General features: G+C 42.2%; 4 protein-coding genes, 3 long non-coding RNA genes and 1 pseudogene across 7 annotated transcripts in view; 4 read left to right on the forward strand and 4 right to left on the reverse strand.

The window, feature by feature from the left end:
• Positions 1-50,554: 50,554 nt before the first annotated feature.
• On the forward strand, positions 50,555-53,145 carry LOC117521372 (annotated as a pseudogene).
• A 108,580-nt stretch (positions 53,146-161,725) lies between these two features.
• On the reverse strand, positions 161,726-904,273 carry LOC117521373 (receptor-type tyrosine-protein phosphatase N2-like). Its single transcript, XM_034182665.1, has 23 exons — positions 903,997-904,273; positions 871,278-871,328; positions 816,905-817,018; positions 777,401-777,515; positions 762,024-762,168; positions 751,103-751,493; positions 748,706-748,969; positions 743,836-743,876; positions 723,868-724,238; positions 719,959-720,045; positions 686,684-686,763; positions 506,620-506,684; positions 395,909-396,121; positions 322,757-322,954; positions 292,880-293,027; positions 284,850-284,923; positions 228,717-228,794; positions 209,305-209,424; positions 209,048-209,214; positions 192,554-192,607; positions 184,895-184,959; positions 168,106-168,179; positions 161,726-162,232 (listed from the first exon to the last, which is right to left on the reverse strand). The coding sequence occupies exons 1-23, from the start codon at positions 904,070-904,072 to the stop codon at positions 162,161-162,163; spliced, it is 3,063 nt and encodes a 1,020-aa protein (XP_034038556.1). The 5' UTR covers positions 904,073-904,273; the 3' UTR covers positions 161,726-162,160.
• On the forward strand, positions 395,992-415,317 carry LOC117521375. The gene is made up of 3 exons (XR_004563927.1): positions 395,992-396,123; positions 399,464-399,471; positions 415,270-415,317. It is a non-coding gene; the product is annotated as an uncharacterized LOC117521375 (long non-coding RNA).
• Positions 426,591-438,844, forward strand: LOC117521377. The gene is made up of 3 exons (XR_004563929.1): positions 426,591-426,699; positions 431,389-431,391; positions 438,831-438,844. It is a non-coding gene; the product is annotated as an uncharacterized LOC117521377 (long non-coding RNA).
• Positions 526,668-528,397, reverse strand: LOC117521371 (tripartite motif-containing protein 16-like). The gene has a single exon (XM_034182664.1). The coding sequence runs from the start codon at positions 528,380-528,382 to the stop codon at positions 526,715-526,717; it is 1,668 nt and encodes a 555-aa protein (XP_034038555.1). The 5' UTR covers positions 528,383-528,397; the 3' UTR covers positions 526,668-526,714.
• LOC117521376 lies at positions 669,977-672,689 on the forward strand. Its single transcript, XR_004563928.1, has 3 exons — positions 669,977-670,038; positions 670,515-670,624; positions 672,634-672,689. It is a non-coding gene; the product is annotated as an uncharacterized LOC117521376 (long non-coding RNA).
• On the reverse strand, positions 731,137-733,807 carry LOC117521374 (tripartite motif-containing protein 16-like). Its single transcript, XM_034182666.1, has 2 exons — positions 733,160-733,807; positions 731,137-732,361 (listed from the first exon to the last, which is right to left on the reverse strand). Exons 1-2 carry the CDS (start codon positions 733,787-733,789, stop codon positions 731,324-731,326), a joined length of 1,668 nt encoding a protein of 555 aa, XP_034038557.1. The 5' UTR covers positions 733,790-733,807; the 3' UTR covers positions 731,137-731,323.
• Positions 904,274-908,195: 3,922 nt separating the features above from the next.
• esyt2a (extended synaptotagmin-like protein 2a) overlaps positions 908,196-997,500 on the reverse strand; it is a 186,687-nt gene continuing 97,382 nt past the window's right edge. The window contains exons 11-24 of the mRNA XM_034182715.1: positions 992,123-992,205; positions 991,656-991,704; positions 989,964-990,053; positions 989,692-989,787; positions 979,833-979,931; positions 940,805-940,879; positions 927,595-927,681; positions 927,282-927,431; positions 922,856-923,283; positions 918,545-918,643; positions 914,157-914,288; positions 913,955-914,060; positions 913,687-913,736; positions 908,196-912,395 (exon numbers count right to left, since the gene is read on the reverse strand). Of these exons, the coding sequence (XP_034038606.1) occupies positions 912,350-912,395; positions 913,687-913,736; positions 913,955-914,060; positions 914,157-914,288; positions 918,545-918,643; positions 922,856-923,283; positions 927,282-927,431; positions 927,595-927,681; positions 940,805-940,879; positions 979,833-979,931; positions 989,692-989,787; positions 989,964-990,053; positions 991,656-991,704; positions 992,123-992,205 (1,590 nt within the window). The 3' untranslated portion in view covers positions 908,196-912,349. The remainder of the gene's footprint in view (positions 912,396-913,686; positions 913,737-913,954; positions 914,061-914,156; positions 914,289-918,544; positions 918,644-922,855; positions 923,284-927,281; positions 927,432-927,594; positions 927,682-940,804; positions 940,880-979,832; positions 979,932-989,691; positions 989,788-989,963; positions 990,054-991,655; positions 991,705-992,122; positions 992,206-997,500) is intronic.

A 997,500-nucleotide genomic window follows, 5' to 3' on the forward strand; every position in this document is an offset into this window, starting at 1 on the left:
TTCTCACATGGACGTAAACAAAGCGCATCTCGTGGCAGGCAGTGCTTCATTTGTAAAGTGGGAGGTCCCGGAGCGCAGAGGATGGGTGGCTCCGGTGCAGTGTTGCCAGATGTACGATAATTATCGTATTTGTACGATAGTTTTGCCCTCTGTACGATCAATAATGGGAAAAATCCAATATGTACGATAATTTCAGTTGGTTGGCCAAACACGCATCTCTCTCTGACACCCAAGAATCATTTTGCAGGTGTTGCACTCAGGCGGCATCAAATGCTGGCTTTGGGCGACCGGGACAGTCATTTGAAAGCCCGCCCCCTCTCATACAAAGTAATGAGTTCCATCCAATCTGTACCGTGACAGGAAGATTCCCCAAACAACATCTTTTTTTTTCTCTAAACTTTATTTCAACAAATGCAACAACAAACGAACAAAACACAAGAGCAAAGAGATATACAAGAAGAATAATAATAAAAAAAAGTTAAAGTTCCTTATGGAGGTGTCAACATTTTTTCTGTGTTCAACAAAATCTGCACGTGTCCATGGCATCGGATGACGACAGCGACCTCGAGGTTGAATTCGACTCTTTCTAGTCTGGTAATTAACACGTTTGTGTCCCTTCACAGAAAAAAAAAAAAATCTTTCTAGTCTGGTAGTGCATTTGCGTTCTTTTTGTGCCATAGTTTCCCCATTACTATAATTACTGTTTAAAAATGTGACATAAAATTCTTTGTAAATTAAAAAAAAACGCTAAAATAGCTACGTTGTATGCGTTTTGTTTGTGTACGATAATTTCTCCCAAAATACGATAATTTTGAGGTTTTGGTACGATAGTTTCATATTTCATATCTGGCAACACTGCTCCGGTGCAGAAAAACAAGAAGGGCGGGGCTTGCGAACAATGCTGTGCGCCACACTTAAAATAAACTGCACACCCACACAAACACATCTTCACAAATTACACTAACACCCTGCCTTTTCCTCAAAAATTACTACATTTATGTTTGCTGTCTGTCTCTGTACTTTTCTGTCAGTTTTGCGCTCTTTTTCATACTTTTCCCTCGTTTCAAAAGTCACCGAACGCACTTTACCGTAATATATGCAACATATAGCACACTGTTGGAAAGCACGGGTTCTTGACTTGCTGTCAGTGTTGAAATTGTTCAGCGTGAGGGCTTACATGAGAACTTACGGTAATGAGAATCAGCGGCGCACTAGTGTGAAACTTCCGTGTTTTTCCTCTGCGTTATGACATCACAGACTTACGTTTACCGTAATACACCCTATATATCAGTGTAAAGCCCTTTTTTTGTTGGCAAATTAGGTTGCCAGATACCTACAACTGCATTATTGATGAAGAGAATAGATTATACATCTTGGTTGCAAAAACTTTTTTTTTATGTTAGCTCCACAAGTATTTTTTTTGTTGTCTTATTCTCTCAGGTGTAGGCCTATAGAATAGATTCGTGATTTTGGGTTTGTTATTTAAGCTATTTCTTTGTCTGCCTACACACTTAATAATGTAAATAAAGTGTTAAATTATTCAGCATTATGTCGTCATATGTTATGTATTATGCTGTACTTGTGCGTCTAATGGTATGAGTGGGTTAGGGGGTGGTGGTGGTGGTGGGCAGGGGGGTGGTATTGTCCCTACCAAAGCTGAGACCAAACCTACGCCCTTGTTGGGACATGCCCAGCTCTCCACAATTTCTGTTATACTCACTCGACTGGTAAGCCACTGAAAGCCGAGATAGGCATGTCCGAACTTGTCCTCTGAAACTCCAAAACGGAGGTGTTTTTTGTCTCGCTCCATTGGCGAATCCGTCGTGACGCGCGAAGCCTCCGCACGGCTTTCCAGGACAAAATCTCTTGTTAAAAGTGAAATCTGATGGAAAATGGCTGATGTCCAGCTCTTGTTATAACCAGAGAAATTGCACACGATGGTCTCGGATCCATAAAGCAATCCGTTTAGAAATGAAATGGTCTTTTCAGCCTGTCGATCGCGGCTCGGAGCGCAGCGCGCCCTGAGGCACTCTGGGCCGTCCTTAAAGCTGTAGTAACACTCCTTAAACTCTGTGAAGCCCTTTAAAATTTTCAGCGAAAGCCATCTCAATTTTTCAAATGGTTTCCAGCTGCCTGTCTCTAACAGTTTCTGAAAAAAATCTGATGGAACAAAGCACAAATCATTCCCCCATTTCCTCGCAATGAAAATCCGCCGAGGAGGCTGGACCACTCCTCCCACAAAGCCTGCCCACAGGCGAATGACGCAACCGACAGGCATGAAAAAAACTCACACATGCGCACGAAGGTTCAAGCTTGGCTGACGTAAAAACATAAGAATCAAATCCATATTTTTTTTTTGCATAAAATAAAAAGGTCGGATTGTTTTCTAACAGACCTCGTAATTCCTTATTCCCATGAGATGTTTTAAAGGATGAGTTCATCAAAAATGGAAATATACAGCTTGGGACTCCGACGAGGGCTGTTGCTTCTCCTCCACTCTCCCTTATCTCTGCTTTTAACCTTCAAGTCCCTACTTCACCAGACTGTGAATTCCTCAAAAACTATATTGGATTCTGGATCTATTGGACTACTATTGGATTAACCATGGAATTCATCAGCTGATCTCTGAATGTTATTGACACCATTTTTTCTACAAGAAGGTCGGGACCGGGGAATCCTGCCTGCCCAGATGGAACGTACGAGTTCCTGGCGTGTGGCATGCTTGGCGCCTTTCTCCGTTGAGGATGTCGAGGATTTATTCATTTTTGGTCTCATGGCAGCAGGGCTGGTACTTTTTGTCTTATGTACTGCCCTGATCTACCGGAAAACTGGCAAGATGGCTGTATCAAGAACCACGGGCCCTCGCTTGTCTGTCATGATTAACGAGGTTGGCAAGGCAGTGCATTCTCAGGCTGCGTTGACTCTTGAACTCAGACGCAAATTGGATGACACCTTGGAAATGATGCGTGCCTTGCAGTTGAAGCTGAAGGTTTCGGAGGCCGGTGAATATTCATAATTGGGATTTGGCTGTTCAAGTGGAACTGTTAAAAAGTGTTTTTCACTGCTCAGCTGCAACACTACAGGCTTAGCTAGCCTCAAGGTCAATTGCCCACTGTTTACCTCCAGAGGAATTTATTTAGACCTTGGTGAGATTATTCGGCTCCATTCTTATCTCAACCCACAAAGACAATAACTGACTTACACATGGACTGAAGCATGCTCCAGTTTCTCCTTTTACCTCTCTTCCTGCCCAGCTGGGCATTATTGGCCTTCCTTAGCAGAAAATGGTTTTGTACAAAACTCATCACAAGGTTGGTGGGTGAAAGCTACTGTGTCATTAATTAAAGAAAAATATGCTTTTTTCTTTTTAAAACCCCCATGAGTCAAATGACAAGCATGGTACAGAAGTTTAAGTTCAAATCAGTACAAATGTATTTTGTCTTTAGTTTTTCTTACCTCTCAATAATGCATCTGTTACTTTTCTTCAGGACACTGACATTTTGGAACCAGTGCTAAACGGTGCATCTGTTGCCATCCTCACCATCCTACAAGATGACGATGCCGGGATGTCTGTGCGAGACCAGGCAGTTGTGTTGGAAGGGGACATCGTGCTACATAACATTCCAGACCTCTCTACTGCCTTGACATACCTCTTTGGCCTTCTGTATGCCCTCAACATTGATTATCCAAAGCAGATGAGGTATACCTTTGAAGCAATTCAGGCCATCTTTTTTGAGCTCGGTGGCTCTCGATGCTCACAACACATAAGGTCCCTGAAAACAAAGCTTTTGCTGTGACTGTTAATGGGGAAGCCAGACACGACTTTAACTTGTGTTCTTTAGCCTGTTCAAGTGCTTTGTAGTTGGGTCATGTAACAGACAGTAGTTAAACCCCTTTGCCTCTGATATAATCATTTGACAGTTACCAAGAGTTGCATATTTAGTGTTTGAACTGTTGATATTCATTACTGTTCAAGTAAAACTAATGTATGTTTGTAAAAAAGAAAAAAAAAACATCTCTCTTTCAACTGGCATAAGGATGAGGAGGTGATGGAAAGTTTTATTTTAAAGTGAACTGTTCTTTAACCCTCCTGTTGTCCTTGGGTCAAGGAATGAAGAAGAAGGAAGGAAGGAAAGGAGGGAGGGAGGAAGGAAGGGAAGAGGAAGGAGGGGAGAAAAGAAGGAAGGAGGGGGAGAAGAAGGAAGGAATGAACAGTCAAAACAGAATGGGTATTTTGACCTGGTTGGACAATATGAAGGTTAAGTGGGTAAATCTTTATTAGAAATATCAATTGTAGTCAGAGGAATCTATGTTGTTGACAGTATATGGTGAAATTTTGTCATGCAGTATTTTAAAAGAGATGTTGTAGTGTTGTCCAGTTCACAAGAAGCACTGAACTGGTGTTTTACTTTTGTTGCTTCCCTGTTCATTGATTGTAAAATTTCTAAGGACTTTTAACTGCTCTAGTTTATCATAGTTATGCCCATGTAAAACTTCAGTGTCTGGCTACACAGCCAATCATTTGTGGCACTATTTTATTTAATGTGTAAGTCACTAAGTTCAACTTTTACAAGACAGTCAAGGTGTGTGTGTGTGTGTGTGAATGAGTGACTGTGTTGCTGGACACTTTTTTCCACATACTTTGTTTTTCTTTTTGGTTCTGAACTTTAATTTTAACGTGTCTGCTGGAGTGCTCGAAGTACCCAAAAAAACAGAAGCCGACAGTACTTTTTTACAGAAATTGACCGGACTACCCGTGACATTATGTTGTTGTTGAGGCACTGTTCAATCAAATAAATAAGATTTCAGATAATATTCAGTTGTGCTTTGTTTTATTCAGTCTCTATTGAGCATATTTCAAATATAATTACAGCAACATACATTTTCTTTTATTTATATAGCTAAATTTTCAACTCACTGGAGTAAGAATTGTATGATTATTCAACAAGAACATCTGTGTTTGGTGAATTTAGGAACACATGGCATTGAAGGAATAATCGTATGTTTATTCAACAAGAATATCTGCATTTGGTGAAGGCAGAAATACATGGCATTGAAACTAGAATTTCTTCGTTAGCCTTCCAGGATGATCCTAATTAGGTGAACAAGAAGATCCAAGTTGGCAGAACTCTTGTCAGAACTTGTAAACCTTAGTTAAGTCAACGACAGTAGGCAAAAGTTGAGAAAACTCAAAAATGTCTTGCATCATGTTGCCTTGATATTTTGCGTTTTCTCCACTTTTTCTTTTTTACAGTGTAACCACAAAGCTACTGTGCTTATTAATCTATAAGATACAGACAGATATCAGGGGTGGTGACCAAGTGTTTAGTGCACTTGGTTTCAGTAACAAAGGTTCCTGGTTCGAACCCCACCCCTGCCACATTTCACTGTGTAAAGTGACGTTGCAGCAGGAAGGGCATCTGGTGTACAGCTTGTGCCAAATCAACATGCAGACCGTCCTTGCATCTGCTGTGGTGACCCTGTATTTGTAAAAAAAAAAAAAAAAAGCATGGCCATGTCAATTTAACAGGAAAAAGACCATCAAAATTACAGATTAATATTTTAATTGCAGGTTTAAACTGTAAAAATTACATAAATATCTATGTGCAAACCATTTACATATTCATTGTAATTTTGACAGAATTCCCCTGGAAACCACAGCTGACAGAATTTTTCTGTAAAAACAACTAGATTTTTTTTTTTTACAATGTAAAAACTGAATTTTATTTCTTGTAAACCAAAACAACCATCACCCACATCACGTTTGTCTACTTATCTTTTATTTAAACCAGAAAAACAGACGAGTACAAGAGTGTACAGTTTATAACTATTCATATTTTAATCTCGAACGAACAACTGAAGAAAGAGTGAAAATCATTGAATTATCTTGACGGTGGTGCGATCATAAACGTCTTACAGTGTGTTTTTTTTTTTTTACATATATAAAAGGGTTACCGCGTTTTCTTTTTTAAATAAAAGTTTTACAGCGTTTTTTATGTTGGACACCGTTTGTGTGTCTGTGCGTGTAATCGACGTGAATGAACATATTCTGTTCACTTGACATAGAATAAGGATCATATTGATTTGTGTACGTTTTTGTCTGCGCAAACTGTGTATCTGTGCTGTTAAATGTGAGTTTAAGGCGACGAAGTTTAAATGCGCGTTCCCGCGAAAATGATGCATTTCACGGCAGGGGTGCAGAATCCGGCACAACACCTGCTACATGCGGTGATGCGACACACGCGCTGTCCTCTGTCGGCGTCCACGTGTCCCCGCACTGAGACCCGCAGGACGCGCACGGACCGGATGAAAGTCCATAAGGTGGAGATTACATTTTCGAGTTTAAAGTCACAAATATACGAGAATAAACGTGCAAATGTATGAGAAATAATACGCAAATTTGCCAGATTAAAAACATGCAAATCTGCAAGAAAAAAGTAGTAAATTTGCCACAATTAAACACGCAAATTTTCGAGATTATAAACATGCAAATATGTGAGAATAAAGCAGCAAATTTGCAAGAAAAATGTAGCAATTTTGCCAGATTAAACACGCAAATTTTCGAGATTCTAAACATGCAAATCTGTGAGGGAAAAAAGAAGCAAATTTGCGAGAAGTAAATCACAAATACACGAGAAATAACATGCAAATTTGTGAGATTTAAACATGCAAATTTGCGACATTATAAACATGTACATTTGCGAGAAAAGACAACGCGAGATTAAAATACGTAACACTACAGGTACATAGTGATGGAATGAGACAATGGCTTCATCATGTACATTTTTACCGTCAAAAAGAATTAATACATGAGTAGTGGTTTCAATATTTAATGTCTGAGAGATAAGAGAAATAATGCTATAATGCTTGTGCTTGCAGTTAATACAGATGCAGGTAACAGCTAGCCTGGATGTTAGCTATGCTGATTTGGCTATTTATCAAATTATTAAGTTGATGTAGCTATTGTTAAATGTATTTTTTATGTATGCTTTTAAGTTGCGCATAGGCTCAATATCCTTTACATTTACTAGCAGGTTATTATAGCCCATTTAAAAAATTAATAAAACTTAATAGGGTAAAGCAACTACTGTAAATGAAGTTTTTTAAAAATATTTTCTATATTTATATTTTTAGTTATATAAGGGCAGACTCTTGACAGTCTCTGATTTTTTGCGAGAACGTGGTGTCCCAGAGGAGGTTATTAACTATCTGGAGAATGAAAAAATTCTAGAATAGAATTTAAAATTCTTCTTCTTACTTATAAGGTTTTGAATAATCAGGTCCCATCTTATCTTAGGGACCTCATAGTACCATATCACCCCAATAGAGCGCTTCGCTCTCAGACTGCAGGCTTACTTGTAGTTCCTAGGGTTTGTAAGAGTAGAATGGGAGGCAGAACCTTCAGCTTTCAGGCTCCTCTCCTGTGGAACCAGCTCCCAATTCAGATCAGGGAGACAGACACCCTCTCTACTTTTAAGATTAGGCTTAAAACTTTCCTTTTTGCTAAGGCTTATAGTTAGGGCTGGATCAGGTAACCCTGAACCATCCCTTAGTTATGCTGCTATAGACGTAGACTGCTGGGGGGTTCCCATGATGCACTGTTTCTTTCTCTTTTTGCTCTGTATGCACCACTCTGCATTTAATCATTAGTGATTGATCTCTGCTCCCCTCCACAGCATGTCTTTTTCCTGGTTCTCTCCCTCAGCCCCAACCAGTCCCAGCAGAAGACTGCCCCTCCCTGAGCCTGGTTCTGCTGGAGGTTTCTTCCTGTTAAAGGGGAGTTTTTCCTTCCCACTGTAGCCAAGTGCTTGCTCACAGGGGGTCGTTTTGACCGTTGGGGTTTTTCATAATTATTGTATGGCCTTGCCTTACAATATAGAGCGCCTTGGGGCAACTGTCTGTTGTGATCTGGCGCTATATAAAAAAAAGTTGATTGATTGAAAAGGTACCAGTAATACACACAATAAATACAAAGCCATATATTTATAAGCAGTCATTGCCATGTGTCATCCTAATTAACGTTTTTGTGACTAATCTGTTAACTGATGTTATGTCCTTTACTTCCACAGACTGACATCCATGTCATTTGTCTTATGGAGGACAATGATCTGGCTAATTATATTCCATCATATGGGGATCGTCTGGCATTGAGAAACTTTTGCAAAGGTCAAACATCTCTTGAGAGGAGGAAGACTGGACTTTTTGAAAAACTGAAGTCAAAACTTCAACAGAGAAAAGAAATTGCTGCCAATAAAAATAAAGGAACACTACAGCACAATGAACGCAGTGGTCCTGCCAAAAAGCGAGGTAAAGCGAGCCATCGCAAAATTGAAATATTCATTTTTTTATTCATTCATTTATTTATTTCATTCATTTAAAAGAAAAGAAAAAAAAAAACAGAAAAGCAGAAATAAAGCATCTCAATTACCAGAATGAAAAGGAGCAGAGAGAAGAAGTCTTATATTTTCTGCCCCTTTTTACAATACAATCTTTCAATATCCAGTGTCATTATTCAACATTATTTAACAGATTGTGTTTCTTTAACTTGTCACATACCACTGACTTATTTAATAATTATGACCATTATTTAATAGATTACATCTCTGACAGGTTACATTTTTAAACTTAAAACATTTTAAACATTATTAACAAATTACCTTTTTGACTTCCTTACAGCCCACTGACTTATTTCATAGTTTCATACTTACTTAATACATCTAGTTTAATACGTTTTTTTTAAATAATTTAAGCGACCTTAATTCTTTAATTTCTTTGCTGAGATTGTTCCATAATTTTACACCATTTACTGCAATACTCCGTTCCTTTACTTTGGTTCTGTATCTTGGTTTTCTAAAGACTTCTATTCCTTTCAATTTATAACTACTTACTCTTTTCTCAAACATATTTTGAATGTTTGTTGGTAAAGCATTTTTATTAGCTTGGTACAGTGTAATATTTTCAAATCGACCAAATCACAAAATTTAAGTACCCTGTACTTAATGAACAATGGATTAGATGGATCCCTAAAACCACTGTTGCTAATCACCCTTAAAGCCCTTTTCTGCAGAATAAACAAAGGTTGTATATAAGTTGTATATGTTGATCCCCAGATTTCTACGCAATAAGTTAAATATGGGAAAATCAATGAATTGTACAATGTTAATAAACCATAACTATTTAATGAAGATTTTACTTTATGCAAAACAGCAATGGCTTTCGCTATTTTTCCTTTTATGTAATTTATGTGTGACTTCCATGTAAGATCTTCATTAATCATGACTCCTAAAAATTTAGTTTCTTTTACCCTTTGTATATCCATTCCATCTATTTGTAATGACACGTTATTTTTTTGCTCTGTCATTAAACAATATGAAATTTGTCTTATTACTATTTAGTGACAGTCTGTTTATATCAAACCAATGTTTAACCTTTTCCAGTTCTGTATTTATCACTGTTAAAGATTTTGTATATATGTTATCACTGTTAAACGTTTGTACATTTGCCTTCTTTCTCATGAGAACGGTGTTGTGCTGTTTTGCACTTCACCCTGAGAACGTACGTGTTATTCAACCTTGTTTAGCTTTGTCTTCTTTCTCATGAGAACGGAGATGTGCTGTTTTGCACCTGTCTTAATGCAATCCTGAGAATTCAATTTTGTTTTGACTGTTGTGATGTGGTGTTTAGTGTGAAGGAGTGTGGAAGACAGGACACTTCAGGCAGATGCAGAACAGCTGATACCTGCAACAGACGAACGAGATGTGCTGACCTGAAGTGTTCTTCCTTACAGCTGCACTTATTGACGTATGCGTTTATGTTATGGGAAGAAACTTGTCTTGCGTCATCACCCCCACCCTTAGGACAAGTTTCTTGTTTATGTGATGAGGGCGTCTCTTAATAAAAAGAGCGGAAAAGCAGGCCAGACTTTAGTGTAGCCTGGGTGTACAGCCTGGCCGCACTCCGCGCGTAATATTTGACTTTCTGTCTCACTGGTGTTTCTTGACTCTGTTTGTCTTGTTAAAGGTTTTAAGAATGTTTGGAGGAGAAAATACCCAACATTGACTGGGGGCTCGTCCGGGATCTCAACAACACCGGAGGTGTCCAGCGGAGGTCGTCAAGTCCAGACGTAAATCCTTGGCCAAGGTCTGATCGATCGATTGATCGTGTCTGCAATTGTCGACCACCGTTGGCATCGTCTGGTTGACGAGATTTTCCCGAAGAAGACAGACAGGAAGTCGAGTCAGTGAGTAGAATTTCTTTGTAAATAGTACTGAGTGAGTGGTGATCAGATCACATAAAACAGTTAAATTCTGCAAGCGATGATACAGAATCGCCTGTTAATGCAAAGCAGTTAAACTCTGTAAGGAGGGTGCGGACTCCTCTGTTTATATACGCGTACCGGTAGGGGATAAAAGTGATCACATAAAACAGTTAAACTCCGTAAGCGATGATACAGAATCGTCTGTTAATGAAACACAGTTAAACTCTGTAAGGAGGGCGGACTCCTCTACGGTTGCGAGGGACGCAAGTAGTTAAATTCCGGAAGGAGGATACGGACTCCTCTGTTTTAATACGTACAGGAAATCCCGGGTAGAAATACGTGCACTGTAAAAAGGCAGTTAAATTTGGCAGGGACGGCGGAGTCCCCTAAGGCAGGACATTAGTTAAATTTCACAGGAGGGTGAGCTCCCCTGACATAAGAATACGCGTACGATTATTAGGAGTGTTTCTATGTGTAAATAGTGTTTTGCGCAAGTGTAAATAACTGTGTGAAAGTGTAATACTTTGGACAACGTTAGTGACAACCGTGCGTGTGGAAGCAGCAGGCAAGTGATTCCGCTTCCTACGGGGAGGTGAAAGGAATCAACCACACGACGGCAAATTAATTGTCACGTCCAAAGAAAGTGTGAAAACTTCAGATTTAGAACACCCTAGGTGTGCCCCCGTCTGAAGTCCAAATTATAACAAGGGATAATAAAAATGGGGGGTAAGACGTCTATAAATAAGGGAAATTTATCAACTGACGACTGGAAATTTATGGAAGCAAAAAATCCAAAAGCAACAAAGAAATTGGAGACCTGGATAAATAAACATGACTTTGACGGACGACTGAACCTGATCAGTATACAAAAGCTGAAGAAGGAGTTAGAACGGGAACATAAAGGTGATGAGAAAAAGATGCAGAAAGTAGGGGCAGATTTAGTGGCATTTTGGGAGGAGGAAGCAGAGAACAGACAGAAGGGAGCAGAGAAGCGACGATTAGAGAAAGCAAGGAAAAAGAAAGCTGTAGGTAAGGCAGAAGAAGATGTGATAATTCAGCACAGAGAACCAGAACAGCCTCAGCAACCACCGCCGGCTGGATCGTCGGTGACAACAACACCTTTATATCCTCTACCAGAGGATGACGATGTACCGCCACCACAGTATGATTTGGCAGTAAAACCTAAGGTAAAAAGAGAAAAACCAGAAAAACCACAAACACGCAGTCAAGCAAAAGTGCCTACAGCCCCTCCCATGGTGGAACATAGTGATCAGGGAGGTGCCTATCCTATGACAGAAGTACCAAATCCTCGTGCAGGAACAGCAGGACAGCTATCAACCATGCTCGTTTATCGGACATGGAATGCTGATGATATCAAAGCAGCAGTCGACATGATACCATCGCCACATGTCGATATTGAGGGATTTATGCAGGATATAGAAAACATTAGAACATCTTACCACCTTAATGGACCTGAAGTCCAACAGGTGTGGATGAAAGCATGTGGCCCTAAATGGAGTCAGGTACGCGGAGACTGGAATCCTGCAGATCAACAAGGCGTACCACTGACACATGATGATCTAGTCTTGAAAACAAGAGTGGAAGCTATGATTACACGTGCAAAAGGAGTGTTAGGACCAAAGATAAATTATACTGAAATTACCAGGACAACTCAGAAAGAAGGAGAGCCATGGACAGAGTTTAGGTGCAGATTTGAGAATGTGTTTAGGGTCCATAGTGGCATATTGCCAGAAACACCTGTGTATGAACAACAATTGAAAAACGCTCTGATCCAACATTCCAATAAGGATATAAAAGCTTGGATACAGAAACATTGGATTGGATTGCCTACAGGCACATTGGAAGACACACATACACACTGCTGTCATGCAGAAGAAGTCTTAAAACAGAAAAAGACAAGAAACAGCGACAAAGGAGTGTATGTAGCACATGGAGATGATGAAAGCACGCCCAGACCTCCGGGACACATCCATCCCAAACAGTACAATCGTGTATGTGGATGGTTCTTCCACCAAAAATGCTTATGGACAAACACAATCTGGATATGCTGTCGTCACAAATTCAGAAGTATTAGATTCTGCTTCATTGCCATCGTCATTTTCAGCACAAGCAGCTGAATTAGTTGCTTTAACTGCAGCTTGCTATCTGTTTGAAGGTACGGCCGTATCAATTTATACAGACAGCCAGTACGCTTTCAGCACAGTGCATGTGTTTGCAAAACTGTGGGAGGAGCGTGGAATGATGACATCGTCTGGAAAGCCAGTGACTCATGCCACTCTCCTAACTGCCCTACTGCAAGCTGTGAAGTTGCCTCAACAAATTGCTATATGCAAATGTGCGGCTCACACCAATGGCTCTGACAGTGTTTCAAAAGGAAATGATTTTGCTGACAGAGCAGCAAAAGAGGCAGCAGCAGCTTCTTCTATTTGTGTTGTACAGGAAACTACTCCAGATTTGCATTTAGGTCATACACTGCTTGCTGACATGCAACAGCAGGCAACAGACAGAGAAAAACAAATGTGGATAGCTAAAGGCGCTACGTATGCAAATGACTTGTACGTATGACCACAAAAGAAACCCATATTGCCAAAGAATATGTTTAAATGGGCAGCTATTATGAGCCATGGCGTGACGCATGTCTCATCAGGGGGTATGATATCGCAATTGCAATCTATTTTTTGTCTTTATGGGTTCGATGCATATGCAAAACAGCATTGTAGAGCATGCATGATATGTGCAAAACACAACTCACAAGGCAATTTGAGACCCCAAAGAGGTAAATTTCCAACACCACAATATCCCTTTCAAGTGATTCATATGGATTATATACAGCTGAGTAAACATGAAGGGAAGGAATTTTGTTTAGTCATAATTGATGCCTTCTCAAAATGGGTAGAATTGTTCCCTACAAAACATGCAGATTCACTTACAGTGGCTAAAGCATTATGCAAAGACATCATCCCACGATTTGGAATACCAGAAACAGTCTATTCAGATAACGGAGCGCATTTTGTTAATGCAATAGTGCAATACGTAGGAGAAGCACTACAGGTTAATCTCAAAAATCATTGTGCTTATCATCCACAAAGTGCCGGATTAGTGGAAAGGATGAATGGAACAGTAAAAAACAGACTTAGAAAGACAATGGAGGAAACAGGCAGACCATGGACGCATTGTGTAGATTTGGTAAAAATGTATATAAACATAACTAGTACCATGGGGTTGACACCGTATGAAACATTGTTTGGCAGAAAATATCGACTGCCATATTATGGACAAATTTGGAATGTACCTGAGGAAGCCAATTTGGCGGATTACATGAGAAAAATGTTAGAAGGACAACGAGGGAGAGTTCCAAACACTGATGATCCCATTTCTCCACAGGAGGACCCTAAAGTGGTACCTGGAGACTGGGTGTTGATAAGAAGCATCAAGAGAAAACACTGGCATTCACCTAAATGGGAAGGGCCCTATCAAGTACTACTCACAACACCCACAGCTTTGAAAATTGGGGAAAGAAGTACATGGATTCATTTAACTCACTGTAAGAAAGTCATTTCTGCAGACACAGACAAACAGTAAGAACAGTAGGACAAGACTAGTAATAGTGTGTGAGCTTGGTGTTAAGATCCAGGTTAGACACGAAAGCTAGCAGAAGACATTAAGAAGCCACTGTTCTGAACATAGGTGTGCTGTAGTGTGCAGAAATGGCGAAAGAAAAAAATAAAAAGAACGGGGGTTTCTGGACCCCACGGACAGTCCTTGTTATGCTACTTTTCTTTTTTGAATTGGGAGTATTATTAAAAGCCATGAGCACGGGACATGATAATAAGGATCACATCCGCAGATTGCAGAGACCAAAAAGAAGTAACAAAGACCCCAGTCCGATAATCAATGCCACAGTACATAGCTGTGATGGGAATAATGCATACCGATTTGGTGTACAGGCCTGCATTCCTAGAAAGACTTCTGTGATCATCTCTGTACCATATAGTGCTCTTACCCATGGAATGCCGGATGGTGACAGAGGGACTAATTACGGAAATAGTTTCTCATGGTATATGACCAACGATCAACAAGATAGGAGATGGGAAACGTTGGTAGCCGATGAATGGAGTAGATGGACACCAAGATGGGCACAAACCGAGTGGGCTAAGTACCAGAGTCAAAGTCTCAAAATGTATCAAACAGATGATAAGCTGTCTATAGTGGTGAATACCACAGAAAAAGGAACCATATTCCCACCTGATATAGAGGGAGACTGTTGGTTGTTCCTCCTTTGGGTATACAAACAAGGAAAAGACCCGTATTTCCATTTCTTCCTCTGTGAGACAGATAGAGTACAGCAACCAATATTGACCGAATTAAGTACGTCAAAGGGGGTGTCCATACAAGCAAAGGGGGTGTCTGTACAAGGCACAAAAGACATGAAGGCAGATGACTGGTTCCTAGTAACTACAGGAATTAGTGGACAAAATAACAATTGGCTTTTAATGGCAGAACAAGCAGGACTAGCAGCAAAGAAGGACTGTGTTGTGTGTATGGGACCCAGACCTGTATTACAGGTAATACCGGCAGCATTACCCAAAGACTGTCTACTGACTGCTATGACACAGACATACATTGCGGTAAACAACAAATGTTTTAAGTGGGACAAGATCTATCCAGTGACCAAATTAACTAAGATCAAACCTTTATTCTCAAGCAAAGTTGGGCATGCTAACCATACATGTGTACACTTGACAGGGACAAGTAAGACTTTGGGTAGCTTAAACCACACCGCCTGGTGTAAGAATGTGGTCCATAGTACTCCCACATTCAAACCTGTCGGGAGGAGTGACGTATGGTGGTGGTGTGGGGATAACAGAATCTTTGACAGACTGCCACGAAATGTGTCAGGTTATTGTGCATTAATATCATTATTGTTACCAGTTGAAGCCATACCCATGACCCCTGAAGACGTTACGACATATGCAGCCTCTCTTATTCCTGAAGATTGGCAGAAAGGCGTAGCCAGACATAGAGTGAAAAGAGATTGGAAAGGAGTGGGAAATCCAACATATATTGACGCAATAGGAGCCCCCAGTCAATGTTGGGTATTTTCTCCTCCAAACATTCTTAAAACCTTTAACAAGACAAACAGAGTCAAGAAACACCAGTGAGACAGAAAGTCAAATATTACGCGCGGAGTGCGGCCAGGCTGTACACCAAGGCTACACTAAAGTCTGGCCTGCTTTTCCGCTCTTTTTATTAAGAGACGCCCTCATCACATAAACAAGAAACTTGTCCTAAGGGTGGGGGTAATGACGCAAGACAAGTTTCTTCCCATACCATAAACGCATACGTCAATAAGTGCAGCTGTAAGGAAGAACACTTCAGGTCAGCACATCTCGTTCGTCTGTTGCAGGTATCAGCTGTTCTGCATCTGCCTGAAGTGTCCTGTCTTCCACACTCCTTCACACTAAACACCACATCACAAACGTCAAAACAAAATTGAATTCTCAGGATTGCATTAAGACAGGTGCAAAACAGCACATCTCCGTTCTCATGAGAAAGAAGACAAAGCTAAACAAGGTTGAATAACACGTACGTTCTCAGGGTGAAGTGCAAAACAGCACAACACCGTTCTCATGAGAAAGAAGACAAAGCTAAACAAGGTTGAATAACACGTACGTTCTCAGGGTGAAGTGCAAAACAGCACAACACCGTTCTCATGAGAAAGAAGGCAAATGTACAAACGTTTAACAGTGATAACATATATACAAAATCTTTAACATTCACTTGTGCTACTTCCTGTATATCTGATCCAGAGTAAAAAAGCGTTGTATCATCAGCAAATAAAATGCTACCAAGCACATTAGATACATTCACAAAATCATTGATATACAAAATAAACAGTTTGGGTCCAAGTACTGATCCTTGTGGTACTCCATAAGTAATATTACACAATTCTGATTTGATATTATTTATCTGAACAAACTGTTTTCTGTTTTCTAAGTAGCTTTTTATCCACTGATGTGCAATACCTCTTATTCCATATTGTTGTAACTTGTGAAGCAATCTTGAGTGGTCAATAACATCAAAAGCTTTTTTCAAGTCAATAAAAATACTTACAAAATAATCCTTATTTTCTATTGTTGTTGATATTTTCTCTATTAATTCCATAATTGCCATAGCTGTCGAATGTTTTGTTCTGAATCCATACTGAGCATTATTTAAAATATGATGTTTCTCAATGAATTTATCCAACCTTGTCACAAAAACTTTTTCCATAATTTTAGAAAACTGTGGAAGCAATGATACTGGCCTGTAATTAGAGAAATTATGTTTGTCTCCATTTTTATATAATGGGACTACCTTGGCAATTTTCATTTCATCTGGAAAAATCCCTGTTGACAGAGACAGATTACAAATATAAGTGAATGGTTCAATAACAGTTTCTGTTATACTTTTTACAGTCATCATGTCTAAATCTTCATGGTCAGTTGATCTTTTGCTTACACAGTTTTTTACAATATTTCTTATTTCATCTTTTTCCACATTGTCCAGGAACATACTATTGGCTGTATTTACAAGTGTATGTAATGTATCTTCTACTATTGGTTTATTTCCCACCAGACTTGAGCCTACATTTGAAAAATAATCATTAAACCCATTTGCCACTTCTTTTATGTCATATATTTCTTTATTTTCTTTGACAAAGTAATTTGGAAAAGTTGCTTTCGCTCCATCACTTTCAATCACACTTTTTATAATTTCCCATGTTGCCCTCATATTATCTTTACTCTTATTTAATTGTTCACTATAATAATCTTTTTTTGTTTCCTAATTATTGTCAATAGTTTATTTTATATTTTTTGTATCTGTGTTCTGTTTCCTTTGTTTGCATTTTTAAAAAGCACCTGTATATGTTGTGTGGGCCGCTGAAGAGGAGGTACTGCTGGCCCACCACCACCAGAGGGCGCCCTGCCTGGAGTGCGGGCTCCAGGCACCAGAGGGCGCTGCCGCCTCATAGGAGCAGCCAAGTTGACAGCCGTCACCTATCAACTGAGACAGCTGACATCGGAGGGGTATATCAGCTGGACGGCATCTCCACCTCATTGCCGAGATATCGCTCTACCAAGGAGGTAATATACTCAGCCAATTGTGTTGTCTTCTTGACATAATACCTTATTACTTTTGCGCAGATAGCGAGTGAACAGCAGGAGACTGTATTGGACCTTATTGATAAGTACACACATTCCTGCACTAACCAGTGTTTTTCTGACGAGAGGTGGAGGTGGTTTTTCCACCCTACATGTTGCTGGGTGCAGCCGCACCCACATCTGACTGTCTCTGTTCCTCGCCAGCAGTACCGGATCCGACGAGCGGAGGCAGTGGCCACCTGGGAGTTCGGGACTTGGCGGCTCCAGTATTCCCGGGGTTCGGTGGCAGAGGAAATCGGGACAGACGTCTCCTATCGTCGAGCCTGCCCACACGACACCATTGGAATTGGTTTATTTCCACAATTGTGATCTGTTGTGTTTGTTGTGCGTGTTCACAACAGTAAAGCTTTGTGATTTGACTTTCTTCATTGTCCGTTCATTTGCGCCCCCTGTTGTGGGTCCGTGTTCCTCACTTTCCCCAACAGTATAAATAGTTTTTCTTTGCACAAGCATTTTTATTCCCTTAGTCAGCCATGGTTTATTTACTCTTTTCTTGCTAATTTCTATTAATTTACAGTTTTTATTATATGATTTCATCAATATTTTCATAAATGAGTTATAGGCTACATTAACATCACTGACATAAACTTCTTCCCAATTTTGATTTTTACGATCATATTTTAATGCCTCTAAGGCTTTTACTGACTTATCTCTTTTAAAGTTTATAACAGTTTTTTTTCTTGTACCTATTTTTATATTTAAATATTGAAAAGACTGGTAAATGATCACTAACATCTGTCATCAAGATCCCATTCCTGATAATTTCATCTGTTCTATTTGTAAATATATTGTTGATTACCGTTGCACTTTGCGATGTAATTCTGGTTGGTTTTGTTATCAAGTGGAAGAACCCCAAACTATACGAGTACATTGAATTCACAAAATCACTTATTCTTTGGCAACTGGAGCTTTCTATGTTAATGTTAAAGTCTCCACATATAAAAAGCGTTTTGTTTTTAATTTGATGGAATAACTCTATTAGTCCATCTGTAAAATTCAAAATAGGGTGGATTCATTTTGAGAAGGGGGAGTTTAAGCAAATAAGAGCCAAACAAGGAGGTGGCACTCGAACCTTGGATCTTGAAATACAAACCGGGATGCACACTGTTCTATAAAAGGGGAAGAATCTTTTCTTTCCTGGTGGCAAGTCCACAAAAGGCCAGGAAAGTGATTTTAGATTTGAGCTCTGGGATTATAAGCAAAATAGAATTACTGAGGAGGATATTACTATTGGTGTTTTCTATGACACTACATGTATGTCCAGGTTACGATTTTATATTGCTACTTTTCGCAAAACACAGCCAAGTCCTACAGACACATCTGAATCAGAAGCAGGAAACTGATACAGAACTCCTGGAGTCAAGTGACAATGAAAGCGATAAAGATAATTCTAATCAACAGACAGATGATGATTCATCAGAAGATGGTGACCTGTTAGTTCATGATCATGTTGAAGGCAGCACACTTAGCCACCCAGCCTTACCTAATGCATAGATTTCTCCTCAGTCATTGACCACAGCTATGCCCAAGACCCTCAACACAACACAGAGCTTGTGGACCTCACCTCCTTGTCTGATGATGAAGTCACATTTGGCTCATATGTTGATACTGCAGAATATTCATCAGATGAGAATGACACAGAGCCATATGACTTTGAATTCATGTTGCAACAGCCGCCTTCCACCTCCAGTGTGCCCACTCCACACCACAAATGCCTTCTACCTCCAGTGTGCCCACTCCAAGCCCCACACAAGTGCCTTCTACCTCCAGTGTGCCCACTCCACGCCCCACACCACAAGTGTCTTCTACCTCCAGTGTGCCCACTCTACGCCCCACACCACAAGTGTCTTCTACCTCCAGTGTGCCCACTCCAAGCCCCACACCACAAGTGTCTTCTACCTCCAGTGTGCCCACTCCAAGCCCCACACAAGTGCCTTCTACCTCCAGTGTGCCCACTCTACGCCCCACACCACAAGTGTCTTCTACCTCCAGTGTGCCCACTCCAAGCCCCACACCACAAGTGTCTTCTACCTCCAGTGTGCCCACTCCAAGCCCCACACAAGTGCCTTCTACCTCCAGTGTGCCCACTCTACGCCCCACACCACAAGTGTCTTCTACCTCCAGTGTGCCCACTCCAAGCCCCACACCACAAGTGTCTTCTACCTCCAGTGTGCCCACTCCAAGCCCCACACAAGTGCCTTCTACCTCCAGTGTGCCCACTCTACGCCCCACACCACAAGTGTCTTCTACCTCCAGTGTGCCCACTCTACGCCCCACACCACAAGTGTCTTCTACCTCCAGTGTGCCCACTCCAAGCCCCACACAAGTGTCTTCTACCTCCAGTGTGCCCACTCTACGCCCCACACCACAAGTGCCTTCTACCTCCAGTGTGCCCACTCCAAGCCCCACACAAGTGCCTTCTACCTCCAGTGTGCCCACTCTACGCCCCACACCACAAGTGCCTTCTACCTCCAGTGTGCCCACTCTACACCCCACACCACAAATGCCTTCTACCTCCAGTGTGCCCACTCCAAGCCCCACACCACAAGTGTCTTCTACCTCCAGTGTGCCCACTCCACACCCCACACCACAAGTGTCTTCTACCTCCAGTGTGCCCACTCTACGCCCCACACCACAAATGCCTTCTACCTCCAGTGTGCCCACTCCAAGCCCCACACCACAAGTGTCTTCTACCTCCAGTGTGCCCACTCTACGCCCCACACCACAAGTGTCTTCTACCTCCAGTGTGCCCACTCTACGCCCGACACAAGTGTCTTCTACCTCCAGTGTGCCCACTCTACGCCCCACACCACAAGTGTCTTCTACCTTCAGTGTGCCCACTCCAAGCCCCACACAAGTGTCTTCTACCTCCAGTGTGCCCACTCCATGCCCCACACAAGTGTCTTCTACCTCCAGTGTGCCCACTCTACGCCCACCACAAGTGTCTTCCACCTCCAGTGTCCCCACTCTACGCCCCACACAAGTGTCTTCTACCTCCAGTGTGCCCACTCTACGCCCCACACCACAAGTGTCTTCTACCTCCAGTGTGCCCACTCCAAGCCCCACACAAGTGTCTTCTACCTCCAGTGTGCCCACTCCATGCCCCACACAAGTGCCTTCTACCTCCAGTGTGCCCACTCTACGCCCCACACCACAAGTGCCTTCTACCTCCAGTGTGCCCACTCTACGCCCCACACCACAAGTGCCTTCTACCTCCAGTGTGCCCACTCCAAGCACCACAAGTGCCTTCTACCTCCAGTGTGCCCACTCTACGCCCCACACCACAAGTGTCTTCTACCTCCAGTGTGCCCACTCTACGCCCCACACCACAAGTGCCTTCTACCTCCAGTGTGCCCACTCTACGCCCCACACCACAAGTGCCTTCTACCTCCAGTGTGCCCACTCTACGCCCCACACCACAAGTGCCTTCTACCTCCAGTGTGCCCACTCTACGCCACACACCACAAGTGCCTTCTATCTCCAGTGTGCCCACTCTACACCCCACACCACAAGTGCCTTCTATCTCCAGTGTGCCCACTCTACGCCCCACACAAGTGCCTTCTACCTCCAGTGTGCCCACTCTACGCCCCACACCACAAGTGCCTTCTACCTCCAGTGTGCCCACTCTACGCCCCACACCACAAGTGCCTTCTACCTCCAGTGTGCCCACTCCAAGCCCCACACAAGTGCCTTCTACCTCCAGTGTGCCCACTCTACGCCCCACACCACAAGTGCCTTCTACCTCGTGTGCCCACTCTACACCCCACACAAGTGTCTTCTACCTCCAGTGTGCCCACTCTACGCCCCACAGTGTGCCCACTCTACGCCCCACACCACAAGTGCCTTCTACCTCCAGTGTGCCCACTCCAAGCCCCACACAAGTGCCTTCTACCTCCAGTGTGCCCACGCCACGCTCCAAACCATAGGTGCCTTCTACCTCCAGTGTGCCCACTCTATGCCCCACACCACAAGTGCCTTCTACCTCCAGTGTGCCCACTCTACGCCCCACACCACAAGTGCCTTCTACCTCCAGTGTGCCCACTCCAAGCCCCACAAGTGCCTTCTACCTCCAGTGTGCCCACTCTACGCCCCACCACAAGTGTCTTCCACCTCCAGTGTCCCCACTCTACGCCCCACACAAGTGTCTTCTACCTCCAGTGTGCCCACTCTACGCCCCACACCACAAGTGTCTTCTACCTCCAGTGTGCCCAGTCCAAGCCCCACACAAGTGTCTTCTACCTCCAGTGTGCCCACTCCATGCCCCACACAAGTGCCTTCTACCTCCAGTGTGCCCACTCTACGCCCCACACCACAAGTGCCTTCTACCTCCAGTGTGCCCACTCTACGCCCCACACCACAAGTGCCTTCTACCTCCAGTGTGCCCACTCCAAGCACCACAAGTGCCTTCTACCTCCAGTGTGCCCACTCTACGCCCCACACCACAAGTGTCTTCTACCTCCAGTGTGCCCACTCTACACCCCACACCACAAGTGCCTTCTACCTCCAGTGTGCCCACTCTACGCCCCACACCACAAGTGCCTTCTACCTCCAGTGTGCCCACTCTACGCCCCACACCACAAGTGCCTTCTACCTCCAGTGTGCCCACTCTACGCCACACACCACAAGTGCCTTCTACCTCCAGTGTGCCCACTCTACACCCCACACCACAAGTGCCTTCTATCTCCAGTGTGCCCACTCTACACCCCACACCACAAGTGCCTTCTATCTCCAGTGTGCCCACTCTACACCCCACACAAGTGCCTTCTACCTCCAGTGTGCCCACTCTACGCCCCACACCACAAGTGCCTTCTACCTCCAGTGTGCCCACTCTACGCCCCACACCACAAGTGCCTTCTACCTCCAGTGTGCCCACTCCAAGCCCCACACAAGTGCCTTCTACCTCCAGTGTGCCCACTCTACGCCCCACACCACAAGTGCCTTCTACCTCGTGTGCCCACTCTACACCCCACACAAGTGTCTTCTACCTCCAGTGTGCCCACTCTACGCCCCACAGTGTGCCCACTCTACGCCCCACACCACAAGTGCCTTCTACCTCCAGTGTGCCCACTCCAAGCCCCACACAAGTGCCTTCTACCTCCAGTGTGCCCACGCCACGCTCCAAACCATAGGTGCCTTCTACCTCCAGTGTGCCCACTCTATGCCCCACACCACAAGTGCCTTCTACCTCCAGTGTGCCCACTCTACGCCCCACACCACAAGTGCCTTCTACCTCCAGTGTTCCCACTCCAAGCCCCACACAAGTGCCTTCTACCTCCAGTGTGCCCACTCTACGCCCCACACCACAAGTGCCTTCTACCTCCAGTGTGCCCACTCTACACCCCACACCACAAGTGTCTTCTACCTCCAGTGTGCCCACTCTACGCCCCACACAAGTGCCTTCTACCTCCAGTGTGCCCACTCCACGCTCCACACCATAGGTGCCTTCTACCTCCAGTGTGCCCACTCTACGCCCCACACCACAAGTGCCTTCTACCTCCAGTGTGCCCACTCTACGCCCCACACCACAAGTGCCTTCTACCTCCAGTGTGCCCACTCTACGCCCCACACCACAAGTGCCTTCTACCTCCAGTGTGCCCACTCTACGCCACACACCACAAGTGCCTTCTACCTCCAGTGTGCCCACTCTACACCCCACACCACAAGTGCCTTCTATCTCCAGTGTGCCCACTCTACACCCCACACCACAAGTGCCTTCTATCTCCAGTGTGCCCACTCTACACCCCACACAAGTGCCTTCTACCTCCAGTGTGCCCACTCTACGCCCCACACCACAAGTGCCTTCTACCTCCAGTGTGCCCACTCTACGCCCCACACCACAAGTGCCTTCTACCTCCAGTGTGCCCACTCCAAGCCCCACACAAGTGCCTTCTACCTCCAGTGTGCCCACTCTACGCCCCACACCACAAGTGCCTTCTACCTCGTGTGCCCACTCTACACCCCACACAAGTGTCTTCTACCTCCAGTGTGCCCACTCTACGCCCCACAGTGTGCCCACTCTACGCCCCACACCACAAGTGCCTTCTACCTCCAGTGTGCCCACTCCAAGCCCCACACAAGTGCCTTCTACCTCCAGTGTGCCCACGCCACGCTCCAAACCATAGGTGCCTTCTACCTCCAGTGTGCCCACTCTATGCCCCACACTACAAGTGCCTTCTACCTCCAGTGTGCCCACTCTACGCCCCACACCACAAGTGCCTTCTACCTCCAGTGTTCCCACTCCAAGCCCCACACAAGTGCCTTCTACCTCCAGTGTGCCCACTCTACGCCCCACACCACAAGTGCCTTCTACCTCCAGTGTGCCCACTCTACACCCCACACCACAAGTGTCTTCTACCTCCAGTGTGCCCACTCTACGCCCCACACAAGTGCCTTCTACCTCCAGTGTGCCCACTCCACGCTCCACACCATAGGTGCCTTCTACCTCCAGTGTGCCCACGCCACACCCTACACCACAGGTGTCTTCTACCTCCAGTGTGCCCAGTCCTCATTCTACATTACTGCTGCCTTTTGCCTCCACTGTGTCCACAACACAGCTGCCCTCCACCACGTCAAGAGCTGCAAAGATCATAATCATCCATCATACCAACTGCTTAAATGACATGATCAAAGAATTTTGTGATCCGCAGTGCTGACAGAAAACATAATCATAAAACGGATACTCCCTGATAACTCTGTGGAAAATGCTGTTGGTTTAGGTGTTCAAAGGGATGTCTATTCCTCATTTTGGCAAGATTTTTATGAGCGCTGTACAGTGGGAACAAATGTAAAGGTACCTTTTATAAGGCATGACTTTAGCAGTGAAACTTGGAAGGCTATTGGGAGGATTCTTGTCCAAGGTTACCACACATGCCAGTATCTGCCAATCAAACTGGCTCTAACTCTTCTGGAGTTAATTTTATATGGAGAAGTGTTAACTAATTTACTTGAAACCTTTATGCATTTTGTAAGTTCTCATGATCGCAATATTTTGCAGCAGGCCCTCGATGATTTCGCATCAGTTGAGTTGGATGAGCTTCTTGAGGTTCTGTCAAACTACGAATGCCGCACAAGAGTTACACCAGACACACTGAGAAACATCCTGCAAGAGACTGCACACAAGGAGTTGGTGCAAAAGCCTATGTTTGTGATAGATTGTTGCAAGGACGTAGTGATGCCAAATGTCTCTTTCACACATGATGAGCTTTTGAGGATGTTTGAAAACTATAAACCAACTCCTAAAAAAGTAGTGGGATTACTTCAATTCCCAGAATCAATGACAGGAAGCCAAAGGGAGGTCCACAACCACCTTAAAAGATATATAAGAGAATTAAATGAAGACAAACTGGGAAGGTTCCTGAGATTCACAACAGGAAGTGATGTCCTAATATTTCAAAAAATAGAAGTCATGTTTTCAAATATGTCAGCATTTACAAGAAGACCTATTGGAAGAACATGTAGATGTATTCTGGAAATAGCTGATTGTTACGATGGATTTCCTGATTTCCGATCCGAGTTTAATGCCGTCTTAGAGAGCAACATATGGATCATGGACATTGTGTAGTTCCATGTGGATGGAACAGATAATAGTTTAAAGGGAGACTAAAAATGTAGTAAAGTTAAGTTTGTTAGATACAAAGAAATAAGAAAGAACTTTTTTCCCCATTTCCATTCTGCACTTTTATTTTACCATCTGTTCTGTGTTTGTCATAAGACATTTACATAGTGACATGTGGTGGTCTTAAAGAGTAAAGTATTCACTGTTCACTAATTGTTTATAGCTGATGTTGAACAAATCATCTACAGATGTTTTAGCAATATAAGTAAACAATGCTGCATCTTAATTTTAGTGTGTTCTGAACTGTATAAAATGTAAAGTTGAGCACCTAAGTGGGATACCAGTTCATGGGTAGGTGTGCAAAAAGGAATAGTTTGTAAACCAATTGTGAAGTATTTTGAACTTTTTTTTTTTTACCAAAACAATTGTGTAAAGCACTTCTACATGTTTAACACATTTAAGTTTAGCTGTTACTATAATCACACACAAGAACAGTGTTTATATCATTCCAAAATAAATAAATACATCAAAACATGCACATAGTGAGGTATGGTGTGTATTCCCATAGGATTTTCATGCTAAAATTGATTTTGTTGCTGCTTGGGTTTCAACAGGGCCTAGACTGTTATAAAATGACGGAGTTCAAATTTTCAGAACCCTACATCTCTCCAGCAAGGGGACAAATGTTAGTACACAGGTAAATTGAAAATCAAGTTAATCAGTTTCAAATATACACCAATATATCGCTCTTGTTGAGAGGATTATAATAATAGTAATAAATAAATATAGTTTGTCTAGGTTCTGACCAATATTTACACAGGTATAGGGCTTTAAAGCTTCAAGGTCATCCTGGGGTGATTCTTAGACTACGGGCACTTATTATGTCCTTTGATCATATTGTATGAAAAACAGAAAAAAAGGGGAAATTTCACACTTTTATAGTTATCTTTACAAAGAAAGTGTGTTAAGAAATTTGTTCTAGTAGTCTATGATGACTTTTTCACCTTTTTTCAGCATCATTATATGCAAATATTGCCATTTTGTGCTTGTCCCACACCCAGACTTTTGATCTTCAATGATAAAATGGTAAAAAAAAAAACGTTTTTTCTAATGTTTTAAAAGATCTCTGAATAAAATATCAGTAAAATAATCAAAACATAATTGGGGTATTCAATGTCATACAACTGTTGTGATTTTTTTAAACAAAATGTAGTTGTCCCACACTATTGCTGTAAAGGCAAGGCATAATTATTGTATGGCCTTGCCTTACAATATAAGGCGCCTTGGGGCAACTGTTTGTTGTGATTTGGCGCTATATAAAAAAAAATTGATTGATTGATTTCCACCACAACACTGTAATGTCCCTTTAAACAGTTTGTATGAAAGATTGTTTGGGTAGTTTCTATGGAGATAAACAGTGACATCAGAGCACAGGTATATAGCGCCAAATCACAACAAACAGTTGCCCCAAGGCGCTTTATATTGTAAGGCAATGGTGTGGTGGAAATTACATTTACAAGGCCAATAGTGCCCGTAGTTAAAGAATCATCCTCGATGTTATTGAAAGTGGTGTGAAATGATTCCTCTTGTCATACTGAAGCAGAAAATGAATTTTAACTGATTTGGTGATGGCACCATTTCCAACATCCAGGAAAAGTCTTGGTGGCCCCCATAGACCATGTAGAACCTTGATACACTCTGCCATTTAATTATCCAAACAAATGCCATACACTGTAAAATAGCTTTTTTGGGGACCCTATGACATAATACGAACAACTTTTCACCAGTTTCAACAAAATCTGAGCATCTGGTAAATTTTACCCCAGGATAACCTTGAACCATTGTGAGCCTATACTGCTTCAAGTAAAAAATGTACAAAAATGTCAACACGTCATCTAAGGCAGCATGATTTTTTCGACGAAACAGGTGCAATCTTTGACAATGCCTCTTCAGAGTGCGAATACTAATAATGACATGGTCATTCTGGGCTAATATCGCAAGTATCTCCTTGTTAGAAAACCATAAAGAAAAGTAGAGTTTGATCAGATCTTACAACGCAGCCACTCCCACACTCGCCAAAACAAACCAACTTCCCATAGTGTCATTTCCGTTTCCGCCAAGTCTTACAAATAAAATATCCTCACAGATTTGCATGTTTAGAATCTCGAAAATTTGCGTGTTTAATCTGGCAAATTTGCTACATTTTTCTTGCAAATTTGCTGCTTTTTTTTAATCACATATTTGCATGTTTATAATCTCGAAAATTTGCGTGTTTAATTGTAGCAAATGTGCTACTTTTTTCTTGCACATTTGCATGTTTTTAATCTCGCAAATTTGCGTGTTATTTCTTGTAAATTTGCATGTTTATTCTTGTATATTTGTGACTTTAAACTCGAAAATGTAATCTCCATTTTTTTTCCTGTCTTTGAATGGCACTAATACGCTGTCGTATTGCACGTCCATTCCTGCTATTTTTTTTTTTTTTTTTTTGTGACAAACCGAAAGTTGCTTGACAAAATGGATCCGCCCACCCTGACTTCCTGAATAAGGTTGACAGGTGTATACTGCCACCTTGTGGTCAGTAGAAATAACTGTCCATCAGTCTGAAACATTAACTTCGAACCCATACCTTAGAACCCATTTTAACCCTTGAACTAAATGTGAACGTCATTAACTACTGCAGCAGTGAAATAAAGATACAACAGACTTTTCAATGTTAAAAAGAATCAAATATCCACTAAATCCGCACTATGGATCAGATGCACATCAAACTTAGTCTGTTCATTGAGAGTACCAGTTTGCACCTCATTGTCACAAAAGAGTGTTTGAGGCACTTCTGATTGAGATATAATGCAAAATGTCCACCAAATGGGCTTTTCAATATTAAATTCAAATGTCCACAAAATCCACAATCCGGATCAGATCCAGATCAAACTTTGTCAGGTGATACTGAGTGTCAGTCTGCACCTCACTTTAAAACATGAGAGTGATTCTGGCATGTTTGATTAAGATGTTGTTGTTGTTGTTGTCCTTTCAGCTGCTCCCGTTTTTGTTCAGGGTGTTGCCACAGTGGATACAGTCAGATCCACATTGGTATTTGGCACAAGTTTCACGCCAGATGCCCTCTTCCTGACGCAACTCCAGTTTTACCCAGAGAAACACAGAGAGCCGCTGGTGTTGCGAAGGAGGTCTCCCATCCAAGTACTAAGCAGATCCTGCACTGCTTAGCTTCTGAGATGTGATGGGATCATCCTGACACAGAGCAGACCGGCCGCTCTGTCTGACCTGGACTTTCAATGGAAGCAGGAGGTAATAATTAAAGGAAGACCAACACCGAAGTTTGCTTCAGACTACGTGACAGAAAACCCGCTCTTTTCAGACGGAGTGGTACACTCATACACTTGACCTTGTTCAAGTAGTCTTTGATAATAATGTAAAATATACATTAAATAGGGTTTCAATGATCATTTTAAATGGCCTCAAAATCTGTAATCTGGATCAGATTAGTCCATGAGCCAAGCAGGTTTTTTTAAGGGGAAAAATGACACTTAGAATCCAGCCTCAGTGTATCATGGCCGACACAAAAATGTATGATAGCCATCCCAGGGTCGTAGCTGCAGCCAGGTAGGGGTCAATGAAGAATTACACAGAGGTCAAACTTTAAAAATGCTCCAGTCATGTTGAAAACTATATCACATTAATTGTCTGATCACAATGATTCCAAAAAGGTATAGTTTGGACTATCTATGACGGAATGTTCTGGAGTTATGGGGTCAAAACGGCAAAAATTGTGACAAAGGTCAATTTTAGTTTGTACAGGGGTCAAATATTAAAGTTGCTCCAATTTCAGTAAAAAAAACAAACTATAAATTATTGTTTGGGTTAATCGTGTTCTAAAAAGGAATAGTTTGCACCATCTGTCATGCTTAGTTTCCATGTTACATGTCATTGAAATCAATGGATGTTGACCTTGTTTGACCTTTACTTTGGAGACAAAGCATTAAACACAGTCGAAACTATTCCATTTATTGATCATTTTATTTCAACCAATAATTTGCATCATTTTTTGCTGAAATTGGAGCAACTTTAACTTTTGACCCCTATACAAACTGAAATTGACCTTTGTCACCATTTTTCGTGTTTTTACCCCATAACTCAAGAACATTCCGTCATAGATACTCCAAACTATACCTTTTTAGAATTGTTATGATCAGACAAATAATGTGATATATTTTTCAACATGATTGCAGCATTTTTAAAGTTTGACCTCTGTGTAATTCTTTATTGACCCCTACCTGTCTACAGCTACCACCCTGGGATGGATATTATACATATTTGTGTCAGTCTTGATACACTGAGGCTGAATTCTAAGTGTCATTTTTTTCCCCTTAAGTGGTACCGATTAGGTCAAAATTCATGACTGGCTCATGTACTATTATACAAATCACACACACGTGTGTTTAAAAAAAACCTGATGTGGAGAAACTCTGCAGTGACGTTCAGAAGCAGAAATCACATAAAGCAGCTGAGAACTCTGAACTTTAACCGGCTGTTATTTTCCAAAGAGATTTATTTTAAATGGCTTAATGTAGTTGTTTTATGTTCACAAAACGTGACTGAGGAGAAGAAAAACAGATTAAATGAACTCTAGTCAGAATAAAAATACAAGCTGGTGATTTTTTTATTTTTCAAAGTTATTAGGCTGCAGCTCTGTGTTTCATTTATTTCAAAGTAAATTACCTCTTATTAATTTAAAAAATCCTGAGTCAAATCAGTCTGCATTGTTCAGTTTTTCCTGCACATTTGTGTATTTTTTCCTTCTTTATAAGAGTTTAGTGTTTGTTCTACAAAGTTTGAAAAAAACAATAAAATGTTAACACTTTTCTTTATAGCAGTTCTGTAATTTCAGAAATGCAAATGAAAATAACCACAAATCAGAAACAAGTTGGGACTGAATGTAAAATGAAGATAAAAATAAAAATGTTGCACTATTTCCAGTTTCTCTACTCAAACCCACAGAAGCCAAAAGTTCTTCCAGAGTTGTGTCTTGGTGGCTTCCCTCACTTGTCTCCTTCCAACATGGACATTTAGTTTTTGAGAACTGCCTCCCTGTCACAGATTTACCTTAAAGTACCACACTGTTTGTATTTCTGAATGACTGATATAAATGAAGTCAAACAAATATTCAGTCACTTGGAAATGTTCATGTTTTCATCCTCTGACATTTCTCAAGAAAACTGGCTGTAAAAATTATTCATTAATTCTTACATTTAGAATAAACTGCCCTGTCCCAACATTTTTTTCTTGGAAAATGCTGCAGGACTTAAATGTCGTAATGGATATATATTAACTAAAAATAAATAAAAATAAAACTGATCACACAAAACATGAAATATGTTGGTTTCATACAGTCTGCAGTTACAGAAATAGAAGACAAAGTAAATGTCAGGATCATTACGTGTCCAACACCACATTTTGAAAAACTATAAGACCACAGGCTGTGCATTATTTATGTTTTGTGTCTTTTAGTTTAGTTTTTTTTTTCATTTGGATTTAGGCAATAACTGCCTCCCTATATTACCACAGATGAACTGTTCCTGTTGCCATATCTTTTGAAATAAAACTGCAGAACACAAAGTAATCAAAAAAAGAATGGGGAGAAAATCAAATCAAATTCAGTCTAATGCATAAAAACTACAAGAAGGAAAAATAAAATAAATAATAACAAAATAACCTTTAAACTCACCGTATAGAATGGGCGGAGTCTGTGGACAGATTACTGAGGTTCACTCAGACGTCATGGCTGCTTACATAGTTGCTGTGTTCACGTCACAGGAAGTCTACAACGCTGTAGGTGATTGGTGGATAAAGGAACACAACTTGTCTAATAATTGTGTGTGCAGTGTAGTTTGTCTACATTCTTAAGAGCTCAGAAAAAAGAGGAACTATGTCTGAAAATGGTCCATAAAAATGAAAAGCTAACAATCCAAACAACAAGCACATATTGATTATTGCAAAATTGATTTTATTTTTATTTTGTTGATTTTATTTTCTCAGTTGTCCAGTTCATTCTCACATTTTTAGTTATTTCATCACAATCTTTGCTGCAAAGAAACAAATGAGAGCACAACTACACCAGCAACATAAACACAAGAACATCTCGTCTGGCAGCTCCTCAGTGGTCATCACTGCTGTGCTCTCCTGAACCACTGAGGGTCCATCTTCACTGTGCCGAACTGGACCTGAACGTGCTCAGAGCGTTTAGGGGCCGGCATCGCTCTGCTGAGCCCAACAACAGGTTTTTTTGGTATTTTAGCAGCCGGCGTCACTGTGCTGACCTTGATTTTAGGTCTCACGGGCTGTTTAGCAGCTGGCACCGGCTGTTCAGTGGTCAGGATCTCCGTGCTGGACTCCACAGTTGGCTTCACGGGCCGGCTAGCGGCTTTGCTGACCTCAGCTTTCCGAGGTTTCACAGGCACAAAAGGTGGAAATTCATTGTTAAAATGCTCCTTTTGTGCCATTTCTTCCCTCCGCTTGTCCTTCTCTTTCTTATCCTCACAGCTCTGTGGACAACAAAGAAAAAATAACATGAAGTATTTCATTTTCATCTGTCATCTCAGCACCACTGAAATACAGTCATTCATTTTCCTGAACCCTGTGCTCCAAGTCCCTCTCTGATATCGGAGCGTCTCACCCTGTCCCGAGTCCTGACAAACTGAGCAGGTGACCACAACGTTCAGTTCCCTGATTAAATGAGGGAACAGGTCCCAAAATGAAAACCCACCTCCCAGAGTTTGACAGTCTGCTGAAATGTGCAACAAAATCTTGTCTTTTGATGTTTACGATCACAGCATGCAAAGTCATTTGCTCCAAATGGACAGTCAGACTCACCGTCTTGGGGTGTTGGTCCACCGTGTCGTCACAGTGGAGTTTTTCTTCCATCGCTGCGGCGATGAAATCCTGGAGTGTGACATGTGACCTCTGTTTGGACGCTGCCCCATCACCGTACAGAGTTGAAGCTCTGTTCCTGTTCTTCTTCTTCTTCTGCTTCTTCTTCTTCAGAGGAGGATTAATTTTCAGGATGAAGGGCTGCTCGTCATCATCTGACCACGACTCCTGAAATGTTGTGAAGGAGGAGGAAGAAGAAAAAAAGCCCTTATTGTCATTGTACAGACAACAAAATGTGTCCTCTGCATTGAACCCATCCTAATTACAGTTAAACACAATCTAACCACTAGGGGCAGTGAAGAGCTACAGTCCAGTGCCCGGGGACCAACTCCAGATGGAGGCAAAGTGATGTATAATTTAACTTCTAGTTTACTTGAAAGCTTTCTCTAAAAATGTACACTTGAAAGAAAATACAGGTTACAATCAAACAGACACTCAAATGGTGAAATTAGAAAAAATACCTTTGGTTGTGTTGTGGAAAACATTTTGTCTGTCTGCTGATTCTCTTCCAGTAAAATGAGTCTTGTTAAAACCTGGTAATGATCAGCAGCGATGACAGTTTGTCTGCTCACAAACTGAAATGAAGTACAAAGTACACACAGCACAGACACTAACGTCAACATTTTCCTCTTCGTGATCTGACGTCATCACATGACCCCGCGCTCTTTGTTGGTGATGTCACAAATACGCGAGCTATGAATAATTCATGAGGCATACGTCACTTCCGGCGAAGTGGAGAATCCGAAGGCGGGAAATCGTACTTCCGCGACTGTCCGCCCGCTGAAAACCCGCTCGGGCTCAGATGGTTTGTTTTTGTCTCTAGTTTGTTTCTAACAGCCAGCTGACAGCTCTCACTACCTGGAACCATTAGATTTATACACTAAGCTGACTTGAAATGAACCATTGTACATTAAACTGACTTTATTGATGAGTCTGATCCCTTAGAAAACTGACCAAATTACATGGATTGAGTTCGGCGATGTTTTCAGCGGCCAACAATGGCCACCAGAGGGCGCTCTCCTATAATAACAACAATTATTAATTTTGCTCCTTTTCTTGGTGTTTTGCTTATGAATAGAGTGTGGTTTTAATTTCTATTTGTTGGTTTGTACTTATATTTTAAATGTTTATATTTTATTTCTTCCACCTCATTGAATATTAATGAGTGTGACGTGGGTTAGGCCTGAAAATAGCTCATAAATTTACTTCCTCTTTTACATATCATTTCATTTTATTTTATTTTATTAAATACGTTTCTGTCATTCTCGAGTTTAGGTGTTTTACATCCCACTGTTTAACTGTATTTGTAGTGTAGTGCTAAAGTGCCTGTCTTTCACTTAGAACCTTGTGGGTTCAAATCCCGTGAGTAACTTTATATATATATATATATATATATATATATATATATATATATATATATATATATATATATATATATATATATATATATATATATATAATTTAACTAAAATACTCCCATTAAGATTAAGAACATCTTTTCCAAGATAAACAGCAGCAAATACAAAGCACAGTTACACATTTACACAGACACAAACAAAAGGCAAATAAAAAGATGATAAAAAATTTAAATTACAAGCATACTATAAAAGCAAGTGCATATTATGGAGCTGGATTCAAGTGCTCTCAATTTGGATTTAAAAGCGCTTAGTGAAATTAATACTGGATCTTCTGGTGGCCAGAGCAGGCCACCCCTGAGAGTATAACTGACAGTGGGGTGTCAACACTTTGTAGGAATAATTTTACAATTTTGGTATCTACAGTTGCAGAAACTCATGAAGTTTTTTTTTCCTCTTTTGTAGGCTCTTCTTCAAAATTTTAAAATTATTCATGTAACGTTTGATATAAATATTTGAAACCAAGGAGTGTTTTTATGTTCACCCTGTAGTTTTCATACTAAGGGAATTTCATTCTTTTCTGCTGTGATGTTAAAAAGACATGCAAGAGGCTTCACTATAAATTGGTACTATGATGGAAATTTTGAAATGTTATTAAATCTCTCTCGGTGAGTAAATTTGTACCTTTCTCTGTTCAGGAAGTTCATAAAGTCCTTAAAGCTCTACATCATAGATCCTTACTTTTTGAAACTGGCAACTGATTTTGTTTCGCATGGCTACAATTCCTCTCCATTACCCATTCATACAACGGGTAACTCAGCTCGTAGTGAAATAAAAGTTTTTGCGTTATTCATTCTCTGAAAAATGCCCCCCCCCCCCCCCCCCCCAAAAAAAGTCAAATTCTGCCACCAAGGTATCTTTTGAGCACAAATGTATGTGTGTGTATATATATATATATATATATATATATATACACACACACACACACACACACACACACACACACACATATACATACTACACGATAGGTATGCAATAAATCCTATAAATATTGGAATACATTGCAACCATGTCAGTAAACAAGGCTGCAGAAACCTGTGTGTACTGTCAATTTTTGCTCTCAGCTACCTGCAATTAAGATATGAAATTCTTGGACTGTACATGGTGCCACTCAACTAACCAGTACTACTGGATCGATCCTGTTGGATGTTGTTCACAGAGACTGACATATTGACAGACAGAAAATAAATCTAAATTTTATTAAAGAAATTACACCTTGTATTAGCTAACAAATGCTATTTTAACATTTTATGTATCTTTGAACAACTTTATACAACATCCAGTGACTATCTTATCAACAGTAATTATCAACATCCAGTGACTAATTGTAATTCACGTCGGCAGTAATGACACTCGGTTACGCCAATCAGAGGTCACTAAAATTAACATTAAATCGGTGTGTAACTTTGCAAAAACAATGTCGGACTCTGTTGTTTTCTCTGGGCCCCTCCCCAATTGGACCGGGAGTGACATGTTTAGCCGCATGTTCTCCTTGAATTGCTGGCTGTCTGAGTGGTGTCCAAAAAAATGAGGTGGGCTTCATAGATAATTGGCAAAGCTTCTGGGGAAAACCTGGTCTTGTTAGGAGAGACGGCATCCATCCCACTTTGGATGGAGCAGCTCTCATCTCTAGAAATCTGGCCAGTTTTCTTAATCCTCCAAACCGTGACTATCCAGGGTTGGGACCAGGAAGCAGAGTTGTAGTCTTACACACCTCTCTGCAGCTTCTCTCCCCCTGCCATCCCCTCATTACCCCATCCCCGTAGAGACGGTGCCTGCTCCCAGACCACCAATAACCAGCAAAAATCTATTTAAGCATAAAAATTCAAAAAGAAAAAATAATATAGCACCTTCAACTGCACCACAGACTAAAACAGTTAAATGTGGTCTATTAAACATTAGGTCTCTCTCTTCTAAGTCCCTGTTAGTAAATGATATAATAATTGATCAACATATTGATTTATTCTGCCTTACAGAAACCTGGTTACAGCAGGATGAATATGTTAGTTTAAATGAGTCAACACCCCCGAATCACACTAACTGCCAGGCCGAGGCGGAGGATTAGCAGCAATCTTCCATTCCAGCTTATTAATTAATCAAAAACCCAGACAGAGCTTTAATTCATTTGAAAGCTTGACTCTTAGTCTTGTCCATCCAAATTGGAAGTCCCAAAAAACAGTTTTATTTGTTGTTATCTATCGTCCACCTGGTCGTTACTGTGAGTTTCTCTGTGAATTTTCGGACCTTTTGTCTGACTTAGTGCTTAGCTCAGATAAGATAATTATAGTGGGCGATTTTAACATCCACACAGATGCTGAGAATGACAGCCTCAACACTGCATTTAATCTATTGTTAGACTCGATTAGCTTTGCTCAAAATGTAAATGAGTCCACCCACCACTATAATCATACCTTAGATCTTGTTCTGACTTATGGTATGGAAATTGAAGACAACAGTATTCCCTGAAAACCCTCTTCTGTCTGATCATTTCTTAATAGCATTTACATTTACTCTGATGGACTACCCAGCAGTGGGGAATAAGTTTCATTACAGTAGAAGTCTTTCAGAAAGCGCTGTAACTAGGTTTAAGGATATGATTCCTTCTTTATGTTCTCCAATGCCATATACCAACACAGAGCAGAGTAGCTACCTAAACTCTGTGAGTGAGATAGATTATCTCGTCAACAGTTTTATATCCTCATTGAGGACAACTTTGGATGCTGTAGCTCCTCTGAAAAAGAGAGCCTTAAATCAGAAGTGCCTGACTCCGTGGTATAACTCACAAACTCGCAGCTTAATGCAGATAACCCGTAAGTTGGAGAGGAAATGGCGTCTCACTAATTTAGAAGATCTTCACTTAGCCTGGAAAAAGAGTCTGTTGCTCTATAAAAAAAGCCCTCCGTAAAGCTAGGACATCTTACTACTCATCACTAATTGAAGAAAATAAGAACAACCCCAGGTTTCTTTTCAGCACTGTAGCCAGGCTGACAAGAGTCAGAGCTCTATTGAGCCAAGTATTCCTTTAACTTTAACTAGTAATGACTTCATGACTTTCTTTGCTAATAAAATGTTAACTATTACAGAAAAAATTACTCATAACCATCCCAAAGACATATCGTTCTCTTTGGCTGCTTTCAGTGATGCCGGTATTTGGTTAGACTCTTTCTCTCCGATTGTTCTGTCTGAGTTATTTTCATTAGTTACTTCCTCCAAACCATCAACATCTATTAGACCCCATTCCTACCAGGCTGCTCAAGGAAGCCCTACCATTAATTAATGCTTCGATCTTAAATATGATCAATCTATCTTTACTAGTTGGCTATGTATCACAGACTTTTAAGGTGGCAGTAATGAAACCATTACTTAAAAAGCCATCACTTGACCCAGCTATCTTAGCTAATTATAGGCCAATCTCCAACCTTCCTTTCTCTCAAAAATTCTTGAAAGGGTAGTTGTAAAACAGCTAACTGATCATCTGCAGAGGAATGGTCTATTTGAAGAGTTTCAGTCAGGTTTTAGAATTCATCATAGTACAGAAACAGCATTAGTGAAGGTTACAAATGATCTTCTTATGGCCTCAGACAGTGGACTCATCTCTGTGCTTGTCCTGTTAGACCTCAGTGCAGCTTTTGATACTGTTGACCATAAAATTTTACTACAGAGATTAGAGCATGCCATAGGTATTAAAGGCACTGCGCTGCGGTGGTTTGAATCAAATTTATCTAATAGATTGCAATTTGTTCATGTAAATGGTGTTATATGGCTGGGGGGGCCTGGCTGCCGGTTTGTTTCTGTCTTTTGGTTTTCCTCCCAGGTGGCGTGCGTTTGGGACTGAGTGGCTGTGTTGCTGAGGCTGTCAGGACCTCACCCTGATCACCTGCGACTTGTCAGGACTCACAGCTGTGGTGCATCTGGATGGATTGGAACATGTTGGCATTTAAGACTGGAGTGCACAGTGTGTATTTGCCAGAGACTCGACCTTGTGACCAGAACGGGTGAGATTGTCGTCTCGGGAGCCATCTCATCAACAGCGGATGCTGAGAACGTCCAGGTTTGATGCACAGTCTGTGAAAGAGGAGGGGGTGAGGTTTCACGCTCGTCAGCACACTTCCTGAGGTACGTTAGATTTTGTGACTAACATTTATACAGTCGTAAATGTGGTGTCCCTCACACCTTATTGTATTGAGCTGTTTGTTAGTCATGTATCAGCTTTCACCACAGTGGAGTTTGTGAACTGATTGTTCCATGCCTGCAGGTTGGGAAGCTGATCAGTAATCAAGCCAGGAAGTGTTTGCTGTTTGTAACACCTTTAAGTGTTCTGTGTGTTAGAGTGTGGACTCACTTAATGGTTCCTTCTTTCACAGACTCGGTTGTTGCGGCCACCTGGGGGGTGTCGGCGGGGTCCTTGGGTCCGAAACAGCTTCTGGCTCCGGACCGTTAGCGCTGCTGGGAGCGCACCACGCCAGGCCGCACCTTTTGTTATTATATTATCACTGTTATGTATTAAATTCAGTTAGCCTTTGAACCGTGCTCTGCTTATTTCATACTGGGTCCTTCAAACGCTGGTCGGTTCTCCGAGCTGCGTCCGACACATAACAAATGGGGAATCTTCTTAACAGATTAAGGTTAATTATGGAGTTCCACAAGGTTCTGTGCTAGGACCAATTTTATTCACTTATACATGCTTCCTTAGGCAGTATTATTAGACAGCATTGCTTAAATTTCATTGTTACGCAGATGATACCCAGCTTTATCTATCCATGAAGCCAGAGGACACACACCAATTAGCTAACTGCAGGATTGTCTTACAGACATAAAGACATGGATGACCTCTAATTTCCTGCATTTAAACTCAGATAAAACTGAAGTTATTGTACTTGGCCCCACAAATCTTAGAAACATGGTGTCTAACCAGATCCTTACTCTGGATGGCATTACCCTGACCTCTAGTAATACTGTGAGAAATCTTGGAGTCATTTTTGATCAGGATATGTCATTCATTGCGCATATTAAACAAATATGTAGGACTGCTTTTTTGCATTTGTGCAATATCTCTAAAATTAGAAAGGTCTTGTCTCAGAGTGATGCTGAAAAACTAATTCATGCATTTATTTCCTCTAGGCTGGACTATTGTAATTCATTATTATCAGGTTGTCCTAAAAGTTCCCTGAAAAGCCTTCAGTTAATTCAAAATGCTGCAGCTAGAGTACTGACAGGGACTAGAAGGAGAGAGCATATCTCACCCATATTGACCTCTCTTCATTGGCTTCCTGTTAATTCTAGAACAGAATTTAAAATTCTTCTTCTTACTTATAAGGTTTTGAATAATCAGGTCCCATCTTATCTTAGGGAACTCATAGTACCATATTACCCCAATAGAGCGCTTCGCTCTCAGACTGCAGGCTTACTTGTAGTTCCTAGGGTTTGTAAGAGTAGAATAGGAGGCAGAGCCTTCAGCTTTCAGGCTCCTCTCCTGTGGAACCAGCTCCCAATTCGGATCAGGGAGACAGACACCCTCTCTACTTTTAATATTAGGCTTAAAACTTTCATTTTTGCTAAAGCTTATAGTTAGGGCTGGATCAGGTGACCCCAAGCCATCCCTTAGTTATGCTGCTATAGACTTAGACTGCTGGGGGGGTTCCCATGATGCACTGAGTGTTTCTTTCTCTTTTGCTCTGTATGCACCACTCTGCATTTAATCATTAGTGATTGATCTCTGCTCCCCTCCACAGCATGTCTTTTCCTGGTTCTCTCCCTCAGCCCCAACCAGTCCCAGCAGAAGACTGCCCCTCCCTGAGCCTGGTTCTGCTGGAGGTTTCCTTCCTGTTAAAAGGGAGGTTTTTTCCTTCTCACTGTCACCAAGTGCTTGCTCACAGGGGGTCGTTTTGACCATTGGGGTTTTTCCATAATTATTGTATGGCTTTGCCTTACAATATAAAGTGCGTTGGGGCAACTGTTTGTTGTGATTTGGCGCTATATAAATAAAATTGATTTGATTATATATATATATAATATAGATATATATATATATATATATATATATATATTATATATATAGATATATATAGTAGCATTCAGATATAGTAGTGCTATGTGACTAAAAGATTAATCCAGGTTTTGAGTATATTTCTTATTGTTACATGGGAAACAAGGTACCAGTAGATTCTGTAGATTCTCACAAATCCAACAACACCAAGCATTCATGATATGCACACGCTTAAGGCTATGAAATTGGGCTATTTGTAAAAAAAAAATAGAAAAGGGGGTGTTCATAATAATAGTAGTGTGGCATTCAGTCAGTGAGTTTGTCAATTTTGTGGAACAAACAGGTGTGAATCAGGTGTCCCCTATTTAAGGATGAAGCCAGCACCTGTTGAACATGCTTTTCTCTTTGAAAGCCTGAGGAAAATGGGATGTTCAAGACTTTGTTCAGAAGAACAGCGTAGTTTGAATAAAAGTTGATTGGAGAGGGGAAAACTTATATGCAGGTGCAAAAAATTATAGGCTGTTCATCTACAATGATCTCCAATGCTTTAGAATTGACAAAAAACAAAACAAAACAGAGATGCGTGGAAGAAAACGGAAAACACCAAATGGGCTTTTCAATATTAAATTCAAATGTCCACAAAATCCATAATCTGGATCAGATCCAGATCAAACTTTGTTAGGTGATACTGAGTGTCAGTCTGCACTGTTATGTGGGCCGCCCGAAGAGGAGGTACTGCTGGCCAACGCCAGAGGGCGCCCTGCCTGTAGTCGGGTTTCAGGCACCAGAGGGCGCAGTCACCACCCAGGAGCCAGGACTACCAGCTGTCAGAAATCTCTCATCATCATCCCATCCCATATAAGACTGGTGGAGACACCACATCTCTGCCGAGATATCAGTTTACCACTCAGGTAATCTCTCAGCCGTTTGACTATGCCGTACGCACGTGATCTTTTTCTGAGTGTTTGCAGGAGATCCTGGTGACTGCTTTCAGCTGGTGCTGAGTTTGGTGGTCCGTGTAGGAGTGACGTTCTTCACCCCTCACGCCAAAACGGATAAGTAGCTCTCAGGCTCTGCACTTGTGTCGGAGGTGGAAATTCTCCCACAAAAGGAATTGAACTGAATTGCTGATTGGTCTGCTGGGTGTGCACACACCCACCATTAACCTGTCTTCTGTTCCTGCCAGCAGTACCGGATCTGACAGCTGAAGTAGAGGCCACCTGGGGACTCGGGACTTGGCGGCTTCGGTTTGCTGCAGGTCTTCGTTGGCGGCGGAACCTTGTGGGCCCCGGCTCTTCTCTGGATAGGTGTCTCCTACCCTCGGACCTGCCCACACGTCACCTGTTGACATTTGTAATTGACTGTCTAAAAATAGTATTCGACCTGTTGTGCACATTTGCCACAATAAATTGTATTTATTTGACTACCCATTGACCGTTCATTTGCGCCCCCTGTTGTGGGTCCGTGTCATTACACTTCCCCAACAGGATATCTCAGCCAATGTCATGGATCCCGAGGGGCGTCAACCACCAGTTGAACAGCCAATGGAACAGCAGGGTGCACAGGCGTCTGCAGGAGGCGTGATTGGTGAGTTGCAGCAAATCCTCACCGCCTTTACTGCTCGGTTGGATCTAATGACCGAGCAGAATGTCATCCTCAATCGTAGAATGGAGGCTCTCACTGCGCAGGTGGAAGCGCGCGCTCAGGGCGCTGCTGCAGCTCCTCCTCCTGCTGACCCGGTGTCGAATATAGACATTCCACTGGTCATTCAACGACCCCACCCACCATCCCCTGAAGCATACATAAGTCCCCCAGAGCCGTACGGGGGTTGTGTGGAGACGTGCGTGGACTTTTTAATGCAGTGTTCGCTCGTCTTTTCACAGCGTCCCGTGATGTATGAGTCGGATGCCAGCAGGGTGGCTTATGTAATTAATTTGCTTCGAGGCGAGGCACGCGCCAGGGCTATGGTGCTCTGGGAGCAGAATTCACGGCTCCTTACCTCTTATACTGGGTTTGTGAGGGAGTTCAGAACAGTCTTTGATCACCCAAACAGAGGCGAGACTGCTTCTATGACGCTGCTGTCAATGAGACAGGGGCGTCGGAGTGCAGCTGAGTATGCGGTCGACTTCCGCATAGCGGCTGCAAGGTCCGGCTGGAATACCGCTGCACTCTGCGCTGCCTTCGTAAACGGACTGTCGTCAGTCCTGAAGGAGCATCTGGTGGCTAAGGATGAGCCGCGGGATTTAGATGGGCTTATAGATCTGGTTATATGGTTAGACAGCCGATTGGAAGAACGTCGACGGGAGCGAGACGAAGGACGTGGCCGGGCACGCGCCGCCCCTCTCCCTTCCCGTTCCGAAGCAGCCCCGCCTTCCCCATGCTCCAGAGCCCGAGTGCTCCGTGTGACAACAGCTCCCCCTGCTGACGAAGCTATGGACACGAGCAGGGCCAAAATAAAATTAGAAAACAGACAGAGGAGGCTGGCCCGCGGAGAGTGCTTTTTCTGCGGCTCTAACGAGCATCTGCAGAAACAATGCCCCAAGCGGTCAAACACCAACGCTCACCCTTAGAAACTGGGCTAAGGGTGGGCCATAACACACACGCGGGTACTGCACGAAAATCCGCACGAATCCCAGTTGTGATCCTCTGTGGGGATTTAACCCTTCAAGCCCCAGCACTGATTGACACGGGGTCGGAAGGGAATCTGCTTGATAGCAGATGGGCTACAGAAGTAGGGCTCCCTCTAGTGGCTCTTCCTTCACCAGTGAGGGTACGGGCACTAGATGGCACCCTTCTTCCATTAATCACACACCAGACACAGCCCTTAACACTGATTGTGTCTGCGAATCACAGGGAGGAGATTGTGTTTTTTGTGTCACCTTCTACCTCCAGAGTAATTTGGGGCTATCCATGGATTAGTAAGCACAATCCCCAGATCGATTGTCCGTCTCGGGGTTGTGGCTCAATGGAGCGAAACCTGCCACCGGGAGTGTTTACGATCCTCGGTTCCACCCGGTGTGACTGCTAAAGAGGAGGTTCGAGTCCTCCCCAATCTCACAACGGTGCCTGTTGAGTATCATGATCTTGCTGATGTTTTCAGCAAAGATCTGGCACTCACTCTACCCCTGCATCGACCGTACGATTGTGCCATTGATTTAATCCCGGGTGCTGAGTATCCGTCCAGTAAACTGTACAACCTCTCACGCCCCGAGCGAGAATCAATGGAGACCTACATCCGGGACTCATTAGCTGCCGGGTTGATCCGGAACTCCACCTCCCCGATGGGTGCAGGTTTCTTTTTTGTGGGCAAGAAGGATGGCGGACTCCGTCCATGCATTGATTACAGAGGGCTGAATGAGATCACGGTTCGCAACCGATACACCCGTTGCCCCTGTTGGATTCAGTGTTCACGCCCCTGCATGGAGCCAAAATATTCACTAAATTGGATCTTAGGAATGCGTATCACCTGGTTCGGATCCGGAAGGGAGACGAATGGAAGACAGCATTTAACACCCCCTTAGGTCACTTTGAGTACCTGGTCATGCCGTTCGGCCTCACTAATGCCCCCGCAACATTCCAAGCATTAGTAAATGACGTCTTGCGGGACTTCCTGCATCGGTTCGTCTTCGTATACCTAGACGATATCCTCATCTTCTCCCCGGATCCTGAGACCCATGTTAGGCATGTACGTCAGGTCCTGCAGCGGTTGTTGGAGAACCGGCTGTTTGTGAAGGGCGAGAAGTGCGAGTTCCACCGTACTTCATATCCTTCCTGGGGTTCATAATCTCCTCCAACTCCGTCGCCCCTGATCCGGCCAAGGTAGCGGCGGTGAGAGATTGGCCCCAACCGGCAAGCCGTAGGAAGCTGCAACAGTTCCTTGGCTTCGCTAATTTCTATCAGAGGTTTATCAAGGGCTATAGTCAGGTTGTTGGTCCCCTTACAGCCCTGACCTCCCCAAAAGTTCCCTTCACCTGGTCGGATCGGTGCGAAGCCGCGTTTAGGGAGTTGAAACGCCGGTTCTCTACTGTGCCAGTTCTGGTGCAGCCTGATCCTAGCCGCCAGTTTGTTGTGGAAGTAGATGCCTCTGACTCAGGGATAGGAGCTGTGCTGTTCTAGAGCGGGGAGTCCGATAAAGTACTCCACCCCTGTGCCTATTTCTCCTGCAGGTTGACCCCAGCAGAGCGGAATTATGACGTCGGCAATCGGGAGCTCCTGGCAGTGAAGGAGGCCCTGGAGGAGTGGAGACACTTGTTGGAGGGAGCTGTGGTTCCATTCACGGTCTTCACCGACCATCGGAACCTGTAGTATATCCGGACCGCTAAGCGTCTGAACCCCAGGCAAGCCCGTTGGTCTCTTTTTTTTGGCCGTTTTGACTTTAGGATCACCTATCGCCCCGGGACTAAGAATCAGCGGTCGGACGCACTGTCCCGGGTGCGTGAAGAGGAAGTCAGAGCAGAGCTGTCGGATCCACCAGTCCACTATCGTCGCCACACTGACGTGGGACATGGAGAACATCGTCAGGGAGGCCCTGACGCGTCACCCGGACTCCGGCGGTGGACCACCTAACCGTTTGTACATCCCACCAGATGCTAGGACTGCAGTATTGGACTTCTGCCATGGTTCCAGGCTCACCTGCCATCCAGGGGTGCGGAGGACCGTGGCAGTTGTTCAGCAGCGGTTCTGGTGGGCGTCTTTGGAAGCCAATGTCCGGGAGTATGTCCGGGCCTGTACCACCTGTGCCAGGGGCAAGGCAGTGCACCAACCGGAGAAGGGACTCCTCCAGCCGCTGCCTGTGCCTCATCGCCCCTGGTCCCATATCGGCCTGGACTTCGTCATGGGTCTCCCTGCGTCCCAGGGTATGACAACCATCCTGACGATAGTGGACCGGTTCTCCAAGGTGGCCCACTTCGTGGCCCTCCCGAAGCTCCTGTCGGCCCAGGGGACTGCAGACCTCCTGGTCCACCACGTCATACGTATGCATGGTATCCCTATGAACATCGTCTCAGATCGTGGTCCTCAGTTCTTCTCCCAGGTCTGGAGGAGTTTCTGCAGGGAACTGGGGGCCACTGTGAGCCTTTCGTCCGGGTACCACCCACAGACCAACGGACAAGCAGAGCGGGCTAATCAAGAGCTGGAACAGGCCCTGCGGTGTATGACCTCTGCGCACCCGACGGCCTGGAGTCAACATCTGGCCTGGATCAAGTATGCTCATAACAGTCAAGTTTCATCAGCAACCGGCCTCTCCCCATTTGAAGCGTGTTTGGGGTACCAGCCCCCATTGTTTTCGGCTGTGGAGGGAGAGGTCGGGGTTCCCTTGGTCCAGGCCCACCTCAGGAGGTGCCGTCGGGTGTGGCGTACAGCCCGCTCTGCCCTGCTGAAAGCCCGGACGAGGGCGAAGAGCCATGCAGACCGCCGACGTGACCCGGCCCCGGAATATCAGCCCAGGCAGGAGGTCTGGCTGTCAACAAAGAACATTCCTCTCAACACGGAGTCGCAAAAGCTGATGGACAGATATATCGGACCATTTCGGATCACCAAAATCATCAGTCCAGCCGCAGTGAAGCCGGGAGTTTCAGCTTCACTGCGGATCCATCCTGTTTTTCATGTCTCCAAGATCAAACCATACCACACCTCGGACCTTTGCACCCCCGGACCTGCGCCGCCTCCTGCCCGCATCATTGACGGCAAGCCTGCGTGGACTGTCCGCAGGCTCCTGGATGTTCGCTGGAGGGGTCGGGGTCTCCAATATCTGGTGGACTGGGAGGGTTATGGACCTGAAGAACGCTCCTGGGTGAAGAGGAGCTTCATCCTGGACCCGGCCCTCCTGGCCGAGTTCTACCAGCGACACCCCGACAAGCCGGGTCGGGCGCCAGGAGGCGCCCGTTGAGGGGGGGTCCTGTTATGTGGGCCACCCGAAGAGGAGGTACTGCTGGCCAATGACAGAGGGCGCCCTGCCTGTAGTCGGGTTTCAGGCACCAGAGGGTGCAGTCACCACCCAGGAGCCAGGACTACCAGCTGTCAGAAATCTCTCATCATCATCCCATCCCATATAAGACTGGAGGAGACACCACATCTCTGCCGAGATATCAGTTTACCACTCAGGTAATCTCTCAGCCGTTTGACTGTGCCATACGCACGTGATCTTTTTCTGAGTGTTTGCAGGAGATCCTGGTGACTGCTTTCAGCTGGTGCTGAGTTTTGTGGTCCGTGTAGGAGTGACGTTCTTCACCCCTCACGCCAAAACGGATAAGTAGCTCTCAGGCTCTGCACTACTGTGTTTTTGTGTCGGAGGTGGAGATTCTCCCACAAAAGGAACTGAACTGAATTGCTGATTGTTCTGCTGGGTGTGCACACACCCACCATTAACCTGTCTTCTGTTCCTGCCAGCAGTACCGGATCTGACAGCTGAAGTAGAGGCCACCTGGGGACTCGGGACTTGGCGGCTTCGGTTTGCTGCAGGCCTTCGTTGGCGGCGGAACCTTGTGGGCCCCGGCTCTTCTCTGGATAGGCGTCTCCTACCCTCGGACCTGCCCACACGTCACCTGTTGACATTTGTAATTGACTGTCTAAAAATAGTATTCGACCTGTTGTGCACATTTACCACAATAAATTGTATTTATTTGACTACCCACTGACCGTTCATTTGCGCCCCCTGTTGTGGGTCCGTGTCATTACACTTCCCCAACATGCACCTCACTTTAAAACATGAGAGTGATTCTGGCATGTTTACATTAAGATGTTGTTGTCCTTTCAGCTACTCCTGTTTTTGTTTGGGGTGTTGACACAAATACAGATCTGCATCTGTATTTGGCACAAGTTTTATGCCGGACGTCCTTCCTGACTCCAGCCACTGGTGTTCCAAAGAGGTCTCCCATCCAAGTACTAACCAGATCCTGCTCTTCTTAGCTTCTGAGATGTGACATGATCAGACTGACACAGAGCAGACCGGCTGCTGGGTGTTTGATTAAGATATAATGTAAAATATACATTAAGTAGGGTTTCAGTGTTAATTTTAAATGGCCTCAAAATCTGTAATCTGAATCAGATCCAGATCAAACTTTGTCAGTCACTAAGAATATCATCCTACATGACACTTTCACATATGAAAGAAATTTGAGTTATGAATTATTGAACATTTGTTCAATGTTAAAGATAGGGATTTTTCCAGTTTTCCTACATTTTTCCTGATGTTCATCTTTGACCTATGACCTTGAAATTTGAATCAATTCTTGCTGCAGGATACGAATGTTCAGTAAAAATTTCATAATGATATATGAACAATTGTGGGCTCCAGGCTGTTTACAGACAGACAAACAGACAAACAGGGTGATAACATAAGGAAGTTAGCGGCAAATAAATCAGGAGCCTTTTGTACAAAAATAAACCTGTTGGACAACATATTAGATTGTATCACTCCTACAGAACCAACAGACATGAGCAAACAAGTTTTCTAAGTCAAGTCCTGGGACGCACAAAAGTGAAATAAGAAATGGTTCCTGAGTCAAACTCCCCACAGAGTGAAATCAGGAGTATCAACTTGAGTCAGGATTTCCTGCCACATTTTCCTGTCAACTGTTGAACAGGAACCATATTATCATTTACAACCAGGCCTGTGCCTGACCGTGATCTGAAATTCAGAATTCTTTGGAAAAGCCTCAAAATGTGTAATGTGAAATTTTGTTGTGAGAATGTTTCTCATGACTGGAAAAGTATGGCGACAGATCAGTGCCAAAACCACACTCACATAAAAAATGCATTCGGCCATTGTTTGGGGTGTTGCCACAGTTAATTTTTTATTATATAAAAAATGTGTTTATGGTGTATTATATCTAAAACACCACGACGCGAAGCGGAGTGCAGCAGGACTCAGGAGAACGTTCCCCCCAGTAGCTCACTGTGCGAGCTACTGGGGTGCATTTTGTATGGGAGAACAGGGCCATTCTCCCCTGGAAAATTTCTCTAACTCTCTGAAACACCATTGCCTGCATTTTGAGGGCCAAATTTTGTGAAGTAGTATTAAGATTTTGCATAACTAGACAATCAGGTAAAAGCTAAAAAAAAAAAAATTGGTTTTAATAACACTAACCCAAATCAATATCGAATTGGATGAAATCAAATCAAGTTGAATCAAAATAATCAATTCTGAATCTTAAGAATTGGAACTGAATCGATTGTTGAAATTTTAATCAATTCACAGCTCTACTGTTTGGTTCAATAATAAAAAAAAAGACAAAAAAAAAAGGTTTTGCTGTTCATTGATAGGTTCCCCATCGATGACAACTGTAATGTAACTGTAATGACTCTTTCTCTCCGATTGTTCTGAGTTATTTTCATTAGTCACTTCCTCCAAACCATCAACATGTCTATTAGACCCCATTCCTACCAGGCTACTCAAGGAAGCCCTACCATTAATTAATGCTTCGATCTTAAATATGATCAATCTATCTTTATTAGTTGGCTATGTACCACAGGCTTTTAAGGTGGCAGTAATTAAACCATTACTTAAAAAGCCATCACTTGACCCAGCTATCTTAGCTAATTATAGGCCAATCTCCAACCTTCCTTTTCTCTCAAAAATTCTTGAAAGGGTAGTTGTAAAACAGCTAACTGATCATCTGCAGAGGAATGGTCTATTTGAAGAGTTTCAGTCAGGTTTCAGAATTCATCATAGTACAGAAACAGCATTAGTGAAGGTTACAAATGATCTTCTTATGGCCTCAGACAGTGGACTCATCTCTGTGCTTGTCCTGTTAGACCTCAGTGCAGCTTTTGATACTGTTGACCATAAAATTTTATTACAGAGATTAGAGCATGCCATAGGTATTAAAGGCACTGCGCTGCGGTGGTTTGAATCATATTTATCTAATAGATTACAATTTGTTCATGTAAATGGGGAGTTGTCTTCACAGACTAAGGTTAATTATGGAGTTCCACAAGGTTCTGTGCTAGGACCATTTTTATTCACTTTATACATGTTGTGAAAGTGTAGTGACACGGACCCACAACAGGGGGCACAAATGAACGGTCAATAGATGAGCCAAAAAAGTAACAATTTAATGTTGTGAAGGTGCACAACGAATATACAGACAATCTCAGAATCTGATAACAGTCAATCCACAAAGGTGACGTGTGGGCAGGCTCGAGGATAGAAGACGTCTGTCCTGAGAAGAGCCGGAACCACACGATTTCCGCCGCCACCGAACCTGGTGAATACTGGAGCCGCCAAGTCCCGAATTCCCAGGTGATCACCGTCCCCGACTGTCGGATCTGGTACTGCTGGCGAAGAACAAAGACAGTCAAGTGTGGGTGTGTGTACACCCCGTAACAACAACGGTGGGAATGCCACCTCCACCTCTAACACACACTCGTGCAGCGTCTGTGTAACCACTTATCTGACGGGAAGTAGGACGAAACAGTCGCGACCCACGCCGGTCCTCTGGTTAGACAGCTGCAACACAATAGCTCTTGGAATCAATCAATACAGGCAGAGAAAGTTACCTCCATAGAAGTACGATATCTCGGCGATGAGGTGGAGATGACGTCTGGGTTTTATGGAGTGAGATGATGAAGAATGAGTGACAGCTGTCAGGGAATAATGAGTGACAGCTGTCACTCCCGGCTGTGTCCGTGGCGGCAGCGCCCTCTCTCAGGCAGGGCGCCCTCTGGTGGTGGGCCAGCAGTACCTCCTCTTCTGGCGGCCCACACAACAGGACCCCCCCCTCAACGGGCGCCTCCTGGCGCCAGATCCTTACTCTGGATGGCATTACCCTGACCTCCAGTAATACTGTGAGAAATCTTGGAGTCATTTTTGATCAGGATATGTAATTCAATGCGCATATTAAGCAAATATGTAGGACTGCTTTTTTTGCATTTGAAAAACTAATTCATGCATTTATTTCCTCTAGGCTGGACTACTGTAATTCATTATTATCAGGTTGTCCTAAAAGTTCCCTGAAAAGCCTTCAGTTAATTCAAAATGCTGCAGCTAGAGTACTGACAAGAACTAGAAGGAGAGAGCATATTTCACCCATATTGGCTTCTCTTCATTGGCTTCCTGTTAATTCCAGAATAGAATTTAAAATTCTTCTTCTTACTTATAAGGTTTTGAATAATCACATCCCATCTTATCTTAAGGACCTCATAGTACCATATCACCCCAATAGAGCGCTTCGCTCTCAGACTACAGGCTTACTTGTAGTTCCTAGGGTTTGTAAGAGTAGAATGGGAGGCAGAGCCTTCAGCTTTCAGGCTCCTCTCCTGTGGAACCAGCTCCCAATTCGGATCAGGGAGACAGACACCCTCTCTACTTTTAAGATTAGGCTTAAAACTTTCCTTTTTGCTAAAGCTTATAGTTAGGGCTGGATCAGGTGACCCTGAACCATCCCTTAGTTATGCTGCTATAGACTTAGACTGCTGGGGGTTTCCCATGATGCACTGAGTGTTTCTTTCTCTTTTTGCTCTGTATGCACCACTCTGCATTTAATCATTAGTGATTGATCTCTGCTCTCTTCCACAGCATGTCTTTTTCCTGATTCTCTCCCCTCAGCCCCAACCAGTCCCAGTAGAAGACTGCCCCTCCCTGAGCCTGGTTCTGCTGGAGGTTTCTTCCTGTTAAAAGGGAGTTTTTTCCTTCCCACTGTAGCCAAGTGCTTGCTCACAGGGGGTCGTTTTGATCGTTGGGGTTTTTCTGTAATTATTGTATGGCTTTTGCCTTACAATATAAAGCGCCTTGTGGCAACTGTTTGTTGTGATTTGGCGCTATATAAGTAAAATTGATTTGATTTGATTTGATTTAATGGTGGAGGTGAATTAATTTCTAATTTCTCAGTTCAAAATGCTTTAAGCCATAAATTTATGCATTAATTAGGGGTGAGGTCGCTCTGAGTGACAAAGCCCGACTCTGTTCTACCAGTAGATGGTGGACGTACTCACAGTCAGAGCTGTGCATATATTTGCATACATGTCTAAATAGAACCACAGTTTGATCACCTTCATACCTTGCGTAGAAATGTTCATAATCTCGATTTAAGCGTAAATCTGTGCGTACGAACAGTTGATAAATGAGGCCCTGGTGCTTTTGGTCACATGCTCTGAATATTCCTGCTGTCTTGTCTGAGCATGTTTTTTATTTACTGTAACTGTCTGACAAGACACTGGAGGTCAGAAAGTGAACAAACAGGAAAGATCAGTGCTGTCTGACGTCAGAGCTCAGACTGAAGTTTCAGAGAAACTGAAAGTATTTGACACTGAGAGCTGAAATGGCGCAGCAACATCAGCTACCCCGAGGACAGCTCTGCTGTTCCATCTGCATGGATCTCCTGAAGGATCCAGTTTCTATTCCCTGTGGACACAACTACTGTAGGACCTGTATTCAAAGGTTCTGGGATGAAGAGGATCAGAAGATAGTCCCCAGCTGTCCTCAGTGCAGACAGACCTTCATACCGAGGCCTGTCCTGGGGAAAAACACCATGTTAGCAGATTTAGTGGAGGAGCTGAAGAAGACTGGACTCCAAGCTGCTCCTGCTGATCCCTGCTATGCCAGACCTGAAGATGTGACCTGTGATTTGTGCACTGGGAGAAAACTGAAAGCTCTCAAGTCCTGTCTGATGTGTTTGGCCTCTTATTGTGAGAAACACCTCCAGCCTCACTATGATGCAGCTCCTTTAAAGAGACACAAGCTGGTCGAAACCTCCAAGAAGCTTCAGGAGAACATCTGCTCTGCTCATGATGAGGTGATGAAGATGTTCTGCCGTACTGATCAGCAGTGTATCTGTTATCTCTGCTCTGTGGATCATCATAAAGACCACGACACAGTGTCAGCTGCAGCAGAAAGGACCGAGAGACAGAGAGTGCTGGAGGTCAGGAGACCTTCAGTCAGATGATCCGTCTGATTGAGAAGAGAAGCTCTGATGTGAAGCAGCAGATCAGATCCCAGCAGAAAACTGAAGTGAGTCGAGTCAAAGAGCTTCAGGAGAAGCTGGAGCAGGAGATCACTGATCTGAGTAGCAAAGATGCTGATCTGGATCAGCTCTCACACACACAGGATCACATCCAGTTTCTACAAAATTACCCCTCAGTGCCACGTCTCAGTCAGTCTACAGACTCGTCCAGCATCAGAATCCGTCCTCTGAAGCACTTTGAGGACGTGACGGCGGCCGTGTCAAAGCTCAGAGAGGAACTACACAACATTCTGAGTGATGAATGGATGAAAATCTCACAGACCATCACTGAAGTGGACGTTTTACTGCCAGAACCAGAACCAAAGACCAGAACTGAATTCTTAAAATATTCACGTAAAATCACACTGGATCCAAATTCAGCAAACAGACGTCTGATTTTATCTGAAGGAAACAGAAAAGCAAAGTGAGACAGAATCAGTTTTATTCTGATCATCCAGACAGATTCACTGATGAGTTCCAGGTCCTGAGTGCAGAGAGTCTGACTGGACGTTGTTACTGGGAGGTGGAGTTGGACACATTAGGAGTTTGTGTTTCAGTCACATACAAGAACAGTAAGAGAACCGGGGACACAAAGGAAAGCGGATTTGGATTCAATGACAAGTCTTGGAGTTTGGAAAATTCCTGTGGTGCTTATTACTTCTTTCATAATAATATCCAGACCACAATCTATGGTCCTCCTTCGTCCACAGTCGGAGTGTATCTGGATCAGTGTGCAGGTGTTCTGTCCTTCTACAGTGTCTCTGACACCATGACTCTCCTCCACAGAGTCCAGACCACGTTCACTCAGCCGCTACATGCTGGATTTAGTATTTATTTTAAATCTTCTGCTGAGATCTGTGAGCTCAAATAGACTGAGATCATGTCACATTAGATTCTGTTTTATTATTTCAGTATTTTCTCTTTCAGAGATGATCTGTTTCTTCATGTGTGTTTTGAGGACGTCTGTATCAGGGAAAAGCTGATCACATTATATTGAGCTTTAAGCCCCGGTCACACGGCACTAACAAAGGACAACGAAGCCTGAAACAAGAAATCTGGACTTTTTTTGACTTTCTGAGGCATCATTTAATCTTTGTTCAGCTTTGTTCCTGCAGCTGGCGCTTTGTCAGAATTTTTAAACTGTTGAAAAATCTGAATAATCCCACCGACAACCTCAATTCATCCATATTTTGTTTTGCTTTCGTTCTTGGCGGTTTATCGTTTGGTTAGTTTTCGTAATGTTAGCATTTCGTTTGACTTTGGTCCAACTTTGGTCAACCTCCTACGTCCGACGTATTGAATGAAGTTTGATGAATGCAACGATATCTGAAGGAATCAGTAACTAAAGCTTCGATCAGCTGAAGGAAACATTGTGGTATTACCAAAGAATCGTTCATTTTTTTGACAAAAAGCAACATTTTCATGAAGAAACAACAGCGTTAAGAACGTTTTATTAACCACTTTAACTTGTATTTACACACATTTAAACCGTTTGTGTCTGGTCTGTGTGTATGCGTGTCTTCGGGAGTAGCCTTCATCTGACACAGAGAGTTCCTCATAGGCGCTGCCATGGACCCATCAAAGGTGCTCGTCACCACAAGTACTATCACAGATAAAGTGTTCAACAAGGTACAGACACGGCGCGACAACTCAGAATGTGAAGACAAATGAAAAGTACTGCAGGAACGGACCTGGCGCCATGAGGCGGCGTTTGGGGGCGACGCCCCCTCACGTCATCAACCTCGCCCCCTCGGATGTGAGAGTTATCAAAAATAAAAAAATAAAAAGAAAGAAAAAGAAATACTAGAAAATATAGCGCCTCGCAGTTTCGCGGATTTTTTAGTCCAATTTTGCATGCTTTTTTTTTTTTTTTAACAGTGCATTGTGCTCTGCGTCCTCATCAAGTAGGCCGGTGTTCTGTCGAGATGACAGGACACCTGTTGCGGCACCGCAAAGGGAGAGTACACGCATTGTGTTCTGTGTGTCTGTTTATAAGAATCTTCTCGCCCAGAAGAAAAAAGAGCGCCAACAACTACCCATAACTGTTCTTCACTCAGAAAAAGACACCTGCAGCGAAGTGTGAGTGGAAAAAGGCGTGACAGCGGAGTGGCGCCACGACGAAGAGGCGTGATCAGAGGAACTGTGAAATACTGGTCAGTCACTATTAATAATTTCTTATGTGTCCAACCTCGTAGGTTGATCGATAAAATTAAATTCATTAGTTCTAAAAGCCATCATAATTATTTATAGGAAAATGTTCTATTTTTATTTCTCAAACAAATGTTTGAGCCTGAAAACAGGTTGGTCTTATTTTTCTACTAAGGCTTGAACTTTGAGTGTTTACACACGAGAGAAAAGTGAGAAAATGTTAATGCCTGTTTGAGAAAAGTGTATAAAGTGTGTAGTGAGGGGTTTTACAGCCTTAAAACGTCTATAATAATTGTAAAAAATATAACGCTGACTACTTCACGGATTTCGCCTATTGCGGGCTATTTTTAGAACGTAACTCCCGCGATAAACGAGGGACCAACAACAAAAAACATACATACTGACAAACATATCTTACAAAACTTTGATTTGGCCTTAAAAGGACAAAGGGGGGTTGGGGGATGAGGTATCTGCGGGGGAGAATAAATTGTTACACCGGAAGTTGAAAATCACATCATGCGTTACATCACACTTAACAACTGGATATAATGAGCAACAGACCAAATTTCAGTCTACATGACGTAGTTCCTAATATGTATGAGTGACACATGAAATCATAGGTTTTTGGGGTCAAGAAATGAATTTTTGTTGGTTAAAAAACAGAATTATATACTTACAAGATATACCACCATTTTGGATAATAAGGATAATTGGATAATTTGGAAATAGAAGACTTAACAGTATTCCCTGAAAACTCCCTTCTGTCTGATCATTTCTTAATAACATTTACATTTACTCTGATGGACTACCCAGCAGTGGGGAATAAGTTTCATTACACTAGAAGTCTTTCAGAAAGCGCTGTAACTAGGTTTAAGGATATGATTCCTTCTTTATGTTCTCTAATGCCATATACCAACACAGTGCAGAGTAGCTACCTAAACTCTGTAAGTGAGATAGAGTATCTCGTCAATAGTTTTACATCCTCATTGAAGACAACTTTGGATGCTGTAGCTCCTCTAAAAAAGAGAGCTTTAAATCAGAAGTGCCTGACTCCGTGGTATAACTCACAAACTCGTAGCTTAAAGCAGATAACCCGTAAGTTGGAGAGGAAATGGCGATTCACTAACTTAGAAGATCTTCACTTAGCCTGGAAAAAGAGTCTGTTGCTCTATAAAAAAGCCCTCCGTAAAGCTAGGACATCTTTCTACTCATCACTAATTGAAGAAAATAAGAACAACCCCAGGTTTCTTTTCATTTTCATTGTTACGCAGATGATACCCAGCTTTAACTATCCATGAAGCCAGAGGACACACACCAATTAGCTAAACTGCAGGATTGTCTTACAGACATAAAGACATGGATGACCTCTAATTTCCTGCTTTTAAACTCAGATAAAACTGAAGTTATTGTACTTGGCCCCACAAATCTTAGAAACATGGTGTCTAACCAGATCCTTACTGTGGATGGCATTACCCTGACCTCTAGTAATACTGTGAGAAATCTTGGAGTCATTTTTGATCAGGATATGTCATTCAAAGCGCATATTAAACAAATATGTAGGACTGCTTTTTTGCATTTACGCAATATCTCTAAAATCAGAAAGGTCTTGTCTCAGAGTGATGCTGAAAAACTAATTCATGCATTTATTTCCTCTAGGCTGGACTATTGTAATTCATTATTATCAGGTTGTCCTAAAAGTTCCCTAAAAAGCCTTCAGTTAATTCAAAATGCTGCAGCTAGAGTACTGACGGGGACTAGAAGGAGAGAGCATATCTCACCCATATTGGCCTCTCTTCATTGGCTTCCTGTTAATTCTAGAATAGAATTTAAAATTCTTCTTCTTACTTATAAGGTTTTGAATAATCAGGTCCCATCTTATCTTAGGGACCTCGTAGTACCATATCACCCCAATAGAGCGCTTCGCTCTCAGACTGCAGGCTTACTTGTAGTTCCTAGGGTTTGTAAGAGTAGAATGGGAGGCAGAGCCTTCAGCTTTCAGGCTCCTCTCCTGTGGAACCAGCTCCCAATTCAGATCAGGGAGACAGACACCCTCTCTACTTTTAAGATTAGGCTTAAAACTTTCCTTTTTGCTAAAGTTTATAGTTAGGGCTGGATCAGGTGACCCTGAACCATCCCTTAGTTATGCTGCTATAGACGTAGACTGCTGGGGGGTTCCCATGATGCACTGTTTCTTTCTCTTTTTGCTCTGTATGCACCACTCTGCATTTAATCATTAGTGATCGATCTCTGCTCCCCTCCACAGCATGTCTTTTTCCTGGTTCTCTCCCTCAGCCCCAACCAGTCCCAGCAGAAGACTGCCCCTCCCTGAGCCTGGTTCTGCTGGAGGTTTCTTCCTGTTAAAAGGGAGTTTTTCCTTCCCACTGTAGCCAAGTGCTTGCTCACAGGGGGTCGTTTTGACCGTTGGGGTTTTACATAATTATTGTATGGCCTTGCCTTACAATATAAAGCGCCTTGGGGCAACTGTTTGTTGTGATTTGGCGCTATATAAAAAATTAGAAATTAGAAAGAAAGAAAAATTTTCAATATACGTATATTGTGCAATTGTTTCATATGATTTAAATTTGGATAAGAGTGTGATATTTGGTATGAAGTTAGAGTAAGTGTTATGTGTCGACGCGGATTGAGGAGCGAACCTGCGTCAGACAGGACCCAGCGCTAAAAATAACCAGAAAGCGGTTCCAAACAAAAACTATTTATTATACACCTGTGTTTAAAAGTGTAAAAACATAAAAAACAACGTCCCTCTGGTGGAGTGATTCGTGGCTCGCTCTCCAGCGCCTGCAAGGATTAAAGCCGGCGCTCCTGGACTTCCTACCACCGCCAAACACCCCCCAGGTGGACACGACAAACTGATTCTCTGTGAAGCAAAGAGACGGTGAGGTAAGTCAACAGATACAACTATATCTTCTAATAAACACACGCTGCCAACAACACACTCAGGTCAGTGTCCCTTTTTTTTTACTTTATGCAAATGAGCAGCTTCTCACAACAAGTGGAGGATCACTTATCCTTCACGCCACAGCAGTGAGAAGCAAACTGCGCAATTCTCTTTACAATTCCAGTATACTGTGTAACAAAACACCAAATTACTATCAACAAGTACCTAAACACTTAATTACCTTTCGTGTGTGCTGACAGCATGTGTCCTCACCCCTCCCTGCTTCACGGGCTCGATGTGTCAAACCCAGGCGCGGTCCTCAGCGTCTCACAAACGAACGTCACAAGGTCGAGTTCCCGGCAGTTCTGCTTGAATCACACATGACTTAAATGCAGAACGCCATCCAATTATCTGCTTCAGCTGCAAGTCGTCCAGGTTGCACATGAGCACCAAGCACAGGTGCTTTCCATGATGTTGATGAGGGTGAAGACTCTTCAGCCAGCACCTTCTTCACAGACAAATCAGCCCTCATGCCACCTGGAGAGCAAAGAAAAGAAAAGAACACCAAAACATCCAGCCACGCCCCCACCAACACACAACAGTAAGACCATGGAGCTGTATATAAGAACATGTAAATATATTGCTAACTCATCTATTGCTTCTTTTATGGTGCACTTTCTAATTATGGTGCTGGTGCATGTGGTGTAAGTGTCTCTCTTTTTTCTGCTTTTAGATAAATAAATAAAGCAATATGGATTTTGTTTGGATACTCTACATTATTTGCCAGATAGACAGTTCAGAAACATTTAATAACTCAAAGAAACTGCACAACAATCTGCTGCCAAGAGGAGAAGGCAACCTGACCCAGATGAATCTCCTCAGAACAAGCCCACAAAGTGCAGATCATCGGACCAACAAATGTGTAATGTGTGTTTACAAGAGAAAAGAGCTCTTTATTTAGAACAAGACAGCATATCAGTTCTTTTCAGACTTTTCAGCCCAGTCTCACGTTTTTTTTTTTTCGTGCTCCTGTGACGAGTCAAATTTTCGTGATGGGGTTATTTTTAACTCACTCTTCCTAACCCTTCTCCCACCCCGACCCTAACCTTAACCATAACCTAATCTTACTCTCTACCCCCACCCTAACCATAACCACCCCTGACCTTCCCACTTCACTTTTAATTTAATGCAGCTGTCATGGAATGAATGAGAATAAAGTCGTGCTGCCGTGACAAAAATGAGGCGCTTTTCGTCACAATATCACAAACCAATAGATTAACGTATATTTCGTGTTGCTGAATCATGACTTGCCGTGAGACCAGGTTGGACTTTTACATAGCATAAATAAATAAATAAAATATGTACTTTCATGCATACACAACTACTTCTTGCAATGTAACATCTTAATATATTAAATTTGATTCTTACCCATTTTAAACTACTCATAATCTACCAGTTTGAGAAGAGGGGCTTATTAACTTTGTCAAGTTGGTATTAATAATAATATTAAACTACTTGACAGCCTGTTTACCGATGGAAGTTACACTACACCATACGCACATAGCTTACATTCAGATAGCCATTTAGAAGTAATATAACATTCTTATGTTTTTTTTTGTTGGTTTTTTTTGCCTGCACTTGTAATATGAACATAAGACAGCACAGCTCTTTTTACTTAATTATTCAGTATAAGATCGCATTCAATAGTGTAATGTTGTTTTGGTAGACAGAAACAAAAAAGTGATATAATCATGCTCATGCGAAAATGTTTATCAACAATGTTTACATGTTTTTTTTACTTGTTTGTTATTGCTTGTATTAAATAAGGATGCGCCACCATCGCCCGGTGTGTCGCTCTGCTTTCGCTGCAAAAATTCGCCATAATGCATCATCAAATAGGAGGAGCTTCCATTCCGCTTGCCGTCAAGTCAATGTGGCGGACCTTGATCACAAGGAGCAAGATGCTGTGCTCTGTTTGTTGTGGAAAGCTGACAAACGTTGCCAGCGGTGCCGTCCTTTGGTTCACAACATCCTCATGAGACGTTCCCAATTCAAGGAGTTTCATCATTTGCTGCAGGAGCTGCATCTGGACTCTGGATGCTGGTCACTTTTCAGTGGTACTTTCAGCCTTTCTCCCTCCTGTCCTGTTCACGCGCACACATGCGAACAATAAGAAAAAAAAAACAAACGGCTGCTGCTGCACTTCCTCACTCTCTCTCCCCTCAAACTCTGTCATCATTGTGTTATAAACTAGGCACCATTTGTTTTATTATACATCTATGTAGTTAACAAAATTATCTTCACGGACTATTCGTTCGCGCATGCATGTACAAAAAAAGAAAAGAAACCGGCTGCTGCTCGCTCTCCCCTCAAACTTATAATTATGAAATAAAGGACAAAAGGGACATAAGTCCTGCTCACAGGCTGATTGCCAGAGACAGGACATGTCCAACTGATTCTCTCCCCTCAGCCCCAACCAGTCCCAGTAGAAGACTGCCCCTCCCTGAGCCTGGTTCTGCTGGAGGTTTATTCCTGTTAAAAGGGTGTTTTTCCTTCCCACTGTCGCCAAGTGCTTGCTCACAGGGGGTCGTTTTGACCGTTGGGGTTTTTCCGTAATTATTGTATGGCTTTCAGTTGAGTGAGTATCTGAGAAATTGTTTAATAGCTGGACATGTTCCAACTTGTCCTTAAGGCTTCCAACGGAGGTGTTTTTCCTGTGGCGGCGCCGGCTGCGTCCCGACGCGCGGACCCGTCCGCACGTCTTTCATTAATAAAATCTCCTTTAACAGTGGAATGTCCGGATAAACTGCTGATCCCGACCTCTTCTGAAAGTTCTCTGTTCTCTCACGACGTCCTGGGTTAACAGAGGCTTAAATTTGGAAGTTTTCAGCTCGAAACAGGCAGACAGCGGCGGCTCAGGGCGTGTCGCGACGTCCCGCTCCGTGGGCAGTCCTTAAAGAGACAGTCAGTCTCTCAGGAAGTTCTCAGACAAAGAGATTCCGATGGGAGGGGTGGACCACTCCTCACTCAAAGCCAGCCCACAGGCAAATGACGTAACCGACAGGCGTGAAAAAACTCTTGCATGCCCACGAGGGTTCAAGCATGTCTGATGTAATCGCACGTGATTCAAATCCATATAGTTTTTGAAAAAAATAAAAAGGTCCAATACTTTTCTAACAGACCTCGTATACACGTCTTACCATGTTTCCACATATACGAGGTCTATTACATAAGAAACCGACACTTTTATTATTTTTTTTAACTATATGGATTTGAACGACGTGCGATTACACCAATCATGCTTGAACCATCCTGCGCATGCGTGAGTTTTTTCACGCGTGTCGGTGACGTCATTTCCCTGTGGGCAGGCCTTGAGTGAGATGTGGTCCCACCCTCTCGGCTGAATTCCTTTGTTTCACCCGCTGCTTGAGATGGTGCGCGTTGCTTTATCGAAATTTTTTCTGGACCTGTGAGGAATATTCGAGTGGACACTATTCGAGAAATTAAGCTGGTTTTCGGTGAAAATTTTAATGGCTGATGAGAGATTATGGGGTGTTTCTGTCGCTGTAAGGACTTCCCACGGAGCGGGACGTCGCGCAGCGCTTCCAGGCACCGTCGTCGGCCTGTTTCAACCTGAAAACATCCTAATTTAAGGCTTAATTCAACCAGGACGTCGTGAGAGAACAGAGAAGATTCAGAAGAGGCCGGCATGAGGACTTTATGCGGACATTCCACTGTTTAAGGACATTTTGTAATGAAAGACGTGCACGCAAATTCGCCGAGTCGTTTCCGTGACGACTCGGCGAATCTGTGTGCGCCGCGACAGGAAAAAACACCTCTGTGTTGAAAACCATTTGTAAAATTCAGGCGGCTTTTGATGGCTTTCAACAAGTGAGTAACTGAGAAATTGTTTAACAGCTTGGGCATGTTCCAACTTGCCCGTTAAGGTTTCCAACGGAGGTGTTTTTCCTGTCGCGACCCCCCGCGGTCGGGTCCGGCCCGACATGCGACTCTGCCCGCACGTTCTTTCATTACAAAATGTCCGTTAACAATGGAATATCCGAATAACCTCATGCTGGCTCCTTCTGAAAGTTCTCTGTTCTCTGACGACTTACTGGGTCAACAGAGCCTGAAATGTGAAAGTTTTCAACTTGAAACGGCGAGACGCTGCCGCCTCGAAGCGCAGATCACCGTCAGGCGCCGTGGGCCGTCCTTACGGCGACACTACCAGACCAAAATCTCTCATCAGCCGTTAAAATTTTTACGGAAAACCAGCTGAATTTATCGAATGGTGTCCACTCAGTTGTGCCTTACAATTTTGAAAAAATTTTGATCAAACAAAGCAGCAGTCTCTGAGCCATTCCTAAACAATGAAAAAATCGACGAGAGGGTGGGCGACTCCTCACTCAAAGACTGCCCACAGGCGAATGACGTAACCGACAGGCGTGAAAAAACTCTCGCATGCCCACGAGGGTTCAAGCATGTCTGATGTAATCACACGTGATTCAAATCCATATGGTTTTTGAAAAAAATAATAAGGTCGGATACTTTTCTAATAGACCTCGTATGATTATCGGCCATGCTGGATCTTGATCTCTACAAGGCAAACCGCATCAAATCCAAGAGGGTTACCCTTCTAAAATCTTTATCCACTTTTGCACTATCCTTCCAAATTTGTTTGCTAAGCCACCTGACTAATACTTGATGGGCACAAAATGCTGTAAATGTTTTATGTTGACCTGTACTGACCCCTGCTGGTTATACAACAATCTTGACATTTATCAAACATTACTGGTTGCTTCAGGCTGAAATTAGATTTAACTTATTAGTAACTTGAAGAATAATTTTAATTCTAACCTGGTGTAATAACTGCCGTGAACCACATGGTGGCATAGTGGTTCTGTTTTTTGTTTTGTTTTGTTTTTCTGACGCAGCCTTCATTTCATAAGTGACAGCACAAAAATAATAATAAAAAATCCTGGATTGTCAGTATTTGAGCAGTTTATTACTCTGTAATGATGATGGTTCGCAGCAGCTCCTCGCAGTTCAAACTGTCAGAACTATCTGCCATCATTAATCCTGAAACTTTAAATGGCTGCTTTATTACACCTCCAACCCAAGAAAGTCCAATCAGTTAAAGTAACCACCTCTATGATGTCTAAGGTCAGACTAATGGCCGCTGTGATCCTGATCTCTGTCCTGCCTGTAGGTGTGTTCATGAAAAATCACACCATTACACCACCACGAGAAAGTTTGAAAACAGGCAATTCAGTAACACTGCTAATCACAGTTCGTTAGAGATTTCAGTTCAGGAACGTTTTTGTTTCCATTTGTTGAACAACATAGAAATTTTAATAATTTCAGAAATTTTATTTGACTGAAATATCATACTTACGCTGCTCCTATGGTCTTGTCCATTGAGCTGATGCAAAACCTACAAATTATAAACCACAAGACTTCACACCTCATGAAACATATTCATAAAAATTCTGTAAATTTAACCTGTCACTCAAACTTAGGCCTTATTAGCGCTGAACTAGCATGTTAATAGTGTTAAGTTTGATTAGTCACGCAAACTAATGCTCTTCGTAGTTAGCTAACAAGTTGCTGAATTAACAGCTATGAATTGACTTGTCACTTAAGCTAATGCTAGTAATGGTTAGCTAACAAGTTGCTGAATTAACAGTTGTGAATTATATTTGTTATGCTGCTGTGAAAATCAGCATTAAAATTAATATCATGTTATATAATATCTGTGCTAATTCTTTATTTTATGTTAGCTATCAAGTATTTGTGTTATTTGTTTGGAAGTTCTGAGAAATCTAAGTTACGTTTCACTTCCATCATATGTCCAAGTTTCAGACACAGGGAGAGCTCCCCCTGTTGGTACAATTGAGCCACTATGTGCTAACACTTTAGCGCAGCAGCTGAGGATCTTCACGTTGACTTCATCTGTGAAACACACAATGAAGTGAAATATGCCAGTAAGCTGCTGTTGATAAGTGTGTGGTCCTGTTCTTGGCCATTTGTAATTGCTAAGCTAAGCTAAGCTAAGCTAAGCTAAGGGTCAGTGTCAGTCAGTCGTCAGTGGCAAAAGCCCTCCGACAGCCACAGAGCAAAGTGTATCTGATGGAAAATCTGTATTTTCCCGACAGTGTTGGAGAAATGAATTTAAAAACATCAATGAAAAATAACCCAAAACATCCATTAATAAACAATCAGATCAGCAGCGCTGATGCTGTTGAAATGACACACAGCTCAGTTTTTGCTTGCAGCACATCACATGTGCCTCAAAACACCTGTTGAATGCATTTATTGTTGTGATCACTTTAAAGTCATTTTCATCTGAAGACATAATATTAAAGTAAAATCATTAAAATACTATTAATCTGTTTTTCTGGTTTGTGAAGCACGGGATGTTAGCATTTCACGCTACTTTTAGCTTTAACGATTGTTAATTAAACATAGCCACATGTTAAACTGTAAACATGTTACATTTTTTTTCCAGACAGGTAACTTAAGGAGCAGATCTGAAAATGATTCGCACACCAATAGGGAGTGGCAGCCCAAATACAGTACAATTGTGTCCCACACTTTGGGAACCTCTGTTGTGTGCTACTTTATTGAAACTGAGAAAAAGTGATGATAAAGATGGAGATGGACAGTGGAATCAAACATCACCAAGTTCACCATCAAACATACAGATAATATGTATGTTCAATTTGAGTTTGAGTTTGAGTAAATCTGAGTTTACGAGGAATTTATTAGCAAATAAGTAATGTCGTATTGATAAGTCATCACAAACAGGTACTTCATTTTTTCACCCCAACTTCCAGTCTTTATATCCTCAAAGATCCACCATCAATTTAGGACTTTCCAAAACATGCCACCAAAAAGCCAACAAGTCCAACCCCCAGAAGAACACAACCCTTTTAGATGCTGCTTGTGGCAGCAGTTTTCTTCTGGTTGAGCTCCTCCTGGGTTGCCAGTTCCTTTCTAAAGCTCACCTTCTGCTCTTCCACCGCTTCTGGAAATGGTTCCTCACTTCTTCCATCTCAGCGGTGAAGGCTGAGATCTTTGGTATTAATTTCTTCTGATAGGTTTCCAGCTGCTCCGCTGTCAGGACCTCAGCAGCTGTGTCCTCCTCCAAGAGCTGGAGCTGACGCTTCTTGGTCCTCCTGTTCTCCAGCTCATTTTTCTTGTGCAGCTCCTCAAGATGTCTGAGTTTCTTCACAAATGTCTCATTTTCACTCAGCTCCTGCGGCTCATTGTGGTGATGAACAGCAGTGGTCCTCAGCTGATGAGTAGATCCCTCTGCCATCATTTTTGTATGTTTTTCTTCACTGATTCTCATGAATACCTTCAGGGCGTTGTTAATGTGTGATGTTGTGGCTCACAGTCGTGGTAAGAATGGCACTGTGACCTGTGAAAATGCTGTTTTATAGAGCTCAACTCCTTTGTGCTTTGTGATGTCATAAAGTATGCCTTGATGTGCTTTTATGTGTCGTCTCTTTTACCATCTCAGGTAATGTCATGGTTTGGCCCTGTTCAAGGCTTTGATTCCTTCTTTCTTTACATCCCCTTCGGCTCCTGCTTTGTTTTATTAGTGGATTATTTTCATCATGTGTTTCTGCTATGTTCTATTTTGCTTTGTCACTTTGTTTCTTTGCTACTTTTATACTTTAGCCATTGTCCTGTTCCATCTTTGTTTTAGCCAGTTTGTATTTTCTTTGTTTACCACTTGTTTATTTTGTTCTTCTCATTTGTTATATTATCTGTTGTGCTTTAGTGTCAGGTTTTGTTGATCTCAGTCTCTGTTTTATTTTGTAATTTGTTTAGCCACTTTGGTTTCTTAGTCAGTCCAGTTTCGTTTTATCTTTGTGTCTTCTTTCAGTTATCATGTTCATGTCTGGTTGACTATTGTATTATATTCTGCCCCTGATTCCCATTTTAGCTCTGTTCTGCTTTTGCCTTTTGTTTCCACTCCGCACATCCCATCAAGTCTTTGCTCCTCGCCTCATGCCCAGTTATTTATGTTACTTCACTACACCTGCCCCATGTCTTTGTTTGTGTCTTTGTTCATGAGCCACGCCCCCTTTCTGGAGCCTTCCTCTCATGTGCACCTTGTTTACACCACCTGTCACTAATTAGTCCACATGTATTTAAACCCCACAGTTCTTCACTTCCTTGCCTGGGCTGGGTTTAGCCATGCGGCTAAACATGTCACCGGGAGTGACATGTTTAGCCGCATGTTCTCCTTGAATTGCTGGCTGTCTGAGTGGTGTCCAAAAAATGAGGTGGGCTTCATAGATAATTGGCAAAACTTCTGGGGAAAACCTGGTCTTGTTAGGAGAGACGGCATCCATCCCACTTTGGATGGAGCAGCTCTCATTTCTAGAAATCTGGCCAATTTTCTTAAATCCTCCAAACCGTGACTATCCAGGGTTGGGACCAGGAAGCAGAGTTGTAGTCTTACACACCTCTCTGCAGCTGCTCTCCCCCTGCCATCCCCTCATTACCCCATCCCCGTAGAGACGGTGCCTGCTCCCAGACCACCAATAACCAGCAAAAATCTATTTAAGCATAAAAATTCAAAAAGAAAAAATAATATAGCACCTTCAACTGCACCACAGACTAAAACAGTTAAATGTGGTCTATTAAACATTAGGTCTCTCTCTTCTAAGTCCCTGTTGGTAAATGATATAATAATTGATCAACATATTGATTTATTCTGCCTTACAGAAACCTGGTTACAGCAGGATGAATATGTTAGTTTAAATGAGTCAACACCCCCGAGTCACACTAACTGTCAGAATGCTCGTAGCACGGGCCGAGGAGGAGGATTAGCAGCAATCTTCCATTCCAGCTTATTAATTAATCAAAAACCCAGACAGAGCTTTCATTCATTTGAAAGCTTGACTCTTAGTCTTGTCCATCCAAATTGGAAGTCCCAAAAACCAGTTTTATTTGTTATTATCTATCGTCCACCTGGTCGTTACTGTGAGTTTCTCTGTGAATTTTCAGACCTTTTGTCTGACTTAGTGCTTAGCTCAGATAAGATAATTATAGTGGGCGATTTTAACATCCACACAGATGCTGAGAATGACAGCCTCAACACTGCATTTAATCTATTATTAGACTCTATTGGCTTTGCTCAAAATGTAAATGAGTCCAACCACCACTTTAATCATATCTTAGATCTTGTTCTGACTTATGGTATGGAAATAGAACACTTAACAGTATTCCCTGAAAACTCTCTTCTGTCTGATCATTTCTTAATAACATTTACATTTACTCTGATGGACTACCCAGCAGTGGGGAATAAGTTTCATTATAGTAGAAGTCTTTCAGAAAGCGCTGTAGCTAGGTTTAAGGATATGATTCCTTCTTTATGTTCTCTAATGCCATATACCAACACAGTGCAGAGTAGCTACCTAAACTCTGTAAGTGAGATAGAGTATCTCATCAATAGTTTTACATCCTCATTGAAGACAACTTTGGATGCTGTAGCTCCTCTGAAAAAGAGAGCTTTAAATCAGAAGTGCCTGACTCCGTGGTATAACTCACAAACTCGTAGCTTAAAGCAGATAACCCGTAAGTTGGAGAGGAAATGGCGTCTCACTAATTTAGAAGATCTTCACTTAGCCTGGAAAAAGAGTCTGTTGCTCTATAAAAAAGCCCTCCGTAAAGCTAGGACATCTTTCTACTCATCACTAATTGAAGAAAATAAGAACAACCCCAGGTTTCTTTTCAGCACTGTAGCCAGGCTGACAAAGAGTCAGAGCTCTATTGAGCTGAGTATTCCATTAACTTTAACTAGTAATGACTTCATGACTTTCTTTGCTAACAAAATTTTAACTATTAGAGAAAAAATTACTCATAACCATCCCAAAGACGTATCGTTATCTTTGGCTGCTTTCAGTGATGCCGGTATTTGGTTAGACTCTTTCTGTCCGATTGTGCTGTCTGAGTTATTTTCATTAGTTACTTCATCCAAACCATCAACATGTTTATTAGACCCCATTCCTACCAGGCTGCTCAAGGAAGCCCTACCATTATTTAATGCTTCGATCTTAAATATGATCAATCTATCTTTGTTAGTTGGCTATGTACCACAGGCTTTTAAGGTGGCAGTAATTAAACCATTACTTAAAAAGCCATCACTTGACCCAGCTATCTTAGCTAATTATAGGCCAATCTCCAACCTTCCTTTTCTCTCAAAAATTCTTGAAAGGGTAGCTGTAAAACAGCTAACTGATCATCTGCAGAGGAATGGTCTATTTGAAGAGTTTCAGTCAGGTTTTAGAATTCATCATAGTACAGAAACAGCATTAGTGAAGGTTGCAAATGATCTTCTTATGGCCTCGGACAGTGGACTCATCTCTGTGCTTGTTCTGTTAGACCTCAGTGCTGCTTTTGATACTGTTGACCATAAAATTTTATTACAGAGATTGTTGGGAAGGTGTCGTAGCACGGACCCACAACAGGGGGCGCAAATGAACGGACAATGAGTAAGCCAAAAGGTAACAATTTACTGTTGTGACAATACACAACTAAATGTACAGAAATTGCAAAGTCAATGAACACCAGGTGACGTGTGGGCAGGCTCGAAGATAGAAGACCCCGACGAGAGAGAGACCGCGTCCCACACGGCCTCCACCACCAACGGTCTGAAGAACACCGGAGCCGCCAAGTCCCGAATCCCCAGGTGACCTCTGTCTTCGGCTGTCGACCCTGGTACTGCTGGCAGAAAGCAGAGAAAAGATGAATGAGTGTAAATCCTTACACTCAGTGGTCTACAGTCTGTACACAGTTAGGAGGAGAACCTCCACCTCCGAATCACACACTCGTGCAGCTCCTAGTGTGACCACTTATCTGTAGCGCGGTTGTTGTCGTCACGCTCCACGCCACTTCCCAGATAAGGGTGAACACCACAGGATACCGGCTGCAACAGAAGTTCAGAATCCTACACAACGTGTTAATCAGCAGAGAAAGTACCTCACGGTAGTCGATTTCTCGGCGAGGAGGTGGAGTCACGATCCGGCTTTTAAGATGGTGATGATGATGATGAACGAGTGACAGCTGGTGCAGGGGATGAATGACAGCTGTCACTTCTTCAGGGTCCGGCGCCCTCTCGTGCTTGGAGCCCGCACTCCAAGCAGGGCGCCCTCTGGTGGTGGTGGGCCAGCAGTACCTCCTCTTCAGCGGCCCACATAACAGAGATTAGAGCATGCCATAGGTATTAAAGGCACTGCGCTGCGGTGGTTTGAATCATATTTGTCTAATAGATTACAATTTGTTCATGTAAATGGGGAATCTTCTTCACAGACTAAAGTTAATTATGGAGTTCCACAAGGTTCTGTGCTAGGACCAATTTTATTCACTTTATACATGCTTCCCTTAGGCAGTATTATTAGACGGTATTGCTTAAATTTTCATTGTTACGCAGATGATACCCAGCTTTATCTATCCATGAAGCCAGAGGACACACACCAATTAGCTAAACTGCAGGATTGTCTTACAGACATAAAGACATGGATGACCTCTAATTTCCTGCTTTTAAACTCAGATAAAACTGAAGTTATTGTACTTGGCCCCACAAATCTTAGAAACATGGTGTCTAACCAGATCCTTACTCTGGATGGCATTACCCTGACCTCTAGTAATACTGTGAGAAATCTTGGAGTCATTTTTGATCAGGATATGTCATTCAAAGTGCATATTAAACAAATATGTAGGACTGCTTTTTTGCATTTACGCAATATCTCTAAAATTAGAAAGGTCTTGTCTCAGAGTGATGCTGAAAAACTAATTCATGCATTTATTTCCTCTAGGCTGGACTATTGTAATTCATTATTACCAGGTTGTCCTAAAAGTTCCCTAAAAAGCCTTCAGTTAATTCAAAATGCTGCAGCTAGAGTACTAACGGGGACTAGAAGGAGAGAGCATATCTCACCCATATTGGCCTCTCTTCATTGGCTTCCTGTTAATTCTAGAATAGAATTTAAAATTCTTCTTCTTACTTATAAGGTTTTGAATAATCAGGTCCCATCTTATCTTAGGGACCTCATAGTACCATATCACCCCAATTTAGCGCTTCGCTCTCAGACTGCAGGTTTACTTGTAGTTCCTAGGGTTTGTAAGAGTAGAATGGGAGGCAGAGCCTTCAGCTTTCAGGCTCCTCTCCTGTGGAACCAGCTCCCAATTCAGATCAGGGAGACAGACACCCTCTCTGCTTTTAAGATTAGGCTTAAAACTTTCCTTTTTGCTAAAGCTTATAGTTAGGGCTGGATCAGGTGACCCTGAACCATCCCTTAGTTATGCTGCTATAGACGTAGACTGCTGGGGGGTTCCCATGATGCACTGTTTCTTTCTCTTTTTGCTCTGTATGCACCACTCTGCATTTAATCATTAGTGATCGATCTCTGCTCCCCTCCACAGCATGTCTTTTTCCTGGTTCTCTCCCTCAGCCCCAACCAGACCCAGCAGAAGACTGCCCCTCCCTGAGCCTGGTTCTGCTGGAGGTTTCTTCCTGTTAAAAGGGAGTTTTTCCTTCCCACTGTAGCCAAGTGCTTGCTCATAGGGGGTCGTTTTGACCGTTGGGGTTTTACATAATTATTGTATGGCCTTGCCTTACAATATAAAGCGCCTTGGAGCAACTGTTTGTTGTGATTTGGCGCTATATAAAAAAAAAATTGATTGATTGATTGATTGCCTGATTGTTGACTTTGTACACTTTCTCGCCTCACGTTCTTGTCCATTTTGCGCTTGTGTGTTTTGACCTTGCTTTTGTGCTCCGATCTCCGCCTTGCCGTATCCTGAACTCTGCTTGTATTTTGACTCTGCCTTTGCTTTGCCTGCTATATTCCTCGACGCCGTGTGAACGACCCCGGCCTGGTTTATGGACTACGTCCCAGCCTATACCATGTCTGATACCTCCGCTTCCATGTCTGACTACCAGTGTACCGTACCTAATGCCTGGTTTCAAGATAAAGGAATTATTCATCTAAACCAACCATGCCTGTGAGTCTGCATTGGTCTCCTACTACTTCTTGCATCAAACCAGCACCCGCCCTGACAGGTAACATGGCAACAGAGTAATACGACAAAGCAAAAACATTTGAATGCAGAATTAGCTGAGGTTTTTTTGAGAAGCGGGGGGTGGGGGAGATGAACGTCTGTTCTGAACTTGAGTATTTTTTAAATATATACATTTCTGTCAACATTTATATTTACTTCAACACATTGCCAAAATCAAATGTTTTCTTTTTCTCTTACACTGTTCCCCTCAGTAAAATGTCTGAGCTAATTATGCTGAGACTCATTTTGCAATCACGTTGTCCATGTTGGCTGACCACTTATGGAATCTTAAGCATAAATTGCATCATCCAAAACTGGGTGTTTTTCACCTTGTCCATTATCACTGCATATTAACTTACTAACCTGCCCTTTGGTTACTAACAGAGCACACAGGTGGACAAAATTATTAGCCCCTGATGAAATGTAATATTTTCTTCAAACTTTTCCTAACTGCTTTTTTAATAGAGCAAGGAATTTTCAACACGACATTTGTAAACATTCAAGTTTTATTTTGGTTATATTATGTTACTTTGCACACAGAAACAAAGTTATTTCACAAAAACCACACATCTGGTTGAAAAGAGCTGCATTTTGAAATCAGTGAGTCACACTGACTGCTAGGTTCCTCCTGTCCAGTAGTAAAAAGTTCTAATCCACCTTAGTAGAAGAAGAAGAAAAATGTTTGCCTCAGATTTGAACTGAACATGTCGTTTGAACCGTGGACTAATAATGACACCAAAGTTATATTGGTGAGTAAACGGCCATATTTTATGCCAGAAATGAGGTCCATGTTGTTAAAACCTTTAATTCAGGTTGCCTTATATATACGTTTGTCTCCAGTGTTGTCTCCAGCAAATTTTGAAATCTGTGCCTTATCAACAAGTGTCCCCCACCCGCGCAATACTGCTTCTGTCACATTTACCTATATTACCAGAATTACAGGTTCCTTCTTGAAGATCCCTCATCCCCAGGACTAAGAACGTGCACAATGGATGATCTTCTCCAGTTGGCTTTACATTATGTGGAACCTATTAGTTCTTTGCCCAGTTGCCAGTAATCCCACATGCATTACAACAAGATCAGTGCAGTCAAATGAAGCCATGAAGTGGCTCCAGACACGGGGACCCACATATCCTCCTTAATGCCTTGTTTGTAATTTGTCTCCAATAAATCGTCATCCATAAAAATGAAAAATTACTGCAAAGAGGTGAGAAGTCAGCTCTGTAATATTTACAGGTAGACAAGGTGGAGGGGAATGCACAGAGAAATTATTTCCACTTACATGAAAGAGATCCTGACATCTGGGCATCTGAGGGCCCCATGTTCCTCTCATTCGCTCTCTCTCTCTCTCTGTAATTACGTGACATAATGTCGGTGCAGTTGGCCTGTAAGCTCCCATTATAATCATTCTCAGCTGCCTCCACTTATATATATATATATATATATATATATATATATATATATAGAGAGAGAGAGAGAGAGAGAGAGAGAGAGAGAGAGAGAGAGAGAGAGAGAGAGAGGTAAAATTATATATAAAATATATATATATACTCGTATATTAGTCAATTCCTTTGACTTCATGCTTGGTTTGTGCTCTGACATGCACTGTCAACTGTTGGACCTTATATGTAGAAAAGTGTGTGTCTTTCCAAATCATGTCCAATCAACTGAATTTACCCCAGGTGGACTCCAATTACACTGTAGAAACATCTCAAGGAAGATCAGTGAAAATAGGAGCTCAATTTTGAGCTTCATGGCAGAGGCTGTGAATACTTATGTACATGTGATTTCTTAGATTTTTTTTATTTTATTTTTAACAAATTTGCAAAAACCTAAAAAAGTTTTTTTTACTTTGCCATTCTGGGGTTCTGTGTGTAGAATTTTGTGAAAAAAAATTCATTTCATCCATTTTGGAATAAGGCTGTAACATGGCTGATATCCAGCTCTTGTAATAACCAGAGAAATTGCACACGACGGTCCCGGCTCCACACAGCCATCCGTTTAGAAATGATGTGGTGTTTTCTGCCTCTCGATGGCAGCTCGGAGCGCGGCGCGCCCTGCGCCATTGTGGACCATCCTTAAAGCTGTAGTAACACTCCTTATTCTCTGTGAAGCCTGTAAAATTTTCACCGAAAACCAGATACATTTTTCAAATGGTTTCCAGCTGCCTGTCTCTAACAGTTTCTGAAAAAATTCTGATGGAAAAAAAGCCCAAATCATTCCGCCATTTCCTCGCAATGAAACAACGACGAGAGGGGTGGACCAGTGCTCACTCAAAGCCTGCCCACAGGCGAATGACGCAACCGACGGGCATGGAAAAACTCAAGCATGCACACGAAGGTTCAGGCTTGGCTGACGTAATGTTGTGAAAGTGACGTGACACGGACCCACATCAGGGGGCGGTAATGAACGGACAATGGATAAGCCAAAAGTAACAATTTAATGTTGTGAATCGCACAACGACGTACAGACAATAACAATATGGTGGACTGTCAATCATACACCAGGTGACGTGTGGGCAGGCTCGACGATAGAAGACGCCTAGCGAGAGAAGAGCTGGATCCCCACACAGCTTCCACCACCAACGGAGCTGAAGAACACCGGAGCCGCCAAGCCCTGCGCCCCAGGTGGCCGCTGTCTTCAGCAGTCAGACCCGGTACTGCTGGCAGAAAACAGAGACAGTCCTGATGAGTGTGAGTTCGCACACTCAGTACTCCCACAGTCAGTGTTCAGTAAAGGAGGGAGAACCTCCACCTCCAATCACACACTCGTGCAGCTCCTGTTTAACCACTTATCAATCAATCAATCAATCAATCAAATTTTTTTTATATAGCGCCAAATCACAACAAACAGTTGCCCCAAGGCGCTTTATATTGTAAGGCAAGGCCATACAATAATTATGTAAAACCCCAACGGTCAAAACGACCCCCTGTGAGCAAGCACTTGGCTACAGTGGGAAGGAAAAACTCCCTTTTAACAGGAAGAAACCTCCAGCAGAACCAGGCTCAGGGAGGGGCAGTCTTCTGCTGGGACTGGTTGGGGCTGAGGGAGAGAACCAGGAAAAAGACATGCTGTGGAGGGGAGCAGAGATCGATCACTAATGATTAAATGCAGAGTGGTGCATACAGAGCAAAAAGAGAAAGAAACAGTGCATCATGGGAACCCCCCAGCAGTCTACGTCTATAGCAGCATAACTAAGGGATGGTTCAGGGTCACCTGATCCAGCCCTAACTATAAGCTTTAGCAAAAAGGAAAGTTTTAAGCCTAATCTTAAAAGTAGAGAGGGTGTCTGTCTCCCTGATCTGAATTGGGAGCTGGTTCCACAGGAGAGGAGCCTGAAAGCTGAAGGCTCTGCCTCCCATTCTACTCTTACAAACCCTAGGAACTACAAGTAAGCCTGCAGTCTGAGAGCGAAGCGCTCTATTGGGGTGATATGGTACTACGAGGTCCCTAAGATAAGATGGGACCTGATTATTCAAAACCTTATAAGTATGAAGGAGAATTTTAAATTCTATTCTAGAATTAACAGGAAGCCAATGAAGAGAGGCCAATATGGGTGAGATATGCTCTCTCCTTCTAGTCCCCGTTAATACTCTAGCTGCAGCATTTTGAATTAACTGAAGGCTTTTTAGGGAACTTTTAGGACAACCTGATAATAATGAATTACAATAGTCCAGCCTACAGGAAATAAATGCATGAATTAGTTTTTCAGCATCACTCTGAGACAAGACCTTTCTAATTTTAGAGATATTGCGTAAATGCAAAAAAGCAGTCCTACATATTTGTTTAATATGCGCTTTGAATGACATATCCTGATCAAAAATGACTCCAAGATTTCTCACAGTATTACTAGAGGTCAGGGTAATGCCATCCAGAGTAAGGATCTGGTTAGACACCATGTTTCTAAGATTTGTGGGGCCAAGTACAATAACTTCAGTTTTATCTGAGTTTAAAAGCAGGAAATTAGAGGTCATCCATGTCTTTATGTCTGTAAGACAATCCTGCAGTTTAGCTAATTGGTGTGTGTCCTCTGGCTTCATGGATAGATAAAGCTGGGTATCATCTGCGTAACAATGAAAATTTAAGCAATACCGTCTAATAATACTGCCTAAGGGAAGCATGTATAAAGTGAATAAAATTGGTCCTAGCACAGAACCTTGTGGAACTCCATAATTAACTTTAGTCTGTGAAGAAGATTCCCCATTTACATGAACAAATTGTAATCTATTAGACAAATATGATTATGGGGTGTGAGGCGAAGCCGTCGCTGATCACACCAAATGCCAATCCCACAGATAAAGCAGAACACCACAGGATAAAGGCTGCAAAAGAAGTTCAGATTATCACTCAATGATTTGAGTCAGCAGAGAAAGTTGCAGGTGGAGTTGCAGTCCGGCCTTTATGGTGGTGGTGATGAGTAGTGGATGAGTGACAGCTGGTACGGATGATGAGTGACAGCTGTCACTCCTGGTTGCTCCGATGCCCTCTCGTGCTTGAAGCCCGCACTTCAAGCAGGGCGCCATCTTGTGGTGGTGGGCCAGCAGTACCTCCTCTTCAGCGGCCCACACAACAGGACCCCCCCCTCAACGGGCGCCTCCTGGAGCCCGACCAGGCTTGTTCGGGTGCCGCCGGTAGAAGTCGGCCAGGAGGGCCGGGTCCAGGATGAAGCTCCTCTTCACCCAGGAGCGTTCTTCGGGTCCATACCCCTCCCAGTCCACCAAATACTGGAACCCCCGGCCCTTCCGACGGACATCCAGGAGCCGGCGCACGGTCCAAGCCGGCTCCCCGTCGATGATCCGGGCAGGAGGCGGCGCCGGTCCGGGGGTACAGAGGGGTGAAACGTGGTGAGGTTTGATGTGTGACACATAAAACACGGGGTGTATCCGCAGTGAAGCTGGCAGCTTCAGCTTCACTGCGGCTGGACTGAGGACTTTGAGGATGGGGAAAGGTCCAATGTATCTGTCCTTCAACTTTTGGGATTCCACTTGCAGGGGAATGTCCTTTGTGAAAGCCAAACCTCCTGCCCAGGCTGATACGCAGGGGCCGGGGCACGCCGGCGGTCTGCATGGTTCTTGGCCCTCGTCCGGGCTTTGAGCAGGGCAGAGCGGGCGGTACGCCACACCCGACGGCACTTTCTCAGATGGGCCTGGACCGAGGGCACCCCGACCTCTCCCTCCACTAGAGGGAACAATGGGGGCTGGTACCCCAAACACACTTCAAATGGGGAGAGGCCGGTGGGAGACGAGACTTGGCTGTTATGAGCGTACTCGATCCAGGCCAAATGGTCACTCCAGGCCATCGGGTGCGCGGAGGTCACGCAACAGAGTGCCTGCTCCAGTTCCTGGTTAGTCCGCTCTGCCTGCCCGTTCGTCTGGGGGTGGTACCCAGACGAGAGACTGACGGTGGCCCCCAGTTCCCTACAGAAACTCCACCAGACCTGGGAGGAGAACTGAGGACCACGATCCGAGACAATGTCTGATGGAATCCCATGCAGACGCACGACGTGGTGGACCAGGAGGTCTGCAGTCTCCTGGGCCGTCGGGAGCTTCGGGAGGGCCACGAAGTGGGCCGCCTTGGAGAACCGGTCCACTATCGTTAAGATGGTGGTGTTTCCCTGGGACGGCGGGAGGCCCGTGACAAAGTCCAGGCCGATATGAGACCAGGGGCGACGAGGCACAGGCAGAGGCTGGAGGAGGCCTTGGGCCTTGTGGTGGTCGGCTTTGCCCCTGGCACAGGTGGTGCAGGCCTGGACATACTCCCGGACGTCGGCTTCCATAGACGCCCACCAGAAGCGCTGCCGGACCACTGCCATGGTCCTTCGCACCCCTGGATGACAGGAGAGCTTGGAACCGTGACAGAAGTCAAGGACCGCAGCCCTGGCCTCTGGTGGGACGTACAGTTTGTTCTTCGGACCGGTCCCCGGGTCCGGGCTCCGTGTCAGGGCCTCCCAGACGGTCTTCTCCACGTCCCAGGTAAGGGTGGCCACGACAGTGGACTCGGGGATGATGGTTTCAGGGGGGTCTGACAGCTCGGTCTTGACCTCCTCTTCGTGCACCCGGGACAGGGTGTCAGATCGTTGGTTCTTTGTCCCGGGGCGGTAGGTGATCCGGAAGTCAAAACGCCCGAAGAACAGCGACCAGCGGGCTTGCCTGGGGTTCAGACGCTTCGCGGTCCGGATGTACTCCAGGTTCCGATGGTCCGTGAAAACCGTAAATGGTACCGATGCTCCCTCCAACAGGTGTCTCCACTCCTCAGGAGCCTCCTTCACCGCAAGAAGTTCCCGATTGCCGATGTCATAGTTCCGTTCAGCTGGGGTCAACCTACGGGAAAAGTAGGCACATGGATGGAGAACCTTGTCGGACTCCCCGCTCTGGGATAGCACGGCTCCTATCCCTGAGTCAGAGGCATCCACTTCAACAACAAACTGGCGCTTGGGATCGGGCTGCACCAGAACAGGCGCAGTCGAGAACCGGCGTTTCAACTCCCTAAATGCGGCTTCGCACCGATCCGACCAGGTGAAGGGGACTTTTGTGGAGGTCAGGGCTGTCAGGGGGCTAACTACCTGACTGTAGCCCTTGATGAACCTCCGGTAGAAATTTGCAAAACCAAGGAACTGTTGTAGTTTCCTACGGTTCGTTGGTTGGGGCCAATCTCTCACCGCCGCAACCTTGGCCGGATCAGGGGCGACGGAGTTGGAGGAGATGATGAACCCCAAGAAGGACAAAGAAGTGCGGTGGAACTCACACTTCTCGCCCTTCACAAACAGCCGGTTCTCCAACAACCACTGTAGGACCTGATGTACATGCTTGACATGGGTCTCAGGATCCGGAGAAAAGATGAGTATATCGTCTAGATATACGAAGACAAACCGATGCAGGGAGTCCCGCAAGATGTCATTAACCAATGCTTGGAACGTCGCGGCGCATTGGTGAGGCCGAACAGCATGACCAGGTACTCAAAGTGACCTAACGGGGTGTTACATGCCGTCTTCCACTCGTCTCCCTCCCGGATCCGAACCAGGTGATAAGCATTCCTAAGATCCAATTTTGTGAAAATTTGGGCTCCATGCAGGGGCGTGAACACTGGTAACGGGTATCGGTTGCGAACCGTGATCTCGTTTAGCCCTCTGTAATCAATGCATGGACGGAGTCTGCCGTCCTTCTTGCCCACAAAAAAGAAACCAGCACCCATCTGGGAGGTGGAGTTCCGGATCAACCCGGCAGCTAACGAGTCCCGGATGTAGGTCTCCATTGATTCGCGTTCCGGACGTGAGAGGTTGTACAGCCTGCTGGACGGGTACTCAGCGCCCGGTATCAAATCAATGGCACAATCGTACGGACGGTGTGGGGGCAGCGTGAGTGCCAGATCCTTGCTGAAGACGTCAGCAAGGTCGTGGTACTCAGCCGGCACTGCCGCCAGATTGGGGGGGACTAAAACCTCCTCCTTAGCTGTCACACCGGGTGGAACCGAGGATCCTAAACACTCCCGGTGGCAGGTTTCGCTCCACTGAACCACAACCCCAGACGGCCAGTCAATCCGGGGATTGTGTTTTAACACCCATGGAAAACCCAAAATCACTCGGGAGGTAGAAGGTGTTACATAAAACACAATCTCCTCCCTGTGATTCCCAGACACCACCAATGTCACTGGCTGAGTCTGGTGTGTGATTAGTGGAAGAAGGGTGCCATCTAGTGCCCGCACCAACAATGGTGACGGTAAGGCCACTAGAGGGAGCCCAACCTCCTTTGCCCATCTGCTATCCAGCAGATTCCCCTCCGACCCCGTGTCCACCAGTGCTGGGGCATGAAGGGTTAGATCCCCACTCAGGATCGTGACTGGGATTCATGCAGATTGTCGGGGTTTCCCCACGTGGGTGTTGTGACCCACCCTTAGCCCAGTCTCTAAGGATGAGTGCTGCTGTTTTGACCGTTTGGGGCATTCTCTCTGTGTGTGCTCAGTAGAGCTGCAGAGAAAACACTCTCCATGGATCAGCCTCCTTTGTCTCTGATCTGATCGTTTTTTGGCCCTGCTCGTCTCCATAGCAACGTCAGCAGGGGGAGCTGTTGTCACGTGGAGAGACCTGGCAGTGGAGCGTGGGGAAGTCGGCTCCCTTTCAGACCTGGGAGGAAGAGGGACGGTGTGTACTTGACCACGCCTCTCGTCTCGCTGCCGTCGGTGTTCCGTTAATCAGTTGTCTAACCGTATAACCAGGTCAATAAGCCCATCTAAATCCCACGGCTCGTCCTTCGCCACCAGGTGCTCCTTAAGGACCAGAGACAGTCCGTTTACAAAGGCAGCGCGGAGCGCAACAGCATTCCAGCCGGCTCGCGCTGCCGCGATGCGGAAGTCGACTGCATACTTCGCTGCGCTCCAACGCCCCTGTCTTATCGACAGCAGCACACTTGAAGTGGTCTTGCCTCTATGAGGGTGGTCGAACACCTGTCGGAACTCCCTCACAAACTCAGTATAAACCGTTAGGAGCCGTGAATTCTGCTCCCAAAGCGCCGTAGCCCAGGCGCGTGCCTCTCCTCGAAGCAAATTGATCACGTAAGCCACCCTGCTAGCGTCTGCTGCGTACATGACGGGACGCTGTGAAAAGACGAGCGAGCACTGCATCAAGAAGTCCGCGCACGTCTCCACACAGCCTCCGTACGGCTCCGGAGGGCTTATGTATGCTTCAGGGGACGGTGGGGGGGTTTGTTGAACGACCAGCGGAATGTCTGTTTCTGGCACACGGTCAGCAGGAGGAGGTGCTGCAGCAGCGCCCTGAGCACGCGCTTCCACCTGGGCGGTGAGAGCCTCTATCCTACGATTGAGAACACTGCTCTGCTCGGTAACTAAGTCCAACCGAGCGGTAAAGGCGGTTAAGATGTGCTGCAGCTCACCCAACACACCTCCTGCTGGCGCCTGTGCACCTCGCTCTTCCATTGGCTGTTCAAGCGATGGTTGACGCCCCTCGGGATCCATGACGCTGGCCGAGAAATCCTTTTGTGAAAGTGACCTGACACGGACCCACAACAGGGGGCGGTAATGAACGGACAATGGATAAGCCAAAAGTAACAATTTAATGTTGTGAATCGCACAACGACGTACAGACAATAACAATATGGTGGACTGTCAATCATACACCAGGTGACGTGTGGGCACGCTCGACGATAGAAGACACCTGGCGAGAGAAGAGCTGGATCTCCACACAGCTTCCACCACCAACAGAGCTGAAGAACACCGGAGCCGCCAAGCCCTGCGCCCCAGGTGGCCGCTGTCTTCAGCAGTCAGACCCGGTACTGCTGGCAGAGAACAGAGACAGTCCTGATGAGTGTGAGTTCGCACACTCAGTACTCCCACAGTCAGTGTTCAGTAAAGGAAGGAGAACCTCCACCTCCAATCACACACTCGTGCAGCTCCTGTTTAACCACTTATCTTGGTTTGGGGTGTGAGGCGAAGCCGTCGCTGATCACACCAAACGCCAATCCCACAGATAAGGCAGAACACCACAGGATAACGGCTGCAAAAGAAGTTCAGGTTATCACTCAATGATTTGAGTCAGCAGAGAAAGTTACCTGAATGGTAGCTGATTTCTCGGCGGGGAGGTGGAGTTGCAGTCCGGCCTTTATGGTGGTGGTGATGAGTAGTGGATGAGTGACAGCTGGTACGGGTGATGAGTGACAGCTGTCACTCCTGGTTGCTCCGACGCCCTCTCGTGCTTGAAGCCCGCACTTCAAGCAGGGCGCCATCTTGTGGTGGTGGGCCAGCAGTACCTCCTCTTCAGCGGCCCACACAACACGTAAAAACATATGAATCAAATCCATATAGTTTTTGAAAAAAATAAAAAGGTACGATACTTTTCTCACAGACCTCGTATATATATATATATATATATATATATATATATATATATATATATATATATATATATATATATATATATATATATATATATATATATATATATATTCTGTGGACCACTTCTATGAACTCTGATCTTTAGTTCTTTCCCAAGATTTTCTATTGGAAGCGATTCTCATCAGGTGATTAGCTCGACCATTCTAGCAGCTTTATTTTCATTCTCTGAAACCTTTTCGCCTTGGGGCAACTGTTTGTTGTGATTTGGCGCTATATAAATAAAATTGATTTGATTTTGGTTTTGGGCTGATGCATTGTGTTATTTATGGTCTGTATTATGGCATCCAAAGAGTTCAGTTTTGGTCTCATCTGACCAGACTATATTCTCACAGTATTTCACAGGCTTGTCTGAATGCAGCAAACGTTAAACGAGCTTCAACATGCTTTATCTTCATCACTGGAGCCTTGCATGGTGAGCGTGCATACAGGTCATGGCGGTTGAGTGCATTATTTATTGTTTTCTTTGAAACAATTGTATCTGCTAATTCCAGATCTTTCTGAAACTCTTCACAAGTGGTCCTTGGCTCTTGGACAACTATTCTGATATTTCTTTTCACTTCTCTGTCAGTAATCTTGCGAGGTGCACCTGGTTGTTTATGGTGAAATTATGTTCTTTCCACTTTCAGATTAAGTCCCCAACAGTGCTCACTGGAACACTCAGAAGTTTATAAATCCTTCTGTATCCAATGCATGTTTTTAACAATAAGGTTGTGAAGATCTTGAGAGCTCTTTGCTTTTTACCCATCATGAGCTGTTTCTTGTGTGACACCTTGGTAATGAGACACCTTTTTATAGGCCTTGAGTTGGGATTGAACCATCTGATATTAATTTGCAGTGACAAGCAGCAGGATTGCTTTCTAATTATTGATACATTTCAGCTGGTGTCTTGGCTTTCCGTGTCTTTTTTGCACCTCCCTTTCTTCAGGTGTTCTGTACTTTTTTCCTTTGTCATTTCATGTAATTACACTTAACGTATTGCCAACATCGGGTGAAAATTCTATCTATCTATCTATCTATCTATCTATCTATCTATCTATCTATCTATCTATCTATCTATCTATCTATCTATCTATCTATCTATCTATCTATCTATCTATCTATCTATCTATCTATCTATCTATCTATCTATCTATCTATCTATGTGTGTGTGTGTGTGTGTATTTCAAGGGTGGTAATAAATCAAACAATGAGCTGGAATGGGGTGTCATTCCAGAATGTTTTTAGAACCTTAAACCTCAATAACTTTCAGAAGAAGAACTCAACCTTTTGATTTCCTGTTAATTATATCATTTTTAATGTTAATTTCAGTCTTAATGTATTAATAAATGGTTTAGGTTGTTGTTATCATATACATACTATTATTGTTACTATTTTATTATTACTTTTACTTTTAGGGCTCGAATAGGAAAAAGTCCTACGAGGACCCTATTGTAATTGTGCTGATTATTATTATTTTTATTATTATTATTATTATTTTTCACACTTTTCAAATCCAAATTTCGGCCCTTTCCCATGCTCCAAAACTCAAACTTTGCAAAGTCATCCGGCTGAATCCAAAATTCCATATTTTGGGGGTCTCGCACATGGCAAAATGGCAAAATAGCACCCCCTAGAAATTTTTACTTTAACAGGTACTGATGTCACATAGTTAACACTATCAACTTCATTCCACTTCTAAAACATGCAGAACAAGTTGTTGAACATAGGCGATTATCGCCGTGAAGTTACGAGTAACAGCGTCTGTGTGGCGGCGTATCGAATATTGCCCCTTCGCCATGAAATTACGTTCTTCCTTTTGATGGCTTTAATTTTATCATATCATCATGAAAATTGATACACATGTCAAGCACGGCAACCTCTTACAATTCATAGAGGCGTCGCCCATGGGCGGGGCAAAATGCCTCAATAGCGCCTCCTTGAAACTTGAAAACCCAATAGGGGTTTTTCTGGAGTAGGGGGATGAAAATTGGTACACATGTGTGACTTGCACAGACGTACAAAAAAGTCTCTTGCACCACTGGTCTACTCCAAACAGGAAGTTGGCCATTTTGAATTTTCGTGTCATTTTGGTGTGATTTCCACACATTGTTTTTGAACGAACTCCTCCTAGGGATTTTGTCCAATGCACTTCAAATTTCTTTGAAAGCATCCAGAGATGATACTGATCAAAAGTTATCGAAAGCTTTTCTCTATGTCGAATGATGTGGAAAGGTATGGCGCTGCCATTTTGACCTTTTGCCATGGAAAATCAAGTCATGATAACTCCTTCATGCTTTGCCTGATTGACTTGAAACTTCACATGTGATGACAGTTGCCCCCTGAACACACCTGGCCCCTCTGTTTTTGCTCTGAGCACCCCCTAGTAGATCAACCATCAACTTATCATAACTGCTTCATGCATTACCTAATTGACTTGAAACTTCAAATGTGTAATGAGGGTCAGCCCCTTAACACACCTGGCCCCTCTGTTTGTGCTCTGAGTGCCCCCTAGTGGATGAGCCATCAACTTCTCATAACTTCTTTGTGCAATGACTGATTTTCTTGAAACTTGAGCTGTGTGATTATTGTCTGCCCCGTACACACCTGACCCCTCTATTTGTGCTCTGAGCACCCCCTACTGGATGACCCATCAACATGTCATAACTCCTTCATGCATTACCTGATTGAATTGAAACTTCACATGTGTGATGATGGTTGGCCCCTCAAAAACCTGGCCCCTCTGTTTGTACACTGAGCGCCCCCTAGTGGATGAACCATCAACATGGCATAACTCCTTCATGCATTGTGTGATTTTCTTGAAATTTGAACTGTGTGATGAGTGGTTGCCCCTGTACGCACATGCCCACATCTGGTCACAAGGGGACGAGCTGGCCTCGGTAGGGGGTCACGCGGAACGAGGGCTGTATATGACTGCTTGCAGTCCTAGTTATCATTTGATTTTTAAATGGACCACAATGGAAATAAGTGTTTTCACTTTCTTGTGTCATCCATGTATTTTTAACATATTTATATTTTATAATTTTTAATATAAAGATGATTTACTGCCCCCTGCTGGAAAGGCATGTCAGTCCAAAATGTATTATGTCTAATTTCTTCAAAACTATTAGTCCTATCAGTGTTGACCCAAAATACATAAGCATGCCAAACAGCAAATAAGATGTGCTCTGTTTACCCCTGATCGAAGTTGTACATGCACCCGCACAGGTGCTATAAGCAGATGGTTTTAATTTGACAAAGTCAGTGGCTGAAGACATTAAAACCACTACACATTTCATAAATAAATGGACTGCATTTATATAGCGCTTTTCCATCTGCATCAGACTGCACTTTACAATAATGTCTCACAGTCACCCCAATGTGAGGGTGCTGCCATATACAAGGTACTCACTACAGGAGCAACTCGGAGATTAAGGACCTTGCCCAGTGGCCCTTAGTGATTTTCCGGTCGGGCTGGGATTTGAACCGGCGATCCCCTGGTCTCAAGTCCAACGCTTAACCACGAGAACACTACTTCCCAAAGTCGTGTTTTAGCATTTTTTTTCTTTTATTTCATTATTTTTGTGTTTCAATTATACACCATTTCACATCGTCGTGGACAGGAATATGGTAAACCTGCTTATGTAAGCTGTGTCTGAGTGCTGCGCTCTTAAAACACCAAACCTTCTTTTCACGCAAACACTTTTTGATGTACAAAAGGAATACAGCAGGTTTGCACCAGACCTCACGTCATTCTTACAGAACACACCCATGGGTGCACAGGTGAGTGCAGGTAATTGGTACTGAAGGAAACGGGCCCTCGGTATGAAGATGACAACTGTGTTGGGTGGAAACTAGCAATGACTCCTGCACTGTGTGCTCCGCATGGTGGAAACTAGGGCCCACTCATGGTTCCAACATGAAATGTCACTCATAGTAAATGCAACATGAGAATTATCTAAACTGACAAAACCAATTGAGCTACAAAAACACAATAAATCAATAACACTCCCAAATAACATAAACCACAACCACAGGCTGTTCATCTACAATGATCTCCAATGCTTTAAAATGGGGAAAAAAAAAAACAGACACATGGAAGAAAACGGAAAACAACCATCAAAATGGATAGAAGAATAACCAGAATGACAAAGGCTCACCCACTGATCAGCTCCAGGATGATCAAAGACAGTCTGGAGTTACCTGTAAGTGCTGTGACAGTTAGAAGATGCCTGTGTGAAGCTAATTTATTTGCAAGAATCCCCGCAAAGTCCCTCTGTTAAATAAAAGACATGTGCAGAAGAGGTTACAATTTTCCAAAGAACACATCAACTGGCCTAAAGAGAAATGGAGGAATATTTTGTGGACTGATGACAGTAAAATTGTTCTTTTTGGGTCCAAGGGCCACAGACAGTTTGTGAGACAACCCCCAAACTCTGAATTCAAGCCACAGTGAAGACAGTGAAGCATGGTGTTGCAAGCATCATGATATGGGCATGTTTCTCCTACTATGGTGTTGGGCCTATATATCGCATACCAGGTATCATGGATCAGTTTGGATATGTCAAAATACTTGAAGAGGTCATGTTGTCTTATGCTGAAGAGGACATGCCCTTGAAATGGGTGTTTCAACAAGACAATGACCCCAAGGACACTAGTAAACGAGCAAAATCTTGGTTCCAAACCAACAAAATTAATGCCTCGCAGATGTTAATCATGAAAAACTAAATACTAGTTTAGTGATTCACAGGATTGCTAAAAAAGCCATTTGAACATAATAGTTTTGAGTTTGTAGCGTCAACAGCAGATGCTACTATTATTGTGAACACCCCCTTTTCTACTTTTTTTTACGAATAGCCCAATTTCATAGCCTTAAGAGTGTGCATATCATGAATGCTTGGTCTTGTTGGATTTGTGAGAATCTACTGAATCTACTGGTACCTTGTTTCCCATGTAACAATAAGAAATATACTCAAAACCTGGATTAATCTTTTTAGTCACATAGCACTACTATTCTGAACACTACTGTATAAGAGAGAGAGAGAGAGTCAGTCAACTCATGGCAAAATGTCAGGAACCAAAAGGAAGCAGCAAAATAATTCTTAGAGGCTGATTATTTTATTTTTATTCAGCTGGTTTTGCAACTTTCACACCAACAAATCGACTGAAATGGAAAAGTGAAGTGAATGAAGAGAGTGAAAGGAAAAAGAGCAGATGGAGAGAATGAGAGAGAGGAAGTGCACAAAGCAATGATAGAATCCTGGAGGTGTGAGACACCACCAAGAGGCGGCGGAGCGATGCAGGAAGCTGGATGCTTACTCACGAATGGATCGACTCTCATTCAGCATCCAAACAGCCGCCAAACAACACTTATTTCCTTCCAGCGGGTTTGGATCCTCGCCTCTGCTGCTGTCCCTGGATTTGGACACAAAACGACAAAGCAGAAGATGGAGTCATGCTGTATTACTTGTTACATTTTTTTGAAGTGTTAAATTGAGTTTCTGACGCCTGTCCTGGTGCACGTCCAGCTCGCTCTGCAGGATCCAAAGACCTGCTGAGATAACGTGACAAACTGGAGGAAAGAAGTGGAATCACTTTTTGTCACCAAATCTGTGTCACTTGGATAAAATCTTGAACGAGCGACTTGGGATTGCATCGGGATGTGGCTCTGTTAACCTCCAAAACATGAATCAGCTGCAAATCATGAATTATCCACAAACCGTGAATTGCAAAATGTGAATACTGCAAAAATATCTCCCGAAATATGAACATAGGTCACGCAAAACATGAATTTCTTCACGATTCGGTGTATGTGCTTGGCTGAGGATCAACGGTGTGAAACTACCATCTGTAGGATTATGACTGCGTGCCTCACACTTAAATTGTACCACAGGGCTTCGCTCCACCCTTTGACTCGTGCACGTATTTGACACTTGCACAAATTTGATCCCTGCAGTGGCGTGCAATCTGGTGTGCCAGTGAGTAAACCCATAGTAATCTGTTGTAAACTGTGCACGGCTGAGTGCCAGTGCGCAATGAAAATTTTGAACTGTTCAAAACGTCTGGCACACATTAATTTCGAGGACAAGTTGTGAACATTACACAATCTATTCTAAAACACCGTGTCACAACATGTCAATGTATGTCATTGTGCACAGTGCATCTGAACTTGAAATTGAGATTATAATCAGGCATGCACATAACTGGTACTCATGGTGCTTGTGCATGCTAATAATACATGATCTGCAGCAGAAAACACAAGGGAAGTGCTTCATAAGAGGAAAGCAATGACAGACTGTAGGAAAAGTGTTTCTGTCTGCTGTGCATCAATGATTTATTTGCACATACAAGCATGATGAGTACCAGTTATGTGCACCCTTGATTATAATGAGATGTTACTTCTATAATAAACAATTTTACAGATACATTATCAAACCCATAAGAAGGAATGAAAATGCAACTGTTTTACCAATCCATTACAATGTGTGTGTGTGTGTATATATATATATATATATATATATATATATATATATATATATATATAAACATCAGCTGCAGATAATTTCTCTGTGATTCTGGGAGATATGAGAGATTGGTTTCATCAGTTCTAAGCGGGAATGCGTCATCTGCAACAAAATGATTATTTTATGTAGCGTGACGTCCAGTGGGACAAAGCGGAAAACATTGGCACGACAAATTGTTCGGCAGTGCGGGCATCAAATCCGTGTGCCTCACAAGCACGTTCCCTGTTAGTGGATTCTGCTTCATGAGTCGACATCGAAGGATCAAAAAGAGACAAAGCTATGAAAGCTTGGCTGCCACAAGGCATTTATCCCTGTGGTAACTTCTCTGACACCTCCTGCTCAAAAACCCAAAAAGTCAGAAGGATTGTGAGGCCGTGCTTTCATGGTCTGTATTCATACTGAAAATAAAGATCAAGTGAGGTTTAACCCTTCTGCTCCACTCCCTGAGTTTGCCTTAAGTTACCTTGACACTTGCACCGGCTGTAGTGAACCCCCACCCCCACCCAAAACAAAAATTTGCGGAGATAGGGTTTGCAATCAACATTTCCTGAAGTAATTGATTCGTAAACTATTTAAACAGAAAAAATGAATGATATTCACATTTGCGGATAATTCATGATTTGCAGCACATTCATCTTTTGGGAGTCAACAGACTCCAAAGATCAAGACATCCAAATTTCAGGCCATGGGTAGGGGATACCGGAGCACATTGGATCGGGTTTTCGGGTTTTAGCCCCAATCCAAAACCTGAGTTTTAGAAAGCAATCATAATATGCATATGTCGTGGAAATGAATGAGCGAAGCTCATCAGCATCTCGCCATGTCATTTAGGTCCTTTCGACTTTATTTTGACTAAATGCTTCAGGGGAACATTAGGATGACTAAAACCTTTCAGCTTCTGGGGAGCTCCCCAGACCCCCCTCCCCCCACACACACCTTTTGAAGCATTTTTCTTTTTTGCTTTTCAGCTGACGCCCCCCCCCATTACAGCCCTCTTAACCCCCTGCCACTTTAAGCATTTTTTTTAATGTAGATGTAAATTCATATTCAAACAATGTCGGACTCTGTAGTTTTCTCTGGGCCCCTCCCCAATCGGACCGGGAGTGACATGTTTAGCCGCATGTTCTCCTTGAATTGCTGGCTGTCTGAGTGGTGTCCAAAAAATGAGGTGGGCTTCATAGATAATTGGCAAAGCTTCTGGGGAAAACCTGGTCTTGTTAGGAGAGACGGCATCCATCCCACTTTGGATGGAGCAGCTCTCATTTCTAGAAATCTGGCCAATTTTATTAAACCCTCCAAACCATGACTATCCAGGGTTGGGACCAGGAAGCAGAGTTGTAGTCTTACACACCTCTCTGCAGCTTCTCTCCCCCTGCCATCCCCTCATTACCCCATCCCTGTAGACACGGTGCCTGCTCCCAGACTACCAACAACCAGTAAAAATCTATTTAAGCATAAAAATTCAAAAAGAAAAAATAATATAGCACCTTCAACTGCACCACAGACTAAAACAATTAAATGTGGTCTATTAAACATTAGGTCTCTCTCTTCTAAGTCCCTGTTAGTAAATGATATGTCCTAAAAGTTCCCTGAAAAGCCTTCAGTTAATTCAAAATGCTGCAGTTAGAGTACTGACGGGGACTAGAAGGAGAGAGCATATCTCACCCATATTGACCTCTCTTCATTGGCTTCCTGTTAATTCTAGAATAGAATTTAAAATTCTTCTTCTTACTTATAAGGTTTTGAATAATCAGGTCCCATCTTATCTTAGGGACCTCATAGTACCATATCACCCCAATAGAGCGCTTCGCTCTCAGACTGCAGGCTTACTTGTAGTTCCTAGGGTTTGTAAGAGTAGAATGGGAGGCAGAGCCTTCAGCTTTCAGGCTCCTCTCCTGTGGAACCAGCTCCCAATTCGGATCAGGGAGACAGACACCCTCTCTACTTTTAAGATTAGGCTTAAAACTTTCCTTTTTGCTAAAGCTTATAGTTAGGGCTGGATCGGGTGACCCTGAACCATCCCTTAGTTATGCTGCTATAGACTTAGACTGCTGGGGGGTTCCCATAATGCACTGAGTGTTTCTTTCTCTTTTTGCTCTGTATGCACCACTCTGCATTTAATCATTAGTGATTGATCTCTGCTCCCCTCCACAGCATGTCTTTTTCCTGGTTCTCTCCCTCAGCCCCAACCAGTCCCAGCAGAAGACTGCCCCTCCCTGAGCCTGGTTCTGCTGGAGGTTTCTTCCTGTTAAAAGGGAGTTTTTCCTTCCCACTGTCGCCAAGTGCTTGCTCACAGGGGGTCGTTTTGACCATTGGGGTTTTTACGTAATTATTGTATGGCCTTGCCTTACAATATAAAGCGCCTTGGGGCAACTGTTTATTGTGATTTGGCGCTATATAAATAAAATTGATTGATTGATTGATATAATAATTGATCAACATATTGATTTATTCTGCCTTACAGAAACCTGGTTACAGCAGGATGAATATGTTAGTTTAAATGAGTCAACACCCCCGAATCACACTAACTGCCAGAATGCTCGTAGCACGGGCCGAGGCGGAGGATTAGCAGCAATCTTCCACTCCAGCTTATTAATTAATCAAAAACCCAGACAGAGCTTTAATTCATTTGAAAGCTTGACTCTTAGTCTTGTCCATCCAAATTGGAAGTCCCAAAAACCAGTTTTATTTGTTGTTATCTATCGTCCACCTGGTTGTTACTGTGAGTTTCTCTGTGAATTTTCAGACCTTTTGTCTGACTTAGTGCTTAGCTCAGATAAGATAATTATAGTGGGCAATTTGAACATCCACACAGATGCTGAGAATGACAGCCTCAACACTGCATTTAATCTATTATTAGACTCAATTGGCTTTGCTCAAAATGTAAATAAGTCCACCCACCACTTAATCATACTTTAGATCTTGTTTTGACTTATGGTATGGAAATTGAAGACTTAACAGTATTCCCTGAAAACCCCCTTCTGTCTGATCATTTCTTAATAACATTTACATTTACTCTGATGGACTACCCAGCAGTGGGGAATAAGTTTCATTACAGTAGACGTCTTTCAGAAAGTGCTGTAACTAGGTTTAAGGATATGATTCCTTCTTTATGTTCTCCAATGCCATATACCAACACAGTGCAGAGAAGCTCCCTAAACTCTGTGAGTGAGATAGATTATCTCGTCAATAGTTTTACATCCTCATTGAGCACTGCTTTGGATGCTGTAGCTCCTCTGAAAAAGAGAGCCTTAAATCAGAAGTGCCTGACTCCATGGTATAACTCACAAACTCGCAGCTTAAAGCAGATAACCCATAAGCTGGAGAGGAAATGGCGTCTCACTAATTTAGAAGATCTTCACTTAGCCTGGAAAAAGAGTCTGTTGCTCTATAAAAAAGCCCTCTGTAAAGCTAGGACATCTTACTACTCATCACTAATTGAAGAAAATAAGAACAACCCCAGGTTTCTTTTCAGCACTGTAGCCAGGCTGACAAAGAGTCAGAGCTCTATTGAGCCAAGTATTCCTTTAACTTTAACTACTAATGACTTCATGACTTTCTTTGCTAATAAAATTTTAACTATTAGAGAAAAAAATTACTCATAACCATCCCAAAGACATATCGTTATTATTTACATATCGTTATTATTTGCTGCTTTCAGTAATGCTGGTATTTGGTTAGACTCTTTCTCTCTGATTGTTCTGAGTTATTTTCATTAGTTACTTCATCCAAACCATGAACATGTCTATTAGACCCCATTCCTACCAGGCTGCTCAAGGAAGCCCTACCATTATTTAATGCTTCGATCTTAAATATGATCAATCTGTCTTTGTTAGTTGGCTATGTACCACAGGCTTTTAAGGTGGCAGTAATTAAACCATTACTTAAAAAGCCATCACTTGACCCAGCTATCTTAGCTAATTATAGGCCAATCTCCAACCTTCCTTTTCTCTCAAAAATTCTTGAAAGGGTAGTTGTAAAACAGCTAACTGATCATCAGCAGAGGAATGGTCTATTTGAAGAGTTTCAGTCAGGTTTTAGAATTCATCATAGTACAGAAACAGCATTAGTAAAGGTTACAAATGATCTTCTTATGGCCTCAGACAGTGGACTCATCTCTGTGCTTGTTCTGTTAGACCGCAGTGCTGCTTTTGATACTGTTGACCATAAAATTTTATTACAGAGATTAGAGCATGCCATAAGTATTAAAGGCACTGCGCTGCGGTGGTTTGAATCATATTTATCTAATAGATTACAACTTGTTCATGTAAATGGGGAATCTTCTTCACAGACTAAGGTTAATTATGGAGTTCCACAAGGTTCTGTGCTAGGACCAATTTTATTCACTTTATACATGCTTCCCTTAGGCAGTATTATTAGACGGCATTGCTTAAATTTTCATTGTTACGCAGATGATACCCAGCTTTATCTATCCATGAAGCCAGAGGACACACACCAATTAGCTAAACTGCAGGATTGTCTTACAGACATAAAGGCATGGATGACCTCTAATTTCCTGCTTTTAAACTCAGATAAAACTGAAGTTATTGCACTTGGCCCCACAAATCTTAGAAACATGGTGTCTAACCAGATCCTTACTCTGGATGGCATTACCCTGACCTCTAGTAAAACTGTGAGAAATCTTGGAGTCATTTTTGATCAGGATTTGTCATTCAAAGCGCATATTAAACAAATATGTAGGACTGCTTTTTTGCATTTACGCAATATCTCTAAAATTAGAAAGGTCTTGTCTCAGAGTGATGCTGAAAAACTAATTCATGCATTTATTTCCTCTAGGCTGGACTATTGTAATTCATTATTATCAGGTTGTCCTAAAAGTTCCCTGAAAAGCCTTCAGTTAATTCAAAATGCTGCAGCTAGAGTACTAACAGGGACTAGAAGGAGATAGCATATCTCACCCATATTGGCCTCTCTTCACTGGCTTCCTGTTAATTCTAGAATATAATTTAAAATTCTTCTTCTTACTTATAAGGTTTTGAATAATCAGGTCCCATCTTATCTTAGGGACCTCGTAGTACCATATCACCCCAATAGAGCGCTTCGCTCTCAGACTGCAGGCTTACTTGTAGTTCCTAGGGTTTGTAAGAGTAGAATGGGAGGCAGAGCCTTCAGCTTTCAGGCTCCTCTCCTGTGGAACCAGCTCCCAATTCGGATCAGGGAGACAGACACCCTCTCTACTTTTAAGATTAGGCTTAAAACTTTCCTTTTTGCTAAAGTTTATAGTTAGGGCTGCATCAGGTGACCTTGAACCATCCCTTAGTTATGCTGCTATAGACTTAGACTGATGGGGGGTTCCCATGATGCACTGAGTGTTTCTTTCTCTTTTTGCTCTGTATGCACCACTCTGCATTTAATCATTAGTGATTGATCTCTGCTCCCCTCCACAGCATGTCTTTTTCCTGGTTCTCTCCCTCAGCCCCAACCAGTCCCAGCAGAAGACTGCCCCTCCCTGAGCCTGGTTCTGCTGGAGGTTTCTTCCTGTTAAAATGGAGTTTTTCCTTCCCACTGTTGCCAAGTGCTTGCTCACAGGGGGTCGTTTTGACCGTTGGGGTTTTTACGTAATTATTGTATGGCCTTGCCTTACAATATAAAGCGCCTTGGGGCAACTGTTTGTTGTGATTTGGCGCTATATAAATAAAATTGATTGAATTGATTGATTGATTAGATTTGGAATGTATCATAGAAAATATACCTTACTGAATTTTCATATCAATATATGACATAACTCAACGTAACACAAAGTGCAGCAACAGTGAAAATTAAACATTCTTAAACAAAACGGTAATAATACCACACTCATTTTGCACTCATCATAAGGTTAGGATAATGTGCCCTCAAAGTATTGAAACACTTGGAATTTCACACATTTTAATTTGTTTATGTCATTTTAAATACAAGAAATACAAAAATAAATAAATAAACATTTCTAAAATGATCTTCCTCAAACTCAAACTGAACGCAAATCTCTAAAACTTAACAAACCCTGTAAATAATAATCAGTTTTATTGCCAGTTTTCTTTAGACAAGTCAGGGGATGGAAACATGAACATTTCCAAGTCACTAAATATGTCTTAGACTTTATTTACATCAATTATGAAGAAATACAAAAGTTTCTTTCACCAAAACATTAATGTACTTTCTGTCAAATTGTAGCTGAACTTTCAGGTCTTCTTTTTAAGAAAATCCTCCTCAACACCACTTCATCAGGAAGCTGGATTTTATATTTTTAATTAATTTATATCAAGTTGTAGAGATTTGCTTTCAGTTTGAGTTAAGGAAGATAATTTTAGAAAATATGTATTTGAAATGGAATAAACAAATTAAAATGTGTGAAATAGCAAGGTCAGTTTCAGTTTGTACAGTTGTCAAAAGTTAAAGTTGCTCCATTAATTTGGCTTCAGGTGTATTTGTGCTGAATTTGATGCTTGTATCACCATTTGAAAGATTGTTTCAGTTATCTGCTGCACTAATAAGCCAACAGAGCATGAACCACCTGTTAGCTTAAACATGTGTATATAAGGCAACACAAAGGAGAAATGCTGCTTTTAACAAACTGGGCCTCATTTTATGGTCGTTTACTCACCAATATAAGTTTGGTGTAATTAGACGTCCATAGTTCAAATGACGTGTTCAAATCTGAAGCAAACATTTTTCTTCTTCTACTAAGGTGGTTTAGAACTTTTTGTGGTACACAGCACCAACTACTGGACAGGAGAAACCTAGCAATGTGACTCACTAATTTGAAAATGCAGGTCCTTCAAACAGATTTGTGGTGCCGTGACATGTCAATCATCTGTATACAATCAGATTTCAGGGGAGTCCAGTGAAACCCCGACCCCTAGCTCCACCCATGCCAGGAATTGTTCAACAATGGATATTTCCTGTTTCACTGTGACTGAGAATTCGGCACTTCCTGTTTGAGTGTGAGCTTGCCACTGAGTTCCCACAAGATTCCATGGGATCTCCTCTGTCAATCCAGGAAGTGTTTGACATCTGAACATTTCCTGTTTTACTGTGGATTTGAATTTTGACACTTTGTGTTTAGGACGCCCTGTACCATCACTGTTATCAATCAATGCAGCAGTTAAACTTCCAAAACTAACATAGATTGTCAACACCTGGACATAAACTATGCTCAAAAAGCAGAGGACTTGATGACCAACTAGGTCCACATTGCAAATGACTGACTAGTACAACTTGACCATTTTGAAAAACCTGAAAGATAAATGATGGAGGATCAGGGAACATGTATATATTTATCAAACTACTCAATCTAAGGGTCAGCATTAGGATACCTGAAAATAAACTAAAGAAATACTATCTGATTCTTACCGGGGCACACTGAACCGGTCATCGTTGTGGTACAATGTGCCCCGAAAATTGTGGTTCAACCTGCTGTAGTGAATTTACATGCCTTCACACCGGGCACCAATAAATAATCTAGTAAATTTCTAAATTGCCCCACACGGGCACACCAATAAAATAAACTGTAACAAAATTACATTAATTGAATTATTTGGAATGAATGGCACCTCCCACGGCACCAATTTAATGTAGTGAATAAGTAGTTAAGCCTTGCAATTTGTTATTGGCCTCACGGAGAGCACCAAAAATAGCGAAAGTATGGTTAAACTCTCAAATTGAATTAGATTGGCCTAAACCTCATTTAATGGGTTACCAAAATAATTAACAATTTTAGGGTTTAATAATTATTATTAAATTACAATAATATCTAATTTCCTTGGGGCACCACCTGTTTATGGCATAGGTACTTTAATTTAAACATTCATTAATTTATCAGTCTCAAATTAATTCATCTCAATTTAATTAGTCTCGGGTCTGAATTCTAGGTTTCGATTGGCCAAAGGTATCCTTTTGAACACAAAATGGAACAATTTGTGTTCAAAATTTGTGTCCACAGAAATGAACAGTTTACTGGCATTTTTGTGGACAGTGATTAAATAAGTTCATTTAGAGACATAATTTGCTTACTCATGAGACGTGAAAAGAAAGAAAGAGATAAAGTTTAAAGACTTTAAGTAAATAAATCTGATTAGAATTTAGTGATGAAATTTGAAGCCAATTATTAAGAAATTATTAAACAAATATATGAATATGTTTAAAAAGAAGCCACTTTGCATCCATTGACAAAAAAAAACAAAAACCTTTTCCTGGAACCTTTAACTGGGTCACAGCTGATCCGTTGAAGAGGTGGTTCGGATGGCCCGTCCATCCATCGTTGATGTAGGCTCTTTGCAGCATGCTCACTTGGATCAGGGGTTAACTCAGCAGTCTCCCCAGGTGATCCCAAGGCTGGCTTTGCCAACAGAATGGCTGATGGTTTGCAACCAGCTCCGTCGTCAGCATGCTTGACCCCAGAGGTGGAAGGCGTTTGTTGAAAATGGGTTCTGGTAGCTTTTAAAAAGTTTGTTGGAGCCAGATTAAAAATCTTTGTGAATTTAGAAAAAAGGTAAAAAAAAAAAATTTAAGAGCATTGTAAAATTACAGAAAAGGAAAGTTGCTTTTGTGTAAATTTGCTATTATTTTTAAAAAGTTCAGATTGGAAGTTCTCTTAAAAATTCAAAAGACTTGACAAACCTTGTCAGTTTGTTAAAACTTGTTAAAGTTATCAAAAATGAACAACAAATAATGCCACGTGGTAGCTTAGCTTTGCTTGGGGCCTTGTTGACCCAAAAATAAAATTAAGCATTTTTGGAAGGGAAGAGAGAGAGTTGCAAGAGAGGCCGCAGAAGGAGAAAAAAGAGGAAAAGTCGAAAGCCGGCAGAAGAAGGGCAAAGAAATGATACAATGATTTGCAAATCCTTTTCAACCTATATTCAATTCAATACACCACAAAGACAAGATATTTAATGTTCAAACTGATAAACTTTATTGTTTTTGTGCAAATATTTGCTCATTTTGAAATGGATGCCTGCAACACATTTCAAAAAAGTCGGGACAGGGCAACAAAAGACTGGGAAAGTTGATGAATGCTCAAAGAACACCTCATTGGAAGCAGGTGAGTGTCATTATTGGGTATAAAAGGAGCATCCCCAAAAGGCTCAGCTGTTCACAAGCAAAGATGGGGTGAGGATCATCACTTTGTGAACAACTACATCGGCTGTCCGTAAAGTATCGGTCCTTTTTATTTTTTTAAAAAAACTATATGGATTTCATTCATATGTTTTTACGTCAGGCAAGTTTGAACCCTCATGCGCATGCGTGAGTTTTTCCACACCTGTCGGTGACGTCATTCGCCTGTGAGCATGCCTTGGGAAGGAGTGGTCCCGCCCCCTGGTCGGAATTTCATTGTCTGGAAATGGCGGAATGAAAAGGACTTTTTTCCATCAGATTTTTTTCAGAAGCTGTTAGAAACTGGCACCTGGACACCATTCGAAAAATTTATCTGGCTTTCGGTGAAAATTTTGCGGGCTTCACAGAGAATAAGGACTGTTAACTGTCGCTTTAAGGACCCCTTTAAGGACGCTTGGCGCACCAAGCTCCGAGCTGCGACAACGCGGCACAAAACACTGTATCATTTCAAACGGATAGCTCTGTGGATACAAGATGTCGTGTGCTCTTTCTCCGGTAATCACAAGAGCTGGACATCAGCCATTTTCCAGCAGATTTCACTTTTAACCAGAGATTTTGTCGTGGAACACCGCGCGGAGGCTTCGCGCGTCACGACCGATTCGCTTGATGAGCGACACAAAGAACGCCTCCGTTTTGGCGTGTCAGAGGACAAGTTTGGACATGCCTATCTCGGCTTTCAATGCTTACCAGTCCAGTAAGTATCAGAGAAATTGTGGAGAGCTAGACATGTCCAAACTTGTCCACTGACACACCGAAACGGAGGTGTTCTTTGTCTCACTCATCAAGTGAATCGGTCGTGACGCGCGAAGCCTCCGCGCGGCATTCCACGACAAAATCTCTGGTTAAAAGTGAAATCTGCCGGAAAATGGCTGATGTCCAAGGCGCTTTATATTGTAAGGCAAGGCCATACAATAATTACGTAAAACCCCAACGGTCAAAACGACCCCCTGTGAGCAAGCACTTGGCTACAGTGGGAGGGAAAAACTCCCTTTTAACAGGAAGAAACCTCCAGCAGTACCAGGCTCAGGGAGGGGCAGTCTTCTGCTGGGACTGGTTGGGGCTGAGGGAGAGAACCAGGAAAAAGACATGCTGTGGAGGGGAGCAGAGATCGATCACTAATGATTAAATGCAGAGTGGTGCATACAGAGCAAAAAGAGAAAGAAACACTCAGTGCATCATGGGAACCCCCCAGCAGTCTATAGCAGCATAACTAAGGGATGGTTCAGGGTCACCTGATCCAGCCCTAACTATAAGCTTTAGCAAAAAGGAAAGTTTTAAGCCTAATCTTAAAAGTAGAGAGGGTGTCTGTCTCCCTGATCCGAATTGGGAGCTGGTTCCACAGGAGAGGAGCCTGAAAGCTGAAGGCTCTGCCTCCAATTCTACTCTTACTGTTGGGAAGGTGTCGTAGCACGGACCCACAACAGGGGGCGCAAATGAACGGACAATGAGTAAGCCAAAAGGTAACAATTTAATGTTGTGATAATACACAACGAAATGTACAGTAATTTGCACAGTCAATAAACACCAGGTGACGTGTGGGCAGGCTCGAAGATAGAATGCCCCTGACGAGAGAGAAGCCGCGTCCCAAACGGCTTCCACCACCAACGGTCTGAAGAACACCGGAGCGCCAAAGTCCCGAGTCCCCAGGTGGCCTCTGTCTTCGGCTGTTGACCCTGGTACTGCTGGCAGAAAGCAGAGATATGATGTGTGAGTGTGAGTCCGCACACTCAGTAATTCACAGTCCAAACACAGTTAGGAGGGAGCACCTCCACCTCAATCACACACACTCATGCAGCTCCTGGTCAACCACTTATCTGAGTTGGAGTGTGAGGCGAAGCCGTCACTGTCACACCAACGCCAGTCCTCCAGATAAGGAACACTCCAGGAAAACGGCTGCAATAGAAGTTTAGGTGTTAACACAACACAGTGTCAGTCGCAGAGAAATTACCTTGTTACTGGTAGTCGATTTCTCCGCGAGGAGGTGGAGTTGCAGGTCCGGCTTTATGATGGTGATGATGATTAACGAGTGACAGCTGGTGCAGGGGAATGAATGCAGCTGTCACTTCTTCTAGGTCTGGTGCCCTCTCGTGCTTGGAGCCCGCACTCCAAGCAGGGCGCCTCTGGTGGTGGTGGGCCAGCAGTACCTCCTCTTCAGCGGCCCACACAACACTTACAAACCCTAGGAACTACAAGTAAGCCTGCAGTCTGAGAGCGAAGCACTCTATTGGGGTGATATGGTACTACGAGGTCCCTAAGATAAGATGGGACCTGATTATTCAAAACCTTATAAGTAAGAAGAATTTTAAATTCTATTCTAGAATTAACAGGAAGCCAATGCAGAGAGGCCAATATGGGTGAGATATGCTCTCTCCTTCTAGTCCCCGTTAGTACTCTAGCTGCAGCATTTTGAATTAACTGAAGGCTTTTCAGGGAACTTTTAGGACAACCTGATAATAATGAATTACAATAGTCCAGCCTAGAGGAAATAAATGCATGAATTAGTTTTTCAGCATCACTCTGAGACAAGACCTTTCTAATTTTAGAGATATTGTGTAAATGCAAAAAAGCAGTCTAACATATTTGTTTAATATGCGCTTTGAATGACATATCCTGATCAAAAATGACTCCAAGATTTCTCACAGTATTACTAGAGGTCAGGGTAATGCCATCCAGAGTAAGGATCTGGTTAGACACCATGTTTCTAAGATTTGTGGGGCCAAGTACAATAACTTCAGTTTTATCTGAGTTTAAAAGCAGGAAATTAGAGGCCATCCATGTCTTTATGTCTGTAAGACAATCCTGCAGTTTAGCTAATTGGTGTGTGTCCTCTGGCTTCATGGATAGATAAAGCTGGGTATAATCTGCGTAACAATGAAAATTTAAGCAATACCATCTAATAATACTGCCTAAGGGAAGCATGTATAAAGTGAATAAAATTGGTCCTAGCACAGAACCTTGTGGAACTCCATAATTAACCTTAGTCTGTGAAGAAGATTCCCCATTTACATGAACAAATTGTAATCTATTAGATAAATATGATTCAAACCACCGCAGCGCAGTGCCTTTAATACCTATGGCATGCTCTAATCTCTGTAATAAAACTTTATGGTCAACAGTATCAAAAGCACCACTGAGGTCTAACAGAACAAGCACAGAGATGAGTCCACTGTCTGAGGCCATAAGAAGATCATTTGTAACCTTCACTAATGCTGTTTCTGTACTATGATGAATTCTAAAACCTGACTGAAACTCTTCAAATAGACCATTCCTCTGCAGATGATCAATTAGCTGTTTTACAACTACCCTTTCAAGAATTTTTGAGAGAAAAGGAACGTTGGAGATTGGCCTATAATTAGCTAAGATAGCTGGGTCAAGGGAGTTGACAGAAGGGAGTTTTCAGGGAATACTGTTAAGTCTTCTATTTCCATACCATAAGTCAGAACAAGATCTAAGATATGATTAAAGTGGTGGGTGGACTCATTTACATTTTGAGCAAAGCCAATAGAGTCTAATAATAGATTAAATGCAGTGTTGAGGCTGTCATTCTCAGCATCTATGTGGATGTTAAAATCGCCCACTATAATTATCTTATCTGAGCTAAGCACTAAGTCAGACAAAAGGTCTGAAAATTCACAGAGAAACTCACAGTAACGACCAGGTGGACGATAGATAATAACAAATAAAACTCGTTTTTGGGACTTCCAATTTGGATGGACAAGACTAAGAGTCAAGCTTTCAAATGAATTAAAGCTCTGTCTGGGTTTTTGATTAATTAATAAGCTGGAATGGAAGATTGCTGCTAATCCTCCGCCTCGGCCCGTGCTACGAGCATTCTGACAGTTAGTGTGACTCGGGGGTGTTGACTCATTTAAAACTAACATATTCATCCTGCTGTAACCAGGTTTCTGTAAGGCAGAATAAATCAATATGTTGATCAATTATTAGATGTGTGATGTGATGGTATGTGGGTATCCGAACCACCTCATTCACACATTCAGATCACATACACATCACAGATGTATAAATTGCCCATGGCATGGGCAACTTACACATCTGTGATGGCACCATCAATGCTGAAGGTACATCCAGGTTTTGGAGCAACACATGCTGCCATCCAAGCAACGTCTTTTTCAGGGACGTCCCTGCTTATTTCAGCAAGACAATGCCAAGTCACATTCTGCACGTGTTACAACAGCGTGGCTTCATAGTAAAAGAGTGCAGGTACTAGACTGGCCTGCCTGCTGTCCAGACCTGTCACCCATTGAAAATGTGTGGTGCATTATGAAGCACAAAATACGACAAAGGAGACCCCGGACTGTTTGAACACTGAAGTCGTACATCAAGCAAGAATGGGAAAGAATTCCACCTACAAAGCTTCAACATTTAGTGTCCTCAGTTCCCAAACGCTTGAGTGTTGTTAGAAGGAAAGGTGATGTAACACAGTGGTGAACATACCACTGTCCCAGTCTGGGACGGGGTGAGGGTGGTGGAGTGTGTCAGGAGCAGAGCAGGTGTGTCCAATCCAAACATCAGCACAGACAGAGATCCTGCGTGGCTGCAAACGAGGGATGGCCAGGAAGTTGAATCAGTAACACAACAACATTGCTGCACTGAGTGAACATTCCATCATCGCAGTGAAAACGACCTGTGTGTGCTTCGGCCCAATCAGATGTTCGCACAAACAGAGACTGGCCCTGCTCCTTCTGATTGGCTCCGGTGCATCAGAGTCACCACTCACTCATTGGTCGGCAGACAAGGAGGGGGCAGTTTGTTGCATTTGCTAAGATCCTGTTGCTAGGATTCCAGCTGTTGCTACGAGACAGGTGATGCATTGTAGATGGCTGGGTTCCTCTTGGTGGAGCGAATCTGAAATGCTGATGACTGGAACCTCTGTCGCGCCTCTTTTCCATCTCCCCTCTTTCACATATTCTGTCCCAGTAACAGACACAGATCCGCTTTTAGTTCAGCAGGCACCAGCCTCGTTCTCAGGTCCGTTTCTAAATGTTTCTGTGCAGTAATCACTGCAGGAGAAATGCAGTGAGGAAAATAAGTATTTGAACACCCTGTGATTTTGCAAGTTCTCCCACTTAGAAATCATGGAAGGGTCTGAAATTTTCATCTTAGGTGCATGTCCACTGTGAGAGACATAATCTAAAAAAAAAAAAAAATCCGGAAATCACAATGTATGATTTTTTAAATAATTTATTTGTATGTTACTGCTACAAATAAGTATTTGAACACCTACCAACCAGCAAGAATTCTGGCTCACACAGACCTGTTAATTTTTCTTTAAGAAGCCCTCTTATTCTGCACACTTTACCTGCATTAATTGCACCTGTTTGAACTTGTTACCTGTATAAAAGACACGTGTTCACACAGTCAATCACACTCCAACCTGTCCACCATAGCCAAGATCAAAGAGCTGTCTAAGGACACCAGGGACAAAACTGTAGACCTGCACAAGGCTGGGATGGACTACAGGACAACAGGTAAGCAGCTTGGTAGAAGACAACAACTGTTATGATTATTTATTAGAAAGTGGAAGAAACACAAGATGACTGTCAATCTCCCTCAGTCTGGGATTCCATGCAAAATCTCACTTTGTGGGGTAAGGATGATTCTGAGAAAGCTCAGAACTACACAGGAGGACCTGGTCAATGACCTGAAGAGAGGTGGGACCGCAGTCACAAAGATTACATTAGTAACACATGATGCTGTCATGGTTTAAAATCCTGCAGGGCAGCAAGGTCCCCCTGCTCAAGCCAGCACATGTCCAGGCCCGTTTGAATTTCACCAGTGACCATCTGGATGATCCAGAGGAGGCATGGGAGAAGGTCATGTGGTCAGATGAGACCAGAATAGAGCTTTTTGGAATCAACTCCACTTACTATGTTTAGAGGATGAGAACAACCCCAAGAAAACCATCCCAACCGTGAAGCATGGGGGTGGAAACATCATACTCTGGGGGTGCTCTTCTGCAAAGGGGACAGGACGACTGCACCGTATTGAAGAGAGGATGGAAGGGGTCATGTATTGTGAAATTTTCGTAATCAACCTCCTTCCCTCAGTAAGAGCACTGAGGATGGGTCATGGCTGGGTCTTCCAGCATGACAATGACCCCAAACACAGCCAGGGCAACTAAGGAGGGGCTCCGTAAGAAGCATTTCAAGGTCCTGGAGTGGCCTGGCCAATCTCCAGACCTGAACTCAATAGAAAATCTTTGGAGGGAGCTGAAACTCCAAACCTGAAAGATCTAGAGAAGATCTGTATGGAGGAGTGGACCAAAATCCCTGCTGCAGTGTGTGAAAACCTGGTGAAAAACTACAGGAAATGTTTGACCTCTGTAATTGCAAACAAAGACTACTGTATCAAATATTAACATTGATTTTCACAGGTGTTCAAATACTTATTTGCAGCAGTAACATACATATAAAGTATTAAAAAAATCATACATTGTGATTTCCGGATTTTTTTTTTTGTTTAGATTATGTCTCCCACAGTGGACATGCACCTAAGGATGAAAATTTCAGACCCCTCCATGATTTCTAAGTGGGAGAACTTGCAAAATCGCAGTGTGTTCAAATACTTATTTTCCTCACTGTATGTTCCTGTGGCAGCAAAATGTGGTGTTAAACACGAACTCTTCACTCCCCGTCATCTGGTTGTGGAGCTATTCTGGTAAACAGACTTTTGGGTCAGGTCCAGTCCTCAGCCTCGGTCAAATAATCCTAAAGTCCGTCTTGGTAAAGACACACAAAATACTGTAAAACGCTAAAATTCACTCTGAACTTTGTTGTAAAAAATGTGGTTGCATCAGAAATTAGCAAAGCAAATTTATATCCGCGTGGGCTGGAAGCTTAGTGACGTAATGATGTGTTAGAAACATCTAAATGCCACAACTTCAAGGTTCGTGATTTTATAAAGCAGCCCGATATACAATAAATATGTTAACAAATCATGATACATGCTTGTAAATGAGCTCAACAATCCACATGCTAACTACCAACGCTATATAGCTTAGTATGCTAGCTGGCTTATTTAGCTTATCAATACTTTAAAGGTACATACACTCAACAAAAATATAAGGGTGATTCTTTAACTACGGGCACTATTGGCCTTGTAAATGTAATTTCCACCACACCATTGCCTTACAATATAAAGCGCCTTGGGGCAACTGTTTGTTGTGATTTGGCGCTATATACATTGTGCTCTGATGTCACTGTTTATCTCCATAGAAACTACCCAAACAATCTTTCATACAAACTGTTTAAAGGGACATTACAGTGTTGTGGTGGAAATTATGGCAATAGTGTGGGACAACTACATTTTGTTTAAAAAAATCACAACAGTTGTATGACATTGAATACCCCAATTATGTTTTGATTATTTTACTGATATTTTATTCAGAGATATTTTAAAACATTAGAAAAAACATTTCTTTACCATTCATTTTTATCATTGAAGATCAAAAGTCTGGGTGTGGGACAAGCACAAAACGGCAATATTTGCATATAATGATGCTGAAAAAAGGTGAAAAAGTCATCACAGACTACTAGAACAAATTTCTTAACACACTTTCATTGTAAAGATAACTATAAAAGTGTGAAATTTCTCCTTTTTTCTGTTTTTCATACAATATGATCAAAGGACATAATAAGTGCCCGTAGTCTAAGAATCACCCATAAATGCAACACTTTTGGTTTTGCTCCCATTTTGTATGAGATGAAGTCAAAGATCTAAAACCTTTTCCACATACACAATATCACCATTTCCCTCAAATATTGTTCACAAACCAGTCTAAATCTGTGATAGTGAGCACTTCTCCTTTGCTGAGATAATCCATCCCACCTCACAGGTGTGCCATATCAAGATGCTGATTAGACACCATGATTAGTGCACAGGTGTGCCTTAGACTGCCCACAATAAAAGGCCACTCTGAAAGGTGCAGTTTTGTTTTATTGGGGGGGGGGATACCAGTCAGTATCTGGTGTGACCACCATTTGCCTCATGCAGTGCAACACATCTCCTTCGCATAGAGTTGATCAGGTTGTCAATTGTGGCCTGTGGAATGTTGGTCCACTCCTCTTCAATGGCTGTGCGAAGTTGCTGGATATTGGCAGGAACTGGTACACGCTGTCGTATACGCCGGTCCAGAGCATCCCAAACATGCTCAATGGGTGACATGTCCGGTGAGTATGCCGGCCATGCAAGAACTGGGACATTTTCAGCTTCCAAGAATTGTGTACAGATCCTTGCAACATGGGGCCGTGCATTATCCTGCTGCAACATGAGGTGATGTTCTTGGATGTATGGCACAACAATGGGCCTCAGGATCTCGTCACGGTATCTCTGTGCATTCAAAATGCCATCAATAAAATGCGGTTGTGAGGCTGGTTGGATGTACTGCCAAATTCTCTAAAACGCCTTTGGAGACGGCTTATGGTAGAGAAATGAACATTCAATACACGAGCAACAGCTCTGGTTGACATTCCTGCTGTCAGCATGCCAATTGCACGCTCCCTCAAATCTTGCGACATCTGTGGCATTGTGCTGTGTGATAAAACTGCACCTTTCAGAGTGGCCTTTTATTGTGGGCAGTCTAAGGCACACCTGTGCACTAATCATGGTGTCTAATCAGCATCTTGATATGGCACACCTGTGAGGTGGGATGGATTATCTCAGCAAAGGAGAAGTGCTCACTATCACAGATTTAGACTGGTTTGTGAACAATATTTGAGGGAAATGGTGATATTGTGTATGTGGAAGAAGTTTTAGATCTTTGAGTTCATCTCATACAAAATGGGAGCAAAACCAAAAGTGTTGCGTTTATATTTTTGTTGAGTGTATTTGAATATGTGTAGTTACTTTATTTGAAACTTTGATTTAATGATGTCATTTTATGGATGAGTGTATTGTCTGATTTATTCTTCCTTCATTCTTTCAAAAATATTTAAGACAAGGTTCGAGTTGTGAGTCACAATATCATGACAAAATCAAAAAGTTATTAACTCCATGAAAATAGCGTGCAAACAGATCATTCTTATGTGAAATTTTCACAGGAATTCAGTTTTGCAATGCAACATACAAAATCTCTAACCAGTTAAGTGCTACAAGCCTTAACTTCAGATGCTTTTATGAAGCTTTAATAATTCCATACGTGAAAATAACAGAAATAGCACTCAGTAAATGACATTTAACATGCTTTCATCATTTGCAGATGAAGTAAACTTCAAACATAACCTAACAGAGTTCACATTCAGCACACAGAAGGTCAGTCAAGTCTAAGATCGGCCTGGGCTTGCTGATACAAGATCTGTATTTTATGTGATCTGGATGCTCCTGCTGCATCAACTTTGTTTTCAAATAAATTATCAACATTTGCAGTTTTCAGCTTACTGTACCCTTCTTCACCATACCACTTGACCATCTCGGTGTTAATAATTTTGGATTCTGCCCTGGAGTCATCTGAACATGATAAATTGGACGTGAAAAATTCATATTTCAGTCACCTAAAATAAAGAAAAAACATACTTTAAAATTTAGGTTGATGAAGAATTCATAACTGTAGATGATTAATTAGGTCTCTTATTTCTAAATAGTGTCAACAGTTTTTTCAATTTCAATTTATTTTCATTTATATAGTGCCAAATCACAACAGAGTTGCCTCAAAGCGCTTCACACAGGTAAGGTCTAACCATACTAACCCCCAGATCAACAGTGGTAAGGGAAAAACTCCCTCTGAAGAAGAAACCTCAAGCAGACCAGACTCAAAGGGGTGACCCTCTGCTTGGACCATGATACAGAGATAAATTACAGAACAATTCACAGAACAATTCACGGACGAATATAGAAGAAATGCTATTGGCGCACAAGACAAGAGGATCGCCAACACGAATACAACTCCCATCTCTGGATGGAGCTGCACAGAGAGAAAAAAACAGAATCAGGCATCAGAAAGACAAAAATACTGTATAATTTGCCAACATTAAACAACAAGAAAAACAGAGAAATACTAAGGTGATCGCCGGCCACTAGCCCTAAACTTCACTAAAAGACCAAGAATTTAGGTAAAGTTGAGGCCGCAGCCCGCTCCAATTACTAACTAGAAGCACTCGGAGAGTGCAAACCTCCACCAAGGCCATGGGGTCACTGACTCCATAACATCTACACGCCGTGGAATCATTGAACCTAAAAAAGTCTAACAATGATGTTTGCTCATGAGCAAACATCATTGTTAGACTACTGCTACTACAACTACTGCATTAGTAAAAAAAGTTTCATCTGCTGTGACTGGATAGCATGTATCCTTAGCGCTTGGCATCACAGTTTATTGCACCTTTCCCAGAAGCTACTGTCATCTGAGCACTGATATTGATATTGCACGTGCAATATCAATATAAGACAAAAACAAATAAGAGACAAAATTCAATTTATTATTCAACTAAACTGCAAATATATGAATTTTTTAACATTTATGAAACACTTCTCTAAATAAATAACAGTAAATTCTGAAATAGAAGTATTTATTAACTGTTGCGTGTGCTACACAAGGCCATAGGGTCACTGACCCTAAAGAGATTCCCTCCTTCGCACAGTGATCTGTTGTGTGTTGGGGGGGGGTTTGGCTGGACAAGGTTGGGTTGTTTTGTGTTTATTTTCCTTCCCAGGTAGATTTGGGGCTGTTGTCTGAGGAAAATGTGCTGCAGAAGAGTCTCTCTCCTCTGTTACGATGATTGGCTGCACCTGTTGCATTCTCGTGCGGCTCTCTATCAGGACAATCCACGACACCTGTGATGTTCACGTGCAGATCTGAGGACTTCCAGCTGGTACCAATGTAGTGATGAAGAACTACATTTAAACCAGCAGTGAGTTGGATAAGATTGCCGGAGAATACGACCTGGTGACGACCGTGTGGGGACGCTGAGGGCCGTTTCAGAGTCTGACATCGCGCCTGTGAAGGAGGACGAGGGTGAGAGACAAACGTTGTCAGCACACGACAGAGGTGAATATTCTGAAAAGTTTAACCGTGAATGTAAATTGGCATTTATACGCAGCTATAAGTAATTATTGGTGGAAATTGTTTGGCGTGCTCCTCACGGCAGTGGCGTGCGGATTAATGATCCTCCACTAGCTGTGAGCAGCAGCCTCTTTGAACTAAGTTTTGAAACCAGACCTAAACGTGTAGCTGATAAGTTTGCCTCTAAACAATATTTCGTAGTAATAAGTCAATCAATCAATCAATCAATCAATTTTATTTATATAGCGCCAAATCACAACAAACAGTTGCCCCAAGGTGCTTTATATTGTAAGGCAAGGCCATACAATAATTACGTAAAAACCCCAATGGTCAAAACGACCCCCTATGAGCAAGCACTTGGCGACAGTGGGAAGGAAAAACTCCCTTTTAACAGGAAGAAACCTCCAGCAGAACCAGGCTCAGGGAGGGGCAGTCTTCTGCTGGGACTGGTTGGGGCTGAGGGAGAGAACCAGGAAAAAGACATGCTGTGGAGGGGAGCAGAGATCAATCACTAATGATTAAATGCAGAGTGGTGCATACAGAGCAAAAAGAGAAATAAACACTCAGTGCATTATGGGAACCCCCAGCAGTCTAAGTCTATAGCAGCATAACTAAGGGATGGTTCAGGGTCACCTGATCCAGCCCTAACTATAAGCTTTAACAAAAAGGAAAGTTTTAAGCCTAATCTTAAAAGTAGAGAGGGTGTCTGTCTCCATGATCCGAATTGGGAGCTGGTTCCACAGGAGAGGAGCCTGAAAGCTGAAGGCTCTGCCTCCCATTCTACTCTTACAAACCCTAGGAACTACAAGTAAGCCTGCAGTCTGAGAGCGAAGCGCTCTATTGGGGTGATATGGTACTATGAGGTCCCTAAGATAAGAAGGGACCTGATTATTCAAAACCTTATAAGTAAGAAGAAGAATTTTAAATTCTATTCTAGAATTAACAGGAAGCCAATGAAGAGAGGCCAATATGGGTGAGATATGCTCTCTCCTTCTAGTCCCCGTCAGTACTCTAGCTGCAGCATTTTGAATTAACTGAAGGCTTTTCAGGGAACTTTTAGGACAACCTGATAATAATGAATTACAATAGTCCAGCCTAGAGGAAATAAATGCATGAATTAGTTTTTCAGCATCACTCTGAGACAAGACCTTTCTAATTTTAGAGATATTGTGTAAATGCAAAAAAGCAGTCTAACATATTTGTTTAATATGCGCTTTGAATGACATATCCTGATCAAAAATGACTCCAGGATTTCTCACAGTATTACTAGAGGTGAGGGTAATGCCATCCAGAGTAAGGATCTGGTTAGACACCATGTTTCTAAGATTTGTGGGGCCAAGTACAATAACTTCAGTTTTTTCTGAGTTTAAAAGCAGGAAATTAGAGGTCATCCATGTCCTTATGTCTGTAAGACAATCCTGCAGTTTAGCTAATTGGTGTGTGTCCTCTGGCTTCATGGATAGATAAAGCTGGGTATCATCTGCGTAACAATGAAAATTTAAGCAATGCCGTCTAATAATACTGCCTAAGGGAAGCATGTATAAAGTGAATAAAATTGGTCCTAGCACAGAACCTTGTGGAACTCCATAATTAACCTTAGTCTGTGAAGACGATTCTCCATTTACATGAACAAGTTGTAATCTATTAGATAAATATGATTCAGCGCAGTGCCTTTAATACCTAAGGCATGCTCTAATCTCTGTAATAAAATTTTATGGTCAACAGTATCAAAAGCAGCACTGAGGTCTAACAGAACAAGCACAGAGATGAGTCCACTGTCTGAGGCCATAAGAAGATAATTTGTAACCTTCACTAATGCTGTTTCTGTACTATGATGAATTCTAAAACCTGACTGAAACTCTTCAAATAGACCATTCCTCTGCAGATGATCAGTTAGCTGTTTTACAACTACCCTTTCAAGAATTTTTGAGAGAAAAGGAAGGTTGGAGATTGGCCTGTAATTAGCTAAGATAGCTGGGTCAAGTGATGGCTTTTTAAGTAATGGTTTAATTACTGCCACCTTAAAAGCCTGTGGTACATAGCCAACTAATAAAGATAGATTGATCATATTTAAGATCAAAGCATTAAATAATGGTAGGGCTTCCTTGAGCAGCCTGGTAGGAATGGGGTCTAATAGACATGTTGATGGTTTGGATGAAGTAACTAATGAAAATAACTCAGACAGAACAATCGGAGAGAAAGAGTCTAACCAAATACCGGCATCACTGAAAGCAGCCAAAGATAACGATACATCTTTGGGATGGTTATGAGTAATTTTTTCTCTAATAGTTAAAATTTTATTAGCAAAGAAAGTCATGAAGTCATTACTAGTTAAAGTTAATGGAATACTCGGCTCAATAGAGCTCTGACTCTTTGTCAGCCTGGCTACAGTGCTGAAAAGAAACCTGGGGTTGTTCTTATTTTCTTCAATTAGTGATGAGTAGAAAGATGTCCTAGCTTTACGGAGGGCTTTTTTATAGAGCAACAGACTCTTTTTCCAGGCTAAGTGACGATCTTCTAAATTAGTGAGACGCCATTTCCTCTCCAACTTACGGGTTATCTGCTTTAAGCTGCGAGTTTGTGAGTTATACCACGGAGTCAGGCACTTCTGATTTAAAGCTCTCTTTTTCAGAGGAGCTACAGCATCCAAAGTTGTCTTCAATGAGGATGTAAAAATATTGACAAGATACTCTATCTCACTTACAGAGTTTAGGTAGCTACTCTGCACTGTGTTGGTATATGGCATTAGGGAACATAAAGAAGGAAACATATCCTTAAACCTAGTTACAGCGCTTTCTGAAAGACTTCTAGTGTAATGAAACTTATTCCCCACTGCTGGGTAGTCCATCAGAGTAAATGTAAATGTTATTAAGAAATGATCAGACAGAAGGGAGTTTTCAGGGAATACTGTTAAGTCTTCAATTTCCATACCATAAGTCAGAACAAGATCTAAGATATGATTAAAGTGGTGGGTGGACTCATTTACATTTTGAGCAAAGCCAATTGAGTCTAATAATAGATTAAATGCAGTGTTCAGGCTGTCATTCTCAGCATCTGTGTGGATGTTAAAATCGCCCACTATAATTATCTTATCTGAACTAAGCACTAAGTCAGACAAAAGTTCTGAAAATTCACAGAGAAACTCACAGTAACGACCAGGTGGACGATAGATAATAACAAATAAAACTGGTTTTTGGGACTTCCAATTTGGATGGACAAGACTAAGAGTCAAGCTTTCAAATGAATTAAAGCTCTGTCTGGGTTTTTGATTAATTAATAAGCTGGAATGGAAGATTGCTGCTAATCCTCCGCCTCGGCCCGTGCTACGAGCGTTCTGGCAGTTAGTGTGACTCGGGGGTGTTGACTCATTTAAACTAACATATTCATCGTGCTGTAACCAGGTTTCTGTAAGGCAGAATAAATCAATATGTTGATCAATTATTATATCATTTACTAACAGGGACTTAGAAGAGAGAGACCTAATGTTTAATAGACCACATTTAACTGTTTTAGTCTGTGGTGCAGTTGAAGGTGCTATATTATTTTTTCTTTTTGAATTTTTATGCTTCAATAGATTTTTGCTGGTTATTGGTAGTCTGGGAGCAGGCACCGTCTCTACGGGGATGGGGTAATGAGGGGATGGCAGGGGGAGAGAAGCTGCAGAGAGGTGTGTAAGACTACAACTCTGCTTCCTGGTCCCAACCCTGGATAGTCACGGTTTGGAGGATTTAAGAAAATTGGCCAGATTTCTAGAAATGAGAGCTGCTCCATCCAAAGTGGGATGGATGCCGTCTCTCCTAACAAGACCAGGTTTTCCCCAGAAGCTTTGCCAATTATCTATGAAGCCCACCTCATTTTTTGGACACCACTCAGACAGCCAGCAATTCAAGGAGAACAGTGTTGAATAATCTCATATCTGTTCCTCCTTCGCAGAGTACAGTCTGGGAAAGTCACCTGGGGGGGCGGGTGTTGGAACTCCTGAGTCCTGAACGTTCGGACTCCAACTGTTGAGACGCTGAGAGAGCGCGCCGCCTTTTCACCTCACCAGAACTCTAATTATTTAGTATTTCATGTATAGCACAAAGGGAGAAAAATAAATGTGTTTTCTTTTTGGAACTGCTTCTGATTATTTCATGCTGGGTTCAGTCAGATACTGGACCGCTCCTCAATCCGCGTCTTATCCATAACAGAATTCTCCAGCCAAACCAATATGGACCCAGCGGCAGAAGCAGTTCCATTTCAGGAGAAAGTCCAGAAGCACCTGGAGATGTTTTGGGAGCAAGTGCAGCACCTTTCGATTCAAATTAAACAGACAGACACCCGTGTTACGGAGCTTGTAGCTCAGGCTGTTCCGCTTCCTGTGGTTGCAGCTCCAGTTCCATCGAGCCCGGTGCAGATAAATTCGCCGTCCGGAGATTCAGCTCCTGAACCGGTTATATGTCATCCGGAGCCCTATTCGGGAAATATGGAGGCTTGTGCGCCGTTTTTGATGCAGTGTTCTTTGGTTTTTGCTCAGCGACCGGCGTCTTTCTCCTCTGAGAGTAGCCGAGTCGCATATGTTGTTAATCTGTTGCGAGGTGACGCCCTGGCGTGGGTCACGCCGTTGTGGACCAATAAATCCTCACTGCTAGAATCCTTTGATGAATTTTCCCGTGAACGTCTTTGGTTTTTGATCATCCGGTGAAAACAAATACCGTGGTTCAACGATTGCTGAACCTCCGACAGGGGCGACGAAGTGTAGCTGATTATTCTGTGGATTTTCGAATCTTTTCCGCTCAGTCTGGTTGGAATGCTGCTGCTTTGAGGGGGGTGTTTGTAGACGGGTTGAATGACTCCCTGAAAGATGAGCTAGCCGTCCGTGATGAACCGAAGGATTTAGATGAGTTAATATCCTTGGTTATTCATCTAGACGATCGGATTAAGGAGCGTGGACGAGAGAGAGGGCGAGCGTCCGAGCGGGGTGTTTTGTCTCGGGGTTTTCCCCGACATAAGTCCGGACCGCCTCTTCTTCTTTCCTCTGAGACTCCTCCAACGGGACCTCTAGCTCCTCTAGTGGATGAGCCAATGCAACTTGGAAGGGTCAGAACAGCCATATTGCCCCGGTCAAACGAGCATCAGGAGACCGCATCATAATATGGCTCCAGGTGTTTTATGGACATTTTTGTGGGATATAAATGGGAGTTTTTGTAAACCAGGTTTTGTGTATAGCACTTGAGGTAGTTCTTGTGGGGTGAACAGGCTGGGTGGTCGGAGTTCGTTTGGACTCAGGTAAGCGTGTGTTTTTTTTTATTGTTTATAGTTATTTAATTTTTGTTGGCGGAATGGGTCATTTTATTTTGTTTTTTATTTCCCTGTCCCCTAACCCCAGCCTCACACACTTCTGGCCGTTCGTCTTTGGTGTTGTGGGGTGGTGCAGGTTGGTTGCTGGGCATTCCCATGAGGACCTCTGCACCTGGGGGGTCCAGGGCTCTTTTCTTAGATTTAGTTGTTTCCCGGTTCCTCAGCGTGCCTCTGACCATTCGCCATTGGCATTGCTGAGGTGTCGGGCAGTGGGGATATACTCCAGTTGGAGCAGTGGGGCCGATCAGTGCCGTACACCTTTTCCGCTGCCCACCCCTCCCGGTAGGCTGGAGTATAGTCGGGGGGTCGACACCGGCCGTCTTGCCGGTTTTCCCCTGCCCTTGGGGGTGGAGCTGGGTTGCGTTTTTCCTATTGGCTTCTCCGGCTTAGTAGTCCTGTGCCGATTGCCACGACGTGTTTCCCGACGGACCTGGAGGGTCTTTCGGGGTGCTGGGGAGGTCAATTGGGCTTTCTGTAGTTTTTGTTTGCTCCTGGGGTGGTTTTTGGAAATCCCTGGGGGTTTGGGGTTTTTGTTTCCTCCTGTTTCCCCCCGGGGTTTGATGGGACGGTCCTCTAGGGGGGAGGTTGACTGTGGGGCCGACCGGCCATGTTGGGCTGGGGTGGGGTTCCTGGGTTGTGGGGGTGTCTCCTGGGGTTTGATGGGATGGTCCTCTGGGGGACGTTAAGGCTCCCGTGTATGCCTATGGATTCCTGGATGGCTCCTGCCGTGGTCGTTGCTCCTGGGGTTGACGACGATGTCCCCTGGGGGAAGTCGGGCTCCACATGTTGGGGGAGGGCGTTGTTTGTTTTTTCCTTTGACCTGTGTTCTACTGTGTTGGGGGGTTTTTGTTGGGGTTTTTGGGTTTGTGTGTTTTTTGTTCCTCCCCAGGGTTTGATGGGACGGTCCTCTGGGGGGGTGTTGGGTTGGGTATTGTGTTTTTCTTTTGTGTTTACCCCGGTGTGCTTCCCTGGGGTATGTTTGTGGTACTCTCTGGGGGGGGGGGGTGTTTTTGTGTTTGGGGTTGTTTCAGGATGTTTTTTTTTGTTTGTTTTGATGCCGGCCAGCCTTTCTACCGCATCTCCCGGCTCTGCTGCCTGCTGTGATCTCTGCCCTCCTCCTGCTTTGGCCTTTGATGTGTGGGGTTGTTTTTGGGTCTGGTTTGTGCGGTCACCGGGAAGCTTCCCGTTGACGGGGGGGGTACTGTTGTGTGTTGGGGGGGTTTGGCTGGACAAGGTTGGGTTGTTTTGTGTTTATTTTCCTTCCCAGGTGATTTGGGGCTGTTCTCTGAGGAAAATGTGCTGCAGAAGAGTCTCTCTCCTCTGTTACGATGATTGGCTGCACCTGTTGCATTCTCGTGCGGCTCTCTATCAGGACAATCTACGACACCTGTGATGTTCACGTGCAGATCTGAGGACTTCCAGCTGGTACCAATGTAGTGATGAAGAACTACATTTAAACCAGCAGTGAGTTGGATAAGATTGCCGGAGAATACGACCTTGTGACGACCGTGTGGGGACGCTGAGGCCGTTTCAGAGTCTGACATCGCGCCTGTGAAGGAGGACGAGGGTGAGAGGCAAACGTTGTCAGCACATGACAGAGGTGAATATTCTGAAAAGTTTATCCGTGAATGTAAATTGGCGTTTATACGCAGCTATAAGTAATTATTGGTGGATATTGTTTGGCGTGCTCCTCACGGCAGTGGCGTGCGGATTAATGATCCTCCACTAGCTGTGAGCAGCAGCCTCTTTGAACTAAGTTTTGAAACCAGACCTAAACGTGTAGCTGATAAGTTTGCCTCTAAACAATATTTCGTAGTAATAAGTGTTGAATAATCTCATCTCTGTTCCTGCTTCGCAGAGTACAGTCTGGGAAAGTCACTTGGGGGGGGGGGGGGTGTTGGCGGAACTCCTGAGTCCTGAACGTTCGGACTCCGACTGTTGAGACGCTGAGAGAGCGCGCCGCCTTTTCACCTCACCAGAACTCTAATTATTTAGTACTTCATGTATAGCACAAAGGGAGAAAAATAAATGTGTTTTCTTTTTGGAACTGCTTCTGATTATTTCATGCTGGGTTCAGTCAGATACTGGACCGCTCCTCAATCTGCGTCTTATCCATAACAGTGATCTATTCAATAATTCAGTGTTAAAACCAAAACTATGATAAATACACTTTTCTTTCCTTTATATTTGACATCCTTGACCATGAAAACATACCACTAGAACTTGGAATCACTTTTATGTCTTTATTAGTTCAAAAGTTAGTGATTTTTCGGTAATGGTGGTTTTCTTCTGGATCTAGCTCCATAACATTTGAAGCTACATCAAATCTGATGACACCTTACTGAATCAGTACAGATTCAGCTACAATTTGGTGTTAGTTGTGCATCTCTAGCTTCATTTGTCACCTCACACTGACACATTTTTTTTATTTTCCCTATATTTTTGCATATTCTGGATCACCAGATCTGGAATCCGGATCCAATCATCACCAAACTTTGCTGTTTGATAGAACATTTGACTGTTACACCCTAATTTTTTTTCAAGCCTTTCTGCCTTGTTTTTGTGGAGTTAGAAACTAGAATGTCAAAATTCCCCCTATCCCGCAATGGTGAAGAATCCTTTTAAAAATTCCTGGATCCGGATCACCACTAAAATTTAATCAATTGTTCCTCTTGTCATTTCCAACCACTCCACAAACTTTCATCAAAATACGTTCAAAACTTTTTGAGTTATCCTGCTGACAAACAGACAGACAAACAAACAAACTCGACCGAAAACATAACCTCCTTGGCGGAGGTAATAAATGAATTAAAAGAGTAAAAAGCGTAAAACAAAACTGTACCAGTATGCTAGCCATATGAAAGGGAAAATAAGTACGTCTTAAGTCTGTACTTGAAAATCTCCACAGAATCTGACTGTTTTATTGACGCAGGGAGATCATTCCACAGAACAGGGGCACGATAAGAGAAAGCTCTTTGACCCGCAGACTTCTTATTCACCTTAGGGACACAAAGTAGTCCTGCACCCTGAGAACGTAAAGCCCAGGCTGGTACGTAAGGTTTAATTAGATCAGCTAGGTAGGAGGGTGCCAGTCCATGAATAATTTTATAGGTTAGTAGCAGAACCTTAAAATCTGATCTCACTGGGACAAGAAGCCAGTGAAGAGACGCCAGAATGGGTGTAATGTGGTTGTACTTTCTGCTTCATGTCAAAAGTCGGGCTGCAGCATTTTGAAGCAATTGGAGACCTCTAATACTAGACTGCGGTAAACCAGAAAATAGAACATTGCAGTAGTCCAATCTAGAAGAGACAAATGCATGGATCAGGGTCTCTGCATCAGCCATAGACAGGATGGGAGGAATCATCGCTATATTTTGGAGGTGGAAGAAAGCAGTCCTAGTAATATTTCTAATGTGGAGGCCAAAGGACAAAGAAGGATCAAAAATTACCCCAAGGTTCTTCACTTTGTCAGTGTGATGTATGACACACGAGCCGAGGCTGAGCGTTAACTGTTCAAATTGATGCCGATGTCTCACTGGACCAAGAACCATCATTTCAGTCTTATTAGTAATATAGCCAATTCTGCCTGTAAAACTACAAGAATCTGTTGCAAAAATAAAAAATAAAAAAAATTGCCACATCACATTTTTTTTCAAATGTCTTAAATTTAAGGGGTATGGGTTGAGAAAGATATGACTTTTCTTAACTACAGTTAGATATTGCTTATTGTAAGGTATCAGTGGATTGCACAGGACCCACTTATTAATGTGGTATGCAGTTTGTAAATATAGCTTTAAAAGCACCACAACCATAGTCAAATAAGTATCATATCTTACCTAAAGCATATTATTTTGACAAAAAAAAATTGTCACTCAGTCATAGAACAAATAATCCTGAAGGATGATCTATCTGCTGCCTGAAAAGCTTAAAATTCAACTTGTAACAAAACAACACAACACAAGAACTAGGAATAAAGCTTGTGTTACATCTTAATACATACCTTCACTCGTCTAATGCTTGAAAAAAATCACAACATAAAAGATATTGTCACTGAAAACGCCTATTTTAGGGGTATTTCTTATTGAAAAACACTAAAAAACTAACAGGTCATATTTAGACATTTCTAAAATCTAAAAGAGCAGGTAGTTTTACATAGAAAACAACAACAAACACTACGAAGTACCATTTTTTATTATGAAATATTTTTTTCACACATTTGTCACAAAAGTTGTGAATTCAAACAATATCTAAAATGGTTTTTGTTTAACAGTTAATATTTTCGTTAATTGTAGAAAATTGTTCAAGGTTGTTATTTTTATTAATGACTGTCAGTTGTAATCAAATTTCTTGTTGGGTCACCTTTCTATGGAAGTAAATCTGTGCCATCAGAGTTTGAATGTGAATTTTTAAGGTTGAATGTTTTTAGCATCAAAATCAGTTTAAAGTTGAACTTCTAAGGTTGAATTTGTTTATCATAAAAATATTCAGCCTCAAAATTTCAACCTAAAAAAAAAAATAAACCTAAAATAATTCAACCTCAAAAAATTCAACCTCAAAAATTTCAACCTAAAAAACCCAACCTTAAAAAAAAGTCAACCTCAAAAAATTCATCCTCAAAAAAGCCCAACCTAAAGAAATTCAACATAAAAAAAAATTAACCTAAAAAAAAATTAAACCTAAAAATAAAATTCAACCTCAAAAAATAGATCCCTGTCTCATTCATCCAACATTTATGGCCCCTTCACACATGGTGCGAAGTTTGGATGAAGGAATCGTGTGCAAACCGTGTGAAATCGTCCCTGCCCCAAATGCTTCGTACACCTGTTACTACAACTATTTGTGCACACCAGCAGCTGAATGACAGAGTGTGCGCTGTATGAACCCATCACACCCTCTCGTGACAGGTGTCAGCCAAATTACAGGTGACACGCACAAACATCTAACACCACTCGCATGGCACTTAGAAATGTGTGGCCAGTTGCACGTGTTGGCACGACAACAGAATGCAGACTCTCTACTATCGTACTCGCTGTGAAATCCGTCTAAGTTCCCCAAGAGTGTGGAGATGCTGAGATGTGGCTTCCGTTGGCTCCCCCCCACAACATGTGGGTGTGTGTGGGTGTGTGTGTGTGTGTGTGGTTCACCCGCCCCCCCCGCAGGTGAGGCGCATGTCATCTGATCAGACAGTGACGCTTTGGTCTGTGCTCTGAATGGACAGCGGCGTGGCAGACACGGCAGGTCCTGGACATCAGAGCTGCAGAACATGCACCGCGTTTTGAAGGAAACATGCATGTGACCTTGCTGTACTCACATCGGAAACATACAGTAGTGTTCAGAATAATAGTTGTGCTATGTGACTAAAAAGAATAATCCAGGTTTTGAGTATATTTCTTATTGTTACATGGGAAACAAGGTACCAGTAGATTCAGTAGATTCTCACAAATCCAACAAGACCAAGCATTCATGATATGCACACTCTTAAGGCTATGAAATCGGGCTATTAGTAAAAAAAAAGAAAGTAGAAAAGGGGGTGTTCACAATAATAGTAGCATCTGCTGTTGAATTCTAAACTATTATGTTCAAACTGCTTTTTTACAATCCTGTGAATCACTAAACTAGTATTTAGTTGTATAACCACAGTTTTTCATGATTTCTTCACATCTGCGAGGCATTAATTTTGTTGGTTTGGAACCAAGATTTTGCTCATTTACTAGTGTGCTTGGGGTCATTGGGCCTCATGTATCAATGTTGCGCACTTGTGGCGTAAATTTACGGCGTAAACTTGAAATACACCAAAGTCACCGTGACATGTATCAAGCAGTGCGCACCTGCCCATTTCTGGCGTACGCCTGACGTGATCTTGATAAATGCGGCGGGTGGAAACGATCGTAATTATAATAAACACGCCCATAAATATTCAGACTCCGTTTCAGACACACCCTCATTTTACGACATGGAAGTCAGGAAGACGGTAATGAAAAAGAACCCCACCAATCACGACGCGTGCCAATAGAGCGTAGTATATAATCAATAAAGTGTTACAGTGGTCCCTCATTAATCGCTGGAGTTACGTTCTAAAAAATAGCCCGAAATACGCGAAACTGCGACGTTAGCGTTATTTTTTACAATTATTATAGACATTTCAAAGCTGTAGAACCCCTCACTACACAGTTTATACACCTTCTCAATCAGGAATGAACATTTTCTCACTTTTCTCTCGTGTGTAAACACTCTCAAAGTTCAAACCTTAGTAGGAAAATAAGACCAAACTGTTTTCAGGCCCAAACATTTGTTTGAGAAATAAAAATAGAACGTTTTCCTATAAATAATTATGATGGCTTTTAGAACTAACGAATTAATTTTAACGATCAACGAACGAGGTCGGACACATAAGAAATTATTAATAGTGACTCACCAGTATTTCACAGATCGGGCCTCTGCATCCTGGCGCTGCGCATTTTCCCACTCACATCTCGCTGCAGCACACAGTTATGAGTAGTTGTTGGCACTCTTTTCTCTTCTGGGTAACAAGATTCTTATAAACAGATACGTAGAACACAGAACACTGTAAAAAAAAAAAAAAAAGGCATGCAAAATTGGACTAAATACTCCACAGGTGAACACAGGTGAACGGCGTTATAGTGAGGGACCACTGTATTCTCTTTTCACATGTCAATAATTCTTGACATGTGGATATTTGCTCGCTCAATTAATAAGACACGCCTAATCTGTCAGATTTCTTTATTTTTTAAATGTATTTCTGTATTTATTTTATTGTGACAACTGAATGGAGACGACAAAACCTGGCTGCAGCACGGGCGAATTAAGGGAATGACGAAACTACAGTTGTTATTATCAATTTCATAGTCTAAAACGATCACACCACATGAAGTTAAGCTCTGGAGAAAAAGGTGAGCAGCGCTGTCCTTCCTGTCAGCGCTGTGACCACGGATCGTGCTCCATAACAATCCCGCAAAGGCGGGATTTGTATTGATTATTATGTAGTATAATCAGGAAAGTGTTATTTATGTAACATATGCATTGATTTGTATAATGGCACTGTTTATCATGTTGATCATCTTCATTTTTATGTGGATTCCAGCGCTGGTTCATTTTGGTGTATAATTTACACCACCTCTCGACCTGGTGTATATTTTCAGCGCAGCGTACGTCAACGACCACATTGATAAATGCCAAGTAGCGCAGCCGTTTTGGCGTACACCCCATATACGCTCAAATATTGCCGTACGCAACGTTGATACATGAGGCCCATTGTCTTGTTGAAATACCCATTTCAAGGGCATGTCCTCTTCAGCATAAGGCAACATGACCTCTTCAAATATTTTGACATGATACCTGGTATGTGATATAGGCCCAACACCATAGTAGGAGAAACATGCCCATATCATGATGCTTGCACCACCATGCTTCACTGTCTTCACTGTGAACTGTGGCTTGAATTCAGAGTTTGGGGGTCATCTCACAAACTGTCTGCAGCCCTTGGACCCAAAAAGAACAATTTTACTGTCATCAGTCCACAAAATATTCCTCCATTTCTCTTTAGGTTAGTTGATGTGTTCTTTGGAAAATTGTAACCTCTTCTGCACATGTCTTTTATTTAACAGAGGGACTTTGCGGGGGATTCTTGCAAATACATTAGCTTCACACAGGCGTCTTCTAACTGTCACAGCACTTACAGGTAACTCCAGACTGTCTTTGATCATCCTGGAGCTGATCAATGGATGGGTCTTTGCCATTCTGGTTATTCTTCTATCCATTTTGATGGTTTGTTTTCCGTTTTCTTCCACGCGTCTCTGGTTTTTCTGTCCATTTTAAAGCATTGGAGATCATTGTAGATGAACAGCTTATCATTTTTTGCACCTGTGTATAAGTTTTCCCCTCTTCAATCAACTTTTTAATCAAACTACGCTGTTCTTCTGAACAATGTCTTGAACGTCCCATTTTCCTCAGGCTGTCAAAGAGAAAAGCATGTTCAACAGGTGCTGGCTTCATCCTTAAATAGGGGACACCTGATTTACACCTGTTTGTTCCACAAAATTGACGAACTCACTGACTGAATGCTACACTACTATTATTGTGAACACCCCCTTTTCTACTTTTTTTTACTAATAGCCCAATTTCATAGCCTTAAGAGTGTGCATATCATGAATGCTTGGTCTTGTTGGATTTGTGAGAATCTATTGAATCTACTGGTACCTTGTTTCCCATGTAACAGTAAGAAATATACTCAAAACCTGGATTAATCTTTTTAGTCACATAGCACTACTATTATTCTGAACACTACTGTAAAAACATATATCGCTTGCGACGGGCTGGAGAGCGCGAACACTGACAGGTCCAGCTGGACTGGAGCATCAGTTTATGTGGACACGCAGCAGGTGATCTGAACGTCACGTCTGACTGACAGGACAGTGAGCGGGGCACTGCAGGACCATGACAGGCCACAGTATGACAAATACGCCACTATCAGTCACATATTGAGGAAGTTGATACGTGTTCAGATACGTGTTGGTTTACGTGTTGGCATCAGAATTTTGGCTCTCTGTTGGGACTGTTTACACAGAGACTGCTACCTGCTGCTTTGGACTTGAATTAAGTCTTTTTCAAGACATTTTTACTTTTTTTTTTTTTTTTTTTTTTTTACTTTTTTACTGTGCTCCAACGCCTAAGGAAGACCTCTAACGGTCAAAACATCGTGACGGAGCACTTTTATCAGTTAACTTTCATCAGCGTTGGCAAGCTAACTAGCTTGCTAACGCTTTCGTTTTTATTTATTTATTTATTTATTTATTTATTTTTTTTTTTTTTCTCTTTTAGCACTGTTGTCGTGCGTTATCTGTGCTGCTCCACAGCGTGTTTAGTTGATTTTTATTTTATTTTAGCACCGTTGTCGTGCGTTGCCTGTGCTGCTTCATGGCCTGTTTGGTGCCTTGATTGGGGCACTCCTTCTGCTGAATCACCTTTAAATTATTTACACATTATTCACTTTGTGTGTTTTTAGGAATCCGCTAGGTTGCGTAGCTACTAGCTCTTAGCCGATTTAGCATGGCGGCTTCTCCTGTCTCTCCCGTACTTTTCTGCTCTGGGTGTGAAATGTTTAGTTATTCCTCGGCCTCCTTTAGCAGTAACGGTACTTGTAATAAGTGCAGCTTATTCGTAGCTTTGGAGGCCAGGCTGGGCGAATTGGAGACTCGGCTCCGCACCGTGGAAAATTCTACAGCTAGCCAGGCCCCTGTAGTCGGTGCGGACCAAGGTAGCTTAGCCGCCGCTAGTTCCCCCCTGGCAGATCCCAGGCAGTCGGGAAAGCAGGCTGACTGGGTGACTGTGAGGAGGAAGCGTAGCCCTAAACAGAAGCCCCGTGTACACCGCCAACCCGTTCACATCTCTAACCGTTTTTCCCCACTCGGCGACACACTCGCCGAGGATCAAACTCTGGTTATTGGCGACTCTGTTTTGAGAAATGTGAAGTTAGCGACACCAGCAACCATAGTCAATTGTCTTCCGGGGGCCAGAGCAGGCGACATCGAAGGACATTTGAAACTGCTGGCTAAGGCTAAGCGTAAATTTGGTAAGATTGTAATTCACATCGGCAGTAATGACACTCGGTTACGCCAATCGGAGGTCACTAAAATTAACATTAAATCGGTGTGTAACTTTGCAAAAACAATGTCGGACTCTGTAGTTTTCTCTGGGCCCCTCCCCAATCAGACCGGGAGTGACATGTTTTAGCCGCATGTTCTCCTTGAATTGCTGGCTGTCTGAGTGGTGTCCAAAAAATGAGGTGGGCTTCATTGATAATTGGCAAAGCTTCTGGGGAAAACCTGGTCTTGTTAGGAGAGACGGCATCCATCCCACTTTAGATGGAGCAGCTCTCATTTCTAGAAATCTGGCCAATTTTCTTGGATCCTCCAAACTGTGACTGTCCAGCGTTGGGACCAGGAGGCAGAGCTGTGGTCTTATACACCTCTCTGCAGCTTCTCTCCCCCTGCCATCCCCTCGTTGCCCCATCCTCGTAGAGACGGTGCCTGCTCCCAGACCACCAATAACCAGCAAAAATCTATTTAAGCATAAAAATTCAAAAAGAAAAAATAATATAGCACCTTCAATTGCACCACAGACTAAACAGTTAAATGTGGTCTATTAAACATTAGGTCTCTCTCTTCTAAGTCCCTGTTGGTAAATGATATAATAATTGATCAACGTATTGATTTATTCTGCCTTACAGAAACCTGGTTACAGCAGGATGAATATGTTAGTTTAAATGAGTCAACACCCCCGAGTCACACTAACTGTCAGAATGCTCATAGCACGGGCCGGGGCGGAGGATTAGCAGCAATCTTCCATTCCAGCTTATTAATTAATCAAAAACCCAGACAGAGCTTTAATTCATTTGAAAGCTTGTCTCTTAGTCTTGTCCATCCAAATTGGAAGTCCCAAAAACCAGTTTTATTTGTTATTATCTATCGTCCACCTGGTCGTTACTGTGAGTTTCTCTGTGAATTTTCAGACCTTTTGTCTGACTTAGTGCTTAGCTCAGATAATTATAGTGGGCGATTTTAATATCCACACAGATGCTGAGAATGACAGCCTCAACACTGCATTTAATCTATTATTAGACTCTATCGGCTTTGCTCAAAAAGTAAATGAGTCCACCCACCACTTTAATCATATCTTAGATCTTGTTCTGACTTATGGTATGGAAATAGAAGACTTAACAGTATTCCCTGAAAACTCCCTTCTGTCTGATCATTTTTTAATAACATTTACATTTACCCTGATGGACTACCCTGCAGTGGGGAATAAGTTTCATTACACTAGAAGTCTTTCAGAAAGCGCTGTAACTAGGTTTAAGGATATGATTCCTTCGTTATGTTCTCTAATGTCATATACCAACACAGAGCAGAGTAGCTACCTAAACTCTGTAAGGGAGTTAGAGTATCTCGTCAATAGTTTTACATCCTCTTTGAAGACAACTTTGGATGCTGTAGCTCCTCTGAAAAAGAGAGCTTTAAATCAGAAGTGTCTGACTCCGTGGTATAACTCACAAACTCGTAGCTTAAAGCAGATAACCCGTAAGTTGGAGAGGAAATGGCGTCTCACTAATTTAGAAGATCTTCACTTAGCCTGGAAAAAGAGTTTGTTGCTCTATAAAAAAGCCCTCCGTAAAGCTAGGACATCTTTCTACTCATCACTAATTGAAGAAAATAAGAATAACCTCAGGTTTCTTTTCAGCACTGTAGCTAGGCTGACAAAGAGTCAGAGCTCTATTGAGCTGAGTATTCCATTAACTTTAACTAGTAATGACTTCATGACTTTCTTTGCTAACAAAATTTTGACTATTAGAGAAAAAATTACTCATAACCATCCCAAAGATGTATCGTTATCTTTGGCTGCTTTCAGTGATGCCGGTATTTGGTTAGACTCTTTCTCTCCGGTTGTTCTGTCTGAGTTATTTTCATTGGTTGCTTCGTCCAAACCATCGGCATGTTTATTGGACCCCATTCCTGCCAGGCTGCTCAAGGAAGTCTTACCATTATTTAATGCTTCAATCTTAAATATGATCAATCTATCTTTGTTAGTTGGTTATGTACCACAGGCCTTTAAGGTGGCAGTAATTAAACCATTACTTAAAAAGCCATCACTTGACCCAGCTATCTTAGCTAATTATAGGCCAATTTCCAACCTTCCTTTTCTCTCAAAGATTCTTGAGAGGGTAGTTGTAAAACAGCTAACTGATCACCTGCAGAGGAATGGTCTATTTGAAGAGTTTCAGTCAGGTTTTAGAATTCATCATAGTACAGAAACAGCATTAGTGAAGGTTACAAATGATCTTCTTATGGCTTCGGACAGTGGACTCATCTCTGTGCTTGTTCTGTTGGACCTCAGTGCTGCTTTTGATACTGTTGACCATAAAATTTTATTACAGAGATTAGAGCATGTCATAGGTATTAAAGGCACTGCGCTGCGGTGGTTTGAATCATATTTGTCTAATAGATTACAGTTTGTTCATGTAAATGGGGAATCTTCTTCACAGACTAAAGTTAATTATGGAGTTCCACAAGGTTCTGTGCTAGGACCAATTTTATTCACTTTATACATGCTTCCCTTAGGCAGTATTATTAGACGGTATTGCTTAAATTTTCATTGTTATGCAGATGATACCCAGCTTTATCTATCCATGAAGCCAGAGGATACACACCAATTAGCTAAACTGCAGGATTGTCTTACAGACATAAAGACATGGATGACCTCTAATTTCCTGCTTTTAAACTCAGATAAAACTGAAGTTATTGTACTTGGCCCCACAAATCTTAGAAGCATGGTGTCTAACCAGATCGTTACTCTGGATGGCATTTCCCTGATCTCTAGTAATACTGTGAGAAATCTTGGAGTCATTTTTGATCAGGATATGTCATTCAAAGCGTATATTAAACAAATATGTAGGACTGCCTTTTTGCATTTACGCAATATCTCTAAAATCAGAAAGGTCTTGTCTCAGAGTGATGCTGAAAAACTAATTCATGCATTTATTTCCTCTAGGCTGGACTATTGTAATTCATTATTATCAGGTTGTCCTAAAAGTTCCCTAAAAAGCCTTCAGTTGGTTCAGAATGCTGCAGCTAGAGTACTGACGGGGACTAGCAGGAGAGAGCATATCTCACCCGTGTTGGCCTCTCTTCATTGGCTTCCTGTTAATTCTAGAATAGAATTTAAAATTCTTCTTCTTACTTATAAGGTTTTGAATAATCAGGTCCCATCTTATCTTAGGGACCTCGTAGTACCATATTACCCCATTCGAGCGCTTCGTTCTCAGACTGCAGGCTTACTTGTAGTTCCTAGGGTTTGTAAGAGTAGAATGGGAGGCAGAGCCTTCAGCTTTCAGGCTCCTCTCCTGTGGAACCAGCTCCCAATTCAGATCAGGGAGACAGATACCCTCTCTACTTTTAAGATTAGGCTTAAAACTTTCCTTTTCGCTAAGGCTTATAGTTAGGGCTGGATCGGGTGACCCTGGACCATCCCTTGGTTATGCTGCTTTAGACGTAGATTGTGGGGGGGTTCCCATGATGCACTGTTTCTTTCTCTTTTTGCTCCGTATGCATCACTCTGCATTTAATCATTAGTGATCGATCTCTGCCCCCCTTCACGGCATGTCTTTTTCCTGTTTTTTTCCCTCAGCCCCAACCAGTCTCAGCAGAAGACTGCCCCTCCCTGAGCCTGGTTCTGCTGGAGATTTCTTCCTGTTAAAAGGGAGTTTTTCCTTCCCACTGTTGCCAAGTGCTTGCTCATAGGGGGTCGTTTTGACCGTTGGGGTTTTTCATAATTATTGTATGGCCTTGCCTTACAATATGGAGCGCCTTGGGGCAACTGTTTGTTGTGATTTGGCGCTATATAAGAAAAAAGTTGAGTTGATTGATATTGGCCTCTCTTCATTGGCTTCCTGTTAATTCTAGAATAGAATTTAAAATTCTTCTTCTTACTTATAAGGTTTTGAATAATCAGGTCCCATCTTATCTTAGGGACCTCGTAGTACGATATCACCCCAATAGAGCGCTTCGCTCTCAGACTGCAGGCTTACTTGTAGTTCCTAGGGTTTGTAAGAGTAGAATGGGAGGCAGAGCCTTCAGCTTTCAGGCTCCTCTCCTGTGGAACCAGCTCCCAATTCAGATCAGGGAGACAGACACCCTCTCTACTTTTAAGATTAGGCTTAAAACTTTCCTTTTTGCTAAAGCTTATAGTTAGGGCTGGATCAGGTGACCCTGAACCATCCCTTAGTTATGCTGCTATAGACGTAGACTGCTGGGGGGTTCCCATGATGCACTGTTTCTTTCTCTTTTTGCTCTGTATGTACCACTCTACATTTAATCATTAGTGATTGATCTCTGCTCCCCTCCACAGCATGTCTTTTTCCTGGTTCTCTCCCTCAGCCCCAACCAGTCCCAGCAGAAGACTGCCCCTCCCTGAGCCTGGTTCTGCTGGAGGTTTCTTCCTGTTAAAAGGGAGTTTTTCTGTTATGTGTTGGACGCAGCTCGGAGAACCGACCAGCGTTTGAAGGACCCAGTATGAAATAAGCAGAGCACGGTTCAAAGGCTAACTGAATTTAATACATAACAGTGATAATATAATAACAAAAGGTGCGGTCTGGCGTGGTGCGCTCCCAGCAGCGCTAACGGTCCGGAGCCAGAAGCTGTTTCGGACCCAAGGACCCCGCCGACACCCCCCAGGTGGCCGCAACAACCGAGTCTGTGAAAGAAGGAACCATTATGTGAGTCCACACTCTACACACAGAACACTTAAAGGTGTACAAACAGCAAACACTTCCTGGCTTGATTACTGATCAGCTTCCCAACCTGCAGGCATGGAACAATCAGTTCACAAAACTCCACTGCAGTGAAAGCTGATACATGACTAATAAACAGCTCAATACAATAAGGTGTGAGGGACACCACATTTACTGACTGTATAACTGTTAGTCACAAAATCTAACGTACCTCAGGAAGTGTGCTGACGAGCGTGAAACCTCACCCCCTCCTCTTTCACAGACTGTGCATCAAACCTGGACGTTCTCAGCATCCGCTGCTGATGAGATGGCTCCCAAGACGACGATCTCACCCGTCTGGTCACAAGGTCGAGTCTCTGGCAAATACACACTGTGCACTCCAGTCTTAAATGCCAACATGTTCCAATCCATCCAGATGCACCACAGCTGTGAGTCCTGACGAGTCGCAGGTGATCAGGGTGAGGTCCTGACAGCCTCAGCAACACAGCCACTCAGTCCCAAACGCACGCCACCTGGGAGGAAAACCAAAAGACAGAAACAAACCGGCAGCCAGGACTCCCCAGCCATATAACAGTACCCCACCCTCACGGGAAGCCTCCCGGCGACCACACACACCTGGCCCAGGAGAAACACCCCCCTCCAGGGACCATGGCTGGAAACCGTGTCCGCGTTCATCCTCCAACAGACTGGTTGAACTGGCTGCATCTTTGCCCTTGTTTCTGACAGTCTCTTAGCACAGGTGTGGCCAGGAGTTCCTACACCTGTGCGGTCAGCCTTTATCCAAACATGTGTAATTAGTCATAAAACAAAACACAAACAACCAAAACACCCCCCCCTCCCCAGGGGACCGTCCCATCAAACCCCAGGGAAGGGGAGAAAGGAAAAACAACCCAAACCCAAGCCTACAAACAAAAATACTAAAACACCCCCCCCCCCCCCCCCCCCCCCCCCCCAGAGGACCGTTCCATCAAACCCCAGGGAAGGGGAGAAAAGAAAAACAACCCAAACTTGAGCTCACAAACAAAAATGCCAAAATACCCCCCCTCCCCCCCCCCAGAGGACCGTTCCATCAAACCCCAGGGAAGGGGAGAAAAGAAAAACCCAAACTTGAGCTCACAAACAAAAATGCTACAACACCCCCCCCCCTCCTCCCCCCCAAACGACATGTAGGGACCAACACCCCCCAGAGGGCCTCCCGCCAGCTCCAGGAGTAATAACCACGACCGAGGTCCCTCTGGGATCCAACGTCACCCACGGGGACTACCAGCGCCTCCCAGAGGACCACTCGTCAACCCCAGGAGACGCCTCCCCTCATGACCAATGGACCCAGCCCCGGCCGTCCATGGCTAGATGGGCCTACAGCCCTTTCCCCCCCAGAGGACACCACAGTCAAACCCTGAGGGCGGAAACTGGGGGGGGGGGGAACAAAAAGATACCCCAAACCCCCCCCCCCCCCTCCCGGGTGCAGAGGCTACCTGGGAAACGCCCAGCACAACCCAACTGCACCCCTCCAGCAATGCCGACACCACGGCACACCCGGCTGGAGTCAGAGGAGAAGAGAGGGCATAACAAAAAACAAAAAGAGAAAAAACAACCCAAGTACCACCCCATCACCCCCCAGGGGACCGTTCCATCTAACCCTGGGGAAGTGAAACAAAAAAAAATAAAAGGAAAAACAAACAGACCAACACACAGTTGTTTGGGTCCCCTTTTTTTTTTTTTTTTTTTTTGTCTTTTTTTGTTCGTTTTCAGACAGGCTGCAGGGTCACAACCCCAGACAAATAGTGGAAAACAAAAAATAAAATCCCACACAAAAACCAACTCAAACACCCACACAAAATGAACTAACACAAAACAAATCAGTGAGTTATACCGTCAAGCTCAACCAAATGGAACACACCTGTTCCTACTCAAGAGCTTGACGGTAACGTGATTCAGTCACCACAAGGGGGAGCCAGAGTGCTAAAAACAAAAAAACCCCTTTGGCGACAGAAAAAACAAACGAGCTGCTTTTATGTGCGCAGCTGAGTGCAACACACAACCAAAATGTGCTCAACTAAATAACGCCGGAGCTGAAACAACAGACGCAGTAGTTACCTTTGTCCGGGGAAACGGGGCTACGACTGTAACACAGGAAGCCCAGCGACCCGTGCTAACAGAGCTCCGCCGTGCGCGTGAACCCATTACAAACGCACTCTTGCAGCTCCCGTTTAAACCTCTTATCCGGTCGGAGTGTGACGCGAAGCCGTCGCCAGTCACACTCCACCACGACCCACGGATAAGGCACAACACAGGAACACGGCTGCAAGAGAGCACAAATCAGTATCCAGTAATGGGTTCTCAAACACGCACCTTCCGGGCGGAGAGCCCCGCAACTGATCCGGATAACCACTGAACGTCTGCTGCCGCCTTCCCGGCGCGTTACCGTCTCTGCTACCGCTGGGTCCGTGATGTTTGGCCAGAGACTACTGTTATGTGTCGGACGCAGCTCGGAGAACCGACCAGCGTTTGAAGGACCCAGTATGAAATAAGCAGAGCACGGTACAAAGGCTAACTGAATTTAATACATAACAGTGATAATATAATAACAAAAAGGTGCGGCCTGGCGTGGTGCGCTCCCAGCAGCGCTAACGGTCCGGAGCCAGAAGCTGTTTCGGACCCAAGGACCCCGCCGACACCCCCCAGGTGGCCGCAACAACCGAGTCTGTGAAAGAAGGAACCATTATGTGAGTCCACACTCTACACACAGAACACTTAAAGGTGTACAAACAGCAAACACTTCCTGGCTTGATTACTGATCAGCTTCCCAACCTGCAGGCATGGAACAATCAGTTCACAAAACTCCACTGCAGTGAAAGCTGATACATGACTAACAAACAGCTCAATACAATAAGGTGTGAGGGACACCACATTTACTGACTGTATAACTGTTAGTCACAAAATCTAACGTACCTCAGGAAGTGTGCTGACGAGCGTGAAACCTCACCCCCTCCTCTTTCACAGACTGTGCATCAAACCTGGACGTTCTCAGCATCCGCTGCTGATGAGATGGCTCCCAAGACGACGATCTCACCCGTCTGGTCACAAGGTCGAGTCTCTGGCAAATACACACTGTGCACTCCAGTCTTAAATGCCAACATGTTCCAATCCATCCAGATGCACCACAGCTGTGAGTCCTGACGAGTCGCAGGTGATCAGGGTGAGGTCCTGACAGCCTCAGCAACACAGCCACTCAGTCCCAAACGCACGCCACCTGGGAGGAAAACCAAAAGACAGAAACAAACCGGCAGCCAGGCCCCCCCAGCCATATAACATTTTCCTTCCCACTGTAGCCAAGTGCTTGCTCACAGGGGGTCGTTTTGACCGTTGGGGTTTTACATAATTATTGTATGGCCTTGCCTTACAATATAAAGCGCCTTGGGGCAACTGTTTGTTGTGATTTGGCGCTATATATAAAAAAAAAATTGATTGATTGAATTGATATCAGCAGAAATACACTGTAGCAAATGCTGTTTGGTCAGTTATCACAGCGCTTTTCTTTTTTTAGAAAATACGTTTGTCTGCTTGTTGATTTGAGCCATTTCATGCTCCATTTATAAGACAGTGATTGTATTGCAGTGGTACAGTTGCTATCTGGTAATCTGGTGGTATGGGTTCAAATCTTGTGAGTGATGGTTTTTTTATCAGGGTTGTTTAACCGCGGGCTGTTGGGCCTGAGACCAGAGGGTCCTTGGTTCAAATCCCAGCCTGACCCTTGAGCAAGGTCCTTAATCCCCTAGTTGCTCCCGGTGTCTATTGAGCACCTTGTGTAGCAGCACCCTGACATCGAGGTGAATGTGAGGCATTATTGTAACGTGCTTTGAGCATCTGATGCAGATGGAAAAGCACTATATAAATGCAGTCCATTTACCATTTACAGTATCTCTGAATTTGCTGAACTGGGGTGGTGGTCCCCATCTTTAAAAAAAAGGAGACAGGAGAGTGTGTTCCGATTATAGAAGAATAACACTTCTTAGCCTCACTGGGAAAGTCTATGCCAGCCAGAGGAGACCGACACCGTTAGTCAAACCTCAGATTCAGGAGGAGCAATGCGGGTCCTGTCCTGGTTGTGGAATGGTGGACCAGCTCTTTACCCTCACAAGGACATTGGAGGGGTCTTGGGAGTATGACCAACCCATCTACATGTGTTTTATGGACTTGGAAAAGGCATATGACTGGATCCCTCGGGGTATCCCATGGGGGGTACTGCAGGAGTATGGGGTACCGGATTCACTGTAATGTGCAATCCGGTGTCTATATGACCAAAGTAGGAGCTGTTTTTTTATTTTAAAAAACATTCTCAGCATTACATCAGACATGTTTCCGGTAGGTGTTGGACTCCGCAAGGGCTGCTACCCCTTGTCACCAATCCTGTTTGTGATGTTCATGGGCAGGATTTCATGTTGCAGTCAGGAACTGGAGGGTGTCCAGTTTGGTGACCTCAGAGTTGCATCTCTGCTTTTTGCAGATGATGTGGCTCTGTTGGCTTCATCAGGCAGTGACCTTTGATGTACACTGAGCAAGTTTAAGGCTGAGTGTGAAGTGACTGGGATGGGATTCAGCACCTCCAAATCTGAGACCATGGTCCTCTGTCAGAATATTTTTGGATTGTCCCCTCTGGGTCAGGGGAGAATTACTACCCCAAGTGGACGAGTTTAAGTATCTCAGGGTCTTGTTTAAGAGTGAGGGTGAATTGGAGTAGGAGATCGATAGATGGATTGGGGCAGCGTCTGAAATTTTATAGATGTTGTATCGGACCATCGTGATGAAGAAGGAGCTGAACCGGAAGGCGAGGCTCCTGATTTAGTTGATTTATGCCCCTTTCCCCACCTATGGTCATGAACTTTGGATAACAACTGAAACAATGAGATCACAGATGCAAGCGGCAGAAATGAGATTCCTCTGTCGTGTATCTGGGGTTACATTCATGGACAGGTTGAGAGGCTGTCTCCCTAAGGACGTCCTCCAGGCACATCCAACTGGGAGGAGGCCTTGTGGAAGACCCAGGATATGCTGGGGATTATATTTTTCCAAGCTGGCTTGGGAATGCCTTGGGATCCCCCAGGAAGAGTTACAGGACTTGGCTAAGGATCGGGAAGTGTGGGATGAGCTGCTTGCTCTGCTGCCGCCATGACCTGGACCTGGATAAGCGGCTGAAAATGGAATGGTTGAATGAACTACTCTGGCAATTTTTTTCACATTTTGAAATTGACCGGCCTAAAACTAAAACTCAGAGTCCAACAAAGCTGTTTGGGAAAAGTCTTGTGGAGAATGTCCTCCAGTGAGAGGCATAAAACGATCCTACAAAAATAAAAAACACTTTTTCTTATCTTTGAAAACTGCTGGAGTCTGCGTGTCCAAATACCTGCGACTGAGCTCTTTGATTCCCTGAGAAGCGAGAAAAGCTACTGGAGGGTAGTGTTCCTGATTTCTACAGTGGCAGTGTGTCTGCTGCTGCGTACACACGCGTGAGAACGAGGCGTGTTTAGATACATGACAAGCCAAGTGTGACGGGCTCTAATAGCTCTCGAACACGTGACCCCTCGGTCCTCTGTGTGTTTTCTCTTTCTGCTTTATCTGCAGCTCTCTTATCACGTCACGTCTTCTTTCCCACCGCACAGATCTTCTCATCCACCGCCATCGCCACCGGAGCAAGACAGATGGAGGAGGAAGCTGGCTGAGAAATGCCATCGATGAAAACTTCCACCAGCATCTGTAAATTTAAGCTCAAATCTTTAGTGGCCGCACGGTGCCCGTGTTACCGTTTGACAGGTTTACTCCAGTCGATCACACGCTGATGTGCTGTGACCACTTCAGCTTTCTGTGATTTTTACAGATGCTTTTTTAAGACCTACAGGAAAACCAACAAATTATATTTTATCTCACGTAACATTTGCACAATGTCCAATAATTTGCCTAAAATATTGGAGCAGATGATGGAAAAATCAAATCAAATCAAATCAATTTTATTTATATAGCGCCAAATCACAACAGTTGCCCCAAGGCGCTTTATATTTTAAGGCAAAAGCCATACAATAATTACAGAAAAACCCCAACGGTCAAAACGACCCCCTGTGAGCAAGCACTTGGTGACAGTGGGAAGGAAAAACTCCCTTTTAACAGGAAGAAACCTCCAGCAGAACCAGGCTCAGGGAGGGGCAGTCTTTTGCTGGGACTGGTTGGGGCTGAGGGAGAGAACCAGGAAAAAGACATGCTGTGGAGGGGAGAAGAGATCAATCACTAATGATTAAATGCAGAGTGGTGCATACAGAGCAAAAAGAGAAAGAAACACTCAGTGCATCATGGGAACCCCCCAGCAGTCTAAGTCTATAGCAGCATAACTAAGGGATGGTTCAGGGTCACCTGATCCAGCCCTAACTATAAGCTTTAGCAAAAAGGAAAGTTTTAAGCCTAATCTTAAAAGTAGAGAGGGTGTCTGTCTCCCTCATCTGAATTGGGAGCTGGTTCCACAGGAGAGGAGCCTGAAAGCTGAAGGCTCTGCCTCCCATTCTACTCTTACAAACCCTAGGAACTACAAGTAAGCCTGCAGTCTGAGAGCGAAGTGCTCTATTGGGGTGATATGGTACTATGAGGTCCCTAAGATAAGATGGGACCTGATTATTCAAAACCTTATAAGTAAGAAGAAGAATTTTAAATTCTATTCTGGAATTAACAGGAAGCCAATGAAGAGAAGCCAATATGGGAGAAATATGCTCTCTCCTTCTAGTCCCTGTCAGTACTCTAGCTGCAGGATTTTGAATTAACTGAAGACTTTTCAGGGAACTTTTAGGACAACCTGATAATAATGAATTACAATAGTCCAGCCTAGAGGAAATAAATGCATGAATTAGTTTTTTAGCATCACTCTGAGATAAGACCTTTCTAATTTTAGAGATATTGCGCAAATGCAAAAAAGCTGTTATGTGCTGACGCGGGTCAGAGAACCGAACCAGCATCTGACAATGGCCCAGCGCTAAATAACCAGAAAGCGGTTCCAAGAAACAAATTTATTCCCCCTCATGTGCAATAATTCGTGTATAACATAAATATTCAGCTGTCTTGGCAAGGTGAAGGACGGTGCGCTCTCCAGCGCCCAAATGGATCAAAGCCCGGCACTTCTGGACTCAGATTCACCGCCAAACACCCCCCAGGTGGATACGACAAACTGACTCTGTGAAGGATGGAAAAGGTGAGGTAAGTCAACAGAGCTACAACAAATATCCTTCAAAAGGCACACACTATCAGCAACACATTCAGGTCTGAATTTAAGCTTTATGTAAATGAGCAGCTTCTCACAACAGGTGGAGGATCATCAATCCGTACGCCACGGCAGTGAGAAGCAAACTGCACAATTCTCATCAATGTTCAAATGTACTGCGTAACAAAACGCCAAATTACTATTAACGATTATTCAGACGATAATCACCCGTAGACTGCTGGGGGGTTCCCATGATGCACTGTTTCTTTCTCTTTTTGCTCTGTATGCACCACTCTGCATTTAATCATTAGTGATCGATCTCTGCTCCCCTCCACAGCATGTCTTTTTCCTGGTTCTCTCCCTCAGCCCCAACCAGTCCCAGCAGAAGACTGCCCCTCCCTGAGCCTGGTTCTGCTGGAGGTTTCTTCCTGTTAAAAGGGAGTTTTTCCTTCCCACTGTAGCCAAGTGCTTGCTCACAGGGGGTCGTTTTGACCGTTGGGGTTTTACATAATTATTGTATGGCCTTGCCTTACAATATAAAGCGCCTTGGGGCAACTGTTTGTTGTGATTTGGCGCTATATAAAAAAATTGATTGATTGATTGATGTGTGCTGACAGCATGTGTCCCTCACCCGTCCTCCTTCACAGGCACGATGTGTCAAACCCTGGCGCGGTCCTCAGCGTCTCGCAACCGAACGTCACAAGGTCGAGTTCCCGGCAATTCTGCTCAAATCACTCATGGCTTAAATGCAGAACGCCATCTCATTATCTGCTTCAGCTGAAAGTCTTTAAGTCTGCACGTGAGCATCATCCACAGGTGCTGCAAGTTGTTAGGCCTGCACGTGAACATCCTCCACAGGTGCAGCCAATAGTTCTGATGAGGGTGAAGGACTCTTCCGCCAGCACCTTCTCCACAGAAAAAAACAGTTTGCATACCACCTGGAGAGCAAAGAAAAGAAAAGAACACCCAAATGTCCAGCCAAACCCCCCAACACACAACAAAAGCAGTCCTACATATTTGCTTAATATGCGCATTGAAGGACATATCCCGATCAAAAATGACTCCAAGATTTCTCACAGTATTACTAGAGGTCAGGGTAATGCCATCCAGAGTAAGGATCTGGTTAGACACCATGTTTCTAAGATTTGTGGGGCCAAGTACAATAACTTCAGTTTTAGCTGAGTTTAAAAGCAGGAAATTAGAGGTCATCCATGTCTTTATGTCTGTAAGACAATCCTGCAGTTTAACTAATTGGTGTGTGTCCTCTGGCTTCATGGATAGATAAAGCTGGGTATCATCTGCGTAACAATGAAAATTTAAGCAATGCCGTCTAATAATACTGCCTAAGGGAAGCATGTATAAAGTGAATAAAATTGGTCCTAGCACAAAAAAATCATTTAGTGATACAAGCACCAAATTTGTCATTTCTCATGATATTACTAATTATAACTGGTTGATTGGCCACTTGAAAATCCAAGATGACGGCCATTTTCCAAGATGGCCTCAAAAAAGGCCCATCAAAAATAACTTATTGCAGAGAAATGATCCTATTTGATCGGTTAAGATCATGTAAATGTCAAATTCAATTTTGTTATATTGTATTTGGTATTTACTATAATGTCACAGACATGAACGAGCGAAGCTCTTCAGCATCTCACCATGTCATTTAGGTCCTTCATGCTTTTTTTTTAGCAAATGCTTCAGGGGAGCATTAACATGGCTAAAACCTTTCGGCTTCTGGCTCTGCACCCCCCAATCAGATTTCAGGGGAGTCCAGTGCTACCTTGGCCTCTGCTCTAGCTCCACCCATGCCAGGAAGTGTTCAACATTTGACATTTCCTGTTTCACTGTGGACTCAAAATGTGGCACTTCCTGTTTCAGTCTCAACTTGCCACCGAATTCCCGTGAGATCATTATGTCATTATGAATAACCAACAAATTACAAACAGTTCATTATATATATATGTATATATATATATATATATATATATATATATATATATATATATATATATATATATATATATATATATATATATATATATATATACGAGGTCTGTCCATAAAGTATAGGTCCTTTTTATTTTTTTCAAAAACTATATGGATTTCATTCATATGTTTTTACGTCAGACATGCTTGAACCCTCGTGCGCATGCGTGAGTTTTTCCACGCCTGTTGGTGACGTCATTCGCCTGTGAGCACTCCTTGTGGGAGGAGTCGTCCAGCCCCTCGTCGGAATTCCTTTGTCTGAGAAGTTGCTGAGAGACTGGCGCTTTGTTTGATCAAAATTTTTTCTAAACCTGTGAGGCACATCGAAGTGGACACAGTTTGAAAAATTAAGCTGGTTTTCGGTGAAAATTTTAACGGCTGATGAGAGCTTTTGAGGTGATACTGTCGCTTTAAGGACTTCCCACGGAGTGAGACGTCGCTCAGCGCTCTCAGGCAGTGTCATCAGCCTGTTTCAAGCTGAAAACCTCCACATTTCAGGCTCTATTGATCCAGGACGTTGTGAGAGAACAGAGAAGTTTCAGAAGAAGTCGGTTTCAGCATTTTATCCGGATATTCCACTGTTAAAGGAGATTTTTTTAATGAAAGACGTGCGGACAGGTCCGCGCGTCGGGACGCAGCCGGTGCGGTGTGGCGGCACAGGAAAAACACCTCCGTGTTTAACCATTTGTAAAATCCAGGCGGCTTTTGATGGCTTTCAGTGGAGTGAGTATATGAGAAATTGTTTAACAGCTGGACATGTTCCAACTTGTCCTTAAGGCTTTCAACAGAGGTGTTTTTCCTGTGGCAGAGCGTCTATATATTGACCCAGCTATCTTAGCTAATTATAGGCCAATCTCCAACCTTCCTTTTCTCTCAAAAATTCTTGAAAGGGTAGTTGTAAAACAGCCAACTGATCATCTGCAGAGGAATGGTCTATTTAAAGAGTTTCAGTCAGGTTTCAGAATTCATCATAGTACAGAAACAGCATTAGTGAAGGTTACAAATGATCTTCTTATGGCCTCAGGCAGTGGCTTTCCACCACAGCGCCACCTGTGGTGGAACATTAGTCTGGACATTTGTCTGTGCACTGTGTTAGGTTGCTTATGTAATAATTCATATGTTTGTTAAGGCATTGTCACACCTTGACGATTTAGCCAGCACATCCCGACCGTAGTAAAGAATGCTGGCATACATCTAATATGTTATGGGTAAGTAAAAACACACTGAAGCACGCTGATATACGTTGTAATACGCCGAGCACCCGCGTAGGTGGCTTTGTGGACGTCGAGTCTGAGTCCACATTTCAAATTGTTTTTGGAAATCATGGACGTCGTGTCCTCCGGACAAAAGAGGAAAAAGAACATCCAGATTGTTACCAGTGCAAAGTTCAAAAGCCAGCATGTGTGATGGTATGGGGGTGTGTTAGTACCCATAGCATGGGCAACTTACACATCTGTGATGGCACCATCAATGCTGAAAGGTACATCCAGGTTTTGGAGCAACACATGCAACGTCTTTTTCAGGGACGTCCCTGCTTATTTCTGCAAGACAATGCCAAGCCACATTCTGGCTTGGCATTGTCTTTACCCGTTAGCTCCACTTTATGTATGATTACTGGAAAAAATAAACAACTCATAAAGTTGTAATGACAACAACAACGTAAACCATTAGGAGAACCACTGTGCAGTCCCCAAAAATATGTTTTAATGGGGCAGCGCAGTCTCGTTTGGACCCCTGTGTGATATTGCAGGATTTGACCACTTCTTGGGTCAGCCTGTCATTGCGCAACACAAACACATCACTTCTAACGGAAAAATGCTGAGCTGTTTTGATCTCAGCTGCAATCACCAAAGCAGTTGTGAAAAATGCAGTTTTTTCAGTTCGCAGTGGAGAAGGGAAGACAAGGAAAATGGGAGAGGTCGTGTCTGTAAGTTTTAGCCGACACACTTTGACAGTGGAGCTGTGTTCTCTCGCCTGAACAACCACCTCGACATGTTTGAACTCCTGGCCATAAACAAACCGCATGTCTGCACATATCTGTTACAGCACAAATTGTTGAAGGGCACATATTGTCACCATGACGATATATGCCGACATTCATGGTCCCATTGCGGCACATATTGTTGCCAGGGACAATATGTGCCATAGTGTCACCAATATGCAGTGGTGGGCACAGTTCCAATAATCCAATAATTATCGAAGATAATGTTTTCATTATCTGATTATCTTATTTGAAAACCATTATTGGACTAATTATCTTCCAATAAATTTTTGTCCGATATGTTTTGTAGCAGATGTGTAGTTCTACTCTCTGCAAACAGAGGAGAGCTACTTCTAGAAGAAACCGCTCTATCCTCTGCAAGCAAAGGAGAACTGGTAACCAAAAAGAAAAAAACTCATTTCTTTTAACCCCATACTGATATGTGGGCAATATCACCCAAGTCATCCAGAGGCATACATTTTTAAATTATGGTTCAAATTTTAACCAAACTAATTTCAGACAAGTTATTTAAATTAACGTCACGACTGAAGTTTTATAAAGTGAAAATATCAGATATATGTTTTAGTTTTAAAGTAATGCGCTCATTTTTAAGGTTTTAGTGTGGACATTAGATTAGATGAGATACACTTTATTGATCTCACAGTGGAGAAATTACGTTTACACTCCAGTTACCTCAGACAGCAATTAGTCCACAGTTATTACTTGTTTACTGTAATAATGGCACACATCAGAATTAAAGACAGCACATTCACATTTGACATTGTTTATGTGCACTAAGTTTGAAGAAGTCCGTTATCCGAATTGAGGCAAGTGGGTGAAGGCCACGCAGCAACCTTCAGTCGTGCCACCGTCAGCTTGGGAGGAGGAACGGAGGCCAGCTGCAGCTAAAACTGCACCCTCCAGGCAGAAGGGGAAAGGAATGATGTGAGCAGATACCGGAGTGGGGGGAGTTGATGGGGGGAGGGAATGGAGCATGCTTCAGTCCTGTGAAAACAGTCTATTGTCTTTGTGGTTGAGATAAGAAACAGCCAATGTTCCCCAGGCTGAAAAACTTCCTCTGGACGGAAAACAGTCGGGCAATTTGACCTTCAGCCTTGATAAGCCTGTAATGTGGTTTGAGCAGTGAAAAATACTTTTAACAGTTCCACTTGAACAACCAAATCCCAATTATGAATTAAGAATATTCCCAATTATGAATTAAGAATATTCACCGGCCTCTGAAACCTTCACTTCAACTGCAAGGCATGCATCTGCTCCAAGATGTCATCCAATTTGCGACTGAGTTTGAGAGTCATCGTATTCTGAGAATGCACTGCCTTGCCAACCTCGTTAATCATGACGGACAAGCGAGGGGCCGCGGTTCTTGATGCCGTCGTCTTGCCAGTTTTCCGGTAGATCAGGGCAGCACATACACCAAAAAGTACCAGCCCTGCTACCATAAGACCAAAAATGAATAAATCCTCGACATCCTCAACAGAGAGGCGCCAAGCCTGCCACATGCCAAGAACTCCAGGAGTCGAGAACATAGCCCGCAGGATGCGTTCCATCTGGGCAGGTAGGATCCCCCGGTCCTGACCTTCTTGTAGAAAAAATGGTGTCAATAGCTTTCAGAGACCAGCTGATCAATTCCATAGTTAATCCAATAGTACTCCAATAGATCCAGGATCCAATATAATTTGAGGAATTCACTGTAGAGGATGACATTTTTTGGGAATTCTCGTGGGTCACGTGATTCCTGCGGGTTTCCCGCGGGATGGGAGTCAAAATTTTATCAATCCCGTGATTGGGATGGGATGGGAATTAAAATGAACGGGAGCGGGCAGGAGCGGAAATGCCAAAAATAGATGATGATTTTCATCTATTTAATGCCGCGTTCACACCGGGCGCGATCAGACGCTACAAATTTGCGGGGGTCGCGTGGCAACGGACGCGCCTCTTTCACCCGGTGTGTCGCTCTGCTTTTGCTGCGAAAATTCGCCACGGTGCGTCATCAAATAGGAGGAGCTTCCATTCCGCTCGCCGGCTCCGGTTGTCAGTCAAGTTAACATGATGGACCTTGATCACACGGAGTAAGTTGTTGTGAAAAGCTCCCAATACAGAGAGTATCATTATTTGTTGCAGGAGCTGAGTCTGGATGACGGCTGCTTTCAGTGGTCCTTCCGCCTCTGCAGGACCCAACTTGAAGACCAACTGTCTCGTTCACGCGCGCACATGTAAACAATTTAAAAAAAAAAAAGAAACTCCGCTGCTTGCTGCAGCTTGCTCTTCCACCAAAAAACTCTGTCATAATTGTGTTTAGAAACCAGTCACCATTTGATTTATTATACATCTGTGTAGTTAATAAGTAAAATAATCTCCATGAACGATTCGCTTGCGCGCGCAGGTAACATAAAAAGAAAAAGAAACTCTGCTCCCGCTGCTGGTGCTGCTGCTCGCTCCAAAAACTCTGTCATAATTGTGAAATAAATGACAAAAGAGACATAAGTCCTGCTCACAGGCTGCTACCAGAGATAGGACATGTTCACATCTTCAGTCAAACTCCAGACATCTCCACGTCACTACATATTCAGTCCCTGATTGATCATCACGGCGCGAGACATACAGGAGTGGGATGGGAGTGGGACTGATTTTGAGTGGGAGTGGGATGGGATTGGGAGTCATCTTTACAGGAGTGGGACGGGATGGGATTTATTTTTTTACTCCAGTCCAGGATTGGGACAGGATGGGATTTTTTTTCTGGGAGTGGGATGGGACAGGAGTGAAAATCCACTCCCGTGTCATGCTCTAATTCACAGTCTGGTGAAGTAGGGACTTGAAGGTTAAAGCAGAGAACAGAGATAAGGGAGAGTGGAGGAGATGCGACCGCCCTCGACGGAGTCCAAAGCTGAATGATGCTGGGACATGCTGTGTCCAGGTGCATTATGGGTAGGATCGGGTAATCTCAGTACGTTCATGACATAAGAAATGCATTTGAGAAACTCTGATCAGGCTCCACGGACAACAGCATTAAATTCTAGTGCCTAAAACTGTCATGAATATAATCTCTGGGTTTATAGACATTGTTGTTGTGTTTGCGTTTATTAAATTCCATGCATCTTAAATGTAGTAGACACAGATTATCTGGAATTACTGGCCAGTAGTGTTCATGGCAGTATTCAAACTGAAGCTGGGCTGATATTTTCAATCACTGTACTCGGTTCCAGCTCAAACTGTACGAGAGAACCACATGGTGTAAAAGTTCAGAGGGCACGATTTATGTTCTCACACACATTGTATGTTCAAAAACCACACGTCAGACTCGTGTTTCCAGAAGCAAAACGTAAAGGGAAGCTTTTCAAACTTAATTTACAAAAACTCTCAGTGGCAGACATCAAAGTTTAAAAAACAAACAAACAACAAAAAAACATTACAAGACAGGTCTGTGGTGTTTGCACAGGCACAGTGCGAGAGGTTGGACACTTGTAGCGCTTATACCCTCACGACGGCCGACCAGAATCATCTGACCACATGATCGGCAGTCAGGAGGTGGTCGTGAGATGTTAAATGCAGCTCGTTACTCCATGTATACTACACGATGCAGGGCTCGCGATTAACCTGAAACTCTGTGCGATCCAAAAAATTCTCGCACGAATGAAAAATCAGCTGAAAAAGAGCCAAAACTCGCACTCGCACCAGTAGATCATGGCAGTGTTCTATTTATTTTGACACCGTTATATCAGCCAGTTATCTAATTAGAACTTGGCTTTTTTTTTTTTTTTTTTTTTTTTTGAAAATGCTTTTTTTTTTTTACAAATAAAAAATGCCATATTTTACAAAAGCACATTTATCTGTTAACACCAACACACAACACACTTCACATTAACGTGTTGGTTTACATAGAATGAATGAGTCAACCAATCAGTGTTAGCAGAGGCACATTTTACCCAGAATGCCATCTGTCTGTGTTTGTTACAAAAGTTCAGAATTAGTGCATTATTCAACATTAAAAGATATATGTTATATCTTAACTTTGCACAAATGACAGAATTGACATTAATGGAGTTATTCTATCAGTATTCATTTTATTTACACCAAACCATAACCAGCATTGCTTTATTTTCCAAGACCTCCACCTGACAGGAGTGTTGTGATTGGGTAGAGAGTTGAGCTTTGTGGCTCCTCTCAGCTGTGTTTGTGCGGGAAGCCATGTAGTAAACTGGAGCTTCCAGCAGGGGGCAAGATGTTCAAAGACAGAAGTGCTGACTCATTGTTTGGGTCTGTTGTTGCTTTTGATGCTACCAGAAGCGATTGTGGTGTTAAAACTCAAAATCAGCTTGTTAGTAGTTGCAAGTATACCGGAGATAATACTGGAATTTATCGGTTATCTGTAACTTCCGATACATTTTTGTTTTAACTTTATCAAAGATAACTTTTCAGCTATCTGTTATTGAAGTTAATTTTTTGGTTATCTGTGCCCACCACTGCCAATATGGTGCAACAGTTGTGTGAGTGTGAGAGAGAGAACGAAAGACAGAGAGAGATCATAATAATTTTGTATTTTATTAATTTGCTTTGTGGTCTGAAGAAGTGCAGTGCCCAAAATGTCACTGGAGTTTTTTTTTAATCTGAGCACTCAGGCTGTGGGGATTTTTGCTCTAAAAACATTTGTTTCATTTTGATCCAGCACGCCGCTTTACACATCTTGGATGTGTGTGTCTTTTTGATTCACTATATGGCTTTGTAGGCATTATTAAATATTTCTGTTTTTGTTTTGTTTTTTTTTATCTTTGTTGTTTGTTTTTTCCTGTGTTGTCATGGGAACCATGATGGAAATAAGTCTGTGCTTTTTTCTGCCATCCTCAGCAAGTATGTATCTTGTCTTTGTTATTTCATATCATGTATTTTTGCCAAATCAATCAATGAGAGAGAGAGAGAGAGAGAGAGAGAGAGAGAGAGAGAGAGAGAGAGAGAGCGAGCCAATAAACATCTGAAGCTGGGCTTTCTTGCTTCTTCTTCGTTCAAGTTTATTGGCAGATTGCAACCCAACACGGTGCATTACAAAGTTGTTCTAAAACCAAGGTTTCACTGTACAGTCTATCAAATCTGTAAAAAAAAAAAAAAAAAAATGAAATTACACAAGGAGCCTGACTATGACATCACAAGACCCAACAAATGACTTTAAAAAAGTTTTTCTGCTTCAGGATCAAACACAATAAAGACACAAAATAAAATAATATACAGCTCATGTACAAGACACTGATCTATGGTAGAACCTCCTCCTCCTGCGCCTCCTCCTGCTGCTGTTCCTCCTGTTGGGATTCATCAGCAGCACATCATTTTTAATTATGTTAAACAGTTCATTCTCATCACACACAGAAAAGCCATTTTTCTATGCAAATGGTTAAACTGCCACTGGACGTGCTCTTTTAAATGTGATAATGATGAGCGACGGCAGGTCATATTGGGGTCACCACACGTGCCACAACGACAAAAATGATCAGCAAAATGCCAGAAGTGTCCTCGCAGCGATGTAGACGACGGGTTTCCCCCGAGAGTCAGTGCCGTGACAGATTCAGTCTTTTGAGACTAAAAAGATGAGAGAGACAAAGATGCTTTTATTCAGTTTTTTATTTTATTATTATGTTTAAGATGTTGACACCTGCATGATCCCAGCAACTGTTAACTAAACATCAAGGAACCAGGCTTGGAACCTTTCATGATACGTAGGATAAATTAACCTCAATCCAATTATTTTAATCTGTTGCAGGCCTTAAATACAGAACTTGATGTATATCAACAAAGCTGACCACACAAAACATGAAATATTTTGGGTTCATGCTGTCTGCAGTGAAACAGAAGTCAAAGTAAAATGAATGATGACTGACCAGTTTTGTTATTATTTATCCATTTATTTATTTTTGCATTTTCCACTGGGGTTGTATTTGTGCTTGAACACAGAATATGTTCCATATGAATCTGCAGACATACATAACATTTATCAGCATTAGTCCTTCTACATTATGCACAGTCTCTGCCGGTGTCGTCATGGCGACCATTAAAATAGCTGTATGGAGGTTTCGTAAATAACTGCAGATGGTTTTTGAACTGCACAGATCTCACCGCTGCCTTTCAGGAACCTCTTAGTCACCGAGACAAAAAATGAGAGTGTTTATCAGCCACTGATGGCACCACTAACCGCTCAGGAAGCTTGTTTACAAGGAAAGTTACAAACTGTGAGTCTGCCTTAATGTTCTGATTTGTGGAGAAAGGTTGGGTTTTTCCCACATTCATATTTGTTTCAGTCCTTAATTTGCTGAGTAAGTTTGATGACCCTTAAAAAGGTTTAAATCTTCACTGAACAAGTTAAAGTCTGTGTCAGAGAAATAAACATAAATTTTGTCAAATTAAAAAAAAACAAACAAATTTTTATAAACATGTAAAAACATTTGTATTTAGCAATGCAGCATATATAAACAGAGCAGATCTCATGAGCATGAATTGTATGTAATGCTTACTGAGACAGAACAACGTTTGTGCCATAAAACTGCATTTTATCAGAAATAGTAATATCAAAAATTGCACTTTATCAGAAATAGCAATATCAAAAATGTATGTAATCAGAAATAGTAATATCAAAAATTGCACTTTATCAGAAATAGCAATATCAAAAATGTATGTAATCAGAAATAGTAATATCAAAAATTGCACTTTATCAGAAATAGTAATATAAAAATATCACACTTTATTCAAAATAGTACTGTATTATCAAAAATCTCAATTTATAAGAAATAGTAATATCAAAAATTTACTTTATCAAAAATAGTAAGATCAAAAATTGCACATTATCACTGCTTGTGTGGCTCTTTATTAAAAGCTACAATACATATTTGTTAGTATGTGGAATTTGAAAACTAGCAACTATTTTTAAACACATACAAGCAGAACAGTGAACAAAAGTAGCTTTTTAAAATGATATATGTATGTTTTTTTGTTTTGTTTTTTTACTGTTTTAGGACAGTTAGAAAAATCCTCAGTTAACGGAAGGATCATTGATTTTGACCAATTTATAGACTAATCAGATAATAGTGAAAAAGTAGTGATCAGTTTAAATACTTTCTGTAGTGATTGTGGGTGTTCTTGGAGATATATTAAGATATTATCAGCATATAAATTGATTTTGTAGTCAGATATTGAGGAGTTGATACCTTTGATGTCAACATTCTGATGTAGAGGTTCAATAAATATTGCAAATAATAACAGTAAGAGTGGGCACCCTTGTCTAAGTCCCTCTCTGTAATGTGAAACGTTGAGATGTGATCTCATTAGTGGTGACTTTGGCCTTTGGTGAGTTATACAGAGTTGTGATCCAATAGATAAATGATTCTCCAAAACCAAATTTATGAAGGACAGTAATAAGAAAGCTCCAGCTGCCTTTGTCAAATGCATTTTCTGCTTCCACCATTGCCTTTGTGTTGCTACACTGTGATTTGCTGATGGTTTTGATTTGGTCATTATGTAATATTGATGGCAGTATTTTTGGAAGACGAGATGGCAATGTCTTGGTGATGATATTTATGTCAATATTTACTAATGATAATGGGCGTTAACTAGAGGTCAGAGTTAGGGTCTTTGTCTGGTTTCAGTAGAAGTTTTATTGCTGCTGTATTCATATGGGGGAGGGGGGGGGGGTGCTGGATAGTTGACCTTTCGTCCAGATTTCTGTCACAGTCCTAAAGAATAGTGGAGCGGATCTGTCAATGCTTCAGGAATTCAGCAGGAAAGCCATCTGGACCCGGAGCCCTGCCATTAGGCATTTATTCTGCATATAGTTCTGTGATAGTTACAGGTGTGTCTAATCTATCTGTGTGCTCTTTAGATAACGGAGGTAAATTTACATCGTTGAGGGCTGATTGGATAGCAGCTGGATTAGGTGTATTCTCTGAGTATAGATGACTATAGTCATTTTTAAATCATTTAACCACATACATACATATATATATATATATATATATATATATATATATATATATATATATATATATATATATATATATATACACATACATACATATATACACATACATACTTTTTTTTTTTTTTTTTACTGGACTATAAGTGAAATAAAGCTATCAATCAATACAGGAACACATCCAGGTACAGGTGCCATCAAAATAAATATCAAAATAGTTAAGCTATCAAATTTACATAAATTTACAATTTATGATGATTTATTTAATTAATTTAAAGCCTGATTTATGCTTCTGCAGCTCTGTAACTCTGTGCCTTGCATGACAGTTTTAAAGTTCTCTGTCTCTGGATTATGCTTTATTATGGACTAATTTGATCCTCAACAAGCTTTTCTTTCGACAATCATCACCCCCAAATTAAAGGTAAGCTGTACAATTTCCTCTTTTACCAACTTTGTGTTATAAATATGCAGACTTTTCTGATCCATTTATCAGCGTGTGCACTACAAAACTATTATATGATGGCAGACAAAGGATTAAAAGCAGAAAAGTGTCAAATCACAGCCTTTTGTGTCTGATTTGTGTCAGAGCTCTATTGAGCCGAGTATTCCTTTAACTTTAACTAGTAATGACTTCATGACTTTCTTTGCTAATAAAATTTTAACTATTAGAGAAAAAATTACTCATAACCATCCCAAAGACGTATCGTTATCTTTGGCTGCTTTCAGTGATGCCGGTATTTGGTTAGACTCTTTCTCTCCGATTGTTCTGTCTGAGTTATTTTCATTAGTTACTTCCTCCAAACCGTCAACATGTTTATTAGACCCCATTCCTACCAGGCTGCTCAACAAAGCCCTACCATTATTTAATGCTTCGATCTTAAATATGATCAATCTATCTTTGTTAGTTGGTTATGTACCACAGGCTTTTAAGGTGGCAGTAATTAAACCATTACTTAAAAAGCCATCACTTGACCCAGCTATCTTAGCTAATTATAGGCCAATCTCCAACCTTCCTTTTCTCTCAAAAATTCTTGAAAGGGTAGTTGTAAAACAGCTAACTGATCATCTGCAGAGGAATGGTCTATTTGAAGAGTTTCAGTCAGGTTTTAGAATTCATCATAGTACAGAAACAGCATTAGTGAAGGTTACAAATGATCTTCTTATGGCCTCGGACAGTGGACTCATCTCTGTGCTTGTTCTGTTAGACCTCAGTGCTGCTTTTGATACTGTTGACCATAAAATTTTATTACAGAGATTAGAGCATGTCATAGGTATTAAAGGCACTGCGCTGCGGTGGTTTGAATCATATTTATCTAATAGATTACAATTTGTTCATTTTAATGGGAAGTCTTCTTCACAGACTAAGGTTAATTATGGAGTTCCACAAGGTTCTGTGCTAGGACCAATTTTATTCACTTTATACATGCTTCCCTTAGGCAGTATTATTAGAAAGCATTGCTTAAATTTTCATTGTTACACAGATGATACCCAGCTTTATCTATCCATGAAGCCAGAGGACAACACCAATTAGTTAAACTGCAGGATTGTCTTACAGACATAAAGACATGGATGACCTCTAATTTCCTGCTTTTAAATTCAGATAAAACTGAAGTTATTGTACTTGGCCCCACAAATCTTAGAAACATGGTGTCTAACCAGATCCTTACTCTGGATGGCATTACCCTGACCTCTAGTAATACTGTGAGAAATCCTGGAGTCATTTTTAATCAGGATATGTCATTCAAAGCGCATATTAAACAAATATGTAAGACTGCTTTTTTGCATTTACGCAATATCTCTAAAATTAGAAAGGTCTTGTCTCAGAGTGATGCTGAAAAACTAATTCATGCATTTATTTCCTCTAGGCTGGACTACTGTAATTCATTATTATCAGGTTGTCCTAAAAGTTCCCTGAAAAGCCTTCAGTTAATTCAAAATGCTGCAGCTAGAGTACTGACGGGGACTAGAAGGAGAGAGCATATCTCACCCATATTGGCCTCTCTTCATTGGCTTCCTGTTAATTCTAGAATAAAATTTAAAATTCTTCTTCTTACTTATAAGGTTTTGAATAATCAGGTCCCATCTTATCTTAGGGACCTCATATCAATCAATCAATCAATTTTTTTTATATAGCACCAAATCACAACAAACAGTTGCCCCAAGGCGCTTTATATTGTAAGGCAAGGCCATACAATAATTATGTAAAACCCCAACGGTCAAAACGACCCCCTGTGAGCAAGCACTTGGCTACAGTGGGAAGGAAAAACTCCCTTTTAACAGGAAGAAACCTCCAGCAGAACCAGGCTCAGGGAGGGGCAGTCTTCTGCTGGGACTGGTTGGGGCTGAGGGAGAGAACCAGGAAAAAGACATGCTGTGGAGGGGAGCAGAGATCGATCACTAATGATTAAATGCAGAGTGGTGCATACAGAGCAAAAAGAGAAAGAAACAATGCATCATGGGTACCCCCCAGCAGTCTACGTCTATAGCAGCATAACTAAGGGATGGTTCAGGGTCACCTGATCCAGCCCTAACTATAAGCTTTAGCAAAAAGGAAAGTTTTAAGCCTAATCTTAAAAGTAGAGAGGGTGTCTGTCTCCCTGATCTGAATTGGGAGCTGGTTCCACAGGAGAGGAGCCTGAAAGCTGAAGGCTCTGCCTCCCATTCTACTCTTACAAACCCTATGAACTACAAGTAAGCCTGCAGTCTGAGAGCGAAGCGCTCTATTGGGGTGATATGGTACTACGAGGTCCCTAAGATAAGATGGGACCTGATTATTCAAAACCTTATAAGTAAGAAGAAGAATTTTAAATTCTATTCTAGAATTAACAGGAAGCCAATGAAGAGAGGCCAATATGAGTGAGATATGCTCTCTCCTTCTAGTCCCCGTCAGTACTCTAGCTGCAGCATTTTGAATTAACTGAAGGCTTTTTAGGGAACTTTTAGGACAACCTGATAATAATGAATTACAATAGTCCAGCCTAGAGGAAATAAATGCATGAATTAGTTTTTCAGCATCACTCTGAGACAAGACCATTCTGATTTTAGAGATATTGCGTAAATGCAAAAAAGCAGTCCTACATATTTGTTTAATATGCGCTTTGAATGACATATCATGATCAAAAATGACTCCAAGATTTCTCACAGTATTACCAGAGTTATGGTCAACAGTATCAAAAGCAGCACTGAGGTCTAACAGAACAAGCACAGAGATGAGTCCACTGTCCGAGGCCATAAGAAGATCATTTGTAACCTTCATTAATGCTGTTTCTGTACTATGATGAATTCTAAAACCTGACTGAAACTCTTCAAATAGACCATTCCTCTGCAGATGATCAGTTAGCTGTTTTACAACTACCCTTTCAAGAATTTTTGAGAGAAAAGGAAGGTTGGAGATTGGCCTATAATTAGCTAAGATAGCTGGGTCAAGTGATGGCTTTTTAAGTAATGGTTTAATTACTGCCACCTTAAAAGCCTGTGGTACATAGCCAACTAACAAAGATAGATTGATCATATTTAAGATCGAAGCATTAAATAATGGTAGGGCTTCCTTGAGCAGCCTGGTAGGAATGGGGTCTAATAGACATGTTGATGGTTTGGATGAAGTAACTAATGAAAATAACTCAGACAGAACAATCGGAGAGAAAGAGTCTAACCAAATACCGGCATCACTGAAAGCAGCCAAAGATAACGATACGTCTTTGGGATGGTTATGAGTAATTTTTTCTCTAATAGTTAAAATTTTGTTAGCAAAGAAAGTCATGAAGTCATTACTAGTTAAAGTTAATGGAATACTCAGCTCAATAGAGCTCTGACTCTTTGTCAGCCTGGCTACAGTGCTGAAAAGAAACCTGGGGTTGTTCTTATTTTCTTCAATTAGTGATGAGTAGAAAGATGTCCTAGCTTTACGGAGGGCTTTTTTATAGAGCAACAGACTCTTTTTCCAGGCTAAGTGAAGAGCTTCTAAATTAGTGAGACGCCATGTCCTCTCCAACTTACGGGTTATCTGCTTTAAGCTACGAGTTTGTGAGTTATACCACGGAGTCAGGCACTTCTGATTTAAAGCTCTCTTTTTCAGAGGAGCTACAGCATCCAAAGTTGTCTTCAATGAGGATGTAAAACTACTGACGAGATACTCTATCTCACTTACAGAGTTTAGGTAGCTACTCTGCACTGTGTTGGTATATGGCATTAGAGAACATAAAGAAGGAATCATATCCTTAAACCTAGTTACAGCGCTTTCTGAAAGACTTCTAGTGTAATGAAACTTATTCCCCACTGCTGGGTAGTCCATCAGAGTAAATGTAAATGTTATTAAGAAATGATCAGACAGAAGGGAGTTTTCAGGGAATACTGTTAAGTCTTCTATTTCCATACCATAAGTCAGAACAAGATCTAAGATATGATTAAAGTGGTGGGTGGACTCATTTACTTTTTGAGCAAAGCCAATAGAGTCTAATAATAGATTAAATGCAGTGTTGAGGCTGTCATTCTCAGCATCTATGTGGATGTTAAAATTGCCCACTATAATTATCTTATCTGAGCTAAGCACTAAGTCAGACAAAAGGTCTGAAAATTCACAGAGAAACTCACAGTAACGACCAGGTGGACGATAGATAATAACAAATAAAACTGGTTTTTGGGACTTCCAATTTGGATGGACAAGACTAAGAGTCAAGCTTTCAAATGAATTAAAGCTCTGTCTGGGTTTTTGATTAATTAATAAGCTGGAATGGAAGATTGCTGCTAATCCTCCGCCCCGGCCCGTGCTACGAGCATTCTGACAGTTAGTGTGACTCGGGGGTGTTGACTCATTTAAACTAACATATTCATCCTGCTGTAACCAGGTTTCTGTAAGGCAGAATAAATCAATATGTTGATCAATTATTATATCATTTACCAACAGGGACTTAGAAGAGAGAGACCTAATGTTTAATAGACCACATTTAACTGTTTTAGTCTGTGGTGCAGTTGAAGGTGCTATATTATTTTTCTTTTTGAATTTTTATGCTTAAATAGATTTTTACTGGTTGTTGGTGGTCTGGGAGCAGGCACCGTCTCTACGGGGATGGGGTAATGAGGGGATGGCAGGGGGAGAGAAGCTGCAGAGAGGTGTGTAAGACTACAACTCTGCTTCCTGGTCCCAACCCTGGATAGTCACGGTTTGGAGGATTTAAGAAAATTGCCCAGATTTCTAGAAATGAGAGCTGCTCCATCCAAAGTGGAATGGATGCCGTCTCTCCTAACAAGACCAGGTTTTCCCCAGAAGCTTTGCCAATTATCTATGAAGCCCACCTCATTTTTTGGACACCACTCAGACAGCCAGCAATTCAAGGAGAACATGCGGCTAAACATGTCACTCCCGGTCTGATTGGGGAGGGGCCCAGAGAAAACTCATAGTACCATATCACCCCAATAGAGCACTTCGCTCTCAGACTGCAGGCTTACTTGTAGTTCCTAGGGTTTGTAAGAGTAGAATGGGAGGCAGAGCCTTCAGCTTTCAGGCTCCTCTCCTGTGGAACCAGCTCCCAATTCGGATCAGGGAGACAGACACCCTCTCTGCTTTTAAGATTAGGCTTAAAACTTTCCTTTTTGCTAAAGCTTATAGTTAGGGCTGGATCGGGTGACCCTGAACCATCCCTTAGTTATGCTGCTATAGACTTAGACTGCTGGGGGGTTCCCATGATGCACTGAGTGTTTCTTTCTTTTTTGCTCTGTATGCACCACTCTGCATTTAATCATTAGTGATTGATCTCTGCTCCCCTCCACAGCATGTCTTTTTCCTGGTTCTCTCCCTCAGCCCCAACCAGTCCCAGCAGAAGACTGCCCCTCCCTGAGCCTGGTTCTGCTGGAGGTTTCTTCCTGTTAAAAGGGAGTTTTTCCTTCCCACTGTCGCCAAGTGCTTGCTCACAGGGGGTCGTTTTGACCATTGGGGTTTTTACGTAATTATTGTATGGCCTTGCCTTACAATATAAAGCGCCTTGGGGCAACTGTTTGTTGTGATTTGGCGCTATATAAAAAAATTGATTGATTGATTGTATTCACCACTCTGCTTTTAATCATTAGTGATTGATCTCTGCTCCCCTCCACAGCATGTCTTTTTCCTGATTCTCTCCCCTCAGCCCCAACCCGTCCCAGCAGAAGACTGCCCCTCCCTGAGCCTGGTTCTGCTGGAGGTTTGCCTTACAATATAAAGCGCCTTGGGGCAACTGTTTGTTGTGATTTGGTGCTATATAAATAAAATTGATTTAATTTGATTTAACAGGTGCACGTCAGGCTGCGGCTCCGAATCTGAACAAGGTGTGAAAAAAATAAACAGTCAGGCTTTTAATCACGGAAATGACTCTGGTCCCACATGCGAGGGGTTTTTAATGGACATACATTGCGATTGGACAGGACATTTTATTTTATGGTTTAGGTGAGTTTTATTGTACATGGGACTGAACAATACATTTACCTCTCAAAACTTTGACAATGATGTTGGCTTCCATCCCACACAGCTGACTTTATTTTCCCAAGTTTTTCTTCTGTTCAGATTTGAAGGGAATCTGTACATCTTGAAGCCCTTACTGTGTCTATTTGTGCCTCCAAATGCACAACAACCCGGCATTTTCAGCGAATACATAAAAAATAAGCTTGAATTACATGCAGACAGATTAACAGCAAACGCTATTTTGAACCCAAGATGGCACATCATGTTTTTTTGTCAACTCGTCATCAAAGGACACTACACCCCACCCCTTCTTAACCCCCTGCCACTTTAGCATTTTTTTTTTAATGTAGATGTAAATTAATATTCACACTTTTCAGCTGGTTGACAGTAGGGCTGTACAATATGGCAAAATTATCGTATCTCAACATTGTCATATCAATATATCAAAAGTGCAGCAACAGTGACAATTAAGCATTCTTAAACAAAACAGTAATAACACCACACTGATTTTGCATAGAGGGTGGCCCCTCTTCAGGTCCACCCCCCGGGATTTGCATTGAGCTGGTCCACACAGGGGGGTCCACCCGGGGGGTTGTAAAGGAAGTCATCATCTTTACTTCAGGCTTGGGTTCGGTCCACAGGTTGTCAGTCAGTGAAGGTACAAACAGGTGTAGACAGACACGCAATCATAATCAAGCAGGGGTTAATAGCACAAGCAAACACAGTTTTCAGGGATGAGGCAGAAGGTGTAGTCAAAAACACAGAGCAGATTTCAAAAACACGGCGAGGCAAAACAGGACTGAATACAAGAGCTAGAATGTGTACAAACGACAACAAACTGGCAGAGGTGAGGTGGCTGGTCATTGCAGCGATAATGAAACATTCTCCGAAGAGACCTGTAACAAAGACATCCTGGTCTCACAACCACACAGTAAGACAGGACCCTGAAGACCTGGACCTTCATTCTCCTGCAAAGATATCGGCAAGTTTCGGAAAACAGTTGACAGCAACATAATGGATAATCTAACTACATATTGGGCTCAAATGTTGAAAATAGCCTATGTGGTTCTTTAAGTGTAGACTTTTCCTGCTCAGACGGACACTTCCTGCTTCAGTGCTTAAAGCCATTTTTATCCTCTGAGTGTGATGCGGAATGAATGTGCTGCGGTGTGAAAATTCAATGCTTCAACACAAATCTACTTGCATGAGTCATCATTGCAGAAAGCTGTCTCTCCATGAATCGATTCTCCTGCTTTCTGCTCTCTAAGTCAACACCGCCAGCAGAGTATTTTCTCTACAATCAATACCAAGCTGCTGTTTCGAGCTCCTCCATTTTAACCTTTATTTTGGCAGCCAAGCAGATGCTTGAAAAAAGTCACGAATAATTCATCCAGATTGTCCTAAAAAATATCCAGAATTCAGTAAAAATCCCTGAATATTCTCATGCTTGCACAAAATGACAGTTTGAACAGAATTTGTAAGAAAGCCGGAGGCTAGCTGATCTATGGGCTTGTTGATTACACTACGTTTTTGTGTCTCTTCATATTTCACTGTATGATGTCGTATCTACATTTGCAGTATTTTCCAGGTATTCATCACATTTTCACCATGTGATGTTATGATAAGTAGATGTTATGAATATATATATATAGAATGAGAATGAGAGCGAGAGAGAGAAAGAGAGAGTATATGTCGTGGACATGAATGAACGAAGCTCTTCAGCATCTCATCATGTCATTTAGGTCCTTCAGACTTTTTTTGAGTAAATGCTTCAAGGGAGCAATTAGCATGGCTAAAACGTTTCAGCTTCTGTGGGGGCGCCGCCCTACCCCAGACCCCCACCTTTTAAAGCATTTTTCTTTTTTGCCTTTCAGCTTCTGGCAGGGCAGAGCCCCACAGACCCTCCACAGCTCTTTTAACCCACTTCCACTTTAGGCATTTTTTTTTTATTTTTTTATGTAGATGTACAACCCCAATTCCAATGAAGTTGGGACGTTGTGTAAAATGTAAATAAAAACAGAATACAATGATTTGCAAATCCTCTTCAACCTATATTCAATTGAATACAAGACAATGTTCAAGCTGATAAACTTTATTGTTTTTGTGTAAATATTTGCTCATTTTGAAATGGATGCCTGCAACACGTCCCATCTTATCTTAGGGACCTCATAGTACCATATCACCCCAATAGAGCGCTTCGCTCTCAGACTGCAGGCTTACTTGTAGTTCCTAGGGTTTGTAAGAGTAGAATGGGAGGCAGAGCCTTCAGCTTTCAGGCTCCTCTCCTGTGGAACCAGCTCCCAATTCGGATCAGGGAGACAGACACCCTCTCTACTTTTAAGATTAGGCTTAAAACTTTCCTTTTTGCTAAAGCTTATAGTTAGGGCTGGATCAGGTGACCCTGAACCATCCCTTAGTTATGCTGCTATAGACTTAGACTGCTGGGGGGTTCCCATGATACACTGTTTCTTTCTCTTTTTGCTCTGTATGCACCACTCTGCATTTAATCATTAGTGATTGATCTCTGCTCCCCTCCACAGCATGTCTTTTTCCTGGTTCTCTCCCTCAGCCCCAACCAGTCCTAGCAGAAGACTGCCCCTCCCTGAGCCTGGTTCTGCTGGAGGTTTCTTCCTGTTAAAAGGGAGTTGTTCCTTCCCACTGTCGCCAAGTGCTTGCTCACAGGGGGTCGTTTTGACCGTTGGGGTTTTTACGTAATTATTGTATGGCCTTGCCTTACAATATAAAGCGCCTTGGGGCAACTGTTTGTTGTGATTTGGCGCTATATAAATATAAATAAATAAATAAAATAAATAAACACGTTTCAAAAAAGCTGGGACAGTGGTATGTTTACTGTTGTGTGGGCCGCTGAAGAGGAGGTACTGCTGGCCCACCACCAGAGGGCGCCCTGCCTGAAGTGCGGGCTTCAGGCACGAGAGGGCGCCGGAGCAACCGGGAGTGACAGCTGTCACTCATCAACAAGCACCAGCTGTCACTCATCATCACCATCACCTTAAAAGCCGGGCAGCAACTCCACCTCGCTGCCGAGATATCTACCGCTTAGGTAATATTCTCTGCTGTATCCCTACTGTGACTTACGTCTGATGTGTTTTGCAGCCGTTTTTTCCTGTGGTGCACTCTGCTGGGTTGGCGTGTAGTGAGAGAAGAGATGTCTTCGCCTCTCACTCCATCCAGATAAGTGGTAACAGGAACTGCTAGTTGTTTCCTACTGCGGAGGTGGAGGTGCTCCCTCCCGAAGGAACTGTATCAGTGTCTGTGGATTTACTGGGTGTGTATCTACACACCCACCATTAACTGTCTCTGCTTCCTGCCAGCAGTACCAGGTCTGGCAGCTGGAGAGGGTGGCCACCTGGGGACCCAGGACTTGGCGGCTCCAGTGTTCTTCAGATCCGTTGGCGGTGGAAGCCGTGTGGGGACCCGGCTCTTCTCTGGACAGACGTCTTCTATCCTCGAGCCTGCCCACACGTCACTTTTCGTATAATTGACTGTCATTATCAAACTGCATTTGTCTGTATTCCGTTGTGCACAATTCACAACATTAAACTTATATTTTGGCTTATCCATTGTCTGTTCATATACGCCCCCTGTTGTGGGTCCGTGTAACTACACTTTCCCAACATTTACCACTGTGTTACATCACCTTTCCTTCTAACAACACTCAATAAGCATTTGGGAACTGAAGACACTAATTGTTGAAGCTTTGTAGGCGGAATTCTTTCCCATTCTTTGCTTGATGTACGACTTGAGTTGTTCAACAGTCCGGAGTCTCTGTTGTCATATTTTGTGCTTCATAATGCGCCACACATTTTCAATGGGCAACAGGTCTGGACTGCAGGCAGGTCAGTCTAGTACCCGCACTCTTTTACTACGAAGCCACGCTGTTGTAACACGTGCAGAATGTGGCTTGGCATTGTCTTGCTGAAATAAGCAGGGACGTCCCTGAAAAAGACGTTGCTTGGATGGCAGCATGTGTTGCTCCAAAACCTGGATGTACCTTTCAGCATTGATGGTGCCATCACAGATGTGTAAGTTGCCCGTGCCATGGGCCATTTATACATCTGTGATGTGTATGTGATCTGAATGTGTGAAGGAGGTGGTTCGGATACCCCCATACCATCACATCACACATCTGTGATGTGATGGTATCCATGATTTCCATGCCGTCCATGATTTCCAAAAACAGTTTGAAATGTGGACTCATCAGACCACAGCACACTTTTCCACTTTGCGTCTGTCCATTTGAAATGTGCTCGGGCCCAGAGAAGGCGGCTTTGCAAATCATTGCATTCTGTTTTTAATTTGCATTTTACACAGCATCCCAACTTCACTGGAATTGGGGTTGTAAATTAATATTCAGTTTTCACACAAAGTGCAGCAATAATGAAAATTAAACATTCTTAAACAAAACAGTAATAATACCACACTCATTTTGCCCTCCAAAAGTATTGGAACACTTGGTATTTCACACATTTTAATTTGTTTATGCCATTTCAAATCCAAGAAATACAAAAATTATAAAGAATAAAAATTCCTAAAATGATCTTCCTCACTTGTATAACTAGCTGAAGTCAGCCGCTGAAATGTTAACTTTAGCAAACACACTTATGTTGCCAATAATGAGATTCCAAGCAGTGATTTAATAATGGTTTGAGGCTTTTTACATTGCCTAGCAGCAGAACACATTTCTGATCTACCTTTGCAAAACTACAAATTACATGCAATCTGTTACTTTCCAAGTGTGTGTATAAAGTAACTGTTGTATTTGGTCACTGTTTCAACATAAAGTTGTGGGTCTGCTGCTTCATACTGAGGTATGCACTGTTTTCATAAACAATCTGATTTAATGAGCAGCTCGCTGTAAGTAACAGATGTTTCCCTGCCCACACAGACTCAAAAAATTACTGCTCATAATTCTAGTTTGTTATATAAAACACCAATAAGAAAGAGCAAAAAAATAAAAGTCTGTACAACTGTAATGACAATGAAACTTTATTCACCAATAGAACAAAATATCATCTGTATATTTATGGGTTGTATATGTACAGTTAATGTAAGAGAAGAGCCATCTATTGGACAATGTACAAAATAATATCAGGTTAAAAAAATGCAAGTCATATAAGTCTTCAAAACAAAAGGTTTGACATCAACTTTTTTAAAAGTCTGAATACTTTAAGCTATATTATGCAAATAATGAATGTTTATGAGTTCAATGGTACGAATATTTCATGAGGTGAAAGCTGGAACATACCATTCAACTCGGCTTCACCTCGTTGAATGGTATGTTCCAGCTTTCACTGAATTAAATATCTGTTCCATTGAAAGAATGTAAAAACACTCATTATTTGTTTTATATAATAGCTAAAACAGATCCTTGTCATTTGATATTATATTAATTTATAAACAACAGAAAAGGGACTTACATTTTGATGCGTCACTGCACTGATTTTGTGTTCTTCCAGAATAAAAGAAAAAGAGTTTGTGTACGATCCTCAATCCAGCGAAAAATTACGTCTGACATCAGCAATCCAACACAAACTTTAAATACAAGTCCAAAAATAATTCTGACGATGTCATCCGCAATGCCGTGCACCAACTTCATGTACTTCCAAACAAAAGACTGTGTACTTCCTCAGTGCAGTGAAAAAAAAATCACATCAGAAATTACTCCAGCTTTTCATTCTAAGGGCCCTGTCCCACTGGGGAGAGGATTAATTGCGCATGAATTGAGTATACAAAGTATGGGTGTTCGTTGTCGTCCGCAACAAAAACTGGCCAAAAATGACAAATGTCCCAGTATGAATTACGGCTATATTAATAATATATAGCGAATATATGATGAAAAATCATGGTTATATAACGCATGTAATGAGGAAACTGATCTGACACATCAAGATTATCACGGCAGTATTACAGGTGTATTATGAATGCATCACGCACGTGTTGCGCGTGCACGGCATCTGCATTGCGGTCATAAAATAAGCTCACTCGGGCCGTTGGCATCACTATTCACACCAATAATACAGCCTGTGGAGCATTTGCTGGACTTGGACAAGTTGATCACAGAATTAATGTTCATTTTGTCATGCGGGGGTTAACTGTTCATGAGTTTGGGGAGCGGGAGGGGGGAAACCGCTTGGGGTGTGAGACAGTTTTTTTTTTTTGAGTGTGTCACAGAAAACAGACTTCAGCATGAGTTGTGGCTAAACATCAACTCTTCCTTTTGTTGGTGTTAAATAAAAGTCCTGGATTGCAGCAGCTATGTCTTTGTGGATTTACATAGCCGGACCGGCACTGACTGGCAGGTATGTCGCTTTCTCCCACATACAATACTTTGGGTTTACGTGACGTGTTTGTTATGCATTCACAGATTGTCCGCAAATCAGCTGCAAAGCAGATGTAATAAAAACGCTTTATTCGTGGCCAATCTGTATGCAGTCGCTACAACATATTTTAGTTTGTGATGTCGACGTGACAGGCACGATATATATCTGTTTTACAGACTGGCCCAGTCCACTGCCAAGCCGCAAATCCCTATCAGTTGCGGATATCAGCGGATAACGGCAGATATACAGCGCATAGAGTGAGTATGTATTGTGTATGAATTGAGTATATATGGAGTATGTAAGGCGGATGTCATCCGCATCCAGATTTTTGAGTAGCTCAAAAATCCTGGCTGTGGACATGCGTGCCTCTGCGGATCATCACGCACATGTTCGGATGACGGCCGACTCATACAGGCATGTTACACGGATATTGTGGATGTTTGGCGAATATGGGCCGATTTTGTGTGCAATCCATACGCAAATCCTCCTAAACGCCAGTGGGACAGGGCCCTTACTTCCTCCTAACAGCTCTGCCTCCAGACGGCTCACAACGCAGTGGATTTGTTTTGTGTGCGTGCGCGTGCATGTGTGTGCACAGAGCGCAATGGTACCAAATGTATGGAACCAAATTAGCACACGAAATGGAACCAAACTGCACTCTAAATGCAATGCAACACAAATAGGACAAATAATCCATGTCATGTGACATACAAAGCACCAATCAAATGACAAGGATCCACTCAGCCTTTATATAAATCAGTCTACATGATGTCAAAACAAACATTTCTGGCAGGATGTTTTATGAAGGACAGATTGAGCTCTCTGCAGTTGTTCCTGCACAATATTTGAAATGCATCACCTACCTACCGGCTTCAGTGGCGTTCTGCACAGTTCACGTATGGTTCCACTTTTAAAGTCACTGTAGCTTCTCATGCAATAAAAATACAGAAATGTTCTAATCATTCAGCCTCAATGCGTCAAGTTCTGCTCCACACTGATGCTTTAATTTTGAAATTATGCTTACACCGTCATGATGAAGTGTCCTTTTCCAGATAACTTTCAATTAAAGAATTTTACATGTGGTGTTTGTCATAGGCCCTCATTAACATGCAGCCCTCTTACTCAGTCAATAGGTCACAACAAACTGCAAATATAACATATAATAGATAGAATGTTCCAAACTGCTGGATATTTTAATTTGGATGTCTGTGAGGGTGTGATTACTCAATTTCCTGAAAATATGATCAAACATGCAAAAAATGTGTCCATTTATTTACATCAAAACACAAAGAAATTTTGTGAAATGAAGCTGATGGGCGTCAGGACAGGTTCAGCTTCTGTGCACGTACCCATCAGCCACTGCTACACATATCGCAAAAAACACCAGTTATGGACTTTAAGTTGTATGAATGCAGAATTCTAAGACTCCTGTCCAAGAAGAAAAGACGACAAATTCTGCAGTTGAACCATCAATGATACAAAAGAAAAGGACAGAAGCTCCGCCTTCTATTCCACACCCACTCTGCAAAAGTGAAGCCAACATACCAAATATTGGTGCCACTCTTGCACCACTGATTTAACTTGGAGCCAGATTTGGAGAACAATATGCAGAGAAAACTGACATTTCATCAATCCTCAAATCTACACTTACTGAGCCACAAGGCAGCTGCTGCCAATCACAACTCTCACTGACCTATCAGCCCACAGTATTTATGGCCAACAAATACTAACAACGTTTTTTAAAAAACTGAATTATTAAAAAAAAATGTAACTCCTTTCGGGAATATTAAATGGGTTTTCTTCTTTTGTACCACGTCTAACTGCATTCCATTGCAAATGTGTAGTTCAAGACCTGCCACTAGGGGGAGACAGATATATTTTGGTTTCACTTTTGGAGCAGCTATCCTACCTCCCATCTTTCTGTATGGTCCATGTGAAACGCTAAAATAACACTTAGTTTCCACAGAGTCAAGCTGCAGGTGAAGCTGCAGGATTGTTTTAACAGATTTTGTTTCCAGGTGCTTGCACACGTTTAACAATCCATCTACTGTGCTATCATGGAGGCAGACGTGAGTGAAACGCCACTGACAAGCTACAAATGATCACAACTCATAGATTCAGCTCGAGGAAACACAATACTGCTTCAACTAGATTAATAAAATTACACATTAAATGAATAAGCAACAGCAACTTATTTCTGCCCACAAACTTAAAATAAGTGATATAACAATGGCATTTTTTCATAACGAAGAAAATCAAATTAACAGGAAGATTTTTTTCTTGCTGTGTGAAGACATCAGAAAAGACAGGAATAATTTATACACAAGTATAATTTTATGATGCACAATCAATATTATACACAACTAAGATCACACATGAGCGCAGATTCAGGAAAAACATTCAAATTTGTTAAAATTTAAAAAGCTTTTATAGCCTGAAAGCTTCTTACGCCAGCTGATTTTATTTTCATATTTAAAACATGTTTTTCTACTTCAGCAGGAATAAATAAATAAATCTACCAAATGGATTCTGACGTGGAAAAAAAAAGTACTATTGTCAACATTATGATGCCAAAATTCACAGATATGCTGAGTTTTCTTACCCACGAGAATAAAGCTTGTTTTAGAAAGAAAAAGATGAATAAATATATTTTTAACTTTCTAAAATCTTCTAACAAAAGCAGTGAAGTTGCTAAAGAAGCTGATCACGGATCATCACAACAGAGAGACACTCGACCTGTATGTACACAACTGATTGACAGCCTCCTGCCACAAAGTTCACAAAGGTGAAGAAAGATGTGAAGGACAAGGATGCCGAGGGGAGAGAGGAAGAAAAGATGAGATGACACAAAGATCAGAGAACAAGAAGAAAGTGGAGTGGAGAAGATGAGACGAAAGGAGGAATCAAGAGTCGAGGAGGATCACATAGGAGAGGAAACGGAGGGGAGAAAAGGAATAGGGACAAGAAAAGGGAAGAAGAGACAAAACGTCCTTTACTTCTGTGCATGCACCTAAACTTGTATATCCTCTTGTTGATGACTTCTATATAAATGTGTGTCATCTTTTTTGTTTGTTTGTTTGGCTGTTGTGCAGGAAACTGTATTCATCTGTCCTGGTTATAGATTGATACATAAGATCAGCATCTTGTGGTTTATTTTATAAATATGTGCCATCCTGACTACATAAGAAAACATGACAAGAATAACAGGAACAACAGGGAGAAACTGTATTAATCTGTTCTAACTGGATTCTCATATGATTACTAGTGGCCCAAAAATCTGTCATCCTAGTCTCAGATTAAAACAGAAGAAAATTCTCTGCTGTTGCCAGCGAGATTGTTTTCATTCCACAGGGAAAAACGCTAAAATGTTTCATCACTGGAAAAGGCTGACCACATAATAAAATCGTGACGGCATCAGTCCTGCCACCAAATGTGTCGTGTTTTTAGCTTGACTGTTGGAAGGATTATTCAAAACCAATAACACAACATTAATAGAACTTTGTTAAATGTAATTTAATTTACACAAATTGGCTGGACTCAGACCTTTTAAGAGAATTTTGGAAATCTGAACAAGTTTTATTCACTGCTGAACCATTTTTTTTCCCAAACTTGCTGAAATTGTCTAGTTATACTTGAATACTTATCATGACGTTCTGACATTGAGAAACAAATTTATCTTCATGGGACAGTATAATTTACTAATGAACCAACTTTCATGAAGTTTGCAGAGAAGGTTGCATCTAATGTGGAACAAAAACCAGAACATATTGAACTGGATCTGGACAAATGCTGGAACTGTTAAATTTTAAGACATCTCCTACTATAAGCAACAGATTGGTCAACGCTGTGTCTTAAGGTTCTTAAAGTGGAGCAATTTCCCCACCTGGTGGACATGTATGCAGGTACAATAGAATTTCAACAAGAGCTCTCATTTTAAGAGTTGAAATATGGGCCATTCTAGGTCTGAGCACTCTACGTATTTTATAACTGTTCTGAGAATGTCTACCAGATAATATACTGGTTCCCGATTCATCAGTTCCAGCTGGATCTGAGATGTGATCAGTGGCTTTTTGTTTGCTTTTTTTGTGCCAATTTATCAACCAACTGAAATCCAAAACATTTGACATCTAACATGTAATGGTTGAATGTAAGCTGTCAGTTCTTGTGGGGACAAATGGATGGACTGTTGGGCTCCACAGATACTGAACAGAACTGACCCAAGAAACATTTCCAAGCTGCCCGCCAGCTGATCGCCGCGTGCATCCTGCCAAGTTTTTGTTGGTTATTTTCCAAATATAAAAATGACTGTTTCATCTTTAGCAGTTAAAGTGACGACACAGAAAAGATGGATGGACAAACGTCCTATTCTAGTACCTGAACTAGTGGAGACAAAAAGAGGAGGTGATGCAGAAGAGAAAGAATGAACATCAGAATCAGGAGAACAAGAAGAAAAACATGAACATGGAGAAAGAAGAACAGAGAGTGAAGGAGCAGGAGAAGGACTGGAAGCTGACTCCAGAATGGGATAGGAAAGGAGCAGAAGGAGGTTCTTCAGAAGGAGGAGCTTCAGAAGGAGGAGCCTCCTCCTACTGTGGAAGAGCTTTCAGAATGGCGTTCACCTCCTCTGCTACTGTCGTCAACGCAAACTCAAACTGATCCTGCATGGAGACAAGAAAAGGAGGAGGACAGTGTGTGCATCAGTTACAGGTTTAAGGCTGAAGAGCCCTTTGGCAAGGCAGCACATCCTGAAAACTCTTTATTCACACTTTAAAATGTAAAAAAAAAACACTTTAATAAAAGAGGAGAAAGATACAGAACAGACGTGGAGGTCGTGACCGGCGATCGATGAGAGACAGAACGCAGTTACGGCCGTTTCTTCAGGACACACGGTTTAATTAAACCTGGATCAATACTGCACATGTACCCATAAACCACTTGTGTCTCTAATTACGTTCACAGATCAGACGAGCACGGTGCCCTGTCAGCTGTGTGAGGAAAAAATAAACTTTTTTTTTTTTAAATGTGCCACTCTGACGACGACATGTTTCCATGTGATGATCCAAACAGCTGCACAGGGACTGCAAAGAGAATAAAAACATTTTTTAACGCCTGAAATCGTTCAGTGTTCTGACACTTTGACTCCTGCAAATGAAAAGTTTATGAAATATTTACTAAAGCACATGCTAGCGCAGAGAGACGCTATTCACATGAGGTGACACTGTGGCACCACTAGATGGCACTGCAGTACTGCTGCTACCATTTTAGACCAAAAACGGAAATGCGAGTGATGCAGAACTGACAGAAAACCATGCATAAAATTTCAAGAGGAATTTTAAAATGAATAAATCATTAAATAGATTATCTTATATCTTTCCCCCAAAATATTTGTTTATTATTTAAGATAGGCATCGTAGCTAGTAAAGATTGTAAATGCCAGACAGACTGCATTAGAATAAGTTTTGTTCTGTTATGTCTGTTTATTTGAAACACACACAAAAAAAATATTAAACTGAATCCATGATTCGAAAGTTTTTGTTGTTTAGTAAATGTTATTTTTAGTAAATAATGTTATTTTTTTCTGGATAGCTGCCTGCCAGAGTTGCTCCTCGTTGTCGTCTTTTTAACCACTTTACCATTTATTTTTCTTCCTCTACTTTTCTTTCAGTTTAATAGTTTTTAGAATTACTGGCCAGTGAATCCATGCTGCTTCACTCGTTATAGTTTTCCTGGTGTTTTGAGTACTTTTCTTAAGCTGGCTCCCAGCCACGGTGGAGCAGCACCAGGCCTCCTGTGTTCACACGAGGAACCAACTGATGGAGCTCCGACGCAGTAGCCCGAATGGTATCCCTAAAGAACTGCAGAGGAAATACCGGGGCTGTAGAGCCAGGAGGAGACACTGGAAAAGGAAGAGAAGATATCGGCCGAATCTTCCTTCCATTGTGATGGGGAACGTAAGCTTGTTGGCGATCGTGGGCTCAGTCCTGTGTTTCATGGAGACATGTCTGCATGTCTGTCAGCTGTTGCGAGCAGACCGGAGCTGCGCTGACAGTGGCACAAAGAAAGGTGGGGGAGTCAATGTCTACGTGAACAACAACTGGTCCAGGACACATTACGGGGAAGGAGCATGTGTGGAACACAGACATTGAGTCTTCATCCTTATTTGCCAAGGGAGTTTTCCCATGCCACTGTCCTCATTGTTTACATCCCACTGGCAGCAGACGTGTCAAGGGCCAGTGACGTCATCACCTGTGCGACAGCAAAGCGGCAGACCCTACATCCCAGGGCTTTCGTTGCCATCTCTGGGGATTTTAACCATGTTACCCTCTCAACATCCCTTCACACTTTCAAGCAGTTTGTGGACTGTAAAGCAGGAGATAATAAGACTATAGATCTGCTGTATGCTAATGTTAAGGAAGCATACAGTGCCACAGCCCTGCCCCTGCTCAGCAAAGTGAACCATAACCTGGTTTATTTAGAACCTGTCAGATTCCGCCCTGGCCCAGGGTTTATGTCTGGGTTTTTTCCCCGTCCAGGTCTTCTCTGATGATTTTTATGTTTTATTTTTCACACAATTGTACTTTAGTCATTTAAATCTTAGCTTGGTTCTGGTTATTTCTTTTCATTATGTTTTGGTATTATCTGGTTTTGGTTTCTCATTATCTGGTTATGTTCCTGTTGTCAGTGGTCCTGTTTTCTGTTAGGGTTTATCTTTTGTTATTTATTGCATTAATGGTTTTCTGGTTATCATTTATTTCCTGTTCAACCTTTAGTTTGATTTACTATTTTATTATCATGGTTTTGCTGCTACTTTAATGCTTCAGCCACGTTCAGTTCTGCTTTAGTATTGTCTGAGTTTGTTCCTGCATGTATCCTTCAGTCATGTTCAGTCCTGTTCTAGCTTTGGTTATAGAATATTATTGTTCTTGTTCTCACTCTAGGTTTGTCACTCAGTTTCCTAGTTTTCCCCTTTATTTTGGACACATGTCCTTTTGTTGGTCTTTGGGCACATTATATTTTCACCAGTGGTTTTCTGTCACTTACTCCTTTTGCTTTGCACCACTTTGTTTTTCACTCACTCAGTCCTCTTGACTCTCTTCACTCTTCTTTGCTTCACCAGACCACACCTCCTTCCAGAACCTTCACTAACACCTGCCTCTTGTTACACTGATTACATCACCTGTTATTTAAGCCCCTCATTTCCCTCACTCCAGTGCCAGTTCGTTGTGATCTTGTTATCCCTGTTCCAGCCTTTGTTTCTTGTCCTGTTGCCACTCGGTATTTTTGACCTTGCTTTGTATTTTTGGATTTTGTCTTAGTCTCAGCCCTTGTACTTTGTCATGCTGTGTTTTGACCTCTGCTCGCCTAGACCACATCTCAGCCTCTCGATTCTTTGTACCTCTGCCTCTGTGCCTGCCATACTGTGTACCAAATCCCTGCTACATCTTAAGATAAAGCCTCTTATTGTTCCAACATCTGTGTTCTAGAGTCCTGCATTTGTGTCCAGCCACATTGCACCTGCAGCCTGACAGAACCACTCTACATTCCTGTAGTCCGGAGGCAACCTGTGATCACCAGAGTGGTACGGAGGTGGTCACAGGAGGCAAAAGACAGTCTTCATGGATGTTTTGATGCGACCAATTGGGGTGTGCTCTGTGACGTGCAGGGGGAGGACATCGAAAGCACTATGGACTGCATAACGGATTCTGTGCTGACAGCATCATCCCAACCAACAACAAACCCTGGTGAACAAGAACATCAAGTCGACACTGAATAGGAAGAAGGCTGCATTCAGGAGTGGCAACAGAGAGGAGCTGAAGAGGGTGCGGCTTGAACGGAAGGAGAAGATCGCAGAAGGAAAGGACAGTTACACAAGGAAGCTGGAGAACACACTCCAGCAGAACAAAATGAGGGAGGTGTGGAGTGGGATGGGATTTTACAGCTCATCTTCAACTTGAGCCTGAGCCAGATCATTGTTCCTGAGTTGTGGAAAACTTCAGGTTTGGATCCTGTGTCCAAGAAGAAGAACCCCAACACACGTAATGACTACAGACCTATGGCCCTAACATCACATGTAATGAAGTCACTGGAGAGGCTCATCCTGAGGCACCTCCGAACAGTCGTGGAACCACGGCTGGACCCCCTGCAGTTTGCATACCAGCCCAACAGGGCAGTGGAGGATGCCATCATCTTCATGTTGCACAGAGTTATCTCTCACCCAGGAACCTCCACACAGGCAGCACTGTGAAGATTCATGTTCTTCGACTTCTCCAGTGCGTTCAACACCATCCGGCCTGACTTACTCAGCAATAAGCTATGTGACATGAAGGTGGAGGCTCCACTGGTGGTCTGGATTACCAACTACCACACAGGCCGCCAACAGCATGCGAGGCTTCGGGACATTACAGCTGACACCATCAGGAGCAGCACGGGGGCACCACAGGGGACGGTCCTGTCTCCCTTCCTGTTCACACTCTTTACCTCAAACTTCAGGTTCTGGTCACAGTCCTGCCACCTGCAGATGTTTTCAGATGACTCTGCCATTGTGAGCTGCATCAGCAGTGACCAGGAGGCTGAGTACAGGAGTGTGGTGGACAGGTTTGTGGAGTGTTGTGGACTCAACCACCTGCACATATTTAAGACGAAAGTCCTAGTGATGGACTTCAGAAGATGGAAGACCTGTCCGAACCCCCGTTACCATCAGTGGAACAGAGGTGGACATTGTGGACTACTACAAGTACTTGGGTGTCAATATATACACAAAACCGGACTGGACTGGACTGTAAACACAGATGCTGTGTATAAGAAAGGCCAGAACCAACTATACTTTCTCAGGAGTCTCAGATATTTCAGTGTCTGTAGAAATATGTTGCAGATGTTTTATCGTGGTCTCCAGTATCATCTTCTATGCTGTTGTGTGCTGGGGCAGCAGGCTGAAGGCAGCTGACACGAACACACTCAACAAGGTTATCATGAGAGCTGGCTCTGTCTTGGGGGTTGAGCTAGAGTCTGTGGTGGAGGTGTCAGAAAGGAGGATGTTGAGGAAACTGCTCAGCATCCTGGACAACACCTTCCACCCCCTGTATGCAACACTGACATCCTGTCAGAGCACCTTCAGCCAAAGACTGAGGCCACCAAAGTGCCCCACAGGACCCCACAGGAGGTCCTTCCTACCTTTGGCAATCAGACTGTATAATTCTTCCCCTTTCTGTAGGATGAATACATGATGAACAGAGTTATTCAGTTATTCAGAGTGATGTGCAATATTGTCAAACATCCATCCATTTTCTTCCGCTTTATCCGGAGTCGGGTCGCGGGGGCAGCAGCTCAAGCAAAGCCGCCCAGACCTCCCGACCCACACACACCTCCCCCAGCTCCTCCGGGGGAACCCCAAGTCGTTCCCAAGCCAGCCGAGAGAAGTAATCCTTCCAGCGTGTCCTGGGTCTTCCCCGGGGCCTCCTCCCAATGGGACGTGCCCGGAACACCTCTCCAGTGAGGCGTCCAGGGGGCATCCGGAAAAGATGCCCGAGCCACCTCAACTGACTCCTTTCGACGTGGAGGAGCAGCGGCTCGACTCCGAGCTCCTCCCGAGTGACATTGTCAAACATCTTCTGCAATATATCCTCCAGTCATTTTGCATAAATTTGTTGTACTTATTGTAAAAAAATGATTGATTGATTTTACACGTTCTGTAATTGTGTATTTAAATAACCATTGTTCACCGTTTACTGTTCCTGTACTCTGGCAAAATAATTTTCTTCTGGATAAAAAAGTTGATCTTTATTAACATGTCTGGCAGACAACCAGTTGTCAATGTTTTGCAGTGCATTTATTCGTTTGTTGTGGGACTACTTGAGGTGAAGTGAGAGGGTAAGTAATCATGATTTAGTTGAAATTTTTGCCATTCGTGCAACTTAAAACATTGTCAAATTAATATACCGGCAAGTCATGCGTTGTTTTGCAGTGCATTTATTCTTTTGCTGTGGGACTACTTGAGGTGTAGTGAGCGCTTCTTGGTGATGAGGCCAGAGTTCGGATGCGCACAGAATATTAAAAATCTTAACAGTGGTTCGGCCCAACTGAGAGAGACCACAGCAACTTCTGAGCAGTGGCGAGTGGTAGAGGATGGTTGGTTGCTGTGTCCCAAGGTTCTTCAAATGGAGCAATATCTCCACCTGGTGGACATTTACCATTAATGTGGGTACAGCAGGATTAAAACAGGTACAATAAAATTCTGCCAAGAGCTCTAGCACTCTAGTACTAGTATAATAATGAAGAAAGGGGGCAGGCCCGAGAGGGATGTAACAAATCACTGGCAGGTTGGGATTCAAACCAGAAACAAAGTCAAAATCCCAACAAAAAGTTAATCAGGACATCTTAGCATTGAGCTCTTTGAATTAGCATCTGTGAAGCTACTTTTAACTGTCCATGGAAATATTTCCCAAACTTGTACTTTCAGTGCGTCGTCTGTCTGCCACCAATCAGAAACTGTCTGTGTGACCATGTGATCTAAGAGGTGTCCATGTGAGTGTACCTTAGTCTGAACCATCCCCGGCCTTTGGTCCCGCAGGTGCTCCAGAGTAGCTGCTATGTCAATTTCCTTCGCACCTGTCACACATAAACACACACGACAATTAATTACTAAACTGATCAATACCAGTTTTGATTATGAACAATAGTATCTGGTTCCTGTTTGGCCACTGTGAGAATTTACTGCTTAAATAAAAAATAGACATTTAGCCAAAACTGTCAAACTAATTTTGCGTTGCCGCCACAGCAGCTCTGCGCTTACGTTTAGGAGAAGAAAAAAAAACTATTGCTGCTTTCTTTTCTGGGATGTGCTCCAAAGAAAAAGAAACTATGGAATGATTTCATGATTTTTTTTTTTTTTTTTTTTGAATACAATAATATTTTTTACAGCAGAAAATAGAAAAGTAAATCCCTCTGGCTGCTCCCTTGTTGTCACTCGGGGTCACCACAGCAGATCCGAGATGGAACTACAAGTTGAATTTGCAGACTTTTTTACGCCGTATGCCCTTCCGGACACAATTCCACATTACATGGAGAAACGTGGCAGGGCTGGAGTTTGAGCCGGGAACCTTTCACACTGAAACCAAGTGCATTAACTGCTTGGCCAAATACTATTAAAAACATTTGGAATGTTTCAGAGAAACTAAGAAAGTGGAGTACAAACTTACTCGTAAAAACTGAAATGGACTAAAAAATAAATAAATAAATAATCTTTTTTAAAGAAGATTACAAGAACAAGAAGGAAAGCTGAAACAGGAATTTGACAGAGGAAGAAATAAAGTGTGTGAGCCATGAAGCTCCATTGGGAAATTCAACAAAATCTTCCAGCAAAGATCAAATCTGATCCCAAAGCAATATGGAGTTATATTAATTCAAGGTCTAAAATTAAATCGGATATGGGAAATCTCTAGAAGAAAAAGAACACGAAAGACAACAAACATCAGACAGAGGGAAAAGTACAAAGCTGACATCTTAAGTCAATTTCAACATGTTTTGACACATTAAAAAAACTGATTCCCAACTCAAAGGACTTAGAAAGGAGACAGATTCAACACACATCAGCAAGCAGCAAGATGAACATCTCTTGAGCTGCAGGAACAGAGGACTTACACCCACCGTTTTTCAGGATTACAGCTCCAGCTCTGTCTGAACATTACCAACAATCTGTAAGAACAAGATACAAGACCCAAACCCTGGACCGTGATTCCCCATGATGCCATGTTGCCCAAAAAGAGCTTCAAGAGATTTAGTGGCATAATGTGATATGATGGCAGTGGAACAACACTACACCTCACTTTAAGACCAACACATCCGTGAGCACACAGACGAGTACCCGTTTTTAAATAATGTGGACTTGGTGTGCAAACAACAACTACGTAGGTTGGAAATGAGCAACGACTCTTGTGTTGCGCTGTGTGCTGCTTTCACCAGGTGTAAGATACAACCCTTAATCCATCGTCGTCATGGCAGTCCATCGGTGGCGAGCAAGATTGTGCAATGGTCAATTCCTGGATGGAGATGGTGAGATTCTACATCGAAGGTTGATCCAGACAGATCCTTAGCCTGGTCTGATGACTAGGAAATCCTACATGGTCCTGGTATGAGGACCTGTTGCAGCCTTTGTCTGGCTTCACAGCCGTTAGGTTACAAGCCATCACCTCCTCCAGCTGATCTGTAGTTGAGAACTTCCTTGTTTCACCAAAGCTCTATTAGCCAGCTCATGTTCAGGGTTCTTACTGGGCCTTCATAGTTACCATAGCAACCACAGAGCACACAAGGTCGCTACCGTATTTCACCCCAAGAGGTGAACTTCTACTTGATCCATTACCCGGCTGTCACGACGGGGACAAGGAGATGGATTTTGACACACATCTCTGTCTGTGTCTGTCCTGGTCTTCTGGCTCCCCCTTTTGACGGCTACTACTGTTGTTATTATGTGGAGTTTCCTGACGTTTTTCATGTCAGTGTGTGCAGTCTGTGTCCCTGGTGTCTATTTAAATAATCTGCAGTTTAGATCTTCAGTTATTGTAGGCTGGTGTTACTCTGTTTCATTCCTGTGTTTATTTTATCATGGTTGTGTTTCAATCAATTCAATCAATCAATTTTTTTTTTATATAGCGCCAAATCACAACAAACAGTTGCCCCAAGGCGCTTTATATTGTGTTTGTGTATTTATTCTAGTTAGTTCTTCCTGTTTTATGGCAATAGTCTTGGTTTCTTTGTGTTTTGTTAACTTTCTTCCTGTGCCTCTCCCCAGCTGTTGTTATCTATAATTACACTCACCTGTGTCTCATTTGTCTGATTATCCTGTGTGTATTTATACCTCTGTGTTCCTCCCATGCCTTGCTTGAATGTTTGTATTTTGTTGCTTTCTTCTCGCCAATATCTCCAGTGTCTCCTCATCTTTGACTTCCTGTTACTGTACCTGTTTTTCCCAGTGACTGTTTAGATTTTGCCTGTCATTTTGGACACTTTGGTTATCATTACTTCTTGTGTTTTTGGACCTTTTGCCATCTCTCTGACCGCTCTATTGCCAATCCCCTCATGGACACTGTTGCCAGTTTTGGACTGCTCTCCCGTGTACCGACCTTTAACCTCTATCAGTGTGACTCATGAAAGACTATTTTTGTACCTTCTACCTGTGACACCCTCCATGTGTCACAGGTAGAAAGTATATGGATCAGCTGTTACGTATCAACGTTCTTTCACACGTACTTTATTTTTAAAGAAAAGGTGTGTTGTTGAGTGCACAACAGCCCACATTGTAAAAGGATATTTATGCTATCCTTCACTTCACACCATGTCTGTTTCTGACAGGTGGCACATGTGATACACTTTTTACTGGCCAATCAGGTAGCGCCTGGCACATGAATACCCAAGTTTTTCTCGTCTGTGTGTTTTTCCTGCTGCAAGGCACTGTACAGGCATGTAACCACTAGGGCAGAGGTCTCAAACTCGTTCTAGAAAGGTCCGAGATTTTGCAGGTCTTCTTTGCAACCACCCACTCCACCAGGTGATTTCACTGATTAACATCACTTTGAGCAAATGGAATCAGTTAATCAATGAAATTCCCAGCATGACTGGAAAATCACTAAGGGCCCTTGGGCAAGGTCTTTAATCCCCTAGTTGCTCCCGGTGTGTAGTGGGCATCTTGTATGACAGCATCCTGGCGTCGGCGTGAATGTGAGGCACTATTGTGAAGTGCTTTGAGCTTCTGATGCAAATGGAAAGCGTTATATAAATGCAGTCTATTTACCCTTGGCCATTTCTGGAATGAGTTTGAGACCTCTGCACTAGGGTGAGGGGAAGACATATTATGAATACATTGTTGCATATAAGAACTTCTTCTTATATGCAAAGAATGGAGGTATCTTAAAAAATAATGAAAAATGACTGCCAGTCTTTCATTAATGTTCTAGTTCTAGTTTTACTGTTATAATGCTCTACCAACCAGAAATGATAAGCGATTAAAAAAAACATCTGTTCAGTTATTTTGCAAAAATAAATGAATAAAAACACAAAACAGCACCTTGGATAATCCAAGTAAATATAAAATAAAAATACAAAATACACATTTCAGTTCGGGACTCTGTATCAACAGATACTTAGTATTAAATGAGTTTGATTGGAATCAGAGGCAAAAAACAAACAAATAAAAAAACCAAAACTTGATAATGATGTCCCTAATGGACGCTGGTCATTTCCACATCCACGGTGGTCAATGCCATCAAGACATTGTCATCAGGCAGTGACACAAATTACTGTCAAAATTCAATTAACTTAAAACTCACAGATCATGGTGAATTATGTTACCATGGATCAAGATTTAGATAGATGATAGATAGATAGATAGATAGATAGATAGATAGATAGATAGATAGATAGATAGATAGATAGATAGATAGATAGATAGATAGATAGATAGATAGATAGATAGATAGATCGATCGATCGATCGATCGATCACTGGAAAAATGTTAAAGGGAGGTGCAGTGGCAATTACTGAGTCTGTTGGGGGTCCAGCCAATACGCTGTGGGGACTCCAAGAGCGTTCATCACCAATGTAAGTGTTGCCCTAAGTCTTTTACCATCAGTCATGTCATTACCTCTATCTTTTTTTATATTAATTGGTCCATTATCAAAATACACTGTCTAAGTGTAAAAAAGTTCTTTTATAGAGGGCGCCCCCTACGAGCTGTTGTCACTGCCAGCGTTTGTCTAAACCACTTAAGCTAGGCAGCTGTGGCCGTTGTCAAGCTGCACCTCTGGGGAGGAGGAACGCAGAGGAAAAACTGAGGAGAAATCAGAAAAATGATGATGATGTTGAAGAAAACAAAGACGAAGACAGACGAAGATAAGACGAAGACGGCGGAAGAATCTTGATGAGACGAGCAACAATTCCATCTACATCTGTCTGACGTGTTTCATTCTGTGGCTCGTCACTCTTTAACTCCTCCACAGACATCATTTAAACGGTGAAGAAACAAAAGCAGTGACAATCTTCTTTCTCTGATGCGTTGGGACAAAAATTCACTTCTTGTATGCATGAAGGCAAAAAGGCGTGTTGAAAGAATATCTGTATCGGCAACATTTTTTCTTTGCTTTGCAGGTTTTCTCAGCTCATTCGTGTCGTTCTTCTGCTTTCATTTCTTTTTTTTGGGGGGGGGGGGGGGGGGGCTTAAGAAGCTCAGGAGCGAAAAAAAAAAAAGGAGACAGCAGCAGCTCCAAAAGAAGGAATTGTATCAAAAGGCATCACTCCTCTGAAAAACTCGTTTTGGGTTGGAGGTCGAGGAGGAGAACTGAGGGGGCAGGAGGAGGAGGATGACAGAAAGGAAAAAGAAAAAGAGAAAGCTCTGGGCTCTTGAGCTGAGCTCACCAGCTGGACCCGGGGGGGGGACTGAAGAAACTAAAGATGCTGGAAAGGTCTGAAGCACTCGACGGGTTTCATTGGATTCTTAAGAGGAAGAGGAGGCCAGCAGGTGGTGAGGAAGGAGGGGAACGGGGAAGGAGGGATTTTGCAAAGAAGAAAGCAATAAGGAGAAAAAAACACGTGAGAACTCCACAGTACCTCCTCAAACCCTCCGACATCATCACAATACTGATGAAGAGGAGGAGGAATGTCTTTAATGTGGATGGACAAACACACAAAAGAAGTGGACGGAGTGCTGAGAGCAGTGACACTTTATGAACCTCTGTCTTTATGACATCAGCATATAAAGACATCAAAGTGATGTTCACTGCAGTGAGGAGAAAACTAATGAAGCAAAGACAAACCTGTCAGCCAAAAGATTAACGTCTTTGGGTGATTCATCATCTCAAATCAATCAATGATTTACATCATAGTCAACCTCTGTGCCATTTGGTCCCAACGGAAGGTAGTAAAACTGTAATATGTGTACACATTTTGCTTTTACATCCCATGATATGGGGCAGGTTTAGACCCACATCTGATGGCCGTCATTCAGGTAAGTACTTCACAGGGCCACAATTCTTGAAATAGAACAGCTAGAGCAATGAAATTCACAGAATCATGTCATTTTTCTTTGCTGGTTACAAAACAATCAGATTTTTAACCCTAACCTGAGTGTGAAAAATTTTATGGAGGGTTGCTTTCTTGATTAATTTCTCCCATGCCTTAAAATCTGTCTGTATGCCATATAAATCAATAAAGCATGATTCATAGTATTTGATCATTGAGTGTGGGTCTTTACTGACATTTTAGAACCACTGCTGAAGTACTCAGCTGTTTAGTGTGTCTGCAGGATCTACTTTAATTAGGGGCGAATCTGAAATTTAGTGAAATTCAGCCAGATTTAGCACCACTCTGACACTTTTTACAGTGAATCTTCCACATTCCAGTAATAAAAACACCAAAAGATTGAATTGGTGTTCTGTCTCCTTCATATGTAAATCTAGGTCAAAGTGAGGCATAAAAGTGCCTTCAAGCAGCATTTTGCCATATATATTATTTTGAAGTATCAAATGTGTCATATTGGAGCTCAGGTAGAAAGCAGATGTTATTAAGCCACACTGAATACCTGTTGAGGCCGACTCACCCAGTCTATTGGAGATTCAATTACTTTGGTACGTTGAATTGCACTGCAAACCAGCATTTATGAATTATACCTAAAAATATGAATTCTTATAAAAGAATTGCTGTGATCCTTTTTGTACCCACAAAAAAAACAAAAAAAAACCTGGAGCAGGGTCACTGTGAGGCATGGCTACCTCACAGTTTCTCACAAACAAAACAGGACATCATGTCATACCTGGACAAAAATACTGTCCTTCATGTAGAGAGCAAACCAACTTCTTGGCTCTAGAATCATGGGAGTCTCACAGATGTGAGTCAGACATGGATGGTGACACAAGTCCAGATTATAACCCAGTTATGAGTGCAATATTTTAAAATCATCCCCATATAGGCCAAGATGGAATGTTGCAACCATCTTACTCGTAAACCACACAGAAACCTGTAACCTCTGAGGGTCTATAACATGTTCTCTGCCTTAAAAACGGGAAAAAAATGATGGCCTGGGGGCATTTTTAGGCCTCACTTTGACCTAGATTTTCTATATGAAGGAAACAGAACACCAGCTCTATATTTTGACAGTTTGACAACTAGTACAGAAAGATTCTTTGCAAAAGTTTCAGAGTGGTGCTATTTATCACATGATGAAAAATGTAGAATTTCAGATTTGCCCCTAATTAAGGTAGATCCTGTGGACACATTAAACAGCTGAATACCCCAACAGTGGATTTAGCATGTCAGTAAAGACCCATACTAAAGAATGAAATACTATTTCATAATGTTTTTTATATTAAAATGGCATACAGAGGCCTTTTAATACATGGGCGAAATTAAGTTTTTCTGTTTTTTTTCAGGAATCCCACCCTCCAGAAAACTTTCCACACTCAGGCTAGGGCTAATAACATGACTGTTTTGCAACCATCAGTGAAAAATGAGATGCTCCCGTGAATTTCATTGCTGTAGCTGTTATATTTCAAGAATTGTGGCCCTGTGACGTACTTACCTGAATGATGCCCATCAGCTGCAGGCCTTAACCTGCCCCCTTATAATGAGGTGTAAAAGCAAAATATGTACACATATTACCAAAAACCTGTTTCCTACCTTCTTTTGGAACCTAATGGCACACTGAACCTGATTATAATGCAAATAAGAAATGGTGCTGTTGGAGCCGTTGGTGGATTTGAGATGGAATGGTACCTTTAGTTTTCATCACACCAGTGCCACGGGAGACATTCTCACCAGCACATTTCTGTCTACAACAATGGTCTCAAACTGGTAGCCCGAGGGCTGGATCAAGCCTGCAAGTCAATAGTTGGAAGACCCAAAGCATAACCAGCAAAGTGTCATAAACGTCAGCATAAATGTTTATTTCTGCACACTAAAGAAGAAACAAGACATCCTAGTAAATCATCACCTGCCCATCATGTTGCCTTACCTGAGATGTTTGTTACATGGGTTAAGACTCGTATGTGAAGGCCCAGTCACATGTTAAATCATTCCTAAAAGCTTAAGGATTAAAGTCCCTCAGGAAGGAAATCAAATACAGAAAATATGGCAAAACATGATGGTTTGCTGCAGTTATGTCACGGACTAGTCTAAGTAGGACCCCATGACGCATGGCAGCCAGGACACAAAGGGTTGAATGCAAAGAACAAAAATCTGTTAATACTCCAAGAGGCAGTGACAAACAATCGTGAACACACTATTTCAAGAACAAAAATCCAAAACTACTATTAGCAGGCTGAGTACCAAAGAAGACAAACGAGATGGAAACATAAAATATATCTAAAGCTACAGCGGGACATGGACACTTATAGGTAACAGGAACAGCATAATCGACCGGCAAATGGAAAATGTAACGGTGCAGCTTAAATACATACTCAGCTGATTACAACAAGTGTGAGGACTGCGAGGGCGGGGAAACACGAGAGGACATAAGGAACACAAGGAGATAACAGGTGGCACAGACATGATAACTGTGAAAATAAATCCTAATCCATAAATGGAATATCAAAACCCAAAGACACAACAATAAGAAACATAAACCTGGAACTATGAGACCACATGAATGTGAAGAACCAAAAGAACTGTCACAGCTGCAAACCCTAAACACTACGACCAAAATGAACAACGGCAAAAACACACGGAAAAGACTAAGACATGAGACCACTTACAAAATACATAAAGAACACAAGAACAATAAGTGCTTCTTCTATTGATTCTATTTGGTTGGTTTAAAATTTGGTGCAAATATCAACAACATTGGAACGTTATAAAAGGAAAATAAATGTCTAGACCAAGGAAGTGATCAAAACATAAGGATATAAAACTCAACATAATAAGGAACAGAAAAAGCAATAGTTTGCACCATCTGTCCTGCTTCTTTATCACGTTACAGGGTAACATAGGTCATATGTCATAGAATCCAATGGACGGCAACCTTGTTTGACCTTTACTTTGGAGCCCAACACAGTCAAAACTATTCCATTTATTTATCCTATTAGCTCAACTGATAATTTTCACAATCATAGATGGTCCAAACTATACCTTTTCGGAATAGTTACCATTTTGGAAAGTGCTGTTTAGCACACTTAAGTGGTACCACTTAGGTCAACATCTCAGGACTACACCCCAGATCAATAGACTTCTCAATACAAAACAAACAGTGCTGATGAGGAACTTGCGTTTGGGCAGCTTTTCTCAAAGAGTGGTCCACGGACCACTGCTGGTGGTCCCCGAGCATATTAGTAAACCATCACATTTTAAATGGTCATATTCTAACTTAAAAATATTTCCTAAACATTAAAAAAATACTCCAAAAATCACATCGATAGTAATATACTGTTGTAATATCATATTGAAAAGGTAAGCAGACCTGTTGTGTTTGGATATTCAGGAGTTAGATGGTCTGCAGGATTTTGTTTTTATTGTTAAGTGGTCCTTGGTCTGAAAAAGTTTGAGAAACACTGCGTTTGGGTGATAATGCATCAAAACCTTTAAATTATCTTTTTGATATCAACTCAGTGACACGACCAGCAAACAGTCTGGATCTCAATCCAACAAATTCTGAACACTGTTTCATTCAGTGAGACACTGAGGAAGTGGGAACCAGTCAGTCCCATGGCGGTCCTGAAGCCTAAGCAGGACCTGATGGCGAAAATCATTTTTAATCAGCAAAGTTCTCAAAGGATTCATGCTGTCAGTGTGTCTGTGTCAGGGTTACCAACTTTGGGACTTTGGCTGGACTCTATGCGCACATAGTGTGCACCAAAACCTTTTGGTAATCCTAATAATAAAAAAAACACAAAAAACAGTTCTTATTTACTGATAAAAATAATAATAGGAAGAAAACTGTTGGATTCTTCTCCTCTCCATCATCCTTCCTTTTTCTGAAATATTTCAGCAAGCTCATCTACAGGCATGTGAGAGGCCGACAAAATAGCTGGGGGTGAAGAGCACCGTGATTGGGGGCTCTGGGGGCAAAGCCCCCCAGAAGCTGAGGTGTTTTAGCCATGCTAATGCTCCCCAGAATCATTTTCTGCAGTGAATTTGCAAGGAGAGTTCGGGAGGATGGAAGCAGCTGTTTCTCCAACTCAAAATCTGTCTTCATATGCCAGCAGCTTCTGTGCCGTATACGTTTTCTCCAAAACTGGAGAGAAGAGGAAAAGACTCAAGCCAAACACTGCTGAAATCATCTTGTTTTTAAATAAAAAACCCTTTGAACCCCCCAAATCCCCTTCATTTTGTACAACTATGGTCATAACAGTTTGTGCTAGCTGCAGAAACATTTCCCAATTTATATCTGTATTACATACAGTATTTTATGATGGCACAATCACATTATAACACAAGTATATTATTGTCTTTAAACAAAAATATAGTCAAAAATTTTAAGATACACATAGAACCTTTATTATTAGACGTAACAGTGCCTGTTTCATTGTTCCATGCAAGTGCTATGTTAAAGATTGGCCAGCAGATGTCGCCACACTTAACTGTATCAAATGCTTCTTAACACTGAACCATTTCAGTACAACTGCTTCATATTTATGGTTCAGAACACTTTGGTTTCCCCATCAGCAATAAAATACATCACTGACCACTTTTTTTTAGCGCATGTGCACGGATAGTCTTAAAAATCATGAATACTTGCTAACCAGGACATTAATGTACGCCATGTCCTTTAAATTACCTAGTTTACAGCTAGATGAAGTCTGTAGCCAACTGTCTCAACATAAAATTAGTCTGATTAGGCTACGTCTGTGGTGACAAGGGACACCAAACTTTTAAAGAAAAAAAGCCTAAAAAGGTCTTCGTAAAACCATAAGCCCTGAGCGTCACTGCGCTCTGAGAAACAACTGCTTAGCTGCTGAACAACAGATGTAAAACTGGCAGCAAGGACAGTAGCTGCAAGGTTTTCAGTAATCAGAGAATGCTGCAGTCAAAACGCTGCCAGCAGATGTTAACAGCTGTTTCAGGTGTGTCTTAAACTCCTCTCCTTTCATTAAGAAACAATGTGCTGGGATCTGGTGTAATGTAGTCATTCACAGAAATAAATTAACAGGACAAATTTTTATTTTTGCGTGACATTTCTTGCTTGTGCATGAGAGCATGAGATTGATGCTGAAAGCGTGACTGTCCCGCCAGATGCGTGAGAGTTGGCAACCCTGCTGTGTACCAACGGTGAGTACTGCTGTTGGCGATTCCACAATTTGTTCCTCTATATGATATAAAAACTGAATCATTAATTAAGCAAATTAAATTTCATTCATCAGTGATTTTGCTTATTTGGTAGACATACGTCACTGGGGGAGCTACTACTGCCATCACCTGGTGAGCTGCAGAACTGACAGCCTGTTAAACGACGCTTTGTTCTGTTTACGCCTGGAATGTAGAATCTGGAATCACTTATTTCCTCCTTTAATTTCACTGAGGCGAGCTGCTGCCACTGATATATTTTTATTTTTTGTAATCTGAACCTGAACCTGATGATTTTGGAGCTGCATAACCTGCTTTACTGCATGAGAATTAAAAAGCAACAGAGGAAAAAACAAAATCAATGCTGTGGAGGTTTTTCTTTTTGTTAAAAGTGAACCTATGAAAATGGGCAGAAATAAAAGGGAAGAGACTAGAGGTCACCTCACACTCGCCTCCAAAAGCCCACAGTACAAAGGGGGGTACCACGGGGCCCCGGTGCCAGAGTGACCCTTTGATCTGGAATTAAAGACCCAGGAGTTTGTTCTGCAACAGCAGCACCGCCACCACGGGACGCTTCACACACTCTGAAAAGACCGTTAAGGTCAGGGAGTTCGTCCGCCTCAATACTTCATGTCTGACCGTTTTAGGATGAAAAATGAAACGCCTTCATAAAAGCACAATCTACAGCCATCTCATCAGACTGTAACCAAATTTAATCTTTAATTTAATGTCATGCACCAGCGCAGCGGGGAATAACCTGCAGTCATAACCTGCAGCATGTTGCCCCTCCTACTCTTTATGATGTCATAATAAAATGATACACTTGGCTTTGTGCTTAATGGTCAACTTTATGATATTTGAAGTTGGCTTCCCACCCCCTTGTGGTTGAGCACTGACAGCTTATTTAAATACTGTGTACCTAAAATTAACAGCAGATCATTTGTCTCCATCTCACCCTGTCCTCTGAATCTTCCTCTGTCACACCAACCATCTGCATGTCCTCCCTCAACACATCCATAAACCTCCTCTTTTGCCTCCTTCCTGCATGGTGGCTCCATCCTCATCATCCTTCTCCCTATATACCCTGAGTCCCTCCTCTGCACATGTCCAAACCATCTCAGTCTCACCTCTCTGACTTTGCCTCCAAACTGTCCCACATTTGTTTCTTACAGTAATATGATCTTTGTGGAATCGATGGATACTTTGATTACAGAGTCGGAGTGTCTGGATTTGTGATTGTCCTCCATCAAATGCAGAGTGGTGCATACAGAGCAAAAAGAGAAAGAAACACTCAGTGCATCATGGGAACCCCCCAGCAGTCTAAGTCTATAGCAGCATAACTAAGGGATGGTTCAGGGTCACCTGATCCAGCCCTAACTATAAGCTTTAGCAAAAAGGAAAGTTTTAAGCCTAATCTTAAAAGTAGAGAGGGTGTCTGTCTCCCTGATCTGAATTGGGAGCTGGTTCCACAGGAGAGGAGCCTGAAAGCTGAAGGCTCTGCCTCCCATTCTACTCTTACAAACCCTAGGAACTACAAGTAAGCCTGCAGTCTGAGAGCGAAGCGCTCTATTGGGGTGATATGGTACTATGAGGTCCCTAAGATAAGATGGGACCTGATTATTCAAAACCTTATAAGTAAGAAGAAGAATTTTAAATTCTATTCTAGAATTAACAGGAAGCCAATGAAGAGAGGCCAATATGGGTGAGATATGCTCTCTCCTTCTAGTCCCCGTCAGTACTCTAGCTGCAGCATTTTGAATTAACTGAAGGCTTTTCAGGGAACTTTTAGGACAACCTGATAATAATGAATTACAATAGTCCAGCCTAGAGGAAATAAATGCATGAATTAGTTTTTCAGCATCACTCTGAGACAAGACCTTTCTAATTTTAGAGATATTGCGTAAATGCAAAAAGCAGTCTTACATATTTGTTTAATATGTGCTTTGAATGACATATCCTGATCAAAAATGACTCCAAGATTTCTCACAGTATTACTAGAGGTCAGGGTAATGCCATCCAGAGTAAGGATCTGGTTAGACACCATGTTTCTAAGATTTGTGGGGCCAAGTACAATAACTTCAGTTTTTATCTGAGTTTAAAAGCAGGAAATTAGAGGTCATCCATGTCCTTATGTCTGTAAGACAATCCTGCAGTTTAGCTAATTGGTGTGTGTCCTCTGGCTTCATGGATAGATAAAGCTGGGTATCATCTGCGTAACAATGAAAATTTAAGCAATGCCATCTAATAATACTGCCTAAGGGAAGCATGTATAAAGTGAATAAAATTGGTCCTAGCACAGAACCTTGTGGAACTCCATAATTAACCTTAGTCTGTGAAGAAGATTCCCCATTTACATGAACAAATTATAATCGATTAGATAAATATGATTCAAACCACCGCAGCGCAGTGCCTTTAATACCTATGGCATGCTCTAATCTCTGTAATAAAATTTTATGGTCAACAGTATCAAAAGCAGCACTGAGGTCTAACAGAACAAGCACAGAGATGAGTCCACTGTCTGAGGCCATAAGAAGATCATTTGTAACCTTCACTAATGCTGTTTCTGTACTATGATGAATTCTAAAACCTGACTGAAACTCTTCAAATAGACCATTCCTCTGCAGATGATCAGTTAGCTGTTTTACAACTACCCTTTCAAGAATTTTTGAGAGAAAAGGAAGGTTGGAGATTGGCCTATAATTAGCTAAGATAGCTGGGTCAAGTGATGGCTTTTTAAGTAATGATTTAATTACTGCCACCTTAAAAGCCTGTAGTACATAGCCAACTAATAAAGACAGATTGATCATATTTAAGATCGAAGCATTAAATAATGGTAGGGCTTCCTTGAGCAGCCTGGTAGGAATGGGGTCTAATAGACATGTTGATGGTTTGGAGGAAGTAACTAATGAAAATAACTCAGACAGAACAATCGGAGAGAAAGAGTCTAACCAAATACCGGCATCACTGAAAGCAGCCAAAGATAACGATAAGTCTTTGGGATGGTTATGAGTAATTTTTTCTCTAATAGTTAAAATTTTATTAGCAAAGAAAGTCATGAAGTCATTACTAGTTAAAGTTAAAGGAATACTCGGCTCAATAGAGCTCTGACTCTTTGTCAGCCTGGCTACAGTGCTGAAAAGAAACCTGGGGTTGTTCTTATTTTCTTCAATTAGTGATGAGTAGTAAGATGTCCTAGCTTTACAGAGGGCTTTTTTTTATAGAGCAACAGACTCTTTTTCCAGGCTAAGTGAAGATCTTGTAAATTAGTGAGACGCCATTTCCTCTCTAAACAACAGGGGGGAAAGGGGGCCATTTCCTCTCCAATTTACGGGTTATCTGCTTTAAGCTGCGAGTTTGTGAGTTATACCACGGAGTCAGGCACTTCTGATTTAAAGCTCTCTTTTTCAGAGGAGCTACAGCATCCAAAGTTGTCTTCAATGAGGATGTAAAACTATTGACGAGATACTCTATCTCACTTACAGAGTTTAGGTAGCTACTCTGCACTGTGTTGGTATATGGCATTAGAGAACATAAAGAAGGAATTATATCCTTAAACCTAGTTACAGCGCTTTCTGAAAGACGTGAGAAAGAAACTCACAGTAACGACCAGGAGGACGATAGATAACAACAAATAAAACTGGTTTTTGGGACTTCCAATTTGGATGGACAAGACTAAGAGTCAAGATTTCAAATGAATTAAAGCTCTGTCTGGGTTTTTGATTAATTAATAAGCTGGAATGGAAGATTGCTGCTAATCCTCCGCCTCGGCCCGTGCTACGAGTGTTCTGGCAGTTAGTGTGACTTGGGGGTGTTGACTCATTTAAACTAACATATTCATCCTGCTGTAACCAGGTTTCTGTAAGGCAGAATAAATCAATATGTTGATCAATTATTATATCATTTACTAACAGGGACTTAGAAGAGAGAGACCTAATGTTTAATAGACCACATTTAACTGTTTTAGTCTGTGGTGCAGTTGAAGGTGCTATATTATTTTTTCTTTTTGAATTTTTATGCTTAAATAGATTTTTGCTGGTTATTGGTGGTCTGGGAGCAGGCACCGTCTCTACGGGGATGGGGTAATGAGGGGATGGCAGGGGGAGAGAAGCTGCAGAGAGGTGTGTAAGACTACAACTCTGCTTCCTGGTCCCAACCCTGGATAGTCACGGTTTGGAGGATTTAAGAAAATTGGCCAGATATCTAGAAATGAGAGCTGCTCCATCCAAAGTGGGATGGATGCCGTCTCTCCTAACAAGACCAGGTTTTCCCCAGAAGCTTTGCCAATTATCTATGAAGCCCACCTCATTTTTTGTACACCACTCAGACAGCCAGCAATTCAAGGAGAACATGCGGCTAAACATGTCACTCCCGGTCCGATTGGGGAGGGGCCCAGAGAAAACTACAGAGTCCGACATTGTTTTTGCAAAGTTACACACCAATTCAATGTTAATTTTAGTGACCTCCGATTGGCGTAACCGGGTGTCATTACTGCCGACGTGAATTACAATCTTACCAAATTTACGCTTAGCCTTAGCCAGCAGTTTCAAATTTCCTTCAATGTCGCCTGCTCTGGGCCCCGGAAGACAACTGACTATGGTTGCTGGTGTCGCTAACTTCACATTTCTCAAAACAGAGTCGCCAATAACCAGAGTTTGATCCTCGGCGGGTGTGTCGCCGAGTGGGAAAAAACGGTTAGAAATGTGAACGGGTTGGCGGTGTACACGGGGCTTCTGTTTAGGGCTACGCTTCCTCCTCACAGTCACCCAGTCGGCCTGCTTTCCCGGCTGCTCGGGATCTGCCAGAGGGAAACTAACGGCGGCTAAGCTACCTTGGTCTGCACCGACTACAGGGGCCTGGCTAGCTGTAGAATTTTCCACGGTGCAGAGCCGAGTCTCCAATTCGCCCAGCCTGGCCTCCAAAGCTACGAATAAGCTACACTTATTACAAGTACCATTACTGCTAAAGGAGGCAGAGGAATAACTAAACATTTCACACCCAGAGCAGAAAAGTGCAGGAGAGACAGGAGAAGCCACCATGCTAAACCGGCTAAGAGCTAGTAGCTGCGCTAAGCTAGCGGATTCCTAAAACATACAAAATGAATAATGTGTAAATAATTTAGAGGTGATTCAGCAGAGGGAGTGCTTTAGTTAAGGCACGTGAATATTACACTGTAAAACAAATCGTTATCTAGTTAACTAGATCAATCTAACTGCGCAGATTAAACAGCTAACAGATACAGCAAAACACCGCTGTGCTCCGGAACAGGAAGTGATACAATACCACAGTGAGAGCCAACCAACAGTAGAGGCCCATCAGAAGTGTATCTCTGTAATGAGGTTCATGTCTCTGAGCCTTCGGCTTCTGAGATCGAGAGATGCCGGTGAACAGCTTATGGAGTCACAATGTAGCTGGACAGAGATGTTTGGTGATGCTAGTATCTTTGCATGACTATGAAGGTCCACGTCTTCAGGATCCTGGTGCTTCCTGTCTCACTGTATGATTGTGGAATTTGGATGCTAACTATTGACAGATGGTGACAACTGGATTTTTTTGGTACCACAGGACTCTTTGGAGGACATTGTGTCAAACGGCGACTGAAGGAAAGTAATATGAGGAGTATTACTTTGTAAGGGAGTGTCAGCTTCAGCATTTTGGCCATGTGGAGCGTTTCTATGGACACGATCCCGGACGCCGGAGCCTGACTGCTGAGGATCCCAGTGGCTGGAGAAGGTCAAAGACACACCATCTCACCTGGTTGCAGCAGATAGTTACTTTGGAGATGTTGGGAAAGATCAGCTGTCTGTCTGGCTGGTTGCCATCCAGGGTGGTTCTGAAACGTGCTGGATGCAGCAATGCACAGCACCAGAACATTCTCCCAGACCTGACACTTCCTCACAGACAGACAGCAGTGCCAACAATCCAGCTTTCATTTTCTGGTTCCTGGATAATTTACACACGACGCGTAAAGTGAAGATGAAAATTTAAGACATAAAAAAGGTGTCGTCATGGTAACGTCTCTCCACACATGAAGGAAGAAGTGACAGCAAGAAAAAAAATATACTCACCTTTGGCCATCTTGTTGAGGACCATATCAATCAGGATGTAGGTTCCAGTTCTTCCTGCGCCGTCACTGTGAATTGGGGGGTGGGGGTGGAAGGGTGAACATGAGATGAGCTGAATGTTCCTGACTGTCATTATTCCAGCTATTAAATGTGAAAAGTTACTCAGGACATCAACCATGTTGATCTAAATTTTATATGTCGACACTGGTGTTTATAACTTTTGGACTAATACTCCTGTGGTGGAAAAACAAAGGCTGCTTGATGAACGCTGATGCATGCAGTTCGTACTGAGCTTCCTGGACTGCAGGAAAACAAATATAGATTTTAAAATTTTTGTGACGCCTGTCCTGCCCTGTCCTCCCAGCGATCAGAGGCACAGGAACCAAAGCAGAATTAAAAACTGTTAACGGGCTGTCAGACAAACTGGCAGCAGGTTCCACGTCTGCGTGTAAACCTGTTAACTCTGAATAACTCCCACCCACAGAGCGCGCACCGGCAAAGCATCTGCATCCTTTCCATATTTACGTGTGTTAATGTTTGGGTGATGCACAAAACACGACAGCTGCCACCCGACGTCGGTGTTCATGGGATTTAAGGAGGCCAGGTTTGTGTGTCTGCTAATGATGTTTCAAGGACACAAACAGCTCGAAAGGAGGAGAATTACAGGAGAAAATAGAACAAACTGTTTTTTTTCCCCTCATGGGGAATAAAATATGAACCTGTTTACCAACAGTAGCAAAACTTAAACAGTATTTCATTTACAGACACGTGCATTTTTTTTTTTTAACAATGCAGAAAACACACACACACACACACTCATCTTCAACCGCTTAGTCCAATTAACCCTCTGGGGTCTGAGGGCATTTTTTGGACAGTTCACTCGCCTAGCATTAATGTTTTATTATTGCTGTTAACAGCTCTTCCTGCATCCCACATTCAAGTTTTGTGTCTCTTTTTTTTCAGGACAACCTGTGCTTTCAGAATATATATGTTTTTGTTGTGTTTTATAAGTGTAATAAAGATTTACAATCAGAAAAAATAAAGCGAAAAATAATTTTCCACACACATTTATTCAAAACACACAGCAAACTATAATAAACAACTGTTCTGACACTTTATAAAGGTAATTTGAGGTCTTGTGTGAAAGACTGTACAACAAAAAGGTTCAAACAATAAACACAAAGGCACATTTTGAGCAATATATACAAAATGGTCTATGCATTTTGTTGTCCATTGATATGGTAAACAGTGCTTTACGCAGAGAAAGCAACAGAGTTATCCAGTAACATTCACATGCAAACTAGTGGAGCAATCCTGATAGTTACACACTCTTTGTTTGAGCACGTGAGATTGTCATCAGAGGCTCTCCGTCTGCTCCTGCTTTCACTGATCACTGTGCGTAATGGCGCAGGGCACACTGAGTATGTACTAATAGTATGTACTCATTGGAGCACCCAGGGGGCTATTCAGATGGGCCAGCTAGTAACACATCACTCCTGAAAAAGATCTTTGGCTTTTCACATGAGGTAAATCTGTCCTACGATTGGATTTTGGAAAACCATGTGACGGTGAACCAATTCCGATTGGACACTCACATTGCGCACGTCATCACATAGCTTCTATGAGGAATACAAAGATGGCGGATGGCTGGTTCAAAAGTCCACGGAGTTAACTTTTCAGCAAAAAAAAAGTAAGTTTCTATCTCATATCATTCAAAAGTTATTTATAATTTAGTAAAGCTTGGTCTTAGCCCCAGAGGGTTAAGGGTCGTGGGGGGCTGGAGCCTATCCCAGCAGTCATAGAGCGCGAGGCGGGGTTCACCCAGGACAGGACGCCAGTCTGTCGCAGGGACACATACAGACAAAAAAATACATTCACACCCACTCGCACACCTACGGACAATTTAAAGATTCCAATCCACCTAACCTGCATGTCTTTGGATGTGGGAGGAAACCGGTGCACCCAGAGGAAACCCACGCAAACAGCTTTTAACTTGATGCAGCCTTGCCTTTTAATTAAGAGGTTAAGCTGTGATTTTAAATTGTCTCACCAGATGGTGGAATGGTTGGCGGACTTTTTAACGAATAGGAGACAGAGACTTTTGGTAAATGGACGCGTTTCAGACTCCTTAGTTTTGTCCACAGGCTCACCACAGGGCTGTGTTCTTTCCCCCTTGCTTTTCATCTTATATACAGATGAATGCAGAAGTGTCAGGCAACGCAGCTATTTAGTTAAGTTCTCTGATGATACTGCTCTGCTGTCCCTTCTTCAGGGAGAGGAGTCAGGACATGGGGAGGCCCTTGCTGATTTTGTTTCATGGTGCGATACAAATCACTTGGAGTTAAATGTATCTAAAACGAAGGAGCTTATAATTGATTTTAGACGTAACAAAGGGTTTGCTATAGACAGCATTATTCATGGGAAAGCTGTAGAAAAAGTTCCTGCATATAAATATCTGGGCACTTTTTTTGATGAGAAGTTGAGATTCGACGTAAATACGGCAGACATTGTGAAGCGAGGGCAACAGAGAGTGTACCTCCTTCACAAATTGAAGTCCTTCTCTGTCAGTTCTGTTATTATGGGTCGTTTTTATCAGTCCTTTATTGAAAGTCTTTTATGTTTTTCTTTCATCTGCTGGTTTCCTAGCCTGACACTGAAAGATAAAAGTAGCTTGCATAGTATCACAAAGACATGTTCAAGGATCATTGGAGTGGAAACCAGAGACCTAGCTAGTTTTTGTGAACAGCAAATGGTGAGGAAGGCAAATTGTATTTTGTCTTCTCCCGGACATGTGCTGGCAGGTGAATTTTCTTTGTTGCCTTTCGGGCCGTCGTTATGTTTCACCTGTCTGCAGGACGAATCGGTTGTTAAAATCTTTTATTCCTTCTGCTATCCGTCTTTTAAATTCCTTGTAAGTTGTGGATGTATGGGTATGTGGATGTAGTATGTTGCACATTTTATGTGGATGTAGTATGTTTTTTTTTTTTGTTTTGTTTTTTTTTGTGATGTGCCGGTATGCAGGCTGCCGAAATTAATTGCCCCTGGTGGGATGAATAAAGTTGTCTAAGTCTAAATGAGACATTAACCCTTAAGATAAATTATCTATTATATAATGGCTGAGTCATTTGATTGGTGCTTTGTATGTCATGTAACATGGATTATTCATCCCATTTGTGTTGCATTGCATGTAGCGTGCAATTTGGTTTCATTTTGCGTGCAAATTTGGTTCCATACATTTTGTACCATTGCACGCTGAGAACCCCGCCCACTAGAGGGGGTGGCGTTTAGCTAAACATGCGGAGTTTGTTTTGCTGATGGATGACGATTTGAAGGAGTTAACTGACGGTGCTAATTCTTCGAACACACAAACACACCAAAAACAAATCCACTACACTGTAAACCCTCTGGAGGCAAGAAGAGCAGTTAGGATGAAGTTAGAATGAAAAGCTGGACTAATTTCTGATGTGATTTTTTTCGCTGCACTGAGGAAGTACAGTCTTTTTTTTTTTTTTTTTGGAAGTACACAAAGGTGTCACAGACTACTGCTTTTCCAGTTTGACTGAGAACAATTTTGGACTCCTATTTAAAGTTTATGCTGGACTGTTAATCAGCAGTAGAACACCAAAATGTAAGTCCCTTTTCTGTTTTTATAAATTAATAAAATATCAAATGACAAGGATCTATTTTAGGTGTTATACAAAACAAATAATGAATGTTTTTACATTCTTTCAATGGAACAAACATTCCAGCTTTCACCTCATGAAATATTTGTACCACTGAACTTATAAACATTCATTATTTGTATACTTTTTTTTTTTAAATCTTGGTAAGAACCAAATTATTTGCAGTGCACCAAGGTAAAAAAAACCTTTAGATTTAGAAGTGTTTGATAATTTATCTTGTTTTAAGGGTTAATGTCTTATTTTAAGTGTTTGACACTCTTAATTCAAGACATCTTAAGTAAAATTCTCTCTAATTTCCCTCAGATTTAGTGATTTAAATCTTGTTTTTTGACACCCCTTTTTTGCATTGTAGTCTTGATTCAGGACCATCACAAATCCAGAAATTCTGATTCCTCCACATTCAGCCTCTCCAGTGGTGCTATCGGGGTATCCACGGATTCCGCAAAGATCACAGGATCATCCACAAAGTCAAGGTCAGTAAACTTTTTCTTGCTAATGAAGACATCTAAGATACTACATTCCACAACTGTGCCCAACACCCAGTCCATGCAAGCATGGAACAGAAGAAGATCCAGAACATATCCTTGAGGAATGCCAGAATTCAACTGCAAAAATTCTGGACTCACTCTGCCCAGCACTCACAGTGATGTTGTATTGAGTGGATACAATGTCCAGAATCTTTTTGGGGATTTCACAAATTTTCTCGCGACCCAGCAAGCAGCCTGGTGAACTGAATTAAATAGTCAAAGTCAAGGTCAGTAGACCAGTTTAGAGTTTGGAGTTATGATTAGGCTTGGGTTCAGAGTAAGGGTTGGTTTCCTTTGTACTGCAGGACACATAATGTTACGGTTTGTCTGGCATTTATTTCTTGTTGTTATCTTTAATAGCTTAGGTAGTTACCACATAACTGAGAGAAAACACATTAGCTGTAGCAGATTTTTTAAATTTATTTTTAATCAATGTTATCAGGCTTGCATGTAGGCTTGACGGCCTGGGTGGTTGGCATCCAGGACCTAAGGCAGTTCTGTAGTCTGCTGGATGTGGCAATACGGGCCTAAGGACACTACACAGCACCGTATTAAATAACAGATCAGTAAAACCAGGACGTCTATCTTTTACAAAACTTGTTTTATACTTATTTAAAAATGAAATAAAATTAAAAAATTTGCAGTGGCAGATTTTCCTGTTCCAGGCTTAATGATGCCTCAGTGGTCTGAATTTTTTTCCGCGGATGTTGGCGATGTCCAGATGTGACTCCACACGAACACAACAGCTCCAGCTCTGCCTCCCCCGACTCACCCCTCAGTCCCCCTCACACTCTGCAAAGCCTGAAGTGTCTCCAATTAAAAGTTACCCTCCTCCGCGCACAGTTTGTCAAGTTCAGTCTGAACTTTTTGGCAAATTCTTATTTAAAATGTTTGCCATCCTCCACAACTGACAACTGATATGACAGCTGGTGAGAACTGGAAGACACAAACCGCCAGGCGCGAGGCCAAGTCTGGCTTCAAGTCACACCGGCGTTTATTATATCACAAGATAATGTTTATCTGCTGGTTCGCTCGTTGACTACAAAATAAAATGTGGAACTAAAAGTTCCTTCACCAGGTACATCAGCATTCAGTCCAGAAAAAAAAAAGAGATCTTCATTTTAAAGAGCTTAAAACTGAGAATCTTTTACACAAAGAAAATGTGAATTAGTTCTCAAATGTTCTCTTGTAATGACACACACAAAAACACATTTTAGCAATTTATTTACATTTTTGCAGCCTTTGTTGATTTTTGCAAAGCATTTTATTTATTTGGCCAGGCTGCTCTCACCAGAAAATTTCTGTGCTAAATCTGCATATCATATTTAGTCCACACACAAGTACTGTGAGTGCTATGCAAAGTGAGGCCAGAATCTCAGGTGTTCCTCAGGGATGAGTTCTGGCTCCTCCTCTGCTCTGTGCTTGCATGGACTGAATGCTGGGTTAGGTTGAGGTAACCAGCAACATATGTGCATTTGTTAATAAGGCGGTGTTTACCAACCCGACTTTGCAGCTGATGCTGTGATCTTTGTGAATTTGCAGCACTTGACAAGCTGAGTGAGGAATCGGAGTGTCTAGATGTGAGACTGTAATGAACAGCGACTAAGGCTCAATCTCAATTCTCTTTTGTACCCCTTCCCCTTCCCCTTGGCCCTACCCCTACACCTACCCCTTTAAAATAAGGGGTAAGGTGAAGGGGTATGACTCTAGCCCTATGAATTGAGACACCCATCCACCTTACGGGAAAAACTGCCCGTCTCAAACTGCCATCTTCACTGTTTGTTAACATGGCAACCGAAGCGCAACTTGTTGCAGTAGCCTGTTTGCTCTTTTTATTTTCTCACCTTTCTGCATAAATGCAAAGAAACAGCAGAAGTGGCAGATTTCTTCAATGCATCACAATCATTTCGGAGAATTTTGTGATATTAATAATTAATTTAATTAATTTGTAGTTTATAATAATAATAATAATAATAATAATAATAATAATAATAATAACCAATAGTATTAATAATGAATTAATTAGTAATTCATTGATGTTAATAATACTAATAATACATAATCATTAATAATAGTAATAATTAATATTGTTAATTGATTGATCATTAATTGATTAGTAATTAATTAATTAGTAATTAAAATAAATAAACATTTGAAATATATCAGTCTGTGTGCAATGAATGTATACATTATACAAGTTTCAACTTTTTAAATGGAATTACTGAAATAAATCAACTTTTTCATGATATTCCAGCACCTGTATGTATGTTATGGGCTGCATCTAGTTCTGTATATTTCTTTTTCAAATTCTCCCATTTTTTGCATCCAGCCTTATTTCCTTTAGAAATTTTCTTGACAAATAATAGCAGGACGTCAGGTTATGTGTTACACATATATACATGTGTGTGTATATATTTTTAAACATGAAACTTCTCATTTTCTGCCTCATTTTCTTATTAGGAGTCGAGTGTGTTCAGGGCTCCCAGTTTGTGTACAAAATACACACACGTTACAGATCTTGAAATCCAACAGCAGGGGTCGCTATTATCTAAAGATTTATGAACATACAAATTAACGTGCTTATCCTTTATCATGATTTTCTCCATTGTGAGATACAAAAGTGTCTTATCGTAGCGTTCGTGTGTATGTGCATTATAATGCCTCAGCACGCGAGCGAAGTTACAATATTCAGTGTAATTTATAATGAAAGCCACTTATTTTGTGCGGCTCTTTCGGCGCCATGTTTGTTTCTTTGGAGACAGCAGTAAGCTCCTCCTACCCTTCAAACGAAGTGTGCATCCAGATTCACTCTGTTTGAAGGGGTTTGTAGCCCTCCGCCTACCCCTCTGCCTCACTCCAACAAGAGAATTGAGACACCCCTCTGTCTCTCATGCCCGCGCAAAATGGAGGTGAAGGGGTAAGGGGAAGGGCCGAGGGGGAGAATTGAGATTCAGCCTAAGATCCAGACTTTCAGTGACTTCCTGGACTCAGCTGTCACAAGCATATACCATATTTTCCTGGAGTATCTTCAAAAGGCATTTCCAAAGGTGCGACTTCACATATCTTTGTGGTGACATTTAAGTCTCTGGGTCCTTGGACTTTTAGATCAAGAGATCTCTGCAGAGCTTATGTTTGGAGATGCCAATATCTTTGCTGGAGAATGAAGGTTCAAGTCTTTAGGTTCCTGGTGCTTCCTGTCTCACCATGCCATTGTGAGACCTGAACTAAGTAGTAACCTAAAATGATGACTGGACATTTTGGTATCTGACCCCTTCAGAGGATCATTGGGTACTGCTGGAATGACTTTGTATCAATTGAGCAGTTACTTAGGGAGACTAAACCGAGGAGGGATTGTCTGCGGCAACCGTTTGGCCGTGTCATGAGTTTCCTCCAGCTGCTTTGTTTTTAGAGCAGTGTGATGAAGTGTGACGTTGTCATCGTGGTCTACTTGCCTGCAGTGGACTATGATAGGACACGAGCGTCCTCGGTAGCACTTGTTAACTTTTCTGCAAGAAACAGAACACAAACACAGTTCAGTGTTAACGTCACAAAAACAACGGACAGTCAACACATCACCCCTGATGGTTTTACAAGGTCTATTAGAAAAGTATCCGACCTTATTATTTTTTTCAAAAACCATATGGATTTGAATCACGTGTGATTGCGTCAGACAAGCTTGAACCCTCGTGCACATGCGTGAGTTTTTCCACGCTTGTCGGTTGCGTCATTCGCCTGTGAGCAGGCTTTGAGTGAGGAGTGGTCCAGCCCCTCGTCACTGTTTCATTGCCAGGAAATGGCGGAATGATTTGGGCTTTTTTTCCATCAGAATTTTTTCAGAAACTGTTAGAGACTGGCAGCTGGAAACCATTAGAAAAATTTATCTGGCTTTCAGTGAAAATGTTACAGGCTTGGTAGAGAATAAGGAGTGTTACTGTCGCTTTAAGGATGGCCCCCAGCGGCTGTGGGGCGCGCCGAAGTCGCCATCGACAGGCTGAGCGACCATTTCATTTCTAAATGGATGGCTGTCTGGATCCGTGACCATCGTGTGCCATTTCTCTGGTTATCACAAGAGCTGGACATCAACCATTTTCCGGCAGATTTCACTTTTAACAAGAGATTTTGTCATGGAAAGCCGAGCGGAGGCTTCGCGCATCACAATGGATTCGCTACTGGAGCGAGACAAAACCACCTCCGTTTTGGTCTCACAGGACGGCTTTGAGATGGCGTTCAGACAGCTGTCGGTGGTTTTTCCATCGAGTGATTATCCCGAGAAATTGTGGATGTGACTGGACATGCCAGAACATGTCCCGTGAGGCTTCATCACGGCATTGCTGTGCGCCATGCGGCACCGCCGTGATGCGCGGAATTCCTCCGCACGTCTGTCTCAATGTGCCAAATCCTGTGAATCACTAAACTAGTATTTACTTGTATAACCACAGTTTTTCATGATTTCTTCACATCTGCAAGGCATTAATTTTGTTGGTTTGGAACCAAGATTTTGCTCATTTACTAGTGTGCTTGGGGTCACTGTCTTGTTGAAACACCCATTTCAAGGGCATGTCCTCTTCAGCATAAGGCAACATGACCTCTTCAAGTATTCTGACACATCCAAACTGATCCATGCTTCCTGGTATGCGATATATAGGCCCAACACCATAGTAGGAGAAACATGCCCATATCATGATGCTTGCACCACCATGCTTCACTGACTTCACTGTGAACTGTGGCTTGAATTCAGAGTTTGGGGTCGTCTCACAAACTGTCTGCGGCCCTTGGACCCAAAAAGAACAATTTTACTCTCATCAGTCCACAAAATATTCCTCCATTTGTCTTTAGGCCAGTTGATGTGTTTTTTGGCAAATTGTAACCTCTTCTGCACGTCTTTTATTTAACAGAGGGACTTTGCGGGGGATTCTTGCAAATAAATTAGCTTCACACAGGCATCTTCTAAGTGTCCTAACCCTAATCAAAATGCTAACACATTTCCTAACAATAATCCTAATCGTAATTCCAAATCCTTATTCTCATGCTAACTGATTAATATAACAAATTTCCCATTGGGATTAAGACCCTAACCCTAAACTACTTATGATTTTAACATCTAGCCTAACCCTAATCCTGAACTCTAACCCTGAATAACACATTCTCAGTTATCCAAGCGAAGATCTGAAGCCTCCTAAAGTTTAGTCGAGACAAGGGGACTTCTTGTTAACCTGGGAAATGTTTTGCCACACATGAAGCCACTTGACTGAGTGCCAAAATGTTTCCCAGGTAAACAAGAACTCCAGTTGTCTCAACAAAACTTCAGGAAGCTTCTAATTCTGAATCCTTAGCCTCACCCTTAAGGACTTTCCACAGTAAAAAAAAAAAAAAAAATCATTAGATTTCAATGAAAAAAGACAGACATGATCAGAAGATGACAAATAAAAAAGAAAAGAAAAAATTGGTATGTTGCCATGCTTGTTTTCAACATCCAGAAAATGACCTAGAGAGAACATGAATAATACATTTATGTGAAAATCAAAACTGAATCAAAAGTAGACAAGGTCCCCACTGAATTTCACACAAACAGGCAATGCCCTACTGGATCCGTTACTCAGGTGTCATGACGTGGAAGAGGAGATGGATCTTCACACCCTCTGATCATACAGGCCTGTTTTCATCAAAATCTAATGGATTCTTTTAACCCTGTGCAAAGTCTTTAAATAGTAACAACAACCTTTATACTATCCTGCTCCCCGAATCCTTATCCTCATGTTAACCAATTTCTCATTGGGATTAATAAAGTATTTCTGATTCTAACCTCATTCCGCACCCTCGTCCTAATCCCAGTCCCTTAACCCTTTTCCTAACGCCGAATGCTTATCCTGTAGCCCAAAATAATTTAAGACAAAGTCATTTTCAGGTTTGCCAGGTATCTGAAACATTATCTCATTTTGATTCCAGAAGAACGCAGCAGCATTCTGGAAGTGAGTAGCTGCTGTTGGAAGGACACAGATAGGCGTTATTATCTTCTCCTCGCTGTGTGCACAGCCACTGCTCTACGTGGGTGCACACCAGCGCATCATGAAGCTTTGTTTGAGGAGCATTTCTCAAAAAGAGGACCGTCACAGCAGTCTTTTTCAGATAAATGACTCCACGGCACAACACACAGGTGGACTGACGGGAACAAAAAAGTGTTTTACTGCAATAATGTGAACACAGCTTTCATCAACAAAACATTTCAATTAGACTTAATGGAACCTAAAGGAACTAATGGATATTTCTCTGTGTTGTACCAGGAACAACATGAAGGTTTGTCAAAAGAGCTTCTCAAATGCAAATGTTGAAGCACATATAATCCATTATTGCTTCCAGTAGGAATATTTACATTTATATTTACTTCATGAGATTTACATTTCCAAATGTTGGCCAATAGTAAAATAATGCACGCATTACATTTATCTGATCAAGTTTGCTTCAACAACCCAAATTCATGAGAACACGTCAAGATTTACCACCTGTTCAACTATCAGTATTTCTACACTTCAACTGGGAAAGACAACAAATCAGACACAATCATAATGGAAGAGGAGCACAGCGGGAATATTTAACACAACAAAAGGTATTAATTCTCCAAAAAACAGTTTTTCAAGCATCAACCTCTGACAACACACATGAAAGAGAACAACGGCTGAGATTTTAAGATGCTCTTCTTTCAACTGTCCAATGTAAGGGTCCCTTCACACATAACACGATTGAAGCCGACCAGCGCACAAAGGAGGAATCGGACGCCATTTGTGAAAAATCAAAGCTACCTCTAATGCCTTGTACAACTGTCATTACAATTATTACGTTCCTCTCTTTAGGGGCTGTGGCCCGGGTGGTGTGGTTCTGGGGCATCCCCTTTGTGGGCCTGCGCCGGCACCCTGTATGCTCCCCCTGGTGTGTGGGGTTGCTCCCTGTGCATCTGTGGGGGGGGGGCATTCTGGCCCGCCTGGTCCGTTCCCCTGGTAGTTCTTTGCACTATTCCCGGTGGCTCTGGGGGGTGCCCTTCCTGGCCCCTATGCCCTTCTACTGTACTTTTCTCCTTGCGTCTCCTAGGGCCCTGCATCCTAGACCCATTTCTGTCTGTTGTGTGCAGTTGGCCATATGGCTCCTGACATGTCAGAGTGGTCCACGTCATATCGTAAGGTTCTGTACTTTTGTCTTGGCCCAACACACCAGCCACAGTAGTGATTGGATATTTAGCTGTGATCTGGGTCTCTATGTGTGGATGATTATCTGTTTGTGGCCATCACCACGTTTCGGTTTTGGGTGCTCTCAAGAGAATCAAGACTCTAGTGTCCTAGATTAGGGTATGGATGCTCACTAACTAGATAACAGACTGTTGCTGTCACTGCTTGTTCATGTGTGGTTATTTGTCCTGGTATGTTGTATTGTTGGCGTCTCGTCTCCTTAGTGTCTCACTTTTCATCACTTCATGGTTGTTGCTGCCGCCACTTGTCTTTCGTTCTTATATGTCTTCATGTTGTTATGGTGGTTGGCCCTTCCTGATAGAAGTTGTCTGTTGGCTTTGAGTAGGATGTGGTACGCTGATCGGGAAGGGCAGATTAGGGTCACACACACACACCACGTTCACTCACGCACTACATATTATCTGTCTTTACAAGAACAAATTGCATATATGTGTATTTATGTATATAAATGGTTCTGCCAGTGTGGCATTTACCATTACTATATATGCAGATAGGAAAAAAAAAAATAAAAAAAAATATATATATATATATATATATGTATATATATATATATATATATAATATTGCTTTGCGACAGGCTTCAGCAAGCGAGTGCATGGCACACACATTGACAGGCTGTCCCAGGTGAAAAGGACCGTCAGATCATGTGGTCACGCAGCAGGCGATCTGAAAGTCACGTCTGTCTGACAGGACATGCGTGTCCTGTGAGGAGCGCACTGCAGGACTACAAGCAGTCGCACAACAGTGCAACAAATACGCCACTTTCGGTCACCTACCACCAAAAATACGCCGTAACAAACACTGTTTGGTCAGTTATTATGGCACTTTTTTAGCCGTAATTAAAGACGACGAAAACCTCCTCCTTGTCTACATCGTCTATTTTCTCTTTTTTTTTTAAATATGTTTATCTCCTTGTTGATTTTAGGGATTTTATGCTCGTATTATTTAACTGCAGGGTTCTGTATTGGGTCCCCTTTTATCTATTATTTATATCCACCCAGGGGATTTTCACTAATTATACACCAATATCTAATGTATCAGTGTCAGGTGACACACACTCCAGCTCGCACGCTGCGAAGGTCGCAGTCGCTCACAGATCATTCATGCCTGCCCGACCATGTGTCCCTCCCAACGTCGGCTCGATGTTTTCGGGGTTCGCTCATTCGGGCTGTTTTGCCGTGATTTGCCCTGATTCACCGTGATTCCTACTTATTCGTGTTACGTGTGAAGGGGTCCTAAACCCTGAACTACTGTTCCACCCTGACTGTTCCTGCATTTTTGGTCAGGAAATGACAGTTTGTGGAAGAATGTTGGACTCTGGGGGTAACTGACATCATTGCAAAAAAAGGAAAAATGTGGTCATAGCAGACAAACTGATCTGCTGGAGGTTTCTTGCTGTTCATAGGAAGTTTTTCTTAAAAATGTGTTTGCTCAGGGGGTGGCTGCTGTTTGTGTAGAGCGCTTTGACATGACATCATCTGGTGTCATACGAATAATTTTAATTAAAATGAACGTAAAAGGAAGTTTCACCATCTTAAACCCCCCCCCGCAGAAAACTCTGAGCTTACTGCAGACAATCAAAGGCAATGTTACCATGGTAACCGCTGGTGGAGGATCATCGACAGGCAGGACGGGGGTTGGATTCAAAGGGGTAAAGGTGCTCAGGATTCAAAGGAGACGTGAGAATGAGTCTTCACAGAAAAAAAGATAAGACAGATAAACAGATGGAACAATGGTCAGATAGTCAAAAGACCATCTACCTACCTACCTACCTACCTATCAACCAATCTACCTACCTACCAATCTATCTACCTACCAACCTATCAACTAATCCACCTACCTACCTACCGATCTATGTACCTAACTACCTATATTAACTACCTATCAACCAATCTACCTACCTACCTACCAATCTATCTAGCTACCTACCTACTAATCCATCTACCTAACTACCTATATTAACTACCTACCTACCAATCTATCTACCTAGAACGTACATCTCGCAAAATGGGAATTTCTTCACAATTTGTCTCATGTTTCACACATATTTACAATTCACGGTTTTACATTTCACACTCCTCAAGAAACACCTTAGGGGAAAATCCACACTCTGTGTCCCATCATAGTGCAGTCGTCATTTAGAAATAAGCTGATTTGCACCCAATCTTCCATCTTTTCCTTCCACAAACCTGCCAACCCATCAAGGACGCAGAGATGCTCAACCCCAGCAGGGCGCATGTCGGTCTGGGGGCCCCGTGCCCCTCCCTGGAGGAATTTCAATCATCCAGGAACACCTTATGGGAAAATCCACACTTTGTGTCTCACCAAAATGTGCCATCACCGTCTAACCCTAGCCTGCTTCTCTCCCCCCGCCAGAGACTTCCAGGTTTCCCTCCCATAGCCCCACTGACCCATCAGGGATGAAGAGAGGCTCACCACCGGCCGTGTGCATGTCAAGAATAATACATTAATACATAATCATGCATTTCTGTGAAAACGTATTTATGGCCAATTCCTTCAAAGCCCAAGCTGGATTTTTAGTGTTAGACTGAACTATTTTAAAATATTTAATGTATGAACATTTTAGTTGCTTCAAACATTGCTGATTAGTTTTTAAAGAATATCAAATTCACATTAAACAAATATAGTGAACATTTAATTTAATTCTATTTTATATAAAAAAGTAATTATATTTTGTGATATGATATGCCATATAGTGAATTTAAGCCCCCAATATGTTGCAAAATATGGATACAACCGCCATATAAATAGCATGACTGAGTGAAAATTATTATATTTTGCAAATGGATACCATTTTTTCCATGAAAATGTTTAAAAATATACATACAATAATAACTGTAAACAGCAGTGTCATGGTAATATGAATATACAGCTAATGATCAGTGATATGTGCAGTTAATAAAACATAATAGAACATAGGCCAAACTGTGAATCAAATCAAATCAATTTCATTTATACAGCGCCAAATCACAACAAACAGTTGCCCCAAGGCACTTCATATTGCAAGGCAAAGCCATACAATAATTACAGAAAAACAGTGAATGTGCACGTATAGCTCATAAAAATTAAGATGGTGGGCCAAGCAGTCCCACCATGCGTCAGACGCAGCCTTTCAGGAATCTTTAATTTCTCTTTACTTTTTTGTTCACTTCAGGAGCACAACACAGCTCTGTACACTGTGATGTCGGTTTGGATTATCACATGGGATTTAATTTTTGCGTGGTTATTTGCATTGTGAGAGGCTTTTCACCACAGGCTGTGGTTTGGATCCTGTGCGCTCTGCGCTGTCCTGGTTCCATGCTGGAGGTTAGTATCATGTTTAATAATGTTGTCACGGCCTGGGATACAGTTACACCTCCTATAGAGTTTAGACGGTGATCAGTTAATAATATACATATTACAGCGGTGAGATCCATTGAGCTCTGTGCCTGACATGCACTATGACGCATTACTGTGCATGAGACCACAGAGAGGCACAGCGGCACACAGTACTTTCGGTTTGATTGTGCGCTGTTCACAGTCACTGTATATGATGAATGTGTGCCACATACATGTTATTACATGTCAACATTTGCCCTCCCTGGCCGGGGTCCAGTGGAGGTGGACATCCTACAACATGCCGGCAGGCTTTGCTGTGACCGATCCATCTCAAAGCTCAATCAACTGAACTCAGGTCATTTCAGATGCTGTTTTGATGCTGTCAGAATGTGTAGACTACAATCAATAACTGCACATAGACCGCCGTCAGATGTGCATTCCATCTTGGTGAGGCCAAGAGTGTTAATTTAATTTATTTTCATTTATATAGCACCAAATCACAACAAAGTTTCCTCAATGCGCTTCACACAAGTAAGGTCTAACCTTACCAAGCCCTAGCACAAGCACACAGGCGGCAGTGGTAAGGAAAATGATTTGAGGAAGAAACCTCAAGCAGACCAGACTCAAAGGGGTGACCCTCTGCTTGGACCATGCTACTGACACAATTTACAAAACAAGTGACAAAACAATTGACAAAATGAATACACAAGAACAGGACAGGACAGGAGGGTTGCAGAAACAGACACCACACCCATCTCTGCATGGAGCCGCACCTCAAACACAGAGAAAAAACAGAATCAGGCATGGGAAAGACAAAAAATATAGTATAATGTGTCATCAATAAGCAACAAGAAAAACAGAAGAAATACTGAGGTGATCACCAGCCACTAGCCCTAAGCCTCACTAAAAGACCCAGAATTTAAATAAAATTGAGGCCGTGGCACGCTCGTTTCCTAATAAAATGAATTTAAAAGGGCAAAAAGCATAGTAACATACTATGCCAGTATGCTAGCCATACGAAAGGAAAAATAAGTGCTTAAGTCTGGTCTTGAAAGTCTCTACAGAATCTGACTGTTTTATTGATGCAGGGAGATCATTCCACAGAACAGGGACACGATAAGAGAAAGCTCTGTGACCCGCAGACTTCTTATTCCCCCTAGGGACATAAAGTAGTCCTGCACCTTGAGAACGTAGAGCCTGGGCCGGTACGTAGGGTTTAATTAGGTCAGCTAAGTAGGGAGGTGCCAGTCCGTGAACAATTTTATAGGGTAGTAGAAGTCTGATCTCACAGAGACAGGAAGCCAGTGAAGAGATGCCAAAATGGGTGTAATGTGGTCAAACTTTCTGCTTCCTGTCAAAAGTCTGGCAGCAGCATTTTGAATCAATTGGAGACCCCTAATGCTGGACTGCGGTAAACCAAGAAGAGACAAACACATGAATCAGGGTCTCAGCATCAGCCATAGACAGGATGGGACGAATCTTTTCTATATTTCACAGGTGGAAGAAAGCAGTCCTCATAATATCTCTAATGTGGAGGTCAAAGGACAACGTAGGATCAAAAATTACCCCAAGGTTCCTTACTTTGTCAGTGTGATGTATGACACACGAGCCTAGGCTAAGCGTTAGCTGGTCAAATTGATGCTGGTGTCTCAATGCTAGTCGTCCAGCTTTTCACTGATGGAAGGCAATCTTCTAAGGATTTATGTGAATGAGATTACGTCAGTTATCGGCATGTATAACTGAGTATCATCAGCACAGCAGTGAAAGGTAATCCCAAAACGCTGCAATATGTGCCCAAGGGGTGTATATATATATATATATATATATATATATATATATATATATATATATATATATATATATATATATATATATATATATATATATATATATATATATATCCGGCTACTTAGAAAGATGGGAGAGGTCTGTAATTTTCATCATAGGTACACTTCAATTATGAGAAGCAAAATGAGAAAAAAAATCCAGGAAATCACATTGTAGGATTTTTAAAGAATTTATTTGTAAATTATGGTGGAAAATAAGTATTTGGTCAACCACAAACAAGCAAGATTTCTGGCTCTCACAGACCTGTAACTTCTTCTTTAAGAAGCTCTTCTGTACTCCACCCGTTACCTGTATTAATGGGATCTGTTGGAACTCATTATCTGTATAAAAGACACCTATCCACAGCCTCAAACGCCGTCAGACTCTGAACTCAACCATGGCCAAGACCAAAGAGCTTTCGAAGGACACCAGGAAGACAATTGTAGATGTGCACCAGGCAAGGAAGAGTGAATCTACAATAGTCAAGCAGGTTGGTGTGAATAAATCAACTTTTGGAGCAATTGTAATAAAATGGAAGACATACAAGACCATTGATAATGTTCCTCAATCTGGGGCTCCACGCAAGATGTCATCCCGTGGGGTCAAAATGATCATGAGAAAGATGAACAAAAATTCCAGAGCTACACGGAGGGACCTGATGAATGACCTGCAGAGAGCTGGGACCAAAGTAACAAAGGCTACACACTACACAGAGAGGGACTCAAATCCTGCAGTGGCAGGCGTGTCCCCCTGCTTAAGCCAGTACATGTCCAGGCCCATCTGAAGTTTGCCAGAGAACATGTGGATGATCCAGAAGAAGAATGGGAGAATAGCATGTGGTCAGATGAAACCAAAATAGAACATTTTGGTAAAATCTCAACTCGTCGTGTTTGGAGGAAGAAGAATGCTGAGTTGCATTCCAAGAACACCATATCTACTGTGAAGCATGGGGGTGGAAACATCATGCTTTGGGGCTGTTTTTCTGCAAAGGGGTCAGGGCGACTGATCCGTGTTAAGGGAAGAAAGAACATAGCCAAGTATCGTGAGATTTTAAGCCAAAACATCCTTCCATCAGTGACAGCATTGAAGATGCAACATGGCTGGGTCTTCTTGCACGACAACGATCCCAAACACACCACTCAGGCAACAAAAGAGAGTCTCCATAAAAAGCATTTCAAGGTCCTGGAGTGGCCAAGCCAGTCTCCAGACCGCAACCCCAAAGAAAATTTGTGGAGGGAGTTGAAAGTCCATGTTGCCCAGCGACAGCCCCAAAACATCACTGCTCTAGAGGAGATCTGCATGGAGGAATGGACCAAAATACCAGCTACAGTGTGTGCAAACCTGAAGACTTACAGGAAATGTTTGACCTCTGTCAAAGATTATGTTACAAAGTACTGAGTTGAACTTTTGTTATTGACCAAATACTTTTCCACCATAATTTACAAATAAATTCTTTAAAAATCCTACAATGTGACTTCCTGAATTTTTTTTTCTCATTTTGTCTTTCACAGTTGAAGTGTACCTATGGTGAAAATTACCTCTCTCATCTTTCTAAGTAGGAGAACTTACACAATCAGGGACTGACTAAATACTTTTTTACCCCACTGTGTATATATATTTATAAAATACAGTATCTATCATCCTTTGTTTCCTGAGTATCACTCTTCCTTACTCTCTATCTATCTATCTATCTAGCTGTCTCTAGAGTATTTCCTCACCACTCTTCCTATTTTCCTTCTTTGGCATTTATCATCCATCCATCCAGAGCCGCTCTCTAAAATATTTGTCATCCTTTCTTTTTCTATAGTATCTTTCATCCTTTCTATTTTGATCTACCATCCTTCTACCTTCCCTTCTCTCCAAAGTATTTTGCTCTGTTCACTGACAATTTCCTTCCTTCTTTCCTTCCTATTATCATTTAAAAGAGAAAAATAGACAGAAAGACAAACTGATGGACAGATACAGAGAGACAGAGAGAGAGGCGGGGTGTAAAGGAGACAGAAAGACAAAATCGACAGAGAGGGGGAGGTGTGGTGGGAGGATAAGGAGGTGCTGAGGTGCTGGGAAGAGATCTGAGGCGAGGAGGCGCAGGAGATGAAGGTGGGAGGAGGATGGGGTAAGTGGGGGTGGGGGGTGGGGAGGGTCCTGAGGCCCCTTGGTTGCAGAGTCACAGTCTCCAATGATCACTTTTGTGACTATGCAACTGGGCTTATATTACTAGCTGCAACATCACAAAAATGACACTGGCAACCGCAAGTTAGCTAGTAAAACAGAAAAGGACAGAGAGGAATACTTTGGCTCAGTCAGCTGTGAGTGAAGTTAGAGTTTAATATATATATATATATATATATATATAAAAACCATGCCGGCTTAAGCAGGAAATAAAGGAGAGAGATACTGTAGCCAGTGCAGTAGCAGCGGCGGTGGCGGCTGGACCTTCAAACCACGGAGGGCGGGGAAAAAAGAAGCAGCTTTTTATTGTCAAAGCACCATATCCTCTGTAATAAAAATGAAGAATATCTCACTCTGCGCCTTCTTCATAGTGTTGTGACCCCACTGCCCTGTAAGAAAAGGCAATATTTCCCAGACGACGCTGGCTGTTGACGCGCAGCAGTCCCGCGATAATAGCTGTGACCACAAACACTCACTCTTGATATCTAATTGATGCAGCAGCCCGGCGAACACGCGCCGATATATAAAAACCAAGACGACAGGGAGAAAATCCGGCCTGACTCTCACCGAATGTGCAATACCGTGTATCAGTGTAAAAGAGGTCAAAGGGCAGCAGAGTCTCCTCACTGCCTCCTAAATGATGCCATTATTGACGAGAAAACGTTCGAGGTGTTTGAGGATATATATAAGATATAGTTCTGCCTCATCTTGGCGTCAAGAACAAAAATCTAGGAGGTCATGAGGGAAAAGATATGAAGTTATTATGCTGCAAAACCGCTCACAGTCGCAGTTTAAGAGAGCCAGAACAGTCATGTGGTACTGTGTATGCTTTGTTTTGTGAACTGCTTGTTTTTTGGTTTGTGTTTGTGCTCACTGAATTCTCTTGCCTTGTGTCCGGGATTTGGTTCTGGGCGTGTTTCCCTTCTGCTTGCATTCATCTTCTGAATGTTCCTGCACTCTTGTTCCTTATTTTCCTACTTCATCACTTGCTGTATTTAAGCCTTCTGTTTTCCTTATGTCTTTGGCAGTTCGTTGTACCTTTGTATCTTCACTATCACTGTTTTCCACAGTCCCTGTTTGTGTTTTGCCACACTGTGTGTTGAACCTCTTCCTGTTATTAGACCTCACTTTTGCCACATGTTTTGGAAAGCGCTGCTATTTTTCATCAACCTTTCTGTGTGCCGACCTCCACCTTGTTTTGGATTAAACCCTTTTTATCACACCACATCCCTGAGTGAGTCTTGCAATTGTGTCCAACATTTTTGTGCCCAAGTTCATGACACAGAGCAATTCCAGGAACCTCTACTTAACCTTTGGTAACATTTTATCGAAAATGCCTAAATTTTGCTCAAACCTGACTGTCAGAGTGTTCTCAAGAATGGTGAGGAAAAGTCCAGCCTTGGAATACTTTCACACTGACTCATGTCCGTGGTGTTGCGATCATTAGCACTTGACTTCACATTATATTCTGCCATTTGCTTTCATCACTCATGGAAAACCTCAGTGGACTGGTTGCAAGCAATCCAAGGTGACAAATAAATACAACCACATACCACATTTAACCTCAATCCCAACGATGGTTGAAAACGGCTAAAAACCAGCTTGTAAGAAAGGCTTCTGGGGATGACAGAAACCTCTGGAGGTGACTCATAGCAAGCTTTTTATTCAAAGCAGTACATTCCAGCCCAGACTGTCCTTGTAGAAACTGTGAACTTTGAAGGTTGAAGGTTCCTAGTCATCCGAAGGACGTGGAATTCATGATGGACCTCAAGATGTTTCACCACTTATCCAAGTGACTTCTTCAACTGTGGTTATGACTCAAGTAAAATGTATTTTTAATGATATTCAGGTCCTTTGTGGGTGGGTCAGTGAAAACATAATTAAAGCATATTCATCAATTTTTCTCAAACATCACTGGTTGAATATCTTGAATCATGAAAAGATGTCTTGCTGACTGACCATGGACACCCACTGAGTGGAGTGTGGACACAGAGACTGCGGGAGAAGTTGAAGACCGGAGAATTTAAAGAACAATGCAGAGCATGGTATATGTCCCCTTTTGTATGTTAGGTTGAGTTGGTGATAATGAAGTTTGGAAATTATTTCTACAGTGAAAAACCAGGGCAATCTGTATAACAAAAGATTGCTGCATTATAATCCGTATGGGATGTACTGACCCCCATTTTGAAAGGGATCCTTCCTATAGCCTCCCCCAATACACCACCAAGAAATGGTTTCAGTCAGATGAGGTGTTGTGTAGTTATTGGACAGAAAGGAAAATCAAGATGACACTCATGGCAGTTAAATTGGATGGTAGATGCCCCTCCCCCCATTTTAAATGGAAACCTTCCTCTAATCTCCCCCAATTCACCAAAAAGAAATGGTTTCAATCAGATGAGATGTTCTTTAGTTATTGTGCGGAAACAAAAATAAAGATGCCGGCTGTAGTGGCCATACTGGATAACAGATGATGGCCATTTTCAAAAGGACACTTCCTGTAGCCTCCCCAATACACTGCCAAGAAATGGTTTCATCAGATGAGGTCTTTTTTAGTTACGGTGTGGAAATGACAGATACCCAGATGGACAGACAGACAGGGTGAAAAGATAATTCTCCCAATTTCGTTGAACAAGCTTTAGCGAGAGGCTGTACCTGGTTTGCTGACCATGATATTACAGTGGGGTAAAAAGGTATTTAGTCAGTCCCTGATTGTGCAAGTTCTCCAACTTAGAAAGATGAGAGGTCTGTAATGTTAATCATAGGCACACTTCAACTATGAGAGACAAAATGAGAAAAAAAAATCCAGGAAATTACATTGTAGGATTTTTAAAGAATTTATTTGTAAATTATGGTGGAAAATAAGTATTTGGTCACCCACAAACAAGCAAGATTTCTGGCTCTCGTAGACCTGTAACTTCTTTAAGATGCCCTTCTGTCCTCCACCTCTTACCTGTATTAATGGCATATATTGGAACTCGTTATCTGTATAAAAGACACCTGTCCACAGCCTCAAACACTCAGACTCCAAACTCAACCCCATGGCCAAGACCAAAGAGCTGTCGAAGGACACCAGGAAGAACAGTGTTGACCTGCACCAGGCTGGGAAGAGTAAATCTACAATAGTCAAGCAGGTTGGTGTGAATAAATCAACTGTGGGAGCAATTATGAGAAAATGGAAGACATACAAGACCATTGATAATCTTCCTCGATCTGGGGCTCCACACAAGATCTCATCCCATGGGGTCAAAATGATCATGAGAACAGTGAACAAAAATCCCAGAACGACACGAGGGACATGAATAATGACCTGCAGAGAGCTGGGACCAAAGTAACAAAGGCTACACACTACGCAGAAAGTGACTCAAATCCTGCAATGCCAGGCGTGTCCCCCTGCTTAAGCCAGTACATGTCCAGGCCCGTGTGAAGTTTGCCAGAGAGCATATCTGGCATATCTGAGCATATCTACTGTGAAGCATGGGGGTGGAAATATCATCCTTTGGGGCTGTTTTTCTGCAAAGGAGACAGGACGACTGATCCATGTTAAGGGAAGAACGAACGTGGCCATGTATCGTGAGATTTTAAGCCAAAACCTCCTTCCATCAGTGAGAGTATTGAAGATGTAACGTGACTGGGTCTTCGAGCATGACAATAATCCCAAACACACCACTCAGGCAACGAAGGAGTGGCTCCATAAAAAGCATTTCAAGGTCCTGGAGTGGCCAAGCCAGTCTCCAGAACTCAACCCCATAGAAAATTTGTGGACAGAGTTGAAAGTCCATGTTGCCCAGCGACAGCCCCAAAACATCACTGCTCTAGAGGAGATCTGCATGGAGGAATGGGCCAAAATACCAGCTACAGTGTGTGCAAACCTGGTGAAGACTTACAGGAAACGTTTGACCTCTGTCATTGCCAACAAAGGTTCTGTTACAAAGTATTGAGTTGAACTTTTGACCAAATACTTATTTTCCACTATAATTTACAAATAAATTCTTTAAAAATCCTCCAATGTGATTTCCTGGATTTTTTTTCCCTCATTTTGTCTCTCATAGTTGAAGTGTACCTATGATGAAAATTACAGACCTCTCTCATCTTTCAAAGTAGGAGAACTTGCACAATCAGGGACTGACTAAATACTTTTTGGCCCCACTGTATATTACTGGACTTTAATGCCCCCATAGACAATCCCTCATCAATTCTCTATGGGGTACTATCAAGAGCAAGATTACAGACACCAGATCCAACAATCCAGACAACCTGAAGACTATTATTATTTGGGGAGGTGATGGTATAATGGTTAAGCTTTGAAACCAGAGGATCCTCGGTTCAAATCCCAGCCTGACCAGAAAATCACCAAGGGCCATTGGGCAAGGTCCTTAATCCCCTAGTTGCTCTCGGTGTGTAGTGAGTACCTTGTGTGGCAGCACCCTCGCACTGGGGTGAATGTGAGGCATTATTGTAAAGCACTTTGAGCGTCTGATGCAGATCGAAAAGTGCTATATAAATGCTGTCCATTTAACATCATCAAAGCCACCTGGAATTCAAGAACACCTCAGCAGTGCCACAGACTGATTGCCTCCACGCCGCACTGTACTGATACAGGAACTGACTCATAAGGAGCCAGAACTGAGTACTGAGTGCAGAAATGAACATACTTTTCAGAAGTTAGACATTTCTGCATTATAAATCCTTTTTTTAAAAAACTGATCTACTTAAATATTATAATATTTTGAGACATGCATTTTCTATATTTTGGAGCTGTAGCCTGTAACTATCAAAATGAAAATAAAAAATGACTGAAAATTTTTATTTTCTATTGTACTGAAACTAGAAGATGTATAAATTTCACTCTCTGAAATACCTGACAAAAATGTTGAAATTTTTCGCAATATGGTAATTTTTGAGATGCACCTGTATACTGAAAAATCACAGATTTGGTAATAATAATAATAATAATAATAATAATAATAATAATAATAATAATAATAATGACGACAATGACTTTCGCAGGAATCAAAGCACTAAAGAAAAGAAGAATCACACTACAACAATGCATAAAAATCCCAAATTAAAGAGCTAACAATACAGAAAAAAAGCTGTAACGTATACACTACTGCAACTTATATATGGGTTTTTCCTCTCCAAGAGGCACTTTTTAACAGGTGCGACTTATACTACAGAAAATACAGTACTTGTAAGACATGAATTTGTAGTCAATCCTCTTAACACCGTTACAGATCTTTGAAAGTAAGTCTTGAAAGGATTCCAAGTCCATAAAACAGTTCGGTTGTCACATGGCTGCCGGAGTAGAGCTGGCGAAGAACAACAAAATTAAACAAGGTGAAAATTGGCCCAACAAGTGTCGTTCCCTACCTGCGGAAATCAAGAAGTGTGCGGCTCATCTCCGGGACATTCTGGTTGAGCCAAGTCAGGAAGTGGAACTGAGTGACTGTCCGAGTCTCATTGGTCTGCATGTTCTTCAGGTAGAAACTACGAACCAGAAAGTCATCGCACCAGATGTGTTCAGACACCAAATTTACCTGCAAGAAAACAAAAACACAAATACACCATTTAGACGTAGACAATGTTTCTGTTCCTCAATAGTGTGTTTTTATGTGAACTTCATTTACCTCATAGATGTGGTAGAGGTTTGAGCCCTCATCAGGCCAATAATGGTAGCACTGCTTCATCCCGCTCTCAACGAGCGGGGTTAGCATAACGATGACCACACAGCCATTCTCCCACACCATCTGCAAACAAACAAACAACAAAAATCACTCAGTGATTCTCTCCTTTCACGTATTTTCAGGCAGCTGCTTTACCGTGCATGAAGGCTACTGTCTTTTATAAGCTGGTTCGAGTTTATTTGTGGAGCACAAAAGCAAATATCCAGTTTTTAGTTAATTTTCACTGAGCTGTTGAACTGTCCATTTTCACTGAATTTCTACTGCTGGGTGGAAACATGCCAGAACTAGAAGCACTCGGAGAGCACCAACCTCCGCCAAGGCCATAGGGTCACTGATGTCACATGGAATACCCTTTGGCAAAGAGACTTTTTCCACGTCGTTTCACGCATCTACCGTCATGTTTCAGATTCAGTGGTTAACCCTCTGGGGTCCGAGGGCATTTTTTGGACAGTTCACTCGCCTGGCATAAATGTTTTATTATTACTGTTAACAGCTCTCCCTGCACTCCACAATCAAGTTTTATGTCTCTGTTTTTCAGGACAACCTGTACTTTCAAAATATATATGCTATAGTTGTGTTTTATAAGTGTAATAAAGGTTTACAATCAGAAATAAGAAAGGAAAAAGTAAAGTGGAAAATAATTTTCCACACACATTGATTCAAAACACACAGAAAACTATAATAAACAAGTGTTTTGACACTTTATAAAGGTAATATGGCCTCTTGTGTGAAAGACTGTACAACAAAAAGGTTCAAACAATAAACACAAATGCACATTTTGAACAATATATACAAAATGGTCTATGCGTTTTGTTTGTCTTCATCTCAAAGCAATTTCTACCTGCTGTTACACAAAGGTCACATCACAAACTTCTACTATGAAGTTGACTGTGTGTTTGTTCTCTCCTGCTCTGAAAGCAACATTCACACTTCGAGGCTCATTCAGTTTGAGAAGCGGCCCCTCCCCCCTCGCTCCATTGATATGGTAAACAGTGCTTTACGCCGGAGCAATAGCGCTTGCCACAGGCTTATCCAGTAACATTCACAGGAAAACTAGTTGAGCAATCCTGATACTCACACACTCTGTTTGAGCACGTGAGATTGTATGAGAGGCTCTCCATCTGCTCCGTCTGCTCACTTTCACTTTTGCTGTGCGAAATGGTGCAGGGCGCATTGGAGCAGCAAGGGGGCTAGTAACACATCACTCCTAAAAACAATCTTTGGTGTGTCACGTGAGGTGAATCTGCCCTACGACTGGATTTTGGAAAACTATGTGACGGTGAACCAATTCTGATTGGACACTCACATTGCTCATGTCATCACACAGCTTCTATGAGGAGTACAAAGATGGTGGATGGTGGCTTGAAAGTCTGCGGAGTTAACTTTTCAGCAAAAAAAAGTACGTTTCTATCTCGTATCATTAAAAACTTATTTATAATTTAGTAAAGCTTGGTCTCAGTGTTCGTATACGACGGCGTCGGCCCCAGAGGGTTAAACCCTTAGATCTTTAGCAAATGTATTTATAAAGAGAAACTGCACTATACAAGTTTTTTTTATTTTCTAATAACAAGTTTATTCAATGAGGAGAAACTAATGCTAAATTACTTTTGTGTCGTAACTTAATTTTCATTCAGCCTTTGTGACCCGTCTTCATGAAGTTAGATGTAAAAATGTTGAAATTGGCCCTATCCTGCAATAATAAAGAATCCTTAAAAAAAATTACTGGATCCGGATCATGTTCCAGATCATTACCAAAATTTAATGACTTATAAGTTAGGCCAAGTATCACCCCTGGTAAAAATTTCATTGAAATCCGCTGAGGATTTTTTGAGTAATTCTGCTAACAAACCAACCAACCAACCAACCAACATACAAATGGATGCGACCAAAAACATAACCTCCTTGGCGGAGGTAATTAGAAAATTCAATAAAAAAATGAACAATAACACTGGTCAACAAGATGTTTTTTGAATGGAGTTTTACAGTGGATTTTAGGTAATTTGGGTGTGCTGAATCTGATGTTAGTTTTTGCCAATCACATCACGTTTTTGCGATATGAAAACATATTCATTGCATCAGGCATTGAAGCAAAACCTGCCGACTCGCACACCTCTTCCATGCCATAAACGATATTACGGTTCTTGTTCACATTTTCAAACCTGGTTTAAAAAATATACTTTTGAAGCTGCTTTTGTGCATGATTAGTGGCATCAATCAATCAATCAATCGAACTCATGAGTGAATGAGTAACTTTTGCGTAATCCATCAATACACAACATGCAGATTGCATAAAAATGTGATGCAATAGAGGAAATCTGAGCTCAGATTTGGATTCAGGACCCCAAAATTACCATAAATCTGTCCTCAATGTCAATGTAAAAAAAAAATTCTTTCTTGAACAGTGTAATAGTTTAAAAATACAGATCCATTGTGAAAACACTTTTTTTTGTTAATTAAAACAAAAAATACAGATCACTTAAGACAGAAACACTGACTTCATATTGAATGTTTCCTTGAAAATGTAATTTGTTTTAGTGCCGACTTTAAATTTAAAACACACAAATGTACATAACAAAGGTGTTAGACACAAAAATATTAATTTTCATGTTATGCCTCTTATCCGGGTCTAAGTCGTGGTAGCAGCAGGCGAGGTAGCTCATCCCACACTTCCCTATCCTCGGCCAAGACCTGTGACTCTTCCTGGGTGATGCCGAGGTATTCCCAAGACAGCTGGGAAACATAACATATTTTTACAGACTATTAGTCACATTTGTTTTTTAACTAGTTTGGGAGATCCTGCGACTTACTATATGAGTGCTTTAGAACAGCCACCCCCCCCCCACCTCAAGCATTCCTTCACCCCTTTTTTTAAATGAAAGTTGGTTTAACACCCGCTGCAAATTAAATTAGTTTTTTAATTAAAATTGATTAAACATGCACCCTAAAATAATTTCATGAACCCAACACATTGTAAAAAGAAAAAAAACAAACAAACAAACAAACAAACAAAAAAACCAAACTGTTTTCACAATGTTTTTTTCATTGTTTCAGTGTGGGCACACTGATGATGTAATTGTGGTGGCGCTCATGCATCGCCTTCCCTTCAGACAGAATTTTGCGTGCAATGGCCAGGGTGGTCCAGTGTGTGAGTATCGTATATTTTAGGGTGTGACTGCTCATTGAAATGCAATATTAATTCGGCCGATGATGTTTAGGCTTAGGTGCGACTGAATAATCTTTCCAGATAGTTACAAAATTTTTTTTGTTTATTCACATGTAATACAGGTTCCAAAAATAAATGCAACTTATATGTGGTTTCCACTTCATGCTGCATTTTTTTTACAGCTATGACAAATTTCAATGCGACTTATACAACCCCTGGCAAAAATTATGGAATCACCGGCCTCAGAGGATGTTCATTCAGTTGTTTAATTTTGTAGAAAAAAAGCAGATCACAGACATGACACAAAACTAAAGTCATTTCAAATGGCAACTTTTTGGCTTTAAGAAACACTATAAGAAATCAGGAAAAAAAATTGTGGCAGTCAGTAACGGTTACTTTTTAGACCAAGCAGAGGAAAAAAATATGGAATCACTCAATTCTGAGGAAAAAATTATGGAATCATGAAAAACAAAAGAACGCTCCAACACATCACTAGTATTTTGTTGCACCACCTCTGGCTTTTATAACAGCTTGCAGTCTCTGAGGCATGGACTTAATGAGTGACAAACACTACTCTTCATCAATCTGGCTCCAACTTTCTCTGATTGCTGTTGCCAGATCAGCTTTGCAGGTTGGAGCCTTGTTATGGACCATTTTCTTCAACTTCCACCAAAGATTTTCAATTGGATTAAGATCCAGACTATTTGCAGGCCATAACATTGACCCTATGTGTCTTTTTGCAAGGAATGTTTTCACAGTTTTTGCTCTATGGCATCATGCATTATCATCTTGAAAAATGATTTCATCATCCCCAAACATCCTTTCAATTGATGGGATAAGAAAAGTATCCAAAATATCAACGTAAACTTGTGCATTTATTGATGATGTAATGACAGCCATCTCCCCAGTGCCTTTACCTGACATGCAGCCCCATATCATCAATGACTGTGGAAATTTACATGTTCTCTTCAGGCAGTCATCTTTATAAATCTCACTGGAATGGCACCAAACAAGTTCCAGCATCATCACCTTGCCCAATGCAGATTCGAGATTCATCACTGAATATGACTTTCATCCAGTCATCCACAGTCCACGATCGCTTTTCCTTAGCCCATTGTAACCTTGTTTTTTTCTGTTTAGGTGTTAATGATGGCTTTCGTTGAGCTTTTCTGTATGTAAATCCCATTTCCTTTAGGCGGTTTCTTACAGTTCGGTGACAGACGTTGACTCCAGTTCCCTCCCATTCGTTCCTCATTTGTTTTGTTGTGCATTTTCAATTTTTGAGACATATTGCTTTAAGTTTTCTGTCTTGACGCTTTGATGTCTTCTTTGGTCTACCAATATGTTTGCCTTTAACAACCTTCCCATGTTGTTTGTATTTGGTCCAGAGTTTAGACACAGCTGATTGTGAACAACCAACATCTTTTGCTACATTGCGTGATGATTTACCCTCTTTTAAGAGTTTGATAATCCTCTCCTTTGTTTCAATTGACATCTCTCGTGTTGGAGCCATGATTCATGTCAGTCCACTTGGTGCAACAGCTCTCCACGGTTTGATCACTCCTTTTTAGATGCAGACTAACAAGCAGATCTGATTTGATGCAGGTGTTAGTTTTTGGGGATGAAAATTTACAGGGTGATTCCATAATTTATTCCTCAAAATTGAGTGAGTCCATATTTTTTTTCCCTCTGCTTGGTCTAAAAAAGTAACCGTTACTGACTGCCACAATTTTTTTTCTTGATTTCTTATAGTGTTTCTTAAAGCCAGAAAGGTGCCATTTGAAATGACTTTAGTTTTGTGTCATGTCTGTGATCTGCTTTTTTTTCTACAAAATTAAACAACTGAATGAACATCCTCCGTGGCTGATGATTCCATAATTATTGCCAGGGGTTGTAGTCCAGAACATATGGCAATTCAGGACAATGTGTCATATTGACAGAGCATTTCAGAAGTAGCTAAACACATTAAAAAACAAACAAATATTTCATGCATTTGACATTTTAGACAATCAAAGTGTTTGATGCACGCTATCACCCCCTAATGACTACCCACCACTTCTCAATCTGGCAATGTGTTACAATTATCACGTCATATGGCATTGTTGTATGTTCAAAACAATGAGGGCTTCAGTCTCTCTGCGTGTCAGAATTCGCACTGCCTCAGAGAAAGTTTCCGTACATAAAACGTCCCCCGCGGTGTGGAAGTGTGGAAGGATACACTTCCAACCACAGTGACGGTACTGGCACTCACACCAAACACTTCAGGCGACATCTTCTGAGAGTGTGCCAAGTTGAACGCTGCAGGACAGACGTCAAGAACAGGAGTCGTGTTCTTTAAGTTGTGGGGAGCTTGTTTTGGAACTAGATCTCATGTGGCGCAGTCAACACCTCGAAGAAGCTGTTAACAGGAACACTGATGTGTCTTCACACACCCACACACTGGGAATCTGGGTGTAATTAGTCTCATTTTTGTCCAGTCCATCATTTTAAAATGTAGATACCCCAGTTTGAAAACAAGTTTGCCATGTTTCGAACTTTGTTAAATTATGGAGACTGTGGCATGAAAGAGGAATGGCTGTTGAGGCCGTTCCCCTCCCCATCTGGGTCAGTCCACAGCAAGATCCGGCACACAGTTGTATCTTTCCTGCTGGCAATCATAATCTCACAGCCGGGGGGGTGGCAGCTCTGGAGATCCATTTGACTCTGATCAGAGGTACCAGTCAGCTGTTAATGAAAGCCATAAAACAATACGGCTTCCACATCGCCGCATTAGATAACCAGAGGCCATCTGGAGACGGAATCTCAGCCGCCCACGTCACTTTGAAATCATGAGTGTGACGTTAAATAAAGATGAGTATGGTTTGGAAAATACAATACGGTGTCATTATCACTTACAAACATAAAAATAAAGATTAAAGTTCCCCTTTTTCAAAACTGTCATCATAAAATCATTGCTAGAAATCAAGCATCTTATTGATTCACTGTACTTGCGATAAATCCATTTTTTAGAAAATAACTGAGAACCGACTTTAGGAAGCCTAGTTTTTTGTAATGCAGGCATTTACTTTAACCTTCAGTGAGTTTGTTTGGTACAGGTGTCATACAGAATAAATAGTCCTGATGGAATGTGACTCATATTTCCAGCAACATATGCAGTATGTAATCAAAAACGTACAAGCATGTTCAGTACAAAATGTAATTTTATGGTTGAATAAGATGTGCTGCCCAGCATATTTTAAGTATAACAAATGCTTTTGTGCTAAAATACCCTTGGCTGTATGAGCAGGTAGGGAACAGCTATTGTGCTGATGAGATACAGTAAGGCTGAGAGGGAACAGCTACTTTGTGCAGATAAGAACAGCTTTTTTGTGCTGAAATACCCTCAGCTGTATGAGCATAAAAACAGAAAACAGAATGTGACCTTTTGACCTCATAAAATAGGTCAAGGTTAGCCATCTTTGAACTTGTCCAAGGTCTGTCTCTCAAGAATGTTCCCTGTGAATTTGAAGCCTGTGGCAATAATAGAAAGGGACTTATGCTGAGCACAGACAGACAGATGGACAGATGGACACAAAGCTGTCACAATACCTGCTGGCCATATTTTGGCCTCTCTCTCATCCATCCACTCCACTCTTATGACAAATCCACCCTCTAGTTCTATTTGGCTCTGTAACTTGTCCTTCAAGTTGAACCCTTACGCAATACAGAGTAAACGCTCTATTTTTGGGTGTAGGGTGTAGAGTTTGTGCACAGACGCAGACATGGGCAGTAATCAAGACAACTGTACCTGCTGCTTGATCAGACATGCTGCTGCACACTTTGATTGTGATTTAACTGTTTATTGCCGTGAGTTTTGATTTACTGCATGATTTTAGAACTTCTTGGCACTCTCTGATACCTTGCTTAATTTCAAAGATGTAACGGTGCACTTTCTTGAGAAATGGTGCCAATTCGCTTTAGCCGACGCAGCAAGAACACTGTTGGTGCGCTGAGGACAAGTCCCCACATCAAAACATGAAGTCTATACAAGTATTACCTCCATCTAACACCTTATTTATCCTGTAAAAGTTATATGCACAAACTGTTTTCCTTGTGCAGTCTAACAGTTCTACAAATCATTTACCAGGTGTCAAATAGAAGAACCAAAAGCTGTGTCGGTGGATTGAGGCTTTATATGGTATGGCCCAATTTCTTATTGTGATAAATCGCTCAATTCAGGATCAGAATTAAAAAACTTTATTACTCCGAAAGGAAACTGCTGAATTTTCAACAACACAAATAAAGAAAAAACACAAGTAGATACGAGGAGCAGCATGTAAGAAAAATAACCACAAAAGAAGAAAACAAAAAGATAAATATCCAAGTAATACTACTAGTGGAGAGTTTTTTGTGCTGATGACATACAGTAAGGCTGAGATGTAACAGCTTTTCTGTGATGACAAGATACAGTAAGGCTGAGAGGGAACAGCTTTGTGTGCTGATGAGAGACAGTAAGGTGGGGAGGGAACAGCTACTTTGTGCTGATGACATACAGTAAGGCTGAGAGGGAACAGCTTTTTTGTGGTGATGAGAGACAGTAAGGTGGGGAGGGAACAGCTACTTTGTGCTGATGACATACAGTAAGGCTGAGAGGAAACAGGTTTTTTGTGGTGATGAGAGACAGTAAGGCTTGGAGGGAACAGCTACTTTGTGCTGATGACATACAGTAAGGCTGAGAGGGAACAGCTTTTTGTGGTGATAAGATACAGTAAGGTAGGGAGGGAACAGCTACTTTGGGCTGATGACATACAGTAAGGCTGAGAGGGAACAGCTAGTTTGTGCTGATGACATACAGTAAGGCTGAGAAGGAACAGCTACTTTGTGCTGATGAGATACAGTAAGGCTGAGAGGGGACGGCTTTTTTGTGCTGATGAGATACAGTAAAGTGGGAAGTGGAACAGCTATTTTGTGGTGATGAGAGACAGTAAGGCTTGGAGGGAACAGCTACTTTGTGCTGATGAGATACAGTAAGGCTGAGAGGGAACAGCTTTTTGTGCTGATGAGAGACAGTAAGGTGGGGAGGGAACAGCTACTTTGTGCTGATGAGATACAGTAAGGCTGAGAGGGAACAGCTTTTTGTGGTGATAAGACACAGTAAGGTAGGAAGGGAACAGCTTTTTTGTGCTGATGAGATACAGTAAGGTAGGGACACAACAACACAAATAAACAAAAAACACAAGTAGATACAAGGAGCAGCACGTAAGAAAAATAACCACATAAGAAGAAAACAAAAAGATAAATATCCAAGTAATACTACTAGTGGACAGCTTTTTGTGCTGATGACATACAGTAAGGCTGAGATGTAACAGCTTTTCTGTGCTGATAAGATACAATAAGGTAGGGAGGGAACAGCTACTTTGTGCTGATGACATACAGTAAGGCTGAGAGGGAACAGCTACTTTGTGCTGATAAGATACAGTAAGGCTGAGAGGGAACAGCTTTTTTTGTGGTGATGAGAGACAGTAAGGCTTGGAGGGAACAGCTACTTTGTGCTGATGAGATACAGTAAGGCTGAGAGGGAACAGCTTTTTGTGCTGATGAGAGACAGTAAGGTGGGGAGGGAACAGCTACTTTGTGCTGATGAGATACAGTAAGGCTGAGAGGGAACAGCTTTTTGTGGTGATAAGACACAGTAAGGTAGGAAGGGAACAGCTACTTTGTGCTGATGAGATACAGTAAGGCTGAGCGGGTACAGCTTTTTGTGGTGATAAGACACAGTAAGGTAGGAAGGGAACAGCTTTTTTGTGCTGATGAGATACAGTAAGGTAGGGACACAACAACACAAATAAACAAAAAACACAAGTAGATACGAGGAGCAGCACGTAAGAAAAATAACCACATAAGAAGAAAACAAAAAGATAAATATCCAAGTAATACTACTAGTGGACAGCTTTTTGTGCTGATGACATACAGTAAGGCTGAGATGTAACAGCTTTTCTGTGCTGATAAGATACAATAAGGTAGGGAGGGAACAGCTACTTTGTGCTGATGACATACAGTAAGGCTGAGAGGGAACAGCATTTTGGTGCTGATGAGAGACAGTAAGGTGGGGAGGGAACAGCTACTTTGTGCTGATGAGATACAGTAAGGCTGAGAGGGAACAGCTTTTTTGTGGTGATGAGAGACAGTAAGGATTGGAGGGAACAGCTACTTTGTGCTGATGAGATACAGTAAGGCTGAGAGGGAACAGCTTTTTTGTGGTGATGAGAGACAGTAAGGCTTGGAGGGAACAGCTACTTTGTGCTGATGAGATACAGTAAGGCTGAGAGGGAACAGCTTTTTGTGCTGATGAGAGACAGTAAGGTGGGGAGGGAACAGCTACTTTGTGCTGATGAGATACAGTAAGGCTGAGAGGGAACAGCTTTTTGTGGTGATAAGACACAGTAAGGTAGGGAGGGAACAGCTACTTTGTGCTGATGAGATACAGTAAGGCTGAGCGGGTACAGCTTTTTTGTGCTGATGAGATACAGTAAGGTAGGGACACAACAACACAAATAAACAAAAAACACAAGTAGATACAGGGAACAGCATGTAAGAAAAATAACCACATAAGAAGAAAACAAAAAGATAAATATCCAAGTAATACTACTAGTGGACAGCTTTTTGTGCTGATGACATACAGTAAGGCTGAGATGTAACAGCTTTTCTGTGATGATAAGATACAGTAAGGTAGGGAGGGAACAGCTTTGTGTGCTGATGAGAGACAGTAAGGCTGAGAGGGAACAGCTTTGTGTGCTGATGAGAGACAGTAAGGTGGGGAGGGAACAGCTACTTTGTGCTGATGACATACAGTAAGGCTGAGAGGAAACAGCTTTTTTGTGGTGATGAGAGACAGTAAGGATTGGAGGGAACAGCTAGTTTGTGCTGATGAGATACAGTAAGGCTGAGAGGAAACAGTTTTTTTGTGGTGATGAGAGACAGTAAGGATTGGAGGGAACAGCTACTTTGTGCTGATGAGATACAGTAAGGCTGAGAGGGAACAGCTTTTTGTGCTGATGACATACAGTAAGGCTGAGAGGGAACAGCTTTTTTGTGGTGATGAGAGACAGTAAGGTGGGGAGGGAACAGCTACTTTGTGGTGATGAGAGACAGTAAGGCTTGGAGGGAACAGCTACTTTGTGCTGATGAGATACAGTAAGGCTGAGAGGGAACAGCTACTTTGTGCTGATGAGATACAGTAAGGATGAGTGGGAACAGCTTTTTTGTGCTGATGAGATACAGTAAGGCTGTAAGATAAGATGGTCCCTAAGATAAGATGGGACCTGATTATTCAAAACCTTATAAGTAAGAAGAAGAATTTTAAATTCTATTCTAGAATTAACAGGAAGCCAATGAAGAGAGGCCAATATGGGTGAGATATGCTCTCTCCTTCTAGTCCCCGTTAGTACTCTAGCTGCAGCATTTTGAATTAACTGAAGGCTTTTCAGGGAACTTTTAGGACAACCTGATAATAATGAATTACAATAGTCCAGCCTAGATGAAATAAATGCATGAATGAAAAAAAGCAGTCCTACATATTTGTTTAATATGCGCTTTGAATGACATATCCTGATTAAAAATGACTCCAGGATTTCTCACAGTATTACTAGAGGTCAGGGTAATGCCATCCAGAGTAAGGATCTGGTTAGACACCATGTTTCTAAGATTTGTGGGGCCAAGTACAATAACCTCAGTTTTATCTGAGTTTAAAAGCAGGAAATTAGAGGTCATCCATGTCTTTATGTCTGTAAGACAATCCTGCAGTTTAGCTAATTGGTGTGTGTCCTCTGGCTTCATGGATAGATAAAGCTGGGTATCATCTGCGTAACAATGAAAATTTAAGCAATGCCGTCTAATAATACTGCCTAAGGGAAGCATGTATAAAGTGAATAAAATTGGTCCTAGCACAGAACCTTGTGGAACTCCATAATTAACCTTAGTCTGTGAAGAAGATTCCCCATTTACATGAACAAATTGTAATCTATTAGATAAATATGATTCAAACCACCGCAGCGCAGTGCCTTTAATACCTATGGCATGCTCTAATCTCTGTAATAAAATTTTATGGTCAACAGTATCAAAAGCAGCACTGAGGTCTAACAGAACAAGCACAGAGATGAGTCCACTGTCTGAGGCCATAAGAAGATCATTTGTAACCTTCACTAATGCTGTTTCTGTACTATGATGAATTCTAAAACCTGACTGAAACTCTTCAAATAGACCATTCCTCTGCAGATGATCAGTTAGCTGTTTTACAACTACCCTTTCAAGAATTTTTGAGAGAAAAGGAAGGTTGGAGATTGGCCTATAATTAGCTAAGATAGCTGGGTCAAGTGATGGCTTTTTAAGTAATGGTTTAATTACTGCCACCTTAAAAGCCTGTGGTACATAGCCAACTAATAAAGATAGATTGATCATATTTAAGATCGAAGCATTAAATAATGGTAGGGCTTCCTTGAGCAGCCTGGTAGGAATGGGGTCTAATAAACATGTTGATGGTTTGGATGAAGTAACTAATGAAAATAACTCAGACAGAACAATCGGAGAGAAAGAGTCTAACCAAATACCGGCATCACTGAAAGCAGTCAAAGATAACGATACGTCTTTGGGATGGTTATGAGTAATTTTTTCTCTAATAGTTAAAATTTTATTAGCAAAGAAAGTCATGAAGTCATTACTAGTTAAAGTTAAAGGAATACTCGGCTCAATAGAGCTCTGACTCTTTGTCAGCCTGGCTACAGAGATAAAGTAAGGATGAGGGGGAACAGCTTTTTTGTGCTGATAAGATACAGTAAGGCTGAGAGGGAACAGCTTTTTTGTGCTGATGAGATACAGCAAAGCTGAGAGGGAACAGATTTTTGTGCTGATGAGATACAGTAAGGCTGAGAGGGACCAGCTACTTTGTGCTGATGAGATACAGTAAGGATGAGTGGGAACAGCTTTTTTGTGCTGATGAGATACAGTAAGGTAGGGACACAACAACACAAATAAACAAAAAACACAAGCAGATACGAGGAGCAGCATGTAAGAAAAATAACCACATAAGAAGAAAACAAAAAGATAAATATCCAAGTAATACTACTAGTGGACAGCTTTTTGTGCTGATGACATACAGTAAGGGTGAGATGTAACAGCTTTTCTGTGCTGATAAGATACAGTAAGGTAGGGAGGGAACAGCTACTTTGTGCTGATGAGATACAGTAAGGCTGAGAGGGAACACCTACTTTGTGCTGATGAGATACAGCAAAGCTGAGAGGGAACAGATTTTTGTGCTGATGAGATACAGTAAGGCTGAGCGGGACCAGCTACTTTGTGCTGATGAGATACAGCAAAGCTGAGAGGGAACAGATTTTTGTGCTGATGAGATACAGTAAGGCTGAGAGGGACCAGCTACTTTGTGCTGATGAGATACAGTAAGGATGAGTGGGAACAGCTACTTTGTGCTGATGAGATACAGTAAGGATGAGGGGGAACAGCTTTTTTGTGCTGATAAGATACAGTAAGGCTGAGAGGGAACAGCTACTTTGTGCAGATGAGATACAGCAAAGCTGAGAGGGAACAGATTTTTGTGCTGATGAGATACAGTAAGGCAGGGAGGGAACAGCTATTGTGCTAATGAAATACAGTAAGGATGAGCGGGAACAGCTTTTTTGTGCTGATAAGGTACAGTAAGGCAGGGAGGGAACAGCTATTATGCTGATGAGATACAGTAAGGCTGAGAGGGAACAGCTACTTTGTGCTGATGAGATACAGTAAGGCTGAGAGCTAACAGATTTTTGTGCTGATGAGATACAGTAAGGCTGAGAGGGAACAGCTATTGTGCTGATGAGATACAGTAAGGCTGAGCAGGAACCGCTATTATGCTGATGAGATACAGTAAGGCTGAGAGGGAACAGCTACTTTGTGCTGATGAGATACAGCAAAGCTGAGAGGGAACAGATTTTTGTGCTGATGAGATACAGTAAGGCTGAGAGGGAACAGATTTTTGTGCTGATGAGATACAGTAAGGCTGAGAGGGAACAGCTATTGTGCTGATGAGATACAGTAAGGCTGAGCAGGAACCGCTATTATGCTGATGAGATATAGTAAGGATGAACGGGAACAGCTTTTTGTGCTGATGAGAGACAGTAAGGTGGGGAGGGAACAGCTACTTTGTGCTGATGAGATACAGTAAGGCTGAGAGGGAACAGCTTTTTGTGGTGATAAGACACAGTAAGGTAGGAAGGGAACAGCTACTTTGTGCTGATGAGATACAGTAAGGCTGAGCGGGTACAGCTTTTTGTGGTGATAAGACACAGTAAGGTAGGAAGGGAACAGCTTTTTTGTGCTGATGAGATACAGTAAGGTAGGGACACAACAACACAAATAAACAAAAAACACAAGTAGATACGAGGAGCAGCACGTAAGAAAAATAACCACATAAGAAGAAAACAAAAAGATAAATATCCAAGTAATACTACTAGTGGACAGCTTTTTGTGCTGATGACATACAGTAAGGCTGAGATGTAACAGCTTTTCTGTGCTGATAAGATACAATAAGGTAGGGAGGGAACAGCTACTTTGTGCTGATGACATACAGTAAGGCTGAGAGGGAACAGCATTTTGGTGCTGATGAGAGACAGTAAGGTGGGGAGGGAACAGCTACTTTGTGCTGATGAGATACAGTAAGGCTGAGAGGGAACAGCTTTTTTGTGGTGATGAGAGACAGTAAGGATTGGAGGGAACAGCTACTTTGTGCTGATGAGATACAGTAAGGCTGAGAGGGAACAGCTTTTTTGTGGTGATGAGAGACAGTAAGGCTTGGAGGGAACAGCTACTTTGTGCTGATGAGATACAGTAAGGCTGAGAGGGAACAGCTTTTTGTGCTGATGAGAGACAGTAAGGTGGGGAGGGAACAGCTACTTTGTGCTGATGAGATACAGTAAGGCTGAGAGGGAACAGCTTTTTGTGGTGATAAGACACAGTAAGGTAGGGAGGGAACAGCTACTTTGTGCTGATGAGATACAGTAAGGCTGAGCGGGTACAGCTTTTTTGTGCTGATGAGATACAGTAAGGTAGGGACACAACAACACAAATAAACAAAAAACACAAGTAGATACAGGGAACAGCATGTAAGAAAAATAACCACATAAGAAGAAAACAAAAAGATAAATATCCAAGTAATACTACTAGTGGACAGCTTTTTGTGCTGATGACATACAGTAAGGCTGAGATGTAACAGCTTTTCTGTGATGATAAGATACAGTAAGGTAGGGAGGGAACAGCTTTGTGTGCTGATGAGAGACAGTAAGGCTGAGAGGGAACAGCTTTGTGTGCTGATGAGAGACAGTAAGGTGGGGAGGGAACAGCTACTTTGTGCTGATGACATACAGTAAGGCTGAGAGGAAACAGCTTTTTTGTGGTGATGAGAGACAGTAAGGATTGGAGGGAACAGCTAGTTTGTGCTGATGAGATACAGTAAGGCTGAGAGGAAACAGTTTTTTTGTGGTGATGAGAGACAGTAAGGATTGGAGGGAACAGCTACTTTGTGCTGATGAGATACAGTAAGGCTGAGAGGGAACAGCTTTTTGTGCTGATGACATACAGTAAGGCTGAGAGGGAACAGCTTTTTTGTGGTGATGAGAGACAGTAAGGTGGGGAGGGAACAGCTACTTTGTGGTGATGAGAGACAGTAAGGCTTGGAGGGAACAGCTACTTTGTGCTGATGAGATACAGTAAGGCTGAGAGGGAACAGCTACTTTGTGCTGATGAGATACAGTAAGGATGAGTGGGAACAGCTTTTTTGTGCTGATGAGATACAGTAAGGCTGTAAGATAAGATGGTCCCTAAGATAAGATGGGACCTGATTATTCAAAACCTTATAAGTAAGAAGAAGAATTTTAAATTCTATTCTAGAATTAACAGGAAGCCAATGAAGAGAGGCCAATATGGGTGAGATATGCTCTCTCCTTCTAGTCCCCGTTAGTACTCTAGCTGCAGCATTTTGAATTAACTGAAGGCTTTTCAGGGAACTTTTAGGACAACCTGATAATAATGAATTACAATAGTCCAGCCTAGATGAAATAAATGCATGAATGAAAAAAAGCAGTCCTACATATTTGTTTAATATGCGCTTTGAATGACATATCCTGATTAAAAATGACTCCAGGATTTCTCACAGTATTACTAGAGGTCAGGGTAATGCCATCCAGAGTAAGGATCTGGTTAGACACCATGTTTCTAAGATTTGTGGGGCCAAGTACAATAACCTCAGTTTTATCTGAGTTTAAAAGCAGGAAATTAGAGGTCATCCATGTCTTTATGTCTGTAAGACAATCCTGCAGTTTAGCTAATTGGTGTGTGTCCTCTGGCTTCATGGATAGATAAAGCTGGGTATCATCTGCGTAACAATGAAAATTTAAGCAATGCCGTCTAATAATACTGCCTAAGGGAAGCATGTATAAAGTGAATAAAATTGGTCCTAGCACAGAACCTTGTGGAACTCCATAATTAACCTTAGTCTGTGAAGAAGATTCCCCATTTACATGAACAAATTGTAATCTATTAGATAAATATGATTCAAACCACCGCAGCGCAGTGCCTTTAATACCTATGGCATGCTCTAATCTCTGTAATAAAATTTTATGGTCAACAGTATCAAAAGCAGCACTGAGGTCTAACAGAACAAGCACAGAGATGAGTCCACTGTCTGAGGCCATAAGAAGATCATTTGTAACCTTCACTAATGCTGTTTCTGTACTATGATGAATTCTAAAACCTGACTGAAACTCTTCAAATAGACCATTCCTCTGCAGATGATCAGTTAGCTGTTTTACAACTACCCTTTCAAGAATTTTTGAGAGAAAAGGAAGGTTGGAGATTGGCCTATAATTAGCTAAGATAGCTGGGTCAAGTGATGGCTTTTTAAGTAATGGTTTAATTACTGCCACCTTAAAAGCCTGTGGTACATAGCCAACTAATAAAGATAGATTGATCATATTTAAGATCGAAGCATTAAATAATGGTAGGGCTTCCTTGAGCAGCCTGGTAGGAATGGGGTCTAATAAACATGTTGATGGTTTGGATGAAGTAACTAATGAAAATAACTCAGACAGAACAATCGGAGAGAAAGAGTCTAACCAAATACCGGCATCACTGAAAGCAGTCAAAGATAACGATACGTCTTTGGGATGGTTATGAGTAATTTTTTCTCTAATAGTTAAAATTTTATTAGCAAAGAAAGTCATGAAGTCATTACTAGTTAAAGTTAAAGGAATACTCGGCTCAATAGAGCTCTGACTCTTTGTCAGCCTGGCTACAGAGATAAAGTAAGGATGAGGGGGAACAGCTTTTTTGTGCTGATAAGATACAGTAAGGCTGAGAGGGAACAGCTTTTTTGTGCTGATGAGATACAGCAAAGCTGAGAGGGAACAGATTTTTGTGCTGATGAGATACAGTAAGGCTGAGAGGGACCAGCTACTTTGTGCTGATGAGATACAGTAAGGATGAGTGGGAACAGCTTTTTTGTGCTGATGAGATACAGTAAGGTAGGGACACAACAACACAAATAAACAAAAAACACAAGCAGATACGAGGAGCAGCATGTAAGAAAAATAACCACATAAGAAGAAAACAAAAAGATAAATATCCAAGTAATACTACTAGTGGACAGCTTTTTGTGCTGATGACATACAGTAAGGGTGAGATGTAACAGCTTTTCTGTGCTGATAAGATACAGTAAGGTAGGGAGGGAACAGCTACTTTGTGCTGATGAGATACAGTAAGGCTGAGAGGGAACACCTACTTTGTGCTGATGAGATACAGCAAAGCTGAGAGGGAACAGATTTTTGTGCTGATGAGATACAGTAAGGCTGAGCGGGACCAGCTACTTTGTGCTGATGAGATACAGCAAAGCTGAGAGGGAACAGATTTTTGTGCTGATGAGATACAGTAAGGCTGAGAGGGACCAGCTACTTTGTGCTGATGAGATACAGTAAGGATGAGTGGGAACAGCTACTTTGTGCTGATGAGATACAGTAAGGATGAGGGGGAACAGCTTTTTTGTGCTGATAAGATACAGTAAGGCTGAGAGGGAACAGCTACTTTGTGCAGATGAGATACAGCAAAGCTGAGAGGGAACAGATTTTTGTGCTGATGAGATACAGTAAGGCAGGGAGGGAACAGCTATTGTGCTAATGAAATACAGTAAGGATGAGCGGGAACAGCTTTTTTGTGCTGATAAGGTACAGTAAGGCAGGGAGGGAACAGCTATTATGCTGATGAGATACAGTAAGGCTGAGAGGGAACAGCTACTTTGTGCTGATGAGATACAGTAAGGCTGAGAGCTAACAGATTTTTGTGCTGATGAGATACAGTAAGGCTGAGAGGGAACAGCTATTGTGCTGATGAGATACAGTAAGGCTGAGCAGGAACCGCTATTATGCTGATGAGATACAGTAAGGCTGAGAGGGAACAGCTACTTTGTGCTGATGAGATACAGCAAAGCTGAGAGGGAACAGATTTTTGTGCTGATGAGATACAGTAAGGCTGAGAGGGAACAGATTTTTGTGCTGATGAGATACAGTAAGGCTGAGAGGGAACAGCTATTGTGCTGATGAGATACAGTAAGGCTGAGCAGGAACCGCTATTATGCTGATGAGATATAGTAAGGATGAACGGGAACAGCTTTTTTGTGCTGATAAGATACAGTAAGGCTGAGAGGGAACAGATTTTTGTGCTGATGAGAGACGGTAAGGTGTGGAGGGAACAGCTATTGTGCTGATGACATACAGTAAGGCTGAGCAGGAACCGCTATTATGCTGATGAGATATAGTAAGGATGAGCGGGAACAGCTTTTTTGTGCTGATAAGATACAGTAAGGCAGGGAGGGAACAGCTATTATGCTGATGAGATACAGTAAGGCTGAGAGGGAACAGCTACTTTGTGCTGATGAGATAAAGTAAGGATGAGGGGGAACAGCTTTTTTGTGCTGATAAGATACAGTAAGGCTGAGAGGGAACAGCTACTTTGTGCTGATGAGATACAGTAAGGCTGAGCAGGAACAGCTATTATGCTGATGAGATAAAGTAAGGATGAGGGGGAACAGCTTTTTTGTGCTGATAAGATACAGTAAGGCTGAGAGGGAACAGCTACTTTGTGCTGATGAGATACAGCAAAGCTGAGGGGGAACAGATTTTTGTGTTGATGAGATACATTAAGGCTGAGAGGGACCAGCTACTTTGTGCTGATGAGATACAGTAAGGATGAGAGGGAACAGATTTTTGTGCTGATGAGATACAGTAAGGCTGAGAGGGAACAGCTACTTTGTGCTGATGAGATACAGCAAAGCTGAGAGGAAACAGATTTTTGTGCTGATGAGATACAGTAAGGCTGAGAGGGAACAGCTACTGTGCTGATTAGATACAGTAAGGCAGGGAGGGACCAGCTACTTTGTGCTGATGAGATACAGTAAGGCTGAGAGGGACCAGCTACTTTGTGCTGATGAGATACAGTAAGGATGAGAGGGAACAGATTTTTGTGCTGATGAGATACAGTAAGGCTGAGAGGGAACAGCTACTTTGTGCTGATTAGATACAGTAAGGCAGGGAGGGACCAGCTACTTTGTGCTGATGAGATACAGTAAGGCTGAGAGGGACCAGCTACTTTGTGCTGATGAGATACAGTAAGGATGAGAGGGAACAGATTTTTGTGCTGATGAGATACAGTAAGGCTGAGAGGGAACAGCTATTGTGCTGATGAGATACAGTAAGGATGAGAGGGAACAGATTTTTGTGCTGATGAGATACAGTAAGGCTGAGAGGGAACAGCTATTGTGCTGATGAGATACAGTAAGGATGAGAGGGAACAGATTTTTGTGCTGATGAGATACAGTAAGGCTGAGAGGGAACAGCTACTTTGTGCTGATGAGATACAGCAAAGCTGAGAGGGAACAGATTTTTGTGCTGATGAGATACAGTAAGGCTGAGAGGGAACAGCTATTGTGCTGATGAGATACAGTAAGGATGAACGGGAACAGCTTTTTTGTGCTGATAAGATACAGTAACAGTAGGATGGTGAGGGAGAGTTTAATAACAACACAGAGAAAGTGGGTTCATCTTCACTGTGGCTCGCATCATGAATAGCTATCGGCTAAGTGATGTAGATTTCTGTGGCGTGCGTGCACGTGTGAGTTTACCTGCCAAAAATCGGCCACCGTGGAGGGCAGCGGGCCTTGAGTAGCAATGTAGGCAGGGTTTCTAGGGTCATGATCCATCTGCAGACACATGAGGAGGACAGGAGAAAATTAAATGTTATAGCACATGCGGATTAGAGACACAAAAAGTTAAAGTTTAATCAACACCACTGTACTTTCATTATTTTACTTTAACCTCAATTTTAGCACACCAACTGATTAGATCTCAATGTCTTCTTTATGTGAGGTGGAGAAAGTCACAATTTAAAAATAATATACAGCAATAATAATATATAGCAGAAAACAAACTAGAAGAAATAGTCATCAACATTGTGACCTCATCAAACTATGGGGTCACTTTGAATCATGGACTAGACTTTTAGAAATCATTTACAGACAACAGTAGGTGGCAACAGAAACACTTGAAAAACATTTCTCCCTCATTTTTCCTCACCACGATGGTCACTAAGAACAAGCAAAAGTCAAGCTGTGAGGTATAATTTATTGGTGCATTTTAACAAGATCACCACAAGAACCAACATAAAATTTTAAGATTTTTGACATCTGCCAATCCGGATCAGGACTGCATCCAAAATGCAGTCGAGTCTTCCATGCTCAAATATCTATCTGTGGTGCAAATTTGGTGAGAATCCATGAAGTAGTTTTGAAGTAATCCTTCAAAGTCTATATAAAGGGGAATCTTGATCCAGAATCCGGATCACCTACAAAATTTGGTGGAGTCTTCTGTGTCCTAATATCTACCTGTGGTACAAATTTGGTGAGAATCCGTGAAGTAGTTTTGATGTAATCCTTCAAAGCCTATATAAAGTGAAACTTGAAACAGAATCCGGATCCGGATCACCTCCAAAATTTAATGGAGTCTTCCACGGACTAATACCTATCTGTGGTGAAACTTTCATCAAAATCTGTGTAGTAGTTTTGATGTAATCCTGCTAACAAACAGACAAATAAATAAATAAACAAATGCAGATGATTTTATTACATCCTTGAAAAATGTAATAACAATAAATCACAATGATTCAACATAATTTACAGTTGTCCCAGGAGCATTTGTGCTTGTGTTCTTAAAGGCACCTTGACACATACATCAATTTGATCCCTGCACTGTCATGCAGTCTGGCGTGCCAGTTCGTAAACTCATCGTAAAGTATTGTTAACTGCGCTTGAGCTGTGCGAGGCTGCATGTCAGTGAGCAAAGAAAATTTTGAAATGTTCAAACCGTCTGGCACGCCAATTTCGTGAACTCATCATCAACACTGTGAGATACAGCAAGCAGAGTTGTAGTCTTACACACCTCTCTGCAGCTTCTCTCCCCCTGCCATCCCCTCATTACCCCATCCCTGTAGAGACGGTGCCTGCTGCCAGACCACCAATAACCAGCAAAAATCTATTGAAGCATAAAAATTCAAAAAGAAAAAAAATAATATAGCACCTTCAACTGCACCACAGACTAAAACAGTTAAATGTGGTCTATTAAACATTAGGTCTCTCTCTTCTAAGTCCCTGTTAGTAAATGATATAATAATTGATCAACATATTGATTTATTCTGCCTTACAGAAACCTGGTTACAGCAGGATGAATATGTTAGTTTAAATGAGTCAACACCCCCGAGTCACACTAACTGCCAGAATGCTCATAGCACGGGCCGAGGAGGAGGATTAGCAGCAATCTTCCACTCCAGCTTATTAATTAATCAAAAACCCAGACAGAGCTTTAATTCATTTGAAAGTTTGACTCTTAGTCTTGTCCATCCAAATTGGAAGTCCCAAAAAACAGTTTTATTTGTTATTATCTATCGTCAACCTGGTCATTACTGTGAGTTTCTCTGTGAATTTTCAGACCTTTTGTCTGACTTAGTGCTTAGCTCAGATAAGATAATTATAGTGGGCAATTTTAACATCCACACAGATGCTGAGAATGACAGCCTCAACACTGCATTTAATCTATTATTAGACTCAGTTGGCTTTGCTCAAAATGTAAATGAGTCCACCCACCACTTTAATCATATCTTAGATCTTGTTCTGACTTATGGTATGGAAATAGAAGACTTAACAGTATTCCCTGAAAACTCCCTTCTGTCTGATCATTTCTTAATAACATTTACATTTACTCTGATGGACTACCCAGCAGTGGGGAATAAGTTTCATTACACTAGAAGTCTTTCAGAAAGCGCTGTAACTAGGTTTAAGGATATGATTCCTTCTTTATATTCTCTAATGCCATATACCAACACAGTGCAGAGTAGCTACCTAAACTCTGTAAGTGAGATAGAGTATCTCGTCAATAGTTTTACATCCTCATTGAAGACAACTGTGGATGCTGTAGCTCCTCTGAAAAAGAGAGCTTTAAATCAGAAGTGCCTGACTCCGTGGTATAACTCACAAACTCGCAGCTTAAAGCAGATAACCCGTAAGTTGGAGAGGAAATGGCGTCTCACTAATTTAGAAGATCTTTGTTGTGTGGGCCGCTGAAGAGGAGGTACTGCTGGCCCACCACCACCAGATGGCGCCCTGCTTGGAGTGCGGGCTTCAAGCACGAGAGGGCGCCGGAGCCACTGGGAGTGACAGCTGTCACTCATCATCAGCACCAGCTGTCACTCAGTCAACTCATCACCATCACCATAAAGGCCGGACTGCAACTCCACCTCCTCGCCAAGAAATCAGCTACCTTGGAGGTAATTTCTCTGCTGACTTACAACATTGAGTAATAATCTGAACTTCTTTGCAGCCGTTTTCCTGTGGTGTTGCCTTATCTGTGGGATTGGCGTTTGGTGTGATCAGCGACGGCTTCGCTTCACACCCCAACCAGATAAGTGGTTAGACAGGAGCTGCACGAGTGTGTGACGGGAGGTGGAGGTGCTCCCTCCCAAAAGAACACAGACTGTGGAATTACTGAGTGTGCGTACTCACACTCACGTGTGCTGTTTCTGTTCTCTGCCAGCAGTACCAGGTCTGACAGCTGGAGATGGTGACCACCTGGGGACCCAGGACTTGGCGGCTCCAGTGTTCTTCAGATCCGTTGGCGGTGTGGGCCGTGTGGGATCCGGCTCGGTTCTGGACGGGCATCTCCTATCCTCAAGCCTGCCCACACGTCACCCAACGTGTAATTGACTATAGTCCCAAACTGATTGTTGTCTGTATTCCGTTGTGCACAATTTACAACATTAAATTGTTACTGTTTGGCTTATCCATTGCCCGTTCTTTTACGCCCCCTGTTGTGGGTCCGTGTTCCTACACTTTCACAACAGGATTTCTCGGCCAGCGTCATGGATCCCGAGGGGCGTCAACCATCGCTTGAACAGCCAATGGAAGAGCGAGGTGCACAGGCGCCAGCAGGAGGCGTGTTAGGTGAGCTGCAGCACATCTTAACCGCTTTTACTGCTCGGTTGGACTTAGTTACCGAGCAGAGCATTGTTCTCAATCGAAGGATGGAGGCTCTCACCGCCCAGGTGGAAGCGCATGATCAGGGCGCTGCTGCAGCACCTCCTCCTGCTGACCGAATGCCAGAGACAGACATTCCACTGGTCGTTCAACAAACCCCCCCACCTTCCCCTGAAGCATACATAAGCCCTCCGGAGCCGTACGGAGGCTGTGTGGAGACATGTGCGGACTTCTTGATGCAGTGCTCGCTCGTCTTTTCACAGCGTCCCGTCATGTACGCGTCAGACGCTAGCCGGGTGGCTTACGTTATAAATTTGCTTCGAGGAGAGGCACGCGCCTGGGCTACGGCGCTCTGGGAGCAGAATTCATGGCTCCTAACGATTTACACTGAGTTTGTGAGGGAGTTCCGACAGGTGTTCGACGACCCTCATAGAGGCGAGACCGCTTCAAGCGTGCTGCTGTCGATAAGACAGGGGTGTCGGAGCGCAGCGAAGTATGCAGTCGACTTCCGCATCACGGCAGCGCAAGCCGGCTGGAATGCTGTTGCGCTCCGTGCCGCCTTTGTAAACGGACTGTCCCTGGTCCTTAAGGAGCACCTGGTGGCGAAGGACGAGCCGCGGGATTTAGATGGGATTATCGACCTGATTATACGGTTAGACAACCGATTAACAGAACACCGACAGGAGCAAGACAAAGGGCGTGGTCAGGCACAAGCCGTCCCTCTTCCTCCCGGGTCCGAAAGGGAGCCGACTTCCCCACGCTCCACAGCCAGGGCTCTCCACGTGACGACAGCTCCCCCTGTTGACGTTGCTATGGAAATGAGCAGGGCCAAAAAGCGATCAGATCAGAGACAAAGGAGGCTGATCCGTGGAGAGTGTTTTCTCTGCAGCTCAACTGAGCACACACAGAGAGAATGCCCCAAACGGTCAAAACAGCAGCACTCGTCCTTAGAGACTGGGTTAAGGGTGGGTCACAATACCCACGCGGGGAGACCCCGAAAATCTGCATGTATCCCAGTCACGATCCTGAGTGGGGATCTAACCCTTCACGCCCCAGCACTGGTGGACACGGGGTCGGAGGGGAATCTGCTGGATAGCAGATGGGCAAAGGAGGTTGGGCTCCCTCTAGTGGCCTTACCGTCACCATTGTCGGTGCGGGCACTAGATGGCACCCTTCTTCCACTAATCACACACCAGACACAGCCCGTGACTTTGGTTGTATCTGGGAATCACAGGGAGGAGATTGTGTTTTATGTAACACCTTCTACCTCCCGAGTGATTTTGGGTTTTCCATGGGTGTTAAAACACAATCCCCGGATTGATTGGCCGTCTGGGGTTGTGGTTCAGTGGAGCGAAACCTGCCACCGGGAGTGTTTAGGATCCTCGGTTCCACCCGGTGTGACAGCTAAGGAGGAGGTTTTAGTCCCCCCCAATCTGGCGGTGGTGCCGGCTGAGTACCACGACCTTGCTGACGTCTTCAGCAAGGATCTGGCACTCACGCTGCCCCCACACTGTCCGTACGATTGTGCCATTGATTTGATACCGGGCGCTGAGTACCCGTCCAGCAGGCTGTAAAACCTCTCACGTCCGGAACGCGAATCAATGGAGACCTACATCCGGGACTCGTTTGCTGCCGGGTTGATCCGGAACTCCACCTCCCCGATGGGTATTGGTTTCTTTTTTGTGGGCAAGAAGGACGGCGGACTCCGTCCATGCATTGATTACAGAGGACTGAATGAGATCACGGTTCGCAACCGATACCCGTTACCTCTGTTGGATTCAGTGTTCACGCCCTTGCATGGAGCCCAAGTTTTCACAAAATTGGATCTTAGGAATGCTTATCATCTGGTTCGGATCCGGGAGGGAGACGAGTGGAAGACGGCATTTAACACCCCGTTAGGTCACTTTGAGTACCTGGTCATGCCGTTCAGCCTCACCAATGTGCCCGTGACGTTCCAAGCGTTGGTTAATGACGTCTTGCGGGACTTCCTGCATCGGTTTGTCTTCGTATATCTAGACGATATACTCATCTTTTCTCCGGATCCTGAGACCCATGTCAAGCATGTACGTCAGGTCCTACAGCGGTTGTTGGAGAACTGGCTGTTTGTGAAGGGCGAGAAGTGCGAGTTCCACCGCACTTCTTTGTCCTTCCTGGGGTTCATAATCTCCTCCAACTCCGTCGCCCCTGATCCGGCCAAGGTTGCGGCGGTGAGAGATTGGCCCCAACCAACAAACCGTAGGAAACTGCAACAGTTCCTCGGTTTTGCAAATTTCTACCGGAGGTTCATCAAGGGCTACAGTCAGGTAGTTAGCCCCCTGACAGCCCTGACCTCCACAATGTCCCCTTCACCTGGTTGGATCGGTGCGAAGCCGCGTTTAGGGAGTTGAAATGCCAGTTCTCGACTGCACCGGTTCTGGTGCAGCCAGATCCCAATCGCCAGTTTGTAGTTGAAGTGGACACCTCTGACTCAGGGATAGGAGCTGTGCTATCCCAGAGCGGGGAGTCCGACAAGGTTCTCCATCCATGTGCCTACTTTTCCCGCAGGTTGACCCCGGCTGAAAGGAACTATGACATCGGCAATAGGGAACTTCTTGCGGTGAAGGAGGCTCTTGAGGAGTGGAGACACCTGTTGGAGGGAGCATCGGTACCATTTACGGTTTTCACGGACCATCGGAACCTGGAGTACATTCGGACCGCCAGGCGTCTGAACACCAGGCAAGCCCGCTGGTCACTGTTCTTCGGGCGTTTTGACTTTCGGATCACCTACTGCCCCGGGACGAAAAACCAACGATCTGACGCCCTGTCCCGGGTGCATGAAGAGGAGGTCAAGACCGAGCTGTCAGACCCGACGGAAACCATCATCCCCGAGTCCACTGTCATGGCCACCCTCACCTGGGACATGGAGAAGACCGTCCGGGAGGCCTTGACACGGAGCCCGGACCCGCGGACAGGTCCGAAGGACAAACTGTACGTCCCACCAGAGGCCAGGGCTGCGGTCCTAGACTTCTGTCACGGTTCCAAGCTCTCCTGTCATCCAGGGGTGCGAAGGACCATGGCAGTGGTCCGGCAGCGCTTCTGGTGGGCGTCTATGGAAGCCGACGTCCGGGTGTATGTCCAGGCCTGCACCACCTGTGCCAGGGGCAAAGCCGACCACCACAAGGCCCAAGGCCTCCTCCAGCCTCTGCCCGTGCCTCATCGCCCCTGGTCTCACATCGGCCTGGACTTTGTCACGGGCCTCCCGCCGTCCCAGGGCATGACTACCATCCTCACGATAGTGGACCGGTTCTCCAAGGCGGCCCACTTCGTGGCCCTCCCGAAGCTCCCGACGGCCCAGGAGACTGCAGACCTCCTGGTCCACCATGTCGTGCGTCTGCATGGGATTCCATCGGACATTGTCTCAGATCGTGGTCCTCAGTTCTCCTCCCAGGTTTGGAGGAGCTTCTGCAGGGAACTGGGGGCCACCGTAAGTCTCTTGTCTGGGTACCATCCCCAGACGAACGGACAGGCAGAGCGGACGAATCAGGAACTGGAGCAGGCACTCCGCTGCGTGACCTCCGTGCACCCGACGGCCTGGAGTGACCATCTGGCCTGGATCGAGTACGCTCATAATAGCCAGGTATCATCGGCTACCGGCCTCTCCCCGTTTGAGGTGTGTTTGGGGTACCAGCCCCCATTGATCCCGCTAGTGGAGGGAGAGGTCGGGGTGCCCTCGGTCCAGGCCCATCTGAGGAGGTGCCGTCGGGTGTGGCGTACCGCCTGTTCTGCCCTGCTCAAGGCCCGGACGAGGGCTAAGGCCCATGCAGACCGCCGGCGTGCCCCGGCCCCTACGTATCAGCCCGGGCAGGCGGTTTGGCTTTCCACGAAGGACATTCAACTATAGGTAGAATCCTAAAAACTAAAGGACAGGTTCATTGGACCATTTTCCATACTTAAAGTCCTCAGTCCGGCCGCAGTGAAGCTGAAGCTACCAGCTTCACTGCGGATTCATCCAGTGTTCCATGTTTCACGAATCAAACCCTACCACACATCAACTCTCTGCACCCCCGGACCGGCGCCGCCTCCTGCCCGGATCATAGATGGAGAGCCTGCCTGGACCGTGCGCAGGCTCCTGGATGTCCGAAGAAAGGGCCGGGGGTTCCAGTATTTGGTGGACTGGGAGGGGTATGGACCCGAAGAACGCTCCAGGGTGAAGAGGAGCTTCATCCTGGACCCGGCCCTCCTGGCTGACTTCTACCGGCGGCACCCGGACAAGCCTGGTCGGGCGCCAGGAGGCGTCCATTGAGGGGGGGTCCTGTTGTGTGGGCTGCTGAAGAGGAGGTACTGCTGGCCCACCACCACCAGATGGCGCCCTGCTTGGAGTGCGGGCTTCAAGCACGAGAGGGCGCCGGAGCCACTGGGAGTGACAGCTGTCACTCATCATCAGCACCAGCTGTCACTCAGTCAACTCATCACCATCACCATAAAGGCCGGACTGCAACTCCACCTCCTCGCCGAGAAATCAGCTACCTTGGAGGTAATTTCTCTGCTGACTTACAACATTGAGTAATAATCTGAACTTCTTTGCAGCCGTTTTCCTGTGGTGTTGCCTTATCTGTGGGATTGGCGTTTGGTGTGATCAGCGACGGCTTCGCTTCACACCCCAACCAGATAAGTGGTTAGACAGGAGCTGCACGAGTGTGTGACGGGAGGTGGAGCTGCTCCCTCCCAAAAGAACACAGACTGTGGGATTACTGAGTGTGCGTACTCACACTCACCTGTGCTGTTTCTGTTCTCTGCCAGCAGTACCAAGTCTGACAGCTGGAGAGGGTGACCACCTGGGGACCCAGGACTTGGCGGCTCCGGTGTTCTTCAGATCCGTTGGCAGTGAGGGCCGTGTGGGATCCGGCTCGGTTCTGGATGGGCATCTCCTATCCTCAAGCCTGCCCACACGTCACCCAACGTGTAATTGACTATAGTCCCAAAATGATTGTTGTCTGTATTCCGTTGTGCACAATTTACAACATTAAATTGTTACTGTTTGGCTTATCCATTGCCCGTTCTTTAACGCCCCCTGTTGTGGGTCTGTGTTCCTACACTTTCACAACAATCTTCACTTAGCCTGGAAAAAGAGTCTGTTGCTCTATAAAAAAGCCCTCCGTAAAGCTAGGACATCTTACTACTCATCACTAACTGAAGAAAATAAGAACAACCCCAGGTTTCTTTTCAGCACTGTAGCCAGGCTGACAAAGAGTCAGAGCTCTATTGAGCCGAGTATTCCTTTAACTTTAACTAGTAATGACTTTCTTTGCTAATAAAATTTTAACTATTAGAGAAAAAATTACTCATAACCATCCCAAAGACATATCGTTATCTTTGGCTGCTTTCAGTGATGCCGGTATTTGGTTAGACTCTTTCTCTCCGATTGTTCTGTCTGAGTTATTTTCATTAGTTACTTCCTCCAAACCATCAACATGTCTATTAGACCCCATTCCTACCAGGCTGCTCAAGGAAGCCCTACCATTAATTACTGCTTCGATCTTAAATATGATCAATCTATCTTTATTAGTTGGCTATGTACCACAGGCTTTTAAGGTGGCAGTAATTAAACCATTACTTAAAAAGCCATCACTTGACCCAGCTATCTTAGCTAATTATAGGCCAATCTCCAACCTTCCTTTTCTCTCAACAATTCTTGAAAGGGTAGTTGTAAAACAGCCAACTGATCATCTGCAGAGGAATGGTCTATTTGAAGAGTTTCAGTCAGGTTTTAGAATTCATCATAGTACAGAAACAGCATTAGTGAAGGTTACAAATGATCTTCTTATGGCCTCAGACAGTGGACTCATCTCTGTGCTTGTTCTGTTAGACCTCAGTGCTGCTTTTGATACTGTTGACCATAAAATTTTATTACAGAGATTAGAGCATGCCATAGGTATTAAAGGCACTGCGCTGCGGTGGTTTGAATCATATTTATCTAATAGATTACAATTTGTTCATGTAAATGGGGAATCTTCTTCACAGACTAAGGTTAATTATGGAGTTCCACAAGGTTCTGTGCTAGGACCAATTTTATTCACTTTATACATGTTTCCCTTAGGCAGTATTATTAGACGGCATTGCTTAAATTTTCATTGTTACGCAGATGATACCCAACTTTATCTATCCATGAAGCCAGAGGACACACACCAATTAGCTAAACTGCAGGATTGTCTTACAGACATAAAGACATGGATGACCTCTAATTTCCTGCTTTTAAACTCAGATAAAACTGAAGTTATTGTACTTGGCCCCACAAATCTTAGAAACATGGTGTCTAACCAGATCCTTACTCTGGATGGCATTACCCTGACCTCTAGTAATACTGTGAGAAATCTCGGAGTATTAAACAAATATGTAGGACTGCTTTTTTGCATTTACGCAATATCTCTAAAATTAGAAAGGTCTTGTCTCAGAGTGATGCTGAAAAACTAATTCATGCATTTATTTCCTCTAGGCTGGACTATTGTAATTCATTATTATCAGGTTGTCCTAAAAGTTCCCTGAAAAGCCTTCAGTTAATTCAAAATGCTGCAGCTAGAGTACTAACGGGGACTAGAAGGAGAGAGCATATCTCACCCATATTGGCCTCTCTTCATTGGCTTCCTGTTAATTCTAGAATAGAATTTAAAATTCTTCTTCTTACTTATAAGGTTTTGAATAATCAGGTCCCATCTTATCTTAGGGACCTCATAGTACCATATCACCCCAATAGAGCGCTTCGTTCTCAGACTGCAGGCTTACTTGTAGTTCCTAGGGTTTGTAAGAGTAGAATGGGAGGCAGAGCCTTCAGCTTTCAGGCTCCTCTCCTGTGGAACCAGCTCCCAATTTGGATTAGGGAGACAGACACCCTCTCTACTTTTAAGATTAAGCTTAAAACTTTCCTTTTTGAAAAAGCTTATAGTTAGGGCTGGATCAGGTGACCCTGAACCTGTTGTCTGCATTTAAGCCATACTAATTACAGCTAGACACAATCCAACCACGAGGAGCAATGAGCAGCCACAGTCCAACGCTCAGGGACCAACTCCAGATGTAGAGATGCTGCCTTGGTCAGGGGCAGAGAAATGAGGAGACCCTAAATGAAGTCCAGTTAGGCTTCACTGATGTGACACACAAATATTTCAATATTTCAAATATGGCACGATTGACATGTTTTAATTTGGACACCACAGAGTGAAACTTTGAACAGCACAGTCCAACCAGTGGTTGACATTGACTCGGTTAAACAATAAGTGAAAGAAAACTCAAAACAATACACAGACAAGCAACCGGTGAGCTTGCAGTGAGACTGTAGGAGCATTTAAAGTTCAATCTGTAATGAAAGTAAGGTTTGAGGTTGCAAACCCACTCTATTGCCCGTGAGAACACACCATTTTCAATTTTGATTGCACCACACAGTTGGATTTAAAATATGGCATCACGTTAGAGGGGAACAGACCGATAATAGCTCTATAAATAAAAGTACACCACTGAAACAACCTACGAGTGGTCAAGGAGGGCCAGTTTACCTCATTGCCGAGCGGTCCAGTGATGAATTAGTGTTCTGCAGGATGTTATAAATCTCTGAGCACCATTGTACGCTGTATCTAACTAATTCAATGAGGTAGTACATTACTGCCCCATCGCAGGGTGTTAAAGACTCCATTCTCCAATCTGACCCCAAAAAGTTTCAACTCTCACTGCTTCGCCTTGTAAAAAGTCCATTCCCCTTTGAGATCCATTAGAAGAGATCACAAGTGAATGAATCATCCACCGGTACTTTACAGGACTCATGACAGGCAATAAAAGCATTTACTGGCCTTTAGTTTCATGCCAGTGGGTTTTGGTCGTGTGGGTCGGCAGAAGGAGCAACGAAAATATGAGCAAAGACACTGAAAAGGCAGAACTTATTAAAAATAAGAGCCAGCAGTGTGCAAGATGTGAAGAAGTGTCCCCTCACCACCGTTTACAACAACTAACAGTTTCACATCATCTCACAAGAAAAGTCTGGGAGGATGCACTGGTACAACGGAACCGGTTCTGGATGTCAACCGCTATCCATCACCACCTTTCGAAAGTAACCACCCACGTAACATAGCCATGTGAAAAAGGGGGTGTGTGTGTCTTTGGCCTTCCCCAAACCCTGTGATGTTCGACACTGAGGCACTAGCCAGTGAACGGATACAAAGTCATTCCAGAGGTACCCAAGAATCCTCCAAAGACACCTAGTGGCAAAGACATCCAGTTGTCACCTTACAGTGGGTTACTGGACTTCATCCCTGAGTCGAATTTTTTGCGATACGTTACAATGGATGGATTTAGTTAGGTTCAGTTGGCAAGTCAGTCTTAATGTCAGGGCCGATTTATACATGAGGAAGGAAAATCTTACAGCTGATAAAAAACACCTGGATGTCATGACAATCACAATGCCACAGTAAGCTAATTTCTTATGAAAGTGGAAATTCTTTCATTTAACTTGAATTTTTTAGTGAACGTGGACTTTTGCCGGCAGGGGGGTCTGGGTGCTGCTCAAGGCCCCCAAAAAACTCTGAGTTACTGATGTCCAGGGATGCATTCTGGGGGGGGGTTGATGACTACTTTCTCACCCCAATCCCCCAGTTTAGTTGTACTGCATTATGTGTGTTGGAACTGGAACTCCAAAGAGACCCAGTAATCCTGAGCTTAGACATTATATTAAAAATATATTGCTTCACATCTCACTTGAGATATGCAGAAAAGTTAAATGAACTACACTTACTTTTATATGGATCATCAATTAAACTTAGTTATTACTAAGGTTCCATTTTCAGAGAAGAAGCTTGTATAAAGTACCCGAGGCATTTTCTGTTAAAAGCAGACAACAGACTGATTCCTATGCATTTTGACCTGCTGAAAAAATTGCTGTTGGTATGCTGTATCTTTACCCCTTCACCCCCTAATTTGCATAAAACAAAATGGCTGCCAATTACATCAAAACGTCCACAATTTTGGTTGTACAACCCCTGGCAATAATTATGGAATCACTGGCCTCAGAGGATGGTCATTCAGTTGTTTAATTTTGTAGAAAAAAAGCAGATCACAGACATGACACAAAACTAAAGTCATTTCAAATGGCAACTTTCTGGCTTTAAGAAACACTATAAGAAATCAGGAAAAAAAATTGTGGCAGTCAGTAACGGTTACTTTTTAGACCAAGCAGAGGAAAAAAATATGGACTCACTCAATTCTGAGGAATAAATTATGGAATCACCCTGTAAATTTTCATCCACAAAACTAACACCTGCATCAAATCAGATCTGCTTGTTAGTCTGCATCTAAAAAGGAGTGATCACACCTTGGAGAGCTGTTCCACCAAGTGGACTGACATGAATCATGGCTCCAACACGAGAGATGTCAATTGAAACAAAGGAGAGGATTATCAAACTCTTAAAAGAGGGTAAATCATCACGCAATGTTGCAAAAGATGTTGGTTGTTCACAATCAGCTGTGTCTAAACTCTGAACCAAATACAAACAACATGGGAAGGTTGTTAAAGGCAAACATACTGGTAGACCAAGGAAGAGATCAAAGCGTCAAGACAGAAAACTTAAAGCAATATGTCTCAAAAATCGAAAATGCACAACAAAACAAATGAGGAACGAATGGGAGGAAACTGGAGTCAATATCTGTGACCGAACTGTAAGAAACCGCCTAAAGGAAATGGGATTTACATACAGAAAAGGTAAACGAAAGCCATCATTAACACCTAAACAGAAAAAAACAAGGTTACAGTGGGCTAAGGAAAAGCAATCGTGGACTGTGGATGACTGGATGAAAGACATATTCAGTGATGAATCTCGAATCTGCACTGGGCAAGGTGATGATGCTGGAACTTTTGTTTGGTGCCGTTCCAATGAGATTTATAAAGATGACTGCCTGAAGAGAACATGTAAATTTCCACAGTCATTGATGATATGGGGCTGCATGTCAGGTAAAGGCACTGGGGAGATGGCTGTCACTACATCATCAATAAATGCACAAGTTTACATTGATATTTTGGACACTTTTCTTATCCCATCAATTGAAAGGATGTTTGGGGATGATGAAATCATTTTTCAAGATGATAATGCATCTTGCCATAGAGCAAAAACTGTGAAAACATTCCTTGCAAAAAGACACATAGGGTCAATGTCATGGCCTGCAAATAGTCCGGATCTTAATCCAATTGAAAATCTTTGGTGGAAGTTGAAGAAAATGGTCCATGACAAGGCTCCAACCTGCAAAGCTGATCTGGCAACAGCAATCAGAGAAAGTTGGAGCCAGACTGATGAAGAGTACTGTTTGTCACTCATTAAGTCCATGCCTCAGAGACTGCAAGCTGTTATAAAAGCCAGAGGTGGTGCAACAAAATACTAGTGATGTGTTGGAGCGTTCTTTTGTTTTTCATGATTCCATAATTTTTTCCTCAGAATTGAGTGATTCCATATTTTTTTCCCTGTGCTTGGTCTAAAAAAGTAACCGTTACTGACTGCCACAATTTTTTTCCTGATTTCTTATAGTGTTTCTTAAAGCCAGAAAGTTGCCATTTGAAATGACTTTAGTTTTGTGTCATGTCTGTGATCTGCTTTTTTTCTACAAAATTAAACAACTGAATGAACATCCTCTGAGGCCGGTGATTCCATAATTTTTGCCAGGGGTTGTATATGTACTATAAAAGCAAACTAAACATCTTTTTCTATGTATTTTGACATTCTGAGTTCAATTATTGTTGTTGGCAAGCTGTATGTTTACTCCTTCTCCCCTAATTTGCATAAAACAAAATGGCTGTCCGCTGCATCAGATTTGTCTTAACTGTAGTGCCATTTGCTTTGGATGAGAAAGTACAACTTATATTTCTATGTTATTTGACCTGGTGAATTTAAATATTGTTGTTGGAAAGCTGTATCTCTACTCCTTCACCCCATAATTAGCAAAAAAGAAAAAAAATAATAATAATTTAGTGACTGCCTGGTATTGTTACTGGTAAAAAAAAAAAAATAAAAAAAGTAAGTCATCTTTGATTTGACCAAGGCTAGCAAATTAGCAAAATGAAGTAAAAAAGAATGATAGTTTGAAACTAAACACATTTCTTGGATAAATATGCATGTCTCTAAAGGTCAAATGTGGGTAAAACTGTTCTAATATTTTGCTTCTGCTGTCATGAGATCGCCACAACCAGCAAGAGCAAAATAAGTAAGTAAGTAAGTACACTCAACAAAAATATAAATGCAACACTTTTGGTTTTGCTCCCATTTTGTATGAGATGAACTCAAAGATCTAAAACTTTTTCCACATACACAATATCACCATTTCCCTCAAATATTGTTCACAAACCAGTCTAAATCTGTGATAGTGAGCACTTCTCCTTTGCTGAGATAATCCATCCCACCTCACAGGTGTGCCATATCAAGATGCTGATTAGACACCATGATTAGTGCACAGGTGTGCCTTAGACTGCCCACAATAAAAGGCCACTCTGAAAGGTGCAGTTTTGTTTTATTGGGGGAGATACCAGTCAGTATCTGGTGTGACCACCATTTGCCTCAGGCAGTGCAACACATCTCCTTTGCATAGAGTTGATCAGGTTAATTGTGGCCTGTGGAATGTTGGTCCACTCCTCTTCAATGGCTGTGCGAAGTTGCTGGATATTGGCAGGAACTGGTACACGCTGTCGTATACGCCGGTCCAGAGCATCCCAAACATGCTCAATGGGTGACATGTCCGGTGAGTATGCCGGCCATGCAAGAACTGGGACATTTTCAGCTTCCAAGAATTGTGTACAGATCCTTGCAACATGGGGCCGTGCATTATCCTGCTGCAACATGAGGTGATGTTCTTGGATGTATGGCACAACAATGGGCCTCAGGATCTCGTCACGGTATCTCTGTGCATTCAAAATGCCATCAATAAAATGCACCTGTGTTCTTCGTCCATAACAGACACCTGCCCATACCATAACCCCACCGCCACCATGGGTCACTCGATCCACAACACTGACATCAGAAAACCACTCACCCACACGACGCCACACACGCTGTCTGCCATCTGCCCTGAACAGTGTGAACCGGGATTCATCCGTGAAGAAAACACCTCTCCAACGTGCCAAACGCCAGCGAATGTGAGCATTTGCCCACTCAAGTCGGTTACAACGACGAACTGGAGTCAGGTCGAGACCCCGATGAGGACAACGAGCATGCAGATGAGCTTCCCTGAGATGGTTTCTGACAGTTTGTGCAGAAATTCTTTGGTTATGCAAACCGATTGTTTCAGCAGCTGTCCGAGTGGCTGGTCTCAGACAATCTTGGAGGTGAACATGCTGGATGTGGAGGTCCTGGGCTGGTGTGGTTACACGTGGTCTGCGGTTGTGAGGCTGGTTGGATGTACTGCCAAATTCTTTGAAACGCCTTTGGAGACGGCTTATGGTAGAGAAATGAACATTCAATACACGAGCAACAGCTCTGGTTGACATTCCTGCTGTCAGCATGCCAATTGCATGCTCCCTCAAATTTTGCGACATCTGTGGCATTGTGCTGTGTGATAAAACTGCACCTTTCAGAGTGGCCTTTTATTGTGGGCAGTCTAAGGCACACCTGTGCACTAATCATGGTGTCTAATCAGCATCTTGATATGGCACACCTGTGAGGTGGGATGGATTATCTCAGCAAAGGAGAAGTGCTCACTATCACAGATTTAGACTGGTTTGTGAACAATATTTGAGGGAAATGGTGATATTGTGTATGTGGAAAAAGTTTTACATGTTTGAGTTCATCTCATACAAAATGGGAGCAAAACCAAAAGTGTTGCATTTATATTTTTGTTGAGTGTAAGTAATGTTTATTTATATAGCACCTTTCACAGACAAGGGAAGTCACAAGGTGCTTCACAAAAGGCACACACATTAAAAATTCTGAGAAAAATACAATGTACATCACAATAAAATAGCATTAAGAGACAGTGGTCATAAAACAGCCCTCACACTACTAAGGGTTGAATGCCTGGAGAAACAGATGGGTTTTAAGTCTGCTCTTAAAAACATCAACAGAGCCCAATGAACGAAGAGAGAAAGGCAGATCATTCCAGAGCCTCGGTGCAGTGGCCTGGAAAGAGCGATCTCCCCTGGACTTAAAGTGGGTACGAGGGGAAGTTCTGATCCATTGACCTCAGGCTCCGAGCGGGAGTGTAGGGATATAACAGGTCTCTAATGTAGGGGGGGAGCCTGGCCATGCAAAGCTCTAAAAGTCAACACTAGGATTTTAAAATGGAAACGAAACGACACTAGGAGCCAAAGAAGGGACTTTAAAATAGGAGAAATATGAGTCCTTCTGTTTGAGCGGGACAGCAGCCTTGCTGCAGAATTTTGGACCTGCTGCAGACGGGACAGCTCCTTTTTATTTAGACAGGAAAACAAACTGTTGCAGTAGTCCAAATGAAAAGATACATTGCATGAATAATCAACTCAAGATCATGTTTTGAAACAATTGATCTGTGTTTGGAAATCTTCCTCAACTGGTAGAAACAGTTTTTGGTTAGCTGCTTGGAATAATGCTCAAATGACATTTCTTTATCCAAGGTAGCACCTATGTTTCTCAGGCTAGCTTTTGCAGATGAGCTCAAAAGACCTAAATACTGTTTAATCCCCGGAATTACATCATCAGGGGTAACCACCAGCACCTCGGTTTTATCTGAATTTAACTGCAGGGAATTTGCGCCGAGCCATTGTTTTACTTTTTCAAGGCAGTTCAGCAGAAAGTGTAATTTCTGGATCTCAGAGGCTTTAAATGAGCAGTAAATTTGGATGTCATAAACAAATAAATGATAAGAAACATCAACGAACTCCTGGATAATCTTTCCCAAGGGGAAAACATAAAGCAAAAACAAAATTGGGCCCTGGGGTACACCACACGTCAAACTAGCAGAGTCAGACATTATCTGATTTGCAGTGACACTAAAGCTACGACCTGACAAATAAGACATGAACCACGCTAGAATGGTCCCTGACAAACCGACTGAATTGCATAGTCTTGTTTGCAGGATTTTATGATCAACGGTGTCAAATGCGGAGGGGAGATCTAATTGGACTGGAACGGTGCATTTTCCACAGTCCGCAGACATCAAAATATTACTAGATACTTTGAGTAGGGCAGTTTCTGTAGAGTGATGCCTGCGGAAAGCAGACTGATAGGTGTCAAACATGTTGGAAGTCACTAAGAAAGAAATTAACTGATCATAAACCACATTCTCCAAGACTTTGGACAGGAATGGAAGCTTGGAGATAGGTTGGAAGTTTTTTCAGATCAGAAGGGTCCAGGATTGGGCTTTGTTTGCTGTGCTTCTTGTCTTGGTTGTTGGTTCTGTTATGTTTAGTCTCTTGTTGGGGTTTTTCTGTTGGGTCTGTCTGTCTCTTTCTCTCTTGTCTGTCTCTGCTGACTCTTGGTGGTGGGCGTTTCTCTCTCCCTCTGGTCACGCCCTCCTGGTTCGTTCCACGCACACCTGTTCCTAATAAGCACCTCATCACCTGGGTGTATTTAAGCTCCTCCATTCCTCTTGTCATTTGCCAGATTGATGCGCCTAGTGCTTTCTCTCCAGCTCTGTTTGTATTCTGGACCTGCTTGCCTCCTGTGTGGTCTGACTACCTGCCTGTATCCTCGGCCACGCCTTTGCCTGATGTTTTTGATTTTGATATTCTTGTTGGACTGCTTTACTGTATACCAAACCCCATTTACTGTTTCAGTAAACCATTTTTACCTACAGAGCATGTTGTCCTGCATTTGCGTCCAGCCGAACCAGTTATCCAGACCTGATAGATCAATCTGGCCAACAATGGATGCCATTCCAGCTTGCGGTATGCCACTATAGTAAGCAGCTTGCCCAGCAAGAGGATTGGCTCACCGCTCTTAGCACTGGCCTCAGTGAGCTCGCTCAGTGACATGAAGCCTTCATGTACTTGGTGAGTTTGCAACTTAACCAGCTCCTGTCTAAGTTTGAGATTCAGGCCAACCCGGACCCGCCAAAGGGCAACACCAGCTCTCTCTTGTCACCTCCGCCTGCCGCCTCCACGGCTTCCGTACCGGAGTCCACCATTTGTACCCAGCTTTTCCACCCGGAACGCTTCTCCGGAGAGACGGGTGACATCATGCCCTTCATCACGCAATGTGAGTTACACTATGAACTTATGCCCAGTATGTTTCCATCAGACAAGATGAAGATAGCACACATGATCTCTCACCTGTCCAGCCGGGCTGCGGCGTGGGCAACCACGGAGTGAAGCCGTCAGTCGCCATCTTGCTCCTCCCTCAGAGCATTCACCACAGCACTGCAACGGGTATTCCAACACACATCACCAGGACGTGAGGCAGCGCGCTCCCTGCTGAGGCTTAAGCAGGGCACTCGTCATGTGGCTGACTATTCAGTGGACTTCCACATTCTTGCCACCAAGCGTGAGTGGAATCCAGCAGCACTGCAGGACGTCTTTTTCCAGGGATTGGCTGCGGAGGTTCAAGATCAACTTATAGCCACCGAGTTACCTGAAGATCTGGATGAGTTGATTGCCCTGGCAATCCGGATCGACTGTTGCCTGGCCGAACGTCCTCGCCGGGAGCCGCGTCATCAGCCCCGGCACACCTTCACTTCGCACTGAAGTTCGACCTCTGTCCATCACGTCAACGTCACGCACTACTGGAACCGAAGAACCGATGCAGCTCAGCTGCATGCACCTGACTGAGGAGGAAGGTCAACGGAGATGGGACAATGGACTTTGTTTTTATTGTGGACGGTCTGGTCATTTAATTTCTTGTTGTCCAGTCAGGGGTGCCTCCGCTAAGTCCCGAGTCTCCGTACGGGTGAGTCACAGTTCAATTTCTCTCTCAGGATCTCAGAATGTGATCACAGCTAAATTGGAATCTGATCGTGATATGGAAGTGGTGCGTGCATTTGTGGAGTCTGGCTCTGACGCTAATTTGATGCTATTCTCTCTCGCCAGGTCCCTGCACCTTAAATTGTTTTGTCTCTCATGACCCCTAGTGGTCAGGGCGGTGGACAGCCATGAGCTTGGCCAAATCACTTACAGAACACAGTCAGTACGTCTCACTATCAATGAGAACCACGTGGAAACAATCAGTTTCTTTGTTCTTTACAAGATGACTCACTCCATAATACTGGGGCATCCCTGGCTGCAACTGCACTGTCCAAGTTTCAATTGGGCTAATGGTACAATTACGGGGTGGGATTCTTTGTGTGCTGGAAAGTGTCTAACCAACCCCACGCCACAGTCTTCGTCTGTGACTTCAGCTTTAACAGGGGTTCCAGTTTGTTATCACAATTTAGCTGTTGTGTTTAGCAAGGTTAAAGCTAAATTGCTCCCACCGCATCGCGCTTATGACTGTGCCATTGATTTACTACCAGGGGCCAGTCCCCCAAGGGGGAAGTTATATTCTTCGTCTGCACCGGAATGCACAGCCATGCAGGAGTACATCCGGGAGTCGCTAGACGCGGGGTTAATTTGGCCATCATCATCTCCAGCCGGAGTGGGGTTTTTCTTTGTGGAGAAGAAGGCTAAGACGCTCCGTCCCTGCATTAATTATCGGAGTTTAAATGACATTACTGTCAAGAACCGCTACCCCTTGCCGTTAATGTCTTCTGCATTTGAGTCACTAGAGGGCGCCAAGGTATTTACCAAATTAGATCTTCAGAACGCCTATCATCTGGTTAGAATCAAACAGGGGGATGAGTGGAAGACAGCTTTTAACACTCCTACTGGGCATTATGAATATCTGGTGATGCCATTTGGGCTAACAATGCGCCGGCTATCTTCCAGAACCTCGTTAACAATGTACTGCGGGAATACCTAAATCAAATCAAATCAAATCAATTTTATTTATATAGCGCCAAATCACAACAAACAGTTGCCCCAAGGCGCCTTATATTGTAAGGCAAGGCCATACAAGCCTAAACAAGTTCGTATTTGTATATCTAGATGACATCTTGATCTTCTCTCCTGACCTTGATACTCACACAGCTCATGTCCGGTCCGTATTGCAAACACTCCTACAAAACGAGTTGTATGTCAAGGCTGAAAAGTGTGAATTTCATAAGTCAATGGTGTCATTTTTGGGGTTCGTAATTTCGGAGGGGAGAGTTCAGATGGACCCCGACAAGGTTGCCGCAGTACGTGAGTGGGCAGTGACCTGCAGTCGCAAGGACGTTCAGAGATTCTTGGGTTTTGTTAACTTTTATCGTAAATTTATCCGAAACTTTAGTGCCGTAGCAGCCCCACTTTACAACGTTACCTCGTCATTATGGATGTTCAAGTGGACTCCGGAATGTGACAAGGCCTTTAGGGTCCTAAAGAAACAGTTTATTGCAGCCCCCATGCTATTCCTTCCTGACCCCGCTCAGCAGTTTGTGGTGGAAGTCGATGCTTCAGATACTGGGTTGGGAGCAATCCTGTCTCAGATGTGTGCCACTGATAGACGGTTGCATCCATGTGCCTTTTTGTCCCACAAATTGTCAGCCGCGGAGCGCAATTATAGCATCGGCGACCAGGAACTGCTAGCGGTCAAGGTGGCCTTGGAGGAGTGGCAACACTGGCTCAAGGGGGCACAGATGCCATTCCTAGTTTACACGGATCATAAGAATCTGGCGTATTTACAGTCAGCTAAAAGTTTGAATGCCCATCAGGCTCGTTGGGCCATATTTTTTAGTCGTTTCGACTTCGTCATTACTTACCGGCATGGATCAAAGAATGGCAAACCTGACGCATTATCCAGGCAGTACGATGATTCCGACGCTCCTACTAATCCAGGTAACATTTTACCGGCTTATTGCTTTGTCTCTGCCATTACGTGGGAGACTGAGTCTCGGGTTAGGGCTGCACTTGTAACCAAATCAATTCCTGCAGACTGTCCTTCCGGGAAGTTGTTTGTTCCGGGATCCCTTAGGGGGGAGGTAATAGAGTGGGGACATAGTAATCAATTTTCCTGCCATCCGCGTATTAAGAAGACCTTGTTCGTCCTCCAACAGCGATTTTGGTGGCCGCATATGATTAAAGATGTCACTGAATTTGTGAATCCTTGTCAGGTCTGTGCCATGCACAAGTCTTCAACGCGCCCTCCTGCTGGTTCTTTGTTGCCATTGTCTATTCCAAGACAGCCATGGGCACACATTTCTTTGGACTTTGTCACCAGCCTCCCTCCTTCCTTGGGTCATATGGTAATATTGACTGTTGTAGATCACCTGTCCAACATGTGTCATTTTATACCATTGCCTAAACTGCCTTCTGCCAAGGAGTTGGCGGAGGTTATGTAAACTAATGTTTTTCGTTTGCATGGTTTTGTGCAGGACATCGTCTCTGACTGGGGTCTGCAGTTTGTTTCGGGTTTCTGGAGGGAATTCTGCCATCTCCTTGGGGCCACCTCCAGTTTAACATCCAGATACCATACTCAGGCTAACAGTCAGACCGAACGTTTTAACCAAGAGCTTGAAAAGAATCTTAGAATCCTGTGTTCACAACACCCATCCACCTGGTCGTCACAGTTATCATGGATTGAGATAGCACGCAATAGTATTCCATCTGCCTCTTCTGGATTCTCTCCTTTTCATGTTGTATTTTGTCATCAGCCCTCCTTATTCTCTCCTACTGTTCTGTGATTCCCGGTTCCATCAGCTCTCAGTTTAGTCATGCGGTGCCAATGAACCTGGTAGTGTGCTTAGCGAGCCCTCGGCTGTTCTTCGGCTCTTTACAAGGCAGCGGTTGAACGTAAACGGTCAGCAGCTCCGGTCTATTCGGTCGGGCAGAAGGTCTGGTTGTCTACCTGGCATTTACCCCTCCAGGGAATTTTGCATAAGTTGTCTCCTAGGTTTGTTGGTCCATTTCCCATCACTAAAGTCACTAACCCTGTTTCTGTTCGGCCCCAGTTACCCACCTCCATGCGCATTCACCCTACTTTTCATGTCAGTCAGGTTAAGCCATTTAGGTCTAATCTGTTGTGTCCTCCAGCTGTTCCCCCACCTGCCCGATGGGTGGATGGGGGACCTGTGTTTTCTGTCCGTCGGCTGCTCGCTTCGTGCCGTCGGGGCCGGGGGGTGCAGTATTTGGTTGACTGGGAGGGTTACGGTCCTGAGGAGTGGTCGTGGGTCCCCTCCCATTTTATTTTGGACCCAGGACTAATTCGTGATTTTCATTCGGCTAATCCTGATGCTCCTGGGCCGTCTGGGGTCGGCCCTTGGGGGGGGGGGGGGGGGGGGGGGGGGATACTGTCAGGATTGGGCTTTGTTTGCTGTGCTTCTTGTCTTGGTTGTTGGTTCTATTATGTTTAGTCTCTTGTTGGGGTTTTTCTGTTGGGTCTGTCTGTCCCTTTCTCTCTTTCTCTCTTGTCTGTGTCGCTGACTCTTGGTGGTGGGCGTTTCTCTCTCCCTCTGGTCACGCCCTCCTTCTGGTTCATTCTATGCACACCTGTTCCTAATCAGCACCTCATCACCTGGGTGTATTTAAGCTCCTCCATTCCTCTTGTCATTTGCCAGATTGATGCACCTAGTGTCTTCTCTCCAGCTCTGTTTGTATTCTCGACCTGCTTGCCTCCTGTGTGTTCTGACTACCTGCCTGTATCCTCGACCACGCCTTTGCCTGATGTTTTTGATTTTGATATTCTTGTTGGACTACTTTACTGTGTACCAGACCCCATTTACTGCTTCAGTAAACCATTTTTACCTACAGTGCTTGTTGTCAGAGTCCTGCATTTGCATTCAGCCGAACCAGTTATTCAGACCTGATATTGAGAAGTGGTTCCACAAATGCATGTTTAAAGAGCTGGGGAATACACCAGAAGACAGGGAGACATTTATCAACTTGGTAACCCAGGGGCCAATGACATCAAACACATTAAAGAGTCTACACGGTAGCACATCAGAAGGACATACAGAGGGCTTCATCCTGGTTATCAAAGCTGAGATATCAGCCTGTGTTACAGGATTAAAAAGGACCATGTACGAGAAGCATGCTCAACAACATCAGGGACACAGTACGTGTTCAATGGGAGTTTAGCTTTGATGTCCTGAATTTTGCAGACAAAAAAAGCTTAAGGAAACCATTGCTGTCAGCTTTACAGGATACAGGTGTTAATCGAGCAACAGGACACACAATAGAGCTGATAGTGTCAAATAGCACCTGGGTTTTTTTCTTATTTAAAATGATAAGCTGACGGAAATATTCAGATCTGGCATTTTTTATCATTTCATTTAAAGAGGACATAAGTTTCCTGAGGACCTCAAGTTTAGAAGCCTTCCACAAACGATCGGTTTTCTGACATAGTCGCTTCAAATCTCAGATACAGTCATTAAGCCAAGGACGTATGGACGTCTTAGTCACCAAGTTAGATTTAAAAGGTGCAACCTCATCCAAAATGGATTCACAATGACTGATGAAAGTGTGAAGAAGGCTGTCCACATTATGACACTCCATGAGCAGCTTAGAGTCAAACCTGGCTGAGAAACTAGCTGCAGTGTTCTCAGTGATGATGCGCCTCTGAGACCTAATCTCAGAACGCACAGGCTCAGGAGTGAAAGAAAAATCAAATAAAACACACCAATGGCCGCTCAAGTGAACATCCTCTATACAGAGGTTGGCAACATTAAGGCCAAGAGAAAAAACCAAGTCAAGAGTGTGACCTTTCTGATGTGTGGGATCAGAAACATGCTGCTCAATATGAAAAGTCTCAGTCAGTGTTAAAAGATCCGTTGCAGTGGAAGAAGTGCTGTAATCAACATGAATATTAAAATCACCAATAATTAAAACATTTTCCAACTTTATTATTGATGATAAAAAGTCACTAAAGTCCTTTAAAAAGACAGCAGCATGTCCAGGAGGGCGATGAATCAGCACACAATAACAAGAGTCAGCAGAACCAACTTTAAACACCTGTGATTCAAAGGAGGGAAAGGTTTGAGTGTTCATTACTTTGCAAGTGAAGCTGTTCCTGAAGACCACCACGAGACCGCATCCTCGACAAGAGGAGCGGGGCATCCCAAAACAGAGCACCCATCAGGACAGAGTTCATTTAAATGAATAAACTCCCCTTCTCTCTGCCATGCCTCCGTGAGGAACAAAAAATCAAAAAGTTATGCCTGACAAAAAGTTCATTCAGGGAAAAAGATTTGTTTGCAATTGAGTGGACATTCAACAGTCCCATCCAAGACAAGGGTGATGTCACAGTCTTCACATCATCCAGGCACAGCGGGATTGGATGAAGGCACGCAACATGGCTACGCGGTCTCCGGCCAACAGGTGCAGACACTGGAAGACACGAAGGCGAAACTCTCCAGCGGTCCCAACTCCAGCGTCCCACCGGCTCCGGAACACCGGCCGTGAAGACTCCAGCAGAGGGCGACGAGGACGCACCGACACTCAGAGCAGACTTTGAAAGAAAGGAAAAGAACGCTGCCTTTTGGCAGCCCAATTGATAGAAAATCATCGTAGCGACGGACAACTTTAATCCCTGGTTCTGTGTAACCTTGTAACATCTAACCCTAACTGTATGGATAGAAAACCAGTCAAGGTCTTCATCAAAGCAGAATGTTTAGAACTGTCACTGAGGTTTTACGGTGAGTTCAGCTCAAGCGATGAATAATGAGCCACGCATGGATTTGTCAGAAATTTCAGTGATTATTCGAATAATGAGCCACGTATATGAACATTGTGCAAACAATTAAAAACACTGCGAGTGAGTGTGAGTAATTGCAGCTCATCTGATTGATCATAAACAATCTGTTAAATCTATCATAAACATACTTTTACAGCTGCTCATAAAGAAAGAATGAACATGCAACTGTTTTACCAAGCTATTACAATATAAACATTACAAATAGTTACCTTTTACACTGTTCCAAATGCCTTCTCCACCTCATGCAGCACAAGAAAAAGAGAGAAAGAAAAGCGGCAGCTGAAATGGTCCTCTGTGATTCCTGAAGCGATTAGAGGTGTTTTCAACATCCTAACTCTGACAGAAAATGATTAATCTACTATCAAATAATTATTTTATATACAGCATCCAGCGCACAAAGCAGGATGCTGTGCTCAGATAATGGGATTCTAATAGCCTCGTCCTCACCACAAACATGCCTCTAAAATCCTTGCTTGTCCTCGTAGTACCTTATACACAAACTGCCCCATGCTATTGCTGCAAAATTTTGAACTTCTTGAAATCAGCGACACGCTCAGAGATGAGCCTCGTTAGCAAATATTTTGCTTCTAAGAGCCTCTAAGAGCCACTATTCTCCCATGTTTGTTGAATAACTGGACTCATACAAAAAAAAAACAAAAAAAAAAAACATGCTACATGGCTTATTATTCATCCTTCATGATTCAGGGTGGACCAGAGCTTTAGACTTCAGGTTCTGTGCACATTTCATAGCAACAGTACCAAGTGTAAAAAGTGCTACTGCGACTGAAAGCGGTACTCCGGTTCTTTTCAAACTGGAGCCAATTTTTAAATAGTTTTGGTTTCAACATTTCACTCACTCATCACTCATCTTCAACCGCTTATCTGAAAACGGGTCATGGAAGCAACAGCTCCAGCAGGGACCCCAAACTTTCCTTTCCCGTGCCACATTAACCACCTCTGACAGGGAGACACCGAGGTGTTCGCAGGCCAGGGTGGAGATAAAATCTCTCCACTTAGTCCTGGGTCTTCCCTGGGGTCTCCTCCCAGATGGACGTGCCTGGAACACCTCTTTAGGGAGGTGCCCAGGAGGCATCCTTAGCAGATACCAGAACCACCTCAGCTGGCTCCTTTCAACGTGAAGGAGCAGCTAATCTACTCCGAGCTCCCCACAGATGACCGAACTTCTCACCCTATCTCTTGTACCCACAATGTAGTTCTTTCGGTCATGACCCAACCCTCGTGACCACAGGTGAGATTAGGAACAAAGACTGACCAGTAGATTGAGAGCTTCGCCTTTTGGCTCAGCTCCCTTTTCCTCACAACAGTACGGTACAGCGAATGCAACACCGCCCCTGCTGCGCCGATTCTCCGACAATCTCATGTCCCATTGTTCCCTCACTCGTGAACAAGACCCCAGAGGTACTTGAACTCCTTCACTTGGGGAAATACCTCATTCCCTACCCAGAGTATGCAATCCATCTGTTTCCTGCTGAGAACCATGGCCTCAGATTTAGAGGTGCTGATCCTCATCCCAGCTGCTTCACACTCGGCTGTGAACCGATCCAGTGAGTGTTGGAGGTCACAGGCCAATGAAACCAACAAGACCACTGCAAAAAGCAGAGATGAGACCCTGAGCCAACCATAGTGAAGACCCTCATCACTCACACTACACCTCGATATCCTGCCCATGAATGTCACAAACAGGATTGCAGGGCCATATATAGGAATGTGAAAGGGGGGGTTCAAATCCTTGAGTTGGGGGTCCAGTGGGCCGCAGGGCCCCCGGTGGGGTCGAGGGGCAAGAAGCAGAAGCTTTTTGAGGATTTCAAGGGGTAAAAAGCTACATAAATTTCATTTGAAACCCAAAATGTATCATTTTAGGAAATACATTTTTATATACAAATAGTCCTTGCTTGGGATTGGATCAGTTGCCATAAGAACTACCCAGGAAGAACCAAGATAACATTAATGCAAACTTTATACCTGCCTGTCGGTTGCGAATGACGCAACCGACAGGCGTGAAAAAACTCACGCATGCGCACGAAGGTTCAAGCTTCGCTGATGCAAGCGCACATGATTCAAATCCATATAGTTTTTGCAAAAAATAAAAAGGTCGGATAGTTTTCTAACAGCCTACTAATCTGTTTGATATCAGAGGAGGATAGGGACCAGGGAGCAAAAATTCTCAGCCCACATGGGAAAAGTTTATCTACCAGTTTCCCCTTTCATCACTTAAGGGATTACTCTGGCAGAGGAAATTGAAACTTGAGGGTGTGTGATAATAGCTGTGTAACAGTTAGTGCTTGTTTCTTATTATCAATGAAAAGAAAATACATAACGATATCCAGATCCAGATCAGAAAAAAAATCAGCAGAATTCTCAGGGGGGGTTCGGTTGAACCCCCTGAACCCCCTCTATATATGGGCATGGGATTGGTGATAAGGCGCAGCCCTTCCGGAAGCCAACCTCCACTGGAAACGAATCCAATGTCTGCCAAGAACCCGAATACAGTCCGAATGTTTAAATAGAAATGTTTAAACATTTCAAGCAATTTTCTCCAGTATTTAATTTAAATGCCAACAGGATCACAGGCTAAGCAGCTATTAGTCCATGATCCAAAGCAGGTTTTCGGTATCAATTAAGGGCACTAAACAAAACTCACACTCCAGTTTCAGTGTACCATTTGCCTACCCAAAAATATATGGTGACCATCCCAGGGTGGCACCATGGATCATTTCTGGAGCTTTTCTGGGCACAAAATTGTAATTAATGGTCTTCTATTCCTTCATGAATGTGAAACAATTACGTACTTGTAAAGAAGGTCAACAGGAGGTGGAGAGTTCCATCAGTAAGATGTAAAAAAGGGAGTTTTACTCATTAAAGCTTTTACAACTGGAGGTCAATTTGAAAAATGTAAAGGACATAAAAGTGCATGTTTAAGACATCTGACAATTTTCTGTTTGGTATGCTGGGTCAAATCTTTGGTTTTTCCATTAAAATTCAGCACATTTTTGTGTCTCCAGCTGTCACGTGTACGGCTTTAAAACTAAATCAAACATCGTATTCATGGTTTAAAGGATCTTTATACTGTTGAAGTTGTGACCATCACGTTAAAGGTACCTGACTTCATGGGTCAAGTAATCCATTACAACTAACATTATGACTCTGGCCGCGCAGTACCCCATCCACCACAACACAGACATGCCCTGTGTGCTGGGTGGCAACCACCCAGGAAGACAAAAGATCTATCCCCATCTCTCAAAAGTTATCATCTATCTGTTGCAGCCAGGTGAAATGTGGGCTTGTTCCTGGACTTCCCCAGCCACTGGGGAGCTGGCTCATTCACAGAGAAACACATCACATGGTCAAAATGTCAAAGCTGACACTCCCTCATCAGGAAATAGATGCTCCTCTTTTTAGTCTCCCTATGCTACCACTTGTTTAACACATCATCAATCCAGAATTACCCAAGGATCCTCCAAAGAGACCTGGTAAAAAAGACAGCCAGTCATCACCTTAGGTCAGTGGTTAGTATCCAAGTCACAACCATACAGTGCGACAGGAAACACCAGGACATCCATTCTTCTGCAAAGATGTTGGCAGTGCAAAACACCTCTTCCCAGATGGACCTCATGACTCTAGAACGTCTTTTCAAGTACCTGCCAAGTTTAACCCTCTGGGGCCGACGCTCTCGTATACGACGGCTAAGACCAAGCTTTACTAAATTATAAATAACTTTTGAATTATATGAGATAGAAACTTACTCTTTTTTTGCTGAAAAGTTAACTCTGCGGACTTTCGAGCCAGCCATCGGCCATCTTTGTACTCCTCATAGAAGCGGTGTGATGATGTGCGCAATGTGAGTGTCCAATCGGAATTGGTTCACCGTCGCATGGTTTACCAAAATCCAATCGTAGGGCAGATTTACCTCACGTGAAAAGCCAAAGATCGTTTTCAGGAGTGATGTGTTACTAGTTGGCCCGTCTGAATAGCCCCCTGGGTGCTCCAATGAGTACATACTATTAGTACATACTGAGTGCACCCTGCGCCATTAAGCACTGCAATCAGTGAAAGCAGGAGCACACAGAGAGCCTCTGATGACAATCTCACGTGCTCAAACAAAGAGTGTGTAACTATCAGGATTGCTCCACTAGTTTGCATGTGAATGTTACTGGATAACTCTGTTGCTTTCTCTGCGTAAAGCACTGTTTACCATATCAATGGACAACAAAACGCATAGACCATTTTGTATATATTGTTCAAAATGTGCATTTGTGTTTATTGTTTGAACCTTTTTGTTGTACAATCTTTCACACAAGACCTCAAATTACATTTATAAAGTGTCAAAACAGTTGTTTATTATAGTTTGCTGTGTGTTTTGAATAAATGTGTGTGGAAAATTAATTTTCCCTTTATTTTTTCCTTGCCTATTTTTGATTGTAAACCTTTATTACACTTATAAAACACAACACAAACATATATATTTTGAAAGCACAGGTTGTCCTGAAAAAAAGAGAGACATAAAACTTGATGGTGGGATGCAGGGAGAGCTGTTAACAGCAATAATAAAACATTTATGCCAGGTGAGTAAACTGTGCAAAAAATGCCCTTGGACCCCAGAGGGTTAAAGACAGAGGACACGGTGACATGAATGTCACTGCAAAGTGAAGGTCTCCACAAATTCAACATTTTCACCACATACAGATACACTGAGTCCACAAAGTCATTGAAAGTCTGAATCTTAGTCTTAACCCAGGAGAAACACAAATCCTGACTCTCTAATTCCTCACTCACATTCAGCAGGAACTGATTCCACAAAGATCACAGTATTATTAGTCAACCTTTCCATGCCAAGAAAAGCACATTAGCCACTGGTTTCCACAACCTGACCCAACACCCAGTACATCCAACAACTGAACAGTGTAAGAGGAAGTGTGTGTGTGTGTGTGTGTGTGTGTGTGTGTGTGTGTGTGTGTGTGTGTGTGTGTGTGTGTGTGTGTGTGTGTGTGTGTGTGTGTGTGTGTGTGTGTGTGTGTGTGTTTGTTCAACTGGAGCTGTTCTCTTTTTGTTCCCTGTTTAATGTTATCTACTGTGTGCTCTGTATATGAAGACACTCTGAAATTCCTCTTACAGTAGCACAAAATGACCCATTCTTGTCTAGAAAACAGTCACGGAAAATAACGGGCAATTGTACGAGGCTGTAAAATGTAGCATAAAAGAAGTCATATCTCAGCCAGAATGACAAGAGAGGAACCATAGAAATAAAGAAAAGCAATGATTATGAAATAAATGAAATGTCTCATCTGAGCAGCAGCGGTAAGACCTGTGACATACAGACAAAAAGACAAGGATGACACAGCAGGACAAACTGACATGACATGAGGAAACAAATAAAGACAAGGCAGAGCAAAAGGAAAAGGTGGAAGAAAAAGATGCTGTCACTAGTCCGAACAGAAAGAGTGAACAGAATGAGGTGAGCTCAGGAGATGTTACAAACGTTCTTGTCTTTCTGATCCACTTTTCATTGCTGTTGTTTCCTGTCCATGTGCAGAAAAAATTTAATTTCATTTGTCTATAAAGAGGCAAATCAGAATTAGAGTAACTTAGAGAGTAAGGTCTCAAACCCAGCAGTCATGAACTAGAGTGCCTTAATTGAGAGAGTGGCATCAACTCAGAACATGGCGCCATTTTGGTTCCAACTGCGCTTAACTATGGGATGAACCTTTAATGTTTTCAGCATTTTTTAAAATCATTTAACAGCATACAGCAACACATCCAGGTACAATAATGCACAGATTAGCTGTGGTACATAATGAAATTGGATCCCAAATCCTGATTTACTAGAACCGAAACAATTAGTCTAAAATCAAATCAAATCAATTTTATTTATATAGCACCAAATCACAACAAACAGTTGCCCCAAGGTGCTTTATACTGTAAGGCAAAGTCATACAATAATTACGGAAAAACCCCAACAGTCAAAACGACCCCCTGTGAGCAAGCACTTGGCGACAGTGGGAAGGAAAAACTCCTTTTTAACAGGAAGAAACCTCCAGCAGAACCAGGCTCAGGGAGGGGCAGTCTTCTGCTGGGACTGGTTGGGACTGAGGGAGAGAACCAGGAAAAAGACATGCTGTGGAGGGGAGCAGAGATCAATCACTAATGATTAAATGCAGAGTGGTGCATACAGAGCAAAAAGAGAAAGAAACACTCAGTGCATCATGGGAACCCCCCAGCAGTCTAAGTCTATAGCAGCATAACTAAGGGATGGTTCAGGGTCACCTGATCCAGCCCTAACTATATGCTTTAGCAAAAAGGAAAGTTTTAAGCTTCATCTTAAAAGTAGAGAGGGTGTCTGTCTCCCTGATCCGAATTGGGAGCTGGTTCCACAGGAGAGGAGCCTGAAAGCTGAAGGCTCTGCCTCCCATTCTACTCTTACAAACCCTAGGAACTACAAGTAAGCCTGCAGTCTGAGAGCGAAGCGCTCTATTGGGGTGATATGGTACTATGAGGTCCCTAAGATAAGATGGGACCTGATTATTCAAAACCTTATAAGTAAGAAGAAGAATTTTAAATTATATTCTAGAATTAACAGGAAGCCAATGAAGAGAGGCCAATATGGGTAAAATACTCTCCTTCTAGTCCCCGTCAGTACTCTAGCTGCAGCATTTTGAATTAACTGAAGGCTTTTCAGGGAAGTTTTAGGACAACCTGATAATAATGAATTACAATAGTCCAGCCTAGAGGAAATAAATGCATGAATTAGTTTTTCAGCATCACTCTGAGACAAGACCTTTCTAATTTTAGAGATATTGCGCAAATGCAAAAAAGCAGTCCTACATATTTGCTTAATATGCGCACTGAAGGACATATCCTGATCAAAAATGACTCCAAGATTTCTCACAGTATTACTAGAGGTCAGGGTAATGCCATCCAGAGTAAGGATCTGGTTAGACACCATGTTTCTAAGATTTGTGGGGCCAAGTACAATAACTTCAGTTTTATCTGAGTTTAAAAGCAAGAAATTAGAGGTCATCAATGTCTTTATGTCTGTAAGACAATCCTGCAGTTTAGCTAATTGGTGTGTGTCCTCTGGCTTCATGGATAGATAAAGCTGGGTATCATCTGCGTAACAATGAAAATTTAAGCAATGCTGTCTAATAATACTGCCTAAGGGAAGCATGTATAAAGTGAATAAAATTGGTCCTAGCACAGAACCTTGTGGAACTCCATAATTAACCTTAGTCTGTGAAGAAGATTCCCTATTTACATGAACAAATTGTAATCTATTAGATAAATATGATTCAAACCACCGCGGCGCAGTGCCTTTAATACCTATGGCATGTTCTAATCTCTGTAATAAAATCTTATGGTCAACAGTATCAAAAGCAGCACTGAGGTCTAACAGGACAAGCACAGAGATGAGTCCACTGTCTGAGGCCAAAAGAAGATCATTTGTAACCTTCACTAATGCTGTTTCTGTACTATGATGAATTCTAAAACCTGACTGAAACTCTTCAAATAGACCATTCCTCTGCAGATGATCAGTTAGCTGTTTTACAACTACCCTTTCAAGAATTTTGAGAGAAAAGGAAGGTTGGATATTGGCCTATAATTAGCTAAGATAGCTGGGTCAAGTGATGGCTTTTTAAGTAATGGTTTAATTACTGCCACCTTAAAAGCCCGTGGTACATAGCCAACTAATAAAGATAGATTGATCATATTTAAGATCGAAGCTTTAATTAATGGTAGGGCTTCCTTGAGCAGCCTGGTAGGAATGGGGTCTAATAGACATGTTGATGGTTTGGAGGAAGTAACTAATGAAAATAACTCAGACAGAACAATCGGATAGAAAGAGTCTAAGCAAATACCGGCATCACTGAAAGCAGCCAAAGATAACGATATGTCTTTGGGATGGTTATGAGTAATTTTTTCTCTAATAGTCAGAACCTCCATGACCAGTGAAAGATCAAGGACCGAGACGTCGCCCAGTATAGCGGAGCCGGGGACCCACCCTAGAGCCAGGCCTAGGGTTGGGGCTCGCACGCGAGCGCCTGGTGGTCGGGCCTTAGCCCATGGGGCCCGGCCGGGCTCAGCCCGAAGGAGCAACGTGGGCCCGTCCTCCTGTGGGTTCACCACCTGCAGAGGGGGCCATGGGGGTCGGGTGCAGAGAGGATTGGGTGGCGGTCGAGGGTGGGTGGCCCGGCGGCCCAGTCCATGCTCACAGCCCCTGGCTGTTGGGATGTGGAATGTCACCTCGCTGGGGGGCAAGGAGCCTGAGCTTGTGCGGGAGGTTGAGAGATACGGACTAGAGATAGTCGGGCTCACCTCCACACACAGCATGGGCTCTGGTACCCAACTCCTGGAGAGGGGCTGGATGCTTCATTTTTCTGGCGTTGCCCACGGGGAGAGGCGGAGAGCTGGGGTTGCATTGCTTATTGCTCCCCAGCTCAGTTGCCATGTGTTGGAGTTCACTCCGGTGAACGAGAGGGTCGCGTCCCTACGCCTTCGGGTCGGGGACAGGTCTCTCACCATTGTCTAGGCCTATGGGCCAATCGGCAGTGCAGAGTACCCGACCTTCCTGGAGATCCTGGGAGGGGTACTAGATAGTGCTCCAACTGGGGACTCCATTGTTCTCCTGGGGGATTTCAACGCCCACGTGGGCGGCGACAGTGAGACCTGGAGGGGGGTGATCGGGAAGCACGGCCTCCCCGATCTGAACCCGAGTGGTGTTCAGTTGTTGGACTTCTGTGCTAGTCACAGCTTGTCCATCACGAACACCATGCCGTCAAGCTGAAGAAGGAGTCCTACTTATCTTTGTTGGTAGGTGGGACCCCAGAGGCAGCTGACAGGTACCGGCAGGCCAAGTGTGCCGCAGCCCGTGCGGTCACAGAGGCAAAAACCCGGGTCTGGGAGGAGTTCGGGGAGGCTGTGGAGGAGGACTGTCGGTCGGCCTCGAAGAGATTCTGGCAAACCGTCCGACGCGTCAGGAGGCGGAAGCAGCTCTCCACCGGCACTGTTTACGGTGCGGGTGGGGAGCTGTTGACCCTGACTGGGGATGTTGTTGGGCGGTGGAAGGAGTACTTCGAGGATCTCCTCAATCCCATCGTCACGTCTTCCAAAGAGGACGCAGAGACGGGGGACCCACAGGCGGACTCATCCATTACCCAGGCAGAAGTCACCAAGGTGGTTAGAAAGCTCCTCGGTGGCAAGGCTCCTGGGGTGGATGAAATCCATCCTGAGTACCTTAAGTCTCTGGATGTTGTGGGACTGTCTTGGCTGACACGCCTCTGCAACATCGCGTGGCGATCGGGGACAGTGCCTCTGGATTGGCAGACCGGGGTGGTGGTCCCTCTGTTTAAGAAGGGGGACCGGAGGGTGTGTTCCAACTATAGGGGGATCACACTCCTCAGCCTCCCCGGTAAGGTCTATTCCAGAGTACTGGAGAGGAGAATTCGACCGATGGTCGCACCTCGGATTCAGGAGGAGCAGTGTGGTTTTCGTCCTGGTTGCAGCACACTGGACCAGCTCTACACGCTCCATCGGGTGCTTGAGGGTTCATTGGAGTTCGCCCAACAAGTCCACATGTGTTTTGTGGATCTGGAGAAGGCGTTCGACCGTGTCCCTCGGGGCACCCAGTGGGGAGTGCTCCGGGAGTACGGGGTCCGGGGTCCTTCGCTAAGGGCTATCCGGTCCCTGTACGACCGCAGCAGGAGCTTGGTTCGCATTGCCGGTAGTAAGTCAAACCTGTTTCCAGTGCACATTGGCCTCCACCAGGGCTGCCCTTTGTCACCGGTTCTGTTCATTATTTTTATGGACAGAATTTCTAGGCGCAGCCAGGGTGTAGAGGGGGTCTGGTTTGGGAACCACAGAATCTCGTCTCTGCTGTTTGCGGACGATGTGGTTCTGTTGGCTTCGTCAAATCAGGACCTTCAGCGTGCACTTGGGCGGTTTGCAGCCGAGTGTGAGGCGTCCGGGATGAAAATCAGCACCTCCAAATCCGAGGCCATGGTTCTCGACCAGAAAAAGGTGCTTTGCCCTCTTCAGGTCGGTGGAGTGTCCTTGCCTCAAGTGGAGGAGTTTAAGTATCTCGGGGTCTTGTTCAGATGGAGCGTGAGATCGATGGACGGATCTGTGCAGCATCTGCAGTGATGCGGTCGCTGTATCGGACCGTCGTGGTGAAGAGAGAGCTGAGTAGGGGGGCAAAGCTCTCGATTTACTGATCAATCTACGTTCGATCCTCACCTATGGTCATGAGATTTGGCTCATGACCGAAAGAACGAGATCGCGGGTACAAGCGGCCGAGATGAGTTTCCTCCACAGGGTGGCTGGGCGCTCCCTTAGAGATGGGGTGAGGAGCTCGGTTACTCGGGAGGAGCTCGGAGTCGAGCCGCTGCTCCTCCACGTCGAAAGGAGTCAGTTGAGGTGGCTCGGGCCACTGTGCCCTGTGTTGGTATATGGCATTGGAGAACATAAAGAAGGAATCATATTCTTAAATCTAGTTACAGCGCTTTCTGAAAGACTTATACTGTAATGAAACTTATTCCCCACTCCTGGGTAATCCATCACAGTAAATGTAAATGTTATTAAGAAATGATCAGACAGAAGGGAGTTTTCAGGGAATACTGTTAAGTCTTCAATTTCCATACCATAACTCAGAACAAGATCTAAGGTATGATTAAAGTGGACTCATTTACATTTTGAGCAAAGCCAATCGAGTCTAACAATAGATTAAATGCAGTGTTAAAACTGTCATTCTCAGCATCTGTGTGGATGTTAAAATCGCCCACTATAATTATCTTATCTGAGCTAAGCACTAAGTCAGACAAAAGGTCCGAAAATTCACAAAGAAACTCACAGTAACGACCAGGTGGACGATAGATAACAACAAATAAAACTGGTTTTTGGGATTTCCAATTTGAGTGGACAAGACTAAGAGTCAAGCTTTCAAATGAATTAAAGCTCTGTCTGGGTTTTTGATTAATTAATAAGCTGGAGTGGAAGATTGCTGCTAATCCTCCGCCTCGGCCCGTGCTACGAGCATTCTGGCAGTTAGTGTGACTAGGGGGTGTTGACTCATTTAAACTAACATATTCATCCTGCTGTAACCAGGTTTCTGTAAGGCAGAATAAATCAATATGTTGATCAATTATTATATCATTTACTAACAGGGACTTAGAAGAGAGAGACCTAATGTTTAATAGACCACATTTAACTGTTTTAGTCTGTGGTGCAGTTGAAGGTGCTATATTATTTTTTCTTTTTGAATTTTTATGCTTAAATAGATTTTTGCTGGTTATTGGTGGTCTGGGAGCAGGCACCGTCTCTACGGGGATGGGGTAATGAGGGGATGGCAGGGGGAGAGAAGCTGCAGAGAAGTGTGTAAGACTACAACTCTGCTTCCTGGTCCCAACCCTGGGTAGTCACGGTTTGGAGGATTTAATAAAATTGGCCAGATTTCTAGAAATGAGAGCTGCTCCATCCAAAGTGGGATGGATGCCATCTCTCCTAACAAGACCAGGTTTTCCCCAGAAGCTTTGCCAATTATCTATGAAGCCCACCTCATTTTTTGGACACCACTCAGACAGCCAGCAATTCAAGGAGAACATGCGGCTAAACATGTCACTCCCGGTCCGATTGGGGAGGGGCCCAGAGAAAACTACAGAGTCCGACATTGTTTTTGCAAAGTTACACACCGATTCAATGTTAATTTTAGTGACCTCCGATTGGCGTAACCGGGTGTCATTACTGCCGACGTGAATTACAATCTTACCAAATTTACGCTTAGCCTTAGCCAGCAGTTTCAAATTTCCTTCAATGTCGCCTGCTCTGGCCCCCGGAAGACAATTGACTATGGTTGCTGGTGTCGCTAATTTCACATTTCTCAAAACAGAGTCGCCAATAACCAGAGTTTGATCCTCGGTGGGTGTGTCGCCGGGTGGGGAAAAAGGGTTAAAAATGTGAACGGGTTGGCGGTGTACACGGGGCTTCTGTTTAGGGCTACGCTTCCTCCTCACAGTCACCCAGTCGGCCTGCTTTCCCGGCTGCTCGGGATCTGCTGGAAGGGAACTAATGGTGGCTAAGCTACCTTGGTCCGCACCGACTACAGGGGCCTGGCTAGCTGTAGAATTTTCCACGGTGCGGAGCCGAGTCTCCAATTCACCCAGCCTGGCCTCCAAAGCTACGAATAAGCTACACTTATTACAAGTACCATTACTGCTAAAGGAGGCCGAGGAATAAATAAACATTTCACACTCAGAGCAGAAAAGTGCAGGAGAGACAGGAGAAGCCACCATGCTAAATCAGCTAAGAGCTAGTAGCTGCGCTAAGCTAGCGGATTCCTAAAAACACACAAAGTGAATAATGTGTAAATAATTTAGAGGTGATTCACCAGAGGGAGTGCTTTAGCTAAGGCACGTGAAAATTACACTGTGAAACAAATCGTTATCTAGTTAACTAGATCAATCTAACTGCGCAGATTAAACAGCTAACAGATACAGCAAAACACCGCTGTGCTCCGGAACAGGAAGTGATACAATACCGCAGTGAGAGCCAACCAACAGTAAAACAGATCAAAATACTTTTCATTAAATTGTGAGGTGGCAGTAGATCAAACAAAAACATTCCCTTCAAATAGTTAATGTAAGGTCGAGATCAAGTGACATACCAGGTCACAGCCTAGAGTCCCTTAATTGAGAGAGTAACATCAACTCAGAACATGGCACCATTTTGGGTCCAAATGTGCTGAACTACTGAATGAACCTTTTACTTTATTTTTTTCAACATTTTTTTATTATTTAACCACATACAGCAACACATCCAGGTACAGTTCCTATCAAAATAAATAGAAAAACAGTTAAGCTATCAAATTTACAATTTATGATGATTTATTTAATTAATTTAAAGCCTGATTTATACTTCTGCAGCTCTATAACTCAGTGTCATACAATGATGTGCGTGACAGTTTTAAAGTTCTCTGTCTCTGGATTATGATTTATTCTGGACTAATCTGACCCTCAACAATCTTTTCTTTCTGCAATCATCACCTCCAAATCAAAGCTAAGCTCTACAATTGTTGTGATGTATTGATTATTATGTAGTATAATCAGGAAAGTGTTATTTATTTAACAAAGGCATTGATTTGTATAATGGCACTGTTTATCATGTTGATCATTTTAATCATTTTTACGTGGATTCCAGTGCTGGTTCATTTTGGTGTATAATTTACACCACCTCTCGACCTGGTGTATATTTTCAGCGCAGCGTACGTCAACGACCACATTGATAAATGCCAAGTAGCGCAGCCGTTTTGGTGTACACCCCATATACGCTCAAATATCGCCGTACGCACGTTGATACATGAGGCCCAGTGTGTGTGTGTGTGTGTGTGTGTGTGTGTGAGAAATTGATGCCACAGCTCTTTCAATTTGTCAAATTGAGTAAGATTAATAATAGTATTATTATTAATAATAATAACAACAATAATGATGGTAGAGAAGCTTGAATCTTCGACTGGACTGGGTTGCTTGACGCGAGGACGTTTCGCTTCAAATCGCAGAAGCTTCCTCAGCTTCCTCAGCTAAAATTCTTGCTCTGGTGGTCTGACTTCTGTCTTGACTCTTGTAGAGAAGAATAATCAAGAAGTCACAAAAGCTGGAGTTTTAAACCTAACCAGACCCCTCCTACCGAGAGGCAGACTGCTATTGGCTAGTGACTAAACAATAGCTCTAATCAGTACCTATTGTGCTCTAGTTAGCACCCTCCTAATGACAGGGCAGCCAGTTTAGTCACTGGCCTATAGCAGTCTGCCTCTCGGTAGGAGGGGTATGGTTAGGTTTAAAACTCCAGCTTTTGTGACTTCTTGATTATTCTTCTCTACAAGAGTCAAGACAGAAGTCAGACCACCAGAGCAAGAATTTTAGCTGAGGAAGCTTCTGCGATTTGAAGCGAAACGTCCTCGCGTCAAGCAACCCAGTCCAGTCGAAGATTCAAGCTTCTCTACTATGGAAACCACCTGGACAACTGAGAGCCTACACAGAAACAATAATGATGATAAAAGATATTGGAAAATCAACCAATGATGTTGATATTATTTTCCAAGGTTGTTACAGCCAGGGGTGGTAGTGGGGACAAGCTCCCACTGCCTAAAAAGTGCTCCCTTATGGTGTGCATCTCAAATAGCCTCTGTCAACCAAGTCCAGCTCCTGGCCTGCTCGTGTGGATTAGCTTCTAAGCCCAGCAGAAGTACTACTACTGACAGGAGAAGGGGCAATGGCGGATCTCTGGTGCCTCAAAACCAGTTGCTTTGGGTAGATGGATCTCGTCAGCCTAGGAAGGCAGTTCATCTAGAAGAAGGAAACTCTGATCTCAAACCTCCACTGCCTTGTGGCCATATCCAGTCTTGGACAAGGCTTTCAGGAGTGAACCTCAAGGAACAATCTGGAATCGGAGTCCCTAAGGTGGTCTGTTGCTGAATTTCAGCACTTTCTCAGCAACTCCTGCGACACTTCAGCTGCCAAACTGCATTGCACTGGACTATAATGACAGCGTGGAGATGGGGGACCTGCTGCATGGGCAACAGCGGATCTTCCATATTAGCTTGCCTAGGCTTTGTAGCTCCACTGGAGAGGACACTCCAGCAGCATCACAAGATGGCGGCACAACACAAGAAGTGCCAGTTTACCGGTTATAAGCTCGACCATTTGGCAAAGGAAACAAGCGCCACGGGTCACTTCTGATGGTGGGACAGATCATTGCATCTCATTAGACAACCACTTCCTGCCTCAAGCTGGCCAGCCGACAGCCAGTAATTTGCTGTCTCGCCATGGCCTGCTTGATCTACTGGGTGCGTGAAGCTTAGAGTAAACCTTGAAATGCAGGCCACAAATTCTGCGCCAGGCCACAAAAACAAAAGAAGAAAGAAGACTCCAGCTCAACATTTTGCAAGCTGGAACATCGGGACCATGTGCCCTGGCCTCTGTGCTGATCTTCAGCAAATTGATGATGCCCGCAAAACTGCCGTCATTGACAGGGAACTCTCACAACTAAATGTCAACATTGCCTGCTTCCAGTAAATATGGCTTGAGGACAGCAGCACCTTCTTTTGGCAAGGGAAGTCCTTGGATGAATCCCATCAGCACGGTGTCAGTTTTGCTGTAAAGAACACCCTGGTTACGTGCATTAAGCCACCGTTAACTGGCAGCAAGACAATCCTTGCCCTCTGGCTTTCAACATCTTCAGGCCCAGCCACCATTGTCAGTGCATATGCTCCAACTCTCTACTCCAACCCAGAGGAAAAAGACCAGTTCTACGAGTCCCTATACGAAGTGATATCTGGGATTCCAAGCTCAGAAGGTCTCTACCTACTTGGAGACTTCAAGGCCAGAGTGGATACTGATCACAAGGCCTGGTCTACCTGCTTAGGTGTCTACGGAAGGGCCAAGATCAATGACAACGGCCAATGACTGATGGAGCTGTGCTTCTATCTGGTCTATGCATGACCAACACCTTCTTCAAATGCAAGGCTATCCACCAGGTGTCTTGGAGACACGCGCGGCCCCACCACTGGCACCATTTGGACCTAGTTATCACCAGGCATGCAGACCTTGCCAGCGTTCTCCTCACTTGCAGACTGCAATAATTATTGAGGCATCTCCCTTAGGGGAGGTGATGTCTAGTGGTTAAGGGATTGGGCTTGAGACCAGAAGATCCTCAGTTCAAATCCCAGCCTGACTGAAAAATCACTAAGGGCCCTTAGACAAGATCTTTAGTCACCTATTGCTCCCAGTGTGTAGTGAGTGACTTATATGGCAGCACCCTCATATTGGGGTGAATGTGAGGCATTATTGTAAAGCGCTTTGAGCATCTGATGCAGATGGAAAAGCACTATATAAATGCAGTCCATTTACCATTTACCATTCCCTTCTCAGCACTGTTGGGAAGAACTTCACCCATGTTGCCTTAACACCTATACAGACCTTGGCCTTGCGTGTCTACCCAGAGTCTCAGTGCAGCTTTCAAGCTGAGAGGTCTACCGTGGACATGATCTTGATCTTGTCAATATGCCAGCTGCAGGAGAAGTGTCAAGAGCAGCAAATGCCATTGACCTCACCAAGGCTTTCGACTTGGTTAGTCAAGGCAGACTCTTCAGGCTCTGCAGAAGATCAGCTGTCCCTCAAAACTCCTGGCAGTGGTGTCTTCATTCCACGAGAACATGCACATTACAGTTTGCTTCAACAGCACAACATCAGAGGCCTTCCCAGTAAGCAGTGGGGTGAAACAGGCCTGTGTCTTTGCGCCAACACTCTTCGGAACCTTCTTCTTCATGCTCCTCCAGTACGCCTTGAACGATTGCACTGAGGGAATGTACATTCACACCAGGGCCAATGGCAAGCTCTTCAACATCGCTCGACTTCGCGCCAAGATCATGGTTGAGGAGGTACTCATCCATGAGATACTCTTTGCTGACAATGCAGCCTTGACATCACACTTCAAGGGCAGTCTGCAGCAGCTTTTTAGTCATCAGGCACGAGAAAAAGCTCAACAGCTACCATCTGAGGTGCCTTAGATGAATTCTGCACATCAAATGGCAGGACAAGGTGCCCAACACAGAGGTCTTGGAACACGCCAACATGAGCAGCATGTTCACCATTCTTGGCAAAAGGTGCTTGGCCATATCAGGAGAATGAATCCAGGCCATATTCCTAAAGAGCTTCTGTGCAGTGAGCTGGCAGAGGGCACTTATTTGGCTGGTTGACTATGCCTGCGCTTCAAGGATGTCTGCAAGAAGGACATGAAAATGTGCAGCATCAATGTCAACACGTGGGAGCAGTGTGCAGAGGACCATGCAGCCTAGTGCCTTGCTGTCAGAACAGGTACACAGAAGGCTGAGCAGGAGAGGAACCAAGGCCTTGATGAGCAACGAGCTAGGAGGAAGGGGTGACAGCGGCAGCCTCAGCAGGCATCACAGTACGCGTGCAGCAAATGCAGCAGAAATTGTCCCTCGCGCATCAGACTGATAAGTCATTTGCGCAGGTGCAAATAGAAAGAAGAGACCGTCTACAAGCCTCCCATCCTGGACACCAGCATGGACTCTCAAAATTTCCTTTATATTTGTATTGTCAAGTGTGTCGGTAGCATGGCCCAAGCAGAGATTCACCCCTTTGAGTCTGGTCTGCTTGAGGTTTCTTCCTCAAATCATCATAGGGAGTTTTTCCTTACCACTGTTGTCTGTGTGCTTGCTCTAGGGGTTGGTAAGGTTAGACCTTACTTGTGTGAAACACCTTGAGGCAGCTTTGTTGTGATTTGGCGCCATATCAATGAAATAAATTGGAAGTTTAAAAAATAAAATACAAACAAATAGATAAAATGAAAATGAGTTTAAAAAAATGGATGCTACACCATCATCTCCCGCAGACAGACAGATGCCAGGAGCAGGATATATATATTATTTTCTAAAACAAACAACATTGACTGAAGTTTGAATGTGTTCTTCTTGGGAGCTATTTCATTCCAAAGTCCTTTGCATTTAAAAAAGCAAATTTAATTGAATTTGGAATCCGTGTAAAAGAACTGAAACCTTTTCCTGAAACATTAGAACAAGATTGTTTTTCAGCATTACACATCACCAGGATTGAGAAGGTGGGACAATAAATCACTTTCCACTCTGCTCATTTTCTTCAGGTTGACTCTCTTAAATCCTCAATCAAAATAAGTCAATTTAACAGTCAATAAGTCTGAGCAGCTGATAGCGTTCAGCATCACAATCAGCGTTTGTTGGGACTGAATGATCGAGTAGGACTTGAGTGATTGATTGCATCTCACACAGTCTGTGTTTGTGTCGGAAAGTTATTGACTCTTTTAGTGCCCGTCACATGAGGGTTTGCCAAATTGCATTTTAACCATGCATTCTTTCAAAGTGGGAGGAGCTGAAAGTGCCACACAGAAGACACTCCACAAATAAAGTATCCAACATCACACAGAAAAGTTACAATTACTTCATAAAATCATTAACTTATCAGTGAAACTGTGGACAGGACCCCAGTCCATTGGCTGGGGTCCATCCTAACTTCCTCAATTAAGGTAGATATTGATTTATAACTGGGTGGACTGGGATAATGAAGATTAAGTGTTTTCTCTATGTACACAGGCAGGTAGCATGACCATGAACAGCGCACCCAGGTCTACATATTGTTAGTGTTGTGAAAGTGTAGGTACACGGACCCACAACAGGGGGCGCAATGAACGGACAATGGAGAAAGGTGAATAACAAGTTTTACTGTTGTGAAAAGAGCACAACCAATACAACAATTAATAATTTGGAGTTTGAAGCCGAAATCTGCTGGTGTCGTGTGGGCAGGCTCGAAGGTAGGAGGCGTCCGTCCTAGTCGAACCGGAACCACCCAGATTTCCTCTGCCACCGAACCCCAGAAGTACTGGAACCGCCAAGTCCCGAATTCCCAGGTGGCCACTGCCTCCGCTCGTCGGATCCGGTACTGCTGGCGGGAAAGAGCACAAACACACAGGTATGGATGCGACAGCACCCAGTAGACGGAGAGGGGAGAAGCCGCCTCCACCTCTTGTTACAATGAAGCAGGAAAGGTGAGTACTTATCCAAGCAAGTAGCTTTCTGTAGTCAGCTGTCCTGAAAAGGTTTACCAAGGTTTATCAGAGTCTTCAATATGAGCTTGCAGAGAAGGTTACCTTAATCTCAAGGCGATATCTCGGCACTGAGGTGGAGACGCTGTCCTGCTGATATACCTCCGTCCTGAGTGCAGTCAGCTGTGTCCAGTAATGGGTGACAGCTGTCACCCTGGCAGCCCTCGTCGGCGGCAGCGCCCTCTGGTGCCTGGAGCCCGCACTCCAGGCAGGGCGCCCTCTGGTGGTGGTGGGCCAGCAGTACCTCCTCTTCAGCGGCCCACACAACAGGACCCCCCCCTCAACGGGCGCCTCCTGGCGCACGACCGGGCTTGTCCGGATGGCGACGGTAGAAGTCGGCCAGGAGGGCCGGGTCCAGGATGAAGCTCCTCTTCACCCAGGAGCGTTCTTCGGGGCCGTACCCCTCCCAGTCCACCAGGTACTGAAGACCCCGACCCATTCGACGGACATCGAGGAGCCGACGCACGGTCCAAGCCGGTTCCCCGTCGATGATCCGGGCAGGAGGTGGTGCCGGACCCGGGGTGCAGAGGGGTGAGGTGTGATGGGGCTTTATCCGGGAGACGTGGAATACCGGGTGAATCCGCAGCGAGGCCGGCAACTGAAGCCTCACTGCGGCGGGATTGATGATTTTGAGGACCTTGAAGGGACCGATGTATCGGTCTTGGAGCTTGGGGGAGTCCACTTGAAGGGGAATGTCCTTGGTGGACAACCATACCTCCTGCCCAGGACGATACGTGGGAGCCGGGGCCCGCCGCCGGTCTGCATGTGTCTTCGCTCTCGTCCGGGCCTTCAACAAGGCAGAGCGGGCGGCACGCCACACCCGACGGCACCTCCGTAGGTGGGCCTGGACCGAGGGCACACCGACCTCTCCCTCGACCACCGGAAACAAGGGGGGCTGATACCCCAAGCACACCTCAAACGGGGAGAGGCCGGTGGCTGATGACACTTGGCTGTTGTGAGCGTACTCGATCCAGGCCAGGTGGGTACTCCAGGCCGTCGGGTGCGCGGCTGTCACACAGCGTAGTGTCTGCTCCAAGTCCTGGTTCGCACCGCTCTGCTTGCCCGTTGGTCTGGGGATGATACCCAGACGAGAGGCTGACCGTGGCCCCCAGTTCCCGGCAGAAGCTCCTCCAGACGTGTGAGGTGAACTGGGGACCGCGATCGGAGACGATGTCTGATGGTATACCATGCAGACGGACGACGTGGTGGACCAGGAGGTCCGCTGTCTCCTGGGCCGTTGGAAGCTTCGGGAGGGCCACGAAGTGGGCCGCCTTGGAGAAACGGTCCACTATCGTGAAGACGACGGTGTTTCCCTGGGACGGCGGGAGACCCGTGACGAAGTCCAGGCCGATGTGGGACCAGGGGCGATGAGGCACGGGCAGTGGCTGTAGCTGCCCTGAGGTCTTCTGGTGGTTGGCCTTGCCCCTGGCGCAGGTGGTACAGGCCTGGACGTAATCCCGGACATCGGCCTCCAGGGATGCCCACCAGAAGCGTTGCCGGACGACTGTCACGGTCCTTCGCACCCCCGGGTGACAGGAGAGCTTAGAACCGTGACAGAAGTCTAGGACTGCGGCCCTGGCCTCTGGTGGGACGTATAGTTTGTTCTTTGGTCCGTTTCCGGGGTCCGGGACACGGGTCAGGGCCTCCCGGACGGTCTTCTCCACGTCCCAGGTGAGGGCGGCCACGATAGCGGACTCCGGGATGATGGGATCCGGGGGATCCGACGGTTCCGTTTTGACCTCATCTTCGTGCACCCGGGACAATGCATCCGATCTCTGGTTCTTGGTCCCGGGGCGGTAGGTAATCCGGAAGTCAAAACGGCCAAAGAACAGTGACCAGCGGGCTTGCCTGGGGTTCAGACGCTTAGCGGTCCTGATGTACTCCAGGTTCCGATGGTCAGTGAAAACCGTGAATGGCACGGCTGTTCCCTCCAACAGATGTCTCCACTCTTCGAGGGCCTCTTTCACAGCAAGGAGTTCCCGATTGCCGACGTCATAGTTCCGTTCAGCGGGGGTCAACCTGCGGGAAAAATAGGCACACGGGTGAAGGACCTTATCGGTCTTCCCGCTCTGGGAGAGCACCGCTCCTATCCCTGAGTCCGAGGCATCCACTTCAACCACTAACTGGCGGCTAGGATCGGGCTGCACCAGAACTGGTGCAGACGAGAAGCGCCGTTTCAACTCCTTGAACGCGGCCTCGCACCGGTCCGACCAGGTGAAGGGAACTTTTGGAGAGGTCAGGGCTGTCAGGGGGCTAACTACCTGACTGTAGCCCTTGATGAACCTCCTGTAGAAATTAGCAAAGCCGAGGAACTGTTGCAGCTTCCTACGGCTTGTGGGTTGGGGCCAGTCTCTCACCGCCGCAACCTTGGCCGGGTCCGGGGCGACGGAGTTAGAGGAGATGATAAACCCCAGGAAGGACAAAGAAGTGCGGTGGAACTCACACTTCTCGCCCTTCACAAACAGACGGTTCTCCAACAACCGCTGTAGGACCTGACGTACATGCTTGACATGGGTCTCAGGATCCGGAGAAAAGATGAGTATATCGTCTAGATATACGAAGACGAACCGGTGCAGGAAGTCCCGCAAGACATCGTTTACCAACGCTTGGAAGGTCGCGGGAGCATTAGTGAGACCGAACGGCATGACCAGGTACTCAAAATGACCTAAGGGGGTGTTAAATGCCGTCTTCCATTCGTCTCCCTTCCGAATCCGAACCAAATGGTACGCGTTCCTAAGATCCAGCTTGGTGAAGATTCTGGCTCCATGCAAGGGGGTGAACACTGAATCCAACAAGGGCAACGGGTATCGGTTGCGAACCGTGATCTCATTCAACCCCCTGTAATCAATGCATGGACGAAGTCCGCCATCTTTTTTACCCACAAAAAAGAAACCAGCGCCCATCGGTGAGGTGGAATTCCGGATCAACCCGGCGGCTAATGAGTCCCGGATGTAGGTCTCCATTGATTCGCGTTCCGGCCGTGAGAGGTTGTACAGCCTACTGGACGGGAACTCACTGCCTGGAACCAAATCAATGGCACAATCGTACGGGCGGTGGGGAGGAAGCGTGAGAGCCAGATCCTTGCTGAACACGTCCGCAAGGTCATGGTACTCCGCTGGCACCGCCTTCAGATTGGGCGGGACTCGGACCTCCTCCTTAGCTTGGGAGCCGGGCGGAACCGAGGAACCGAGACACTCCCGATGGCAGGTTTCGCTCCACTGAACCACCACCCCGGACGGCCAATCAATCCGGGGATTGTGCTTAAGCATCCATGGAAATCCTAAAACCACACGGGAGGTGGCCTGAGTCACGAAGAACTCGATCACCTCCCGGTGGTTGCCTGACACCACCAGAGTTACTGGAGGTGTCTTGTGTGTGATTGGTGGGAGTAGGGAGCCATCTAGTGCTCGAACCTGCACAGGCGAGGTAAGAGCCACCAGAGGGAGCCCTATCTCCCTGGCCCATCTACTGTCTAGCAGATTCCCCTCAGAGCCCGTGTCCACCAGTGCTGGGGCCTTCAGGGTTGAATCCTCAAACAGGATCGTGACTGGGAGTCGTGTAGCAATGTGGGTATGTCCCACGTGAATGTTTTGGCCCACCCCTGGCCCAGTCTCTAAGGGCGGGCGTTTGGCGTTTGACCGCTCGGGGCAGTCTCTCACATGGTGCTCTATTGAACCACAAACAAGACACGCTCCGTGGGTCCATCTCCTTTGTGCATCTGGTGCCCTAAATGTTGCCCTACTCGTGTCCCTAGCTTCGTCAGTAGGGGGAGCTGTGACCCCACGGAGCGCAGGAACAGAGGAGCGTGGGGAGGGCGGAGCTCGATCGGACCCGGAAGGGAGAGGGACGACGCGTGCCTGGCCACGCCCTTCGCCTCGTTCCCGACGGCGTTCTTCTACCCGGTTGTCGAGTCGTATAACTAGATCGATGAGCCCATCTAAATCCCGCGGTTCGTCCTTAGCCACCAGGTGCTCTTTTAGGACCAGAGACAGTCCGTTTACAAAGGCAGCGCGGAGGGCAGTGCTATTCCAGCCGGATCTCGCCGCCGCGATGCGGAAGGCGACTGCATAGGCAGCTGCGCTCCGACGCCCCTGTCGTATGGACAGTAGTGCGGTTGAAGCGGACTCGCCTCTGTTGGGATGATCGAACACCGTTCTGAGCTCCCGTACAAACCCATCGTATGAATGAAGGAGCCGTGAGTTCTGCTCCCAGAGCGCTGTAGCCCAAGCGCGTGCCTCCCCGCGAAGCAGGTTTATGACATAAGCTACTTTGCTAGCGTCAGTCGCGTACATCACGGGACGCTGTGCGAAGACGAGCGAACATTGCATCAAAAAATCCGCGCACGTCTCCACACGGCCTCCGTACGGTTCTGGAGGGCTTATGTAAGCTTCTGGGGACGGAGGAAGGGACCGTTGAACGACCAGTGGAACGTCACTCTCACACGCAGGGTCCTCGGGAGGGAGAGCCGCAGCGGCGCCCGGAGGGCGCGCTTCCACTTGTGCGGCGAGAGCCTCCACCCTGCGGTTTAGGAGAACGTGCTGCTCGGTCATGAAATCGATCCGAGTGGTGAAAGCGGTGAGGATCCGCTGCAACTCACCGACTACCCCTCCCGAAGCCGCCGCTGCGCCCTGTTCTTCCATTGGCCGTTCAACAGCCGGTTGACGCCCCTCGGGATCCATGACGCTGGCCGAGATATCCTGTTGTGAAAGTGTAGGTACACGGACCCACAACAGGGGGCGCAATGAACGGACAATGGAGAAAGGTGAATAACAAGTTTTACTGTTGTGAAAAGAGCACAACCAATACAACAATTAATAATTTGGAGTTTGAAGCCGAAATCTGCTGGTGTCGTGTGGGCAGGCTCGAAGGTAGGAGGCGTCCGTCCTAGTCGAACCGGAACCACCCAGATTTCCTCTGCCACCGAACCCCAGAAGTACTGGAACCGCCAAGTCCCGAATTCCCAGGTGGCCACTGCCTCCGCTCGTCGGATCCGGTACTGCTGGCGGGAAAGAGCACAAACACACAGGTATGGATGCGACAGCACCCAGTAGACGGAGAGGGGAGAAGCCGCCTCCACCTCTTGTTACAATGAAGCAGGAAAGGTGAGTACTTATCCAAGCAAGTAGCTTTCTGTAGTCAGCTGTCCTGAAAAGGTTTACCAAGGTTTATCAGAGTCTTCAATATGAGCTTGCAGAGAAGGTTACCTTAATCTCAAGGCGATATCTCGGCACTGAGGTGGAGACGCTGTCCTGCTGATATACCTCCGTCCTGAGTGCAGTCAGCTGTGTCCAGTAATGGGTGACAGCTGTCACCCTGGCAGCCCTCGTCGGCGGCAGCGCCCTCTGGTGCCTGGAGCCCGCACTCCAGGCAGGGCGCCCTCTGGTGGTGGTGGGCCAGCAGTACCTCCTCTTCAGCGGCCCACACAACAGTTAGCCCAAGTCCTAACCCATCAAGTTACTATATTCTGGTCCTGCAACTTGTATTCCAAAGCAACTTTTATACAAAAAAATACTGCATATTCATCAATGGTCACAATATGGCACCATGCCATATTATGGCCATTGGTGATAAGCACCACCTGTATACTAAATGGGGTACTCTGACTCATACTCTGGAGCAGAAGGTGGTGCTCCTGCACCATTAAGCTGGATACCAACCACTGTCAAACAAGACGAATAAGGAACTGATGCAGAAGCCCCAGTAGCAGCTATGAATGAGAACATGTGAATTTAATAAATCAGAATCTCAAACTGAAAGAAAAGGAGGGAATATTACTTTTCTACAACTCACAACAATTGTCTGGCCTTTGTGAGACAAGGACAGCAATAGCACGTCAGCTAAGCTAAGTAAGTCTAAGATCTTATTTAAATGTTTTATAAAAGAGTTTTAAAACATTTAATAAGTTGATATTACATGTTTATCAGAATCAGAATCGCCTTTATTGTCATTGTAATTTACATTGCTACGAGATTTGAGTGAAACTCCAAAAAGGTGCTTTCCGTGGTGCGAATAATTTTTAGCCAAATAAAAGATAATAAAATTTAACAATAAATTGTTCAGAGTATATGTACAACCCCTGGCAAAAATTATGGACTCACCGGCCTCGGAGGATGTTCATTCAATTGTTTAATTTTGTAGAAAAAAGCAGATCACAGACATGACACAAAACTAAAGTCATTTCAAATGGCAACTTTCTGGCTCTTCTTTCTCTTCAGGCAGTCATCTTTATAAATCTCATTGGAACGGCACCAAACAAAAGTTCCAGCATCATCACCTTGCCCAATGCAGATTCGAGATTCATCACTGAATATGACTTTCATCCAGTCATCCACAGTCCACGATTGTTTTTCCTTAGCCCATTGTAACCTTGTTTTTTCTGTTTAGGTGTTAATGATGGCTTTCGTTTAGCTTTTCTGTATGTAAATCCCATTTCCTTTAGGCGGTTTCTTACAGTTCGGTCACAGACGTTGACTCCAGTTTCCTCCCATTCGTTCCTCATTTGTTTTGTTGTGCATTTTTGATTTTTGAGACATATTGCTTTAAGTTTTCTGTCTTGACGCTTTGATGTCTTCCTTGGTCTACCAGTATGTTTGCCTTTAACAACCTTCCCATGTTGTTTGCATTTGGTCCAGAGTTGAGACACAGCTGACTGTGAACAACCAACATCTTTTGCAACATTGGGTGATGATTTACCCTCTTTTAAGAGTTTGATAATCCTCTCCTTTGTTTCAATTGACATCTCTCGTGTTGGAGCCATGATTCATGTAAGTCCACTTGGTGCAACAGCTCTCCAAGGTGTGATCACTCCTTTTTAGATGCAGACTAACGAGCAGATCTGATTTGATGCAGGTGTTAGTTTTGGGGATGAAAATTTACAGGGTGATTCCATAATTTATTCCTCAGAATTGAGTGAGTCCATATTTTTTTTCCCTCCGCTTGGTCTAAAAAGTAACTGTTACTGACTGCCACAATTATTTTTCCTTGATTTCTTATAGTGTTTCTTAAAGCCAGAAAGTTGCCATTTGAAATGACTTTAGTTTTGTGTCATGTCTGTGATCTGCTTTTTTCTACAAAATTAAACAACTGAATGAACATCCTCCGAGGCCGGTGATTCCATAATTATTGCCAGGGGTTGTACAACTAAATAAACATAAGATAAAGTAAAATATAAAATGAGAATTATATACAACTGTGGAATCATATTGCACGGGAATACGCAGATGATACCCAGCTTTATCTATCCATGAAGCCAGTAATACTGTGAGAAATCTTGGAGTCATTTTTGATCAGGATATGTCATTCAAAGCGCATATTAAACAAATATGTAAGACTGCTTTTTTGCATTTACGCAATATCTCTAAAATTAGAAAGGTCTTGTCACAGTGATGCTGAAAAACTAATTCATGCATTTATTTCCTCTAGGCTGGACTATTGTAATTCATTATTATCAGGTTGTCCTAAAAGTTCCCTGAAAAGCCTTCAGTTAATTCAAAATGCTGCAGCTAGAGTACTGACGGGGACTAGAAGGAGAGAGCATATCTCACCCATATTGGCCTCTCTTCATTGGCTTCCTGTTAATTCTAGAATAGAATTTAAAATTCTTCTTCTTACACTCAACAAAAATATAAACGCAACACTTTTGGTTTTGCTCCCATTTTGTATGAGATGAACTCAAAGATCTAAAACTTTTTCCACATACACAATATCACCATTTCCCTCAAATATTATTCACAAACCAGTCTAAATCTGTGATAGTGAGCACTTCTCCTTTGCTGAGATAATCCATCCCAACTCACAGGTGTGCCATACCAAGATGCTGATTATACACCATGATTAGTGCACAGGTGTGCCTTAGACTGTCCACAATAAAAGGCCACTCTGAAAGGTGCAGTTTTGTTTTATTGGGGGGGATACCAGTCAGTATCTGGTGTGACCACCATTTGCCTCATGCAGTGCAACACATCTCCTTCGCATAGAGTTGATCAGGTTGTCAATTGTGGCCTGTGGAATGTTGGTCCACTCCTCTTCAATGGCTGTGCGAAGTTGCTGGATATTAGCAGGAACTGGTACATGCTATCGTATACGCCGGTTCAGAGCATCCCAAACATGCTCAATGGGTGACATGTCCGGTGAGTATGCCGGCCATGCAAGAACTGGGACATTTTCAGCTTCCAAGAACTGTGTACAGATCCTTGCAACATGGGGCCGTGCATTATCCTGCTGCAACATGAGGTGATGTTCTTGGATGTTGGCACAACAATGGGCCTCAGGATCTCGTCACGGTATCTCTGTGCATTCAAAATGCCATCAATAAAATGCACCTGTGTTCTTCATCCATAGCAGACGCCTGCCCATACCATAACCCCACCGCCACCATGGGCCACTCAATCCACAACATTGACATCAGAAAACCGCTCACCCACACGACGCCACACACGCTGTCTGCCATCTGCCCTGAACAGTGTGAACCGGGATTCATCCGTGAAGAGAACACCTCTCCAACGTGCCAAACACCAGCGAATGTGAGCATTTGCCCACTCAAGTCGGTTACGACGACGAACTGGAGTCAGGTCGAGACCCCGATGAGGACGACAAGCATGCAGATGAGCTTCCCTGAGACGGTTTGTGACAGTTTGTGCAGAAATTCTTTGGTTATGCAAACCGATTGTTTCAGCAGCTGTCCGAGTGGCTGGTCTCAGACGATCTTGGAGGTGAACATGCTGGATGTGGAGGTCCTGGGCTGGTGTGGTTACACGTGGTCTGCGGTTGTGAGGCTGGTTGGATGTACTGTCAAATTCTCTGAAACGCCTTTGGAGACGGCTTATGGTAGAGAAATGAACATTCAATACACGAGCAACAGCTCTGGTTGACATTCCTGCTGTCAGCATGTCAACTGCACGCTCCCTCAAATCTTGCGACATCTGTGGCATTGTGCTGTGTGATAAAACTGCACCTTTCAGAGTGGCCTTTTATTGTGGGCAGTCTAAGGCACACCTGTGCACTAATCATGGTGTCTAATCAGCATCTTGATATGGCACACCTGTGAGGTGGGATGGATTATCTCAGCAAAGGAGAAGTGCTCACTATCACAGATTTAGACTGGTTTGTGAACAATATTTGAGGGAAATGGTGATATTGTGTATGTGGAAAAAGTTTTAGATCTTTGAGTTCATCTCATACAAAATGTGAGCAAAACCAAAAGTGTTGCGTTTATATTTTTGTTGAGTGTACTTATAAGGTTTTGAATAATCAGGTCCCTTCTTATCTTAGGGACCTCATAGTACCATATCACCCCAATAGAGCGCTTCGCTCTCAGACTGCAGGCTTACCTGTAGTTCCTAGGGTTTGTAAGAGTAGAATGGGAGGCAGAGCCTTCAGCTTTCAGGCTCCTCTCCTGTGGAACCAGCTCCCAATTCGGATCAGGGAGACAGACACCCTCTCTACTTTTAAGATTAGGCTTAAAACTTTCCTTTTTGCTAAAGCTTATAGTTAGGGCTGGATCAGGTGACCCTGAACCATCCCTTAGTTATGCTGCTATAGACTTAGACTGCTGGGGGGTTCCCATGATGCACTGAGTGTTTCTTTCTCTTTTTGCTCTGTATGCACCACTCTGCATTTAATCATTAGTGATTGATCTCTGCTCCCCTCCACAGCATGTCTTTTTCCTGGTTCTCTCCCTCAGCCCCAACCAGTCCCAGCAGAAGACTGCCCCTCCCTGAGCCTGGTTCTGCTGGAGGTTTCTTCCTGTTGAAAGGGAGTTTTTCCTTCCCACTGTCGCCAAGTGCTTGCTCACAGGGGGTCGTTTTGACCATTGGGGTTTTTATGTAATTATTGTATGGCCTTGCCTTACAATATAAAGCGCCTTGGGGCAACTGTTTGTTGTGATTTGGCGCTATATAAATAAAATTGAATTGAATTGAATATTGCACATGGTTTACAGATATTGCGCAAGAAACTTGAAAGGTGCGGATTAGAGTGATGTGTTATCGTTCAGTGCAGTGATCGCTCTGGAGAGAAAGCTGTCCCTGAGTCTGTTTGTCCTAGTTTTGATTGACCTATACCGTCGGCCGGAGGGTAGTAGGTCAAACAGGTGGTTGCTGGGTGGGATGTGTCTTTGATGATGCTGCCAGCTATGCTCAGGTAGCGAGAGCTGACAATGTCTTCCAGCCTGGGCAGAGAGCAGCCAGTGATCCCCTGGGCCATTTTGATCACCCTCTGCAGCGCTCTCCTGTCTGCTGCTGAGCACCCCCCGTACCATGATGTGATGCAGTACGTCTGGATGCTTTCGAAGGTGGCTCTGTAGAACAACACCAGCACCTTCTCCTCCAGACTGTTTCTCCTGAGCACGAAGTGGAGTCACTGCTAGGCTTTCCTCACCACCACTGTGGTGTTGGCAGTCCAGGAGAGGCTGTTACAGAGCTGCACTCCCAGGAGAACATTATATATATATAAAATTATTATATTTTATCTTTACCTCACCTATGGCCATCTGTTTAGTGGCCAAAAAACAGTTTACTTAAGTGTTTTGTGCCTTGTACAATAACATGAATTAGCTCTGTAGCTTCTGCTCGCTAAAGCAGTAATGCAGTGATTAAATTCATTATATTTTTGTTGCATGAAGCCGTAGCACTATACTCCAAAAATAATTGCAAATTATAATTCTTTATGGTCTTTATGGCACATTTTTGGGCAGATGTAACTAATACCAGTGCAACAATAGTCTGGAAAATATGGTAAAAAATATAATAAAATAAAGATGATTTACCACCCCCCTGCTAGAAGGTGTGATACTCCAAAATGTAATTAGCAACATTAGCTAATATCAGTAGTTTCTCCAAAAATATGACTCCTATCAACATTATGTTTTGGCGCCGTTCATCCTTGACCCAAAATACATGAGCATACCAAATGGAAAATGTCAGCTGTAATACACATGCATGCACGCACACACAGAGAGGTTCTTGTCTTTTCCACATTTCGCCACAAGCAGGTGCTTTGAATTTTAGACACAAAGACTGTGGCGGAAGACATCAAGCGCAACAGACATTTCACTCATGGTGCCAGCAACATGACACTTAACTGAACTGACTAAACCAACTGAAATACAAAAACACAATAAATTATAACACTAACAACACTGTTAAACTAACATGAACCACAATAACAACATTTAAAACTCCAAAACCCCAAACTCTCATGGTCATTGCAGCACAACATCCATTGTTTACTAGTTAGCTAAAATGGCTAATTTCTCCAAAAATATTAGTCCTATCAACTTTCTGTTTTCGCAGCCTTCATACTTTACCCAAAATACATAAGCATACTAAACAGCAAATGTCAGCACTCCCCAGTTTTTGCATGATCAAAGCCATACGCGCGCATGCACGCACACAGGGGCCACTCGGCTATTGTACTATAGATGTTTTGATTCTATCAGTAAAAGACATATTTTATACAAATCACTCTGTTGAAGCAAGGCAGGATTGTGGCCAAGTGGTTAGTGCACTTGGTTTCAGTGCGGAAGGTTCCTGGTTCAAATCCCAACCATACCATATTCCTCCATGTAGTGTGGAATTGTGTCAGGAAGGACATCTGGCATAAAACTTGTGCCAAATCAACATGCAGATCCACCTTGGTTCTGCTGTGGCGACCCAGGTAAAAAAAAAAAACAAGGAAGCAGCTAAAAGGATTTACTTTCTCTGTTGAACTCAATAAAAAAAACACTTGTATCTGTTTTGAATTTGTTTGAGGCATTTGAGATATGACAAGATTCCAGCCGTTTGTTCTGCAGAGTTCTGAAATTCCTTCACTCTGAATGCACATGAACACATCACAAACACACCCAGATTTAAAATGCACGGCACTGAGTTGCTTTTAATGGAATACCGTCATATCTGCCTGGAGGGAAATGCAAACCAATCATTCCAACACTCGCTTACGAAACCCACATCGCTCCATCTTCCTTCCTTTAGAGTGCAAATTTACACAGCATCAAAAGAAAAGGCCGAGCGTAGTGTAAGAGTAAACAAGCTAGTGCTAAATTATCATAACCCAAGGTCAAAAACAACCATCTCTCCAACCCCCCCCCCCCCCCCCCCCCCCAGATCAATTCTGCTTTCACAAGCGGGAAATGAGCCGAGAGCTGCATGCATGCCTTTTCCCACACTGTTCCTGACTGGGTACTCACCCACAGTATTTGCTGAAAATGAATGAATAAATAAATCATTAATATTCATGGTGCAGAATGTGAGCACAGGCGAGAGGACCATGCTGAAGTGAACCAAGCACTACAGCGTTTGTATTGTTCGAAGGCAGGTTGACTTTGCTCCCATGACAGCCGCTGGGGACTGTGGGACCCTGACAAAGCGGCAGCGGAGAGAAACGGTGTCTTGATGCAAGAGGATGTACTTACGATCGGGCTGGCGTTGATGTAATCAGAGTTGCCTTGGCTGCTCTCTGCTTTCAAGGTGATTCTGGAGTGATCATCTGGAGGAAGAAGAAAAAATCACCAGCATTTAGTCGATTTGTTGCTGAGTAAAATCCATAACTCACCACAAATAAAGATTTTTCACATCACACGACCAGAGGTTATAATGAATCACCCGGATCCACGGTTGTTTCAAAACATAGTGATACAGACTTGTCATCTGACCCAACAGATTGCCCTGACTTTAGCACCAATTTAGATGGTGCGACTTTGATCCCAGGTAATTGAGCCAGACTTTGGTTCAAAGTGTATGGTTGAGGTGAGTTAATGGCTCATTCAAATTCAGCTGGTGCTAAATCCAACCAAGACAGTTTCAATGTGTTTTTCAGTTAGAAAACAAAATGTATAACAAAGCTTTCAAATACATTTGCAAAATACAAACAAACAATCTGTAACAGAATTGAAATAACTTGGGTTGGTCCTTGACCCCCAACTGAAATTTGTTAATCATATTAATAAAATCTCTAAAACCATACAAAAAATTTTAATTGCTTTAAATGAATTAGATCTTACATTCCAAAACAGAGGCCGCCCTCCTCTACATGCATGCTATGATGTTGTCCATTCGGCTGCTCCTGTTTTTGTTAGGGCTCAACAAAGGGGATACAGCCAGATCCGCATTGGTATTTGGCACAAGTTTTACGCCGGATGCCCTTCCTGACAAAACTCCAGATTTACCTGGAGAAACACACACAGCCGCTGGTGTGCCGAAGAGGTCTATCATCCAAGTACGAACCAGATCCTGCACTGCTTAGCTTTCACAATGATGTCAGATTTTAAAGCAGTGCCGCCTGAGGGATTGAAGGTCACGGGCATTCAATGTTGGTTTTCGGCCTTGCCACTTAGGTGTAGAAAGTTCCCCAGATTCTCTCAATCTTCTGATTATATTATGGACTGTAGATGATGGAATCCCTAAATTCCTTGCAATTGAATGTTGATAAACATTGTTCTTAAACTGTTGGACTATTTTTTAACGCAGTTGTTCGTAAAGTGGTGATCCTTGCCCCATCTTTACTTGTGAATGGCTGAGCCTTTTGGGGATGCTCCTTTTATACCCAATCATGACACTCACCCAGTGGTGGGCACACTTCCGATAATTCGATAACAGATAATTATCAAAGATAATGTTTTCATTATCGGATTATCTTTTTAGATAACTTTAAAAGCCATTATCGGACTAATTATCTTCCGATGAATTGTAATCCGATAACTTTTAGACCGATAACATAGTAAACCAAGCTGAACAGCAGCAAACATTTTTAAAATTTAAAATCAGTTGAGACCTACCTGTTGAAAGTTTCCTAATAAATGTATAGTTCTACCCTCTGCAAACAGAAGCAAGCTAGTTTCAGGAGAAACCACTCTATCCTCTGCAGGCAAAGAAGAAGTGGTCACAAAAAAAAAAAATCATTTCCTTTAACACCGTACTGATACGCAGGAAATATCACCCAAGTCATCCAGAGGCATACATTTTTAACATATGGTTCAAATTTTAACCAAACTAATTTTGGACAAGTTATTTAAAATTACTGTCATGCCTGAAGTTTGTTTTATGTTTATGTTGTTATGTTTTAGTTTTAAAGTAATGTGCTAATTTTTAAGGTTTTGTGAGCACATGCTGTGCCCAGCAGTGCATTATGGGTAATCTCAGTACGTTCACGACAGGACAAATGCATTTCAGACACTCCGTTCAGGCTCCACGGACAGCAGCATTAAACTCTAGTGCCTAAAACTCTCGTGAATATATTCTCTGGGTTTATAGACATTATTGTATTTGCGTTTGTTAAATTCCACGCATCTTAAATCAATGTATCAGACACAGATTATCTGGAATTTTGTTTTGGCAAGTTTTCAAGGCCTCTACTGCCATCTACTGGCCAGTAGTGTTCATGGCAGTATTCACCCTAAGTACTAAGCGTCTGGGCACCAGTAGATGGCAGTGTTCTATTTATTTGGACCCCAGTTATATCAGATGGTTGTCAAATCAACGTTTTGGCTTTGCAAATGGCTTTTTTTTTTTTTTTTTTTTTTTTACTTTACAAATTAAGTTTAAAAACAAAACAACAACAACAGCAAAAAACATTACAAGACAGCTCTGCGGTGTTTACACATGCACAGTGCGAGCAGTTGGATGCTTGTAGTTCTTCAGGAGCAGGATACAGAATAATATCAAACAGGTTTGATTTTCATTGGACCATACGATCGGCGATCAGGAGGTGGTCGTCAGATGTTGAACACAGCTTGTTACTCCATGTACACTACACGATGCAGGACGCGCGATTAACCTGAAACTCGGTCCAAAAATTTCTCACACGAATGAAAAATCATCTGAAAAAGGGCCAAAACTCACACAGTGTAAAGCCAACATTTATGTGTCAACACAATATTGAGTGCACATTTTACAACATCATAAAATGTGCGCACATCATAAAACGTGCGCACGGCACAAATAAAACGTGTGCACATTCTCTCCACATGCAAAACATTTTGTGATGACACTTCCAGGGCTCCATAAAAATGCCTGTTTTTACAAATAAAAAATTGAATATTTTACAAAAGCACATTTATCTGTAAACACCAACACACGACACACATCACATTAACATGTTGGTTTACATAATGAATGACTGAACCAATCAGTGTTTAGCAGAGGCACTTTTACCCAGAATCCTTTGTGATCTGCCGGTGTTTGTTACAAAACCTCAGAATTAGTGCATTATTCAACATTAAAAGATATATGTTATATTTTAACTTTGTACAATGACAGAATTGACATTAATGGAGTTATTCTATCAGTATTCACACAAAACCATAAGACAGGATGCCTTTATTTTTCAAGACCTCCGCCTGACCGGAGCATTGTGATTGGCAGAGAGTTGGCTTTGTGGCTGCTCTCAGAGTGCTGCAGTGCTGCAGCTGTGTAGCTTCCAGAAGGGGGCAGCATGTTCAAACATAGCAGTGCTGACTCATTGTTTGGGACTTTTGTTGCTTTTTATGCTTCCAAATGCGATCGTGGTGTTTAAACTCAAATTCAGCAGATGTAGCAGAGACAATACTGGAATTTATTGGTTATCTGTAACTTCGGATACATTTTTGGGTGGTTCATCGGTTTATCTTTATCAAAGATAACTTTTCAGTTATCTGATTATCTGTTATTGAAGTTAATTTTTTGGTTATCTGTGCCCACCATTGTACTCACCTGTTTCAAATTAACCTGTTCACCTGTGGAATGTTCCAAACAGGTGTTCTTTGAGCATTCATCAACTTTCCCAGTCTTTTGTTGCCGCATCCTAGCTTTTTTGAAATGTGTTGCCGGCATCCATATCAAAATGAGCAAATATTTGCACAAAAACAAAAAAACGTTTATCAGTTTAAACATTAAATATCTTGTCTTTGTGCTGTATTCAATTGAATATAGGTTGAAGAGGATTTGCAAATTATTGCATTCTGTTTTTATTTACATTTCACACAATGTCCCAACTTCATTGGAATTGGGGTTGTAAAAAAAAAATGTTAGTACTTTGTTATGCGACACTGGTGACTTTTTCATGCTAACGTTAGCATCACTTTATGTGATGCAAGTGAGTTTTCGAAACAGGTGAATGATTAAATCCATCATGAATCACTGCTTTAAGGCATAACTATCACTACGTTCCTCAGTCACTGCAAGTATACACTTTTCAAGCATGTTATAAATACTGTTACTCACTATGGAGGCACTCAACACATGCTAACATTATGGCCCCTTTACACAGCGCAAAGTGTGGACAACGTGTGGACGAAAACAGGGAAACAGCACGAAACAGTTCAAAATTACTGCACAACGAAACATCGCGCCGACGAGCAGGCGTGCACGATGCAAGCACCATGGTTCATGCATGCGACGGTGTCTGTCGAGCAGGAACAGCAGCTCATGCTTTTGTTCCATGGGACGAGCTGCACCACATTGCACTGCTGATTTGGAGGAAAATGAAATAAAATCAGCTGTATAATGAGATATCACTGGGTTGATATAAATAATATATAAAGGGGGACGTAATACAGAACCCCGCGGTTAAACAACCCTGGTTTAAAAAAAACAACATTCACAGGATTTGAACCCACACATCCTAATTACCAGACAAAAACTCTACCACTATGCCACAATCACTGTATTGTAAAGGGAGCATGAAATGGCTCTAATCAACAAGCAGACAAACGTATTTTCTAAAAAAAAAAGAAAAAAGCGCTGTGATAACCGACCAAACAGCATTTGCTACGGTGTATTTCTGTTGATATTTGACTGAAAGTGGTGTATTTGTCGTACTGTTGGCCTGTCACATGGTCCTGCGGTGCCCCGCTCACTGTCCTGTCAGACAGGCGTGATGTTCAGATCACCTGCTGTGTGTCCACATAAATTGACGCTCCGGTCCAGCTGGACCTGTCAGTGTGCGCGCTCTCCAGCCCATCGCAAGCAATATATGTTTTTACGTTTTCGATGTGAGTACAGCAAGCGCGCACACATGCATGTCCGTCAGCACCTGTTGCGTTTTCTACAGCTCTGATTTTCAGGACCACAGATGTCAACAACTGCCACACCCCCGTCCGTTCAGTGCACAGACCAAAGTGTCACTCTCTGATCAGATGAGATGTGCATCACCTGCAGGGAGGCGCGAACCACACACATGCACATGTTGGGGGGGAGCGGGGGAGCGGGGAAGCGCGCGACACACACACACACACACACACATGTATTGTGGGGGAGCCGACGTCACGTCACATCTCAGCAACTCCACAGTCACATGGAACTTAGACAAATTTCACTCCCAGTACGATAGCAGTCGTCTGCAGTCTCTTGTCGTACCAAAAGTGTGACTGGCCCAGTGGTGGGGACAGTTCCGCTAATACGCTAACCACTAATTATTGAAGCTAAAGTTTTCATTATCGGATTATCTTTTCAGATAACTCTGAAAACCATCATCGGACCAATTATCTTCCAATAAGTTTTGGTCTGATAATTTTTAGACCGCTAACATATTTTTGGAGGCGTGAACAAATCTTAACAGTTACAAACATTTATTAAGTCTAAAATCAGTTGAGTACCTACCTGTTAAATGTTTTGTAGTAGATGTGCAGTTCTATCCTCTGTAAACAAAAGAGAGCTGGTTCCAAGAGAAACCGCTCTATCTTCTGCAGACAAAGGAAAACTGGTCACAGAAAAGAATAAAAGCTAATTTCTTTTGACCCCATAATGATATGCCGGCAATATCACCCAAGTCATCCAGAGGTATATGGTTTTAACTTATGGTTAAAATATTAACCAAACTAATTTTGGACAAGTTATTTAAATTAACGTCACGTCTGAAGTTTTATAAAGTGAAAATATCAGATATATGTTTTAGTTTTAAAGTAATGCACTAATTTTGAAGGTTTTAGTGTGGACATGCTGTGTCTGGGTGCATTATGGGTAATCTCAGTACATTCACAACAGAGGAAATGCATTTGAGACGCTCTGATCAGGCTCCACACAACAGCATTAAACTCTTTGTATATTGTGCCTAAAACTCTCGTAAATATATTCTCTGGGTTTATAGACGTTGTTATTGTGTTTGTTTTATGTAAAAATGTCAGAAGAAGCCCAAGTTGCTTCTCCATTATTTTCAATTAGAATCATTGCAATCGATTCCTGTTTGTTTTTTAGAATCCTGCTTATGTCAAACACTGTCTGTTGTGTTTGTTCCACAGTAATATATTTACGATGTCTGAAATTCAATCAGCGTATATTAAATTCCAGGCATCTTAAACGTAGCAGACATGGATTATCTGGAATTTTGTTTTGGCAAGTTTTCACGGTCTCGACTGCCATCTACTGGCCAGTAGTGTTCATGGCAGTATAAGCGTCTGGACCCTGAACAAACGGGAGCAGCCGAAATGACAAAAACACATACACACACTAAGGCCCAATCTCAATTCTCTTTTGTACCCCTTCCCCTTCCCCTTGGCCCTACCCCTACACCTAACCCTTTAAAACAAGGGGTAAGGCGAAGGGCCTCTAGCCCTATGAATTGAGACACCCCTCTGTCTTAGGGGGAAAAAAAAACTACCCGTCTCAAACTGCCATCTTCACTGTTTGTCAACATGGCAACCGAAGCGAAACTTGTTGCAGTAGCCTGTTTGCTGTTTTTATTTTCTCGCCTTTCAGCGTCAATGCAAAAAAATAGAAGAAGTTGCAGATTTCTTTGACACATCGCAATCATGTTGGAGAATTTTGTGGTATTAATAATTAATTTAATTAATTTGTAATCTATAATAATAATTAATGGTATTAATACTTAATTAATTAGTAATTAATTAATGTTCATAATACTGATAATAAGCAGTAATTAATAAAAGTAATTATTAAGATAGTTAATTGATTAAATATTAATTGTTGATTACTAATTAATTAATTAATTAATTAGTAATTAAAATAAACACTTGAAATATATCAGTCTGTGTGCAATGAATGTATACATTATACATGTTTCACTTTTTGAATGGAATTACTGAAATAAATCAACTTTTTCATGATATTCTAATTATATGATCAGAACCTGTATGTATGTTATGGGCTGCATCTAGTTCTGTAAACCTGATATTTCTTTTTCAATTTCTCTCATTTTTTGCATCCAGCCCTATTTCCTTTAGAAATTTCCTTGACAAATAATAGCAGGACGTCAGGTTATGTGTTACACATATATACATGTGTGTGTATATATTTTCCAACTTATTCCCATTGATGAAACTTCTTCTCATTTTCTGCCTGAAAGTTTATTAGGACACGAGTGCGCTTTGTTTACAAAATACACGTGTTACAGACCTTGAAATCCAACAGCAGGGGTCGCTATTATCTAAAGATTTATGAACACACAAATTAACGTGCTTATCCTTTATCATGATTTTCTCCATTGTGAGATATAAAAGTGTCTTATCATAGCGTTCGTGTGTATGTGCATTATAACACCTCAGCACATGAGCGAAGTTACGATATTCTTCAGAACGACAATATACACAACATGCATCCAGCAACATACACGTTGCTGTCATAGGCAACTGCCTGTAAAGTTTTTTGGCAAGTTATAACTTTCTAAACAGCATAATTTGTAATGAAAGCGGCTTTCATTTGTGCAGCTCTTTCTGCGCCATGTTTGTTTCTTTGGAGACAGCGGTAAGCTCCTCCTACCCCTCTAAACGGAGTGTGGATCCAGATTCACTCCGTTTGAAGGGGTTTGTAGCCCTCCACACCCCTCTGTCTCTCGTGCCGGCGCAAAACGGAGGGGAAGGGGTAAGAGGAAGGGCCGAGGGGGAGAACTGAGATTCAGCCTAAAATACTGTATAGAGTTTAAGTATTGTTATTTAGTGAAATTTTGGTTAGACAAGTAGATTTATAGATGGGGATTGCACTAAAAACAACATATAACATTAGAATAACTAATAGCATTCACTAGTTTACCAACAGCTGAAGAATTAACTAGAAATAAAAGCAGATTATAGTTCAACAGCCAGCTGGAGTCCAACACGTGTCCAATATTCAGTGTTTATTACCCTGATCTCTGTTTAGAACAAGCAGCTTTGGAAAATAAATGACAAGCAAATTTCTAGCAACTTGGTCAAAACAACACGATGTTAATCCCGATTATCCAACAACCGACCAGCAGGTGGCAGGAAGGTCTCGATTACATTATATAAGCAAAACAAAGTTGCATTTTGTTTGGTCTGGTGCATTGAAGCTCACCAGCTTCTTAATCAGTCATTGCTGACCCCTGTACTGCAGGATCTTATTTAGACCTGTATTCCATTTGAATGTAAACCCAGACCTGGTTCCAGGGAAACACGTCTTCCTCCTTCAGCTTTACGACTGATAGAGTGATTTGGTGGTGTTTTGACGCCGTGATAATATCTGTACAGTACTTTATGATCAAGAGTTTGCTGCTTACAGGCCACCACAGCGGTGGAGCGGTTCTTCTTGGCGTTGCCGTCCTTCAGGCCCACGCTGCGGGCGTTGGGTTCAGCCTGGTACGCGCACAGCGCCTCCCACTCCTTCTCCAGACGGTCTTTATTCTTCAGGTGATCCTCCATGTACGACTGAAAGACAGAAACACAGAGACAAGGTGAACACAGCTGAAGGTACAACGAAGGAACAAAGTCCAACAACACTGATGGTGAAATCATTAGATTTTGTTTTTAAATTTAATGATGAGGCTTGTGACTCTTCAACAACATTTTGTATTGTAGAGTTGTATTTTTACTTTTTGGAGGGATATGAAATGAAACCTGACTGCATTAAATAAAAAAAAATTAAAACAGTGAGATTTGATAACTCACAGCTTTAAACCAAAAACGATGCTTGAACATCAATTCTTTTTCATAATTCTGTATGCAATTATGAAAAAAATTGTTGTTGCACTCACTGGTTCTGGTTCTGCAGTAAAATAGTACATGTTTTTCTGTTATTTCCGTTTGTTACTTTGACCTTCAGTGCTGGTCCTTTACCGACACATCACCTATAGAGAAGCTTTGAGCTTGAGCCAGAGAAAGTGGGGCATAGTTCTCCATCTTTTGCATTTTGAGAAGCCAACATTTCTCAACATTGCACCCAGTGAATCAAAACTGCACGCATTCTCCAGAAATGTTGGTTTCTCAGAATTCAAAAGATGGAGAACTACGCCCTACTTTTTCTGGCTCATGCTCCAATCTTCTCATTCGCCTCTTGTATCGTCATTTTTCCAGGTTCGTTGGACTGAAGTCGTTGTTGAACAACACAATGAACAGGAGTTTAAACATCCCAGAAAACATGATCTCTACATGGGTGACTATTCAATAGTCTGAAGGCACAAAGGTCTATCAGTCTGGATGTAGAGACGGCGTAATGCCTGACCAAGAAGCCCCTTTAGAGGCGGACGGCCGTGCAGGTAGCAGTGGCGGCTCCAGAGATATTTTTCTGCAGGTGCTGTGGGGGAGCTTGGCATTTTTGTGAGGGTGCTATGTGCTCATGTGTCGCGACAGCTCTCTGCTACACCTCTGCCACATTTGCAGGCATACGTACACATAGCCACATTCTGATTTGCGACAGTCACTAATGACATACAGGATGACCAAAATCACACACACAAACCTAGCCTACTGTTCAATACACATATTCACAGACCTCCACATGTAGCCTGTAGCCTCAGGAGAAAAAAATGCCAACAGCAGGCAGAGAGAAAATCTTTCACCTACCATTGATGTCTTCGTAACAGCACAATGCGCCTGTTGTTGTGGTTAAGAGCAAAAGCATAAATGATTTGGTTCCTGTCCAGAGCCCGTGGTCTCTGAAGGTCAATTACCGGGAGTGACCCCGGGTCACTGGTTGGTCTGTGCCTACTGCTGTTCTTCAGGCAACACAGATGTCACTTCTTTCCAGTTCCACTCATTGATATTTGGGCAGCAAAAACCAAACCATTTCAGCAACTTGAAACTACACTCACTACAGTATGACGTCATCACTGATGCTAAAAAACCTCTCCATGCCTTTGTCTCCTCTAGGCTTGACTACTGTAACTCCCCGGTCTTTGGGATCTCTGGAAAAAACCTTTAATGGCTCCAATACATTCAAAACAGTGCAGCTAGACCTCTGATGAGAGTATGTAAACAGGAGCACATTAGACCTATACTCCATAACCTTCACTGGCTCCCCATCACCTACAGAATCCATTTCAAGATTGCTCTCATCACCCACCAATGCATCCATGGCAATGCCCCCACATAAATCAAAGACTTCCTCACTCCCCACACATCCTCCCATTCCTTCTGTTCATTCAACACTCATCTTCTCCATCCCCCCGCACCAAACTTTACACCGTGGGAGACAGAGCCTTCTGTTCAGCTGCCCCCCCATATTTGGAACTCCCTCCCTGACCATCTGAGGGCTCCAAAGCCTGTGGAAGCTTTTATAAAAAGCCTCTCGATGGGTCTCTCTCTTTTATTCTCTTATTTATCCTTGGTTTTATTTTTTTTCCTGTAGCACTTTGAGATTTTTATTAATGAAAGGTGCATTATAAATCAAATTGATTCTCATGACAGTGTTGAACGTGATGTCACTGAACGTCACATTACACTCATTTTGTGTAAAACAATGAGTTCTGTTGATTAATGTTTATTTTCTTTTATGAGTGGAATATTTATCTAATCACATAAATCTGAAAATGCCAGAAGTGTCTTATTGTTTAAAAGTGAAAAGGATGATGTCATCGTCCTGCCTCTGTAACATGTTGTTAACAGTGTCATTTAACAGTCTTCTTTTTGTTGGTGGTGGGACAAAGTGCTGCCATCCTCCACTGAGGGGTGTCCTTAAAACTCTTAAAAAAAAAAAAACTTAAGTAACTAACATCATAACAAATTAACGCATTTCCAGACATCACCTTCCAAAACAAGGGTGACATGTGGAGAACAGTTTTCATATGTGATGATGAATTCTGGCAACAGGTCAGATTAAAAGACTTTATTTAATCCGTGAGCCGGCTTCTAAAAAGATAGCTTTGGTTGCTACATTAGCCCCACGTCTTGGGGGTGCTATTACAAATCCAGGGGGAGCTCTAGATAGATAGATAGATTCAAAGGATTCAAAATAATTTTATTGTCATATGCACAAAGGAACATGTTCCCTGCACAATGAATTGTGTCTACTGCATTTAACCCATCCTAAGTGCCAGTTAGGAGCAGAAGTCGCCATAAGGCGCCCGGGGACCAGCTCTAGATGTACATCCCTGCTTTAGGTCACAGCAGGGCTGAGCAAACCATGATCGACCCAAAGACAAACAACACACACGTAACAGACATAAGCCGGCCTGGTACATAAACACATATAAAAAAGCACACACAAGGTAAGGAAGAGAAAAACACCCTCACGGTCGCTGCCTTCGAGAAGCCACAACAATGAGGAAAAAACTCTTATCAACACAGAGAACAGTAAACACACAGAAACAAGAACACAGGACGACAGCCGAGATTTGAAAGTCCAGTTTATCAGAACACTCTGGTAGCAGCCCTTTTTGGCGCTAAACAATGGCCATGACTAGATAGATAGATAGACAGCTTTTATTGTCATTGTCATTACAACAACGAGATTTCCACACTCACATTCCACATACAAACAGCAATTAATCCACAATTATTACTTGTTTAACGTAATAATGGCACACATCAGAATTAGGACAACACATATACATTTGACACTGTTTATGTGCACTAAACTTAAAACAGTCCGTTTTCCAAATTGAGGCGATGTGAGTGTGTTGGTAGCCGCTACAACTGAAGTCGCGCCGCCTGCCAGCTTAGGAAGAACGGGGGCCTGCCGCGGGGGGGGGGGCAGGAAGACAGGTAAAAGGAGAAACTGGAGCATGCTTCAGTCCATGTGTAAATCAGTTATTGTCTTTGTGGGTTGAGATAAGAATGGAGCCAAATAATCTCACCAAGGCCTGAATAAATTCCACTGGAGGTAAACAGTGGGCAACTAACCTTGAGGCTAGATAGCCTGTAGTGTTGCAGCTGAGCAGTGAAAAACAATTTTAACAGTTCCACTTGAACAGCCAAATCCCAATTATTAATTAAGAATATTCCCAATTATGAATTAAGAATATTCACCGGCCTCCGAAACCTTCAGCTTCAACTGCAAGGCATGCATCAGCTCCAAGGTCTCATCCAATTTGCGTCTGAGTTCAAGAGTCAATGCAGTCTGAGAATGCACTACCTTGCAAACCTCGTTAATCATGACGGACAAGCGAGGACCCGTGGTTCTTGATGCCACCGTCTTGCCAATTTTCCGGTAGATCAGGGCAGCACATAAGCCAAAAAGTACCAGCCCTGCTGCCATGAGACCAAAAATAAATAAATCCTCGACATCCTCAACAGAGAAAGGCGCCAAGCATGCAACACGCCAAGACCCCCAGGAGTTGAGGACATAACCCATGTCCACACAGATGCTGAGAATGACAGCCTCAACACTGCATTTAATCTATTATTAGACTCTATTGGCTTTGCTCAAAAAGTAAATGACTCCACCCACCACTTTAATCATATCTTAGATCTTGTTCTGACTTATGGTATGGAAATAGAAGACTTAACAGTATTCCCTGAAAACTCCCTTCTGTCTGATCATTTCTTAATAACATTTACATTTACTCTGATGGACTACCCAGCAGTGGGGAATAAGTTTCATTACACTAGAAGTCTTTCAGAAAGCGCTGTAACTAGGTTTAAGGATATGATTCCTTCTTTATGTTCTCTAATGCCATATACCAACACAGTGCAGAGTAGCTACCTAAACTCTGTAAGTGAGATAGAGTATCTCATCAATAGTTTTACATCCTCATTGAAGACAACTTTGGATGCTGTAGCTCCTCTGAAAAAGAGAGCTTTAAATCAGAAGTGCCTGACTCCGTGGTATAACTCACAAACTCGTAGCTTAAAGCAGATAACCCGTAAGTTGGAGAGGAAATGGCATCTCACTAATTTAGAAGATCTTCACTTAGCCTGGAAAAAGAGTCTGTTGCTCTATAAAAAAAAGCCCTCCGTAAAGCTAGGACATCTTTCTACTCATCACTAATTGAAGAAAATAAGAACAACCCCAGGTTTCTTTTCAGCACTGTAGCCAGGCTGACAAAGAGTCAGAGCTCTATTGAGCTGAGTATTCCATTAACTTTAACTAGTAATGACTTCATGACTTTCTTTGCTAACAAAATTTTAACTATTAGAGAAAAAATTACTCATAACCATCCCAAAGACGTATCGTTATCTTTGGCTGCTTTCAGTGATGCCAGTATTTGGTTAGACTCTTTCTTTCCGATTGTTCTGTCTGAGTTATTTTCATTAGTTACTTCATCCAAACCATCAACATGTTTATTAGACCCCATTCCTACCAGGCTGCTCAAGGAAGCCCTACCACTATTTAATGCTTCGATCTTAAATATGATCAATCTATCTTTGTTAGTTGGCTATGTACCACAGGCTTTTAAGGTGGCAGTAATTAAACCATTACTTAAAAAGCCATCACTTGACACAGCTATCTTAGCTAATTATAGGCCAATCTCCAACCTTCCTTTTCTCTCAAAAATTCTTGAAAGGGTAGTTGTAAAACAGCTAACTGATCATCTGCAGAGGAATGGTCTATTTGAAGAGTTTCAGTCAGGTTTTAGAATTCATCATAGTACAGAAACAGCATTAGTGAAGGTTACAAATGATCTTCTTATGGCCTCGGACAGTGGACTCATCTCTGTGCTTGTTCTGTTAGACCTCAGTGCTGCTTTTGATACTGTTGACCATAAAATTTTATTACAGAGATTAGAGCATGCCATAGGTATTAAAGGCACTGCACTGCGGTGGTTTGAATCATATTTGTCTAATAGATTACAATTTGTTCATGTAAATGGGGAATCTTCTTCACAGACTAAAGTTAATTATGGAGTTCCACAAGGTTCTGTGCTAGGACCAATTTTATTCACTTTATCTATCCATGAAGCCAGAGGACTCACACCAATTAGCTAAACTGCAGGATTGTCTTACAGACATAAAGACATGGATGACCTCTAATTTCCTGCTTTTAAACTCAGATAAAACTGAAGTTATTGTACTTGGCCCCACAAATCTTAGAAACATGGTGTCTAACCAGATCCTTACTGTGGATGGCATTACCCTGACCTCTAGTAATACTGTGAGAAATCTTGGAGTCATTTTTGATCAGGATATGTCATTCAATGCGCATATTAAACAAATATGTAGGACTGCTTTTTTGCATTTACGCAATATCTCTAAAATCAGAAAGGTCTTGTCTCAGAGTGATGCTGAAAAACTAATTCATGCATTTATTTCCTCTAGGCTGGACTATTGTAATTCATTATTATCAGGCTGTCCTAAAAGTTCCCTAAAAAGCCTTCAGTTAATTCAAAATGTTGCAGCTAGAGTACTGACAGGGACTAGAAGGAGATAGCATATCTCACCCATATTGGCCTCTCTTCATTGGCTTCCTGTTAATTGTAGAATAGAATTTAAAATTCTTCTTCTTACTTATAAGGTTTTGAATAATCAGGTCCCATCTTATCTTAGGGACCTCGTAGTACCATATCACCCCATTAGAGCGCTTCGCTCTCAGACTGCAGGCTTACTTGTAGTTCCTAGGGTTTGTAAGAGTAGAATGGGAGGCAGAGCCTTCAGCTTTCAGGCTCCTCTCCTGTGGAACCAGCTCCCAATTCAGATCAGGGAGACAGACACCCTCTCTACTTTTAAGATTAGGCTTAAAACTTTCCTTTTTGCTAAAGCTTATAGTTAGGGCTGGATCAGGTGACCCTGAACCATCCCTTAGTTATGCTGCTATAGACGTAGACTGCTGGGGGGTTCCCATGATGCACTGTTTCTTTCTCTTTTTGCTCTGTATGCACCACTCTGCATTTAATCATTAGTGATCGATCTCTGCTCCCCTCCACAGCATGTCTTTTTCCTGGTTCTCTCCCTCAGCCCCAACCAGTCCCAGCAGAAGACTGCCCCTCCCTGAGCCTGGTTCTGCTGGAGGTTTCTTCCTGTTAAAAGGGAGTTTTTCCTTCCCACTGTAGCCAAGTGCTTGCTCACAGGGGGTCGTTTTGACCGTTGGGGTTTTACATAATTATTGTATGGCCTTGCCTTACAATATAAAGCGCCTTGGGGCAACTGTTTGTTGTGATTTGGCGCTATATAAAAAAAGTGATTGATTGATTGATAACCCGCAGGATACATTCAATCTGGGCAGGTAGGATCCCTGGTCCTGACCTTGTTGTAGAAAAAATGGTGTCAATAGCGTTCAGAGACCAGCTGATCAATTCCATGGTTAATCCAATAGTAGTCCAATAGATCCAGAATCCAATATAGTTTTGAGGAATTCACAGTCTGGTAAAGTAGGGACTTGAAGGTTAAAAGCAGAGAGATAAGGGAGAGTGGAGGAGATGCGACCGCCCTCGTCGGAGGTGGTCAGAGCACCCCCTAGCACCCCCTAGCGCCCCCTTGGCGCTGCCTATGGCAGGCGGATGTCCGGAGCTTTAGCACTTCCCCGCTGCCAGGCCAAGAAGCCGAAGGAGGACGTGCCACAAAGAAACTTTCAAATCCCAAGGAAGATTCCACTGGTCAACAAAAATACAAATATTTTTTTTCTTCCATTGACTTTGAGAGCTGAGTTAGGCTAATTTTGGGGTGCTCAATCAGAATCTGAGCTCAGATTTCCTCTAACACATCATGTTTTATTGCAATCTGCAATCTGCATGTTCCGTATTGATGGATTACGCAAAAATTGGTCATTCACTCACGAGTTTGACGCTACTGATCATGCACAAAAGCAGCTTCAAAAGCATATTTCTTAAACCAGGTTCATGAAATGAGAGCACGAGCCATAATATCATTTATGGCACAGAAGAGTTGCCAGCTTTTGCCTCGATGCTTGATACGAGAAATATGTTTTCATATCTCAAAAATGTGATGTGATTGCTAAAAACTAACACCAGATTCTGATTCAGTGCCTCCAAATTACCCAAAATCCATTGAACAATGGCGTGCAAGAAAAATTGTGTTGACCAGTGGTAAAGAACAGAAAGGTGTTGCTGCTGTTGCAGCCTAATTTAGGGCTCTTCGGAATAACAATCCAGTCCCCTCTATAAGACGAACAAAACAATAACATCAATTAAGTCATGAAACATTTTAACGTAATTGTTGTCTTAATTTTGGCCTCTCTGTGTCACCGTAAGAATGTGGCGTAAAAAGATGAGCTCCAAAGCCATCACATTCTGCCATCACATGCTGTTACGCACCGCTACATCAGCATGAGGCAGTTGTGTTGCTACATGTGTTGTTAGCGTGGAGGCTAAAGAGATAATCTGAAGGTGGAAAGCTCAACTTTATGTGAGCAAAATACAGAGTGTAGGAATGTTTGTGATGGATGAGGGGACAAAATGAGATTTGAGGTTCCTTAAATGGCTCCTGCAGTGATTTATGGTGGCAGTTATTAATGGTGCTAATCTTCATCAGAATTAGCTTCCCAAAAAGGCCTAATGGCTTTCTGCTAAAATTAGTGCAATTTGTTAATAATGGAAACCAACATGATCACGCACGCACGCACGCACACACACACACACACACACACACACACACACACACACACACACACACACACACACACACACACACACACACACTTTCAGATAAACACAAATCCAGTTAGATTCATAACTTGCTAGCCTGTTAGCAGTGTTAGCATTAGGACTGTGCACCGACTGAAACCACAAAAGATGGAACACCCCGTTATTTCCTGTTGTGTTATAAGCTTTTATTTGTAATGACAGTTGAGTTGCTAAAAACAATAAAGTCAATCAAGAAAACACTTTTCTGTAAACGATGCTCTGTTATTTGACAAAGTAGGACGTTAAACTTTGATATGAGAAGGCGGTCACATCTGACAAAAGCTTGCAGAATAAATTACAAACCGTTTCGCAGCTCAACACTATTATTCAGTAAACACATTTCAGCAAAATATTTAATTGCAAGTAAGCAAATAAATTTATGAATTAGCTACATGCTAATTAGCTGTAATAATGAGTCCCTGTAGGCTGGTTTTTGTTTGATGCATTAGCGCTTGTGCACAACAAATCTGAAATTATGCATATTTGAAAAAAATTGACATCAGTGTGTGCAGAATGCCACAACTTTGGCATAAAATTTCAAATAAACCCAAATAACACAAAACAAAGCAGAATAGGTTTCTAAAAATTAAACAAATGGTCTAAAGGGTATATTTGTTCAGATTTGTTGTATTTCAGTAATCTATGAACATTCTTCTTAATAATTTTCCACTGGCGTGTGTAAATATTGACCTTTTTCACCTGTTTAAAGTGAAAGTGAACTTGACTAAAATATTACTAGACCTAAACAAATAACAAACACAACTGTGAAAATGACCAAAAATACTATAAAATCAAATAAAATTTAAAAAAAAAAATTCAAATTTAAAAAATACTTCAAACTTTATGACTTGGGTATAGTAACTAGGCATTACTAGCCAGCTACAGTATATGCTAACTAGCTATATGCTACTTAACCAGAATTACAAGCTGGATATGTCACTGTAGTGGCTCAGCTATGCTAGAGTCCCTTAACTGAGACAGTAGCAACATGACGAGTTGAAAAAAAGCCGTCATGTAACTCGTGGTGCTATCTTGGGGCCAAAATAGCATTTGATGTTAATTTATCTGCATGCAGATCCAGCTATTTTATTCATTTATTTGCTGAAAATGCCGGGTTGCTGTGCATTTGGAGGCACAAATAGTCACAGTAAGGGCTTCAAGATGTACAGATTCCCTTCAGATCCAAACAGATGAAAAATCTGAAAATAAAGATAGTCGTGTGAGATGGAAGTAACTTCATCGTCAAAGTTTTGAGAGGTAAATTTATTGTTCAGTCCCATGTACAGTAAAACTCACTGAAACCGTCATCATATAAACCAGGTATTCGCAGGCACGGGACAAAAAAAGTCCCAAATTTTTTGTATTGTGAAAGGGAAATCTGGGGTCCCCTGCTTAGGGATGGGTATCGAGAACCGGTTCCTTTCGGGTATCGTTAAGAAATGATTCGATCCACCGACATCAATAGCCTTTTTACTTAACGATTCCCTTATCGGTCCTTCAGAGTGGCTGTTGTTTTTGGGGGTGGTTGTCAGGAAAATTATCATTTCTCTACATTGATTACAGACCCTGCAGCGGGTCTGTAATCAACTTTTCTGTAGCGCGCCTTTGCTTTGAACCTTGAACCATTCGAAGCAGTGATTCGCAGATCGAAGCAGTGCTTTGTTGATTTATTTTTTTCTTTCACTTTCCCTCGCTAAAACCCTAAAGACCATATGGCTGAGTATTATTTACCTTTTTTATGTTAATCTGACCTGTTATGGTGTTCTGAAACAGTTGATAGATGTATTTCATAACTTAAAAACGGGACCGATGCTAACACGTTAGCATGTCTATGGCATTTTCAATGTTAAAGTTAGCATTAAGCAGTTGCAGCTGTCAAGCGTTTGTTGTCATAAAAGAGTCAAATGTATTACAAATTGTAATATTTTTTAAATTTATTTTTGTTTATATATTAATAATAACAGCAAGCACAACAATAATAGTAATAATAACTAATCTAATGATTATATACAATTTTAGAGAAAGAGACATAAAGAACCTGAATAAAAACACAACAGAAAATATAAAACCAACTAACAATGAACATACATAAATAAATAAATACATACATACATACAGAAATAAGTGTTTCCTGTGAACACCTAGTGACTCTTACACCTCCATTTCATCCCTGTCTTATTTAAGTTTAATGACAGTTTGTTTCGGTCAAACCATATTCAGTGATTTCTTCCAGAACTATCTGCCAAACTAGAAAACTGCTGCATCCTAGTAAGAGCAGAATACTACTGGAATGAATTTGAATAAGGAAAGTTGTCACCAAAATGGATGCTGCACTCACTGCAGTTTATTGTCTGGAATAGTCCCAGATTGCATTTCAGAGCTTCTAGAATTCAAACATTTTCGTGCGGGTGGTGTTGGGGGGTAATTTTGTGTTCCAGCTTTTTTTGTTTTTCACCACTTTCATCCCCAAATATGTGAAATCGTGAATCACTTTTGTGCAGATTAAAGTTACTAACTGGGACTCCTGTCTTATTGCGAGAAAGAAACAAGAATTTCATATTTATTTACTTTAGGACTCAATGAAATATATAGAAAACCTGTAAAGCCTACTTTTAGTACAAAATTCACAAGAGGTATTGATAAGGGAATCGATAAGGAATCGGATCGATAAGTAGAATCGATAATGTCATCGATATCGATAAAATCTTATCAATACCCATCCCAACCCCTGCTAGAGTGGAGCACCCATGACCCCATCCCGGATAAGCGGTTGAAAATGAGTGATGAGTGATGAGTAAACACCATATATAATGGATTTTCACTCACATCAGAAAATGTCTCGTCCAATTGCAATGTATTTCCACTGAAAACCCCAAGCAGTCTGGACGTGCAAAGTAGCAGAGTTACAAAGTAAAGTTCAGCACTGAAACAACAAGTTGAGTAAAGTGGGGACGGAGTGATTTCTATGATTAAAAGCCCGACCATTTATTTTTTCACAAGCAGCAATTTTTTCAACAATTTTTTCACAGCCTGACATGCACCTGTTAAATCAGGCACAAAAGGCTGTGATTTGACAGTTTTCTGCTTTGGTGACGGAGAACTTTAAAACTGTCACGCACATCATTGCATGACATGTGCAATGCAGCTGCATAAATCAAGCTTTAAAATTAATTAAATAAGTTATCATAAATTGTAAATTTAGAAAGATAATTTTAGAAAAGATAATAATAATAATAATAATAATAATAAGAAGAAGATAATAGATAATTTTAAGAAAGATAATTTTAGAAAAAAAATGTACTTGAAATGGAATATACAAATTAAAATGTGTGAAATACCAAGTGTTCCAATACTTTTGAGGGCCACTGAAAAACACTGAGTAGCAGCATCTTACATCTCATATACGAGGTCTGTTAGAATAGCATCTGACCTTTTTATTTTTTCAAAAACCTGATGGATTTGAATCACGTGTGCTTGCATGAGCCAACCTTGAACCTTCGTGCACATGCGTGAATTTTTTCACGCCTGTCGATTGCGTCATTTGCTTGTAAGCAGCCTTTGTGTGAGGATGGGTGGAGTCTCTCTGTGTTTTTTCTTTGCAAGGAAAATGGCAGAACTACTAGAGCAGCGCGACTGCATCAAATTCTGCCAGAAACTGGGCGACAGCCAGGTGGAAACCATTCGGATTATTCAGACGGCTTTCGGTGACGATCCTATGGGCATCACACAGATGATGCCCATATGGGCATCACACAGATTACACAGAGTACAACCGGTTTAAACCGGAGCAAAAGCACCTCCGTGTTGAAGCCTCACAGGACATGTTGTAACATGCCCAGCTCTTCCACCATACGGAAGATTCAGACGGCTTTCGCTGGCTTTTCAGTCATGTGACTATCCGAGAAATTGTGGAAGAGGTGAGCATGTCACAACATGTCCTGTGAGACTTCAACATGGAGGTGCTTTTGCTCTGTCAGCAGCTTCGTGCCGAAGCCATCAGCATGAATTTCACTGCAACTCTTTTCATGGCCAAATCTTCTGTCACAGTGGAATGTGCCAAAAAGGTGGTGATGTCCACCTCTTCCGCAATTTCTCGGATAGTCACACGACGGTCCCACATCACCACAGCGTTCACTTTGGAAATGATCTGGTCATTTCTGCATGTTGATGGCCGACCGAAGCGCGGCTCGCTCTCCACCGTTGTGTGGCCGTCTTTAAACCGGTTGTACCGCTCCTTAATCTGTGTGATACCCATAGGATCATCACCGAAAGCCGTCTGAATAATCCGAATGGTTTCCACCTGGCTGTCGCCCAGTTTCTGGCAAAATTTGATGCAGTCGCGCTGCTCCAGTTGTTCCACCATTTTCCTTGGAATGAAAAAACGCCGAGCGCACGACACAGACCTCACACAAAGGCTGCTTACCAGGAAATGACACAATCAACAGGCGTGAAAAAATTCATGCATGCGCACGAAGGTTCAAGGTTGGCTAATGCAAGCACACATGAATCCATCAGGTTTTTGAAAAAAAAAAAAAGTCAAATACTTTTCTAACAGACCTCGTATAGTGCAGCAGATAAGAGAATATTTACAGTGGAATCCTGCAAATGGTGATACAAGCATCAACTTCAGCACAAATAATTCATAGACATGAACTCTTAAAAAAAATGATTGGCCATTTGAATTCTCAATAGGCAGCCAGGTAGCGGTCAACTGAAGAATTACACAGGGGTCAAAATTAAAAGATGTTCCAATCATATAGAAAACTACACCACATTATTTGCCTGATCATGAAGATTCCAAAAAGGTACAGTTTGGACAATCTGTGGCCGAATGGTATGGAGTTATGAGGTAAAAGCAGCAAGAATGGTGACAAAAGTCAGTTTCAGTTTGTACAGGGGTCAAAATTAATAATTAATAATTAATTAATTTTGCTCTAGCTCTATTTGTGCTGAATTTGATGCTTGTATGGTAAATGGTAAATGGACTGCATTTATATAGCGCTTTTCCATCTGCATCAGATGCTCAAAGCGCTTTACAATTATGCCTCACATTCACCCCGATGTCAGGGTGCTGCCATACAAGGCGCTCACTACACACCGGGAGCAACAGGGGATTAAAGGCCTTGCCCAAGGGCCCCTAGTGATTTTCCAGTAAGGCGGGGATTTGAACCCATGATCTTCTGGACTCAAGCCCAACACCTTAACCACTAGACCATCACCTCCCCTATATGCTGCACTAATAAGCCAACAGAGCATGAATCAGATGCTGTCTGTTAGCTTAAACATGTGTATATAAGGCAACCTGAATTAAAGGAGAAATGCTGCTTTTAACAACCTGGACCTCATTTCTGACATAAAATACGGTTGTTTCCTCACCAATATAAGTTTGGTGTGATTACAAGTCCATAGTTCAAACAACGTGTTCAGTTCAAATCTGAAGCAAACATTTTTCTTCTTCTACTAAGACATATTAGAACGTTTTGTGGTACATAGCACCAACTACTGGACAGGAGGAACCTAGCAGTCAATGTGATTCACTGATTTGCAAATGCAGGTCTTTCAAACAGACATGTGGTGCAGTGACATGTCAATCATCTGTGTCCAATCAGATTTCAGGGAAGTCCAGTGAAACCCTGGCCTCTGCTCTAGCTCCACCCATGCCAGGAAGTGTTCAACATTTGACATGTCCTGTTTCACTGTGTCTGAAATTTTGGCACTTCCTGTTTGAGTGTGAGCTTGCCACTGAGTTTCTGCAAGATTCCATGGGATCTTGTCTGTCAATCCAGGAAGTATTTGACATTTGAACATTTCCTGTTTTACTGTGGATTTGAAAATTGGCACTTCCTGTTTAGGACGCCCTGTACCATGAGTGAGCTTTGCGCCGCTGCGTGACGCTTCACTCATATTAGAAATGTAGCAAGTTCAAAGGTCACCACAGTGAGTGAACAAAATTGAAACAAGTAATATGAATGAAGAGCTAAACTTGTCGAGCTATAGCTCACAGTCTAAAGCTAGAGTATGTGTGGGTGTGCATCCAACTCTACGGTGCTATTTACAAAGCACACAAATCTGAGCACAAAGAAAGGCGCAGACCACCAAGAAGCTGTGTTAGTCACTTAATTAACCATGAGTGTGTTTTTGTCCTAAATGAAATATCAAAACCTCATCTCTTTTATTACTTGTAAGAGCTAGGATGCGCTGGAACCTGGCACACAGACTGAATGAAGTAAGAGGTTTTCTGGCGAGTTGAAGGCTCTGTGTAAAACTTGTCGAAGCACTCGAATGGAGAGCAGCCACCAACATTCCGTGAGGTGAAGTGGTGTATTTTTTCTGTTAGTATTTACTTTCATTTAACTGTTGTTTTGAATTCACTTATGTTGTGTAGCATCAGCAGCAGCAGCGTGTATGTACAGCAGGCCAGGCTTATCTGATTATCACTCTGTGCTTTTCAGTAAAGGTCCCGGCATCATTGAACAGGAGGTTTGCCACAACATAAGTGCATATGTTTGTTTAACAGTCACTGTTACCTTTCATTAACAAATCCCAGAAAATCCAGTACACGTAAGGAATACATACAGTCCTGTGTCCTACATCAGCCCCACCCCCCCCCATCCCCAATCTAATCCCACACTAATAGGGTTTTATGACAATCTAAAGGGATTACTGCAATCCAGTTGGGGGTGCTGAGATCACCATGTGTCGTCCAATAATCTCCTTACTGCAGGGACTTTACATCTGCCAAAGGTGGCAAATAAATTAATAAATAAACATGCCACATCATCAGAGCAGCTGAAGTATGCGGCAAGATGACAGCGATATGACGCAGCAGGTGCTTTACACCAACAACTGAGGAAACGATCTGCAATGAGAAAGTCGGACCAATGGTGGGATGGAACAATTAGCCAAATATGGGACTGAAGTTACTCAGAATTCCTACCTGGGGTCACTAATCCTGCTTCTGGAGATCACCTGGCTTGCATGTTTCCAAGCTCTTGATTGGCTGAGAACACATGACTTTCTTAATTACCAGTGGGCAGAGCACAGGTGATCCCCAGGAGCAGGGCTGGTAACCCAGATTTCTGTATTTTTTTAATTAAATTATTTCATTTTTTTTAATCCTTTAAAATATTGAAGAAAAAAAACAATATTTAGGGTCTGCTCCTTCTCTGCCCCTGACCGAGGCAGTGTCTACATTGGTCCCCGAGCACGAGTTGGTCCTCGAGCATTGGACTGTGGCTGCCCACTGCTCCTAGTGGTTACATTGTGTCTAACTGCAATTAGGATGGTTACATGCAGAGGACAAGTTTCGTTGTATATACATACGTGCAATGACAAAGTTTCTATTCTTTTCTATAAGCCACACTGCTGCTCCGTGGACTGCATTACCAATGCGGAAAGTTGTACTACTTCCAACGCTGTACCATCAGCCTCTGGTGACCTACATCGAACTGCATTGTCGACAAGAAATTTGTTCCAATGGACCGAGCCTTGTCCGGCATTTCATAGAGATTTTTGGGAATCTGCCACAAAGGATAAAGGACGCATTTACACTATGACATGAAGTGTCTGACACTGGCTGACGTAGCAGATTCTCAAAAATGTCTACGAAACACTGGAGAAGGCTCAATCCAGGGGACAAAAGTTCTTGCCTTCAATGCAGTTCAACGTAGCTCACCACAGGGAGATCGTCCATGGTTGGAAGTAGTACATCTTTCGCCACTGGCGGGTGGGCACTTTGGCAGCACTCTCCATGGAGCAGTACTGCTGTTTAGTGGAGCCAGTCACTAACTCAATGTTTGTGGTGTCATCTATATAATGCTGCATTTACACATAGGCAGGACACATTACAAAAGTCATATTTGGGTCATTCTTGGCACATTCCTGACATTCTTAACGTGACTTAATGCATCTAAATAGGTTTCTTAATAGTGCCTGTGTTGTGGTTCTGTCAGTGTTGGGGTTTTAGTCTCTTGTCTCCTCTGTCTCTTTTTCTCACATCTGTCCCCAGCTCCTATCTACTGTTATTTCTGCACTCATCTCCTTATGTCATCACAATTGATCCCAAAGTATCTACTCATATTTTCTTTCAGCTCTTGTCTCCTTGTTAGGTCATCACATCTTGTCTTTTCACCTTTATCTTGTCAAGTAGTAGTCTCTGCCTTTGTCTATTTCCTTCAGTTTCTAGCAATGTCTGGCTATGTGCTGCCGTCTAGTGTTCCCTTTTATTATCTTCAGTTTCAGGTAATATCTGTTTACTGCCATCTGGTGTTCTTAAATTCGTTACACATCAGTCTCTAAGTGCACCTGCTTGAGTGTCCACCTGCAACAATTAAGGCTGGCGTGACACCTGTTTGGCCTTAGTTGTGGGTCCATTGCATGTATACATTTTTGCATGTTGCTGGTGTTACTGCTGGGTCACTGGAATCCATTTCCTCTTGTGAGTACTCTGAATTCACCCTGCATTTTTGGAAGTCCTGCTATTTCCTAAGTGCTCTCCCCCTTCAAGGAGGAGGATGTTTTTCCCCCAGTTTTCCAGCCTCCTTGCTATTTTTGTATTTTGCATTTATCTTTTACATAAGGAGGAAGTTGATGTTGATTTGGGACATTCTGTGTAGTATGTTAAGTTTCCCTTTTTGATTGTGGACTTTATGATCCAAGATGGCGGCGCGCGCAGACGCAGCGGCTTACAGCTCTCCCTATTTGTGCACCTTTTTGTGTCTTTTGTGTGTTGTTTTGGAATCTTGTACGTCACTTACGGACTTTTACAAACAGTACGACCGGGTGGACTTAATAAACATCGGTTTTCAACAGAAAACTACCATCCGCAGTGACTTTCAGCGAACTCACAACATCCCAGACAAGATAGCGAGACCAGCGGGATCTCCGTGGATTGTTATCGGGGCTGGCAAGCAACACAGGCGGCGTCGCGAGAGAAAGCAAAAACGGGGCTGCAGGGCTGGACTGCTGCATAAACTAAGGAAACAGCCACTCAAACCACCACTGCCAAGCCTTTATCTCTCAAATGCCAGATCCTTGGTACACAAAACGGACGATTTGGAACTACAGCTAGCTGGGAATCGCTACATTCAAGAGTGCTGCGCACTTATAATCACAGAGACATGGCTACATGCACAAATCCCCGATGCTTCGGAACAGCTAGCAGGCCGCACGCTACACAGATGGGACAGGAACAGCGACTCAGGGAAAAACAGAGGTGGGGGCATCTGCATCTACATACATGAAGGTTAGTGCAATAATAGTACTGTTCTGGTCAGACACTGTTCTCCTGACTTAGAGTTTATGTCAGTAAGATGCAGACCATTCTACCTGCCTAGAGAGCTAGCTGCTGTGGTCATTACGGCAGTCTACATACCACCGGATGCTAATGTAAACATAGCTCTCTCCCTGCTGCTAAATGCCATAAACAAACAACAGAATGCCTATCCAAACGGCGTTCACATCATTGCGGGTGACTTTAATAAGGCAAATCTTAAAACTGTTTTACCAAAATTTCACCAACACGTGAAATGCCCTACAAGAGGGGAAAACACTCTGGACCATGTTTATACCAACATCAAGAGAGCATACAGAGCCATACCCCTCCCCCACCTGGGCCAGTCAGATCACCTCTCCCTGTTTCTCACCCCCGCTTACACCCCCCTCAACTGACAAACAAAGCCTAAACGGCTGACCATTAACACCTGGCCTGATGCTGCCCTCACCCGTCTGCAGGACTGCTTTGACCAGACACAGTGGGTAGCCTTTTACCATGAAGACTTGGCTACATTCACACACACAGTACTGTCCTACATCAAATACTGCATTGAAATGGTTACTGTGGAAAAGAACATTCTGGTGTTTCCAAACCAAAAACCATGGATGACTACCTAGGTCCGCACACTCCTCCGGGACCAGGACGCAGCCTTCAGATCGGGAGACAGAGCACTATACAACACCACCCGTGCTGACCTGAGGAGAGGCATCAAGACCGCCAAAGCGGAGCATAAGAGCAGGATAGAGGACCAGCTTAACAACCCCCGACAGGTGTGGCAGGGCATGCAGTCGATCACCAATTACAGAGGCTGTGCTGCAACACCAGGGAACTCAGATCTGGCACTAGCAGAGGAACTGAACAGCTTCTATGCCCGTTTTGAGTCTCAGGCACGGCATTCAACCACAACACCCCAACCCCCACTACAACCCATTCCAGCCTCCAGTTCCCCCCCACTTACTCTAGCGGCTGAGGACGTGAGACAAGTGCTCCAGGCTGTGAACCCCAGCAAGGCTTCAGGCCCGGATGGAGTACCAGGGAAGGTGCTCAAGGCATGTGCTGACCAGCTAGCACAGGTCTTCACTGTCATTTTCAACCTGTCACTAGAACATGCCCTCATCCCAGCCTGCTTAAAATCCGCTACTATCATCCCAGTCCCCAAAAAATCACCCAGAACCAGCCTCAATGACTTCCACCCGGTAGCGCTCACCCCAGTCATCACCAAGTGCTTTGAGAAACTAGTTCTAAGACACATCAAAGCTTGTCTCCCCCCTACCCTGGACCAGCATCAGTTCGCATACCGGTCTAACAGATCCACAGAAGATGCAATAACAACTGCCCTTCACTCAGCATTGACTCACCTGGAGAAACAAGGGAGCTATGGCAGGATGCTCTTCATTGACTATAGCTCAGCTTTTAATACCATAATACCGGACATCCTTATCCCCAAGTTATCCAACCTGGGGATCCCACTGCCCACCTGCTCCTGGATCAAAGACTTCCTGGTCAATCGACCACAGCAGGTAAAGCTTGGTCCTCACTTCTCCTCCTTCCATACTCTCAGTACCGGCTCCCCCCAGGGCTGTGTGCTGAGCCCACTTCTCTACTCGCTCTACACATCTGACTGCACCCCCACCCACTCGGAGAACATCATCGTTAAATTTGCTGATGACACAACAGTGGTGGGGCTGATAACAGGGGGAAACGAAGCGGCCTACAGAGATGAGGTCCAAAAACTGGTCGAGTGGAGTGCAGCCAACAACTTGGCACTAAACATCACAAAGACTAAGGAACTCATCCTGGACTTCCTTCGAAAGAAAACTGCCCCTGCCCCACTGTACATCAATGGCGAATGCGTGGAGCGAGTGGAGTCCTTCAAGTTCCTAGGGGTTCACATCTCTGCTGACCTCTTCTGGTCAGTCAACACCGCAGCACTGGTCAAGAAGGCCCAGCAGCGACTACACTTCTTGAGGGTGCTTAGGAAAGAGCAATTAAGCACACCCCTGCTGGTGACCTTCTATCGCTCCACTATAGAGAGCCTGCTGACCTACGCAGTGTCAGTGTGGCACTCCAGCTGCACTGAAGCTGACAGGAAGAGACTGCAGAGGGTAGCAAACACTGCCCAAAAAATCACTGGCTGTCCTCTGCCCCCCATTTCCACCATCTACACCTCCCGCAAGAACATTCTCAAGGACAATACACACCCCAGCTTTCACCTCTTCAACCTGTTGCCCTCTGGCAGGCGCTACAGGTCCATACAGGCCAGGACAAATAGACTCAGAGACAGTTTCTTCCCCAAAACCATCACCATGTTGAACAATAATCTGCACTAAAAACGGACTATATTAGGTACTGAGTCGCACCATATCTATCTCATTTGTAGCACAAGACTTTTGCACATTTTTCAGTTGTTCCATTGTTTATTATATCGCCTATAGTTGTCATACAGTTTTACATTTCCTTTTGCACTCTCTCAATTGCTACACTGTTTACACTGTCCACATGTTACACAATTTTACTTTTCAGCAAAGGACTTCACGTGTTTCCTTATGTGATATTGTTGTTTATTCATGTTATATTGTCTGGTATTGCACTGCGTGCACTTTTTAAGGAGCAGCCCCCCTAATCTTGTTGTACTATGCAGACTGTGTTTGCTGTGTATAATGACAATAAAGGCTTTCTATTTCTATTTCTTATGCACTCCTTTGGTGAAGAAGATATTCCCCAGAACTGTCACTGTTTTTGAAGACTCCTGTGTTGAACTCACCCTTTGATGAAGCTTAATCCTGTGTTGAACTCACCCTTTGATGAAGCTTACTCTTGTGTTGAACTCACCTTGCACCAAAAGACTATTCTTCAGTTTTTATCTTCTGTGAATTAATAAATTGCTGTTCTTGATCTTCTGTCTTCTTGTTTGGCTGACCTGCTATTGGGGTTCAATTTAGTCTGTCCCTATGCCCAACTGTAACAGCCTATTGGTGCATGATATTCGTGATTTTCGTGGAGCATGTTTTTGGCTGTCAAATAATCTTCCATGAATGTCATGCACCACCCTCATTTCGCCTCATGTCGTGGAGGTCGCAACTGAGCGTGTTGATCCGTCTTGATTAGTGGTGATCCTTAATAGAGCGTGACAGCATTCTTCTCTGACGTGCATACAATTAAACCCTGCTGCACCGCATTCAGTTTCATTGCTGCAGTATGCTGAAGAAGGACAGTGGCGCCAAGTTGGCTAAAAGTTTCATTCCAATACTCATCAGCGCACTCCTGCAGGTGTTCCACCTGCTGGTGCAGCGGCTGTGCCTGATATTTCAGAAAACACGCGAGATGAGAGCCGCGTGGAGCCACACATCTGGTTCTCTCCGTCTCTCCTCTCTGCGCCACTCCATGGCACACAGACCAACTAAGCATGCAGTCACAAAGTGCTTCTGCTGTGGATTTTGAGGAGCAAACTGGAGCAATTTGAATTGTTCAGCAGCTGATGGATGAATATGGGTGTGTGTGTGGAGACAATTTGCCTTATTTACAACGTGACAGAACGTAACGATGAGCTGTTATGCACAATTGCGCGGAACAGTGCAGAACAGTATTCTTAACTGTGTGTAATGGTTCCTGATAATTCACCAGCAATACATGCCATTAATTGTAACGTGTGGTAACAGGTTGCAGCAGTTCTTGAGGACACCTGACACCTCTGCCTCAAATTACCACATTCGTGATCAGTGGCCAAAAATATATACTTCGTGGCATTCGTGACTTGTCGTCGTTATGTGTAAATGCAGCACTAACGTGATGTAAATCTGCGATTGCTTCACTTGGTACTGGTTCTACATATTCCATCACCTTTCTTCATATTTCTACATATTTCTTCATGTCCAAGGGATCCAGAGGAGTTGGTGTGCCTTTACAAGCCTCCGAAGCTGTTGACTGGGGGGTACTAGAGGAGGTGACATAGCGCTATTTGAGCTCAACTCTAGCTAACATTTTAGTATGAACGTCAACAATTTTAAGCATCTTGAAAATGTTTCCGACACCACAACAAAGATCAACATTGCCTGTCTGACAATGACTTAGCTCCTGCAGATTCTGGCAGACCTCGGCGCTGGTCGACATTAATTACAACTGTGTGTGTGTGTGTGTGTGTGCTTCAGGTAGAACAGCTCCAAAGAAACACAGTATATTACTGTGCAGCATGCGCTAACAACACCTCAACATCAAACTCTACAAGTTTAATTGTGATGGAGAACAGACAGGGGGCGCTGTGTCACATGGGACTAAACAACACTTTAATGTAGAAAACCAGCTGAAAGCTTCTACTCCTCAAATTAAACTCAGTGGGTGGATTGTGACACAGAATGTACAAACAGTAATTAATTTGGGGGTGGGGAGAGTGGAGAAAGAGGCGGGGCATCACTTCTCATCAACAATTATAATTCTCCTTTCTTTGATGATAAAAATCTTAAAATCCTCCTGTGCCTTCCTTCAGTCCTGGTATAATAAGAACGTGGCAACAGGTGAGTCACCTCTGAGAGGAGATTACCAGTACGTAAACGATAGGACCGCAAACACAGAAACCACAATATCATCATTAAAATATTCAGTTCAGGTCAACACAGTGAAGAAAAAGGCCAGAGTGTAAAAAAATATATATATATATCTGACATTTGAGCAGAAGAAAGGAATAAAAACACAGTGCATCCAGAAAGTCTGTCTGGATGAACTTTCTCCACATTTTTTTTTATTTTTATTTTTTATTCCAAAATGGATGAAATTCATTTTTCCCCCAAAGTTGTACACACAATACCCCGTATTGACAATATGAAAAAGGTTGTTGTTAGATTTATTCAAATTTATTAAAAAAAAATAACAATAATAAAAAACTAAGCACATGTACAAGTTTTCACAGCCTTTGCCATGAAGCTCAGATTGAGCTAAGGTTCATCCTGTTTCCACTGATCATCCTTGAGATGTTTCTACAGCTTAAGTGGAGTCCACCTGGGGTAAATTCAGTTGATTGGACATGATTTGGAACGACACACACCTGTCCACATATAAGGTCCCATAGTTGACAGTGCATGTCAAGCCTGATTTTTTTGTTTTGTTTTTTTGATGTCCAAAAAAATTTCTAACATGTAAAAAGTTCAAGGGAGCAAACACTTTTTCACACCACTGTATGTAGATATGTACAATGACAATAAAGGCTCTATTCTATTCGACTGTATTTGTTCCTTTTATGTGTTGATGTCACAGAAATACAGAATGGAGCAGCCAAAGATAAAGTTGCTTTTTAATCGCCCCCATTTCTCAAACAATGGCACGTTGAAGATACGAGGTTTGTGTCTGACAAGTGCATTATGTAACATTGCATCTGCTGTGTATTATTTCTGTTAGAGGCCTGTGGGCGGGTGAAGACCGTCTCGACAGAACTCATCTGCAGTCTGCCTCACTGTGTGCAGCTGAAACTCAGACTTGTCCTACTCACTGCACACTCACGTTGAACATAGTGCAGGTTTCATCATGCAGCATCCTCACTGTGCCTCACGGTGAAAATCATGCAAGTCTCACTGTGCCTCACGGTGGACATTGTGCAGGTCTCACTGTGCAGCATCCTCACTGTGGCCTCACGGTGAAAATCATGCAAGTCTCACTGTGCACTCAAGGTGAAAATTGCGCAGGATTCACCGTGCCCTCACGGTGAACATCGTGCAGGTCTCACTGTGCAGCAGCCTCACTGTGCAGCAGCCTCACTGTGCGCTCACGGTGAACGTAGTGCAGGTTTCACCGCACAGCATCCTCAATGTGCCCTCCCAGTGAACTTAGTGCAGGTTTCACTGCGCAGCATCCTCACTGTGCCCTCGTGGGGAACATTACGCAGGTTTCACCATGCAACATCCTCATTGTGCCCTCACAGTGAAAATCGTGGAAGTCTCACTCTGCACTCATGGTGAACATTGTGCAGGTTTCACCGTGCCCTCATGGTGAATGTAGTGCAGGCCTCACCATGCAGCATCCTCACTGTGCGCTCACAGCGAATGCAGTGCAGATCCCACCATGCAGCATTCTCACTGTGCGCTCACAGCGAATGTAGTGCAGGTCTTACTGTGCAGCGTCCTCACTGTGCACCCACGGTGAACGTAGTGCAAGTCTCACCGTGCAGCATCCTCACTGTGCTCTAACTATGAACGGAGTGCAGGTCTCACCGTGCAGCATTGTCACTGTGCCCTCATGGTGAACTGTGCCCTCAGGTCTCACTGTGTACCATCCTCACTCTGCCCTCACGGTGAACGTAGTCCAGGTTCCACCTTGTAGCATCCTCACTGTGAGGGCAGGTCTTATTTTCTGCAGTCATGTGACATATCACATGTGACATAATCACATGACTGTAGAGAAAAATGGCCGTTCTCTTTTTGCTCTGTCTGATTGATTGCCTGAAAAGGTGCTGCAATAGTAACACAATGCCTTTCTAAAAAGTTAAACTTAAATTTTGTGGTGTGAAAACAGAGCACTTCAAAAAGAAAAATTCAGATTGCTGACTGGTGATCCATTTTGGGAGCCTTCAAACATTTTATACAAAGGAAAATGTATAAAATCTATACACTAGATAGAGAGCAGTGACACTGATCCACCTTTTGTTCACTACAGCCCAACTGTCACAGGCTGAATCACAGGGGCCAATCACAGCCTCAACTTCACAAGTGATAGTAATAATGCCCCCCAAAATTTTTTTAATAAAGAAATGGTTTGAGGCTTGATGTTTTACACTTTAAACATAAATTTTATTATAATTCACTAAAAACACAGCTAACAACCAACCAATGTACATCACACTGCCTTCCCTCAAATGGCATTCGCCATGATGCTCAGCATTTGCATAGAGAGAGTCCATTTTTCCCTTGTCTTGTAAAACATACACACTTTAACTGAAAATAAATGGCAGCTGGTCACTTTGCCTCTGTCTCTTTGCATCGCGCTCTCTCTCGGTCTCTCTCTCCATCTCCCTCCCTCCAGTTGAAATCTCGTGGGTAATTAGTATCTTTGTGCATACTGAACACGTCAAAAAGGGCACTCTGTCACACCTCGCTGGCAGCCTCATAAGGTGGTGGTGGGGGGGGGGGGGGTGAGGATGGCGGGGGCAGCGAGCGGCTGGTGTGAATAGTTATATATCACAATTGCAGCTTGGTTCGATGTGCTGCGACCGAGGTTCAATTGAGACAAAATGTCCTGCTTACAGAACACACTGTGGGTGTGATGAGATCTGCACAACCAAACAAATACAACGAAAAATGGGGGTGGGGGTGGGGTGGGGGGGGTACATCGAGCTCAAAGCCACAGGAACTTCTGTGGTTTTTAAAACAGGAGATGTTGAGAGGTGAAAGCAGAGGAACAATGTTTTAGGTAAAAAGGACCCGGCAACCAAAAACAAAAACACAAGCTGAACCCTGGTGAAGTGAATATTAAAATCCTTTGTGACATTTTTTTCTTTCTGAGAATAATTAAATAATAATAATAATAATAATTAAATTTAGAATCCGGAGGTCACCTACCTGAAAGGAGGAGTGAATTGAAGCTGACAGCTCTTCATATTACAAATTAACTTTGATGCTTAGACAGAATTTATTATAACATGCAGAGGACTAATCCACAGATTAATACTTTGATTTTGTTAATTATCACAATATTTAATTTACGGTCAGTCATGATTTGTGCGACCGACAACAGGATCTTGCCCTTTTTAATAGTAACAACCTGACAGGTAGCATTCAATCGCTGTCAGTTGTTGTGTCGTTGACTGTAGATCCACTGAAAAACACTGAGTAAAAGTGTAGAATTTAAAGCTGCGTAACAATGTAAAAAGTAAGACCCTTTGGCTGTTCCCTTGTTTTCACTCGGGGTGGCCACAGCAGATTCAAAGTGACTCTGCATGTTGATTTGGCACAGGTTTTACACTGGATGATCATCCTGACGCAACTCCACATTACATGCAGAAATGTGACAGGGGTGGGGTTTGAACCGGGAACATTCCGCACTGGAACCAAGCACACTGTGTAACAACATCCACAAAGAAATTCAAAGTACTGTAATTTCCAGAGTATAAGTCATTTATTTTTTATTTGCTAGTTCGGGAGGTTCTGAGACTTAAAGGACATGTTGCACCGAAATCATAATAATTTACATTTAGGCTGTTAGTGACCATCCGATGATCCACTGGCATTACTTTGTGCACTTCCGTGACCGGTTTCAAAGTATGTGGCATTCACATCAAACAGCTACAGAGACTTCCGAAAACAAAGCATTCGTGAGTACTTGGATGTTTCCAACAAGTGATGTAGCTACTAGACACAGATTAATTCCAATTCCAAAGTTAACAGAAGTGTGATGTCGTCTTATGATGACTCGTTTTTAAGTGAAAATGTATTCTGATGCAGTCACAGTAAAAGCTGGAGTTCTGAGAAGATTCAGTGCACCTGCAGCCACGAGCCATAAACGCAGCCTGTCAATAACAATCTCTGCTCAAGGCTCAGCTTTGTACATGATTAATTATGAGTGTTGTTATCAATAAAATCTAAAAAAAAAAACATCTGCTGCCGCGGAAAACACGTTCACAGTGGCAGGAGAAAATGTTAAGAGTTTCGGCGAAAGCTCAGAAGGTTCGTTTTCGGATGGGGAGGAGAGGTGATGGTCTAGTGGTTAAGGTGTTGGGATTTTCCCCGCCTGACTGGAAAATCACTAAGGGCCCTTGGGCAAGGCCTTTAATCCCCTATTGCTCCCGGTGTGTAGTGAGCGCCTTGTGTGGCAGCACCCTGACATTGGGGTGAATGTGAGGCATAATTGTAAAGAGCTTTGAGCGTCTGATGCAGATGGAAAAGCGCTATATAAATGCACTCCATTTACCATTTGTTTCTCTCTGTCTGTCAGTCATTGGGATGTTTCTGCTCATTCTAAAATGTGCCTCACATGCTGAAAAATGCCAAGAATTGCAGAGTGAGACGTTTTCTGGAAACACACCTGCCAATGCTCAGAGTGAGAGGAATAAAATACATCAGCGACCACTAGTTATTAGCACATGTGCGCGGAGAGACTTACTAACAGGGACATTAAAAAAGTGCGATGTACTTTAAACTCCGGTGTGATGTTTATAATGAAAAATTACACATTTGTTACTAATATTTCTATGACTGCTACTACTACAAATAATAATAATAATAATAATCCTACTACTACTATTAATAATACTACTACTAATAATAACAATAATAATAATGATAGTCCTACTACTACTACTATTAATAATAATAATAACAATGCTAATAGTTCTACTACTACTACTAATGGTAAATGGACTGCATATATATAGCGCTTTTCCATCTGCATCTGATGCTCAAAGCGCTTTACAATAATGCCTCACATTCACCCTGATGTGAGGCTACTGCCATACAAGTATCTCCACCTGGTCAGCAGAGCTGAGTATGCTTATTAATTTATGTTCTTAACGATTTTCATGTTTTATTATTTTATTTGCAGTGCACTGAAGAGCAGACTACGGTTCAAGTCCTCCGGGCAGAAGCCGCTGTCTGTGTTGTGGAGCTTTGCAAGAGTTTCTGTGTGTTGTATGAATTTACAGCACACACGTTATCAAATTAAACTGTTCCCTGTGCTTGAAGTTATGTTTGTGTGCTTTCTATGTTTGCAAGTGTTTTTCAAATTGCAAGATGCTTTTGATTCATTCCTGTGGTTGTTGAATTGATGCAGGGTTTTGTTGTTGTTGTTGTAAGTGCTGTCTTAACTGGGAAGTGAAGGTAAATGTTACTTGTCATTAGTAAATTTTGCTTCAAGGTTTTCACTGCTACACTGAGCTTCATGATTAAATGTGGAACACAGATTTGAATGACTGTGTACTGACTTTAGAAACCTCCCCAGGCTCAGCAAGCCGCTCTGATAAAGGGTCGGAGAGCTGAGTGGGTGGGAAAATATAAATATCTCAGTGATATCACTGACACTAAACTAAATTTGAGGCAAACTGTGAAGCTGTGTATAAGAAGAGGAATCAGCGTTTGCACTGTTTGAGGAAGTTGTCCTTTTTCCACATTGATAGGACACTATGGACTCTTTTTTGGTCGCTCATTTATTGAATTGACTTCATCTTTTAGCTTGGCGTCTTGATTCAGCAACTTTACCCTAAAAAATAATGGTTCTCTAAATCAAACTGTGAGGTGGTGCAGTCAGCTCATTGGAGAGCCACAACTTAACCCAGAATCCCAAAATACCAGACAGTTACAGAGGATGACTGGTCTTATTTTGAAGGGCGGCTCCCGCCCACTACATGGTGAACTTCAACTTCTTCCATCAGGCTGCAGATATAAACTGCCAAGCAATATAAGGACAGCTTTGTCCCTGCAGCCATCAGACTGATCAACGGAAGCTAGCAAGTATTTTATGGAATTCACTCATTTTGTAGAGCTCTTTGTATAGTTTTATTTACTTATTTATTCTTACCCTGTCTTTTATTCTGCTAGGATGGTTTTAAAATCATCAGCGTTTATTTATTTGTCTGACTGTTAGCAGGATTAAATCAAAACTACTGCACAGACTTTGACGACATTTTCACCACAGATAGAGCATGGAAGAGTCTAATAAATTTTGGAGGTAATCCGAATCCAGATCTGGATTCTGGATCAAGATTTCACTTTATATAGTCTTTGAAGGATTCCGTAAAAAATAAATAAATACATGAATAAATAACTACTTCACAGATTTTCACCTAATTTTCACCACAGATAGATATCAGGGCATGGAACAGTCCACTGAATTTTGGAGATAATCCGGTGTCACAGACCGAACAGTCCACCCTGCCTTCACTGCATATGCGTCATTTCAGACCACAGCAGCACGTCTGAGTCTGACTTACAACACCCAAAGCAATCAAATGGAATAATATTAGCCATCAGATGGCAAAGTAAAACCTCTTACATCATTTTAGTCAGTTTTAAGCAGAACTGTGGACATTTTAAGCAGAAACCAGGCGATAATTGGTGAGTCGTTACTGAAGCTTTGAAATGACAGAGGTACTGCTGCAGCAGCAGCTGCTGCGCTGATTGGTCCGCTATCTTTTATGATGAAGTAATTTATGTGGAAATTATTGTTGAACAAAAGCTTCAGATCTCCGTCTCCCAGACAGATGATTAGTGCAGCAGATAACTGTAATGGCATTTTCAATTTGATTGGAGCATTTTTAATTTTGACCCCTGTGTAACTCTCTGTGTAAGTTGACCCCTACCTGGACGCCTACTGAAAATTCAAATGGCTAGTCGGTTTTTTAAAAAGATTAATGTCTAAGGAGCATTTGTGCCGATTTGGGTGCTTGTATCACCATTCCACAGGACCGGGGCACGATAGGACAAGGCTCTACTTCCCGCAGACTTCACTCTAAGGACACAAAGCAATCCTGCACCCTGTGAACGCAAACGGTAGGTAGGGCTTAAATAAGTCAGCCAAATAGGGTGGTGCCAGTCCATGAACAATTTTATAAGCCAGTAGCAGGACCTTAAAATCTGATCTCGCAGACACAGGAAGCCAGTGAAGAGACATCAAAATGGGAGTAATGTGGTCAAACCTTCTGCTTCGTGTCAAGAGTCTGGCAGCAGCATTTTCAACCAATTGAAGACCCCTGATTCTGAACTGTGGCAACCCAGAAAATAAAACATTCAGTCAATACAGCCCTAAAAATCGTCCCCCCCCCCGGCTTCACTGCACATGCGTCATCAGCTGTGGTTCACTGATTATCACCTTGTTTCTGCTTCAAACTGCCTCTAGTCATCATCTGTATCAGCGACAGATATCTGAAGCTTTTGTACAACAATCATTTCCACATAAATTCAGCATTATTTCATCAGAAAAGATGGAGGAAGCGATTAGAGCGCACAGGCTGCTGTCATTTCAAAGTGTCACCGATTATCACCTCGTTCCTGCTTAAAACTGACTTTAAAATTATTTAAGAGGTCTTACCTTGTCATCTGATGGTTAATAATACCATTAATCCATCTGATCGTTTTGGGTGAAGACAGTCTGTCCACAGAGCATCTGAGCTCCAAAATGACGCATGTGCAGTGGAGGCAGGGCGGGCCAATTTTTAGGGACGGACCGTTCGGTCGGCAACACTGGTAGAGCTGATTTCACTCTACAATAGAGTGTTTTTTACTCTATTTAGACTGGGATCAAATGTTATCCCAGCAGAGTGTACCCGTTGAAAACTTTGCCAGTTTAACAATGTACTACAGATTTGGCATCTCATCATTTCACAGAAGTCAACCATTTCTTAAGTCATCCTCAGCATCACTGTGTAGTTTAACAGAGTGACTCTTGTGGACACTCACCAGTATCATGTGACCGGTTGAGATGTCCATGTTGGAGTGGGCCGGCTCTTCGGACCATGAGGAGAGGCTGCTGCGAGCTGATGGGCTGATGGCCGGACCGCCATCGCTGAACTGTGATGACACGCTGTTGATCCTGGAAGAGATGGGCTCTGGACGCTCGGCTGGGGGTTTGACCGCCATGCGCTGCCGACAGAGCTCCTACAGAAGAGAAGACAGGGACATATTAGTCACTGTTATCGGAGGTCCAGAAGTGGTGCAATGTTAAATAACACATTAAGCAGACAAGTTCGTTCATGGGAATCAAACCTGTGATAAACCTATAAATCATCTTTCAAGGTACCTGAGGTTACTTTAAAGCCCAGTCACACTGCAGTTAACAAAGTGCAATGAAGCCCTAACAAAACAAGAAATCTGGACTTTAGTTGGCATCGTTTAACCTTCGCTCAGCTTCGTTCCTGCAGCGGTCACTTCGCCAGGACTTTTAAACTGTTGAAAAATTTGAACAACGGCAAACGAAAACCTCAATTCATCCGTATTTCGTTGTGCTGTCATTCTTGACGGTTTCTTATCATTTGCTTAGTTTTTGTAATGTTAGCCTATAGTTTTCTTAGTTTTTGTTAACGTTAGCCTTTTGTTTGACTTCGTTCAACCAGCTGAATGTTTTCACACAGTACAAAAGCCAGCTTTTGAGTGGTTTTGTGGAGGAGCAACAGCTCTTCCGCGGTGGTGCTGGTGTGTGTGCGGTGTGGGGCTTCTGCCGCTGCGTGTGAAGTGGCGAGAGCTGCCATCATGCCTTGGTGCTGGCCAGCCAGGAAGAATTTGTCGCCCTCTCTCCCAGCACACGGCAACTCGTGATCGTGGTGTTGGCCAGTGCTGCACACATGAGGAGAGAATTACCGCACAAAAAGTCCAGTCAGAGCTGCAGCATTCTGTTCTGTTCCTCTGAAAGGCTTGCTGTCCTCCAGCCTCTGCAACAGAAGAGCCCACTGCCCCTTTCAGCATCTAACAGTTCAAAAGTTTTGAGGAAGTGATCCTAGATCACTGCGTATTGCACGATATCATCATGACAATCCCACCCGTTGTGTTCCCAGCAGGACGCCGTGCTTTGTTCCACCTGCGGCCATTCGTTCAGCGCTGGACGCAGCATATATTAAATATTATTTCATGGCGGATTAATCATTTTCAAACATTCTCTGCAAGTTTTCTGCTGAAAATGGCTTTAATCTTCCTGAATCATAGAGGAGCGCGCTAACCGGAGCCGTTCGCATGCGCATGCACACTCGAAGGAGAAACCATTTGGAGCCGTCCAAAAAGGTAATTATTTGTCATGTGTTGAAAAGCCTTCAGTTAATTCAAAATGCTGCAGCTAGAGTGCTGACAGGGACGAGAAGGAGAGAGCATATTTCACCCATATTGGCCTCTCTTCATTGGCTCCCTGTTAATTCCAGAATAGAATTTAAAGTTCTTCTTCTTACTTATAAAGTTTTGAATAATCAGGTCCCATCTTATCTTAGGGACCTCATAGTACCATATCACCCCAATAGAGCGCTTCGCTCTCAGACTGCAGGCTTACTTGTAGTTCCTAGGGTTTTTAAGAGTAGAATGGGAGGCAGAGCCTTCAGCTTTCAGGCTCCTCTCCTGTGGAACCAGCTCCCAATTCAGATCAGGGAGACAGACACCCTCTCTACCTTTAAGATTAAGCTTAAAACTTTCCTTTTTGCTACAGCTTATAGTTAGGGCTGGATCAGGTGACCCTGAACCATCCCTTAGTTATGCTGCTATAGACAGACTGCTGGGGGGTTCCCATGATGCACCCAGTGTTTCTTTTTATTCACCTCTTTTTGCTCTGTATGCACCACTCTGCTTTTAATCATTGGTGATTGATCTCTGCTCTCTTCCACAGCATGTCTTTTTCCTGATTCTCTCCCCTCAGCCCCAACCAGTCCCAGCAGAAGACTGCCCCTCCCTGAGCCTGGTTCTGCTGGAGGTTTCTTCCTGTTAAAAAGGAGTTTTTCCTTCCCACTGTCGCCAAGTGCTTGCTCATAGGGGGTCGTTTTGACCGTTGGGGTTTTTCTGTAATTATTGTATGGTTTTTGCCTTACAATATAAAGCACCTTGGGGCAACTGTTTGTTGTGATTTGGCGCTATATCAAATCAAATCAAATCAATTTTATTTATAGAGAGAGAACCAGGAAAAAGACATGCTGTGGAAGAGAGCAGAGATCAATCACTAATGATTAAATGCAGAGTGGTGCATACAGAGCAAAAAGAGAAAGAAACACTCAGTGCATCATGTGAACCCCCCAGCAGCCTAAGTCTATAGCAGCATAACTAAGGGATGGTTCAGGGTCACCTGATCCAGCCCTAACTATAAGCTTTAGCAAAAAGGAAAGTTTTAAACCTAATCTTAAAAGTAGAGAGGGTGTCTGTCTCCCTGATCTGAATTGGGAGCTGGTTCCACAGGAGAGGAGCCTGAAAGCTGAAGGCTCTGCCTCCCATTCTACTCTTACAAACCCTAGGAACTACAAGTAAGCCTGTAGTCTGAGAGCGAAGCGCTCTATTGGGGTGATATGGTACCATGAGGTCCCTAAGATAAGATGGGACCTGATTATTCAAAACCTTATAAGTAAGAAGAAGAATTTTAAATTCTATTCTAGAATTAACAGGAAGCCAATGAAGAGAGGCCAATATGGGTGAGATACGCTCTCTCCTTCTAGTCCCTGTCAGTACTCTAGCTGCAGCATTTTGAATTAACTGAAGGCTTTTCAGGGAACTTTTAGGACAACCTGATAATAATGAATTACAATAGTCCAGCCTAGAGGAAATAAATGCATGAATTAGTTTTTCAGCATTACTCTGAGACAAGATCTTTCTAATTTTAGAGCTATTGCGCAAATGCAAAAAAGCAGTCCTACATATTTGTTTAATATGCGCATTGAATGACATATCCTGATCAAAAATGACTCCAAGATTTCTCACAGTATTACTAGAGGTCAGGGTAATGCCATCCAGAGTAAGGATCTGGTTAGACACAATGTTTCTAAGATTTGTGGGGCCAAGTACAATAACTTCAGTTTTATCTGAGTTTAAAAGCAGGAAATTAGAGGTCATCCATGTCTTTATGTCTGTAAGACAATCCTGCAGTTTAGCTAATTGGTGTGTGTCCTCTGGCTTCATGGATAGATAAAGCTGGGTATCATCTGCGTAACAATGAAAATGTAAGCAATGCTGTCTAATTATACTGCCTAAGGGAAACATGTATAAAGTAAATAAAACTGGTCCTAGCACAGAACCTTGTGGAACTCCATAATTAACCTTAGTCTGTGAAGAAGATTCCCCATTTACATGAACAAATTGTAATCTATTAGATAATATGATTCAAACCACAGCAGCGCAGTGCCTTTAATACCTATGGCATGCTCTAATCTCTGTAATAAAATTTTATGGTCAGCAGTATCAAAAGCAGCACTAAGGTCTAACAGAACAAGCACAGAGATGAGTCCACTGTCTGAGGCCATAAGAAGATCATTTGTAACCTTCACTAATGCTGTTTCTGTACTATGATGGATTCTAAAACCTGACTGAAATTCTTCAAATAGACCATTCCTCTGCAGATGATCAGTTAGCTGTTTTACAACTACCCTTTCAAGAATTTTTGAGAGAAAAGGAAGGTTGGAGATTGGCCTATAATTAGCTAAGACAGCTGGGTCAAGTGATGGCTTTTTAAGTAATGGTTTAATTACTGCCACCTTAAAAGCCTGTGGTACATAGCCAACTAATAAAGGTAGACTGATCATATTTAAGATCGAAGCATTAATTAATGGTAGGGCTTCCTTGAGCAGCCTGGTAGGAATGGGGTCTAATAGACATGTTGATGGTTTGGAGGAAGTAACTAATGAAAATAACTCAGACAGAACAATCGGAGAGAAAGAGTCTAACCAAATACCGGCATCACTGAAAGCAGCCAAAGATAATGATATGTCTTTGGGATGGTTATGAGTAATTTTTTCTCTAATAGTTAGAATTTTTGTTGTGTGGGCCGCCAGAAGAGGAGGTACTGCTGGCCCACCACCAGAGGGCGCCCTGCCTGAAGTGCGGGCTTCAGGCACGAGAGGGCGCTGCCGCCATGGACACAGCCGGGGGTGACAGCTGTCGCTCATTACCTCTTGACAGCTGTCACCCATCTACTCAACATCATCTCACTCCATAAAGACCAGACGTCATCTCCACCTCGTTGCCGAGATATCATACTTCATTGGAGGTAATATCCTCAGCCGTTTTGTAATTGCAATATTTGTATATTGTGAGTGTTTGCAGGAGTACCAGTTCCTCCGTCGGTGGAAGCTGTGAGAGCGCTGAAGGCACTCTTTTCCCCTGAGGACTCTACAGAACTCTGCAAGTTATTGAGTGAGAGGTGGAGGTGGCATTCCCACCGTTGTTGTTACTGGGTGTACACACACCCACACTTGACTGTCTTTGTTCTTCGCCAGCAGTACCAGATCCGACAGTCGGGGACGGTGATCACCTGGGAATTCAGGACTTGGCGGCTCCAGTATTCACCAGGTTCTGGGGCGGCGGAAATCGTGTGGTTCCGGCTCTTCTTAGGACAGACGTCTTCTATCCTCGAGCCTGCCCACACGTCACCTTTGTGTATTGACTGTTATGATATTCTGAGATTGTCTGTATATTCGTTGTGCACATTCACAACATTAAATTGTTATATTTTGGCTCATCTATTGACCGTTCATTTGCGCCCCCTGTTGTGGGTCCGTGTCACTACACTTTCCCAACAGGATATCTCGGCCAGCGTCATGGACTCCGAGGGGCGTCACCCGGCTGTTGAACGACCAATGGGAGAGCAGGGAGCGCAGGCGTCTGCAGGAGACGTGATTGGTGAGCTGCAGCACATTCTCACCGCCTTTACGGCTTGGTTGGATCAAATGACTGAGCAAAACATCCTCCTGAACCGCAGGGTGGAGGCTCTCTCCGCACAGATGGCGGCGAGCGCTCAGGGCGCTGCTGCAGCTCGTCCTCCTGCCGACCCTGTGCAGGATATAAATGTTCCAGTGGTGGTTCAACAACCCCTCCCACCATCCCCTGAAGCATACATAAGCCCTCCTGAGCCGTACGGAGGTTGTGTGGAGACGTGCGCGGATTTTCTTATGCAGTGTTCGCTCGTCTTAGCACAACGTCCCGTCATGTACGCATCAGATGCTAGTAAAATAGCTTATGTGATTGCTCTACTTCGGGGTAAAGCACGCGCCTGGGCTACGGCGCTCTGGGAACAGAACTCACGGTTGTTGTCAGCATACACTGGGTTTGTGGGGGAGTTCAGAACAGTGTTTGATCACCCTAACAGAGGAGAGACCGCTTCAACCGTGCTGCTGTCAATGAGACAGGGACGCGAGAGCGCAGCCGCTTATGCAGTCAACTTCCGTATCGCGGCTGCGAGGTCCGGCTGGAATAACGTTGCGCTCTGCGCCGCCTTCATAAACGGACTGTCGTTGGTTATGAAGGAGCAGCTGGTAGCTAAGGAGGAACCGCGGGATTTAGATGGGCTTATCGATCTCGTTATACGGTTAGACAATCGGTTGGAGGAACGCCGTCGGGAGCGAGGCGAAGGACTGGGCTAAGGGGGGGGGTCAAAAAACATTCAAGTGAGACACACACAAATTGCCACACGACTCCCAGTCACAATCCTGAGCGGGGATTTAACCCTTCAAGCCCGAGCACTGGTGGACACGGGGTCAGAAGGGAATCTGCTAGACAGCAGATAGGCAAGGGAGGTAGGGCTCCCTCTGGTGGCGCTTCCTTCGCCGTTGCAGGTGCGGGCACTAGATGGCACCCTCCTCCCTTTACTCACACACAAGACACAACCAGTAACTCTGGTGGTGTCTGGAAACCACCGGGAGGAGATTGAGTTTTTTGTAACTCCTTCTACCTCCCGTGTGATTTTGGGCATCCCATGGATGTTGAAGCACAATCCCTGGATTGATTGGCCGTCTGGGGTGGTGGTTCAGTGGAGCGAAACCTGCCATCGGGGGTGTTTAGGATCCTCGGTTCCTCCCGGTTCACAGGCTAAGGAGGAGGTCAAAGTCCCTCCCAATCTGACGGCAGTGCCGGTTGAGTACCACGATCTTGCTGACGTCTTCAGTAAGGATCTGGCACTCACCCTTCCCCCGCACCGTCCGTACGATTGTGCCATTGATTTGGTTCCAGGCGCTGAGTTCCCGTCCAGCAGGCTGTACAACCTCTCACGACCTGAGCGCGAATCAATGGAGACCTACATCCGGGACTCATTAGCTGCCGGGCTGATCCGGAACTCCACCTCCCCGATGGGGGCAGGTTTCTTTTTTGTGGGCAAGAAAGATGGCGGACTTCGTCCATGTATTGATTACAGGGGGCTGAATGAGATTACGGTTCGCAACCGATACCCATTGCCATTGTTAGATTCCGTGTTCACCCCCCTGCATGGAGCCAAAATCTTTACTAAGCTGGATCTTAGAAATGCGTATCACCTGGTTCGGATACGGAAGGGAGACGAATGGAAGACGGCATTTAACACCCCATTAGGTCACTTTGAGTACCTGGTCATGCCGTTCGGCCTCACCAATGCCCCTGCGACGTTCCAAGCCTTGGTTAACGACGTCTTGCGGGACTTCCTGCACCGATTCGTCTTCGTATATCTGGACGATATTCTCATCTTTTCTCCGGATCCTGAGACCCATGTCCAGCATGTACGTCAGGTCCTGCAGCGGTTGTTAGAGAACCGACTGTTTGTGAAGGGCGAGAAGTGCGAGTTTCACCGCACGTCTTTGTCCTTCCTGGGGTTTATCATCTCCTCTAACTCCGTCGCCCCTGATCCGGCCAAGGTTGCGGCGGTGAGAGATTGGCCCCAACCAACAAGCCGTAGGAAGCTGCAACAGTTCCTCGGCTTCGCTAATTTCTATAGGAGGTTCATTAAGGGCTACAGTCAGGTAGTTAGCCCCCTGACAGCCCTGACCTCTCCAAAAGTCCCCTTCACCTGGTCGGATCGGTGCGAAGCCGCGTTCAAGGAGTTGAAACGACGGTTCTCTACTGCGCCAGTTTTGGTGCAGCCCGACCCTAGCCGCCAGTTCATGGTTGAAGTGGACGCCTCTGACTCAGGGATAGGAGCCGTGCTGTCCCAGAGCGGAGAGACCGATAAGGTTCTTCACCCGTGCGCCTACTTTTCACGCAGGTTGACCCCGGCTGAACGGAACTATGACGTCGGCAATCGAGAACTCCTTGCGGTGAAAGAGGCTCTTGAGGAGTGGAGACACCTGTTGGAGGGAGCGTCTGTGCCATTCACGGTTTTCACTGACCATCGGAACCTGGAGTATATCAGGACCGCCAAGCGGCTGAACCCCAGGCAAGCCCGCTGGTCACTGTTCTTCGGGCGTTTTGACTTCCAGATCACCTATCGCCCCGGGACCAAGAACCAGAGGTCAGATGCCTTGTCCCGGGTACACAAAGAGGAGGTCAAAACTGCACTGTCGGATCCACCGGAGCCCATCCTGCCTGAGTCCACTATCGTGGCCACCCTCACCTGGGACGTGGAGAAGACCATCCGGGAGGCCCTGGCACGGAGCCCGGACCCAGGAACAGGTCCAAAGAACCGTCTGTACGTCCCACCAGAGGCCAGAGCTGCAGTCTTGGACTTCTGTCGTGGTTCCAAGCTCTCCTGTCATCCAGGGGTGCGAAGGACCGTGGCAGTTGTCCGGCAGCGCTTCTGGTGGGCGTCTATGGAGGCAGACGTCCGGGAATATATCCAGGCCTGCACCACCTGTGCCAGGGGCAAGGCAGTACACACAAAGGCCCAAGGACTCCTCCAGCCGCTGCCGGTGCCTCATCGCCCCTGGTCCCACATCGGCCTGGATTTCGTCACGGGCCTCCCGCCGTCCCAGGGCAACACCACCATCTTCACGATAGTGGACCGTTTCTCCAAGGCGGCCCACTTCGTGGCCCTCCCGAAGCTCCCAACAGCCCAGGAGACAGCAGACCTCCTGGTCCACCACGTTGTCCGTCTGCATGGGATACCCTCCGACATCGTCTCAGATCGTGGTCCCCAGTTCTCCTCACACGTCTGGAGGAGCTTCTGCAGGGAACTGGGGGCCACCGTGAGCCTCTCGTCCAGGTACCATCCACAGACGAACGGACAGGCAGAGCGGGTCAACCAGGAACTGGAACAGACCCTCCGCTGCGTCACATCCGCGCACCCGACGGCCTGGAGTAACCATCTGGCCTGGATCGAGTATGCGCATAACAGCCAGGTGTCTTCGGCCACCGGCCTCTCCCCATTTGAGGTGTGTTTGGGGTATCAGCCCCCGTTGTTTCCCGTGGTGGAGGGAGAGGTCGGTGTGCCCTCGGTCCAGGCCCACCTGCGGAAGTGCCGTCGGGTGTGGCGCTCCGCCCGCTCTGCCTTGTTGAAGGCCCGGACGAGGGCGAAGACCCATGCAGACCGCCGGTGATCCCCGGCCCCTGCTTACCAGCCCGGGCAGGAGGTGTGGCTTTCCACGAAGGACATCCCCCTCCAGGTGGACTCCCCGAAACTCCAGGACAGGTACATTGGCCCCTTCAGAATCCTCAAAGTCCTCAGTCCTGCCGCAGTGAAGCTCCCACTCCCGGCTTCACTGCGGATCCATCCGGTTTTCCACGTGTCACGTGTCAAACCTCATCACACCTCACCCCTCTGTGCTCCCGGACCGGCACCCCCTCCTGCTCGGATCATCGACGGGGGGCCGGCTTGGACGGTGCGCCGGCTCCTGGACATCCGTCGGATGGGTCGGGGGTTCCAATATCTGGTGGACTGGGAGGGGTATGGACCCGAAGAACGCTCCTGGGTGAAGAGGAGCTTCATCCTGGATCCGGCCCTCCTGGCCGACTTCTACCGCCGACACCCCGACAAACCTGGTCGGGCGCCAGGAGGCGCCCATTGAGGGGGGGGGTCCTGTTGTGTGGGCCGCCAGAAGAGGAGGTACTGCTGGCCCACCACCAGAGGGCGCCCTGCCTGAAGTGCGGGCTTCAGGCACGAGAGGGCGCTGCTGCCATGGACACAGCCGGGGGTGACAGCTGTCGCTCATTACCTCTTGACAGCTGTCACCCATCTACTCAACATCATCTCACTCCATAAAGACCAGACGTCATCTCCACCTCGCTGCCGAGATATCATACTTCATTGGAGGTAATATCCTCAGCCGTTTTGTAATTGCAATATTTGTACATTGTGAGTGTTTGCAGGAGTACCAGTTCCTCCGTCGGTGGAAGCTGTGAGAGCGCTGAAGGCACTCTTTTCCCCTGAGGACTCTACAGAACTCTGCAAGTTATTGAGTGAGAGGTGGAGGTGGCATTCCCACCGTTGTTGTTACTGGGTGTACACACACCCACACTTGACTGTCTTTGTTCTTCGCCAGCAGTACCAGATCCGACAGTCGGGGACGGTGATCACCTGGGAATTCGGGACTTGGCGGCTCCAGTATTCACCAGGTTCTGGGGCGGCAGAAATCGTGTGGTTCCGGCTCTTCTTAGGACAGACGTCTTCTATCCTCGAGCCTGCCCACACGTCACCTTTGTGTATTGACTGTTATGATATTCTGAGATTGTCTGTATATTCGTTGTGCACATTCACAACATTAAATTGTTATATTTTGGCTCATCTATTGACCGTTCATTTGCGGCCCCTGTTGTGGGTCCGTGTCACTACACTTTCCCAACAATTTTATTAGCAAAGAAAATCATGAAGTCATTACTAGTTAAAGTTAAAGGAATACTCGGCTCAATAGAGCTCTGACTCTTTGTCAGCCTGGCTACAGTGCTGAAAAGAAACCTGGGGTTGTTCTTATTTTCTTCAATTAGTGATGAGTAGTAAGATGTCCTAGCTTTACGGAGGGCTTTTTTATAGAGCAACAGACTCTTTTTCCAGGCTAAGTGAAGATCTTCTAAATTAGTGAGACGCCATTTCCTCTCCAACGTACGAGTTATCTGCTTTAAGCCGCGGGTTTGTGAGTTATACCACGGAGTCAGGCACTTCTGATTTAAGGCTCTCTTTTTCAGAGGAGCTACAGCATCCAAAGGTGTTTTCAATGAGGATGTAAAACTATTGACGAGATACTCTATCTCACTCACAGAGTTTAGGTAGCTACTCTGCACTGTGTTGGTATATGGCATTAGAGAACATAAAGAAGGAATCATATCCTTAAACCTAGTTACAGTGCTTTCTGAAAGACTTCTAGTGTAATGAAACTTATTCCCCACTGCTGGGTAGTCCATCAGAGTAAATGTAAATGTTATTAAGAAATGACCAGACAGAAAGGAGTTTGCAGGGAATACTGTTAAGTCTTCAATTTCCATACCATAAGTCAGAACAAGATCTAAGATATGATTAAAGTGGTGGGTGGACTCATTTACATTTTGAGCAAAGCCAATTGAGTCTAATAATAGATTAAATGCAGTGTTGAGGCTGTCATTCTCAGCATCTGTGTGGATGTTAAAATCGCCCACTATAATTATCTTATCTGAGCTAAGCACTAAGTCAGACAAAAGGTCTGAAAATTCACAGAGAAACTCACAGTAACGACCAGGTGGACGATAGATAATAACAAATAAAACTGGTTTTTGGGACTTCCAATTTGGATGGACAAGACTAAGAGTCAAGCTTTCAAATGAATTAAAGCTCTGTCTGGGTTTTGGATTAATTAATAAGATGGAATGGAAGATTGCTGCTAATCCTCCACCTCGGCCGGTGCTACGAGCGTTCTTGCAGTTACTGTGACTCGGGGGTGTTGACTAATTTAAACTAACATATTCATCCTGCTGTAACTAGGTTTCTGTAAGGCAGAATAAATCAATATGTTGATCAATTATTATATCATTTACTAACAGGGACATAGAAGAGAGAGACCTAATGTTTAATAGACCACATTTAACTGTTTTAGTCTGTGGTGCAGTTGAAGGTGCTGTATTATTTTTTCTTTTTGAATTTTTATGCTTAAATAGATTTTTGCTGGTTATTGGTGGTCTGGGAGCAGGCACCGTCTCTACGGGGATGGGGTAATGAGGGGATGGCAGGGGGAGAAAAGCTGTGTAAGACTACAACTCTGCTTCCTGTTCCCAACCCTGGACAGTCACGGTTTGGAGGATTTAAGAAAATTGGCCAGATTTCTAGAAATGAGAGCTGCTCCATCCAAATTGGGATGGATGCCGTCTCTCCTAACAAGACCAGGTTTTCCCCAGAAGCTTTGCCAATTATCTATGAAGCCCACCTCATTTTTTGGAAACCACTCAGACAGCCAGCAATTCAGGGAGAACATGCGGCTAAACATGTCAATCCTGGTCCGATAGGGGAGGGGCCCAGAGAAAACTACAGAGTCCGACATTGTTTTTGCAAAGTTACACACCGATTCAATGTTAATTTTAGTGACCTCCGATTGGCGTAACCAGGTGTCATTACTGCCAACGTGAATTACAATCTTACCGAATTTATGCTTAGCCTTAGCCAGCAGTTTCAAATTTCCTTCAATGTCGCCTGCTCTGGCCCCCGGAAGACAATTGACTATGGTTGCTGGTGTCGCTAACTTCACATTTGAGTTGCCAATAACCAGAGTTTGATCCTCGGCGGGTGTGTTGCCGAGTGGGGAAAAACGGTTAGAAATGTGAATGGGTTGGCGGTGTACACGGGGCTTCTGTTTAGGGCTACGCTTCCTCCTCACAGTCACCCAGTCGGCCTGCTTTCCCGGCTGCTCGAGATCTGTTGGAAGGGAACTAACGGCGGCTAGGCTACCTTGGTCCGCACCGACTACAGGGGCCTGGCTAGCTGTAGAATTTTCCACGGTGCGGAGCCGAGTCTCCAATTCGCCCAGCCTGGCCTCCAAAGCTACGAATAAGCTACACTTATTACAAGTACCATTACTGCTAAAGAAGGCCGAGGAATAACTAAACATTTCACACCCAGAGCAGAAAAGTGCGGGAGAGACAGGAGAAGCCGCCATGCTAAACCGACTAAGAGCTAGTAGCTGCGCTAAGCTAGCGGATTCCTAAAAACACACAAAGTGAATAATGTGTAAATAATTTAGAGGTGATTCAGCAGACGGAGTGCTTTAGTTAAGGCACGTGAAGATTACACTGTGAAACAAATCGTTATCTAGATCAATCTAACTGCGCAGATTAAACAGCTAACAGATACAGCAAAACACTGTTGTGCTCCGGAACAGGAAGTGATACAATACCGCAGTGAGAGCCAACCACCAGTAGATTTTATATAAATAAAATTGATTTGATTTGATGTTTAGATTGTCATGGCTTGGTAAAACAGCTGCATGTTCTTTCCTTCTTGTGTGCAGCTGTTCTTCTTCTTCTTTGTCTTTCGGCTGTTCCCGTTAGGGGTCGCCACAGCAGATCAATCGTTTCCATCTCACCCTGTCCTCTGTATCTTCCTCTGTCACACCAACCACCTGCATGTCCTCTCTCAGCACATCCATGAACCTCCTCTTTGGTCTCCCTCTTCTCCTCCTGCCTGGTGGCTCCATCCTCAGCATCCTTCTCCCTATATACCCTGGGTCCCTCCTCTGCACATGTCCAAACCATCTCAATCTCGCCTCTCTGACTTTGTCTCCAAACCGTCCCACCTGAGCTGTCCCTCTGATATGTTCATTCCTAATCTTGTCCATTCTTGTCACTCCCAAAGAGAATCTCAACATCTTCAGCTCTGCCACCTCCAGCTCTGCCTCCACAACATAGCTGGTCTCACTACTGTTTTGTAAACTTTTCCCTTCACTCTTGCTGATATTCTTCAGTCACAAATCACTCCTGCCACCTTTCTCCACCCACTCCACCCTGCCTGCACTCTCTTCTTCACCTCTCTACCACACTCTCCATTACTTTGAACAGTTGACCCCAAATATTTAAACTCATCTACTTTCACCACTTCTACTCCTTGTAACTGCACTAGTCCACTGGGCTCCCTCTCATTCACACACATGTACTCAGTCTTGCTTCTACTGACTTTCATTCCCCTTGTCTCCAAAGCATATCTCCACTTCTCCAGACTAGACTCAACTTGCTCTCTACTCTCACTACAGATCACAATGTCATCTGCAAACATCATAGTCCATGGGGACTCCTGTCTGATTTCATCTGTCAACCTGTCCATCACCACTGCAAACAAGAAAGGACTCAGAGCTGATCCTTGGTGTAATCCCACCTCCACCTTGAATGAGTCTGTCATTCCGACTGCGCATCTCACCGCTGTCACACTATTCTTGTACATGTCCTGCACTACCCTAACATACTTCACTGCCACTCCAGACTTCCTCATACAATGCCACAACTCTTCTCTTGGCACCCTATCATAAGCTTTTTCTAGCTCCACAAACACACAATGTAACTCTTTCTGTCCTTCTCTGTACTTTTCCAACAGTATTCTCAGAGCAAACATTGCATCTGTAGTGCTCTTTCTCAGCATGAAACCATATTGCTGCTCACACATCTTCACCTGTTTTCTAAGCCTAGCTTCTACTACTCTTTCCCATAACTTCATGCTGTGGCTGATCAGCTTTATGCCTCTGTAGTTACTGCAGCTCTGCACATCACCCTTGTTCTTGAAAATAGGAACCAGCACACTTCGTCTCCACTCCTCAGGCATCCTCTCACTTTCCAAGATTTTATTAAACAATCTGGTTAGAAACTCTACTGCCATCTCTCCTAGACATTTCCATGCCTCCATTGGAATGTCATCTGGACCAACTGCCTTTCCACTCTTCATCCTCTTCATAGCAACCCTCACTTCTTCCTTGCTAATCTCTTTTACTTCCTGATTTACTCTCACCACATCATCCAGCCTTTTCTCTCGCTCATTTTCTTTATTCATCAACTCTTCGAAATATTCCCTCCACCTTCTCAGCACACACTCCTCACTTGTCAGCACATTACCATGTGCATCTTTTACCACCCTAACCTGCTGCACATCCTTTCCAGCTCTGTCCCTTTGTCTGGTCAATCGGTACAAGTCCTTTTCTCCTTCCTTACTATTCAACTTCTTGTACAGCTCGCAATATGCCTTTTCCTTTGCTTTTGCCACTTCTCTTCTCGCCTTACGCCGCATCTCCTTGTATTCCTGTCTGCTTTCTTCATCTCTCCGACTATCCCAAAACTTTTTCACCAACCTCTTTCTCCTTATGCTTTCTTGGACCTCTTCATTCCACCATCAAGTCTCCTTGTCTTCCTTCCACTGTCCAGATGTCATACCCAGTACTGCCCTAGCTGTCTCCCTCACCACATCTGCAGTACTCTTCCAGTTGTCCAAAATTGCTTCCCCTCCAACTAGTGCTTCTCTCACCTGCTCGCTAAATTTCACACAACAGTCTTCCTCCTTCAGCTTCCACCATCTGATCCTTTGTTGAGCTCTCACTCTCTTCTTCTTCTTTACCTCTAAGGTCATCCTACAAACAACCATCCTATGCTGTATAGTGACACTCTCTCCTGCTACCACCTTACAGTCTGTGATTTCTTTTAGCTTGCATCTCCTATAAAGAATGTAGTCCACCTGTGTGCACCTTCCTCCAGTCTTATATGTTACCCTGTGCTCCTCCCTTTTCTTAAAGTAGGTATTCACCACAGCCATTTCCATCCTTTTTGCAAAATCAACTACCATCTGTCCTTCCCCATTCCTATCCTTGATACCATATCTACCCATTACTTCCTCATCACCTCTGTTCCCTTCACCAACATGCCCATTGAAGTCCGCTCCTATCACCACTCTTTCATGCTTGGGCACACTCTCCACCACCTCATCTAACACACTCCAGAAATCTTCTTTCTCCTTCATCTCACAACCTACCTGTGGGGCATATGCACTGATGATATTCATCATCACCCCTTCAATTTCCAACTTCACAGTCATCACCCTGTCAGACACTCGCTTAACCTCCAACACACTTTTAACATACTCTTCCTTTAAAATGACCCCAACACCATTTCTCTTACTGTCCTCACCATGGTACAACAACTTGTACCCACCGCTGATGCTCCTGCACTTACTTCCTTTCCACTTGGTCTCTTGCACACACAATATGTCTACCTTTCTCCTCTCCATCATATCAGCCAGCTCTCTCCCTTTACCAGTCATACTACCAACATTCAAAGTCCCCACTCTCATTTCCACCCTTCTAGTTTTCATCTTCTCCTGCTGTTCGTGGCAACATTTTCCTCCTCTTCTTCGTCTTCTTCGCCCAGTAGTAGCCCAATTTCCACCGGCACCCTGTTGGGCAATAGCACCGGTGGCGGACGTTGCTAACCCAGGCCGCGACCGATCCGGTATGGGAATTCGATTCTGAGTCTGCATAGTTGGGTTGGCTTGTTTTACGCCGGATGCCCTTCCTGACGCAACCCTCCTCATTTATCCGGGCTTGGGACCGGCACTATAAGAATGTACTGGCTGCACACCCCATGTGGCTGAGTTATGTGCAGCTGTTAAAGTATGTTTATGAGAGATTTAACATCTCATGATACAACCCCAGTTCCATTGAAGTTGGGACGTTGCGTAAATGTAAATAAAAACAGAATACAATGATTTGCAAATCCTCTTCAGCCTATATTCAATTGCATACACCACAAAGACATTTAATGCTCAAACTGACAAACTATATTGTTTTTATGCAAATATTTGCTCATTTTGAAATGGATGCCTGCAACACGTTTCAAAAAAGCTGGGACAGTGGTATGTTTACCACTGTATTACATCACCTTTCCTTCTAACAACAGTCAATAAGTGTTTGGGAACTGAGGACACTAATTGTTGAAGCTTTGTAGGTGGAATTCTTTCCCATTCTTGCTTGAGGTACGACTTCAGTTGTTCAACAGTCCGGGGTCTCCATTGTCGTATTTTGCGCTTCATAATGCACTACACATTTTCAGTGGGTGACAGGTCTGGACTGCAGGCAGGCCAGTCTAGTACCCGCACTCTTTCTCTATGAAGCCATGCTGTTGTAACACGTTCAGAATGTGGTTTGGCATTGTCTTGCTGAAATAAGCAGGGACGTCCCTGAAAAAGACATTGCTTGGATGGCAGCATGTGTTGCTCCAAAACCTGGATGTACCTTTCAGCATTGATGGTGCCATCACAGATGTGTAAGTTGCCCATGCCATGGCCACTAATACACCCCCATACCATCACAGGCTTTTGAACTTTGTGCTGGTAACAATCTGGACTGTCTTTTTCCTCTTTTGTCCGGAGGATACGACGCCCATGATTTCCAAAAATAATTTGACATCTGTTCTCATCAGACCACAGCACACTTTTCCACTTTGCTTCTGTCCATTTAAAATGAGCTTGGGCCCAGAGAAGGCGGCAGTGTTTCTGGATGTTGTTGATGTATGGCTTTTGCATTGCATGGTAGAGTTTTAACTTGCACTTGTAAATGTAGCGACGAACTGTGTTAACTGACAATGGTTTTCTGAAGTGTTGCTGAGCCCACGCGGTAAGATCCTTTACACAATGATGTCGCCTGAGGGATCGAAGGTCACGGGCATTCAATGTTAATTTTCGGCCTTGCCGCTTACGTGTAGATAGTTCTCCAGATTCTCTGAATCTTCTGATTATATTATGGACCGTAGATGATGGAATCCCTAAATTCCTTGCAACTGAACATTGAGAAACATTGTTCTTAAACTGATGGACTATTTTTTTTCATGCAGTTGTTCTTAAAGTGGTGATCCTCGCCCCATCTTTGCTTGTGAATGGGTAAGATTTTTGGGAATGCTCCTTTTATACCCAATCAAGAGTGTCCTCAGTGATGTAACACAGTGGTAAACATGCCACTGTCCCAGCTTTTTTGAAACGTGTTGCAGGTATCCATTTCAAAATGAGCAAATATTTGCACAAAACAATAAAGCTTAACAGTTTGACAATTAAATATCTTGTCTTTGTGGTGTATTCAATTTAATATAGGTTGAAGAGGATTTGCAACTCATTGTATTCTGTTTTTACTTACATTTTACACAATGTCCCAACTTCATTGGAATTGGGGTTGTAATTAATTGTTCAGAATTATGATCCTGAAGAATTCTGAAGGAATACAATCCATCAGAATCTGATTCATTCATGAACGCCGATTATAACAACTTTTTGTTGACCTCGTTTTTTTTCCATTGACCCAGTTTTGGTTGCCAAAGGTCTGTCTCCAACATTACGTAAAACTGATCAATCTTCTTTGACGACTATGCAAAAAGTGGCCACAGTCGTAAATAACGGGTATTCGTCCATCTTGACTCTGCAGTACCAGAATGACTGAATATATACAGTAGTGTTCAGAATAATAGTAGTGCTATGTGACTAAAAAGATTAATCCAGGTTTTGAGTATATTTCTTATTGTTACATGGGAAAAAAGGTACCAGTAGATTCAGTAGATTCTCACAAATCCAACAAGACCAAATATTCATGATATGTACACTCTTAAGGCTATGAAATTGGGCTATTAGTAAAAAAGAAAGTAGAAAAGGGGGTGTTCACAATAATAGTAGTGTGGCATTCAGTCAGTAAGTTCGTCAATTTTGTGGAACAAACAGGTGCGAATCAGGTGTCCCCTATTTAAGGATGAAGCCAGCACCTGTTGAACATGCTTTTCTCTTTGAAAGCCTGAGGAAAATAGGACGTTCAAGACATTGTTCAGAAGAACAGCGTAGTTTGATTAAAAAGTTGATTGGAGAGGGGAAAGCTTATACGCAGGCGCAAAAAATTATAGGCTGTTCATCTACAATGATCTCCAATGCTTTAAAATGGACAAAAAAAAACCAGAGACAAGTGGAAGAAAACAGAAAACAACCATCAAAATGGATAGAAGAATAACCAGAATGGCAAAGGCTCACCCACTGATCAGCTCCAGGATGATCAAAGACAGTCTGGAGTTACCTGTAACTGCTGTGACAGTTAGAAGACGCCTGTGTGAAGCTAATTTATTTTCAAGAATCCCCCGCAAAGTCCCTCTGTTAAATAAAAGACATGTGCAGAAGAGGTTACAATTTGCCAAAGAACACATCAACTGGCCTAAAGAGAAATGGAGGAATATTTTGTGGACTGATGAGAGTAAAACTGTTCTTTTTGGGTCCAAGGGCCGCAGACAGTTTGTGAGACGACCCCCAAACTCTGAATTCAAGCCACAGTTCAAGACAGTGAAGCATGGTAGTGCAAGCATCATGATATGGGCATGTTTCTCCTACTATGGTGTTGGGCCTATATATCACATACCAGGTATCATGGATCACTTTGGATATGTCAAAATACTTGAAGAGGTCATGTTATGCTGAAGAGGACATGCCCTTGAAATGGGTGTTTCAACAAGACAATGACCCCAAGCACACTAGTAAATGAGCAAAATCTTGGTTCCAAACCAACAAAATTAATGCCTCGCAGATGTGAAGAAATCATGAAGAACTGTGGTTATACAACTAAATACTAGTTTAGTGATTCACAGGATTGCTAAAAATGCAGTTTGAACATAATAGTTTTGAGTTTGTAGCGTCAACAGCAGATGCTACTATTATTGTGAACACCCCCTTTTCTACTTTTTTTTACTAATAGCCCAGTTTCATAGCCTTAAGAGTGTGCATATCATGAATGCTTGGTCTTGTTGGATTTGTGAGAATCTACTGAATCTACTGGTACCTTGTTTCCCATGTAACAATAAGAAATATACTCAAAACCTGGATTAATCTTTTTAGTCACATAGCACAACTATTATTCTGAACACTACTGTAGATGTAACAAGAGCAACGTAAAGCGTGGAGTTTGCCCCCACTCGTATGTTTAGCTGCTGTACCTTTTAATAGTTGAGGTGTTAATGAAGCCTGGAAATTATTTCTGTAGCAAAAGACTGGTGATTTAAAGATGGCATATGGTGACTTTGTATCATGAAAGATTGCTGCTTTAGAAATGGTAAATTGTGTATTGACCCCCATTTTCAAAAGGATATGTCCTCAAGTCTCCTCCCAGTACACAACCAACAAATTGTTCCAATCAGTCGTGGTGCTCTTTAGTTGTTGTGTGGAAACAAAATATTTACAAACAGTTGCCTGTATGGATGAATGGGGTGAAGACATAACCCCCCAAACTTTCTTTAGCGAGGGCAAAATTATAATAATAATAATTTTAAAAATGTGGGTTCAGCTGTCGGACATCAAAGTATCTTTCCCAACAAATTTCCTGAACAGTTTACTTAATAAAATGTTTAATATTGTGGTTCTTTAACTTGCTTTATGAATACAAGGGTGACGGCTGGATCACAACAACAAAGCAACAGAATCTGCTTCCTGTGTTTTGACCCTCATGGAACAAAGTTAGAATCATGTGACTAAAAAGATTCAGGCTAAAAGTTTGCAGCTCAAATTCTGATTTGCTACAAACTAGTTACTTAAAAATGGGGAAAGATTTCTGGTACAAAAGGCTATCATCCAGCATGCTAGAGGAAGCTAACATATGTTCACAAGCCTTCTGCATGTAAAGAGGTTTGGAAAAAGATTCTGGCAGCATAAGCCGGCTGTCTACCAACAGCTAAGTCTTTGTCTTTAGTTGAATCTCTGAGCAAACTAATTATTTTTCTGTTAGATCTTTGAAGACAATAAAATGTGTTTTCGTTCATGCATAAACTCATATTCATTCATGTTTAGACAAGAAGTAGTCACAAGAACAACATATTTTACATGTTACAGATAATCCACAATGTGGAATGAAGCTGAGTGATGTTTAGGGAGGAATCACACAAAGTCACATTCAGAGAGCCAAAGTGATGAAGTATGAAATGTTTTACCCAAACCAATATAAAATAATAATAATAATAATAACCTAAAGGTGAAACCTGGGGCCAATACTTAAAAACAGGAAACTGGGAAATATAATCTCTCCAGCATGTCCTGGGTCTTCCCTGGAGCTGGAAGAAATGACTCAGGGAGACGACCAGGAGGCATGCTCACCAGAAGCCGGAACCACCTCAGCTGGCTCCTTTCAAAGAAGCAGCGACTCTACTCAGAGTCCCTTACGGATAGTTGAGCTTCTTACCATGTTCTCGAGTGTAAGCCCAGACACCCAACGGAGGAATTTCATTTCCGCCACTTGTTCCCACATCTTTTTCTCTTGGTCATTACTCCAGGACCATAGGTGAGGATAGAAGCGTAAATCAAATGGTAAATCAAGAGTCTTGCCTACTGGCTCAGCTCCTTCTTCACCACAATGGTCTAGTACAGTGTCCACAAAATTTCAGATTGTGCACCAAGCAGTCTATTGATCTCACACTAAAAACTTACTCCCACTCATGAATAAGACCCTGAGATACTTAAATTCCTCCATTTGGGGCAGTAACTTGCCCTGATCCAGATGGAGCACAGAATCAGATAATATGAAATAATTTAGAAATGACTGACATGAATCAGTGTCAAACACGAAAGACCTGAGAGTTCCTTCTTACAAAGTTAAATATGATTTTAAGAAAGCATCTCTTTTCTTTCTCTTCATCCTTTTTCCATTTGTTTTTCCACGGGAAGACTCTGTTGTTCTGGTCATGAAACTAAAGTCCAAACAAAATGGTCCATTAGTCCAGATGCAGAGTTACATACTTTTGAAAACAAATTTGGTCAGTTGTAGGAAGTGGAAGAGAGGGTAATATTTAGGATAATAGCAACTAGGGATGGGCAGACCACTGATATTGAGTCTGAGTCAAGAGTAAGATCATAAATGGTCGAGACCATCTTTGACAATTCAGAGTGGTCGAGGTCCAGTCCAGACTGAGACTTTGGGGAAGTTGAGACCAAAATTGGACCTGAGCATGCCAACTCTAATACTAACTGCTGTGATGTTGTGGAAACAGAAATGCTGCAGATTTTTCTTGTCTGTGTAGTGTTGACGTGCTTTGTCTGGACAGATAACCTTCCTCAGGTGTCCAGGTCTTTAAGATGCTGGTGCTTCTTGTCTTACAGTTATGAGACATGGAAACTAACCAGTGCCCAAAGGTGAGGACTGGATGTCTTGGGTAGCAGGCCTCCTTGAGTACTGGTGGACTGACTTTGTGTCAAAGGAGTGGTTATTTAGGGATGAGGAGTATCACTTGTATCATGAGGGAACATCAGCTACAACATTTTAGCCACATGGTGTGTTTCTGTGGATGTTATCTAGCACACAGGTGGTTGAGAATCCCAGCAACTGGAAAAAGGCCAAGGACGCGCCCACATTTCACTTGACTGCAGAAGGTAGATGGTTGAGAGGGATGGACCGGTTGTTTGCCTGGGTAGTTGCCATCGAGGATCCGGGGCATTTTATAGTGTACATAAAATGGTAGGGGAGGTGATGGTCTAGTGGTTTGGCGTTGGGCTCGAGTGGGGTGGGTGCCTTGCATGGCTGCCGCATCACATCAGGGTGATTGTGAGGCATTGATGTGTAAAGTGCTTTGAGCGTCTGATGCAGATGGAAAAGCGCTATATAAATGCAGTCCATTTACCATTTATATGCTACCGAACCAAACCTGACCCTTCTGAACAACAACTATTCCCAATCCTAACCCGTCCCACTTCACCTGGGCTTGGCAGTGGCACCAACATGGTTTGGTGTCTTACCCAAAGGTCCTTCTAAAGGCCAGAAGATCTGCTCAAAATGACACAGGAAAGGCAACGTCTCACAGGTCTGGTCCCCATGCTGATTACTCCAACTACTCCAACAATAATCAATCAAGGTGTCAGCGAGCCAAACCCTGACGAGTTCATCTGATGTAATCCTGGATATGACATCACATTATTGCACAGCGACCTGGGCTGATTCTACATGTTTGCTAATGAGAGCATTGCTGCTGATTAACTAAGCGCGTGTTTGATTGATGGTGGCGGTAATGGAAGAAGGCCTTCATTAGTCTGTATCTGATCTGACTGGTACTCTCGCAGGTTGCTGTGGTGACGCTGATCTATGGGCTTGGACAGGACTCATAAATGTGTGCGGATTAATAGTGTGTCTAAAGGAAGGCGACAAGCCGACGTGGGAAGAAGAACCACGTTTGTAGAGCGTGATGAAGGTCTTAGATCTATACAGTGTCTCCAAAGTGTTTTTTATTGAAGGTCCATCAAACAGTTTAGAATTTTGACATCGACTAAATTTGATGACTTGTGATCGAAAGTGTTGGAAAATTTCACAAACCGCTGTTAACACTTTCATCTTCACTCGTTAACACCAATGTGTTAAAAACCTGCATGTGATTTGCTAACAAACCCAATCAATGAACAGAACAATTAGAAGACTTTTATAAGTAGGGGAGGTGATGGTCTAGTGATTAAGGTGTTGGGCTTGAGTCCAGAAGATCATGGGTTCAAATCCCCGCCTGACTGGAAAATCACTAAGGGCCCTTGGGCAAGGCCTTTAATCCCCTATTGCTCCTGGTGTGTAGTGAGCGCCATGTATGGCAGCACCCTGACATCGGGGTGAATGTGGGGCATGATTGTAAAGCGCTTTGAGCGTCTGATGCAGATGGAAAAGCGCTATATAAATGCTGTCCATTTACCATAACTTTACCCTCTCTGTCACTTCCTGATCACTAAATCTTGCCTGATTGGAAGCAAAAGCAGAAAAAAAACCTTGAATTTTATTCAAGTGCCTGATTGATTGTCACAGGCTAAATCAATTGATCAAATCTGATTGTGTTGCCATGGTTACAGATATGTTAATACGCAGGCAAATTTAATTTACCTTTGTAATGAAACCAATTTAATCAATATTGTGTATCAAATGATTAATGTTTTTAATAGTTAGCTGTGTGATTAATGGGTTAGTGGACAGCGAGGTTCAAGCTGGTTCTCATTTCACTCCGCCAGCTGCGTTTTTGCTCTCTCAGTGTTGTTTGAAATGGCTGAGTTGAAGCGTGTAATTTTACAGGTTCTGTTTTGCTTCTGTCACCTGGAACAAAACATTTTGCATGTTTTAAATTTTGATTTTGGGTTAAAACGTATTGGCTTAAAATTGTCTCAATATTTGTAAATGCACACAGGGTGATCTACAAATAATCATTGATTTGCAAATGTGTTCAGATATCCACAAATGCACATTTCATATTTGTAACTTGTAAATTGGTCTTTGCAAATAATGTTGTATTTGCAAATATAAAACTTAATTTGTGAAAAAAAAAAATATATATATATATTTGTAAAACTGGAAATTGTATTTGTGAATTGATTTTCAGCATTTGTGGATCACCAATTACATACATTCATCGCTTTCCTCTGTGACGTAATTTTGAGACATTCTTTTCGCGAAATCCACACAGATCCACAAACAAATGCCTACTGATTCACAAATACACACTCACGCACACTGGATATCCACTAGATGGCAGTGTGGTTCCATTCATTACACAGCAGTCTATTTAGAGCTCTCAGCCATTTGACTCATTTTGACTTCTGATATGAGCTGGACGGACATGGAGGGACAAGGAGAGCAGTCGCCATCATCTAATGTAAGTACAAACAACTTTTGTTGTCCTAACTTAAGATAAAACTCGACTCACTTGATTATGTATCAACTAGCGTGGACCTTGGAGGGAAAATTGACTTTATCGTGATTCGTCAAGAAGGAACATAATTTTACAAATGTAATTTTTTTTTTTTTTTTTTTTTTACAAATTAAGTTTTATATTTGCGATATACAACATTATTTGCAAAGACCAATTTACAAGTTACAAATATGAAATTTGCATTTGTGGATATCTGAACACATTTGCAAATCAATGATTATTTGTAGATCACCCTGTGTGCATTTACAAATATTGAGACATTTTAACCCCATAAAAACGGTCCATTTTTGATATGTTGTGATACTATTCAAGCTGTTACAAAACAAAGTAGCAGCGAACAACAAGCTGCACCTCATGTGAACAATCAGCAACACGCTGCATTAGAACTATCGGCATATATGTTGGATTATTTCTGAAGTTGTGAGGGTGGCTGGTGTCTCCCTTAGAAATAAGGTGAGACGTTCAGTCATCTGTGAGGAGCTCAGAGTAGAGCCGCTGATCCTTCATGTTGAAAGTAGCCAGCTGAGGCGGTTCAGGCATCTGGTAAGACAATCACAAACCCAAACACAGCCAATGAATGAGCGTTTCTGTGTTTGTGCACCCTGCCCACTGCTCTAGGGAAGTGTCATTTACCTTGACAGCATACAGTGGTCCAGCCGTGAGGCAGACATCTTGAAAAGGAAAGCAGGTTTGACTTATGGTTTTGATTTATAAATCGAATTAATCCAGATAGAATAACTACATTAATGTCAACTCTGTCATTTGTACAAAGTGAAAAGAAACACATATCTGTTAATTTTAAAAGAATGCACTAATTCTGAAGTTTTGAACATTAACACACAGATGCCCAAAGGGATTATGGTTAAACTGAGCCTCCGCTCACACTGACTGGTTGACTCATTCGTTCTATGTAAAAACCAACACAAATGAATGTAATGTGTTTCCAAATGAATGCACTTTTGTAAAATATGTCATTTTTTTCATTTGTAAAAAAAAAGGCATTTGCAATACCGAAAAGTCTGTTTGTTAAGTTGTGATTTGACAGTCGTGTGATATAACCGAGCGCAAGTAGATGGCAGTGTTCTATGGATTTTGACCCATCTACTGGATGGCAGTGGGAAACAGCTCAGTTTACCCATAATCCCTTTGGGCATGTGTGTGCTAAAAGTTCAAAGCTTAAGAATTAGTGCATTACTTTAAAATTAAAAGATATGTTTTATATTCTCACTTTGTACAAATGACAGAGTTGACATTAATGTAGTTATTCTATCCGGATAAATTTTATTTCTAAATCAAAACCATAAGTCAAACCTGGTTTCCTTTTCAAGATGTCTGCTTCGTGACTGGACCACTGTATGCTGTCAAGGAAAATGACTTTTGGTTGTTTTAGCAGCCTGGCGGCCAGGCTTCTTCTGCTGGAGTAGAGCTGAGCTGAGCTCCTCTCAGCTGCCTCGCTGCTACAAAATACATAGCAGTCAGGAGCCAACAGGGTTTATAAATGGTTTTTCACCATTACTAACTATGTAAAAAAAAACATTAGCGGAACTAAATTTATCGGAAGCTAAATGGTCCGCTGATGGTTTTTGAAGTTAGCTGAAATGCTAATCCGCGAACAACAAAGTTAGCTTTGCTAATTAGCGGTTAGCAAATTAGGGGAACTATGCCCACCACTGCATATATTAAAATATTAATGTGAATAACATAAATGAATATAAACCTTACAAAATAAAATATCAGTGATAAAACTGTACCTGCCAAAATATAAAGTGTTCCAAACAGAGATCAGTAAATGTAGTTTGTTTGCACATAACAGTCCAATATTGGAAAAATTACTGGACTGGATATCTGCATGTAAAAAAAGATCCAAGCCAAGTTTTCTCAGGTACATCAGCGTCATGTAGGAAACCGTTTTCTTTTTGGGGAGTAGAAAATTTGTTTTACAGTTTGAGTTGACATTTTGTTTGATGGCAAGGTTAGCAAACTTCATCCAGACAAATGCAGTTTTTAGATTAGCTGTTTCAATACAGGACAAACTGCCTGACTGTTTCGGTATCAGGAGATACTGAAGGTTCCAGTATCGGTATCACAATGGATATAAAAAAAGTGGTATTGTGCCATCCTGATTTTATATAAGTGCTGTATCATTAATAACAGCTGGGCTATGGCTGTCCATGCTAACATGGCCAGTTAGCACATAACTTAGTGAACCTAACATTAAGCTACAGCCAGTTATTTAATGTTCTAAATATCTTCAACTTGCATGTGAAGTTGTACATTTAATGTATGTACAATAATCATCCTGAAAGAAACTGAGATGTCAATAAACAACTAGCCCCGCCCATTCCACTGGATGGTGTGATTAATGTGACCGATTGAACATATTTTTTGACTTTTAGGAAAATTATTAACACAAGGTTGGTTACCATGTAAATAGTTTATAATTACATCATTAGTTGCTCAGAAAAAAATGATTGTCTGGTTGAGATTTTAGAATGTTTCTAGAAGACCAACAGAAAAGATCAGTGAATCAGGCACAAGTACATGAAGAGCACACTTCAACAAGAACTAAAAGATGTTCTGCAATCAAGCAGCCAAGTTAATGTGAACCTCGTCCTCACTAATTACAGAAACAAAGGACAAAACATAAAGACCTGGACAGCTCTTGCTCATGGGCACCATGCCAGAGTCTCCCCTTGGCACCAAGTGACCGTTACGAATCGTGCATCAGGCCGGGGTGTCAGTGTCAGGAGACGTGCCGCCCAAAGTGGCCGTCTAAATAGTCTGTTAATGGGGAGGAAGACTGTGGGTTTTTTTTTTGTTTTTTGTTTTTTTTTTTGGGGGGGGGGGGGGTGTCTAGTTATTCTATTTGCACATTCAGAATTGGCTGAAACTTGTTAAAGCAAACCAGAATAAAATAAGAGAAATAATTCAAGACAATTGAATTAGTTTTTATTTAATGTAAGGGGCCACAACTTGAGCCAGTTTAATTTAAATATGATGCACACTTTCGATTTCATTATTTTGTTATATATTAGTCAGAAATAATGTTAAAAACTAATTGATATTGGATGGATGTAGTGTTTGCTGCTGTGTGTAAAAATCTACACACAGTTACTTTAATCTGAGCCTCAGAGAGCAGACTGGACACTTTAACACCGTCAGACAGAGTGTAAATGTAAAGTAATGAACAGTAACTTTAATATGAGCCTCAGAGCGCAGACTGGACACTTTAACACCGTCAGACAGAGTGTAAATGTAAAGTAATGAACAGTAACTTTAATCTGAGCCTCAGAGAGCAGACTGGACACTTTAACACCGTCAGACAGAGTGTAAATGTAAAGTAATGAACAGTAACTTTAATCTGAGCCTCAGAGAGCAGACTGGACACTTTAACACCGTCAGACAGAGTGTAAATGTAAAGTAATGAACAGTAACTTTAATATGAGCCTCAGAGCGCAGACTGGACACTTTAACACCGTCAGACAGAGTGTAAATGTAAAGTAATGAACAGTAACTTTAATATGAGCCTCAGAGAGCAGACTGGACACTTTAACACCGTCAGACAGAGTGTAAATGTAAAGTAATGCACAGTAACTTTAATCTGAGCCTCAGAGAGTGAATTAGACACTTTAACACCGTAAGAGAGAGTGTAAAAGTAAACTAACAGATGGTAACTTTAATCGGAGGCTCAAAGAGCTGATCAGAAACTTTAACACCACAAGACGGAGTGCAAATGTAATTGAACAGACGGTAACTTTAATCTGAGCCTCAGAGAGCAAATTAGACACTTTAACACCATGAGACAGTGTGTAAATGTAATCTAACAGACAGTAACTTTAATCTGAACCTCAAAGAGCCGATCAGACACTTTAACACCGTGAGACAGAGTGTAAATGTAAACTAACAGACGGTAACTTTAATCTGAGCATCAGCGAGCCGATCAGACACTTTAACACCGTGAGACACAGTGTAAATGTAAACTAACAGATGGTAACGTTAATCTGAGCCTCAAAGAGCCGATCAGACACTTTAACAACGTGAGACAGAGTGTAAATGTAATCTAACAGACGGTAACTATAATCTGAGCCTCAGAGAGACAATTAGAAACTTTAACACCGTGAAACACAGTGCAAATTTAAACTAACAGATGGTAACTTTAATCTGAGCATCAAAGAGCCGATCAGACACTTTCACACCGTGAGACAGAGCGTAAATGTAATCTAACAGACAGCAACTTTAATCTGAGCCTCAAAGAGCCGATCAGACACTTTAACACCATGAAAGAGTGTAAATGTAATCTAACAGACTGTAACTTTAATCTGAGCATAAGAGAGCCGATCAGACACTTTAATACTGTGAGACAGAGCGTAAATGTAAACTAACAGACAGCAACTTTAATCCGAGCCTCAGAGAGCCAATCAGGCAATTTAACACCATCAGACAGTGTAAATGTAAAGTAACATGCAATAACATTCATCTGAGCCTCGGAGAAGCAATCAGACTCACATTTCAGATGGCCAAGAAAACACCCACATTTCACCTGGCCAAGAAAACACCCACATTTCACCTGGCCAAGAACACACCCACATTTCACCTGGCCAAGGACATTCCAACATTTCAGCTGGCCAAGAATACACCCACAATTCACCTGGCCAAGGACATTCCAACATTTCAGCTGGCCAAGAAAACACCCACATTTCACCTGGCCAAGAAAACACCCACATTTCACCTGGCCAAGAACACACCCACATTTCACCTGGCCAAGAAAACACCCACATTTCACCTGGCCAAGGACATTCCAACATTTCAGCTGGCCAAGAATACACCCACATTTCAGCTGGCCAAGGACATTCCCACATTTCAGCTGGCCAAGAAAACACCCACAATTCACCTGGCCAAGGACATTCCAACATTTCAGATGGCCAAGAATACACCCACATTTCAGCTGGCCAAGGACATTCCCACATTTCAGATGGCCAAGAAAACACCCACAATTCACCTGGCCAAGGACATTCCAACATTTCAGCTGGCCAAGAAAACACCCACATTTCACCTGGCCAAGGACATTCCCACATTTCAGCTGGCCAAGAATACACCCACATTTCAGCTGGCCAAGGACATTCCCACATTTCAGATGGCCAAGAAAACACCCACAATTCACCTGGCCAAGGACATTCCAACATTTCAGCTGGCCAAGAAAACACCCACATTTCACCTGGCCAAGGACATTCCAACATTTCAGATGGCCAAGAATACACCCACATTTCAGCTGGCCAAGGACATTCCCACATTTCAGATGGCCAAGAAAACACCCACAATTCACCTGGCCAAGGACATTCCAACATTTCAGCTGGCCAAGAAAACACCCACATTTCACCTGGCCAAGGACATTCCAACATTTCAGCTGGCCAAGAATACACCCACATTTCACCTGGCCAAGGACATTCCCACATTTCAGCTGGCCAAGAATACACCCACATTTCAGATGGCCAAGAATACATCCACATTTCCCCTGGCCAAGGACATTCCCACATTTCACCTGGCCAAGGACATTCCCACATTTCAGCTGGCCAAGAATACACCCACATTTCAGCTGGCCAAGGACATTCCCACATTTCAGATGGCCAAGAAAACACCCACAATTCACCTGGCCAAGGACATTCCAACATTTCAGCTGGCCAAGAAAACACCCACATTTCACCTGGCCAAGGACATTCCAACATTTCAGCTGGCCAAGAATACACCCACATTTCACCTGGCCAAGGACATTCCCACATTTCAGCTGGCCAAGAATACACCCACATTTCAGATGGCCAAGAATACATCCACATTTCCCCTGGCCAAGGACATTCCCACATTTCACCTGGCCAAGGACATTCCCACATTTCAGCTGGCCAAGAATACACCCACATTTCACCTGGCCAAGGACATTCCCACATTTCAGATGGCCAAGAATACATCCACATTTCACCTGGCCAAGGACATTCCCACATTTCAGATGGCCAAGAATACATCCACATTTCACCTGGCCAAGAACACACCCACATTTCACCTGGCCAAGAATACACCCACATTTCACCTGGCCAAGGACATTCCCACATTTCACCTGGCCAAGAATACACCCACATTTCAGCTGGCCAAGAATACACCCACATTTCACCTGGCCAAGAACACACCCACATTTCAGATGGCCAAGGACATTCCCCCATTTCAGCTGGCCAAGAACACACCCACATTTCACCTGGCCAAGGACATTCCCCCATTTCAGATGGCCAAGAATACACCCACATTTCACCTGGCCAAGGACATTCCCCCATTTCAGCTGGCCAAGAATACATCCACATTTCACCTGGCCAAGAACACACCCACATTTCAGCTGGCCAAGAACATTCCCACATTTCAGCTAGCCAAGAACACACCCACATTTCACCTGGCCAAGAACACACCCACATTTCACCTGGCCAAGAACACACCCACATTTCAGCTGGCCAACGACATTCCCACGTTTCACCTGGCCAAGGACATTCCCCCATTTCAGCTGGCCAAGAACACACCCACATTTCACCTGGCTAAAGACATTCCCCCATTTCAGCTGGCCAAGGACATTCCCCCATTTCAGCTGGCCAAGAACACACCCACATTTCACCTGGCCAAGAAGTCACCCACATTTCAGCTGGCCAAGAACATTCCCACATTTCACCTGGCCAAGAACACATCCACATTTCAGCTGGCCAAGAACATTCCCACATTTCACCTGGCCAAGAATACACTCACATTTCACCTGGCCAAGAATACACCCACATTTCAGATGGCCAAGGACATTCCCCCATTTCAGCTGGCCAAGGATATTCCCCCATTTCAGCTGGCCAAGAATATTCCCCTATTTCAGCTGGCCAAGAATACACCCACATTTCACCTGGCCAAGGACATTCCCCCATTTCAGCTGGCCAAGAATACATCCACATTTCACCTGGCCAAGAACACTCCCACATTTCAGCTGGCCAAGAACATTCCCACATTTCAGCTGGCCAAGAACACACCCACATTTCACATGGCCAAGAACACACCCACATTTCACCTGGCCAAGAACACAGCCACAATTCACCTGGCCAAGAACACACCCACATTTCACCTGGCCAAGAACACACCCACATTTCAGCTGGCCAAGAACATTCCGACATTTCACCTGGCCAAGAACACACCCACATTTCAGCTGGCCAAGAACATTCCGACATTTCACCTGGCCAAGAACACACCCACATTTCAGCTGGCCAAGAACATTCCCACATTTCACCTGGCCAAGAATACACCCACATTTCAGCTGGCCAAGAACACACCCACATTTCAGCTGGCCAACGACATTCCCATGTTTCACCTGGCCAACGACATTCCCACATTTCACCTGGCCAACGACATTCCCACATTTCAGCTGGCCAAGAAGACTCCCACATTTCACCTGGCCAAGAACACACCCGCATTTCACCTGGCCAAGAATACACCCACATGTCACCTGGCCGAGGACACACCCACATTTCAGCTGGCCAAGAATACACCCACATGTCATCTGGCCAAGGACATTCCCACATTTCACCTGGATGTGGTAGATAGATGTTATATTGGAGTGGTGAGAATAAACAGTTTGTCAACCTGGGTGGTTGCTGTCCAGTATCAAAGTTGGTTCCACAGAGTGGTGGATGTGTCACTGTGTGGAACCAACTCATGCTCCTGAACCTGACCTGATACAAAACTACGAGCAAGAGGACAAACCAATAATAAAAAACATGAATGAAATTTAGTTTATTATGTTCCTTTAAAAATGAAATGTGCTGTCAGGTGGATTTGTCTTTGTTCACTGTCAGGGAAACGAGTCTGAGAATAAAACACTTAATCACATGGGGAAATATGCAAATACAGTGCGATAACTCCGCTAGTTTGTAAAGTACTTTTAAAGAAATTTCATGGATTAACTGACAGTATTTTTAAATAATAAAATTTAGTTTCAAAATAAAATCTCTTGGATTTGAGCCCTTACCAAAAAGTAGTACATGCAATTATGTTTCAAGTATACTTCCAGATTACTTTTATATACTTCTCAGTATAATTTTTTGGTAAGGGAGGGAATGTTGAGTGGGACTGTAATCAGGGTGAGTGATCTCGCCCGGCTGGCAGATCGTTTCTTCTCCTGAGAAAGAAAAACGGGATTATAATGAAAATCAGATGTAAGGATTAATTGACACGCTGCAATCCAGATACTGCCGGCTACAACACTCAGTCGTCCAGCTACACCCCTCTGTGGATGGCTGTCAATCAATACGGCCTGTTTTGTCATTATCCAGTCTGGCGTGTTAGTTTGACTGGGACATTCTGATTGACAAGCTGAAGTAGATGGAGATACAGAGAGGGAGAAGTCTGAGCATGAAGTGAACCACACTGAGGGCAGGAAGCATTAGCATGCAGCGGCTGTGTGCCCGCGTGCGTGACAGGCAGCATGAAGGAGCAGCGGCCTCGCAGCCATCAGGCAGCCTGCCGCTTCCCGTCTGCTTTAATTGTATGTAGCCCAGGAGACTCGGTACACACGGGGACACCATCTGCACAGCCAAGCTTAAAAAACACGACGCTTACACGACGAAGACGGGCACCAAACACTGAGGTCTTTCACGGAGGGTGACGCCGGCTCGTTGTTGAGGGCAACACCCAATAAAGATGATGTAGGAAGCAGAATCCCCCGGTGGAGCTTTGACAGACAAGAAAAGCTGGATCAGTAAACCGCAACGAATCAACAAGAGAAATAATTTTTTTTTTCACTTGATAATGAGCTAAACTGTATCTAAATAAGCCACTTTTAGTTTATATATTTTTTAATTTACAGCAGCCTTTCTCAAAGAGCGGCCCGTGAGTGACCTCTAGTGGTCTGTGAGTATATTGGTAAACTACCACATTTTAAATTTATATAATATTCCAATTGTTTCGCAAATGGTTTAAAAACAACTCCAAAGTCTAATAAATAGAAATATAGAATGTTTTTTGTTTAATTAAGAAACATTTAAGAAACACAGATTTAGATGTTGAAGCCTTTTAATGTGACTGGGTGTAAAGAAATGGTCACTGATTATCCTGTTGAAAGCGATGTTCTATTTTTGGGTCACATGACCCCCATCAAAAGCAGAAAATGTTGTGAAACCGATAGTTTTGTTATCTATCATCTATTCTGCAGACTGAATTTAAAATAATTCAGAATTCATCGTTTTAAGATGTATTCTGGATTATTTTCTTTAAGATTCTTAGATCACAGCTGGAGGCACATTTGTGCCAATTTTGATTTTGGGAAAACTTTTTGTGAGATACACAATTATCGTGAGCTGATGTATCATAACCAGCAGAAGAAGATGAGGGGGAGGCAACAGTAAGTTAATATACAGGCCCTGATGACTGTTTGTCCCGGTGCTTATGCCTGGATTCTGTAGTGTGAAGTGGATGAGAGTCTACAACTCCTCCTGGATTGGTCACCAGTCCAACACAGGTTACAGGTTACCAGGTAAGACCACTGTGGTCTACTGCCTCTGCCATTTTGGTTGGAACAGAAATTAATTGCATGTAGTAAAAGAAAGTCCATGCTTTCCCAATGTACGAGAAGTAGCAGTTGCAGTAACAGTAACAGTAGTAGTAGAAGTAGTAGTGAGTTCTATGCAGGTCCTGAGGCCCATCTGTCTCAGTGCTCATTGCATTGAGTGGGATGCCAATCCAACATATGTTACTTCCCCAGACAACACCAGAACCCATTTCCAGCTGGGTGGACTAAGACAATGCAGTCAAAGCATTTTGTCCAAGAACACAGACAGGTAGTGTGTCTGGGAATCGAATCCAGGTCTACATATTGGGAGTCCAACTTGTTATCTCACTGAGCTACATGCTCCACAAATCAGTGGCTTAAAAAAAAAGAATTCTTTACAGACACAGTAAAGTTTCGAATATTGAATAAAACCAGTGATTTTATTGAACCAGTGATCCTGGATGACTGGAGGTGGTGACTGCTGCCGTTTGGTTGGTTAGGTTGAAATGGCATGTTTGGCTGCTAACGCACTACATTAATGAAAAACATTAACTATGGTTAGATGTTAGTAGTCAGTATAAACATGTAACTAATCACGGTGTGTTTTTCCTAAGCTTAAGCTGAGTGACTGAGTGAAGGGACAGATAGGTCATAAATAAGTAGAAGTAACACGTCCTATATGGCTCCCTAGACCAATCAATCCCCACATACTGTTGATGGCATTCTATGACTCCCAATGGATGGGATCCCAGTCCATATTCAACTGACAGACAGACAGACACACAGATGTTCATCCTTTCCAGTTTAACATGAATGAAAACACCAAAATATATGAAGTCTAACTATCAAATTAAAAGGGCACTTGAAGACAAACAACAACAAATTAGTTTTGCCTGTATAATATCCCAATAGATGTGCTGCCACCTGCTGGATGGTTAGTGAATGCTGGATTGATGATGGATTAGGAGCAGGTGTGGTTCACACACAGATAGAGAGACCATTTCTGCACAGACGAATGGACTAAATCGGAGCTATAAAGAATTACTCTCTGCCGTATGACAGTGTTAATGCTCTAGAAGTGAAATTAAGAGTCAAACCTATCTCCCTAATGCATACAGGAAAAATCAACCCAGAATGCATTGGCTTTTTTCTCCCCACAGTCAGATAAATTTCTGGTCCCATTGTTTATAATGCTTGATGTCCATGTTTTATTATTTTAGTTTTAGGCATCTAAAAGAAAGCCACAGAAGCTTATAAACAACGTCTTGTTAGGACAGCTGTGCTGTGAACATGGGACTTTAAAGCAGTTAGCACTACTAGCTGTTAGCAATGTTGATGCTTAACACCTCACTGACTGTGGCTGGACAAACGAAACAATTAAAAGTCGCAAAGGTTGGCAATGACAGTCAAATGTTTAATGACCATCATGTAAAACTTTGAAATATGCAAGGTGCTTGACAGGAAGCGGTGTGTTCTCTGTGTTTACTGACACAGTTGTCTTGCAGGTGTGTATTTATTGTTACTTAGTTTGAACAGTCTGGTTTAAAATTATTGGATTTGTTTTAACGCTGGCTGCACCAGTTAGAGTGCAACCAGAAAAACATCTGACTGTAAATCTCTTCAAAATAAGATAAATAATAACTATGTGCCCCCCACGGTGGTCCGGATGTGACTTCATATGTGGGAGGAAGACTGTAGACTACAATTCAATGATCAAGTTCTTTAATTACTTCAACATTCAACAGGTGTGTCCAGGTGTGATAAGTCACTGAGGTCATCAGAAATGTCTACAGATGACACCTTTTAAAATTCTCTCAAACCATCTCTCTTTACTCTCCACAATGTGAATATTGTCCTCTAAAGACACTCACTGCACCGTCTGATTTGAACTCCAACTCACTCCCACTTCATGCATGTGTATGAAGAGGACTTTTGTATGAGTGGTGTGCAAACTGCTCCGTAACTTATTGAGAATCTGTGTAAATTAATGTGTAAATTATTTGATAAATAGCTGGTGATTAAATCTATTTCGGAAGAGGAAAAAAAAAGCCCAGAGAGGAGCATAAAATGTAAGCACTTAGGGGAAGGGCCGGGCTCATTATAAAATCAATGCTCACAGGACCACTCTCATTTAAAAACACAGCGAGGAAAAGGTCAGCCAGAGAGAGAGAGAGACACCGAAAACTCTCAATCTAATTCTTTGCTCAAAAAGCCACTTAATATTGGATTCTGTAAATTAAATTTCACACCCGGCTGTTCCGGCCTGGGGATAATTACAGCAAACAGAGGTGGGAATGGAAACGACTCGAGGTGGAAAACCTGTCAGCTTGAAGTCGGTCGAAAATTTTTGGTGTTTCTTCAGTCAGTGCCTTGTAATTATATTCAATACTTCTGTTGCTTATTTTTAATCACTCTATTACTACATTTTCTGGAGTCTAAATCACACCAGAGTATAAACTGCACCTGCCAAAAAAAGAAGCCTTTTTGAAGATGGAAAATTATATTTAAGTCACACTAGAGTATAAGTCATAGTTGTTTTGTTTTGTTTTGTTTTTTGTTTTTTTTTGCATGCAGGACTCATTTCTAACATCACATTAACACAGGAGCTCAGTATCACATGTGCACACCACAGCATGTGCTGTTACTTAACAAAAGGACTTATTGCAGGATTATTATTATTATTATAATTATTATTGTAGGAAACCCTCAACCTGTGATTTGTGTCTAAATGATTTGAAATTCTAAAACTAAGCAAGATAGATGAATCAACATGAGTTTGTTAATTCATCCATCTTGTTTATTTTTGGAATTTAAAAGCCCTTATGTTAAGTAACAGCAAACACTGTGGTGTGTACATGTGCTACTGTGCATCTGTTAATTGTTAAACTCATCACTAAGTGTGCTGACTTGCAGTGCAGAAGATTCGCCGGGTTCCAGACCACCCCTGCCCATTCTCCAAGGAGTTGCGACAGGAAAGGCATCTGGCATCAACATCCACCTCAGATCTTCTGTGGCAACCCCGAGTGAAAACAAAGGAGAAGCCGCAGGGACATCCTTACTATGAATAAATATACATTGGACAATATATTGGATATTTAATGAAGATGAATGACTGCAGGTCCACAGCATTGGAAACACAACAATAAAAAGCTCCTTTGTAAGTCCCTTCGGCTGCTCCCTTGTTTGCACTCGGGGTCACCACAGCAAATCCAAGGTAGATCTGCATGTTGAATTGGCACAGGTTTTATGCCGGATGCCATTCCTGACGTTACATTACATGGAGAAATGTGGCAGGGGTGGGATTTGAACCCGGAACCTTCTGCACTGAAACCAAGCGCATTAACCACTTGGCCACCACCCCTGCTTGATTTCTTTTAATCAGCTTTTTAATTTGTGATTTTTCAGTGTAGTTGTAGTATACTTTTATTATTGGTGTGATTACATGGACACCTTAAACTAATTTTGAGACCCCAACACATCGTAACAAGCAAAAAATTAGTTTTCATTTTTCTTATCACGTCCGTATCTTACCTGTGACGACATCATCAGCGTGTGCTGCTAATCAGCGCATGACAATGACGTCAGTTTGACAGATCTGGCACTAAATGGGTGAGTTATTTGTGATTTTTTTTAAATTCTTAATGAAATCAGATATTCTATTGAGATATATGGATGTGTTGGCATGCCAACAAATGTAACAGTGGCTGTGCTCGTGCGTCCGTCCACCCCCTCTTCAGGTAAAATTTTGAGTGGAACACCCGGGGCTTAAAATACGCATGAGTGTGGCATAAATCACATCGGAGTACAAGTCACAAACCTCCCAAACAAGTTTTTTAAAAACCTTGTATTGTGTGTGATTTATATTCTGGAAAACACTAATTTTTTTTTCTTGTCTTTTTTAAGAAAATGTGATACCGGTTTACAGCAACTAAAAACCATCAATGTCATTTCAGTTTTCTTCTGGGTGGCCACAGCAGATCTGATAAGGATATGCACGTTGATTTGGTGCAGATTTGTTGGCTGGATGTCCTTCTTGACACAACTCAGCACCTTTAAAGTGCTTTAGTCTGGAGCTGTTATTTGTGCAGAACAGGTTAAATCATTTCTCTCATGGCGATGGCCAGCAGAGCCGCCATGTACATTACCTAAATCAGCCGGCTATTATTATCTAACATAAAAAAAAAATAATACTATGATTTTATGTGCAGCAGCCTCTCTCTCTCTCTCTCTCTCTCTTATTTTGTCGGTGTACTTTTGTGAACACCACTTAATTAGAAGCAAAGGTGGCGAAGCACTCGAATCTTCAAATCAAGCCTCAGAGCTTCAATCAATACTTTGCAGATGAACCCAGCTACGATACACTGTAGTTATTCATTGATACACAGTAAATTTTGCAGAGTAACATTTATTCTGCTGGGATAACTTTTGGTCCCAGTCCAAATAGAGTTAAATATTCTCTATCACAGTGTTAAATCAACTCTATCACAGTTTAAAATCAACTCTTATTGGAGTAGAAACACTTGATTTGGCAAGCCAGTAGAGCTGATTTCACTGGGTGGAAAACATTTGTCAAATGTTTGTTTCAACTTCAATCAACTTCAATCAATCAAAACAAGGGGTAAAGTACAAATCCAAACCACTAAAACAGTGTCAGTTAAAAGAAACAGAAACCAGGTAAAACTTCAATCTAGATTTAAATGAATTCACAACTGGCAAAATGTTCCGTAATAAGAAAAGGCCCAGTAACCAGCTATTCAAATACTTAAACATTTTTCTGTTGATGAACTGATCACTTAATCAAGAAGCCGTTCCAGTTCTAAAACAAATACACATCGTCATTGTTTATTTTCAAGCTAAATCAAGAATTTGGTGCAGTGACACCTCCTACCTGATAGGTGGCAGTAGCATCACTGCTAGTATCTGTTCCCAGGTTGGTGAGCTTCTCTTTCAGCTTGTGGTGAGATCGATGGCGGAGGCAGTAGACCATGGTGGAGGCCAAGAGCACGCCAACGATGCACAAGATGGACACGACGGTGAGGATGAGGAACTTGGTAGACTCGGCTTGGCTGTACTTGGTCGGAATCTGGTTGATCTGGCTCTCCTGTGGGCCACAAAACAACATTTAATAACTCTTTTATTTCATTACTCTTATCCGTCAACATTTCAAGGATTAGTAGTTGTTTGTCCAGGTTAAGCTGCCTTCAAGGAGAAACTGGGAAGATCTAATTTCACCACAGGAAATTAAGTATACTATGCATATTATCTGCGGTATTATTACGAGGTCTATTAGAAAAGTATCTGACCTTATTATTTTTTCAAAAACCATATGGATTTGAATCACGTGTGATTGCGTCAGACAAGCTTGAACCCTTGTGCGCATGCGTGAGTTTTTCCACGCCTGTCGGTTGCGTCATTCGCTTGTGAGCAGGCTTTGAGTGAGGAGTGGTCCAGCCCCCCTCTCGTTGTTTCATTGCCAGGAAATGGCGGAATGATTTGGGCTTTTTTTTTCCGTCAGAATTTTTTCAGAAACTGTTAGAGACTGGCAGCTGGAAACCATTAGAAAAATTTATGTGGCTTTCGGGGAAAATGTTACGGGCTTGGTAGAGAATAAGGAGTGTTACTGTCGTTTTAAGGATGGCCCCCAGTGGCTGTGGGGCGCGCCGCGCTCCGAAGTCGCCATCGACAGGCTGAACGACCATTTCATTTCTAAACGGATGGCTGTCTGGATCCGTGACCATCGTGTGCCATTTCTCTGGTTATCACAAGAGCTGGACATCAACCATTTTCTGGCAGATTTCACTTTTAACAAGAGATTTTGTCATGGAAAGCCGAGCGGAGGCTTCGCGCGTCACGATGGATTCGCTACTGGAGCGAGACAAAACCACCTCCGTTTTAGTCTCACAGGACGGCTTTGAGATGGAGTTCAGACAGGTGTCGGTGGTTTTTCCATCGAGTGATTATCTGAGAAATTGTGGATGTGCCTGGACATGCCAGAACATGTCCCGTGAGGCTTCATCACGGCGTTGCTTTGCGCCGTGCGGCACTGCCGCGACGCGCGGAATTCCTCCGCACATCTGTCTCAATGTGTCGAAAAAGTGCTGATGTCCACGTCTTTTCACAATTGCTGTGCTAGCCAGATGACATCCCGGATAAAACACAGCGTCCAGTTTGGAAATGAACGGCACATTCCACTGTTACAGGAGTTTTTGTCATGGAAAGAGGAGCGGAGGCTTCGCGCGTCGTGGCGGTGCCGCATGGCGCAAAGCAACGCCGTGTCCCGTGAAGCCTCACGGGACATGTTCTGGCATGTCCAGGCACATCCACAATTTCTCGGATAATCACTCGATGGAAAAACCACCGACAGCTGTCTGAACGCCATCTCAAAGCCGTCCTGTGAGACCAAAATGGAGGTGGTTTTGTCTCGCTCCAGTAGCGAATCCGTCGTGACGCGCGAAGCCTCCGCTCGGCTTTCCATGACAAAATCTCGTTAAAAGTGAAATCTGCTGGAAAATGGTTGATGTCCAGCTCTTGTGATAACCATGAAATGACACACTGTGGTCACGGATCCAGACAGCCATCCGTTTAGAAATGAAATGGTCGCTCAGCCTGTCGATGGCGGCTTCGGAGCACGGTGCGCCCCACAGCCGCTGGGGGCCATCCTTAAAGCGACAGTAACACTCCTTATTCTCTAGCAAGCCCGTAACATTTTCACCAAAAGCCAGATAAATTTTTCTAATGGATTCCAGCTGCCAGTCTCTAACAGTTTCTGAAAAAATTCTGATGGAAAAAAAGCCCAAATCATTCCGCCATTTCCTGGCAATGAAACAACGACGAGGGGGCTGGACCACTCCTCACTCAAAGCCTGCCCACGGGCGAATGACGCAAACGACAGGCGTGGAAAAACTCACGCATGCGCACGAGGGTTCAAGCTTGTCTGACGCAATCACATGTGATTCAAATCCATATGGTTTTTGAAAAAAATAATAAGGTCAGATACTTTTCTAATAGACCTCGTAAAAACAAGAGCAAAGCAAAGTGTGGTATATGTCCCTGCTCATATGTTAAGTTGGTGCATGGTTTCATACTGGAGATGACAATGAAATCTGGAAATTATATCTATAGCGAGAGGCAGCTGCTTTAAAGATGGTATATAGTCTAAATGTATTGTGAAAAACTGTCGATTTACAACTGCCATGTGGTGTGTTGACCCCCATTTTCAAAAGGATACTGCGGACAACCTCCCACAATACACCACCAAGAAATGGTTTCAATGATGAGGTGTTCATTAGTTTACTGTGTATAAGTGGAAAAAAAAAAGATGGCTTCTGTAGCAGCCATATTGTATAACAGATAATGGCCTTTATTTTTGTTTAAAGTAACCATCTGCTAAGCTACTCCAATACACCACCAAGAAACGGTTTCAATGAGATGATGTTCTCTTTCTTATTGCAGAGAAACAAAAATCAAGGTGGCGGCCGTAGCGGCCATATTGGATAACGGGCGAGGCCATTTTCCTCGAAGGTTCCTTTATCTGCAGGGGGCGGTACATTTGAAAGGGTACTGGGTCAAACAGCAAAAGGAAATGGTTACAGACGGATGCGCAAACAGATAGGGTTTAAAACATAATGTCCCCCAATGTGGTTAAATGGGGACATAAAAACCTAACAAACTGAAACAACTGACCAAAATTTAACCAACACACACCGGGAAAGTATGGAAGCAAGAAACATGAGGAATGTAACAAAAAGTTTTTTATGTGTGTGTGTGTGTGTGTTCATTTGTTGGACTTCCAAATGGCTTTCTGTTACCCAAAACAAACTTAAATGAGTACCTGTCCAACAGCGTGGGCTGTGTCCTGTGGAGAACAGGTCAACCAGCAGGGGCAGATGACCACACTCGTGAAACTTGCAGTGTTCCGGGGAGTTAATTTTGCCTATTTTTTTCCTTCAGCCCGACTGTGTCTCGCATGAGGTACAATCGAATGAATAATGTGCACATCACCGTGCACACTGCTGGTGTTACAGCTCAGGTTGTAAGTGCTGAGGAGGAGGTAGGTGATCGTTGCATCAAATATTTCAAACTTTCATATGAAGGCCACTTACAAACTTTTGAACAGCACTCCAGCTGGATGTTGAAGAGGACTCTTCTTGTGAACCCAGTCAACATGGACTCTGTTGAAGACCATAACAACACTGAGTGTCGTACGAAGAGTTCTGATTCATCCCACGTGCTAAAAAGGTCTGGAGCACCTGATGGTGTTGAGACGATCTGGAAAGTTTTCATTTCATGTGATTCCACACATTAACCAGACAAGAGGATCTCATTTGTTCAATCCCCTGCTGGAGCACAAACCTGCAGAGTCCTCACGTGGTTTGAAACTTCCAGACTAAAAAGTCCAGCTAATGGACTCAGAACAGACATTCACATCCTTTCCTTAACAGAATCATCTGTCTGAACCACCTAAAAAGCTTTAATTAGTTTTGTTTCCAATGATCTTCCTAAATTCCACCTGAAGTGTTTGATTTGGAGATGAAAGCATGAATCACATGCTTCCTTCCTTCCTTGGACAGACATAAATATGCAGATCACTGTGCTCGATGAAAGTATAATCACAAGGGTTTGTTCTGCCATCTGTGCCCAGCAGTGCGCAGAATGCATAAACTCCTGTTTAGCAAAGCAATCTGGATTTCTCCAGACAGCCTCAACATGCTGCTCGCCACAAGGTGAGCAGAAGAATCAGACATGCCGCTTGCTAACGCGACAGCCTCGACAAATGTGACCTCAGTATCACTTCAATGCAGCAAATGATCAGCAGATCTTTCAGCAAACAGATCAGATGAAATATTTTTTTGCATACAGTCGGTGGCTTAACAAAACACAGTGAGCACGTATGACTGAAGTCGTGCTTTCAACTTAAAGAACGTTATGGGACGTTTTGGTGCTGGGACAGTGAGGTTAATGTTATATCTCACATTTACTGTTGGGTTCAGCTCAGTCCAGGAGAGTTTTTCTGAGGAATGTAACCTGTAAAAAGCACCCAGTCCTGCCAAAACACACACACACACCACACTCACCACTTGCATGCATTATATACACAAGCAAAAACCCACCCTACAAGCAGTGTGTGCATGTACATGTGTGTGTGTGTGTGTGGGGGGGGTGCTGCACACATACCTGTATATGCAACAGTCATTCATACACATATACCCAAGGGTTGTGTGTATGGGGGGTGTTGCTACATACACATTCTCTTTTTTCCCCCCCACAACTGAGTTTACAGGCAGGATGGACCCACGAGGCAGGAGGAAGAGGGAGGCCAAAGAGGAGGTTTATGGATGTGCTGAGGGAGGACATGCAGGTGGTTGGTGTGACAGAGGAAGATACAGAGGACAGGGTGAGATGGAAATGACTGATCTACTGTGGCGACCCCTAACGGGAGCAGCTGAAAGAAGGAGAAGCAGAAGTTTAGAAGCAGCTGTGGCCTTGGGGGGGCAACCACACCAACACTTTGACAGACAAATAACATTGTCTCGAGCTACTTCAAAACCACACCTATGTTGAGAAAGACAGAAAAAGGAAGATGTGTCTACTTCAGCTACATTTATACAAAATCCTTTCTGTCAGGGTTGTGTGGAGATGTAACTGTAAATCTGATTTAGTCCAGTACATTCTGTGAGGAACCCACACCTACTCCTAATTTCCATCATCCATCCAGCAGCCACCAGTGTTCAGCACGTGGCAGGCAGGTCTGTGGAATATGACATGTTGCTTTTTTGATTGATCTGTTGCATCAACATCTATCAGACTTAAATCTGTTTGTCCTCATTATATGCTGTTTTAATTGGGAGCACAGTGCGTCCCAAAAGTATTCATGGCACTTCACTTTTTTCACATTTTGCTGTGTTACAGCCTTATTCCAAAATGGATGAAATTAATTTTTTTTCCTCAAAATTCCACACACAGTTCCCCATAATGACAATGTGAAAAAGGTTTAGTTTTTTTTTTTTTTTAGATTTTTTGCACATTTATTGAAACTTAAAAAAAACAGCTAAGAAATCACATGTACATACGTATTCACAGGCTTTGCCATGATGCTCAAAATTGAGCTCAGGTGCATCCTGTTTCCTCTAATCATCCTTGAGATGTTTCTACATCTTATTTGGAGTCCATCTGAGGTAAATTCAGTTCGGTCCCACAGTTGACAGTCAGAGCACAAACCAAGCATGAAGCCAAAGGAATTGTCTGTAGACCTCTGAGACAGGACAACTCTGGGGTCGTGTATAGAAACATTTCTGATGCTTTGAAGGTCCCGGTCATATTCAAGAAGACTTGAGGCTGTAATTGCTGGCAAATGGTGCATCATCAACGTATTAAGCAAATTGTGTGAATATGTGACTTCTTAGTTTTTTATTTTTAATAAATTTGCAAAATTTCAACAATTTCTTTTTCATGTTGTCATTATGGGGTGTTATGAGTAGAATTCTGAGGAAAAAAATGAATATACTCCATTTGGAATAAGGCTGTAACATAAGAAAATGCTGTGAACACTTTCTGGATGCACTGTATTTGGACATAGATTTAATAATTTTTCCACTGTGCTCCCCCATAACGGAGGTGAAATGTGTGGTTTCAGCTTTAATTGAACTTTAATTTGAGAATTATGGTTAATTTTATACACAGTCCCTTCACTTTCATATGCCACAAGTAATTGGACAAACTATTGTAAGTGTAAAAGTAAGAATTATTATTCTGTGTTGGATGAAAATCCTTTTGTAGTCACTGACTTAACGGGGCCTGGAACCTATACGCATCAATAAATGCTGTTTCCCCCCATAAGATGGTTTTTTCAGGTCTTTATTACAGCTTCCTTCACTGACCGCTTGTTTGTGGATCTTTGTGCCCTCAGTTTTGTCTTCAGGCAGTTTTAAATCATGCTCTGTGTTTGAGGTCAGGAGACAGACTTGGTCATTATCCATTTGTTTGTCTTGAGATGCTCTTGGGTTCTTTGGCACAGTTGCCTCATAGCAAAAAAGTTGTGGTTCAAATCCACCTGTGACAGTTGATGTGGTACGTACTCCTCAGGTCAGGAGCCGCTCCTTTCCTCCTCCAGGCTCTTCTCTTCTTCCTGTTACAAGTTCATCTTGTTTTCACCAGGCCAGAGAATCTCATTCCAGAACTGGGCAGGCTTTTTTTTTTTATGCTTTTGACATAGGCTAATCTGGGCTTGCTGTTTGGGGTTTGCACCTTCTACTCTGCAGTTCACAGACTGACTAGTTTAATTCAGATATTTAATCACAGAAAATTTACTGACTGTAACATTGTAATATGATCACTGTAATGTTCAATTGCAAAGGAAGCGTGTGCAAACCTTTGAATGGTTGTGCATGTATGTGGCAACACACACACACAAGGGAGTAACTTTGATTTTGATATTGGTGGGGACACAAAAGTGCTCCAAGACAAAGATTTTTTGCATTACCAATCATAAGTTCATGTCATGCAGATGTTATAGGTTAACGAGCCATCCTAATGGTTAGGGAGTTGGTCTTTCAATCAAAGGGTTGCAGGCTGAAATCCCAACCTTACCTCTCTTTACACCTCCATCCATGACTGGAGTGACCTTGAGCAAAGCAACTAACCCAACATTGCTCCAACTATACATTTAAACTGAATTAATTGAGGATGGATATTTAACACAAAGTATTGCAATGACCCTATCTGCTAGTGTTGTGACGTCGTGAATGAATCAATTCCCGTTTGTCTGTCTGTTATTGTGTCCGCCCGCGCAGTCTTTAAGTTCCCTGCAACTGTGCAGTAGCCTAGCTCTAACGATGCGTCCTGCCATGTTGCTAAAACCTGCCTAGTGCCTAAAGAGCAGAAGAAGCCTAATGCTTTTAAGAAGGGTTTCCATTCATGAAAGGGATTTTGCTTAGTTTTAAAGCTTGACGGAGACCCTGCACTTACATTCCTGACTGTGAAGAATGAACGAATATCTCGTTTCTTGGGAGGGGGGGGGCGTCATCCTTACCAAATATCACAAAGTCTAGCTCAAGAGAGAGATTGGGGGGGGGGGGGTCGATGGGCGGTCGCGGCCACTGTGGGAAGTGTGCTGCTTGGAGTGACAACTGGGATAGCCAGCCAAGTTAGCGAGAAACAGGTAGCTAATCAGACAAGGATATCTACGTTAAAGAGGGGGGCTTCGAGCAGTGGCATACATTTAACCGTTTATGTGCCATAATAATGGAGGACAGCGGTTTTATTGGTCGTGATTACACAGTAGGGTGTTGAATATTGGTAGGGACGTGACCCTAGCGTCCCTACCCAAAATTACATCCTAGCACACACACACACACACACACACACACACACACACACACACACACACACACACACACACACACACACACCACACACACACACACACCCTAGCGTATGTATGTACCTACGTATGTATGCAGGGTTCACACTGATGTGGTCCTGACGCAAAATCATCAGGCTGGATGCAAGATATAAAATGCACCACGTCTTATGCATTTAAAACATTCAAAAATCGATTTTTTAAAGTAACGGTGTCTCCGTTTTGTTTGATTCTCCTTGCTGGTGTCACCTCCTCTCTCTCCTTCAGCAGGAGGGAGGAGGAGTCAGACTGCTGTTTGTTTGAGCTATAGATTTGTTTTGAGCATAGATCTGTAATGGGCACTGGGGTGGACACCAGCCTGCAAGTTGGAAGAATAAATGAAATTGATTAACTTACATTTTTCTTACAAGCTAGGAACCTAAAGCCAAAGTGTACCAAAAGACACATTTGTGTTTAATGACTGTGTGTTTAAGAAGACAGCACATGATGTGACACATGACTAGTCAAAAATAAATCACTAATAAACGTGCTGCAGATAGATCACCCCACAGAAGTGACAAGAACTGTAATCCAGTTAAAGGTATTAATGGAAAAAAAAAAGCGTTTACATCATACTCTTCTCACGTGCTAAAGTCAGTCACGTTGCTTTCTGCTGTTCAGATTAAACCTACTGGTCTGTACATTTTTGAACACAGCAGCAATTACACATAGTTATATGTTTATACACTGCATCCAAATGCGGCAAAAGTGAAGTGCTGTGAATACTTCCAGATGCACCGTATCTATATATGTATGCATCTGTATATATATATTATGTATGTACTACGTGTTGCCCCTGAGGATTCACGCACTCTAGATTGCGTAGTGTTTATAAAATAGGTAGCTGACATTTTCAAGGGTGGTAATAAATTAGGCAAGCTGTATGAGTTGGAATGGCGTGTGCATACAGAACGTTTTTAGAAACCTTAGACATCAGTACTGTTTAGAAGAAGAACTCAACCCTTTTATTTCCTGTTAATTACGTAATTTGTTTATGTTCATTTACTGTCTTAAATATTTCTGAATGGTTTTCATTGTTGTTATCATATACACACTGTTATTATCATTATCATTAATATTATCAGTTTATTATTATATTTTATTATTACTTCTATTTTGTAATTTCATTCTTAAATGGACCACAATGGGAAATAAGTGTTTTCAGTTTCTTGTGTCATCCATGTATTTTTTAATGTATTTACATTATATTTGTACTTACATTGGACTTACTAATAAAATCACTCACTGCACTCACACTTTAATATAAGATGATTTACCACCACTGTTGGAATAGCATGTTAGTCCAGAATGTAATTAGCAAAGTTAGCTAATATCCGTAGTGTCTCCAAAGTATTAATCCTATCAATTAATCCTATCCTATTAATCCTTTTGTGCCTTTTTTGTCAACTTTCTGTTTTAGCAGGGTTCATCCTTGACCCAAAAATACATAAGCATACCAGATGGCAAATGTCAGCTCTCCCTAGTTTCTGAGTGATCGAAGCCGCACTACTAATATACTATATATGTGCATATGTATGTATGTTGCATCGCGGGTTCAACTTCTCAACATAAATGAACTCCAGCTGAATGTGAAACTGTTGTCAGGTCTTCACTGCAGGAGATGATCAGCAGCTCATTCCATGGTTGCAGGAAAACTTCTAAATTATGATACGTGAAAGAAAATAAACTTCAAAAACATCATGATGACTACAAAGGCTTCAAACTTTGGTACATGCATGAACACTGGCAAAGTGATGTGAGTGTCGTCTTTTCAGCACTGGCCCACTTTGTGCTGCCAAACTTCCTATTTTCACTGCACTTGTGTTGCAACAGAGAATCTAAGCTTTAAACTGAACCTTTATTAAGGTACCACTGACCACACTGGTGAACACGTCATGTTCAGGACTCAACATTACCACTGACTCTCTAGCCAGATAGGAGTTAGTTACCAATATATAACCTGGGTTCAGTCCCTTAGTCATGTTACCAAATCCACCAGCTGGAAATGGGTTCTGGTCTTGTCTGGGGAAGTAACGCATGTTGCGCTCGTGTCTCGCTCAGTGCAATGAGCACTGAGATCAATGGGCCTCAGGGTGAGACATAATACTACTACATAGGACGGAAGTACTACTTAATCTACTGCATGCAGTTAATTTCTATTCCAACTGAAGTAATTTGTAAAAACAAACAAACAACCAAACAACCTGATTTTGGTCAAATCTGGCTGCCTTTGCAGAAATTCCACATCATTTCCAAACAGAATTCCACATCAGTTCCAAACCCTATAAGCATGGACTTTTAGTTGTGCTCAGTAAATCTGCAGGGGGTGGTGAGTTTGAAAGGGTACTGGGTCTGTGGGGCCGTAGGTAAAACCGTTAGGGTGTACCCAGTTCAAGCTAATGATGCACTGGAAACAAACTGGGACCAGTGGCGCCAAGGAAGGACAGGAAATAATGTTTATCTTTATTATTCCACCTCAGAAGAAAGAAGTTCTGTATAGATCCTGAAATCCACTGATGCAGGTGTGTACCCCTTGATAGTGTAGTGTGACGTGGGTGAGCCTGGACAGAACGCCAGTCCAATTCAATTTATTTCAATTTATTTCATATATACGAGGTCTGTTAGAAAAGTATCAGGCCTTTTTATTTTTTTCAAAAACCATATGGATTTGAATCATGTGTGATTGCATCAGCCAAGCTTGAACCTTCGTGCGCATGCGTGAGTTTTTTCACGCCTGTCGGTTGTGTCATTCCCCTGTGAGCAGGCTTTGTGTGAGCACTGGTCCACCCCTCTCGTCGGATTTTTTATTGCGAATAAATGTCTGAACGATTGGCGCTTTGCTGCATCAATTGTTTTCCAGAAAACTGTGAGAGACCTCCAGGTGGACACCGTTCTGAAAATGAATATGGCTTTCAGGGACGATTTTATGGGGATTATACAGATTAAGGAGTGTACTGCCGCTGTAAGGACGGCCCCACAATCTGATCGGACAGGCTCAAACCCCGCTGAAACAACCAGATCATTTCCAACGTGAAGGCTTTGTTGATCCGGGACCTCGTCTGACTTTCACAAAAAGGCAGGAGATGTGGACATCAGCACTTTTTCGGCACATTCCACTGTTACAGGAGTTTTTTTCATGGAAAGAAAAGCGGAGGGACACACCACAGAGCCGTTCATTACGCGGGACAAAACCACCTCGGTGTTGGTCTCACAGGACGGCTTTCAGGTGGATTTCAGATGGATTCCGGTTGCTTTTCAGTCGTGTGATTATCCGACTGTGATTGTGCATGAGCTGGACATGCCCCAACATGTCCTGGAAGGCTTCATCACGGCGTTGCTTTGCTCCATGCGGCTCCACCGCGACGCGCGGAACTCCTCCGCACGTCTGTCTTAATGTACTGAAAAAGTGCTGATGTCCACATCTTTTCACAATTCCTGTGCTAGTCAGACGACATACCGGATCAAGACAGTGTCCAGTTTAGAAATGAACGACACATTCCACTGTTACAGGAGTTTTGGTCATGGAAAGAGGAGCGGTGGAGCTGCATGGTGCAAAGCAACGCCGTGATGAAGCCTTCCATGACATGTTGGGGCATGTTCAGCTCATGCACAATCACAATCGGATAATCACACGACTCAAAAGCAACCGGAATCCATCTGAAATCCACCTGAAAGCCGTCCTGTGAGACCAACACCGAGGTGGTTTTGTGCCGCGTAATGAACGGCTCCGTGGCATGTCCCTCCGCTTTTCTTTCCATGAAAAAAACTCCTGTAACAGTGGAATGTGCCGAAAAAGTGCTGATGTCCACGTCTCCTGCCTTTTTGTGAAAGTCAGACGAGGTCCCGGATCAACAAAGCCTTCACGTTGGAAATGATCTGGTTGTTTCAGTGGGGTCTGAGCATGTCGATCGGCGCTGGGAGCGCGCCGCGCTCTCAGCAGTTGTGGGCCGTCCTTAAAGCGGCAGTAACACTCCTTAATCTGTATAATCCCCATAAAATCGTTCCCTGAAAGCCATATTCATTTTTCGAACGGTGTCCACCTGGAGGTCTCTCACAGTTTCTGGAAAAAAATTGATGCCAGCCAAAGCTCCAACATCATTCGATATTTATTCGCAATAAAATCCGACGAGAGGGGTGGACCAATGCTCACACAAAGCCTGCTCACAGGCGAATGACGCAAACGACAGGCGTGAAAAAACTCACGCATGCGCACGAAGGTCTCAAGCTTGGCTGATGCAATCACATGTGATTCAAATCCATATGGTTTTTAAAAAAAATAAAAGGTCCGATACTTTTCTAACAGACCTCGTATATATGAAATAAATTGAAATAAATTGAATTGGGACTGGCGTTCTGTCCAGGCTCACCCACGTCCCCATTATATATATATATATATATATAGCGCCAAATCACAACCAAGCTGCCTCAAGGCACTTCACATAAGTAAAGTCTAACCTTACCTCCAACGTGGGTTACTTCCTCAGTCAAGGCCACTATCCATTTATAGCTGGGTGAACTGTGACAAGAGGGACTCGGAATAGAGCCGCTGCTTCTTTGAACTGAAATCAGCCAGCTGAGGTGGCTCAGGCATCTGGTGAGGATACCACCTGGTCTCGTCCTGAGGGAGGTCTTCCAGGCATGTCCAACTGGGAGGAGACCATGAGGAAGATCCAGGACACTGGAGGGATTAAATTACCCAGATGGTTTGGGAACACCTTGGGATCCCCTGCGAAGAGTTACAGGACTTGGCAGAGGATAGGGAAGTGTGGGATGAGCTACATGGCCTACAGCCACTGCAAACTGGATAAGCATCAGAAAATGACTGACTGAATGAATGAATGAATGAATTACTGGGCTGAGGTGATGCAGATGAAGGACACACAGGTAGCCTGATGTGGACAACAGGAATAAACCAGGGTCCACATATGGGAAACTATTACGCTTAATGATCTTGGAAATGGCTCCACCTCAACATCAACATCAAAATGTCCGTCCTTTAAACTGAGTCTGTAAATATTTACCAGAACACTTAATAATAAAAGAATAAAGACTGGCTTTTTAAAAAAAAAAAAAAAGTTGTTTGCTGCAACATAATGACGCCAGCGCTTCTTCACCTGTAACAACTAGGCAACATCATTTCCTGTTATTAGTTGACACATAATGATCCAAAGTACAAAGAAGAGTCAGGAAACAAACTGAGGAGCTACAACTCGCCCGTCCATGAAGATGCCTGCACTTTCTCCTATGAAAAGAAATCAACATGAAAAAAAAGTGCTTTATGGACAGGCTGCATGGTGCAGAAAATCTCATGATACCGCCGCCCCGGTACAAAAACGTAAATACTCCAGCTCAGGTTAGCTGCTAGACAATTTTATTCTGCACATCAAACTGGTTTGTGTTATTTGAAAATCCTGCTGAAGTGCTTCCTTGGAAGCTACGAGCACACAAACGATTTTCTGGAGAGTTATAAAAAAAAAGCACCCTGTCCCTTGGAGGTAGAGGTCACAGAGATTAGTGGAGGTGCGGCGTGGTGAGATAATGGAACGGAGGCTTTGAAAGGGAGAGCGGGGTGGCTCTGTCGGATCCCTCCTGCCTGCCTGTCAGCACAGAGGAATCCTGGGAGCTGGGAAACGCAGCGTTATTCCCTCTGCATGGATTGATGTGGAATTCATGCAAGGTTTCTGGGAGTGCCCCCACCACACACACACACACCACCACCCACGGCTGGCTCTCGATGAGGCCCTCTTGTGAACCCCACCCCCAATCATTTCATTCATTGTAGCTGCTTTCAGAGGTCCTGCAGAAAGACCCGCGACGGGGGGACAGCAGTTTGTCCGCCGCTTTGTGGGACGCCCAATTTGCTCGGTGAGCTCGGAGCCAACTGTAAAAGCTGGCTGCATAGTAATGTGACGGCCTTGAAAGGAAGCAGTGGGCGTATCTGCACTGAAGGGAATTCTCTCCACGTTAAAGGAAAAAAAAAAGTGAGGGGGACAAAAAATGCAGCGCATATAAAAGATTTATCAACTAGTAACCGCAAGTTACTACTGAGGCTCTTCATGAATCAGTAATAGACATAATGCAGGGAGGCTGTTTGTGCACCGCGTGCACGGCTGCAAACATTAATATTGCATTAGAGCTTCTTAAAAGCAGACACGATTTATTGTCGTTTGGCCGAAGGCTTTTAATGATTCGTTTCATTAACGTGGTCTTCATGTAAAATATTGCAGTGGAATATCTGCTGTGCACAAAGCATCATAAGGAAGCAGCAGCAGCAGCGTGTACATTAATAATGCACTACTGCACTTACTTCCATTGCAAGCTTCTTGTGCAAAAAACAAATAAGCAGTTTTTCTAATTTGGCTCCACGGATCGAATAAGTTCATTTGTCATTTTACTCCTCAAATCGTCTCACTGTTTTGTCAAATTAAGCTTCATGGAGAGGGATTGCCTCTTGCTCAGCTTGTAATAGGCCATAATTTAAAGCTCTAACTGTAACAGCTCAGTCATCGTTCACGGGACACACAGTGGCATATTCCAAAGCCTGGCCCCGCCCCGCCTTCCTCCATATACTTTAACCCCCCCCACCCACCTTTATCATGGCTGCTTCACACGTCTGTACTGATTCAAACGAATATGGCTTCATTCCACCTGCTTCATTAAGTGGGTTTGCAGTTTTTACCTCCACCGGATGACACACGAAGCTTTTCCAACCACCACCGTCTGATATCAGAATACGAGATATCGTGCAAAAGTTTAACACTCACTATAATTTTAATGCAGATGCACCTTTTTTTAATACATATCAGTGGTTCAACACAAACATCAAGTTTGGAAATATGCAAACGTTATTTTAACAAGAACAAAATTTTCATGAACGGAATAATCGTATTCCCTGGAGTCGCGTTTGTTTGTTTTTTGACTAGTTTGGGAAGAGCCTGTGACTTATATACTGAAGAATTACACATTCATTATTAACAATAATAAAAATAATAATAATAATAACAATAACATATTAACTATTTATATCTATATTTATATTTCCCAGGATTCAAAGAAACAAATAAACATCAATAATAAAAATAATAAAAGAATAAATGTCAATAATAAAAGTCTACAATTCATCAAAATACCAAATTAAAGAGTTGGTAAAACAGGAAAAAAGGTGTAATTTTAAATTATTTTTCCTCTTCCAGAGGCCTTTTTTTGACAGTTGCGACTTCGACTCTGCTGAGACTTTTGCTCTGGAACATACAGTAATCAATGATGCATTTGTGCACTGGTTTTAAACATGCAGCTGATCATTTGATATGAATGCACAGTGGTGAAACATCCAGCAGGTGTCAGCGTTCAGCATGTCTTCCTTTTGAAACGCATCCTACAACGTTACAATCTATAACCACGCTTTCTGTCCGTTAGTTACAGTTGTATTTCCTTTTGTGTGTTGTGTGTGTGTGTGTGTGTGTGTGTGTGTGTGTGTGGTGTGTGTGTGTGTGTGTGTGTGTGTGTGTGTGTGTAAAATCAGTGGATTTTCCCAGATTCCCAGATTCACCCAAAGAAGCAATACACTCACTCAGGAAAATCTCACGTTGACTTCAAGCATAATGAAATCAGACACAAACGTGTGTTAATAAAGATCACCCACCCGTCCCACTAATTCTGACTTTAGTGAAACAAACGTGAACGCTGCAAGCAAACTGAGCTAGCCTAATCCTGTACAACAGTTTTGTCAAATTCTAAACCATAAACTGTTCCAGAAATAGACACGCCATCAGCTGTAAGATATAATATGATAGTAAAAGACAGATTTTCTTCATTTTACAGAATGTGTACCAAGCTAGCCTAGCTCAGGCGCTAGAATGGTCCAAGCTCCAATCTGTGGTACTAAAAAAATGAAGCCAAAGTGGAAGTGCCAAAACTTGCAGTGCCTTGAATGGCCACTTAAGGTTGGCTCCAAAAGTGAATCACTCCCCAACTTTACAGAAGAAATAAATATGTTTACGGCCTGGTACAAAAAACAAACAGTTTAGGTCTCTATAGCTAGCTTCTTTGTTCATAGCAACTGTAATGGGGGATTATAGACCTCATCTGTTGAAGCTATTTTGCATCATAAAATTTTGAATAATTATGGGCGTGGTCACACTGAGTGACAGCTGTGTGCCAGGAAGGGGAGTCCAGACTCCAGAGCTTCGCTAGCAGATGCTAGCTAGCTGCTGTGGACCGTGTTGAATGTGCTTTTCCTTTCTTAGCATTTAATCTAAGATGTTGGTGCTCCAGTATTTCTGTTGAGTGAAAGTTTAGTATTGTTAGTGTAACGGAGGCCAGCAGGTGTCGCTGTGTTAGTAAACATCACTCCCAACAGATCAAAAGGATTCTCTGGTCACAAGGCCAGAGCCCTGGGTTTTAGCCTTCTGGTTAGAGAGTCCGACTCTCATGCTGGAGCTCATGAGTTCGCGTCCCGAGGGGAGTGAATGGGCGGAGTCATAACAACACAACGCAGAGTGCAGCCGCTACATTAGCACAGTTAGCACTAATTAGCAGGTAGTTTGGTGTCATCTGATATGCCAGTCATATGTTTTATACCAACCCCAAGCCACCGTTATGAAAACCATTGGCCAGTCAGTCTAAAAAACACCCATTAATCAAACACCTGAACCAAAGTGAGCTTGTCAACTTTAGCTTGTTTGGGAACTCTGGTATGAGAAGCATGTTTGTACTTCATTTATCGCACCTATGGCTCATCAGTCTTGCCCATGCTCCACCCTTCACCTATTATATATTCATGAGTTAGCCAGCAGGAAGGCGGAGTCACGCACTGCTAAGAATACTACATTTGGTGCTGGCTCATTTGAGTCTCAAACCTGCTCTTCAGGAAACCTGTGAATGATGTCACAGAGGGTTTGACTGGTATATTAAGAATCTATGGAATGGGCTGCCAATCACTTTCTATGCTAGCTTTAGTAATTGCTACATAGCTATCTCAAAAATGAGCGTGTTTGACGTGTAACATCTGGTTGCTACCCCATTATGGATTTGACTAAACAACCAAATGTGACGTTAAAACATTCATCTAAGATGATTAGCTCAATAACTCGACCAGGTTCCCCAACAGCGTCACCAAGCTTCAGCCCCACCCATCTGTCAAGACCACCAAGACTACGCAGTGCAGTTTCCCTTCCCAATTCCAAATGTCTGAGTGCAGCCTCAAAGGCTGGACTAGTCCACTGTCCCATGTAGTGGTTTATGAGGTGAGCCAGGACGCAGATGCAGAAATCTGCCACAACTGAAAATCAAGTGTTGGCTCAGGATTGGAGGTGGGACACTCACGGACTGTGGAGAATATCGAACGTTCAGAAGTACGGCGCTGTAAGCTTTGAAAATTAGTGCGGTGGTTCGTATTCTTGGTGTCATCGCCATTTCTAATATCCGCTTGTCTCTGCAGCTGCACGATTCTTCATTTCCCCTCCCACGTGGCTCAAAGACTTTCAAACAAATTACACGGCTCAGGCGTGATGGAGTAAACGTCTGCCACCAAAGAGAACGCCAGCAGAAGCAATACAAGCTAATTTAACCTCACTTAATTCTTCGGCAGTGACAATTAGAGGCATGAATCATCTGGCGCGTTAATCATGTCGATTTGGTAGCGGAAAAGAACATTTTGTATTTGTGGAAGATAGAAGCGTCTATTTGGATTGTTCCTGGTGGGAAAAAATATATTTTATGAAATGAAAAATAAGGCAAGATGTTGGAAGAGTTGATTTCAGCGAGTCAAAAAGGGCAGGAAGCACAGGACTTCCAGCCGCCTCCATTGTCTATCAGCTCCTGCAAAAAGAAATTGTACTTGCAAATTTTCATTTCATGTTGCACACGGTCCTCCTGATGGAGCGTTTCCAAAAACAGCAGCAGCGCGGCAAGCTGAGGAAGACTTTTTCAGCAGATAACAGACAGACGAGTGTTTGTGGAACATAAGAACATAAACCTGAAAAAATATATACATTATGGAATTTATTCAGACTTTTCATTCACTTTAAACAAGCCGAGCCTCTTCCCTTTATTCTGTTTAGATCCTGAGCACGGAGTGCCGTGGAGGTCGTGTTCTACATCCTGATCCAGATGGAGCACAGAATCAGATAATATGAAATAATTTAGAAATGACTGACATGAATCAGTGTCAAACACGAAAGACCTGAGAGTTCCTTCTTACAAAGTTAAATATGATTTTAAGAAAGCATCTCTTTTCTTTCTCTTCATCCTTTTTCCATTTGTTTTTCCACGGGAAGACTCTGTTGTTCTGGTCATGAAACTAAAGTCCAAACAAAATGGTCCATTAGTCCAGATGCAGAGTTACATACTTTTGAAAACAAATTTGGTCAGTTGTAGGAAGTGGAAGAGAGGGTAAATTTAGGATAATAGCAACTAGGGATGGGCAGACCACTGATATTGAGTCTGAGTCAAGAGTAAGATCATAAATGGTCGAGACCATCTTTGACAATTCAGAGTGGTCGAGGTCCAGTCCAGACTGAGACTTTGGGGAAGTTGAGACCAAAATTGGACCTGAGCATGCCAACTCTAATACTAACTGCTGTGATGTTGTGGAAACAGAAATGCTGCAGATTTTTCTTGTCTGTGTAGTGTTGACGTGCTTTGTCTGGACAGATAACCTTCCTCAGGTGTCCAGGTCTTTAAGATGCTGGTGCTTCTTGTCTTACAGTTATGAGACATGGAAACTAACCAGTGCCCAAAGGTGAGGACTGGATGTCTTGGGTAGCAGGCCTCCTTGAGTACTGGTGGACTGACTTTGTGTCAAAGGAGTGGTTATTTAGGGATGAGGAGTATCACTTGTATCATGAGGGAACATCAGCTACAACATTTTAGCCACATGGTGTGTTTCTGTGGATGTTATCTAGCACACAGGTGGTTGAGAATCCCAGCAACTGGAAAAAGGCCAAGGACGCGCCCACATTTCACTTGACTGCAGAAGGTAGATGGTTGAGAGGGATGGACCGGTTGTTTGCCTGGGTAGTTGCCATCGAGGATCCGGGGCATTTTATAGTGTACATAAAATGGTAGGGAGGTGATGGTCTAGTGGTTTGGCGTTGGGCTCGAGTGGGGTGGGTGCCTTGCATGGCTGCCGCATCACATCAGGGTGATTGTGAGGCATTGATGTGTAAAGTGCTTTGAGCGTCTGATGCAGATGGAAAAGCGCTATATAAATGCAGTCCATTTACCATTTATATGCTACCGAACCAAACCTGACCCTTCTGAACAACAACTATTCCCAATCCTAACCCGTCCCACTTCACCTGGGCTTGGCAGTGGCACCAACATGGTTTGGTGTCTTACCCAAAGGTCCTTCTAAAGGCCAGAAGATCTGCTCAAAATGACACAGGAAAGGCAACGTCTCACAGGTCTGGTCCCCATGCTGATTACTCCAACTACTCCAACAATAATCAATCAAGGTGTCAGCGAGCCAAACCCTGACGAGTTCATCTGATGTAATCCTGGATATGACATCACATTATTGCACAGCGACCTGGGCTGATTCTACATGTTTGCTAATGAGAGCATTGCTGCTGATTAACTAAGCGCGTGTTTGATTGATGGTGGCGGTAATGGAAGAAGGCCTTCATTAGTCTGTATCTGATCTGACTGGTACTCTCGCAGGTTGCTGTGGTGACGCTGATCTATGGGCTTGGACAGGACTCATAAATGTGTGCGGATTAATAGTGTGTCTAAAGGAAGGCGACAAGCCGACGTGGGAAGAAGAACCACGTTTGTAGAGCGTGATGAAGGTCTTAGATCTATACAGTGTCTCCAAAGTGTTTTTTATTGAAGGTCCATCAAACAGTTTAGAATTTTGACGACTAAATTTGATGACTTGTGATCGAAAGTGTTGGAAAATTTCACAAACCGCTGTTAACACTTTCATCTTCACTCGTTAACACCAATGTGTTAAAACCTGCATGTGATTTGCTAACAACCCAATCAATGAACAGAACAATTAGAAGACTTTTATAAGTAGGGGAGGTGATGGTCTAGTGATTAAGGTGTTGGGCTTGAGTCCAGAAGATCATGGGTTCAAATCCCCGCCTGACTGGAAAATCACTAAGGGCCCTTGGGCAAGGCCTTTAATCCCCTATTGCTCCTGGTGTGTAGTGAGCGCCATGTATGGCAGCACCCTGACATCGGGGTGAATGTGGGGCATGATTGTAAAGCGCTTTGAGCGTCTGATGCAGATGGAAAAGCGCTATATAAATGCTGTCCATTTACCATAACTTTACCCTCTCTGTCACTTCCTGATCACTAAATCTTGCCTGATTGGAAGCAAAAGCAGAAAAAAAACCTTGAATTTTATTCAAGTGCCTGATTGATTGTCACAGGCTAAATCAATTGATCAAATCTGATTGTGTTGCCATGGTTACAGATATGTTAATACGCAGGCAAATTTAATTTACCTTTGTAATGAAACCAATTTAATCAATATTGTGTATCAAATGATTAATGTTTTTAATAGTTAGCTGTGTGATTAATGGGTTAGTGGACAGCGAGGTTCAAGCTGGTTCTCATTTCACTCCGCCAGCTGCGTTTTTGCTCTCTCAGTGTTGTTTGAAATGGCTGAGTTGAAGCGTGTAATTTTACAGGTTCTGTTTTGCTTCTGTCACCTGGAACAAAACATTTTGCATGTTTTAAATTTTGATTTTGGGTTAAAACGTATTGGCTTAAAATTGTCTCAATATTTGTAAATGCACACAGGGTGATCTACAAATAATCATTGATTTGCAAATGTGTTCAGATATCCACAAATGCACATTTCATATTTGTAACTTGTAAATTGGTCTTTGCAAATAATGTTGTATTTGCAAATATAAAACTTAATTTGTGAAAAAAAAAAAATATATATATTTGTAAAACTGGAAATTGTATTTGTGAATTGATTTTCAGCATTTGTGGATCACCAATTACATACATTCATCGCTTTCCTCTGTGACGTAATTTTGAGACATTCTTTTCGCGAAATCCACACAGATCCACAAACAAATGCCTACTGATTCACAAATACACACTCACGCACACTGGATATCCACTAGATGGCAGTGTGGTTCCATTCATTACACAGCAGTCTATTTAGAGCTCTCAGCCATTTGACTCATTTTGACTTCTGATATGAGCTGGACGGACATGGAGGGACAAGGAGAGCAGTCGCCATCATCTAATGTAAGTACAAACAACTTTTGTTGTCCTAACTTAAGATAAACTCGACTCACTTGATTATGTATCAACTAGCGTGGACCTTGGAGGGAAAATTGACTTTATCGTGATTCGTCAAGAAGGAACATAATTTTACAAATGTAATTTTTTTTTTTTTTTTTTTTTTTACAAATTAAGTTTTATATTTGCGATATACAACATTATTTGCAAAGACCAATTTACAAGTTACAAATATGAAATTTGCATTTGTGGATATCTGAACACATTTGCAAATCAATGATTATTTGTAGATCACCCTGTGTGCATTTACAAATATTGAGACATTTTAACCCCATAAAAACGGTCCATTTTTGATATGTTGTGATACTATTCAAGCTGTTACAAAACAAAGTAGCAGCGAACAACAAGCTGCACCTCATGTGAACAATCAGCAACACGCTGCATTAGAACTATCGGCATATATGTTGGATTATTTCTGAAGTTGTGAGGGTGGCTGGTGTCTCCCTTAGAAATAAGGTGAGACGTTCAGTCATCTGTGAGGAGCTCAGAGTAGAGCCGCTGATCCTTCATGTTGAAAGTAGCCAGCTGAGGCGGTTCAGGCATCTGGTAAGACAATCACAAACCCAAACACAGCCAATGAATGAGCGTTTCTGTGTTTGTGCACCCTGCCCACTGCTCTAGGGTGTCATTTACCTTGACAGCATACAGTGGTCCAGCCGTGAGGCAGACATCTTGAAAAGGAAAGCAGGTTTGACTTATGGTTTTGATTTATAAATCGAATTAATCCAGATAGAATAACTACATTAATGTCAACTCTGTCATTTGTACAAAGTGAAAAGAAACACATATCTGTTAATTTTAAAAGAATGCACTAATTCTGAAGTTTTGAACATTAACACACAGATGCCCAAAGGGATTATGGTTAAACTGAGCCTCCGCTCACACTGACTGGTTGACTCATTCGTTCTATGTAAAACCAACACAAATGAATGTAATGTGTTTCCAAATGAATGCACTTTTGTAAAATGTCATTTTTTTCATTTGTAAAAAAAAAGGCATTTGCAATACCGAAAAGTCTGTTTGTTAAGTTGTGATTTGACAGTCGTGTGATATAACCGAGCGCAAGTAGATGGCAGTGTTCTATGGATTTTGACCCATCTACTGGATGGCAGTGGGAAACAGCTCAGTTTACCCATAATCCCTTTGGGCATGTGTGCTAAAAGTTCAAAGCTTAAGAATTAGTGCATTACTTTAAAATTAAAAGATATGTTTTATATTCTCACTTTGTACAAATGACAGAGTTGACATTAATGTAGTTATTCTATCCGGATAAATTTTATTTCTAAATCAAAACCATAAGTCAAACCTGGTTTCCTTTTCAAGATGTCTGCTTCGTGACTGGACCACTGTATGCTGTCAAGGAAAATGACTTTTGGTTGTTTTAGCAGCCTGGCGGCCAGGCTTCTTCTGCTGGAGTAGAGCTGAGCTGAGCTCCTCTCAGCTGCCTCGCTGCTTACAAAAATACATAGCAGTCAGGAGCCAACAGGGTTTATAAATGGTTATTCACCATTACTAACTATGTAAAAAAAAACATTAGCGGAACTAAATTTATCGGAAGCTAAATGGTCCGCTGATGGTTTTTGAAGTTAGCTGAAATGCTAATCCGCGAACAACAAAGTTAGCTTTGCTAATTAGCGGTTAGCAAATTAGGGGAACTATGCCCACCACTGCATATATTAAATATTAATGTGAATAACATAAATGAATATAAACCTTACAAAATAAAATATCCGTATAAACTGTAACCTGCCAAAATATAAAGTGTTCCAAACAGAGATCAGTAAATGTAGTTTGATTTGCACATAACAGTCCAATATTGGAAAAAATTACTGGACTGGATATCTGCATGTAAAAAAAGATCCAAGCAAGTTTTCTCAGGTACATCAGCGTCATGTAGGAAACCGTTTTCTTTTGGGGAGTAGAAAATTTGTTTTATCAGTTTGAGTTGACATTTTGTTTGATGGCAAGGTAGCAAACATTCATCCAGACAAAGCAGTTTTTAGATTAGGCGTGTTTCAATACAGGACAAACTGCCTGACTGTTTCGGTATCAGGAGATACTGAAGGTTCCAGTATCGGTATCACAATGAGATAAAAAAGTGGTATTGTGCCATCCTGATTTTATATAGTGCTGTATCATTAATAACAGCTGGGCTATGGCCTGTCCATGCTAACATTGGCCAGTTAGCACATAACTTAGTGAACCTAACATTAGCTACAGCCAGTTATTTATTTCTAAATATCTTCAAACTTGCATGTGAAGTTGTACATTTATGTATGTACAATAATCATCCTGAAAGAAACTGAGATGTCAATAAACAACTAGCCCCGCCCATTCCACTGGATGGTGTGATTAATGTGACCGATTGAACATATTTTTGACTTTTAGGAAAATTATTAACACAAGGTTGGTTACCATGTAAATAGTTTATAATTACATCATTAGTTGCTCAGAAAAAAATGATTGTCTGGTTGAGATTTTAGAATGTTTCTAGAAGACCAACAGAAAAAGATCAGTGAATCAGGCACAAGTACATGAGAGCACACTTCAACAAGAACTAAAAGATGTTCTGCAATCAAGCAGCCAAGTTAATGTGAACCTCGTCCTCACTAATTACAGAAACAAAGGACAAAACATAAAGACCTGGACAGCTCTTGCTCATGGGCACCATGCCAGAGTCTCCCCTTGGCACCAAGTGACCGTTACGAATCGTGCATCAGCCGGGGTGTCAGTGTCAGGAGACGTGCCGCCCAAAGTGGCCGTCTAAATAGTCTGTTAATGGGGAGGAAGACTGTGGGTTTTTTTTTTGTTTTTTGTTTTTTTTTTGGGGGGGGGGGGGGTGTCTAGTTTATTCTATTTGCACATTCCAGAATTGGCTGAAACTTGTTAAAGCAAACCAGAATAAAATAAGAGAAATAATTCAAGACAATTGAATTAGTTTTTATTTAATGTAAGGGGCCACAACTTGAGCCAGTTTAATTTAATATGATGCACACTTTCGATTTCATTATTTGTTATATATTAGTCAGAAATAATGTTAAAAACTAATTGATATTGGATGGATGTAGTGTTTGCTGCTGTGTGTAAAAAATCTACACACAGTTACTTTAATCTGAGCCTCAGAGAGCAGACTGGACACTTTAACACCGTCAGACAGAGTGTAAATGTAAAGTAATGAACAGTAACTTATAATATGAGCCTCAGAGCGCAGACTGGACACTTTAACACCGTCAGACAGAGTGTAAATGTAAAGTATGAACAGTAACTTTAATCTGAGCCGCAGAGAGCAGACTGGACACTTTAACACCGTCAGACAGAGTGTAAATGTAAGTAATGAACGTAACTTTAATCTGAGCCTCAGAGAGCAGACTGGACACTTTAACACCGTCAGACAGAGTGTAAATGTAAAGTAATGAACAGTAACTTTAATATGAGCCTCAGAGCGCAGACTGGACACTTTAACACCGTCAGACAGAGTGTAAATGTAAAGTAATGAACAGTAACTTTAATATGAGCCTCAGAGAGCAGACTGGACACTTTAACACCGTCAGACAGAGTGTAATGTAAAGTAATGCACAGTAACTTTAATCTGAGCCTCAGAGAGTGAATTAGACACTTTAACACCGTAGAGAGAGTGTAAAAGTAAACTAACAGATGGTAACTTAATCGGAGGCTCAAAGAGCTGATCAGAAACTTTAACACCACAAGACGGAGTGCAAATGTAATTGAACAGACGGTAACTTTAATCTGAGCCTCAGAGAGCAAATTAGACACTTTAACACCATGAGACAGTGTGTAAATGTATCTAACAGACAGTAACTTTAATCTGAACCTCAAAGAGCCGATCAGACACTTTAACACCGTGAGACAGAGTGTAAATGTAAACTAACAGACGGTAACTTAATCTGAGCATCAGCGAGCCGATCAGACACTTTAACACCGTGAGACACAGTGTAAATGTAAACTAACAGATGGTAACGTTAATCTGAGCCTCAAAGAGCGATCAGACACTTTAACAACGTGAGACAGAGTGTAAATGTAATCTAACAGACGGTAACTATAATCTGAGCCTCAGAGAGACAATTAGAAACTTTAACACCGTGAAACCAGTGCAAATTTAAACTAACAGATGGTAACTTTAATCTGAGCATCAAAGAGCCGAATCAGACACTTTCACACCGTGAGACAGAGCGTAAATGTAATCTAACAGACAGCAACTTAATCTGAGCCTCAAAGAGCCGATCAGACACTTTAAACACCATGAAAGAGTGTAAATGTAATCTAACGACTGTAACTTTAATCTGAGCATAAGAGAGCCGATCAGACACTTTAATACTGTGAGACAGAGCGTAAATGTAAACTAACAGACAGCAACTTAATCCGAGCCTCAGAGAGCCAATCAGGCAATTTAACACCATCAGACAGTGTAAATGTAAAGTAACATGCAATAACATTCATCTGAGCCTCGGAGAAGCAATCAGACTCACATTTCAGATGGCCAAGAAAACACCCACATTTCACCTGGCCAAGAAAACACCCACATTTCACCTGGCCAAGAACACACCCACATTTCACCTGGCCAAGGACATTCCAACATTTCAGCTGGCCAAGAATACACCCACAATTCACCTGGCCAAGGACATTCCAACATTCAGCTGGCCAAGAAAACACCCACATTTCACCTGGCCAAGAAAACACCCACATTTCACCTGGCCAAGAACACACCCACATTTCACCTGGCCAAGAAAACACCCACATTTCACCTGGCCAAGGACATTCCAACATTTCAGCTGGCCAAGAATACACCCACATTTCAGCTGGCCAAGGACATTCCCACATTTCAGCTGGCCAAGAAAACACCCACAATTCACCTGGCCAAGGACATTCCAACATTTCAGATGGCCAAGAATACACCCACATTTCAGCTGGCCAAGGACATTCCCACATTTCAGATGGCCAAGAAAACACCCACAATTCACCTGGCCAAGGACATTCCAACATTTCAGCTGGCCAAGAAAACACCCACATTCACCTGGCCAAGGACATTCCCACATTTCAGCTGGCCAAGAATACACCCACATTCAGCTGGCCAAGGACATTCCCACATTTCAGATGGCCAAGAAAACACCCACAATTCACCTGCCAAGGACATTCCAACATTTCAGCTGGCCAAGAAAACACCCACATTTCACCTGGCCAAGGACATTCCAACATTTCAGATGGCCAGAATACACCCACATTTCAGCTGGCCAAGGACATTCCCACATTTCAGATGGCCAAGAAAACACCCACAATTCACCTGGCCAAGGACATTCCAACATTTCAGCTGGCCAAGAAACACCCACATTTCACCTGGCCAAGGACATTCCAACATTTCAGCTGGCCAAGAATACACCACATTTCACCTGGCCAAGGACATTCCCACATTTCAGCTGGCCAAGAATACACCCACATTTCAGATGGCCAAGAATACATCCACATTTCCCCTGGCCAAGGACATTCCCACATTTCACCTGGCCAAGGACATTCCCACATTTCAGCTGGCCAAGAATACACCCACATTTCAGCTGGCCAAGGACATTCCCACATTTCAGATGGCCAAGAAAACACCCACAATTCACCTGGCCAAGGACATTCCAACATTTCAGCTGGCAAGAAAACACCCACATTTCACCTGGCCAAGGACATTCCAACATTTCAGCTGGCCAAGAATACACCCACATTTCACCTGGCCAAGGACATTCCCACATTTCAGCTGGCCAAGAATACACCCACATTTCAGATGGCCAAGAATACATCCACATTTCCCCTGGCCAAGGACATTCCCACATTTCACCTGGCCAAGGACATTCCCACATTTCAGCTGGCCAAGAATACACCCACATTTCACCTGGCCAAGGACATTCCCACATTTCAGATGGCCAAGAATACATCCACATTTCACCTGGCCAAGGACATTCCCACATTTCAGATGGCCAAGAATACATCCACATTTCACCTGGCCAAGAACACACCCACATTTCACCTGGCCAAGAATACACCCACATTTCACCTGGCCAAGGACATTCCCACATTTTCACCTGGCCAAGAATACACCCACATTTCAGCTGGCCAAGAATACACCCACATTTCACCCTGGCCAAGAACACCACCCACATTTCAGATGGCCAAGGACATTCCCCCATTTCAGCTGGCCAAGAACACACCCACATTTCACCTGGCCAAGGTACATTCCCCCATTTCAGATGGCCAAGAATACACCCACATTTCACCTGGCCAAGGACATTCCCCCATTTCAGCTGGCCAAGAATACATCCACATTTCACCTGGCAAGAACACACCCACATTTCAGCTGGCCAAGAACATTCCCACATTTCAGCTAGCCAAGAACACACCCACATTTCACCTGGCCAAGAACACACCCACATTTCACCTGGCCAAGAACACACCCACATTTCAGCTGGCCAACGACATTCCCACGTTTCACCTGGCCAAGGACATTCCCCATTTCAGCTGGCCAAGAACACACCCACATTTCACCTGGCTAAAGACATTCCCCCATTTCAGCTGGCCAAGGACATTCCCCATTTCAGCTGGCCAAGAACACACCCACATTTCACCTGGCCAAGAAGTCACCCACATTTCAGCTGGCCAAGAACATTCCCACATTTCACCTGGCCAAGAACACATCCACATTTCAGCTGGCCAAGAACATTCCCACATTTCACCTGGCCAAGAATACACTCACATTTCACCTGGCCAAGAATACACCCACATTCAGATGGCCAAGGACATTCCCCATTTCAGCTGGCCAAGGATATTCCCCCATTTCAGCTGGCCAAGATATTCCCCTATTTCAGCTGGCCAAGAATACACCCACATTTCACCTGGCCAAGGACATTCCCCCATTTCAGCTGGCCAAGAATACATCCACATTTCACCTGGCCAAGAACACTCCCACATTTCAGCTGGCCAAGAACATTCCCACATTTCAGCTGGCCAAGAACACACCCACATTTCACATGGCCAAGAACACACCCACATTTCACCTGGCCAAGAACACAGCCACAATTCACCTGGCCAAGAACACACCCACATTTCACCTGGCCAAGAACACACCCACATTTCAGCTGGCCAAGAACATTCCGACATTTCACCTGGCCAAGAACACACCCACATTTCAGCTGGCCAAGAACATTCCGACATTTCACCTGGCCAAGAACACACCCACATTTCAGCTGGCCAAGAACATTCCCACATTTCACCTGGCCAAGAATACACCCACATTTCAGCTGGCCAAGAACACACCCACATTTCAGCTGGCCAACGACATTCCCATGTTTCACCTGGCCAACGACATTCCCACATTTCACCTGGCCAACGACATTCCCACATTTCAGCTGGCCAAGAAGACTCCCACATTTCACCTGGCCAAGAACACACCCCGCATTTCACCTGGCCAAGAATACACCCACATGTCACCTGGCCGAGGACACACCCACATTTCAGCTGGCCAAGAATACACCCACATGTCATCTGGCCAAGGACATTCCCACATTTCACCTGGATGTGGTAGATAGATGTTATATTGGAGTGGTGAGAATAAACAGTTTGTCAACCTGGGTGGTTGCTGTCCAGTATCAAAGTTGGTTCCACAGAGTGGTGGATGTGTCACTGTGTGGAACCAACTCATGCTCCTGAACCTGACCTGATACAAAACTACGAGCAAGAGGACAAACCAATAATAAAAAACATGAATGAAATTTAGTTTATTATGTTCCTTTAAAAATGAAATGTGCTGTCAGGTGGATTTGTCTTTGTTCACTGTCAGGGAAACGAGTCTGAGAATAAAACACTTAATCACATGGGGAAATATGCAAATACAGTGCGATAACTCCGCTAGTTTGTAAAGTACTTTTAAAGAAATTTCATGGATTAACTGACAGTATTTTTAAATAATAAAATTTAGTTTCAAAATAAAATCTCTTGGATTTGAGCCCTTACCAAAAAGTAGTACATGCAATTATGTTTCAAGTATACTTCCAGATTACTTTTTATATACTTCTCAGTATAATTTTTTGGTAAGGGAGGGAATGTTGAGTGGGACTGTAATCAGGGTGAGTGATCTCGCCCGGCTGGCAGATCGTTTCTTCTCCTGAGAAAGAAAAACGGGATTATAATGAAAATCAGATGTAAGGATTAATTGACACGCTGCAATCCAGATACTGCCGGCTACAACACTCAGTCGTCCAGCTACACCCCTCTGTGGATGGCTGTCAATCAATACGGCCTGTTTTTGTCATTATCCAGTCTGGCGTGTTAGTTTGACTGGGACATTCTGATTGACAAGCTGAAGTAGATGGAGATACAGAGAGGGAGAAGTCTGAGCATGAAGTGAACCACACTGAGGGCAGGAAGCATTAGCATGCAGCGGCTGTGTGCCCGCGTGCGTGACAGGCAGCATGAAGGAGCAGCGGCCTCGCAGCCATCAGGCAGCCTGCCGCTTCCCGTCTGCTTTAATTGTATGTAGCCCAGGAGACTCGGTACACACGGGGACACCATCTGCACAGCCAAGCTTAAAAAACACGACGCTTACACGACGAAGACGGGCACCAAACACTGAGGTCTTTCACGGAGGGTGACGCCGGCTCGTTGTTGAGGGCAACACCCAATAAAGATGATGTAGGAAGCAGAATCCCCCGGTGGAGCTTTGACAGACAAGAAAAGCTGGATCAGTAAACCGCAACGAATCAACAAGAGAAATAATTTTTTTTTCACTTGATAATGAGCTAAACTGTATCTAAATAAGCCACTTTAGTTTATATATTTTTAATTTACAGCAGCCTTTCTCAAAGAGCGGCCCGTGAGTGACCTCTAGTGGTCTGTGAGTATATTGGTAAACTACCACATTTTAAATTTATATAATATTCCAATTGTTTCGCAAATGGTTTAAAAACAACTCCAAAGTCTAATAAATAGAAATATAGAATGTTTTTTGTTTAATTAAGAAACATTTAAGAAACACAGATTTAGATGTTGAAGCCTTTTAATGTGACTGGGTGTAAAGAAATGGTCACTGATTATCCTGTTGAAAGCGATGTTCTATTTTTGGGTCACATGACCCCCATCAAAAGCAGAAAATGTTGTGAAACCGATAGTTTTGTTATCTATCATCTATTCTGCAGACTGAATTAAAATAATTCAGAATTCATCGTTTTAAGATGTATTCTGGATTATTTTCTTTAAGATTCTTAGATCACAGCTGGAGGCACATTTGTGCCAATTTTGATTTTGGGAAAACTTTTTGTGAGATACACAATTATCGTGAGCTGATGTATCATAACCAGCAGAAGAAGATGAGGGGGAGGCAACAGTAAGTTAATATACAGGCCCTGATGACTGTTTGTCCCGGTGCTTATGCCTGGATTCTGTAGTGTGAAGTGGATGAGAGTCTACAACTCCTCCTGGATTGGTCACCAGTCCAACACAGGTTACAGGTTACCAGGTAAGACCACTGTGGTCTACTGCCTCTGCCATTTTGGTTGGAACAGAATTAATTGCATGTAGTAAAAGAAAGTCCATGCTTTCCCAATGTACGAGAAGTAGCAGTGCAGTAACAGTAACAGTAGTAGTAGAAGTAGTAGTGAGTTCTATGCAGGTCCTGAGGCCCATCTGTCTCAGTGCTCATTGCATTGAGTGGGATGCCAATCCAACATATGTTACTTCCCCAGACAACACCAGAACCCATTTCCAGCTGGTGGACTAAGACAATGCAGTCAAAGCATTTTGTCCAAGAACACAGACAGGTAGTGTGTCTGGGAATCGAATCCAGGTCTACATATTGGGAGTCCAACTTGTTATCTCACTGAGCTACATGCTCCACAAATCAGTGGCTTAAAAAAAAAGAATTCTTTACAGACACAGTAAAGTTTCGAATATTGAATAAAACCAGTGATTTTATTGAACCAGTGATCCTGGATGACTGGAGGTGGTGACTGCTGCCGTTTGGTTGGTTAGGTTGAAATGGCATGTTTGGCTGCTAACGCACTACATTAATGAAAAACATTAACTATGGTTAGATGTTAGTAGTCAGTATAAACATGTAACTAATCACGGTGTGTTTTTCCTAAGCTTAAGCTGAGTGACTGAGTGAAGGGACAGATAGGTCATAAATAAGTAGAAGTAACACGTCCTATATGGCTCCCTAGACCAATCAATCCCCACATACTGTTGATGGCATTCTATGACTCCCAATGGATGGGATCCCAGTCCATATTCAACTGACAGACAGACAGACACAACAGATGTTCATCCTTTCCAGTTTAACATGAATGAAAACACCAAAATATATGAAGTCTAACTATCAAATTAAAAGGGCACTTGAAGACAAACAACAACAAATTAGTTTTGCCTGTATAATATCCCAATAGATGTGCTGCCACCTGCTGGATGGTTAGTGAATGCTGGATTGATGATGGATTAGGAGCAGGTGTGGTTCACACACAGATAGAGAGACCATTTCTGCACAGACGAATGGACTAAATCGGAGCTATAAAGAATTACTCTCTGCCGTATGACAGTGTTAATGCTCTAGAAGTGAAATTAAGAGTCAAACCTATCTCCCTAATGCATACAGGAAAAATCAACCCAGATGCATTGGCTTTTTTCTTCCCCACAGTCAGATAAATTTCTGGTCCCATTGTTTTATAATGCTTGATGTCCATGTTTTATTATTTTAGTTTTAGGCATCTAAAAGAAAGCCACAGAAGCTTATAAAACAACGTCTTGTTAGGACAGCTGTGCTGTGAACATGGGACTTTAAAGCAGTTAGCAACTACTAGCTGGTTAGCAATGGTGATGCGTAACACCTCACTGACTGTGGCTGGACAAACGAAACAATTAAAAGTCGCAAAGGTTGGCAATGACAGTCAAATGTTTAATGACCATCATGTAAAACTTTGAAATATGCAAGGTGCTTGACAGGAAGCCGGTGTGTTCTCTGTGTTTACTGACACAGTTGTCTTGCAGGTGTGTATTTATTGTTACTTAGTTTGAACAGTCTGGTTTAAAATTATTGGATTTGTTTTAACGCTGGCTGCACCAGTTAGAGTGCAACCAGAAAAACATCTGACTGTAAATCTCTTCAAATAAGATAAATAATAAACTATGTGCCCCCCACGGTGGTCCGGATGTGACTTCATATGTGGGAGGAAGACTGTAGACTACAATTCAATGATCAAGTTCTTTAATTACTTCAACATTCAACAGGTGTGTCCAGGTGTGATAAGTCACTGAGGTCATCAGAAATGTCTACAGATGACACCTTTAAAATTCTCTCAAACCATCTCTCTTACTCTCCACAATGTGATATTGTCCTCTACAGACACTCACTGCACCGTCTGATTTGAACTCCAACTCACTCCCACTTCATGCATGTGTATGAAGAGGACTTTTGTATGAGTGGTGGCAAACTGCTCCGTAACTTATTGAGAATCTGTGTAAATTATGTGTAAATTATTTGATAAATAGCTGGTGATTAAATCTATTTCGGAAGAGGAAAAAAAAAGCCCAGAGAGGAGCATAAAATGTAAGCACTAGGGGAAGGGCCGGGCTCATTATAAAATCAATGCTCACAGGACCACTCTCATTTAAAAACACAGCGAGGGAAAAGGTCAGCCAGAGAGAGAGAGAGACACCGAAAACTCTCAATCTAATTCTTTGCTCAAAAGCCACTTAATATTGGATTCTGTAAATTAAATTTCACACCCGGCTGTTCCGGCCTGGGGATAATTACAGCAAACAGAGGTGGGAATGGAAACGACTCGAGGTGGAAAACCTGTCAGCTTGAAGTCGGTCGAAAATTTTTGGTGTTTCTTCAGTCAGTGCCTTGTAATTATATTCAATACTTCTGTTGCTTATTTTAATCACTCTATTACTACATTTTCTGGAGTCTAAATCACACCAGAGTATAAACTGCACCTGCCAAAAAAAAGAAGCCTTTTTGAAGATGGAAAATTATATTTAAGTCACACTAAGTATAAGTCATAGTTGTTTTGTTTTGTTTTGTTTTTTGTTTTTTTTTGCATGCAGGACTCATTTCTAACATCACATTAACACAGGAGCTCAGTATCACATGTGCACACCACAGCATGTGCTGTTACTTAACAAAAGGACTTATTGCAGGATTATTATTATTATTATAATTATTATTGTAGGAAACCCTCAACCTGTGATTTGTGTCTAAATGATTTGAAATTCTAAAACTAAGCAAGATAGATGAATCAACATGAGTTTGTTAATTCATCCATCTTGTTTATTTTGGAATTTAAAAGCCCTTATGTTAAGTAACAGCAAACACTGTGGTGTGTACATGTGCTACTGTGCATCTGTTATTGTTAAACTCATCACTAAGTGTGCTGACTTGCAGTGCAGAAGATTCGCCGGGTTCCAGACCACCCCTGCCCATTCTCCAAGGAGTTTGCGACAGGAAAGGCATCTGGCATCAACATCACCTCAGATCTTCTGTGGCACCCCGAGTGAAAACAAAGGAGAAGCCGCAGGGACATCCTTACTATGAATAAATATACATTGGACAATATATTGGATATTTAATGAAGATGAATGACTGCAGGTCCACAGCATTGGAACACAACAATAAAAAGCTCCTTTGTAAGTCCCTTCGGCTGCTCCCTTGTTTGCACTCGGGGTCACCACAGCAAATCCAAGGTAGATCTGCATGTTGAATTGGCACAGTTTTATGCCGGATGCCATTCCTGACGTTACATTACATGGAGAAATGTGGCAGGGGTGGGATTTGAACCCGGAACCTTCTGCACTGAAACCAAGCGCATTAACCACTTGGCCACCACCCCTGCTTGATTTCTTTTAATCAGCTTTTTAATTTGTGATTTTTCAGTGTAGTTGTAGTATACTTTATTATTGGTGTGATTACATGGACACCTTAACTAATTTTGAGACCCCAACACATCGTAACAAGCAAAAAATTAGTTTTCATTTTTCTTATCACGTCCGTATCTTACCTGTGACGACATCATCAGCGTGTGCTGCTAATCAGCGCATGACAATGACGTCAGTTTGACAGATCTGGCACTAAATGGGTGAGTTATTTGTGATTTTTTTTAAATTCTTAATGAAATCAGATATTCTATTGAGATATATGGATGTGTTGGCATGCCAACAAATGTAACAGTGGCTGTGCTCGTGCGTCCGTCCACCCCCTCTTCAGGTAAAATTTTGAGTGGAACACCCGGGGCTTAAAATACGCATGAGTGTGGCATAAATCACATCGGAGTACAAGTCACAAACCTCCCAAACAAGTTTTTTAAAAACCTTGTATTGTGTGTGATTTATATTCTGGAAAACACTAATTTTTTTTTCTTGTCTTTTTTAAGAAAATGTGATACCGGTTTACAGCAACTAAAAACCATCAATGTCATTTCAGTTTTCTTCTGGGTGGCCACAGCAGATCTGATAAGGATATGCACGTTGATTTGGTGCAGATTTGTTGGCTGGATTCCTTCTTGACACAACTCAGCACCTTTAAAGTGCTTTAGTCTGGAGCTGTTATTGTGCAGAACAGTTAAATCATTTCTCTCATGGCGATGGCCAGCAGAGCCGCCATGTACATTACCTAAATCAGCCGGCTATTATTATCTAACATAAAAAAAAAATAATACTATGATTTTATGTGCAGCAGCCTCTCTCTCTCTCTCTCTCTCTCTTATTTTGTCGGTGTACTTTTGTGAACACCACTTAATTAGAAGCAAAGGTGGCGAAGCACTCGAATCTTCAATCAAGCCTCAGAGCTTCAATCAATACTTTGCAGATGACCCAGCTACGATACACTGTAGTTATTCATTGATACACAGTAAATTTTGCAGAGTAACATTTATTCTGCTGGGATAACTTTTGGTCCCAGTCCAAATAGAGTTAAATATTCTCTATCACAGTGTTAAATCAACTCTATCACAGTTTAAAATCAACTCTTATTGGAGTAGAAACACTTGATTTGGCAAGCCAGTAGAGCTGATTTCACTGGGTGGAAAACATTTGTCAAATGTTTGTTTCAACTTCAATCAACTTCAATCAATCAAAACAAGGGGTAAAGTACAAATCCAAACCACTAAAACAGTGTCAGTTAAAAGAAACAGAAACCAGGTAAAACTTCAATCTAGATTTAAATGAATTCACAACTGGCAAAATGTTCCGTAATAAGAAAAGGCCCAGTAACCAGCTATTCAAATACTTAAACATTTTTCTGTTGATGAACTGATCACTTAATCAAGAAGCCGTTCCAGTTCTAAAACAAATACACATCGTCATTGTTTATTTTCAAGCTAAATCAAGAATTTGGTGCAGTGACACCTCCTACCTGATAGGTGGCAGTAGCATCACTGCTAGTATCTGTTCCCAGGTTGGTGAGCTTCTCTTTCAGCTTGTGGTGAGATCGATGGCGGAGGCAGTAGACCATGGTGGAGGCCAAGAGCACGCCAACGATGCACAAGATGGACACGACGGTGAGGATGAGGAACTTGGTAGACTCGGCTTGGCTGTACTTGGTCGGAATCTGGTTGATCTGGCTCTCCTGTGGGCCACAAAACAACATTTAATAACTCTTTTATTTCATTACTCTTATCCGTCAACATTTCAAGGATTAGTAGTTGTTTGTCCAGGTTAAGCTGCCTTCAAGGAGAAACTGGGAAGATCTAATTTCACCACAGGAAATTAAGTATACTATGCATATTATCTGCGGTATTATTACGAGGTCTATTAGAAAAGTATCTGACCTTATTATTTTTTCAAAAACCATATGGATTTGAATCACGTGTGATTGCGTCAGACAAGCTTGAACCCTTGTGCGCATGCGTGAGTTTTTCCACGCCTGTCGGTTGCGTCATTCGCTTGTGAGCAGGCTTTGAGTGAGGAGTGGTCCAGCCCCCTCGTCGTTGTTTCATTGCCAGGAAATGGCGGAATGATTTGGGCTTTTTTTTCCGTCAGAATTTTTTCAGAAACTGTTAGAGACTGGCAGCTGGAAACCATTAGAAAAATTTATGTGGCTTTCGGGGAAAATGTTACGGGCTTGGTAGAGAATAAGGAGTGTTACTGTCGTTTTAAGGATGGCCCCCAGTGGCTGTGGGGCGCGCCGCGCTCCGAAGTCGCCATCGACAGGCTGAACGACCATTTCATTTCTAAACGGATGGCTGTCTGGATCCGTGACCATCGTGTGCCATTTCTCTGGTTATCACAAGAGCTGGACATCAACCATTTTCTGGCAGATTTCACTTTTAACAAGAGATTTTGTCATGGAAAGCCGAGCGGAGGCTTCGCGCGTCACGATGGATTCGCTACTGGAGCGAGACAAAACCACCTCCGTTTTAGTCTCACAGGACGGCTTTGAGATGGAGTTCAGACAGGTGTCGGTGGTTTTTCCATCGAGTGATTATCTGAGAAATTGTGGATGTGCCTGGACATGCCAGAACATGTCCCGTGAGGCTTCATCACGGCGTTGCTTTGCGCCGTGCGGCACTGCCGCGACGCGCGGAATTCCTCCGCACATCTGTCTCAATGTGTCGAAAAAGTGCTGATGTCCACGTCTTTTCACAATTGCTGTGCTAGCCAGATGACATCCCGGATAAAACACAGCGTCCAGTTTGGAAATGAACGGCACATTCCACTGTTACAGGAGTTTTTGTCATGGAAAGAGGAGCGGAGGCTTCGGCGCGTCGTGGCGGTGCCGCATGGCGCAAAGCAACGCCGTGTCCCGTGAAGCCTCACGGGACATGTTCTGGCATGTCCAGGCACATCCACAATTTCTCGGATAATCACTCGATGGAAAAAACCACCGACAGCTGTCTGAACGCCATCTCAAAGCCGTCCTGTGAGACCAAAATGGAGGTGGTTTTGTCTCGCTCCAGTAGCGAATCCGTCGTGACGCGCGAAGCCTCCGCTCGGCTTTCCATGACAAAATCTCGTTAAAAGTGAAATCTGCTGGAAAATGGTTGATGTCCAGCTCTTGTGATAACCATGAAATGACACACTGTGGTCACGGATCCAGACAGCCATCCGTTTAGAAATGAAATGGTCGCTCAGCCTGTCGATGGCGGCTTCGGAGCACGGTGCGCCCCACAGCCGCTGGGGGCCATCCTTAAAGCGACAGTAACACTCCTTATTCTCTAGCAAGCCCGTAACATTTTCACCAAAGCCAATAAATTTTTCTAATGGATTCCAGCTGCCAGTCTCTAACAGTTTCTGAAAAAATTCTGATGGAAAAAAAGCCCAAATCATTCCGCCATTTCCTGGCAATGAAACAACGACGAGGGGGCTGGACCACTCCTCACTCAAAGCCTGCCCACGGGCGAATGACGCAAACGACAGGCGTGGAAAAACTCACGCATGCGCACGAGGGTTCAAGCTTGTCTGACGCAATCACATGTGATTCAAATCCATATGGTTTTTGAAAAAAATAATAAGGTCAGATACTTTTCTAATAGACCTCGTAAAAACAAGAGCAAAGCAAAGTGTGGTATATGTCCCTGCTCATATGTTAAGTTGGTGCATGGTTTCATACTGGAGATGACAATGAAATCTGGAAATTATATCTATAGCGAGAGGCAGCTGCTTTAAAGATGGTATATAGTCTAAATGTATTGTGAAAAACTGTCGATTTACAACTGCCATGTGGTGTGTTGACCCCCATTTTCAAAAGGATACTGCGGACAACCTCCCACAATACACCACCAAGAAATGGTTTCAATGATGAGGTGTTCATTAGTTTACTGTGTATAAGTGGAAAAAAAAAAGATGGCTTCTGTAGCAGCCATATTGTATAACAGATAATGGCCTTTATTTTTGTTTAAAGTAACCATCTGCTAAGCTACTCCAATACACCACCAAGAAACGGTTTCAATGAGATGATGTTCTCTTTCTTATTGCAGAGAAACAAAAATCAAGGTGGCGGCCGTAGCGGCCATATTGGATAACGGGCGAGGCCATTTTCCTCGAAGGTTCCTTTATCTGCAGGGGGCGGTACATTTGAAAGGGTACTGGGTCAAACAGCAAAAGGAAATGGTTACAGACGGATGCGCAAACAGATAGGGTTAAAACATAATGTCCCCCAATGTGGTTAAATGGGGACATAAAAACCTAACAAACTGAAACAACTGACAAAATTTAACCAACACACACCGGGAAAAGTATGGAAGCAAGAAACATGAGGACATGTAACAAAAAAGTTTTTTATGTGTGTGTGTGTGTGTGTTCATTTGTTGGACTTCCAAAATGGCTTTCTGTTACCCAAAACAAACTTAAATGAGTACCTGTCCAACAGCGTGGGCTGTGTCTGTGGAGAACAGGTCAACCAGCAGGGGGCAGATGACCACACTCGTGAAACTTGCAGTGTTCCGGGGAGTTAATTTTGCCTATTTTTTTCCTTCAGCCAGACTGTGTCTCTGCATGAGGTACAATCGAATGAATAATGTGCACATCACGTGCACACTGCTGGTGTTACAGCTCAGGTTGTAAGTGCATGAGGAGGAGGTAGGTGATCGTTGCATCAAATATTTCAAACTTTCATATGAAGGCCACTTACAAACTTTTGAACAGCACTCCAGCTGGATGTTGAAGAGGACTCTTCTTGTGAACCCAGTCAACATGGACTCTGTTGAAGACCATAACAACACTGAGTGTCGTACGAAGAGTTCTGATTCATCCCACGTGCTAAAAAGGTCTGGAGCACCTGATGGTGTTGAGACGATCTGGAAAGTTTTCATTTCATGTGATTCCACACATTAACCAGACAAGAGGATCTCATTTGTTCAATCCCCTGCTGGAGCACAAACCTGCAGAGTCCTCACGTGGTTTGAAACTTCCAGACTAAAAAGTCCAGCTAATGGACTCAGAACAGACATTCACATCCTTTCCTTAACAGAATCATCTGTCTGAACCACCTAAAAAGCTTTAATTAGTTTTGTTTCCAATGATCTTCCTAAATTCCACCTGAAGTGTTTGATTTGGAGATGAAAGCATGAATCACATGCTTCCTTCCTTCCTTGGACAGACATAAATATGCAGATCACTGTGCTCGATGAAAAGTATAATCACAAGGGTTTGTTCTGCCATCTGTGCCCAGCAGTGCGCAGAATGCATAAACTCCTGTTTAGCAAAGCAATCTGGATTTCTCCAGACAGCTCAACATGCTGCTCGCCACAATGGTGAGCAGAAGAATCAGACATGCCGCTTGCTAACGCGACAGCCTCGACAAATGTGACCTCAGTATCACTTCAATGCAGCAAATGATCAGCAGATCTTTCAGCAAACAAGATCAGATGAAATATTTTTTTGCATACAGTCGGTGGCTTAACAAAACACAGTGAGCACGTATGACTGAAGTCGTGCTTTCAACTTAAAGAACGTTATGGGACGTTTTGGTGCTGGGACAGTGAGGTTAATGTTATATCTCACATTTACTGTTGGGTTCAGCTCAGTCCAGGAGAGTTTTTCTGAGGAATGTAACCTGTAAAAAGCACCCAGTCCTGCCAAAACACACACACACACCACACTCACCACTTGCATGCATTATATACACAAGCAAAAACCCACCCTACAAGCAGTGTGTGCATGTACATGTGTGTGTGTGTGTGTGGGGGGGGTGCTGCACACATACCTGTATATGCAACAGTCATTCATACACATATACCCAAGGGTTGTGTGTATGGGGGGTGTTGCTACATACACATTCTCTTTTTTCCCCCCCACAACTGAGTTTACAGGCAGGATGGACCCACGAGGCAGGAGAAGAGGGAGGCCAAAGAGGAGGTTTATGGATGTGCTGAGGGAGGACATGCAGGTGGTTGGTGTGACAGAGGAAGATACAGAGGACAGGGTGAGATGGAAATGACTGATCTACTGTGGCGACCCCTAACGGGAGCAGCTGAAAGAAGGAGAAGCAGAAGTTTAGAAGCAGCTGTGGCCTTGGGGGGGCAACCACACCAACACTTTGACAGACAAATAACATTGTCTCGAGCTACTTCAAAACCACACCTATGTTGAGAAAGACAGAAAAGGAAGATGTGTCTACTTCAGCTACATTTATACAAAATCCTTTCTGTCAGGGTTGTGTGGAGATGTAACTGTAAATCTGATTTAGTCCAGTACATTCTGTGAGGAACCCACACCTACTCCTAATTTCCATCATCCATCCAGCAGCCACCAGTGTTCAGCACGTGGCAGGCAGGTCTGTGGAATATGACATGTTGCTTTTTTGATTGATCTGTTGCATCAACATCTATCAGACTTAAATCTGTTTGTCCTCATTATATGCTGTTTTAATTGGGAGCACAGTGCGTCCCAAAAGTATTCATGGCACTTCACTTTTTTCACATTTTGCTGTGTTACAGCCTTATTCCAAAATGGATGAAATTAATTTTTTTTCCTCAAAATTCCACACACAGTTCCCCATAATGACAATGTGAAAAAAGGTTTAGTTTTTTTTTTTTTTTAGATTTTTTGCACATTTATTGAAACTTAAAAAAAACAGCTAAGAAATCACATGTACATACGTATTCACAGGCTTTGCCATGATGCTCAAAATTGAGCTCAGGTGCATCCTGTTTCCTCTAATCATCCTTGAGATGTTTCTACATCTTATTTGGAGTCCATCTGAGGTAAATTCAGTTCGGTCCCACAGTTGACAGTCAGAGCACAAACCAAGCATGAAGCCAAAGGAATTGTCTGTAGACCTCTGAGACAGGACAACTCTGGGGTCGTGTATAGAAACATTTCTGATGCTTTGAAGGTCCCGGTCATATTCAAGAAGACTTGAGGCTGTAATTGCTGGCAAATGGTGCATCATCAACGTATTAAGCAAATTGTGTGAATATGTGACTTCTTAGTTTTTTATTTTTAATAAATTTGCAAAAATTTCAACAATTTCTTTTTCATGTTGTCATTATGGGGTGTTATGAGTAGAATTCTGAGGAAAAAATGAATATACTCCATTTTGGAATAAGGCTGTAACATAAGAAAATGCTGTGAACACTTTCTGGATGCACTGTATTTGGACATAGATTTAATAATTTTTCCACTGTGCTCCCCCATAACGGAGGTGAAATGTGTGGTTTCAGCTTTAATTGAACTTTAATTTGAGAATTATGGTTAATTTTATACACAGTCCCTTCACTTTCATATGCCACAAGTAATTGGACAAACTATTGTAAGTGTAAAAGTAAGAATTATTATTCTGTGTTGGATGAAAATCCTTTGTAGTCACTGACTTAACGGGGCCTGGAACCTATACGCATCAATAAATGCTGTTTCCCCCCCATAAGATGGTTTTTCAGGTCTTTATTACAGCTTCCTTCACTGACCGCTTGTTTGTGGATCTTTGTGCCCTCAGTTTTGTCTTCAGGCAGTTTAAATCATGCTCTGTGTTTTGAGGTCAGGAGACAGACTTGGTCATTATCCATTTGTTTGTCTTGAGATGCTCTTGGGTTTCTTTGGCACAGTTGCCTCATAGCAAAAAAGTTGTGGTTCAAATCCACCTGTGACAGTTGATGTGGTACGTACTCCTCAGGTCAGGAGCCGCTCCTTTCCTCCTCCAGGCTCTTCTCTTCTTCCTGTTACAAGTTCATCTTGTTTTCACCAGGCCAGAGAATCTCATTCCAGAACTGGGCAGGCTTTTTTTTTTATGCTTTTGACATAGGCTAATCTGGGCTTGCTGTTTGGGGTTTGCACCTTCTACTCTGCAGTTCACAGACTGACTAGTTTAATTCAGATATTTAATCACAGAAAATTTACTGACTGTAACATTGTAATATGATCACTGTAATGTTCAATTGCAAAGGAAAGCGTGTGCAAACCTTTGAATGGTTGTGCATGTATGTGGCAACACACACACACAAGGGAGTAACTTTGATTTTGATATTGGTGGGGACACAAAAGTGCTCCAAGACAAAGATTTTTTTGCATTACCAATCATAAGTTCATGTCATGCAGATGTTATAGGTTAACGAGCCATCCTAATGGTTAGGGAGTTGGTCTTTCAATCAAAGGGTTGCAGGCTGAAATCCCAACCTTACCTCTCTTTACACCTCCATCCATGACTGGAGTGACCTTGAGCAAAGCAACTAACCCAACATTGCTCCAACTATACATTTAAACTGAATTAATTGAGGATGGATATTTAACACAAAGTATTGCAATGACCCTATCTGCTAGTGTTGTGACGTTCGTGAATGAATCAATTCCCGTTTGTCTGTCTGTTATTGTGTCCGCCCGCGCAGTCTTTTAAGTTCCCTGCAACTGTGCAGTAGCCTAGCTCTAACGATGCGTCCTGCCATGTTGCTAAAACCTGCCTAGTGCCTAAAGAGCAGAAGAAGCCTAATGCTTTTAAGAAGGGTTTCCATTCATGAAAGGGATTTTGCTTAGTTTTTAAAGCTTGACGGAGACCCTGCACTTACATTCCTGACTGTGAAGAATGAACGAATATCTCGTTTCTTGGGAGGGGGGGGGCGTCATCCATTACCAAATATCACCAAAGTCTAGCTCAAGAGAGAGATTGGGGGGGGGGGGGTCGATGGGCGGTCGCGGCCACTGTGGGAAGTGTGCTGCTTGGAGTGACAACTGGGATAGCCAGCCAAGTTAGCGAGAAACAGGTAGCTAATCAGACAAGGATATCTACGTTAAAGAGGGGGGCTTCGAGCAGTGGCATACATTTAACCGTTTATGTGCCATAATAATGGAGGACAGCGGTTTTATTGGTCGTGATTACACAGTAGGGTGTTGAATATTGGTAGGGACGTGACCCTAGCGTCCCTACCCAAAATTACATCCTAGCACACACACACACACACACACACACACACACACACACACACACACACACACACACACACACACACACACACACACACACACACACACCCCTAGCGTATGTATGTACCTACGTATGTATGCAGGGTTCACACTGATGTGGTCCTGACGCAAAATCATCAAGGCTGGATGCAAGATATAAAATGCACCACGTCTTATGCATTTAAAACATTCAAAAATCGATTTTTAAAGTAACGGTGTCTCCGTTTTGTTTGATTCTCCTTGCTGGTGTCACCTCCTCTCTCTCCTTTCAGCAGGAGGGAGGAGGAGTCAGACTGCTGTTTGTTTGAGCTATAGATTTGTTTTGAGCATAGATCTGTAATGGGCACTGGGGTGGACACCAGCCTGCAAGTTTGGAAGAATAAATGAAATTGATTAACTTACATTTTTCTTACAAGCTAGGAACCTAAAAGCCAAAGTGTACCAAAAGACACATTTGTGTTTAATGACTGTGTGTTTAAGAAGACAGCACATGATGTGACACATGACTAGTCAAAAAATAAATCACTAATAAACGTGCTGCAGATTAGATTCACCCCACAGAAGTGACAAGAACTGTAATCCAGTTAAAGGTATTAATGGAAAAAAAAAAAGCGTTTACATCATACTCTTCTCACGTGCTAAAGTCAGTCACGTTGCTTTCTACTGTTCAGATTAAACCTACTGTCTGTACATTTTTGAACACAGCAGCAATTACACATAGTTATATGTTTATACACTGCATCCAAATGCGGCAAAAGTGAAGTGCTGTGAATACTTTCCAGATGCACCGTATCTATATATGTATGCATCTGTATATATATATATATGTATGTACTAACGTGTTGCCCCTGAGGATTCACGCACTCTAGATTGCGTAGTGTTTATAAAATAGGTAGCTGACATTTTTCAAGGGTGGTAATAAATTAGGCAAAGCTGTATGAGTTGGAATGGCGTGTGCATACAGAACGTTTTTAGAACCTTAGACATCAGTACTGTTTAGAAGAAGAACTCAACCCTTTTATTTCCTGTTAATTACGTAATTTGTTTATGTTCATTTACTGTCTTAAAATATTTCTGAATGGTTTTCATTGTTGTTATCATATACACACTGTTATTATCATTATCATTAATATTATCAGTTTTATTATTATATTTTATTATTACTTCTATTTTGTAATTTCATTCTTAAATGGACCACAATGGAAATAAGTGTTTTCAGTTTCTTGTGTCATCCATGTATTTTTAATGTATTTACATTATATTTGTACTTACATTGGACTTACTTAATAAAATCACTCACTGCACTCACACTTTAATATAAAGATGATTTACCACCACTGTTGGAATAGCATGTTAGTCCAGAATGTAATTAGCAAAGTTAGCTAATATCCGTAGTGTCTCCAAAAGTATTAATCCTATCAATTAATCCTATCCTATTAATCCTTTTGGTGCCTTTTTGTCAACTTTCTGTTTTAGCAGGGTTCATCCTTGACCCAAAATACATAAGCATACCAGATGGCAAATGTCAGCTCTCCCTAGTTTCTGAGTGATCGAAGCCGCACATACTAATATACTATATATGTGCATATGTATGTATGTTGCATCGCTGGGTTCAACTTCTCAACATAAATGAACTCCAGCTGAATGTGAAACTGTTGTCAGGTCTTCACTGCAGGAGATGAATCAGCAGCTCATTCCATGGTTGCAGGAAAACTTCTAAATTATGATACGTGAAAGAAAATAAACTTCAAAAACATCATGATGACTACAAAGGCTTCAAACTTTGGTACATGCATGAACACTGGCAAAGTGAGTGAGTGTCGTCTTTTCAGCACTGGCCCACTTTGTGCTGCCAAACTTCATATTTCACTGCACTTGTGTTGCAACAGAGAATCTAAGCTTTAAACTGAACCTTTATTAAGGTACCACTGACCACACTGGTTGAACACGTCATGTTCAGGACTCAACATTACCACTGACTCTCTAGCCAGATAGGAGTTAGTCTACCAATATATAACCTGGGTTCAGTCCTTAGTCATGTTACCAAATCCACCCAGCTGGAAATGGGTTCTGGTCTTGTCTGGGGAAGTAACGCATGTTGCGCTCGTGTCTCGCTCAGTGCAATGAGCACTGAGATCAATGGGCCTCAGGGTGAGACATAATACTACTACATAGGACGGAGTACTACTTAATCTACTGCATGCAGTTAATTTCTATTCCAACTGAAGTAATTTGTAAAAACAAACAAACAACCAAAACAACCTGATTTTGGTCAAATCTGGCTGCCTTTGCAGAAATTCCACATCATTTCCAAACAGAAATTCCACATCATTTCCAAACCTATAAGCATGGACTTTTAGTTGTGCTCAGTAAATCTGCAGGGGGTGGTGAGTTTGAAAGGGTACTGGGTCTGTGGGGCCGTAGGTAAAACCGTTAGGGTGTACCCAGTTCAAGCTAATGATGCACTGGAACAAACTGGGACCAGTGGCGCCAAGGAAGGACAGGAAATAATGTTTATCTTTATTATTCCACCTCAGAAGAAAGAAGTTCTGTATAGATCCTGAAATCCACTGATGCAGGTGTGTACCCCTTGATAGTGTAGTGTGACGTGGGTGAGCCTGGACAGAACGCCAGTCCAATTCAATTTATTTCAATTTATTTCATATATACGAGGTCTGTTAGAAAAGTATCAGGCCTTTTTATTTTTTTCAAAAACCATATGGATTTGAATCATGTGTGATTGCATCAGCCAAGCTTGAACCTTCGTGCGCATGCGTGAGTTTTTTCACGCCTGTCGGTTGTGTCATTCCCCTGTGAGCAGGCTTTGTGTGAGCACTGGTCCACCCCTCTCGTCGGATTTTTATTGCGAATAAATGTCTGAACGATTTGGAGCTTTGCTGCATCAATTGTTTTCCAGAAACTGTGAGAGACCTCCAGGTGGACACCGTTCGGAAAATGAATATGGCTTTCAGGGACGATTTTATGGGGATTATACAGATTAAGGAGTGTTACTGCCGCTTTAAGGACGGCCCACAACTGATCGACAGGCTCAAACCCCGCTGAAACAACCAGATCATTTCCAACGTGAAGGCTTTGTTGATCCGGGACCTCGTCTGACTTTCACAAAAAGGCAGGAGATGTGGACATCAGCACTTTTTCGGCACATTCCACTGTTACAGGAGTTTTTTTCATGGAAAGAAAAGCGGAGGGACACACCACAGAGCCGTTCATTACGCGGGACAAAACCACCTCGGTGTTGGTCTCACAGGACGGCTTTCAGGTGGATTTCAGATGGATTCCGGTTGCTTTTCAGTCGTGTGATTATCCGACTGTGATTGTGCATGAGCTGGACATGCCCCAACATGTCCTGGAAGGCTTCATCACGGCGTTGCTTTGCTCCATGCGGCTCCACCGCGACGCGCGGAACTCCTCCGCACGTCTGTCTTAATGTACTGAAAAAGTGCTGATGTCCACATCTTTTCACAATTCCTGTGCTAGTCAGACGACATACCGGATCAAGACAGTGTCCAGTTTAGAAATGAACGACACATTCCACTGTTACAGGAGTTTTGGTCATGGAAAGAGGAGCGGTGGAGCTGCATGGTGCAAAGCAACGCCGTGATGAAGCCTTCCATGACATGTTGGGGCATGTTCAGCTCATGCACAATCACAATCGGATAATCACACGACTCAAAAGCAACCGGAATCCATCTGAAATCCACCTGAAAGCCGTCCTGTGAGACCAACACCGAGGTGGTTTTGTGCCGCGTAATGAACGGCTCCGTGGCATGTCCCTCCGCTTTTCTTTCCATGAAAAAAAACTCCTGTAACAGTGGAATGTGCCGAAAAAGTGCTGATGTCCACGTCTCCTGCCTTTTTGTGAAAGTCAGACGAGGTCCCGGATCAACAAAGCCTTCACGTTGGAAATGATCTGGTTGTTTCAGTGGGGTCTGAGCATGTCGATCGGCGCTGGGAGCGCGCCGCGCTCTCAGCAGTTGTGGGCCGTCCTTAAAGCGGCAGTAACACTCCTTAATCTGTATAATCCCCATAAAATCGTCCCTGAAAGCCATATTCATTTTCCGAACGGTGTCCACCTGGAGGTCTCTCACAGTTTCTGGAAAAAAATTGATGCAGCAAAGCTCCAAATCATTCAGATATTTATTCGCAATAAAAATCCGACGAGAGGGGTGGACCACTGCTCACACAAAGCCTGCTCACAGGCGAATGACGCAACCGACAGGCGTGAAAAAACTCACGCATGCGCACGAAGGTTCAAGCTTGGCTGATGCAATCACATGTGATTCAAATCCATATGGTTTTTAAAAAAAATAAAAAGGTCCGATACTTTTCTAACAGACCTCGTATATATGAAATAAATTGAAATAAATTGAATTGGACTGGCGTTCTGTCCAGGCTCACCCACGTCACACTATATATATATATATATATATATATAGCGCCAAATCACAACCAAGCTGCCTCAAGGCACTTCACATAAGTAAAGTCTAACCTTACCTCCAACGTGGGTTACTTCCTCAGTCAAGGCCACTATCCATTTATAGCTGGGTGAACTGTGACAAGAGGGACTCGGAATAGAGCCGCTGCTTCTTTGAACTGAAATCAGCCAGCTGAGGTGGCTCAGGCATCTGGTGAGGATACCACCTGGTCTCGTCCTGAGGGAGGTCTTCCAGGCATGTCCAACTGGGAGGAGACCATGAGGAAGATCCAGGACACACTGGAGGGATTAAATTACCCAGATGGTTTGGGAACACCTTGGGATCCCCTGCGAAGAGTTACAGGACTTGGCAGAGGATAGGGAAGTGTGGGATGAGCTACATGGCCTACAGCCACTGCAAACTGGATAAGCATCAGAAAATGACTGACTGAATGAATGAATGAATGAATTACTGGGCTGAGGTGATGCAGATGAAGGACACACACAGGTAGCCTGATGTGGACAACAGGAATCAAACCAGGGTCCACATATGGGAACTATTACGCTTAATGACTTGGAAAATGGCTCCACTCAACATCAACATCAAAATGTCCGTCCTTTAAACTGAGTCTGTAAAATTTACCAGAACACTAATATAAAAGAATAAAGACTGGCTTTTAAAAAAAAAAAAGTTGTTTGCTGCAACATAATGAGCCAGCTGCTTTTCACCTGTAACAACAGGCAACATCATTTCCTGTTATTAGTTGCCACATAATGATCCAAAGTACAAAGAAGAAGTCAGGAAACAAAACTGAGGAGCTACAAATCGCCCGTCAATGAAGATGCCTGCAATTTCTCCTATGAAAAGAAATCAATCATGAAAAAAAAGTGCTTTATGGACAGGCTGCTGGTGCAGAAAAATAATGATCACCGCCGCCCCGGTACAAAAACGTAAATACTCCAGCTCAGTGTTAGCTGCTAGAAATTTTATTCTGCACATCAAACTGGTTTGTTGTTATTTGAAAATCCTGCTGAAGTGCTTCCTTGGAAGCTACGAGCACACAAACGATTTTCTGGAGAGTTATAAAAAAAAAGCACCCTGTCCCTTGGAGGTAGAGGTCACAGAGATTAGTGGAGGTGCGGCGTGGTGAGATAATGGAACGGAGGCTTTGAAAGGGAGAGCGGGGTGGCTCTGTCGGATCCCTCCTGCCTGCCTGTCAGCACAGAGGAATCCTGGGAGCTGGGAAACGCAGCGTTATTCCCTCTGCATGGATTGATGTGGAATTCATGCAAGGTTTCTGGGAGTGCCCCCCACCACACACACACACACCACCACCCACGGCTGGCTCTCGATGAGGCCCTCTTGTGAACCCCACCCCCAATCATTTCATTCATTGTAGCTGCTTTCAGAGGTCCTGCAGAAAGACCCGCGACGGGGGGACAGCAGTTTGTCCGCCGCTTTGTGGGACGCCCAATTTGCTCGGTGAGCTCGGAGCCAACTGTAAAAGCTGGCTGCATAGTAATGTGACGGCCTTGAAAGGAAGCAGTGGGCGTATCTGCACTGAAGGGAATTCTCTCCACGTTAAAGGAAAAAAAAAAAGTGAGGGGGACAAAAAATGCAGCGCATATAAAAGATTTATCAACTAGTAACCGCAAGTTACTACTGAGGCTCTTCATGAATCAGTAATAGACATAATGCAGGGAGGCTGTTTGTGCACCGCGTGCACGGCTGCAAACATTAATATTGCATTAGAGCTTCTTAAAAGCAGACACGATTTATTGTCGTTTGGCCGAAGGCTTTTAATGATTCGTTTCATTAACGTGGTCTTCATGTAAAATATTGCAGTGGAATATCTGCTGTGCACAAAGCATCATAAGGAAGCAGCAGCAGCAGCGTGTACATTAATAATGCACTACTGCACTTACTTCCATTGCAAGCTTCTTGTGCAAAAAACAAATAAGCAGTTTTTCTAATTTGGCTCCACGGATCGAATAAGTTCATTTGTCATTTTACTCCTCAAATCGTCTCACTGTTTTGTCAAATTAAGCTTCATGGAGAGGGATTGCCTCTTGCTCAGCTTGTAATAGGCCATAATTTAAAGCTCTAACTGTAACAGCTCAGTCATCGTTCACGGGACACACAGTGGCATATTCCAAAGCCTGGCCCCGCCCCGCCTTCCTCCATATACTTTAACCCCCCCCACCCACCTTTATCATGGCTGCTTCACACGTCTGTACTGATTCAAACGAATATGGCTTCATTCCACCTGCTTCATTAAGTGGGTTTGCAGTTTTTACCTCCACCGGATGACACACGAAGCTTTTCCAACCACCACCGTCTGATATCAGAATACGAGATATCGTGCAAAAGTTTAACACTCACTATAATTTTAATGCAGATGCACCTTTTTTTAATACATATCAGTGGTTCAACACAAACATCAAGTTTGGAAATATGCAAACGTTATTTTAACAAGAACAAAATTTTCATGAACGGAATAATCGTATTCCCTGGAGTCGCGTTTGTTTGTTTTTTGACTAGTTTGGGAAGAGCCTGTGACTTATATACTGAAGAATTACACATTCATTATTAACAATAATAAAAATAATAATAATAATAACAATAACATATTAACTATTTATATCTATATTTATATCTTTCCCAGGATTCAAAGAAACAAAATAAACATCAATAATAAAAAATAATAAAAGAATAAATGTCAATAATAAAAGTCTACAATTCATCAAAATACCAAATTAAAGAGTTGGTAAAACAGGAAAAAAAGGTGTAATTTTAAATTATTTTTCCTCTTCCAGAGGCCTTTTTTTGACAGTTGCGACTTCGACTCTGCTGAGACTTTTGCTCTGGAACATACAGTAATCAATGATGCATTTGTGCACTGGTTTTAAACATGCAGCTGATCATTTGATATGAATGCACAGTGGTGAAACATCCAGCAGGTGTCAGCGTTCAGCATGTCTTCCTTTTGAAACGCATCCTACAACGTTACAATCTATAACCACGCTTTCTGTCCGTTAGTTACAGTTGTATTTCCTTTTTGTGTGTGTGTGTGTGTGTGTGTGTGTGTGTGTGTGTGTGTGTGTGTGTGTGTGTGTGTGTGTGTGTGTGTGTGTGTGTGTGTGTAAAATCAGTGGATTTTCCCAGATTCCCAGATTCACCCAAAGAAGCAATACACTCACTCAGGAAAATCTCACGTTGACTTCAAGCATAATGAAATCAGACACAAACGTGTGTTAATAAAGATCACCCACCCGTCCCACTAATTCTGACTTTAGTGAAACAAACGTGAACGCTGCAAGCAAACTGAGCTAGCCTAATCCTGTACAACAGTTTGTCAAATTCTAAACCATAAACTGTTCCAGAAATAGACACGCCATCAGCTGTAAGATATAATATGATAGTAAAAGACAGATTTTCTTCATTTTACAGAATGTGTACCAAGCTAGCCTAGCTCAGGCGCTAGAATGGTCCAAGCTCCAATCTGTGGTACTAAAAAAATGAAGCCAAAGTGGAAGTGCCAAAACTTGCAGTGCCTTGAATGGCCACTTAAGGTTGGCTCCAAAAGTGAATCACTCCCCAACTTTACAGAAGAAATAAATATGTTTACGGCCTGGTACAAAAAACAAACAGTTTAGGTCTCTATAGCTAGCTTCTTTGTTCATAGCAACTGTAATGGGGGATTATAGACCTCATCTGTTGAAGCTATTTTGCATCATAAAATTTTGAATAATTATGGGCGTGGTCACACTGAGTGACAGCTGTGTGCCAGGAAGGGGAGTCCAGACTCCAGAGCTTCGCTAGCAGATGCCGCTAGCTAGCTGCTGTGGACCGTGTTGAATGTGCTTTTCCTTTCTTAGCATTTAATCTAAGATGTTGGTGCTCCAGTATTTCTGTTGAGTGAAAGTTTAGTATTGTTAGTGTAACGGAGGCCAGCAGGTGTCGCTGTGTTAGTAAACATCACTCCCAACAGATCAAAAGGATTCTCTGGTCACAAGGCCAGAGCCCTGGGTTTTAGCCTTCTGGTTAGAGAGTCCGACTCTCATGCTGGAGCTCATGAGTTCGCGTCCCGAGGGGAGTGAATGGGCGGAGTCATAACAACACAACGCAGAGTGCAGCCGCTACATTAGCACAGTTAGCACTAATTAGCAGGTAGTTTGGTGTCATCTGATATGCCAGTCATATGTTTTATACCAACCCCAAGCCACCGTTATGAAAACCATTGGCCAGTCAGTCTAAAAAACACCCATTAATCAAACACCTGAACCAAAGTGAGCTTGTCAACTTTAGCTTGTTTGGGAACTCTGGTATGAGAAGCATGTTTGTACTTCATTTATCGCACCTATGGCTCATCAGTCTTGCCCATGCTCCACCCCTTCACCTATTATTATCTATTCATGAGTTAGCCAGCAGGAAGGCGGAGTCACGCACTGCTAAGAATACTACATTTGGTGCTGGCTCATTTGAGTCTCAAACCTGCTCTTCAGGAAACCTGTGAATGATGTCACAGAGGGTTTGACTGGTATATTAAGAATCTATGGAATGGGCTGCCAATCACTTTCTATGCTAGCTTTAGTAATTGCTACATAGCTATCTCAAAAATGAGCGTGTTTGACGTGTAACATCTGGTTGCTACCCCATTATGGATTTGACTAAACAACCAAATGTGACGTTAAAACATTCATCTAAGATGATTAGCTCAATAACTCGACCAGGTTCCCCAACAGCGTCACCAAGCTTCAGCCCCACCCATCTGTCAAGACCACCAAGACTACGCAGTGCAGTTTCCCTTCCCAATTCCAAATGTCTGAGTGCAGCCTCAAAGGCTGGACTAGTCCACTGTCCCATGTAGTGGTTTATGAGGTGAGCCAGGACGCAGATGCAGAAATCTGCCACAACTGAAAATCAAGTGTTGGCTCAGGATTGGAGGTGGGACACTCACGGACTGTGGAGAATATCGAACGTTCAGAAGTACGGCGCTGTAAGCTTTGAAAATTAGTGCGGTGGTTCGTATTCTTGGTGTCATCGCCATTTCTAATATCCGCTTGTCTCTGCAGCTGCACGATTCTTCATTTCCCCCTCCCACGTGGCTCAAAGACTTTCAAACAAATTACACGGCTCAGGCGTGATGGAGTAAACGTCTGCCACCAAAGAGAACGCCAGCAGAAGCAATACAAGCTAATTTAACCTCACTTAATTCTTCGGCAGTGACAATTAGAGGCATGAATCATCTGGCGCGTTAATCATGTCGATTTGGTAGCGGAAAAGAACATTTTGTATTTGTGGAAGATAGAAGCGTCTATTTGGATTGTTCCTGGTGGGAAAAAATATATTTTATGAAATGAAAAATAAGGCAAGATGTTGGAAGAGTTGATTTCAGCGAGTCAAAAAGGGCAGGAAGCACAGGACTTCCAGCCGCCTCCATTGTCTATCAGCTCCTGCAAAAAGAAATTGTACTTGCAAATTTTCATTTCATGTTGCACACGGCTCCTCCTGATGGAGCGTTTCCAAAAACAGCAGCAGCGCGGCAAGCTGAGGAAGACTTTTTCAGCAGATAACAGACAGACGAGTGTTTGTGGAACATAAGAACATAAACCTGAAAAAAATATATACATTATGGAATTTATTCAGACTTTTCATTCACTTTAAACAAGCCGAGCCTCTTCCCTTTATTCTGTTTAGATCCTGAGCACGGAGTGCCGTGGAGGTCGTGTTCTACATCGGCGTGTTATGCTAATCTGCTCTGCAGGAAAATGTCGCCAAAACCCAAACAAGGACGGGAAACTAGACGAAATACGTTCAAGAAAAATGTGGCGGAAAAGAATCTTCGTTTCCAGGATGGAGACTGGAGGTGAGGCGTCCGGCCTCCTGGTCAGTGTGTGCGTTGGTGGATGGGGGAGGCGGGGATTATCTTGGCTGCCATAGACAAAAGGTGAATGGATTTGCACGGCTCTGGTTGATTCAGAGCAGCTGAAAAAAGGTCAGCGTGCGAGCGGCGGCTGGTTATTGTTTTCGTCCGCGATGAGTGCGGCAGGAAACAAAGATTCATCCCGGCCGCTGAAAAAAGTTCAGCTGGCGTTTTTCTGCAAAACCTTTCTGCGCTCGTGCACAAACACGAAAGCTGACATGCTGGTGATGTGCACGTGAGGGGCGGGAAAAATGTGGTGCACCATATCATACAAAAAACCTGCACAGGTTTTTATTATAACTGCTGAACAATTAGAAAAGTCAACTTTCGTTTTGCTTTTTTTAAGGTCTGCAACCAATAAAGCTTTTATTAGCATTAAAGTACAGGTTTTTTAAATAATTATTTCATTGATTAATTGTAAACTTAAAAAAAATTACTGACAAACCAACAATGGAAATTTCAAATGTATTCTGTTGGTTTTCAACGATGATTCAAACTGTTTCTCTCTGTTTAAGACTATTTAAATAGAGTTTGGGAAACAATTGAATTCTGTTAATGGAAGACTGTCTCTAATATCTGAAATAAAAATGAGAAGGTGCAAATCCTCATGTATGAGAATCCAAAATTTCACATTTTTTTCTTGAGTGACATGTGCATAACTGTCGATTAGTTAATTCACTGTGATAACGGTTAAACAGATCTGTCTCTGCTCACGTCTTAAACACAGTCTCCAACAAATATTTGCATATTTCCTGTCTCTCCCCCCCCCCCCGAATTTCTCACATAAATCTGGAAATTTTGGGATGTATCATATTTAAGAAAAACAAACTGAACTGTGATTTTGTGATGTTTCTGATGGTTTAAAAAATATAACAAAGTAAACCCTGAACAAATTATGTTGCTACACATGCTGTTGCACACCTTCATGCGCGCGCGCACACACACACACACACACACTATCACATTAACCATAGTTACACTCAGTTTCCTCACATTAAAGACCACATGATCCATCAGCAATTCAAAACCCACTTCATCTATTTTCTCTTCCTCTTATTCTTTATCTACTTAAACTAAATCTTATCCTCAGCGGTTTCACCTACAAAGCAAAAATGAGGACACTCCTTAAAGTTTGCACTCCAGCGGGATGAAGCTGCAACGAAAACAGCAGCTAATCCCGTTAACGTGAAAGTTACACGAGGAGAAGCAGCAGCTGCGGGAAGCCTCTTAAACGGGGCGCGCCGTCAATCAGCACGCAAACTCCACAGATGCTCCGTCACACCGGCACGTCGGCTGGGACGAGACAATCTGAGAAATGTACGATTTTCATGCAGCAATAATCCCACAAGTCAGAATCTTAAAATGTAAAACGTGACATGAAATCCCCGGAGGAGGAACGGATGAGGAGAGGAGCAACATCAGGGAGAAGAGGCAACACCTTAAAGATTTCTGGGACAAACGGGAAGAAGAAAATTGATCATGCAAATCAGTAAATCCTACCAAAAATCCAGGGTGAGGCAGCGCAACCAGCACCTCCTCCCGCTTCCACTTCCCATTCCAGTCCGGCTGCACCAACGCCGCCGGCTGAGTGACACGCCACACAGCCAGCTAAGGAGGAGGAGGGAGACGGGGAGAGAGCTGGAGTTTCCTCTCCTGCCATCATTCCCAGTCTCTCCCCTGAAAAATTAAAAATTCAAAGTTTCACGTTTCCTTTCCTGCCTCCTTCTAACATTCGCCTCACCCGTTGCACAAAAAGAGGAGGGATGCACCCACAGATTTCGCTTTGGTGTCTTCCGTGATGCAAAGCGTGCATAAGGAGGCGCTGAGAGGAGCCGTGAGGAGCAGCAGCCTCCACATCCACAGAGAGGAATGAGATGCTGGGGTTGTTTTTTTTTCTTGAGAGACTACAAAGTGTGATGTGGGGGCTCCTCCTTATATCCCTGCCTCCCCCATTCTCTGCCTGTCTACAGCACATGTCACCTCCCCTGGTTGCCATGGCAATTGCTCCACATGTTGCCGACAGGAGGAGGAGGTGGTAGAGGAAGAAGCAAAGGGAGGAAAGAGGAGGTGAGGATAGGAGATGACTGTGGGGGTTGCAAAAGGAAGAGAAGATGAAGAAGGAAAGATGAGAGAAGGGCAAGGAAGAAGAAACGGGATGAGGAGGCAAGGGAAGGAAAGGAAGTAGGAGTAGGGATATAGTTCTGACATGTTGAGCATTAAAAAACTTAAAATATTAAAATATTGCTGTCATTGCTGGGTAAGAAGCACAATCATACGTGCACCACAGAGGATTCAATCCTGACTTAAATACTTTAAGATTCACAATTAAATGTAAGTCACAGTTAAAAAAAACACCTCAAGGTCATTTTCCACAGCCTTTGTACAGAAACCTAAAAGTATATATATATATATATATATATATATATATATATATATATATATATATATATATATATATATATATATATATATATGTGTGTGTGTGTGTGTGTGTGTGTGTGTGTGTGTGTGTGTGTGTGTGTGTGTGTGTGTGTGACACACACACACACACAAACACACTGATGACTATAAACGACCATATTTAGGGCAAACAATTTAAACCAAATGATGTACGAAAAATCATTTAATGCTATATAATGGACAGTGTTGGTCAGGAGTTAGGAAGAGAAGAATGGAAGGGTGAAGTATTCCAGCTTTGGGAAAGACAACAGATATTAGAGGAAAAAAGTGAACACCAGGTTTTCCTTGACCGTTGACCAAACTACTCCAAAATGCAATCAGCACTTGATATCTAGCCAAGTAATATTCCCACAGAAGTACAAAAGTGCTTAAACCTTCTGCAAAAACTGTTCATTTGACGGCAAAAACAGTAATTTCTGCATATTTTTTCCTTCATTTTGTATACCTGCTTACTTCAATTAAGGGTCACGGGAGGGGGGCCTGGGCGAGTGATAGCGTGAGAGGTGGGGTACACCCTGATCAGGAGACCTGTCTGTTGTAGAACTTGTAAAAAGTAGAAATCTGCATTTGAGTACCTACTGAGAACTTATGGGCAAAACTGAGCAATTTGTGCATTTAAGCATAATTAAAGATCACAAAGTGAGTCATTTGCATGTACAAACTATTTTAGGTTACGGATTACAGTAAACAAATCCTTAATCTGACACCACAAACAGAGTAATTCACATGTACAATTAAATGGGAGAAAATTGATTGTGTGCAGAATTTATTATATCAAAATCAAGAGTAAAATTTTGCACAAATTTTGAATTTGTTAAAAATTGAGTCATGTGTGTCAGCAAAATTTAACATTTTAAAGAAAGAATGGATCAATATGTTTGCACAGGAAACAAGCAACAATTTTTTACACACAATCAATGTAAAATCATAAATCATTTTTACAAACAAATGTAATTATTATTTAGGCACAGATGTTTGAAACCATAAACTGAGTTAATTCACGGAAACAAACTTAATTTGAGAGCATGAATTGAGTGACTTGTGCACACAAGTTAATTTGAGAGCAGGAAGTAGTATTTTTCTGTACAAATAGAGAATTTATGAGCAAGAAGTGGCTAAATTGTGTGGACTATTTATTTTGTGAAGACAAATTATTGAATTACTTGAGCAATTTGTGAAAACAAATTATGTAATTTGTGTTATATTTATACTGCTAGCACAAATGCCATAACACATTTTTTAGCAGTTGTGTGTTTCAGAAATAAAATGTGCTATTTATTATGGATTTTTTATTTTTTGCTGAATTCAATGGCAACTGTTTCCAAGATATTTAAGTTTTGACATTTTACGTCTTTATGTCTTGTTTTTTGTTTTTTTTTTCTTTTTTTTTGTGGTGTACAGTAGCTCTGCGGGAGCACCCCCAATTTTGTTGTACCCCTCGTACAATGACAATAAAGATTATTCTATTCTATTCTTAGCATTTATATTGTGTTGTGAGCAGTTTTCATGGTAAATCATAAAACATAAGTCTTTTCATGTTTCTAAGATTATTTATAAGTATTTCACCTGTTCTCTTTTTGTAACACTTTTAAAATGGATACATATTAACCCTTGGTAGTATAATAGTAACGTATCTTAAACCGAGAGCCAATCAACAATTTCAGACATAATTTTTCACTCTCAGTGGCCCAAAATTAGTAGAGTTTGACTTTTTTTTTTTTTCAGAAGCATTTTGGCTGTAGACCTGTGTAATCGGCATGTACAAATGAACAAAATTAATACCTGAGAACAAAATATAAATACATTTAATAGGAAGATGAGAATGATTTGTGCAAAACTGTGAAAACCAAGGCCACAAATTGGTGCATTTTAATTTTTGCAATATACAATAATCGTTTTTATTTGAACATTCAGTGTAAATGTTTGCGTATTGTTTTAGGTTTGATTTGTTACTAAATGATTAATTATGCACATTTAACACTTTTTCTAAAATAATCTTCACTGGCATCATTAAAGTGCAGCTGAATGCCGGTTACAGTCTGTGCTCGTATGCTTACATGGAGACACACACACACACACACACACACACACACACACACACACACACACACACACACACACACACACACACACACACACACACACACCAGAGCCGCCCCCAGGTCCAATCAGCAAATAGGGCTAATGAGTTATTAGCTGCAGAGTGCGAATGAGGAGGCGCCGGGACACGTGAAGGACTGACAGCTGCAGTGAACACGGGCTGTTTGGAGAATACTGAGACCAGAAACTGTGTCTTTGTGTGCGTTTTTGTGTGCACATAATTGTGTATATCTGGTCAATAATAAGTGATTTACGGATGTTTAGACAGTGTTTTTTCCTTGCACGGATGCACGTTGAGGTAATTGTGACTCTGCAGGTGTTGCTGTGCAGTTTTTAAGCATCTTTATTGAAATATTTTTGTGTTACCACCTCTTCACTTTATCTTTCTCTTCAATAGCCTCCTTCACAAACACCCCCACACCTCCTTTTGTCCCCCTGGGTGACAGCTGGAGGTGGCAGGCCGTGAGTGGTAGCTGCTGGTTGGTGGAGATTTTTGGGTTCGAGCGAATGCTGGGGAGGGGACAAGTGCATTTCAATTTCTGCCCCCTCTAATACAAAATCCCACCTCCCACTACCGTAGGCCCTCAGTGCAAGATAAACGAGCGGGCAGGCGCAGAACGCAGTCTACATTTCCTTTCATTCCTATTTAGCTGTGTGAAAATCCTGTTTCATTGGAAGTTCATCTCCACATGACACGTACAAGTCCACTTTTTAAAATCGAAACAGTCCGATGACCCAGGCCCTATTTTCATCGGTTTGAGGTGGAATCATTGTGGATCCTGGTACAGCTACCATTTGTAGTCCAGGAAAATAATGGATTGTGTTTAATGTAGTTTCATAATAAGGACAACATTAAAAGTTCAATGTACTCTATCAACTGCGGGATTAACTCCAGCACCCCCATGACCTTAAACTGGAACTAAAATGGGTTTAGAAAATGGATAGATGGATGGATGTATTACAGACTGTTACAGACTGTTTACAAATAAAGTTAGTGAAAATCTGTATAATTTTCTAGATAACAATACACAAGACATTTTTCTCTGTTAATCCCAAAGCAGATGGATCTCTTATGATATTAGATTACAGAAAAAGCAACAAACCATTATTAAGATCATAATTGCTGTAGAAACTCTGGTGAGAATTTATTTTTAGTAAGACTGTTTAAAGCTCTTCATAATGTTTTGTTGCCTGACAAAGAAAATGCAGGTTAACAGCAACAAGAGTTGTGAGATACATAAAGTAACTGATCAAACAGAGGTGGGTGCGTGGAACTTTATCACAAGCAGAGGCATTGATTTGGAGCCCTCTCAATCACTCGGCACAAAGCAGCGCAAATGTCGTTGCTAGCTTCAACTTAGTGCAGTTGTAGGTAGGAAAAGGAAACAACTGAGCGGTGGGGTGGGGTGTTATCATCGTTGTAGGAACAGCAGGAAGGAGGACCCCCCCCACCAATCCACCTATGAGACAGGTGATTTTTGCTCAAGGGAGACATTCCTCCAGGCAGCCATTTTGACAATGACGAAATCACACACTACGCCAACTCTTGGTTGGAATCAGGCATTACACTGGTGACTCTTAGTTGGAATATTTTGTTGGAGCTGAAAATGAGGGCTGAAAAGGTACACCTTACATCCTTAATTTTATCTTCCACCCCTCATTTTAAGTGCCAACAAGATTCCAACAGGTGTATTACAGCCAAGAACCAGCATGGCCATAATAAATTAATGACCAGTGTAATACGGAAAAGGCACATGGGCAAAAAATTAGACCATTTGTTTGTTTTGCTGAAAAACTTGGTTTTATTGGGGGGAAAAAAAACATAAAAACTTACTGGTAGTTTTTAGTGTTAAAGATTATATCCCCCCCAAATACATTTTTTTTTTTATTGAAAAAGGCTATTATTTTGAAAAAGGTTTTATCTTATTTTATCTTGGTCAGGACTTGGAGAAGAACTAGGTTTTCAACATTAGCATACATTTTAGTCAAACGGCCAATAATACCATCTAGAATTGCATAGAGGCTTGGCCTTTTTTGCCTTTTTGCCTTCAACTTCAAAACCTATAATGTATTGAACATTAAGGAGGAAAATCGAAAGTAAAAAAAGAACAGCATGTGTGCCATATGTGCGAAATGCCTTAAGGTTGATTGAGTTGAGAAAAATAGGGTTAGGGTTTGTTACTGATTTATTGGATTTTAATGGAGACCTATTAGATTATGCATCTTTTGTTTACAAATATAACCTTACTTATGGTTACCGTGAACGTAGCAGAGGGTCACCCCCTTGGAGTCTGGTCTGCTTGAGGTTTCTTCCTCAAATCATCAGAGAGAGTTTTTTTCTTGCCACTGTCACCTGTGTTCTTGCTCTAGGGCAGGGCTATTCAACTGGCGGCCCGCGGGCCAGAACCAGCCCTTTAATAAGTTTGGACCAGCCCGCAGCCCATTTACCCATAAATATTAATAAATACACGATAAAAAGCCGCTACAAAGCGCATTCGCCAGTTTTCGGCATTTTACGCCATTTTGTGGCGCCCTGTGTGTTGCGGGTTCTTGCTAAAAAGAAAATGCCGTTAACTGACTCCGAAACAGTGAAAGAATGTATATTAGCTGCCGTCGACGAGCTGGTAGTGCACAAGCTAAAACAGCAGGTAATGTCTTCAATCAAGTCAATCCTTCTGTCAGATACAACAGCTGCAAGACGACTGGATGTTTTAGCCACAGACGTTTCGAGACTCTTCTAACTCAGTTAAAGAAAGCTGAATTCATGTCGCTGGCTGTGGATGAGTCAGCTGACAACTCCAATATCAATCAATCAATCAATTTTATTTATACAGCGCCAAATCACAACAAACAGTTGCCCCAAGGCGCTTTATATTGTAAGGCAAGGCCATACAATAATTACGTAAAAACCCCAATGGTCAAAACGACCCCCTGTGAGCAAGCACTTGGCGACAGTGGGAAGGAAAAACTCCCTTTTAACAGGAAGAAACCTCCAGCAGAACCAGGCTCAGGGAGGGGCAGTCTTCTGCTGGGACTGGTTGGGGCTGAGGGAGAGAACCAGGAAAAAGACATGCTGTGGAGGGGAGCAGAGATCAATCACTAATGATTAAATGCAGAGTGGTGCATACAGAGAAAAAAGAGAAAGAAACACTCAGTGCATCATGGGAACCCCCCAGCAGTCTAAGTCTATAGCAGCATAACTAAGGGATGGTTCAAGGTCACCTGATCCAGCCCTAACTATAAGCTTTAGCAAAAAGGAAAGTTTTAAGCCTAATCGTAAAAGTAGAGAGGGTGAAGCGCTCTATTGGGGTGATATGGTACTATGAGGTCCCTAAGATAAGATGGGACCTGATTATTCAAAACCTTATAAGTAAGAAGAAGAATTTTAAATTCTATTCTAGAATTAACAGGAAGCCAATGAAGAGAGGCCAATATGGGTGAGATATGCTCTCTCCTTCTAGTCCCCGTTAGTACTCTAGCTGCAGCATTTTGAATTAACTGAAGGCTTTTCAGGGAACTTTTAGGACAACCTGATAATAATGAATTACAATAGTCCAGCCTAGAGGAAATAAATGCATGAATTAGTTTTGCAGCATCACTCTGAGACAAGACCTTTCTAATTTTAGAGATATTGCATAAATGCAAAAAAGCAGTCCTACATATTTGTTTAATATGCGCATTGAATGACATATCCTGATCAAAAATGACTCCAAGATTTCTCACAGTATTACTAGAGGTCAGGGTAATGCCATCCAGAGTAAGGATCTGGTTAGACACCATGTTTCTAAGATTTGTGGGGCCAAGTACAATAACTTCAGTTTTATCTGAGTTTAAAAGCAGGAAATTAGAGGTCCTCCATGTCTTTATGTCTGTAAGACAATGCTGCAGTTTAGCTAATTGGTGTGTGTACTCTGGCTTCATGGATAGATAAAGCTGGGTATCATCTGCGTAACAATGAAAATTTAAGCAATGCTGTCTAATAATACTGCCTAAGGGAAGCATATATAAAGTGAATAAAATTGGTCCTAGCACAGAACCTTGTGGAACTCCATAATTAACCTTAGTCTGTGAAGAAGATACCCCATTTACATGAACAAATTGTAATCTATTAGACAAATATGATTCAAACCACCACAGCACAGTGCCTTTAATACCTATGGCATGCTCTAATCTCTGTAATAAAATTTTATGGTCAACAGTATCAAAAGCAGCACTGAGGTCTAACAGAACAAGCACAGAGATGAGTCCACTGTCTGAGGCCATAAGAAGATCATTTGTAACCTTCACTAATGCTGTTTCTGTACTATGATGAATTCTAAAACCTGACTGAAACTCTTCAAATAGCCCATTCCTCTGCAGATGATCAGTTAGCTGTTTTACAACTACCCTTTCAAGAATTTTTGAGAGAAAAGGAAGGTTGTAGATTGGCCTATAATTAGCTAAGATAGCTGGGTCAAGTGATGGCTTTTTAAGAAATGGTTTAATTACTGCCACCTTAAAAGCCTGTGGTACATAGCCAACTAATAAAGATAGATTGATCATATTTAAGATCGAAGCATTAAATAATGGTAGGGCTTCCTTGAGCAGCCTGGTAGGAATGGGGTCTAATAGACATGTTGATGGTTTGGATGAAGTAACTAATGAAAATAACTCAGGCAGAATAATCGGAGAGAAAGAGTCTAACCAAATACCGGCATCACTGAAAGCAGCCAAAGATAATGATACGTCTTTGGGATGGTTATGAGTAATTTTTTCTCTAATAGTTAAAATTTTTATTAGCAAAGAAAGTCATGAAGTCATTACTAGTTAAAGTTAAAGGAATACTCGGCTCAATAGAGCTCTGACTCTTTGTCAGCCTGGCTACAGTGCTGAAAAGAAACCTGGGGTTGTTCTTATTTTCTTCAATTAGTGATGAGTAGTAAGATGTCCTAGCTTTACGGAGGGCTTTTTTATAGAGCAACAGACTCTTTTTCCAGGCTAAGTGAAGATCTTCTAAATTAGTGAGACGCCATTTCCTCTCCAACAAGCTGCAAGTTTGTGAGTTATACCACGGAGTCAGGCACTTCTGATTTAAAGCTCTCTTTTTCAGAGGAGCTACAGCATCCAAAGTTGTCTTCAATGAGGATGTAAAACTATTGACGAGACACTCTATCTCACTTACAGAGTTTAGGTAGCTACTCTGCACTGTGTTGGTATATGGCATTAGAGAACATAAAGAAGGAATCATATCCTTAAACCTAGTTACAGCGCTTTCTGAAAGACTTCTAGTGTAATGAAACTTATTCCCCACTGCTGGGTAGTCCATCAGAGTAAATGTAAATGTTATTAAGAAATGATCAGACAGAAGGGAGTTTTCAGGGAATACTGTTAAGTCTTCAATTTCCATACCATAAGTCAGAACAAGATCTAAGATATGATTAAAGTGGTGGGTGGACTCATTTACATTTTGAGCAAAGCCAATTGAGTCTAATAATAGATTAAATGCAGTGTTGAGGCTGTCATTCTCAGCATCTGTGTGGATGTTAAAATCGCCCACTATAATTATCTTATCTGAGCTAAGCACTAAGTCAGACAAAAGTTCTGAAAATTCACAGAGAAACTCACAGTAACGACCAGGAGGACGATAGATAACAACAAATGAAACTGGTTTTTGGGACTTCCAATTTGGATGGGCAAGACTAAAAGTCAAGCTTTCAAGTGAATTAAAGCTCTGTCTGGGTTTTTGATTAATTAATAAGCTGGAATGGAAGATTGCTGCTAATCCTCCGCCTCGGCCCGTGCTACGAGCGTTCTGGCAGTTAGTGTGACTCGGGGGTGTTGACTCATTTAAACTAACATATTCATCCTGCTGTAACCAGGTTTCTGTAAGGCAGAATAAATCAATATGTTGATCAATTATTATATCATTTACTAACAGGGACTTAGAAGAGAGAGACCTAATATTTAATAGACCACATTTAACAGTTTTAGTCTGTGGTGCAGTTGAAGGTGCTATATTATTTTTTCTTTTTGAATTTTTATGCTTAAATAGATTTTTGCTGGTTATTGGTGGTCTGGGAGCAGGCACCGTCTCTACGGGGATGGGGTAATGAGGGGATGGCAGGGGGAGAGAAGCTGCAGAGAGGTGTGTAAGACTACAACTCTGCTTCCTGGTCCAAACCCTGGATAGTCACGGTTTGGAGGATTTAAGAAAATTGGCCAGATTTCTAGAAATGAGAGCTGCTCCATCCAAAGTGGGATGGATGCCGTCTCTCCTAACAAGACCAGGTTTTCCCCAGAAGCTTTGCCAATTATCTATGAAGCCCACCTAATTTTTTGGACACCACTCAGACAGCCAGCAATTCAAGGAGAACATGCGGCTAAACATGTCACTCCCGGTCCGATTGGGGAGGGGCCCAGAGAAAACTACAGAGTCCGACATTGTTTTTGCAAAGTTACACACCGATTCAATGTTAATTTTAGTGACCTCCGATTGGTGTAACCGGTGTCATTACTGCCGACTTGAATTACAATCTTACCAAATTTACGCTTAGCCTTAGCCAGCAGTTTCAAATTTCCTTCAATGTCGCCTGCTCTGGCCCCCGGAAGACAATTGACTATGGTTGCTGGTGTCGCTAACTTCACATTTCTCAAAACAGAGTCGCCAATAACCAGAGTTTGATCCTCGGCGGGTGTGTTGCCGAGTGGGGAAAAATGGTTAGAAATGTGAACGGTTTGGCGGTGTACACGGGGCTTCTGTTTAGGGCTACGCTTCCTCCTCACAGTCACCCAGTCGGCCTGCTTTCCCGGCTGCTCGGGATCTGCCAGAGGGAAACTAACGGCAGCTAAGCTACCTTGGTCCGCACCGACTACAGGGGCCTGGCTAGCTGTAGAATTTTCCACGGTGCGGAGCCGAGTCTCCAATTCGCCCAGTCTGGCCTCCAAAGCTACGAATAAGCTACACTTATTACAAGTACCATTACTGCTAAAGGAGGCCGAGGAATAACTAAACATTTCACACCCAGAGCAGAAAAGTGCATGAGAGACAGGAGAAGCCGCCATGCTAAACCGGCTAAGAGCTAGTAGCTGTGCTAAGCTAGCAGATTCCTAAAAACACACAAAGTGAATAATGTGTAAATAATTTAGAGGTGATTCAGCAGAGGGAGTGCTTTAGTTAAGGCACGTAAAGATTACACTGTGAAACAAATCGTTATCTAGGTAACTAGATCAATCTAAATGCGCAGATTAAACAGCTAACAGATACAGAAAAACACCGCTGTGCTCCAGAACAGGAAGTGATACAATATCGCAGTGAGAGCCAACCACCAGTAGAGGCAACAACTTTGTATGTGCAGTTTTTCAACGGTGACCGTTGTTTCAAGGAGGATCTGTTGGGCGTAATTCCACTGGAAGGACAAACAACAGGGGAAATAATTTTCCAAAAGCTTATTGCTTTTTTTAAAGACAATGGACTGGACCTGGAGCGTGTTAACCTGCTGGTTACAGATGGAGCTCCCTCGATGGCAGGAAGGGTCAAAGGACCATCTGCATGACTGTCTGCTGTTGCACCAAAACTACAGTCTGTCCACTGTCTCGTTCACCAGAGTGTGCTCTGCTCTCAGCTTAGTGCTGAGTTGAAAAGTACCATGGACTGCAGCTTTGCCTCTGTTTAAAGCTAAGTTAAAAACATACTTGTTCAGGGCAGCTTTTTGCACATAATTGCTTTGACACTTTTTTGTCTATTTTTATTCTATTTTGGATGCTCTTATTGTGTTTTATTGTGTTTTTCGTACTGTTCTTTTTATTATATCTCTAGCTGGTGCTATTAGAAAGTACTTTGGTTCAGTGAAAACTGTTGTAAAGTGCTATAGAAATAAAACTTGATTGATTGATTGATTGATTGATATGTCAGCTGAGCACTCTGACCTACTTTTACACAACGTCAGGTGGTCTGTGAACTGAGGGAGGAAATTATCGCCTTTCTATGTAAATGCAAGCACAAGAAGGCTGAAACATTTCTGACAAAAATGCTAGATGAGAAATTTGTCTCAGCAATGTGCTTTTTAAGTGATATCATGCATCATTTGAATGGTCTTAATCTGAGTCTTCAGGGGAGGATAAAACAGCGGCTGATGTGGTTGAAAAGCTGACTGCTTTTATAAGAAAATAAATAGACATTTTCGCATGTGATCTTAATAACAGGTTGCTGCACTTTCCCCCACTCAGTGACTTCATTAGTATATTCTTTGATGTTCTGTTAAATAAAAAGGGAAAAAGAAATGCAGTAGCATTTGTCTCAATTGTACATCCGAGAGTAATAGTACAGGTCACGAGAATGTCCGGCCCACAGATCATAGTATTCTGACAAATTTGGCCCCCGGAAAAATATAGTTGAATAGCCTTGCTCTAGGGGTTGGTAAGGTTAGAGCGTACTTGTGTGAAGTGCCTTGAGGCAGCTTTGCTGTGATTTTGGAGCTGTATAAATGAAATAAATTGGATTTCGAAAGGTCTGTGAAGTGATACCATTATCATTAATTCAGTTAATTCAAAACACCTTAAGGTATGCAAATGTTAAGGCTATATTAACAAAATTAGTGATTTATGACTGTAACTTGTGTAACCTATCCGTATGATCATGAATTCAAGACTGTACCATGACTACCATAGAGGGATATGTACTAAGTTCCCAGAGTTATTGGAGCATCCTTCTTTGAATAAACCGTTTCAATTATAGTAAGGTGCCTGTTTTCCCTAAAGTGAAGGAAACATTTCAAAATAATTAATCAGATTTATCAAACTGTTGCCTTCCTGAAAAAAAGGTTAAATTTTGATGTGACCCCTTGTGTTTTCTGTGGCGAGTCTGCAGAGACTATGGAGCACATGTTTGTCTCCTGTCCTGTGTCTCGAAGATTTTGGGTCAACAAAAGTTGTCACTAAAAAGAATGATATTCCTCCTTTTGATACCTTCAATGTTGTTTTCCTGATGTGTAAAGACCATATCCACAGTAGCAGGTGGAAGAAAAGAATACCCTCCTTTGGCTGTATCATAAATGAGTTCAGAATGTTTTTCCTGTCTTTAAAAAAAATTTAAACTGGCAAACCTGCTAATAAGATCACTGCTGGCTTTTCAAATTTCTTGTTATTTTTGATTAATGGCCTGTGTTGTATGTTTCTGTCCGTGCTCCAGTTTGCTGTCTGTTTATGTTTACATTTGCATGATGTATACCTTTGGAAAGGTTTTTTTTTTTTTTTTTTTGATAATTCCGTCTTCATCTGTTTTTAATTAACCTGTTGTTGAGTATGTTGTTTTTGCTGTGATATGCTTATCCTCTGTAAGTATTTGTGTAACTTTCTGTCTAAAAAAAAAAAAGTGTGAAATACCATGCCCAAAGTAGTTCCATAATTTGGCACAAGCGCCATGCCATGCTAACCTCGTTCCTAACAAAAATTGGTGAAATACCTGGAGTCGAGTTGGAGAAATGTTTAGAGCTGGCATAGTGCATGATTTCATCATAACCCGGTGTAATGCATGATTTTGTTATTGTCAAAATAGCTGCCTGGAGGAATCCCCGGTGTTCAAGTTGAAACAGGACTCGAGACTAGGGTTGAGCCGGTACGGATAAAGCATTTTTGTTGAGTACGAGCATGATACGAGTAAAACTCGTTAAAATCTGTGCTCGTGCTGAAGGAAAATCCTCATTGGATCACTGACTGTCTTCACGCTCTGTGTTTGGCCAGTCACACATAGCGCCCACCCTCCCTACACAGACACGTCTCTCTGTAGCCTCGCACACACACAGAATCTCTCTGTGCTTGGCTTGATTCTACATCACATTGCTGTCTTCAGTTGTTGTTGTCAGTTCGGCTGCTCTATTTCAGTTTGTATGATATTTAAAGTTACTTGGTGAGCTTGTGTCATATTGTACGTGGTGCTTTTGACAAGACAGAACTGAAAACGACTTGTGTCACGTCGGTCACTGCCTCCACTCCAGTCTGTTTTTTTTAAAACCGTTTGTTTGCTCTTAGTTTGGCTGGTGATATAAAGTCATTTGGAAAACTTTGAAGGTCATGATTTCAGTTTTCTGGGATGCCAAGGGCATTGTGTTCGTGGACTATCTAGAAAAGGGACAAACCTATAAATGGGCAGTACTATTCTAACCTACTGAGACAGTTACGCGAGGCTATCAAAAAGAAGCGACCAGGAAAGCTGACGAAAGGGGTGCAGTTCCATCAAGACAATGCCCCAGCTCACAAGTCAACAGTGGCCATGGCCACTATCCACGAGTGTGGATTCGAACTGGTAGATCACCCACCATACTCCCATGACTTGGCACCCTCGGACTTTCATCTGTTCCCAAACCTGAAAAAAACCTGCTTAGGAAGCACTATCGGAGCAATGATGAGGTGATGGCTGCCTATTTTGACTCTCAAGATGAAAGCTTCTATGCCAAGGGAATCGAAGCACTCAAACACCGCTGGAAGAAGTGTGTGGAGTTACAGGGAGACTATGTAGAAAAATAACCCTGAATTTGTTCAATTCGACAAATGCATCATAGTCAGCCTTAGAACTTTTCAGCCTACCCTCATATCATGCTTAGTTATCACGTTATGGGCTAACATATGTCACATGTCATAGAATCAAATGGATGTTGACCTTGTTTGACCTTTACTTCGGAGACCAAGCATTCAACACTGTCAAAACTACTCCATTTATTAATCCTATTAGCTCAACCAATAATTTGCATCACTTTTTACCAACATTGGAGCAACTTTAACTTTTGACCCCTGTACAAACTGAAATTGACCTTTGTCACCATTTTTGCTGTTTTTATCCCATAACTCCATATAATTCAGTCACAGATAGTCCAAACTATACCTTTTTGGGATCTTTATGATAAAGCAAATAATGTGGTATTTTTCAATATCTTTTAATTTTGACCACTGTGTAACTCTTCAATTGACCCATACCTGACCACCGATTGAAAATTCAAGAGGCCAATCAGTTTTTTCAAAAGAGGAATGTCTAAGGAGCATTTCTGCTGAATTTGATGCTTTTATCACCCTTTGCATGATTGTTTCAGTTATCTGCTGCACTAGCTGCAATGCTTCACCTCAGGGAGCTTTGGTGGCCACTGTCTGCTGTGCGCTCTGACAGATTGGACTTTATCCCTTCAGGAGCCACTAATAATCCTTTCATTTAAGTCCACTGCCTCCATACCACAGCACTGTGTGTGGTGTATATGGACAAACAGGTGCCACTCTATCTGGTTGATATCATGTTCAGACTACTCTGAATAATAAATGCAATAAACCCACCACATTTGCACACAGCTCCCGTCATTATACCAGTATTTCCCGCTGCTTAAAGGCAATTCTATGGTAACGGAATTATAGTCAGAGCAAATTTTTGATGTTAAGATAAAATAAGGTCAAATTTTGCCGTCACTGTAATTCTGTTATGCACAGAATTGCCCATAAGCAGGAACTTACACTTGTTTATGCCCAAAATGTAAAGAGACCTAATTTTTATTAAAACACTTTACTATTGCACAATATATTAAATATTTTGCAAATGCCACCAAATTTCATAAAAGGGAAACAGAGTGCATGTTTTGTGTCTTACTCACACCTGTCATTTTGTGCTTTTGCCGACGATCATAGGCGGAAACTTCTGAGCAGATACCTTCTCATTTTTATGGACTACATCTTTTTCAGGAACCAAACCTTCTCGTAATGCAATGTGTCATTCCAACCAAGTTCAGCTCTGCTCTGCATGACTGTTGTGCTTTATTCTTTGCTAACAGAGCGCCCAAAGTGACACAATGACAAAATCCGTCACCGGCCACGAACCAACGGTGGATTTTAAACCGACAGTCTCCACATAATGAGCTCACTAAACATCACTCATCTCACACATCACAAAACAGGAACGTCTGCCTCTTTATCTAAAAGCTTCAGGGTGACGTCAGCTTCACCATCAGCGTTGTCAGATAGATACGGCATGGGGGGCTGTCGTTGGCTATCGCCTGGATACCCGCAAACAGCTCGTGTCATATTCAAACGGTCACTGGTGGATAAAAAGATTCTCTCTGCTGTTAAAAAAAAAAAGCAGTGAGAACACGGTGACCAAACTGGCACCTTTTGTGTCATGAAGCATACTTTGGATTTTTGTGACCTGTCATCCCGACCTTCTCGATATAGATGGCTCCCAAAACAAAGGAGCCATCATCCTCCTGTGATGGCAGCCCCAACACCCCGATGCCCCCTGGGACATAAATCTTCAACGTACAGTGTGCAAGGATAACATCTGGCCCGAGGGGTAAACGGAGAACACAACAGAAGGGCAGCAGAACTGGAGCTCGATCTGAAAAATGCCACAAAGCATCTGTAAAACAGGAGCTTGATCTGGAAAAGCCAACAGACGGTCGACTGTACAGGAGATCCATCTATAGAAAATCCAACGGAGGCTCGAGCTGACCCACGCACATCACATGCATTTAGACATTACGATGAAATCTGGTTTATGACTTCTTTTGGATCACTGTGAATGCTCTGCAGTCGCTGTGTTTCCTGGTGTGAGTGAGTTAAACAGTGTTGTGGTTGAGTTGTTGTGCTGTAGCTGTAAACACACAACACCAAAGTATAAGTTGCTGATGATGACCTGCTCGTCTTCCATCAGGTGTCAATAATTCTGGATTTAATCAATCAAATTTCACTCCTTTATCCATCCACCAGCTTCAGGCTCCTCTGTTTTCTCTCTCCCAGAATTCCATTCTCATCACTCATTCACCAACAAATCTGAGGCCCTAACCACTTCACCCTTTCATTTCTTTTTGCTCATACTTTTGTCACTCCTTTGATTCTCTTATTTCTTCCTCTGACCAGCTTTGTAAGTCCACGTGTCATCATCCTCATCTCTCTGACTGCACTCTCTTCACTGTCCATGTCTCAGCCTCAGACATTATTCCTGATTCTGATCTTCCTGATGTCTTACAAACTTGATTTTGTTTTTTTTAATCTTTGTCTTGATTTTTCAGTCAGATAACACAGGTGTGTGTGCACCACTCCACAATGAGTCACGACACCTAAAACCATTCACAGCATGTACTTGTACCATTTTTAATATTGTAGCAGCAATTTGTCGCCCGGGTGACACACAAACGCACCATTAAACAAACAGTGACGGAAACAATAACCACGACTGTGAGATGCCGACAAAGACGCCACCCACAACAAAAACACAAACAAGGATGGTGAGGAGACAGGATAAACAACATGCAAGCACACAAACAAGAGTGGACAGGCGGACGTGGTTACACATGAGCCTCTGTTTGAGTCCCCATCAGACAGACAAGTCACTGAGGTGCCCTTGAGCAAGATCCTTAATCCCCACATCACTGTTGGTGTGCAGTTGTGTGCCTTGCATGGCAGCATGCTGACTGTGTGTGTGTGTCTGTGTGAGAGAGAGAGAGAGAGACACACACATCATTATATAATACCTGAACCAGTCCTTGTCATTTGATTGGTGGTTTCTGTCATGTGATATTGATCATTTGCCACATCATATGCCAAATTTTTTACATGTTTTTTTTTCATTTTCTTCCCTATAGTGATCATAACACGGTGTCAAACTAATGCACCACTGAAGGTAACTGTTGAGGATACATGAAGGCAAACAGGGTGTACGGGTGTGGTGAACCCACCTATGTAAGGGCCCCTTCACACATAACACTAAGTTGGGGTGAAAGAAGCACAAACCGTCCAAAAAAGAGTGAAAAAATGGTGTGAAAAATACCACCTGCTGTCAGGAGGGACACACGGCTGGACAGGTGTGAATGATCGCTCGTTTTGTGCATGCTCATTTGCATGCGTACGAACACAGTGCGAGCACGCTGAAGGTGTGATACCACATCGCGAACAAACAGCAGCATGAGACATGACTGTGATCTTGCCTGTATGTAATTATCAGCTGTCAGCTGTTCCAGCATGGAGACGTCAGCCGTCCATATGTGCACTGCACTGGACAGCGATTGCACTCCCGGCCACCTTGGGGAAGGGGGGGGGGGGGGGGGACATGATGACACACTCACACGCCACCTGTGCTGCATTGGGGGGAGCACACTGCACAGGCCCACACCATTTGTGTGGTAACACACTTGTGGGGAACTTAGAAAATGTGAGGCCATTCACACATCCAACTCAAAAATGGTCTGCCTGCACTCTATTATCATGCAGGGAGTGTGAATGGCCCCGCCTTTTCTAAGTGCCCCATGAGTGGTGTTGGATGTTCGTGGGTGGCACCTGGACTCCGGCCGATGTGGGTCGAATGGTGGACGGTGGCTCGAAAGTCTGCGGAGTTAAATTTTCAGCAAAAAAAAGTAAGTTTCTATCTCATATCATTAAAAAGTTATTCATAATTTAGTAAAGCTTGGTCTCAGCCATCGTATATGACGGTGTCGGCCCCAGAGGGTTAAATCCTTAGATCTTCAGCAAATGTATTTATAAAGAGAAACTGCATGCAACTTTTTTTTTGTTTTCTAATAAGTTTATTCAATAAGGAGAAACAAATGCTAAATTATTGCTGTGTGGTAACTTAATTTTTATTCAGCCTTTGTGACCCGTCTTCATGAAGTTAGATGCAAAAATGTTGAAAATGGCCCTATCCTGCAATGATAAAGAATCCTTAAAAAATTACTGGATCCGGATCGTGTTCCGGATCATTACCAAAATTTAATGATTCTAAGTTAGGCCAAGTATCACCCCTGGTAAAAATTTCATTGATATCCATTGAGGATTTTTTGAGTAATCCTGCTAACAAACCAACCAACCAACAAACAAACGGATGAGACCGAAAACATAACCTCCTTGGCGGAGGAAACAAGACCTGCTCTTGGCTTTGTGCAGGGTTTAAGATAAAACCCTGAAGGCCTTTTAAGTGACATCATCAGGAAGTGAGAAAGCTACATTTTAGCCTGGAAGTTATGTGTGCTGTCCAGCCGGTAAACTTTGATGACGCGAGATGAAACCCTCCCAGAAGTCGAAAAAGTTGCAGTTCCTTGACTGGCTACTTGAGGCTGGATCCAAAACAGAGCACATTCCCATAGAATTCCATGTTAAAATATCCAACTTTATAGCAGAAATAAACATGTTTGCAGTCTGGTACAAAATAACAGTTTTGTCCACCATAACTACTGCAAAGGGGGGTGAACTTTCTTTCTAACTTCTTAGGTTAAGATATTTTAAGATATGAAGTTCTGTAAATCTGGAGGTGTGGTCACTCTGAATAACAGCAGCTCAGAAAAGTGTCCTTTGTGTCCATAGCTCATTGTCCGCTTGATGCGGCTGTGAGCGGAGACTGTGTCTGTTTGTTTTGTTTTTTTTTGTTGTTTTTTTTACAAACACCTGGAATAATCTGCTTGTTTTGTGGCGAAACCTCTGAACAAATCTAAGACGTCTCTGCTGAAATATTCTCATTAGATTTAATGTTACATGCTAACAGCATTATCACTTTTACCACATGTTGGGAGCCTCATCCGTTAGGTACACTTAATACATGATGACAGAGAAAATAAGTGGAAAATAAGTTTAGAATGCCCACAGCAAAGCAAATCATTATTGAGAACCACCACACAGTCCCTAAAAATAATATGATTTAATAAACACCCAAGCAGATGCTAGCCTGTTAAACTAGGGGGCTGGACTTGAAGAGAGGGGTGTGTTCAGGCTTCTTCATCACACACTGTGCTGCCCTTGCTCCGCCCCTTTACGCATTGATGAGTTCATCATAATTGGAATTAGCACAGGAGGGTCTGCCAGCATGGCAACGCCCACATACAGGCTTCATATGGGCTGTTCCGGGTCGCTATAGAAACCCTGCGGGTGAAGACATGCAGGTTTTGTCCAGCATATGTACAGTCTCTGGATTTTTTTTTCAGGATTGCGATGTAATAAAATGCGCTACTGCCATTGTAATATTATTGTTGTCTGCATTCTATTTTAAGATGTGAAAAGGATTCAGAATTTGGAAGGAATAACTCATTCTAGAATAATTAGAGCAGTTTTTGGAGGAGAAAATATCAGCACAGAGAATAGAACTTATAAATTAAAAAATATATAAAATTTTAGACTGTGACAAATGACCTGTTTTAGTCATCCTCACCTTTATGTACCTGAGCTAATTCCACACAACCGACATTGATTTTGTGTTTTTCACCACTTTTGCTCAGTTGCAGCAGAGCTCTTTCCACGAATGAGACCGAATGGGGCATGAAGGAGGATTCGAATGGCAATCGTGAAAAATCAGAGCCGCACTCCAATGCCTCATACAGCACTTGCCACATCCATTCGGGCACAGCACATGGACTCTACATTCACATGTCGCTCACACCAGAAACCCATTCGAACAGCGGGCATGATGGGAGGTCGTACTCCCATCTGATCGTGCTCTTAACATTCGCACGACATGTCGAACGCAGGTCGGACATACCGTGCTGCAGCCGAGGGGCTGCACGAAATCATCGGCCATGACAAACCCTGGCCAAATAGTGGTGTGTCCCTCCTCCCAAACTACAAGCCTCAAGTTTTCGAGGTTCGCCAATTCGTTTTTTGTCGCCATTTTTCGACTGGTTTCGGCCTCATTTGCCCAACTTCATGTTATGTGTGAAGGGGCCGTAATGTAAGGCTTCTTTATCACAGTAAAGTTTTAAGCGGTGTTTGTTAATGTCACACTGTATTGTAGTGCTTCACAACGGCTTCCTAAAATAATCCGTTGTCCATGTGGTTATATCAGCTATTGATGAATGACTATTCTTGATGCACCACCGTCTGAGGTATCAGAAATCATGGGTGCTCTCAAACATTACGCACTGTAATTCCTCCAGAATACTTGAATCGTTTAATGATATTATGGACTGTAGAGGGAGAAGTATGCACATCTCTAATGATCTTTGTTTGAGGAACATTGTTTTTAAAGATTTCCATAATTTTCTTATGCATGTGTTGATAAACTGGAGATCCTCTGCCCATCTTTGCTCCTCAAAGACTCAGCCATTCGTGGATACTACTTTCGTACTAAATCATGACGGCAATCACCTGTTTGAAACAGCATCATTATTTAATTTTTTTGTTAACTCATTACTAGTGTTGTGAAAGTGTAGGAACACGGACCCACAACAGGGGGAGCAAATGAACGGACAATGGAGGAGTCAAATAACACTGCTTTTACTGTTGTGAACCGGGCACAACAAACACAACAGATTACAATCTCGAAATTGAGTCCAATTACAGCGGTGTCGTGTGGGCAGGCTCGATGATAGGAGACGTCTGTCCAAGTCGAACCGGAACCAACCCGATTTCCTCTGCCACCGAACCCCGGGAATACAGGAGCCGCCAAGTCCCGAACTACCAGGTGGCCACTGCCTCCGCTCGTCGGATCCGGTACTGCTGGCGAGGAACAGAAACAGTCAGGTGTGGGTGCGGCTGCACCCAGCAACACGTAAGGTGGAAATACCACCTCCACCTCTAATCACAAAACAACACTGAAGTGTAGGAATATGTGTACTTATCCAAACACGTCCAATATGGTCTTCAGTGTCCTAAGCACAAGCAACAAAGTATTACGTCTCTGAATGAAACAACTGGCTGAGTTCGTTACCTCTTTGATTGAGTGATATCTCGGCAATGAGGTGGAGATGCCATCCAGCTGATATACCCCTCCGCTGATGGATGACAGCTGTCTCAGTTGATAGGTGACAGCTGTCACCTTGGCTGCTCCTGTCAGGCGACAGCGCCCTCTGGTGACTGGAGCCCGCACTCCAGGCAGGGCGCCCTCTGGTGGTGGTGGGCCAGCAGTACCTCCTCTTCAGCGGCCCACACAACAACTAGTCCTAAATTACCTCATCCCAAAGTTTTTTGGAATGTGCTACAGGCCTGAAATGCAGAAATGGATGTATATTAACAAATGAAATGAAGTTGGACGCACAAAACCATCTAGTAAAAATATGTTGGGTTCACAATGTCTGCAATGAAATACAACTCAAACACAAATGTAAAAGTCATTGTTTGTTTGTTTGTTTTCCCACACCAACCCAGCTTTTTCTGATTTTTGGTTGTAGATTATCCTGGTTACAGCAGGATGAATATGTTAGTTTAAATGAGTCAACACCCCCGAGTCACACTAACTGTCAGAATGCTCGTAGCACGGGCCGGGGCGGAGGATTAGCAGCAATCTTCCATTCCAGCTTATTAATTAATCAAAAACCTAGACAGAGCTTTAATTCATTTGAAAGCTTGTCTCTTAGTCTTGTCCATCCAAATTGGAAGTCCCAAAAACCAGTTTTATTTGTTATTATCTATCGTCCACCTGGTCGTTACTGTGAGTTTCTCTGTGAATTTTCAGACCTTTTGTCTGACTTAGTGCTTAGCTCAGATAAGATAATTATAGTGGGCGATTTTAACATCCACACAGATGCTGAGAATGACAGCCTCAACACTGCATTTAATCTATTATTAGACTCAATTGGCTTTGCTCAAAATGTAAATGAGTCCACCCACCACTTTAATCATATTTTAGATCTTGTTCTGACTTATGGTATGGAAATAGAAGACTTAACAGTATTCCCTGAAAACTCCCTTCTGTCTGATCATTTTTTAATAACATTTACATTTACCCTGATGGACTACCCTGCAGTGGGGAATAAGTTTCATTACACTAGAAGTCTTTCAGAAAGCGCTGTAACTAGGTTTAAGGATATGATTCCTTCTTTATGTTCTCTAATGCCATATACCAACACAGAGCAGAGTAGCTACCTAAACTCTGTAAGGGAGTTAGAGTATCTCGTCAATAGTTTTACATCTTCATTGAAGACAACTTTGGATGCTGTAGCTCCTCTGAAAAAGAGAGCTTTAAATCAGAAGTGTCTGACTCCATGGTATAACTCACAAACTCGTAGCTTAAAGCAGATAACCCGTAAGTTGGAGAGGAAATGGCGTCTCACTAATTTAGAAGATCTTCACTTAGCCTGGAAAAAGAGTTTGTTGCTCTATAAAAAAAGCCCTCCGTAAAGCTAGGACATCTTTCTACTCATCACTAATTGAAGAAAATAAGAACAACCCCAGGTTTCTTTTCAGCACTGTAGCCAGGCTGACAAAGAGTCAGAGCTCTATTGAACCGAGTATTCCTTTAACTAGTAATGACTTCATGACTTTCTTTGCTAACAAAATTTTGACTATTAGAGAAAAAATTACTCATAACCATCCCAAAGATGTATTGTTATCTTTGGCTGCTTTCAGTGATGCCGGTATTTGGTTAGACTCTTTCTCTCCGATTGTTCTGTCTGAGTTATTTTCATTAGTTACTTCATCCAAACCATCAACATGTTTATTAGACCCCATTCCTGCCAGGCTGCTCAAGGAAGTCCTACCATTATTTAATGCTTCAATCTTAAATATGATCAATCTATCTTTGTTAGTTGGTTATGTACCACAGGCCTTTAAGGTGGCAGTAATTAAACCATTACTTAAAAAGCCATCACTTGATCCAGCTATCTTAGCTAATTATAGGCCAATCTCCAACCTTCCTTTTCTCTCAAAGATTCTTGAGAGGGTAGTTGTAAAACAGCTAACTGATCACCTGCAGAGGAATGGTCTATTTGAAGAGTTTCAGTCAGGTTTTAGAATTCATCATAGTACAGAAACAGCATTAGTGAAGGTTACAAATGATCTTCTTATGGCTTCGGACAGTGGACTTATCTCTTGTGCTTGTTCTGTTGGACCTCAGTGCTGCTTTTGATACTGTTGACCATAAAATTTTATTACAGAGATTAGAGCATGTCATAGGTATTAAAGGCACTGTGCTGCGGTGGTTTGAATCATATTTGTCTAATAGATTACAGTTTGTTCATGTAAATGGGGAATCTTCTTCACAGACTAAAGTTAATTATGGAGTTCCACAAGGTTCTGTGCTAGGACCAATTTTATTCACTTTATACATGCTTCCCTTGGGCAGTATTATTAGACGGTATTGCTTAAATTTTCATTGTTACGCAGATGATACCCAGCTTTATCTATCCATGAAGCCAGAGGATACACACCAATTAGCTAAACTGCAGGACTGTTTTACAGACATAAAGACATGGATGACCTCTAATTTCCTGCTTTTAAACTCAGATAAAACTGAAGTTATTGTACTTGGCCCCACAAATCTTAGAAGCATGGTGTCTAACCAGATCGTTACTCTGGATGGCATTTCCCTGATCTCTAGTAATACTGTGAGAAATCTTGGAGTCATTTTTGATCAGGATATGTCATTCAAAGCGCATATTAAACAAATATGTAGGACTGCCTTTTTGCATTTACGCAATATCTCTAAAATCAGAAAGGTCTTGTCTCAGAGTGATGCTGAAAAACTAATTCATGCATTTATTTCCTCTAGGCTGGACTATTGTAATTCATTATTATCAGGTTGTCCTAAAAGTTCCCTAAAAAGCCTTCAGTTGGTTCAGAATGCTGCAGCTAGAGTACTGACGGGGACTAGCAGGAGAGAGCATATCTCACCCATGTTGGCCTCTCTTCATTGGCTTCCTGTTAATTCTAGAATAGAATTTAAAATTCTTCTTCTTACTTATAAGGTTTTGAATAATCAGGTCCCATCTTATCTTAGGGACCTCGTAGTACCATATTACCCCATTAGAGCGCTTCGCTCTCAGACTGCGGGCTTACTTGTAGTTCCTAGGGTTTGTAAGAGTAGAATGGGAGGCAGAGCCTTCAGCTTTCAGGCTCCTCTCCTGTGGAACCAGCTCCCAATTCAGATCAGGGAGACAGATACCCTCTCTACTTTTAAGATTAGGCTTAAAACTTTCCTTTTCGCTAAGGCTTATAGTTAGGGCTGGATCGGGTGACCCTGGACCATCCCTTGGTTATGTTGCTTTAGACGTAGACTGTGGGGGGGTTCCCATGATGCACTGTTTCTTTCTCTTTTTGCTCCGTATGCATCACTCTGCATTTAATCATTAGTGATCAATCTCTGCCCCCCTTCTCGGCATGTCTTTTTCCTGGTTCTTTCCCTCAGCCCCAACCAGTCTCAGCAGAAGACTGCCCCTCCCTGAGCCTGGTTCTGCTGGAGGTTTCTTCCTGTTAAAAGGGAGTTTTTCCTTCCCACTGTGGCCAAGTGCTTGCTCATAGGGGGTCGTTTTGACCGTTGGGGTTTTTCATAATTATTGTATGGCCTTGCCTTACAATATGGAGCGCCTTGGGGCAACTGTTTGTTGTGATTTGGCGCTATATAAGAAAAAAGTTGATTGATTGATTGATAGATTGCCTGACCTAACATTACACATTCTGTGGTGTGGCTATTATGATGATTATGCTCAATGATACATGAAGTAGCACCACAATATTTTGCACATACTCCCGTTTCATATTTTGCGTTGAGAAACATGCATTAAGGTTATAATTACAGTTAGGTTTTGAGCTAGAACAGCAATAATATTTAAGTTTAAGGTAAGATCACTTTTATTTAGTTTGGCTTGGATGATGTTGTTTGTGACGTTTTTGTGCATTACTTTTCTGTATATTTTACAATGTATTTTTCATGAGAATCGGTTGAATATTCTGTTTTTGTCCAATTAATCTTCATCCTGACTTCCAGAGCTCTTTTCCACCCTTCCAGCTTCCTCCCTCCTTACGCTAAACAACACAGTGTCATCTGCAAAAAGCATGCTCGGTATTTCCTTCATGTTACACAAGTTCCGTCACACGATGCCACACTTGTGTTTGTTTGTTTTCTATCATTACCTCACACAGACTCTCTTTTCCTCCTCACACTCTTCCTCATGTCGGTGTCTCACTCGCATACACTCGTACCTTTGCATACACTCCTAAGCTCACTTCACTGGCAGGAAAATGGCGTGACAGTGAAAGCCGATGTAGCTGTCTTCCCTCTGCAGTAAGGGAGACGAGCATGAAACAATTCTCCTGACGGCCATGTTCAGAGGTGCACTGCTGCTAGCAAGTCTCAGTCAGCATGCTCCTTCACACCAGTCAACTTACAGGCCGTCCACCATGTCAAATAAAGCTAAATTACCATCAGTCAGAAATAATATCCGATGAACAACTTCTGATTCATAACCATTTGTTTATTGTAACTAGTCTAGCATCCAAGTACTCATACTAGCGCAATAGACAGAAGGCAACAACCAGCACGTCACGATCCGAGGGATGTCTGAATACTCAGTATGCATTTAGGAGCAGTCAAACTGTACTCAAATGATCTACTACAGGGGTTTTCAAAGTGTGGATGAGTGAACCCCCCCCCCCCCCCAAGAGAACAAATGAATAGCTGCCCCCCGACACACATACACATAATAAATACATTAATACTGTCTCAACAAAAACCTGAGTTTTGAACTGAAGATACAGACTGTGTTTTCACTCGAAGTTGAGACATTCCTAAGTCCATCTGGAGATAAGCTTGGAGACATCCTCCGTGGGCCCACACCGTGGCTCACACCAAAAACTCAGAGTTCTTCAAAAGGAACCCTTGCCTGTTTATCGGTTAAACTTCGGTCACTATGAATTACATGACATGATAATGGCTTCACGTCACAATCAGAAATTTCCCAGGCCCGAAGAACCCACCTTAATGGCCTCACGTCAAGGCCAGAACTCTCCAGACAGTGCAAGAGGCTCTCCCCCCATGATAAGACATGGCCATAAAACCAGCTAATATCTTTAGGTCTAAGTGAAAAGAAAGACATTTGCTTAAATGAAAAAATGCATTAATATTCTTTTATTCATATATAAAAACTTCTAATGTTGTTTGTATTTATTATTCAAGCAAATGATTTGCATGTATTCCATTTTATTGACATGTGTTTCTTGTAACTGATCTGTGTTTAAGTGTGATCTTTCTGCATTATCAATATGTTGATGGTGAAACATTCTGTTTATCCAAAGGAAGTGTTTAAGTGACTATTAATAATATGTATCCATTTGAGTGTCTTAGAACAAATAGTATGCCAAAATAGTTAACGTGTTTAAATAGTTGAATCATTTTTGTCTGCCCTTCTGAACACATGAAGTTTCTGTGAAATTACACACCCTGAATGGGTGGAGTTTAATGACGTAAGCACCTTTTAAAAAGTTAGAACAGAGTGTCTGCCCTACTCTATTCTCTGTCTCGTCTACCGCTCTTGGAGCGCTCTGCAACCCTCTCTTTTCCTTTCTTTAAAATGCTTAATTTCATTTTTGCGTCAACAAGGCCCCATGCCAATTAAGCTAAAGCTACCACGTGGCTTCATTGATTCACTGTTATTCTCTGACAAACTTTTAACAAATAGCCTGACGCTTAAGGGTAATCAAGTCTTTCAAATTTTTAAGAGAACTTCCCATCTGAACTTTTCAAAATAATAGCGACTTGACAGAAAAGCGACTTTGCATTTTCTGTAATTTTCCAACGCTTTTAAAGTTTTACTTTTTTCTATTGTATGTCGTAGGTATATTGTTTATTTACAGAATGCTGCCTCAAATGACACTGAGAAGGAAGGTAAATGAACATTGACTTAACAACTAAAACCCCAGGGAGGGGGGCATATACATACACCACTACAATCATTTACAGTAAAGGTACCTTGACACTTGCACCAATTTTATCCCCGCACTTCCGCGCAATTCGTCATGCAGATGAGTCCCACTTTGTCCCGCTTGATGCCACGCTATACAAAATAATCATTTCATGGCAGATGACGCATTTGTCCTCAGAAATTGGCTGATGAAACCATTCTCTCATGGCTCCCAGAATCACAGAGAAATAATCTACAGCTACAGGTTGTCTCGTGCATGTTGTGCGGTGAAGAATTCATTTGGAATCTTGTCTCAAAGTAATTATTTCTAATGGTGGCTTAAGATTTCCTATTTTAAACATGCTCATCCTTACGTTTATTTACCAGTAATCTTATCTCTATAATTTAAGGCAGGGGTGTCAAACCACTGGTGCAGGGACCAGATCTGTTCCAAAAGAAGATTTCAAGAGCCAGTCAACTCTAATTTTTTGTTTTTATGGTTTTATCTCTGGAGCATAGAGCAGGTACCTCAGTGGGATAAGGAGCCAGGTTATCACTTTGTAGACATGGATTTGATTCCCAGTCACACTACCTGTTTGCGTCTTTACAAAAGACACTTCACCTGCATTGTCCCAGTCCATCCAGCAGTAAATGAGTACTGGCCTTGGTTGGGGAAGCAACGTATGACAGACTGAAGCCCCCTCCAGGGGAAGTCATAAACACTCATCTAGTACATGCTGTAGAATTTGGGGATAGGCACTGGCACCAATGGGCCCAGGGGTTCTCAATCCGGTCCTCAAGGACCCCTGAACCTGCACATTCTCCATCTGTCCCTGCTCTACCACAAGCTGATTTGCTAATTCAGGTGCACAGCCAATCATCTCATAGCAGACACCTGAATTAGCAAATCAGCTTGTGGTAGAGCAGGGACAGATGGAGAATGTGCAGGTTCAGGGGTCCTTGAGGACCGGATTGAGAACCCCTGGCCTAGAGGACTTACTACTTCTTTCCCTGATATAAACTTTAGTCCATCTCCTCATTCCACCTTCACTTTATATCACACCACATGATACATTTGGACTGAAATGTTGCGACGTGCACTGCTGCACTAATGCTTGTTTTTGTCTCTTCAAACACACAAACACTTCCTGCTTTACCCCGATCCGTCCCAGTAACCTAGTTTCTGGTGTTGGTGCATATAAAGTGGTGCTCCGTTATCATTCATTATGATCATGAGACAGATGCAAAACAGGAATTATGTGAGGAATGAGCTAATTATGTTCACTTTACGTTTTCAGTCCATTAAATCTGTCTCAAATCCAGACAAGCTGTTGAAGATGTAATAACTGTTACCAAAATGGCACTAAACTCCGGAACCTGATGAATTTCCACCTCTCGTAAACGACAATGGCATTGCAGCCATGACAGCAACACTGTGCATTGGCTGGAGAGTCGATCTGGTTCAGAACTGTGGATCTTCTTTATGTTTGTCCCACAGACGGACGTCGTAATCCGCTGGGACTCAGGCTCAGATGTAAGAACTGTTTTAATGACATGAGTGAAGTCACTGTTACCACCTTCCCCTCAGTCTGTATCTCATAAAAAAAAAAAAAAAACAATTCTTAATTTATTTTGCGTCCTCATCAGTGTGCAGGAGATGGCTGATGAAGGTGATGATTGAGGGGTTACCTCCACCCCCTGGGCGTGATGTGTGAGGAACGTTTCTCTGTGCTCCCAGACAAAACCTATCTGACTAAAAATATAACTGAAGCCAGGTGGAGGACGTACGGACAGGAAAAAAAAGAATATCTGACAGACTGCGCAGTGATGCAGCAACTATCATCTGTGCAACAACACCTGATGCAATATCATGAAAATATAAAATGCATTCATTTCAACAGAGCTGCAGACAGACACGTTTGCATTTTAATAGTCCAGTGTGATCGTGCCACGTGATTACAGCAGCAACATAACATTACAGCTCACTGACCTTATTGTTCTTTCAAGATGTTTAAACTGGCTATAACTCTGGCTTTAATTCCCTCTGAATCACCCCACCCCCCACCCCCACCCCCCACTGCATGCAAGCAAACACTCGCAAGCAAACCCTGCCACTTATTAGCAAAGATATTCAAACTGCACCAGCAAGAAAATTCTCCTGGTTAGAAGAGTGATGCACACAGTGAGAAGAGAGCAAAAGTAGCTGCTGGATGATACAAAAGTGATCCAATTCATGAAAGCATTTCATGAAAATATGTTTTCCACTCCCGAGCTTGTTTGGAAAAAAAAAAAAGATAACGGAAACGGAGAAACTTTATAACAGAAACTTTACTGAGGCAAAATGCACCCATATAGTGATGTACGTGAAAAACAAACAAGAAACCATCTGTGGAGTACCACAAGGATCCATCCTTGGTCCACTGCTCTTCAGCCTGTATTCTAATAATAATAATAGTAAAAGTAGGATGCTTCAGCTGCTCTCTTGTTTTCACTCAGGGTCATCAGAGCAGAACCTTCCGGGAACCTTTCACACTAGAAATAAGCGTACGTAAGCCCTTGGCAACCACCCCTGTGTATAATAATAATAATAATAATAATAATAATAATAATAATAATAATAATAATAATGTTTCCATTATTTATATAGCACTTGTAAAACATACTTAATAAAATACAACAAAAAGCAATAAAGCAAACATTTTTTTCTTCTTCTTCAGCAGATTATTCCACAGGAAAGAAATGTGTCATCTAACCTTGCAGGCACACATAAAGAGCACGAAGCAAACAGCAATATTCTATCATTTAAACAGCATAATGGAAGAAAAAAATCCTTTCCACTGAAAACTGAAGTCAATAACTGGAGCCAAGAATGGCTGGATTAATAAAAGCTTTGAAGACGAAAGTAAAAAACATCTTTTTAGCCCTACTAATACCTGACCCTGCCATTAAATGAATTCAAAGTATTTATACAGTGCCAAGCAGTGACGTCTGGACAGGGGAGGCAGGTGAAGTTGTGCATATCCAAACTGAAACAATTTTCTAAACTGGACTTTCAATCAAAGCAGCAGGTAATAATTAAATGACAACCAACAATGGAGCTAAAAGGTTTGCTTCAGACAACAGAAGAGCTACTCTTTTCAAACACAGTTGGACACACGTAAAGTCTGGCTGTGTGGACGTCCAGCAAGAAACTGCCTTTTCAACTTTTCCTGCCTTATTTTCTCAACTTGTGACAATGTCTGGACTCAGATGGGATATTGTGAGCTGAAGAATTTGCGAAGAAGTCTCATCAAACACAAGCGGACGACCACTCACATTCAAAGCCAGAAAAGGCTCCAAACATACAGTCAGAACAGGACTGATGAAGGATGACTTTCGTCCCTGGCAGTGATCTACACTGAGACAGAGAGACTTTAAAACTGAAGGAAGATAAGGAAACAAGTCATTGATGCTTTTGTTCAGAAGGAGCGGCACATGGACTTAATTTATAAATAAGACCATAATAATGTCACTCACTCACTCATCTTCAACCGCTTATACGGAATTGGGTTGCGGGAGCAACAGTTCTAGCAGGGGACACTAGACTTCCCTTTCCCGGGCCACATTGGCCACCTCTGACTGAAGGATCCCAAGGCATTCCCAGGCCAGTGTGGAGATTATATCCACCATACTGACTGTACACTGACTGTATTCAACATCCAAACAAAATTCATTTAAATACACACACACACACACACACACACACACACACACACACACACACACACATATATATGTGTGTGTGTGTGTGTGTGTGTGTGTGTGTGTGTGTGTGTGTGTGTGTGTGTGTGTGTGTGTGTGTGTGTGTGCATATATTTCTTATTTTTATAGTATAAGGGGTGAGTATTTAAAAGCTTTGCTTCGGCCACACAGGATCACTGTGGTGTTGTTTTGTTATGAGGGTTTTTTTTTAATTGTTGAATTGTGTGCCGAATACATTCATTCATTCATTCATTCATTCATTCATAAACTCCACAATGTCACAGAAATCTAAACAAACCAGAAGTGGACCTCACAGACGGAACCAGGATTCAGATGTTACAAGTGCAACAAGTTCTCTCTCCTAACTCCTTCATCGCAGTCTGTTCCAGGAACGCTGCCCAGGAATTCACGTCCTTCATCACAAACTAAAAAACACAGAGGACAGTTTGAAAAGTGTCTCTGATTCTGTGGCGGTTTGACTTCCTGTTAGACTGAAGCAAACAACTGCGACGTCCTTCAGCTGTGATGTGACGTTAATGAAGTAAATCTATAACCCTCACTCACCGTGAGCTCCCCGCTGGAACGTGTGCTCATACTCATCTGTGGAGCACCACATGGCTGCAGCCTGCACAAACTAGCGTGGCGTCATTAGCTGCGAACAACCACCCGCGGAATATTAAATACATGTGACCCACAGAGCACATATGACAAAATTGCAGTGATCCCGTCTGAGGGAAGTGTCGTTTCTACAGCGAAATGGCCACTTAGTCTCCATTCATCAAAGTCACCTTTTGTTTTCCAAAACACCACGAAATCAGGGGTGAGGTCACAATTTTTATAACAGCAGGAGAGAAACAAAAACAAAAAAAAACCACAACAGTGTTCAAAAAAAACCTGCATAATTATTCATCATTAGCTGCACTCCATCATTCTGGACTCGTATCATCACCATGACAACTACCCCGAGGCTGAAACCCCCTCATCACCAGCATGCCACCCACCCCTCGGATACGCCGCTTCAGCGAGACAACCTCCTGACTAAATACGGCCGCCAGCCGTTACTCTGGCATGAAGGATCACTGCTTTAAAGTCAGTCATCCTCCACGCCCAGCACGCCAACACTCCAAAACCAGCGCTCACCGCTTCCGGTCATCTTCCTCACACATTGAAACCCACTGACTCACTTTGAACAAACGAAAACTGAACCAAACTCACAGTAACAAGCTCCTCTGGCACATGAAGAGGTATGCCACATCCTGGGGTTCGATCTGTGCACATCTTCATCGTAGCTTATTCTGGCTACAGGCAGTACGGTGACAATAAACGAGGAGAGGCAGGCGGAGACCCCGGAGAGTTAACAGATACACAACAGTATACAATATCAGTATCAGTATCACCTAAATGTCAAATGAGTCAAAACGATATCACTTCTCAGTGAGCAGCTGTGTCTAAGTGGACACAGTGGAGTCAAACAAACAACACTGGTTCTGGGGATGGCATGATGCCACTTTCTCACGTCTGATATGATACTGATACTTCAGTATCTGCTGATACGGACACACATCTGATACCACACAAACACACACAACATGACTTAGATGTGGAATACAAGACTCTAATCAGATCAGATTTTGTTTTGTTTTTTTTGTTGTTTTTTTTTGTTTTTGTTTTCAACATCCAACTCAGTGACTTTCATTTTCAAGTATCAGTGTGATACTTCAGTCTGCCAATACCAATCTTGATTACCCCCCCCCCCCCCAACACACACACACACACAACATGACTCAGAGTCTGATCAGATCAGATTTTTTTATTTTTAAGTTTCTGATGTCAAATCTAATCATTTTCATCAATGACATCAATGAGACTGATACCTCATCGTGGAGAGACTCCACAGACTGTGTATATCCTGGACAAACCCACCGCTGTTGTGTGGGCCGCCAGAAGAGGAGGTACTGCTGGCCCACCACCAGAGGGCGCCCTGCCTGAAGTGCGGGCTTCAGGCACGAGAGGGCGCTGCTGCCTCCAGGAACAAGCCGTGGTGACAGCTGTCACCCATCAACCATGACAGCTGTCACTGATCATCTACTCCACATCTGGAATAAAAGCAGGAAGACACCAACACCACATTGCGGAGATATCATCTTCATCAAGAGGCAATATCCTCAGCCTTTTTGGTATTTTCTAAATCTTTCTATTGTGAGTGTTTGCAGGAGTACCGGTCCTTAGTTTGTGGAGGCTGTGCAGGACGGCACTCTTTTTCCTCTGAGGGATCACTGCAGCACGTATTGAGTGAGAGGTGGAGGTGGAATTCCCACCAGGATTGTTACTGGGTGTACACACACCCACACTTGACTGTCTTTGTTTTCTGCCAGCAGTACCAGATCCGACATGCCGAGACGGTGGCCACCTGGGGACTTCGGGACTTGGCGGCTCCAGTATCCCTCGGGTTCGGTGGCGGTGGAAATCGTGTGGTTCCGGTTCGTCTCCAGACGGGCGTCTCCTATCATCGAGCCTGCCCACACGACACCTTTATTAATTGACTTGTGTACATTCTGTAATCTGCTGTGTTTGGTTGTGACATTCACAACAGTAAAGTGTTCTAATTTAACTCCTTCCATTGTCCGTTCATTTACGCCCCCTGTTGTGGGTCCGTGTCACTACACTTTCCCAACAGGATATCTCGGCCAGCGTCATGGACTCCGAGGGGCGTCACCCGGCTGTTGAACGACCAATGGAAGAGCAGGGAGCGCAGGCGTCTGCAGGAGGCGTGATTGGTGAGCTACAGCACATTCTCGCCGCCTTTACGGCTCGGATGGATCAAATGACCGAGCAAAACATCCTCCTGAACCGCAGGGTGGAGGCTCTCTCTGCGCAAATGGCGGCGAACGCTCAGGGCGCTGCTGCAGCTCCTCCTCCTGCCGACCCTGTGCAGGATATGAATGTTCCAGTGGTGGTTCAACAACCCCTCCCACCATCCCCTGAAGCATACATAAGCCCTCCAGAGCCGTACGGAGGTTGTGTGGAGACGTGCGCGGACTTTCTCATGCAGTGTTCGCTCGTCTTCGCACAACGTCCCGTCATGTACGCATCAGACGCTAGCAAAATAGCTTATATGATTACTCTGCTTCGGGGAGAGGCACGCGCTTGGGCTATGGCGCTTTGGGAGCAAAATTCATGGCTCCTTCACACGTACACTGGGTTTGTGAGGGAGTTCAGAACAGTGTTTGATCACCCTAACAGGGGAGAGACTGCTTCAACTGTGCTGCTGTCTATGAGACAGGGACGCCGGAGCGCAGCCGCTTATGCAGTCGACTTCCGCATCGCGGCTGCGAGGTCCGGCTGGAATAACGCTGCACTCCGCGCCGCCTTCGTAAACGGACTGTCGTCGGTCCTGAAGGAGCACCTGGTGGCCAAGGATGAACCGCGGGAATTAGATGGGCTTATCGATCTTGTTATACGGTTGGACAATCGGTTGGAGGAACGCCGTCGGGAACGAGACGAAGGGCGTGGCCGGGCGCGCGCCGTCCCTCTTCCTTCCGGTCCGAGAAAGGTCCGCCCTTCCCACGCTCCCTGGCCTCTACGTCCCGTGGGGCGACAGCTCCCCCTGCTGACAAAGCTATGGACACGAGCAGGGCCACATTCAGACCACCAAATAGACAGAGGAGGCTTCCCCGCGGGGCGTGTTTTGTTTGTGGCTCAATGGAGCATCAATTGAGCAATTGCCCCGAACGGTTAAACACCAACGCCCGCCCCTAGAAACTGGGCTTAGGGTGGGCCAAGAAATTCACGTGGGACACACACACATTGCCACACGGCTCCCAGTTACAATCCTTAGTGGGGATTTAACCCTTCAGGCCCCAGCACTGGTAGACACAGGGTCAGAAGGGAATCTGCTAGACAGCAGATGGGCCAGGGAGGTAGGGCTCCCTCTGGTGGTGCTTCCTTCACCATTGCAGGTGCGAGCACTAGATGGCACCCTACTCCCTTTAATCACACACAGGACACTACCAGTTACTCTGGTAGTGTCAGGGAATCATAGGGAGGAGATTGAGTTTTTTGTGACTCCTTCTACCTCCCGTGTGATTCTGGGGTTCCCCTGGATGCTAAAACACAATCTCCGGATTGATTGGCCGTCCGGGGTGGTGGTACAGTGGAGCGAGACCTGCCATCGGGTGTGTTTGGGATCCTCTGTTCCTCCCGGTTCCCAGGCTAAGGAGCAGGTCAAAGTTCCCCCCAATCTGTCGGCGGTGCCGGTTGAGTACCACGATCTTGCTGACGTTTTTAGCAAGGATCGGGCACTCACCCTTCCCCCGCACCGTCCGTACGATTGTGCCATCGATTTGTTGCCAGGCATGGAGTTCCCATCCAGCAGGCTGTACAACCTCTCCCGACCTGAGCGCGAATCGATGGAGACCTACATCCGGGACTCCTTAGCTGCCGGGCTGATCCGTAACTCCACCTCTCCGATGGGAGCAGGTTTCTTTTTTGTGGGCAAAAAAGATGGCGGTCTTCGTCCATGCATTGATTACCGGGGGCTGAACGAGATCACGGTTCGCAACCGATACCCGTTGCCTTTGTTGGATTCGGTGTTCACCCCCCTGCATGGAGCCAAAATCTTCACAAAGTTGGATCTTAGGAACGCATACCACCTAGTTCGGATCCGGAAGGGAGACGAATGGAAGACGGCATTCAACACCCCGTTAGGTCATTTTGAGTACCTGTTCATGCCGTTCGGCCTCACTAACGCCCCCGCGACGTTCCAAGCTTTGGTTAATGACGTCTTGCGGGACTTCCTGCACCGATTCATCTTCGTATATCTGGACGATATACTCATCTTTTCTCCGGACCCTGAGACTCATGTACGGCATGTACGTCAGGTCCTGCAGCGGTTGTTGGAGAACCGGCTGTTTGTGAAGGGCGAGAAGTGTGAGTTTCACCGCACCTCTTTGTCCTTCCTGGGGTTTATCATCTCCTCCAACTCCGTCGCCCCGGATCCGGCCAAGGTCGCAGCGGTGAGAGACTGGCCCCAACCTACGAGCCGTAGGAAGCTGAAACAGTTCCTCGGCTTCGCAAATTTTTACAGGAGGTTCATTAAGGGGTATAGTCAGGTAGTTAGCCCCCTGACAGCCCTGACCTCACCAAAAGTTCCCTTCACCTGGTCGGATCGGTGCGATGCCGCGTTCAGGGAGTTGAAACAGCGCTTCTCGACTGCACCTGTCTTGGTGCAGCCCGATCCTAGTCGCCAGTTTGTGGTTGAAGTGGACGCCTCTGACTCAGGGATAGGAGCCGTGCTATCCCAGAGCGGCGAGACCGATAAGGTTCTTCACCCGTGTGCCTATTTTTCCCGCAGGTTGACCCCAGCAGAGCGGAACTATGACGTGGGCAATCGAGAGCTCCTTGCGGTGAAAGAGGCTCTTGAGGAGTGGAGACACCTGCTGGAGGGAGCGTCAGTGCCTTTCACGGTTTTTACTGACCACCGGAACCTGGAGTATATCAGGTCCGCCAAGCGACTGAACCCCAGGCAAGCCCGCTGGTCACTGTTTTTCGGTCGTTTTGACTTCCAAATCACCTACCGCCCCGGGACCAAAAACCAGAGATTGGATGCCCTGTCCCGGGTGCACGAACGGCCAAGTCAAGACCGAGCTGTCGGATCCACCGGAACCCATCCTACCGGAGTCCACTATCGTGGCTACCCTAACCTGGGACGTGGAGAAGACCGTCCGGGAGGCCCTGGCACGGAGCCCGGATCCCGGAACAGGACCGAAAAACAGATTATACGTCCCACCAGAGGCCAGGGCTGCCGTCCTGGACTTCTGTCACGGTCCAAGCTCTCCTGCCACCCAGGGGTGCGTAGGACCGTGGCAGTGGTCCAGCAGCGCTTCTGGTGGGCGTCCCTGTAGACTGATGTCCGGGCTTACATCCAGGCCTGTACCACCTGCGCCAGGGGCAAGGCGGACCACCAGAAGGCACAGGGACTCCTACAGCCACTTCCTGTGCCTCATCGCCCCTGATCCCACATCGGTCTGGATTTTGTCACGGGCCTCCCGCCGTCCCGGGGACACACCACCATTCTCACGATAGTGGACCGATTCTCCAAGGCGGCCCACTTCGTGGCCCTCCCGAAGCTCCCGTCGGCCCAGGAGACGGCGGATCTCCTGGTCCACCATGTCGTCCGGCTGCATGGGATACCTACAGACATCGTTTCAGATCGCAGTCCCCAGGTCTCCTCGCAGGTATGGAGAAGTTTCTGCCGGGAACTGGGGGCCACCGTAAGCCTCACGTCTGGGTATCACCCTCAGACTAACGGACAGGCCGAACGGGCCAACCAAGAGTTGGAGCTAGCCCTTCGGTGTACTACCTCCACACACCCGACGGCTTGGAGTGAACATCTGGCCTGGATCGAGTACGCTCATAACAGCCAAGTGTCCTCTGCCACCGGCCTCTCCCCGTTTGAGGTGTGTCTGGGGTACCAACCCCCTTTGTTTCCTTTGGTGGAGGGAGAGGTTGGTGTGCCCTCGGTCCAGGCCCACCTGCGGAGATGCCGTCGGGTGTGGCGCACCACCCGTTCGGCCTTGTTGAGGGCCCGGATGAGGGCGAAAGCCCATGCAGACCGTTGACAGTCCCCGGCCCCCGCATACCAGCCCGGGCAGGAGGTATGGCTTTCCACCAAGGACATACCACTCCAGGTTGAGTCCCCCAAGTTAAAAGACTGATTCATTGGACCATTCACCAACCTTAAGGTCCTCAGTCCTACCGCAGTGAGGCTCCAACTCCCGGCCTCACTGCGGATCCATCCGGTCTTCCATGTCTCCAGGATTAAACCGCATCACACCTCACCCCTCTGTGCACCCGGTTCGGCGCCGCCTCCTGCCCGTATTATCGACGGGGAGCTGGCTTGGACAGTACGCCGGCTCTTGGACGTCCGTCGAATGGGCCGGGGCTATCAGTATTTGGTGGACTGGGAGGGGTATGGACCCGAAGAACGCTCCTGGGTGAAGAGGAGCTTCATCCTGGACCCGGCCCTCCTGGCCGATTTCTACCGTCGCCACCCGAACAAGCCTGGTTGGGCGCCAGGAGGCGCCCGTTGAGGGGGGGTCCTGTTGTGTGGGCCGCCAGAAGAGGAGGTACTGCTGGCATACCACCAGAGGGCACCCTGCCTGAAGTGCGGGCTTCAGGCACGAGAGGGCGCTGCCGCCTCCAAGAACAAGCCGTGGTGACAGCTGTCACCCATCAACCATGACATCTGTCACTGATCATCTACTCCACATCTGGAATCTGCCCACACCACACCTTTATTAATTGACTTGTGTACATTCTGTAATCTGCTGTGTTTGGTTGTGACATTCACAACAGTAAAGTGTTCTAATTTAACTCCTTCTATTGTCCGTTCATTTACGCCCCCTGTTGTGGGTCCGTGTCACTACACTTTCCCAACAACCGCAACATCATCCAAAGTTTTTATGATGAAAAGGTTCAAATGGGGCGGTTCCAAATGTTCAAATGCTGCAAATCATCTTTGTAGTGCCTGACTCCGCCCATCACCCTGCCAACCCTTAAATGGGCAAAGAGGTGGAGCCTGGCTGAGATCAGCCAGACCTGGGTGGAATGACTAAAACTCAAATATTTCCATCATTTTGGAGTTCCCAAAAAAGTGAAGCTATGGCTAACAGGCTAACTTTGGCGTCAGTGTTTCATTAGTGCATATGTTGGGGACTGGACATTGGTGTTCATAATGGATTCATTAACAAATATGAGCAGCATATTGAGTTAGTAACCAGTAGGGATGTAGTAGGGATAAATTCTGCAAACAGATTACTGCATCAGGACCAAATGCAGTCTATAGTAACCATTGCACCATCAGTGGACATAATGACACCAAACTATCTACTAATTACTGGTGCCAACATACAAACAATTAAATTGCCCCTAAGGGAAGGACGCAACTGATTTTTGGCAGTCAGTGCATCTTATTTTTGCCAAAAGTTAACTTCTCAAATTAATAAACCGTCAAGACCTTGCTGCACATTTGAGCAGCTTTTCTCGCCATCTCACGGGCAACATGAGCATTTCGGGGCTTCTGTTGCATTTTTTACTTGAAACCCAAATTTGAGGAAAAAAAATGCATTTATAAATGTTAGAAATGCATGATGGAGCTGATGGAGGATTTTCATCAATTTCCCTGGAGGAAGTCACTGAGGTAGCCAAACAACTCCACAGTGGCAATGCCCCGGGGGTTGATGAGATCCGTCCAGAAATGTGGAAGGACTGTCTTGGATGAGACGTCTCTTCAACACTGCGCTGAGGTCTGGGACAGTGCCTAAGGAGTGGCAAACTGGGGTGGTGGTCCACATATTTAAAAAAGGGGAGCAGAGAGTGTGTGCCAATTACAGAGGCATCACACTACTCAGCCTCCCTGGTCCAGGGTGCTGGAAAGGAGGGTTCGGCTGATAGTCGAACCTCTGATTGAAGAGGAACAATGTGGGTTCCGTCCTGGTCGTGGAACAACAAATCAGCTCTTTACTCTCACAAGGATCCTGGAGGGGGCTCAGTTCCGGTGGGGGTTGGCCTCCGCCAGGGCTGCGCCTTGTCACCAATCCTGTTTGTGATACTCATGGGCAGGACTGAAAGAACTAGATCGCGGGTCCAGCAGCTGAAATGGGCTTCCTTAGGAGGGTGGCTGATGCCTCCATTAGAGAAAAGGTGAGAAGCTCAGTCATCCGTGGGGAGCTCGAAGTAGAGCCACTGCACCTTTGTGTTGAAATGAGCCAGCTGAAGTGGTTTGGGCATCTGGTAAGGATGCCGCCTGGGCACCTCCCTAGGGAGGTGTTCCAGGCACATCCATCGGGGAGGAGACCCCAGGGAGGGCCCAGGACTAGGTGGCGAGATTATATCTCCACACTGGCCTGGGAACGCCTCAGGATCCCCCAGTCAGAGATGGTCAATGTGGCCCAGGAAAGAGAAAACTGGGGTCCCCTGCTAGAGCTGTTGCCCCTGTGACATGATCCTCAATAAGCGGTTAAAGATGAGTGATTTGTTTTAGTAGGCAGAGCTTTGACTTCGCAGTATTAATCTATAAAAATTCAGATTTTGAGAATTATATGGTTCTTGGTACAGGGATGGTGGCCAAGTGGTTAATGCACTTGGTTTCAGTGTAGAAGGCTTCTGGTTCAAACCCCACCCTTGCCACATTTCTCCATGTCATGTGAGGATGACATGCCATGTCATGTTTTTTGTGTGGATTGCCTGCCTCTACTGGTGGTTGGCTCTCACTTCGGTATTGTATCACTTCCTGTTCCGGAGCACAGCGGTGTTTTGCTGTATCTGTTAGCTGTTTAATCTGCGCAGCTAGATTGATCTAGTTACCTAGATAACGATTTGTTTCACAGTGTAATCTTCACGTGCCTTAACTAAAGCACTCCCTCTGCTGAATCACCTCTATATTATTTACACATTATTCACTTTGTGTGTTTTTAGGAATCCGCTAGCTTAGCGCAGCTACTAGCTCTTAGCCGGTTTGTCTCTCATGCACTTTTCTGCTCTGGGTGTGAAATGTTTAGTTATTCCTCGGCCTCCTTTAGCAGTAATGGTACTTGTAATAAGTGTAGCTTATTCGTAGCTTTGGAGGCCAGGCTGGGCGAATTGGAGACTCGGCTCCGCACCGTGGAAAATTCTACAGCTAGCCAGGCCCCTGTAGTTGGTGCGGACCAAGGTAGCTTAGCTGCCATTAGTTTCCCTCTGGCAGATCCCGAGCAGCCGGGAAAGCAGGCCGACTGGGTGACTGTGAGGAGGAAGCGAAGTCCTAAACAGAAGCCCCGTGTACACCGCCAACCCTGTTGTGTGTTGGGGGGTGTGGCTGGATATTTTGGTGTTCTTTTCTTTTCTTTGCTCTCCAGGTGGCATGAAAACTGATTTGTCTGTGGAGAAGGTGCTGGCTGAAGAGTCCTTCACCCTGATCAACATCATGTGCAGCACCTGTGAATGGTGCTCACGTGCAGCCTTAAGGACTTTCAGCTGAAGCAGATAACTGGATGGCGTTCTGCATTTAAGTCATGTGTGATTCAAGCAGAATTGCCGGGAACTCGACCTTGTGATGTTCGTTTGTGAGATGCTGAGGACCGCGCCTGGGTTTGACACATCGAGCCTGTGAAGCAGGAAGGGTGAGGGACACATGCTGTCAGCACACATCAGAGGTGATTAATTGTTTGACTACTTGTTGATAGTAACTTGGTATTTTGTTACGCAGTATATTTGAATTGTGATGAGAATTGTGCAGCTTGCTTCTCACTGCTGTGGCGTGCGGACAAGTGATCCTCCACCTGTTGTGAGAAGCTGCTCATTTGCATAAAGCTTAAAATACAGACCTGAATGTGTTGCTGATAGTGTGTGTCTTTTGAAGGATATTAGTTGTAACTGCTGACTTACCTCACCTCTTCTATCCTTCGCAGAGAGTCGGTTTGTCGTGTCCACCTGGGGGGTGTTTGGCGGTAATAGTGAGTCCAGAAGCGCCGGGCTTCGATCCTTTTGGGCGCTGGAGAGCGTGCCAGCATTCACTCCACCAGAATGACGCTGTTTTAGTTTCTGCACTTTATTATGCACCAGAGGGTGACAAAATAAATTGTTTTTGTTATTGGAACCGCTTTCTGGTTATTTTAGCGCTGGGTTCCGTCAGACGCAGTTTCGCTCCTCAACCCGCGTCGACACATAACAAACCCGTTCACATTTCTAACCGTTTTTCCCCACTCGACGACACACCTGCCGAGGATCAAACTCTGGTTATTGGCGACTCTGTTTTGAGAAATGTGAAGTTAGCGACACCAGCAACCATAGTCAATTGTCTTCCGGGGGCCAGAGCAGGCGACATTGAAGGAAATTTGAAACTGCTGGCTAAAGCTAAGCGTAAATTTGGTAAGATTGTAATTCACGTCGGCAGTAATGACACCCGGTTACGCCAATCGGAGGTCACTAAAATTAACATTGAATCGGTGTGTAACTTTGCAAAAACAATGTCGGACTCTGTAGTTTTCTCTGGGCCCCTCCCCAATCGGACTGGGAGTGACATGTTTAGCCGCATGTTCTCCTTGAATTGCTGGCTGTCTGGGTGGTGTCCAAAAAATGAGGTGGGCTTCATAGATAATTGGCAAAGCTTCTGGGGAAAACCTGGTCTTGTTAGGAGAGACGGCATCCATCCCACTTTGGATGGAGCAGCTCTCATTTCTAGAAATCTGGCCAATTTTCTTAAATCCTCCAAACTGTGACTATCCAGGGTTGGGACCAGGAAGCAGAGTTGTAGTCTTACACACCTCTCTGCAGCTTCTCTCCCCCTGCCATCCCCTCATTACCCCATCCCCGTAGAGACGGTGCCTGCTCCCAGACCACCAATAACCAGCAAAAATCTATTTAAGCATAAAAATTCAAAAAGAAAAAATAATATAGCACCTTCAACTGCACCACAGACTAAAACAGTTAAATGTGGTCTATTAAACATTAGGTCTCTCTCTTCTAAGTCCTTGTTAGTAAATGATATAATAATTGATCAACATATTGATTTATTCTGCCTTACAGAAACCTGGTTACAGCAGGATGAATATGTTAGTTTAAATGAGTCAACACCCCCGAGTCACACTAACTGCCAGAATGCTCGTAGCACGGGCCGAGGTGGAGGATTAGCAGCAATATTCCATTCCAGCTTATTAATTAATCAAAAACCCAGACAGAGCTTTAATTCATTTGAAAGCTTGACTCTTAGTCTTGTCCATCCAAATTGGAAGTCCCAAAAAACAGTTTTATTTGTTATTATCTATCGTCCACCTGGTCGTTACTGTGAGTTTCTCTGTGAATTTTCAGACCTTTTGTCTAACTTAGTGCTTAGCTCAGATAAGATAATTATAGTGGGCGATTTTAACATCCACACAGATGCTGAGAATGACAGCCTCAACACTGCATTTAATCTATTATTAGACTCAATTGGCTTTGCTCAAAATGTAAATGAGTCCACCCACCACTTTAATCATATCTTAGATCTTGTTCTGACTTATGGTATGGAAATTGAAGACTTAACAGTATTCCCTGAAAACTCCCTTCTGTCTGATCATTTCTTAATAACATTTACATTTACTCTGATGGACTACCCAGCAGTGGGGAATAAGTTTCATTACACTAGACGTGTTTCAGAAAGTGCTGTAACTAGGTTTAAGGATATGATTCCTTCTTTATGTTCTCTAATGCCATATACCAACACAGTGCAGAGTAGCTACCTAAACTCTGTAAGTGAGATAGAGTATCTCGTCAATAGTTTTACATCCTCATTGAAGACAACTTTGGATGCTGTAGCTCCTCTGAAAAAGAGAGCTTTAAATCAGAAGTGCCTGACTCCGTGGTATAACTCACAAACTCGCAGCTTAAAGCAGATAACCCGTAAGTTGGAGAGGAAATGGCGTCTCACTAATTTAGATCTTCACTTAGCCTGGAAAAAGAGTCTGTTGCTCTATAAAAAAGCCCTCCGTAAAGCTAGGACATCTTACTACTCATCACTAATTGAAGAAAATAAGAACAACCCCAGGTTTCTTTTCAGCACTGTAGCCAGCCTGACAAAGAGTCAGAGCTCTATTGAGCCGAGTATTCCTTTAACTTTAACTAGTAATGACTTCATGACTTTCTTTGCTAATAAAATTTTAACTATTAGAGAAAAAATTACTCATACCCATCCCAAAGACGTATCGTTATCTTTGGCTGCTTTCAGTGATGCCGGTATTTGGTTAGACTCTTTCTCTCAGATTGTTCTGTCTGAGTTATTTTCATTAGTTACTTCATCCAAACCATCAACATGTCTATTAGACCCCATTCCTACCAGGCTGCTCAAGGAAGCCCTACCATTAATTAATGCTTCGATCTTAAATATGATCAATCTATCTTTATTAGTTGGCTATGTACCATAGGCTTTTAAGGTGGCAGTAATTAAACCATTACTTAAAAAGCCATCACTTGACCCAGCTATCTTAGCTAATTATAGGCCAATCTCCAACCTTCCTTTTCTCTCAAAAATTCTTGAAAGGGTAGTTGTAAAACAGCTAACTGATCATCTGCAGAGGAATGGTCTATTTGAAGAGTTTCAGTCAGGTTTTAGAATTCATCATAGTACAGAAACAGCATTAGTGAAGGTTACAAATGATCTTCTTATGGCCTCAGACAGTGGACTCATCTCTGTGCTTGTTCTGTTAGACCTCAGTGCTGCTTTTGATACTGTTGACCATAAAATTTTATTACAGAGATTAGAGCATGCCATAGGTATTAAAGGCACTGCGCTGCGGTGGTTTGAATCATATTTATGTAATAGATTACAATTTGTTCATGTAAATGGGGAATCTTCTTCACAGACTAAGGTTAATTATGGAGTTCCACAAGGTTCTGTGCTAGGACCAATTTTATTCACTTTATACATGCTTCCCTTAGGCAGTATTATTAGACAGCATTGCTTAAATTTTCATTGTTACACAGATGATACTCAGCTTTATCTATCCATGAAGCCAGAGGACACACACCAATTAGCTAAACTGCAGGATTGTCTTACAGACATAAAGACATGGATGACCTCTAATTTCCTGCTTTTAAACTCAGATAAAACTGAAGTTATTGTACTTGGCCCCACAAATCTTAGAAACATGGTGTCTAACCAGATCCTTACTCTGGATGGCATTACCCTGACCTCTAGTAATACTGTGAGAAATCTTGGAGTCATTTTTGATCAGGATATGTCATTCAAAGCACATATTAAACAAATATGTTGGACTGCTTTTTTGCATTTACACAATATCTCTAAAATTAGAAAGGTCTTGTCTCAGAGTGATGCTGAAAAACTAATTCATGCATTTATTTCCTCTAGGCTGGACTATTGTAATTCATTATTATCAGGTTGTCCTAAAAGTTCCCTGAAAAGCCTTCAGTTAATTCAAAATGCTGCAGCTAGAGTACTGACGGGGACTAGAAGGAGAGAGCATATCTCACCCATATTGGCCTCTCTTCATTGGCGTCCTGTTAATTCTAGAATAGAATTTAAAATTCTTGTTCTTATTTATAAGGTTTTGAATAATCAGGTCCCATCTTATCTTAGGGACCTCATAGTACCATATCACCCCAATAGAGCGCTTCTCTCTCAGACTGCAGGCTTACTTGTAGTTCCTAGGGTTTGTAAGAGTAGAATGGGAGGCAGAGCCTTCAGCTTTCAGGCTCCTCTCCTGTGGAACCAGCTCCCAATTCAGATCAGGGAGACAGACACCCTCTCTACTTTTAAGATTAGGCTTAAAACTTTCCTTTTTGCTAAAGCTTATAGTTAGGGCTGGATCAGGTGACCCTGAACCATCCCTTAGTTATGCTGCTATAGACTTAGACTGCTGGGGGGTTCCCATGATGCACTGTTTCTTTCTCTTTTTGCTCTGTATGCACCACTCTGCATTTAATCATTAGTGATCGATCTCTGCTCCCCTCCACAGCATGTCTTTTTCCTGGTTCTCTCCCTCAGCCCCAACCAGTCCCAGCAGAAGACTGCCCCTCCCTGAGCCTGGTTCTGCTGGAGGTTTCTTCCTGTTAAAAGGGAGTTTTTCCTTCCCACTGTCGCCAAGTGCTTGCTCACAGGGGGTCGTTTTGACCGTTGGGGTTTTTACGGAATTATTGTATGGCCTTGCCTTACAATATAAAGCGCCTTGGGGCAACTGATTGTTGTGATTTGGCACTATATAAATAAAATTGATTGATTGATTGATTGATGTGAAGTTGCACCAGGAAGGGCATCCAGTGTAAAACCTGTACCAAATCAACATGGAGACCAACCTCGGATTTTCTGTAGTGAAAACAAGGGAGCAGCTTTTATAATTTTATGGTTCTTGAGTTTTAGGACATGGAAGGTTTTGCCGTACTGATGAACACAAGGATGGACAGAAGGAAAGCAATTTCTCTTGACAAGCATACCTTACAGTTGTGAATAAAAAAAAAAAATATGTCACGTTATGGAAATACTGCAGCACAGATTTCTTTTGATGGTTCAGTCATACAATTAACAACACAGCAAACCATATGATCTCAGACATTCATAATAAAATGCTCAGAAAGGACAAACAGCTGACTCAGCTCCAAAAAGCCCACAGCACCTAACAGCTACTGGTGGGGCCATAAATCTGACACACCGCTGTCACTCAATGCATCCATGCCTCTAATTATTCATACATTTATGGCTTCAAATAGTTTAAACGGATGAGTTATTATTTCACCCCATACAGTCATTGTGATGGGGGAAGGTAGCTTTCTTTTTTAGGTATCAGGCTGGCAAATTTTTGTTTCTGCTGCAAAATTGGACATTTTAACATGGGCATCTACGAAGAATGCTTTTGGAGCCAGTCTCAAGTGGCCATTCAAGGAACTGCAAGATTTTACACTTTCAGAATGGAGATTGGAGCTTGGGCCATGCTAGTACCTTGGCTAGGGTAGGTAAGTACCAAGGTTGCATGACATAAACTGATTTAAGTTTGAGAGACTCAAGCCTAGAGTTCATCTGTTTGTTTTTTGAAGTTCTTCTTTAACTGATGAAGCAATAGGAAAAAAGTTGGCTTATTTCTAGTTTCTCACTTCCACAGAAGCTTGATCTTCCTTCAGAGTTGTTATTGGGCTTTCTGAAGCTTCCCTCACTAGTCTGTATCATTTACAATGACTTTTTGAAGTGACACAACCATATGTTTCTATTGATTACTGATTCAATTAAATATTCTTACACGGGAGTCCTCAGGGGGATTGATGGCACCCAGTGGTTCCATCAAACAACTAATGAAGAACTCAGAGAACAGATCCAACCCCTTGATGTTTGATAACATGGAGAATCCAATAGTATGTCCTTTGATCCCCTTCAAGCTGGTGAGAGATGGTCAAGAGACCCCACCCCCAGGACCTCAACACATGAGATCACGTTGGACCAAACTCAATGACTTGCAGTTGACAGACCAAGATGGAAGTAGCTGGTCAACGTGGTTATCTTGATGCACCATGTGGAAGAGGACTACTTTGCGCTCCTTCTATGGGGCCTTTAACTTCACTATCTTCTTTTTAAAATATTTGTCTGTGATTGTTTACAAGAGAAAACACTGCAGACATAATGCAGTCACTGACAGGTGACACAATTCTGAAAAAGAGCAATCAGAGATTTCTGAAATTTGCCAAGGGTTGACGAGGACTCAAAATGAAAGATATATGATTTACATCATGACCCAGATTTTACCTGGACCCACATTCCACAACACAATGTAATAATTGCACACTGATCCAGAATGGGCCGACTGATCAAGATGTTTCAATCTGATATTTAATTCACAAGCTGAAACAAAATATTGTCTTTCTTATCTTGGTTTTACATTGTGATGTCCAATTTTTCTGCTGCAGAACCTGCAGAAACTGTGTTTCATCAAAATCTCTGCAGTAGTTTTGATGTAATCCTGCTAACAGTCAGACAGGGAAATAAATAAACGCCAGTGATTTTGTTACATACTTGGTGGACATAATTATGTGGCATTATTGCATCGGGACATACTCACTTGTGTATGGTACATAGAGCTGAGTGTCATTAACGTACCAGTGGAACACAAATCCATTAGTGTGGACAACAGAACCAATTCCAGTCATAAAACTATGTCAATCTGAGCAGCATTTTGCTGGATGTTTCATCAATAAGGTGACTTGTGATGCAAACTTGCAAGTCAAAGTTCACTCTCACTGAAATCAAATGAAGTATCCATGCAAACTGCTTCAACAAACATTTCAAACTTTGACAGAATATGTGTGGAACCACAGGTCACAGGTACTTAAATTCCAAATAATTCAAATTTGCTTGAAATTTCACAGAAGAGCCCAAGTGGCCGTCAGCAGAGGAACGTCTGTTGTGCAGAGTGAGAATATGAATGTGAGGCAGGATGTAAACACAAACAGAGAAGAAAGAGAATAAAAGAACGAAACCAGCAATATGGAAATGAGAAACAAAATCCAGAGAATGAGAGAAAAAACAGGATGACAAAGAGTGACTCAAAAATTACATCAAAACTCAGGCAAGAGGAGAATGAAGCAAAACAACAAAATACATAAAACAAACTAGTACAGCACATAAAAGAAGTGGGAGTGTATGAGCTGAAAGCCAATGCACAGGAGATGTTACCAACAACTTCACAACGGAGGAAAGGACTTTTCTGCAGAGCAGCACCTATGTTGAAATGTGTGTTTCACAGAAATTGACTCGCAAACCCATCTGAGCTGAAAGAAGAAACACCAATTAGTGAAGACAAATCAAACATTCTGACCAACAGCCATCAGATAACCAATCACATCTGACACAGAGCACGTCAAACAAGCAGGAAAGGGCTGCTGCTACATAGCTACTCATATTACCAGTAGGGGGTGGTAAATGTCCACATCAAAATATACGGTATGAAATTTAACGTATTCATGGGGATAAATTAGCATCATTTCCTCTTTCTAAACAATCATATTTTGGTGCAAATCATCAAAGATTCCAACATCATAGAATAGAATAGGCTTTATTGTCATTGTACAAGTGATACAACGAAATTGCAGGAGACTCATCACAGTGGCATAGCAACACACACACACCCACACACACATAATACAATAATAACAATCACAATAAATAATACAGCCTTAAGTGTCAAATGCATGATTAGACATAGTAAAACTAACAGGTTAAAAAAACATCATTGCACAGTCCCTATTCTATATTGTCCCAAAGTTGTGAGTGTAGTTGTAATTTGTTTAAATGTTGTATGGCTCTGGGGTAAAAACTGTTCAAAAGTCTGTTCGTGTGTGTTTTTATGGCTCTGTACCGCCTGCCTGAGGGCATAAGGGTGAATATTTTGTGTCCAGGATGTGAAGAGTCTTTTAAAATGTTTTGGCTCTGGAAAGGTATCGAGCACTTGCAACTTCTTCCAGGGAGGGAAGAGGACAGCCAATAATCTTTTGTGCTGTTTCCACCATCCTTTGTAGAGTCCTTCTTTCTGCTGCTGTACAAGCTGCATACCAGACTGTGACTCTGTAGGTCAGCATGTTCTCGATAACAGCGTGGTAGAAGGACTCCATTACTGCTCTGCTGAGATGATGTTTCCTTAGGATTCTGAGAAAGTGAAGGCGTTGCAATGCCTTCTTGAAATACAGTCAAAGTTTCTATATCTGATGAGCAGCGTTTGTTAATGACACGGCTCTGCGAGCACCAATCATTATGTGCATACATGCAGAGACCACCTCCCCTCTTCTTACCGGAGCTGCTGTCTCGATCCTGTCGGTAAAGCGTGCGGTTAACTAGCTGCACACTAGTGTCCGGGATCGATGGATGAAGCCAGGTCTCAGTTATAATAAGCACGCTACAGTCCCACACAGTCTTATTAGTGGCGATAAGGAGTTCCAATTCATCCACTTTGTGCACGATGGACCGAGCGTTGAGGAGAAACAGGCTGGGAAGCGGGGGTTTTTGCGGTTGTCTCCGTAGCCATGCTAGTAGGCCCGAACGACATCCCCGCTTTTTCTTTCTGTCCCTCCTCTGCCTGCCGCGTTTGGTCGAGCCACCAACAATCCAGGGAGCCCCGGCTGGTTGTGTAATGTCCGGGGAAATATTATGATCCCACTGGAACTGTTTTGTCACGACGGCGCTTGACTGTAATCCAATGCAAATCAGTTCTTGTCGGCTGTAGATATGCTTTGTATAGCAAAACGGAGAAAGACAAAGGACCCCAAATAAGACAAATGTACACCATACTGGAGAGCCAAAAGCCGCAGCACTAGTGCGCGCAGCCATCATCATTCATCATCATTGATGATGAAATCATAAAATCATAATAAATATGAAGGAAATCTACTGAGCCAAAGTCGAGATTGTCGGGTCAGGTTGTGGAAACCAGCAGCAAAGATTCCTTCGATAGCAAGAAAAAGTGACCTTGACATTGTGGACGATTCTGTGGTCTTTTTGCAGTCAAAGGATGTCCTGACTGCACCACCTGAGAAGTTGAGTGAGGAACTGACTTCCTGGACTCACTCAGCCATCAGAAGGGTATCTGTATGTCTCAAAAGTGTTGAACTTGGAGAGACATTCACTTATGTCATCAATGACATTCATGTCTCTGAGGTCTGGGTCTTTGAGATCGAGAGATGTTTGGGAGGACCTTATGGACTCATGAGGTCCCTGGTCAGAAGTGTTTGATGATGCAGATATCTTTGCAGAAGAAAAAAGGTCCAACTCTTTAGGGTCCTGGTGCTTTCTGTCCTGCAGTATGGCCTGAGACCTGGATCCCAACCAGTGATGTAAGACAAATACTGAATGCCTTGGGTTAGGATTATGACTTTGAGTCAAACAAACAGTGAGTGTAGTGTGTTTGTCTGAACATGACCCAGCACACAGATGTTTCATTGTCTCATTGTTGCATCTAGAAAAGGTAAAGGACATGCCCACGTTTCACCTGACTGCAGCATGTAGATGGATACTTTTAAGAAAGGAGGTGAACACCCAGCTCACCGGTGATCTTAGCTTGAGATCTACCTCTGGACAGATGGACAAATACCCCCATATGGGACTTTCTTTTGGGTGGTGTGACTGCCAAGTGGTCAGTGTCTTTGCGTCCAAAGCAGAAGGTCCCTGGTTCAATACCACCCGTACCCATTCTCCATGTAATGTGGAGTTGCATCAAGAAGGACATTAGGCGTAAAAACCTGTGCGACATCAATACCCCATTCCATATTGGGTCTGCTGTGGCAACCCCACTTTTAAAAACAAGAAGCTTCTTCTTCTTGTTCTTCTTAAGCTGCTATGATATGGGTCTTTCGTGTAGTGGGTGACAATTACAAAGTAAAGATGACCAAGAGTTAAACATAATCACATTCACAAGCTGAAAGGACTGCAGTGAGATCAACATACAATAGTGTTCAGAATAATAGTAGTGCTATGTGACTAAAAAGATTAATCCAGGTTTTGAGTATATTTCTTATTGTTACATGGGAAATCAAATCAAATCAAATCAATTTCATTTATATAGCGCCAAATCATAACAAACAGTTGCCCCAAGGCGCTTCATATTGCAAGGCAAAGCCATACAATAATTACAGAAAAACCCCAACTGTCAAAACGACCCCCTGTGAGCAAGCACTTGGCGACAGTGGGAAGGAAAAACTCCCTTTTAACAGGAAGAAACCTCCAGCAGAACCAGGCTCAGGGAGGGGCAGTCTTCTGCTGGGACTGGTTGGGGCTGAGGGAGAGAACCAGGAAAAAGACATGCTGTGGAGGGGAAACAAGGTACCAGTAGATTCAGTAGATTCTCACAAATCCAACAAGACCAAGCATTCATGATATGCACACTCTTAAGGCTATGAAATTGGGCTATTAGTAAAAAAAAATAAGTAGGAAAGGGGGTGTTCACAATAATAGTAGCATCTGCTGTTGACGCTACAAACTCAAAACTATTATGTTCAAACTGCTTTTTTAGCAATCCTGTGAATCACTGAACTAGTATTTAGTTGTATAACCACAGTTTTTCTTGATTTCTTCACATCTGTGAGGCATTAATTTTGTTGGTTTGGAACCAAGTTTTTGCTCCTTTACTAGTGTGCTTGGGGTCATTGTCTTGTTGAAACACCCATTTCAAGAGCATGTCCTCTTCAGCATAAGGCAACATGACCTCTTCAAGTATTTTGACATATCCACACTGATCCATGATACCTGGTATGCGATATATAGGCCCAACACCATAGTAGGAGAAACATGCCCATATCATGATGCTTGCACCACCATGCTTCATTGTCTTCACTGTGAACTGTGGCTTGAATTCAGAGTTTGGGGGTCATCTCACAAACTGTCTGCGGCCCTTGGACCCAAAAAGAACAATTTTACTCTCATCAGTCCACAAAATATTCCTCCATTTCTCTTTAGGCCAGTTGATGTGTTCTTTGGCAAATTGTAACCTCTTCTGCACATGTCTTTTATTTATTTTATTTGTATTTAACAGAGGGACTTTGCGGGGGATTCTTGCAAATAAATTAGCTTCACACAGGCGTCTTCTAACTGTCACAGCACTTACAGGTAACTCCAGACTGTCTTTGATCATCCTGGAGCTGATCAGTGGGTGAGCCTTTGCCATTCTGGTTATTCTTCTATCCATTTTGATGGTTGTTTTCCGTTTTCTTCCACACGTCTCTGGTTTTTTTGTCCATTTTAAAGCATTGGAGTTCATTGTAGATGAACAGCCTATAATTTTTTGCACCTGCGTATACGTTTTCCCCTCTCCAATCAACTTTTTAATCAAACTACGCTGTTCTTCTGAACAATGTCTTGAACGTTCCATTTTCCTCAGGCTTTCAAAGAGAAAAGCATGTTCAACAGGTGCTGGCTTCATCCTTAAATAGGGGACACCTGATTCACATCTGTTTGTTCCACAAAATTGATGAACTCACTGAATGAATGCCACACTACTATTATTGTGAACACCCCCTTTTCTACTTTTTTTTTACTAATAGCCCAAGTTTCATAGCCTTAAGAGTGTGCATATCATGAATGCTTGGTCTTGTTGGATTTTGTGAGAATCTACTGGTACCTTGTTTCCCATGTAACAATAAGAAATATACTCAAAACCTGGATTAATGTTTTTAGTCACATAGCACTACTATTATTCTGAACACTACTGTATAAGCTGCATGCAGTTTGAAATGAGTTATTTGTCCGTTTCTTTCATTTCCAAATTCTGGTTCAGTTCTAAGCTCTGGCAGCTACCAAGGCCACTGCTGCTGGTTCATAATGTAGAAAAAGAAACAGAAGCCCAAAACAGTCTGAAAGGTGAGAAAATAGTATTAAGCTCATTCGCAAAAAAGGTTGCTGCAACATAATGTGCATGCAAATTGCAAACAATGGGAATGATCTGGAATGATCATTTAACAACAGATATACACCAATAAAGCGATTGAGAAGGTCACCACTGAAACAGTGTCCTGAAGGTTCCAGAGTAATAAGTTTACAGAGACATTAATCAGACAGGTGCACAGAAAGAGAAGTTCATTTTTCAGTCCACTAAAGCTAAAACTGAGCTGTGGACTGGACCGCTGACTGGTAATCCCGCCTGTGTGAAGCATGTTTCACTGCAAGCAGAGAGGATGGCCGGTGGCAATGAGCCGGGACATCAGCGTCCCTGACTAAAGCAGCCTGACCGCCGTGGTCGGCAGACTCGTGGTGTCGCCACATCCTGACTGAAGGTAATGGCTCCAATTTCACACTTTAATTAAGACTAATCTGAGGAAACCGAGCCAATGCTAATGAGATAGGCCTTTAAGGGAGAAAAGGGTGTGGACGAGGACACGTGGCGCTGCAAATCTGGCATAATCACAAAACAAAAGAGATGTGCGCTGACAAATGAACATTTAGTCACAGCATCAGCACTAAATTCTTTAGGCCTGGTTTACTCAAGGTTGGTGTGTGTTAAAATGTTTGCTTTCAGAAAAATGCAATTTGGGGTTTGTCAACCTGAGTGCACAAAACTGTGGGATTGAATGTGCAAATAGATGAGGTCTGAACACACAACTCGATTTATGAAGGTCAAATGAAAATTTTGGGTGCTGACAGTGTCCATATTTTGCATGTTTGGAAGGTTGGCGTTAAATTATTGCACTTCACTGCTGTTTAGCACAGAGGCCTTGTAAACAGAAAAAAAAAATCTATAATTGTAAACATCGGCCATAGTTAAAGAGGTTATGGTTTACTTTGTGCTTGTTTTTGAAGAATAAATATCTACAAGCATAACAGGTGGATAATAGTTCTTTATGTGCTATTCTGTGTTGCACATAAAGTAATTTACTATTATTGATGTTTCACAAAAATAAACACACCAGGGTTCTTGTCAGCGCAGTTGAGAATAGGGGGCCCCTATGCTGTGTTTTGGATCCCCTATGCTATGATTTGGATCCCCTATGCTGTGATTTGGATTCCCTATGCTGTGATTTGGATCCCCTATGCTGTGATTTGGATCCCCTATGCCAGGGGTGGCCAAGTTCGGTCCTCGAGAGCCACATTCCTGACACTCTTAGTTGTCTCCCTGCTCCAACACACCTGAATCCAGACTCATTAGCAGACTTTTAATGAGTCTTTCATTGGATTCACGTGTGTTGGAGCAGGGAGACAACTAAGAGTGTCAGGAATGTGGCTCTCGAGGACCGAACTTGGCCACCCCTGCCCTATGCTATGATTTGGATTCCCTATGCTGTGATTTGGATCCCCAATGCTATAATTTGGATTCCCTATGCTGTCATTTGGATCCCCTATGCTGTGATTTGGTTCGCCTATGCTGTGATTTGGATCGCCTATGCTGTGAGTTGGATCTCCGATGCGGTGATTTGTATCTCCAATGCTGTGATTTGGATCCCCTATGTTGTGTTTTGGATCCCCTATGCTGTGATTGTATGTGGTCCCCTCCCCTCCCGGGGTAATGATGAGGCGTTTAGCAGGCTGACATCACCGAATAGGTGGCTGGCACAATTTTGTAGACAGCAAGGCTTTAGTCCTTCGTTCTGGGGCTGCCGTGGCTTGCTGATGCCGGATGGCCTCCACCCTACTGGAGAAGGCACTGCCATCTTGTTTGCGAACATAGATAGAGCTCTACAGGGAGGGTAACATTAGGATTTTACAGCAGCCCACAGAGCAGGTGATTAGAGACCCTGCAAGGTTTATGACAAAGGTCCAAAACACAAAAAAAAGCATAACTCAAAGTTCTTGTTCGACATGGTGGCCACACTTATACATGGACAACCACCTGTAGTTCACTCTCCTTTTACAGCACAATATTTCCTGGATTACTTTGAGAAGAAAATAGAAGACATTAGGTTAAACATATCCCAGCATGTCTTAACCCAGCCACTACACCCTGTTATTGAGGTGGGCGCCAATACTGAGGTATTACCTAGATTTACAGAATTTGAGAGTATCTCTCTAGGCATGCTGATGAAACTTGTAAAGTCTACAAAAAGCACAACCTGTTTATTTGATCCTATACCAACAAAACTGTTTAAGGACCTGTGGCCCACTCTTGGGCCGACTCTGCTGGAAACTATTAATCTCTCTTTAACTTCTGGATCTGTTCCTAAATGTTTCAAATCTGCAGTGATTAAACCATTACTGAAGAATTCTAATGTTGACCCTAGTTTATTGAAAAACTGTAGGTCAATATCAAATCTATCATTTTGCTCTAAAATTCTGGAAAAAGTGGTTACACTGCAGTTCGTGGACAACCTTACTGAGAATAATCTTTTTGAGCAACTGCAGTCTGCTTTTAAAAAATCTCATTCCACAGAGACGGCTCTCACTAAAGTCGTGAATGATCTTCCACTTGCAATGGATTCAGACACCACTACAGTTCTGCTGCTGTTAGATCTCAGTGCTGCGTTTGATACCGTGAATCATCATATTCTACTCGATAGGCTGGAGAATCATTTTAGGCAGTGGTGGGCACAGATAACCAAAAAATTTACTTCGATAACAGATAATCAGATAACTGAAAAGTTATCTTTGATAAAGATAAACCGATGAACTACCCAAAAATGTATCGGAAGTTACAGATAACCGATAAATTCCAGTATTGTCTCTGGTACATTTGCAACTGCTAACAAGCTGAATTTGAGTTTAAACACCACAATCACTTTTGGAAGCATAAAAAGCAACAAAAGACCCAGCACTTCTATGTTTGAACATGTTGCCCCCTTCTGGAAGCTACACAGCTACAGCTACAGCACTGAAGCACCCTGAGAACAGCCACAAAGCCAGCTCTCTACCAATTACAATGCTCCGGTCAGGCGGAAGTCTTGAAAAATAAAGGCATCCTGACTTATGGTTTTGTGTGAATACTGATAGAATAACTCCATTAATGTCAATTCTGTCATTTGTACAAAGTTAAAATATAACATATCTTTTAATGTTGAATAATGCACTAATTCTGAGGTTTTGTAACAAACAGACAGATCGCAAAGGATTCTGGGTAAAAGTGCCTCTGCTAAACACTGATTGGTTCAGTCATTCATTATGTAAACCAACACGTTAATGTGACATGTGTCGTGTATTGGTGTTTACATGTTTAAATGTGCTTTTGTAAAATATTCCATTTTTTTATTTGTAAAAACAGGCATTTTTATGGAGCCCTGGAAGTGTCATCGCAAAATGTTTTGCATGTGGAGAGAATGTGCACACGTTTTATTAGTGCCGTGCACATGTTTTATGATGTGAGCACGTTTTATGATGTTGTAAAATGTGCACTCATTATTGTGTTGACACATAAATGTTGGCTTTACACTGTACCTGTTTTGGCCCTTTTTCAGATGATTTTTCATTCGTGTGAGAAATTTTTGGACCGAGTTTCAGGTTAATCGTGCGTCCTGCATCGTGTAGTGTACATGGAGTAACAAGCTGCGTTCAACATCTCATGACCACCTCCTGATCGCCGATCGTATGGTCAGATGAAAATCAAATCTGTTTGATATTATTCTGTATCCTGCTCCTGAAGAGCTACAAGCATCCAACCGCTCGCACTGTGCATGTGTAAACACTGCAGACCTGTCTTGTAATGTTTTTTGTTGTTGTTTTTAAACTTAATTTGTAAAAAAAAAAAAAAAAAAAAAAAAGCCATTTGCAAAGCCAAAAAATTGATATGACAACCATCTGATATAACTGGGGTCAAAATAAGTAGAACACTGCCATCTACTGGTGCCCATACACTTAGTACTTAGGGCGAATACTGCCATGAACACTACTGGCCAGTAGATGGCAGTAGAGGCCTTGAAAACTTTGTCTTTTTCCTGGTTCTCTCCCTCAGCCCCAACCAGTCCCAGCAGAAGACTGCCCCTCCCTGAGCCTGGTTCTGCTGGAGGTTTCTTCCTGTTAAAAGGGAGTTTTTCCTTCCCACTGTAGCCAAGTGCTTGCTCACAGGGGGTCGTTTTGACCGCTGGGGTTTTACATAATTATTGTATGGCCTTGCCTTACAATATAAAGCGCCTTGGGGCAACTGTTTGTTGTGATTTGGCGCTATATAAAAAAAAATAAAAAATTGATTGATTGATTGATTGAAAACTTGCCAAAACAAAATTCCAGATAATCCGTGTCTGCTACATTTAAGATGCGTGGAATTTAACAAACGTAAATACAATAATGTCTGTAAACCCAGAGAATACATTCACAAGAGTTTTAGGCACTAGAGTTTAATGCTGCTGTCCGTGGAGCCTGAACAGAGTGTCTGAAATGCATCTGTCCTGTCGTGAACGTACTGAGATTACCCATAATGCACTGCTGGGCACAGAATGTGCTCACAAAACATTAAAAATTAGCACATTACTTTAAAACTAAAACATATATCTGATGTTTTCACTTTATAAAACTTCAGGCATGACAGTAATTTTAAATAAATTGTCCAAAATTAGTTTGGTTAAAATTTGAACCATAAGTTAAAAATGTATGCCTCTGGATGATTGCCAGCGTATCAGTATGGTGTTAAATAATTTTTTTTTTTTTTTGTGACCAGTTCTTCTTTGTCTGCAGAGGGTAGAGTGGTTTCTCCTGAAACTAGCTTGCTTCTGTTTGCAGAGGGTAGAACTATACATCTCTTAGGAAACTTTCAACAGGTAGGTCTCAACTGATTTTAAATTTTAAAAATATTTGCTGCTGTACAGCTTGGTTTACTACGTTATCAGTCTACAAGTTATCGGATGACAATTCATCGGAAGATAATTAGTCCGATAATGTTTTTTAAAGTTATCTAAAAAGATAAAATGATAATGAAAACATTATCTTTGATAATTATCTGTTATCGGATTATCGGAAGTGTGCCCACCACTGATTTTAGGATTACTGGGACTGCCCTTGCATGGTTGATGTCATACCTGACCAGTTGTTCTCACTGTGTTTTGTACAGTAACACTACCTCTAACCTTAGTGACATGAAATTTGGGGTTCCACAGGGGTCCGTCATAGGCTCCCCTGCTTTTCTCTCTTGCGCACATATTGCGGCGTTTTGGGATACCTTTCATTGCTGTGCTGATGATACTCAGTTATACATGCCAATAACTGCTGGTAATCTCATCCACATAAAATCCTTAGAAGATTGCCGTGCATCAGTGGATGCCTAGAAACTTCCTACTTTTAAACTCTTAAGACTGAAATGATGGTTCTTGGTCCAGTGAGACATCGGCATCAATTTGACCAGTTAAGGTTTAGCCTAGGCTCGTGTGTCATACATCACACTGACAAAGTGAGGAACCTTGGAGTAATTTTTGATCCTACATTGTCCTTTAACTTCCACATTAGAGATATTACTAGGACTGCTTTCTTCCACCTGCGAAATATAGTGAAGATTTGTCCCATCCTGTCTATGGCTGATGTTGAGACCCTGATCCATGTGTTTGTCTCTCCTTGATTGGACTACAGCAATATTCCATTTTCTGGTTTACCGCAGTCCAGCATTAGGGCTCTCCAATTGATTCAAAATACTCCTGCCAGAGTTTTGACACAAAGTAGAAAGTTTGACCACATTATACCCATTTTGGTGTCTCTTCACTGGTTTCCTGTCCCAGTGAGATCAGATTTTAAGGTTCTGCTACTAGTCTATAAAATTGTTCACGTGTCATGTTTTGGCCCTGGACCTGCCCAGAATCAGGTTTTGTCCCCCAGTCTTTATATTCTGTTTCTTCCACTATTAGTCTTGGTTATATTATCTGTTATACTAGTTCTGTTCTAGTTTAGTCTCTGCTTTTTATTTTCCTCATTCTGTGTTAATCACTTTAGGTTTTGAGGATCTGTTACACTTCAGCCACTTGAGTTCTCGTCCAGTTTAGTCTAGTTATTTCCTAATTGTTTAACATTTGTTCTGTCACTGTCACATCCCACTTTTTGCTGCTTTTGTCTAACACGCCCACCTGTCACTCCACTCATCTCATCCAGCCAAGCCTTCTTCCCTGCACCTACATCTTATCATGCCCCGATTTACCTTTGCTTTTAAAACCCTTGTTCTCCACAGCTCACTGCTCATTCGTTGTGCATTCTGTCTCGTTCCAAGCCTCCTGTATCTTGCCTAGTCTGTGTTTTTTGCTGTTCTCGACGTCTGCTTGTCTTTTACCATGTTTTTGTCTCAGCCAGTTATCCTGCTTCTCCGTGCCTGAACCCAGCCTGTTGTTTGACTCCATTTTTACCACCTCCTATGTTCCTGTTTGCCCATGCTGGAACTCTGCTTGTTTACTGACCACGCCTCCGCCTTACGACCCTCTGTACCGCTGCCTGTCTGATTGTCATCCTGTGCACCGACCTAAGCCTATATTTGATTAAACCTTTTACTTAGCTTCCATCTGAGTCTTGAGTCTACATTGGTGTCCACCTGCCTGCCATGTCACGTCACCACAGTTCCTGACATCACAGACTGGCACCTCCCTACCAAGCAGACCTAATTAAACCCTATGTACCGGCCTGAGCTCTGTGTTCTCAGGGTGAGGGACTTCTTTATGTCCCTAGGGTGAACAAAAAGTCTGCGGGTCATAGAGCTTTCTCTTATCGTGCCCCTGTTCTGTGGAATGATCTCCCTGCATCAATAAAACAGTCAGATTCTGTAGGGACTTTCAAGTCGACTTAAGACGCACTTATTTTCCCTTACGTATGGCTAGTATACTGGCATAGTATGTTACTATGCTTTTTACTCTTTTAATTCATTTTATTAGCAAACGGAGCATGTCGCGGCCTCAACTTTACCTAAATTCTGGGTCTTTTAGTGAAGCTTAGGGCTAGTGGCCGGCGATAACCTTAATATTTCTTCTGTTTTACTTGTTGCTTAATGCTGACAAATTACACTGTATTTGTCTTTCTGATGCTTGATTCTGCTTTTTCTTTTCTCTCTGTTTGAGGTGCTGCTCCATCCAGAGATGGGTGTGGTATCTGTTCCAGAAACCGTCCTGTGCACCGGCAACATTTCCTGTATGTTTGTTTTGTTAATTATTCTGTAATTTATGTCTGTATCATGGCCCAAGCAGAGGGTGACCCCTTTGAGTCTGGTCTGCTTGAGGTTTCTTCCTCAGAGGGAGTTTTTCTTTACCACTGTTGCTCTGGGGGTTGGTAAGGTTAGACTTTACTTGTGTGAAGTGCCTTGAGGTGACCTTGTTGTGATTTGGCGCTATATAAATGAAAATAAATTGAAACTGATTTGGATCCCCTATGCTGTGATTTGGGCCCCTATGCTGTGATTTAACCAGCACAGGGGCATAAGCTTTTCTATTTTTTTCTTCCTTTTTTAAAGGACATGTCACACGTTATTTAACATTCCAGTTAGCAGCATAAAGTGTCCCTCAAAGTGCAGGAAGTAGTGTTTCAATGGGTTATAAATTTCAAAATTTTCTGTGGGGGATGCTCCAGGACCCTCCTACGATACTTGCACCTGCCATGCCCTGCCAAGTTCCCCCTAGGTTCCCCCCATGCTGTGAAAAAAAAATCCTGGTGAGAACCCTGCGCACACACACACACACACACACACACACACACACACACACACACACACACACACACACACACACACATACATCTCAGAGTCTGTGTGGGATGATGCACAGCTGTCTGTCTGTCTGTGCATTTCACTGGCAGAACGCAGCATGATTATTCACGTTTGCTTAAATACCGTGGATGTAACAACAATTAAATGTACAAAATAGGAGATTTTTTTATTGCCAGCATGTGAACATGCTCAACTATGTGGCATAATTTGTGTGTAAGGAAGCATAAGGCGCATACCTGCAATAGGCTAACTGAATATGACAATTATGGTAACAAAATCCATCCCCTGGCCCCTGTCGGAACACCTTGGTAAGGTATCAAGTAGGGTATTGTCTATTGGGGTGCAATACTGTGGGGACTTTGAGTGTACTGTAGAGACAACGGTAAGCATGAAGGCCCAACAGAAACCCTGAACATGAGATGGCTAACAGGACCCTGGTTAAGTAAGTCCTCAATGGTGGATCAGGTGCAGGAGATGATGCGTGACGGGCACCCTCAGGGGGATCGACAGCATCCAGTGGTTCTACCAAACAACTAATGAAGGCGGATGAAGGCTGTAGCAGGTCCTCAGGCCCCAATCATTAAACAAACCCATGCACAGGTGTCTCTCGATCCAACCTGGATGTAGATTTTTTTAAACAGCACCCGTCAAGACTGAGCCTGTTCAGTCATCTGTGTGTCCATCATTCCATCCAAGAATCGATCAATAGACAATGTTCCTCTCCACTGAGGTACTGCCATGATGATAATGACCATTAACATACACAAAATCCTCCTTTACGAGGACCAACATTTCACACCCAGTGAGTCAAAACTTCACACATTCTTGAGAAATGTTGGTTTCTCACAGTGCAACAGATGGAGAACTACTTTTTCTGGGTCAGGCTCAAAACCTCTCAGTCGCCCCTCATACATATTATCTACGTCACAGTACCGTCGTCTATTGACTGCACACTTACAGTAGTGTTCAGAATAATAGTAGTGCTATGTGACTCAAAAGATTAAGCCAGGTTTTGAGTATATTTCTTATTGTTACATGGGAAACAAGGTACCAGTAGATTCAGTAGATTCTCACAAATCCAACAAGACCAAGCATTCATGATATGCACACTCTTAAGGCTATGAAACTGGGATATTAGTAAAAAAAAGTAGAAAAGGGGGTGTTCACAATAATAGTAGTGTGGCATTCAGTCAGTGAGTTCGTCAATTTTGTGGAACAAACAGATGTGAATCAGGTGTCCCCTATTTAAGGATGAAGCCAGCACCTGTTGAACATGGTTTTCTCTTTGAAAGCCTGAGGAAAATGGGACGTTCAAGACATTGTTTAGAAGAACAGCGTAGTTTGATTAAAAAGTTGATTGGAGAGGGGAAAACGTATACGCAGGTGCAAAAAAATATAGGCTGTTCATCTACAATGATCTCCAATGCTTTAAAATGGACAAAAAAACCAGAGACGCGTGGAAGAAAATGGAAAACAACCATCAAATGGATAGAAGAATAACCAGAATGGCAAAGGCTCACCCATTGATCAGCTCCAGGATGATCAAAGACAGTCTGGAGTTCCCTGTAAGTGCTGTGACAGTTAGAAGACGCCTGTGTGAAGCTAATTTATTTGCAAGAATCCCCCGCAAAGTCCCTCTGTTAAATAAAAGACGTGCAGAAGAGGTTACAATCTGCCAAAGAACACATCAACTGGCCTAAAGAGAAATGGAGGAATATTTTGTGGACTGATGAGAGTAAAATTGTTCTTTTTGGGTCCAAGGGCCGCAGACAGTTTGTGAGATGACCCCCAAACTCTGAATTCAAGCCACAGTTCACAGTGAAGACAATGAAGCATGGTGGTGCAAGCATCATGATATGGGCATGTTTCTCCTACTATGGTGTTGGGCCTATATATCGCATACCAGGTATCATGGATCAGTTTGGATATGTCAAAATACTTGAAGAGGTCATGTTGCCTTATGCTGAAGAGGACATGCCATTGAAATGGGTGTTTTAACAAGACAATGACCCCAAGCACACTAGTAAACGAGCAAAATCTTGGTTCCAAACCAACAAAATTAATGCCTCGCAGATATGAAGAAATCATGAAAAACTGTGGTTATACAACTAAATACTAGTTTAGTGATTCACAGGATTGCTAAAAAAAGCAGTTTGAACATAATAGTTTTCAGTTTGTAGCGTCAACAGCAGATGCTACTATTATTGTGAACACCCCCTTTTCTACTTTTTTTTTTACTAATAGCCCAATTTCATAGCCTTAAGAGTGTGCATATCATGAATGCTTGGTCTTGTTGGATTTGTGAGAATCTACTGAATCTACTGGTACCTTGTTTCCCATGTAACAATAAGAAATATACTCATAACCTGGATTAATCTTTTTAGTCACATAGCACTACTATTATTCTGAACACTACTCTATACTTAAATCACCAGTAAAACTGTTTCCAACGCATGTCATTTTGTGTGCATTATGTAGGATCTTAGTACATGTGAATCGGGCCCTAGGTTCTTAATGTGAAATCTCAGTGCCGACTTCTCACTCGACGGCTTAGCGGTGGACGGAAACACTTTTGAGTTTGATGCATCTGACTTATGGCAGCTGTGGAGATGAAGCTGAAAACACACTTCTTGCATCAAAAAAAATGAGGTCGTTTCTGCACCGAACATTTCTGTGTTCTATCATTCATCGCGCTTCCTCACACGCATGCATTTTGGATTCTATATGTTCAGGCCACGTCTTTAAACTTTGTATTCAAAGCTTTAAAATCCTGATGGCTGCTGTCAATCTGATGCTGAGGAGCTCTGAGCAGCAGCACGCACAAGTCACCTGCAACTCCGCACAGATGTTTTAATTATTCATTAAAAATGATTAATTAATTCTTTTCTTATTGGTACCATAGCATCAGATAAACAAGGAGCATCTCCACAACCTTCAATTTTCATTACGGCAAACGCTCTAATCAACTTTGCATCGTGGCAATTTTATAATTGATTGGCAATCAGCCGTTCATGACAGACACCTCGAAGATGACAGGTATTCATGCGTTGCACGCGGCGTCGCTCTCATTTCATGGTGGCTGCATGCTCGACACTCGCTGTTTATAAGTATCGTCAAAAGACAGATGATTTAATTATTCCTTCTCCGCAGCGTCTCCACAGTCTGACTTTAAGCCTCTATCGCAGACGAAACAGATAAAACAACAGATTAAATTCCATCAGAATTCACCTTTTTCCCCCACACCAGGATGAAATGATCAATTTGCTGAAATCTACAATCAGCCCTTATCTTTATTCTTTCTTTTGTTTTTTGGCTGCAGGCTGGAAAGGATTGCAGCGTTTGTGTTCTGGCCTAAAAGGAACCAGTCTGGAAAACAATGCAATCTTTTCAAAGTATTCATCACCTGATAAAAGCCACCAAGGTCAGCCTGTGGGAGATTGCTCAATTGAAAACATTATTTGTGCAGCAGGTTGTTTGCCTGGAGAGCGCTTTTAAAGCAGCCAAACTGCTTTGGAACAGCAGTCGCAGTGTTTGAAAGGCAATAAGGTGTGGAACATTAAGCTTTCTTTACTCTAACAGGTCGTTCTGTCGGCCCAGTGGACCAGGAAAATATTCTCATCACAGCAGGCCTGTCGTATCTCTCCGAGAACGTCCTAACGGAGGTAAAACTAGCAGAAAAAACAATGCTGTAACTTGCTGCTCCAAGGCTTAATTATTGTCTGTCCAATTAGCTTTTCCTGCACAATAGCCCCAACGCAGCAACATTTTAGAAAGGTTTTCTTAAATATCTCTTAGGTTTTTTTTTTAGTAGGACAATCAAGTACAGGTGCACTAGAGAACAAGACATTCAAACTTGCTGAATTCCTTATGTGTGTAAATCAGCATGCGTACACAGAGTGAATTATCATACTGTATTTTCTGGAGTTTAAATTTCACCTGTCAAAAAATTTGGGGGGAGGAGCGGAATATGTTTTCTGTATATGGACTCACTTTAAACACAGCATTTCACTGGGTGCAACTTAACAAATTGGAGATCAGTAGCACATATACACACTACAGTGTGTGCTGTTAATGTAAAACATTCCCTCATCTTCAACCGCTTATAGTTACATAGTATATAGCGCGTGAGGAGGTGTACAATGTAAAACATTTAACATTAAATTCCAAAAATAAGCAAGATGAACAAATAAAGGCACAATGGACAACATATTTATTTATAATAGTCAAGTAGCCTCTGTGTGTGTGTGTGTGTGTGCGTGTGTGTGCGCGCGCGCGCATGCATGTGTGTGTGTGTGTGTGTGTGTGTGCATGTGCGTGCATGTGTATGGCTTTGATCACACAGAAACCAGGGAGAGCTGACATTAGCTTTGGAGGCCAGGCTGGGCGAATTCGAGACTCGGCTCCGCACTGTGGAAAAATCTACAGCTAGCCAGGCCCCTGTAGTCAGTGCGGACCAAGGTAGCTTAGCCGCCGTTAGTTTCCCTCTGGCAGATCTCGAGCAGCCGGGAAAGCAGGCCGACTGGGTGACTGTGAGGAGGAAGCGTAGTCCTAAACAGAAGCCCCGTGTACACCGCCAACCCGTTCACATTTCGAACCGTTTTTCCCCACTCGACGACACACCCGCCGAGGATCAAACTCTGGTTATTGGCAACTCTGTTTCCAGAAATGTGAAGTTAACGACACCAGCAACCATAGTCAATTGTCTTCCGGGGGCCAGAGCAGGCGACATTGAAGGAAATTTGAAACTGCTGGCTAAGGCTAAGCGTAAATTTGGTAAGATTGTAATTCACGTCGGCAGTAATGACACCCGGTTACGCCAATCGGAGGTCACTAAAATTAACATTGAATCGGTGTGTAACTTTGCAAAAACAATGTCGGACTCTGTAGTTTTCTCTGGGCCCCTCCCCAATCAGACCGGGAGTGACATGTTTAGCCGCATGTTCTCCTTGAATTGCTGGCTGTCTGAGTGGTGTCCAAAAAATGAGGTGGGCTTCATAGATAATTGGCAAAGCTTCTGGGGAAAACCTGGTCTTGTTAGGAGAGACGGCATCCATCCCACTTTGGATGGAGCAGCTCTCATTTCTAGAAATCTGGCCAATTTTCTTAAATCCTCCAAACCGTGACTATCCAGGGTTGGGACCAGGAAGCAGAGTTGTAGTCTTACACACCTCTCTGCAGCTTCTCTCCCCCTGCCATCCCCTCATTACCCCATCCCCGTAGAGACGGTGCCTGCTCCCAGACCACCAACAACCAGCAAAAATCTATTTAAGCATAAAAATTCAAAAAGAAAAAATAATATAGCACCTTCAACTGCACCACAGACTAAAACAGTTAAATGTGGTCTATTAAACATTAGGTCTCTCTCTTCTAAGTCCCTGACTCTGTGGTATAACTCACAAACTCGCAGCTTAAAGCAGATAATGTTGTGGCTGGCGTGCCTGGCTGGCTTTTGTTTGTCTTTTGTTTCTGTCTTTTGGTTTTCCTTCCAGGTGGTGCGCATTTGGGACTGAGTGGCTGTGTGGCTGAGATACCAGGACTTCACCCTGATCACCTGAGGCTGATCAGGTGCAGCTCGTTCAGGACTCACAGCTGTGGTGCATCTACACGGATTGGAACATGGTAGCATTTAAGACTGGAGTGCACAGTGTGTATTTGCCAGAGACTCGACCTTGTGACCAGACGGGTGAGATCGTCGTCTCTAGAGCCATCTCCCATCAGTGGATGCAGAGAACGTCCAGGTTTGATGCATGTTCTGTGAAAGAGGAGGGGGTGAGGTCTCACGCTCGTCAGCACACTTCCTGAGGTACGTTTGGTTTTGTGACTAACATTTATACAGTCAGTAAATGTGGTGTCCCTCACACCTTATTGTATTGAGCTGTATGTTAGTCGTTTAATCAGCTTCCACTGCAGTGGAGTTTTGTGAACAGGGTGTTCCATGCCTGCAGGGTGGGAAGCTGATTTGCAATTAAGCCAGGAAGTGTTTGCTGTTTGTACACCTTTGAGCGGTCTCTCTGTGTGTGGAGTGTGGACTCACATAATGATTTCTTCTTTCACAGACTCGGTTTGTCGCGGCCACCTGGGGGGTGTCGGCGGGGTCCTTGGGTCCGAACAGTTTCTGGCTCCGGACCGTTTGTGCTGCTAGGAGCGCACCGTGTCACCACCACGCCAGACCGCACACTCTTTTATTGTGTTTTTTATCACTTCACTGTTATGTATTAAATTCAGTTATCCTTTGTACCGTGCTCTGCTTATTCCATACTGGGTCCTTCAAACGCTGGTCGGTTCTCTGGGCTGCGTCCGACACATAACAGTTAACCCGTAAGCTGGAGAGGAAATGGCGTCTCACTAATTTAGTAGATCTTCACTTAGCCTGGAAAAAGAGTCTGTTGCTCTATAAAAAAAAAGCCCTCCGTAAAGCTAGGACATCTTACTACTCATCACTAAATGAAGAAAATAAGAACAACCCCAGGTTTCTTTTCAGCACTGTAGTCAGGCTGACAAAGAATCAGAGCTCTATTGAGCCGAGTATTCCTTTAACTTTAACTAGTAATGACTTCATGACTTTCTTTGCTAATAAAATTTTAACTATTAGAGAAAAAATTACTCATAACCATCCCAAAGACGTATCATTATCTTTGGCTGCTTTCAGTGATGCCAGTATTTGGTTAGACTCTTTCTCTCCGATTGTTCTGTCTGAGTTATTTTCATTAGTTACTTCATCCAAACCATCAACATGTCTATTAGACCCCATTCCTACCAGGCTGCTCAAGGAAGCCCTACCATTATTTAATGCTTCGATCTTAAATATGATCAATCTATCTTTATTAGTTGGCTATGTACCACAGGCTTTTAAGGTGGCAGTAATTAAACCATTACTTAAAAAGCCATCACTTGACCCAGCTATCTTATCTAATTATAGGCCAATCTCCAACCTTCCTTTTCTCTCAAAAATTCTTGAAAGGGTAGTTGTAAAACAGCTAACTGATCATCTGCAGAGGAATGGTCTATTTGAAGAGTTTCAGTCAGGTTTTAGAATTCATCATAGTACAGAAACAGCATTAGTGAACGTTACAAATGATCTTCTTATGGCCTCAGACAGTGGACTCATCTCTGTGCTTGTTCTGTTAGACCTCAGTGCTGCTTTTGATACTGTTGACCATAAAATCTTATTACAGAGATTAGAGCATGCCATAGGTATTAAAGGCACTGCGCTGCGGTGGTTTGAATCATATGTATCTAATAGATTACAATTTGTTCATGTAAATGGGGAATCTTCTTCACAGACTAAGGTTAATTATGGAGTTCCACAAGGTTCTGTGCTAGGACCAATTTTATTCACTTTATACATGCCTCCCTTAGGCAGTATTATTAGACGGCATTGCTTACATTTTCATTGTTACGCAGATGATACCCAGCTTTATCTATCCATGAAGCCAGAGGACACACACCAATTAGCTAAACTGCAGGATTGTCTTACAGACATAAAGACATGGATGACCTCTAATTTCCTGCTTTTAAACTCAGATAAAACTGAAGTTATTGTACTTGGCCCCACAAATCTTAGAAACATGGTGTCTAACCAGATCCTTACTCTGGATGGCATTACCCTGACCTCTAGTAATACTGTGAGAAATCTTGGAGTCATTTTTGATCAGGATATGTCATTCAATGTGCATATTAAACAAATATGTAGGACTGCTTTTTTGCATTTACGCAATATCTCTAAAATTAGAAAGGTCTTGTCTCAGAGTGATGCTGAAAAACTAATTCATGCATTTATTTCCTCTAGGCTGGACTATTGTAATTCATTATTATCAGGTTGTCCTAAAAGTTCCCTGAAAAGCCTTCAGTTAATTCAAAATGCTGCAGCTAGAGTACTAACGGGGACTAGAAGGAGAGAGCATATCTCACCCATATTGGCCTCTCTTCATTGGCTTCCTGTTACTTCTAGAATAGAATTTAAAATTGTTCTTCTTACTTATAAGGTTTTGAATAATCAGGTCCCATCTTATCTTAGGGACCTCATAGTACCATATCACCCCAATAGAGCGCTTTGCTCTCAGACTGCAGGCTTACTTGTAGTTCCTAGGGTTTGTAAGAGTAGAATGGGAGGCAGAGCCTTCAGCTTTCAGGCTCCTCTCCTGTGGAACCAGCTCCCAATTCAGATCAGGGAGACAGACACCCTCTCTACTTTTAAGATTAGGCTTAAAACTTTCCTTTTTGCTAAAGCTTATAGTTAGGGCTGGATCAGGTGACCCTGAACCATCCCTTAGTTATGCTGCTATAGACGTAGACTGCTGGGGGGTTCCCATGATGCACTGAGTGTTTCTTTCTCTTTTTGCTCTGTATGCACCACTCTGCATTTAATCATTAGTGATTGATCTCTGCTCCCCTCCACAGCATGTCTTTTTCTTGGTTCTCTCCCTCAGCCCCAACCAGTCCCAGCAGAAGACTGCCCCTCCCTGAGCCTGGTTCTGCTGGAGGTTTCTTCCTGTTAAAAGGGAGTTTTTCCTTCCCACTGTCGCCAAGTGCTTGCTCACAGGGGGTCGTTTTGACCGTTGGGGTTTTTACGTAATTATTGTATGGCCTTGCCTTACAATATAAAGTGCCTTGGGGCAACTGTTTGTTGTGATTTGGTGCTATATAAATAAAATTGATTGAATTGATTGATTGATTTGCCGTTTGGAATGCTTATGTATTTTGGGTCAAGGATGAACACTGCAAAAGCAGAAAGTTGATAGGATAAATATTTTTGAGAAATTTGCAATTTTAGCTAACCAGCAATGGACATCATGCTGCAATGCACTGTGGAGGTTTAGGGTTTTTATTATTGTGGCTCATGTTAGATTAACAACGTTGTTACTTTTATTATTTATTAGTTTTTGTAGCTCAATTGGTTTAGTCAGTTTAGTCAAGTCTCATGTTGTCATTACCATGAGTGAGTTAAGTTTCATGTTGCTGGTACCATAACTGAAAAGTGTATTGCCTTCGATGTCTTCTGCCACCATCTCTGTTTCTGGCTGTCTAAAAATAGAAGCACCTGCTTGCGGCAGAATGCAGAAAAGACAAAAAGCTCTGAGTGCATGCGTGTAACTTCAATCACAGAGAAACTGGGGAGAGCTAACACTTGCAGTTTGGTATGCTTATGTATTTTGGGTCAAGGATGAACACTGCCAAAATTGAACATTGTTTGGACTTATTTTTTGGAGAAGCTACGGATATCAGCATAATTGTATATATGTTAAAAATACATGGATGACAGAAGAAAGTGAACACTTATTTCCATTGTAGTCCATTTAAAAATCAAATGACAAACTAGAAGTAATAATAATAATAATAGTGTGTAATATTAACATAAACCTAAACAATTTATAAATGCATTAAGACAGTAAACTAAGATTTAAAAATGACATAATTAACAGAAAATAAAAGGGGTGAGATCCTCTTCTAAAACTGTTGATGTTGTTGTGTGGGCCGCCGAAGAGGAGGTACTGCTGGCCCACCACCACAAGATGGCGCCCTGCTTGAAGTGTGGGCTTCAAGCACGAGAGGGCGTCAGAGCGACCGGGAGTGACAGCTGTCACTCATCAGCCGTACCAGCTGTCACTCATCCACTACTCATCACCATCACCATAAAGGCCCGACTGCAACTCCACCTCCCCGCCGAGAAATCAGCTACCATTCAGGTAATACTCTCTGCTGTACTTAACACTGACTGATAGTCTGAACTTCTTTGCAGCCGTTTTCCTGTGGGTGTTGCCTTATCTGTGGGATTGGCGTTTGGTGTGATCAGCGACGGCTTCGCTTCACACCCCAACCAGATAAGTGGTTAGACAGGAGCTGCACGAGTGTGTGACTGGAGGTGGAGGTTTTCCCTCCTAACTGTATACAGACTGTGGGATTACTGAGTGTGCAAAATCACACTCATCAGGACTGTCTCTGTTCTCTGCCAGCAGTACCGGGTCTGACTGCTGAAGACAGCGGCCACCTGGGGCGCAGGGCTTGGTGGCTCCAGTGTTCTTCAGCTCCGTTGGTGGTGGAAGCTGTGTGGGATCCGGCTCTTCTCTCGCCAGGCGTCTTCTATCGTCGAGCCTGCCCACACGTCACCTGGTGTATAATTGACATTTCACCATATTGTTATTGTCTGTACGTCGTTGTGCGATTCACAACATTAAATTGTTACTTTTTGGCTTATCCATTGTCCGTTCATTAACGCCCCCTGTTGTGGGTCCGTGTCACGACACTTTCACAACAGATGTCTAAGGTTGTAAAAACATTCTGCATTCGTTATAGAAACTTTGCTTAATTTATTACCACTCTTGAAAAATGTCAGATACCTATTTTATAAACACTACCCAATCTAGAGCCTGTGGATCCCCAGGGGCAATACACTAGTTGGATGTTATTTGATGCCAGTGAACACGAATAGCCGGCACACACTGTTAGGTGGGGGTTTTTTTCTTTAATTTTGTATTTTTGTGGATTGTTGTGCAATTTTTCTGGACTTTATTCTTTTATTATTGGAAGTTATTTTGTTTAGTGTGCTGATTGTTAGAAAAGACTCCCATTAGTCTTGCATGTGTGTGCCTAATGTATAGTATGGAAATGCATTACATTTTTATGATGCGGTTTTGTTTGTCACTACTTTTAACTCTAATCCTAACGATAACCCCCCCCCCCCCCCAGGCATCACCCCAAATTTTGTGATGCTATCAAGAAAATGTAATATTTCCCACATCCACGAACACATCAAGCCTCGGTCCCACTGAATAATAAGCCATGAATAATGAGCCACACATGGGTGTGTAATGATTATTCAAAGAATGACCTACGTTTTCATCGATCACGTATCCATTACTAAGGGGCCTCTATGTGCCTCTCTGCACCCCACATGTGCCACGTAGCAGCCTCCAGTGAGCCACGACCAACTAGTCATTAGAGCCTCGAATGGCTCATGTCAGCCACGCATGAGCCACGCAGTGCCGTGTAGAGCAATATCGGTGCACAAACGCACAATTGGCCCTACCCTCTGCCCCTCCCACACTTGTTTCCTCATGGAGCAGGAAAGAGAGGAAAAAAACAACAAAATACAAAATAATTATTTTATATACAGCGTCAGGAGCACAGAGCAGGTGGAATTGTGTGTTCAAGAGGGCAGCCGCTCCAAAAACAGCCTCTCAGGTCCTGCATAGCTGCCAGGTGCACGGATAATGGGCTTTTAGTAGCCTCGTAAGCACCACGAACATATCTCTAAGTAACTCATACAAACTGCCCCACGTTGTTGTTGCTAAATTTTGAACATCATGAAATTAGCGCCACGCTTTGACAGGAGCCTCATTAATGGAAGATATTGCCTCTAAGAGCCACTCAGAGCCACTATTCTCCCACAATAGTTTAATAAACCCTCTCGTAGCTTTTGAAGAGAAGTGGACAAAGGTCAAAGTCAACAAAAGCATAATTTGGAAAAAACACATTTTCTGCTATATCTCTGAAACCAATTGTGCCAGAGAGAGTATCTGAAGTTTATATTGATCAGCAACATATTTGTAACTGATTGGTGACATGAACTATTAGACATGGATGTATCCCAGGGTGCAGAGTGTGCAGGATTTTGCATCAGACATTTTTGTTATCATACAAAGTATTGTTTCTGTGTAGGCTCTCAGTTGTCCAGGTGGTTTCCATAGTAGAGAAGCTTGGGCTGTAATGTTACGATTGGAGAGAACAGGCAGCTCCAGACAGGGGTTTACAGAAAACCTATTCATACTGACCAATATCTGCTCTTTGGCTCAAACCACCCCCTTGAACATAAGCCCTACAGGTGCCCACAACTGCAGAGGGAGGGGCAAAAGAACAACAACTTGTCTGGAAAGCCCTCACGGTATGTGGGTACCCACGATGGTCCCTGGATAAAGTGCAGAAGTCCCAGAGAAAAAAGAGACCAGATAGACAGGAGACGGAGACAAGAAGAAGAGGAGTGTCTCTCCCTTATTTAGCAGGAGTAGGGGAAAAACTATAGAGGATCTTCAGACAGCACAAAATCCCAGTTTAGTTTAAACCTGTTAACACCTTGAGACAGAAATTAGTTCACCCTAAGGACAGGATCCCTAGTTACAAACAGAGCAATGTAGTGTATTCTATCAGATGTCAGGAAAACTGTAACGAACACTACATAGGTGAGACCAAGCAGCCGTTACACAAAAGGTTATACCAGCACCGCAGAGAGGGCGCCAGTGGACCTCAGTCTGCAGTTCATCTCCACCTTAAAGACACTAACCACACGTTTGAGGACAAGGAAGTTAAAATCTTAGCCAGAGAGAAGAAATGGTTTGAGAGAGGAGTGAAGGAGGCATTGTAAGTGAAACAGTTGAAACCCAGCCTTAACCAGGGAGAGGGTCTGAGACACGCTTTGTCCCCTGTTTACAATGGGGTACTCAGATCAAAGCAGTTTCAGTCTTTTGTTCATGGTAATGAGTCATTCACATCATCAGGAGAGGTGTCAGTCCCATCGTTAGGAGGGACAGCTACCCTGTCATTAGGAGGGTGCTAACTAGAGCACAATAAGTGTTAATTAAAGCAATTGTTTAATCACTAGCCAATAGCAGTCTGCCTCTTGGTAGGAGGCGTCTGGTTAGGTTTAAAACTCCAGCTTTTGTGGCTTCTGTTTGTTCTTCTCGACAAGGGTCAGACAGAAGTCAGACTACCAGAGCAAGAATTTTAGCTGAGGAAGCTTCAGCAATTAGAAGTGAAACGTCCTCGCGTCAAGCAACCCAGTCCAGTCGAACATTCAAGCTTCTCTACATACAAAGTACTGCATTTTCCAGAGTATAAATCACACCTATTAAAAATGCCTCTTGAAGAGGAAAAACCATAAATAAGTTGTTCTGGAGTAAAATTTCACTGTTTTCACACAGCTCTTTATTTTGGGATTTTTGTGCATTGTTGTAGTGTATTTTTTATTACTGTGATTTATTGTCTTATTATTGGAGTTTATTTTGTTGAGTGCTTTGATTCCTGGGAAATTTCAATATAGTTATTATAATTACTATTATTAATAACAAACCCATGAATATGTACATAAGATGCACTAGGGAATAAGTCACAGGGCCTCCAAAAGTAGCAAAAAAAAAAAATCAAAAAAGCGACATACTCTGGAAAATACGTAAACTTATTTCTTTTAACTTGTCAGTGACGGACTGTTGGAATTTGTCTTTTTGTACAGTTTTGCTTTTTATTAAACTGAAAGAACATTCAACAAGAACAAAAAACAGAAATCATCAGGAGAACTACATCAAGGACAACCAGCATAACCGATTAATGCACATTAAACACACACACACACACAGAGGGTGCGGTTTGCGTCCAAGGTAATGGCAGAGATGCTCGATGCTGACGGGATGGAGTTGCGTATTCACGCTGACATTTCCCTTCACCTGTGCTTTTGAGTCTTTGTGTGATTTTCAATTTGCTCCTTACGTCGTGCCTGTTTGAATGAATGTGCATCATGAAAAACTCCTTTCATGATCACCTACTACAGTCATCTGCAGGCGTGAGTCATTATGTAGGTGCATGTGTTGTGCTTTCACGCACCTCTTTGCACGCCACAGCTGTGTAAACAGATCAGTCCGCTGTCACACTTCAGCGCAGTCGACCGTCTGATTCGTTCTGTTCATCACATGAAGGCAGGCGGATCCTGCTGTGCAGCTACCTGACACCAACCCACCCGTGCCGGAATGTGTTGGTGATCCCCCCCCCCCATGCAACTTCATAAAAGAAAGCCCCCCCCCGAACTGGGTGACCACAGCAGACCCGAGATGGATCTGCATACTGATCTTAACTGCAATCCTTAAACAAGTAAAATAATTACAAAAACAAAATCCAAATCAAGACAAAAATAAGTCAAAGTGATAAACTGAGACGTTAGTCAAACGTGATTTTGTATTTCTTACATGTTTAAATTAAAGTTCATTTACTTTGTTGCCCACATTTATTTATTTTTTTATAGTAAGGTGTTGAAAAAGGGCCACAATTTTATTCTGTTTTAATATGCATACTTTGTAATTTGCACTGACTCATATTCCTAAACTAGGCGTCGTGTGGCCTAGTTTAGAAATATTAAATGGACTGCATTTATATAGCGCTTTTCCATCTGTATCAGATGCTCACAGCGCTTTACAATTATGCCTCACATTCACCTATTCACACAAACACACTCACATCCCGATGTCAGGCTGCTGCCACACAAGGGGCTCACTACACACCACGAGCAACTTGGGGATTAAGGACCTTGCCCAAGGGCCCTTAGTGATTTTCCAGTCAGGCTGGGGTTTGAACCTAGGATCTTCTGGTCTCAAGCGCAACGCTTAACTACTAGACCATCATCTCCAATATTACCAGTCAGCGGTCCAGTTCGAGGCTCAGTTTCAGCTTTAGTGGACTGAAAAATGAACTTCTCTTTCCATGCACGTGTCTGATTAATGTCTCTGTGAACGAAATGGGCAATGCAATCTCGTTTGAGGGCGGGCGCTAAAGGGGTAAAATATGACGCGTATGACATCATTTGTCTACTTCCGAGGCAAAAACACAGCATTTTCTCTGAGGTTTTGGGCAAATTACATGCAAACAAAGTGAAAATGCAAAGAAAAAGTGACAATGCGGTGGAAAGTGGACATGCGTTGCGGTTTGTTTATGACCTGGAGCTCAAACGTGTCGTGGCGGTTGTGCAGATGAGAGAATGGAGCTACTCTGGTTAGCTGTGTAGGCTAACACTTACCGGCACGATGTCTCCCATTTGCCTCGCCTTCCCTTCTTCACTGGGAACTGAAAAAAACCACCTAAGCACACAGCCAAGATATCAAAGGATATCAACTCTGAGAATGTCCTTGAGTGGCCCAGCCAGAGTCCAGACCTGAATCTGACTGAACATCTCTGGAAAGATTTGAAAATGTCCGTGTACATATATACAATTGCACCAAGCTTGTGACATCATATTCAAGAAGACTTGAGGCTGGAATTGCTGCCAAAGGTGCATCAACAAAGTATTGAGCAAAGGGTGTGAATTAGGCATGTGAATCTCATCACTGACAACAATTCAATACGCACCTCGATACACTACCAGCGATATGATACTGACGATACCATGCGATATGATTCACTCCATTCCGATTCAATGCAATTTGATATGTATTTGATGTATTCCTCACATTGCAATACGATGCAATTTGGTGCGATACGATTAATGATAGGTATTGATAAGATTTTATTGATATCGATGTCATTATTGATTCCACTTATTGATCTGATTCTTTATCGATTCCCTTATCAATACCTCTTGTAAATTTTCTGTGTACTAAAAGTAGGCTTTACAGGTTTTCTATGTCAACCACATTTTATTGAGTCTTAAAGTAAATAAATATGAAATTGGTCACTGGATCCTTGATCTCTGGACAGAAATAGAAATAAACAAAATCTGTAGTTTCTGTCAAAAGCATTTCCTTTTAGATATTAATGGTACAAATGCAACTCCATAGACTCTGAGCTGAACTCTTCAGTTGGCTGCACATGAGGATGTAATTCATAAAAAACGGAGGACGTCTCATTTTGTGGGAAAAAAAACAGTTTTTGTCAGTTGTAGTTTATTGTTTGTATTATAATGTTTTGAAAGAGGTGTCATTTGATTTATTAATTCCAACCAAAATCTGTCTTTTTGGAGCTGTGCACTTAGTACCACAAAACAGAGGATATTATTATTATTATTATTATTATTACTATTTCCTTTACCTGATGGAGAACTTCAGTTTATGTACTGGTTGGTGCTCACACCAGTGGACTTGCCACTTCTGAAAACCAGCGAAGCAGAGAACCAGAGGAGAGCGGGTCGAAGCACTGCATCGTTGCTTCAAGCAGACCCGCTGCAGTCTGCAATCAATGTAGAAAAATAACCATTTTCTCTATAAACACCCACAAGAACAGCCACTTCAGTGTCCCGAACCGTCCGTGGTGCATTCAATGCGGCATGGAAAAAAAATCAATGCAAGCAGGCAACAAGTGATGCAACACGATTCAACCCGTCAATTGAATCAATGCACACGAAATGAAATGATGCACTTTTCTATCTAGATACTGATTCGTATCAATTACGCTCCACATGCCGACTGTGAATACTCATGCACATGTAATTTCTTAGTTTTTTATTTTGTAATAAATTTACAATAATAAAAAACCTTTTTCATGTCGTCATTATGGGGTGTGGTGAGTAGAATTCTGAGGGGAAAAATGAATTTACTCCATTTTGGAATAAAGCTGTAACATAAAACGTGTAAAACGTGAAGTGCTGTGAATACTTTCCGGATGCTGAAAACCGTTAGTTTTCTATTTTCTTGACACCAGTAACTTTCAGGGTTTCTGCCCCTTCATGCACTGCAAGCTGTTATAAAATCCAGAGGTGGTGCAACAAAATACTAGTGATGTGTTGGAGCGTTCTTTTGTTTTTCATGATTCCATAATTTTTTCCTCAGAATTGAGTGATTCCATATTTTTTTCCCTCTGCTTGGTCTAAAAAAGTAACCATTACTGACTGCCACAATTTTTTTTCCTGATTTCTTATAGTGTTTCTTAAAGCCAGAAAGTTGCCATTTGAAATGACTTTAGTTTTGTGTCATGTCTGAGATCTGCTTTTTTTCTACAAAATTAAACAACTGAATGAACATCCTCCGAGGCCGGTGATTCCATAATTTTTGCCAGAGGTTGTATATAAACACAGTCCATTTGAACTGGTCAGCAACACAAAGTCAAACCCATGTGCCAAATTTGGCTGAGCTGGACCTCACAGGAAAAAGTAGGTCTATTCAGACCCCAGTAACTTTTAGGGATGCAGGTCGAACACGATGACAATAAAATACACACTGCTCCACCCCCCACCAAGTCCACGTACCACGTTTCATGCAGATTGGCCCAGCAATTATTACATATAAGGAGGTCACATGCATGACGGAAACTCGATGGAGTCATTGAAGATACTTGTAGCTTGAAATGAACTTGTGTGTCAGTTTTTTCTTTTTTCTTTTTTTCTTTTCCAAAGTCAGTCTTGTGGTCACCAGCATCACGGGTGCCTGTTGGCATGGTAACTGAATATCATTATTGCACAGCCCCATTTCAGATTTTCCCCCACAGCAGCCGTCACTGTTCTTGAGAGCAAATAATAGTTGTGAGTGGGCGTGGATAATAACGACCCGGAGAGCAGGGTCCCGCTTTAACAGCATAGACAGACCTGCCTGTCTGTGTCCGCGCGGCTCTGCAGATGAGCCGCCATTAGTGTCCAGTTAACACAAACCTTTTGCTTTTCCAAATCTGGAAAACCGTACCTGTTGCCATAATCTGTTGCGGTGTCCTAAGCTAATCAGACGTGAGACGGTGTTAATGAGACGTGCTGTTTTGGAAGTATCAGGCTGTTTGCTCGGTGATGTGTGAAGACGACAGGCCTGATGTGTTGTTCCTTGTGATCGGGTCTAAATTATAGCTCGGGACGTCAGACTGTGCCTGCAGGCGCGTGATGTCGCCACACAGCCTGTCACGATTTTTGTCGCTCACAATACTCATTCACCTCTGAGGAAACTCTGGCCTTTCATTTCCTGAACAACCTCGAAGAGCCATTTAGCACAAGTGAATCTAGAGACATCAAACATCCACCAGGAGTCCTCAGCTTCAGAGAACGACGCAACAACTCACATTGTCTTTAAATGTTTCTCAAACCTTCCTCGTCCTTTCAGCTTTCTGGCTGCACCGCTAAATGCAAAAAATGGAGTAAAAGTTCCCTTTTGGGCGACTCTATCAATATGGCGGCATCTGCCATGTAGATGTTAAACTTACGAAAACAAAAAGTTAAAAACTTTATTTTGCAATAATATACATGCACATAAAAACAATACATCTTATAAAAGTGCTACATAAGTAAAATTATTGTTATTATTTCATAGCAGAGAAGCTTGAATCTTCGACTGGACTGGGTTGCTATGTTTCTGTGAAGGCTCTCAGTTGTCCAGGTGGTTTCCATAGTATTATTATTTCAAATAAACTTCCTCAGACAAATGACGTAAAGGAGATGTTGAGGTAGAATAGCGTTCCCCTCACAGCTGTGCAATAATTAAATTAAGTCCTATAAGTGTCACTTTTTTTAAGCCCTCGTCACAACATAGCAAGAATGTGCCAGAGCCATGCCCGACACAGCAAATACTGGCATAATACTGGCATTCTCCAGCAGCTCCACTGGCTCCCCATCTCACACCGCATCGACAAACGTCTGCTCCTCACATTTAAAGCCATCCACAACCTTGTCCCCCCGTACTTGACTGACCTCATCCACATCGACTCACATGCCCGTTCCCTCCGCTCCACTTCCTCCCTCCAGCTTTCCTTCCCTCCCGCCCGTCTTGTCACTGTGGGGAGCAGGGCATTCAGCTGCTCTGCTCCCCAGCTCTGGAACGCTCTCCCCCTAGACCTCCGCAATACCACTTCACTCACTGACTTCAAATCCAAACTCAAAACTCATCTGCTTAGACAAGCCTACTCACTACAACCATAACTGCTCTGTCCTGTTTAATTTTAACCTTAACTGTTTTTAACTTTGTTTTAATGTCATTTTATATTGTTGTTATGTTGTATTGTTGTAAGGTGACCTTGAGTGGCCAGAAAGGCGCCTAACAAATAAAATGTATTATTATTATTATTATTATTATTATTATAATCCCACGCAGTCGGGAGGAAAAGAGGCGTGGCCAGCTCTGTCAGAATGCAGACAGACTGCCTTGTCCACACCTGTCAGATCGCATCCAAAATGTATGTAGACGACTTTTTGTCCTCCCTGAGTTTGACAGGTGGACCATCCCAGTCAAACTCCTCATCTGACACCGTCCCGGAGCGGGACAAACCAGCGGGGCCGGGCACTTGACAAGAAGTGAGAGCTGCTCGGTTCACCATCTCAGGCTGTCGTGACCCCCGCAAAAAAATAAAAAAAATAAAAATCATTTTTGCGTTGATAGGGTTTGCAATCAAGATTTCCAGCAGTAATTGACCCTTAAACTGAAATCCATGAACTACTTAAACTGAATATATATATATATATATATATACACACACACACAAAATGAATGATATTCACATTTTGCAAGACCTGCGTTCATGTTTTGGGAGATATTTTTCAGTATTCACATTTTGCAATTAACAGTTTGCAGATAATTGCACCTGATTCACATTTTGGGAGTTAACAGGGCCGCCGGCTGATTTTGACCAACTGTGTGGACTTCCGCAGATGGCTGTCAGAACATTCTGGAACTGAAATCCAACACTTTTCGTATGTGCGCCGATTCATAAGTCCGACATCACTCTGCGTGATTCAGACTATGTGTGACGGGGGATTAAGTTCATGCAACTTAAAAACAATGCTTTGTAAAAAAAAATAAATCAATACTATCAATATTCAGTTTCACTTAATTATCTTAAACTAGAGTCTTCCATTGTAACAATTATTCAAAAACAACATTTATCACCAAAATGCATCCAACAAGCATTGAATATTATACAGGTACAAACCTACAATTGTTAAAAGTATGGCATCATTGCTAATTTGTTAAGTAACGTGTCATGAAAGTTGTCATACACATGTAATTAAGAAAAAGAAGAATATTTTCCCCTGACATTTAAATATAATGTAGACGTACAAAGTGACATGAAAAGAAAAACTCATGTACAACAAGGCTGGCGGTAATTTTTAGGCTACTTAAGTACAGTACAACAGTAATTCTACATATTACATCCCATCACCTTGCAGAAAAAAATACACCATTTGTAAATACTTTTTAATATAAATTAAGCCACATTAAGTAAACTCAGTTGTTCAGCTTCACTCTTATTTAACTTATTTAAAAGAAGAGTTAATAAAATGTTAAAACCTGACTTAAGGCCATTAATTATTTTTATGAAACTTTAGTGTCTACACCCAACATCCAAACCTTTATTATTGATACTTACTGAAACTGAACTTTCTTCACATTCTCTAACTGATTCCAACATATAGCGCCCCCTACAGCGCACAGTGCAGATATTCTTAATATAATGCACAGAGATCAGCTGAGTTAATTCACATCACTCACATAATGATGCGTTTCATGTTGTTCATTGTTGTTGTTTGTTCATTTTGTTTGTTTGTTGTTTGTTTCATCTGGCAACAAATCTGTCCATGACCTGGAACCTGATGAAACTGAGAAAAAGTTTTCCAAATTTGTACTTCTGTTCTTTAGGAAGAGTAAAATGACGTTTGAACAACCGCACTGTTTGAATTCACGTGTACGCAGCAGGTACTTAAAAAGGAAATTAAGATAAATATTTACAGTACTTTTTGAGTATTTTGAGATTTGAAGGTGCTGTAGCTCCAGACAGGGTGCTCACAGTGGAAATATGAGAGAGATATGATGACGTCATCATCCTGAACGTGAAGGAAATCCATTCAGCTACAAACAAGCCCCGCCCCCTACTGACCATCTTAAAAATTCACCCAAACTCTGATTTCTCCTGCACAGGGGGAAAAAATAAAATAAAATAAAATAAAATCTTGCGTCACTGCTCAGACAAAACAGTCCAACAGACACCTGTGAGAAATCCCAGCATGCACTGCTCACTGAGCTGCTATTATCATATCAAAGGCTGATCAGGTGCAGCGACGGTGGCGGTTAGAGAGCAAAAGAAACACTTCAATATTTCACATCAAACCATTTGAATGTCTGGAGCAGAGTGGTCGTGCACGCAAACACACAAGCAAATGTGCACACGTGTGTGTGCACGCGCACAAACGCATTGCTCTGATGCTTTGTGATGAAAAATTACAGGTGGGACGCGGTGAACAGACAGCTTCATGAATATTATCATTCAAATCCAGATCCGATTCCAGCAGGCGGCAAACAAAACAACCATCAAAACCAAAACGCCAAAACCACAGCAACAGATCGACACCACAGCAAAACAGCCACCAACAGGGTGCAGAGCTTTTACTCAACACCAGCTCCTGTGTGAGCCCATGACATGTCGACGTGAGTCACCAAAACATTCACATCAGGTTGTGACAGAAAACATCTGCAGAGGAAAAAAAGAAAACAGAACAAAACAGAAAACAGAGGCCATCAAGCTGTGCTGCATTTTGTTTTTTTTTTCTAAACAATATATATATATGCAAAAATCAAATCAGCATCACTTTCTCAAAAAGATCAAACATCAACAAGGAAAAAAGCTCACACCAAATCCACATTTCAAATTATCAAACGTTTTGATTAAAGATAAGGTTAGAGTTCAATTTTGGGTTGAATTAATCATAAAAAGGAAAATAGGACTTTTTATTTTTACTCTTATGTGACACTTAAAGTACCTTTATTTTGTTGTTGTACATTTTATGACTCGTTTTTCTTGAGATTAGGCTGAACCATTAAACAGTCCAAACTCATTTCCACGGGGGCTGGAAGTTTGACCTTGACCTCTGACCTGGATTGTTGTGTGATCATAACCAACATCAAATCACTTTGTCCCCTAAGCCCAACATACCTGCCAATTTTGATCGAAATCAGATCAATCATTTTTTAAGGGATGCTGCTCCATCCCTTTTGTTCACATTAGTGAATTTTAATCATTTCTGCATGAAACATTTCTGAACATGTTTCTGTGTACCTCTGATTCTTACATATGGGAGGAGCTTTCCACGTTTGTTTGTGAAATCGCCCGTTCAGTCCGACAGTTTGGAAACGTCGTGATTTTCAGTCAGCAAAGTGGAGGGTTTGATTAGTGCCACTCCAGAGCAATTATAATCTGGTTGCTGCCACGGCAACCTTATGTCCTCACAAACACACACACACTCACAGTAAGGTCATGTGTACTCTTGATACAAAGTTGTGTGAAGTAGCAGCTGTCAAATGGGAGGAAACATAAATGGTAATGTGCAACAGCGTCTTTTATAGTAAGTCCCTTTGGCTGCTCCCTTGTTTTATACGCGGGGTCGCCACAGCAAATCCAAGGTGGCTCTGCATGTTGAATAGGCACAAATTTTACACCAGATGCCCTTCCTGACGCAACTCCACATTACATGGAGAAATGTGGTAGGGGTGGAATTCGAACCGGGAACCTTCCGCACTGAAACTAAGTGCATTAACCACTTGGCCACCACAATAATAATAATAAGAAATAAATAAAACCTGCTAATGTACGAAATCCAGAGGAAACTGTTTGAAGCCAAACACCAAGTTTTCTCACCTTTATAGTAAGACAGTACTCAGTCATACTCATCTCTTTTCAACGGCAGCAATCGTGCTAGCTAGCCTAGCCTACCCAATGCAAAGGCTTTACCACGACAGCTTTCAAGGCAAGTCAGCATGCAGCTATCTTTAAAAAATTGCTTATTCATGAGAAAATAAGGTTTTCTTATTGTTTACAGTGTAAAGTGACAGCTATGCAGTTTTCAGGTATCTGATTTGTGCAGTATTCTTTCAATTTCTTTTCATTTATATAGCGCCAAATCACAACAAAGTTGCCCCAAAGTCTTCACACAGGTAAGGTCTAACCTTACCAACCTCCAGAGCAACAGTGGTAAGGAAAAACTCCCTCTGAGGAAGAAACCTCAAGCAGACCAGACTCAAAGGGGAGACCCTCTACTTGGGCCATGCTACAAACATAAATTACAGAATAATTCACAGAACAATATACAAGAAATGCTACTGGCGCAGAGGACAGGAGGATTGCCAACCCGAATACAACTCCCATCTCTGGATGGAGCTGCACCTTAAACAGAGAAAAAACAGAATCAGGCATCAGAAAGACAAAATACTGTATAATTTGCCAGCATTAATCAACAAGAAAAACAGAGAGATACTAAGGTGATTGCCGGCCATTAGCCCTAAACTTCACTAAAAGACCCAGAATTTAGGTGAAGTTGAGGCCGCAGCCCACTTCAATTACTAATAAATGAATTAAAAGAGTAAAAAGCGTAAAACAAAACTGTACCAGTATGCTAGCAACATGAAAGGGAAAATAAGTGTGTCTTAAGTCTGACTGTTTTATTGACGCAGGGAGATCATTCCACAGAACAGGGGCATGATAAGAGAAAGCTCTGTGACCCACGGACTTCTTATTCACCTTAGGGACACAAAGTAGTCCTGCACCCTGAGAACATAAAGCTTGGGCCGGTACGTAAGGTTTAATTAGGTCAGCTAGGTAGGGAGGTGCCAGTCCATGAATATTTTATAGGTTAGTAGCAGAACCTTAAAATCTGATCTCACTGGGACAGGAAGCCAGTGAAGGGATGAAGGGACATTGCGTTAACTGGTCAAAGTGATGGCGATGGGTCGCCACAGTAAATGATAATGCTGCATTCAAAGGTACAACTGAGAACTCAAACGTTTTGGTGTCAAATTAACAAAATCAAAACATCATCGGGAGTCAGATTTCCTACTCAGTAACTTGATTTCTCAACCTCAACATCTGCATTCTCCAACGATGTTTGTTAATCATGGAATCATGGATGATGTTTGTGTGACATGATCACATGTGTGATCCAGCAAATAGTTGATGAAACAAAAAATTTCCATTTGTTTTTGTTGATCAAATTCAACATCCAACACCTCTCACTGGGCACTTAGAAAAGGCGGGGCTAATCACGTTCCCGGCACGATAGTGGAGTGCAGATGACCACATTCGAGCTGTCTGTGAAAAATGTCTAAGTGCCACAGGAGTGTGCCGTTACCAAGCAACACATATGTCAAGCAAGTGTGCCCCCCCAACACATGTGACATGCCAATGTGTCAGCTCCCCATCACGTGGCAGGCATGTGTGTTGCGCCCCGCACCCACAACATGTGGCGTGTGTGTCACGGCACCCTCCACGCCCACCTCCCCGCAACACGTGGTGTGTGTGTGTGTCACACCACCCTCCCTGCAACACATGTGGCGTGTGTGTGTCACACCACCCTCCACACCACCCTCCCTGCAACACATGTGGTGTGCGGGGAGGGGTACACTTGCATGACATGCTGATAATTATGTACAGACAAGATCACATGGGGACTGGCCAGCCACTTCTGAGCGCACACAGCACGGCAAGGCACCTCTCAGCTGATTGCCGGAAATGGCTGGAAATGACGTTCCCAGTGCACAATAAATATATACATAATTACATAACAAATAATTAAAATAAATAATCACAGAACAAAGAAACAGAGAGTGACACTTTGTTCTGTGCACTGATTGAAAAGGTGGGCGTGTCCGCGCAAGCCACTGCTGCTGTGATCTGTGGACCCGCAAGTCAATGCTGGAGAACACATATCGTGTTATGACGGAACTGAACTTACAACTCTCCACCGTGAGGCGTGTGAGTGTGCATGCTGTCCTCATGTAGAAATACATAAAAACATATATCGCCTTTGCAATGGGCTGGAGCGACTGCACAGCGCACACATTGACATCCTGTGCCAGGTTAAAAGAATCGTCTGATCATGTATGCATTCAGCTGGTGATCTGAATGTCACGTCACCCACGTGAGCTATGGTCCACATGATGCAGTGTCTTCCGGTGTGCGAGGCCGGCAGATGTGGACATGATAAGAGTACACTGCTGCATTCATGTCATTTCATGACTGTACGTTTATGACCATGGGTCATATACAGAGGAACAGAAGGATCATACTTGTATTTTCCACTCAATAAGAGGGATTAAATATTAGAAATTGCAGTCTTTTTTTTCTTTTTTGGTGTGGGTGCCCCCCACAGCAGTGATGCAATGTGGTGCCACTCGTTCCAGGTGCTCGCACTGTGTTCGTGCACGCACACAAGCATGCACGAAACCGTTGATGCAGTATCATGCACGCCATTTTTACCGTGTGTCTTTCCCGACAGCAGGTGGAATGTTTCACGGTTCCCCATTTCGTTTTTTGTTTGCAGTTTTTCTGCCAGTTCCTGCTTCTTTAGCCCAATTTTGTGTTATGTGTGAAGGGGCCCATAATCAGGGCCATCTCATATTTGGATTTGATATTTTGCATCCCGAGTGTGTTGAAAATTCTTATTTTCTGAATCAGAAAAGCAGAGATAAAAGAACTGAAACGGTAAATACAGCCTCATTGTCTGCTCTGAATTCACATGAACAAAAAGCCGCAGTGACAAAAGGAAAATTACTGCCTCAATCCCCCGGCAACGTGATACGTGAGGAATTTGAAAGTGTGGTCACGAATCAGCAGTGACCCACAATGAAGGAACAGCTTGAGATGTACTGATTCACTCTCAGACAGTTGGACTGGATGTCAAGGACGACATGCTGGCTCGTCTCATTCCTCAGAGTTCTGGTCACCTTCAGTACAAAATAAAAGTGTCTAAGAAAACCTTAAACGCCTCCAAATCATTATTCATTCAGAGTGAAATGTGTGCTGAAGCCCACAGCGTGTGGACACCGAGTCTGGACCACAATAATCCTGATCGTCCAATGTGACCAAACAAATACATGTGAAATATTTATTTTACTGCTATTTGCCTTCTTTTTTCCTGCACAGATGCACAGCTGCTCTTTATGACACCATATTTTACGCAAACCTTGGCTGTCAATCAACCAACTGGGAGTTAACTATCTTCCAACAATTTGAAATGAGACCAAAAAGTTCAGAATATAGAGGAATCTAATGATGTAACAGTTCAAATCGCTGTCCAAACAGCTATCGTGTCATGGGATGTTTACTGTACGAGGTCTGTCCATAAAGTATAGGTCCTTTTTATTTTTTTCAAAAACTATATGGATTTCATTCATATGTTTTTACGTCAGACATGCTTGAACCCTCGTGCGCATGCGTGAGTTTTTCCACGCCTGTCGGTGACGTCATTCGCCTGTGAGCACTCCTTGTGGGAGGAGTCATCCAGCCCCTCGTCGGAATTCCTTTGTCTGAGAAGTTGCTGAGAGACTGGCGCTTTGTTTGATTAAAATTTTTTCTAAACCTGTGAGACACATCGAAGTGGACATGGTTCGAAAAATTAAGCTGGTTTTCAGTGAAAATTTTAACGGCTGATGAGAGATTTTGAGGTGACACTGTCGCTTTAAGGACTTCCCACAGTGCGAGACGTCGCGCAGCGCTCTCAGGCGGCGTCATCAGCCTGTTTCAAGCTTAAAACCTCCACATTTCAGGCTCTGTTGATCCAGGACGTCGTGAGAGAACAGAGAAGTTTCAGAAGAAGTCGGTTTCAGCATTTTATCCGGATATTCCACTGTTAAAGGAGATTTTTTTAATGAAAGACGTGCGGACGGATCCGTGCGTCGGCTCGCAGCCGCCGCGACGCTCCGCCACAGGAAAAACACCTCTGTTGGAAGCCTTAAGGACAAGTTGGAACATGTCCAGCTGTTAAACAATTTCTCATATACTCACTCCACTGAAAGCCATCAAAAGCCGCCTGGATTTTACAAATGGTTATCAACACAGAGGTGTTTTTCCTGTGCTGCACGTCTTTCATTAAAAAAATCTCCTTTAACAGTGGAATATCCGGATAAAATGCTGAAACCGACTTCTTCTGAAACTTCTCTGTTCTCTCACGACGTCCTGGATCAATAGAGCCTGAAATGTGGAGGTTTTCAGCTTGAAACAGGCTGACGACGGCACCTGAGAGCGCTGCACGACGTCTCGCTCCGTGGGAAGTCCTTAAAGCGACAGTATCACCTCAAAATCTCTCATCAGCCGTTAAAATTTTCACCGAAAACCAGCTTAATTTTTCGAACCATGTCCACTTCGATGTGTCTCACAGGTTTAGAAAAAATTTTGATCAAACAAAGCGCCAGTCTCTCAGCAACTTCTCAGACAAAGGAATTCCGACGAGGGGCTGGACGACTCCTCCCACAAGGAGTGCTCACAGGCGAATGACGTCACCGACAGGCGTGGAAAAACTCACGCATGCGCACGAGGGTTCATGCATGTCTGACGTAAAAACATATGAATGAAATCCATATAGTTTTTGAAAAAAATTAAAAGGACCTATACTTTATGGACAGACCTCGTATGACTAACCCCTGGATTCCTTCTTGAGAAGATTAACAAAAGGTGGGGGGAACACAATCTCATTATACTGAAGTTTAAAATAAGACCCAGGTTCAATATCTAAACTCCAATCAGCCCCAGAATTTATGTCCTCATTGCAGCATTTATGATTCCATCAAGTTTGATGCAGATTATCAAAAAATATTTTGAGTTATCCTGCTCAGAACAATCACCCATGACCTTGGTGGCCACCAGACCTTGGCTTTGGAAATGACAGACGCTGACAAACAAGCTCATTTAAAGTGACAGCCACACCTGCTCCTAATATCCATTATGCATGTGATGACAAGATTATTCCCTGTAAGACACATCCAGAAGGTGGCAGACAGGTACACGGCATATTAAATAAGAAAAACGGGCTTGCTTTTCCTATTTGTCTGGTGCATCAAAGTTAGTCCACTTTTAATGAGTTTGTGCTGATGATACAGTTGTATATAAAAGTTTGCCCTCCCCCGATGATTTCTATGATTTGCCTTTATAAATCGTTGTTTGGATCAGCAATTTCAGTTAAATATATTATATAGCAGACGAACACAGTGATATTTGAGAAGTGAAATGACGTTTATAGGATTTACAGAAAGTGTGTAATAATTCTTTAAGAAAAATTAGGCAGGTGCATAAATTTGGGCACCCCAACAGAAAAAAATTCATCAGTATTTAGTAGATCCTCATTTTGCAGAAATAACAGCTTCTAAACGCTTCCTATAGCTTCCACTTGAGAGTCTGGATGTTGGTTAAAGGTATTTTGGACCATTCTTCTTTACAAAACATCTCCAGTTCAGTCAGGTTTGTTGGTTTCTGAGCATGGACAGCCCGCTTAAAATCACACCACAGACTTTCAATAATATTCAGGTCTGGGGACTGAGATGGCCATTCCAGAACATTGTACTTGTTCCTCTGCATGAATGCCGTAGTAGATTTGGATTGTTGTCTTGTTGAAAGATCCAGCCCCGGCGCAACTTCAACTTTGTCACTGATTCATGAACATTGTTCTCAAGAATCTGTTGATATTAACTGGAATCCATGTGACCCTCAACTTTAACAAGATTCCCAGTACCTGCACTGGCCACACAGCCCCACAGGATGATGGAACCACCTCCAAATTTTACTGTAGGTAGCAAGTGTTTTTCTTGGAATGCTGCATTCTTTTTCAGCCATGCAAACTGCCCCTTGTTATGTTCAAATAACTTTATTTTAACTTTAATTTTAGTTTCATCAGTCCACAGCACCTTATTCAAAAGTGACGCTGGCTTGTCCAAATGTGCTTTAGCATACCTCAAGCGACTCTGTTTGTGGTGTGTATGCAGAAAAGGCTTCTTCTGCATCACAGCATCATACAGCATCTCTTTGTTCAAAGTGCACTGTATAGCTGAACGATGCACAGAGACACTATCTGCTGCAAGATCATGTTGTAGGTCTTTGGAGCAGGTCTGTGGGTTGACTATGACTGTTCTCACCATCCTTCACTTTAGCTTATCTGAGATTTTTCTTGGCCTGCCACTTTGTGCCTGAACTAGTACTGTGCCCGTGGTCTTACTTTTGCTCACTATGTTCCTCGCAGTGGAAAGTGACAGGTGAAATCTCTGAGATAGCTTTTTGTATCCTTCCCCTAAACCATGATGTTGAACAATCTTTGTTTTCAGGTCATTTGAGAGTTGTTTAGAGGCTCCCATTTGCCACTCATTAGAAGAAATGCAAAGGGGGGAAACATTTGCAAATGGCCACTTTAAATACCCTTTCTCATGATTGGATTCACCTGTGTAAGGAGGTCAAGGGTCAATGAACTTACCAGATCAATTTTGTGCTCCAATAATTAGTGCTAAATGTATTCAAATCAATAAAATGACAAGCGTGCCCAAATTTTTGTACCTGCCCAATTTTGTTTAAATAATTATTGCACACTTTCTGTACATCCTATAAACTTAATTTCACTTCTCAAATATCAGTGTGTTTGTTTGCATTAGATGTATTTAACTGAAATTGCTGATCCAGACAACCAATGATTTATAAAGCAAAATCATGGAAATCATCATGGGTGCCCAAACATTTGCATACAACTGTATGTCCTTTTAAGGTGGAGATAGACATTTACTGTGTTTTTGTTATTGTGTTACCAACGTGGCAGTGACAGATGTTTGCTAAAGCCCAGGAACACCAACCAATCCACCAGGAAACACGTGTCACTGACTCACCAACAGCAGTTACAGGTACAAAGTAGAATTTTAATCCCCAAATATTCTTCTGAAGCTGCAGCTGTACAGGAGTATTGTTTGTTGTACGCATAATTGCATATTACCATTTCTGTGGCTACAAGTTCAACCCACCACAGGGATCAATAAGTTTATCTTCATTTCAAAACCACAGTGAGGAAACAGAATTAATTTCTGTTTCCTCACTGTGGTGAGAAAGCAAACCTGCAGGCGAGTTGGAAACACTCATTTGGTTTTGAGCATCAGCGTGAAAAAAAAACCCCCTCTGGTTTTGTTTTGTTTTTTTTTTTTGTTTTGTTTGGGGTTTTTTTTGGAAGCCGTCAGCTGTGATGTTAATATCCATATTTTGCAGTAATAAACAGCGAGTGTGGCGATGATGGATGTTTTGTGATGGCTCTGGCTAATCTATCTGGCAGCTCAGTGACGGACGGGTTTTCTCTGCCTCTCTCTTACATCAGACCTTCGATCAGCTGGAACTGACTCTGGTTTGCAGCCAGGTATTGACCACCTTGTGAGGACCTCCCCCCGTCCCACCCACCAACATTCCTAAATTCGGTCTCCCTGATAACACACGCTACCCTCCTCCCTCTTTGCACCTGCTACAGTCTGCTGTGTGTTGCCACTCTGATAAACATGGTGGACGGCATGCAGTCATCAGTGCAGAAAAGAAAACATGTGGCGTGTTTGTGTTTGGGGCTGGGTGATACAGATTATTATCACTTTACCGAGGCGTTGCTAGGCCGGCATCGTAGATTTACGTCGACGCTACCTGGCTATACCTGCCCGCTGTGCATAAACAAATTACATCATAGCGCACAGCCCAAGAACTGTCCGCAGAGGAAAAAGAAAAAACTGTCCACAAAGCGAAAAGCGAAAAATAGTAGCAAAAAATAAACAGAAGCCTTCTCTACAAGAGTCAAGACAGAAGTCAGACTACCAGAGCAAGAATTTTAGCTGAGGAAGCTTCTGCGATTTGAAGCGAAACTTCCTCGCGTCAAGCAACCCAGTCCAGTTGAAGATTCAAGCTTCTCTACTATGGAAACCACCTGGACAATTGAGAGCCTACACAGAAACTGTCAACAGAGGAAAAGATAAAAAGGCAAGAAGTGTGTGTTGGTCCCAATATGGATATTCCAGATGATTTTCTTATACCGCCCTCCAAAAGCATGTTATTGTATTAATATCTGTATTCATCGCGTTATGTAAGAAAATATTTAATAATGTATATCCTGATAATGACAAACTACAGGGGTTCATGAGCTAAACTTTTACCTTTTATAGTGTTTTATTTTGGGAAGTACTTTGTTCGAAGTTTTTAAAGTGCTACAAAAATAGATACTGTTGTTTTGTGGTAGACGTACGTGTCTAGGGCTTTTATTGTCAAAGGTCAGTACAGATCTAAAACAAGATACTTGTAACAAATATACTCGTGTGCACAGACTACACAACACTCAGTTACAAAGTCTACAATGACAAGTTTTTCCAACTTAATTAATCTCAGAAGTATTCAGTATGTGTAGATGTGCACAAAACTGGTGCTTATAGTGATTGTGCATGCTAAAAATTAAGAAAACAGAGTACTTTTCCTACAACCTCTCATCACTGATTTCCTCCTGAGAAATGCTTCCCTGGGTGTTTTGCTGCACATCATTTATTTATTTATTTATTTATTTATTTTTAGCATGCACGAGCACCAGTTATGTGCACGCCTGACTATGTGCCATTACGCGCAGAAGGAGAAGGAACATGGAGTAACGTTTTCTATTTGACTCTTGTTTTCACATAACACCAGAGTGGGATTTTACACATGAAAACTTTTCTGGAAAAGCAGTTGAGGAGTCACTGTTTGACGCCTAAGAATAGCATTGGATTTTGCACTGTAACGTTTCCAAATGAGCACCGCACTGACCACAGTGATAAAGGACTCCTGTCCTAAATCCTGTTGAGTCAGTGCTTGTCGTGCTGCTGCTTACTGCGATCAGCTATACAAGCCTCATACCAACAACAGGACAGACATCAAGCCCATGATAAAGTGAGGAGAGTGACGAGAAGAAGAAGAAGAAGAAAGTGGCACCAAGTGAATAAAGATGTTCTGAGTTTGAAAGTTTGGACAGATTGTATCAAAATGTGTTACTTGGATTAAGATGTTGGACTCACATCTGTGACGCCAGCCTCCAGGATGCTGAGTTTGGCTTCTTTCTCTAGAGAAGATTTCTGCTGAACTACAGGAAAAAGAAGAAGAAAAAAAGGGTTCAACAGAAAAAAATAAAGAAAAGACAACAATTCATACATTTTAATATATGTGAAGCAGTAAGTTTAATTCCAGATCAAAGTGCAGCAGCTATCTCCATGTGCTTGACTACATTACTATAGCTACCAAATGGAGATAACAGGCAAATGAGAATTGCCACACGGACACACAGAACGGATCCGGTCACTTACTATATGTAATGTGGACAATCAGTCATGGACATTAGATTTGTATCAGATGCGCAATCAATCCAATATGAACTAACAGACTGAACAAAACCTAAATAACTGCTCCATGATCCAAAGCCCAGCCCACAGTCCATCAGAAACATCAAATCCTGGACTGACGGTTCTATAGACCATGGGCTAAAGTGCAAGTGTATCTGAGGCATGTTCCGAACTACTTTAGTGCACTCGTGTAAGGTGCACTGTCAGTTAATGATGGTTTAAACCGTCAATGTGCACAAGTATCCACCATAGCTCCCTGAGGTGAAGCAGTGACACAGTAAGGTGAAGTTTTGTATTTTTTATTTCCCTTCATTTCAACTGTTATTCACCTTATAATTTTGTTTTAAATGTGTTTTTTGTAGTTTGATGCGCCAATGTGCATCTTGTGTATCGTATCGTGAACCCGCACGTGTGACATGCATCTCAATATTGGACCATATAAACAGCAGAAAACCTCTGCACTAGACTTCAGACCAGGTCTTTTGATGGTCTATGGCACAATCGCTTTTGCCACTTCCTGAAAGCACTGTGTCTGACCACGCCCCATGTCAAGACCAACACGCTCATGGGTGCGTGGATGAGCACACACATTCTTGCCACTTATGTCGCAAGGGTGTTGTGTGTGGAAGCAGTCAAACTAAGAGAAACTAACAGCTACACGTGCTGTGCACTGCTTTGAGCTTGACGTAAGATCAGGCCTGAAGTCTTCATCGACTCAAAGCGCAACCTTCAAAAATTTGACTGAAATACAATGTACTTATACTTTTTTGAGATATCCTGCTTGACCATTCCTCAACCTGCACAAAGCTAACTGCACGGGTTCGTGAAGTGAAATCAGAGCACTTGTAGCTTATTTCCGATGACTTTGTGTAGTAATCCCCAGATAGTTTGAAGTTAACTTTGCTCACATTATCTTGTAGTCTGCATACTAGTCTCTACAGTAGCTCTCATTAATCACAGGCAGAAATTCCACCTTAAAATTTGACTGATTAAGACAAAATCAATGCTCTATTCTTCCTGCTGCTGTGTTTTAATCACACCAGTTTTACACAGCAGAACCAGAACCTCACTAATCCAAACGCTACAGAAATCCAGATTATGCTCCAGATCAACAAAACATGCAGCAGACTGAAAACATCCAAGACGCATTTCAAACTACTAATCAAAAATCATTTTCGGATTCTCAGGCTGTTTACCCGCCTGCAAGAGAACTAAGGTCCAACTCTTTATGGTCCTGGTGCTTCTGGCCTCACTGTATGGCCGCGAGACTTTGACTCCTGATGAGGAAAAGTCAGCTAACACATCTTGTCCATGTGGTCGTTTCTCTGGTCATGACTGGTACGCCTCAGAACCCCAGTTCTTTAGATTAGTTGTCATTGTGTGCTCCTGTAATTTGGTCAGTGTATCTAGCTATCTACTCAACACATTTTAGCGGGTGCATGCTGAGATTTTTCTGAAATCCTACAAAGGCTCTAAGGCCAGTTGGTGCCAGTGCTCATCTCTGGATTCTGTAGTGTCAACCGGATGAGACTCTCCAACTCCCCCTGGACAGGACACCAGTCCAATGCACGTTACTTCCCCAGCTGAGGCCAGGATCCATTTACAGCTGGGTGGACTGAGGAAATGTAGGTTACGTCTTGTCCCAGGACATAGACAGGCAGCATGCACAGGGATTTGAACCCACCTCCTTGTTCACTCAGCTACCTGCTCGATGCTTTTCAAGGAATACGAGGGCTGTCAATAAAGTATGGGTCCTTTTTATTTTTTTCAAAAACTATATGGATTTCATTCATATGTTTTTACGTCAGACATGCTTGAACCCTCGTGCGCATGCGTGAGTTTTTCCACGCCTGTCGGTGACGTCATTCGCCTGTGAGCACTCCTTGTGGGAGGAGTCGTCCAGCCCCTCGTCGGAATTCCTTTGTCTGAGAAGTTGCTGAGAGACTGGCGCTTTGTTTGATCAAAATTTTTTCTAAACCTGTGAGACACATCGAAGTGGACACGGTTCGAAAAATTAAGCTGGTTTTCCGTGAAAATTTTAACGGCTGATGAGAGATTTTGAGGTGATACTGTCGCTTTAAGGACTTCCCATGGAGCGAGACGTCGTGCAGTGCTCTCAGGCGCCGTCGTCAGCCTGTTTCAAGCTGAAAACCTCCACATTTCAGGCTCTATTGATCCAGGACGTCATGAGAGAACAGAGAAGTTTCAGAAGAAGTCGGTTTCAGCATTTTATCCGGATATTCCACTGTTAAAGGAGATTTTTTTAATGAAAGACGTGTGGACGGGTCCGCGCGTCAGGACGCAGCCGGCACGGTGCGGCGGCACAGGAAAAACACCTCCGTGTTGATAACCATTTGTAAAATCCAGGCGGCTTCTGATGGCTTTCAGTGGAGTGAGTATATGAGAAATTGTTTAACAGCTGGACATGTTCCAACTTGTCCTTAAGGCTTCCAACGGAGGTGTTTTTCCTGTGGCGGAGCGTCGCAGCGGCTGCGAGCCGACGCTGCAATCCGTCCGCACGTCTTGCATTAAAAAAATCTCCTTTAACAGTGGAATATCCGGATAAAATGCTGAAACCGACTTCTTCTGAAACTTCTCTGTTCTCTCACGACATCCTGGATCAATAGAGCCTGAAATGTGGAGGTTTTCAGCTTGAAACAGGCTGACGACGGCGCCTGAGAGCGCTGCACGATGTCTCGCTCCGTGGGAAGTCCTTAAAGCGAAAGTATCGCCTCAAAATCTCTCATCAGCTGTTAAAATTTTCACGGAAAACCAGCTTAATTTTTCGAACCGTGTCCACTTCGATGTGTCTCACAGGTTTAGAAAAAATGTTGATCAAACAAAGCGCCAGTCTCTCAGCAACTTCTCAGACAAAGGAATTCCGACGAGGGGCTGGACGACTCCTCCCACAAGGAGTGCTCACAGGCGAATGACGTCACCGACAGGCGTGGAAAAACTCACGCATGCGCACCGGGGTTCAAGCATGTCTGACGTAAAAACATATGAATGAAATCCATATAATTTTTGAAAAAAATAAAAAGGACCTATACTTTATTGACAGACCTCGTATTTTTAGTTTTATAAGACAGCTGAATGAAAACTAATGTCTCCATTTCCTTTTCGTCAACAGTTGGCGACATTGGCATGAAACAGGTTTTAATACCTTTTGTAGCATCCTGCTACAATCTCAGTTAGCAGTGAACTATCAAGGTGAAAGGTTGCTTTGTTGTTGAGGCAAGAATGGAACCCTGTGAAGGAAACTCAATACGTTTTACGCAAAGAGGCTGTCATTGAGTTATTGACAGCAGAAGGTGTTGCTCCAGTGGAAAATCATCAAAGAATGCAAGTCGTTTATAGTAACGGATGTGTTGATGCACTGTGCGGTGCCAGATCAACAGATGCAAAGACGGTGAAGCTGGAACAATGAATCTGTGTGACAAACAAAGAGTTGGACGACCTCTGTCAGTGACCGATGAGTTTCAAAAGGAAGGAGTTGATGGAACTGATTCAGTAGAACCAGCACATCACTCCGAGAGAAACCACACGCACAGATGTGTTGGGGGGGAGCGGGGGAGTGTGCGAAACACACGCACATGTGTTGTGGGGGGAGCCGACGCTCTGGCATGCCACAGGTACACTCGGCAACAGTCCTGGGGCACTTAGACAAATTTCACTGCCAGCTCGACAGTGATCGTCTGCAGACTGTTTTCGTCATGATAGTACAAATGGCCACACATCTTCTGAATGCCGCTGGTGTGTGCAAATAGTCGTAGCAACAGGTGTACGAGGCATTAGAAGCAGCTACAATTCTACACGTTTTGCATATGATTCCTGCTTCATGCCCACTTTATGCGCAAATCAACAAAATTCGCACTATGTGTGAATGGGCCCTAAAATATTGTCATCCAGTCACAAGTCATTTTGTTGGAGGCAATACTTTTCATTCAACCCTTGTATTTAAATATATTTCTTTCATCCTGATCAGATATTTGTTGTAATGAACAGGCATGCCTAATGATGTGGCCAAAGAGCGTATAATCGATTGGTCGTCATGTCTTTTTCCACTTTCACTGAACGATTCGTTGACTTATGAGTTGCATGTTATATCAACAGTATCCTCTAAAGGTCATGGAACAACAAAGCTGTTATTCATTTCTTTTTGCTATGAATGGACATTCAGAGGTTAAACAATCAATATGATGCCAAGGTTTCAAGAAAGTCACATGTTCCAGCATGCACCGGTCACCACATTCACCACAGTCTGCCGGTTCCTGGATAGCAAACATCCAGGAAGACAACTGGTCCACTATCATGTCTGTAAAGTAACCATCCAGCTGAAAAGTAACCATCCAGCTGAAAAGTAAACATGTCCTTGGCTTCTGCCAGCCACTGGGGTCTTCAACACTGAAGCTATGGTCACATTAGCTACAAATGTAGGATGTCTTGTATCACTTCAGATGTGTTGTCTGGTTACAGTAACAGTGTTGTTAGCAAGAAATAAGCACTTCTGAACCTAACTTTTACAAAACATGAGAAACATGCTAGATTTATACAGAAACAAGAGCAATCCAAGGTTTCTGACATCGCCGACGGAATGGTCCCCACTAAAAATTGGTCCGCCCTGCCTTCACTGCACCTTCACTGTGCATGGGTCAGAGACCGACTCTGAGTGATCTCAGAGTGATCAAAGGAAATAATGTGATTGTTAACCATCAGATGACAAATTAAAGCCCCTTAAATCATTCTAAAGTTAGTTTTAAGCAGAAATGAGGCATTTTTAAGCAGAAACGAGGCAATAATCAGCGAGTCGTTACTGACAACTAATGATAGAGGCACAGCACCAGCATGTCGACAAACTCATATGTGCTGCCATTGCACTCTGATTGGTCCCCTGACTTTTATGATGAAATAATGTAAATTTATGTGGAAATGATTGTTGTACTAAAGCTTCAGATATCTGTCGCTACATACATGATACATGATGACTGGAGTGCAGGTTGAAGCAGAAACAAGGCGATAATCCGTGAATCGCTGCTGATGCTCAGAAATAACGCATGCACAGGGAAGGCAGGGCGGACCGATTTTTAGGGGGACCCATTTGGTCAGTGACACCGGGTCACCTCCAAAATTCAGTAGAGTCTTCCATGCCCTAATATCTATCTGTGGTGCAAATTTAGTGAGAATCCGTGAAGTAGTTTTCACGTAATCCTGCTAACAGACAGACAAATACATAAATAAATAAACGCCAATGATTTTATTACATCTTTGGCGGCTGTAATAAGCTGTTTCGGCGCATATTCTGCCATCTTGGTTTGTTTTACAAACAAACCAGCCGACGTCACGGTGCCTTTTCATTCGGATTGGTCGTCACTGTGTCATGTCGTTCAGCATTTGCGTAAAAGACTTCAGGTCTATTTTTGGTCCTACCTAGCTTGCGGCATAGCGACTGTTGTCTGTAGCTGCTGCAAAATGCCCACAGTGATTGAAAATGAATGTCAAGTCGCTGCTTTCAGCTACTGTAACATGAGACACCTGCATGCAGAAAAACTCACCATGTGGTCAACATGTTACAGCTGACACACTCTCACAATGCACACAATCCTCCCCATCTTAGCCTCCCTAAGTAACCACTCATTTGGTACAAAGTCTTTCCAGCTGGACCCAAATGTCCTTCGAGGAGACCTCATGGAGCCAAAGACATCCAGTCGATGTTTGATATATCTTCAGGAAGCAGGTGATAACAGCTGACAGTTCAAACCGTGAAACCCCAGCAAACACGAAACTCCACCTGCAAACCTGCACCTCCTGAAAACCGACCAGTTACCACACGGACGGACACGAGACAGGATTATTTATTTGACTGTAACTTTAAAACGCTTCCTTCTGAGAGACTCTTTAAAGTGTTCAGATCAGTGCAGGAAGGAGTACTGCAAGAAATCAAAGAACGTCAACTACGTGTTGCTCGCAGCGAAAACAAAACCATCATATGGCTGTAAGTAGGTATGTGAAGAGTGCACCTTTTTGAACGTGCGAATGTTAATGTGTCCCCAGCACACAGCGCTCATGGTGAAATGAAGCCACGGTGAAGTGTTATTGTTTCTAACCACGCTGAGAGCGACTGGTCGGCGTCCCGGCTCCAGAGAGAGACGTATGAACACCTCAGCTGCTTTCACACAGAAACAGAGGCTGATGCTGCTGAATTGGTTCATCAGCGGCGCCTCTTCACGTGCTCGCTGATGAGCATCGGAATTGTCTTCTGCTTTAAAGTGAGAGACGTGTTTGATGGAGACACTTTGTGTTTGGGTCTTCTGACCTCTCCAGCATCCCGCTGTCTCGAGTACCGTCATCAGCCAGCGGAGGCAAAACAACCACTCGATGTGTTACTGAGCGGTTCGAGTTCAGACGCGCAACAAACGCGTACAATGTTTGATCCGTTTGCACAGATTCTGTTTGGAGGATAACACACATGGAGAGAGGGAGAGAGAGAGGGAGAGAGGGAGAGAGAGATACTGCCCAGGTGTGAGCTGAAATTTCACAGACATTTATGATTTTGTTGCCTCTGACGGTCCAGGTTTGTCGATGATATGCTCCTGTGTCTGAGGATAATTTAGTTCAAATTAATGAAATTATTTTGAATTTTAATTTTCTCCTGTTGCAATGGTTCTGTTCTGTTTTATGGTTGCTAGGCAACTACATACAGTATGTCTGTTTTTTACCTGTTGCGTAGCAACAGCAACCATGGCAAGGCCCACCCACAAAACTTCCCCCCGAACACCCCCCCCCCCCCACAAACACACACACAAACACAGAACCCCTTCAAACAACCAACACTCAGTTTAGCATCAGTAACCACAGCACACACACCCCCCCCCCAAACACACACACACACACACACACACACACACAAACAGAAAACTAATGATAATAACTAAAACTAAGGAGGACCTGATACAGGACAGTGAATACAATAAACATGACAAAACAAACTACTGACTAAATAGGAAATAAATGATGAACAAAAACAAAATCAGAGACCACAGAATACAGGTAATGCAAAGAATGACTAAACCACAAATAAATGATAAACAGAGAATTAAATCGATAACAAAGTAAAGAAACGAACAGAACCAAACCAAGACTTAACTGACAATGTATAATGACATGAAAAATAAAACTGTAAAAATCCTCAGCGTAAGCCTAGACCCAAATAAGGGGAAAACCCAGACATGAACCTCGGGCCGGGCGGATCCTGACAGAAACACAAAAACAATGAAGAATTAAAAATCACTTAAAACTCATTTTGGACAAATAATTTTCTAAGTTTTTTATTTTTAACCCTTTGAGGTATTTTCTCGCTTGTTCAATAACTTCTGTAATTCTCTTTTGAAGGTACTTGTTTATAGTACAATGTCCATATGTTTCATATCAAGGATTCTAGGATTGGCTGTGAGGAAAAGATCGACAAGGACACAGACTGAAACTAGAGGTGACACTCTGTACGTTCAGGAACTAGTTGAATGAAGTCTGTGACATTCCATCACTGTTTTATGAAGAGAAACATGAGCTGGACCCACAGGCGCGTCTATAGACCTCAGAGGGTGAACTGATGGTCAGCAGTGACGATGTGACAGGCTGGCGAGAGCTTGGAATTTTTTTTTATGGAGAGGGACATGTTTGTGTAAATGGTCCTGAGAACCTCGAGTTCCTGAACCATCTCACAGGCTTTGCCCCTTTTCATTATGAGGCAACACATCATGTTTTATATATTAACATTATTATTTCTCTCAGCTTTGTGTTTTTCCTTCTGGATCACTACAGCAAAGCAGAGATGGATCTGCGTTGGTTTGGCATGAGTTTTATGCCACACAACCTTCCTGACGCAACTCCACATACAGTAGTGTTCAGAATAATAGTAGTGCTATGTGACTAAAAAGATTAATCCAGGTTTTGAGTATATTTCTTATTGTTACATGGGAAACAAGGTACCAGTAGATTCAGTAGATTCTCACAAATCCAACAAGACCAAGCATTCATGATATGCACACTCTTAAGGCTAAGAAATTGGACTATTAGTAAAAGAAGTAGAAAAGGGGGTGTTCACAATAATAGTAGCATCTGCTGTTGACGCTACAAACTCAAAACTATTATGTTCAAACTGCTTTTTTATCAATCCTGTGAATCACTAAACTAGTGTTTAGTTGTATAACCACAGTTTTTCATGATTTCTTCACATCTGTGAGGCATTAATTTTGTTGGTTTGGAACCAAGATTTTGCTTGTTTACTAGTGTGCTTGGGGTCATTGTCTTGTTGAAACACCCATTTCAAGGGCATATCCTCTTCAGCATAAGGCAACATGACCTCTTCAAGTATTTTGACATATCCAAACTGATCCATGATACCTGGTATGCGATATATAGGCCCAACACCATAGTAGGAGAAACATGCCCATATCATGATGCTTGCACCAACATGCTTCACCGTCTTCACTGTGAATTGTAGCTTGAATTCAGAGTTTGGGGGTCGTCTCACAAACTGTCTGCGGCCCTTGGACCCAAAAAGAACAATTTTACTCTCATCAGTCCACAAAATATTCCTCCATTTCTCTTTAGGCCAGTTGATGTGTTCTTTGGCAAATTGTAACCTCTTCTGCACGTCTTTTATTTAACAGAAGGACTTTGCGGGGGATTCTTCCAAATAAATTAGCTTCATACAGGCGTCTTCTGTCACAGCACTTACAGGTAACTCCAGACTGTCTTTGATCATCCTGGAGCTGATCAATGGGTGAGCCTTTGCCATTCTGGTTATTCTTCTATCCATTTTGATAGTTGTTTTCCGTTTTCTTCCACGCGTCTCTGGTTTTTTTTGTCCATTTTAAAGCATTGGAAATCATTGTAGATGAACAGCCTATAATGTTTTGCACCTGCATATAAGTTTTCCCCTCTCCAATCAACTTTTTAATCAAACTACGCTGTTCTTCTGAACAATGTCTTGAACGTCCCATTTTCCTCAGGCTTTCAAAGAGAAAAGCATGTTCAACAGGTGCTGGCTTTATCCTTAAATAGGGGACACCTGATTCACACCTGTTTGTTCCACAAAATTGACGAACTCACTGAATGAATGCCACACTACTATTATTGTGAACACCCCCTTTTCTACTTCTTTTACCAATAGACCAATTTCTTAGCCTTAAGAGTGTGCATATCATGAATGCTTGGTCTTGTTGGATTTGTGAGAATCTACTGAATCTACTGGTACCTTGTTTCCCATGTAACAATAAGAAATATACTCAAAACCTGGATTAATCTTTTTAGTCACATAGCACTACTATTATTCTGAACACTACTGTAACATGGAGAACACGCAGGTGCAGCCTTCAACTGGGAAACTATACAAGAGAAAAGGAAAGCAAAACCAGAATTAAAAAATGATAGAATGTATGGCTGGGGATGGTGCCAAAATATTTCATCAGTGCTGCAAAAACCTGATGATGAACTCAGAACACCGCCGCAGAAATAAACTGATTAGTTATGTATTTAAATATTTGTCAAATGTCATTTAGCCCACTGTTGTCTAATGGATTTGGGGCTCTGATGGATGAATGACGCCACATTTCCACCGGGAACATAGATAGTTGCATTCAGCAGACGGATTTTTGCCATTTTAATATATATAAGGGAGCCAGATGACAGCAGCTCAGGGATCATGACATCACACTTCCTCACTATGGTTCATGCGCTGACAATGTCTTCTCTCTGTACCAGCATTCAGTGTGACTGCAGCAGTGATGACAGCAAACAACTCTGCAGCACCTTCTCGCCAAGAGAATCTGCTGGGTGCATTCTGACATAAAAAACATTTAAATACACACAACTGCAGTGTGATTTTCTTCGGTCTTGGCTCAGTGAATAGCCAAGCTGCATGTTGCTACATCAGGAACTGTCCTCTCTCCCCTGGTTCTGAATTCACAACTCACACAAGAGCTTTGGCCAACCAGAAGCCCAGTCTGAAGCATCAAGCAACCACAGGATATGAATGCATGAGTATCTTAGAACTAACATGAAAGTAGAAGACAAAATGGTTAACAAATAAATGTACAACCAAAAGGAAAGTTCTCAAAGGTATGAACATTCACAAAACATTCCAACAAACTCAATGGAGAGCAGCTGACAAGGAATGCAATTAGGGATGAGAAAATGACTTTCACAGGGCAAAAACAAACACAAACAGATATACCAAAATTCCTTTCAGTTCCTCATATGTTTCTTTGATCTGTCACGGTGTGACGGGCATTTACTGCACGGCAATTAAAGAATGATAGAATGTGTGGCTGGGGATGGTGCAAAAACATTTCACCAGTGCTGCAAAAATGTGATGATGAACTCAGAACACTGCTGCAAAATGTTTCAAAGTAACACACTTGTTTCCAGTGTTGCCACAGTTACTTTGAAAAAGTAATCCAATTACTGATTACTCAATTGTAAAAGCAACTAAGTTAGATTACTAGTTACTTTTTAGTTACTTTCCCCAGCTGCTGACAACAACCCTCTGCCACCTGAACATGACAATAATACCTGTTTTGCCAAAACTCACTTTATAGTCACCCTTTCTTGACTTCAATGAAAATAAATACTTGTTTTATAAAAAGTAAAATAAAGACCTCTTTCTTGACCTCATATTTAACTGTTGATAGCACTGTAACAGTAAAACTTGCAATTTCTAACCTACATTGTTTATAAATGTAACTTATATATATATATATATATATATATATATATATATATATATATATATATATATATATATATATATATATATATATACGAGGTCTGTTAGAAAAGTATCTGACCTTATTATTTTTTTCAAAAACCATATGGATTTGAATCACGTGTGATTGCGTCAGCCAAGCTTGAACCCTCGTGCGCATGCGTGAGTTTTTTCATGCTTGTTGGTTGCTTCATTCGCCTGTGAGCAGGCTTTGAGTGAGGTGTGGTCCATCCCTCTCGTCTATTTTTTATTGCAAATAAATGTCTGAACGATTTGGATCTTTGCTGCATCAATTTTTTTCCAGAAACTGTAAGAGACCTCCAGATTACTCAATTGTAAAAGCAACTAAGTTAGATTACTAGTTACTTTTTAGTTACTTTCCCCAGCTGCTGACAACAACCCTCTGCCACCTGAACATGACAATAATACCTGTTTTACCAAAACTCACTTTATAGTCACCCTTTCTTGACTTCAATGAAAATAAATACTTGTTTTATAAAAAGTAAAATAAAGACCTCTTTCTTGACCTCATATTTAACTGTTGATAGCACTGTAACAGTAAAACTTGCAATTTCTAACCTACATTGTTTATAAATGTAACTAATATATATATATATATATATATATATATATATATATATATATATATATATATATATATATATATATATATATATATATATATATATATATATATATATATATATATATATATATATATATATATATACGAGGTCTGTTAGAAAAGTATCTGACCTTATTATTTTTTTCAAAAACCATATGGATTTGAATCACGTGTGATTGTGTCAGCCAAGCTTGAACCCTCGTGCGCATGCGTGAGTTTTTTCATGCCTGTTGGTTGCTTCATTCGCCTGTGAGCAGGCTTTGAGTGAGGTGTGGTCCATCCCTCTCGTCTATTTTTTATTGCAAATAAATGTCTGAACGATTTGGATCTTTGCTGCATCAATTTTTTTCCAGAAACTGTAAGAGACCTCCAGGTGGACACCGTTCGAAAAATTAATATGGCTTTCAGGGACGATTTTATGGGGATTAAACAGATTAAGGAGTGTTACTGACCTTTTAAGGACGGCACACAACTGCTGAGAGCGCAGCGCGCTCCCAGCGCCGATGGACAGGCTGACACGCTGCACAAACAACCAGATCATTTCCAATGTGAAAGCTTTGTTGATCCGGGACCTCGTCTGACTTTCACAAAAAGGCAGAAGATGTGGACATCAACACTTTTTCCGGTACATTCCACCGTTACAGGAGTTTTTTTTTCATGGAAAAAGAAGCCAACGGACGCGCCACCGAGTCGTTCACAAAACCACCTCGGTGTTGGTCTCACAGGATGGCTTAAAGGTGGATTTCAGATGGATTCCGGTTGCTTTCCAGTCGTGTGAATATCCGATTGTGATTGTGCATTGAGCTGGACATGCCAGAACATGTCCTGTGAGGCTTCATCACGGCGTTTCTTTTCGCCATGCAGCTCCGCTGCGACGCGCGGAATTCCTCCACCTTTATTCCTCTTTCCATGAGAAAAACTCCTGTAACAGTGAAATGTGCCGTTCATTTCTAAACTGGACGCTGTCTTGATCCGGTATGTCCTCTGACTAGCACAGGAATTGTGAAAAAACGTGGATATCAGCACTTTTTCGGTACATTAATACAGACGTGCGAAGGAGTTCGGCGCGTCGTGGTGCAGCCGCTCGGCGCAAAGAAACGCCATGATGAAGCCTCACAGGACATGTTGGGGCTTCTCCAGCTCAAGCTCAATTTCTCGGATATTCACACGACAGAAAAGCAACCGGAATCCGTCTGAAAGCCACCTGAGAGACCAACACCGAGGTGGTTTTGTGCCGCATCAAGAGCGGCATGGTGGCGCATCCCTGAAAAAACTCACGCATGCGCATGAGGGTTCAAGCTTGGCTGATGCAATCACACGTGATTCAAATCCATATAGTTTCTGAAAAAAATAAGGTCGGATACTTTTCTAACAGACCTCGTATATATATATAAAACAGATAATCAGATAACTGAAAAGTTATCTTCGATAAAGATAAAACAATAAACCACCCAAAAATTTATCGGAAGTTACAGATAACCGATAACAGATAAATTCTAATATTATCTCTGGCACATTTACAACTACTAGTAAAACAAATTTAATAGCTTTTAATAATATTAAAAATAACAACAGACCCAAACAATAAGACCATACTTTTTTCTTTCAACAGTCTGCCCCTGCTGGAAGCTCTACAGCGCTCTGAGCACAGACAGAGGCACCCCAAGGCTCAAACAATGAGACCACACTTTTTTCTTTCAACATTCCACCACTGCTGGAAGCTCTTGTTTATTACAGCCCTCCCAGCATAGAGGCACTCTGAGAGCAGCCATAAAACCAGCCCTGTATCAATTATAAAGGTCCGGTCATGCAGAGGTCTTGAAAAATAAAGTCATATTGACTTATGGTTTTGATTTATAAATAACATTAATACCGATAGAATAACTCCATTAATGTCAATTCTGTCATTTGTACAAAGTTAAAATATAACATATATCTTTTAATGTTAAATAATGCACTAATTCTGGGGTTTTGTAACAAAGAGACAGATCGCAAATGATTCTGGGTAAAGGTGCCTCTGCTAAACACTGATTGGTTCAGTCATTCATTATGTAAACCAACACGTTAATGTGATGTCTGTTGTGTGTTGGTGTTTAAATGTGCTTTTGTAAAATATTCCATTTTTTTATTTGTAAAAAAAAGGCATTTTTAAGGAGCTCTGGAAGTGTCATCGCAAATTTTTTTGCATGTTTTTTTTCCATTTTTTTTGCATTCTTTCTTTACAACATTCATTTGATGTTGTAAAACATAGTTTACACTGTGCGAGATGATTTTTCATGCAGGAATTTTTTGGACCAAGTTTCAGGTTAATCGTGCGTCCTGCATCGTGTAGTGTTCATGGAGTATCAAGCTGCGGTCAACATCTTGACGACCACCTCCTGATCGCTGATCGTATGGTCGAATAAGAATCAAACCTGTTTGATATATTATTGTGGTCGGCCGTCGTGAGGGTTTCTTGCTGCTGAAAGCTACAAGCAGCATCCAACCGTTCACACTTTACCTGTGCAAACACTGCAGAGCTGTCTTGTAATAATGTTATTATTATTATTTTATTATTATTATTATGCAGTTGTTTTTAAACTTCATTTGTAAAAAAAAAGCCATTTGCAAAGCAAAAATTTGATTTGACAATCATCTTTCTTTCTTTCTTTAATATTTATTTCATTCATTTAAAAGAAAAAAACAGAAAAAACAGAAATAAAGCATCACAATCACCAGAGCAGAGAGAAGAACATAACTGGGTCCCCAGACACTGCCATGAACACTACTGGCCAGTAGATGCTAGATGGCAGTAGAGGCTTTCAAAACAAATTCTAGATAATCCCTGTCTGTTCACATTTAAAATGCGTGGAATTTAACAAATGCAATTAAAAAAATCAACGTCTATAAACGCAGAGAATATATTCAAGAGAGTTTTAGGCACTAGAGTTTAATGCTGTTGTCCGTGGAGCCTGAACAGAGTGTCTGAAATGCATTTGTCCTGTCGTGACGTACTGAGATTACATCATCCTACCCATAATGCACTGCGGGGCAGAGCATGTGCTCACAAAACTTTAAAAATTAACATTACTTTAAAACTAAAACATATATCTGATATTTTTACTTTATACAACGTCAGACATGACAGTAATTTTAAATAACTTGTCCAAAATTAGTTTGGTTAAAATTTGAACCATAAGTTAAAGATGTATGCCTCTGGATGACTTGAGTCATATTGCCAGCATATCAGTATGGTGTTAAAGGAAATGCTTTTTTTTTTCTTTTTGGGGTTGTTTTTCCTTTGTCTGCAGAGTATTGAGATGCTTTTTATACAAGCAGTTCTCTTCTGTTTGCAAAGGTTATAACTGTGCATCTGGTACAAAACGTTTAACAGGTGGGTGCTGAACTAATTTTAAAAATGCTTGTCGCTGTTTAGCTTTGTTTATTTTGTTTATCGGTTTAAAAGTTATCAGACAAAAATTAATCTCAAGATAATTGGTCCAATAATGTTTTTTTTAAGTTATCTTAAAAGATAATCAGATAATGAAAATGTTATCTTCGATAATTATCGGATTATTATCCAACACTTGTCTATATGTAACTCGTGATCGCAATTCTATGGCAGTATTGTTGCAGATAGCACAGTGTGTCAGTGTGAGACTACCTGTTTTTTTTTTTTTTACAAATCACGCTTTTGTTTTTGTCAGTCTCGTTTTCCTTCCATGTGATGCAGCAACCACACATATGCTGATTGAGGCCGAATGCCGTCAGAATGACACATCCGGCCTCAATCGGGAAGTATTGAGGTGCAATCTAAAGACCTACGGACCAAATATGTAGATGTCTGTGAGCATCTACATATTTGGTCCCATTCACTCAGGTGTCCCAAGTGTGTTGCACATGTTCAGAACACTCTTGGTGCCATCAAGATGGGAGGCACATCTGACGGCGGTCTATGTGCAGTTTTTGCGTCATCTGATCATAGTCTACAAATTCTGACGGCATCAAAACAGCATCTGAAATTATCCGACTGCGGTTGATTGAACTCTGAGATCGATCGGTCACAGCAAAGCCTGTGCATGTTGTGCCACGTTTGTCCACCACCACTGGACCCTGGCCAGGGAGGGCAAAGGAAATGTTGACATGTAATAACATGTATGTGGCACTGTGCACACATCAGTGGCTCAGTGCAGCACCCTGGAACACAGCTGGACGGCATAATGCACGTATTATTATATGTTCACCTCCTACGTCTGTAGCAGGTATGATGTGGAAATGTTTCCCCAGCCCATGCCAACATAAATACACACGTAACTCACCTCTGGTACTCCACGTTCCACAACGCAGTGCAGACAGCCAGTGAAGTCCCTTTCACCCAGCTGTGCTGTGTGCTGGCAACGTTGATCATCTGACAAATGCATAATCCACCTCTGTCATAAATAAATCCCATGTGAAGTGCCGTCTCACACCGATAATCCAACTACAGTTGTGTTAAGATGCTTGTCAACTGAAGTAACCACAAAAAAAAGAGTTTAAAAAAGATAAAAGACAAAAGTTGCTGGCTGCATCTGAAGAATGTTGCACACATGGGGAAAGTTGGCACACTGTAAGTACAGTTCAGCAGCAGTTATGGAGTCCAGCTGTACGAATAAAATCTAGCAATGCAAGTACAGCTGTATGTAAAGTTTGGGCACCCCTGATAATTTTCATGATTTTCCTTGATAAATCATTGGTTGTTTGGATCAGCAATTTCAGTTAAATATATCATATAGCAGACAAACACAGTTATGTTTGAGAAGTGAAATGAAGTTTATAGGATTTACAGAAAGTGTGCAATAATTCTTTAAACAAAATTAGGCAGGTGCATGAATTTGGGCACCCTTGTCATTTTATTGATTTGAATACATTTAGCACTAATTATTGGAACACAAAATTGGTTTGGTAAGCTCATTGTCCCTTGAACTCCTAACACAGGTGAATCCAATCACGAGAAAGGGTATTTAAGGTGGCCATTTGCAAATGTTTCCCCTCTTTGCATCTCTTCTAATGAGTGCCAACATGGGAGCCTCTAAACAACTCTCAAATGACAGTTTAACAGTTTATTTGTTTTGTGCATAATAATAAACATCTCAATGCACTTACAGTACAATAAATAAAAATAACATTAAAACACATATATAACTAAAATGATAAAATATAATATTAGCTTAAAATGCTTGTTTAAAATAATATAACTTTAATTGTCTCTTAAAATTGTCCAAATTTAGGGTTTTAATGTCACTGGGTAGAGAGTTCCACACATGTGGCGCAGCGTGTGTGAAAGCTCGAGTCCCAACCTGAGTTTGACATCTAGGAACCTTCAGGTTGAGCTGGCTACTGGATCGTAGGGTACGCTGTGGGCTGTACACTTCAATAAGATCTCTTAAGTAAGGTGGTGCTAGCCTGTTCAGGCATTTATACGTAAGAAGGGCAATTTTAAAGGAAATACGATATTTCTTCAACAATGGTGTGACATGATCATATTTCCTGGCCTGAAAACAAAGATTGTTCAAGATCATGGTTTAGGGGAAGGATACAAAAAGCTGTCTCAGTGATTTCAGCTGTCAGTTTCTACTGTGAGGAACGTAGTGAGCAAAAGGAAGACCACAGGCACAGTACTAGCTCTTGTTTATTACAGCCTTCCCAACACAGAGGCACCCTGAGAGCAGCCGTAAAGCCAGCTCTCTATCAATGACAAAGCTCCGGTCATGTGGAGGTCTTGAAAAATAAAGTCATATTGAGTTATGGTGTTGATTTATAAATAACATTAATACCGATAGAATAACTCCATTAATGTCAATTCTGTCATTTGTACAAAGTTAAAATATAACATATATATTTTAATGTTGAATAATGCACTTATTCTGACGTTTTGTAACAAAGAGACAGATCGCAAAGGATTCTGGGTAAACATGCCTCTGCTAAACACTGATTGGTTCAGTCATTCATTATGTAAACCAACACGTTAATGTAACGTCTGTCGTGTGTTGGTGTTTAAATGTGCTTTTGTAAAATATTCCATTTTTTTATTTGTAAAAACAGGCATTTTTACGGAGCCCTGGAAGTGTCATTGCAAAAATTTTTGCATGTGGAGAGAATGTGCACATGTTTACGCACATTCTCTCCACATTCTCTCTTTACAACATTCATTTCATGTTGTAAAATGTGCTTTACAGTGTGCGAGATGATTTTTCATGCAAGACAAGACAACAACCCTAAACACTGCTCAAAATCTACTAAGGCATTCATGCAGAGGAACAAGTACAATGTTCTGGAATGGCCATCTCAGTCCCCAGACCTGAATATTATTGAATATCTGTGATGTGATTTTAAGTGGGCTGTCCATGCTCAGAAACCGACAAACCTGAGATGTTTTGTAAAGAAGAATGGTCCAAAATACCTTCAACCAGAATCCAGACTCTGATTGGAAGTGTTTAGAGGCTGTTAATTCTGCAAAAAGAAGATCTACTAAATGATGATGTATTTTTTCCTGTTGGGGTGCACAAATTTATGCACCTGCCTAATTTTGTTTAAGGAATTATTGTACACTTTCTGTAAATCCTACAAACTTCATTTCACTTCTCAAATATCACTGTGTTTGTCTGCTATATGATATATTTAACTGAAATTGCTGATCCAAACAGTCAATGATTTATAAAGGAAAATCATGGAAATCATCAGGGGGGCCCAAACTTTTACATACAACTGTATATACTGATCAAATACCTAAAGGGATTTTTCACCAGACTGTACAACAGCAGGTGATCAATGACAGTTGTCAGCCTTTTTGTGCACTCTATGGATAGACAGCACCTGTGCTCGCGTGTGCGCCCCACGTGTGCACACACAGCGGCTGGCACAGCCGTTATGAACACACATACATGCAGGTGAGTGAACATTTAATCTGGCCACACACTCGCATGCTGTTTGGATAACTTGTTCTACGCACGTGCATGCGTGCAGTCCACCATGTGAGACACACACACGCCTGCCAGCACACCTTCCTCCCAATGAGAGGTCAGTTTAGCACTGAGAACATGAGGACGAGTGAAGATTTGATTGTGTGAGTGAGTGAGTGAGTTACAGCTCCACTGTTGGTGGCGTCTGATAGCAGTCTGCGTCATCTGACTGTTGTCTGAAATATGTTTGGGCTGCATCCTGCAGGTGTGCATGAGGCAGTCTGGATGCGTCCGGATTATGACCATATTTGTCGTGTCGACCTGGTTCCTGCACATTCTTGCTAAGTGTGATGGGGGCTTTACTGTTATTTTTAATATTTTTACCAAAAATATACTCAACAAAAATATAAACGCAACACTTTTGATTTTGCTCCCATTTTGTATGAGATGAACTCAAAGATCTAAAACTTTTTCCACATACACAATATCACCATTTCCCTCAAATATTGTTCACAAACCAGTCTAAATCTGTGATAGTGAGCACTTCTCCTTTGCTGAGATAATCCATCCCACCTCACAGGTGTGCCATATCAAGATGCTGATTAGACACCATGATTAGTGCACAGGTGTGCCTTAGACTGCCCACAATAAAAGGCCACTCTGAAAGGTGCAGTTTGTTTTATTGGGGGGGGATACCAGTCAGTATCTGGTGTGACCACCATTTGCCTCATGCAGTGCAACACATCTCCTTCGCATCATCCGTGAAGAGAACACCTCTCCAACATGCCAAATGCCAGCGAATGTGAGCATTTGCCCACTCAAGTCGGTTACGACGACGAACTGGAGTCAGGTCGAGACCCCGATGAGGACGACGAGTATGCAGATGAGCTTCCCTGAGACAGTTTCTGACAGTTTGTGCAGAAATTCTTTGGTTATGCAAACCGATTGTTCCAGCAGCTGTCCGAGTGGCTGGTCTCAGACGATCTTGGAGGTGAACATGCTGGATGTGGAGGTCCTGGGCTGGTGTGGTTACACGTGTGCCAAATTTGGTGCTTGCATCACCATTTGAAAGATTATTTTTTTTTCTTTTCAGTTATCCACTGCACTAAAGGGAGTGCAGGGAAAATATGGCCCACGGACCCCACATTGGACAACCCTGGTTGAGAGAGAGCGAAGGAATATGTCTGCTTCTGCATCCATCCCACGGGGTTTCAAATTTGGGTTTCAAAACATAACCTCTGTTTCCACAACAATATGTCAATTCAACCAGGTGGCTCTTTGCAAAATAATACGTTTACATTTTGATATGAAACGTGTCACGGTGGGTTTAAAAACACTGATTTTTTTCTTGGTGCAAACAAATATCAACAGAAAATATAATAAGTAACAGCTCCGCTCAAATACAGTGATTGACAGATGATCTCTGGGAGGAAACAACAAGAAAACCATCTGTGAAAAGACTTCAATCTATTTGAGCTCACAGATCTCAGCAGAGGATTCCAAACAATAAATCCTAAATCCAGCATGTAGCGGCTGAGTGAACGTGGTCTGGACTCTGTGGAGGAGAGTCATGGTGTCAGAGACGCTGTAGAAGGACAGAACACCTGCACGCTGATCCAGATACACTCCGACTGTGGACGACCGAGGAACAGAGACTGCAGTTTCAACACCGTTATGATAGAAGTGATAATTACCGAAGAAACGACCTAAAGTCCAAGACTTGTCATTGAATCCAAATAAAGATTCATCAGTGTCCCCTGTTCTCTTAATGTTCTTGTATGTGACTGATACAAAAACATCTCCGCTCCACTTCACCTCCCAGTAACAACGTCCAGTCAGACTCTCTGCACTCAGGACCTGAGACCATCCAGTGAATCTGTCTGGATGATCAGAATAAAACTGATTCTGTCTCACTTTTGTTGCTTTTCTGTTTCCTTCAGATAAAATCAGATGTTTGTTTGCTGAATTTGGATCGAGTGTGATTTTATGTGAATATTTTAAGAATTCAGTTCTGGTCTTTGGTTCTGGTTGTGGCAGTAAAACGTCCACTTCAGTGATGGTCTGTGAGATTTTCATCCATTCATCACTCAGAATGTTGTGTAGTTCCTCTCTGACCTTTGACACAGCCGCCGTCACGTCCTCAAAGTGCTTCAGAGGACGGATTCTGATGCTGGACGAGTCTGTAGACTGACTGAGACGTGGCACTGAGGGGTAATTTTGTAGAAACTGGATGTGATCCTGTGTGTGTGAGAGCTGATCCAGATCAGCATCTTTGCTCCTCAGATCAGTGATCTCCTGCTCCAGCTTCTCCTGAAGCTCTTTGACTCGACTCACTTCAGTTTTCTGCTGGGATCTGATCTGCTGCTTCACATCAGAGCTTCTCTTCTCAATCAGACGGATCATCTGACTGAAGGTCTCCTGACTGTCCTCCACTGCTTTATCAGCAGACTGATTGATGGCTTCCTCCTCCTGCTGAAGCACCTTCACCTCTTTGTCTCTGACCTGGATCCTCTGCTGGATTTGTTGTCGGCTCCCCTCCAGCTCTCTCTGTCTCTCGGTCCTTTCTGCTGCAGCTGACACTGTGTCGTGGTCTTTATGATGATCCACAGAGCAGAGATAACAGATACACTGCTGATCAGTACAGCAGAACATCTTCATCACCTCGTCATGAGCAGAGCAGATGTTCTCCTGAAGCTTCTTGGAGGGTTCGACCAGCTTGTGTCTCTTTAAAGAAGCTGCATCATAATGAGGCTGGAGGTGTTTCTCACAATAAGAGGCCAAACACACCAGACAGGACTTGAGGGCTTTCAGTTTTCTCCCAGTGCACAAATCACAGGTCACATCTTCAGGTCCGGCATAGCAGGGATCAGCAGGAGCAGCTTGGAGTCCAGTCTTCTTCAGCTCCTCCACTAAATCTGCTAACATGGTGTTTTTCCCCAGGACAGGCCTCGGTATGAAGGTCTGTCTGCACTGAGGACAGCTGGGGACTATCTTCTGATCTTCTACATCCCAGTGCCTTTGAATACAGGTCCTACAGTAGTTGTGTCCACAGGGAATAGTCACCGGATCCTTCAGGAGATCCAGACAGATGGAACAGCACAACATTTCCTCCATTTCAATTTCTTGCTGCGCCATTTCAGCTGTCAATGTCAAACAGTTTCAGTTTCTCTGAACAGGAACTTCAGTCTGAGCTCTGACATTAAACAGCGCTGATCTTTGCTGTTTGTTCACTAACTGATCTGCACTCAGTGTGGTTTATCACACAGTTACACCCATCCTCAAACTTGTATAGCACAAAGGAAACACGTGGACACTGCAGCGCTCATATTACAGGAAAAGGAGCAGTTCAGTTCAGTTTTTTTTAACCCTCGGTTTGCATCTGTGCATCTGAATCTTTACCTCACTTGAAAACATTGTTCACATATTTTAACTCCTCTTTGAGAAACCTCTGAATTCCTCTGAATTTTTCTAAAATTTGGATTAAATCAACAATAATGAGAATGAAATGGGGAAAAAAAAACAATTTCTTTTGGACAAATAATTCTCAAAGGTTTATATTTTTTAACCCATTGGACCAAAAAGAGTTAAAAATAAAACCTGGAAACTGGATGTGATCCTGTGTGTGAGAGATGATCCAGATCAGCAAGGTCTGGCAGTATTTTTTCTTTTTCTTTTTCAGCAATTCTCTTTTGAAGGTACTTGTTTTTAGTACAGTGCCCATGTGTTGCATATCAAAATGTTCAGAAGAATGTCAGCTGTCTGAATGTGTGGCAACAAATTTGTCTAGAACAGTGTATGTAGAAACATTTTGGATGTAAATCTGAAAAAAGAAATGCAGTTTTAGAAAATTTCCCAAATTTTTCCTGAAAATACATATTTATCCATGTGGATGAACTGTTTTGGTGCTAGACATGGGTTCATCAAAGATTTTGGCTCACAAAAGTAGTGTAACATAAGAAAGAAATTGTATTATTAAAAATAGATGAAAAATAAAATCGCTCATCATTTCCAGCTTAACGTTTTATGTCTTCCCTCTATGCATAAATGTTCATTGGATGAACAGTTGAAAGCCGCAAAAAAAAAAAAAAAAAAAAAAAAAAAAAAAAAAAGCTCTGCAGGGAAGGGGGGGGGGGGGGGGTGCACATCCTGGAAAAGAGTTCATGAATTTTTATTTTTTTTTAATGGCAGTATCTGGCAGATGTCTGTATGAACTCAGCCACATGGGATGTGCAGCCAGTACACTCATTTAGCAGATCCCAAGCCCGGATAAATGAGTAGGATTCTGAGTAGGCATCCGGCGTAAAACAAGCCAACCCAACCATGCACAGTACAAATCGAATTTCCATACCAGATCTTTTGAGGCCCACATTAACAACGACCACCACTGGTACAGTTGTTTCTCAAGGTGCCAGTGGAAATTGGGCTACTGTTGGGTGAAGATGAACAGGAGGAAAATGTGTCCAGAGACAACAGGAGAAGAGGAAAACTAGAAAGGTGGAAGTGAGAGTCGGGACTTTAAATGTTGGCAGTATGTCTGGTAAAGGAACAGAGCTGGCTGACATGATAGAAGAAAGGTAGACATATTGTGTGTGCAAGAGACCAAGTGGAAGAGATGTAAGAGCAGGAGCATCAGAGGAGAGTTCAAGTTGTTGTATCATGGTGAGGATTGGAAGATAAATGGTGTTGGGGTCATTTTAAAGGAAGAGTATATTAAGAGTGTGTTGGAGGTTAACCCTCTGGAGTCCAGGGTATAATTGGCTATTTTTGACTACTTTTGGTTTTACCTTTATAATTTACCTTTAAAAAGTGTTTACCTGGCCTTGTTTGGTGTCTTTTTTTTTTTTTTTTTGCACAACTTCACCTGTGTGACTTTACAGTTTCTCATTCATTCTGACCTACTGTATTAACACAGTGAACCTAAAATCACACAAAAAACACAAAATCGAAGTAGAAAAAAGTTTTTTTTGACTGCAAAAAACCACAAACTTGTTTAACGAACCATTTTCATAACTTAAAATGTAAATATAAATTGTAAATTTCAAAAACATATGTACAAATGTAGCAAAAAAACAAAGTTAAATACAACTATTTACACAAATGCAGGAAATGTTTCAGGCATTTTTTGTTGTGTTGGGGGGGGGTTTAGCTGGACAAGGTTGGGTTGTTTTGTGTTTATTTTCCTTCCCAGGTGATTTGGGGCTGTTCTGTGAGGAAAATGTGCTGCAGAAGAGTCTCTCTCCTCTGTTACGATGATTGGCTGCACCTGTTGCATTCTCGTGCGGCTCTCTATCAGGACAATCCACGACACCTGTGATATTCACATGCAGATCTGAGGACTTCCAGCTGGTACCAATGTAGTGATGAAGAACTACATTTAAACCAGCAGTGAGTTGGATAAGATTGCCGGAGAATACGACCTTGTGACGACCGTGTGGGGACGCTGAGGGCCGTTTCAGAGTCTGACATCGTGCCTGTGAAGGAGGACGAGGGTGAGAGGCAAACGTTGTCAGCACACGACAGAGGTGAATATTCTGAAAAGTTTATCCGTGAATGTAAATTGCCATTTATACGCAGCTATAAGTAATTATTGGTGGAAATTGTTTGGTGTGCTCCTCACGGCAGTGGCGTGCGGATTAATGATCCTCCACTAGCTGTGAGCAGCAGCCTCTTTGAACTAAGTTTGAAACCAGACCTAAACGTGTAGCTGATAAGTTTGCCTCTAAACAATATTTCGTAGTAATAAGTGTTGAATAATCTCATCTCTGTTCCTCCTTCGCAGAGTACAGTCTGGGAAACTCACCTGGGGGGGGGGGGTGTTGGCGGAACTCCTGAGTCCTGAACGTTCGGACTCCGACTGTTGAGATGTTGAGAGAGCGCGCCGCCTTTTCACCTCACCAGAACTCTAATTATTTAGTATTTCATGTATAGCACAAAGGGAGAAAAATAAATGTGTTTTCTTTTTGGAACTGCTTCTGATTATTTCATGTTGGGTTCAGTCAGATACTGGACCGCTCCTCAATCCACGTCTTATCCATAACAGAATTCTCCGGACAAACCAATATGGACCCAGCGGCAGAAGCAGTTCCATTTCAGGAGAAAGTCCAGAAGCACCTGGAGATGATTTGGGAGCAAGTGCAGCACCTTTCGATTCAAATTAAACAGACAGACGCCCGTGTTACGGAGCTTGTAGCTCAGGCTGTTCCGCTTCCTGTGGTTGCAGCTCCGGTTCCATCGAGCCCGGTGCAGATAAATTCGCCGTCCGGAGATTCGGCTCCTGAACGGGTTATATGTCATCCGGAGCCCTATTCGGGAAATGTGGAGGCTTGTGTGCCGTTTTTGATGCAGTGTTCTTTGGTTTTTGCTCAGCGACCGGCGTCTTTCTCCTCTGAGAGTAGCCGAGTCGCATATGTTGTTAATCTGTTGCGAGGTGACGCCCTGGCGTGGGTCACGCCGTTGTGGACCAATAAATCATCACTGCTAGAATCCTTTGCCGAATTTTCCCATGAACTTCGTTTGGTTTTTGATCATCCGGTGAAAACAACTACCGTGGTTCAACGATTGCTGATCCTCCGACAGGGGCGACGAAGCGCAGCTGATTATTCTGTGAATTTTCGAATCTTTTCCGCTCAGTCTGGTTGGAATGCTGCTGCTTTGAGGGGGGTGTTTGTAGATGGGTTGAATGACTCCCTGAAAGATGAGCTAGCCGTCCGTGACGAACCGAAGGATTTAGATGAGTTAATATCCTTGGTTATTCGTCTAGACGATCGGATTAAGGAGAGTGGACGAGAGAGAGGGCGAGCGTCCGAGCGGGGTGTTTTGTCTTGGGGTTTTCCCCGACATAAGTCCGGACCGCCTCTTCTTCGTTCCTCTGAGACTCCTCCGACGGGACCTCTAGCTCCTCAGCCATATTGCCCCGGTCAAACGAGCGTCAGGAGACAGCATCATAATATGGCTCCAGGTGTTTTATGGACATTTTTGTGGGATATAAATGGGAGTTTCTGTAAACCAGGTTTTGTGTATAGCACTTGAGGTAGTTCTGGTGGGGTGAACAGGCTGGCTGGTCGGAGTTCGTTTGGACTCAGGTAAGCGTGTTTTTTTTTTTATTGTTTATAGTTATTTAATTTTTGTTGGCGGAATGGGTCGTTTTATTTTGTTGGTTTTATTTCCCTGTCCCCTAACCCCAGCCTCACACACTTCTGGGTGTTCGTCTTTGGTGATGTGGGGTGGTGCAGGTTGGTTGCTGGGCATTCCCATGAGGACCTCTGCACCTGGGGGGGGGGGGGGGGGGTCCTGAGTCCTGAACATTCGGACTCCGACTGTTGAGACGCTGAGAGAGCGCGCCGCCTTTTCACCTCACCAGAACTCTAATTATTTAGTATTTCATGTATAGCACAAAGGGAGAAAAATAAATGTGTTTTCTTTTTGGAACTGCTTCTGATTATTTCATGCTGGGTTCAGTCAGATACTGGACCGCTCCTCAATCCGCGTCTTATCCATAACATTTTTTGTACAATTATTTACAAAACAGTCAGATATCACATTAAGATTTAGAGTGTAAATATAAATTGTACATTTCAAAAACATATTGTGCAGAAAATGCTAATGCTAAACTATTTATAAAACAACCAACTGTCAAAATAAGATGCAACACAAATTATTTGTGCCACTCAAAAAAACAATTCCTGTCCAACACAACACAGAGGGGCACATCGCAGGCCTGACACTTCCACGGTATGTCATGCCTCTTGTCCACCTGAAGGCACCATTGGCACCTCAATCTACCTTTTGTGGCCTTTTGGTGAGGATCTGTGCCTGTCTCAACTGGCACAGGAATGTGGTTCTGGCTCCTGTTCTGTGGGACACCTGTTTTGTCTGTGCCACTCAGCTGACACACCAGCTCCACCATAAAGTCCTTGTGTGTCATGGGCTGCACTTGCTTGACATTGCTGATCTCATGATGCAAGATGAATACATCTGTGGTTGCAATGTCAAGGAAGTGCAGCAACACTGTCCTGTACCAGCGTGCAGTTTTCTGATGGGTGAAGTAGTACTGGAGGAGCTGGTCAGATAGGTCGACTCCATCCGTGTTTTTATTATAAGCCAACACTGGGGTAGGACAGGGAATGTCTTTCACCATCCAGCATCCACCCTTCTCATCCTTCACCCTTCTTCAAACTGTCTCACCCGAAAACGCATGATGGATGGTGGAGCACACAGACACCGCCTATGTGCCCATCCACTTTGCTCTGTTATCCATCTTATAGATCCTCTTTCAGAATTTTTTGTGAGAGCATTTGCCCTTCTTCTGGGGCATTCTTATTTGTTCTCCCTGTATGTGCCACATGCCCCAAACGTCATGTAAAAATTGTCCATGTAAATGTGGTACCCAGTACCAAGCGAGGATGGCTGGTTCAGGTTCATGACCACATTGTACAACGGCCCGTGCTCACTTATGGTCACAGTCTTGCCAGTGTAAATGGTGAACTTGAGTGTGTAGCTGTAGCGGCTGCACTCTGCGTTGTGTTGTTATGACTCTGCCCATTCGCTCCCCTCGGGACGCGAACTCACGATCCTCGGCATGGGAGTCGGACTCTCTAACCAGAAGGCTAAAACCCAGGGCTCTGGCCTTGTGACCAGAGAATCCTTTTGAGCTGTTGGGAGTGAGATTTACTAACTACATCTGCACAGCGACACCTGCTGGCCTCCGTTACACTCACCCCCCTAAACTCACTCCCATCCGGGTACACGGCACCAGTGTAACCGGGTGTCCCCTGCGTTGTGTTCTATTGAGTAGTGCGGGAAGGATGACAGAAGCTGGATGTGGTCTGACTGTCTTTACTCTCGCCCAGTCCAAACTGCACTGGGTCTGTTTGGACATAAAAAAAAAACTGCAGTGAGCACAGTGGTCCAAGACACTTCTCTTCATAAAAGAGCAAAACTCTCACACAGTCCAAGCTGCACTGAGTACCTGAATAAACCAAATATGTAAAATTATGTAAAATAAAAACAGTCATTCACATTTATGTACAACCATAACAGTAAATAGAACAGAAAATTTAAGACAAAACAATTGTCAAACTCATACCTGTTTGGACATAAAAAAAAAACTGCAGTGAGCACAGTGGTCCAAGACACTTCTCTTCATAAAAGAGCACAACTAAGAAAATAAAACAGTAAAATAAAATTAGAACAGGCCACGTTTGCAGTGTGTGGTGCAAGTAAGTTTACATTGACTCTACAGCAAAGCACCCCTCAGCTAGCTTAAACCATGTGCCAGCTAAAGCATTACACTTGGCCCAAAAACTTACATTTAACATTTCACACACACACAAAAGACACCTCTGCACCATTAAAGTTGGAAATAAATCGTGGACAGAACGTGAATTTACAGAAAAAGTGCTCAATATGAGGACCCAGTTTCATACGTCTTACCTCTCACACAGTCCAAGCTGCACTGAGTCTGCCCCTCCCCGTGCACCAGCTGCGTGCTGTGTGAGGTGCGTTCAAAGACATATGGACTTCTCACTCTTCAATGCCAAACAGGTATATATACATATAATATGAACTTATTGTAACAAAAACGAGTAATTTGAGTTAATTTGGCGGAATTCGACCCGGATATTATTACCCTGTTACATAGCCATTACTTGAAACAGCCAACACAAAAAGATTCATGCCCTATTTTGTTGGCTTGTCCTGCAAATATGAAGTCATTCCAGTTTTTGCCTTTTTTCTGCCAGCTCCCTCCTCGGGTGGTAATAAGCCTGGCAGGCACTGAGGGTATCATCATAAAGAGGCCTGACTCGTCATGACCTGGTGTTCCCTTTTTTCTATCATTTTCTACATCCTCATCTGGATCACTTAGGTGGATATTCCAGAATATCAATGTAAATCTGACTCTGGACATTACTTTCGCTGTAAAGGCCACAGACAAAATATTATTTTGTTTCCAGTAGTCCTGGAGACTTGGCAGTGACACCAACACTGCCAAGTGTTGGTGTCACTGCCAAGGGGAGGTGATGGTCAAGTGGTTGGGACCAGAGGGCTTGGGACCAGAGGGTCCTCTGTTCGATTCCCACCCTGACTGGAGAATCACTGGGGGCCCTTGGCCAAAGTCTTGAATCCCCTGTTGCTCCCGGTGTGTAGTGAGCGCCTTGTATGGCAGCACCCTGACATCAGGGTGAATGTGAGACATTATTTCTGAAGCGCTTTGAGCGTCTGATGCAGATGGAAAAGCGCTATATAAATGCGGTCCATTTACCATTTACCAACATGTCGTTGGTATCAGAAGTCCAAAAAATTTGTACAGATCTTCCATTTCAATGTCTGTCCAGTTGTATTTTTTTCCCCTAATACCTTGTTTTTTGCAGCAATTTTATTGGTGTTGATGCAAATTGTTCTAATTGTGTCAGCTGCAAAAAACAAATGAAAAAGGTCTTTTGGACTTTTGGTGGAAAGTGCATCAACCTGGACTGCTGGTGTTCTCCAAGGCTGAAATCTGCTTACTGCGTCATCCTCCGTGTTCCAGCCGTCAGCGCTGGGGCATGTCTCTGTTGCGTGTCCGAGCAGAGATCTTCCCTGAGAGTCCTACAAGGTGCTGTTTTACTGTCAGACCAAAGATGATGATAAATCACCTTTAAACAGCTGAAACAAATCAAAATGTTGCCACATTAATGGGACCACCAAATCCTGTCAAATTTGCCAGCTTCAACCAGGGTGTGTAGAGCACAGCACAAAATATCTATACATTGAAAATGGCCAGTTAAAAAAAGGCTAGGTGGAGCTATAAATAACAAAAAAACCTTTGACAAAAACAACTTGTAATCAATTCTGATTAATCAATTGCATAATGTTGCAATCATGGAGTAAGCTCTTTCCAGTGTTACAGGCCACGCCTCTTTGTGCCTGGATAGTTTTTCACAGTGTGGCAAAATATGCAAAGTAGGCTGGCACAAACTTGTCTGGATTTTTCACACAGAAAGGACAAATTGGTGTCAAATTGTTCTCTGGTTCATGACTCTGAAAAACTGTACTGGAAAGCTTGATTTTTTATTATTTTTTTTAAACTTCATTTACAAGTTTCTTGACTTTGAGTCTGACTGTTATGTGATGCTATTTAATTAATGGTGGGTTTTCTCATTAATGGGATTACCAAATGGCATGAACTTGGGCAGGTTGGTAGACCATAGTATAACCTAGGTACATACAGAAAATGTCCGGTAAAAAAAGTGCTAGGTGGTGCTATGAATAATGTTTGATAAAAACAACTTCAGAAAATTCTGATACATCAGTCGCACGTAGGAAAACCACAGACTGCATATACAGTGAGGAAAATAAGTATTTGAACACCCTGCAATTTTGCAAGTTCTCCCACTTAGAAATCATGGAGGGGTCTGAAATTTTCATCTTAGGTGCATGTCCACTGTGAGAGACATAATCTAAAAAAAAAAAATCTGGAAATCACAATGTATGATTTTTTTTTATAATTTATTTGTATGTTACTGCTGCAAATAAGTATTTCAACACCAGTGAAAATCAATGTTAATATTTGGTACAGTAGCCTTTGTTTGCAATTACAGAGGTCAAACATTTCCTGTAGTTATTCACCAGGTTTTCACACACTGCAGCAGGGATTTTGGTCCACTCCTCCATACAGAGCTTCTCCAAATCTTTCAGGTTTGGAGTTTCAGCTCCCTCCAAAGATTTTCTATTGAGTTCAGGTCTGGATACTGGCCAGGCCACTCCAGGACCTTGAAATGCTTCTTACAGAGGCCCTCCTTAGTTGCCCTGGCTGTGTGTTTGGGGACATTGTCGTGCTGGAAGACCCAGCTATGACCCATCTTCAATGCTCTTACTGAGGGAAGGAGGTTGTTTGCCAAAATCTCACAATACATGACCCCATCCATCCTCCCTTCAATACGGTGCAGTCGTCATGTCCCCTTTGCAGAAGAGCACCCCCAGAGTATGATGTTTCCACCCCCATGCTTCACGGTTGGGATGGTTTTCTTGGGGTTGTTCTCATCCTCTAAATATGGTAAGTGGAGTTGATTCCAAAAAGCTCTATTCTGGTCTCATCTGACCACATGACCTTCTCCCATGCCTCCTCTGGATCATCCAGATGGTCACTGGTGAAATTCAAATGGGCCTGGACATGTGCTGGCTTGAGCAGGGGGACCTTGGATTTTAAACCATGACAGCATCATGTGTTACTAATGTAATCTTTGTGACTGTGGTCCCAGCTCTTTTCAGGTCATTGACCAGGTCCTCCTGTGTAGTTCTGAGCTTTCTCAGAATCATCCTTACCCCACAAAGTGAGATCTTGCATGGAATCCCAGACCGAGGGAGATTGACAGTCATCTTGTCAGTCATCACTTTCTAATAAATAATCATAACAGTTGTTGTCTTCTACCAGGCTGCTTGCCTGTTGTCCTGTAGTCCATCCCAGCCTTGTGCAGGTCTACAGTTTTGTCCATGGTGTCCTTAGACAGCTCTTTAGTCTTGGCTATGGTGGACAGGTTGGATTGTGATTGACTGAGTGTGTGAACAGGTGTCTTTTATACAGGTAACAAGTTCAAACAGGTGCAATTAATACAGGTAAAGAGTGCAGAATAAGAGGGCTTCTTAAAGAAAAATGAACAGGTCTGTGTGAGCCAGAATTCTTGCTGGTCGTGTTGTGTGTTGGGGGGGGTTTGGCTGGACATTTTGGTGTTCTTTTCTTTTCTTTGCTCTCCAGGTGGTATGCAAACTGATTTATTGTCTGTGGAGAAGGTGCTGGCAGAAGAGTCCTTCACCCTCATCAATGGATTAAGGATTTCTCCCGGGAGTTCCAATTGGATTTTGACCATCCGGTGAAAACAAATACCGTTGCCCAACGGTTGCTGAATCTCAGGCAGGGGAGGCGGAGTGCGGCGGAGTATTCCGTGGATTTCCGAATTTCTTCTGCTCAGTCCGGTTGGAATGCCGCAGCTTTACGAGGAGTGTTTGTGGATGGTTTAAATGATTCATTAAAAGACGAGCTAGCAGTCCGTGACGAACCAAACGATTTAGATGAGCTAATATCTTTGGTGATTCGTCTAGATGATCGGATAAAGGAGCATGGATGCGAGAGAGGGCGGCCATCAGAACGGGTTTTTTCGTCTCGGGGCTTTCCCCGACACAGATCTGGGCTGCCTCTTCTTCGCCCCACTGAGACTCCTCCGACGGGACCTCTGGCTCCTCTTGCGGATGAGCCCATGCAGCTCGGACGAGCTGAAGCCGCTATATTGCCCCGTCATATAAGCGTCAAGAAAAATAGTGGTGACGTATCTCCAGGAGTTCTGGGACAGGCAAAATAATACACAAAAAAAAAAAAAAAAAATTATTTGGGCTGTTTTGTTTTGTTTTTTTTGAAAGGGGTTATAAATTGTTTGGAGATTCAGAGGCGGTTCTGGTGGAGTGAACGACAGGCGGTTCGGAGCTCGGCTGGACTCAGTTGATCGTTGGTTTTTATTTTTTGTACTTAGGTATTTTCTGTTTGGGTCTGGGGTCATTTTGTTTTGTTATTTTTTATTTCCCTGCTTCCCTAACCCCAACCTCACTCGCCCCAAGACTGTTCGTCTTGTGGGTTGTGGGGTGGTGCAGGTTGGTCACGCTGAGCGTTCTCAGAAGACCTCTGCACCTAGGGGGGGGTTGTCGGGGGCGTTTTTTTTGGTTTGGTTAGGGCCCGGTTCCACTCCAGCCTCGGTGGGCCTTTGTACCGTTCGTCATTGGTGTTGCCGGGGTGTGGTGCAGCGGGAACATACCTCTGTCAGAGGGGTGGGCCGATCTGTTGCCGTTCGCCATTTCGGTAGTTCCACCCCTCCCGATAGGCTGGGGTATGGTCGGGTTGGGGCACCGGACGTATTTCCGGTTTTCCGCTGCACCTTGGGGTTGGGGCCGGGTTAGTTTTTCCTGTTCCCTTCCCCGGCTTGGTAATTTTGTTGCCGTTCGCCAAAATTGAGCCGACGGAGGGCTCTGGGAGTGATCTGGGGTCTTTCGGGGTGCTGGGGAAGGTAACAGGGTTTATCGGTTGTTTTATTTGCCCCCGGGGTTGTTTAATGTAGTCCACCGGGGGTTGGAATTTTGTGTTTCTTCTGTTTCCTTCCAGGTTCCACCTCCAGGGTTGATGGGACGGTCCTCTTGGGGGGAATTGGCTTGTGGGGCCGACTAGCCAAGTGTGGCCAGGTCTGGGGTTCCTGGGTTGTGGGGAGGGTGCCTCCTGGGGTTTGATGGTACGGTCCTCTGGGGGGCGCCGTTGCTCCATGTGTACCTGGGGACCTCTGTGGGATTCCGGCTTTGGCTATTTCTCCTGGAACTGGCGGTAAAGGCCTTCTGGGGGGTGTTGGGCTCTGCAAGTCGTTCTGGGGGGGTTGTTTGTTATTTTTCTTTGTGCATTTATGTTTGTATTGTGTTTGTGGGGCTGTGTTGGGTTTTTGCATTTGGGAGTTTTTCTTTTCTTCCCGGGGTTGGATGGGACGGTCCCCTGGGAAGGTTTTGGGTGGGTTTTGTGTTTTTTTGTATGTTAGGTTGTACTTGGGACTCTTTTGGGGTTTTTGTTGATGCCAGCCGGCCTTCCAGCTGCGGTGCCCTGTCCTGCTGTCTGCGGTGGACCTTGGGAGCGTTACGCTGTCTGCTTCCTGACGAGGACCCCAGAGGGAGGTGCTGTTCTCGGACCTGGTCTGTTCGGTCACCAGGAGGCTTCCCGTTAAAGGGGGGGTACTGTTGTGTGTTGGGGGGTTTTGGCTGGACATTTTGGTGTTCTTTTCTTTTCTTTGCTCTCCAGGTGGTGCAAACTGATTTATTGTCTGTGGAGAAGGTGCTGGCAGAAGAGTCCTTCACCCTCATCAACGTGATATGCAGCACCTGTGGATGATGCTCACGTGCAACCTTAAAGACTTTCAGCTGAAGCAGATAATGAGATGGCGTTCTGCATTTAAGCCATGTGTGATTCAAGCAGAATTGCCGGGAACTCGACCTTGTGATGTTCGTTTGTGAGATGCTGAGGACCGCGCCTGGGTTTGACACATCGTGCCTGTGAAGGAGGACGGGTGAGGGACACATGCTGTTAGCACACATCAGAGGTGATTTGATTGTCTGAATAATTGTTAACAGTAATTTGGTATTTTGTTAAGCAGTATATGTGAATATTGATGAGAGTTGTGCAGCTCGCTTCTCACGGCCGTGGCATGCGGACAGATGATCCTCCACCTGTTGTGAGAAGCTGCTCATTTACATAAAGCTTAAATTCAGACCTGAATGTGTTGCTGATAGTGTGTGCCTTTGAAGGATATTAGTTGTAGCTGCTGACTTACATCACCTTTTCTATCCTTCACAGAGTCGGTTTGTCGTGTCCACCTGGGGGGTGTTTGGTGGTGAACGTGGGTCCAGAGGCGCCGGGCTTCGATCCCTTTGGGCGCTGGAGAGCGCGCCGTCCTTCACTCCGCCAGACAGACGCGTTTTATGTTTGTACACCGAGTATTGCACAAAAGGGGGAAAATAAATTGTTTTGTTATTGGAACCACTTTCTGGTTATTTTAGTGCTGGGTTCAGTCAGACGCAGGTCCGCTCCTCAACCCGCGTCGACACATAACAGGTTGGTAGGTGTTCAAATACTTATTTGCAGCAGTAACATACAAATAAATTATTAAAAAAAATCAGACATTGTGATTTCTGGATTTTTTTTTAGATTATGTCTCTCACAGTGGACATGCACCTAAGATGAAAATTTCAGACCCCTCCATGATTTCTAAGTGGGAGAACTTGCAAAATCACATGGTGTTCAAATAGTTATTTTCCTCATTGTATACTCAATAGAGCCTGCGTGATGTCACCTATTGGTTTTCTATAGAGACCCAGAAGAACTGAAATGAAGCCCATATTTGTGCTATGGGCTGTATGGTGCCATGTTCACAGAAGCTAAGTTACAAACTCATTAATGCATAAAGGGATGTAATATGAGTGGCTCAACGTGTGAACAAAGATGTCTGAACACGCCTGTCTTAGAGTTCAAACAACTTACCCTCCATTCAGGTGTTTATTAAATTATTCTTTTGGAGTCTGCATGGTGGTTCTCACCATGGTGGACATAGCGGGTGAAGCTACCAACAGCTGCTAAAAGTGCAAACACCATTATCATACAACAGTAAATCCAATGAGAGTTTCAGTCAACGTGAATACAGCAACAGAGATGTCTGATCCGTTAGGACGTTTCATCACAACAAACCATATTATTCCAGGTTCCAAGACCAGCCGCACTGAGCAGACTCTGAGCTAAGGCAAGAGACGGAGTTGCACCGCTCAGCAGCTGTCATTCAAAACAACCACACCCCCAAATTTACTGAACTTTATGGCTTAAAACCAAGGCTTGGAACCAGCTCATAGAACAAAAACCAGAAACATTTGGTGTTTTGCTAGGAATGAAAATGAAACCAGAACCTTTACAGCTTTTCATGTCCTGGAACATAACCATTTATTTAAAACAATGGTAACAGGTTATTGCAGTTATTTATTTTGTGGTTGTTCTTGAAAAGATTTCCATTTACAAAGACCCGGTGAGAATGACAGACTGCATTAATGCTCCACACCCAAACAGCTGGAGGTGGTAATGCACCATGTCGGTTTGCAAACTGCCAATAAACTCGACAGAAGAAGAAGAAGAAGAGCTAGTGAGGTTCATTTCTGCCTGTTGTTTATTTTGGATGTTGTTGGAGGGACAACACATGTCCCGTTTTTCACGCTGAGAAATGTACCTGGAGCAGACAAATGGACTTCTTTTAAAACAATGCATTTATTCGGGTTATGATTTGGTGGCTCAAATGGGATTTATTTTCGTCGTGAGCAGAACGCTGAAGATACATCAGGTGGCTGAAAGCTGGCATCAACTTATGTCAACTTTTAAAATAACATTTTTCCTGCTGTTGGGACAAAGCACCGGAGTTTTCTGGTTCAGGCTGAGAAACACACCTGGAGCAGACAAACACTGAGGGACTTCTTTAAAAACTCTGCATTTCTTCAGTAATTTCTATGATAAGGAATTAAAGTATTTCACAGATGTTATCTTCCAAAACAAGAACATCTTATGGTCAGGCTGTGATGATGAAACCGACTGAAATGACGTAACAGGTCAGAGTAAGACTAGGGGTTACTGTTATGAGTTATTGTTACAGGTATGGTTAGGTGTTATTGTTATGGTTATGGGTTATTGTTATGGGTTATTGTTATGGTTATGTTAGGGGTTATTGTTATGGTTATGGTTAGGGGTTATTGTTATGGTTATGGTTAGGAGTTATTCTTATGGTTAGGGGTTATGGTTATGGTTAGGAGTTATTCTTATGGTTAGGGGTTATGGTTATGGTTATGGTTAGGAGTTATCGTTATGGTTATGGGTTATTGTTATGGTTATGGTTAGGAGTTATCGTTATGGTTATGGGTTATTGTTATGGTTATGGTTAGGAGTTATTCTTATGGTTAGGGGTTATGGTTAGGAGTTATCGTTATGTTAGGGGTTATTGTTATGGTTATGGTTAGGAGTTATCGTTATGGTTGGGGTTATGGTTATGGTTAGGAGTTATCGTTATGTTAGAGGTTATTGTTATGTTACGGTGAGGGGTTACTGTTATTGTTATGGTTAGGGGTTAATGTTATGGTTATGTGAGGAGTTATTGTTATGGTGAGGGGTTATTGTTATGGTGAGGGGTTATTGTTATGGTTATGGGTAGGAGTTATCGTTATGGTTATGGGTTATTGTTACGGTTATGGTTATGGTTAGGAGTTATCGTTATGTTAGGGGTTATTGTTATGGTTATGGTTAGGAGTTATTCTTATGGTTAGGGGTTATGGTTAGGGGTTATGGTTAGGAGTTATTGTTATGTTAGGGGTTATTGTTATGATTATGGTGAGGGGTTATTGTTATGGTTATGGTTAGGAGTTATCATTATGGTTATGGGTTATTGTTATGGGTTATGGTTATGGTTAGGAGTTATCGTTATGTTAGGGGTTATTGTTATGGTTAGGAGTTATTCTTATGGTTAGGGGTTATGGTTAGGAGTTATTGTTATGTTAGGGGTTATTGTTATGATTATGGTGAGGGGTTATTGTTATGGTTATGGTTAGGAGTTATCGTTATGGTTGGGGTTATGGTTATGGTTAGGAGTTATCGTTATGTTAGAGGTTATTGTTATGGTTATGGTGAGGGGTTACTGTTATTGTTATGGTTAGGGGTTAATGTTATGGTTATGTGAGGGGTTATTGTTATGGTGAGGGGTTATTGTTATGGTTATGGTTAGGAGTTATCGTTATGGTTATGGGTTATTGTTACGGTTATGGTTATGGTTAGGAGTTATCGTTATGGTTGGGTTATGGTTATGGTTAGGAGTTATCGTTATGTTAGAGGTTATTGTTATGGTTATGGTGAGGGGTTACTGTTATTGTTATGGTTAGGGGTTAATGTTATGGTTATGTGAGGGGTTATTGTTATGGTGAGGGGTTATTGTTATGGTTATGGTTAGGAGTTATCGTTATGGTTATGGGTTATTGTTACGGTTATGGTTATGGTTAGGAGTTATCGTTATGGTTGGGGTTATGGTTATGGTTAGGAGTTATCGTTATGTTAGAGGTTATTGTTATGGTTATGGTGAGGGGTTACTGTTATTGTTATGGTTAGGGGTTAATGTTATGGTTATGTGAGGGGTTATTGTTATGGTGAGGGGTTATTGTTATGGTTATGGTTAGGAGTTATCATTATGGTTAGGGGTTATGGTTATGGTTAGGATTTATCGTTATGTTAGAGGTTATTGTTATGGTTATGGTGAGGGGTTACTGTTATTGTTATGGTTGCGGGTTAATGTTATGGTTATGCTGAGGGGTTATTGTTATGGTGAGGGGTTATTGTTATGGTTATGGTTAGGAGTTATCGTTATGGTTATGGGTTATTGTTACGGTTATGGTTATGGTTAGGAGTTATCGTTATGTTAGGGGTTATTGTTATGGTTATGGTTAGGAGTTATTCTTATGGTTAGGGGTTATGGGTTATGGTTAGGAGTTATCGTTATGTTAGGGGTTATTGTTATGATTATGGTGAGGGGTTATTGTTACGGTTATGGTTAGGGGTTATGGTTAGGAGTTATCGTTGTGTTAGGGGTTATTGTTATAGTTCTGGTTAGGAGTTATTCTTATGGTTAGGGGTTATGGTTAGGGGTTATGGTTAGGAGTTATCGTTATGTTAGGGGTTATTGTTATGATTATGGTGAGGGGTTATTGTTATGGTTATGGTTAGGAGTTATCGTTATGGTTATGGGTTATTGTTACGGTTATGGTTAGGGGTTATGGTTAGGAGTTATCGTTATGTTAGGGGTTAGGAGTTATCGTTATGTTAGGGGTTATTGTTATGATTATGGTGAGGGGTTATTGTTATGGTTATGGTTAGGAGTTATTGTTATGATTATGGTGAGGGGTTATTGTTACGGTTATGGTTAGGGGTTATGGTTAGGAGTTATCATTATGTTAGGGGTTATGGTTATGATTATGGTGAGGGGTTATTGTTATCGTTATGGTTAGGAGTTATCGTTATGGTTAGGGGTTATGGTTAGGAGTTATCGTTATGTTAGAGGTTATTGTTATGGTTATGGTGAGGGGTTACTGTTATTGTTATGGTTAGGGGTTAATGTTATGGTTATGGTGAGGGGTTATTGTTATGGTGAGGGGTTATTGTTATGGTTATGGTTAGAAGTTACCATTATGGCTATGGGTTATTGTTACAGTTATGGTTATGGTTAGGAGTTATCGTTATGTTAGGGGTTATTGTTATGGTTATGGTTAGGAGTTATTCTTATGGTTAGGGGTTATGGTTAGGAGTTATCGTTATGTTAGGGGTTATTGTTATGATTATGGTGAGGGGTTATTGTTATGGTTATGGTTAGGAGTTATGGTTATGGTTATGGGTTATTGTTACGGTTATGGTTAGGGGTTATTGTTACGGTTATGGTTAGGGGTTATGGTTAGGAGTTATCATTATGTTAGGGGTTATTGTTATGATTATGGTGAGGGGTTATTGTTATGGTTATGGTTAGGAGTTATCGTTATGGTTAGGGGTTATGGTTATGGTTAGGAGTTATCGTTATGTTAGAGGTTATTGTTATGGTTATGGTGAGGGGTTACTGTTATTGTTATGGTTAGGGGTTAATGTTATGGTTATGGTGAGGGGTTATTGTTATGGTTATGGTTAGGAGTTATCATTATGGCTATGGGTTATTGTTACAGTTATGGTTAGGAGTTATCGTTATGTTAGGGGTTATTGTTATGGTTATGGTTAGGAGTTATTCTTATGGTTAGGAGTTATGGTGAGGGGTTATGGTTAGGAGTTATCATTATGGCTATGGGTTATTGTTACAGTTATGGTTAGGAGTTATCGTTATGTTAGGGGTTATTGTTATGGTTATGGTTAGGAGTTATTCTTATGGTTAGGAGTTATGGTGAGGGGTTATGGTTAGGAGTTATCGTTATGTTAGGGGTTATTGTTATGATTATGGTGAGGGGTTATTGTTATGGTTATGGTTAGGAGTTATCGTTGTGGTTATGGGTTATTGTTACGGTTATGGTTAGGGGTTATGGTTAGGTGTTATCGTTATGTTAGGGGTTATTGTTATGATTATGGTGAGGGGTTATTGTTATGGTTATGGTTAGGAGTTATCATTATGTTAGGGGTTACTGTTATGATTATGGTGAGGGGTTATTGTTACGGTTATGGTTAGGGGTTATGGTTAGGAGTTATCATTATGTTAGGGGTTATTGTTATGATTATGGTGAGGGGTTATTGTTATGGTTATGGTTAGGAGTTATCATTATGGTTAGGGGTTATGGTTATGGTTAGGAGTTATCGTTATGTTAGAGGTTATTGTTATGGTTATGGTGAGGGGTTACTGTTATTGTTATGGTTACAGGTTAATGTTATGGTTATGCTGAGGGGTTATTGTTATGGTGAGGGGTTATTGTTATGGTTATGGTTAGGAGTTATCGTTATGGTTATGGGTTATTGTTACGGTTATGGTTATGGTTAGGAGTTATCGTTATGTTAGGGGTTATTGTTATGGTTATGGTTAGGAGTTATTCTTATGGTTAGGGGTTATGGGTTATGGTTAGGAGTTATCGTTATGTTAGGGGTTATTGTTATGATTATGGTGAGGGGTTATTGTTATGGTTATGGTTAGGAGTTATCGTTATGGTTATGGTTAGGGGTTATGGTTAGGAGTTATCGTTATGTTAGGGATTATTGTTATGATTATGGTGAGGGGTTATTGTTATGGTTATGGTTAGGAGTTATCGTTATGGCTATGGGTTATTGTTACAGTTATGGTTATGGTTAGGAGTTATCGTTATGTTAGGGGTTATTGTTATGTTAGGGGTTATTGTTATGGTTATGGTTAGGAGTTATTCTTATGGTTAGGGGTTATGGTTAGGAGTTATCGTTATGTTAGGGGTTATTGTTATGATTATGTTGAGGGGTTATTGTTATGGTTAGGAGTTATCGTTATGGTTATGGGTTATTGTTACGGTTATGGTTAGGGGTTATGGTCAGGAGTTATCGTTATGTTAGGGGTTATTGTTATGATTATGGTGAGGGGTTATGGTTATGGTTAGGAGTTATCGTTATGGTTATGGGTTATTGTTACGGTTATGGTTAGGGGTTATGGTTAGGAGTTATCGTTATGTTAGGGGTTATTGTTATGATTATGGTGAGGGGTTATTGTTACGGTTATTGTTACGGTTATGGTTATGGTTAGGAGTTATCGTTATGTTAGGGGTTATTGTTATGATTATGGTGAGGGGTTATTGTTACGGTTATTGTTACGGTTATGGTTATGGTTAGGAGTTATCGTTATGTTAGAGGTTATTGTTATTGTTATGGTTATGGTGAGGGGTTACTGTTATTGTTATGGTTAGGGCTTATGGTCGTGTGAGGACTGTAGCTTTAGCTGCTGAGCTAGTTAATGGGCAGCAGTGGTTTTGCATGTGGTCCATTACTTTGGTACCTCAGGCTTCTCTGTGAGGTTGTGAGCAACACAGCACCATGTCTTTTAAAAATACAAGAAACACACTTTTCTTTAAATACACAATAAGTCATTTCAGGGTTTTAGCGTGGACCCTCTTTCTCTTAAAAGGCTTTATTTTACTCAGTGTTGATTTTGGAAAGTTCTACCTTCTGCTGCCTGCTACAGTACCCTCATGGGAGCATTGCAGTGCCACATACAGGTCTGGCATATACAGTGTTTTCAGTGTCCCACAGCTGACATGGAACGTTATTAACTACTAACTTTTTTTTTTTTTTTTTTTAGATCATTTTAACTGGTTCAGGAATGTCAACAAAACCAGAAACATTAAAATACTGTTTCTGATTAAAAGAAACAGTAGGGAAAAAATTCTGGTTCAAAGTCCATCTTAAAACTAAGATGTTAGAACCCCCTCCCCACCGTAAAGTTGTCATGGAGGAGGAAACTGTTGAAAGAGAACAAAAATGTTTTTTTTTTTGTTGTTTTTTTTTTTGTACCAGGCTGTATATGTTTATTTCTGCTCTAAATTTGGACATTTTAACATGGAGTCCTATGGGAACGTGCTCTGTTTTGGAGGCAGCCTCAGGTGGTCAGTCAAGGAGTGAGCTCTCTGCACTGGGACAGGCCGTGCCCATTGTACTTCTTAACACAAAATTCCCTCAAGTCAATGGACGTACCAAATGTTGTCAAATGTGATTCATCCACGATATTGTTAACACTTCTTGCAGCTGATTTGGTAAAATGTGCCATGAGGTGGCGCTACAAGGCATATGTGCGCTTTCAACTGGCATTATTTTCTGTCTGGACAAAAATGAACAATTCAAGTCCATAAATAGTCTGATCCTCTTCTGTATTTGTTATGACAAATAGTGGCTCTACAGAGTTTGAATCAATGTAACAGCACAGAAAATTCATGGTGAAACTCTCTGAAACACACTGATCATGTTGATATTGATTTCTATTTATGTCTGGCTGTTAGATGCCAACCAAGATGGCGGTGCTCTGGCAACAGCCAGTGAATGAGTGGATCGCTGTGGTCCTCCATCTAGTGAGTAAATAGACATCAATGATCCACATTGGTCAAGACCACATTTTGAAGAACTGTCAGGTTGGAAAGTGGATTTTCTGTTGCCACTAGTTTCAGACTGAGCAGTGATTATCTGGAGGTTGTTGCAGAAACCATGGATTCTTATTCTTTTTCTTCTATTTTTGTGGTAGGCCAAACAGCTGACCAGTGCATTACTGACACCATTTGGTGGGAAATCCATTACTGCCCCAGAATAAAAAAGAATACATTTTGGCCAAAAAGAAAAATGCACTTTGTCTTGCTGCTTGTTTCTGCGTGGTCCCTGGTTGGGGCATTCCTGGATCCACGATAGCGTGGGCGTGCTTGCAAATATAGTTTTCAATATTTTAACACTAAATAACTCCATGCATTCTGTCAAATGTGGGACGTGAGAGAACGATACACTTTGGTATATTAGGAATAAGCAATATTTTTTTTGTGTAGAACTTTACCAACAAACTGCAGCAAAATGTTAAAATCAACAAGTAAGCAAATCAATAATGGCAAAATATTTACTAAAAACAGTGTGATACAGATCATACCCCCTCACTGACTATAAGAAGAATTTTTTCTATTTTTCAGCAGTTTAAAGTAGACTAAATCAGTTCCAGTTTCTGATTGTATTTAAGAACAACTCTGATTTGTGTGTTTAATCACTGAAAGCACCCAATCATGATCATTAAGTTGTGCAAGCTCCACCCCCCTGGCACATCAATAACATGGATAAAAAAAATAAAAAAAAAGACAACCCACATCACTGACAAGAACAAAGGACGTTAGTTTTGCTGATGGACTAAATGTACTGTATCTGCAATACCCCCCCCCCCCTCGGACCACATTCACACCGTGTACATCGTCAACCATCTCCCCACTTTCTTCTCCTACCACTGCTGAAATAACAAGAGTCATCAGGAGAGACATGCCGCAATGCATTATGGGAACATTAGTTTTCTGACATCAGTGGTGGTTGGTTGGTCGGTATAACCATATACGGAAACGTGTGGTAGGTTTTAAAACTAAATCTGTATTTGTAAATATGTATTTTTTTTCATTTGTAAAAAAAAAAAAAAAAGGCAATTTGAAAACTGAAAATTCTCTTTGCTAAGTGATTCATCAGTTTAAGTGAATGTGTGGCAAATGCTCTTCTTGTCTATTTCTGCCATAAACACTGCCATCTACTGGCCAGTAGATGGCAGAAGGCGCCCAGGGGGCATCCTTACCAGATGCATGAACTAACTCAGCTGGCTCCTTTTAATTCTAATCCGAGCTCCCTACGGATGACCGAACTTTTCACCATATCTCTAAAGGAGACACCAGCCACTAGCCTACGGAAGCCCATTTTGGCCACTTGTACCCACGATCTAGTTCTTTCGATCATGACCCAACCCTCATGACCATAGGTGAGAGTAGGAATGAAGATCGAGAGCTTCACCTTTTGACTCAGCTCCCTTTTCATCACAACAGTACGGTACCGCGAATGCAACAGCGTCCCTGCTGCGCCGATTCTCCATTGTCCCCTCACTCATGAACAAGACCCCGAGGTACTTGAACTCCTTCACTTGGAGCAAGACCGTATTCCCTACCCGGAGTAAGCAATCCATCGGTTTCTTGCTGAGAACCATGACCTCAGATTTTGAGGTGCTGATCCTCACCCTAGTCGCTTCACACTTGGCTGTGAACTGATCCAGTGAGTGTTGGAGGTCACCAACAGATGAAACCAACAGGACCACATCATCTGCAAAAAGCAGTGATGAGAGCCTGAGCCCACCAAAGTGGAAACCCTCCTCCCCCCGACTACACCTCAATTTCCTGCCCATGAATATCACAAACAGGATTGGTGACAAGATGCAGCCCTGGCGGAGGCCAACCCCCACCGGAAAGGAGTCTGACTTACTGCTGAGCACCCGAACACAGCACTCGCTTTGTGAGTACAGAGATTGGATGGGCCTGAGAAGGGACCCCCTCAAGCCATACTCCCTCAGCACCTCCCACAGTATCTCCCCGGGTACCCGATCATATGTCTTCTCCAAGACCACAAAACACATGTAGACTGGATGGGCGTACTACCAGGCACCCTCCAGGATCCTTGTGAGAGTGAAGAGCTGGTCGGTTGTTCCACGAACAAGACGGAACCCGCATTGTTCCTCTTCAATCAGAGGTTCGACTATTGGCTGAACCCTCCTTTCCAGCACCCTGGTGTAGACTTTACCAAGGAGGTTGAGTAGTGTGATGCCTCTGTAGTTGGCACACACTCTCTGGTCCCCCTTTTTAAATATGGGGACCGCCACCCCAGTTTACCATTCCTTAGACACTGTCCCAGACCTCAACACAATGTTGAAGAGATGTCTCATCAAAGACGTCTCATGTTAAATTGTGATTGAAGGTTTGGTCGGCCTCCAGATAATTTTCAGATGACGTTCTTAAGTTTGAGAATGGCTGAGTTTAGTGTTAAATGACAAACTGCGCAGACTCTTGCTCTTCAAAATACAAACCGAACATTTCACATATGAAACTCTTGATCTCACAGTCAACAACAAGAGTCACCGATATTTCTGTCAGGAGCAGGAGGAGTATAGTTGTAGTGATAAATTGTTATCAGTAATTCTGATTGTCTTTCTCAATACTGCCCCCTGCAAGTCACACAGGTATTACACCTGATGGACACAAGATACAAAAACAGAAGCTTGGAATACAACAATAAACAAAAGGTAAATAAACAGAATTTATATCACACTTTTCCATCAGAATCAGAAGTTCAAAGGACTTTACCACGGTGCCTCACATTCACCCAAACACACACACACACCGATGTCAGGGTGTTGCCATGCAAGGCACTGGAGCATCTCTGGGATTAAGGACCTTGCCAAAGGGCCCGTAGTGAATGTCTGGTTTGGCTGAGGTGTGAACCGAGGTCCCTCTGGTCTCAAGCCCAATGCTTAAGCACTCGACCATCATCTCCCAATAGTAGGACACACACATCATGCCCAGCAATGGGAAAAGTCTCAGAACTGTACGTCCCAAGTCCATTTGACCAGTGAAGACGACTCATGACTTGCAGGATCAAGACTTGGCACCAACTTTCCCAGAATTGTGAAAACACCGCATGGTGTTTGGTACTTCATACCAAAACAAGGCTTCCTCTCTGAATGTAACATCATGTTACAGCCACTAGTGGCAGTATTTTGCCATTTTTGGTCATTTCTGCATTCACCTTTTCATCATATTATACTTCTGCTGCCATCCAAGTCCTGCCTTAGCTTGTTTCCCGTCTATTCCCTCCTGGTTGTTTGTACAATGTTCTGGTTTCTCTCCCTGTGTGTCACAGCATTCTGGTTTCTCTTTGTACGTTTGTGGGTGTGTCTCACTCATTACGTGTGTCTTAGCTCAGATAAGATAATTATAGTGGGTGATTTTAACATCCACACAGATGCTGAGAATGACAGCCTCAACACTGCATTTAATCTATTGTTAGACTCGATTGGCTTTGCTCAAAATGTGTCCACCCACCACTTTAATCATACCTTAGATCTTGTTCTGACTTATGGTATGGAAATTGAAGACTTAACAGTATTCCCTGAAAAACCCCTTCTGTCTGATCATTTCTTAATAACATTTACATTTATTCTGATGGACTACCCAGCAGTGGGGAATAAGTTTCATTACACTAGAAGTCTTTCAGAAAGCACTGTAACTAGGTTTAAGGATATGATTCCTTCTTTATGTTCTCCAATGCCATATACCAACACAGGGCAGAGTAGCTACCTAAACCCTGTGAGTGAGATAGATTATCTCATCAATAGTTTTATATCCTCATTGAGGACAACTTTGGATGCTGTAGCTCCTCTGAAAAAGAGAGCCTTAAATCAGAAGTGCCTGACTCCGTGGTATAACTCACAAACTCGCAGCTTAAAGCAGATAACCCGTAAGTTGGAGAGGAAATGGCATCTCACTAATTTAGAAGATCTTCACTTAGCCTGGAAAAAGAGTCTGTTGCTCTATAAAAAAAGCCCTCCGTAAAGCTAGGACATCTTACTACTCATCACTAATTAAAGAAAATAAGAACAACCCCAGGTTTCTTTTCAGCACTGTAGCCAGGCTGACAAAGAGTCAGAGCTCTTTAACTTTAACTAGTAATGACTTCATGACTTTCTTTGCTAATAAAATTTTAACTATTAGAGAAAAAATTACTCATAACCATCCCAAAGACATATCGTTCTCTTTGGCTGCTTTCAGTGATGCTGGTATTTGGTTAGACTCTTTCTCTCCGATTGTTCTGTCTGAGTTATTTTCATTAGTTACTTCCTCCAAATCATCAACATGTCTATTAGAGCCCATTCCTACCAGGCTGCTCAAGGAAGCCCTACCATTAATTAATGCTTCGATCTTAAATATGATCAATCTGTCTTTATTAGTTGGCTATGTACCACAGGCTTTTAAGGTGGCAGTAATTAAACCATTACTTAAAAAGCCATCACTAGACCCAGCTATCTTAGCTAATTATAGGCCAATCTCCATCCTTCCTTTTCTCTCAAAAATTCTTGAAAGGGTAGTTGTAAAACAGCTAACTGATCATCTGCAGAGGAATGGTCTATTTGAAGTTTCAGTCAGGGTTTAGAATTCATCATAGTACAGAAACAGCATTAGTGAAGGTTACAAATGATCTTCTTATGGCCTCAGACAGTGGACTCATCTCTGTGCTTGTTCTGTTAGACCTCAGTGCTGCTTTTGATACTGTTGATCATAAAATTTTATTACAGAGATTAGAGCATGCCATAGGTATTAAAGGCACTGCGCTGCGGTGGTTTGAATCATATTTATCTAATAGATTACAATTTGTTCATGTAAATGGGGAATCTTCTTCACAGACTAAGGTTAATTATGGAGTTCCACAAGGTTCTGTGCTAGGACCAATTTTATTCACTTTATACATGCTTCCCTTAGGCAGTATTATTAGACAGCATTGCTTAAATTTTCATTGTTATGCAGATGATACTCAGCTTTATCTATCCATGAAGCCAGAGGACACACACCAATTAGCTAAACTGCAGGATTGTCTTACAGACATAAAGACATGGATGACCTCTAATTTCCTGCTTTTAAACTCAGATAAAACTGAAGTTATTGTACTTGGCCCCACGTAATCTTAGAAACATGGTGTCTAACCAGATCCTTACTCTGGATGGCATTACCCTGACCTCTAGTAATACTGTGAGAAATCTTGGAGTCATTTTTGATCAGGATATGTCATTCAATGCGCATATTAAACAAATATGTAGGACTGCTTTTTTGCATTTGCGCAATATCTCTAAAATTAGAAAGGTCTTGTCTCAGAGTGATGCTGAAAAACTAATTCATGCATTTATTTCCTCTAGGCTGGACTACTGTAATTCATTATTATCAGGTTGTCCTAAAAGTTCCCTGAAAAGCCTTCAGTTAATTCAAAATGCTGCAGCTAGAGTACTGACAGGGACTAGAAGGAGAGAGCATATCTCACCCATATTGGCCTCTCTTCATTGGCTTCCTGTTAATTCTAGAATAGAATTTAAAATTCTTCTTCTTACTGATAAGGTTTTGAATAATCAGGTCCAATCTTATCTTAGGGACCTCATAGTACCATATCACCCCAATAGAGCGCTTCGCTCTCAGACTGCAGGCTTACTTGTAGTTCCTAGGGTTTGTAAGAGTAGAATGGGAGGCAGAGCCTTCAGCTTTCAGGCTCCTCTCCTGTGGAACCAGCTCCCAATTCAGATCAGGGAGACAGACACCCTCTCTACTTTTAAGATTAGGCTTAAAACTTTCCTTTTTGCTAAAGCTTATAGTTAGGGCTTGATCAGGTGACCCTGAACCATCCCTTAGTTATGCTGCTATAGACTTAGACTGCTGGGGGGTTCCCATGATGCACTGAGTGTTTCTTTCTCTTTTTGCTCTGTATGCACCACTGCATTTAATCATTAGTGATTGATCTCTGCTCTCTTCCACAGCATGTCTTTTTCCTGGTTCTGTCCCTCAGCCCCAACCAGTCCCAGCAGAAGACTGCCCCTCACTGAGCCTGGTTCTGCTGGAGGTTTCTTCCTGTTAAAAGGGAGTTTTTCCTTCCCACTGTCGCCAAGTGCTTGCTCACAGGGGGTCGTTTTGACAGTTGGGGTTTTTCCGTAATTATTGTATGGCCTTGCCTTACAATATAAAGCGCCTTGGGGCAACTGTTTGTTGTGATTTGGCGCTATATAAATGAAATTGATTTGATTTGATTTGTCTTCTGTCCTTCGTACACGGTATCAGCTCCTGGCTTTGACTTTGTCCTTGTCAGTTTGTTGTGTGTAACATTGGCGGTCCTGTTTTTGGACTCTGTCTTGGCTCTACAGCAGGTTTAAAACCGTTCATGTTGAAGTCCTGTCTTACTCATCAGTCAGTTTCTGCAATCCTGGTGCTGTCTTGACAGTTCTGCCAGCTTCACATTCAGAACTATTCACACTACTGCACCCTGTAAATAAATTCACTTCACCTGTCAGGCCTGCGCGGTGTCCTGCATTTTGGGACCAGATTTACGTGAACTGTGACATATTAACTGACCACTGCTGTAGCTACCCTTACCAAAAAATAGTACTGATAAGTATATAAAAAGTAAACTGGAAGTATACTTGAAACATACTTGCATGTACTATTTTTTGGTAAGGGTAATCACATGTTGACATACAATTACCACCACAGTTACCTCCCATGGTGAAGACTGATCTCCGTGTTAACTGCTGACATTTATTGGTTGTTCTGTTCCGTTTGATGCATTCACCTTATTAAAAGGCAAGTATTAAACATCACCATTAGCTTACATCAACAATTCATTAAGCCTATATGACACTGGGGACCCCAGCAGGAAAGCGGATCCCAACTCCCACAACAATTAATGACACCGCATCAGATGAGCACATCCAGTAACGTGTTTATTAGCTCAGTAACACTCTGAAATCTAAGCCTGTTAACATCCACCGGTTTTTGTCTTGTGCATAATGGTCTTGCATACCCAACTGCCATTGCTCACTAAACAATATTTTACCTCCCACATGCTTATGATGTGGCTCATTTTAAAGACCTGGATCTCTAGTTTCTGAAGATGTGTATAAGAACCATGTGAGTGCTACACAACTTTACCTATATATCATTTCATACATGCCTAAAAATGTTAGTTTTTATTCTCGGAAAAAAAGCATATGTCAAAAGCCTTTAGCTTGGACATACTTTACAGCAGACATTCCCTACTCACTACAATCGTTGTTCATGTTGTTGGCAACAACTGTGTGAAATAACAGGTCTCTAGTCATAAGCATTTTGCTTCTGTGAGACTTTATGTGACACATAGTCCATTCGGCACAATTGGTCCAATTTTGTGCCAAAATGTGCCAAATTGGTTTATTTGCATTATATGTCTTCTTAGACCATGAAAAAACACATTTTCATGTTTTGGTAGCTACAAATTTAAATTCTACACTTTTTTTCAAATATTCATATTTTTGCTTTGTGACTATGCACTTTCTAATACCACACATGCGTTCTGACCTCCGCCTGTCGTGTTACGCATGGCTATAGCAGCGGCCTCTGGATGCGTGACTACAAGTCCCATAATGCATTGGAAAGCTTATTTCCTGTTCTACAACCCTACGTAGCCCAAATGCTCCACACGTGACTTATTTTTTCGTGCACTGATTGGATAACAGGCGTTACACAGTTGTCCTTATGGAGCGCTTGTTTTGGTTAAAGGACTCTGCCGGGTGACTCTGTGCACCGACAACTCCAATCATGGTGCCATTTTGGAGCCAAGAGCAACAGGAAATCGAGCATACCTATCGTAACTCAGTAATGGCACAACTGGTGTACAATAATGAGAAACACGCTTGTTTTTTCTCATCTTTTTTTTTTTTTTTACAAAAACATGACAAAAATGTATTTTGATGGATTCTTTCTTCAAACGATCTTACTTCATGGAAAATACAACTACATAGTCTTATTCCGTGGATTGTTATGGACAAAATGAGCCCAGTCATGCCCGGATTTGGACTGACATGGACCTTCAGAACACCGGACAAGGTAAGAAGTTCTAAATTATGAATCGTAAATTCATCACAAATGATTGGTTATTGGCTTTTGTGGTGGATAGTTGACTTTGTTTGGATTATGTGGTCACTTTCTTTGAGGTGTCCTGATTCCAAAGAGGTATAACAAGTTGGAATTGTTTTCATATGTACTGTACAGTTTCGGACTTAAAAATAATTTGCGCAAAACCGCCCGCCAGCGGGTGGTGGAGATTATCAGGCTAACATCAGTCTCTAAAGTGCATAAATTAGCCTGAGTGATGACTCTCTTTGTCTTAGTTTTGTTGTGTGGGCCGCCAGAAGAGGAGGTACTGCTGGCCCACCACCAGAGGGCGCCCTGTCTGGAGTGCGGGCTCCAGGCACCAGAGGGCGCAGCCGCCTCACAGGAGCAGCCAGGGTGACAGCTGTCACGCATCACCTGCAACAGCTGTTACCAATCACCTGATCAGCAGGGGTACATCAGCAGGATGACGTCTCCACCTCTTTGCCGAGATATCGTTCTACCTGGAAGGTAACGTTCTCAGCTGACCGTGAGATCTTTTCGACAGTAAACTTTTGTGCATTATATAGCAGACTCTTTTCCAACGAGAGGTGGAGGTAGTTTTCCTGCCGTGTGGATTGCTGGGTGCAAACGCGCCCACATTTAATTGTTTTTTGTTCCTCGCCAGCAGTCCCAGGTCCGACACGCGGAGGCAGTGGCCACCTGGGAGTTCGGGACTTGGCGGCTCCAGTATTCCCGGGGTCTGGTGGCGGAGGAAATCGTGTGGTTCCGGTTCTGCTTTGGACAGACGTCTTCTATCTTCGAGCCTGCCCACACGACACCTTTTGTGATTTGGCTTGTTGTCTATTGTTGTAATCTGTTGTGTTTGTTGTGCCCATTCACAACAGTAAAGTGTTGTTATTTGACCTCCTCCATTGTCCGTTCATTTGCGCCCCCTGTTGTGGGTCCGTGTACCTACACTTTCCCAACAAGTTTTTTCCTACTGAAGGCTGCACTGTGTGGGAATTTAATCTCAGTATTTCAACATAGCTACTCTTTTCAGTACCTTCAGACCTTCTCCAGTCTTACAGCTTCCTCTCTACTTCCCACATTCTGGTACCACTCAACACAATAGCTATGTTTAACTGAAGCCTAATGATCCATTAATCATCACAGTGATTGAGCATATGAAAAAAAACATCACTTAGAAACTTGAAATGACATGATGGAAGGATAATTTAATGCAATTCTTTAATAATCTGTTAAACAGGAAATGGCGCCTGTCATCTAACTGATTGTTAGTCCATGGGCCAAATAGGTTTTTGGTACCACTTAAGGGTCTAAACACCACTTACAACCCAGCCGCAGTATACAATGGCGACACAAAAAAAAAAAAATGTATGATAGACATTCCAGGGTGGCAGCTACATCCATGTTGGCATCAATGCAGGATTGTACAGTGGTGAACATTTTAAATTTGTCTGATCATAAAGACACCAAAAGGTATAGTTTGGACCATCTATGAATGAATGTTATAGAGTCATGAGGTACAAACAGCAGAAATGGTGACAGAGGCCAGTTTCAGTTTGTACAGGAGAACAGCTACTGTGGGTGGATATTGTGTACTGATGAGAACAGTAAGGTGGTGTCATGTCAAAATTAATTTTTGCCTTACAGATAGCCTGCCTAAAACCTTTGCATCTAAACTCTGTATTAAAAATGCCTCCATGTAACCTTGCAGCTAGAAAAACATACAGTCTCTGCCCAGTGTCCCCCTTTTTTTCCTCCCAAGATAACGTTCATTGTTCAGCGAGCATTTTCATGAGAAAAGATTAAATGTATTTATGTGTCTGCTTGCTGTGCCACCTGCCTTTCTCTGAACGTACATAAAAGCACTCTTACAACTGCTGGGTGCAAAAACTAATTCAAAATCCTGCTGTTCTGATTTTGCACTTGGTGTGTGTCTTCAAGGCCGTGAATTGAAAGCCTGTTGTTTAATCTGTCAATTTCTTGACTTTTCATTTCCACAAACAGGCAAAAGTTCTTTTTTCCTTCAACAGTGGGAAGGAACAGCTATTGGCTGGGTGGATACAGTGCATCTGGAAAGTATTCACAGTACTTTACTTTTTCCACATTTTGTTATGTTAAAGCGTTATTCTGTAACATAGTTTTTTATTAATAAAATTTAATTCAATTGAATATTCCAAAATCGAGTAAATTCATTTGTTTCCCTCAATCATCTGCTCACAAAACCCCATAATAACAACATGAAAATGTTTTTTTTTTTTTTGCAAGTTTATTAAAAATAAAACACTAAGAAAATCACATGTACATAAGTACTCACCCTTTTGCTCAATACTTTGTTGATGCACCTTTTGGCAGCATTTACAGCCACAAGTCTTCTTGAATATGATGCCACAAGCTTGGTGCACCTATCTTTGGGCAATTTGGTCCATCCCTGTTTGCAGCACTTCTCAAACCATATCAGGTTAGATGGGGAGCATTGGTGCACAGCCATTTTCAGATCTCTCCAGAGATGTTTAATCAGATTCAGGTTTGGGTTGTGGTTGGGCCACTCAAGGACATTCACAGAGTTGTCCTGAAGCCACTCCTTTGATATCTTGGCTGTGTGTTTAGGGTCACTGTCCCACTGAAAGATGAACCATTGCCCCAGTCTGAGGTCAAGAGTGCTCTGGTGCAGGTTTTCATCCAGGATGTCTCTGTACATTACTGCATTCATCTTTCCTTCAATCCTGACTATACTAGTCTCCCAGTTCCTGCTGCTGAAAAACATCCCCACAGCATGATGCTGCCAATACCATGCTTCACTATAGGGATTAGGGATGGGTATCGAGAACCGGTTCCTTTCGGGTATCGTTAAGAAATGATTCGGTCCACCGACATCAATAAGCTTTGTGCTTAACGATTCTGTTATCGGTCCTTCAGAGTGGCCGTTGTTTTGGTGGGTGTTTGTCAGGAAAATGATCATTTCTCTACATTGATTACAGACCCTGCAGCGGGTCCTTAATCAACTTTTCTGCAGCGCGGCTTTGCTTTGAACCTTGAACCAATCGAAGTGTGGTTCGCAGATTGAAGCAATGCTTCGGTCGATTGCTTCGTTTATTTCTTTCTTTCGCTTAATTTTCCCCTGCTAAAACCCTAAAGAGCATACGTCTGTGAGTATTATTTACCTTTTCTATGTTAAACCGACCTGTTATGGTCTTCTGAAACAGTTGATAGATGTATTTTATAACTTAAAAACAGGAGCGATGCTAACGCGTTTGCATGTCTATGGCATTTTCAATGTTAAAAGTTAGCATTTAGCAATTGCAGCTGTCATTACGTTCGGGTGCATTTGTTTTCAAATTGTAATATTCCTTAAATTTATTTTTGCTTATATATTAATAATCTAATGATTATTATATACAATTTTAGAGAAAGAGACAAAAAGAACCTGAATAGAAACACAACAGAAAATATATAATAGCAATTAACAATGAACATAAATGTCAGGACTGGACGAGGGCAGGACACAAATGCAGGCTCGACAAAAGGAAATATACTTAAAGGGTGGTTTATTTAGGCTTGGGATCGTTAACAGCAAGGCAGTCCACGGAGCAAAAATACTTGACAAGGATTAAGCTAAAGACGTGGTCCAAAGAACAAGCAAGGTCAAAACACGAGCAAACAGGTATGTCAGAGCAGAGGCAAAAAACAGGATCCAGAACACAAAACAGAGTCCAAAAACAAGGCTAGGCAAAACAAGAACGACACAAGAGGCTGGTAAGTGAGTGAATCAACGAACGAGCGGGGAAGAGTGAACAGACGCAGGGTAAATAGGGACAGGTGTTAATCAGGAAATGAGGTGCACATGGAGGAGGAATGGCCTGGAAAGGGGGGCGTGGTCAGGTGACAGCTAAGAGGCCAATGATGCAGAAGGGGGGTGACAAATGGGCAAGAGAATGACAGATGAAGGGGCGTGGCTGACTGAGAGGACAAAGTGCAGGTGCAGAACAGAGAGTGCACTGATCCGGAAAAGACTGTGGAAACAATGAGAGACTGACAAGCAGGAGCAAGAGAAAGGTGATCAGATACAAACATGACAATAAGAGATAGTACAAAGAACCACCCTAACTTGAACAAAACTGAAAAGCATACAAGAACATGATAAGTGAATCATGGGAAATATTACAATAAACCAACTAAGAACAGACAGAAGAACTACAAGAAAACAAAACTGAAAACCAAAACCAGAAATACCCAAATACTTAACAGAAGAGAGAACAGTAACATAAGCAAACAAACACTAAATGCTGAAACATAAAAACAGACTGGATAAACTAGAATGGAACTAAAACATAGCTGTAAAGTAACAAAGGAAGAAAGTGACAAAGCAAAAATCAGAACATGGAAAAAAAACCCACATGAAGAAAAAGGTAATTAACAAAACGAGGCTGATGCCAAAGGAACAGAACTAAAGGAAGAAGGGCCATACGGGCTGAAGCCTGGAAACGGCCGGGATATGACAATAAATAAATAAATAAATACATACAGAAATAAGTGTTTCCTGTGAACACCTAGTGACTCTCACACCTCCATTTCATCCCTGTCTTATTTAAGTTTAATGACAGTTTGTTTCGGTCAAACCATATTTTCAGTTTGTTAATTTCTTCAGTGATTTCCTCCAGAACTATCTGACAAACTAGAAAACTGCTGCATCCTAGTAAGAGCAGAATACTACTGGAATGAATTTGAATAAGGAAAGTTTTTTTTCTCACCTAAATGGATGCTGCACTCACTGCAGTTTATTGTCTGGAATAGTCCCAGATTGCATTTCACAGCTTCTAGAATTCAAACATTTTCGTGCAGGTGGTGTTGGGGGGTAATTTTAGGTTTCAGCTTTTTTTGTTTTTCACCACTTTCATCCCTGAATATGAGTTGTGATTCACTTTTATGCGGATTAAAGTTACTAACTGGGACTCCTGTCTCGTTGCGAGAAAGAAACGAGAATCATCCTCCGTTCTGTCCACACAGCTCCAAACGTTGCGCGGCTCTCTGACAAGTCAAGATAGAATGATAGAATTCAGTCTGAATTAATAACTTCAAAGCGAAACACAGTTTTGTTTATTTTTATTTATGTCCAGAGATCAAGGATACAGTGACTAATCTCATATTTATTTACTTTAAGACTCAAGGAAATATATAGAAAACCTGCAAAGCCTACTTTTAGTACAAAATTCACGAGGTATCGATAAGGGAATCGATAAGGAATCGGATCGATAAGCAGAATCCATAATGGCATCGATATCGATAAAACCTTATCAATACCCACCCCTAATAGGGATGGTGCCTGGTTTCCTCCAAACATGATGCAAACATGAAACATGATGCCTGGCATTCACACCAAAGAGTTCAATCTTTGTCTCATTAGATCAGAGAATTTTGTTTCTCATGGTCTGAGAGTCCTTCAGGCACCTTTTGTCAAACTCCAGGTGGGCTGCCATGTGCCTTTTACTAAGGAGTGGCCTCCATCTGGCCACTCTCAGGCCATACAGGTCTGATTGGTGAATTGAAGGTTCTCCTCTCTCCACAGAGGAATGCTGGAGCTCTGACAGACTGACCATCAGATTCTTGGTCACCTCCCTGACTAAGGCCCTTCTCCTCCAATCGCTCAGTTTAGATGGGCAGCCAGCTATAGGAAGAGTGGTGGATCCGAACTTCTTCCATTTAAGGATGATGGAGGCCATTGCACTCACTGGTACATTCAAAGCAGCAAAAATGTTTCAGTGCCCTTCCCAAGATTTGTGCCTCAAGACAATCCTCTCACGGAGGTCTACAGACAATTCCTTTGACTTCATGCTTGGTTTATGCTCTGACATGCACTGTCAACTGTGGGACCTTATATGTAGACAGGTGTGTGCCTTTACAAATCATGTCCAATCAACTGAATTTACATCTCAAGGATGATCAGCAGCAACAGGATGCACCTGAGCTCAATTTTGGGCTTAATGGCAAAGGCTGTGAATACTTATGAACATTTGTTTGTTTATTTGTTTTATTTTTAATACATCTGCAAAAATCTAGAAAAAGAAAAACTTTTTCACATTGTCATTATGGGGTATTGTGTGTAGAATTTTGAGAAAAAAAGATTCATCCATTATGGAATAAGATTGTAACATAACAAATGTGGAAAAATTGAAGCACTGTGAATACTTTTTGGATGCACTGTATTGTGTACTGATGAGATACAGTAAGGTGGGGAGGAACAGCTATTGGCTGGATGGATATTGTGTACTGATGAGGTACAGTATTGTAGCTCAGCCACATGGTGTGTGCAGCCAGTACACGCAGCCCCAAGTGTCAGCTCCAGCCCAGATAAATGAGTAGGGTTGCATCAGGAAGGGCATCCAGCAAAAACAAGCCAATATAACTATGCATAACTATGAGTACAAATTGAATTTCCATACCGGATCGGACGAAGCTCGGGTTAACAACAACCACCACCAGTGCTGCTGCCAAACAGGAAGCCAGCAGAAATTGGACTATTGCTGGGTGAAGAAGAGGAGGAATATGTGTCCAGTGGGAGAAGAGGAAAACTAGAAGGGTGAAAGTGAGAGTCAGGACTTTGAATGTTGTCAGTATGACTGGTAAAGGGAGAGAGCTGGCTGATGTGATGGAGAGGAGAAAAGTAGACATACTGTGTGTGCAAGAGACCAAGAGGAAGCGAAGTGAGACCAGGAGCATCAGCAGTGGGTTCAAGCTGTTGTATCATGGTGAGGATAGGAAGAAAAATGGTGTTGGGGCCATTTTAAAGGAAGAGCATGTTAAGAGTGTGCTGGAGGTTAAGTGTCTGACAGAGTAGATGGAAGATGGAAATTGAAGGACTGATGATGAATGTCATCAGTGCATATGCCCCACAAGTAGGTTGCAAGATGAAGGAGAAAGAGGATTTCTGGAGTGAGTTAGATGAGGTGGTGGAGAGTGAACCCAAGCATGAAATAGTGGTGATAGGAGTGGACCTCAATGGGAATGTTGGTGAAGGGAACAGAAGTGAAGGTGGTAATAGGTAGATATGGTATCAAGAACAGGAATGTGGAAGGACAGATGGTAGCTGATTTTTCAAAAAGGATGGACATGGCTGTGGTGAACACCTACTTTTACAAAAGAAAAGAGCACAGGGTGACATATAAGAGTGGAGAAAGGTGAACACAGGTGGATTACATTCTTTGTCAGAGATGCAAGCTAAAATAAATTAGAGACTGTAAGGTGGTGGCAGGAGAGAGTGTAGCAAGACAGCATAGGATGGTGGGTTTGCAGGATGACTTTAGAGGTGAAGAAGAGGAATAGAGGTGAATGCACAAAGGATCAGATCTAGAAGCTGAAGGAGGAAGACTGTTGTGAGAAATTCAGTGAGCAAGTGAGAGAGGCACTGGATGGAGGGGAAGCAATTTTGGACAACTGGAAAAGTAATGCAGATGTGTGCAAGGAAGGTACTCGGTGTGACATCTGGACAGTCATAGGAAGACCAGGAGATTTGGTGATGGAACAAAGATGTTCAGGAAAGCATAAGCAGAAGAAGTTGTAGAAAAAAAAAATGGAAATAAGTAGACAGGAGTACAGTCGATGTGGTGTAAGGTGAAAAGTTGGCAAAACAGGCATATCGTGAGCTGTACAAGAAACTCAACAGTAGAAAAGAGAAAATGCCAGACAAAGGACAGAGCTGGAAAGGATGTGATGCAGTGGTTAGGGTGGTAAAAGATGTGATAGCAAAGTGGTGATAAGCGAAAGAGTGTGGTGAAGGTGGGGGATATTTTGAGGAGCTGATGAATGAAGAAAATGAGAGAGAAAAGGACCGATGATGTAGAGAGAGTAAATCAGGAAGTGCAAGGGATAAGTAAGGATGAAATGAGGGCAGCTATGAAGAGGATGAAGAGTTGAAAGGCAGTTGGTCCATATGACTTTCCAGTGTAGGCATGGACATGTTTAGGAGAGACAGCAGTGCAGTTACTAACTCACTTACTTACTGGCCTATTATTCTAATTTGATCAATAAAAAACAAGCACGTTTTTGTTTAACACAGTAGCATTTGTCCTTCATGGACGGCCACCTGTTATTCACTCTTCCTTTCAGCAAAGGACTTCTTGGATTATTTCAAGAAGAAAATTGAAGATATTAGGTTGAGCATATCACAGCATGCCGTGGTCCAACCACCGTATCTTGCTATGGAGGTGGATGCTCCCACTGAGGTGTTACCGAGATTTTGATAGTATTTCGCAAAGCGCTCTGACAAAACTTGTGACGTCTACAAAAAAGCACAACCTGCTTATCACATACCAACAAAACTGTTTAAGGACCTGTGGCCCACTCTTGGGCCAACTGTGCTGGAAATTATAAATCTCTCACTAACCTCTGGATCTGTTCCTAATTGTTTCAAATCCGCAGTGATTAAACCATTACTTAAGAAACCCAATCTTGACCCTAGTGTATTGAAAAACTATAGGCTGATATCAAAGCTATCATTTTATTGTAAAATTCTGGAAAAAAAAGTGGTTTCGCAGCAGCTTACTGAGAATAATTTTTGAGCCATTGCAGTCTGATTTTAGAAAATATCACTCCACAGAGACAGTGCTCACTAAACTAGCGAATGACCTTCTGCAAGCAGTGGACTCGGATATCACTACGGTTTTGGTGCTGTTGGATCTTAGCGCTGTGTTTTATACTGTGGATCATTACATTTTACTCACTAGGTTGGAGAATCATTTTGAGATTACTGGAACTGCCTTTGCATGGTTGACGTCATATCTATCCAGCCGTTTTCACTGTGTTTTGTACAATAACACTACCTCTGATCTTAGGGACATGACTGGGAATATACTGCGGCATTTTAGGATTGCCTTTCATTGCTATGCTGATGATACTCAACTGTACATGCCGATAATTGCTGGTAATCTCACTCCCATAAAATCTTTAGACTAGAAGCACTCCGAGTGCAAACCTCTGCCAAGGCCATAGGGTCAATGACCCTAAAGAGATTCCCTTCTTGGCACAGTGATCTATTCAACAATTCAGTGTTACAACCAAACCTATGATACATACACTTTTCTTTCCTGTATATTTGACATCCTTGACCATGAAAACATACCACTAGAACTTGGAATCACTTTTATGTCTTTATTAGTTCAAAAGTTATTGTATAAAAACGATTTTTCGGTAATGGCAGTTTTCTTCTGGATCTAGCTCCATAACATTTGAAGCTACATCAAATCTGATGACACCTTACTGAATCAGTACAGATTCAGCTACAATTTGGTGTTAGTTGTGCATCTCTAGCTTCATTTGTCACCTCACACTGACATTTTCTATTTTCCCTATATTTTTGCATATTCTGGATCACCAGATCCGGAATCCGGATCCGATCATCACCAAACTTTGTTGTTTGATAGAACATATGACTATGTTACACCCTAATTTTTTTCAAGCCTTTCTGTCTTGTTTTTGTGGAGTTAGAAACTAGAATGTCAAAATTCCCCCTATCCCACAATGGTAAAGAATCGTTTAAAAAATTCCTGGATCCGGATCATGATCCGGATCACCACTAAAATTTAATTACTTGTTCCTCTTGTCATTTTGAACCACTCCACAAAATTTCACCAAAATCCGTTCAAAACTTTTTGAGTTATCCTGCTGACAAACAGACAGACAGACAAACAAACGCGACCGAAAACATAACCTCCTTGGTGGAGGTAAAAATTATCTAGCATCAGTAAGAAGTTGGATGTCTCATAACTCCCTACTTTTAAACACTGATAAGACTGAAATGATGGTTCTTGGTCCAGCGAGACATCGGCATCAATTTGACCAGCTGGCCTTTAACTTATACATCATACGGACAAAGTGAGGAACCTTTGGGTAATTTTTGATCCTATTTTGTCTTTTGACCTCCACATTAGAGACATTACAAGGACTGCTATCTTCCATTTGTGAAATATAGCAAAGATTCGTCCAATGTGTCTATGGCTGATGCAGAGACTTTGATACATTTGTTTCTTGTTTCTTCAAGACTGGACTATTGTAATGCTCTATTTTCTGGTTGGCTGCAGTCCAACATTAGGGGTCTTCAACTGGTTCAAAATTCTGCTGCCAGGTGGAAAAAGGTGGCAGGAGTGATTTGTGACTGAAAATATTTGCAAGAGTGAAGAGAAAAGTTTACAAGACAGTAGTGAGACCAGCTATGTTGGACGGCTTAAAGAGGGGGCACTAACAAAAGACTGGAGGTAGAGTTGGAGGTGGCAGAGCGGAAGATGTTGTGATTCTCTTTGGGAGTGACAAGGATGGACAGGATTAGGAATGTACATATCAGAGGGACAGTTCAGGTGGGACAGTTCGGAGACAAAGTCAGAGAAGTGAGACTGAGATGGTTTGGACATGAGGAGGGACCCAGGATATATAGGGAGAAGGATGCTGAGGATGGAGCCACCAAGCAGAGCAGAAGAGGGAGGCCAAAGAGGAGGTTTATGGATGTGCTGAGGAGGACATGCAGGTGGCTGGTGTGGCCCCCTAACGGAGCAGCAGAAGGAAAAAGACGATGAGATAGAGTGATGTGGGGAGGAACAACTACTGTGTGAATGAATGAATGGCAGAGGGAGGAGTTATAGGGTCTAATGGCTATGGGGAGCAGTGAATTTCTGTGACGTTCAGTGGAACACATAACGCTCGTTAGTCTTTCTCTAAAACTGCATCGGACTACAACACTGAAGTGGGTGGTTAGCATTTTTTGATAATAAACTGAAGCACAGAAAGCATTCTGTGGTCTGATCACTGTCTGTTCCCAGAAAGAAATAAAAAAGAGTCCACAGATGATTTTACAAAATCTGCCCAAAACCTTCGTGAGGTATCATTTCAACAGAGTCAAAAACTACAGTTTTCATTTACACAGAAGAACTCATCCACTGAAGCCATTCAGTGGTTTTCTTTCTTTCAAATCAAGTTCTTTAGTTGTACGTGACCTTTCAGAACTCATCAGACTTCAGGTCTCAAGTCCTAAAATCTAATATTGCTGACCAAATTGTAGACACTGGGCTCAGTGGGACGTCTGGCCAACCTGAAACTGCCAGTACAAGCCAGCTCTGGATAAAATGGACAGACAGACGGACAGATGGATGGACAGATGTACTTTTCTATCTGATGCAGATGCTCAGTGATGTCTTCCATTAACCCATCCTCACACACACTCCCACAGTCATGTCACAAATTGAACCAAGGTGTTGTGTGGGCCGCTGAAGAGGAGGTACTGCTGGCCCACCACCACTAGAGGGCGCCCTGCCTGGAGTGCGGGCTCCAGGCACCGGAGGGCGCTGCCGCCTTACGGGAGCAGCCAGGATGACTGCTGTCCCAATCAATAAGGAGGTATATCAGCAGGACGGCATCTCCACCTCATTTGCCGAGATATCGCCTTACCAAAGAGGTAACCATCTCAGCCTGCACACACGTGTGACATTAATTGTATTCTCGTTTGATTATCTGTAGGACAGCTGACTACTAGACAACGTTCGGATAAGTACTCACCTTCCTACATTGTTGTTGACGAGAGGTGGAGGTGGACTCTCCACCCTCCGTGTTGCTGGGTGCAGCCGCATCCACACCTGACTGTTTCTGTTTCTTGCCAGCAGTACCGGATCCGACGAGCGGAGGCAGTGGCCACCTGGGAATTCGGGACTTGGCGGCTCCAGTATTCCCGGGGTTCGGTGGCAGAGGAAATCGGGTTGGTTCCGGTTCGACTTGGACAAACGTCTCCTATCGTCGAGCCTGCCCACACGACACCATTGTAATTGGACTCCATTTCAATATTGTAATCGGTTGTATTTGTTGTGCCTGTTTCACAACAGTAAAAGCAGTGTTATTCGACTCCTCCATTGTCCGTTCATTTGCGCCCTCTGTTGTGGGTCCGTGTTCCTACACTTTCACAACACAAGGACCTTCTTCTCAAGCCCAGTTTTTCAGGTCACACCTGGTGATCTTTTAAAAACATGAAGCATAAATGTCTGTTGTACTTTAAATTTACCACCTTTTTGCTCCTTACTGTTCTCATTCAATGTTCCCCTCAAGTCTTCTACTTCCCTTTAAATTTCCCTCTTCTCCATCATCTCCCTCTCCCCTCCCACTTCTTTCTGCTCCTACGTTTTTCTTCCCTCTCTCTCTTCTACATTCATCTCAGCTTTCTTCACTCCTCACACTCTTTCCTGATTTATTTTCCTCCTCTCCTTAGTCCATCCCTTCTCTCTCCAGAAATTCTTCGATCCTTTGCTGTCCTTCTTCAGCTCATGTTCCCTGTCTCCTCCTCCTCCTGCAGAGCATCTGTGAGGTGTTTATAGGCCTGAGCGGCAGATGACGATCGCGTGGCGAGGCCGTAGATAAGACGGCCAAGGTTAGGGACATCATCTGTCAAAACTCTTCTCAGTCGAGGATGTTTGATAGATGCGAGCCAAAGCATCTGTCAGCTGATGAGGGAGTCAGGGGGAGGTCTGGTCTCCATCGTCACTCACTGGGACTCCCTGACGGACTCACCCACATGCACTGAATGGTGTCTGTAATTATTACTCCCTGCTTGCTTTTGAGCTGTGCAGGACGACATGATTTAGATCAGAGAAAGTACTGACTGTGAGCAAAAAAGTGACCTTTAAAAATTAGACTCCATGTAAAACCTGATGTGGCTGCATTCCTGAGTAAATTCAACTATTAAATACTAAAACTAGCCCGTTGCCCATTGGGATCCATGAGTTCTAGACTGGGTGGTGTTTTTAAATTCAGTAGCTGACATTTTTCAAGGGTGGTAACAAATTATGCAAAGTTTCTACAATGATTTTAAGTGAAAATGCAGGAAATTAAAATGAGAAAGTTGGCACATTTAGTTGATGTCATGTTTTACAACTAGCAAGGTTGAGATATTTCCTTTGTTCAGAACTTGTTTGGTTACCAGGGACTAATTAAAGGTGAAGATCAACGTCCAGTGTTCCCTGTTACAGCAACAGTCCTAATTTGTCCAAAAATATTTGTCCTGTCAACCTTTTGTTTTCACTGTGTTCATCCTTGACCCAAAATACATAAACATACCAAACAGCAAATGTCAGCTCTCCCCAGTTTCTCTGTGATCAAAGTTACACACACACACACACAAAAATATAGGTAGATATTCTGACACATCTGAAATTAAACAGTAATGAATTGTACAACGGGTCACCATTATGGTTATGGTTGAAGTTACCATTATGGCTATGGGTTATTGTTACAGTTATGGTTTGGTTAGGATCGTTATGTTGGGGTTATTTTATGGTTATGGTTAGGAGTTATTCTTATGGTTAGGGGTTATGGTTAGGAGTTATCGTTATGTTAGGGTTTTTGTTATGATTATGGTGAGGGTTTTGTTATGGTTATGGTTAGAGTTATGGTTATGGTTATGGGTTATTGTTACGGTTATGGTTAGGGGTTATGTTACGGTTATGGTTAGGGGTTATGGTTAGGAGTTATCATTATGTTAGGGGTTATTGTTATGATTATGGTGAGGGGTTATTGTTATGGTTATGGTTAGGAGTTATCGTTATGGTTAGGGGTTATTGTTATGGTTATGGTTAGGAGTTATCGTTATGTTAGGGGTTATTGTTATGGTTTGGTGAGGGTTACTGTTATTGTTATGGTTAGGAGTTATCGTTATGGTGAGGGGTTATTGTTATGGTTATGGTTAGGAGTTATCATTATGGCTATGGGTTATTGTTACAGTTATGGTTAGGAGTTATCGTTATGTTAGGGGTTATTGTTATGGTTATGGTTAGGAGTTATTCTTATGGTTAGGAGTTATGGTGAGGGGTTATGGTTAGGAGTTATCATTATGGCTATGGGTTATTGTTACAGTTATGGTTAGGAGTTATCGTTATGTTAGGGGTTATTGTTATGGTTATGGTTAGGAGTTATTCTTATGGTTAGGAGTTATGGTGAGGGGTTATGGTTAGGAGTTATCGTTATGTTAGGGGTTATTGTTATGATTAGGTGAGGGGTTATTGTTATGGTTATGTTAGGAGTTATCGTTGTGGTTATGGGTTTGTTACGGTTATGGTTAGGGTTATGGTTAGGTGTTATCGTTATGTTAGGGTTATTGTTATGATTATGGTGAGGGGTTATTGTTATGGTTTGGTTAGGAGTTATCATTATGTTAGGGGTTATTGTTATGATTATGGTGAGGGGTTATTGTTACGGTTATGGTTAGGGGTTATGGTTAGGAGTTATCATTATGTTAGGGGTTATTGTTATGATTATGGTGGGTTATTGTTATGGTTATGGTTAGGAGTTATCATTATGGTTAGGGGTTATGGTTATGGTTAGGAGTTATCGTTATGTTAGAGGTTATTGTTATGGTTATGGTGAGGGGTTACTGTTATTGTTATGGTTACAGGTTAATGTTATGGTTATGCTGAGGGGTTATTGTTATGGTGAGGTTATTGTTATGGTTATGGTTAGGAGTTATCGTTATGGTTATGGGTTATTGTTACGGTTATGGTTATGGTTAGGAGTTATCGTTATGTTAGGGGTTATTGTTATGGTTATGGTTAGGAGTTATTCTTATGGTTAGGGGTTATGGGTTATGGTTAGGAGTTATCGTTATGTTAGGGGTTATGTTATGATTATGGTGAGGGGTTATTGTTATGGTTATGGTTAGGAGTTATCGTTATGGTTATGGTTAGGGTTATGGTTAGGAGTTATCGTTATGTTAGGGATTATTGTTATGATTATGGTGAGGGGTTATTGTTATGGTTATGGTTAGGAGTTATCGTTATGGCTATGGGTTATTGTTACAGTTATGGTTATGGTTAGGAGTTATCGTTATGTTAGGGGTTATTGTTATGTTAGGGGTTATTGTTATGGTTATGGTTAGGAGTTATTCTTATGGTTAGGGTTATGGTTAGGAGTTATCGTTTGTTAGGGGTTATTGTTATGATTATGTTGAGGGTTTATTGTTTATGGTTAGGAGTTATCGTTATGTTAGGGGTTATTGTTACGGTTATGGTTAGGGGTTATGGTCAGGAGTTATCGTTATGTTAGGGGTTATTGTTATGATTATGGTGAGGGGTTATGGTTAGGAGTTATCGTTATGGTTATGGGTTATTGTTACGGTTATGGTTAGGGGTTATGGTTAGGAGTTATCGTTATGTTAGGGGTTATTGTTATGATTATGGTGAGGGGTTATTGTTACGGTTATTGTTACGGTTATGGTTATGGTTAGGAGTTATCGTTATGTTAGGGGTTATTGTTATGATTATGGTGAGGGGTTATTGTTACGGTTATTGTTACGGTTATGGTTATGGTTAGGAGTTATCGTTATGTTAGAGGTTATTGTTATGGTTATGGTGAGGGGTTACTGTTATTGTTATGGTTAGGGCTTATGGTCGTGTGAGGACTGTAGCTTTAGCTGCTGAGCTAGTTAATGGGCAGCAGTGGTTTTGCATGTGGTCCATTACTTTGGTACCTCAGGCTTCTCTGTGAGGTTGTGAGCAACACAGCACCATGTCTTTTAAAAATACAAGAAACACACTTTTCTTTAAATACACATAAGTCATTTCAGGGTTTTAGCGTGGACCCTCTTTCTCTTAAAAGGCTTTATTTTACTCAGTGTTGATTTTGGAAAGTTCTACCTTCTGCTGCCTGCTACAGTACCCTCATGGGAGCATTGCAGTGCCACATACAGGTCTGGCATATACAGTGTTTTCAGTGTCCCACAGCTGACATGGAACGTTATTAACTACTAACTTTTTTTTTTTTTTTTTTTAGATCATTTTAACTGGTTCAGGAATGTCAACAAAACCAGAAACATTAAAATACTGTTTCTGATTAAAAGAAACAGTAGGGAAAAAATTCTGGTTCAAAGTCCATCTTAAAACTAAGATGTTAGAACCCCCTCCCCACCGTAAAGTTGTCATGGAGGAGGAAACTGTTGAAAGAGAACAAAAATGTTTTTTTTTTTGTTGTTTTTTTTTTGTACCAGGCTGTATATGTTTATTTCTGCTCTAAATTTGGACATTTTAACATGGAGTCCTATGGGAACGTGCTCTGTTTTGGAGGCAGCCTCAGGTGGTCAGTCAAGGAGTGAGCTCTCTGCACTGGGACAGGCCGTGCCCATTGTACTTCTTAACACAAAATTCCCTCAAGTCAATGGACGTACCAAATGTTGTCAAATGTGATTCATCCACGATATTGTTAACACTTCTTGCAGCTGATTTGGTAAAATGTGCCATGAGGTGGCGCTACAAGGCATATGTGCGCTTTCAACTGGCATTATTTTCTGTCTGGACAAAAATGAACAATTCAAGTCCATAAATAGTCTGATCCTCTTCTGTATTTGTTATGACAAATAGTGGCTCTACAGAGTTTGAATCAATGTAACAGCACAGAAAATTCATGGTGAAACTCTCTGAAACACACTGATCATGTTGATATTGATTTCTATTTATGTCTGGCTGTTAGATGCCAACCAAGATGGCGGTGCTCTGGCAACAGCCAGTGAATGAGTGGATCGCTGTGGTCCTCCATCTAGTGAGTAAATAGACATCAATGATCCACATTGGTCAAGACCACATTTTGAAGAACTGTCAGGTTGGAAAGTGGATTTTCTGTTGCCACTAGTTTCAGACTGAGCAGTGATTATCTGGAGGTTGTTGCAGAAACCATGGATTCTTATTCTTTTTCTTCTATTTTTGTGGTAGGCCAAACAGCTGACCAGTGCATTACTGACACCATTTGGTGGGAAATCCATTACTGCCCCAGAATAAAAAAGAATACATTTTGGCCAAAAAGAAAAATGCACTTTGTCTTGCTGCTTGTTTCTGCGTGGTCCCTGGTTGGGGCATTCCTGGATCCACGATAGCGTGGGCGTGCTTGCAAATAGTTTTCAATATTTTAACACTAAATAACTCCATGCATTCTGTCAAATGTGGGACGTGAGAGAACGATACACTTTGGTATATTAGGAATAAGCAATATTTTTTTTGTGTAGAACTTTACCAACAAACTGCAGCAAAATGTTAAAATCAACAAGTAAGCAAATCAATAATGGCAAAATATTTACTAAAAACAGTGTGATACAGATCATACCCCCTCACTGACTATAAGAAGAATTTTTTCTATTTTTCAGCAGTTTAAAGTAGACTAAATCAGTTCCAGTTTCTGATTGTTTAAGAACAACTCTGATTTGTGTGTTTAATCACTGAAAGCACCCAATCATGATCATTAAGTTGTGCAAGCTCCACCCCCTGGCACATCAATAACATGGATAAAAAAATAAAAAAAAGACAACCCACATCACTGACAAGAACAAAGGACGTTAGTTTTGCTGATGGACTAAATGTACTGTATCTGCAATACCCCCCCCCCCTCGGACCACATTCACACCGTGTACATCGTCAACCATCTCCCCACTTCTTCTCCTACCACTGCTGAAATAACAAGAGTCATCAGGAGAGACATGCCGCAATGCATTATGGGAACCTTAGTTTTCTGACAGCAGTGGTGGTTGGTGGTCGGTATAACCATATACGGAAACGTGTGGTAGGTTTTAAAACTAAATCTGTATTTGTAAATATGTATTTTTTTTTCATTTGTAAAAAAAAAAAAAAAGGCAATTTGAAAACTGAAAATTCTCTTTGCTAAGTGATTCATCAGTTTTAAGTGAATGTGTGGCAAATGCTCTTCGTTGTCTATTTTCTGCCATAACACTGCCATCTACTGGCCAGTAGATGGCAGAAGGCGCCCAGGGGGCATCCTTACCAGATGCATGAACTAACTTCAGCTGGCTCCTTTTCATTCTAATCCCGAGCTCCCTACGGATGACCGAACTTTTCAACCATATCTCTAAAGGAGACACCAGCCACTAGCTACGGAAGCCCATTTTGGCCACTTGTACCCACGATCTAGTTCTTTCGATCATGACCCAACCCTCATGACCATAGGTGAGAGTAGGAATGAAGATCGAGAGCTCACCTTTTGACTCAGCTCCCTTTCATCACAACAGTACGGTACCGGCGAATGCAACAGGTCCCTGCTGCGCCGATTCCCATTGTCCCCTCACTCATGAACAAGACCCCGAGGTACTTGAACTCCTTCACTTGGAGCAAGTACCGTATTCCCTACCCGGAGTAAGCAATCCATCGGTTTCTTGCTGAGAACCATGACCGTCAGATTTTGAGGTGCTGAATCTCACCCTAGTCGCTTCACACTTGGCTGTGAACTGATCCATGTGAGTGTTGGAGGTCACCAAACAGATGAACCAACAGGACCACATCATCTGCAAAAAGCAGTGATGAGAGCCTGAGGCCCACCAAAGTGGAAACCCTCCTCCCCCCGACTACACCTCAATTTCCTGCCCATGAATATCACAAACAGGATTGGTGACAAGATGCAGCCCTGGCGGAGGCAACCCCCACCGGAAAGGAGTCTGACTTACTGCTGAGCACCCGAACACAGCACTCGCTTTGTGAGTACAGAGATTGGATGGGCCTGAGAAGGGACCCCCTCAAGCCATACTCCCTCAGCACCTCCCACAGTATCTCCCCGGGTACCGATCTATGTCTTCTCCAAGACCACAAAACACATGTAGACTGGATGGGCGTACTTACCAGGCACCCTCCAGGATCCTTGTGAGAGTGAAGAGCTGGCGGTTGTTCCACGAACAAGACGGAACCCGCATTGTTCCTCTTCAATCAGAGGTTCGACTATTGGCTGAACCCTCCTTTCCAGCACCCTGGTGTAGACTTTACCAAGGAGGTTGAGTAGTGTGATGCCTCTGTAGTTGGCACACACTCTCTGGTCCCCCTTTTTAAATATGGGGACCGCCACCCCAGTTTACCATTCCTTAGACACTGTCCCAGCCTCAACACAATGTTGAAGAGATGTCTCATCAAAGACGTCTCATGTTAAATTGTGATTGAAGGTTTGGTCGGCCTCCAGATAATTTCAGATGACGTTCTTAAGTTTGAGAATGGCTGAGTTTAGTGTTAAATGACAAACTGCGCAGACTCTTGCTCTTCAAAATACAAACCGAACATTTCACATATGAAACTCTTGATCTCACAGTCAACAACAAGAGTCACCGATATTTCTGTCAGGAGCAGGAGGAGTATAGTTGTAGTGAAAATTGTTATCAGTAATTCTGATTGTCTTTCTCAATACTGCCCCCTGCAAGTCACACAGGTATTACACCTGATGGACACAAGATACAAAAACAGAAGCTTGGAATACAACAATAAACAAAAGGTAAATAAACAGAATTTATATCACACTTTTCCATCAGAATCAGAAGTTCAAAGGACTTTACCACGGTGCCTCACATTCACCCAAACACACAACACACCGATGTCAGGGTGTTGCCATGCAAGGCACTGGAGCATCTCTGGGATTAAGGACCTTGCCAAAGGGCCCGTAGTGAATGTCTGGTTTGGCTGAGGTGTGAACCGAGGTCCCTCTGGTCTCAAGCCCAATGCTTAAGCACTCGACCATCATCTCCCAATAGTAGGACACACACATCATGCCCAGCAATGGGAAAAGTCTCAGAACTGTACGTCCCAAGTCCATTTGACCAGTGAAGACGACTCATGACTTGCAGGATCAAGACTTGGCACCAACTTTCCCAGAATTGTGAAAACACCGCATGGTGTTTGGTACTTCATACCAAAACAAGGCTTCCTCTCTGAATGTAACATCATGTTACAGCCACTAGTGGCAGTATTTTGCCATTTTTGGTCATTTCTGCATTCACCTTTTCATCATATTATACTTCTGCTGCCATCCAAGTCCTGCCTTAGCTTGTTTCCCGTCTATTCCCTCCTGGTTGTTTGTACAATGTTCTGGTTTCTCTCCCTGTGTGTCACAGCATTCTGGTTTCTCTTTGTACGTTTGTGGGTGTGTCTCACTCATTACGTGTGTCTTAGCTCAGATAAGATAATTATAGTGGGTGATTTTAACATCCACACAGATGCTGAGAATGACAGCCTCAACACTGCATTTAATCTATTGTTAGACTCGATTGGCTTTGCTCAAAATGTGTCCACCCACCACTTTAATCATACCTTAGATCTTGTTCTGACTTATGGTATGGAAATTGAAGACTTAACAGTATTCCCTGAAAAACCCCTTCTGTCTGATCATTTCTTAATAACATTTACATTTATTCTGATGGACTACCAGCAGTGGGGAATAAGTTTCATTACACTAGAAGTCTTTCAGAAAGCACTGTAACTAGGTTTAAGGATATGATTCCTTCTTTATGTTCTCCAATGCCATATACCAACACAGGGCAGAGTAGCTACCTAAACCCTGTGAGTGAGATAGATTATCTCATCAATAGTTTTATATCCTCATTGAGGACAACTTTGGATGCTGTAGCTCCTCTGAAAAGAGAGCCTTAAATCAGAAGTGCCTGACTCCGTGGTATAACTCACAAACTCGCAGCTTAAAGCAGATAACCCGTAAGTTGGAGAGGAAATGGCATCTCACTAATTTAGAAGATCTTCACTTAGCCTGGAAAAAGAGTCTGTTGCTCTATAAAAAAAAGCCCTCCGTAAAGCTAGGACATCTTACTACTCATCACTAATTAAAGAAAATAAGAACAACCCCAGGTTTCTTTTCAGCACTGTAGCCAGGCTGACAAAGAGTCAGAGCTCTTTAACTTTAACTAGTAATGACTTCATGACTTTCTTTGCTAATAAAATTTTAACTATTAGAGAAAAAATTACTCATAACCATCCCAAAGACATATCGTTCTCTTTGGCTGCTTTCAGTGATGCTGGTATTGGTTAGACTCTTTCTCTCCGATTGTTCTGTCTGAGTTATTTTCATTAGTTACTTCCTCCAAATCATCAACATGTCTATTAGAGCCCATTCCTACCAGGCTGCTCAAGGAAGCCCTACCATTAATAATGCTTCGATCTTAATATGATCAATCTGTCTTTATTAGTTGGCTATGTACCACAGGCTTTTAAGGTGGCAGTAATTAAACCATTACTTAAAAAGCCATCACTAGACCCAGCTATCTTAGCTAATTATAGGCCAATCTCCATCCTTCCTTTTCTCTCAAAAATTCTTGAAAGGGTAGTTGTAAAACAGCTAACTGATCATCTGCAGAGGAATGGTCTATTTGAAGTTTCAGTCAGGGTTTAGAATTCATCATAGTACAGAAACAGCATTAGTGAAGGTTACAAATGATCTTCTTATGGCCTCAGACAGTGGACTCATCTCTGTGCTTGTTCTGTTAGACCTCAGTGCTGCTTTTGATACTGTTGATCATAAAATTTTATTACAGAGATTAGAGCATGCCATAGGTATTAAAGGCACTGCGCTGCGGTGGTTTGAATCATATTATCTAATAGATTACAATTTGTTCATGTAAATGGGGAATCTTCTTCACAGACTAAGGTTAATTATGGAGTTCCACAAGGTTCTGTGCTAGGACCAATTTTATTCACTTTATACATGCTTCCCTTAGGCAGTATTATTAGACAGCATTGCTTAAATTTTCATTGTTATGCAGATGATACTCAGCTTTATCTATCCATGAAGCCAGAGGACACACCAATTAGCTAAACTGCAGGATTGTCTTACAGACATAAAGACATGGATGACCTCTAATTTCCTGCTTTTAAACTCAGATAAAACTGAAGTTATTGTACTTGGCCCCCAAATCTTAGAAACATGGTGTCTAACCAGATCCTTACTCTGGATGGCATTACCCTGACCTCTAGTAATACTGTGAGAAATCTTGGAGTCATTTTTGATCAGGATATGTCATTCAATGCGCATATTAAAAATATGTAGGACTGCTTTTTGCATTTGCGCAATATCTCTAAATTAGAAAGGTCTTGTCTCAGAGTGATGCTGAAAAACTAATTCATGCATTATTTCCTCTAGGCTGGACTACTGTAATTCATTATTATCAGGTTGTCCTAAAAGTTCCCTGAAAAGCCTTCAGTTAATTCAAAATGCTGCAGCTAGAGTACTGACAGGGACTAGAAGGAGAGAGCATATCTCACCCATATTGGCCTCTCTTCATTGGCTTCCTGTTAATTCTAGAATAGAATTTAAAATTCTTCTTCTTACTGATAAGGTTTTGAATAATCAGGTCCAATCTTATCTTAGGGACCTCATAGTACCATATCACCCCAATAGAGCGCTTCGCTCTCAGACTGCAGGCTTACTTGTAGTTCCTAGGGTTTGTAAGAGTAGAATGGGAGGCAGAGCCTTCAGCTTTCAGGCTCCTCTCCTGTGGAACCAGCTCCCAATTCAGATCAGGGAGACAGACACCTCTCTACTTTTAAGATTAGGCTTAAAACTTTCCTTTTTGCTAAAGCTTATAGTTAGGGCTTGATCAGGTGACCCTGAACCATCCCTTAGTTATGCTGCTATAGACTTAGACTGCTGGGGGGTTCCCATGGTGCACTGAGTGTTTCTTTCTCTTTTGCTCTGTATGCACCACTGCATTTAATCATTAGTGATTGATCTCTGCTCTCTTCCACAGCATGTTTTTCCTGGTTCTGTCCCTCAGCCCCAACCAGTCCCAGCAGAAGACTGCCCCTCACTGAGCCTGGTTCTGCTGGAGGTTTCTTCCTGTTAAAAGGGAGTTTTTCCTTCCCACTGTCGCCAAGTGCTTGCTCACAGGGGGTCGTTTTGACAGTTGGGGTTTTTCCGTAATTATTGTATGGCCTTGCCTTACAATATAAAGCGCCTTGGGGCAACTGTTTGTTGTGATTTGGCGCTATATAAATGAAATTGATTTGATTTGATTTGTCTTCTGTCCTTCGTACACGGTATCAGCTCCTGGCTTTGACTTTGTCCTTGTCAGTTTGTTGTGTGTAACATTGGCGGTCCTGTTTTTGGACTCTGTCTTGGCTCTACAGCAGGTTTAAAACCGTTCATGTTGAAGTCCTGTCTTACTCATCAGTCAGTTTCTGCAATCCTGGTGCTGTCTTGACAGTTCTGCCAGCTTCACATTCAGAACTATTCACACTACTGCACCCTGTAAATAAATTCACTTCACCTGTCAGGCCTGCGCGGTGTCCTGCATTTTGGGACCAGATTTACGTGAACTGTGACATATTAACTGACCACTGCTGTAGCTACCCTTACCAAAAAATAGTACTGATAAGTATATAAAAAGTAAACTGGAAGTATACTTGAAACATACTTGCATGTACTTTTTTGGTAAGGGTAATCACATGTTGACATACAATTACCACCACAGTTACCTCCCATGGTGAAGACTGATCTCCGTGTTAACTGCTGACATTTATTGGTTGTTCTGTTCCGTTTGATGCATTCACCTTATTAAAAGGCAAGTATTAAACATCACCATTAGCTTACATCAACAATTCATTAAGCCTATATGACACTGGGGACCCCAGCAGGAAAGCGGATCCCAACTCCCACAACAATTAATGACACCGCATCAGATGAGCACATCCAGTAACGTGTTTATTAGCTCAGTAACACTCTGAAATCTAAGCCTGTTAACATCCACCGGTTTTTGTCTTGTGCATAATGGTCTTGCATACCCAACTGCCATTGCTCACTAAACAATATTTTACCTCCCACATGCTTATGATGTGGCTCATTTTAAAGACCTGGATCTCTAGTTTCTGAAGATGTGTATAAGAACCATGTGAGTGCTACACAACTTTACCTATATATCATTTCAACATGCCTAAAAATGTTAGTTTTTATTCTCGGAAAAAAAGCATATGTCAAAAGCCTTTAGCTTGGACATACTTTACAGCAGACATTCCCTACTCACTACAATCGTTGTTCATGTTGTTGGCAACAACTGTGTGAAATAACAGGTCTCTAGTCATAAGCATTTTGCTTCTGTGAGACTTTATGTGACACATAGTCCATTCGGCACAATTGGTCCAATTTTGTGCCAAAATGTGCCAAATTGGTTTATTTGCATTATATGTCTTCTTAGACCATAAAAAACACATTTTCATGTTTTGGTAGCTACAAATTTAAATTCTACACTTTTTTTCAAATATTCATATTTTTGCTTGTGACTATGCACTTTCTAATACCACACATGCGTTCTGACCTCCGCCTCGTGTTACGCATGGCTATAGCAGCGGCCTCTGGATGCGTGACTACAAGTCCCATAATGCATTGGAAAGCTTATTTCCTGTTCTACAACCCTACGTAGCCCAAATGCTCCACACGTGACTTATTTTTTTCGTGCACTGATTGGATAACAGGCGTTACACAGTTGTCCTTATGGAGCGCTTGTTTTGGTAAAGGACTCTGCCGGGTGACTCTGTGCACCGACAACTCCAATCATGGTGCCATTTTGGAGCCAAGAGCAACAGGAAATCGAGCATACCTATCGTAACTCAGTAATGGCACAACTGGTGTACAATAATGAGAAACACGCTTGTTTTTTCTCATCTTTTTTTTTTTTTTACAAAAACATGACAAAAATGTATTTTGATGGATTCTTTCTTCAAACGATCTTACTTATGGAAAATACAACTACATAGTCTTATTCCGTGGATTGTTATGGACAAAATGAGCCCAGTCATGCCCGGATTTGGACTGACATGGACCTTCAGAACACCGGACAAGGTAAGAAGTTCTAAATTATGAATCGTAAATTCATCACAAATGATTGGTTATTGGCTTTTGTGGTGGATAGTTGACTTTGTTTGGATTATGTGGTCACTTTCTTTGAGGTGTCCTGATTCCAAAGAGGTATAACAAGTTGGAATTGTTTTCATATGTACTGTACAGTTTCGGACTTAAAAATAATTTGCGCAAAACCGCCCGCCAGCGGGTGGTGGAGATTATCAGGCTAACATCAGTCTCTAAAGTGCATAAATTAGCCTGAGTGATGACTCTCTTTGTCTTAGTTTTGTTGTGTGGGCCGCCAGAAGAGGGGTACTGCTGGCCCACCACCAGAGGGCGCCCTGTCTGGAGTGCGGGCTCCAGGCACCAGAGGGCGCAGCCGCCTCACAGGAGCAGCCAGGGTGACAGCTGTCACGCATCACCTGCAACAGCTGTTACCAATCACCTGATCAGCAGGGGTACATCAGCAGGATGACGTCTCCACCTCTTTGCCGAGATATCGTTCTACCTGGAAGGTAACGTTCTCAGCTGACCGTGAGATCTTTTCGACAGTAAACTTTTGTGCATTATATAGCAGACCTTTTCCAACGAGAGGTGGAGGTAGTTTTCCTGCCGTGTGGATTGCGGGTGCAAACGCGCCCACATTTAATTGTTTTTGTTCCTCGCCAGCAGTCCCAGGTCCGACACGCGGAGGCAGTGGCCACCTGGGAGTTCGGGACTTGGCGGCTCCAGTATTCCCGGGGTCTGGTGGCGGAGGAAATCGTGTGGTTCCGGTTCTGCTTTGGACAGACGTCTTCTATCTTCGAGCCGTGCCCACACGACACCTTTGTGATTTGGCTTGTTGTCTATTGTTGTAATCTGTTGTGTTTGTTGTGCCCATTCACAACAGTAAAGTGTTGTTATTTGACCTCCTCCATTGGTCCGTTCATTTGCGCCCCCTGTTGTGGGTCCGTGTACCTACACTTTCCCAACAAGTTTTTCCTACTGAAGGCTGCACTGTGTGGGAATTTAAATCTCAGTATTTCAACATAGCTACTCTTTTCAGTACCTTCAGACCTTCTCCAGTCTTACAGCTTCCTCTCTACTTCCCACATTCTGGTACCACTCAACACAATAGCTATGTTTAACTGAAGCCTAATGATCCATTAATCATCACAGTGATTGAGCATATGAAAAAAAACATCACTTAGAAACTTGAAATGACATGATGGAAGGATAATTTAATGCAATTCTTTAATAATCTGTTAAACAGGAAATGGCGCCTGTCATCTAACTGATTGTTAGTCCATGGGCCAAATAGGTTTTTGGTACCACTTAAGGGTCTAAACACCACTTACAACCCAGCCGCAGTATACAATGGCGACACAAAAAAAAAAAAAATGTATGATAGACATTCCAGGGTGGCAGCTACATCCATGTTGGCATCAATGCAGGATTGTACAGTGGTGAACATTTTAAATTTGTCTGATCATAAAGACACCAAAAGGTATAGTTTGGACCATCTATGAATGAATGTTATAGAGTCATGAGGTACAAACAGCAGAAATGGTGACAGAGGCCAGTTTCAGTTTGTACAGGAGAACAGCTACTGTGGGTGGATATTGTGTACTGATGAGAACAGTAAGGTGGTGTCATGTCAAAATTAATTTTTGCCTTACAGATAGCCTGCCTAAAACCTTTGCATCTAAACTCTGTATTAAAAATGCCTCCATGTAACCTTGCAGCTAGAAAAACATACAGTCTCTGCCCAGTGTCCCCCTTTTTTTCCTCCCAAGATAACGTTCATTGTTCAGCGAGCATTTTCATGAGAAAAGATTAAATGTATTTATGTGTCTGCTTGCTGTGCCACCTGCCTTTCTCTGAACGTACATAAAAGCACTCTTACAACTGCTGGGTGCAAAAACTAATTCAAAATCCTGCTGTTCTGATTTTGCACTTGGTGTGTGTCTTCAAGGCCGTGAATTGAAAGCCTGTTGTTTAATCTGTCAATTTCTTGACTTTTCATTTCCACAAACAGGCAAAAGTTCTTTTTTCCTTCAACAGTGGGAAGGAACAGCTATTGGCTGGGTGGATACCAGTGCATCTGGAAAGTATTCACAGATACTTTACTTTTCCACATTTTGTTATGTTAAAGCGGTAGTCTGTAACATAGTTTTTTATTAATAAGATTTAATTCAATTGATATTCCAAAATCGAGTAAATTCATTTGTTTCCCTCAATCATCTGCTCACAAAACCCCATAATAACAACATGAAATGTTTTTTTTTTTTTTTGCAAGTTTTTAAAAATAAAACACTAGAGAAAATCACATGTACATAAGTACTCACCCTTTTGCTCATACTTTGTTAGATGCACCTTTTGGCAGCATTTACAGCCCAAGTCTTCTTGATAATGATGCCACAGCTTGGTGCACCTATCTTTGGGCAATTTGGTCCATCCCTGTTTGCAGCACTTCTCAAACCATATCAGGTTAGATGGGGAGCATTGGTGCACAGCCATTTTCAGATCTCTCCAGAGATGTTTAATCAGATTCAGGTTTGGGTTGTGGTTGGGGCCACTCAAGGACATTCACAGAGTTGTCCTGAAGCCACTCCTTTGATATCTTGGCTGTGTGTTTAGGGTCCACTGTCCCACTGAAAGATGAACCATTGCCCAGTCTGAGGTCAAGAGTGCTCTGGTGCAGGTTTTCATCCAGGATGTCTCTGTACATTACTGCATTCATCTTTCCTTCAATCCTGACTATACTAGTCTCCCAGTTCCTGCTGCTGAAAAACATCCCACAGCATGATGCTGCCAATACCATGCTTCACTATAGGGATTAGGGATGGGTATCGAGAACCGGTTCCTTTCGGGTATCGTTAAGAAATGATTCGGTTCCACCGACATCAATAAGCTTTGTGCTTAACGATTCTGTTATCGGTCCTTCAGAGTGGCCGTTGTTTTGGTGGGTGTTTGTCAGGAAAATGATCATTTCTCTACATTGATTACAGACCCTGCAGCGGGTCCTTAATCAACTTTCTGCAGCGCGGCTTTGCTTTGAACCTTGAACCAATCGAAGTGTGTTCGCAGATTGTAAGCAATGCTTCGGTCGATTGCTTCGTTTATTTCTTTCTTTCGCCTTAATTTCCCCTGCTAAAACCCTAAAGAGCATACGTCTGTGAGTATTATTTACCTTTCTATGTTAAACCGACCTGTTATGGTCGCTGAAACGTTGATAGATGTATTTATAACTTAAAAACAGGAGCGATGCTAACGCGTTTGCATGTCTATGGCATTTCAATGTTAAAAGTTAGCATTTAGCAATTGCAGCTGTCATTACGTTCGGGTGACATTTGTTTCAAATTGTAATATTCCTTAAATTTATTTTTGCTTATATTAATATCTAATGATTATTATTACAATTTTGAGAAAAGAGACAAAAAGAACCTGAATAGAAACACAACAGAAAAATATATAATAGCAATTAACAATGAACATAAATGTCAGGACTGGACGAGGGCAGGACACAAATGCAGGCTCGACAAAAGGAAATATACTTAAAGGGTGGTTTATTTAGGCTTGGGATCGTTAACAGCAAGGCAGTCCACGGAGCAAAAATACTTGACAAGGATTAAGCTAAAGACGTGGTCCAAAGAACAAGCAAGGTCAAAACACGAGCAAACAGGTATGTCAGAGCAGAGGCAAAAAACAGGATCCAGAACACAAAACAGAGTCCAAAAACAAGGCTAGGCAAAACAAGAACGACACAAGAGGCTGGTAAGTGAGTGAATCAACGAACGAGCGGGGAAGAAGTGAACAGACGCAGGTTAAATAGGGACAGGTGTTAATCAGGAAATGAGGTGCACATGGAGGAGGAATGGCCTGGAAAGGGGGGCGTGGTCAGGTGACAGCTAAGAGGCCAATGATGCAGAAGGGGGGTGACAAATGGGCAAGAGAATGACAGATGAAGGGGCGTGGCTGACTGAGAGGACAAAGTGCAGGTGCAGAACAGAGAGTGCACTGATCCGGAAAAGACTGTGGAAACAATGAGAGACTGACAAGCAGGAGCAAGAGAAAGGTGATCAGATACAAACATGACAATAAGAGATAGTACAAAGAACCACCCTAACTTGAACAAACTGAAAAGCATACAGAACATGATAGTGAATCATGGGAAATATTACAATAAACCAACTAAGAACAGACAGAAGAACTACAGAAAACAAAACTGAAAACCAAAACCAGAAATACCCAAATACTTAACAGAAGAGAGAAACAGTAACATAAGCAAAACAAACACTAAAATGCTGAAACATAAAAACAGACTGGATAAACTAGAATGGAACTAAACATAGCTGTAAAGTAACAAAGGAAGAAGTGACAAAGCAAAATCAGAACATGGAAAAAAAAACCCACATGAAGAAAAAGGTAATTAACAAAACGAGGCTGATGCCAAAGGAACAGAACTAAAGGAAGAAGGGCCATACGGGCTGAAGCCTGGAAACGGCCGGGATATGACAATAAATAAATAAATAAATACATACAGAAATAAGTGTTTCCTGTGAACACCTAGTGACTCTCACACCTCCATTTCATCCCTGTCTTATTTAAGTTTAATGACAGTTTGTTTCGGTCAACCATATTTTCAGTTTGTTAATTTCTTCAGTGATTTCCTCCAGAACTATCTGACAAACTAGAAAACTGCTGCATCCTAGTAAGAGCAGAATACTACTGAATGAATTTGAATAAGGAAAGTTTTTTTTCTCACCTAAATGGAGTGCTGCACTCACTGCAGTTATTGTCTGGAATAGTCCCAGATTGCATTCACAGCTTCTAGAATTCAAACATTTTCGTGCAGGTGGTGTTGGGGGGGTAATTTTAGGTTTCAGCTTTTTTTGTTTTTCACCACTTTCATCCCTGAATATGAGTTGTGATTCACTTTTATGCGGATTAAAGTTACTAACTGGGACTCCTGTCTCGTTGCGAGAAAGAAACGAGAATCATCCTCCGTTCTGTCCACACAGCTCCAAACGTTGCGCGGCTCTCTGACAAGTCAAGATAGAATGATAGAATTCAGTCTGAATTAATAACTTCTAAGCGAAACACAGTTTTGTTTATTTTATTTATGTCCAGAGATCAAGGATACAGTGACTAATCTCATATTTATTTACTTTAGACTCAAGGAATATATAGAAAACCTGCAAAGCCTACTTTTAGTACAAAATTCACGAGGTATCGATAAGGGAATCGATAAGGAATCGGATCGATAAGCAGAATCCATAATGGCATCGATATCGATAAAACCTTATCAATACCCACCCCTAATAGGGATGGTGCCTGGTTTCCTCCAAACATGATGCAAACATGAACATGATGCCTGGCATTCACACCAAGAGTTCAATCTTTGTCTCATTAGATCAGAGAATTTTGTTTCTCATGGTCTGAGAGTCCTTCAGGCACCTTTTGTCAAACTCCAGGTGGGCTGCCATGTGCCTTTACTAAGGAGTGGCCTCCATCTGGCCACTCTCAGGCCATACAGGTCTGATTGGTGAATTGAAGGTTCTCCTCTCTCACAGAGGAATGCTGGAGCTCTGACAGACTGACCATCAGATTCTTGGTCACCTCCCTGACTAAGGCCCTTCTCCTCCAATCGCTCAGTTTAGATGGGCAGCCAGCTATAGGAAGAGTGGTGGATCCGAACTTCTTCCATTTAAGGATGATGGAGGCCATTGCACTCACTGGTACATTCAAAGCAGCAAAAATGTTTCAGTGCCCTTCCCAAGATTTGTGCCTCAAGACAATCCTCTCACGGAGGTCTACAGACAATTCCTTTGACTTCATGCTTGGTTTATGCTCTGACATGCACTGTCAACTGTGGGACCTTATATGTAGACAGGTGTGTGCCTTTACAAATCATGTCCAATCAACTGAATTTACATCTCAAGGATGATCAGCAGCAACAGGATGCACCTGAGCTCAATTTTGGGCTTAATGGCAAAGGCTGTGAATACTTATGAACATTTGTTTGTTTATTTGTTTTATTTTTAATACATCTGCAAAAATCTAGAAAAAGAAAAAACTTTTTCACATTGTCATTATGGGGTATTGTGTGTAGAATTTTGAGAAAAAAAAGATTCATCCATTATGGAATAAGATTGTAACATAACAAAATGTGGAAAAATTGAAGCACTGTGAATACTTTTTGGATGCACTGTATTGTGTACTGATGAGATACAGTAAGGTGGGGAGGAACAGCTATTGGCTGGATGGATATTGTGTACTGATGAGGTACAGTATTGTAGCTCAGCCACATGGTGTGTGCAGCCAGTACACGCAGCCCCAAGTGTCAGCTCCAAGCCCAGATAAATGAGTAGGGTTGCATCAGGAAGGGCATCCAGCATAAAACAAGCCAATATAACTATGCAGAGTACAAATTGAATTTCCATACCGGATCGGACGAAGCTCGGGTTAACAACAACCACCACCAGTGCTGCTGCCAAACAGGAAGCCAGCAGAAATTGGACTATTGCTGGGTGAAGAAGAGGAGGAATATGTGTCCAGTGGGAGAAGAGGAAAACTAGAAGGGTGAAAGTGAGAGTCAGGACTTTGAATGTTGTCAGTATGACTGGTAAAGGGAGAGAGCTGGCTGATGTGATGGAGAGGAGAAAAGTAGACATACTGTGTGTGCAAGAGACCAAGAGGAAGCGAAGTGAGACCAGGAGCATCAGCAGTGGGTTCAAGCTGTTGTATCATGGTGAGGATAGGAAGAAAAATGGTGTTGGGGCCATTTTAAAGGAAGAGCATGTTAAGAGTGTGCTGGAGGTTAAGTGTCTGACAGAGTAGATGGAAGATGGAAATTGAAGGACTGATGATGAATGTCATCAGTGCATATGCCCCACAAGTAGGTTGCAAGATGAAGGAGAAAGAGGATTTCTGGAGTGAGTTAGATGAGGTGGTGGAGAGTGAACCCAAGCATGAAATAGTGGTGATAGGAGTGGACCTCAATGGGAATGTTGGTGAAGGGAACAGAAGTGAAGGTGGTAATAGGTAGATATGGTATCAAGAACAGGAATGTGGAAGGACAGATGGTAGCTGATTTTTCAAAAAGGATGGACATGGCTGTGGTGAACACCTACTTTTACAAAAGAAAAGAGCACAGGTGACATATAAGAGTGGAGAAAGGTGAACACAGGTGGATTACATTCTTTGTCAGAGATGCAAGCTAAAATAAATTAGAGACTGTAAGGTGGTGGCAGGAGAGAGTGTAGCAAGACAGCATAGGATGGTGGTTTGCAGGATGACTTTAGAGGTGAAGAAGAGGAATAGAGTGCGAATGCACAAAGGATCAGATGCTAGAAGCTGAAGGAGGAAGACTGTTGTGAGAAATTCAGTGAGCAAGTGAGAGAGGCACTGGATGGAGGGGAAGCAATTTTGGACAACTGGAAAAGTACTGCAGATGTGGTGCAAGGAAGGTACTCGGTGTGACATCTGGACAGTCATAGGAAGACCAGGAGATTTGGTGATGGAACAAAGATGTTCAGGAAAGCATAAGCAGAAAGAAGTTGTAGAAAAAAAAAATGGAATAAGTAGACAGGAGTACAAGTCGATGTGGTGTAAGGTGAAAAGTGGCAAAACAGGCATATCGTGAGCTGTACAAGAAACTCAACAGTAAGAAAAGAGAAAATGCCAGACAAAGGGACAGAGCTGGAAAGGATGTGCAGCTGGTTAGGGTGGTAAAAGATGTTGATAGCAAAGTGGTGATAAGCGAAAGAGTGTGTTGAGAAGGTGGAGGGAATATTTTGAGGAGCTGATGAATGAAGAAAATGAGAGAGAAAAGGACAGATGATGTAGAGAGAGTAAATCAGGAAGTGCAAGGGATAAGTAAGGATGAAATGAGGGCAGCTATGAAGAGGATGAAGAGTGGAAAGGCAGTTGGTCCATATGACTTTCCAGTGGAGGCATGGACATGTTTAGGAGAGACAGCAGTGCAGTTACTAACTCACTTACTTACTGGCCTATTATTCTAATTTGATCAATAAAAACAAGCAAGTTTTTGTTTAACACAGTAGCATTTGTCATTCATGGACGGCCACCTGTTATTCACTCTTCCTTTTCAGCAAAGGACTTCTTGGATTATTTCAAGAAGAAAATTGAAGATATTAGGTTGAGCATATCACAGCATGCCGTGGTCCAACCACCGTATCTTGCTATGGAGGTGGATGCTCCCACTGAGGTGTTACCGAGATTTTGATAGTATTTCGCAAAGCGCTCTGACAAAACTTGTGACGTCTACAAAAAAGCACAACCTGCTTATCACATACCAACAAAACTGTTTAAGGACCTGTGGCCCACTCTTGGGCCAACTGTGCTGGAAATTATAAATCTCTCACTAACCTCTGGATCTGTTCCTAATTGTTTCAAATCCGCAGTGATTAAACCATTACTTAAGAAACCCAATCTTGACCCTAGTGTATTGAAAAACTATAGGCTGATATCAAAGCTATCATTTTATTGTAAAATTCTGGAAAAAAAAGTGGTTTCGCAGCAGCTTACTGAGAATAATCTTTTTGAGCCATTGCAGTCTGATTTTAGAAAATATCACTCCACAGAGACAGTGCTCACTAAACTAGCGAATGACCTTCTGCAAGCAGTGGACTCGGATATCACTACGGTTTTGGTGCTGTTGGATCTTAGCGCTGTGTTTTATACTGTGGATCATTACATTTTACTCACTAGGTTGGAGAATCATTTTGAGATTACTGGAACTGCCTTTGCATGGTTGACGTCATATCTATCCAGCCGTTTTCACTGTGTTTTGTACAATAACACTACCTCTGATCTTAGGGACATGACTGGGAATATACTGCGGCATTTTAGGATTGCCTTTCATTGCTATGCTGATGATACTCAACTGTACATGCCGATAATTGCTGGTAATCTCACTCCCATAAAATCTTTAGACTAGAAGCACTCCGAGTGCAAACCTCTGCCAAGGCCATAGGGTCAATGACCCTAAAGAGATTCCCTTCTTGGCACAGTGATCTATTCAACAATTCAGTGTTACAACCAAACCTATGATACATACACTTTTCTTTCCTGTATATTTGACATCCTTGACCATGAAAACATACCACTAGAACTTGGAATCACTTTTATGTCTTTATTAGTTCAAAAGTTATTGTATAAAAACGATTTTTTCGGTAATGGCAGTTTTCTTCTGGATCTAGCTCCATAACATTTGAAGCTACATCAAATCTGATGACACCTTACTGAATCAGTACAGATTCAGCTACAATTTGGTGTTAGTTGTGCATCTCTAGCTTCATTTGTCACCTCACACTGACATTTTCTATTTTCCCTATATTTTTGCATATTCTGGATCACCAGATCCGGAATCCGGATCCGATCATCACCAAACTTTGTTGTTTGATAGAACATATGACTATGTTACACCCTAATTTTTTTCAAGCCTTTCTGTCTTGTTTTTGTGGAGTTAGAAACTAGAATGTCAAAATTCCCCCTATCCCACAATGGTAAAGAATCGTTTAAAAAATTCCTGGATCCGGATCATGATCCGGATCACCACTAAAATTTAATTACTTGTTCCTCTTGTCATTTTGAACCACTCCACAAAATTTCACCAAAATCCGTTCAAAACTTTTTGAGTTATCCTGCTGACAAACAGACAGACAGACAAACAAACGCGACCGAAAACATAACCTCCTTGGTGGAGGTAAAAATTATCTAGCATCAGTAAGAAGTTGGATGTCTCATAACTCCCTACTTTTAAACACTGATAAGACTGAAATGATGGTTCTTGGTCCAGCGAGACATCGGCATCAATTTGACCAGCTGGCCTTTAACTTGGGTTTGTGTGTTATACATCATACGGACAAAGTGAGGAACCTTTGGGTAATTTTTGATCCTATTTTGTCTTTTGACCTCCACATTAGAGACATTACAAGGACTGCTATCTTCCATTTGTGAAATATAGCAAAGATTCGTCCAATGTGTCTATGGCTGATGCAGAGACTTTGATACATTTGTTTCTTGTTTCTTCAAGACTGGACTATTGTAATGCTCTATTTTCTGGTTGGCTGCAGTCCAACATTAGGGGTCTTCAACTGGTTCAAAATTCTGCTGCCAGGTGGAAAAAGGTGGCAGGAGTGATTTGTGACTGAAAAATATTTGCAAGAGTGAAGAGAAAAGTTTACAAGACAGTAGTGAGACCAGCTATGTTGGACGGCTTAAAGAGGGGGCACTAACAAAAAGACTGGAGGTAGAGTTGGAGGTGGCAGAGCGGAAGATGTTGTGATTCTCTTTGGGAGTGACAAGGATGGACAGGATTAGGAATGTACATATCAGAGGGACAGTTCAGGTGGGACAGTTCGGAGACAAAGTCAGAGAAGTGAGACTGAGATGGTTTGGACATGAGGAGGGACCCAGGATATATAGGGAGAAGGATGCTGAGGATGGAGCCACCAAGCAGGAGCAGAAGAGGGAGGCCAAAGAGGAGGTTTATGGATGTGCTGAGGAGGACATGCAGGTGGCTGGTGTGGCCCCCTAACGGGAGCAGCAGAAGGAAAAAGACGATGAGATAGAGTGATGTGGGGAGGAACAACTACTGTGTGAATGAATGAATGGCAGAGGGAGGAGTTATAGGGTCTAATGGCTATGGGGAGCAGTGAATTTCTGTGACGTTCAGTGGAACACATAACGCTCGTTAGTCTTTCTCTAAAACTGCATCGGACTACAACACTGAAGTGGGTGGTTAGCATTTTTTGATAATAAACTGAAGCACAGAAAGCATTCTGTGGTCTGATCACTGTCTGTTCCCAGAAAGAAATAAAAAAGAGTCCACAGATGATTTTACAAAATCTGCCCAAAACCTTCGTGAGGTATCATTTCAACAGAGTCAAAAACTACAGTTTTCATTTACACAGAAGAACTCATCCACTGAAGCCATTCAGTGGTTTTCTTTCTTTCAAATCAAGTTCTTTAGTTGTACGTGACCTTTCAGAACTCATCAGACTTCAGGTCTCAAGTCCTAAAATCTAATATTGCTGACCAAATTGTAGACACTGGGCTCAGTGGGACGTCTGGCCAACCTGAAACTGCCAGTACAAGCCAGCTCTGGATAAAATGGACAGACAGACGGACAGATGGATGGACAGATGTACTTTCTATCTGATGCAGATGCTCAGTGATGTCTTCCATTAACCCATCCTCACACACACTCCCACAGTCATGTCACAAATTGAACCAAGGTGTTGTGTGGGCCGCTGAAGAGGAGGTACTGCTGGCCCACCACCACTAGAGGGCGCCCTGCCTGGAGTGCGGGCTCCAGGCACCGGAGGGCGCTGCCGCCTTACGGGAGCAGCCAGGATGACAGCTGTCATCCATCGCTGGAGACAGCTGATCCCAATCAATAAGGAGGTATATCAGCAGGACGGCATCTCCACCTCATTTGCCGAGATATCGCCTTACCAAAGAGGTAACCATCTCAGCCTGCACACACGTGTGACATTAATTGTATTCTCGTTTGATTATCTGTAGGACAGCTGACTACTAGACAACGTTCGGATAAGTACTCACCTTCCTACATTGTTGTTGACGAGAGGTGGAGGTGGACTCTCCACCCTCCGTGTTGCTGGGTGCAGCCGCATCCACACCTGACTGTTTCTGTTTCTTGCCAGCAGTACCGGATCCGACGAGCGGAGGCAGTGGCCACCTGGGAATTCGGGACTTGGCGGCTCCAGTATTCCCGGGGTTCGGTGGCAGAGGAAATCGGGTTGGTTCCGGTTCGACTTGGACAAACGTCTCCTATCGTCGAGCCTGCCCACACGACACCATTGTAATTGGACTCCATTTCAATATTGTAATCGGTTGTATTTGTTGTGCCTGTTTCACAACAGTAAAAGCAGTGTTATTCGACTCCTCCATTGTCCGTTCATTTGCGCCCTCTGTTGTGGGTCCGTGTTCCTACACTTTCACAACACAAGGACCTTCTTCTCAAGCCCAGTTTTTCAGGTCACCACCTGGTGATCTTTTAAAAACATGAAGCATAAATGTCTGTTGTACTTTAAATTTACCACCTTTTTGCTCCTTACTGTTCTCATTCAATGTTCCCCTCAAGTCTTCTACTTCCCTTTAAATTTCCCTCTTCTCCATCATCTCCCTCTCCCCTCCCACTTCTTTCTGCTCCTACGTTTTTCTTCCCTCTCTCTCTTCTACATTCATCTCAGCTTTCTTCACTCCTCACACTCTTTCCTGATTTATTTTCCTCCTCTCCTTAGTCCATCCCTTCTCTCTCCAGAAATTCTTCGATCCTTTGCTGTCCTTCTTCAGCTCATGTTCCCTGTCTCCTCCTCCTCCTGCAGAGCATCTGTGAGGTGTTTATAGGCCTGAGCGGCAGATGACGATCGCGTGGCGAGGCCGTAGATAAGACGGCCAAGGTTAGGGACATCATCTGTCAAAACTCTTCTCAGTCGAGGATGTTTGATAGATGCGAGCCAAAGCATCTGTCAGCTGATGAGGGAGTCAGGGGGAGGTCTGGTCTCCATCGTCACTCACTGGGACTCCCTGACGGACTCACCCACATGCACTGAATGGTGTCTGTAATTATTACTCCCTGCTTGCTTTTGAGCTGTGCAGGACGACATGATTTAGATCAGAGAAAGTACTGACTGTGAGCAAAAAAGTGACCTTTAAAAATTAGACTCCATGTAAAACCTGATGTGGCTGCATTCCTGAGTAAATTCAACTATTAAATACTAAAACTAGCCCGTTGCCCATTGGGATCCATGAGTTCTAGACTGGGTGGTGTTTTTAAATTCAGTAGCTGACATTTTTCAAGGGTGGTAACAAATTATGCAAAGTTTCTACAATGATTTTAAGTGAAAATGCAGGAAATTAAAATGAGAAAGTTGGCACATTTAGTTGATGTCATGTTTTACAACTAGCAAGGTTGAGATATTTCCTTTGTTCAGAACTTGTTTGGTTACCAGGGACTAATTAAAGGTGAAGATCAACGTCCAGTGTTCCCTGTTACAGCAACAGTCCTAATTTGTCCAAAAATATTTGTCCTGTCAACCTTTTGTTTTCACTGTGTTCATCCTTGACCCAAAATACATAAACATACCAAACAGCAAATGTCAGCTCTCCCCAGTTTCTCTGTGATCAAAGTTACACACACACACACACACAAAAATATAGGTAGATATTCTGACACATCTGAAATTAAACAGTAATGAATTGTACAACGGGTCACCAGAGACCTGCCATGTTAGCTATGCTACTTAGAGTGTAGCTAGCATAATACAAACCCACTGAGATATTTTATGAGCTATATGTGTGACTGCAACCCAGTCAGTGATATCACAAAATAATTATCTGCTCAGTGTTGGAGAGTAATGAGTTACGTGAGTTATTAAGGCCCCCGTCACACATAGCAAGAATGTGGAGGAGCCATTCCGACACGGCCAATATTGCCATAATCCGATGCAGCCGGCAGAAAAAGAGGTGTGGTCAGCCGTGGCCCAAACACATCCGGAGTGCCTCCTGCACACCTGCAGGATGCAGCCCAAACAAATTTCAGACAACAGTCAGATTACAGACTGCTGTCAGACGGCACCGACATTGGAGCTGTCAGTCACCCACTCACTCATTCACCCACGCAATCAAATCTCCGCTTGTCCTCACATTCCCAGCGCTAAACTGACCTCTCATCAGTGTGTGTCTCACATGAAGGAGTGCGCGCGTGTATGTGTGTAGAACAGGCGATCAAAGCAGTGTGCGAGTGTGTGGCTGAAATGTTCACTCAGTGATGTGTATATGTGTTCATAAACTCTGTACCAGCAACTCCGCGTGCGCACATGAGCCAGGCATGAGCACTGATGTGCATCCAACCGCACTGACAGCTGTCAGTGACCACCTGCTGTTGTACAGTCCGGTGAAAAATCCCTTTCTTTGATCAGCGTATACCTGCATTGCTAGATTTTATTTGTCCGGCTGGACTCCTTAACTGCTGCTGAACTTCTGCTGGCAATGCACCAACTTCCCACATGTGCACGATATTCAGATGCAGCCAGTGGACTTTCTTTTTTCTCTTTTTTTTTTACTATTTTTGTGGGCTTTATTTGATACGCATCTTAACACAGCTGTAGTTGGATTAAAATTGTGGGACGGTGCTTCACATGGGATTTAATTATACAAGGTGGATTATGCTTTTGTTGGCTGATCGACGTAGCCAGCACACAGCGCAGCTGAGGGAAAGGGACTTCACCAGCTGTCTGCACTGTGGAACGCCAGGTACCAGAGGTGAGTTACATGTTTATTTATGTTGTCATGTGCTGGGCAAACATTTCCACATCATACCTGCTACAGACTTAGGGGGTGAATGCGTAATAACACATGCGTTACAGCGAAGACATCCCATTCAGCTGCATTGCTGGGCGTTGCACAGAGTCTCTGATGCGCACACAGTGCCACATACATGTTATTATATAACAATATTTCCTTCGCCCTCCACTCCAGTGGAGGTGGACAAACGTGGCACAGCATGTTGGCAGGCTTTGCTGTGACCGATCATTCTTAGAGCTCAATCAACCACGATCAGATCGTTTCAGATCCTGTTTATGCCGCCATCGGAATATGTAAATTGCGGTCAGATCAGGCCCTCATCAGATTACATATGGATAGGTGTCCCATATCGACGGTGCCTGGAGAATTATGAACATGTGTGTCACACTCAGGGCCACCGGCCGATTTTGACCAAATGTGTCCACTTCCGCAGAAGGCTGTCAGAAGGTTTTGGAACTGAAATCTGGCATGTTTCGGATGTGCGCCAATTCATAATTCCGACAGCACTCTGAGTGATTCCGGCTATGTGTGATGGGGTATAAATTGCAAAATAAATCTATCTGTAATCTGTTACAATTGCTGGGGACAAATATGTCCAAAGGGCAAAGGACACAACGGGAAGCATATTCAGCCAATCTTATTTTCACCAAAAGTTAACTTTGCTACATATTTGAGCAGTTTTTGTCACCATCTAATGAGCAATGTGAGCATTTCATGGTATCTGGTTCATTTCCTTCTTGAAATCCAAAATTCAATTAAAAGAATTGAAGCGAGAAGCTCAGGTTGTTTCACTGTTATTTACAGTGGGAATCGCTGTGAGCAGTGATCCTTTCTTGTTCATGTCATTCTGGAGTAAACTGAAGTTTGCTCTTTAACATCCTGCTTATTGTCCTTTACAGCACTGTTTGTTCCAGAGTAATATGTATATAAAATGTCTTAAATTCGGTTTGCGTTCATGAAGTTCCGCGCAGGTTAAACATAGCAGACTTGGAATATTTGTTATAGCAAGTTTTCAGGGTCTCATGCAGCAGTCTGTAACTTATAAATGTTATGAAAGGCATAAAAGTTACAATGTTCAATGGGACAAATTGTGGTTACTTTAAAATGATATACTGTTCTGAAACTGAAATAAATTCAAAAAAAGTGTTGATTTCTTTTGTGTTGGTTTTTACCACAGAAGCAGAGAGATGGAACGGCAACTTCTGATCTCGGGGAGCTGAGCTTGTGCTGCGCATGTGCGAGAGGACTTGGGGTTTTTCACTTCCGGTATTTTGCTCTGCAGCCAGAGCTTCATTCACAGGTATTATAAACTCCAATATTCTGCTGGGAATCGACGATATCAAACATCACAAAATAAGGTTATGATAAATTATTCTGAATAATTTACTGAGCCTTACATTTTGTAACTGCCCCGATTATTGCTCACAAAGCCATGTGGCTGTCAAAATGAAAATGCTTCTTCGGTGCCGCACTGTTATTGCTGCGAAGGTTTGCAAACAAGTTAGGTTGAAAGATCAAGATATAACCCACATATCCCACATGTTGGGAACTATTCAGATAAAACATATCTTATATAAAATATAGATCTTGGAGTCAATCTGCAACAAGGCAAGTTTTAAAAGATAGTTAAAGTCAATTTCATTCAGTCAGCTAAGGTAAGATGAACGCCACCCTTTTATTTGTTTTTATTTTTTTAATGTGATTTCTGGTCCAAAAAACGAGCTTATCTTCTCGTCCATTATTTTCTAGTCCAAAACTCTGTTAAATTTGTCATTTACACTTCTACAGGGATACAGTTGCTATTTATTTTAATTTATCAAGATCTTATTGTTCTCTGTTCAGTTTGTACTTATTTTATTTTATTGGTATCCCAATGTAAACAATCATATATCTATACACACACACACACACACACACACACACACACACACACACACACACACACACACACACACACACACACACACACACACACACACTATACACTTATTGCTACTTACATTAATTGATGAGATTATAATGTCTTTGCAATTTGTACATGTTTTACTCTAAATACTATTTTATCTGAGGGAACAAGGCTGTCCACGTTAACAGACTGGGAACTGCTCGACTCAGCATCCAACAGTTTGGTGAACACCCGCAGTGCCAGCCACATGGTCAGCCGGTGGTGTCCGGTGACAGCTGTCACCTGCGTCATCCTGTCAGCCGCCGTCTGGTTAAATGTTGCCTGTGGGGCCTCACGGCTGATCACAGATATCCTGGATGTCTTGATGATGCAACAATGCAGATGCTTCTCTAGCAATGTGCACAGTTCTGAAACTACAAAACCTTTATGTCAGTTTATATCATAAAACCTTCCTGGTGATTTTTCCACAGTTTTGGCAGCTTGATAGAAACTGAAGGCAGGTGTCAGGTCCTTCTTGATGCCTCTCATATTTTCTTTGATTTGTGTGGACTGAAATAAACGATGCATATTTCATCATATTGACTGTGATAGCTCAGTGATACTAAAATAATTTATGACTGAAAATAAAATGTGAACTGTTCTTAATGAATTTTGTTGTTCAGCAAAAGAACATGGTTCTTCTGGAACAATATCAAGATCTTCAAAATTGATGCCAGCCAATATTTCTTTGAAATCCTGGGAAAAAAAAAAATTGCTGCAGTGAGGCTGAAACCATTTGATACCACACACATCTCTGCTTGTTGCCGTTGGACTGACTAAAATCGCCCCCCATATATATATATATATGTGTAATTTTTTCAGGCCGTAATTTTTTTCCCCCCAAAATAGAGTTTATTTATGTTTGAGAGGTCACTCTCACATTTTGAGGTGCAAATATGCAGATATGACTCAAGAAAATATTTTATATTTAGTGGTAACTTTGTGGAACAGCCTCCTTCATCATGTGGTACATGCTCCAAGTGTTACTACTTCAAAGGATTACTATAAATACTATGTTTATTTTTAGTGTTTGATTTTTATTGACTGATGATTTTATTATGGTGTTTGTTGACTTTTACTGTGCTATTTATGAGTTTTATACGGTTATACAGTATGTATGAGTTTTACTCCGATATTTTTTATACACGTTTTATGAATAATTAATTAATACTGACCATGATTTTCTGCCTCAGTTGCTGACAATCTGCATGCTCTTATCAATAATATTAGCAAGTTTTTTTTCCTGAATACGATTTAAAATCAACAAGAACTTCATTCAATTTACACTTAGAACATACTTCGAGGGGATAACTTGCTGAAGCCACGGCAGAAAACGCAAGAAAACACGCAGAAACTGTCCTTTAAAAGCGCAGCTGGTGTTATTGCTGGCGGATGACCAGAAGTTGCGGCTGAAATCTCTGGGTCGCAAGCTCACAAACAGAACTCAATGGAACGAGATCTTGAGTTGGCTTTCCAGTCTCTCTACTTCTATGGTTTTTACAATGCGGGTGATCAGTGGTCTACTTATATTGCAACATTCAGAGCATAAAACTGCATTTGAAATTCACAAATAAGACGGCAGTGTTGTACGCATTTTGACGGGGGTGGGGGGGGGGTTATGGGAGGCGATCATTTGAATTTCCCATAATACCTTTTCGAATGTGTGTCTGTTAATGCTCAAACCTTTGTGCATTACTTTAAAAAATATGTGCAATATCATATTTTCACTTTATAGAGTTAATTTTGAAAAAGTGTCTGGAATTGGAAAAGTTAGCTTTGCTAATTAGCGGTTAGCGGATTAGCTGAACTGTGCCCACCACTGGCTGTACTCTGAGTCCCTCCTGGATATCTGAGCTTGTCACCCTGCCCCTGTGTGTAAGCCCAGACACCAGACGGAGGAATCTCTTTTCCGCCACTTGTATCCATCGACCCTACCTGGATAAGTGGCAGAAAAATGAATAACTGAATGATGTGTAACATATTCATTAGGCCTATGCTGCTTTACAGCTTTGCTTTGTAGGAATGTTATATTTCTGAAAAATGTGGGTCACCAAAATCTGATTGGTTCTTATTCTGAATCTGCACCACCACATCCTGCCTGTTTAGCAACTTCTGTCTCAGTGTGGACAATTTTGCAACTTTTTCACAACATTTAGTGATGTTTTATGACCTGGTGACTTATTCCACACAAACCGGTATGTTTAATAACAGTGGAATTGTTTGAAATAGTGATACTAAGGTGTCGCCGACCGAACAGTCCCCCCTAAAAATTGGTCCACCTGCCTTCACTGCACATGCGTCATTTTGGAGGGTCAGCAGCATCATTTCTGAGCGTCAGCAGCAATTCACTGATTATCACCTCGTTTCTGCTTCAAACTGCCTCCAGTCATCAACTGTCTCAGCAATAAATATCTGAAGCTTTTGTACAACAATCATTTGCACATAAATTCAGCATTATTTCATAATAAAAGATGAAGGAAGCGATCAGTGCACCACAGCAGCACACTGGGAGCAGAAAAGGGGGGGCGCAGACATTACAATCTTAATTCAAGTTACAGTGAAAAACTAAAAGTGTGTTAGTATTGTTGTGAGGTCGACACTGGCAAGTTAAAATTTTATATTTTTAAGATTTTTCAGCTTTATTATCAAGTTTAAAACATTTGTTAGAAAAGTAATCAAAGAAAAAAGTTACATTACTCTGACGAAGCAATTAAAAGTTACAATAATTACTATATTGTAACAGAGTAACTACTAATCTGTAACTTATTACATGATTACAATGACTTGGTGAGCACCATGGTGTCGCGAAATGTTGTATTATGACTAATGACAAAAGACCAAATAATGATGAATGCTTTATCAACAAGATGAAGGCTGAAGCAGATGCAGATCTATAAATATGGGAAATTGACACTCTTATACATTGCGATTTGTTTGCTTTCGTAACACTGGACCATGCAGAATAGTTGAATAATACACTTCTGGAGACTGTATATCATAAATCACACTTAAAAAGTCCTCCCACTTACTGCTGAGAGGACTGAGACAATGTAGAGTGGGGTAAAAAAGTATTTAGTCAGCCCCTGATTGTGCAAGTTCTCCTACTTAGAAAGATGAGAGAGGTCTGTAATTTTAAACATAGGCACACTTCAACTATGAGAGACAAAATGAGGAAAAAAAAATCCAGAAAATCACATTGTAGGATTTTTAAAGAATTTATTTGTGGATTATGATTTTATTTATTGCTGGAAAATAACTATTTGGTCACCCACAAACAAGCACGATTTCTGGCTCTCACAGACCTGTAACTTCTTCTTTAAGAAGCTCTTCTCTCCTCCACCTGTTTCCTGTATTAATGGCATCTGTTGGAACTTGTTATCTGTATAAAAGACACCTGTCCACAGCCTCAAACAGTCAGACTCCAGACTCAACCATGGCCAAGACCAAAGAGCTGTCGAAGGACACCAGGAAGAAAATTGTAGATGTGCACCGGGCTGGGAAGAGTGAATCTACAATAGTCAAGCAGGTTGGTACCTTATAGTAAAAAGCCACACATTCTTGTGTAAATTCCTGTAAATCCACTCAAAGCCACAATGTCTTTTTTCCCATGAAAAAAGTCTACATTAATAAAAACCAATTTACATTGTTGTGTAAATTCATGTAGCCTAAATTCATTCAAAGCCACAATGTCTTTTTTTTTCAATGAAAGAAAGTCGATTAATGAAAGGAAAAAAGGCATATAATCTTTTCTGAAATTATGTTTGAACAGCACAATGTTTATTTTCCAGAGAGAGAAAAAAAATTGTTACCAGTTCACTTTTCCCGTTCATCTTTCAGGTGTGTTCATGAAGCCAGCAACAATTCCACGGATTCTTGTCCTTATCAGACTTTTTCAAAACGTCTTTCTCGCCATCTTCGCTCTGTCTGATGTCGCTCCGTGACAGACATGCTGCAAAATTCTTCTTTTAAAAACTTGAACGTTCTAAAAGTCTGCGATGTCCACATGCTATGTTTAGCTAAGCGTCGCACAGGAGCCACACAGTGTCACCGCAGCAACCAACCAGTCCCGCTTTACGACAACTGTCGTAACAGCCAGGCTTTGAGTGGCATTTATTCTCCTCGAAACTCCGCAGATCCGAGGAAACTGATTTGTATCTGTAACACACAGATCAGTGTCCGCGGACTGATAAAACTTGCATGATGTCGTAAAAAAAGACACTTTGCGATAAGCATTTTAAAAACTCAGTAACAATCACAATTAAAGAGTACAACACTAACAGTCCCGCCTCCCTCCCCATGATGAAATCTGCGGAATCCCGCGGATCCGTGGAGTTTTCACAGCCCTGCATCAGTGAGAGCATTAAAGATGCAACGTGGCTGGGTCTTCCAGCATGACAATGATCCCAAAAACACAGCTCAGGCAACAAAGGAGTGGCTTCGTAAAAAGCATTTCAAGGTCCTGGAGTGGCCAAGCCAGTGTCCAGACGTCAACCCCATAGAAAATTTGTTGAGGAAGTTGAAAGTCCATGTTGCCCAGCGACAGCCCCAAAACACTGCTCTAGAGGAGATCTGCATAGAGGAATGGGCCAAAATACCAGCTACAGTGTGTGCAAACCTGGTGAAGACTTAGAGGAAACGTTTGACCTCTGTCATTGCCAACAAAGATTATGTTACAAAGTACTGAGTTGAACTTTTGTTATTGACCAAATACTTATTTTCCACCATAATTTACAAGTAAATTCTTTAAAAATCCTACAATGTGATTTCCTGGATTTTTTTTCTCATTTTGTCTCTCATAGTTGAAGTGTACCTATGATGAAAATTACAGACCTCTGTCATCTTTCTAAGTAGGAGAACTTGCACAATCAGGGACTGACTAAATACGTTTTTACCCCACTGTAGATTGTCTTCTCCAAGGCCACAGACAGGAAGCATGAGCGAGATTCAAACCCCGGTCTATATAATGGTAGGCCTGCTCCTTATCCACTCAGCTACCTGCTCCACATCAAGGTAAGGAGGAGGAATATATACAGACATTCTCCCACAGGAGCCACAACCGTGGAGTGCAGATTGTCAATAAAGGGCAGCCCATGGCGTTAAAAAAAACCTGGGCTCTTTGCCATGTTAGCAGACTACAAAAAGCTGGAGAAGTGACTGTTGGATAAATGAGTGTTCGGCTGCCAGGAACAACTCACAAGCTACATCTGTGGGACAGAATCAGAAGAGCGAGCTGTGTGCCGATGCTGTCTGGAGTCAGCCCACATCTGGACTTTAGCTGCAGGGCCAAGCAATTTCTGAGGCGGTGAGTTCACGGATGAAACCGTTCCCCATCACTATTCATTTTTCTATTTTGAAAAGGAAGGAAGACAGGTACAACTTAGCAGGCATTAAAGGTTGCCAGAGCAATCTGACTAACCCTATACGGCCACATTAGCTACAAGCAACAGCCAGCAACAGAACAGGTGGTATCAGACCTGATATCACCTGGTGATTCATTTCAACAAGGAATACATTCAACATCAAGGAGCCATCTTCCACCTGGTACAATCCAAGTGTCATTGCTACTTTCCAACCAATGCAGTTTTCATTTTTTATACTCAGCACCCATGTTGGTTAAATCGTTCATGGTTCTTGCGGTCATGAATTCCATGGGCTTGTTGCTCTTAAATGTGGTGTGGCCAGGTATGGTGTTAGTGCACTGGTATCATGAGGAGGCGGAAAGCTGCACATAGCACCTGGTCTGCAAACACCAGGAACCAAAACACTTGGATCTTCATTTCCCTGCAAAGGTATCGACATTGCCAACCCCCTCTGTCCAGTGTGTCCAGTGTCAGGGTGCTGATAGTAACACCTTAATGACTGCTGCTTTTGTCTTACAGTTTCAAGGCAAATGACAAAAATGAAGCGTAAACCAAAACGGACGTGCATTAGTGTCTGTGCACGTGTGACATCTTAAATCTACAAGTAGGCAGAGTAATCTCCCGCTGACTTTACCTCTGGTTTTCTTCAGACGGCTCTAAATGTGATTTCTGGAGCATTGTCGATGGTGAGAGAGAGAGATAAGGTTTGGAAGTCGGACGGAGACCAGGAGCCCAAGGTGACCTCATTACAAACATTTGTTCCACTTGTCACTGAAAATCACTCACTGTGTCCATCAAGATCCAACGGATGCCACAGTGATGCCTCCTGATCTGTGACCCCAGAGAAAATCAACAATACGGCACTGAGGCCTCGGCAGACGGGGAGAATTTGAAGATCCGTCTGCAGATGAATATGACCAAGGAACTGCAAAGCTGACCTCATGGCTGAACTCCAACACGTTTGATCTCACTGCATTAGAGAGGTTTTTGAAGCATGCCAGCATGACCACTACAGGGTCTGATGGGCAGAATCTCGATGCAACAGTTTGCACACGTGCTACAGAAGAGTGACGAGCAGCCAGCATGAGTACTGGCGCAGTCCAACCTCAGTGTGCAGGTAGATGTTTGAGAACTCTTCAACACGACCGATGGCTTTTGCCTGTTGGATATTTTGCCCTGAGCTCGACCTCACTTTTTTTAACTGCTGAACCTGAGGTAACAAAATGTCCCTGCAATTTTGGACAAGACTGTGCTGGATTTGAAGTCCTCACAGTGCTGTTAGAAGAAGGTGAACCCGCCTCAGAGTGCCAGCGCAGTTGGAGGCAGCTGCTGAAAGCAGCACTCTGTTAACTGCTGAACATATCTGCCTTGGCAGGACTTGGCAATACGCCAGCCAGCAGCACAGCGAGAAACAATGTGTGTGTGTGTGTGTGTAGATCTTGTGCCACCTTTGTGTGGACCAGTTTGACACCTCACTTTTTCAGAGTAAAGACTTTGTAGCAAGAAAAATCACCTGTATGCTACAGCAGAAGCTTATTTTATGGTTGATTTTTCTGATAAAACTTAAAAATTTTGCAGTGAAAATACTTTTCAGTTTTGTGTCACATGCACTTGCTTGTGCACAGAATTATCTCATGGAAACATGATTTTGTATGATTGTTGTCCTGATGCTTTTTAAGATGCTGATGCACGAAGGATGATGATATAAAATGTAGCTCGTCACCATAACTCAGGTGATGGACCACGATGTCCAGCAGCTGCAAGATCATTGGATTAAATTCTGTTCAATTCTGCTTGTATTCTTCAGCAAGACATTGAGGGCCTGATTTACAAAGATCCCATATAACAAATGTTAAATTGCATGGGCAATCCAAACTTTGGCGCATTGGGTCAAACATTACATACATACATAAATGATTAATCCCCGAGAGGAAATTCAGGCGTCTCATAGCTCACCAGTGCAGTGATCAAATGTGTGTTCCCATGACAGAACACTCCAGTGTTAATATATTCTCATCACTTTCACATAATTGTGGAGGACGTGATACAGAATGAGAATCTGAAGAATTTGAGTATTTTGTTATATGCAGGTGGCTGCTGTTCATACTGTTCACAGAACTGTCCATGGTCCTGAGCATAGATTGTGAAGACCTCGTCTCATTTGCAAAGATGCAGAGATGTTCTATTTATATCTACAAGGAAGAAAGAAATGCTAAAATACTTGGGGGAGGTGATGGTCTTGAGGTTAAGGCGTTGGGCTTGAGACCAGAAGATCCTTGGTTCAAATCCCAGCCTGACTGGAAAATCACTAAGGGCCCTTGGGCAAGGTCTTTAATCCCCTATTGCTCCTGGTGTGTAGTGAGCGCCTGTATGGCAGCACCCTCACATCGGGGTGAATGTGAGGCATTACTTGTAAAGCGCTTTGGGCATATGATGCAGATGGAAAAGCACTATATAAATGTAGTCCATTTACCATTTTTACTTATTTTTTTTGGCAGTAGACATTTCATTTTTTTTAAAATAGGCCACTATAAATTAATGTTTAATGGTGGTGTTTTCTGTTTTAAAGAAGACTATTGCGTGAAAACAAAGAAATGCAATCCTAAACAGCTCATGGGGAATATATTTTAATCAGGTATGTGCATGTGTATCTGCATGTGTATGCAGAGGTAATTTCTCTAAGACTGCAAGGGAAAATGGTCAAATATGTACAGCTGTATCAACATTTACTCACTCACTCATCTTCAACAGCTTATCCTGGATCGGGTCACGGGGGCAACAGCTCTAGCAGGGGACCCCAGACTTCCCTTTCCCGTGCCACATTGGCCACCGCTGACTGGGGGATTCCAGGGCGTTCCCAGGCCAGTGTGGAGATATACTGACTGCAAATACATTTGAACACGTTCATCTCAAAGACGAGTTTGTTCTGAATCAACTACTTATCACAACTCGTCTGACTCGATTTTGTTAACTTCTCATACATTACCGTAGCGTCAATGTCATAGATTCCAAGAAATCGTTTTCTTATACAGTCTGTGGTCAGTCCATTTGCCTGTATAAGATGAGTGTCTGTTCACTTCAATGGGACTGCAAGGAACGTTTTTTTTTCATTGCCTTGAAACTCACTGGTCATTGGATAAATGCCACAATTTTGTCCCACCCACGGAAGCTCAGCATCTCTGGGGGTGAATGGAGCAGTGGGCGGGTCTCGGCTGGCCTGAACGCTGTTCCTCATGATGATTAGAGGATCAGTCGAAAGGCTGAATCCCGTTTTGATTGAAAGCTATTTTGAGATATACACCATCACTTAATCATTGGGAGCTCAGCCACGTCGGATTTTGCAAGTGAAATCAAAAGACAAACTGCAACCCATTTCTTGGTATTTGCTTGGTGAAATTACTTGACCATTTCCATTGTTCCTTTCTTACATTGTAAATAAAACACACTCATAGTATTTCCTTGTTTTAACCTAATTTCATCACGTTTTGCAACATGCACAACACTGTTGCAACATTGCATCTAATTTTAACCCTTTTAGATATAGGTCAGGCATTTTTAAGGTAACTGTAAAAAGGTGTGGTTTTATCATTTTTATGTTTTGATGGAGCCTTGTATTGGAGGGAACATTTGATAAAAAGTACATTAGTTGAAAAAATATCTCCAGCAGCATTAAATAAATGGATGAGGTGGTATTGGTAGATGTCGAAGAAGGTTTATTTAATATATAAAATATAGTCAGGCCTCTTGCATAACAATGCAAGTTGAGATATATGATTACTTTTTTCACACACAAAACAGGCACATTTGCAGCCATAACTATTTAATAAACCATGGCAGAGCTCAGATAATTACCATAATTATTCACCATGTGGGTCTGAGGTACAAATTAATATTACTGAAATAAACAAGAATCTTATCACAAGTTTACTATTAATACCCATTTTTCTCTATGTATCCTTTAATGTGAAAGTGCCCACATTACAAAAAAATTTATAAGAACCGGTTCACAGAATCAGTAATGGTATTGGTATCAACAAAACCTTATTAATTCCCATCCCTCATCATATGCTGTTTAACAGGCTTGGTTTTGTGTCAGTGAATCTTCTTCTGGATATGAGCAGATGTTTGATGTTTGCTATCTATGTTCCTGAATGAGCTGAACACATTTATCCTCCTGCAGTTGTTTTGGACTGACCCTGCTTCAAAACAATAATGTCAGAGGCAACGAGAAAAACAGCTCGACCCTCCTCCAGTTTTGCTTTTTGTGCAGCGATATCCTGCCTGACAATGAATGTAAATGAAGTTCTAAAAGGAAAGTTTACATTGCACCAGAACACAACCCGAGTGTACGTGTGACAAAACAAATACAATGCAGGAGAAACTTGCAATGTGCATAAGAAATCCTGTTTTCTGCATTTATTTGTCATGCTTGTGTGTGCATGCTATTTGTTCAGTGGGAAAATGCTGTCTGAACCAGCACTGTTTGCTATTCTTGCAGGGAGAAATTGCAAAAAAATAAAATAAAATAAGTGTCAAAGCAATGAATTCCCATCATTGTCCCCTTCATTTTCCAAGCATAACACTAATATTAATTCTACATATTAGTTCAGACAATATATGGTATAATTAAAATGTATTTATTTATTTTATAAGATGTCGTGGCATTAGCAAAAGACTGAATTAGTGTCTCAAAGCACCAAATGCTCTACAGAGTTCAGAGAACATTTTTTAAGCTGTGCTCCAATAATGGTTTGGTGCTTTTTCTGATGTTTAACAACAAAATGATATAAATTTGACAATGAGCTCCCCCTCTTTGAAAGACCAGCAGCCGCCACAGTCTGTATGTGTGGCTATCTTGATTGCGCAACAGTGGCTGAGTTCGCACCAAAGTTTCAAATGTGCTAAAATACAGACACAATCAGCTGACAGTGTTGGACCATATGTTCACTGTCAGCGTTAATTTAACACTGTATATGTGCTGTTTTGTGCATTGGAAAGACGCTATCTCAGTGGACACCTTCATTTTTTATTTTTTTTAAAGAGTGCAATTGTGTTTTATTGCAGCAGACAACAATATTTTCAGAGGAATCTTTCAAATAATGATACAAACACCAAATTCGGCAAAAATACTCCTTAGATAGACACTTTTCAATATGGGTACCGTGAGTTTCATTCTACTGAAACAGCCCTGTTGAAGGTGTCTAGTGACATGATGATGGCAGCTGACACTGGCAAATGTTCTGTGCTGATTCTGTTTGATCTGTCTTCGGCGTTTGATACCGATGACCATGGCATTCTGATAAACAGATTGCGGGATTTGGTTGGAATGTCAGGTTGTGTTTTAGAGTGGTTTACCTCTTACCTGACTGGTAGAACTTTTAGTGTGATGGTGGGCAATGCAGTGTCGGAATCTGCAGATCTTCTGTGGGGTGTGCCACAGGGATCGGTCTTGGGACCTGTTTTGTTCTCGTTGTATCTCCTTCCTCTCAGCAAGCTGATCCAGCAGTTCAGTGATGTGTCCTATCATTTATATGCCGATGATCTGCAGCTGTACTGCTCTTTTAAGACAACTGAGCCACAGAAACTCTGCTCTCTCACAAATTGTTTGGCCAAAATTAAGGAATGGCTCACTGAGAACAGTCTGCAGTTAAATTCCAATAAGACTGAGACTCTGATTGTAGCACTAGATAGTGCTGTACCTGGAATTAAGCAGCATCTCGGTAGCCTAAGCTGCACAGTCAAAAGCAGCCTGCGTAACCTGGGTGTCATTTTGGATGGAGGGATGTCTTTGGAGCAGCACACAAATTACCTGGTTAAGAACTGTTTTTTCCAAATTCGGAACATCTCTAAGCTCCGTAAGATGGTGACTTTAAAAGAGCTTGAGATGATTGTTCATGCGTTCGTCTCATCGCGTTTGGATTATTGTAACAGTCTCTTCACCTGTCTGAATAAGAAGGAGTTGGCCCACCTGCAGGTTGTGCAAAATTCTGCTGTGCGCCTGCTTACCCGCACCCGCAGGAGGGACCATATTACTCCTATTCTTAATACTTTGCATTGGCTGCCTGTCTCCTACAGGATTCATTACAAAATCCTGGTATTGACTTTTAGAGCTCTGCATGGACAGGCACCGGAGTACATCAGGGACCTGATCCAGCCTTATGCTTCCTCCAGGAGCCTCAGGTCGTCCAATCAGAACCTGTTGATGGTTCCTCGGACCCGTTTTAAAACTCGCGGGGACAGATCTTTTAAAGTGGTGGCGCCTAGCCTCTGGAATGAGCTTCCCTGTGCCCTTCGTTCTCTGGATTGTATAGATACTTTTAGAAGGCAACTAAAGACACATTTCTTTAAGTTAGCTTTTTAGCCTAATATTGTATTTTATTGTTTTCGTATGTTATTTTTAGATTATTTTTGTATGCCATGTGCAGCGCTTTGTGACCCTGGTCTGTGAAAGGCGCTTTATAAATAAAGCTTACTTACTTACTTACTTACTTAGATATCAGTCTTTTGAAAAAGAAAAAAAACTGGGCATTAGAATTTTCAACAGGCAGCTAGGTAGGGGTCAACTGAAGAATTACCTCCTGGCATCTGTCCGTCTGCGGGACACAATGGTGTAGCGTCCACTTTTTTGTTTGTTTTTATATACTTTTTCAATTCAATTTCAATTTATTTCATTTATATAGCACCAAACCACAACAAAACTGCCTCAAGACGCTTCACAGAAGTAAGGTTTAACCTTGCCAACCCCTAGAGCAAGCACACAGGCGACAGTGGTAAAGAAAAACTCCCTCTGATGAGGAAGAAACCTCAAGCAGACCAGACTCAAAGGGGTGACCCTCCACTTGGGCCATGCTACCAACAAAATTGACAATACAAATATACAGGAAATTTTTATCTTTTGTTTCTATCTGCACCTGCGGGAATGACTTATCAGTCCAATGCACGAGTTACAATCTCTGCTGCTTTTGTTGCTCCAATTATATTGAACGCTATACCACATTATTTGTCTGATCATAAAGATCCCAAAAAGGTGACTGACTGAATGTTATGGGGTAAAAACAGTAAGAATGGTGACAAAGGTCAATTTCAGTTTGTACAGAGATCAAAATTAAAGTTTCTTCAATTTAGGTAAAAAGTGATGCAAATTATTAATTATTAATAGGGTTTTAAAAAGGACTAGTTTGCATCATGTGTCATGCTTAGTTATCACATTATGGGGTAACATATGTCACATGTCATAGAATCCAGTGGAGATCGACATTGTTTCACCTTTACTTTGGAGACCAAACATTCAACACAGTCAAAAGTATTCCATTGATTAATCCTTTTTAAATTTTGACCCCTGTGCAATTCTTCAATTGACCTCTACTTGGCTGCCTATTGAAAATTCAAGTGGCCAATCGTTTTTGTTTTTTTTTCAAAAGTAATGTCTGTACCTGCTGTCCTATTTGTCCATAATTTTTATACACACAAACCTTTGGTAAATCAGGCACCCAATCTTAAATTGCTATCTGCTCAAAGTCAAACAAAATCGGTCAGTGTTAATGTCACAAAGAGCAAAAACAACGTACATGGACTCCACACAGAAGTGATGAAAGATGATCAATTTATATTTTTTAAATGCAACAATTAGCTTGCAATTGTAAACATACAGACCAAAGTGCATGTTTGCAGGTAAAGTCCATGTGCCAGATGCACGGCGGCGCGAAACGTACAGTCGAGAAAGTTTTCAGAAACAGTCACCCTTTAATTTTCTAATTCCATATTTTATTTACACCAACTGATGTGCAAATGAAACAGTACACCTACATATGTTCATTTTTTGCTATCTGGAGTCGTAATCGTGCAGCCACAGTACGCCAGATGGCTCCTTCCACAGACACACGCCGCTAGCATGGCCGCTAATTATAACCTTTTCAAACTTTAATTTTATCACCTAATAGGCTGCTGAAAGTAATTTCCTAAGATGTGGAAAACCTCATCTTTTTCAAATTTCTTCACATTCAGACAGCGCGCTCACTTATTAAAGCCAAACACTTCCTCCGGAATCAGGCGACATCAGGTGACATTTATTAAAACAACGATGATCCGAGCGACGTGTTGTCGCCGGTGTGTCGGCATCCACACCTGCAAACATCACGTCAAAATCGACCAAACGCTGTGACGCCCCAACAAAGTCACGAGTCCGTTCAATATTCACGCCCAGGAATGAGGAGACGGCGTATTAAAGTAGCTTCAAGCCGAGCTGCTTATCTCTTTAATTAGGCTGCAGGTTGAGAGTGAGCGGCGCTGCTCTCGACCTGATGGATACGTAATGTGTAGCGGTATTGACTGTGGCGAGTCGACGATGAGGGAGCCCCATTCAACGTGCTAGCTCTGTGAAGTGCTCAATACCGCCGCTAATAAATAATATCAAAGGCAAAACCTGGCTGAAGGTGGATAAGATGAAATCTCTTTATAATGCAAAACCCCCCTGAGGACGCAGAGAGAGAAGAGCGATTCTTCTTCTCAGACAGGATATTGCAGCCGGAGAAACAAATAACCCGCCTTTCATCAATAGCAGATTAAAACACAAACAGAAACGGAGATCGAAATCAAATTCCTAATTATATTCTCTGGAGCTGTTTTGACACAGCTAATATGCTTTTCTGTGAATCCCCCACATACGCACCCTCACCCTCGACCCCGCCGGGTTATCTGGGTCTAATAGGCAATGTCACAAGCTATTTACACTTCAAGGTGCTAATGTAACACTTTCCTCAATCTTATTACCGCCGCTGTGATTTTCTCACCTTTGTGTTGACAAGTTGAATGAGGCAAAATGTTTGGACTGAAAATTCACCGACATCCAAGTCTGACACCCCCCCGTTCTCCATGAGGTGCTCCCAGGTGTCTGTCATTGTTGCTGCAGAAATCTCCTTGGAAACAATATGACTTATGTAGCCCAATCCCCTGGATACATCCAACGTGATCAAATATACGTAAATATAAATACAAATGCATTAAATTAATGAATTATATAAACTCTCACAAGTACCAATAAAAAACTATTTTAATTGGTTGTTATGAAATATGACTTGATAAATAAAATATACTGTATTTATCACAGCCAATTAAGGTGTTTAGAGCAATTAGTTTACAGCAATTACTGAAAAAATACTGAGAAACATGTTCCAAGGTCCTTCTAAATTATATATTTAATCCAGTTGTGCTGCAGGACTGTTTCCTTGTTAGTCAGTTTCAGCATCACATAACACTAACAGGCATTACATAACATGATGGAAATGGCCTAATGTTAGCATAAAAATTCACTTGCGTCAGATAACGCAATGCTAACAGGCATCACATAATGCAATACTAACGGGCTATCTTAAGCATGCAAACTATCAGCCATCACATAACGTGACACGAACAGGTATCGTATAATATGATGCTAACAGGTATTAAATAACAGTGCTAATGGGTTACATTAGCAGGAGAACTCACTAGCATCACATACCACAATGCTAACAGACTTTACGTAACAATGCACAAGATGGAGAACCACACACACTACATTTTCTGGGTCAGGCTCAAAACATCTCAATCACTCTCATGCCAACGGGCTAACTTTAGCAGGCAAACTCACTGGCATCACATAGCACAATGCTAATGGACTAACATTAGCCTGAAAATTTGCTGGTGTCACATAACACTTTGCTAATGAGCCAACATTAACATGAAAACTCTGCAGTGTCACATTCAGTACTTTAACATTTCCCATAATCCCCCTGGCGGCCCCCTGCATTTCCCAGAATGCACCGCGGCACCAGCAGAGTTCCGGCATCTCACAGCACATGTAAACAATGGCTAGCGAGGATGTGGATGGCGTTGATCCAGCGAGTTCAAGAGCGATTATGATGATGACATATTCTCCCATTGAGAGGATTATCTAGAGGAGGCGGCGCACCTGTCGTGGACTTCTGCCGTGCCCCAATGTTGCCTGTACTTCAGGAGGTTTGTTTACGTTGGGCCCTGAACTGGAACTCTGCTGAAACTGACCTCTTGCATGACTCACAGACCACGAAATGGCACGAGATTCACAACTGCAAACATCGAATAATGCAATGCTAACAGGTATCATTTAATGCAATACTAATGAGCTAATGTTAGCATGAAAACTCGCAAGCATTACATAGCATGACACTAACGGGCATTACATAATGTGACTAACAGGTATTACATAGCATGATGCTAATAACCTAAGGTTAGCATGAAAACTCACTCATGTCACATACCATGATGCTAACAGGTATCACATAACACAAGGCTAATGGGCTAACATTGGCATGATAACTCAGTGGTGTCACCCAACAAGATGCTAAAGGGCTGAGGCTAAAATCAAAACTTGCTTGTGTGACATAACGTGATGCTAATGGGCTAACATTTACAAAACTTTATGGGAAAAAAATTATGTGGTAATAATTTTAAACAATGTTCCTCAAAACTCCAAAACCTTTCATTGCTGGTGCAGAAAGCAACAGCTGATCTCACAGATAAACCGCCTGGAGTCAAAAACAAGAGTTTATCAATGAAACTGATGCAAATTAAATTGTAAAAATACTCCAGAAAATACGGAATACTGCCGGTCTGCTCTGTGTCAGCCTGATCCCATCAGATCTCAGAAGCTAAGCAGAGCAGGATCTGGTTAGTACTTGGATGGGAGACCTCTTTGGCACACCAGCGGCTGTGTGTGCTTCTCCAGGTAAAACTGGAGTTGCATCAGGAAGGGCATCCGGCGTAAAACCTGTGCCAATTACCAATGCGGATCTGGCTGTATCCACTGTGGCGACCCTGAACAAAACTGGGAACCGCCGAATGAACAACAACAACTTCAGAAAATACGGAACTTTCTGAGTTCAAACTAAAAACCTCTTCTCAACAAATGGAACCCCCCCACCCCATCCCACCCCAAAAAAACCAAACAGTTGACACACACTGCTTCTGCAGCTTTGTAATCTCACTGTTCATACAACAAATCACTGGGCCTTCAATGTTCTACTGAAATGCAGGGATTCAACCTGAGGCCCTCCTGTTTCAGAACCACCTTTGATCTCAACGTGCACCCAAAGCCTCTCTAACCTCAACGCATCTGCATGAAAACCCAGGAAGCAGTGACATCCACAGAATGCAAAGTGGAAAATTAAAGGTGCACTTCCTTAATCTACACTTCTAATCCATCTCCAAAAACGACGCAAAGGAAAGAAATTACAAAAAAAGGGAAAAATCTGTAGGAAGAGCCACATTAATTATACACAAAAAGAAGTACAAAAGAGAGCCTGGTCTTTGAAGATACCGAGCGCTAAATGTCACTCGCAGCCTTTGATGCTGTTGACTGGCTTTGTCTCTCACTTCTCCTCAACATGAAACGCAGTGCAGCGGGAAGGCGCGGTGAGGGACATTTTAACTCGGGGACGCACGCTTTTAAAGAAGAAAAAAGAAAAGAAATCAAAGGAAGGTGCAGACTTCACAATCGCATTTACAACGTCCTTCAAAATGCAGTGCTGAAGATTTGTGCAAAGTGCACTTTGTGCATTTCCTCTATCAACCCCATAAAATCCAGGAAATCAGATGCACCAAGCAGAAACTGGAGTGTGCTAACAGATGACTAATATGTCAGAATAAGAAATTACAATCCAAACTCCAACTTGAAATCAACCTGTGAGAAAAACCAACGGTTCACTTTTTAAAATATTGATCAAATTCTCTCACATCAAAGCATGAGTTCAAATTCATTTGAAGCCAGGTCTTAACAAGCTGCTCCATCCTCACGCTGCTCTACTTTCCAACGCAGGCAGCGGCTCACAAAGCCAAACCTTTGTTAGTAAGCCTGCAATTCTCTCCCCCTTTCCTGGAAAAAAAAAGAATCAGGAGGAAGACTGAGAGAAGGATGCCAAAAGCCGAGAGACTATCAAGAGAACGAGGCGGTGAGCGATGGAGGAGGTGGAGGCACTCAAGTCGTAATCAAGGCCTGTGCACTCGAGAGAGGCCAATCAATCCGCCTGTCTGCCTCCACGTCTCATCAGGCATGCTGAAAACGGCTGCAAATGAGTCACCGGGTCACGGCGGGCTCCTCGGGCCGACGAGAGTGAGCGAGCGAGCAGTCGGAGTCGCCGGTCAGCGGAGAACATCCAAGAAGTAACAGCAACACAGTGAAGTCCAGAAGGTGTTTGTTCAGGCGGTGACCAAATATTGAGTAATTAGTGATTTCAATCACCAAGATCAAAGTTTAATATTCAAAGAAAGAATTTGGAAAATACATGGAAAACCAATGTTCTTAGGGATTTTTATATTTGTAGATGTGTGAGACAGCCCCCCCTATAGACACTTATGCACAGTCAACTACAGAAACACAGGACTTTATGCAAAGTGGTGCACAGTGGCTCCACCATGAACCACAGTGCCACAGTGGTCCAAAGTGATATACAGTTGCGAAAAGGCGGCACAAAGTGGTGCAAAGCCATGAAAAGCGGCATGTAGTGGTACAAAGTGGTGCACAGCGTGACTCAAAGTGGCCTATGGTGGTGCAACGTGACGCACAGAATCAATCAGTGGCAAACACTAGGGCTAGCAAACCAGTGTATCATGGATTTATGCTTCCTCTCCTTTGAATTCATATTATTAGCCACGAAACAGGTCTCAGCCTCACTATATCTAAATTCCGGGTCTGTTAATGAAGCTCAGGGTTAACTGCCCGTGACCACTTTTGTAATCTCTCTGCTTCCCTGTTGACTTCTTGTTGGTGAAATAAAGCTTTATATGTGGTTATTGCCAGCAGACTGATTCTGCTAATTTTCTCTCTGAGTTGCTGTTGCCATGATCTGAGAGGCTAGCGCTGCTTTCAGAGGATCAGACTAACCTGACATTGGCCTATGATGTCTCCTTCAGAAGTATTCAAGAGTACTAGAGACTCTGCACCAACACAGGCCATTTGTACCTTAAATACAGACTGTTTTTTCTTTATCTTTTGTAAAACCCTTGTAACTGTTAGAATGGCCCAAGCAGTGGGTCGCCTCTCTGAGTCTGGTCTGCTTCAGGTTTCTTCCTCAAAAACACCAGAGGGAGTTTTTCCTTAGCACTGCTGCCCGTGTGCTGCCTCAGGGGGTTGGTTAGGGTTAGGGTTGTATGAAGCACCTTGAGGCAGCATTGTTGTGATTTGGTGCTATATAAATAAACTGAATAGAACTGAATTAGCACACAGTGGCGCAAAGTGGTGCACACTGGTGCAAAGTGGCACACAGTGACCCACGGTGGCTCACAGTGTCGCAAAGTAGCACACAGTGGCAAACAGTGGCGTACAGTATCGCAAAGTGGCCCACAGAGGCACAAAGTGGGGACAGTGGCACAAAGTAGCACATAGTGGCGCAAAATGGTACACAGTGGCACACAGTGTCGCAAAGTTGCACACAGTGGTACGCCGTAGTCCACAGTGGCGCAAAGTGGCGCCAAGTAGCGCACAGCATGACACAAGACTCATTGTGTGCTCCCATCTGACACAGATGCCATTTCTGCATTTTGTGCCCGTGTCCACATCGTGATATCTGAGTGCAACACTCAGACACACCTTACATGAGTGTGTTCACGGTGCACGTACACCATGCTTCAGTCCCAAGTCACCTTCAGCGGTGGATTCATATGACGGCGTATTATGCACACTGCCAGAGGAGGGAGGAGTGATCCCAGTAGACTAAAGGGACACTTTCAACAGACTGCAGCAGATAGATGACTAATTATGAGAGGTGGGGAGAGACCAGTTTTCTGCCTGGGTGGTTGCCATCCTGGACCAAAGGTAGTTCTGTAGTATGCCGGATGCAGTTACGCTCCCAAACCAGACCAGATCTGATGTGTCTCTCCTACTCAGTCAGAATCTCTCACTTTCTTTGTCATGCACACACAAATCTACACAGAGGATAAATGATAAGACAAAATTTATATTTGGCATGTGCCAGCATGTCACACGACACTAACATGTGTGCCTGGTATCAGCGTTTGAGATGTGAGGCTGTAACTGAAGCCATGTTATTCATGATGGTTGAAAACAAAAACAAACACTCATGGAAAAATCCAAAACCTCATCTTGCTGCTTCACTTCAGGGAGCTTTGGTGGCCACCATCAGCCGTGAGTAGGGATGGGTACCGAATTCAGTACTTTTTTTGGTACCGACCAAATTCCATCGGTACTACCGGGTATCTGTTCATGTTAACCCCTTAATGCCCATCGTTGCATATATGCTACAATCTCTGACTCAAATATGCAACTTACCAAATTGACCTCTATGCCCGTTGTCGCAAATTTGCAACATACCATCATTATTATTATAACATTATAACATAAAGTCATTACCAGAATACCCAATATTACTATCTAGTTTTTGTGCAAAAGTGAAATTAATAATCTCAACATTATTTACCATCTACTTAAAGGCAAAAACACACACAAAATTTTTTTATATACAGCTATATAAATTCAGGCGTTAAGGGGTTAAAATCAAACGGTACCATGTTTTGGTACTTAAACGCACCATTATGCTTGAGAGAGTGGACAATTTTACATGTTGAACATGAACGCAGCACACACAGCGCAATGACATCAGAAGCGGCAGCTGCTGGTTCATAAACAAAGCAGCATGGCTGACAGAAAGCTCCACTTTTCTAAATGCGATGCAGATTACATTTGCTGCAATATTTGTGACGCAAAATGCAAGACCAGCGGTGGAAATAGATCTAATCTGAGGAAGCACCTGGTTAGCACAAGATATTTCTCAACGCTGAGAGCACAATGTTTGACTGCCTGCAAGTAGGACTGAGTATCGAGAACCGGTTCTTTTCAGGTATTGTTAAGAAATGATTCGATCCACCAACATCAATAACATTTTTGCTTAACGATTTCCTTATTAGTCCCTATTACAGACCCTGCAGCGAGTCTGTAATAAACCGTGTCTGCAGCGCGACTCCACTTTGAAGCGTGAACTAATGAAGCAGTGCTTCGATCCGCTGGCTCGTTGGTTTTTTGACTCGATGCTTTCAGAAGCTGCTCTTCAGTCCGCTTCTTAACCCCTCTCAAAGCCATTAAAATATGTCAATCGTGAGTCACTTTTGTGTGGATTAAAGACACTAACTGGGACTCTTGTCTTGTTGCAGTCAAGTTGGCACAGCTCCAAACACTGCGCTGCTCTCTGCTGAGTCGAGTTAGAGTCCGGCCGGAATTAATAACTTCAAAATGAATCACCGCTTTAAATAAAATGACACCTCTTTCCACAAGTTGTAATACAGACAAGAAACTACAATCAACTAAAATGTTTTTTTCCTCCCAAAATGAGATGCCCTGCATTCTTTATGAAAAGAGCTCAGCTCAGATGTGGGTGATTCTTAGAGTACGGGCACTTATGTCCTTTGATCATATTGTATGAAAAACAGAAAAAAGGGGAAATTTCACACTTTTATAGTTATCTTTACAATGAAAGTGTTTTAAGAAATTTGTTCTAGTAGTCTATGATGACTTTTTCACCTTTTTTCAGCATCATTACATGCAAATATTGCCGTTTTGTGCTTGTCCCACACCCAGACTTTTGAGCTTCAATAATAAAAATGAATGGTAAAAAAAAGTTTTTTCTAATGTTTTAAAATATCTCTGAATAAAATATCAGTAAATAATCAAAACATAATTGGGGTATTCAATGTCATACAACTGTTGTGATTTTTTTAAACAAATTGTAGTTGTCCCACACTATTGCCGTAATTTCCACCACAACACTGTAATGTCCCTTTAAACAGTTTGTATGAAAGATTGTTTGGGTAGTTTCTATGGAGATAAACAGTGACATCAGAGCACATGTATATAGCGCCAAATCACAACAAACAGTTGCCCCAAGGCGCTTTATATTGTAAGGCAATGGTGTGGTGGAAGTTACATTTACAAGGCCAATAGTGCCCGTAGTTAAAGAATCACCCATGTATGGAAAGACATTCATGCCAATAATGTCTGAAAGGAAACGCTTTTGAAGAAAATTACAAATTATGTTTATTTCTATTTATGTTCAGAGATCAAGGATCCACCATGTATAGTTTATTATGTCCAGTGTTTAAGGATCCATTGACCAATTTCATATTTATTTACTTTAAGACTCAATAAAATGTTGTTGACATAAGAAAACCTGTAAAGCCTACTTTTAGTACACAGAAAATTCACAAAAGGTATCGATAAAAAATCAGATCAATAAGTGGAATCAATAATGGTATTGATATCGATAAAATGTTATTAATACCCATTCCTACTTGCGAGTCATATCAGCTCCTGAATTCAGCACCGCTAGCAACTCGTCATCTGCAGCCAGCATCGCTGGAGAAGATACACTTACAACCGCTTCATCATCATCGTCTGCTGCAGGTAAGAAAAGCTAAAGCGTAGTGTTTAGATGAGGTTAGCATGTGTGGAGCCGGCTCGGCTCTTGCCCAAAAAGGTTTATATGCTTGTGTTCTTGAAAAAAAAAAACAGTACGTGTAGCATGTAGTTCATTGCAAAAAAATTTTGCCTCACTTTTATTTTTAGTTTGTTGCACTTTAATTTATAAAAAGTACACTTTTATTTTAGTGCAGCCGATCTGCTCTGTGTCAGCCTGATCCCGTCAGATCTCAGAAGCTAAGCAGTGCGGGACCTGGTTAGTACCTGGATGGGAGACCTCTGTAGAACACCAGCGGCTGCATGTGTTTCTCCAGGTAAAACTAGCATCTGGCGTAGAACTTGTGCCAAATACCAATGCGAATCTGGTTGAATCCGCTGTGGCGACCCCGAACACAAAAACAGGAGCACCCGAATGGACAACAACAACAACACTTTTATTTTAGTCAATCCCCTTTTGGTTTTAATTTGTGCATTTTAAAGAAAAACACTGCTGAGGTGTAGTTAAAAGTTTCTACGTTCAAATTTGTGAAACAATTGCCTTGTTACAAGACAAACAATTTCATGTTTCGACTTATTTGTTAAAGTTGATACTTTCAGAAATAAATCTGTTAAACTGTAATTTTTTTGAGATCTTACTTCAAACACAACGCTTAAAAGTACCGAAAATTGGTACCATCGCATACCGATATCGGTACTGTATCGGTTCAAAGATACCATGCCTAGCCGTAAGATCCAAAAGACAAACTTGAGTCTCTTTCCTCACTACCATCGCACCATCGCCTGCGCTGATATTTCCCAACAATTTAATATCAACGTATGCTCAGACATGCCCCAAATAGATCTGGGATTGTTTTGGCGTTCGTCATCAAGATAACGACCAGTGAGTGCGCTGTAGTTGGACACTGTAGTTGGATATAAATAATAAAAAAAAAAAAATCTAGATGATTTCACTCCCATCCACTGTGGTTTAAAAAAAATGTATATTAAATTATTCAGTCTCAGTGCTAATGAGTTTTGGGGAAGTCTGAACTCGTTCTTTTGTCCAACTGGGATTACATAGTTGGTGGGAGATAAATTATAGGTAACGCAGTAGGATTTAAATTAGATCATAAATGAAGTATGAAGTCAAGCAGCACCTTGACACCACGCTGTCATTCTGGGTGTAAGAGAGGCGCTATTAGAGGCCCACGCAAATTTAAATAAGTGTGTGTGTGTGTGTGTGTGATCGTGGGTCAGAGCAGGTTCCAAAAGCTTCTTAAGATGAAGAACATGAAAATGTTGAAAATTATTGGTTGAGCTAATAAGATTAATAAATATAATACTTCTGAACATGCTGAATGTTTGGTCTCCAAAGCAAATGTCAAACAAGGTCGACGTCCACTGGATACTAACACATATGACATACTGTATATTACCCTGTAATGTGATTAACAGATGATACAAACTATTCCTTTTTAAAAACCCAATAATTTGCATCACTTTTTACCAAAGTAGAGACATTTTAACCCTCTAGTCCGAGGGTATTTTTTGGACAGTTCACTCGCCTGGCATAAATGTTTTATTATTGCTGTTAACAGCTCTCCCTGCATCCCACAATCAAGTTTTATGTCTTTTTTCAGGACAACCTGTGCTTTCAGAATATATATGTTTTTGTTGTGTTTTATAAGTGTAATAAAGGTTTACAATCAAAAATAGGCAAGAAAAAAATAAAGCGAAAAATAATTTTCCACACACATTTATTCAAAACACACAGCAAACTATAATAAACAACTGTTTTGACACTTTATAAAGGTAATTTGAGGTCTTGTGTGAAAGACTGTACAACAAAAAGGTTCAAACAATAAACACAAATGCACATTTTGAGCAATATATACAAAATGGTCTATGTGTTTTGTTGCCCACTGATATAGTAAACAGTGCTTTACGCAGAGAAAGCAACAGAGTTATCCAGTAACATTCACATGCAAACTAGTGGAACAATCCTGACAGTTACACACTCTTTGTTTGAGCACATGAGATTGTCATCAGAGGCTCTCCGTCTGCTCCTGCTTTCACTGATCGCTGTGCGTAATGGCGCAGGGCGCACTGAGTATGTACTAATAGTATGTACTCATTGGAGCACCCAGGGGGCTATTCAGACGGGCCAACTAGTAACACATCACTCCTGAAAATGATCTTTGGCTTTTCACGTGAGGTAAATCTGCCCGACGATTGGATTTTGGAAAACCATGTGACGGTGAACCAATTCCAATTGGACACTCACATTGCGCACATCATCACACAGCTTCTATGAGGAGTACAAAGATGGCCGATGACTGGCTCAAAGATCCACGGAATTAAGTTTTCAGCAAAAAAAAAAGAAAAAGTTTCTATCTCATATCATTAAAAAGTTAGTTATAATTTACTAAAGCTTGGTCTTAGCCGTCATATACGACGGCATCTGCCCCAGGGGGTTAACTTCTGACCCCTGTAGAAACTGAAATTGACCTTTGTCACCATTTTTCTGTTTTTACCACAAAACTCTATAACATTCAGTCATAGATACCACATATTATACCTTTTTGGAATGTTTATGATTAGATAAATAATGTGTAAACTATTCAAAATGACTGGAACAGTTTTAAATGTTGGCCACTGTGTAATCCCTCATTGACCCTGACTTGGCTACAGATGCTACCCTGACGTTCAGGACAATATTTATAACATAACGTAAAATGTAATTATCCAACTAGGACTCTGTATCGGCAAAACTACACATAAAAAACAGGCAAGCAGAAGAAAAATTCCTGCTTTCAAAAAGACGAAATTCACTTCAAGCACCAGTGACTGAAGTGTTGCTAAAATGTGCTTTGAAATCACAGCCCAAATCCCTGTTCCTCCCTCCAAGTCCAAGAAGTGTCACCCGCTTTCCTGAAAAGCTGTTATGCTCACACCTCAAACAAACGCTGTGAGAAGGTGTGAAAGCTGCGGCCAACTTTAGTGCCCCCACATCTACACGTTGAGAATTCTCAAAGCAGAAATGCCGCAGCATAACGAGACCGACAGAAGCCCTCGCCTCCTAGCTGGAGGAATGATGCAAAAGTGATGCAAGGCAGCCGTGTGGGAGAGGTCTGCCAAGCCTGCAGCAAACGTCAGGAGCCCGGTCCAACTCGCAGACACGCTGCCAGCTGTGGGGGAGAGGGGCTGCTGGTGCCAGCAGGCCGGCGCCAGCACCTGGGAAATCAGGCCGGCTGGTGGTTGGCACAGGGATCAGGCTGCACTGCTGTGCAAACTCGAGCTCGGCACAACACCTGTGTCCTCCCCCCCCTCACTCCACGTCAGAACACACAGATGCTCGCAAAGCTCCAGAGGACGCCGCGCACCTCCCCGCTCTCTCTGAAGTTGGACCAAAATAACCACAGGTGACTCTGGCCTGGTAGGGAAGATGTGCCAGCTTTTTAAAGCTCGGATGAGACATCTTCACAAAACACCTCCAGCTCTGCTGCGGTGACAGGCAAAGAGATAAAACCGCAGCGCAGTGTCACTGCAAGATTTCATCAGGAAAAAAACAAAACACCAGCACAACCTTCATCTTTCTCACCGTGTTTCTTTACCAACAGGTGAGAGAGGAAAAGATGGTAGAAACGATTTGCCTTGGGCGTGTGATGAAATGTGATTAGCAGGTGAGCTGAAATGAAGTTAACTGAAATAGATTCAGTGGCTCCTGAAGGGCAGCGAGAACGCCGGACGGATCCCAACACCAGAGCCGTTTCCAATGCAATCAGGTTTCTAATCAGCGGGAACAATTAACAGAGTTCCACACGGTAACCGTGACGACACAAAGTCGGTTATTATTGACAGCCTGGAAGGATGAGCTGTCATATGAGACCATTACTGAGTTCTGCCTCGTTATTGGACAACAACAACACTGGAACATGAAAAGCCACATCGATAAAAACCTGTCGCAGGTCAAAAAATCTTCACTCATCACAGATTCATCTGAAACACCTTAGTGGCACAAAGAGGTCAGGAGCTGCAGAATTCCACAAGAAGACAAAAAGTCATTCGGTTTCATTCTCTGAACCATTTCACCACACAAAAAAAATGACGTATCAGCACACAAACACATCAGGACGCTAAATAAAATCCTTCACCAACAGCTGGAAATTTCCTAAAAGTCTGTTTTAGTGTTTACACACTGCCGGAAATATTTTTGCTGGTCGTTGAGAAACTCTTCCAAAATCTCTCCAACAATGTGTAAATTTTCTTGCATGGTGTCTTATTTTGGTGAATTTTCCTCAGCAACTATGCAGTTTGGGAACATGATGTTTTTGGTGGGAATTTCACCATTTTCACCACCAAAAACATATTTTTCCCAAAATTCAAAATTCTGAAATGAAAAATTGTGAACACTGTGTGGATGAGACACAGAAAGCCCCCAAAATTAAAATCAGCAACTGAAGGAAAAGAAGCATTTTGGGTGAATTTCACTGTTTTCGCCACAGAGTCAATATTTTCCCCAAAATTCAAAACTGTGAACTGTTTCAATGAATCAAACTATAAGAATTAAAATCTATCAAGAAGTGATGGAAAAGAAGCATTTTGTGTGAATTTCACATTTTTCTGCCCCAAACAAATAAAAGTCCATATTTTTCTTAAATTTAAAAATGTCTAAATTTTGCGAGGAAGAATTGTGTAGCAATCGGTGTAGCAAACAAAACCATCATAATCAAAATAGATCAATAGCTGAAGGAGAAGAAGCACTTTCTATGAACTGAGGACAGATGATGGACAACCCAGACCTTTGGTCCCATTGAGCTAAAAAGAAAAATCGACCTTGTTTTTGTTTTTAAGTGTTTGTTGGCCTTTAAAAAAATAAATAAATAAAATAGCCGAATTACTTAAAAATTATTTCCACAGAGCTTGGACCTAAAACTGGGAACAGTTTTTTGTTTTTTGGGTTTTTTTGTTTTTTTCATTTAGTTTTTTGGCCATTAGAAACACTGCCTTCATCTATACTTTCACACCTGCTTTGTTTGTCCGGACCTCAGACTTTTGAATCTGGTCTAAACCAATATAATAGGTTTGAAAGCTGCCTTGGACCCGGGTCTGGACCGAAGGACTAAAATATGGTTGGGCCAAAAGAATGGGTCCCGAGACCAATTCAAAATTGAACCCTGGTTTGGTTTGCTTGCAGTGTGGAAACACTTTCTGGACAGCCTGGAATTTCAGACCAATGAAAGTTGAAGAAGAAGAAAAGAGACAATAATTTAATACAAAGACGAGGACGTTATATTAAAACAGGAAGCTCTGGCTCTGATGGTTGCTTAAATTATTCAGGTGTACCTGATTAAACTGGGTGTCTCTCTTAGTCCATTTTTCACTTCCTGTCTTTTCTCCTCATTAAAGATATAACATCGTTTTGACTTTGTCACTGCAGCAGGCAGTAAAAGTCAAAATTTTTAAACCTTTGATGGCAAGTAGGTTCTCGTGCTGCTGGTAAAAAGGTCATGGAACCACTATGGGTCCTGATGGCAACATCCAGGCAGACAAATAGTTCATGCCAGTAAAAATACAGAAGTTTTCTTTTTCTTCACATCTACAAATGAGCCAACGTGAAGCATGTGGACACACAGCCTCCACAGATGATGATGACGTCAGGAAAACCAAACAATCCAGACAAAATATATACAAACATAGGTCCAACTCTTGTTCCCGAAGTTTCAGGTGTGAAAATGCCCCAGAACACCTTCGTCTTTTTTATGGCCACATTCATGATGCGTCAATAAGTCAGAAAACACAGACAAAATGATTTGAAGGTGTGGTCAGGAGGGATTTTTTTTTTTTTGCTCAGAAACCTGGGCTGAAATTCAGTGTTTTAATTTATCTGACTTGACATCATACGAACTACAATCATGGTGTCATTGCATTTTAGAAGTTTTTATTTTTGACATCTTCATTAATTTCTCAGGAAGTACCAGAGATAATATCTATGAAAGTGTTAGATTTAGTGTTGCTCCAGACTAAGGTTTAGGTCCAGTCGAACAAAATCTGTGTGTGTGTGTGTGTGTGTGTGTGTGTGTGTGTGTGTGTGTGTGTGTGTGTGTGTGTGTGTGTGTGTGTGTGTGTGTGTGTGTGTGTGTGTGTGTGTGTGTGTGTGTGTGTGTGTGTGTGTGTGTGTGTGTGTGTGTGGGAAACTGTGCCCCAGTTTCCCTAATCCAGGCAAAGTGACTCCATCCTTACTTGTGTCCATCATAAAAGGTCTTTCGAAAACAGCCGCTGTTTCCTCATCTGGGACCATGAGATGGGGTAAAGTGGAGCGTGAGATTGACAGATGGATCTGGGCAGCGTCTGATGTGTTAGGGACATTTGACAAGACCGTTGTTGTGAAGAAAGAGCTGAGCCAAAAGTTAAGGTAAGAAGGTGAGCGGATTTGCACTCCTATACTCACCTATCGTCATGAGCTTTGTGTACTGACCAAAAGAATAATGACACGGATACAAGCGGTGGAAACTCTGTCAGGTTTCTGGGCCTGTACTCCTGGACAGGATGAGAAGTTTGACTACCCGGGAGGGACTCTGAGTAGAGCTGCTGCTTCACACTGAAAGAAGCCAGCTGAGGTGGTTCAGGCCCTGTGGACGTCTCCCTAAGGAGGTCTTCAAGGTGCATCCAACTGGGAAGAGGTCCCGGGGAAGATCCAGGAGACACTGGAGAGACTACCATATTTTCTGGAGTCAATAAGTCCAACCTGTTAAAAAGGCTTCTTGGGGTTGACACCATGTCGGAGTAGTCGCTTTTTTTGGCACTCCTGCCTTTTATAGCTTCTACCTTACAAATTTCTCACAACCGACTTTCAAAATAAGGACATCGTTGGATAACTACTTTTTGACTCTACTGAACTTCAAAAATGACTTGTTGTGTGTTGGGGGGTGTGGCTGGATGTTTTGGTGTTCTTTTCTTTTCTTTGCTCTTCAGGTGGCATGGAAACTGATTCTTCTGTGGAGAAGGTGCTGGCTGAAGAGTCCTCACCCTCATCAACATCATGTGAAGCACGTGTGACTGGTGCTCACATGCAACCTTAAAGACTTTCAGCTGAAGCAGATAATTGGATGGCGTTCTGCATTTAAGGCATGTGTGATTCAAGCAGAACTGCCGGGAACTCGACCTTGTGATGTTCGTTTGTGAGAACCTGAGGACCGCGCCTGGGTTTGACACATCGAGCCCGTGAAGCAGGGAAGGGTGAGGACACATGCTGTCAGCACACATCAAAGGTGATTAAGTGTTTGACTAATTGTTGATAGTAACTTGGTGTTTGTTACACAGTATACTTGAATTGTGATGAGAATTGTGCAGCTTGCTTCTCACTGCTGTGGCATGTGGATAAGTGATCCTCCACCTGTTGTGAGAAGCTGCTCATTTGCATAAAGTTAAAAAGATACAGACCTGAATGTGTTGCTGATAGCGTGTGTCTTTTGAAAGTTATTGTTGTAACTGCTGACTTACCTCACCTCTTCTTTGCTTCACAGAGAGTCAGTTTGTTGTGTTCACCTGGGGGGTGTTTGGCGGTGGTAGTGGGTCCAGGAGCGCCGGGCTTTGATCCTTGCGGGCGCTGGAGAGCGTGCCAACAGTCACTCCACCAGAAGGACGCTATTTTTGTTTTTACACTTTTTAAGCACAGCAGGTGAAATAAATATATTGTTTTTGGAACCGCTTTTCTGGTTATTTGTAGCGCTGGGTTCCGTCTGACGCAGGTCCGCTCCTCAACCCGCGTCGACACATAACAGTAGTTCCCGGCCATTCCATAATGGACCCAGCGGCAGAGGCGGTTTCTTTTGCCGAAAAAGTTCAAGAACACTTGGAGAAAATATGGGAGCAATTACAGCATCTCGCAAACCAAATTAAACAGACAGACGCCCGTGTTACGGAGCTTGCAGCGCAGGCCGTTCTGCTTCCTGCTGCTCCAGCTGCGGCATCATCGATACTAGTGCAGATAACTCCGTCACCCAGAGATTCGGCGTCCGAACCGATTGTTTGTCGTCCGGAGCCTTGTGCGGTGATGCAATGTTCTCTGGTTTCTGCTCAGTCAGGTTGGAGTGCCGCAGCTTTACGAGGAATGTTTGTAGATGGGATAAATGAGTCATTAAAAGACGAGCCGGCAGTCCGTGATGAGCCAAACGATTTAGATGAGCTAATATCGTTGGTGATTCGTCTAGATGATCGGATGAAGGAGCGTGGACGCGAGAGAGGACGCCCATCAGAGCGGGTTTTTCGTCTCGGGGCTTTCCCCGACACAAATCTGGGCCGCCTCTTCTTCGCCCCACTGAGGCTCCTCCGACGGGACCTCTGGCTCCTCCTGTTGACGAGCCCATGCAGCTCGGACGAGCAGAGATTCCTGTATTGCCCCGACACGTAAGCGTCAAGAGAAATAATGGTGACGTATCTCCAAGTGTTCTGGGACAGGCAAAATAACACACATAAAAAAATAAAAAAAAATCTAGCACGAGTAAATGTTTTGTTTTCTTTAAATAGGGGTTATAATTGTATGGGGAGTCAGAGGCGTATCTGGTGGAGTGATTGTTATGCGGTTGGAAGTCCGCCTGGGCTCACTTAATCGTTAATTTTTTATGTGTTTTTAGGTATTTTCTGTTTGGGTTGTTGGGTCGTTTTATTTTGTTGTTTTTTATTTCGCTACATCCCTAACCCCAACCTCACTTGCCCCAAGACTGTTTGTCTTGTGGGTTGTGGGGTGGTGCAGGTTGGTCACGCTGAGCATTCTCAGAAGACCTCTGCACCTAGGGGGGGGGGGTGTTAGAGGCGTTTTTCTTGGTTTGGTTAGGGCCCGGTTCCACTCCAGCCTCGGTGAGCCTTTGTACCGTTCGTCATTGGTGTTGCCGGGGTGTGGTGCAGCGGAGACTTACCTCGGTCGGAGGGGTGGGCCGAACTGTTGCCGTTCGCCATTTCGGTAGTTCCACCCCTCCCGAGAGGCTGGGGTATGGTCGAGTTGGGGCACCGGACGCATTTCCGGTTCTCTGCTGCGCCTTGGGGTTGGAGCTGGGTTAGTTTTTTCCTGTTCCCTTCTCCGGCTTAATATTTTGAGCCGTTCGCCAAAATTGAGCCGCCGAGGGGCTCTAGGAGGGACCTGGGGTCTTTCAGGGTGCCGGGGAGAGTAACAGGGTTTATGATCGTTTTATATCCCCCCGGGGTTGTTTTTGGCAGTCCTCCGGGGGTTGATTTTTGATTTTGTTCTGTTTCCTTCCAGGTTCCACCTCCAGGGTTGATGGGACGGTCCTCTGGGGGGGAATTGGCTTGGGGCCAACTAGCCAGGTGTGACCGGGTCTGGGGTTCCGGGGTTGTGGGGAGGGTACCTCCTGGGGTTGATGGTACGGTCCTCTGGGGGGCGCCGTTTGCTCCATGTACACCTGGGGACCTTTGTGGGATTATGGTTCTGGCTGTTCCTCCTGGAACTGGCGATGAAGGCCTTCTGGGGGGGGGTTGGGCTCTGCAGGTCATTCTGGGGGGGTTGTTTGTTATTTTTCTTTTATGCATTTACGTTTGTATTGTGTTTGTGGGGCTGTGTTGGGTTTTTGCGTTTGGGAGTTTTTCTTTTCTTCCCGGGGTTTGATGGGACGGTCCCCTGGGGAGGTTTTGGGTGGGTTTTATGTTTTTTCTGTGTGTTGAATTGTACTAGGGAATGTTTTGGGGCTTTTGTTGATGCCAGCCGGCCTTCCAGCTGCGGTGCCTGTCCTGCTGTCTGTGGTGGACCTTAGGAGCGTGGTGCTGTCTGCTTCCTGACGTGGACCCCGGAGGGAGGTGCTGTTCTCGGGCCTGGTCTGTTCGGTCGCCGGGAGGCTTCCTGTTGATGGGGGGGGGGGGTACTGTTGTGTGTTGGGGGGTGTGGCTGGATGTTTTGGTGTTCTTTTCTTTTCTTTGCTCTTCAGGTGGCATGGAAACTGATTCTTCTGTGGAGAAGGTGCTGGCTGAAGAGTCCTCACCCTCATCAACATCATGTGAAGCACCTGTGACTGGTGCTCACATGCAACCTTAAAGACTTTCAGCTGAAGCAGATAATTGGATGGCGTTCTGCATTTAAGGCATGTGTGATTCAAGCAGAACTGCCGGGAACTCGACCTTGTGATGTTCGTTTGTGAGACGCTGAGGACCGCGCCTGGGTTTGACACATCGAGCCCGTGAAGCAGGGAAGGGTGAGGACACATGCTGTCAGCACACATTAAAGGTGATTAAGTGTTTGACTAATTGTTGATAGTAACTTGGTGTTTTGCTACACAGTATACTTGAATTGTGATGAGAATTGTGCAGCTTGCTTCTCACTGCTGTGGCATGCGGATAAGTGATCCTCCACCTGTTGTGAGAAGCTGCTCATTTGCATAAAGTTAAAAAGATACAGACCTGAATGTGTTGCTGATAGCGTGTGTCTTTTGAAAGTTATTGTTGTAACTGCTGACTTACCTCACCTCTTCTTTGCTTCACAGAGTGTCAGTTTGTCGTGTCCACCTGGGGAGTGTTTGGCGGTGGTAGTGAGTCCAGGAATGCCGGGCTTTGATCCTTGCGGGCGCTGGAGAGCGTGCCAACAGTCACTCCACCAGAGGGACGCTGTTTTTGTTTTTACACCTTTTATGCACAGTGGGGGTAATAAATATATTGTTTTTGGAACCGCTTTTCTGCTTATTTGTAGCGCTGGGTTCCGTCTGACGCAGGTCCGCTCCTCAACCCGCGTCGACATATAACATGACCAGCAGGAAAAGGCAACAGGAGCAAAAGCAGGAGGACATGGACGCAGCTAACGAGTGTATCGTTGCCACGCTAAAGGCTACGCTAGCGGAGCATAAGGCCTCTCGCTCGGCAGAATTCAAAGCTTCAGTCGATCGCTTCGAATTAAAGTTGGATAACATTCAATCTACTATCAATAGTCATGACCAACGGATTAAATATTTGGAGAATGCAGTTACTGTTTCAACCGAGGAGACGCAACACCTAGCTGCGAAGCTAACTGCAGTGGCGGAAGATAATGTCAAACTAAAAGCTAGGCTAGTCGACTTGGAAGGAAGAAGCCGCCGCAATAACATTCGTTTGTTAGGGGTCCCCGAAAATGTCGAGTGGCCGAGGCCTACGGCCTTCTTTTCTCAGCTCCTGGTGGATGTTTTTGGTGTTGAAACTGCTCCTGTTTTGGACCGGGCCCACCGCATGCTGACTGCTAAGCCAGGCCCCAATGCTAAACCTCGGGCAGTGGTTATTTGCTTTCATAGCTACCAGACCCGTGAGCTAGTCATGTGTAAAGCCCGAGAGCTGAGAAGTAAACTGAAATATAAGGACACTCCAATCCACATTGTAGAGGATTATTGTCCTGAAGTAGTGGAAGAACGCGCTGCCTATCGTGGAGTTATGAAGGACCTGTACGATCTGGGACTTAAGCCTCAACTTCGCAACCCAGCTAAACTGTACATCATGACCGATGGAGAGACCCGGCAGCGCTTAGCATCGACCCAGCGATGCTAGAAACTACATCGCCTCGCACCGGATTCTGAGTTCAGATTCCCTGGATGATTAATCGCTATAGGTTGGGCTCTTTTATTTCGCTCTGGTCATGTCCTGAGTTAATGGACACTTGAAACTGTTAAAGTTATTATTGTTATTATCATTATCTCCTTTATGGTAATATAGACCCTGTTGGTTAGGACCGTCAGTATCACAGTCATCTGATTCTTTTCTCTTTTCTTAATACAATGCCAACAGTGTTACAATTACATTTTTCTTTTCTTGCCAATGCTACCTCGATTGAGTCACTTTATCCTTTTATTTTATGTTCTCGTATTGTTTACACTTGTCCTCTTTTACTGAACTACATTTTTATATTTAAAAAAAGTGAGATTTTTGTGCGCTTTTTTTTTTCTTTTCTTTTGCTGCAACGGGGAAGGCATTTTAAGGGCTTAATGATGACACCCTTGAGGGGAAGAAGTTATGCCCTGGTGTGCATTGGACATTTGAGAATTGTTCTATTTTTCAAAGGGATTCCAGGTCTAGGGGTTTTTTGTTTGTGTACTTGTGTGTTGCCCTGTTGGTTTTCTGTCTTTTTTTGTTTTTGTTTTTCTTTTCTCTCACAGTTTTGCCTGGCACAGCCATTAGCCAACTTGAATTCAAGTGTCAACCTTCCTTAACCCAGAATCAACTATTGCCTATATCTTTATTAAGGTATGTCTAATTCAGACTGTGGTGTTTGCTTTATTTCATGGAATGTGAGAGGGCTGAGTAATGCAACCAAAGTTAACAAAATAATGACTCATTTACAACAGCTTAAGGGAGATGTACTCTTTCTTCAGGAAACACATCTTCGTAATAAAGAAATCGTGCGACTTAAGAGAAATTGGGTTAGTAACGTGTATCATTCTAAATTTAATGCTAAGGCTAGAGGTACAGCTGGACTAATACGTAAAAACATTTTGTTTGAACAACATAGTGTGACTGCAGACAAGGATGGCCGGTTCACAATTATTTCAGGTAACTTGCAGGGTTCTCTTGTGACACTGGGGAGCGTGTATGGGCCAAATTGGGATGATGAATTGTTTATATCAAAATTTTTTACTTCCTTACCCAATTTGGAAAAATATTATCTTATCATAGGGGGCGATTTTAATCTGGTTCAGGACACTTTGTTGGATAGGTCCTCTCCTAAGGCATTTCCCCTGAGCAAATCTGCTAAAATTCTAGATTTTTATAAAACTCACTTAGGAATTGTGGACCCATGGCGACATGGGAATCCCAACACTAAATCATTCTCCTTCTTCTCCCATCCACATCATTCTTTTACACGGATTGATTTTTTTTTGTACCGATATTAGGTTACTCTCTAAAATCAAACCATGTGATTATCATGCTATAGCAATATCGGATCATGATCCAGTTTTTTTTTTTTTTTTAATGTGGCTTTGTATACCCAACGTAATTTTCTTAAACAATGGAGATTTAACTCTAGCCTGCTGATAAAGGATGACTATGTTAAATTCCTGAGATCCCAAATATTGCTGTTTTTTGAGCTGAATGATTCCCCTGAAGTGTCAAGAGCAACTTTATGGGAGACTTCTAAGGCATATATGAGAGGGCAGCTTATAAGTTTTGTTTCAAATTCAAGGAAAAAAGAACACTCTTCCACCACAGACTTGGAGAAAATTAAAGATATTGACTCTAGATATGCTTCCGACCCAAATTCTAATCTATACACAGAGCGTGTAAGACTCCAAGCTAGCTTAAATTTGTCCACTACTGCAGCGGCTAAAATTCAGCTAATAAAAACAAAACAGTGCTTTTTCGAATCCGGGGATAAAGGTGGCAAACTTCTTGCGTATCAGGCTCAGGCCTACGCAACTTCTAAATTAATTCCAGGTGTGAAATCCATCACTGGTGACATTTTATCAAGCCCCAAGGATATTAACCAAGCATTTGTTGATTTTTATTCAGACTTATATACTTCTAGTTCGCCACCTGCCGCACATGAAATTTTACAATGCATACAATTTCCTCGGATAAATCAGGAATTAATGAAAGGCTTGGGTGAGCCTATTACGATAACTTAGGTACAGGAAGCTATTAAAACTGTAAGTCCTGGCAAGTCACCGGGCCCAGACGGATTTTCTGCCGAATATTACAAAGTCAATTTGGATCTTTTAGCACCAATATTAAAATTAATGTACAATGAGGCCTTTTCTAACCGTCGACTTCCAAAAACCTTGTCAGAGGCTACAATCTCTTTAATTGTGCCATTTAAATGGGTTGAAACAGGTCTTCTATACCTTGGGATTTTTATCTCCTCCACCAAATCAGTCATGATGAAGCAGAATTTTTTGATTCTTCTGGAATGTGTTGAGAAGGACTTGATTCGGTGGTCCTCGTACCATTTTCATTAGTAGGTCGAGTTAATTTCGTCAAAATGACTATCCTTCCTAAATTTTTGCATCTGTTTCAGCATATTCCTATTGTCCTCACAAAATCTTTTTTCGATAAGCTGGACAAAATTATCTCACATTTCCTGTGGAGTGGAAAATCGGCTAGAATTCGCATATCAATTCTTCAGTCCTCCAAGGAAGATGGTGGTCTGTGTCTTCCCAATTTTAGACAGTATTATTGGGCTGCAAACATACACAAGATTTTATTTTGGCTGTATGATGATGATGATATACAGACTTGTCTCAACTTACCTTCCTGGGTACAATTAGAAAAGGCATCTTGCCACCACTCCTTATTATCAGTACTCACTTTATCTCTCCATTTTTCTCTATCCTTTGTAGAGCATAACCCAATAGTTAAGGATTCAATAGCCATTTGGGCACAGTTTAGGAAAAACTTTGGATTAGCTGGACCATCAGTATTATCACCTTTATTAAAAAATTGTAATTTTATACCTTTAGTTACTGATGTTGCCTTTAAAATTTGGTATGATAAAGGAATTAGAAAGATTAAAGATCTGTACCAGAATGATATTTTTCTCTCCTTTGCTGACCTTTCTTCTAAATACAAACTACCGAAAACAAATTTTTTCCGTTATCTTCAGGGAAGAGATTTTGTTAAGAAACAATTTCCTCATTTTCCAAATCGACCTCCTGAAACTTATATGGACACTATTTTAGATATAGACCCACAACAACCTAAAAGCATTTCGATGCTATACAAAATTGTTATGTGTCGGACGCAGCTCGGAGAACCGACCAGCGTTTGAAGGACCCAGTATGAAATAAGCAGAGCACGGTACAAAGGCTAACTGAATTTAATACATAACAGTGATAATATAATAACAAAAAGGTGCGGCCTGGCGTGGTGCGCTCCCAGCAGCGCTAACGGTCTGGAGCCAGAAGCTGTTTCGGACCCAAGGACCTCGCCGACACCCCCCAGGTGGCCGCAACAACCGAGTCTGTGAAAGAAGGAACCATTATGTGAGTCCACACTCTACACACAGAACACTTAAAGGTGTACAAACAGCAAACACTTCCTGGCTTGATTACTGATCAGCTTCCAAACCTGCAGGCATGGAACATCCAGTTCACAAAACTCCACCGCAGTGGAAGCTGATACATGACTAACAAACAGCTCAATACAATAAGGTGTGAGGGACACCACATTTACTGACTGTATAACTGTTAGTCACAAAATCTAACGTACCTCAGGAAGTGTGCTGACGAGCGTGAGACCTCACCCCCTCCTCTTTCACAGACTGTGCATCAAACCTGGACGTTCTAAGCATCCGCTGCTGATGAGATGGCTCCCGAGACGACGATCTCACCCGTCTGGTCACAAGGTCGAGTCTCTGGCAAATACACACTGTGCACTCCAGTCTTAAATGCCAACATGTTCCAATCCATCCAGATGCACCACAGCTGTGAGTCCTGACGAGTCGCAGGTGATCAGGGTGAGGTCCTGACAGCCTCAGCAACACAGCCACTCAGTCCCAAATGCACGCCACCTGGGAGGAAACCAAAAGACAAACAAACCGGCAGCCAGGCCCCCCCAGCCATATAACACAAAATGCTTGATAAAGCAGTAGCTAAGTCTGTCTCCTATACGAAAACAGGATGGGAAGAAGAGCTGCAGATAATTCTGACTGAACAGCAGTGGGATTCAGCTTTAAAATTAATACATTCATCCTCAATTTGCGCTCGTCATATCTTGATCCAGTGCAAAATATTTTATAGAATCCATTATACTAATGCAAAATTAGCTAAAATTTACCCAACGGTCAGAGATACATGTAATAGATGTGGACAATCACCAGCCAATCATGTCCACATGTTTTGGGCCTGCCATAAATTGAATAAGTTCTGGTGTGACATTTTTTTTTTTTTGACAAATACACTCAACAAAAATACAAACGCAACACTTTTGGTTTTGCTCCCATTTTGTATGAGATGAACTCAAAGATCTAAAACTTTTTCCACATACACAATATCACCATTTCCCTCAAATATTGTTCACAAACCAGTCTAAATCTGTGATAGTGAGCACTTCTCCTTTGCTGAGATAATCCATTCCACCTCACAGCTGGTTTCTGACAGTTTGTGCAGAAATTCTTTGGTTATGCAAACCGATTGTTTCAGCAGCTGTCCGAGTGGCTGGTCTCAGACGATCTTGGAGGTGAACATGCTGGATGTGGAGGTCCTGGGCTGGTGTGGTTACACGTGGTCTGCAGTTGTGGCTGTACTGCCAAATTCTCTGAAACACCTTTGGAGACAGCTTATGGTAGAGAAACGAACATTCAATACACGAGCAACAGCTCTGGTTAACATTCCTGCTGTCAGCATGCCAATTGCACGCTCCCTCAAATCTTGCGACATCTGTGGCATTGTGCTGTGTGATAAAACTGCACCTTTCAGAGTGCCCTTTTATTGTGGGCAGTCTAAGGCACACCTGTGCACTATTCATGGTGTCTAATCAGCATCTTGATATGGCACACCTGTGAGGTGGGATGGATTATCTCAGCAAAGGAGAAGTGCTCACTATCACAGATTTAGACTGGTTTGTGAACAATATTTGAGGGAAATGGTGATATTGTGTATTTGGAAAAAGTTTTAGATCTTTGAGTTCATCTCATACAAAATGGGAGCAAAACCAAAAGTGTTGCATTTATATTTTTGTTGAGTGTATATTTATTAACTTTTCCAATTACTACAAACAAAAACAACACTTACAATAGAAGATAAAGGCATATCCATTGATACTCTAAAGCACATAATATTCCAAACTGGAAGAAGAAGAAAATGAAGGGGAAAGAAAGAAGAAGAAGAAAAAAACATGCGGGAAGAGAAGCGGCAGACAGGCATATAATGTGTATCCACAAAAATAGCAGACTACAGGGCTGCAGTAAAATCATCTCCTTCCAGAAATTCCATAAATGATCTCCAAATCTTCACAAAAGTCTTATATTTCCCCTTAACTATATAAGTCAGTTTTTCCATAGCAATACTCTGCAATAGCCCCTAAACCCGATTTTGCGTACTTGGCCTATGAACTGATTTCCATGACAGTGCAATTTTATATTTGGCTTCAAGAAGACACATTATGACCATCTTTTTCTGAAACTTCCTAAGTGCACAGTTTTCCGGAAAAAGTCCAAATATACACAGTTTAGGACACAGAGGAAGAGGTTCATTAGCTACTTTTGATAGGACTGTAATAATATCTTTCCAAAACTCTTGAATGGTGGAACATTCCCAAATACAATGATATAAACTACCTTTATATGTACCACATTTGACACGTGTCAGGTGTATTTGGGTGAATACGATGTAGTACCTCCGGGGTAATATACATTCTCATCAACCATTTATACTGTAATAACTTGAACTGTGTATTTATTGTTTGAACCTGACACTGTAAACATATCTCCTTCCTTCGTTAAGATCTGCACACCATGCAAGCCTTTTATCCTCTGAGGATTCTTTACTTCCAGCTATAATGATTTGGTAAAATCTGGAGATGAGCCTTGCTGCTCCATAATGGTTCACCACAGTCAATTCCAACGAATTCTGAGTGGGAAGAGCTAGAGAATTTTGAGTCTTTGATATATAGTTTCTTATCTGAAGGAATTTGAAAAAGTGTTTTAAGTTGATATTAAACTTGTCCTTGATTTCATTAAAACTTAAAAGGATATCATTGTCGTATAGATCTGATACTTTACTGATCCCTTTATCCACCCATGACTTAAAACCAAGATCATTGGTGCCTGGAGTAAAATTCCTATTCCCCCAAACAGGGGTAAATTGGGACAAAAGAGCATTTTCTTTAAGGTAGTTTAACACCTCATGCCAAATTATTACAGTATTCCTAACGAAGGGATTTTGAGTATTTTTTTTTCTTCAATATGGAGACATTTGCTGAATAGAGATATAAACTTAAGGGAACTTTAGAGGTTGTGATTTCTTCTATCTTCACCCAATGTAATGCTGTTTTAGGTCCAAACCAATATGAGGCTGCTCTTAATTGTGCTGCCCAATAGTATCCCTGGAGGAAAGGCAATCCTAATCCCCCCCTGCCATAGGGTAAATACAACAAGGTCAGGCGCAGTCTGGGGCGTCTGTTGTTCCAAATAAAGTGACTAAAGATCTGTTTCATTCTGGTGAAAAAATCAGTAGGGGGAGTGGAATGGTTTGAAACAGGTAAAGGAACTTAGGAAGAATATTCATTTTCAAAATATTAAGTCGTCCAATCATGGATAATGGTAGTGACTTCCATCTGTTGATAGATTCTACTACAGAGTTACACCACAGGGTTATAATTAGCTGGTACCATAGCATCTATTGTAGTTGTAATTTTAACACCCAGATATGTAAAACTTTCCACAACATTCTGGAAAGGTGTGTAGAGAAGTGGGACTAATCTTTCTGAAATTTTCAAAAACATAATGTTAGATTTAGTTGCATTGACTTTATATCCTGAAAAGCTGCCGAATGTCCCTATTACCTGTAATAACTTGGGTATAGATCTTTTAAGATTACTCAAAAAGAGAACGTCATCAGCGTATAGTCCAATCTTATTCTCAATATTAGTTATCTTGATGCCGACAATCTCTTTATTATTTCTAATTGCAATAGCTAAGGGCTCAATAGCCAGTACAAAAAGGAGAGGGGACAGAGGGCACCCCTGTCTTGTGCCTCTATGTAGAGAAAATTGCCCCGATACCATATAATTAGTCAAAACTGAAGCCTTAGAGTCATGATACAAGACCTTTATCCATCTAAGGAAGTAGCTGCCTATTCCAAAACGGTTAAGAACTTCAAACAGATATGGGTGTTCAACCCTGTCAAAGGCCTTTTCTGCATCAAGTCCTATTACAGCCATATCAGAAGATTCATTCTTCGCATGTATAATATTCAGCAATCTACGGACATTATGGAAACCCTGTCTTCCCTTTATAAAACCATTTTGATCTGAAGCAATAATTGATGGCAGATGTTTATCCAGCCTCTGGGACAGAACTTTTGCAATTATTTTAACATCATTGTTGATTAAGGAAATAGGGCGGTATGATTCACACTTTGTAGAAAGTTTTCCTGGCTTCAAAATGAAAGTTATAAGTGCATTCCTAAGTGATAAGGGCAACTCACCCCTCTCTAATGATTCCTCACACATATTCAATAAAGGGACAAGCAGCATACCCTTAAACTTTTTATAAATGACTATCCAGGGTTGGGACCAGGAAGCAGAGTTGTAGTCTTACACACCTCTCTGCAGCTTCTCTCCCCCTGCCATCCCCTCATTACCCCATCCCCGTAGAGACGGTGCCTGCTCCCAGACTACCAATAACCAGTAAAAATCTATTTAAGCATAAAAATTCAAAAAGAAAAAATAATATAGCACCTTCAACTGCACCACAGACTAAAACAGTTAAATGTGGTCTATTAAACATTAGGTCTCTCTCTTCTAAGTCCCTGTTGGTAAATGATATAATAATTGATCAACATATTGATTTATTCTGCCTTACAGAAACCTGGTTACAGCAGGATGAATATGTTAGTTTAAATGAGTCAACACCCCCGAGTCACACTAACTGTCAGAATGCTCGTAGCACGGGCCGGGGCGGAGGATTAGCAGCAATCTTCCATTCCAGCTTATTAATTAATCAAAAACCCAGACAGAGCTTTAATTCATTTGAAAGCTTGACTCTTAGTCTTGTCCATCCAAATTGGAAGTCCCAAAAACCAGTTTTATTTGTTATTATCTATCGTCCACCTGCTCGTTACTGTGAATTTCTCTGTGAATTTTCAGACCTTTTGTCTGACTTAGTGCTTAGCTCAGATAAGATAATTATAGTGGGCGATTTTAACATCCACACAGATGCTGAGAATGACAGCCTCAACACTGCATTTAATCTATTATTAGACTCTATTGGCTTTGCTCAAAAAGTAATGAGTCCACCTGTTGTGTGGGCCGCTGAAGAGGAGGTACTGCTGGCCCACCACCACCAGAGGGCGCCCTGCCTGGAGTGCGGGCTCCAGGCACCAGAGGGCGCTGCCGCATCATGGGAGTAGCCTGGGTGACAGCTGTCACCCATCACCAGACACAGCTGTTCCACTCAGCACAGAGGTATATCAGGAGGACGGCGTCTCCACCTCAGTGCCGAGATATCGCCTAAGACTAAGGTAGTATTCTCTGCATTTATATATATTAACCAGCTAAACCTATTAAACCTTTTCAGGACTGGTGACTACAGATAGCTTCACTGTTTTGGATAAGTACTCACCTTCCTGCTGTTCTTTGACAAGAGGTGGAGGCGGCTTCTCCCCTCTCCGTTACTGGGTGCGGTCATCCACGCCTGTGTGTTGTCGCTCTCTCCTGCCAGCAGTACCGGATCCGACAAGCGGAGGCAGTGGCCACCTGGGGATTCGGGACTTGGCGGTTCCAGTATTTCCAGGGTTCGGTGGCAGAGGAGATCTGGGTGGTTCCGGTTCGACTGAGACGGACGTCTCCTACCTTCGAGCCTGCCCACACGACACCAGCGGATTCGACCCCAAATTGTGTTTGTTATATTAATTGTGCCTGTTTCACAGAAGTAAATCTTGTTATTTACCTTCTCCATTGTCCGTTCATTGCGCCCCCTGTTGTGGGTCCGTGTTCCAACACTTTCACAACAGGATATCTCGGCCAGCGTCATGGACCCCGAGGGGCATCAACCGGCTGTTGAACGGCCAATGGAAGACCAAGGCGCGGCGGAGGCTCCGGGAGGGGTACTCGGTGAGTTGCAGCGGATCCTCACCGCTTTCACCTCTCGGATCGATTTAATGACCGAGCAGTACTTTCTCCTAAACCGCAGGGTGGAGGCTCTCGCCGCACAAGTGGAGGCGCGCCCTTCGGGCGCCGCTGCGGCTTTCCCTCCCGAGGACCCTGCGCGCGAAAGTGACGTTCCACTGGTCGTTCAACGGTCCCTTCCTCCGTCCCCAGAAGCATACATAAGCCCTCCAGAGCCGTACGGAGGCTGTGTGGAGACGTGCGCGAACTTTCTGATGCAGTGTTCGCTCGTCTTCGCACAGCGTCCCGTGATGTACGCGACTGATGCTAGCAAAGTAGCTTATGTGATAAATCTGCTTCGCGGGGAGGCACGCGCTTGGGCTACAGCGCTCTGGGAGCAGCACTCGCGGCTCCTTCATACATACGATGGGTTTGTACGGGAGCTCAGAACGGTGTTCGATCATCCCAACAGAGGAGAGTCCGCTTCAACCGCACTACTGTCAATAAGACAGGGGCGTCGGAGCGCAGCTGCCTATGCAGTCGCCTTCCGCATCGCGGCGGCGAGATCCGGCTGGAATAGCACTGCCCTCCGCGCTGCCTTTGTAAACGGACTGTCACTGGTCCTAAAAGAGCACCTGGTGGCTAAGGACGAACCGCGGGATTTAGATGGGCTCATCGATCTAGTCATACGACTCGACAACCGGTTAGAAGAACGCCGTCGGGAACGAGGCGAAGGGCGTGGCCAGGCACGCGTCGTCCCTCTCCCTTCCGGGTCCGATCGAGCTCCGCCCTCCCCACGCTCCTCTGTTCCTGCGCTCCGTGGGGTCACAGCTCCCCCTACTGACGAAGCTAGGGACACGAGTAGGGCAACATTTAGGGCACCAGATGCACAGAGGAGATGGACCCACGAAGCGTGTCTTGGTTGTGGTTCAATGGAGCACCATGTGAGAGACTGCCCTGAGCGGTCAAACGCCAACCGCCCGCCCCTAGAGACTGGGTCAGGGGTGGGCCAAAACATTCGCGTGGGACACACCCACATTGCTACACGACTCCCAGTCACGATCCTGTTTGAGGATTCAACCCTGAAGGCCCCAGCACTGGTGGACACGGGCTCTGAGGGGAATCTGCTTGACAGTAGATGGGCCAGGGAGATAGGGCTCCCTCTGGTGGCTCTTACCTCGCCTGTGCAGGTTCGGGCGCTAGATGGCTCCCTACTCCCACCAATCACACATAAGACACCTCCAGTAACTCTGGTGGTGTCAGGTAACCACCGGGAGGTGATCGAGTTCTTTGTGACTCAGGCCACCTCCCGTGTGGTTTTGGGGTTTCCATGGATGCTAAAGCACAATCCCCGGATCGATTGGCCGTCCGGGGTAGTGGTTCAGTGGAGCGAAACCTGCCATCGGGAGTGTCTAGGTTCCTCGGTTCCTCCCGGCTCCCAAGCTAAGGAGGAGGTCCGAGTCCCGCCCAATCTGAAGGCGGTGCCGGCGGAGTACCATGACCTCGCTGACGTGTTCAGCAAGGATCTGGCTCTCACGCTTCCTCCCCACCGCCCGTATGATTGTGCCATTGATTTGGTTCCAGGCAGTGAGTTTCCGTCCAGTAGGCTGTACAACCTCTTACGGCCGGAGCGTGAATCAATGGAGACCTACATCCGGGACTCATTAGCTGCCGGGTTGATCCGGAATTCCACCTCTCCGATGGGTGCTGGTTTCTTTTTTGTGGGTAAAAAGGATGGCGGGCTTCGTCCATGCATTGATTATAGGGGGTTGAACGAAATCACGGTTCGCAATCGATACCCATTGCCCCTGTTGGATTCGGTGTTCACCCCCTTGCATGGAGCCAATATCTTCACCAAACTTGATCTTAGGAATGCGTATCATTTGGTTCGGATCCGGAAGGGAGACGAATGGAAGACGGCATTTAACACCCCGTTGGGCCATTTTGAGTACCTGGTCATGCCGTTCGGTCTCACTAATGCTCCCGCGACCTTCCAAGCGTTGGTAAACGATGTCCTGCGGGACTTCCTGCACCGGTTCGTCTTCGTGTATCTGGACGATATACTCATCTTTTCCCCGGATCCTGAGACTCATGTCCGGCATGTCCGTCAGGTTCTGCAGCGGTTGTTGGAGAACCGCCTGTTTGTGAAGGGCGAGAAGTGTGAGTTCCACCGCACTTCTTTGTCCTTCCTGGGGTTTATAATCGCCTCTAACTCCGTCGCCCCGGATCCGGCCAAGGTTGCGGCGGTGAGAGATTGGCCCCAACCTACAAGCCGTAGGAAGCTGCAACAGTTCCTCGGTTTTGCTAATTTCTACAGGAGGTTCATCAAGGGCTATACTCAGGTAGTCAGCCCCCTGACAGCCCTGACCTCTCCAAAAGTTCCCTTCACCTGGTCGGATCGGTGCGAGGCCGCGTTCAAGGAGTTGAAACGGCGCTTCTCATCTGCACCAGTTCTGGTGCAGCCCGATCCTAGCCGCCAGTTAGTGGTTGAAGTGGATGCCTCGGACTCAGGGATAGGAGCGGTGCTCTCCCAGAGCGGGAAGACCGATAAGGTCCTTCACCCGTGTGCCTATTTTTCTAGCAGGTTGACCCCCGCTGAACGGAACTATGACGTCGGCAATCGGGAACTCCTTGCTGTGAAAGAGGCCCTCGAAGAGTGGAGACATCTGTTGGAGGGAACAGCCGTGCCATTCACGGTTGTCACTGACCATCGGAACCTGGAGTATATCAGGACCGCCAAGCGGCTGAACCCCAGGCAAGCCCGCTGGTCACTGTTCTTTGGCCGTTTTGACTTCCGGATTACCTACCGTCCCGGGACCAAGAATCAGAGATCGGATGCATTGTCCCGGGTCCACGAAGATGAGGTCAAAACGGAACCGTCGGATCCCCCGGATCCCGGAGTCCGCTATCGTGGCCGCCCTCACCTGGGACGTGGAGAAGACCGTCCGGGAGGCCCTGACCCGTGTCCCGGACCCCGGAAACGGACCAAAGAACAGACTATACGTCCCACCAGAGGCTAGGGCTGCAGTCCTGGACTTCTGTCACGGTTCTAAGCTCTCCTGTCACCCAGGGGTGCGAAGGACCGTGGCAGTCGTCTGGCAACGCTTCTGGTGGGCATCCCTGGAGGCCGACGTCCGGGACTACGTCCAGGCCTGTACCACCTGCGCCAGGGGCAAGGCCGACCACAGGAAGACCTCAGGGCAGCTACAGCCACTGCCCGTGCCTCATCGCCCCTGGTCCCACATCGGTCTGGACTTCGTCACGGGTCTCCCGCCGTCCCAGGGAAACACCGTCATCTTCACGATAGTGGACCGTTTCTCCAAGGCGGCCCACTTCGTGGCCCTCCCGAAGCTCCCAACGGCCCAGGAGACAGCGGACCTCCTGGTCCACCACGTCGTCCGTCTGCATGGCATACCATCAGACATCGTCTCCGATCGCGGTCCCCAGTTCACCTCACACGTCTGGAGGAGTTTCTGCCGGGAACTGGGGGCCACGGTCAGCCTCTCGTCTGGGTACCACCCCCAGACCAACGGGCAGGCAGAGCGGGCGAATCAAGAACTGGAGCAGACACTTCGCTGTGTGACAGCCGCGCACCCGACGGCCTGGAGTACCCACCTGGCCTGGATCGAGTACGCCCACAACAGCCAAGTGTCATCAGCCACCGGCCTCTCCCCGTTTGAGGTGTGCTTGGGGTATCAGCCCCCCTTGTTTCCGGTGGTTGAGGGAGAGGTCGGTGTGCCCTCGGTCCAGGCCCACCTACGGAAGTGCCGTCGGGTGTGGCGTGCCGCCCGCTCTGCCTTGTTGCAGGCCCGGACGAGGGCGAAGAAACATGCAGACCGGCGGCGAGCCCCGGCCCCCAAGTATCGTCCTGGGCAGGAGGTCTGGTTGTCCACCAAGGACATTCCTCTACAGGTCGACTCACCAAAACTCCAGGAACGGTACATCGGACCGTATAAGATCCTCAAAGTCGTCAACCCCGCCGCAGTGAGGCTCCAGCTTCCGGCCTCACTGCGGATACATCCAGTTTTTCATGTTTCCCGGATCAAGCCTCTTCACACCTCACCCCTCTGCACCCCGGGTCCGGCGCCGCCTCCTGCCCGGATCATTGATGGGGCGCCGGCTTGGACTGTCCGCCGGCTCCTTGATGTCCGTCGGATGGGCCGGGGTTTTCAGTATCTGGTGGACTGGGAGGGGTACGGACCCGAGGAGCGCTCCTGGGTGAAGAAGGGCTTCATCCTGGACCCGGCCCTCCTGGCCGACTTCTACCGTCGCCATCCGGACAAGCCCGGTCGTGCGCCAGGAGGCGCCCGTTGAGGGGGGGGTCCTGTTGTGTGGGCCGCTGAAGAGGAGGTACTGCTGGCCCACCACCACCAGAGGGCGCCGTGCCTGGAGTGCGGGCTCCAGGCACCAGAGGGCGCTGCCGCATCATGGGAGTAGCCTGGGTGACAGCTGTCACCCATCACCAGACACAGCTGTTCCACTCAGCACAGAGGTATATCAGGAGGACGGCGTCTCCACCTCAGTGCCGAGATATCGCCTAAGACTAAGGTAGTATTCTCTGCATTTATATATATTAACCAGCTAAACCTATTAAACCTTTTCAGGACTGGTGACTACAGATAGCTTCACTGTTTTGGATAAGTACTCACCTTCCTGCTGTTCTTTGACAAGAGGTGGAGGCGGCTTCTCCCCTCTCCGTTACTGGGTGCGGTCATCCACGCCTGTGTGTTGTCGCTCTCTCCTGCCAGCAGTACCGGATCCGACGAGCGGAGGCAGTGGCCACCTGGGGATTCGGGACTTGGCGGTTCCAGTATTTCCAGGGTTCGGTGGCAGAGGAGATCTGGGTGGTTCCGGTTCGACTGAGACGGACGTCTCCTACCTTCGAGCCTGCCCACACGACACCAGCGGATTCGACCCCAAATTGTGTTTGTTATATTAATTGTGCCTGTTTCACAGAAGTAAATCTTGTTATTTACCTTCTCCATTGTCCGTTCATTGCGCCCCCTGTTGTGGGTCCGTGTTCCAACACTTTCACAACACCACCCACCACTTTAATCATATCTTAGATCTTGTTCTGACTTATGGTATGGAAATTGAAGACTTAACAGTATTCCCTGAAAACTCCCTTCTGTCTGATCATTTCTTAATAACATTTACATTTACTCTGATGGACTACCCAGCAGTGGGGAATAAGTTTCATTACACTAGAAGTCTTTCAGAAAGCGCTGTAACTAGGTTTAAGGATATGATTCCTTCTTTATCTTCTCTAATGCCATATACCAACACAGTGCAGAGTAGCTACCTAAACTCTGTAAGTGAGATAGAGTATCTCGTCAATAGTTTTACATCCTCATTGAAGACAACTTTGGATGCTGTAGCTCCTCTAAAAAAGAGAGCTTTAAATCAGAAGTGCCTGACTCCATGGTATAACTCACAAACTCGTAGCTTAAAGCAGATAACCCGTAAGTTGGAGAGGAAATGGCGTCTCACTGATTTAGAAGATCTTCACTTAGCCTGGAAAAAGAGTCTGTTGCTCTATAAAAAAGCCCTCCGTAAAGCTAGGACATCTTTCTACTCATCACTAATTGAAGAAAATAAGAACAACCCCAGTGTTGTGTGGGCCGCTGAAGAGGAGGTACTGCTGGCCCACCACCACCAGAGGGCGCCCTGCCTGGAGTGCGGGCTCCAGGCACCAGAGGGCGCTACCGCATCATGGGAGTAATCTGGGTGACAGCTGTCACCCATCACCAAACACAGCTGTTTCTACTCAGCACCGAGGTATATCAGGAGGACGGCGTCTCCACCTCAGTGCCGAGATATCGCCTAAGACCAAGGTAACATTCTCTGCAGCATATTCTGTGATTGATAAACTTGTTAAACCTTTCAGGACTGGTGACTACTGAGACCCTCCTTCTTTGGATAAGTACTCACCTTCCTGCTGAACTTTGCCAAGAGGTGGAGGCGGCTTCTCCCCTCTCTGTACTGGGTGCGTTCATCCACTCCTGTGTGTTCTTGCTCTCTCCTGCCAGCAGTACCGGATCCGACGAGCGGAGGCAGTGGCCACCTGGGAATTCGGGACTTGGCGGTTCCAGTATTTCCGGGGTTCGGTGGCAGTGGAGATCTCGGTGGTTCCGGTTCGACTGAGACGGACGTCTCCTATCTTCGAGCCTGCCCACACGACACCAGCGGATTCGACCCTAAACATTGTGTTTGTTATACTACTCGTGCTTGTTTCAGTAGTAAATCTTGTTTTTTACTTCCTCCATTGTCCATTCATTGCGCCCCCTGTTGTGGGTCCGTGTTCCTACACTTTCACAACAGGATATCTCGGCCAGCGTCATGGATCCCGAGGGGCGTCAACCGGCTGTTGAACGGCCAATGGAAGACCAAGGCGCAGCGGAGGCTTCGGGAGGGGTAATCGGTGAGTTGCAGCGGATCCTCACCGCTTTCACCTCTCGGATCGATTTAATGACCGAGCAGCACGTTCTCCTAAACCGCAGGGTGGAGGCTCTCGCCGCACAAGTGGAGGCACGCCCTTCGGGCGCCGCTGCGGCTCTCCCTCCCGAGGACCCTGCGCGTGAAAGTGACGTTCCACTGGTCGTTCAACGGTCCCTTCCTCCGTCCCCAGAAGCTTACATAAGCCCTCCAGAACCGTACGGAGGCTGTGTGGAGACGTGCGCGGACTTTCTTATGCAGTGTTCGCTCGTCTTCGCTCAGCGTCCCGTGATGTACGCGACTGACGCTAGCAGAGTAGCTTATGTGATAAATCTGCTTCGTGGGGAGGCACGCGCTTGGGCTACAGCGCTCTGGGAGCAGAACTCACGGCTCCTTCATACTTACGATGGGTTTGTACGGGAGCTCAGAACGGTGTTCGATCATCCCAACAGAGGAGAGTCCGCTTCAACCGCACTACTGTCAATAAGACAGGGACGCCGGAGCGCAGCTGCCTATGCAGTCGCCTTCCGCATCGCGGCGGCGAGATCCGGCTGGAATAGCACTGCCCTCCGCGCTGCCTTTATAAACGGACTGTCACTGGTCCTAAAAGAGCACCTGGTGGCTAAGGACGAACCGCGGGATTTAGATGGGCTTATCGATCTAGTCATACGACTCGACAACCGGTTAGAAGAACGCCGTTGGGAACGAGGCGAAGGGCGTGGCCAGGCACGCGTCGTCCCTCTCCCTTCCGGGTCCGATCGAGCTCCGCCCTCCCCACGCTCCTCTGTTCCTGCGCTCCGTGGGGTCACAGCTCCCCCTACTGACGAAGCTATGGACACGAGCAGGGCAACATTTAGGGCACCTGGAGCACAAAGGAGGCGGGCCCACGGAGCTTGTTATGTTTGTGGCTCGAGTGAGCATATGGCAAACGACTGCCCCGAGCGGTTAAACTCCAACGCCCGCCCCTAGAGACTGGGCCAGGGGTGGGCCAAAACATTCACGTGGGACACACCCACATTGCTACACGACACCCAGTCACGATCCTGTTCGAGGACTCAACCCTGAAGGCCCCAGCACTGGTGGACACGGGCTCTGAGGGGAATCTGCTTGACAGTAGATGGGCCAGGGAGATAGGGCTCCCTCTGGTGGCTCTTACCTCGCCTGTGCAGGTTCGGGCACTAGATGGCTCCCTACTCCCACCAATCACGCACAAGACACCTCCAGTAACTCTGGTGGTGTCAGGTAACCACCGGGAGGTGATCGAGTTCTTTGTGACTCAGGCCACCTCCCGTGTGGTTTTAGGGTTTCCATGGATGCTTAAGCACAATCCCCGGATTGATTGGCCGTCCGGGGTAGTGGTTCAGTGGAGCGAAACCTGCCATCGGGAGTGTCTCGGTTCCTCGGTTCCTCCCGGCTCCCAAGCTAAGGAGGAGGTCCGAGTCCCGCCCAATCTGAAGGCGGTGCCAGCGGAGTATCATGACCTCGCTGACGTGTTCAGCAAGGATCTGGCTCTCACGCTTCCTCCCCACCGTCCGTACGATTGTGCCATTGATTTGGTTCCAGGCAGTGAGTTCCCGTCCAGTAGGCTGTACAACCTCTCACGGCCGGAACGCGAATCAATGGAGACCTATATCCGGGACTCATTAGCTGCCGGATTGATCCGGAATTCCACCTCACCGATGGGCGCAGGTTTCTTTTTTGTGGGTAAAAAAGATGGCGGGCTTCGTCCATGCATTGATTACAGGGGGTTGAACGAGATCACGGTTGGCAACCGATACCCGTTGCCCTTGTTGGATTCAGTGTTCACTCCCTTGCATGGAGCCAAAATCTTCACCAAGCTGGATCTTAGAAATGCATATCATTTGGTTCGGATTCGGAAGGGAGACGAATGGAAGACGGCATTTAACACCCCCTTAGGTCATTTTGAGTACCTGGTCATGCCGTTCGGTCTCACTAATGCTCCCGCGACTTTTCAAGCGTTGGTAAACGATGTCTTGCGGGACTTCCTGCACCGGTTCGTCTTCGTATATCTAGACGATATACTCATCTTTTCCCCGGATCCTGAGACTCATGTCCGGCATGTCCGTCAGGTTCTGCAGCGGTTGTTGGAGAACCGTCTGTTTGTGAAGGGCGAGAAGTGTGAGTTCCACCGCACTTCTTTGTCCTTCCTGGGGTTTATCATCTCCTCCAACTCCGTCGCCCCGGACCCGGCCAAGGTTGCGGCGGTGAGAGATTGGCCCCAACCAACAAGCCGTAGGAAGCTGCAACAGTTCCTCGGTTTTGCTAATTTCTATAGGAGGTTCATCAAGGGCTACAGTCAGGTAGTTAGCCCCCTGACAGCCCTGACCTCTCCAAAAGTTCCCTTCACCTGGTCGGACCGGTGCGAGGCCGCGTTCAAGGAGTTGAAACGGCGCTTCTCGTCTGCACCAGTTCTGGTGCAGCCCGATCCTAGCCGCCAGTTAGTGGTTGAAGTGGATGCCTCGGACTCAGGGATAGGAGCGGTGCTCTCCCAGAGCGGGAAGACCGATAAGGTCCTTCACCCGTGTGCGTATTTTTCTCGCAGGTTGACCCCCGCTGAACGGAATTATGACGTCGGCAATCGGGAACTCCTTGCTGTGAAAGAGGCCCTCGAAGAGTGGAGACATCTGTTGGAGGGAACAGCCATGCCATTCACGGTTTTCACTGACCATCGGAACCTGGAGTACATCAGAGCCGCCAAGCGTCTGAACCCCAGGCAAGCCCGCTGGTCACTGTTCTTTGGCCGTTTTGACTTCCGGATTACCTACCGCCCCGGGACCAAGAATCAGAGATCAGATGGATTGTCCCGGGTGCACGAAGATGAGGTCAAAACGGAACCGTCGGATCCCCCGGATCCCATCATCCCGGAGTCCGCTATCGTGGCCGCCCTCACCTGGGACGTGGAGAAGACCGTCCGGGAGGCCCTGACCCGTGTCCCGGACCCCGGAAACGGACCAAAGAACAGACTGTACGTCCCACCAGAAGCTAGGGCCGCAGTCCTGGACTTCTGTCACGGTTCTAAGCTCTCCTGTCACCCAGGGGTGCGAAGGACCGTGGCAGTCGTCCGGCAACGCTTCTGGTGGGCATCCCTGGAGACCGACGTCCGGGACTACGTCCAGGCCTGTACCACCTGCGCCAGGGGCAAGGCCGATCATAGAAAGACCTCAGGGCAACTACAGCCATTGCCTGTGCCTCATCGCCCCTGGTCCCACATCGGCCTGGATTTCGTCACGGGTCTCCCGCCGTCCCAGGGAAACACTGTTATCTTCACGATAGTGGACCGTTTCTCCAAGGCGGCCCACTTCGTGGCCCTCCCGAAGCTCCCTACGGCCCAGGAGACAGCGGACCTCCTGGTCCACCACGTCGTCCGTCTGCATGGCATACCATCAGACATCGTCTCCGATCGCGGTCCCCAGTTCACCTCGCATGTCTGGAGGAGCTTCTGCCGGGAACTGGGGGCCACGGTCAGCCTCTCGTCTGGGTACCATCCCCAGACCAACGGGCAGGCAGAGCGGGCGAATCAAGAACTGGAGCAGACACTTCGCTGTGTGACAGCCGCGCACCCGACGGCCTGGAGTACCCACCTGGCCTGGATCGAGTACGCCCACAACAGTCAAGTGTCATCTGCCACCGGCCTCTCCCCGTTTGAGGTGTGCTTGGGGTATCAGCCCCCCTTGTTTCCGGTGGTTGAGGGAGAGGTCGGTGTGCCCTCGGTCCAGGCCCACCTACGGAAGTGCCGTCGGGTGTGGCGGGCCGCCCGCTCTGCCTTGTTGCAGGCCCGGACGAGGGCGAAGAAACATGCAGACCGGCGGCAAGCCCCGGCCCCCAAGTATCGTCCTGGGCAGGAGGTCTGGTTATCCACCAAGGACATTCCCCTACAGGTTGACTCACCTAAACTGCAAGAACGATACATCGGACCGTATAAAATCCTCAAGGTCATCAACCCCGCCGCAGTGAGGCTCCAGCTTCCGGCCTCACTGCGGATCCATCCAGTTTTCCATGTTTCCCGGATCAAGCCTCTTCACACCTCACCCCTCTGCACCCCGGGTCCGGCACCGCCTCCTGCCCGGATCATCGACGGAGCACCGGCTTGGACTGTCCGCCGGCTCCTTGACGTCCGTCGGATGGGCCGGGGTTTTCAGTATCTGGTGGACTGGGAGGGGTACGGCCCCGAGGAGCGCTCCTGGGTGAAGAAGGGCTTCATCCTGGACCCGGCCCTCCTGGCCGACTTCTACCGACGCCATCCGGACAAGCCCGGTCGTGCGCCAGGAGGCGCCCGTTGAGGGGGGGGTCCTGTTGTGTGGGCCGCTGAAGAGGAGGTACTGCTGGCCCACCACCACCAGAGGGCGCCCTGCCTGGAGTGCGGGCTCCAGGCACCAGAGGGCGCTACCGCATCATGGGAGTAATCTGGGTGACAGCTGTCACCCATCACCAAACACAGCTGTTTCTACTCAGCACCGAGGTATATCAGGAGGACGGCGTCTCCACCTCAGTGCCGAGATATCGCCTAAGACCAAGGTAACATTCTCTGCAGCATATTCTGTGATTGATAAACTTGTTAAACCTTTCAGGACTGGTGACTACTGAGACCCTCCTTCTTTGGATAAGTACTCACCTTCCTGCTGAACTTTGCCAAGAGGTGGAGGCGGCTTCTCCCCTCTCTGTACTGGGTGCGTTCATCCACTCCTGTGTGTTCTTGCTCTCTCCTGCCAGCAGTACCGGATCCGACGAGCGGAGGCAGTGGCCACCTGGGAATTCGGGACTTGGCGGTTCCAGTATTTCCGGGGTTCGGTGGCAGTGGAGATCTGGGTGGTTCCGGTTCGACTGAGACGGACGTCTCCTATCTTCGAGCCTGCCCACACGACACCAGCGGATTCGACCCTAAACATTGTGTTTGTTATACTACTCGTGCTTGTTTCAGTAGTAAATCTTGTTTTTTACTTCCTCCATTGTCCATTCATTGCGCCCCCTGTTGTGGGTCCGTGTTCCTACACTTTCACAACACCCAGGTTTCTTTTCAGCACTGTAGCCAGGCTGACAAAGAGTCAGAGCTCTATTGAGCTGAGTATTCCATTAACTTTAACTAGTAATGACTTCATGACTTTCTTTGCTAACAAAATTTTAACTATTAGAGAAAAAATTACTCATAACCATCCCAAAGACGTATCGTTATCTTTGGCTGCTTTCAGTGATGCCGGTATTTGGTTAGACTCTTTCTCTCCGATTGTTCTGTCTGAGTTATTTTCATTAGTTACTTAATCCAAACCATCAACATGTCTATTAGACCCCATTCCTACCAGGCTGCTCAAGGAAGCCCTACCATTATTTAATGCTTTGATATTAAATATGATCAATCTATCTTTGTTAGTTGGCTATGTACCACAGGCTTTTAAGGTGGCAGTAATTAAACCATTACTTAAAAAGCCATCACTTGACCCAGCTTTCTTAGCTAATTATAGGCCAATCTCCAACCTTCCTTTTCTCTCAAAAATTCTTGAAAGGGTAGTTGTAAAACAGCTAACTGATCATCTGCAGAGGAATGGTCTATTTGAAGAGTTTCAGTCAGGTTTTAGAATTCATCATAGTACAGAAACAGCATTAGTGAAGGTTACAAATGATCTTCTTATGGCCTCGGACAGTGGACTCATCTCTGTGCTTGTTCTGTTAGACCTCAGTGCTGCTTTTGATACTGTTGACCATAAAATTTTATTACAGAGATTAGAGCATGCCATAGGTATTAAAGGCACTGCGCTGCGGTGGTTTGAATCATATTTGTCTAATAGATTACAATTTGTTCATGTAAATGGGGAATCTTCTTCACAGACTAAAGTTAATTATGGAGTTCCACAAGGTTCTGTGCTAGGACCAATTTTATTCACTTTATACATGCTTCCCTTAGGCAGTATTATTAGACGGTATTGCTTAAATTTTCATTGTTACGCAGATGATACCCAGCTTTATCTATCCATGAAGCCAGAGGACACACACCAATTAGCTAAACTGCAGGATTGTCTTACAGATATAAAGACATGGATGACCTCTAATCTCCTGCTTTTAAACTCAGATAAAACTGAAGTTATTGTACTTGGCCCCACAAATCTTAGAAACATGGTGTCTAACCAGATCGTTACTCTGGATGGCATTACCCTGACCTCTAGTAATACTGTGAGAAATCTTGGAGTCATTTTTGATCAGGATATGTCATTCAAAGCGCATATTAAACAAATATGTAGGACTGCTTTTTTGCATTTACGCAATATCTCTAAAATCAGAAAGGTCTTGTCTCAGAGTGATGCTGAAAAACTAATTCATGCATTTATTTCCTCTAGGCTGGACTATTGTAATTCATTATTATCAGGTTGTCCTAAAAGTTCCCTAAAAAGCCTTCAGTTAATTCAAAATGCTGCAGCTAGAGTACTGACGGGGACTAGAAGGAGAGAGCATATCTCACCCATATTGGCCTCTCTTCATTGGCTTCCTGTTAATTCTAGAATAGAATTTAAAATTCTTCTTCTTACTTATAAGGTTTTGAATAATCAGGTCCCATCTTATCTTAGGGACCTCGTAGTACCATATCACCCCAATAGAGCGCTTCGCTCTCAGACTGCAGGCTTACTTGTAGTTCCTAGGGTTTGTAAGAGTAGAATGGGAGGCAGAGCCTTCAGCTTTCAGGCTCCTCTCCTGTGGAACCAGCTCCCAATTCAGATCAGGGAGACAGACACCCTCTCTACTTTTAAGATTAGGCTTAAAACTTTCCTTTTTGCTAAAGCTTATAGTTAAGGCTGGATCAGGTGACCCTGAACCATCCCTTAGTTATGCTGCTATAGACGTAGACTGCTGGGGGGTTCCCATGATGCACTGTTTCTTTCTCTTTTTGCTCTGTATGCACCACTCTGCATTTAATCATTAGTGATTGATCTCTGCTCCCCTCCACAGCATGTCTTTTTCCTGGTTCTCTCCCTCAGCCCCAACCAGTCCCAGCAGAAGACTGCCCCTCACTGAGCCTGGTTCTGCTGGAGGTTTCTTCCTGTTAAAAGGGAGTTTTTCCTTCCCACTGTAGCCAAGTGCTTGCTCACAGGGGGTCGTTTTGACCATTGGGGTTTTACATAATTATTGTATGGCCTTGCCTTACAATATAAAGCGCCTTGGGGCAACTGTTTGTTGTGATTTGGTGCTATATAAAAAAATTGATTGATTGATTGATAAATATCAGTAGGAATACCATCAGGCCCTGGTGCTTTACTTCCCTTCATACTGTCAATAGCTGCTGATAATTCACTCAGTAAAATTGTAGAGTTGAGTTCTTTCTTGGCTTCATTCCCTAGGACAGGTATTTCAATTCCGTCTAGGAAATCATGCATTGAGTGTCACACTGTAGAATTTTCTGATGTGTGCAACTTAGAATAGAATGACTGAAAGCTATAACTTGCATGGTGTGACATTTTTAATACACCGAGTCAAGCATATGAGGAAATGGTTCCCCCTAATCCACTTTCAGCTATTTTTGGTATTTCTCCGATGCAAGTTTCTCTGGCCCCCTACGAAAAGCGTTGGCTTTTACTACTTTGCTAGCACGTAGACTTATTCTGCTTAAGTCTTAAAAGGGAGTTTTTCCTTCCCACTGTCTCCACGTGCTTGCTCATAGGGGGTCGTTTTGACCGTTGGGGTTTTTCTGTAATTATTGTGTATGGCTTTTGCCTTGCAATATAAAGCGCCTTGGGGCAACTGTTGTTGTGATTTGGTGCTATATAAATAAAACTGATTTGATTTGATTTAAGTGGAAGTTGCCCAGCCCTCCATCTCATGATCAATGGGTGAAGGAAGTCCTGTTTAATTTGAACTTGGAAAAAATTAGATTTTCTTTGAAAGGCTCAATCAACAAATTCAAAGAAACTTGGAAAGCATTTCTTTTGTTGACTGACACCATTACACTTCTACCTGAAATGGTGGCAGATTAAATGTGCTTAACTATCTTTTTATGCATCTTTTTTATGTTTTTTATTTTACTTTATTTTTTTTTTTTTTCCTTTCTATTTAATTATTTTTTCTATGTCATTATGTGTCTTGTGTGATTGGACCTGGATATGGGTAGAGTTCTGGAGGGATGGGGGGTGCGGAGTGATATTAACATACAATCGCATCTTTAATCATGGTTATTTTGTCTTGACTCGTCATGTTGTATGTTTCATTCTTAAAAATTCAATAAAAAAAAGTTGGAGAAAAAAAAGGCTTCTTGTAGGAAAAACACATATGTGTGTTTTCCTCATGTAAATATAAGTCACATCTTTTTTTAATACATTATTAGCTCTTAATTTGGGATTTTTTTGTTTGTTGTAATGTACTTTTTATTATTGGGATATATTATTTTAATACTGGAGATAATTTTTTAGTTCTTTCATTGCCAGGAAAGTACTATATAAATAGTTACTATAATTATTATTTTGAATAACAAATGCATAATTTTTCAGGATGTAAGTCACACCTGCATATAAGTCACAGGGCCTTCCAAACTAGTAAAAAAAAAGCCATGAGTTATATTCCTGAAAATACAGTATATATCTCGGCTGGTTTGGCAACACCTCAGGATCCACTAGGAAGGACTAAGGTGATGATAGGGAAGCTTGGACTGAGCTGCTTGGTCTTCTAGCCACCTGGACCCTGATAACTGGAGGTTTAATTTAATCTAATTTATTTCATTTATATGCACCAAATCACAACAAAGCTGCCTCGAGGCGTTTCACACAAGTAAGGTCTAACCTTACCAACCTCTATAGCAAGCACACAGGCGACAGTGGTAAAGAAAAACTCACTCTGATGATTTGAGGAAGAAACCTCAAGCAGACCACACTCAAAGGGGTGACCCTCTGCTTGGGCCATGCTAACAACACAATTGACAATCCGAATATAATGGAAATTTTGGGAGTCCATGCTGGTGCACAGGATGGGAGGCCTGCAGAAGAAGACACCCACTCCCATCTCTGGATGGAGCCGCACCTCAAACAGACAAAAATAAATAAATAAAATCAGGCATCGAAAAGACAACAAATACAGTATAGTTTGTCAGCATTAAGTAACAAGAAAAAAGAAGAAATACTAAGGTGATCATTGGCCACTAGCCCTAAGCTTCACTAAAACCCCCAGATTTTATATGAAGTTGAGGCCGCGGCATGCTCCGTTTACTAATAAAATGAATTTAAGGGTAGAAAGCATAGTAACATACTATGCCTGTATGCTAGCCATACGAAAGGGAAAATAAGTGTGTCTTAAGTCTGGACTTGAAAGTCTCCCTAAAATCTGACTCTTTTATTGATGCAGAGAGATCATTCCACAGAACAGAAGCACAATAAGAGAAAGCTCTGTGACGCGCAGACTTTTTATTCACCCTAGGGACCCAAAGTAGTCCTGCACCCTGAGAACGCGGATCCCGGGCCAGTACGTAAGGTTTAATTAGGTCAGCTAAGTAGGGAGGTGCTGTCTGTGAACAATTTTATAGGTTAGCAGCAGAACCTTACAATCTGATCTCACAGGGACAGGAAGCCAGTGAAGAGACGCCAAAATGGGTGGAATGTGGTCAAACTTAGTGCTTCCTTTCAAAAGTCCGGCAGCAGCATTTTGAACCAATTGGAGACTCTAATGCTGGACTGCAGTAAACCAGAAAATAGAACATTGCAGTAGTCCAGACAGGATGGGAGGAATCTTCGCTATATTTTGCAGGTGGAAGAAAGCAGTCCTCATGAAGGCCCTGTCACATCTTGACGATTAAGCCTGCGTATGCCAACCGTATTAAAAACTCTGGTGCACGCTGGTACACGTCTAATAAATTAATGCAGGTGTCACACCTTGACAATTAACCAGCGTATGCCGACAGCCCTGTTTCCACCCAGTGGTTCAGGTCGGTACTGCACACTGTGGTGAGTAATTCAGCATTATTTTATTTTTATTTTCATTTTTTATCTTGATCGACCATTTTCACTGTGTACTGATGAGTTGACTGGCTGTGGTAAATGCTGCTGTGAATGAATAAAGTGCTGTGACTTAAAATTTTTAAAGCACTGACTGCTTCCTGATCAACAGACCTGATCAGGTCATCACAAAGCTGAATAATGAAACGCTGTGATGATTTAAACGTTTTACGTGCCAGTCGACCGTGATCAGGTGTGATCTGAAGGAAGTGCTGTGTGATCTGTTGGTGTGCTGATCACCGGCAGCAACGGCACTTTAAATCTTTAAACAGTGCATTAATCGGGTGTGATCATCCTGATCAATCAATCAGGTCATCTCATGATCACACCACAGCGATGGCACTTTAAAGAGTTTAAATCATCACAATGCTTCTGTGTGTTCAGAGCTCGACATGGGCATCTGAGAAATGCACCTGCAGCGGTAAAACCACTGGGGGACTTCCTTTAAAACACTACATTTCCAAAAGTATTTTCAGAGGTCATTTTCAAAAGTGAGGAGGTTTATGTGGATTCATGCCCGTCTGTGATGGTGAATTGGACTGAAATGAACAGGTAAGACTATATTTTTTCCTGTGTGTGAACGAAACGGTCGTTCTGCATGAGTAAATTACAAGAAACGTGTGCCAACGTGTGGGACATATGTCACACGCTGGCATCTGTTGAAAATTTTCAGCATACCTAAAACTTCTTGAGGAGCTCAGCTAATTAGGACATATCAGCGAGTTTCAGCGTGTTTCATTTATTGTTTAATAAATGTTTCAATGTGTTCTTAGCTAATAAAAAAACTTAACCTTATCTTATTGGACTTATGCCAGTATTTTTTAATACGGTTGGCATACGATGGCTAAATCATCAAGGTGTGACAGGGCCTTGATATCTTTCATGTGGAGGTCAAAGGACAGCGTAGGATCAAAAATTACCCACTTTGTCAGTGTAGGAACCTTGGGGCTAAGCGTTAGCTGGTCAAATTGATGCCGATGTCCCAATGGACCAAGAACCATCATTTCAGTCTTGTCAGAGTTTAAAAGTAGGAAACTGGTAGACATCCAGCTTTTCACTGATTCAAGGTAATCCTCTAAGGATTTTATGTGGGTGAGATCATCAGCAGTTATCGTCATGTATAACCGAGTATCATCAGCATAGCAGTGAAAGATAATCCCAAAATGCCGCAATATGTGCCCAAGGGGTGCTATATAAAGGGAGGAAAAGCAGGGGGCCTAAGAAGGACCCCTGTAGAACCCCAAATTTCATGTCACTAAGGTTAGAGGTAGTGTTACTGTACAAAACACAGTGAGAACGACTGATCAGGTATGACGTCAACCACACAAGGGCATTCCCAGTAATCCCAAAATGATTCTTCAACCTATCAAGCAGAATATGGTTTCTGAAGGTTTTGTAATGTATTGTAATGTTTTATATTGTAATGATGCGTCACAACATTATTCCTACAACAGGTCCAACAGCAACAAATTTGGAAACAGCGGGGACCTGCAACACGGAAAAACTAAACCAACCCACTCAACACTTAAACACAAAAACTGCACTCACAATCACAAACAATGTGGAAAAGAAGTGAACACTGTAAATCGAGAGATAACTGGTGTGGAGACAGCAGGACAGAGTTGATAACTTCCAGACGTGCAATTTTCAGACAAACGCTGGTAATGGCGATGATGATGATGATGACGACCTTTGAAAGGCAGTGTGACAGAAGTACTCTGCAAGAGAACTTTAAATTGTCCATAATGACAGGATCTGCAAGTGCACAAAGGCACACAAAGACATGTCGCAGTGCAGCGGCGGTCCTCACAGACAACACGTTCACCGCATTACTTAGGCAAAATTAGGCGCATTTTGTCAGATTGTTTTATGACACACAAAAACAGGGAAGGAAGCGAGGACGTGGCTGCAGTCTGAGGTCCGAGGACCGGTGCATCAATAACAGGCTGATGTGAGGTAGATGAAACACATTACTTTGACCTAAAGAGCTCAGTAATTACATTTGGCATTTTGACAAGTGTTTAGCTGCAGTGAAGGTCAGTCCTGTCAGCGCGCGAGATCTATGCTAATCCACTCAGATGGGAGAAAATGAGGAGACAAAATGTTGAGGAAGGAAAGAAAATATCCAGATACAACTGATGCGAGTAATCCTCTGTCCTTCCCCAGCTCAAGCAGAAGAGCTGCCACGGTTTCACAAAAAAGACGAGGCACCAGTCCTCTGTCTAGATACTACAGGTACAGACTGGAGACAAATTAAAGGAAAAACATGAATAGAAGAGTGGGGGAAACGCCACCAGTGGCCCCACCTACAGGGCACAAGGGGTCACCGAACACTCTGAAGAGCATGAGTCTTCAAAGTCACCAGGTCTGCCCACTGGCTCAACACCCCTGGGAGGTTTTGGATGATCACGTTTCATCATTAAAAAAAGCTAAAATTTGGGAATATTGTTGGGAAGAACGCTGTTCCATGCCTCCAGTAGGGTATTAGCAGTGGTGGGCACAGATAACCAAAAAATTAACTTCGATAACAGATAATAAGATAACTGAAAAGTTATCTTTGATAAAGATAAACCGATTAACCACCCAAAAATGTATCGGAAGTTACAGATAATTGATAAATTCCGGTGTTGTCTATGGGACATTTGCAGTTACTAAAGAGCTGAAATTGATTTTTAACACTATCGCTTTGGAAAGCATGAAAAGTGATAAAAGACCTAAAGAATAAGCAAGAATGTTTGACCATGCTGCCTCCTGCAGGAAGCAGCACAGACAAATCCTGAGAGCACCACAAAATCAACTCTTACTAATCATAATCATTTTTCTTTGAACATTCTGCCTCTGCTGGAAGCTCTTGTTTACAACAGCGGCGCTCCCACCACAGAGGCACACCAAGAACAGCCATAAGGCCAGCTCCCTATCAATTTCAACACTCCGGTCAGGCGGAGGTCTTGAAAAATAAAGTCATACTAACTTATGGTTTTTTGAAAATACTGATAGAATAACTCCATTAATGTCAATTCTGTCATTTGTACAAAGTTAAAATATAACATATATCTTTTAATGTTGAATAAGGCACTAATTCTGAGGTTTTGTAACAAACACAGACCGCAAAGCATTCTGGGTAAAAGTGATAAACAGTGATTAGTTCAGTAATCCATTATGTAAACCAACACGTTAATGTGACGTGTGTCATGTGTTGGTTTAAAGATAAATGTGCTTTTGTAAAATATTCCATTTTTATTTGTAAAAACAGGCATTTTACGGAGCCCTGGAAGTGTCATCGCAATTGCATGTTTTAAAACTTTTATGATGTTGTAAAACGTGCACTCAATATTAGTAAGTAAGTAAGTAAATTTATTTATTTATATAGTGCCTTTCACAGACATAAGGCCATGTACACACGTTGTCGGGTATTTGTAAAACCGAATATCTTACCCTTTCAGTTTGGGGAAAAAACTTCATCCACACTACGTCGTTTAAAAAAAATCCATCCACATCGAACCGTATAAATGTGTTGTAATTAGTCTGCCAAATCTTTGGGTGGCGGTACTGATTAAAATTCTATCCAATCAGGAGCCTTATTCTCTTGTCGTCACTTCCACAAAATGTAAAAACATGGCGCCAACCTCGTTCGTGTGGACCGATGAGTCAGAATTACTTCTAACCGTAGTTTTAGAATACAAAGTTAACATATATGCACACAAAAAGAGCTTGGACAATGGACAATACCAACACTTTGAGAGCAGCCATGTACCCAGACATTTAATACTGCCATGAACACTCCTGGCAGTAGTGGCCTTGAAAAAATGTCAAACAAAATTCCAGATAATCCATGTCTGCTACATTTAAGATGCGTGGAATTTAACAAATACAAATACACTAACATCTATAAACCCAGAGAATATATTCACGAGAGTTTTAGCTACTAGAGTATAATGCTGTTATCTGTGGACCCTGAACAGAGTGTCTGAAATGCATTTGTCCTGTCGTGAACGTCTGAGATTACCTTATGCTACCCATAATGCATTGCTGCCTGGCACAGCATGTGTTCACAAAACCTTAAAAATTAGCACATTACTTTAAAACGAAAACATATATCTGATATTTTCACTTCATAAACTTCAGGCATGACAATAATTTTAAATAACTTGTCTAAAATGAGTGGTTAAAATTTGAACCATAAGTTAAACATGTATGCCTCTGGATGACTTGGTGACATTGCGATTATATTAGTATGGTGTTAAAGGAAATGACTTTTTTTTTGGTCACCAGTTCTCCTTTGTTTACAGATGACAGAGTGGTTTCTGATTGTAGAGGGTAGAACAACATGCCTATTAGAAAACGTTTAACAGGTAGATCTCAACAGCTTTAACAGTTTTAAAAATGTTTTTCACTGTTCAGCTTAGTTTAGTACGTTATCGGTTTAAAAGTTATCGGATGGTAATTCATCGGAAGATAATTAGTCCGATGATGGTTTTTAAATTTATCTAAAAAGATAATCCGATAATGAAAATATTACCTTAGATAATTATCTGTTATCGGAAGTGTGCCCACCACTGGGTATTAGACATGTGGAATCAATGCTAAGGCGTGCTGAAGCTGTTCTGGCAGTGCATGGGCTCTGAACATCTTACTAAGATGCCTGGGACTCAATCGACAATCTACAGCGTAGTGCCCGGAGAGCTTTTGGGGGATATATCCAATTGCACTTTACTTTTTATTTTTAGGAATATAACTGGTGCTTTTTCTACACATTTGCCTCTTGAAGAGGAACAAAGAATGTATACAAGTTGCAAATTATTCTGTATGTGGAACCCAATTCCTTCATAATGGTGCTTCCCTGGGAGTGACTTTAACAAAGGACAGGAGCTCAGCATACCACATGTTCACACCACAGCCTGCGCTGTTACTTAACACTGTTAAAATTCCACAAAAAATACAATCAAGATGGATAAATACAGGTAGGTTGGACAACATTTTGAATGTTATTGGACGCAGTATGGACAACACAGTTATGAGATGGACACGGAGTGCTGGCCAACAGCAACATGGAGACATCAGTGTCTCTATGGAGGAAGCCCTCAGCTTGTGATGTGTAAAATAAGGACCGTTAAATGACCAAATTAAACAAGATGGACAATTAAATGTGTGCTGCACAACATATTGCATGTTATTTGATATATTTTGACAAAAGAAACAGTTGGACACAGATTGCTGGCTCAAACACTACAATGAAATGTGAATCCACTTGATTTTTTTAATCAGTTTTTTAATTTTGGGATTTGCTCAGAATTTTAAATTAAATTTGTTTATGTAAGAATAATGCATGATATTTTGTGATATAAGTTGCAGGGCCTCCCAAACTACTTTAAAAAATGAGTGATCTACACTTTACACTGTTAGGGTTGTGTCTTGGTAGGGTTGTTTTTGGGATTTGGCCCCTGTGTGTTCCCCCTCTCATCCTCTGCACGTCAGTCTGGTGTGAGAGTGAGCGTCCCTCTCTCTCTCGCTTCCGTTCATATCTTATATTTGTTATTCAGTTAATCCCAGCCTGTTTCTCATGTGCCACACCCCGTCATTTCTTCTGTGTCTCATGTCTGTTCTTGTCTCTGCCTTTGTCTGTTCTCACTTCAGCCTTTGTCTCACTATGTATCTCCTCATTTTTTCCTCCGTCATCTTGTATGCGTGATCTAATTCTCTCTGCCCCTCTGGTGATTAGTTATATTCCTACATGTGTTAGTCTCTGTCTTGACCCTCTAGCCCCCTCTGCTGCTTAGGGCCCTGTCCCACTGGGGAGAGGATTAATTGCGCATGAATTGAGTATACAAATCGCAGGTGTTCGTTGTCGTCTGCAACAAAAATGGCCAAAAATGACAAATGTCCCAGTATGAATTACATATATATTAATAATATATAGCGAATATGTGATGAACAATCACGGTTATATAACACATGTAGTGAGGAAACTGATCCGACACATTGAGATTATCACGGCAGTATTATGGGTGTATTATGAATGCATCGCGCACGTGTTGCGCATGCACGGCATCTGCATTGCGGTCATAAAAGAAGCGCACTCACTCCTTTCGGCATCACTATTCACACCAACAATACAGCCTCTGGAGCATTTGCTGGACTTTACAAGTTGATCACAGAGTTAATGTTCATTTTGTCATGTGAGAGTTAACTGTTCATGAGTTTGGGGAGCGGGAGGGGGGAAGCTGCTCAGGGTGCGAGACAGTTTTTTTTTTTTTTTTTGAGAGAGAGAGTGTTACAGAAAACAGACTTCAGCATGAGTTGTGGCTAAACAGCAACTCTTCCTTTTGTTGATGTTAAATAAAAGTCCTGGATTGCAGCAGCTACGTCTTTGTGGATTTACACAGCCGGACCGGCACTGACTGACTGGCAGGTATGTTGCTTTCTCCCACATATAATACTATGGGTTTATGTGACGTGTTTGTTATGCATTCACAGATTGTTCGCAAATCAGCTGCAAAACAGATGTAATAAAAATGCTTTACTCGTGGCCAATCTGTATGCATTCGCTACAACTTATTTTAGTTTTTGATGTGGACATGATGGGCACGCAATATATCTGTTTTATACACTGTCCCGGTCCACTGTCAAGCTGCAAATCCCCGTCAGTTGCGGATAATAGCAGTTAACGGCAGATATACAGTGCATAGAGTGAGTATGTATTGTGTACGAATTGAGTATATATGGAGTATGTAAGGCGGATGTCATCCGCATCCAGATTTTTGAGCTACTTAAAAATCCTGGCTGTGGACATGCGTGCCTCTGCGGATGATCACAGGCATGTTCAGATGATGGCCGATTCATACAGACATGTTACACGGATATTGCGGATGTTTGGCGAATATGGGCCAATTTTGTGCGCAATCCATACACAAATCCTCCTAAACGCCAGTGGGACAGGGCCCTTAGTTATGTTTTTCAGGTCTTAGTTGATTGTACACACCTGCTTGAATCTGCAGGTGTCTCTGATTGTGTTACTTAAAGAGACTCTGCTCCATCTTAGTTGCAGGTCCGTTGTTTGTGTAATGGTTGTTGAAGTCCTGTCCTCAGGTTTTCTTGTGTTTGATTCAAGTTGTGAGTATTCAACCTTGCAACTTGTTAATCCTTCTGTGGTTATTTTTTCTCTGCACTTCCTGGAACACCTACCTGGGGTGAGTGCGTTGTATTCCAGTGACTCTCCTTTTTGGTAGGAAGGTATTTCCTCAGGGTTTCCCTATTACCTTTGTGTTTTGTAATTTCCTTTTGAGTAAGAGACCTTGCAGTTTGAACACTATGTTATGAGAAAGAAGTCTTGTGTTGGAACACCTGCAATTAGGAAGTAGTTTGTGTTGTACTCTCCCTGTTTACATGAAGTCCACTCCTCAGTTTGTTTTATTCCTTACTGAGAAGACTCCTCTGTTTATGAAACTTGACTCCTCAGCAAGAAGACTGCTCCTTGGTTGTACTCACCCTGATTGAAGAAACCTACTCCTCAGGTGAACTCACCTTTTCTAAGAAGACTGCTCCTTGGTTGTACTCATCCTTTTGAAGGAAACTATTCCCTGGTGCAACTCCCCTTTCCTGAGAAGAACACACTTAAGTTAAACTTGCGGATATTCTAATAAACTATTGTTCTTGTTTACTCTACCAGTGTCTCGGCTGTCCTGCTCTGGGGTTCCTTTAATCAGTTCTGTCACCTAACCATAACATATACTGAAAATATGGCAATCCAAAAGTTTCAAACATGTTGTCCACGGGCCTGTAAGTCAGTAGTTCGCAGCCCAGAGTTTACAGCCATGGCATACTTTGATGTTAAATCATTAAATATGACTAAAGTGAGAATTTCTTTCTATATATGTAACTAAATACAGAGCAGGTTTATATGTTGGTCATTACACAAGATCACAATTATGGTGTGATCGCACAAAGCATCAAAAACTATAATGACACAATAGTCACGTGACTAAAACTGGCAAGTATATTTCCGACCACCCGAGTCCGAGTTTTATTTTTCTTGTTAATAATGTAGAACAGTCATGAGTCACAAATGATTAACACCATTTTCACAAAAGTCTATCTTCTGTTAATCAAAATACATCCACAAAAAGTTGCACTTATGAACGAAATCCATTTATTGTTATGTATCATAAACAGGAATGATCAGGATTGTTGGGGGCAGCACGGTGATGAGTGAGTGAGGATTTTTGGGCTCAACATTCCATTCATTCGTGTGTAAATGGAAATTAAAGCGAGGGGGGGGGGGGGGCTTTTTAAACTGATAGCGACCTCACTGCCAGGAAATTATTCACAAGTCAACACACAAATCAAAGCTCGGATGTAACACCGACTCTGCATTGTCCGTCGCTAATAATGAGACGTTAGCTTCAGTTAAAGGCTATCCAGGCAAGACGGATTACGAAGCTGACTGCTAACTGTCCTAACATCAGCGACAGTCATAATCGCAAACGGAGACTGCTTCTGATCAGCACGTATGGAAAACCAAGCTATGGATGCATGAAAAGGTGGAAGTCAAACGGACAGACGGATCAGGATGTCTCAGCTGCTCCCGCCGTGCTTAAAGTGCTAATTGAGCTGCCCGCTGTCCTGACCCTGTCCTCCGGCCCATTCACAGGGTCTCGTTCTCACGACCGTGATGCACCGCTGCCACTAGCCTCCGGGTGCCCCACCCATCCTCACCCTGACAATGAGGGTCACCACCTCTATGACCACCATCTTGACATCTCCCCCCTCCTTGACAATGGACCCCAGTGGCCCCTGCAGCCCCACAACGGGGGGGGGGTGTGCGTGACCGAAGTGGTATCTGGACTTCTTAAAATGCACCGGCTCTGGCGAGTTGGCTGCGTTAATCGGACCTTTGGCCCCTACAGGTCGGGGTCAGGACTGATTCGGTGTAAGACAGCTAAAAACTGAACTCATACGACTGCAGTCAAAAACAGACTCACAGTTTACATCAAAGGAGAACATGCACAGAAAATAACGTTAAAACTATTTTAATGTTTTTTGACAAAAAAATAAAAATTTCTCTAAAATGTGTTTTTCATCCAACTATATCTTTACTGTGGTGCCCTTTGGTCACATTAGGGACTCATTTCAAAATACTTTCCTGCAGCCTGTAGGTGGCAGCATTCTTTTTTATTTTATCTTTCTGCAAATATCATAACACTATGGACATAAAGTTTTTTATGTTGTTACTGTTTTCTGGCTTTTTTTTGTTGTTGTTAAAATGCCAGAAATTACAACAGCAACAGCTGACAAAAGAAGTTAAATCCTGAAACAAATGAAAACAAACAACACTGGCAGGATCAAAGAAAGGTCAAAGAAAATCAGAATCGAGAGCGGCCTGATGATCTGATCTGCAGTCAAACACCTCAAAGCTAAACTTGTTTAGTCGACTAATCTTTGATGTTAGTCGCTGCACAAAGTGCTTAGTCGGCGAAAGTTTGGCGTTAGCTGACTAAAGTTTTTAGCCTGCTACAGAGGAGGCTAATCAAAAAAATTTTAGTGTCTTAGCTCAAAAATGCCAGCTGTCATCTACCAACACTTGGTGGAGCAGGAAGGAAGGACAGAATTGCAGCGGGAGCAGGTGTTCTGGGACTGGAATAATCTATCGAAAATGACGGCTGTTGAGTCCGGGAGCGCTTCTGCTCTGGTGCAGCGGACTCAGCCATGTTGTTATCAGACGACCAACCCGGAAGTAAACAAAACTCTCCGGCATTGGAGGCGTTTCGTGGCAGCAGGACTGGCAAAGACACTTATGCCCCTGAAAACCTTCAATTAACATTAGACGGCTAATCTACAAGTTTAGCCGTTGATGTGAAACGGAGATTAGACTGCTAATGCTGGGCAACTAACCTTAGTCGTCTAAGCAAGTTTACTAGACTAAAAGATTAGACTGTTTTATGAAGCCGGGCCCAGGAGACTAAGGTCCCACGGCCACAAAGGGGTTCCAGCACCGCAGATGGGACCTGAGCACCAAGAGTGATGTCCAAAGTCAAGCACCCAGGTGCATATGTCACACAACACCCAGAGGAACAGACACAAACTCAAGCACAAAAGTGGGGCCGCATCCCCACCTAGCCAACTCAAGGCCCCGCCCCAGTAGGGCAGCAACTCGGAATCATGCCCAAGAAAAGAACAGAAGGGGACAGACTTCTTCAGAAATTGTTCTGTCAGAAACTATGACAAAGACGACCGGAGCCAAATCTGATCCAGCCAATCAGAGGTTGTGGGTGGGGCTTCAGTAGGAATTCATTTGAATTGCCATTTTATGTGTGAGAATCAAAAAATTTGACATTTAGGCCATTTGAATTCATGAAGATATGATCATTAAGTATAAGATGATACAAGCGGTCAGAGCAAAATGTAAAATCAAATATTTGAATGAGACCCTTGTAATGGGTTATTTTAAGAGTGTAACATCACAACTTTACAGTATTTAAAGCACGTGAATATTTCTTTTCCCAAAAACATCTTCATAACATTCCTGTAAATGAAAGAGAAATGAGCAGAATTATTTTAATAGAGCTACTAAATGCTCTCTAACATGCCAACGTGTGACATAAGAGATGGCGGTCCGAGCCGCGGTTATAAATGATGACAAAACGCCGTCTGTATGAAGGTTAATGTTTCAGAAAAGCACCATAAAGCTCCTTTAAGGTGGATAATGTTCGCCCTGGGATGGATTGAGATTCTGGTTGAATATGACAAACGGCGCTTTACAGACAGCCCACCCACGCCGTTGCACTTTAACCAAGAGGACAGCAGCATATTTCATTTGGAGTACGTTCTGTCAGATGTTTGCGTTAATAACAACCGAGGCTCATCCGTGACCCCGCGGAGCCACAAGGAAAACGACAATGCCAGCAGCAGCACTTGAAATCGGGAGGAGGGCCGTTGCATCATCAGAACAAAGTGTTTTGTGTGGGAGACACACTGTGCAGGAGGAGGAGGAGGAGGAGGAATGCAATTATCAAAAAGAAACAAAAAAGACTGAAGTGCTGGTTAAAGATGTTTCGACACTGCCAATCTTCCAGCGTGCATGCTGTTGTTGATCCATGGTGTTTACCATAACAAGCAGTTTAAGGTTTCAGAACAAATCTACAATTACAGTCCACTGCAGTGGTTCCCAAAGTGTGGGGCACAGCTCCCTGATGGGCTGTGAAGTCACTGCAGGTGGACCTTCAAAGGTCATAAAAAATCTTAAATATCAAAGGCTGCTGTATGAATCTGCAACCATATGTCTGTGGAGGAGAAAAAAAACTTCATAGTCCATCACAGGCCAACAAAAAGGGCATCTAACATTTATTTTACTGCCTGGAATACTTTGAATACCTTACCAGATAATGGAAAAATCATACATTTAGTGATACAAGTTTTGACATGGTGATTCATGATGTTATTCAGCATGTGGCTGATTGGCCACTTAAAAATTTAAGATGGTGGCCATTTTCCAAGATGGCTGCCAAAATGACCTATCGAAAATCCAGTTTTGCATCGAAATACCCCTATTTGACAGATTAAAATTATATTTCTATTAAATTTCATTTAGCTATATTATATTTATTTGCTATTCAGTATTCTTATGTTTATTTTGCATATGTGCCAAATTACAGTGAAATTTATTACATTCAGTATTAACGGTTTCCATCCAGCACATTTTTAAAGTGTTCATCTCTTGAAACTACTCCATGTGTTAAATATCAAATATAATGTGTTGTAATTTTTAATATATACAGGCAACATGGACAAATGGAAATTTATGCCACTAAGAGTGTCATATTGTTGTTGGAACACAAATAATTAAATCTGGCATGCCTGAAAACCTACAATTTGACAGCAAGATAACACAAATGAAATAAGCATATGTTTGTGAGAAAAAATTATTTGGGGGTCAATTTGGTGGCCACTGTGATTTCACTGATGCCATAAAGCAGATCCATTGTAATCAGCACATTTCAATGCAAAAATTAATTTTTTTAGTTGGTCATTTTGGTGGCCATCTTGGAAAATGGCTGCCATCTTGAAAAAAAAAATCTATTTTGTCATTTGGAAGAGTTGGGATACCTTCATTAATTCACACAATCACCACCAGGAGACATTCATATCATGCAAGAGTGCCCACCCGGAAGAGAACATTTGCAAACATCAAACAAATGTTCATATAATGTTTGTTTACTGTTCAGCAAGTTTGCAAACGTTCATATAATGTTTGTGATGTTTGTCTAATGTTTACATGAAAGCAAACATTAGACAAACATGTAAGCAAACATTTGCAAAAATCAATCAAATGTTTATAGAATGTATGCTTAATGTTCAGTGTGTTTGCGAACATTCACATAATGTTCATGTTGTATGTGTAAAGCTTGCCTCTAAATAAAAGTATAAATTAAATTATTATTTAATTATTACAATTATTTTGTAAAATTTCATATTACAGGAAAACATTAAATATCATTTACTGCCTACAGAAAGTTAATGTTGGACTCCATTTAAATTATGTGTGCAAACATAGGTAAAATGAACAATAGGAAATGATTTCAACACTCATGGTAACCAATAATATGTCGATTTATGATTTATTCAGACCTACTGAATATACGAGGGTAGGCTGAAAAGTTCTAAGGCTCCCCATGAAGGAGTAATGCATTAACTGCATTATAGTGAGCCTTAGAACTTTTCAGCCTACCCTCGTATAATTTCAAGATTACTGTGATAAACTGACAGAGCTAACTCAGAAACATGTCTTGGGGCAACTTGCATAAACATGCACTCTGTTAATTGGAATATTATTTTTGCAATAAAAAATTTACATCACTACAGACTGTGATTGTCAGCTACTGAAATATGTTTTTTTATGGAAACAGATTGCAATGGCAGCTTATTATCCAGAAGTCCGACAGACCTGAGTTACATACATTTTGCCATATTTTCTAAAAGCATAATATCTTTAGCATTTTTGGAAATAAGGAAAAATACATTAAAGGTATTAAAATTGATTTACAACATAATGTTTTCAACATGCATGAGCAGGAAACATTGACATTTAAATAAAACAGCTCATAGACAAATAACATTTTTTACTGGTCACTTCACAACTTTCAGTTCAAACATTATCAGACATGTTTTTAAACAACAAACATGCTGAACATGAGATGAATAGTCACACATGTCACAGTCTAACAGTGTTTGGTGGGAATTATTACCATAACATATTTCTTCCTTTCTGATTCCTTTAATTTCAGCTGCTCAATTCATGTTTTCAGTGAGGCATGATATTATAATTATCCAGGGTAAAACATGTACATTGTACACATTATAACACCTGGATACAATCATTTCTGAATGTAAAATGCAACATTCTCATTCTGGTAAAAAAAAAAAAAAAAAAAAAAAAAAAAAAGCTTGTAGTGCTCTCCACCAAACAGTTGGTGGCAGTGGTGCACCGAGTTGGGGTAAACCCCGCTGTTTAACAAAGAAGAAGAAGAAGAAGAAGAACACGACTTGGCTAACTAACAGTGCTGCATGCTCTCCGTTCTCTTTTGGCAAATAAAAGTTTATGTTTAAGACGTTAATTTGCCTGTTCAGTCTCTATACTACGATTAAGAGACCACTGAGAGCAGAAGAGGAGACTAACGCTGGATGATCATCGACTGGATCACAGAAAACCAACACAACCACGAGTTAGCAGCTAGCTTCAAATGGCGAGGCCTTCCTACAGTCATCACGAGGTAACGGAACCTGATGTGAGCACAAACCCATTTTAGACAGAAAAGACAGAACTTGCTTGAAGCTTGATTATGCCAGACATGGACTAATGAGAACCAAACCAGCACATTTTTGACTAGCACGGAGCTAACGTTAGCCACAGAGAGGCACAGGCCTAATTCATATTTTGTCCATGTTTTAATTTATTCTGATATTAAGCCAGAAGCCTAAAGGTGTCAAAGTGTGTGTGGGCATCTCACTTCCAAGGACACGCAGGTTGGGTGAATTGGAAACTAGGTCTCACTTATAAAAGAGGGCTCGATCTCAAAGGGACTAATTTGCTTAAATAAATGCTAAATTTAAAATATACATAACTTTTTATGACCATGACTAATATATATACTCTGTCTTTAAGTTTAAGTAATGTCAGTGCCCAGAAAGAGACTTTATAAAGATAAGTTTGATAATATTTTCGATCATTGTTTGTTCCCCCCCACAGTAACCATGCCTGCTGCCTTAAGAGTTGTTAAATCACTGAATCCTCCATCTGACCAGTCGGTTGAGTGTGTGTCTGCAGTTGATTCACATCAGCCCGATCTTTATCCCGAGGTTTGTACTATAATGGTTAAATAAGATTGTTCAGTGTCTTGTGCCAGAAGATTCTAAAAATTCACATTCAGCAAGCAAAATATTCAAAATTTCTGGCAAGAAATATTCTGTTCTATTTGGGATATAATTTGAAAATACAGTAAAATCTGCCAGTAATGAAGTTGTATATACTAACTTTCCTTATTTAAAGAAATAATTTACAGGTCTTGTTACTTAATTGACATGTTTATTTATTGCTGATATAAAGTTACAGAATTCCTTTTATAAAAACTCAGTTTCTATGTCCCTTGCATAATGTTTCATTTGCATAGTGTGTGCATACTGTCTATGGTACCATACACTTGAAACAGGAGGACTTGTATGCTATGCTACTGAGGTTTACCACCTTATCTGGTGTGGGAAAAGTGATCTGTCAAAAAAAAAAAATTTTTGAGATTCTTTTGGTGGGTAAATAGACCTGAGAAAGCACCAGAATTAGGGCTGAAACGATGAGTCGAGTAACTTGAATAATTCGATTACAAAAAATGTTTGAGGCAAATTCTGTGCCTCAAAGCTTCGTTTAATGTTGTAGCACATCTGTCAGGCCTGTGTGTGGCGCTGCAACATCCGCAGAAAAAAAAACAAAAGGCGAGCATAACAGCTAATCAAATTAGCAACGATAGCTACCGCTTTCCAACGTGACACAGTAAAATAAAGCCTTTTAAGAGAAAGATGGTCCATACTGATCATCTGAAATAGACTTACTGTGCATTTAAAGCGAAGCAGTGTGTTTGTCTATTTTTCTGCTCTACGTGGGGAGGGACTATTGACCCGGTGGCCAGCTGCTGTCTCTCTCTGCCCAGCGTGAGGAGCTCTCAGACCGGGCGAGTCACAGCTCTGTCCCCGGCTACATTGACAAACAGCAGAAGTCCACTCTTTCTTCTGTGTTTACCTCAAACTCACACTGAGTGTTTCACTTTTTAATGATGCGTTTTTGGGCAACACACAACACTTCACAAACACGGTAACTTAAATAATAAAAAACTGACTGCGATGCTGCATGTTCAACCTCCAGCTGAAATGCATCTGCTGAAGAGAAAGAGGGATAAAAAAAATCACGCAGGGACCCAGTCCATCAACCTTTATTTAAAAAAAAAAAAAACTTGGTTAATTTTTACAAATTGGACAAAACAAAATAGAAGGCTACATCCCATCGCCATTTCAGCAAAATGACAGTGACATTGTGTCATTGTTTATAGACAGCCCATTGATGTTGTTTAAAACGCAAAAGTACTTTTTATCCGATTACTCCATTAATCGCCAGTATAATCGATAGAATACTTGACTGCTAAAATAATTGATACCTACAGCACTAACCAGAATGCATTTGAGATTTCACATTTTTCTGCAAGGATTTTTCTTCAGAAAACTGCTCTGTATAAATGAGCAGTCCTGTGACACCTTCCTGTTTTGTAGGCATCAGTGGTTTCTGCTGCTAGTCTTCCATGTTTGGACCCGACACATTGTTTCTTTTGGACAGTGTGAAGCTTTGTCACAGTTCAGAGCGGCAAAAGTTGGATTGGGTTGAACTTTTACCACGTCAGCCTGTTGACAAGCAGGAATGTGCACACTCCCGGCAGAAGCGATGGTTTAGCTCGGCTTTTGACGTGACGCTTCAGACGCCTCTAAAAAGCAACGCGTTTCATTGAAGATACTTTTTAGACCGATTTGTGGCGCCTCTGATGCTTCCAAAGCATGTGGTGTGAAAAGTCCTTTACACAAATAACAGTGGGTACAGAGGATTAATCATTTTTGTCTGATCTGCTTTCACCTGTGTGGTATACCTAATTGATAACTAAATTGAGAAAATTCTGGAAGCAATATAAACAGCTTGTTAAAAATATAGGGCCTGTCCAATAAGGTGCTGAGTTGAATACCAGTTATGACCATGTAGCTCAAATTATACAATATCTGAACAGAAAAATGTATATAATTGCTTATGACTAACAAAGGAAATTTTCAACTTGCAGCTCAAGAGTACTAATGACAGACTTGATGGTGAGGACGAGGGAACCAGGCACCAGAGGAATGCCCTAATCAATACCTTAACTGCATACACCCCTGGAATGGAACAAGGGAAGTATACAGTAACAGTCATTGTCAGGGGCGGCTTGAACGCTACGGCTCCTGTTTATCTTTGGCAGGCAGGACAAGTCAGGAACTGTCAATTGCCAGGGACGTGCCACAAATTTAGAGTTGTCATGGCAACTGCAATAAAAATCACATCAATGGACAGTACTACCATTATTTCTACAATTGTGCCATAATCCGAAGATGTCCTATCCGAGCAGAATCAAAGAAGTATAGACGGGACCATCCTGAACTTTTTCCTGACCCAGATTACAGGTTTGAAAAACTAACAATCTTGCAAATCTGTTTTTTTTTGGGGGGGGGCAGTCACAGTAGAGAGGCACCGTGACGTCTGGTCTCTGGCTGCGAATCCAACATGGCAGAATCCACTTCAAAACAGCTTCATTTCTGTGTAAATGTAACATGTCTATCATATATTATGTAAAAGCTACTGAAAAACACTTTGAAAACTGAAAACACTGTTTTCACAACCTGATAACACCACTGCAGTGATTTACATGGAGCCACCAAGACACCCAGACAACTTAGGAGAAGTTAATAGGCTTACGTGGCTGTGACTGGAGAAATTGTGCACAGTGCAAGCTTTGCATTTTGCATCACTAATCTTAGCTTCATAGTGGAGTAGAGCACAGAAGGATTTTCTTTCACCAAAACAGATCAAATCCAGGCATCTCAGGTGTATCTTCTGGCAATTTGTAGCTAAAGGTTCAGGTCTTCTTTTTTAAGAAAATCCTCCTCTATACAACATCATGAAGATGGATAACTGGTGATACAAAATGCAAAGCTTGAACTGTGCATAATTTCTCCAATCACAGCCACGTAAGCCTATAACTTCTGGGTTGTCTGGGTGTCTTGATGGCTTTCCTCACTCTTCTTCTTCTTGCACACTCACTCAGTTTTTCGGAACTGTTCATGCAGATTTACCATAGAGTGCCATATTGTTTGTATTCTTCATAATTGATGTAAATAAAGTCCAAACCATTCAGTGGCAGCTTTACCCTCAGAGAGCCTCATCCACAACCACCACAAAAGACAGGCAGTACATGGTATTAAGAAGAGGGGTATGTAATCTTTTGATCAGGTTAATTTGAGTAGTTTGTGTTGTCATTATGATTTGAAAAGAGTAAACACTGTTGTTTGCCGGTAAATGGCTTCACCCAACCATGAACCATGAGCGAAAAAAAAGTTTTTGTGTTATTGTTCATATTCTCTGAAAAATGGCCAAAAAAAAAACTAAACTTCTGCCAGGGTATGTAAACTTTTGGCCCCACCTGTATACATATAGATTCCAATTAAATAATTATTAAGAAGACTGCACATACGGCTGAGGGTATTTTATATGATATCGGGGTTTATGTTCTATAATATCAAAGCTTATGGTCAGATTAGTAGCATTACTTAATTTGCATTGTACATGGAATATTTTTGATAAAATTTAATTTTACCTCCAGAGAACCTTTTTATTTGGGGATTAAACATTAATTTAAATTAATAATTTTGTATTATTTTTGTATATTTTTTTCATCGTGAATTTCCTCAGGAAATTTATTGATTGTAATATGTTTGTGTTAAACTGTTCAGTTTCGCTAACTGACTAATCTGACTAATGTCAACCTGAGTCTTCAAATCTGCAATTAAAAACTTCCATAGGAATTTTCTCAGGGAATTTATTGATAGTAATGCTTGTGTTAAAACTGTCCACAGTTTTGCTCTTAAGTATGACTTTTATTAATTGTATGTAGATGTCTAAAAGATTGTTGTAGTTTTTGTTTCAAGTGGTGATTTATGTTTAAGTTGAATTTATTTTTGCTCCTAAAATGTGTATTATTGGTTGTATGTAGATAAATAGATGAATTATTATTTTTTTTAAGGTTTCATTATTAATTCTAGAAGAGTTATTCTTATATCTGAACATTTTTTTGGAGTAGCGTTTGTGGTTTACCGCTTAAGAAATGTTTTGTAACGTTGAAAATTTTTCATTTTATGTGCTTTTTGAGCAATGATGTTTAATTCTGTAAAGATGAATTCCTTTATCAATTAAGTGATTTCAAAAGTTTGTCCATTACTTATTTTATATGTTCCACAATATAATTCCACATTGCAAGTCACTATTGAAATAAAACCTACTGAATTTTAAAACATTTATAAAGTTTGTTTTACTTATTTTTTTTTTTTAGTTCTCAATAGGAACAATCACAAAAATTGTAGGTAATTGAGCAAGAACATTGCACGAACATCATATGAACAAAGAATGAGGACAGGTAATGTTCGCATGCGAACACTACAAATGTTCATTTAATGTTCTGCTGCAACTGTTCATTTGGTGTTTGTGAACACTTGTGAACGTTTGTATAATGTTCATTGAATGTTCGCATGCAAACATTACCTGTCCTCATTCTTTGTTCATATGATGTTCATGCAGTGTTCATGCCACGTTTGCAAACGTTCTCATGCAAACGTTCAATGAACATTCAAAGAACATTTGGTTTCTGGGTGGGTGGAGACCATCATCTAGGTACCAGAGCTATTCCACAGGATGGTGTTCTATAACAATTGCCCACTATCCAAAAAACTGCAAAAACAGGATGAAACAGCTTAATTTGTCTGAGGAAGCTGAAAAATGCTGGACACCCCCCCCTCTCTTGTATCCTTCTACACGTGTGGTGGAGAGCATCCTTACCCACTGCTGAAATATAGTAAATCCAGCTGATGTCTTTAGTATCTCCCTCTCCCAGGCTGAGGTGCCAACATGCATCAAGACGGCCACCATCGTTCCTGCACCCAAGCCCTTCACAGCATCATGCATTAATGACCATTGCCTTGTGGCGCTCACCCCAATAGTCACAAAGTGCTTTGAGCAGCTGGTGTTGGCCCACTAAAGGACACATCAGCATCACTGTGGACCCTCATCAGTATGCTTACAGGAAAAATAGGTGGACATCTGATGCAGTGCTGGCAGTTGTCCACCAGGTTCTCACCCACCTGCAGAGCAGGGACACACGTAAAAGTTTTGGCACCCCTGATGATTTCCATGATTTTCCTTTATAAATCATTGGTTGTTTGGATCAGCACTTTCTGTTAAATATATCATATAGCAGACAAACAGTGATATTTGAGAAGTGAAATGACGTTTATAGGATTTACAGAAAGTGTGCAATAATTCTTTAAACAAAATTAGGTGCACAAATTTGGGCAACCCAACAGAAAAATAAATCAATATTTAGTAGATACTCCTTTTGCAGAAATAACAGCCTCTAAACGCTTCCTTTAGCTTCCAATGAGAGTCTGGATTCTGGCTGAAGGTATTTTGGACCATTCTTCTTTACAAAACATCTCCAGTTCAGTTTGGTTTGTTGGTTTCCGAGCATGGACAGCCCGCTTAAAATCACACCACAGACTTTCAAAATATTCAGGTCTGGGGACTGAGATGGCCATTCCAGAACACTACTTGTTCCTCTGCATGAATGCCGTAGCAGATTTTGAGCAGTGTTTAGGATCGTTGTCTTGTTGAAAGATCCAGCCCCGACGCAACTTCAGCTTTGTCACTGATTTATGAACATTGTTCTCAAGAATCTGCTGATACTGATTGGAATCCATGTGATCCTCAACTTCAACAAGATTCCCAGTACCTGCACTGGCCACACAGCCCCACAGCATGATGGAACAACCTCCAAATTTTACTGTAGGTAGCAAGTGTTCGTCTTGGAATGCTGTGTTCTTTTTCAGCCATGCATACCGCCCCTTGTTATATCCAAATGTGCTTTAAAAAAAAAAAAAAGCCTTCTTCTGCATTACTCTCTCATCAAGCATCTCCTTGTGCAAAGTGTGCTGTATAGTTGAACGATGCACAGAATCTGCTGAAAGATCATGTTGTAGGTCTTTGGAGCAGGTCTGTGGGTTGACTATGACTGTTCTCACCATCCTTCACTTCAGCTTATCTGAGATTTTTCTTTGCCTGCCACTTCGGGCCTTAACTAGTACTGTGCCTGTGGTCTTCCATTTCCTCACTATGTACCTCACAGTGGAAACTGACAGCTGAAATCTCTGAGATAGTTTTTTTGTATCCTTCCCCTAAACCATGATGTTGAACAATCTTTGTTTTCAGGTCATTTCAGAATTGTTTAGAGGCTCCCATGTTGCCAATCATTAGAAGAGATGCAAAGAGGGGAAACTTTTGCAAATGGCCACTTTAAATACCCTTTCTCATGATTTGATTCACCTGTGTAAGGAGGTCAAGGGTCAATGTGCTTACCAAACCAATTTTGTGTTCCAATAATTAGTGCTAAATGTATTCAAATCAATAAAATGACAAGGGTACCCAAATTTATGCACCTGCCTAATTTTGTGTAACTTTCTGTAAATACTAGAAAACTTCATTTCACTTCTCAAATATCAGTGTGTTCATCTGCTATATGATATATTTTACTGAAATTTCTGATCCAGATAACCAATGATTTATAAAGGAAAATCATGAAAATTATCAGGGGTGCCCAAACCTTTGCATACAACTGCATGTCAGGCCTGACATGTCAGACTTCTCCTCCTGGACTTCAGTTCAGCCTTTAATACGATCATCCCACAGACCCTCGTTAACACGTTGGCACTACTGGGGCTTAGACCATCGCTGTGCAACTGGGTACTGGACTTTCTGACCAACAGGCCAGTCAGTGAAGATCCATGGACACTCATATTTATTCAAAATCTTGAACACCGGCTCCCCTCAGGGATGTGTCCTGAGCCCCCTGCTGTACACTCTGCTGACTTATGACTGCTTGGCCAAATATGCTAGCTGTCATATTGTCAAGTTCGCAGACGGCACAGCCGTGGTGGGACTAATCTCCCACAATGACGTGGCAGAATATCAACAGGCGGTTCAGCATCTGAATGTGTGATGCAGAGATTGTTGGCTGTGATGAAGACAAAGGAAGTGATCATGGACTTCAGGAGTAGTACTTCCAGAGATATGAATGACTCCTCTCACCCCTCCCATGGACCAATTGTCCCTCTGCCTTCAGGTAGAAGGCTGCGTAGCATCAAGGCCAGAACAGTTGTGTGCACGAAACCGTCGCAGTGAGATCGTTCACGTCTGCCTGTCGGCTCGATGTTTTCATGGTTTGCTCATACAAGCTGTTCTGCCGTGATTCACCCTGATTTATACTTATTCGTACTATGTGTGAAGGGGCCCTTACTTTTCCTGGGCTCAAGCTTTGTTTTGGAAAACGATACCCAGTATCTTGAACCCCAAACTAACTCTGAATCCTCAAACAGCCATTCGTGAGTGTGCAGCAAAGTGAGCTCTGATCCAACTCTCCTGACGCTGGGGGGCAAAAAACCCTCCCTGGAGTAGAAAGAGCCGCTCAGGAGTTCTGAAACAAATGTATAAGCTCAGCGTGTGTACAGAATTTGGCTGCAGCTATCAGGGAAAGAGATACTCTTCGTCAGTCTGAGCTGAAGGCACATTCCTCCTTATTGTGCACTTCATCACCACTCTTCCCTCATTACGGTGATTCACTCTGTTTTCCAGCACACTCACACCTTGACTGTGTTTTCACACTGCAAGACATTATTACAGACCTTCATCTCCATGTGACGAACACGCTGCACTTAATAATTACTATTCAAAGGATCTTCTCAAAGAATCACTCCAGAAATTACTCCATTTTTAGGATAAAAAAGGCGACAATGTAATGGGGTTTTTTTTCTCCATTTATATAGCGCCAAATTACAACAAGGTCGCCTCAAGGCGCTTCACACAAGGAAGGTCCAACCTTACCAACCCCCAGAGCAACAGTGGTAAGGAAAAACTCCCTCTGGGGAAGAAACCTCAAGCAGACCAGACTCAAAGGGGTGACCCTCTGCTTGGGCCATGCTACAGACACAAATTACAAAACAATTCACAAAATGAACATACAGGAAGTGTTGCCAGTGCACAGGATGGTTTCTGGAACAGATGTCACACCCATCTCTGGATGGAGCCACACCTCAAACAGAGAGAAAAGAAAAAAGCAGAATCAAGTATACTAAGGTGATCGCCGGCCACTAGCCCTAAGCTTCACTAAAAGACCCAGATTTTAAATACAGTTGAGGCCACAGCCCACTATGTTTACTAATAAAATGAATTAAAAGACTAAAAAGCATAGTAACATACTATGCCAGCATGTTAGCCATACGAAAGGGAAAATAAGTGCGTCTTAATTCTGGAGTTGAAAGTCTCCACAGAATCTGACTGTTTTATTGATGCAGTGAGATCATTCCACAGAACAGGGGCACGATAAGAGAAAGCTCTGTGACCCGCAGACGTTTTATTCCCCATGGGGACACAAAGTAGTCCTCAAACAAACAAACCATCCAGTAATGCTGCACCTCAAGATTAAAGTGTTTTTATTTTACAATTAATCAATTGATCATTTTGTCTATAAAATGTCTCAAATCAGCAGAAAAAGATCAACAGTTAATTCTGGAACCAACAGACGGAACCTGCAGATGCAAAGATCTTCACTTGATTTTGGCTACTCAGGCAAAAGAGCCATCTATTCAAACAACCCATCCATCCATTCATTCATCCATCTATATCATCTGCCCATGTATCCATCCATGCATGCATCCATCCACTCATCCAGACCTGTCCATCCATCCAAACCATGTTTCCATCTAAACCATCCATGCACACATCCATCCATTTGCCCATTCATCTATTCAAACCATCTCTCCACACATCCATTCCATTAATCAAAGCATGCATCAATTCATATATATGTTTCCCACATCATCCATTCATCCATATCATCAGTCAGGCAAGACATCTATCTTCACACTATTCATCTATTTGTCATCCATCCATCCAAACCATCTGTCTATGGAGCATGCATCTATTCATATACATTTTCAACATGGATCCATCCATCCATACCATCGGTCCATGCATTCATCCAAACATCCATGAACGTATCCAACTATCCATAGATGCATTCATCCATTTGTCCATCCATCCAAACCATCTACCTATGCATGCATCCAACATTTGTCCATCCATCTTTCTAAGCATCTGCCCATGCATGTATGCATCCATCCATCCATCACAAACCAGCCCACCTCAGAATTAGCCAGTTTAAATTCAGTTCATTGGTTTAGTGCTTTTTGTTTTTAATAACCAGTTCAAACACAGACAATATTTGGATTAAAGTAGACCTAGACATTTGCAACATTTTAAAAACAGGAAATATGATTTCTGCATTGTGTACTACAATTGTGTATATATACGTATATATATCAGTGGTGGGAACAGCTAACCAAAACATTAGCTCTGATAACCATTAATCTGATAACTAATATATCTATCTATCTATCTTGCTTGCCAGCTCTTGCTTGTCTCTACTGGTGGTTGGCTCTCACTGCGGTATTGTATCACTTCCTGTTCTGGAGCACAGCGGTGTTTTGCTGTATCTGTTAGCTGTTTAATCTGCACAGTTAGATTGATCTAGTTACCTAGATAACGATTTGTTTCACAGTGTAATCTTCATGTGCCTTAGCTAAAGCACTCCCTCTGCTGAATCACCTCTAAATTATTTACACATTATTCACTTTGTGTGTTTTTAGGAATCCACTAGCTTAGCGCAGCTACTAGCTCTTAGCCGGTTTAGCATGGCGGCTTCTCCTGTCTCTCCTGCAGTTTTCTGCTCTGGGTGTGAAATGTTTAGTTATTCCTCGGCCTCCTTTAGCAGTAATGGTACTTGTAATAAGTGTAGCTTATTCGTAGCTTTGGAGGCCAGGCTGGGCGAATTGGAGACTCGGCTCCGCACCGTGGAAAATTCTACAGCTAGCCAGGCCCCTGTAGTCGGTGTGGACCAAGGTAGCTTAGCCGCCGTTAGTTTCCCTCTGGCAGATTCCGAGCAGCTGGGAAAGCAGGCCGACTGGGTGACTGTGAGGAGGAAGCGTAGTTCTAAACAGAAGCCCCGTGTACACCGCCAACCCGTTCACATTTCTAACCGTTTTTCCCCACTCGACGACACACCCGCCGAGGATCAAACTCTGGTTATTGGCGACTCTGTTTTGAGAAATGTGAAGTTAGCGACACCAGCAACCATAGTCGATTGTCTTCCGGGGGCCAGAGCAGGCGACATTGAAGGAAATTTGAAACTGCTGGCTAAGGCTAAGTGTAAATTTGGTAAGATTGTAATTCACATCGGCAGTAATGACACCCGGTTACGCCAAAGGGAGGTCACTCAAATTAACATTGAATCGGTGTGTAACTTTGCAAAAACAATGTCGGACTCTGTAGTTTTCTCTGGGCCCCTCCCCAATCGGACCGGAAGTGACATGTTTAGCCGCATGTTCTCCTTGAATTGCTGGCTGTCTGAGTGGTGTCCAAAAAATGAGGTGGGCTTCACAGATAATTGGCAAAGCTTCTGGGGAAAACCTGGTCTTGTTAAGAGAGACGGCATCCATCCCACTTTGGATGGAGCAGCTCTCATTTCTAGATATCTGGCCAATTTTCTTAAATCCTCCAAACCGTGACTATCCAGGGTTGGGACCAGGAAGCAGAGTTGTAGTCTTACACACCTCTCTGCAGCTTCTCTCCCCCTGCCATCCCTTCATTACCCCATCCCCGTAGAGACGGTGCCTGCTCCCAGACCACCAATAACCAGCAAAAATATATTTAAGCATAAAAATTCAAAAAGAAAAAATAATATAGCACCTTCAACTGCACCACAGACTAAAATAGTTAAATGTGGTCTATTAAACATTAGGTCTCTCTCTTCTAAGTCCCTGTTAGTAAATGATATAATAATTGATCAACATATTGATTTATTCTGCCTTACAGAAACCTGGTTACAGCAGGATGAATATGTTACTTTAAATGAGTCAACACCCCCGAGTCACACTAACTGCCAGAATGCTCGTAGCACGGGCCGAGGCAGAGGATTAGCAGCAATCTTCCATTCCAGCTTATTAATTAATCACAAACCCAGACAGAGCTTTAATTCATTTGAAAGCTTGACTTAGTCTTGTCCATCCAAATTGGAAGTCCCAAAAACCAGTTTTATTTGTTATTATCTATTGTCCACCTGGTCGTTACTGTGAGTTTCTCTGTGAATTTTCAGACCTTTTGTCTGACTTAGTGCTTAGCTCAGATAAGATAATTATAGTGGGCGATTTTAACATCCACACAGATGCTGAGAATGACAGCCTCAACACTGCATTTAATTTATTATTAGACTCAATTGGCTTTGCTCAAAATGTAAATGAGTCCACCCACCACTTTAATCATATCTTAGATCTTGTTCTGATTTATGGTATGGAAATTGAAGACTTAACAGTATTCCCTGAAAACTCCCTTCTGTCTGATCATTTCTTAATAACATTTACATTTACTCTGATGGACTACCCAGCAGTGGGGAATAAGTTTCATTACACTAGAAGTCTTTCAGAAAGCGCTGTAACTAGGTTTAAGGATATGATTCCTTCTTTATGTTCTCTAATGCCATATACCAACACAGTGCAGAGTAGCTACCTAAACTCTGTAAGTGAGATAGAGTATCTCGTCAATAATTTTACATCCTCATTGAAGACAACTTTGGATGCTGTAGCTCCTCTGAAAAAGAGAGCTTTTAATCAGAAGTGCCTGACTCCGTGGTATAACTCACAAACTCGCAGCTTAAAGCAGATAACCCGTACGTTGGAGAGGAAATGGCGTCTCACTAATTTAGAAGATCTTCACTTAGCCTGGAAAAAGAGTCTGTTGCTCTATAAAAAAGCCCTCCGTAAAGCTAGGACAACTTACTACTCATCACTAATTGAAGAAAATAAGAACAACCCCAGGTTTCTTTTCAGCACTGTAGCCAGGCTGACAAAGAGTCAGAGCTCTATTGAGCCGAGTATTCCTTTAACTTTAACTAGTAATGACTTCATGACTTTCTTTGCTAATAAAATTTTAACTATTAGAGAAAAAATTACTCATAACCATCCCAAAGACGTATCGTTATCTTTGGCTGCTTTCAGTGATGCCGGTATTTGGTTAGACTCTTTCTCTCAGATTGTTCTGTCTGAGTTATTTTCATTAGTTACTTCATCCAAACCATCAACATGTCTATTAGACCCCATTCCTACCAGGCTGCTCAAGGAAGCCCTACCATTATTTAATGCTTCGATCTTAAATATGATCAATCTATCTTTATTAGTTGGCTATGTACCACAGGCTTTTAAGGTGGCAGTAATTAAACCATTACTTAAAAAGCCATCACTTGACCCAGCTATCTTAGCTAATTATAGGCCAATCTCCAACCTTCCTTTTCTCTCAAAAATTCTTGAAAAGGTAGTTGTAAAACAGCTAACTGATCATCTGCAGAGGAATGGTCTATTTGAAGAGTTTCAGTCAGGTTTTAGAATTCATCATAGTACAGAAACAGCATCAGTGAAGGTTACAAATGATCTTCTTATGGCCTCAGACAGTGGACTCATCTCTGTGCTTGTTCTGTTAGACCTCAGTGCTGCTTTTGATACTGTTGACCATAAAATTTTATTACAGAGATTAGAGCATGCCATAGGTATTAAAGGCACTGCGCTGCAGTGGTTTGATCTAATAGATTACAATTTGTTCATGTAAATGGGGAATCTTCTTCACAGACTAAGGTTAATTATGGAGTTCCACAAGGTTCTGTGCTAGGACCAATTTTATTCACTTTATACATGCTTCCCTTAGGCAGTATTATTAGACGGTATTGCTTAAATTTTCATTGTTACGCAGATGATACCCAGCTTTATCTATCCATGAAGCCAGAGGACACACACCAATTAGCTAAACTGCAGGATTGTCTTACAGACATAAAGACATGGATGACCTCTAATTTCCTGCTTTTAAACTCAGATAAAACTGAAGTTATTGTACTTGGCCCCACAAATCTTAGAAACATGGTGTCTAACCAGATCCTTACTCTGGATGGCATTACCCTGACCTCTAGTAATACTGTGAGAAATCTTGGAGTCATTTTTGATCAGGATATGTCATTCAATGCGCATATTAAACAAATATGTAGGACTGCTTTTTTGCATTTACGCAATATCTCTAAAATTAGAAAGGTCTTGTCTCAGAGTGATGCTGAAAAACTAATTCATGCATTTATTTCCTCTAGGCTGGACTATTGTAATTCATTATTATCAGGTTGTCCTAAACGTTCCCTGAAAAGCCTTCAGTTAATTCAAAATGCTGCAGCTAGAGTACTAACGGGGACTAGAAGGAGAGAGCATATCTCACCCATATTGGCCTCTCTTCACTGGCTTCCTGTTAATTCTAGAGTAGAATTTAAAATTCTTCTTCTTACTTATAAGGTTTTGAATAATCAGGTCCCATCTTATCTTAGGGACCTCATAGTACCATATCACCCCAATAGAGGGCTTCGCTCTCAGACTGCAGGCTTACTTGTAGTTCCTAGGGTTTGTAAGAGTAGAATGGGAGACAGAGCCTTCAGCTTTCAGGCTCCTCTCCTGTGGAACCAGCTCCCACTTCAGATCAGGGAGACAGACACCCTCTCTACTTTTAAGATTAGGCTTAAAACTTTCCTTTTTGCTAAAGCTTATAGTTAGGGCTGGATCAGGTGACCCTGAACCATCCCTTAGTTATGCTGCTATAGACTTAGACTGCTGGGGGGTTCCCATGATGCACTGAGTGTTTCTTTCTCTTTTTGCTCTATATGCACCACTCTGCATTTAATCATTAGTGATTGATCTCTGCTCCCCTCCACAGCATGTCTTTTTCCTGGTTCTCTCCCTCAGCCCCAACCAGTCCCAGCAGAAGACTGCCCCTCCCTGAGCCTGGTTCTGCTGGAGGTTTCTTCCTGTTAAAAGGGAGTTTTTCCTTCCCACTGTCGCCAAGTGCTTGCTCACAGGGGGTCGTTTTGACCGTTGGGGTTTTTACGTAATTATTGTATGGCCTTGCCTTACAATATAAAGCGCCTTGGGGCAACTGTTTGTTGTGATTTGGCGCTATATAAATAAAATTGATTGATAACTGAAAAGTTATCTTTTATGACGCTAAACTGATAAACTGCAAAAAAAAATATCTTTATTACAGATAACCGATCATTTTTGGTATTGATTCGGACACAGCCACATGAGATTACACTGTTGGCTTCTGATAAACCAGTTTCACTTTCAGTTTTCGCTGCTGGGAAAATTCAGGAATCACAAACACATAAGAATGCACGATAAATGAATGAATAAAAAAATAAAACCCCAAACACTGTCATCTTTCAAAAGCAGTAAAATGTAGTATTAGAAGTCACAGTTTCTCTGTATTAGAGACACCGTCATTTACAAGCTAAAAAGCTGCTGCTTTTTCACACGCTTTCAACCCTCCGGCTTAAACAACCGAAATACGTCCATTAATGCATTGATTGGCAGAGTAAAAGACACATAGTAAATATAAATTCTTACCTGTTAGTTTCAGTGGGATTCATTTGAATAAATAATCCACATAAAGCGTCTTTTTTTAAAATCCAAAACAGTGTCTAAAGGTGAAGAAAAGTACCTCTGTACACTGCTGCGCTGTGAGAGCTTGTCTCCTCCACCGAGTCTTGGCAATTAAATTATACCATCAGCCACAAAGAAATAAAGTAAAATAATATTAAAATTAGTCCATTTTGTTTTTGTGTTGAGCAGATGACTCACTGTAACGTCCGAAGTGAACCTGAACTACACTACCCACAATGGTCCTTGCGTTGACTGGCCAATCACATTTTGCACTTCATGATGACATCATCAGCAAGCAACAGGCAGTCAGCCTGCTACAAACACACAACAGGCAGACTAAAATGTTTGATTTTAGGGTTTACAAACATTTTTGACCGTTAAACTTTGCTCACTTTACCAGCAAAAAAAAATGTTATCGGAACTAAATTTATCAGAAGATAATTGGTCCGATGATGGTTTTAAAACTTATCTGAAACGCTAATCTGCTAGCAAAAACATTAGCTTTGATAATTATCTCATCAGATTAGCTGAACTGTGCCCACCACTGATATATATATATATATATATAGTAAGTCCAGCTGATGTCAAATCATCACCCTAGAGAAGATTGAGCAAATCATGCCCTTTTTTTTTTTTTTTTTAAATCACTGACAAAAATGTTAAATCCTTTATCTAAATGGGCATCCACATTAATTTGACAAATGATTTAGGCACTGCAAGAACTAAATTAGTATTTTTTTAATGAAACTGCAATTTTAAAGTGTGCAGTTTTAAGTTGTGCACATTATCATTTCCATAAAAAAGTGATGTTTGTTTGATTGCGTTATTGTCAGCAAGATATCTCAAAAAGTTACAAATAGATTTAAATGATATTTTGTGGAGTGATGGATGTTGTCTTGATCATCTCATACTTAGAGGCAGATTTGAGTCCAAGGCACAGACGTGGAGTTTGGGCTTTTTAAACTTTCAAGTGGTAAGCCATCACTCCTCTTTCTGCTCTGTTTACCGCCGTGCCCTGTTCAGGATCAGCATCAACCACAGCAGTATGTCTTCAAAGAGTGTGACTGCTTCATGAGGTTGAGCTCAGTGTTTTTCTTTGTTGTTGTTAGAAAAACAACAAAGAGTGACTCAATCATTTATGGGATCAACACAGTGGTGAGTCTGTCACATAAACCATCTTTGTTTTTACAGCAAATCAAGTGTAAATGTGTAAATGACTGACAGTTGCACCTAAGTCTCCAACATGAAGAAATTTGTGGCACAAAAAGCGCTGCAACAAATACACAGAGAACACAGCAGAAGCAAAGAGCTGCCGTCATGTTCCAGCGTGGGCGGAAAACAACCTTGAGGATTTCTGAAAAACGTTGGCGTGAGGGCCACAGGTGCAGCAACAAGCCGATGATAATAGCCTGTCTCTGTCTCCGCCGGCGTGAAGGCGGCATTAGTCAGCCCAGGAGAACCTACCTGCTACGTTGGCCACATCTGCTGTGCTAACGTTCCGTGTGTTCAGGCTCACTTTGAAGGTCACCGCGGGGCCCACAACCCTAGTGAAAAAAAGAGAGACAAAGAGAAGCTTTACAAAAGGCTTCCTCTGCATCACTTTCCACAATGACTACATGATTGTTTCAGCCCCCTTTTACGAAAAGATGGCTCGTGCTCATTAAAGTGGAGCCACATGTGACAGTCCTCCAGGCTGCGACAATTCCATCACCGCTACCAGATAACCTCCTGAATATCAATGCAACGCGCCCGCCGGCATTTAACCACATCAGAAAATGAAGAGAAGGGGGTCGGGGATTGCGGTCATACTCCGATACGTGATTCGTAATTCCAATGCATCACATTCTGTTTGAGATGCTCCTGCATTTGGATTCACCGTTTTTGTACCAATACTTAGGACATGTGTCTGATTGGTGAGATGAGATTGCGCTGTGCTGCGTGAACAGGCGCTCTGACAGGTCTGATGAGATGGTTTGTAAGCAGGTCACACTTTCAAACCAATTACCCAGAATACACCTAAACTGAACAAAATCAATATCAGAATTTAACGGGACCTTCCTCCTACAGAGATCAACTGATAACTTTGAAAACCTCATTGGAGGACTTTAAGAACTATTACAGTCCTATATAGGCCCCGAGACCTGTTGGTTCTGGTGTTTATCTCCGGATTCAGTCGTGTGAAGCGAATGAGAGTCTATAACTCCCCCTGGATGGGACGCTAGTCTGAGGCAGACTACTTCCCCATCCCAGGCCAGTACCCATTTATAGCTGGGTGGACACAGACGATGTAGAAGTGTCTTGTCCAAGGGCACAGACAGGTAGCATGAGTGGGATTTGAACCCAGATCTTCATATTGGCAGCCTAGTTCCTTAACCACTGAGCTACCTGTTAACGAGCTGATGCTGTGCATACAGAAATAGCAATAACGCCAGGGTAGCAGGCCAGATTAAACCTCTGCTACTCTATACCCGGGTATGGACTGACCTAAGTGGAAACTGGACTGCATTTTGTTCTACAGAACTTTTCTGTCCAAGCATATTCTCAAAGTGCTCAATGCCTCACATTCACCCATTCACACATGTATGTCAGTGTGTTGCCACACAGGGCACACCACAACAAATGGGTGCTGTCTCACCACCAGTTTACCACCTCCTCCAGCAGCCTGGCCAAATATATACAGCCAAATGTACACAGCATTTTGGCCTCAGCCAGAATATACCTCTCTAAACCAACATGCCTTAGAGGGTATGAAATATCCTACCCCAAATTATACCCCGGGGTATAACCTGGGTTAGTCCAGAACATCTTTCCTTTCAACCATTTCATGAAACTGCTTGCAAATAAAGATAAACCATTTAGCTCAGTGGTCAAGTCTAGCTTTTTTCAGATGAGGCTTCTATCCAAAGTTAAATCTTATCTAAGCCAGAAAGATCTTGAAAAAGTGATTCATGCTTTTATTACATCTCACTTAGAATATTGTAACTCCTTGTATGTTGGCATTGACGAATCACAGCTTGGGCAGATTGCAGCAGCTTGTCTCCGAACTAGGAAAAAGAAGTGTGAGCACATAACTCCGGTGCACTCTTCCTTTCATTGGCTTCCGGTGAGGTACAGGATGATTTTAAATCTCTTAATGGGCTGGCCCTGGAATACTTGACTCACCTTATTAGACTGCACCAGCCCTCAGGAGCCCTTAGGTCAGTGAACCGGATGCTTTGCGGTTGCAGCGTCCACTTTGTGGAATGCGCTACCTTTCACTGTGAGGACTGTGAATAGCCTTTCCAATTTTAATATGCTTCTCAATTCTCAGTTGTTCACCTTGGCCTTTGGCTGAGTAAAACCACTTTTATTGGGTCTTTTATCTGCTTTATTCCACTGTATTATTGTTGTTTTTATTATTGTACCTATTTTACTGTAAAGCACTTTGACAGGCCAATGGCTGCGTAAATGTGCTATATAAATAAAGCTGACATTGACATGGGCAAATATATTTACAGTACTGCTAGCTTTATGCACACGCAATTTCTGCGATAAGGAAATTAAAGTGTTTACAAACGGCATCTTCCAAACCAAGGGCATCTTTGGTGGATAACAGTTTTCTGATGGGCTGTGACAATGAAGCAGGCTGAAAGGACGGAACAGATCAGATTAAAATACTTTATTTATTCAGCTTGCCACTTTGAAACGTTCTAGCCTTCTGCTGCACTGATTAGCTCCTTACACCATTTTCAGGCATCTTTAGCGGATTCATGTGGACAGAGATATTTCTGGAAACAAACATAAATTACAAATATATTGTGATAGGCAAAACAAAATCACCCCCATTTTTTCCAATATCATGCAGCCCTAATATCTGATCCAACTATGATCTCACTGATTGACTGTTCACATTATATGCAGCAGGTGCCCAGATCCGATTTGGTTGTCTGTGTAGCAATCCTTAATTTATGTTTTATTCACATCCATTGCTATAGTAATGACATTAGCACCCAGCAGGGCTTGGGAACTAGCGTGGAGAGGAATATATATATATATATATGTGTGTGTGTGTGTGTGTGTGTGTGTGTGTGTGTGTGTGTGTGTTTTTTTACTGGAGCATCACCATAATCCCTCTCTATCTCGCTTCACTTTCACATAATGGAGTTACTCACTCACATCATGTATCTGAAGCATGACTGGCCAAGAATGCATAAGTGTTTTATTAAGCCTGAAACACACCTCAAGCGTCATGTTGAACATGTATGAAACAGGCATGCAGCAGCTGATGGCAGCTGTTGCATTTCTCCTCCATATAGTTCCATTTCATTTATCTGTGTCTCCCCGCCCCACACTGGCTTGTTTAGTTGAACAGCGGCTGTCAGGCAACAGACCATTCATGTCAAACTTTTTTTTTTTTTCCTTTTTTGGAGCATGTGCTGAGTGATTTCACTGGAGCAGGTTTAAAATTGACCAGAGAGAGCAGTGTGGAATGTTTTTGATAGGCAGTGGGGTAGGCAATCTGAGTGATCAGACAAAAACAAAAATGTGATTTTTCAAATCACCTGTGCATGAGGATGGAAATGTATTTGGAAAAAAGTGTTTGTGACTTTTGACAGTTCAGATTTGTAACATAGAAACAGATGCAAACTGGATCTGTACATAACCTACTTTTTTACTGGCAGTCTGAACAAGGCCTTTGCCCACCAAAGTAAACAGTGATCGATGCGACTTTGACATACAAATTATTTACAGATGAACTTTTACACGCATGTCCTTTTCTGAATGACGTTTTACAGCTTCAAGTCGGAATGAAAACTGAGGACAGAGACAACCTGTGAAAGAGAGAATCAGAGAATAACTTCAGTTTGCTTTGGAAATCGTGTTCATTGAACATTCATGGCCATAAATCTGCTTGAATTGAAGCGCTGAGGGACAGACTCAGAGAAGCTGGGTGGTCATAGGCAGAGCCGAGTCTCCTGATGTGATTAACCTTTTGTTTTTGCTGCTGTAATTCAGACTAAAGGGGCAGCAGTGAGATATATGAGCAGCTCCCTCCTGGGCCCAGACAGCACTGCCAAACAAAGTGAAACGACACCGCGATAAAATATGCTGACGTCTCATTAATGGCACACGTCTCATCTTAAAGAAAGCTGTGGGTTTTTTGTTTCACGTTAATGGATTTAACTGCCTGGACTCTGACTCTGTAGTCAATTTATTGCTAGCTTTTAACAGTTTTTCAACAAATCTGCTCATCACATAAGAAAATAAATGTTTTTCCAAGCAAATACAAAAAAAAAAAAAAAAAAAGGAAAGCCGTGATCAGCACCCCCAGGAAAACCTTGTATTATTTGGGTTTTGACTGGAAACCACCCAGCTGGACAACTGATCCATCCCCAACCTGTTGAAATTCACCGCAGTCAGGTGAAACTGGGGCATTTGCTCAACATTTTCCAGTTGCTGGGGTCTTCTACTACATGCTGGATCCTGCAAACTGTCCACGTTACCTCAAAATTCAAGTACACCTCATCCAAGACACCCGAAGTCACAACTCAATTGGTGCAAAGTCCAGGAACACCAAATACATGCATTCGTAGCCTCAAGTCAGTGTTTAGATTTCAAATGTCACAACTATACAGCAACTTAGGAAAGATTCTGTAAATTCTCAGGACGTCCCACAAAGCAACAGGAGCAACAGAGTCCAATGTTAACCCAAACCCTGGTACAGACATCCAGGTAAAAGTTACCCAAAACAACTACAGTATGATTGGAGCCCCGCAGGTGCAGGTGGAGACATATAGAACCACCCCCACCAAATACATGGGCTACACCAGCAACTCCCATAGTTTGAGCTGAGGCTCCCTGGTGAGCTGACAAACAGTCCTCAAAATAAATAAATAACAAACGCATCAATTAAGTTTAAGTTGTGATCTCGATATTCATCTCTCTGCCTTTGATGCCAGAACAGTTCCTGCACGAAGACACGGTCCAGCCAAACAGCCTTGTCATCGTCATTAAACAGCAAAATGATATCGCAGTCGCAATGGCACGAAAGCTGGAATGAGAAACAGAAATTTTAACAGTATATTAGATTAATTCAATCTGCTGGTGAAGTTTAGTGATAATCTGTCAGCAGGATTCTTTAAAAGTTAATCATCAGTCTTAGTGGAAATCAGCTTCATATCGAGCTGAAGAAAAGTTTGACATTAATCATGAGTCTGATGTGGAATCCAAATTTAATGGCAAAATGGCTGGTGTTTTTGAACTTTTGTCTTCTCTGTTAACTTTTTAGCTGCTCATCCTGGATATTTTGGTTGAAGATTTGTTATAAAATTTAATGTTGTTAATGCTCTGTCAAATATATTCACCATTATAATTGTCTTAATAATTGATTGAGACTAATAGATTGACATTTATTGCTGCTGTGCTACGTTGCAGTGATAGCATTTAGCACTCAGTGTATTGAAATGCTGTATGTGTCAAAGGTTGTATTGCAATAACACTTTTATCCTTAGATAGCATTAGGTCACAGCCCAGAGGCCAAAAGGAGAACAATGCCATGGAAGAGGGAAGTGTGCAAACAGCATGGATAAGATTGATGAGGGGAGACATTCTTTCATCAGTGCATGATGAAGGATGATTTCATTCAATGAGCTCTGGCACACCTTGGGACTGTTTATAAGTGGCGTGAAATTGAATGTTGTGGGTACTTGTCTTCAGACATGTACTCTGTATGACATGTACCTTTAAAGCTTTAAATAACAAAAGATCTCAAAAGTTGAAGCCTGCTTCTTTAGTGTCTCATTTGTTGTCTGTGTCAGAGGGTTTTTGGGTAAATTGTCCTAACATATAGACATCAACAGACATCTAAAGACATCAACTTATGTACCTAAGTTCTTAGGTTTCCATTTGATAACATAATGATTATACTTTTTATTTTCCTATAGTATGCTAACAGAGTTACTCTAGATAGATACCAGTACACTCACACACTCACAGCTTCTGCTTCTACAGCTTAGCCTACTAACAAGGTTGGGTAGGATTACTTTGAAATGTAATCCAAAAGTAATCAGATTACAAGTAATCCAAATGTATGTACATACATACATGTAATCCACATGTATTCTTTCAAAGTAATCCTACCCAACCTTGCCTACGAACTATATTTGATTTTACTACTAGTCTACATACTAATTACCTTTACCACAATCTTCTCCTGTGATGTCTTATCCTTCTTATGTCTTATTATTTATTATATTATATATACCTTTTTCTTGAGCTGCTTGGGTGGGTAGGGAGAGTTCCCATGGGATAAAAAAAGCTTTTCAACCTACCATCCCTTGTTCTCAAGATCAGGCACCTAAGTGGCTCTACTCTACTCTATTCTACACTCCTATTTTACTCTTCCTTTTTAGATATACCTTTGTATACTGGCATAGTTCCACCTTAGAATTGGAATATAATACATACAATACCTTACTGAATTTTCATATTTTGGTCCTTATATTTAAATTTAAAAAAGAAAAATCTAGAAACAAGCATCACTGTGAGCAAAAGCGAGGCTGTACAATGATGACTCTGAGAAACAATAATTTTTGCTAATATATCTTTACCTCCACCAACATGGTTATGTTTTCATAGGCGTTTGTTTGTCTGCATGTTTGCAGCACACTTCAAAAGCATATGGACAGCTACTCAAAAAAAATTGGGGAATACTGTGTAAAAAAAAACAAAAGAAAAAAAAAACATTAAATTTGGTGTGGATCCACATCTGGGTTCCAGGAAATGTTAAGTGGCAACATCCTTGCCAGGAAATATCAAAGTAAAACATAATCATTTAATTTTAATTGAACCGTTATTTAACCAGGTTAGTCCCACTGCGATCGAGCTCTCTTTTGCAAGGGAGACCTGGACAATTATAAAGTTTCCAATTCACCTAACCTACATGTCTTTAAATGTTGAAGGAAACCACAGCACCCAGAGGAAACCCACACAAATGCAGGGAGAACATGCAAACTCCACACAGAAAGGCCACAAGGGTGGGAATCTATCCCATGACCTTCTTGCTGTGAGGCAACAGTGCTAACCACTAATCCACCGTGCTGCCGTGCTTTATGATGGCTTATGACATCATAAATTAAAGCCAAAAATCCTGCAACATGTCATGAAAAAAACTAACGTCCTTGCTTTATAACATAATACATGAGAACTGTAACATATCACCCTCATGACATCAGAAGCAAACATTGACATGTTCCTTTAACATTCAGCACAGTTATGATATAAAGTAAAATCTATTTTGCTCAGTATTGTCATAAAAAAACAAAATCCAACATCTTTGTTAAATGACAATAGATGAAACCCTATCTCTCATCAAATGCAAAAAATGGCATCCTCACTTATCTAACTTTGGGCCTAATCATGACATTATAAAGTAAAACACACACGCCAAGTAATAAAAAAAAAAAATCCAACATCCTGGCTTTATGACATAATACATGAAAACCCTAACCTGTCTTCTTTTGACATCAAAAGCAAAACATTACATCCTCACTTAAGCTAACGTTGAGCACACTTATGACCTGTGGTGGGCACAGTTCCATTAATCCGCTAATTAGCGAAGCTTTTTGCTGGCATAGTGAGTAAAGCTTAACAGTCAGAAACATCTATAAAACCTAAAATCCTACATGTTAATTCCTGTTGTGTGCTTTGCTATAAACAGACCACTGTGAGAAGCTCAGTCCTCCCCCAGTAGAAGGGGGCGGAACAGCTGGCAGCTGCTACAATCCCAATTCCAATGAAGTTGGGATGTTGTGTAAAATGTAAATAAAAAAGAATACAATGATTTGCAAATCCTCCTCAACCTATATTTAATTGAATACACCACATAGACAAGATATTTAAAGTTCAAACTGATAAACTTTATTGTTTTTGTGTAAATATTTGCTCATTTTGAAATGGATGCCTGCAACACATTTCAAAAAAGCTGGGACAGTGGTATGTTTACCACTGTGTTACATCACCTTTCCTTCTAACAACACTCAATAAGCATTTGGGAACTGAGGACACTAATGTTCCTCAGTTCCTGGTTCTCTCCCTCAGCCCCAACCAGTCCCAGCAGAAGACTGCCCCTCCCTGAGCCTGGTTCTGCTGGAGGTTTCTTCCTGTTAAAAGGGAGTTTTTCCTTCCCACTGTCACCAAGTGCTTGCTCACAGGGGGTCGTTTTGACCGTTGGGGTTTTTACGTAATTATTGTATGGCCTTGCCTTACAATATAAAGCGCCTTGGGGCAACTGTTTGTTGTGATTTGGCGCTATATAAATAAAATTGATTGATTGAATTGATTGACTAATTGTTGAAGCTTTGTAGGTGGAATTCTTTCCCATTCTTGCTTGATGTACGACTTCAGTTGTTCAACAGTCCGGGGTCTCCGTTGTTGTATTTTGCGCTTCATAATGCACCACACATTTTCAATGGGTGACAGGTCTGGACTGCAGGCAGGCCAGTCTAGTACCTGCACTCTTTTCTTACGAAGCCACGCTGTTGTAACACGTGCAGAATGTGGCTTGGCATTGTCTTGCTGAAATAAGCAGGGACGTCCCTGAAAAAGACGTTGCTTGGATGGCAGCATGTGTTGCTCCAAAACCTGGATGTACCTTTCAGCATTGTTGGTGCCATCACAGATGTGTAAGTTGTCCATGTCATGGGCACTAACACACCCCCATACCATCACAGATGCTGGCTTTTGAACTTTGCGCTGGTAACAATCTGGATGGTCTTTTCCCTCTTTTGTCCGGAGGACACGACATCCATGATTTCCAAAAACAATTTGACTCATCAGACCACAGCACACTTTTCCACTTTGTGTCTGTCCATTTCAAATGAGCTCGGGCCCAGAGAAGGCGGTGGCGTTTCTGGATGTTGTTGATGTATGGCTTTCGCTTTGCATGGTAGAGTTTTAACTTGCACTTGTAGATGTTGTGATGAACTGTGTTAACTGACAATGGTTTTCTGAAGTGTTCCTGAGCCCACGTGGTAAGATCCTTTACACAATGATGTCAGTTTTTAATGCAGTGCTGCCTGAGGGATCAAAGGTCACGGGCATTCAATGTTGGTTTTTGGTCTTGCGTGTAGAAAGTTCTCCAGATTCTCTGAATCTTCTGATTATATTATAGAGTGTAGATGATGGAATCCCTAAATTCCTTGCAATCAAACATTGAGAAACATTGTTCTTAAACTGTTGGAGTATTTTTTCACGCAGTTGTTCACAAAGTGGTCATCATTGCCTCATGAGCTGAGACTTTTGGGGATGTTCCTTTTATACCCAATCATGACACTCACCTGTTTCCAATTAGGTGTTCTTTGAGCATTCATCAACTTTCCCAGTCTTTTGTTGCCCCGTCCCATTTCAAAATGAGCAAATATTTGCACAAAAACAATAAAGTTTATCAGTTTGAACATTAAATATCTTGTCTTTGTGGTTATTGTACATATTTTTTACAGTAATGCACTAATTCCTGAGGGTTTGAGCGTTAAACAGACAAATGTGCTGAAAGGCATTATGGGAAATTTAAATGATCTACTCTCATCACTCCTAGGGTTGCCAACTCTCTGAAAAATAAATAAGGGACACCTCACCGCCAGGGCCGACCGGCCGACTGACCATTGCCTTCACCCTTCCCAGCGTCTGTGTGAAACGATTTTTAACCATTTCACTGTTGACTTGACCCTGAATTTAGGTAGATGCATACATGCATTTGTTCTGATATGAACACGTGGAAAACAAATTATTTAGCAATTTATTTTTAGTGCAAAATAAATTTTCACTCAATTTCAATATGAGCATTCTGTCTTCTTTAAAAAATAAATCTCTGTAGTGCTATTGCTTAACGTAAAATTGTATAAATTAACAAAAAAAACAATAGAAAATTTGCATCATCCAAAATAATGTAACAGTGCACATTTACACATTTAGTGTAATAAAAAGTGAAAAAATAAAGTCTGAAAAGTCAACAATACTGTTGTCGTGCACCTTTTCCACCCAGCCATTTTCCTTTTCTCATTCTCCCCTGTATTTTTGCATTCTTTTTTGTTTGTTTTTTTTAGGAGGAGGAGTAACGACGTTACAGACATTGCTGTCCGTAGGCATATCTGCAGTGCCAGTGTCGGTGTCTGTATCGATATCAGCCATGCTGCTTTGTTATTGTCGTCCAGCGACCGTCGTCGGCTCATGACGTCGGTATCTTCTTGCGAGCAGATGTCCCTCGACCAGTGAGATAAGAGTGATTCTGTATTGTCAACTCGTGTCTGTCAGCTCATTGGTGAAAAGCAGGAGAGAGGCTGGGATCAAATTTACCGTAAGTTTCCATATAAAGCGCCAGTCAATTCCATTGACATTTTACAGACTTTTTGATTCTCACAGAAATACGGGACAAACTGCATCCCGTTTCAGGTCAATACAGAACGCACACTTTTATTTCCAAATAAGGGACAATTCTGTTTTTCAAGGGACGGTTGGCAACCCTAATCACTCCCCCCTCCACACTCATCAGCACACCTCACAACTGGCTTAGCTGACTGTGTACTTAATCAATAATAAACATTAGCATTTAGCGGTAACTTCCGCTAAACTTTTTTAACAGTTTATCAGTTTAGTGTTATAAAAGTTAACTTTTCAGTTAGTGGTTATTGAAGCTAACTTTTTGGTTAGCTGTTCCCACCACTGCTTATGACAAAGTAAAACCCACTTCCTTTGTAATGCCATAAACTGCTTTATGACATAATGCACAAAAACCCCAACCTGTCGGCCTTATGACATCCAGAAAAAAATAAAACCCTTTTATGACCCCAAAGCTTTAAGCATACTTATGATGAAGTAAAGCCTTCTGCAGCCACTCGGGTACCTTATGTGGACGAGACAACGGTCCTTAATCTTCACTACAGTCGGGTAAACGCAGACTAGACGGGAAAAGAATCAGAGTTCTGATGACTGGCTGGCTGGCAGTGCCATGTGCGCTTTAAGTGCCCAGCTAGTTTTCATTTCTTCTAAGAAAATAAGACCGTAGACTTGGAATTAAATGACATGGGATTTTATTTTATTTCTTTTTTACTATTCCCTCGTCACAGTGTCGATCAGCAGCCTCATTATTCCAATTGGTTTCAGGCTCACTCCTCCTAGTGGCTGCACTTTGTAATAACACCTCAAGCTCAGACATTACATCACCTTAAACCTCCTTTTTTCTGTTATTTTTTTAGAAAGACAGAAGGAAAGAGAATAAACCTGCCTGCTCTCTGTATCGATTACATAACAGCCGCCATTATTCAGTGACCAGCCACAATAAAAAGGCTCAGCGCAGCTGCCCACATCAACGCTTCCCTCCCACTCGCCGCTTCACCCTCAGCCAGCACCAGACCACGGCGGCAGCTAAAATCATTTCTCGAGCCGTTTGGGTGAAAGCGCTCACTTGTCAGTGTTATCTAATCAGTACTGAATGGTTCCAAACGGAACCTGAGGATGTGAGTCACACTCAGGATTGTGGCGCTGTGTGGGCTCGCTTTATGACTCATATGTTGCCGGCTTGAATGTTGCGCTCAAGGCTCCCTGAACCGCCACTCCACTCTGGCTTCACCAGAAAAGAGAACTTTCAGAGGTTTGCGATGTCACAGGTCGGTTGGTATGTTGAGTTAAAATATGCTAATCCAGTGCAGCTGTTTGAGGTTCACGGCGGAGTCGCTGCCTGGAAAATGGATGAAGGTTAGCGCACCGGTGACTTTGTGCAAAATTTCCAGCTCGGTTCCATTTGAGGAACATCTTTCAACAAATACACCTCACGGGTCCTTCATTTTGTTTCCAAATAACATGCAGGTATTTTTCTTTCTGCTGTATTTTTCTCTCCAATGCTGCGGATCAACTTGATTAGCACAGATGAGATATTTACAGATTAGAACTGCACAGTTTTTTGACTGGTTGTCAATGGGGGTGTTTTTTCTTAAAGCTTTTTGAAAACAAGGCTTTTTTGAATAATGTGTAAAAAACACCAATTGCAAACACGTATCTGAAATACATGTGCTTCCATTAAGTGCATTTTCAGTTTCCTACTTCAAATTCTGCAATATGAAGTGTAACGGAACCCACCTCACGTTACGCGTAACCATAAAACTCATTAACAGCACTGCAATTCAAGCACCGGCTGAAGAACTACAGTTTCACTTGAACGCCTCGTACAGCATTCCTGCAGCAGTCGGCACGTTCGTGTGTTGCTCGTGCTGGGAAACATCAGAACGGAAGTGGTGTGCTGCATTCGAACTGGACATTGCGTACAGTAGTCGTACTGCTGTGTGACTGCCAGCTCAAATGGCATTCAAACTGGCATCCAAAATGGCAACCCACCAGCATTTGGAGCAGAAGGCACATCCCAATTGTGCCCCCGTTGAGCCAAACACCCCCCCACCCGGTTCAGTGCACAAAGGAGATACTGTAATGTGCAAAGTCTGTGGCATGCAATCATCATGTGCACTAGACATGAACATTGCAGAATCACACCGAATACACCATGTGTTGCAGCCAGTCAGCACGTCTCCGTAACGTGCTGACGCACACTACGGCCATGTGGACAGGGTCTATCAGCCATGATGACATGATAACACAGATGAATCCTCTGACACAGAAGGTGAACTGCTGATGGAGGTCTGAGTACATACTCAATCTGGACGTTATACCGCAATCACAGGTGCTGCGTCAGCAAATCAATGTGTCTCAGAGCCAGTGTCATTTTATTTATTTTTCTTGAAATTTTTACAGACAAGTGCTGTGTAAAAGCAATATAAGGCCATCTTGGCTCATTCTGTGTGAACGAGCCAGCTAACATCACGCTGCCTGTTCACTCAGATTGGCAGTCGCGGTGTCGTGTCACTCGGCATTTGCATAAAATAGACTTGTGGTCTATTATAGCTCCTTCTGGCTGGCAACAAAGCGACCGTTATCTCTTGCTACTGCAAGACACCCTCTCTAACTGAAAATGAACAACAAGTCATCACTTTGTCGCTTGCTGTGGCTTAGCGGCCTTGGCTATAAATATGCAGAGGACTAACTCCCAGTATGTTTCATGGTTGTGCCCCCTCTCAATGTAAGGGATTTATTCAGCTTCGTGTACAACCCCTGTTTTTTTCTGGACTCAGGTTCAATTCTATTTCATGTGTATTTATACGGTGCCCCAAGATGCTACACACAAGTAACGTTGAAATCTTCCCCGCACCCTGAGCAAGCACATTAGCAACAGCAGTATAAGGAAAAACTCCCTCAGGTGTTGTTTTTTTTTTTTTTTTTGGTGGGGGGGGGGGGGGGGGGGGGTTAGTATTGGCCAAACTAATAATACCAAAATAACAAAAAAACTAGAGCCCGACCGATATATCAGCCGATATAAGACCTTTTAAAAGTACTCACTATCGGCTGAAAATTTTGCCAATAGAACGCCGATAATTTCTCATAAACAGAACAGTTACTGAAATAATGTTTGTGTCGGCAATGTAAAATGTCCTTGCACCGTTTGTCCAGTAGATGGAGCTCTGACTCCATTCAACTGAGAGCTGCTTACTCCCCTGCTTAAATGTGTTCGTCACCAGCCCCCGTAGTTCGCGTCACACTGCACTGATCGGCTGACAAAAGCACACAAGTAAGTTTATAAGGATGTTGTTTGTAATAAGTTTGCAATTACATTTCTCCCATTTCAGTTCAACTCAGTTTGATTAACTCATTTTATGTAGTAATGTCTCAAATGTGCTTCATTGCGTCGGTCACGCTTTTTCTTAAGCCCACGTTGTGTAGACATTATTTCCAGCATGAAAAACTTTTGTTTACTGCTAAGAGGTTGAAGCATTCAGATTCACTGGTCATCCAGAAGGGTTCTGGGAATTACTGCCGTTCGCCATTAACCCTCTGGGGCCGACGCCGTCGTATACGACGGCTGGGACCAAGCTTATCCAATCGTAGGGCAGATTTACCTCACGTGATAAACCAAAGCTCGTTTTCAGGAGTAATATCTTACTAGCTGGCCCATTTGAATAGCCCCCTAACTGCTCCAATTGCATTTTTGCATTTTTTGAACTTGAAAATTCTTCTCTGTTATAAAGTTAATCAATATGAGGACAAAGCTTCAACTTTAAAAAAAAAAATATCAGCTGATTTATCGGCTATCGTAAAATCAGCCGATTTATCGATTATCGGCATTTTTTTCATCCAAATATCCTTATCGGCATCGGCCTCAAAAAATCCATATCGGTCGGGCTCTAGAAAAAATAAAACAAGGAACTGTCAAACATGCAGTGGCAGACATGTTACAGCTAAACACCCAATCAGTCAGTATGTGTTGTGTGGGCCGCTGAAGAGGAGGTACTGCTGGCCCACCACCACTAGAGGGCGCCCTGCCTGGAGTGCGGGCTCCAGGCACCGGAGGGCGCTGCCGCCTTACAGGAGCAGCCAGGATGACAGCTGTCACCCATCACCGGAGACAGCTGATCCCAATCAATACGGAGGTATATCAGCAGGACGGCATCTCCACCTCATTTGCCGAGATATCGCCTTACCAAAGAGGTAACCATTTCAGCCTGCACATACGTGTGTCTTTACTTGTATTCTTGTTTGATTGTCTATAGGACAGCTGACTACTAGACAACATTCGGATAAGTACTCACCTTCCTACATTGTTGTTGACGAGAGGTGGAGGTGGACTCTCCACCCTCCGTGTTACTGGGTGCAGCCGCATCCACACCTGACTGTTTCTGTTTCTTGCCAGCAGTACCGGATCCGACGAGCGGAGGCAGTGGCCACCTGGGAATTCGGGACTTGGCGGCTCCAGTATTCCCGGGGTTCGGTGGCAGAGGAAATCGGGTTGGTTCCGGTTCGACTTGGACAGACGTCTCCTATCGTCGAGCCTGCCCACACGACACCATTGTAATTGGACTCCATTTCAATATTGTAACCGGTTGTATTTGTTGTGCCTGTTTCACAACAGTAAAAGCAGTGTTATTCGACTCCTCCATTGTCCGTTCATTTGCGCCCCCTGTTGTGGGTCCGTGTTCCTACACTTTCACAACAGTATGATCACAATGACCGACGACTCAAAGGATAACCACGATGGTGAAGAGCAAAGTCCCAGGAAAATTGACTACACGTGGTGAGACAGTGTTTTGATGCCAGATCAGTCATATTCCGCAGTTTTCTCCAAACTTTGTTAAATGTCCACATGATGGACGCTCCACGTTCTGTAGTATGATGAATCATACACAGTCAAACTTGGCTCAAATCCAGATCTGGATTAGGTTTCTTAAAATCATCACTATGGGTTAAGTTCACTTCAGCTTTAAAATGCATTTTGGGGAAACAGGACCTTGGATTGTTGGTCCTTCATCTCAGAGCGCCTCTAGTCTCAGAGTCTGTAAAAAGAAACAAAAAAGCCTAAAGGACTCGTTAAAACAGATTTTTTTTTTCACTCAAATTTCAGCCTTATAAAAGAGAGGAACTGTGGTGGTGTGTTGTCGGCGTGGGGGTTAAACCCAGAGACAGGCTGGGGAAATCAGCAGCGTCAACAGGCTCAGTGTTAATCTAAAGCCTTTGTCTCTTTACTTCTACTGGCAAAGGTGACGTTGCCACAGCGGTGAGAAGCCGGGTAGCTTTGGAAAATAAGCGTGGCGCCTCTGACAAATTGTCAAGGCGGCTCCCCCTGCTGGGCTTTCACTGCGCTCACAATAAAAGAGACCCCCAGCTTTCTCCCTCTCCCTCCATCTCTACATCGCCGTGTCGCTCTTTCACTTTCTGTGCCTCCTATCCATCATTCTCTCCCGTGTATAGCTCCTTCCTTTCACTCTCAGAATAGGAGAACAAAGACAAAAGGTGCATTAGAACAGGAGAGCGGTCCGGCCCACCCACGTTCTCCATACAGTGGCCGAGCAGCGCGGCAAAGAGCCACAGCAACAACAGCACCCAGAGAGGTGGAGAGTGCGTGTTTGTGCATGTGTCGATCCACGACCCCGGGACTCCTAATCCTCACCGGTGTCCTGGTCAGAATTATCAGCGCTCCTGAATTTGAGGAACAGAATTTGAAATATGTGCAGCAGAAATAACTGGAAATTAAACAATTTTTATCGTAATCAGCCAAAAGGTACACAGCAATAAACTATTATAACGTGAAACAACAATCACGGCACTCTGATGAATTGACAGTAAATCCTCACTTTTACAGCCAATTTTCTTTAGATGGGTCAAGGAATGGATACATTTATTCCCATAAGTCACTGAGGAATACAAATTGTACAGCAAATGTCTTGAGTAGGCACTTCTCAAAAACTGAGTGTGCAAGAAGCAGACCGCTGAGGGAAGCCACCAGACACCCAGACAACTCTGTCCAAACTGCTCATGTGCTTGCTCATGAGGTGGATACAATTTAAACCTTGCTCCGTTTGTTGGGATTTGTCCAGGCCCGGCGTCGTGGATGGGCCTTTGGGTGCCGTCCCCGCCCTCAGAGTCAGTTAGGCCCGCCCTGCCCTGGACAGACGAGCCTGTCAGTCACCCACCAACCACACAAAAAATAATAATAAAAAACTAACAAAAAATAATAATAATCACAGGCTATCATGTACATGTACTATGATTACTTGTACAAATTTCCAATATAGATGATTCATAATAATACTGTTTCTGTGTGAAATACACACACACAAACGCGCGCGCGCACACACACACACACACACACACCAGCGCTAGTTCTGATGTCTGAGTCAGAAAACCGTCACAGTAAATATCAGCACAGCAAAAATGAAATATCACACAAATTCACATTTACCTATTTGAAGTAGTCAGTTAAATAATCCATAAAGCTGTCCATTATTTTTCATTGGTAAACATAAAACAGCACGTGCAGCTCCCCGCCCGCGCATGACTTGAATTCGTACACATGTGTAGGATGAGCTTGGGACATCAGACCACGTCCGTGCACCCTGTCTTCTCCAGTAAAACTATTTCTCTTTGGCAAAACATGCACACTGTTGGGAAGGTGTAGTAACACGGACCCACAACAGGGGGCGTTAATGAACAGACAATGGATGAGCCAAAAAGTAACAATTTAATGTTGTGAATTGCACAACAGAATACAGACAATAACAATAGAGGAGTACAGTCAATCGTATACAAGGTGACGTGTGGGCAGGCTCGAGCATAGAAGACGTCTGTCCAGAGAAGAGCCGGATCCCACACGGCTTCCACCGCCAGCGGATCTGAAGAACACCGGAGCCGCCAAGTCCCGAGTCCCAGGTGGCCACCGTCTCCAGCTGTTAGACCAGGTACTGCTGGCAGAAACAGAAACAGTTAATGGTGGGTGTGTGAAGACACACCCAGTAATCGTCCCTTGATCAGTTCCTCCGGGAGGGAGAACCTCCACCTCCAGAAACAGTTTCACCCGTGCAGCTCCTGTTAGTCTCTTCCCTGGATGGAGTGAGAGGCGAAGAACGTCGCACTCCCACTATCCGCCAATCCAGCTTCAGACTAAGTCCGCAGGAAAAACGGCTGCACACAGAACAATGTTTAGATACAATAAATTACCGCAGAGAAGGTTACCTCGAGTGGTAGCTGATTTCTCGGCAAGGAGGTGGAGTTGCAGTCCGGCCTTTATAGTGATGGTGATGAGTGACAGCTGGTGTTGATAGGTGACAGCTGTCACTCCCAGCGGCTCCAACACCCTCTCGTGCTTGGAGCCCGCACTCCAAGCAGGGCGCCATCTGGTGGTGGTGGGCCAGCAGTACCTCCTCTTCAGCGGCCCACACAACACACACACCTGCACTCATTCAGATGTCAGAAAACCATCACAGGATCCAGATTTTTTGCACAGAGAAGTTCTCCCCCATGCAGTTTTCCCCGCAAAATCCGCGCTAGATAAAATAAAAAATATCTGTATCTGTATGATCTGACATGATCTCAAAAAGCCACAGTCTGTACCTGGGCAGAGCCAGAATTTTATTAAGGGGGCCCATGGATTACTTAACGCTACTGTTATTTTTGTATTGTGGGTCAGTCGCAGCATTAAACTTGGCCCGTGGGCAGGGGCTGGGTTTCGATTGAACTGCCGACTTCGCCCGCTTTCAGCGAGCTGCGCTTTTCATCTATGGTTTTCTGCAGCAGCTCTGAGTTGAAAAAACAGTCGTCATCTCTCAAAGCACAGTGACAACAGCACACCTGCACTGAGCTTTACAAAGACATTTTTACACCTTTTTCCCCTTTATTTAAAACTCTGAGCCGCTCTGTGTGTCCTCGATAAAAACAGCTGATCCGCGACACATAAACAACTAACACTTTTTTGCCACCCAAACATACCTAAACTGTCTTTCTGTGGGCAACATGATATAAAAAACACTGATAAAACTTTTGTACCTGTCAATCTGGTTGTGTTTTCTGCATAAATAAACATTATCCATTATTCAAAGCAGGGGCAAATTCATACAGAAAGGGGGCATGGGGCAGGGCAGGGATGTGGCCCTCCACAACACCCCTAGATTAATGGTCCACTTTTGAAGCCTTTCTTTTACTTTTATATAATATTACTTACAATAATAATAATTTCAACAACTAAAAGGTTTAGAGCGAATTTAAATGTTAGAAAGAATTTAATAGTTACATTTATAAACAATGTAGGTTAGAACTTGCAAGTTTTACCACTACAGTGCTGTCAACAGTTAAATATGAGGTCAAGAAAGATGTCTATTTTTTTTTTATAAAACAAGTAGTTATGTTCATTGAAGTCAAGAATGGGTGACTTTAAACTTAAGTGAGTGTTGGCAAACCAGGTTATCATTTTCATGCTGAGGTGGTGGGGTGGGTAGCCGCTGAAAGTAATATAGTAACTAGTATTCTAACTTAGTTACTTTTAAAACTGAGTAATCTGTAAAGTAACTAAGTTACTTTTTCAAGAAGTAATCAGTAGTTGAATTACTTTTTCAAAGTAACGGTGGCAACACTGGTGGCTGCAGCTGGATTGCAAACCCCAGTCTGAACGCGGCCGAGTCGGATGAAAAACAAGTCTGAAAGCCGGGTTGAATCTCACTTAAGATGGATTACAAACCCCAGTGTGAACACGGTCTTGGAGCGCAATCTAGAGTTGGCAATTCCTCCAGAGAAGAATGAGAACAGCCTACGATCTTTTGAGCTGTGTTAATCACTCCCTGCATTTTTTTTTTTTTTTTTGGTCCGCTGCAGAGCATCCGGTGTACCACACAGTCAAGTTGTAAGCAAAGATGCTCTCAGTGGCAGAACGGTAGAAAAGTACCAGCTGCTTTTGCTTTCTGCTCTTGCACATGTTCAAAACAGTCATGGCGCAGTCAAGGTGGAACCACTATCAAAAGGCAATCAAAGTGCCATCTGACTGCAGCCTGACTGCTTTCTAAGTAATTGGACGGCGTGAAAACAGCATTCGTGACATTCTGATCGCATTTGGAGGCCATTCAGCATGTTTCCACCATGTTGAACGGTGGCTAAATGTCCCAAATGTGCCTGAATGCACCACAAATGCGCTTCAAGTGCTACTGGATTATATTCTGCCAATCCGCAACTGGATCGCAATCGTACGGCTTGTGAGTGTATTCTTATTGTCCTTACTACAATCTGGCAGCTGCCCAGGTACTGTTACTGTGTTCTACAGTAGTGTTCAGAATAATAGTAGTGCTATGTGACTAAAAAGAATAATCCAGATTTTGAGTATATTTCTTATTGTTACATGGGAAACAAGGTACCAGTAGATTCAGTAGATTCTCACAAATCCAACAAGACCAAGCATTCATGATATGCACACTCAAGGCTATGAAATTGGTCTATTAGTAAAAAAAAAAGTAGTAATAATAGTAGCATCTGCTGTTGATGCTACAAACTCAAAACTATTATGTTCAAACTGCTTTTTTAGCAATCCTGTGAATCACTAAACTAGTATTTAGTTGTATAACCACAGTTTTTCATGACTTCTTCACATCTGCGAGGCATTAATTTTGTTGGTTTGGAACCAAGATTTTGCTTGTTTACTAGTGTGCTTGGGGTCATTGTCTTGTTGAAACACCCATTTCAAGAGCATGTCCTCTTCAGCATAAGGCAACATGACCTCTTCAAGTATTCTGACATATCCAAACTGATCCATGATACCTGTATGCGATATATAGGCCCAACACCATAGTAGGAGAAACATGCCCATATCATGATGCTTGCACCACCATGCTTCACTGTCTTCACTGTGAACTGTGGCTTGAATTCAGAGTTTGGGGGTCGTCTCACAAACTGTCTGCGGCCCTTGGACCCAAAAAGAACAATTTTACTCTCATCAGTCTACAAAATATTCCTCCATTTCTCTTTAGGCCAGTTGATGTGTTCTTTGGCAAATTGTAACCTCTTCTGCACATGTCTTTTATTTAACAGAGGGACTTTGTGGGGGATTCTTGCAAATAAATTAGCTTCACACAGGTGTCTTCTAACTGTCACAGCACTTACAGGTAACTCCAGACTGTCTTTGATCATCCTGGAGCTGATCAGTGGGTGAGCCTTTGCCATTCTGGTTATTCTTCTATCCATTTTGATGGTTGCCTTCCGTTTTCTTCCACGTGTCTCTGGTTTTTTGTCCATTTTAAAGCATTGGAGATCATTGTAGATGAACAGCCTATAATGTTTTGCACCTGCATATACGTTTTCCCCTCTCCAATCAACTTTTTAATCAAACTACGCTGTTCTTCTGAACAATGTCTTGAACGTCCCATTTTCCTCAGGCTTTCAAAGAGAAAAGCATGTTCAACAGGTGCTGGCTTCATCCTTAAATAGGGGACACCTGATTCACACCTGTTTGTTCCACAAAATTGACAAACTCACTGACTGAATGCCACACTACTATTATTGTGAACACCCCCTTTTCTACATTTTTTTTTTTTTTTTTTACTAATAGCCCAATTTCATAGCCTTAAGAGTGTGCATATCATGAATGCTTGTTCTTGTTGGGTTTGTGAGAATCTACTGAATCTACTGGTACCTTGTTTCCCATGTAACAATAAGAAATATACTCAAAACCTGGATTAATCTTTTTAGTCACATAGCACTACTATTATTCTGAACTCTACTGTACGTACATTTGTGTACGGCACATGCATGAATCAGTTAGGGTGGGTCAGAGTGCACTCTGGGTGTTCTGACAGCTGTCCTCCGCAATTCTTATTCCCTCCCAGATGTGGCACAAATTCTGTTTTTTTACATTCTGCCTGATTCGTCTTATCATGTGCTCATTCATACTAAGTGTGATGGAGGTATTACGGCAGGATTTCCAAAGTTGTGAATGTTCCAGTGAGCACTGTTGGGATGATAATCTGGAACTGGAAAGAACATCATTTCACCATAACCTGCCCATGACCAGGTGCTTCTTCCAATATTTATGACAGAGGAGTGACAAGAATTATCAGCAGAGTGTCAAAGAGCCAAGGTCCACTTCAGAAAGACCTGGAATGAGCAGGTGCAATGGAGCAACGCAGTCTCATTTGAACCCCTGCATGATATCACGGGATTTGACCACTTCCGGGGACAGCCTGTCATTACACAACACAAACACAGCATCACTTCACACAGAAAGATGGTGTTTTGTTTTTGGCTGCAATCACAAGCAGTCACGAAAAGTGCAGGTTTTTTTCAGTTCCCTGTGGAGAAGGAAAGACAAGCCAAATGGGAGAGGTCGTGTCGGTAAGTGTTAGCCTACACACCTCAGTCTCTTGCCTGCACAAGAACCGCAACATGTTTGAGCTCCAGGACATAAACAAACCGCAACACATGTCCACTTTCTACCACATCTTCAACTTTTCTTTGCATTTTCACTTTGCCCAAAAACTCAGAGAAAGTGCCGTGTTTCTGATTCGGGCAAGGATGTAGGATGAAGGTAGGATTATTGTGGTATATGTGTCACATTTTAACCCTTTAGCACGAACCCTCAAATGAGACTGCACTGCCCAATTGTTTCAAAGAAAACAATAAGTAGTACACTCAACCGCCGTGGCCTGCGTGCACGCACACCACACAAATTTCCATTACTGAAGAAAAAGCATGTTGAAGCTCATTTAAAGTTTGCTGCACAACACTGAGACAAGCCTATGAAATACTGGGAGAAGTCTGGTCAGATGAGACCAAAACTGAACTCTTTGGATGCCATAATACACACCATGAATGTCGCTGCACATCAGCCCAAAAACACCAGACCAACAGTGAAGTTTGGAGATAGAACATCATGGTTGTGGGGCTGTTTTTCAGGATCCAGCCGTGACAAACTTCATACAATTGAAGGAACGATGAATGCAGTCTACCAGGATGATGAAGATGAAATGAGGGTGGACATTTCAGTAAGACAGTGATCCCAAACACACGAGCAAGGAAACTCTCAGCTGGTTTCAGAGAATGAAAATAAAGCTGTGAGAATGGTTCAGCCAATCAGCTGACTTGAATCCAATAGAAAGTCTAAAGAAAGAACTAAAGATCAGAGTTCATAGAAGAGGTCCACAGAACCTTCAAGATCTGAAGACTGTTTGTTTGGAAGAATTAACCAAAATCACACCTGAGCAATGCATGAGACTGGTTTCTCCACACAGGAGGCGTCTTGAAGCTTCATTACCAATGTAATAAATAAATCTGAGGAAGCATCTTCAATACTTTTCCCCTGTGATATTCCATTTTATGACACATTAACTTAATTTCTGTACTTATTTGTTTTGGGTTCTTTGCATATATGGATTACTTGGGTTGTTACCAACATCTGGTCAAAATTTAATGTCAATATATCCTTTAGAAATATATTCACTATGAAAAATGGTGATGTGTTCCATACTTATTTTACACACTATATGCTTAGATCATCCAGCTAGGTTTCTTTGTTGTTGAGGTATAAAAAAGGTGTTTTCAGACCATGTTTTCCTTGCTCGTTGACCAAACTACTCCTTCTTGGAGACTTACCCATTCTTGGGTGTATTTTCCTCACTAAATATCAAGAAACCTTTTAAAATGGCCGATAATAATGTTGCATTTAACTTAACCTCCGGGACAGGTGGTGGCGTGGCTCTCCACTGAGTCATTACCATAAACTGTACATATACTGGACAAAGCCTGCGTCACAATACCCATAGGTTTTCTATAGAAGTCCGGAACAGCTGATATGAAACCCATGTCTGGGCAACGCCGTGTTCACAGCAGCTGGGTTCAGGTATTTATTAAATCATATTTTTGGGGACTTGAGTTCTCGTCACGGTTTACTTTGTTGTGGACAATGTAAACAAATTGTGACCTGCTTATTTTCTCAGTAACGTGCTTTAAGTGGACCTCACGGATGAAGCTACCAACTCAGCTTCCTGAATGCACAACATAGGTTGTGCAAGTGCGTGCATCAAATTCATGCAAGTGTCAGGGGGCCTTTAGAAAAAAAATTCACCCCCTGCAGTTGTCATTGAGGAAGTGTCAAACTGATTGGGCCAAGACGCTGCAGGTTTTCTTTGTAACCACCAACTCCACCGGGTGATTTCACTGATTAACATCAGATTGAACAGATGGGATGAGTTTGTCAGTGGAAATGACCTAATTCCTAATAGTCCCTCATTACACTGATGTTTGACTGAATGTTTAAGATGAGCTGTGCTAAGGTGCCCTGACACAAAATTGATCCGCGGACGTGCACCCACTCTGCCATGCAGCAAAGTAAACTCGTCACAAACCGTTGTAAACTGTGCGTGGCTTTGTGCAAGGGCTCAAAGAAAATTTTGAAATGTTCAAAATCTCTGTCTTAATTACGTGAACTTCACGTGAACATTGTGCAAACAATTACAAAACAGTGCGAGTGAGTGCGAGTGATTGCGTGCGTCAGTGCACTGCATCACAGCGCAGCTCATCTGATCGATTATAACGATGTTAAATCTATTCTAAACATAATTTTACAGCTACTCATAAGGGAATGAACATACAACTGTTTTACCAAGCTGTTACAATATAAATATTACAAATAACTACCTTTTAGACTGTTCCAATTGCATTCTCCACCTCATGAAGAGCATGAGAGAGAGAGAAAAAAAGTCTCAGCTGGAATAGTCTTCTGTGATTCCGAAAGCATTTACAGGTGTTTTCAACAGCCGACTATGAGAGAAAATGATTAATCTGCTACAAAATAATTATTTTATATACCCAGCATCCAGCGCACAAAGCACAGCATCCAGCTGGGAACACAGCGGGTGGCACTGTCACGACGAAGTGTGCGAGAGTGCAAAGTCAAAATGCATGCAAGTGTCAAGGCACACTTTAGTCCCTCACTAGCATGCCGATATTAGCCTGACTACTTAATGTTGCTTATTTTGGTTGGGAGAACCACCCAAGAACCGCTAAGATTGTAATTCACGTTGGCAGTAATGACACCCGGTTACGCCAATCAGAGGTCACTAAAATTAACACTGAATCGGTGTGTAACTTTGCAAAAACAATGTCGGACTCTGTAGTTTTCTCTGGGCCCCTCCCCAATCGGACCGGGAGTGACGTGTTTAGCCGCGTGTTCTCCTTGAATTGCTGTCTGTCTGAGTGGTGTCCAAAAAATGAGGTGGGCTTCATAGATAATTGGCAAAGCTTCTGGGGAAAACCTGGTCTTGTTAGGAGAGACAGCATCCATCCCACTTTGGATGGAGCAGCTCTCATTTCTAGAAATCTGGCCAATTTTATTAAACCCTCCAAACCGTGACTACCCAGGGTTGGGACCAGGAAGCAGAGTTGTAGTCTTACACACCTCTCTGCAGCTTCTCTCCCCCTGCCATCCCCCCCAATACCCCATCCCCGTAGAGACGGTGCCTGCTCCCAGACCACCAATAACCAGCAAAAATCTATTGAAGCATAAAAATTCAAAAAGAAAAAATAATATAGCACCTTCAACTGCACCACAGACTAAAACAGTTAAATGTGGTCTATTAAACATTAGGTCTCTCTCTTCTAAGTCCCTGTTAGTAAATGATATAATAATTGATCAACATATTGATTTATTCTGCCTTACAGAAACCTGGTTACAGCAGGATGAATATGTTGGTTTAAATGAGTCAACACCCCCGAGTCACACTAACTGTCAGAATGCTCGTAGCACGGGCCGAGGGGGAGGATTAGCAGCAATCTTCCACTCCAGCTTATTAATTAATCAAAAACCCAGACAGAGCTTTAATTCATTTGAAAGATTGACTCTTAGTCTTGTCCATCCAAATTGGAAGTCCCAAAAACCAGTTTTATTTGTTATCTATTGTCCACCTGGTCGTTACTGTGAGTTTCTCTGTGAATTTTCAGACCTTTTGTCTGACTTAGTGCTTAGCTCAGATAAGATAATTATAGTAGGCGATTTTAACATCCACATAGATGCTGAGAATGACAGCCTCAACACTGCATTTAATTAGACTCAATTGGCTTTGCTCAAAATGTAAATGAGTCCACCCACCACTTTAATCATACTTTAGATCTTGTTTTGACTTATGGTATGGAAATTGAAGACTTAACAGTATTCCCTGAAAACCCCCTTCTGTCTGATCATTTCTTAATAACATTTACATTTACTTTAATGGACTACCCAGCAGTGGGGAATATGTTTCATTACAGTAGAAGTCTTTCGGAAAGCGCTGTAACTAGGTTTAAGGATATGATTCCTTCTTTGTTATGTTCTCAATGCCATATACCAACACAGTGCAGAGTAGCTACCTAAACTCTGTGAGTGAGATAGATTATCTTGTCAATAGTTTTACATCCTCATTGAGCACAACCTTGGATGCTGTAGCTCCTCTGAAAAAGAGACCCTTAAATCAGAAGTGCCTGACTCCGTGGTATAACTCACAAACTCGCAGATTAAAGCAGATAACCCGTAAGTTGGAGAGGAAATGGCGTCTCACTAATTTAGATCTTCACTTAGCCTGGAAAAAGAGTCTGTTGTTCTATGAAAAAGCCCTCCGTAAAGCTAGGACATCTTACTACTCATCACTAATTGAAGAAAATAAGAACAACCTCAGGTTTCTTTTCAGCACTGTAGCCAGGCTGACAAAGAGTCAGAGCTCTATTGAGCCGAGTATTCCTTTAACTTTAACTAGTAATGACTTCATGACTTTCTTTGCTAATAAAATTTTAACTATTAGAGAAAAAAATACTCATAACATCCCAAAGACTTATTGTTATCTGTGGCTGCTTTCAGTAATGCTGGTATTTGGTTAGACTCTTTCTCTCCGATTGTTCTGTCTGAGTTATTTTCATTAGTCACTTCCTCCAAACCATCAACATGTCTATTAGACCCCATTCCTACCAGGTTGCTCAAGGAAGCCCTACCATTAATTAATGCTTCGATCTTAAATATGATCAATCTATCTTTATTAGTTGGCTATGTACCACAGGCTTTTAAGGTGGCAGTAATTAAACCATTACTTAAAAAGCCATCACTTGACCCAGCTATCTTAGCTAATTATAGGCCAATCTCCAACCTTCCTTTTCTCTCAAAAATTCTTGAAAGGGTAGTTGTAAAACAGCTAACTGATCATCTGCAGAGGAATGGTCTATTTGAAGATTTTCAGTCAGGTTTCAGAATTCATCATAGTACAGAAACAGCATTAGTGAAGGTTACAAATGATCTTCTTATGGCCTCAGACAGTGGACTCATCTCTGTGCTTGTCCTGTTAGACCTCAGTGCTGCTTTTGATACTGTTGACCATAAAATTTTATTACAGAGATTAGAGCATGCCATATGTATTAAAGGCACTGCGCTGCGGTGGTTTGAATCATATTTATCTAATAGATTACAATTTGTTCATGTAAATGGGGAGTCTTTTTCACAGACTAAGGTTAATTATGGAGTTCCACAAGGTTCTGTGCTAGGACCAATTTTATTCACTTTATACATGCTTCCCTTAGGCAGTATTATTAGAAAGCATTGCTTAAATTTTCATTGTTACGCAGATGATACCCAGCTTTATCTATCCATGAAGCCAGAGGACACACACCAATTAGTTAAACTGCAGGAATGTCTTACAGACATAAAGACATGGATGACCTCTAATTTCCTGCTTTTAAATTCAGATACTTGGCCCCACAAATCTTAGAAACATGGTGTCTAACCAGATCCTTACTCTGGATGGCATTACCCTGACCTCTAGTAATACTGTGAGAAATCTTGGAGTCATTTTTGATCAGGATATGTCCTTCAATGCGCATATTAAGCAAATATGTAGGACTGCTTTTTTACATTTGCGCAATATCTCTAAAATTAGAAAGGTCTTGTCTCAGAGTGATGCTGAAAAACTAATTCATGCATTTATTTCCTCTCGGCTGGACTACTGTAATTCATTATTATCAGGTTGTCCTAAAAGTTCCCTGAAAAGCCTTCAGTTAATTCAAAATGCTGCAGCTAGAGTACTGACAGGGACTAGAAGGAGAGAGCATATCTCACCCATATTGGCCTCTCTTCATTGGCTTCCTGTTAATTCTAGAATAGAATTTAAAATTCTTCTTCTTACTTATAAGGTTTTGAATAATCAGGTCCCATCTTATCTTAGGGATCTCATAGTACCATATCACCCCAATAGAGTGCTTCGCTCTCAGACTGCAGGCTTACTTGTAGTTCCTAGGGTTTTTAAGAGTAGAATGGGAGGCAGAGCCTTCAGCTTTCAGGCTCCTCTCCTGTGGAACCAGCTCCCAGTTCTGATCAGGGAGAAAGACACCCTCTCTACTTTTAAGATTAGGCTTAAAACTTTCCTTTTTGCTAAAGCTTATAGTTAGGGCTGGATCAGGTGAACCTGAACCATCCCTTAGTTATGCTGCTATAGACTTAGACTGCTGGGGGGTTCCCATGATGCACTGAGTGTTTCTTTCTCTTTTTGCTCTGTATGCACCACTCTGCATTTAATCATTAGTGATTGAGCTCTGCTCCCCTCCACAGCATGTCTTTTTCCTGATTCTCTCCCCTCAGCCCCAACCAGTCCCAGCAGAAGACTGCCCCTCCCTGAGCCTGGTTCTGCTGGAGGTTTCTTCCTGTTAAAAGGGAGTTTTTCCTTCCCACTGTCGCCAAGTGCTTGCTCATAGGGGGTCGTTTTGACCGTTGGGGTTTTTCTGTGATTATTGTATGGCTTTTGTCTTGCAATATAAAGCGCCTTGGGGCAACTGTTGTTGTGATTTGGCGCTATATAAATAAAATTGATTTGATTTGAAAAGTGATTTCATTTGCGAGAACTGACTAATCATGCAGGTAACAATCTGGACTGTATACCGGGATCATTGTTGCCACATCGGAATGTTTCCAGTTGTTTAAAAAAAGAAGAAAACAGTGCTGTTCTCGTCTTTAACATTTCAGGAGAGCAAAAGAATAATGACTTGAAAGATTACTGAGGGTTTTTTTCTGCTGTTTTTTTTTTTAGGTAAGAACTGGAATCTTCCAGATCCAGACTGTATGCTTTTTGAAGCCACTGCATCACTTTAATAGTGTCTAGTGTGACCTCACCCAGATCATTTTTGGAATCATGTATTCTTGAATTAGGCTACAGAGACCTGAATGATCCTTTGTTTATAGCCAGGGTTGTAAATATGTTTTGTTTCTTTTTCTGTTCATTTGTTTTCTTGAATGTTTATTCTCTTGCTGGGTTTTTTCCCTGCTTTGGTCTGTCTGTCCCTATCTCTCTTGTCTGTCCCCTGGTTCTTGGTGGTGGCCGTTTCACGCTCTCTGGCCACTCCCTCGTTCTGGTGCTTTCCACGCACACCTGTTCCTAATTTGCAGCTCATCACCTGGGTGTATTTAAGGTTCACCGTTTGCCCTGTTCCCTCACCAGATTGATGTGCCTTGTGTCTTCTCTCCAGCTTAGTCCATCAGCCAGTCATCAATTTTGACCTAATCGGTACCACTTAAAGGGAAGAAATGACACTTAGAATCCAGCCTCAGTGTATCATGGCCTAGACAAAAATGTATGATAGCCATCCCAGGGTTTTAGCTGTACCCAGGTAGGGGTCAATGAGGAATTACACAGAGGTCAACCTTTAAAAATGCTCCAATCATGTTGAAAACTATATCACATTACTTGTCTGATCAAAACAATTCCAAAAACGTATAGTTTGGGCTATCTATGATGGAATGTTCTGGAGTTATGTGGTAAAAAGGCAAAAATGGTGACAAGGATCAGTTTCAGTTTGTACAGGGGTCAAAAGTTAAAGCTGCACCAATTTCAGTAAAAAAATTACGCAAATTATTGGTTGAAATAAAAGGATTAATAAATTGAATAGTTTTGACTGTGTTGAATGTTCGGTCTCCAAAGTAAAGGTCAAACAAGGTCAACATCCATTGGATTCTATGACATGTGACATATGTTACCCTGTAACATAACTAAGCATGACAGATTGTGCAAACTATTCCTTATTAGAACCCTGTTAACCCAAATAATACTTTGCATAATTTTTTACTGAAATTGGAGCAAATTTAAATTTTGACCCCTGTACAAACTGAAACTGACCTTTGTCACCATTTTTGCTGTTTTGACCCCATAACTCCAGAACATTCCTTCATAGATAGTCCAAACTATACCCTTTTGGAATAGTTATGATCAGACAAGCAATGTGATATAGTTTTCAACATGATTGGAGCATTTTTAAAGTTTGATCTCTGTGTAATTCTTCACTGACCCCTACCTGGGTACAGCTACCACCCTGGGATGGCTATCATACATTTTTGTGTCGGCCATGATACACTGAGGCTGTTCTAGTGTTTCCTCATCCTTCTTGCCGCTACATGTGTATGACCACCTGCCTGTTTATCCGACCACCCCTAAGCCTGATGTTAGTTGTACTTTTGCTCTTGTTGGACTGCCTTCTTGTGTACCGGACACCATTTGCTGTCTCAGTAAACTGTTTTTACATATAGAGCTACCTGTCTGAGTCCTGCATTTGTGTCCAGCCGTTTCTGATTACCAAGCCTGATATTTGTTATGTTTGGCGCCATTGTTAATGCAAAATTATTTATTTGCAGCTGTTTTTAAAACAGTAACAAATTATTATTAAAATAATAACTCAATATTAATTTAATATTGAATATTGAGAAGTTATTTTGGAAGTAAAGAGGGTTAAGGTTAGCATTTGTGCTTAGGGCACCCAAATGGCTAGCACCGACCCTGAACTAAACCGAGATGGTTCAACATATACACAACGCAAAAATGCCAGAATATGCAGTCAACATGTCATTAATGGTATGTCTAAAATTTTCTTTTAAAGAAAGTTAAGACATGAATAAATTGAAATATATAGTGTCATTCATTGTATGATATAATGTACTGATGCTCTTTGCAAAGGATAAACAAAATGTTTGTTAGCGTTAAGAAGCTTAGTCTTAGATTTAGACGTACATAATTACACGTAGACGCTAGTAACTAACAGTATAAACTGTTTTAAAATTGCCTACACAGATATTTACATTACACATTTCCATACACATTAATATTATCATTTTTATTATTATTATCCGTATTATTGACATTTTATTATTATTTCTATTTTATCATTTGATTTTTAAATGGACAACAATGGAAATAAGTGTTTTCACTTTCTTGTGTCATGCATGCAATTTTAACGTATTTACAATATTACATACTTACATTGAACTTATTAATGAACTCTTTTTGACACTCTGCCATTAGGAGGCGCTCTTATTTTTCAGATAAAACAACACAGGGGCGGCATCAAACACAATACACTTTTCACTTACGGTGACAACATGGTGACACTTAACTCACTAAACCAACTGAACTACAAAAACACAATAAATCAACAACACTAACAACATTTTTAAACTAACATGAACCACAATGACAACATGTAAATAACATTTAAAACCCCAAAATCCAGAACTCCCATAAAGCATTGCAGATATTACAGATAATTTACAGGTTTAGTGACTGGCCCGGCGATCGCGCCAGTTTAATTATGCTGAGTATCATAATGACATTAAATTCTTTTCACAGTTACACATTTCTTAATGCAGTTATATGATCGGTTGATTTTACTGTTCATTCATATGTAGGAGCACAGAGTGCATTTATTTTTTTATTTCCCCTTCCCTTTCCGTGACAACCAATCACAGCTCTTACAGGACCATGTCATACCTAGCAACGGGGTCAACCCCACCTCCTCACTAAGATACGAGTTTCAGACTCGCTCTCAGACACCTCCTGGCTCACTCTTAGGCTAAGATTCCTTTCCAGGACATTTTAGGCTAAGTTAGGAGCTCTGTGAGAGGACTTTGAGATGCTTTGTGCATACGGGCCCTGTTGTGTTTGAGGGAGGAATAAATATCGGGATATTGAACATCTGGCCATTGTGTAGGATCATTTTTCCATCGTCCAGCTTCAAGTTTGTACGGACAAGATGCCCCTGGGTGATATAATCCATACCCTCTGAATACTTGAAGGCCATGCCAAGGCAAAAACAACAGAAACATGACTTAATAAAAAATAATTCCTTAAATACGCAATTCACAAGGAAATAATACTCGCAAATATACATGGTATCTCTGTGGTATAACAAGACAAAAGCTGTGCATTTTTATGCCAATGAGTCACGTAACGCAGAAGGAAATCATAAGTGATGTTGCCGCGACTCATAGAATTATAGTTAGACCCGTGTTAGGCTGCTGATGTTAGCCTGAATGTTTAAGAACTGTCATTCCTGTTAGACCTTCATTAGCCTACTAATGTCAGCCTGAATATTTAAGATTAGCTCATCTCTTATAATTCCTACTGTTAGCCTGCTAATGTTATCTGGAACATTTAAAGGACATGTCACACGTTTTTTAACGTCCCAGTTCGCAAAACAACATACAGGTACTCATGATTGTAAGTCTCTCCACACACACACACACACACACACACACACACACACACACACACACACACACACACACGTGCCAATAATTAGTGGTCTCTGATGTATTTTATTCCTCTCACTCTGAGCGTTACCAGGTGAATTTCTGGAAAATGTCTCACTCTGAAATTCTCTGCATTTTTCGGAGTATGACACACATTTTAAAATGAGCAAAAACATCCCGATGACTGACGCACAGAGCGAAACGAACCTCCTCCACCTGAAAATTAAGCTTCTGAGCTTTCATTTGAAAGAGATGGCTCGGATTTACAGACAGGAGACGATATGCTTCACCCCAGTGTCGGATTTTGGAACCTAAAGTGTGGTGATGCTAGTTTACTGAAGCTGTGGACATGGACATGGGGACATCTGCAAGACGCTGTTTTTAACAGACTTCCTCAACCGGAGATGGATTTGATACATTGGAAAAAGTCAGAATACATTATTTCCAGGAGTTAATGGATGTTATTTAACAGGCCACAATCGTGAGAGAACTAAAGGTGGAGCTGCAGCCGGCGCGCGTGTGCTTCTTTGATCTTGTGGAGTTTACATTTGGAAAACAATCTATAACATGGTGAGTGTGGCATTTTCAGGATTTTATCCCTTTTGTGTTTGTGGCAAACTTTTTTTTACTTTGAGTGTGAAATTGGAGCTGGAATGTGTGTGTGTGTGTGTGCGCGCGCGCGTGCACGCGTTGTGCAGCTGATGAGCGGCTCCTGCCACTGTCAACTTTTTTCCCTAGCAGCAGATGTATTTTTTTAGATTTTATTGATAACAACATTCAATCGTGCACAAAGCTGAGCCTCCAGCAGAGATTGTTACTGGCAGGCTCCATTTATGACTCGTGGCCGTGCAGGTGTACATAATTATTCTTATTCTTATACTCTTATAATTATTCTCCTTGAAGCAGCATCTTTTACAGTGACTGCATCAAAATGAACAATTTTCAGTTAAAAACAAGTCATCATAACACGACATCACACTTCTGTCAACTTTGGAATTAATCTGTGCCTCAGTTCTTAACGTTAGCAGCTACATTCCATTGAGGTGCATGCTGGGACGCTTCTAGTAGCTACGTCACCTGTCAAAAAAACACAAGTACTCATGAGTACTTTGTTTTCAGATGTCACCGTAGCTGTTTGCAGTGAATGCCGTATAGTTTGAAGCCGGTCACGGAAGGGCACAAAGTAATCCCGGTGGATCATCGGATGGTCACTAACGGCCTAAATTTAAATTGTTATGATTTTGGTGCGACATGTCCTTTAAGAATTGTTCATTGTTGTTAGTCCCTTGTTAGCCTGCTAATGTTTGCCTGAATGTTTCAGATTAGCTCATCTCTGATAATTCCTACTGTTAGCCTGCTAATGCTACCCTGAATGTTTAAGTTCACCATATCCCCGTTATTTAGCCTGCTACTGCTGGCCTGAATGCCTTTCAGAATAAAATTCTTTCCTCTGTTTTCAGTGGAGCTGCCAATAATCTGATGTCAAAACGCTTTTATTGTGAAGCACATCACATTGTGAATATTTTGTGGTATGCTTTAGCAAATATTCATCCATTCCCACATTCAGCAGATGGAAGAACATTAGTGGCAGCTTCGTTTGGTGGTGGACGGTCCAACAACAGGGTGAGGAAGGTGTTTCAGCAGGAGACTGATCAGTAATAAGTATACTCCCGAAGTCCAAACCATCTCAGTCATGCCCTTTTTTCAAAAGGTTAAGTTAAATTAAACTAAATATTAAATCAAGTATGAAATATCCCATCAGTGAAGAGACCACTTGATGGTTTTCATGACATCTACAATAGAAGCCAGGCAATAAAAAAAAAAAGAAAACACTTACGAAAGCTCAGCGAAGTCAGTCATCTGGATATTGGCTCTGCGAGCCAGAATCTCCATCAGGTGGAGACCTTCGTCTGTCTGGAGCCCACTGACGACAGTAACGGGGAGACGAGTGGAAGACAAAAAGAAAAGAGAGAAACTCCTGTTAATCTTCTTTCCACAAAATGATTAAATCCATCCATTGTTCAAATCAGTTGCCTCAAAGACAAAAAAATCATTCTTTGTTTCTGGAGCTACAGAAGTACTTCAAACCTTCAGGTATAATTTGGATTTGGATTTAAATAGATGCAAGAAAACAAGTCCATGGAAACGATCAATGCCCTAATCATTCCTTAAAATGAGGCATTTTGAAAGAAATTCTGTCTCAAAACAAGCAGCATATAAATTACAGAAGAATCAAACTGTGTGTGAATAAGCAGTGTGGGGGTCATGCCTTGTTGCATTCTGGGTAATATCTCAGATGCACTGGGTCCACCGGCTGACTGACGAATGGAAACTACACCTGTCTTTGACTGCACAGTCAAACATTATTTGTATTCATGGGAAAAAGCACATTTCGCTTCCACTTCTATGGAAATAAAACATTTGCAGAGAGGAATTTCACTGCTGTACACCAACGGGACTTTATAAAGATATTTGTTTCTTGGGTCAGAATTGTTGCAGCTGCAACAATACTTCAAAAATATATATGCAGGATGTTACTTTTACCCAAATCAAAATGTTATCTGGGTAACAGTTTTATTAAAAAGTTCTCTTAAAGTCTCTTCAAGAGAAACTGACTGGAATTATCTGATCTTCTACAGCTAAATGTAAAAGCTAAAATTTGTGACTTGTGCTGGGGTTGATATAACAAAATAGCCCATTTTTGCTGTGCATTTGGTGCACAAAGTAGGAAAAAACATGACTGACGTGTGAATCCTTTTTTACAATCAACAAATTGTCATCATCAAAACAGCAAAAAAGATACAAAAACTGCATTGTCGAATATTTTTATTAGATCAAGTTTGACAAAAAAAAAAAGATGTGGTTGTTTTGGCAGCGATGTGCTAAATAACAGGATAATATTACTGGAACAGTGTCCTTTCTTAAGTTAAATGTGAAAATATTTTAATCAATAATTAATCAGAATTATGAAGAAAATGAAGAAAATTGTGGAAGTTACTTCTGAGAAACATTTCTTGACTTGACTGAGTGGAATTATCCTCGCTGCACAAGTCTGAAAACAGAAATTTTGAGTTCACAGTTTACCATCAAATGTAACAGAAATTTAAAGTTTACTTTTTATTCCAAGGTTTTAACTAGTTCAAAAAGGGAAACGAAAACCAGAAATACCTGCTACCATATATTCCAGAGTTGCGTTGTTTTTTTGTTTGTTTGTTTGTTTTTTACTACTTTGGGAGGCCCTGTGACTTATACATTGATTTGATTAATATATCAAAAAAATTGTGAATTTGTTATTGATAAATTATGTTATTTTTATTTATGTTGGACTTTCACATCAATCAAAGCACTAAACAAAATAAACTGCAGTATTAAAAGAATAAAAATCAATAATAAGAAGTACACTTCAGCAATGCATAAAAATCCCAGATTAATGAGTTGATAGTACAAAAAAAGTTTGTCACATAACTTGTACGAGGTCTGTGAGAAAAGTATTGTACCTTTTTATTTTTTTCAAAAACTATATGGATTTGATTCATATGTTTTTACGTCAGCCAAGCTTGAACCTTCGTGCGCATGCGTGAGTTTTTCCACGCCTGTCGGTTGCGTCATTCGCCTGTGGGCAGGCTTGGAGTGAGCAGTGGTCCACCCCTCTCATCGTTGTTTCATTGCGAGGAAATGGCGGAATGATTTGGGCTTTTTTTCCATCAGAATTTTTTCAGAAACTGTTAGAGACTGGCAGCTGGAAACCATTCGAAAAATTTATCTGGCTTTCGGTGAAAATTTTACGGGCTTCACAGAGAATAAGGAGTGTTACTACAGCTTTTTGGCGCACGGAGCACTGCGCTCAGAGCCGCCATCGAGAGGCAGAAACCACCACATCATTTCTAAATGGATGGCTGTGTGGAGCCGGGACCGTCGTGTGCAATTTCTCTGGTTATCACAAGAGCTGGACATCAGCCATTTTCCAGCAGATTTCACTTTTAACAAGAGATTTTGTCATGGAAAGCCGCGCGGAGGCTTCGCGCGTCACGACCGATTCACTGATGAAGCGAGACAAAGGAACACCTCCGTTTCAGAGTGCCAGAGGACAAGTTGGGACAAGCCCAGCTCTCCACAATTTCTCTTATACTCACTCGACTGGTAAGCACTGAAAGCCGAGATAGACATGTCCCAACTTGTCCCCTTGTCGAGGTGACATGGTGTTTGTGTTGGATGATGAGAAGAGGACATTGCAGAGCCACTGGAGCAGCGGATAGCTGCAGCGTTAACTCCACATGCCCAGACCAAGGGCCCTCAGGCTTTCTAGGCCCCTTGCAGAGACAGCTTCGGTAGATCATAAAACTGGAGAATCTCCAAAACACAGTCTCACTGCAGAACACCTGACGATGGGTCAAAGGATCCAGTTGAGTCCCCGGTTCACGGAGAGAGAGCGTTCGAGCTGCGCCGGATCAGTCCAGGTAAGTAATGGGAGTCCGAAAACAGCATCAATAACACTCACAATGTAGCGAAAGAGTGTTGTTAACTGCGATACTGCAAATTTGCGTGTATTTAATAGCCGTATAATAAATGATTTATTAACCTCACTGGCTCGGTTAATAATCCTTTAATATACCTTATAAAAGTCAGTGTTAGACAACTGCTTCAGTGTTAAATGGATGATATTAATTATCTCCAGTTAAGGCTTAACAATGTCCCCAGCATAGCCTAGCTTGTTAAGTGTAGAGCTTGACTGATATATCGGTTGTCCATTTATTTTGGCCAGCTTTTGTTGATATGAAAACCTATTTGACAGAATAACTTATGCACAAAAACAAAGTGGCTGTTAGAAAATGATCATTGTGTAGGTTGTCTAGAAGAGGGTGCACCAAATGCATTGTTTACAATGCTGTCAAGCATGGCTGGGACCCCCAATCACCCCTTGGTCCCATTAGCCACAAGAGAAAAAGGCAAAGCTACCAGCTGCCATTCATGTTCAATCAGAGGGGCGTTTATAGTGACAAGCGACAAGTGGCCGCTATTGCTGCTAGCTTGATGGGGCTAAAACAGACGAGACATTTATTTAATGCAAATGCTGACTGAGGCAACACGGCAAGTGTCAATTTGAGTGAAGGCGGCGTGATGTACATTGTCTGGTTGTTGGTTATATTCACAGTAATTTATAATAAAGTTCATATTTAATCTGTAAAACATCAAGCCTTACTACATTTCTTTGTCATAAAGTTAGGAATATTTGCCTTGTTTTAATGCATACATTGGCAGATATATCTGTATTGTAATTTTTTTACCCCCCAAACAAAATTCAGTTTAGTTTACTGGACTCATTTTTAAACAGTTTGAGAAACGCTTTTAAGTTCAAAGAGAATATTTATTTTAAGTGTGATATTTTAAAACATACTCCACCAGTGGTAGTCCGCAGACCACTGTTTGAGAAAGGATCCATTTTTTAGAACATCCGAAAGATGCATCTTGTTGCATCTCACATGGAATGTCGTTAACTGGTATTTCATTTGGGTTGTAATTAAAAATGAAAAAACTATGAAAGTGGATCCCAAAATCTTGCAGATTCTGCTTAGGAACATACTGGAAAAGAAAAAAAAAACTGCTTTGAAACTCTGCTTTTAACAAACACCCCCTTTTCCTTACACTTCAAGTAAAATATGTGGTAAATGGAGAGCAGTTTTCTACAGACCTCGTCACTAATTCATTCCATGCTTCATTTTAATCTTACGTTTGTAACTGCACTCACTCTGTGTCTGTGATGACGTAACCAAAGACATCATTGGTGGCCTTCTTGTTGGCTTTCACGTCCAGGCGGAGCTCTGGAACTTGCATCGGCTTCTTGTGCGTCACCTCATGGACAACTGAAGCAGGAGGGGGCGCCACTTCCTTGATCCAGCCCTGCACCTCTGACACCTCCTCCACAGACTGGGTGGTGTCTTTTTTCTGCACTGTCACGCCCGCTTGGCTGGTCCGACTTTGGACATTTTCCAGGCCCACCTGTTGGCTTCTAGGTGTCTCCATGATGACATCATTCTGGTTTTTCATTGGCAGAGACATGGTGAGTGACGTATTGTCCAGATAGGCGAGGAGTTTAGAGAAGAGGCTTCCACTCTCAGCCTGGAGCGAAGACTGTTAACAATAAAGGTAGTTCCAAATTTTACGTTTCAGTAATCATAATCAGAAAAAAAAAATGTTTTAAGGTACATGCAGAAATTCCTCTATGTATCATTGGAATCTTTTTGCAGGGAAGCACTGTCTCTGTCCGGATTTTTGGTATTGAAGAAACTGCAGAAAAAAACACGAGTGAGCTAGTGCACAAACTGGCTGGTGAAACTGGTGTTGAAACTACAACATGTTATGCACACATCATAGCAAAATTCATTAGGAGAGACACAAAGATGAATCTGATGAGAAATAAAATAAAAATAGATGATGTTTGCAAGAGAAACAACACCTATATCTAGGAACACTTGACCCCCCCCTGTGCAACAAAATCAAATGTGAGTTGAATAAAGATTAGCTGTTTTGTGGAAAAGTCTGGACTGTCGATGTGAGGAGCAATGGAGAAAGGCAGCAAGGTCAAACACATTGTAGACAATCCCAATGATCTTTTCAAAGTTGGATGGTCAGAGGAAAACGTGCGCAGTCTTTATGGAGGCTTAGGACACGCTCGACCCCTCTAGTGTATTGGACGGTATAAATCATGACCTGTGCAATACCAAGTGACCACAGGATACTGACCTTTTCATTGATAAATGTATGTGGTCTAAATGCTAAGCTTAATTCCAAAGTTATTGAAATTTATATCAGAAATGACGATTTTATTTGCCTTCATGAAACAAAAACTGACAGGGTTAATAAATTGTCCTTTCCTGGTTATTAATATATTTATTATATGGTATGTGATTTTGCCAACTTCTGATTGGCCCATTCGCCACTTTCTGAGCTGTACCACATGCCGAGGAGACCACTGGTGGAGCCGAGTACACCTAGCGTGCAGCGTAGTGCTAGCCACTCGAGCGACACCTTCTATCCATAACGACCAATCAGATAACACGATACAACGCCTACTTTTGCGTGTACACAATGCAGTAAAAACTAAGGGCACAGAAAAAAAACACTGCTGGCTGCAGCAGCTCCTCAGTCTTCTCTCACAAATGTGTTTAAATACAGTCCATATAAGTCCTGCTCACAGACTGATTGCCAGAGACAGCACATGTGCACATCAAGTATAACTCCAGACATCTTCACATTTACTCACAGCCAGTTCGTTCACACGCGCATCTCACAGTCAAAGTAGGAAAGATAAACTATAACAGAACTCAGAGCACAGACCTACAGCTCAGCACAAGAACAAATATAAACTATAAATAAATCAGAGTGCACAGTCTGTCTGCAGCGCACCTGACGCAGACATTCCTGCGTCATCATGACACCACAGGAAGCTAGAGGCAGCCCTGGTGTGAAAGGGGCTTTAGAGATTGTGCTCATGAAGTATTTTGGACCTGTTGGTGCAGTATGACAGTATTAATAAAGAGCTGACACTGGAGATTGATTTTTTAGTATGTTTGACAAACTCCCAATTTTCTTGTTTACCATATAATAAAACAGTTATAGACTTTTGATTTCGGTGTACCTGTGATTATGTGGACCTTGGTGGCCTCGGTGAACCCCATCCTGACCAGGTCCGCATAATCACGGGTACACCGAAATCAAAAGTCTAGAATTGTATATAGTATGACAAAGAAAAATGAAAGTCATAAACTTGGTGGTATTCATGGACTAGGCATTCTAGTTCGCAATTTCAGACTTTGTCTCCAATATAGAAGGAACTTCATCCGAAAATGTTTTGTGGTTAAAGATTGATGGTACCTTGTGTGGTAATCTTATTTTAAGCACTGTGTATATTCCACACGAAGAATTGTCTCATTATGACAATGACTAATTTAATGTTATTGCAGAGGATTTGATGTTAAAAAAAATGCGTACAATGACTTCTTATTTTCTCTTAGGAGATTTCAATGCTCGCACTGGATGTCTTTCTGATTTTATTCAGACTGAAGATCACATTGCCACAAATTGTAATCGTTGCTACATTAATGATTTTAAGTAGGAGTAGGACTTCTTGGGTACTCAGACTGAAGGAGTAAACAAAGAGTAAGAAAAACCACAGTGGGTATAAGCTTACTGAGCTGGGAATAGCCATACATAAATCTTAAGACTGTTAATGGTAGACTAAGCAAAGACTGAGGTATTGGTAAATGTACATGTCATAAGCCAAATGGAAAAAGTGTCGTGGATTATGCTATTACCTCACCCGGCCTGTTTCCAAAAGGTTTGAAAGTGGTTTGACTGCAACAGCTCTGATGTACGCTGTCGTGTAAATCTTAATCTTATTATCAAAAGGGTTGACTTGGAAGCTTCCATTAAATCTCCCGAACCTGCAGCCAGCATCTCGCGCATGATCTGTGCATGAGGAGTAGATGGTGGACCTCTCACTGGCGATCCATGCATGAGGAGTGGGTGGCGGACCTCTCACTGGCGAGCCATCCATGAGGAGTGGGTGGCGGACCTCTCACTGGAGAGCCATCCATGAGGACTTATACTGGATGTGGACATGTCCTCTCACTTGCGATCGGTCCATTCGCAGAACTTAATGGACTTTATTCAATGTGCCACAATCATGAGAGAACTTGAGGAGGTGAAAGAAGCTGCAGCCTGCGATCCATCCATGAGTACTGGATGTGACATGTCTTCTCGCTGGTGATCTATCCATGAGGAGTTTGTGATGTGGACGTTTGGCTGGCCTGCCTCTTCTTCTTCTGTGGTTTCGAAGCTTCACTGCCAGCAAAGTCCAGCAGGATGGATAAAATCTATCAATGCAGATGTGTACTGATAAAAAAAAAACCTAAAAGGATTTTTCACTCTGGCGTAGGGCTGTGCACAACTGCGGACGTTTGGTATACAGTAGGGCAGTGTTGTGTAGATTTACATACAGTAGCGGAGTGTTGTGTAGACATGCGTGGAACACTGCATCTGTGCTCTTCGCTGAAAGTCTGTGAAAAAAAATTACGTTTAATTTTTTGTGTCCATTTTGCGGACCCTTTTGTGTCCCTCAGCGTATTGCGGCATTACGCAACTCTTATAGACCGTTTCTGATCCTGCATTAGCAAATATCTTAAACTTGCATTTGAAAGTTGTGCGGACAGAATCAATTGCATCAATAAAAAGTTGTCCTTAGTGGATATAGATCTAACACAAGATGACCTAAATTCTGTTATTGAGGATATTTGAAAAGGACTGGTAGGAATTTAAAGGAAGTAGTGGAAGCAACAAAGATTGGTTTGAAAAAGAATGTCTGGATATTATACAACTGTGCTCAAAAGTTTACATACCCTGGCAGAATTTTTGCTTTTTTGGGAATTTTTCAGAGAATATGAATGACAACACAAAAACTTTTTTTCACTCATGGTCAGTGGTTGGGTGAAGCCATTTATTGCCAAACAACTGTGTTTCCTCTTTTTAAATCAAAATGACAAGAGAACTACCCAAATGACCCTGATCCAAAGTTTACATCCCCCTGTTCTTAATACTGTGCATTGCCCCCTTTAACATCAATGACAGCTTGGAGACTTTTGTGGTAGTTTGTGGACGAAGCTCTCTGATGGTGAAGCTGCCACTGAATATGTTTCGGACTTTATTTACATCAATTACAAAGAAATACAAACAATACGGCACTCTATGGTAAATCTGCATGGAGTAGACAGTTCTCAAAAACTGAGTGACTGTGCAAGAATTACAAGAGTGAGGAAAGCCACCAAGACACCCAGACACCCCAGGAGAAGTTATAGGCTTATGTGGCTGTGATTGGAGAAATTATGCACAGTGCAAGCTTTGCATTTTGCATTACCAGTTATCCATCTTCCTGATGAAGTGCAACAAAGATTAAAAAAACAATAAACTATGGCTTTACTTCACAAAATTTGGCCCTCAAAATGCAGGAAATAGTGTTTCAGAGGGTTAGAAATTTAAAAATTTCGTGGGCAAAGGGTCCCGGTCTCCCCGACAAATACTCACGTCTGCAGCACTGGCTGTGCGGCACGCTACAAGAGAACTTCTCCCACAGCCGCACAAGTGCTGGTGGAAAAGACTGACTGAAAAGTCAGTCCACACCAGAGAACCTTTGTGCGCGGTAAAGGAACGAAAGAAAAAAAATGCTATTGTGTAGACGGTAGACGACAAGTCTCTTTTCTTGCCCACAACAGACAAGAGTCCTGGTCATCATGATTGACATCTTTAACTGTCTTTGACAGAGACTGGCGAATAAATTGCAGACCTGCTTCGAAATTAGAACCAGCAGGTCCACAATCAATGTAGAGAAATGGTCATTTTCACACTCTCAAAAACAACGGAACAGCCAAACTGCAGCATAATTTATTTAAATCAATCTTTGAATGTGTGAATCGATCTGTGGGAATTAAAATTAGAATCACACACACATCTCACACATCTTCCTTCCTCCTATCTGTGTGTGGTGCCATGTCTGTAACCCCGCCCCCTCCTGGTCAGTGCAGTGAGGACACACTACTGTGCTTTAATTGAGAGAGCTGCTACATGAGGAGTCAAAAAAAAAAAAAAAAAAATCGGTCACGTGACTCATGGTGCCATCCTGGGTTCAAAATAGCGTTGGCTGTTAATCTGTCTGTATGTAAATCCAGCTATTTTATTTATTTATTTGCAGAAAATGGTGGGTTGTTGTGCATTTGGGGCACAAATAGACACAAGGGCTTCAAGATGTACAGATTCCCTTCAGATCCAAACAGAAGAAAAATTTGGGAAAATAAAGTCAGCTGTGTGGGATGGAAGCCGACATCATCGCCAAAGCTTTGAGAGGTAAATTTATTGTTCAGTCCCATGTACAGTAAAACTCACCTAAACCGTCGTCGTATAAACCAGATATTCGCAGTCACCAGACAAAAAAGTCCCAAAGTTTTTGTATTGTTTTCCATGTAATAAAGACCGTATGTAACGGATTTTGTACAGCAGATTTTCGCTCACATCAGATAAAATGTCCCGACCGAACGCAATGTATTTCCATTATATGTATTGCCGAGCAGTCTGGACATGTACAGTAACAGACGTAAAAATTAAAGCTCAGCTGACACTCGCTGATTCAAGTAAAGTGGGACCGGAATCATTTCTGTGATTAAAAGAAAATTTTTAAAAAGCGGCACTTCTAAGAGCTGTACATGAATGACACATCCGTACTGGCTTGACGCGGACTGCCAAGTCCAGTCTGAATGGGGTCTTGTGCTCCAGAACATGTCAGGACCTCCTCTGCTGTCTGTGGGGATCAGGTGTGCAGCATGACCTCATAGATTCTGATAATGTGCAAAATTCTGAGTTTGAAGAGATCCGAAGAAACCGGCACCACGAACAAGTCAATTTCTGAAGTATCCACTGTTGTCTGGCATCCTGTCTAGAGTGTCCTCTGTCACCCAATGACTACTGGGATAGGACCCCCCCACCCCACCCCAACTCCTTCAGAGGACTGAACAGGTTCAGAAAATAAATGAACCTGTGTTCTGCCGACACGAGTGTCTTGTGGACGGGACGTATTGTATTGCTCGCTTGATAAATGTGTTTTTATATGGTGTGGGATTTTATTTTTTGTAATACAAATCAAATCAACTTTATTTATATAGTGCCAAATCACAACAAACAGCTGCCCCAAGGCGCTTTATATTGTAAGGCAAGGCCATACAATCAATCAATCAATCAATCAATTTTTTTTATATAGCGCCAAATCACAACAAACAGTTGCCCCAAGGCGCTTTATATTGTAAGGCAAGGCCATACAATAATTACGGAAAAACCCCAACGGTCAAAACGACCCCCTGTGAGCAAGCACTTGGCAACAGTGGGAAGGAAAAACTCCCTTTTAACAGGAAGAAACCTCCAGCAGAACCAGGCTCAGGGAGGGGCAGTCTTCTGCTGGGACTGGTTGGGGCTGAGGGAGAGAACCAGGAAAAAGACATGCTGTGGAAGAGAGCAGAGATCAATCACTAATGATTAAATGCAGAGTGGTGCATACAGAGCAAAAAGAGAAAGAAACACTCAGTGCATCATGGGAACCCCCCAGCAGTCTAAGTCTATAGCAGCATAACTAAGGGATGGTTCAGGGTCACCTGATCCAGCCCTAACTATAAGCTTTAGCAAAAAAACCCGCAGCTTTCAAAGGACAGCTCCATAGCTCAATTGGTAAAGTTGCTGACGGGTAATCAGAGCTTCTGGACAGTGTGGGTTCACGTCCAGTAGGTGGTATGTTTTTTTTTTTTCTTCTTTTTATTTATTCCACATAATTGGCGGCATATGGTCCCACAGGTACCAGCTGTTTTTTTTGGTTTGTTTGTTTTTTGTTTTATATTTCACATAAGCGGTGCAATGTGGTGCACCTCACACTGTGCCTGCTTGAAAGACACCGTCACATGCACAAACTCTCGCACTGGGATAGTGCACGCCTGCCCGTTGTTGTGATGTTTCATGGTCTGCAAATTCGAACTGTTTCGCCGTATCGGTCCAAACGTCATCCAAACTTCGCACTATGTGTGACGTGGCCTTCGGCAAAGACATTTGTTCATTTTATGCTGCAATTTATAATTTTACATGTGATTTATTTATTAATTTTTTTGTAATTCTGGGAGAGATTTCCGATCGGTCACATGGTTTATATAAAGGTTTGAAAGCTGCATTCACTTCCTGTCACATTTACTGTCTGTATTTAAAATAATCTGTCAAATATACAGAAAATCAACAGTTTGAATAAAATGACAGATTTCTGCAGAGGTTTAAGTGATAAAATTGTTTTACTGAAGAAATAAATAACAACAGAAAATAAAAAAACTTTATTCACACAATCAGATCACAGATGCATAAAATAAAAACGCTCTTTACTTTTGGGTTGTTTTTTTTGTTTTTTTTTTTTTACTTCTTTGTCATCTATGCAGTAAAGATATTTTCCTAATATTACAGTTTCACAGATCAGACAGCAGTTTAAATGTAAAGTCAGGTTTTACATAAAGTAAACTTCAAGGAAATAAAATAAAAACAGGAAATCTAACATCTCACATCGACGTGTGAAAGATGGAGATAAAATATTTAAGTGACAGAATCTAATCCATCATCTGTGAAATGACTTCAGTTTAGTTGAGCTCACAGAGCTCACCAGAGGATTCAAAAGAAAAACCCAATCCAGCATGTAGCGGCTGAGTGAACGTGGTCTGGACTCTGTGGAGGAGAGTCATGGTGTCAGAGACGCTGTAGAAGGACAGAACACCTGCACACTGATCCAGATACACACCGACTGTGGACGACCGAGGACCAGAGACTGGAGATCTGATATTGTTATGAAGGAAGTAATAATCGCCCGAGTAACAATGTAAAGTCCAAGACTTGTCATTGAGTCCAAATCTACATTCCTCTGTGCTCCCTGTTCTCTTAATGTTCTTGTATGTGACTGATACAAAAACGTCTCCGCTCCACTTCACCTCCCAGTAACAACGTCCAGTCAGACTCTCTGCACTCAGGACCTGAGACCATCCAGTTAATCTGTCTGGATGATCAGAATAAAACTGATCCTGATACACTTTTGTTGCTTTTCTGTTTCCTTCAGATAAAATCAGACGTCTCTTTGCTGAATTTGGATCCAGTGTGATTTTACGTGAATATTTTAAGAATTCAGTTCTGGTCTTTGGTTCTGGTTCTGGCAGTAAAACGTCCACTTCAGTGATGGTCTGTGAGATTTTCATCCATTCATCACTCAGAATGTTGTGTAGTTCCTCTCTGACCTTTGACACGGCCGCCGTCACGTCCTCAAAGTGCTTCAGAGGATGGATTCTGATGCTGGACGAGTCTGTAGACTGACTGAGACGTGGCACTGAGGGGTAATTTTGTAGAAACTGGATGTGATCCTGTGTGTGTGAGAGCTGATCCAGATCAGCATCTTTGCTCCTCAGATCAGTGATCTCCTGCTCCAGCTTCTCCTGAAGCTCTTTGACTCGACTCACTTCAGTTTTCTGCTGGGATCTGATCTGCTGCTTCACATCAGAGCTTCTCTTCTCAATCAGATGGATCATCTGACTGAAGGTCTCCTGACTGTCCTCCACTGCTTCATCAGCAGACTGATTGATGGCTTCCTCCTCCTGCTGAAGCACCTTCATCTTTTTGTCTCTGACCTGGATGTTGGGGAAAGTGTAATGCAAGGACCCACAACAGGGGGCGCAAATGAACGGTCAATAGATAATCCAATAAATACAATTTATTGCGGCAAATGTGCACAACAGGTCGAATACTGCTTTTAGACAATCAATCACAAGATACAATAAGTGACGTGTGGGCAGGCCCGAGGGTAGGAGACACCTATCCAGAGAAAAGCCGGGGCCCACAAGGTTCCGCCGCCAACGAAGACCTGCAGTATACCGAAGCCGCCAAGTCCCGAGTCCCCAGGTGGCCTCTGCTTCCACCTGTCAGATCCGGTACTGCTGGCAGGAACAAAAACAGGTTAAGGGTGGGTGTGAGCACACACCCAGCAAACAGTCAGCAAAAAACAGTCTTTAGTTTCCAACGGAGGGAAAACCTCCACCTCCAATCCAGAAACCCGGCACGTGCAGTATCAGTGAGTTACTTAGCGAAGTTTGGCGTGGGGAGCGAAGACGTCAGCCCTCCACGAACCACAAACCCAGCCTCCAGCTACAAGCACTCACAGAAACGACTGCAAACAATACAGAAGCAAAAACTGTATGTGAAAGACTCAAAAACGGCTGAGCAGTTTACCTGTGAGGTAAGCTGATATCTCGGCAGAGATGTGGTGTCTCCTCCAGGCTTTTATAGTGAAGCTGATGATGATTACTGACAGCTGTCAGTCCTGGCTCCTGGGTAGCCACTGCGCCCTCTAGTGCCTGAAACCCGACAACAGGCAGGGTGCCCTCTGGCGTTGGCCAGCAGTACCTCCTCTTCGGGCGGCCCACACAACACTTGATCCTCTGCTGGATTTGTTGTCGGCTCCCCTCCAGCTCTCTCTGTCTCTTGGTCCTTTCTGCTGCAGCTGACACTGTGTCGTGGTCTCTATGATGATCCACAGAGCAGAGATAACAGATACACTGCTGATCAGTACGGCAGAACGTCTTCATCACCTCATCATGAGCAGAGCAGATGTTCTCCTGAAGCTTCTTGGAGGGTTCGACCAGCTTGTGTCTCTTTAAAGGAGCTGCATCATAGTGAGGCTGGAGGTGTTTCTCACAATAAGAGGCCAAACACATCAGACAGGACTTGAGGGCTTTCAGTTTTCTCCCAGTGCACAAATCACAGGTCACATCTTCAGGTCTTGCATAGCAGGGATCAGCAGGAGCAGCTTGGAGTCCAGTCTTCTTCAGCTCCTCCACTAAATCTGCTAACATGGTGTTTTTCCACAGGACAGGCCTCGGTATGAAGGTCTGTCTGCACTGAGGACAGCTGGGGATTTTCCTCAGATCCTCTTCATCCCAGTGCCTTTGAATACAGGTCCTACAGTAGTTGTGTCCACAGGGAATAGTCACCGGATCCTTCAGGAGATCCGGACAGATCGAACAGCAGAACTTCTCTCTGTCTACTTCAATTTGCTGCTGCGCCATTTCAGCTCTCGGTGTCAAACAGTTTCAGTTTCTCTGAACAGGAACTTCAGTCTGAGCTCAGACGTCAGACAGCACTGATCTCTGCTGTTTGTTCACTAACTGATCTGTGACTCAGTGTGGTTTATCACACAGTCACACCCATCCTCAGACTTGTAGATCTGCAATGGAAGAGAGGAGCTGTGACTGACAGCAGAAACAAAATGAGGGAGTTCCCAGAATGAATAACTGCAGGAAAAGAAACCACTCAGCAATTACAACACTTTTGTGTTTCCATTTCGAACAGTGTTTTACCTGAAAATGATCTAATTTTTAAAAAGTTCAAGTCTTTTGGGGATTCTCAGGAAATGGCTCAAATGCAAGATTTTGTTTTGTTTTGTTTTAAACTAGTGGTAAAAAAAAAAGTCAAAATCTTAAAAAAATAAAATACAATTATTGTCAGTAATTGGAGTGAATGATGAACAGATCTCCCAACCACACCATAATAATCAAACGTTTGCCTCTTCGGTTTCCAGGCAGTGAGAGAAACGAGTCAGGGTCAAATAAAACCCATATCAGGTCCAGTCAGGGATCAAGAACAGATCAGTGCATGAGGCCAAACGCAGAAAGCACCAGCAGGTGAGAATTGTAATTTCTCATCAAGAGCACAGACAAGAAAACAATGCAGTTATCCTCCAGCTTGATGGACTATAGATAAGGACGAAAACAGGCTAAATAATAAAAAGAGCAATCAGAGATTTCTGATGTCCACCAACCCAGATCCGGGTCACCTCCAAAATTCAGTGGAGTCTTCCGTGCTCTAATATCTATCTGCAATGCAAATTTGGTGAGAATTGGCTAAGTAGTTTTTACATAATCCTTCAAAACCTACATAAATGGAAATCTTGATCCAGAATCCAGATCATCTCCATAATTGAATGGAGTCTTCCATGCCCTAATATGTATCTGTGGTGAAAATGTGGTGAGAATCTGTGAAGCAGTGGTGGGCACAGTTCAGCTAATCCGATAACAGATAATTATCAAAGCTAATGTTTTTGCTAGCGGATTAGCTTTTCAGTTAAGTTTTAAAACCATCATCGGACCAATTATCTTCCGATAACATTTTTGTTTTGCTGGTAAAGTGAGCAAAGTTTAACAGTCAAAAATGTTTGTAAAACCTAAAATCAAACATTTTAGTCCGTCTGTTGTGTGTTTGACTGGCTGCCTGTCGCTTGCTGATGATGTCATCATTAAGCACAAGACACGATTGGCCGGTCGACGCAGGGAGCATTGTGGGTGGTGTAGTTCAAGTTCACTTTGGACATTACACTGTTACCGTCTGCTCGACACAAACAAAACAGACTAATTTTAACATTATTTTATTTTATTTCTTTGTGGCTGATGGGATAATTTAATTGCCAAGACTCGGTGCAGCTGTGTGTACAGAGGGACACGTCTTCACCATTTAGACACTATTTTGGATTAAAAAAGACGCTTTATTTCTTCAGATGAATCCCACTGAAACTAATAGGTAAGAATTTATATTTACTAATGTGTATTTTACTCTGCCAATCAATGCATTAATGGACATATTTCGGTTGTTTAAGCCGTAGGGTTCAAAACGTGTGAAAAAAGCAGAAGCTTTTTAGTTTGTGTATATAATACAGAGATAAACTGTGACTTCAAATACTGTTTTTTACTGCTTTTGAAAGATGATTAATGACAGTGTTTCGGGTTTTATTTTTTTATTCGTTCATTTTTCATGTGTTCTCATGTGTTTGTGATCCTTGAATTTACACAGCAGTGAAATATGAACGTGAAACTGGTTTATCAGAAGCCGACAGTGTGATCTGATGTGGCTACATCCGAATCAATACTAATAGTTATCAGTTATCTGTAATAAAGATACCTTTTTTAGGAGTTTATCGGTTTAGTGTCATAACATATAACTTTTCAGTTATCTGATTAATGGTTCTCGAAGCTAACTTTTTGGTTAGCTGTGCCCACCACTGCTGTGAAGTAGTTTTGATGTAATCCCGCTAACAGACAGACAAATAAATAAATAAATAAATTATGGTGACCAAACGTCCTAGTTTCTCTGAGAAGTCCATCTGAATTTGTGTCTTTGGTTATATATAGTATTTTGTAATATAATAATTTTCTATCCCTACAGAGGAAGCATACTTTAAATGTATTGAAATTTTGAGGTATCTCTGAGTAAACTTCGAATATTGATTTTTCAGTCGTCAAAATATGGTCACCCTAAATAAATAAACACCAATGATTTTAATTAGTGGAACATGAACTTGGTGTTGGAGTTATGGCCCTTGTTACCAATAGGTGACTTCTTCTATCCACCAAATACCTACCATGAATATTTCAGAACAATTCCTCCAGCGGTTATTTAGTTACCATCCAGAAGGCAGCCATCTTGGTCAAGTGAGTGGTCTGAATTTTGACAGGCATCTTCCTCGACCCAACTTGGACCCATCATAGAAATTTCAGATCAATACCTACAGCAGTTCTTCAGTTACTGTGTGGCAACAAAAGGTTTATGGAACAGATGCATATCATGCGTGATGACATTACCCCTCCAGTCATTTGGAACTGAGAGGTAAAAACCCATGACCACGTGAACACAGAATCCTCTTCACTGATGACAGATCAGAATGATTAAGAAGCCCCAATTGTAATCTCCTCCTCCTGATTCCTCTTCATCACCACCAGACTGGAAAGGCTAAGACGCACCTCCAAATATATCTCTTTGTCATGACTTAAAACAGTAAACAGTGTTTTGTCCTCTTCACTGTAACAGATTTGAATTAATCAAACCATCAACTCAACCATTTCCTCTTTATGCACAATTAGATCATCACATATCTGACGGAGAGCAGGAGACTAGTCCTCCAAAACCAGCAGACTTGTGTGGTATTGAAACACTGAACGCTTAAATTGTGGTGTTACCTCTCACTGTGTTTTACTCAGCGCTGTTCTTTATGCTTTCATTTTTGTCATTTGTATTTTTTGTATGTTTACCACAGTCATCGCCATCTTGCAATACACTTCAATGTATTTTTGTTTTGCTTGGTTAGGTTTGTGCACACTGGTTTCCTTTCCCATGCTACGCGGTGACAGCGTGACCGCAACGCAGAGTGGAGCTAGCTGGCTAACACTGTCAGACGTCCACGCCATTGCCACAAATGTTACAAAGTACAAAATATTGTTTAACAAAGTGGCTGTAAATGGATGATTTTAAGTGTGGTCTGCCTGTTTTTGTTTGGGGAGCTGTGATGGGGCTTCCTCACTTCACGCCTGACTGCATTTTATTTATTTGCTATGTTTGATGTGTTTTCATTTAATCACTTTTTAGTTCATGTACGTATGTGTTGTGCCGTTGTGTCTGTGTGAGGTGTTACGGCTGCTCTTTCGCGACCTGTTTCTTCCATGTCCGACTACATTTCCTACATTTTTCCCACATCAGAAAGTCATAGCAATAAAGCAGAGCACAGCTTAATGTCCATCAATCATTAACGCAACGCAGAGCGACAGGAGGAGCGACAGAACTGTTTGTCACACGTTTTCATTAAGCAAAGAAAAATCACGACTACTTACGCATGAACACATACAAATATAACAAATGGACTGCATTTTAAATATCAGGTGGAAACAGTGACGACTGATGATCAATCTTTTTTTTGTGAAGCAACAAAGTTTGAAAGGTCAAATAACAGATAGGACAATGTTTTGTAGCCTAAATGTTAATGTTAAATGACAACCCATGAACAAAAAACAAAGATGTTAGAAATGTGTGTGTAATGTGAAATCACGCCCACTCATCTTCAACTGCTTATCTGGGGCCGGGTCGCGGGGTCATATGAAATCATTTAGTTGAAAATGGTAAACCTGTTGTTGAAAGTCCACCCACCTGTGACTAATTACACTGAAGAGGTTTGAACACTGTGGAAGGGCTTCACGTTAACAGGCTGAATAATTTGAGGTCAAATTAAAGAAAAAGAAAAAAGCTGGCTGTGACCACAGATTGTATATATCGTGGACAAACACTGTGTGACATGGGAACTTCCCACTTGTCCTAGGGTCCACTAGTCCCAGTATTAAGGAGAGTATGTTGAAGTTGTTTTGCATTTATGGTAGGCTTGCAAAAGTATGTCCTGGGTATGACTATAAATTGCATCCAGCTGTGGCTCTCCCAGGAGAGTGGTGAACGTGAGGCTGCACCTTAACCACAGTTGCCTCCGGGCTCCCCTTGTGCAGGGGTCGGTACCTGCTCTGGGTTACGAGATTCTCCCTGGGTTATTGTCTATAAAACTGTTCATGGACTGGCTCCTTCCTACCTGGCAGACGTGGTCAAGCCCTACGTCCCGCGCGGCCCTTGCATTCGCAGGGCTTCTGAAGGCCCAAGGGTGAATAAGAAGTCTGTGGGGTATAGAGCCTTCTCCTACCGTGGCCCTACTCTCTGGAATGATCTACCTGCAGCTATAAGGCAGTCCGACACGGTGGAGACTTTTAAATCAAGACTGAAGACACACTTTTTTAGACTGTCTTATCATTAATTTATTCTGTTTTTATGTTTGCCTTGTAATGTCTTTTTATTCTACTGTGTTTTACCTTTTTATCGTGCCCTTTTTGTTTTTAATTTACTCTGTTGTTATAAATTGTGTGTTATGTGAAGCACCTTGGGGCGACTCTGTCGTGAGATGGCGCTATATAAATTAATAAATAGCCTATCTAGGAGAGTGCACTCCAAATTCACACCTCTGCTGCCTCTTGCAGGTATTCTCTTTAGGAAAAGTCTCTGTAATAAACCCTAACAAATCCGAAATTGGAGACCCTAAGGCAGCTGGTTGCTGAATTCGACTTTGCTCTGGCAGCCCCTGCAACTGCGCTAGCATCAAACTGTAGCAGACTTGCTGTTCCTTTCCTCCATACCACAATGCCCAGGCTAATATCTATCCATCCATCCACACTATCAGCTACACATTTATACCTACAACCTGGAGAGGACACTCCAGCTTCGACATTTATTTGGGGTCAAAACAACATGGGAAGCAACAGGTAGCGGTTATTAGCCATCACTCACTTGGCATAGAGTGTAGCGCCAAGGGTTGCTCCCGACGGTGGGAGAGATCATAGAGTCTCATTGGACAGCTACCGCCCACCTCAAGCTGGTCAGCCCCCAGCCAATAAGGTGCTGTTCCAACATGGCCTGCTTTCCTCATTGGGTGCATAGGGATTAGGAAAACTTCCAACAAGCAGTTCGATAACTACCATACCAAGCAATAGCAATAAAAGTGAATTTCAAGAAAGAGACCAGCTCTAAAACTGGGATGTTGGAATGTCCGGACAATGATGCCTGGCTTTGCTCAAGACCAACAGGAAAACAGCTCGTTGTTGCTCACAAGATTGAATATTGACATTGCCACCCTGCAGGAAACAAGGCTAGCCGATGCAGGCACACTGAAGGAGAGGGACTACACATTCTATTGGTAAGGGAAGAGCCCTGATGAACCCAGAGAGTATGGAGTAGGATTTGTGGTGAAGAACAGCGTGCCGAGTATGGTCGAGCCACAGTGCCCCCTCAGCCCTCAACGTTATTGAGACCATACCAATCATGGAAAAGCTTGACGCAGAATCAACTGCAGATGAGCTAAGCAAGGCCATTGATACTTTGGCTGCAGGAGAAGCACCAGGCAGTGACAGTATTCCATGAGATCTCATGAGACACTGTAAGACTACCCTACTGCACCCCATGCATGAAGTCCTATGTCTGTGCTGGAGAGCAGGAACCATGTCGCAGGACATGAGAGATGCCAGGATGATTACCCAATATAAAAACAAGGGCGAGAGAAGTGACCAACAGTTACAGAGACATCTCCCTTCTCAGTTTCGTCGGCAAAGTCTATGCTCGGGTCCTCCTGTTTCACTTACAGAAACTGGCTGAGCATGTCTACCCAGAATCACAGTGTGGCTTCCGAGCTGGAAAGTCCATGGTAGACATGATCTTCCCCCTTCATCAACTGCAGGAGAAGTGTAGAGAGCAGCATATGCTCCTGTACATCACATTCATCGACCTTACTAAGGCCTTCGACCTTGTCAGTAGAGATGGTCTTTTTAAGGTTCTTCGAAAGAACAGCTGCCTACCAAGACTGCATAGCTTGATTTGAATTGAATAATGGATTGAATTTACCATCTCTTAGCCCTTCGACATAAGCAGTGGGGTCAAACGGGGCCGTGTGCTGGCCCCAACTGTCTTTGGGATCTTCTTCGCTATTCTCCTGAGGGACGCATTAGGGACAGGACAAGAGAAAATCTACCTGTGAACAAGATCAGATGGCAGGCTCTTCAATCTAGCCTACCTGAAAGCAAGGACAAAGGTTCATGAAACCCTCATCAGAGGCATGCTGTTCGCTGATGATGCCGCAGTTGTGACTCACACCCAACGGGAGCTGCAGCTGCTGACTGACCGCTTCTCCCAGGCCTGTAAAGCCTACGGTCTGACCATCCATCTCAAAAGACAAATGTCCTAGGTCTAAACATACCGGCACCACCAGTCATCACTATTGACGACTATGAGCTTGACATTGTTCACCAGTTCACGTACCTCGGATCCACCATCACCAATAACCTCACCCTTGACGCCGAGATCAACAAAAGGATCGGAAAGACAGTAAAAATTGGAGGTGGTTTCATCATCCTGTGTGGCTGTGTGGCCAGTGCAGGTACTGGGAATCTTGTTAAAGTTGAGGGTCACATGGATTCCAGTCAATATCAGTGGTTTCTTGGGAACAACATTCATGAATCAGTGACAAAGTTGAAGTTGTGCTGTGGCTGGATCTTTCAACAAGACAAAGACCCTAAACACTGCTCAAAATCTACTAAGGCATTCATGCAGAGGAACAAGTACAACATTCTGGAATGGCCATCTCAGTCCCAGACCTGAATATTATTGAATATCTGTGGTGTGATTTTAAGCGGGCTGTCCATGCTCAGAAACCAACAAACCTGAGAAGTTTTGTAAAGAAGAATGGTCCATAATACCTACAACCAGAATCCAGACTCTCATTGGAAGCTATAGGAAGCGTATAGAGGCTGTTATTTCTGCAAAAGGAGGAGCTACAAAATATGCCCAAATTTTTTTTAAAGAATTATTGCACACTTTCTGTAAATCCCATAAACTTCATTTCGCTTCTCAAATATCTCTGTGCTTGTCTGCTATATGATATATTTAACTGAAATTGCTGATCCAAACAACCAATGATTTATAAAGGAAAATCATGGAAATCATCAGGGGTGCCCAAACTTTTACATACCACTGTATATAGTATTTTTTATTTATTTATTTACTTTTTTTATTCACTTTTTTTTTTCTTTTTTTTTTTTCTTTTTTGAGGGCTTGGGGTTTTTTTTTTTTGACAGCTATAAGTAATCATGACTATCTTTTCTCATTTTATTGGGTGTATTTTTTATGAAACTTGCTTAGCTTATAGTGTTTTGTTCCCTTAAAACTGTTGTTTTGGTCTAACTGGTGGCAATATGTAATTAGGGTTAACTATTTAGGTTTAACATTCATTCAATTAGAAAAAAATACTTAATATTTAATGCTCTATTTAAGATTAAAAGGTTTTATTATATATTGAGTTAATTAGTTCTATGCATATGTGAAGGAACTCAACATTGTAAATGATAGTGATCATAATTATGGTACCTTATGATTTGGGAGTTGGGACTTGGGATTCACGATGGAATTCCTCTGGTTGGTGTTTTGGACACCTCTGTATAATGGACACATAGTTTTTCAATATATCGCGTTTATTATAGGCCAAGGGTTTTTTTCTTTCTTTCTTTTCCAGATGTCTGCCTTGTTCATCTTGCTTGCCATGGATCCCGTTTGTGTTCATCCATTTTTTGCAAATACTGCCTTCAGCACAAAGGTATGACGTCTTCACACAATGCACTTAGGTTTGTGTCATGGAATGTGAAGGGGATGGGGAGTGTAACAAAGATGGGGCAAGTGATGGCTCACTTGAATCAGTTGAAAGGTGACATGTATTTTATTCAGGAGACTCATATGCTTCACAAGGAAGTTGCACGGCTAAAAAAAAGTGATTAGGGTCGGTTTACCATTCGATGTTCAACAGTAAATCAAGAGGTGTTGCTATAATTATTCGGAAGGGTATCTCTTTTGTGTTAGACAGATCTGTTGTGGATCCAAATGGTCCAGTATTTAATGGTTTCTGGAGCACTTTGGGATACATTGCTTGCTTTTTGTTGTATTTATGGCTCTAACTGGGATAATAGCACTTTTGTTAACTTATCTTTTTATGTGTATTCCAGATATTCAAAACCATCATATAATTATGGGGGTGATTTCAATTTTGAATAGTTAGTTTGTCCCTTCAGCTGCTTCCGTGTTTGCACTCGGGGTCGCCACAACAAATCCAAGGTTCGTCTAATAAAAATGCCCCACCTAGTTGTTCTGCTAGGACTTTGCTCACACTCTGTAAATTCTATTAATGATTTATACACAGACGGTGTATTTTCTTCATCATCTATCTGTGCTCATCACAAACTGATTCAATATAAGGTTCTTTTTAGGGTTCACTATACCAAGGCTAGATTGGCAAAAAATTTTCCATTTGAGTGATGCTTGTGAAGGATGTAATTTATCACGTGCAAATCATGCACATATGTTTTGGCTGTGTCCCAAACTAGGGTCTTTCTGGGAATATATTTTCCGTGTTTTGAGTGGAGTCTATGACTGTGTTGTTGTTCCAAATTCCTTATCTGCAATTTATGGTATTCCCCCTGTTGCAAGTATGCCAAATGCATTTAACGGGTCTTGGCATTCACCACCTTGCTCGCCCGTAGGCTGATTTTGTTAAATTGGAAGCTTCCCCATCCCCATTTAGATGTCCACTGGGTTCGAGAGGCGCTGTATAATTTAAATCTAGAAAAATTAAAGTTTTCACTTTATGCTTCAGAAAAGTCATTTCATGACATATGGGATCCATTTTTGCAATATATCGGTTCTTTGAATGTTATTTATGATATGGAAGATGATTAAATTATATATTTTTCCTTTTTTCTCTCTGTTTCCCTCATCTTTGAATTTCCATATTGTTATTACTGTAATACCACATTTTGTTTGTGGGAGTGTGTATGTGTGGTTTGTTTGGCCTTTGGGTTTGGGAAGTGGTTGGGGTGGTTGTTGACATGCAGTTGGAACATGAATAATGTGGACTAAATGTATAAGCTATCAGCTATTTTGCTTTACTGCACATCAGGTTTTGTTTGTACACCCTGCTGAGACAATGTCGGCTGCGCTGGCTCAGTCACGTACGCCATATGGAGGATGGCCAAATCCCAAAAGACATCCTCGAAGGAGAACTTTTTGTAGGCCAGAGACAAACTGGCCGCACACAACTGCGGTATAAGGATGTGTGCAAGAGAGACATCAAGGTATTGGATATCAACACCAATTCCTGGGAGGACCTCGCAGCTGACCGCTCCAGCTGGACAAGCACACTTCACAGGCAGCTGCAGACTGGTGAAGAGAAATTGTCAGCGGTGGCAGCAGAGAAGCGTGCCCTCAGAAAGGAAACCCACAGACCAGAGTCAGAGCACAGATGCGACCTATGTGGGTGTGACTTCCACGCTCACATCGGTCTCTACAGCCACAAGAGGCACTGCTCAAGACATGCAGTCAACTAATTATTAGACCGATATTTTCACCCATAGTCAGCCATGACCGGCAGAAGCCTACACAATAGCATGACAATAAAAAAAAAAAAAGTGCGGTGATTTACCGTTATTTGTTCATGTTCTATTCAACAGATTTTTTGACAAAAGTACAATTAAAGGTGATTAATGGTGTATATCAATAGAATCATATGCTTTAGTTTTGTAAACTGAACAAAACTCTTTGAAAGTAGTAAATTTATCTGTGAATCACACATGCACGTTATTCCGAGAGATTACTGAAAGAGAGAGTTTGAAAGTGAAACTCCATTTAAGAGTAAAAGCAATATTCCAGCTCGAGTACTGAAGCCTACCTTGTCCTTCATACCGTGTCCTTTTGTATCCATGTCGTGACCTGCTGGGACAAAACAAAACAAAACAAAACATACATTTCCTTTAAAAAAAACATCAGTTACACTTTAGAGAAATGTGCAGAGTTAAGACAAAGACAAGGGAAGCACCGTATTCACCTGCTGAACATCAGCTTACCCCCTTTTTTGAAGAAAGTTGGTTAAATGCCCACCCAAAATTTAAATAAATTACAAGGAACACATTTATCACATGAGAGGACCAAAAATATATAATGCAATGCTAAAATACCCTCGGCTGTATGAGCATTGTATTCATTATAATTTGCAGTTGTTTAACTATTAAGGTCCTATTGTCTTACGTACAATTTGTACATGTTCAATAAAGCCCCTCTATCAATCAATCAAAAACTATATTCACACATTTTAAGAGCGGAATTTGTGCAAATCAACAAATTTTTGTAGATCACCCTCTGTGCATTAGCAGGTATTAATGAGACAAATTTAACTATAATAGAAAGTTAGCGTTGAGTTAGCAGAATTTAGCATGCACGCTAAAGTCTGCAAAAAGTCTTGTAAATTACTCCAGAGGTGTTATCAGGCTATATAAAGAGCATTTTCAGCTTTGTAGAAGTGTATATTTCTAGCTAGCATTTATACAATATGTGACACAGAGGTGATATTTACACACAATCAAAATGGAGTTTTGAAGCTAGCTACCAGCCTGTGACGTCACTATGCTAACATCCGCAAAATGACTTGTAAGTTCAGAGGTGTTATTTGTTTCCGAAAACAGCGTTTTCAGTTTTAGAAGTGTTTATTTCTCGCTAACTTTTACATAATATACAGTAGTGTTCAGAATAATAGTAGTGCTATGTGAATAAAAAGATTAACCCAGGTTTTGAGTATATTTCTTATCGTTACATGGCAACAAGGTACCAGTAGATTCAGTAGATTCTCACAAATCCAACAAGACCAAGCATTCATGATATGCACACTTTTAAGGCTATAAAATTGGGCTATTAGTAAAAAAAAAGTAGAAAAGGGGGTGTTCACAATAATAGTAGCATCTGCTGTTGACGCTACAAACTCAAAACTATTATGTTCAAACTGCTTTTTTAGCAATCCTGTGAATCACTAAACTAGTATTTAGTTGTATAAACACAGTTTTTCATGATTTCTTCACATCTGCGAGGCATTAATGTTGTTGGTTTGGAACCAAGATTTTGCCCATTTACTAGTGTGCTTGGGGTCATTGTCTTGTTGAAACACCCATTTCAAGGGCATGTCCTCTTCAGCATAAGGCAACATGACCTCTTCAAGTATTTTGACATATCCAAACTGATCCATGATACCTGGTATGCGATATATAGGCCCAACACCATAGTAGGAGAAACATGCCCATATCATGATCCTTGCACCACCATGCTTCACTGTCTTCACTGTGAACTGTGGCTTGAATTCAGAGTTTGGGGGCCATCTCACAAACTGTCTGCGGCCCTTGGACCCAAAAAGAACAATTTTACTCTCACCAGTCCACAAAATATTCCTCCATTTCTCTTTAGGCCAGTTGATGTGTTCTTGGCAAATTGTAACCTCTTCTGCACATGTCTTTTATTTAACAGAGGGACTTTGCGGGGGATTCTTGCAAATAAATTAGCTTCACACAGGCGTCTTCTAACTGTCACAGCACTTACAGGTAACTCCAGACTGTCTTTGATCATCCTGGAGCTGATCAATGGGTGAGCCTTTGCCATTCTGGTTATTCTTCTATCCATTTTGATGGTTGTTTTCCATTTTCTTCCATGCGTCTCTGGTTTTTTGTCCATTTTAAAGCATTGGAGATCATTGTAGATGAACAGCCTATAATTTTTTGCACCTGTGTATAAGTTTTCCCCTCTCCAATCAACTTTTTAATCAAACTACGCTGTTCTTCTGAACAATGTCTTGAAAGTCCCATTTTCCTCAGGCTTTCAAAGAGAAAAGCATGTTCAACAGGTGCTGGCTTCATCCTTAAATAGGGGACACCTGATTCACACCTGTTTGTTCCACAAAACTGACTAACTCACTGACTGAATGCCACACTACTATTATTGTGAACACCCCCTTTTCTACTTTTTTTTTACTAACAGCGCAATTTCATAGCCTTAAGAGTGTGCATATCATGAATGCTTGGTCTTGTTGGATTTGTGAGAATCTACTGAACCTACTGGTACCTTGTTTCCATGTAACAATAAGAAATATACTCAAAACCTGGATTAATCTTTTTAGTCACATAGCACTACTATTATTCTGAACACTACTGTATGAGAGACATGTATATAAACACACAAAACGAAGTGGTTTTGGAGAGACCAGCAACTGATGTTACAGTGCAGCTCTACTCTGATTGGCTGTCACGCCCGTCACTCAAACACAGAGCTGAACAGATTGAAACAATGTGCCTTTTAACCTCTTAGAATAGGTCAAGGTTAGCCATCTTTGAACTTGTTCAAGGTCTGTGTCTCAAGAATGTTTCCTGTAAATTTGAAGACCCTGGAAGTAACAGGACTGGACTTATGCTGAGCACAGACAGACGGACAGACACAAAGCCTTCGCAATATCCGATGGCCATATTTGGTGGCCTCGGGTAACAACAGAAACGGGTTATGTATTTATTCGTGGAGAAATCAGACATTTTTTTGAACTGGATGTTCTCACTCATCTTCAAACGCTAACTCCAATTAAGGGTCATGGGGGGCTGGAGCCCATCCCAGCAGTCAAAGTGTGAGGCGGGGTTCACCCTGGACAGGACGCCAGTCTGTCTGTCGCAGGGCCACATATAGACAAACACATTCACACCCGCACCCACACCTACGGACAAAAGGCAGAATTTCATGTGGAGAGCCCTGGGCACTACGAGGGGCAAATATGGTAAATTTGAGGCAGCAATGCAAAGCGCATTGAGAATCTGCTAGATGGAAAATGGCTACAGAACTTCAGTCCTCCTTCAGGGTAGGAAGAAAACACAAGTCTTCACTGGAAAATGCTCAGTGTCTTGATAAGAATGAGCCAAAACCAAAAGCCTAAGGTAGGGTAAGAGTTTCATCACTGAAATTAACATTTGCTGACATTTTGTTCCTGAAGGTCACCTCAGCAGCACGTCATGTTTTGGAAGAGGGGACAGTAAATTACACTCAACAAAAATATAAACGCAACACTTTTGGTTTTGCTCCCATTTTGTGTGAGATGAACTCAAAGATCTAAAACTTTTTCCACATACACAATATCACCATTTCCCTCAAATATTGTTCACAAACCAGTCTAAATCTGTGATAGTGAGCACTTCTCCTTTGCTGAGATAATCCATCCCACCTCACAGGTGTGCCATATCAAGATGCTGATTAGACACCATGATTAGTGCACAGGTGTGCCTTAGACTGCCCACAATAAAAGGCCACTCTGAAAGGTGCAGTTTTGTTTTATTGGGGGGGGGGACACCAGTCAGTATCTGGTGTGACCACCATTTGCCTCATGCAGTGCAACACATCTCCTTCGCATAGAGTTGATCAGGTTGTCAATTGTGGCCTGTGGAATGTTGGTCCACTCCTCTTCAATGGCTGTGCGAAGTTGCTGGATATTGGCAGGAACTGGTACACGCTGTCGTATACGCCGGTCCAGAGCATCCCAAACATGCTCAATGGGTGACATGTCCGGTGAGTATGCTGGCCATGCAAGAACTGGGACATTTTCAGCTTCCAAGAATTGTGTACAGATCCTTGCAACATGGGGCCGTGCATTATCCTGCTGCAACATGAGGTGATGTTCTTGGATGTATGGCACAACAATGGGCCTCAGGATCTCGTCACGGTATCTCTGTGCATTCAAAATGCCATCAATAAAATGCACCCGTGTTCTTCATCCATAACAGACACCTGCCCATACCATAACCCCACCGCCACCATGGGCCACTCGATCCACAACATTGACATCAGAAAACCGCTCACCCACACAACGCCACACACGCTGTCTGCCATCTGCCCTGAACAGTGTGAACCGGGATTCATCCGTGAAGAGAACACCTCTCCAACGTGCCAAACACCAGTGAATATGAGCATTTGCCCACTCAAGTCGGTTACGACGACAAACTGGAGTCAGGTCGAGACCCCGATGAGGACGACGAGCATGCAGATGAGCTTCCCTGAGACGGTTTCTGACAGTTTGTGCAGAAATTCTTTGGTTATGCAAACCGATTGTTTCAGCAGCTGTCCGAGTGGCTGGTCTCAGACGATCTTGGAGGTGAACATGCTGGATGTGGAGGTCCTGGGCTGGTGTGGTTACACGTGGTCTGCGGTTGTGAGGCTGGTTGGATGTACTGCCAAATTCTCTAAAACGCCTTTGGAGACGGCTTATGGTAGAGAAATGAACATTCAATACACGAGCAACAGCTCTGGATGACATTCCTGCTGTCAGCATGCCAATTGCACGCTCCCTCAAATCTTGCGACATCTGTGGCATTGTGCTGTGTGATAAAACTGCACCTTTCAGAGTGGCCTTTTATTGTGGACAGTCTAAGGCACACCTGTGCACTAATCATGGTGTCTAATCAGCATCTTGATATGGCACACCTGTGAGGTGGGATGGATTATCTCAGCAAAGGAGAAGTGCTCACTATCACAGATTTAGACTGGTTTGTGAACAATATTTGAGGGAAATGGTGATATTGTGTATGTGGAAAAAGTTTTAGATCTTTGAGTTCATCTCATACAAAATGGGAGCAAAACCAAAAGTGTTGCGTTTATATTTTTGTTGAGTGTATTAAAACCCAGCAGCTGCTATACCCTCCGATCAACATGACATGATGTTTGAAAAGACAAAAGATTTTTTACTAAAGTACCTTGAAGTGCTGCCGGTGGTGACGCAGTCTTCTCCTGAATCTTCACCACTGGGCTGTTCTCTTCAGCTTCCCTCAGCTCTTCCTCCAGGTCTCTTGGTCCAGTTCTAACTCGCATCTGCCCCCCATTTGACACCTGGTCTTGTTCAACTACCTGCAGAGCGTCGGCTATCAGACTGGACAGCTGGTCCAGGTCATGCGGAGTCAGGTCATCCACGTCCACGTTCTCCCTGTCAACATTCTTCAGAACCTTCTGGATGAACCTCTCTGATGAGGGAAAGAAAGAAGCTGGTCAAAGCAGTAAAATCACAGAACTGGATGTGTCTTTGAACAATTAAAATGAGTTGAATCTGATCTGTGTCCGATGGCCCATTCACACTCTGATGATTACCTCGGCATTTGCCAATGGAGAGCGAAAAGTTCCATCAACCAGTCCACTTAGGAGCTAAGTGGACATCTGTTGGCACGTTCGTTATGGTCCAGGAAAAATCTTCAACATGCTTAAGATCTTCAACGTTCACGCTAATAAGCCGGCAAGAGTTGAGTAAAGTAAAATGTTCTATACACTATTAGAGCTATTGGCGAAATTCTATTGTACTTGCATTAATGGTAAATATCCACCAGGTGGAGATATTACATTTCAAGAACCTTAGGACACTAGCGGACCATTCTCTTGTTGGTCATAGATTTATTACTCATAGCAGCCTGCTCACCAAAGTTTTGAGGCCTCAGCCATATGAGTCTGTCATGTGGCCGAGCGCAGCAATGTTACGGTCATATTTGGGGGGATGGTGGGAGTTGTCCTCGTCGTAGTCATGTCAGTAAAATATTTTCTGCCAATCAAGAGAAATTAAACATGACCAGGCCGTCCTGAGTTCCTGGTTGTACTGATAACTAAGAGAAAAACCTGGACCTTAACTTTTGTTTGGGACCACAAATTATTAGTGTAGGAGGTCCTCGAAAACCACAACAAAGTCTGGTCCTTTTGTCTGCAGAAGGCATCTTGTCACAAGGTAATGTTTTCAGAAAATGTATTCAATGACGTTTCTGGTCAACTACACCAATGGTGCCTTCCAGGTTCTGTTGTCAATTTGCTGCTAACCAGATAATGTCCAACTTCAAATTTGCCAAATTACTTTACAGTTATTAACTTGACAGTAGTCTATTAATTACTAGATGACCTTACTAGACCTCTCTGCATGCTCGACAAGCTGATTTTCGAGACAGCTACATACTAGTTCGGCAAACCAGTGTACAAACTCGGCTAGTCGGCTCACTAACTTGGTCACTACGCAAATGATAAGTTTGCACTTGTTCCCAGAAGCATGTTTTAAACATGTGCAGAGGAGTTTCCTTAGGGTACTAAGATTTGTTGTGCCAGTAATTATTCCCGGATTCCATATTGTCGGATTAGAGCGGATTAGAGTCTATAAATTGCTCAGGATGGGGCACCAGTCCAGTGCAGGTGACTTCCCCAACCATGGCTGGTATCCATTGACAGCTGGGTGGACTGAGACAATGTAGATTAAGTTTTGCCTAAGGACACAGGCAGGTAGCAAGGATCAGTCAAAATGCTACATTGTTGCAATTACACCTTGGTTCAATTTGCTTTCACACGGCAATATTCCTAAATGCACCTAAGTGTGTACAGAAAAAGGCTGTCCTCTCATTGGTCCAATTGCTGTGTTTATGTTCCAGGGTTTGTGTTACAGCTGCTGTTTGAGAAGTCTGAAGAGATCTTAATAATATCACAAATATTGCTAGTTTCCTGACTTTTAACACTACACCGTACTACTGACTTGTGAAAACTCCTCAACACTTCTCCAAGTCATTCACTGAATATTTTATGCATAACATTTTGTGTTTTTCCATAAGTTTTATTTAAAGCGGTGGTGTCAGTCAAGTCTCCCAAAATGCAAAAAACCTGCGCCAAATCAAGATGTAGATCCATCTGCGATCTGCTGTGACAACAAGAGTGCCCAGATGAATCGCACCAACTGAAAAGGAACCAGAGTCCATTTTATCCAGACTAAACTGCAGGTGTGAAAACACCCCAGTTTGAACGGTTCTGGTTTCTAAACATCAGGTTGGATTGTGGCATGTGCACTCAGGAGTGTGTTGGCATGTGTGCACGAGGATCGCACCTTAGCGCCGCACCTGTCTCCACCCTCATGTGGTTTTGAACTGTTTTTACAATGACTGGAGTGATCGTGCTGAGTTTATGAAGTTTATGAATATCAAATAAATTCATAACGTCAACTCTGACTTCTGGGAATTGGCTGGTAAATGTGCACTACGAGATGTTTTCCGCCCTCAGCTACTCGTGCAAACTGCACCCTGATCAGGTTTTGCAACCTAACATGTGACTAAACAACAGCCTAACATTTTGTAAGCACGTACCATCCACGGACGTCAGCGGATCTTTGACTGGCGCTCCCTGATTCCGTCCCATTTTCAGAATCCTGGATTTTGGAGGTTCTTTTTGAAGGCCAGACGCTTCGATAGAGTTACTGTAGAAGGGCCTGAGGCGAGACGTGGGGGTCTTCTGCTGCTTGGGGCCCTCCTGCTCTCTGTGCAGGGACTCCTGCCGTGAGACATACTGCCTCAGGGCGTCCAGGAGGAGGTCGCCATCAGCCTGAGGTCCGTGCAGCCTGGGGGGTGCAGGTCGCTGCTTCAGCAAAGGTCGGAGAGAAGAAAGGGAAGAGAAGCCAGAAGGAGGTGACTTCTGAGAACCAGTCAGGGTCTTGGAACGATGGAAGTCTGGAAGAAAATCGGACTGGAAATGGTGGCTCTGGAAATAAATAAATACATAAAAGCTCTTAAATCTATGTGATTTACTTCATTGTCATGAAACATCAGCACATCCTCAACTTCCTCAGACAGGCGTGGTACAAAATGCAGATCTGCACACCGATTTAAAAGACATGCAGATTCAGTGAATTGAAACTTAAAATTCTCCAGGTCTCCTTTGCAAAAGAGATCTCGATCTTAACGGGACTAACCTGGTTAAATAAAGGTTAAATTAAATCATTTCTATTCAAGGTCTCATTAAGACTTTAGTATTTATAGAAAGACTTTAAAACTAATGTTGATTTTCACTCACCAATTCAGCATCCTGAACATTTGGGAAATTTAAACATTCAACTTCAGCTAAAGATGTAAAAATCCACTAGTTTCTAATGAACTTCATGTTCAAAAAAAAAAAAAAATGACACTATACTCTGCAGAGAAACTGAATGCATTTATTTTTGAGAAACATTTCTCTCATTAAAAAAACAAAACATCCATTTCTTATTAACTGCTAGACTGGAAGGGCAGCACGGTGGCTTAGTGGTTAGCACTGTTGCCTCACAGCAAGAAGGTCACAGGATCGATTACCACCTATGGCCTTTCTATGTGAAGTTTGCATGTTCTTCCCGTGTTTGTCTGGGTTCCCTCTGCGTGCGCCGGCTTCCTCCCGCATCCAAGGACATGCAGGTTAGGCGAATTGGAAACTTTACATTGTGTGCGGGTGTGAATGTGCTTGTTTGTCTGTATGTGGCCCTGCGACAAACTGGCGTCCTTGTCCAGGACTTCACTCCTTTTGACTACTGGGACAGGCTCCAGCACCCCCCCCCCCCCCCACAACCCCCCGCCCACAACCCCTTAATTGGAGTAAGCAGTTGAAGATGAGTGTGTGTTGAAATAAAAAAAATCACTTTTTCCAGCGTATAAGCCGTGGCTTATTATTATTGTTATTATTACTCAGTGCTTTCCTGAGTGGAAATGATAGGATTTTATAATAGAACAGATCCTTTATTGTCATTGTACACACATAGAATGAAATTTGCACTCTGCATTTAACCTATACTAATTACAGTTAAGTACAACCCATCCACTAGGAGCAGGGGGCATGTTATGGTTAGGGGTCCGGACAGAACCGGACCAGACTGGTAATGAACCCAAATGCAGGGAGCAATGAAGAGAGTTGGGAATGAGCAACAAAGATTTATTTACAATAAATGTGCAATAAAAATGAATTAATACGTCAGGAAGCCTGGAGAGTGGAGACAGAGTCCGCTCGAGGTGATGGAAGCTGGGAGCCGCACTACAGTCAGAACCAGGCAGGTGGAGAAGGAGCTGATAAGGATACAGGGCAGGAACCAGTGCCAGGTGGCTGCTGACGGAGCTGAGGACGGAGATGTTTTCTGAGAAGATGAGGAGACAAAGGTGAATAGATGCACTCGTAACACAGGTAGCCAACTGGCCACCTGTGTTACGAGTGCATCTACTCACCATTTAAAGAATGCTCAGAGTTCAGCAATGCAATGCAGCAGCAGCACAGCAATGAAGCAGTTCAGGTTTAGCTGGCAACAGTGGTGGGCACAGCTAACCAAAAAGCTAGCTTTGATATCCGTTAACCCACTAACTGAAAGGTTAATTTTTATAAAGCTAAACCGATAAATCCCTAAAACATTTTGCAGAAGTCACAGATAAAAGCTAAACTGATAACTTTCAGTATTGTTTTCAGTATACGGCAGCTATATAGTATACACAACAATGTAACAATATATACACAACAAGTCAGTGCTTCTGTCTCAGACTGGCCTTCTCTCAGCAAAAGAGACCTAGTGATCAGAGAGAGGAAAAAAAAGGCTAATTTTTCTTCACACCATACAGACCTGCTGGTCATTTCAGACTTCAGGCAACTTTATTGATCCCAACAAAGGGCAATTACATTTACACTCCAATGACCTCAGACAAGATACAGCAATTAATTCACAATTATTACTTGTTTACCGTAATAATGGCACACATCAAAATTAAAGACAACACATATACATATGACACTGTTTATGTGCACTGAACTTGAAGTAGTCCGTCTTCCGAATTGAGGCAAAGTGGGTGAAGCCCACAGCAGGAGGGGCCTGCGCCGCCCAGCCTGGGGGTTGAAGGGTGCAGCAGTAAAAAAAAAAAAAAAAAAAAAAACGCACTGCCTTCGAGGTGGCAAGGAGGAAGCCTGGGTGGGGGGAGTGGAGAGACACGGGGGTGGGGGGATGCAATAGGGATGGAGGGAGGGAGACATGCATCATGTGCAGATGAGTTAAATTTCTGTCCGTGTGTGTGTAAAGTCTGACAGTTTCTGTCCGTGTGTGTGTGTGTGTGTATGTAAAGTCTGATGTTGCTAGGCAACAGCAGGCTTGGGGGGGGGAGATGAGAAGGGGAGGGGGGGCGAATTCCTTCACCAAGGCTGTAGATCCTTCTGGGGGAAGAGCAGGGAATTTGGCCTTCAGGAGCCGATAAGGCTGCCATGTTGATGTTTGGCGGAGAGAAACACAATTCTATTTACTGCACCCCTGACTGTTGAGAGTCCAAATTTATGAAGAATATTCTCTGGTCCTCAGCAGTACAATTCCTTTGCAATGCAGTGATTTGTTCCGAGATTGAATCCATTCTGCGTTTGTGTTCAAGAGTTCACGCAGTCTGAGATTACACAGCATTGCCCAACTCATTAATTATGACGGACTGATGAGGGGACAAAATTCTGGAAGCAGCCGTCTTGCTAATATTCCTGTGGGTCAGGGCAGCGCACAAACCAATCAGCACCAAACCTCCCACCAAAGCCCGCTGGGTAGGTTCCATCCGGGCACACAGGGTCCCAAAACCCTGATCTCTTTGTCAAAAACAAATGGTGCCAATGGCGTTGAGAGACCAGCTGATCAATTCCATAGTTAATCCAAATCATAATTTGAAGAATTCACAGTCTGGTGAAGCTGGGACTTTGAAGGTCAGAGCAGAGATAGAGAGCAGAGAGGAGGAGAGGAGAGGGGAGGAATGCGACCGTCCTTGCCGGATTCCAAGCTGTTCTCTGGCAGGCAGATATTTTCACTTTGTAAAACGACAGACATGATGTTAATTTCAATAAGTTGTCCAGAATTAGTTTGTTTAAAATTATAACCATAAGTCAAAACTGTCTGCCTGTGCAAGACTCCAATGAAATGACAGGCAGGTCTGAATGGTGTGAAGAGAAATTATCTCTCTTTTATTTCCCCTCCTCTTCCTTTCTCTCTGGTAGTCAGCTCTCTTCTGCCTGCAGAGGATACAGCTCTACCATTCATGGCTGTCTGTCTGCTACAAAACATATTACGCTTTATTCACTATGCCCGCAAAAATGTTAGCAGTCTAGAAGTTATCAGAAGCTAATTGGTCCACTGATGGTTTTCAAAGTTATCTGGAAAGCTAATCCGCTAATGAAAGCATTAGCTTCCATAATTAGCGGTTAGCGGAACTGTGCCCACCACTGGCTGGCAATTGCACAGAATGTTCAGAGTCAGAAATGACTTGATAGTTCTTTAGAGGTCAAAATAAATGACAGTTCAGTTCAGGAATATCAAAGAAGGAATGCAGATGTATTTCTAGGAAGGTGCTCCGTGAGAACAGAATCTCAGGAGCGCAGATGAACAGCAGGTCCAGCTGAGCGTCCCCAAATCGGCGTGGCAGTATGCGGGACAGAACAGGTGTTGAGGCGTGGAAACCCGCACAGGAAGGCATCTGGAAACACTATTGCGGAAAATAAAGCAGCCAGGTTACCTCATGAAGAAGTTGTGGGAAGCTCAGGATTCACACAGTGGAAAGCTCTGTGAATCTCTCACTGAAGATGCAGAAGATGCTGAAATCAGGCGACCGTGGGATAAATGACCACGGTTTAAATACACAGGCAGATCATCAGGTGTAGATATGGTTCAGGTCCCACAACTCTGTGAGCGCACCACCTGGGGAGAAAACACTGGAGGGAAAAACAGACAGACAGGACCAGAACAAGGCAGACGAGCAGACCATGACAGGGCAGCCACAGTCCGGTACCCGGGGACCAACTCCAGATGTAGAGACTCTGCCGTGGTCAGGAGCAGAGAAAGGAGCAGACCTTAAATAAGCATGTTTTTGATTGTGGGAGGAAACTCACACAGACACGGGGAGAACATACAAACTAGACACAGAAAGGGTGGGAAGCAATCCCACGACCTTCTTGCTGTGAGGCACCAGTGCTAACCACTAAGCCACAGTGCCTGATACGAGTACCATTATCAATTCTGCTGATTGGTTAAATTATTTTTTTTTATTCCTTTATCAATTCCTGACCAATGTTCTGTATGAAAAATGTAGGCCTACACAGGTTTTCAGTATTGTTGCAGCAGTTTTCTTGGTTGCTGGATGCAAAGTTTCATGATATTCCATTCGAAATTGTGAAGCATAAACTCAAAACGCGGAACTGTCAGAAAACTGGACTCCATGGAAACGGAATCCGCAGGTCACTTTCCAATTATGGAATTCTGCTCCCACCCCCAACAGGGAGGTGACCCACCCCATTAAGTTATTAAAAAGTATAGCAAAGGAGTAAAGTAAAGCAAAGGCAGCGCTGTGTAGCGTGTTAGTAGTGGTGTTAGCATCCACCCAACAGCACAGATATGGTAACTTAAAATTATCATGACAATAGCGTTGTAACGGTTAAGATTCTGTGACGGTTCCGTTTGTGTCACTGCGTCTCTGAGGGCGGAAACTCAGCACGTCTATTCATCTGCAGCGGATCCTCTGGGTTCCTGCAGGCGTCCGTCAGTCGTTCTGACCACGTGATCCTGCACAGGAGAGGCCGTGAACCCTGAGCCACGCCTGCAGGCTCCACACAGACCCACTCAGGATTTGGCACAATCCCACAGCAGGTGAAAGGCCGCCTCCATTTAGCCTCACCAGCGGACAGACCAATCAGGTGCAGCGTCATTAATCGGCACGTTGAACTGCTGAACTCTGAGCTGGTATTATCTCAGTCAGAAGGCTCCGGTGGGGAGAAGCCATCAGTTACGATGGAGAAGAGAGAGCGAGGACGACGTAGGACTCCTGTGTGTGTGTGTGTGTGTGTGTGTGTGTGTGTGTGTGTGTGTGTGTGTGTGTGTGTGTGTGTGTGTGTGTGTGTGTGTGTGTGGCCGTGTGCAGCTGGGCAGGTGCTCCACAAACGCAACACCACTGCTGTTATTTTACTTTTCCCAACAGACATACTTTATATATTGAAATTATATATTTTATACACTTCATAACATCTGTATTGTTTTTTTATTTAGTTAGAATTTGTTTTTTTATGTATCAGCTAAAAAAAAAAAATTACACATAACTAAAAGGGAGTTAAAAAAAAATCGCATCCAGAGGAAATTACAGTCGCATTCAATTTATTTCAACAGGTAATGTGAACGCAGCCAGACACAAAGAGTGGAGTCTGCACAGAGACGCACACCACGAGGATGTTACATACACACGCTGTAAACACACAAAACCCACACAAACCCCTTTTGGGGGGGGCTGACCCTGAGCTGGTTCAGGGTTTAATCTGGTCAACATCCTTTTTAAACTCAGACTTTTGTTAACAGTGACTGTGCACAGGAGCGCAGGCCTGACTCCCCGCTTGTAGAGTTCTGACATGGCGCTCTTGAACGCTGCTTGCTGTTTTACCACTTTGGGCTGTAATATTTGTGGAGCCAAATCTTATGTCCATTGTAGGTCAGGTCAGCCCTCTTACATGCCTCGCGAATCACCAAATCTTTCATTTGATAAGGATGAAAGCGCATGGTAACTGGTCGGGGTTTTCCTCCAGGAGCGGGTTTGGAGCTAAGCTCCGGTGGTCCCTGTTCAATTCTGGCAGTGAAGCGAGCACCTCTGTTCCAAAATCATCAACAAGGAGTTGGGAGAAAAAAACAGAAGGGTACGGACCTTCAATAGCTTCAGGTAAACCCGCAATCCCAACACTGCGGTATCTGCTGCATCCCTCCAGGTCTGCCATCTTGAATTTTAACCACTCATCGTCTTTTCGGAGTGCAGAGTACTCGACTTTAAGCTAGTCCAAATGCTGATCCAAATCAGTGTGCACAGATTCAAGTGAATTAATGCATAAACCACAGTCATGCACTGCAGATTGAACACTGTCCAGCCTGAACAACAAACTTTCAAAAGAACACTTAAACAGTGGCGGCGCCAAGGGGGGGGGCTTGGGGGAGCTTAAGCCCACCCAATAATGAGCCAAACCCCCCCCAATAATTCTGCCAATAATGTGAATAGCGACTGACATATTTGTGGATCTCAACTACAGTTTTGCACTGAGAACATCTCAATATTGCATAACTGAGCAAAGTGTTCGGTGATCCACCAATGCTGAATCACTCTTCACAAACAGAATTTTCAGTTTTGCAAATAAATATTTGTAAAAACCCACACACAAGTTACAAATCAGAAAATTTGGGTTTGTGGATCACGAAGCACATGTACAAATCAAACGATATTTGTAAATCACCCTCTGTGCATTTGCAAGTATTAATGAGACAAATTTAACTCCATACTCCAAACATTTAGGTTTCCTAAATATTTATTACGGCCACTCTTAAAACTTCACTAATCTTTATTTATACCTATGTGCAAGTTTACTGAACTTGCAATCATTCTAAGTGATGTGTGTGTGCACTGATACCACATTTTAGAGGAGCACGGGTGACTAAAACATATACCTTGGTATTTATAACATTTTGTGGAGCCCCCTCCAACTTTTACCCCAGCCTCCCCTCAGCCCCCCCAACAAACATTTCCTGGCACTGCCACTGCACTTAAAATCCACAGAAAGCGCAGCTCTGTGGTCTTCCAGCAGAAAGCTAATCTCCACCATAGTTACAGGTGCAGCAAGTGGCAAAGTTTCTCTGTCTCGTTCGGACTTACTTTTAGACTTGGATATTTTGCAGATGATCAGAAAATGGTAAATATGAAAAAAGAGAAAAAAAAATGGGATTCCAAGCAAAAAGCGGTAGGTTTGCAAGGCAAAAAAATTGAATAGTGCAGTAGTGCAAACTGAATACGCGTCTACTCTCTAAACGTCATACAGTCAATCAATCAATCAATTTTATTTATATAGCGCCAAATCACAACAAACAGTTGCCCCAAGGCGCTTTATATTGTAAGGCAAGGCCATACAATAATTACGTAAAAACCCTGACGGTCAAAACGACCCCCTGTGAGCAAGCACTTGGCGACAGTGGAAAGGAAAAACTCCCTTTTAACAGGAAGAAACCTCCAGCAGAACCAGGCTCAGGGAGGGGCAGTCTTCTGCTGGGACTGGTTGGGGCTGAGGGAGAGAACCAGGAAAAAGACATGCTGTGGAAGAGAGCAGAGATCAATCACTAATGATTAAATGCAGAGTGGTGCATACAGAGCAAAAAGAGAAAGAAACACTCAGTGCATCATGGGAAACCCCCAGCAGTCTAAGTCTATAGCAGCATAACTAAGGGATGGTTCAGGGTCACCTGATCCAGCCCTAACTATAAGCTTTAGCAAAAAGGAAAGTTTTAAGCCTAATCTTAAAAGTAGAGAGGGTGTCTGTCTCCCTGATCCGAATTGGGAGCTGGTTCCACAGGAGAGGAGCCTGAAAGCTGAAGGCTCTGCCTCCCATTCTACTCTTACAAACCCTAGGAACTACAAGTAAGCCTGCAGTCTGAGAGCAAAGCGCTCTATTGGGGTGATATGGTACTATGAGGTCCCTAAGATAAGATGGGACCTGATTATTCAAAACCTTATAAGTAAGAAGAAGAATTTTAAATTCTATTCTAGAATTAACAGGAAGCCAATGAAGAGCCAATATGGGTGAGATATGCTCTCTCCTTCTAGTCCCCGTTAGTACTCTAGCTGCAGCGTTTTGAATTAACTGAAGGCTTTTCAGGGAACTTTTAGGACAACCTGATAATAATGAATTACAATAGTCCAGCCTAGAGGAAATAAATGCATGAATTAGTTTTTCAGCATCACTCTGAGACAAGACCTTTCTAATTTTAGAGATATTGCGTAAATGCAAAAAAGCAGTCCTACATATTTGTTTAATATGCGCATTGAATGACATATCCTGATCAAAAATGACTCCAAGATTTCTCACAGTATTACTAAGACAATCCTGCAGTTTAACTAATTGGTGTGTGTCCTCTGGCTTCATGGATAGATAAAGCTGGGTATAATCTGCATAACAATGAAAATTTAAGCAATGCCGTCTAATAATACTGCCTAAGGGAAGCATGTATAAAGTGAATAAAATTGGTCCTAGCACAGAACCTTGTGGAACTCCATAATTAACCTTAGTCTGTGAAGAAGATTCCCCATTTACATGAACAAATTGTAATCTATTATATAAATATGATTCAAACCACTGCAGCGCAGTGCCTTTAATACCTATAGCATGCTCTAATCTCTGTAATAAAATTGTATGGTCAACAGTATCAAAAGCAGCACTGAGGTCTAACAGAACAAGCACAGAGATGAGTCCACTGTCTGAGGCCATAAGAAGATCATTTGTAACCTTCACTAATGCTGTTTCTGTACTATGATGAATTCTAAAACCTGACTGAAACTCTTCAAATAGACCATTCCTCTGCAGATGATCAGTTAGCTGTTTTACAACTACCCATTCAAGAATTTTTGAGAGAAAAGGAAGGTTGGAGATTGGCCTATAATTAGCTAAGATAGCTGGGTCAAGTGATGGCTTTTTAAGTAATGGTTTAATTACTGCCACCTTAAAAGCCTGTGGTACATAGCGTGGTACATAGCCAACTAATAAAGATAGATTGATCATATTTAAGATCGAAGCATTAAATAATGGTAGGGCCTCCTTGAGCAGCCTGGTAGGAATGGGGTCTAATAGACATGTTGATGGTTTGGATGAAGTAACTATTGAAAATAACTCAGACAGAACAATCGGAGAGAAAGAGTCTAACCAAATACCGGCATCACTGAAAGCAGCCAAAGATAACGATATGTCTTTGGGATGGTTATGAGTAATTTTTTTCTCTAATAGTTAAAATTTTATTAGCAAAGAAAGTCATGAAGTCATTACTAGTTAAAGTTAAAGGAATACTCGGCTCAATAGAGCTCTGACTCTGTCAGCCTGGCTACAGTGCTGAAAAGAAACCTGGGGTTGTTCTTATTTTCTTCAATTAGTGATGAGTAGTAAGATGTCCTAGCTTTACGGAGGCCTTTTTTTTATAGAGCAACAGACTCTTTTTCCAGGCTAAGTGAAGAGCTTCTAAATTAGTGAGACACCATTTCCTCTCCAACTTACGGGTTATCTGCTTTAAGCTGCGAGTTTGTGAGTTATACCACAGAGTCAGGCACTTCTGATTTAAAGCTCTCTTTTTCAGAGGAGCTACAGCATCCAAAGTTGTCTTCAATGAGGATGTAAAACTACTGACGAGATACTCTATCTCACTTACAGAGTTTAGGTAGCTACTCTGCACTGTGTTGGTATATGGCATTAGAGAACATAAAGAAGGAATCATATCCTTAAACCTAGTTACAGCGCTTTCTGAAAGACTTCTAGTGTAATGAAACTTATTCCCCACTGCTGGGTAGTCCATCAGAGTAAATGTAAATGTTATTAAGAAATGATCAGACAGAAGGGAGTTTTCAGGGAATACTGTTAAGTCTTCAATTTCCATACCATAAGTCAGAACAAGATCTAAGATATGATTAAAGTGGTGGGTGGACTCATTTACATTTTGAGCAAAGCCAATTGAGTCTAATAATAGATTAAATGCAATGTTGAGGCTGTCATTCTCAGCATCTGTGTGGATGTTAAAATCGCCCACTATAATTATCTTATCTGAGCTAAGCACTAAGTCAGACAAAAGGTCTGAAAATTCACAGAGAAACTCACAGTAACGACCAGGAGGACGATAGATAACAACAAATAAAACTGGTTTTTGGGACTTCCAATTTGGATGGACAAGACTAAGAGTCAAGCTTTCAAATGAATTAAAGCTCTGTCTGGGTTTTTGATTAATTAATAAGCTGGAGTGGAAGATTGCTGCTAATCCTCCGCCTCGGCCCGTGCTACGAGCATTCTGGCAGTTAGTGTGACTCGGGGGTGTTGACTCATTTAAACTAACATATTCATCCATACAGGAAACCCTTCAAGAGGTATTTTTTTTAACAGGTGTGACTTATACTCTGGAAAATGCAGTATATTACAAACCTCATTTTCAAATTAAAGAAATAGAAAATTATTTCTTCATAGATGTGCTGTCTGGCACATGGCAACACAAAGACGGTTCCCAATGGATCAACCTAGAATAAAAAAAATTATAAAAACCTGATTTTTTTTTTTTTTTTTTTTTAACTGATTAAAGGAAAACACCAAAAAGGAAATGTTTTTAAAGGTAAAACTGGTGATACATTTTACTCAACTGGTGATACAAAAATCCTCAACTCAGAGTGTAACAAACACCAACAGAGATCCTGAACAGGTCAGAGGAGTCCTGAGGATTTTAATCACCTTTCCAGCGACGTCCAGGCCGGAGGCAGCAACGGTTTTGGGGAGGAGGCCGAGTCGTTCGAGGTACAGCTGAAGGTTCTTGTTCAGCTCCACTTCCACCGGCTTCACCTTGTGGTCCTGTGGATCCAGAGCTTCAGCTGCAGGCCTGCATGAAAAGAGAGATAAAAAAAAAAAATCTGTCATTTACAATTTTACATCGGTTAGAAAAAAACACAGCTTTAAAACCCCTGTTTAACAAGTCACACTAAAGCCAGGTGGAAATATTAACTTCATTGTGCCTTTTTTCAGATTTAAAACAATAACAGAGTTCAAATATAACAGAAATGCCTTAAAGCTACAGTGTGTAGGATTTAGTGTCATCTAGTCGTGAGGCTGCAAATTACATTGTTGTCACCGTGGCAATTTTGTTTGCCTTCACGTTTTCTCTTCTTTGCCGTCAGGGATTCAAAATCCCTTAAATTCTCTTGTGATCAGCAATATGTACAATACGATCTTGCATTTCACAAGAACAAGGGTTCCCAAACGTGTTAGCCTGCGCTAGCAACCAGTAGACAGTGTATAGGTGAGAGTGACCACTGACAAATCTGACGTTTTTGGGCTATTATACCAACATGGAGGTGCTGCATGATGGCCCCCTCTCATGTAGCTATGACAGGTTCATCATGGGCCTTTCATACTGCACGTATTATTTGCATATTTTGATGCCTCCCCTCGCGTCGGATGCATTGGATGCTGCAAGAGGGAGCAGAGATTTCTATGTCACTATGTTTCTATGTCATGGGTTTTTGAGGCCTGGACAACAACTCTGATAGTCACCATCAAGGATTTGTTGCAGGAAAAAGGTTTTAGCACTTGTTCTGCTGAGAAGAAGCACTAAAGCTTTCTCCTGCAGTTGGCGCAGGTTGACAGAATAGCTCAGGGAATTTTGACTTGTGAAGGAGCCCCAGTTTCATGACGACCGCTTCCAGTTCTTTTTTCGGCTGAGCAGGGAGCCGTTTGACCAGCTGCTGGGGGGAGCCCGGCCTCAGATCTCCAGGATCCAGAAAGAGCTCCAATCACGTCAGCAGAGCATCTGGAAATTTGTTTGAGGTGGGTATAAAATTTTAAAAGGTCAATAGTATATTGCTTGCGTTTCTGTGTATGCTAACATTAGCAGTAGCATGCAAGCGACACATGCTGCCTTGAGCCAAATTGCACTCCATATATTTCCTTTTTGTGCTTAATTCTGGGACTTCTTTGTTTACACTGTTTTGTTTAGACTTGTAAATAATTAACAGCCTGTAACCCTTGCATGCCCAACCAGTTGGGCATGCAATTCTACAGCTAGCCAGGACCCTGTAGTTGGTGCGGACCAAGGTAGCTTAGCCGCCGTTAGTTCCCCCCGGGCAGATCCCGAGCAGCCGGGAAAGCAGGCCGACTGGGTGACTGTGAGGAGGAAGCGTAGCCCTAAACAGAAGCCCCGTGTACACCGCCAACCCGTTCACATCTCTAACCATTATTCCCCACTCGACGACACACCCGCCGAGGATCAAACTCTGGTTATTGGCGACTCTGTTTTGAGAAATGTGAAGTTAGCGACACCAGCAACCATAGTCAATTGTCTTCCGGGGGCCAGAGCAGGCGACATTGAAGGAAATTTGAAACTGCTGGCTAAGGCTAAGCGTAAATTTGGTAAGATTGTAATACACGTCGGCAGTAATGACACCCGGTTACGCCAATCGGAGGTCACTAAAATTAACATTAAATCGGTGTGTAACTTTGCAAAAACAATGTCGGACTCTGTAGTTTTCTCTGGGCCCCTCCCCAATCGGACCGGGAGTGACATGTTTAGCCACATGTTCTCCTTGAATTGCTGGCTGTCTGAGTGGTGTCCAAAAAATGAGGTGGGCTTCATAGATAATTGGCAAAGCTTCTGGGGAAAACCTGGTCTTGTTAGGAGAGACGGCATCCATCCCACTTTGGATGGAGCAGCTCTCATTTCTAGAAATCTGGCCAATTTTCTTAAATCCTCCAAACCGTGACTATCCAGGGTTGGGACCAGGAAGCAGAGTTGTAGTCTTACACACCTCTCTGCAGCTTCTCTCCCCCTGCCATCCCCTCATTACCCCATCCCCGTAGAGACGGTGCCTGCTCCCAGACCACCAATAACCAGCAAAAATCTATTTAAGCATAAAAATTAAAAAAGAAAAAATAATATAGCACCTTCAACTGCACCACAGACTAAAACAGTTAAATGTGGTCTATTAAACATTAGGTCTCTCTCTTCTAAGTCCCTGTTGGTAAATGATATAATAATTGATCAACATATTGATTTATTCTGTCTAACAGAAACCTGGTTACAGCAGGATGAATATGTTAGTTTAAATGAGTCAACACCCCCGAGTCACACTAACTGTCAGAATGCTCGTAGCACGGGCCGGGGCGGAGGATTAGCAGCAATCTTCCATTCCAGCTTATTAATTAATCAAAAACCCAGACAGAGCTTTAATTCATTTGAAAGCTTGTCTCTTAGTCTTGTCCATCCAAATTGGAAGTCCCAAAAATCAGTTTTATTTGTTATTATCTATCGTCCACCTGGTCGTTACTGTGAGTTTCTCTGTGAATTTTCAGACCTTTTGTCTGACTTAGTGCTTAGCTCAGATAAGATAATTATAGTGGGCGATTTTAACATCCACACAGATGCTGAGAATGACAGCCTCAACACTGCATTTAATCTATTATTAGACTCTATTGGCTTTGCTCAAAAAGTAAATGAGTCCACCCACCACTTTAATCATATCTTAGATCTTGTTCTGACTTATGGTATGGAAATAGAAGACTTAACAGTATTCCCTGAAAACTCCCTTCTGTCTGATCATTTCTTAATAACATTTACATTTACTCTGATGGACTACCCAGCAGTGGGGAATAAGTTTCATTACACTAGAAGTCTTTCAGAAAGCGCTGTAACTAGGTTTAAGGATATGATTCCTTCTTTATGTTCTCTAATGCCATATACCAACACAGTGCAGAGTAGCTACCTAAACTCTGTAAGGGAGATAGAGTATCTCGTCAATAGTTTTACATCCTCATTGAAGACAACTTTGGATGCTGTAGCTCCTCTGAAAAAGAGAGCTTTAAATCAGAAGTGTCTGACTCCGTGGTATAACTCACAAACTCGTAGCTTAAAGCAGATAACCCGTAAGTTGGAGAGGAAATGGCGTCTCACTAATTTAGAAGATCTTCACTTAGCCTGGAAAAAGAGTCTGTTGCTCTATAAAAAAGCCCTCCGTAAAGCTAGGACATCTTTCTACTCATCACTAATTGAAGAAAATAAGAACAACCCCAGGTTTCTTTTCAGCACTGTAGCCAGGCTGACAGAGTCACAGCTCTATTGAGCTGAGTATTCCATTAACTTTAACTAGTAATGACTTCATGACTTTCTTTGCTAACAAAATTTTAACTATTAGAGAAAAAATTACTCATAACCATCCCAAAGACATATTGTTATCTTTGGCTGCTTTCAGTGATGCCGGTATTTGGTTAGACTCTTTCTCTCCGATTGTTCTGTCTGAGTTATTTTCATTAGTTACTTCATCCAAACCATCAACATGTTTATTAGACCCCATTCCTACCAGGCTGCTCAAGGAAGCCCTACCATTATTTAATGCTTCGATCTTAAATATGATCAATCTATCTTTGTTAGTTGGCTATGTACCACAGGCTTTTAAGGTGGCAGTAATTAAATCATTACTTAAAAAGCCATCACTTGACCCAGCTATCTTAGCTAATTATAGGCCAATCTCCAACCTTCCTTTTCTCTCAAAAATTCTTGAAAGGGTAGTTGTAAAACAGCTAACTGATCATCTGCAGAGGAATGGTCTATTTGAAGTGTTTCAGTCAGGTTTTAGAATTCATCATAGTACAGAAACAGCATTAGTTAAGGTTACAAATGATCTTCTTATGGCCTCCGACAGTGGACTCATCTGTGCTTGTTCTGTTAGGCCTCAGTGCTGCTTTTGATACTGTTGACCATAAAATTTTATTACAGAGATTAGAGCATGCCATAGGTATTAAAGGCACTGCGCTGCGGTGGTTTGAATCATATTTGTCTAATAGATTACAATTTGTTCATGTAAATGGGGAATCTTCTTCACAGACTAAAGTTAATTATGGAGTTCCACAAGGTTCTGTGCTAGGACCAATTTTATTCACTTTATACATGCTTCCCTTAGGCAGTATTATTAGACGGTATTGCTTAAATTTTCATTGTTACGCAGATGATACCCAGCTTTATCTATCCATGAAGCCAGAGGACACACACCAATTAGCTAAACTGCAGGATTGTCTTACAGACATAAAGACATGGATGACCTCTAATTTCCTGCTTTTAAACTCAGATAAAACTGAAGTTATTGTACTTGGCCCCACAAATCTTAGAAACATGGTGTCTAACCAGATCCTTACTCTGGATGGCATTACCCTGACCTCTAGTAATACTGTGAGAAATCTTGGAGTCATTTTTGTTCAGGATATGTCATTCAAAGCGCATATTAAACAAATATGTAGGACTGCTTTTTTGCATTTACGCAATATCTCTAAAATCAGAAAGGTCTTGTCTCAGAGTGATGCTGAAAAACTAATTCATGCATTTATTTCCTCTAGGCTGGACTATTGTAATTCATTATTATCAGGTTGTCCTAAAAGTTCCCTAAAAAGCCTTCAGTTAATTCAAAATGCTGCAGCTAGAGTACTGACGGGGACTAGAAGGAGAGAGCATATCTCACCCATATTGGCCTCTCTTCATTGGCTTCCTGTTAATTCTAGAATAGAATTTAAAATTCTTCTTCTTACTTATAAGGTTTTGAATAATCAGGTCCCATCTTATCTTAGGGACCTCGTAGTACCATATCACCCCAATAGAGCGCTTCGCTCTCAGACTGCAGGCTTACTTGTAGTTCCTAGGGTTTGTAAGAGTAGAATGGGAGGCAGAGCCTTCAGCTTTCAGGCTCCTCTCCTGTGGAACCAGCTCCCAATTCAGATCAGGGAGACAGACACCCTCTCTACTTTTAAGATTAGGCTTAAAACTTTCCTTTTTGCTAAAGCTTATAGTTAGGGCTGGATCAGGTGACCCTGAACCATCCCTTAGTTATGCTGCTATAGACGTAGACTGCTGGGGGGTTCCCATGATGCACTGTTTCTTTCTCTTTTTGCTCTGTATGCACCACTCTGCATTTAATCATTAGTGATCGATCTCTGCTCCCCTCCACAGCATGTCTTTTTCCTGGTTCTCTCCCTCAGCCCCAACCAGTCCCAGCAGAAGACTGCCCCTCCCTGAGCCTGGTTCTGCTGGAGGTTTCTTCCTGTTAAAAGGGAGTTTTTCCTTCCCACTGTAGCCAAGTGCTTGCTCACAGGGGGTCGTTTTGACCGTTGGGGTTTTACATAATTATTGTATGGCCTTGCCTTACAATATAAAGCGCCTTGGGGCAACTGTTTGTTGTGATTTGGCGCTATATAAAAAAATTGATTGATTGATTGATTGATTGATTGATCACGATTGACCGGTTTATCGCAGGCTAAGTTCCAGTTGACTGCATGAAAAAAAAAAAAATCTGTAATTGGACTCGAGAGGATTTAGTGCTGATATAACAGACTGATACAGCAGGTGGCAGCAATGCACCAATAAGGACACCGGCTGCTGATAAATGTCAGAGAAGAAGACGAGTCCTCCATCAGTGGTGGATGATAAGAATTGAAAAATTATCATTTTCATTCTTTATTATTTTTTAATTTATTCGTAATGGCAAATCCATCGGTATATATATATATATATATATATATATATATATATATATATATATATATATATATATACACACACACATACACACACACACTCAACAAAAATATAAATGCAACACTTTTGGTTTTGCTCCCATTTTGTATGCGATGAAGTCAAAGATCTAAAACTTTTTCCACATACACAATATCACCATTTCCCTCAAATATTGTTCACAAACCAGTCTAAATCTGTGATAGTGAGCACTTCTCCTTTGCTGAGATAATCCATCCCAACTCACAGGTGTGCCATACCAAGATGCTGATTAGACACCATGATTAGTGCACAGGTGTGCCTTAGACTGCCCACAATAAAAGGCCACTCTGAAAGGTGCAGTTTTGTTTTATTGGGGGGATACCAGTCAGTATCTGGTGTGACCACCATTTGCCTCATGCAGTGCAACACATCTCCTTCGCATAGAGTTGATCAGGTTGTCAATTGTGGCCTGTGGAATGTTGGTCCACTCCTCTTCAATGGCTGTGCGAAGTTGCTGGATATTGGCAGGAACTGGTACACGCTGTCGTATACGCCGGTCCAGAGCATCCCAAACATGCTCAATGGGTGACATGTCCGGTGAGTATGCTGGCCATGCAAGAACTGGGACATTTTCAGCTTCCAAGAATTGTGTACAGATCCTTGCAACATGGGGCCATGCATTATCCTGCTGCAACATGAGGTGATGTTCTTGGATGTATGGCACAACAATGGGCCTCAGGATCTCGTCACGGTGTCTCTGTGCATTCAAAATGCCATCAATAAAATGCACCTGTGTTCTTCGTCCATAACAGACGCCTGCCCATACCATAACCCCACCGCCACCATGGGCCACTCGATCCACAACATTGACATCAGAAAACCGCTCACCCACACGACGCCACACACACTGTCTGCCATCTGCCCTGGACAGTGTGAACCGGGATTCATCCGTGACGAGAACACCTCTCCAATGTGCCAACGCCAGCGAATGTGAGCATTTGCCCACTCAAGTCGGTTATGACCACGAACTGGAGTCAGGTCGAGACCCCGATGAGGACAACGAGCATGCAGATGAGCTTCCCTGAGACGGTTTCTGACAGTTTGTGCAGAAATTCTTTGGTTATGCAAACCGATTGTTTCAGCAGCTGTCCAAGTGGCTGGTCTCAGACGATCTTGGAGGTGAACATGCTGGATGTGGAGGTCCTGGGCTGGTGTGGTTACACGTGGTCTGCGGTTGTGAGGCTGGTTGGATGTACTGCCAAATTCTCTTAAACGCCTTTGAAGACGGCTTATGGTAGAGAAATGAACATTCAATACACAAGCAACAGCTCTGGTTGACATTCCTGCTGTCAGCATGCCAATTGCACGCTCCCTCAAATCTTGCGACATCTGTGGCATTGTGCTGTGTGATAAAACTGCACCTTTCAGAGTGGCCTTTTATTGTGGGCAGTTTAAGGCACACCTGTGCACTAATCATGGTGTCTAATCAGCATCTTGATATGGCACACCTGTGAGGTGGGATGGATTATCTCAGCAAAGGAGAAGTGCTCACTATCACAGACTTAGACTGGTTTGTGAACAATATTTGAGGGAAATGGTGATATTGTGTATGTGGAAAAAGTTTTAGATCTTTGAGTTCATCTCATACAAAATGGGAGCAAAACCAAAAGTGTTGCATTTATATTTTTGTTGAATGTATATATATATATACACACACGAGGTCTATTAGATAATAAACCGACCCTTTTATTATTTTTTTTTTTAACTATATGGATTTGAATGACGTGCGATTACACCAATCATGCTTGAACCCTCGTGCGCATGCGTGAGTTTTTTCACGCGTGTCGGTGATGTAATTTCCCTGTGGGCAGGCCTTGAGTGAGATGTGGTTCAGCCCTCTCGGCTGAATTCCTTTGTTTCACACGCTGCTCGAGACAGCGCGCGTTGTTTTATCAAAATTTTTTTCTGGACCTGTGAGGAATATCCGAGTGGACACTATTCGAGAAATTTAGCTGGTTTTCGGTGAAAAGTTTAACGGCTGATGAGAGATTATGGGGTGTTTCTGTCGCTGTAAGGACTTCCCATGGAGCGGGACGTCGCGCAGCGCTTCCAGGCGCCGTTGTCGGCCTGTTTTGACCTGAAAACATCCTAATTTAAGGCTTAATTCACCCAGGACGTCGTGAGAGAACAGAGAAGATTCAGAACAGGCCGGCATGAGGACTTTATGCTGACATTCCACTGTTTAAGGACATTTTGTAATTAAAGACGTGCGCGCAAATTCACCGAGTCGTTTCCGTGACGCCTCGGCGAATCTGTGTGCACCGCGACAGGAAAAACACCTCCATGTTGAAAACCATTTGTAAAATTCAGGCGGCTTTTGATGGCTTTCAACAAGTGAGTAACTGAGAAATTGTTTAACAGCTTGGGCATGTTCCAACTTGCCCGTTAAGGTTTCCAACGGAGGTGTTTTTCCTGTCGCGACCCCCCGCGGTCGGGTCCGGCCCGACATGCGACTCTGCCCGCACATTCTTTCATTACAAAATGTCCGTTAACAATGGAATGTCCGAATAAACTCCTCATGCCGACTTCTTCTGAAAGTTCTCTGTTCTCTGATGACTTACTGGGTCAACAGAGCCTGAAATGTGGAAGTTTTCAACTTGAAACGGCGAGACGCTGCCGCCTTGAAGCGCAGATCGCCGTCAGGCGCCGTGGGCCGTCCTTACGGCGACACTACCAGACCAAAATCTCTCATCAGCCGTTAAAATTTTTACCGAAAACCAGCTGAATGTATCGAATGGTGTCCACTCAGTTGTGCCTTACAGTTTTTGAAAAAATTTTTATCAAACAAAGCAGCAGTCTCTGAGCCATTCCTAAACAATGAAAAAACGACGAGAAGGTGGGCCACTCCTCACTCAAAGACTGCCCACAGGCGAATGACGTAACTGACAGGCGTGAAAAAACTCTTGCATGCCCACGAGGGTTCAAGCATGTCTGATGTAATCACACGTGATTCAAATCCATATGGTTTTTGAAAAAAATAATAAGGTTGGATACTTTTCTAACAGACCTCGTATATATTTTATCAGTGATGTGTGTTCAGGGGAGGCAGGTGAGGCGCAAAGAAAAAAAAATGTAAAATGAAAAAAGAAATTAAATGGTTATATTTATCCAGTGATTTGTACTATAAAGTTATTTTCTTTTTAACTTCACCAGTTTTAGATTATTTTTTATTCATAATCTCTGAATTTTCACATTTGCCGTTCAAATACTGAGAACCCCACACCTACTCTGTGGGGTTCATATGTATTTAAATCTGATTGTGATGAAGTCAGTGCCTCACCACACGTCACTGATATGTAAATATTTATTTAATTATCAAAACCAGCCAAAATGGGCTACTTTTCTGCGAGAGCAATGATAAAACAAAGTTTCAAAAATAAAACTAGGTTATAGTAAATAAGTCTCTGCATACTACATACTGCAAACTGTTTCATGTTTAGGGCAGGGTATCAATCAAAAATTTTCAATACCAGTACCAATTTCGATAACTTCACTTCGATACCAGTTCCAGTACTTTTTTATACACCAATTTTACAAGATCAATTCTAACAAAAAGAAAATTACATTACACATAGTACAAATATTGAGTTTTATTTTTCAGCTTTGGTAATTTTCCACTCCAAGCAGTTTTCCTTTACAGAAAAAATAAGCAACAAATAATTTCCAGCACAAAAGAACACACGCTGAAAACACGCTGTAGTTTTTGTCAAAAGCATTTCCTGTCAGACATTTTGGCATGAATGTCTCTCCATAGCATCTGAGCTGAGGTCATCGGGCTGCTGCACGTCAGTGCAGAACGTCTCGTTTTGGGAGGAAAAAAAAAAACTTTTGATTGATTGCAGTTTACTGTTTGTATTACAACGTTTGGAAAGAGGTGTCATTTGATTTAAACAGGATTCGCTTTGAAGTTATTAATTCTGACCGGATTCTATCTTTCTAACGTGACTCACTTGGCAGAGAGCCGCGCAGTGTTTGGAGCTGTTTGAACAGAACGTTTCTTTCTCGAAACAAGACAAGAGTCCCAGTTAGTGACTTTAATCCACAACAGTGACTCACAATTGACATATTTTAATGGGTCTGAGAGGGGCTAAGAAGCGGATTTGCCGCTTCTGAAAGGCAGCGAAGCAAAGAACTGAAGCAGCAGATCAACACAGTGCTTCATTGCTTCAAGCTTCAAAACAATGCACGTATTAAGTTGCAGTTGAGTCTGGTGGTGGAGATTTTGAATCGGGCTGCTTGTGCGCTGTAACGTCCACAGGTGGACTTGAATGCTGAGAGAAGGACAGCTGCGGACCGCTCTTCTTGCACATGATTAGCCTTTGCGGACCAAAACTTGGCACAGAAAGACGAGGCATGTTTCGATACTCAGTACTACCGAAGCATTTGGCCGGTGCCACAAAAGAAGTGAAGTTCAGTACCTAGCCCTATTCGTGTTTCTTTATATTTTAAGAAATATATTTCTTCAGTTGTACCACATCAGGAACATTTCAACATTTGCTATGCAGAGAACCTAAATACAAATGCACTTCAAAAACTTCCAGTGATGGAGCTGAACACCAAAACCTGAAGGCCAGACAGAAGAAGAGAACATCTCTGCTCTTCAAAATGTGAGAAAAGTGTCTCCAAAAACTGAACAGGTCCAAGTTGCAGAGGACACCTTCATCTGGTTAAATGTCCTGAGAGTCCAGCTCACCTGTCGTCTCTGAAAAACTCACACCTGCTGCTATGCTTCTAAATAAAACAAAGGCTCTTTAAAGAGCAACTGTTTTATTATTTGAAAAAGCTGTTTCTGTTTATAGTTTAGCATTAAATGAAGTCATCATTAAACATGTCCATGAAGTCAAAGTTCAGCCAAAAAGACATTTGCAAAGGTAGAAGAAGCCCCACCCCTATTGTGCATAATTTCAAAGCATTCACAATCACTAGAATAGTCAAATTCATATTTTAGTAATTACTCTGTCCTAATTACAGCATTAAAAACAATCACAGTCAATGAGGACATAATTACATGTTGAAATGACTAAATTAAAATATGACATAAACCATGATGAGGTTTATGTAACATTAGAAATCCTAATCAACAGGTACACTGCAGTCATTGTTACATCATCTCCTGTTGTGTTTATAATAAATATTTATTTTTATTCATGGTGTCTTTTTTTTCCTGGTTTAAATACAGATATGAATGACTCTACCAGACTTAAAAATGTAAATATGACTTTTCATGCTATTTTATTTGCCTAAAAATAAATGTACAAGGTTCATCATAATGTTAATCAAAAAATCATCTCATCTGAAACAACAACCACAGATAAGTTATGGTTTTAATTTACAGATTAACAAAGACTTCTAAAGAATCTTTTTTTTTCTGATGTAAGGGGCCCTTCACACATAACATGAAAGACGCAGAAACCTGAAAGAAAATCTGCAAACCAAAAACAAAATGGGGAACCGCGAAACATTCCACCTGCTGTTGGGAGGAATGCATGGTCAAACAAGCGTGCACAATACCGCAGTGACGATTTCGTGCATGCTCGCGTTCGAGCACACGAACACAGTGTGAGCATGTGGAAAGTGGCGTACACAGCAGCAGAGAAAAAAATTAATAAAACACCACAATTCATAATACTTCATTCCTGTTATAAGGAGCGGACTTAGCCTCCGCCTGGAAGTACACCAGGAAGTAATGAAATGTTCTCCCTTTTATGTTTTACATGAATTACCTGATGTTCTCGTCTCATGAAGAGCCGAACGGCTCCTGTATCATGAAGAGCCGGGCTCTCACATCGTGTAAACATCAGCTGGCATGGCATGTCCATCGCGCAGTGATCTGCTGCAAATGTGATATGTGTTTTAATTATTACAATGTGGGGAAATCCCACAGTGACACGCACCTCGCGGGGGCATCCCGTGGGGTGATTTCCAGCATAGCACGATATTCACCAGCATGGCGGAGTGCTGACGTGCCGTGAGCTGAAGCAATATGTTTTAATTTATTTCCACGTGAGGACAGCATGCCAACGTCCACGCCTCACGGTACAGTTATGTGAGGTCATATCCTACAAGCCACTGCAGGTGTTCCCGAGCTGTGAGTTGCGAGCACAGATATCTGAACAGCTGCACGTTGCAGGGGGACACACCCACCTCTGTTAGCGGACCTCGGCAGTTCACAGAACATAAAGGCTCACTCTCTGTTGCATTGTTGTGTGATTTTAATTTTATGTATGTAATATTATGTGTTTGTCCTGCATCTGTCTGATGTCTGTGTTATAATCTAACACCTTGCATGCAGGGTCATGTCCAGCTGTCAGTCTGGGGTCAGCTGACATGAGCCGCATGTCCACAGTAAAGCGTATGAGCAAAGCGATCACACAAGAATTAGTTCACGCCTTCACCCTTATTTATCTTATTTATTTTCCAGTCTTTCTGTCTGTCATGCAAACTACAATTTACGTGGTGGAAGTGACGTCAGCCGGCCGGGTGGCTTCACAGCGTGCCATGTGCTCAGACGCTAGCTGGTGCTCATGAGGGCATGGGTGCCCAACCACACAAGTGCACTCCGGCTGAGTTGCAAGACACAGCGGTCAGCTGTTTCAGTAGCCGCTGGACAGCGACTGGACTCTGGGACCCCCAGCCACAGCTCACAATGTTGGATTCATAATGTGTGTGTGTGTTGGTGGGGGAAACAACACAGTCCACAAGCCATATGTGTTGGCGGGGAGCGACAACGATGGCACACTCCACATGCCATTTGTGTGTGTGTGTGTGTGTGCGGGGGGGGGGTTCAGCCCAGTTACACCCATGTTTTTGCGAGGTTACGCCACTTTCGTGTGGCACGTCGAAACTTTTCACAGACACTTCGAATGTGGTCGCCTGCTGTCTACTATCGTACCAGGAGCGTGAACAGCCCCGCCTTTTCTAAGTGTCCAGCGAGTGGTGTTAGATGTTTGTGTGTGGCACCTGGAATTTGGCCGACACCTGCTGAGAGGAGGATTAAATGAGCACGTGCAGAGCACTCCCTGTCTTTCGGACGCTTGTGCATGCGAATGGTTGTAGTTACAGCTCTACGAGGCGTTTGAGGTAACTCTCATTGTTCACGAATGGCATGCAATTCCTCCTTCATGCGCTAGTCGCCTTCATTCATGTTATGTGTGAAGGGGCCTGAAGAAAGGTTTTTTGACTTCAAAATGTACAGTAATCAGAAATTAATTGAGGTAACAAAAACAAAACATTTATTTTCTTCAAAAAACTGCTGTGTATAAATGAACAGTTCTGTGATGCTTTTCTGCACTGTGTCCCCTTCTGTGTTTTGGCCTGATGCCTTGTTTCTATCGGACAGTGCAAAGCTACATCACAGTGCGCAGCGATGAACGCTGGATTGGGTTGAACTTTGACCGTGGCAGCCTGACAACAAGCGGCAATGTGCGCTCCTGGCGGAGCATCGTGCTAGCTCATCACACTAGCTCATTGAAAATAATGGGTTTTAGAGCGAAGCATGACGCGTTTAACGTCCTGAACACATGCAGTGTGAAAGGCCCTAAAGAGTCTTGAGTTAGATCTGCAAATAAATAAATAAAAAACATATTTTCCTGACTATAAGTTTTTTAAACCAGTTTTGGAGGTGCTGCAACATACAGAAAAATCATACACTCAAAAATATAAACGCAACACTTTTGGTTTTGCTCCCATTTTGTATGAGATGAACTCAAAGATCTAAAACTTTTTCCACATACACAATATCACCATTTCCCTCAAATATTGTTCACAAACCAATCTAAATCTGTGATAATGAGCACTTCTCCTTTGCTGAGATAATCCATCCCACCTCACAGGTGTGCCATATCAAGATGCTGATTAGACACCATGATTAGTGCACAGGTGTGCCTTAGACTGCCCACAATAAAAGGCCACTCTGAAAGGTGCAGTTTTATCACACAGCACAATGCCACAGATGTCGCAAGATTTGAGGGAGCGTGCAATTGGCATGCTGACAGCAGGAATGTCAACCAGAGCTGTTGCTCGTGTATTGAATGTTCATTTCTCTACCATAAGCCGTCTTCAAAGGCGTTTCAAAGAATTTGGCAGTACATCCAACCAGCCTCACAACTGCAGACCACGTGTAACCACACCAGCCCAAGACCTCCACATCCAGCATGTTCACCTCCAAGATCGTCTGAGACCAGCCACTTGGACAGCTGCTGAAACAATCGGTTTGCATAACCAAAGAATTTCTGCACAAACTGTCAGAAACCGTCTCAGGGAAGCGCATCTGCATGCTCGTCGTCCTCATCGGGGTCTCGACCTGACTCCAGTTCGTCGTCATAACTGGCTTGAGTGGGCAAATGCTCACATTCGCTGGTGTTTGGCATGTTGGAGAGGTGTTCTCTTCACAGATGAATCCTGGTTCACACTGTCCAGGGCAGATGGCAGACAGTGTGTGTGGCGTCGTGTGGGTGAGCGGTTTTCTGATGTCAATGTTGTGGATCGAGTGGCCCATGGTGGCGGTGGGGTTATGGTATGGGCAGGCGTCTGTTATGGACGAAGAACACAGGTGCATTTTATTGATGGCATTTTGAATGCACAGAGATACCGTGACGAGATCCTGAGGCCCATTGTTGTGCCAACATCCAAGAACATCACCTCATGTTGCAGCAGGATAATGCACGGCCCCATGTTGCAAGGATCTGTACACAATTCTTGGAAGCTGAAAATGTCCCAGTTCTTGCATGGTCGGCATACTCACCGGACATGTCACCCATTGAGCATGTTTGGGATGCTCTGGACCGGCGTATATGACAGCGTGTACCAGTTCCTGCCAATATCCAGCAACTTCGCACAGCCATTGAAGAGGAGTGGACCAACATTCCACAGGCCACAATTGACAACCTGATCAACTCTATGCGAGGGAGATGTGTTGCACTGCATGAGGAAAATGGTGGTCACACCAGATACTGACTGGTATCCCCCCCAATAAAACAAAACTGCACCTTTCAGAGTGGCCTTTTATTGTGGGCAGTCTAAGGCACACCTGTGCACTAATCATGGTGTCTAATCAGCATCTTGATATGGCACACCTGTGAGGTGGGATGGATTATCTCAGCAAAGGAGAAGTGCTCACTATCACAGATTTAAACTGGTTTGTGAACAATATTTGAAGGAAATGGTGATATTGTGTATGTGGAAAAAGTTTTAGATCTTTGAGTTCATCTCATACAAAATGGGAGCAAAACCAAAAGTGTTGTGTTTATATTTTTGTTGAGTGTATATGCTATAAATAATAATTAGTGACTATATCAGACTTTTCCAGGAAACAAAGCACTAAACAAAATAAACTGTAATAATAAAAAGTTAAATGCCAATAATAATCAGTACATTTCAATAATGAACAAAAATCCCAAATAAAAGAGCTGAAAATAAGGTAAACAAATAAAACAAATAAAACAATATTGCTGATAGGTGTCTAGAGCCAAATATAGGTGAGCTGGTGAAATTCTTTCAGAGAGAACAGATGGGATTGTGGGACCTGCTGTCGGTGCTGTAGGCGGAGCCTTTCTGGAGTGGCCTGTAGGGAATCCTCCTGAGTTTGGACAATTCTTTGGACAGAACCTGTTGTGTGGTGTCATCTTCCCAGGTTAAGCCTACAGAACAGAAGGACAAATTCTGAATTCCATTTCACCAGTGAAACCACATTTGACTGTGAAAACATTGCTATTTTGAATATTTATATTCACTAGGAGAAACCTGTGGCTCGGTTCAACCAAAAAAAAAAAAAAAAAAAAAAAAAAAAATTACTGGTGAAGACTGAACCATTTCTTGTCAAATAAATCTGATTTGTAAAAATGTTGAAAGTACAAATGTTTGGTGCAGTTGGCAGAGACTGATGCTCATGATACTGTGGATAAGAATCCCAGGTTTAGAGATAAACATGGTTTGTATTTCCACCATAGAATGTAGAAGCATTGGATAGGTTGAAAACTTTCCCTTTGGGGAGGACATGTATTTTTCTGACCCCAATATCTTTCAGTGTTCCGACCCGTTCACAACCTAATTTAGTCATGTAGAGCAAATGTGGCTGAGCTGCATCCCATTGTGGTAAAAGTGTTTTGATCCAGAGTCTAATAACTTTTATTGTTGTAGGCTAATTAGGACAATAATGAAATATGCACTGCTCCACTAACCCCCAAACCAGTGTGCCAACTTTTGAGCAGATCAGCCCAGCAACCGCTAAGTGGAAGTCCAGAAACCACCGCATGACAGACATACAGATGTGTCCGAGCAATAATTATGAGAGCAGAAGATAAACTGGTTGACGCCGTTCACTTTCAGTGCCACAAATGCAGATGTGAATGTGGACGGTACCGAATGAATCCACATCCACTGACCCTGTACACGGTTTGGATTAATTGTAATTGTGGGCTGTATTTTAGCAGTCTGTGGTGCACGGTCAGAAACACAAAGCGCATGTGCATTTGTGCTGTATTCCAGGCTGCCAAATAAAAACTGCAGTCACAAATCGATGGACTTCTTTTACTTCTTCTATTTACCACTTCTTACAGTGTAACATATGTGCACTTTCATGATGCATTCAATTGCACCTTGTAAAGTCTGAGCTTTAGACTGCAACAATCACTTACATTGTTCAAAGGAAAGTTTCTCTCATTTTGTTTGACGTGCATTTAACATTAATGCATATTTGAGATTTTCAGTCATTCCTCAACTTTATGATGAAATTACTTCTACTGTTGATACTCTGTGTGCTTCTTACCCTGTGTGCTGCTATACAATGCTGCTGGAACCTCATTTTCCTCAAGGAAGACTTCCCATGGGATCAATGTTCTGTCTATTTGGGCCACAGTGAAAAGAAGTGCTTTATGCTTTTTTGTGTTTCCCTGTATATTTATGTATCCATGCTTATTTAATACATTTTCATACTGTATTATCACGTTTACATTTTATACGAATAAAAATCAATCAATCAAAATATCTAATCTAATCTAATCTGATCTGAATGGTGGGTGGGGCTAGCCTCCCATAGATGTATAAAGTCCACAGATCATCGGCTGGTGAAAATTTATCAGGTGGAAGATGTGTTTTACAGAGCTAATGTATTATGTGCTTTGCTTTCAGATTAATGTGGTTCCCTGGTTGGATTTGAACACAAAACCCTGTTACTGTAAACAGGCAGTACTGACCTCTGCACACCCTCGTATTGTGATTCTTGGCAGTTATTCTGAATTAAGGTCATCTTTCATGGAACTTCAGATAAATTTCTGTTTCCGCAACAACAGCATTGTTGTGCAGTTTGTTTTGCTTTTTTGCGTTGACTCAAATTTATTTTGGCTGATTGAGAATTTGCTTCAGTGACAGTCTGCTGAATTTAAGTAACAGGAGATGAAGTCTGTGGTGAGCAGCAGTTTTCTGTTTTTGTTTTTTGTTCATGAATGCACCACATATCAAAGTGTAGTTTCATTAACACACTGTATATGGAGGTAATTATGGGACGTTGTCATGTTTTGTATTTTAAAGCAGCAGTTACTGAAATCATTGTTGGGGTCAACTATATATTTCTTTATTGCAATTCAATTCAATTTCAATTCAATTTATTTCATATATATAGTGCCAAATCACAGCAAAGTTGCCTCAATGTGCTTCACACAAAAAAAAATCTAACCTTACCAAACAAAAGAGCAAGCACACAGGCAACAGTGGTAAGGAACAATTCCCACCTGATGATTTGAGGAAGAAACCTCAAGCAGACCAGACTCATAGGGGTGACCCTCTGCTTGGGCCATCCGACCAACACAATTTACAAAACAATTTACAAAAAGAATATACAGGAAATTTTGGGAGCCAATGCTGGTGCACATAGTAACATACTGTGCCAGTATGCTAGCCATACAAAAGGGAAAATAAGTGTGTCTTAAGTCTGGACTTGAAAGGCTCTACGGAGCAGACTACTGTTTTACTCATGCAGGGAGATCATTCCACAGAACAGGGCACAATAAGAGAAAGATCGGTGACCTGCAGACTTTTTATTCACCCTAGGGATACAAAATAGTCCTGCACCCTGAGAACGCAGTGCTCAGGCCAGTACATAGGATTTAATTAGGTCAGCTAAGTAGGGAGGGGCCAGTCCATGAATAAATTTATAGGTTAGTAACAGAACCTTAAAATCAATCAATCAATCAATTTTTTTTATATAGCGCCAAATCACAACAAACAGTTGCCCCAAGGCGCTTTATATTGTAAGGCAAGGCCATACAATAATTATGTAAAACCCCAACGGTCAAAACGACCCCCTGTGAGCAAGCACTTGGCTACAGTGGGAAGGAAAAACTCCCTTTTAACAGGAAGAAACCTCCAGCAGAACCAGGCTCAGGGAGGAGCAGTCTTCTGCTGGGACTGGTTGGGGCTGAGGGAGAGAACCAGGAAAAAGACATGCTGTGGAGGGGAGCAGAGATCGATCACTAATGATTAAATGCAGAGTGGTGCATACAGAGCAAAAAGAGAAAGAAACAGTGCATCATGGGAACCCCCCAGCAGTCTACGTCTATAGCAGCATAACTAAGGGATGGTTCAGGGTCACCTGATCCAGCCCTAACTATAAGCTTTAGCAAAAAGGAAAGTTTTAAGCCTAATCTTAAAAGTAGAGAGGGACGTCTGTCTCCCTGATCTGAATTGGGAGCTGGTTCCACAGGAGAGGAGCCTGAAAGCTGAAGGCTCTGCCTCCCATTCTACTCTTACAAACCCTAGGAACTACAAGTAAGCCTGCAGTCTGAGAGCGAAGCACTCTATTGGGGTGATATGGTACTACGAGGTCCCTAAGATAAGATGGGACCTGATTATTCAAAACCTTATAAGTAAGAAGAAGAATTTTAAATTCTATTCTAGAATTAACAGGAAGCCAATGAAGAGAGGCCAATATGGGTGAGATATGCTCTCTCCTTCTAGTCCCCGTCAGTACTCTAGCTGCAGCATTTTGAATTAACTGAAGGCTTTTTAGGGAACTTTTAGGACAACCTGATAATAATGAATTACAATAGTCCAGCCTAGAGGAAATAAATGCATGAAGTAGTTTTTCAGCATCACTCTGAGACAAGACCTTTCTGATTTTAGAGATATTGCGTAAATGCAAAAAAGCAGTCCTACATATTTGTTTAATATGCGCTTTGAATGACATATCCTGATCAAAAATGACTCCAAGATTTCTCACAGTATTACTAGAGGTCAGGGTAATGCCATCCAGAGTAAGGATCTGGTTAGACACCATGTTTCTAAGATTTCTGGGGCCAAGTACAATAACTTCAGTTTTATCTGAGTTTAAAAGCAGGAAATTAGAGGTCATCCATGTCTTTATGTCTGTAAGACAATCCTGCAGTTTAGCTAATTGGTGTGTGTCCTCTGGCTTCATGGATAGATAAAGCTGGGTATCATCTGCGTAACAATGAAAATTTAAGCAATACCGTCTAATAATACTGCCTAAGGGAAGCATGTATAAAGTGAATAAAATTGGTCCTAGCACAGAACCTTGTGGAACTCCATAATTAACTTTAGTCTGTGAAGATTCCCCATTTACATGAACAAATTGTAATCTATTAGACAAATATGATTCAAACCACCGCAGCGCAGTGCCTTTAATACCTATGGCATGCTCTAATCTCTGTAATAAAATTTTATGGTCAACAGTATCAAAAGCAGCACTGAGGTCTAACAGAACAAGCACAGAGATGAGTCCACTGTCCGAGGCCATAAGAAGATAATTTGTAACCTTCACTAATGCTGTTTCTGTACTATGATGAATTCTAAAACCTGACTGAAACTCTTCGAATAGACCATTCCTCTGCAGATGATCAGTTAGCTGTTTTACAACTACCCTTTCAAGAATTTTTGAGAGAAAAGGAAGGTTGGAGATTGGCCTATAATTAGCTAAGATAGCTGGGTCAAGTGATGGCTTTTTAAGTAATGGTTTAATTACTGCCACCTTAAAAGCCTGTGGTACATAGCCAACTAACAAAGATAGATTGATCATATTTAAGATCGAAGCATTAAATAATGGTAGGGCTTCCTTGAGCAGCCTGGTAGGAATGGGGTCTAATAAACATGTTGATGGTTTGGATGAAGTAACTAATGAAAATAACTCAGACAGAACAATCGGAGAGAAAGAGTCTAACCAAATACCGGCATCACTGAAAGCAGCCAAAGATAACGATACGTCTTTGGGATGGTTATGAGTAATTTTTTCTCTAATAGTTAAAATTTTGTTAGCAAAGAAAGTCATGAAGTCATTACTAGTTAAAGTTAATGGAATACTCAGCTCAATAGAGCTCTGACTCTGTCAGCCTGGCTACAGTGCTGAAAAGAAACCTGGGGTTCTTATTTTCTTCAATTAGTGATGAGTAGAAAGATGTCCTAGCTTTACGGAGGGCTTTTTTTATAGAGCAACAGACTCTTTTTTCCAGGCTAAGTGAAGATCTTCTAAATTAGTGAGACGCCATTTCCTCTCCAACTTACGGGTTATCTGCTTTAAGCTACGAGTTTGTGAGTTATACCACGGAGTCAGGCACTTCTGATTTAAAGCTCTCTTTTTTAGAGGAGCTACAGCATCCAAAGTTGTCTTCAATGAGGATGTAAAACTATTGACGAGATACTCTATCTCACTTACAGAGTTTAGGTAGCTACTCTGCACTGTGTTGGTATATGGCATTAGAGAACATAAAGAAGGAATCATATCCTTAAACCTAGTTACAGCGCTTTCTGAAAGACTTCTAGTGTAATGAAACTTATTCCCCACTGCTGGGTAGTCCATCAGAGTAAATGTAAATGTTATTAAGAAATGATCAGACAGAAGGGAGTTTTCAGGGAATACTGTTAAGTCTTCTATTTCCATACCATAAGTCAGAACAAGATCTAAGATATGATTAAAGTGGTGGGTGGACTCATTTACTTTTTGAGCAAAGCCAATAGAGTCTAATAATAGATTAAATGCAGTGTTGAGGCTGTCATTCTCAGCATCTGTGTGGATGTTAAAATCGCCCACTATAATTATCTTATCTGACCTAAGCACTAAGTCAGACAAAAGGTCTGAAAATTCACAGAGAAACTCACAGTAACGACCAGGTGGACGATAGATAATAACAAATAAAACTGGTTTTTGGGACTTCCAATTTGGATGGACAAGACTAAGTCAAGCTTTCAAATGAATTAAAGCTCTGTCTGGGTTTTTGATTAATTAATAAGCTGGAATGGAAGATTGCTGCTAATCCTCCGCCCCGGCCCGTGCTACGAGCATTCTGGCAGTTAGTGTGACTCGGGGGTGTTGACTCATTTAAACTAACATATTCATCCTGCTGTAACCAGGTTTCTGTAAGGCAGAATAAATCAATATGTTGATCAATTATTATATCATTTACCAACAGGGACTTAGAAGAGAGAGACCTAATGTTTAATAGACCACATTTAACTGTTTTAGTCTGTGGTGCAGTTGAAGGTGCTATATTATTTTTTCTTTTTGAATTTTTATGCTTAAACAGATTTTTGCTGGTTATTGGTAGTCTGGGAGCAGGCACCGTCTCTACGGGGATGGGGTAATGAGGGGATGGCAGGGGGAGAGAAGCTGCAGAGAGGTGTGTAAGACTACAACTCTGCTTCCTGGTCCCAACCCTGGATAGTCAGGGTTTGGAGGATTTAAGAAAATTGGCCAGATTTCTAGAAATGAGAGCTGCTCCATCCAAAGTGGGATGGATGCCGTCTCTCCTAACAAGACCAGGTTTTCCCCAGAAGCTTTGCCAATTATCTATGAAGCCCACCTCATTTTTTGGACACCACTCAGACAGCCAGCAATTCAAGGAGAACATGCGGCTAAACATGTCACTCCCGGTCTGATTGGGGAGGGGCCCAGAGAAAACTACAGAGTCCGACATTGTTTTTGCAAAGTTACACACCGATTTAATGTTAATTTTACTTTTAATTTTTTAATTTTAACTTTTAATTTTTTTTAATTTTTCTTACCAAATTTACGCTTAGCCTTAGCCAGCAGTTTCAAATTTCCTTCAATGTCGCCTGCTCTGGCCCCCGGAAGGCAACTGACTATGGTTGCTGGTGTCGCTAACTTCACATTTCGCAAAACAGAGTCGCCAATAACGAGAGTTTGATCCTCGGCGGGTGTGTCGTCGAGTGGGGAAAAACGGTTAGAGATGTGAACGGGTTGGCGGTGTACACGGGGCTTCTGTTTAGGGCTACGCTTCCTCCTCACAGTCACCCAGTCGGCCTGCTTTCCCGGCTGCTCGGGATCTGCCAGAGGGAAACTAACGGCGGCTAAGCTACCTTGGTCCGCACCGACTACAGGGGCCTGGCTAGCTGTAGAATTTTCCACGGTGCGGAGCCGAGTCTCCAATTCGCCCAGCCTGGCCTCCAAAGCTACGAATAAGCTACACTTATTACAAGTACCGTTACTGCTAAAGGAGGCCGAGGAATAACTAAACATTTCACACCCAGAGCAGAAAAGTGCGGGAGAGACAGGAGAAGCCGCCATGCTAAATCGGCTAAGAGCTAGTAGCTACGCTAAGCTAGCGGATTCCTAAAAACACGCAAAGTGAATAATGTGTAAATAATTTAGAGGTGATTCAGCAGAAGGAGTGCTTTAGTTAAGGCACGTAAAGATTACACTGGGAAACAAATCGTAATCTAGATAACTAGATCAATCTAACTGCGCAGATTAAACAGCTAACAGATACAGAAAAACACCGCTGTGCTCCGGAACAGGAAGTGATACAATACCGCAGTGAGAGCCAACCACCAGTAGTGGGACAGGAAGCCAGTGAAGAGACACAAAATGGGTGGAATGTGGTCAAATGTTCTGCTTCCTGTCAAAAGTCTGGCAGCAGCATTGTGAACCAACTGGAGAGCCCTCACTGGACCAAGAACCATCATTTCAGTCTTGTCAGAGTATAAAAGTAGGAAGATGCTAGACATCCAGCTTCGCAATCTTCTAAGCATTTTATGTGGATGAGATTATGAGCAGTTACCGGCATGTATAACTGAGTATCATTCAGACTCGAGTCCAGAACCAAGCCGGTCCACACTGGGAGATTATTTGGGTTTTACTCAACGACATGTTGATACATGGGTATCGAACCAATAAAGATTTCAGCTGCTGTCACAACCAAATAAATGCAGTTTTCTGGATGCTGCAATTAAACAATGTTCCAAATCCACCTGCAGAAAGTGTCTGTGCACAAGCTGTTATTTTACATCACTTCTGCAACTCAGCAAATTCAGTTCGTCTTCAGTCAGAATAACGGCACGAGAGAAGAAATTAACCAGTCCTTGATTCTGTTTTGGGAGAAAAAGGAAGAAGAAAAAAAAAAAAAAACTACATATTGGAAATGGAAACATTCTTCTGTATGAACATATTTTGCAAGTGAAACATCACACACACACACATATACACATATATATATATATATATACACACACACACTCAACAAAAATATAAACGCAACACTTTTGGTTTTGCTCCCATTTTGTATGAGATGAACTCAAAGATCTAAAACGTTTTCCACATACACAATATCACCATTTCCCTCAAATATTGTTCACAAACCAGTCTAAATCTGTGATAGTGAGCACTTCTCCTTTGTTGAGATAATCCATCCCACCTCACAGGTGTGCCATATCAAGATGCTGATTAGACACCATGATTACTGCACAGGTGTGCATTAGACTGCCCACAATAAAAGGCCACTCTGAAAGGTGCAGTTTTGTTTTATTGGGGGGGATACGTGGAATGTTGGTCCACTCCTCTTCAATGGCTGTGCGAAGTTGCTGGATATTGGCAGGAACTGGTACACACTGTCGTATACGCCGGTCCAGAGCATCCCAAACATGCTCAATGGGTAACATATCCGGTGAGTATGCCGGCCATGCAAGAACTGGGACATTTTCAGCTTCCAAGAATTGTGTACAGATCCTTGCAACATGGGGCCGTGCATTATCCTGCTGCAACATGAGGTGATGTTCTTGGATGTATGGCACAACAATGGGCCTCAGGATCTCATCACGGTATCTCTGTGCATTCAAAATGCCATCAATAAAATGCACCTGTGTTCTTCGTCCATAACAGACGGTTGCCCATACCATAACCCCACCGCCACCATGGGCCACTCGATCCACAACATTGACATCAGAAAACCGCTCACCCACACGACGCCACACACGCTGTCTGCTATCTGCCCTGGACAGTGTGAACCAGGATTCATCCATGAAGAGAACACCTCTCCAACGTGCCAAACGCCAGCGAATGTGAGCATTTGCCCACTCAAGTCGGTTACAACAACAAACTGAGTCAGGTCGAGACCCCGATGAGGACGACGAGCATGCAGATGAGCTTCCCTGAGACGGTTTCTGACAGTTTGTGCAGAAATTCTTTGGTTATACAAACCGATTGTTTCAGCAGCTGTCCGAGTGGCTTGTCTCAGACGATCTTGGAGGTGAACATGCTGGATGTGGAGGTCCTGGGCTGGTGTGGTTACACGTGGTGTGCGGTTGTGAGGCTGGTTGGATGTACTGCCAAATTCTCTGAAACGCCTTTGGAGACGGCTTATGGTAGAGAAATGAACATTCAATACACGAGCAACAGCTCTGGTTGACATTCCTGCTGTCAGCATGCCAATTGCACGCTCCCTCAAATCTTGCGACATCTGTGGCATTGTGCTGTGTGATAAAACTGCACCTTTCAGAGTGGCCTTTTATTGTGGGCAATCTAAGGCACACCTGTGCACTAATCATGGTGTCTAATCAGCATCTTGATATGGCACACCTGTGAGGTGGGATGGATTATCTCAGCAAAGGAGAAGTGCTCACTATCACAGATTTAGACTGGTTTGTTAACAATATTTGAGGGAAATGGTGATATTGTGTATGTGGAAAAAGTTTTAGATCTTTGAGTTCATCTCATACAAAATGGGAGCAAAACCAAAAGTGGTACGTTTATATTTTTGTTGAGTGTATGTATATATATATATATATATATATATATATATATATATATATATATATATATATATGGGAAACCGGGGCACGTTGAATCACGGGCACAGTGAATCAGTAGCTATTTCTGCAAAACTACATATATATTTGCAGCAGTTATGCCATGTTTTATGCATAAAGACATCCCCCATATAAATTAGTGTTTTGTTTATGATACATTAAGGGTAAAACTAAGTGGCAAGTGAAGCCAGTTTTTTCCTATCTACGAGGTATCTTATGAAACTAACCGGCAGTTTTATAAAAAAAAACTATATGGATTTGAATGACATGCGATTACACCAATCATGCTTGAACCCTCGTGCGCATGCGTGAGTTTTTTCACGCGTCGGTGACGTCTTTTCCCTGTGGGCAGGCTTTGAGTGAGCACTGGTCCCACCCTCTCAGCTGAATTCCTTTGTTTCACACGCTGCTCGAGACGGCGCACATTGCTTTATCAAACTTTTTCGGGACCTGTGAGGAATATCCGAGTGGACACTATTCGAGAAATTCAGCTGGTTTTCGGTGAAAAGTTTAACGGCTGATGAGAGATTATGGGGTGTTTCTGTCGCTACGTCGCGCAGCGCTTCCAGGCGACGTCATTGGCCTGTTTCGAGCTGAAATCATCCTAATTTAAGGCTCTGTTGACCCAGGACGTCGTGAGAGAACAGAGAAGATTCAGAAGAGGCCGGCATGAGGAGTTTATGCGGACATTCCACTGTTTAAGGACATTTTGTAATGAAAGAACGTGCGCGCAAATTCGCCGAGTCATTTCCGTGACAACGCAAATCTGTGTGCGCCGCGACAGGAAAAACACCTCCGTGTTGAAAACCATTTGTAAAATTCAGGCGGCTTTGGATGGCTTTCAACAAGTGAGTAACTGAGAAATTGTTTAACAGTTGGGCATGTTCCAACTTGGCCGTTAAGTTTTCCAACTGAGGTGTTTTTCCTGTCGCGACCCCCCGCGGTTGGGTGCGGCCCGACATGCGACTCTGCCCGCACGTTCTTTCATTACAAAATGACCTTTAACAATGGAATGTCCGAATAAACTCCTCATGCCGACTTCTTCTGAAAGTTCTCTGTTCTCTGACGACTTACTGGGTGAACAGAGCCTGAAATGTGGAAGTTTTCAACTTGAAACAGCGAGATGACGCTGCCTCAGAGCGCAGATCGCCGTCAGGCACCGTGCGCCGTCCTTAAAGCGACACTACCAGACCAAAATCTCTCATCAGCCGTTAAAATTTTCAACGAAAACCAGCTGAATTTATCGAATGGTGTCCACCCAGTTGTGCCTTACAGTTTTTGAAAAAAATTTTATCAAACAAAGCAGCAGTCTCTGAGCCATTCCTAAACAATGAAAAAAATCGATGAGAGGGTGGGCCACTCCTCACTCAAAGCCTGCCCACAGGCGAATGACGTAACCGACAGGCGTGAAAAAACTCTCGCATGCCCACGAGGGTTCAAGCATGTCTGATGTAATCACACGTGATTCAAATCCATATGGTTTTTGAAAAAAATAATAAGGTCGGATACTTTTCTTATAGACCTCGTAAAGTCAACTGTGTGGATGTCGGTGTCTTTGTATTTATTTCTCACAACAGACGAAAGGTGGCCTAAAAATTGTTATTAGTTAGAAGACTACCCCATGCATCTGATGAGCATGTGTTATGTCTTCTCCAGACTATCAGCTATTTGATAACATGACTCATGTATGTCACATGCACCCGGGCCACAGTGAATCGGGGCACAGTGAATCAGTCTACAAAGTGATTTACTAAGCCCCAGTATCACGTGGATGACAAATAGTACTTGTTGAAGCTTATACATTTATTTTTCCATGAATTAGTTCTATAATTTCTGTATATAAACAACTGTTTTCATGTTTGAACAGAAATTCTGACAGTTGTATTTATAATAGTTTCTAAAAAAAACTTATTATAAAAGACACTCACATATTACATAGCTGGTTTGCTGTATTATATTTTGTATACTCATATGCATCAGCATATATTTAATAATTTTGAAGAAATCTTTATAATCATGTGTTTTTTCATTATATTCTAAGTTGATACACTGTGCCCCGGACACTAATTCATGGGGCACAGTGAATCAGTGTCCAGGGCACAGTGAATCAAAAATTTTAAAATCAGTTTTAAACACCTGTAAATTACACTTGGGGACACATAAATAACACAGCCTTATGAACAATAACTTGCTGTATTAAATCCAGAATACAATGACCTAAACCTATGCATAACGTGTTTATGCTGCCACAAAACATTTCTGACCACTGTGCCCCGGCATAGATAGACAGACAGACAGACAGACAGACAGACAGTTTGGGCACCCCTGATAATTTTCATGATTTTCCTTTATAAATCATTGGTTGTTTGGATCAGCAATTTCAGTTAAATATATCATACAGCAGACAAACACAGTGATATTTTAGAAGTGAAATGAAGTTTATAGGATTTACAGAAAGTGTGTAATAATTATTTACACGAGATTGGGCAGGTGCATAAATTTTGGCACCCTTGTCATTTTATTAATTTGAATACATTTAGCACTAATTATTGGAACACAAAATTGGTTTGGTAAGCTCACTGACCCTTGACCTCCTTACACAGGTGAATCCAATCATGAGAAAGGGTATTTAAGGTGGCCATTTGCAAATGGTTCCCCTCTTTGCATCTCTTCTAATGAGTGGCAACATGGGAGCCTCTAAACAACTGAAACCTGAAAAACAAAGACTGTTCAACATCATGGTTTAGGGGAAGGATACAAAAAGCTATCTCAGAGATTTCAGCTGTCAGTTTCCACTGTGAGGAACATAGTGAGGAAATGGAAGACCACAGGCACAGTACTAATTAAGGCCCAAAGTGGCAGTCCAAGAAAAATCTCAGATAAGCTGAAGCGAAGGATGGTGAGAACAGTCATAGTCAACCCACAGACCTGCTCCAAAGACCTACAACATGGGTCTATAAATATTTTAGAAATATTTTCTCTGGGTCTATAAACCCAGAGAATATATTCACAAGAGTTTAATGCTGTTGTCCGTGGAGCCTGATCAGAGTGTCTGAAATGCATTTCTCATGTCGTGAACGTACTGAGATTACCCTATCATACCCATACTGGGCACAGCATGTCCACACTAAAACCTTAAAAATTAGCGCATTACTTTAAAACTAAAACATATATCTGATATTTTCACTTTTAAAACTTCAGACGTGACGTTAATTTAAATAACTTGTCCAAAATTAGTTAGGTTAAAATTTGAACCATAAGTTAAAAATGTATGCCTCTGGATGACTTGTGTGATATTGGCCACCTATCAGTATGGGGTTAAAAGAAATGAGTTTTTTTTTTTTCTTGGTTACCAGTTCTCCTTTGACTGGAGAGGATAGAGCGGTTTCTTCTAGAAGCAGCTCTCCTCTGTTTGCAGAGGATAGAACTACACATCTGCTACGAAACATTTAACAGGTAGGTGCTCACCTGATTTTAAATTTTATAAATGTTTGTAGCTGTTCAGCTTTGTTTACTGCGTTATTGGTCTAAAAATTATCAGACAAAAATTTAGCGCAAGATAATTAGTCCAATAATGGTTTTTAAAGTTATCTAAAAAGATAATCCAATAATGAAAACATTATCTTCGATAATTATCGGTTATCGGATTATCAGAACTATGCCCACCACATTGCTGTGGACTGATGAAACTAAAACTGAGTTACTTGGACATAACAAGGGGCAGTATGCATGGCTGAAAAAGAACACAGCATTTGGAGGTGGTTTCATCTTGCTTTGTGGCTGTGGGGCCAATGCAGGTACTGGGAATCTTGTTAAAGTTGAGGGTCACATGGATTCCAGTCAATATCAGCAGATTCTTGAGAACAATGTTCATGAATCAGTGACAAAGTTGAAGTTGTGCCGGGGCTGGATCTTTCAACAAGACAACAACCCTAAACACTGCTCAAAATCTACTCAGGCATTCATGCAGAGGAACAAGTACAACATTCTGGAATGGCCATCTCAGTCCCCATACCTGAATATTATTGAATATCTGTGGTGTGATTTTAAGCGGGCTGTCCATGCTCAGAAACCAACAAACCTGACTGAACTGGAGATGTTTTGTAAAGAGGAATGGTCCAAACTACCTTCAGCCAGAATCCAGACTCTCATTGGAAGCTATAGAAAGCATTTAGAAGCTGTTATTTCTGCAAAAGGAGGATCTACTAAATATTGATGTATTGTTTCCGTTGTGGTGCCCAAATTTATGCACCTGTCTGATTTTGTTTAAAGAATTATTGCACACTTTCTGTAAATCCTATAAACTTCATTTCACTTCTCAAATATCAGTGTGTTCGTCTGCTGTATGATATATTTAACTGAAATTTCTGATCCAATCAACCAATGATTTACAAAGGAAAATCATGGAAATCATCAGGGGGGCCCAAACCTTTACATACCACTGTGTGTGTGTATATATATATATATATATATATATATATATATAAAATTAAATTAAAAAAATGGAGTACCCAATCCTCTGCCTACATTTCAGGAGAAGTGCAGGAGAATGGGGTGGTGAGCTGCGCGGGTCTTTCATGTCTGTTTCTTATGCTTAACATGCATCCAAACAGCTTTCTGGCAGCGATGCTGAGAACAGGCGCCAGCACCAGATGGTCACCGGAACAAAATGTGAGCGGAAATATGGGCGCGCTGCACAAAGCACAACAAAGGAGGCGTTTGGCAGACAAGCGATGATGTTCCTGCAGGATTCCAGAAACAGTCCAGAACTCCAGATGTGAAGCTGAAAGTGAGGAGGAGCAGGATGTGTCCAGAACAGAAAGAACACTCCTCGAGGCAATAATAATAATTATTATTATTACTGTGGCTTAGCCGGTAGTTGTACTTCCAACACAGAAAATTTTAAATTAATCAACAACACAAAGATGCTCACGTAAGTCTAACCATTAACCCAAACTGACTCCTGTTTGTGCATAAAAATGGATGCATTTCAGACAAAAGGACATATGGCCAAATGTCCAAAACACAAGATGAGTTTGGTTTAAAAACAAAAACAATTAAGATCACTAAGACTCGAACGTACATTCCAAGTGTTAATCACAACACGAGAGAAGGAGACTGCAGCATCAAGTTGGAAGAAAAAAATGTTAGTTTTGACATCTGTGAATTGTTTTACTTGTCACATGGTTTGTCCCACATACAGGAAGTATGATTAGCTCCATATGCTATGATTAGCTCCATATGCTATGGTTAACTCAATTGTTGCATACGTAGGGCTCACCTACGCACAGAGTAACTGCATGTCATTGGTGAAAAATCAGAGCTGCATCCAACGTCTCGTACACCTGTCGCTACAACTCTTCGCGCACACCAGAGGCTGAAAGACAGAGTGTGCCCTGTGAGAGCCCATCTCTTTCGTGGTAGGTGACTACCAAATTCCAGGTGACACACACAAACATCCAACACTGCTCGCTTGACACTTAGAAAATGTATGGCCATTTGCACTGTTAGCACGAAAACAGTGAACAATCACTTTCAAGCTGGATGTGAAATTTGTGTAAGTGCCCCCATGACTGTGGCATTGCAAAAAGCAACGCACATGTGACCTGCATGTGTATCGCACGTGTGCGTGTCTGTGCCCCCCCAAATCACGTGGCGTATGTGTGCCCCCCCACTCCCCCCCATCACATGTGGCATGCCGGGGGTCACACTTGCATAAAATGCTGATACTATGTATGCACAGACATGATCACATTGGGGCCAGATAGCCAGATCTGAGTGCACACAGCACAGCGAGCCTCCTCCCAGCTGCTGACCAGAGACTCCCTGACAGCTACAAATGGCAGCTCAGTGCACACGACATGTCACATTAAAAACACAGAGACCACAGCCAGGACAGGTATATTAATAAGCACTACACTACCTACATACACAATTACAAAATAAATAACTTAAAAAATGATCACATAATGCAGAAGAGAGTGACACGTTGGTGTGTGCGCTGAACTGACAGGGGATGTGGTCGCCTACAGCAACAGCTGTTGAGCTCTCTGGATCTGGACGTCATGGCTGGGAAACACATACCATGTTTGGACGGACATGACCTAACAACTGTCCACTGTGATGCGCGTGTCTGCTTGCTGTCCTCACGTGGACATACATAAAAACATATCGCTGTTGCGACCGGCTGCAGCGAGCGAGTGCACGGCACGCACATTGACAGGCTGTCCCAGGTGAAACGGACCGTCAGATCATAACATGCAGTGGGCAGCCTGAGTGTCACGTCACCCCCGTGAGCTTGGTTCCACAGGATGCGGTGTCTTTCCTGCGGAACACTGTCCACAGGACATGCAGGGCAGGACATGCTGGTCCTGCAGATGTGGACATGATGAGACTGCATCATAACACAACATCACACTTATGTAAACTTTGCAATTAATCTGTGGCTCCAGTCTTAACGTTAGCAGCTGCATTCCACTGAACAGCACTCTGGGATGTTTCCTCAAAGTTACGTAAACACTGTCGGAAACACTCGGAAAAGTAAAAAAAAAGTACTGTTTTCGGTAGTTTCTGTGGCTGTTCGTTGCCAATGCCATATAATTTGAGAATGGTCACAGAAGTGCAAAAATTAATCCCAGCGTATCATCAGATGGTCACTAACAGACTAAATTTAAGTTATTATGATTTCTATGTGACACGTCCTTTGACTCAATATGCAGGAAGGATGGTTATTTACATGTGCTACAGTTAGCTCCATTCTCACACATTCAGAAGTATTGTTAGCTCTATAAGCTATGATTAATTCCATTGTTGCATATGTAGGACGTATGTTAGCTCCATATGCGACAGTTAGCTCCCCTGTCACATATGCAGGGAAAATGGTTAGCACAGTACGCTACAGTTAGTTTTATTATCACATATGCAGACGTATGGTTAGCTGCAAAAGCTTCAGTAGTTAGCTCCCTGACAAGGAATCGCTTAAATTCTGGAAACTCTTAAATTAAACTGTGTGTATGTGTGTGTGTTTTATTTTTGCTCAGTATTATGTCTCCACAAATACTCTTGAAGCACGAATAACTGAAATATGTTTTATTTTATAATCAAACTTAGAAAAATTGTCAGCCTCGGTAGGCACAGAACAGTCATTTCCCTGCACGGCTCAATCACTGGATAAAGGAATTCCTGATGCCATCACATACTTTAGGCGATCAATCAACTGTACCAATTATTCTAATGACCAAATCTCTACTTCTGCCTGGATCAGCGATGACCAGTGTTGCCACAGTTACTTTGAAAAAGTAATCCAATTATTGATTACTGATTACTCCTTGAAAAAAGTAACTTAGTTATTTTACTGATTACTCTATCGGAAAAGTACTAAGTTAGATTACTAGTTACTTTTTAGTTACTTTCCCCAGCTGCCGACAACAACCCTCTGCCACCTCAACATGACAATGATGCTTTTGCCAAAATTCACTTTATAGTCACCCTTTCTTGACTTCAATGAAAATAAATACTTGTTTTATAAAAAGTAAAATAAAGACCTCTTTCTTGACCTCATGTTTAACTGGTGACAGCACTGTAACAGTAAAACTTGCCATTTCTAACCTACATTGTTTATAAATGTAACTATTAAATTCTTTCTAACATTTTTCTAACATTTAAATTATCTCTAAACATTTTACTTGTCAAAATTATTATTATTATAAGTAGTATTAGTAGTTGTAGTAAAAAACGGCTTCATCTAGGGGTGTTGTGGGGGTGGGAGCACATCCCTGCCCCACGTCCCCATTCCATCTGGATTCACCCCTGCTTTGGCGTTTGAGCACAAAGAATGGATAACATTTATTTATGCAGAAAACATGACCAGATTTACAGGTAAGAAAGTTTTATTGCGTTTTCACATCATGTGGTCCTCAGAAAGAGAGTTTAGGTGCATTTGAGTGGAATATAGTGTTAGTTGTTGACGCGTCGTGTAGGATCAGCTGTTTTTAATGAGCAGATACGGAGCGGCTCAGCTCAGAATTGTAAATAAAGGAGAAAAAAAAGCATAAAAATGTCTTTGTAAAGCTCAGTGCAGGTGTGCTGTTGTTACCACGCTTTAAGAGGTGAGGACGAGTCGTAGCTGCTGCAGAAAACCGCGGATGAAAAGCTCACAGCCCGCTTAAAGTGGGCAGTTCAGTCGAACCCCGATCCCCTGCCCACGGACCAAGTTTAATGCTGCTATCGACCCACAATGCAAAAATAATAGTAACGCACAGTGACTTGGAGAAGTAACTTTAATCTGATTACTGATTTGGAAAGATTAACGCGTTAGATTACGCGTTACTAAAAAAAGTGGTTAGATTAGAGTGACGCGTTACCAGCATCACTGGCGATGACTCCATTTCTATCTGACGATGTTCCGTGTTTGAGTATTTCAGCATGGGGGTGACTTCTTCGCACTCCTGCAAAATGAATTACAGCCCAGCCGCCACGACTCAGGCACAAGGCTGTTGTTAACAGCTGCAAAGCGTGTCCGGCCGGCCAGCGCAATCAAAGAGCCATAAAATGGAGCCTGTAACGGCAGCTACGGCGGCTGAGAAAATGGGCATTAGCGGCGGGTGAACAGAGTGCATCTGACATCACAGGTTAATAAACGTTGGAACCCCTGCCAGGACATTCAAAGCGGCTCAGCGTTTCTCACAGACTAAACAGAAATGCAGCGGGAGGCTGCCAGCCAGTCAAGGTAAAGGATGGCAAATGACGCTCTGAGTGCGAAGTTTCATTGTTTGAATGGGAATGCAGATCATCACACAGCTTAACATGCAAAACCAAAGAACTTGCACATTTGATTTCATTTAAAACATCTGATTAACATCACAGTTTTGTTAAAAGGTGAAGCTAAAAAGGGAGTTTATGCATCTGACAGCAACCAAAAGCGGAATTCATTGAGAAAAAAATGTGGCAAAAACTTTTCACAGCAAATTAACAACGAACTGTTTATCTATAATTACTGCAGTTCTGAACGCGTTGACACAGGAATGACCCCATATTACACACAGTCAGTGTATTGCATTGCATCATTGATTCATACTGATAATGTAATAAAATAAAGTGTTTCTCTCATGTCATCTGACAGCAGACTGACCCTGAGCCATAAAGAAGTACCCACTCTGCTCTGAGGTCATTATTATTCTGCAGTGCTGCCGAAACATTATTTTAGGCTCCTCCAGATGAACATGCTACATTATTTTAGTGTGTATATATATTTAATATGTCATCAGAACCTGCTGTGTGTATTTACAGCCTCCTGGATAAATTCAAACAGCAGCGATAAAGCAGAAAGGCTGTTTGTGAAGCTGAGGCGTACCGAGGTCCACGGTGGAAGAGAACCCAAAGTGCAGGCAGCCGACACAACGGGCGTGGATAAAAACTATTTATTTTCATCAGGTTTGGCTGTGGAGGCGTTCAAAAAGATCAGGTTGGCTGTTAGCAGACAGATGGGCATGAGGGAAAAAAAACAACACAGGAAACCTTGGACTGTTCAGAAGCTAACGAAAATGAGGAAACGAAACACTGTGGTGTGAATCAAACTGAAGACTGCTGAGATAAATAAATGACATGCAGCTAAGCTGGAGACGCCCAGAGGGAAAACTGCAGCGTCCACAAAGGAAAAGGCGTCGCCCACAGATGCCCAGAGACGAAAAGGTCGCACAGGGCCACAGTCAATTCAATTTCCATTTATTTTCATTTACATAGCACCAAATCACAACAAAGTTGCCTCAAGGTGCTTCACACAAGTAAGATCTAACCTTACCAACCCCTAGAGCAAGAACACAGGTGACAGTGGTAAGGAAAAACTCCCTATTATGATCTGAGGAAGAAACCTCAAGCAGACCAGACTCAAAGGGGTGACCCTCTGCTTGGGCCATGCTACAGACACAATTTACAAAACAATTCACAAAACGAACATACACGAAATGTTGCCGGTGCACAGGACGGTTTCTGGAACAGATGCCACACCCATCTCTGGATGGAGCTGCAACTCAGATAGAAAAAACAGAATCAGGCATCAGAAAGACAACAAATACAGTATAATTTGTCAGCATTAAGCAACAAGAAAAACAAAAGAAATACTAAAGTGATCGCCGGCCACTAGCCCTAAACTTCACTAAAAAACCCAGAATTTAGGTAAAGTTGAGGCCGCGGCACGCTCCGTTTACTAATAAAATGAATTAAAAGAGTAAAAAGCGTAGAACTATACTATATCAGTATGCTAGTCATACGAAAGGGAAAATAAGTGCATCTTAAGTCAGAATCTGTTTTATTGACGCAGGGAGATCATTCCACAGAACAGGGGTATGATAAGAGAAATCTCTGTGACCCGCAGACTTTTTATTCACCCTAGAAACACAAAGTAGCCCTGCACCCTGAGAACGCAGAGCCCAGGCCGGTTCGTAGGGTTTAATTAGGTCAGCTAAGTAGGGAGGTGCCAGTCTGTGAACAATTTTATAGGTTAGCAGTAGTTAAAATCTGTTAAACGTTAAAATCTGGGTTCACTGGGACAGGAAGCCAGTGAAGAGACGTCAAAATGGGTGTAATGTGGTCAAACTTTCTGCTTCATGTCAAAAGTCTGGCAGCAGCATTATGAACCAATTGGAGACCCCTAATGCTAGACTGCGGTAAGCCAGAAAATAGAACATTGCAGTAGTCCAATCTAGAAGAGATAAACGCATGAATCAGGGTCTCAGCATCAGCCGTAGACAGGATGGGACGAATCTTCGCTATATTTCGCAGGTGGAAGAAAGCAGTCCTCATAATATCTCTAATGTGGAGGTCAAAGGACAATGTAGGATCAAAAATTACTCCAAGGTTCCTCACTTTGTCAGTGTGATGTGATGACACACGAGCCTAGGCTAAGCGTTAGCTGGTCAACGTGATGTCGATGTCTCAATGGACCAAGAACCATCATTTCAGTCTTATTAGAGTTTAAAAGTAGGACGTTGCTCGACATCCAGCTTCTCACTGATGCAAGGCAATCTTCTAAGGATTTTTTGTGGATCAGATTACCAGCAGTTATCAGCATGCATAACTATCATCAGTATAGCAATGAAAGGTAATCCCAAAACGCCGCAATATGTGCCCAAGGGGTGCTATATAACGGGAGAAAATCAGGTGGCCTAAGATGGACCCGTGGAACCCCAAATTTCATGTCACTAAGGTTAGAGGGGTAGTGTTACTGTACAAAACACAGTGAGAACGACTGGTTAAGTATGACATCAGCCATGCAAGGGCACTCCCAGTAATCCCAAAATGATTTTCCAGCCTATCGAGTAGAATATGATGATCCACTGTATCAAATGCAGCACTGAGATCTAACAGCAACAGAACCGTAGTGGTGTCCAAATCCATTGCAAGCAGAAGATCATTCGCCACTTTAGTGAGAGCTGTCTCTGTGGAATGATATTTTCTAAAAGCAGACTGCAGTGGCTCAAAAAGATTATTCTCAGTAAGGTCGTCCACAAACTGCCGTGAAACCACTTTTTCCACAATTTTAGAGCAAAATGACAGATTTGATATCGGCGTATAGTTTTTCAATACACTGGGGCTGAGATTAGATTTCTTAAATAATGATTTAATCACTGCAGATTTGAAACAATTAGGAACAGATCCAGAGGTTAATGAGAGATTAATAATTTCCAGCACAGTCAGTCCAAGAGTGGACCACAGGTCCTTAAACAGTTTTGTTGGTATAGGATCAAATAAACAGGTTGTGCTTTTTGTTGACGTTACAAGTTTCGGCAGCATGCCTAGTGAGATACTATGAAATCCTGTAAATCTAGGTAATACCTCAGTGATGACACCCACCTCAATAGCAGGGTATAGTGGCTGGTTTAAGACATGCTGGGACATGTTTACCCTAAAATCAAATCAAATCAAATCAATTTTATTTATATAGCGCCAAATCACAACAAACAGTTGCCCCAAGGCGCTTTATATTGTAAGTCAAGGCCATACAATAATTACAGAAAAACCCCAACGGTCAAAATGACCCCCTGTGAGCAAGCACTTGGCGACAGTGGGAAGGAAAAACTCCCTTTTAACAGGAAGAAACCTCCAGCAGAACCAGGCTCAGGGAGGGGCAGTCTTCTGCTGGGACTGGTTGGGGCTGAGGGGAGAGAATTAGGAAAAAGACATGCTGTGGAAGACAGCAGAGATCAATCACTAATGATTAAATGCAGAGTGGTGCATACAGAGCAAAAAGAGAAAGAAACACTCAGTGCATCATGGGAAACCCCCAGCAGTCTAAGTCTATAGCAGCATAACTAAGGGATGGTTCAGGGTCACCTGATCCAGCCTTAACTATAAGCTTTAGCAAAAAGGAAAGTTTTAAGCCTAATCTTAAAAGTAGACAGGGTGTCTGTCTCCCTGATCCGAATTGGGAGCTGGTTCCACAGGAGAGGAGCCTGAAAGCTGAAGGCTCTGCCTCCCATTCTACTCTTAAAAACCCTAGGAACTACAAGTAAGCCTGCAGTCTGAAAGCGAAGCGCTCTATTGGGGTGATATGGTACTATGAGGTCCCTAAGATAAGATGGGACCTGATTATTCAAAACCTTATAAATAAGAAGAAGAATTTTAAATTCTATTCTAGAATTAACAGGAAGCCAATGAAGAGAGGCCAATATGGGTGAAATATGCTCTCTCCTTCTAGTCCCCGTCACTACTCTATCTGCAGCATTTTGAATTAACTGAAGGCTTTTCAGGAAACTTTTAGGACAACCTGATAATAATGAATTACAATAGTCCAGCCTATAGGAAATAAATGCATGAATTAGTTTTTCAGCATCACTCTGAGACAAGACCTTTCTAATTTTAGAGATATTGCGCAAATGCAAAAAAGCAGTCCTACATATTTGCTTAACATGCGCACTGAAGGACATATCCTGATCAAAAATGACTCCAAGATTTGTCACAGTATTACTAGAGGTCAGGGTAATGCCATCCAGAGTAAGGACCCGGTTAGACACCATGTTTCTCAGATTTGTGGGGCCAAGTACAATAACTTCAGTTTTATCTGAAATTAAAAGCAGGAAATTAGAGGTCATCCATGTCTTTATGTCTGTAAGACATTCCTGCAGTTTAACTAATTGGTGTGTGTCCTCTGGCTTCATGGATAGATAAAGCTGGGTATCATCTGCGTAACAATGAAAATTTAAGCAATGCTTTCTAATAATACTGCCTAAGGGAAGCATGTATAAAGTGAATAAAATTGGTCCTAGCACAGAACCTTGTGGAACTCCATAATTAACCTTAGTCTGTGAAGAAGACTCCCCATTTACATGAACAAATTGTAATCTATTAGATAAATATGATTCAAACCACAGCAGCGCAGTGCCTTTAATACCTATGGCATGCTCTCATCTCTGTAAAAAATTTTTTATGGTCAACAGTATCAAAAGCAGCACTGAGGTCTACCAGGACAAGCACAGAGATGAGTCCACTGTCTGAGGTCATAAGAAGATCATTTGTAACCTTCACTAATGCTGTTTCTGTACTATGATGAATTCTAAAACCTGACTGAAACTCTTCAAATAGACCATTCCTCTGCAGATGATCAGTTAGCTGTTTTATAACTACCCTTTCAAGAATTTTTGAGAGAAAAGGAAGGTTGGAGATTGGCCTATAATTAGCTAAGATAGCTGGGTCAAGTGATGGCTTTTTAAGTAATGGTTTAATTACTGCCACCTTAAAAGCCTGTGGTACATAGCCAACTAATAAAGATAGATTGATCATATTTAAGAACGAAGCATTCATTAATGGTAGGGCTTCCTTGAGCAGCCTGGTAGGAATGGGGTCTAATAGACATGTTGATGGTTTGGAGGAAGTAACTAATGAAAAGAACAATCGGAGAGAAAGAGTCTAACCAAATACCAGCATTACTGAAAGCAGCCAAAGATAACGATATGTCTTTGGGATGGTTATGAGTATTTTTTTCTCTAATAGTTAAAATTTTATTAGCAAAGAAAGTCATGAAGTCATTACTAGTTAAAGGAATACTCGGTTCAATAGAGCTCTGACTCTTTGTCAGCCTGGCTACAGTGCTGAAAAGAAACCTGGGGTTGTTCTTATTTTCTTCAATTAGTGATGAGTAGTAAGATGTCCTAGCTTTACAGAGGGCTTTTTTATAGAGCAACAGACTCTTTTTCCAGGCTAAGTGAAGATCTTCTAAATTAGTGAGACGCCATTTCCTCTCCAACTTATGGGTTATCTGCTTTAAGCTGCGAGTTTGTGAGTTATACCACAGAGTCAGGCACTTCTGATTTAAGGCTCTCTTTTTCAGAGGAGCTACAGCATCCAAAGTTGTGCTCAATGTGGATGTAAAGCTATTGACGAGATAATCTATCTCACTCACAGAGTTTAGGTAGCTGCTCAGCACTGTTTTGGTATATGGCATTGGAGAACATAAAGAAGGAATCATATCCATAAACCTAGTAACAGCGCTTTCCGAAAGACTTCTACTGCAATGAAACTTATTCCACATTGCTGGGTAGTTCATTAAAGTAAAAATGATCAGACAGAAGGGGGTTTTCAGGGAATACTGTTAAGTCTTCAATTTCCATACCATAAGTCAGAACAAGATCTGAAGTATGGTTAAAGTGGTGGGTGGACTCATTTACATTTTGAGCAAAGCCAATTGAGTCTATTAATAGATTAAATGCAGTGTTGAGGCTGTCATTCTCAGCATCTATGTGGATGTTAAAATCGGCCACTATAATTATCTTATCTGAGCTAAGCACTAAGTAAGACAAAAAGGTCTGAAAATTCACAGAGAAACTCACAGTAACGACCAGGTGGACGATAGATAACAACAAATCCAACTTGGATGGACTAAGACTAAGAGTCAAGCTTTCAAATGAATTAAATCTCTGTCTGGGTTTTTGATTAATTAATAAGCTGGAGTGGAAGATTGCTGTTAATCCTCCCCCTCGGCCTGTGCTACGAGCATTCTGACAGTTAGTGTGACTCGGGGGTGTTGACTCATTTAAATTAACATATTCATCCTGGTGTAACCAGGTTTCTGTAAGGCAGAATAAATCAATATGTTGATCAATTATTATTTCATTTACTAACAGGGACTTAGAAGAGAGAGACCTAATGTTTAATAAACCACATTTAACTGTTTTAGTCTGTGGTGCAGTTGAAGGTGCTATATTATTTTTTATTTTTGAATTTTTATGCTTAAATAGATTTTTACTGGTTGTTGGTGGTCTGGGAGCAGGCACCGTCTCTACGGGGATGGGGTATTGGAGGGATGGCAGGGGGAGAGAAGCTGCAGAGAAGTATGTAAGACGACAACTCTGCTTCCTGGACCCAGCCCTGGATAGTCACAGTTTGGAGGGTTTAATAAAATTGGCCAGATTTCTAGAAATGAGAGCTGCTCCATCCAAAGTAGGATGGATGCCGTCTCTCCTAACAAGACCAGGTTTTCCCCAGAAGCTTTGCCAATTATCTATGAAGCCCATCTCATTTTTTGGACACCACTCAGACAGCCAGCAATTCAAGGAGAACATGCGGCTAAACATGTCACTCCAGGTCCGATTGGGGAGGGGCTCAGAGAAAACTACAGAGTCCGACATTGTTTTTGCAAAGTTACACACCGATTCAATGTTAATTTTAGTGACCTCCGATTGGCGTAACAGGGTGTCATTACTGCCGACATGAATTACAATCTTACCAAATTTACGCTTAGCCTTAGCCAGCAGTTTCAAATTTCCTTCAATGTCGCCTGCTCTGGCCCCCGGAAGACATTTGACTATGGTTGCTGGTGTCGCTAACTTCACATTTCTCAAAACAGAGTCACCAATAACCAGAGTTTGTTCCTCGGCGGGTGTGTCGCCGAGTGGGGAAAAACGGTTAGAGATGTGAACGGGTTGGTGGTGTACAGGGGGCTTCTGTTTAGGACTACGCGTCCTCCTCACAGTCACCCAGCCGGCCTGCTTTCCCGGCTGCTCGGGATCTGCTGGGGGATAGCTAACGGCGGCTAAGCTACCTTGGTCCACACCAACTACAGGGGCCTGGCTAGCTGTAGGATTTTCCAAGGTGCGGAGCTGAATCTCCAATTTGCCCAGCCTGGCCTCCAAAGCTACTAATAAGCTACACTTATTACAAGTACCATTACTGCTAAACATTTCACACCCAGAGCAGAAAAGTGTGGGAGAGACAGGAGAAGCTGCCATGCTAAACTGGCTAAGAGCTAGTAGCTGCGCTAAGCTAGCGGATTCCTAAAAACACACAAAGTGAATAATGTGTAAATAATTTAGAGGTGATTCAGCAGAGGGATTACTTTAGTTAAGGCACATGAAGATTACACTGTGAAACAAATTGTTATCTAGATCAATCTAACTATGCAGATCAAACATCTAACAGATACAGCAAAACACCGCTGTGCTCCGGAACAGGAAGTGATACAATACCGCAGTGAGAGCCAACCACCAGCCGGAAGATTCAGACAGCTTTTGGTGGCTTTTCAGTCGTGTGACTATCCGAGAAATTGTGGACGAGCTGGGCATGTCACAACATGTCCTGTGAGACTTCAACACAGTGGCGCTTTTGTTCCGCCATCAGCTTTGTGCCGATGAATTTCGCTGCAACTATTTTCAACTATTTTATGTGTGATGCCCATAGCATCGTCACCGAAAGCCGTCTGAATAATCCGAATGGTTTCCACCCGGCTGTCGCCCTGTTTCTGGCAAAATTTGATGCAGTTGCGCTGCTCCAGTTGTTCCGCCATTTCCTTGCAAAAAAAACAAACAAAAAAAACAAAAAAAAAAAAAACGATGAGAGACTCCACTCATCCTCACACAAAGGCTGCTTACAAGCAAATTACGCAACCGACAGGCATGAAAAAAAAAATCACGCATGCGGACGAAGGTTCAAGGTTGGCTCATGCAAGCACACATGATTCAAACCCATCAGGTTTTTGAAAAAAATAAAAAGGTCTGATACTTTTCCAACAGACCTTGTATATTTTCTGGGTTTATAGACATTGTTATTGTGTTTGTTTTATGTAAAAATGCCATTAGAATCTCAGGCTGCTTCTCAATTATTTTCAATTGGAATCATTGCAATCAATTCCTGTTTGCTATTTCGAGTCCTGCTTATGCCAAACACTGTCTGTCATCTTTGTTCCAGAGTAATATATATAAGATGTCTGAAATTCAGTTTGCGTTTATTAAATTCCAGGCATCTTAAACATAGCAGACACAAATTATCTGGAATTTTGTTTTGCCAAGTTTTCACGGTCTCTACTGCCATCTACTGGCCAATAGTGTTCATGGCAGTATTCACCCTAAAGCTGGGCAGACACTGTACAATATTTTCACTCGGCCCCAGCTCAAACTGTATGACAAAACTGCACGGTGTAAAAGTTCAGAGCGCACAATGCGATCTGACTGCTCACGTATGTTCAAAAACCACGTCGTTTCCAGAAGCAAAATGTAAACAGAAGCGTTTTTTCAAACTTTATTTACATTTCTTATTTTTACAAAAACTCTCGATGGGAGACATCAAAGTTTTAACAAAAAAAACAAACAATACAAAAACATTACAAGACTTTACATGAGTTGAAGAAGGGGGGAGATAGAAGCTGCTCTCCCAAAGAGATGATCACTGTTATGCTCTCTCTGGTGTTTGTACATGCACAGTGCGAGAGGTTGGACACTTGTGGCGATTCAACTGGAGCAGCGCGACTGCATCAAATTTTGCCAGAAACTGGGCAACAGCCAGGTGGAAACCATTCGGATTATTCAGATGGCTTTCGGTGACGATCCTATGGGCATCTCACAGATTAAGGAGCGGTACAATCGGTTTAAAGACGGCCACACAAAGGTGGAGAGCGAGCCGCGCTCCGGTTGGCCATCAACATGCTGAAATGACCATATCATTTCCAAAGTGAACGCTGTGGTGATGAGGGACCGTCGTGTGACTGTCCGAAAAATTGTGGAAGAGGTGGACATCAGCACTTTTTCGGCACATTCGGCTTCGGCATGAAGCTGACAGAGCAAAAGCACCCCCGTGTTGGAAGTCTCACAGGACATGTTGTGACATGCCCACCTCTTCCACAATTTCTCGGATAGTCACACGACTGAAAAGCCACTGAAAGCCATCTGAATCTTCCGAATGGTGGAAGAGGTGGGCATCATTTTTCGGAGTCCACCATGTCCTGTGAGAATTGGCGCTTTTGCTCTGTCAGCAGCTTTGTGCCGAAGCCATTGGCACGAATTTCGCTGCAACTCTTTTCATGGCCAAATCTTCTGTCACAGTGGAATGTGCCGAAAAAGTGCTGATGTCCACCTCTTCCGCAATTTCTCGGATAGTCACACGACGGTCCCGCATCACCACAGCATTCACTTTGGAAATGATCTGGTCATTTCAGCATGTTGATGGCTGCCCGGAGCGCAGCTTGCTCTCCACCATTGTGCGGCCGTCTTTAAACCAGTTGAACCACTCCTTAATCTGTGTGATGCCCATAGGATAGTCACCGAAAGCCATCTGAATAATCCGAATGGTTTCCACCTGGCTGTCGCCCAGTTTCTGGCAAAATTTGATGCAGTCGTCCAGTTGTTCCGCCATTTTCCTTGCAAAGAAAATCCGACGAGAGACTACACCCATCCTCACACAAAGGCTGCTTACCAGCAAATGACGCAGGCGTGAAAAAATTCACGCATGCGCACGAAGGTTCAAGGCTGGCTCATGCAAGCACACGTGATTCAAATCCATCAGGTTTTTGAAAAAATAAAAGGTCGGATACTTTTCTAACAGACCTTGTATACTACATGATGCAGGACGTACGATTAAGCTGAAACTTGGCGCGATCCAAAAAAATTCTCGCACGAGTGAAAAACTGGCTGAAAAAGGGCCAAAACTCGCACAGTGTAAGCCCAGCTTAAGTACTGAGCATCTGGGCACCAGTAGATGTGTTCTATTTATTTTGACATATCAGACGGTTATCTAATTACAACTTGGCTTTTTTTTTAAATGCCTTTGTTTTTTTTTACAAATAAAAAAAGCACATTTATATGTAACACCAATACACACAAACCTCACATTAACGTGTTCTTTTTTAACGTAGAATGAATGAGTCAACCAATCAGTGTTAGCGGAGGCTCATTTACCCATAATCCCTTTGGCGCCTGTCTGTGTTTGTTACAAAACTTCAGAATTAGTGCATTATTCAACATTAAAAGATATATGTTATATTTTAACTTTGTACAAGTGACAGAATTGACATTAATGGAGTTATTCTATCGGTATTAATTTTATTTATAAACCAAACCATAAGTCAGCACTGCTTTATTTTCCAAGACCTCCGCCTCACGGCAATGCTGTTATTGAGTACAGAGTTGAGCTTCGCTGCCCCTCTCAACTGCTTCACTGGAAGCTATGTAATAAACAGGAGTTTCCAGCAGGGGGCAGGATGCACAAATACATAAGTGCTGACTCACTGTTTGGGTCTGTGATAGCCTTTGATGCTACCAGAAGCTATCGTGCTGTTAAAACTCAAAATCAACTTGTTAGTAGTTGGAAGTCTACCGGAGACAATACTGGAAGTTATCGGTTGGCTGTAGCTTCCGATAAATTTTTGGGTGGTTTATCGGTTTAGCTTTATAAAGGATAACTTTTCAGTTAGCTGATTATCTGTTATCGAAGCTAACTTTTTGGTTAGCTGTGCCCACCACTGCTAATAAGTGAGTGATCAGAGACCACCGATGCAAGAGGCATGACATCAATATTTGTGACAGCAATACCACGTGCGAGAACCAAATCCAGGGTATTTCCACTCGCGTGTTGAGTCCTGAATGCATTGCTGAAATCCTAATGCATCCACAATTTCCATAAATGATTTGCAGAGGGGATCAGAAGGCTTATTTATATTAATGTTGAAGTCACCAATAATCAGAATGTTATCTGCACTAGTTGACAAGTTAGAGATGAATGCTCCAAATTCATCTAAGAATTCAGAGTGTGGGCCAGAGGGCCTATATACAGTGACAAAGTAATACAGTTGATTTTTATTCTTCTGACCTTGGCAATACATAACATCGTGGGCAGAGCGGAGAATCAGCTGCTCAAACGAGTTATATTTGTGACCCCCGGTGGGCAGGCCTCATTTAACGGGAGGACAGCTGTAGGTTTAAGCCAGGTTTAACATAACCCAATCATATCTAAGTGATGATCCATAATTACATCATTAATCAACAATGATTTTGAGGACAGTGATCTTATGTTAATGAGACCCAGACTAAGGACCTCAGTGGGGTTGAAAGTTGGACTGTTTGGATTTAGGGGTGATTCTAGACTAGCATATATAAGGTGCCTGGAAGCAGGCTGGGGTTTGCAACATTCCACGCGGGTTGTAGGTAGCAGACACAAAATATTAGATATTGCTGGAACAGCCAATGGGCCATCCTCAATTTCACCATCATCCAATGTAGTAATGGGTATTAAGTTTGCAAAGCATATCCCTCTGTGATTTTTATGGACACGTCTATGGAAACAGGCCACAGTCTCAACTTGATGAATTTCCCTCCCTGGCACATAAACTGCACTATCACCATAGTGGATTTTCTGCACTAATTTCTCCGCTCAGCTCAAGGATTCCACATCCACATTTGTCATAAGCCTTGCAGGGTCTCTAATCACCTGCTCCGTGGCCTGCTGTAAAATCCTAATGTTACCCTCCCTGTAGAGCTCTATGTTCACAGACACCCAGAGAGGAAAAGGTCATACCCACAGATGCCCAAGGACAAAAAGGTGATACCCACAAACGCCTCATACCCACAGACGTCCAAAGATGAAATGTCATATCCACAGACGCCCAAAGAGGAAAAGGTCATACCCACAGATGCCCAAAGAGGAAAAGGTCATACCCACAGACGTCCAAAGATGAAAAGGTCATACCCATAAATGCCCAAAGATGAAATGTCATACCCACAGACGTCCAAAGAGGAAAAGGTCATACCCACAGACGTCCAAAGACACAACCATTTTAGTGGCGGGTAAATTACGTGATCACGGCTCACGGACGGGGGTGCAAAGGCCTCTGGTGGGGTTCAAGGGGGCAAAGCCACCTGCAGCTATAGAATTTTATACCTCTAAAATGTTACTGGCAAACCCTGTTTTAAGCAATTTTGAGTGGTTTTAGATGCACTGAAAGTAAGAATAATACAGAAAAAAAATTACATTTATGTTGGAATATTTGTAAAACCAAAGTTCTTTTTCAAATGTTTCTGTCAAAGTCTAAGTTAATAAAATAAATAAGGTTGAAAAGTTTAAAAACACATTAATATTTGATTGGCATATAGCATTTGCTCTCTTTTTCTTCTTCTTGCCTCCAGAAGCAGGAAGAGCTTTTCTGTCATGATAGTTTTTTTTCTCGCAACATGTTTGAGTGGGATTGCATTATGTTAAAAAAACAACAATATAACCACTAATTGTCTTGTTTGAACAAGAACTGAATGAGCCCCCCCCCCCCCCCCATTCCTCCTAGCTCCGACACTGACAGTCTGGATTATTTTAAAGAAACATTTTCATGGAGTTTTTTTCCCCCCTTTAAGTCAGAGTGGATTGAGACGCACAGCGTCTCCGCTCTGATCTGTTTTAAGTGTTGAAAGCAGCTGACTGCTGATCTCTCTGCCGTTTGCGGCTGAGATATGAGAAAATGAGAAATATATTTTTCTTTTTTTTAATTATTTGTTTGAAATTGCGAAAATCAAACAAACGTACGACACTATAAGCCTGAAATACAATCGAATTTATAGATTTTTCAGCAACATTGAAGTTAATTTTTTTGGGAAATCTGTGCCAGGCGGGAGAGGAAATTTGAACCCAAGAGCCGGCAGCAAATTTGCAGTGCTGGACGGTACTGCCCGGTGCCGCCCACCGTAGCTAGAACCCTGGTCATACCCACAGATGCCCAAAGACTAAAGGGTTGTACCCAGAGACAAAAAGGTCGTACCTACAAACAGGGAGAACATAAGAGTAAAGGTGAGACTTCAAAAGGAGCAGCACTGGTGACAAACAGAAAAATACGCAAGAGACAAAGACAAGTGCAGTAAACCAAAAGAGAACTCTGTTACAATGACAGGAACAGTGCACACAACCCCAAAAACACACACACACACACACACAACCAACAGGACACAAGATGTGCACTAAATGTGAATCACAACAGAATGACAACGCTGATTTGCCCAGAATCCAGCACTCAGTTCTGAATGTGTTTATCCATGTGGAACTAATTTCTGTGGGTGCTTAGTTGCAACATTTCTCTCACTGCACATTCACAACCATGTTTTGTTTTTGTTAGTATGACCAAAGCTGATGGTCCCCCATTTGAGTATGTTCGGCTTGAGGTTTCTTCTTTTAATGAGAAACACCTGAGGGAGTTTTATTCTCACAACTAGCTCTGTGAGATATGAAGATATGTTTGGTCTGAAGATCAAAAAAGGTCTGTAGTTTTGTTTATTTTGTGGTGTGGATTCCATTTAGCAAACTGCTCTGATGTTTCCTGGATAAATCAGACGACAAGAACACATACAGAGAGAGAGCAAGAGATTTCCACATGTTGAAGAAGTGGCTGTGTCCGTAGCCACGGTGAGGCATTCAGAAATTAATGGTTCAAGCCTTTTTCATTCCCTCACACGCCCTCTCACTCTGTCCCTCCAGTTTACCTGTATTTTTATATTTTTACTTACACTTAAAGAGATTCCACTGTTAAAATGCAAGTTAAAAAAAAAGACTTCAGTGGAAAAGGATGTTTCAAAAGTAATTTTTTTTAAAGATACTTAAATATTTATCATGCTGGATAAAAGCACAGGGGAAACCACCAGTGACCGTTGTTGTCCTTTAAAAAAAAAAAAATGTTTTTTTTTTTTTTAAACACAGTGCATTAGAGAGAGACAGAAAAAAGAAATATGCCAGTTTGTCTTGATGAATTCGGGTCACATCAATGAAAGTAAAATTGGATGATGAAAGCCAGTGAAATACTCCAAACTGCTACGCAGGCATCTGTCGCCCTCTACTGGTCACATACAGTTCCAGCACCTGAAGGCTTTATTTCCTTTCTATTATTTTTACCATCATTTAAATACATCATCTCTGTATGTCACAACAGAGGACGCTCAAGAAACTAAACGACACATCAGACTGTTCAGACTAAAGAAGGAGATCACAAGCTGTACGCACGATCAGGTATTTTCTAAATACTTAAGGTGGGTAAATATGTATATTATTTTTACTGAAGTGTGTGCTCTAAATTTGTAGACATTATAATAGTACGGTCAAAGTCACAACAGAAAAATGATTTACAAAATTACCTGTTTGCTATGTTTTTGTAAATCTGGTTTTGCTCTTCAAAGAGACAACCTCAAGGTCACTATAAAAAGAAATAATTCTATCATTTTTTTAAATTTTATCTGAGGAACTTTTTCAGTGTCCAATAACCAATTTGTTCATTCAGTTGTCTGATCATCAAGTTCCACCGTGAGTGCCTGTGTATGGCTTCGATCACACAAAAACTGAGCAGAGCTGACATTTGCTGTTTGGTATGTTTATGTATTTTGGGTCAAGGATGAACACTGTGAAAAAGGAAAGTTGATAGATGTAATATTTTTGGAAAATTTAGCAATTTTTGCTAACCAATAAACAATGGACAATGTGCTGCAATGCACCATGGGAGTTTGGGGTTTTAAATGTTATTGTGGTTCATGTTAGTTTAACAGTGTTAGTGTAACTGACTTATTGTGTTTTTGTTAGACTTAAACTTTCTTTATTGTCATTGCACAAAAACACAACAGTGAGTCTGGCAACAAATGTCGTTGCTTGACTACCAGAGTATCGAGCAAAAATTGGAACTTGGAAAGTTTTATATATATACATATATATATACATATATATATATATATATATATATATATATATATATATATATATATATATATATACATATATATATATATACACACACACACGAGGGCTGTCCGTAAAGTATAGGTCCTTTTTATTTTTTTCAAAAACTATATGGATTTCATTCATATGTTTTTACGTCAGACATGCTTGAACCCTCGTGCGCATGCGTGAGTTTTTCCACGCCTGTCGGTGACGTCATTCGCCTGTGAGCACTCCTTGTGGGAGGAGTCGTCCAGCCCCTCGTCGGAATTCCTTTGTCTGAGAAGTTGCTGAGAGACTGGCGCTTTGTTTGATCAAAATTTTTTCTAAACCTGTCAGACACATCGAAGTGGACATGGTTCGAAAAATTAAGCTGGTTTTCAGTGAAAATTTTAACAGCTGATGAGAGATTTTGAGGTGATTCTGTCGCTTTAAGGACTTTTCACAGTGCGAGACGTCGCGCAGCGCTCTCAGGCAGCGTCATCAGCCTGTTTCAAGCTTAAAACCTCCACATTTCAGGCTCTATTGATCCAGGACGTCGTGAGAGAACAGAGAAGTTTCAGAAGAAGTCGGTTTCAGCATTTTATCCGGATATTCCACTGTTAAAGGAGATTTTTTTAATGAAAGACGTGCGGGCGGATTGCAGCGTCGGCTCGCAGCCGCCGCGACGCTCCGTCACAGGAAAAACACCTCTGCTGGAAGCCTTAAGGACAAGTTGGAACATCTCCAGCTGATAAACAATTTCTCATATACTCACTCCACTGAAAGACATCAAAAGCCAACTGGATTTTACAAATGGTTATCAACACGGAGGTTTTTTTCCTTTGCCGCCGCACCGCGTCGGCTGCGTCCCGACACGCGGACCCGTCCGCACGTCTTTCATTAAACAAATCTCCTTTAACAGTGGAATATCCGGATAAAATGCTGAAACCGACTTCTTCTGAAACGTCTCTGTTCTCTCACGACGTCCTGGATCAATAGAGCCTGAAATGTGGAGGTTTTAAGCTTGAAACAGGCTGATGACGCTGCCTGAGAGCGCTGAGCGACGTCTCGCACTGTGAAAAGTCCTTAAAGCGACAGAATCACCTCAAAATCTCTCATCAGCTGTTAAAATTTTCACTGAAAACCAGCTTAATTTTTCGAACCATGTCCACTTCGATGTGTCTCACAGGTTTAGAAAACATTTTGATCAAACAAAGCGCCAGTCTCTCAGCAACTTCTCAGACAAAGGAATTCCGACGAGGCGCTGGATGACTCCTCCCACAAGGAGTGCTCACAGGCGAATGACGTCACCGACAGGCGTGGAAAAACTCACGCATGCGCACGAGGGTTCAAGCATGTCTGACGTAAAAACATATGAATGAAATCCATATAGTTTTTGAAAAAAATAAAAAGGACCTATACTTTACGGACAGCCCTTGTATATACATACATACATACACACACACACACACACACACACACACACACACACACACACACACACACACACACACACACACACACACACACACACACACACACACACACACACACAAGGTCTGTTAGAAAAGTATCCAACCTTATTTTTCATGCCTGTTGGTTGCTTCATTCGCCTGTGAGCAGGCTTTGAGTGAGGTGTGGTCCACCCCTCTCGTCTATTTTTTATTGCGAATAAATGTCTGAACGATTTGGATCTTTGCTGCATCAATTTTTTTTCCAGAAACTGTAAGAGACCTCCAGGTGGACACAGTTTGTAAAATTAATATGGCTTTCAGGGACGATTTTATGGGGATTAAACAGATTACGGGGTGTTACTGCCCCTTTAAGGACGGCCCACAACTGCTGAGAGCGCCGATGGACAGGCTGACACCCCGCACAAACAACCAGATCATTTCCAACGTGAAAGCTTTGTTGATCCGGGACCTCGTCTGACTTTCACAAAAAGGCAGAAGATGTGGACATCAGCACTTTTTCCGGCACATTCCACCGTTACAGGAGTTTTTTTTCATGGAAAAAGAAGCCGAGGGACGCGCCACAGAGCTGTTCATTACGCGGGACAAAACCACCTCGGTGTTGGTCTCACAGGACGGCTTAAAGGTGGATTTCAGACAGATTCCGGTTGCTTTCCAGTCGTGTGAAGATCCAATTGTGATTGTGCATGAGCTGGACATGCCAGAACATGTCCTGTGAGGCTTCATCACGGCGCTTCTTTTCGCCATGCAGCTCCGCCGCGACGCGCGGAAATCCTCCGCCTTTGTTCCTCTTTCTATGACAAAAACTCCTGTAACAGTGAAATGTGCCGTTCATTCCTAAACTGGACGCTGTCTTGATCCGGTATGTCCTCTGACTAGCACAGGAATTGTGAAAAGACGTGGACATCTGCGCTCTCAGCAGTTGTGGGCCATCCTTAAAGTGGCAGCAACATCCCGTAATCTGTTTAATCCCCACCTGGAGGTCTCTTACAGTTTCTGGAAAAAAAATTGATGCAGCAAAGATCCAAATCGTTCAGACATTTATTCACAATAAAAAATAGACGAGAGGGGTGGACCACACCTCACTCAAAGCCTGCTCACAGGCGAATGAAGCAACCGACAGGCATGAAAAAACTCACGCATGCGCACGAGGGTTCAAGCTTGGCTGACGCAATCACACGTGATTCAAATCCATATGGTTTTTGAAAAAAAATAATAAGGTCAGATACTTTTCTAACCAGACAGACCATATATATATATATATATATATATATATATATATATATATATATATATATATATATATATATACATATATATATATATATATATATATATATATAGTGAGGAAAATAAGTATTTGAACACCCTGTGGTTTTGCAAGTTCTCCCACTTAGAAATCATGGAGGGGTCTGAAATTTTCATCTTAGGTGCATGTCCACTGTGAGAGACATAATCTAAAAAAAAAAAAAAAAAATCCGGAAATCACAATGTATGATTTTTTAAAAATAATTTGTGTGTATGTTACTGCTGCAAATAAGTATTTGAACACCTACCAACCAGCAAGAATTCTGGCTCACACAGACCTGTTAATTTTTCTTTAAGAAGCCCTCTTATTCTGCACTCTTTACCTGTATTAATTGCACCTGTTTGAACTTGTTACCTGTGTAAAAGACACCTGTTCACACAGTCAATCACACTCCAACCTGTCCACCATAGCCAAAACCAAAGAGCTGTCTAAGGACACCAGGGACAAAACTGTAGACCTGCACAAGGCTGGGATGGACTACAGGACAACAGGCAAGCAGCTTGGTAGAAGACAACTGTTGTTATTATTTATTAGAAAGTGGAAGAAACACAACATGACTGTCAATCTCCCTCGGTCTGGGATTCCATGCAAGATCTCACTTTGTGGGGTAAGGATGATTCTGAGAAAGCTCACAGGAGGACCTGGTCAATGACCTGAAGAGAGCTGGGACCACAGTCACAAAGATTACGAGGTCTGTTAGAAAAGTATCCGACCTTTTTATTTTTTTTCAAAAACCTGATGGATTTGAATCACGTGTGCTTGCATGAGCCAACCTTGAACCTTCGTACGCATGCGTGATTTTTTTCATGTCTGTCGGTTGCGCCATTTGCTTGTAAGCAGCCTTTGTGTGAGGATGGGTGTAGTCTCTCGTCATTTTTTTCTTTGCAAGGAAACGGCGGAACGACTGGAGCAGCGCGACTGCATCAAATTTTGCCAGAAACTGGGCGACAGCCAGGTGGAAACCATTCGGATTATTCAGACAGCTTTCGGTGACGATCCTCTGGGCATCACACAGATTAAGGAGCGGTACAACCAGTTTAAAGACATCTGCACAACGGTGGAGAGCGCGCCACGCTCCGGTCGGCCATCAACACGCTGAAATGACAGGCTCATTCCAAAGTGAACGCTGTGGTGATGTGGGACCATCGTGTGACTATCCGAGAAATTGTGGAAGAGGTGCACATCAGCACTTTTTCGGCACATTCCACTGTGACAGAAGATTTTGCCATGAAAAGAGTTGCAGCGAAATTCATTGGCACGAAGCTGATGGCGGAACAAAAGTGCCTCCGTGTTGAAGTCTCACAGGACATGTTGTAACATGCCCAGCTCTTCCACCATTCGGAAGATTCAGATGGCTTTCGGTGGCTTTTCAGTCATGTGACTATCCGAGAAATTGTGATTTCCGGATTTTTTTTTTTTTTTTTTTTTTTTTTAAGATTATGTCTCTCACAGTGGACATGCACCTAAGATGAAAATTTCAGACCCCTCCATGATTTCTAAGTGGGAGAACTTGCAGTGTGTTCAAATACTTATTTTCCTCACTGTGTGTATTATATATGGCCTATTAGAAAAGAAACCGACCTTTTTATTTTTTTTAAAAACTATATGGATTTGAATCACGTGCGATTACGTCAGACAAGCTTGAACCCTCGTGCGCATGTGTTAAAGGAGATTTTGTAATGAAAGACGTTCGGACAGATTTGCGCACATCTTTCATTACAAAATCTCCTTTAACAGTGGAATGTTCGGATAAAATGCTGATCCCGAGCTCTTCTGAAACTTCTGTTCTCTCACGACGTCCTGGGTCAACAGAGGCTTAAATTTGGACGTTTTCAGCTCGAAACAGACTGACGACGGCAGCTCGGGGCGCGGTGCGCCGTCCGGCTCCATGGGCTGTCCTTAAAGCGATAGTAACACTCCTTAATCTCTCATCAGCCATTAAAATTTTCACAGAAAACCGTCTGAATTTCTCAAATGGTGTCCACTTGGATGTGCCTTACAGTTTCAGAAAAAATTTTGATCAAGCAAAGCGCCAGTCTCTCAGGAAGAAGTCAGACAAAGGAATTCCGACGAGGGGGGTGGACCAGTGCTCACTCAAAGCCTGCCCACAGGTAAATGACGCAACCGACAGGCGTGAAAAAACTCACGCATGCGCACGAGGGTTCAAGCTTGTCTGACGCAATCACACGTGATTCAAATCCATATAGTTTTTGAAAAAAATAAAAAGGTTGGTTTCTTTTCTAATAGACCTCGTATATATATATATATATATATACACACATATATATATACACACATATATATATAGTCTGTAATCATTGCATTTTTCACCTTTAACTCGCTGTGCAGCACACAGTTTACATTGCAGACTCTTACAACTTCACATATAGCAGCCCCAGTAAGGTACCTTTCAGTACACAAAAGAATCATGTTAAAAGTCAAAGGTCAAGGTCACAGGAAGGTCAAACACTAAATTCAACTAAACAACTTTGCTGGTCACAATTTTTGAAATTATGCCTCTAAATTTGGCATGCACATAGTGACAGGCCTTGCTTATAAGCCATTACCTGGGATAAGTGACTGACCTTGATCTTCAGGGTTTCACTTGAGGTCAAATGTCACCTAAATTAGGTCAACCTTCAGATTTCCAGGGTGAGGGGGAAATACTGTTACACCGGAAATGTCCACCGCATGAGTAAAAACCCGGATTAAGACTTTCGTCACTGTACTGCGTACCCTATAAACCGTATATATCTTCCACCCCAAGTAGGTGCACAAAATCATAGGCGTCAAACTGATTCCTGAAAGGGCCAAGAGGGTGCAGGTTTTCTTTGCAACCACCAACTCCACCAGGTGATTTCACTGATGAACTCATCCCATCTGTTCAAAGTGATTTTAATCAGTGAAATAATCTGGTGGAGTTGGAAGTTAAAAAGAAAACCTGCACCCTCTTGGCCCTTTCAGGGATCAGTTTGACACCGATGCACTATAGTCCAAAGACAAGTTCAGTCACAACGGAAATCAGTCAGCAGCCAAGCTCTTACAGCCATGTGTTCTCAGTCACTCCACAGACACTTCTCGGTTTTCACGCCGTGAGTTTAACGCGCACTTCACACGCTGCCAAATACATTTTTAACCAATTCTGCAAGTACGTAAGAGAATTACTCATGAGCTTCTCTCAGCAGATGCTTTGAATTCATGCAGAGAAAACACACATTTGTATGTTCAAATGCAGTGCGAGAAACGACGTCATTTCTGTGCAGTGGGTGTGCGTGTGTGCACATACCTCTGTTAGAGAGCTTCTCCAGCAGCATCCTAAAATGCTGCACAACAGACGGAGAGACGTCATACGTGTACACCTCTTTCACAGGTACAGAGTGACACCGCCCAAACATGCCATCTGTCAAAAACACAGGTTTCAGAACTGTGTTTAATTTCAGTCTTTCACATGAACCGAATATCGTCACTTATGACAACAGCGTTCCACACAGTACAAGAAGCGTAACAAACTCCCCAACGTGACCGCATTTCTGGAAGGGCGACGCACGGTTAAGGTGTTGGAGACTCCAAACCTGCTCCCGAGCCGGTCCTGTCCACTCTGTCATAAGAACAATTCGGCTCAGGGGCCGTGGTGCCCGACCAGTGACCCGCAGTCACCAGTGTTCCCACAACAAGATGCCCTCCTCTTTTCTAGAAAAATAACTTTCATAATCAACATTGTGTTGAAAAGTTAAAAACCACATGTCAGCTGTGAGCATTCACCTACATTTAAACATTTGAATAATCAAAAGGCACTTAGCAGAAATCAAAAATATTTGCTCGACATGCACACAGTTTAAGATAAGCCCTCTTTCTTTGGGGGGGGGGCGCATATGGATTTTTACTGATTTACAGTGCTGGCCAAAAGTATTGAGACAGCATGATAAAATCGAATTTTTAGTTAATTGCTTATTCGCGCTCTATCGTATTACTCAAAGTATGATGAAATATTTCATCATGTGCTCTGATTGGTTGTAAATGTGTCTAATAAAATATTGCATCATACTTTTCTGTATATATATAAGAAATACAAGCACACACCCCAGTTCGAAACAAGCTAGTAATGGCAAAAAGAATAATTCAAAGAATATCAAGGACCGCATCGCCTTCTGCCGCTGGTATGTTCACTGGACTGCTGAGGACTGGCAGAACGTTATCTTCAGTGATGAGGCAATGATCTTACAGTTCAACTGTTACAAGGCAACCATCCGGAGACCATGCGACCAACAGTATTCACCACGGTACACCATTCCAGTTGTCAAGAACCCACCAAAGGTGATGGTCTGGGGTGCCATTTCCTGCCATGGGCGAGATGGACTTCATATTTTGGCTCCAGGAGAAACAGTCAATTCCCAGAAGTACTTGGAGATTCTAAAGGAAAAACTTCCTTACTTTTCCGAATTCCATGGGACCACCATATTTCAGCAAGATGGAGCACCATGCCACATGGCCAAAGTGGTTAAGAACTGGCTGAGGGACCAGGACATCCAGCTCTTGGAACCATGGCCAGGGTCATCTCCAGACCTCAACCCAATCGAGAATTGTTGGACCCAAGTGAAGAAAGCCGTTGCTGCCAAAAAACCGTCCTCAGTGCACGAACTTCGAGAGGCAATCAAGCAAGCATGGATTCAAGAAGTCACACCGGATTACTGTTGTCGCCTGTTTGATTCCATGCCAAAGCGGGTTGCTCAGGTGTTGAAGAACAAAGGACTCCATACGAAGTACTGAGTACTGTATAACAGATGTACATTGTTATGTGCTGTAATTTTAGCTAGAATTATCTGTAAAATATAAATTTGCTTAAAAAGTTGATTTTTTTGTTGTTTTGTCTCAATACTTTTTAGCAATTTAAACATTTTAGTTGTCCCTTCATATTTTAACATTCACTTACATAATGTGATGCAAACTTATTTTAAATAGTGCCCAATAATGAGGTCAGAATTATGGTAAATAACAGGTTTTTATCTCAATGCTTTCAAAAGTTATTACAAAAAAAGTTGCCACAATTGTCAGGAATATAACAAATAAATGTTACACTGAAAGTAAAACACAACTGCGAGTTGATTTTTGGCTGTCAGTCCATTTTATTTTATAAAATTTAACTTCGCAAATGAATAAACAGTCAAGACTTTGTCAGACATTTGAGCAGCTTTTGTGCCATCTAGTGGTTGATGTGAGCATTTCAGGGCATCTGGTATATTTAATACTTCAAACCCATAATTCAGTAAAAAAAAAAAAAAACCCACAAACAAAAAGAGCATTCATAAATGTCCGAAAAGCATGATTTATTTTTGGGCACGCAGAGCTTGACCACCCAGTATTATTGTATTTAAAAAATGACAATTTTAAGAGTTTTTAAGATACAAAAGCTTGTCAGAAGGATATGCGAAAGGAGTGAATTTCTCCAGTTAGGGGGCACCACAGCAAATCAATCAACTCCATCTCACCCAGTCCTCTGTAACTTCCTCTGTCTCACCAACCACCTGCATGTCCTCCCTCAGCACATCCATAAACCTTCTCTTTGTCCTCCCTCTTCTCCTCCTGCCTATTGGCTCCATCCTCAGCATCCTTTTCCCTATATATCATGGGTCCCTCCCCTCCACATGTCCAAACCATTTCAATCTCACCTCTCTGGCTTTGTCTTCAAACCGTCCCACCTGAGCTGTCCCACTGATATGTTGATTCCTAATCCTGTCCATTCTCGTCACTCCCAAAGAGAATCACAACACCTCCTGCCTCCTGTCTTTTTTAGTGCCACAATCTCTCAGCTGGTCTCACTACTGTCTTGTAAACTTTCCCCTTCACTCTTGCTGATATTCTTCAGTCACAAATCACTCCTGCCACCTTTCTCCACCCACTCCACCCTGCCTGTACTCTCTTCTTCCCCTCTCTACCACACTCTCCATTACTATGGACAGTTGACCCCAAGTATTTAAACTCATCTACTTTCGCCACTCCTTGTAATGGCACTATTCCCTCTCATTTACATTATATATATATATATACATATATATATACATATATATACATACACACACACACACACACACACACACACACACAGTAGTGTTCAGAATAATAGTAGTGCTATGTGACTAAAAAGATTAATCCAGGTTTATATTTCTTATTGTTACATGGGAAACAAGGTACCAGTAGATTCAGTAGATTCTCACAAATCCAACAAGACCAAGCATTCATGATATGCACACTCTTAAGGCTATGAAATTGCGCTGTTAGTAAAAAAAAGTAGAAAAGGGGGTGTTCACAATAATAGTAGTGTGGCATTCAGTCAGTGAGTTCGTCAATTTTGTGGAACAAACAAGTGTGAATCAGGTGTCCCCTATTTAAGGATGAAGCCAGCACCTGTTGAACATGCTTTTCTCTTTGAAAGCCTGAGGAAAATGGGACGTTCAAGACATTGTTCAGAAGAACAGCGTAGTTTGATTAAAAAGTTGATTGGAGAGGGGAAAACTTATACACAGGTGCAAAAAATTATAGGCTGTTCATCTACAATGATCTCCAATGCTTTAAAATGGACCAAAAAAAAAAAAAAAAAGATGCGTGGAAGAAAACGGAAAACAACCATCAAAATGGATAGAAGAATAACCAGAATGACAAAGGCTCATCCATTGATCAGCTCCAGGCAGTGGTGTAGTCTACGTGGAACGCAGGTAGACACCGTCTACTCACCTAAAAAGACCCGGAATTTCCATCTACCCACTTCAAATTGCCCCGGGGAACATGACGGTGTAAATAAAATGAGCGCTTATTGACTGTAATTTTATTTTCTCCCTTTAAAAGACAGGAGCATCACTGCAGAGTGCACCGTATGCCCCCCCCCCCCCCACTCGCTCTGCTAGATAAGAGTTTTAATTGGCTCATAGATAGATGGGGGCTGGGCTACCAGCTAATCAGCGCGAAAGCTGCACACGAACAAGAAGAATGCTAGAGAAAGTATCGATGGTGATTATTACACAAAAAAAATGAAAAGAAAACAGGCCTCGGTTTTAGATTTTTTTTCAAAAACATCCATCTGCTGCTTCAGGGCCGATTGATGAAGTTTGCACCCTGAGTGGAGGAGATAAACCTTGCGCTGTCTGCATTTCTGGTAAGTGGGCTACGACAGCTAGTTTTTTTTTTATTTGTTCACTAAGCTAATGGGCCTTTCACACTGAATACGTCAGACGCGTCAAATGCGTCAAAAAATGGTCTAAAAAGCATTATTTTCAATGAGACGCGTTGCTTTTTAGATGCGTCAGAAGTGTCGTGTCAAAAGCCGAGCTAAAAGTTCAATCCAATCCAACTTTCGATGCTCTGAGCTGTGACGTACCTTTGCGCTGTCCAATAGGAATGACGCGTCGGGCCAAAACACGGAAGACAAAATGGATCGGTGTAGAAACCACTGATCTCTACAAAACAAACGTGTGACAGGACTCCTCATTTATAGAGCAGTTTTCTGAAGAAAAATCCTTGGAAATATTTTTTGTTGTTGTTTGTTACCTCAGAATTTCTGATTACTGTTAAAAAAAAGTTTAGAACACTTGTAATTAAAATAGCTAAATAAATCAATAAATGGTTCTTTAGAAACCTTTCATCTGTAAATTAAAACCACCTGTTATTTCAGATTAGATAATTTCTTGTTTAACATAAGGAACCTCGGACATTTATTTTTAGACAAAATAACATGGACATTTGTACATTTTTTTTTTTAAAGTCTGGTAGATTATTTATATCTCATTTCAACCAGAAAAACAGACACTGTAAATAAATGTTTATTATAAATGCAACAGGAAATAATTTAACAATGACTGCAGTGATTGTAAAGTAGGATTTCTGTGACATAAACCTCTTGATGAATTTTTTTAATGGTCATTTCAACTTGTAATTTCGTCAAAATATGTAATTGCCTTTAATGTTGTTATCAGGACAGAGTCATTTCTAAAATATGAATTTGAGCACAATAAGCGGAGAGCTCCTACCTGTGCAAATGTCTTTTGACTTTGATTTGTGGACATTTTTAATGATCCGTTCATTTATTGTTAAAATATAAAATGAAACAGCTTTTTAAAAAATAATAGAGTTTTGCCGGTAATCTACAGATGTCTCTTGAGCTTGAGTCCCATTGGCTGTTGGATAGTGTAGTTTTAAAATAACAAATTGGTAAGTGGCATACTCTCCAGTATTAGTTGCATGGTTGTCTTAGTTAGTTAGTTGGTTGTCTTCATACTATACTTTTGTGCCACTGATTTGGCCTACAATGCTTTTGTCATGGGTTGAAAAGGTTTCTGCAAAGTAAAGCATCTACCATATTTTCATTGTTGTATGTGAATTTTCTGGGAGCTAGCTTCTGTCCTTCAGCGTAGCTGCTGTTTTAATGGAACGTATACTTATTATACGTAACGTGTGCTAATTTAACGTATACTAATACTAGCTTGTTTATACTGGGTAGGTTTCCTTATGGACCACAAAGCCTACAGGTTCCAGTCCCCCGTCTGGACCTGATGATGGACTGTCAACTTCAACAGAGATTGTGGTAGGAGGCGTAAGGCTCTGCAGCCAGTGCATGCTCATGTAGACCGGTGTGTTCTGTTTTGTTTTTGTTTACGCGTCTAAACTGTACACAAACAATGTGGGGGCATGTGGATTATATGAAGGGTGAATCTTGCAGCTGCTAAATTTGACAGTACAGGCTCATATCCAATACTAAATACAGGGAGGAAAAGTGAACTCTTGCAATATACTTAGTTGGGAGGCAATAATCTGCTCCTTATTACTGTTAAGAGAACTTTTCTTTCTTAATAACAAGGAGTGTCACTTTTTTTTTTTTTTTTTTTTTGAGTGACTGTGACTTAAAGTTGTCTTATTTACTGTTAAACAATACACAGTAGCTTGCATATGATACTTTTGGCTGGATTTAAACATTGTTTATTCCTGGTTTATGACCTGATTAAATTTCTTTGTTAAATTAGGTTTTCAGATGCCAAAAAATAAATGTATATGATCTTTGTATTTTTTAATCACTCTTTTAGATTTACTGTTGTATACTGTATTTTGCAACTGGTGCAAATTACTTACTTACATTCTGACACATTTCTCACATTTATAGTGGCAAATATAGAATATAAATGATCAGATGGAAAGTATAGATCTATTTGTTGTTATGGTGTTAAAAATGTTAATAACCGGGGGCACAACGCACGCGGTTGATGACAGGCAAAAGCAGTCTACCCACTTCAAAAATGTAGACTACACCACTGGCTCCAGGATGATCAAAGACAGTCTTGAGTTACCTGTAAGTGCTGTGACAGTCAGAAGACGCCTGTGTGAAGCTAATTTATTTGCAAGAATACCCCGCAAAGTCCCTCTGTTAAATAAAAGACGTGCAGAAGAGGTTACAATTTGCCAAAGAACACATCAACTGGCCTAAAGAGAAATGGAGGAATATTTTGTGGACTGATGAGAATAAAATTGTTCTTTTTGGGTCCAAGGGCCGCAGACAGTTTGTGAGACGACCCCCAAACTCTGAATTCAAGCCACAGTTCACAGTGAAGACAGTGAAGCATGGTGGTGCAAGCATCATGATATGGGCATGTTTCTCCTACTATGGTGTTGGGCCTACATATCACATACAAGGTATCATGGATCAGTTTGGATATGTCAAAATACTTGAAGAGGTCATGTTGCCTTATGCTGAAGAGGACATGCCCTTGAAATGGGTGTTTCAACAAAACAATGACCCCAAGCACACTAGCAAACAAACAAAATCTTGGTTCCAATCCAACAAAATTAATGCCTCGCACATGTGAAGAAATCATGAAAACCTGTGGTTATACAACTAAATACTAGTTTAGTGATTCACAGGATTGCTAAAAAGCCGTTTGAACATAATAGTTTTGAGTTTGTAGCGTCAACAGCAGATGCTACTATTATTGTGAACACCATGGTCCATCGCCGTGGCTCCAAAGTACCCATCCATGGTGAGGTGCACGGACGCCCGCTGTGCAACACTGGCAAGTTAAACATCAAATATTTGAGCCCTGACTAATTAATCACCTGCTAGATCTGGTCTCCAGAAAGTATATTCTGAAAATGTGCTGGAAAAAGGAGGGGGCGAGGGTGGGGTCTTACAAGCAGGTAAGACCCCACCCTCTTATATTTGGGTCAACATGCTCACTGACTCAGAAGATTATCTTTACCTGAAGGCATGTGTGTGGCGTTTTAGAGACATGTATAGCACTCACTACACAACACGCCACTATCTGCCACTCATCAAGGTGTGGCACAGTTGCACTCAGAAACTCCAAATCCAAAATAAAATGGAAGACTAGAGAGATAAAGTTGATAAAACACTGGAAAGGAAGCAGCAGATGACATGCTACATTAAATACCACTGTACGCAGTGGTCACACGCTGTGCACATGCTGGTATTGGTGGTGACTGCTGGCGTGCACGCAGCGAGAACAGCGTGCAAGTGTCAAAATCCAACCAGTCGTCCGTATCGTGACACCTGGCTAACGGATTAAGTAGGGGATTGCCTGTTGAGGTGAAATACGGAGGAGTTCTTGTGTGCTCCGTGGCCGCTACAGTAACCGTGAAGGCCCAAGAGTAACTCTGAATATGAGACAGCTAACGGGCTCTGGTGAAACAAGTCATCAATGGCAGATCAGGCGGAGGAGGTGATGCTTTAGTCCAGGAGCCAGTCATCAATTTTGACCTGACTGGCACCACCGAAGGTGACCAAACGACACTTAGAATCCAGCCTCAGTGTATCATGGACTACACAAAAATGTATGATAACCATCACAGGGTGGTTTGTTATGGGGTAAAAACAGCAAAAATAGTGACAAACGTCAGTTTCAGTTTGTACAGGGGTCAAAAGTTAAAGCTGGTTCAATTTCAGTAAAAAATGACGCAAATTATTGGTTGAAATAAAAGCATTAATAAATGGAATAGTCTTGACTGTGTTGAATATTTGGTCTCCAAAATAAAGGTCAAACAAGGTCGATGTAACACGATAACTAAGCATGACAGATGGCGCAAACTATTTCTTATTAGAACCCTATTAACCCAAACAATTTTACAAATGACAAGCAGATAGAGACGATATCAACAAAATAAGTGGAAAGAAAGAAAGGGAACAGATTCCTCAATAAAGGTTTCTGAAGTTGCTTTGAAGTAAACTAGGAAAGCTGAATGAAAATGTAAAATATTTTCTCAAACCCAAAGTCAGAACCTTTGGTGCCGCCCACTGAGAGCAAAACTTGGTTAGGACACTGATATTTGTTCTATTCTTGCCTGCAGCCTATTTCTTTTTTATTTGTACGCTGTTTTATTGTTCAACTATTTGTGCTTTAAAGATTTATTGTCACCTAGTGGTGAGACTGCAGGCTGCATTATGCTGTCGCCGGTCATCACTCTCTCCCTTCACGGTTTCTCTACTTTGAAGATGTGGATTCATGCTCCCCAATCCTCACCCTTCTTTTGTGCTCAGAAAGATGCATCATCCTGCATTTCATAAGCATGAGGATTAAAGTCTTGCTTGTGCTAGCATCCAGGAGACTAAGTCTAGGGGAAATAGGGGAAACAGGGAAAATCAGCTGCAGTGTATATCTTCAGACTTTCTGCCACACTGCAAAATGCAAAAGGCAGAACAAGTATGTCCCTATGGACATTACAGAGGTCAAACGTTTCCTGTATGCAGCTAACGACCTATCTGAGGTCGTTAGCTGCATAAAGACACCTGTCCACCCCACACAATCAGTAAGACTCCAACTACTAACATGGCTCAGACCAAAGAGCTGTCCAAAGACAGCAGAGATGAAATTGTAGGTTGGAAAGGGCTACGGGGCAATTGCCAAGCACCTTGGTGAAAAAAGATCAACTGTTGGAGCAATTATTAGAAAATGGAAGAAGCTAAACATGACTGTCAGTCTCCCTCGGACTGGGGCTCCATGCAAGATCCCACCTCGTGGCGTATCAATGATCCTAAGAAAGGTGAGGAATCAGCCCAGAACTGCACGGGAGGAGCTGGTCAATGACCTGAAGAGAGCTGTTTCCAAGGTTACTGTGGGTAATACGAGGTCTGTTAGAAAACTATCCGACCTTTTTATTTTTTGCAAAAACTATATGGATTTGAATCATGTGATTGCATCAGCCAAGCTTGAACCTCCGTGCGCATGCGTGAGTTTTTTCATGCCTGTCGGTTGCGTCATTCGCCTGTGAGCACGCCTTGTGGGAGGAGTGGTCCAGCCCTCTCGGCGGATTGTCATCGTCAGGAAATTGGCTGATGGACTGCCGCTTTGCTTCATCAAAATCTTTTCAGAAAATGTGAGAGACAGCCAAGTGGAAACCATTTGGAAAATTCAGATGGCTTTCGGTGAAGATCTTATGGGGATTACACAGATTAAGGACAATTACAACTGGATTAAAGATGGCCCACAGCAGCGGATGGCGCGCCGCACACTGAGCGGCAAGCGACAGGCTCAAACGACCAGATCATTTCCAAAGTGAACGCTTTGTTGATCCAGGACGTCGTCTAACTACCAGAGAATTGGCAAGACAGCTGGACATAGCACTTTTTCAGCACATTCCACTGTTACAGGAGTTTTTGTAATGGAAAGAGGAGCGGAGAAATTCGCCACGGAGCCGCTCATGGCGCGGGACGAAAGCACCTCCGTGTTGGTCTCACAGGACATGACATGCCCTAACATGCCCAGCTCTTGCACCATTCAGAAAATTCAGATGGCTTTCGGTGGCTTTTCAGTCGTGTGACTATCCAAGAAATTGTGGACGAGCTGGACATGCCACAACATGTCCTGTGAGGCTTCATCATGGCGTTGCTTTTTGTTCTGTGCTCTGCGCCTCCGTCCCACACGCGAAGTCCTCCGCACGTCTTTTCATGACAAAAAACTGTAACAGTGGAATGTGCCGTTCATTTCCAAAGTAAACGCTTTGTTGATCCGGGACGTCGTCTGACTACCACAGAAATGGCAGAAGAATTTGACATCAGCACTTTTTCGGCATGAAAAGGCATGCTCACAGGCGAATGACGCAACCGACAGGCGTGAAAAAACTCACGCATGCGCACGAAGGTTCAAGCTTGGCTGATGCAATGACACATGATTCAAATCCATATAGTTTTTGCAAAAAATAAAAAGGTCGGATAGTTTTCTAACAGACCTCGTACACTAAGACGTCATGGGTTAAAATCATGCATGGCACGGAAGGTTCCCCTGCTTAAATCAGCACACGTCCAGGCCCGTCTTAAGTTTGCCCATGACCATTTGGATGATCCAGAGGAGTCATGGGAGAACGTTATGTGGACAGATGAGACCAAAATAGAACTTTTTGGTCTTAATTCCACTCGCCATGTTTGGAGGAAGAAGAATGCTGAGTACCATCCCCAAAACACTGTCCCTACTGTGAAGCATGGGGGTGGAAACATCATGCTTTGGGGGTGTTTTCTGCACATGGGACAGGACGACTGCACTGTATTAAGGAGAGGATGACCGGGACCATGTATTGCGAGATTTTGGGAAACAACCTCCTTCCCTCAGTTAGAGCATTGAAGATGGGTTGCGGATGGGTCTTCCAACATGACAATGACCCGAAGCACACAGCCAGGATAACCAAGGAGTGGCTCCGTAAGAAGCATATCAAGGTTCTGGAGTGGCCGAGCTAGTCTCCAGACCTAAACCCAATAGAAAATCTTTGGAGGGAGCTCAAAGTCTGTGTTTCTCAGCGACAGCCCAGTGACCTGGCTGATCTAGAGAAGATCTGTATGGAGTGGGCCAAAATCCCTGCTACAGTGTGTGCAAACCTGGTGAAAAACTACAGGAAATGTTTGACCTCTGTAATTGCAAACAAAGGCTACTGTACCAAATATTAACATTGATCTTCACAGGTGTTGAAATACTTATTTGCAGCAGTAACATACAAATAAATTTTAAAGAAATCATACATTGTGATTTCCGGATTTTTTTTTTTTTTTTTTTTTTTTAAGATTATGTCTCTCACAGTGGACATGCACCGAAGATGAAAATTTCAGAACCCTCTATGATTTCTAAGTGGGAGAACTTGCAAAATCGCAGGGTGTTCAAATACTTATTTTCCTCACTGTATATTAAACTTCAGAATATATTTTATTATCTATTGAAGATTGCCGGCATTCTCGCTTTAACGGTGAAAATCAAATGTAATATTTATTTTAACAAATATAATTACAAAATCACTAAAACAAAAAACAGCATTAGCATGAAGACAATCCCTGTATTCATTTACTAGGCACAGATGACCTGTTTGAGCCGACTAGTTCACCTGCCAATGTTCACACACTTTTTTTCACCGAGTAAAGGGAGCGGTAGCAGCAGGTCTATGCTTTTTAGGGCTAATAAATGGCTTTCGACTAGTCGACTAATACAAAAATAGTCGACTAGTCGGATATTAACTAGTTGTAGTAGACTATTATGACTTGTCATCCATTCCCTAGTACTTAGCTGCCAATTTCACATGATTCTTACAAAAAGTGATTCTAGCTGTATTGCGTTTTTGTAACACCAGAACATTGAAAAAAGACAAATAATGCACTTCTGAAGACTGGACATCATAAATCATAGTTACAAAAACAATGCACATCACATTTTTGAGGGGTGTTATTTTTTTTCCACTCAGGAGAACCATCCTGCATATTTGGTAATTAATTAAATAAAAGGTGTTTCTGCTTCACGTCAATGCATCTTCCACGACTCCTGACTTCAAATCATTAGAGTTGGGTTCTTGCCATTTTGGATTAGTGAATGTGATATTAATCACCACAGCGGCCGGGCCTGCAGCCCATTTACACTCTTGATGTCCTTGGAAACATCTCACAGTCCAGCATTATTTTGTTCCCTTGTCTGTCTGAAACACAGGTGACGTTGCACAATACTCAGATTAGCTCTACAATGCGTCCTCTGCTGACTGAAATCAGTACTACATTATACAGCCGAGGTGCATTCCAAAACTTCCATCTGCACTCTAAGTACATCTCAAACAGTCGGACTCATTCCTGTGGCCGTCCCGAATGTTTGTTGCTCATGTTCAAAGCATTCGAGGTGCAGTCGAAGTGGAAAGTTATCGAATGGCATTTGAAGTGCGTTCTGACCGCATTCTAACCATTCCCACGGCTTCCCGACTGCATTCTAAAGATTCTGATCGCATTTAAGGGTGACACTGAGGTGGTCACCCACGTCACATCCAGCCAGAATGGTCCTCCTCCACAGAGCACTGTAGTACAATTATTAATAGCTACAGAATAATGATTCTCCTCATACCAACAGCTTTACAGATGCCATAAATTACTGTCCTTACATCAGTAGGAAACAAAATATGTATTTTGAGGAATATATCATGTTCTCAAATCCATATATGTGAGATCAGTATTATATGTCCATAATTCCATGGCGATCGGCATCACAGCAGTCAATCGAATATTTATAATATTGAAAGAAAAAAGGTACAGCTATGTGTATGACCTCGCTTTTGCAGCCAAATAGTCATTAATGGGTATTTATAGATAAACCTCACAACATACATGCAGAGTACTGCAGCTACCTGAGGCCGGTGAAGGCACCTTCCAAGCAGACATCGAGTGGTATTCGGGCAGCAATCGCACCGCACTCGTACGGCATTCGAGGTGTATTCTTAATATACTTACTGCCTTCTAACAGCATTCTAGGTATTCCTACTGTGTTCCAACTACATCTGAACTGCATTCGGGAATACACACAGAATACAGAATGTGCACTAACCATTCGAGGTGGCTTCGGTCCACATTCTAAGTATTCGAACGGCAATCCTACACAGCTGTCGGAATATCTGTTCCTCCCGATTCCTGCTCATTCCCTCTAAGTGTGACTGGGCTCTAAGCAATGAATTTTTATTGTCTCGATTTCGGAATAAAAAAATCAATTATGTAACAAAAAAGTAAATATCACAATATTGTGCATAACGGTTACCCCTATCTGTCATGCTTTGAATCCTGTGCTCTGTGTCATGCCATGTTTAGTTTAGGTTTTTATGGTTTTTCCCTGTGCCGGGTTTTTCCTGCTTGGTCTTTTTCTGTCCCTATCTCTCTTGTTTGTCTCTCTTGGTGCTTGGTGGTGAGCGTTGCACTCTGCTTGGGCCAGCCCCTGTTCTGGATCTTTCCACACACCTGTTTCTAATCTGCATCTCATCACCTGGGTGTATTTATGTCCCACTGGTGGCACTAATCCGTTGCCAGATTGTTGTGCTTTGTGACTTAGCTTCCAGCTCTGTGTTCCATGTTTCCAAGTCCTGCTAGCATGTTGTGTTTTGACCACTTGCCTATTTGTACCGACCACACCGTACGCCTGATGTTTTTGATCTGTTTGCTTATTTTGGACTGTGTGCTGTGTACCGGACCCTACCAAATCTTTCAGTAAATGCTTTTACAAACCAGAGCTACTGTGTCGAGTCCTGCAATTGTGTCCAGACGTTTCTGTCCACCAAACCTGATACTATCAGCTTTTTCTGAGAAATTACAAGGTGCTTCCAGGTCACATGGGATATATATATATATATATATATATATATATATATATATATATATATATATATATATATATATATATATATATATAATCTCAACAAGGTGTTCAGATGCTAGTCTCATCCCAAGTGAATGTGCCAGGAAACCAAATCAAGAGAAGACATCCAGGAGACATCTTAATCAGATACACAAACCACGGCAACGGTTCTACTTAGAGTTCCTCTCACATCAGAGGTCCCCAGTCTGTCCCTAAAGGTGAGGCCAAATGAGGAACAGAATTTTTTTTTGTCCTGCCTATTTCCATAATCATATTCTTTCCATCACCTCATGACCACCAGTGACGACTCTAATGAACTAGACTGAGATGTCTGAACAGATCTGTAGCCTCTGCGGGTCTATCAGTCACAGACTGCACACCACAAGATCAATGACATCTGGCATCATCTAAATCGCTGTGACTGGCTGAAAGTAAAGGAGCTCCGACATCCCTGTCAACACTCGGTCTGGCTGGTGGTGACGTTCACAGGCAATTAGCTGCATTGTCTGCTAAACATACATGAAACGCGCAACAAGCAGGCAGATGTGCATGGTCGCAAAAACAAACATCTTTAAAATGTCTCAACATTTTCATTAAATAATAGATCAATCGATGCTTAAAATAAACTTAACTTGCAGTCCTGACATTTATGTTTACTCTTGATTTGACCTGCATTAGAGGGCAGAAAAAGGCTACAATTATTTCCATAAAACATCCCAGATTCATCTTAAACAGACGTCTCTCTCAGTCAGGGATTGTCTGGACAGAGCGTTTCTGTGACATGTTCAGTGCGGGGGGACATGAAAATTCAGTAAGGTATATCTTATATATTCTAAGGTGGAACTATGTTAGTATACTAAGGTATATCTAACTATCAAAAATGGAAGAGTAAAACAGAAGAGTAGAGTAGAGCCACTTAGGTGCCTGGTCTTGAGAACCAGGGATGGTCAGTTCATGTTCAGTGCGGGGGGACAGGCAGCGCGCCCCAGACGGGTAATAATGGGCCAATCTCACCGCGCTCTCACACCTGTTGCCATGGTGATTCCTATCGAGCGCACTGTGTCCTTTATGGGGACGGAAACGGAGCATGATGTCTTTGCCATGATCAGGTCTGTGTGTTTTGTAAAGGAGTCACAATTTGCTAATGTCTTATTTTGTGCTATGCTTCTGTAAATGGTCTTCAAATAAATGAGATGCAAGAAAAATATTTGTTTCGTTTAGTCTATCTCTTCGGTTTGATATTGCATATACTGCCTCAGAATCTTTCATTGCTAATTTTTTTTAAACAAAACATTTGAAAAAAAATGGGTATTCAGACATGTTTATTTTGTGACATACCTGGACGCCCAATTTTCAAGTTTCAAAATTGAGTCGTTTTGTTGGTCTGGTTAACTGGACACAGTTTCTATTTACAGATATGGATCATACAAATCTACTAATTGCCAAATGAATGGTATAGTGGCTTTGGCTTGTTTATTTATAAGGTCTTATATTTTGGTGTTCACGTATGTTTAATTTCTGTTAAAAAAAAATTTCTCAAAATCCAAGTGGTCCCAAATCTATCAATATTGATAGTCTGATTATCAATACTGCAGTGATAAATGCTTAGAAATATAGTAAGCTGGAAAGTCCAATCCTCTCTTCAATATCCCTAAGCCAGAACAATATTTAATGCTCCCTCCAAATTATTCCCTCCAAATTCCATCAAGATTTAACACACGTGAACACAACCTTTATTATCACGTGGATAAGCAAAAAGCTGACTCAGCAGGAATGGAGCTCAATATGTACACAACACGATGATGTCAACAGTTTTTCTGAAGAACCTCTGCAATGGCCACCATCACACACATACACACACACGGTTCTGTCCAAAAATTGACATACGTGAAATTGTGGCATATGTGATGTTTTCAACGCGAATTTTCGCACAAGAGGTAAGTTGTTTAAGATTTTTGTAGAGCAAATATTTTAAATGTGTCCATTCTACATTTTAAATTGGCAGACACATTTGTGTTGGGAGATCAGAAAAATTCGTCTGCATGCTTTCACGTGCGTCAAATCTGATGCAATTCTGTTCACGTACATCATATTTTGATGGATGTTTTTTTCACGTACGTTGTAAATCTAACAGTCAAAAATTCAAATGCATGGTTCTGAAATCCCTGTTTGTGGTGCATTCATCATCTTTGAGTTTCTTCATAAAGGTGAATATTCCTGGAAAACACTGATAGTAAGTCAGACATGAGTGGGGTCAGCATGCACTGGTTTGATTCATTTTATTCACGTATGTCAGTTTTGACATTTTATTCACGTATGTCATATTACAGCCCACTCTGCCCTACAAACTTTTCACTTAGTTTCTCCTGTGTCTGACTTGCCAAAAATGACTGTCAGTGACTTGAACCACATTTGTTATGGAAGTTGGTTATATTTAAATCTAAAAAAACCACAATGTTCTTCCCCGGGTTTGAGAATTCACCCCTCCTGTCACGTATATGTATCACATTAGCAAATTTTGACTCCAGTGCTTTTCTGAAGACAGAATAAATCAGTGCCAAAACCTTTGATATGATGACAAATCCTAACCCTGTGGATAAATCCACTCTGAGCCAAAATTCCCCAAAATCAAAATATGCAAAATATATATTTCAGTCAATGTATTAAATGAATGACATATGTCTCCCAAATAACAAAAGCTAACTATGTGAGCAGGTTTCTTTAGTTATAGCATTTATGAAATATGAGCTGATAAAATATTTTATTATGATCACAGTCAAGAAGAAGAAGAAAAAAAAACAACTTTCAAGCAATTATTGAGAAAATACTGAGAAACATGTTCCATGGTCCCTTTATATTATAGATATTTAATCCAGTTGCAGTAGTAGTAAATGCTGTCATGGTGCTGTTTTTTCCTTATTTTTGTAAAGTTACAGTCTTTATATAATGTTATATAAATGGCGTGGCACTAGCTCGGCGTTAAATGCGATATCAGTGCTAATGTTAGGATAAGCTAAGAACCTCCACTGTGACCGATGAGATTTATAATGTGCTTAAAATGTATAAATGCCAACATAAATACATACATACATACATACATGCAAACATGATGCTAACTGGCTAAAATTAGCATGAAAACTTGCTAGCATAATAAACTAACAATAGCAAGAGCAGACTGGGTTGCTCCATTGTGAGCAGGAGTTATAATCTATTTTAAAAAAATATATATACTTAGAATTGTAGTTTTGCTTAGAAAATTCTTAATGCACATCTTCAGGTAATTTTACGTTATTTTTTGGAGGGGGGAGCACCTCAAGACTATGGAACCAGACCTCAGTGCGGTTAACAGTAGAGGTGGGAGGATCGATCCTAATATCGATACCAATGCTGGTATTGATATTGAACGATCCTCATGTAAAAAGATCGATACTCAAGCTTTTTTTCTCTCCCACACGCACCGACTGCTGCGAACGCAGATTCATCAAATTCTACTCTCTGTCTGTAAGAGCAGCACTGTGCTGTGTCACACAACACTGAGCAGCGCACCCTTGTATTGTGGTTTGTCAGACCTCTACCTCAGGAGATTTTGTTTTAAGTTGTGTTGAGTGATTTTTTTTAAAACAAAAATGTTGATTGTGATATTAAAGTATTTTATTGTCACGTACAATGTCTGGCGCAATTCTATCCTAGGTCTTTTGGATCCTTTGGATTTATGAAGCTTAAATATGAAAAAGTATCAGTATCGGTACTGGGCCTGTATTTACTTGGTATCGGATCAAGACCAAAATTCCCGGTATCGTCCACCTCTAATTAACAGGTATCACAAACAGGTGTTTTCCTTGTAAATGATGAGAAATGCCTACTGACAAACTCTAGGGTCGACCAGTGAAGTCCTGATCGTGATCGACCTGGAACCAAATTCATTCAAAGTGGACAGCCCATTAAAAAAAAAAAAGAACAGTATCTTGATCAAACCTGGGCACCTAGAACTCGCCCACTGTGCCAAATCCAACAACACATTATCAGCATACAAAAACAGATTCTACCACCCCAATGAGGAGCTAAAATACCAGAAACATCTTGGCTATGAACTTATCACCTGTTCCACCAGTAAAGACCAAATAAAGGCCATCATTGTTGGAGTGAACCTCCTCCCATCACCTAAAGCAAGCTCCAACCTGATCAGTATTGAAAAGACTACCTCACACATTATTATTGCAAAATTCATTGTAATTAACTTATAATTCACTACCATCATCAGCTGCTAAAGCCCTCACAACTCCAGGTCAGAAGATGAGGTAAACAACTTTTATGAAGTACTGCATTTGCTCATCTCAAACATCGCAGCCCATGACCTCCTCCTCTTCTGTGGTGACTTTAATGCCAAGACAGGAGGCACTGACACAAACCGGAACGGTGAAAAACTAACTGATTTCATGACAGAGTTAGGTCTCATGGCCATGGAACCAGTTTCATGAACCCTCCAGCCAAGCTTATCAGGTCCTGCCCTGGCTCGGGGTTCCTGTCTGAACTTGTCCCTGTTCTAGACCAAAACACTATATGAATGCCTCCACTGTATAATGTACTTACAATTTTGCTTTGAAAAATTGTTGCCTATATGTTGTGTAAAAAAAAAAAAAAAAAAAATTGTGTTGTTTTTTAGGGTTTTTTTTGTTTTTTGTTGGACAGACTCACAGATCTGGGCCTGACAGAATTATGGTGTAGATCAGGAAAAACAGCATATTTTTTACATTGTTGAAAATACAAGTACGGACTAGTTTAAAGAAACGAGGGAGAAAGAAAGAAAAAGAAAACAATTTCCCAGAGCTGAGTGCATTGAGCCAGCAGCTGCAAAGCAGAATAATAACTGACAAATACTGCAGAGTCCAGGAGACTGTTGCTGCAAACATAAAGATAGAAACTGATTAGCGTTTCTCCACATGACTGCTCCTGTCCCATCTGAAAATATTAGCAAAGCTCAGACAACCTTGGCTCTTCCCCGGTGCAGCGCCGCTGAACAAACACACAGCGCAAACACAATCCATCAGATCTGAAAGACAAATCAAGTCATTGGGGGCAAAATTTTGTTGAATCCATTTCAGGGCTGAGTGATCGTCAGAAAACAGAAAGGTAGCAGACTCGCACAGCGTCCGAGTGTGTTTCCATTTAAATCAACAGGACGTGGGATTCTCTTTCGCCCCCCGTGCAATTGTTTGTTCCATTTCTCATATCTTTAAATGACGTTTTCATTTACAAAAGCGGCCTCAAACTCAAAAGCCGCAGCTCCACCTGGAGATTGGGATTACCCCCACTAACCAGCAGAGGTCGGCTTGACAACTCTGTGACATAAGAAAGAAAAAAAAATGGTGAAAGAGATAACAGGTATCAACATTTTTGGCTTTTCGCTATCAGATATTTGTGATGTCATAAAGCAGCAAGCGCACAAGTATACAGTACTTTAATCTCTCAGATAAAGTAATAACAATAATAAAAAAATCACTATCTGCAAGCATGATTTCACAGTTTTACACAGCAGCCAGTCTGCCAAAGACTGTGTGTTTCTCCACGTAGAACAGGAACTGTGTCAGGAAGGGCATTCGGCACAAAATTTGTGCCAAATATGAAACGTTTTCTCTGCAAAAATCAAAATCAAATCAATTTTATTTACATAGCGCCAAATCACAACAAACAGTTGCCCCAAGGCGCTTTATATTGTAAGGCAAAAGCCATATAATAATTACAGAAAAACCCCAACGGTCAAAACGACCCCCTGTGAGCAAGCACTTGGCGACAGTGGGAAGGAAAAACGCCCTTTTAACAGGAAGAAACCTCCAGCAGAACCAGGTTCAGGGAGGGGCAGTCTTCTGCTGGGACTGGTTGGGGCTGAGGGGAGAGAATCAGGAAAAAGACATGCTGTGGAGGGGAGCAGAGATCAATCACTAATGATTAAATGCAGAGTGGTGCATACAGAGCAAGAAGAGAAAGAAACACTCAGTGCATCATGGGAACCCCCCAGCAGTCTAAGTCTATAGCAGCATAACTAAGGGATGGTTCAGGGTCACCTGATCCAGCCCTAACTATAAGCTTTAGCAAAAAGGAAAGTTTTAAGCCTAATCTTAAAAGTAGAGTCTGTCTCTCTGATCCGAACTGGGAGCTGGTTCCACAGGAGAGGAGCCTGAAAGCTGAAGGAACTGCCTCCCATTCTACTCTTAAAAACTCTAGGAACTACAAGTAAGCCTGCAGTCTGAGAGCGAAGCGCTCTATTGGGGTGATATGGTACTATGAGGTCCCTAAGATAAGACGGGACCTGATTATTCAAAACCTTATAAGTAAGAAGAAGAATTTTAAATTCTATTCTAGAATTAACAGGAAGCCAATGAAGAGAGGCCAATATGGGTGAAATATGCTCTCTCCTTCTAGTCCCCGTCAGTACTCTAGCTGCAGCATTTTGAATTAACTGAAGGCTTTTTAGGGAACTTTTAGGACAACCTGATAATAATGAATTACAATAGTCCAGCCTAGAGGAAATAAATGCATGAATTAGTTTTTCAGCATCACTCTGAGACAAGACCTTTCTAATGCGCAAATGCAAAAAAGCAGTCCTACATATTTGCTTAATATGCACATTGAAGGACATATCCTGATCAAAAATGACTCCAAGATTTCTCACAGTATTACTAGAGGTCAGGGTAATGCCATCCAGAGTAAGGATCTGGTTAGACACCATGTGGGGGATTTGTGGGGCCAAGTACAATAACTTCAGTTTTATCTGAGTTTAAAAGCAGGAAATTAGAGGTCATCTATGTCTTTATGTCATTCTTTATGTCATTTAAGACGTTCCTGCAGTTTAACTAATTGGTGTGTGTCCTCTGGCTTCATGGATAGATAAAGCTGGGTATCATCTGCGTAACAATGAAAATTTAAGCAATGCTTTCTAATAATACTGCCTAAGGGAAGCATGTATAAAGTGAATAAAATTGGTCCTAGCACAGAACCTTGTGGAACTCCATAATTAACCTTAGTCTGTGAAGAAGACTCCCCATTTACATTAATAAATTGTAATCTATTAGATAAATATGATTCAAACCACAGCAGCGCAGTGCCTTTAATACCTATGGCATGCTCTAATCTCTGTAATAAAATTTTATGGTCAACAGTATCAAAAGCAGCACTGAGGTCTAACAGGACAAGCACAGAGATGAGTCCACTGTCTGAGGCCATAAGAAGATCATTTGTAACCTTCACTAATGCTGTTTCTGTACTAAGATGAATTCTAAAACCTGACTGAAACTCTTCAAATAGACCATTCCTCTGCAGATGATCAGTTAGCTGTGTTACAACTACCCTTTCAAGAATTTTTGAGAGAAAAGGAAGGTTGGAGATTGGCCTATAATTAGCTAAGATAGCTGGGTCAAGTGATGGCTTTTTAAGTAATGGTTTAATTACTGCCACCTTAAAAGCCTGTGGTACATAGCCAACTAATAAAGATAGATTGATCATATTTAAGAACGAAGCATTAATTAATGGTAGGGCTTCCTTGAGCACCCTGGTAGGAATGGGGTCTAATAGACATGTTGATGGTTTGGAGGAAGTAACTAATGAAAATAACTCAGACAGAACAATCGGAGAGAAAGAGTCTAACCAAATACCAGCATTACTGAAAGCAGCCAAAGATAACGATATGTCTTTGGGATGGTTATGAGTAATTTTTTCTCTAATAGTTAAAATTTCACTAGCAAAGAAAGTCATGAAGTCATTACTAGTTAAAGTTAAAGGAATACTCGGCTCAATAGAGCTCTGACTCTTTGTCAGCCTGGCTACAGTGCTGAAAAGAAACCTGGGGTTGTTCTTATTTTCTTCAATTAGTGATGAGTAGTAAAATGTCCTAGCTTTACGGAGGGCTTTTTTATAGAGCAACAGACTCTTCTTCCAGGCTAAGTGAAAATCTTCTAAATTAGTGAGACGCCATTTCCTCTCCAACTTACGGGTTATCTGCTTTAAGCTGCGAGTTTGTGAGTTATACCACAGAGTCAGGCACTTCTGATTTAAGGCTCTCTTTTCAGAGGAGCTACAGCATCCAAAGTTGTGCTCAATAAGGATGTAAAACTATTGACGAGATACTCTATCTCACTCACAGAGTTTAGGTAGCTACTCTGCACCGTGTAGGTATATGGCATTGGAGAACATAAAGAAGGAATCATATCCTTAAACCTAGATACAGCGCTTTCCGAAAGACTTCTACTGAAATGAAACTTATTCCCCACTGCTGGGTAGTCCAATAAAGTAAATGTAAATGTTATTAAGAAATGATCAGACAGAAGGGTGTTTTCGGGGAATACTGTTAAGTATTCAATTTCCATACCATAATTCAGAACAAGATCTAAAGTATGGTTAAAGTGGTGGGTGGACTCATTTACATTTTGAGTGAAGCCAATTGAGTCTAATAATAGATTAAATGCAGTGTTGAGGCTGTCATTCTCAGCATCTATGTGGATAAAATCGCCCACTATAATTATCTCATCTGAGCTAAGCACTAAGTCAGACAAAAGGTCTGAAAATTCACAGAGAAACTCACAGTAACGACCAGGTGGACGATAGATAACAACAAATAAAACTGGATTTTGGGACTTCCAATTTGGATGGACAAGACTAAGAGTCAAGCTTTCAAGAAAAAAAAAAAAGAAAACACAGGCAGCCAGTGGAATCCCTCAGCCTCCATGGAGGAAAATCCCTGGGTGGCACAATTTCTGTGCTTAACAAGACGTTTTGGCCTGTGACCGTGACCTCAAGGTCATCCATTTTAGAACTTGACCAAGGTTGTGGCCTGAGACACCTGTCCTATATGCTTTGTGACACTCTCCAATCCAGAGCAACTGTGATAATGTGAAACTGAAAATTTGGCCTGTGACCTTGACCTCAAGGTAATCCATTTCCAAACTTTATTGAGGTCTTGACCAAAGACACCCTTCCTGTACGTTTGGTGTTCCTAGGCCTCTCCATTCCACAGCAAATGTGCTAACAAGCCAATTGTTAACGCTGCCTGATGGCGGTGTGACACCAGTACTACCTCAGCCTCTTACTGGCCGAGGGGGTGCTGGTGATGCTAATCTCTGCGTGGCGTTCTTGCAGTAACGACTGCTCTAAACAGACCAGCTAACTTTACATGCCATTCATTCCATGTCCCCAGGATGCTACGTGTCTATGAAATCCACATCCTTTATATATTTGTTGCTTTGTTTTCACTCCATGGAAGGACAGCGTTAAATTGAACCCTGGATCATCTTGTGAGCAGAACAAAAACAACATCCAATTATTCTAAAAGTACCTGTGCCAAGTGCTGAATTCGGATCACTTGTTGCGCATGTGGATGGATATTCGCAGGATTATTCTCTAAATACCTGTTTAACTTTTCATACATCACAAGAACCATTTTGTGAGAATACATTGAATATGCACCTCAACATTTAAGACACACTCCCAATACGAACCCTACAATTCCGTACGTATGAATTTTAATACATTTCTTGGGTCAGGCATTATAGGGGTAAATGGCTAAAACCTTTCACTCATAACATTCCATCTAAATTTAAGTTTTTATGCAGGAAACCTATACGAGGTCTATTAGATAATAAACCGACACTTTTATTATTATTTTTTTAACTATATGGATTTGAATGACGTGCGATTACACCAATCATGCTTGAACCCTCGTGCGCATGCGTGAGTTTTTCACGCGTGTCGGTGTCGTCATTTCCCTGTGGGCAGGCCTTGAGTGAGATGTGGTCCCGCCCTCTCGGCTGAATTCCTTGTTTCACACGCTGCTCGAGACGGCGCGCGTTGCTTTATCAAACTTTTTTCTGGACCTGTGAGGAATATCCGAGTGGACACTATCTGAGAAATTAAGCTGGTTTTCCGGTGAAAAGTTTAACGGCTGATGAGAGATTATGGGGTGTTTCTGTCGGTGTAAGGACTTTCCCACGCAGCGGGATGTCGTGCAGCGCTTCCAGCACCGTCGTCAGCCTGTTTCAAGCTGAAAACATCCTAATTTAAGGCTTAATTCACCCAGGACGTCGTGAGAGAACAGAGAAGATTCAGAAGAGGCCGGCATGAGGACTTTATGCAGACATTCCACTGTTTAAGGACATTTTGTAATGAAAGACGTGCGCGCAAATTCGCCGAGTCATTTCCGTGACGACTCGGCAAATCTGTGTGTGCTGCGACAGGAAAAACACCTCCGTGTTGAAAACCATTTGTAAAATTCAGGTGGCTTTTGATGGCTTTCAACAAGTGAGTAACTGAGAAATTGTTTAACAGCTTGGGCATGTTCCAACTTGCCCAAAGTAAGTAAGTCACACTTGCCTTGACTCAGCTTGGCGGTTACATCACTCACATTTCCATAAAATAGTCTTCTTGTCTATTTTGACCAGTGGTGGGCACAGCTAACCAAAAACTTGGCTTCACTAACTGAAAAGTTATCTTTTATAACACTAAACTCATGAACCACTAAAAAATGTATCAGAAGCTACAACTAACCGCTAACTTTCAGTATTGTCTCCGGTACACTCTCAGCTACTGACAAGCCAATTTTCAGTTTAAACTCCACCAGTGCTTCTGATAGAATCAAAAATGTTCACAAACCCAAACACAACCAATGAATGAGCGCTTCTGTGTTTGTGCGCCCTGCTCACTGCTGTAGGGGAAGAGTCATTAGCCTCACAGCATACAGCGGTCCAGCCGTGAGGCAGACATCTTGAAAAGGAAAGCAGGTTTGAATTATGATTTGATTATAAATCAATTAATCCAGATAGAATAACTACATTAATGTCAACTCTGTCATTTGTACAAAGTGAAATATAACACATATCTTTAATTTTAAAATAAGCACTAACTCTGAAGTTTTGAACATTAACACACACAGATACCCAAAGGGATTATGGGTAAACTGAGCCTCTGCTCACAGTGATTGGTTGATCAATTCATTCTATGTAAAAATCAACACGTTTACTGTAACATCTGTGTTTGGTGCTTACAAATAAATGTACTTTTGTAAAATATGTCTTTTTTTTTTTCCATTTGTAAAAAAAAGGCATTTACGAACCAAACGTCTGTTAAGTTGTGATTCAGGTCGACAACCATGTGATTAAACGGGCGCCATTCCCACTGCCATCCAGTAGATGGGTCAAAACGCATAGAACACTGCCATCTACTGGACTTGTAACTTGTGTGGGTTTTTACATAGCACTGCACACAGCCAAGCTATCAAAGGAATGGCTTTCAGAACAACTCTCTGAATGTCCTTGAGTTGCCCAGCCAGAGCCCAGACCTGAATCCAATTGACATCTCTGGAGAGATCTGAAAATTGGCTGTGCACCGACGCTCCCCATCCAACCTGATGGAGCTTGAGAGAACAAACTGCCCAAAGATAGGTGCAACCAAGCTTGTGGCATCATATTCAAGAAGATTTGATGGCTCTAATTGCTGCCAAAGGTGCATCAACAAAGTATTGAGCAAAGGCTGCGAATACTTACGTACATGTGATCTCTTAGTTTTTTATTTTTAATAAATTTGTAAAAATTAAAAAAAAAAAAAACTTTTCCATGCTGTCATTATGGGTGTTGTGAATAGAATTTTGAGGGAAAAATTTGGAGTAAGACTGTAACATAAAAACATATGGAAAAAGTGAAGCGCTGTGAATACTTTCTGGATGCACTGCAACACTCATCGTTGTAAAACGCCCACTCTGACAGAAAATGAACAGCAGCTGCTCGCTTTGCCTCTGTCTCTTGTTGCTAATATGACCACACGGTGATGGGGATCCCGGCCACGGTTGGCAGCTTTGCAAAAAAATTATGTTGGAGCAGCCTCTGATGGACAAGTACACAATTTCCAACAGCCAGCGTGTTTCCTACATTAGCTAGTAAAATAAAAGCTTTCATACTGGTAACAATAATACAGATAAATAAAACAGATATCAATATTTTGGTGAAACTCTCATATCTGTCAGTATTATCAGCCAAATGATATATCGGCCGGGTTCTAGTACTTCCTGAACTCCCTGAACCCATTGAGAAGTTAAAGAGAGCTTTACTCTGATACTGATGTTTGCCTTTTTGTTTTCTGGCTGAGTAAATCTTGCCGTTGTCGGGTGCTTCAGCCATCAATCTGGTAAATGAGTTTTCTTGCACTTTCCATGTTTTCCATAAGTTGTCAGCACGTCCGGGAGCCGCTGACTAAATAAAGATCAGAAGCCTGATTAAAAACATGGCAGGTTAGACCAGTGCATTTTATTAAACTGCCAACTGATAAATGTTTAATTAAAATTCCTCTGTATAGGGGGAAAGGCTGTTAAAAATCCTCCCTGTTGACTGCAGCTATCTGTCATGTTCCCGGCTGCAGCTGGCTGCTCGTTTCCATTTTCCCGGCAAGGCAGAATTGATCTAAAATGAGCGAACGCCGACAGGTTTAAAATTTAAACAGCAGTGCTGCAGCAGGTTTCGGATCTTTGGGATTTTAGTTTTAACTTTTAATTACTGGTCACGTCTTCAAAGGTCTCCTGCCGCGGTGCTTCCTTCATTATAAACAACCCTCACCACAAATTCTGCTTCCAGCAGAATCTAGCAGGTTGAAAATCCCCCAAAAAGCTGCATGACATTTTCTTTGTCATTAGGAAAAGGCAGAAGGTCCGGAAGGCTGGAGTCTGCATGCATGTGGACAAAGATAAATGCACGTGAAGATGGAGCTCAAGTATGCACACTTTTTTCTTTCTCTTCCGTATTGATATGTTTGATCCGGTACCTGACTATTGGACGTGTCATCTCCCCTCACACATGCTTTTCTCTGTGTACAGTGCTCTCAAATGATGGACCAAACATTCCCACTGTGTGGAAGCCTGATGTGCAGAGAACATGGCTAAACATGTTTGTTTTGACCTGCCTCCCTCCATAAAGAATTTAGGGCTGCACCAGGAATTTTTTCCCCCTAAAAGAAGACCAGATTCAAAAGGTAGTTGTGTGTACTTCCTTTGCCAGATACAACAAAAGAAGAAGTACTCGCCTCAGTGACAGTTGTGGTGCTGACTGTCAGTGAAGATGCTCAGCAGCATGGTCTAAAGGTGATGCCCCTCCAGCCCGTCTCCACTGCTACTGGACTCCAGGGAAGTGCTGTCATGGACAATGTTAGAGACGTCCCCCGAGGCAGTCTGCCACATACTGGTGCGCTGATGTATGTCCTTCACTTAGATTGCCCAAAATGCATTGCAAACACACTCAAATTCATTCAAGCAGTCATGCTTGGATTGGAAAACAAAACCCTCCCTCCAAAACAGCTTACTTTGAAAAACAAACCAGAGGTGGGCGGATCGATCCTAATATTGATAATATTGATACCAACGCTGGTATTGATATTGAATGATCCTCATGTAAAAAGATCGATACTCAAGCTTTTTTTCTCTCCCGCACGACTAACTGTTGCGCACGCAGATTCATCAAAGTCTACTCTCTGTCTGTAAGAGCAGCACTGCGCTGTGTCACACAACACAGAGTAGCGCACCCTTGTATTGTCGTTTGTCAGCCCTCTACCTCAGGAGATTTTGTTTCAAGTTATGTTGAGTGATATTTTTTAAACAAATATGTTGATTGTGATAATAAAGTATTTTGTTGTCACATACAATGTTTGGCGAACTTTTATCCTAGGTCTTTTGGATCCTTTGGATCTATGAAGGTTAAATATGAAAAAGACGGGTATCAGTATCGATATCGCCGATACTGGGCCTGTATTTACTTGGTATCAGATCAATACCAAAATTCCCGGTATCGCCCACCTCTAAAACAAACTACTGGGGTAGGTAGGGGGATTTTCCAGTTGATACAGTGCAAAAACTCAAAGTCTTACTCAGAATTTGTTTTTGTTTTTTTTTTGGTAGTCAAACAAAAATATATCATTACACTTAAAATAAGATGCATCACCTCTAAAACGTAACTTGTTTTTCATGTGTTTCAAGTGAAATCGCATGTTCTCACATTTTTGCTTGAAGTATGTAGAAAATATGTCCATGGAAGAATTTTTTTGGCTTGTAACAAGTAAAAAAGCCTTGTTCCACAAACACGTGCAAGAACTTATTTCAAGTGAAAATTTGCTTAGAAACAAGTGAAAACAAGTTTGACATTTTGACTAGAAATAAGTCAACTATTCTTGGTAAGATTTTAGTTTTTTTTATTACAGTACACATTTTGCATGGACTCTTTTGGTGATGTGAGGAAAAACAAGGTGATGTTTCTGTTCTAGGTCTAATGTTCAAGTGAAATTTGAACCGAATTTCAAATGTATTTGTACTGTTTCAAAAAGAGAGCCATTTATTTTTATGTTTATTTGATCACTGCTGCGCAGTTTAGACCATGAAACCATATTGACTGTAGTTACAGGGCTGCCAACTCTCACGCATCTAGTGACACTCACACTTTCAGCATCAATCTCACGCTCATCCCACACACAAGCAAGAAATGTCACGACAAAATAAAAAATTTCCCCCGTAAATTTTCTGTAGATGACTAGATTAGACAGGACCAGATCCCAGCACATTGTTTCTTACTGAAAGGAGTTTAAGGTGCACATCCAGAACAGCTGTTAACATCTGCTGACAGCGTTCTGACTGCAGTATTCTCTGATCATTGATTTGCTGAAAACCTGTCACTTGATATGTCAGCTGCACGTGAAGAGTTCAGAGAGAGTTCGAGCATATGGTTCAAAGCTTGTTTCTGAGTCGGCCACTTTTTGGATGACAAGGTAACCAATAAATACCCTAACAAATCAAATAGTCTATTGTCTAATAAAATTGTGTCCCTTGTCACCACAGACGTAGCCTAATCAGACTAATTTTATGTTGAGACAGTTGGCTACAGACTTCAACTAGTTGCAAACTAGGTAATATAAAGGACATGTCGTGCATTAACGTACGTACGTATTCACGAAAATTCAGTAAGGTATATCTTATATATTACATTCCAATTCTAAGGTGGAACTATGCTGGTTCTCAAGACCAGGCACCTAAGTAGAGCCACTTAGGTGCCTGGTCTTGAGAACCAGGGATGGTAGGTTTGGTCATGATATGATGCTAATGTGCTTAAAAAAAAAAAAAAAAAAAAGAAAGAAAAAGTGGTCACTGATGTATTTTATTACTGACGGAGAAACCGAAGCGTTCTGACCCACTGAATCAATATGAAGCAACTGTGTTGAAATGGTTCAGTGTTTAGAAGCATTCGATAGTTAGATATGGCGAAATCTGCTGGCCAATCTTTAAAACAGCACTTGCATGGAACAATAGAACAGGCACTGTTATGTATGTTTAATAATAAAGGTTGTATGTGTATCTTGAAATGTTTTGACTATATTAATAATATACCTGTGTTATAATTTGATTGTGCCATCATAAAATACTGTATGTGTTGGGAAAGTGTAGTGACACAGACCCACAACAGGGGGCCCAAATGATCGGACAATGAAAGAGTCGAATATGAACACTTTACTGTTGTGAAAGAGTACAACAAAACACAAAGGATTACAGAATTTGAGCAAACAGTCAATCCACAAAGGTGACATGTGGGCAGGCTCGAGGATAGAAGACGTCTGTCCTGAGAAGAACCGGAACCACACAATTTCCTCCGCCACCGAACCTGGAGAATACTGGAGCCGCCAAGTTCCGAGTCCCCAGGTGGCCACCATCTCCGAGTGTCGCATCTGGTACTGCTGGCGAGGAGCAAAACAGTCATATGTGGGTGCATGCACACCCAGTAACAACAATGGTGGGAATTCCACCTCCACCTCTAACACACACTCGTGCAGCTCCTGTCTAACCCTTATCTGGTTGGGGTGTGAAGCGAAGCCGTCGCTGATCACACCAAACGCCAATCTCTCAGATAGGGAACACCACAGGAAAGCGCTGCAAAAAGAGTTCAGACTAAGACACAGTTTACTGTTAAGGCTGAGAATATTACCTTCACAGGTAGATGATATCTCGGCAACGAGGTGGAGATGACGTCCGGTTTTTATGGAGTGGAATGATGAAGTGTAGATGGATGACAGCTGTCATGAGATAATGAGTGACAGCTATCACCACCGGCTGTGTCCGTGGCGGCAGCGCCCTCTCGGCCTGAAGCCCGCACTTCAGGCAGGGTGCCCTCTGGTGGTGGGCCAGCAGTACCTCCTCTTCTGGCGGCCCACACAACAGTATGTAATACAGATATTAATTGTGAAATGCTTCTACAACTAGTGACTGACAAAATGAAGCAGATTTGTGGGATACAAAAGGTTTTTATTTAATAATAAGATGATTTCAGCGGTGTTTGGCTCGAGTCTGTTCCAGACTCAGACGGCACAGAAACTGCTGGCAAATGAAGACAGATTTTGTCCAGTTTGTAAAGCGTTGAATATACAGCTGTCTCCATCCTCCCAAACGCTCCATGAAAACTCACTGCAGAACATGGTTCTGGGGAGCATTAGCATGGCTAAAACCCTTCAGCTATTGACCTCCAGGCATGCCTGCAGATGAGCTTGCTGAAATATTTCAGAAAAAGGAAGGAGGATGGAGAGGAGAAGAATCGAGCAGAGTTTCTCTTCTATTATTATTTTATTAGTAAATGAGAATTTTGTTTGTTTGTTTGTTTCTCTCCAGCCAAAGTCCCAACGTTGGCAGCCCTGTAGTTCCAGCTTTGATCACTATTGTTATCTGACCTGTTAGCTTTACCAGAGCTCAAGCTCATGTTGTAATGGGTAATGAGTTTGATGCCCTATCTTTTCATTCTGAGTTAATGTCGTGAAATTAGGAAAACAGGATCTTGCCTGTTAGTCTTAGGAAATCACAGGACAGGAGTGGACAATGATGCGGTTCAGGTATTATTCAGTAATTTCTGGAGCATAGGATTATGTTAAGTGCCTGTAATTTATATGAAGAGCAAAATAACAACCTGGAGCCACGGCTTTAAGTGATGTGCCACATTATCATGCACACAGTGACACCAAACCACATTAAGACCAAACCTTTCCTGCTTTTCCCCCTTTTCAAAATAGAGTACCGCATGTCCCAGCACTACCTTTATAAAAGCACAGAAAATTCACTTAAATTCACCCAAACTCTTGTGATGTGAGCAGTTTAATAAAATAGAAATATCAGCACGACACAGGCACCTCACTTCATTGGGATTGTACTGGATATACAGCTCCTTCAAGATGACAGCAACTTCCAGCACCTCAGATAAGATGATCCCGATTTAAAATGCCGACGTAGTGACACCCCAATATTATTGTTTCAAGCAATATCAATAGTTTTCTGTGTCTCATACTGAGAAAGAATGCAACCTATTATTTTTTTAAGAAATGTGTGCGTTTTGTACAGGTAATGCCAGCACATACAGGACTCTTATTTTGAAGAGAGGGAGAACGGAAATGTGTGCTGTTGATGTGCATTTGTCATTATGTTTTCAGGTTGGGACTTTGCTCCTCAAACAGTATAAGTACCAAATATAACCTTAAGAATACAGATGAGAACTAAAAATGATTATTTCGATTTCAGGCCGATTGTGCGGGAAATTATTAATCTTTCTTTAACTTCTGGATCTGTTCCTAAACATTTCAAATCTGCAGTGATTAAACCATTACTTAAGAAACCTAATCTTGACCCTAATGTATTGAAAAACTATCGGCCGATATCAAATCTATCATTTTGCTCCAAAATTCTGGAAAAAGTGGTGTCACGGCAGCTTGTAGACTATCTTACTGAGAATATCTCTTTGAACCACTGCAGTCTGCTTTTAGAAAATATCATTCCACAGAAACGGCTCTCACTAAACTGGTGAATGATCTTCTGCTTACAATGGATTCGGACACCACTACGGTTGCTGTTAGATCTCAGGGCTGCATTTGATACAGTGGATCATCATATTCTACCTTGATAGGCTGGAAAATCATTTTGGGATTACTGGGAGTGCCCTTGCATGGCTGATGTCATACTTGACCAGTCGTTCTCACTGTGTTTGTACAGTAACACTACCTCTAACCTTAGTGACATGAAATTTGGGGTTCCTCAGGGGTCTGGTCTTAGGCCCCCTGCTTTTCTCCCTTAGATAGCACCCCTTGAGCACATATTGCGGCATTTTGGGATTACCTTTCACTGTTTCAGTGAGAAGTTGGATGTCTAGAAACTTCCTACTTTTAAACTCTGAAAAGACTGAAATGATGGTTCTTGGTCCAGTGAGACATCTGCATCAATTTGACCAGTTAACACTCAGCCTAGGCTCGTGTGTCATACATCACACTGACAAAGTGAGGAACCTTGGGGTAATTTTTGACCCTTCGTTGTCCTTTGGTCTCCATATTAGAAATATTACTAGGACTGCTTTCTTCCACCTGCGAAATATAGCGAAGATTTGTCCCATCCTGTCTATGGCTGATGCTGAGACCCTGATCCATGCATTACTACTGCAATGTTCTATTTCTGGTTTACCGCAGTCCAGCATTAAGGGGTCTCCAATTGGTTCAGAATGCTGCAGCCAGACTTTTGACACGAAGCAGAAAGTTTGACCACATTACACCCATTTTGGCGTCTCTTCACTGGCTTCCTGTCCCAGTGAGATCAGATTTTAAGGTTCTGTCTACTAACCTATAAAATTATTCATGGACTGGACACCTCCCTACCTAGCGGACCTAATTAAACCTTATGTACCGGCCCGGCTTTACATTCTCAGGGTGCAGGACTACTTTGTGTCCCTAGGGTGAATAAGAAGTCTGCGGGTCACAGAGCTTTCTCTATCGTGCCCGTTCTGTGGAATGATCTCCCTGCGTCAATAAAACATCAGATTCTGTGGAGACTTCAAGTCCAAACTTAAGACGCACTTATTTTCCCTTTCATATGGCTAGCATACTGGTGCAGTTTTGTTTTACGCTTTTTACTCTTAATTCATGTTATTAGTAACTGAAGTGGGCCCCGACCTCAACTTCACCTAAATTCTGGGTCTTTTAGTGTAGCTTAGGGCTAGCGGCCGGCGATCACCTTAGTATTTCTTCTGTTTTTCTTGTTGATTAATGCTGACAATTATACAGTATTTTTGTCTTTCTGATGCCTGATTCTGTTTTTTCTCTGTTTAAGGTGCAGCTCCATCCAGAAATGGGAGTTGTGTTTGTGTTGGCGATCCTCCTGTCCTGTGCACCAACAGCAATTCTTGTATATTCGTCCGTGAATTGTTCTGTGAATTATTTCTGTAATTTATGTTTTGTAGCATGGCCCAAGCAGAGGGTCACCCCTTTGAGTCTGGTCTGTTTCAGGTTTCTTCCTCAGGGGGAGTTTTTCTTTACCACTGTTGCTCTGGGGGTTGGTAAGGTTAGACCTTACCTGTGTGAAGCGCCTTGAGGCAACTCTGTTGTGATTTGGCGCTATATAAAGGAAATAAATTGAAATTTTTAAAGAAAGATTGTTTTAACCTTGTGTGTGCTTTTATATGTGTTCATGTACCGGCCCGGCTTATGTGTGTTGTGTTATGTGTGTGTCGTCTGTCGTCATGAGGCCGGTCATGGTTTGCTCATCCCTGCTGTTGACCTAAGGCGGATATACATCTGGAGCTGGTCCCCAGGCGCCTAAAGGCGACTTTCTGCTCCTAACTGGCAATTAGGATGGGTTAAATGCAGTAAACACATTTCATTGTGCAGGGAACATGTTTCCTTTGTGCCTATGACAATAAAATTCTTTTGAATTCTTTGAATCCTGAATTATTTCAGAAACAGTCTCTGAAAGACAGTTGCTCTCATAATACTGTTTCTTGTCATTATTTCAGGAACATACAACCCCCATTTCAATGAGTTGCGACATTGTCTGAATGTTAATATGAGCAAGTGGCACGAGCTCACTCATGGTACAGGGCATCCTAAAAAGAAATGCCAAATTTCAAATCCACAGTAAAACAAGACCCCATGGAATCTCGTGGGAACTCAATGGCAAGCTCACACTCAAACAGGAAGTGCCACTTTTCGTCACAGTGAAAAAGGACATGTCAAATGTTGAACACTTCCCGTATGGGTGGAGCTAGAGTGGAGGCCGGGATTTCACTGGACTCCCCTGAAATCTGATTGGACACAGATGATTGACATGTCACGACAACCACCACGTCTGGTTTCAAGACCTGCATTTTCAAATCAGTGAGTCACAATGACTGATAGGTTCCTCCTGTCCAGAAGTTAGTGCTGTGTACCACAAAAAGTTCTAATCCACCTGATAGAAGAAGAAAAATATTGCTTCACATTTGAAACTGAACACGTTGTTTGAACTATGGACTTCTAATCACACCAAACTTATATTGGTGAGTAAATGGACATATTTTATGTCAGAATGAGGTCCAGGTTGTTAAAACAGCATTTCTCCTTTATTCGTGGTTGCCTTTATATACATGTTTAAGCTAACAGACAGCACCTGTGTCATGCTCTGTTGGCTTTTAGTGCAGCAGATAACTGAAACAATCTTTCAAATGGTGATACAAGCATCAAATTCAGCACAAATACAGCCGGAGCAAAATTAATGGAGCAACTTTAACTTTTGACCCCTGTACAAACTGAAACTGACCTTTGCCACCATTGTTGCTGCTTTTACCTCATAACTCCACAACATTTAGTCATAGATTGTCCAAACTATAGCATTTTGGGATCTTTATAAGCGTAGCCCTAAACAAAGCCCCGTGTACACCGCCAACCCGTTCACATTTCTAACCGTTTTCCCCCTCGGCGACACACCCGCCGAGGATCAAACTCTGGTTATTGGTGACTCTGTTTTGAGAAATGTGAAGTTAGCGACACCAGCAACCATAGTCAATTGTCTTCCGGGGGCCAGAGCAGGCGACATTGAAGGAAATTTGAAACTGCTGGCTAAGGCTAAGCGTAAATTTGGTAAGATTGTAATTCACGTCGGCAGTAATGACACCCGGTTACGCCAATCAGAGGTCACTAAAATTAACATTGAATCGGTGTGTAACGTTGCAAAAACAATGTCGGACTCTGTAGTTTTCTCTGGGCCCCTCCCCAATCGGACCGGAAGTGACATGTTTAGCCGCATGTTCTCCTTGAATTGCTGGCTGTCTGAGTGGTGTCCAAAAAATGAGGTGGGCTTCATAGATAATTGGCAAAGCTTCTGGGGAAAACCTGGTCTTGTTAGGAGAGACGGCATCCATGCCAGTTTGGATGGAGCAGCTCTCATTTCTAGAAATCTGGCCAATTTTCTTAATCCTCCAAACCGTGACTATACAGGGTTGGGACCAGAAGCAGAGTTGTAGTCTTACACACCTCTCTGCAGCTTCCTCCCCCTGCCATCCCCTCATTACCCCATCCCCGTAGAGACGGTGCCTGCTCCCAGACCACCAACAACCAGTAAAAATCTATTTAAGCATAAAATTCAAAAAGAAAAAAATATAGCACCTTCAACTGCACCACAGACTAAAACAGTTAAATGTGGTCTATTAAACATTAGGTCTCTCTCTTCTAAGTCCCTGTTAGTAAATGATATAATAATTGATCAACATATTGATTTATTCTGCCTTACAGAAACCTGGTTACAGCAGGATGATATGTTAGTTTAAATGATCAAGACCCCCGAGTCACTAACTGCCAGAATGCTCGTAGCACGGGCCGAGGCGGAGGATTAGCAGCAATCTTCCATTCCAGCTTATTAATAATCAAAAACCCAGACAGAGCTTTAATTCATTTGAAAGCTTGACTCTTAGTCTTGTCCATCCAAATTGGAAGTCCCAAAAACCAGTTTTATTTGTTGTTATCTATCGTCCACCTGGTCGTTACTGTGAGTTTCTCTGTGAATTTTCAGACCTTTTGTCTGACTTAGTGCTTAGCTCAGATAATTATAGTGGGCGATTTTAACATCCACACAGATGCTGAGAATGACAGCCTCAACACTGCATTTAATCTATTATTAGACTCAATTGGCTTTGCTCAAAATGTAAATGAGTCCACCACCACTTTAATCATATCTTAGATCTTGTTCTGACTTATGGTATGGAAATAGAAGACTTAACAGTATTCCCTGAAAACTCCCTTCTGTCTGATCATTTCTTAATAACATTTACATTTACTCTGATGGACTACCCAGCAGTGGGGAATAAGTTTCATTACACTAGAAGTCTTTCAGAAAGCACTGTAACTAGGTTTAAGGATATGATTCCTTCTTTATGTTCTCTAATGCCATATACCAACACAGTGCAGAGTAGCTACCTAAACTCTGTAAGTGAGATAGAGTATCTTGTCAATAGTTTTACATCCTCATTGAAGACAACTTTGGATGCTGTAGCTCCTCTGAAAAAGAGAGCTTTAAATCAGAAGTGCCTGACTCCGTGGTATAACTCACAACTCGCAGCTTAAAGCAGATAACCCGTAAGTTGGAGAGGAAATGGCGTCTCACTAATTTAGAAGATCTTCACTTAGCCTGGAAAAAGAGTCTGTTGCTCTATAAAAAAGCCCTCCATAAAGCTAGGACAGCTTACTACTCATCACTAATTGAAGAAAATAAGAACAACCCCAGGTTTCTTTTCAGCACTGTAGCCAGGCTGACAAAGAGTCAGAGCTCTATTGAGCTGAGTATTCCATTAACTTTAACTAGTAATGACTTCATGACTTTCTTTGCTAATAAAATTTTAACTATTAGAGAAAAAATTACTCATAACCATCCCAAGACATATCGTTATCTTTGGCTGCTTTCAGTGATGCCGGTATTTGGTTAGACTCTCTCTCAGATTGTTCTGTCTGAGTTATTTTCATTAGTTACTTCATCCAAACCATCAACATGTCTATTAGACCCCATTCCTACCAGGCTGCTCAAGGAAGCCCTACCATTAGTTAATGCTTCAATCTTAAATATGATCAATCTATCTTTATTAGTTGGCTATGTACCACAGGCTTTTAAGGTGGCAGTAATTAAACCATTACTTAAAAAGCCATCACTTGACCCAGCTATCTTAGCTAATATAGGCCAATCTCCAACCTTCCTTTTCTCTCAAAAATTCTTGAAAGGGTAGTTGTAAAACAGCTAACTGATCATCTGCAGAGGAATGGTCTATTTGAAGAGTTCAGTCAGGTTTTAGAATTCATCATAGTACAGAACGGCATTAGTGAAGGTTACAAATGATCTTCTTATGGCCTCAGACAGTGGACTCATCTCTGTGCTTGTTCTGTTAGACCTCAGTGCTGCTTTTGATACTGTTGACCATAAAATTTTATTACAGAGATTAGAGCATGCCATAGGTATTAAAGGCACTGCGCTGCGGTGGTTTGAATCATATTTATCTAATAGATTACAATTTGTTCATGTAAATGGGGAATCTTCTTCACAGACTAAGGTTAATTATGGAGTTCCACAAGGTTCTGTGCTAGGACCAATTTTATTCACTTTAACATGCTTCCCTTAGGCAGTATTATTAGACAGCATTGCTTAAATTTTCATTATTACGCAGATGATACCCCAGCTTTATCTATCCATGAAGCCAGAGGACACACACCAATTAGCTAAACTGCAGGATTGTCTTAGACATAAAACATAGATGACCTCTAATTTCCTGCTTTTAAACTCAGATAAAACTGAAGTTATTGTACTTGGCCCCACAAATCTTAGAAACATGGTGTCTAACCAGATCCTTACTCTGGATGGCATTACCCTGACCTCTAGTAATACTGTGAGAAATCTTGGAGTCATTTTTGATCAGGATATGTCATTCAAAGCGCATATTAAACAAATATGTAGGACTGCTTTTTTGCATTTACGCAATATCTCTAAAATCAGAAAGGTCTTGTCTCAGAGTGATGCTGAAAAACTAATTCATGCATTTATTTCCTCTAGGCTGGACTATTGTAATTCATTATTATCAGGTTGTCCTAAAAGTTCCCTGAAAAGCCTTCAGTTAATTCAAAATGCTGCAGCTAGAGTACTGACGGGACTAGAAGGAAGAGCATAGCTCTCCCATATTGGCCTCTCTTCATTGGCTTCCTGTTAATTCTAGAATAGAATTTAAAATTCTTCTTCTTACTTATAAGGTTTTGAATAATCAGGTCCCATCTTATCTTAGGGACCTCACCCCAATAGAGCGCTTCGCTCTCAGACTGCAGACTTACTTGTAGTTCCTAGGGTTTGTAAGAGTAGAATGGGAGGCAGAGCCTTCAGCTTTCAGGCTCCTCTCCTGTGGAACCAGCTCCCAATTCGGATCAGGGAGACAGACACCCTCTCTACTTTTAAGATTAGGCTTAAAACTTTCCTTTTTGCTAAAGCTTATAGTTAGGGCTGGATCAGGTGACCCTGAACCATCCCTTAGTTATGCTGCTATAGACTTAGACTGCTGGGGGGTTCCCATGATGCACTGAGTGTTTCTTTCTCTTTTTGCTCTGTATGCACCACTCTGCATTTAATCATTAGTGATTGATCTCTGCTCCCCTCCACAGCATGTCCTGGTTCTCTCCCTCAGCCCCAACCAGTCCCAGCAGAAGACTGCCCCTCCCTGAGCCTGGTTCTGCTGGAATTTTCTTCCTGTTAAAAGGGAGTTTTTCCTTCCCACTGTCGCCAAGTGCTTGCTCACAGGGGGTCGTTTTGACCGTTGGGGTTTTTACGTAATTATTGTATGGCCTTGCCTTACAATATAAAGCGCCTTGGGGCAATTGTTTGTTGTGATTTGGCGCTATATAAATAAAATTGATTGATTGATTTATGATCAGGCAAATAATGTGGTGTAGTTTTCTATATGATTGGAGCATCTTTTAATTTTGACCACTGTCTAATTCTTCAATTGACCCCTATCTAGCTGCCTATTCAAGTGGCCAATCAGTTTTTTCAAAAGAGTTCATGTCTATGGATTATTTGTGCAAAATTTGATGCTTGTATCACCATTTGCAGGACTCCACTTTAAATATTCTCTTATCTTCTGCACTATATATATAGGGCTGGGTATGGAGAACCGGTTCTTTTCGGGTATCATTAAGAAATGATTCGATCCAATGACATCAATAGCCTTTTTGCTTGACGATTCCCTTATCGGTCCTTTATAGCGGCGTTGTTTTGGGGGGTGTTTGTCGGGAAAATGATCATGTCTCTATGTTGATTACAGACCCTGCAGGGGTTCTGTAATCAACTGTTTCTGCAGCGCGGCCCTTCTTTGAAGCTTGAAGCAATGAAGTATTGATCTGACTGCTGCTTTGTTGGTTCTTTGTTTTATTTCACTTTATTTTAATTATTCCCCGCTAAAATCCCAAAGAGCATATGTCTGTGAGTAATATTTACCTTTTTTATGTTAAACCGACTTGTTATGGTCTTCTGAAACAGTTGATAGATGTATTTTATAACTTAAAAACTGGACCGATGCTAACACGTTAGCATGTCTATGGCGTTTTCAATGTTAAACTTAGCATTAATATATAATAATAATTTATATAGCGCCAAATCATGAGTAATCGCCTCAAGGTGCTTCACAAACATTTAAAAGCAGAATAAAATGAAATAAGATTAAAACAATAAAAAACATTTAACCATAAAAAGGTAAAAGAAGTAAAATGAATAAAACGAATAAAAAGACACACAATCATATAAAAGACTAATGATAAAACAGGGAGAACAAATGCGTCTTCAGCCTGGCTTTAAAAGTCTCCACAAAATCCGACTGTTGTATCAGCGCAGGCAGATCATTCCACAGAGCTGGGGCATGGTGATAAAAAGCTCTGTAACCAGCTGACTTTTTCTTCACCCTCGGGACACACAATAGTCCTGCACCCTGTGAACCCAGAGCCCTTGCCGGCACACAGGACTCAACCAGGCCGGCCAGATGGGGGGGTACCAGTCCGTGAACAATTTTATAGGCTAATAATAATACTTTAAAATCTGATCTCAAAGAGACCAGAAGCCAGTGAAGGGATGCCAGAACCGGCATAATATGGTCAAACCTTCTGCTTCATGTCAGAAGTCTGGCAGCAGTATTTTGAACCAGTTGAAGACCCCTGATGCTGGACTGTGGTAAACCAGAAAACAAAGCATTACAATAGTCCAATCTAGAGGAAACAAAAGCATGAATCAGAGTCTCAGCATCAGCCACAGACAGGATGGGACGAATCTTTGCTATATTTCTTAGATGAAAGAAAGCAGTCCTCGTAATCTCCCTAATGTGGCGGTCAAAGGACAATGTAGGATCAAAAATTACCCCAAGGTTCCTCACTTTGTCAGTATGACGTATAACACATGAACCTAGGCTAAGCGCTAGCTGATCAAATTGATGCCGATGTCTTGCTAAACCAAGAACCATCATTTCAGTCTTATCAGAGTTCAAAAGTAGAAAGTTGCTAGACATCCAACTTCTCACTGCTGCGAGACAGTCCTGTAAAGATTTTATGTAGACAGGATTTCCAGCAGCTATCAGCATATACAACTGAGTGTCATCAGCATAGCAATGAAAAGCAACCCCAAAACGCCGAAAAATGTTCCCAAGGGGTGCCATATACAGGGAAAAAAGCAGGGGACCCAGAACGGAACCCTGCAGAACACCAAACTTCATGCTCCTAAAATCAGAGGTAGTGTCGTTGCACAAAACACAGTGGGAACGACCAGACAGATAAGATGTCAACCACGCAGGAGCAGTTCCAGTAATCCCAAAACAGTTTTCTAGCCTATCAAGTAGAATATGATGATCAACGGTGTCAAACGCAGCACTGAGATCCAGCAACACCAATACTGTAGTGGTATCCGAGTTCATTGCTCACAGAAGATCATTAACTACTTTAATATGTTGTTTCGAATGTTTCTGTGATGTTTTCTAAAAGCAGACTGCAGTGGCTCAAAAAGGTCATTCTCAGTAAGATAGTCCACAAGCTGCCGTGAAACCACCTTTTCCAGAATTTTAGAGCAGAATGATAGATTTGATATTGGCCTATAATTTTTCAATACACCAGGATCAAGATTAGATGTCTTGAGTAGTGGTTTAACCACTGCAGAGATTAGAGAAAGGTTAACAATTTCCAGCACAATCGGCCCAAGAATGGGCCAAAGATCCTTAAACAATTTTGTTGGCATAGGATCAAATAAACAAGTTGTGCTTTTAGTAGACATCACGAGTTTCGTCAGCACACCTAGTGAGATACTATTAAATTCTGTGAATCTAAGTAGCACCTCAGTGGTAGTCCCCAGCTCAGTAGCTGGATACGACTGGACCAAAGTATGCTGAGATGTGCTCAACCTAATATCTTCTATTTTCTTTTCGAAATAGTCCAGAAAGTCCTGTGCTGAAAAAGGAGAACGACCAACAGGTGGCTGTCCATGAATAAGAATGTCACCGTATCAAACAAAAACTTTGAATTATGCTTGTTTTTGTTGATTAAGCTGATCGCATCTCAGCACGTTTGTGTGCATTTGTTTCTGTGTAATTTTATGGCTCAGCGTTTGTTGTAGTAAAAGAGTCAAATGTATTACAGATTGTAATATTTTTTAAATGTATTTTGTTTATATATAATAATAATAACAGCAACAACACAATAATAAATAATAACTAATAATGCTACAATTTTAGAGAAAGAGACAAAAACAACCTGATTTAAAACACAACAGAAAATATAAAACCAACTAACAACAATGAACATAAATAAATAAATAACTTTTCTGTGAACACCTAGTGACTCTTACACCTCCACTTCATCCCTGTTTTATTTAAGTTTAATGACAATTTGTTTTAGTCAAACCATATTTTCAATTTGTTAATTTCTTCAGTGATTTCCTCCAGAACTATCTGCCAAAATAGAAAACTGCTGCATCCTAGTAAGAGCAGAATACTACTGGAATGAATTTGAATAAGTTGTTTTTTTTTATCACCTAAATGGATGCTGCACTCACTGCAGTTTACTGTCTGGAATAGTCCCAGATTGCATTTCAGAGCTTCTACACCCCTGGCAAAAATGGAATCACTGGCCTCGGAGAATGTTCATTCAGTTGTTTAATTTTGTAGAAAAAAGCAGATCACACACATGACACAAAACTAAAGTCATTTCAAATGGCAACTTTCTGGCTTTAAGAAACACTATAAGAAATCAAGAAAAAAGATTGTGGCAGTCAGTAACGGTTACTTTTTTAGACCAAGCAGAGGAAAAAAAAATATGGAATCACTCAATTCTGAGGAAAAAATTATGGAATCACCCTGTAATTTTCATTCCCAAAACTAACACCTGCATCATATCAGATCTGCTCATTAGTCTGTATCTAAAAAGGAGTGATCACACCTTGGACAGCTGTTGCACCAAGTGGACTGACATGAATCATGGCTCCAACACGAGAGATGTCAATTGAAACAAAGGAGAGGATTATCAAACTCTTAAAAGAGAGTAAATCATCACGCAATGTTGCAAAGATGTTGGTTGTTCACAGTCAGCTGTGTCTAAACTCAGGACCAAATACAAAAAACATGGGAAGGTTGTTAAAGGCAAACATACTGGTAGACCAAGGAAGACATCAAAGCGTCAAGACAGAAAACTTAAAGCAATATGTCTCAAAACTCCAAAATGCACAACAAAACAATGAGGAACGAATGGGAGGAAACTGGAGTCAACGTCTATGTAACTGTAAGAAACCGCCTAAAGGAAATGGGATTTACATACAGAAAAGCTAAACAAAAGCCATCATTAACACCTAAACAGAATAAACAAGGTTACAATGGGCTAAGGAAAAGCAATCGTGGACTGTGGATGACTGGATGAAAGTCATATTCAGTGATGAATCTCAAATCTGCATTGGGCAAGATGATGATGCTGGAACTTTTGTTTGGTGCCGATCCAATGAGATTTATAAAGATGATTGCCTGAAGAGAACATCTAAATTTCCACAGTCATTGATAATATGGAGCTGCATGTCAGGTAAAGGCACTGGGGAGATGGCTGTCATTACATCATCAATAAATGCACAAGTTTACGTTGATATTTTGGACAATTGAAAGGATGTTTGGGGATGATGAAATCATTTTTCAAGATGATAATGCATCTTGCCATAGAGCAAAAACTGTGAAAACGTTCCTTGCAAAAAGGCACATAGGATCAATGTCATGGCATAGGGTCAATGTCAACGAGCAGATCTGATTTGATGCAGGTTTTAGTTTGGGGGATGGAAATTTACAGGGTGATTCCATAATTTATTCCTCAGAATTGAGTGATTCCATATTTTTTTCCTCTGCTTGGTCTAAAAAAGTAACAGTTACTGACTGTCACAATCTTTTTTTCTTGATTTCTTATAGTGTTTCTTAAAGCCAGAAAGTTGCCATTTGAATTGACTTTAGTTTTGTGTCATGTCTGTGATCTGCTTTTTTCCACAAAATTAAACAACTGAATGAACATCCTCAGAGGCCGGTGATTCCATAATTTTTGCCAGGGGTTGTATAATTCAAACATTTTCATGTGGGTGGTAATTTTGGGTTTCAGCTTTTTTTTTTTTTTTTTTTTTTTTTTTTTTTTTAAACTTTCATCCCTGAATATGTCAATCGTGAGTCACTTTTGTGCAGATTAAATAAAGTCACTAACTGCTGTCTTGTTGCGAAAAAGAAACGAGAATTGTCCTCCATTCTACAGCTCCAAACGCTGTGTGGCTCTCTGCCGAGTCAAGTTAGAATGATGGAGTCCAGTCGGAATTAATAACTTCAAAGTGAAACGCAGTTTAAATCAATTGTCACCTTTTTCCAAATGTTGTAATACAAACAAACTGCAATCGATTAAAACGTTTTTTTTTTCCTCCAAAAATGAGACATCCAGCGCTGACGTGCAGCAGCCAACTGAGCTCAGCTCAGAGGTATGGAGAGACATTCATGCCAAAATGTCCGAAAGGAAATGCTTTGACTTGATTTTTGATTTTGTTTTTTTTATTTATGTCCAGAGATCAAAGATCCAGCGACCACTTTCATATTTATTTACGTTAAGACTCAATAAAATGTTGACATAGAAAACCTGGAAAGCCTTTAGTACACAGAAAATTCACAAGACGTATCAATAACGGAATCGATAAGGAATCGGATCGATAAGCAAAATCGATAATGGCATTGATAGATAAAATCTTATCAATACCCATCCCTAACTATATATGAGATGTAAGATGCTGCTCCTCAGTGTTTCTCAATTGCCCTCTCAATTGCCCTCAAAAGTATTGGAACACTTGGTATTTCACACATTTTAATTTGTTTATTCCATTTCAAATACATTTTTTTTCTAAAATTATCTTCCTTAACTCAAACTGAAAGCAAATCTCTTCAACTTGATATAAATTAATTAAAAATCTAAAATCAGCTTCCTGATGAAGTGGTGTTGAGGAGGATTTTCTTAAAAAAGAAGACCTGAAAGTTCAGCTACAATTTGACAGAAAGTACATCTGAGATGAAAGCCGAGATTTAATGTTTTGGTAAAAGAAACTTTTGTATTTCTTCATAATTGATGTAAATAAAGTCCAAGACATATTCAGTTACTTAGAAATGTTCATGTTTCCATCCCCTGACTTGTCTAAAGAAAACTGCCAATAAAACTGATTATTATTTACAGGTTTTATCGAGTTTTAGAGATTTGCTTTCAGTTTGAGTAAGATCATTTAAAAAAATGTTATTCTTTATTTTTTGTATTTCTTGTATTTAAAATGGCATAAACAAATTAAAATGTGTAAAATTCCAAGTGTTTCAATACTTTTGGAGGGCACAGTATCCTAACCTTATGATGAGTACAAAATGAGTGTGGTATTATTACTGTTTTGTTTAAGAATGTTTAATTTTCACTGTTGCTGCACTTTGTGTCAAATCATAGTCATATCATATATCATATTGATATGACAATACTGAGATACAATAATGTGGCCATATTGTACAGCCCTACTATCAACTAGCTGAAAACCTTGAATATTAATTTACATCTACATTAAAAAATGCTTAAAGCAGCAGGGGGTTAAGAGGGCGGTCAGCTGAAAGGTAAAAAAAAGAAAAATGCTTAAAAAGGTGGGGCTATGGGGCAGATCCCACCCCCCTTGAAGCTGAAAGGTTTTTGCCATGCTAATGCTCCCCTGAAAACATTTACTCAAAATAAAGGCTGAAGGGCCTAAATGACATGGTGAGATGCTGAGGAGCTTCACTCGTTCATGCCCGCAGCATATGCATATTAAAAACAGAATACAATGATTTGCAAATCCTCTTCAACCTATATTCAATTGAATACACCACAAAGACAAGATATTTAACATTCAAACTGATAAACGTGATTGTTTTTGTGCAAATATTTGCTCATTTTGAAACGGATGCCTGCAACATGTTTCAAAAAAGCTGGGACAGTGGCAACAAAAGACTGGGAAAGTTGATGAATGCTTAAGAACACCTGTTTGGAATATTCCACAGGTGAACAGGTTAATTGGAAACAGGTGAGTGTCGTGATTGGGTATAAAAGGAGCACCCCCAAAAGGCTCAGCTGTTCACAAGCAAAGATGGTGCGACTGCATGAAAAAATAGGCATAACAGTTTAAGAACAATGTTTATCAATGTTCAATTCAAGGAATTTAGGGATTCCATCATCTACAGTCCATAATATAATCAGAAGATTCAGACAATCTGGAGAACTTTCTACATGTAAGCAGCAAGGCCGAAAACCAACATTGATTGATTATGTCTCTCACAATGGACATGCACCTAAGATGAAAATTTCATACCCCTCCATGATTTTTAAGTGTTTATATATATATATATATATATATTATAATATAGCATTTTTGTAAAGAGATGATATTTCTTTGATATTTTTCTTGTCCAAAAGTGGAACGTGTTCCCAGGTCAGTAACAGTTTAGTTCAAATGTTTTATTAAAAAATGTAGTAGAGACTCAAAGCTGATTTGTTGAACTGAGAAGTTGTAATTTTCTGTCTCACCTGACTGGACAAACTGATTATTCTTGGTCTGCTTCATCTTTGATGTTGTGAGTGTTGCAGCACGGCTCACCTGGATCGATGAGTTTGACCAATAATGTAAGACAGAAAATCAAGGAGCTGGTTTGATTTCAGGAAGTAGTGAAGCGCGGCATAAAGCTTACTGCCATAGCTTGTAAATTTATACTAAAAATGTAATACAATTCAAATTTATAATAGAACATTAAGTTGGTTTGTAATCAAACTCCTGAATGTTCACTTCATAGTGAGCGTTAACAAAACACTCTTCAGCCTGTCAAGAGCCAGTGTCTCCTGTTAAATGCGTTGTTCAGCATTTTAAACTAAATTTTAATTCCACTGAGTGCACTGAGCGAGTGTTGAATGTTCATTGTGTTTTTGGGGTCATTACTGTCAGATAATGTGTTTTTAATGAAATCAGCATGTGCTGTTATAATTTCTATTGTAGAATTCTTTTAAGTCAAGAACATTAAGTTGAATATGATGGACGAGCAAAATTAAAGACACATCCGGCCACAATCGGGAAATATTGTTAGCCTTTTTGTGTGCGCTCTCTGGATGGACAGTGCCTGTGCTCATGTGCCCCACATGTGCACGCAGAATGGCTGGCACAGCCATTATGAACACACATACACACAGCTGAGCAAACATTTCGGCCACACACTCACACACTGTTTGGATCACTTGTTCTGAGCATGTACACGCGCGCACATGTGAGAGACACACACTCCTGCCAGCGCACCCTCCTCCTGATGAGAGGTCAGTTTATAGCGCTGAGAATGTGAGGATGAGTGGAGATTTGACTGCATGGCTGAGTGAGTGAGTGAGTGACAGCTCTAATGTTGGTGGCGTCTGACAGCAGTCTGTGTCATCTGACTGTTGTCTGAAATATGTTTGGGCTGCATCCTGCAGGTGTGCACGAAGCCGCCTGGATGCATTCTGACACGGCTGACCACGCCTCTTATTATTTTGACCATATTGTCAGCCTGGGTCCTGCACATTCTTGCTATGTGTGATGGGGGATTCACAATAATTAAGTTAATTAAATCTTAATTAATTAATCTTTTTTTTTTAAAGCAGCAAGTCTGCATATTTTTTAAGTCAACTCATATTTCACAGTGTAAATAAATGACAGCGTGATTCCTCAATATCTCCGAAGCTTTTTTTTTATGTTAGCTTTGTACTCATGAGCTTTAGTTGAGTGATTCATTATTAATTCATGAATATGTAACTGCAAATATGAAGCATCACATGAATCCAAAGTGCTTCCTGATAATGTGATCAATAATCAATGTGTCTGTGCAATTATTCTCTATTCCAGGCTTAAAGAGAAAGATATTGTATGTTCTCGGTGTAAAAGTTGGAAAACATCCTTAAAAGGACTGCTGTTCCTTCAACTGTTTCCAGCTAAACAAAAAATGTAACGAGCGTCACACGCTCCATCATCAAGAGGAATGAGGCCACCTGAGGCCGTCACAACACAGATGGAGACGCAACCAAGCTAAAAATAACACTCACAGGGGACAGAAGGGCATTCTCACAGCACGCAGACACTTTTTAATTTTCCTGTCAGAATAAGATTACAGCACACATCAAACAAACACCACGCAGCCAGGAAACGACCCGTGTAACAAATCCAGAGCAAACATGAACCTGACTGAAATAAAGTCACTTCCAAAACCTACTTCAACCACAGGACTGAGTGTTTTGTGGTGGATGAAACCAGCTTCATGAAGCCACACCACAGGTCAAAGTTTTGTGTGGAGGCGAACAGAAGTGAAACCTGTTTTGTGAAGCCAAACCACAAGTCAAAGTGTTGCGTAGTGGCTGAAAGTAATCAAACCTGCTTCATAACACCAAACCACAGGTCTGAGAAGTCATGTACCTCAAAGTCATACTTGAGTGAAAGTACAAGTATCTTGCCATAAAATTACTTTGGTAAAAGCTAAAGATTCCTTTAAAAGTATTACTTCAGTAAAAGTCTTAAAGTATCTGACATTTACTGTACTTAAGTATCAACAGTAAATTTATCATATAAAATGGACTTTAAGTAAAGTATTGAGTAAAAGTGAGCAGTTAGAATTTCACACGCTCGCATCATATTAAAGATATTAAAGACTGCTCTTAACCCACCTGCGGCACTGAGCAGAGACGCTTGACAGGGGAAGACGACTACTATCTTTAGGGCGCAGGCAGGCCGAGCTGCAGTCAAGAGCTGTGTTGCCACAGTTACTCTGAAAAAGTAACTTACTCATAGTTACTTTACTGATTACTCAATTTTAAAAGTAACTAATTTAGTTAGTTTAGTTAGCTAGCAGCTGCCGACAACCCCCCCCGCCCCCCCGCTACCTCAACATGAAAATGATAACCCGTTCTGCCAATACTAACTTTGTCACCTTTTCTTTACAATGTACATCAATACTTGTTTTTAAAAATACTTTTGACAGCACTGTAACAGTAAAATTTACAATTTCTAAAGTACATTTTTTTTGTAAATGTAACTATTAAATTCTAACATTTAAATTTATTCTACCCTTTTTAGTTATTGAAATTATTATTATTATTAAAAGTAGTATTCATAATATGATAAAATGTATTCAAAAGTGGACCTTTAATCTAGGAATGTTGTGGAGGCCACATCGCCCCCCCCCCCCCCCCCCCCCAAACCCTCTTTCCTTCTGGAGTCACCCCTGGTTTGCTGTCTGAGAAAGAAGAATGAATAACGTGTATTTATGCAGAAAACATGACTAGACAGACAAGTAAGAAAGTTTAATACATATTTTTTTACATCATGTCGTCCTCAGAAAGAGACTTTAGGAGCATCTGGGTGGAAATAAAAGTGTTAGTACTTGTTGTTAAAGCATCGCAGGTCTTCATTTTGTTTTTAGCGAGGAGACGCACAGAGTTTTAAAGAAAAAAAAAAGCACAAAAATATCTTTATAAAGCTCAGTGCAGGTTGACAGACAGCTGTTTTTTCAACTCAGAGCTGCTTCACAAAACTGCAGATGAACAGATCGCAGCTCACTGAAAGGGGGCAAAGTGGTTGGTTCAGTCAAACCCCGATCTCCCCGCTCCCAGTTTTAATGCTGCAATCGACCCACAGTACAAAAATAACAGTCACGCACAGTGATTTGGAGAAATAATTTAATATGATTGCTGATTTGGAAAGATTAACGTGTTAGATTATGCGTTACTGAAAAAAGCGGTCAGATTAGAGTAACGTCCAGCATCACTGATCATGGCAGACCAAGGCCAAGTACTACTCCTCTGGTGCCCCATGATCTGTCTCTGCTGTCAGGTAAAATCCAAAACAGTGGAGACTGAAACAGCGACACGAAAAGAAAGCCAGAAAACACAACAGTCATTTATAGCTACACAGTTGTGCCAAATTTAAAAACACAACTTTGCAAGCATCACCACCACCAACCACTGCAAAGTAACCAAATGCGGCACTCTTTGTGCTCTCAAATCCAAAACATGGTGCTGCTTTTATGCAGCGCTTCACCATGAAAAAAAAAAAAAAAAAACGAAACAGCCACGCCAGCCAGTTTTGTCGGTACTGAAGTTTTCCCTTTACGTGTGTGTCAACTCCGATCGTGCGCTCGACTCCAGGGTGAGCCAATCCGCGTGTGTATCAGCATGTGCGCATTTGGAGTTCACAGCACAGAGATTCAACCTGACATCCTTAGATTTGACAGAACTTTACTGATCCCATGGGAAGACTCCCTCTGGGAAAATGAGGTTCCAGCAGCATTGTATAGCAGCACACAGGGTAAGAAGCACACAAAGTATTACAAGTAAAATAAAAAAACAATTTAAAATGTAACTACAAATATAAATACCAGAAATACTGGCAGCTACTGCTTAACTGACTACTACTGTTCCTCCTTCCCCATCCTCTCTCTACCTGTTACTCCTCCTCCCTGAGTGAGGAGTTGTACAGTCTGATGGCAAGGAACAAAGGATGTTTTTAGTCTGTTTGTCCTACACTTGGGAAGGAGCAGTCTGTGGCTGAAGAGGCTCTTCTGGTTGCTGATGATGGTGTGCAGAGGGTGACTGGCATCGCCCATAATGTCCAGCAGTTTGTCCAGTGTTGTCTTCTCTGTCACCGTCACCAGAGAGTCCCGCTTCATGCCAACCACAGAGCCAGCCGGCCTGATCAGTTTGTCCAGCCTGGATGTGTCCTTCTTGGATGTGCTGCACCCCTCAACACACCATGGTGTAAAAGAGGACGCTGGCTACTACGGACTGGTAGAACATCCACAGTTTCCTGTAGATGGTAAACGGTCACAGCTTCCTCAGAAAGTCGAGCCTGCTCTGTCCGTTCCTGTACAGGTGGTTGGTGTTGGTTGTCCTGTCCAGTTTGCTGTCCAGCCACAGCCCGAAATATTTATAGGAATCCACACCCTCCACCTCAACTCCCTCATTCAGAACTGGTCGTGGTCTTGGTTTGGACTTCCCAAAGTCAATGACCAGCTCCTTTGTCTTTGAGGTCTTGAGCTGTAGATGGTTTGTGTGGCACCAGACAACAAAATCCTTCAATAGGCTCCTGTACTCCTCCTCTCTGTCATCCCTGATGGATCCAACAATGGCTGTGTCATCTGCGAACTTCTGGATGTGACACGGCTCAGAGTTGTAGCAGATATAGAAGGTGTACAAGGTGAAGAGAAGAGAGGCCCGCACCGTGCCCTGGGGTACTCCGGTGCTGGTGATCACGGCGTGAGATGTGGTGTCTCTCACCCTGACATGCTGCAACCTGTCAGTGAGGAGAGCCAAGTGACCAGCTCAGGGGTCCACTCACTTTGTCCTGAAGCACACGGAGTTGGATGGTGTTGAAGGCGCTCGAGAAGTCCAGGAAGAGAATCCTCACTGTGCCTCCTCACAAGTCTGAGTGTTGTGTCATGGCTGAACCCTGCTTCTTGAAACCAAACCACAGTTCTGAATGTTGCGTGGTGGTTAAGCCCTGCTTCATCAAGCCAAACCACGTCATTGTTATGTAGTGCCTGAACCCTGCTTCATGAAACCAAACAACAGGTCTGAGTGTTGTGTGGTGAATGAAACCTGCTTCACGACACTAAACAACCAGCCCATCTCCACCTCATGAAAGTATCCAACTAACCTGCCACAGCCAGGTGAAATGTGGGTGTTTCCTCAGCCTTCTCCAGCTACTGGGGTCCTGTGTGCCGGATCAGGCCCAGAAACACACCCCAAAATGTCCAAGCTGGAACTCCCTCATAACACAAAAGCTCCTCCTCATCTGAGTCTCTTTAAGTAACCTCTCATATGACAAACTCATTTCAGTGGAATCCAAGGATGATACTACTACTACTACTAATAATAACAACAATAATAATAATGATAATAATAATAATTTTAGAGCCTTTATTGTCACTGAACATATATACAGTGAAATCTGTCCTCTGCATTTAATCATACTAATTACAGTCAGACACAACCCAACCACGAGGTGCAGTGGGCAGCCACAGTCCGGCACATGGGGACCACCTCCAGACGTAGAGACGCTGCCTTGGTCAGGAGCAGAGAAATGAGCAGACCATAAATAAGCATGTTTTTGACTGTGGGAGGAAACTGGAGGAAACCCACACAGACACGGGGAGAACATGCAGACTTGCTGTGAGGCATCAGTGCTGACCACTAATCCAGTGCCGACTACTATCTGTGATCAGCAGCACCTGAGCACCCCACAGCACAGTGCTGGCCCCTCTTCTCTTCACCCTGTAAACCTCCGATGTCTGCTACAATGCTGAGCTGTGTCACATCCAGAGGTTTGCAGATGACAGCCATTGTTGGATGCATCAGGGACGACAGATACGAGGAGTACAGGAGCCTAGTGAAGGACTTTATTGCCTGGTTCCACACAAACCATATCCAGCTCAACACCTCAAAGACAAAGGAGCTGGTCATTGACTTTGGGAAGTCCAGACCAAGTCTCCAACCAGTTCTTATCCAGAGAGCTGAGGTGGAGGCTGTGGATTCCTACAAGTACCTCAGGCTGTGGCTGGACAGCAAACTGGACTGAACAACCCACACCAACCACTTGTACAGGAAGAGACAGAGCAGGCTGGACTTCCTGAGGAGGTTGCGGTACTTTAATATCTGCAGAAAACTCCTGTGGATGTTCTACCAGTTCGTAGTAACCAGCGTCCTCTTTTACACCATGGTGTGCAGCACATCCAAGAAGGACACATCCAGGCTGGACAAACTAATCAGGCGGGCTGGTTGGCATGAAGGTGAAGTCTCTGGTGACGTTGGCAGAGAACACTGCACAAACTGTTGGGCATTATGGACAATGCCAGTCACCCTCTGCACACCGTCATCAGCAACCAGAGGAACCTCTTCAGCCACAGACTGCTCCGTCCCAAGTGCAGGACCAAAAGACTAAAAAACTCCTTTGTCCCTCAGACCATAAGACTGTACAACTCCTCACTCATGGGGAGGAGGAGTAACAGGAAGACAGGGGACAGGAAGGAGAGGAACAGTATTAACCAGTAAGCCAGTATTGATCAGTATTTCTGGTATTTATATTGTTTATTTATATTTGTATTTGCAAACTGTTTTTCTTTTATACTTTCACCTTTGATACTCTGTGTTATTCTTACCATGTGTGCTGCTATACAATGCTGCTGGAACCTCAATTTTGTTGAGGGATTCAATAAAGTTCTATCTAATCCAGGGGTGGGCAATTATTTTTTGCAAAGGGCCAAATGAGAAACAGAAGATATTGTGGAGGGCCGGGGACAAAGGCTAAACTCAAGTCTGCACACATAATAATTCATTCCTATATAAAAAGCAGTAAATAGCATTGTTTTGAAGAACTGTTGTTCTGATTAGGCAATGAAAAAAAGAGTTTACCTCACAAAAATGTAATTTATTCAATCAAACTTTCCAAGACAATAGTGAACAAAATGTGAAACATTTCTGACTCATTACATTCATGTGATCATTTTCAGTCACATTGACCCCAAAATGCATTTGAGTTTAATATACTGTTGAAACTGAAACTTACTGTTGGAAGTTTTCTAAAGACATCACATCAACTGTCACTGTCAACCAGTAAATAAGTCACAATATCACTGTCACTGAATTGTGCAGAAAAAAGGAAGTGTCCCAGTACACTTGTTCTTATTGTGTCTTTCCATGACTACGTTTGTATTTTCCACCACTTTCCACATTTAAGTGTTTTTCAGTTCTTTTTTCTTGTTCAGTGAGAGAAATCTAGTGTCTGTTGATCTTTAACAAGAGTATCAGAGCTGAATGTCTGAGGTGGAGATGTGAAGCCGACAGATGATCATCAGTGAAAGAGGACCTGGACCTGGATTTGTTAAACTTCATCAGAATTCGGCATTCAGCATCCACCTCTCTCTTTGTGGCATGAGCGGTACACATTTACTGGATTAATCATTTCCCAGAATGAAAAAAAAAAACAGGCTTAAAAATAAAAGCAATGTGGTTTTAGTCCAGTCATAAAGGCCCGGTCACACGGCGACAGCAGAACAAAGGAGAAAAAGTCACAAAGTCAACAAATCCTTGGAAAAGGTGGATGAATGAACCTGCATCTTTCCCATCAATGAAAGCCTGAACACCAAGAGCGCTTGAGTGTGAAAACGAAACATTCACAATCACGGAACCGAAAGTGGGAATAAAACCCAAACAGTCTGCGGCGCTGGATCCATGGCCCTGTCCACCATCTCTGTCGCTGTCCCCACGGATAGTTCCCCATAGATCACGCGAATGCGCAGTGCCAGGCTGTGTGTCATGGATTACACAACTGCGCCGTGCCAGGCTGTGTAGCGTATATTGCAAATGCGCCATGCCAGGCTGTGTCGGGGTTGCTCCGTGCCAGGTTCCGCTATTATGTGATGGTGCCATGCCAGGCTGTGTGGCATGGGGCAATCGCTCCGTGCCAGGCTCTACTATTACACAATGCCGCCGTGCCAGGCTGTGTAGCATATACGCAATGTGCCATGCCAGGCTGTGTCGGGATCGCTCCGTGCCAGCTTCTGCTATTATGTGATGGCGCCATGCCAGGCTGTGTGGCATGGGGCAATCGCTCCGTGCCAGGCTCTACTATTACACAATGCCGCCGTGCCAGGCTGTGTAGCATATACGCAAATGCGCCATGCCAGGCTGTGTCGGGATCGCTCCGTGCCAGGTTCTGCTATTATGTGATGGCGCCATGCCAAGCTGTGTGGCATGGGGCAATCGCTCCGTGCCAGGCTCTACTATTACACAATGCCACCGTGCCAGGCTGTGTGGCAATCGCTCTGTGCCAGGCTCTGCTATTATGCGATGCGCCATGGCAGCCTATGTAGCTGTGTGGTATGCACTATGCCAGGCTGTGTGGCATGGGGCGGTTGTGCCAGGCTCTGCTATTACGCGATGCTGTCATGCCAGGCTACATGGCGTGGGGCGATCGCTCCGTGCCAGGTTCCGCTATACTCCGGAAGACATGCACACGCAGCCACAAATGGCTTGGGAGGTGGATGAAGGTCACCGGTAACACAAACCTGATAGAATAGTAAATATTCTTTAATTTCCAGGTATTTGCGGGCTGGTCCGAGTCAGCCAAAGAGCCGGATACAGCCCGTGGGCCATAAAATACCCAGGTGTGCTCTAATCTATCCAATCCTGAGGTCACAGGTTAGAGTCCAAGTCTTGCCACCACACAGGAAAACAGGAAGCACCAGGACCTGGAGACTGGGACCTTCAATCTCCTCCAGGGATACCAGAGCGCCAAACACCTCTGACCTTTGACCTCATCACCCCATAAGCTCTTCGCAGTGAAGAACATGTCGCACCTTTTTTAACGTCCCAGTTAGCAGGACAACTCCGCACACATGAGCTGATGTATTTTATTCCTCTCACTCTGAGGGTTAGGGTTAGCTGTGGACATTTCCATGATGCTGTTTTTAACAGACTTCCTGATACAGAGATGGATTTGTTACATCGGAAAAAGTCAGACAACAGTATTTCCAGGAGTTAATGGACTTTACGTGCCACAAATGTTTGCAGAGAAAATGACAATGTTGAAACTAGAAAGAACAAAAAGTTAAAAGTGAGTGTGTGTGTGTGTCTTACCATTGACACAAATCTCATAGGGTGCACACAGCTCATTCTCAAACAGGCAACCTGTCAATGGGCAAACAAACATACAAACTCATTAATGGTTGATGTGGGAGGACTGAATATGAAGCATTCCAACTTTCACTGACACTACAGAAAGAAAAAACTTCCTACAATAACATGTAAAAGGACGTGATGAAGCCGAGTCCAGTGAATGCCAATATTTCACATCAAAAATAAATTTCATTCAACTAATTTGAAATGATCAAATTCTCAGATAATATGAAACACTCTGGTGTCTGTGCAGCACATCCTCTGAAACTGTCCCGTGGCCTCCAGTTTGTATTACACAGTAACTGTGCTATACATTATTTGGCCACTAGGCGTCAGTAGTCTACAATAAACTGTTAAGTGAGGCTTCGTTTAATGAAGCTTTTGGTGAAGCACCTGACTTTGTGGCTTGATGAAGTGTGGAAACCTCAGTGTGCTTTGTTGCGCACTGTTCGCTAAAATTCTCGCCAAATTCCGTCTTCCGAGAGACGTTACAGGTTCTGTAAGCGCATGGCTCTGTGTCCTTGTCCATTGGAACAGTGTCATGACTGTTCTGACATGTTGTTCTGACATGCAGACATGAGAAACACAACTGCTTCTTTCATATAGTTGTTTATCGTTAATGATGCTGAGAAAATTATGACTTCATGGACAACAGATAATCAGACAAGCGTTAATATGTAACCCTGTGCCACTTACATACACAACAATCAGTTTATTGCACAACTTGCTTATAAAGACATATTTTACTACTTCACAGCTTCTGTTCCATTGGACGGTTGCGTCACTTATCGCGTGTGACAACACATTGAGACAACCAGACACGCAACGATAACAACACTGAAGAAGGACATCATGATGAGGACGGGGATCCTCTGGGGCCTCAAGTACAAAGACCTGCGTAGACTTTCTACTAAAACCCTGAATCTGGAATAAGCATAACTATATTCAGATGTATGAAAGTGTGTGTGTAGGCATGAATTCACACACACTCTGTACATCCCACTGAATGTGGAATTGAGCATGGAACCAAACTCCTCCCTGGCCACGCCCCATTTAAATACACAATTTCATATAAATAGGCCCTTGGAGCAGGAAGTCCCCACAATGTCACATCAGACAACATGAACACAGGAAAGAAATTATACTCCAGATGACTGGAAATGACGTGGAGACACGCAGGGACAGTTTATTCAGTGCGCTGTTAAAGGCAATAATCACCAAAGTGGAAAAATGTTCGTGGGAGCTACGGAGCGTGTGTGTGTGTGTGTGAGGTCGCACACACACATGCAGAACAGCATGTGTGTGTGTGAGGTCGCACACACACATGCAGAACAGCACGCACACACACTGACGTTAAAAAGGTGAGGCACGCCTCTGCTGACAGTGTGACGTTCACAATTTACATACGTGTTTATTGACAAATACTGAACACAGGAAGCCTGTTAAGAAGCTCTGCAGCTCACCATCAAGCACAAATAAAAAAAGACATTAACAATAACAATTAAAACATTTGAATGCGCACATCCCCAAATGTGCCCGCGCTGCACCCCCCATCGCTCACCGTGCAGCCTAATGCACATTGATGGAATGAAAATGTTTCCTATTAACAGAAACAAACTCATCATGTTGACGGCATGATTATAGCAAAATGTGTGCAGTCAGTAGCTCCGATTACATTTGGGAAACTGGCTCTCGCTGCAAAATGCGCTGTAATGTTGGAATATATCTGATGACATATGGAAGATTGTGGCTCGGCTCAAGGTTGACTGGCACACGCCTGACCGATCAGCTGGCTCACGCTGGAATTCCCCTGATGTCAGGACGCCCAGCGTGGTCAGCACCTATGTGGGCACAGACAACCCCTGACTCTGCGCCATATTGCGCTCTGGGCCAACCACGGTCACAGTGGCCTTGGTAATCAGAATCAGTTTATGAGCCAATTATCCTCATTTGGAAGTAAATCTTTGTGTTCCCTGAATACATGCTCATGTCAGATTGCACCATTTGCAAGGTTCTGTAATAAGGCCACTGTTAGTGCCATTTTATGCATCACTTTGCGCATGCTTTTATATCCATCCATATAATTGCAAACATGTGAGTGTGTCTGTGATGTGCACAGCACTCTGATGACTTCTTGTTTTCATACTATTAACGGTTCCCTGCGTCACATGTACATGTCAGCGATGGCACAATAGCTGTAGAAACGTGCATATGCCAGCCAGGATTTTTGCATGACGCACCGCACAATTCCACGCTCAAGTCACTTTTGATACATCTACACGTGGAGACGGGAGTACGCCAGGTTTTTTTGTGCGTACGCACGCTTTGTACATGAGGCTCCTGGTCTTAATGCTCTCACACAGCAGAGAACAGGAGACGCCACGGTAACAGTCAAATCGAGAAAAACGATGGGATGCTGTCACCATGGCAACAGTTACTCATTACTGAGTGAGTCTCGCCTTCTGGAGATCGAAGGGAGGCGGCGTTTAGCTGAACTCCATCACACATCACATTTACCTGGAGACTGAGCCTGTTTGATTTTTGTGATGTTAAAAGTTCTTTAAGTCTGCAGGAGGAGACAGGCAGCACCCAGACATAAAAAAAAAAATAAAAACTGCTTTCAAAGCTGTGTCCTGGCTCAAAGGCACTTCAACATCAGCAGTTCCACACAGAAGAACAGACCTGCAGCAGACTGATATAATCTAGTTATGTCTTATGGACCACCTGTACACCTGGTGATGTCAGTAAAATTCACATGATCTCTGAACCACAGACCTAATTGATTTGAAAATTTGCATAATAAATAAATAATGTTAAATAATGAATTGCTCCTCAGTGATTCCTCAACATTAAATCCATCGGTTCATATATAAAACAGCGGCTCATTCCTCCTCTCTCTTTGTTGTTGAGAGGGAGAAAGTAACTGCCAGTGGAAATACGGAGAAACTAACGGAAGACTTTCTTTTTACCTGCAGCAACGTTCTCAATGCTGTAGCCCCACTTAAAGCCATGCACCCTAAAATGAAATGGGTGCTGTGGCTGAATGACAGGACGCGTGAAGCCAGGCGCGTGTGTAGAAGAGCTGAGCGCAGGTGGAACAACGATGGACTGCAAGTCTCTTATGATATTTTAAAGGAGACCTGGCTCACATATCAGAACATGGTGAAAAATGAATAGATTAAATTTCTTTCTGAGGTGGTCTTTAATAATGTTAATAATCCACGTGTTCTTTTTAAAACCATTGGGGCAGTGCTTAACCCCTCCCAGCCCACAGGTTTAGAATCAACACCTGTCACATGTAATGCATTTTTGCACTTTTTTACTGAGAAAGTGGAAAGAATTTGAGCTAATATTCAGACGGTCTCATGTAGCCCTTTTCCAGACATGCTATGCTCCTCTGTTGTCATTTTGAGCCAGTGTCTCTTGCATGTCTGTCTAAAGTGTCTGTGAACTTAAGCCTGTTTCGAGTCCACTTGACCCTTTGACCCTGTTCCTCCTCGACTGTTTAAAGAAGTCTGGACAACTATTGGTCCTAATGTCCTTGACATTATAAATAGCAGTCTGCTGTCTGGTGTTGTTCCTCTGTTTTGTAAAGAGGCTGTTATTGAGCCCCTTCTGAAAAAACCTAGCCTTAATTCTGCGAATGTCTGTAATTTTAGGCCAATTTCAAACTGCCTTTCTTGGCTAAATTTTTAGAGAAACGTGTTTTTATGCAGCTGCAGTTTTTTCTAGAAGCGCATGGCACTTTTGCTATTTTTCAGTCAGGTTATAAAGCCCTTCATAGTACAGAGTCGGCACTTTTAAAGGTTTTTAATAACTTGTTTTTAGTGACTGATTCTGGTGATTCTGCCATTTTAGTCCTTTTAGACTTGTCGGCTGCGTTTGACACAGTCGACCACACAACTCTTTTAAATCATTTGGAAAACTGTGTGGGGGTTAGGGGGAGCGCCCTGGAGTGGTTCAGGTCTTATCTCGGTGGGAGGAGCTGCTCTGTCAAATTGGGGGATTTCACCTCATCCTAGGCGGAGTACCGCAGGGTTCAATCCTAGTGCCCATTCTTTTCGTCCTCTACCTCCTCCCACTGAGTCAAATTTTCAAAAATCATTGCTTACAGTATCATTTTTATGCAGATGACTGCCAGATTTACCTGCCATTCAAAAAACTTGCTTCTGCCCCTTTGGCACCTCTTCTGAATTCTTTGGGAGACGTCAAGGCTTGGTTGGCCCACAACTTTTTAAGTCTAAATAAGGGTAAAACAGGTCATTTTATTTGGAGATACTGACCCCCTCTTGGACTTGGGCCCTCTTAAACAGTACGTGAAACAGTCTGTCACCAACCTGGGCGTCATTATTGATAAAGATTTAAAATTTGACAAGCAGGTGAATGTGGTTTAGAGTTCATTTTAAGATTTTCTTGTTTGTTTTTAAAGCTTTGAATGGACTGGCCCCGGCGTACATCTCGGACCTCATCCAAATTTACCAGTCTCCCCATGCTTTGAGGTCTGAGGGCCAGCTCCGGCTTGTGGTGCCTGTGACGAGACTGAAAACCAGTGGGGCAGGGCTTTTTCTGTGGTGGGCCCTCGGCTGTGGAATGATTTGCCCCTTAACATCCAAACAGCCCCCACGAAAGTGTTTAAAAGTCTCCTCTTAAGATCCATTTTTATGCTTTGGCTTTTAACACCGCATGAGTGCGTGGTCCTTTTTTTTTTTTTTTTTTTTTGTACAGCACTTTGGAAACTATGTTTGTGAAATGTGCTATATAAATAAAATGGTATGGTATTCAAGCACCATTCATAAACTCTCAGCTGCCAAAGTAAGAATGAAAGTCATCTGGGGACTGATGCACACGCTACATGCAACAATATCAATATACACGTACAAATACATGTCTGTCATGATATTTGACTATGTCACATGACCGTATTATGGAGTTATTCATACCAATTAATCACAGATTTTGCTGATCAATATATGCTTGAGGTCATGTTTTCCATGACCTTTAACCAAATTCCTCTGAAATCCAACCACCTGTAGATATCTATCCAAGTAATGTTCTCACTACATTTGAAGGAAATCCATCCATCCGTTTTTGAGTTATCCTGCCTACAGTCTCTCTCTCTCTCAAACACACACACACACACACACACCAGTGAAAGCAACATCCTGCTGTCACAGTTTCGCTGTCAAGCAGGGTAATAATTAGCTACTGTCAGCCTGACAGAGGGGCATAACAAAAACAACAGTTTCTGAAATTTACATCAGTGTTTTTAGGACCTTAACCCAAACCAGACCTCAGCTTCAGAAATAAAAAACTGACAGACAAGCTCATTTCAAGCTGCATGAAACTTCAACCACACATGCTCCCAATTTCCACTGCGCATGTGATGACAAAATTATTTCTTGCAACAATCCCAGAGACACCCAGCAGGTGGCAGACAAAGTTAAAACACATCCATGCAGCATCCACTAGCAATCCAGCAGGGGGCAGTGTTCAGCAGGTGACAGGGCATTACATTCATGAAACAAAGATGCTGTTGGAATTAATCTGGTGCATCAAAGCTGATCAGATTTTAATCAGTTTTATACGCCTTTTTCATTTGCAGGTGTAGAAGAACTTGTGCTAATTTATTGTGTGTGTGTATATATATATATATATATATATATATATATATATATATATATATATATATATATATATATACATATACATATACACACACACACACTTCCCACATACAGTGAAACAAGGTACCTTTTTGGACTTTACATTTCAAGCATGTGTCCGGTATGTTAGAGTTAAAGCGGTTCAGCTTTACGGGTGTTATGTACCATCTACATATCCATTTGTACTGTAATAGCTTAGAATTTGCATTGATAGACTGGGTCTGAGTGAGTCGAGAAGCTTTTGCCCATTCCGCATCCGTAATATCCTGCTGTAAATCAGCTGTCCATGCTCTACGAATGTGAACAGACGATTCTTAGGATTTGCACATTGATCACATGTTTCTCAATTGAAACCCAAGCAGGTGGGGACTTTTGCTCAAAATAGAACATCCCTGCTCTTATCTGAGCAGCCCAATAATACCACTCAAGATTTGGCAGTTTCAAGCCACCCCGTTCATAAGGCAAATACAAGAGAGCGAGTCTGGTCCTGGGACGTTTGTTGTTCCAAATAAAATTTGAAAAAAAGATTCTTCAGAATCTTAAAAAGTGATGCAGGGGGTGCAAGAGGGATGGATTGAAATAAATATAAATATTAAGGCAGAAGCTAAAAGATTAAATAATCACAGCGACTTTCTGCACAATGCGGCCTCATTAGCGGCACAAACACGCAGACCAGAAATCTTGTTTACTGCGAACTTTGTTACAGCAACTTGGAAGCTTTTCTGCAAAACTCACGACAGCAACAGAAACGTTAACACTTTCAGAGCAGCACACGATCAACAGCAGTGGGCACAGCTAACGAAAAATTTAGCTTCAATAACTGAAAAGTTAACTTTTGTAAGACTAAACCGATATCACATTAGCGGAAGTTACAGCTAACTGCTAACATGTGGTATTGACTCAGTACACCGTCAGCTACTGAGAAGCCAGTTTATGTTATGTTTACCACTGTGTTACATCACCTTTCCTTCTAACAACACTCAATAAGCGTTTGGGAACTGAGGACACTAATTGTGAGTTTCATGATTGGATATAAAAGGCGCATCCCCAAAGGGCTCAGCCGTTCACAAGCAAAGATGGGGCAAGGATCACCACTTTATGAACAAATGTGTGAAAAAAATAGTCCAACAGTTTAAGAACAATGTTTCTCAAAGTTCAATTGCAAGGAATTTAGGGATTCCATCATCTACAGTCCATAATATAACCAGAAGTTTCAGAGAATCTGGAGAACTTTCTACACGTAAGCGGCAAGGCCAAAAACCAACAGTGAATGCCCGTGACCTTCAATCCCTCAGGCGACACTGCATTAAAAACCAACATCGGTGTGTAAAGGATCTTACCACATGGGCTCAGGAACACTTCACACAGTTCGTCAAAACATCAACAACATCCAGAAATGCCACCACCTTCTCTGGGCCTGAGCTCATTTGAAATGGACAGACACAAACTGGTAAAGTGTGCTGTGGTCTGATGAGTCCACATTTCAAATTGTTTTTGGAAATCATGGACGTCGTGTCCTCCGGACAAAAGAGGAAAAAGACCATCCAGATTGTTACCAGCGCAAAGTTCAAAAGCCAGCATCTGTGATGGTATGGGGGTGTGTTAGTGTCCATGGCATGGGCAACTTACACATCTGTGATGGCACCATCAATACTGAAAGGTCCATCCAGGTTTTGGAGCAACACATGCTGCCATCCAAGCAACGTTTTTTCAGGGACATCCCTGCTTATTTCAGCAAGACAATGCCAAGCCACATTCTGCACGTGTTACAACAGCGTGGCTTCGTAGTAAAAGAGTGCGGGTACTAGACTGGCCTGCCTGCAGTCCAGACCTGTCACCCATTGAAAATGTGTGGCGCATTATGAAGCACAAAATACAACAATGGAGACCCCGGACTGTTGAACAACTGAAGTCGTACATGAAGCAAGAATGGGAAAGAATTCCACCTACAAAGCTTGAACAATTTGTGTCCTCAGTTCCCAAATGCTTATTGAGTGTTGTTAGAAGGAAAGATGATGTAACACAGTGGTAAACATACCACTGTCCCAGCTTTTTTGAAACATGTTGCAGGCATCCATTTCAAAATGAGCAAATATTTGCACAAAAACAATAAAGTTTATAAGTTTGAACATTAAATATCTTGTGTTTGTGGTGTATTCAATTGAATATAGGTTGAAGAGGATTTGCAAATCATTGTATTCTGTTTTTATTTACATTTTACACAACGTCCCAACTTCATTGGAATTGGGGTTGTATTTTCCACATGCAACGGCACAGATGTATGGTGGGAGACATGAAAAGCAAGGCACTTTTCACTCATGGTTTCATTTATAAACAAAACTAATTCCAGACAGTTTATCCACATTAACGGCAACTCTGTCATTTTTACAAAGTGAAAATATGGCACATATCTTTAAGTAATGCACCAGTTCTGAAGGTTTGAGCATTAACAGACACACACGCCAAAAGGCATTATGGGAAATGAGGCTCCTTCACTGGTTGGTTGGTTTATTTATTTGTAAAAACCAACACACAAGTTACTGTAACGTGTGTTGGTTTTTACAAATCAACGTGTATTTGTAAATGTCATTTTTTTCATTTGCAATAAAAGCATTTGCAAAACTGTTTGTGAAGTGTGATTCAGCACAGCGAATAGCAACCAACGACCACACGTTGGTCGCTATTCACACTCCCATCCAGTAGATGGCAGTGAGTGTTCTATGCATTTTGACAGCGGGATTTGACAGACAGATGGATGGACGGACACAAGGCCTTCACAATAAGAGACAATAATAAGACAAACCCTCCGTGAAGTTGTTCGAAAGTTTTCTGAAGACCAGGTCTGAACCTCAAGTGGTGTGGATCCTAGTGTCACCATCTTGGCAGTGCCTGACTCCGCCTACCTCCCAGGCAACTCATAAATGGATAAAGCGGTGGAGCATGGGTGGGAACCTCGGTGTGGTGAATGACAGTTACTTAACTAGTGCATTTCCATCTGCATCAGAAGCTCAAAGAGCTTCACAGTAATGCCTCAAATTCACCCACTCACACACTGATGTCAAGGTGATGCCATTCAAGGTGCTCACTACACACCGGGAGCAACTAGGGATGAAGGACACGTCCTTCTTTGACACTTCCTTCTTGGGTTCATTTTTCAGCACCAGCTGTTGCTTCCTTGCTCAGAAGCTACAAAAAAGGAAATTCCACAGGAACTAGAAGTTCTGACCCAGACAGATGCTAGCCAGCTCTGGACAGGAGGATTTGGCTTGTGGTGGATGGTGCCACAGTCTGATCCGACCCCCTGCACGTTGTTGATTGCAGCGTGAAAGGACTGAAAGCCCACTCGCCATCATAGCGAACAGATAGACAGAGGTGTCAAGTAACGAAGTACAAATACTTCGTTACTGTACTTAAGTACACTTTTTAGGTATCTATACTTTACTCCATTACTTATTTTTCTGCCTACTTCTGACTTCTACTCATTACATTTTCACACACGTATCTGTACTTTCTATTCCTTACATTTTTAAAACAAACAGCCTCGTTACTTTTGGCTTCAGTTTAATGTTTATATATATATTTCACGTCATGTGCGCCTGTAATCAACTTTTCTGCAGCACGGCTTTGCTTTGAACCGTGAACCAATCGAAGCAGTAGTTCGCAGATTGAAGCAATGCTACGACCATTGCTTTGTTTATTCTTTCTTTCGCTTAATTTTCCCCCGCTAAAACCCTAAATAGCATACTTATGAGAGTATTATTTACCTTTTCTATGTTAAACTGACCTGTTATGGTCTTCTGAAACAGTTGATGGATGTATTTTATAACTTAAAAACAGGAGCGATGCTAACGTGTTAGCATGTCTATGGCATTTTCAATGTTAAAACTTAGCATTATGCAGTTGCAGCTGTCATCACGTTCGAGTGCATTTGTTTTCAAATTGTAATATTTCTTAAATTTATTTTTGTTTATATATTAATAATCTAATGATTATTATATACAATTCTAGAGAAAGAGGCAAAAAGAACCTGAATAGAAACACAACAGAAAATATAAAAGCAACTAACAATGAACATACGTAAATAAATACATACATAAATAAATGAGTGTTTCCTGTGAACACCTAGTGATTCTTATACCTCCACTTCATCCCTGTCTTATTTAATGAGTTTGTTTCGGTCAAACCATATTTTCATTGTGTTAATTTCTTCAGTGATTTCCTCCAGAACTATCTGCCAAACTAGAGAACTGCTGCATCCTAGTAAGAGCAGAATACTACTGGAATGAATCTGAATAAGGAAAGTTGTGTTTTGTTTTGTTTTTTTTCTCACTAAATGGATGCTGCACTCACTGCAGTTTATTGTCTGGAATAGTCCCAGATTGCATTTCAGAGCTTCTAGAATTGAAACATTTTTGTGCAGGTGGTGTTGGGGGTAATTTTGGGTTTTGGGCCACATGTAGAACGAATCAGTTTTTAAATTAAGCTTTCAATTCATATAGTGGCATCTACCTTTTTTTTTTTAAAGGTTACTTTATAGTTTTATACTTTAAGTAGGTTTTGGAGCACATACTTTTTCACTTTTACTTGAGTAAAGAGGTCAAGTTGATACTTCAACTTTTACCAGAGTGTTTTTAAACTGCAGTATCTATACTTCTACTTAAGTAACAAATGTGTGTACTTTTGACACCACTGCAGATAGATCATCTGCACTGCACGTTAACTGACGTTTCTGATCGGAAATGATGCGTGTGCATGCTGCACAGGACAGCCAATCAGACGGCAGGGGGGCTGTTCAGACCGCGAGGCCACATTAACAGTCAGCCCATTTAGATTTGTTTATTTTAATCTACATTTTTACTATAATGACCTTTTTAAGAATTTATTTTCTGGTCGAGTAAGATTTTGTAGTGACTCCAAATAAACCCAATCATCACAGAAAACTCAATTTAAGTTAACTGAGATTTGCTGTAAAATTGGCTGCCAAAATATGAGTGGGACCAAGTGTTTAGAAAAGGAGCAAAAAAAAAAAAAAAAAAAACATACAAATGATAAGAAAAGAGGTCTGAAGAATTTCCACTTCATCTGAAAGTGTTTAAAAGCCAGTGAGATGAGGACAGTATAGAAGATGAGCTACTTCTGGACTTTTGAGTTTCATCACTCAGAGTGTCAGCAGAGTGTGAAACAAGCTGAGGGACATGAACCAAAACCGAGCCGCCGACGTGGGAGGGGCGGGATTTCAATCAACGCAACAATCAAAGTGCAGCATCCAGACCGGAAACTTCAGTGGCTGCTGGCAAAGCCGTGACAAACGGAACTCACTACTGTCGCTGAGACAGATGAAGACTGGAGGCAGTTTGAAGCAGAAACCACGTGATAATCAATGAATTGCTGGTGATGCTCAGAAATGATGCTGCTGAGCTCCGAAATGATGCGTGCACAGTGAACGCAAGGCGAACCGATTTTTAGAGAGGGCTATTCAGTCGGCGACACCGGAGTATAAGTTGCACTTTTTTCTGTATGTGGAACTCCATTTTTCACTGGGGACATGTTAGATAATATCTATGTTAATTCCTTATTCTATTATTTCATGTTGGTTATCAACTATTTGCTGTGCTTAAACGGTTGTTTTTGGTGAGTTTTGGTCGCCTGCTTGAGTATGTATGCCAACTGGTCTGAACTGGTTTTATCTGATCAGAAACAAAGGAATTAAGTTCCACCTTGTATCAAATAACTTGATCGAAAACAAGGGGTGGAGCTTCCCCTGTCTGTGGGGAACCAGTAAGATTAAGATTGTGAGACTAAAACACACCTACTGTAACGCTCACATTGTATTGTATTAAAGTGTTGTGCCCACCAATGTTCGGTGTCTTTTTCAGGAAATGGAGTCTGTGTGTGGGCTCCGTTCCTGGGGATCTAGGCCTGGTTTCAAACGTGACTTTCAAAAAATTCAAACTTAGGAATATAATGATTTTGTTCTTGGTAAGGGGCAGTATATTACATAAAGAACCAGGAGAAATTACAGGCAAGTTTAACAAGGGACAGGAACTCGGTGTAACACATGTGCACACAATGGCTTTTGTGCTGTTACTTAACATAAGTAGAGCCCGACCGATATCAGCCGATATAAGCCCTTTTCAAAGTACTCACTATCGGCCGAAAATTTTGCTGAGAGAACACCGATAATTTCTCAAAAACAGAATAGTTACTGAAATGTTTGTGTCGGCAATGTAAAATGTCCTTGCACTGTTTGTCCAGTAGATGGAGCTCTGCTTACACCCCTGCTTAAATGTGTTCATCACCGGCCCCCATAGTTCGTCGTCACACTGCACTGATCAGCTGACAAAAGCATACAAGTTTATAAGGATGTTGTTTGTAATAACTTTGTGATTACATTCACCCCACATTTCTCCCGTTTCAGTTCAACTCAGTTTGATTAACTCAGTTTATGTAGTAATGTGTCAAATGTGCTTCATTGCCTCGGTCACGCTTTTTATTAAGCCCACATTGTGTAGACCTTATTTCTAGCATGAAAAACTTTCATTTACTGCTAAGAGGTTGAAACATTCAGATTCACTGGTCGTCCGGAAGGGTTCTGGGAATTACTGCTGTTCGCGATTAACCCTCTGGGGCCGACACCGTCATATACAACGGCTGGGACCAAGCTTTACTAAATTGTAAATAACTTTTTAATGATATGAGATAAAAACTTAGGGGTTTTTATGCTGAAGAGTTAACTCCACAGACTTTTGATCCACCGTCGGCCAGAAGATGTGTGATGACGTGCGCAATGCGAGTGTCCAATCGGAATTGGTTCTCCGTCACATGGTTTTCCAAAATCCAACCGTAGGGCAGATTTACCTCACGTGATATGGCAAAGATCATTTTCAGGAGTGACATCTTACTAGTTCGCCTGTTTGAATAGCCCCCTAACTGCTCCAATTGCATTTTTGCATTTTTTGAACTTGATTCTTCTCTGTTATAAAGTTAATCAATATGAGGACAAAGCTTCAGCTTTTAGCTCATACCTTTTTTGTTAAGAGTCCAAAAAAAGAACATTATATTCATTTAAACAAAAAATATTGGTTGATTTATCAGCTATCGGCAAATCAGTCGATATACTGATTATTGGCATTTTTTCATCCAAATATCGTTATCGGCATCTGCCTCAAAAAATCCATATCGGTTGGGCTCTAAACATAAGAGCTTTTAAGTTCCAAAAATAACCAAGATGGACAAATAAGCAAACACTGGACAAGATATCGGATGTTATTTGATGCAGTTTGGGTAAAAGAAATTGTTAGGTGGATGCGGATGGAGACATGAACAGAAGATTTTTGCAGGAATCCCTCATCCTGTGGTTTGTGCCAAAACGAATTTTAAAGTCCACATAAATAAATGTGTGACAGACAACATACTGGATGTTGAGCCACACTGATTGTTTAAATTCTTTAAGTTGGGATTTTTGTACATTGTTGTTGTGTACTTTTGCAGCCGGTCTGCTCTGTGTAAGCCTGATCCCATCAGATCTCAGAAGCTAAGCAATGCGGAATCTGGTTAGTACTTGGATGAGACCTCTTTGGAACACCAGTGGCTGTGTGTGTTTCTCCAGGTAAAAATGGAGTTGCGTCAGGAAGGGCATCCAGTGTAAAACGTGTGCCAACTACCAATGCGGATCTGGCTGTATCCGCTGTGACGACCCCGAACACAAAAAACGGGAGTAGCCGAATGGACAACAACAACATTGTTGTGTACTTTTATTATTGGTGTTTATTAACAACAACAATAAACACACAATTTTTCATTATACAAGTTGCACAGGTATATAAGATGCAGGTCCTCCTAAACTACCAAAAAATGTAAAAAACAAAAAAAAACAAAACTGTGAATTATATACTTTCATTGATTGCCAAAACATACGTACATCCCGTAAACAAACTCCCCACTTCTGTTTGACTACAATGTCTCTGAATGTACAAATAAGTTGACCTCATTGGAAACAACAGGCCAGCTGTCCTCACCTCCTTCTATAGAGTAACAATAGAGAGTGTACTAACCACCAGCATCTCTCTGTGGCATGAAAGTAGCAGTGTTAAAACAGGAAGGCACTGGGAAGCGCTGTGAGGCAGCAGAGAAGATTATTAGGGCCAGGCTGCCAACCATTGACAAACTGGCAGAACAGTGTTGCTTGTCCAGGGCAAGAAGGATAATCAGGGACACTTCACATCCTTTTAACAAACTGTTTTCCCTCCTGCGCTCAGGTAGGCGGTACTGTAACCTGAGGTGCAAAACACGCAGATTCAGGGACAGCTTTTACCCAATCGCCGTAACACAGTTAAATACAAATCGATAGAAAGAACTTTGCAATATAGAATGTAGGACATAGAATACACTGTAGCATCTGGTAGCAACTTTATCCTTGTAACATCTTCATATGTACAATATCCTGTGTCCTTTATTTATTTATTGTATGTTGTTTATACACAGATACAGAGACCATTAGATAGGTTTTTTCCTCACACCCTATTTAACGCTATCACACACCTTGGACTTTTATTCTGCGCTTTTACTCTGTGTTTTTATTTATTTGTGTAGTGCATCAATATTTCATTTTGTGACAACATCTGGGATGTTTTTTTTTTACTGAATGACAATAAAAATGAGTCCAACTCGAAGAATCTGGTTGACTGCGATCGTCTCCATTTCAGTTTGTCACTCTCACTATAATCACAATACGCTTGTGACCACGTTATACTAAATAACTGACCTTTGACCTCGTCTTTGTTGATACAGTGTTATCACTGTGTGTGTGTGTGTGTGTGTATATACAGGGAGCTGATAACAAGAGAGAAAAGGCAGCGTTTTAAAAGCATTCTCTGTTATTGTGGTGTTATTTTTAGTCCGTCTACATGCGAACTTGCGCTGAGGTAGGGATGGGTATTGATAAGATTTTAATCGATATCGATGCCACTATTGATTCTGCTTATCGATCCGATTCCTTATCGATTGCCTTATCGATACCTCTTGTGAATTTTGAACTAAAAGTAGGCTTTACAGGTTTCTATGTATTTCATTGAGTCTTAAAGTAAATAAATGTGAAATTGGTCACTGTATCCTTGATCTCTGGACATAAATAAAATAAACAAAATGGTGTTTCACTTTGAATTTATTCATTCCGACTGGATTCTATCGTTCTAACTTGACTCGGCAGTGAGCCACACAGCGTTTGGAGCTGTGTGAACAGAACGGAGGACAATTCTTGTTTCTTTCTTGCAACAAGACAGGAGTCCCAGTTAGTGAATTTAATCCACACAAAAGTGACTCACGATTTCACATATTCAGGGATGAAAGTGGTGAAAAAAAAAAAAAAAAAAGCTGAAACCCAAAATTACCCCCCAACACCACGTGCACGAATATGTTTGAATTGTAGAAGCTCTGAAATGCAATCTGGGACTATTCCAGACAACTGCAGTGAGTGCAGCATCCATTTAGGTGAGAAAAAAAAAACAACTATCCTTATTCAGATTCATTCCAGTAGTATTCTGCTCTTACTAGGATGCAGCAGTTTTCTAACTTGGCAGATAGTTCTGGAGGAAATCACTGAAGAAATGAACACACTGAAAATATGGTTTGACCGAAACAAACTGTCATTAAACTTAAATAAGACAGGGATGAAATGGAGGTGGAAGAGTCACTAGGTGTTCACAGGAAACACTTATTTCTGTATGTATGTATGTATGTATTTATTTATGTATGTTCGTTGTTAGTTGGTTTTATATTTTCTGTTGTGTTTTTATTCAGGTTCTTTTTGTCTCTTTCTCTAAAATTGTATATAATCATTAGATCAGTTATTATTACTATTATTGTTGTGGTTGCTATTGTTATTAATATATAAACAAAAATAAATTTAAAAAATATTACAATCTGTAATACATTTAGCAGGGGTGGTGATCAAGTGGTTAATGTGCTTGGTTTCAGTGCAGAGGGTTCCGGGTTCAAATCCCACCCCTGCCACATTTCTCCATGTAATGTGGAGTTGCGTCAGGAATGGCATCCGGCATAAAACCTGTGCCAATTCAACATGCAGAGCCACCTTGGATTTGCTGTGGCGACCCCGAGTACAAACAAGGGAGCAGCCGAAGGGACTTACTTTTACAATTTGTAATACATTTGACTCTTTTACGACAACAAATGCATATTATACAGAAAACAATGCACCCAAACGTGCTGACAGCTGCAGCTACTTATATATTATAAATATAATATATATAATAATAAGAGCCATATGCTCTTTAGGGTTTTAGCAGGGGAAAATTAAGATAAAGCGAAAGAAAAAATGAATCAACGAAGCAATGATCGAAGCACTGCTTTGATCTGCGAATCACTGCTTCGATTGGTTCAAGGTTCAAAGCAAAGCCGCGCTGTAGAAAAATTGATTACAGACCCGCTGCAGGGTCTGTAATCAATGTAGAGAAATGATCATTTTCCTGACAAACACCCCCAAAAACAACGGCCACTCTGAAGGACCGTTAAGGGAATTGTTAAGCAAAAAGGTTATTGATGTCGGTGGATCGAAACATTTCTTAACGATACCCGAAAGGAACCGGTTCTCGATACCCATCCCTACTCTCAGGTTTCCTGCAGATGATCACAAAGGGTTTTCCACACGCTCACTGCATTCAGGCTCTGTTAGGACAACAGTGCCCCTGTGCGTCTGCTGCTTATTCCAAAAAAAAAAACATGAATGGACCGAAATAAAACTATCAGTGATATAGAGATGAAAATTTTCTGAAAATTACTGGATTACAGCGTACTGCTATTTATACAGGTGGGCGATGACTTGACTTCATTGCCTCGGCCCATCCCCAACCCCTGAAAGCAATCATTTACCTGCTGCAGGCGGGTGAAATGTGGGTGTGTCCCTGCTGAAGTCCTCAACGACGAGGCGCCTGTGTGCTGGATCACGACTAGAGAAACGAGCCACGTGACCAAAATGTCGTATCTGAGGTTCCCTCACAATACGTGCGGTACATCTCATTTGAGTCTTATGAAATAACCAATCATTTGACACAGACTTTCCAGTGGGATCCAGGGAACCCCCAAAGACACCTGAATCCAAAGACCACCAGGTCTTGCCTTAGTCTACTGGTTAGAGTCCACCTCTTACAACCACACAGTGAGACAGGAAGCACCACAGGGCCCAAAAAACTTGGACCTTTGCTCTCCTGCAAACATACTGACGTCTACAAACATGTCTGTCCAGAGACTTGATGACTCCATAAGCTCTTCCCTCGAGTCTCTCAATCTCAAAGGCTGAAGACTCAGAGACATGAATGGGACTGCAAACAAAGTGAATGTCTCTACATAATCAACCTGACCAAGTCCAGTAAGTCAGCGAAAGCCTGGATCTTAATTTTGATCCAGGACAAGCACAAACTCAGACACTCTGAATCGTCACTCAGCTTCTCAATCAGGGTATCCATTCATTCCATAAAGATAAGAGCATCATCCACAAAGTCAAGGTCATTAATAGGGATGGGTTTCGAGAACCGGTTCCTTTCAGGTATCGTTAAGAAATTATTTGATCAACCGACATCAATAACCTTTTACTTAACGATTCCCTTATCGGTCCTTGTTTTTGGGGGTGGTTGTCAGGAAAATTATCATTTCTTTACATTGATTACAGACCCTGCAGCGGGTCTGTAATCAACTTTTCTGCAGCGCAGCTTTGCTTTGAACCTTGAACCAATCAAAGCAGTGATTCGTAGATCGAAGCAGTGCTACGATCACTGCTTCGTTGATTAATTTTTTTCTTTCGCTTTCCGCCGCTAAAACCCTAAAGAGCATATGGCTGTGAGTATTATTTACCTTTTTTATGTTAAACCGACCTGTTATGGGCTTCTGAAACAGTTGATAGATGTATTTTATAACTTAAAAATGGGACCGATGCTAACACGTTAGCATGTCTATGGCATTTTCAATGTTAAAGTTAGCATTAAGCAGTTGCAACTGTCAAGCGTTTGTTGTTGTAAAAGAGTCAAATGTATTACAAATTGTAATATTTTTTTAAATTTATTTTTGTTTATATTAATAATAGCAAGCACAATAATAATAATAATAATAACTAATCTAATGATTATATACAATTTTAGAGAAAGAGACAAAAAGAACCTGAATAAAAACACAACAGAAAATATAAAACCAACTAACAATGAACATACATAAATAAATACAGACATAAAGAAATAAATAAGTGTTTCCTGTGAACACCTAGTGACTCTTACACCTCCATTTCATCCCTGTCTTATTTAAGTTTAATGACAGTTTGTTTCGGTCAAACCATGTTTTCAATGTGTTCATTTCTTCAGTGATTTCCTCCATAACTATCTGCCAAACTAGAAAACTGCTGCATCCTAGTAAGAGCAGAATGCTACTGGAATGAATTTGAATAAGGAAAGTTGGGTTTTTTTCTCACCTAAATGGATGCTGTACTCACTGCAATTGATTGTCTGGAATAGTCCCAGATTGCATTTCAGAGCTTCTAGAATTCAAACATTTTCGTGCAGGTGGTGTTGGGGGGTAATTTTGGGTTTCAGCTTTTTTTTGTTTTTCACCACTTTCATCCCTGAATATGTGAAATCGTGAGTCACTTTTGTGTGGATTAAAGTTACTAACTGGGACTCCTGTCTTGCTGCAAGAAAGAAACGAGAATCGTCCTCCGTTCTGTTCACACAGCTCCAAACGCTGCGCAGCTCTCTGCTGAGTCAAGTTAGAACGATACAATCCAGTCAGAATTAATAGGTTCAAAGCAAAACACAGGTTTGTTTATTTTTATTTATGTCCAGAGATCAAGGATACAGTGACCAATTTCATATTTATTTACTTTAAGACTCAATGAAATACATAGAAAACCTGTAAAGCCTACTTTTAGTACAAAATTCACAAGAGGTATTGATAAGGGAATCGATAAGGAATCGGATCAATAAGCAGAATTGATAGATAAAATCTTATCAATACCCATCCCTAGTTATTAAACCTTTCCCCAGTGACAAGAGCACCTCAGTCACTGATTTCCACAACCGGACCCAACACACGGTCCACGAAAGCACAGAACAAAGTAAGAACCAGAGAGAGAAAACTGACCCACCTTTCGTCAAAAAAGTGACAGCTGCCAATCAAAATCGGCCACGTCACTAAGCCCCGCCCCCTCTATGACGTCATAGCCAATCAGAATCGATGACGTCACTATGTCCCGCCCCTAAGCCCCTCCCCTAGTCCCGCCTCCAAGCCCCGCCCCTTATGACATCACAGCCAATCATAATCGATGACGTCATTATGCCCCGTCCCTAAGCCCCGCCCCTAGTCCCGCCTCCGAGCCCCCGCCCCTTATGACGTCACATCCAATCAGAGTCGATGACGTCAGTATGTCCCGCCCCTAAGCCCCGCCCCCGGCTCCTCCCCTAGTTCCGCCCCTGGCTCCTCCCCTAGCCCCACCCCAAGCTCCTCCCCTAACCCCGGCCAAGCACCGCCTCCAAGCCATACCTCCCCTCCCACCCAGGGTCTAATATTTTAATGTCATTTTATTTCATGAATTAAAGAATGATAAAAATACCTAGATCTTTTTAATGTATTAAAGAATTAACTAATTCTGAAATAATTAAACATAAATCAGTGTCTATTATTTAATGCCCCTTTAATATTTTAATTCTTAAATTATTACGTTTCCTTTTCTGTTTTTTAATTCGTAAATTAAAGAAGGGGTACAAATAGCCGTCTCTCGGTTGTAAGTCTTTGCAGCAAGACGGTCAAATACCCACGCATAGAGCTGCTCGCGGAAACATGACCCCACGGCTGTAAAACCTGTTGCAGACGCTGTGTCTGTGTGTGTGCGTGTGTGTGTGTGCGTGTGTGTGTGTGTGTGTGCGTGTGTGTGCGCGCGTGTGTGTGTGTGTGTGTGTGTGTGTGTGTGTGTGTGTGTGTGTGTGTGTGTGTGGCGGGGCACCCGCTGAGCGGAGATGCTGCCCCGAGGTGATGAACCCGAAGAACAATAAACAATGCTCCTTATCACTCACGCCAAAGGATGTTTCAATAAACAATGCTCCTTATCACTCACGCCAAATGGTGTTTCTTTTAAGATATTACCCGATCATCATGGTGCGCGGGACACCCGCTGATCGGAGATGCCGCCCAGAGGTGATGAAGGCGGAAAAAAACAAAGTTTCTTCTCCGTCACTCCCGGCAGGGTGGCTGGGTGTCAGGCCAGATGGTATTTTTAGAGCAAAAGGTACCAGTAAGTGTTTTTCACAAAAAACCTCGTTTGAAAAACAATTTACCCTTTTCAACAATATTATAGGAAAGAACACAGGCTGTATAAGGTTTAGAATATGTGCTTTATTACATTCATTAAAGTCACACACAGAGAAAAAAGCAATTGTTCATGTTTATTAAACACAGCATACGTGAAGGAAAACATTAAGAAAAAAGTATTTGGTCCACTTACATGAAGAAAAAAAGTATACGTTCATGTTTATTAAACACAACATACATGAAGGAAAACATTAAGAAAAAAGTACTTGTTCCAGTTACCTGAAGAAAAAAGCATATTTTCATGGTTATTAAACACAAATTTGGTCCACTTACATGAAGAAAAAAGCATACGTCCATGTTTATTAAAGGGTAACCATCAGGCTGTCGCTGTAAATTAGCTGATAGATGATTATTGTGTCTCCAGCTGCGTATAATAAACTCAAGTCTGCTCAAAGCCACTTTTCTAAGGCAACAAGTTCGCATTTTTTTTTTTGTAAAGTCAACTTATTATATTTTACACATTTTGGGATTCAAACATCAAATCCTTATCTCAACACTTCACGGTAACGTTCACATGCCAGCAGCTTGGATGTTAAGTCCTAAATCTAAACATTTTCTTTGCTCACTTGTATCGCTGCAAGTTCCTGCTTTACCACCTCATTCTGACCAAGAAACATCTGAAGTGGGTCAAAAAAATAACTGAAACTGTTCTTGAAAGCAGCTTTCTCCTGGTTAGTTTTTAATACACCCTGAAGACATCAAGATTCTCTGATCAGATTTCTTGGGAGACTTTCCAAAAGGGAGACATGTATTGTTTTAATATGAAAATCAGCCGTCAGCATTTTATGTCAAGTGTTCCCTGAAAATCACAGATAACTGAATGACGGAGAACTGAAGCAACAACTTTGAAGTTTCAAATAAAACAGGGTTCATCAGCATTTTCTGGTTTATCAGAATCTGAATCAGAACAGCTTTTAATGGCCAAGTATCCACAGAATACATGGAATTTGACTTTGGTTTGAGCCGCACTCTCTCTGTACACTGTAAATGCATGCTAACATACAAACGAATTAAGTTAACCAGACTCAGTTTTCAAGCTGTAGCTTCAAGAAAATTAAGTTGACCTGAATATGATGAATGAACAAAACTATTTTGAGAATTAAGCCGTCACTTGCTGAATGCTCACAGTAAATACATTACTGTAATTTATTTTTTTCAGTACAGCAAAATAAACAAGTTACTGTAATCTAGATTTTAAGTGTATTTGAGTACTGCACACTCGCAATAATTAAGGTAATCAAATCTGCTTCAAGACAACATAAATTACTTTGTAAGGCAGCAAGTTTGCATTTTTTGATTATTTTCATTTTTAGTAAAGTCATCTTATTATTTTTTACAGTGTAAGGCATGTAGAAATACCCTAAAGAGCGAATAATCCGCAGTAAAAAATTGTACAACGTGTTTTTAAAAACCGCTTGTAATTATGAACAAACTAGTTTAGCTAACAACTGCTACAGAAAGGTGAACATTTATTAAAATGAATCTGAAATACACGAGTTGACCAACATCAGGAGGGTAAGAGTTCTAATGTTAAAACTCACTGTTGTTACTCAGCTGTTTTATGATTTGTAAAAAGCTGCACCAGGCACTTGAAAGTTGCACATTTCCGACCAATTCTGTCAAAAACATTAACAGCCTGTGAGCCGACACACTGCTGTCAGTGTGACAAGAGGAAAGTGTGTCATGTAGAATCTGTGCATTTGTTCAGAGCGTATAATTATAAATCTCATGTCCTTTTAACGTGGATAAAGATTTAAATGCGGTTGTTTTGCAGAAGTTCCACTGAAAACACACAGAAGCTGTAATTTTTACAATTCACACGCCGTATCTGTGATAGAAACAGTCGGTGGTCATTTATTGAGAAATCTAACTGGCGGAGGGTTTTACGCTTTAAACGCTTATTTGGTTGTGAAAAGCTCCACAAAAACTTCTACTTTTCGAGCTGATGCTGACTGTTTGCATAAATTTTTGGCTGAGTGGGGAAACGTCTGACATTATATAGCCAATATGTTTTTTTTCTTACTTTATGGCCCTTTAAAAACTTTAGTCATATTACTAAATCATTGTTTTTCTTTTTTTCTTACCTCATGAAGGCGACTCTCTCTCCGGCTCCCCGTGTCGTCTAATAACCCTCTGGGCTTCATTTGTCTTCTTCTTCTCGTTAAACCAGAATAAACTTTTTATGCATCGCAATTATTCTCTCTCAAAAACATTCATTAATATCAGTCCAAAATATCCTCGAACCTCCGGGCATCTTGCAGGAGCGACGGTCACGTCTCGCCACAAACTGAAAGAAAAGATGCGACTTATTAAATATTTAGCCTACACTTTAAAAAAAAAACGTCATGATGTGATTTTTTTTCTTCTTACCGTGTAACACGAGTCCGTCCCCGCGGCGCCCTGTTGACGGTTCGACAGACCTCCGTCGGTTAGAACACACCAGCTCCGCGTTATTAACCTGTATTTTTAATATAAATGAGATTTCAGAGGGTTTACTATCTCTGCTGCTGTGTCTGGGGGAAAAAACTTGATTAAACAGCGTTAAATAAACTCCTAACAGAATATCCACAAACTGTAACACAGACCATACTTATTAATGAAATATTTACACTTTAAAAAGTTTTGAGCTGATTTTCTTACGTCATAAAGGAGAGTCTGTCCCTGGCCTGTCGTGTCTCTAAATGATCCTCTGGGGTTAATTTGTCAGGCCGAATTCTTCTGCTCCATCAGAATAAACTTTTCTCACCGTGGGGCTCTATATCTAACAAAAAAACATCATTTAAAAAATGTTTTTACCGCCGAGGATCTTTTTTAAAAAAAACAAAACAGAAGCATTTCTATCAAAAGATTACTTAATTCACTTGCCGTGAAAGACTTTCGCACTCTGAAGAAAAAGAAAACTTCATCCCGAGAGAATGAACGTCTGCTCCGGTCAGCGGCTGGAATGAAGGAAAAACACTGCAGCAGGAGGCGGGACAGAAAACTGGACCAGCCTCCAAAACAAGCTCATTACCCACAGGTATCAGGTTTTATGGTGGACCCAAAAAACACACGTAATCATCGATCAGGGGATTTAACCTGACACCTCGGACCGAGGGACACAGCAGGACCTCAGAAAAATATTGCTTCAAACGGGATCTGTGACGCTGGTCCGGTTTGTCAAAAGAGGTGCGACCTTTTGCGCTAAACACCCCAAATACACACACACAGGCACACACTTTTAAGAGCAAATATCCCCAGACCCGCGCGTGTAGTGGTCCCATACTATGAACAAAAGTGGATGGATAGCAAAGTCATGACGGATAATACAGAAATAGTGAACCTTTTAATAGTTGCACTAAAAGAATAAAACGCTACTCACAGGAGAATTAGTTTTCCCAGCTTCAGCCTGTCTTATTCCAGACATGTCAGAAACCACATGAACAAAACATCTACATATCTTTAACACCAAAGAGATTTAAATATATCCGTACATACATATGTACATACTCATATTTTTTTCCCATTTCTATTCCCATGTTTCCTTTTTGTGAATATTTACAAATAAAATAAAGGTCACTGCGTGTATTAAATATATATCAGCGCCACCGGGGCGTCGTACCAAGATGTGCTGTCTTTATACACCGAAAATACTATCGCAAACCATGATCTGGTTTCTGATTTTGTGAAAAGATATCGTAATTGCCTTAAGAAAAGGGGTAATACCTCCTGTATCCAGCTACAAGGACCTTCGCACACTTTTAAATGCTGTGACAGCTTGTGTTAACCTTTGATCCTAATTTTTTTTTAATGTTTTTTCACGTGAAAATGTAACCCCTGTCTTGGGACAACCTCCCGATCATACCTTTTAAAGTTTTATCGCGTTTGCACGCTTTAAAACATTGTTATTAAGTACAGAAAGAAGTGTTAATCTTTGATCCTAAATTTTTTTAATGTTTTTTTTCACCTGAAAATGGGTTGGATGTGTGAGAGCGGCCTTCCGATCATACCTTTAAAGTTTTACCGCGTTTGGATAATTTAAAACGTCGTTATTAAGCGCAGAAAGAAGCGTTGACCTTTGACCTTGAATTTTTTATGCGCGTTTTTTTGTGAAAAAATGCTTCTGGTGTGTTGAGAACGCTCTCCCGATCATACCTTTAAAGTTTTACCGCGTTTGGACGTGTTTAAAAATTGTCACGGCTCGTGTTAATCTTTGATCCTAAAATTTTTTAATGTTTTTTTTGCCTGAAAACGGACCGGATGTGTTGAGAGCGGCCTCCCGATCATACCTTTAAAGTTTTATCGCGTATGCACGCGTTTAAATATTGTCCCTCACATAAAACATGTTCAAGCTAAAATATCTAAAAATATTTCTAGTACCCTCAACAAAGCAAAAATATTTATTGAATTACAAAGCTCTACATATTTTATATCATTCACTTGTTTCGCCATATCTGAATTACTGCGTGGACGTTTGAGGCAACATTTACAAATCCTCACTTCGACCATTACCTTTATGATACCTTGTCAGTATTCATGACAGCCAATTAAACAGTGTCTTTACTATAACCTTGATTAGCAATTTTAATGCGTATTCTTTATTCTATACAACATATAGCCTATTGAAATGATGTAAACTAAGGTGCAGCAATACAAATTCTATGGAAAAGAAGAGACTTACATGATTAATTATAACATTTATTAAAATAAGGGCTTACTTTCATCAATCAGCAACTCCGTCACTACATAAACGGAAAGTTCACCCCTTAAAAGTCAAAATTCAGCCAAAAGAGGGGCACCTATTCTCGTTTTGAGCTTCTCACAAACCTTCATGCGCTGCGTCTCCTGGAACTCACCGTGGAAGAATATGAAGAGCTATTGTGGAATACTTTCGAGCAAAACTGCTGACAAAGATGTTCAGATGGTTCTTGCAGGATGCTAAGGTGACACTCCATGTGGTCCGGCTGCTGATGGTCTATTTCAGAGAGCCCACGGATGGGCTTGTCCTTCTTGCAGACGTAAGTTTGTTCCTCTTCTTTCTTAAATTTTTATTGCATTGAATAATATTCTCACAACATGTATATATTTTCTGTACCCTATAGTCATCTTCCATAGGCTGACATCGAGAAGACCCTCACCCTGCCCATGATCTAATAACACTGCTTGGTATTTGGTGAATTCGCGCATTCGCATCAGATGAGCCGAAGTTATAGTCATCCCAGCAAAGCATGAATGTTAACCCGATTAGAGATATTTTCAAGATGCTTTCTGAAATAACTCCAATTTCATATTTCAGATGGGACAGAGCGTGTAACTGTGACGCTGTAATTTCAGTGTACTACAGTACCAAGAGGAGGCTGCCAGCACACTTGAATTCCTTCAAAAGTAAGCCTCTTCTTCTCCAATTGACCTATTCACAGCAGTCATTTTGACATTAAATTGTATGGTCAACTCTCTCGTGGTGCTGTAATGACATAAATTGAAATGAAATTAACGATAGAAGGTTCACTTCTTCTATAAACAACAACCCTCTTTTGGAGTGACAAGATTAGGAATGAACATATCAGAGGGACGGCTCAGGTGGGACGGTTTGGAGACAGAGTCAGAGAGGCGAGATTGTGATGGTTTGGACGTGCAGAGGAGGGACCCATAGGGAGAAGGATGCTGAGGATGGAGCCACCAGGCAGGAGGAAACGAGGGAGGGCAGAGAGGAGGTTCATGGATGTGCTGAGGGAGGACATGCGGGTGGTTGGTGTGACAGAGGACAGGGTGAGAAGGAAACGATTGATCTGCTGTGGCAACCCCTAATGGGAACGGCTGAAAGACAAAGAAGATGCTGAAGATCCCATCCAAATTACTAGTGATTGTTTATCAACAATCCTGTATGTCCATATGTTTGGAATGCGCCAATAGCCATCTCATCAATAGCCACACTGCTCAAGAACCTGATGGATCTTGAGTGGAATTTCATATAGGTGACTAAGAACGCTCTACTCCCGCTCGTCTTGTCAGCAGTGTTTAAATTTTGACTTTTAAGGGGTGAACTTTCCGTTTATGTAGTGACGGAGTTGCTGATTGATGAAAGTAAGCCCTTATTTTAATAAATGTTATAATTAATCATGTAAGTCTCTTCTTTTCCATAGAATTTGTATTGCTGCACCTTAGTTTACATCATTTCAATAGGCTATATGTTGTATAGAATAAAGAATACGCATTAAAATTGCTAATCAAGGTTATAGTAAAGACACTGTTTAATTGGCTGTCATGAATACTGACAAGGTATCATAAAGGTAATGGTCGAAGTGAGGATTTGTAAATGTTGCCTCAAACGTCCACGCAGTAATTCAGATATGGCGAAACAAGTGAATGATATAAAATATGTAGAGCTTTGTAATTCAATAAATATTTTTGCTTTGTTGAGGGTACTAGAAATATTTTTAGATATTTTAGCTTGAACATGTTTTATGTGAGGGACAATATTTAAACGCGTGCATACGCGATAAAACTTTAAAGGTATGATCGGGAGGCCGCTCTCAACACATCCGGTCCGTTTTCAGGCAAAAAAAAACATTAAAAAATTTTAGGATCAAAGATTAACACGAGCCGTGACAATTTTTAAACACGTCCAAACGCGGTAAAACTTTAAAGGTATGATCGGGAGAGCGTTCTCAACACACCAGAAGCATTTTTTCACAAAAAAACGCGCATAAAAAATTCAAGGTCAAAGGTCAACGCTTCTTTCTGCGCTTAATAACGACGTTTCAAGTTTTTTCCCCAGACACAGCAGCAGAGATAGTAAACCCTCTGAAATCTCATTTATATTAAAAATACAGGTTAATAACGCGGAGCTGGTGTGTTCTAACCGACGGAGGTCTGTCGAACCGTCAACAGGGCGCCGCGGGGACGGACTCGTGTTACACGGTAAGAAGAAAAAAATCACATCATGACGTTTTTTTTTTAAAGTGTAGGCTAAATATTTAATAAGTCGCATCTTTTCTTTCAGTTTGTGGCGAGACGTGACCGTCGCTCCTGCAAGATGCCCGGAGGTTCGAGGATATTTTGGACTGGTATTAATGAATGTTTTTGAGAGAGAATAATTGCGATGCATAAAAAGTTTATTCTGGTTTAACGAGAAGAAGAAGACAAATTAAGCCCAGAGGGTTATTAGACGACACGGGGAGCCGGAGAGAGAGTCGCCTTCATGAGGTAAGAAAAAAGAAAAACAATGATTTAGTAATATGACTAAAGTTTTTAAAGGGCCATAAAGTAAGAAAAAAAACATATTGGCTATATAATGTCAGACGTTTCCCCACTCAGCCAAAAATTTATGCAAACAGTCAGCATCAGCTCGAAAAGTAGAAGTTTTTGTGGAGCTTTTCACAACCAAATAAGCGTTTAAAGCGTAAAACCCTCCGCCAGTTAGATTTCTCAATAAATGACCACCGACTGTTTCTATCACAGATACGGCGTGTGAATTGTAAAAATTACAGCTTCTGTGTGTTTTCAGTGGAACTTCTGCAAAACAACCGCATTTAAATCTTTATCCACGTTAAAAGGACATGAGATTTATAATTATACGCTCTGAATAAATGCACAGATTCTACATGACACACTTTCCTCTTGTCACACTGACAGCAGTGTGTCGGCTCACAGGCTGTTAATGTTTTTGACAGAATTGGTCGGAAATGTGCAACTTTCAAGTGCCTGGTGCAGCCTTTTACAAATCATAAAACAGCGGAGTAACAACAGTGAGTTTTAACATTAGAACTCTTACCCTCCTGATGTTGGTCAACTCGTGTATTTCAGATTCATTTTAATAAATGTTCACCTTTCTGTAGCAGTTGTTAGCTAAACTAGTTTGTTCATAATTACAAGCGGTTTTTAAAAACACGTTGTACAATTTTTTACTGCGGATTATTCGCTGTTTAGGGTATTTCTACATGCCTTACACTGTAAAATATAATAAGATGACTTTACTAAAAATGAAAATAATCAAAAAATGCAAACTTGCTGCCTTACAAAGTAATTTATGTTGTCTTGAAGCAGATTTGATTACCTTAATTATTGCGAGTGTGCAGTACTCAAATACACTTAAAATCTAGATTACAGTAACTTGTTTATTTTGCTGTACTGAAAAAAATAAATTACAGTAATGTATTTACTGTGAGCATCCAGCAAGTGACGGCTTAATTCTCAAAATAGTTTTGTTCATTCATCATATTCAGGTCAACTTAATTTTCTTGAAGCTACAGCTTGAAAACTGAGTCTGGTTAACTTAATTCGTTTCTATGTTTGCATGCATTTACAGTGTACAGAGAGAGTGCGGCTCAAACCAAAGTCAAATTCCATGTATTCTGTGGATACTTGGCCATTAAAAGCTGTTCTGATTCAGATTCTGATAAACCAAAAAATGCTGATGAACCCTGTTTTATTTGAAACTTCAAAGTTGTTGCTTCAGTTCTCCGTCATTCAGTTATCTGTGATTTTCAGGGAACACTTGACATAAAATGCTGACGGCTGATTTTCATATTAAAACAATACATGTCTCCCTTTTGGAAAGTCTCCCAAGAAATCTGATCAGAGAATCTTGATGTCTTCAGGGTGTATTAAAACTAACCAGGAGAAAGCTGCTTTCAAGAACAGTTTCAGTTATTTTTTTGACCCACTTCAGATGTTTCTTGGTCAGAATGAGGTGGTAAAGCAGGAACTTGCAGCGATACAAGTGAGCAAAGAAAATGTTTAGATTTAGGACTTAACATCCAAGCTGCTGGCATGTGAACGTTACCGTGAAGTGTTGAGATAAGGATTTGATGTTTGAATCCCAAAATGTGTAAAATATAATAAGTTGACTTTACAAAAAAAAATATGCGAACTTGTTGCCTTAGAAAAGTGGCTTTGAGCAGACTTGAGTTTATTATACGCAGCTGGAGACACAATAATCATCTATCAGCTAATTTACAGCGACAGCCTGATGGTTACCCTTTAATAAACATGGACGTATGCTTTTTTCTTCATGTAAGTGGACCAAATTTGTGTTTAATAACCATGAAAATATGCTTTTTTCTTCAGGTAACTGGAACAAGTACTTTTTTCTTAATGTTTTCCTTCACGTATGTTGTGTTTAATAAACATGAACGTATACTTTTTTTCTTCATGTAAGTGGACCAAATACTTTTTTCTTAATGTTTTCCTTCACGTATGCTGTGTTTAATAAACATGAACAATTGCTTTTTTCTCTGTGTGTGACTTTAATGAATGTAATAAAGCACATATTCTAAACCTTATACAGCCTGTGTTCTTTCCTATAATATTGTTGAAAAGGGTAAATTGTTTTTCAAACGAGGTTTTTTGTGAAAAACACTTACTGGTACCTTTTGCTCTAAAAATACCATCTGGCCTGACACCCAGCCACCCTGCCGGGAGTGACGGAGAAGAAACTTTGTTTTTTTCCGCCTTCATCACCTCTGGGCGGCATCTCCGATCAGCGGGTGTCCCGCGCACCATGATGATCGGGTAATATCTTAAAAGAAACACCATTTGGCGTGAGTGATAAGGAGCATTGTTTATTGAAACATCCTTTGGCGTGAGTGATAAGGAGCATTGTTTATTGTTCTTCGGGTTCATCACCTCGGGGCAGCATCTCCGCTCAGCGGGTGTCCCGCCACACACACACACACACACACACACACACACACACACACACACACACACACACACGCGCGCACACACACGCACACACACACACACACACGCACACACACACACGCACACACACAGACACAGCGTCTGCAACAGGTTTTACAGCCGTGGGGTCATGTTTCCGCGAGCAGCTCTATGCGTGGGTATTTGACCGTCTTGCTGCAAAGACTTACAACCGAGAGACGGCTATTTGTACCCCTTCTTTAATTTACGAATTAAAAAACAGAAAAGGAAACGTAATAATTTAAGAATTAAAAATATTAAAGGGGCATTAAATAATAGACACTGATTTATGTTTAATTATTTCAGAATTAGTTAATTCTTTAATACATTAAAAAGATCTAGGTATTTTTTATCATTCTTTAATTCATGAAATAAAATGACATTAAAATATTAGACCCTGGGTGGGAGGGGAGGTATGGCTTGGAGGCGGTGCTTGGCCAGGGTTAGGGGAGGAGCTTGGGGTGGGGCTAGGGGAGGAGCCAGGGGCGGAACTAGGGGAGGAGCCGGGGGCGGGGCTTAGGGGCGGGACATACTGACGTCATCGACTCTGATTGGATGTGACGTCATAAGGGGCGGGGGCTCGGAGGCGGGACTAGGGGCGGGACTTAGGGGCGGGGCATAATGACGTCATCGATTATGATTGGCTGTGATGTCATAAGGGGCGGGGCTTGGAGGCGGGACTAGGGGAGGGGCTTAGGGGCGGGACATAGTGACGTCATCGATTCTGATTGGCTATGACGTCATAGAGGGGGCGGGGCTTAGTGACGTGGCCGATTTTGATTGGCAGCTGTCACTTTTTTGACGAAAGGTGGGTCAGTTTTCTCTCTCTAACCAGAATGCAACCCTGAGGAACACCACAATTTCCTGGAAAGCACTCACAGTACCTGTGTATAGGCTGGCTGTGATGTCCAGCAACTTGTGGGGCATTCCTCAAATTCACAGGTTGTTCCAGAAAGCTGCTCGGTCAACAACCCACACGCGCTGCCAAGACGCACTGCTAATGTTCAATAGGAACTCCTAAAGTTGGGACAACCTGGATGTGAAATCAAACCGGTCTGACACTGAGCAGCAAATAACTGGAATTAACCATAATGATAACAACAATAATGACCCTGCGAGCAGCGAACAGCAACTCCATTGTATTTCTTTTCAATCCAGCGAAACACTTGATCCAATCTGCTGAGATGATACCAGAACGGAACAGACATTCTGTTTTTTTTTCTTCAACACTATGAGATATAAAAATAAGCAGATGCGCAAAGAGGGGCGGGGATAAGACACGTGGATACATCACGGCAGGATGCTGCACTTCAACTGAATTGTGTTCTCAACAATCAGCTGGCTCAGCTGTTCCCTTCAACCTGCCCGTCTGACCTTTCAGTATAAAAGCTTCAGCCACATCAAACCACCTCAGCGCTCAGCCCCGCCCCTCTCCAGCCAAAGTTAACGAGCGTTACCATAGCTACAGTCACAGCAGGCGAGCCAAGGTGACCTTTTCCAGGTTCAGGTTAATGATTAGACGAGCTGATCTGAGCACAAGCTGTGGTCCAACCTCACCTTCAACCCCTGCCCAAAAGTTTCAAACGTGCACAATCAGTCAATAGATCAACACCGACAGACAAGAGAAGACGTCAAGTTAGAAATAATCAAATCTCCATCATATGAAGGGGCGGGCCCAGGGTGAGGGTCTGACAGCTGATTGGCTCTGTCACTATTATTGAAGGCAAGTAACTCAGATCAGCATCAATTTGGCAGGAAAAACAAAAAAATAATTTAGAAAACGCAGCTGTAACAAACGTATGATTTCACTTCTTTGAGTTGTGTTTGAGGAGACACAACGTGACTAAAGAACACACTCGACTCGACATGCTGCAGGCTCGAACCCACATCACTCCCCGATTCCTCAGCGCGTCCTCATTTTAATTTACATAAAATCTGGATTCTGTTGAAGATTCAAAGGTGGGACTGAGTTTGGACAAACTGTCAGTTATGTAACGTAACAGATCTCGGACGTGCTCGTCTCAGGAGCAGGTTTGCTCCTGTATCGTCTTCAGGAAACGCGTCTGCACATCCGTCGTCCTGCATCCTCCAAACATCCACTCACTCCAGGAATATTAGATATCGACTATTTATAGACGTCATGATGCATCGGAGGCCTCTGAAAATCAGAACATCCAGCAGTGATGACATCACTGCTGGCCGCCTCACGTGCACATAAACACGTTAGTGCGACTCAGCTTTTTATTTTCATTACTTTGCCTTCATTCATGTTTGAATAATTTATAGATTGTTTCTATGCAACTTCTGCTTATGTATACAAATGCAGAAGTTGCATAAAAACAATTTTTAGTCATATTATTCTTTTAACTACTGAATTAATTTGATTGCATTGAATGCAATAATTTAATTAGTTTAATATTTAAATTAGTTTTGACTTCAATACCCATTTTGTATGCATGTTAAATTGAATTACATGAATTTATTTTTTGTACATACATTTTAAATTTAATTCAGATTTCACACATTTTAATCTACTGAAGTTATTCAAAACGACAATCTTTAAAATGGTTGAAAAAAGAAATTTTTATGATACATATTAAAAAGTTAAATTTTAAATTTTATTAATTTAAAAAAATTTTAGAATTAAACTCGTATTAGTATGTTACTTATATTATTGCTTAGTTTTTTCTAAATTAACGTATTTTAAACGGTTTTAAATTCTGAACACTTCGAGACTTCACAATAAAATACTCCCATATTATTTGCAGTGTGCTGGCGGCCTTGTAAAACATTACTGTCAGTTTGAATGTTTTTCTTTTTGCTTCCCCCCCCGTGAAATATTTTTTACAGTGTTTGTTTTTGTGCAGGTGAAGCCGCAGCTTTGCCTCCATCAAAATGGACACAGAAACACAAGTAACCCGACAAAGGGCTTCGGGTAAAATGAAGAAAATATTGTCGGTTTGTTTACTCACCGAGTCTCCTGTCAGCAGAAGCAGAGAAGCGGCTCTGAGAAGCGAAGAGAAGGAAGAAGAAGAAAACAGGATCCATGACTCCTCAGCTTCTACTCTCAGCGGAAAAAGGACATTTCCCCCTCTTTTTCCTTCTTCACCGGGGGTTCGGTTCGTCTTTAATCCAGTTCAGAAGGCTGCTCCGCGGCAGGAGGAGGAGGACAGCCGAGCGGTGGATGATGGTGAGGACGATGCAGTGCGTTTCTGACCTCAGTGTGTCAAGACACCCACAGTTAAATACAGCAGCTCTGCCGTGCATTTACAAAATAAAAGTTAGCTTCCGGTACAAGGGGGTGAAAACATTTTGAGGTCTTTCCAACAAAATACATAGCATATTATTATAGTTACAGTGCAGTATTTAAACTTTTGTGAACATCGTGTAGAAGTTAAATCATAAAAAAGGGAGTGCATATAGAGGATATTAGTTTTAATCAGGCGCAATTAATGGTGCCTTTATTGTGAAATCTGGTCAGATATGAATGCTGCGGCGCTGTCTAGTGGTCATCAAGTGGATTAAATATTCAATTTGGCTACTCTGGAATAAATTACCCATGTGGAAATGAAACCGATCATCCATCAATTTATTAAACTTGCTTTATCTTTTGTATAAATTAGCATTCAAACACAGACCTAAAATGTACTTATTTATTTCTGCATTTAATTATTGTCACATTTTGTACTCATTTGTTCCTGTTGGACCATGTGCTCAGTACTTCACCTGGTGGAGACACCAAACCAGAACCTTACAAAAAATAATAGTTTGATGAAAGTCTGTTGCTGAGATGTTGAGTAATAGTCCAGTAAATATATGAAATGGCCCATCACTAATTGCAACAGAATTTATTTTTTTCACCATGGGTGCAGAATGGTCTACTAAATGACAGACTAAACATCCCCTAAAATCCAAGTGGTGGAACAGTGCTAAATTTGCATATATTAAAAATGGCTGCCATAATAATACAAAATGCTCTAACTTTGCCCCGAGTACACTTAGAATGACAATCCTGGGGTCTAAATGGATGTTTTTGGGACTAAGATACACAATACAACCATTTTCAAACCTCTAAATTGGGGCCCCAATTAACATAATATTATTTAAATGTAGTGGAACCATTCTTAAACGTCTAAGACAAGGTCCTAAATAACATATTTCAAAATGGTCAACAGAATTATCAACATATCCATAATTCTACAATAAGGGCACCTAGAGGGACAATTTTGGTGTCTAAAATGATATTTTGGGGGCTAAGATACACAATACAACCATTTTCAAACCTCTAAATTGGGACCCCAATTAACAAATTGAAAGCAAATCTCTAAAAATTGATAAAAACCTGTAAATAATAATCAGTTTTATTGGCAGTTTTCTTTAAACAAGTCAGGGGATGGAAACATGAACAATATGTCTTGGACTTTATTTACATCAGTTATGAAGAAATACAAAAGTTTGTTTCACCAAAACATCAAATCTAGGCTTTCATCTGAAATGTACTTTCTGTCAAATTGTAGCTGAACTTTCAGGTCTTCTTTTTAAGAAAATCCTCCTCTGCACCACTTCATCAGGAAGCTGGATTTTATATTTTTAATTAATTTATATCAAGTTGTAGAGATTTGCTTTCAGTTTGAGTTAAGGAAAATAATTTTAGAAAAAGAATGTATTTGAAATAGAATAAACAAATTAAAATGTGTGAAATACCAAGTGTTCCAATACTTTTGAGGCCAATTGAGAAACACTGAGAAGCAGCATCTTATTTTTTATATATAGTGCAGCAGATAAGAGAATATTTAGAGTGGAATCCTGCAAATGGTGATACAAGCATCAAATTTGGCACAAATAATCCATAGACATGAACTCTTTCAAAAAAAAAAAAAAAAAAAACAACTGATTGGCCACTTGAATTTTCAATAGGCAGGTAGGGGTCAATTGAAGAATTACACAGGGGTCAAAATCAGAGGTGGGTAACTTGTTCTAGAAAGGGCCAAGAGGGTGCAGGTTTTCTTTTTAGCCACTGACTCCACCAGGTGATTTCACTGATTAACTGATTTCATCTGCTCAAAGTGATATTAATCAGTGAACTCACCTGGTGGAGTCAGTGGCTGCAAAGAAAACCTGCACCCTCTTGGCTCTTTCTGGAACAAGTTGCCCACCCCTGGTCCAAATTAAAAGATGCTCCAATCGTTTAGAACATTACACCACATTATTTGCTTGATCATAAAGATTCCAAAAAAGGTAGTTTGGACAATCTGTGACCGAATGTTATGGAGTTATGAGGTAAAAGCAGCAAGAATGGTGACAAAGGTCAGTTTCAGTTTGTACAGGGGTCAAAAGTTAAAGCTGCTCCATTAATTTTGCTCCAGCTGTATTTGTGCAGAATTTGATGCTTGTATCACCATTTGAAGGATTGTTTCATTTATCTGCTGCACTAATAAGCCAACAGAGCATGAACCAGCTGCTGTCTGTTAGCTTAAACGTGTATATAAGACAACCCGAATTAAAGGAGAAATGCTGCTTTTAACAACCTGGACCTCATTTCTGTCATAAAATATGGCCATTTACTCACCAACATAAGTTTGGTGTGATTAGAATTCCATAGTTCAAACATTCATTCATCTTCTACCGCTTAGTCCATTTAAGGGTCGCAGGGGGCTGGAACCTATCCCAGCAGCCATAGAGCGCAAGGCGGGGTACACCCAGGACAGGACGCCAGTCTGTCGCAGGGCCACAAACAAACACAGACACACCCACATGTTCAGTTCAAATCTGGAGCAAACATTTTTATTCTTCTAAGGTGGATTAGAACGTTTGTGGTACACAGCACAAATTACTGGACAGGAGGAACCTAGCAGTCAGTCAATGTGACTCACGGATTTGAAAATGCAGCTCTTTCAACCAGACGTGTGGTGCTGTGACATGTCAATCATCTGTGTCCAATCAGATTTCAGGAAAGTCCAGTGAAACCCTGGCCTCTGCTCTAGCTCCACCCATGCCAGGAAGTGTTCAACATTTGACATGTCCTGTTTCACTGTGTCTGAAATTTTGGCACTTCCTGTTTGAGTGTGAGCTTGCCCCTGTGTTCCCGCAAGATTCCATGGGATCTTGTCTGTCAGTCCAGGAAGTGTTTGACATTTGAACATTTCCTGTTTTACTGTGGATTTGAAAATTGGCACTTTCTGTTTAGGGCGCCCCGTACCATGAGCGAGCTTCGCGCCACTGTGAGGCGCTTCGCTCCTATTATTTTGTCAGTGTACATGACAACGGAAAGAGAGTTTCGAGCTGCTGGAAAATTGTTGGATAACACTCTCTTGCAGGCACACAAGAAAAGGTCAGATTCAAGTAACTTCAGCTATATGAACGGAGCTCCTGTTCTCTGGTGATTCAAACCTGTTTTTCCACGCCTTTTATTTCATAAACTCGCTGCCTGCCTCGTTCCGCAGAGAAATGTGGCAGAGTTCTGGTTCTGCCACATCCTAAATGGACTTTGCTTTGCCAGAGAAGAGACACTATGGAGGCGGAGCAGCGGGAAGCAGGATGCTCCGTCTGGAGCTGCGGAGCAGATCACACGGCCCGGGGAGCGCGTCTGTCCAGTTATGCAGGAGACAACCGCCGAACCTCGTTCACTACTTCTGTGCACGTCAGCACGCAGGGGCACCTGCCTGCAGCTGCGGAGCATCAATTTGCTAATTCCTTAGTGATAACTGCTTTGTGACGCAGATTTGACCTTGACACTTGCAGGAATTTGACCCCCACATTGCTGCGCAATTAGTCATGCCAATGCGTCCCGTTTTGTCTCGCTTGACACCACACTATATAAAATAATCATTTTACAGCTGATAACGCATTTGCTGTCAAAACCTGGCTGATGAAATCATCTCTCATTGCACTCAGAATCACAGATAAATTATCTACAGCTGCAGGTTGTCTCGTGTGCGTCATGCAGTGGATAACGCATTTGTGTTGTGAAATTCGGCAGGAAGAGCTGCAACGCAAGGCCCCTCCACCAATCTGCTTCTGGAGACGAGACTCGACCTCCGGCTGTGAATCACATGGGATATCGTGTTTGCTGTCAAACAGTAAATCAGTTGGGCACTGGTGGCGCCCCTGCCTGGTACCGCCTCACAGGGACATTTATAAAAAAGGAAGAGAAACCACAGCACTGCACAGCTTCATGCTGCTTCGCCAAAGCTCTTTATTATTCAACTGTAAATACAACAATACATTCTAAAACTTTAAAATCACACCTGTCTACTTCTGTGGCCTTTAAGGCACAAGATAAATTAAAGACGCGACTAACGCAAACCCGGAGGCAAAGCTTTCAAAATCCACATCTTTTTTTCTTTCAAAATAAAACAACTCAAAGAGCGACAGATGCAGAACACCCACAGAGAACAAATAAAAAAACAAAAAATAGACTTAAACACACAATGGCACAGCCAACACGATATAAAAGTTTATCAATGTGATGACTGTGTGATAAAGGTCAAAAGGTCACGCTTTGCGCTTCTGTACTTTGTACCAGCTGCATAAATGTATATATGTATGTGAAGGCTGCACTCTTTATACTGGGTATAAATCCCGCTCTGAATAATTTTCTGATGAGGGCTGTAATGTCTAATATGATGTGTATTTAAAAAAAAAAAAAACACACAGACAAAAGTACTCATATGTACACAAGAAGTCAAAAGCACTTTCTATTATGGAAGACCATTTTCGCCAAGTCAGAGAAAAGATTGCATCACCTCACATATTTATCTTTGTCATATTTCTTAATGATTATTAATGGTATTGAAATTATGAAATATCAGAATTACCTAAAGCAGTTTTACTACTGATGACAACCTCTATTAACTGTGACTGAGAAACATTTCTGAAATCATATTGGGAAAACATATTTCTCATAATTATGATATTAAAATTAGATTATATGATTTGAAAAAAATGGTTTCTCATGAGAACTCAAGATTTTTTCAAAGAATAATAAGTGTCTCAATGTCACAATTGTGGAAAAAGCTATCAAATATAAAAAATTAGATGTCTTATAATTAGAACATAAATCACAATTATGCAAATATTTCTTATGATAAAATAAGCTGTAATTACAATACATTTGGCAAAACCATTGACTTTTCTAATGAGAAAAACAAAGCTGTCATTTATGAAAACAGTGGTCATCTCTAATTATGAAAATAAATCAATTGTGGAAAATTTATGAGATGATAAATAATTTGCAAGAAGCTTTCTCATAACTAATGTAAAATATCCTGGTTATGGAAAAAAATTAGGTTTCTCATGATCGCGATATATACGTTACATAATTATGAGAGAATGTCTCCAAGTATTGAGATAAGTATTGAAAAGTTTCTCAGAATCCTATTTTGAGAATTTCATAATTCTAAGAATAAGTAAAAAGACACTCAGAGATGGCACACCTCAACAGCCAACAGGACTCGTAGTTTAAGCTTTTAACCCCACTAGATCTTTGTGATGTCATAAGGTGAGAATGTGAAAATTTGATATCAAAAAGAAAACCACACACTTAAAGGAACTAAACAGAGATGAATTGAAATATTTAAAGGAAGAGTGAGATCAACCCTTCAATCACCGACAGACTTTCTTCAGAATCTGAAACTGCTTTTTGAGATTTACTTTCCATTAACAGACAGAACAGGTCACATAACCTCCTCCTCCCGTCAGTTAACGGAGGTAAAAATTATTTTTATGTTGCTCCATGCAAACAGGGTGCACTGTTTGTGCAGTAATTTTACCTTGACACATGTCAGAATAATAATGTTTATAAGTGGACAAATGAGACGGTAATTACGCTTTATTCACCAGAAATAACATAACAATAGCAAGAAGGTTCGTAAGCAGAGTGCTCCCCAACATCGCTGGAAACTCGCCCAGTGAAAAGTGTGCGTGACCTTCAGTGCTCAGTGCTCATGTGAGGTTATGGCTAACACACGAGCGTGATTGAAAGTCAGAAAAGTTCCCATGGCTAGAGTTATGAAAAACATTTTTTTCCTCCTCCAGGCTTAAATTCTGTTCAGCAAAATCTCAAATTTGAGATTTGTTACAATTATGAGAAGATATAATTATGAGAATATTTCTCATGCTAGAGTATCCCATAATTACAAGAGACTTGACAAAAGTGTTACTGTTAATTTTTTCTTACCTTTTTCTAAAGAGAAAATTATGAAAACATTTTTCCTCATGATTATGGTGCGTTATAATTATGGACGTTTCTCATGAGTAATGACTGAGAAAATTTGTCATGAGGAATGATAAAGTATCTCATAATTACAAGAAGGGTTCTTATACATATATCACAAATATTTAAAACAAATCTAAATATAAAAATTACATTTCTGGCAATTCTAACTTATAATCATGAAAACATTTTCCATGATAAAGTATCTCAAAAATATAATAGATTTGGCATGACTAATAAGTAGCCTTTTTAGAAGAGAAAAACAAATTTATAATTATGAAAACTAAGGTTCCTGGTGATTATGATAAGTTCTAACTATGACAGGTTTCTCATGAGTAATGACAGTCCCACACATTTAAATAGACAGCAAGAAACCTATAAGTAACTATCAAGATTTTAAAATAAATGGTTTATCATGTTTAACTGATAACTCACAAGTATGAGAAAGTTTGTCATGAGTAACTATAAAGTATCTCATAATTACAAGAAAACTTATTTTACATATGTCACAATTATTAAAATAAAACAACAAATATTATGATAAAGTTTCTCATGAATAATGATAATAGTCTCACACATTTCACTCTGCTTTGTGAGACCGGGACAGTCAAGGTGATTTTTTTTTTCTAAATTACTATTATCAGGCAAAAATATTCTTTCATAGAAAACAGAATTCTCAACAGTGAACTGTGTTTTGTCTGAGAAGGAATTCATATTCAAGAAAAATGTAAATGAGAAACATACTGCAAATTATGTCTTCATGTTAAATAGTAATTCTAAAACTAACCATGAAATCAGATGAATTGCAGAGTTAATCTAATTTTTTGTCAACACTGCATCAAAAGAGAGCAAAACATAATAAAGTCTGTTGCTCAACAAACATGAATATAAGGCCTTTAAAATGTTTTAATGCTCCTCCATTTGCAGCTGCAATTACTCTAAAATGTCTCATTTTAAAGCTTGACTCCTGATTTAAGAAAATATTGAAACTATGTCAACTCAGTTCTGTTTTTTTACTTCATGGTTCTAAATTTATGTGACATTACACCATTAAACAATTTTGATAAAGATAAATTTGCTAAATATTTTTTCAAAGCCTTACACTGAAAGAAAAGAGCAAAAGTATTGAATCACACAAACATTTTCCTTCATGAACGCATTTCAACGTTGACCTTGGAAAAAAATTAACAGAAAAAACATTCTGTTATATCAACAAATATAACAGACATTAATCAGGATTTACTGCAGTATCTGTTTCATTAATACACAGAACAGCGGAATAAAAATGATCTTCTGTAAGAAAAACCTACAAAAGAGTGAAAAATTAAAACATCTTTGGTGGTGTTTCTGTTCACTGCTTCTGCCTCACAAACTCTTTCCAAAATATATATAAAAATAATAATAATAAAAATTACAATGTCATTTGGCTGAATGCTACACGGTGCCTCGGTCTCCTTTTTGTCAAGCGTGGTCTGTTATGTCCAGCATCATTGTACATATTTACAAAAACTGTACACAGTCATTCTAAACTCTAAAAATATTGTTTCCGCTATAATCTTACTTTCTGCTATAAATATGTAACACGGACTCTAACGTTGTATATAGAACTCTGCATGTTGTATAGCCTCTTTACAGTGGAGCAGATCAAAAAGGTGTTGCACATTTTTCCTACTTTTCTCTGAACCCAAACACACGTCTTGCTTTTTTCTGCACGATGATCCTGTTGCTTGGCAACACCCAGCTGTCAATCAGTTTTCTGATCGCTGACACTCACGTGTGTGGTAGCAAGGCCCAGACGCAGGACACCAACACTGTTGTCAAGAACGGGACAGGCAGGGGTGCTCTACTGTCCCACTTCCTTCTACTTAACACACGTCCTGGCAAAGACATAAATGACAGGAGGCTGCGTCCTGCCGCTACAAATGTCCAGCGCGATCGCTGTTAGAGTGCTGCTTATTAAAGGGGAGGTTTGGCTTGCGACTGATGAATAAATGAACACCATGAGCTCCTTTTCTTCTTACAGTTACAAGTAATAAAAAAAAATCATGAAAGTGTGCTGTATAATTATGCAATGCAAAGTGTGGCGGGTTGGTGATGATGATGGCGGCTCTCTACACCTGGTGGGATTTGGAGAAGCCATCTTCAGTCAGCTCATACCTGCAGGAGGCAACACAGACTTCAATCATCATGCTGTCGCACAGCTAACACTGATGGACTCCTCACAGTTAAAGTGAAAATTTATTCTACATTAACTAATGCAGTTTTTCAGTCGTAAGTCTTGAACCAAAACATTAAACTAGGAGAGTGGTTGGTTTTTTGTTTGTTTGTTTGTTTTTGTTCCTGTCACTCATTTTTCCCTACATCTGCAAGTACTGCACCTCCATGGAAATGGCACCGTCATACTAAGAAGTACATAGAACTCCAAGATGTTTTTGTACAGTATCACACAGTTACAATGACATAAATCATAAAATAATATAAAAGTTCATTTTTATTTATGCAATAGCCGTAAAGGCAGTCTCATTGAGACACAAAGGCCCATTGACAAGAAAGACCTGTTTAATTTAATTTATTTGATCAATTATGTTTTAAAAAAAAATCTGCAAATATAAAATCTTTTTCACATGGCCAAAAGTGTTACCAATACTGAAAAAAGGTGCATCACATGACATAGTTATGTTTCTTTTATCTCTCTGCTCCGTCTGCAGGTGAGTTAATGATTAGCTGAGTTCTTGTGGTTCTTTGACTCTAAAGACCTCAGACAGACTTGGCCTTCAGCACCAAACTGTGTGTTTCTCAGTAACTGATGCCAGTGAAGTCCAAGTCATATTCAGTGACATGGAAACAATCATGCCTTCATCTACCAACTCGTCTGAAGAAACCTGGCTGTAAAAGAGATTTATATTTTCATTGAATTTATATCAAATTAAATTAATATATTAATTTTAATATTAATATATAGAAACACAAATTAAGTTTTTTCAATGACATAAATGTCTAACATGTAAAAATCTAGAGATGTGAATACTAGTAGTGGTGTATTGTGCTGTTTTTGAGTTTTCCTCAAATTCAACTTCAAATAAATGAAGTCGCTGCAAAAAAGACAGCAACAACGCAAACAAACAAATGTGGAGGAGATATTGTTGGCTGCTGTTTTTCATATTTTCAGAGCCATTAGACTTAAAGCCTGAATCAGAGCTTTATTTCAGGATACAAATACAGTAATAATAAATTAAAAATCATATTTTGCCATTTTGAAGTAAAGGCCTGAACCTTTTTTTTTTAGCAAAAGTTGTACTGATATAAAAGACTAATTTCATTAAAAAAAAATAATCACTTCATTTTTGTGAGGTTAATATTTAAAAAAAAATCTGTTTTTAAAAGTAAAATCAATGTGACTTGTAGTGACAATAAACAGCTATCAGATGAGTAGAATAAAAAGACTAACCACTGTGTCCAGCCCTTAGTGATGTCCTCGTGAATCAAATCCACCAGAACCTGATGGAACAAACAAGAGGAAACACAGAGAAGTAAGAACAAACAAAACAAAGTATTCAAAGGAGAGAATGCAAACAAAACTGTTCAAACGAGCACACGCAAATAAAAGTGTTCAAATGAGTGAAATATCTTAAAATCACAACAGTGTGTGTAAGAGTGACTCTGCTGTTAAAGTTAAGTAACTACAAGATAAAAGTCGCTGCAGGAAGTTAAGGCACCTTTCCCAGCAGGCCTTTGTGTTTGGAGAGCAGACCGCCGCCGTTCTTCACCGCGACATCCAGCGTGCGTCTGTGCAAATCCACCATGGGAACACTAAACTCAAACCTGATCACACACAGAAAACATACACAAACATGATTTACTGTGAATCTGTGATGATGAACACTTTCAAACGTGTTTCACAGCAAAGATCAAACTCACGTCTGATCGTAAATGGGATTGAGAGTTTTCTTGAATGTGTGAGTTTTCCTTCTGCCCGACCGCCGTTTGTCAGGAAGCAGGTAGAGCCGGACGTAAGGATCCGAACCCTGCTCGCTGAACGCGATGAGGTTTCTGAGAAACAAAACAAAACAACAACCAGTCACTGTTTGTATTTGTGCCGCGGAAACGCAAATAAACAATCATTCAATAAATGTAAATAAATAAACACCTCAACATAAATACTTCACTATGTGTAGTAATTCAATGAATGTAAATAAATAATCAAACACCCCGGCATAAATACTTCGCTACATGTAGTCACTCAATAAATGGAAATAAATAAACACCCCAATGTAAATACTTCACTACGTTTAGTCATTCAGTAAATGTAAATAAATAAACAAATACCATGACAAACAATTCACTATGTTTAGTCATTCAGTGTATTTAAATAGATAAACAAACACCGCAACACAAACACTTCATTAAGTTTAGTCATTCAGTAAATGTAAATAAACAAACACAGACAAACACAATACTATATTTAATCATTCAGTAAATGTAAATAAATAAACAAATAAATAAATAAACACCCCAACATAAACACTTAACTACGTGTAGTAATTCAGTAAATGTAAATAAATAAACAAACACCCCAACGTAAACACTTCACTATGTGCAGTCATTCAATAAATGTAAATAAATGAACAAACACCCTGACACAAACACTTCACTACGTTTAGTCATTCAATAAATGTAAATAAATGAACAAACACCCCGACACAAACACTTCACTACGTGGAGTCATTCTGTAAACACAACGAAACAAACAAACACCCTGACACAAACACTTCACTACGTGGAGTCATTCAGTAACATTCAGTACAGGGGGTCGTTTTGACCGTTGGGGATTTACATAATTATTGTATGGCCTTGCCTTACAATATAAAGCGCCTTGGGGCAACTGTTTGTTGTGATTTGGCGCTATATAAAAAAAAAATTGATTGATTGATTGATTAAACACAAAGAAACAAACAAACACCCTGACGTAAACACTTTACTACGTATAGTCATTCAGTAAACACGAAGAAACAAAACCCTGACACAAACACTTCACTACGCGTAGTCATTCAGCAAACACGAAGAAACAAACACCCTGACACAAACACTTCACTACGTATAGTCATTCAGTAAACACAAAGAAACAAACAAACACCCTGACGTAAACACTTCAATACGTGTAGTCATTCTGTAAGCACAAAGAAACACCCCGACATAAACACTTCACTACATGCAATCATTCAATAAATGTAAATAAATAAACAAACACCCTGACATAAACACTTCACTACATGCAATCATTCAATAAATGTAAATAAATAAACAAACACCCTGACATAAACACTTCACTACGTGTTGTCATTCAGTAAATATAAACACTCCGACATGAACACTTCACTATGTGTAGTCATTCAGTAAATGTAAACAAATAAACACCCTGACATAAACACTTCACGACATGTCGTCATTCAATAAATGTAAATAAATAAACAAACACCCTGACATAAACATTTCAGTACATGCAGTCATTCAGTAAATGTAAATAAATAAACACCCCGACAGAAACACTTCACTATGTGTAGTTATTCAATAAATGTTAATAAACAGACACCCTGACATAAACATTTCACTACGTTTAGTCATTCACTAAATGTAAATAAATAAACACCCCGACATGAACACTTCAGTACATGCAGTCATTCAGTAAATGTTAATAAACAGACACCCTGACATAAACATTTCACTACGTTTAGTCATTCACTAAATGTAAATAAATAAACACCCCGACATGAACACTTCAGTACATGCAGTCATTCAGTAAATGTAAATAAACAAACACCCTGACATGAACACTTCAGTACATGCAGTCATTCAGTAAATGTAAATAAACAAACACCCTGACATGAACACTTCAGTACATGCAGTCATTCAGTAAATGTAAATAAACAAACACCCTGACATGAACACTTCAGTACATGCAGTCATTCAGTAAATGTAAATAAATAAACACCCCGACAGAAACACTTCACTACGTGTAGTTATTCAATAAATGTTAATAAACAGACACCCTGACATAAACATTTCACTACATTTAGTCATTCACTAAATGTAAATAAATAAACACCCCGACATGAACACTTCAGTACATGCAGTCATTCAGTAAATGTAAATAAATAAACAAACATCCCGACAAACACTTCAGTACATGAAGTCATTCAGTAAACACAAAGAAACAAAGAAACACCCTGACGTAAACACTTCACTACGTGTAGTCATTCTGTAAACACAAAGAAACACCCTGACATAAACACTTCACTAGGTTTAGTCATTCAGAAAATGTAAATAAATAAACACTCCGACATGAACACTTCACTATGTGTAGTCATTCAGTAAATGTAAATAAATAAACCAACACCCTGACAAACACTGCACTAGGTTTAGTCATTCAGAAAATGTAAACAAATAAACACTCCGACATGAACACTTCACTATGTGTAGTCATTCAGTAAATGTAAATAAATAAACACCCCGACATAAACACTTCACTACATGCAATCATTCAATAAATGTAAATAAATAAACCAACACCCTGACATAAACACTTCACTAGGTTTAGTCATTCAGAAAATGTAAATAAACACTCCGACATGAACACTTCACTATGTGTAGTCATTCAGTAAATGTAAACAAATAAACAAACACCCTGACAAACACTTCACTACATGTCGTCATTCAATAAATATAAATGAACCAACACCCCAACATAAACACTTCACTACGTGTAGTCATTCAATAAATATAAATAAACAAACACCCTGACACAAACACTTCACTACGTGTAGTCATTCAATAAATATAAATAAACAAACACCCTGACACAAACACTTCACTACGTGTAGTCATTCAGTAAACACAAAGAAACAAAGACCCCGACATAAACACTTCACTACATTCAATCATTCAGTAAATGTAAATAAATAAACACCCTGACATAAACACTTCACTATGTGTATTCATTCAGTAAATGTAAATAAATAAACAAACACCCTGACACAAACACTTCACTACATGTCGTCATTCAATAAATGTAAATAAACACCCTGACATAAACACTTCACTACATGTCGTCATTCTGTAAACAAAACGAAACAAACACCCTCACGTAAACACTTCACTACGTGTAGTCATTCAGTAAACACAAATAAACACCCTGACACAAACACTTCACTACGTGTAGTCATTCAGTAAACACAAAGAAACAAACAAACACCCTGACGTAAACACTTTACTATGTGTAGTCATTCGGTAAACACAAACAAACACCCTGACACAAACACTTCACTACGTGTAGTCAGTCAGTAAACACAAAGAAACAAACAAACACCCTGACGTAAACACTTTACTATGTGTAGTCATTCGGTAAACACAAACAAACACCCTGACACAAACACTTCACTACGTGTAGTCATTCAGTAAACACAAAGAAACAAACACCCTGACACAAACACTTCACTACGTGTAGTCATTCAGTAAACACAAATAAACACCCTGACACAAACACTTCACTACGTGTAGTCATTCAGTAAACACAAAGAAACAAACAAACACCCTGACGTAAACACTTTACTATGTGTAGTCATTCGGTAAACACAAACAAACACCCTGACACAAACACTTCACTACGTGTAGTCATTCGGTAAACACAAATAAACAAACGAACACCCTGACGTAAACACTTTACTACGTGTAGTCATTCGGTAAACACAAATAAACACCCTGACACAAACACCACTACATGTAGTCATTCCGTAAACACAAAGAAACAAACACCCTGACACAAACACCACTACGTGTAGTCATTCGGTAAACACAAAGAAACAAACACCCTGACACAAACACTTCACTACTTCTCGTCATTCGGTAAACACAAAGAAACAAACACCCTGACAGAAACACTTCAGTACGTGTAGTCATTCAGTAAACACAAAGAAACAAACAAACACCCTGATGTTGATGTGGTTCTCCAACAGAAACGATAGCTGTATTAGCAGGTCATGACCACTGGGTGTCACAATTCACACTTACATATTACAATGTCCTTTACATTTTGTTTTATCAGCTTTTGCACATTCGCAGTGCACACGTGGAACAGAGTGGCACATATACAAATGGTATCTGAAGGACAACAGTGCCCCCTCATGGAGAGTCTGCAGTGCATCAAACACAAACGTGTCAGTCTGCGTCAGGAAGCAGCCCCATGAGATGATTGACAGCAGGGAAAAGTGCAGACAGTGTTCTGGGATAAAGTTGTTGGCAGAGACTCGTACCTGCAGGCGTGAACGACGACCACCAGTTTGTTCCTCTGGGGGCTGTGTCTGATCGTCAGCTGCACCTCACCCAGCGGGAAATAACTCAGACCTGAACCGCTGCGAGACAAGGGCAAAGAAAAGAAATATCTCATTTCCACTGCAAGTAAAATAAAGCAGATCAAATGAATGCAGAGATTAGAGCTTTGGGGAATTTATTGATTTTTCAGTGTGGAGCGTTTTGCTCTACCAGACCCTATTCTGTAGACATGGTGTGTTTGAAAATTGATGTATGTATAATAAACACCTCGCTGGCACATATACAGTGCCCTCAAAATGTACTGGAACACTTGGTACGTCACACGTTAATTTCTTTATGGCATTTCAAGTACAAAAAAATACAAAAAAAAAACTTCTAAAATTATCTTCCTCTAACTCAAACTGAAAGTAAATCTCTACAACTTGATATAAATTAATTAAATATATAAAAGCCAAAAAATGTGTTTTATAAGTAATGGGCCTCTTTGGTTTTATTGCCAGTTTTCATCAGACAAGTCAGGTGATGGATACATGAGTATGTCACTGAATATGTCTTGGACTTTATTTACATCAGTTATGAAGAAATACAAACAGTATGTCACTCTGTGGTAAATCTGTGTGGAGTAGATACAGTAGTTCTCAAAAACTGAGTGACTGCGCAAGAAGGAGAAGAGTGAGGAAAGCCACCAAGACACTCAGACAACCCAGAAGAAGTTACAGGCTTCTGTTGCTGTGATTAGAGAACTTGTGCACAGTGCATGTTTTGCATTTAGTATCACCAGTCACACAGCTTCACGATAAAATGGAGCAGAGAAGGATTCTCTTTCACCAAAACATCAAATCTGGGTTTGCATCTGAGGCCCCATCGCAGCGCTGCCCTCTTTGACAGACAGATCCTCGAACCTATACGAGGTCTACTAGAAAAGTATCCGACCTTATTATTTTTTTCAAAAACCATATGGATTTGAATCACGTGTGATTACATCAGACATGCTTGAACCCTCGTGGGCATGCGAGAGTTTTTTCATGCCTGCCGGTTACGTCATTCGCCTGTGGGCAGTCTTTGAGTGAGGAGTCGTCCACCCTCTCATCGATTTTTTCATTGTTTAGGAATGGCTCAGAGACTGCTGCTTTGTTTGATCAAAATTTTTTCAAAACTGTAAGGCACAACTGAGTGGACACCATTCAATAAATTCAGCTGGTTTTCGGTAAAAATTTTAACGGCTGATGAGAGATTTTGGTCTGGTAGTGTCGCCATAAGGACGGCCCACGGCGTCTGACGGCGATCTGCGCTTCGAGGCGGCAGCATCTCACCGTTTCAAGTTGAAAACTTCCACATTTCAGGCTCTGTTGATCCAGTAAGTCGTCAGAGAACAGAGAACTTTCAGAAGAAGTCGGCATGAGGAGTTTATTCGGACATTCCATTGTTAACAGACATTTTGTAATGAAAGAACGTGCGGGCAGAGTCGCATGTCGGGCCGGACCCGACCGCGGGGGGTCGCAACAGGAAAAACACCTCCGTTGGAAACCTTAACGGGCAAGTTGGAACATGCCCAAGCTGTTAAACAATTTCTCAGTTACTCACTTGTTGAAAGCCATCAAAAGCCGCCTGAATTTTACAAATGGTTTTCAACACGGAGGTGTTTTTCCTGTCATGGCGCACACAGATTTGCCGAGTCGTCACGGAAACGACTGTGAATTTGCGCGCACGTCTTTCATTAAAAAATGTCCTTAAACAGTGGAATGTCCACATAAAGTCCTCATGCTGGCCTCTTCTGAATCTTCTCTGTTCTCTCACGACGTCCTGGGTGAATTAAGCCTTAAATTAGGATGTTTTCAGGTCGAAACAGGCCGACGACGGCGCCTGGAAGTGCTGCACGACGTCCCGCTCTGTGGGAAGTCCTTACACCAACAGAAACACCCCATAATCTCTCATCAGCCGTTAAACTTTTCACCGAAAACCAGCTTAATTTCTCGAATAGTGTCCACTCGGATATTCCTCACAGGTCCAGAAAAATTTTTGATAAAGCAACGCGCGCTGTCTCGAGCAGCGTGTGAAACAAAGGAATTCAGCCGAGAGGGCTGGACCACATCTCATTCAAGGCCTGCCCACAGGGAAATGACATCACCGACACGCGTGAAAAAACTCACGCATGCGCACGAGGGTTCAAGCATGATTGGTGTAATCGCACTTCGTTCAAATCCATATAGTTAAAAAAAAAATAAAAGGGTCAGTTTATTATCTAATAGACCTCGTAAATTAACCAAGAAAATTAACCAAGAGGTTGATGGTCTGTGACTAACAAGGTTGGGTAGGATTACTTTGAAATGTAATCCAAAAGTAATCAAATTGCAAGTAATCCAAATGTATGTACATACATACATGTAATCCACATGTATTCTTTCAAAGTAATCCTACCCAACCTTGGTGATTAATGTTTTGAACAATACGGCCCATCAGAAGTCAAAGGCACCACATCCACAGAACAATGTTTGGTACAAATAACAGTACACTCCAAACCTGGAAAGGAAATCTACCAAGTCCTGGAAAACCTTCTACATCAGTTATTTAAACAAATCTTACTACTTTGACAAATAAACATCACAATTTCAAATTTAATAAATAAATATGAAATGGGCATTTCAGAATAAAAGCCCATCTAACAGAACTTGTTTTCCTCTGCTAAGGTCATATTAAGAACTCAGTGCTGAACAAGAATGGCGCTTTAACCTTAAAGCCCTGGTCCCACCGAATAAAGGATGAATAATGAGCCAAGTAGCATGTTTTTTTTGGTACGAGTCCAGTTATTCAACAATTGGCAGAATATTTGGCTAACGAGGCTCATCTGTAAGCGTGGCACTAATTTCAAGAAGTTCATAATTTAGCAAGAACAGCGTGGGGCAGTTTGTTTACGAGATACTACGAGGACAAACGAGGATTTTAGAGGCATGTTTGTGGTGAGGACGAGGCTGTTAACAGCCAATTATCTGAGCACATGGCAGCTACGAGGACAGGACAGGTTATTTTGGCTCCGCCCTCTCGCGCACTTCGTCGTGACAATTCCATCTGCTTTGTGCACTGGACACTGCATATAAAATAATGATTTTGTAGTGGATTAATCATTTTCTGTCAGAGTTTGGATGTTGAAAACACCTTCAATTGCTTCAGGAATCACAGAGGACCATTTCACCTGGAGCTTTTATTTTCTCTTTTTTTCCTCTCTCTCTTGTGCATTGCATGAGGTGGAGAAGGTATTTGGAACAGCCTAAAAGATCATTATTTGTAATGTTTATATTATAATAGCTTGGTAAAACAGTTGCGCATTCATTCCTTCTTTATGAGCAGCTATAAAAGTATGTTGATGATAGATTTAACATCTTGTTATAATGGATCAGATGAGATGCACTGTGTGTGCGCTGATACAATCACTCGCACTCAAAACTAGCATTTATGCAGAACACCAGCGAGCAAAACAGTGATTTTGCAGACAATAACGGATGAACACAAAGTGAAAATTTTGATCACCAGTGTCAAAATGACTGTAAGCTGCGGAAAAATAAAGCCAGTGAGAAGAAGTGCAGAGGTCCACACAGGTGGAGGTGTATAATAATTAAAGCAGCCACCTCATTGTGGTGTCTGTTTTTTGGTTACAGAGAGCTGGGTGAACACACGGAACTGCTGCATTTAATGACTGTGGACCACAGGTGAACTGTAGCCTGGCGCACAGCGCACGCTGGCTGGATTGTGCAGGAGTTTCTTTCTTTGGACTGCGTTTAAAAAATGTGACATCTTGAATGGATGCTGTGAATTGAAAACCCACACTTTAAAGTGACCGAATGTGGGAGGGCTGGAGGGTTGGACCAAACCCATTTGTAAACGTGCACAAACTGTTACATGGCGCTACATGGATCATATGTGGCTTGACGTGGATCATACATGGAGACACGAGCCATTGGAGGCTGGACGGAGCTCAAATGACAGGTCTGTCGTGGCTCATTAGAGGCCGATACCTGGCACAGGGAAGGCACAGAGAGGCTTCTTCGTAGTGGATATGTGAAAGATTTATACATGGATCATTATTCATGGCTTCATTATTCAGTGGGACCAGGGCTTTACTTTAACTTGTAACTGTTTTTGATGCGTCCCTTATTATGATTTTGCAGGACCCCTCTCGGCCAATCAAGAGAGTACTTTTGTTTATATGTGGTCTCTACACAATCACATAATTATCCAGCCGACGGCGACATAAACTGATAACGGGATCAGTTTCAGATCAGGATCCAGCCTCATACTTTTGTAGCTGCTGCAGGCGCTGCTGCAGCTCCTGGGCGGCATAAGGGTTGGAGATGTCCGATGCGATGCTCGGCGTCGGCTCTTTGGTTCCAGCAAGGTACGGCTGGGAGCTGGAGCTGGCCAGGTTGGAGGTGCTCCTCCCAGTCTCCAGCAGGCCCTGGCCTCCTACTCCTCCTCCACCCTGCACCTTGTCCAGTGCACTGAGGGATTTCCCAACATCTTCAGGATCCCTCTGCCGGTGAAGCAGGTCCTGGACGGATGTGGAGTTGGGGCTGGAGCAGGGGATATTGGATGTTGGGGTGGCAGGATTGGGGGTGTCAGAGACAGAGGGCTGCGGGGTCGGAGAGGAGGAGCTGGTCTTACGGACCTGAGCGGCAGATGGTGTAGCATTTGAGGACAAAGATGCAGCCTTGCTGAACCACAACACCTGAAAATAGGCAAGACAGGAGAAAAAAAGCCTGTAGAAGAAGAGCAGAATCGAGATCCTGTACGTTGTCATTTTAATGTTTTTTCTGAAAACAACTGTATTTACAAATATAGAAACAAATATAGAAAAGTAGTACTGTATTTTAAAAGTATAAGTCACACCTGTGAAAAATGCCTCTTAAAAAGGAAAAAACCCCATACAAAAATCTCACTGAAGTGTAAGTTGCACTTTTTTTCTGTATTAGCAGTTCTTTAATTTTGGATTTTTGTCCATTGTTGTAGTGTACCTTTTTATTATTGGCATTTATTCTTACAATAATAAAGTTTAAATGCACTGCAAAAAAATTCATACCAACTACATTTCAGGGTTCCTACAGCTTAAGGCAAGATGGATTCAAAAGTTTTTTTACTGCCAGTCGGAGTGAAATTTAAGAAAAACCCAATAACCGAATAAAGGAAAAAGAAAACCATAGAACACCTTGAAAAGCTCATTTTATTAAAATTACCCTTCCTCACATCATCACGTAGGTGATGTGGAGCTAAAAGAGTCCGTCTCTGCTCCCACACCTGTGAGGTGGGATGGATTATCTCGGCAAAGGAGAAGTGCTCACGAACGCAGATTTAGACAGATTTGTGAACAGTATGTGAGAGAAACAGGTCTTTTGTGTAAATAGAAAATATTTTAGATCTTTTGAGTTCAGCTGATGAAAAACGGGAGCAAAAACAAAATAAAATAATAAAATAAAATAGATATTTCCATTAATTTTGATATTTTTAATTGCAATGTCACTGGACAGAGGTGTTTGGCGAAGCCGATATCTTTGCAGGCAAACGAAGATCTGAGTCTTTAAGGTCCTGCTGCTGCCTACATGGTTGTGAGACTTGGACGTTAACCAGTGATCTAAGGCAATGACTGGATGTTTTTGGTCTTTGGATCTCTTTGGAAGATCCTTGGGTACTGCTGGAATGACTTTGTACCAAATGAGTGGTTATTCATACCCCCGTCAAACACAGCCAGAATGAGGCCGAATGACATCAGAATGACGATTCGGCCCACATCAGAAAAGTGTCCAGTTGCAGTTTGAAAACGTTCTGACAGCCATCTGCGAGAGTCCACACAGTTGGTCCCAATCACCCAATCAACCACGCAAAAATCAACCCCATGTGATAATCCAACCATCGCGGTGTCCAGAGTTGCATTGTGCTGCTGAAGTGAGACAAAACACACAAAAAAAAGACAAAGTTCCCTGGAAATTCTGCGTCTGATGCATGGGACAGCATGGCTCACTGCCAGCAGTATCCAGTAGCTGGTAATGGTGCGCGGTGCCTCCCCCGCACACATAGCTGCCCATTCAGCCATTATGAACATACATACGAGGTCTGTGATGAAAAAAGCGGTCCTTTTAATTTTTTTCAAAAAAATAAATGGATTTGATTCATATGTTTTTACGTCAGACAAGCTTGAACCCTTGTGCGCATGCGTGAGTTTTTTCACGCGTGTCGGTGACGTCATTCACCTGTGGGCAGGCCTTGAGTGAGGAGTGCTCCACCCCACCTGTCGGAATCTCTGTCTGAATAGCCGCTGCAGACGGCGCGCGTTGCTTTATCAACATTTTTTATGGACCTGTGAGGGATATCCGAGTGGACACTATTCCAGGCGCCGTCGTCGGCCTGTTTCGACCTGAAAACATTCTAATTTAATGCGGACATTCCACTGTTTAAGGACAATCTGTGTGCGCCGCGACAGGAAAAACACCTCTGTGTTGAAAACCATTTGTAAAATTCAGGCGGCTTTTTATGGCTTTCAACAAGTGAGTAACTGAGAAACTGTTTAACAGCTTGGGCATGTTCCAACTTGCCCGTTAAGTTTTCCACTGGAGGTGTTTTTCCTGTCGCGACCCCCCGCGGTCGGGTCCGGCCTGACATGCGACTCTGCCTGCACGTTCTTTCATTACAAAATGTACGTTAACAATGGAATGTCCGAATAAACTCCTCATGCCGACTTCTTCTGAAAGTTCTCTGTTCTCTGACGACTTACTGGATCAACAGAGCCTGAAATGTGGAAGTTTTCAACTTGAAACGGCGAGACGCTGCCACCTCGGAGCGCAGATCGCCGTCAGGCGCCGTGGGCCATCCTTAAAGCGACACAGCCGTTAAAAATTTACCGAAAACCATCTGAATTTATCGAATGGTGTCCACTCAGTTGTGCCTTACAGTTTTTGATACATTTTTTATCAAACAAAGCAGCAGTCTCTGACCCATTCCTAAACAATGAAAAAACGACGAGAGGGTGGGCGACTCCTCACTCAAAGACTGCCCACAGGCGAATGACGTAACCGACAGGCGTGAAAAAACTCTCGCATGCCCACGAGGGTTCAAGCATGTCTGATGTAATCACACGTGATTCAAATCCATATGGTTTTTGAAAAAAATAATAAGGTCCGTTACTTTTATCACAGACCTCGTACATGCACGCACGCACACACACACCCCCCCAGTGATCATGTCATCAGTGCAGCACCTCAATGCACACGCACAAGGTCAGTAGTGCTGGGAAGTGGAGAACGAACGCAGATGTGATTGCGTGAGTGAGTGACCGCACCATGCCCGTTTTGACACATATGGTGGGTGATGTTCAGTACTGGCAGGGACTGTGCAAATTAAGAAACACAGCGCTCCCTCCCAGTCTGGTCCCGCGTTTGCCATCCAGAGGTTTGGACATCGGCAGTCTGCAGCGCCTTTTATGACTGTCTGACAGCAGTCTGTGTCACCTACCTGTTGTCTACAAGCGCTTCGGATGCCATTGTGCAGGTGTGGACGAGGTAATCTGGATGCATTCTGACACTACTGACCACGCCTCTCTCTGTCCGAACTGCGTCCAATTATGGCAATATCTGCCATAAGTCGGGCTGGTTCCTGCACAGTCTTGCTATGTGTGACGAGAGGATGAGGAGGATCACTTTCATAGTGAGGGAATGTCAGCTACTACATTTTGACCATGTGGCCCATTTCTCAGCGCGTGATGGAGCATGCAGGTGCCTGAATGTTAAGGACCCCAGTAGCTGGAGAAGACCATGGGGATGTCCATGTTTCAGCTGGGTGCAACAGATGGCGATTTTAGAGATGTGGGAATGGACCAGTTGTCTGCATGGGTGGTTGCCATCCAGTACCCAAGGCGGTTCCGTGATGTTGTGGAAAAACACAGCATCAGCGCACGCTCCCAGACTTGATTTGTCTTAAGAAAACATGAATAAAACCCTATTTTCCAAGTCTTACCATTTTTAATGCTGCATTTACACGTAACGACGACAAGTTTCGAATGCCAGGAAGTTTACATTCATGGCCGAGTGTGATGATTCAGAGCAGAGGTGTCAGGTGTCCTCAGGAACTGCTGCAACCTGTTACCACGTGTTACCACGTGTTATGATTAATAGCATGTGTTGCTGGAGAATTATCAGGAACCATTACACACAGTCAAGAATAATGTTCTGCGCTGTTGTCAAATAAAGCTCAAATAAGCATTTTCAGTAAATCTTAAGACATTATTGTCACTTGTTCCATTGGTATATTTTTAAAAACACCTTTTAATTATATGTATGCTGCAAATTTTTGTATTCTTGCCAATATTTATAACTTAGATCTGGAAATATTAAATTATCGATCTTGTTTCTTGATGTATTTGCTAGCTATCATTTTTGAGTTGGTTGCATATGCTTAAATTTGTCACTGATGTGTCTGATTGGTCTTAATTAGTCAGGAAATGTAAATTTTCTTTAATTTACTGTTAAAAGAAGCTACAGTATTTCAAGTATCAATGTACCTTCCTCTCTCTGTGTAAAGAGCAACACGGGTCAAGATTCAGTGATGCACATTCAAGTTGGCTTGCTAAGTGATCCTGTACACTGACGCTTTAAACCACACTCAACAGGTCCTTGAATACATCATGGAAAAGGGATACTCTTGTTTCCATGACTACTGAAAGAGTGCCCGCCCTCCTACCCGCAGAGCAATCTTCATCTTCAGGGTGCAGCCTGGTGCCGAGTTCTTAAGGGGGAAGCGCTGGTTGAGCATCATTTCCTCGGCCTCCAGCAGACGGGTCAGTGGCAGCGTCAAGAGCCCCAAAGTACAGTCATGTTTGTGATCTTTCACCTGAAGACGACCACAACAAAAGAACATCGAACATCAGCCATAAGAAGAGCATTTCAACATTGGAAGATTCCTTTAGATCAGCAGTAAAAGGCTGGTCAATCACACTGCAATGAAGAAGTAAAAAGTACAGCCAGTGACACTGTTATTAAAGAACGATACAGACCTCAACATCCAAACACTGGGTCCTTGGGTCTTGGATGAGGAAGGTGAAGGCTTCCTCCCACACCGGTTCTTTGGTTTTGTATCTGATCTGGTGGAGAGAAACAGAGAAATATTAAACACCAAAGGCTAAAAACAAGAAACATTCAAGGATCCCATTAGCCGTGTAGGTGTTATGTACCTACAACCATAACCAATGTTTGCTTTGTTTCATTTTTTCCACGGGGTTATGATTATTCCTGCACGCCGTCCAAATTAACTTTGTGAAACAGTTTTGGAGGCTTCGCCTTGTTCTGAAGCCTCTTGGCCACAGAGAGAGTGGCATTAGCCAAGTCATCCAGGTCATAGTCATGTGACCGAGCAAAACAACAATCTGACTCATTATCATCATTTACAGAGTATATTTCTCACCTCCGGAGAAGAACTAAACATGTCCAAACAATGCTGCGTGTTTGTGGCTGACTCACTGGCTGTGCCATGGGGAAACGTGGCGGTAATTCCTAAATGGTAAATGTGATAATTTTGTTCAATCACTTGACTAAAAACTGAAAGTCGACACTGCAAGTGCATCTCTGTTGTTTAATTTTAACTCCACTGTGCTGGTGGACAATAGAAAAATGACAAAACTTGCATCATTACTCATGGAGATGTTGGTAAGTTTGGCTCATGGTCATGTTCTTCATCTATTTGATAACTTCATATCTCCTCTGGAATGCCGTGATGCATACTGTACTGTTCTTTTGCTTTCCAGGCTACACAGACAACACACAGTTTTACTTTTACACACACCTTTTCAGTTAATAAAAAGGTGAACAGTCACCGCATATAAATGTAATATGCAACACTGTTCTACCAATCAAATCACTTCACCGATCCACGCTGAGGGCAACGGCCCGCCCACCTGGGTGTGGAGCTGAGAGCAAGTGGAAGAGGCAGACAGAGCACTGTGTGTGTGTGATCAGCTTGCAAGCTGTAGTAGCAACCAGGGTTGTGAAAGGAAAATTGTGAAATCTGAGGAAAATTTACAGGGGGTCCCCCAGGAGCTGGGGTCTCGGGCCCGCAGGGCCCCACAAACCAAATTAATTTTGTATCTAATGATACATTTTCCACATCTCCTGGAAGAAAACATTAAAAAAGAAGTGCATACTTAAATGATCCTCGATTCAACGTTTCATTTGAACTGTCAATGATGATGTTGAAATAACAGAATATGACATGAAAGTAGGACCTGGAATGATGTTCCTTTTAATTGTAAACCAAATTATGCATCAAATTAGAACAATTAAACTACATGAAATTCATGAAGACTGAAAAAGCATTTCAAAAACCACAGCTAAAGCTTGTACAATATTTTGAAAATCATCATCAATAATATACCTTGCAGTAAAAAAAGTAATATACAGTGAGGAAAATAAGTATTTGAACACCCTGTGGTTTTGCAAGTTCTCCCACTTAGAAATCATGGAGGGATCTGAAATTTTCATCTTAGGTGCATGTCCACTGTGAGACAATGTAAAAACAAAACAAAAAAGATCCGTAAATCACAATGTATGATTTTTTAATAATTTATTTGTATGTTACTGCTGCAAATAAGTATTTGATCCCCTACCAACCTGCAAGAATTCTGGCTCACACAGATCTGTTAATTTTTTTTTAAGAAGCCCTCTTATTCTGCACTCTTTACCTGTATTAATTGCACCTGAACTTGTTGCCTGTATAAAAGACATCTGTTCACACACTCAATCAATCACACTCCAACCTGTCCACCATAGCCAAGACCAAAGAGCTGTCTAAGGACACCAGGGACAAAACTGTAGAACTGCACAAGGCTGGGATGGACTACAGGACAACAGGCAAGCAGCTTGGTAGAAGACAACAACTGTTATGATTATTTATTAGAAAGTGGAAGAAACACAAGATGACTGTCAATCTCCCTTGGTCTGGGATTCTATGCAAGATCTCACTTTGTGGGGTAAGGATGATTCTGAGAAAGCTCAGAACTACACAGGAGGACCTGGTCAATGACCTGAAGAGAGCTGGGACCACAGTCACAAAGATTACATTAGTAACACATGATGCTGTCATGGTTTAAAATCCTGCAGGGCAGCAAGGTCCCCCTGCTCAAGCCAGCACATGTCCAGGCCCGTTTGAATTTCACCAGTGACCATCTGGATGATCCAGAGGAGGCATGGGAGAAGGTCATGTGGTCAGATGAGACCAGAATAGAGCTTTTTGGAATCAACTCCACTTACCATGTTTAGAGGATGAGAACAACCCCAAGAAAACCATCCCAACCGTGAAGCATGGGGGTGGAAACATCATACTCTGGGGGTGCTCTTCTGCAAAGGGGACAGGACGACTGCACCGTATTGAAGGGAGGATGGATGGGGTCATGTATTGCGAGATTTTGGCAAACAACCTCCTTCCCTCAGTAAGAGCATTGAAGATGGGTCATGGCTGGGTCTTCCAGCATGACACTGACCCCAAACACACAGCCAGGGCAACTAAGGAGGGGCTCTATAAGAAGCATTTCAAGGTCCTGGAGTGGCCTGGCCAGTCTCCAGACCTGAACTCAATAGAAAATCGTTGGAGGGAGCTGAAACTCCAAACCTGAAAGATCTAGAGAAGATCTGTATGGAGGAGTGGACCAAAATCCCTGCTGCAGTGTGTGCAATTCTCGTGAAAAACTACAGGAAACATTTGACCTCTGTAATTGCAAACAAAGGCTACTGTACCAAATATTAACATTGATCTTCACAGGTGTTCAAATACTTATTTGCAGCACTAACATACAAATAAATTATATATATAAAAAAAAAAAAAATCATACATTGTGATTTCCAGATTTTTTTTTTTTTTTTTAGATTATGTCTCTCACTGTGGACATGTACCTAAGATGAAAGTTTCAGACCCCTCCATGATTTCTAAGTGGGAGAACTTGCAAAATCGCAGGGTGTTCAAATACTTATTTTCCTCACTGTATATTCTTGTGTAAATTCCTGTAAATCCATTCAAAGCCAGAATGTCTTTTTTTTCCAATGAAAGTCTCGAGCTGGTGTGCCCAACCGGTCGATCGATCGCGGGCTGAGTTCCAGTCGATCGCATGAAAAAAAAAAATCTGTCCCTGGGCTCGAAAGGATTTAGTGCTGCTATAACAGACTGATGCAGCAGGTGGCAGCAATGCACCAACAAGGACGCCGGCTGCTGTTAAACGCCAGAGAAGAAGAAGAGCTCTTCTTCTATGGTGGATAAGAAACGAAAAATTATAATTTTCGTCCTGGATTATTTTTCATTTATTCGCATGGCAAATCCATTTGTCTTATCTGCAATGTAAATGTGGCTTTACTGAAGAAAGGGAATTTGGAGCGGCATTTCATACGATTCACAAGAAATACAATGCTAATGCTAACCGGGTTAAATCCCCTCTGCTCGCTTGAAAAGCCAAGGAATTGAAAAGTCAGCGAGCAGCACAATGGTTCATGGTCCATAAATACGAAGAGTGATGAATGTGACGAACAAGATTGCAGCATTCTGTTCGGGCCAGGAGTCTGAGGATGTATTTATTCTGTTCACAGCTGGAGGAGACACACATCTGCTGCACACAGACGTTAGCAGACCCTCAGCAGAGGTCTGGTGGCTGCTGTATCACTGTATTACGTTACTAAGCCATATATATTGATTTATAACACAAAGCTGTCAAAGGGGGTAATAAATAAAAGTGTAAAGATGCTTGAATTTGTCATCAGAGCAGTAAATTGATCAGTCCGCGTGAGTACCGCGCAGATCGCTGCTGCGTTCATGTACCATCGGAAATTATAGCTTGTCTGCTTGGATTATTTTTTATGTGGGTGGGGGTCAGCTTCACTGGGCTCAGGCACCTTATATAGGCCAGAATTAATCTCTTTAGTGGATACAATGATTTTTTTTTTTTTAAACCAAAAATAAAACAAAAACCACACTCCTGCCATGAGCAACAGCTGAGTTTGAAACAACTCAGGTCATGGCAACAGTCCTGCAATTTCCGACGGTACCTGAACGCAGCAGCGTTCTGCGTGACGTTCACATGGAGTGATCAATTTACTGCTTTTCAGGTCTCCTGCACTTTTTTTCCCGCTCCTGTGAGTCCTGCGCCTTTCAGTCCAGCCCTTTATGGAACAGTCATCTGTCTGAAATTAAAGAATTTCTGAAACGTTCAAACCATGCTGAACATGCACAGCTTTTGGATTTGAAAGCAAGTTTAAAAGCATATTACACATGCTATCAAGCAGGTTGCAAAAGTGTGACCTGCAGGACTTCCCACACATGGACACAGAACTTAAGCACCAGGACAAAGATCGTGGATCCTAAGAGTCAACGTTATGATGATCATGTGCAGGGCATCTTGTCAGAAGGTGACAGGCACTTCACTGACATTGCCTCCAAACAGCCTGTTGTTAGTTTCCTCTGTTTTCCATTTAGGGAAAGTATAGATGTGGACTGTATATCGTCCAAAGTGGCATCACTCTTTAACCTGGATCCTCACACAGAAAAATGACATTGAGCTCAAATCCAGAGCAACGCCTGACATGAATGTCCAAATCTGGACTCTCATGCAGACAGAGAGTGTCTGAGTGGCTGCTTACGGCTGCACTCGGCTCCTACTGTCCGGACTATGAGAAACCAGCTTCCTCCTCTCGTGGCCAGAAGTCCCACTAAGGTAGGGAACAACTTTTCCAATTTGAGGCCAGTCCTAGGCCTAATTGTGCTTATTCTTTTCCACCATGCATATTTACTTCAATGATGCATTATTATTGTTAAAACCTACCAGAAAATTGTGTTATTATATTGGTGCACAATATGTTGCGGCTACACTGTGGTGTTCCATATGGCTCGGTAGATCTCGATACACTGTTGAATTTAAAAGTAGATCTCGGTTCAGAAAAGGTTGGGCACCCCTGGTCTAGAGATCAAAAAAAAAAAAAAAAAAAAAAAAAAAAAAATCACAATCGGTGTGAACAGCACAATGTTTTTCCAGAGACAAAAAAAAAAAAAAAAAAAAAATCTTACCATGTTTCTTGATGGCACAAGATGCAGTTCGCTCTTCATGTTTCTTTTATCTTTTCACAATGTCTTTCTCGCCATCTTCTCTCTGTCCGACGGCGCTCCATGACACAGACATGACCCAAAATTCTTCTTTTAAAAACTTGATGGCTCTAAAAATGTGCGAAGTCCACATGCTACGTTTAGCTTAAAGAACAGCGTCTTGCAGCGGGCACACAGCAGCACCATAGCAACCTACCAGTCCCACTTTACGACAACTGTCGTAACAGCCACGCATTGAGTGAGTGAGTCATTTTTCCTCTGCGGAACTCCGCGGACACTGATTTGTATCTGTTATACAGATCAGTGTCTGCGGAGTTATAAAACTTGCACAATGTCATAAAAAAGAACGCTTTGCGATAGGCATTTTAAAAACTCAGTGACGATCATGATTACAGAGTACAACACTAACACCCCCCCTTCCCCATGATAAAATCCGCAGAATAGGTACGGTCGGGCTTACGTCACTTCGTGTAGTTACGGCCGCCATTTTGGGTCGTCGCTGAAAACAAACTGTACGCGCACTCACAACCATTGTTGATATAGTCATCTTTATGTTGTGTGGGCCGCTGAAGAGGAGGTACTGCTGGCCCACCACCACCAGAGGGCGCCCTGCCTGGAGTGCGGGCTCCAGGCACCAGAGGGCGCCGCCGCCTCACGGGAGCAGCCAGGGTGACAGCTGTCACCCATCACCTGAGACAGCTGACGGCAATCATCAGTGGGGTATATCAGCAGGACGGCATCTCCACCTCATTGCCGAGATATCGTTTCTACCTGAGAGGTAACGTATCAAAGCTGACGGAGTGTATCCTTTTGGATTTGTGCTTAGTTTGTGGATTACTGTTCCAACGAGAGGTGGAGGTAACTTCCCTGCTGTTCGGAGTCCTGGGTGCAAACGCGCCCCCATCTAACTGTTCTTTGTTCCTCGCCAGCAGTACCAGGTCCGACACGCGGAGGCAGTGGCCACCTGGGAGTTCGGGACTTGGCGGCTCCAGTATTCCCGGGGTCCTGTGGCGGAGGAAGCCGTGTGGTTCCGGTCTTACCTTGGAGAGGCGTCTCCTATCTTCGAGCCTGCCCACACGACACTTTTGTGAATTGACTGTTGTCCATTTCCGTGATTGGTTGTATTCGTTGTGCACATTCACAACAGTAAAGCGTTGTTATTTGACTTACTCCATTGTCCGTTCATTTGCGCCCCCTGTTGTGGGTCCGTGTTCCTACACTTTCACAACAGGATATCTCGGCCAGCGTCATGGATCCCGAGGGGCGTCAACCGGCTGTTGAACGGCCAATGGAAGAACAGGGCGCACAGGCGTCCGCAGGAGGGGTAATCGGTGAGTTGCAGCGGATCCTCACCGCTTTCACGACTCGGTTGGATTTGATGACCGAGCAGAATGTCCTCCTGAACCGCAGGGTGGAGGCTCTCGCGGCGCAGGTGGAAGCGCGCCCTCCGGGCGCCGCTGCGGCTCTCCCTCCCATCGACCCTGTGCGTAACAGCGACGTTCCACTGGTTGTCCAACGACCCCTCCCACCTTCCCCTGAAGCATACATAAGCCCCCCAGAGCCGTACGGAGGCTGTGTGGAGACGTGCGCGGATTTTCTTATGCAGTGTTCGCTCGTCTTCGCACAGCGTCCCGTCATGTACGCGACTGACGCTAGCAAAGTAGCTTATGTGATAAATCTGCTTCGTGGTGAGGCACGCGCTTGGGCTACAGCGCTCTGGGAGCAAAGTTCACGGCTCCTTCTGACATATGATGGGTTTGTGAGGGAGCTCAGAACAGTGTCCGATCACCCTAATAGAGGAGAGACCGCTTCAGCCGTGCTGCTGTCAATGAGACAGGGGCGCCGGAGCGCAGCTGCCTATGCAGTCGACTTCCGCATCGCGGCTGCGAGGTCCGGCTGGAATAGCGCTGCCCTCCGCGCCGCCTTCGTAAACGGACTGTCGTTGGTCCTCAAGGAGCACCTGGTGGCTAAGGACGAACCGCGGGATTTAGATGGGCTCATCGATCTTGTCATACGATTAGACAATCGGTTAGATGAGCGCCGTCGGGAACGAGACGAAGGGCGTGGCCAGGCACGCGTCGTCCCTCTCCCTTCCGGTTCCGACCGCGTTCCGCCCTCCCCACGCTCCACGGCCCCTGCGCTCCGTGCGGTTACAGCCCCCCCTGCTGACGAAGCTATGGACACGAGTAGGGCAACATTTAGGGCACCGGTTACACAAAGGAGGCTGGCCCGCGGGGCGTGTTTTGTTTGTGGCTCGATTGAGCATCAATTAAGAGACTGCCCGGAGCGGTTAAACACCAACGCCCGCCCCTAGAAACTGGGCTAGGGGTGGGCCGAGACATTCACGTGGGACACACCCACATCGCCACACGACTCCCAGTTACAATCCTTTATGAGGATTTAACCCTGAAGGCCCCAGCACTGGTGGACACGGGCTCAGAAAGGAATTTGCTAGACAGCCAATGGGCCAGGGAGATAGGGTTCCCTCTGGTGGCGCTTACCTCGCCTGTGCAGGTACGGGCGCTAGATGGCTCCCTACTCCCTCCAATCACTCACAAGACACCACCAGTAACTCTGGTGGTGTCGGGGAATCACCGGGAGGAGATCGAGTTTTTCGTGACTCCGGCCACCTCCCATGTGATTTTAGGTTTCCCCTGGATGTTGAAACACAATCCGAAACACAATCAGTGGAGCGAAACCTGCCATCGGGTATGTTTAGGTTCCTCGGTTCCTCCCGGTTCCCAGGCCAGGGAGGAGGTCAGAGCCCCGCCCAATCTAGGGACGGTGCCGGTGCAGTACCATGACCTTGCGGAGGTGTTTAGCAAGGATCTGGCGCTCACCCTTCCCCCGCACCGCCCGCATGATTGTGCCATTGATTTGGTTCCAGGCGTTGAGTTCCTGTCCAGTAGGCTGTACAACCTCTCACGACCTGAACGCGAATCAATGGAGACCTACATCCGGGACTCTTTGGCTGCCGGGTTGATCCGGAATTCCACCTCCCCGATGGGTGCGGGTTTCTTTTTTGTGGGGAAAAAGGATGGCGGATTACGTCCATGCATCGATTTCAGGGGGCTGAACGAAATCACGGTTCGTAACCGATACCCCTTACCCTTGTTGGATTCGGTGTTCACGCCCCTGCATGGAGCCAAGATATTCACCAAGCTTGATCTTAGGAATGCGTATCACCTGGTTCGGATCCGGAAGGGAGACGAGTGGAAGACGGCATTTAACACCCCGTTAGGTCATTTTGAGTACCTGGTCATGCCGTTCGGTCTTACAAACGCTCCCGCGACGTTCCAAGCATTAGTTAATGATGTCTTGCGGGACTTCCTGCACCGATTCGTCTTCGTATATCTAGACGACATACTCATCTTTTCTCCGGATCCTGAGACCCATGTCCGACATGTACGTCAGGTCCTGCAGCGGTTATTGGAGAACCGGCTGTTTGTTAAGGGCGAGAAGTGTGAGTTTCACCGCACCTCTTTGTCCTTCCTGGGGTTCATCATCTCCCCCAACTCCGTCGCTCCTGATCCGGCCAAGGTTGCGGCGGTGAGAGACTGGCCCCAACCCACAAGCCGTAGGAAGCTGCAACAGTTCCTCGGCTTTGCGAATTTCTACAGGAGGTTCATTAAGGGCTACAGTCAGGTTGTTAGCCCCCTGACAGCCCTGACCTCACCAAAAGTCCCCTTCACCTGGTCGGATCGCTGCGATGCCGCGTTCAAGGAGTTGAAACGGCGCTTCTCGTCTGCACCCGTTCTGGTGCAGCCCGATCCTAGTCGCCAGTTAGTGGTTGAAGTGGACGCCTCGGACTCAGGGATAGGAGCTGTGCTGTCCCAGAGTGGGAAGACCGATAAGGTCCTTCATCCGTGTGCCTATTTTTCCCGCAGGTTGACCCCGGCTGAACGGAACTATGACGTTGGCAACCGAGAACTCCTTGCGGTGAAAGAGGCTCTTGAAGAGTGGAGACACCTGTTGGAGGGAACGTCCGTGCCATTCACGGTTTTCACTGACCACCGGAACGTGGAATATATCAGGACCGCCAAGCGGCTGAATCCCAGGCAAGCCCGCTGGTCACTGTTCTTCGGCCGTTTTGACTTCCGCATCACCTACCGGCCCAGGACCAAGAACCAGAAATCGGATGCCTTGTCCCGGGTACACGAAGACGAGGTCAAAACGGAGTTGTCGGATCCACCGGAACCCATCATCCCGGAGTCCACTATCGTGGCCACCCTCACCTGGGACGTAGAGAGAACCGTCCGGGAGGCCCTGGCACGAAGCCCGGACCCCGGGACTGGACCAAAGAACAGACTTTACGTCCCACCAGAAGCAAGGGCTGCAGTCCTGGACTTCTGTCACGGCTCTAAGCTCTCCTGTCATCCAGGAGTGTGAAGAACCGTGGCAGTTGTCCGGCAGCGCTTCTGGTGGGCGTCCCTGGAGGCCGACGTCCGGGACTATATCCAGGCCTGTACCACCTGCGCCAGGGGCAAGGCCGACCATCGCAAGGCTCCGGGACTGCTACAGCCGCTGCCCGTGCCTCATCGCCCCTGGTCCCACATCGGCCTGGATTTTGTCACGGGCCTCCCACCGTCCCAGGGAAACACCGTCATCCTCACGATAGTGGACCGATTCTCCAAGGCGGCCCACTTCGTGGCCCTCCCGAAGCTCCCAACGGCCCAGGAGACAGCGGACCTCCTGGTCCACCACGTCGTCCGCCTGCATGGGATACCATCAGACATCGTCTCCGATCGCGGTCCCCAGTTCTCCTCGCACGTCTGGAGGAGCTTTTGCCAGGAACTGGGGGCCACGGTCAGTCTCTCATCCGGGTATCACCCCCAGACCAACGGGCAAGCAGAGCGGGCCAATCAAGAAATGGAGCAAACACTACGTTGTGTGACAGCCGCGCACCCGGCGGCCTGGAGTACTCATCTGGCCTGGATCGAGTACGCCCACAACAGTCAAGTGTCATCAGCCACCGGCCTCTCCCCCTTTGAGGTGTGTTTGGGGTATCAGCCCCCATTATTCCCGGTGGTTGAGGGAGAGGTCGGTGTGCCCTCGGTCCAGGCCCACCTGCGGAAGTGCCGTCGGGTGTGGCGTGCCGCCCGTTCTGCTTTGTTGAAGGCCCGGATGAGGGTGAAGACCCATGCAGACCGGCGGCGGACCCCGGCCCCTACGTATTGCCCCGGGCAGGAAGTGTGGTTGTCCACCAAGGACATTCCACTGCAAGTGGCCTCCCCAAAACTGCAAGACAGGTACATAGGTCCGTTTAAGATTCTCAAGGTCATCAATCCCGCCGCAGTGAGGCTTCGGCTTCCAGCCTCACTACAGATCCATCCAGTATTTCATGTGTCAAAGATCAAGCCCCATCACACCTCGCCCCTCTGTACACCCGGTCCGGCACCACCTCCTGCCCGGATCATCGATGGCGAGCCGGCTTGGACAGTGCGCCGGTTGTTGGACGTCCAACGGATGGGCCGGGGCTTTCAATATCTGGTGGACTGGGAGGGGTACGGTCCCGAAGAACGCTCCTGGGTGAAGAAGAGCTTCATCCTGGACCCGGCCCTCCTGGCCGACTTCTACCGTCGCCACCTGGACAAGCCCGGTCGGGCGCCAGGAGGCGCCCGTTGAGGGGGGGGGGTCCTGTTGTGTGGGCCGCTGAAGAGGAGGTACTGCTGGCCCACCACCACCAGAGGGCGCCCTGCCTGGAGTGCGGGCTCCAGGCACCAGAGGGCGCCGCCGCCTCACGGGAGCAGCCAAGGTGACAGCTGTCACCCATCACCTGAGACAGCTGACGGCAATCATCAGTGGGGTATATCAGCAGGACGGCATCTCCACCTCATTGCCGAGATATCGTTTCTACCTGAGAGGTAACGTATCAAAGCTGACGGAGTGTATCCTTTTGGATTTGTGCTTAGTTTGTGGATTACTGTTCCAACGAGAGGTGGAGGTAACTTCCCTGCTGTTCGGAGTCCTGGGTGCAAACGCGCCCCCATCTAACTGTTCTTTGTTCCTCGCCAGCAGTACCAGGTCCGACACGCGGAGGCAGTGGCCACCTGGGAGTTCGGGACTTGGCGGCTCCAGTATTCCCGGGGTCCTGTGGCGGAGGAAGCCGTGTGGTTCCGGTCTTACCTTGGAGAGGCGTCTCCTATCTTCGAGCCTGCCCACACGACACTTTTGTGAATTGACTGTTGTCCATTTCCGTGATTGGTTGTATTCGTTGTGCACATTCACAACAGTAAAGCGTTGTTATTTGACTTACTCCATTGTCCGTTCATTTGCGCCCCCTGTTGTGGGTCCGTGTTCCTACACTTTCACAACACTTTACTGCTGTTTATTCGCAAAGGCCTGCCGATTTGGTCATGCCAAATGGCGTAGGTACGGTTGGACATCTGGGTCTCTGATGTGTGTGCACATAGCAACACGCATAGTAACCAGCGAGCCGCTGAAAACAAACCGCTGTCACGTTCATTTCCTACTTGACGTTCATCACACTTGCATCGTTCTGCCACATTTTTTTCTACTTAATATACACCAGTTTTCACAAGGAATGCCACAACGTGTGCTGCAGTAATAGTGCTTCAAAGGCCGCTGAACAGTACAGCCAAAGCAGAAATGTGAAGGGTCTCAACCAGCCACACCCCAGGCCAATGAGGGCGAAGTCGAAGCTTCATTTCAGCTCACCTCCTGCAGCTGCCTGTCTTGGTGAACCTGCTACAGCAGTAACCTCACCCAGAGAGTTCCTGCCTCCAGCTGACCTGAGTGACCTTGTCCAACGTCACATGATTATGTTAATATGGAACAGGTGTCCTAAAAGGAAGAGTTGGAACGCCTGAGAAAGGAGAACTCACAGCTGAAGACAGAATGCGTTCCTGCGAGCCGAGCAGAATAAGGGGAGAAGCAGAATGTGGTGCTTTGGGAGCTTGAAAAAAAAAAATGCACTTTTTGATTTTTTAACTTATCGTGGTTGGTACAGCCAACTGCACACAATCGTGGCATTCTGTGTGAAAACTGGTGTATATTAAGTAGAAAAAGCCGTGGCAGAACGCTGCGAGCGTGATGGATGTCAAGTAGGAAATAAGCGCGACAGCGGTTTGTTTTCAGTGGCTCGCTGGTTACTATGTGCGTTGCTATGTGTGCGCGCATCAGGGACCCGGATGTCCGACCGTACCTATTCCTCAGATCCGTGAAGTTTTCACAGCCCTGTTGGCAACTTTCTGTTTAGTGAAGGCATCTTTCAATACAACATCTAAAATTGAAGTCCGTTTCCTGTCAGTTTTTGAGTCTTCTGAGTTCGCGCCCCCCCCAACAACCGGTACATTAACCCTTTAAACCTGACTGTAAACTCACAAAGTAGGGATGGATCCATTGGAACTCCAGCACCCTGAGACTGAGCACTCAGCAAAAAGAGGTGAGCTGAGAATTAACAAGTGTCGAAGTAACTAGTCAGAATGAAACAAGAAGAGTCCAGGAGGACATCAAGAAGCTGGTCTGTGTGCAAACTCCTGGTGGCTCAGAGACCACCAGAGGTTTGTGGTGGTGGTGAAGAAGAAGAGGATCTCCAAGACCAGATCCGTCAGTAGGAATACAACCTGCAAATAGAGGTGGTGGCTGACACAAGGAAAACCTACAAATGGCTGACAAAGGCTGTTCTGAAGGGCAGCACAATGATTCTGATCACGACAGCACAACAACAGGCACCAGTTCCAAGGAGGCAGGGGTCTACCGTAGCCAAAAGGATCCAAGGTGCAGAGTGTGCAGAACTGCCCCTGGGACAGTCCACCACATAGTACAAGCTACAAAATACAAAATAGAAGCTGTATGCACTGTTCTCTGTCCAGAACAGTGCAGTTCTACAATAAGCTAAACTACTGCCCAAGACCCTCAAACTGCCAGGACTCTGGTAAACGACCAGAGATTGATTTGAATAATGTATCGCAATGAAGTGACACAAGGACACAAAGTATTTGTAACATGTTATTAATATTATGTGCTTCCTAAGGGTTTTTCACAGTCTGGTACTGACTGACCAAAATCAGCCTTCAAATCACTTTGTGTGTGTGTGTGTGTGTGTGTATATATATATATATATATATATATATATATATCACAGTATGTGGAATCTGCTTAATTCTCACCTTGCTGTCGTAGGACTTTTTGTCGACTCTGAAATGGACAAATGGACTGGGAACACTGACCACTTTCTTTGCAGACTGCAAAAGAAGAAAAGGATTTTCTTCAAGAAGATAAACAATAGTAAAGTTTTTAATTTATGATTTAAAATTGGTCACAATTTTTTTTTTTCACATCCAAAATCAGAAAAGGTTGGGACGACTAACATTTATTTTGACTTCCATTTCATTGTACACCATATGAACCAGAGATATATTTCTTGTTTTGTGGGGTCAACTTCATTCCACTTGTTAATATACAGCCATTCCTGCATTTAAAGCCTGAAATGCATTCCACAAAAAAAGCTGGGATGGAGCAGTGGAGGGCTAGTCATGAGGTAACCATGATTTGGTAAAAAAGCAGTACCAACTAAAGACTAAGTCTTTGAGGCGCAAACATGGGCAGAGGATCTCCAGATTGTCAACAAATGCTTGAGAAAATTATTGAAATTTTTAAAAACAATGTCCCCCCCAAAGAAATAGGGAAGGGATTTGCATATTTCCCCCTGTCCAATTCAAAAAACAACTAAACAATTCAAGTAATTTGAAGGAATTTCTGTGTGTGTGTGTGTGTGTGTGTGTGTGTGTGTGTGTGTGTGTGTGTGTGTGTGTGTGTGTGTGTGTGTGTGTGTGTGTGTGTAAGGTGAGATCACAAGCCTAAGATGAACACCCGCGAGCTCCAATCCCTCAGAAGGCACTGCATCAAGATCAATCATTCATCAACAGCCGATATAACCACATGGGCAAGGGTTTACTTTGGGAAACCTTTGTCAAGTACTACAATATAAGTTACATTCACAAATACCACTTAAAACTTTACTGTGCAAAAAAGAAGCCTGCCTGCAGTCCTGATCTGTCCACAACAGAGAATATGTGGACAGGTATTTAAATAATTTGTTCATTGGCAAAAATTGCCTAATCTGTTGGTCTCTGGTAGATATGGGCTCTGATGGAATCAATGGACAACCACCCAATGCGGGTGTGCAGCACACTTCCAGATGCAACAGAAGACAAACCAATAAGGCACAGATAAAACTAATGCCTCCTGGACGTCCACTGGCAATCAAATGAACAAGCAAGAGACCAAAACAGTAAACGTGCAACCACCGGGAAAGCTCTCCGTCTGATGTTTGCTCTAAGTTTTGAGCATGCACAAAACTTTCAGATGAATTTGCCAGACATCAGCTGATGAGGAACATATTAAACAAATGAAAAAGGACTATTGCAGGACAAAAACAGACACAAACAGATATCTTAAGATGTTGTCACACTGTGATGGATAAGTTACATATTTAAATATTTTTGTCCAGCGACAAAATTGGGTAATCTGCTGCTCTCCAGTGTATTTGAGGCTCAGATGGACAGATGATATCACATTTCCACTGGCAGCTGCATTTAGCAGAAGAATGTTCCCAGTTTCAAGACTAGCTGGGGAGGAGCCGGGTTTGAGCAGGATTCGCCATACTTGTCAAGTATGACATACAATGTCATACTTCCTCACTACATTCATGCACTGACGGCATTATCTCACTGTGCTGGCATTCAGTATGGCTGCAGTAGTGAGGACATCAAACACATTTGCAGCGCCTTCTCACCAAGAGAATATGCAGGGTGCGCGCCAAAGTCCGAATAAAAATTCTTTCTTCAATCTGACCTTGACTAAATGAACAGCTGTGTTGAGAACTGTCCTCTCTCAACCTGGTGTTGAAGTCATACCCTGTGCCAAAACTTTGGCAAATCAGAAGCGCAGTGTGACAAATCAGACAACCACAGGATATGAATGCATAGGTGTAGTAAAAGTAAAAACAACTAAACGACAAAATGGCAAACAAATGTCAGCCACCAGGAAGTTCTCCACCTGATGCCACGCAAAGTTTTGAGCAAGCACAAAACTTTCCAATGGCCTCGGCAGACCAGGATTACATTTGATGAATGAGAAACGAAAATGAACACAAATGGAAATCTAAATTCGCATTAGTTCCTCATGTTTTCTTAATCTGTTACAGTGTGCCAGCTGCTTATCAAAGGTTACATTTTTTTTTTTAAATAAATTAGACCATTTATCTTTTTTTAAGTTTCTTAATTTTTTTTTTGAGTTTGCTGCAAAGCAGGATGATTTACACACACACACACACACACACACACACACACACACACACACACACACACACACACACACACACACACACACACACACACACACACACACACACACACACACACACACACATATATGTGCTATGTGACTAAAAAGATTAATCCAGGTTTTGAGTATATTTCTTATTGTTACATGGGAAACAAGGTACCAGTAGATTCAGTAGATTCTCACAAATCCAACAAGACCAAGCATTCATGATATGCACACTCTTAAGGCTATGAAATTGGGCTATTAGTAAAAAAAAAGTAGAAAAGGGGGTGTTCACAATAATAGTAGTGTGGCATTCAGTCAGTGAGTTCGTCAATTTTGTGGAACAAACAGGTGTGAATCAGGTGTCCCCTATTTAAGGATGAAGCCAGCACCTGTTGAACATGTTTTTCTCTTTGAAAGCCTGAGGAAAATGGGACGTTCAAGACATTGTTCAGAAGAACAGCGTAGTTTGATTAAAAAGTTGATTGGAGAGGGGAAAACGTATACGCGGGTGCAAAAAATTATAGGCTGTTTATCTACAATGATCTCCAATGCTTTAAAATGGACAAAAAAAAAAAAAAAAAAAAAAAAGAGTTGTGTGGAAGAAAACGGAAAACAACCATCAAAGTGGATAGAAGAATAACCAGAATGGCAAAGGCTCACCCACTGATCAGCTCCAGGATGATCAAAGACAGTCTGGAGTTAACTGTAAGTGCTGTGACAGTTAGAAGACGCCTGTGTGAAGCTAATTTATTTGCAAGAATCCCCCACAAAGTCCCTCTGTTAAATAAAAGACGTGCAGAAGAGGTTACAATTTGCCAAAGAACACATCAACTGGCCTAAAGAGAAATGGAGGAATATTTTGTGGACTGATGAGAGTAAAATTGTTCTTTTTGGGTCCAAGGGCCACAGACAGTTTGTGAGATGACCCCCAAACTCTGAATTCAAGCCACAGTTCACAGTGAAGACAGTGAAGCATGGTGGTGCAAGCATCATGATATGGGCATGTTTCTCCTACTATGGTGTTGGGCCTATATATCGCATACCAGGTATCATGGATCAGTTTGGATATGTCAAAATACTTGAAGAGGTCATGTTGCCTTATGCTGAAGAGGACATGCCCTTGAAATGAGTGTTTCAACAAGACAATGACCCCAAGCACACTAGTAAAGGAGCAAAATCTTGGTTCCAAACCAACAAAATTAATGCCTCGCAGATATAAAAAAATCATGAAAAACTGTGGTTATACAAGAAAATACTAGTTTAGTGATTCACAGGATTGCTAAAAAAGCAGTTTGAACATAAAAGTTTTGAATTTGTAGCGTCAACAGCAGATGCTACTATTATTGTGAACACCCCCTTTTCTACTTTTTTTTTTTTTACTAATAGCCCAATTTCATAGCCTTAAGAGTGTGCATATGATGAATGCTTGGTTTTGTTGGATTTGGGACAATCTACTGAATCTACTGGTACCTTGTTTCCCATGTAACAATAAGAAATATACTCAAAACCTGGATTAATCTTTTTAGTCACATAGCACTACTATTATTCTGAACACTACTGTAAGACACACTTATTTTCCCTTTCGTATGGCAAGCATGCTGGTATACGAGGTCTATTAGAAAAGAAACCGACCTTTTTATTTTTTCAAAAACTATATGGATTTGAATTACGTGTGATTGCGTCAGACAAGCTTGAACCCTCGTGCACATTTTCATGCCTGTCGGTTGCGTCATTCGCCTGTGGGCAGGCTTTGAGTGAGCACTGGTCCACCCCCTCGTCGGAATTCCTTTGTCTGACTTCTTCCTGAGAGACTGGCACTTTGATTGATCAAAATTTTTTCTGAAACTGTAAGGCACATCCAAGTGGACACCATTCGAGAAATTCAGATAGTTTTCGGTGAAAATTTTAACGGCTGATGAGAGACTATGCAGTGTTACTGTCACTTTAAGGACTGCCCACGGAGCCGGGCAGCACGCCGCGCCCCCAGCCGCCGTCGTCAGCCTGTTACGAGCTGAACACTTCAAAATTTAAGCCTCTGTTGACCCAGGATGTCGTGAGATAACAGAAGTTTCAGAAGAGGTCGGGATCAGCAGTTTATTCGGACATTCCACTGTTAAAGGAGATTTTGTAATGAAAGACGTGCGGACAGATTCACGCGTCGGCACCCAGCCGCTCATGGCGCGGCGCCACAGCAAAACACCTCCGTTGGAAGCATTACAGGACAAGTTTGAACATGCCCAGCTGTTAAACGATTTCTCGGATACTCACTCGACTGAAAGCCATTGAAAACCGCCTGAATTTTACGAATGGTTATCAACACGGAGGTGTTTTTCTGTGGCGCCGCGCCATGAGCGGCTGGGTGCCGACGCGCGAATCCGTCCGCACGTCTTTCATTACAAAATCTCCTTTAACAGTGGAATGTCCGGATAAACTTGCTGATCCCGACCTCTTCTGAAACTTCTGTTATCTCACGACGTCCTGGGTCAACAGAGGCTTAAATTTGGAAGTTTTCAGCTCGAAACAGGCTGACGACGGCGGCTCGGGGCTCCGTGGGCAGTACTTAAAGCGACAGTAACACTCCATAATCTCTCATCAGCCATTAAAATTTTCACCGAAAACTGTCTGAATTTCTCGAATGGTGTCCACTTGGATGTGCCTTACAGTTTCAGAAAAAAATTTGATCAAGCAAAGCGTCAGTCTCAGGAAGAAGTCAGACAAAGGAATTCCGACAAGGGGGGTGGACCAGTGCTCACTCAAAGCCTGCCCACAGGCGAATGACGCAACCGACAGGCGTGAAAAAACTCACGCATGCGCACGAGGGTTCAAGCTTGTCTGACGTAATCGCAAGTGATTCAAATCCATATAGTTTTTTTAAAAAAATAAAAAGGTTGGTTTCTTTTCTAATAGACCCCGTAGTTTTGTTTTACGCATTTTACTCTTTTAGTTCATTTTATTAGGAAACCGAGCATGCCGCGGCCTCAACTTTACCTAAATTCTGGGTCTTTTAGTGAAGCTTAGGGCAAGTGGCCGGCAATCACCTTAGTATTTCTTTTGTTTTCTTCTTGTTTAATGCTCATACATACAATCATACAGTATTTCTTGTCTTTCTGATGTCTGATTCTGTTTTTTCTCTCTGTTTAAGGTGCAGCTCCATCCAGAGATGGGAGTTGTATTTGTGCTGGAGACCCTCTTGTCCTGTGCACCAACAGCATTTCCTATATATTCATTTTGTGAATTGTTCTGTAATTTGTGTCTGTATCATGGCCCAAGCAGAGGCAGCCCTTTGAGTCTGGTCTGCTTGAGGTTTCTTCCTCAGAGGGAGTTTTTCCTTACCACTGTTACTCTGGGGGTTGGTAAGGTTAGACCTTACTTGTGTGAAGCACTTTGAGGCAATGAAATTAAACTGAAATTGAAAAAAATTGTCCCTCCTCTGCACATGTTGTCCAAACCATCTCAATCTTGCCTCTCTGAGTTTGTCTCCAAACAGTCTCACCTGAGCTGTCCCTCTGATATGTTCATTCTTATCTTGTCCATCCTCATCAGCCACCAAAGAAAACCACAGCATCTCTGTCTCCTGTCTTATTGTTCATGCCTCCGTCTGTAATAAGACAACTGGTCTCACTACTGTCTTGTAGACTTTCTCCTTCACTCTTGCTGATATTCTTTGGTCACTCCTGCCTGCACTCTGTTCTTCACCTCTTTACCACACTCTCCATTATTTTGGACAGCTGACCCCAAGTATTTAAACTCATCTTCTTTCAACATTTATACTACTTGTAACTGCACTATTCCACTGTGTTCCCTCTCATTCACACATGTACTCAGTCTTGCTCCAACTGACTTTCATTCCCCTGCTCTCCAGAGTGCATCTCCACATCTCAAGGCTAGTCTCAACCTGTCCTCTACTCTCACTACAGATCATCTGCAAACATCATAGTGCATGGAGACTCCTGTCTGATCTCATCTGTCAACCTGTCCATCACCATTGCAAACAAGAAAGGACTCAGAGCTGATCTTTGGTGTAATCCCACCTCCACCTTGAATGAGTCTGTCATTTCTACTATGCATCTCACCGCTGTCACACTATTCTTGTACATGTCCTGCACTACTCTCACATACTTCTCTGATACTCCAGACTTCCTCATACAATACCCCAACTCTTCTCTTGGTACACCTTCATAAGCTTTCTTTTAATCCAAACACACAATGTAACTCCTTCTGGTCTGTCAAAGCAAACATCGTATCTGTAGTGCTCTTCTCAGCATGAAGCCATATTGCTGCTCACAGATCTTCACCTGTTTTCTAAGCCTAGCTTCTACTACTCTTTCCCATAACTTGATGTTGTGGCTGATCTGCTTTATGCCTCTGTAGTTCCTGCAGCTCTGCATGTCTCCTTTTTCTAAAAATAGGAACCAGCAATCTTCTCCACTCCTCAGGCATTCTGTCATTTTAAAGGGTTGTATTAAACAATGTGGTTAACCGCTCCACTGCCATCTCTCCTAAACATTTTCATGCCTGGAATGGTCTCACCATCATCTAGTAAAGTTTCCCTTTAACCTGTGCTGATATCCTTTTGTCAAAAATCATTCCTGTCACCTTTCTCCACCCACTCCACCTTGCCTGCATTCCCTTCTTCACCTCTCTACCACATTATGCATGACTTTAAACAGCTGAACTCAAATATTTAAATATCTGAACTGGACTATTCCACCGTACTCCCTCTTAATCACACACCTGTACTCCATCTTGCACTTACTGATTTTCATTCCCCTTCTCTTCAGAGCATATCTTCACCTCTACAAGCTCTAATCAACCCGCTCCCTATTCCCACTGTGGATCATGATGTCATCCCCAAACATCCGACTCCTGTCTGATCTCATCTGCCAACCACTCCATCACCACTGGAAACAAGAACAGTCTTGCAGCTGATATTTGATGTAATTCCAGAACTCTGACCCATCTATCACTCCAGTAATTTTCTTTTTTCTTGAGGACTAAATGCTTAATCATTTAGCCATATCAGATTTAGGAGAATAGGAATTCATATTAAAACCTGTTTAAGTTATTTTTCCACAGATGTGGAGATGTTGAAAACTAATTTAAGCTCATATCGCAACTGTTGCGTTGTTTTTTGTGTATAGCTGTTTGGAAAGTACTACCACAATTTCATTGCAGAAATGCAATGACAAACATATATTCAACAGGCTTAATTTAGTTCAATATACATCAAAGGTAGCTTCAAATTAGTTTAAACCAATGTACATCTTTTGAACAACCCTTTAAACCAGTTTACCTGATCACATACGAGGTCTGTATCTCGCGAATGGTTTCCACCTGGCTGTCTCAAACTATTTCTGAAAAAATTTTCATGGAGCAAAGCGGCAGTCGCTCAGCCATTTCTAAACAATGAAAATCCGCCGAGGGGGCTGGACCACTCCTCCCACAAGGCGTGCTCACAGGCGAATGACGCAACCGACAGGCGTGAAAAACTCACGCATGCGCACGAAGGTTCAAGCTTGGCTGATGTAAGCGCACATGATTCAAATCCATATAGTTTTTGAAAAAAATAAAAAGGTCCGTTACTTTTCAGACAGACCTCGTATAAGAAACAAAATGACATTTTCTTTTTTCAAGATAAATTCGAAGTCAGTATCAGGTCATAATATCAGTTGGGATAGAGTCAAAATACCACAACGTTAGTGTGTGCTGAGGATGAAGAGGATGAGGAAGATCAGAGAGAAGAATCTGTTGGGAAAGTGTAAGTACACGGACCCACAACAGGGGGCGCAAATGAACGGACAATGGAATAGGTCAAATAACAACACTTTACTGTTGCGAACGTGCACAACAAACACAACAGATTACACAATAGATCAAAGGTCAAATTACAAGGTGTCGTGTGGACAGGCTCGAAGATAGGAGACGCCTGTCCAAAGCAGAACCGGAACCACACGATTTCCTCCGCCACCAGACCCTGGGAATACTGGAGCCGCCAAGTCCCGAACTCCCAGGTGGCCACTGCCTCCGCGTGTCGGACCTGGTACTGCTGGCGAGGAACAAAAACACAATTAAACCTGGGTGCGTCTGCACCCAGCAATCTGCACGGCAGGGAAGCTACCTCCACCTCTCGTTGGAGAAAAAGTCTGTTATCACTCACAAAAATCACAAAAAGGGCTTTCTATCAAGCAGTCAGGCTGAGGATATTACCTTTCAGGTAGAACGATATCTCGGCAAAGAGGTGGAGATGACGTCTTGCTGATATACCGATGCAGATCAGATGAGTGGTGACAGCTGTCACAGGTGATGAGTGTCAGCTGTCACCCCGGCTGCTCCTGTGAGGCGGCAGCGCCCTCTGGTGCCTGGAGCCCGCACTCCAGGCAGGGTGCCCTCTGGTGGTGGTGGGCCAGCAGTACCTCCTCTTCAGCGGCCCACACAACAGAATCGTTCTGATCTAGAAGCTTCAATGAGTTCAGGTTGTGCTGATAAATGAGGTACAATTATTGATTATCGATTGGTATGGAGTCCTTTCAACCAGCAGATGTTATTTCTCTTGCACAGCAGCACAAGTTAAAGTGCTTTGAGTGTCTGCATCAGGAGGAAAATCACTTTTACTTCAGTACTGCAGGTCACACAAAGAGCAAAACCCAGACATTTTAAATAATACTTCAAACAGCAATTATACAGAATAAAAGCATCAGACTGAGAATGAAAGTAGGAGCAGAAAAAGGCACCGCTGGCGTCTGACACCAAGATCCTCTCATCGTCTCAACAAAACACACACACACACAAAATCAAATAAGCTGTAAAGCCACAAAAAAAAAAAAAAAAAAAAAAACTTAAAAGTGCAGAAAACATAAAAGTATCTTGCATCTACTTTGATTTGTTACTGAACGTAGTGACTTTAACAATACTGGATGAATATTCTAGTCATTTTTGTACAGAATGGAAGAGTTCCTTTCTGCAGAGAGGAAAATCTAAAAACTTGAAGCAGGAATGTGAAATGCTAAATTTCTAACTGTTAGAGTATATGGGAGTGTTATAACAGTACACGGGCCCTGAGTGCATCTGTGCGTGTCAATATTTTGTGCACGTTACTTGAACAAAATATTATCTAATTTTCATCAAATTTTAACTGGACATCGAAAACAGGATCATCTGGGATGAGTTTAAATTTGACAATGATCGAGTTTGACTATGACCCTCAAAGCCCCGCCCCAAAACAAAGTACTGATTATTGTAATTTCTTAACTCCTGACAGTTGTAGGTTTAATATTTTTAAATAAATCCCCAACTTTTCATAATTTGTATATAGAATTATTATTCATCTGTCCATATGTGTGTCATGGCTGCTTTATAGTGCTCATGATAACTTTGTTCACAAAATCTAATCCAGTTTTCACAAAATTTGAAGTGGACATTGCCAACTCTGATCTTCAGTTGTGGAAAGTCACGCCCACAATGTAAACACCAATTTCTACATCACACATGAAGGAATTAATAAATTTGACAGCGCAAAACGGAAACACACGATGCAGATTACGCATGGCCCACCCCGACAGACTGGCATATACGGAAAGTCACAAGAATAAAAACTGGATGCATTATATCACAAACACTCACTTGTTATACATCAAAGTCAAAAGACCCACATCTGGTGTTAATTGTTTTGCTGTGTTTTATGAACAAGGTTATGCTACATGCCTGCTAGCGAGCTGCCTGAATGAGACTTAATCCAACAGTTCAATTTTTGTAATTATTTACTTTTGAGCGTCTCTACCGAAAGGTGATTATTTAGATTTGTTTTATAATGGAAAAAGCAAGAATCATGTGCTGCCCCCTGGTGGCATTGTTAATGTACACAGCCTCACGTAGTTATTGAGGGACAACAGGAGGATTGAGGAAACAATATACACAGAATTCATCCTCCCTAGTGCAGCAAATAACGGAATATTTTCAGAGGAATCCTTCAAATGGTGAAAAACCGACTGGCCCGCTGAATTTTCAATAGACAGAATTACATATAAAGAATTACACAGGGGTCAAAAATTGCAAATGTGCCAATCATATTGAAAACTGTACCACATTATTTATCTGAACATAAATATTCCAAAAAGGTATAGTTTGGACCATCTGTGACTGAATGTTCTGGAGTTTTGTGGTAAAAACATTAAGAATGGTGACAAAGGTCAATTTCAGTTTATACAGGGGTCAGAAGTTAAAGTTGCTCCAATTTTGGTAAAAAAAAAAAAAAAAAGTGATGCAAATTATTGGTTAACTTAATAGGATTTTAAAAAGGAAAGGTTTGCATCATATGTCATGCTTAGTTATCATGTTACAGGGTAACATATGTCACATGAAAATTCAGTAAAGTATGTCTTCTATAATACATTCCAATTCTAAGGTAGAACTCTACTCATGTATACTAAAGTATATCTAAATATCTAAAAAAAAAAAAAGATGAAGAGCAGAATAAGAATAGAGTAGAGTAGAGCCACTTAGGTGTCTGGTCTTGAGAACCAGGGACGATAGGTTGAAAAGCTTTTTTATCCCATGGGAACTCTCTCTACCCACCTAAGTAGCTTAAGAAAATGGCCATCATGTATATAAGTGATATTTACACAATAAGGGAAATAAATAACATATACAAGAAATATAGTTACTACATAATATTATTACTACATAATATTACAGGTGTTAGCATCTAAAACCTAAATCCTCATACAGGAGAAGATTGTATTATACATATACCTAGCCTGTAGACTAGTAGTAAAATCAAATTACAGCTAGTAGGCTAAGCTATAAATACAGTGGGGGAAAATAAGTATTTGACCCTGTGTCAGTTTTGCAGGTTTTCCCACCTACAAAGAATGGAGAGGTCTGTACCTTTTATTGTAGGTACACTTCAACTGTGAGACAGAATCTAAAAAAAAAAAAAAAAAAAAAAAAAAAAAAAAAATCCAGAAAATCACATTGTATGATTTTTAAATAATTAATTAGTAAATTATGGTGGAAAATAAGTATTTGATCCCCTAGAAAGACAGAGCTTAACAATTGGTACAGAAACATTTGTCTGCCTTTACAGAGGTCAGAAGTTTCTTGTAGTTCTTAACCAGGTTTTCACACACTGCAACAGGGATTTTGGTCCACTCCTCCATACAGATCTTCTCCAAATCTTTCAGGTTTGGAGTTTCAGCTCCCTCCAAAGATTTTCTATTGAGTTCAGGTCTGGAGACTGGCCAGGCCACTCCAGGACCTTGAAATGCTTCTTACGGAGCCCCTCCTTAGTTGCCCTGGCTGTGTGTTTGGGGTCATTGTCATGCTGAAGACCCAGCCTTGACCCGTCTTCAATGCTCTTACTGAGGGAAGGAGGTTGTTTGCCAAAATCTCACAATACATGACCCCATCATCCTCTCTTCAATACGGTGCAGTCATCCTGTCCCCTTTGCAGAAGCGCACCCCCAGAGTATGATGTTTCCACCCCCATGCTTCACGGTTGGGATGGTTTTCTTGGGGTTGTTCTCATCGTCTAAACATGGTAAGTGGAGTTGATTCCAAAACACTCTATTCTGGTCTCATCTGACCACATGACCTTCTCCCATGCCTCCTCTGGATCATCCAGATGGTCACTGGTTGTCTTCAAACAGGCCTGGACATGTGCTGCTTGAGCAGGGGGACCTTGCTGCCCTGCAGGATTTTAAACCATGACAGCATCATGTGTTACTAATGTAATCTTTGTGACTGTGTTCCCAGCTCTCTTCAGGTCATTGACCAGGTCCTCCTGTGTAGTTCTGAGCTTTCTCAGAATCATCCTTACCCCACAAAGTGAGATCTTGCATGGAATCACAGATCGAGGGAGATTGACAGTCATCTTGTGTTTCTTCCACTTTCTAATAAATAATCATAACAGTTGTTGTCTTCTATCAAGTTGCTTGTCTGTTGTCCTGTAGTCCATCCCAGCCTTGTGCAGGTCTACAGTTTTGTCCCTGGTGTTCTCAGACAGCTCTTTGGTCTTGGCTATGGTGGACAGGTTGGAGTGTGATTGATTGAGTGTGTGAGCAGGTGTCTTTTATACAGGTAACAAGTTCAAACAGGTGCAGTTAATACAAGGTAAAGAGTGCAGAATAAGAGGGCTTCTTAAAGAAAAATTAACAGGTCTGTGTGAGCAGACACAAATAAATTATTAAAAAATTTCTTGCTTGTTTGTGGGTGACCAAATACTTATTTTCCACCATAATTTACAAATTTATTTAAAAATCATACAATGTGATTTTCTGTTTTTTTTTTTTTTAGATTCTGTCTCTCACAGTTGAAGTGTACCTATGATAAAAATTACAGACCTCTCCATTCTTTGTCGGTGGAAAACCTACAAAACTGACAGGGGGTCAAATACTTATTTTCCCCACTGTATGGTTATGTTATTATAGAAACAGAAGCTATGATGTAATATGTTTTAGGTATCTATCTAAAGTTCACCCTGCTGGCTTACTACATGAAGACAAAATACATATTCTATATGCTATCTAATGGAAACCCTAAATTTAGATAGTATATGTTGATATCTATTAAAGAACCCATAAACTGAAGAATCATTAAAAATTTACACCATGTAAAATAAAAATGCAAATCACAAAAATAAGATAAATAACATAAGCTAACATGTCATAGAATTCAATGGAGGTTGACATTGTCTGACCTTTACTTTGGAGACCAAGCATTCAGCATAGTCAGAATTATTCCATTTATTAATCCTATTAGTTCAACCAATAATTTACACCACGTTTCCCCAAAATTGGAGCAACTTTAACTTTTGATCCCTGTACAAACTGAAACTGACCTTTGTCACCATTCTTAATGTTTTTTTACACCATAACATTCAATCTTAGGTGGTCCAAACTATAGCTTTTTGGAATATTTATGATCAGACAAATAATGTGGCATAGTTTTCAATATGATTGGAGCATTTTTAAATTATGACCCCCTGTGTAATTCTTCAAACAATCCCTACCTGGCTGTCTATTGAAAATTCAGCAGGCCAGTTTGTTTTTTTCAAAGGTGTAATAAGGAGTATTTGTGCTGAATTTGGTGGCTGCATCACCATTTGAAGGATTGTTTCAGTTTTCTGTTGCACTACCCTGTTCTTGGAAAATCAGAACGATCAAAACATATTGTTACTGTTACTACATTGTTATTGTTACATGTTACTTTCAAGAATACTGTGAATACTACATGAAGTACTTGGAAAGTAGCTTGTTTAAAGATGCTGTTGGTGACCAGGGTGATTTAACTGAACTGTACTCTTAAAGTAATTATAAAAAGATATAGGTACAGTAGTGTTCAGAATAATGGTAGTGCTATGTGACTAAAAAGATTAATCCAGGTTTTGAGTATATTTCTTATTGTTACATGGGAAACAAGGTACCAGTAGATTCAGTAGATTCTCATAAATCCAACAAGACCAAGCATTCATGATATGCACACTCTTAAGCTATGAAATTGAGCTATTAATAAAAAAGTAGAAAAGGGGGTGTTCACAATAATAGAAGTGTAACATTCAGGCAGTGAGTTCGTCAGTTTTGTGGAACAAACAGGTGTGAATCAGGTGTCCTCTATTTAAGGATGAAGCCAGCACCTGTTGAACATGCTTTTCTCTTTGACAGCCTGAGGAAAATGGGACGTTCAAGACATTGTTCAGAAGAACAGCGTAGTTTGATTAAAAAGTTGATTGGAGAGGGGAAAGCTTATACGCAGGCGCAAAAAATTATAGGCTGTTCATCTACAATGATCTCCAATGCTTTAAAATGGACCAAAAAAAAAAAAAAAAACAGACGCATGGAAGAAAATGGAAAACAACCATCAAAATGGATAGAAGAATAACCAGAATGGCAAAGGCTCAACCATTGATCAGCTCCAGGATGATCAAAGACAGTCTGGAGTTAACTGTAAGTGCTGTGACAGTTAGAAGACGCCTGTGTGAAGCTAATTTATTTGCAAGAATCCCCCACAAAGTCCCTCTGTTAAATAAAAGACATGTGCAGAAGAGGTTACAATTTGCCAAAGAACACGTCAACTGGCCTAAAGAGAAATGGAGGAATATTTTGTGGACTGATGAGAGTAAAATTGTTCTTTTTGGGTCCAAGGGCCGCAGACAGTTTGTTAGACGACCCCCAAACTCTGAATTCAAGCCACAGGTCACAGTGAAGACAGTGAAGCATGGTGGTGCAAGCATCATGATATGGGCATGTTTCTCCTACTATGGTGTTGGGCCTATATATCGCATACCAGGTATCATGGATCAGTTTGGATATGTCAAAATACTTGAAAAGGTCATGTTGCCTTATGCTGAAGAGGACATGCCCTTGAAATGGGTGTTTCAACAAGACAATGACCCCAAGCACACTAGTAAACGAGCAAACTCTTGGTTCCAAACCAACAAAATTAATGCCTCGCAGATGTGAAGAAATCATGAAAAACTGTGGTTATACAAGAAAATACTAGTTTAGTGATTCACAGGATTGCTAAAAAAGTAGTTTGAACATAATAGTTTTGAGTTTGTAGCGTCAACAGCAGATGCTACTATTATTGTGAACACCCCCTTTTCTACTTTTTTTTACTAATAGCCCAATTTCATAGCCTTAAGAGCGTGCATATCATGAATGCTTGGTCTTGTTGGATTTGTGAGAATCTACTGAATCTACTTGTACCTTGTTTCCCATGTAACAATAAGAAATATACTCAAAACCTGGATTAATCTTTTTAGTCACATAGCACTACTATTATTCTGAACATTACTGTATATATTTGACCCAGAGTACCTTGAACCGTACACAAAGCTAAAAGTCGAAGTAATATCAAAGAGCAGTATCCATTTGTTTTATTGGTCTAGAACTCTATGAACTCTACTGTTAAAATGTCATCTATATTGGGAGGCAGGCAGAAAAACACCGTATTTTCCTCTTGGGAGAAATTAGTGCAGAAAATAAGACGGAGTAAATGTAATGTCTGCTGACCACAAAATGTTTGAAAGCAGCTGATTACATGTACGTGGATTAGTGGGGGAAAAAACAGTATGCCTGTGTGGGATCAATAACTCCTTAAGAGATAAAACACAGACCCTTCTGATACTCCTGAAAGATAACACATTTGTTGGCCAAACGCCAACATTCCGAGCACATAATATTTCAGAGTTCAGTCAGTGCAGAGGGAGCGGTCACAACAAAGGTATAAACTCATGCACGTCTCACTAACAGTCAAAGGCCACGCCAAATGAAAACAAATCTAAACCTCTTGTCGATCGTGCTGTTCTCAAAACTAGTCCAGGATGCAGAAAAACAGCCAACCGATTCACAAATAAGGTCCGACAGAGAGAGACGTTCTCGCCGGACACCAGGCCCATCGAGCGCCTCTCCTTTAAGTCACCGTGGCCCGAGGTCCCCTCGAAGGCGCTCTTCAGAGGGGGGAGAGGGGGTGGAGCCAGAGGCAGAGAAGAAGAAGAGACTGAAAAGAGGAAGATGAAATCTGCACTACAGAGGAAAGGTCAAATAAAAACTGGTCTTTTTTTATATTAAAGATGCCGCATGTACAATAAACAAAACTGAAACCAGTTTCCTTGGTGTATGTACATTAATTACATAAAATATACAGTATAATCAAAAATGTATTTTTTCATTTGTATGACTGAATTGTCTGAGTGAGACATTAATGTTTCTAGTCACGTCAGCTTTTATAATTCACTTTTGTTCCATAATCAATCAATCAATCAATTTTTTTATATAGCGCCAAATCACAACAAACAGTTGCCCCAAGGCGCTTTATATTGTAAGGCAAGGCCATACAATAATTATGTAAAACCCCAACGGTCAAAACGACCCCCTGTGAGCAAGCACTTGGCTACAGTGGGAAGGAAAAACTCCCTTTTAACAGGAAGAAACCTCCAGCAGAACCAGGCTCAGGGAGGGGCAGTCTTCTGCTGGGACTGGTTGGGGCTGAGGGAGAGAACCAGGAAAAAGACATGCTGTGGAGGGGAGCAGAGATCAATCACTAATGATTAAATGCAGAGTGGTGCATACAGAGCAAAAAGAGAAAGAAACAGTGCATCATGGGAACCCCCCAGCAGTCTACGTCTATAGCAGCATAACTAAGGGATGGTTCAGGGTCACCTGATCCAGCCCTAACTATAAGCTTTAGCAAAAAGGAAAGTTTTAAGCCTAATCTTAAAAGTAGAGAGGGTGTCTGTCTCCCTGATCTGAATTGGGAGCTGGTTCCACAGGAGAGGAGCCTGAAAGCTGAAGGCTCTGCCTCCCATTCTACTCTTACAAACCCTAGGAACTACAAGTAAGCCTGCAGTCTGAGAGCGAAGCGCTCTATTGGGGTGATATGGTACTACGGGGTCCCTAAGATAAGATGGGACCTGATTATTCAAAACCTTATAAGTAAGAAGAAGAATTTTAAATTCTATTCTAGAATTAACAGGAAGCCAATGAAGAGAGGCCAATATGGGTGAGATATGCTCTCTCCTTCTAGTCCCCGTCAGTACTCTAGCTGCAGCATTTTGAATTAACTGAAGGCTTTTTAGGGAACTTTTAGGACAACCTGATAATAATGAATTACAATAGTCCAGCCTAGAGGAAATAAATGCATGAATTAGTTTTTCAGCATCACTCTGACAAGACCTTTCTGATTTTAGAGATATTGCGTAAATGCAAAAAAGCAGTCCTACATATTTGTTTAATATGCGCATTGAATGACATATCCTGATCAAAAATGACTCCAACATTTCTCACAGTATTACTAGAGGTCAGGGTAATGCCATCCAGAGTAAGGATCTGGTTAGACACCATGTTTCTAAGATTTGTGGGGCCAAGTACAATAACTTCAGTTTTATCTGAGTTTAAAATCAGGAAATTAGAGGTCATCTATGTCTTTATGTCTGTAAGACAATCCTGCAGTTTAGCTAATTGGTGTGTGTCCTCTGGCTTCATGGATAGATAAAGCTGGGTATCATCTGCGTAACAATGAAAATGTAAGCAATACCGTCTAATAATACTGCCTAAGGGAAGCATGTATAAAGTGAATAAAATTGGTCCTAGCACAGAACCTTGTGGAACTCCATAATTAACTTTAGTCTGTGAAGAAGATTCCCCATTTACATGAACAAATTGTAATCTATTAGACAAATATGATTCAAACCACCGCAGCGCAGTGCCTTTAATACCTATGGTATGCTCTAATCTCTGTAATAAAATTTTATGGTCAACAGTATCAAAAGCAGCACTGAGGTCTAACAGAACAAGCACAGAGATGAGTCCACTGTCCGAGGCCATAAGAAGATCATTTGTAACCTTCACTAATGCTGTTTCTGTACTATGATGAATTCTAAAACCTGACTGAAACTCTTCAAATAGACCATTCCTCTGCAGATGATCAGTTAGCTGTTTTACAACTACCCTTTCAAGAATTTTTGAGAGAAAAGGAAGGTTGGAGATTGGCCTATAATTAGCTAAGATAGCTGGGTCAAGTGATGGTTTTTAAGTAATGGTTTAATTACTGCCACCTTAAAAGCCTGTGGTACATAGCCAACTAACAAAGATAGATTGATCATATTTAAGATCGAAGCATTAAATAATGGTAGGGCTTCCTTGAGCAGCCTGGTAGGAATGGGGTCTAATAAACATGTTGATGGTTTGGATGAAGTAACTAATGAAAATAACTCAGACAGACCAATCGGAGAGAAAGAGTCTAACCAAATACCGGCATCACTGAAAGCAGCCAAAGATAACGATATGTCTTTGGGATGGTTATGAGTAATTTTAGGGGGCAGAAGTGAGCTTCCCACAGTCAATACAAACTGCATGATTTCTTTAAAAGGGAAATGAAAATGATGAGTGAGTTTACAACAGTCGCATCTATTTTTGTCAAATTAGGATCCGTTAATCTGTACAAACTTATTTAAACTGTTTTGAAGTATGCAAAAATGTGTATGACAGTAAAGTCAGACACAGTTATCCAGTTATAAACGTTATCCAGTAATAAACAAATTTTCAGATGTAGAGCATACCGCTGTTTTTACTGGACACAATTACGTTAGCATTTAGCGGTTTCTTTATTAACGGATATTAAACTGCTAATGCCAAACACAGTTATTGTTAGCATAGGTGGTCACGCTAACCCACTCATGCAAACTGTGATTAAACTTTGCACTTTGTTTCAACCATGCAGAGTATTTTCTTTATTACAGGCTGTCAAAAGTCAAATGCATCACAGACATCATAACCTGTATAAATCTGGATTCCATCAAGCCAGTATTTCAGATCAGTACTGATCCAATATTTTCCGAAATCACTGTGACGAATATCGGAAATTAAAATAAAGCAAAATCTGATCCGATCTTCAGTCATGTCAAATATTTATTTCACAGTTTATTCTGATGGTTTGTAAGATAGCTAGGTCAGCAGAGTACATCCAGGTACTCTATAGACATATTTGTTGTTTTAAAACAGGGAGTGTATCAGTATCAGCACATCCTGAAGGCTCTGGTAATGGTATAAATGGACTGCATTTATGTAGCGCTTTTCCATCTGCATTGGTTGCTCAAAGTGCTTTACAATTATGCCTCATATTCACCCTGATGTCAGGGTGCTGCCATACAAGGCGCTCACTACACACCGGGAGCAATAGAGGATTAAAGACCTTGCCCAAGGGCCCTTAGTGATTTTCCAGTCAGGCAGGGATTTGAACCGAGGATCTTCTGGTCTCAAGCACAACACCTTAACCACTAGACCATCACCTCCCCCGTTCCAAATGTGAAAAAGTGGGATTGCGTCATTAGTAACAGCACTCTCCACATCCAGATATCCACAAAGACATGTCTACAGACACAAGACATTCCCCTGCAGTGGAACCCTGGCAACAACAGGTTTTGGTTTTAAAAACAAAAATAAAAATTTTATTTGCCTTTTGAATTTTGTTTGAAATTGCATGGACATGGTGGAAATTGAAAGTTATCTTGTGTTTTTGCCACAGAAAGTAAAAACACAGGTACAATACAATACAGATAATTGGATAATCAGTGCATGGCATGACTGTGCAGCGTCAATACTACTGGGTTAGTTGTAGTAGTACTATACTACATTGATCCATTGATACACTGGTATTTGTCACTGTGTGTGTCTGTGTATATATATATACACATATATATATATATATATATATATATATATATATATATACACACCTTATGTGTGTGTGTGTGCGCATTTCTTGTTTTTATAGTATAACGGGGTGGGTATTTATAAACTTTGTTTCTGCCCACACTCTTTTGGTTATACAGGTATACATTGTTGAGTTGTTTTGAGATTTTGTTATTGTTGATTTGTGTGCCGAATAAATTTATTCATTCATTCATCCATTGTTAATAGTACTGGGTTAGGAGTCGTACTACTAGAATACATTGATGCATTGTCAATACAACACAGATAGGAGTAGTACTAGTACAACCCCAATTCACCACTTCGTGAACAACTGCATGAAAAAATAGTCCACCAATTTAAGAACAATGTTTCTCAGTGTTCAATTGCAAGGGATTCCGTCATCTACAGTCTATAATATAATCACAAGATTCAGGAAATCTGGAGCACTTTCTACACGTAAGTGGCAAGGCAGAAAACCAACATTGAATGCCCGTGACCTTCGATCCTTCAGGCGGCACTGCATTAAAAACCGACATCAGTGTGTAAAGGATCTCACCACATGGGCTCAGGAACACTTCAGAAAAACATTGTCAGTTCACACAGTTTGTCACTACATCTACAAGTGCAAGTTAAAACCATGCAAAGCAAAAGCCATACATCAACAACATCCAGAAATGCCGCCACCTTCTCTGGGCCCGACAGACGCAAAGTGGAAAAGTGTGCTGTGGTCTGATGAGACCACATTTCAAATTGTTTTTGGAAATCATGGACATCATGTCCATCCAATTGGAAATGGAAAATGACCATCCAGATTGTTACCAGCGCAAAGTTCAAAAGCCAGCATCTGTGATGGTATGGGGGTGTGTTAGTGCCCATGGAATGGGCAATTTACACATCTGTGATGGCACCAACAATGCTGAAAGGTACATCCAGGTTTTGGAGCAACACATGCTGCCATCCAAGCAACATCCAAGCCACATTCTGCACGTGTTACAACAGCATGGCTTCGTAGTAAAAGAGCGCGGGTACTAGACTGGCCTACCTGCAGTCCAGACCTGTCGCCCATTGAAAATGTGTGGCGCATTATGAAGCACAAAATACAACAACGGAGACCCCGGACTGTTGAACAACTGAAGTCGTACATCAAGCAAGAATGGGAAAGAATTCCACCTACAAAGCTTCAACAATTAGTGTCCTCAGTTCCCAAACGCTTGAGTGTTGTTAGAAGGAAAGGTGATGTAACACAGTGGTAAACATACCACTGTCCCAGCTTTTTTGAAACGTGTTGCAGGCATCCGTTTCAAAATGAGCAAATATTTGCACAAAAAAAAAAAAAAAAAAGTTTATCAGTTTGAACATTAAATATCTTGTCTTTGTGGTGTATTCAATTGAATATAGGTTGAAGAGGATTTGCAAATCATTGTATTCTGTTTTTATTTACATTTTACACAATGTCCCAATTTCATTGGAATTGGGGTTGTATAATAAAGTGAGGAAAATAAGTATTTGAACACCCTGTGGTTTTGCAAGTTCTCCCACTTCAAATCATGGAAGGGTCTGCAATTTTCATCTTAGGTGCATGTCCACTGTGAGACATAATCAAAAAAAAAAAAAAAAAAAAAAAAAATCCGGAAATCAGAATGTATGACTTTTTAAATAATTTATTTGTATGTTACTGCTGCAAATAAGTATTTGAACCCCTACCAACCAGCAAGAATTCTGGCTCACACAGACCTGTTAATTTTTCTTTAAGAAGCCCTCTTATTCTGCACTCTTTACCTGTATTAATTGCACCTGTTTGAACTTGTTACCTGTATAAAATACATCTGTTCTCACACTTAATCAATCACACTCCAACCTGTCCACCACAGTCAAGACCAAAGAGCTGTCTAAGGACACCAGGGACAAAACTGTAGACCTGCACAAGGCTGGGATGGACTACAGGACAACAGGCAAGCAGCTTGGTAGAAGACAACTGTTATGATTATATATTAGAAAGTGGAAGAAACACAAGATGACTGTCAATCTCCCTCGGTCTGGGATTCCACGCAAGATCTCACTTTGTGGGGTAAGGATGATTCTGAGAAAGCTCAGAACTACACAGGAGGACCTGGTCAATGACCCGAAGAGAGCTGTGACCACAGTCACAAAGATTACATTAGTAACACATGATGCTGTCATGGTTTAAAATCCTGCAGGGCAGCAAGGTCCCCCTGCTCAAGCCAGCACATGTCCAGGCCCGTTTCAAGTTCACCAGTGACCATCTGGATGATCCAGAGGAGGCATGGGAGAAGGTCATGTGGTCAGATGAGACCAGGATAGAGCTTTTTGGAATCAACTCCACTTACCATGTTTAGAGGATGAGAACAACCCCAAGAAAACCATCCCAACCATGAAGCATGGGGGTGGAAACATCATACTCTGGGGGTGCTCTTCTGCAAAGGGGACAGGACAACTGCACCGTATTGAAGGGAGGATGGATGGGGTCATGTATTGCAAGATTTTGGCAAACAACCTCGTTCCCTCAGTAAGAGCATTGAAGATGGGTCATGGCTGGGTCTTCAGCATGACAATGACCCCAAACACACAGCCAGGGCAACTAAGGAGGGGCTCCGTAAGAAGCATTTCAAGGTCATGGAGTGGCCTGGCCAGTCTCCAGACCTGAACTCAATAGAAAATCTTTGGAGGGAGCTGAAACTCCAAACCTGAAAGATTTGGAGAAGATATGTATGGAGGAGTGGACCAAAATTCCTGCTGCAGTGTGTGCAAACCTGGTGAAAAACTACAGGAAACGTTTGACCTCTGTAATTGCAAACAAAGGCTACTGTACCAAACATTAACATTGATTTTCACAGGTGTTCAAATACTTATTTGCAGCAGTAACATACAAATAAATTATTAAAAAATGCTAGGAGTATTAGTACTATAATGCACTGTCCATTGTTCATACTATATAAATAGGAGTATTAGTATTATAATACATTGTTCATATTACATGGATAGGAATATTAGTACTAAAACACATTGTCTATTGTTCATACTATATGGATAGGAGTATTAGTACTATAATGTGTTGTCAATTGCTCATACTAGGGCTGCCACAATTAGTCAACTAGTCACGCTTACGTCGACTATCAAAATAGTCGGCAACTAATTTAATAATCAACGTCATCATTTATTTTTTTAAGCTTAGTTTTTCTCTCAAAACTGCTGCTGTATCTGTCGCTGTCTTTCTGTCCTTTACGCACAGACGCAACAGTGGTAATCCGGGTCAGCTGTGATGTCTTTGTTAAAGTTATCCCCAAACAATATCATAGCTAGAACGGCATCGGCGCACAAAGGTTTGGGAGCATTTTAACCAAATTCAAGAGAAAAACATTAAATGCAAAATCTGCGATGCAAAACGTGCCTTCCACGGCAGTACAATGTGGATGCGGCAGCATCTGAGAAGGAAACACCTTGTGGCTGATTCTGACGAAGCAAGAGTTGTATTTTTTTTCCTCAGAATTGAGTGATTCCATATTTTTTTTTCCCTCTGCTTGGTCTAAAAAAGTAACCGTTACTGACTGCCACAATTTTTTTTCCTGATTTCTTATAGTGTTTCTTAAAGCCAGAAAGTTGCCATTTGAAATGACTTTAGTTTTGTGTCATGTCTGTGATCTGCTTTTTTCTACAAAATTAAACAACTGAATGAACATCCTCCGAGGCCGGTGATTCCATAATTTTTGCCAGGGGTTGTAGTACTATAGTATATCCATCATTGTTCATACAATATGAATAGGAGTATTAGTACTATAATACACTGTTCATACTACATGGATAGGAGTATTAGTACCATAATAGATTGTTCAATCATAACAATTAGGAGGAGTTGTACTATAGTATATCCATCATTGCGCTGCGGTGGTTTGAATCATATTTGTCTAATAGATTACAGTTTGTTCATGTAAATGGGGAATCTTCTTCACAGACTAAAGTTAATTATGGAGTTCCACAAGGTTCTGTGCTAGGACCAATTTTATTCACTTTATACATGCTTCCCTTAGGCAGTATTATTAGACGGTATTGCTTAAATTTTCATTGTTACGCAGATGATACCCAGCTTTATCTATCCATGAAGCCAGAGGATACACACCAATTAGCTAAACTGCAGGATTGTCTTACAGACATAAAGACATGGATGACCTCTAATTTCCTGCTTTTAAACTCAGATAAAACTGAAGTTATTGTACTTGGCCCCACAAATCTTAGAAGCATGGTGTCTAACCAGATCGTTACTCTGGATGGCATTTCCCTGATCTCTAGTAATACTGTGAGAAATCTTGGAGTCATTTTTGATCAGGATATGTCATTCAAAGCGCATATTAAACAAATATGTAGGACTGCCTTTTGCATTTACGCAATATCTCTAAAATCAGAAAGGTCTTGTCTCAGAGTGATGCTGAAAAACTAATTCATGCATTTATTTCCTCTAGGCTGGACTATTGTAATTCATTATTATCAGGTTGTCCTAAAAGTTCCCTAAAAAGCCTTCAGTTGGTTCAGAATGCTGCAGCTAGAGTACTGACGGGGACTAGCAGGAGAGAGCATATCTCACCCGTGTTGGCCTCTCTTCATTGGCTTCCTGTTAATTCTAGAATAGAATTTAAAATTCTTCTTTTTACTTATAAGGTTTTGAATAATCAGGTCCCATCTTATCTTAGGGACCTCGTAGTACCATATTCCCCCATTAGAGCACTTCGCCCTCAGACTGCGGGCTTACTTGTAGTTCCTAGGGTTTGTAAGAGTAGAATGGGAGGCAGAGCCTTCAGCTTTCAGGCTCCTCTCCTGTGGAACCAGCTCCCAATTCAGATCAGGGAGACAGATACCCTCTCTACTTTTAAGATTAGGCTTAAAACTTTCCTTTTCGCTAAGGCTTATAGTTAGGGCTGGATCGGGTGACCCTGGACCATCCCTTGGTTATGCTGCTTTAGACGTAGATTGTGGGGGGTTCCCATGATGCACTGTTTCTTTCTCTTTCTGCTCCGTATGCATCACTCTGCATTTAATCATTAGTGATCGATCTCTGCCCCCCTTCACGGCATGTCTTTTTCCTGTTTTTTTCCCTCAGCCCCAACCAGTCTCAGCAGAAGACTGCCCCTCCCTGAGCCTGGTTCTGCTGGAGGTTTCTTCCTGTTAAAAGGGAGTTTTTCCTTCCCACTGTGGCCAAGTGCTTGCTCATAGGAGGTCGTTTTGACCGTTGGGGTTTTTCATAATTATTGTATGGCCTTGCCTTACAATATGGAGCGCCTTGGGGCAACTGTTTGTTGTGATTTGGCGCTATATAAGAAAAAAGTTGATTGATTGAGTTGATCATTGTTCATAAAATATGAATAGGAGTATTAGTACTATAATACACTGCTCATACTATATGGATAGGAGTAGCAGTACTATAGTATATCAATCATTGTTCATACAATATGAATAAGTGTTAGTACTACAATACACTCTTCATACTATATGGATAGGAGTATTAGTACTATAATACATTGTTCATACAATACAGATAGGAGTAGTAGTACTATAGTATATCAATTATTGTTGATATACTATAGTATATAAACAATTATAGTGTATCAATCAGTACTCCTCTCCATATATGGAGAGGAGTATTAGTACTACAATAATGTCCAGCGTTAATAGTGGGTTTTGTTGTAGCTGCTCAGAGCATCACTGTGCAGAAATATCGTACCATTTGGTAATTCCCGGAAAACCCTTCAGACCTGCTGCCAGTAGGAGAAATATAGGCTGTCTGAAGACCTTGTACTAAATAATTTAAATAACATCTTGACGAATAAACATCTCGTCTTGAGCTGAGAGGCGGTGAGCAGGATTCAGATTAAGCAGTCTGCATTCTTCAACCTCAAAGATGAGTCGAAGGAAAAAGCAGAAAGTCCAGAAAGATCGCTCCACAAAGCAGACAGGCAGGACATAGAACCTTCCATGTCTCTCAGTCATTCTATAATGTTTATATCTGCAGATGTTTCGTGCGTTTGGAGAGACAGACTCACCGACAGACTTCTGGCCGAGTCGAGGAAGACAACGAGCAGAGCAGATGAGAGGCCATCGTCAGTGCGACAGCGGTTCTCTCTGATGCTCATCATTGCCTGAGAGACAATTAAAAAGTGGGGTCATAGGTCAGGGGTCAACATCATAACACAAAACATGCACCAAGCGCTCTGCACATGCACCATTAAAATGATTTCTTGTGCAGTTTAGAAATGGCATTTTGCAGGCGATTCCGCTGGAGCCTATTCTGTAAGTGTACCAGGAAGTACTGTACCTGGTCCAGGTTGTCTGGGGTGGACATCGGTGTTAACCAGTCCAGCTGAAGGTGCAGCTTCCCTGATGACACTTCATCCAGAGTGAACCACTGAACACACAACATTCACCATTTTGTAACTGACAATTTAAAATAAAAAGCGACAGACGCACAGAACAGAGTCTGACTTAAAGGGCGTTTGCTTTGTTTTGCATTTTAAATGCGATATTCTTTTCACTTTTCACTTCACTTTTATTTTCCTACTTTATCCAGTTCTGATTAGAATTATTATCATCCCTGTATTAAAAAAATATATATCCAGAAATTAATGCAAAAAAAGCAGAATTATTATCATCCCTGAATTAAAAAAAAAAATATGTCCAGAAATTTATGCAAATGAACCAGTTTTGTATAATGAGAATTTTTTTTTTGTTTAGTGTCCAAAGTACTGAATAACAATAGCAAAACAAAATGCCTTAATATAGCACTGATTCACATTTCAAAAGCAGGGTAGGGGCGAATGGCCCCTCAGTGACTGAAGTAATGGGCCATTTCTCAGACACCAACAGACCTGTGTGGAGAGGAATCAAATAAAATAAATATTTCAAGATTGATAGTGTTTTCAAGTGTTATATGTGGTGCTGGTCTGGTGTGCTTGACTGTGGTGGAAGATGATGCCTATAAACCACCTACATGTCACACATTATTATATCTGTCCACTATAATTTCCGAGCTTACAAATTTTGATTTGTAAGCTCGAAAAGAAAATAATGCATCTGAATGTCTCTGATTAGCATAATTACAATGATAGGTGCAGCTCTCCTTTGAACAAAATCAAAATTTTGTCAATATTGCTGATGCAAATGACGGCATCTCATAAAACATCACTCTACAGATTTAAAATCATCATAGGCAGTGGTCGCTATTCTGACAAACTATGCGACCCATGAAATACTCATTCATACACAAAATATCAACTTTCTGTAATTAGCCTTGGTGACATAATCATCGTGTACTGCTGCACGTGGCAGGAACCTCGCATGAACATCTCACGACAGGGCGGACACGCATCGTAGGAGGAAAGAGCTCATTAGACACTTGGATTGTTAGGGTTAACTGTCTTCAGAAGTAAAAGGAAAGGTATGATGATGGAACAAGAAAACTATGAGGGAAAAGTTTCTGCCCCAACGCAATTATTTTCACAGCAAGCAAGATGATTGACAGTTAAGCTGATATGTCAATAAAAGTTTACTCATTGATGGGATCACTATCCATAAATGGTTTTGCCTGCAGCCTCAGGTACACTCAGGAATTGCCTTCATCAAATACGTGCACAGTAGTCAGTACGCAAATGATGGCTTCCCTCACTCGTCTCCTTGAACAGTCACGTAGTTGTCTGTTTTGGGTGGTGATGGTGATTGGGGGGTTGGTAGTGTTTTCCAATTTGATAAACCTTCTTTTATGTGATTAAGTTTCATTTAATTAATTGTTGCTAGTTAATCTCTTTTTCATTTGCTGTATTTGATGAATTTATGTATTTGTTTGTGAAAGCTGGTGTTAATCCTGAACAGAACAATAAATATCAATGGATCATTTATACTAGTTCCAGTAATTCATCTGTATTTCACTCCAGGAAAAAAATTTCCCATCAGCCACTTTGAATGTTTGAGTCCAAATTGAAACCGGCTGCTGGATACTTGACAGAACTCAAAGAAGAAAAAATAATGCCTTACCTCATCGACCTTCTGTTCCTGCTGGAGCTCAGCCACATTCAAATTCAGACTGAAACAGAACGCCAGAACACGAGATTATCTCCAAACTACCCATACGAAAGACAGTTTAAGACATTTACTGTTGTAATGTAAGTTTGTTGGGACAGCAGTTTAAAAACATTCTACTGTCCCTCGGTTTACAAAAATAATAATAACGATTTAATTTAATAAAGATTACAATTTTACACCTGCTGTTAGTTGAGAGACAGTAACACATAAAACTGCAGTCACGTTTGGTTTGACAGCAGTTTAAAATCATTGTTCATCCTTGAAGTACAACAATTTAAACATGGTTTTAAGTAATAAAATCCTCACATTGAGAAACAGATCAAACAATGTTTTCAAAGAAGTCTTTTTTAATCCAGATGTCAGTTGTATCAAGGTTGGATCAATAAGAGGTGGAGTCGGTTGAGGACACACCTTCCCAGGAAAGTCATCTTGGTCCGTGCTCATCAAAAAGCTCAATCTCCAGATTTTGTTCGTGGTTGATCGTACACCAAAGCCTGAAAACACAAAGAATCGCAAGTTAAAACTAACAAAACACACACACACGCCAGCGTGTCCACAGCAACTCTCTGTCATATTTTTATTAACCAATCAGCAATGGCATGCAGAGACATTGTTCAACCGCTTCCTGATACTGCAGTTTCTCAACTGTTCTTTCCATCTTTCCTCAAGATTATCCTTCACTCTCAGCCAATGATAGAGGCCGGAAAATCACATGGTCCTACAGCGTCATTGTTTCTCCCTGCAACCGGCTCCAGCGTCTGTCATGTGGGATTCTTACTGAAACATGCCGATAAAGGCCCACCAACCTGAAACTGTTTCATTTTAGTTTTTACTCTTCTAAATCATTGTGGGAAAACACACACGGAGGCATTATCATTTCAGAATCTGCAGTACAATTTTTTTAATTGTTCAACACAGCAATTATGGACTTTTTTGAGACATGCACTTTGGAGTTTTCAACACTGAAGGACTTTATTCAAACAACAATTTATCAAACACACAAAACATCCGGCTGACATGGGGAAGTGATGATATTTTACAAATGTCCTCTTTTGCAATGTACCACATCCTTCCCATGCAACTCCCACTGAGTGGTGCCGCTGAGCTTGGTAGCCCAGTTTCTAACACCAAAACAGTTTGTGCACATGAATTCAATTGTACTTTCACTAAAGATTTGACATTTTAAAAACATTTCATATTTTCAGTTTGAGAGGCAAATGATTTATTTTATATCCCCACAGTGTTCTGAAATATATGTCTCACAAACAGAAAGCTGAGACTGTCATGAACATTAATAACACATGGGCATTTTAATATATGTAATTACCTTAAAAGGGGAATTACTGATGATAAAGTGACCTGGATGTGCCAGCAAGTCCCAGAGGGTTAATTAACAAGTATACCAAATAAAACTACATCTATCTTTTCTTCCAGTTATACATATCATCATACAAACATGTCAACAACCAGATAGTAAATTTACCCAAATCTGTTTATATAATATATATAGTGTGTGTGTGTGTGTGTGTCAATAAACAAACATACACAAAACCTGGATCACCTCCAAACTCAATGGAGTCTTCCATGCCCTAATATCTAATATCTATCTGTGGTGCAAACTTGGTGAAATCAGTGAAGTAGTTTTGACATAATCCTTCAAAGACTATATAAAGTGAAACTTGATCAAGAATCTGGATCCAGATCATCTCCAAAATTTAATGGAGTTTTCCATGCCCTGATATCTATTCGTGGTGAAAATTTGGTGAGAATCCGTGAAGCAGTTTTGACGTAATCCTTCAAAGACTATAAAGTGAAACTTGAACCACAATCCGGATCCGGATCCAGATCACCTCCAAAATCCATGCAGTAGTTTTGATGTAATCCTGCTAACAGTCAGACAGACAAATAAACGCAGGTCATTTTATTATGTCCTTGGCGGAAGTAATAATAAACACATACACACAAAACCCAAACAGAAAAATCAGGTCCAAGTAAATGTGAGAGGTACATCACACAGTGAACACCCCCCCCCCATACAAATGCTCTTGTCTATAGCAGAGATATTTACATTGATATCATCAAGACACGGCTTCCATGTTCTTTCAAAGGTATTAGTTTTTTAGTGAGTGCAGGAGACAGGTCAAAAGGTCCAGAGGTATACGAGGTCTGTGAGAAAAGTATCCGACCTTTTTATTTTTTTCAAAAACTATATGGATTTGAATCATGTGCGCTTGCATCAGATAAGCTTGAACCTTCGTGCGCATGCGTGAGTTTTTTCACGCCTGTCGGTTCCGTCATTCGCCTGTGGGCAGGCTTTGAGTGAGCACTGGTCCACCCCCCTCGTCGGATTTTTATTGTCAGGGAAATGGCTGAGAGGCTGCCGCTTTGCTCCATGAATTTTTTTTCAGAAACTGGTAGAGACAGCCAGTTGGAAACCATTCGAAAGATTCAGATGGATTTCGGTGAAGATTCTGTCGGCGTCACATGGATTAAGGAGTGTTAAAACCTTTTTAAAGACGGCCCACAGCGGCAGAGGGCGCGTGGCGCACTGAGCGGCCATTGACAGGCTGGAACGACCAGATCATTTCTAAACTGAACGCTGTGTTGATCCGGGATATCATGCGACTACCACAGAAATGGCAAGAGAGCTGGACATAGCACTTTTGCGGCACATTCCACTGTTACAGGAGACTTTGTAATGAAAGACATGCGGAGGATTTTGCGCATTGGCATGGAGCCGCTCATTGCGCGCAAAAAACCCCCAAAAAAACCCACCTCCGTGTTGGAAACCATTCAGAAGATTCAGACGCGCTTTTGATGGCTTTTCAGTTGAGTGAGTATCCGAGAAATTGTTTAACAGCTGGGCATGTTCCAACTTGTCCTGTGAGACTTCCAACACGGAGGTGTTTGTCCAGCGGCTGTGTCCTGACGCATGAATCCGTCCGCACGTCTTTCATTACAAAATCTCCTTTAACAGTGGAATGTGCCGATAAAGTGCTGATCCCGACCTCTTCTGAAACTTCTCTGCTAGTCACATGACGTCCTGCATCAACAGAGCCTTAAATTTTGAAGTGATCTGCTCGTTCCAGCCTGTCGATGGCCGCTCGGGGCGCGGTGCACCCTCCGCCGCCATGGGCCGTTTTTAATCCAGTTTTAATGGTCCTTAATCCGTGATACCGACAGAATCTTCACCGAAATCCATCTGAATCTTTCGAATGGTTTCCAACTGGCTGTCTCTAACAGTTTCTGAAAAAATTCATGGAGCAAAGCGGCAGTCTCTCATCCATTTCACTGACAATAAAAATCCGACGAGGGGGGTGGACCAGTGCTCACTCAAAGCCTGCTCACAGTTGAATGACGCAACCGACAGGCGTGAAAAAACTCATGCATGCGCAGGAAGGTTCAAGCTTGTCTGATGCAAGTGCACATGATTCAAATCCATATAGTTTTTGAAAAAAAAAAAGGTCAGATACTTTTCTCAGAGACCTCATATATTCCATTATTGTTCTATGCCATCCCTCAATTGAGGGGGCTTTATCTGAAATACAGTGTTTAATTTAGCTGGTGTGGGTTTCTTGACATATTCCCTCTTTGATGTACTTAACCTTTTTTCCAATAAAGCTTGTTGTTCCATATTTTTATGTCTTTTGGTAGCAATATAGGATCTAATTAACCCCTGGCATAGGCCTTAGGGGTCTTCCAGAGTAGAGATGGCTTGTTAACAGAAGGGGTTAATGGAAAGGAAATGCCTAAATTCTTTAGTGAAATATGCTCTGAATTTGTGATCTTTTAAAACTGAGGTGTCCATTCTCCAGCTCATGGGTTTTTGGAGAGTTTGTTTGTTTGTTTGTTTTTTTGAAAGGTAATGTCCATATACACTGCCACATGGTCTGATATTACAATATTTCCAATTGAGCAGGAGAGATTCTACAAGCTGTTTTGGGGCAAGAAAATAATCAATTCTTGGGTAATATTTGTGAGGGAGAGAAAAAAGGTGAATTCTTTATCGGTAGGGTGAAGTGTTCTCCAAACGTCCACGTATCCAAAGTCCTCGCAAAGACCAGTGAGTGATTTGTTTTAACCGTTTTGATGGGGATAAGGTACTTAAAGGAAATCTATCCATCGAAGGGTTCATAAGGTAGTTAAAGTCACCTCCTACAACAGTGTTTCCAACCACAAGACCAGATAACTGGCTAAATGCTTCTGTCAAAAATTTAGGGGATGACATGGAGGACAGTAAATATTTAAGAGAGCAAAGTCCTCTCCATGTAAGCACGTACTTTTCTTTAACATATTTTAACACTTTCACTGGTAATTTTTTCTTAATGAGTATTGCCACCCCCTGCTTTTGGTGGTAAAGGATGAGAAATAAACTTGGTCAAAGCCACACTGCTGCAACCTCGAATGCTCCTCATCATTCAGATGTGTTGCAGCATAGTGATGTCAATCCTTTCCTTTTTAAAGATAACAGTATTTTTTTCCGTTTGATGGGTGGGTGGCTTCCATTAATATTCCACGTGCATAGTCTCAATGTGTCACAGGTCATAACATTTTTTATGAAAAAGGTTTAAGCTCCAGAATATATTAAATTCTCCACCTTGATTTTTGTACCTGATTGTAACCCACTTTAAAGACAAAAAACAAACAACACACACTACAAATAAAAGTGCCAACAGCACTGTTAGAGGAAGCTTCCTCACGTGATAACCAGGGGATTACCATGACCTTCTCCACAACTGGACACAAACCCAACTAAGTTCTCTTGCAATTCCAAGCCCAAAGAACACAACCTGAATGATATTAATAGCCACCTTTAGACAAGAACCAGAACGAGCAGACCAATGACAATGAGAACGAGACGACAAAGAAAAAAAAGGGGGAAGATGATCCTCCTCTCCCCACAAAACAAAAATAAATAAAATAAGATACTCTCTGCAACATTGTCCAACATGCTATCCCGCAGTCATCATGAATGTAGGAATGTAGAATGTAAAATATTAGGGCAGATATTAACATTTGAAATTGTTAAGTTTGTTCACATATAAAACTGATCCACCCATTAAAAAAAAAAAAAAAAAAAAAAAAACTATTTCAGGACAACATTGTCCTTTGGATAGTTAACCTGCCCACAAGCATAAACAAATCAGCTGGGGCTCACGTTTCTACTTTGATTTGTTACTGAACGTAGTGACTTTAACAATACTGGATGAATATTCTAGTCATTTTGTACAGAATGGAAGAGTTCCTTTCTGCAGAGAGGAAATCTAAAAACTTGAAGCAGGAATGTGAAATGCTAAATTTCTAACTGTTAGAGTATATGGGAGTGTTATAACAGTACACGGGCCCTGAGTGCATCTGTGCGTGTCAATATTTGTGCACGTTACTTGAACAAATATTATCTAATTTTCATCAAATTTTAACTGGAACATCGAAAACAGGATCATCTGGGATGAGTTTAAATTTGACAATGATCGAGTTTGACTATGACCCTCAAAGCCCCGCCCCAAAACAAAGTACTGATTATTGTAATTTCTTAACTCCTGACAGTTGTAGGTTTAATATTTTTAAATAAATCCCCAACTTTTCATAATTTGTATATAGAATTATTATTCATCTGTCCATATGTGTGTCATGGCTGCTTTATAGTGCTCATGATAACTTTGTTCACAAAATCTAATCCAGTTTTCACAAAATTTGAAGTGGACATTGCCAACTCTGATCTTCAGTTGTGGAAAGTCACGCCCACAATGTAAACACCAATTTCTACATCACACATGAAGGAATTAATAAATTTGACAGCGCAAAACGGAAACACACGATGCAGATTACGCATGGCCCACCCCGACAGACTGGCATATACGGAAAGTCACAAGAATAAAACTGGATGCATTATATCACAAACACTCACTTGTTATACATCAAAGTCAAAAGACCCACATCTGGTGTTAATTGTTTTGCTGTGTTTTATGAACAAGGTTATGCTACATGCCTGCTAGCGAGCTGCCTGAATGAGACTTAATCCAACAGTTCAATTTTTGTAATTATTTACTTTTGAGCGTCTCTACCGAAAGGTGATTATTTAGATTTGTTTTATAATGGAAAAAGCAAGAATCATGTGCTGCCCCTGGTGGCATTGTTAATGTACACAGCCTCACGTAGTTATTGAGGGACAACAGGAGGATTGAGGAAACAATATACACAGAATTCATCCTCCCTAGTGCAGCAAATAACGGAATATTTTCAGAGGAATCCTTCAAATGGTGAAAAACCGACTGGCCCGCTGAATTTTCAATAGACAGAATTACATATAAAGAATTACACAGGGGTCAAAAATTACAAATGTGCCAATCATATTGAAAACTGTACCACATTATTTATCTGAACATAAATATTCCAAAAAGGTATAGTTTGGACCATCTGTGACTGAATGTTCTGGAGTTTTGTGGTAAAAACATTAAGAATGGTGACAAAGGTCAATTTCAGTTATACAGGGGTCAGAAGTTAAAGTTGCTCCAATTTTGGTAAAAAAAAAAAAAAAAATGATGCAAATTATTGGTTAACTTAATAGGATTTTAAAAAGGAAAGGTTTGCATCATATGTCATGCTTAGTTATCATGTTACAGGGTAACATATGTCACATGAAAATTCAGTAAAGTATGTCTTCTATAATACATTCCAATTCTAAGGTAGAACTCTACTCATGTATACTAAAGTATATCTAAATATCTAAAAAAAAAAAAAGATGAAGAGCAGAATAAGAATAGAGTAGAGTAGAGCCACTTAGGTGTCTGGTCTTGAGAACCAGGGACGATAGGTTGAAAAGCTTTTTTATCCCATGGGAACTCTCTCTACCCACCTAAGTAGCTTAAGAAAATGGCCATCATGTATATAAGTGATATTTACACAATAAGGGAAATAAATAACATATACAAGAAATATAGTTACTACATAATATTACAGGTGTTAGCATCTAAAACCTAAATCCTCATACAGGAGAAGATTGTATTATACATATACCTAGCCTGTAGACTAGTAGTAAAATCAAATTACAGCTAGTAGGCTAAGCTATAAATACAGTGGGGGAAAATAAGTATTTGACCCGTGTCAGTTTTGCAGGTTTTCCCACCTACAAAGAATGGAGAGGTCTGTACCTTTTATTGTAGGTACACTTCAACTGTGAGACAGAATCTAAAAAAAAAAAAAAAAAAAAAAAAAAAAAAAAAATCCAGAAAATCACATTGTATGATTTTTAAATAATTAATTAGTAAATTATGGTGGAAAATAAGTATTTGATCCCCTAGAAAGACAGAGCTTAACAATTGGTACAGAAACATTTGTCTGCCTTTACAGAGGTCAGAAGTTTCTTGTAGTTCTTAACCAGGTTTTCACACACTGCAACAGGGATTTTGGTCCACTCCTCCATACAGATCTTCTCCAAATCTTTCAGGTTTGGAGTTTCAGCTCCCTCCAAAGATTTTCTATTGAGTTCAGGTCTGGAGACTGGCCAGGCCACTCCAGGACCTTGAAATGCTTCTTACGGAGCCCCTCCTTAGTTGCCCTGGCTGTGTGTTTGGGGTCATTGTCATGCTGAAGACCCAGCCTTGACCCGTCTTCAATGCTCTTACTGAGGGAAGGAGGTTGTTTGCCAAAATCTCACAATACATGACCCCATCATCCTCTCTTCAATACGGTGCAGTCATCCTGTCCCCTTTGCAGAAGCGCACCCCCGAGTATGATGTTTCCACCCCCATGCTTCACGGTTGGGATGGTTTTCTTGGGGTTGTTCTCATCGTCTAAACATGGTAAGTGGAGTTGATTCCAAAACACTCTATTCTGGTCTCATCTGACCACATGACCTTCTCCCATGCCTCCTCTGGATCATCCAGATGGTCACTGGTTGTCTTCAAACAGGCCTGGACATGTGCTGCTTGAGCAGGGGGACCTTGCTGCCCTGCAGGATTTTAAACCATGACAGCATCATGTGTTACTAATGTAATCTTTGTGACTGTGTTCCCAGCTCTCTTCAGGTCATTGACCAGGTCCTCCTGTGTAGTTCTGAGCTTTCTCAGAATCATCCTTACCCCACAAAGTGAGATCTTGCATGGAATCACAGATCGAGGGAGATTGACAGTCATCTTGTGTTTCTTCCACTTTCTAATAAATAATCATAACAGTTGTTCTTCTATCAAGTTGCTTGTCTGTTGTCCTGTAGTCCATCCCAGCCTTGTGCAGGTCTACAGTTTTGTCCCTGGTGTTCTCAGACAGCTCTTTGGTCTTGGCTATGGTGGACAGGTTGGAGTGTGATTGATTGAGTGTGTGAGCAGGTGTCTTTTATACAGGTAACAAGTTCAAACAGGTGCAGTTAATACAAGGTAAAGAGTGCAGAATAAGAGGGCTTCTTAAAGAAAAATTAACAGGTCTGTGTGAGCAGACACAAATAAATTATTAAAAAATTTCTTGCTTGTTTGTGGGTGACCAAATACTTATTTTCCACCATAATTTACAAATTTATTTAAAAATCATACAATGTGATTTCTGTTTTTTTTTTTTTAATTCTGTCTCTCACAGTTGAAGTGTACCTATGATAAAAATTACAGACCTCTCCATTCTTTGTCGGTGGGAAAACCTACAAAACTGACCGGGGGTCAAATACTTATTTTCCCCACTGTATGGTTATGTTATTATAGAAACAGAAGCTATGATGTAATATGTTTTAGGTATCTATCTAAAGTTCACCCTGCTGGCTTACTACATGAAGACAAAATACATATTCTATATGCTATCTAATGGAAACCCTAAATTTAGATAGTATATGTTGATATCTATTAAAGAACCCATAAACTGAAGAATCATTAAAAATTTACACCATGTAAAATAAAAATGCAAATCACAAAAATAAGATAAATAACATAAGCTAACATGTCATAGAATTCAATGGAGGTTGACATTGTCTGACCTTTACTTTGGAGACCAAGCATTCAGCATAGTCAGAATTATTCCATTTATTAATCCTATTAGTTCAACCAATAATTTACACCACGTTTCCCCAAAATTGGAGCAACTTTAACTTTTGATCCCTGTACAAACTGAAACTGACCTTTGTCACCATTCTTAATGTTTTTTTACACCATAACATTCAATCTTAGGTGGTCCAAACTATAGCTTTTTGGAATATTTATGATCAGACAAATAATGTGGCATAGTTTTCAATATGATTGGAGCATTTTTAAATTATGACCCCTGTGTAATTCTTCAAACAATCCCTACCTGGCTGTCTATTGAAAATTCAGCAGGCCAGTTTGTTTTTTTCAAAGGTGTAATAAGGAGTATTTGTGCTGAATTTGGTGGCTGCATCACCATTTGAAGGATTGTTTCAGTTTTCTGTTGCACTACCCTGTTCTTGGAAAATCAGAACGATCAAAACATATTGTTACTGTTACTACATTGTTATTGTTACATGTTACTTTCAAGAATACTGTGAATACTACATGAAGTACTTGGAAAGTAGCTTGTTTAAAGATGCTGTTGGTGACCAGGGTGATTTAACTGAACTGTACTCTTAAAGTAATTATAAAAAGATATAGGTACAGTAGTGTTCAGAATAATGGTAGTGCTATGTGACTAAAAAGATTAATCCAGGTTTTGAGTATATTTCTTATTGTTACATGGGAAACAAGGTACCAGTAGATTCAGTAGATTCTCATAAATCCAACAAGACCAAGCATTCATGATATGCACACTCTTAAGCTATGAAATTGAGCTATTAATAAAAAAGTAGAAAAGGGGGTGTTCACAATAATAGAAGTGTAACATTCAGGCAGTGAGTTCGTCAGTTTTGTGGAACAAACAGGTGTGAATCAGGTGTCCTCTATTTAAGGATGAAGCCAGCACCTGTTGAACATGCTTTTCTCTTTGAAAGCCTGAGGAAAATGGGACGTTCAAGACATTGTTCAGAAGAACAGCGTAGTTTGATTAAAAAGTTGATTGGAGAGGGGAAAGCTTATACGCAGGCGCAAAAAATTATAGGCTGTTCATCTACAATGATCTCCAATGCTTTAAAATGGACCAAAAAAAAAAAAAAACAGACGCATGGAAAAAATGGAAAACAACCATCAAAATGGATAGAAGAATAACCAGAATGGCAAAGGCTCAACCATTGATCAGCTCCAGGATGATCAAAGACAGTCTGGAGTTAACTGTAAGTGCTGTGACAGTTAGAAGACGCCTGTGTGAAGCTAATTTATTTGCAAGAATCCCCCACAAAGTCCCTCTGTTAAATAAGACATGTGCAAAAGAGGTTACAATTTGCCAAAGAACACATCAACTGGCCTAAAGAGAAATGGAGGAATATTTTGTGGACTGATGAGAGTAAAATTGTTCTTTTTGGGTCCAAGGGCCGCAGACAGTTTGTTAGACGACCCCCAAACTCTGAATTCAAGCCACAGGTCACAGTGAAGACAGTGAAGCATGGTGGTGCAAGCATCATGATATGGGCATGTTTCTCCTACTATGGTGTTGGGCCTATATATCGCATACCAGGTATCATGGATCAGTTTGGATATGTCAAAATACTTGAAAAGGTCTTGTTGCGTTATGCTGAAGAGGACATGCCCTTGAAATGGATGTTTCAACAAGACAATGACCCAAGCACACTAGTAAACGAGCAAACTTGGTTCCAAACCAACAAAATTAATGCCTCGCAGATGTGAAGAAATCATGAAAAACTGTGGTTATACAAGAAAATACTAGTTTAGTGATTCACAGGATTGCTAAAAAAGTAGTTTGAACATAATAGTTTTGAGTTTGTAGCGTCAACAGCAGATGCTACTATTATTGTGAACACCCCCTTTTCTACTTTTTTTTACTAATAGCCCAATTTCATAGCCTTAAGAGCGTGCATATCATGAATGCTTGGTCTTGTTGGATTTGTGAGAATCTACTGAATCTACTTGTACCTTGTTTCCCATGTAACAATAAGAAATATACTCAAAACCTGGATTAATCTTTTAGTCACATAGCACTACTATTATTCTGAACATTACTGTATATATTTGACCCAGAGTACCTTGAACCGTACACAAAGCTAAAAGTCGAAGTAATATCAAAGAGCAGTATCCATTTGTTTTATTGGTCTAGAACTCTATGAACTCTACTGTTAAAATGTCATCTATATGGGAGGCAGGCAGAAAACACCGTATTTTCCTCTTGGGAGAAATTAGTGCAGAAAATAAGACGGAGTAAATGTAATGTCTGCTGACCACAAAATGTTTGAAAGCAGCTGATTACATGTACGTGGATTAGTGGGGGAAAAAACAGTATGCCTGTGTGGGATCAATAACTCCTTAAGAGATAAAACACAGACCCTTCTGATACTCCTGAAAGATAACACATTTGTTGGCCAAACGCCAACATTCCGAGCACATAATATTTCAGAGTTCAGTCAGTGCAGAGGGAGCGGTCACAACAAAGGTATAAACTCATGCACGTCTCACTAACAGTCAAAGGCCACGCCAAATGAAAACAAATCTAAACCTCTTGTCGATCGTGCTGTTCTCAAAACTAGTCCAGGATGCAGAAAAACAGCCAACCGATTCACAAATAAGGTCCGACAGAGAGAGACGTTCTCGCCGGACACCAGGCCCATCGAGCGCCTCTCCTTTAAGTCACCGTGGCCCGAGGTCCCCTCGAAGGCGCTCTTCAGAGGGGGGAGAGGGGGTGGAGCCAGAGGCAGAGAAGAAGAAGAGACTGAAAAGAGGAAGATGAAATCTGCACTACAGAGGAAAGGTCAAATAAAACTGGTCTTTTTTTATATAAAGATGCCGCATGTACAATAAACAAAACTGAAACCAGTTTCCTTGGTGTATGTACATTATTACATAAAATATACAGTATAATCAAAAATGTATTTTTTCATTTGTATGACTGAATTGTCTGAGTGAGACATTAATGTTTCTAGTCACGTCAGCTTTTATAATTCACTTTTGTTCCATAATCAATCACTCAATCAATTTTTTTATATAGCGCCAAATCACAACAAACAGTTGCCCCAAGGCGCTTTATATTGTAAGGCAAGGCCATACAATAATTATGTAAACCCCACGGTCCAAACGACCCCCTGTGAGCAAGCACATTGGCTACAGTGGGAAGGCAAAACTCCCTTTAACAGGAAGAAACCTCCAGCAGAACCAGGCTCAGGGAGGGGCAGTCTTCTGCTGGGACTGGTTGGGGCTGAGGGAGAGAACCAGGAAAAAGACATGACTGTGGAGGGGAGCAGAGATCAATCACTAATGATTAAATGCAGAGTGGTGCATACAGAGCAAAAAGAGAAGAAACAGTGCATCATGGAACCCCCCAGCAGTCTACGTCTATAGCAGCATAACTAAGGGATGGTTCAGGGTCAACCTGATCCAGCCCTAACTATAAGCTTTAGCAAAAAGGAAAGTTTTAAGCCTAATCTTAAAAGTAGAGAGGTGTCTGTCTCCCTGATCTGAATTGGGAGCTGGTTCCACAGGAGAGGAGCCTGAAAGCTGAAGGCTCTGCCTCCCATTCTACTCTTACAAACCTAGGAACTACAAGTAAGCCTGCAGTCTGAGAGCGAAGCGCTCTATTGGGGTGATATGGTACTACGGGGTCCCTAAGATAAGATGGGACCTGATTATTCAAAACCTTATAAGTAAGAAGAAGAATTTTAAATTCTATTCTAGAATTAACAGGAAGCCAATGAAGAGAGGCCAATATGGGTGAGATATGCTCTCTCCTTCTAGTCCCCGTCAGCACTCTAGCTGCAGCATTTTGAATTAACTGAAGGCTTTTTAGGGAACTTTTAGGACAACCTGATAATAATGAATTACAATAGTCCAGCCTAGAGGAAATACAATGCATGAATTAGTTTTTCAGCATCACTCTGACAAGACCTTTCTGATTTTAGAGATATTGCGTAAATGCAAAAAGCAGTCCTACTATTTGTTTAATATGCGCATTTGAATGACATATCCTGATCAAAATGACTCCAACATTTCTCACAGTATTACTAGAGGTCAGGGTAATGCCATCCAGAGTAAGGATCTGGTTAGACACCATGTTTCTAAGATTTGTGGGGCCAAGTACAATAACTTCAGTTTTATCTGAGTTTAAAATCAGGAAATTAGAGGTCATCCTAGGTCTTTATGTCTGTAGACAATCCTGCAGTTTAGCTAATTGGTGTGTGTCCTCTGGCTTCATGGATAGATAAAGCTGGGTATCATCTGCGTAACAATGAAAATTGTAAGCAATACCGTCTAATAATACTGCCTAAGGGAAGCATGTATAAAGTGAATAAAATTGGTCCTAGCACAGAACCTTGTGGAACTCCATAATTAACTTTAGTCTGTGAAGAAGATTCCCCATTTACATGAACAAATTGTAATCTATTAGACAAATATGATTCAAACCACCGCCAGCGCAGTGCCTTTAATACCTATGGTATGCTCTAATCTCTGTATAAAATTTTATGGTCAACAGTATCAAAAGCAGCCACTGAGGTCTAACAGAACAAGCACAGAGATGAGTCCACTGTCCGAGGCCATAAGAGATCTTTTACCCTTCACTAATGCTGTTTCTGTACTATGATGAATTCTAAAACCTGACTGAAACTCTTCAAATAGACCATTCCTCTGCAGATGATCAGTTAGCTGTTTTACAACTACCCTTTCAAGAATTTTTGAGAGAAAAGGAAGGTTGGAGATTGGCCTATAATTAGCTAAGATAGCTGGGTCAAGTGATGGTTTTTAAGTAATGGTTTAATTACTGCCACCTTAAAAGCCTGTGGTACATAGCCAACTAACAAAGATAGATTGATCATATTTAAGATCGAAGCATTAAATAATGGTAGGGCTTCCTTGAGCAGCCTGGTAGGAATGGGGTCTAATAAACATGTTGATGGTTTGGATGAAGTAACTAATGAAAATAACTCAGACAGACCAATCGGAGAGAAAGAGTCTAACCAAATACCGGCATCACTGAAAGCAGCCAAAGATAACGATACGTCTTTGGGATGGTTATGAGTAATTTTAGGGGGCAGAAGTGAGCTTCCCACAGTCAATACAAACTGCATGATTTCTTTAAAAGGGAAATGAAAATGAGTGAGTTTACAACAGTCGCATCTATTTTTGTCAAATTAGGATCCGTTAATCTGTACAAACTTATTTAAACTGTTTTGAAGTATGCAAAAATGTGTATGACAGTAAAGTCAGACACAGTTATCCAGTTATAAACGTTATCCAGTAATAAACAAATTTTCAGATGTAGAGCATACCGCTGTTTTTACTGGACACAATTACGTTAGCATTTAGCGGTTTCTTTATTAACGGATATTAAACTGCTAATGCCAACACAGTTATTGTTAGCATAGGTGGTCACGCTAACCCACTCATGCAAACTGTGATTAAACTTTGCACTTTGTTTCAACCATGCAGAGTATTTTCTTTATTACAGGCTGTCAAAAGTCAAATGCATCACAGACATCATAACCTGTATAAATCTGGATTCCATCAAGCCAGTATTTCAGATCAGTACTGATCCAAATTTTCCGAAATCACTGTGACGAATATCGGAAATTAAAATAAAGCAAAATCTGATCCGATCTTCAGTCATGTCAAATATTTATTTCACAGTTTATTCTGATGGTTTGTAAGATAGCTAGGTCAGCAGAGTACATCCAGGTACTCTATAGACATATTTGTTGTTTTAAAACAGGGAGTGTATCAGTATCAGCACATCCTGAAGGCTCTGGTAATGGTATAAATGGACTGCATTTATGTAGCGCTTTTCCATCTGCATTGGTTGCTCAAAGTGCTTTACAATTATGCCTCATATTCACCCTGATGTCAGGGTGCTGCCATACAAGGCGCTCACTACACACCGGGAGCAATAGAGGATTAAAGACCTTGCCCAAGGGCCCTTAGTGATTTTCCAGTCAGGCAGGGATTTGAACCGAGGATCTTCTGGTCTCAAGCACAACACCTTAACCACTAGACCATCACCTCCCCCGTTCCAAATGTGAAAAAGTGGGATTGCGTCATTAGTAACAGCACTCTCCACATCCAGATATCCACAAAGACATGTCTACAGACACAAGACATTCCCCTGCAGTGGAACCCTGGCAACAACAGGTTTTGGTTTTAAAAACAAAAATAAAATTTTATTTGCCTTTTGAATTTTGTTGAAATTGCATGGACATGGTGGAAATTGAAAGTTATCTTGTGTTTTTGCCACAGAAAGTAAAAACACAGGTACAATACAATACAGATAATTGGATAATCAGTGCATGGCATGACTGTGCAGCGTCAATACTACTGGGTTAGTTGTAGTAGTACTATACTACATTGATCCATTGATACACTGGTATTTGTCGCTGTGTGTGTCTGTGTATATATATATATATATATATATATATATATATATATATATATACACACTTTATGTGTGTGTGTGCGCATTTCTTGTTTTTATAGTATAACGGGGTGGGTATTTATAACTTTGTTTCTGCCCACACTCTTTTGGTTATACAGGTATACATTGTTGAGTTGTTTTGAGATTTTGTTATTGTTGATTTGTGTGCCGAATAAATTTATTCATTCATTCATCCATTGTTAATAGTACTGGGTTAGGAGTCGTACTACTAGAATACATTGATGCATTGTCAATACAACACAGATAGGAGTATACTAGTACAACCCCAATTCACCACTTCGTGAACAACTGCATGAAAAAATAGTCCACCAATTTAAGAACAATGTTTCTCAGTGTTCAATTGCAAGGGATTCCGTCATCTACAGTCTATAATATAATCACAAGATTCAGGAAATCTGGAGCACTTTCTACACGTAAGTGGCAAGGCAGAAAACCAACATTGAATGCCCGTGACCTTCGATCCTTCAGGCGGCACTGCATTAAAAACCGACATCAGTGTGTAAAGGATCTCACCACATGGGCTCAGGAACACTTCAGAAAAACATTGTCAGTTCACACAGTTTGTCACTACATCTACAAGTGCAAGTTAAAACCATGCAAAGCAAAAGCCATACATCAACAACATCCAGAATGCCGCCACCTTTCTCTGGGCCCGACAGACGCAAAGTGGAAAAGTGTGCTGTGGTCTGATGAGACCACATTTCAAATTGTTTTTGGAAATCATGGACTCATGTCCATCCAATTGGAAATGGAAAATGACCATCCAGATTGTTACCAGTGCAAAGTTCAAAAGCCAGCATCTGTGATGGTATGGGGGTGTGTTAGTGCCCATGGAATGGGCAATTTACACATCTGTGATGGCACCAACAATGCTGAAAGGTACATCCAGGTTTGGAGCAACACATGCTGCCATCCAAGCAACATCCAAGCCACATTCTGCACGTGTTACAACAGCATGGCTTCGTAGTAAAAGAGCGCGGGTACTAGACTGGCCTACCTGCAGTCCAGACCTGTCGCCCATTGAAAATGTGTGGCGCATTATGAAGCACAAATACAACAACGGAGACCCCGGACTGTTGAACAACTGAAGTCGTACATCAAGCAAGAATGGGAAAGAATTCCACCTACAAAGCTTCAACAATTAGTGTCCTCAGTTCCCAAACGCTTGAGTGTTGTTAGAAGGAAAGGTGATGTAACACAGTGGTAAACATACCACTGTCCCAGCTTTTTTGAAACGTGTTGCAGGCATCCGTTTCAAAATGAGCAATATTGCACAAAAAAAAAAAAAAAAAGTTTATCAGTTTGAACATTAAATATCTTGTCTTTGTGGTGTATTCAATTGAATATAGGTTGAAGAGGATTTGCAAATCATTGTATTCTGTTTTTATTTACATTTTACACAATGTCCCAATTTCATTGGAATTGGGGTTGTATAATAAAGTGAGGAAATAAGTATTTGAACACCCTGGGTTTTGCAAGTTCTCCCACTTCAAATCATGGAAGGGTCTGCAATTTTCATCTTAGGTGCATGTCCACTGTGAGACATAATCACAAAAAAAAAAAAAAAAAAAAAAAAAATCCGGAAATCAGAATGTATGACTTTTTAAATAATTTATTTGTATGTTACTGCTGCAAATAAGTATTTGAAACCCTACCAACCAGCAAGAATTCTGGCTCAACAAGACCTGTTAATTTTTCTTTAAGAAGCCCTCTTATTCTGCACTCTTTACCTGTATTAATTGCACCTGTTTGAACTTGTTACCTGTATAAATACATCTGTTCTCACACTTAATCAATCACACTCCAACCTGTCCACCACAGTCAAGACCAAAGAGCTGTCTAAGGACACCAGGGACAAAACTGTAGACCTGCACAAGGCTGGGATGGACTACAGGACAACAGGCAAGCAGCTTGGTAGAAGACAACTGTTATGATTATATATTAGAAAGTGGAAGAAACACAAGATGACTGTCAATCTCCCTCGGTCTGGGATTCCACGCAAGATCTCACTTTGTGGGGTAAGGATGATTCTGAGAAAGCTCAGAACTACACAGGAGGACCTGGTCAATGACCCGAAGAGAGCTGTGACCACAGTCACAAGATTACATTAGTAACACATGATGCTGTCATGGTTTAAAATCCTGCAGGGCAGCAAGGTCCCCCTGCTCAAGCCAGCACATGTCCAGGCCCGTTTCAAGTTCACCAGTGACCATCTGGATGATCCAGAGGAGGCATGGGAGAAGGTCATGTGGTCAGATGAGACCAGGATAGAGCTTTTTGGAATCAACTCCACTTACCATGTTTAGAGGATGAGAACAACCCCAAGAAAACCATCCCAACCATGAAGCATGGGGGTGGAAACATCATACTCTGGGGGTGCTCTTCTGCAAAGGGGACAGGACAACTGCACCGTATTGAAGGGAGGATGGATGGGGTCATGTATTGCAAGATTTTGGCAAACAACCTCGTTCCCTCAGTAAGAGCATTGAAGATGGGTCATGGCTGGGTCTTCAGCATGACAATGACCCCAAACACACAGCCAGGGCAACTAAGGAGGGGCTCCGTAAGAAGCATTTCAAGGTCATGGAGTGGCCTGGCCAGTCTCCAGACCTGAACTCAATAGAAAATCTTTGGAGGGAGCTGAAACTCCAAACCTGAAAGATTTGGAGAAGATATGTATGGAGGAGTGGACCAAAATTCCTGCTGCAGTGTGTGCAAAACCTGGTGAAAAACTACAGGAAACGTTTGACCTCTGTAATTGCAAACAAAGGCTACTGTACCAAACATTAACATTGATTTTCACAGGTGTTCAAATACTTATTTGCAGCAGTAACATACAAATAAATTATTAAAAAATGCTAGGAGTATTAGTACTATAATGCACTGTCCATTGTTCATACTATATAAATAGGAGTATTAGTATTATAATACATTGTTCATATTACATGGATAGGAATATTAGTACTAAAACACATTGTCTATTGTTCATACTATATGGATAGGAGTATTAGTACTATAATGTGTTGTCAATTGCTCATACTAGGGCTGCCACAATTAGTCAACTAGTCACGCTTACGTCGACTATCAAAATAGTCGGCAACTAATTTAATAATCAACGTCATCATTTATTTTTTTAAGCTTAGTTTTTCTCTCAAAACTGCTGCTGTATCTGTCGCTGTCTTTCTGTCCTTTACGCACAGACGCAACAGTGGTAATCCGGGTCAGCTGTGATGTCTTTGTTAAAGTTATCCCCAAACAATATCATAGCTAGAACGGCATCGGCGCACAAAGGTTGGGAGCATTTTAACCAAATTCAAGAGAAAAACATTAAATGCAAAATCTGCGATGCAAAACGTGCCTTCCACGGCAGTACAATGTGGATGCGGCAGCATCTGAGAAGGAAACACCTTGTGGCTGATTCTGACGAAGCAAGAGTTGTATTTTTTTTTCCTCAGAATTGAGTGATTCCATATTTTTTTTTCCCTCTGCTTGGTCTAAAAAGTAACCGTTACTGACTGCCACAATTTTTTTTCCTGATTTCTTATAGTGTTTCTTAAAGCCAGAAAGTTGCCATTTGAAATGACTTTAGTTTTGTGTCATGTCTGTGATCTGCTTTTTTCTACAAAATTAAACAACTGAATGAACATCCTCCGAGGCCGGTGATTCCATAATTTTTGCCAGGGGTTGTAGTACTATAGTATATCCATCATTGTTCATACAATATGAATAGGAGTATTAGTACTATAATACACTGTTCATACTACATGGATAGGAGTATTAGTACCATAATAGATTGTTCAATCATAACAATTAGGAGGAGTTGTACTATAGTATATCCATCATTGCGCTGCGGTGGTTTGAATCATATTTGTCTAATAGATTACAGTTTGTTCATGTAAATGGGGAATCTTCTTCACAGACTAAAGTTAATTATGGAGTTCCACAAGGTTCTGTGCTAGGACCAATTTTATTCACTTTATACATGCTTCCCTTGGGCAGTATTATTAGACGGTATTGCTTAAATTTTCATTGTTACGCAGATGATACCCAGCTTTATCTATCCATGAAGCCAGAGGATACGCACCAATTAGCTAAACTGCAGGATTGTCTTACAGACATAAAGACATGGATGACCTCTAATTTCCTGCTTTAAACTCAGATAAAACTGAAGTTATTGTACTTGGCCCCACAAATCTTAGAAGCATGGTGTCTAACCAGATCGTTACTCTGGATGGCATTTCCCTGATCTCTAGTAATACTGTGAGAAATCTTGGAGTCATTTTTGATCAGGATATGTCATTCAAAGCGCATATTAAACAAATATGTAGGACTGCCTTTTTGCATTTACGCAATATCTCTAAAATCAGAAAGGTCTTGTCTCAGAGTGATGCTGAAAAACTAATTCATGCATTTATTTCCTCTAGGCTGGACTATTGTAATTCATTATTATCAGGTTGTCCTAAAAGTTCCCTAAAAGCCTTCAGTTGGTTCAGAATGCTGCAGCTAGAGTACTGACGGGGACTAGCAGGAGAGAGCATATCTCACCCGTGTTGGCCTCTCTTCATTGGCTTCCTGTTAATTCTAGAATAGAATTTAAAATTCTTCTTCTTACTTATAAGGTTTTGAATAATCAGGTCCCATCTTATCTTAGGGACCTCGTAGTACCATATTACCCCATTAGAGCACTTCGCTCTCAGACTGCGGGCTTACTTGTAGTTCCTAGGGTTTGTAAGAGTAGAATGGGAGGCAGAGCCTTCAGCTTTCAGGCTCCTCTCCTGTGGAACCAGCTCCCAATTCAGATCAGGGAGACAGATACCCTCTCTACTTTTAAGATTAGGCTTAAAACTTTCCTTTTCGCTAAGGCTTATAGTTAGGGCTGGATCGGGTGACCCTGGACCATCCCTTGGTTATGCTGCTTTAGACGTAGATTGTGGGGGGGTTCCCATGATGCACTGTTTCTTTCTCTTTCTGCTCCGTATGCATCACTCTGCATTTAATCATTAGTGATCGATCTCTGCCCCCCTTCACGGCATGTCTTTTTCCTGTTTTTTTTCCCTCAGCCCCAACCAGTCTCAGCAGAAGACTGCCCCTCCCTGAGCCTGGTTCTGCTGGAGGTTTCTTCCCTGTTAAAAGGGAGTTTTTCCTTCCCACTGTGGCCAAGTGCTTGCTCATAGGAGGTCGTTTTGACCGTTGGGGTTTTTCATAATTATTGTATGGCCTTGCCTTACAATATGGAGCGCCTTGGGGCAACTGTTTGTTGTGATTTGGCGCTATATAAGAAAAAAGTTGATTGATTGAGTTGATCATTGTTCATAAAATATGAATAGGAGTATTAGTACTATAATACACTGCTCATACTATATGGATAGGAGTAGCAGTACTATAGTATATCAATCATTGTTCATACAATATGAATAAGTGTTAGTACTACAATACACTCTTCATACTATATGGATAGGAGTATTAGTACTATAATACATTGTTCATACAATACAGATAGGAGTAGTAGTACTATAGTATATCAATTATTGTTGATATACTATAGTATATAAACAATTATAGTGTATCAATCAGTACTCCTCTCCATATATGGAGAGGAGTATTAGTACTACAATAAATGTCCAGCGTTAATAGTGGGTTTTGTTGTAGCTGCTCAGAGCATCACTGTGCAGAAATATCGTACCATTTGGTAATTCCCGGAAAACCTTCAGACCTGCTGCCAGTAGGAGAAATATAGGCTGTCTGAAGACCTTGTACTAAAATAATTTAAATAACATCTTGACGAATAAAACATCTCGTCTTTGAGCTGAGAGGCGGTGAGCAGGATTCAGATTAAGCAGTCTGCATTCTTCAACCTCAAAGATGAGTCGAAGGAAAAAGCAGAAAAGTCCAGAAAGATCGCTCCACAAAGCAGACAGGCAGGACATAGAACCTTCCATGTCTCTCAGTCATTCTATAATGTTTATATCTGCAGATGTTTCGTGCGTTTGGAGAGACAGACTCACCGACAGACTTCTGGCCGAGTCGAGGAAGACAACGAGCAGAGCAGATGAGAGGCCATCGTCAGTGCGACAGCGGTTCTCTCTGATGCTCATCATTGCCTGAGAGACAATTAAAAAGTGGGGTCATAGGTCAGGGGTCAACATCATAACACAAAACATGCACCAAGCGCTCTGCACATGCACCATTAAAATGATTTCTTGTGCAGTTTAGAAATGGCATTTTGCAGGCGATTCCGCTGGAGCCTATTCTGTAAGTGTACCAGGAAGTACTGTACCTGGTCCAGGTTGTCTGGGGTGGACATCGGTGTTAACCAGTCCAGCTGAAGGTGCAGCTTCCCTGATGACACTTCATCCAGAGTGAACCACTGAACACACAACATTCACCATTTTGTAACTGACAATTTAAAATAAAAAGCGACAGACGCACAGAACAGAGTCTGACTTAAAGGGCGTTTGCTTTGTTTTGCATTTTAAATGCGATATTCTTTTCACTTTCACTTCACTTTTATTTTCCTACTTTATCCAGTTCTGATTAGAATTATTATCATCCCTGTATTAAAAAAATATATATCCAGAAATTAATGCAAAAAAGCAGAATTATTATCATCCCTGAATTAAAAAAAAAATATGTCCAGAAATTTATGCAAATGAACCAGTTTTGTATAATGAGAATTTTTTTTTTGTTTAGTGTCCAAAAGTACTGAATAACAATAGCAAAACAAAATGCCTTAATATAGCACTGATTCACATTTCAAAAGCAGGGTAGGGGCGAATGGCCCCTCAGTGACTGAAGTAATGGGCCATTTTCTCAGACACCAACAGACCTGTGTGGAGAGGAATCAAATAAAATAAATATTTCAAGATTGATAGTGTTTTCAAGTGTTATATGTGGTGCTGGTCTGGTGTGCTTGACTGTGGTGGAAGATGATGCCTATAAACCACCTACATGTCACACATTATTATATCTGTCCACTATAATTTCCGAGCTTACAAATTTTGATTTGTAAGCTCGAAAAGAAATAATGCACTGAATGTCTCTGATTAGCATAATTACAATGATAGGTGCAGCTCTCCTTTGAACAAAATCAAAATTTTGTCAATATTGATGATGCAAATGACGGCATCTCATAAAACATCACTCTACAGATTTAAAATCATCATAGGCAGTGTCGCTATTCTGCAAACATTCGACCCATGAAATACTAATTCATACAAAATATCAACTTTTGTAATTAGCTTGGTGACATAATCATCGTGTACTGCTGCCAGTGGCAGGAAACTCGCATGAACATATCACGCAGGCGGACGCATCGTATGAGGAAAGAGCTTCATTAGAAACTTGGATTTTAGGTTAATGCTTCAGAAGTAAAAGGAAAGTTATGATGATGGGAACCAGGAAAACTATGAGGGAAAAGTTCTGCCCCAACGCAATTATTTCAACAGCAAGCAAGATATTGAAGTTAAGCTGATATGTCAATAAAAGTTTACTCATTGATGGATCACTCCATAAATGGTTTTTGCCTGCAGCCTCAGGTACACTCAGAATTGCCTTCATCAAATACGTGCACAGTAGTCAGTACGCAAATGATGGCTTCCCTCACTCGTCTCCTTGAACAGTCACGTAGTTGTCTGTTTTGGGTGGTGATGGTGATTGGGGGGTTGGTAGTGTTTTCCAATTTGATAAACCTTCTTTTATGTGATTAAGTTTCATTTAATTAATTGTTGCTAGTTAATCTCTTTTTCATTTGCTGTATTTGATGAATTTATGTATTTGTTTGTGAAAGCTGGTGTTAATCCTGAACAGAACAATTAAATATCAATGGATCATTTTATACTAGTTCCAGTAATTCATCTGTATTTCACTCCAGGAAAAAAATTTCCCATCAGCCACTTTGAATGTTTGAGTCCAAATTGAAACCGGCTGCTGGATACTTGACAGAACTCAAAGAAGAAAAATAATGCCTTACCTCATCGACCTTCTGTTCCTGCTGGAGCTCAGCCACATTCAAATTCAGACTGAAACAGAACGCCAGAAACACGAGATTATCTCCAAACTACCCATACGAAAGACAGTTTAAGACATTTTACTGTTGTAATGTAACGTTTGTTGGGACAGCAGTTTAAAAACATTCTACTGTCCTCGGTTTACAAAAATAATAAATAACGATTTAATTTAATAAAGATTACAATTTTACACCTGCTGTTAGTTGAGAGACAGTAACACATAAAACTGCAGTCACGTTTGGTTTGACAGCAGTTTAAAATCATTGTTCCATCCTTGAAGTACAACAATTTAAAACATGGTTTTAAGTAATAAAATCCTCACATTTGAGAAACAGATCAAACAATGTTTTCAAGAAGTTCTTTTTTAATCCAGATGTCAGTTGTATCAAGGTTTGGATCAATAAGAGGTGGAGTCGGTTTGAGGACACACCTTCCCAGAAAGTCATCTTGGTCCGTGTCTTCATCAAAAAGCTCAATCTCCAGATTTTGTTCTGGTTGATCGTACACCAAAGCCTGAAAACACAAAGAATCGCAAGTTAAAACTAACAAAAAACACACACACACGCCAGCGTGTCCACAGCAACTCTCTGTCATATTTTTATTAACCAATCAGCAATGGCATGCAGAGACATTGTTCAACCGCTTCCTGATACTGCAGTTTCTCAACTGTTCTTTCCATCTTTCCTCAAGATTATCCTTCACTCTCAGCCAATGATAGAGGCCGGAAAATATCACATGGTCCTACAGCGTCATTGTTTCTCCCTGCAACCGGCTCCAGCGTCTGTCAGTGTGGGATTCTTACTGAAACATGCCGATAAAGGCCCACCAACCTGAAAACTGTTTCATTTTAGTTTTTACTCTTCTAAATCATTGTGGGAAAACACACACGGAGGCATTATCATTTCAGAATCTGCAGTACAATTTTTTTAATTGTTCAACACAGCAATTATGGACTTTTTTGAGACATGCACTTTGGAGTTTTCAACACTGAAGGACTTTATTCAAACAACAATTTATCAAACACACAAAACATCCGGCTGACATGGGGAAGTGATGATATTTTACAAATGTCCTCTTTTGCAATGTACCACATCCTTCCCATGCAACTCCCACTGAGTGGTGCCGCTGAGCTTGGTAGCCCAGTTTCTAACACCAAAACAGTTTGTGCACATGAATTCAATTGTACTTTCACTAAAGATTTGACATTTTAAAAACATTTCATATTTTCAGTTTGAGAGGCAAATGATTTATTTTATATCCCCACAGTGTTCTGAAATATATGTCTCACAAACAGAAAGCTGAGACTGTCATGAACATTAATAACACATGGGCATTTTAATATATGTAATTACCTTAAAAGGGGAATTACTGATGATAAAGTGACCTGGATGTGCCAGCAAGTCCCAGAGGGTTAATTAACAAGTATACCAAATAAAACTACATCTATCTTTTCTTCCAGTTATACATAATCATCATACAAACATGTCAATACAACCAGATAGTAAATTTACCCAAATCTGTTTATATATATATATATATGTGTGTGTGTGTGTGTGTGTGTGTCAATAAACAAACATACACAAAACCTGGATCACCTCCAAAACTCAATGGAGTCTTCCATGCCCTAATATCTAATATCTATCTGTGGTGCAAACTTGGTGAAAATCAGTGAAGTAGTTTTGACATAATCCTTCAAAGACTATATAAAGTGAAACTTGATCAAGAATCTGGATCCAGATCATCTCCAAAATTTAATGGAGTTTTCCATGCCCTGATATCTATTCGTGGTGAAAATTTGGTGAGAATCCGTGAAGCAGTTTTGACGTAATCCTTCAAAGACTATATAAAGTGAAACTTGAACCACAATCCGGATCCGGATCCAGATCACCTCCAAAATCCATGCAGTAGTTTTGATGTAATCCTGCTAACAGTCAGACAGACAAATAAACGCAGGTCATTTTATTATGTCCTTGGCGGAAGTAATAATAAACACATACACACAAAACCCAAACAGAAAAATCAGGTCCAAGTAAATGTGAGAGGTACATCACACAGTGAACACCCCACCCCCCATACAAATGCTCTTGTCTATATAGCAGAGATATTTACATTGATATCATCAAGACACGGCTTCCATGTTCTTTCAAAGGTATTAGTTTTTTAGTGAGTGCAGGAGACAGGTCAAAAGGTCCAGAGGTATACGAGGTCTGTGAGAAAAGTATCCGACCTTTTTATTTTTTTCAAAAACTATATGGATTTGAATCATGTGCGCTTGCATCAGATAAGCTTGAACCTTCGTGCGCATGCGTGAGTTTTTTCACGCCTGTCGGTTCCGTCATTCGCCTGTGGGCAGGCTTTGAGTGAGCACTGGTCCACCCCCCTCGTCGGATTTTTATTGTCAGGGAAATGGCTGAGAGGCTGCCGCTTTGCTCCATGAATTTTTTTTCAGAAACTGGTAGAGACAGCCAGTTGGAAACCATTCGAAAGATTCAGATGGATTTCGGTGAAGATTCTGTCGGCGTCACATGGATTAAGGAGTGTTAAAACCTTTTTAAAGACGGCCCACAGCGGCAGAGGGCGCGTGGCGCACTGAGCGGCCATTGACAGGCTGGAACGACCAGATCATTTCTAAACTGAACGCTGTGTTGATCCGGGATATCATGCGACTACCACAGAAATGGCAAGAGAGCTGGACATAGCACTTTTGCGGCACATTCCACTGTTACAGGAGACTTTGTAATGAAAGACATGCGGAGGATTTTGCGCATTGGCATGGAGCCGCTCATTGCGCGCAAAAAACCCCCAAAAAAACCCACCTCCGTGTTGGAAACCATTCAGAAGATTCAGACGGCTTTTGATGGCTTTTCAGTTGAGTGAGTATCCGAGAAATTGTTTAACAGCTGGGCATGTTCCAACTTGTCCTGTGAGACTTCCAACACGGAGGTGTTTGTCCAGCGGCTGTGTCCTGACGCATGAATCCGTCCGCACGTCTTTCATTACAAAATCTCCTTTAACAGTGGAATGTGCCGATAAAGTGCTGATCCCGACCTCTTCTGAAACTTCTCTGCTAGTCACATGACGTCCTGCATCAACAGAGCCTTAAATTTTGAAGTGATCTGCTCGTTCCAGCCTGTCGATGGCCGCTCGGGGCGCGGTGCACCCTCCGCCGCCATGGGCCGTTTTTAATCCAGTTTTAATGGTCCTTAATCCGTGTGATACCGACAGAATCTTCACCGAAATCCATCTGAATCTTTCGAATGGTTTCCAACTGGCTGTCTCTAACAGTTTCTGAAAAAAATTCATGGAGCAAAGCGGCAGTCTCTCATCCATTTCACTGACAATAAAAATCCGACGAGGGGGGTGGACCAGTGCTCACTCAAAGCCTGCTCACAGTTGAATGACGCAACCGACAGGCGTGAAAAAACTCATGCATGCGCAGGAAGGTTCAAGCTTGTCTGATGCAAGTGCACATGATTCAAATCCATATAGTTTTTGAAAAAAATAAAAAGGTCAGATACTTTTCTCAGAGACCTCATATATTCCATTATTGTTCTATGCCATCCCTCAATTGAGGGGGCTTTATCTGAAATACAGTGTTTAATTTAGCTGGTGTGGGTTTCTTGACATATTCCCTCTTTGATGTACTTAACCTTTTTTCCAATAAAGCTTGTTGTTCCATATTTTTATGTCTTTTGGTAGCAATATAGGATCTAATTAACCCCTGGCATAGGCCTTAGGGGTCTTCCAGAGTAGAGATGGCTTGTTAACAGAAGGGGAGTTAATGGAAAGGAAATGCCTAAATTCTTTAGTGAAATATGCTCTGAATTTGTGATCTTTTAAAACTGAGGTGTCCATTCTCCAGCTCATGGGTTTTTGGAGAGTTTGTTTGTTTGTTTGTTTTTTTGAAAGGTAATGTCCATATACACTGCCACATGGTCTGATATTACAATATTTCCAATTGAGCAGGAGAGATTCTACAAGCTGTTTTGGGGCAAGAAAATAATCAATTCTTGGGTAATATTTGTGAGGGAGAGAAAAAAGGTGAATTCTTTATCGGTAGGGTGAAGTGTTCTCCAAACGTCCACGTATCCAAAGTCCTCGCAAAGACCAGTGAGTGATTTGTTTTAACCGTTTTGATGGGGATAAGGTACTTAAAGGAAATCTATCCATCGAAGGGTTCATAAGGTAGTTAAAGTCACCTCCTACAACAGTGTTTCCAACCACAAGACCAGATAACTGGCTAAATGCTTCTGTCAAAAATTTAGGGGATGACATGGAGGACAGTAAATATTTAAGAGAGCAAAGTCCTCTCCATGTAAGCACGTACTTTTCTTTAACATATTTTAACACTTTCACTGGTAATTTTTTCTTAATGAGTATTGCCACCCCCTGCTTTTGGTGGTAAAGGATGAGAAATAAACTTGGTCAAAGCCACACTGCTGCAACCTCGAATGCTCCTCATCATTCAGATGTGTTGCAGCATAGTGATGTCAATCCTTTCCTTTTTTAAAGATAACAGTATTTTTTTCCGTTTGATGGGTGGGTGGCTTCCATTAATATTCCACGTGCATAGTCTCAATGTGTCACAGGTCATAACATTTTTTATGAAAAAGGTTTAAGCTCCAGAATATATTAAATTCTCCACCTTGATTTTTGTACCTGATTGTAACCCACTTTAAAGACAAAAAACAAACAACACACACTACAAATAAAAGTGCCAACAGCACTGTTAGAGGAAGCTTCCTCACGTGATAACCAGGGGATTACCATGACCTTCTCCACAACTGGACACAAACCCAACTAAGTTCTCTTGCAATTCCAAGCCCAAAGAACACAACCTGAATGATATTAATAGCCACCTTTAGACAAGAACCAGAACGAGCAGACCAATGACAATGAGAACGAGACGACAAAGAAAAAAAAGGGGGAAGATGATCCTCCTCTCCCCACAAAACAAAAATAAATAAAATAAGATACTCTCTGCAACATTGTCCAACATGCTATCCCGCAGTCATCATGAATGTAGGAATGTAGAATGTAAAATATTAGGGCAGATATTAACATTTGAAATTGTTAAGTTTGTTCACATATAAAACTGATCCACCCATTAAAAAAAAAAAAAAAAAAAAAAAAAAAAAACTTATTTCAGGACAACATTGTCCTTTGGATAGTTAACCTGCCCACAAGCATAAACAAATCAGCTGGTGGCTCACGTTTAGATCATCTGAGAGTGTCAACAAAAGGCGTGGCTTAAGCTCCCACATGGATTATTTTCAGCGTGGCTGGGTAGACCATCATATATTTCGCTCCAATATCCTGCAGCCGTTTCTTTACATCATCAAAACCTTTTCTTTTGCACAGGAATTGCAGCTAACAGATCCTGGAAAAACATGATGTTTGACTCCTGGTACCTTACAGTCCCGCTGCATCTTGAGGCGTCCAGCACCCTCTGTTTGTCAGCAAAGTTGTGCAACCTAATTAGGACGGGCCGTGGTCGCTGGTTCAGGCCCGGCTTTGGCGCTAGCATGCAGTGAGCTCTTTCAATTTTCACACGGCCAGCTTTCCCCTCCAGCCCGAGCAGGCTGGGTAACCAACTCTCAAAAAACTTTGTGGGATTGCTACCCTCTGCATCTTCTGGTAAACGAATAACGCAGATATTTTTTCTTCTACCTTTGTTCTGGAGATTATCGATACACTTGGCCATGCTTTATATTTGGGTCTCAAGCACCTGGATCCACCTCTCTGCCATCTCAGAAGTATGTTCAGCTGCAGAAACCCTGTTCTCTGCCTCGGTAGTTCTCTCCTCGA

Source organism: Thalassophryne amazonica, chromosome 12 (genome assembly GCF_902500255.1).
Source record: "Thalassophryne amazonica chromosome 12, fThaAma1.1, whole genome shotgun sequence".
Taxonomy (NCBI): domain Eukaryota; kingdom Metazoa; phylum Chordata; class Actinopteri; order Batrachoidiformes; family Batrachoididae; genus Thalassophryne; species Thalassophryne amazonica.

What these genes read in the sequence shown, in the direction of transcription:
- LOC117521371 (XM_034182664.1), bottom strand. Translation starts at nt 528,382, where the DNA reads ATGGCGCAGCAAGAAATTGAAATGGAGGAAATGTTGTGCTGTTCCATC.
- LOC117521374 (XM_034182666.1), bottom strand. Translation starts at nt 733,789, where the DNA reads ATGGCGCAGCAGCAAATTGAAGTAGACAGAGAGAAGTTCTGCTGTTCG. An exon ending in GACAACAAATCCAGCAGAGG is followed by an intron (nt 732,362 to 733,159) that starts ATCAAGTGTTGT and finishes ACTTTCCCCAAC; the next exon opens with ATCCAGGTCAGAGACAAAAA.
- LOC117521373 (XM_034182665.1), bottom strand. Translation starts at nt 904,072, where the DNA reads ATGGATCCTGTTTTCTTCTTCTTCCTTCTCTTCGCTTCTCAGAGCCGC. An exon ending in AGATGTGGCCAACGTAGCAG is followed by an intron (nt 506,685 to 686,683) that starts GTAGGTTCTCCT and finishes TTTTTCCTGTAG; the next exon opens with TTCAGCAGAAATCTTCTCTA. An exon ending in CTCCACCGCTGTGGTGGCCT is followed by an intron (nt 284,924 to 292,879) that starts GTAAGCAGCAAA and finishes TTCTTCCTCCAG; the next exon opens with ATGATCACTCCAGAATCACC.